Source organism: Aspergillus karnatakaensis, assembly GCF_047715665.1.
Source record: "Aspergillus karnatakaensis strain CBS 102800 unplaced genomic scaffold BJY04scaffold_4, whole genome shotgun sequence".
Taxonomy (NCBI): Eukaryota; Fungi; Ascomycota; class Eurotiomycetes; order Eurotiales; family Aspergillaceae; genus Aspergillus; species Aspergillus karnatakaensis.
In genome coordinates, this window is record NW_027395716.1 from 1 (window position 1) to 956,849 (window position 956,849).

General features: G+C 51.0%; 383 protein-coding genes and 4 non-coding genes across 387 annotated transcripts; 202 read left to right on the top strand and 185 right to left on the bottom strand.

The window, feature by feature from the left end:
- Window positions 1-619: 619 nt before the first annotated feature.
- Window positions 620-1,997, top strand: BJY04DRAFT_213538 (cytochrome and DOMON domain-containing protein; the record flags this gene model as incomplete). The annotated part of the gene is made up of 2 exons (XM_073714919.1): window positions 620-650; window positions 709-1,997. 2 exons carry the CDS (start codon window positions 620-622, stop codon window positions 1,995-1,997), a joined length of 1,320 nt encoding a protein of 439 aa, XP_073575812.1.
- Window positions 1,998-2,182: 185 nt separating this feature from the next.
- Window positions 2,183-2,850, top strand: BJY04DRAFT_98128 (uncharacterized protein). The gene is made up of 2 exons (XM_073721405.1): window positions 2,183-2,428; window positions 2,491-2,850. Exons 1-2 carry the CDS (start codon window positions 2,253-2,255, stop codon window positions 2,693-2,695), a joined length of 381 nt encoding a protein of 126 aa, XP_073575813.1. The 5' UTR covers window positions 2,183-2,252; the 3' UTR covers window positions 2,696-2,850.
- Window positions 2,851-3,372: 522 nt separating this feature from the next.
- BJY04DRAFT_213540 (BTB/POZ domain-containing protein) lies at window positions 3,373-4,102 on the bottom strand (the record flags this gene model as incomplete). The annotated part of the gene is made up of 2 exons (XM_073714920.1): window positions 3,373-4,012; window positions 4,062-4,102. 2 exons carry the CDS (start codon window positions 4,100-4,102, stop codon window positions 3,373-3,375), a joined length of 681 nt encoding a protein of 226 aa, XP_073575814.1.
- Window positions 4,103-4,606: 504 nt separating this feature from the next.
- BJY04DRAFT_213541 (peroxiredoxin-like family protein) lies at window positions 4,607-5,356 on the bottom strand (the record flags this gene model as incomplete). The annotated part of the gene is made up of 2 exons (XM_073714921.1): window positions 4,607-5,118; window positions 5,197-5,356. The coding sequence occupies 2 exons, from the start codon at window positions 5,354-5,356 to the stop codon at window positions 4,607-4,609; spliced, it is 672 nt and encodes a 223-aa protein (XP_073575815.1).
- Window positions 5,357-5,683: 327 nt separating this feature from the next.
- Window positions 5,684-7,083, bottom strand: BJY04DRAFT_178351 (putative phosphatidylserine decarboxylase). The gene is made up of 5 exons (XM_073709726.1): window positions 6,921-7,083; window positions 6,833-6,874; window positions 6,645-6,780; window positions 6,025-6,583; window positions 5,684-5,957 (listed from the first exon to the last, which is right to left on the bottom strand). The coding sequence occupies exons 1-5, from the start codon at window positions 7,071-7,073 to the stop codon at window positions 5,744-5,746; spliced, it is 1,104 nt and encodes a 367-aa protein (XP_073575816.1). The 5' UTR covers window positions 7,074-7,083; the 3' UTR covers window positions 5,684-5,743.
- A 38-nt stretch (window positions 7,084-7,121) lies between these two features.
- Window positions 7,122-7,838, bottom strand: BJY04DRAFT_98149 (uncharacterized protein). The gene is made up of 3 exons (XM_073721406.1): window positions 7,632-7,838; window positions 7,344-7,582; window positions 7,122-7,280 (listed from the first exon to the last, which is right to left on the bottom strand). The coding sequence occupies exons 1-3, from the start codon at window positions 7,788-7,790 to the stop codon at window positions 7,259-7,261; spliced, it is 420 nt and encodes a 139-aa protein (XP_073575817.1). The 5' UTR covers window positions 7,791-7,838; the 3' UTR covers window positions 7,122-7,258.
- Window positions 7,839-8,815: 977 nt separating this feature from the next.
- On the top strand, window positions 8,816-9,601 carry BJY04DRAFT_213544 (uncharacterized protein; the record flags this gene model as incomplete). The annotated part of the gene is made up of 1 exon (XM_073714922.1): window positions 8,816-9,601. One exon carries the CDS (start codon window positions 8,816-8,818, stop codon window positions 9,599-9,601), a length of 786 nt encoding a protein of 261 aa, XP_073575818.1.
- Window positions 9,602-10,238: 637 nt separating this feature from the next.
- On the top strand, window positions 10,239-11,012 carry BJY04DRAFT_213545 (uncharacterized protein; the record flags this gene model as incomplete). The annotated part of the gene is made up of 1 exon (XM_073714923.1): window positions 10,239-11,012. One exon carries the CDS (start codon window positions 10,239-10,241, stop codon window positions 11,010-11,012), a length of 774 nt encoding a protein of 257 aa, XP_073575819.1.
- Window positions 11,013-11,718: 706 nt separating this feature from the next.
- BJY04DRAFT_213546 (uncharacterized protein) lies at window positions 11,719-12,067 on the top strand (the record flags this gene model as incomplete). The annotated part of the gene is made up of 2 exons (XM_073714924.1): window positions 11,719-11,811; window positions 11,897-12,067. The coding sequence occupies 2 exons, from the start codon at window positions 11,719-11,721 to the stop codon at window positions 12,065-12,067; spliced, it is 264 nt and encodes an 87-aa protein (XP_073575820.1).
- A 96-nt stretch (window positions 12,068-12,163) lies between these two features.
- BJY04DRAFT_98159 (vacuolar protein sorting-associated protein 54) lies at window positions 12,164-15,993 on the bottom strand. Its single transcript, XM_073721407.1, has 3 exons — window positions 15,557-15,993; window positions 12,719-15,503; window positions 12,164-12,670 (listed from the first exon to the last, which is right to left on the bottom strand). Exons 1-3 carry the CDS (start codon window positions 15,771-15,773, stop codon window positions 12,451-12,453), a joined length of 3,222 nt encoding a protein of 1,073 aa, XP_073575821.1. The 5' UTR covers window positions 15,774-15,993; the 3' UTR covers window positions 12,164-12,450.
- A 158-nt stretch (window positions 15,994-16,151) lies between these two features.
- BJY04DRAFT_178360 (MCM DNA helicase complex subunit MCM5) lies at window positions 16,152-18,797 on the top strand. The gene is made up of 4 exons (XM_073709727.1): window positions 16,152-16,394; window positions 16,444-16,570; window positions 16,625-18,030; window positions 18,087-18,797. The coding sequence occupies exons 1-4, from the start codon at window positions 16,258-16,260 to the stop codon at window positions 18,577-18,579; spliced, it is 2,163 nt and encodes a 720-aa protein (XP_073575822.1). The 5' UTR covers window positions 16,152-16,257; the 3' UTR covers window positions 18,580-18,797.
- A 19-nt stretch (window positions 18,798-18,816) lies between these two features.
- BJY04DRAFT_98197 (ribokinase) lies at window positions 18,817-20,608 on the top strand. The gene has a single exon (XM_073721408.1). The coding sequence runs from the start codon at window positions 19,377-19,379 to the stop codon at window positions 20,520-20,522; it is 1,146 nt and encodes a 381-aa protein (XP_073575823.1). The 5' UTR covers window positions 18,817-19,376; the 3' UTR covers window positions 20,523-20,608.
- A 1,777-nt stretch (window positions 20,609-22,385) lies between these two features.
- On the top strand, window positions 22,386-23,775 carry BJY04DRAFT_98201 (uncharacterized protein). The gene is made up of 2 exons (XM_073721409.1): window positions 22,386-22,538; window positions 22,596-23,775. Exons 1-2 carry the CDS (start codon window positions 22,424-22,426, stop codon window positions 23,582-23,584), a joined length of 1,104 nt encoding a protein of 367 aa, XP_073575824.1. The 5' UTR covers window positions 22,386-22,423; the 3' UTR covers window positions 23,585-23,775.
- Window positions 23,776-23,986: 211 nt separating this feature from the next.
- On the bottom strand, window positions 23,987-26,130 carry BJY04DRAFT_229228 (transcription factor TFIIIC subunit TFC1; the record flags this gene model as incomplete). The annotated part of the gene is made up of 3 exons (XM_073719016.1): window positions 25,738-26,130; window positions 25,380-25,692; window positions 23,987-25,332 (listed from the first exon to the last, which is right to left on the bottom strand). The coding sequence occupies exons 1-3, from the start codon at window positions 25,876-25,878 to the stop codon at window positions 23,987-23,989; spliced, it is 1,800 nt and encodes a 599-aa protein (XP_073575825.1). The 5' UTR covers window positions 25,879-26,130.
- Window positions 26,131-26,878, bottom strand: BJY04DRAFT_98213 (uncharacterized protein). Its single transcript, XM_073721410.1, has one exon. It carries the CDS (start codon window positions 26,683-26,685, stop codon window positions 26,287-26,289), a length of 399 nt encoding a protein of 132 aa, XP_073575826.1. The 5' UTR covers window positions 26,686-26,878; the 3' UTR covers window positions 26,131-26,286.
- BJY04DRAFT_98214 (aromatic prenyltransferase) lies at window positions 26,879-28,702 on the top strand. Its single transcript, XM_073721411.1, has 2 exons — window positions 26,879-27,280; window positions 27,333-28,702. Exons 1-2 carry the CDS (start codon window positions 27,071-27,073, stop codon window positions 28,503-28,505), a joined length of 1,383 nt encoding a protein of 460 aa, XP_073575827.1. The 5' UTR covers window positions 26,879-27,070; the 3' UTR covers window positions 28,506-28,702.
- A 1,017-nt stretch (window positions 28,703-29,719) lies between these two features.
- BJY04DRAFT_98221 (protein phosphatase 2A regulatory subunit RTS1) lies at window positions 29,720-32,984 on the top strand. The gene is made up of 10 exons (XM_073721412.1): window positions 29,720-29,877; window positions 30,124-30,295; window positions 30,379-30,592; window positions 30,656-30,714; window positions 30,808-31,407; window positions 31,468-31,821; window positions 31,876-32,046; window positions 32,101-32,228; window positions 32,286-32,661; window positions 32,781-32,984. The coding sequence occupies exons 2-10, from the start codon at window positions 30,272-30,274 to the stop codon at window positions 32,787-32,789; spliced, it is 1,935 nt and encodes a 644-aa protein (XP_073575828.1). The 5' UTR covers window positions 29,720-29,877; window positions 30,124-30,271; the 3' UTR covers window positions 32,790-32,984.
- Window positions 32,985-33,877: 893 nt separating this feature from the next.
- BJY04DRAFT_213554 (histone acetyltransferase TRA1) lies at window positions 33,878-45,694 on the top strand (the record flags this gene model as incomplete). The annotated part of the gene is made up of 5 exons (XM_073714925.1): window positions 33,878-33,929; window positions 34,015-34,172; window positions 34,238-35,142; window positions 35,203-44,953; window positions 45,005-45,694. The coding sequence occupies 5 exons, from the start codon at window positions 33,878-33,880 to the stop codon at window positions 45,692-45,694; spliced, it is 11,556 nt and encodes a 3,851-aa protein (XP_073575829.1).
- Window positions 45,695-45,893: 199 nt separating this feature from the next.
- Window positions 45,894-47,102, bottom strand: BJY04DRAFT_98280 (Saf4/Yju2 family protein). Its single transcript, XM_073721413.1, has 2 exons — window positions 46,963-47,102; window positions 45,894-46,900 (listed from the first exon to the last, which is right to left on the bottom strand). The coding sequence occupies exons 1-2, from the start codon at window positions 46,980-46,982 to the stop codon at window positions 46,093-46,095; spliced, it is 828 nt and encodes a 275-aa protein (XP_073575830.1). The 5' UTR covers window positions 46,983-47,102; the 3' UTR covers window positions 45,894-46,092.
- Window positions 47,103-47,309: 207 nt separating this feature from the next.
- Window positions 47,310-50,067, top strand: BJY04DRAFT_178384 (anaphase promoting complex subunit CDC16). The gene is made up of 2 exons (XM_073709728.1): window positions 47,310-47,667; window positions 47,732-50,067. The coding sequence occupies exons 1-2, from the start codon at window positions 47,571-47,573 to the stop codon at window positions 49,933-49,935; spliced, it is 2,301 nt and encodes a 766-aa protein (XP_073575831.1). The 5' UTR covers window positions 47,310-47,570; the 3' UTR covers window positions 49,936-50,067.
- A 48-nt stretch (window positions 50,068-50,115) lies between these two features.
- Window positions 50,116-50,813, bottom strand: BJY04DRAFT_98301 (uncharacterized protein). Its single transcript, XM_073721414.1, has one exon. It carries the CDS (start codon window positions 50,703-50,705, stop codon window positions 50,184-50,186), a length of 522 nt encoding a protein of 173 aa, XP_073575832.1. The 5' UTR covers window positions 50,706-50,813; the 3' UTR covers window positions 50,116-50,183.
- On the top strand, window positions 50,814-52,511 carry BJY04DRAFT_98305 (uncharacterized protein). Its single transcript, XM_073721415.1, has 2 exons — window positions 50,814-51,899; window positions 51,978-52,511. Exons 1-2 carry the CDS (start codon window positions 50,921-50,923, stop codon window positions 52,391-52,393), a joined length of 1,395 nt encoding a protein of 464 aa, XP_073575833.1. The 5' UTR covers window positions 50,814-50,920; the 3' UTR covers window positions 52,394-52,511.
- A 643-nt stretch (window positions 52,512-53,154) lies between these two features.
- BJY04DRAFT_229233 (major facilitator superfamily domain-containing protein) lies at window positions 53,155-54,785 on the bottom strand (the record flags this gene model as incomplete). The annotated part of the gene is made up of 5 exons (XM_073719017.1): window positions 53,155-53,200; window positions 53,231-53,681; window positions 53,766-54,107; window positions 54,174-54,504; window positions 54,573-54,785. The coding sequence occupies 5 exons, from the start codon at window positions 54,783-54,785 to the stop codon at window positions 53,155-53,157; spliced, it is 1,383 nt and encodes a 460-aa protein (XP_073575834.1).
- Window positions 54,786-55,769: 984 nt separating this feature from the next.
- xanG (cytochrome P450 monooxygenase xanG) lies at window positions 55,770-57,417 on the bottom strand (the record flags this gene model as incomplete). Its single annotated transcript, XM_073719018.1, has 3 exons — window positions 56,458-57,417; window positions 55,913-56,398; window positions 55,770-55,820 (listed from the first exon to the last, which is right to left on the bottom strand). The coding sequence occupies exons 1-3, from the start codon at window positions 57,400-57,402 to the stop codon at window positions 55,770-55,772; spliced, it is 1,482 nt and encodes a 493-aa protein (XP_073575835.1). The 5' UTR covers window positions 57,403-57,417.
- Window positions 57,418-58,188: 771 nt separating this feature from the next.
- On the top strand, window positions 58,189-60,005 carry xanB (isocyanide synthase xanB; the record flags this gene model as incomplete). The annotated part of the gene is made up of 2 exons (XM_073714926.1): window positions 58,189-58,942; window positions 58,990-60,005. 2 exons carry the CDS (start codon window positions 58,189-58,191, stop codon window positions 60,003-60,005), a joined length of 1,770 nt encoding a protein of 589 aa, XP_073575836.1.
- A 1,337-nt stretch (window positions 60,006-61,342) lies between these two features.
- Window positions 61,343-62,418, top strand: BJY04DRAFT_98321 (methyltransferase family protein). Its single transcript, XM_073721416.1, has one exon. It carries the CDS (start codon window positions 61,596-61,598, stop codon window positions 62,328-62,330), a length of 735 nt encoding a protein of 244 aa, XP_073575837.1. The 5' UTR covers window positions 61,343-61,595; the 3' UTR covers window positions 62,331-62,418.
- A 1,099-nt stretch (window positions 62,419-63,517) lies between these two features.
- On the top strand, window positions 63,518-64,574 carry BJY04DRAFT_213562 (NADP-dependent oxidoreductase domain-containing protein; the record flags this gene model as incomplete). The annotated part of the gene is made up of 2 exons (XM_073714927.1): window positions 63,518-63,805; window positions 63,888-64,574. 2 exons carry the CDS (start codon window positions 63,518-63,520, stop codon window positions 64,572-64,574), a joined length of 975 nt encoding a protein of 324 aa, XP_073575838.1.
- A 523-nt stretch (window positions 64,575-65,097) lies between these two features.
- On the bottom strand, window positions 65,098-68,201 carry BJY04DRAFT_204911 (uncharacterized protein; the record flags this gene model as incomplete). The annotated part of the gene is made up of 5 exons (XM_073713546.1): window positions 65,098-65,589; window positions 65,657-67,126; window positions 67,448-67,562; window positions 67,632-67,837; window positions 67,896-68,201. 5 exons carry the CDS (start codon window positions 68,199-68,201, stop codon window positions 65,098-65,100), a joined length of 2,589 nt encoding a protein of 862 aa, XP_073575839.1.
- Window positions 68,202-68,469: 268 nt separating this feature from the next.
- On the top strand, window positions 68,470-68,607 carry BJY04DRAFT_t14. Its single transcript has one exon. It is a non-coding gene; the product is annotated as a tRNA-Leu (tRNA).
- Window positions 68,608-68,690: 83 nt separating this feature from the next.
- BJY04DRAFT_t15 lies at window positions 68,691-68,829 on the top strand. Its single transcript has one exon. It is a non-coding gene; the product is annotated as a tRNA-Leu (tRNA).
- A 506-nt stretch (window positions 68,830-69,335) lies between these two features.
- On the top strand, window positions 69,336-70,058 carry BJY04DRAFT_178390 (uncharacterized protein). The gene has a single exon (XM_073709729.1). It carries the CDS (start codon window positions 69,699-69,701, stop codon window positions 70,047-70,049), a length of 351 nt encoding a protein of 116 aa, XP_073575840.1. The 5' UTR covers window positions 69,336-69,698; the 3' UTR covers window positions 70,050-70,058.
- Window positions 70,059-72,560: 2,502 nt separating this feature from the next.
- On the bottom strand, window positions 72,561-73,125 carry BJY04DRAFT_178391 (uncharacterized protein). Its single transcript, XM_073709730.1, has 3 exons — window positions 72,979-73,125; window positions 72,780-72,924; window positions 72,561-72,706 (listed from the first exon to the last, which is right to left on the bottom strand). Exons 1-3 carry the CDS (start codon window positions 73,073-73,075, stop codon window positions 72,643-72,645), a joined length of 306 nt encoding a protein of 101 aa, XP_073575841.1. The 5' UTR covers window positions 73,076-73,125; the 3' UTR covers window positions 72,561-72,642.
- A 330-nt stretch (window positions 73,126-73,455) lies between these two features.
- On the top strand, window positions 73,456-74,379 carry BJY04DRAFT_213567 (OBAP family protein; the record flags this gene model as incomplete). The annotated part of the gene is made up of 3 exons (XM_073714928.1): window positions 73,456-73,681; window positions 73,817-74,272; window positions 74,345-74,379. 3 exons carry the CDS (start codon window positions 73,456-73,458, stop codon window positions 74,377-74,379), a joined length of 717 nt encoding a protein of 238 aa, XP_073575842.1.
- Window positions 74,380-74,806: 427 nt separating this feature from the next.
- BJY04DRAFT_213568 (uncharacterized protein) lies at window positions 74,807-75,301 on the bottom strand (the record flags this gene model as incomplete). The annotated part of the gene is made up of 1 exon (XM_073714929.1): window positions 74,807-75,301. One exon carries the CDS (start codon window positions 75,299-75,301, stop codon window positions 74,807-74,809), a length of 495 nt encoding a protein of 164 aa, XP_073575843.1.
- Window positions 75,302-76,496: 1,195 nt separating this feature from the next.
- mep20 (putative penicillolysin/deuterolysin metalloprotease) lies at window positions 76,497-77,891 on the top strand. Its single transcript, XM_073709731.1, has 3 exons — window positions 76,497-76,767; window positions 76,817-77,623; window positions 77,676-77,891. The coding sequence occupies exons 1-3, from the start codon at window positions 76,539-76,541 to the stop codon at window positions 77,693-77,695; spliced, it is 1,056 nt and encodes a 351-aa protein (XP_073575844.1). The 5' UTR covers window positions 76,497-76,538; the 3' UTR covers window positions 77,696-77,891.
- A 452-nt stretch (window positions 77,892-78,343) lies between these two features.
- Window positions 78,344-80,694, top strand: BJY04DRAFT_213570 (uncharacterized protein; the record flags this gene model as incomplete). Its single annotated transcript, XM_073714930.1, has 2 exons — window positions 78,344-79,432; window positions 79,489-80,694. 2 exons carry the CDS (start codon window positions 78,344-78,346, stop codon window positions 80,692-80,694), a joined length of 2,295 nt encoding a protein of 764 aa, XP_073575845.1.
- Window positions 80,695-81,442: 748 nt separating this feature from the next.
- On the bottom strand, window positions 81,443-82,316 carry BJY04DRAFT_213571 (uncharacterized protein; the record flags this gene model as incomplete). The annotated part of the gene is made up of 2 exons (XM_073714931.1): window positions 81,443-82,031; window positions 82,087-82,316. 2 exons carry the CDS (start codon window positions 82,314-82,316, stop codon window positions 81,443-81,445), a joined length of 819 nt encoding a protein of 272 aa, XP_073575846.1.
- Window positions 82,317-82,656: 340 nt separating this feature from the next.
- Window positions 82,657-84,139, top strand: BJY04DRAFT_229240 (protein kinase family protein; the record flags this gene model as incomplete). The annotated part of the gene is made up of 2 exons (XM_073719019.1): window positions 82,657-83,221; window positions 83,323-84,139. The coding sequence occupies 2 exons, from the start codon at window positions 82,657-82,659 to the stop codon at window positions 83,994-83,996; spliced, it is 1,239 nt and encodes a 412-aa protein (XP_073575847.1). The 3' UTR covers window positions 83,997-84,139.
- A 400-nt stretch (window positions 84,140-84,539) lies between these two features.
- Window positions 84,540-85,694, top strand: BJY04DRAFT_213573 (uncharacterized protein; the record flags this gene model as incomplete). Its single annotated transcript, XM_073714932.1, has 1 exon — window positions 84,540-85,694. One exon carries the CDS (start codon window positions 84,540-84,542, stop codon window positions 85,692-85,694), a length of 1,155 nt encoding a protein of 384 aa, XP_073575848.1.
- Window positions 85,695-86,591: 897 nt separating this feature from the next.
- BJY04DRAFT_213574 (GNAT family N-acetyltransferase) lies at window positions 86,592-87,500 on the bottom strand (the record flags this gene model as incomplete). The annotated part of the gene is made up of 4 exons (XM_073714933.1): window positions 86,592-86,893; window positions 86,943-87,057; window positions 87,205-87,419; window positions 87,467-87,500. 4 exons carry the CDS (start codon window positions 87,498-87,500, stop codon window positions 86,592-86,594), a joined length of 666 nt encoding a protein of 221 aa, XP_073575849.1.
- Window positions 87,501-88,028: 528 nt separating this feature from the next.
- On the top strand, window positions 88,029-89,382 carry BJY04DRAFT_213575 (uncharacterized protein; the record flags this gene model as incomplete). The annotated part of the gene is made up of 2 exons (XM_073714934.1): window positions 88,029-88,515; window positions 88,565-89,382. The coding sequence occupies 2 exons, from the start codon at window positions 88,029-88,031 to the stop codon at window positions 89,380-89,382; spliced, it is 1,305 nt and encodes a 434-aa protein (XP_073575850.1).
- Window positions 89,383-90,762: 1,380 nt separating this feature from the next.
- BJY04DRAFT_213576 (uncharacterized protein) lies at window positions 90,763-92,115 on the top strand (the record flags this gene model as incomplete). The annotated part of the gene is made up of 2 exons (XM_073714935.1): window positions 90,763-91,219; window positions 91,268-92,115. The coding sequence occupies 2 exons, from the start codon at window positions 90,763-90,765 to the stop codon at window positions 92,113-92,115; spliced, it is 1,305 nt and encodes a 434-aa protein (XP_073575851.1).
- A 295-nt stretch (window positions 92,116-92,410) lies between these two features.
- BJY04DRAFT_178402 (ankyrin repeat domain-containing protein) lies at window positions 92,411-93,200 on the bottom strand. Its single transcript, XM_073709732.1, has one exon. The coding sequence runs from the start codon at window positions 93,091-93,093 to the stop codon at window positions 92,617-92,619; it is 477 nt and encodes a 158-aa protein (XP_073575852.1). The 5' UTR covers window positions 93,094-93,200; the 3' UTR covers window positions 92,411-92,616.
- Window positions 93,201-94,055: 855 nt separating this feature from the next.
- On the top strand, window positions 94,056-95,501 carry BJY04DRAFT_178403 (uncharacterized protein). Its single transcript, XM_073709733.1, has 3 exons — window positions 94,056-94,724; window positions 94,783-95,315; window positions 95,381-95,501. Exons 1-3 carry the CDS (start codon window positions 94,081-94,083, stop codon window positions 95,476-95,478), a joined length of 1,275 nt encoding a protein of 424 aa, XP_073575853.1. The 5' UTR covers window positions 94,056-94,080; the 3' UTR covers window positions 95,479-95,501.
- A 12-nt stretch (window positions 95,502-95,513) lies between these two features.
- BJY04DRAFT_178404 (uncharacterized protein) lies at window positions 95,514-96,453 on the bottom strand. Its single transcript, XM_073709734.1, has one exon. It carries the CDS (start codon window positions 96,129-96,131, stop codon window positions 95,739-95,741), a length of 393 nt encoding a protein of 130 aa, XP_073575854.1. The 5' UTR covers window positions 96,132-96,453; the 3' UTR covers window positions 95,514-95,738.
- A 411-nt stretch (window positions 96,454-96,864) lies between these two features.
- On the top strand, window positions 96,865-98,391 carry BJY04DRAFT_178406 (uncharacterized protein). Its single transcript, XM_073709735.1, has 2 exons — window positions 96,865-97,108; window positions 97,176-98,391. Exons 1-2 carry the CDS (start codon window positions 96,956-96,958, stop codon window positions 98,337-98,339), a joined length of 1,317 nt encoding a protein of 438 aa, XP_073575855.1. The 5' UTR covers window positions 96,865-96,955; the 3' UTR covers window positions 98,340-98,391.
- A 378-nt stretch (window positions 98,392-98,769) lies between these two features.
- Window positions 98,770-100,522, top strand: BJY04DRAFT_213581 (uncharacterized protein; the record flags this gene model as incomplete). Its single annotated transcript, XM_073714936.1, has 3 exons — window positions 98,770-99,150; window positions 99,204-99,555; window positions 99,609-100,522. 3 exons carry the CDS (start codon window positions 98,770-98,772, stop codon window positions 100,520-100,522), a joined length of 1,647 nt encoding a protein of 548 aa, XP_073575856.1.
- Window positions 100,523-100,555: 33 nt separating this feature from the next.
- BJY04DRAFT_98378 (NADP-dependent oxidoreductase domain-containing protein) lies at window positions 100,556-101,784 on the bottom strand. Its single transcript, XM_073721417.1, has 5 exons — window positions 101,323-101,784; window positions 101,131-101,263; window positions 101,059-101,078; window positions 100,843-101,007; window positions 100,556-100,788 (listed from the first exon to the last, which is right to left on the bottom strand). The coding sequence occupies exons 1-5, from the start codon at window positions 101,715-101,717 to the stop codon at window positions 100,590-100,592; spliced, it is 912 nt and encodes a 303-aa protein (XP_073575857.1). The 5' UTR covers window positions 101,718-101,784; the 3' UTR covers window positions 100,556-100,589.
- Window positions 101,785-102,106: 322 nt separating this feature from the next.
- On the top strand, window positions 102,107-104,573 carry BJY04DRAFT_229242 (nucleobase cation symporter-1 family protein; the record flags this gene model as incomplete). Its single annotated transcript, XM_073719020.1, has 11 exons — window positions 102,107-102,256; window positions 102,335-102,438; window positions 102,515-102,612; window positions 102,662-102,779; window positions 102,828-102,929; window positions 102,990-103,173; window positions 103,254-103,638; window positions 103,707-103,822; window positions 103,883-103,960; window positions 104,051-104,205; window positions 104,296-104,573. The coding sequence occupies exons 1-11, from the start codon at window positions 102,213-102,215 to the stop codon at window positions 104,571-104,573; spliced, it is 1,662 nt and encodes a 553-aa protein (XP_073575858.1). The 5' UTR covers window positions 102,107-102,212.
- A 368-nt stretch (window positions 104,574-104,941) lies between these two features.
- Window positions 104,942-106,640, top strand: BJY04DRAFT_178416 (major facilitator superfamily domain-containing protein). The gene is made up of 2 exons (XM_073709736.1): window positions 104,942-105,523; window positions 105,584-106,640. The coding sequence occupies exons 1-2, from the start codon at window positions 105,073-105,075 to the stop codon at window positions 106,537-106,539; spliced, it is 1,407 nt and encodes a 468-aa protein (XP_073575859.1). The 5' UTR covers window positions 104,942-105,072; the 3' UTR covers window positions 106,540-106,640.
- A 529-nt stretch (window positions 106,641-107,169) lies between these two features.
- BJY04DRAFT_213585 (uncharacterized protein) lies at window positions 107,170-108,120 on the top strand (the record flags this gene model as incomplete). Its single annotated transcript, XM_073714937.1, has 1 exon — window positions 107,170-108,120. One exon carries the CDS (start codon window positions 107,170-107,172, stop codon window positions 108,118-108,120), a length of 951 nt encoding a protein of 316 aa, XP_073575860.1.
- A 303-nt stretch (window positions 108,121-108,423) lies between these two features.
- Window positions 108,424-109,992, top strand: BJY04DRAFT_213586 (uncharacterized protein; the record flags this gene model as incomplete). Its single annotated transcript, XM_073714938.1, has 2 exons — window positions 108,424-108,626; window positions 108,672-109,992. The coding sequence occupies 2 exons, from the start codon at window positions 108,424-108,426 to the stop codon at window positions 109,990-109,992; spliced, it is 1,524 nt and encodes a 507-aa protein (XP_073575861.1).
- Window positions 109,993-111,424: 1,432 nt separating this feature from the next.
- On the top strand, window positions 111,425-112,855 carry BJY04DRAFT_213587 (uncharacterized protein; the record flags this gene model as incomplete). Its single annotated transcript, XM_073714939.1, has 5 exons — window positions 111,425-111,638; window positions 111,684-111,703; window positions 111,756-111,860; window positions 111,925-112,310; window positions 112,387-112,855. The coding sequence occupies 5 exons, from the start codon at window positions 111,425-111,427 to the stop codon at window positions 112,853-112,855; spliced, it is 1,194 nt and encodes a 397-aa protein (XP_073575862.1).
- A 1,109-nt stretch (window positions 112,856-113,964) lies between these two features.
- On the top strand, window positions 113,965-114,780 carry BJY04DRAFT_213588 (uncharacterized protein; the record flags this gene model as incomplete). Its single annotated transcript, XM_073714940.1, has 1 exon — window positions 113,965-114,780. One exon carries the CDS (start codon window positions 113,965-113,967, stop codon window positions 114,778-114,780), a length of 816 nt encoding a protein of 271 aa, XP_073575863.1.
- Window positions 114,781-115,311: 531 nt separating this feature from the next.
- On the bottom strand, window positions 115,312-116,255 carry BJY04DRAFT_213589 (kinase-like domain-containing protein; the record flags this gene model as incomplete). Its single annotated transcript, XM_073714941.1, has 2 exons — window positions 115,312-115,610; window positions 115,727-116,255. The coding sequence occupies 2 exons, from the start codon at window positions 116,253-116,255 to the stop codon at window positions 115,312-115,314; spliced, it is 828 nt and encodes a 275-aa protein (XP_073575864.1).
- Window positions 116,256-117,426: 1,171 nt separating this feature from the next.
- Window positions 117,427-121,800, top strand: BJY04DRAFT_213590 (uncharacterized protein; the record flags this gene model as incomplete). The annotated part of the gene is made up of 11 exons (XM_073714942.1): window positions 117,427-117,475; window positions 117,529-118,501; window positions 118,553-118,701; window positions 118,764-118,778; window positions 118,817-119,323; window positions 119,383-119,676; window positions 119,722-119,883; window positions 119,944-120,038; window positions 120,096-120,288; window positions 120,357-121,659; window positions 121,713-121,800. 11 exons carry the CDS (start codon window positions 117,427-117,429, stop codon window positions 121,798-121,800), a joined length of 3,828 nt encoding a protein of 1,275 aa, XP_073575865.1.
- Window positions 121,801-122,079: 279 nt separating this feature from the next.
- On the bottom strand, window positions 122,080-123,170 carry BJY04DRAFT_213591 (FG-GAP repeat domain-containing protein; the record flags this gene model as incomplete). Its single annotated transcript, XM_073714943.1, has 4 exons — window positions 122,080-122,537; window positions 122,591-122,739; window positions 122,807-123,065; window positions 123,122-123,170. 4 exons carry the CDS (start codon window positions 123,168-123,170, stop codon window positions 122,080-122,082), a joined length of 915 nt encoding a protein of 304 aa, XP_073575866.1.
- A 1,317-nt stretch (window positions 123,171-124,487) lies between these two features.
- On the bottom strand, window positions 124,488-126,867 carry BJY04DRAFT_213592 (kinase-like domain-containing protein; the record flags this gene model as incomplete). The annotated part of the gene is made up of 5 exons (XM_073714944.1): window positions 124,488-125,083; window positions 125,146-125,255; window positions 125,311-126,191; window positions 126,250-126,477; window positions 126,538-126,867. 5 exons carry the CDS (start codon window positions 126,865-126,867, stop codon window positions 124,488-124,490), a joined length of 2,145 nt encoding a protein of 714 aa, XP_073575867.1.
- Window positions 126,868-127,148: 281 nt separating this feature from the next.
- BJY04DRAFT_178426 (uncharacterized protein) lies at window positions 127,149-127,940 on the top strand. Its single transcript, XM_073709737.1, has 2 exons — window positions 127,149-127,214; window positions 127,266-127,940. Exons 1-2 carry the CDS (start codon window positions 127,168-127,170, stop codon window positions 127,498-127,500), a joined length of 282 nt encoding a protein of 93 aa, XP_073575868.1. The 5' UTR covers window positions 127,149-127,167; the 3' UTR covers window positions 127,501-127,940.
- A 364-nt stretch (window positions 127,941-128,304) lies between these two features.
- Window positions 128,305-128,731, top strand: BJY04DRAFT_178427 (uncharacterized protein). Its single transcript, XM_073709738.1, has one exon. The coding sequence runs from the start codon at window positions 128,494-128,496 to the stop codon at window positions 128,722-128,724; it is 231 nt and encodes a 76-aa protein (XP_073575869.1). The 5' UTR covers window positions 128,305-128,493; the 3' UTR covers window positions 128,725-128,731.
- Window positions 128,732-129,170: 439 nt separating this feature from the next.
- On the top strand, window positions 129,171-129,791 carry BJY04DRAFT_213593 (uncharacterized protein; the record flags this gene model as incomplete). The annotated part of the gene is made up of 1 exon (XM_073714945.1): window positions 129,171-129,791. The coding sequence occupies one exon, from the start codon at window positions 129,171-129,173 to the stop codon at window positions 129,789-129,791; it is 621 nt and encodes a 206-aa protein (XP_073575870.1).
- A 445-nt stretch (window positions 129,792-130,236) lies between these two features.
- On the top strand, window positions 130,237-132,111 carry BJY04DRAFT_229244 (flavin-containing monooxygenase; the record flags this gene model as incomplete). The annotated part of the gene is made up of 5 exons (XM_073719021.1): window positions 130,237-130,620; window positions 130,684-130,848; window positions 130,920-131,088; window positions 131,144-131,212; window positions 131,270-132,111. 5 exons carry the CDS (start codon window positions 130,237-130,239, stop codon window positions 132,109-132,111), a joined length of 1,629 nt encoding a protein of 542 aa, XP_073575871.1.
- A 384-nt stretch (window positions 132,112-132,495) lies between these two features.
- Window positions 132,496-134,023, top strand: BJY04DRAFT_204918 (putative acetylornithine aminotransferase; the record flags this gene model as incomplete). The annotated part of the gene is made up of 5 exons (XM_073713547.1): window positions 132,496-132,624; window positions 132,683-132,791; window positions 132,849-133,175; window positions 133,298-133,328; window positions 133,390-134,023. The coding sequence occupies 5 exons, from the start codon at window positions 132,496-132,498 to the stop codon at window positions 134,021-134,023; spliced, it is 1,230 nt and encodes a 409-aa protein (XP_073575872.1).
- A 3,227-nt stretch (window positions 134,024-137,250) lies between these two features.
- BJY04DRAFT_213596 (MFS transporter) lies at window positions 137,251-139,009 on the bottom strand (the record flags this gene model as incomplete). The annotated part of the gene is made up of 3 exons (XM_073714946.1): window positions 137,251-138,356; window positions 138,421-138,744; window positions 138,793-139,009. The coding sequence occupies 3 exons, from the start codon at window positions 139,007-139,009 to the stop codon at window positions 137,251-137,253; spliced, it is 1,647 nt and encodes a 548-aa protein (XP_073575873.1).
- Window positions 139,010-139,409: 400 nt separating this feature from the next.
- BJY04DRAFT_229247 (cytochrome P450) lies at window positions 139,410-141,387 on the top strand (the record flags this gene model as incomplete). The annotated part of the gene is made up of 3 exons (XM_073719022.1): window positions 139,410-139,487; window positions 139,546-140,760; window positions 140,836-141,387. The coding sequence occupies 3 exons, from the start codon at window positions 139,410-139,412 to the stop codon at window positions 141,187-141,189; spliced, it is 1,647 nt and encodes a 548-aa protein (XP_073575874.1). The 3' UTR covers window positions 141,190-141,387.
- BJY04DRAFT_98501 (isopenicillin N synthase family dioxygenase) lies at window positions 141,388-142,850 on the bottom strand. Its single transcript, XM_073721418.1, has 2 exons — window positions 142,395-142,850; window positions 141,388-142,331 (listed from the first exon to the last, which is right to left on the bottom strand). The coding sequence occupies exons 1-2, from the start codon at window positions 142,575-142,577 to the stop codon at window positions 141,492-141,494; spliced, it is 1,023 nt and encodes a 340-aa protein (XP_073575875.1). The 5' UTR covers window positions 142,578-142,850; the 3' UTR covers window positions 141,388-141,491.
- Window positions 142,851-142,975: 125 nt separating this feature from the next.
- Window positions 142,976-146,034, top strand: BJY04DRAFT_213599 (uncharacterized protein; the record flags this gene model as incomplete). Its single annotated transcript, XM_073714947.1, has 2 exons — window positions 142,976-143,024; window positions 143,087-146,034. 2 exons carry the CDS (start codon window positions 142,976-142,978, stop codon window positions 146,032-146,034), a joined length of 2,997 nt encoding a protein of 998 aa, XP_073575876.1.
- Window positions 146,035-146,164: 130 nt separating this feature from the next.
- BJY04DRAFT_213600 (Zn(II)2Cys6 transcription factor) lies at window positions 146,165-148,369 on the bottom strand (the record flags this gene model as incomplete). The annotated part of the gene is made up of 5 exons (XM_073714948.1): window positions 146,165-146,424; window positions 146,471-146,668; window positions 146,719-146,873; window positions 146,917-148,174; window positions 148,222-148,369. 5 exons carry the CDS (start codon window positions 148,367-148,369, stop codon window positions 146,165-146,167), a joined length of 2,019 nt encoding a protein of 672 aa, XP_073575877.1.
- A 2,069-nt stretch (window positions 148,370-150,438) lies between these two features.
- Window positions 150,439-152,539, top strand: bgt2 (GPI-anchored beta-1,3-endoglucanase EglC; the record flags this gene model as incomplete). Its single annotated transcript, XM_073719023.1, has 2 exons — window positions 150,439-150,636; window positions 150,686-152,539. The coding sequence occupies 2 exons, from the start codon at window positions 150,439-150,441 to the stop codon at window positions 151,892-151,894; spliced, it is 1,407 nt and encodes a 468-aa protein (XP_073575878.1). The 3' UTR covers window positions 151,895-152,539.
- Window positions 152,264-155,645, top strand: BJY04DRAFT_98514 (polysaccharide lyase family 26 protein). The gene has a single exon (XM_073721419.1). It carries the CDS (start codon window positions 152,634-152,636, stop codon window positions 155,445-155,447), a length of 2,814 nt encoding a protein of 937 aa, XP_073575879.1. The 5' UTR covers window positions 152,264-152,633; the 3' UTR covers window positions 155,448-155,645.
- Window positions 155,646-155,803: 158 nt separating this feature from the next.
- Window positions 155,804-157,458, top strand: BJY04DRAFT_178448 (enoyl-CoA hydratase/isomerase family protein). The gene is made up of 5 exons (XM_073709739.1): window positions 155,804-156,211; window positions 156,264-156,414; window positions 156,489-156,563; window positions 156,623-157,144; window positions 157,216-157,458. The coding sequence occupies exons 1-5, from the start codon at window positions 156,152-156,154 to the stop codon at window positions 157,278-157,280; spliced, it is 873 nt and encodes a 290-aa protein (XP_073575880.1). The 5' UTR covers window positions 155,804-156,151; the 3' UTR covers window positions 157,281-157,458.
- Window positions 157,459-159,179: 1,721 nt separating this feature from the next.
- Window positions 159,180-160,145, bottom strand: BJY04DRAFT_213604 (alpha/beta hydrolase; the record flags this gene model as incomplete). The annotated part of the gene is made up of 1 exon (XM_073714949.1): window positions 159,180-160,145. The coding sequence occupies one exon, from the start codon at window positions 160,143-160,145 to the stop codon at window positions 159,180-159,182; it is 966 nt and encodes a 321-aa protein (XP_073575881.1).
- A 340-nt stretch (window positions 160,146-160,485) lies between these two features.
- Window positions 160,486-161,969, bottom strand: BJY04DRAFT_178452 (uncharacterized protein). The gene is made up of 2 exons (XM_073709740.1): window positions 161,220-161,969; window positions 160,486-161,161 (listed from the first exon to the last, which is right to left on the bottom strand). The coding sequence occupies exons 1-2, from the start codon at window positions 161,869-161,871 to the stop codon at window positions 160,992-160,994; spliced, it is 822 nt and encodes a 273-aa protein (XP_073575882.1). The 5' UTR covers window positions 161,872-161,969; the 3' UTR covers window positions 160,486-160,991.
- A 686-nt stretch (window positions 161,970-162,655) lies between these two features.
- On the bottom strand, window positions 162,656-164,707 carry BJY04DRAFT_213606 (uncharacterized protein; the record flags this gene model as incomplete). Its single annotated transcript, XM_073714950.1, has 1 exon — window positions 162,656-164,707. One exon carries the CDS (start codon window positions 164,705-164,707, stop codon window positions 162,656-162,658), a length of 2,052 nt encoding a protein of 683 aa, XP_073575883.1.
- A 1,138-nt stretch (window positions 164,708-165,845) lies between these two features.
- BJY04DRAFT_213607 (CHAT domain-containing protein) lies at window positions 165,846-168,221 on the top strand (the record flags this gene model as incomplete). The annotated part of the gene is made up of 1 exon (XM_073714951.1): window positions 165,846-168,221. One exon carries the CDS (start codon window positions 165,846-165,848, stop codon window positions 168,219-168,221), a length of 2,376 nt encoding a protein of 791 aa, XP_073575884.1.
- A 211-nt stretch (window positions 168,222-168,432) lies between these two features.
- BJY04DRAFT_213608 (GNAT family N-acetyltransferase) lies at window positions 168,433-169,206 on the bottom strand (the record flags this gene model as incomplete). The annotated part of the gene is made up of 2 exons (XM_073714952.1): window positions 168,433-168,483; window positions 168,535-169,206. 2 exons carry the CDS (start codon window positions 169,204-169,206, stop codon window positions 168,433-168,435), a joined length of 723 nt encoding a protein of 240 aa, XP_073575885.1.
- Window positions 169,207-170,652: 1,446 nt separating this feature from the next.
- Window positions 170,653-171,995, top strand: BJY04DRAFT_213609 (uncharacterized protein; the record flags this gene model as incomplete). The annotated part of the gene is made up of 2 exons (XM_073714953.1): window positions 170,653-171,118; window positions 171,196-171,995. The coding sequence occupies 2 exons, from the start codon at window positions 170,653-170,655 to the stop codon at window positions 171,993-171,995; spliced, it is 1,266 nt and encodes a 421-aa protein (XP_073575886.1).
- A 3,345-nt stretch (window positions 171,996-175,340) lies between these two features.
- BJY04DRAFT_213610 (Zn(II)2Cys6 transcription factor domain-containing protein) lies at window positions 175,341-176,832 on the top strand (the record flags this gene model as incomplete). The annotated part of the gene is made up of 4 exons (XM_073714954.1): window positions 175,341-175,398; window positions 175,448-176,178; window positions 176,231-176,765; window positions 176,819-176,832. 4 exons carry the CDS (start codon window positions 175,341-175,343, stop codon window positions 176,830-176,832), a joined length of 1,338 nt encoding a protein of 445 aa, XP_073575887.1.
- A 403-nt stretch (window positions 176,833-177,235) lies between these two features.
- Window positions 177,236-179,135, top strand: BJY04DRAFT_178458 (uncharacterized protein). Its single transcript, XM_073709741.1, has one exon. The coding sequence runs from the start codon at window positions 177,572-177,574 to the stop codon at window positions 178,784-178,786; it is 1,215 nt and encodes a 404-aa protein (XP_073575888.1). The 5' UTR covers window positions 177,236-177,571; the 3' UTR covers window positions 178,787-179,135.
- A 1,169-nt stretch (window positions 179,136-180,304) lies between these two features.
- Window positions 180,305-180,862, top strand: BJY04DRAFT_213613 (uncharacterized protein; the record flags this gene model as incomplete). Its single annotated transcript, XM_073714955.1, has 1 exon — window positions 180,305-180,862. One exon carries the CDS (start codon window positions 180,305-180,307, stop codon window positions 180,860-180,862), a length of 558 nt encoding a protein of 185 aa, XP_073575889.1.
- Window positions 180,863-181,085: 223 nt separating this feature from the next.
- Window positions 181,086-182,667, bottom strand: BJY04DRAFT_213614 (Zn(II)2Cys6 transcription factor; the record flags this gene model as incomplete). Its single annotated transcript, XM_073714956.1, has 2 exons — window positions 181,086-182,535; window positions 182,582-182,667. The coding sequence occupies 2 exons, from the start codon at window positions 182,665-182,667 to the stop codon at window positions 181,086-181,088; spliced, it is 1,536 nt and encodes a 511-aa protein (XP_073575890.1).
- A 386-nt stretch (window positions 182,668-183,053) lies between these two features.
- BJY04DRAFT_178462 (pepsin-like aspartic protease) lies at window positions 183,054-184,470 on the top strand. Its single transcript, XM_073709742.1, has one exon. It carries the CDS (start codon window positions 183,069-183,071, stop codon window positions 184,440-184,442), a length of 1,374 nt encoding a protein of 457 aa, XP_073575891.1. The 5' UTR covers window positions 183,054-183,068; the 3' UTR covers window positions 184,443-184,470.
- A 2,546-nt stretch (window positions 184,471-187,016) lies between these two features.
- BJY04DRAFT_178463 (NPP1 family protein) lies at window positions 187,017-188,136 on the bottom strand. Its single transcript, XM_073709743.1, has one exon. It carries the CDS (start codon window positions 188,020-188,022, stop codon window positions 187,135-187,137), a length of 888 nt encoding a protein of 295 aa, XP_073575892.1. The 5' UTR covers window positions 188,023-188,136; the 3' UTR covers window positions 187,017-187,134.
- A 655-nt stretch (window positions 188,137-188,791) lies between these two features.
- BJY04DRAFT_178464 (uncharacterized protein) lies at window positions 188,792-189,850 on the top strand. The gene has a single exon (XM_073709744.1). It carries the CDS (start codon window positions 189,014-189,016, stop codon window positions 189,584-189,586), a length of 573 nt encoding a protein of 190 aa, XP_073575893.1. The 5' UTR covers window positions 188,792-189,013; the 3' UTR covers window positions 189,587-189,850.
- A 422-nt stretch (window positions 189,851-190,272) lies between these two features.
- BJY04DRAFT_213618 (uncharacterized protein) lies at window positions 190,273-190,818 on the bottom strand (the record flags this gene model as incomplete). The annotated part of the gene is made up of 1 exon (XM_073714957.1): window positions 190,273-190,818. The coding sequence occupies one exon, from the start codon at window positions 190,816-190,818 to the stop codon at window positions 190,273-190,275; it is 546 nt and encodes a 181-aa protein (XP_073575894.1).
- A 3,014-nt stretch (window positions 190,819-193,832) lies between these two features.
- Window positions 193,833-195,225, bottom strand: BJY04DRAFT_213619 (uncharacterized protein; the record flags this gene model as incomplete). Its single annotated transcript, XM_073714958.1, has 3 exons — window positions 193,833-194,272; window positions 194,333-194,629; window positions 194,697-195,225. 3 exons carry the CDS (start codon window positions 195,223-195,225, stop codon window positions 193,833-193,835), a joined length of 1,266 nt encoding a protein of 421 aa, XP_073575895.1.
- Window positions 195,226-196,302: 1,077 nt separating this feature from the next.
- BJY04DRAFT_213620 (uncharacterized protein) lies at window positions 196,303-197,154 on the top strand (the record flags this gene model as incomplete). The annotated part of the gene is made up of 1 exon (XM_073714959.1): window positions 196,303-197,154. One exon carries the CDS (start codon window positions 196,303-196,305, stop codon window positions 197,152-197,154), a length of 852 nt encoding a protein of 283 aa, XP_073575896.1.
- A 1,967-nt stretch (window positions 197,155-199,121) lies between these two features.
- Window positions 199,122-203,358, top strand: BJY04DRAFT_213621 (chitinase; the record flags this gene model as incomplete). Its single annotated transcript, XM_073714960.1, has 3 exons — window positions 199,122-199,216; window positions 199,264-202,495; window positions 202,555-203,358. The coding sequence occupies 3 exons, from the start codon at window positions 199,122-199,124 to the stop codon at window positions 203,356-203,358; spliced, it is 4,131 nt and encodes a 1,376-aa protein (XP_073575897.1).
- BJY04DRAFT_178472 (uncharacterized protein) lies at window positions 203,164-204,733 on the bottom strand. The gene is made up of 3 exons (XM_073709745.1): window positions 204,715-204,733; window positions 203,992-204,662; window positions 203,164-203,928 (listed from the first exon to the last, which is right to left on the bottom strand). The coding sequence occupies exons 2-3, from the start codon at window positions 204,151-204,153 to the stop codon at window positions 203,869-203,871; spliced, it is 222 nt and encodes a 73-aa protein (XP_073575898.1). The 5' UTR covers window positions 204,154-204,662; window positions 204,715-204,733; the 3' UTR covers window positions 203,164-203,868.
- On the bottom strand, window positions 203,906-204,778 carry BJY04DRAFT_98672 (general substrate transporter). Its single transcript, XM_073721420.1, has 4 exons — window positions 204,715-204,778; window positions 204,415-204,662; window positions 203,992-204,348; window positions 203,906-203,928 (listed from the first exon to the last, which is right to left on the bottom strand). Exons 2-3 carry the CDS (start codon window positions 204,572-204,574, stop codon window positions 204,161-204,163), a joined length of 348 nt encoding a protein of 115 aa, XP_073575899.1. The 5' UTR covers window positions 204,575-204,662; window positions 204,715-204,778; the 3' UTR covers window positions 203,906-203,928; window positions 203,992-204,160.
- Window positions 204,779-206,162: 1,384 nt separating this feature from the next.
- On the top strand, window positions 206,163-208,183 carry BJY04DRAFT_213622 (uncharacterized protein; the record flags this gene model as incomplete). Its single annotated transcript, XM_073714961.1, has 3 exons — window positions 206,163-206,532; window positions 206,611-206,884; window positions 206,968-208,183. The coding sequence occupies 3 exons, from the start codon at window positions 206,163-206,165 to the stop codon at window positions 208,181-208,183; spliced, it is 1,860 nt and encodes a 619-aa protein (XP_073575900.1).
- Window positions 208,184-208,754: 571 nt separating this feature from the next.
- BJY04DRAFT_213623 (FAD-dependent oxidoreductase) lies at window positions 208,755-210,329 on the top strand (the record flags this gene model as incomplete). Its single annotated transcript, XM_073714962.1, has 3 exons — window positions 208,755-209,059; window positions 209,116-209,827; window positions 209,877-210,329. 3 exons carry the CDS (start codon window positions 208,755-208,757, stop codon window positions 210,327-210,329), a joined length of 1,470 nt encoding a protein of 489 aa, XP_073575901.1.
- Window positions 210,330-210,550: 221 nt separating this feature from the next.
- On the bottom strand, window positions 210,551-212,356 carry BJY04DRAFT_229264 (sugar porter family MFS transporter; the record flags this gene model as incomplete). The annotated part of the gene is made up of 2 exons (XM_073719024.1): window positions 210,551-211,816; window positions 211,871-212,356. 2 exons carry the CDS (start codon window positions 212,354-212,356, stop codon window positions 210,695-210,697), a joined length of 1,608 nt encoding a protein of 535 aa, XP_073575902.1. The 3' UTR covers window positions 210,551-210,694.
- Window positions 212,357-212,844: 488 nt separating this feature from the next.
- BJY04DRAFT_213625 (putative glycerol dehydrogenase (GCY1)) lies at window positions 212,845-214,150 on the top strand (the record flags this gene model as incomplete). The annotated part of the gene is made up of 7 exons (XM_073714963.1): window positions 212,845-212,905; window positions 212,962-213,046; window positions 213,120-213,127; window positions 213,185-213,342; window positions 213,396-213,425; window positions 213,493-213,790; window positions 213,873-214,150. 7 exons carry the CDS (start codon window positions 212,845-212,847, stop codon window positions 214,148-214,150), a joined length of 918 nt encoding a protein of 305 aa, XP_073575903.1.
- Window positions 214,151-214,527: 377 nt separating this feature from the next.
- On the bottom strand, window positions 214,528-216,690 carry BJY04DRAFT_229266 (flavin-containing monooxygenase; the record flags this gene model as incomplete). The annotated part of the gene is made up of 3 exons (XM_073719025.1): window positions 216,299-216,690; window positions 215,812-216,223; window positions 214,528-215,749 (listed from the first exon to the last, which is right to left on the bottom strand). The coding sequence occupies exons 1-3, from the start codon at window positions 216,582-216,584 to the stop codon at window positions 214,528-214,530; spliced, it is 1,920 nt and encodes a 639-aa protein (XP_073575904.1). The 5' UTR covers window positions 216,585-216,690.
- Window positions 216,691-217,416: 726 nt separating this feature from the next.
- Window positions 217,417-218,669, bottom strand: BJY04DRAFT_213627 (putative NAD binding Rossmann fold oxidoreductase; the record flags this gene model as incomplete). Its single annotated transcript, XM_073714964.1, has 4 exons — window positions 217,417-217,935; window positions 217,996-218,057; window positions 218,108-218,209; window positions 218,270-218,669. 4 exons carry the CDS (start codon window positions 218,667-218,669, stop codon window positions 217,417-217,419), a joined length of 1,083 nt encoding a protein of 360 aa, XP_073575905.1.
- A 768-nt stretch (window positions 218,670-219,437) lies between these two features.
- Window positions 219,438-220,406, bottom strand: BJY04DRAFT_213628 (alpha/beta hydrolase; the record flags this gene model as incomplete). Its single annotated transcript, XM_073714965.1, has 1 exon — window positions 219,438-220,406. One exon carries the CDS (start codon window positions 220,404-220,406, stop codon window positions 219,438-219,440), a length of 969 nt encoding a protein of 322 aa, XP_073575906.1.
- A 609-nt stretch (window positions 220,407-221,015) lies between these two features.
- On the bottom strand, window positions 221,016-223,557 carry BJY04DRAFT_213629 (transcription factor domain-containing protein; the record flags this gene model as incomplete). Its single annotated transcript, XM_073714966.1, has 6 exons — window positions 221,016-221,739; window positions 221,792-222,182; window positions 222,241-222,810; window positions 222,864-223,276; window positions 223,334-223,422; window positions 223,477-223,557. 6 exons carry the CDS (start codon window positions 223,555-223,557, stop codon window positions 221,016-221,018), a joined length of 2,268 nt encoding a protein of 755 aa, XP_073575907.1.
- Window positions 223,558-223,759: 202 nt separating this feature from the next.
- Window positions 223,760-224,626, bottom strand: BJY04DRAFT_213630 (sugar phosphate isomerase/epimerase family protein; the record flags this gene model as incomplete). The annotated part of the gene is made up of 1 exon (XM_073714967.1): window positions 223,760-224,626. One exon carries the CDS (start codon window positions 224,624-224,626, stop codon window positions 223,760-223,762), a length of 867 nt encoding a protein of 288 aa, XP_073575908.1.
- BJY04DRAFT_178491 (aspartic peptidase domain-containing protein) lies at window positions 224,523-226,567 on the bottom strand. The gene is made up of 2 exons (XM_073709746.1): window positions 226,363-226,567; window positions 224,523-226,311 (listed from the first exon to the last, which is right to left on the bottom strand). Exon 2 carries the CDS (start codon window positions 225,856-225,858, stop codon window positions 224,992-224,994), a length of 867 nt encoding a protein of 288 aa, XP_073575909.1. The 5' UTR covers window positions 225,859-226,311; window positions 226,363-226,567; the 3' UTR covers window positions 224,523-224,991.
- Window positions 226,568-226,827: 260 nt separating this feature from the next.
- On the top strand, window positions 226,828-227,821 carry BJY04DRAFT_213632 (uncharacterized protein; the record flags this gene model as incomplete). The annotated part of the gene is made up of 2 exons (XM_073714968.1): window positions 226,828-227,264; window positions 227,317-227,821. The coding sequence occupies 2 exons, from the start codon at window positions 226,828-226,830 to the stop codon at window positions 227,819-227,821; spliced, it is 942 nt and encodes a 313-aa protein (XP_073575910.1).
- A 392-nt stretch (window positions 227,822-228,213) lies between these two features.
- Window positions 228,214-229,236, bottom strand: BJY04DRAFT_98803 (uncharacterized protein). The gene has a single exon (XM_073721421.1). It carries the CDS (start codon window positions 229,097-229,099, stop codon window positions 228,491-228,493), a length of 609 nt encoding a protein of 202 aa, XP_073575911.1. The 5' UTR covers window positions 229,100-229,236; the 3' UTR covers window positions 228,214-228,490.
- A 356-nt stretch (window positions 229,237-229,592) lies between these two features.
- On the top strand, window positions 229,593-232,349 carry BJY04DRAFT_98811 (fungal specific transcription factor domain-containing protein). Its single transcript, XM_073721422.1, has 4 exons — window positions 229,593-230,494; window positions 230,544-231,052; window positions 231,104-232,110; window positions 232,162-232,349. Exons 1-4 carry the CDS (start codon window positions 230,179-230,181, stop codon window positions 232,262-232,264), a joined length of 1,935 nt encoding a protein of 644 aa, XP_073575912.1. The 5' UTR covers window positions 229,593-230,178; the 3' UTR covers window positions 232,265-232,349.
- A 184-nt stretch (window positions 232,350-232,533) lies between these two features.
- BJY04DRAFT_229270 (uncharacterized protein) lies at window positions 232,534-234,030 on the top strand (the record flags this gene model as incomplete). Its single annotated transcript, XM_073719026.1, has 5 exons — window positions 232,534-232,849; window positions 232,902-233,014; window positions 233,068-233,186; window positions 233,241-233,733; window positions 233,799-234,030. 5 exons carry the CDS (start codon window positions 232,534-232,536, stop codon window positions 233,937-233,939), a joined length of 1,182 nt encoding a protein of 393 aa, XP_073575913.1. The 3' UTR covers window positions 233,940-234,030.
- A 60-nt stretch (window positions 234,031-234,090) lies between these two features.
- BJY04DRAFT_213636 (cysteine hydrolase family protein) lies at window positions 234,091-234,849 on the bottom strand (the record flags this gene model as incomplete). The annotated part of the gene is made up of 2 exons (XM_073714969.1): window positions 234,091-234,309; window positions 234,409-234,849. The coding sequence occupies 2 exons, from the start codon at window positions 234,847-234,849 to the stop codon at window positions 234,091-234,093; spliced, it is 660 nt and encodes a 219-aa protein (XP_073575914.1).
- Window positions 234,850-235,232: 383 nt separating this feature from the next.
- On the bottom strand, window positions 235,233-236,142 carry BJY04DRAFT_213637 (RTA1 domain-containing protein; the record flags this gene model as incomplete). The annotated part of the gene is made up of 2 exons (XM_073714970.1): window positions 235,233-235,909; window positions 235,962-236,142. 2 exons carry the CDS (start codon window positions 236,140-236,142, stop codon window positions 235,233-235,235), a joined length of 858 nt encoding a protein of 285 aa, XP_073575915.1.
- Window positions 236,143-236,555: 413 nt separating this feature from the next.
- BJY04DRAFT_213638 (uncharacterized protein) lies at window positions 236,556-237,733 on the top strand (the record flags this gene model as incomplete). The annotated part of the gene is made up of 2 exons (XM_073714971.1): window positions 236,556-236,621; window positions 236,672-237,733. The coding sequence occupies 2 exons, from the start codon at window positions 236,556-236,558 to the stop codon at window positions 237,731-237,733; spliced, it is 1,128 nt and encodes a 375-aa protein (XP_073575916.1).
- A 206-nt stretch (window positions 237,734-237,939) lies between these two features.
- Window positions 237,940-238,958, bottom strand: BJY04DRAFT_229276 (isocitrate lyase/PEP mutase family protein). Its single transcript, XM_073719027.1, has one exon. It carries the CDS (start codon window positions 238,729-238,731, stop codon window positions 237,964-237,966), a length of 768 nt encoding a protein of 255 aa, XP_073575917.1. The 5' UTR covers window positions 238,732-238,958; the 3' UTR covers window positions 237,940-237,963.
- A 285-nt stretch (window positions 238,959-239,243) lies between these two features.
- Window positions 239,244-240,798, bottom strand: BJY04DRAFT_229278 (uncharacterized protein; the record flags this gene model as incomplete). The annotated part of the gene is made up of 3 exons (XM_073719028.1): window positions 239,244-240,402; window positions 240,448-240,610; window positions 240,703-240,798. The coding sequence occupies 3 exons, from the start codon at window positions 240,796-240,798 to the stop codon at window positions 239,402-239,404; spliced, it is 1,260 nt and encodes a 419-aa protein (XP_073575918.1). The 3' UTR covers window positions 239,244-239,401.
- Window positions 240,799-242,333: 1,535 nt separating this feature from the next.
- On the top strand, window positions 242,334-243,050 carry BJY04DRAFT_213641 (bZIP transcription factor; the record flags this gene model as incomplete). The annotated part of the gene is made up of 3 exons (XM_073714972.1): window positions 242,334-242,402; window positions 242,449-242,628; window positions 242,691-243,050. 3 exons carry the CDS (start codon window positions 242,334-242,336, stop codon window positions 243,048-243,050), a joined length of 609 nt encoding a protein of 202 aa, XP_073575919.1.
- Window positions 243,051-243,662: 612 nt separating this feature from the next.
- BJY04DRAFT_178500 (uncharacterized protein) lies at window positions 243,663-244,046 on the bottom strand. Its single transcript, XM_073709748.1, has 2 exons — window positions 243,961-244,046; window positions 243,663-243,901 (listed from the first exon to the last, which is right to left on the bottom strand). Exons 1-2 carry the CDS (start codon window positions 244,002-244,004, stop codon window positions 243,718-243,720), a joined length of 228 nt encoding a protein of 75 aa, XP_073575920.1. The 5' UTR covers window positions 244,005-244,046; the 3' UTR covers window positions 243,663-243,717.
- Window positions 244,047-244,938: 892 nt separating this feature from the next.
- On the bottom strand, window positions 244,939-245,882 carry BJY04DRAFT_98838 (uncharacterized protein). Its single transcript, XM_073721423.1, has 2 exons — window positions 245,633-245,882; window positions 244,939-245,557 (listed from the first exon to the last, which is right to left on the bottom strand). Exons 1-2 carry the CDS (start codon window positions 245,784-245,786, stop codon window positions 245,202-245,204), a joined length of 510 nt encoding a protein of 169 aa, XP_073575921.1. The 5' UTR covers window positions 245,787-245,882; the 3' UTR covers window positions 244,939-245,201.
- A 540-nt stretch (window positions 245,883-246,422) lies between these two features.
- On the bottom strand, window positions 246,423-247,446 carry BJY04DRAFT_229280 (NmrA/HSCARG family protein; the record flags this gene model as incomplete). Its single annotated transcript, XM_073719029.1, has 1 exon — window positions 246,423-247,446. Exon 1 carries the CDS (start codon window positions 247,389-247,391, stop codon window positions 246,423-246,425), a length of 969 nt encoding a protein of 322 aa, XP_073575922.1. The 5' UTR covers window positions 247,392-247,446.
- A 770-nt stretch (window positions 247,447-248,216) lies between these two features.
- Window positions 248,217-249,977, top strand: BJY04DRAFT_213644 (GMC family oxidoreductase; the record flags this gene model as incomplete). The annotated part of the gene is made up of 3 exons (XM_073714973.1): window positions 248,217-248,259; window positions 248,311-249,359; window positions 249,408-249,977. The coding sequence occupies 3 exons, from the start codon at window positions 248,217-248,219 to the stop codon at window positions 249,975-249,977; spliced, it is 1,662 nt and encodes a 553-aa protein (XP_073575923.1).
- An 853-nt stretch (window positions 249,978-250,830) lies between these two features.
- Window positions 250,831-251,823, bottom strand: BJY04DRAFT_98865 (uncharacterized protein). Its single transcript, XM_073721424.1, has 3 exons — window positions 251,717-251,823; window positions 251,183-251,655; window positions 250,831-250,999 (listed from the first exon to the last, which is right to left on the bottom strand). Coding segments are annotated over exons 1-3 (486 nt in total). The 5' UTR covers window positions 251,719-251,823; the 3' UTR covers window positions 250,831-250,988.
- A 105-nt stretch (window positions 251,824-251,928) lies between these two features.
- On the bottom strand, window positions 251,929-252,810 carry BJY04DRAFT_213646 (uncharacterized protein; the record flags this gene model as incomplete). The annotated part of the gene is made up of 3 exons (XM_073714974.1): window positions 251,929-252,128; window positions 252,184-252,575; window positions 252,638-252,810. 3 exons carry the CDS (start codon window positions 252,808-252,810, stop codon window positions 251,929-251,931), a joined length of 765 nt encoding a protein of 254 aa, XP_073575925.1.
- A 635-nt stretch (window positions 252,811-253,445) lies between these two features.
- BJY04DRAFT_213647 (CVNH domain-containing protein) lies at window positions 253,446-253,852 on the bottom strand (the record flags this gene model as incomplete). The annotated part of the gene is made up of 2 exons (XM_073714975.1): window positions 253,446-253,618; window positions 253,720-253,852. The coding sequence occupies 2 exons, from the start codon at window positions 253,850-253,852 to the stop codon at window positions 253,446-253,448; spliced, it is 306 nt and encodes a 101-aa protein (XP_073575926.1).
- A 435-nt stretch (window positions 253,853-254,287) lies between these two features.
- BJY04DRAFT_204939 (CoA-transferase family III) lies at window positions 254,288-255,744 on the top strand (the record flags this gene model as incomplete). The annotated part of the gene is made up of 4 exons (XM_073713548.1): window positions 254,288-255,150; window positions 255,186-255,324; window positions 255,358-255,560; window positions 255,618-255,744. 4 exons carry the CDS (start codon window positions 254,288-254,290, stop codon window positions 255,742-255,744), a joined length of 1,332 nt encoding a protein of 443 aa, XP_073575927.1.
- A 483-nt stretch (window positions 255,745-256,227) lies between these two features.
- On the top strand, window positions 256,228-257,976 carry BJY04DRAFT_229282 (major facilitator superfamily transporter; the record flags this gene model as incomplete). The annotated part of the gene is made up of 1 exon (XM_073719030.1): window positions 256,228-257,976. One exon carries the CDS (start codon window positions 256,228-256,230, stop codon window positions 257,974-257,976), a length of 1,749 nt encoding a protein of 582 aa, XP_073575928.1.
- A 686-nt stretch (window positions 257,977-258,662) lies between these two features.
- On the top strand, window positions 258,663-260,184 carry BJY04DRAFT_229284 (major facilitator superfamily domain-containing protein; the record flags this gene model as incomplete). The annotated part of the gene is made up of 3 exons (XM_073719031.1): window positions 258,663-258,711; window positions 259,217-259,369; window positions 259,474-260,184. The coding sequence occupies 3 exons, from the start codon at window positions 258,663-258,665 to the stop codon at window positions 260,148-260,150; spliced, it is 879 nt and encodes a 292-aa protein (XP_073575929.1). The 3' UTR covers window positions 260,151-260,184.
- Window positions 260,185-260,761: 577 nt separating this feature from the next.
- BJY04DRAFT_178509 (alpha/beta fold hydrolase) lies at window positions 260,762-261,959 on the top strand. Its single transcript, XM_073709749.1, has one exon. The coding sequence runs from the start codon at window positions 260,784-260,786 to the stop codon at window positions 261,741-261,743; it is 960 nt and encodes a 319-aa protein (XP_073575930.1). The 5' UTR covers window positions 260,762-260,783; the 3' UTR covers window positions 261,744-261,959.
- On the bottom strand, window positions 261,866-263,022 carry BJY04DRAFT_213652 (uncharacterized protein; the record flags this gene model as incomplete). Its single annotated transcript, XM_073714976.1, has 2 exons — window positions 261,866-262,271; window positions 262,337-263,022. The coding sequence occupies 2 exons, from the start codon at window positions 263,020-263,022 to the stop codon at window positions 261,866-261,868; spliced, it is 1,092 nt and encodes a 363-aa protein (XP_073575931.1).
- Window positions 263,023-263,329: 307 nt separating this feature from the next.
- Window positions 263,330-267,059, top strand: BJY04DRAFT_213653 (uncharacterized protein; the record flags this gene model as incomplete). Its single annotated transcript, XM_073714977.1, has 10 exons — window positions 263,330-263,388; window positions 263,444-264,765; window positions 264,821-265,351; window positions 265,416-265,462; window positions 265,521-265,546; window positions 265,600-265,736; window positions 265,794-266,098; window positions 266,171-266,470; window positions 266,541-266,651; window positions 266,703-267,059. The coding sequence occupies 10 exons, from the start codon at window positions 263,330-263,332 to the stop codon at window positions 267,057-267,059; spliced, it is 3,195 nt and encodes a 1,064-aa protein (XP_073575932.1).
- A 535-nt stretch (window positions 267,060-267,594) lies between these two features.
- On the bottom strand, window positions 267,595-268,978 carry BJY04DRAFT_229286 (fumarylacetoacetate hydrolase family protein; the record flags this gene model as incomplete). Its single annotated transcript, XM_073719032.1, has 3 exons — window positions 267,595-268,184; window positions 268,243-268,581; window positions 268,630-268,978. The coding sequence occupies 3 exons, from the start codon at window positions 268,976-268,978 to the stop codon at window positions 267,595-267,597; spliced, it is 1,278 nt and encodes a 425-aa protein (XP_073575933.1).
- A 2,080-nt stretch (window positions 268,979-271,058) lies between these two features.
- On the bottom strand, window positions 271,059-272,061 carry xanC (transcription factor xanC). Its single transcript, XM_073709750.1, has 3 exons — window positions 271,943-272,061; window positions 271,361-271,858; window positions 271,059-271,286 (listed from the first exon to the last, which is right to left on the bottom strand). Exons 1-3 carry the CDS (start codon window positions 272,040-272,042, stop codon window positions 271,108-271,110), a joined length of 777 nt encoding a protein of 258 aa, XP_073575934.1. The 5' UTR covers window positions 272,043-272,061; the 3' UTR covers window positions 271,059-271,107.
- Window positions 272,062-275,111: 3,050 nt separating this feature from the next.
- On the bottom strand, window positions 275,112-277,118 carry BJY04DRAFT_213656 (DUF3176 domain-containing protein; the record flags this gene model as incomplete). The annotated part of the gene is made up of 1 exon (XM_073714978.1): window positions 275,112-277,118. The coding sequence occupies one exon, from the start codon at window positions 277,116-277,118 to the stop codon at window positions 275,112-275,114; it is 2,007 nt and encodes a 668-aa protein (XP_073575935.1).
- Window positions 277,119-278,207: 1,089 nt separating this feature from the next.
- BJY04DRAFT_178514 (pepsin-like aspartic protease) lies at window positions 278,208-279,883 on the top strand. Its single transcript, XM_073709751.1, has one exon. The coding sequence runs from the start codon at window positions 278,405-278,407 to the stop codon at window positions 279,788-279,790; it is 1,386 nt and encodes a 461-aa protein (XP_073575936.1). The 5' UTR covers window positions 278,208-278,404; the 3' UTR covers window positions 279,791-279,883.
- On the bottom strand, window positions 279,662-282,571 carry BJY04DRAFT_229287 (uncharacterized protein; the record flags this gene model as incomplete). The annotated part of the gene is made up of 5 exons (XM_073719033.1): window positions 279,662-280,730; window positions 280,791-280,920; window positions 280,991-281,150; window positions 281,795-282,160; window positions 282,203-282,571. The coding sequence occupies 5 exons, from the start codon at window positions 282,569-282,571 to the stop codon at window positions 279,932-279,934; spliced, it is 1,824 nt and encodes a 607-aa protein (XP_073575937.1). The 3' UTR covers window positions 279,662-279,931.
- Window positions 282,572-283,119: 548 nt separating this feature from the next.
- Window positions 283,120-284,189, top strand: BJY04DRAFT_213660 (SDR family oxidoreductase; the record flags this gene model as incomplete). Its single annotated transcript, XM_073714979.1, has 5 exons — window positions 283,120-283,195; window positions 283,251-283,309; window positions 283,378-283,755; window positions 283,855-284,052; window positions 284,106-284,189. 5 exons carry the CDS (start codon window positions 283,120-283,122, stop codon window positions 284,187-284,189), a joined length of 795 nt encoding a protein of 264 aa, XP_073575938.1.
- A 127-nt stretch (window positions 284,190-284,316) lies between these two features.
- BJY04DRAFT_213661 (Zn(II)2Cys6 transcription factor) lies at window positions 284,317-286,848 on the bottom strand (the record flags this gene model as incomplete). Its single annotated transcript, XM_073714980.1, has 4 exons — window positions 284,317-284,368; window positions 284,435-285,261; window positions 285,313-285,998; window positions 286,062-286,848. The coding sequence occupies 4 exons, from the start codon at window positions 286,846-286,848 to the stop codon at window positions 284,317-284,319; spliced, it is 2,352 nt and encodes a 783-aa protein (XP_073575939.1).
- Window positions 286,849-287,085: 237 nt separating this feature from the next.
- On the bottom strand, window positions 287,086-289,293 carry BJY04DRAFT_98946 (general substrate transporter). The gene is made up of 5 exons (XM_073721425.1): window positions 288,805-289,293; window positions 288,412-288,754; window positions 288,192-288,359; window positions 287,908-288,139; window positions 287,086-287,854 (listed from the first exon to the last, which is right to left on the bottom strand). The coding sequence occupies exons 1-5, from the start codon at window positions 288,947-288,949 to the stop codon at window positions 287,204-287,206; spliced, it is 1,539 nt and encodes a 512-aa protein (XP_073575940.1). The 5' UTR covers window positions 288,950-289,293; the 3' UTR covers window positions 287,086-287,203.
- Window positions 289,294-289,464: 171 nt separating this feature from the next.
- Window positions 289,465-290,988, top strand: BJY04DRAFT_178523 (uncharacterized protein). The gene is made up of 3 exons (XM_073709752.1): window positions 289,465-289,993; window positions 290,057-290,311; window positions 290,652-290,988. The coding sequence occupies exons 1-3, from the start codon at window positions 289,727-289,729 to the stop codon at window positions 290,937-290,939; spliced, it is 810 nt and encodes a 269-aa protein (XP_073575941.1). The 5' UTR covers window positions 289,465-289,726; the 3' UTR covers window positions 290,940-290,988.
- Window positions 290,971-294,534, bottom strand: BJY04DRAFT_178524 (putative C6 transcription factor). The gene is made up of 4 exons (XM_073709753.1): window positions 293,075-294,534; window positions 292,767-293,026; window positions 292,586-292,720; window positions 290,971-292,539 (listed from the first exon to the last, which is right to left on the bottom strand). Exons 1-4 carry the CDS (start codon window positions 293,959-293,961, stop codon window positions 291,323-291,325), a joined length of 2,499 nt encoding a protein of 832 aa, XP_073575942.1. The 5' UTR covers window positions 293,962-294,534; the 3' UTR covers window positions 290,971-291,322.
- BJY04DRAFT_178529 (MFS transporter) lies at window positions 294,402-296,448 on the bottom strand. Its single transcript, XM_073709754.1, has 3 exons — window positions 295,891-296,448; window positions 294,909-295,844; window positions 294,402-294,855 (listed from the first exon to the last, which is right to left on the bottom strand). Exons 1-3 carry the CDS (start codon window positions 296,315-296,317, stop codon window positions 294,596-294,598), a joined length of 1,623 nt encoding a protein of 540 aa, XP_073575943.1. The 5' UTR covers window positions 296,318-296,448; the 3' UTR covers window positions 294,402-294,595.
- A 1,972-nt stretch (window positions 296,449-298,420) lies between these two features.
- BJY04DRAFT_204949 (phosphoribosylformylglycinamidine synthase) lies at window positions 298,421-302,509 on the top strand (the record flags this gene model as incomplete). The annotated part of the gene is made up of 1 exon (XM_073713549.1): window positions 298,421-302,509. One exon carries the CDS (start codon window positions 298,421-298,423, stop codon window positions 302,507-302,509), a length of 4,089 nt encoding a protein of 1,362 aa, XP_073575944.1.
- Window positions 302,510-302,709: 200 nt separating this feature from the next.
- On the bottom strand, window positions 302,710-305,782 carry BJY04DRAFT_178534 (putative gamma-tubulin complex component GCP5). Its single transcript, XM_073709755.1, has 2 exons — window positions 305,655-305,782; window positions 302,710-305,605 (listed from the first exon to the last, which is right to left on the bottom strand). Exons 1-2 carry the CDS (start codon window positions 305,721-305,723, stop codon window positions 302,945-302,947), a joined length of 2,730 nt encoding a protein of 909 aa, XP_073575945.1. The 5' UTR covers window positions 305,724-305,782; the 3' UTR covers window positions 302,710-302,944.
- A 162-nt stretch (window positions 305,783-305,944) lies between these two features.
- Window positions 305,945-307,724, top strand: BJY04DRAFT_99015 (glycosyltransferase family 15 protein). The gene is made up of 4 exons (XM_073721427.1): window positions 305,945-306,118; window positions 306,184-306,447; window positions 306,508-307,126; window positions 307,180-307,724. The coding sequence occupies exons 1-4, from the start codon at window positions 305,971-305,973 to the stop codon at window positions 307,334-307,336; spliced, it is 1,188 nt and encodes a 395-aa protein (XP_073575946.1). The 5' UTR covers window positions 305,945-305,970; the 3' UTR covers window positions 307,337-307,724.
- A 433-nt stretch (window positions 307,725-308,157) lies between these two features.
- Window positions 308,158-309,014, bottom strand: BJY04DRAFT_213669 (cytochrome c oxidase subunit VI; the record flags this gene model as incomplete). The annotated part of the gene is made up of 4 exons (XM_073714981.1): window positions 308,158-308,276; window positions 308,392-308,509; window positions 308,607-308,652; window positions 308,821-309,014. 4 exons carry the CDS (start codon window positions 309,012-309,014, stop codon window positions 308,158-308,160), a joined length of 477 nt encoding a protein of 158 aa, XP_073575947.1.
- Window positions 309,015-310,005: 991 nt separating this feature from the next.
- Window positions 310,006-311,510, top strand: BJY04DRAFT_99036 (elongation of very long chain fatty acids protein). The gene is made up of 3 exons (XM_073721428.1): window positions 310,006-310,702; window positions 310,750-311,032; window positions 311,082-311,510. Exons 1-3 carry the CDS (start codon window positions 310,295-310,297, stop codon window positions 311,417-311,419), a joined length of 1,029 nt encoding a protein of 342 aa, XP_073575948.1. The 5' UTR covers window positions 310,006-310,294; the 3' UTR covers window positions 311,420-311,510.
- Window positions 311,511-314,162: 2,652 nt separating this feature from the next.
- BJY04DRAFT_178542 (uncharacterized protein) lies at window positions 314,163-314,677 on the bottom strand. Its single transcript, XM_073709756.1, has 2 exons — window positions 314,428-314,677; window positions 314,163-314,362 (listed from the first exon to the last, which is right to left on the bottom strand). The coding sequence occupies exon 1, from the start codon at window positions 314,584-314,586 to the stop codon at window positions 314,431-314,433; it is 156 nt and encodes a 51-aa protein (XP_073575949.1). The 5' UTR covers window positions 314,587-314,677; the 3' UTR covers window positions 314,163-314,362; window positions 314,428-314,430.
- A 1,598-nt stretch (window positions 314,678-316,275) lies between these two features.
- On the top strand, window positions 316,276-317,745 carry BJY04DRAFT_213671 (uncharacterized protein; the record flags this gene model as incomplete). The annotated part of the gene is made up of 1 exon (XM_073714982.1): window positions 316,276-317,745. The coding sequence occupies one exon, from the start codon at window positions 316,276-316,278 to the stop codon at window positions 317,743-317,745; it is 1,470 nt and encodes a 489-aa protein (XP_073575950.1).
- A 4,545-nt stretch (window positions 317,746-322,290) lies between these two features.
- BJY04DRAFT_229291 (ABC transporter ATP-binding protein) lies at window positions 322,291-326,564 on the bottom strand (the record flags this gene model as incomplete). The annotated part of the gene is made up of 9 exons (XM_073719034.1): window positions 322,291-323,032; window positions 323,083-323,270; window positions 323,321-323,436; window positions 323,493-323,995; window positions 324,071-324,246; window positions 324,294-325,474; window positions 325,541-326,197; window positions 326,255-326,442; window positions 326,493-326,564. 9 exons carry the CDS (start codon window positions 326,562-326,564, stop codon window positions 322,358-322,360), a joined length of 3,756 nt encoding a protein of 1,251 aa, XP_073575951.1. The 3' UTR covers window positions 322,291-322,357.
- A 294-nt stretch (window positions 326,565-326,858) lies between these two features.
- BJY04DRAFT_213673 (Zn(II)2Cys6 transcription factor) lies at window positions 326,859-329,504 on the top strand (the record flags this gene model as incomplete). The annotated part of the gene is made up of 9 exons (XM_073714983.1): window positions 326,859-326,918; window positions 326,977-327,000; window positions 327,101-327,216; window positions 327,273-327,733; window positions 327,790-327,921; window positions 327,979-328,133; window positions 328,588-328,626; window positions 328,686-328,939; window positions 329,012-329,504. The coding sequence occupies 9 exons, from the start codon at window positions 326,859-326,861 to the stop codon at window positions 329,502-329,504; spliced, it is 1,734 nt and encodes a 577-aa protein (XP_073575952.1).
- A 963-nt stretch (window positions 329,505-330,467) lies between these two features.
- Window positions 330,468-334,308, bottom strand: BJY04DRAFT_213674 (putative nicotinamide nucleotide transhydrogenase; the record flags this gene model as incomplete). The annotated part of the gene is made up of 13 exons (XM_073714984.1): window positions 330,468-330,499; window positions 330,550-330,624; window positions 330,675-330,863; window positions 330,911-331,079; window positions 331,126-331,275; window positions 331,320-331,453; window positions 331,498-331,752; window positions 331,800-331,970; window positions 332,016-332,930; window positions 332,975-333,092; window positions 333,141-333,558; window positions 333,605-334,148; window positions 334,206-334,308. The coding sequence occupies 13 exons, from the start codon at window positions 334,306-334,308 to the stop codon at window positions 330,468-330,470; spliced, it is 3,273 nt and encodes a 1,090-aa protein (XP_073575953.1).
- A 1,250-nt stretch (window positions 334,309-335,558) lies between these two features.
- Window positions 335,559-338,076, top strand: BJY04DRAFT_99086 (putative amino acid permease). The gene is made up of 9 exons (XM_073721429.1): window positions 335,559-336,058; window positions 336,109-336,129; window positions 336,179-336,227; window positions 336,274-336,349; window positions 336,399-336,624; window positions 336,673-336,793; window positions 336,841-337,184; window positions 337,237-337,359; window positions 337,414-338,076. The coding sequence occupies exons 1-9, from the start codon at window positions 335,960-335,962 to the stop codon at window positions 338,032-338,034; spliced, it is 1,680 nt and encodes a 559-aa protein (XP_073575954.1). The 5' UTR covers window positions 335,559-335,959; the 3' UTR covers window positions 338,035-338,076.
- A 717-nt stretch (window positions 338,077-338,793) lies between these two features.
- BJY04DRAFT_229295 (uncharacterized protein) lies at window positions 338,794-339,850 on the top strand (the record flags this gene model as incomplete). Its single annotated transcript, XM_073719035.1, has 3 exons — window positions 338,794-338,952; window positions 338,985-339,580; window positions 339,655-339,850. 3 exons carry the CDS (start codon window positions 338,794-338,796, stop codon window positions 339,848-339,850), a joined length of 951 nt encoding a protein of 316 aa, XP_073575955.1.
- Window positions 339,851-339,915: 65 nt separating this feature from the next.
- BJY04DRAFT_178549 (PaaI family thioesterase) lies at window positions 339,916-340,545 on the bottom strand. Its single transcript, XM_073709757.1, has one exon. It carries the CDS (start codon window positions 340,440-340,442, stop codon window positions 339,975-339,977), a length of 468 nt encoding a protein of 155 aa, XP_073575956.1. The 5' UTR covers window positions 340,443-340,545; the 3' UTR covers window positions 339,916-339,974.
- A 233-nt stretch (window positions 340,546-340,778) lies between these two features.
- On the top strand, window positions 340,779-341,709 carry BJY04DRAFT_229297 (SDR family NAD(P)-dependent oxidoreductase; the record flags this gene model as incomplete). Its single annotated transcript, XM_073719036.1, has 1 exon — window positions 340,779-341,709. One exon carries the CDS (start codon window positions 340,779-340,781, stop codon window positions 341,592-341,594), a length of 816 nt encoding a protein of 271 aa, XP_073575957.1. The 3' UTR covers window positions 341,595-341,709.
- A 55-nt stretch (window positions 341,710-341,764) lies between these two features.
- On the bottom strand, window positions 341,765-342,580 carry BJY04DRAFT_213678 (uncharacterized protein; the record flags this gene model as incomplete). The annotated part of the gene is made up of 1 exon (XM_073714985.1): window positions 341,765-342,580. The coding sequence occupies one exon, from the start codon at window positions 342,578-342,580 to the stop codon at window positions 341,765-341,767; it is 816 nt and encodes a 271-aa protein (XP_073575958.1).
- A 1,425-nt stretch (window positions 342,581-344,005) lies between these two features.
- Window positions 344,006-344,635, bottom strand: BJY04DRAFT_213679 (uncharacterized protein; the record flags this gene model as incomplete). The annotated part of the gene is made up of 1 exon (XM_073714986.1): window positions 344,006-344,635. The coding sequence occupies one exon, from the start codon at window positions 344,633-344,635 to the stop codon at window positions 344,006-344,008; it is 630 nt and encodes a 209-aa protein (XP_073575959.1).
- A 682-nt stretch (window positions 344,636-345,317) lies between these two features.
- BJY04DRAFT_213680 (uncharacterized protein) lies at window positions 345,318-346,040 on the bottom strand (the record flags this gene model as incomplete). The annotated part of the gene is made up of 1 exon (XM_073714987.1): window positions 345,318-346,040. One exon carries the CDS (start codon window positions 346,038-346,040, stop codon window positions 345,318-345,320), a length of 723 nt encoding a protein of 240 aa, XP_073575960.1.
- Window positions 346,041-346,913: 873 nt separating this feature from the next.
- Window positions 346,914-347,552, bottom strand: BJY04DRAFT_213681 (uncharacterized protein; the record flags this gene model as incomplete). The annotated part of the gene is made up of 1 exon (XM_073714988.1): window positions 346,914-347,552. The coding sequence occupies one exon, from the start codon at window positions 347,550-347,552 to the stop codon at window positions 346,914-346,916; it is 639 nt and encodes a 212-aa protein (XP_073575961.1).
- A 1,360-nt stretch (window positions 347,553-348,912) lies between these two features.
- On the top strand, window positions 348,913-350,900 carry BJY04DRAFT_229299 (dihydroxy-acid dehydratase; the record flags this gene model as incomplete). The annotated part of the gene is made up of 3 exons (XM_073719037.1): window positions 348,913-349,337; window positions 349,434-349,645; window positions 349,713-350,900. Exons 1-3 carry the CDS (start codon window positions 348,923-348,925, stop codon window positions 350,898-350,900), a joined length of 1,815 nt encoding a protein of 604 aa, XP_073575962.1. The 5' UTR covers window positions 348,913-348,922.
- A 145-nt stretch (window positions 350,901-351,045) lies between these two features.
- BJY04DRAFT_213683 (ankyrin repeat-containing domain protein) lies at window positions 351,046-353,487 on the bottom strand (the record flags this gene model as incomplete). The annotated part of the gene is made up of 3 exons (XM_073714989.1): window positions 351,046-351,931; window positions 352,023-352,707; window positions 352,767-353,487. The coding sequence occupies 3 exons, from the start codon at window positions 353,485-353,487 to the stop codon at window positions 351,046-351,048; spliced, it is 2,292 nt and encodes a 763-aa protein (XP_073575963.1).
- A 671-nt stretch (window positions 353,488-354,158) lies between these two features.
- Window positions 354,159-355,782, bottom strand: BJY04DRAFT_213684 (uncharacterized protein; the record flags this gene model as incomplete). Its single annotated transcript, XM_073714990.1, has 5 exons — window positions 354,159-354,693; window positions 354,823-355,274; window positions 355,327-355,431; window positions 355,493-355,512; window positions 355,578-355,782. The coding sequence occupies 5 exons, from the start codon at window positions 355,780-355,782 to the stop codon at window positions 354,159-354,161; spliced, it is 1,317 nt and encodes a 438-aa protein (XP_073575964.1).
- A 940-nt stretch (window positions 355,783-356,722) lies between these two features.
- Window positions 356,723-358,096, top strand: BJY04DRAFT_178551 (uncharacterized protein). The gene has a single exon (XM_073709758.1). It carries the CDS (start codon window positions 356,826-356,828, stop codon window positions 357,555-357,557), a length of 732 nt encoding a protein of 243 aa, XP_073575965.1. The 5' UTR covers window positions 356,723-356,825; the 3' UTR covers window positions 357,558-358,096.
- An 882-nt stretch (window positions 358,097-358,978) lies between these two features.
- Window positions 358,979-359,356, top strand: BJY04DRAFT_213686 (uncharacterized protein; the record flags this gene model as incomplete). The annotated part of the gene is made up of 2 exons (XM_073714991.1): window positions 358,979-358,992; window positions 359,038-359,356. 2 exons carry the CDS (start codon window positions 358,979-358,981, stop codon window positions 359,354-359,356), a joined length of 333 nt encoding a protein of 110 aa, XP_073575966.1.
- Window positions 359,357-360,050: 694 nt separating this feature from the next.
- Window positions 360,051-362,252, top strand: BJY04DRAFT_99153 (Zn(II)2Cys6 transcription factor). The gene is made up of 3 exons (XM_073721430.1): window positions 360,051-361,152; window positions 361,199-362,002; window positions 362,053-362,252. The coding sequence occupies exons 1-3, from the start codon at window positions 360,274-360,276 to the stop codon at window positions 362,164-362,166; spliced, it is 1,797 nt and encodes a 598-aa protein (XP_073575967.1). The 5' UTR covers window positions 360,051-360,273; the 3' UTR covers window positions 362,167-362,252.
- A 930-nt stretch (window positions 362,253-363,182) lies between these two features.
- Window positions 363,183-363,880, top strand: BJY04DRAFT_178557 (aromatic prenyltransferase). Its single transcript, XM_073709759.1, has one exon. The coding sequence runs from the start codon at window positions 363,252-363,254 to the stop codon at window positions 363,840-363,842; it is 591 nt and encodes a 196-aa protein (XP_073575968.1). The 5' UTR covers window positions 363,183-363,251; the 3' UTR covers window positions 363,843-363,880.
- A 478-nt stretch (window positions 363,881-364,358) lies between these two features.
- On the bottom strand, window positions 364,359-366,467 carry BJY04DRAFT_204967 (putative amino acid permease; the record flags this gene model as incomplete). The annotated part of the gene is made up of 5 exons (XM_073713550.1): window positions 364,359-364,552; window positions 364,638-365,209; window positions 365,276-365,475; window positions 365,523-366,062; window positions 366,453-366,467. 5 exons carry the CDS (start codon window positions 366,465-366,467, stop codon window positions 364,359-364,361), a joined length of 1,521 nt encoding a protein of 506 aa, XP_073575969.1.
- A 2,001-nt stretch (window positions 366,468-368,468) lies between these two features.
- On the bottom strand, window positions 368,469-369,471 carry BJY04DRAFT_99170 (uncharacterized protein). The gene has a single exon (XM_073721431.1). The coding sequence runs from the start codon at window positions 369,446-369,448 to the stop codon at window positions 368,621-368,623; it is 828 nt and encodes a 275-aa protein (XP_073575970.1). The 5' UTR covers window positions 369,449-369,471; the 3' UTR covers window positions 368,469-368,620.
- Window positions 369,472-369,738: 267 nt separating this feature from the next.
- On the top strand, window positions 369,739-371,208 carry BJY04DRAFT_213690 (heme-dependent oxidative N-demethylase family protein; the record flags this gene model as incomplete). Its single annotated transcript, XM_073714992.1, has 1 exon — window positions 369,739-371,208. The coding sequence occupies one exon, from the start codon at window positions 369,739-369,741 to the stop codon at window positions 371,206-371,208; it is 1,470 nt and encodes a 489-aa protein (XP_073575971.1).
- Window positions 371,209-372,012: 804 nt separating this feature from the next.
- BJY04DRAFT_229305 (aromatic ring-hydroxylating oxygenase subunit alpha) lies at window positions 372,013-373,627 on the top strand (the record flags this gene model as incomplete). The annotated part of the gene is made up of 3 exons (XM_073719038.1): window positions 372,013-372,610; window positions 372,664-372,962; window positions 373,022-373,627. Exons 1-3 carry the CDS (start codon window positions 372,244-372,246, stop codon window positions 373,625-373,627), a joined length of 1,272 nt encoding a protein of 423 aa, XP_073575972.1. The 5' UTR covers window positions 372,013-372,243.
- A 285-nt stretch (window positions 373,628-373,912) lies between these two features.
- Window positions 373,913-373,984, top strand: BJY04DRAFT_t16. Its single transcript has one exon. It is a non-coding gene; the product is annotated as a tRNA-Arg (tRNA).
- Window positions 373,985-374,863: 879 nt separating this feature from the next.
- On the top strand, window positions 374,864-375,880 carry BJY04DRAFT_213692 (uncharacterized protein; the record flags this gene model as incomplete). The annotated part of the gene is made up of 2 exons (XM_073714993.1): window positions 374,864-374,987; window positions 375,060-375,880. 2 exons carry the CDS (start codon window positions 374,864-374,866, stop codon window positions 375,878-375,880), a joined length of 945 nt encoding a protein of 314 aa, XP_073575973.1.
- Window positions 375,881-376,488: 608 nt separating this feature from the next.
- BJY04DRAFT_99190 (epoxide hydrolase family protein) lies at window positions 376,489-378,272 on the top strand. The gene is made up of 4 exons (XM_073721432.1): window positions 376,489-377,337; window positions 377,398-377,590; window positions 377,643-377,919; window positions 377,977-378,272. The coding sequence occupies exons 1-4, from the start codon at window positions 376,680-376,682 to the stop codon at window positions 378,067-378,069; spliced, it is 1,221 nt and encodes a 406-aa protein (XP_073575974.1). The 5' UTR covers window positions 376,489-376,679; the 3' UTR covers window positions 378,070-378,272.
- Window positions 378,130-379,332, bottom strand: BJY04DRAFT_99214 (DUF4291 domain-containing protein). The gene has a single exon (XM_073721434.1). The coding sequence runs from the start codon at window positions 379,187-379,189 to the stop codon at window positions 378,476-378,478; it is 714 nt and encodes a 237-aa protein (XP_073575975.1). The 5' UTR covers window positions 379,190-379,332; the 3' UTR covers window positions 378,130-378,475.
- A 403-nt stretch (window positions 379,333-379,735) lies between these two features.
- BJY04DRAFT_99195 (GMC family oxidoreductase) lies at window positions 379,736-381,817 on the bottom strand. Its single transcript, XM_073721433.1, has 3 exons — window positions 380,150-381,817; window positions 379,929-380,092; window positions 379,736-379,869 (listed from the first exon to the last, which is right to left on the bottom strand). Exons 1-3 carry the CDS (start codon window positions 381,687-381,689, stop codon window positions 379,789-379,791), a joined length of 1,785 nt encoding a protein of 594 aa, XP_073575976.1. The 5' UTR covers window positions 381,690-381,817; the 3' UTR covers window positions 379,736-379,788.
- Window positions 381,818-382,175: 358 nt separating this feature from the next.
- On the top strand, window positions 382,176-384,337 carry BJY04DRAFT_229307 (catalase; the record flags this gene model as incomplete). The annotated part of the gene is made up of 7 exons (XM_073719039.1): window positions 382,176-382,541; window positions 382,602-382,731; window positions 382,781-383,015; window positions 383,064-383,156; window positions 383,219-383,638; window positions 383,699-383,783; window positions 383,859-384,337. The coding sequence occupies exons 1-7, from the start codon at window positions 382,511-382,513 to the stop codon at window positions 384,335-384,337; spliced, it is 1,473 nt and encodes a 490-aa protein (XP_073575977.1). The 5' UTR covers window positions 382,176-382,510.
- A 58-nt stretch (window positions 384,338-384,395) lies between these two features.
- Window positions 384,396-385,538, top strand: BJY04DRAFT_178568 (uncharacterized protein). The gene is made up of 2 exons (XM_073709760.1): window positions 384,396-385,133; window positions 385,206-385,538. Exons 1-2 carry the CDS (start codon window positions 384,453-384,455, stop codon window positions 385,374-385,376), a joined length of 852 nt encoding a protein of 283 aa, XP_073575978.1. The 5' UTR covers window positions 384,396-384,452; the 3' UTR covers window positions 385,377-385,538.
- Window positions 385,539-386,489: 951 nt separating this feature from the next.
- Window positions 386,490-387,263, top strand: BJY04DRAFT_213698 (putative NlpC/P60-like cell-wall peptidase; the record flags this gene model as incomplete). Its single annotated transcript, XM_073714994.1, has 1 exon — window positions 386,490-387,263. The coding sequence occupies one exon, from the start codon at window positions 386,490-386,492 to the stop codon at window positions 387,261-387,263; it is 774 nt and encodes a 257-aa protein (XP_073575979.1).
- A 135-nt stretch (window positions 387,264-387,398) lies between these two features.
- On the bottom strand, window positions 387,399-389,596 carry BJY04DRAFT_178571 (uncharacterized protein). The gene is made up of 5 exons (XM_073709761.1): window positions 388,591-389,596; window positions 388,360-388,515; window positions 388,114-388,266; window positions 387,873-387,995; window positions 387,399-387,753 (listed from the first exon to the last, which is right to left on the bottom strand). Exons 1-5 carry the CDS (start codon window positions 389,085-389,087, stop codon window positions 387,513-387,515), a joined length of 1,170 nt encoding a protein of 389 aa, XP_073575980.1. The 5' UTR covers window positions 389,088-389,596; the 3' UTR covers window positions 387,399-387,512.
- Window positions 388,968-389,397, bottom strand: BJY04DRAFT_99261 (uncharacterized protein). Its single transcript, XM_073721435.1, has 2 exons — window positions 389,094-389,397; window positions 388,968-389,023 (listed from the first exon to the last, which is right to left on the bottom strand). Exon 1 carries the CDS (start codon window positions 389,313-389,315, stop codon window positions 389,133-389,135), a length of 183 nt encoding a protein of 60 aa, XP_073575981.1. The 5' UTR covers window positions 389,316-389,397; the 3' UTR covers window positions 388,968-389,023; window positions 389,094-389,132.
- Window positions 389,597-392,726: 3,130 nt separating the features above from the next.
- Window positions 392,727-393,279, bottom strand: BJY04DRAFT_178572 (uncharacterized protein). Its single transcript, XM_073709762.1, has 2 exons — window positions 393,097-393,279; window positions 392,727-393,035 (listed from the first exon to the last, which is right to left on the bottom strand). The coding sequence occupies exon 2, from the start codon at window positions 392,980-392,982 to the stop codon at window positions 392,779-392,781; it is 204 nt and encodes a 67-aa protein (XP_073575982.1). The 5' UTR covers window positions 392,983-393,035; window positions 393,097-393,279; the 3' UTR covers window positions 392,727-392,778.
- A 2,389-nt stretch (window positions 393,280-395,668) lies between these two features.
- On the bottom strand, window positions 395,669-397,758 carry BJY04DRAFT_213701 (major facilitator superfamily domain-containing protein; the record flags this gene model as incomplete). Its single annotated transcript, XM_073714995.1, has 10 exons — window positions 395,669-395,684; window positions 395,746-395,948; window positions 396,017-396,052; window positions 396,118-396,320; window positions 396,368-396,434; window positions 396,483-396,693; window positions 396,760-396,925; window positions 396,975-397,237; window positions 397,294-397,466; window positions 397,522-397,758. 10 exons carry the CDS (start codon window positions 397,756-397,758, stop codon window positions 395,669-395,671), a joined length of 1,575 nt encoding a protein of 524 aa, XP_073575983.1.
- A 471-nt stretch (window positions 397,759-398,229) lies between these two features.
- On the top strand, window positions 398,230-399,837 carry BJY04DRAFT_213702 (uncharacterized protein; the record flags this gene model as incomplete). Its single annotated transcript, XM_073714996.1, has 6 exons — window positions 398,230-398,403; window positions 398,453-398,544; window positions 398,612-398,861; window positions 398,917-399,045; window positions 399,096-399,251; window positions 399,319-399,837. 6 exons carry the CDS (start codon window positions 398,230-398,232, stop codon window positions 399,835-399,837), a joined length of 1,320 nt encoding a protein of 439 aa, XP_073575984.1.
- A 305-nt stretch (window positions 399,838-400,142) lies between these two features.
- On the bottom strand, window positions 400,143-400,490 carry BJY04DRAFT_213703 (uncharacterized protein; the record flags this gene model as incomplete). The annotated part of the gene is made up of 1 exon (XM_073714997.1): window positions 400,143-400,490. The coding sequence occupies one exon, from the start codon at window positions 400,488-400,490 to the stop codon at window positions 400,143-400,145; it is 348 nt and encodes a 115-aa protein (XP_073575985.1).
- A 3,405-nt stretch (window positions 400,491-403,895) lies between these two features.
- BJY04DRAFT_229311 (major facilitator superfamily domain-containing protein) lies at window positions 403,896-405,611 on the bottom strand (the record flags this gene model as incomplete). The annotated part of the gene is made up of 6 exons (XM_073719040.1): window positions 405,450-405,611; window positions 405,323-405,397; window positions 405,213-405,270; window positions 404,819-405,160; window positions 404,115-404,763; window positions 403,896-404,042 (listed from the first exon to the last, which is right to left on the bottom strand). Exons 1-6 carry the CDS (start codon window positions 405,601-405,603, stop codon window positions 403,896-403,898), a joined length of 1,425 nt encoding a protein of 474 aa, XP_073575986.1. The 5' UTR covers window positions 405,604-405,611.
- Window positions 405,612-408,022: 2,411 nt separating this feature from the next.
- Window positions 408,023-409,487, top strand: BJY04DRAFT_213707 (uncharacterized protein; the record flags this gene model as incomplete). Its single annotated transcript, XM_073714998.1, has 3 exons — window positions 408,023-408,031; window positions 408,089-408,583; window positions 408,792-409,487. The coding sequence occupies 3 exons, from the start codon at window positions 408,023-408,025 to the stop codon at window positions 409,485-409,487; spliced, it is 1,200 nt and encodes a 399-aa protein (XP_073575987.1).
- Window positions 409,488-410,535: 1,048 nt separating this feature from the next.
- BJY04DRAFT_213708 (uncharacterized protein) lies at window positions 410,536-415,093 on the top strand (the record flags this gene model as incomplete). Its single annotated transcript, XM_073714999.1, has 6 exons — window positions 410,536-411,511; window positions 411,564-411,638; window positions 411,704-411,880; window positions 411,930-411,954; window positions 412,009-412,596; window positions 412,651-415,093. 6 exons carry the CDS (start codon window positions 410,536-410,538, stop codon window positions 415,091-415,093), a joined length of 4,284 nt encoding a protein of 1,427 aa, XP_073575988.1.
- Window positions 415,094-416,714: 1,621 nt separating this feature from the next.
- BJY04DRAFT_213709 (uncharacterized protein) lies at window positions 416,715-417,044 on the bottom strand (the record flags this gene model as incomplete). The annotated part of the gene is made up of 1 exon (XM_073715000.1): window positions 416,715-417,044. The coding sequence occupies one exon, from the start codon at window positions 417,042-417,044 to the stop codon at window positions 416,715-416,717; it is 330 nt and encodes a 109-aa protein (XP_073575989.1).
- Window positions 417,045-420,160: 3,116 nt separating this feature from the next.
- Window positions 420,161-421,310, top strand: BJY04DRAFT_229316 (glycoside hydrolase family 43 protein; the record flags this gene model as incomplete). The annotated part of the gene is made up of 2 exons (XM_073719041.1): window positions 420,161-420,521; window positions 420,607-421,310. The coding sequence occupies 2 exons, from the start codon at window positions 420,161-420,163 to the stop codon at window positions 421,230-421,232; spliced, it is 987 nt and encodes a 328-aa protein (XP_073575990.1). The 3' UTR covers window positions 421,233-421,310.
- A 335-nt stretch (window positions 421,311-421,645) lies between these two features.
- On the bottom strand, window positions 421,646-424,877 carry BJY04DRAFT_178579 (uncharacterized protein). Its single transcript, XM_073709763.1, has 5 exons — window positions 424,363-424,877; window positions 424,123-424,288; window positions 423,561-424,061; window positions 423,123-423,498; window positions 421,646-423,073 (listed from the first exon to the last, which is right to left on the bottom strand). The coding sequence occupies exons 1-5, from the start codon at window positions 424,824-424,826 to the stop codon at window positions 421,746-421,748; spliced, it is 2,835 nt and encodes a 944-aa protein (XP_073575991.1). The 5' UTR covers window positions 424,827-424,877; the 3' UTR covers window positions 421,646-421,745.
- On the bottom strand, window positions 424,859-426,903 carry BJY04DRAFT_178581 (major facilitator superfamily domain-containing protein). Its single transcript, XM_073709764.1, has 2 exons — window positions 425,571-426,903; window positions 424,859-425,495 (listed from the first exon to the last, which is right to left on the bottom strand). Exons 1-2 carry the CDS (start codon window positions 426,831-426,833, stop codon window positions 425,274-425,276), a joined length of 1,485 nt encoding a protein of 494 aa, XP_073575992.1. The 5' UTR covers window positions 426,834-426,903; the 3' UTR covers window positions 424,859-425,273.
- Window positions 426,904-427,654: 751 nt separating this feature from the next.
- On the bottom strand, window positions 427,655-430,075 carry BJY04DRAFT_229320 (Zn(II)2Cys6 transcription factor). Its single transcript, XM_073719042.1, has 4 exons — window positions 429,829-430,075; window positions 428,966-429,779; window positions 428,581-428,920; window positions 427,655-428,533 (listed from the first exon to the last, which is right to left on the bottom strand). The coding sequence occupies exons 1-4, from the start codon at window positions 429,870-429,872 to the stop codon at window positions 427,668-427,670; spliced, it is 2,064 nt and encodes a 687-aa protein (XP_073575993.1). The 5' UTR covers window positions 429,873-430,075; the 3' UTR covers window positions 427,655-427,667.
- A 248-nt stretch (window positions 430,076-430,323) lies between these two features.
- On the top strand, window positions 430,324-434,616 carry BJY04DRAFT_178583 (Hydantoinase B/oxoprolinase-domain-containing protein). Its single transcript, XM_073709765.1, has 3 exons — window positions 430,324-431,411; window positions 431,462-433,591; window positions 433,639-434,616. Exons 1-3 carry the CDS (start codon window positions 430,434-430,436, stop codon window positions 434,470-434,472), a joined length of 3,942 nt encoding a protein of 1,313 aa, XP_073575994.1. The 5' UTR covers window positions 430,324-430,433; the 3' UTR covers window positions 434,473-434,616.
- Window positions 434,617-434,633: 17 nt separating this feature from the next.
- Window positions 434,634-436,949, bottom strand: BJY04DRAFT_229322 (uncharacterized protein; the record flags this gene model as incomplete). The annotated part of the gene is made up of 2 exons (XM_073719043.1): window positions 434,634-435,452; window positions 435,486-436,949. The coding sequence occupies 2 exons, from the start codon at window positions 436,947-436,949 to the stop codon at window positions 434,634-434,636; spliced, it is 2,283 nt and encodes a 760-aa protein (XP_073575995.1).
- Window positions 436,950-437,693: 744 nt separating this feature from the next.
- BJY04DRAFT_178585 (uncharacterized protein) lies at window positions 437,694-439,034 on the top strand. Its single transcript, XM_073709766.1, has one exon. It carries the CDS (start codon window positions 437,737-437,739, stop codon window positions 438,961-438,963), a length of 1,227 nt encoding a protein of 408 aa, XP_073575996.1. The 5' UTR covers window positions 437,694-437,736; the 3' UTR covers window positions 438,964-439,034.
- A 272-nt stretch (window positions 439,035-439,306) lies between these two features.
- Window positions 439,307-441,017, top strand: BJY04DRAFT_213716 (Alpha/Beta hydrolase protein; the record flags this gene model as incomplete). Its single annotated transcript, XM_073715001.1, has 2 exons — window positions 439,307-439,497; window positions 439,547-441,017. 2 exons carry the CDS (start codon window positions 439,307-439,309, stop codon window positions 441,015-441,017), a joined length of 1,662 nt encoding a protein of 553 aa, XP_073575997.1.
- Window positions 441,018-441,717: 700 nt separating this feature from the next.
- BJY04DRAFT_178588 (putative quinol monooxygenase) lies at window positions 441,718-442,017 on the top strand. The gene has a single exon (XM_073709767.1). It carries the CDS (start codon window positions 441,772-441,774, stop codon window positions 441,958-441,960), a length of 189 nt encoding a protein of 62 aa, XP_073575998.1. The 5' UTR covers window positions 441,718-441,771; the 3' UTR covers window positions 441,961-442,017.
- Window positions 442,018-443,183: 1,166 nt separating this feature from the next.
- BJY04DRAFT_213718 (uncharacterized protein) lies at window positions 443,184-444,114 on the top strand (the record flags this gene model as incomplete). Its single annotated transcript, XM_073715002.1, has 2 exons — window positions 443,184-443,273; window positions 443,353-444,114. 2 exons carry the CDS (start codon window positions 443,184-443,186, stop codon window positions 444,112-444,114), a joined length of 852 nt encoding a protein of 283 aa, XP_073575999.1.
- A 524-nt stretch (window positions 444,115-444,638) lies between these two features.
- BJY04DRAFT_178589 (uncharacterized protein) lies at window positions 444,639-445,861 on the bottom strand. The gene is made up of 5 exons (XM_073709768.1): window positions 445,633-445,861; window positions 445,095-445,581; window positions 444,973-445,023; window positions 444,821-444,920; window positions 444,639-444,769 (listed from the first exon to the last, which is right to left on the bottom strand). Exons 1-5 carry the CDS (start codon window positions 445,670-445,672, stop codon window positions 444,695-444,697), a joined length of 753 nt encoding a protein of 250 aa, XP_073576000.1. The 5' UTR covers window positions 445,673-445,861; the 3' UTR covers window positions 444,639-444,694.
- A 343-nt stretch (window positions 445,862-446,204) lies between these two features.
- BJY04DRAFT_213720 (uncharacterized protein) lies at window positions 446,205-448,247 on the top strand (the record flags this gene model as incomplete). The annotated part of the gene is made up of 1 exon (XM_073715003.1): window positions 446,205-448,247. The coding sequence occupies one exon, from the start codon at window positions 446,205-446,207 to the stop codon at window positions 448,245-448,247; it is 2,043 nt and encodes a 680-aa protein (XP_073576001.1).
- Window positions 448,248-448,388: 141 nt separating this feature from the next.
- BJY04DRAFT_213721 (GPR1/FUN34/yaaH family-domain-containing protein) lies at window positions 448,389-449,300 on the bottom strand (the record flags this gene model as incomplete). The annotated part of the gene is made up of 3 exons (XM_073715004.1): window positions 448,389-448,819; window positions 448,914-449,109; window positions 449,178-449,300. The coding sequence occupies 3 exons, from the start codon at window positions 449,298-449,300 to the stop codon at window positions 448,389-448,391; spliced, it is 750 nt and encodes a 249-aa protein (XP_073576002.1).
- Window positions 449,301-450,102: 802 nt separating this feature from the next.
- On the top strand, window positions 450,103-451,822 carry BJY04DRAFT_229325 (thermophilic desulfurizing enzyme family protein). The gene is made up of 3 exons (XM_073719044.1): window positions 450,103-450,538; window positions 450,607-451,086; window positions 451,167-451,822. Exons 1-3 carry the CDS (start codon window positions 450,249-450,251, stop codon window positions 451,687-451,689), a joined length of 1,293 nt encoding a protein of 430 aa, XP_073576003.1. The 5' UTR covers window positions 450,103-450,248; the 3' UTR covers window positions 451,690-451,822.
- Window positions 451,823-452,569: 747 nt separating this feature from the next.
- BJY04DRAFT_213723 (uncharacterized protein) lies at window positions 452,570-453,505 on the top strand (the record flags this gene model as incomplete). The annotated part of the gene is made up of 1 exon (XM_073715005.1): window positions 452,570-453,505. The coding sequence occupies one exon, from the start codon at window positions 452,570-452,572 to the stop codon at window positions 453,503-453,505; it is 936 nt and encodes a 311-aa protein (XP_073576004.1).
- A 97-nt stretch (window positions 453,506-453,602) lies between these two features.
- BJY04DRAFT_213724 (amine oxidase, flavin-containing superfamily) lies at window positions 453,603-455,012 on the bottom strand (the record flags this gene model as incomplete). The annotated part of the gene is made up of 1 exon (XM_073715006.1): window positions 453,603-455,012. The coding sequence occupies one exon, from the start codon at window positions 455,010-455,012 to the stop codon at window positions 453,603-453,605; it is 1,410 nt and encodes a 469-aa protein (XP_073576005.1).
- A 537-nt stretch (window positions 455,013-455,549) lies between these two features.
- On the top strand, window positions 455,550-456,885 carry BJY04DRAFT_99377 (uncharacterized protein). Its single transcript, XM_073721437.1, has 4 exons — window positions 455,550-455,817; window positions 455,893-456,140; window positions 456,274-456,477; window positions 456,551-456,885. Exons 1-4 carry the CDS (start codon window positions 455,781-455,783, stop codon window positions 456,815-456,817), a joined length of 756 nt encoding a protein of 251 aa, XP_073576006.1. The 5' UTR covers window positions 455,550-455,780; the 3' UTR covers window positions 456,818-456,885.
- On the bottom strand, window positions 456,886-459,614 carry BJY04DRAFT_99373 (putative C6 transcription factor). Its single transcript, XM_073721436.1, has 8 exons — window positions 459,516-459,614; window positions 459,441-459,464; window positions 459,246-459,367; window positions 458,719-459,188; window positions 458,376-458,674; window positions 457,899-458,330; window positions 457,595-457,836; window positions 456,886-457,533 (listed from the first exon to the last, which is right to left on the bottom strand). Exons 1-8 carry the CDS (start codon window positions 459,567-459,569, stop codon window positions 456,954-456,956), a joined length of 2,223 nt encoding a protein of 740 aa, XP_073576007.1. The 5' UTR covers window positions 459,570-459,614; the 3' UTR covers window positions 456,886-456,953.
- A 177-nt stretch (window positions 459,615-459,791) lies between these two features.
- Window positions 459,792-461,946, bottom strand: BJY04DRAFT_229329 (uncharacterized protein). The gene has a single exon (XM_073719045.1). The coding sequence runs from the start codon at window positions 461,822-461,824 to the stop codon at window positions 459,944-459,946; it is 1,881 nt and encodes a 626-aa protein (XP_073576008.1). The 5' UTR covers window positions 461,825-461,946; the 3' UTR covers window positions 459,792-459,943.
- Window positions 461,947-462,875: 929 nt separating this feature from the next.
- Window positions 462,876-464,174, top strand: BJY04DRAFT_178602 (uncharacterized protein). Its single transcript, XM_073709769.1, has one exon. The coding sequence runs from the start codon at window positions 463,122-463,124 to the stop codon at window positions 464,094-464,096; it is 975 nt and encodes a 324-aa protein (XP_073576009.1). The 5' UTR covers window positions 462,876-463,121; the 3' UTR covers window positions 464,097-464,174.
- Window positions 464,175-464,827: 653 nt separating this feature from the next.
- Window positions 464,828-467,149, bottom strand: BJY04DRAFT_99421 (DUF1996 domain-containing protein). The gene is made up of 2 exons (XM_073721438.1): window positions 466,533-467,149; window positions 464,828-466,486 (listed from the first exon to the last, which is right to left on the bottom strand). The coding sequence occupies exons 1-2, from the start codon at window positions 466,868-466,870 to the stop codon at window positions 465,262-465,264; spliced, it is 1,563 nt and encodes a 520-aa protein (XP_073576010.1). The 5' UTR covers window positions 466,871-467,149; the 3' UTR covers window positions 464,828-465,261.
- A 2,364-nt stretch (window positions 467,150-469,513) lies between these two features.
- BJY04DRAFT_t17 lies at window positions 469,514-469,601 on the bottom strand. Its single transcript has one exon. It is a non-coding gene; the product is annotated as a tRNA-Asp (tRNA).
- A 465-nt stretch (window positions 469,602-470,066) lies between these two features.
- BJY04DRAFT_213730 (uncharacterized protein) lies at window positions 470,067-471,911 on the bottom strand (the record flags this gene model as incomplete). Its single annotated transcript, XM_073715007.1, has 3 exons — window positions 470,067-470,222; window positions 470,977-471,174; window positions 471,225-471,911. The coding sequence occupies 3 exons, from the start codon at window positions 471,909-471,911 to the stop codon at window positions 470,067-470,069; spliced, it is 1,041 nt and encodes a 346-aa protein (XP_073576011.1).
- Window positions 471,912-473,440: 1,529 nt separating this feature from the next.
- BJY04DRAFT_178607 (uncharacterized protein) lies at window positions 473,441-474,096 on the top strand. Its single transcript, XM_073709770.1, has one exon. The coding sequence runs from the start codon at window positions 473,449-473,451 to the stop codon at window positions 473,926-473,928; it is 480 nt and encodes a 159-aa protein (XP_073576012.1). The 5' UTR covers window positions 473,441-473,448; the 3' UTR covers window positions 473,929-474,096.
- A 4,585-nt stretch (window positions 474,097-478,681) lies between these two features.
- On the bottom strand, window positions 478,682-479,927 carry BJY04DRAFT_99446 (NmrA family NAD(P)-binding protein). Its single transcript, XM_073721439.1, has 2 exons — window positions 479,159-479,927; window positions 478,682-479,112 (listed from the first exon to the last, which is right to left on the bottom strand). The coding sequence occupies exons 1-2, from the start codon at window positions 479,800-479,802 to the stop codon at window positions 478,698-478,700; spliced, it is 1,059 nt and encodes a 352-aa protein (XP_073576013.1). The 5' UTR covers window positions 479,803-479,927; the 3' UTR covers window positions 478,682-478,697.
- A 1,812-nt stretch (window positions 479,928-481,739) lies between these two features.
- On the bottom strand, window positions 481,740-483,721 carry BJY04DRAFT_99453 (putative lysophospholipase). The gene is made up of 3 exons (XM_073721440.1): window positions 482,597-483,721; window positions 482,184-482,548; window positions 481,740-482,126 (listed from the first exon to the last, which is right to left on the bottom strand). Exons 1-3 carry the CDS (start codon window positions 483,576-483,578, stop codon window positions 481,791-481,793), a joined length of 1,683 nt encoding a protein of 560 aa, XP_073576014.1. The 5' UTR covers window positions 483,579-483,721; the 3' UTR covers window positions 481,740-481,790.
- Window positions 483,722-485,170: 1,449 nt separating this feature from the next.
- Window positions 485,171-485,791, top strand: BJY04DRAFT_213734 (uncharacterized protein; the record flags this gene model as incomplete). The annotated part of the gene is made up of 1 exon (XM_073715008.1): window positions 485,171-485,791. One exon carries the CDS (start codon window positions 485,171-485,173, stop codon window positions 485,789-485,791), a length of 621 nt encoding a protein of 206 aa, XP_073576015.1.
- Window positions 485,792-486,126: 335 nt separating this feature from the next.
- Window positions 486,127-486,453, bottom strand: BJY04DRAFT_213735 (uncharacterized protein; the record flags this gene model as incomplete). Its single annotated transcript, XM_073715009.1, has 1 exon — window positions 486,127-486,453. One exon carries the CDS (start codon window positions 486,451-486,453, stop codon window positions 486,127-486,129), a length of 327 nt encoding a protein of 108 aa, XP_073576016.1.
- A 1,286-nt stretch (window positions 486,454-487,739) lies between these two features.
- On the bottom strand, window positions 487,740-488,379 carry BJY04DRAFT_213736 (uncharacterized protein; the record flags this gene model as incomplete). Its single annotated transcript, XM_073715010.1, has 2 exons — window positions 487,740-487,974; window positions 488,042-488,379. The coding sequence occupies 2 exons, from the start codon at window positions 488,377-488,379 to the stop codon at window positions 487,740-487,742; spliced, it is 573 nt and encodes a 190-aa protein (XP_073576017.1).
- A 753-nt stretch (window positions 488,380-489,132) lies between these two features.
- On the bottom strand, window positions 489,133-490,144 carry BJY04DRAFT_178626 (uncharacterized protein). Its single transcript, XM_073709771.1, has 2 exons — window positions 490,039-490,144; window positions 489,133-489,990 (listed from the first exon to the last, which is right to left on the bottom strand). The coding sequence occupies exons 1-2, from the start codon at window positions 490,061-490,063 to the stop codon at window positions 489,386-489,388; spliced, it is 630 nt and encodes a 209-aa protein (XP_073576018.1). The 5' UTR covers window positions 490,064-490,144; the 3' UTR covers window positions 489,133-489,385.
- A 73-nt stretch (window positions 490,145-490,217) lies between these two features.
- Window positions 490,218-491,104, top strand: BJY04DRAFT_178627 (uncharacterized protein). Its single transcript, XM_073709772.1, has one exon. The coding sequence runs from the start codon at window positions 490,306-490,308 to the stop codon at window positions 490,597-490,599; it is 294 nt and encodes a 97-aa protein (XP_073576019.1). The 5' UTR covers window positions 490,218-490,305; the 3' UTR covers window positions 490,600-491,104.
- Window positions 491,105-493,619: 2,515 nt separating this feature from the next.
- BJY04DRAFT_213738 (DEAD/DEAH box helicase) lies at window positions 493,620-496,826 on the bottom strand (the record flags this gene model as incomplete). Its single annotated transcript, XM_073715011.1, has 11 exons — window positions 493,620-493,652; window positions 493,706-493,789; window positions 493,838-493,988; window positions 494,041-494,223; window positions 494,273-495,143; window positions 495,200-495,381; window positions 495,427-495,460; window positions 495,519-495,745; window positions 495,802-495,901; window positions 495,955-496,450; window positions 496,527-496,826. The coding sequence occupies 11 exons, from the start codon at window positions 496,824-496,826 to the stop codon at window positions 493,620-493,622; spliced, it is 2,661 nt and encodes an 886-aa protein (XP_073576020.1).
- A 310-nt stretch (window positions 496,827-497,136) lies between these two features.
- BJY04DRAFT_213739 (uncharacterized protein) lies at window positions 497,137-501,880 on the top strand (the record flags this gene model as incomplete). The annotated part of the gene is made up of 8 exons (XM_073715012.1): window positions 497,137-497,409; window positions 497,465-497,488; window positions 497,541-497,733; window positions 497,784-498,164; window positions 498,216-498,800; window positions 498,854-498,965; window positions 499,022-501,581; window positions 501,635-501,880. The coding sequence occupies 8 exons, from the start codon at window positions 497,137-497,139 to the stop codon at window positions 501,878-501,880; spliced, it is 4,374 nt and encodes a 1,457-aa protein (XP_073576021.1).
- Window positions 501,881-502,357: 477 nt separating this feature from the next.
- On the bottom strand, window positions 502,358-504,203 carry BJY04DRAFT_229333 (DUF3176 domain-containing protein; the record flags this gene model as incomplete). Its single annotated transcript, XM_073719046.1, has 2 exons — window positions 502,358-503,519; window positions 503,591-504,203. The coding sequence occupies 2 exons, from the start codon at window positions 504,201-504,203 to the stop codon at window positions 502,402-502,404; spliced, it is 1,731 nt and encodes a 576-aa protein (XP_073576022.1). The 3' UTR covers window positions 502,358-502,401.
- Window positions 504,204-505,693: 1,490 nt separating this feature from the next.
- Window positions 505,694-507,060, top strand: BJY04DRAFT_213741 (uncharacterized protein; the record flags this gene model as incomplete). The annotated part of the gene is made up of 3 exons (XM_073715013.1): window positions 505,694-505,990; window positions 506,051-506,822; window positions 506,885-507,060. 3 exons carry the CDS (start codon window positions 505,694-505,696, stop codon window positions 507,058-507,060), a joined length of 1,245 nt encoding a protein of 414 aa, XP_073576023.1.
- Window positions 507,061-507,552: 492 nt separating this feature from the next.
- On the top strand, window positions 507,553-508,259 carry BJY04DRAFT_178642 (uncharacterized protein). The gene is made up of 2 exons (XM_073709773.1): window positions 507,553-507,928; window positions 507,995-508,259. The coding sequence occupies exons 1-2, from the start codon at window positions 507,568-507,570 to the stop codon at window positions 508,084-508,086; spliced, it is 453 nt and encodes a 150-aa protein (XP_073576024.1). The 5' UTR covers window positions 507,553-507,567; the 3' UTR covers window positions 508,087-508,259.
- A 57-nt stretch (window positions 508,260-508,316) lies between these two features.
- Window positions 508,317-510,491, bottom strand: BJY04DRAFT_213742 (amidase signature domain-containing protein; the record flags this gene model as incomplete). Its single annotated transcript, XM_073715014.1, has 2 exons — window positions 508,317-510,386; window positions 510,432-510,491. 2 exons carry the CDS (start codon window positions 510,489-510,491, stop codon window positions 508,317-508,319), a joined length of 2,130 nt encoding a protein of 709 aa, XP_073576025.1.
- A 765-nt stretch (window positions 510,492-511,256) lies between these two features.
- On the top strand, window positions 511,257-513,086 carry BJY04DRAFT_213743 (protein-arginine deiminase domain-containing protein; the record flags this gene model as incomplete). The annotated part of the gene is made up of 1 exon (XM_073715015.1): window positions 511,257-513,086. The coding sequence occupies one exon, from the start codon at window positions 511,257-511,259 to the stop codon at window positions 513,084-513,086; it is 1,830 nt and encodes a 609-aa protein (XP_073576026.1).
- Window positions 513,087-513,325: 239 nt separating this feature from the next.
- BJY04DRAFT_229335 (NAD(P)-binding protein) lies at window positions 513,326-514,410 on the bottom strand (the record flags this gene model as incomplete). The annotated part of the gene is made up of 4 exons (XM_073719047.1): window positions 514,313-514,410; window positions 514,109-514,261; window positions 513,944-514,050; window positions 513,326-513,863 (listed from the first exon to the last, which is right to left on the bottom strand). The coding sequence occupies exons 1-4, from the start codon at window positions 514,352-514,354 to the stop codon at window positions 513,326-513,328; spliced, it is 840 nt and encodes a 279-aa protein (XP_073576027.1). The 5' UTR covers window positions 514,355-514,410.
- Window positions 514,411-514,876: 466 nt separating this feature from the next.
- On the bottom strand, window positions 514,877-515,701 carry BJY04DRAFT_213745 (uncharacterized protein; the record flags this gene model as incomplete). The annotated part of the gene is made up of 3 exons (XM_073715016.1): window positions 514,877-515,216; window positions 515,262-515,355; window positions 515,416-515,701. 3 exons carry the CDS (start codon window positions 515,699-515,701, stop codon window positions 514,877-514,879), a joined length of 720 nt encoding a protein of 239 aa, XP_073576028.1.
- Window positions 515,702-515,829: 128 nt separating this feature from the next.
- BJY04DRAFT_178646 (putative aromatic amino acid aminotransferase) lies at window positions 515,830-517,950 on the bottom strand. Its single transcript, XM_073709774.1, has 3 exons — window positions 517,771-517,950; window positions 517,145-517,715; window positions 515,830-517,096 (listed from the first exon to the last, which is right to left on the bottom strand). Exons 1-3 carry the CDS (start codon window positions 517,901-517,903, stop codon window positions 516,031-516,033), a joined length of 1,770 nt encoding a protein of 589 aa, XP_073576029.1. The 5' UTR covers window positions 517,904-517,950; the 3' UTR covers window positions 515,830-516,030.
- A 534-nt stretch (window positions 517,951-518,484) lies between these two features.
- BJY04DRAFT_178648 (LCCL domain-containing protein) lies at window positions 518,485-520,955 on the top strand. The gene is made up of 2 exons (XM_073709775.1): window positions 518,485-519,192; window positions 519,240-520,955. The coding sequence occupies exons 1-2, from the start codon at window positions 518,726-518,728 to the stop codon at window positions 520,831-520,833; spliced, it is 2,061 nt and encodes a 686-aa protein (XP_073576030.1). The 5' UTR covers window positions 518,485-518,725; the 3' UTR covers window positions 520,834-520,955.
- A 240-nt stretch (window positions 520,956-521,195) lies between these two features.
- Window positions 521,196-522,123, top strand: BJY04DRAFT_213748 (SNARE domain protein; the record flags this gene model as incomplete). Its single annotated transcript, XM_073715017.1, has 3 exons — window positions 521,196-521,230; window positions 521,312-521,937; window positions 522,047-522,123. The coding sequence occupies 3 exons, from the start codon at window positions 521,196-521,198 to the stop codon at window positions 522,121-522,123; spliced, it is 738 nt and encodes a 245-aa protein (XP_073576031.1).
- Window positions 521,878-523,569, bottom strand: BJY04DRAFT_99610 (histone chaperone napB). The gene is made up of 3 exons (XM_073721441.1): window positions 523,274-523,569; window positions 522,321-523,145; window positions 521,878-522,274 (listed from the first exon to the last, which is right to left on the bottom strand). The coding sequence occupies exons 1-3, from the start codon at window positions 523,392-523,394 to the stop codon at window positions 522,168-522,170; spliced, it is 1,053 nt and encodes a 350-aa protein (XP_073576032.1). The 5' UTR covers window positions 523,395-523,569; the 3' UTR covers window positions 521,878-522,167.
- Window positions 523,518-526,345, top strand: BJY04DRAFT_229337 (uncharacterized protein; the record flags this gene model as incomplete). Its single annotated transcript, XM_073719048.1, has 5 exons — window positions 523,518-523,535; window positions 523,983-525,317; window positions 525,357-525,693; window positions 525,726-526,290; window positions 526,324-526,345. 5 exons carry the CDS (start codon window positions 523,518-523,520, stop codon window positions 526,343-526,345), a joined length of 2,277 nt encoding a protein of 758 aa, XP_073576033.1.
- Window positions 526,346-526,772: 427 nt separating this feature from the next.
- On the bottom strand, window positions 526,773-528,431 carry BJY04DRAFT_229338 (GMC family oxidoreductase; the record flags this gene model as incomplete). The annotated part of the gene is made up of 1 exon (XM_073719049.1): window positions 526,773-528,431. Exon 1 carries the CDS (start codon window positions 528,417-528,419, stop codon window positions 526,773-526,775), a length of 1,647 nt encoding a protein of 548 aa, XP_073576034.1. The 5' UTR covers window positions 528,420-528,431.
- Window positions 528,432-530,058: 1,627 nt separating this feature from the next.
- On the top strand, window positions 530,059-531,117 carry BJY04DRAFT_99618 (IMPACT family protein). Its single transcript, XM_073721442.1, has one exon. It carries the CDS (start codon window positions 530,092-530,094, stop codon window positions 531,067-531,069), a length of 978 nt encoding a protein of 325 aa, XP_073576035.1. The 5' UTR covers window positions 530,059-530,091; the 3' UTR covers window positions 531,070-531,117.
- Window positions 531,118-532,986: 1,869 nt separating this feature from the next.
- On the bottom strand, window positions 532,987-535,239 carry BJY04DRAFT_213754 (uncharacterized protein; the record flags this gene model as incomplete). The annotated part of the gene is made up of 4 exons (XM_073715018.1): window positions 532,987-534,648; window positions 534,710-534,805; window positions 534,866-534,948; window positions 535,005-535,239. The coding sequence occupies 4 exons, from the start codon at window positions 535,237-535,239 to the stop codon at window positions 532,987-532,989; spliced, it is 2,076 nt and encodes a 691-aa protein (XP_073576036.1).
- Window positions 535,240-535,747: 508 nt separating this feature from the next.
- Window positions 535,748-538,097, bottom strand: BJY04DRAFT_99629 (MFS transporter). The gene is made up of 7 exons (XM_073721443.1): window positions 537,722-538,097; window positions 537,509-537,608; window positions 537,440-537,452; window positions 537,166-537,383; window positions 536,966-537,115; window positions 536,514-536,914; window positions 535,748-536,443 (listed from the first exon to the last, which is right to left on the bottom strand). The coding sequence occupies exons 1-7, from the start codon at window positions 538,002-538,004 to the stop codon at window positions 535,896-535,898; spliced, it is 1,713 nt and encodes a 570-aa protein (XP_073576037.1). The 5' UTR covers window positions 538,005-538,097; the 3' UTR covers window positions 535,748-535,895.
- Window positions 538,098-539,508: 1,411 nt separating this feature from the next.
- BJY04DRAFT_229345 (flavin-containing monooxygenase) lies at window positions 539,509-541,555 on the bottom strand (the record flags this gene model as incomplete). The annotated part of the gene is made up of 6 exons (XM_073719050.1): window positions 541,249-541,555; window positions 541,127-541,187; window positions 540,752-541,035; window positions 540,038-540,712; window positions 539,803-539,975; window positions 539,509-539,757 (listed from the first exon to the last, which is right to left on the bottom strand). Exons 1-6 carry the CDS (start codon window positions 541,376-541,378, stop codon window positions 539,509-539,511), a joined length of 1,572 nt encoding a protein of 523 aa, XP_073576038.1. The 5' UTR covers window positions 541,379-541,555.
- Window positions 541,556-545,761: 4,206 nt separating this feature from the next.
- BJY04DRAFT_99648 (lytic polysaccharide monooxygenase AA11 family protein) lies at window positions 545,762-547,735 on the top strand. Its single transcript, XM_073721444.1, has 2 exons — window positions 545,762-545,960; window positions 546,077-547,735. Exon 2 carries the CDS (start codon window positions 546,205-546,207, stop codon window positions 547,450-547,452), a length of 1,248 nt encoding a protein of 415 aa, XP_073576039.1. The 5' UTR covers window positions 545,762-545,960; window positions 546,077-546,204; the 3' UTR covers window positions 547,453-547,735.
- A 1,731-nt stretch (window positions 547,736-549,466) lies between these two features.
- On the top strand, window positions 549,467-551,101 carry BJY04DRAFT_99655 (60S ribosomal protein uL4). Its single transcript, XM_073721445.1, has 4 exons — window positions 549,467-549,637; window positions 549,777-549,871; window positions 549,956-550,106; window positions 550,180-551,101. Exons 1-4 carry the CDS (start codon window positions 549,528-549,530, stop codon window positions 550,940-550,942), a joined length of 1,119 nt encoding a protein of 372 aa, XP_073576040.1. The 5' UTR covers window positions 549,467-549,527; the 3' UTR covers window positions 550,943-551,101.
- A 7,151-nt stretch (window positions 551,102-558,252) lies between these two features.
- BJY04DRAFT_229347 (Zn(II)2Cys6 transcription factor) lies at window positions 558,253-561,294 on the top strand (the record flags this gene model as incomplete). Its single annotated transcript, XM_073719051.1, has 3 exons — window positions 558,253-559,245; window positions 559,302-560,211; window positions 560,272-561,294. The coding sequence occupies exons 1-3, from the start codon at window positions 558,278-558,280 to the stop codon at window positions 561,292-561,294; spliced, it is 2,901 nt and encodes a 966-aa protein (XP_073576041.1). The 5' UTR covers window positions 558,253-558,277.
- A 553-nt stretch (window positions 561,295-561,847) lies between these two features.
- On the top strand, window positions 561,848-563,738 carry BJY04DRAFT_178670 (uncharacterized protein). Its single transcript, XM_073709776.1, has one exon. It carries the CDS (start codon window positions 562,524-562,526, stop codon window positions 563,127-563,129), a length of 606 nt encoding a protein of 201 aa, XP_073576042.1. The 5' UTR covers window positions 561,848-562,523; the 3' UTR covers window positions 563,130-563,738.
- Window positions 563,739-564,279: 541 nt separating this feature from the next.
- BJY04DRAFT_178671 (DnaJ-like protein C11 C-terminal domain-containing protein) lies at window positions 564,280-566,666 on the top strand. The gene is made up of 4 exons (XM_073709777.1): window positions 564,280-564,425; window positions 564,512-564,850; window positions 564,907-566,217; window positions 566,283-566,666. The coding sequence occupies exons 1-4, from the start codon at window positions 564,288-564,290 to the stop codon at window positions 566,424-566,426; spliced, it is 1,932 nt and encodes a 643-aa protein (XP_073576043.1). The 5' UTR covers window positions 564,280-564,287; the 3' UTR covers window positions 566,427-566,666.
- Window positions 566,667-567,829: 1,163 nt separating this feature from the next.
- Window positions 567,830-569,989, top strand: BJY04DRAFT_178673 (SKIP/SNW domain-containing protein). The gene is made up of 3 exons (XM_073709778.1): window positions 567,830-568,012; window positions 568,076-569,512; window positions 569,581-569,989. The coding sequence occupies exons 1-3, from the start codon at window positions 567,872-567,874 to the stop codon at window positions 569,758-569,760; spliced, it is 1,758 nt and encodes a 585-aa protein (XP_073576044.1). The 5' UTR covers window positions 567,830-567,871; the 3' UTR covers window positions 569,761-569,989.
- Window positions 569,990-573,080: 3,091 nt separating this feature from the next.
- Window positions 573,081-574,565, top strand: BJY04DRAFT_213763 (ACT domain-containing protein; the record flags this gene model as incomplete). The annotated part of the gene is made up of 2 exons (XM_073715019.1): window positions 573,081-573,529; window positions 573,587-574,565. 2 exons carry the CDS (start codon window positions 573,081-573,083, stop codon window positions 574,563-574,565), a joined length of 1,428 nt encoding a protein of 475 aa, XP_073576045.1.
- A 1,143-nt stretch (window positions 574,566-575,708) lies between these two features.
- BJY04DRAFT_99729 (WD40 repeat domain-containing protein) lies at window positions 575,709-577,443 on the bottom strand. Its single transcript, XM_073721446.1, has 4 exons — window positions 577,240-577,443; window positions 576,840-577,178; window positions 576,179-576,778; window positions 575,709-576,092 (listed from the first exon to the last, which is right to left on the bottom strand). Exons 1-4 carry the CDS (start codon window positions 577,295-577,297, stop codon window positions 576,070-576,072), a joined length of 1,020 nt encoding a protein of 339 aa, XP_073576046.1. The 5' UTR covers window positions 577,298-577,443; the 3' UTR covers window positions 575,709-576,069.
- Window positions 577,444-577,584: 141 nt separating this feature from the next.
- On the bottom strand, window positions 577,585-579,667 carry aspC (septin CDC12). The gene is made up of 7 exons (XM_073721447.1): window positions 579,384-579,667; window positions 579,299-579,312; window positions 579,203-579,245; window positions 578,979-579,141; window positions 578,613-578,923; window positions 578,043-578,551; window positions 577,585-577,993 (listed from the first exon to the last, which is right to left on the bottom strand). The coding sequence occupies exons 1-7, from the start codon at window positions 579,426-579,428 to the stop codon at window positions 577,924-577,926; spliced, it is 1,155 nt and encodes a 384-aa protein (XP_073576047.1). The 5' UTR covers window positions 579,429-579,667; the 3' UTR covers window positions 577,585-577,923.
- A 196-nt stretch (window positions 579,668-579,863) lies between these two features.
- Window positions 579,864-583,089, top strand: BJY04DRAFT_178690 (snoRNA-binding rRNA-processing protein PWP2). Its single transcript, XM_073709779.1, has 5 exons — window positions 579,864-579,904; window positions 579,984-580,096; window positions 580,162-580,657; window positions 580,706-580,953; window positions 581,002-583,089. Exons 1-5 carry the CDS (start codon window positions 579,887-579,889, stop codon window positions 582,833-582,835), a joined length of 2,709 nt encoding a protein of 902 aa, XP_073576048.1. The 5' UTR covers window positions 579,864-579,886; the 3' UTR covers window positions 582,836-583,089.
- Window positions 583,090-583,701: 612 nt separating this feature from the next.
- BJY04DRAFT_213767 (cytochrome P450) lies at window positions 583,702-585,540 on the top strand (the record flags this gene model as incomplete). Its single annotated transcript, XM_073715020.1, has 6 exons — window positions 583,702-583,893; window positions 583,951-584,076; window positions 584,136-584,220; window positions 584,271-584,339; window positions 584,388-585,002; window positions 585,071-585,540. 6 exons carry the CDS (start codon window positions 583,702-583,704, stop codon window positions 585,538-585,540), a joined length of 1,557 nt encoding a protein of 518 aa, XP_073576049.1.
- Window positions 585,541-586,002: 462 nt separating this feature from the next.
- On the bottom strand, window positions 586,003-587,206 carry BJY04DRAFT_213768 (uncharacterized protein; the record flags this gene model as incomplete). Its single annotated transcript, XM_073715021.1, has 3 exons — window positions 586,003-586,050; window positions 586,129-586,643; window positions 586,714-587,206. 3 exons carry the CDS (start codon window positions 587,204-587,206, stop codon window positions 586,003-586,005), a joined length of 1,056 nt encoding a protein of 351 aa, XP_073576050.1.
- Window positions 587,207-587,399: 193 nt separating this feature from the next.
- Window positions 587,400-592,061, bottom strand: BJY04DRAFT_99775 (chromatin-binding exonuclease XRN1). Its single transcript, XM_073721448.1, has 2 exons — window positions 590,098-592,061; window positions 587,400-590,051 (listed from the first exon to the last, which is right to left on the bottom strand). Exons 1-2 carry the CDS (start codon window positions 591,794-591,796, stop codon window positions 587,518-587,520), a joined length of 4,233 nt encoding a protein of 1,410 aa, XP_073576051.1. The 5' UTR covers window positions 591,797-592,061; the 3' UTR covers window positions 587,400-587,517.
- A 168-nt stretch (window positions 592,062-592,229) lies between these two features.
- BJY04DRAFT_178697 (WD repeat RBAP46/RBAP48/MSI1 family protein) lies at window positions 592,230-594,389 on the top strand. The gene is made up of 6 exons (XM_073709780.1): window positions 592,230-592,376; window positions 592,429-592,491; window positions 592,543-592,648; window positions 592,698-593,159; window positions 593,207-593,692; window positions 593,748-594,389. Exons 1-6 carry the CDS (start codon window positions 592,358-592,360, stop codon window positions 593,920-593,922), a joined length of 1,311 nt encoding a protein of 436 aa, XP_073576052.1. The 5' UTR covers window positions 592,230-592,357; the 3' UTR covers window positions 593,923-594,389.
- Window positions 594,016-594,456, bottom strand: BJY04DRAFT_99785 (uncharacterized protein). Its single transcript, XM_073721449.1, has one exon. It carries the CDS (start codon window positions 594,357-594,359, stop codon window positions 594,108-594,110), a length of 252 nt encoding a protein of 83 aa, XP_073576053.1. The 5' UTR covers window positions 594,360-594,456; the 3' UTR covers window positions 594,016-594,107.
- BJY04DRAFT_99786 (GTP cyclohydrolase I) lies at window positions 594,457-595,954 on the top strand. Its single transcript, XM_073721450.1, has 4 exons — window positions 594,457-594,810; window positions 594,862-594,995; window positions 595,054-595,358; window positions 595,407-595,954. The coding sequence occupies exons 1-4, from the start codon at window positions 594,554-594,556 to the stop codon at window positions 595,707-595,709; spliced, it is 999 nt and encodes a 332-aa protein (XP_073576054.1). The 5' UTR covers window positions 594,457-594,553; the 3' UTR covers window positions 595,710-595,954.
- A 742-nt stretch (window positions 595,955-596,696) lies between these two features.
- On the top strand, window positions 596,697-600,062 carry BJY04DRAFT_213772 (uncharacterized protein; the record flags this gene model as incomplete). Its single annotated transcript, XM_073715022.1, has 1 exon — window positions 596,697-600,062. The coding sequence occupies one exon, from the start codon at window positions 596,697-596,699 to the stop codon at window positions 600,060-600,062; it is 3,366 nt and encodes a 1,121-aa protein (XP_073576055.1).
- Window positions 600,063-600,736: 674 nt separating this feature from the next.
- Window positions 600,737-602,721, bottom strand: BJY04DRAFT_229349 (cytochrome P450; the record flags this gene model as incomplete). The annotated part of the gene is made up of 5 exons (XM_073719052.1): window positions 600,737-600,933; window positions 601,021-601,454; window positions 601,513-601,652; window positions 601,712-602,046; window positions 602,103-602,721. The coding sequence occupies 5 exons, from the start codon at window positions 602,719-602,721 to the stop codon at window positions 600,737-600,739; spliced, it is 1,725 nt and encodes a 574-aa protein (XP_073576056.1).
- A 605-nt stretch (window positions 602,722-603,326) lies between these two features.
- BJY04DRAFT_213774 (uncharacterized protein) lies at window positions 603,327-604,589 on the top strand (the record flags this gene model as incomplete). The annotated part of the gene is made up of 5 exons (XM_073715023.1): window positions 603,327-603,473; window positions 603,521-603,588; window positions 603,635-603,683; window positions 603,743-604,030; window positions 604,107-604,589. The coding sequence occupies 5 exons, from the start codon at window positions 603,327-603,329 to the stop codon at window positions 604,587-604,589; spliced, it is 1,035 nt and encodes a 344-aa protein (XP_073576057.1).
- Window positions 604,590-606,198: 1,609 nt separating this feature from the next.
- Window positions 606,199-608,007, top strand: BJY04DRAFT_213775 (uncharacterized protein; the record flags this gene model as incomplete). The annotated part of the gene is made up of 2 exons (XM_073715024.1): window positions 606,199-606,349; window positions 607,616-608,007. 2 exons carry the CDS (start codon window positions 606,199-606,201, stop codon window positions 608,005-608,007), a joined length of 543 nt encoding a protein of 180 aa, XP_073576058.1.
- Window positions 608,008-608,579: 572 nt separating this feature from the next.
- Window positions 608,580-611,184, top strand: BJY04DRAFT_178702 (putative protein kinase). The gene is made up of 2 exons (XM_073709781.1): window positions 608,580-610,199; window positions 610,248-611,184. Exons 1-2 carry the CDS (start codon window positions 608,893-608,895, stop codon window positions 610,453-610,455), a joined length of 1,515 nt encoding a protein of 504 aa, XP_073576059.1. The 5' UTR covers window positions 608,580-608,892; the 3' UTR covers window positions 610,456-611,184.
- A 183-nt stretch (window positions 611,185-611,367) lies between these two features.
- BJY04DRAFT_178706 (eukaryotic translation initiation factor 4E) lies at window positions 611,368-613,225 on the top strand. The gene is made up of 3 exons (XM_073709782.1): window positions 611,368-611,796; window positions 611,877-612,632; window positions 612,684-613,225. The coding sequence occupies exons 1-3, from the start codon at window positions 611,762-611,764 to the stop codon at window positions 612,934-612,936; spliced, it is 1,044 nt and encodes a 347-aa protein (XP_073576060.1). The 5' UTR covers window positions 611,368-611,761; the 3' UTR covers window positions 612,937-613,225.
- A 214-nt stretch (window positions 613,226-613,439) lies between these two features.
- Window positions 613,440-617,777, top strand: BJY04DRAFT_205003 (SUMO protease ULP2; the record flags this gene model as incomplete). Its single annotated transcript, XM_073713551.1, has 9 exons — window positions 613,440-613,640; window positions 613,928-614,034; window positions 614,094-614,183; window positions 614,254-614,353; window positions 614,384-615,480; window positions 615,555-615,959; window positions 616,006-616,080; window positions 616,127-617,443; window positions 617,474-617,777. The coding sequence occupies 9 exons, from the start codon at window positions 613,440-613,442 to the stop codon at window positions 617,775-617,777; spliced, it is 3,696 nt and encodes a 1,231-aa protein (XP_073576061.1).
- Window positions 617,778-618,284: 507 nt separating this feature from the next.
- On the bottom strand, window positions 618,285-618,905 carry BJY04DRAFT_213779 (gamma-glutamylcyclotransferase family protein; the record flags this gene model as incomplete). Its single annotated transcript, XM_073715025.1, has 1 exon — window positions 618,285-618,905. The coding sequence occupies one exon, from the start codon at window positions 618,903-618,905 to the stop codon at window positions 618,285-618,287; it is 621 nt and encodes a 206-aa protein (XP_073576062.1).
- Window positions 618,906-619,607: 702 nt separating this feature from the next.
- BJY04DRAFT_205004 (signal peptidase complex subunit SPC3) lies at window positions 619,608-620,558 on the top strand (the record flags this gene model as incomplete). The annotated part of the gene is made up of 3 exons (XM_073713552.1): window positions 619,608-619,753; window positions 619,843-619,916; window positions 620,041-620,558. 3 exons carry the CDS (start codon window positions 619,608-619,610, stop codon window positions 620,556-620,558), a joined length of 738 nt encoding a protein of 245 aa, XP_073576063.1.
- Window positions 620,559-620,689: 131 nt separating this feature from the next.
- Window positions 620,690-621,334, bottom strand: BJY04DRAFT_99885 (YqaE/Pmp3 family membrane protein). Its single transcript, XM_073721451.1, has 3 exons — window positions 621,165-621,334; window positions 621,028-621,103; window positions 620,690-620,963 (listed from the first exon to the last, which is right to left on the bottom strand). The coding sequence occupies exons 1-3, from the start codon at window positions 621,211-621,213 to the stop codon at window positions 620,822-620,824; spliced, it is 267 nt and encodes an 88-aa protein (XP_073576064.1). The 5' UTR covers window positions 621,214-621,334; the 3' UTR covers window positions 620,690-620,821.
- Window positions 621,335-621,691: 357 nt separating this feature from the next.
- BJY04DRAFT_205005 (protein kinase PKP2) lies at window positions 621,692-623,184 on the bottom strand (the record flags this gene model as incomplete). The annotated part of the gene is made up of 4 exons (XM_073713553.1): window positions 621,692-622,483; window positions 622,538-622,820; window positions 622,876-622,995; window positions 623,045-623,184. The coding sequence occupies 4 exons, from the start codon at window positions 623,182-623,184 to the stop codon at window positions 621,692-621,694; spliced, it is 1,335 nt and encodes a 444-aa protein (XP_073576065.1).
- A 648-nt stretch (window positions 623,185-623,832) lies between these two features.
- BJY04DRAFT_178722 (ubiquitin-specific protease UBP15) lies at window positions 623,833-628,498 on the top strand. The gene is made up of 10 exons (XM_073709783.1): window positions 623,833-624,288; window positions 624,381-624,501; window positions 624,680-624,824; window positions 624,883-625,040; window positions 625,092-625,278; window positions 625,325-626,382; window positions 626,432-627,567; window positions 627,618-627,932; window positions 627,980-628,109; window positions 628,156-628,498. The coding sequence occupies exons 1-10, from the start codon at window positions 624,280-624,282 to the stop codon at window positions 628,263-628,265; spliced, it is 3,369 nt and encodes a 1,122-aa protein (XP_073576066.1). The 5' UTR covers window positions 623,833-624,279; the 3' UTR covers window positions 628,266-628,498.
- Window positions 628,499-628,559: 61 nt separating this feature from the next.
- BJY04DRAFT_178729 (emp24/gp25L/p24 family protein) lies at window positions 628,560-629,648 on the top strand. Its single transcript, XM_073709784.1, has 4 exons — window positions 628,560-628,820; window positions 628,891-629,079; window positions 629,144-629,423; window positions 629,497-629,648. Exons 1-4 carry the CDS (start codon window positions 628,668-628,670, stop codon window positions 629,505-629,507), a joined length of 633 nt encoding a protein of 210 aa, XP_073576067.1. The 5' UTR covers window positions 628,560-628,667; the 3' UTR covers window positions 629,508-629,648.
- Window positions 629,649-634,041: 4,393 nt separating this feature from the next.
- On the top strand, window positions 634,042-635,443 carry BJY04DRAFT_178732 (uncharacterized protein). The gene is made up of 2 exons (XM_073709785.1): window positions 634,042-634,279; window positions 634,549-635,443. The coding sequence occupies exon 2, from the start codon at window positions 634,555-634,557 to the stop codon at window positions 634,909-634,911; it is 357 nt and encodes a 118-aa protein (XP_073576068.1). The 5' UTR covers window positions 634,042-634,279; window positions 634,549-634,554; the 3' UTR covers window positions 634,912-635,443.
- A 527-nt stretch (window positions 635,444-635,970) lies between these two features.
- Window positions 635,971-636,995, top strand: BJY04DRAFT_213786 (uncharacterized protein; the record flags this gene model as incomplete). The annotated part of the gene is made up of 3 exons (XM_073715026.1): window positions 635,971-636,355; window positions 636,487-636,596; window positions 636,708-636,995. 3 exons carry the CDS (start codon window positions 635,971-635,973, stop codon window positions 636,993-636,995), a joined length of 783 nt encoding a protein of 260 aa, XP_073576069.1.
- A 411-nt stretch (window positions 636,996-637,406) lies between these two features.
- BJY04DRAFT_213787 (RNA polymerase II-binding domain-containing protein) lies at window positions 637,407-639,076 on the bottom strand (the record flags this gene model as incomplete). The annotated part of the gene is made up of 2 exons (XM_073715027.1): window positions 637,407-638,858; window positions 638,927-639,076. 2 exons carry the CDS (start codon window positions 639,074-639,076, stop codon window positions 637,407-637,409), a joined length of 1,602 nt encoding a protein of 533 aa, XP_073576070.1.
- A 380-nt stretch (window positions 639,077-639,456) lies between these two features.
- On the bottom strand, window positions 639,457-641,264 carry BJY04DRAFT_213788 (uncharacterized protein; the record flags this gene model as incomplete). The annotated part of the gene is made up of 6 exons (XM_073715028.1): window positions 639,457-639,558; window positions 639,627-639,710; window positions 639,755-639,888; window positions 639,933-639,998; window positions 640,043-641,026; window positions 641,075-641,264. The coding sequence occupies 6 exons, from the start codon at window positions 641,262-641,264 to the stop codon at window positions 639,457-639,459; spliced, it is 1,560 nt and encodes a 519-aa protein (XP_073576071.1).
- A 2,690-nt stretch (window positions 641,265-643,954) lies between these two features.
- BJY04DRAFT_178758 (uncharacterized protein) lies at window positions 643,955-644,856 on the bottom strand. Its single transcript, XM_073709786.1, has 4 exons — window positions 644,816-644,856; window positions 644,729-644,742; window positions 644,621-644,646; window positions 643,955-644,547 (listed from the first exon to the last, which is right to left on the bottom strand). Exons 1-4 carry the CDS (start codon window positions 644,822-644,824, stop codon window positions 644,192-644,194), a joined length of 405 nt encoding a protein of 134 aa, XP_073576072.1. The 5' UTR covers window positions 644,825-644,856; the 3' UTR covers window positions 643,955-644,191.
- A 176-nt stretch (window positions 644,857-645,032) lies between these two features.
- On the top strand, window positions 645,033-647,947 carry BJY04DRAFT_178760 (TFIIH/NER complex ATPase/helicase subunit SSL2). The gene is made up of 3 exons (XM_073709787.1): window positions 645,033-645,301; window positions 645,351-645,467; window positions 645,513-647,947. The coding sequence occupies exons 1-3, from the start codon at window positions 645,271-645,273 to the stop codon at window positions 647,822-647,824; spliced, it is 2,460 nt and encodes an 819-aa protein (XP_073576073.1). The 5' UTR covers window positions 645,033-645,270; the 3' UTR covers window positions 647,825-647,947.
- Window positions 647,948-649,005: 1,058 nt separating this feature from the next.
- On the top strand, window positions 649,006-649,552 carry BJY04DRAFT_178764 (uncharacterized protein). Its single transcript, XM_073709788.1, has one exon. The coding sequence runs from the start codon at window positions 649,283-649,285 to the stop codon at window positions 649,445-649,447; it is 165 nt and encodes a 54-aa protein (XP_073576074.1). The 5' UTR covers window positions 649,006-649,282; the 3' UTR covers window positions 649,448-649,552.
- Window positions 649,553-652,835: 3,283 nt separating this feature from the next.
- Window positions 652,836-653,970, top strand: BJY04DRAFT_213793 (tyrosinase family protein; the record flags this gene model as incomplete). The annotated part of the gene is made up of 4 exons (XM_073715029.1): window positions 652,836-653,061; window positions 653,122-653,215; window positions 653,274-653,659; window positions 653,732-653,970. 4 exons carry the CDS (start codon window positions 652,836-652,838, stop codon window positions 653,968-653,970), a joined length of 945 nt encoding a protein of 314 aa, XP_073576075.1.
- A 195-nt stretch (window positions 653,971-654,165) lies between these two features.
- BJY04DRAFT_178766 (uncharacterized protein) lies at window positions 654,166-655,969 on the top strand. The gene has a single exon (XM_073709789.1). The coding sequence runs from the start codon at window positions 654,275-654,277 to the stop codon at window positions 655,652-655,654; it is 1,380 nt and encodes a 459-aa protein (XP_073576076.1). The 5' UTR covers window positions 654,166-654,274; the 3' UTR covers window positions 655,655-655,969.
- Window positions 655,970-655,993: 24 nt separating this feature from the next.
- BJY04DRAFT_178768 (glutamine-dependent NAD(+) synthetase) lies at window positions 655,994-659,094 on the bottom strand. Its single transcript, XM_073709790.1, has 12 exons — window positions 658,921-659,094; window positions 658,751-658,869; window positions 658,548-658,698; window positions 658,429-658,487; window positions 658,166-658,355; window positions 657,998-658,115; window positions 657,784-657,948; window positions 657,323-657,735; window positions 656,936-657,270; window positions 656,762-656,805; window positions 656,276-656,693; window positions 655,994-656,177 (listed from the first exon to the last, which is right to left on the bottom strand). The coding sequence occupies exons 1-12, from the start codon at window positions 658,947-658,949 to the stop codon at window positions 656,068-656,070; spliced, it is 2,151 nt and encodes a 716-aa protein (XP_073576077.1). The 5' UTR covers window positions 658,950-659,094; the 3' UTR covers window positions 655,994-656,067.
- An 18-nt stretch (window positions 659,095-659,112) lies between these two features.
- BJY04DRAFT_178770 (NAD(+) diphosphatase) lies at window positions 659,113-661,107 on the top strand. Its single transcript, XM_073709791.1, has 3 exons — window positions 659,113-659,487; window positions 659,540-659,989; window positions 660,050-661,107. The coding sequence occupies exons 1-3, from the start codon at window positions 659,391-659,393 to the stop codon at window positions 660,754-660,756; spliced, it is 1,254 nt and encodes a 417-aa protein (XP_073576078.1). The 5' UTR covers window positions 659,113-659,390; the 3' UTR covers window positions 660,757-661,107.
- On the bottom strand, window positions 661,027-665,110 carry BJY04DRAFT_213797 (uncharacterized protein; the record flags this gene model as incomplete). The annotated part of the gene is made up of 2 exons (XM_073715030.1): window positions 661,027-664,671; window positions 664,724-665,110. The coding sequence occupies 2 exons, from the start codon at window positions 665,108-665,110 to the stop codon at window positions 661,027-661,029; spliced, it is 4,032 nt and encodes a 1,343-aa protein (XP_073576079.1).
- Window positions 665,111-665,614: 504 nt separating this feature from the next.
- On the top strand, window positions 665,615-667,305 carry BJY04DRAFT_178775 (putative flavin dependent monooxygenase). The gene is made up of 2 exons (XM_073709792.1): window positions 665,615-665,715; window positions 665,770-667,305. Exons 1-2 carry the CDS (start codon window positions 665,648-665,650, stop codon window positions 667,154-667,156), a joined length of 1,455 nt encoding a protein of 484 aa, XP_073576080.1. The 5' UTR covers window positions 665,615-665,647; the 3' UTR covers window positions 667,157-667,305.
- A 339-nt stretch (window positions 667,306-667,644) lies between these two features.
- BJY04DRAFT_213799 (uncharacterized protein) lies at window positions 667,645-671,245 on the top strand (the record flags this gene model as incomplete). The annotated part of the gene is made up of 3 exons (XM_073715031.1): window positions 667,645-667,884; window positions 667,954-670,239; window positions 670,289-671,245. The coding sequence occupies 3 exons, from the start codon at window positions 667,645-667,647 to the stop codon at window positions 671,243-671,245; spliced, it is 3,483 nt and encodes a 1,160-aa protein (XP_073576081.1).
- A 621-nt stretch (window positions 671,246-671,866) lies between these two features.
- Window positions 671,867-678,886, bottom strand: pksP (polyketide synthase alb1; the record flags this gene model as incomplete). The annotated part of the gene is made up of 6 exons (XM_073719053.1): window positions 671,867-673,918; window positions 673,968-674,723; window positions 674,774-677,571; window positions 677,605-678,202; window positions 678,253-678,544; window positions 678,600-678,886. The coding sequence occupies 6 exons, from the start codon at window positions 678,884-678,886 to the stop codon at window positions 672,239-672,241; spliced, it is 6,411 nt and encodes a 2,136-aa protein (XP_073576082.1). The 3' UTR covers window positions 671,867-672,238.
- A 2,764-nt stretch (window positions 678,887-681,650) lies between these two features.
- BJY04DRAFT_213801 (putative SH3 domain protein (Cyk3)) lies at window positions 681,651-685,367 on the top strand (the record flags this gene model as incomplete). The annotated part of the gene is made up of 1 exon (XM_073715032.1): window positions 681,651-685,367. One exon carries the CDS (start codon window positions 681,651-681,653, stop codon window positions 685,365-685,367), a length of 3,717 nt encoding a protein of 1,238 aa, XP_073576083.1.
- An 877-nt stretch (window positions 685,368-686,244) lies between these two features.
- BJY04DRAFT_213802 (1-aminocyclopropane-1-carboxylate deaminase/D-cysteine desulfhydrase) lies at window positions 686,245-687,612 on the top strand (the record flags this gene model as incomplete). Its single annotated transcript, XM_073715033.1, has 1 exon — window positions 686,245-687,612. One exon carries the CDS (start codon window positions 686,245-686,247, stop codon window positions 687,610-687,612), a length of 1,368 nt encoding a protein of 455 aa, XP_073576084.1.
- A 609-nt stretch (window positions 687,613-688,221) lies between these two features.
- BJY04DRAFT_213803 (putative PHD transcription factor (Rum1)) lies at window positions 688,222-693,649 on the bottom strand (the record flags this gene model as incomplete). Its single annotated transcript, XM_073715034.1, has 5 exons — window positions 688,222-689,335; window positions 689,384-692,052; window positions 692,104-692,198; window positions 692,251-693,172; window positions 693,284-693,649. 5 exons carry the CDS (start codon window positions 693,647-693,649, stop codon window positions 688,222-688,224), a joined length of 5,166 nt encoding a protein of 1,721 aa, XP_073576085.1.
- Window positions 693,650-695,112: 1,463 nt separating this feature from the next.
- Window positions 695,113-696,432, bottom strand: BJY04DRAFT_205015 (uncharacterized protein; the record flags this gene model as incomplete). The annotated part of the gene is made up of 2 exons (XM_073713554.1): window positions 695,113-696,133; window positions 696,185-696,432. The coding sequence occupies 2 exons, from the start codon at window positions 696,430-696,432 to the stop codon at window positions 695,113-695,115; spliced, it is 1,269 nt and encodes a 422-aa protein (XP_073576086.1).
- Window positions 696,433-696,579: 147 nt separating this feature from the next.
- BJY04DRAFT_178792 (bifunctional thymidylate/uridylate kinase) lies at window positions 696,580-698,007 on the bottom strand. Its single transcript, XM_073709793.1, has 2 exons — window positions 697,729-698,007; window positions 696,580-697,670 (listed from the first exon to the last, which is right to left on the bottom strand). Exons 1-2 carry the CDS (start codon window positions 697,865-697,867, stop codon window positions 697,147-697,149), a joined length of 663 nt encoding a protein of 220 aa, XP_073576087.1. The 5' UTR covers window positions 697,868-698,007; the 3' UTR covers window positions 696,580-697,146.
- A 432-nt stretch (window positions 698,008-698,439) lies between these two features.
- BJY04DRAFT_213806 (tRNA-ribosyltransferase family protein) lies at window positions 698,440-699,751 on the top strand (the record flags this gene model as incomplete). The annotated part of the gene is made up of 2 exons (XM_073715035.1): window positions 698,440-699,503; window positions 699,577-699,751. 2 exons carry the CDS (start codon window positions 698,440-698,442, stop codon window positions 699,749-699,751), a joined length of 1,239 nt encoding a protein of 412 aa, XP_073576088.1.
- A 229-nt stretch (window positions 699,752-699,980) lies between these two features.
- BJY04DRAFT_229360 (methylenetetrahydrofolate reductase (NAD(P)H) MET12) lies at window positions 699,981-702,405 on the bottom strand. Its single transcript, XM_073719054.1, has 2 exons — window positions 702,296-702,405; window positions 699,981-702,214 (listed from the first exon to the last, which is right to left on the bottom strand). Exons 1-2 carry the CDS (start codon window positions 702,380-702,382, stop codon window positions 700,244-700,246), a joined length of 2,058 nt encoding a protein of 685 aa, XP_073576089.1. The 5' UTR covers window positions 702,383-702,405; the 3' UTR covers window positions 699,981-700,243.
- A 454-nt stretch (window positions 702,406-702,859) lies between these two features.
- BJY04DRAFT_100179 (uncharacterized protein) lies at window positions 702,860-703,672 on the top strand. The gene has a single exon (XM_073707916.1). It carries the CDS (start codon window positions 702,987-702,989, stop codon window positions 703,590-703,592), a length of 606 nt encoding a protein of 201 aa, XP_073576090.1. The 5' UTR covers window positions 702,860-702,986; the 3' UTR covers window positions 703,593-703,672.
- Window positions 703,583-704,680, bottom strand: BJY04DRAFT_178801 (nucleoside-diphosphate kinase). The gene is made up of 5 exons (XM_073709794.1): window positions 704,490-704,680; window positions 704,350-704,380; window positions 704,223-704,266; window positions 704,070-704,173; window positions 703,583-704,018 (listed from the first exon to the last, which is right to left on the bottom strand). Exons 1-5 carry the CDS (start codon window positions 704,504-704,506, stop codon window positions 703,753-703,755), a joined length of 462 nt encoding a protein of 153 aa, XP_073576091.1. The 5' UTR covers window positions 704,507-704,680; the 3' UTR covers window positions 703,583-703,752.
- A 136-nt stretch (window positions 704,681-704,816) lies between these two features.
- BJY04DRAFT_178802 (glucan 1,3-alpha-glucosidase ROT2) lies at window positions 704,817-707,990 on the top strand. The gene is made up of 3 exons (XM_073709795.1): window positions 704,817-705,003; window positions 705,062-705,812; window positions 705,860-707,990. Exons 1-3 carry the CDS (start codon window positions 704,919-704,921, stop codon window positions 707,883-707,885), a joined length of 2,862 nt encoding a protein of 953 aa, XP_073576092.1. The 5' UTR covers window positions 704,817-704,918; the 3' UTR covers window positions 707,886-707,990.
- A 671-nt stretch (window positions 707,991-708,661) lies between these two features.
- Window positions 708,662-710,755, bottom strand: BJY04DRAFT_213811 (uncharacterized protein; the record flags this gene model as incomplete). Its single annotated transcript, XM_073715036.1, has 4 exons — window positions 708,662-709,566; window positions 709,634-710,195; window positions 710,263-710,533; window positions 710,592-710,755. 4 exons carry the CDS (start codon window positions 710,753-710,755, stop codon window positions 708,662-708,664), a joined length of 1,902 nt encoding a protein of 633 aa, XP_073576093.1.
- A 549-nt stretch (window positions 710,756-711,304) lies between these two features.
- On the top strand, window positions 711,305-714,845 carry BJY04DRAFT_178805 (ATP-binding protein). Its single transcript, XM_073709796.1, has 2 exons — window positions 711,305-713,841; window positions 713,888-714,845. The coding sequence occupies exons 1-2, from the start codon at window positions 711,645-711,647 to the stop codon at window positions 714,790-714,792; spliced, it is 3,102 nt and encodes a 1,033-aa protein (XP_073576094.1). The 5' UTR covers window positions 711,305-711,644; the 3' UTR covers window positions 714,793-714,845.
- BJY04DRAFT_178807 (PQ-loop repeat-containing protein) lies at window positions 714,842-716,322 on the top strand. Its single transcript, XM_073709797.1, has 4 exons — window positions 714,842-715,261; window positions 715,319-715,438; window positions 715,488-715,697; window positions 715,761-716,322. The coding sequence occupies exons 1-4, from the start codon at window positions 715,218-715,220 to the stop codon at window positions 716,185-716,187; spliced, it is 801 nt and encodes a 266-aa protein (XP_073576095.1). The 5' UTR covers window positions 714,842-715,217; the 3' UTR covers window positions 716,188-716,322.
- A 96-nt stretch (window positions 716,323-716,418) lies between these two features.
- On the top strand, window positions 716,419-717,877 carry BJY04DRAFT_100242 (uncharacterized protein). Its single transcript, XM_073707917.1, has 3 exons — window positions 716,419-716,610; window positions 716,755-717,091; window positions 717,178-717,877. The coding sequence occupies exons 1-3, from the start codon at window positions 716,568-716,570 to the stop codon at window positions 717,758-717,760; spliced, it is 963 nt and encodes a 320-aa protein (XP_073576096.1). The 5' UTR covers window positions 716,419-716,567; the 3' UTR covers window positions 717,761-717,877.
- Window positions 717,878-718,230: 353 nt separating this feature from the next.
- Window positions 718,231-719,632, bottom strand: BJY04DRAFT_229364 (NAD(P)/FAD-dependent oxidoreductase; the record flags this gene model as incomplete). The annotated part of the gene is made up of 3 exons (XM_073719055.1): window positions 718,231-718,462; window positions 718,546-719,352; window positions 719,410-719,632. 3 exons carry the CDS (start codon window positions 719,630-719,632, stop codon window positions 718,326-718,328), a joined length of 1,167 nt encoding a protein of 388 aa, XP_073576097.1. The 3' UTR covers window positions 718,231-718,325.
- A 417-nt stretch (window positions 719,633-720,049) lies between these two features.
- Window positions 720,050-721,673, bottom strand: BJY04DRAFT_213815 (glycoside hydrolase family 18 protein; the record flags this gene model as incomplete). The annotated part of the gene is made up of 5 exons (XM_073715037.1): window positions 720,050-721,151; window positions 721,199-721,326; window positions 721,376-721,389; window positions 721,446-721,508; window positions 721,565-721,673. The coding sequence occupies 5 exons, from the start codon at window positions 721,671-721,673 to the stop codon at window positions 720,050-720,052; spliced, it is 1,416 nt and encodes a 471-aa protein (XP_073576098.1).
- Window positions 721,674-722,409: 736 nt separating this feature from the next.
- BJY04DRAFT_213816 (putative plasma membrane H(+)ATPase) lies at window positions 722,410-725,602 on the bottom strand (the record flags this gene model as incomplete). Its single annotated transcript, XM_073715038.1, has 4 exons — window positions 722,410-724,116; window positions 724,159-724,815; window positions 724,864-725,087; window positions 725,134-725,602. 4 exons carry the CDS (start codon window positions 725,600-725,602, stop codon window positions 722,410-722,412), a joined length of 3,057 nt encoding a protein of 1,018 aa, XP_073576099.1.
- Window positions 725,603-727,142: 1,540 nt separating this feature from the next.
- On the bottom strand, window positions 727,143-728,462 carry BJY04DRAFT_213817 (uncharacterized protein; the record flags this gene model as incomplete). The annotated part of the gene is made up of 2 exons (XM_073715039.1): window positions 727,143-728,209; window positions 728,261-728,462. 2 exons carry the CDS (start codon window positions 728,460-728,462, stop codon window positions 727,143-727,145), a joined length of 1,269 nt encoding a protein of 422 aa, XP_073576100.1.
- A 738-nt stretch (window positions 728,463-729,200) lies between these two features.
- On the top strand, window positions 729,201-729,932 carry BJY04DRAFT_213818 (uncharacterized protein; the record flags this gene model as incomplete). Its single annotated transcript, XM_073715040.1, has 2 exons — window positions 729,201-729,366; window positions 729,484-729,932. 2 exons carry the CDS (start codon window positions 729,201-729,203, stop codon window positions 729,930-729,932), a joined length of 615 nt encoding a protein of 204 aa, XP_073576101.1.
- Window positions 729,933-729,942: 10 nt separating this feature from the next.
- BJY04DRAFT_229368 (PHP domain protein) lies at window positions 729,943-731,772 on the bottom strand. Its single transcript, XM_073719056.1, has one exon. The coding sequence runs from the start codon at window positions 731,428-731,430 to the stop codon at window positions 730,000-730,002; it is 1,431 nt and encodes a 476-aa protein (XP_073576102.1). The 5' UTR covers window positions 731,431-731,772; the 3' UTR covers window positions 729,943-729,999.
- A 5-nt stretch (window positions 731,773-731,777) lies between these two features.
- BJY04DRAFT_100300 (glutamate--tRNA ligase GUS1) lies at window positions 731,778-734,255 on the bottom strand. Its single transcript, XM_073707919.1, has 2 exons — window positions 733,905-734,255; window positions 731,778-733,852 (listed from the first exon to the last, which is right to left on the bottom strand). The coding sequence occupies exons 1-2, from the start codon at window positions 734,163-734,165 to the stop codon at window positions 731,975-731,977; spliced, it is 2,139 nt and encodes a 712-aa protein (XP_073576103.1). The 5' UTR covers window positions 734,166-734,255; the 3' UTR covers window positions 731,778-731,974.
- A 50-nt stretch (window positions 734,256-734,305) lies between these two features.
- BJY04DRAFT_178817 (mitochondrial 54S ribosomal protein uL1m) lies at window positions 734,306-735,527 on the top strand. The gene is made up of 3 exons (XM_073709798.1): window positions 734,306-734,639; window positions 734,696-735,260; window positions 735,309-735,527. Exons 1-3 carry the CDS (start codon window positions 734,356-734,358, stop codon window positions 735,399-735,401), a joined length of 942 nt encoding a protein of 313 aa, XP_073576104.1. The 5' UTR covers window positions 734,306-734,355; the 3' UTR covers window positions 735,402-735,527.
- Window positions 735,520-736,478, bottom strand: BJY04DRAFT_213822 (COG2 family protein; the record flags this gene model as incomplete). Its single annotated transcript, XM_073715041.1, has 2 exons — window positions 735,520-736,383; window positions 736,464-736,478. The coding sequence occupies 2 exons, from the start codon at window positions 736,476-736,478 to the stop codon at window positions 735,520-735,522; spliced, it is 879 nt and encodes a 292-aa protein (XP_073576105.1).
- Window positions 736,479-736,695: 217 nt separating this feature from the next.
- BJY04DRAFT_100297 (uncharacterized protein) lies at window positions 736,696-738,382 on the top strand. The gene has a single exon (XM_073707918.1). The coding sequence runs from the start codon at window positions 737,089-737,091 to the stop codon at window positions 738,256-738,258; it is 1,170 nt and encodes a 389-aa protein (XP_073576106.1). The 5' UTR covers window positions 736,696-737,088; the 3' UTR covers window positions 738,259-738,382.
- Window positions 738,383-738,507: 125 nt separating this feature from the next.
- Window positions 738,508-739,687, bottom strand: BJY04DRAFT_213824 (Mrp/NBP35 family ATP-binding protein; the record flags this gene model as incomplete). The annotated part of the gene is made up of 2 exons (XM_073715042.1): window positions 738,508-739,479; window positions 739,655-739,687. The coding sequence occupies 2 exons, from the start codon at window positions 739,685-739,687 to the stop codon at window positions 738,508-738,510; spliced, it is 1,005 nt and encodes a 334-aa protein (XP_073576107.1).
- A 179-nt stretch (window positions 739,688-739,866) lies between these two features.
- On the bottom strand, window positions 739,867-741,528 carry BJY04DRAFT_178822 (protein phosphatase regulator SHP1). The gene is made up of 3 exons (XM_073709799.1): window positions 741,156-741,528; window positions 740,785-741,113; window positions 739,867-740,738 (listed from the first exon to the last, which is right to left on the bottom strand). Exons 1-3 carry the CDS (start codon window positions 741,222-741,224, stop codon window positions 740,015-740,017), a joined length of 1,122 nt encoding a protein of 373 aa, XP_073576108.1. The 5' UTR covers window positions 741,225-741,528; the 3' UTR covers window positions 739,867-740,014.
- BJY04DRAFT_178825 (TOM13-domain-containing protein) lies at window positions 741,508-742,438 on the top strand. The gene is made up of 2 exons (XM_073709800.1): window positions 741,508-742,086; window positions 742,133-742,438. The coding sequence occupies exons 1-2, from the start codon at window positions 741,805-741,807 to the stop codon at window positions 742,184-742,186; spliced, it is 336 nt and encodes a 111-aa protein (XP_073576109.1). The 5' UTR covers window positions 741,508-741,804; the 3' UTR covers window positions 742,187-742,438.
- A 146-nt stretch (window positions 742,439-742,584) lies between these two features.
- BJY04DRAFT_178827 (membrane insertase OXA1) lies at window positions 742,585-744,295 on the top strand. Its single transcript, XM_073709801.1, has 3 exons — window positions 742,585-742,683; window positions 742,733-743,476; window positions 743,532-744,295. The coding sequence occupies exons 1-3, from the start codon at window positions 742,609-742,611 to the stop codon at window positions 744,177-744,179; spliced, it is 1,467 nt and encodes a 488-aa protein (XP_073576110.1). The 5' UTR covers window positions 742,585-742,608; the 3' UTR covers window positions 744,180-744,295.
- A 1,742-nt stretch (window positions 744,296-746,037) lies between these two features.
- On the top strand, window positions 746,038-747,362 carry BJY04DRAFT_178829 (GNAT family N-acetyltransferase). Its single transcript, XM_073709802.1, has 2 exons — window positions 746,038-746,791; window positions 746,865-747,362. Exons 1-2 carry the CDS (start codon window positions 746,123-746,125, stop codon window positions 746,904-746,906), a joined length of 711 nt encoding a protein of 236 aa, XP_073576111.1. The 5' UTR covers window positions 746,038-746,122; the 3' UTR covers window positions 746,907-747,362.
- A 1,865-nt stretch (window positions 747,363-749,227) lies between these two features.
- Window positions 749,228-751,092, bottom strand: BJY04DRAFT_100356 (acyltransferase family protein). The gene is made up of 3 exons (XM_073707920.1): window positions 750,825-751,092; window positions 750,126-750,753; window positions 749,228-750,079 (listed from the first exon to the last, which is right to left on the bottom strand). Exons 1-3 carry the CDS (start codon window positions 750,930-750,932, stop codon window positions 749,397-749,399), a joined length of 1,419 nt encoding a protein of 472 aa, XP_073576112.1. The 5' UTR covers window positions 750,933-751,092; the 3' UTR covers window positions 749,228-749,396.
- Window positions 751,093-752,242: 1,150 nt separating this feature from the next.
- On the bottom strand, window positions 752,243-753,470 carry BJY04DRAFT_213831 (transcription initiation factor TFIID subunit 11 family protein; the record flags this gene model as incomplete). Its single annotated transcript, XM_073715043.1, has 2 exons — window positions 752,243-752,834; window positions 752,971-753,470. 2 exons carry the CDS (start codon window positions 753,468-753,470, stop codon window positions 752,243-752,245), a joined length of 1,092 nt encoding a protein of 363 aa, XP_073576113.1.
- A 628-nt stretch (window positions 753,471-754,098) lies between these two features.
- Window positions 754,099-755,661, bottom strand: BJY04DRAFT_213832 (adenosylmethionine decarboxylase SPE2; the record flags this gene model as incomplete). Its single annotated transcript, XM_073715044.1, has 2 exons — window positions 754,099-755,492; window positions 755,541-755,661. The coding sequence occupies 2 exons, from the start codon at window positions 755,659-755,661 to the stop codon at window positions 754,099-754,101; spliced, it is 1,515 nt and encodes a 504-aa protein (XP_073576114.1).
- A 1,537-nt stretch (window positions 755,662-757,198) lies between these two features.
- BJY04DRAFT_100383 (uncharacterized protein) lies at window positions 757,199-757,684 on the bottom strand. Its single transcript, XM_073707921.1, has one exon. The coding sequence runs from the start codon at window positions 757,550-757,552 to the stop codon at window positions 757,235-757,237; it is 318 nt and encodes a 105-aa protein (XP_073576115.1). The 5' UTR covers window positions 757,553-757,684; the 3' UTR covers window positions 757,199-757,234.
- A 1,413-nt stretch (window positions 757,685-759,097) lies between these two features.
- On the top strand, window positions 759,098-759,734 carry BJY04DRAFT_100400 (uncharacterized protein). The gene is made up of 2 exons (XM_073707922.1): window positions 759,098-759,304; window positions 759,371-759,734. Exons 1-2 carry the CDS (start codon window positions 759,241-759,243, stop codon window positions 759,679-759,681), a joined length of 375 nt encoding a protein of 124 aa, XP_073576116.1. The 5' UTR covers window positions 759,098-759,240; the 3' UTR covers window positions 759,682-759,734.
- A 362-nt stretch (window positions 759,735-760,096) lies between these two features.
- BJY04DRAFT_100402 (uncharacterized protein) lies at window positions 760,097-760,631 on the top strand. Its single transcript, XM_073707923.1, has 2 exons — window positions 760,097-760,315; window positions 760,378-760,631. The coding sequence occupies exons 1-2, from the start codon at window positions 760,209-760,211 to the stop codon at window positions 760,547-760,549; spliced, it is 279 nt and encodes a 92-aa protein (XP_073576117.1). The 5' UTR covers window positions 760,097-760,208; the 3' UTR covers window positions 760,550-760,631.
- Window positions 760,512-760,981, top strand: BJY04DRAFT_100422 (uncharacterized protein). Its single transcript, XM_073707924.1, has 2 exons — window positions 760,512-760,535; window positions 760,592-760,981. Exon 2 carries the CDS (start codon window positions 760,714-760,716, stop codon window positions 760,933-760,935), a length of 222 nt encoding a protein of 73 aa, XP_073576118.1. The 5' UTR covers window positions 760,512-760,535; window positions 760,592-760,713; the 3' UTR covers window positions 760,936-760,981.
- On the bottom strand, window positions 760,902-762,709 carry BJY04DRAFT_178840 (TATA-binding protein-associated factor TAF6). Its single transcript, XM_073709803.1, has 3 exons — window positions 762,114-762,709; window positions 761,639-762,057; window positions 760,902-761,579 (listed from the first exon to the last, which is right to left on the bottom strand). Exons 1-3 carry the CDS (start codon window positions 762,481-762,483, stop codon window positions 761,028-761,030), a joined length of 1,341 nt encoding a protein of 446 aa, XP_073576119.1. The 5' UTR covers window positions 762,484-762,709; the 3' UTR covers window positions 760,902-761,027.
- A 134-nt stretch (window positions 762,710-762,843) lies between these two features.
- On the bottom strand, window positions 762,844-764,493 carry sfh5 (CRAL/TRIO domain protein). The gene is made up of 2 exons (XM_073709804.1): window positions 763,534-764,493; window positions 762,844-763,484 (listed from the first exon to the last, which is right to left on the bottom strand). The coding sequence occupies exons 1-2, from the start codon at window positions 764,259-764,261 to the stop codon at window positions 763,043-763,045; spliced, it is 1,170 nt and encodes a 389-aa protein (XP_073576120.1). The 5' UTR covers window positions 764,262-764,493; the 3' UTR covers window positions 762,844-763,042.
- Window positions 764,494-764,528: 35 nt separating this feature from the next.
- Window positions 764,529-766,323, bottom strand: BJY04DRAFT_178842 (PP1-complex regulatory subunit GLC8). The gene is made up of 3 exons (XM_073709805.1): window positions 765,901-766,323; window positions 765,140-765,836; window positions 764,529-765,079 (listed from the first exon to the last, which is right to left on the bottom strand). The coding sequence occupies exons 1-3, from the start codon at window positions 765,938-765,940 to the stop codon at window positions 764,977-764,979; spliced, it is 840 nt and encodes a 279-aa protein (XP_073576121.1). The 5' UTR covers window positions 765,941-766,323; the 3' UTR covers window positions 764,529-764,976.
- A 456-nt stretch (window positions 766,324-766,779) lies between these two features.
- On the bottom strand, window positions 766,780-771,380 carry BJY04DRAFT_213836 (uncharacterized protein; the record flags this gene model as incomplete). Its single annotated transcript, XM_073715045.1, has 3 exons — window positions 766,780-769,879; window positions 769,947-770,056; window positions 770,106-771,380. 3 exons carry the CDS (start codon window positions 771,378-771,380, stop codon window positions 766,780-766,782), a joined length of 4,485 nt encoding a protein of 1,494 aa, XP_073576122.1.
- Window positions 771,381-773,379: 1,999 nt separating this feature from the next.
- On the bottom strand, window positions 773,380-775,060 carry BJY04DRAFT_213837 (putative chromatin assembly factor 1 subunit A; the record flags this gene model as incomplete). The annotated part of the gene is made up of 3 exons (XM_073715046.1): window positions 773,380-773,479; window positions 773,535-774,628; window positions 774,689-775,060. 3 exons carry the CDS (start codon window positions 775,058-775,060, stop codon window positions 773,380-773,382), a joined length of 1,566 nt encoding a protein of 521 aa, XP_073576123.1.
- Window positions 775,061-775,752: 692 nt separating this feature from the next.
- BJY04DRAFT_178848 (uncharacterized protein) lies at window positions 775,753-777,927 on the bottom strand. The gene has a single exon (XM_073709806.1). The coding sequence runs from the start codon at window positions 777,344-777,346 to the stop codon at window positions 776,210-776,212; it is 1,137 nt and encodes a 378-aa protein (XP_073576124.1). The 5' UTR covers window positions 777,347-777,927; the 3' UTR covers window positions 775,753-776,209.
- A 1,241-nt stretch (window positions 777,928-779,168) lies between these two features.
- Window positions 779,169-780,361, bottom strand: BJY04DRAFT_213839 (CaiB/BaiF CoA transferase family protein; the record flags this gene model as incomplete). Its single annotated transcript, XM_073715047.1, has 2 exons — window positions 779,169-780,250; window positions 780,301-780,361. The coding sequence occupies 2 exons, from the start codon at window positions 780,359-780,361 to the stop codon at window positions 779,169-779,171; spliced, it is 1,143 nt and encodes a 380-aa protein (XP_073576125.1).
- A 78-nt stretch (window positions 780,362-780,439) lies between these two features.
- On the bottom strand, window positions 780,440-781,936 carry BJY04DRAFT_178852 (WW domain-containing protein). Its single transcript, XM_073709807.1, has 3 exons — window positions 781,121-781,936; window positions 780,964-781,049; window positions 780,440-780,872 (listed from the first exon to the last, which is right to left on the bottom strand). The coding sequence occupies exons 1-3, from the start codon at window positions 781,566-781,568 to the stop codon at window positions 780,660-780,662; spliced, it is 747 nt and encodes a 248-aa protein (XP_073576126.1). The 5' UTR covers window positions 781,569-781,936; the 3' UTR covers window positions 780,440-780,659.
- Window positions 781,937-782,685: 749 nt separating this feature from the next.
- On the bottom strand, window positions 782,686-783,768 carry BJY04DRAFT_213841 (F-box protein; the record flags this gene model as incomplete). Its single annotated transcript, XM_073715048.1, has 1 exon — window positions 782,686-783,768. The coding sequence occupies one exon, from the start codon at window positions 783,766-783,768 to the stop codon at window positions 782,686-782,688; it is 1,083 nt and encodes a 360-aa protein (XP_073576127.1).
- Window positions 783,769-783,889: 121 nt separating this feature from the next.
- On the top strand, window positions 783,890-785,481 carry BJY04DRAFT_178855 (uncharacterized protein). The gene has a single exon (XM_073709808.1). The coding sequence runs from the start codon at window positions 783,926-783,928 to the stop codon at window positions 785,429-785,431; it is 1,506 nt and encodes a 501-aa protein (XP_073576128.1). The 5' UTR covers window positions 783,890-783,925; the 3' UTR covers window positions 785,432-785,481.
- A 133-nt stretch (window positions 785,482-785,614) lies between these two features.
- On the top strand, window positions 785,615-786,979 carry BJY04DRAFT_178856 (uncharacterized protein). Its single transcript, XM_073709809.1, has 2 exons — window positions 785,615-786,895; window positions 786,949-786,979. The coding sequence occupies exon 1, from the start codon at window positions 785,720-785,722 to the stop codon at window positions 786,515-786,517; it is 798 nt and encodes a 265-aa protein (XP_073576129.1). The 5' UTR covers window positions 785,615-785,719; the 3' UTR covers window positions 786,518-786,895; window positions 786,949-786,979.
- Window positions 786,980-787,177: 198 nt separating this feature from the next.
- BJY04DRAFT_178857 (uncharacterized protein) lies at window positions 787,178-789,281 on the top strand. Its single transcript, XM_073709810.1, has one exon. It carries the CDS (start codon window positions 787,346-787,348, stop codon window positions 788,888-788,890), a length of 1,545 nt encoding a protein of 514 aa, XP_073576130.1. The 5' UTR covers window positions 787,178-787,345; the 3' UTR covers window positions 788,891-789,281.
- Window positions 789,282-789,545: 264 nt separating this feature from the next.
- On the bottom strand, window positions 789,546-792,263 carry chiA1 (class III chitinase ChiA1; the record flags this gene model as incomplete). Its single annotated transcript, XM_073715049.1, has 2 exons — window positions 789,546-792,104; window positions 792,162-792,263. The coding sequence occupies 2 exons, from the start codon at window positions 792,261-792,263 to the stop codon at window positions 789,546-789,548; spliced, it is 2,661 nt and encodes an 886-aa protein (XP_073576131.1).
- A 2,345-nt stretch (window positions 792,264-794,608) lies between these two features.
- BJY04DRAFT_205033 (alpha/beta hydrolase) lies at window positions 794,609-795,685 on the bottom strand (the record flags this gene model as incomplete). The annotated part of the gene is made up of 2 exons (XM_073713556.1): window positions 794,609-795,215; window positions 795,279-795,685. The coding sequence occupies 2 exons, from the start codon at window positions 795,683-795,685 to the stop codon at window positions 794,609-794,611; spliced, it is 1,014 nt and encodes a 337-aa protein (XP_073576132.1).
- Window positions 795,686-796,100: 415 nt separating this feature from the next.
- BJY04DRAFT_100498 (putative L-PSP endoribonuclease family protein Brt1) lies at window positions 796,101-796,985 on the top strand. Its single transcript, XM_073707925.1, has 4 exons — window positions 796,101-796,400; window positions 796,472-796,629; window positions 796,697-796,872; window positions 796,942-796,985. Exons 1-3 carry the CDS (start codon window positions 796,239-796,241, stop codon window positions 796,761-796,763), a joined length of 387 nt encoding a protein of 128 aa, XP_073576133.1. The 5' UTR covers window positions 796,101-796,238; the 3' UTR covers window positions 796,764-796,872; window positions 796,942-796,985.
- A 1,324-nt stretch (window positions 796,986-798,309) lies between these two features.
- Window positions 798,310-800,095, top strand: BJY04DRAFT_213847 (uncharacterized protein; the record flags this gene model as incomplete). Its single annotated transcript, XM_073715050.1, has 3 exons — window positions 798,310-798,489; window positions 798,536-798,813; window positions 798,862-800,095. The coding sequence occupies 3 exons, from the start codon at window positions 798,310-798,312 to the stop codon at window positions 800,093-800,095; spliced, it is 1,692 nt and encodes a 563-aa protein (XP_073576134.1).
- A 289-nt stretch (window positions 800,096-800,384) lies between these two features.
- BJY04DRAFT_178867 (putative spindle pole body associated protein SnaD) lies at window positions 800,385-801,452 on the bottom strand. The gene has a single exon (XM_073709811.1). The coding sequence runs from the start codon at window positions 801,398-801,400 to the stop codon at window positions 800,549-800,551; it is 852 nt and encodes a 283-aa protein (XP_073576135.1). The 5' UTR covers window positions 801,401-801,452; the 3' UTR covers window positions 800,385-800,548.
- A 110-nt stretch (window positions 801,453-801,562) lies between these two features.
- Window positions 801,563-803,150, top strand: BJY04DRAFT_178868 (uncharacterized protein). Its single transcript, XM_073709812.1, has one exon. It carries the CDS (start codon window positions 802,098-802,100, stop codon window positions 802,431-802,433), a length of 336 nt encoding a protein of 111 aa, XP_073576136.1. The 5' UTR covers window positions 801,563-802,097; the 3' UTR covers window positions 802,434-803,150.
- Window positions 803,151-803,538: 388 nt separating this feature from the next.
- On the top strand, window positions 803,539-806,479 carry BJY04DRAFT_205034 (PhoD-like phosphatase-domain-containing protein; the record flags this gene model as incomplete). The annotated part of the gene is made up of 2 exons (XM_073713557.1): window positions 803,539-804,411; window positions 804,695-806,479. 2 exons carry the CDS (start codon window positions 803,539-803,541, stop codon window positions 806,477-806,479), a joined length of 2,658 nt encoding a protein of 885 aa, XP_073576137.1.
- A 64-nt stretch (window positions 806,480-806,543) lies between these two features.
- BJY04DRAFT_229376 (RNA-binding signal recognition particle subunit SRP54) lies at window positions 806,544-808,509 on the bottom strand. The gene is made up of 2 exons (XM_073719057.1): window positions 808,323-808,509; window positions 806,544-808,269 (listed from the first exon to the last, which is right to left on the bottom strand). Exons 1-2 carry the CDS (start codon window positions 808,398-808,400, stop codon window positions 806,716-806,718), a joined length of 1,632 nt encoding a protein of 543 aa, XP_073576138.1. The 5' UTR covers window positions 808,401-808,509; the 3' UTR covers window positions 806,544-806,715.
- Window positions 808,510-808,601: 92 nt separating this feature from the next.
- Window positions 808,602-809,634, top strand: BJY04DRAFT_178872 (rRNA-processing protein RRP15). The gene has a single exon (XM_073709813.1). The coding sequence runs from the start codon at window positions 808,642-808,644 to the stop codon at window positions 809,485-809,487; it is 846 nt and encodes a 281-aa protein (XP_073576139.1). The 5' UTR covers window positions 808,602-808,641; the 3' UTR covers window positions 809,488-809,634.
- On the bottom strand, window positions 809,635-810,520 carry BJY04DRAFT_178874 (ferredoxin family 2Fe-2S iron-sulfur cluster binding protein). Its single transcript, XM_073709814.1, has 3 exons — window positions 810,149-810,520; window positions 809,986-810,092; window positions 809,635-809,929 (listed from the first exon to the last, which is right to left on the bottom strand). The coding sequence occupies exons 1-3, from the start codon at window positions 810,418-810,420 to the stop codon at window positions 809,685-809,687; spliced, it is 624 nt and encodes a 207-aa protein (XP_073576140.1). The 5' UTR covers window positions 810,421-810,520; the 3' UTR covers window positions 809,635-809,684.
- An 88-nt stretch (window positions 810,521-810,608) lies between these two features.
- On the top strand, window positions 810,609-812,390 carry BJY04DRAFT_100582 (mitofusin complex protein UGO1). The gene is made up of 2 exons (XM_073707926.1): window positions 810,609-811,080; window positions 811,131-812,390. Exons 1-2 carry the CDS (start codon window positions 810,676-810,678, stop codon window positions 812,250-812,252), a joined length of 1,527 nt encoding a protein of 508 aa, XP_073576141.1. The 5' UTR covers window positions 810,609-810,675; the 3' UTR covers window positions 812,253-812,390.
- A 220-nt stretch (window positions 812,391-812,610) lies between these two features.
- Window positions 812,611-814,784, bottom strand: hapX (bZIP transcription factor HapX). Its single transcript, XM_073709815.1, has 2 exons — window positions 814,587-814,784; window positions 812,611-814,534 (listed from the first exon to the last, which is right to left on the bottom strand). The coding sequence occupies exon 2, from the start codon at window positions 814,499-814,501 to the stop codon at window positions 813,080-813,082; it is 1,422 nt and encodes a 473-aa protein (XP_073576142.1). The 5' UTR covers window positions 814,502-814,534; window positions 814,587-814,784; the 3' UTR covers window positions 812,611-813,079.
- Window positions 814,785-815,916: 1,132 nt separating this feature from the next.
- On the top strand, window positions 815,917-819,501 carry BJY04DRAFT_205037 (glycosyl hydrolase family 71-domain-containing protein; the record flags this gene model as incomplete). The annotated part of the gene is made up of 5 exons (XM_073713558.1): window positions 815,917-815,995; window positions 816,260-816,366; window positions 816,417-817,058; window positions 817,109-817,663; window positions 817,954-819,501. 5 exons carry the CDS (start codon window positions 815,917-815,919, stop codon window positions 819,499-819,501), a joined length of 2,931 nt encoding a protein of 976 aa, XP_073576143.1.
- A 380-nt stretch (window positions 819,502-819,881) lies between these two features.
- On the bottom strand, window positions 819,882-821,466 carry BJY04DRAFT_213857 (uncharacterized protein; the record flags this gene model as incomplete). The annotated part of the gene is made up of 5 exons (XM_073715051.1): window positions 819,882-820,504; window positions 820,564-820,631; window positions 820,689-821,062; window positions 821,111-821,215; window positions 821,266-821,466. 5 exons carry the CDS (start codon window positions 821,464-821,466, stop codon window positions 819,882-819,884), a joined length of 1,371 nt encoding a protein of 456 aa, XP_073576144.1.
- A 1,929-nt stretch (window positions 821,467-823,395) lies between these two features.
- Window positions 823,396-824,940, top strand: BJY04DRAFT_178898 (rRNA-binding endoribonuclease). Its single transcript, XM_073709816.1, has 2 exons — window positions 823,396-824,264; window positions 824,319-824,940. The coding sequence occupies exons 1-2, from the start codon at window positions 823,485-823,487 to the stop codon at window positions 824,832-824,834; spliced, it is 1,296 nt and encodes a 431-aa protein (XP_073576145.1). The 5' UTR covers window positions 823,396-823,484; the 3' UTR covers window positions 824,835-824,940.
- BJY04DRAFT_178899 (H/ACA ribonucleoprotein complex subunit NOP10) lies at window positions 824,941-825,708 on the bottom strand. Its single transcript, XM_073709817.1, has 5 exons — window positions 825,646-825,708; window positions 825,577-825,589; window positions 825,357-825,472; window positions 825,238-825,290; window positions 824,941-825,181 (listed from the first exon to the last, which is right to left on the bottom strand). The coding sequence occupies exons 2-5, from the start codon at window positions 825,586-825,588 to the stop codon at window positions 825,159-825,161; spliced, it is 204 nt and encodes a 67-aa protein (XP_073576146.1). The 5' UTR covers window position 825,589; window positions 825,646-825,708; the 3' UTR covers window positions 824,941-825,158.
- A 606-nt stretch (window positions 825,709-826,314) lies between these two features.
- Window positions 826,315-832,707, top strand: BJY04DRAFT_229381 (uncharacterized protein; the record flags this gene model as incomplete). Its single annotated transcript, XM_073719059.1, has 2 exons — window positions 826,315-827,649; window positions 828,147-832,707. The coding sequence occupies 2 exons, from the start codon at window positions 826,315-826,317 to the stop codon at window positions 832,545-832,547; spliced, it is 5,736 nt and encodes a 1,911-aa protein (XP_073576147.1). The 3' UTR covers window positions 832,548-832,707.
- Window positions 832,708-832,737: 30 nt separating this feature from the next.
- On the bottom strand, window positions 832,738-833,720 carry BJY04DRAFT_178906 (mitochondrial 54S ribosomal protein bL27m). The gene has a single exon (XM_073709818.1). The coding sequence runs from the start codon at window positions 833,695-833,697 to the stop codon at window positions 832,864-832,866; it is 834 nt and encodes a 277-aa protein (XP_073576148.1). The 5' UTR covers window positions 833,698-833,720; the 3' UTR covers window positions 832,738-832,863.
- Window positions 833,721-833,960: 240 nt separating this feature from the next.
- On the top strand, window positions 833,961-834,392 carry lcl2 (the record flags this gene model as incomplete). The annotated part of the gene is made up of 2 exons (XM_073715052.1): window positions 833,961-834,132; window positions 834,199-834,392. The coding sequence occupies 2 exons, from the start codon at window positions 833,961-833,963 to the stop codon at window positions 834,390-834,392; spliced, it is 366 nt and encodes a 121-aa protein (XP_073576149.1).
- A 323-nt stretch (window positions 834,393-834,715) lies between these two features.
- Window positions 834,716-836,730, top strand: BJY04DRAFT_178908 (scramblase family protein). The gene is made up of 3 exons (XM_073709819.1): window positions 834,716-835,124; window positions 835,178-835,349; window positions 835,400-836,730. The coding sequence occupies exons 1-3, from the start codon at window positions 834,781-834,783 to the stop codon at window positions 836,519-836,521; spliced, it is 1,638 nt and encodes a 545-aa protein (XP_073576150.1). The 5' UTR covers window positions 834,716-834,780; the 3' UTR covers window positions 836,522-836,730.
- Window positions 836,731-836,787: 57 nt separating this feature from the next.
- On the top strand, window positions 836,788-837,871 carry BJY04DRAFT_178910 (E2 ubiquitin-conjugating protein UBC7). The gene is made up of 2 exons (XM_073709820.1): window positions 836,788-837,331; window positions 837,435-837,871. Exons 1-2 carry the CDS (start codon window positions 837,085-837,087, stop codon window positions 837,686-837,688), a joined length of 501 nt encoding a protein of 166 aa, XP_073576151.1. The 5' UTR covers window positions 836,788-837,084; the 3' UTR covers window positions 837,689-837,871.
- Window positions 837,872-839,641, bottom strand: BJY04DRAFT_178916 (putative meiosis-specific topoisomerase Spo11). The gene is made up of 7 exons (XM_073709821.1): window positions 839,207-839,641; window positions 839,089-839,155; window positions 838,921-839,029; window positions 838,782-838,868; window positions 838,652-838,732; window positions 838,521-838,592; window positions 837,872-838,448 (listed from the first exon to the last, which is right to left on the bottom strand). The coding sequence occupies exons 1-7, from the start codon at window positions 839,514-839,516 to the stop codon at window positions 837,972-837,974; spliced, it is 1,203 nt and encodes a 400-aa protein (XP_073576152.1). The 5' UTR covers window positions 839,517-839,641; the 3' UTR covers window positions 837,872-837,971.
- Window positions 839,642-839,653: 12 nt separating this feature from the next.
- BJY04DRAFT_178923 (terpene cyclase/mutase family protein) lies at window positions 839,654-842,586 on the top strand. The gene is made up of 5 exons (XM_073709822.1): window positions 839,654-839,890; window positions 839,954-840,307; window positions 840,355-840,818; window positions 840,872-842,317; window positions 842,369-842,586. Exons 2-5 carry the CDS (start codon window positions 840,101-840,103, stop codon window positions 842,457-842,459), a joined length of 2,208 nt encoding a protein of 735 aa, XP_073576153.1. The 5' UTR covers window positions 839,654-839,890; window positions 839,954-840,100; the 3' UTR covers window positions 842,460-842,586.
- Window positions 842,587-842,708: 122 nt separating this feature from the next.
- BJY04DRAFT_178924 (co-chaperone SGT1) lies at window positions 842,709-844,545 on the top strand. The gene is made up of 2 exons (XM_073709823.1): window positions 842,709-843,712; window positions 843,762-844,545. Exons 1-2 carry the CDS (start codon window positions 842,906-842,908, stop codon window positions 844,335-844,337), a joined length of 1,383 nt encoding a protein of 460 aa, XP_073576154.1. The 5' UTR covers window positions 842,709-842,905; the 3' UTR covers window positions 844,338-844,545.
- On the bottom strand, window positions 844,546-845,943 carry BJY04DRAFT_178927 (PQ-loop repeat-containing protein). Its single transcript, XM_073709824.1, has 2 exons — window positions 845,806-845,943; window positions 844,546-845,753 (listed from the first exon to the last, which is right to left on the bottom strand). The coding sequence occupies exons 1-2, from the start codon at window positions 845,859-845,861 to the stop codon at window positions 844,679-844,681; spliced, it is 1,131 nt and encodes a 376-aa protein (XP_073576155.1). The 5' UTR covers window positions 845,862-845,943; the 3' UTR covers window positions 844,546-844,678.
- A 148-nt stretch (window positions 845,944-846,091) lies between these two features.
- On the top strand, window positions 846,092-847,734 carry BJY04DRAFT_178928 (putative SIR2 family histone deacetylase). The gene has a single exon (XM_073709825.1). It carries the CDS (start codon window positions 846,529-846,531, stop codon window positions 847,660-847,662), a length of 1,134 nt encoding a protein of 377 aa, XP_073576156.1. The 5' UTR covers window positions 846,092-846,528; the 3' UTR covers window positions 847,663-847,734.
- Window positions 847,735-847,943: 209 nt separating this feature from the next.
- BJY04DRAFT_205043 (cyclin-dependent serine/threonine-protein kinase phoA) lies at window positions 847,944-849,234 on the top strand (the record flags this gene model as incomplete). The annotated part of the gene is made up of 3 exons (XM_073713559.1): window positions 847,944-848,147; window positions 848,224-848,247; window positions 848,332-849,234. 3 exons carry the CDS (start codon window positions 847,944-847,946, stop codon window positions 849,232-849,234), a joined length of 1,131 nt encoding a protein of 376 aa, XP_073576157.1.
- Window positions 849,235-850,287: 1,053 nt separating this feature from the next.
- On the top strand, window positions 850,288-851,859 carry BJY04DRAFT_178933 (putative cAMP receptor-like protein). The gene is made up of 4 exons (XM_073709826.1): window positions 850,288-850,694; window positions 850,753-850,954; window positions 851,002-851,508; window positions 851,571-851,859. The coding sequence occupies exons 1-4, from the start codon at window positions 850,438-850,440 to the stop codon at window positions 851,823-851,825; spliced, it is 1,221 nt and encodes a 406-aa protein (XP_073576158.1). The 5' UTR covers window positions 850,288-850,437; the 3' UTR covers window positions 851,826-851,859.
- Window positions 851,860-852,120: 261 nt separating this feature from the next.
- Window positions 852,121-852,881, top strand: BJY04DRAFT_213873 (PMF1/NNF1 family protein; the record flags this gene model as incomplete). The annotated part of the gene is made up of 2 exons (XM_073715053.1): window positions 852,121-852,521; window positions 852,587-852,881. 2 exons carry the CDS (start codon window positions 852,121-852,123, stop codon window positions 852,879-852,881), a joined length of 696 nt encoding a protein of 231 aa, XP_073576159.1.
- Window positions 852,735-854,930, bottom strand: BJY04DRAFT_100847 (uncharacterized protein). The gene is made up of 4 exons (XM_073707927.1): window positions 854,575-854,930; window positions 854,458-854,488; window positions 854,263-854,404; window positions 852,735-854,181 (listed from the first exon to the last, which is right to left on the bottom strand). Exons 1-4 carry the CDS (start codon window positions 854,629-854,631, stop codon window positions 852,924-852,926), a joined length of 1,488 nt encoding a protein of 495 aa, XP_073576160.1. The 5' UTR covers window positions 854,632-854,930; the 3' UTR covers window positions 852,735-852,923.
- Window positions 854,931-856,472: 1,542 nt separating this feature from the next.
- BJY04DRAFT_178942 (uncharacterized protein) lies at window positions 856,473-857,801 on the top strand. Its single transcript, XM_073709827.1, has 4 exons — window positions 856,473-856,534; window positions 856,685-856,754; window positions 856,937-857,066; window positions 857,121-857,801. The coding sequence occupies exons 3-4, from the start codon at window positions 857,016-857,018 to the stop codon at window positions 857,448-857,450; spliced, it is 381 nt and encodes a 126-aa protein (XP_073576161.1). The 5' UTR covers window positions 856,473-856,534; window positions 856,685-856,754; window positions 856,937-857,015; the 3' UTR covers window positions 857,451-857,801.
- A 677-nt stretch (window positions 857,802-858,478) lies between these two features.
- BJY04DRAFT_101082 (NTF2 and RRM domain protein) lies at window positions 858,479-860,340 on the top strand. The gene is made up of 2 exons (XM_073707928.1): window positions 858,479-858,973; window positions 859,046-860,340. The coding sequence occupies exons 1-2, from the start codon at window positions 858,656-858,658 to the stop codon at window positions 860,108-860,110; spliced, it is 1,383 nt and encodes a 460-aa protein (XP_073576162.1). The 5' UTR covers window positions 858,479-858,655; the 3' UTR covers window positions 860,111-860,340.
- Window positions 860,341-861,618: 1,278 nt separating this feature from the next.
- On the top strand, window positions 861,619-864,337 carry hsp90 (chaperone Hsp90). The gene is made up of 3 exons (XM_073709828.1): window positions 861,619-861,782; window positions 861,961-862,234; window positions 862,292-864,337. The coding sequence occupies exons 2-3, from the start codon at window positions 861,977-861,979 to the stop codon at window positions 864,137-864,139; spliced, it is 2,106 nt and encodes a 701-aa protein (XP_073576163.1). The 5' UTR covers window positions 861,619-861,782; window positions 861,961-861,976; the 3' UTR covers window positions 864,140-864,337.
- Window positions 864,338-865,326: 989 nt separating this feature from the next.
- On the bottom strand, window positions 865,327-867,928 carry BJY04DRAFT_101099 (uncharacterized protein). The gene is made up of 3 exons (XM_073707929.1): window positions 866,866-867,928; window positions 866,358-866,819; window positions 865,327-866,305 (listed from the first exon to the last, which is right to left on the bottom strand). The coding sequence occupies exons 1-3, from the start codon at window positions 867,590-867,592 to the stop codon at window positions 865,338-865,340; spliced, it is 2,157 nt and encodes a 718-aa protein (XP_073576164.1). The 5' UTR covers window positions 867,593-867,928; the 3' UTR covers window positions 865,327-865,337.
- BJY04DRAFT_178955 (uncharacterized protein) lies at window positions 867,907-869,028 on the bottom strand. The gene has a single exon (XM_073709829.1). The coding sequence runs from the start codon at window positions 868,606-868,608 to the stop codon at window positions 868,402-868,404; it is 207 nt and encodes a 68-aa protein (XP_073576165.1). The 5' UTR covers window positions 868,609-869,028; the 3' UTR covers window positions 867,907-868,401.
- Window positions 869,029-869,872: 844 nt separating this feature from the next.
- Window positions 869,873-872,044, top strand: BJY04DRAFT_213879 (phosphate-sensing transcription factor PHO4; the record flags this gene model as incomplete). Its single annotated transcript, XM_073715054.1, has 2 exons — window positions 869,873-870,454; window positions 870,524-872,044. 2 exons carry the CDS (start codon window positions 869,873-869,875, stop codon window positions 872,042-872,044), a joined length of 2,103 nt encoding a protein of 700 aa, XP_073576166.1.
- Window positions 872,045-872,427: 383 nt separating this feature from the next.
- BJY04DRAFT_101112 (putative DNA directed RNA polymerase III subunit Rpc82) lies at window positions 872,428-875,174 on the bottom strand. Its single transcript, XM_073707930.1, has 4 exons — window positions 874,896-875,174; window positions 874,774-874,830; window positions 873,895-874,692; window positions 872,428-873,837 (listed from the first exon to the last, which is right to left on the bottom strand). The coding sequence occupies exons 1-4, from the start codon at window positions 874,905-874,907 to the stop codon at window positions 872,812-872,814; spliced, it is 1,893 nt and encodes a 630-aa protein (XP_073576167.1). The 5' UTR covers window positions 874,908-875,174; the 3' UTR covers window positions 872,428-872,811.
- A 42-nt stretch (window positions 875,175-875,216) lies between these two features.
- BJY04DRAFT_101190 (ubiquinol--cytochrome-c reductase subunit 2) lies at window positions 875,217-877,252 on the top strand. The gene is made up of 4 exons (XM_073707932.1): window positions 875,217-875,609; window positions 875,709-875,883; window positions 875,960-876,819; window positions 876,885-877,252. Exons 1-4 carry the CDS (start codon window positions 875,364-875,366, stop codon window positions 876,978-876,980), a joined length of 1,377 nt encoding a protein of 458 aa, XP_073576168.1. The 5' UTR covers window positions 875,217-875,363; the 3' UTR covers window positions 876,981-877,252.
- Window position 877,253: 1 nt separating this feature from the next.
- BJY04DRAFT_101125 (putative mitochondrial DNA replication protein (Yhm2)) lies at window positions 877,254-879,375 on the bottom strand. Its single transcript, XM_073707931.1, has 6 exons — window positions 878,913-879,375; window positions 878,826-878,850; window positions 878,751-878,769; window positions 878,593-878,689; window positions 877,829-878,501; window positions 877,254-877,701 (listed from the first exon to the last, which is right to left on the bottom strand). Exons 1-6 carry the CDS (start codon window positions 878,986-878,988, stop codon window positions 877,647-877,649), a joined length of 945 nt encoding a protein of 314 aa, XP_073576169.1. The 5' UTR covers window positions 878,989-879,375; the 3' UTR covers window positions 877,254-877,646.
- Window positions 879,376-879,850: 475 nt separating this feature from the next.
- On the bottom strand, window positions 879,851-882,134 carry cit1 (citrate (Si)-synthase CIT1). Its single transcript, XM_073707933.1, has 8 exons — window positions 881,683-882,134; window positions 881,548-881,612; window positions 881,393-881,477; window positions 881,286-881,333; window positions 881,173-881,233; window positions 880,555-881,110; window positions 880,184-880,484; window positions 879,851-880,135 (listed from the first exon to the last, which is right to left on the bottom strand). The coding sequence occupies exons 1-8, from the start codon at window positions 881,800-881,802 to the stop codon at window positions 879,947-879,949; spliced, it is 1,425 nt and encodes a 474-aa protein (XP_073576170.1). The 5' UTR covers window positions 881,803-882,134; the 3' UTR covers window positions 879,851-879,946.
- A 798-nt stretch (window positions 882,135-882,932) lies between these two features.
- Window positions 882,933-886,148, top strand: BJY04DRAFT_101452 (Nrd1 complex RNA-binding subunit). Its single transcript, XM_073707935.1, has 8 exons — window positions 882,933-883,441; window positions 883,511-883,756; window positions 883,991-884,093; window positions 884,194-885,207; window positions 885,263-885,296; window positions 885,353-885,521; window positions 885,572-885,776; window positions 885,832-886,148. Exons 1-8 carry the CDS (start codon window positions 883,322-883,324, stop codon window positions 886,086-886,088), a joined length of 2,148 nt encoding a protein of 715 aa, XP_073576171.1. The 5' UTR covers window positions 882,933-883,321; the 3' UTR covers window positions 886,089-886,148.
- On the top strand, window positions 886,004-887,094 carry BJY04DRAFT_101250 (uncharacterized protein). The gene has a single exon (XM_073707934.1). The coding sequence runs from the start codon at window positions 886,106-886,108 to the stop codon at window positions 886,679-886,681; it is 576 nt and encodes a 191-aa protein (XP_073576172.1). The 5' UTR covers window positions 886,004-886,105; the 3' UTR covers window positions 886,682-887,094.
- Window positions 886,790-888,579, bottom strand: BJY04DRAFT_101546 (O-acetylhomoserine aminocarboxypropyltransferase/cysteine synthase family protein). Its single transcript, XM_073707936.1, has 6 exons — window positions 888,462-888,579; window positions 888,345-888,399; window positions 888,204-888,287; window positions 887,785-888,148; window positions 887,159-887,723; window positions 886,790-887,094 (listed from the first exon to the last, which is right to left on the bottom strand). The coding sequence occupies exons 1-6, from the start codon at window positions 888,509-888,511 to the stop codon at window positions 886,899-886,901; spliced, it is 1,314 nt and encodes a 437-aa protein (XP_073576173.1). The 5' UTR covers window positions 888,512-888,579; the 3' UTR covers window positions 886,790-886,898.
- A 1,504-nt stretch (window positions 888,580-890,083) lies between these two features.
- On the top strand, window positions 890,084-890,670 carry BJY04DRAFT_213886 (MARVEL domain-containing protein; the record flags this gene model as incomplete). The annotated part of the gene is made up of 3 exons (XM_073715055.1): window positions 890,084-890,171; window positions 890,223-890,511; window positions 890,574-890,670. 3 exons carry the CDS (start codon window positions 890,084-890,086, stop codon window positions 890,668-890,670), a joined length of 474 nt encoding a protein of 157 aa, XP_073576174.1.
- Window positions 890,671-892,362: 1,692 nt separating this feature from the next.
- On the top strand, window positions 892,363-894,373 carry BJY04DRAFT_101665 (putative arginine transporter). The gene is made up of 2 exons (XM_073707937.1): window positions 892,363-892,700; window positions 892,754-894,373. The coding sequence occupies exons 1-2, from the start codon at window positions 892,481-892,483 to the stop codon at window positions 894,235-894,237; spliced, it is 1,704 nt and encodes a 567-aa protein (XP_073576175.1). The 5' UTR covers window positions 892,363-892,480; the 3' UTR covers window positions 894,238-894,373.
- A 985-nt stretch (window positions 894,374-895,358) lies between these two features.
- BJY04DRAFT_213888 (putative AMP-binding enzyme) lies at window positions 895,359-897,639 on the top strand (the record flags this gene model as incomplete). The annotated part of the gene is made up of 4 exons (XM_073715056.1): window positions 895,359-895,532; window positions 895,589-895,844; window positions 895,892-897,482; window positions 897,534-897,639. The coding sequence occupies 4 exons, from the start codon at window positions 895,359-895,361 to the stop codon at window positions 897,637-897,639; spliced, it is 2,127 nt and encodes a 708-aa protein (XP_073576176.1).
- Window positions 897,640-897,806: 167 nt separating this feature from the next.
- Window positions 897,807-898,962, top strand: BJY04DRAFT_179013 (uncharacterized protein). Its single transcript, XM_073709830.1, has 3 exons — window positions 897,807-898,404; window positions 898,506-898,598; window positions 898,665-898,962. Exons 1-3 carry the CDS (start codon window positions 897,903-897,905, stop codon window positions 898,883-898,885), a joined length of 816 nt encoding a protein of 271 aa, XP_073576177.1. The 5' UTR covers window positions 897,807-897,902; the 3' UTR covers window positions 898,886-898,962.
- A 6-nt stretch (window positions 898,963-898,968) lies between these two features.
- BJY04DRAFT_179016 (WW domain-containing protein) lies at window positions 898,969-900,590 on the bottom strand. Its single transcript, XM_073709831.1, has 2 exons — window positions 900,126-900,590; window positions 898,969-900,071 (listed from the first exon to the last, which is right to left on the bottom strand). The coding sequence occupies exons 1-2, from the start codon at window positions 900,209-900,211 to the stop codon at window positions 899,129-899,131; spliced, it is 1,029 nt and encodes a 342-aa protein (XP_073576178.1). The 5' UTR covers window positions 900,212-900,590; the 3' UTR covers window positions 898,969-899,128.
- Window positions 900,372-903,451, bottom strand: BJY04DRAFT_101693 (WD repeat protein). The gene is made up of 2 exons (XM_073707938.1): window positions 903,294-903,451; window positions 900,372-903,241 (listed from the first exon to the last, which is right to left on the bottom strand). The coding sequence occupies exon 2, from the start codon at window positions 903,216-903,218 to the stop codon at window positions 900,651-900,653; it is 2,568 nt and encodes an 855-aa protein (XP_073576179.1). The 5' UTR covers window positions 903,219-903,241; window positions 903,294-903,451; the 3' UTR covers window positions 900,372-900,650.
- A 530-nt stretch (window positions 903,452-903,981) lies between these two features.
- Window positions 903,982-905,664, bottom strand: pmp47 (putative peroxisomal membrane protein Pmp47). The gene is made up of 4 exons (XM_073709832.1): window positions 905,340-905,664; window positions 904,554-905,281; window positions 904,241-904,506; window positions 903,982-904,188 (listed from the first exon to the last, which is right to left on the bottom strand). The coding sequence occupies exons 1-3, from the start codon at window positions 905,459-905,461 to the stop codon at window positions 904,394-904,396; spliced, it is 963 nt and encodes a 320-aa protein (XP_073576180.1). The 5' UTR covers window positions 905,462-905,664; the 3' UTR covers window positions 903,982-904,188; window positions 904,241-904,393.
- Window positions 905,665-906,596: 932 nt separating this feature from the next.
- On the bottom strand, window positions 906,597-908,014 carry BJY04DRAFT_101725 (Rab family GTPase YPT1). Its single transcript, XM_073707939.1, has 5 exons — window positions 907,740-908,014; window positions 907,384-907,507; window positions 907,266-907,313; window positions 906,983-907,210; window positions 906,597-906,893 (listed from the first exon to the last, which is right to left on the bottom strand). The coding sequence occupies exons 1-5, from the start codon at window positions 907,748-907,750 to the stop codon at window positions 906,699-906,701; spliced, it is 606 nt and encodes a 201-aa protein (XP_073576181.1). The 5' UTR covers window positions 907,751-908,014; the 3' UTR covers window positions 906,597-906,698.
- Window positions 908,015-908,041: 27 nt separating this feature from the next.
- BJY04DRAFT_179032 (M1 family metallopeptidase) lies at window positions 908,042-912,080 on the bottom strand. The gene is made up of 12 exons (XM_073709833.1): window positions 911,653-912,080; window positions 911,424-911,593; window positions 910,922-911,346; window positions 910,648-910,869; window positions 910,471-910,588; window positions 910,297-910,413; window positions 910,210-910,235; window positions 909,941-910,151; window positions 909,803-909,873; window positions 909,302-909,744; window positions 909,028-909,240; window positions 908,042-908,960 (listed from the first exon to the last, which is right to left on the bottom strand). Exons 1-12 carry the CDS (start codon window positions 911,922-911,924, stop codon window positions 908,366-908,368), a joined length of 2,883 nt encoding a protein of 960 aa, XP_073576182.1. The 5' UTR covers window positions 911,925-912,080; the 3' UTR covers window positions 908,042-908,365.
- On the top strand, window positions 912,079-914,111 carry BJY04DRAFT_101805 (TFIIH/NER complex subunit SSL1). Its single transcript, XM_073707940.1, has 3 exons — window positions 912,079-912,458; window positions 912,560-912,895; window positions 912,957-914,111. The coding sequence occupies exons 1-3, from the start codon at window positions 912,232-912,234 to the stop codon at window positions 913,759-913,761; spliced, it is 1,368 nt and encodes a 455-aa protein (XP_073576183.1). The 5' UTR covers window positions 912,079-912,231; the 3' UTR covers window positions 913,762-914,111.
- BJY04DRAFT_101819 (DUF5572 domain-containing protein) lies at window positions 913,959-915,108 on the top strand. Its single transcript, XM_073707941.1, has 2 exons — window positions 913,959-914,409; window positions 914,505-915,108. The coding sequence occupies exons 1-2, from the start codon at window positions 914,156-914,158 to the stop codon at window positions 914,842-914,844; spliced, it is 594 nt and encodes a 197-aa protein (XP_073576184.1). The 5' UTR covers window positions 913,959-914,155; the 3' UTR covers window positions 914,845-915,108.
- A 341-nt stretch (window positions 915,109-915,449) lies between these two features.
- BJY04DRAFT_213895 (Pumilio-family RNA binding repeat-containing protein) lies at window positions 915,450-918,362 on the bottom strand (the record flags this gene model as incomplete). Its single annotated transcript, XM_073715057.1, has 7 exons — window positions 915,450-915,666; window positions 915,717-915,807; window positions 915,862-916,141; window positions 916,220-916,846; window positions 916,895-918,040; window positions 918,095-918,205; window positions 918,267-918,362. 7 exons carry the CDS (start codon window positions 918,360-918,362, stop codon window positions 915,450-915,452), a joined length of 2,568 nt encoding a protein of 855 aa, XP_073576185.1.
- Window positions 918,363-918,584: 222 nt separating this feature from the next.
- On the bottom strand, window positions 918,585-920,698 carry BJY04DRAFT_179038 (diacylglycerol acyltransferase type 2A). The gene is made up of 3 exons (XM_073709834.1): window positions 920,363-920,698; window positions 918,874-920,290; window positions 918,585-918,619 (listed from the first exon to the last, which is right to left on the bottom strand). Exons 1-2 carry the CDS (start codon window positions 920,581-920,583, stop codon window positions 919,264-919,266), a joined length of 1,248 nt encoding a protein of 415 aa, XP_073576186.1. The 5' UTR covers window positions 920,584-920,698; the 3' UTR covers window positions 918,585-918,619; window positions 918,874-919,263.
- A 209-nt stretch (window positions 920,699-920,907) lies between these two features.
- On the bottom strand, window positions 920,908-922,389 carry pxr1 (telomerase inhibitor/ribosome biogenesis protein PXR1; the record flags this gene model as incomplete). The annotated part of the gene is made up of 3 exons (XM_073709835.1): window positions 922,197-922,389; window positions 921,268-922,135; window positions 920,908-921,215 (listed from the first exon to the last, which is right to left on the bottom strand). Coding segments are annotated over exons 1-2 (839 nt in total), but the record flags the coding sequence as incomplete, so codon positions are not given.
- A 150-nt stretch (window positions 922,390-922,539) lies between these two features.
- BJY04DRAFT_229395 (SacI domain and endonuclease/exonuclease/phosphatase family protein) lies at window positions 922,540-927,121 on the top strand. The gene is made up of 7 exons (XM_073719060.1): window positions 922,540-923,285; window positions 923,336-923,537; window positions 923,596-925,234; window positions 925,295-925,594; window positions 925,648-925,757; window positions 925,811-926,139; window positions 926,196-927,121. Exons 1-7 carry the CDS (start codon window positions 922,955-922,957, stop codon window positions 926,756-926,758), a joined length of 3,474 nt encoding a protein of 1,157 aa, XP_073576188.1. The 5' UTR covers window positions 922,540-922,954; the 3' UTR covers window positions 926,759-927,121.
- On the bottom strand, window positions 927,114-929,876 carry BJY04DRAFT_101890 (uncharacterized protein). The gene is made up of 4 exons (XM_073707942.1): window positions 929,516-929,876; window positions 928,016-929,459; window positions 927,673-927,952; window positions 927,114-927,618 (listed from the first exon to the last, which is right to left on the bottom strand). Exons 1-4 carry the CDS (start codon window positions 929,518-929,520, stop codon window positions 927,470-927,472), a joined length of 1,878 nt encoding a protein of 625 aa, XP_073576189.1. The 5' UTR covers window positions 929,521-929,876; the 3' UTR covers window positions 927,114-927,469.
- Window positions 929,877-931,398: 1,522 nt separating this feature from the next.
- BJY04DRAFT_179049 (RAMP4 family protein) lies at window positions 931,399-932,408 on the top strand. The gene is made up of 4 exons (XM_073709836.1): window positions 931,399-931,560; window positions 931,618-931,763; window positions 931,831-931,957; window positions 932,015-932,408. The coding sequence occupies exons 2-4, from the start codon at window positions 931,761-931,763 to the stop codon at window positions 932,119-932,121; spliced, it is 237 nt and encodes a 78-aa protein (XP_073576190.1). The 5' UTR covers window positions 931,399-931,560; window positions 931,618-931,760; the 3' UTR covers window positions 932,122-932,408.
- On the bottom strand, window positions 932,409-935,777 carry BJY04DRAFT_179051 (putative AP-3 complex subunit delta). Its single transcript, XM_073709837.1, has 6 exons — window positions 935,692-935,777; window positions 935,354-935,632; window positions 935,100-935,296; window positions 934,656-935,039; window positions 934,381-934,609; window positions 932,409-934,332 (listed from the first exon to the last, which is right to left on the bottom strand). The coding sequence occupies exons 2-6, from the start codon at window positions 935,355-935,357 to the stop codon at window positions 932,417-932,419; spliced, it is 2,730 nt and encodes a 909-aa protein (XP_073576191.1). The 5' UTR covers window positions 935,358-935,632; window positions 935,692-935,777; the 3' UTR covers window positions 932,409-932,416.
- A 124-nt stretch (window positions 935,778-935,901) lies between these two features.
- On the top strand, window positions 935,902-937,622 carry BJY04DRAFT_101976 (uncharacterized protein). The gene is made up of 4 exons (XM_073707945.1): window positions 935,902-936,401; window positions 936,451-936,657; window positions 936,710-936,862; window positions 936,938-937,622. The coding sequence occupies exons 1-4, from the start codon at window positions 936,021-936,023 to the stop codon at window positions 937,148-937,150; spliced, it is 954 nt and encodes a 317-aa protein (XP_073576192.1). The 5' UTR covers window positions 935,902-936,020; the 3' UTR covers window positions 937,151-937,622.
- BJY04DRAFT_101963 (XPG domain containing-domain-containing protein) lies at window positions 937,447-939,959 on the top strand. The gene is made up of 2 exons (XM_073707943.1): window positions 937,447-938,011; window positions 938,070-939,959. Exons 1-2 carry the CDS (start codon window positions 937,743-937,745, stop codon window positions 939,664-939,666), a joined length of 1,866 nt encoding a protein of 621 aa, XP_073576193.1. The 5' UTR covers window positions 937,447-937,742; the 3' UTR covers window positions 939,667-939,959.
- On the bottom strand, window positions 939,713-943,146 carry BJY04DRAFT_101971 (rRNA-processing protein UTP21). Its single transcript, XM_073707944.1, has 5 exons — window positions 942,985-943,146; window positions 941,425-942,933; window positions 941,115-941,363; window positions 940,415-941,053; window positions 939,713-940,337 (listed from the first exon to the last, which is right to left on the bottom strand). The coding sequence occupies exons 1-5, from the start codon at window positions 943,117-943,119 to the stop codon at window positions 939,759-939,761; spliced, it is 3,111 nt and encodes a 1,036-aa protein (XP_073576194.1). The 5' UTR covers window positions 943,120-943,146; the 3' UTR covers window positions 939,713-939,758.
- Between the last annotated feature and the right edge of the window lie 13,703 nt (window positions 943,147-956,849).

Genomic DNA, 956,849 nt, shown 5'->3' on the forward strand with positions numbered 1-956,849 from the left:
CTCTGCTCTGCTCTGCTCTGCTCTGCTCTGCTCTGCTCTGCTCTGCTCTGCTCTGCTCTGCTCTGCTCTGCTCTGCTCTGCTCTGCTCTGCTCTGATCTTGCTCCAATCTTTCGAGCTGTCCTCTTTGGATATTTTATCCCATTCGCAGCCAGGTGCGAGCAGCAGCCAACCCGGATACAGAGACTCTTCCTGACCGGATCAGTGACTGGCCATCGGCGACTCACCCTTTCCAGCAGGATCTCGATCCTATTCCAGAAAACATCGTCCATGTCTGACCACTACCACTTGCACTTTTTGAGATGCGAAAATCTGTGTAACTTGGACCGAGGGGAAATACGTAAGCTGGGAGAAGACTCCGTTTTTCAATGGCTGGTGGAGGGCTCGGAGTATGTCAATCTCTCCTGACTGTGATGCGGGGGATTGTGATATCCGCCGCATGATGATGCCATGCACCACCACTAGTAGGAGCTTGCCAGTCAGTCCAATAGGAAATACCGGATTCCCGCTTGTGTAGCTGTGGTCTGACATTTAAGATCGGAACTACCCCCAGCCGCTTCTGAAAGTTAAACAATACTTCGTTTCTCATCTTTCTGCTACATGATCTGATAGTCACCAGCCATGAAACCCTACCTCTGGCTCTTACCCTTGCGTATAGATAGCCCTAACCCGCTCTCCTCGATCTGATAATGCAGTCTAACACCTTCCAGTGCCCTCTTTCACGACCGCCCGAACTGCTTCCTTCCACCCCGCCCACAACCCCTCGATAACCTTTTCCATCACCGTCCCGCACAACAACCCATCATCGATCTTCTTCCGCATCCAAGCCCCTACCTCTCTAGAATGGATCGCTCTCGCCCAAGGAACCCAGATGAGCGACGCAAACATGTTCCTCGTTTACGCCTCGAGTTCGAATCCGAAGAACGTCACCGTCTCGCCACGGACTGCGCCGGGACATCGCCCTCCGAGTTGGAATCCTGATGCGAGGGTCTCCGTGTTGGAAGGGTCAGGAATAGATACGCATATCGGGGAAGAGACAGAAGAGGGCCTGATAACAGCTGACATCGAGTGTTTCACCTGTCTAAGAAACCACGGCGGGGAAATGGATCCACAAGGCACTGAGACAAGATGGGTCTGGGCGTACCGCGAATCTCAGCCTCGCGAAGAGGATGGTAGAGGTAGCGGTGGATTCCAGTCCGACGACCTCACAGCACGAATCGCCTTCCACAGCGCATTCGGAAAAGTCCTCGTTGACCTATCGCGCGCGAAAACAGACCCCGCATCCCACGACCTCTTCTCGAACCCGGACTTCGGAGCCGTCCGCCCAGTCGCCGGGTCCGATGACAACGACCGTGGGGATGGAACCGGATACAATACCGCAATCGCCCACGGCCTCCTCATGACCGTCTCCTTCGCTGTCCTCTTCCCGCTCTTCGCACTAACTGTTCCCCTCGGCTACCCCGTGGTGAAAGTCCATGCCCCGCTGCAGGCTTTCGCGGTCTCTCTTACCCTCCTCGGGGCTGTCCTCGGTGTCAACCTCTGGACGAGTATGGGGAATCCCGCGCATACGCATCCGATCCTGGGTCTTGCGCTTGTGTCAACGCTTTTCCTCATCCAGCCTGCGCTGGGGCAGCTGCAGCATCACCATTTCGTGCGGGTGGGAGGGAAGAGTTCTTTTGGGTTTGTGCATCGGTGGGTTGGGCGGGTGGGGATTCTATTGGGGGTTGTCAATGGGGTGTTGGGGTTTTTGTGGGTTGGGGCGGGGGATAGGGGTGCCGGGGGGTGGTATGCGGCTTTTGTGTGGTATGTTTCTGGTGCGGTTGTCCTTGGGGTGGTGTATGTGGGTGTTAGGGTCTGGTTGCATGTGGTTGAGAAGAGGAAGGGGGTTGAGGGGGATATTCGGGATAGTGTTGATGGGGGGTATAGGGATTTGGAGGAGGAGCAGGAGGAGGAAGGGGAGGGTGGAGATGAAGGAGGGAATGGAGATGCGAATCGGTAGTGTTAGTGAGGGCATATTTCCAGTTAGACAGTCCCCGAGCTCGCCGAGCTCGCCGAGTGCGGCGAAACACCACAGCTCGTTGTATAGGTATAGGTCTAGTCATGGGTCTCCTCGGCCCTAGCTCGGGAGAAATCGGAGCTATGCAGTAAAATCTTACAAAACAATAAGAAACCTTCAGTGACTCAACCCACCTCAAATAAAATAATAATCTCGCTACCTCACCAGTCTCAAGACTACACAGACCACCCAAAAACCATGTTCTACCACCCCCTCGGCCTCCGCATGGGCGCCGCCTCAACCACCGTCTTCGCCGCCCAAGGCATCTTCCTCCTCGGCAACGCCTTCTACAGCATCCTCTATCCCTCCTCCGTCGCTAAATTTGAGGGCTCGTCGTTAGCTGGAACTCCGGAGGGCGCGGTGCAGTGTATTGGGTGAGATCTCCCACCATCCTATTGCTCATTAATCAAAGTCCATGCTTGCTGACTACATCCAGCCTAACATCTCTCGCCCTGGGAACATACTACCTTATTTCTTCCTACCAGCGCGATACAGCAATTATGGTCTCTTCTGTACCTTCTCGCCTCGTGGCTGCTTGGGTTATGTTTCGGAATGGGGGGAGTTGGGTGCCAGTTGCGGGGTTCGAGACTGCTATGGCTGTTGCGGCTAGTCTGGCGTTGGTTTGGGATTGGTATCACTAGACACCAGGTGAGATGCAGGAGGTATCAGGTGAATACCTTTAGTGCCAGGCCGTGGGGAAATGTGTAAAGATGTTAGATGGCGTGTATATATAATGAGCATCTCCTCTGTTCTTTTTACAAGGGACATGGGCTATGGGAAGGCAGAAAGATTAGTCTCCCGTAGAATGAGCTTTGATTCTTGGTTAACGCCAGTCGGCATATAGCGTAGCAAGCCTGTGAAACATGCCGGCGTGTTGGCCAGTTACAGACTCTGTATAGAGACAATCTGCGTGCTGTCGGGATGTTAAGAACCAGGAATGCATACTAATACATGAAGTCGGGGTACGCTGAGAACTTAATAAGTCGGTCGACCCTAGTGGGCTTTTGTATTTCAAGCTTGCAGACTAACATTATGTCACTTTGTCTTGTTGGAATACGCAATCTGAAAGAAATGAGAGAAATGAGACATGATATAGAAAGAGTCAAGAGGTTCCGTCTAACGCCAGTATCAAGAAATGTCAAGGGTTGCTGTAAAAAACCTCGGTAGAGAGGAAAATCAATTGCGCTATGACAAAAGTCGATCTACAAGCCAAACTTTTTATAACGGAATGACCGCAAGTAACTCGAGAGACGTTGGTGCTGTGCACCATGGACCAAAACCCACTGCTTGCCACCCGGATAGTGATAGTACATCCCCCTCAGTAACGGAGGTGATATTCTGAAGCGCGAAAATTGTTGTTCAGGACTGGAAATGAGGCTTGGTCATAGAGGGTTGCTGCAAGCTCCACTGCAAACTGCTGGGGAATGCCATCCACTCCATCTTCGCCATCCCAGCAGAGAATTGACAGACTCGAACCATAGCGTGCATAGAGGTCGACCACAAGTTTACGAATCAGGGAATCAGTTTCACTGTGAGCGAAGATGTACTCGATTGCTATCTCATAGGGATAGCCGTCGTCGCTGTAATTGTTAAAGACGTCCGGCTTCACCTTTTCAAAGATCGCATCAATGATCGCGTTCTGAAAACCGGGGCAATCCAGTTGCTCGCCAAGGTGATATGCTTGTGCGAGGTCGATCCATTCGTAGTACCCCTCTTCGAAATCATCCTCGTCGTTGTCCATTCTTTTGGGCAATGAGCCAAAGTATAGCCACGCGATGAATGCATTGAAGATTTCTGGCTCGTGGTCCGGTAGATCGAAGGTGCGGCGTGTGATATCCTTGCAATCCTCGGTGAATGTCTTGTCAAAGTATCCGCATAACTTCCTTGCGAGTGTTTCGTGGGTCGAGAAGGTCCGTTTAGATCGTCCGACTCGGACGTCGAATGTTCCGCCGCATACCCTTAAAGCAAGGTTAGCGGTATTGTAAAAACATAGCTGCTTGGGCTTACTCTTTCTTGCTTCTGTAGGGCTTGCCGTTCTTTCCGGTCATTGCTGGGGATTCTGGGCAAGGGTGTTTGATGGTAATTTCGGTTGGTGAGGGTGTAAATATGAGGTGCGACGTTCTAGCCGTGCACGCTGTGGTCTGTGAGTTGAAGACAGGAAAGACGGTGCATCCAAGGACTCACTCTTGGTATATTTCAGTTGACCTCTAGCTTAGCTCGCAAGTGCTCGGTGCTTCGCAAAACCACGTAGCAGATACTATGCTGTTATGCGTCGGGCTGAGGACTTTGGTACAGACGAAGACGGTACAGCTGAGCAGCCTATCGAGAGTAGGAAAGGGTAGGTAGAATGGAGAGCCCAGGGTAGTAAGTCGTAAGAAGAAGGAATTAAATCCGGAGACCAACAAGCTTATATAGCCACCCCAAGGGCAAGGTGAGTTCAAAAGAAGATCAAATCTGAGATCGAATTCAACATTTCTCACAATCTTAACAGGCTAGAACAGCACATGAAAAGAAACATATGAGACAGACACAAATGCACACACCCTCCCATCTCACTCTTCAAACTGCTTATCACAATCCACACTCCCCCTCCCCTCTCTACACTCCAAAATCTTCAACAACTCCTCCGCCGTCAAATGATCACTCACATGTTCCATCCGATGCGCATACTCACACTTCCTCCCCTTAAACACCCACTCCCCTCCATTTTGCCCCCACTTGCCCCCCTTAAACGCATTCTTCCCCTGCTTCATCATCTGCTTCATTGCAATCCGCATAGACTTCCAGAAGCTTATCTTCGTGTACGACGGCGGCCGCATGATATTCTGCACTGTACGGCGCATATGAAGACGCTTATATAGCCGGCCACTTGGGTCGCTGTAAACCGGAAAGGCAGTGCCTGTTTCCGCGACGTAGGGGACTATCAGCGACGGGTTACCGCAGCCGATAATGATCAACTGAATCGGGGCATCCGTGTGAGGGAGGGTCTTGAGGACGGATTCGGAGAGGTGGTGGCAGACGGAGCGGACGTAGTCTTGGTCGTAGGCGCAGAAGAAGTGTCGTACTGGATACTATCTATTAGCTTTCACTATCATCTCTCTATATCGCTCGCAGCCAGCGGGGTATAAGGGATGAAACACACCAAAAACAATAATACTCGTGATATGGTCGCCCTTATCGAGAATCAACTCGCCCAGCCGCACGGGCTTGCCATCTGCTGATCTCAGCTCGAGGTTGTATGCATCGCGGAGGTCCGATGCGTCTGGTATAACGTCTGTGGATTTTGTGATGGATTCGTCCATTGTATATGCTGCTGCTGGAAATGGCGTGATTGTCCATTTATTGCTCTGTGTCCGGGGTCTACATATCGGAAAGCTGGAGGGTTGAGTTCCCCAGAACCCGCCACAGGAGGCGGTTCTAGAGTCGATCAAAGCTTGGGTCTAAACCTAAGTTATGGTCTTATCAGTCCATGATGTCAGCCGTCAGAGGCGAACGTTAGCAGCATGAGCGAATCAGGATGCTCGATCTGCTGGACTATGCGGATTTCAGATGCTAGGACCTATGAGGGATCGTGTACTGTATGCCTATTCCATCCGACGCGATCTGACAAATGGATGGTGATGCGTGGTAATCAGAGATCAAATGTTATTCGTGATCATCGTAGGAAGAATCTCCGTAACTAGTTTAGCTCATTGAGTAGCCTTGGGCACTGCACGACCCAGACTCATCCCTACCTCGACATCTACAGTAACAGCATTCTTACTCGGTCGAACCAGATCCTCATCAAACTCAATCCTGCCCCTCTGGAACGCAACAATAATACTCGACCCCCCAAACTGGAAGATTCCCAGCTCATCGCCTTTGTTAATCCTCGCCCCGGGCTTCTGCCACTTCTCATGTATCCTAGAATCGTCAGCATACCCATACCCCCTTTCAATCCAAAAATAACAACATGGACAAGAGGACATACTCAACAGTCCCAACCTGCGCCGCCCCAATCGCAACAAAAAGCACCTCCCCAAACTCCTCCGAATCAATCACCACATAATCCCTCGCATTGCGCGTGAGAATATCCACTCCGCTACGAATCGCCAACGGATCAACCTCGTAGTAATCCCCCGGCATACTCCGAAACACCTTGATCGTCCCAGAAACAGGACTATGGTAGCGGTGATAATCCTGCGGACTCAATCTGAAGCTCGCAACGGGCCCGTCCCCGAATTGCGGTCCAAGCTTCTTGTCCATGACGAGATTCGTTATTGAAAAGTCCTCCCCTTTTATCCAGATCTTGCGGCTCTCCGCGACTTCTTCGTACACCACGACGCGGGAGTCTGCGACGCAGACGGCGCTTTTGCCGTTGTCGGGCTCGTAGATGGGCCGAGTGCCTGGGGCGTGGTGGCGGATGAAGAAGTCTTCGAATGTAGGGTAGGCGTTTATGTCGGATGGCTCGAAGTCGGCCATGTTTATGTGGAAGAAGTCGACGAAGTCGCGGATGCGGTTTGCGGAGGAGGGGGATGCTTCTTTTTTGCCTAGCCCCCGTACTAATGTTAGCATCGGTGTGATAGTTCGGTTGATGGCGAAGAGGCAGACCTTCTTTGACCGCGCTGTTATGCATATACAGCCTCATTGCGTGTGTGGTGTCGAGCCATGTTGTCAATGGGTTGAAGAGGAGGAGGAGCTTCAGTTTTTTCCAGAGGGGTTGCTGCTCGCGAACATATTCTCCTGTCTATTGCTTCTTAGCCTTTATGGTCCCTTTTCAAAAGGGGATTGTAGCTTACCTTGCGCTTAATCGTGAGCCATCCGATCTCGCGATTTTGGACCTGGCAATTAGCGATAACTTCTCTCTAGAGCCGGATGAGGGCATACTATCTTGACCAGCGACAGCAGATAGTCCACCGCTGCGTGTAACAAGCCGATGAAGCCCATATTTGCTGGAACGATGCAATTGTGTGGGAAGCTCTTGTGATGTTGATGATGGTGTCTTTGGACATGAAGGAATTCGACGTATGATGTCATCATTACACCCAGGGAGGTCATTGAGGTATAGCAAAAGCAACTTCCAACTGCCCTTAGGTAGTTATACTGTACAAGGTCCGCCAAATGTAATGAAAGTCATATCTATTCATAGCTTCTGTCGTAACTTGTATGTCATAAATGTACAGATGCAAAAGCCTACCCCAAACTCCTAATGTTGTATCCAAGATTTACTCGCTTCCACCAATAACGCTACACTCTGTCAGCACACATCACCACCACAGCAGAAACCCATGCTCTAGAGGATAGACATACCTATTGACAGCTCCCTTCGCCTGCTCCCAACCCGGCAACGTATCCGATCCACCAGGCTTACGGTTCATGAAGCTGGCGTCCTCCGAAGCCGTAGCCGGCACACCACCAGCCTCATTAACATCATCCTGGTATCGCTGCTCGCCCGCCGCTTTCTGGTCCTTTAATGACGAGAGTTCACCGGTAAGACTTGATAGTTTTCCGGTGTGTGATTCGCCGGAGCCGCTAGAGAGGGTTTTGCTCTGTGACCGTTAGTTTGAGGACCGTGGCTGCTATGAGGGCAGGGCGTACAACTCCTTCAAGACCACCCTTGAGGATACCGCTGTCGCCCCAGCCAGCACCGCCGCCAGAGTTGTTGGCGGGTGTAGGGTAGGCGCTTGCGCCGCCGCGGGTGGAGGTTGTGGGCTGGTTGCCGGAGGGGGTGGCGCCTTTTCCTTCGACTTTGGACATTTTTGAATTATTTAATGATAGTTAAATGTAGATAGAGGTTGATTGAATAGAAAGAAGTGTTTTCGTAGTCTGAAAGACGTTATAGGGCAAGTGGGCGTCGACCATATATAGAGCTTCAGCCCAGGATGAAGTCATGATACGGTCAATCGCCACTAGGGCTAGAGGGTTCCCTACCTACCGACCCCAGTATCCGCAATTCGGGGTTTCAGCCATTGTTAACTCGCTATGGTCTTCGTGCCTTCTGCATATCTGCTTCTGTCTTGACCAGGAACCTATAATATGGTCGCAGGCCTCGCCTGATCGCGTTACTGAAGCGTCGGTCTGTGTCTCACGAAGACCATACTCTCCCTGTCGTTCTCTAATCTGCAACTCATAACGCTTTCGGTCATCGTCCATCTTGTACATGCTCCATTAGCGGCCTTTGAACAGTTCCACTATACTTCGAACGAGCTCTGGAACGGTTTCTGTACGTTTTCTCCGGACTTTTCGGTCAGAATACAAGCGCTTTCAGCAAGGAGACACCGACAGGAGCCTGGGGCCCATCGCCGGTCGTTCCTTCCTCGCAAGACCAGGACAAGGGTCGCACCTTCCAGTTTTGGAGTACTCCTTCCATGGCACCTTCCTTACGCCGCAAGCGTGCCTTCCGCTCTGTTCGCCGTTAAGGGAAAGAGCCATATAGTCTATTCACTAGAAAGAGAGAGCAACTGACTTATAGTTCGTCCATCTTTGGCTAGCTGTGAACTATTGAGCCAATATTTAGGGTTACCAGCCGGGCAGAAATTACCCCGAGTGCTTTGCAATGTCTCCGCGCTATACAATTGCTAACAAAACAACATCCCTCGCGCTAAGAGTGGATCATGCTTTTATCGGACACTTATAAGCAATCAACTCGAGCAAGGGACGGGCCAATCTTCGTCCGTGGTGAAAGCATAAGTAGCATACCATGTAGTGCCTGAATGCAGGATATAGCTCAACAACATCCCTTCCACCTCTAGCATTCAGACACACTGCATACGACCGCAACAATGCCAGACCAACAAAAGTACACCTCCAAACTCCAAAACACCCGCGTGCTAATCATCGGCGCAACATCCGGCCTCGGCTACGGCTGCGCAGAAGCCGTCCTCGAACACGGCGCCTCAGAGCTCCTCCTCTCCTCATCATCCTCCACTCGTCTCGAAGCCACAATCGCAAAGCTACGAAGCGCCTACCCGTCTTCCACGGCAGTGATCAAGAGCTTCGAATGTAATCTCGCCGACGAAGCAAATCTCGATTCCAACATCCAATCCCTCTTCTCCCAAGTCGGGGTTATTGATCATATAATCTTCACAGCTGGCGACGCGCCGCTCCTAAAGCCTTTTCTTGAGACGGAGTTCCTCGAGATAAAGCAGGCCGGGATGGTGCGGTTTTTCGCGCCGCTCCTTGTCGCAAAATATGGACACGTACACTTGTCTCCTGGTCCCCGGAGCTCAATTACGCTGACTACCGGGGTGTCTGGTGAGAAGCCGATTCCGGAGTGGACGGTTACGAGCGCGTATCTTAGTGGGTTGCAGGGAATGATGAGGGGACTTGCGTTGGACCTTAAGCCGGTTAGGGTCAATCTGGTTAGTCCGGGGGGTGTGGATACGGAGATGTGGAATGTTCTTGGGGAAGAGGGGAAGAGGGGTGTTGTTGAGGAGCTGGCGAGGGCTACGACGACGGGGAGGGTTGGGAGGGTGGAGGATATTGTTGAGGCTTATTTGTATGCGATGAGGGATGGGAATTTGTCAGGGAGTGTGATCAGTAGTAATGGGGGGAGGTTGCTGGTGTAGCTGGGGGTGAGGTGGTGGATAGGGTAGACGGCTTGATAGACTGATAGAAGGGCTTTTGGTTCTTTTTTGACGGTCACATCTTGAGCGGATGCAATCTGACAGAGGAATAGGATCTTCAGGTCAAATAGACTGCGTAATAGCAAACGGAGAAAGTACTCACGACGACACTCCATTCACAAAGGCCGTTACTACGATATCTAAGTCCCTAACAACATCTATTGCAACGTTAAAACGGCTCATTTAACGTCAAAGATGCAGAAACGGGGAAACCATGGTTCTGATATCTAGGCCTTTGAGGCTGACTATGGCCTTTGATCACCACAAGACCTTCATTCCATTCATCTCTTTATGTAGCAAAGAAGACCAAACAATGGCTCCGACAATGAGCCCCTTTGACCCAAGCGATTAATTCTTTAATCCAGTCTCCATCATACTCACATACACCAAGCATAAATAGCCCCCCCTCGCCCTGTCCAAGACCTTTCCCCTCCAGAGCTCCCAGTCCAACGACTCAGGCTCAACCTCCATGCCCTTTCCCCCGTTCCGGAAAAACGAGAACTTCAAGCAAACACCACAGCCTCGAAGCTCTCGCATCCCCACCTGGCTCTTACCCACATTCCAAAAAGTAAAAGCCACCATGAGGAACTTTTCCAGGGTATTCGCGGAGGAAAGCGCCGCCGCTCGTGAGCGCTCTCCAGCCTCACCAGAGGACATCCAGGGCGTAAACTACTCCTCGAGGACTGGCTTCACTCCCCGTAACGGCGAGCGTCTATTTACCAGTGCCGCGGCCGGATCGTCGTCTTCAGGATCGACTGAGAGGCCGGCGCCTCTCAACATCAGGAAGGATGTACGCCCATCTTCTTCCTTGAAGCAAACTTCTGACGCCACAAGGGAGCTTCGGGAGCGGCTGCAGGGTCTGAAGATTCCGACTCGAGATAGTTCGAGTTCGGAGGAGGAACGCCTGCCGCCCTCCCCGGCGTCGCCTTTTTTCGGCGAGGAGTGCTTCGCGCAACGCGTGAGGGTTGTCGTGCCCACCAAGGGAGTCAAGGAAATCAACGTGAAGGTTAAGCTCGGAGAGCGGATCCTAAAGAGCAGTGAGCGGGCTCGGCGGGCTCGTCGGCCTTCAATGGAGTCTGATAGTGAGGCTGAGAGTAGGGAACGGGGACGGGTGCGTCGAGCACGTCGGCCTTCTGTGGAGTCTGATGCTGAAATCGATAGTAGTGACCAGTTTCGCCGCGCACGCCGCCTCTCAATAGAGTCTGATACCGGGGTCGAGAGCAATGGGAAACATTGTCCGGACAGCAGCCCTTCAGGCTGGTCGGGCCTACATGTTCCGCTTGCGGATCTGGATCTGGTGAATCAGGTTGCTATGTCGGCATCGGTTGCGCAGCGCCGTCGGCGTCGCAATTAGCTCATTGTGCAGGTATGTGTTGGTGTCAGGCGTCTTGTCTTGTCTTGTTTCAGCATGGGATCGGAGTTGGATTGATTTTGGATTGACTACTTCCTACGTAGCGATGTCGTTCGCGATTTATGGAGTATGGAGTATCTTGCATTGTAGAATAGAACCTGCTTAATTTCCTAGATTGTTTCCTTGGGGTGTTAGACCGTCCAATCTACTTCCTTGCGGTAAAAATGTGTACCTGTTCTTTTGTAGCATCGAAAGTAGTCATCTTCCAAGGCGCCCTTGTAAAGCGACGCAAAGCGGGGAGAACGGTAGCATAAAGCAACCAATGACGAGACCCCAGCCTCAACAAGCCTCCAGAACAGGGCTCAAAACGTAGCTTTCGTATCATGATTCAAAGGTCGTGCGGTATATTGAGGTCCGTTGGTGAAGTCATTCCGAACCCTATGACCTCATAATGCTGTCACCTCCCCACATAACCTTAACAGTCAAGCTATATAGACCACCTTTCCTCCACGAACTTACTGCAATCAGATCAATACTCACTCACTCAATCAATCATCTATCTCTGACACCCGATCGTCTCGATCAGGTAAGCTCCAACATCCCCAACTCCATCTCCCCGCCAGAATCAGACTAACAAAGCAACAGCCCATCTGCACGCGACCACTTTCTACTTCCACCAAACCAGACAACCAACCAAACAACAATCATCATGCCCCGCGGTGTCGAATTTGCCAAGGACAACCAGGTCTCCGACAACACCTTCGAAGCCGGAACCACCCAAGCCATCGGCACAAACCCTGATGTAAGCTTTCCCCTCTCTATAACCCCTTCACCTACCCTACCACTCCAACCATCGAACTCGAACTAAATACTAACCACTCCTACAGGTCGACCACCTCAACCGCGCCTCCCGCACAGCACCCATGCCCGAAGTAACCGGCAATTCAGAGCCCTACAGCGGCCAGGGCCAGTACAAGAACCCCGAGGGCAGCGGCAAGGGCGGACACGAGCCTAACACGCTCGGTGAGAACAAGGGTCTTGGTGCTCATAAGGCTTAGATTCCCTTCTCTCTTCTTCTTTTTTTTTTCTTTTGAATGGGAATGGAGAGGAGAAGCTAGCTGGGCCTGGAGCCGAGCTGATCCCACTACTGCCCGCCCTGTGCTTCTATTCGGTTCATTGATTGGACTTTGCTGAGCGAGGATGCAGGACTGTATTATAGACTGCATGCATAACGAGATTAAATGCAGTGACTGGATTGTGAGATCCGATTGACACGAGAATATGATCTTCCTTTGTAAGAAACAAACTGGTAGTGTTATGTAAGGTTGACAGGACGTCATGGTGTGTATAGACAATTGTAACAGAACAGCAGTCGCTGATGTATATATTCGCTCGAATGTGCTGTACAGCCCAAATGGGTGGTTATAGATACAAAGAATTATTAAGACATGCGGTCGGCCTGAGCCTCTTCTTGCGGTTGCGGTGAGCCCTTTGTCGAAGGTGTCGAGCTCTCTGCAGCTGGAGCTGGAGCAGAAGACGGTTCCTGGGCAGGTTTCTCTATCGCCTTCTTGTGGACAACCTCCTGCAGGCGTTCGCCGAGATCGCCGCAGCCGTCTATCTTGCTTAGCCTTGCTTGGAAGTATTCTGCGTCGCGAAGTAGCCTGGAAGAATTAGTAGGGGTTGGATCTATTATGAGAGGAACGTCTTGCCTCTGCTTTCCTGTTTCTGACTTGATCGCAAGATCGTCAAATGCTCTTAGCCACGGGTCTCGATAGGTTTTGAAGACAGATTCCATGATCATCATGACTGTCATATCCGGAAGGTGTTTGCTCAAGACTCGGTGCAGTGTTGCTGTTTCCTTGGCCATGCCTTCCATGTAAGAGTTGACGCCACTGGATCCTGGTCCGGAGTCCCAGTCAACCTTCTTCATCGCGTTCAGGTGCACTGACGACCGGAAGCCCATGATGTCAACAAGTTTTTCGTGGATGCCTGATTGATGTTCCTGGAAGAGCCGCTTGACTTTGTCGAATTCGGCCATGAGAGAGCCGGGCGGCGAGTGTCGGCGGACGAATTCTCGAATGTATGGAACCAAGGCAATCATGAAGCTCAGAGCCTGCGACGATAGCGCAAGGTGCTTTGTTGTGATATTTTTCAGACCAGCGCTCTTTGTTGCCCCAGCTCCCAAAATCAATTGCGAAGACCGGGAATTGAACAACTTTAGCGACTCCAGCAGGCCAGAGGCGATATCTGGTATCGAATTGGGTATGTTTGCCATCAGGAACTGGTATTCTTCAACGGTTCTCATCATGGCCATCCCCGAGTCGGAAAGAATGTAGTTCTGCTCGTCAATCACCGCTGGTCGGGCCGTGTCTGATTTCTTAGCAGCACCGTTGGTGGCAGGAGTATCATTGGTTTGTTCGTCTTGTGATACCCAGATCTTGGAAACGCTGACCCAACTATCGACGTCTTTGGTGCTTGCGCCCAGAATACGGCCGAGAACGTCGGACTCGGCGTCTCCGAAATCCTTGACATCCCATCGGTCAACATCCATCACTTGTACTAGGCGATGCTGTTGCTCATTGCCAAACCGGCTGATAAAGTCTCGGATTTGATTGCCAACAGCAGTCTTGAAAGCAGTGCCACTACGGCCAGAAATGGCCTCGCATTCGTCCGCAAAGAGTCGATTCAAGGTGAAATACCTTATGAAGTCCTCCTTGGACAACTGCGCGGTCTGTTCTGATCGGACATTCAACACTTTGGTCGCTTGAGATTGAGCGATGTCAACAGCCTGGCCAAGAAGACTAGACATGTCCAGGACTTGCAATATCTCATCTTGTGCCGCATGCGCAGATAGACGAGGGTCGCCATTCCTTACCGGAGACTTTGAGCCGCTTTGGACACTACCCAAGCCGCTAGCAATGTCAAGGAGAACCTTGACCTGAACACTTAACCTCCGCAGGGACTCACTGACACCGGTATACACATTGACAAGCATAGTGTATGCATCTTCTGCGTCCAGCGCGCGGAGATTGCGAGCCAGTATAGAAGACTTTTCCTGCGAACTGAGCTGATGCGACCGGTGAGTGGAGACTGACACCATAGACTCATTATCATCGTCGCTACTACTCGGCATATGCCGACGGATCAAGCTCTTCATCTCTCGCAGGACGGCGGTTTTGAAGGCTGTCGCAGCTGGCGTAGTATGAGAGACACGAGCGAGGCCGGTGAGATGCAATCGTAGCTGGTTCCGTAGCTGGTCATCGATGTTCATGTAGGCAGGTGGTTCCAGAAGGCTGGCCCGTTGACCTCCGCGTTGCCGCTGGAAAGAGTAGCCCCATCTTTGCACCGTGGATGCTGACGGGGCATTCTCAACATGGCGTCTTAAATCACCAAGTAGCTCATTCAGGAAACGATTCGCATAGCCCGTACCGATTGAGTACCTTAAGCGGTCGAGCTCATTTGATGCACCCTCTAGAGCTTTCAGTCTCCGCAGATCGACGGTTTTCCGCGACTCCCCCTCATTTGACTGATCTGGAGTATAGTCACCAGCCATCAGTTTCTCCACCTCCTCAAGCCCATCTGCAGCCTCTTCAATGTTTCCTTCTTCGGTCAACTCCTCACACCGGGTAACCGACTTTACAACATCTCGAAGCTGAGAGACTGCATCGGAGAGCATGCGAACATTCTCCCTTCGACGCCGCAGATTCACAATCTTCAGGCCGCCCAATGCCATTTCTTTGTCTATCTTTTGAAGGTCCTTCCGAAGCACTTGTATACGTTTGACAGAGTCAGCAGCCTCAGCATGCAACTCGCGCAACGAGCCAAGAGCAGTGAAAAAGGATTTAGAAGCCGTTGATATGGACGAGATAAGGTGTATCTCCACAGTGTCCATGTACCACGAGAGCTTCTCTTGTAGGATTGCGTTGGTCGCAAGCACCTTTCTCCCCGTTTGCGCGGGCTCGACAGCGTCCACCTTGTTATCTTTGCTTGGTGCCTTTGGTGGCGTAACGACCTCTGATCTCTCTGATACCACATCAAAGGTCCGCGGGTTCTCGAGATGAAAGTCGTCCTCGAAGTAGACTGGAGGGATCGTCGACAACGGTGTAACGGCAGGCGCGCGGCCACGGTTGGACCTTTTTCTACCAGCACCATATGGAGAGCTTGACCGGGAAGTAGATGATATCGCGGAAGACCGACGGTCCAGAGGAGATCTCGGCATCAATGATTCCAATTCATCTGCCTTCGGCGAGAGTTTGCCCCGTGCTAGCTGCGCATCCTGCTCCCCGCCGCCCTCCTTGGCCTCCTGGAAGACCTCGTAGAGTGACCCCACTTGTGACAGGTACGGTTCGAAGACTCTATGGTCGACGTGCGGGATGTTCGTCAGCGTAACCGGAGGAATATCGCGAGTGCTTGGTGGCTTGTATCCGCCGGACGCAGCCGATTGCGGTACGAGACCGGTGCGGATTATCGGAGGTTGAAGGAGGGTAGAAATGGCTGTTCATGTTAGCCTAGACTGGGTGACTGGGTACCTTAGCAATCCCACAAACCGTTTTGCCCTGATTCCGCTATCGCTCCATGTCGGTTAGAAGGGTCAAGGACTCCGCCAATGCTCACGATTGAGCTGGCGGTTGAGCCTCGCCTCAGGGGGTATCTCTGGGGTGGTCCGCGGGGAGACTCGATCTGGTTAAACGAGTACTGGGAGAGGGAGGGAGTCGATGCCCCTGAGGCTAAGCTATCGATCGACTTCCGAGGGCTCGCAGACATCTCGCCAGACTCAACGGCGACTCTAGCAGCCACCTAGCTCGTTCGCGTCACCTCACCATGCCCAATGACACCTGAACGATTGAGCGGAAGCGGTTCGAGCGAACGGGAAACTTAGGAACGAAGCTGATTGAGGGAGAGCGAACAGGAACAACCTCGAAAACAAAGTAGACAAGTCAATCACAAGATCTCTCAACGACAGCTCGCCATCTGTCAGACCGATAGCCGGCCGGTTGCTGCAGCTCAACCCAATGGGGTAACGCCTCAAGTCCAAGGCAGCAACGCTAGGCCTATTTGGGAGTTGACGGCGGAACTGATTCTTCCGGCCGTACCTTAAATATGCCTCAGGCAGAACCACTTAACGCGTGAACTGACGCGACGCGTTCCTCTCGTGCGGTTGCCAGGCCATGAATTTCATTTTGCTGCCACCTCCTTGAGCCGACTCAGCATCACCATTCTCCTCCACCATCCCACCCACACCTTCACAATGGACCGGCGAACACCTTACACATTGAGCGTCCTTGCTCCCAGCACTGATGGTGCCGACGAATCACGCACAACTATTCAAGCTCGGTTACGAGAGTTCGTCCTGGAGTTCCAGCTTGACAATGCTTTCATCTACAGGTACTTCTCAAAGGCTCCAATGTAGGAGCACTTCTAACACAAGATGTAGAGATCAGCTGCGTCAAAATGTTCTCGTCAAGCAATACTACTGCGACATCGATATTGCTCACTTAATTTCCTACAACGAGGAACTGGCCCACAAACTCACAACCGAGCCTGCAGATATCATTCCTCTCGTCAGTCTCCAGCTCTCAGAGTCTCGACTCAGACTAACCAGTGCCTGTCTATAGTTTGAGGGTGCTCTTCAACAATGTACTCAACGGATCGTTTACCCCTCGCAAAGGGATATTCAACTTCCGAACCATCAACTCCTCCTACACTCCTCGGCAACACACATTTCCATCCGCGACCTGAACGCAACAAATATCTCAAATCTTGTCCGTATTCCTGGCATTGTTATTGGTGCCTCGACGATATCCTCCAAAGCAACCCTCGTGCACATCCGTTGCAAAAATTGCGACCATAGCGAGAATATCCGAGTCGAGGGTGGATTTGCCGGTCTCACACTTCCCAGGCGCTGCGGGCGTCAACAGCAACCCGGTGATCAACCCGACACACAGTGTCCCCTTGATCCTTATGTGGTCGCTCATGAAAGGTCTCAATTCGTGGACCAGCAACTACTAAAGCTTCAAGAGGCCCCCGACCAAGTCCCAGTTGGTGAATTACCCCGACACGTTCTGATTTCTGCCGACCGATATCTCGCCAATAGAGTCGTTCCTGGTTCTCGATGCACGGTCATGGGTATTTTCTCGATTTATCAGAAGGGAGGCAAGAAGGACAACGGCGGTGCGGTAGCCGTCCGCAACCCCTACTTGCGCGCAGTCGGTATCACGACGGATCTCGACCATACTGCCAAGGGCAGCGCTACATTTTCAGAGGAAGAGGAGCAAGAATTTCTCGAGCTCAGTCGTCGTCCGGACCTCTATGATGCTCTTGCAAGGAGTATCGCCCCGTCAATTTATGGAAACTTTGATATCAAAAAGTCGATTGTGTGCTTGTTGATGGGAGGCTCGAAGAAGATCCTACCTGATGGCATGAAGCTTCGTGGTGATATCAACGTCCTTCTTCTTGGTGATCCCGGTACGGCCAAGTCTCAGTTGCTCAAGTTCACGGAAAAGGTTTCGCCAATCGCTATCTATACCTCTGGTAAGGGATCTTCCGCGGCTGGTCTTACAGCTTCCGTGCAACGGGATCATATATCAAGAGAGTTCTATCTTGAGGGTGGTGCTATGGTGCTTGCAGACGGTGGTGTGGTATGTATTGATGAGTTCGATAAGATGAGAGATGAAGATCGAGTTGCGATTCACGAAGCTATGGAGCAGCAGACAATCTCTATCGCCAAAGCCGGTATTACTACCATTCTCAACTCCAGAACGTCAGTCCTGGCCGCAGCCAATCCTGTCTTCGGTCGATATGATGATCTCAAAACCCCTGGTGAGAACATCGACTTTCAGACCACAATTTTGTCGCGTTTCGATATGATTTTCGTCGTCCGTGATGATCACAACCGCACCCGTGACGAGAACATCGCACGTCACGTCATGGGCGTGCATATGGGTGGCAGAGGTGTTGAGGAACAGGTTGAGGCTGAGATTCCCTTGGAGAAGATGAAGCGGTACATAAGCTACTGCCGGACGTACGTTCTCCCTCAAAGTGTTAACATCTGAACATCGAGCTAACGAAGAATTCCAGCCGTTGCGCCCCTCGTCTCTCTCCGGAAGCCGCGGAGAAGCTCTCGTCGCATTTCGTCTCAATCAGGAAGCAAGTGCACCGCGCCGAGCTTGACGCAAATGCCCGATCCTCAATTCCCATCACTGTCCGTCAACTCGAAGCCATCGTCCGTATCACCGAGTCCCTTGCCAAGCTCAGCCTCCAGCCCATCGCAACCGAAGCACATGTAGATGAAGCCATCCGTCTCTTCCTCGCATCCACAATGGACGCCATCACGCAAGGCGAGGGCCAAGGCAGCAAGGAAATCATGGAGGAAGTCTCGAAGATTGAGGACGAGCTCAAGCGCCGTATGCCTATTGGAAACGATGTCAGCCTTGCGACCCTGCGTCGCGATTTCGTCGAGGGCAGAGGATACACTGAACAAGCGCTCAACAGAGCCCTTATTGTTATGCAGCGGAGAGGCACCCTTCAGCTCCGGCATGGAGGGTCACGTATTTACCGAAGCGGTGTATAGTTCGGCTTGTTGTGGGTACATATATCAAGGGCTGGTTTTTCTTTCGGTTATTTCTAATTTATCGATGACGATACCTTTAGTTGGGTTAGGCACAGCGGGTTGATGGGTTTGGCGTTGTTAATGTATACAGTCATGGATGGTGTTAGATTTCTGATGATAATCAAATCATGATAGTAGACAATCTATTTAAGTGTCTATTCTGAAGCAATGCTTAGTCTCCACTAGTTAAATCTTATGGAGAAATTGAGAACTTGGGTTTGTACGTAAATATAGGTGGTGGCGTGGTGCTGTAACCCGCGATCGTGATTTGACTATATATTTTGACCGTCAACCAATCTAAACTGATTTTCTCTCATCGTATAGCTCTGCACCTGATAGGATCCAATGTGCAGAGCTGCGCAAGGAGAGGAGCTCTCCATCTCAGATACTACGTCAGGTACGAAACAATATCAAGAACCATGTTCTTGTGGTGGTGAGGTGAACACTGAACGCCCTCAAGGCTAGACACGGCGAGCTCCGAGACAACCCCACCATCCCACATCCCAGGTCCATCGCAAGTTCTCAACTCTTTCACTATCTTCACCAACCTTGGAAGCAATTGTCACGCATCCAATTCATCACTGCCATCTCCTACCTTCTGTCACAAATCGGAGGCCTTTTCTCTGATCAAGAATCTTTCAATCCCTACCAGCAACGCATCAGACCGAGCTACCACGACCGGATCGAACCCCCGCACGAGACCACCCACCCCGCAACAACCTCCCTTCCCCTCTACATCACTCAAACAGCCCCCCAACATGGCACCTACAATCCGCGTCATTGGCTCCCTAAACGCCGACATGGTCTCCATAACCCCCCGCTTCCCCGACGCCGGCGAAACAATCACCTCCTCCGCCTACTTCATCTCCGCCGGCGGCAAAGGCGCCAACCAAGCCGTCGCCTGCGGCCGGCTCTCACGCCCTCAACACCCCACGACCGGATCAACCAGCGATGTAACCGTCGAAATGGTCGGCGCCGTCGGCGGCCTCGACGGCCACTTCAACACGCTCCTCAAGCCCACCCTCGAGAAATCCGGCGTCGACACCTCCCGCGTGCAAGTCATCAGCGATGCATACACCGGCGTTGCAGTCATCATCGTCGACTCCTCCGCCGGCGGCGAGAACCGGATTCTGTTTTCCCCCGGCGCGAATTACAAGGGGATGAACGTTGACGAGAACTCCGGCGTTGATATCCTCGGGTTGGCGCTCGCGGCGCCCGTTCCCGACGTGATTGTCATGCAGGGCGAGATTCCGACGGAGACGACGATTGGGATTCTGCGGGAGATTGCGCGGTGGAAGGGTGCGCAGCGGAAGGGTGGGAAGAAGGGGATTGATGCTGCTCCCGATGTGATCTTTAACCCGGCGCCTGCGCCGCCGGGGGGGTTACCGGCTGATGTGTATGCTGGTGTTGACCATTTGATTATGAATGAGACGGAGGCGGGGATTATGACGCCGCCTTGGGAGGAGCTGCTTAATGTCCCTGGTGTGCAGGAGGCGCAGGATGGGAAGGAGAAGGTCGCGAGGTATTTCCATTCGCTGGGCGTGACGTATGTTCTTGTTACGCTTGGTGCGAAGGGTGTTTGGTATAGTGCTGCGGATTCTGGGAGTGTTGGGGAGCTGCCGGGACGGGTTACGAATGAGGTTCCTGCTGCGAAGGTGAGTCGCGTGCTTGATACGACGGCCGCGGGGGATACGTTTGTGGGCGCTTATGCGGTGAAAATTGCGAGGTGGAGGGAGGGGAGGAGGGCGGAGGGGAAGGGAGGGGTTGATTTGGAGGGAGATGAGAAGAGGAGCAGGTATAAGGCGGTTATGGATGAGGCGATGGAGATTGCTACGAGGGCTTCTGCGCGGTGTGTGGAGAGACAGGGAGCTATGGACAGTATTCCGTGGGAGGATGAGATATAAGGTGTGTTTGAAGCTAATGTGGTTGTATGATACGTCGTTTGAGGTTAAGAATAGACAAAATAGAGATGTTACGGAACTACTCCTCTCGGCTCTATACCATATGCTACTTCGTATGCGGATGATCTTGCGAGTCGCCACTGGCATGCTGGCTGGCATTCAAGACCCTAGGCAAAAACCTTCAGGGTTTCATCCAGCGCGAACGTGTCGACTCGCATCCAGTCAAGTCCAGCAGCCCGCGGCCAGACCGGAATAGCACCCGTCCACGGTCCAACCAACAACGCAACAAGCGCTTAAAGTTGAACTCATGTCAAGCAAAGCGAAGCACATGCAATCCTTCACCAGCTCAGGCATACACTCGTTCAACCTCACATACACGTTTCAAGCAAGCGCTACAACTCGCAACAGACAGAGTTCTCACCTCAGACGCACCTCAGCACGAGTACATCCTATGCTGGGAATGCCCTGCAGTCCTTGTCTTACCTCTTATCACTGTTCGAGTCTATGCAAGTCCCCAAATTGAGCCCGTGCAAGCAAGTCAGCCGGGCCGAGGGGCAAGGAGACCTAAGAAGGTCCGAAAGACAACGTAATTAACCTTAATTTAGCAGCAAGCAGAGCATGGCATCGCATTGCATCAATCGGCATTCAGCATGGGTTTCAGGCGTCAGCTGGCGTGCCGCTCGATGAAACACAGGCTGGGCTGGGAAGCGCCGGACTGGGACCGGTGTGCACGCTGCACAGTGCACTGGCGCTGGGCAGCGTTAAAATAGTAGCATGAAGGCCGAGTCTTGCAGCTCTTGCTTGACTCGAGCTATTCAAGTTCACCAAGTGGGGGAGTGCTAATCTGACGATCACGATCTGGCTGGTGATTCCCTCGCTGGTGGAGATTAGGGATTGGCAGAAGGGTGTTCGCGATCCTTACTGGGTTTCGTGAAAGCAGGTTCAGGAATTGGAATCAGGATCGCATTGGAGCTTGGGACAGGAACGCGCGAATACGTGGTTCGACGAGGAGGAGCGGTGGTAATCAAGCATAATTAAGTTGCGGACGCGACGAGGCTGTGAGATGGAGAGTGGTGGACGCGTTGAAGGGATGTATAGACGGCCTGGTGGGGGAGCTGATGGTGTCGTGATGGAATGTCACGCTTGGTATTTCCTGGGAGAAGGCCATATAAAAATGCGATATATTACCGTAATCTTAGGTATGGATAAAATACCCGACGCGACAGCCAATCTATCCAGTGAGGGGAAGATGGGCAATTATTGGCCTGCAGACCATGCGATTCCTTGCAGATTCAGGATCTCTTCATCTTCAACTGCTTAGCTTGCTTAACTTGCTAATTATCAGCAGTAAGAAGAGACACGAACGAGACGCGCTCTCGTGAGCATTCCCAGGTTACTTATATCCCATATCCATCCCACCATACCATTCCAGTCCCCCATCCAGCATTTCTCTTAAAACTGAACTGAGACTATCCACTGCGCATCCATCAATCCTCACGTCGCTCTGCATGTTTCGCCTCCTGCCATACTTTGGTAGCCAGAATTCTCCATCCTGCCAGCCCTTGCCTCCCCTCCCCCTCGCGTGGCTCTCTCTATAATAACCCTCGTCATCTCGCCTCTCCCTTTTAACCTCACGAGCCATCCTCTCCTTTATTGTCTGTACTCTAGTATACTAGATACTACATAGATCTGCTCTACCCTCTGTGTACAGACAGGCTCGTGTCTCTCGTTTCCGCTGCTTGTCAGGTCTATAAACAGACCGCCAATCAGACCCCGCTTCAGCTCCTCCTGCCGCGCGACCAAAACAAACTGAATCCATCCATCAACACCGGCTGTTGCTGTTTCTCTCGCTCTTCTCGCCGGCCTTGAAATCTCCATCGTCTATCGTTTAATATTCACTTATAATGGCCGCTCTCACTATGTCTCCGGCTGCTGTCCGCCAGCCTTTTGCTCCGCTCGATGCTTCGCGGATGCGCTCCCTACTCCGCACCAAGATGAACTTCCAAAACAAGCAGAATGGTAAGATCAGCACCACCAAAAAAACTATCAACGCGTCAATACTAATTGGACTCTAAGGCCTCACACTCACCAGCAAGAAACAGCCCCTCATCGACTCTGACTCCGAAAACATCGACCCCACAGCCTACAAATCCACGAAACGCAAGCGTGCCTTTGACGACGAAGAAGACCATGCCCCGGTCAAGAGCCCCATGAAGCCGCTGAAGTCTTCCAAAATGGCCTTCAGCATCCTTGAAGACTCAACTGCGACACCCCTGCCCCCTGTCACACCCACAAAGACCTCAACCACCAAATCAACACCAAAACCCGCCGGCCGCTCCCCCCAAATGAAAGCCGCCAAACCCTTCGCTCGCCGCGCCACAATCTCCAAGAGCCGTCCAGAGTCCGCCCGAAAGGGCGTCAGCCGGCCCTTTTCCATTGCTACTGCATTTTCCAATGGCAAGACCAAGAAGCAGACTCAGCCTTCGTCGGCGCCGAAGATGCCCGCGTCGTGGTCTTTTGATATCTATGTTGACTCGGAGCAAGAGGAGATGACGAATCTCATGCAGCACTCTACCTGCGTGCTCGACATCAGTGATGACGAGGGTAAAGTCGAGGAGAAATCGGATAGCCGTGGGAAGGAGAATATCCCGCCCGCTGAACTAGGGATTTCTCTTCTGCGCTCGAGGCAGCAGGAGTCGCCTGCTGCGGCAGCCAGGAAGAGTGAGATGTTAGATGAGCCGCGCTCGCCGTTGGGGGACCTCAATGCGGCGGATTACTACGGACAAGATTGTCATGCTTTCTCTTATGCCGTTGTTTATGAGGATGTCGAGGAGTTTGAGGAAAAGAAAGAAAAGACGGCTTTTGCTTTTGCTCGTCCGACGCATCCGACGAGGAGCAAGCTGTCCAGTGTCTCGTCGATTGCTTCTATTCTCGAGGCTGCGAGCCCCAAGAAAGTTGCTGTGGAGGCTAGCACCGAAGCCGAGTCCGACCTCGCTCCCATTGAGATCTGGGAGAGTGAGAGTGCCGGTGAAAAGGCAGATGGTGCTGAGAACCTCGCTGTCTAAAAGCCCCACTTGTCTGTTCTTTTGATTGACTTCGATCCGGCGTTGACGCTGGATCGCGGTGTTCAGTTGGTGTATAGTTGGCGTTTGACCGGTGTTGTGGCTTTTTGGATACCCATTCTTCCTGCCTTTGTTTGAGATATTTGTAATCGGTGTCTGTGATGAGTATTGCGTTCTGTTGTTGTGTTAGCATTGCATATTGCCTGCCTGTTTGTTTTATTTCTATTTCGTTTATATCGTTATTGACCTTGATCACTCTGCATTGCCTGGATGTCTGCATCTCCTACCTAATGAGCTCAGATGTGTCACGTCTTTGATGCCCTTCACGATGTATATATTTCCTAATTGATAAAACATTACTAGACCATCCCTCCATCTCAATCGTAGTTCTCGGCATCACTCTCTCTATTCCTCATCATCCCCGTCATCATTCCCTCTCACATCCACAGCCTCCGCCGCAGCCTCCATCATCTCCGCTTGCTCCATCTCCGCCTCCTCTCCCTCCCCCTCACTCTCACCCTGCCCATCTCCCTCATCCTCCTCCTCTTCCGCCACAGCAGCAACAGCCTTCCCTTTCCCCTTCCCCTTAGATCTCAGCTTATTCCTCTCCTTCACCAACTCCCTCCACGCCCCACTCCCCTTAATCGTGCCCCTGATCTCCGTCGCAAGCGCCATCTCCTTCCCACTCGCAACGGCCGGATCGAGCCAGAACTCCGCCATCCCGGTATCCGGGTCCGCGTAATCCGGAAACTGCAATACGCGCTGGAAATCCCCATCGCTGGGTTCCGTGTTCGCATACAGCGCCAAGATCTTCTGCCGCATGACGGCCTTCAGCTTCGCGAGCGTGCCGTTGCCGTACCAGCCGTCTGTGGTGATTTCGCATTTCTCTCTGAGGAAGTTCTCCGGGAGCGGCGTTGAGGGGACAATGATGGAGAGTAGGAGCGGGTCCGTGATGTCGCAGAACATCCACATGCGGCCGTCGAGGGAGAGGGGGAGTTTTCCTGAAAACAGGTGCGAGGTTGTGGTTGTTGCGGCTTCTGGGGTTAGCTCGTTGGGGCGGGGGAGGGTGTGGCGCCGGCCGCCGGAGGTGTAGGTTGCGTTTGGGGGGTAGAGGGAGGGGAGCTTGTCGCGTGCTAGTTCTGCGTCGCGGGGGAGAATGCGGAACATGGTTGTTTGGTAGATGCGGAAGGTCGGGTCGAGGCGCGGGTCCTTTCCGAAGGCTACGATGGCATCGCGCCAGGGGCCGGAGCGGAAGATGTAGCCACAGTAGGGGATTGCGTAGCGCAGGGCGTAGCGTTGTTCGATTTGGGGGAGGGAGTTGCGGAGGGCTCGGCGTGTCCAGGCGGGTTGGGCGTCGAAGCGGGCTTGGACGAGGGCGATGGTTGCTTGGAGGGTTTTGTCGAGGGTTTCGATCGGGGGGCAGTTTGGGCGCGGGGCTGAGGGGACTGAGGGGATGTCGTAGGGGACTAGGTGGGTGAGGACTTTGGCAGCGGTTTGGGTGTTGATGGTGGTGATGTTGCCCTTTGTGTCGAGGGTTTGGCGCACGGTGGGGTTTTGGTGGTAGAAGTAGTTGAAGGGGATGTCACCGTGGGAGAAGGACGGGGGCGGGATGAGGTCGGCATTTGTGGTCGCGCCTTTGGACATGTCGAGGTCGAATTGCTTCATTTTCTGGTAGCTGAAGGGGAGGATTGTTGAGCGGAAGCGGGTGACGAATGGGCTGTTGGTTGTTGAGTAGACGAAGTCGGGCATTCCTGTATAATGTTAATGGCTGGTACTCGCAGTGGTGTGGCAGGCATACCTCTAAACACATGTGTCCGTTCAACCAAGCCAACAGGCTCGACTTGATACCTTCCGGCATTATCTCGGAGACTGCGCAGAACCTCGCGCGCAGTAGGCCGTGGTGGTCCATCACTCGCCTCAGTGAATGCTGGGTCGTCCATGAAGGGCTCACTGGATCCACGTTTCCTCTTCCGACCTGTCCGTTTAAGGACGGTGACCTTGAGGAGAATATTGTTGGACTGTGTGCTTGTTGACTGCAGTGGTCTTGACATTACGTCCTCTGGCCGCAGCACAAGGTTTGCCGGAGTATCAGGCTTTGGGGGATTGAGTGTCTAAATATGAATTAGAGAGGTATAGATCTCAGGAAGAGAACTCACCTTGGTAATACCACTCGTGCCTTGAAGCGTCTCAATAGCCTTGTCGACATTCTTGACAATGGCAGGATGCTCGATCGAGACGATGCGACGGGAGGGGATGTTGTAGAAGGGGGCAGTTCTTGGGTTGTTGTTTTCAGCCATGACTACGAAGATCTGACACACACAGAATTTATTGTTTCAAGCCTCGTCCATGGGTCAAGCCAAACCAGTTGGCTTTGCCCACTTCCAGATCACTGATGTCTTGAGCGAAGTATAAATTGTTGTATGCATGCAATGGAGAAGATGGAGAATTGCAAACAAGACAAACCGTCGGTGCTTATAGGGCGGAGGAAAGTGGCAGTAAAATGGCAACCCCCCGTCATTTCCCTTTTCGACAACTGACCACTCCCGGGGCGTCACTCTTCCACTACCTAAGTATTCCCTCTTTTGTGCTTCGATTCGCGCCAAATGAAAAATAGTTGCGAGGCTGGCTGCTGTCTACACTCAGGTGGTCTGGAGTGTCGTTGTTTTCTAGAAATAGAACCACCATTTTCTCCTTGACTGTACCCCTCACCAGTTTTGGGCAACCCTTCTAAGACCCCTTACATCCCCAGATTGAGTAAATCTTTTCCATTCGAAAGCCATCTGCAAATATGTGGGGGATTCGATGTTTGATCTTGAAAATGACGCCCCTCTCGATTCTCGTGACGACGAAATGAAGAGACTTGATTGAGGCCACATGACAAGCGGAAGGAATCCTGTGAAGAAGAGTCGTTGTAGACATGACCTCGCCAATACATGCCACCTCCTTTCATCTGACCTCACTTGAGGGATCCGGCTCGTATCTCTGACCTGAGACCTGGGGTACATCGGTGTCCGACGAAGCAACGTGCTGAGATGTTTTGCCCGATTCCAACATATGGACTGGGATTGAGATATCTTGAGCCTTTGTTGAGCTACTCCCATCATCTCAAAATCATTCCAGTGCTAATTTTGAGAAGACGAGGTATATGCAGGCTTCCACCTTATCTACAGACAATGTTGGGCGCAGTTGAAGATGGACCGGGAACCCATGTCTATTGACTCGGGGTTCAGTGCGTCTCCACCAGTCAGGTCAAGGACACGGAACATCGGAGTCAAAACTTCTGAGTGCCCCAAACGTTCGTCCAATTGTAAATTCGCCGTCTCAGGAAGGATATGCGACGTTCATTGGTTGTGTATTGCGTCCTCTTTGTTGCTTTTTTTGCGTTAACTAGCTCTCAGCTCCCATACTCGAGGACCTCAGGCGAAGCTATAAAATGCACCCATCAGTGTCTACTTGCCCAAAACAATTTACACCCGAGCCCTTTGACACATGAGTATGGCTGTTCACAGACGATCATTGTCGGACCCTGCACTCTCTACACCAGCCTGGAAGGTCTTATCTCAGACATTACCTTCTCGAGATTCAGACGCCGATGCCTGGTGGCAGCTCACTGGTCGACACCTCGCCGTCCTACTTGACGCTGCTGCTTATCCCATTGAAAGGCAATACGAGTGCCTTCTGTATCATTACCACTATGCGGTTGGTTTTTAATATTTTGCAGAGCCCATGAGCTAAACTGAAGCAATGATAGGCACCCTACCTAGGACCTGCTCCTCGAGAAAGCCGAGCTTCTCCCCAATGGAGATCAAGGTTTCAGCTCGATGGCACGCCGTTCGAATTCTCATGGAAATGGAATACTACCGACGGAGAGCCAGAAGTCCGCATTGGCCTCGAACCCATCGGTCCCATGGCAGGCACAGCGCTTGACCCTCTTAACCATGCTACCGCTCGCGAAGTACTTCATAAGCTCTCACTCGCTGTTCCTGGAGCGGACCTTGCATGGACACATCACTTCCTTGCCACCCTCTTCGATCATGACTATGCCAAATATACCGCAGAGGCAGAAGCGAGGCAACGTTCGCCTATCAGCACCAGCCTGACCCTCTCTCTCGAGTTCTTGCGTAACTCTACCGCAGTCAAAACATACTTTCAACCGCGCATGCTCAACCAAGACGGCTGCCTCGATATTACTCGCTGGGACGCCTCTTTCCAGAAACTCCATCCCAATGCATCACCGCGCATCGCCCTCCACGAATTCTTGATCACCAGCTCTGAGGGGCAACTCCTCAAACCGTTCTGCCTCAGCGTCGACAACTGTGCGCCATCGCAAGCCCGTCTTAAATGGTACTTCAACAGCCCACATACGAGTTTCGAATCTATTCGCGAGATAATGACTCTCGGCGGCCGTATACCGACCACTGATACGCGGAGAGAACAGTTCATCGACCTCTTCGACCTCTTGAGAAACCTAACCGCCCAACCATCTGACTTCCCCGAGTCATCTGAATTCCCCACTTCAGCTCCCACAACCCCCACAACAGGATTCCCGAGTCTAGACCGGCAAGAGGGCCTCGTCTACTTCTTCGATATCGCACCTAACGGATTAGAATCTGCTCTCCCGAATATAAAGCTCTACTTCCCAATTCACAATCACTGCGCTAACGACCTGGTCGCAACGCAAAACCTCAATACATGGCTCGAGTCTCGAGGTCGAGGACAATATGGTGCTGCATTCTTGAAATCCCTCGAGGCAATCGCGGATTATAGGCGCCTTGATGAAGGTGGTGGATTGTTGAGTTTCCTCTCTTGTCAATTTGGCAAGGATGGGGGGTTGGATTTGACGAGTTACTTCAATCCGCAGGCTTTTGCTGCGGGGCGAGAGCAGGGGAAGAGGAGGGGTGTGCGGAGAAGGGGGGATTGGTGATAGGGGTTGATTTACCACAATGGTTAGTAGTTGCTAGTGAAGCTTCTGCTGTCGCGGTGATCAACCAAATGTACGAAGATCAGATCAATAAAATGGAATAATAGTATGGTTATCAAGGTCAATACTAAGCGATGAGAAGCTTAGAAGCCGTACTCCGTAGGAGCTTCACACAGAATCGTTGTGATCGGAGACTTGGCACATGACTGCAATCTTTGGCGCTGGGAGTTTGGAACCTTGGAAGTTGGAAGCCATATCAGGGCACGTGACTGGTTTGCTTTTCCTTTATCAACACGCTTTATATTTATCGGACATGCAAGAATCACTCAGTGCTTGATTATTCTGTAGCTTACTTCATGAGAGGCTTGGTATATCGAAGTTGATAACTTAAAAAGCTAGCCTAGGCGTGGTTTAAATATGTTAACGCGCATTGTGGAGTCGAAGTATATATATTGAAAGCACTCGTGAATATTTGGGCTAACCAGAAAACAATCTTATTATTTTCTTCGCTGCTAGAGATATAACAGTGTGAAGCACAACAATAAATGCCTTCTATCATCTCTTATTACCGATTTTGCATCCGTCAACACGCGTGATCTGAGAGAGGATTGCTGTTAGAGTGAGGTCACCTGATCAAGACTCTCGCTTGAAATAGGCACATACTTTAGGTGAGGACCACTCAAGAAGCGTGCGGACTGCATGTTTGATTCTACTGGAATAGATCTTTATGCCCCAGGTCAGATAAACTACGTGTTGGCCGAAATAATTCGAAGATGGGTGTTGGTGGTCCTGAAACTGAAGTAGTGAAGATCGCTGGGAGACCCCTTGCAGAACTCTGATAAGGACGACCATCTCCTGAAAAAGAGAAAGGAAATATATCCAGACTCAAACTGTCAGCTCTGAGCAGAATCCTCACCCTGTCAAACGTGGCTGACGAGCAGTTTCTCCAGGTGGTTGATACAGGCAGATAGCCTCGAGGCAGTTTCAAGTGAGTTCCGCGAATCCACACCACCACGTCCGAGCGCCCTTCAGCCACAGCCCGTCACCACCTCCTCTCGTGATAGCCTCTCCATTTTCAACGTCCAGATCATCGCCAATGCCCTTGTCTTTCTCCTGCGCTCCGTACACCGTCGTCTAGTCGCCTCCGCGTGTCTGTTTGTTGCTATTGACTGTGCTTTGCGAGTCTCCATTCAGCAGCTGGGGCTGTTCCACCCCGCCTTCTCCCATAAGCGACACGGCAGTCGATCCTCTCCAGGCCTGACCAACTTGCGAGCTCCTCCTATACCGCTGCGAACGCTTCCGCGCAACTGAGCGTGAGCGTACCACAATTCCTTAGCTTTGCTCCTACCAATCGACTATCCGATCCCTTCTCCAGGTGAGCTCCCCATTTATATACTTTCCTGTTCCTCTCGCGCGTCGGGAGACGTCCGTGTGTTTGCCCCCCTGTTGCTCCTTTGGCTTGACCTCCCCCGACCACCTAACCCCGTCTTGCGGTGGCTGCAAACAACCACTCAGCTTCTCTTTATCGTCAATTTTCTCCTGGCTTTATCCTTTCGGCAATTCTCCGCTCACCCCGTTAATGTTACCTTTTGGTTACAAATGCTCATGTGGTCAGTTTCAGGCCGACATAAACAAATCCCACCAGTTGTCCGCTCCGCCAGACCGCATCCGCCCCCCACATCCTCCCTCCTGCTAGCGTGTGGCATCCTGCTGCACTGGGCATCGAGAACGACGCTCGAGTACATGTGGCGGCTTGATTACTGGTTACAATGAAGGGTTTCAGACAGAGAGTGGTGAGTTTGTTGCGGGTCACACAGTGCTCATCTGGCTAGGCCCGATCACCCCGCTGGGCGCTGAACGAAGCTAAATGTCCTAGCATGAGCAGTTGTCGAGGGCGAAAGATAATAAGTCGTCGAAGAAGAAGGATGCATCGAACGCTTCCTCGCAGAACTCCTCCAACCTCGGCATTCATCATGGCCAACAATCGACTTCCCCCAGCCAAGTCACCCCGACATCATCAACCACGTCCGTAAATGATATCAGGGGGAAGGCTCCAGAGGATTCTTCACAGGGGGCAGGGTATAATCCTGGTTAGTGTTCTGCTAAGCAGGGCGGAGGTGTCGATAGTCAACCAGTCATTAACGGAGGTCCAGGTACTCCCACAAAAGGACCGCCAATGGCTCCGAGCGTGGTGATCAGCCCCAGTGCGCCGGTGAGTATCTCAAAATATGCTACACTGCCCGCTTCTTTCTTTTCCAGTCGGCAACCACCTTCATACCTGCTAACCACGCTTCTTGCCTTGTAGCATGTTCCCCCACCCGGTGCGGCTGAGACGATGCCGGGCGACCTGGCCCCTCCGAGGAAGTCACACGTCTTCGATCGACTCCAGACAACTCCGAAAGATATGTCTGAGGGCATTCGGACTCCTAAGCGTCAACACTCGTCGCGATTTGACATTTCCGACCAGCGCCAGAGAGAGTTGGAGAAGCTTCCCGGTTTCCACGAAGTGCCGCCAAACCGCCGACAAGAGCTCTTCATGCAAAAGATCGATCAATGTAATATCATATTCGATTTCAATGACCCGACGGCCGATATGAAGTCAAAAGAGATCAAGAGGCTGGCTCTCCACGAGCTCCTGGACTATATCGCCAACAATCGATCAGTTATCACGGAACCCATGTACCCTCGTGTGGTTGAGATGTTCGCAAAGAACCTGTTCCGACCGATCCCACCGCCGATCACACCACAGGGTGAGGCTTTCGATCCAGAGGAGGACGAGCCGGTTTTGGAGGTTGCTTGGCCTCACATTCAAGTCGTCTATGAATTCTTCCTGCGGTTCATTGAGAGCCAGGACTTTAATACAAACATCGCGAAGGCCTACATTGACCATCATTTTGTGCTTCAGGTATTATCTCAGTGGCTGTCACTTGCTACTTTAGTGCTCAATTGTGCTGACTCTTCCTAGTTGTTAGAGCTGTTTGATTCCGAAGATCCGCGAGAGCGCGATTTCTTGAAGACCACCCTACATCGCATATACGGAAAATTCTTAAATTTACGCTCATATATTCGCCGATCTATCAACAACGTCTTTTTCCAGTTCACCTACGAGACCGAGCGCTTCAATGGAATTGCGGAGTTGTTGGAGATCCTGGGGTCTATCATCAACGGCTTTGCTCTTCCACTCAAGGAGGAACACAAGCTCTTCTTGACCCGTGTGCTACTTCCTCTACACAAAGTCAAGAGCCTCAGCATGTACCACCCACAACTGGCGTACTGTATTGTTCAGTTCCTCGAGAAAGACTCGTCATTAACGGAAGACGTGAGTCACGGATTTGCTGTACGACCTATGACCTGATACTAATCGCCCATCTAGGTGGTTTGCGGCTTACTGCGATACTGGCCCAAGACGAATAGCACTAAGGAAGTCATGTTCCTCAACGAGGTCGAAGACATCTTCGAGGTGATGGACCCTGCGGAGTTCGCAAAGGTCCAGGAGCCATTGTTCCAGCAACTGGCCAAATCAGTCGCCAGTCCCCACTTTCAGGTTAGTATTTCTGTCTCAGACGCTTTCTTAAAGGTACTCATATTTTTGTACTAGGTCGCCGAACGAGCGCTCTACTTCTGGAACAACGAGTACTTCTGTAACCTGGTCAGCGATAATGTTGAGGTCATTCTGCCAATCATGTTCCCTCCTTTGTTTGAGAATTCCAAGGGACACTGGAATAGGTATGTTACATTGATGGTTTCCGTTGTGTGTGCTCAGTCCTAATGACGGCCATGTAGGACTATTCACAGCATGGTCTATAACGCGATGAAGATGTTCATGGAGATCAATCCTCAGCTCTTCGACGAGTGCTCGCACGATTACAACGAGAGGCAGAACAGCGCTGATTTGCGTGAAAAGGCTCGACAGAGTCGGTGGGAAAAGGTCGCCGAGCGAGCCGTGCAGAGACGAAATGGCGCCTCTGACGGCCCTGGTGCTTCTCTGGCACGACAGACTTCAACAGCTGAGATCCCGCTACAGCTCGACGATATCGACGCTCTCACCCAGGACAGCCAGAAACGTCTTCACTCTCTGAAGCTAGACGAGGCTGGCTCGGGAGCCGGACCAGGAGCCGGACCTGGAAAAGGAAGACCACGAGAGGGCTCTATTACTTCGGTGAGTACTGAGCGTGTTTGATCGCTTGCTAATCTGAGAAGATTTACCCCCCTCTCATCGAGGACCATTCCCTCTGCTGTTCCGTTGTCCTTGCTAAGCGTTTGCCATTTTGCGTACAGAAAGCCTGATTCTAACGTTGTAACGTCCGTTACTCCAGAGACGGCGCCACGGTCCCCTTGAAGGTGGTGGCCGGCGAAGAAGCAACAGTGGTGGCGAGATTCGAGCTCGGCGTCGTCTAGTTGGGTCTGCAGCGGTAACCGGTTTGGCGCGAAGCAACTCAATGAAATAACCGCTAGTTGGATACTAGTATCGCTGATTCCCAGAATACATTCACCCGTTCTTTCGGCACCCTGCCTTTTAATGTTGAAGCTAAATATCGCTTAGCGCTTTATCACCGCTTCACAACTCCCACCCCTTCCCTTATGTCCCCTTCTTCTTTGTGTACATGGCTTTTGACATTCTTCTTTTCTGCGCGACTGGGCAGATCTGCGAGTCAGCAGACATTCTAGTTGGACTATTAGAACTGTGTTCGGGTCTGGAAAACGGGTGCTAATGGCGTTTTCGCAGTCGGCATTGATGTCGATGACCTCTTTTGACGTTTATAACATGCAATATTAAGGCATAGCCTGCAGTCGGCTTTCCCGCTCTGTTGACATTCGCTCCTTGTACCTGGCACGTGCCCCCAGCTTCCGCCGTAGTACTGTAAATGGTTACATAGGCGCGACAGCCGTGTCTAACGCGCGCTTGGCGGACCGGATCATCAATGACCCAGAATTACCTCTTTAGGCCTAGTGTTTCGTTCGGGGTCTCTGCGATACCCGCGTTTCTGTTCGCTGCTCTCAGTCTGGCTCTCTCGCGGCCGTGGATTTGCGCGATCTCGACTTTGCACTTGAGCTTTCTCTCCCCCCTCCACACCTTTCTCATACGCTCATTTCCTCTCCTCCTCTCCCATACCCCACCGCTCACTATAACACTACTGCCCTCTTAATTATTAATGACGTGACGATCCCGCCGCCCTACTTTCGTACTTTCTCATGCGACACTTGCCAATTCCGTGCGAACATTGAGTTTACGCCTGATAGCTATCTCGCCTATGCCTACCACGAGCTCGAATCTCAGCGCTGGCTATTGATTGAAGCCGGCCTGACGGCCTGGCAGTGTCCTCTGTGTTGTTAGACCCCGCTGTGTTTCCCTTTCAGTGAGGGCCGCAGTAATCATGGAGCGGAACATTGATATCTATGCCAGCAAGCTGGGGGACGAGAAGCTTGGTATGTAAAGCAAAGCTTGAAGCTTGCTTTCAAAGGAACAAGCTATGGCACTGTCTCGCTTCCATGCTAACCACGCTGTTTCTAGACATCAAAATTAGAGCCAATGTTGCGGTCGAACTGCGCGATAACATCGAACCTCTCTGCTCCGGTGCGAGCTATCCGATATTTCTCTCGAAGCTATGGCCGGTCTTCAAGAACATCCTGCGGGGGGAGCCGGTCTTCACAAATCTATCTTTGGAGCAGGTGAGTTGGGGCGGCCGGGTCATACTTGTGTTCTGGGACAAGGCTGACAGCAAGAAATCTGACAGAAACTACGAAACTGCGTTCTCGAAACATTACACCGGTTACCAATGATGTCACCCGATGTCGAACCCTACGCCGCGGATATGGTAGACCTGTTGATGGATCTTGTACGAATCGAAAACGAAGAGAATGCGGTTCTGTGCATGAAGACGATTATGGACTTGGAGCGCAATCAAGCGAGGGCCACCGAGGCACGAGTACAGCCCTTCCTCGAACTTATCCAAGAGATGTTCCAGACCATGGAGCAGGTTGTACGGGATACATTCGACACACCAAGTCAAGCGACACCATCAGGCATGCCCTCGACACCTGGTGCCTCTGCCCCAAATTTCCAGTCGCCTCGACCTAGTTCACCTGCCGCTTCTGTGCCGGATCTTGGCCCCGATCAACAAACGTCAAATAATGTTCTCCTCAAAGGCATGCACTCGTTCAAAGTCCTTGCGGAGTGCCCGATCATTGTTGTGTCCATATTCCAGACTCACAGGAACTCCGTATCGGCCAATGTGAAGCTTTTTGTGCCGCTCATAAAGAGTATCCTGCTTCTACAGGCGAAGCCGCAAGAGAAAGCTCACGCAGAAGCTGCAGCGCAAGATACCATTTTCACAGGCGTGTGCAAGGAGATCAAAAACCGCGCGGCCTTCGGTGAATTTATCACTCTTCAAGTGAAGACTATGAGCTTCCTCGCATACCTGCTTCGGCTCCAACCACATCAGTTGCAAGACTTCCTTCCTACCCTTCCATCTGTCGTCGTTCGCCTGCTGCGAGATTGCCCACGGGAGAAATCTAGTGCTAGGAAGGAGCTTTTCGTCGCCATTCGCCATATCATTAACTGTGCCTATCGAAACATCTTCTTGGAAAAGATTGATGAGCTTCTGGATGAGCGGACTCTTATCGGCGACGGTCTGACTGTGTACGAGACGATGCGGCCTTTGGCGTACAGCATGCTTGCGGATCTTATCCATCACGTCAGGGACCATCTGAGCCGTGATCAGATCAAGCGGACGATTGAGGTTTACACCAAGAACATTCACGACGATCTGCCTGGCACGAGTTTCCAGACAATGAGCGCTAAGCTCCTGCTCAATCTGGCCGAAAAGATTTCGAAGCTAGAGCCCAAGCGGGAGGCACGATACTTTTTGCTCATGATCCTTGATGCCTTTGGAGACAAACTAGCGGCTATGAACTATCAATTTCCTAACATCGTCAAGCTCCACAAACAATACCAAGCTAGCAAGAAGGAAGAGCCCGCTCCGGAGAAGTACCTGGCAGATAAGGAATGCCCGCCTGATTGGGATGAGATCGATATTTTCTCCGCATCTCCTCTTAAGACGTCAAATCCGCGCGATCGTGGAAGTGACCCGGTCGCTGAGAACATCTCCCTTTTTAGGAACTTGATCAACGGGCTGAAGAACATCTTCCACCAACTTAAGAACTGCAACCCAGACCATGTTCAGATCGACCCTGCCAACGTTCCGATCAATTGGTCTGAGGTCTCATACGGCTACAATGCTGAAGAAGTGCGGGTTATTAAGAAACTTTTCCATGAGGGAGCTCGAGTGTTCAGATACTATGGCGTGGACCAGCCCGAACCAGAGGTCAACTTCTCTTCTCCGTTCGACTTCCTCACTAGCCAATACACGGCTCCCATGCCCCGCGACGAGAAGGAGCTTCTTGAGAGTTTTGGAACGGTGTTCCATTGCATTGACACAGCCACTTTCCATGAGGTCTTCCATACAGAGATACCCTACCTTTTCGATCTCATGCTTGAGCATGGCGCGTTGTTACACCTGCCGCAGTTCTTCTTTGCCAGCGAAGCAACCTCTCCTGCATTTTCCGGAATGGTGTTGCAGTACCTCATGGATCGCATCCACGAGGTTGGGACGCCTGATATGGCCAAGGCTAGAATACTTCTGAGGATGTTCAAACTGTCTTTCATGGCGGTTACACTTTTCTCAGCTCAGAACGAGCAGGTGCTGCACCCTCACGTGTCAAAGATTGTCACCAAGTGTCTCGAGCTCTCGGTCACTGCGCAAGAGCCCATGAACTACTTCCTTCTGTTACGTTCTCTATTCCGCAGTATCGGAGGGGGTCGTTTTGAGCTGTTGTACAAGGAGATACTACCTCTTCTTGAAATGCTTCTCGAGACATTCAATAATCTGCTGCTCGCCGCTCGGAAACCGCAGGAACGGGATCTTTACGTCGAGCTCACTCTCACAGTCCCCGCTCGTCTCAGCCATCTCCTTCCTCATCTGAGCTACCTCATGCGACCCATCGTTGTAGCCTTGCGCGCAGAATCCGACCTTGTAGGGCAAGGTCTGCGAACACTAGAACTTTGTGTGGACAATCTTACCGCAGATTACCTCGACCCAATAATGGCTCCTATCATGGATGAGTTGATGACAGCTCTCTTCGACCATCTCCGACCGCATCCCTACAATCACTTCCACGCGCACACTACCATGCGAATATTAGGAAAGCTTGGTGGACGTAACAGAAAATTCCTCAGCCACCCCCCCGACCTTACCTTTGAGCAGTACGCAGACGATGCTCCCAGCTTCGACATCAAGCTCATTGGTCCAAGTGAAAAGCGACCTTTCCCTGTCGGAATTGGCCTTGACCTTGCAGTCGCCAAGTTGATGGAAGTCTCTAAGCACCAGTCTGACGGGTTCTACAAACAGCAGGCGTTCCACTTGATCTCTTCTCAGCTCAAGCTTTACATCGGATACGAGAATATTCCTGATGACATGGCGTCTCTTCTCCGCTTACATGCCAACGATCTCTTTGAGAGCAAGACTTCCGCCATGGCTGATATTCTGGAAAAGTCAGAGCGTGCTAGTTCAATCCCCAAGAAGCTTTCTCAGGAAGGGACGTTGAAGAAGTTACTCAAAGCCGCTATCTTCGCTACCACTTTACCCGCCCTCAAGCAGAGTGCCACCGCTTTCGTTAATGATGTCTGCAAGCATTTTGCTATCGTGGAAGTCGGACGCTCTCTAGCGCAAGCTCGTCACACTCGCAAGCCGTTCGATGTCGGGTGTGGAGAGGGCTCCGTCTACCTTGACTCGCGTGTGTTCGCTGAGGCTGTTGTCGAATCGCTGTCTTCAGATAATGTTGAAGTGCGCGATGCCGCTCAACATGCTTTGCTAGTACTTAGAGATGCGGCCGCTATAATCTTTGGATCTTCTGAGCGAGTAACGAAGCTGCCCTTCTTCCAGCACCTCGGCCGTGTCTTCTGCCATAGCTGCCATAGCGAGGAGTGGTTTACCAAAGCCGGTGGGAGCCGGGGTATTCATCTCTATGCCACCGAGCTGGATCTTGGTGACTCTTGGCTTTTCGAAAAGCAAGTTGACTTCGTGAGAGCGTTGACGTATGTCATCAAGGACACTCCATCTGACCTTCCTGCGAGCACCCGTATGCGGGCGCAAGACACCCTTGATCTGATTCTGCGCAGATGCTGCAAGAACATGAACAAAGAGGAACTAAAGAACGACAAGAGTCGTCTCTTTTCTCTTTGTGGGTTCTTGGTGTATGAGCTTTCCCACATGAACAAGCACGTTCGTGAGGCTTCTCGCCGCAGCTTCGCCACAATTGCGGAAGTCCTGGCATGTGAAGTTCATGAGCTCATATTCCCAGTCAAGGATCGGCTTTTGCAGTCAATATTCAACAAGCCTCTGCGCGCATTACCCTTCCCTACGCAGATTGGTTTCATTGATGCCATTACTTATTGCTTGAGCTTGCGCAATGACATTGTGACATTTAACGACCCGCTCAACCGTCTTATGCTTGAGTCTCTTGCATTGGCCGATGCCGACGATGAAAACCTCGCGTCTAAGCCGAACGAGTTCAAGAATGCCGATATGATTGTGAACCTGCGTGTTGCCTGCCTTAAGCTTTTGTCTATGGCCATGAGCTTCCCTGACTTTGCCAATACTCCGCAGAGCACAAGTCGCGCCCGTATCATCTCGGTATTCTTCAAGTCGCTCTACGTCCGGTCGCCAGATGTTATTGATGCGGCTAATGCTGGATTGCGTGATGTCCTCACTCAGACAAATAAGCTCCCTAAGGATTTGCTTCAAAATGGCTTGCGGCCAATCCTCATGAACCTGCAAGATCCGAAGCGTCTGAGTGTTGCCGGTCTCGATGGACTGGCTAGGCTGCTTACCTTGCTTACCAACTACTTCAAGGTCGAAATTGGTGCGCGTCTGCTGGATCATATGAAGGTCATTGCCGACGACTCAGTCCTGCAGAAGGTATCATTTAGCCTTGTTGAACAAAGCCCTCCTATGAAGATCGTCGCTGCAATTTTCAACATCTTTCACCTCCTTCCTCCAGCTGCGACGTCCTTTATGGAGCATCTTGTCAACAAGGTTCTGGACCTGGAAGATAAGCTTCGCAGAACTTCAAGCAGTCCTTTCAGAAAGCCTATAGTCAAGTATCTCAATCGCTATGCCAAGGAGAGCCTCACCTTCTTTTATGCTCGATTCAAGGATGAGCGGTTTGGGCGCTTTTTTGGCCAAGTACTGGCTAACCCTGAAAGCGAGGCTCTGCGTGCTGCTGTTGTTGCGGACACTCAAGGGTTCATTAATGCGGCCTTTTTTGGGCAAGAGGAAACCGAAGGGAAAAACACCGCTGCTATCAATGGTATCTATGCTGTCCACGCGATCTCTTCGTTCTCTTCTACCAAGAACTGGCTGGTCTCGCAGGCAGACCTACGAAGCAAGATCCTGGCCTCAGCTCGAGATCTCCAGAAGAAGCTGCGGGGCGACAAGCTTCAACCTAGTGAGCGGTTGAGGGTCGAACAAGCTGAAGACCAGCTGATGACTATCGCCACAATCTATCTTTCGGAGTCGATGCAGGACCTCGACTTCCTGTTTGATGTTATTGATGGCTTGTCTGCGGGCGAACTCAAGCGTAGCATCTCCTTCCCGAAGTTCATCTACCGCCACATCATCACCAACGAGTCCATTGACTATCGCCGCTCCGTTATTATGCGGTGCCTCGATCTTTATGGTCAGCGCTCGTGCTCTCAGAAGATGAAGACCTTCGCCTTCCGCCACCTCGTCAACCCTATCTTCGCCATGGATGTTCAATTAACGTGGAACAGCTCTCCTGATGGACCTAAACTGATGGACAAGAGCATGACGGAGTTCATTCAAAATCGTCTATGGAAGCCACAGGTTGCAGATCTCAGTGAAGAGTCCAGTCAGGCCGGCGTCGACCATTCCCGCCTAGAACTCCTGCAACTTTCCGCCTTGCTGATCAAGTACCACCACGCCACCGTGCAGGATTCGCGAAAGGACATTATTAAGTTTGCCTGGAACTACATCCGCTTGGAGGATATCATTAACAAATACGGTGCCTATGTGCTTATCAGCTATTTCATTGCACACTACGAGACACCATTCAAGATCGTTATCCAAGTATATGTGGCGCTTCTTCGGGCTCACCAGAATGAGGGTAAAGCTCTTGTCACACAGGCTTTGGATGTCCTTGCACCTGTTCTTCCCACCAGAGTTTTAGCAGCGGGCAACAATGCGCAAACTCAGGACACGCGGTACCCGCTCTGGGCAAAGTGGCCTCGCCGTATCCTTGCCGAGGAGACTGCGAACCTTCAGCAAGTCATGAGCATTTTCCAGTTTCTCGTGCGGCAACCGGACTTGTTCTACGAATCTAGAGAGCATTTTGTTCCTCTTATTGTTCCTTCTCTTATCAAGATTGCTTCCCCTTTGGCAAACCCATCCCATGATAGCAAGAGACTCGCGCTGAATCTCATCAACCTAATATGGATTTGGGAAGAGAAGCGGGTGAATAGCGCATCTGAGCAGGTACCGAACGGTGTGCTAGAATCGCCTAACGCGAAAAAACGCAAGCTCGATGATGCTCAAGGCACCGCCTCTCCATCACCCGCCCTTGGGCCGCCTGGCTCCCGAGAGCGCACCGATTACATGGTTCCTGGTGACCTCCGCGCGGCTCTGACCAAATACCTCATCACCTTTATCACCACCTCAAATGATAGGTTCCAGGTGCCGGCCGCCCGGTTCCGGGACCTTCAGTCTTCCAAACCGCAACAGCCGGTACATTCCAGCGAGATGCAGAAGAAGGCCGTTGGACTGCTCAGGAGCCTGCTCGCCCCGGCGTACTGGGGTGATCTCAACGTTGAACTTTACCAGAAGGCAACTGAGCCAATTTTGACTCAAGATCGGGGGGACAAACCAATCGACAAGTACGTTACAAGTGTTGTCAACGCTTTGCAAGTCATTCGAATTCTTCTCGCATCCAAGCCGGATGATTGGATTGCTGGCCATCTTCCCCTGATTCAAAAGCTCTTCGAAAAGCCACTTCGATCGGACAACCCCGAAGTCCAGGATGCCCTTCACGGTCTAGAGGCAGATGTAGAAGAAAGCCAGCAGCTTGCACCGCCCGTGCAGCGCGTCCTTAGCTCTCTTCCAGATGATCAGCCTGAAGACGAAGACCCCATGGACGTTGAGAATTCGCCATCAGAATTTGTTACATACCTATCTGGTATTGCGACCGAAACGCTCTCTGCCAATAACTACATCTCCAGTCTCAACATTCTCTGGTCGCTATCCAAGAGCAAGCCCGCAGAGATGGATACACATATCCCCCAGGTTATGAAGGTGTTTTCGCAGAAGCTGGCAAAGGATCATGTTGCTGGCGCTCCTAATAATCAGGGCGCGAGTACACCTGGATCTAAGCCTGCCGAAGGTGCTCCGGATGCGCAAGAATATGAGATCGGCGTCGACCTCATCTTCAAGACTATCGAGTTGATTTCTGTGCGCATGTCGCACCTTGGTGAACAGCGACGGCCATTCTTGAGCGTCCTTGCCCAACTTGTCGAGCGATCCCAGAACGAAGGTCTTTGCACCAAGGTACTGGACATGGTTGAGTCCTGGATTTTCCACTCCACTGAGTCATGGCCTACGCTGAAGGAGAAGACCGCCGTCCTTCATAAGATGCTACTTTTCGAATCTCGACAGACACCTGACATGCTGCATAAGTTCCTCGAACTTGTAATTCGCATCTACGAGGACTCGAAGATTACTCGGACCGAGTTGACAGTCCGGCTCGAGCATGCCTTCCTGATCGGAACAAGAGCAAAAGATGTTGAAATGCGGAACCGCTTCATGACAATCTTTGACAAGAGTTTGACCCGACTGGCAAGTTCTAGGCTAAGTTATGTTCTGACTTGCCAGAATTGGGATACACTGGCCGACTCGTTCTGGCTCTCTCAAGCGTCGCATCTCATCCTGGGTTGTGTGGATATGTCTGCCCCTGCTCGCCTACATCATGACGATTTTACTCTGTACCCGATGTCTTTCTTGTTCGGCAATGCGGATAAAGACCCAAGAAGGGCAGAGATCATGGTTGACAACCAGCTGGAAGCATTCATCGCTGATCGAAAGCGATTCCTTGGCGAAATCGCCGAGGTTAAAGCTCGTGACCTGATTGAGCCGCTTACCCAGCTTCAGCACACCGACGCCACAACTGCTTACAGCCTTTGGACATCGTTATTCCCGATTTTCTGGTCGTCTCTCTCCCGGGAAGACCGCATTGACTTGGAGAAAGGAATGGTCAGCCTCATTACCCGCGAATACCATCAGCGGCAGATCGACAAGCGTCCGAATGTCGTACAAGCCCTGCTTGAAGGTGTCGTTCGTGCAACTCCACGCTTCAAGATTCCTCCTCACGTCTTAAAATACCTCAGCCGTACCTATGATGCTTGGTATACCGCAGCGACATACCTGGAGGAATCAAGCATCAACCCAATCATTGATACGCCAACTGTTCGCGAGAGCAACCTCGATGCATTGGTGGAAGTGTACGCTGGATTGCAGGAAGATGACTTTTTCTACGGCACGTGGCGACGACGATGCAAGTTTGTCGAAACCAATGCCGCTCTTTCGTATGAGCAGCAGGGAATGTGGGACAAGTCGCAACAGCTGTACGAGAATGCCCAGATTAAGGCCCGCTCGGGAGCAATGCCCTTTTCTCAAGGCGAGTACTACCTCTGGGAGGATCATTGGCTCATCTGCGCGCAGAAGCTGCAGCAGTGGGATATCCTCAGCGACTTTGCCAAACATGAGAATTTGAACGATCTGCTTTTGGAAGCTGCTTGGAGAAACATTGAGAATTGGCAAAGTGAAAACAACCGGGAACAGCTTGAATCCATTGTAAAGTCTGTGTCCGATGCCCCGACTCCCAGGCGCACCTTCTTCCAAGCTTTTATGGCACTTTTGCAATTCCATAACAAGAAGGAAAACATCCAAGAGTTCAATGGCGTGTGTGACGAATCGATCCAGTTGTCCATTCGGAAGTGGCTGCAACTACCGAAGAGCATTACCAATGCCCACCTTCCGATCCTTGAGCACTTCCAGCTTCTCGTCGAACTTCACGATGCAAGCCATATCTGCTCTAGCTTGTCGCAAACAAATGAGCGCAACCTTGACACGAAGTCTGCAGAGCTGAAGCTGTTGCTTGGAACTTGGCGAGACCGTCTTCCCAATCTGTGGGATGACATCAATGCCTGGCAAGATCTCGTTACGTGGCGACAGCATATCTTCCAGCTCATCAACGCAACCTACTTGAGCTTGCTGCCTCCCCAGACTAATAACGTCGCCAGCAACTCGTATGCGTACCGCGGGTATCACGAAACAGCTTGGATCATCAACCGGTTTGCCCATGTCGCCCGCAAACATCAAATGCCGGAGGTCTGCATTGCCCAGCTTAGCCGTATCTATACCCTCCCCAACATCGAAATACAAGAAGCGTTCTTGAAGTTGCGTGAGCAAGCCAAGTGTCACTACCAGAACCCGAAGGAACTCAGCGCTGGACTGGATGTGATCAACAACACGAACCTCAATTACTTCGGCGCGCAGCAGAAGGCTGAGTTCTATACACTCAAGGGAATGTTCCTTGCTAAGTTGAACCACGTCAATGAGGCAAATGAGGCATTTGGTGTTGCTCTGTACTATGATCTGCGGCTAGCAAAGGCTTGGTCTGAGTGGGGTCAGTACAGCGACCAACGGTTCAAGAGTGATCCGAATGACTATGAGTTGGCTAGCAATGCTGTCAGCTGTTATTTGGAGGCTGCTGGTCTGTACAAGAACTCTAAGTCTAGGAAGTTACTTAGCCGGATTCTGTGGCTGCTTAGCTTGGATAACGAGGAAGGTGCCGTTGCAACTGCTTTCGAAAACTTCAAGGGTGACACTCCGGTGTGGTACTGGATAACTTTTATTCCTCAGCTACTTACGAGTCTTTCTCATCGCGAAGCACGCCTCAGCAAAGCTATTTTGGTTAAGATTGCCAAGCTGTACCCCCAGGCACTATTCTTCTTGCTCCGCACGAACAGGGAGGACATGATCAATATCAAGAAACAGCATGATCAGAAACAAGAGAAGCTGAACCGTGCTCGTCAACAAGCCTCCCCGCAGAATAGGCCCACCCCATCAGCTGCGAACGGCACACCGGGCGCAAATGGCACCCCTACTCCTGCTCAAGGCTCCCCGAATCGCCCACCTGGCCAACTTCCTGCGCAAAACCAGCCTCAGGCTCAAGCACAGGGACAGGCGCAGGCTCAACCACAGCAACAAGGACAAGCTCAAGCTTCAAACCAGGCTCAAGCCAACGGCCAGAGTCCCGCTCAAAATCCTGCACAGATACCGGCGGCGCAAGGACAAGCTCAACAGCAACCACAAGGCCAACAACAAAACAATCTACAGGTTCCGGGACAGCAGAACGCATCGGCAGACCAAACGCTCAAATCGACTACCACAACAGAGGGCGAAAAAGAGCCGCTCAGGAAGCCTTGGGAATATTCTGATGAGATCATGTCTGGTCTCAAGACTGCGTTCCCGTTGCTCGCCCTGTCGATGGAGACGATGGTTGATCAGATCCACAAAAATTTCAAATGCCCGCCTGATGAGGATGCGTTCCGTCTTATTGTTGCGCTGTTGAACGATGGATTGGCATACGTCGGCCGGATGCCTGGATCTTACGCCCAGGACTTCAAACTCCCGCAGGCTACTGAAGCTAATATCACCCGGTTTGCGGAGACAATCCTGCCAGCTCACATTCGAAAGTCGTTTGAAGCAGACTTTGTTATTAAGAAGCCGACAATGTATGAGTACATTCAGAAACTCCGTCGCTGGCGTGACAAGTTTGAAGAGAAGCTCGACCGACGACCGCATGTACAGTTCCTGGAGAGCTACTCGCCACACCTCAGCGAATTCCGCTTCCTCAAGTTCGATGAAGTCGAAATTCCAGGGCAGTATCTCCAGCATAAGGACAAGAATCAGGACTTTATTCGAATTGACCGGTTCTTGCCTGACATTGACTTGGTTCGCGGCATTGGCGTCTGTCACCGTCGCTTGAAGATCCGTGGTCACGACGGCAGTGTTCATCCATTTGCTGTGCAGCACCCTGCTGCCCGCCATTGCCGACGTGAGGAGCGTATCCTGCAGCTCTTCCGTATCTTCAATGGTGTGCTCGGTAAACGCAAGGAGAGCCGACGGCGAAACCTCAACTTCCACCTACCTCTCATGGTTCCTCTTGCGCCTCATATTCGCTTGGTCCGTGATGATCCTTCTTATATCTCAATGCAGGGTATTTATGAGGACTACTGTCGCCGTATCGGTATCAACAAGGACGACCCTGTTTTGTTCACCATGGAGAAGATGAGGGCTTTGACAGAGACGAAGCAGAATGTAAGTAGGCCACTATCTCAAACTTACCCTCGGTTAACTAACACTATTCAGCGCACTCCCGAACAGCAGCAGGTCCTACGAACCGAGATGCTCACGGCAATTCAAGAGAAATGGGTTCCTCCTAATGTGGTGCTCGACTATTTCCAGAAGATCTATCCCAGCTTCTCAGACTTCTGGCTCTTCCGTCGACAGTTCGCTTACCAGTACGCGGCGATTTCATTCATGACCTACATGATGCATATGGGCAACCGATACCCGAGCAAAATCGTCATCTCACGCTCATCCGGTGACATCTGGGGCTCTGAGCTCATTCCCACCATCAATCCGAACAAGGCCTTCTTCTTTAACCCGGAGCAAGTGCCTTTCCGCCTCACCCCTAACATTCAAACTCTCATGGGACCCATTGCAACCGAAGGTCTCTTCGCCTGCGCGATTATGGCTATTGCTCGCTGTTTGACAGAACCTCGTCATGAGCTTGAGCAACAACTCAGCATATTTGTTCGTGATGAGATGATGTTCTGGGCTACGACACACCACCGCGACCGCGGCGTGCTTTCTGCCCAGCAGCTCCGTGATCTCGTCTACAACAACAGCGATATCATTGTCAACCGTGCCGTCAGCCTCGCTAGCCCACCTGAAGGCAATCTGCCCGCGAACCAGACCACGATCGATCTCATCTCGAAGGCCGTAAACCCACAGCATCTGGCCAGCGGTGATGCCTTGTGGATGCCGTACTTCTAAGCTCGTCTCTGTCTCTTGGTTGTCTTGGTCTGGCGTTTTTGCTTAGCTTTGTGGAATGGGGTTGCAGATTGCTGTTTGCACCTATCTTGGTAGGAAGGGGTTTCAAAATGGGTTTCTAGCTGGTTTATTGTTCTAGCGCGGCGCTTTGGGGGTTGTTATCTAGGATGCGATGATTGCATCTATCCATTACTGTTTGTCTTTCTACTTCTCACATGTATTTGCTTAGTCGCTTTACTCTCAAGTTGAGGTCCTGTATGGTATGGTTGAATATCATAATACCAATGATTTGTTAAGATTGTGTTCTAAGTCGTCATATAAACCCCCAAGCCCAGTACCTGTATGCCGAGTGCAACGCTAGAAATGATATCGTAAACCACAAAAAGATAAAAAGAGACACCTCAAACTAGCGAAGGCTTAGCCTTCTTCTTGATCCCCAGAGCATTTGCCATCGGCTTCTTCGCCTTTTTCACTCTCGCAAACGAGGGCGGCGGCATCGACACAGGCGCCTGCTGCGTCGTCTCCGTTTCCTCCTCGACAAGTCTCTTCACCTTCTCCCCTGATTCCGTCATGAACGCCTTCCTTGCCGCTTCCTCATCTTCTCTTTGCGCTCTCAAAGCCGCCTCATCGACCTCCTCCTGAACATTAGCCAGCGCGGCCTCCTCCCCAAGCGCCTCGTTCCTCTCAATCCTCGCATTTCTCGTCCGTATCTCATCCAACGCATCAGCAATCGCCATCTCCCTCTTCGAGTCCATCATCTTCTCCTCCAACTCCGCCATCTTATCTCGCTCCAACTGCTCCTTCTCCTCCCCCTCTTCCCTCTCAAGACGATCTAGCACCTCCTGCTCCGTCTCATCCGCCGTCCCCTCTGCCTTCTCGCGATCCCTCCAAGGCTCGAAATTCCTCTTTGCGCCCTTCTCAGCCCGGTAGTCCATATTCTTGGGATCCGTCACGAACGTGATCTCGCCACTGCACCGCGTGCACCGGATGTAGAAGCGGTAGATGGGGATGTTGAAGTATTTCTCCTCGGTGGTTTCCTTCCGCGCGTTGAATTTCCGGCCCCGGTAGATGTATTCGCCGCAGGAGGTACATTTCATGCTGAAGGGGGCCATGAGACGGACTGTTATTACTCTTGGGCCCGTGGAGCGGAGGTGTTTCGGGGTGCGGGTTATGGCCGACGGGTCGAAGTCGGGGGGGTAGTATTTCGTTCTAGACGTCAAGGTTAGTTTTTGAGGTGGGTTTAGTAGAGGTAGGGGTGAGTCTGTACGTACAGGACTTTTCGTTCGGACATGGTTGCGGTGGTGGAGGTAGTCCTGCCTTGACTTGGAGTTTGAGGTGGTGATGGTTGTTGGGCTTTGAGGTTTGAAGATGCGACGGAGATACGGGGATAATGTGAGGATCACGTGAATGTGGCGACTGTAGAGTCGGGTGTTCGCAGCCGAATAATGCTGTCCTTTGTAGACCTGGCTTCTGGTCTTTGATTATTCTGAAGCCTATTAAAGCCAAATTCAGAAACATATAAGGCATAAATGTCAGAGATCATCTTGCTTGCTAAAATACAGATGATAATATGTGAAGCTCGAGGTCACGTGCGTCCCAGCAATCCGAAAAAAGCAGCGACAAGGACGCGGGGAATCAACATTGACGCCGATGCGACCGATCGCGGTGATCTGATTGCAGCATCTGACTTTATTCTCTCCTTCTGCTGCTGCTGAGCCTGTTAGGACACTTTTTCGTCCCTTCTCCCTTCCCGCCTGGAGCGGGCTCATTCGCGTCGTTGGGGAGTGGACTATTTGTTTATGCGCCTCGCCCATGCCGCTGCCCCATTACGCCCATCTCCCCCCTCCTCCTCCTTCTCCTCCTCGCGCACGCAACGGCTATGGAGAACTTCTTACGGACCTGGCGACAACAGGCTCGAGTTCGTGGTCAATATGACGCGGCTATCTTTATCGGAGATAAGGTTCTTGCCTTGACAAGTGAGCTCATCCGTTCGCGGGTCGCGGCCAGCAATGACAATACATTAACCTGGTTTTCCGTTAGATAGTGATGAGGACGCGCTATGGCTAGCGGAAGTTCACTTTTCAAATAGCAATTACACACGAGCCCTTGCCCTTCTCTCCCGACAAGACCTCATTTCTCGGAGTACCGCCTGCCGATACCTCGCCGCACACTGCTACATCAAGCAAGGCCAGTACGAGCAGGCGCTGTCTGTGCTCGGCGACCAGAATCCAGCCCACCTGTTTCGTAGTAATAATAGCCGACGGAAGCTTCAGCACTTGAATGGACATAGCCGCATCACGCTTCGCAACGCAAAGAACGCATCGCGCACGGACGAGCGAGATCGAGAAGATGCCGGGAATATTCGATACGAAGCTGGGATGTGCTATCTCCGAGGGCTCTGCTTCGCAAAGCAGAATGCGTTTGATCGGGCGCGCGACTGTTACAAAGATGCCGTGCGGATTGACGTTCAATGCTTTGAGGCGTTTGACCAGCTTATGAAGAACTCGCTCATGTCGCCAGCAGAGGAGCTTGAATTTCTAGAGTCGCTGGACTTTGACTCTATTACAGGAGCCGACGTGCCGGTCTCACAAGAGGCGGCACACTTTACAAAAATGCTGTACACCACGCGTCTGTCGAAGTACTCGTCCCCGGCCGTTCTTACCGATGCCACCGAAACGCTGTCTACCCACTACAAACTAGCCGAAAACCCGGACATCCTCCTTTCTCGAGCCGAAGCCTTATATACCCAGTGCCGATTTGCGGAAGCCTTAGAGCTAACTTCTTCAATCCTCTCTACGTCCCGTTTCTCTATATCATCGAACCAAGCAAGCTCCTCTGTACAAAATCATCTTGGACACCCTCCTGCTGTATACCCACTACATCTTGCCTGTCTCTACGAAACGGGCGCCACGAATTCCCTCTTCCTTCTATCACATACGCTAGCGGACCACTCACCAGAAGAATCATATACCTACCTCGCAATCGGGGTATACTACCTGTCCGTTTCCAAGATCGCGGAAGCGCGACGGTACTTTTCGAAAGCGTCATTGCTAGATCCACACTCCGCCCCGGCTTGGATTGGATTCGCTCATACTTTTGCGGCAGAAGGAGAGCATGACCAGGCGATTGCTGCATATAGTACGGCTGCGCGATTGTTTCAAGGTAGTCACTTACCACAGCTGTTCCTCGGGATGCAACATCTGGCACTGAATAACATGTCTCTTGCTCAAGAGTACTTATGTGCAGCCTATGCAATGTCTACAGGAACGGCTGCTGGGACAGTTCCATCACTGCCATCCCTACCGTCATCTGAACTGTCTCTTTTGGGCGGAGACCCTTTGGTTCTGAATGAGCTTGGTGTTGTACTCTACCATCAAAACCATCTTGAAGGCGCAGTGGATCTCTTCCGCCAGTCGCTTGTTCTTGCAACATCCCTCCAATGCGAGCCCGGCGCATGGGTTGCGACACGGTCAAATCTTGGTCACGCTTTGCGTCGTTTGGGCCGGTATCCGGAGGCATTAGATGAGTTCGACGAGTGTCTGCGAATTGGTGCAGGTGGTGCAAGTCTTGGTTACAGCCCTTTTCTTGGTGGAAGCGGGGGCAACGCGTCTGGGGTTGCATCATCTGGGGTCAGTGGTTACGAGGAGCGCGGCTTGATAGGCTCGCTCTATACTGCTCGGGGACTTGTTCTTCTCGAACTCGACCGAACACTGGACGCTGTTACCACTCTCCACGAGGCAGTGCGGGTATTGGGGGCCAGCGGAGGCGGCGACGCTGCCGGTGGAGCAGGCGTTGCTGGCACACTCTTGTCAAGAGCGCTGGAAATCTGGGCACTGGAAGCTCACGAGTCCGGATCTGTGATATCAGAGGATGGAACTCGATCGGCTGTGCCTCGAAGTTCCGCGCGATCGTCGCGCGAAAAGGGCAAAGGCAGGGTTGCCCGGCGCCGGATAGCCGCAGACGACTCTTATAACCAAGAATGGACGGACGAGGTGGCGCAGGGTGGGGTCCAAACCGGACTGACAGATTTTGCAACATCGGCAAACACGATGGACGAGACGATAGAGATGGAGCTCGACAACGACGCCGAACGGCTGCTCCGCGATTCGGTGGATAGGGTCCGTGGGGGCCAACGTGCACGTCATGCGCAGAGACTTCCCCATGCTAGCAGTCCGGAGTCGGAGATCCAGCTGACACGCAGTCGAGGAGCGAAGGCAGTGCGACCTCACCAGACGCGATCATGATTGTTATGTTATTGTTACAGGAGTCTTGGGTGAACACTGGGCGTTAGCACCGGGCGTTTGGCTGTTGCCTGGGTTTTGAGCATTGGTGGCGTAATAGTAATTAGACACAATAAATGATCACAAGTACACCCCCCAGCAATAATATAAGAACCTTAGGCAGACGAATTGTAGCCCGGTGGTAGAAACAAGAGTCGGTGGTGAGATTAGTGTGCTGACCAGGCAGCATTTAATCTTCGCGAGATTCTATCTTAACCATTCTCCACAGGACCCTTTCCTGCTCCACCTTCTCTCAGTCGGGTGGGCGTCGTCTCAGCCAACACGAGTCCCTTTCTCGGCGCTTCATGATACCCCTTTTGATTGGGTTTCTCTCCCGATGATCGTTTGAGCCGCGCGACAACCCCCCTGCTAAGCCTCTGACTGGCGTCACCAAGTCTATTCCGCGTCCTCCAGCCATGATCGCAACCACTAACCCAAATATACGCATACGTATGCGACAGGGCCATGTCTCTTTTCGAATGATAGCGACCGGCGTCGTCATACCTTATTTCGCCCGCCCGTGGCAGTGAATCAGCCCCACGATGTTCTACGCAGTTGGAAGGGATCGCCCAGGGACCCTTTCTCATGTGGAAGTTGTGTACGAGAGAGACCCATGGTGACCTGGCAGCCCGCCCTGATCGTCGCGATTGACATTTCTGCGCCCCTGTGAATGGCAATAGCCTAATGGACGGGGTTCTGCTTGGTGCATTGTGCGGGCTTGACGAGGAAAGCATGGCGAGGACGAGAGTGGATCGACTCGACAGCTGGAGTGAATTTACGTGAACATAATGGGGAGGGTTCTCCCTAACGTTGGTGCCTGCGGCAGTAGTAGCCTCATGCTTCTGCTTGCTTCGCGTCGAACAATTTCTGCTCGTCGATTGTGACCTCGTTATAAACTGGATGAGAGAAGATTGTCACCACCAATCAATCGCTCAATGCTGCAGCAATTATGATTTCTAAAGACACGATGCATCCTCCTCGCTTGAGGCGGCCAAATACCACGCTGCTCAGCATCTTCTTCACTCTCAGTGTACTGTGCTTCTCTGCTGGAGCGATTCTCTGGTATGCTGTCAACTCGGATCGAGACTATTCCCACCCACTCCTCACGCAATTGATACCTGCCGGCCACTGCGCTTGTCAAACGGCGACGGTCTTCGAGTGCACTACGTGCGTAACATGCTCACACCAAGATCTGACCCTCTCCACATCGCGAGACGAACTATGGGAATTTGAGTACAAGCGCGACGCGCTTAACGCAGGGCTCAGCGAGAGTCAATGCAATGCCGCGTTTCCTGGGCTATTCGAAGATGTCGCGCGGGGGAAAGCATACTGGCGCAGTCAAGGCGGGCTATCAACCGCAGATCTAGACGATATCCCCCTAAACTTCGGAATGGGCCGTGCACGGATCGCGAAGGGAGAGTTATATGTGCTTGCAATCCGCGCAAGAGGAGAAGACCACCGGCGCAAGATGGTCGCTGCATTGAGCGCAATGCATCGTGCGCTGGTCGCCGATCCGCGCCGCGCAGAGCGGCCAGAAAATGAATTCGTTTTCTCCGTCGAAGACAAACTAGAAGACGTCGCAGACTCTTATCAACCTGTCTGGACACTCGCAAGAACAGCAAACGAAGAAGCCGCGTGGCTCATGCCAGACTTTGGATACTGGGCTTGGGATCACCTGCACGCTGATATCGGTCCGTACGATCAGGTCGTCGAACAAGCAGCAGAATACGATATGCCCTGGGAAGAGAAACAGAAACAGCTTGTCTGGCGCGGAAAGCCGAGTTTTGCGCCGAAACTGCGCCGCGCGTTGATGGATGCGACGCATGGGCAGCCGTGGGCTGATGTCCAGCCTGTCGACTGGCATCAACGGGATACGTTCTTGAAGATGGAAGAGCATTGCAGGTACATGTTTATTGCGCATATTGAGGGTATGCCACATCCCCCCTTTCCGTCCTATCTTCCTACCTCCAGTGTCTTGGTAGGACACCTAATTAACAAACAACCAGGCCGCTCCTACTCCGCCTCCCTGAAATACAGACAAGCCTGCCACTCCGTTATCGTCGCGCACCGTCTGCAATATATTCAGCACCACCACTACCTCCTTGTTTCCTCGGGCCCCGAACAAAATTACGTTGAAGTGTCGCGCGACTTTAGTAATCTCGCCTCGCAGATTGAACCGCTCCTCGCCGATCCAGCCAAGGCCCAGCGAATCGCAGATAACAGCGTCAAGACATTCCGCGAGAGATACCTTACACCTGCGGCAGAAGCCTGCTACTGGCGAGCGCTGTGGGATGGATATGGCGCGGTGTGGAATGGAACTACTCCTGGGAGTGGGAGTGCTAGTGGAAGAAGGGGGTTGAGGTATGAGTCGTTTATTCTGAGGGGTGGAGAGGGCATGCTTGACTTTACGGAGGGCTTATAGATTGGTCGAGAGTAGACTTTCTTTTGTTTGTTGTTGTTTTTGAGCGTGTCTTGTCTTGCATATATATACCATGGGCTGGTTTGGTTGGGTATTGTTGGACTATATAAATAATAGAGGTCTGTAGATGATGATAACGTACTCTCTCCTGCAAGAGGTTGTGGATCGAAACCTATTTTGCCTACTAAGTCAACACCTATCCCTCATATGGTTGATTATACTCTAATTACTGTATCAGTCCGTAAATTCGCGGTTATATACCTCGTTGGTCAGTAGAAGGATTCACCACCATCCGATGATACCTCGTTGAACTACGGACAACAATGCTCAGACTCAACGACATTGCTAAGCGTACTGTATGGCCTCGAGTTTGAGCTTCTGCATAACAGTTTAAATATTTACACCTCGGATTTGCTGCGAGTGTGCAGTTGACACATGTAACGTTGATCCTTTGGGTGGCTGTGGACAGCAAGACAACTTGGGGGAATAAGCATATGTAAACTTGAGCGCGTCGGATCTCTCATAATGTTAATGTATTGTTATCCTCTAACTGCTTGTGCATATACTAGAAAGAGAGCTTTGACATGCTATCTTATATGCCGGGTACAAAAGCATCCTAACATTAGGGCTCTCACAAGATAAAATCACACAAATTTCTCATGCTCAATCAAGCAAACAAGAACCACAATCAAGCAAACAACCATCAAGCCATTTTCATTACAGTCTCTATCCAGACCCTTCACTCACTCTCTACTTCCCACCCCCTAGGCCCCCCACCTCGCACCCCCCCGCCCCTCCCCCAACAACCGCCTATATGTATAAGCCGCATCCCTCCCCCACCACATAATAACCAAAATTCCACCCACACAAACAACATCCAACACCGCAAGCCCCGTAAAGCACCCTCCATACCCCATCCCACTCACCAACCCATCAACAAGCAACGCCGAGATCGCCGCCGCAACATTCCGCAGCAACCCCCCCAGCGCCACAATCGTCGCCGCCTGTGCAGGCGCACACTCCGTCTGGAACGACGTCGTGGTAACAAAGATAATCGCCGTCCCGATGCCCGCCAGCGCAGACGCAAATAGCCCCGCTGCAGGATGCAGCCCGTGCTGCGTGAACCACCCAAACATGAGCTTCCCCGCTGCGGAGATTACAAACCCGACAATCTGGATGGGGAGGCGGGTCTCCGGTTTGATTTTCTCGCCGGGGTTCTGTGCTACGAGGCGTTTGCGGTGCCAGTCGGAAAACCGGCCTGTCACTAGGGAGGCGATGAAGAGGGCGATTCCTGTCACACACACACACACACACATAGATATTAGCTTCCCTGTGGTCCTTCACTTTAACTAGATATTTTGGACTGGAGACATACCAGGCGCCAGATACGCAACCCCCACCTCCCCATTACTGAATCCGTACCGCTCCCCCCAGATATCCGGGAAGGAAACATACATGAGGTACAGCCCGGCAAAGGAGAGCGCACCGTTCATAAACACGATAAACTGCGTCGGCTGCGAGAGCAGATTGAACCAGTTCCGCAGACTCGGCTTCGGGGGTTTTGGGTACTTCGATGGGTCGACGAGTGCTTCCTGCCGGAACTTGGGGCGGACAAGCCAGCCCTTGCTCGCGTAGATGGAGCCATCGCCGACGAGGCAGCGCAGGGTTTCGGGGAGGAGGAAGAGGATTGCCAGGTAGACGGGGGTGCATGTTAGGGCTATATATCTTTTCTTAGTTTCTCATATGAGGTATGGACGTATGGATAGGATATGTAGTGACGAACCTAAGAAGCCAAACGCCCACCGCCACTTCTCGTGCGTCGCAAACTGGCCACCGATTAATGGGCCTAGGACAGGACCTAGCTGTGGGCCGAGGAGGAAAATGGCCAGTGCGGAGGCGCGTTTCGCGGGCTCGATGATGTCTGTGATTGTGCCGGCTCCGATTGAGGTGACAGCGCAGGCGCCGAAGGCTTGTAAGATCCGGAGGATGAATAATGCGCCGATGTTCGCGGGGAGGGAGGCGAGGAGGATGTTCGCGAAGAGAAAACTGGCGAGGGTCACGATGTAGACTGTTTTGCGGCCGCCGAGGTCTGCGGCTGCGGCGCCGATGAGGGGCTGTTTCCTGTTTAGATGGGGTGTGCACGGGGATGGATGGGCTGGGGAAAGCAAGCTGGGGAACGTACAGCGATGGCAAATACGACCATGTACACTGAGACAGTGGCGTTGATGACCGTCCCGGAAGTGTTGAAGACATCTTCGTAGAGGTTCAGGGAGGGGAGGTAGACGGCACCGCAGAGAGGGCCGAAGAAGCCCGCTGCTGTGACGATGCCCAGGTAGAGCTTTTTCTTTTGTTCGGAAAAGGCAGAGTAGATTGGGGGTGGTTTTGGGGAATCCATGTTGTAGTGAGATACAGGGGATAGGCGGAGAGAGAAACAGGACTGAATTTCTCAGACATGGAAGATAATAAACTACTACAGGTAAACGGACAGCACGATACAAGATATAGCTACAGCTAGCAACTCTCGCCAAGTAGGTGTACAACAAAAGCAAGGCTGAGCGAGTGCATATTCCTGTACTCCATACGGTAGGATGAATATTCTCCGCACTGTGAGCCTCAGCCTCCACTCCGGGCCTGGTCACGAAGTCAATCGCAAGCAAGTAAGACAAAACTAATAATACATGATGTCAATATACTGTCTACGTTAGGTCAGGTTACATCTACATCCCTCACAGCCTCGGGCCCTGATCGACAGACCTTGTCAAAAATAACCAGGATACGCCAAGTCCATAAACATCAGCCGACTCGGCCAAAAACCAAACATAGATCAACCAAGACAGCTCGCAAAATGCCGTCTGGGCTCTCGCACCTGGCGGTTTGACTGGCTGGGTCGCGTAATGCTGGTAAGCACTAACGCGGCAGGCCAAGCCTGAGCCCTAACTCACCTGCTTCCTACTTTGGACTCTGAAACATGACGCCGCGGCGACGTGGCACGCCTTGATCTTTTGTTCCGGTGTTGGCCCGAGCTGAGCCTCCGCGGAGCCCTTGGTTTGTAATCTGGGCTGGTGGTTGGATGTTGGACGTTGGGACTCGGGGGTTGGGTTTGTACTACGGAGTACTCAGTGCAACACCTGGGGTTTGGTGGAGTTGAGGCTTGCTAATGTCAATGCGCTCAGATCAACTCCGGAGGATTACCGACTACTTTGGTAAAGGAAGCTGTTGCAATGAGAACGTGCTCCTTCGATTCATGATGTCTATACACTCCGAAAAACATTGACCGGCTTAACATGCAACGCCCAACAATCAAGAAAGAGATCACAAAAGCTATTCGACAACAAAAGCAAATACACGTTAATCGTCACAAGAGACCCCACGTCGTACTCTAAACAGCATAAAACCTCAACCTCAAGTTCCTCGCATACAGCGGTCCAGCCTGCAACACCAGCATTAGCCTCACACCCAGCACCACTCTCATCTCATCTCATCACACCAACAAGAACCAGAAAAAGAGTAAGAAGAACATACCGGCGTCATCATCCTCTCCCACTCCGGATCCACCTCCCACCTGAGCCTCCTCACCAACTCCGCCAGCGTAACCCTAGCCTCCAGCATCGCGAACTTCTGCCCCAAACAGGCTCTCCGCCCGCCATGAAAACTGATGAATCCGCCCTTTGCATTTGCCCTTCGAAACAACGCATGGATTTCTTCGATGCTTTTGCCCCAGCGACTCGGGCTGAACTGTTCTGCATTAGCTCCCCAAAACTCTGTGTCCCGGTTTGTGGAGTATGCGTTGTAGCCTAGGTATGTGTTTGCGGGGATGGGGATCATTCCACCCAGGAGAATGGGCTGAGTCGTGCGGCGGTTAATCAATTGGCTGATTGGGGGATAAAGGCGGAGGACTTCATAGATCACGGAGGTGAGGAGGGGGAGGGTTGCGAGGGCATCTGCATTGTGCGAGGGCTTAGCAGTTGGGATTGAGGTGATTTCCTGACGGAGAGCGTCTTGGATGTCCTACCAACAACAACGTTAGCTTAGCTAATGTTGTGTAATCTTGAGGCTGAAAGACTCACCTGATTCTCCGCAAGCAGAAAGAGGGCCGAAATCAGCAGCAGCTGCGGGTTCTCGTGGCCGGCTAGAAATGCGCTGATCATGTTGTGTTGCAGTTGCTTGTCTGTCAAGAGACCGGATTCGTGTGCGCCCAGGAGGCGGCAGCCTAGATTCTTGCTCTGGTCCTTCTCGTGCTGGCAGGCTGTATGACCCCTTGAGACTGTCTGGCAGAGTTCGTCGGTGAATTGGTGGACGAGGGTCCGAGCCTCTTGCCGGGTGGGGAGTTTGAGAAGGTCGAGGAAGGGGAAGTTTAGGAAAATAGGGTGGAAGATCTTGGGTTTGATGCGGAGTTGGAATGCGTGCAGAGGGGCGTTTGGCTTTTCCATTGTTTCAAAGGTTGTGCCTAGGACTACCTCTGAGAGGTTTGCGAGGGTGTAGCGCTGGAGGATAGGGTTGACGTTGACCGACCCGGTTCGCCTCTGCTCCTCGAGCATCATGTTGACAAGAAGGCTGGCATTCTTCCAGATCTGTGCGGGGTCGTAGTCCTGCTGCAGGCCAGGCTTGAAGGTGGAAGTATACAGTTTCCAGTTCTCGCCGTGGGCGCTGATGATGTTGTCGCCGGTGTACTCTGCGAGCACGCTATGTGGGATTTTGACTTGATTCCCGCTCTTTGCGTAGACGTCTTCGTTCTTGAAAACTTCGGCGATGTAGGATGGCTTGCGCACCAGGAGGTTCCACCGACCGCCGAAGAAGAGCTTTACAGCCCCGTATTCGGTCAGTGGACGCTCGAGGTATTTGCGGTAGAGGTCGACTTGGTCGTTACTGCTGATGAGAGGGAGGAGGGTGTAGTAGAATGGGATCGTAGGGATGTTTCTTGGGAAGTTGCTTGGTGGGGTGAAGAGGTATACTAGCCCGGCAACAACTATGCCTATTGAGCCAGCGAAAAGGAGGAGAATTGTAAAGATCATCTTGACGGTTAGAGGTTGTTGCTTGATGCTTGCTTCTCGGAAACTCGGAATAACGGGGAGAAAAGTGTAGAAAAGGGCATCATAGAATAGATGAGAATAATTCGACAAACAGCTACCCAAAATAGGAAAGCTGAAGGGTCTGCAGGTGCAGGTGAATCAAGCCAAGAAGATCGGCCTCGCAATATCTCTTGGCCAGCTATATATGGCATGTAGTATAGTGTAGGGCTTTCAGCCTGACTCTGCCCCATTCTTTCTCCCCGTCCTAGCTCACTGTCACATTTGCCGAGCCTTCCTGATGTTTCACAATGGACATTCCCATTTGACAGCACGGCTAATCCTCTAAGCCTCCTCCCAAGATCTATTCCCGTGCGTTATGTGCCGATGCAAGCTGCAGTGCTGCCCTAACCACGTGAGACCCAGCTGCCAATTGGTGGCCGTGGCAGGACGCCGAGTGCAAAAGAAACAACGCTGTCTAACAATAGGAGATTTGTTGGTTGGTCTCAGCGAGGCTCTGGTGTAACCAGCATGTAACCTGGAGGCTGGTGACATGATGGAGCCCCAGCGAGGTAGGCAGTGTGAATCCTTGCGAGATGTAGCTGGAGCTGGAGCTGGAGCTGTAGAGCCTCTAATTCTCGAGAATGTGTATAAAAGAGCCCTGTCGAATGGATGAGTTTTTCTCCATCATCAACACAATCAAGCAATCTTACTCCAAAGCATCTAATCTCATACTTTCAGCGATCTTCCAGCGTTACTGCATACTCTTCTACACTACTCACCTACATCACAATGTCTATTAACTACGGAACCTCTATCTACCACCACGTTGCTGCCATCTACCAGCGCGACGCACAGGGCACACTCCTCATCATCGATGGCCGATATGCCGACCAGATCCGTGCTCAGTGGTCACAGCTCTTCCACACCCTCTCAACCTCACAACCCATCATAACAGCCGGGTTGGCTTTCGACAAATCAATCACAACCACAGAGTGCATCGTGCTTTTCACTCAGAAGTCTCAAGCGGAGGAACAGACAACCACTCAGATCCACGAGCTCCAAGACCCCAACTCCGCTACCATCCGCGGCCTCGTCACACTCACCCCATCCTCAACCCTTAGCAAGGAATTCTTCAACTGGTCCAAGATCTTCCTCCTCCTGAACGCACGGTTCCTCACAAACAGCCTGGTCCCGGCGTCAGAGAATACAGAGGCCCGTGCGATCGCAGAGAGAATTACCAATCTCTTCGAGGAGATTCTCAAGAACACCAGTCAAGACGACAGATGGCTGTCCCAAGGCGGCCGGCAATATTTCATCGACAAAGTCTATACATTCACAAAAGATCGCAAAATAATCGAGCTCTGCCTGCCTGCATTCCCCTGCAAGTCCTCAAACCCCAACAAGGTTGCTGGCGTGCAGCCCGACGCAGCCGAGCATCTCGCCCTAAACCACCTACACAGCTTCGTCGAGCAGGTCTCCCGCATCTACACCCCCGGCGCAACCCTCTGGATCATCAGCGACGGCCACGTCTTCTCAGACAACAGTAAGCACTCCAACACCACTAAACTCCACAATGCTAACCCAGCCCAGTCGGCGTAGACGACTACCTGGTCGACGAATACGGCGCCACCCTCGCAACCCAATACCAACAACGCACGCCCAACACCCCCAAAGACCAAGCCCTCATCCAATTCACCGGCCTGGAAGACCTCTTCTTCTCCTCCCCCGAATCCACCGCCGCATTCACCCCCTCCATGCTCCACACCGTCGAAATCCCCCAACCCGTGCAAACAGTCCAGACCGAGCGAGCGCAGCTCTGCCGCCTCCTCCTCGAAAACGTCGGCGGCATCGACCGCACACACCTCCGCACACTGATCGACAGAAAAGACCCGGACACCGTCGCCCTCTACCAGGGCCAATCGCGCTTCATGCTCGAGGATCTCGGATCCTACCTGAGCAGCAAGAACATCGGCAACAAGCAGAAGAAGAAAATCGCCAGCCTGGTCGCGGCGGAGATGATTGCGCGGAACCACGCGTACTCGAACTTGGTGGAGCTGCTGTTCCCTCATCATATCCGGCTCTCGATCCACGCGCATAACAACAGCGGGCCGAAGTTTGGGATTAGATTGTTTCCTAGGGGCAGTGTGCGTCCTGTGCATGATTTCCAGACGCTGCTGGATGTCGATGGCGAGGGGAACAAGCCGCTGTATGAGTTTCAGATCCCGACGCCGTGGCATAATACCCTGGTGAAGGTTCAGGGGAGCGGGGTTTCGTATCTGACGAGGTCGTCGATTGCGAGGGATGCGATTGCCTCGGGGGAGTTTGAGGGGGTTTGGGTGGAGGGGTCTGATGGGGGTTACTTTGAGATTCGGAGGGTTAAGGGTGAGGGTGAGGGTGAGGATACGGAGGTTGAGGCGGGGGCTGCTGGTGAGACAGAGTCGGATACGGAGACTCTGGTTGATGTGAATGCGGAGCCGGTTGTTGCGAAGAAGGAGCCACTCAAGGGTGCTGTTGCGGTAAAGAAGAAGAGTGTGCTGCGGACGATGGGGAAGTTTGTCTGGGATAGGATTCTGGGGTGTTGGAGGTTAATTCGAGCTGTTGTTTGATAAACTCACCCACTCGTCTTACTTTTCTTTCATTGTTGCCATTGCCTGCATTGGGCCGGAGTTCTGTAATAAGGCGAATATTGTTCGAGTGATTTGATTTTCTAGATTGTAATATTCGTTAGGCGGATCGTTCTCGCGGAGGAGTTACAACGTATACAGACTGTCCACCAAGTTCCTTCAATCGAGAACCTTTCAATATCTTCTACCCTAATACCATTAACTCCCAGTATGGCTTCGCTTTGACATACACTTATAGAGTGTGATAAGCAGGCACTACAGCCGAGCTTCGAAAATATTTATCTTTATCTTTCCATGTTCTCTATGTAGATACATAGCTCACGCATGCACCGTCAACGCCTCGAGTCCACACTTATTCCACTGAGATAGCTACAGTAGTCTAAGAAAGAGAGACATGCTTTAGACTTTGGGATCTTGCGTCGATAGGTAACTTACTTCGTGAACTCAGACCTCGCCATTTTCTTCCTTTCCCGGGTCAGCACTCGCTCAGCCTGCTCCAAATCTCTCAAAGACATAAGACAACGCAAACCACAATTTACCTCGAGTCATTACACATTGTCCTAAAGGAGAATGGTGGGTCTGCAATACCATGATAGTCGATCCGCCACATCGGCACAGCTAACCTTATCTTAGGCCTAGCCCTAGATAGATGGGTCACAATTCTGCAGGCTAGATCTTTCAAACCAGGTTTAACAAAGCTAAGGGTGAATCTTCCTGTAATGGCATTCTAGAACGTTGTGCATCTGAATTCAATGCCATAAAGGACCTACCTGGGTTGGGGACTTTAAGCTGATCAGGTTGGCTGGGTAATACTGCCGAGCTCTTCATGCAGATGAACTAGAGAGGGTCTAGACTCTGTCCCTGCAAGGAGTATCCCGATTCTAGCTGTGGCGAAGATCATGGGATCAAACATGTCTTCGATGATCGAGTAACATGCCACAATGAGGCGGCCTAGCCCTAAGCACCCGATCTTTGCAGACCCACGATTGTCCAGTATCAGCGAAGAACCTGTACTGCGCAAATTGAGTAGGATAACGGCATAAAGCAATACTATCGTACATGCCATCTGTTCTGGGCCCTTACCTCGCACTCCTTTCTACATGCAGTAGAGTCGCATGACCATCATCTACTACAATCCCACCCTAGATCAAAGCCAGGCAGCGGTGTAACATATGACCCCGAGTCCCCGGACACGCCTGCAATGATCACTCGGCTAGAACACCCAACCTTGGCTTGATGCATGAACTGCGAGCGAGCTACGTAGGACATACATCTGCCACCCCGATCCTCAAAACCCCGAATAGGTCGTACAGCAGGGGGTTAAAATATGTGCGCCAGTTAGGAGTCCGATAGGCGATACTGCAGCTGGGATCGACCGGTCTGACTATACAGATGCGATATACGCTGGGTTTGTGGCTTTACTTTGGCTTGCTGCAATGGTAGTATCTAGCCGATGGCGTGGTTTCTCGCTCGATTCCTGGTAGATAAGGGTGTCCATTGCCTACCATTGTTCATTACCTACTCTGGTCATCATCATCCTCTAGGTTGTTCCGTTCACTCATCACCCCCACAATGGAACCCTACCTCCCAACCCTCTCCCCCCTCTCCAGGGCAACCTTCACCCTCGCAACCCTAACAAGCGTCTACCTAATCCGCCGCACAAACTCCGACCCCAACCCCCCTCCGCCGACCACAAACAGCCCAGTCAACCCCTCCCTCAAGAAACCCGACTTCCTCATGACCGCCGGCAACGAACTCACCATGCGCCGCCACCTAAGTTTCGTAACCAGCGTCGGCCTCTACCACGCCCTCCTCGCCAGCCTCCCGCCATCCGAAAGACCAACCCTCTGCCCAGCCTACAACACCCCAACCGTCAACGCTGCCCTGTTCACCTGGACACGCTCCACGGCCACCATCCTCCTCACGCTCTTCGCAGCCGGCATCCTCCGGATCTCCGCATACACGAACCTCGGCCCCTCGTTCACATTCCACATCACGAAACCCGCTGGGCTGAAGACGACAGGCGTGCACAGGTATATCCGGCACCCATCGTACACCGCTGTCTTTGGCGTCGCAATCTCGATGGTGTTGTTGCTTTTCCGAGCAGAGGGGGTAATCGGGTGCTGGGTCTCGGCACCGCTGGCGCAGGTGCTCGAGCAGGCTATGGTTGCTTGGGCGGTGGTTGTGACGCCGGCGTTGTTTTGGGTGAGGGTGCGCGACGAGGAGGAGTTTCTGGCGCGGATCTTCGCGGAGGAGTGGGAGGGGTATTGTGCTAGGACGAAGAGGTTTGTCCCGGGGGTGTTCTAGTGGGGGAGGCCTTGGTAGTGGTGGGTGTTTGTAGGGTGAATGCGGTGTGGTGTGGTGTGGCGTTATGGGGTTTTGTCTAGGTATGAGTGAATGAATATGTCCTAATTAGATACCTATCGAAGGTACCCTTTCTTGACTTGTTGATTTTGGTATCTGCACCCCCCCCTCATCGAGTCTATATTTTTCCAACAAGCGTTACTGTCCTCTGCTGCTTGATCGAATTCCTCGGTTTCGTGGACTGCATGCACTTTAGATAGATTTGACGGCATATTTTAGAGGATAGAGAGGCTCGGGCAGTGGTTTGAGATATCTTCGCTACTGCATCGACCGGACATGGTACAGCTGAGAAATCCCTGCTATATTGAACAATAGACGAAACGATAATTAGATCGAGGGCGCTGCACAGCACTGATGATAGAATGGAACCGTGATGCCCTACACCGAATCTGGTTGTTGACAAAGGGAAGTGGTGGAGTCTAAGCGCATAAGAGACAGATGAAACCCTAAGAAATGTACCATAAGACAGGGACATATTGTTGAGAGTAGACACAAGTTCACCCTTAGCCAAATTATCCATGAGGTTGATATCGCTGGACTGTCATCACGCCTAAGCCACCACCCAGCCCATCGCACCATTGCGCCCCATCAAGGTTAAGCTTCTCTACTGACGGTACGCTCAAGTTGGTCTCCGAAGAGTGTGCTAATTATGTTACAAGCCTGACTAGACTTGGCATGCCAGCATCTCAAAGTGATAGAAATCCTAGCTCAAGGAAAACATGGACGCTATGTAATAAATACTATCTTGCATAGCAAACAACAGCTGAATCGGCAGCTAGAGGGTATAATGCTTATCCTACTCTGTCCGAGTAGTCCCATCAAGAGGCCCAAGCCCCCATAACCGTACCTCGTATAGTCGCAAATAGGTAGAACTCGGCGCTTCCAAGCTATGGCTTACGGCTTTCCTTAGCTCAGCCGTAAGCATGAGCCAGAGCTTCACTGGCGTGGCTGATAAATCTCTTGGAAATACCGTAAGAGCGTAAGGATTAGGTTAGTAGAAAGACAGCCATAGTTAAGCTAGAAAATATGATCTGTAAATTGAACACTCAATATATATCAGGTCGAGGCTTGAAGATTCACTGAAATATTGTACCGTCAACACCTTTCACACAACCCAGAAACATCACAGAATGTCCTCTACCGCTCAGATCGTCTTTGGAGGAAACCCTTTCCAAAATGAATTCTTCGGCGATCTGGAAATGAAAAGGCAAGCCCTCGAAGCTCTGCACGCCGAAGGCGTCAAAGAAATCGACACAGCATCCGGATACGCAGCAAGCGAAGCAAACCTCGGCAAGCTGCATGCTGCAGAGCTGTTTACCCTGCATTCAAAGTTCACTGGCGATGATCCGGAGACACCGACTGAGGAGAAAATCATCGCTACTGCCCTCGAGTCGCTAAAGAAGACAGGAGCGGATCAAGTAGGGATTGAACCTCTTTTATGACTTCACACTCAACCCTTAATCAATTCAAAATCACCACTAACCTATCTCACCGTACTAGTTCGGTATCTACTACATCCACGCTCCCGACCCCCGCATCCCTTTCAAAACCTTAATCTCAGCAATCCACACCCTGCACCAAACCGGCATAATCAACCGCTTTGGCCTCGCCAACTTCCTCCCCGCGCAAGTCGAAGAAGTCATCCGCATCGCAAACGAGAACAACTGGATCAAACCCACCGTCTACCAAGGCCCCTACTCCGCCATAACCCGCCGTGCTGAAACAGAACTCTTCCCGATCCTCCGCAGACACGGAATCGCGTTCTACGCGTACTCGCCTATCGCCGGTGGGTTTCTGGCGAAGGACCCCGCGAATCTAGATCCTAAGGATGGTGGCCGGTGGGATGCGAGCACTTGGGTGGGTAGTATTTATCATTTGCTGTTTAATAAGCCGAGGATGTTGCAGGGGCTGCAGGTTTGGGGGGGTATTGCTAATGATGCGGGGGTGGGGAAGGCGGAGTTGGCGTGTCGGTGGATTTTGTTTCATTCTGCTTTGAGGAGGGAGGCTGGGGATAGGATTATCATTGGGGCGAATAATGTAGAGCAGTTGAGGGAGACGTTGGGGTTTGTTGGGAAGGGGCCGCTGGGGGTGGATTGGGTGGAGAGGATTGAGCGGGTGTGGGGGACTGTGCAGCAGGATGCGCCGTTTGATGCGTTTCATGATGGGATTTTGAAGTGGGGTAGATAGTTAGTGAGGGTTGGAGAGAAATATACACAGGTCGTGTCTTTAGTTTAGGTATATTATCGAAATCAAATCCTAAACGGCAGACGTAACGAAGCCCTGTGCGAGACCTAGTTAACGAACTCCCTCTGTGAAGCCTATCTATCCACTTCATTCGGCCCAAATATGTACCACTTCCTATATCCGTCTGCTCCCATTTAATCCTTCCTTAGCCTTGATATTAGCATTAGGGTGATTCCAGCTCCGCTCAGGGTAACCTAGAGTCGTCCTCAAAACATCAGCCAGTGCACTTTCTAACCTGTTTCTGTCTAATCTTAGCATGAAGCCCGCACCGGAGCCTCTGACGAAGCCATATATATTTCAGATGCCGGGTTTTACAATTCTGCTAACTCAACGCCAGGGGAACTTGATGCGTTATAGCCGATTATAATAGAGATATACAATCCGGTGGCCGAGGCCGGGGAGCATTGGCAGGGATAAGAAAATACTATTATTCAAGTCAAAAGACGTGTCACTGGCGTATTTATAGCTACGGCAGGAGGCTTGCTACCAATTCCCCTTCTTTCCGCCCCTCAGTCGAAGAATCGTTAGGGGAATTCGGCTCCTCGAATTTTCGTTTCCTCGGCCTCGTATGTTTTCCGCCTCTGCGTGAGCTTCTACCAGCGATGATATTCATTTCGTCATCGGTATATGCACCCCCAACGAAGGGAATCAGCTCAGGATTCTCCCTTTTCAGCTTTGTGTATCGGTCGTCAATATAGACGTACCTTCGAGGCTTGTTACAGAGCTCGATCAAGCTACTTCCTTCAAACCTATCCATGAGGCTGTTGGCCTGACACCTCGCTTCCCAACTATCACTCGTAGCATAGGTTGACCAGGTTTCAAAACCATTCTTTTGTCGGTAGACGAGAAATGCTAACCGAGCGCCAGGATCCTCCTTCTGTGCCGCTGTCGCCCAAACATGCGGATTTCTTTCGCCAATAGGTGAAAGCTCAGCCCTGACCCAGAAAAAAAATCTCGTCTACAAGTTGTTGCTCCATGTTAAATGAGATAGTGCAGTGTTGGAGCGTAAAACTCCCTCTGTTAACCCTGCGGGTGTTGCCCTTTAGTTGATATCTGTTGCCAACCAACAACTTGATTGCCGACCTGAAGGACAATGGTTTTCGAGGAGACTCTGTTCCGCTAAGCATTTTGTCAAGGTCTGGACCCGAAGCAAAGACATGTCGATGTTCTTCATCCTCTATAAGTTCCAGATCGTCAATCATCTGAATGAGGGAAATCTCATCGTGGATCACCGGGGTTTGCGACTCTCTTGGGTGTGACTCTTGTTTATCCGATGTTTGACGTGGACAGACTTGGTTATGGATCTTTCGAACGTTTTCGAGCAGCTCCTTTGGGACAACGTAACGTTTTTCAACCTTTGATCGGGGGATTCTCCGAGGACATGGATTTTCCCTCTTGGGCTTAGGGAGACTCAACGTCAGGACAAGAAGCCCGTATCGTAACGAGCCTCCAACAGCATCTGCCAAGCGTAGAAGGCTTTGGGGTTCCTTGAATCCTTTATCAGCCAGCCAAACCTTCACTACTGGCTCAAGGTCGTCAGGGCTGGCCGGAGGAATTTTGCCATCCCTCTCGTCCGCCCACCGTCGGACTATTAGAGCAAGAACCATAGAGCACTCGTAGAAAGAAGGGAATATCTTAATGTTTGTGAGGACAGATACAAATTGAAAGATGCCCGTCAGCTCGTATGCCTGTCGTCCATGACTCGCCCAGAGTTCAGAGAGCGGGGTTGGTGCACGGACAAAAATCCTTGCAATCTGCCTTTGATAGATTTCAATCCAGATATTGAAAGGTATCTCACTGGACACCACTTTCTTTGCGTTAGTTGGGAGTATAGTTTCTTCAACTTCACCACACATGATGATCACCCGCAGATGACTGCCGGCTATAAGTTGTTGAGAGACCTCGCGCAAAGCATTGCGCTCGGACACCGAGAAAGACTGCGCTTGGAAGCTGTCTGGTATGTAAACATATCTTCGAAGGTCAACCGGCCATATCAAGGAATTTGCAGCGTGAAAGCCACTCTCGCGTAGACCCCATGGTAGTCTCACGGTACAAGGACCACTCTCATCATAGTCACGAAGAGGTGTGGGCTCGAAGACCACCCCGATGGAAGCCTGCAAGCATCCAACAGGGCTAATCATTTCAGTGTTTGTTTCAGTGACTACATCATTATATCGTAGCTTTGCAACCGCTGACTGAAACCATGACTCAAGATCCAAGGTTTGCAACGGCAAGGGGCCCCATATTTCTTCACCAGTTTGAACCGAAAGATCCTCATCAATATTCAGACTATCTGCAAGGGTCTGAAACAAGGGCCTGTAGTAGCCGTCCTTACCCAAAATGCTCCTCTCAGATAGTTCCTCAGTCTTCGTTATGCGGCGTGAATGATGTTTCTCGTTGTTCCGGTCGAATACCCACTCACGAAATTCAGGATCTGGTGAATCGGATAATAACTGCACTGCCTTATGCCGGGAGTATGGACTCAGAGACCTTCCCTGAAGTAGTGGCGATATAACATTGAGGCCTAAACCCGAGTATGGATTTTCTGAGCACGGACCGAAAACTTCCTCTAAAACCAACGCAGGAAGGGATTGGAAGGCTCGGCACATAACTGTTTCTAGAAAGTTTTCAAAAACAAGCATGATTGTGGTGTTTGTTCGCGGGGGAAAGGGGATGGTCCAAAGTCGAATAAAGTTGGCCTGTCTCAAGTATGGCGCGTGATTGATGATGTAGTAATGTAACGAGCTCCTCGACCTCTTCTTTATTTCTCTGATATGTTGCGGTATCCGGAGGTTTGGGTTGTTGGACTGGCCCACGTAGAATCGTACGTACGTGGGTAGAAACGGTTGTGTGACAAAGTCTAGGTAACCTCCATGCGGAGGCTCCCAAGTTGATGGGTTCGAGGTTTGCTTGCGACGGATTGCATGCAACCTGATTGCATCGTCAGGCTTGAGACAACAAAGTAGGGACAGAAAATCATAAGCAAGAACCATTACCTACGCCTCCATGGTGATGGCTTGACCCCGTAATGCCCGAACATCAGGATCTAGGGTGTTATAAACTAGATTTATGAACGTTTCACGCCCGCCCATCGCAGTAATCACAGATCGGTAAATTCCTCGCTCAAAGTCCAGTTGCAGCTTCTTTTCAGAGAAGATGAAGTCGACTAATTGGCCCATGACGGTGCGCAAATCTGGAAAATGAATCTAAAGTGGGAGAAACATCATTAGAACGCAGCGTGATAGTATCAGGGATATGCCATACCTGGCAACTGTCCAGCTGCTTGCCAGGCACCAAGGGTCGATAAGCCTCATTAGGCCGAAGGGCCTTCTCCTGAACCTCGCTGCAACAGCCGCAGCATGGGTAGGAACCGCAAAAGCCATCGCAAGCCCCGCCTCCTGGGTGGAAATGGTGACTACAGTTCCGACAAAGTGGATTGCAAAGGTGCATCTTGGTTGTCAACTGATAGCATTGGAGACACAGCTGTCTCAAGCCCTCGGACTCCTGTTTCTGGCTCTCAACATACCGAGGTGGTCGCCTTGAAACTGGGTGTTTCGGGTGATAAGGCATCTTTTTCCAACGCCGTATAGAGTTGATATATTGAATATGTTATAAAGACTCAAAGGAAGCCAAAAGAGATTGAATAGCTAGATGCCACTGGTGAATATGAAGGATAGACTAGGGGGTGTGTATGCGTGGAAAATGGGAGTGGTATGTAAGGACACTAAGGGACATAACACAATAACTGAAGTTGTAGACACAATAACTGAAGATGTAGACCATACACAGCGTAGAGCCATAGTCCTTGTAGCAAGATAATTGGGAATTTCAAGACATCGCCTCTATAGCTCAGTGGTAGAGCGCTTGACGTAAGTTACTATATCCAAGCAAATGGCTCTTGAGCAATTTACTAACAGTCCCATCAGTTGTACTCCGTGATATCAAGAGGTCCGTGGTTCAATCCCGCGTGGAGGCACACTCTTTTTTTATCTTCTAATTATTTGAGTCTGGTTTTGACGAGGAATATCAGCTATTTGCAAGTGCATGTGACATCATCTCGCCTCTATAGCTCAGTGGTAGAGCGCTTGACGTAAGTTACCAATTTCTCAAAAATACCGCACTGATGGCAATACTAACAAGACAAATAGTTGTACCGTATGACATCAAGAGGTCCGTGGTTCAATCCCGCGTGGAGGCACACTTTTTTTTTCTTTCTTTTTTTCTTATTTGCTCTGGAAATAAATAGTATATCTATCACGTTGCTCTCAGAGATCAGAATGTATGCGACGAAAGCGCATGGACACTGCCGAAAACAACATGAATGGTTACGGCGGGAGCTCGTATACCGTCTCTCCATCCCGCTCCCTCCTCCCCTCCGCACCCAACTCTGCCCTCTCTGTTGCCGACAGCTCCGCCGTAGCGTGCTCTTTCACAGCCAACTCCGACTTATTCGCATCCAACCCGCTCACATCCTTCACTGTAAACCAACCCTCAAGCTTTGCCATATCCCCTGTCGCCTGACCCCTCCTCCTCCTCGAAAACCAAACCACCCCAAGAATAAGCACCAATCCCACGACCCCCCCAACAACCGGCCCCGCAATCCACGCATTGGACCCTCCCCCTCCCCCTTGCTCTCCCCACCCCCGTCCCCCGGCAATCCAGACAGCACACCCGACTCCGCATACGCAACAACCCACCCATAATCCGTCGTAACATACCTCTCCCTCGCAAGCAGCTCCACCCCCCTCCGTAACCGTAATCGTGTCGTACGCGATCCCGCCCCCCTCCGAAGGCTGATTCATTGTCGTCGTCGTCGTTGCCGTAATCGCCGTCAACCCGGCCCCTTCATCCGTGAGGTGCCCTGTATACCGCGTCGTACAGTCGATCTGCACCAGCGGCGTGATCTCACACGCCACGATCTCCGCGCCCTCCGGCGCGCTCGCATACACGGCTGTGTAGTCGAAAGTCGACGTCCCCGTTGTGATTGTTAGCGGGCCCGCGAGGCCGCCGCAGGGCGATGTGATTCCCGGTGTGCAGTCGAGGATTAGGGTTGTTGCGCCGGCGAAGATGCTCGAGACGCTGGCGGCTAGGGAGGAGAGGATGGCTTGGTTGGGTAACATGACGGCGATGATGGGGATTTCGGTTGTTGATGATAAGGAGGACGAGGAGGAGGAGAAGGATTGTGTGGTGGATGGACCGGTTATGCTGGGTATTATTGTCACTGTAGCGTCTTCTTGTCCGCTTGTAGGGTCTAGTGACCAAGTGATTAGGGGATCGGTCGTAGGACTTGGATTTGTAGTCGGGTCATTCTTGCTCGCGCTCGTCGGCGCTGCGGGTTCAGGCTCAGGGTTGGCGGTCAAACTGGTCGTTGTTGGGCCCAGGGGTATAGAGACCGTAGTCTGGGTGTCGACCTGTTGAGTCTCTCGGTGCGAGGCGCATAATCATGATCCAGCTCTTGGGACAAAAACAAACTGCTACGAAAGGAGACAGAAGGGGGCGTGAAAATCGACCGAGGGGCCGTTTTTGTAGGGCTTGAAGGCGCAGCACGATAGGTAATGTAAGTTCAGGGGACAAGGCTTGCAATCTATTTTGCTCGGCGCGCTGGTGTTGCTGTTGCGCCGGCGTTTAGGTCCGACCCCAGTTGGTGATAGTGGTAGGGGTCCGACCCTTGCCCTAGGTTGCTTGTGCCCTGCCACTGCCAAGAGGGGTCCAGGAACCGAGTTCCAAGGTTCTTGAACTGGGCCTTGGGAATACTAAGGACATATGAAGAATATACCTTTCATTCTGGATGTGAAATACCCTCACGTTTATCTTTCTTTGTCCCAGTGCAATGTAGCGTGTAAGATGTCTTGCAGACAGCTGGAGCTCGCATTCAATTGCCCTTCGTATCGAGGCAGAGCGTGCCCGCTATGCACGGATACCATTTGCCATCGCTGACCCTAGTTAGTTCTTGGCCTGTCAGTGTCCCCGGCGAATCCGCAATCCTCACGAGTGAGCGAGTGCTCGAACCTGGAACGAAACAGAGTCTGGCCTGCATCTCTAACGCCGTGCATGCTTGTTGAATCACCAAATCGGGATAATCCCAAGGGGGCTGAACCGTAACATTCTAAGAACCCAAACTATCCTTCCAAACGGTAGACTAGACGTGTTCCTAAAATTAGCCCGAGATACGCCACCGCTAAGCTCAAGTGTCAGCACCTTGGCGGGCTCCAAATTGAGAAGACTTTGATCAGCTTAGATGGGCCAAGTATTTTGATAGGTGCATCAAGTCTTCAGCAACCGCTGCTTGATGGGGCCCCTAGGCTCGTATGAGCGTTCAGTGAGCGGCTAAAGTGCGAAAAAAGATAGTCTGCATAACTCCAACTTTGCAATCGCCTCGTAAAATGTGCAACTAGTCGGCGGAAGATAGATATATCTGAATTCGAGAAAGCAATCTAGCGTGTGCTGGGAGGCGTAGGGCACGGCGGGTGGGGCCTTCGGTAACATAAGGGTTTGAGGCTGAGCTTGTCTTGTCTGGTCGAAAAAGGATGAAAGTCATCTGTGAACGCAGACAAGGAAGTAAGAAGTAGATATGTTAGCTCTGATAGGTACAGAGAAACTGAAGATGCTTTCTGCGCCGAGGCAGGTCACGTGGATCAGCTGCAGCGCCTTGTGGTGATTATAGTAGATACGTACAACATGGCATGAACAGTACGTCGTCACACAGAAGCCCATAATTTAGATGCCAATACCATGTACCTTTCAAACTCATACAGTAATGGAAGCGAGATCGAGATGAAACAATGCCCTCATGTTATTTGATACCTGGTAAGCTACAGATTGGTTACCTTTGACCTGTTTCGACCGATGCAGCGATTGAGGTGCCGTATAAAGACATTGGCTGCTATCGTGTAAGATTAGAATGTCACATCTATACAGCCAAACGTAGAAATACCGCAAGGCTGGTAATAGCCTCGCATCGCTCAAGTGTGTATTTGAACTCCAAGCAAAATGGCCGATCCTTCCATGCAGCAGGGCTATGCCTACCAGTCAGTCCACATGCAGCAAACCACTATCATATAATCGCTGTAAACCCCACTTGTGCCAATGAAATGTGACACCCACAGCACGAGCTTGGACTTAGATTGAGCCATGTTGCTGCAGCCTCTGGCGCAGCGGGGCTGGGTGGGCGAAAGGCTACCCATAGCACACTGGACGCTGGAGATCCATCTCAACTCGTTCCTCTGGCACATCCTGGCCATTAACCCTTGTCATGCGCCGTTTGAGCCTGCTCTTGTGTAATGTTGAGCTTTTATTGGAGATAAGGCCTAACGGAAGTATACCGCAAGGCTGAAGTACAGCCTTGCCTGGGACTGTGCGGAAGGTCAGCTGGTAGCTTGCCGGTAGCCTTGTCTTGACCATATTGCCCTTCGAATACAAGATATATAACAGGCCGACGCCCTTCAAGCGGCTTTGGAGCCGGGGCCTTGTTGACAAACTTCACACACTCAGCTCGCAACTGTAGTTCAAGTATAGGTAGCCACTCTGACCCAAAAGTTGTTCTTCAGGTCTAACTCTGATACAGCACGACATTTGATGCTCATATAAACCTCCCAAGACTGGGAAATCTATAGAGTCGCCACCATGCCACTCTCCTATAATAATATAACCTTCACCATCGCCGTATCAGACCCAAACAAGTGGAAGCGCATGGTCGTTACGAACGCGCCGGCTGGAGCAACGAGCGCTGTTATCAAGTAAGTAGTTACTCCACTTTCTTTATATAAACAGATAGACATGAATAGTGACTCGAAGTCTGAGTAGGAAAACCACCAGCTATCCCGACAAAGGGTACAGAGAAGCCGAGACCGCGTACTACAATGCTGCAGGGGGTTTGGTTGAAGAGTGTACGGTTGTTGAGTCGATTGTCGACTAAAGGAGTAAACGATGTCCCGAAATCCATTTCATTTCATTAGGTCAAAACCAATGCTTCATAATATAGTACAATCATTCCTCATTCCAACCCGGTAATCTATTCGCGGTCGAACTTGTCCTCGGGTCCGCCGCGGCCTTCGAAATGTTGCGCCTGCGCAAGTCTACCAAACCCGTCAGTATGTTCTTGCCACCATCGATATCTAGGTATATTTTCAGAGAAAAGGTAACACTCACCGGCCACGGTCATCCCTGAGACCACCCTCATCCTCTGGGATGGGCTTGCGGTCGCTTCCTGTGGGGAGGGCCTCGCGGCCGTATCGCACCTCGCCGGCACCCTCGAACTTGCGGTCGACGGCCTCGTTGACGCCAGATTCGAGTGCTAGAACTTAGTCAGCCTGGTATTCTTTGGAGTAGCATGATGGTGTTGTCGTACCAGAGTCGCTCTGACGACCGAGACCCTGCTTGGCCTGGTAGGAGTTGAGGTCCTGCTCGGCCTCGGCAGCGATGCGGTTGTAGTCGGTGGAAGACATTGTATGGAGGGTAGTGATTTCTGAGTATTTTCAAGGTAAATTCAGTGAAGATGTAGCAGTGAATGTTCCTTAACAACGACAGTTATATAGACAGTTGAGCAGTTGTATGAAATCATCTTGATATCATCCTGCTACATGACGTCACATGACAACATACCCCTATACAACCCCCTTCTCTCTATTCACCAGAGCATATTGAGTATTCCAGACCTTCTCCGCATCGTTGAATCCTGCACCGGCTGTACCGACGTCAGTATTGCGCCCTGAACCCGCTCAATCTCCATAAAACCATCATCCGATCCACATCAAGCCAACCCTACCAGCTGCGCACCCACCACCCAAACATATTCTCAAAGACTAACCACACTGACCCAGTCACAATGTCCGGCAACACAAGTAATCAAGACCCAGGAACCTGCCACAACAACACCCTCCCCGGGTCCCCGCGCACCACCAAATCCCGCATACTCGAAGGCGGCGCCAGCGCAACACAAGACTTCACACCCGTCAAGCAGATCTGCGCGCACCTACATGCCTTCCACGTCTACGCGTCCGATCCGACACGGTGCGTCGAGGCGAATCATTACTGCACGCATTTGACGGAGGGTATGTCAGACCCATAACTATAACTATAACTATAACTCTATCTTCCCGTTTTCCTATTGCATGAAATATCTTACTGTACAGATAAGAACGGGTGTCCAGAGGCTAATCAAAGAATAATAATGGATGAAAATCTAGATCTCCGCCAATGCCTCATCTACGACTCCCCCGAGGCCCCCGCGCGCCTCATCGGGATCGAATACATGGTTTCTCCACGGGTTTTCAAAACACTGCCGCCCGAAGAGCGCAAGCTGTGGCACACGCACGAGTACGAGGTGAAATCCGGGATGTTGATTATGCCTACCCCCGCGGGCGTGCCGAATGCAGCGTGGGAAGTCGCCGAGACGGCGGAGATGCGTGATGTCGCGCCGATCTATGGCAAGACGTATCACTTTTGGCAGGTGGATCGCGGGGATGTAGTCCCCATGGGCGAGCCGCAGTTGATGCTGAGCTTTACGGATGAGGAGAAGGTGAAGAGGGCTGTGCCCGGGGGGTTGGATGAGTTGGTCAGGGGGAGGGATGAGCGGTTTGGGGTTGATACGGGGGTTAAGAGGGAGAAGAGGAGGGATATTGAGGGGGTGGAGAAGCATCCGGGTGAGTTTTGTGGTTTATTCTGGCAGGTGCTGCAGGTTGGAAGGGGGTGAGGCTAATGTATGTTGATTCCAGATGCGGATTATTTGTGGAAGGCGCATGAGAAGTAAAGAAGCGGTTGGATATGGGATAATTACTGAGTGTGAGGTTCTTAGTAGGGTTGAGTTGGGATAGATACAAGGAAATGTTCCGGTTTGAGGACCAGCCGATAACTAGAGGACACCCCCTCCGGACTCAACTAGTCGCGGTGCTGGGCTAGATTGATTCAGACCACACGGAGATACTCGCGTACAGACACGCCACCGCTGCGGTTTAGCATAAACAAGGTATTAGATTAGGGAGTACCTTATAGCGCCGACACTATAGACTATAGTACTAGACACCTATCGGGCCGACCCTAGGCGCTGGCCAATTAATATCGACATGAATTAGGCGTCCAGCTGCAGTACAATCAAGGCAATACATCCATGGCTTGACAAAATGGCATGTCCTCCGACCCTAGCCGTCTAACAACCCTGGAAGTTGGAACAATCGGACTCAAGCCTGCCCAATCTCAATCGGCACCTGTTCCGACTCAAAGTCCCCCCTCAACGCCCCCGTCAACCTGTCCAGATCCCCCTCCGGAACATCCCCCAGCGCACTCTCCCAAACAGCCTGCCACCACCCCTTCGCCCGAATCGTATACCGCTTCCCCTGCTCCAGGGGCGCGCGCGGAATCGTAACTTCCGCAGTAACCTCCCCGCCCGCGGGGATCTCCACGAAATCCTCACGCGCGGGCGGGAGTTTGCGCCCGAACTTGATTTCGTCGAGGAGGACTGGTTCGTTGGTTTCGACGTCGCGGACTTCGAAGACGCCGAGGATGCCGGCTTTGGGGTCGAGAGGTGAACCCCAGTTTAGGAGGGTGGTTGGGGTGGTGGTGCTGGGGTTGTGGATCGTGAGGTGGATTGTGAGAGAGAGAGGGGGGGTGAATGAGGGGGGGATGGAGGGGGGTTGGAGGCGGACTTGGAGATTTGGGGTGGAGGAGGAAGACATTTTGGAGTAGAGGTAGAAGAGTGAGGTGAAGAGCAGGAGGGAGAGCAGGCGAGTTGTGAACATTGGGTTTTCTGGATGGAATGTGATGTAGGTTGCTTATTCCTTTGCCTCCATGGAGAAGGGAAATTCAACGGATGTATCGCTCTACCTAAATGACCCCCGCCAGGCAATAGAACAAGCCCTGTTATCAGCAGACCTTGGCAGACAGACAGGGTTACCGGCAGCCTCCGAAGCGCTCGTCATACCTGAAAGGTATCAGATCATCCACACCAAGAACTCTTTCCCACAAGATCTGCACTGCCCGATATTCCTCAGACTTTAATCTCGAAGGATGGCAAATCACACGATCTTTGCGGGGGAGTCACTCGCGCTAACGCGGTGGTGCAGAGCCTTGGGTTGCATTCCTATACTTGCCCAGCCGCTATTTGCTGATGGAGATTAACCCAGCGGAGGAGGTGCGCGGAAGCCAACCAAGCATTGTGGCTGTCTCTGCCTGTGAGTATCCGTACTCAGTGCTCTGTTGATCATGAATTTTAAGGTCGTTGATCAGCGTGTTTCAATGGATTTAGAGGAAAGATGGACATTGTTAGGGCTATCCATCTCATCCACCGTTCGTCCGCAAGGTATCGCGCAAGGTACCAGGCCACCCGCGATAAGAACAATCACAGTGCTACGCGCCAATGCTGCTAACCCCCCGCAAAGGAGCGTTCTAGTGCTTGCCAAGCGCGGTCTTCAGGCCAAGGCCGATGTTATCAGGCACATGGGGCCTATCAGATGGTCACGCTGCTGGCCGTTCGACTCGAGCGCACCTTCGAGAACTCTCCGAACCTTCACTTCGTACAGGGGTACGGAGATAAACACCCCGATTTTGGCCCCAACGTGTGATGTGCTGACCGGTTGAGCTTGGCCAAGCCTGCGGCAGGTGCTGCACACTGGCCGTGGCGCAGTGCTGAGGCCTCTTGACTGGGTGGGTTGAATAGCTTCATATATTCCGAGAACGACAGGTGAACTTGGCACCTGCGAGACGGCTTGCGATACCACCTTCTGTTTTTGTGAGGTCGCCGAAGGTAGTTGCGGTAGAGATTGGAGATGGTGTTGATATTGCGCCATTTGTGTATGTACTAGCTGTGTTGTTGGTGTTGCTGGAAGGTTATAAAAGCCGCGTGTGATCCCTTCCTTGCTGGTCATTCTTCATCTCCATCAACATCTCCCAGTCTCAAGTCTCTATTATTCCACCATGCGTTTCACTGCTCCCGTTGCCATCCTGGCTTTGCTGCAAGGCATCAATGCCTCTCCCCTCGACGTCAAGGTCAATGCCCCTGGCCTGCACGTTACCCTCACCCAGGTGGACAACACCCGCATTAAGGCTGTTGTACAGAACACTGGCAGTGAGGAGGTGACCTTTGTGCACACCAACTTCTTCCAGGACACTCTTCCTGTCAAGAAGGTCTCCGTCTTCCGCGACAGTTAGTACCCCCTACTATGGCATGGGATACCGCTAACCTACTATACCAGGCGATGAGGTCGACTTTGAGGGTGTCAAGCTCACCATCCAGACCACCGATCTCTCCGACGAGATCCTCACCTCCCTCGCCCCCGGCGCCACCGTTGAAGATGAATTCGACCTCGCCATCACCAACAACCTGTCCGACGGCGGCTCCGTCACCATCAGCTCCTCCGGGTCCGTCCCCCTGGTGACCAACAAGGAAATCACCGGCGTCCTCCCCTTCGACTCCAACGAGCTCACCATCGAGATCAACGGCTCCGAAGCCGCCAAGGTCTCCACCATCGGCAAGACCCTCGAGCGCCGCACCCGCATCGCCTCCTGCTCCGGCAGCCAGCTGTCTTCCCTCCAAACCGCCCTCCGCAACACCGTCTCTCAAGCCAATGCCGCCGCCAGCGCCGCCTCCGCCGGAAGCGGCCGCTTCAGCACCTTCTTCAAGAGCACCTCGGCCTCCACCCGCAACGCCGTCGCCGCTCGCTTCCGCGCCATTGCCTCTGAGGCCTCGTCTACCTCCTCCGGCGCTACCCAGTACTACTGCACTGATGCCTACGGCTACTGCAGCTCCAACGTCCTTGCCTACGCTCTGCCCGCTTACAACATCATTGCCAACTGCCCGCTCTACTACAGCTACCTTCCTGCTGTTACTGGGTCTTGCTACTCCCAGGACCAGGTTGGCACTACTCTCCACGAGTTCACTCACACCCCTGGCGTCTACAGCCCTGGTACTCAGGACTACGCTTACGGCTACTCGGCCTCTGTTGCTTTGAGCGCTTCGCAGGCTCTCAACAACGCGGACTCGTACGCTCTGTATGCCAACGGTGAGTTTCCATGTCCTCTTTACTCTTAGGGTCATATACTGATATACTGTAGCTGTCCGCCTCGGCTGCTAAATGGAAGTCGTAAAGCCATGAGATTATGTCTCATGCTTCTGCCTCCTTGGAATCTCGGATTTGAACTGGAATGATGGTGATGGTGATGGTAACGACGATGATGCTATGCTGGTAGTAAAATATATATACGTGAAGAGGCTGGACCTTCCTCTTTCTGTGTACATAGCATGCTGAATAAATGGATATATCTGCTGGAGCTGCATAAAGTACGTAGACTTAGTACATCAAGCCTGTGATCTATCTGGATGGAATACATGATTTGGAAACAAATAATCCACCGAGGCCATCGAGGTCATAATGCCTGCTTTGTGTGACGTCTAGGGAATATATCACCGAAATGTCTGGAATATATGCTCAAGTGACTGCACACTGCACCTGCAAACCGCGGCCACTGACAGCGTCAGATGGCACAGCAGGAGCAATGTGTGCAACCCTGAAAGCTTACCTGAGCCAGAAATGGAAAACAGCATGCATTACCCAATCCGGCCAAGCGCAGTCGCCAAGACCCCCGCGGAACACGATCAGCAATTTGTCAGACACCTCTCTCCGGTCTCGACTCGACCTCGACGCCTCTAAAATGCCGTATCTTCACAAATACCGTAGTCCGACATTTGCCACTTGAGTGTTCCGTGTACATTATCGCCCCAGATGCCGCCTTCGCGCCGGGGCGACGTGCCCCAAGGTGGTACCGTTGTCAGCTCCAACTCCCGCGAACCATCGCCGTCAGCATCAGCACCAGCATCAGCTTCAACATCAACAACAGCAGCACCCCGCAAACGCCCCCGCGACTCCACTGACGATCCCGTCACACCCCCCTGCGTGCAGTGCCGCTCTCGGAAGGTAAAATGTGACCGTCAATCCCCGCAGTGCTCCAACTGTCGGCGCGCAGGCGTGCCGTGCGAGTACTCCACCTCCTCGTCGCGTGTCTACAGTATCAAAGAGGTCCTCGATGAAGTCTCGACTGTGACGTCGAGGCTTGATCGCATGGAGGAGACGTTGGCCTCCATTGCGCAATTCATTAAACGTTCTGCTCAGAGCGGGTTGCAGAGCCCGCCGACGACAGAGGGCGCTTCCGTGCCGAATACGCATCGCGAGGAGGCTGAGGAGAGTATTCAGGGCCATGGGCATGAACATGCTACGCATTCCAGCCACAACGAGCCAGAGCAAGAGGAGAGCTGGATCGAAGAGTGTCCCGCTGCTTTTGCGCTGTTTCGCTCTCTGTATCGACATCTCGCAGCTGCGCTAGAGACCACCACCGAACCACGGAATTTATTTGCGCTGGTCGCGCGGCATCCCTCTGTGCGGCAGTCTTTGGGCCGCTTGCTCGAGGAGTTTCCCTTTGATGGGAAGTGTGTTGTGTTTCCTGTCGTCGGCGATAACAAGCCTCTTACTGTGCCGCCGAGGGCGCTGGTTGAGCAGTATCTTCCTTGTTTTCTAGAGAATATCAATGCGTATACGCCGGTTTTCGATGACAGGCTGATGGATAAGGTTGCATTCTATTATGACTCGCCGCCTTGTCAGCAGATGCTCGCGCAGGGAGTGACGTTGAGTAATATTTGCTTGTTGAGCCTGACGCTGGAGAGTCGGGTTGATCGGGCCAGGGTGTCGCCGACTAGGAATGTGGAGGATGATATCGATACTGCAAGAGTGCTGCTGAAGAATTGTGATCGGGCGCTGCATGATCTTGACGCGTTTTCAAGCCCGCGGATAGAGAACGTGGACACTTTGCTTACTCTGGTACGTCCCCATTAATCCTTCCCCTCCTACAGCTTGCGAGACACTGACACCAACAGATCCTTGTCTGTCAAGAATACTACCCCCTCCCCGTCTACGCCCGCGTCACCCAAGCTGCAACTCGCTTAGTACGGCGCATGAACTATCACCAAGCACGCCCCTCCCCTGCCGGTCCATGGTCATCTATATCCGAACAAGAACGCCTCTTCTGGGTCTCCTACAGCCTCGACAAATCCCTCGTCTTCCTCTCCGGCCACCCAGGCGACCTCTACCTCTTCGACTCCACCCTCCCCATCCGCCCCTGCGACACCGAGAATCCATCAATCCACGACCTGCTCGGCGCCTACACAACCCTCCACACCATCTGGGAAGACATCTACATCTCGCTGTACTCGGCGCGCGCAACCACCGCGGCTCGACCAGACCGAGACACACACATCACGCGTCTCCGCACCAAGCTCAGCCGCTGGGCCAAACAGCACGAGAACCTCCTAACCCCCTGGCTGGCCTCCCGCAACCCAGCCCTCAAAACCCCGCAAATCGAACTAAAATACGCCCACGCCATCTCCACAATCCTCATCACCCGCTGCGACTCCTCCCTGCCTATCACCCTCCGCTACCGCGACCCCTCCATCGCCGCCCTCTCCCTGCTAACACACTTCAGCAACCCGTCCCTCCCAACCTCAGACTGCGCGATCCTCGCGCGCATGTTCCGAAACTACCCGATGGTCGCCTTCCACGATCTCTTCCTGTATATCTCGCTGTCGGGGAAGAAAGCGCTTCTTCAGGATGGGAATTTCCTTGCCACGGCACGTATCCTGCTGGAGGTTTTCACGAACGACGAGTTCCCGGACTCGTATTATACGAGGCTGTTTCGCGGGTTTCGTTGGTGCGATGAGTTGCTCGATGTGCTGATGCATGTGTTTATGGGGAAGGATGCGCTGACGGGGGGTGTGTGTCAGGAGCTGGATGAGATGGCGGATTTTGATGGTAGGTATGAGGTTGCTGCTCAGAGGGGGAGGGAGAGTCGGACTGGGTCGTTGCGGGTGCCGGTGATTCAGGAGGCTTCTGCGGACGGCGCTCATCAGTTGCTGCATTCGAATGGAAATCTAGATCCTGGATCGGAGTTTGGAATGGGGACGGGAATGGGAATGGGAATGGGAATGGGAATGGGAATGGGAATGGGTCTGGGACTGGCAGAGTCGTTCTTTGACGTTGGGCTCTTTGACGCGGTGTTGCAACCAGCGGGGCGTGTGAACCTCTGAACCCATTGATTAAGGAATCCCAAGAGTGATTATATGCCATATGGGTACAGTAGTTATTATCTAAATTTGGTAGAACCAAATACCGGTTAGCTGGTTAGTTAGCATGACCTGCCCCGTGGCGTGTCTTGAGGGCCGACGCTGCCGGCTCGGAATCAGACGCTCTTTCAGTCTACTCTCCGGGTCTCTTTTTCGTTTTTTTCTTTCTTGCGGAGAGAAACTACTGTCCCTCGCTACAAATATCTTACATGGGAGATTGGGGATTAGAATTCCAATCACCGAGTGTTGAGAGGGAGCTGTCATTGTGTGTACCGACGTTACCTGCCTATTTCAAAAGACATGGACGAGATGGAGATTGACAGCGCAGCCTTTGACTCACCAGTCTTCGTAACATCCCACAATGACCCCATCAGCCTAGTCACCCGCGTCAAGCTTCCTGGTGAATGGCACGAGACGATAAGGAAACACAGAGAGAAACAGACGTTGGTATCGATGGGCTCGAACATCCTCCCGCGAGAGCGCTTCGTAATAAGGAGATTTGAGACAGAAAAGAAAAGCGAATCGCTCAGAAACAGTGCTATGAAAACCCATGTTGTAGTCAAAGAAAAGTTAAGATAAGGCTGACTGTTTGCTGGAAAAGGGCTGTGGATGAGGGCATCCTACTGCCGCCATTGAACCGCCAAAGACCGAATGAACCAACAGCCAGGCGAAAATGTGTGGACTTCAACCAAAGAGCCTACCGCGCGGTCGTTCAAAGTGGTCTTAGCATGGGGGAGAGGCATGCTTGGTGGGAATCTGGGCTTCCAGGACCTGGGAAGGAGTGAGCAGAAAGAATTTGAAGATGCGGGAAGACGGGGGTGCGAATCCGGGGGTATTGGAGGGCATGGGTTTGTGTGGCTTTGACTGGGGCGTCGGACTTATCGGAACTGTGGTACAAGCTTGATAAAGACGCAAACTGCAGCAATGACCTGAGGCGAGGCCTGTCATTATCCCTGTTCCCGTGTCTATGGGCCGGGGAGAATCTCGCGGAGAGGACACCGGAAAGATAGCACGAGAGCCGTGACAGGACAACAGGTGTCTCACTGGCAGGCTCCGGGTGGTCTGCAGGCTCCGTCAATAAGGGGTATGTGCCGCATGAAAGTTGAAGGTCGATCTCTTTAATTTGGTACTTCATTACGCTTATGCCGATGATTTGGATATCCCTGACACAAATGCCTTGATCGATTGTGACGTAAACGTGCACTTTGAACTGCCCAGGGCGGGATTCAAATGTGCAATGACAAGGGTGAGGTTGCTTGTCGCCTGTGGCCGCGTCTGTGGAGGTCTCATGGAATGAAGCTCTGTTCAAGTCAGTTTGCTGGCCAGTTTGATGTGGATTTGGCGGCAGGTGCTTACAAGATCCTGACTCTTGGCTCTTTCAGTTTTATGCCCACCTGGGAGGCTATGGTCTCCGTTTTGGCTTTGGCCTTGTAAAAGCTGATCTTATGATGGATCACGTCGTCGGTAAGCCTTTCCCTTGCAATTGCGTTCCACCGGACGTGAACATGGTTCAATCTCCCCTCCCAGTCGTCCTTGGGCAGGCCCAAGACGTCTGGCAGGTCAGGAAGCACCTGTTGGTTGGGCATGCTGGAATGGAGATGAGTGGCTAGAATGAGAAGAGATAGCAACGATGTAGTTGGTTGCGAGGAGGGAGGTGGGTGCTACCTGGAACAGCTTGGGCTTTGTGAAAGTTGAAGATAGGTAGGTGTCTTTGAAGAATCTCATGACAGGAGTCACGTCCAGCTGCCACATGAGAGCCAGAGCCAAGGAGACAAAGAATCTTAAGATAGGACGAACAAAGACTGGACGATTCCTTTGATCCCACCCTCGATGACTCGAGACATCCTCTTAAGGCTGTACCTTTGCACATGTCTCATTCTTCTTTTCCTTACAGTTGCCAGAGCGAACCCAATGACTGACACCAACATGTCCGCCATTCTGCCCACCGAAGAAGACTCGACAGCGGATGGGGGCGGCAATGAATCCGATTTCGGCGATTTCCTGACCGACGTAAGCGACGTGGAGGATCTTGAAGAGATCACTGAGCCTTGGTCCGATTACAACACTGAGGAAACAAACAGACCATTCTACCCCGTCTTCATTGGAGAGGTTATCCAGGCAAGATACCAGATCGAGCACAAGATTGGCTTCGGAGGTTTCTCAACGGTTTGGATGGCTCACGATCTTCAGGATAAAAAGGATGTGGCCGTGCAGTTTCTCCGATCAGGCGAGGGGTCGGAGAGAGAGATTCGGAAGCACGACCAGATTCGGCATCTAGTACAGGATCAATCCCATCTGGTCACGTACATTAACACTTTTGAGATCGTGGCGCCGCAGGGTCATCGGCACCGTATCCTGGTACTACCGTTAAAAGGTCCATGCATGACATTCAAAGCCATGCAAGGTATGCCTGTTGCGAGTCGCATGTTTGCAGCAAAGCAACTGCTTATGGCCTTGGAGGCTCTGCACAAAGCCGACATCGTGCACCGTGGTTAGTATATATCCAGCCACCAAGCCTTCTTTCAACCCCTAACACCCACTGCATCCATCGAGCCTTCTTTCAGCCACTAAAATCCATTGGAATTTCTCTAGATCTGAACGACGGTAACTGCATGTGGGGAATGGCTCCCACGCACGACCTCTCGAGAGAAGCCAAATATGAAGCCCTCGGCCGCCCACGCAAAACACCCATACGATTCGTCAATCTCCCCAAGCGGGGCGACCTCGTCTACGAAATGAAAGTCCCCGAAAGCCATCGCACGGAGGACTTTTACCTCGGAGACTTCGGGCATGCCACTGTTCTCGGAGAAAGCGAGATGCAGCCAGGCGATCCGCCATGGGAATTCTGCTCCCCAGATCGGCTGCATGGCATGCACCCAACGTTTGCGTGCGACATGTGGAGCTACATGACGCTCTTTGCAATGCTCTATGTCGGTCATAGGTTTTTCCCGACCTGGTGTACTGGTGGGATCATCTCCGGCTATCTCATGTACTTTGGCCCACTGCCAGAGGACTGGAAAGGGCGATATCTTCCTCGTGGTGGAGCGCGTGACGACTGGTACGATCAAAGTGAGAAGTCCAGTGTTACGGATGGCCTGGATGCACGGCTTGCATACTCTCGCCCCGAAGTGGACACTGAAGAGCGAGAGCTTGTGAAAACCATCATGCTCAAGGTCTTCCATTATCGCCCGCAGGAGCGCCCTACTGCAACCCAGCTTCTCCAGGATGCTGACTTTAATGCGCTGATGGCCAGGTACGGCGTTTGATTCTGATTTCCATGTCCTTTGGGGGGTTAAGGCTTGTTCTGTCGACTCATCGGTTTTTGATAATGCTTCGTTCTGTCTTTTGCTGTCTGTTTCTGTTATTGGGCTGTTCCTTCGTTTACTTCTACCTGCCCTGTCCACCTGCAATCTTGTTAAGAAGTAGTTCCTGTTTTGCTTTTGTTTTTGTTTTTTCCCCTTAGAAGAAAATATATACAAAAAGAGAGTATTGTCTATAATTACAGACCACATCCGGAAACGTTTGCTGATTTGGAGAGACTGAAACACAGGTGAAGACAATGCATTCTATTGGCCAGATAACACATAGGGAGTGTCTTTATTGACTGCACCCGCGCTTGATGCCTGTTGATACCTGACTGTAGACAACACTTGCTGTGTTACGAGATTCAACATTCTACAACTCTCAGTTGCAGCCATGGACTCAACCACCACCACCCCGCGACTGTCCTTTCTCATTATCCTCATCCTCCTCTACCGCCGCGTTCGTCCGTCAGCCGTCGAAGAAACCGCTTCAAAAACGCCGCGAGAATGCGTGGCGATAATCAAGGCGACCGCTTCCCTGATACCAGAACAAACCAACTTACCCAGCACGAGGCCAGAGGCCTGCCGAACCAGGCCCTCCGAAGAGCATTTGGCGTCCAGAATGCATTTACAACCGACAATGCACCTGCTGCAAACGAGTTTGTCCGCCACGTCCGCGGTCTCATCACCACCTCGGCTGTAGACTCGACGGGTCTCTCACGCACACTTTCAAGCATGCTTTTGAATATGGACTGGGCGCTGACGGATATTCACCGGGGTGTCAGGCGGAGGCGAGTACCACTGGCACCGCTGGTACGCGCCCTGGCGCTGAAGGCGTCGCTGACAATGCTTTTCAAGACGAGAGAGGGTATCGATCTTGAGAACAAGCGCCTTTCTGATCTCGGCAACATCATACACAAATCTTGGATGGATATGAAAAGTGCAAGGGAAGAAGTTATGGAGTTCAAGGACAATTCTATCCTGAAAGAACGACTCTCCGCCGTGTTCGGGAAACATGAAGTCGAGGCTTTCGTCAAGGATCCCCAGTCAAATCCGCTGAACCTGATCCTCCCCAGCTTCGAAACCCTTTGGCGGATTGTACTCAGATTATTCCTCGTGATCCTCAACCAAGACGACTATCACCAAGCCCTCCTCGACTTTGTTCAGACTCCCACACCAACACAGTTCAAGCTAGCACTTGGCCAAGATGGTATATCAGCGGAATTACTCGTCAAGGAGGCCCTTCGCCTGTACCCGCCAACACGACGAATCCGGCGCGCATACCAGTTCGCGGATGACGACTCCATCACAACGGTGGCAGCGGATATAGAGGCTTGTCAACTCGACAAAAACGTCTGGGGAGCGGATGCATTGCAGTTTAACCCAGCACGCTGGAGGAAAGGATCGGCTTCTGACGCAGAGAGCCGGAAGTTTCTTGCCTTTGGGAGCCGGCCGTTTCTGTGCCCTGCAAGCAATGAATTCGGGTCGATGATGATTGGACTTCTTGCTGGCATCCTACTAGGTGTTGTCACTGGTCGCACTGGTCCTGAATGGGTTCTCGGGTCGGATAGCGCAACGGATATGGAGGAATTGCACACAGGGAAGAGATTGAGGAACGACAGGGACGCGTACGAGAGAGTTTTCTTAGAGCTTACTGGCTAAATTCATGACCGACAGACACAACCCGCGCGAGATCTCCTAGTAAGAATGCGACGGACTTTCCTTGCACAATAAAGACACCATCACAGCTAGTTCTCCCCTTCATCCTACCTAAGTATCCCACAGAATCCACCATTCGACCACATCATCAAGGCCAGTTGTTGCTTGGTGCAGTATATAACCTCCGTTCTCCAATCGTTCCATAGACTTCCCACCTTGCATACGACTTCACCGCATGAACATACCACCTAGGTAAGATCCGCGGCAAAAAAAAGCCGGACAGGCCATGGCAGCGAGCCCACGCGATCAACAAAAGAACTGATATCACTCCGCCCCTCAAGCGATGCCCAGCAGCGAATTGGTGTATACACACACTCCATACATGTAGCTCCTCTCGCAGGAAATGAATTCGGTATGCGAGTTCAACCGTACATGCGGTGGCTCCAACACGGACGACTTCTGCGACGGGCACAGATACTCGGTAGAATGATGGCTTTTGGTGGGTGCCGGTGTGGACATAACTCTTCTGATTGTCATGCAGCATGTTTGAATATCTTGACGTACAGTGCTCGCCGAGGGAATGGTGGGAGACATTGGTTTCTCGCAGGAATTGCGCAGCCGTAGCAGGATGGGGGTGGGTTTCTTCTACCTGTTTCTTGCGACTCTGATTGGCGCCGCTGGTGAAGCTGAGGATAAGGATATATCGAAAGATCTGTTTTTACCATAGATATGCCTGATATCGCCACCGAATACTGTTTCAAGACTTCGTTGCTTAGGGGTTGTGGATATATTCATCTTGCAGAGATGGAGTCATAGCCACCGGGAGAAGAATAGTATATCATATATTGATACTGCGGTTCGATGACCGGAAATTTGAGATCAACAAGGTGAAAGCGAGCCTTATCTACGAGATGTTGGACTAGGACTGTCGAGCTCTGCGATGCCGCCCCTGTGTGCGTTCCTTTTCATTGCACATGGCTGTGGCCACCAGACCATCGCCCACATTGTGACTCCTTGTCCTCCATGCTCCATCGTTCCATCTTCCGCGGTGCTTTCTTTGCCCAGTGTTATCTCTTCGACGTCATCAAACCCGAGCGAAAGGTACAGCTTCCGAGACCGCTCCGTGGTAGCTTCGAGCCAGACAGGCACTTCCATTTTCCACGCATCTTCCTGGACGGCCTGCATCAGAGCTTTCGCGAAGCCTGTACCGTGTTATCAATGGTATGCGACGCCGCGGCGGGCGAGGAGTACCTTTCCCTTGATGGTCATACTCCGTCCCGATCGCGAAAACGTAATAGTTCTCCTGCTTGCCCAACGCCTTCTTCTTGACTGCGCTCGTTCTCCCACTGTATTCACCCAACATCCGCTGTATCTCGTTAGATAACGGTACACCAGGATGGGTACGCGCGACATCCCACTGGGACGCTCCTTACAATCATTCCAGCCACTCCACTCCGCCACAACACACCAAGCAAGCCGAACGCAGCCGGTATGATCATCACGGGTTATCCACCGACTTCCCTAGGGGCAGCACCACCGCCGTGGACTTCCAGCCGTCTGCCTCGGAGATCACACCGCCATTGAGAAAAGCCGCTCGACACAGCCCGCGCCAGTATCGCTGTAGGTATTCCTGGTATTCTTCGTCGGAGAGGTTGCAGAGCATGTACCGGAGGACAGGATCTCGATCGAATACGCGGCCGAGGAGGTCAGAGGCGGGATCTAGGTTATCTGCAGGCAGTTAGAGTTCTGATGATGACGCAAGGCAGATGGCGTACTCCAGGTGTCGGAGGTGATGGAAACGTGAGGCATGTGGATGGTTTAGGCTGCCACGAAGCAAAATCTGTTTCGGAGAGAATGTCCGGAGGGGAAATCAGTGGCATGGAAAGGAGGAACGTGTAGGTAGTAGACCGTCTTGACCAGCCAACCTTCTTTCCACTTTGGTGGCGTGCTCAGCTCGTCTTAGAAACAGAGGAAAGAACGATCATTCTGTCATGGAGTCTACACAAAGCCAGCTTATGATTCTTCATACACAATGCACTGAGCATAGGAAACATGCTTTTACAAGTCTCCGATGGAACCTTGGCTGAGTCTGAAGACAGTCGTCAGAAGCAAGCCTGTCCCGTGGTTGTTCTGGCTCTGTCTTGCAGACATTGTTTCGGCATGCTTTGTCTCGTGAAACTTCCTTTGACAAAAGGTTTACTCGGTAGTGAACCTTTGTCATGAATGGCATTTAAACATCCTCATCCCTCTGCCCCTTTCATTTTCTTCGTCTTCTTTGATCCATCTCTTTCTCTCCTTTGCTCGGTATTAACAATCGTCCGAGTAACGTTCGAAAAGATGAATCAGCGCAGCCTTCTCAGTTTACCCTTGGAGCTTCTCCATATGGTGGTTAAGGAGCTGCAAGATGACGCACTGTCCCTCTCTCATCTGATTCAGACCTGTCAACTTTTCCACAAGATCGGACGACCGGTCTTATACGGTGACCTACTACTCGAAAACCACCAGACACGCCCCTTTCGCGACACAATCCAAATGGCACCTGGGCTGTCAGACCTCGTCAAGTCTCTTGTTGTCTATCACCACACCGTAGCCTTGGATGACCTACAGGATTTCCAGCCTCTGTTTGCCGAGAACTTTGCTCCTACAATTGGCAAGTTCAAGGAACTGAAGCGCCTTGTCCTCAAGGGCTGCGGACCTGACCATCCCTTCACCAAGCCTGGCTGCCACGAGCGACACCAGAGAATATATAACGGAGCCTATGCTAGATTTGATACTCTCTTCAAACAGGCGGCCAAGGGGGCTGTTCTAACCAAGTTGGAAACATGTATGCTGCACCACTTTCTACGCTTGATCCCTCACTGACGTTACTATAGTAAATCTCAACTTAGGAGATGTCGCACTGTGGCATATCGAGATCGATCCCATTATGTCGCACCCTAGCTTGAAATCACTCTCCATCCTCGGCGCGTCGATCGCCGGGCTTTTTCAATTCCATGGTCCGAGCCACAGCACGCCTCTCGAAAACCTGACCCTCCTATGCTGTGACATTGACGCTGATACACTTGCGGCGATGCTTTCCCTGCCGGCAGCCCTTCGGTCCCTCACAATGAAAGGAGCAACCCGCACACTCCCATTAGAGCCAAAGTATGTGCAATTCGACCGCCAACCGTACATCGACGCCATGGAACAGCAGCATAAATCTCTGACACACCTCGATGTCGACTTCTGGTATGAGATCGACGAATCGCATGACCCTATCGATCTTCACAAGCTCACCAAACTGCGCGAGCTTACAATTCGCCCTCGGGTTCTGACCGGTGTGACTAATGATGGGATGGAATACGAGGAACTTTCTCTGGCGAAGAACACTCTCGCTCCAACAATCGAACGCATAACGTTCCGCGACGTAGATGGACCCATCCCAGTCAACGTGCAGAACATGTTGGTAGAAACAATCGGTCTGTGGCGTCGTGATGATTCACTTCCTGTTCTTCGGGACATCATATTCGAGAATGCGGAGTCTGTCGAGGATGCCAGCGAGGACGTTAGTAAGGCGGTTACGAACAGCGCCATAAATGTCACCTTCCAGGATCTTGTGTCTGGTGGCAGGTTTCCGCTGGACTGCGAGTGTTGCGAATATAGTTTGGCTGGTCGACGTTATCCCAACCACGGGTTACCGCAGGGGCCTTGACTGGTCTTGGAATCAAATTGATGCAAGTGGTGTTATATGGTGATGGATTCTTTAATAGCGATCTTTATTATCTATTATTGCTTCCGGTAGGAGCTTCTGTGCTAGCTTAGGCGACGAGTAGAATACGCGTGGATTGTGTTGGAATTCAAGCAATATAAAAACCTCAAATGACCTGTCAGGTCCGGTTAAACTACACAATTTCCCTGAAACGCGTGTCACCAACTGCATAATCACAGCTCTAGTTCAATCCCAGCATATCCAAAGCAACCATATACGAAAATCTCCAGCCTTCCTATGGGAATCTGAACCAGCATCCAATAGGCCCCTAAACCCCTCCACCCTTGCCGTCCACGTCCCCGGAAACACTACCCTTGACTGCTCCCTCTATCACAGCTGCTTTCTCGGTCCTCGTATCAAATAGCCTCTGTATCTTCGCATCCTTCGACTGTCGATAACATTTTCTAACCCTCTCTGTCTATCCCTTCAGCCCGTCCAAGGAAATCTTCATCACAAAGGTTGCACCGCGCAAGTCCTCTGGTCGGTATCCGACCCTTTTTCTCCGCGCCCATAGTTCTCGGACTGCCTGGTGAGGTAAATGTTTGTATCCGCTGCTAGTTTGCTGATACTTGAGAGGGTAGAAGTCTGCTTCAATTTTGACGAGGTGCTCCAGTGGTTCGGGGGTTAGGTTTGGAGTGATAGTGAACCTGGCACCCTCGTAGCTGCAGCGAAGTGGAATTGCTCGGACGACTGGTGTGGTATTAGAGATGGAAGTGGAAAAGTGGGAAGGGGGGAGAAAGCGTCATATAGGATAGACCTGTGTCGGATTCGAGGTCCGGGGGTTTGCTGAGTGTTTGAGTGCAGGTGGTGGTCTTTGTACATGCCGGGTTGAATGATGAGCTTTACTATTGTGTCTGTTGGGTTCCTAACTAGCCTCACAGTAGAGGGGCAGTGGGGAGGAACCTTCTATGACGGGCAGGGGACTGGCGTAGATGGGTCAGATGGCAACAGAAACAAGTAGAGAGCGTGATTGACTGTCTGATATATAGGCGCTATCGAGTAACGGGGTAGAGTGTCTTAGACAAGCATCAGATCACGCACCAGGTAAATACCCATAAGACAACAGCAGATGCATTCTGTGGTATGGAACAGGAGGGGTAGCTTTATTGCCTGTTAAAAAATGTGTATGTAGTAATGAAAGTACCTGCAGATTCACTCCTACTTACAGAGTGAACCTGCTATTCTCTTCCAGCTTAATCTTGGAAAAGCAGACCAGCATCGTACTCGATTTCCTTCTCCTAGTCCTCACTTCTCCCATTGATCTATTTTCCCTATCATCCAGAATCAAGGATATCGGGTGCTTCTTGCTTGTTGCGAGCCAGGATGCCTCCTCATCAATCGTTCACGCTGGCCCTACCTCCTCCCATCCTCCGCCTGCCAGGTAACATCATCGAGAGAATCACTGAAAACCTGGACACCACATCCGTCTCGCACCTTTACCAAACCTGCCATCATATGAGGAGTATCACAGCCAGGTCTCTTTACAACACCGTTGAACTCCGCCCTGACCGAAGCATGTCGTTTACCATCTCTATCACCAATAACTTTCAGCTACGGAAGCTTGTCGAGTCCCTAAGCGTCCACGACCACCACACAATTGACACAATCTACGCCGAGAGTCTTGGACTGGTCATACCACAGCTGCGCAACCTAAAGCATCTCACAATCAAAGGTTGCTACACATCCACCCACGGCCAGTTCCTTGGAGAGCAAATGCCACAGTGGACCACCCTGTACTTACCACCTCTGCAACCCACGGCCCTGACAAAGCTCGAGTCATGTAAGCCACCTCCCAACCAGTTTCACCAAATCTAATCGACTCTCCCAGGCAATCTCTCTCTCTCCAGCGTAGACTCCTACGACCTGTCTGATCGCTCCATAATCTTCCACCACCCGACCCTCCGCCACCTCGCCATCCTCGGATGCACCCTCTCCAACCTCCCATTATACACAGACGACCTCGTACACAGCACACCCCTCCAAACCCTCGCGCTCCTCTGCGCCGACATCTCAGCCGCCACACTGCGCAAGATCGTCTCGCTCCCACGCGCCCTCACCCGATTCACAATGGCCGGCAAGCGCCAGCTCGAGAAGGCCGAATTCACAGACACAAAGCACGACCTCTACATCCAAGCGCTCGAGGTGCAGAAGGCATCCCTAGTAAACATCGAACTCGGCCTCTGGAATTTCAAGTACGAGCATTGTGCCTCCTTCGACCTCAGCGAGTTCGCCGCCCTCGAGAGCTTCACAATCACACCACTCGTCCTGCCTCCAAACTACAAGGCCACCAAACAGGACGAGACCGTGAATGGGCCTCGAAGGAGCCAGTTCCACAACCTCACCCGCCTCGCCCCCATCCCGTTCCCGGCTAGTCTCAGGGATTTAACGTTTTTTCACATCGAACACTCCACATTCAAGCACGTTGAGCGAGTCGTTCTGACTCAGCTCGCTCAGCTCGTCTCGGCTGAGAAGCTTCCGAATTTGCGCTGCATTACTTTTGCGACGCCGATCTCGTCTGGGGAATACGAACAGGCGGATCTGGATCTGCCGCATGGATGGGAGAATGCGTTTATGGGGAGGGTCAAGGTTGTTAGACTGGCTGTTCATGTCATGAAGCAGTTTCCGGTGAGGTGTGCTTGTTGTGACTATAAGCTTGGGGGGTGGGTTGTTGAGTAGGGTGGTTGGTTGGTGGGTTGGGACGGAGGAAGAAGAAGGACAGGGTGGTAGATTGAGATAGTATAGGCAATGGCTTGGGAATTGGCAAGAGTAATCTGTGTGCAGGTAAAGCATAGGAAAGGGGGGGATTGGAAAGGTTGAACGTAGAGGCAGGCGCTACGCTATGTTGTGCTACTTGGTTTGGCTTGCACAGTGCAACTTATATGGATAGATAGGATATGTATGTGGAAATGGATGGAATCCTTACGTGGTGTTTTAATGCTTTGTTCCTAGTCAGTGAATTAAATCAAGCTTGGGTGCATTAGAACTATAAAACCCTGCATCTAGCGTTTGGGATTATGAGCGCCTGCCTGCTGCAGTAGCATGCAGAGTTTCATCTGTCTGCAGCAGAGCCAGGTTGAAACAGAAGAACAGTCCGAAAAGCGAGACAGTAAGCCAGTAAATCAATAGGAATGTAGTCGCCGAGCAGGTATCGAGCATACTTGCAATCCTCATCTCATTCTAGGAGATATCTTCAGTATTTACCATCTGTTTGACAGTGTCATAGACGCCATTGTCGACCGCTAGTCTGAGCGCCTTTTCTGTTACCGTGCCATGTTCCAAAAGGACTCCCAAAACGTCATGATATCCCGATCTCAACGCGTACTCCAACGGCGTATCCTGCTCCTTGCCAATCCTCTTATCGATGCTGGCCCCAGCATCAAGCAGCAGCCGCACCATACTCTTATCGTTAGACCGAATAGCCATGATGAGAGCCATCCCGGTGTCTTCGTAATCGACATCCGCACCAGCATCGAGTAACTTCCGGGCTGCTCGAAGATTTCCCACCCGGGCGGCAGTCCCGAGGCAGTTCAAACTGAACTCGAACGCGTGGTCGAACTGGGTTTTGCTTGTCCTGCTCAGCAGTAAGTCGATCACCTCATCCGAACAGCCACCCTCGATTGCCACGTTGAGGGCGTAAAAGGGCCCATAACCCATTTGGTCTGGGCTCGTCACTTTGTCCAGGAGGTATAGCACTATCTCGTTATGCCCACCCAGGGCTGCAGAAGACAAAGCAGTTATATTGTTCTGCCATAGCGCGTCAATACTGGCGCCGGCATCGACGAGACGAATGACGCTGTCCTTCTGTCCGTGCTCCGCTGCGAGCAATAGTGCAGTGCGGTTGCTGTGGTCGCGCATCTCCAAATCCACCTCCTCGCTAATCAGATACTCCACGACAGCGGTCTGCCCGTTCTTGGCAGCTTGAAAAAGAGGCGTGATTATCGGGTCGGTCGTGAGGTTGGCTCCATACTCGGCTAGTTTTTGAAGGATCTGCAGGTGTCCATTTCTCCCTGCGGCGGTGGCAGCGGGTGCTGGACAATGGGTGGCTGTATAACTGAGAAACTGGTTTTCGAAAGTAAGGTGAAGTCGACGGCAAGTGCGCAGCAAGGCACTCATGTCGCGCTCGGACCAGAGGGGCTCAGCTGAAGTGGCTTCCTGCCAGATATTTAGCAGGAGCTCGACTGGTAGTTGATCCAGTAACATGGTGGAGATGAACAAGACAGTAAAACGCCTTTCTCGATTGTTGGAAGAGAGAGGAAGCATGGCTGGCGCACGATGGAAGTGAGACTTGGCTCCTGCACCAGCTGATGACAGATTGCACCCTTCCTTCAGCTTCAACTCTCTTACCTGCACTCAACTCTTCCGTCTGCAACCCACAATATTCCTTATATAGCACGCACCGGATCGACTGCTACCCCTACCTAACCTACTTACACGCGAACGCGCGATGGACAGACAGATTGACGTCATCCCCGTCTCCAACTCTCCCCGCAATATCGGGCGAATGATGATCAAATGAAGATGTGAGTCACAACAATCCATACTTTGAACTGCAAGAACAGCAGAGTGCATGTTATAACAATCGACGGCAGTCGCACAGCTGGCTTCCTGGCTTCCATTTCACGTTGATGCAGCCAATCCGCCATGTCCAGAACCGACCTCATCAGTTCTCTCGAGTCTACCAAAGACGAGCAGATTCGCCTCTTACAATCCTTCGTGCAAGCTCCTTCACCCAACCCACCAGGGAATACCATTGCAGTAGCAAACGTCTTGACGGACTACCTCTCGTCGATCAGCATCCCCTACAGCATCATCGAACCCCAGCCAGGACAACCTAATATTGTGTCTGAATTCGAAGGAAAGGCAGGTGCCGGTCCCCGCGTCGTGCTTAATGGCCATATCGATGTATTTCCCGTCGATGAAAACACCCGAAATGACTGGACGCGAGACCCGTGGTCTGGGGATCTTGCTAATGGTCGGATCCACGGAAGGGGCGTCGTCGATATGAAATCCGGTACTGCGTCACTGGTCATTGCCTATGCTGCTCTCTATGCACAGAGGGAGCACCTAAGGGGCAGTGTGGCGCTGGTTGCAGTCTCTGATGAGGAGACGGGCGGACGATGGGGAACGCAGTACCTGATCAAGCAGGATAAGGCGCGGTGGGGAGGGGATGTCATGCTCAGTGCTGAGCCGTCGGGGCATACCATTCGATTCTCAGAAAAGGGAACGCTGAGGTTAAAGGGAAGTGTGCGGACGAAGGGTGCACATGGGGCGTACTTGAACCTGAGGTCAGTCTTTGCACCTACCGAGGGAGCGCGGTGGGAGGCAGAATCTCATTACCTACAGCAAAGGGGCCATCCGAACCGCGACCGAGTTTCTAGCCAGCGTCGTGGAGGCAGTCGAATCTATTGAACCGAATCCACCCCCGGAGATTGCTCGCTATCTAACAGACCCCGAAGTCCTCGCCGCAGTCGACAAGGCCATGGGTCCCGCGACATCCACAATCATTGCGCAGCCAACCGTCAACATCGGCACGATCAACGGCGGCGTGAAAGTCAACATGATCCCTGATCAGTGCACCTTCGAGCTAGATATCAGGCTGCCGATCGGCCTTGTCGCCGAGGATGTTCTTGCGGTCATCAACTCACTAGCTACAAAGCATCCGAACGCCACAATTGAGATCACCACTCAGGAAGCCGCGAGCAATCCAGCTAGCTTCTCGACTATCGATCATCCCATCATTGAGTGCATAAAGAACGCAGCGAAGAGCGCAGGTGGAGACCGTCCCGTTATGATTCCTTCCATGGGCGCGACGGACTGTAAGCATTATCGGTATGCGGGGATTCCGGCTTATGTTTATGGATGTAATCCGTTCACCAGTGAGTTCTTTCAAGCGCTTACTTAGGATAGTCCTGGGCTATAGCGATGCTAACCTCAATTACAGTGGCGGGTGTGGATGAATCGGCATCTGTAGACGAGTTCCTCCATGTCACCAAGGTCCATGCCCTCACAGCTTGGCATCTCTTGCACAAATTGCAATAACGCTGTGTCTTGGTGTTTGGTATAGCAGGGTACTACGCTACAGGTCGCTAGTAGTGTGGAGGCCTGTATCTGACTCTACGCGACTATACGGTCTTTTAGGAGATGAAGGTTTAGAGATGGCTCGTACCGCCATGCCCTGTTCTTTTTACACCAATAAAGACTCTCTGGTGTCAAGATGGCAGAGGATAACACGAACTGTCGCCTGGATACAAGCGTCATATGTACAGCAAACATATCTACAATGCGAAATATCGCTTATATCATAGTTGATCACTGGCACCCACCTCCGTGATCTTCCCAACCCGAACAATAAACTCAACCTGCGCATCCCGATTCCCATGCAGCGCATCAAACTCCCTCCCTTCATCACTATCAATAGCCAGTGTATATCTTGCAGTGCCATTTCGGTAGAACCAAGTATCCGCTGTAACGTGCTTTATAGGCTCCCGACCCGTGGCCTTCGGCGTCATTGCAATCCCCACAACACTGCCACCACTAATCATTTCCACCCCGCTGTCAATGCTGACGCATTCATTCGGAGTGCTGCCGATAACAAGGCCGCAGGAGTCGTAGTTTCGAATACTGTATCGACGGAGACGTATAGGCGGCTCTTGGGTGCGTCGCAGCAGGTGAGCTCGTCGATGTCGCCGCATTCGGCCCCGAGATCTTCGTGTTCGCAGTTCTGCTCTTTAAAGAGAGAGACAATGTAGCTGTTTGCTGGCATGAGGGGGGAGAGGATTGCGAGAAAGCAGGATAGTTTGGTGAGGAAGGGCATTTCGAAGATCAGGGCGGGATCTGAAGTGAAATGGTGGAGGTGGTCCAATCAACACTGACACACTGGCCGAAAGGTTTCTTGGAAATGCAGAAAAGGCCACTCCTGAGTAAGATCGTCTTGCTGTTAGATGTCGATTGTGATGGTTGATACCTCCATACTTATATGTTTGGCGGGATGCCTGGCCACCGGGCTCTCACCACTTTGCTCATGGCTGTTGCTTTCTCGCCCTTTAACAGATAGCCGAAGTTGGTGTCCAGCACATTTTCCTGATGAGGATAGCGGCGGTGCCCTGCGCTGTTTTCTAGTGCGTACAAGAATTGTACCAAGGCAGTACGGCTCTACTATAGGCCTGGGAGAATGCCCAGCGCACACGGTACGGAAGAACCCAGGTCTTGGGCTTGTCGATCCCAACGATATCCGATCGCAGCCCTGTGAGAGGCTGAGTTCGTGGGCAACAACAGGGATCCTAACTTGGAACAACTCCGACGTACAGGGAACATGACTCAGTTTCGGCCTTGCATGATTGGAGCCCCCTCATGTGGCGAATTGCGCTGGAATCTCTGCCTTTGAGACATCTGACTGCCTACTTGGCGATTGCCTTCCTGCTGTGACAGACCTAGTACCCTCAACACACTACACCACTCTAACCTCTCACTCTCCCGCACGTAAACACTTTTCAACTGGCTAATACAATCTCACAACATGGCAAGTCACCGTAAACATGTCACAGCCGTCCCCATGCCGGAGATCGAAGCAAGAAAGGGGACCGACTTCTGGGCTTGGTATCGGGAGGTCCTGGTAAAAGGCGAAATGACGGAGACTGGCACGCCGAAGCCCGGCTGCCTTCTGCTACGTGTATGTGCATCCCTTCTTTATACCACATCCTAGAGTTCATGAACCGAGTACACTCTAACGTGTACAGCCAGGAGCACATGCAATCTGGGAGAGATTATGTACCTTCCTCCGAGGCGAACTCACGTCGCTGGGTGTACGCGACTTCTCCCTCCCGCTGCCTGCGAGTCCAGATACCTCAACTCCTGATGCTTCCGTTGATGACGGCCTCTCTGTCTCGGATCCCAACTCCGAACCGCCCATCGCCTCCACCCTCTATCCGTTACTTGCCAAATGGATTAAAACCGAACGAGATCTCCCTCTACGCCTTAACCAGTTCACATGTCGCACGCAGAATACTCCCGACCTCGCCCAGGGCCATGACCTCCCTCCGCAGCCGTTAATCCAGGATAGGACCTGCCTGGTTCAAGAAGCACATACCGCGTACTTGACACACCAGGATTCACTCGAGGAAATGGAGCAGGTTATCGCTATCTACACAAGGCTGTTTACAGATTTTCTCGCCATCCCCATCACCACGAAGCGGTACCAAACAGCCATGGAAGCATCGCCGTCCAGCGGCGCCGCGCACTCTTTGCAAACCGCAATACTCGTCGGCACAATTCTAACCCTCGGAGTTGAGATCGAAATCGCCTCATGCCGACAGCTGGGGCAGACATGGAGCAGGAAATATCACATTGTTATTCCTAGTGCTCATGGCAGTGGCAGTACCACCAGTCCTACTACACCCGCCGCAGACCCCAACCAACCTGACACGCCAACCTACGTCTGGCAAAACACATTCACCATAACAAGCGCAACAATCGGCCTCCTCGCCGCAACACATGGCGATAACCGCGGTCTGATCATCCCGCCTCGCGTGTCGGACTCTCAAATCGTCCTCATACCCTACCAAGATACTCGGAATGTCGAGTGGCATCCGCAGATCCACACGATTCTAACCAGCGTGCACAAGGATCTCTTGGATGCTGGTGTGCGTGTTATAATTGACGGGCGCACTTGGCGATCAGCGAACTGGAAGTTCCACGAATGGAGTGTGAAGGGTGTCCCGTTGCTGATTGTTGTTGGGAGCGAGGAGGCTAGGGGTGGGTATGTTACTGTTGATCGGAGGGATTTGTCCAGAGGCGAGGCAAAACGGAAGGTAAAAGTTGAGGAGGTAGGGGGTATGGTTGCGGGGTTGTTGGAGGATATTCAAGTGGGGATGTTGGAGAGGGCGAGGGAGGCACTGGAGTAGGTACGGGGGGGAGAGTGGATGATAGATGTATTGCATGCGGATAGTGAACCAGGGCCGGTGAAGGTCTATGAAGCAGACAGGAGCGAAGCATGTTTAAACACGCTCTTTCTGCTTGTCCTGATCATGCATGCTTCTGTTTACAACAACGCAAACAACACTGCTCGTTGTTACTTTCCTCCCCTTGGAGAGATCTCTGGCCTAGCTAATTCGTGCTGCTGCCAGTCAGCAATATCTCTCAGAGCTAAATGTGTAAAGTAGACACGGAGATGACAAGCAACTAAATGGCAAGGACAGTATTATTCTATCTCTGCCTAAATCCTATGGCTGCAGGCTACGCTGACTCAACCTCGCACGTGACTGGAGATGGCAGCTCGGCCTTTTTCCAAGCACCTCCACCTCGACCTCTTCCTTCCTTTCTACCAATGAGATAATGCCAGGCTTCTGGTCCCGCCTCAAACACGCTTTCTCCATTTCTACCAATCTGGGCGAACCGCATCTCCTGATCGGCAAACCAGGGGATTCCTGGTTCCGCTACACCAGAGGACGCTTTGTCTGCAATGAGGTTGAGGAGTTATCTAAGCGACATGTCACATTTGACATGGAGGCGCTTGTCAAGCGTGCCCTGAAGTCGGCCGGCTTTCCATCGGCAATGTACGATCGCACCCCCATCCAGAAGTTCATGGAGGGACGGTTCAACAAGACTTTTCTCTTTACCCTGCCCAACGGCACGGAGATTGTTGCCAAGCTGCCGAATCCGAATGCGGGGAGGCCATTCTACACCACGGCAAGTGAAGTGGCGATGATGGACTTTGTAAGAGCTTTCTCTCGTGCGTTGGAGGTGGGCCTGCTAATGTATTGGTCCAGGCTCGTAATCATCTGCAAACCCCAACGCCGAGGGTGCTTGATTGGTGTGCGAATGCAAGCAATCCCGTCGGTGCTGAATATATCATCATGGAGAAGGCTGCGGGGACTCCACTGCAGGACGCATGGCCCTTTATGAGTATGGAGGAACAGGTGGAACTTGCGAAGACAATATCCAGATTTCAGAAAGCCTGGATGTCAACTCAATTCGAGCAGTATGGAAGTCTCTACTACGAAGCTGACGTGGCCTCCTCTTGTGGTATACATGAGTATCCTCAGTTTGCCATTGGCCCGTCAGTGGCCCGCGACTGGCAGGAAGATGGCAGATTAGCCTTGCAGTTTGACAGGGGCCCTTGTATGAACACACATTCGCCATTAAGAGAACGCTACTTACAGACCGCGCTATAGGGAATACTGCGGAGAAGTACGCGTTAGCGGTGGGCCATCGCGAGATTGCCTGTGTCGAGCAAATTCCCCAACTACCCCCGACGCTCCTCACTCTCTACGAGCCCGGCAGATACCAGCGCTCTCGCCACACCAAGATTGCAGCCCTGCAAAACTACCTCCGCCTGGCTAAATACCTGCTTCCGCCAGGCCGAGCTATTACACTACCTACCCTCTTCCCCGCCAACCTTAAAGCAGAAAATATATTCGTCAACAAGAACAACCCAACGGAGGTGACATGCATACTGGGCTGGCAGTCCAGCGCAGTGCTGCCCCTTTTCGAGCAAGCCTGCCAACCACCTTTTCTTGATCTCGGAGATCCACACTTTAATCTCCCAAAGTCATTGCTCCGCGACCTCTCGGGTCTTTCACAAGACGAACTTGACGACATAGAGAATCTGACAACCGGAAGCATTCTACCTTACTACCGAACCCACATCGAGCGCACAAACAGGCCCTTATTCGACGCCATGCGATTCCGCAAATCAACCAGCTTCGACATGCTCTATGCCGCGCAGAATCTGCTTGTCGACGGCGAAGCCTCGTACCAATTCCAGTGCCTGGATCTGGAAAGCAGATGGTCTGACCTACCGGGCGTGCAAGCTGCAGGCAATCCACCGTTTCCGTTGAAGTTCTCTGCGGATGAGATAGCTACGATTAAGATGGATGCTGCGGATGCAATGCGCGGCACGGAGCTTATGGAGGGTCTCAAGGAACACATGGGCACAAGGTGGCCAGAGGGAGGATTTGTCGAAGCAGAGGATTATGAAAATGTCAAAGCGGCTCTCGCGGCAGAAAAGCACGTGCTGATTAGCAAACTTGCGAAGTCGAGACAGGAGAAAATTGAGTGGGACAAGGCGTGGCCGTTTGATGTTTGATTGTTGATGCTAGGATGGAGCGACTGTACTGGTATAGCTGGTATGTATTTATAGTTGCGAGGCACGTTTACTCGTCATCACCCAAGAACACCCGGATTGGCATCCATCCATCTCCTACGACCTTTGACCGGGTTGGAATCCCGCTGATCTCCGCGAATTCCTCCTCGGTCAACTCCCACCCACCAAGATCGAAGTTATTCTCGATACGACTTGGAGTGACGCTCTTCGGAATGACGCTGACCCCGCGCTGCAGGCCCCATGCAAGTCTGTGCGCTTATTAGCCTGCTCAACATGAACATTAAAAGCCAAAGGGTTCTCACAGGATCTGCGCAGGCGTCTTCTTTTTCGCCTCTGCAATCTTCAAGATAACCGGGTCGTTCGTCAGATTTGTGTGCCCGTTTATCGGCGAGTCGCTGTGTCCGCCGAGGCACGAGTATGCTGTGCAGTGGATGCCTTTGGAGGCACAGTAGGCCAGGAGCTTGGGGCTGCTAACGTCAGACGATACGAATATACTGGAACGTAAACAGCAGACTCACGAGGGGTTATATGGGTGCAGCTGTGTGAGACATTAGCTGTACTGCTAACTCCTTAGGTGGTTCAGAACATACCTCAATCTGGTTCACAGCCGGAATAACCGTGCACGAAGGATCACTGAGGAGTGTTTCCAAATGGCTGATCTGGAAATTCGACACGCCGATATTTCGCACTTTGCCTGTAGAAAGCAGTATCTGCATCTCTTGCCTGTATTCGTCAATATGCCGTCTACTCCGTACAGGATGAACAGAGAGATCATTAACCACCAAGTCTTAACGAAATCCCACCCCTCCAAAACCCTCCCCCGATCATCCGGATCCGTCGAGCACGGAAAGTGAATCAGGTATAAATCCAAATACTCCAATCCCAGATCATTCAACGAAGACTCCAGTCCCTCGCGCACGCGATGATGCCAGTGATTATCTAGTTTCGTGGTAACCCAGATCTCCTCTCTCGGGATGGCCGAGGCACGTATCCCCTCGCCGACTTCCTTTTCATTGCCGTAGTTGAGTGCTGTGTCGATGTGTCGGTAGCCATGCTGCAGGGCGTGTTTTACTGCGTCGCGGGTGGCGTTTGCGGTTGATTGCCAGGTTCCTAGGCCGATGGCGGGGATGGCGCCGGTGCCGTTAGGGAGGGGGTAGGATTTTGTCTGAAGAGACATTTTGGCAGTTTCAGTTTCTGTGATAGCATAGTGACAGATTGTTACAGCAGGTTTACTTCATATCTCCTTGGCCATAGATCTCCAGCTCCAACTCCAACATCACCTTCTCCAACTATGCTCTCGGTTAACTCCAATCTTCTTGGCCGATCATGATAGGATGCATGCCCTATCAATCTACCCCAACCCTGCCAGTCTCCAACATTTCTTATCTCCCCTAGCCTAGCCCTCATCGAGGCTAGATCAACACTCTAGCGCTCCTTCATGCTGATAACGCGGGGAGAAGATCGGGGAAGACTCAGATGATCGGTCAATTCAGCTGCAGAGATAGCCGGTCCTGGTGTAACGATAAGCCGCGGTGCTCATTAGGTATTCTTTCCCCGGCCCTCCACAAAATGTCATCCACTGCAGCTGTCAACCACGTCGGGTTCTGGATCCAGTCACAGCGACTGACTACTCGGAGCATTTTCATTTCCAAGCAGCGTTGACACGAGCAGTATGCCGTCCTGGTCGTGGCCTGAAATCAAGCAGAGGCTGCAATGGTGCGTTTTGCCACCCCTTGATTCCTAACCCCGAGTATCCCATCACCGTCCTCGCGATTAACATGGTTACTGCGGCAGCCCTGTCGATGAAGACGCGGAATATGAGAATACAACCTGGTGTAATCGCGATCTTATCCCCATCCCGCCGGAGAGGAGGACGTATGGTGTTTGGTCGTATTTCGGTACGTCATCACCATTCCCTGCTGCTGTCCCTGTGCCTGGGCCGGGTACCTCAAAGCCCCTGCTAATGAAGCAAAGGATACTGGACTGTATCTGGCTCATGCATCTCCGCTTGGTCGACGGGGAGTACATTGTTATCGTTCGGGTTGAGTCCGCAGCAGGCTATTGGCGTCGTCGTATGTCTCTTCCCCTGCTCCATCGGCACAGTTCCTAAGGGATATGCAGATTGTCGGTGGCTTCATGTCCGGCTTGCTCGCTGTAGCCTGCGGGTGGATGGGTGAAGTCCATCATATTGGGTTCACCGTCTCCAGTCGGTTTTCTTGGGGGATGAGAGGGTCTTACTGTACGTCTTGAGACCTTTATTACCATCCAACCACGCTGACACGCAGAGTTCCCGTTATTCTTCGCACATTCGTCTCGTGCATGTGGTTTGGCATGCAGGCATTCTGGGGCGGGCAGGCGACACGGGTCATGATTGGGGCTATTATTCCAGGTACGCCGCTCCCACGATCTATCTATTTATTGCCCATGTAGGCATGGCTGACAAAATCAGGCTTCGCACACATGAAAAACTACTTCTCCGAAAGCTCCCACCTGCAAACAAACGACTTTATCGGGCTGGTCATCTGGATGGTCGGCTTCATCCCGGCTGTCCTGATCCGGCCCGAAAAGCTGCAGATCCCCTTCTTCATCTGCTTTGTGCTGTTCTGTGGATCTTGTTTTGGGATTTTGATCTGGTATACCCCCTGCACCCTTTCTATTTCTTCCATTCGTTTAGAAAAGAAAAAGAACAGATGTTAATGATTTGTGCATAAAGGGCCGTCTCCCAAGCCCACGGCCCGGGAAACCTCTTCCACGAACCCGGCACCGCCCCGAACACCGGCTGGGCCTTCATGTTCGGTATTACCGCCATCCTCGGCTCCTGGGGCTCCGGCACCCTCGGGCAAAGCGATTGGGTCCGATATTCGAAGCGGCGATACGCGCCCACACTGTCACAGCTCGTTGCGTGCCCCGTTACGATTGCGATTACCGCCACGATCGGGATTGTTGTTACCTCAGCGAGCAATAAAATTATGGGTGGCGAAATTCAGTGGAATCCGATTTACCTTCTGGCTGATGTGCAGGAGTACTATGGGAGTAGTCCGAGGGTTCGGGCGGGGGTGTTCTTTGCGAGTTTGGGGATGGTGGCGAGTCAGTTTTCGGTGAGTAGCGTCTCGTTCTTTGGTTTGACCTAGGATATAAATAGTGGGGGTGGTGCTGACGGGAGTAGATCAGTGTAGTGCTTAACAGCGTCAGCTGCGGTATGGATCTTGCGGGTCTTTGGCCGAAATATCTGAATATCCGGCGTGGGGGGTATGTTATGGCTGTTATTGGGATTGCGACACAGTGAGCCCCCTGTTCTCTTCACGCTTGGCTTATCAGTCTCATTGATATCATAATGGTCAGACCATGGCAGCTCCTCTCCACAGCAGACAAATTCCTCTCCGTGCTTAGCGGGTTTGGTGTCTTCATGGCGCCGGCGACGTATGTTTATTCTTGCTGCATCCCCCACCCCTCTCCCATTCTTACCCGCCGTACTGCATGGGCATACAACTAACACTTCACCATCTATAGAGGCCTAATGCTAGCAGACTACCACCTAGTCCGCCGCCACCGCCTCAAAGTCAGCGACCTGTACCGCGGCGACAGCAGCTCGATCTACTGGTTCCGCTCGGGCGTGAACTGGCGCGCTTTCGTGGCGTTTACGGCAGGGATGTGGCCGTTGCTTCGTACGTACCTACTTCCAGTTCCTTTTTGTTTTTTACTTTGAATCTTAGGAGCCTAGTGAAGAGTGAACTAATTTGTTATGTGATGTACAGCCGGCCTCGCAGCAAACGTCAACGCGTGGAACTACGGGCAGTGGGTCGGGTGGTTACGGTTGTATAACCTGACGTTTATTGTCGGGTTGGCAATCTCGTTTCTGGTTTTCTGGGGATTGAATTATTTGTTTCCGGTTGAGGGGGTTGATCAGGAGGGGCCGTTTGTTCTGGGGGGTGAAGGAGTTATTGATGGGGTTGAGGGGGGGATTTTGAGGAAGTCGGTAGAGGGAGAAAGGGACGGGGATAAGAAGAGGTTGGAGGTTGTTTCTGTTGTTTGAGGAAACTACTTGGGCTGCATGTCAAATGAGAGAATGGGTGGATTAGGGCTTGGGTGATTTGAGGATATATATAACGGGAACAGGCTATTTTATTAAGGTTTAGCGGCCAATGACATATACCGGAAGCTAGGAACATCAGCATCTTTGTTCCACCCAACGTAGTAGATGAAGTATCGAGCTCATCCATCTCCTTGCCACAGATGGACAAAAGGTGGATATTTCGCCACGACTCACGAGGCAAAGGATGTCGTCGAAATATGGAACGGCACCGGGCCGACTGTTGCAGCAACTTGCTCCACCCGCCAATCATGCAGGAAATCTCCGCAATTGCGTGATTGCCTCTGGCTCCACTACCACCGAGCTCGGCTTCAATTTTTTGCTGCCCTCCCAAGGTTGCCATTCTTCTTTCATTTTTCTTTTCTTCTTCTCCCCAACCTTATCTCTCCTGTTGACAGCCACGTGGGCAGATCGCCGTCTCTCCAGCTGTATCTAGTCCATCATGGTTTCTCCAGATGCACTCGCAGCACCGGCTGCAAGCAGCCGCCTGCGCTCCATCTACCGCTCCATCCCCTTCCAGATCGCCATCGCCTCCGGCGTGTCATTCACCGCGCCAGGAATGTGGGATGCCCTGAACAATCTCGGAGCTGGTGGCGCTGCCGAGCCTTATGCAGTTTCCGCCGCTAACGCCCTGCTGTACGGCTTGTTCGCGGTCGTCTGTGTGGCTGCCGGTGCGATCAACAACCGGATTGGACTGCGGTACGGCCTTGCGCTCGGTGCCATCGGGTACCCCATCTACGGCGCGGGACTATACACAAACAACTACTCGCCGACGACATGGTTCATGCTGTTTGGCAGTGCGCTGTGCGGTATCTCGGCGGGTTTCTTCTGGGCTGCCGAGGCGGCGATCATCATTGGGTATCCCAGTCCGAAGGATCGCGCCTTTTATCTTGGTATGCTTGTTCTTACTGTATCCTTCTATAAGTTACTCCACTGACATCTTATGCTGCTAGCAATCTGGCAAACCGCCAAAGCAGCCGGCCCCATCGTCGGCGGCGCCATCAATCTCGGCCTCAACGCCCAAACCTCCACCACCGGCTCCGTCAGCTCGAGCACCTACATCGTCTTCATCGTAATCATGTGTCTCGGTCTGCCCATCGCCCTCCTCCTCAGCCCTGCCGAGAAAGTCCAACGCAAAGACCGCACCCTCGTCGTCGTCCATAAGAAAGCCTCCTGGGCCGCCGAATTCAAAGCCGCCGTCTCCCTCCTCGCCACCCGGCGTGTCGTCCTCCTCCTCCCGGCCTTCTTCATCAGCTACTTCTACAACGGCTTCCAGTCAACCTGGCTCACAAGCTACTTCACCGTGCGGTCGCGCGCATTCTCTTCCTTCCTCACCAACTTTGCCGGAATCGCATCCTCGTTCCTCATTGCAGGACTGCTCGACCGACAAAGTATCCACATCAAAACCCGCGCCCGTGTCGCGTTCATCGCGATCATCCTTGTTCTAACGGGGACGTGGATCTGGGCGTCTATCCTGCAAGACCAGTTCTACTACGACTATGAATCCGCCCCGGTGTTTGACTGGTTCAAAGGCGGGTTCGGGAAATCCTACGCCCTCGTCTTCTTCTGGACGTTTGGCGGGCAAGCATTCCAGCAGTTCCTGTATTGGCTTGTCGGGCAGTATAGCACGGATATCTCGTCGCTGAGCTACCACTGTGGTATTCTCAGGGGCTTTGAGGCGCTAGGCCAGACGGTTGCGTGGGCGATGCAGAGCGAGGGCAATGCGAATCATTTTGTGAGCATTGGGTTGAATTTCGGGATTACCCTCCTTTGTGTTGTTCCGACCTGGATTGTTCTTTCGGAGTTGGAGCATAGTCATGAGGTACAGGTTGTTCAGGAGGATGTCAAGGGGGGTGATGTGGAGGAGAGCAGAGTTGGGGCTGCGGGTGGCAATACTACTACTGTCTAGATTGCCGGGGGTGGTGGATGTGATGTGATGTGATGTGATGACTATAGACTATAGATATAGAGCTTTTCAACCAAGCGTTAACGACTAATAGACTTTCTTTCTCAACAACCGCCTTCCGCTGTCTTTTTTAAATCTGAGCTAACCTTTCCTTTGTCACCTCCAGCTTTTCAATTCGCCACTGTCCCTCCGCTTGAGAGGCTCGATTGAGAAAATCACTCTTCGAATATCTTGCCATGATCACTATATGCCACAAGGCTGTGGTTTGACGCAAGCTTCCACGCAGATCTAAGGAACTCTGCAGACCTAACTACGGAATCCAGCTCGGAGATAAGCACAGTGCATCTGCGAATCGCGCAGAATATTTAATGCGTAGTGCCAGGCCATGGTCAACCATGGCTCCAGTGTCATCACCCAGTGGATTCCCCGGTGGAGAATTCCGGATTTAACAGCGTATTGCCGCTCGTCGAAACAGCTTAACGTCCTGGCTTCAATTCTATTTCTTTCCCTATGGAAACTGTTGGCTCGGTCAAGCTCTACAATATCCATGTACTCTCCGTCCATCCTTAACCTCCTCGTGCTATAATATTGCTGCCAATATCACTGTATCTATTATCAGATAGTGATACCGCAATGCAGCCCTTCACCCTGCCACTCCCCGACAACGCCACAGTGGCGGGCATACACTCGATCCCATCACCCTTGTCTTTGAAATCCACCTCATCTCCAGCCAGCTCTCGCCCCCTAATCGTCGCCCTGCACGGCGGAACATACGACAGCAGCTACTTCAACGGGACCCCCGAGACCTCCGCATCAACAACAAGCACATCTCTCGGAATCCCATTTGTAGCAATCGACCGACCCTGCTACGGCGGCACAACCTCCTTTCTCCCGCTGCCAGAAGGATCTGATTTCAACGAAGAGTCTGGTCGCTGGCTGCACGAGTATATCCTCCCGGCGTTATGGGCGAGATTCGGCGAAGGCTGTAACGCCCTTGTTCTGCTTTGCCATAGTCTCGGTGGGATGAGCGGGATCGTTGCTGCGTCTTTGCACGCACGGGATGAAAGTCCGAAATACCCGCTAGGTGGAATCATCGTTTCAGGTCTCGGTGACAAGACACCCGTTATGTCTGAGGCTGAAGCAGAGGCCGCGCGCAGTGCGTATGTCAAGGTTGGACCGGACTATCTTTTGCTTCCTGTGGGTATTAAAGATCGGATTATGTTCCGGGCTGGGACTTGTGATGGGGATGTGCTGGCGCAGAGCGAGCGGCTGAATGCGGCGACGCCGGAGGCTGAGATTCGGGACTTTAGGGGCTCTTGGATGGAGACGTGGAAGGAGAAGTGGGCGGAGCATGTTGTGGTACCGGTTATTTTTTCGCTTGTGGAGAGGGATCCGTTTTTTGTGGCTACGAGGGAGGAGGTTGGGGTTTGTTTGAGGGCGTTTATGAAGAGTGTGAGGGTTGATGGGGGGTTGATGAATGGTGCGCCGCATTGTATGGAGTTGAGTTATTGGTCGAGGGGGTGGTATGTGCGGTGTTTTGGATTTGCGATGGAGTGTTCTGTGGGGATTGCTGTTGGGAAGTGAGAGGATGATGTTGATTAATATATACTAAAGACTATGGGGACGTGACGAAGAGATGTAGCTGTCCGGTGCGTTCTTGGTCACCCTGGGAGTAGAGGCAGCCCGATTGCTGACTTCTGGAAAAAGCTTTTCGGAGCCATGACCCCGAGTTGGCTCTGGTACGATCTGTATAGTCAATCCTTAGGTCTCACCGATGCTGCCAAGCTGGCCAAGAGAAAATGCATACATACTAAGCCTGTCTTGGAGTAACTGCCTAAGAGATCAACCCTCCTCTTGACCTCCTACGCCAAGATATTACATCTCAAAATGGCTCCTCACCTCACCCATCTCTCAGCAGAGCTTCTCCATATTATTATCGACTCTCTGCCGAACAAGGCTATCAAGGCGTTGCGGTTGACCTGTAAAGCACTATGCAATGCCGCCCAGCTCCGCCTTGACCGCGTCTTTCTCTCCGCTAATCCACTGAATGTCGCTGTCTTCCGGGCTGTCGCTGATAGTGATGCATATCGGTATGGTGTCAAAGAGATAGTCTGAGATGATGCTCGCCTTATGAGACCACCACACCGTAACATCTACAATGACGATATCGATGAAATTGAAGACCCTCAATGGGAGGATGATGGTGATCACGCGTGGTTCATAAGGGAGATGAGCTGGAATAAAGAGGGAGAGATACCATTCAGGACAGGGGTGGTCAGCCCAGGAACTGCGCTGGAAGATCCCCGTCTTTCTGAGCATCTTGATAATGAACTTTCTCCCCGGGTATGTTGGCAGTACTATCAGAATCTCCTTTACCAACAGGAGGATGTCATCATTTTCAACAAAGATGCCGAAGCTCTAGCCTACGGGCTTCGCAGGTTTCCCGCGCTGATTAGAATCACCCTCACCCCTGCAGCGCATGGAGGGCTCTGGGCTCCTTTATACGAGACTCCAATGATCCGGGCGTTTCCCAAGGGCTTCAACTATCCAATTCCCCGCGGATGGCCCAATGGCCGCTACGCGGGTGACAAGCCAAGTGCAGAGCCATGGGAGGACCCTGATGTTAGAGCGAAATATCGTGGCTTTGGTATAATCACTCGTGCACTGACTGAGTATACCGAGCACCACATCTCCGAGCTAGTCATCGACGTTAATTCGCTAGAATCGGGCCTAAACTGCCGTGTTTCTGAAGAACCCAATGCTGAATATCATGATTTTACCACGATACTTAAGCGACCTGGCTTCCGGCGTCTCGACCTGGCCCTTCTCGTCGGAGGCCAGGAGCACACGGGGTGGCGGTGCTTCCATAGCAAATTGCTCTTCCGCGCCCTTGCAAACGCCCTCGACCTTGAGCACATGAGCCTCACTACCAACGTCGCATCGGATCCAGCAAGCGATAGTACTGAGAAGAGTCTTGGAGGTTCACGTAACCAATGGGTGCCCCTGAGGACAATCTTCCCCGTGGACTCCTGGCACAGACTCCGTCACTTCGGCCTCTCGGGCTTCCTCGTCGACAAGGACGACATAATTGAATTCCTGAGCGCACTGCCAGCACTCCGCTCATTGCTTCTCGCTCATCTCTGGTTCGTCGACCAAGGTGGTTGCTTCCGTGAGCTTCTTGACGATATGCGGGATAAGCTAGACTGGCGCGCTCGGGATCCTGTTGAGCGACCAACAATATCCATTTCCGTGCCCACGGACTATGACCAGCTTGGGCACGAGGTGTGGATTGAGGAGGCAGTCTGCGAGTTCATGTATGGAGATGGCCAAAACCCTTTTTTCTACAGTGGGGACGGGTCGGCTGCTTCTCCATACGGGGTCCTTCGTGATGCATTCTTACCAGGGTCGGAGTGGTACACTCGATCCGCCCTTCGACGGCGGGGACTCCTCAAATAAGTGCCATGTCGTCAACGCAACGATGCTCTTTTCACATTGATATCGACTCAGCAGCCAGGAAAATCACCCTAAAAACTTCGTCCGAACCTCATTGCGAGCCTGACCTCCTCTGCTGGCCCCAAAGTTACACTTATAAATATATGAAACGTGCTTGAATGCACTCTCCGTACTATGTGAACCTCTTATCCAGGAACCAAGAGCGCACATGTCCCGTACCGGGTCAGCAGGCTCTGAAGCTCTCTTCGCAAACAAGGCTGCGTTCCGTGTGTAGCTGACATTCACTGGAAGAGGCTAGGAAATCCCTTGCTATTTATCTCATGGTCGGAGGAATCAATGTGGTGGCTCAGATTGTACTTCCCATTCTTATCGCGTTTCTTCTAGAGGGATTGTAGTAGTCGCATGGTTCTCATATCTCCAGAACCAGCAATACACCGAGGACTCATCCTGATCCTGGTCACGTTGATAATAATGGGGGCTCTAATAGGGCTGAGCGGATGGTATGCCCTATGCCCAACCCACCTCGCGTGGTCGTATGCAAACCAAATGTTAAAGGTACTCTATCCAGACATAGGTGACGCAACCGCAGCAACGCATGCAGCGGACCTGTTTCAAGAATCTGCGGCATTTTGCTTCGATGGATGAGACTAAAGCACTGGCACCACATCAAAAGGCACAGAGGGTGACGCGTTCCACCACTCTAGCTTGTACCGCAATGTTCCTGGACGGGCAGAGACACCAAAGAGCAAGATCTTCTATTGAGGCGACCCCCGGCATCACGGGCTAGATGAGAGACAGGAGGCCCCCAGGATTCATTCTTTTGCATATAAATACGACCACGTCGTTCGGGGCTTGAGATTGGTACACCCCGAGCCGTCGGCTAGCACGATGCGAAATCAACGTACCCAAACACCTCGATGCTCCGGAAGACTTTGATAACCCTACCTGGGTATGATTCTGGGCTGTTACCAGACAGCTGGCTCTTCTCGGCCTGGTATTGATGTACCCCAGCAAGAAGCGAAACAGTCGACCGTCGCGGCGCTTGTGAGTTCCCAATCTTGAATGACGGACGGCGCAGCGTATGGAGCAAGCGCTTATCGGAAATCATTTTGCCAATCATGACGACGCACGGATGCATGGGTCGCCGCTAGATGGCACTCTGTCCTACCTGAAGCTAGCAAAGTGGTGACATTCCAGCCCTGATCTGCAAGTCAGACGGATTTCAGGCCGGATCTGCACCCCAACGAGTCTTTGACTGGATCACAGCCCTTGACCGGCGTTGCGGTCAGCATGTTCGCATCACCCCGAGGTTGTACACCCAAAGCCCTTTGTACCACCTCACAAAGTTCCCTCTTTTATAACTGCCGGCTGGAGCTTCTGGTCGTCTGATTTTCTTTCGACACCCGCCCGCTTACCCGGATGTGAATCACCCACCATGTCCACTCTCTCACCTGAGGAGCGTGAGGCCTTCCTAAAGCTACCCGCCAGTATTCCACCCCCTGGCGAGGTGTCCAACCTTGTTGATCCTCCAAACTTGGTGGTCGCCGGCTATGTGGTTGTGCTGATGGCCTTGTGCTGGACCTGTCTATTTTTCGCCATTCGCGTGTACACAAAGGTTTTTGTCATCCGCTCACTGCGCATGTCTGACTGTAAGTTTCTGTCGCAATTGCTCGAGAATACCATTAACGTTCTAGATGCCATGGCGATTGGCTGGGTAAACCGGCCTTTTTCTCCCCTGATAGCGGGCCTTTTCTAATACCCCCCAGGGGCTTTTCATGGGCTATTTCGCCCCCGCCTGGTTAGTGATCCATGTCGCGCCGGGGATTGACCAGTGGAACATGAGTTTTGGAGATCTCCGAAGCATGCTATGGGTGAGTGTTTCTTTGCGCACCAGGACTCCAGCCCTGGAGGTAACAACCATGAATGAACAATCAGTACTACCACGTCGGCTCCATCCTCGCCGGCCTGATCATCCTCTTCATTAAAATCTCCATCCTGCTTCAATTCCTCGAGATCTTTTCCCAGTCGCGCGACTTCTTCTTCTGGAGCTGCCACGCCGTCATCTGGATGAACATCGTCTACTACACCATCAACACCTTCCTCGACATCTTCGGCTGCGACCCGATCAACAAAGCCTGGGACTTCCTTATCACTGAGGGCACCTGCGTCGTGCAGACTGACGTGCAGAATCTCTCAGCGAGCGTGATCAACTGCGCCTCAGACCTGGTCATCCTAGTCCTCCCTCAGACCAAGATCTGGCGGTTGCAGATGTCGCGTCGGAAAAAGCTTGCTGTCTCCATGGCGTTTCTAGTGGGCGTTATGTACGTTACCTCCCTACTCCATCTCGCGTACATAGTTCCATCTCAATGCTAACCCGTACCCTTTTGTCTAATGCAGGGCCTGCACCGCCGCAATCGTCAAACTCGCCTACTCCGTCCTGATATACAAAACCACAAACAACGCCTCCTACTTTGCCTTCTTGATGGCCCTGTCCTCCCTCGCTGAGATCTCCTGCGGTATTATCGCCGGTTGTCTCCCCTGCACACCGAGGTTCGTGAGAAGGATAGCGGCGCTGCCGTCCGTGGAGCGGTGGACGACGTCGATTCGCAGTTTGCTGTCTGCTTCTTCGCGGCATGGCGGGCATGATTCGGCATCGACTAGACATGACGGTGGGATTGAGTTGAATGACCATTTTGGGCACAAAAATGGACATGCGAAAGGTCTTGGGCGGGGCTGTGATGATCTGTATCCGTTGACGCAGACTGAGAGTTTGGGGGCGGAGGGGGAGGGGAGAGATGATGCGTCCGTGACAGCGAATGCGAGATTGTCTGCGACGATGAGGGTGGAGGGTCGGGTTTCGATTTAGCGCTAGGGTTACTAGGAGCTCTTGCTATGGTTCTTATGGGCATGATGACGATATAGGTAATATTGGCGGCTTCTCACATATTCCAGTATGTTTATATGGATGTGTAGTTTTCGACACTAAGGTCGTCACTAAACTGCAGAGCCTTACTTAGGCGTTACCTCTGTTTTAGTTCAGCTCGTTGGGGTCTCTTGATCTCCCTTAATATGTTCCGGTGACTCAACCCGTAGCTCTGGTGGGGGAATCATAGCATGGATTGTGAATGGTAATACTTTGGTAACCCCTTGCAGTCATATTATGCAATGCCAGAGTGCAAGAGGTAGATTGATTCACTATCAGGGTAGAACAGGTTTCTTACTCTGGAACAAGCTCCCAACTTTGCTATAATATCTTAGATGACTCCTCAAATACAACTTGCGTCAGCGAGCTCTCGATGATCACTTTCGGAACATCGTAAGTGTTGGTCGCGATGCTTTTGGCCAGGGTAACCCCCTCATCCAGCCTGGTTGCATCCTGGTTGAGGCCCTTCTTTGATTTCGTTGCTAATATGCCTCTTTCTGACAAGCTTTTTATCTGAACAGCATACCAAACTGTGCGCCCCATTGACAGTTTATCAATGGCAGCTGCCGGATCAACAACCTCACCTGCTAAAAGCCCAAACTCTGCCTCCATATTGTGGCCGGGACGAGGGACTGGAACCTCCTTCCTCATTGCTTCCTTCCTGATGCTGCACCTCCTCCTCTAGTCTCCCGCTATATCTTTGATCTGACCCTCTGCGAGAACAAGCTTGTCCCATTTGACTTCACCAACTTCAATGGCTCGAGCTTCATGGGAAGCCACAAGCACGGACGAGGGCTGTTGGTTGGAGCTTGGCACGATTGTAAAAGGACCTAGACGTCTCAGCCTTGCGCAGAGGGGCGCATGATCACTTCGACTTGTTCTGCTCGCGACTCGTACGACACTGACGCGGCTGGCAGCTTCCCAGCTGAAGTGAGGGAAACCTGTGCCAACTCATCCAAGAACTCCAAATTGTCTCTCATCCGAATATCGAGGCGTGCGTTCCGAAATACTCTCTCCTCTAAGCCCCGTGTCGTACCGACATCGAGTCCACCATGTCCTGCTATATCTTTGTCATCTTTGCGAGCCTTCCGATCGTTCAAGCGTCGGGGTGGGACGACTTCTCCAGCAATCTCGCCACCGATCTCGCACCTTTTCTGTCTCTTTTCGGAGAGCAAGTGACGAAACAATACCTCAGTGAGAGTACGACATTCCTCGATTACTTTATCTTTGCCATGGCCCCAATGGGCATAATAACGGCCGTGGTCTCTGCTATACGTGTATGTGGGAGTCCAGCCTTACGGGCCTTCGTTGGACGCGCACAAGAAGGTGGATGGCAGGCAGAGGTTGAGTTGTGTTCTTCAACAAGCCGTGACGTCTGCGAACTATATCATAACGGCGGTATTGCGCGTGTCTTTGGTCGGCCGAAGATTCTAGAGGTCGTGTACGACCCGGATTTCAACGAGCCTGGCCGGCCACGTATCTGGTCATTTCGTGATTATGTTCATGCCACTGGGAATTGGTACCAATGCCCACCCATGCCTCGGCCTAGGGTAGCCGTTGGAAGAACTCCTGCTGCTGCAACGGATATGGAGAGTGCATTGCTTGGGGACTTGCCAACACTTACTCACGCACCCAATCTGTCCCTCAATATTGGTATCAAGAAGCGAGCACCCGTTATCTTCTGGGCAGTAGCTCTCAGTGGCTTCGGCTTGCAGACCGGGGCTTTGGTTTTTGCATGTGTCGCCACATACTACCTTAAATGGGATGCAAATGCTTATGCATGTCCTTTGGCCGTCGTCGGAACAATCATGGTGGCCGCTGGCATGTATTCCTGCGCCTTCCTGATAGGCCAAAGGACGGACGAGTAAGTGTGGCGTAGGCGAGGCGGGGATAAGGCCCCCATTCACTGGTTACAGCCGGGAGATCAACGGATAGGCGACCAGACGGTCGATGCATTTTCCTACTCTGACGACGATGACGGCGCTGGAAACGCCATGAGAGACTATACTATTTCCTGGAAACGAGATATATCGCCAACCGCACAGTACGGGGCATGGGGAGCAGTGTGTGTGACCATATCAGGCTTTATCCTGCAGTTTACCGGGCTCCGGGCGCTCCATTCTGCTGTAGCACTGGCACAGCTTGCAGTAGCTATGCTTATGGGCCTCAGGCGGGTGGGCTCAGTGTCTTGCTTCCACAGCTTATCCTCCAGAAAGAAATCGCTTCTTCTCGCCCACTTGTTACACCATCGCTCTGGAATGTGGCCTAGAGTGCTAATCATCTCGGCGACGACGTGGTCTTCATCGGGCATGAAGTCTCGAATAGAGTGCCATCGCCTAGGATCTCATGGAGCGTGCAGCCTAGCGTCCAGACGTCAACGGCCCGTGTCAGTGGTTCTTTCAGATATGTTCCGGCGGGAGCATGAGGACAGGAGTATGGAGCTCTGTACGCGAGGTATCATTTTGAAAGAACGATTCACCAAAGTCGGAGATGATAATCTGGGCGTCTTGGATGTCTTCGGCAGGTGTGAACATCAGTGCCGGGGGAGCACAGTAGCAAGGGACTTCAGGACCGTTGGGCGCCTTGTCAAGGCGAGTCACAGGCAGTCTTTGGGGCTCGCCTATATGTTTATAGACCTCGTCAACGCCGAGGGTTTCGAGATTAGATGCTTTGAAAAGGATATTGTTCGAGTGGAGGTCTGCGGTTCAGATGTTAACCCCGCGCTTTTGAGAGGAAAGCGGTATTCGAGGAGTTTTGACCTCAGCGACAGAACTACCGAGCCGGGACTATCAATGATTTTTGTTGGCGACTAACCGGCATGCACAACGCCACAAGCATGAATGTACTCGAGTCCCAGCAGGGCCTGGGCAGCAATAGCCCGTGCGATTTTAACGGGGAACCCCCATCTAAGACTCGCCTCCTTGGACTGCGCAACGCTGCCCCCTGCAGCTTCAGTCACAATACAATGATGGGTCCCATTAGGGCCTACAATAGTAAACTTATCGAGGAGGGTTGAGATATATTTGTGCCCAGGGTGCGTGTCCTGTTTCGATGCCAAAGCGCGCAAGATCTTGGTCTCGGAACACTCCTCCTCCACATTCGACGAGGCAGAAATGAGGATTTTGAGAGCAACATTCCTCGCCGAAACGTGGTCTCTTGCTAACCAGACAGTCGAGTATGCGCCAGAGCCTAGCTTATGGATGATCTCGTAGCGCTCGTTGTGGTAACGATCGCCAATGTGTGTTGGGTGATAAGCGCCGCCGCGGTAGCCGTCAAGGTTCTCAACGCCCTCATGGCATTGGTATATTGGGCCTGGATGTTCCTTGCGGGCAAGAGACTCCATTGACTGATGGTGCTGGGAAAATGTAGACGGTCTTCCCCGAGGTGGAACAGGTAGTAGGGGTGGAGAGATTCTGGGAGAGGATCTACTGACAAGGTGCAACAAAGGGCTTCCTCTCGTAATTGACCGCAATAAGCGCGTCAAGTGGAGTTATGAAGGAGATGAACGATGAACGATTCCGGGGGATGAGCATTGAGGGGGACCCTGCCAGCTCCGGTGGATTTATTCTCCATCTCTCAAGAGCCTCATCAGTCAGGTGACAGCTCATGTGACCCGCCCCTGGGTTACCGCAGGGAGCATCTACTCGGGACAATGGCTATCCAGATGGATCTATTTAAGGCCACCCACATCAGGACCCGCCCGTGAGGATTCGTGGCTGTGGGCCCGCATGGTCCTATAACCCGATGCACGTGTCTGCCCAAGGACAGTTGAAGGATTTGCAGTAGATAGCTTTAGACGGTGCGTGGGCTGCACCGACCCGGGCGGATATATAAGGCATGATCTACCAAATACGTGGCAATGAGCTCTAGACGGTCATTGATACTGAATTCACTCATGGAGTGGCAAGACTAGTTGCAGGATCTGGTATGTATCATCATGTAATAGTTGAGGAGCAACATACGATTTACCAAACGAGCCTTGATTGACATCTTGTCAAGTCAATATCCCTCCCCTTTTAACCGCGGTCCGCCTGACTTCCAAGGAGAACTACAGAAGCCAGCGCAGCCCCTGCCAAGTGCGCCCGGGCTCTCCGAAGACCTTCTAGACGCGCTAATTCTACACACGCCTAAGCCTCCGAGACAACGCTTCGAGAAAGACTTATGATCAACTGCCCGCCTTATCTCAAAACCCGCGACCAGGTGCCATCGCGGCCTGGTTTGATTTGCTGAAGGCGCTGTCTTCGCAAATCAGCTGCAGTAGACCAGCATGAGGTACAGACCAGCATGAGGTACAGATCAGCATGAGGTAGTAGATGCGCCAGCCTACCGCATAGGTGTAGAATAGGTATGAGGCTGGATACGCATCTAGAACTCGAGCGCCATAGCAGACCACTATAAAATGGCCACTGCGTCCTCACTCCGGCTGCAATCTTTCCTTGCTCTATCCCATTCATTCCCTACCTACCAGCCTGAAACATTGTGCCAAAAAGAAAGAGAGAAGCGGAAATCAGGCCATGAGGCGGTTATCTCTCGCCAGGGGCGTTGCCTCGCTCGTGCTCTGCGGTAAGCCCCCCTCGCCTCCCACAGCATGCATGCATGTCTGATATCTCCACCAGCGGGCCTAGCTTTAAGCCATGCAATCAACATCACCGCCGCAAACAACCTCAGCCCACGCGCAGGTATCGCCGGCGGCGTACCCCTTCGCGTTCTCCCCCTAGGCGACTCCATCACGGACGGCTACGCCAGTTCCGACGGGAACGGCTATCGGCTCCAGCTATGGAACAACATCGACAACCCCAAGGATTTCGTGGGAACTCTCAACAAAGGAAACATGCCGGATGGTAATAACGAAGGGTACAACGGGGCAACGATTTCGGAAATCAGTTCTCGCATTGGCCGTGCGCTGGAGATGAGGCCTAATGTTGTTCTTGTCCATGTGGGCACGAATGATATGAACAAACCCTCTGAGCCGGATACTGCTCATGAGCGCCTAGGGAGTTTGATCGATAAGATTGTTTCGGCGTGCCCGGATGCGGCTGTTCTTGTTGCGAAGATTGTGAGGGCGTCGAATGGAGGGACGCAGGCGAGGATAAATAGTTTCAATGGTAAAATACCGGCGGTAGTTGCGGCGAGAGCAGAGAAAGGGAAAAAGGTAATGGTTGTTGATATGTCGAGTATTAATCAGCTAGCGGATGGACTCCATCCTAATGATGCGGGCTATCGCCAGATGGGCGATATTTGGTATTCGGCTATTCAGGATGCAGCTGACAAAGGCTGGATTGATAAGCCTGTTGCCGTTGACCTTGGGAAGGGTGATTCCTGCCCTAATCGCCCTGTCTGGTACCCCCAGGGCCAAATTGCCTCTGGCATTGGATCATCCGCGAAATTCAGTCCTGTGTGGTATCCCAAGGGCGAGATTGCGAGTGGGATTGGCGCGGGCACTGGGGTGCGCTTTGGCGACATTGACGGGGACGGCCGTGATGACTACTTGTGGGTTAGTAAGGCTGGGGCGGTCAAGGCTTATTTGAACACTCCTGGGGCGTCCGAGGATGAAGTGATCTGGATGCCGCAAGGCGAGATTGCATCCGGGTAAGGGACTTTCTTGTCAATCGAAGTGTATGGCTGCTAATGTGGGAACAGAATAGGGAAAGATGGAGATGGAGTACAATTTGCTGACATGAATGGTGATGGGCGTGACGATTATCTCTGGGTTTCTAAGGAGGGCGCAGTAATCTGCTATTTGAATAAACCCGGCAAAGAACGTGGAAAGCCAAGCTGGCATCCAATTGGTTAGTAGGCTACTCTCCGCGTCTTATAATTGTTGATTGGACGTACTAACCTGACTTCACAGGTGAGACTGCTCGTGGTGCAGTGTCTGTTCAACGTGCTAACTTTACTCCTCAGGTGAGATCGCCAGCGGCGTCGGAGCCAGCCGTGACAGAATTCTGTTCGGTGACATTGACGGGGACGGGCGGGATGATTACCTCGTGGTGGGCGACGGGGGGCAGTTGGAGGCATGGCTCAACATAGGAAGTGGTGACAAGCCCAGCTGGCGTCCTGTCGGTCAGGTTGCCAGTGGGATCAACGCCGGGGACGGAGCAGGAGTTAGGGTTGCTGACATCAACAATGATGGAAGAGTGGACTATCTTTGGGTTGCTGAGAACGGTTCTGTCACTCTCTATACAAATACCGCAGACGCCCATAGCCAGCTTCCTAGCTGGTGGGCTCATGGGGAAATCGCCTCTGGTGTTGGAGCCTCTCGCGATTCGATCGCCTTTGCTGATATCAATGGGGATGGCCGCAGCGACTATCTGGTCATCGGCAAGAACGGCCAAGTAAAGCAATGGCAAAACGGTGGGCAAGGCGGAAAGTCCTTGATTGGACCTGGGGTGCAGTTCCATGACATTGACGGTAGGTGGAGCTCATTCCTGGTGCTCGGTGGCTTCAAGCTCTGATAGAACTCAATCCAGGTGACGGTAGGGATGATTATCTGGCGGTCGATGCTCAAGGCCGCGTCACTGCCTACCTCAATGGGGGTGTGAGCAACGGCAAGCAAATCTGGTATCCCCAAGGAGAAATTGCTAGCGGCGTGGGTGCTACTCGGGATCAAGTTCACTTTGCGGACCTAGATGGAGATGGAGATGTTGAGTATCTCGTGGTCCATGCTAATGGTGCGGTCGATTGCTGGCTGAACAATGGTCCTATCTCATCAAGTGATCGACCTGGCCGTCGGATCTGGGTCCCCCTCGGTGAAATTGCATCTGGTATAGGAAAGGACGGACCAGACGTTCGCTTTGCTGATATAACAGGTGACGGGCGAGCGGACTATCTCTATGTCGGCTCTAACAGTGCTGTGATCGCATATATTAATGGTGGAGGACTTACCCAGAAGCAAATCTGGTACCCGGCTGGAACAGTTGCCACAGGTGTTGGAGCCCAAGGCAAGGATATCCACTTCGCTGACATTAACGGTAAGTTGTCAATTATGCTCCTTGTATTGGCGGCCTATGTTTGGTCTGACATTCATGCAGGTGATGGCTTTGCTGAGTACCTTTGGGTGCACCCCAATGACGGGTCGGTTGATTGCTGGTATAATGCAGGTAACACGGGAGAGTGGCATGCTTGGGTAGGTCTATCCCCAGCCAATGCAGTCCAGTGACTCTAACTAATCGACCATGGATAGAACACAATTGCAACCGGCGTCGGCACTGATGGGTCCAGAGTTCGTTTTGGTGATCTGAACGGAGATGGGCGAGCCGATTATCTCGCGGTGACTTCGGACAACAGTGGCGCCGTAAGCGAATGGCGCAATCTATGCCAGGTCACCACCGAACCACCAATCCTGATTGGGGGTGATTGGTGCGAGCGAGGTGCACGTAAGTTGAAGAGATGCCCCCTACACCCCTATTGTGACTCGATGTCTGACACGGCCTTTGCCCCCCAGCTGCCGACGTGGACAAATGGGACGAAGAGTCAACCAACGACTATCTCACCAGGTGGTGGGAACACAATGGCGACACAACCAACTACGCGGTTGACTTTGGATCAGAATGGGGTCTGGGACAGACCTTCCGATGCAGTCTTCCTGATTACTGTGAAGCACCAAAATGCAGTGAGCTCGAGCCGTCAGACGATGATGATACCATGAGCGCCTTCATGATCCTGGAGTCCATCTCCAATTTTAACCGGTATCTCGTCAAGCTGCGAGAGGCCTTGCACCTTTCGAATACTCAATATGCCACGCTACAGGTTGCGATACAGCAAGACTTTGATCCCGGCAAAAGCCCGCGGGATATTTCGGGCATGGAATCCTTAAGTGCCCTATCAGCTATTGTTGGAATGTTAGGGGGCGCGATGGGAAGTGGCAGGAGCGGGACAAATGATGGCGGTATCTTTGCGAGTGCGCTTGCTCTCAAGGAAATGATTCAAGGCGCAACTCGCAGCATTAGTGCTACCCTAGCTGCTAGCGACATCAGTTTGAGCAACATTGCTGAGGAGGCGGAGTATGTTCACTCCTTTTTCGGAGTGAATCTCCATCAGCTGGAAGACCTAAGTCTTGATTTGTTCGGACGGGGAAAACACAAGTCTGATGCGGAAGGTAGCGAGGAGGTTCATATCAAAGACCTGCTGTCTGATGGTGCATGGGTCGACTATCGCAAGATCCCATCTTTGAACACGGACCAGTTGTATCCGACTCTCACTCAGTCAGAGCTCTCGGACTGGTTGTTCAAGGTGGTGCTGGGAAACCTTGTCAACTGGGTTTGGAAGAAACAAGGAGTCTGGATTTCAGCAATCCCCATGACAGAGGAGGAATGCAAAGAGAACAGTCCAGGAAATGGTGATCACAGATTGAAGCTGTGCAAGGATGGAAAGGCGTACTTTCTCCAGCGGCTCACAAAGAAAGATCAGGGGATATCGGTAACATATACAGCAGCCTTGCCTGAGTTCTGGGGCGAGATGGAGAAGAAATACGGCATTACACCACAAGACGCCATTGAAAGCTCTGTGGAGGCTTACAAGTCTGGTGGGCTTGAATTCAAGGCAGACTCTCTGCTCGGCAATATTTTGGACATCAGCGGTACACAGAACATCCAAGCAGGGGTGCAATTCCCCGGAATCTTCTCATTGCCAGTCTGTGATCTGGCGGACTTCTATGGAGACATGGCTAAGGACAACGACTGGAACTTGAAAACTTGGATGAACAAGATTGACACTCCAGGTGACAAGGTTTGGGAAGGCGCAGTTGGGTATGATTGCTTTCGAACCTGAGATCTCCGCGCATTGGGCTAACTCGGTCTAGGATCTGTTGGTGTGCTTCAAGCACTGGTCTCACTGATTTCAAGGGAAATCTTTTCAAGGACTATGCTGTCCATGCACCATCGTGTTAGATATCAGCGGAGATGCATGTTGAAGGATGGGTGGAGTAGGTGGGAGATCGGCGTGGAACTGAAGGTCGAGCTAGAGATGTAGCGAGAAAGATATAGAGATATATTCTGGTGTGGGGGGTCTAGTAAGTGCTAACAAAGACAGTCGTAAGTGTTCACTGAGAGTTTTATGAGTTTAAAAAAGGTTCTAAATACCCCTGCCAAGCCTGCGATCCATTCCGTGCTGGCAATGAATGTCCGATAATACCAGGCACTTCAGTAGAAGCGCATATCCTGTCTCACCTACTGGCAGGCCTCGTTCTGCCACGCAGTAACCTCACCACCGGCCCCAAGAACAAGATAGTCAGTGCGCCCATCTCCATTGATATCGGCAAACCTGACGGCTTCCCGGGTAGTCGAAACGCCAGTAGCAATCTCCCCCTGGGGGACCCATATAGGGCTACCGCTGGATCCCTCGGTGTTGATGAAGAGCGAGATAGCACCAGTCTCGGAGAGCCACAGGTAATCATCGCGCTTGTCACCGTTTATATCAGCAATCCGGGCCCCAGCTGCGGCTCCTGCACCGGCAGCAATCTTGCCCTGAGGAATCCAGACAGGGTTACCAGTGCCAGCATCAGTGTTAAGCCATGTCTCCAGGGCGCCATTCTCACCAACGACTAGATAGTCCGCTCGGCCATCTCCATTGATGTCACCGAAGATTACTTGGTTTCGGCGTGCGCCAACGCCGGTGGCGATTTCCCCTGTTGGTTATCATTAGCAACTATTATCTTGCCAGATGTTATTATAAGCTTACCTTGAGGAATCCAGATTGGCTTGCCATCAGATCCACCAGCGGTGTTCAGATACCCGATCACCTTGCCTTCCTCCGAAACCCACAGGTAGTCATCGCGGCCATCGCCATTGATATCAGCGAAGCGTACGCCTGCTCCATCATGCCCAGCCCTGGTTATCATAATTCGTCAGTATTCACAGGATACATTCAAGTCAGCATCCAATTGATCTTGCTTACCCTGCAGAAACCTTTCCATGTGGCAACCAAATAATCTCGTCATCACTGGAACCAGGTTGGTTGCGGTACGCAATCACGGATCCGTCGTCGTCGACTACTAAGTAATCGGCACGTCCATCACCATCGATGTCACCGAATTGCACATTCTCAGCGGTAGCACCGACACCGGCGGCAATAGCACCCTTGGGAACCCAGACGACGGGACTGTCGCAGGTGGCTCGCTCCGCAATGTTAATCACCCGGCCGGTGACCACGCTTCCTAGAGCGCGTTGTCAGACACCTTGAGGACCAACCCTAAACAATCATATTACGTACCGGATAATAGAAGGGAGCTGAGTGCTCTAAGGGTAGTCCTTTGGTACATGTTGCCGGACTTGCGTGAAGTGGAAAGCGAAGGCGCTGGTGAAGTATGGTATAGAAGTGAGAGGTTGGGCTGATCGAGGATAAAGAAACTACATGACATCCCTCAGCGAGATGCGGGCTTTTGTAGAGTTTCTGCGCCTCTCCAGCCACTGTCGTCTCCATTACTCTAACCTGATTCCATACCTTCTGAGCAATTGTCCTCCAACAATGTTGCAACGTGCGAGCCAAGATGTGCCATAATCGTCGGTGCCGTCCTCCTGCCCTTGCAGTATGACTCTCGATAGTGTACACTAGTACCGGAGCGTGCTTATACACAGCTTCTTGGAGCTTCATCGATAGCAAAAACTAACAACTGTATTAGTTCCTGAAGCATCTTCCAGGATGGTTTGCTGCAGGTGTATAAACTTCACGGATATCAATACCTGTCGATCAGATAACCCTCTACAAGGCTATAGGTCCAAAAATACGATGTGCCCTATTTCACCGCTCATGGCCCATGACTCCCCCAATTTGCGGGCTACTATGGCCCCAGTCGAAATGTTCCCTTGCTGATTTATCCTATGGGTCCATGCTGGCCGCCTTAACGGGCAACTAGTACTGTTATGGATGGACTCTCATTAAACGATGCTCACGCCCCATGAGGAATATAACAGAAGACACCGTCTTCCATTCTCCCCTCAGATGATACTTTATACGGTCCAGGCTAGTTTAAGTCGACCACCTTCGTGTTGCAACTTGGGACGTCAAATCCAAGGCGCTAATGCTAGTACCTGCAATGCTTTTCCGATACATGCTACTCGAGTTCCGCAGAGCCGGGACTATCCTGAGAGTTTTTGCGGCTGTAATATTGATAAGTCATTTTGCTGACCGAGCATGGTATTCCCTTGTATCGTGCGGCGTTTGGTGCAGTCCAAGGCTTCGCCGGTGGAACACCATAGGCAGAGCAGGGGTTTATTTCAAAAAACAATACTTTGTAACCCATGCAGTGCACTATTCACTTCTCTACATCTTGCATCTTGGAAGTCTAGACCCATACCTAAGTCTAAATGATAGTGGAGCTGAGGGACTACTTCTCAGCCGTATGTAGCAGCGAGTCAAAATTCTAGATCTGCTCGGTTACTACGTTCTCGGCGTCAACCTTTGTAGAGCCTATAATACTCTATGCTTACGCCACGTGGTAGATGGTTTGTTTACCAACGATCTTGGCTAGATTTCTAGGCCTCCAAATATCAAGATATTATCCTCAATGTTTGTATTATTGTTACACTAATGATATATTATATATATTATGAATCTAGGTATAGATTTCCTGAACTAGCTAAGGATCAGGCAGACGGTACATGTAGGGTACTCCACTTTCTCCAACCATAGAAAACTGTGCTGGACGCCATGGACGTTGTGCCTCCAGCTCCATCTTTCTCAGGTGATCGTCGAATCTGTTCAGGTGATCTTCCACAAGCAATCCAATTATTCGTCGCGCTGAGCCTTGTGTATCATCATATCGATGATAGCCCCCAAACCTTCTAGGATTGGGGTTGAGCTGTACACTCACTTCTTTATCAAAATGGGCTGCCCGAGTCGACCCCACGGCAAACTCGTTCCACATCGTGGTGACTAGGTATACCTTTTTTAACGGGGTAACGGAATAAGTCTCTCCAAGCATGGTACGAACGGGATAAAGCTGCTCAAGCATTGTAAAGCTGTTTTTTGCCAATTTGAGCATTCGGGTATTTGTTATCTGGTGCAGATAGATGATCCTGTGTAGCAGGATTCCAGCTACAAGGGGCTCTGCTAGCCACCGGACCATTTTCAGCAGGACATGGGCTTTTGGTGTTTGATGATCAAACCCAGGGGTATCAATGAGGTAGACGGCGCGAAAAGGCGATAGGGAGTAGCTATATACGTCGACGGTGACTGGATCTAGATTAACATCTACCATCTCTCCAGTCAGAAACAGAGTGGGTGTAACTACTCACACCCCCCAAGTGGATACCCAGCTCTGATGAGTTGGGCCATGGATCGCAAGATAAAGGAAGTTTTTCCTGAACCAGTAAGCCCGGCAATGGCGATGAAAATATCATTGGCGCTACAGTTGTACGATTAGAAGTAGAACCCGAGTGTCACATTAGAGGCAGACTCACCACGGCTTCTTACCACCGCAGAAGCTTGTAATGTCTTGATCGAAGACACGCAGCGCAGTTTTGACTCCCCGTTGACGCGAGGGCTCCAGATGCCCTGAACGTGGCGTGGCAGAGGGTTGGTCGATGTCAGGCGGACTGTGACTATTGCTGGATGTGCTGGTGGAATGTCCGGTCGATCTTACTCGCTCTGCCGGGTGGTGCTCAGAGCAAGAACTCTCTGGTGGCTGTACCTCATCTATTACGGGCAGGGCTGGTACCGACGGTATGTGTCGAGGTGACCATGTTTGGGTTATTCGAGATGGGGGTGGTGGATGCAAGCGCGGAGGGTTGCTACCGACCATAGTTCTCGGCGCATTTGTCAACGTAATGGTATCAAAGGATGCGAACTCGGTCGGTGAACGTCTGGTAAGGTTTGTATGAGGGCTGGTATAGGCCCCTGATGTTGAGTCAAGGGGTATTGGCAATGTTTCCTTGATCCACGGATGGTTCAGTGCATGTTTTGACTGACAACGCTCATGCGGTCTTGGAGACATCAGCTCCGCGATGAACAGGATCGCCGGAGAACTGATATTGGCATGTCGCAGCCTTGAAACGAGACGAGAATCCTGCCCAGTGGCCACATATCGTACCAGTGCGCCGATGGTTGGAAAAGCTGGGCTCTTGGTCAGTAACTGAGTGGTTACTTCCCCAGCAGACCAGATGTCGCTGGCGAATGCCTCTCCGCGTTCGGTAAGGCCAAGTAGCTCCGGCGCCATGTAGCAGGGGGTCCCCTTCGTTGTTGTTGTCAATACGTCTTGGCTTTCTCCGACGCGTTTGCTGATGCCATAGGCGGCGAGCTTGATCCACCAGTGATTAGGTGGGCAAGAGGCGATGAGGATGTTCTGGCAAGCGTTAACTTGACGAAACGACGAACCTCGTTACAGGCGGCGCGTAACTGACACTCAGTTTGAGATCGCGATGGACGAAAAGATTATCATGCATCTCGCGAAGGCCCAGTAGCATCTGATGGACAATGTCCTGCGCCTCGTACTCAGGGAGGGGAGGTCGTTCGTTATGATAGAGGTATGTCTGGAGATCACCGAGTTCGAGGTATTCCATTGCGATGCAAATCGATTCCGCGGTCTGATACCAGCCGTAGGATTTGACGAAGCATCCAATCTGGTCGTACTGCCAGGAAGCTGGGGGTCAGCAGTCCACTAGGGAAGAAGCAGTTGACCACCGTCGTACCTTCTGTTGGGAGAACATTGCAATAGCCTCTAGCTCACGAGTGTAGTCAATGCGTCCAGCCCGACCTCGCCGATAGATTTCCTTAACGGCGCGAACTTTCGGTTGCTCTTTCTCTTGATCAAGGCATTCTTCTCGCCAGACACTGGCAGACCCACCCTGTCCTATTCTTGCCCGCCGAATCCATCGTTCGAATCCTATGGCTTCTCGCCTCCGCTGCCAAGAGCGCTCGTAGGGATGATAGCGACGAATATGGATGGTCTCAGAGGTGTCAGCACCCGGAAACGTCGTCTCCAGTAGGGAATCACGGATCAAATCTGAGAGAGCATTCATTATGGGAGATGGTCTTCAGCGATTCAGGTTCTGGGTGCAAGATGGGGGGATCTTCAACAGGCGGCTGAAGTAAGAGAGGATGAGCATTGGGAAGGAAGATTGGGCAGCTGGAGTAGCCTCGTGGGTGTAACCTGGCAAACTTACCACAAAGCCGTTTATTCGCAGACTCAATGAGGCGCAGCAGAAGGGCGCCTGCGTTGTTTCAGCCTTGCGTGTTCGGGAGAGCCTGAGTGGTCATAAATAGTTATTGCTTCCCCCCTCCCTCTTTGCTTCGCAGGATGCCGACACAACTGCCAAACGATGGTTGACGCGCTCTCGATCGTGGCGACCGTGGATTTATGCTTCAAGTAAGTCCAACAAGCTGGGTTAAAGGCAGTATACTGACGGGGATAACCCAGATGGGGTGCAATCCTGGTGGAAAAATGCTCTGCCTTTCGTCACGCCGAGAGTGAAATTTCCGAAGGGCTGACACGCATCTGCAACTGCTGGATACGGACCAGGCTGCAGTTGCAAGTGGTCCGGAAACTGGCTGATACTCTGGACGACGATCACCAACAAATGCAAAGTGAAACGCTTGAGATATCCTCGTGGCGAAGCTCAAGGTCGCCGTCCGCCTACTCGAGTCGGTCTTGAGCGATCAGGGCGTTCGGCGTCTAAAGTACGCTGTACTACAGTAAGCGCATCATGTTGAATCGGACACCCATATGGGTATCTTCTTCAGCGACAGTACCAAACATAATGTCATGCTCATGCTCGGTGTCCGCTGCCGGAGAGCGGCGTTTGGGCTGTTCGTCGCAGACATACATAGTCGGATGATGATATCGGTCGTAGACAACTTTACACTAGAAATATAAAGTCATCCGGTGTAGTGCTGTAGTTAGATATACAGCGTGAGGTACTGCAAGGTCTCTTATCAAGACCAAGGACTGTTTCCTTGGCCATTCTGGGACTGTGATCTCTTTCCTGCTACCTAGATATCCCCTGGCTTTCGCGAATACGGGGAAGTGGCGATTCTTTCTCCAACCTTAAGCGCGCTTATCGGACAGTGGGTCTGGTACTAGGTATCGAAGGAATTGCATATGCCAATCCACGCTGGCACAACCGCGCTTATCATGCACCTGGTGCACTTGCAGTGTACTAGTGTAGGGTATCCGGTCGTCCGGGGAGTTGCGGAACAGGCCAGTCCAACGAACCAACGACCATTGGATTGGATTCGAGCCAGGGAAGGTGAGTGACGAGTGCCAGGGTGTACCCACTGCGGGGAGTTGAGTAGATAATCATCTTAATGGATCTTCAGTTGCACGCACTCCAAGCCTCTTGCATTTTACCTTTCTTCCTCAATCATGTCATCCCAGCTACCAACGGATAATTCAAGCATCGCCAGGGATCCAACTTACACGGCCAAATTCAGGAGGACCCGCACGGGCTGCCTGACATGCCGATTCCGACGGAAGAAATGCCAGGAGTAACGTCCCGTGTGCGAGGGCTGCAGTGAAAACAGCTTGATCTGCTCGTGGCCGGTAAACGAGGGACTCAACCCAAGGGCCCGTCATCGCGATTGACTAAAGAAAAAGGAGAGACCGATAACGATCGACTTCACCGACCACCGGCGCTGAGGAATGATGTATGCACGGATCCTCGGCTGGACATGAACCTCTCCACGTTTCCAGCACTCCAAAACGATGCAATGGGGCGAGGCCTACTCCAACATTATGCCAACTGAACCGCGCTCTATCTCACTGTTCAGAATTGCTCAGCCCGCAACCCGTTCCTCAATTTAGTCCTACCCATCGCGCATCACGAGTCGGACATTTTGCATATTGTCTTGGCTCTGGTTGCGTCGCATCTTTCCTTTGACTATCCAGCCTATTCCCTTCCCGCTCGAGAGCATTATGCTGTTGCACTGTGAGCCGTCAAGCACCGTATCACTCGCTTCCACAATGCCACCCAACAAGAGGTGGATCTTCCCCTTTTGTTCCTCCTCCTTTTACTATGCCAATTTGAGGTCTGTCTCTCCCTACCTTGTGGTCAGACACGACAGCGGTCTCTAACTTTCGTAACAATGGTGTGAACGGCAATATGTCTGGGGCCGTTCTCTACCATCTAACCGGCGCCAGAGCAGTATTGCACCGAATCTTGGGCTCGGGCGTTCAAGTTGACTGTGGCCTCTTGAGATTCGCCTTAGAACAGTACTTCTATTTCAAATCCGTGGCCCAAAATGTGGGTATCGACGGCGGCGGGAAGTTACAGAACGCGATCCCGACCACTGGCAGCCATCACTCGCGGTCTTGAATCATTCCCCGATGTTTGGATTCATGGTCGGCCAGTCCTTCCATTTATTTCAACTAATCCCCGAAGTCGCCGCACTCGCCCACTGGCCCCAGCTGGTCCCAGAGATACCCCGACACGAGGACCCCAACCTCCTCACTGACTTCACTCGCCTCGAAACTCAAATCATGACTTGGGATCCTGCGGCCTCATTAGGGGAGAACCACCCATCGTCATCTGAGGAAGTTACGGCCGCCTCCCACACAGCGGGTCTCATTCACCATCATGCACTGCTGATCTTCCTCCGTGCAAGCCTCTGCGGCCCAGGAATCCCGCCCTCGCACTTTCTGGCACAGATTGACGAGCTTCTCTGTGAGTTCATGTCGTTCCTGAATGTGCTAACGGCCAGCAACCGGGTTTGGACAAACCTATTGTGGGCAGTGCTCATTGCAGGGTCTTGCGTCCGGAATCTCGATGATAGGGAATGCATTCATAACACGCTTGTAGCACAGACGCACCGTATGAACACGAGCACGCGCGTTTTGCAGGTTCTGCACTGGGTCTGGGATGCGGTTGATGTTGATCCAGTTGCGTATGGGCCACATGGTATTTCCACGGTGTGCAAGAAGAATGGGGTCAAGATTAGTCTTGGCTGATTTGATTGATTGAAGATTAATGTAATTAATTTTTGCTTCTCAAAGGAAAAGCTATAACTTTGATTCACCATGACCAATCTTGCCAGTATGATTTCCACCTATCCGTGGTTCAGCAATTAGGGACGAAGTGGGATCATATGGTGCGCTGGTGCCCATTTCTTGGCCAACATACGCACCTTTAAGGTCTGATCGATTGGATCGATGATTTAACTACCGCGCTTATCGACGCGTGGGGGAAGGTGGGCTGCGGGGGGAGGGGGGGTGGTGTGGAGGGTGCCCATCGAACAGACAGATAACAGCGCTTCCACAGGTTCGTATGGGTAAACCTCGGGGGAGATCGGTATAAATCATCTCTCACACAGTATCACATTAGTATTCGCCCCTTCTTTTAACATTTATTCTTTATTTTACCATACCTTTACGAGACATCTACATGCTCACAACAATGTCCTCTCCTACCTCCACCCCTCGCCCCCCACGCATCATCATAATCGGCGCCGGAATAAGCGGCCTGACAGCATGCATCCGCATCCAAGAGCGCATTCCGGGAGCAGAAATCCAAATCTACGAGAAAAACGCCGACATCGGCGGGACGTGGTTCGAGAATCGATACCCGGGTTGTGCGTGCGATATCCCGGCACATGTCTATCAAGCCACTTTTGCGCCTAACTATGAGTGGTCCGGGTTCTATGCATCTGCGCAGGAGATTCATGCATACTGGGCGCGTGTTGCGGAGCGGTATGGCTGTCGCAAGTGTATCCGCTTGCGGACGGAGGTTGTGGAGGCGCGCTGGGAGGGGGGAAAGGAGACGGGGCGTTGGGTGATTTTGGTACGGTTTTCTTGTCTTAGATGGTGCATTGTAATGTTTTGCTGATGAGAATTGTCTGTCAAGGTGCGGTATCTCCAGACGGGTGAGGTGGTTGTTGACGAGGGGGACATTTTACTGTCGTGTACGGGTCCGCTGAATGCGTGGCAGTGGCCGAGTATACCGGGGCTGCATGGCTTTGAGGGGAAGCTATTGCACAGTGCGAGCTGGGATGAGGGTTTTAGCTGGGAGGTATATGAAGCGAAGAGCAAGAATTCTTCCGACGCGGGTGAAGTGCTAACGACCCTTTCCAACCCATCTAGAACAAATCCGTCGCGATCATTGGTAATGGCTCCAGCGGGATCCAGCTCGTTCCCGCCATGTTGGAAAAGTCGACACGCATCGATCACTATGTCCGTGGAAAGACGTGGATCTCTCCGCCGCTGGGCACTGCTGCTATTGAGGAGATGGGGCTGAACGAGAAGAACAAATGTGCGTCAGGGTACCTGAGTTGTAGAGAGCCGCATACTAAACTCTACTCGCACAGTTTTCTTCACACCGGAACAGATATCTCGGTTCAAGGCAGATCCGGAAGGATACTTGAGATTCAGAAAAGGTATTCCTGTTCTCCATTGCCACTCGTGATTGTCAGCTTACACCAAGGTTCACTTAGATCTCGAGAGCAGTATCCTTGCAATTCACCCCGTGACAATCCAGAACACCCCCGAGCAAAAGGCAGCCACTGCTGAGTTCATATCACACATGCGGGCTCGCCTAGCTGCAAAGCCGGAACTCGCAGACTGGATGATTCCCTCGTTCGCACCCGCCTGCCGCCGGCTAACCCCAGGGCCAGGCTACCTCGAGGCCTTGGTCGATCCCAAGGTCAACGTAATCACGACAGGAATCGAGAAAGTGACCGCAAACGCCATCGTCACCACCGACGGCGTCTCTCACCCCGTTGATGTCATCGTCTGTGCAACCGGCTTCAACACATCCTTCCAGCCCAGATTTCCGATCTTTGGACAAAACGGAGTATTGCTACAGGAGAAATGGAAGCTTACCCCAGACAGCTATCTCTCTATCATCACTGACCAGTTCCCCAATCACTTCATGACCCTAGGGCCCAACGGAACGCTGGTCGGTAGCTTGCTCCTGCTCATTGAGAAGCAGGTCGAGTACATTACGGCTTGCATTGCGAAAATGCAGCAGGACAGCATCCAGATTATCGTGCCGCGACAGGTGTCTGTCCAGTCATTTGCCAAGTTTGCAGAGGAGTATTTCAAGAGTACGGTATTCGCCACCAAGTGCAGGAGTTGGTACAAGGGCGGGTCAGAGGACGGCAAGGTCGTTGCCCTGTGGCCAGGATCTGCCCTGCATGCAATACAGTCACTGGAGAGGCCCCGATGGGAGGATTTCGAGATTCAGTATCTGGGTGGCCGTGGAATGTCCTGGCTGGGGGATGGCTGGACAGAGGGGGAGAGAAAGGGCATTTTCGAGCCGTCTTATCTTGATTAGTCTTTATTCGCCGATACTGTAGACTAACCATACTTTATTACAATCGTTAAGTAGTAGAAAATGGTCTTCTCAAAATGCTTCTTCAATAGAATCCTCTGATTGCCCTGATGGGCCGCCCAATAGAGCAGATCAGACCGCATAATGCCAACCGTAAGCCATGTCTGGCTTACTTATCTTCTGCCACAGAATGCCTTTCGTCAATGGAAATTACACACTCTTTGGGCCTATCTTTTACAGCTTTTCTGCTTCTAAGCGCGCTTATCGAGTGCGGAACAGCAATCCACGGGCACCCTACCCGATTGCCCCCTCCACAACATATATATCTCATTTGTAGGCGCTGCAGGACGAGGAATCAAGCTTGACCACCCTTTTCACCCTCTCAAAATGACCAAATCTGACCTCTATATTTCCCCTGCCGCAAAGGCACTCCTTGCAAAGGAACGCAGTTATACTGCGGGAGGGTTCGCGCCTGTTCCAGCCTTCTTTACGCAGGCTGAAGGGTCATATCTCCATGTAGAATCTCTCCTTATGCTGAGACACACCATATCGCTAACAGTTGAATCTTCACCAGGATGGGGATGGGAAGAAGTACATCGACTTTATCGCCATGTTCAGTGCTGTGAACATGGGACACTGCAATCCCTACATCCAGCAGAAGGTGATCGAACAGATCCAGAAAGGTCTGGTGTTCTCCGCACTTCTGTGCCAATTGCCCGTTACTGACATTTCAATCGTAGTGTCTCTCGTCAATCAAGCCGGCCACAGCGCCAGCGTTGCCCCGTTTGGAGAGAACGTCTGCCAGCGGTTCGGCTACGACAAGCTGCTCAGCCTTACCTCCGGAACCGAAGCCGCAGACACGGCGTGCAAAATCGCCCGTAAATGGGGTATCGCCAAGAAAGGAATACCGGCAAATGAGTGCCTTATCTTGGGGGTTGGGGAATCCTATCACGGCTTGAGTCCTGGCGTTTGGGGTCTGCAGGATCCAAGCCCGCAGAGAAAAGGTATCAAGTTCATGCTGCGGAGCTTTTTCTTGAAGGTGACTAATAACCTTGATATCCTACAGCGTACGGGCTTGACAGTCGCACCCATATGAACATGAACCCAACCACAGGCGAGTCCCTCACCTACTTGAACCTCGAGCGCATGCGGGAATGCATCACCGCTCACCATGCGCGCATCGCGGCAGTCATCATGGAGCCACTCCACGGCACCTCACGGTATGTAACAGACCCCTCCAGTCCACTTCCCACTTCTCGTTTGCTTAGCCGTTTCCGCTAGAGATCCGCAAGCTGAGCAAGACTACGCTCGTGAGGTATACGACCTCTGCAAAGCACACAACATCCTATTCATAGCCGACGAAGTGCGGCAAGGCGCCGGCAAGACCGGTAAATTCTTCTCCTTCCAGCACCTTGGCCCGGACGTGCGTCCCGACCTCGTCACAATGGGGAAATCCATCACCGGTGGCTTCTACCCGCAATCATTCATTCTAGGGGTCGACGCTGTCCTTGGCGTTGTGGGTAGCTATGAGATTGGGAGCTCCTATGCATTCTCACCCGTTGGCGTCGCGGCGGCGGCGGCAGCTCTTGAGGTGATTGACAGGGAACGACTAATGGAGAAAGCAGAGCGGTTAGGGGAGATTTGGAGGGGTATTGTGAAGGGGTGGGAGCATCCACTTGTGGACTATGTTGCAAGTATTGGGGCGGATTCCAATCTGTTTGTTGTTGAGGGCGTGGACGCGAAGAGGCTGGCGGCGTTGTGTATGCACCGTGGGCTGTTCTTGTATCCGCGGCCAAGGGGATTGAGGATTAGCTTTGCAATGACGATGGATGGGGAGGTTTTGAGGGCTGGAGTCAAGATACTGAAAGGTTGCTTGGATGATATTGATAAGTATGGGGCTATTGAGGGGGAATGAATTGAGTTAAATAGCATGGTCCTGGTTGGAACACTGGCTTGGAGACCTCTCATGTGAGCTTGAGGGATCGACTATAGGCTACACCTGTGCTAATCTGGTGTTATAGCACCTTCTTAGTCGAACGGAAAAGTCTGTTATTGCAGCTGTGGCTCGCTGGTTAACCTGATAGAGATCTATTCGTCATGAATATGCATTGTCGATATTAAACATTCATCTTGACTTTTCAATATTTTTACCATTCTCCATCATATTCATATTCTCTAAGCATGGAGCCGAGCTACATACTGTAGTGTGGCTTAGGCGATATCGGCACCGAGCGTGTGTAGCCCTGGTGGGAACACAAGAGTAAGCATACAGGAGAATCGGTCATGCTGATTGATTAGTGGTCTACTTGCCCGAGATCCGTAGTCTCAGTCTAATGTGGTCGAGATATTTTCTGCTCACCACGAAGTAAGAGACCACGCTTGTCCACCTGCACGATGGCTATCGTTCCAATGCAGAGAAAGCAGACCTCATGACTCGGGCTTATCGCCCATTCTGTACTCAGTATGGCGCAGTTCTTGCTCCAAATGACGAATACGGAACATTATACACCCGGGAGGGACGATAATATTCTTCTCCAACTACCATCGGAGCTCCAACTATTCACCACTACGTTTCACTTGGTAACCAACCCACCGACCACATGAGCGACATCCGAGCCACTTCTTTGCGGGGAAGAACCGTGTCTGGCCGCATACCAACCTAGCATTGGTGATATTTCTCCGCCATGTACGAACCGGCCCCCCCGAGGAGGAAAAAGACCGACATCGTCCGCAGTCGCAACGGGTGTCAGAGCTGTCGCCAAAAACGTCGTAAAGTGTGCATACTTCTGCCAGCCTTTGACTTTTCGTTTCAAGCGTTGATGTGCTGACTGTTCTTTACAGTGTGACGAAGGCAAGCCGAGTTGCGAAAGATGTGGTAAACTGGGGCTCCATTGTCAATACTCTGGCAAGCCCCCACTGCAGTTTCGCGACGGCATCGACCGGGCTTTGCAGAGAGTGCAAAGAGGACAGCAGGGAGCTCTTGCAGCCAGTCCCTTAGGAGCAGCTTTCCCCGTATCACCAACCGCAGCGTCTGTCTCCGTGACAGGGTCAGGCCCGGAGGACCGGATTGAGCAGTATATGGAGCTCCAGGGCGTGGATCCACATCAAGACAGACGCCAGACTGATTGGTTTCCACCTCTAACTCCGTTCATAGGCAATGGCTTGGACGACGTTTTTGAAACTATTCCCAATTTATCATCCCGGGTCATGGGTAGGCCATCCCCCTACTCAGATGCTTTTCAGGGTATATTCGACGACGATGATCGGGCACTAGACTTTACCACTCATTCGACCTCTCAAACGGCAACATCTGTGCCTGCGTTGCGTGGCGAGGCAGACTTTTTGCCAGGGGTTGATGCCCTGTACCAAACATCTTCGCCCCCGGGCTTCTCTGCCAACTTTATGCCCTATACTACTACGACGAGCCTACTATCTCCAAGACCGCCAATGATGCAGCTTCCTCCTCTGTTCGATGGCCCAGGTGCTCTGTTTCCGCAAGGATACACAAAGGAAGCCGCGGTGCTCGCATCTTCCTCTACTTCATCACATATCGTCAAGAGATCGCACCGGATCTTCCTCGCGCATTTCCTAACCAGCGTATATGATTTAATTCCCGGTCGAGATTCTGCCCTTCGGCAAATTGTCATTGACGTTGAGGCCGTCCAGATGGCTGCAATGTCTCTGGCAGCCGCCAATCTGGCTAACGTTGAGGGCTCTTACACGTACTCTGCAAGCCGATCAAGCCAGTCCTGGATCCCGAAGCGAGCCCATGTGGAAGAATCATCCACCTTCGCAGATAAGGCCACCTTTTTGCTCGGCGCACAGGAAAGTGATGACGACGTTGCCCCCCTTGATGCACAAGCCAAGATCTCGATCCGGCTACTCCTCGCATATCGTGAGCTGGAGGTCGGAACCATTCGCAACCTGATCTTACAGACGGTGGCGATTGAGCGGGCCTTGATTGAGATGAGCGAGGAGCTAGTCGCGGACCCGGCACTCGCCTGGATCTGGCGGACGACCATTAACATCCGCGCCCTGCTTCGCGCGACGATAGGACCTTTTCAGCGCGTAGACTCGGAGACGCTACATCAGAGGGCCATTGCATCTCTCGACCGACACTTTAGCGCTGATCCACATTTTATCCACTACCTAAATGCGAGTGCCACGCATATCAGCACGCGCATCATTCTCTCCCGGACCCTGGGCCGAGACTGCAACGAAGACCCGGAAAAACTGGCGAGGAAGATCTCAGAGTGGCACGCCATCATGCTAGGCATGGGCCATCTCCCAGACTTGCACCCCCCCGACGCCGACCTTGACATGAACTTGACAGAGGAGCGCCTGTTCGAGCACCTGGAGCTGTTACATGAGCAGGTGCTTGCGTTTCCTCTAGAGAGCTTGGGATTCCTTCCAGCTCTCCAAACATTCCTCGATGAGACTACTATGATTGAGAAGCTAGATTACGCATCCACCGAGCCACTCACGTTCGACGACCACGAGACAACCATGACAGCTGCGCTCTATGTCTTCGCACACATCATTTGCAGTCCCACCTTACTACACAACATGCTCGACCACAACACCTTACAGTCCCCTAACAGTCGTACCCATGCCCGTCCTAACGAAAGAGCATGCACAAACCTCCTCCTCCGCATCGCCCGCGGCGTCGCCAGCCACCAACCCACCGACCTCCCCCGCCGAAACACATACCGCCGTGGCATCACCCCGATGATCTTCTTCGCCGCGATCCGCTACCAAGATCCACGGATCTTCACATTCCTCGACGACTTCCTGGCGGATTTGCACGCGCAGGGAGTGGCCTGGGAAGACATCCAATCGCCTGTCTCACTGATCCGGTTAACAATCGGGATCGTCGTACGGGAGATGCAAGCCGGACGGACGGTGTTTAAAGTCGGGTCGACGTTTGCGTACACGAGGGCGCTGAAGGAGATGATTGTGGAGGAGACGGAGGAGTTGCTGGTCTTGCATGGGCGGAATGAGCGTGGTAAATACTTCAATCAGGCTGTTCCGTTTAGTACCGGGGGACAAGATGGGGGTTTCTAGGTGTTTCCACGGATTCGCAGCGGGCTGTGGCTCTCATCTAGGAGGATGATCAAGTCTACAGTATTAATTCTTTTATATCTATGAACTTGAACTTGCAGTACTACCACCACTCCCACTCACGATACCCTCTCCATCGCGCTCAGCCTTCTCCCACGCCTCGCACTGCTCCCTCGCCCTATCCACCTTCACACAACTAATCAAAAACACACCCACGGCCGTAAGGGCCAACGAAAACGGAAACCCGACCCAGGTCCGCCCACCCGCGCGATCAATAATCACCCCCGAGATAATCGGCCCAATCCACGCCGTCGACTTGCCAACCACCGAGTAGATCGCAAAGAAAGTCACCTCGCGGCCACGCGGGATCACATCACCCAGCATACTAGCAGTAAACGCATACAGCGGCGCAACAACAGCACAGATAAGCACGGAGAAGAGCCAAATTTCCCAGATATGGTGGTATCCCACGACCTCCGTCCCAATCCCAATGCAGCCCCATGTGGGGATTAACAGGGCGAAGCAGCCCAGGACCATGATGACGGATTTTGTGCGGAGTTGAAAGTGCCGCTGGATGAGCCAAATTACTGCGATACCGACGAAGTTGGCTACTCCCTGGACGATGTAGAGCTGTGTTGAGACGGTTGTGCTGTATGCAACTATTGAGTTTTGGCAGAGAACGAAGAGCTGGTTTGTTGTTGCGGTGCCGTCGCTTAGGAAGAAGTAGCCTGCTAGGTAGAGCCAGGTCTGTGGGATGCGGTGCATGCGCCGTACCAGGGCCCAGTAGACTTTCGGCCCGAGCGAGAAGTATGTTTCGCCTGGTGGAAGTGGCACTGTGCGTTGTTTCTCGAGGATTAACCAGGGGGTTCCGAAGAGGATCCAGATGGCGACGGTGATGCCGACGATGATAGTCGCGGCGCGTAGGTTGTTGGTGCTTGATGCGTCGGCGTTGAGGCCGTAGGCGACGCCTAGAGCGATAAGGAGGGTGATGGTGTACCCGACGGACATGCTGGCGAACGCAAAGTTGCTGACTTTGTTGCGTTGGAGCATGTGTGTGCGTTTGTGGTCGGAGGGCGTGATGGTGCCGGTGGCGAGGGCGCGGTCGGCTTCGAGGGAGGGGCGCGTGTTGCGGGCGAGGGTGGGCAGGCTGGGTTGCCAGAAGGCGACGGCGAGGTTGTAGGAGAGTGCTGTTACAGTGGATTAGCGAGAGGCAGAGGCAGAGGCAGAGTCGGTGGCAAAGGGAACACGCACTGGAAATGATATTCAAGGCAATTGCCGCGTGATACTGCTCTGGCCTCTTAAGCCCTAGGAATCCAAACTGCACACCCCAACAGACGACGGTGCACAGTGCGAAGATCCATCGCTTCAGGGAACCATAGTCACTAATCGTGCCAAAACACAGGAGGACAAACCCCTGGATGGCAAAGGCAATGCCGTTGCTCACCAACACGACGGTCTCGATTGGGGTCGTGCGTGTCCCAAAGTCAACGACGCAGGCGAGGCTGGGGTCTGCGCATCCTAGGGCGCGGTCACGCCCCGGGCTCCAGCCAGCGCTGTTGAGGACGGATTGGAAGACTGATTGGTGAGTACAATTATGTATTAGGAGTAGGGGGCTGGACGTACTCAGCGGGGTATAACTGCCCGGGCCGGAGGAGTTGTTCCCAAAGTAGTATGCCCACCAGGCCCAAAGCTCGGCGCGACTGGTTGGCGCCTCAGATGGGTTAGATATATCCCCATGGATATGTTCTCCAAGCTCTGCGGCGTTAACGTTTGGTTCTTTCCTGACCGAAACATTGTCGGTCGGTGGTGCTGCTGGATCAGAAGTCGTCTCCGAGGCCATTCTGGATCGGTGTGTTGAGGCATAAAACGCAACCATTTGACCATATACGCCGGACAGGGATGATAAATAGTCCCTCCCTAATAGAGCTTCAATTACCTTGGATTTTTGTCGATTTCCCGGTGAGATTGCGTGATGCGGACCAGCGCACTGCTTTGGGGTTAGAGGCGGATCTCCGACTCGGAGGGGTGAATTTGTATAGTTAATCAAGGGCTCGAGAGGATATCAGTTGGAGAAGCTGACTCGCGCTATCCCGGATGGAGGACACGGTTGCGCACCGACTCCACCATGATCGATAGTTGCGTGCAATACGTGCTCCTTGGAGTAGCTAGAAAAACTATCCAAGACTCCCGCATGGCGGGTTAGGTATCAGTAGCAGTGATCACCTCATGCGCCATCAATCATGCTCATTGTCTTCGGTCGACTAGGGCAATCGTTCCCTGACAGCCCGCTCGATGCAGCGTGGCTGTTCCTAGCGTTGGTTAGTGATTTCACTGAATGCATACCAAGAGTGACCACAAACCCTAACCCAACCTCAGATTGCAGTCGGCATCACTCTCTACCTCCTATCGTCAATCATCTACAACCTTTACCTCCACCCTCTCGCCCACATTCCTGGTCCGCGCCTGGCCGCAACGTCCCAGCTTCCCTGGCTCATCGCCCTCTGGCGCGGCCGGCTACACCTCCAGCTCCTCGCCTGGCACGAAAGGTACGGCACCATCGTGCGCACCGGGCCAAACGAGCTCTCCGTGACCGACCCGCAAGCCTGGAAGGACATCTACGGGATCAAACAGTCCAAGGTCTTCAAGAAGGACCGCTTCGCCGTTGCAACCCCCGTAGCGGGCGCCAAGGGGCTCGTCGCCGCTGATGGCGATGACCACGCGCGCCAGCGGCGCCTGATGAGCCATGCCTTCTCAGAGAGAGCGATGCGGCAGCAAGAGGAGCTGGTCTCGGTGCATGCACAAAATGCAAGGGAGAAACTACTCGCACTCACTTGTGCACCGCCAACGGCATCAGGAGAAGCAGATACTAGCAACCCAGGTAGTGCCCTCCTCAACATCGTCGAGCTCTTCTCGCACTACACCTTCGACGTCCTGACGGACCTGGCCTTCGGCGAGTCCTCCAATTGCTTGCGGGACCCGGCGCAGCACCACTTCGTCACGCTGACGGGTGACTCGGCAATGCAGCAGATCCTGATGAACCTGTCGCGGAGACTCTGGATCGTGCGGCTGTTTGTTCCGCGATTTATTTCGCCGCGTGCGCTGGCGAGGAAACGGATGGTGTTCATGACGCAGGCGAATGCGACGCTGGATCGCCGGCTGGCAAAAGAGAAATCGGAAGGCCAGTCGGGTAGCACAGTCGAGAAGGGTACCGGAACTGGAACTGCGATGCAACGCCCCGACCTCGTCGGCCACATCCTCAGCCACCAATCTGACACCCTCCGCATGTCCCCCGGCGAGCTGCGGGCCAACACCTTCTCGTTCATCACAGCAGGGTCCGAGTCGACGGCGAGTGCCTTGACGGCCATCACACACTACCTCGCGGTGTTCCCACAGTGGCAGGAGAAGGTCTATGCGGAGATTGTGGGCGCACTGGAGCGCGACCCGCGCGCGGATACGGTTGTCGTCGGGAAATTGAAGTACACGCAGGCGTTTATCACAGAGTGTCTACGAATCCATCCGCCGATTCCGTCGCCGCTGATCCGCGAGGCACAGGTTGATGCGGTGGTCTGTGGGCAGGTGGTTCCCAGGGAGGTTCGTATCTCTTACCCCCGTCCTGTCCAAATGCATATGGTACCCAGGGTCTAACAGATAGCCTCGCACTATAAGACTTTCATCTCAACAAGCATCTACGCCGCGCACCATTCCGCCCGAAATTTCCACTGTCCCCAATCTTTCGCCCCCGAACGCTGGCTCTCCTCCGATGATGAGGAGGCGTGCCTCGAATTCGCCAACGACAATCAGGATGCCTTCCAGCCCTTCAGCACTGGCACGCGTAATTGCATTGCGAAGAACCTTGCCATGATGGAGATCCGGCTGTTGTTGATGACAATGATCCCGGTATTCAGGTTCGAGCTGCCATGTTTGGAGAGTGATGGGAGAGGGCCTTGGGAGCCGGAGCGGGCGAAGACGTTTCTTATGTGGAAACGGCCGGAGGTTTGGGTGCGAGTTGCGAGGAGGTGAGGGGCGAGAAGCAAGAACGAATAATTTAAAAAGTATAGAGTGAGAGGGCATGATACAATAAACGGCCACATGATACATTTCGCGTCTAACGACATGAAGAACGTAGCTCCCTTTACAGCAAATCGTCTTGAGTATGGCGTAAACAAGGGTTGGTTGAAGCGTCTTTACTACAGGGCTAATGGCACTAGTTGTGAACATCCATGCCAGTAATAAGAATCGAACCCAGGTTGCGAACAAATCTTATAGAGCTTGATAGCGGCCATGGAATCCGTGAAAGAAATCGGACAGTCCAAGCAGAGGAGCTAATACGTAGCATTCATTCGCATCGCAATGTAATCACTACTGGTAATACCCTCGTACTTCTTGGGTCGATCCGGTCCATGACAGTTGGGAAGACACTCGATGAGGCGATCTCGATCCGGCGAGATAAAATAAGGGATCGAGTAGCGTGGTCTCGTCATCCGCCCCTTGCTCTCTCCATCGACGTTAACCTCAACGAGCGATGGTGCTCGGACGCGGTGCATCGTCGACTTGAGCTCATGGTTGCTCCACCGCATTAACAGATCGCCGATATTGACAACTGCCGTGCCAGGGATATACGGCGCGGGGTTGAACTTGTTTTTCTCGTGGATATCCTCGACCTCCAACCCACCCACCTCATCCTGGAATAGGATCGTCATCGTTCCAAAGTCCGTATGTGCGGCAATCCGCTCGGCCTTGCCGGCTCTTAGCAGCTCCTCCTCCACGGGTGGATAATGCAGCAAGCGACACTGATTCGTGCGATCTTGATGATATTCCAGAAAGAAACCCTCGTCAAGGCCCATCCCGATTGCAACAAGTCTCAGCATAAGAGTTTCAAGACCCGAGCATGTATCGAAGAAGTTTGCGAAGAACCCTCGGAACCCCGGTAGCGATTCCTCGGGGATCCAGATGTTCAACATCTTCTTGTCCCTCTCATTGCCCAGTTCAAAGGACTCTTTCACGTCGGGGACTTTGCGCCGCTCTGCGATCCCGTCTTTGTCAAAGACCATCTGCACGACCTTTTCGCGCCCGATTCCGCTGTATCCTCGGTGGTACCACCCCTCTGGGGGATGGGGAGCTTTGTCTTTCTCGGATTGGGGGAGGGAGAAGAATTTGGAGCTCTAGAAATCGCCTTTATTAGTTCACCAGCAAACCATCTGACTCTCTAGTAGAACCGGACATACCCAGCTAAAAGCGTCGTCGACTAATTGTTGAGGAACGCCATGGTTCTTGATATATGCAAAGCCAACATACTTGAAGGCTTGGTAGACTTCGTGCGCGACTTTGGCTAGCTCTTCTGGGCCGCCGCTGCGCGCAGGCTCGAGGTCAATGATGGGAATGCTTGATGTTTCTGCGATGCCGACCATTTTGTTGTTTCTATCGCAAGCCAGTTGACGAAATTTGGGGTAAGCTGGACTTAATCATTGACATGGGCCTTTATGTTAACACGCTGCGATTGAGATATCGGATAAATCGTCATGTCGCGTGGCCAAAGACCCTGTCTGAGGAGGGGTTGATATGCGCTTGCATTTCTATTGGTGTAGTTTGGCACGACGGGAAGCAAGTGAGGGGATTCAGGATGCTCTTCCTCGGCCGCCGCAATTTGGAGTAGGTGGAAGTTGGCCGATCAATGATGTGATCGGGGAACTTGTTGGAGTAATAGACCCCGCAATGATAAGGACAGGTGAGCACAACTCCAACAAATATATCACATTGCAGCAGAGTAGTTGCGGCAGGACTAGCAGAACGTAGCACAGAGCTCAAGATGGGCAGTCAATCAGACCATAGATATCGCATCGGTGTTGATGTCGGTGGTACGACTCCAATTCCTGTGATCGACCTCAACTGGATGCAAGCTGACGCAGGTCAAATGCAGGCACGAACACGGATGCAGTGCTCATCGCGCTCGACTCGATGAGCATTGTCGCGTCACACAAGTCCCCTACTACCCCAGACGTCACAAGCGGAATTACCAATGCCGTTCAAACGGTTATCAACACTACGAACGTGTCCCTATCTTCGATCGGCTGCGTCATCATTGGAACGACACATTTTGTCAATGCGGTGGTTCAGCGGTCACCATCCTTGCGGCGTGTTGCTGTCATCCGACTTTGTGGCGGACCAGACGAGGGGTTCGGTCGCAGCATCCCACCGTTCATTGACTTTCCGCTTGACCTGCGGACGTGTATCGAGACTACACGACACTATTTCTGTCATGGCGGCTACCAGATTTCGGGCGAAGAAATTAGCAGCATCGACGAAAACGAAATCCGCAAGATCGCAGCGGAGCTGGTTGCTGATAGAATTGAGAACGTCGTGATCTCCGGGATGTACGCGCCATTAAACCACTCGCAGGAGGTTGTCGCCGGCGACGCTCTACTTAAAACGATGCAAGCTGCGAGCAAAACTGCATACAAGCCACGCATCACCCTTTCTCACGAAGTTTCAGGTCTCGGCTTCCTTGCTCGTGAAAATGCCGCTATTCTCAACGCAACGCTCCGACCGCTCGCCGAAAAGACCATTTACGGTTTCAAGAAAGCAATGCAAGAGATCTTCCACGGAAACCCATACACGTTATACCTGACACAAAATGACGGTAGCGTTTTGAGCGCCGAGGAAGCGGTGGACAAGCCAATTCGAACATTCAATTCGGGCCCAACAAACTCCATCCGCGGCGGAGAGTTTCTGTGGCGTGCTGCTGGAAAGGCGAGCGGTCAGGAAGAGAAGCCTCGGACTGATCCGCTAGTTGTCATCGATATTGGAGGTACGACGTCGGACAGTGGGCTTCTACTTCCGAATGGTCTTCCACAAATGAGTTCCATCACCGGCCTTGTTGGCGGCGTGCGAACCAACTTTGCACTACCGGCTGTTGAGAGCATCGGATTAGGCGGAGGGAGCATCATTCGAGACACGGGTAACGAACTGACTGTCGGCCCTGATAGTGTGGCTTTGGAGCTTCTGCAAAAGGCCAAATTATTCGGCGGCGAGTACCTAACATCAACAGACATTGTCGCTGCAGCAGGAGCCCATGAGCCAAGCCAGTCGAATCCCTTTCGCGGCATGGGCGACACTTCTCGACTAGAGAATGTTACACCGCAGTTGGTGTCTCGCGCTCGCGATGTCATGCGTCAAATGATCGCAGCTTTGGTAGACCGAACAAAGACTCAAAAGGGCGACGTGGATGTCTTGATTGTTGGCGGAGGTGCTCCACTCATCAGAACGGATAAGCCCCTCACAGGTGTCCGAAGCCTACGAACTGTAAAAGGCGCGGAGGTTGCAAATGCTGTTGGGGCAGCTATTTCACGAGTTTCGGGTGTCATTGATACTGTTGTCGATACCTCAAATCAGACGATAAAACAGGCGCAGGAAGCTGTCTCTCATCTGGCGGTTGAGAAAGCTGTCAATAATGGTGCGAGGCCAGATACGGTTCAAATTGCTGAAGTGACTATGCTTCCCATCCAGTACGTGGATGCGAAGGCGCGAATTGTAGTTCGCGCGGTGGGAGAGTTAGCAGTCGTTTCCCAGGCCGCAGCTGCAGCAGAGGTCTTCGGCGAATTTGAAGAGCATGAGGCCGAAGTGAAGGGTGCCAAGTCAACACAACGATTGTCCGAGTCCGAACCATTTGTTGATATGCAAACCTATCGTCCGACTGTCCGCAACAACCAGTGGATTATTTCGCCAACCGATCTCGACTTCATCGCCGAAGGCTGCAAGGTCCTTGGTTGCGGCGGCGGAGGAGACCCGTACCAGGAATATCTCAAAGTCAGTGCTCTCATTAGACAGCATCCCGGTACAGTTAGAGTAGTTTCGCCAGACTACCTCCCCGACGACGCCACGGTCGGATGGACAGGATGCATGGGCAGTCCGGAAGTGAGCATGGAACGCCTTGAAAACAACGAGTGTCTCAAAGCCCACCAAGAGCTAATTCGTGCCACCGGCCTTCCAGCAGTGTCAGGCTTTTTGGCTCTAGAGATTGGTGGTGGAAATGGAGTTGTCAATCTTGGTGTCGCGGCTAGTCTGGGGGTTCCAACCATCGATGCCGATTACATGGGTCGGGCGTACCCGACAGCCTGGCAGGTGACACCGAATGTCTACGGCACCCCACGAGGTGAAGCTTTAGTTCCAATGACAATCGCTAGTGGTGATGGTTCTTTCGTAACTATGACAGCCTCGCGAACCGATAAACTAGTTGACAAGATTCTGCGAGCTTCCTGCGTGGAGATGGGCTGTCGTGCTGGAAGCGCTGGGCCACCGAAGACCTCTCGGACAGTGCGTGAACAAGCAATCACGAATACCGTGTCCCTAGCTTGGTGGGTTGGACGTGCAATAGCACTAGAGCGAAATATTACTGACCGAGCAAAACGGATCATTGATGAGGTTGGCGGCCCGGAGAGCGCAGTCATTCTCGGCGAAGGAAAGATCACGAGTGTTGAGCGGGTCCTCAAGACCGGCCATACGTACGGTGTGCTGGAAGTGGATGGGAAGTTACAGGACGGGACAAAAGCTACACTCAAAGTCCCTTTCAAGAATGAAAACGCCTTCGTTGAGGCGATCTTGGCTACTGGCGAGTCCAAGATATTGGCTTCGGTGCCGGATCTTATTGCGGTTCTGGACGCAGAAACGGGGTCCGGGCTGGGCACACCAGAGTACAAGTACGGCTTGAAGGTTATGATAATTGCTATCGCGGCGTCACCGCGGTGGACGGATACAGAAAGAGGTATGGCTCTGGGCGGGCCTGGGTCCATGGGCTTTGGGGACGTGGACTACGTACCCATCGGGAAGTATAGTAAGCCACGGAGCGTTATAGCCGCATTTGCAACGTGAACCCATGTGTAAAGATAGAAGATTTTCTTGCACAACCTGAACCGAGTGTAACGATTTAAAGGTCGTTTAAGAATCAGCAGGTATCGAAAACGGGACCTTTCTGCCAATGGGGAGTATCACGTAGGTTGCATCACGGTGCAGGAGCTTGCGTGCCTGCCATACCATTTCTCATAATATGCGCAGCGTGTAGGAAGAAAGAGTCTATACGCAGGGCAACAGGTCGTAATAGAGCAAGAGAAGCATCGTCATCAGCCCATCCCCGCAAGCGTTGGAGTGATTCATGGAAACTTCCAAGAAGCTCAAACGCAGCATGAACCTGCGCCGGACTTGGCGCTAATAAGAACAGGTAAATGAGGAAATTCCCGCACAGAGTGAGTTGAGACCGAGCATCTAGAAAGGTCAGCGTGGTTAGCTGGCATTGGCTGTGAAGACATACGACCACCCCAAAAAGCATGCAAACAGGCCTGGTTTATTCTGTCCATAAATCGAGTAAACTTCTGAAATTCGTTTACCGCAAGGTCGAAGTGTCTGCAGAGGGTAGACGTTGGATCAGACTTGGCAGACATTTTGGCAGGGCTCATCAAGGCACGGAAGAGCAGTGCCTGTACGGCAAAATATGCTAGATTGAGGGGTGCTACGCGAGTCAGCCGCTGATAAACTGATGACTGTCAATATTGAGCGTACCATTATTGCGAAACGTCGTCGCATCTGTGGTGTACGCCATGGTCACGCAATTTGGGACCAAAGAAGACCAAGTTTCGAGCTCTTGTCGAATCTTCAGAAGCTTAGATTCTCGAAGCTGCGGCTGGTTTATACTATGTTGGTAACTCGAATCGAGGCTAACAAAGTCAGCGCCGTCACGTCTAATTCATCGAAACATACAAGTACGAGTCAATCAGCTCATGCAGAATCCGGCTAAGTTTGACCATTTCAAGAAATCGGGCGCTGGTGGAGATATCAACGGTCCGGCTGGAAATATCCACCATGTCTTGCAGATCTCCAGGGACTTCTTCATCAAAGGCGAGGTCTTCAGCCGCAGGCTGCGTCGTGGTATATGAACCTGAGTACACGAGCGGGGGGTTCCCATGGCATACTGAAGACCAAATGTCACTCATGTACGTAGCCCACCACAGCTTCTTCCGCAAACTCTTTTCCTCTCGAACAAGATGCCATGTAGACGACTCACGGTGCAGTCCGACCATCTGCGCACAGGCGACGGTGCGGGAACTAAAAACCCAGGTTCGTGGTGTCTCGATTGTTGCATTGTCTGCTGGGCGTTCGTAGAGTAGAAGCAGGGAGGTTTGAATTGTCCACAGATTAGGGGCATGAAGCTCCCGCTGTAAAGATGACTGGGCTGCTTCGAACAGATTATGCAGGTCGAATTGTAGCGCCCCTTGCGTGTCTGGGTCATGCTGCCAGAATGTTGATCCTAGCCCGTACACAGCCGCGCGCAGTGATGCAGGAATCTTCAGCTTGTCGTCCCTGTATCCTTGAAGAAAACGTACTTTGGAGACCACGCAATATACTGGATGGACATGTTTGAAGAACAATCGGACTAGTGTTGCGGCGTGAGGGGATACCATCGCTTCGACTTTCTCGGATATTCTATGCTTCGCCGCATCATCCGCCGGTTGGAACTCATCCATCAAGAGGTTGAAATGAACAGGAAATGCGGTAGTTTCCAAATCACCGCCAGTAGCCTGGACCACATCGGCACTGATGCCATCTCTTTCATTCGTGATGACAGATCGGAACGAGGCAAGCAAGTCTGTATCCTGTTCGCCGGCAAGCCCAACCGAGTGTGCGGTTCTGTTGTAATTGTCCTCGAGTGTATCGACAGTCGGTCCGCTATCACTAAGAGGCGTGGAGGTCAAATTGTACGTTGCAGGCGAAGTCTGCGAACCCACAGCCGAGGCCCTTCGATCGTTCGGCGAGGCGACTTGGGCTATCGGAGACGCGACAAGAAAAGAGTCAGACTCAATCGCGGGGGATAAGAGCAACGAATTGTCAGTGTAACCGGCTTCAAGGCTGGTACTATCTGTCGTGTCTTGGTCCGACTCGGGAACCTCCCGCGACGCACGGCGATGTGGATCCCCATCGGTGTATATGCATGTCTGGCCTTTCGACCGACAGAATCTGCCTAGATAGTGTTATTTCGGTAGGCATTTATCCCGTCGGAGAACGCACATGGAGGAGCTGTCTCGATGATGCAGGCCGTCTTTCGCCGTCGGCACGCGTCACATGGGGGATTCTTCCGGCTCCTCCATTGTCGAGCTGAGCCGAACTTGGTCTTGATCTTGAAGCTACGTCGTCTCTGGGGTGTATAATGCTCCATGCCAGGGGAGTGGATGCTCCAGCACCACCATTTTGTCGCAATCGAAAAGACAAGTGAGGAGAAACGAGGGGAGAGGCTTGGATAGAAGATGGCCCGCCCGGTTCCTTGACTAAATCCTTTTTCGGAATAGCGTATGATAAGCGCGGACCTTATCTCCGCATCACGTGGCAAGTGATTGGTGCCTGAGAGTGCCGGTGGGCGGGCGCGCTCTCTGTAACGTATCCCCTGACAGAGCGGCATCTCTCACCGTCGCGCTCAACGACGATACTTCTTTTTGCAGTTCCAACGTACTTGGCCGGACTATATGTCGCCTGTCAAGGAGTGAGTTGGTGACCATACTGAAGAACACCCCCGATGAGCTCACCCACAGTATCGTGGAACTCATTACCGAGTACAGACCAGCGATCTCTTGAGTCTTCTAGGCGCAGGTGACGATCGGCTCTATTCAATTGTGTCTCTGCGCTAGCTTCTCTAATTGTGTCTTTCTAGATTGAAGACCGGCTCGCTCCAGTGAATGCGCTTCCCACGCTTAATTTCGAATCGCCGTGGGCCCTGTCAGAGAGCTTGAATCACATCTCATCTTACGCTCGTGCATCATCAGTTACAACCCTCCTCTGTCGGATGGCTGAACCTGGGAGGCGGCCCGGGAAAATCCAGTCGTTGTCGGTCTGCGGCGAAATAATCTGAACGCCAATCGGTGGTTTAACGTCATCGAGAGCACGCTTGGGTCCCTAAGCTGTGGCTGCATTTTACGTTCTGGCGCACTGAAGTAAAACTGCACAACATTTGCGAAACGACAGCCACCTCAATTACCTGAAGAACGCGAGAATGGGATTGTCTGTCGCTTCCGGTCGGAGCCGTTGGGGTATCTGCGGTCATATCTGCTGAGGATGCGATGAACATAAGCCCCGACTCGGGTGTAGTTCTTGACTGAAACGGATGGTCAGGCATCATATTTTTTCCAACTCGCGAAGGATGTAGACGGCGACGAAAATTCTTGTAGGGTTGTAGCATAGACGCAAGGTCACAAGGAAAGGTGCCGTTCATAGTAAACAAAGACCGTGGGACCCTTGCAGTAAAAATGGGCTTGGCCGTTAATAACTGCTAACTTCAGAACAGGGTCGGTGGATGTGATCTTGCTGTTATTTTTTCGTAACTAGAATATTTTATTCAGGGCCTATCGTGAGGTTACCTCATACGTTTTGGTCCCCCTAGATCGAACGTGATCAGATACATCGTAAGGTGTGAAGAAGTGTCGCCGATATATATCTTCATCACTCAGCGATCTCCCGATGAGCGACTTCCTTATTTTATCCAGTCCTACGCACTACACCCCTTTATAGCTATGAGATAAACAAACCAACTTCAGTATAACTTGAGAAACAGAGCAACTATAAGTGTCCACAGGGTCTTGGGAGGATATACCCGAAAGGAGATGCATAAATTGCGCAACAGAATAATGCAATGCTGTGCACATGTGACTAATCGGCGGCCTCCCGTCGGATCGACTCGATCTTTTTGTGGCATGACGTCAAAGACTGAGTGATGCTCTCTCATCAGGGGTGGTGGCGAATCCACAGAAGCCGGAAATAGAAGATTTCAAGACAAAAGCAATATAATCTCGCTAAGGGGCTAAGGAGTCGAGATGAGCTGGCCATGGAACAACTCAGCCTGGTGCCCAATGGTGAAATGTACCTGCAGTGTTCCTGCAGTTCCGGGGTAGCATCACCAGTGAGACTTCAACCCTCGACGACGAAAACGAACAGCCTTTGTGGTTCCTTTGGGTGGTTGCCACGGTGCCACCTGGACCAGTCTTCCAGACTTTCAAAGATCTGGTTAAGCTTGGACTAGGAAAGCCAGCCGGCGAACAAGGACTGAGCTATCTTTAGCCCGGCACTGAGACAACGCGTTCTTTCTCCACTGCTGCAGGTCTAGAATCCCCCCTCGCTTTCCTTCGATTGCCTTCTGCCTGCCTCAAAAGCTGAACACTCGCTCGCTTGCTCTTCTGCCGTTTGTAAAACACTCTCTTTGATCAATACTTTTCGTTTAATCTTCATTCACTCGCTATCATGTTCACCCGCACTCAAATCCTCGCCTTCGCTCTTACCCTTGCCTCTGCCGAGGCTGCTTCCAAGGGCTTCAACTATGGAGCCAACAAGCCCGATGGCAGCCTGAAGGTTCAGGCCGATTTCGAGGCCGAGTTCCAGGCTGCAAAGGGCCTCGAGAATGCCTCTGGCTTCAACAGTGCTCGTCTCTACACTATGATCGTACGTATCTCACATTCCGTACGAAAGACTACACTCTAACTCCCTCCAGCAAGGTGGATCTGCCAACTCTCCCATCTCCGCCATTCCTGCCGCCATCGCTGAAGAAACCACACTACTGCTGGGTCTTTGGGCCTCAGGCGGAGGCATGGACAACGAAATCGCCGCCCTCAAGAACGCCATTAACCAGTACGGTGATGACTTTGCCAAGCTCGTCGTCGGTATCTCCGTCGGTAGCGAGGATCTCTACCGTGATTCCGAGATCGGTGTCCAGGCCAACGCCGGTGTTGGTGTTGCCCCCGAAGAGCTCGTCTCATACATCGACCGCGTCCGCGAGGCCATCGCCGGCACGAGCCTGAGTGATGCTCCCATCGGTCACGTCGACACCTGGAACGCCTGGACCAACGGCTCCAACGCTGCTGTGATCGACGCTGTCGACTGGCTCGGCTTCGACGGCTACCCTTACTTCCAGAACACCATGGACAACTCCATCTCCGACGCTAAGACTCTCTTCGACGAGTCGGTCGAGAAGACCCGCGCTGTTGCCAAGGGCAAGGAGATCTGGATCACCGAGACCGGTTGGCCCGTCAGCGGCGACCAGCAGAACCTGGCCACTGCGTCCGTTCAGAACGCGAAGAGGTTCTGGGATGAAGTTGGCTGCCCCTTGTTCGATAACGTCAACACTTGGTGGTACATCTTGCAGGATGCTCAGGGTTCTTCCACCCCCAGCCCCAGCTTCGGCATCGTCGGCAACACCTTGAGCACCAAGCCTCTCTTCGACCTCACCTGCCCTTCTTCATCTTCGTCTTCCACCCGCAGCGCCACAGCCACATCCACTGGTTCTTCCTCTGAGTCCACCGGTTTCTCTACCGGCACATCTGCCCCTAGCTCGACTAGCACATCTGGTTCCGGCCTCGGCCACGGCGGTGATCTCGGATCGTCCGGCTCCTTCCCTGGCGGCAACCACCCTGGTGCTTCTAGCAGTGTGATCCCCAGCCCCTCCGGCTCTGCCTCCCCTACGCCTTCCAACGGCGCTGGCTCTGGTAGCGGTTCCGGCAGCGGCAGCGGCAGTGGTAGCGGTTCTGGCAGCGGTTCTGGATCTGGATCTGGCAGTGGCTCCGGCTCCGGCTCCGGCACATCCGGTGAATCCGGCAGCACTACCTCTCCCGACCCTGCCGACTTCACCGGTGCTGGCACCCGTCTTTCTGGCTCGATCTTCGGCGCGGCGATTCTAGTCGCGGCCCTTGCCGTCGCTCTATAAATTGTTTAGTACTGGCACTGCACGGCGCTCAGGCGATATGGATCTGGCTTCCATGTATTATATTTATTGAACTCATAACATACCTTCGTTTCTAGATCTAAAATTGACTTTCGTCACTTGTCGAGTATCTGATTACATTTTTCACCTTGAGTTCTGTTCTCCGCAATTAAGCCATTTCCCCGAAGTCTCCTTTTAAGAAGTCACTAACCCTAAACACCAAGACCAAAACTACCGAGATCGACAGTTTCCCCCTCATTTCTTAACAATCTTAACAATCCTTGGTGGACTATCTCCCCGCCGGAGATTTTCTATTTTCTCCAACCCACCAATGATGTCGTGACTTGGAGCTGCGATGGCTTCATCCCCCCTGCAGAATCTCGGCTATACTTCAAACGCTCGCTCGCTATTATACCGAAGATGGCCCGACTTGCATGCAGCTTCCTGCATGCAGATTGCAAGCGCAGTGCACCGAAATCAAGAATTAAATTGCTTTACCCCTGAGGCGGAGACGTGCTATGATGTGATTCTGCTTGATTTGATCGTCGAATGATTTCCCCTCTGTGCGGGGGACCTGACGCATGACGGGGGACGGGTGAGGTGCTGCGGTCCTCGGGGGATTAGAAGCTGGGTATTTAACTGGGCCGTCGTGCGTTTCTTCTTTTTTGTTTTGCTTCTCTCTTGCCTGGATCATCGAGTTTGCGATCGAGCCTTTTCTCGACTTGCATTGCCTTCTATCGAGATGAGGCCCTTCCTCTCGTCGCTCCTCTTGGGCCTTCTAGCTCAAGGGGCCCTCTCCCTCCCCGGTTCTTCTTATACTAGAAGAAACACCAATTCGTCTGCCTCTGACTCTATACCCATCCATTGGGTCGGCGATACGCCAGATCATGTCTCGGGAACAACGTTTGGTCTCCCCTGGCCGCAAGGGAAATACCACTTCAATAACACTGTCTTCTCTCTTACTGGTGATTCTGGAGAATCCGTGCCCCTTCAGTCGTGGGTGAATGGGTATTGGGCTGATGGCTCGATTAAGTGGACCGGTCATGCGGTTCCTGAGCTTGAGGGCGTGGAGGGGGGGTATGTTGTTGATGTGAAGAGCGGAAGGGGTACTGCAGGTGCCTCTGGATCTGGATCGAGTGTGAAGGTCACCAATGGAGATGAAGAGGTTACCGTGAACACGGGGAAGATTTCCGTCACGTTCCCCAAGAGCGGAAATGCTCTGGTCGGCGATATCACCACCGCATCAGGGAAAGTCGTTGGTCGTGACGGGAGGTTGGTTCTGCATACGCAGTCGTCAGTTGCGGAGGACGTGGCTTCGCGCGCTGGGTCGTCAATCGACTACTTCAACTTCGAAAGCAGCGTTGAGGACGTTACTGTCACTACGCACTCCGGTCATGGAGCGAATAACCGCGCGCTGGTGACGGTTCGTGGAAAGCATGCGCCTGTTGAGGGAGAGCATGAGGAGTGGCTCCAGTTCGTCATCCGGTTTTATCTGTATGCGGACTCCGATGCGATCCGCATCGTGCACAGTGTTGTCTTCGACGGCGAGCCGGAGAAAGATTTCATTTCCGGGCTGGGAATCCGGTTCGCTGTTCCGCTTAAGGACGAAGAGCTTTACAACAGACATGTGCGCGTCCCTGGTGAAGATGTTGGATTCCTTCATGAGGCTGTGAGAGGTATCACTGGACTCCGCCGTGATCCCGGAGAGGCTGTTCGTTCGGCCCAGTATAACGGCACCGAATTGCCGGATGAAGAGACCTGGGATACGCGTGTCACCACCCGTCTGCACTGGATTCCCGCGTGGAATGACTACAAACTCTCTCAGCTTTCTCCGGATGGATTTACGATTACGAAGAGGACTAAGGCCGGGCAAGGGTGGATTACCGTTCCCGGAGGCAAGAGGTCTCATGGATTGACGTATCTCGGCGGTGCGACGAAAGGAGGTCTTGCCGTGGGCTTAAGAGATTTCTGGAAGCGGTACCCTTCTGGCGTGGAGATCTCGAACGCAGCTACCGATGAGGGCTCCATTACAATTTGGCTCTACAGCCCTGACGCACAACCACTTGACCTCCGACCCTTCCACGACGGACTTGATCAAGATACATACGAAAAACAACTCGACGCGCTCGAAATAACCTACGAAGACTACGAGCCAGGCTTCAACACGCCCTACGGCATCGCCAGAACCAGCGAGATCTACCTCTACGCATTCGACAGCACCCCAGAAAGCGACCACCTCGCCTCCCTCTCAAAACACACCAACGAGCCCCCAGTCCTCGTCGCCGAACCCTCCTACATCCGCGAAACCGGCGCAATCGGCAAATACTGGAACCTGCCCGACGAGTCCAACTCCAAGGCCGCCACCATCGAATCAAACATCGACTTCCTCGTCCAATTCTACGAAAAGCAAGTCGAGTCCAGGAAATGGTACGGCTTCCTCGACCACGGCGACTTCATGCACTCCTACGACGGCGACAGACACATCTGGCGCTATGACGTTGGCGGATACGCGTGGGATAACTCTGAGCTTTCTCCCGACTTGTTCTTCTGGCAGTACTTCCTGCGGACTGGGCGCGCGGACGTCTATCGTCTTGCGGAAGCGATGACCCGGCATACGGGCGAAGTCGACGTTTACCATATTGGTGACTGGAAGGGTCTTGGGACGCGCCATGGCGTGCAGCATTTTGCGGACTCGGCGAAGCAAGTCCGGATTACGCAGCCGCAGTATAGGAAGTACTTCTATTACCTCTCTGGAGGCGATGAGCGTGTCGGTGAGCTTCTGGAAGAAGCATTGGATACGGACAAGACGTACGGTGTGCTAGATCCGAATCGCAAAGTGCGCACAGATGGCTGGACACCTGAGGAAGGTCAGCCAACTGCTGTTTCGCTGGGTACGGACTGGGCTGGTCTCGCGGGAGGCTGGTTAATTGAGTGGGAGCGACGTGGACCGAGATGGCAGGAAGCGAGGAGTAAGCTCACGCAGACGGCGCGGGGAATCACGAACCTAAAGAATGGATTCGTTACTGGTTCGGGACTATATGTTATTGGCAACGGAACACTCCTTCCTCCGCCCGCTGACCCAAATAATGAGGGCCTTGTCAGTGTCTCGCACCTGAATGCGGTGTTCGGCATGCCGGAGGTCGTCTCGGAACTCCTGGACCACTTCGGCGACTCCGCGCCGGAAGGGCTTAAGGATGTCTGGCTGGATTACTGCTACTACTACTCTGCGTCGAGAGCAGAACAGGCAGCGAGGTACGGCGAGGACTTTGGGTCTCTCAACCTCATCCAGGGACACAGTAGGTTGTCGGCTTGGTACGCGCATGACCAGGGGAACGCGTCTGTCGCGGAACGAGCGTGGGACAAATTCTATAATAATAATGATGGGTTCACGGCGGATGAGACCTGGGCTGCGGAGATCATTAATGGTAGTAAGGTGCTTATTCCGGTGGAGGAGGCGAGCTGGGTGAGTACGAATGCGTTGGCGCAGTATGGGCTGGCGGCGATCCAGAATTTGGCGCTTGTTGGAGATAGTCTGGAGGGGTCGCCTTACCCTTGAGGTGAGACTTGAGAGTTGGAAGTATATGAGGAGAGGTGGGATCAAATGATGATGGGCGGAAGGGGTGTGAGAATTTGTATATAGTATGGTGGGTGCGAGGAGGGTAAGGTTGTGATTGTACATTCATTCTTCTTTTCCTTGAGTATTGCTGTCTCAATATGAATTGAACCATATGTTATATTGGAATGCTAGATTAGGTTTACCTCCAGGATTCCGGTACTTACCATGATGGTGGGGGGCTATACACACCGCACGTTTGACTCATAGGGCTGCATTAGATCTTAGCTTAACTATGAAAGAAATCACTATAATAGGCCATGATGTACACAGGCAAGGTGCTTCGAACAGCATTACTTGCTTACACTGCATTTTTAGTCCCCGGGGTCGCTTGGGGCTCTCATGACACTGCTGGGCGGTAAGATCTTCTGCCTCTGAAGTACCAAACTGACCCTGCTTAGAGGCTCGCTTGTTTGGTGGAGAGAATCTTTCTTTCCGCTTCTCAACGACTGATCGACGCTCTAGTTGAGATAGTTGAAGTTGAAGTTGTCGACGGTTAGGCGGGGATGCTGCAACGATGAACCGACAGCCGCGGCTAAAGAGGATCTCACCTCATCCCTGTCTACCAACACCCATCCAACAACACCACTCCTTCCACTCTTTTATCCAAAATCTTGTTTTGCAGCCTAATCTCTTGCCTCAACAAGATGGCTAGTAAATACAACCACCTGATCCTCGACATCCGCGATCAAATCGGCGTTATCAAGGTAAGCAAAGCCCCGCTCCAGTACCGGTTGCACAAGCCAACACCTATCGCAGCTGAACAGACCAGAATTTCTCAATGCATGGAACGAAGCACTCCTCGCCGAGATGGTCGGCGCAGTACGCGAGTTGAATGAGCATCCTGATACGGTATTCACGGTTCTCACCGGTGAAGGACGGTTTTTCTCTGCGGGGGCCGATATTCGGGGTACGAAACATCAACCGCACCTATAGACGTAATGACAGCGCGATTTATGTCTAATATGGCTGACGAGCTAGCAGGAGGGCTTTTCGTACCGCCCGAGAGCTCAACCTCAGCGCAGAAGAAACTTTTTTACATGCGGAAGTTCTCAGCTGGTACTTACTCTCCACCCTCCGCCCGCTCCTCAACATACTTGTTACTAATGCAAGAAAAGAACTAACCCTCTTTACTTCCTTAATCCACCACTCCAAGATCATCGTCCTAGCTCTCAACGGCCCCGGCGTCGGCGGCGGCGCAGCCTGGTTCACCGGCCTCGCAGATATAGTCCTCGCTTCATCAACAACATACCTACAGGTCCCATTTAGCGCTCTTGGACTTGTACCGGAGTTTGGAGCCGTGAAGACCTTCGCGCAGAGTATTGGTGTGCGCCGCGCGAATGAATTTCTGATGTTTGGAAGGAAGTGTACCGCGCAGGAGCTGGAGACTTGGGGGTTGATTAATCGGGTCTTTGACGCACAGGGAGAGGGGTTTCAGCGTGCTGTGAGAGAATATCTCGAGAAAAGGCTGGAGGTTAATGATGCGGGGAGTATGCTTGAGAGTAAGAGGTTGATGAATGCCAGTTTGAGGGAGGGGAGGTTAGTAGCGCTTGTTGATGCGGTGGATGCGTTGGCGGAGAGGTTTGTGGCTGGGGTGCCGATGGAGAGGTTTAAAAAGAGGACAGAGGAGCTTCAGAGAGGTGAGTTGTCACTATTCTATCGATGGTTAAGATGGGGCTTTGGAGGATTGAGGCTAATCTGCATACTGCAGCGAGTGAAGCGCGAGGAGTCAAGGGGCAAGACAAGGTGATGGGGAAGGTTAAGTCGTCGCTGTAAAGACTAGGCAGGCAGAGAACATGATATGAATTGCATGTAGCTGTTTCCTATTTGATCCTGCTTTGTTCGGTGGTCTGGTGGTGTCAGATGGGTAGCTGCCATGCACCTAAAAAGGGACCACATCATTTTTTTTTTTCAGAGCGACTTGACGCAGCTATACCTTGCGAAGATATAAAAGCTATTATTCTATAAGTCTGGGTGCATATATCTACCGTCCCTTGGCACCTGGGACAAGGTCGATGGTCTGTTCACCCGCTCAGCCTCGTCTGGGACAAAAACGAGCCTCTCGAGGTCGGTCTCTTCGTATTCTTGGAAGATCTAGTTATCGAAGTGTTGACCACCTTTTGCTCTAGCTTCTCCGTTCCTTGAAAGACTCGCCTCAAGTTGCTGCCTGGAATACAGATATAAAAAGATATAGTCAAACAGACCTGTTTGGTGAGGGCATGATCTCTCTACCTATAGTCTACGTATTCAAACCCTCGAGCCGGAGTCCAACAGTGTCATGACACGTCTGTGCCATGACAAACAACCAAAGAGGAGCAATATAATCCAATCAGAAATCCATTGATGGTATGCCAGCCTTGCCGTAAGATATACAGCCTTTGGCGTCAAATAGCCCGTGGAGGGTGCAACCATGCTTTCGAGCGCCATGTACTCGTATACATCGATACAGCTTGGCAGATTCAGGATTAGCCACAGAATACTCGCTGCTTTCCCGATTTCAATATTTCGTTTCGCTTTGTTTCTGGATGGTCACAGTAACTAGTGCATAGGTACGGAGGCTTGAGCCCCGCCGCGCGCCATGCAGCCAAAGGCTGTAGATAGTCAACCCTGGAGACGTGACGTGGCCGCCTAGGCCAGCCTTGCAGGATGAAAGAGGGGAGAGGCTCGAGTCTCGGAGTCTCCTTCAAGTATGAAATCAAGCTGCTGTTCTCTTTACTCAAACTCTACTTTCTGATCCAACTCCACGGCCCAGAGACCTATACCTATTACTTCGAATTTCGGAGCCTGCACTTTATCTGTGTCCCCATGGTTTGCTACCTGATCGTAAACCCTGACCCCCGGACGGGAAATTACATGGATGTAAGTCTTTCATATCACAGCCAGTCATCTTGACTGTGCTGTTCGTTTCTGATCGAAAAAGCTCGACGGCCACCGCGTTTACTATGTCAAATTCGGCGACGGCAAGCTTGGGAGCCGATATCAAACCCATAACCCTGGTGCCTAGTACGCTACACTCCCTTTGCGACAGAAAGCTTGAGCTTGTTCGCAATCCTAATGCCTCTTGATAGTGGCGTGCAGAACCGCAATCACCTGCGCACTGACAAGTTCAGTCATTCCGTCGAAGGGATAGGTGCAACCAGTTTGTTCTTTTCCTTCAACTATATTGCAGCACTTGCAGTAGGCACCGTACTAACAATATATGATTACAGCAAGGCATACGATCTAACCAAGAATATGGCCTTGGGAAGGCGCTGGAGTATACCTATTTCAAGTGGGACGACCTTAACTCACCACGTACGGACATCTCTTCTTCTTTTCTCTTTCATCCCCTTCTCCGACTGCCATACATACTGATTGTCCTTGACTGCCCTGATAGGCACCGAATGGCATCAAGTTATCGAATACCCTAATCTTGACTTCGATCTGGAGGTGCTTCAACAGAGGCTTATTCGGGCCCACGAGCTATTCCCGGACATGGTATACAACAGCGATATGAGTTCTTCTTCGCCGGTGTGTGAGGAGTTTAGTGAGGTGATGGATGAAATCGGTGAGTATGAATACTCATCTTAGTAGTTTCCTGTTTGTCGAAGAGGTCATTGTTATATGGTAGCGGTAGGAGTCATACAGAGATCATTTCCAAATCAAATGCTGATAAAAAGTCCTGCTACTTCCATCTCAAAGCCTCGACATCACCCTACCTATCCCAACGCCAGCCACAACCCCCAAGGCCCGCTCTAGCACCCCCGCAAACTCACCTTCCTTCGTAACATACCCCATATGGCCCCCAGGAGCCCTGATCACATCCCTCCCCAAAACCCTCGCCAGGATCTTCACCGGCTCCGTCGGGAACGCCAGTTCCGCCGGATCATCACCCAGCATAAGGACCACCTTCTCCCTCATTGCACACTCATTCAATCCTTCCAGATCCAGCTTGAAGGTTAGGCTCTCGGCATACTCATGCTCATACCACATGGCAAAGAAATCTGACTTCTGCCCAAGAAGCTCCTTATACACAGACGTCGTGGTGAATGCTCTTCGATCCTCCGCGCTACTAATTAGCGGCATGAGCAGCCTGTTCGCGGCCCCGGTCCCTTTCCCCGCGAATACCGCAAGCATCTCCAGGATCTTGACCCGGAGGATCTCCTGCGTCTTTTGTGGCAAAAAAGAAACGAAAATCGGCTCATGGAGCACGACTTTCTCCACGAGATCCGGATACCGGAGTAACACGCTAACGGCGATGTAAGCTGCCCATGATGACCCGAACAGTATCACCTTTTCGTCAGAACTTCGTTGAACAGAGCGGATTAGGACGGCGAGATCGTCGACGTGGGCTTTGATTGCGGCGCCGCTTCTGCGTGCTGGGTGTGGGAGGTGGGATGAGCGGTGGTAGCCGCGACGGTCGTAGGTTATTACCCGAAATGCCTTGGAGAGGGAGAGTGCGAGGGGCGTGAAGAGGAGGGATGTTCCGTGGCCGCCCGGGATGAGGATTATGGTTGGGCCGGAGCCTTGGGATTGGTAGTGGAGTTTGGTTGGGGGTGATGACGGTGAAGATCTTATTGGCGTGCTGGGAATATGAGTGGGAGTGATGAGAGGAGTGGGTAGAGGTAGCTGGAGGGTTGCAGATGGAGCGTCGAGAGACATTGTAGCTGGTAGAATGCTGCACAATGGCTTGAGAAGGTTTGAAGGGGGAAGGGAAAAGCGTCCTGGAGTCGGACGGAGGCGCAAGCTACAAATACTCCGTATCGTGGAGCATGGAGGAGGCGTTCAGGCAGCCTCGTGAGAAATGCGTATGCATCTCGGCTGGAATCACCGGAATTTGTTTGACAAGGATCGGATACGAGTCAGTTCCGGCGTGGTGCAGGAAACACTCCTATTGTATGGAGTGATATGGTTCGCCAAGTAGAGGCTAAGAGATCTAGAGTGTTTGTCTCGGATGTGTGGAGAGCTTTCATTGGCATGACTATGAAACATGATTCTTGGGAGCTCGATGCTCGTTGCAATATTCGACACACAACACTGGCTCATAGGGTGATACGATTGCGCATGCGAGGCTCAGCCGAGCGACTCATACCCGCAGAGCCTTGTCCCCATAGCTCAAACAACCTCGATAAGGAGTGCTCCTTGAAATCCAAGAACATCATCTTCATCACTTGACCTGAGCACCTCGGTTTTCGCGACGGGACGATGGACTAAAATACCACGTCGGCTCTTTATGATCCACGCGACAGTAGCGGTCCCACTTGTTTGACCTTTCATAGATCGACTTCTCATGCTCAGGATCCAGGTCAGCCTCCAGAAACTTCTCAAGACTAGCGCAATCAAGACACAAACCGTCTAGATAGTCTCGGACGGTGACCCTTGCTTTCGAGACAACTGATGCCCAATTTATGTGACATCTATAGCTTTCATAGGAGTGGGACTGAGATGGGATCTGAGAGCCGTCGAAGCGTTTGAGCCTCTGAATTATGTTTTCAATGCTGCCCTCTCTCATTGACTTTTCGAGAGGCCATACTCCAATTGCTGGAGCTGGTGAAGGAATCGGAAGCTTGTACCCTCTTTGCACTCGCAGCTCGCATACTTGATAAGATCAGCCACCTTATCCATCAAGCCGACGCATAGGATGTTGCGGATCCGCCCTCTGGCAGCATTCAGCTGCTCTGGTTTTTCACAAGCAAGGGTTAGCTAATGTAGATCTATTGATGGTCTTGGACTCACGAATCACGAGCGGATCGGTATAGAGGTCGATCTTGCACTTCGAGTCGCGGACCTGGATGCTCTCCTTGACCGAGCGAACGCTATGATAAACAAGGTATCGGGTGTTCTTCTGGAAGGACACGGCATGGTCGAGTCTAACGCATGGATACAGGGCCGCTTCTGTGAATTCGAGTCGGGAATTGCCAGGTTCCTTGATGGGTTCGTGTTGGGTCTGGTCCCATGCCGCTTCATACCACTCCCCAAACCAATCATGCAACACGCCGGTCTTCATGTCGACCAGGTACTTGTTGCAAGCAATGACCAGGTGCCATACCGTCTGAACCGAAACCGAGGTCGGCTCGATACCACTGAGCGTTCCGTGCAACATGCGGAAGATAATTTCCATTGCCGTCACATTGTCCCGCTGTAGGATTATTGGCCCCTTCCGAGATTCCCTGAAGCCCGATCCAAACATGACCTTGAAGTAGTCGCATTCCATCAACTTCCGACGTTCGACCCTGTAAACCACAGTTTTCACGGGGATATCCAAGCCACCGTCAGCCCGATAAGGGTCGTACTGGTTGACCTCAACACTAAGGTCAGCGTTGGGAGAGATAATCACTCCGGTGGGCCCCATGGTCGCTGGGAGAGGGGAGTCGATGGGAGACGACATGGTCTTTTTGGCGGGGCGAAATGAAGTGGCCAACCTATAAGATAGGATCGGAACCTAGTCCAAGTTGAGGAGGAGACGAAGGATGGGAGATGGTAAAGGAGGAGAGAGGTGAAAAAAATGGAGGATATGAGGAGTGAGTGGACTTGTGTTGCCCTCCCACACGTGATGGACGGTGTCTCCAGACTTGAGTGAATTGTTCTCACTTCGTTTCCGGGTTTCATTCCTCACTTTGCAGACCTCCACGCCGAGAATTGGCAATTTAACCCCCCGGAAACAATGACCTCTAATGTAGTCGACGAGCAATCGGAGTGGCGAGGAGTGAGACCAAGTGGTGCGGCGAAAGGCGTTGTGAGCGAGGCGAACATCCACTGAGAGAGATAGAACGCGCCTAGGAGCTGAACGTGGGTGAGAAAACCCGTCTAACAGCTGATAAGGCTAATGGCAGCATTCCTACAGCAACTCTCGGTTGCGAACTGAAGATACGGGTATGACCTCACTTCTAGCGCGAGGGTGCACTCACTGACGTTATCCTTGAACAGGCCTACCCCGATGCCGAACTCACGCCAAGAAAGGCTCGACGGACAACACAATGGGATAGGACGAAACTGGAGCACCGCGAATGGAGAGTTCATCCTTCACACAGAAATCCCGCTAGAAGATACCAAATAACCAGGACTGATCAGGTTGAAAACCGTCGCCGACACCGTTGGTAACGGGCTGGTCGATGGTCAGTCAAGCTGCAAGGCCAACCCTGCTTGAGGGAAAGCAAGAATGCACAGCATGATCACCTCAGCTCCGGCTCATGCGCTTTATCAATCATCTCATGGATTCTCTCACACAGTTCCTGCATCTTGTACGGCTTGTGCACGATTCCATCCATGCCAGCGTTGAGCATGTCCTGTTGCTGATCCTGCCTCACATTGGCAGTCACACCCAGAATCAGAATATGGCCACCCGTCTCCTTCTCTAGGGCGCGGATCTCCTTTGTCGCGGTATTTCCATCCATGACGGGCATTTCCTGGTCCATCAGAATGCAGTCAAATCTACCATGGTCCCACGAGTCGAGAGCTTCCTGGCCATTGCTAGCTTCTGTCACCTCGAATCCAGACGCTTTCAGCTTACGAGACAGAACACGTTGGTTGATGATGTTATCCTCGACGAGGAGCACGCGATGGCGCTTTGCAAGCTTAGATTTGGCGGTGATTGCATCCGGTTCTCGAATTTGGGCAAATTCCTGGGCGTGTGACGTCGGCTTCCAATGCTTACTTGAAGAAGCGCCACCCTCTTCGTTAAGCTCCTCAGTCAAATTTGCGGAGTGTAGTTTTCGCTCGTCTTGTTTTGCTTCTGGCGCCACCTCGGCCACCCGCCTGACTGGAGGAACTTCATCAAACTCGGCCATGGAGGTGTCCCTCTTAACGTCCGGGACTTTGCTATCCAGATCCTTAATCTGGGTGCATAGCTGGTCGATAACAGGTTCATTTGTTTTACCCTCAGCCGCTCGTTGTGATGCCTCAGGGCAGCGTCGGACGGTAAAGAAAAAGCCAAAGGTGCTTCCAACGTTCTCTTTCGAGCTCACGCCAATTTCCCCTCCGTGCATATGGCATAGCCTTCGACTGATGTTGAGGCCGAGCCCGTAACCACCGTATATCCTGTCGGTTCGTGGGGTAGCTTGCTTGAATCGCTCAAACAAGCGCTTCTGATGCTGGTCGCTGATGCCGATCCCCGTGTCCCTGACGGCAACCATGACATATGCAGTTTCACCGTCTCCCCATTCCGGATTGCGTGTCGCGTCTAGCCTCAATGCGGCCTCGTTTGGTTCGAAGAAAACCACATTAGGTGGGTACGACGGCGGTCGGTCGGGTGAAGCGCCCATAGAGACTCTGATGTGCCGCTCATCTGGGGCTTCAGCAGTGAATTTGATCGCGTTGGACACCAGGTTGATCAATACCTGACCCATTTTGTTGAGGTCAGCCATCACCCAGTCAAGTTTACAGTCAGCATAAGACCTGTCGAGCTGGTACTCGAACTCAATCCGCTGCTTGCGCAGTTCCGGCTTGAACATTGTCAGCAGCGTTGAGAGATGCGAAGTCGGCTCGACCGGCTGTGGGGAAAGAGTCAACATGGCAGCATCCAGTTTCGAATAGATCAGAACGTCGTCGATGATTCGTTTTTGATGTGCAACGCAAAGGTTAATAGTCTCCGCCGCCTCAGCGATCCGAGCCATTTGATCCCTTGCAACATCTGAACCTGGCTCTTGTACCGCTTCCATGATATCTTCCGCGCAGTGCAAGATGGCTGAAAGAGGATTTCGGACTTCATGGCTGATCATGTCGATGAATCGTTCCTGCTGCTGTTTCCGATCCCTTGCATCCTGCGCCGTCTTTCTCTGCAGCAACTCCGCTGTCTTCTCGGGTGTGATGTCGGTGATCATGCATATCAAGCCACCGCTGTCTCGAAGATTGAATTGACTCAGATCATTCTTTTCCAGCGGTGACAGTGACAGTGCCCGCCAATGCTCCGTTTCCCCAACACTGCGATACTCCGTCCGGATCTCCGTCCGTGTCCGCAAAGCAGTATTATAATCAACCGCTACTCGATCGTAATCGTCCTTATGCACCGACTCAGACAAACAATCAAGCCCAATGGACAGATCACTCGCCGTGAGATCGCGGAATCGGCGATTGACAAACGCAATCTCATCGCGGTAATTGAGAATTGCCACGCCGACCGGCAGCGTGTCTGCTAACTGCTGGGCGCAAATATTGCCCTGGTGGAGCGAGGCCATATCCTTGTCGGCACTGTTAGATCCCATGGACGACGATCGCACATTTACCATGCTGGAATTCCGGGGTATTTTGAGATCGGGTTATGCAGGATGCGATCTGAAGTTCTTTTCCGCAATCCTGCGTGTCTGCGGCTGTGGGCGTCGTGTAGTAGGGTTCAATGATGTCAATTACCCACATTCCCAACGCCACATCCCTCTTGCGGATCACCAATGAAGATCCTTGCTGTTTTTCAGGGATCGCAGGCACAGCCAGGGCCTAGCCTCAGTGTCTCGACTCTCGAGGCTGCTAACTATTCGGCTGACGATCGCTGGAGCGAGCATCTTCCCTCAGTCTGTCACTGTCTGTGACATTGCTCTCCAATTGAAAGACATCCTCACACCCTAAGCCTGTTCGAACAATGTTCATCAACACATGGATCCCTGATGATCAGACGAAGCCAGAATTCCGACGTGAGGGATTCTCTTTCTCTGCCAGCTCATTGGAAATTTCCGCTGTCTGCGGATGACGAACACGCAGCAACCCGTACTTAGCTCATCATTCACTCCACATAATAAAGTAGCCCCTGTTTCAGGGTGGCATTATCCCATCTTCCAGGAATCGTCCAAGTAGTGATGGATCTAAACTTTAGGGAGAACCAATTTGGAGCCATGCGTGTTGAAGCTTCTATGCACGAGTCTGATATGAGGGTCCCATTAGCAGCACTCACCACGAGTCGTTAAACAGATCCTATAGTTCGATTATGTAGCTCTCCAGCGAAGAGTGACATATGCCAGGCATATCGAGATAAACTTGGTGCAGCTCAATCACTCGGCAGGCGCAACCCTCCGCATCGCCCACCGAGCAGGAGCGAGGTTCACTCCGTCGACATGGGTTTGATGCTCACATCCCAACACAGCTCACCCCCTACAACACATCATTACTATCCTTATTCGCCATGGAGACTGTGCTGGACACTCAAGTGAAATGTGCGGCGCTACAGGGGCTGGTGGACTTGATTGTGGAAGAGAACGGCGTGATTCCGGATAGAGTCGCAACCAAGACGGCGCAAAAATATGCGGAGGACTTGCTTCGACAATCAAGGCCCGTGTCTCTTTTCTCCACGAAGCTCGAAATGCTTGCCCATCAGCTGCTTGCGCAAACAAATGCTCGCTTGGGCAATTTCGGTCAACGCTCAAACATGCCATCCTCATGCAAGATGCTATCAATAGTATTCCGGATTCTCAGATGCGTCGCGAATATAAACAAAACTGGACAGCAAGGGATCTCCTTTACAATCCTACGTTGATCGCGGAAACCCCGAGCAACAAATCCTACCATTGCGCATGGTGGAAAAACATGTTCAGAAACGCTGAGAGGCTGATCCTGGACGACAGTATATCGTGCGATAATATTGAAGCCCTAATAATCATAGCAAATATCACGGAACTTCGTGGCCCCTCTTTCCTAGTCCGCTCTTTACAGGCCTTTGACGGCGCCAAACGAAGGATTGATGACTTCCAAATCGATGTCCCAGCGTTGCTAGTGTTACGGCTCAGTCACGCAATTGCGGTGCTCACTACCGCGAGTCTACTGCCAGACTACGAAGATATCAGGAGTCTTCTTTCACAATACGAGACCGAGGGTTCTCTCAATGACCGCAATTCGAAGGATGCCCACGGCCAAGCTGCCATCGCATACTTCTGTTTCGGATTCCACCTCATGCGGATTGCCCACCAGCGTGGAAATCCTGGCATGGAGATCCTCCACGAGGCTCGAAAGTACCACGCGAAGGCTTTCGGGATAATCCGATTCCTTGGATACCAGCGTGATACAAGGGCCCTCAATATGTTTACTTGGGGACTCAGGCACACATGGATGTGGGACGGGATGATTAATGGCAATGTAAAAGCCTTGGATTCGGCTCTCACCTGTTTTGCTTCTGCACAGAACCGTATAGACAACATATCTATTACACGGGAGTCAGAGGATGTCGACGCGCTGGCGCTTCTCGAGAGCAGGCTGCCTTCCTGCGCTAGATTCAACCTGTCCCGGCTGCTTCAAGACGCGTCCCTGTGCTGCCTGAAAGGTGTCAGTATTTCGACGTCAGAAGAGCAGAGGACCCTTTTCGCGACTCGCGCCTGGAACTTTTGTCAGCGTCACAGGGCTTCCACTCACTTAGATATCTTGTCTCTCACCGATCGATCGCCGCCACAATTAGCAGCCCTACTTAGTAGGGATTATCGGGACCAGCATCGCTTAAGACTGCTTGAAGCTATAGGTTACAACGATCTGCTCATGGAACCTCTTGTTCTTAAAAGGGTGGCACTTCAAAGTCATTTGCAAGGTATACGCGAAAAAATGAGGCCATACCCGCTCCTTGAAGCATTTTTGCTATTCCACTACGGTATCGAGGCTTCTTCGAAACTATGGACTGGCTTGGAAATTGTGGCTCAGCCTGGGACAGCTCGCGTCGTTTTCGTGGATTGGATAGTCTGCGAACCTCACATCTACATGTGTTCATTATTAACAGCTACTGACCCTCCAACATTGAACCTTATACCACTGCACCGGACTATCGATGAAGTCTCTGGATGGATAGAGGCTAATTTTAACTCCGCCGTGCTCTCGGACAACAATTCAGCAGGAGTAAGATTGAGGGCGCTCAGCCATCTCGTATCGCCACTACTCCAAGTCAGCAATCCTGGTGATTTGATCGTTCTCTGCCCAGCTGGCCCTGTCGCCAAGCTGCCCTTACACGCTTTGGAGGCGACTAAAGGACGAACCCTGCTAGACCGGAACCCAATTGTTTACACTGCCAGTCAGTCAATCATGAGTTACCAGGCTAACATGCGCATCGGTGATACGACTGTGAGACAACTTTTCGATCCATGGAAAGTATGTCTTTTCTCAATGTATGATCATGAGGACAAAAGCTCGAACTTGGACCGCCGGGCCGTGGACGAACTTGCTGAATGTCTTGGGTGCACTGCCGAGTTTTGCAGCAGGCCTACTTTCCCGCTGTTTAGAGACCAGGCACAGGATGCAAATGTCATCATCTTCTACGGTCGTACAGTTTCTTCCACGATACCACGTTACCAAGCGCTTGTTCTAAGCAATAGTCACGATGTGGATGACTCTTGTTCGACCTCATTGAACCATCCAACGAATGACCAGTTACTGACTGTCCGGAAAATCTTCGACCAAGTGATTTTCACCCGGAGTCCTCTGGTAGTGATTGTAACCTATTGCGAAAAGGACGAGGACATTATGCTCGGAGATGAGCCACTCGGTTTGAACACCGCCCTCCTATATGCTGGCGCCCATGCCGTGATAAGCCCGCTGTGGCCTGTCCGCGATGTCGATGGGGCACACTTCGCCAACTTTCTATTTCAAGATTTAAACGGGCAGGCAGATACCGCCCGGAGCCAGGGTACGGCGCCCGTGGTTAACCTAGCGATTGCTCTACAACGAGTGTCATGGAGGATGCGAAACATGCGCCCAACGCAGGCACCGTACCAATGGGCGCCATTCGTTCTATCCGGTCAGTGGGAGTATCTTTACGACCGCCACAGGAGGCGTACGTGACCCAGTTGCTATCCTTTCGAGTGTCGCTGCACAGTCTCTTTTTTCTCCCATGCGTCCTTGATCCCCACGGACTTTAGAAGCTTGAGAGCATTGCCCTAACCCAGATCTTTCTCAATAGCCATTCATACAAGGTAGAGATAGTAAAATGACATTAGGTACTATGTTAGCCACTCATGTACACGTCGTGTTTAGTATTATTAAACCCCTATAGCTAATGACTAGCTTCGTTCTCGGTCGGTTTCTTCGCAGGTCGGATCATTGTCTAGCCAGGTCAGCCACCGATACAAAATCCAGCCGAAGGTCCATAACATACCGCAAACTCCCTATCCTCAAAAGCCACAATCCTCACCGTCTCAAACCCAAACAGAGCATAAAACGGCTTTCCGTCCTCCGTAGCCTCCAAGTAAACATCCAGCCCAAGCCTATCCGCTTCTTCCAACCCCCACTGCAGCAACGCCTTCGCAATCCCCCGTCTCTGGTACTCGGGGTGCACCGATAAACCCTCAAGCTCAATATGCTTCCTAACCATACACCCATTCTCAATCTCTAACGCCTCACCATTATCAGGTGGCACAGCAAGAGTCTCCCTCCTCGCAATATTGATCTCCCGATAAAGAGCCCTCGCAACATCCCTGTTCAGCTCTGGCAGATCTAGCTTAATTTTCGCCTCCACGCACTCGGCAATAGTCCTTGGATCGAATTCAGCGCTGTGGTGGATGCTCCATCGCGAAGACGCAACGATTTTCCCTGTCGCGTCATCGACGGCTTTGAAATTGTAGATGTCTTGTGATGCCTCTGTGGGGAAGGTTGAGGCGCGCGAGGCGGCTTTTTTCTCTAGCGACGCTGGTGAGAGCGGGGATGTGTACATCAGCGTGTAGTGGAATTTGAAGGCGGCTTCTGAGGCGACGAGGGCTTCGTAGATGTCGGTTTCTTCTATAGGGAGGATTTTGAAAGTGGTAGGCGCAGCTTGGGTTGGCGGCGACATGGTTGCGGGTTATGGAACATGTGGTCAGGGGGGAACGCCGAAGCGGGACAGGTGGTTAGAAGATGGTTTGTCGTTGGAGTCAATACGAGGGCGATGGGTATATCTATAACTAGCAATTGAGGAATGAGTCATGGCGATGGATTTCGTGCTAAGCCCTAACTCTTAGCGCGGGACTAGATGGACGGGCTATCCTAATGTAACGTCGGCCTCCGGTGTGGGTATAGCTCCATTATCATATCTCTCACCCACGCACCATCACCAGACATATATACCGGGATTGTAGCTGCATATGGAGGTTGGTTGGCGCCGTACAATCAAATTCGCAGACCTCGAGGACGATTGAGGCTTAGTGGACTACGTGTCGATACGAATCGTGCGTTAGGGCCAAACTAGTTGAATTCAGGGCATGTTGTTGTCCTGATTCTCCTGCTAACAGTTGAATGATTGCCGCGGATTCGTACCCTGACCATCACATGAAATAATGGTAGATAAAGGTCGGTCAGGAGGTGAGATAGACACCTGGGGCAATGGCGCTGTCCTCGACTGCAAAGCACCATTGCGGGCATTATCGCACGTTGTTTGTGCGAGCTCTTTCAGGCTTCTATCTGACCTCTATATGTCACCTTTGATAACCTATTCATTAGTTTTCGATCCTACTGATTATCGTTTGCGGTCAGAATCAACCTAATCATCAATCAACCCTCTTTTCCCATCCCTCGCTTAAACCCCTCTCCATCAAAACAGCTTCGTGGATGATATTGACTCTGAGCCCGAGCTCAACAAATATGGACCGACCAATCTTGCACTTTCACCGGTTCTCTATGCATCTTTTGCAGTCCCGAAGGCCCTGTGTCGCCTAAATGTTAACATCGGCCTCGATTACCGCACCCTGCAAGTTCTGCCCAAAGAATAAAGTCATTACGTTGACCCGATTGCTCGACAAGTACTTTCCTGTAGTAAGGTTTCAGGAGCTCTTTACTCGTTGACTATTTATAATCAAATCATCTTGCTATTATCCCAGTGTGTGCCCTAGTAGTAATAGATGAACCAAATGATACCTTGCGCCTTTTGGGCTCTAGTGACAACCCTGATTCGTCCTAACCAGGCGAGGAGGCTCCTAATAAGACCAAGTCCCACACTTCGCCCTTTACATGAAAGGAAACCATTGCTTTCCCCGACCTAAACACGGGCTATTGTATGACTGTGTGCACAAACCCATTGTCATCTGTTTGGTTGAAAGGCTTGACAGCGTCGAGTCAACAAAGAGAAACGCCAAAGGCCAACTCCAAAAAGCTATATACAAACTTACATATATCCTCCCCTTCCGGCATTCTATATGCGTTCGCTCATATTGTCTCTACGACATGGTCAGGATAACAATGGCCAAAAACCAAGCAGGCGTCGCGCCTCCTCGCCCTACCCACCGAGTTACTCCTGGCAATCACCATGAACCTGAGCTCTGATACTGTTTCGTCCCTATCTCGAACATGTCGCCATCTCCGCGCCATCACTCTCCCAGAATTGTACCGCCTCGTGCATATCCGCAACCACAAAGCAGACTCGTTCTCATCAGCCCTAACCAGGAACCCCAGCTTCGCAGACTACGTCATCTCACTAACAATTTACTACCACACAGAAAACGAGTCGGATGATGACCCACAATTTCTATACGCAGAGGCACTAACTCCAATAATCACCCGGTTACCGCGTCTCCAGACACTAATCATCAAGGGAACGAACTTCCGAGACCGGTACCAGTATGACATTGACACGTTGGGAATCGATAATCTCAACATCAGCGTACGCGCATCACTCCTCGAAGCAGCAAAAGAGCAGAGGAGAGAGAGCGCGGGGTTTCAGGAAGCTTTTCAAAGGACGCCAAAGGGCGCTGTTCTAGGCAGTTTGAGGACCTGTACGTATCCCCTTCCCCAGTCTTTCATATTCTCTGTTATGAATATTGTACATCTTAGCTGACGATAGAATGAACAGGTGAGTTAAACTTCTCCGACCGAGCCCCCTGGGACCTCTCAAAGCGCTCTGCGATCTTCCTCCACCCAACACTCAAATCCCTTACGATTGTCGGGGGGTACATGGAAGACTTTTCGTTGCTTGACAAGAACAAAGCTCGTACGTTCAGCACGGTGCTGCAAGAACTAACCTTTCTCAGCAGCCACCTTACACCGCTTGCTCTGCGCGAAGTTCTATCTCTGCCGAAGGCCCTGCAGAAGTTCACACTTAAGGGCTTTGGTGGACAGCTACCGCACCATACACATCCAGAGCGGAAGGGGGTTATGGATGCTCTTGAGCAACAGAGACAGTCGTTGAGAGGTCTGGAGTTGAGCTTCCCGTTTCCGAGCTCCGATGTGAATTCGCCGGTTAATTTGAGGGCGTTTGCGAACCTAGAAGACGTGGCAATTAGTCCGCGGTTGCTTGAGCTTGGGGATGGGGATGGAGCTGGTATGGGTGGACAGGTGAGCCCCCCTAAGCAGAGTCCATTTCCTGGTTCCGTCAGAAGATTGCACTTCTTGGATCCGCATCGGCAGTTTATCTGGGCTGAGGGTGATAGAGTGTATCTTTCTGTGATTGCAAGGTGGGTGAAGGATGGGGAGCTGCCGAATTTGAAATCGGTTGCGTTTACGAGTCTTGATGGGAGGTTTCCGGAGAATGTAGGTGGTGTTTTAACGGGGACGAAGGTTGCTATTCAGCGCATGGAGCCGAAGGTGAATTGGTTTGGTGATATTGAGTGCTGGTGTTGTCGCGTTGGGACGGGTGCTTCGCTGAGGTTTTGATACTGGGATGGCTTTTTGCTATGCTGGATGATTGTGGTAGAGGATTGAGGTAAGGGTGTCTGTCGTTCGTTTATCTGGTCGGGTTCTATAAAGAGCTGTATGAAGAAAGTTCAGTACTATATCCGGGGACGATATTCGTTCCAGTTCTCCTTACTTTTTCCTTCAGTAGAAATATCGTCACGTACTCTTACAGAGTTAGAGATAAACACGACTCATATGTCATATAAAATTGGGATATTAATGGGTGCAGTGTGGTCGGTGCTCCTTGAAATGCTCAAAATATATTGCCGGCAAACTGCAGAATGGGAGTTTTCAACTACAACTCAGCGCAGACTGGATTGAAGCTACCCGAGACTGAGGATGACGTCCATGACTTAGCTAGCAGTCTTATTTCTGGTGGATGACCAATATACAAGCTCTGTCACCCCTTCGGAGAACAGGGCTGCGTAGCCTTGAACTCCGAACGCTAGTCCTCATGCAGCGGTCCAGGTCCCAGAAGGTTTAGCGTGCGGACTAGCTTGCGGCTTAGCAGCCTGAGGCTTCAGGCGCTGAGCTGTGCATGCACAGCTGATGCCTTAGGCAGGGACTTAAGAAACGAGGGAAGAAGGAGCGAATAATGGGACAGACCTTTCTGAAATAGAAGGGACGTTTTACGGGCCAGAATTGCTCTGGGTATCCAGGCTATATTGTCTTCCCCTGGCGCAATGCTTCCTGGTACATATTTCTATGTCATGAGTGTGTCTGAACTAGGGCACGGAGGAGTGTATGTGATCACTCTCGATGAGTGGGATGCGCGCCAATATAACCTCATGATTCCTTTGAGAGCAGCTTGTAGTGTAGATGGATTTTTACTGCACTTGCTGTTGAGGAATCTGGGGATGATCCCCGACCTTGATCTCCATGGTTGGTTCGCCAGCTTTCTCGCTACCTGGAATCTCTAAATATTGATGGAATGTAGAAAACCTAAAAAAACACTAGAGAGGCATTTGATAGTAACAACTAACACCTAGACTAGACCTGCATCGATCGCTTTGCCCAGCTTCTTCCATGAATTCAGACTAGGCGTAGCCGATTCGCCAGCCAATACTGACCTTGAAACATACCCACGGGTTACTAACCTCACCCAGCCCGGGCTTGATACTCACAATCCTATGGATGGCTGCAAGCTGGCTAATTAGGCACCGACAACGACCTTTGGCAGGCGGAAGTGAGCGGGCAAATTTCTATATGCAGCGCTTCACGAACAGATTCGAGCCTAGCTCGAGAGCCAGCTATTGTTGTGTCAACTGGAGATGAGCTGATTTGTGTCGTATGTGGAACAAAAGATCAGCATCGTGTAACCTCCAAAAAAGCACTTTCAAGGTGGCTATGCTCTCAGCTTAGATCTGTGTAAGTTCCTGTGGAAATAAGTATGGTCGACCTGTTATAGCTGTTGCCTGTGTATGAAAACTCATTGCGTTGTTGTGCATCGGATGCTTTCGTTCAGCGTAAGTGTCCCGGAAGGTGTCTATCGGTATATTACGCAGTGGGAGCAAAAATACAGGATCAAGACTATCATCTCCAAGAACGGGAAGCATAGGTGGAAAAGAGCGAGAATATAATCGGGTTGAGTTGGGAGTGCATACAGTATAAAGTGGCAACCACCTGCTCTTGGGCCCTACCTCAACACCGAGAACTGACGACAACATGAAGGTCTTGGTAGATTAATGATGTGCTACATTGTTAGAGAGTTACTAAGTAGAAAGACAAGGGAGGAGCAAGTGCGTAGTGGACGCAGCTGCTGGCCTGAGCGATCTGCACGATACTGAATAGGATCTGAAACTTGCCCTGTTGTTTGACACTGTTGAGATTGCTTGCCTTGGCAGAATATAACGCCACACGATAGTTGGTTGGGCACCTGGCAAGAGTGCGCAATGTACTGAGAGGCAATAATTGGCCGGGCGAACAGTTAATAGCATGGGTATGCGTACTGGACTACAGTAGGTATATAGTACTTGGGATACACCCGTATTTCAGTCAAAGGCCACAAAGATAGAGCCACACTGATTCTGGAGATAACAATAAGCCATGGTCATTAGCGTAGATATGATGGAGACGGAAATGGGTATCTATAGTATAGTGCACAGGGTGGCGGGCTATGAACAGGATGGGCCATCTCTGCCGGGGGTAGAAGCATAAGTTTTAGTAGATACCATGAGGCAGTAATTGTTGCTGACCATGAGGTATTTCAGGCCGAGTCTACCGAGAGAGAAAACTCAAAGCGAAGCGAAACATGTGAACGATCAGCATCGCAAACAGGCGCATGGGTGACCAACACATTTTGATCAAGATGCTGCACCATGGCGCGTTTGTCTCGGAGGAGGAGCCAATTCCAAACAAGCGCAAAGAGCAGTATCAATAGAAGCACTAGAGTAGTTATAGTAACCTAGTGCATCAGTTGGCCGGGGTTGTCAGCACTCTAAGTGGCTTGTAGGGAGTGGCGTCGAACGGCGTTGCCCTTGCAGTAGTGCAGTGAGGGCCCATGATTTTAGGCTGCAAGAGTTACAGCAACCTGGAATGGCGGCGGTGTTTCCCACTGCGGAAGGTGGCTTGCAATGACAAACACTGTTGCAGTTGAACCTAGAGCAGGGTAGGACTTACCCTACGTTGAGACCGTAGGCCTTTTGACACCAGAAGTGCTAGCTACAATCTCACATCCTATCCAGTCTCTCGTGACCGTGTGCAGCATGTGTAGTTCACTAGTCCGCCTTGCTGCAGGTCTGCCAGATCGAACCGTTGGATCGTCAGACTGATAGTATCAAGGGTTTGGGGGCCGGTTGCAACTCCGAAACTCTGCAGGAGAATAAACAGCATGCTGGGAGCTGAAAGCTGGAAGCTGGATGTCCACGAAGATATAGAGCAAGTAGATAGCTATACGGCGGAGTAGTGGCATGTGCCCAGAGGCCAAGAGGACGCTTTTTTAGGATAAGCCGGCAGAGCATCCATCCTGGGGAACTCGTCCGAAACCCTGACAGCCTACCTATCTATTCGCTGGAGACTGTCATTGGGCGCTGTCTGTCAGATCCTGCGGAGTAGCGCCTCCACCTGCCAACCCGGAATTCCGCGTTCTCGATCGTCTTCTCTAATCCGCATGCTATACCGCATCTCAGCCTCTGTGGATCGTGATCTGCAGAAAGCACAGAGTGAATATAAAGACGATTGAGGGTGCAGAACTCAGGGTGCAGAATTAAAACCCGGACCTCCGCGCCTGAAGAATCATTGCACAACGCCAGAACCTGCAGTATTGGCGGAGCTTAACAGCGCCATTGATTCACAGTCGTTTCTATAGCAATAACAACCGTGATCATGGCTTCTGGCGACGAGTCTCGCACGTGTGCTCGCTGCATGCAGCATTTTACACACAGTGAATCTCCCGGTCCTTGTTTGCGAAATATCTCCTGACAGTGTATCAGAATCATCCTTAGTACGACACGCGAAACGATGCTTTCGCAACGAGAAGCCTCTCCCGAGACGAAAGGCCTGTCAACAGTGCGCAACCTCCAAGGCGCGGTGTGACCTGCGCCGTCCTCAGTGCGGCCGATGCCAGATGCGATCAATCCCCTGCGAGTTTGCCACCAGAGAGGATACGGCCGTACTGGTTCCCAGCACAATAGATCAAGTGCAGCAGATGTCAGTTCCAGCCCAGTCGCCAGACCGGTTCGACTACCTTGCTGTTGACAACGAATGGATTTACGCCTCAACATCGTCGTCCGACTTGTCCCCGGCTTCGTCCGCATATTATACTGGTACTCTGCCATCTTTATCCACAACGCCCGAGATCGACCCACAGGTGCTCACAGATGGCCTTCAATGTCCACCGGGAATGTGGTTTGACCGAGTTGTGTCTGAACAACGCCGCCAGGAAATACTTGGGCCAGATCAGCCCACTCCAAACTCCGAGGTCCTGCGGGCCCACACGGTGCACTTTATCCTTCGCACACTGAAATCATGGCCGCGATTGATATCCATGCATGGTACTGCACGGCTTCCACCAATCATCCACCGAGTGCAGGTCGCTAGTGGTATCCCTGTTCCACTGGCCAACTGCTTCACGCTGGCGAAGTGCTGGGCCGCTGGCATTGACGGCAGTGTCGAGTTCATGCGTGAAAGCATCATACAGGAAACGCGGCGGTTACTGAGCGAGGTACATTTCCCCACCGCGGTCTTTTCGTATGTTTCCACTAACCTCGGTATAGTACCACACATACACCCCAGCCGACCTGCTCGCGACCCTTCAATCCCTTTTATTTCTTCTCGTGATGCTCCTCTTCGGCCTCGGCATTCCGCCAGAACTAGCCCACCCCATGGATGCTCAGCTGCTAGTCGAAGTGTGGGACGTCAAGAACCGCGTCGCAGCCACGGGGTTGTTCATAGACCAAGACCCCACAACTCCAGTGCCGCCGTGGAAAGAATGGGCATTGGTGTCCGCGAAGCACCGCACACTGCTTGCTTTACACCATCTCGACTTCGTCTGGTCCATCTTCCGCGGCTATCCTATGCTTCACTGTTTCGAACTCGGCCCGCTGCCAGCCCCGGTCGCCGGCTACTTATGGCAAGCCCCGGATGAGCAGGCATGGAGGAGGTTATACTCCAGGTGGCGACAACACTGGAAGGGCAGTGGATTTATCATGTCTGAGCTGTTCCGGATACAGGCTGGCGATGCGCTGGAGCCGAGAGCCGAGAAGTGGCTTGCTGAAGCAGACGAGTTTGGGATGATGTTGATGGCCGAGGGTATGTCGCTTCTTGTCCTCACGGTCGTAAACACATGCTGATTGGATCATTAGTAAACGGGTATTAAGTTGATATACAAACGATACAAGGCTATAGAATGTACAACGCGATTATGAATAATAGACGGTATCACGCCCTAGAAATAGAGTTGCTGTAGAGGAGTAAATCGATCAAGTGAGGTGGAACGTGCTAAGTATCTACCTACCTGGCTCAATGAGACAATTACTAGGTATGATGATTGCTGAAGACGGGGTCATTCTTCCCTCCCACGTTCGCACCCGCAACACGCCTCGCGACTGTCTCTCAGGGCTTTACAAGGCAGTCCCAGTGTCGAAAGAAGCTACTACAGTGAGTAAGTTAGCGGTAAGCGAGGCCGAGCTTCACGTGTTTCTTGGACTAGGCTCCAACTCGCACCGTCCAGGTTGCGCCTGGAGTATCGTTGCATAAATAGGTTACATGCTTCACAAACGCGGTAATACATTGATCGTGCCATACAGCATCTAATAATCAGCACACAATGCGGCCAATTGAACCCTCATGGCTAGTCCCTGACGTCTGGTTCATGTTCATCGAGATACTCTGCCAACAAGTGCCCATTGATGAGAGCGACGACGAGGAGGACGAAGAGAATAGATCCCGGACACAAAACATTAAGAGAATCCCGCCATACCTCTCTGACCTGGTTAGCTTGAGCAGCACCTGTCACTGGCTGCGTGATCTTCTCGCACCCAGGATCTTCGGCTCTCTTCGCCTGTACAACACCACCAAGAGCGCATCGGCAATACACGCCATTGCCAACGGAAATCATGCACCGTGTGTGCGAAGTCTTGAGTACATTGCTTATTGCGACGAGGGACTGTTCAATACTCACAAAAGTCCTAGAGAGCCGGATCAAGTGGAGTCTGTGCTATCACATGTATACCCACAAGAGGTGGACATGGTCTTATCGAGTCTATCTCGCTTTCCCAACCTGCATCATGTATCCGTTGAGTTTCCCTTCGACTACGATGGCACTTGGTGGGAACAGGAATCCCAGGACTACTTCACAGTCGCGAGAGGCGGCTCTTGAGCGGGAAAGCAGAGATCCCTGGTTTAACCTCATGTCTTCTAGCTTCGTCGCGCTCGTCCGAAACGACCCGCTGCATATAAAGTCCCTTGAGATTCGCGATCTGAATATCACTGAAGTCTCCGCCTTTACTGATGAAGCCTTCGAAGCCTTTCTCTCCCAACTCACATCCTTCAGCCTCTCGATCAAGGAGTGGGAGAACGGCGTTGGCTGGCACATGAACACGCAACAACCCTTTAGCGGATTCGCAGATTGCCTGGATTATTGGTTCTTCAACAACCTGCAGTCTGTCGAGGAGTTCATCTTTGACGTCGCCTCATCGTTCGTCTTGGGAAAGGCGGGTCAAGCTTACTACAACGATATAGGTCTTCGCAGCGCGCAAATGCCGCGTTTGCGAGAGCTGACTCTGAGAAACATTATCATATGCAAGGAACTCGAAGACTTTATCGTTCGACATGTCGAAACGATCGAGGAAATCTCACTGCAGGAGTGTCACGCGATTATAAGACGGGAGCAATACGCAGACATGGAACAACGCAACTGGCTTGAGTTTTTCACCAGCCTTACTCGGACCTGCTCAGCCCCATCTGCCGCTCTGCAATCTCTCGGGCTACTGTACGATAAGACCCAGATCGAGATGCTAGACTTCGACGACGCATGGGATGCGCTGGATGAGCTTATCGAGCACGCTAAAGAAAAGCTCAAGGTGGAGCCGAGCGCGAAGGCTTTCTTCTACGCTAATGTCAGCGGCAAGTATGGCGCGCGGTACCGAGATGTTGGGACGAATCTAGAACGCCTTATAGACGGGTGTGACGATCAGGCTTGGAGGAAGTTCATCGAGGTCCTGGAATCTAAGACACGCGAGCATAACCGAGCAAGTGTAACTGCGCTGAAAGGAGAGGACAGGCGAGGGATTAAGAGAAAGACGTCTGATGCTCATGGCGAACAAGTTTAGCGTTAGTTTTGGAGTATCTCGTGATTGTCGATCTGATATTTAACCTCGTCAATCAATATCAGTCAGATTATTGAGAGTCAAAGAACTGGTGCCATTAAATATACCTTCCGCTGCAAAGCCTCAATATGCCCTCTGATTAGTATCGGCCAGTATTCCAGCATAGTGCCAGGTGATGCCCCCAGAGACTCCACCCTCGAGGCCCCATCTAAACCACATTGGCCAAAGCACACAGTATAGAACCTGCCCTTGAGGGAGGGCCCAAGCGACCTTTCGCAGTTCCCTATAATAGAAGTTTGTAGGCGAGACCAATACAAGATCCCCTAGAAAGAGATCTCGATCTGTACTACACCTGTATCGGCGTACCACGCGGCGATCCTGGCGCACCAGATGAGGACAGAAGTGTGGTACAATACAGGCACTTGATTTAACGAGTGCGTCTGTTGACAACCCCACTGAATGCGGCGGAAAGACACCGGCCACGTCGAAGCCGGCCGTCCGGGCTTTCGTTTCGGAGGATGGATTTGAGGATGAGTCTTTTGTCACTCTCGTACGCGATGGAATGGCCGACTCGCTCGCAGTTTGCTTCGAACAGCGTGCAGCTATGGCTTCATTGGAGAGGGCAAAGTGCGTGTCTACTCTAGCCTGCATAGCGTTTTGTTTAAGCATTGCGTCAAAAATACGATAGCTAATGTGTGCTGTCAAATTTAAAGACAGACGAGAACAAGAGAATACTGAGCTCTGTCTCGGTTTTGACGCAGCTCTATCTTTGTCAGTGTTCCAGCCACTTCTGCCGCCCTTGAGAGGAAATGTCTCACCCTCTTCATCCCTTGGTACAAATCACACCACCCCTTCATGACTCCGACCAAGATTCTTTTTGAGGGTGTACATGTGCACAAGCAGCTGAAGAAGATCTCTCCGCACATCTTGAATTCCAAGCTAAAAATACCCCCACCAAATATATGAATACGAACCCGCCAAGGAATCATGCAAGCGCCTCACCACTAAATCTCCGCAAACAAGCGAAATCCATCAGCCCCGTTTGTCGTTGATTGGAGAGAATGATCCGGGCTGAGACCTCTCACCGCTGGGTTCTGGAGAAGGTATATGGTGCCGAGGAGTGGCTTTGTGGTGATGTGTGGGGTGAGACCTGGCCGTATACATGCTCTCTATCACACGTATCTACATGCAATAGGAATATCTTGAAAAGAAAATTAGGTCACGTTGAATCCCTTGTACAAGGGTGAGCATAGATGTCTCACTTTTGGGCGTCGGATGAGGTGATGAGTCCACACATGGTGGTTGAGGGAGGGATGAAGGGAGGAAGGGAAGGAGAGACATCTGCAGTCGACAGCCCTTTCCTAAGCATAGAGAGAGTGAGAGCCTATATAAATCACCACGAGGTCCTAGGTAATAAGAAGAATGTTCTTCATCAAATTCAAGACCTAAACATTACTATCATCATCCTATCTTACTATATCCTCATCTTTCCTTCTCTCCACCAACCAACCAACCCTCACCATGCACATCCTCCAACCCCTCCTCCTCCTCCTCACAACCTTAACTTCATTCTCCCTCGCCGCCCCGCAGGCAACATCCTGCAAGACCGTTTACCCGGCCTACGCACGCGTCGACGCCGCCCGCCCCGTGGAATCCTACATCCCCGGGTTCCGCGTCAGCCAGGAGCCAGCCGCCGCCGCCAAACAAGACACCTTTGTCGAATTCCGTGTCCCTCCTAATTCCTGGGGATGTACGCTCTCCTACTACTTCCCCGCTGGCACACCCGTGACGACAACCGGTCTTGCGCCCGTGGAGGTATTCAGTGTCGCTGGTCCATTGAGCCGTTCCCCGCGCGGAATCGATATCTCCTGGGACTATAGCCCGGCGCCGATTAGTCTTGTTGGGAGTGTGAAGTTTGAGTCGTCGGGTAGTCAGCCGACGACGAGGGTGATTAATAGTTTTGTATGCGCGGATGTGCTTGCGTATCGACTGAGTATTTCGAATGGGTATAGTGGCGGGACGAGCGTGGAGTTTGCGCAGAGTAGTACGGCGGGGTTGAGGTTGACTTATAATTGTTGATTTGGTGGGAGTTCCTCGCGGGGGGGTATGATAATGGGGGTGGATAATTGATCGAAACCGGGTATGCGCAATCATGCCCGGGTGTGAATAGGTATAGTTTAGCTCAGTATAGCTGTGGACATATGAACTGTCATGTTTTTGCATTGCTGAGCAGAGACCAGTAGGTGATGACATCTGTGGGAATCCGAGGAGAGCAGAGCCGGACTTCATTACTTCCATATAGTCATTCGGGATCGTCAGATGGGGGGACTGCTGGCTGTGGGTTTGTGACTCGTCGGAGGACCTCGTCTAGACCACCTTCATCCGGGTCGAGAATTCCCGTGCCTGCATCTTCTAGGGTTGCAACATCAGCCTGCGCCCGTGTCCGATGCATCATCGTTTGGATAATGGTGACGGCCTTCCGAGCGTCCCAGAGTCCATCTTTCGGCGGCATTTGGGGGTGTTGCAACAGAGATATGGCCATATCTCGACTCCGAGGATTGTCAGTTTTTAGCCCGACAAAGTATAGGATGGCGACGAGCTGTGAGCAGAGTGTAAAGCTGCGACGTGTGGATGCGGTGTCGATGGTGAGCAAGCTCTCGATGTCGGCGAGTGTGGCTTGTAAGCTGTCGCTAGGCCAATGAGTAGGGGTGGAAGCGCGAAATGTTGGCGGTAGACCTGGTCCAGCGCTGGGTTCTGGGATATTCTCAAGGAGGACCGCATGGTACATGCGTGCTTGGATGCGGATAATGAGACCTCGGTGTGCAGAATCGGAGGGGAGGGTGGGTAAGAGGAACTCGAGCCCAAACAGGAACCGCTGGTACTGCTGGTACAGGACGAATCGCTCGTGCAGAATATCTGAAGGTAGCTCGTTCATCGGCCTGCCTTTGTGAGGGAGATGGGTGATTACATGGTGCATGAGCCAGTTTTGCAACTTGGTCAGCACGGTTTGGGCCTGGTCGAGGCTGGTCAATTCGGCTGGGACGACGGGAGCGATACCAGATGTTTCATCTGCCGATACTAGCGAGAGGACCGGGGTCCGTGAATCATCGAAGGTGCTACAATGGACGTCCAATTGGGCAAAGAATGAGTTGAGGTACGGGAGTAGCTCGTCGTTGGGGTCCCAGGTGTCTCGGCACTGCTTGAAGAGAGTCAATCCGTTGTTCAAATGCTTTGTCGCAGAGTTGCAGTCGCCAATTAGGATCTCAAAGGCGTAGAAAAGAATGCTACAGATGAGCGGGGTGTCAGGGGTGGCATTGGGGGAGCGGAGGTATAGGCGGAGCTGGCGGTGGCATCGAGCGATCCTTTGCATGGCTGCGTCAGACGCAGACGGTAGGATGCTGTTTCCGCCCTGCAGATAGTCACGGTAAAGAGCGGAGAGGGTCACTAGCGCATGTCGAATCACAGGCTGATGATGTGATTGCTGCAGAATAATGCTGTTCCATAGTGTTGGGTCCGAGTAACTGGACAGACCCCCTGCAGCCTCACAGCAGTAGAAATGCAGCAGCTGCCGGTCGGCTTGGCTGCCGGGCACCTTGAACGGTAGATTATACACTCGAATCTCCAGCGGTTGGCTTGACTGTAGGGCTCGATTGTCGCTTGCAGTTGGTTGGGGGTATCCTTCGCAACGGCGCCCTGTGCGAGCGCAATTGCGACAGCTGGGCTTGCCTTCGTCACATTTGATCCGTCGTTGCCTGTGGAATTAGTTTCCGGTTGACTCAATAGGCGGAGAGAGCATACTTGCAGGTCGAGCAGCCGGTGCGGACCTTGGGCATGCTCTTTCTCGTATTCTTCGCCATGGCTCGTATATTCTCACGGTCACTCATGGCGGTAAGGGGGCTAACGGCAGGGACTATAAAACTGAGTCAAGATCAAGGCAGCCGTGAATGGGACGGGGGCAGAAGACTCACAGACAGAAAACTCGCGAAGATCCACCAGCGTGGGGGCCAAAAAGCACGCTAGAGTATACGACTCGCCCCACTCCCCCTAATTGGACACCCCCAGCATTTCCGAGGGTGCCGGCCAAGCATCGCGTCGGTAGTAGCTTTAAGCTTGAATGTACGAGCCGCAGCTTGTCTCTCTTATACTCTGGGCGGCAGTCCTTTTACTGAATAATCCTGAACCACAAAGTGAGAAGAGTCATAGCTAGCTGAGGGCTGAAGGATATAAATATGGGTCCACCTCGCGAGAATTCGGAAGCATCATGCACATTGTTTCCCTCCCCACCATGTCTTCGATGACTGTTATCGCAATCAGCATCCTTGTAGCCTCAGCTTCGGCTACTACACTCCAGCTGAGGCGGCATAGTGACCATGCAATTTCCTCCATGGTTTCCACCTCCTACGGGACTGTTTTCGATGTGGAGACCACCATTGGCGGACAGACCTTTCAGCTCATGGTCGACTCCGGCAGCAGCGATACCTATGTCATGAAGTCAGATTTCCAATGTTTTGACCGGGAAAGCGGGCTGCAACAACCCCGAGAAGACTGTCTTTATGATGTGAACAGGGCCTACAACATCTCCGACACCTACGAACAGATCCCGGGCCAGATCTTCGGAATCCAGTATGGTGACGGGATTGCCAGCGGCGTGATGGCTTTTGAAGAAGTGACTGTAGCCGGCATCAAGATACAACGCCAGCGAGTTGGAATTGCAGACAAGTCCACGCCCATGGGCGACGGGGTTAATTCCGGGCTGATCGGACTCGGGTATCCCGCCCTCACCTCCGCCCACCCGGCAAACATCACCGACAACTCCACCTACTGGTTCAATCGCTTACCCTACAAGCCCATCTTGTGGGAGATGTACGATCAAGGCCTCATCGAAGAGCCTTACTTCGCACATGCCATTGCTCGCTCGCCACTGAACCAGTCCTCAACCAGCTTCGGCGGATATCTCTCCTTCGGAGAATTGCCACCGGTCAACCATGACAATAACTGGGCCACAGTTCCTGTCGAGATTATGAACAACATCCCTTTGAACTTTACCTCCTACAAGCGGACCCGCTCTTACTGGGCGACGACCATTCCCTCCGCGGGGTGGGGTCAAAGCGGCAACGACTCCGAACCCTTCCAAGCATTCTTCGACTCCGGAAATTTCCTGTCTTTCATCCCAGGGCGCATCGCGGACCCGGTTAACAAGCTATTCGACCCACCGGCTGTATACAACAAGGAGCTGGCTGCGTACGTTGTCGATTGCGCCGCAAGCCCCCCGGACTCTTTTACCTTGGAGATCGGGGGGCAGATCTTCACGCACCACCCGGCAGACCTGATCTACCAAACCGGAGAGGGATTCTGTATCTCGGGTATCAGCAAGTCGGATGATGTTAAAGTCGGCGGAACACTGCAGCTGAACATCATTGGCGTGCCATTCTTAAAGAGCGTGGTCTCAGTCTTTGACTTTGGGGGGAATGAGATGCGGTTCGCTAGATTGCTAGTGGAAGTCAGGAATGATACAGGGAGTACTGATAGTAGCGGCGATCAAGAAAGTAAAGACACGGACTACATTCCTGCCAATGGAAGTGTAAGTTTCGGCCTAAGGTGGCCTTCGCCTGTTTTTATTATTATCGTTATATGTTCGGCGCTGGGTTTCCTTTTGTGATAGAATATACTAGTGCCGTGCTGCATAGAAACGAATATTCCGATCAGAACAAATAACCGAGTCCATTAGGCAGAAGAATATCCCGCGTACTGCTGCGTGGGACTGCGCTTCAGCTAAGCCTCAAACCCACCCCCTCAACCCGAACACAACCGACCCAACCACTGTGCCCGAACCGCAGCCCCTTCCAAATCAAGATTAGATCTTATAGCCGCGCTCTTACCAGGTACGTACGGGGGTCGGGGACTCGGGGATTGCAGCGGAGACTGGAGGCTGGAGCATCCGCGGAGCCTCCGCCCCACGGTCAGGAGCCCGCACCTTCGCCTCAAAATGGTGCACGAGTGACGAAACAAAATACCCAATCATCCTGTTAGCCGGTTTGTTCAATTGTAAATGGTGGACTGTGGAGATTTGCACTTAGCGTTGTTGCTGGCGTGAATATCCCGAATCTTGATAGGCCGTCAATTAAATGCCGGGGACCTCTGCAGATTAAGAAACCGCGTAGACCGCCCTCTTAGCACTGCAAATATATCATTGAACTTTTGACTGGCACGATCGTGTTGACTGTGGAGCTAGCCTTTACTTTGTGGAGAGGGATAGGGGGACCGGATCCTGCGAGATAGCTTGCCATTGTGTATTTCGACAACCCCGGCGATATCGGAATGATTACTCCTATCAGTGATGCTGCAAATAGAAAAGGAGCAGTGAAGTCGCGTGATGCTTCACTTTCTCTGCACCTTTCTGTGGTTGTCGGTAAATCTTCGGCATAACTATCCTAGCTGCCTGGGACCAGGATCCGCCTCACATGAAAATTTACTTGTTTATTTAGCTTATTGTTCTCGGATACTTCGCGGGGCCCTGTTTTGCGTATATCCGACACCTATGCACTACTTTGAGTCGACCCCCTATATGATTTGATACACACTCAGCCAGCAGTGGGTTATATAACGTTTGCAAGTCATTATGATAAACCTGTGCTCTCTATGAGAGATACAAAGCCTGGCTTTGCGACAGTCCGTAGTCCAGTGTTTCTCAAAAGCTTTCTAACAGCACGAAACTCTCCTGGTGTCGCCGGCTCCGCCTCCATATACGCTCTACTATACACACCAAAACACGCCGCTCTAGATCTTCAAAGCTCATCCTGGTCTTCGGTTATTGTATTCCGATCAGATACATATGCGGCATTTCCTAGCATTATGAGATCTTCATCCACACAATTCGACGTAGAGTAGCTGGCACGGGTGCTCGAATCTGAGAAGACCTGCGCTTGACGCCCAAAATACATGCCTCTAGCAACCTCAGCCTAGTATAGCCTGTATTCTCCATTTGTGCTACATCTTTGTCCCACCGGCCACTCTTCGATAACGTCTGTGAAAGGTTAGAACTAGGTTAAGCGGTAGAGCATGTGTATTGTTTATGGAGAAACTGACGTGCAGCACGCTTAGAATTGAGACACTGGCTAGCTTTCAGCCTTTCGCCACATACAGGAAACTGAGATCCGCCAATTTCCAGAGATTGCCATACGTACGTGTAGTTAGTAGACAACACCAGACCATTTCTAGCCGCTCCTGATGCACTTCAGCGATCCCGGCTCGCTTCCGACTAGGGTACCGCACCCGTATGAAGCCGAATCCAGCTGCGCGTCTTCAAGGTCATCGTTGAGCCAGCACAGAGAGTCGTCCTCATTACATGGTCCCCTTTTCTCTTTTTAGTAGCGAGCTTGGCGGGCTATGGATTAGGAGACATACGCGAAGAAGGCTTCACACTCGATGCCTTGGGGGATTCGTAGTGAGCCGAGAGTGTCGTACCTATAAAAGCCGGAGTGATCAGCTCTAGCTGATATTGCTGGGGTTTACGGAGAACTTACTGTTGGTTGTTGCTGATGAATGGCGTGCAGGTGTCGAGAGGGACCGTCTGGGAGGCGCCTTCGAAGTATGGCAGCTCGTACATGACTACTTCATTGCCGAGCACGATCTGTCTATCTGTCAGTAGATGAGAATACCGACTAAGGAGGGTTCATTAAGGAGGGTTCATGCCTGGCTGGTTTTTGCTCCTGCCTGCGTCGCGGAGAACAGGAGTAGGGCGAGCGATAGAAGCGAAGGCGACGAGGAATACATGTAGCGTAAGACTGACAATCAAATGATCTGTGGATGTTCTCGATGTTAAGACTCCGGAGGAGGGATCTAGGCGGGGTGCGTTTATATATGTCGCGATGCACGGATGAAATATACGGCTGGAACAGCGGTCTGCAGGAAATCCCCTCCTTGAGAGGTCTTCCTGACTCGCGTAGCCCTGCAAAATGTGATACGTCTGCATATACAATCGTACTAACGATCAATAGCCCCGATGCCTGCAGAAAGTGGCTATCTGATCGGCACCAGGGTAGTTTAAGGCGAGCGCCTGGGGATGCTCAGCAATATATTCAAGTGTCATATAAAGATAGTGAGGCTCATTGCTCTAAGCAATAGATGGCAGAAAGCTCCTATCTGTAACCAGCTTCATTCTCCCCATAAGAGGCTGGCCATGAGAAGTCCTTTACACGAAGATAGACCACGAAGACAAATATACTTTTTCAAACTGCAGGAAACCCCCACATCGTCCGTGCCACGTCACTAAAGCTCTTCTAAACTATACATGAAATACCAATCTGATCACCATCCATAGTACAAACTCATAACCATCCTCTATCCTAAAATTAAGCTCCCACAGCCCAAGAAGGCACCTTAGGTTCCCACGGGTTAAAATGCTCATTATTCCTCGCATCCCACGGCATCCACTTATCCAGTTTCTCCCCAAGTCTGTTCAGGTCACTGTGCGCACTACCCCAGTTATTATTAAGCAGTGCCTGATTAAACTTGCAAGGCATCTTCTCCAGCGACACAAGCGGCGCGCGAAACCACCGGCCGGTATCATTCTCAATCTCATCGTCCTTAGCCTCAGCCTTGCGCAGCGAGTGCGTCCCCGACGAACCGAGGTGGTACACGATTTTCGGGTGCGAGCCTTCAAACCGGATCGTCGTCGAGTAGTGCGTCGTGTAGTCGCCGTGCGCGGACCACGAGACGAAAAATACTTGGTCGTGGAGCGTCCATACAATGACGTGCTCCCAGTCGTGCTTGTGTGCGTTTAAAAATCCCGTGTCGACTTCGAAGTAGTACCCGTAAAGGTACGCGCACCAGCCGTTGTTGCAGCGCTCGCGGACGTATGTCTGGCTGTGGTCTAGTCGCGCTTTGTCGCGGCATCCGAACGGTGCGTAGGGGCCGCCTGAGCGGATACCAATCTCGCTGTCGCTGTCGCTGGCGTTGGCGGCGAAGACCACTTGTTCGTCAACAGAGCCAGATCGGATAATTGGACCTGGGCCTGGAGGACGGGGTGGTGCAAGGGGTGGGTCGATCCCAGCATTAACTTTGTAGTCTTTGCCGATGGCCGCGGTCTGATAGCAGCTGTCCGTGTCGAAGTCGAGAACAGGCTGGAACTTGATGGCGCGTTCACTGGCGGTGTCTGGGAACGGGGTGAGGAGTTCTGCTAGGCAGCTTCCCAGGAGAGGGAGGAGGAGCACAAGTTTGGGAAGACCCAAAGAAAGCATTGCGAGCGCTAAGGACGGGATTGAGGTATAGGAGTCGTGTCTGGAATGTGAACTTATAAAGTGGTGGAAATCTGAAGCGCTCGCAACCGCTTGATATATGATTCCAGATACTGCCCTTCATCCAAAGATGACATGCTTTTCGGAGCCAGCTGAACGAGATTTGTTTGCCAACGGGCTTCGAAAGAGGCGAAGCATCGCCTAGATCGTGAGCCGTGTTTCCATGCATGAGGGTCAGAGCGACTGTCGTATTGCGCGACGCCATAAAGCCTTGGCTAACATGTCGGGCGGTACTGTGACATCCCTGCCGAGAAAACATACATGACAGCACGTAATAGTGCATATCTTAGCGTGTTGTTAGGCTTCTGGAACTGGCGATGTCCGCAAGGATATTCAGCCCTAATACGTGGCTGGCCCACGCCCCCTGTCATGTTGTCGGCTATTTTGCCCTGGATGCACGACTGCTTAGCCCAGCAGAGGTAATCCCACATTGGCTTTTCTTCGCCCGTCCAGGGTCCCACCAGTAAGGGTCCAGGACTAACTAGTCGAGACCTGGCCATGCGTGTTCAGCTGCAATTTCCCCGAAGAGATTTTCAGCCCTAGATCCTTCAGACCCCCACGTCATCCTCCCATCGGCCATTCCGCTTGCGCTTGCGCAAACATTACGAGAACAGCCATGGCATGATCTTGCAGTAGACAAAGAAATGCAGTATTCGATGCGCTGAATCTTTGCAGGAGAAAACTCCTCAAGCTGAAATGCAGTCGGGCGCATGCAGGATGGTAGCATCGACGGTGACAGTGCCCGCCCCTCAGCTGAGTTGACAAGATTCCCTTATACCACCATCCATTCTATATAACGCACACCTATGACTTTCTACAAATACAGCTCCGGCTGTGCGATAAGTGTTAAAGCAGTACCCTCGCCCGCTCTAACAGCAATTGCGCGTGCTCAGCCATCAAGACTACCTTATTACTCCTCAAGCGACCCTCCAAAATGGCGGTCCTCCACCAAAGCAAACTCATCCTTCTACTTACAACCCTCCTCTCCCTCCTCAACCTCACAACATCCCAAAGAACCCCGACCGAAAACCTCGTCCTCGCCGACTGCGGCATCGGCCTCGGCGTCAACGGCGGCTCCACCTCCCGCGAAATGATCTACTACCCCGGCAATGTCTGGACCGGCAACGGCGCTGACACCAACAAACCAACCATGATGGTCAACGTCCCCTGGTCCGGCTCATACCCCTGGGGCCAAAAGGGGGGCGTGTCTGCACGCATGCCCAACGGCGACGTGTTTACAGTGCACATTAATGCGGCTATCAAGGATCCTATTGCGGCGGGCGATGCGTGGCATCTATATGAGATGAATCTGCCGCTCAAGTGCTATAGCTACCACGTGAATCAAGTCTATAAGCTTGATGATGGGAAGTGGTGCTCGAGTGCGTATGTTTGCAATCATCGGGGGACGCCTACGCCGCATGTTAAGCCTCCGGCGCCTAACCCGCCTGCGCCGGTGAATCCGAGTCCGCCTTCTGGGGGTGGGATTTGTGATGTGTTGAATAACTGATGTGGTGGATTTGTTGAGGAGGACTGATGGTTTGATGTCTGTTGTTATAGGGGGGATGATGAAGGTGTCGAAGCGTTCCAAGGTTGCATGTATTTCCCTCAAAAAAGTAGTATTGTGATGGAATGCAGTGACCGCAATATGTATATCAATCATCTGGTGTGTTTTATGTTGCTACGCGCTTTCATGTGGATAGATTGGACTAGGAGACTGGTGTGAACAGAGAGCAAAGCTCATCAGACTGTCAATGAAGGATCAATAAGCAGGGGTTGTCAACGACGCTGGTTTCAAAAGTTTCAGTTGAGGAGCTCTGCTGGAAATGCCTTCATCACCAAGGAAGTGCTTTACAATATTATGCGGTATCAGTACCGTCCAAGGTTCGACAACATGGAAACACCAATAGAGAAAGAGAAGTAGTGATAATACGTGTAGCTCGAAATGGCCCTGAAATGACCTTATAACTATCATCTGACATCGACAGCCCCTTGCCAAGCAAGATCATATTCTCCTCCAGTAGTATCCTGAGGTGTGGATGGTGTCAACCGCAGTCTGTTGTCGTAGGCGTTCTCAGCACCGAAATACCAACGTTCAGTCAAATGATCGAGGCCTATTGCGTGGCGAAACATGATTTGCGGGGTGCGGGTTTGGCATCGATGCAGACAAAAGTCCTAGATGGTGCGCGCCCTTGGCTACAGCCAGTATGGAAAAACCGTGGCCCTGATTTTATTGGAACCGGAAGTCCAGCAGTTAACAGCCCTATTGCCGCATCCCTTCAGGCTGCGCGCAACCTTGAGCTGGTGGATGATATTGGCAACGCGAGATTTGCTGAACTTCTGGTTGACGGAGCCTTTGTTGAAAATGTGGAGGAAGTTCTTGTTCGGTCCGTAGTAAGAGAAGACATGATTCGGAGGTAGCGTTGGGGGGTTGCTCCAGTTGTTCCTGGGATCAGCCAGTGTCTTCTTGTAAACGAGCGAGTACTCTTCATCGCTGATGAACTGGGAAGAATAGCAATCGCATTCCGCCCAGGGGGTTGTTCCGACTTTGCGGACCTCGAGATCATTGCGGGTCTCGAGCTCGTTGGAGGAACTGATCTCGGTGATGTCGGTGACAGGGGCGCCTAGTAGCTCTGCGAGAGCAAGCTCAGCGGCTTCATCGATAGGGACAGGAGACAGGTTTGCCACAGGGCTCGCGGTGGCTAGTGCGGCTAGAAAGATGATGAATTTGGGAAAATACATTCTGGTTGGTGAACGTAAAGAAATGAGCGAATGGGGAATAGATCTAAAGAGAGAATAGGGTCGGTGGCCTGGTTAACAAAACAATAGCCAATGTGATCCCAGTCCAGTTTATATAGTTGAAGCTATATCGCCTGCCCCCTGACTGATGAGCTATCCAAGGCGTCCCAAGTACAACCAGGCCCCCAGTGCAATTAAAGGCAGTTGAACGAACCCCACTTTAACCGTTGGGCTGTCCATCTAGCGAATTACCCACGAACCAATTTGGTGGCACATGAGTCTTCCAATCTACGGTCTTCTAAAGGTTAAAGAAGAATTCGATACCAGCCGTGGGTTTGCTCAGGATATATATGTCGGTGGCGGTGTACCCGGAGGGTCGAACCTGCTGAACCTGAACTCATATCAGGCGTGCAGCCCTAGAGTGGTGCCAATGCAGGTTAATAATACGGGCTAATTAACTAGGCGCCCTGCTCTAGGAGCAAGCAATAACAACTGCGTTTATATGTCCTAGCTGATGCACATGCCAAATTAAAGTGTCCCGCTTCTGAAGTCCTTGTGTACAAAATTGTCACTGAAGACTGTGAGCTGCCAACGAGGAACAACTCACCGAGCAGGGCCCGGAATGCTGTCCGCACCACGCTCGCGCAGCTCTGCCACCATTCCAAATGCGGTTGGCATAGTATTGGGCAGACCAGAGAAGCCGACAATAAGTGTTAGGGCCTCGCGCACCATCGCAAACGGCGCTTCCAGGTCGGTTATGGGGAGGTCTTTTATAAGGTCATGGAACAAGGCTGCGACGGTATCACCCCGCGGTTGGGACGTAAGAATTGCAGTTTGCAGACCGTTAGTGAATACACAAAAATAAACAATACAGCGGCAGAATTTCCAGGATGTGAGAAATCAGGGATCAGAAACTTACCAAGATCCCAAGATCCCAAGAGCCAACTGCGGTTTTACAATAACCGCCTTCAACTGCTCATTCCAGCCGAGGAAGAGACTGCTCGCCTATGTAGCCGCGTCGGCGGGCAGATTTGCGTTTGTGTATTGCGATGCAAATGTCGAAGTCATTGTTGTTGAAGTGTCGTATTCTGTTATCATTGGGGAATTGATCTATAGGCGTCGGCTATTTTATATATCGCGCGTTTCAGGGAGTAGATAGCATAGTATCCCGTGGATCTTATTTTCTTAAATCCTGATAATTTTTCAAACAGGCCGGGTACCTACAGTGACTTTCCTTCCTCAGTCTTTGTTCTTTCCAGTTGTCTATATTCCGGTGCGAAGCAGCTGAGATGACGATACGAGCTTTGGACAAGCATTGGTTACGTCCTCGAAATGCACCCAACTGCCTTTTGACTTCAAACGCCCAATGTGAAGAGATCAACTATAGCGTCGCACTAGAGCCAAATTGGTCCAATGACGCGTTTCTACTGATGATAAGTTAGTTATATATCTCTGATATCGGTCCCTTCAGTCTGTTTTCGCTTGCCATCGGCCAGTAAATATGCCACCTGTGTAAGGCATACTGCTTGCTTTAAAGACCTCTAGTGGCACTTCTGGAACAAGGAAAACGAAATAATAGGGTCCTGAAACAATTAATACGACAAAGGAGGGGACTATCCAAAGGCTGAGCCAGAATCGGTAGGATTCTCTGTTAAAAAGATACCTTGATTAAATAAGACGAACATATGTACAAGCGCTGTAGGGTAGCACTATGCCTGGGTGTCCTTGTCCATCGGTCAAGTTTTCCGAGTGCATCTGGTCCACACAGCACAGCAAAGGAACAAGCGCATGCCGCAGTGATGTTTCTACAATATATTGCTATATGAGTTTGGTAGGCTGCACTGCGAATGAGAATCAAGACGTATGGACTTGACAGGGGTGCAGTGGGGTGGCTTGGGCCATGTCCGGTTCTGTGGAACGCATGTCCTTCGGTGGGTCTTCCCCGGAATTCCTGTACGAACAATGACAAGCATCCCTGGAAGCTTTGGACACATGGTAGCTATTTTGGAAACCAATACCACCTGGTTATCATTGGATTCTAGTCAATATCCCGAGCTCTGACCCTCTAAGAGAGGCTGCATTCCGCCCCCAGCCCCACCGGGTGCCAGAAGCAGCGGGAGGGTCGCAGCACGGCAAAGCACAAGCTAGGTCCGGGTAGCTAAATATATATCTAAAGCGGCTGCGTCTTAGTTGATTATTACAATCGGTTGTTGGGAATAGACCCTTCCCTGGAATCTTCATCGCAGCCTAAGCTTGTGTGGAGGACTCATGGATTGAATCGTGCGGCGGATGGAACAGAGCAGTCTGCTTGTGACTCCATGGAGTCAACTCATATCACAGTAATAGCTCTTAGTGGTAGCTCTGGGGCCCGATTACTTATGTCTTGCGGCGTTCTTGCCCCCGCCTTCGCAGATGTCAACATTGATACTCCCCAAGGCGCTCTTATGTACGATATTGTGGAATACCCGACGACAATCCCGGTTAGGATACACTTCGAACCAGCTGGAGCTTGGGTCACAATAAAGTGCACAGGTGTGACTATCAAGTGGAATGAGGACAACAGACCACCAGTACGCAGTTCGACATCAGCTGCGCCCTTCACGACCATCTGTCAATCAGTGATAGCAGGATTGCGTTTCATTGCAGCGTCAAGCGGTATGCCGTGGAGCACTGCATGATTATGATTATCGCTCGTAACAACAGTACCTACCCACGGGCCTTTTGCTCAGGATCTGTCAAAACCTCGGCCAAGATCCAGCTTTCTGTCCCCCTCACTCTAAAGGATTCGTAGGAAAATATAAATGGATCGGTACTCTCCTCAGATGCTCGTGGAGATATGGAACCTTATGAAACGGTCACTGCCTATTGCATTAATGATTTTTCCTCTTAGATCCCAGCCTCACCATTCCTCCACCCGGATTTCCCGAGCCTTGTTTAATGTGGAGTCTGTAGATCCCCAGCACCAAAATATATACATGTCGTTCAAGGCGCGAACAAAGAAACTTTATAGCTAACTCTCAGACCGCGATACAAACAAAATAGCGTTGCCACAGACTGGTGCAGGAGGTCCCGACCAACGGATTCCAGCGATTGAACTGTGCAGCCGTGATGCCATATTGCTGTTGGATAGACCAGCAGCTGTCCCCTTCCTTTACCTGATAGTATCTTCTACAGTTGCTCACAATCCTTGGCATGGGCTGATGGACCTCTGTTGCCACACAGTAGTGGTATCCGGTCCACAGGTTCGAGCACGAAGACCCCACGGCTGGGTTCCAGCGGACGAACAGAGGTATGGAGTTTAGGTAGGGGTATTTTTGTTTTACAATCACATCGCATGTGTCACCTGCTACAGCCTTGTGATAGTTTGTGCAGGTCTTGACGATGCCCGACTGGGTTGGGGAGGGACCTGATGCTGTTGTGGTGGTGGTTGTCGTTCTTGTGGTGGTCGGTTGTGATGCTGAGGCAGAAAGATGATTAGTAAATAATCACTCCTATACCTGCGCGGGAATCTACTTACTCGTTGTGCCAACGCAGACATAGTATCCAAGCCAGAGTGAGCCACAGGATGATCCAACAGCAGGGTTCCAATTGTAGAAGTTGGTCAATGAGATGCCGTAGGCACTAGCAATAGATGCACAACCGTCACCAGACTCAACGAGATGATATTCGTCGCAGTTCGATACGATGCCAGTTTGCTGGGGAGTGGGACCGCTGGCTGTTGCACTTGTGGTTGTTGTTAGTGTGGTAAGGGAAGTAGTTGGTGCGCCGGCAACGTGAACGCAGATATAATAGTCGAGCCATAGGTTTGAGCAGCCTGGTTGGTTAATAAGAGCATTAGATTGAATGTTGGCAGGGTAAAGGAGGTCAAAAGCGAAACATACCAGCGTTGATCTCGCTATTCCAGCTTAGGAGCTGAGCGACGGTTATGCCATGCTCCTGAGCAATGGTGCCACACTGGTCGCCTGATGAGATTCTATAGAAGCCATCGCAGTTGTCTGCAATGCCAGGCATTGTGGGATTTGGACCTGCCGGGGAGGTCGTTGTTGTTGTGGTCGTGGTCGTGGTCGTGGTCGTCGGCCGGGTGGTTGTTGTCGTAGCTCTGGTAGTCGTACTGGTTGTGGTGGTGGAAGTCGTCGTGCGTGAGGTCGTCGTGGTAATTGTACTTCCTGGGGGGTCTTCAGTGACACTCCCAATGACGCAATACGACTTCGTTGGGTCCAGAGCCGGGCAGGTAACAGCGGGGTTCAAGGCCTGGAAATCGCTCACGGACAACCCCCAAGCACCGGCAAAGCTCTCGCATGTAGCTTCGTTGCCAGGGTTTGTTTCAAAGAGGCAGTCAACGCCACGGCGAACCAACGCCGACGCGAATGCAGGGACAAGCCCAGCGGCAAGTAGGTAGGCTAGTTGCATTGTGACAGCTGGAGTACTCTCTGGGGAGGATCAAAATCAGTAAGAGTTTCAGTGTAGGAGGGCAATGGGACTACATACAGTTCCAAGATTAGGGTGAATGAGATGATGGCCAGTAGTGCTGAGTATCGCCGGTCCGCCTGAATGTTTATATATCCATCTAGGTGGAAGACCTAGCTAGGATGGAATCAATGCTCCTCCCTCGGCCGACATGTTGATCATGAGTTTTCGACCCCTCGCATCTAGCGTACTGTGCCTCGTTTATTTTCTTCGTACTTCTGAATCATGGATACATTTTGATTACGGGTTTTGTAATATAATACAAGCAACGTTTTCATTCGTTCGTTGAAGCAAACTCCACGCCGACCGGGATTGCGGAAGGCACGGGCCAGACCTAACTATCCGAAAAGTGGAAATGAGATCGATCTGTTATCAGAATCTCTTACTCCAAGACTTGCATAATAATCCGGAAGGACAGCGGCGCCAAGGGCTTGACTCAGGGGACAGCCTAGCGTGTGTGGAGAAGATGGGAGAGCTAAGCGAAAGCCCCTGTTCCTGCGGCGCAGGCACGGGTAGGAAGTTGAATCCGTACAAGGGCCGGATTATTGTCTACCGCTTATGTAATGTCACCTTACGCTGCATGTCTCATCACACTGATCAAGGGTCGCCAACCAGCAGCACAGGAATTGACACCGCCCGCCCTTGAGTCCCAAGCTTGGCGTGTGATTTGGGAGGAATATCTTGGCGAACAGAAATGATTGGTGGGATCTGTGCTTTGCACTCAGCCCCCGGAGCCTTGGCAAGTGCTGCTGTCCAGGGTCCTTCGGCGGCGCAGCACGGGACTTGACGAGTCATGGCTCATGCAACGGTGCAAGACTCCATGAACCACCAGGCTCGGGAGATCAGCTCTACCTATCTGGAGTTGAGGCTAGCGTGATACCCCTATTTTCTCTCACACCCTCACTACAAATCCTTCCCTCTCGACGATTCCCGCATTCCCAGCAACCAGCCTTTCGGTTCCCTCTTTTTTTTTTTTATTATTTCCCACCACAATTCAACCATTCTTTTCTTCGTATCAAAATGCACTTTCCTCAAGCGCCTTGGTTGCTCGCTGCGGCCATCGGCACTGCCGTGAATGCTGTTAGCGTGGTTGAAGTGGACTTGGTTTTCCCACGCAACGAGACATATGCGCCCACCGAGGATTTCCCGGTCGTGTTCGCCATCCAGAATTCCGCAAAGGCCGAGTTGCTCAACCTTGTTTTATCTTACAGCATAATGGGAGCCGACAATTTTAGCGAACGGCTTCTTCCAACAACCCCCCTGTGGCCTGATCTGATGCACACAAACCTGTCAATCAGTGACCCCTACCTGGTGTACCGATTCAATGATGCCTTGAAGCCCGGTCACTGGTTGCTAACCGGGCAACTGGACTACCAGAGCTGCGACGTGGAAGCACTCACAAACCCAATTCAGCCTGTGAGCGGGGGAATCCATTCCAGTGTCTATAGGTGGTCCAGGATGTTTACTATCGCGAACTCAACATCTGCGCCTCATAGCGAAGTTGATCTTGTTGCTGCAACAAAAGAGAGTGACTGCCCCGGGGACTTGAACGCCCATGCTATCAATGTAACCGACACGACCATGGAAGCAGATCCATCCCTCAACAATGCAAGGCGCACCACATGTGTCGTGACCACGAACTCCACCTCGGGTACCCCAGTCCATACGCCTAATCCCTGTGGAGTCTCCATCTCCCCGGAAATGGCAGCGAGTATCTCTGCCAACCTGACGGCGCATAGGTGCAATCGTTCAAACCCCCCCGACAACTGCCCCGTCGACGAGAATGCAGCCCAGGGGCTGGTTATCCTTGGTGTATCTGGGCTGTTCGCTCTTTGTGGCGCTCTCGTGCTTATCATTATGCAAACGTCTTAGTTCCTCGACTTCCTTGTCTCGTGCTTTGATAGGCACTCGCCCCTTTCTCTGGCCTTGGTCGTCGGATGTTCTGTGCTGATCTATTGTATATAATTTCCTGCCCCAATGCCCAAACAACTTACTTAATCAGAAAGCGTCCCTTATTTGGGGACAGAAATTGGTCCTTCTCCGAACTGCAGCAGAATCGTAAAATGCTATCACAAAATGGCAAGTTGTTACAAAAAGAAAGAGATTTGCCTCCCGGAAACTAGTGCGCTAGATACGCCCATGTAGCCAGAGGTTGAGAGACAATTGAGGGGACTAGCTAGACCACGTTGCTAGAACCTTGCTCGCCACTGGCAGGTTTCTACAGGGCAAGTATGCGGCACAAGAACATACTTTGATTGTGTTGATGCAAGTAGGGGGTGGGCAATAGTACATCTCACATGTACACTTGGCGTATTATTTGGCTTGAGTTGGCGTAGGAAGGTAGTGCGCCTGCGCCGCAGAAACCTTTGGATATATTACGTACTCATCCGATTCGTCCACGGAGCACCACCTGATATGGCAAACCAAAGCGGCCGCTCCGACTACGCTTTTCACGTTGCGAACTAGAGCAAGTTGAGCATGTTTCTGGCTCACTACTAGTACAAGGCACCTAAGCCCCCACCCCACCACCTCCTCTTTATTTCCCTTGGTGGGAATAGCTTTGCCGAGCTCGAACCACGTCTTTCCTCTATTCCCGGCCCGGGCCGGGCCTAAGCCGCCCCTTCCCAGTCTAGTGAAAACTCAATCAAGCCGCCCTTCAGACTCCATCTGGCCTCGGCTCTCTTCCGCCAATTGATTCCAAGTACTTCGTACCCGACAGACAGTCCTATCGGGCTCCGCATTGAAAGAGGACCTCAGCTCACAGTGCGTGTTTCTCCTCGGCCTTTCTCTGTCTGGCTTTGTGACCATTTGTTCACGGTCGAAACGCGCCCAAGGCGACGCCGATCCGTCGCCCTAGCCCTATTTGGATCCAGTCTGAACGCCGACTGTGACTTACAGGCTTGTAGCTGAGCCTAACTAACGCGATAATGCCGTGCCGCTCATAGCAGAAATGTCGGCTCAATGCCATTCCTAGCGCACGCCACGTCAGAATCCTGCCACTCACTTTCCAACTACATGTTCATCGTCGGGGAAATGCCAACCCAGGTGACGGACTAAAACTGCCAATGCAGGAACCCTACCTGGACCTTGCATCTATCTGTAAGATTGCCAAACTCTTTTTCTTTCGGTTGGCCAGATGGGCTGAATATTGAATAGTGTTCTATGCAAGGCTATCACAGGAGCGTTACATCGATCGAACCCCAATTTCGCCAGTAGACCAACAGATATAGCTCGTTATAAAAGAAATTGCGCCAAGAACAATCAGTAAATCGAGTACCGGATGTTCAATTGCGGCACAGCTCAGCTCCGCTGCAAGGACCTTGTGATAGATTATACAGTTTTGACCGAGCAGCATCTTGCTCATGTGGACCTCGGTGTGATCCCATCTGCAGGGGCAAAGTCGGCACAGGCAACCAGCAGGTACGAACGGTGGCATCGAGGTTGAGATACTCAAATGGAAGGCAAGACCAAACCCATATAAAGACCTGCCATATTCTCCCTGTCTGGGTCTGGATCACTTTTCATCTCACATTCGTTTATGTCGCTCCTTAAAATTTTATTTTCACATCATACGGACGTTGCCATTCTACGCTCTTTAAATATTCTTTGTCAGACTGGAGGCTATGATGGTCTTTACAAATACTGCTATGGCCTTTTCGGTCGCTGTGCTTTTGCTCTTTGGACCTGGAGCTCATGCCACGCCGGGGTTCAGAAAACCAGCAAGTCCTGGCTATAGCAGCTCCAACGTGTGTCCAGAGCGATGCAGTGTTTCTGGGCCCAACACGGGGAACTGGTCCGTGTATCCAGACTTTAGCAAGATTAGAAAGTGTCCAGAAACAATGTTCTATGACTTCTCCCTTTACGATCAAGTGGACAGCACGGACAGAAAGCACCGCATCCATGCCTGCTCCTCTTTTGGCCCCGACTTCGCAACGTTCTCTAACGCGAGTGTCCGCATTGCGTCGTCTAACAACCTCGCAGTGTTGACTTTGAGATTGGGTGGTGGGATGAGGGCTTTGGTCTTGCAGCTCCCGGCATCCGTTCCCTCGTCAGTCAGATTCGCAAGTACGTTGAACGAGGACATGGGACCACCGACAGACCCTTTATTATCTACAGCCAGTCCGGCGCAGCTACGATCGGTTTGTACATCGGACAAGGTCTACTGCACGAGGGTATCAGCGAGTCTGCGCTGAAGCTATTCGAAGACAACCTCCAGAATCTCAACGTTTCGACCCCAACCCTGGCAATGCAGCTCTGCGAACCGGACTACACCAGTTCTCATATCTTCGGTATCATGGCTACCAGCAACGGGACGTTTACCCCCATCCAGAGCGCCATCAAGTCTTGGGCTACCGCTGCATGTCTCTCATTCTCCGGATCTACCAACATCACAGGCACAGCCATGTTCACTACACCGCTTCCTCATAGCCCCAGCATCACCCCCAACTCGACTATCCACGCCAGCAACGTCACCACCAGCTCAACCATCCAACGCAGCAGAATCGCCCCCAAGTCAACCATCCAAGCTAAATTACTACATCGCCGTGACGAATGCCGGACCATACAAGTTGAGGGAGGGAACGGATGTGCCGAGCTTGCGGCGAAGTGTGGCATTTCAGGAGCTGACTTTACAAAATTCAACCCCGGTCCCAACTTCTGCTCTACACTCAAGGCAAAGCAGCATGTTTGCTGCTCCAGTGGAGACCTCCCTGATTTCAGACCTCAACCAAATGATGACGGCTCTTGCCATGCATATCAGGCCCAGGCAGACGATAACTGTGATAGTCTTTCCGCTGAATATGGTCTGACAATGGAGGATTTGGAGGACTTCAATCAGGATACCTGGGGTTGGAATGGCTGTGATCCTTTATATAAGGATACTGTTATGTGCCTTAGTAAAGGCACTCCACCATTCCCTGCCCCTATCGCCAACGCAGTCTGTGGTCTACAAAGACCAGGCTCCAAGCCTCCAACTGATGGGTCTGATATTGCTGAGTTAAACCCCTGTCCGCTAAACGCATGCTGCAATATTTGGGGGCAGTGTGGAATAACCCAGGACTTTTGCATTGATACTAGTACTGGACCGCCCGGCACCGCCGCACCCGATACGTATGGCTGCATTTCCAACTGTGGCCTTGATGTGGTGAAGGGCTCTGGTTCCGGGGAGATTAGGATTGGATACTACGAAGGATATTGCCTGAGTAGAAAGTGCCTCTACCAGGATGCCTCTCAAATCGACGGGTCCTACACTCACCTCCATTTCGGTTTCGGCACATTGACACCCGATTATCAGGTCGAGGTTGGTGACGTGCTTTCAACATACCAATTCCACCAATTCAAAAAGATCAAGGGTCCCAAGCGCATCCTATCATTCGGTGGCTGGGAGTTCTCTAATAGTGATGCCACTTATAAGATCTTTCGCACTGGTGTTCGCCCTGAAAATCGACTTCAAATGGCAACAAACATTGCCAACTTTATCAAGGAGCATGATCTTGATGGGGTTGACATTGACTGGGAGTATCCAGGGGCTCCTGATCTCCCCGAGTACGACCCTGGGACGCTTGATGAGGGTCCTAACTACCTTGCATTCCTTGTTGTTCTCAAGAACCTTTTACCTCCTGGAAAGTCCATCTCTATTGCTGCTCCATCTTCATACTGGTATCTCAAACAGTTCCCAATCAAGGGATTATCGCGGATTCTCGACTATATCGTCTACATGACCTACGATCTTCACGGCCAATGGGATGCGCATAATAGCAATTCTCAGGAAGGGTGTGAGACTGGCAATTGCTTGCGTAGCCAGGTCAATCTCACTGAGACGAAACAGTCACTAGCGATGATCACCAAAGCTGGTGTTCCAGGCGAGAAGGTTGTTGTTGGAGTTAACAGCTACGGACGATCATTCAAGATGGCTACAGCCGGCTGCTGGGGTCCTGACTGCCAGTTTACTGGTGATCGACTCACTTCCCATGCGCTGAAGGGCAAGTGTACTGATACTGCTGGTTACCTTGCCGATGCTGAGATTGCAGAGATTTTGTCGGATTCGTCACGCGTTGTGAGGAGCTTTGTCGACCCCAGCAGCCATAGTGATATCCTGGTTTATGATAATGACGAATGGGTTGGCTATATGAGCTCCGTGACGAAAAGAACACGAACAAATCTTTATGCTTCCTGGGGCCTGGGCGGAACCTCTGACTGGGCCACGGATCTGCAAGAGTACCACGAGCCTCCGCCGCCTCAAACAAAGTGGGCCGCGTTTTCCGCGTCAGTGAAGTCCGGGGAAGATCCAAAGATTGACAAATCTCGCAATGGAAACTGGACCGACCTGACGTGTGATGACGATGTTGTCCGATTTCCCCGTCAGAAAACTCCCTCAGAACGGTGGAGGATAACCGGGGCCAACTCTGCTTGGGACGACATAGTAAGGATCTGGAAGGAAACTGATAGTGGAACATATAACTTCACCGAGTCGATGTCGAATACGCTGGGCATTGGGGAACTCAGTTTCTGTGCCAAAACCATTGCCGCTAGCTGCAACCCAGTGGATTGCGTTGACAGGAGGCTGTCGGGGCCCGGCGGCTTATTCATCTGGAACTCAATCAGTCAAATTCATGTGCTATTCAAAGAGTACGATCGACTTCTTTGGAATGCTGCTAGCGTTCTCAGCTTACAAATCGACGACTTGAAGAACAAATTTGCCCCCCTTCCAGAGGAGGATGTGCCCCTGTGGCAGGAGATCATGAGCAATCTGCTTGTCCTGGGAGGCATGGGAATTGTGGGCCCCCTTTTCGACAAACTCCTCTCACAACGCGATTGGTTCTTGCAAAACGACAGGAAGGAAACAACCACTGCCACGGTGATGACTATTCTCGACCAGACTACGTCTGTCGCCAGGGACCTGCTACCTGGAGGTGAGCCCGGAAAATGGACGCCCGGAAAGCAAGATGAATTCTCAGCTTATATGGGCCAAGTTATCTTGGGCTGGTCTAGTTACACCGCTCTTGGATTGGCGAATTTGCTCGAAGAGCCTGACGACGACGCACTTGCCGCCCTTTGGAACGTCATTTCCGACGGAAAGCTCATCGTGGGTAAGCGTGATCGTGAAGTATCCGACGTTGGAGACCTAGGTCTCGACATGCAGGCCAACATTCTCAAGTGCGTGTTTGGGTTCACCATTCCTGCTCTCTGGCGGGCGGCCGGCACGCATGCATTTGTTCTCACCACGGGGTCAACGTGTTATGAGAATGTGGAAACCCAGACCATTACTTCGAGGAGATGGAGGATTATCTTGACGCCGACACCATGAAAGCCACCGGAGAATGCATAGACGACAATCAATACTACCTGGTCTTCCCTGAAGGCGAGTCTGAAAGATGCTCATGTCAGGTCAACGATGGGGGTCCATGCAATGAGGTCTGTGTCCGAGGAAAGTTCGCGGCTCCGCCAGGCCTGAAATATCTCGATGGGACCAACTTCGGCGGGATCACGAAGAGGGAGCTGATTCGGGGGTCACTCCGAACCTGGTCTGCTAATAGTTACGAGAACTCCAACGCCTACCCAGATGCATCCAACACCGACACTATCAAGGACCTGTTGAGTGTGGATGTCACGACAGGAGGCTATATGCGTATTGCCGTCTGCAGCGCAGCCAGTGCTTATCAAGCGTGGGACTTGGCAAAACCCGGTGGCACTCCGTTCTACCCTTGCGATCCCGCCCCAGGCCGAGATTATTGTGGTCTGGCAACGTTCGAGGATCAAACCTCTGATGCTTCGCCGAGTATTGAGGACTGCCGCACCATTATCAGGAACATCGAGGGTAACCCAGCCACAAAGTTCACACATATCGTTGGTGGAAAACCTCACCGCGAGATCCTCGATTTCGGTTCGTGCCATTTCGGAGTCGAGGCCGCCGTTGTCAACGGCAATGCCGACTTTGACGTTGGAGGGCAGGACGCCATTGACATCATCAACGATGCCATTTCCAAGTTCGGCAGAGATGGGAAGGTTGGAGCCAAGGGCTTCATGAACTGCAATGGCAATATCAAGAGTCAGGCTGTTGAGTGGGGGATCTATTAGACGACACCTTTCTTTTCTCATCTGTATTTTATATATTCAGTCTTTGACTTGTCGGTACATGTTTACTCGTCGGTCTGAGATTCGTCTTGACAATTAGTTTCTCATCATTATCGATCACAACCTTTCGTTAATCTTATTGTGAACAGTTGCGTCTCAACTTCCAAGACCCTGGAATGCCAACCACTTGGCTACAACGCCTCCAGCGAGAAGCTAAACAGTCTGTCGAAGATTACCATCGGCCTTGAGATCATTGTTAGTGAGCATTGCACTGTGCTGACTGGCCTCGACAGCTTGGGCACCGAGGTCTGAGAGCTAACCAGCTCGTTATAACAGCCAGCGAGTACGTATGTGATCATAGCAAAGCCCTGTAAGCTATATTGAGCATGATTGTTGCCGCTTTGTGACAGTTCTTAAGGTTCAATTTAGCTTCTAAGCCCAATATTTTTGGATTGTTCTTCAAGGAGCGGCGTTTCGCAGGACTTGGCCGTTGATCTCAGATTCGATCTCAATTTATCGAAGAATCTGTTCTTTCTCAGATAGAAACTGAGTATTGGTCACCGAATGGTCATGCTGCACACATGATGAATCAATCAGTATGTTCTCTGGTCTTCTGTTGATTGGGAACGGACATACGAAACGGGCCAGAACATCAACGCCCTCATCTACCCTTACCAACGCACACAGGACACGAGGGCTCTCCGGCAATATGTGGAGGATGGGGAGAGCGACCATTGGGAACAGACTCTGAAGCGCAATGGGCGAGCGAAATGACACTTCAGACTGCACAAAGCTCATGCCATAATCAATCCAGTACGAGAACAAGGACTATTTCCAGTTGGACTACCACCATTCCATCTCGATGAACTGGACTAGAGTTTTCCGAGATCCAAATCGGCACAGTTGATGTGCTGATGCCCACGCCGAACCCCGTGATTAATCTGCCCGCTATCATGACACCCAAGTTTGAAGCTGCTGCTTGGGTTGCGGCGCCTAGAGAGCTTATGCACGACTATTAGTACCGAGTGGATTGAATGGGATGGTTACTGAATGCCATACCAACAATCACACAGCAGCAGGAGGCCGTAAGCATAATTCGTCGTCCCATCCTGAGACCACAGATGGCGGCGACGACAGCGCCAGAGAAAGCGCCCACTCTAGAAATAGCAGAAGTTGTGCCGATTATAGTATCGGTCGGCTGGTGTCCGCGCTTGGTCATAGCCAAAGAGGATAAAATTTAGGCGTGTGGCAACATAGAGCGCGACGCGCATGCTTGTAATTTTTTTTTTTTTGCGCAGGAGAGGGGTCTGATCAGGCTGCTGAGTGATGCTTATATTCATATTTCATATATCTACCTACCATTCTATCTTGATAATGACAGCCAGTCCAGAGTTCCTGTTAACCACGAGATAATCCTTCGCCCCGCTTGATGGAACTTACTTAGGGTCGACGTTGCCGATATCTGCATCTTGTCATGCCAAATAATCGATAGGTTTGAAAGCTGTACAAACCAGAACCGGGATACTCCGTAATGCACATCAATTGAATAAGCATTTGCCTTGACTTATAGTTTTGCCTTTACCAAGAATCAGCACATACGACCACAGGGAGTGGAGAACAGGGCTTCCCGTCCGCTCAGCCGTACTTAAGCCACTCGCCGGCTGGTTAGTAGTATGGTGGGTGACCACATGCGAATCCCAGCTGTTGTATGTTTTTTTACTCGCGTAGCGAGTACACAGGCGACCGGAGGGAGCGGAGCGAGCATCTATAGTTTTGTTTTGTTGAGTTGTTAGCAATCCTAGTCCCAGGTATAGACCCCACCGCTCACCAGCCAAGATCGACCTCATTCTTTATTCTTCGCCAAGGGTAAACCTTTTTTGTGTCTCACTAGCATTGCTCGCTGCAAGCGCAGCAAGATGCATCCGAAACACCAAGCCCGATTTACCGGCTGTCCAAAGGAGGGTTAGGACACGCCTTGTCACCATCCTGGTTATTGCTCGGATTAAACACGTTGCCCGTAAGAAACGGCTTCTCTGAGGCTGTATGCCTGCTTGTCTTTCACCGCGTCGGACTCCAGCAATTCCCCCACAGCGCTTGTCGATACTGAGAAGGTCTCTGGCCCATTTGATAGAGAGATAAGGCTACAATATGGGCAGAGCGAGCGAACATATCTAGTAGTATTGCATGATCGGTAGGTATGACATCATACCCATGTGGGTGGCTTGCGATAATATAACTTCCACTCTACAACAACTGCATCCTCCCTACTTCGCGTCTGTAATCTCTCATACTTCTTCATATCACTCCCTCAGTTGGCATGGCTAGATCTAAGCTACTGGATTTGGACTCCCTGGTCATCCAGAGCATTGTTGATAATAAGGTTGATCCCTTTATATCAGATGTAAACCATTCCACCTCATCTTCTTTTCGGCCGACTCCGACTCAGAAACTTACAGAGGAAGTAGAAAAAAGGTGCCTTCCAGAGGGCGAAGGGGATTTCTCTCATTATTGTAAGTGTGATGCACGGGACTACCTGCAGATAAACTGGCTCTACTCATAGAATACCCTCGATGGGAGCTGGGCTTACTAATTAGTTTTCCCCCTAGACGGCTACAAAGGGCATTAAAAGCCACACAATCCTATTTGATACAGGCCCAGATGAGCGAGCGTGGGTTTATAACTATATTCGCTTGCGCGCAGATATCCCGCCGGTGGAATATATCCTCTTATCGACTTGGGACTGTCACACTTCAGGTATTTGATTCAGTAGTCGTAGAGACGCTCAGAGTGGATTCTCACTAGATACGATGCGGATGGGCATAGGAGCGCTTACTGAGGCCATCAAGACTATCAACAAACTCAATCCCAGTGAGTCCGACCAGGGTCCGGCGCATCCGCTGCCCGTCGACTGTTTACCGTTTCAATCCTGCTCTTCGGCGCACCACATCCTCCGTCCCCGTAACCATGTCGCAGATCGCGGTGAGATTGCGAACGCTGGCGGCGAGCTCTTCGAGACCACAGAGCCACACACCATCCTCGACGACATGTTTCTGGTTTCTGATCCGCTACTCACGGCCCGGAAACCACATTCAAGAGCTGCGGAGAGCATTTTTCACCATAATCACACCCATACCCAAAGCTCGCAGGGTGGACGGCTGCTTATTTGCAGCTTAAAGGGTCGGTGACTTCCCCTCCGTTCCTCATCCACCTGACAGGAAATGTGTGCTAACGCGCTTGCTCCACCCATCACAATAGACAAAGGCCTAGTTGTCATAACCGGATGCAGCCCGGTGGGACTAAAAGTAGTATCCTCACATGCCATTAATTTGGTTTGTGGGCCAGACGCGGGGAACGATACACAAACCCGAGTTCATGCCCTCGTTGGCGGATTCCACATGGACGAGGCCGAGGAAAACGAGTTGAAGGCCGCTGCAAGAGACCTGGAGAAAATCAGCCCGGATTTCATACTTGGAGGAAACTGTACGGGACTGAGGCTACAGTTGGAGATTGAGGAGAGTCTGCCAGGGAGGTTTGTGCGGTGTTTCTGTGGAGGCAAATATATATTTTGAGGGTGATATAGGACAATATAGACTTTGGCTGGTCACCTGATAGGCAAGGATACGAGCGGCTGAATCCCCCGCTGCAATCTTCTTCGGTTCTCACCTCTCATCATGCGCTGGTAGTTTCTAAGACTGCGGCTATGGACTCTCCCACTGACGTTTCAACAATCATTTGCCCCTTAGGTATCCAGCGGTCGATGCGCGGACTGATCCTGAAGCTCTTCCTGGCCAACTTTGTCTGTCTTTGTTTCTACTTCCACTGTTACCACCAGCGCGAAGGACGGTATCTCACTCTTGACGCTATTGTCTTTTTTATAGCGCCGTTAAATACTGTATTGCGGTATAGCGCTGCGCTGCTCAGTATCGCTGGTTATGCATGCTATGGCATTGTGTCTAGCTTCCGAGTCCAGGATGGTCCCATGCAACGCGAAGCCACTATCATAACCACCAGGCGCGCCTTGTCTTTATTTCTCGGGCAGAGGAAAAGTCCGGATTATGATCGCTATACATCGTTTCTTGACGGCGTATCCCCAAAATCGGAGCGAATCGCAGGTAAAATCGGGCCTGTGATACCAGCTCTAGGATTCATCGTGCAGTGCTGCGGCGCGATATACCTGTACAACCGCCGCCGCCAGTGGAACGGAGCAGCCATGATCGATGAACAGATCTTCCAACTCGCATATGGCGGTCTTGCTCTCGGGATCCTGTCCGCGGGCTACACCCTTCGCCTCCCATTCTTCAAGAACGCTATCCCAGACTCAAGAGACTCGTACATCGAGCATATAATACACGCCCTGCGCGACCAAAGCGACGACACCGAGTTCCTTCGCAACGAGCCCGCATTGATTCGGCGCAGCGTGTACCTCCTCAAGAGCCTCGCCTTCGCGTTCCTCGTGCAGCTCCTCATCCTGCGCAACCCCGTCTTTGTCGACAAATTCCACGAGCTCATATCCCCAATTTGGTGGTTGTGGGTCCTCATCCTGGGATTCCTCTCCGCCGTCTCGATACTTTCAGCGCCGCCACTGCCGCGTGGACTGCCGACAGAAGACAAGGCTCTGCGCAACGCGGTGCTATTCTGCTCGTTTTTTATCTACTTAGCGCTGGGCCTGATGCTTACAGCCGGTATGGTTGGCGCGCTGGTGTGGCATCTCTCGTTCTATATCCGGCTGGGGTTGCAGGTGGCGGGGTTGCGGAATGAGCCGCTGGACGAGCCTTGTCCCTTGCTGAGGGCGGATTCTCAGGCGGAGTATATTTGGTGGTTAGGATGATCTCGTGGTTTAGTTCGGGTTCTTGATCGGAAGTGTACGTTGTTTCATTTGGTATACAGGTTTTTAAGGCCTTTAAGGCCGACTGGACGATATCGTGGCTGAGCGATATCTTTGTCAACCGTAAATCCCGGCATGTTGACAGAGTAATTCTATTTCTCCTCGTATCCAGCGCAACGGTTACCAAGTCAAACAACGCTATATATAGAAGCACTTGGTCTTATAGGCTGATATCAACACGGCTGTTCAGAAGAGCAAAAGCCACCTGCAAATAAGACCACCCCAAGCCAGACTTCCAATGTGCCTCAATAGAAGAGTTGATGGATCATTAAGCTGTCGATCACACGGGACCTCATCGAGAGGTACCTACCCCAAGCGCACAGACCATTCACCGCACACTTACGAAGCAGCCTATCAGAGGCTCAACACAACGAGAGCTGCATGAGGGGCACACTAGGCCGGAAATCCCTTGATGAGCACGAATCGTGAACCCATCTCTTGCAGTTTATCCTTTTCGTCTCCTGATCACACCCGTCTTCGCAGAAACAGAAATATCACCACATTTCATCCACCCATGGCATCGGTGCCGCAACCTCTGCCGTTGCGAGTCATAATCATCGGCGGCGCCATAACGGGCCTTACACTCGCGCGCTGCCTCGAGAAAGCCGGGATCGACTACATAATACTAGAAAAACACACCGACGTCCTCACGAACCTCGGCGGGACAATCGCGTTGCTTCCCGCGGGCTGTCGGGTGCTCGACCAACTCGGCGTATATGACCTGCTTGAGAACTGTAAGAGTGACTTGCGCGGGCTGGTGACTGCGCTCCCTGACGGGCATGTCTACCGCAAGGAGACGTTTGGGATGTTTGGGCCGAAGTAAGTACGCTGATTGTCTATGCTCGATGTATGTATTGATAGAAATTAATTCACAGGCTGGGCTATCCACTTACATTACTTCACCGAAAGGACCTTCTGCATGCGCTTTATACCTCGCTAGAGGATAAGTCAAGAATCCATGTCGGCGCTAAGGTTGTGGATGTCGCGCCGCAGGTAGAGACCGAGGTGGATGGACCGTTGTGCGTGACAATTGCTTCAGGCGAGGTGTACACCGGCGATGTTGTCGTAGGCGCGGACGGGGTTCATGGGGCCACACGCGAGCATATGTGGCGTATAGCCGATCTCCAACAAACCCCGGAAGGAAGGACGAATCACGCAAGAAAGGAAACGGGCGCAATGACGGTGGACTATTACACGATACTCGGGGTTACACCAGCGACAGATTCCTCGAGAAGGCTGACGGAGCTTATCCGGCCGGGTGACATGTACATGCGGTGCGACAAGGGTGTAATGCTGACATTAATCAAAAATCCAGAGGGCTCGGTCAACTGGTTCGTCGCTTTCAAGATGGACAAGCCATGTGTTTATCCGGATATCCCTATGAAATTCTCGCAGGAGGAAATCAGAGCCAAGTTGGAAGAGTATGCGGAGTGGCAGGCTTGGGGTAATATCGCTGACAACAGCGACATTAAGTTTCAGGAGCTGTGGAGGGATAATCCGAGGCTGTCGGCAACGCACTTACAAGAAGGAGTCTTCGATACCTGGTCTCGCGGTCGGATTACATGCATCGGGGATACTGTATTCAAGGTTCGTCATGTTTATATCGCGTGCATATATAACAACTGACAAGCCGCAGTTCACGCCCAATCTTGCTCAGGGCGCAAATCTATGCATCGAGTCTGCAGCGGCGCTCGCCAACACACTGCACGGTATCAAGGCCTCCGGGCATGCAACAACAGCAAATATCCACGAGGCACTGGAGGTATATCCAAGGACCCTGCAATCCAGGATTAAGCGGCTGGGTGTGATATCATACCACACGACACGAGTCCACCTGCTGGAATCACGCTTCCTATTTTACGTGGCCCGCTATATCCTACCGTATGTCATGGAACCATGGGTGCAGTTTGGTGTTTTCTTGAGGGAACATGGGATGGCAGTTACGCTTGACTACCTGCCGCGTCCAGAGCGGGACAGACTGGCTGCCGACAAGCGTGCGAGGGCATGGCGCTACTGGAAGATAGTCGGTCAATTTGGTCTTGGACTGATCCTGGGGATTGGTGCATTTTGTTGGTTTCGTTTATGCTAGGGACAACATTTTGTTCCTGCGCATATCGGATTGGCATCATCAGCATAATCCGCGCGGGTGTGGAACTTTTTCGTCGCACCAGCTTGAGGCAGGAGGCTATCGTGATGCTCGGCACTACATAACTGACGGCCAAGACGATGATCAAACTCTCATATAGTGGGAAGGCAAGCTTCAATGGTGAGGTGGACGGCGGCTAGATCTGGATATAATTCTAGTGGCCTGAGCGTTCCTGCTTTGGCATGCTCCGTTTCAACTGTCTAATAGCTAGGACTGGGCGTAGATGCCTACAGCTGTGATCACGGTCCGACAAGATCAAAATCAGCGAGGAATGTCTCCCCAATACTCATCCATGTCAATCAGACAAGTTATTTCCTCGACGCCTCAACAACAGTGGCCCGCATAAGATCCCTCTCCTCGCGCCCACTCGAGTCCCCAAACAATTCATCCAACTCCTCCAGGGTCTTCCCCCTCGTCTCGGGCAGAATAAAAACAGCCCACAACCCGGCAAGGAAACAGAACGCCGCGAAGAACAAGTACGTGCCGTAACCAATATCCGCGAGCATGGGCGGGGTTGCGATCCCGACTGTGAAATTTGATAGCCAGCCTATGGACGTTGCCAGTCCGACACCCTTGGAGCGTGTAGTGTTCGTGTAGACCTCCGGTGGGAGCGCCCAGCCCAGAGGGGAATAGGAGAGGCCGAATATGATGATGAAGACGAAGGACATGGCGACGCAGGCCCAACCCGCCGCGACGTTGGCGGACCAGTCTGCAGAGTACAGTCTGGATAGTACGGCGATAATGATATAGGCGCTTGCGGTGCCGAAGCCGCCGAGGATTGCGAGCGGGCGTCGGCCGACGTTATCAATGACGAGAAGGCAGATAATTACGGCGACGAGCTGAAGGACGTTGAAGACTCCAGAGAGCACAAGGGACATTTCGCTCGTCTGCCCGATTGACTCGAAGAGCGTCGGCGCGTAGTAAATAAACGCGTTGATTCCCGAGAACTGCTGAAAGAAGGTGACCCCGCAGGCGACTATTGTACGCCGCCAATTCCGGCGGTGAAAAAGGTCCAGCCATGAGATGAGCTCGAGCTTTACACCAGTTACACCCGGGTGACGCCTCTCGTTGAGCGCGCTCTGCACCGCGGTCTCAAGAAGGATGCCCTGGTATTCGGCATGCACCCGAGCGTCCGTGGACGGAAGTCCGCGCAACTTGCACAGACTGGCCAGACAATCGTCTGCACGATCAACCAGAGCCAGCCAGCGGGGTGAGTATGGAAAGAAGTGGATTGCAACACCGAGCACTGTCGACGGGAGCATCTGCAGACCCAGGGGAAGTCTGAAGCAAGCTTCACCTGCCATGAATCGTGTGCCGAAGGTGATCCAGTAGGACACCACGACGCCGGAAACAATAGCCACTGACTCGAGTACCAGCAGTGTTCCTCGAAGGTTCGGCGGCGCGATTTCGGCAATATAGAGAGGCGATCCCTACAGGAGACCACAGGTCAGTCAGGCAAATATGCGTAGGAAGGTAATCCTCACCATGGCCAATGCTCCCATCCCTACACCACCAATGGCTCGGCCTGACACGATAGCCGCATAATTTGGGGCAGATGTTTGGATGATCGCTCCGATATCGAACACAACCACCATCACAGTCAGGGCCCATTTGCGGGAGATCCTGTCGGACAGATAGGGCATGATCAGACAGCCAACGAGTGCACCGAGCAGCAGCATGCCAGTCATGAGCCCCTTACCAAACGCGGATTCCGCTTCAGGAAAGACGCGGTGAAACTCATCCATGACATGCATGATGGAAATAACACCCTGGTCGTACCCGAAGGAGATTCCGCCGAGCGACGCCAGCGAGGCGGCGCCAAAGACGTATCCCGAACTCAGGATGCCCCGGATGCCATTGTGGCCGTAGGAGATTGAGTCGAGAAATGGCGGCTCCGGGCCAGATTCGACGTGCTCGGTTGCCGCGGAATCGGTTTTCAGGGGGTCATCGGTTGAAGAGGTCGTTGCCATGATGAAGAATGGAAGAATGAGATGTACAGGACTATGATGAGATTTGATAGGAGTAGTGATTAGTACAAGACACGGTGTACCGGATGAGAACGACGGTTTTATAGTGAATCGGCAGGCTTGCCGGGCAGCAGTCTGGGGAGAAGCTCCCCCACGGGACAAAACCTTTATCCGACTCCATCCGGCTCCAAGGCTGGGGATATCTCCACTGCCCAAGCCTGACTCGCTTTTTACTGTATCCGGCAGCCACCGGCGAGCCTAATGAACTCTCTTTGCATGTGGGGTTCGCGACTTTGCAAGAATTCTTCCCCTATGAGCAACCGGACATTGCCCGAGCATGTTGTATTGACATCATTCGGGGTATATACCTTTGAACGAGGAGAAAGAGGGGCCCCGATTCTCACCTCCAACTACCGCCACCATCAGTGCCTAGCATAAAGCAACCCGACCATCCCCTTGAGTCTGCAATTACGATTTGCTCTAGTATCAAGATGACGCCTCATACTCATTTCAAGCTAAACACCGGTGCCCAGATCCCCGCTGTGGGACTTGGTATGATAGAAGCACTGCGTTCACAGTTTGAGTTCCGCTGCTGACGGCTTAACCAGGAACCTGGAGGTCTGAACCTGGCCAGGTGCGCCAGGCAGTCTCGTTTGCGCTGAAGAGCGGATACAGGCATATTGATGCAGCATTGTAAGTCTTCTTTAACATTTACCGTCTGCCCTTGTTGCTGCGGCGTGTCATCAGGCTAACATGTCACTCATAGGATTTACGGTGCGTTGTCCAACGGATCAAAACCTCTGATGTGGACTAGATATCTAACGATACTAGGGAATGAACATGAAGTCGGTCAAGGCATCAAAGACAGCGGTGTCTCCCGCGAGGATATTTTCATCACCAGCAAGTTGTGGAACACCCACCAGCCCAACGTCGCAGAGGGGCTACAACTGACGCTCGATGCACTGGGCACGGGCTACCTTGATCTCTACGTTGGTGACTGTCTGCTTCTCTCTAATTCAGTGCCTAATGACAAATATGCCAGCTCATCCACTGGCCTGTGCGCCTCGTTCCCGTACGTCCTCTACCCCCTCTGATCTTTTCCTTCTCAGACCGTACATGAGCTAATCAAACAAACGCAGAACGAATCCAGCCCCCTCCTCCCCGTAAACCCGGACGGATCCCGCGCCGTCGACCGCTCCTGGGACCAGAGCGAAACCTGGCGGCAGATGGAGGAGGTGTACAAGTCCGGCAAAGTGCGAGCGATCGGGGTCGCCAACTGGTCAATCCCGTACCTCGAGGATCTGAAAAAGAAGTGGACCGTTGTGCCTGCCGTCAACCAGGTTGAGCTTCATCCATTTCTGCCGCAACATGCGCTTAAGGAGTGGTGCGATAAGCACGGGATTCTTCTTGAGGCGTATTCGCCGTTAGGATCGCAGGGTGAGTTTCTCTGTTTGTATTCGATTCGAGGTGCTATTTCTTCCATTCTGTTCCCTGCTAAGACGACTTCTCAATCTACTAGGCGCCCCCCTCATGTCCGACTCGACCATTCAAGAAATCGCAACGAAGAACAACGTGTCGCCGGCGACTATTCTAATCAGCTACCACGTCAACAGGGGAACTGTCGTGCTGCCGAAGTCTGTTAGCGAAAGTCGGATTGTCAGCAACAGCCAGGTTATTGACCTCTCGCGCGAGGATATGGACGTGCTGGATGGCCTGGCTGCTACGGGGAAGGCGAAGCGGATCAATACGCCGCTGTTCGGATGGGATCTGGGATTTGAGGATTGGTATAAGCAGTAAATATCTTTAGATACATCCTTGAAAATTTGGTTTCTATCAATGTATTTTCGTCCCTTGGACATTGCTTCTCGTTAACTAGCCGACGGTCCTCGTGGTGGGCCGGATATATCTAAACCTGGTGGAATAGTATCACGATGACGGACAAATGGCTCAAATCATTGCGTATCAACACAAGTCCTAAACTTGATGGAGAGTAGTTAATAAGATCGTGATTAGTATACTAAAGATATCATGCATGAGCAGCTGACTCAGACTACAAATGCAGAAGACATCCCTCGTGGCCTTACAGGGCAATTATCAAAACGCAAAACATGTCTTCACTATATCTTGAACCTGAAAAAAAAACTGAAGATACATAAACAATTGCCAAACCATTCCTAGGCCTTGTACGGCGGTGGTGACACCCCCTCCTCAAGCGCCTTCAACCTGAGCGCCAACAGCCTCGACGCATACCTGGTCATAGGCAAGAACCCAACCATAATCCACAAATTCTTTACCCCCGTCTCACGATACGCAGTGCGGTACTCGCCTTCCTCATCAATTCCCCAAATAGGTCCAACCTGAGCTGCGATCTTCTCGCCGAGCGTGTGGCGGATTGAGTCGATCGTGTTGGAAAACCCGGTTGCAAACACCACCAGGTCGAATTCCTTCTCCCGGCCTCCGTTAAGGACGACTCTGTCCTCAGTAAATGACTCAATGTAGCCTGGCTCAACCTTGATATTCCCATTGATTATCTCCGTGCATGCGCCCGCATCGAAGTAGAACCCCCCGTTACGCGTCTGACCGAGGGTATGGTTCCCCGTGTCGCGCTGGCCGCGCCAGGTGCGGAGACCTTGCGCGTTCAGCGCCTCAAGGAGCGGCCTATCGAGATCCTCAAGAACCTTCGCTGTGCGCCGCCCAAGTTCCTCTCCTGGTCCGGTGGGTGTTCCGAACATGAGCCTATCCTGCGTCGTGATATCAGGGAGATTCCCATCTTCATCTGGCGCGTAAATTCCCATCATCCGGGGCACGGAATGTGTCAAAGACATGACGTATGTCGGAGAGCGCTGGAGAAGAGTCACATCAACGCCTAGCCGGGCGCATTCGTATGCTGTATCGAAGCCCGAGGATGAAGTTCCGACAACGCACACCTTCTTCCCCGTAAACTCGCGCGCGCTCTTGTGTGCGCTTGAATGCCGGATCACGCCGCGGAAACCGGCCATCCCGGGGACTGATGGTGTGTATGGGACGCCGCAGAGTGAGGTGGCCATGATAACATGTTTTGGGTGCAATGTTCGTGTTTCCTTGCCTTCCTTGTTGATTTGGACAGTCCACCTTCCCTGCTCATCCTGCTCGGCGCTCACGACCTCGGACTTTGTCCAGACGTTGAGCTCGAGTGCTGACGCGTACCACTGCATGTATAGGCCTTGTTTCTGTGCAGGTGTGTATGTAGGCCAGTGCTCTGGGTACTTGAAGTAAGGGAGAGCGTCTGGCCAATGCGGGAAGTGCAGCGAGAGGTATTCATAACGTGTCTTCCAGACGTCGCCAATTTCGGCGCTGCGTTCGATGATGAGGTTTTCCATCCCGAGACGTTTGAGGCGGGCGGCCATGGCGAGACCACTGTTGGGTAACTGTTAGAACTATATCTTGCCTGGGGAGAAGGGAAGGTGGGGGTCTTTTACTTTTGGCCACCGCCAATAATCAGGACTTCTGGTATGGCGGCGTTGATCGTCTCAGCGCGCTGGCTCTCCCAGCTGGTTATTCCGGTCATGTGGCCGTCTGGCGCAGGGAGCTCAGGGAACTGCTTTAGGCTTTCGGCGACGGTGTGCATGGTGTAGATTTTCCATCCGTCATCTTTGGTGAGGACGGCGTTGATAACGGCCGAGGCGTGGACAATTTCCGTCTCGAAGGAGACGACAAGCTGCAGCTTCGCGAAGTCGGGATACGGCCGGGACACACAAGGCGCAGGATCGAGGAAGCTGTAGTTCCACGCCTTCGTTTGCGGAAGAAGGTCGGTTGCTGCTTTGAGGATGTTGTCGCGGAAGTTGAAGGTGCGGAAGTCCCATGTGAAAGAGAGCTTATCGCGCCAGACACCTACACCGAGATCAAACGTCAGCTAATTAGCCTACGCGGAATATAGCAGGTGCTTTGCGTTAAAATTGATCTCACCATAGTCGAGGAACAGATCTGTAAACGCCTGCGCATCTCCCACGGATGTGGCCGCAGAGAGCCGGGAAATGGTACCCTCAGCTTCCTTCTGTGCATCGCAGTCGGCCGGGACCTCAACACCCAGGACATCGATCGTTGGCAGGCTGTGGTTGTATTTGAAGTCGTACATGAAATCATCCGCCACGGGCTTCTGGACTTGGTCGTGGTTGAAGATTGCGCTTTTCGAGGGCACGTTCGTCCCAATGAGGGGTTCGGCACGAACGGGCTCTTCAACGTAGGGTGCCATTTTCTAGGATTAAGGAGAAGATTCCACGGAAAATGTGCAGGGGATGCTGTTTGTCGGTCCGCTCTACTACGGCGCTCAACGACATAACCTATATATCCTCTCCGAGTACAACCCCACGAACTGCGAAGCTGCAGCTGATTTCGGAATCTAGAAACCGAATTGAATTGGAGTTGAATGAAAATTGCCGAATTGGGCAAGTCCCGCCGCAGGCGAGGGGTAAGTTGTAGCCTTGGAGATGGTGCGTCGCTCGGAGAACCCCCGAACCTACTCAACCATTGAATCAACGATCGGCGGACTTCGTTGTCCCCGAATATTTCCACAGCGGCGACTCTTGCCTAACTGTGCTTTCTGCGATGGCAGGTCAAAATCCGGTTGGATGGTGTGGTCCCGTACGTAGCTTGCTGCTTTGTCCTCTCTCATGGGAAGCAGCCAACTGATCCAAGCAGCAATGCAGAACTTTGTAATCACCCCGCTTCTCCAGTGGCAAGTGTGGTCTTCTCAACACACAGAGTGCCCCGCACAGTTGGAGCACGCCGTCCTTGAAACAGGGGACATTCGTCTAGCTGACCTTGAAGCTGCCAGATAGAGGACACCTAGATAGTTGACCGTTCCCGGAAATCCTTGCAATCAATTCGTTGCTTCCTTCGATCAAGATCTTAAGATGTATATACACGTGCTGTGTTCAGAGTTGCAACGATTTGCGTAGACAGTTCAATCGATCACTGGTATCATGAGATATAGAGTATGACCTAGGTTCGAGATATAGCTGCACACAACAGTCACTATAATTGTTCGATTTCGTCACCCTGTATTTTAATATGCTACACACACACTACTCCATAATCGGATTCCCCTCCTCATCAAAATAGACCGGCACCCCCTTCCGGAACGAATATTGCAACGCCGCACAGATCTTACCCGCCTCAAAGGCATCCTCAGGCGAGCAAGTCAGTCTCTTCCCATCGAGCACCGCATCCGCAAACTCTGCCAGATCCTCACGGAACGTCGCATCAAATAGCGTAAACGCATCGGGCACGGCGCGGCCACGCAGCCCATGGCCGTCACGGATCTCCAGGCCAGACACTGGGCCCGACCCGCTGATAACGACGTGCCCCTTTGTCCCGCAGACTCGAGTTGTGTCTTCGAACCCACTTGTCAGCGTGCGCCCGAGATAAGTCTTGAAGATCTTGCCGTTGGCAAACTCGACTAGTCCCCAGGCGCTGTCCGCGTCGCCGTACTTTGCGAGGTCTGTGTACACGGCTGTTTGACCGATGGCAAAGACGCGGTTGACTTGTTTCTTAGGGTTGGAGAGGTTGGATTTTACGTTGAGGAGGTAGCGGCTGGCGTCGACCTGGTATAGTCGTGGTTAGTAGATGGTTGTAGTGTGAGAGAGGGGAGGCGATGGACTTACCGTGTGGATGCCAAAGTCAAGGAAGATTCCGCCGGATTGTTCAGAGAAAGAAACAAAGAAGGCTATGTAAGGGTCAGTAGATTGTCTCAGGTGCGATCCACCAGTAGCATACCATTGGGATCTGCCATGTCAATGCCCGTCGTCTCAACAGCGTGGATCTCACCCAAGTCTCCAGCCTCGATCAGGGCTCTAGTCTGGCGATAGTTCTTGTCATCTGCACGAGTACTGTTAGCTGCAATCCTACACACAAATCACTCAATCTAGAAGAACTCACACCGTCTTGTAAAGGGAACAAGGAACGTCAAATCCGGCCTCGAAGCCGCCCTCTCAACAACCGCCTTGGTCGTGGCCACATCCACCGAAACAGGCTTCTCGCACATAACATGCAGCCCAAGATCCAGCGCCTGCAAAATCAGAGGCGCGTGTGTCGCTGTCGCGGTACAGATAAGCACGGCCTCAGCACCGCTGCTCTTCAAGCACGTCTGCGGGTCCGAGAAGTGCTTCACAGTCGACGGCAGATTATCTGCAGCCCACTTGTCGGTGCCTGGCTTTGTGTCGCACACGGCGACGAGCTCAATCCTCGGTTGTTGGAAGGCCAGAATGCGGGCGCGCAGGACGCCCAGGCGACCGAGGCCAAAGAGGGCCAGTTTCACGCGGCGGGGTTCGGAGGGCATGGTTTAGATTGTCGTAGAAGAGGTCACCGTAGGGATGGAGGGGTTGATTGCGAATTTGCATCTTTCATTTGCTCTAGCACAGTCCATATATTTAACCACAACCTCCCCCGCGCGCGGGGATTGCTCGCAACGCAAATGCTGTTCCGTAAGTGGGCCGCGGCGCCCCCTTCCATATCGAGTCATTTTCGAGCCCCCACCGACTCGGGGCATACCACGCGCCAATTCTATGGGGAAGTCCTCTAAATGTATTGACGAATCTGCCTCGCCCAGAACAACACCTAGCGATGCAGATTTGGGTGCCTGTGTTCGTCGTTGAGGGCTTTCGCACAGTTGTCATCCAGTTAGTAAATATATAACGATTTCACTCGAGACTTGGTTTTGCACATACTGGCGAGGACCATGACATACTCCACACTGGCAAGATAGGACAAGCAATGGGATTTGGCTAATTAGTTTACTATAGCAGACACTGCCCTATAACCTTCCAACGGTCCCTTTCCTTTGTCATTGCAGAGATATCAAAGGCCGTGAAGGAGACGTTCTTTGCAAAATCAAACATCGGTGGTATATTGCTATGTCCAGTGAGCGAAAGGATCGAATTTTCACCGTGAACGGTAATTATATATCTCTGTGGTTTGCTTTAGGGTTATTTTTGCAGCAGCGAAGTAGACTACTGTTCTCACAACATGCGACAAGAATAGGAAACAACATTACATCAATTCTCGTGTCTACGAACCACCCGGAGAAGGCCACTAGCGCACCAACTACTCAAAAACCGCGCTTAATAGCATCAACCCGAGACTGCATAGCAGCCTTAAACCACCCAATGGGACCCGCACCCTCCCACCCATGAGGCAATCCAGGCTGCACATGCAACTCAACCTCGACACCTGCTTTGACCAACCTGCTCGCATACGTCATATTCTCCTCTAGGAACAAATCAAGCGTACCAATATCCATGTATGTCGACGGAAGGCCACTCAAATCCTCCACGCGCGCCGGAACAGAGTTGTTCGGAAGCTCCGCACTATCCTTCTCAGCATGCCCTTCACCCAGATACGCGTTCCACGTTATAACGCTATATTCCTCCCTCCAGAGCAGCAGATCCCCACGGGGGTCGTTCTTTGTGCTAGGCACTCGGTCGTCAAGCGTGGGATAGATCAAAACCTGCTTCGCTAGCGGCGGAGAGAGCTTGCGGTCTCGCGCATTCAGTGCCACGCAGGCAGAGTGCAATCCACCCGCACTGTCGCCCATGACGGTAAGCTTTGCCGGGTCCACGTTGAGAGAGCCCGCGTTCTGCGAAACCCAGGCTACAGCCGCGTAGCAATCTTCCATGCTCACTGTTGGCGAGTGCTCGGGCGCAACCCGGTAGTCGACCGAGAAGACAGGATACCCCAGCTGCTCGGCGAGATAGGATGTCGACTGCGCGTACATGGCTGGGGACCCAGAGACCATGGCGCCGCCGTGGATGAAGATCACTGCTGGGAGGGGAGTGGAAGACTTTAAAGCGGACTCAGATGCAAAGCGGGTGATGTCCACCTTGGCGCCGTCGTAGCTTTTTGCGCTGAAGAGCTCTTGCTGGATTCCTTTGGCGACGGGATATGCACTTGAAATTGCGGGCAGGAGATCCTCGTTCAATTTTCGGATGTCGTAGATGTCTTTTATCTGTGCTGAAGGCCCTTCGAGGGTCTCTTTCATTGCGGCGTAGAACTCCGGGTCGAACTTGTGGCTGCTCATTTTGGAGAAGTTGGAGTGATGTCTGTTGTTTTCGAGGAGGAATTCGGATGCGAGGAGGATGTTAACACGAGAGATCAAGCTACGCAGCGGTTGCGACTGTTGACTGAAGCTCGCAATTGCAGATGATAATCGAAGACAATCAAAACAGAGATTGATGCTGGGGACCTCTTTATATCTCCAACTTTGGATGTGGATGAGCTCTCCGCGGGGGCGGATCAAGAGCTTCCGCGGAACATGAGCGTCCGTGCAGCTTGCCGCATCACCCGTTCTAGACGCCCAGAACCTGTCCAGTACGTATACGCACTGCCATCTAATATATGTGCTCGAAGAAATAGCTCGTCGTCATTCGCTGGACGCCCAAATTCTGGCTCAGGAGCACGACTGCTGACAAGGAAGAGGGAGACATCGCTACCACTATCATTTGGCCTCAATTTACAGGAGGGTATGGACTTTTAAGCATGATCTTCAAAGTTGGGGTGTCATGTCAAGATAAAGGTGCATTTATTACAGAGCGATCCTGCGGCAGAAGAAAGCCAGTGTGACACGCTTTGGACTCTGCTGTGTTGATATAGTTATAGGCAGCGGCACCGTCAAAGTACCTTATGCTATCTACATTTCCAGTCCGAAAAGACTGTCAAACGTGGGCAAAATGTCAAGGCTCTGAGAGGTCCCATCTAAACCCCCATCAATCAAGGTTGCGTTTCCGCCCAAAGCACCCAGGTTGCTGCCCGGTTGCGAGTCGTAGTTGAAGCTCTCCAGGATCTGATCAATGTCCAGGTCGGACCAGTGTGTATCTACTCCACTTTGAGGACCGGAAAAGTAGGTCTCGTCCGCAAGCATGTCCGCTTGTGGGTCAGTCGGGGCCGGTGGTGCGATTGCAATCTCCCTACCGACATGACTACCATCTCCGAGTCTAATCTCGGGCCCCGCAGAATTGTTGGTGTCAGTCATGGCGTAAGGATCTACCTTCAATCGCCTTACGAGGTTATTGAGGATATTGAGGCTGCGCCCAGATGCGCGGCACAAGATCTGATGCTCATGAAGAAAATCAAGACATTTCCGTAGGCTGTTGTGAGCCTCGGATCCGGGTTGTCTTTGTGCTGCGATGCGCAAGTGTATGGTGGCGCTAACGTAAACGGCATATGACAGTGCGTATGGCGCAGACTTTGCACAAAGCTTGTCAGTATATTGCTGTAGCAGAGCATCTGTACTGGATGCTGCAGCCGCGCAAACGGCAAAAGACTCGCCCGCCCGGGACTGGTTAGCAACCCGAAGGTGGCCATCGGACACAAATGGTCGATGCAGTAATGTAATAGTCGCATTGTACAGTGCACTTCTTGGTTGTGAGCAACTGACAAACGCGACTGGGGAGTTTTGCAACTTACAGTAACGAGATTGTATGCGGTAGAGCTGGTCCGTTTCCAGTCCCTACTAATATGGCGGCAAAATGTGTCGGAAGGGCCTTTCTCCAGGCCTTCAGATCATCATCCAACAAGTTCGACATGCGGATAAGCTCACCCGGGTCTTTATAGGAGCTAGTCTCTGCGTATATGTTCAAGAGAATGCGATCCATGATCACGCTCAATTTGCAGAGTTGTTCAAACGTGGAGACGCCATACCCTGGGCAGCCAAGCGATGTAGGCACTGCAGCATATCCATTCGTGCTGAAAGGCTCGAGCTCCTCGAACTCGTCCAAGAACTTTAATGGTACGCTGTTGTCATGTTCTCGAAGACGCGCGGGTCGTCCTTGGTAAACGGACTGAAGCTTGTCGGTTGCTGTTGGTGAAGTCAGTCAGTTTCCACATGAGTTGAAGAGGAGAGCAAGACAACATACCAAAGGCAGCCCAGAAGAGTCGGCGATGGGTCTCAAGTTCACCAACCAGAAGAGAAGCTCCGACTCTCGGACGGTGGCTTTCAGTGTGAAGGCCGAGGTCGATAATCATGTTGACGGCAATACCGGAGTAATGCCAGGAGAGAGATTTCTCGTCACACCAAGAGAACATGGTATTTGAAACGAGCAGAAGGGCTTGGATTGTGGTTACCTGGCTCTTAAATAGTAGCCTCGTATCCGGGTCATGCAGGTATTTTTCAAACTTGCGCCGGAATTGATGTCCAACAGTGCAACTATCTGTAGCGTCACATCGGGTATTGATATTTCCATCCCAGTCCGATGCCGCTGCTTGGAAGACATAGTCCGACGCAGAAAAATAGATTGCATTGAGGAGTAGCTTGGAGAATGAGGGCCCGTTACATGCCATGTCCCTCATGAAAGTGGACCGGTAGACGATTGGGCCCGAATGATGTTGCCGGTTCCAGAAGGTGGTTAGTAGTTTCAACCCTACTTCCGGCTCAACTCCATCAAAGTCCAGTTTCCCAGCATTTATATTGATCATCTCCATTTGCCCTAGCGAGATAACGTCAATGTCCTGACCCAGGTATCGGAGCCTCTCTACATACTCTGTCTTGTTGTTTCGGCTAGGAGCTGGCACTTCCTGTAGTCACTATTTGCCACATCAGACCCTGACACGGCGGCGTTTGTTGCGCCAGGTTCATCAAACATCGCGCTTGATGGGCCGTGAAATTGGCTCTCTTGATCAGGCTGCGGGCCATGGTGTCGGGGCGCCTGATAAATGGGATGTCGACGGTAATCGCCGACCGAAGCCGTCGAATGTGGTTCACTCAAGGTATTTATTGTGTCATCGACCAGACCATCCCGACGAGGGCAAAGGGCTACATGGCCGCCAACTGGAACCTGATCCACGCTCTGATGGTCAAGTTCTCGCTCGGCACTCCGTGCTGCAGACCCTTGAGACAACCGGCGCAGTCGTATGTTCTCTTCTTCCAGCTGTCTAATCCGCGAGTTTGAGGGCCTTGAGATCGAGGTTCAGTTTCATTTCCCGCCACTTAATCGAGGGCTGTTGACTAACCTTGCTCGCTTGACCCTCGTTGTATAGGTACATTGCTTCTCATAGGACTGACAGTTGCCGCATCGCGGCTCGATGTTGTCACATCCCAGCTAGTGGCGCCATTAGGGAGGATCCTAGTCAGGACTATTCAAGGGGCTGCTGACCTTTCTTCGCCGACAGAAGTCACAGGCGGCGGATACGCGTTTCTTTCGGCTCTGAGCAAACAGACGAGATTCTAAAGGCATTTTTGGCAATAAGTGTATTGATTATCACTCGACGGGGCACGACTGGACCACAAGGGAGGGCAGTAAAGACGGGCGGCGGAGGGGAGGAACTGCTGACGCGGAGCAGAATCTTCCGCGGATAGAAGAATGAATCCGCGACCTCCCGCGGGTGGGACGCTACGGTATTACGAATACAGTATTTTATTATCACTGATATCATTCACTACTTCATGTAGGGCAACATAGTCTCTGCAGAACGTCTCATAAGGTCCGTGTAGTAGCTTTCCGACAGCAGCCCTGATCCGTGGTCGATGATAAACTGCAATTGACCAGGAGTAACATCCGTAATCTCCTGCTCCAGCTGATCTTTTCCAAAGTTGCCGAGTACCGTGCGGTCGATAGGAGGCATAAACTCGACAGCGACTCCCCCATCATACCCAGTCTCAGCCAGCACCGACATGATCTTGGGCCAGTCAAAAGATCCGTCGCCAGGTGCAAGGCGGTTATGGTCAGCGACGTGAACGTTGGCGATATATGGGCCACAAGCCCTCATGGCAGCAAACATGTCACGCTCCTCCAATGCCAGGTGGAAGACATCAAACGCAATGCCGCAATCATAGCCAACCTCTTGTGCAAGAGCTAGCGCTTGGTCGGTCCGGTTCAAAAAGTATGTCTCGAACCGATTCAGCGGCTCCAAGGCGATCCTGACGCCATGTTCCTTCGCGAAGGCCGCCACTTCGCGCAGACCCTCCACGGCCCACCTCCATTCGTTCTCTGGTGTCGATGTAGGTATTAGCTTTCCGACGGTTGAAGGCACAACGGTGACGATTTGGCCGCCGAGACCAGCCGATAAGGCGACAACATCCTTCATGTACTTGACGGTGTCCTTTCGCTGCTGCGCGTCCGAGGCGATCAGATCTCGGGAGCCGTACTGTGTTGTTACAGCGCCCCAGCACTTGAGGTTGTACTTGGTAAGCAGTGGGCGGATTTCTTCGACAGAATAGAGATCGGGTTCACCAGCGAGCTCGATGCTAGAGTAACCGAGGCGACTGATGCGTTTGAGCGTTGTCTCCAACGGCTCTGGTCGCATCCATGTATGTGTTGACAAATGCATGATGACAATAGATATCAAGGAGGTATCGATTAAGCTGTTTTAAGAGAAGCACGGATGTATCAGCTGTTTGAGAGCGCAATGCCATGCTTTTGTACTGCAAAGAAGCAGCGAGCGGATCTTGACTGTTCCGCGGAAGATAACATTCCGTCGCATCCCATTGCATTTGTCATTGTAACATGCCGATATTATCTTGACTAGCTAAGCAACAAGACCAGAACCTTGTCCCATCTGCTGAGCCCATCCCTTTGCATTCAAATTTGGCAGATTGGTTCATAACGCCTCTCTTCTTGGTCGTGAGATATGTACAGGAGAAATCTAATATACAAGCACCACGAACGAATCTAGACCAACCCAAACAGAACAACACCCGCAACGGCAGGCAATACTGGCGCAGCAGTCCTCATAGACGCCGCCCACCCATCCGACGTCTCAGTCGCCACCGTCTCAGTCGTCGGCGCTGGGCTATATGCCGAAACGGTCTCTGGAAAATCACCTTCAGCACCGGGGAGCTGTGGCGCCGCAGTTCCAATCTCCAGGATCTCATCATCACCGGGAATCTGGTTCACGGGTGCAAGCCCCACCATCATGCTGTTATAGTCGACGGCCATGTACAGATAGCTCAGGATCGTGCTCCCTAGTGTTCCCTTGTACAGAGATGGGTATTCAGTGTCGTCGTCGGGGATTCCGATGTGAAAGTGGCATTGCCCGTTACTGGGCCAGTTGGTAGGTCTGAGAAAGGCAGTCCAGGGGATATCGAACGATGCAGAGCCGATGAGAAAGGTAATGGTGTGGTTCTCGGAGCTGCGGCTGCAGGGGATCTCTGGGGATGGATAATACCCATCGTCGCGGCGGGTGGTGGTCATGTTGAGGGCGGCGTAGATGGCCATTGCGGTATCGTGTGGAAACTCCGACGTGATGTATCTAGTTTCGAGCTTGAAGGGGGTTTCGTCGAAGGTGGCATTTATCAGGCTACCTGTGATGGTATTGCTGCTGTTGGTATTTGCGGTCGATACAAAGCTGGCGGTGGGATCCACGTGGACTTGAACACCACGAACAGGAACGGTGGTTGCTGGGTCGGAGTCTCTGAAGGAAAAGGCGTGGAGAGGGCCATTGAACTTGGCAGCGTTGATGCCGCCAAAGATTAGGCCCCCGGGAGTGTCGCCTGGGTCTGCTTCCACATCCACCTCGGTGACAGGATCGCGCCACATACTGAATGACGGGCTTCTAATTGAGCCACGGTCAACGAGCCGGTAAACAAAGCTGGTGTTGTCTGGGCCAATGCCAATGGAGCTATCTACACAATTGCCAGTGGCCAGTTTGCAAAGGGGTCAAAAAGGTTGAGGTGGGAGCCAACAGCCAGAAATGCCATTCACAGTAACAAGCCCCAAAGACACATTGGTGAGTTTTGAATCTCCGAGAGTAAGTGTATCGAGGCCAAACAGGTAATCGGGGCGCCTTTCTTGCCAGTCTTCTTCATCAGAAGTGAAAGAAGACGAGTTGCGGGGATCGAACTGTCCATAAAACGAACAGTAAACTTCGTCGGCACATTCCAGACTGTCAGCACCAGGGTACAGCACAGAAATGCCTGTGGTCCGGGCGTCAACCAGCAAGGCCAGTGATTGCGGGGGCGTTCCGATCGACACATTCAGCCAGTAGCCGCCCTATCTGGTCAGAAAGTGAATGCAGACTGGAGATAGAATGCGAGAGCCTACCAAACCCTTCATGGCGGGTGCTGATATGGTACCATCCCTAGCTTGCAACCCGGGAATTGGCCTGGCTTCAGCCGCATATAATTGCGTGGAGACGACAGTGGGATGATCTCTCCTGATGAGAGGAATTGATCCCTCAGCCGCAGCACAGGCGCAGAGCAGAGCTGCAAGATAGTACCTAAATTTGCCCATTTCCTCCAGAGATTCTAGACAACATTGAACAAGCCGACTGGGCGGAGAATACCCCAGCTTTAAAGTGCGGCTTCGACCCCCGGTCAGGGGTAACAGGGCTAATCCAAAGCCACCCTTAGCTAGAGACGCTAGAAACTCACCACTCATTAGGTATATGTACTAACCTACTAATAGCTAGCTTAACTTTGCTAGCGCCACAGCCCACTAGAATGACTCACTCTGCTAATAATGTGAATGATAGCAATGACGAAAGTAGAATTCATGATGCTATCAGCGATGGAAAAGGCGCTCGCGGTGAACGAACTGGTCGAGAACATACTTGTACAAGTCGGCCATCAAACAGAGATCATCCGAGCACAACGGGTGTGTCGTCGATGGAGAGAGCTCATCCTATCCTCTCCAGCTCTCTTAGAAGCATGCTGGTATCGCCCCAGCAAAAGCTTGGAAGCGATGCCTGAACCACTCAAAGGCCAATCAGGGCCGTCCTGGGTATTCAACCCCTTCTTTACGCGACTAGGTCTGGAAATAAAGAAAGATGATACCCGTCCCTGGGGCCGAAAAGTCGACGTTTTTCAGGAGATAGGGGATTTCAGCTGGGAAGATCGCATCTATGATAAGCCAGGGTCATGGACGACTATGCTAGCCACTGACCCTCCCTGTGGGCAGATGATAGTCGAATGCTACAGCGATGAATGGATGGTCGACGACATGACGTACAACAGGCGCCCCTGGACCTCAATGCTCCAGCTAATTCCACTCTGCTAGGTTCTATCTACTTCGGTCGCGTGATGAGCGCCTCCTCATGGGCGACGTTATGGCTGTGCTTGCGGAATGTCAAAACCGACAGGAATGTGGTGTGGACCGCTGGGGGAGTATCCTACATACCAAGGGCCGGTTGATCCGATACGAGGCAATCGACTGGGATAGCTCTGACTGGTTAATTGTCCCAGATACACCTAGTCACGCAACCATTGATGTTGCGGTTTCTGAGCCGTGGGGAGGGTATGATTATCCCGCTTTCTCGTTGACACGATTACCCGACCCTGATCGCTTTGTTTTCGAAATGACTTTGCATGAGATGGTACCGTACTGGGAGAACAAAGCTCCGTGTAAATTTTCGGGTCATCAGGGCCCGCTTTCCTCATACTGGCGTGTATGTAAAACGGGGCAATATACTGCCAATCTGTTGGTGAAGAAGCCGGATACGCAGTGGTATCTGTCGAAATGCAGTCATCTTGAATCGGCACAATCTGATGGCCAGGAAAATTGACAAAATCATGCATTCGACACTGTTGCTATATATGTGACCGCTTGACGGAACGTCTAACCACTCTACCTCAAGCTCGCAGATTGCAGTGGCTGGGCAGTGACTTGTTTATGCCATACCGACTATCCTTCGTTTATTCTCTCGTCTATCACAAAGAGCTATAAACTCAGAGATAGATAGCCCCTTAAGTTCAAGACGAGTCGTTTGTTCTCAACAGTATTACACGCAGAACTATTGACACTAAAGCACACTGTGAGTAGTCATCGCTGCAGCCCTAATCAATCGGGTAAAGAGTGCTTTAGCCCGTCAATGCCCCAAAGATGCTTACTTCTACATCTAACTATCTAGCTAAACACGTAGAAGTGCGTGGCAACCAACCAACAGATCACACGGCTACAATCGGTAAGCATGACCGCAAAAGGTGTGGTACATTTGTTCTGTTTGCTTTGCTGAAGTAAATATTCCCTTAGTATATCTATTGTTTCGAAAATCCTATGTGCGTATACTCTTGAAAGCCTTCATGTGGCAGTTCTTCGCTTCGGAACGAATATTCATATTAGATACGTAATATGTTCGCTCTCATGACATTAAAGTACAGGTTTCGAACCTGAGAGACCCTCACGCCGGGTGTAAATCCTCCACTAACGAACAAAAAGCAACGCAGACCAATATCTATAGCATAGCGACAACACCAGCCGCCAGAACGGGTGCAGCGGTCACAAACGCCCCAAACGGCCCAGCAGCAACGCCGGCAGCACCAGGCGTCTCGGTCGCCTCGGGCTCCTCGAGTTTGTCCACACCTCCGGTAACCAGCATACCATAAGAGGTTACGTCACCAGTCGCGAAAGTCGTCTCGGTGCTGGTGCTAATCGCGACCTCGCTGCCATCAGCGGAACCATGGATGCTCAAGCTGAAGGAGCAGCCGGCGTCAATCGAGTATGAAGTAAACGAGCAGGCCATTTCACGGGTGACGGTGAGGGCAGGAGTCTGCATGAGTGCGGTGTAGACACCGCTGAAGCTGTATGTAGAGATTCCGTTGATGACGGTTTGGGGGTCCTTGATGGAGCAGAGGGTTGTGGGGGCGTCGTCGAGACAGCCGACTTCGTAGGTGGTTTCAAGGGCGTTGACGGAGACAACGGAGGCAGCGGTGCCGGAGTAGGAGGGAATTGCGAGATCGGAGTCATCCCAGTTGGCGTTGAAGTAGGGCACTGTGGTGGTGGCATCGTCGGCGTAGGTGAGGGTGGCTAGCGCCAGGGCTAGGGAGAGAACGGAGGAGCGCATCTTGGTTGTGGGTTGTGATTAGTAAATTGCGTGTGAGTGTGTGAGTGAGTGTGTATATCGGTGGAGGAATGAAAGAGGAAAAGAAAGAAGAGAGAGCGTAAGAAAATCAGGGGCCAAACGCAGAATTTAATATGCCGGATGTAACTCTCCGTTGAGGCTTGCGAGGGCATTGCGGCGTTGCTTTCTGCGGAGATTAGTGTGATAGCCAAGTGTTCTGCGATGAAACTTATCCAACCAGACTGCGTGGATTCCCGACCTGTTCGGCGAAATCTAGCCTATATTGCCCTAGCAGATCCTCCGTTCCTACTAGTTAATCATCTAGTGCGGCTCGAATCACCGGTTCATTCTGGAGTCGCCGTGGATTGGCCATCTCCTCCGTTGTGAAGTTGCCGCAGCAGGCTAAAAGATGGGCGAGGCGCTTGGACAAGCCTTGGAATCAGTCCATTTGAGTCATACGCATACGGCAGGCAGAACCCTTCTTCCTGAGGTATTTGTCTGCCTGGGCGGAGATTCGACCGTCCACAGGTGCACCCTGATGTGTGGGTCAAGGTGAGAGAGTGGATCAGATATTGAGGCTAAGAGGTTAAGAGGCTTGGACCGTCGGTTAGATACTGTCAACCAATCGTATCACTGCGTTTGTACGGCTATCCGGCAGACCTCGTTGTCGCTCAGTTATCCCCTGGTCCGTCGTTGGAATGCTGGGTGTCTGGGGCCTCTGGTGATGTTAGGGCTAGTTGAGCAACATAAGGCTGGTTTGAAATCAGAGAGTCGGTCGATCCGATATATATTCCCACGCCTTGTACGAGTAGTACAATGAGTGAACTATGTATATATATATTTCTATATCGGTGACCAATTGAAGAGAGCAGCCCCCTCCGCTTTAAAAAGCAAAACTAGCGTCTGATATACAATTCAATTTCAGCCTTCCTGCAAGGGATCGGTGAGAAATCACCTTACATACTGCTTGGTTCGAGGTTGGCAGCTGTCTAGAAAAGATCACGTGGGTTTCTCGCATCCATCAGCAAACCGCCGGGCGCAGCTGCTCTTCCTCTCCTTTCTGGTCTTCAACCATCCAACCAATGAGAATGAAGGGACAAGCGCGGAACAATCAAACGACTCGGAGGCTCGCCAAAGCCTGTCAGAGATGTCGCTCGCGCAGGGTTAGATGCAGTGGGGAGGAGCCGTGTAGTGCTTGCGACCGATCCAGCCAAGAGTGTGTCTACCGAGCTGAACCTCCTCGACGAAGACGCCGCGTCCTGTCACCTGCTATACTGCCAAACGATGTTCTTGTAACGCCTCGACATGATCTCTCAGTGCGGAACGGAGTGCACCAGCCGCAATTGCGCACGGGATTGGTCGTTAAGAACCACGAAGACGGTGCCATCCATTTCTATGGTATCTCCCATTCACCCTCCCTTGATTCTTCCAACTAACCTTGCGATAGGCTCCTCATCTCACTTCTGCTTCCTGCATTGGATTTATCTCCGGCTACAGAGGGAACTCCATCAGGACGAATGGCAGACTAGTACTGACACTGAAGGGATGCAGAAGTGGGAATTGAGCCGCTTCATCTTTTCTTCAAGCAAGGCAAATCTGCCCTCCGCACAGGAAATCGCTGCATCTAAGCACACAGTGCTGCCTGTGTCGCTCGGCTCTCATTTCTTGGAGTGCTATTTTCGTCGGCTTCACCCGCTCATACCCTTTCTTGACCATGCCCGCATCCAGGAGCTTTGGGAATTGTCGAACACAGGGTCGGTAATTGAGATCGACCCCGAGGATGTGCGCCTTTTGCAGTTAACTCTGGCAGTTGGGGCGTGCCTTGCGGGTAAAGGTCCGTGTGACAGCCCTGACACCACAGAGAAATGGTCGCATATCCTTCTTGCCCGTTCCATGGAAGGGGTCGACCTATTTACAGATCCCACATTGACCAAGATCCAGTTCATTATCCTCAGAGTGGGTGTTTTCTCTGCACCAGGCAATCCAGGACGCTGACGACATGGACAGGCGATATTTTCAATCCAAAAATGTAATGTCAACGATAGCTACATGTACTTCGGACATGCTGCTCGCAGTGCTTTGGCTTCAGGAATGAACAGGGCGCAGGCCGTCAGCGCATACGAATCATTAGCTAATATCGCATGCCTCACATTCTGGAGCCTCTATATATTTGAACGCAGTGCCGCTCTCTTCACCGGCCGACAATCCGCTCTTCAAGATCGGTTCATCGATACCCCCTTGCCCCAGGATGTAGCCAGGGATGGGTACGTCTCGCCATACGACTCGCCCCAGTTGAACTGTTCCTGGATTCGAGCAATGGCAGCGCTAGCGAGGATTGCTGATAGAATCATTGCGCTCTCTACCCCATCTATCACCCCTCGGGACCTGGATTTACATCAGATTCGAGATGTTATTGCCGAATGCGAGATGGCAATGGATGAAATGCGCTCTGACCTTCCTTCGTACCTTCAATTTTGGAATCCAGCAGTTCCCATCGGGGAGGACTGGCAGGAGCTCCAGCGCGCCCATGTAGGGTTTACCCATCAACTTACACATTTAGTCATGTACCGACCGATTCTTCTATTTGCGAGTTTATACCGGACTAGACAAGAAGCACAAAACATCGCTGGTGACGGGATTAACGTGCGCCAGTCAATCGCAAACGCGGTATCCTCGTCCAAACTATTGATCCAACTTGCGCACGACGTTTACTACCGCCGATACCCCGAGACGATGTACGACACAAAAGTGGTTTCCTTTATCATATATGCATGTGTAACAATGCTGTTTAATGTCCTCGAGCCGGATCCTGAGATTACCGTCGAGGATGTGCGTGATACACTTGACACAGTGAAACTCGCCATTCAGTGCATGACCTCTGCACCGAATAAACGAACCACCGGAGCACGAAAAGTTGGCACCAAAGTTATTGATGCAGTCAAGGCAGCATGGAGTGCAGCGGGACACTCGCTTGACATGGATGAGGGAGTTACCGAACTTCTTCCTTGGATTATGTACGTTCTCCTTGAGCTTGGCGAAGCTTTTGCATCTGACAGACTTGGCAGTCAATTGTTTCCAGACGCATTCACCGATGGATCTGATGGCCGGACACTTTTAGGCGAACAAGCAGATCTGTGCGGGACGGATAATCCACTCAGGTCCGAATGACGCTTTATCATTAGACGGACTTAAACTGCGCCCTGACTGGCTGTGCTGATATTTTATCCACTCAAGGAGGATCTCATTCTACCAACTAGCCAATCAGATAAACTACTATATCCGAGCCGTTTACCATACATTGGATTTACTCCGCGATGCATCATCCTCATATCACTTGCTTACTTGATCGCAACTATATAGGGGACCAGCACTCCCTTCACCTCTCTACCTAATGGCAGCTCGCTCCTCGCACCAAGTATCTCAGATTATCCAAGACAATGTCTTCTCTCTTCGACACCGTCTCTCTCGGTGGGACAGTCCACCTCCAGAACCGCATCACAATGGGCTCCATGACCCGTAACCGCTGCGTGGACAACGGTAAACCTGGAGATGAAGTTGTCAGACTATATGCAACCCGCGCACAAGATGGTGCTGGTTTGATCATCGCCGAGGGAATATTTACCACCTTCCACGGCACGGACTATCCGTTTGCGCCGATGATGTTCAACCAAGAGCATGTTCAAGCCTGGAAAGCAGTGACTGATGCGGTACATAAAGAGGGTGGGAAAATTTTCTTCCAGCCCTGGCATGCTGGTAGGGTCTTTTCTCATGTTGAATTTTTCCAAATGGTTAACGGATCGCACAGGTCGGGTACAAAACGAGAGCATGCCCTTGTTGAAGGACAACGCTCATCCAGTCTTGGCCCCGAGTAATATTCCTGCTGCTGGTGGGAAATATCGGAATCTACCGGGTCAGCCAGTGAGTCGACCACTATTGCTGGGCAGGTTATGCGATCTAACGAGTCTACGTAGGGCCACTCGCAGGATATAACAGTTATCGACGACCCCAAGGCCATCGTCGATCAATTCCGACATTCTGTCACATTAGCCAAGGAGGCCGGGTTTGACGGAATCGAGCTCCTAAGCCAGGGGTATGCCGTCTCGCTCACACCTACTTGCTTTTACTGACACCACAATCACTTCAGCGGATACCTTCTCCACAATTTCCTCTCTAGTCGCTCGAACACGCGCACAGACTCCTATGGCGGCAACACCCAGAACCGCTGCCGCTGTACGCTGGAAGTGCTTGATGCCATCATCGAGATCTGGGGCGCCAATCGCGTCGGCATCAAGATCTGTCCTACGGATGACCTGCAGGACTCTGCAGTTTCCCATGCCGAACTGACAGAGACATACACGTACCTTATTTCCCAGCTGGTGCATCGTGAGATTGCATTCATCGATCTCTCTCGTCGGGGCGCGCCGGGCTATGAAACCCCGAACAGCCCTAGACCGGAGGGCTGTGAGTTGCCAGATACTATTGACGTGCTGGAACAGTTTGGAGGCATGATTAAGTACCCTGGTAGTCGGACCAAGTTGATGGTGAATACGGGGTATACGGTATCCGAGGCGGAGAGATTAGTCACGGAGGGGAAGATCGATCTTATCAGTTTTGCAAGAGCATTTATCTATAACCCGGTAAGAGAAGCTCCTATATACACTTGTGACAACACATCGCTGACTGATGGGGCGTCGCTATATAGGACCTCGTCTCCCGAATCAATGCGGGCGTTCCCCTCTCGCAGAACGACCGTGGCGGATGGGTTTATTACGGGCCTTATGAGCCCGCGGATGAGGGCTATAATGACTGGCCCCTCTCAGAGGAGTTGGCTAAAAGAGGATAATGCCTGCATTAATGTTCGAGATACTGGGGATAACGACCCATGAAGAAGTTGGTTAAGGGTGATTCGACAGCCACTCTGTATTGTATCTTGCATCTTGGTAAATTGTACCTCATCAACACTCAGTACAGCGACTTCCACGCCTTCCGGTATCTCAATTTGAAGATTCTCTCAACCCCCGCAATGCCTCCTCGAGCGAAATAACCTTAACTCCCATTTTGGGTAGAAGCACATCAAGCAGAGGTCTCGAAACGGCCTTGTGCTTTTCAACCGGTAGCTCGAGAACATTATCTTTAATCACGTAGATGTCATAGTCCAAATCAAAGAGCCTGTATACCGTCGCCAGTACAACGCCGGAGAGGCTCAGACCAGACTAATCGATTTCACAACCACATTAGTATCGGTATAGACCCCAGAGTTAAGCATTTTACCCGGTACCGTCGCGCGATTGTGCAGGATGGAAATAACATACAAGAACAACCCTCTCCACCCCTTTAGCCCTCAATATCTCCTCTAGTGGATTTCCCGCGCCGGCTCCTAATCTTGTCTTTACCAGGACAATATCTCTTTCCTCATCAACTTTGAAGGTCTCATGAATGCGTACGTCCGGAGATCCAATCCGCAACTCTCCATGTTTTGCAATGAGTTTTGCGAAGGGCGAATCCGGCATGAGTTCTGGTTGGCCCGGGTGGAAGGCTACGGTTGTAAAGATGGTGAGTGGTCGGGAAGTATGCGGCTTTGCAGGTGGGAGTTTGTGGATTGCGTCGGTCCATTTGGTGCAGTTTGCAATGAAGGGCTTTCCTTCCGATGTGGATTTGATGCTGTTGATGAGGATGGTCATGAGGTCGAGGTTGAGGATTGCCGTGTTGGGGCCGAAGACACAGGGCGTCGGGAGAGGTGGAGTAGAGTCCATGGTGGTCGATAGGGGACAGGGACTATTGGAATTAACGGAAGAAGGAGCTGAGATTGTCCAAGGTCAGCCATAAGGAGCGGGATATGAATCCATTGAGGTGGTAGGTAGTAGGTGGTTATGTGGACGGTTCAGATTCCTACCAATCAAGAAAAACATCTTGGAAGCCGAAGTCGGTTGATAATTCCATCCAGTAAAACAAAAGAAGTCATGACACGACAATGAGAAATCTATTATATTATAGACATATAGACAAGAGAAAAGCGACAAAAGGGTGGCTTGAACGACAAAAACACAAAGCAACGCGACTGCACAGTTCCTTCTCCACACGACCAGAAAGCGTATCAAGAAACGCAGCAATATAGCTACACTTCTTCAACACTCCTTCACCTTCTATTGGTAGATCTGCGGCGAGCCCTGTGTGTCGGACTGTTCATGCTCACCAGCTGAGCATCCTTCATATCCTCGCGCAGCACCCCCGGGTGCCAGTATCCCCAGATAGCCATCACAGCAAGCATCAACGCAGCATCAAAGACATACATCGGCAATTCATTAGAAAGAAGATATCCGTCCTCCCCCATTGCGTACTCGATGACTCGGAAAACCGACCGCACCATGATCAACGCACTAACCGTGTACAGCGGGTACAAGTGCGGGACCCAGGCAAACTCCGGTGCGAGTGGATTCCTTCGCATCCTGACTTCAAACATCGTTGAAGTTATGATGAAGAACCCAAACACAACGATCTGTACCATCAAACCACCGATCACGACACCCTGGGACTTGTCCGCCATCTTCTCCGTCGCTGCCATACCCCCTCCGGTTCCTTGCACGAGGAAGGAGATGATGTCTCCGGCCACGAAGACTTTAGTAAGACGTGTCACGCGGATCAAGGAGTACCTATCGGCGCCGACACTGATGATTAGGCGAGCGAGGAACATGTAGATCGATGCGGCTAGGAGGACGGGGGCAAGCAGAATCAGGATGTTTTGCACAATGAAAGGAATCAGCTCGGCCGTTCTGTCGGTGCAGTAGGCACGGGTGGCATAGCCTGCCACTTCAACTGCAGGTGGTCAGAAGTTGTAGAGCGAATTGGGGGAGCGATATAGACGTACGCAGGCCGCCGATAATGAACGGGATACAGAAAGCAGCTCTAGTTCTTCCTGCTTTCCATATATGAAATGCACTGGCAATGGAGAACATAACGATAAAGATGATTGATGCAGGCATTGAAGGAACATAGAGCCAAAGGTATCGGGAGCCCTTGGGGCCGTGATAAAGTTCAGGTTGAGCCATTGTGAATGATGTTGATGGATGAATTGGATTGATGCTTGTGTGTCTACAGGTCTGCCGCTTGAGATGATACTTATAGACGTCCCTTTAGACTGATCGCCGTCTCCATACGCGTATAGAAGAGCTGCAAGATGGCTGCAGGATTGGAGACGAGATTAGGGCTGCGAGTGGGTCAGCCGCAAAGAGGCATGATCAGAGCTGGCCTGTGCATACGCGGAGGAAACTGAAGCTGATTGGCCAGTTCGCCAGAAATTCTTGCTGTGGCTTCAAAGTTTGGATTTGGACCCCAACTTCAGCCTCATCGCTGGCTTGCTGGGACCTTCGTCATTTCATATCCAGCCACCAGAGTAGAGTCTCTTTATACCTTGCCCTCCGTGCTTCATGCTTACGCCATAACTTACGCGAATACGTGAAGAATGGCGCGACGAGCCCATAAGAAATCTCGCAACGGCTGTCTAGAGTGCAAGCGGCGTCATGTCAAGGTGGCAACTCCGTCCCTTGAAGCAATGCGAGCTGCAGACTAACGTCCCAGTGTGACGAAAAACGCCCTATCTGTGCCAATTGCATCGCTTCCGAGCGCCAATGCGAGTACGGCACTCAATTTCTCAACAACCACTCTGGGTCTTCTTTGGGAGGCTCGCCAGTGACCGCCACGCCGCTTGAGGGGCCCTCCCCGGTTGCAGCAACAAGCCCTTCGGCTCTTGATGATCAACCAGTGAGCATGCTGCATGCTGAGCTTTTTCAGAACCTTTTCACAAACACCTACACCACATTTGACCCCAACCGCGCCCTACCGTGGCTTGCCGAGGGTGTCATCAATTCCCTGACCACCCCCTATTTCGTCAACGAACTGCTTGCCTTTAGCGCCCTACACCTCAGCGTTCTACAACCACATCGGAAAGAGCATTTTCAATACCATGCAGCCCGCCTGCAGACCCACGCACTCTCCATCTTCCAAGAAACAAGCCCGGAGGTTTCCAAAGAAACATGCGTTCAGCTCTTCCTTTTCACCTCGATTCTAGGCGTACACATGCTCTGTGACACTCTCATCTACCGAGAGGGCGATTTAGACCACTTCCTCGGTCGCTTTTCCCACTACATACACGTCCACCAAGGCGTTCGCACGGTCGTCTTCTCAGCATGGCCTCTACTCCATGACTCACCCGTCAAGCTTGCGTTTGAAATCTCCCCTCTATATCAATTCGACGGGCACTTTGGTCCCGGCTGCGGAAAGCTTTCTGCCCTCGTTCAAGCCGCCAACTTGGGTACTGAGCTCACCCAAACCTACCAACAGGCCATCGAGAAGCTGCAAACATGCACGAACCTGTCAAATGCCCCTCTAGAGAATTACGCGCCGGTCAACGGGCTGATATCGTGGCCGCTCATGGTGAGCTTGGAGTTCAGCGGTTATCTGCAAGAGAAGCGACCAGAAGCGCTGGTCATTTTTGCGCACTATGCAGTGCTGCTTTATCAGCATCAGGATTCTTGGCTCTTTGCAGACTTCGGGAGGTTCATTATCGATCAGGTGACGCGATATCTGGGCGTCGAGTGGGAGGAGTGGTTGAGCTGGCCACGTCGGGCTCTGGAGTCATAAATTCCAGTACACTAAGAGGAAAATGCATATAGATTCTGCTATGCACACGCTTCCACTTTAAACCTCACTCCTCTCTCTCCCTCCGATTGCACTCAGTCAGCTTTCGCTTTCGGATTTCCTACTGCTTCTTCGGTCGCACTTTCCTCGTCCGTCCCCTCCATGACTCCCAAGCAAATAGCTCTGCATCGCCGGATATAAAACCCTCCCCACTGACCGCAGGCGTATTGAAATCAAGATTCCAGCAACTCAGCCGCCACCTCCCTGATCCTCTCCACAGCTCTGCTCTGCAACAACGGGCCCACGCTAACCCTCGCGACCCCAATTTCCGCCAACTCCTTCACACTCAATTCACCCTTCAACACGTTCAACCGGCCGTCAAAAGCCTCAACAAGCCTCGTCACCTCGTCTCTCTTCACGCCACCACGACCCGACCCACCCCAAACAAAAACCATGGTCGCTCCGGCGGCAAGATACGCTTTCCCCCGCTCCATAACTTCCGCCAACTCTCCGCCTTTCACGAGAATATCACAACGCGCATTAACAACGAAGTCCGGCACATTAAGAGCTTTTGCAGTGCTCAACACACAAGCAATCCTCCCAGCAGCCTCGGACACGGTATAGAACTTCCCACTGCGACTATCAAAGTCCTCCAAGTTCACACCAACAACACCAGCCCCGGTAATAAACTCGGTCACAATCTGTTCTAGTTTGTCTCCATATCCGTCTCGGATATCGATACTCAATGGCTTTCCGAAAGGCTTGACCATCTTGCCGATGATCTTCGCTGAGCGAAGTAGCTCGTCAAGGGGTAGTTCGTCATCGGTCGTCCCCGCTGCTTCCGCGATGGCATAACTGCCTGTTGCGATGGCTTTCGAAGAGGACAGAGAGGCGACTGCCTTTGCGGAGGGGGCGTCGTGGATGTTGGCGATTATGAGCGGGGTGCCGGGGAGATGGAGGGACTTGAAGGTTTGGGCGAGGGCGTTGAGAAGGTTGGCCATGGCTTGAGACTTTTAATGTCTTAGGGTAGATTGGTGTGTATTTAGAGGTATTCAATAAAGTCAAGGATATGATGGGAATAGAGACAATGAGAGAGGTTGACACAGGGATGGGGAGAACAAATATATATAGTGGTGCGCATATACTGGTAGAGAAAACTTGACAGCTTGGATCTGATCACAAGGCGTTATGTTATCTCAGAAAGAAGATTCCTCATCTATATACCTGGATACAGGTACGATATCATCACATCATGCAGTACACTTCGACTCATCAGTCCCAACCGAATGAAAGTTAGCCTTGGCAATGAGGGGCGAATGCCGCTAATCTTAAAGAGGGAATTTGATGCCAATGTAGATTGCTTGGTAGAATCGGTGCCCCCACATTACGCCAGCACAATCTCTAGGTACAACAGCCGCAGGAGCATATGACATGGAAAGGTCAAGCACTAACCGGGGACTCTGGAGTATCTAACGCTCTTTGTCAGGCATGACTCACCACGAGCAATTCCAACATCCGATTCGAACAACATGAACCAAAATCACCGATACCGATACTCTCGATCAGGCTATTTTCATTTCCGTGCAAGGGCTACTGCAGGATTGAGAAGCAAGAGAAAGGCAAACGCCGAGAAAACAGCAGAGGCAAAACCGACATCCAGAATACGCGCCGTTACGTCAAATCCCAAGACAAGTCCTGACCAGACAAGATATAAAGAAGCAAAAGCCTCGCCTGCATACGTGTCTCGCGCATGCTCATCGTGCGAAATATACGCAACGCATTGATTGCATGCAGGATCATCCACAATCCGTTGTCTTCGTTGAGCTCCGTAAACGAACTCTCCGAATCCTGGATGGCTCGGATGACAGTCCACATGAATCCCTGGTCTGTCAGGAGCGGTACGCCCTGTGGATCAAAGGCGCAGCTGGTTTCGAGGATTGTTACGAGTCGAGCAGTAAAGACCTGAGGGTCGGTACTGGAGTTGCGTATTCGAGAGAGTACCAGGGTCATCAAAAACAGCGCAAGAAAGGAGGACGCCTCATCAGCGAAACTCTGAAGGTGCGTGTCATCAGACTGGAGGAAGAATGCTAGAGGAGTATACGAAAGAGCCGGCTCGAGCAACTGTGGGATCCCTGGCGATAGAGCGTTGGAGGATTGTGAGATGCCTTGGGAAAGCAAAAGTAGCAGGAACTTATTCAAATGCTGGGCATCGCCATGTTCGCTTGTCGGCATTGGCTGGGAGAATAGATAGGGCAACAGATGCGTGATGCGGAGCGCCGGGAGTCCACAAGCAATGAGACTCGCTCTGATGCCGCCGCGGGCTCGGATCGCTGCCTCGTAACCCTGGAGATGTGCCTTGGCTGCCGTGGGGTCCGCCAGCCGTGCTTCAGTCATGGTAGCCATGATTATGCCTCCAAGTACCTCGTCCGTCACTATTCCATCGCTCAGGTCTATAGCCTCGTTTAGCCGTTGGTACGCATCGTGCTTTCGATTTGCTAACGTCATCCCGCCAATGGTCATGCTGGTATTTGCGTATAGAGCGCTCGCGGCAATCAACATCCAACGCATCGTCAATGAGAAGGTAAGGGCATTGGGAAAGCTGACGTCGCGAACGGGGCTGAAGATTGCGTCAGGTCGTGTACCGTATACTCGAGCGGGAACCTCGACAAGATCTGACAATGTAAGCTCAGTCTGACTAGATGCTATCCAGAACATACACGAGTGGAGAAGATATTGATCTTCCGAGCTTAGCAGGTATGGCAGGTTGCAAAAAGGGTCTAGCGACGTCGTTATCTCGCAAATCTCCGACTGGGAGAAGAACTGAAGTGTGGACGGTTGTTCGGTCTCAATACTAGCAATCGTTTCGCGTTCTGATGGTTTCTCACTGGCGCTGAGGTGCTGAGCAGCGGATGTGGTGATCTGGTCGTGTTAGCAAGCGCCTTCCAGGCAGCCTACCGCCACGGCTACAATACCTTCGTTTGCTTTGACGGTGCCGCACCGAATCTCCATGTTATCACAGGTGGCTTTGACGTGGCTTTGGAGTTGTCTGCTTTTCCAGAACGTGCCATTCTCAGATGCTAGATCGGGGCAGATTCTTCGAGTGTCGTTGCTGAGGCTGCGGGACATGAAGATGTGATCACCACTTCGCCATTACACCTTCTAACAGCTTGAAGGTTTCTACCCGGGACCAGGCAACTAAAAAGACCCATGCACAAATAAACCCAACCAGATCATTGTTTTCTCACTCGGAAAAGAGCAACCAATGGACCGAAAGCAGGGCCCTGCCGATTCCGTACAGTTCCAAGACGCTAAGTGCAAGGGAAGACGGAGGTTGTCGAATCTGGCTTATCGCCGACCCAATGAGTAAAAAGCAATCTGCAGCTGGAAATCTATCTCCGGCGTAGATGACGGATTCAAATGGTTGCAATAGCACCATGAGCGAGGGCTGGCCGTGAGAGCTGCAACAGACAAGTGCACACTCGATGGAATATTAGGGGCTTGTCCTTTATTTGTCCCTTCGTCGTTGAGGGCTTGTAGGCACCGTCGCCCGATTGCGGTCGTCTTTTGTCAACTTCGCGGAGCCTGAGATGCAGAGTGGGGGCCAAGTTGAGCAATAGGCTATTGCTCTGGCCAATCCTATCCTGGTCATCTTGTCCCAGTCGCCTGGTCGCATTTCCTTCAATTTCTCACGCGGCCTGCCTCTTTCGTCCCCAAAGCCGTGATGTCGAAGAAAGCGATTGCGGTCACAGAGATCATGACAGTGTGCGCGGTCAATCCTACTCGCGTTTCTTCTGTTCCAGCAATTATTCCGACGCCCCCTGGTTCACACCACAAAGCCAAGACACCGCCGCGCTCTAGCCTCTCGTCAATCGTTTCGGCCGGTGGGTGCGGGGTGAGCAACCTCAGCCTGCTATTTCCTGCACCAGACCCTTCTCGCGGTCCCTCGCGCTTTCTGCGGTTCTCGGTATTCTCTGGGGCGTAGATGAGATGGCATGGTGGCTGTCGGCCGCGTTGGGCTTTCTCGTAGGCTGGCGTTATCGGTCTTGGTGGTGGTATCACCCACGCCGTAGTATGTACAGTGATATCGAATCCGCTATTGGACCAGCGAGAAGGAGGACGGGTTGAAGTACCTGAGGAACTGGAAGCTGTGCTCGACTTGAATGTGAGGGTCAGCAGACTTCATAACAATGGGGCGAGCATGAGCCAACGTGCTTTGCGGAGGAAGGACCGGTTGATTTGAGCAAAATAGCGACTTGCTTCCAGAGATTAACGAGGTATCGAAGCGAATTCCCTCTCTCCTCTAACTCAGCAACATCCCCGACTTTATCAGAGATCTGGCAGGGCTCCAGATGGACTTGTCAGCATGCCTACAACCGTCATAGCGCGCTCTCCTGAAAACGCCACAACGTGCCTAATCAGGAATAGCTGCTTGATAGCCCTGATCCTCCATCGTGTACAAGGCACAACATCCTCCACCTCGGTCTATATAATGTTGCTCCAGTGGCGACACGAACCGCTCTTGTAGTTGTCAATTCGCTATCATCCGCCTGATTTCTTAAATCAATCCCCAACGTCCATCATAATCCCTAACTTTCTCTCCAAAATGTCACCATACTTGAGCCCTTCTATCAAACCCGATGAGCACTCCTTCCCATGGACCTCTTCGATAGATGTGAGCTTTCCCCGGCTATTATTGATAGCACTTTTAACGTAAACAGTTTGCTGTCTCATCATGGCCCGCGACCCAGGACTCCGATATATACCGTGCAGATGACTACGACTTTCCAGCCGTCCTCGACTACCCAGACCTGCAAGTCTACACTGGAGATACAAACTCTGTCCCATCATCAACACCATCAACAGCAACCAATGACACTGAAAAGGACAACAAATCCAAGGTACGTCCCCCGAAGCTGACAGAACCCTGCCGTTGTCCACTAGAGAAACTAACAGGCCACAGAAACGAAGAGAACAAAATCGCAACGCGCAACGCGCATATCGCGAACGGAGAGAGAAACATGTCAAAAGCCTACTGAAGCAGATCGACGACATGTCAAAGAACCACAATCGCTTGTCCGAGTCCTACGAGGCTCTGCGGCAGGAGGCTTCCACCCTACAGGACCAAGTTCAAACCCTCCAAGGCCAATTGGAGTCGTGGGCCAGAACACCAGTTGTGCTACTTCAATTCTCTAAAGACGCGGTGGCACACGCGGGGATTGTCCCTAATCCTCATCATGGTCAAGTTCATACTGCAGTTCCACCGCAGATTCGACAGTTAATTCCGATGCTGGCGTCTGATGAGTCTTCTAGGGGGCTGTGATGGGCTTTGAATGGCCTAAGGCCACATTGGGCGTTTTCTGCGAAGTGTTTGGGAATTTTGGCATGCATTTTGCAATGTTGCGCAGCGTAAATAGCGGTCGGGATTTTATGATGATGACACAGAAAAGCTCACATCAAACCGGACAATAGCAATACGCAGGTTTATCCAGTGTTGGAAATCCGAGATAGTTGACGGAAGGGCAGATCGTAATGTCAAGTAGTCACCAATCCTTTAACACCAGTCCGTGGGAGAAAGGTGTAGGGCTGGCTTTTAGATGAAAATATAAGTTTCAAGAAGGTGAAAAAAAAAAAAAACATTCATATAAAAAGCAGCATATCTACGGGTTATATAGTTCCGACCGAAACGGAATTATACATACAAGTGTCGAGTATATTGCAGATACAGTGTCAATTATCTGAACATATAAGTCCCGAAACTATGTTATGAGAGAGTGTGGTGGAAATCTAGAGCTATCTTGTCCAAGCTCGTGCTCTCGAACAGAGGCAAGGGATTTTTCACAAGGACCAGTAACATCCCTCTCGTATCAGAAGACATTTAATCCCAGCAGTAAGCACCAGGGGCACCATTATGAGCACACCAAGTGTTCCAAGCACCGCTGTCACGGGAGCCTGAGGAGGAAGAGCACTAGAACAGGGTCAGAAGGGCGCTAAACATTGCAGGAAAGGCGTAACTGGTGGTGCTGATCCGCATGGTACTGCTTGTTCAGAACACAGAAGGCCCCGTTGGCCTCGTCACCAAGTGCAAGGTTGGAGGCCTGTTGAGTGAGACCGTCCCACTGAGGGCTGGTGCCGGAAGGATCCTGGCACTTGCAGTTATTGCCGGCGAGGGCACTACATGTGAGGTGTTAGGCAATAAATGGGAACTGCCGGTAAAAGGAATATGGGCGTACCCTGCTGCGCCAAAGGCAATGATCAAGGCGAGGAACTTTTGCATAACGACTATTCTTAGACCCACGAGAAGACAATGGAGGCCGGTTGGTAATGGTGTTGAGGATGAAAGAGGAATCACCACAGGTCGCCCGAAGTTTATGTAGTTTTCCAGACCGTCAGCCTGGTGCGGTACAGATAGCACAGCACGAAGGCTTGAATGAAGGTGCCCAATCAGTATGGTCGTGCGAGATACTGTTCCGTTCTCAGCCTGCAAGATAAGTCCATTCTTGCAAGCAAAGCACTCGCAACGGGCATAGACACCGCAATCCAACTGTGGGAATTGATTATCGAGGTATGATTTGTCCCACCCGCCTCGTCCACTCGGACGAAAGGGCTGGGCTGTCCTTGGGTCTCCTCGCTACCGTCGTCTATTCGGGTTATTCCAGAGCTGATGCCGTGGCAGACACCCTATATGTCAGTCCAAGTAATGCCTCTGCTAGATCCTAACGGCTCGCCCAGGCCTGGAGGACAGGGGTCGAAGAGCACCGTAAGCACTAGGAACGAATCAAGCACATTTGGACAGGGCCGGGGTATGTCGTTCTTAGCCCCAAGTGCGGCCGGAGCCGAAACGCCACCTGCACATTCCTCGCTTTGCCCTTTCCAGTAGTTCGCCGACGAGGAATAAGCACCAGATTGGGCCTGATCTATGGTTGCAAAGCTAGGACAGCCGAGATATCCTAGGCAAGCGTGGAGAGATCCACCTTTACTCATCGTGCGGCAGTGGCTTAAGCCACCATTCATGCCACTCCACGACGACGGGCGCTTCTGGCACATTCTAATTTCGAGGTAGGCCTTACCAATTGCATAAACCTATCAGAGAGGGGCTGTTCTGTTAGCTCTACAGATGATGAGCGTGGGAGCTGACAAACACCTCATGTAGCAGACTACATAAGCATTCTTCAGGATCGCTTAAGTCACCTCCAACGTTGACTTAGTTCTGTGAATAAAAGTGCGAGTGATATTATGCAAGTACTACGAAACAATCCTGATGATGACATACACTGTCGGATCCGCCGAGAGTCCGGAACAATGGATAATAGCTAGATGGCAGTGGAATTCACGAGTTAGAAACCCATTGAAGACTATTGATGTTGTCATTGGAGCTGAATTCCCCCCATGTAGCTCCTCCCAACGAGACCGTGTCAGGAGTACCAAGGTAACAGTGGCAAAATGATAGTCCAAAGGCACTCCTACCCCCCACTCAAGCATTAAAGTAACAAACATCGGTCAACGAAGTCCCAAAAGGCTCAAATCCCGACTCGCTATATCCACAAGAACTGGTAATGCTACCCTCATCCTGGTTATCCACCTCGTAGGAATAACCCTTGTATCCAAAGTTCAAGGTACAGCGGTGACCAATGTCCGACCAGGAGACATGCACGGTGATGGATCCGTTGTCAAGCTGATCGTTGTAGATCTTGCACTTGACTAGCAGGGCTGATTCGCCAACTTCGGAGTCCTGCTCGCAACCGTCCTCTCCTGGGCCTGCGACCGTTCCGTCGGGGAGATGGAGACTCAGAATATCCTGAGAGATTCCCCAGCCACCTGCGGGACCCCCTGCGTGGATGGGGTTGTCAGTATGTCGCCTGAAGGGAGAGAAGGTTATTGATGAAAGAATAGGGGCGTACGTACCTGGATTGGGGTATGTGTGGGAGCTGCATTCGAAGTAGACCTGTGCTGTACCGCTGGTGTCCTCGGGATCAGCTCTCTTGGTGAGCTGAACGTCGACAGGGCTGGCCGCAACGGCAGCCACGAGTGTAGCGAGAAGGAGCTTGGAGAAAGGCATTGTTGTGCAGAAAATGGAGTTGATTCGGAAATTGAATGGTTGTTATGAGACTGAGAACTGGATGGGTGGCTCTATCAATCCGTACGCGCAGCCCGCTCTTATACTATACCGACTCGGGACTCCGAGTTGAGGTTTTTGAATTTCTTGGTTTTTATGTATATCCGTGACATCATCCCACTGTTTTATTCTGTACACAGTACTTGATTATCAACGGACTTTTGGTTGTCTCGAGTTGAAGCAAGGAACAGGCTTGTCGATCGTCCTGTATACAGCATGTCTACCGAGACAAGTCTCGGACGTGGTGGTGTCAACTACAGTCGACAATCGCTATGCTTACTTCAAGATGTTGAAATACTACCTTACTCCAGGCTATGTAATGCTTAGAATTTAAAGGAATGCCGCCCCCCTGAGTATATCTGTCAGCGGCCAACCTTGCGCATCGTACAAAGGCAAAAGACACCAGTAAGGAACACGGAGGGCAATATCATAATCATGCAGGTCATTAGAAGTGAACTACTGCTAAAAATGGTGCCCTCTACCTCGAAAAGTGGTTTCTCATGGCCAAGAGTTTACATAACACCAAGTCACAAATTACCTATCGTGATAAATCACCCTCCACCAGGCCTCAAGCTAAATTTAATAGCTAACGGTCTTAGGATCGGGAAGCTCATAGCCCTTGGCCCACTCCGCCATCGTCTGTACCGGGGTAACATTCAGATCTTGCGTAGTCAAAATATTCACGCCCGCCTCAGCCCACTCCTCAAACGGGACATACTTGATATATTCCATCATAAGGGCAAACTCTTCAGACCAGCGCGGCCACGGCCAGAGCGCATCATAGTCCTGCCTGGAAATTCGGATCAATTGCGCCTCTGCACCTCGCGCAGCAGCCCAAGTCTTGACCCACTGATTGGCTGTCCACTGCCCGATAGTACCAAGCACCATAGTTCCATTCTTTGTCTTCTCAGGATTTGCGATGATGGCTCTAACGAAGGGGGTGAGGTTGTCGACTGCGCCGATGAACGGGATCGGGATATCGGGGTCGTAGGTGGTCAGCTGAATATATTTGTTCGCGGTCTCAATCCAGTAGGGACGGAAAGAGGCAATCTGGATGTTATTTGCGTAAAAGCAGACTGCGAGAAATGTAGTTTTCGGGAGGAGGTCTGGGTCGGCACGGATGAGGTCGTCGACTTCAGACTTGGACTCGAAGTGGTAGACAGGGTAGTCTTTGTGGCCCTTGGGGAGTGTGCTCCAGATATAGTGCTCGAGAGTCGGGGTTTCGGATGCAGCTTTCATGAGATTCTTTCCCTGCTTGAGCTCAATTTCCTTGGATTTGATGGCCCCGTGCTTGGGGAACAGAGTCCAGAAGTCAGTGACGCCAAAGACAATATGCGACCCGTGAAAGGCAGCTTTGAGAGACTCGAAATCATCGAGGTCGGCTTTCACTACTTCCACGCCCTGTGCGGCTAGAGCTTTTGCTGCTGTACTTTCTGGGTTGCGGGTGACGCCTCGGATGCGGTACGAAGGGTCCGCTGCGAAGGCTGCGATGACAGCTTTGCCTTGCTGGCCGGTGGAGCCGACGACAGTAACGACCTTTTGGGACATATTCGAGTTGAAAAGAGGGGTTTGAAGGAGGTAGAATGAGATTGGCGGTTGCTGCTACGGTTATCTTTGTAGACCTCCCTCCAAGCGTACAACTAGGTCTTTTATAGACACGGTGGAACAGGACGCGGTTTGAAATCAATGCGCAGGATTCTGATGCATTGCTAATTCCACAACCGCCTGCACCACTCATTGATTAAACCACCTTACAATATCGTGTTAACTCACCGAGATGCTTTTGTCATACCCAACTTCGGAGATCCAGCTGGGTGGTTGACATGTCTACGTTGCCCTTGTGCACACTGATTGGCCCAAGTCCAGTGCTCGCAGGCATGCCGGAAATCTTCCGGCTTAACAATACCTGTTCTGATTGGCTGTTTACCTGCACCTTGCTCCTGTCAGATGAACTACTCTACAAGAGGAAATAATATGACCTGGCATCCATCCCATATGGTTCCCCTCTCCGAGCACCCCGCCATTCACTCTGTAACCATCTCGGCCTATGGGCGCAAATAAGGTCTGAACATGCCGGGTCGACCCTCCGAACCCCCGCCGATCATTTCTCCATACATAGCAATAGGTGCAGCTAGCTGTATCCTCACTTTCAGCAACCAGAAAGCGCCGAGATTGACTAAATCCCCCTTGTAATTCCCGAGGCCCCTGTCAATGCCTTCCATTTGAGGGACAGGTGCCATTGATGCTATGCATGCTGTTCATTGTAGAAATGGACTACAAGGGTGTCGCTCTAGGTGTATAAATGATGGTTTCCGACTCTAGCCAGGGCTCAATAGGCTGTTATGCAGCTGAGCTCTTGAGACCCTGTCAAATATGGTGGACAACATCACGGTTTTCGAATTCATCGTTGTTGGCAGTAAGCTGGCCATTTGCTCTTCTTTGAATCAAAACTAATTGTCACCACAAGGTGGTCCAGCAGGGGGTGTGCTGGCCTCACGTCTCGCGGAAGCTGACTCGAGGCCATCCGTACTCTTGCTTGAAGCTGGCGGACCACAGCCGAGCAATGAATCGTTATCGCTTTCCAACCGATGGATATCAGACTTTGCCCAGCCAGAGCTCAACTGGGCATATGTATCGCTACCCGAACCAGAACTCAACAATCGCTCGCTCGACGTCAGTCGCGGTAAGGCGCTCGGTGGCAGCTCGAACATCAACTACTTATGTTGGACTCCACCCACCATGGACTTTATCAAGGAATGGCAGGCTAGGATTGAAGGTGATCCATTCTTCAACTGGAAGGACGCGAAGCGGTTGATTGATGGTCTGGTAAACTACAACGTCTTCACGCTCACGGGAGACGATGAGCACCCGTTACATGGGTTGACCGATGTGCCCCTTACAAAATATCCGGCAAACGCTCTGGATTATCCAAATGGGGCTTTCGACCTGACGTGGAGTACTTACCTCAAGAAGGGAGACTTTAAGCTCCTAAGTGGAGCTGGAGAAGCAGGCTTCCTGCAAAACACCGACCTCGTTTCTGGAAACTCTCTTGGTTACGCGGTAATGCCCTCAATGGCGTCCGCGGAGGGCTACCTCCGATCGACTCCTTCTAACGTATTTCTCGTCGATACGCCACACAATCTGGTAGTCAAGACAGGCCTCGAAGCCACGCGCATTCTCTTCGAGGGCACAACTGCCCATGGCGTGGAAGTAAACGGGCGCGAGCAAACGTTCAGAGCAAAAAATGAAATAATCTTGTCTGCAGGGTCCATTAACACACCAAAGATCCTTATTCTTTCCGGAGTCGGACCAAAAGCTCACCTCGATGAGCTCAGCATCCCTCTCGTGGCTGATGCGCCTGGCGTCGGACAACATCTCCAAGACCACTATACACTGCCCTTCATGTGGGAAACAGACAGTGACTTCGCCGATCTCCCTGTCGCGGCTGTCTTCGACCCTGTCGTGACCCAAGACTTCTTCAACGCTCCTGTTGTCTTCGATCGCGACGTGACAATGGTCAACCATGCCAACTTCTCCAACCTTTCACTCGACGAACAGCGCTAGCTTAGCCGCTCCGATGCGCCGAATCTCGAGATCCTCGCAGTCAATAACTGGCATCCTGGATACAGCCCACCCAAAACCCCTAATCTCTTCCTCGCTGCCGTTGGTCTCGCCCCTCAGTCCGAAGGCAGTGTCACCCTGCCTTCCTCGGACTGGCGCGACGCCCCGAATATCCAATTCAATCTCTTCAGCGATGAAAACGGTCTTGACCTTGCTAGCGCGATACCCTATACTCGGCAGGTGCTTAAAATGATAGAAGAGACGGATTCTGTCGGCCCACATATCCTCTCTTCCACCATCAGGCCTGCCTCAGATAGTGACGAAGATATCATGGTCTTTTTGCGTGAGAACACCATAACCCTCTGGCATCCCGCTCGCACGACGGGCATGGGCCCTCAAAATGACCAAGGCGATAGTGTGATTGACCCATCATTTCGCGTACGTGGTGTTGAGAATCTCCGTGTTGCAGACTTGGGTGTTGTGCCTGTTATGCCCAACGGACACCCCGCGTCAGTGGCACTGTTGATCGGAGCTTGCGCCGCAGAGCGCATCATTGCTGATCATTTTCTGTAGCTGATTGGTAAACAGCATCATCTCCCATCACTTTCGTTCTCGTAATCACTTCCAGAGTTCTGTGCTTACAAGCTTGATGTTCACACAGGATGAGGGCTACGCGGTATAATCAAACTCAAGAGTCCTTCGTCGAGGGTCTATCCCACTGGGCCCCTTCTCTTACTTCCCCTTTGAAGCTGCAGTATGGCCCTTTCGATGCACTTCTAGTGCTGATTACAAATTAGCATGATTCAGCTGCTCTACGCTCGTTTGACATCAATCGAATCAATCCAAGATAAACCTTCTCTGGTTCCATTTCTTTGTCCACGAGTCGTATCTCACGTATATTTGCTCATCGTAGACCCCCAAGGTGTGATGAAGCTTTACCAAGAGCCATAATTTTCGAACAACCAGCAAAACCATAACCTAGCATCCGTTCCTGATCGACTAGACTTCCCAGCCACAATGACACCCCCACTCCCGCCATCCCCCAACTCACAAACGGAGCAAAACCGCCGCATAGTCGCAACATACTGGTCAGAAGTCTGGACAAAAGGAAACATCAGCGCAATCGACGATCTGTGCTCCGATGACTTCAAGTCCTTTTACCCCTTGCACGGACAGATGACCGGCAAGGAGGAAGTCAAGCGCATGCTCTCTGATTTCCGAGAGGTAAACATTCCGTCTCTACTGTTCTTTCCATGCTTGAAAGCTATCCTGTGACTAACATGCATCTGCACAATCCTTCCCAAACCTGTCCTTCACACTGCTTCTCCCGGTGCCACTGATCGCTGAAAACGACTACGTTGTCGCACGCTGGATTGGTGGTGGGATGCATACGGGGCCCGCGTTTCATGACTTTCCTGTCGGTAGTTTACCGGAAGCGAACTCCGGGAGGGAGATGCGGTTTTCGAGGACGACGATATTTACGCCGCGCGATGGGAAGATTGTTGAGGAGGTTGGGGAGGAGGCGGGGTTGTTGGCGTTGCAACAGTTAGGACTTGTGTCGAAGAAGTAGAGATGGATATGTTGTCAATTATCGGCTATAATAAAATGATATTGGCCTTCGAGGCTAGAGCAATGAAAAATAGGCATAGCAAATGATAACCGCTTGTGGTATAGATCTTACTCTGGAGTAATAGCAGCAAGTGCGCACAACATAGTAATTTAAAGTAGCGCTGCGTATGTTCGTGATGTGAAGAGCTAAATATTGAAATGGTTGGTACCTTTGCCTTGGATAAATCCCATTTCATCTCCTACTATCTCGCCGTGTCCTAAGAATGATATCGGTCCGTTATCTGTGTATCTACTTCGGCGCAAGAGGTCATCTAATCGTGCACTGAAGAAGGCTCTATGATGTGGTTGTATACTTCTCGAGACAGCAGTGGAACATACCCAGCTCAAGGAATTCTCTCCGGGTGTATATGATGGGATTTCGTTGACTGTCTTCTGCAGTCGGTCTAGTAAGACATCCAAGACGCCCGAGCGCGAGAACCCGAAGTTGTTAGCCCCATCAACAGATGGATATGAGTTGTAGATATGGCAAGTCTGCGACACGGCACTTTCGAGGCTTATGAGGCTAGTACTAAGAGTAGGGAGAGATGGATATGAGCCTACTCTGGGTTGTTGCTGATTTGACTTCGAGAATAACGATAGAGACTCGTTGAAGTTGTAGAGGGTATGAATGAGCGCCTTTATCCTACGTAGTCGAAAGCGTTAGCTTGGTCCTCCTTCCCCTGAAAGATGAAACAGGCACCAACATCTGTATCTGATCTAGCAAGAACCGAACACGAGGATCACTTGCAAACTGTCCGAAGGGCTCAGTCGAATCCAGGAATCGACCAGCCGTAACAGCGTTGCGTAATCCTTCAGGTCTGTGATAGCATCATCGATCAACAGCCCCAGTATCGTTCTCTAACGTGGACAGGGAAGAGTCAAGATCGAGGATGCTCTTATTTGAGGTCATCAGCAATTAACGTATTGCAGCAGTTCGATATTTCATGGCTTCCGCAACCCGTGTTGTTCCGCGAAGGCTCTGCATGTGGCCTGCGGATGCCGCGAGAAAAAAGCTTTGCACACCTGGATGCACCATGGCAAGAGGCATAATACGGTTAAGGTAACTATATGTTGAAGACTCTGTTATGTTGAGCGTGGGGGCAATGTTTTCGCAGACTACGTTGTCAATGTTAGTGAAGAGACAGGAAGGACTTTAGAACACATGCCGTACAAATCTGCAATAGCTCATGCACAGCTGCGCTCACCGTATTGAGATAAGGCAGTATTGTCGGCCGCCGAAACTCCAGTATTCGCTGTGCCTGCCAGAGCAGTAACTGCCATGTAGGTACTGTCATCTGGTTTGCTGCAGCATTCGAAGTGCCCGATGTCTCCGCGATGACCCAGAGAAACATGCCAGGCGGCTGAAACGGCTTGTAGGTCCGAGTACCACCTTCAACGGCAGTAATATGACCGTCGGCAGAATCATTCCGAGATTCCATCAATGTAAGTGCCCATTGCATCCAGGTGTCAGACACACTCTGAAGCCGCGTCTCTTCGGCGCGGAGGCGCAACACCTCCGCTTCCAGGGCACTGATGTACTCTTGGGTGCGTTTTCGATGGTCACTGCAGCTAATCAGCAATGACCGTCTGATTGCATCTCAATAGTATGATATGTGGGAGACTACCGCTGCGCCTTCAAAGCCTGTTCACGTCTTTTATTCTCTGGTGGGGTGCTCTCGGATGCTGCTAGACCTCCTGCCGCCTTCCGATTCTGAGGAGTGACTGGCGTCTGGAATTGGAACGTGCCAAGGACTTTCCTTTGCCGGCATTTTAATGACGGATGGCTTTTGTGATACATTTTCGCTGTATGGCGCCAATAGGCTGAAACGAGATGAGGGGATGGTGCTTTGTCCTCGAGGGGTGAGAAATGAGGGGATGATGTTCACTTCGGGGGAATGCTGACTGAGGGGTGCTGACCAAGCAGCCGATGGGCTTTCCTGTGCTTCATACATGATGCCTTCTCTGATGACCAATTTGTTAGTTCCTTATCTATTGTGGGATGCGCCCTCAGCTTTCCATGCGTATAAGTCTCCAAGCCCTAGGTTTATCCCAAGACTGGACACAACAATCCTGCACGGAGCTTCTCAGTAATGGTGTGCGATGCATTCATTGCCGGTTTACAATATCTAGTGCTGTTGGAGCTCAGATTTCCTACGACTGGCGTAATGCGCGACGCCGAGGGGATGGAGAGGTGTGTACGTCGCGGAGGCGTAAACAACATTGCCTATACGTGCGCGGAATTGGGAGGTGGGCGATGAGTTAGTTTCGTGGTGAAGAAAATATGAATTGCATGGGGTCCAAGTAGCTGGGTGCTACATTGTAATAAGAGCATCGGTGACGAGATAAGTCTAGCAATCCTTCTCAACGCAGGATAAAGTACATAGTAGATAGACTCAACCTCCATCAATCACCGTCCCATTCTGCTCCCATGACTTATTCAAAGATAAGCATCCCACTGAGATTTCTAATCCGATCATTCAACTCGATCCCCTGTCTCTCCCTGTACCCGCCGTCTCTCATGGGCAGTTCGGCGGTAAGAAGCGTTCCTTCCAGCCGGATATCGTTTGCTGACTCTGCGAAGTTCACGCCATCCCACATGAACCAGCCTGCAAATGTTTATTAGTCGGAAAATTCACTCAACCGTTTCCCTTGCTTTGGATCGGGTGGTATGGAGGTTCAGAAGTTAAGAGGCGAAACCCAGACGTACCGTCTTCATTTCCAATGAAATCATTCAAGTTGATTCTGCTCTCTACCCAGCTACCATCTACGGTTTCGGCCATAGCGACCAGCCAGTAGCCATCCTCAAGGCGGATGTCGTTGCAGGATTCAGCGAAGGACATTTTCGTAAATGCGGTTCGAATATGAAGGTAGCTTTAAGTCGTTGGCGCGAGTTTCTCGGAAGGAGGAAAAATATAGAAGAGGTATCTTCCGTGAAAAAAACCCGCATTGTCTTCTGCTTTATATAACTTCCCACTGAGAATTAGCCACCTGGTAGGACTTCAGAGACGCACTCATCAACATATCAGCGCCGTACACGTGGCCGACGTGGGTCGGGTCATTAGGAGGGGCAGGAGGGGATCACCGGAGTACATCAAGAGAGCTCTTCCCTTTTAACCTTCCATTATCATCTTGGCTTAAGAGAGATAATATATCGTGCATCTCACGGGTTACAGGCAGACCGTCATCCCCAACACAGGTTCAGGGACCAGGAAGGGTTGTTGCAAACACCGTCCCAACGTATCTGTCCCCTCGAGAGCTTCGAGGACCGATCCACAATGTCTCAAGATCGCTCCACTTTTACAGCGCTGGATAGCGTCAAGCACATCCTCACTGAACTTGGCGTCCCACCTGTTCACACCGATCAGCTCCACCTCTCCAGCGCCAGCGATGGACCCGGCCTCCCATCCTCCTTCAAGATCGGCCATCTCGCACAGGCATCCATAGGCCTCACAGCCCTCCTCGCAGCACTTATCCACGCGCGCCGAAACTCCATTCCCGTGCCAATCGTGACCGTCCCACTCGATCACGCATGCATCGAGTTCAAATCCGAGCGGCTCTACAGTTTTGACCAGTACAGCCCACCACCCGTATGGGGACCCATCGGTGGCTTGCATAAGACTGCCAATGGATATGTGCGTGTGCATGATAACTTCCCGCACCATCTTGACGGCACGAAGAGGCTTCTCGAGTTAGGGCTTGAGGCAGATCGCCAGGCTGTTGCCGGGAGAATCGCAACCTGGCGCGCGACAGAACTGGAAAATGCAGCGTTCAAAGCGGGTCTCGTTATCGCGGCGCTGCGGAGCTATGACGAATGGGATGCGACACCGCAGGGCCAAGCTGTGAACAATTTTCCCATTCTCCTTCGGAAGATCGGCGATGCGCCTGCAGGGTTTCCAGAGGGTCTCAAGAAGTCAGGGATGGATAAGTGTCTGGGAGGTTTGAGGGTTCTGGAATTTTCGAGGGTTATTGCGGCGCCGCTGGCTGGGAAGACGCTCGCGGTTCATGGGGCGGATGTGTTGTGGGTGACGAGTCCGAATCTGCCGGATACTCCTGCTCTCGATTGCGAGTTTGGGAGGGGGGAAAGGACGATTCAATTAGATCTGAATGCGCCCGAAGATCGAGAAGATTTGTTCCGACTGTTGGTGATGCCCATGAGTTTCTGCAGGGGTACAGGCCTGGCAGTCTGACCGCGAGAGGACTTGGACCCGAAGAGTTGGCGAAACGATATCAGCGTCGCGGAATCATATGTGCTAACATGTCTGCGTATGGACTGGATAGCCCGTGGAGTAACCGTCGTGGGTATGATTCGCTTGTCTAGACGTGCTCGGGGATGAACATATCAGAGGCTGAGCACTTTGGGGACGGCGAGCCCGCTCGTGCGGCGCCGTGTCAGGTTCTCGATCATGCCAGCGGATATTTCCTCGCTGCAGGAGTCTTAGCGGCACTATACAAACAATCTACTGAAGGTGGGTCGTGGCAGGTAGACGTATCACTCGCGGGTGTTATGAGGTATCTGCGCACTCTTGGGCAGTATGAAGGTAGTACGGGGTTCTAAGCAAGGGATTATACCAAGGATGACGTACCGGAGAAGTACATGGAAAAGAGACCGACGGGGTTTGGAGAGATGAAGGCTGTCAAGCATTCGGCCTGTATTGCGGGGGTTGAGGTAGGATGGGATGCCATGCCGAAGCCGTTGGGCTCGGACCGAAAAGAGTGGTTGCTATCAAATTGACACCAAAGACTTTAGGGTATTTCGATCCAGCTAATGTCTCACTGGTAATCATTCATCTGGCGATTTCATTGTCAGAATTGACTCGGAACACTGGGTAGCTGGTTCAAGAATGTATAGGCTTAACGTGTAAAGCAAGGAAGCTTCTATCGACAGGGTAATGGCGAGATAGATGACACTAGAATCCATCAGACTGAATAAGGACCAGGTTCTGCTCAGAATTCATTAAGCGTATCCCACCGGCTTCACCTTGCCAGTAAGGGTCTGCTTGGTCATCCAGGTTAACCTCAGGACTCTGCCAGAATGGGTTAGTCTATTGACTCCGATCTATACTTCTATCACTAATCCAGCGCAAAAATGGTTTACTAATCTCTATCTACACTCATGGACCTGCTATATATGTAGGCAGATCAGCATTCCCTTGTCTCGCCTCCTCACAGACCCCGACAAGGAGAGATACAGTCGATCCCCAGCCTCCAGCCTATTATGTTGGACCTCTTGAGAGAAACCCCGCTTGGCCAGGGAATCCGACTCCTATCGCGAAACACGCTGCTTCAATATCCAGAAGAGCGATCCGACTTTCAGCTCCCTCCTCAATACCTCGCTCAGCTGCAACAAGCCAGCAAGTCCACCCAGCAGAACGCAGTCGAGAAATTGTACGAAACAGCAATAGACCCTGCAGACTCCGATGATACCGATAGTCCTGTATCGGTTCAGAGTGAAGAGGGCGACATCGAAGCTCTAGGCCGGGTCATGACACAGCCTGGACGAGACCTCACCGTTGAGCGAACAAAGTCTCTTCCCATCGCTCCTCAAAGAACCTCCGACGGCATCATTCTTGTCGACTGGTATACGACCGATGACCCAGCCAATCCGCAGAACTGGTCCTCGGCTAAGAAGGCATTGGTGATGTCCATCCTTTGCACCTACACATTCACTGTATACTGTGCTGGACCTACCTATTCTATTGCCGGACACCTCATCGAAGAACATTTCGGGGTCAGTGCAGTCGCCGCTTCACTAGGTCTTGGTCTATATGTTCTCGCATACGGTATCGGCGATTTACTATTTGCACCTCTTAGCGAGATCCCTGTCATCGGACGGAATCCAGTCTACTGGGCCCCATTCATAATATTCTGGGTCCTCTCCTTCGGTGATGTCTTCACAGACGGCTTTGGATCACTTCTTGCCTTACGCTTCTGGCTCGGCTTCTTTGGCAGTCCTGCTCTAGCCAATGGAGGTGCAACAGCCGGAGACCTGTTCTCACTCTACGACTTCCCCTTCGGACTCTCGTGGTGGGTATTCTCGGCCTGGGCTGGTCCGGCCATCGGGCCTGTCATCGGAGGCTTTGCTGCCGAGGCCAAGGGCTGGAGATGGGCCATGTGGGAAATTGTGTGGATGGCCTCGATTGCGCTTGTGGCGCTTCTAGTACTCATGCCGGAGACATCTGGACCCAACATCCTGCTTCGACGAGCACGCCGTTTGCGCAAGCTAACCGGCGATTCACGGCTCCAATCGCAAAGCGAAATCGATCAGCGGAATATGCAAGTCTCTGAGATTCTCTCCACTGCACTGATCAGGCCTATGGAGATCATGCTGAAAGATCCATCGATCTTCTTCGTCAACCTCTACACAGGCTTCTTCTACGGCGTGTTCTACAGCTTCTTCGAGGTCTTCCCTCTTGTTTTCCCGCCCATGTACGGTTTCAGTCTCAGCCAGACAGGCCTTACTTTCCTCTCCTGCCTTGTGGGTGTCACCATCGCGATCTCACTTTATTTCGCCTATCTATACTTCTACATGGTCCCCGACAACAGGAAAAACGGTCTCAGGGAGCAAGAACACCGTCTCGTCCCCGCGATCGTCGGTTCCTTCTTCATCACAGTTGGCTTGTTCATCTTCGCCTGGACATCACGGCCAGATATTCCCTGGATCGCACCACTGATCGGCGTGGGCATTTTCTGCATTGGTCATTTCTGGACGATGCAATCCATCTTCATTTACCTCCCCCTGTCATATCCAAAATATACTGCTTCGCTATTTGCGGGAAACAGTGTCTGGAGATCCGGAATTGCAGTTGGGTGTGTTGCCTTCGCCAGACCGTTGTTTGTGAACTTGGGTGTTGACCGTGGTGTCACGCTACTTGGTGGGTTGAGTGTTGCGGGCATTTTGGGGACGACGGCCATTTATATCTTTGGCAAAAATTTGAGGGCTCGGTCGAAGTTCGCAGATAGTTAGTTGAGAGAGGTGAGGTTAGCCGAAGAGTTTGTCCCGTCGATGACTACGACGTGGGTTTAGTATGGAATTTGGCTTCCGTCTGCTATGTCTTTGTCTATGAGTGGTGCTTGGCTGTTTTACAGTAGATTGTTTGGGATGATAGAGGGAACAATGTCGATAGAGCTGCGCACTGTTTGCATGTTGTTTTAGTTGAGTTTTAGTTGGACCGCGATAATAATTTATGATATTTCTGCTGTTGTATCTAACTACCTACCTAGTGCCATTTTACTTCGAATCATGCCACTTGATCCTCTAGGAAGTGCCATTAGTTTGATCGCCTAAGGGCAGTATGCTAGGAATATCCCCTTGACATACGTTTCTTGTGTCATTACTTGGCAATTTTGGTCTGTGATTCTCACTGGGAGTCTGTGAAATGGGCCAGTGCTATGATCTCTAGGTCTTCGAATATAAACCGTTCGAAGGACCCCCTTTTGTCAAGCATATGGCTAAGACTAACCTCAACCAAGCAGAGCGATTGTGGCTCCAGTGATGGGGAGTCGGCAGAGTAGCGACTAAGCAAAGATGAGTTGGTCATCAACACGCTTAGTGATCCAAACTGAGAGTTCCGAAGCAGTTCAGTTGATATGGAATACAATTTCCGCTCTCGGGCTAGGTAAATTAGACCTTTCATATAAGCCTATGGCACAATGAATATGCCTGTATATGCTCGGCATTTCGGCATTTCAGACCAACGCTGTAGGCGTGCTTGCTTGATAATGGGTTCATTGTAGATGGAGGAGCATCTAGATGGAGTTGGTGATTGCTAAGCTCTAGACTACTTCATCGAGATGGGGATGTTATGCATTTATAATCATGCACTTTTCGTTGAGTATATTTACTCTATAAATGGCATTGGTACGGTGCACATTTGAGTAGGTCTTCACCCTTCACTATTCCCACTGCGTCTCATCCACCTGTGACGACTGGAAGCTCAGCAATATGTCTCCCCGGTATTACAGAGACCCCCCGAGCCGAGCCTGATGAATTCTATGTCGAACGCCCCAGACGAGTGCAGAAAGCGGCATCACCCCTCCACCAGACAGCGGAGCAACTGCCTGGCTTCAAGTCGCTGCTGCTTTCTTTCTGTTCTTCAACTCCTGGGGCGTGATAAATACGTTCGGCGTATATCAAACATACTATGAGAGCACCCTTCTGTCTGGCTACTCGGCCTCAGCGGTCTCCTAGATCGGTACAATTCAAGGCTTCCTTCTTTTCCTTGCGGGTGTCGTTGCTGGCCCCATCTTCGACAAAGGCTATCTCAAAACCCTCATCACCCTCGGATCCTTCTTGGTCGTCTTCGGGCTTATGATGACCTCACTCTCAACGAAATACTACCAAGTCTTCCTGGCCCATGGTATAACCGTCGGAATTGGCTGCGCGTACCTCTTTTTTTTTTCAACGTTGCAATCGTTGCGACATACTTCACCACCAAACGTGCGCTCGCAACCGGAATCACAGCTTCAGGCGGTTCCATCGGCGCAGTTATCTACCCTATTGTCTTCCACAAGCTTCTACCCCAAGTTGGATTCGGCTGGACAACGCGCATAATCGCCTTCATCGCGCTCGCATGCCTTCTCTTCTCGCTATCAGTCATGAGAATGCGCCTTCCACCACCGAAAAATACACGACCCCTTCTCGACCTTCCGGCGTTCAAAGAACCACCCTTTGTTCTTTTCAGCCTTGCTCTCTTTTTTTCCTTTATCGGTCTCTATTTTCCGTTCTTTTACCTCCCAACCTACCTCACCGCGTCACTTAATACCCCCTCGAATATTGCTTTCTACAGCATTGCAATTATCAATGCCGGGTCTGTCTTTGGCCGCATAGCCCCAGGTCTTTTGGCGGATAAAGTCGGCTCCTTAAACACCATCATCCCGATGGCAATCTCTTCAACAGCACTCACCTTTGCCTGGCTCGGGATTCACAATGTCGCTAGAACAATCGTGCTCTCTATGCTTTTTGGCTTCGTGTCTGGTGCTATCGTCTTGCTCCCCAATACAATCCTAGCGTCTCTAACGAAGGACATGTCGGTTCTAGGAACGAGAATGGGTATGAGCTTCTCATTCGCCGGGCGGGGCCTATTGATCGGGAATCCGATTGCAGGGAGCTTGTTGGATCTCGAAAACGCGGTCTTTTGAAAAGGGCAGGTTTTTGCGGCTGTTATGGTTGCTGTGGGGGCAGTGTTCTTTCTGGTGCTGAGGGGGGTTCTGCGGATGCATAGTGCGGGAGGTATGAAAGCTTAGCTTTATCTGTCAAAGGGCGTTTTTCTATAGGACCTTGGGTAATCCCTTGAGGGGTAGTGGCTGTGTGTGTACATTTGTGCAGTGGAGCATCAATCCATCAGCTGCTATGAACGATAAGAACCAGAGAGTATCACTGCACTGCAAAATACCAGACCGGTTTTTATATCTTTCAAAAACGCTGACGATATTTTTGTTTGTTCTATGGTTACAAGAGTTATCTCCGTGTCATCCCCGGCTATCATTCTGGCATACCGGCCAAGGTATTACACCTTTCTCACCCTCCTGCTCTCTCAGTCCTCGCCCCGGCGATTGCCGGAGGGGGAGACAGAAATGGGGCGAACAATATCAGGACCAACGCTGAGTGGCGAAGGCTTGGATAGAGCTAAGCACTAGCCTCAGCCTCGGCCTTGAATCCTCCCAGCTGAATTTACGAGCTCAAGGTAGCACCTGGAGTATTTAAAGCCGTCTATTCTCCGAGCAGTGTGTGGCAGTCCATTCCCCCGTCACAAACTATTCAGAAACACCAAAATGGCCGACATTCAATACCTAGCCCTAACGACCAAACCAAGTGCTCAACTGAGCTACACTTTCCACCCCGCCACAAACTCCACTTCGGGCACACCCCCGCAGCTGCTTGTCTTCCTCAACGGCCTCGGGCTTCCACAGGCCTCCTGGTTCAATGTAATTGCCCAACTGAAGGAGAAATACCCTGCGCACTCTGCAATCCTGACCTACGACCGCTATGGCCAAGGCCAAACCACCGACCGCGACCCCAACGACGCCGGTGCCGAAGACTCCACCCACGGCCACGACGTTCTTACCGTCGCCAAGGACCTCCGCCAACTCATCACCCAGATCACATCCGAGAAGCTGAATGTCGAGAAAGTCGAAGATGTCTCACTGATCTTCGTCGCAAACTCCATCGGCTGCGCGCTCGCGCGCCTCTATGCACAGGAGTATCCCGGCACAGTCTCGTCGCTTCTCCTTCTGGACTCTGTCCTCGCAAACTCTGACTTCGTCTCTATCTATCCTGATCCCGATGCTGCGGACTTCAACCCTGCTTCTCTTCCCGAGGGGATAACCGCCGACGCCCTCCGCTCCTCCCGCCAAGTCATCGGGCGCATCTTCCACCCCTCCGTCGGAAGCAAGGAGGGTCTTTCGCGTCGCAACCTTGCTCAGCTCCTTCCGCACGCTGACGGTCCTCAGCTCGTTGGACCGGGGAATAAGGGTCCTTTTGTCACTATTGTCGGACACGACTTTGAGGCCTTTGCGGAGGAGTCAACGAAAATGGCCCAGCCGAAGGACTTGACGAATGCGTTTGCCAATCCGTACTGGGAGAAGTATAACCAAGGTCTTGTGAAGATTACTGAAGACGGGAGGGGAAAAGGACCTATCCAAGCCCCTGGGTCAGGGCACTTTGTCCAGAAGGACAATCCTTCTTTTGTGGTTGAGGAGTTGGTGGAGATTTTGGAGAAGCTGGGAGCGTGAGCATTTTCTCGGAATGTTAGCTTGGTAAATGCATATCACGGTGGTAACCATAGAACATAAAGCAACGCCATTTGGTATTCGCTATAATACCTCTATGACAACTCCTCCAACATGTGGTCCGATCATTTCTCCTGGTCCTTCCACGCAAGTATAGCAATCGCTAGCTGAGCGCCCCCAATAAGACAAGCCATCATCCCAAAAAATGCGTTCAGGAACAGCGCAATGAGAGCAACCGTAAGCGCATTTCTCTCACTAGTGTGCCTTTCTACCCATCTCGCTAGTCGATTCCTTGGTGGAGGATTGATAACCAGACGATACAAGATCTCTAGGCGCTGGTTCCAGTATTGGTACCTGAAACCGTCCGAGATCAAGCCAGTGTCCCATATTGCGTTGGGGTCGAAGCCGTGTTTGGCGATAAGGTCTTTCAGCAGCTCGCTGGATTTGCCGGTCTTGTCGTTCATGATAGGGAATAGGATGGAATGGATCGTGTGGAGGGTTTCAAGGAGGAGTTGAGGAGGAAGCATGCCCCTGGTGTGTAATTTTAGCGGAGAGACTTAGTAGTCCGAACAGGAGGTTCAGATCATGAGACCTACATTTTCAAGCTCTCGGAAGCACTTTGGTCGAGTGGCTGCCCTTTTGCGTGTCGCAAATGAGCGCTTAGGTATGCTGTGTGGTGAAATATCTGCACCGTCCGTGTTCTGGGATCGTACAGCAGGTGCTCCATGATGTTGTTTGTTGGCAGGAACTGCAGATGGCACCGCTTCTTCAGCTCCCATGCTTTTAGGGCTTCCTTGTACATGGCTTTGTGTGGCTGAAAGTCACTGATCCGCTGCATCGGGTCCTTGGGAATGGCACGTTCCACATAAGTTACGAGTGGCTCGTGTGCTTCCCAGCGTGCAGGGGAATAGTCGCTGACCTCGTAGTTTGGCGAGAACTTGTCTTTCAAGAAGCAGTCCAGCATAAACATGACACGAATGGTAGAATGGATTGCATCATGTCGGTCTCTATGCGAAACTGTATTGCCTGGGAATAGTGTGCGGCCAAGCACTTCCTGAGTTTGCTGGGCATTAGCGCGAATATGACTGGCGCATCTTAGTATATCACCGTGGCTCGAGAGTACAGGATTGTCGATTTGGATTATAGTGCCATGCTCCTCTTCAGGACAGAATATTGACTGATAGAACGTGAAGTAGGAGGGGTAGTTTGCGTGTTTTTCCGTTTGGTCGAGAAGCAATCCCCGAGCAATACTTGCTTTTTCTGCGTCTTCAGGAGTCCGCATTATTGTATTGTCCCCGTCACTTGGTTGATGCCAACCAAACACAATCTTTTATGGATAGGAATCGGTGATCGGAATATCGTGAAATGAGAAAGCCCCGAGGCAGATCGGGCATCCATCGAGTACAACTTTCGTTCAATTCAGCCTCGCGAGGCTCTGGCACTGCAGGATCCCATTGGCACCACGTGGCTGCGTTCATAACAGAATCTCGTATTGTGTCACGAGTGTCTTGAGCAACTTCGGTGATGGCAGCCTGGGAATCCCCTTGAAGCATCTCTGGTGCCTACTCTCGTCATCAGACTCAACATCAATGGAGGCAAGTCAGCTCGCACAAGAGGACAGATTGTCACTGCGAAAGTATTTGCACCGGTAAGCCTACCTATCTGACCGAGACAATACATCTTTCCTGACTATTACCGTTTAGGAGCCCAGGTCAGATCTCACAATTGTTTGCAAATCTCCCACAAGCCATCCGTAATGGCGCGAGCCCACGGTCCTCCGTGACATCGATACCAAACACCGATCTCTCCTCCGTTATAACCAACAACCCTGCCCTATCAACCCCCATCACAGTATCCCTTGCGCCCTCTAGCTCGCCACATGACCCTTTCAGAGACAGTCTGATTTTCCCGAAGATCAGAGGAGCACCTATCTCCCTATACCCCCACGCTAGCTATCTGATATCCGATGATCACTATGAGAGATTCCGTGCCATTGTCGTCAGGTTCAAAGAGAATGTGGAAGTTGATGCGAAATTGAAACCATACATCTCAGATATAGACTACTCGTTGAGGATGTGCGGTCGGTCACCGAAAGAAGCACAACCGTCGATAGTGGCCTTTTGTCCAGAGAAGATTGCGGGCTCCCTAAAGGATGTATTGTCAAGTACACATCTGAAGGAACAATACGCCATACCGCAATCGCGTGGATTGATGAGGTGGGTCAATCGTCCACACGAGGCTATGAGTGGTGACAATATTCCAAGGTTTGGGTTATACATCTGGAGAGGGAAACAGCCGAGGACTCTCTTATGGAGGGGAGGACTGGCCGGCGATGTTCTCATTCGACGGCCAAGTAGCTCCGATAGTTCTTCTCTTGACCTGGCCGAACTTACCATGTGCGGCTCAAAGATTACCGGTGCTGACGGCTCGTCTGCTACCCTTGCTTGTTTACTTCAAATTGATTCATCCCTGTTTGGGCTCACCGTCGCTCATGCGTTTCCCCATCGGTCCCATCGGTCCTCAATAGATCAACCTCAAACAGAATGTCCTGGCGACTGTTCTATTCTAGGCGATGATGGCGCAGACCGTGGAAAATACCGCTTTCCCGGCGATGATGTTGAGTACGAGTCATTTGAGGAGAGCGATGCCGATGAGACAGGTCGGACCGTGCCATCAGCGATGAGAACGGGCAATGAACGGTTCAATGGCGAGGATCAGCCTTCTGGCGTCCTGATTATGGATCCTGATAACTCAGTTACTCCCGATCTGGATTGGGCGTTAATTGAGGTCTCCGCTAGCCAGGGGAAGAAGCCGAACCTTTACCTCCGCGATGAGAACTCGCAAGAACTCGTCCTTCTCACTGACATCGCGCAACGACACCCAGGGCAGGAGAGGGAAGTTCTCATCATTAAGTCTCCTGAAGAGACCAGACCAGGCACTTTGCTCCGTGGAAGTTCGATCATCGGCGGGATAAATCGCCCGGGTCAGTGCGAAGTCTGGAACGTTGCATTTGAAGGCGCTCATGGTTTGTTCCACATTCCTTCTTCCTGCCATATACACACGCTCATGATGATACGCAGGACTGGTACAGGGTGACTCTGGGTCTTTGGTCGTAGACCGGATCACCAATGAGATCTACGGCTATGTTGTTGGATTAAATCCTATCGGGGAAGCATACATCATTCCCCTGATGTCCGCCCTGGATCAGATGAAGCACGCCTTGAACACAGAAGATGTTTCCCTGCCTGATCCGATCCCGCTCGCCAAAGAATTGACCGACACATCTGACCCCGGCTTGGATTCATCTCTGTCTTTGCGTTTACTTCGACAGGCTTTGAACGATTATCCGGAAGGTACACCCATTGCAATGCCACCAACGAATGATCTTGTACTTGAAGATCAAACTCCAAGTATGCATTGGAGCTCTCGTCATTCAATAGCCACCTCGACTGGCATTCCAGAGACGGTCAACTCGCAATCTGTGACCACCGGAAAAACCAGCTGGAGCTCTAACTGCTTCGGTCTGGAGCAACCGCCCCGTCACCCGACCGGCCCTTGCCCTGAGCTTTACACGGAATTCCAAAATGGAATTTTTGCTTTTACGGAGAGTGGTCCGTAGTACTATACTTTCCTCTATATTGACCGGGCAAGGTGGACTGATCTTGATGTGTATAGCTCCTAACGAGTGGCGGCCCTGCTACTGGGATTTCGAAACGGTCATGGTATGTGGATTCAGCATTCCCTAGCTCACAGCGAGAAACTAATTTAGAGTTCTTGTAGCAGGAGCCAAATGCCAACGTCGTTGTGTACGTGCATTCCTGTTCTAGTGATTCAGGTCATCGGCTAATAGAGACCACAGTTTTCTTCAAGACACCTCCCAGATTGATGAATATAGACACCACTTTCGTGAAGACTTCTGGCCCGCAATATGCCAGGATATCAACGGGAGTTCTCATTGTGAATACGCCATCCGCAATTCCTGTGTCTCACCACAAGGTCCGTAATCTTCATTCTCCAATATTATTGTAGCAACCGTTCTGATAGGTATTACAGTTTCATGGTCCTGCTTCAAGATCAAGGAAGTCCGCTCTGCGAACGACTACCAGTGGACACAGCCGGCTATCTATATAGAGTGGAATTGCGAGACCGGGCGACAGCTCGTATTTCTGTTTAGCTTTCTGCGTCAATCCTCAAGCCTACAAATAGAACAAGCGCAGTCGTTTGTCAATTCCGTCAGCGATTATGAAGATCGGATTTTAAACCCGTTTGTATGGCACAGGAAGTTCGCCGATGAGATACTAGCACGATATGATACCGCCTATTGGATATTGAGAGATCTCGTCCGACTGCAGGAAAAGGTATGATCACTTCTGTATTTGCTTTTGCCGATTCCCCTGCCTGTTATCTTCCTTTGAGCATTGTTGAACCAGGCTTCGCAACAGAACCCATACCCACGTACAGCCGAGGGGGCATATGCTCAAATGCACCTCATCGCCCATTACCTGGCGCACAGCGTAGAAGCAATCGAGGTTGCAGAGCACACACTTCAGGTCTTGATCACTGAGCAGCAGCGCTGGCGTCAAGAAAGCCCCAAGACATTCAGGAAACATGAAGCACTCGGGTCATGGATGAGAACACTTCAGGGTCTGTCCTTCAAAGAAAGAACAGCCCACTCATTGAAAATTAAGATAAAGTCCTTGAGAGACAGGTACCATAATGATATAGACCTGGTATGAACTCTCTCAGCGAGCAGGCATTGGAACCGCTGGAGACTAATGATTTATTCTCATTGATCCACAGGCATTCAATATTGACTCGCAGAAAGTTGGCCAGGCTGCATCAGGACACGCTACGAATATGAAGATTTTCTCTTTTGTATCCCTCCTCTACATTCCGGGGGTCTTTGTTACTGTAAGGCATTCACCCTTGCCAACCCGAGCTTACGCTAAATCATGACAACAGGGTATATTCAGCATGGACTTCTTCAGTACCGACTTCAACGGCTCGCTCACGCCATCATCAAACTTCTGGGTCTTCTGGGCAACAGCCATGCCCTTAACCATCCTGACAATGGCGGCTTGGTGGCTGTGGCAGCACCCAGGCAAACTAGGTACAATATATAAGGAAATCACCTCAACTACGCCAGATCATCAACGTGATCCGGTATCCGCTGAAAAGCGAGCAATCTCGCCATCTCCCTTGACTAACCTCGATGCCTTCGAGCGGCAAGATAGCCAGGATAGCAGCTATAAATCTCGCGGCCTCCGCTCACTTTTTCACCTTCGACACAGAAAGGAGCGATGTCGGGAGATTGTCTAGGTATGATTATCCGCATGATGCCCACGAATGGACCCAGGGACGCCTATGCTTACAGCGCTACTTCTACTTCAGATAGTGGTTCCACCCGTGCGCGCTTTAGCATCTCGCAGAGGAGATGGCGGGTCGGACGTGGAATGGGTCTCGCCTGCTGGGAATCGTTGGTGGCGAATGCGCAGACTGCAATTGTCGATTTGACTTGGACAGAAAAGGAGTAGATGGAATTATGACCTGTGAACATACCGCAGATGGAATAATCCCATACCTTCATCTGGAAACAGCTTCTACTACAGCGCAGATACATTCAGATCCCAATCAATTGCCATTCTATTTGCGCAGGCAGGGTTTATCACTGGCGATCAACAAGGCCTAGCAGTTTGCCAGCAAAAATTGTAGGGTTATCGAAACATTCAAGGGTCCGCCCAATGGAGTCAGTAGATCATTCTGGGAACATCGAGCCGGGATAAAGAGGTCTAAGACCTGACACTGCATAGCCGACCAGACATTCAAGCAATCAAAAGTGAACGCCCGGGGTCTCCTACCGCGCAGCTCTAATCTCTCCAATACACTCCCCGAAGCCAACCCCTTCCGTATCACCCCCAAGCACAGCAGTAATCCTCACCTCATCTCCATCAAGTAAATAAACCCTCTCACTACCATCCGCCATTATCACTTTCTCCTTTCCACCCTTCGTACTCTCAAGCAGACACCCATGCTGTCCAACATCCTCACCACTAACCGTCCCCGTCGCCAATAGATCCCCAGTCCGCAGGTCCGCACCGACACTAGTCACATGTGCGAGCATCTGTCGATGTGTCCAGAAGAGCGAGGATGCAGGGCATTGCGCTGTCGTTGAAGCGATCTTGCCGTTTTCTTCTTGCTCAAGCTCACATGTGGAGCTGGCATTACCCGATGCAGAATGCAGAATCTCGACTGTAAGTCGGATATCGTAGTTCCCTTCTTTGCTCTCCTGGAGATGTGGTGCAAGCTGCACTCGCGGCTCCGGGGAAGCAACCTTGTAAGGAGTCAGTGCCTCCGTTGTGATGATCCAAGGCGAGATAGTCGTCCCGAATGATTTCCCATTCAGGGGGCCGAGGGGGATCATTTCGAGGCCTTGGATGTCGCGCGCTATAGGATATACAAATCAGCACAGCACATTGGTCTCAAGCAAGAGAGAGGAACTAACCACTCCAATCATTAACAATCACCCACCCAAACACATGCTCCTCCGCCTCTTTCGCACTGACGCCCTCGCCATCGCCCTTGAACCCGCGGCCGACAATAACGCCGAGTTCCACTTCATAATCTAATGCCCTGCAGGGTCCATAGATCACCGTCTTAGGGGTCGGGTTAGTCCGATCATAAAAGTGCCCCTTCGGTCTCGTTATCGGAGTCCCCGAGACAACGATTGTTGAGGCCCGCCCGGTATACGCGATCGGAAAATGAAAGAAGCCTGGTGGGGGGGAAGGGTCGTTGAGGATTGCGCGCCCGGCGTTTTGGACGTGGTTGAGGGAGTTGGAGAAGTCTATTCTCGCATGTTAGGTTTGGTAGTCGGGTGAGATTAACAACATACCGGTGAATCCTGAGATGGCGACAGGGAGGTGCAACTGGACGGTTGAGATATCTGCTTTGGCGTCGTCCGGGACGTTGGAGAGATCTGCGAGGGTTGATTGGAGGTGTGTGCGGACTGCCTCGTGGACATCTTTCGGAAGGGCGGAGTACTCATTTAGGGTTTCTTTGGAGAAAATATTCTCTGGTAAGGAGGGAATCTTGCTAAAGAAGCCTGCTTGTTGTAGCGTTCCGAGAAGGATGACCGTGTTGTGAAGACGGGTTGCGGCTTGCTGTGGGTGGGTTTGGGAAGAGGCGATCCCGTAGGGGATGTTGTTGATGGAGAAGTGGTGACTGTATTTGGGAGATGTCATTTTGATTTAATTGCCAGCTGTGGGTTGAAGAACAGAATTGGCTAGGCGGGTGTGGTTTATAACAACCTTAGTACTATACTCCTCCCCCACAATCCGGGGTGCATTGTCCACATCCCGAACCAGCGTCTTATTTCCCCAACTCATTCACACTACTATGCTCACTCATAATCAGCCATCTGTTCAGCGTATAGCTCATTCATCGCACGCTGATACTCTGCTGGCGTATATTCCCCGGGTACATCATCCAACCAGTTCTCGTCGCCAGTGACCTCCTGGTGATTACTCAAATCACCCCAGGGGTTTTTACCCGCAGGAGGGAGATTGTCACCGACGGTGTCAAATTCAATCCCGGCCAATCCAAACTCATCCTTCAATCTCAACATACGATCAATATGCTGATGCTGCATTGAAATGTTTCCAGCGCCATGACCTTGGCAGCAGAGGGTGATTTCGATTAGTCCGGGAAAATGTGTCTCGTGAACGGCCACGAGCTCGTCAAGACCGTCGAAAAACGCATCGAGGTGAAACTCGCAGGTGTATGAGACGGCTAGGCGCACTAGAGATTTTGGGAGTGTATCAACAAGGCGGGTCTTTTGCTTGAACTCGCCGCGTGCTGTACGAGTGAGGTCCAGAAGATTGGGCAATCGCATGGAGATGTCCGTCAAGCGAGTAAAATCCACCAGTGATCCGAACCAACGATCATAAGGTTGATTATTGCCCCTATTCGGTCTATCATAAGAAGGGTCGAGATTATCATCTTTGACTTTACCCCGATAATTGAACTCCAGAACCTCAAGACTGTCCTTGTGGGTCAACAGGGGATCGAAGTACTCCTTTTGGAGGAAGTTGTCCATCGGCGATTTAATCTCACGACCTATTGTGTTTGTGAACGAGAATCGTTTCAGCTTCGTGCAAGACTTGATGTAATCTGCGATCTTGTGACTTGCATTGGCACCACACTCGAGATGGATCTCCTCCACTTCCGATGAGGTCGGGGCCGGGAGTTTTCCAGCCATGTGGGAGGCAGATCCGTATTCGACCCTTCCATAAGCAGAAACACTGCGGATAGAAGGATTATGGAAGAAGGGGAATATGTCCACTTGGGGTTCTAGGGTCGCGCCGGTAGGTTGTTTTACGGTGACGGACCGCAGATTTTCATGCAAAGGCTTCTTGTCAAGCGGCTTTTGACGCGTCGAAGCGCGGGTGACGACTTGTTGAATGAATATTGCATCTTTGCCAGCGGGGTATTCCAAGTGCAGGTCAATCAAGTTCTCTAACAGAAGTAGGAGAAGCGGCGCCCAGTAAGTTCCTTCCAGCTGCTGGATACCAGTTCGCCAACGTTTGGTGGAGTCCCCAATGTTTCTATTCGAAGGCAGGTTGAACTCCTTGATTTTATCTTCAACCCAGGCGGAGTCGTAGAAAGGTTTACGCCGGGGAACAGCGAAGGAGTCGAGTTTGGATAGGCGTAAAGAGTGAACTAGAGGTCCGATTTCGGGGTTTGCCAGCAGGACGCGGACGAGGGGCACGATCTGTCCCCCTGTCAAATCCAGCTCGCTGTACACCACTCGCGAAAACACAGACTTCCACCTGCGACACACACGCAGAAGATTTGTCCTCTCACCAGGATCGACAGCGCGGCCGATAAGAAGAAGGATTTCGTCTGGAAAGTGTATCATATTGAAGGGATGAAGAGGAGAAAAGTGGTGAGGAGGATGATAACAATCTCCGATCGTTATTCTCACAGGCCGTGTGCCCGGCAACCGGTGCCTGGAGGCCTTGACACCTCAGGCTGCTGAACAAAACTATATCTATCTCCTGTCCTACAATTGAATTCGATATGGGCCACAATAATGGTTTATAACCTAACGCAGTCTGCTCACTGGGAGCCAATCCTAGATTCGAAGCCACATAAGAAAGCCTCGTAACAAGCATGCTTTGGGAAACCGCAGCCGAAAGAGAGCCGTAGATCCAGCCTACAACCCACCCTCTCCCACATCATTCATAGTATTAGGAAAAGAGAAAAAGAAATAAAAGATAGAGTAAAGCAAACATCTAAGATGCTTTTGAGAATACAATTGGTGTCCCGTGCGCCACCATAAGTAACCTATTTCACAAGTGAAGGATCGAATCTACCCCATCGAATGCAGTGGACATCCCATCCATCCAAGTCCCTGGCAATGACACTGGCAAACACTATTCATATCCATCTGGCCTTGTGTATACCCACTCGAGTATCCCGAAGACGGAAGCACAATGATTGCATTCGATGTTGGGCCGAGGGTCTGCAGGATCTGTGGGAGAGACGATTCTGTACCATTGAACGATTGTCAACATCACACACTCACAGAAAAAGAGACGGGAAGATAAAGGGCAAACACGTACCCGTAGCAAGGTAAACACTGCCCTGAAATCCCCACTGCTCACAGATCGCCATCGTATCCAGCCCAAAACCTTGTCCTGGCACAAGTCCAGCACCTGGACCTAGTAGAGCATTCGAGACACTAGCACCAGAGAGCCCGTCCGGAGCGACAAGGCTCGTCGGGCTTGAGGTGCCACTCCCACCGGGTGTGCTTCCAAGGGATCCTAAGCCGGAGCTCGAGTCATCGTATCCCGCAGTTGAGATCATCGTAGGAAGCTGCGGGATTGTATTCAAACTGACACCATACGGCGTCGGTGGCGGACATTGTAGCTCAGTGGGTGGAGAGGAAGTTGCGGGGGGAGAGAGGGATAGCGATGAAGATGAGGTAGATGAGGGCGACGGCTTCACTTCGTAGGGAATACAGGGTGCTGAGTGCCATCCGTGCAGTGTGGCAGCGGCACGGAGCTCACTGGCAATGACTCGTTCTTGCAGTTTGGCGATACGGTCGCGGATTTTCCGTCCTTGGTCTAGGTCAGTATTCTCTGCTTCGATAGGAGTGATGAGGGACGGAGAGCCATGGAGCATGAAATGCGCGGAAAACATACGATGATTCCTCTGCGACAACCGATTTTGCAACCTCCTCCTTTCCGTGGGATCTTGTTTCGGAGAGCCAACAGGCTCCGGGGCGTGGTGTTTTGCGGGCATGGTGAAGAATATATATACCACGACGCCTACGTAGAGAAAAGAGGGATCAGAAGCCAACGACTCGGAGACGATATACTTATATCTTGTACCGTACTTTTGCCCCTCCATTTGAAGCAACTAACCAAGCTCCTAAACACCGACCGTAGCACAGCGCCAACCCTGGCAAGTACGTATATCGAGACAATCCCCAAGTCTCCACACCCTCATGAGATTAGCTGAACGAACTCCAATTGGGCACTTCAGGCGCCGAAGGCACAATGCTGTACGATTGCTTCATGAACCATGTGCTCCTTCATGCTCCCACTGGCCCGTACGCCAATCTAGTAGCGTTAGGGAGGGTGGGAAAGTTGGTTGATCGGTGCTGTGCGATGCGTCGGAGTTCCGACCGGGACCAGAACTAAGGCCATGCTAAGTTTAGATATGTACGTTGGCAATTAGAGGAGCGGTGCATTTTTTAGGATAGTACATGAGATGGAAGCCATTGAGGTCATAAAGGGTCGATTGCTGACAAGAAGACGGGCGGGATTAGAACTGGCCTGGGTGGGTTGGTGATTGGATGTATCTATTCTTGCAAGGATTGCTAGTAGTTAGCATTGGGTAAAAGCATGTATACCTGTTGCAGTGATCGCGATTATGGTTGTGATGGAGTGAGGGTTATATATAACCTGGGAAATATAGCCGATGGATGGAGCAAGAATGAAGAGACCAGACTTCTTATTCCCTGTTAGACAAACTGTCTGCAATCAGATCCTGGCGGCTTGAGGAAGTTAAGAGGACTGTGCGAGATACATCAGGAGATAAAGAAACAAAAGGACGATGCTCTTCACGATGCAGCCCTCACCAGCTCCCCTCCCACCACCTGCTCTTCTACGGCCCTTGTCGGCACCAGGATTTACTAGGTACAGTTACGACGGCATCAATTGCCACAGCTGCGCTCCCAATGACAAGAAAAGGCCTCAAGTTTGGCAAAAGCCACTTGCAATTACTTCCGAGCCGAGAATTTCGCTTGCTCCAGAAACGACACCTTCCCGAGTACTTCCGTACCCAGGTCGGCCTCATCTTGTTGACTGCGGTTACCCGGCTCCGGCCACCGAATTAAGTCACTCGATCTTCAGAATAAGTCATATCTCGTACCATAGCACTTTGCGCGTCGCACCCTTAATCGTCGTCGGCGTGGCGGGTTGCTGGATTGGTTGGCGTACGGCGGTGGTTGTGGTCGCGTTGGGGCTGTGAACTGGCTTTGCCAGGTTTGTTTATCTTACGGCCCATGTCAATAATATAGACGGATTAGTTTGCGGTGAGGGAATTGATAATGAAAAGCTTCTGGAAGAAAAGAGAGCCACAAATGAGCGGGCTGAACCTGCTGAAGAGAAGACTATGAGGACAGCGAACCAAAATTTTTTCCGCTAGTCCACGCAATGAGCCTCCATTTGCTTCTCAAGTAGCTATTGGCGACGATTTCAAATGCTTTTGATCTGGCGGGGCGGTTAGACCTCGTCAGACGGGGTGAGGCAATTCCGAAACCTGGGTCATTTTGGCCTTGGAGAGGTTATTCTGGTTCTGTGAGGAAATGTTACAGATACTGAGGGGGAAGGGGGGGGGCTTGGAGGACTCATCTGTTGGCATTAAACAATCCTATATCTATAATGCCCAGATAGAGCACAGGAGGCTTCGCTAGGATACCTGGCCCTGGTCTCTTAAGCATGTTGGCCACCGGCCAGACCATGATAAGGGCAGGACGACGGCCCCTCTTTGACAGGTAGGACAAGGCAGGGGAGTGCTGCTCTTCTGTATCCACCGCGGGCTTTCGATAATCTGAGCGAGGCCTAAAGAGTGGATTTCCTTTCATCGTTGGTGGTGAGGTTTCGCCACCATGGAGTCGAAGTCGTAGAGATGGAAGGGGACGTCAGATGCTCGAGTGCAGATCATACACCTAGGGTGGAGGCATGAGACTCACCTGGTCTCCAGGCTGTCGATGGACAGCTCTGTTTATTTGGAGTCGAGAAAGGTATGTCTCAAAAACTTGGTCAAGACAGCCATCCGGTGCATCGAAGGGAGGACTGTGCGTTGTGAACCAGAGTGTGAGATAAAGGAACGTTAGGTGTAATTAGGCTGATAGCCATAGGATCTGCCCATTCGGTTGCACAGACGTTTGCGTCAGTGCAACGGTCTCGTTGATTTGGTCGCTCAACCTCTGAGCCGGGCAACAAAGTGCAGCGATCAATTTTGCGTCAGAACGATCTGCCGCAGGCTTACGACGATTCTGATATGACACGAAAGGAGCAAACAGAGTGCTGCGCCTGCATCCGCGGAATACGCATCTTCCGGTGGATCTCTCCTTCCCTGTCTATGTAGCGTGAATTTAGGGACCCTCTACAGTCATTGCCTACCTCATGACGGCAGGGGGACCCTCGCGCATGTTTTATGATAGGTTGAAGGTTAGGGCAGCCTGGAAGGGTCTGCTCAGGCAGCTATTGCTGGATAGTAAGTACCTGTAGCTATCTAGAAATATGAGCATTGGCGTACTACATTTAACTGCGCCCTTCAGTGTGACCTATAACGAGGGGACTTGCACTTCAAACTAGGTGAATGGTCTAAGACAGATACCTACTGAGCTGCGATGACTTCTCCAGGCTGCCAGGCTGTAGGTAGCCTAATATCAGTTTGATCTCTGCAGATTAGATAATGAAGTCACTGGAGAATAGGAGAAGGAAACAAAATGAGGCGAGGCAGTTGGGATTAACATCGCTTGAGTATAACAAGGCATGTCGGGCTCGATGCGCATGAATCGGCCTCCGACCACGAGCTGTACTACTTGCAACGTTTTGACAGATAACTAACGGTTCTTTGTAAGCGGGGGGGATTCAGCACCGATCTCGGAGATGTTATTGCGGCCATACATCAGTGCATCCAACCCTTGACGACGTGGAGAGAAGGCTTGAGGTCGTTTAGCCCAGAGTATGATCATTTGTACGTGTCTGGCTCGGTCCCTATAGTATATACCCTTCTATTTTCCTTGTATCCTCTTAAATTCCATATTCGAACATAGTTTCCACATAAGGATTATCATCAAACCTTCATCAACCTCAATCGTTCATCCTCACCTCCTCGCTCCAACCGCACATCAACCCCAGAGGCCTTTTGCTCCATCCCACTTGCAGTCTCATACCACCTCTCATCCTGTTCAATCCTCTCAAGGCCGTGATAAAGCAGCGCCAACGTGGAAGACTTCCACAGCGGCATTCTCCCTCTTCTGTTCAGAAGAATTGTCACCGCCAGAAAGAGATTCGCGAGCAGCACTAAAGCACCGGGGAATACAATCCACAACCACTGCACCTCAACATAGACCTCCGTGTCGTAGACCGTGCCGGAGACGGTGGCATCGCTGTCCTCCATGGCAAGTGCACTCAGCGAAGCAGCAAGTTTCTCCATGAATGGTTCGAGGCCTGTCTGGACTATGCGATGGGTGCCGCCAATCTCCCAGCGGCTGTTTCGATCCACTCTCGTCCACCCGTTGTTTGTCGATTTTGTGTAAGCTTGTTCGCGGCGCCCAACGAACGGATAATCATCTAGAGGTGTCCATGTACAGATTTCGAAGCGCGAGTCGGCCGGGGAGTTCGATTTCAAAGCTGGCTGAGAGCCGCCTTGTGGTGCCCAACAAGTACTCTCACTCTCACCCCCCGCCAACTGATGCTCAAAAGATCGTTTATATACTCGACCCAGGTCCGTCGCCAGCATTGACACCTCAACCCCGCCGTTCCTCACGGCGACTTCATAGTCTCTCAAGCAAAACGACAAGCTGCACTGCGTCACCTCCTCTATTTTAATCCCACTAACCGGATCATCGGTACTCGGATCCTCCAGATCAAGCCCCAGTCTCGCATACGCAAGCACAAGTGACGGCCTCTGCACATCCCCAGCAAACATCAAATCCTCATTCTCACCTGCATCCTGATTAAAGACCCCCGGCTCCCCCGCCAGAAACGTATCGTGGACTTTCCAGACTATGTCCGTTGGAAACTTGATCGCCGTCGCCTTTTGCTCCTGATCCTCATCGTCATCACCAGAGCCAGACTCAGCATCATACGTAACCGTCAGAGTCGTGTTCGAAGGCCTCCCCTTGGGCAGCACAACCGCACAATCACCACTCCCCGCCTGAAAGATCTCTAACCCCTCTGGCACAACTGGTGGATCTGGCCTTTCGCACATCAGCTCCGCTTCCGCGGTCATATCGACACAGGTTGCGCAGTATCCAAGCGATTGAAACACGGGCCACGTGCAGTTCCCCGTCGAACAGGTGGGTTTAATGCCGAGATCGTCAGTCCAGATAGCACGATAGTAGGCCTCGAACAGACGCATGTTGTCCTCGTCAGCGAGCTTCTCGTCGTTGAGGAATTGCTTGTCGGGGGAATCCACGAAAAGGCCCATTGTGGCTTGTCGCACTGTCGCATCAGACGCATCTGCCGCAGTACTGAACGTTCCGGTCTCATTGACATTTATACCATAGCTCCTCGTCGGATAGCTCAGCACCTGCTGCAGAAACGGATCGAATGCGAGCAACAGTACTACAACCATCGCACCCAAAGAAGCCAATGAAAGGCCCTTGTGTGCAAATATCATATACAGAGACCCCAACGGCCCGCGACTCGCATGGTCAAAGGTCTCTAAGGTCTGTAACCTCGTCGACGGCTTTGTACGTACCCAGAGCCATTTCAGCTGGCTGATTGCCTCTGCCATGACGAGGAAGAGAGACGATCTACATGCCACAGAGAGCACGGAGATGATTGCGTTAAGGGAGAGATTGAACGTAATTTGAGGCCGGGCTTTATCGTCAAAGATTAGTAGCACGATGCAAATGGCGATGAAGCAGGCGTTGACGAATGCTAGGGAGAGCCATTCCCAGAACCAACTGTCTTGGATGTGCCAATGTCGTGATTTGGTGGATTTCTCGGTTAGAGGTTGAGGAGAGGCTGGTCTTGTGCTGGGGAGTGAAGCGAGGAGACTGGATTCTGGGAGACTGGATTCGCGGTGGCCATCGGGATGGCTGTCGGACCTGGAATGGCCGTGGTTGTACATGGTGATGGCGTTAAGGAATGGCCATGTTGCGGTGGTGAAGGTATACGCATAACTTATATTATCTAGACTAGTGGCTATGCATCGAGATAAGATTAACTACCATGGACCCTGGCGGGTTACCGAAAGACAAGATGCGGGAGAGGATTGAATCTCTGGAGTGGCTCATTTAAGGCCTCCTATGGGGCCTGAAACTACGACTCCGTTCCCGTCCAGTTGATAGCAAATTTCTCATGCAGAGCCTCGCCGCTAAAGACTATTCTTAGGGTTAGTGGCTGCGCTAGCATGCTCGCGGGGGGCCTGAAGCACTTTCTCTCCGTTGCGGTACGTGGAAGTAGATATCAAGGATCCTACTGCGTTCGAGTAGTCTATCTATGACCAGATACTGCATACATACCTGCTAGCCGGCTCCGTAAATGTAGTCCTATCGGTCTAAATGACCTCAAGTTAACCTCGGCAATAAGCCATCATACCAAGATGCTGCAGTCCACGCCTAACGAGGCGCAGTGGGCTTGGCCAGCAGAGCAGTCAATATTGGCGAGATGAAAGAAGAAAACAAAAAAAACATGGAGAATCATGTATCTAGAGTCTAGACTCTTTTATAGTGTCTTTATAGCCGATACAGGCATCTATCCCCAAGCCGGACAGCTGGAAAAGGGCTGTTGAAGCTGTGGGCAAATCTCGTTCAGGGAGCCCCGGGGTTCCGATATGTGCAGGCGGCGGTTTTACTTGCGACGCGTAATTAATAGAAGGTGTTGTTCAGAACGCGCAGGACTTGGTATAGCAGCGATTCGAAATAAAAAAGTCGCCCGAGCAAAGGTTTGCTCCCCACGCTGGGCGTTGGCGAGAGCTAGCGCATGCGGTAGCCTTGAAATCAGCCTGATGGAGCTCTGATGGGCTGATCTGCTAGCAAACTCCCCACTCAGACCCTTGGCTATCGTCAGGGACAAGACATTCAGTAGTCGGCTGACATGCACCACGGTCTTTGTCTGCTTGGGGCTGACTTGATGCTTACGCGGATGAATAGGCAGACTCTTTCACAAAGTTATAAAGATCTGAGGTGAGCAGGGTTCACATCTCGGAAGTCGGCAGCAGGTCTGAGTCAAGTTTGTACAGCCTCATCGCCTCCGAATCGGGCGCTTTGGCCCCCACTCCGCTTGAGTTGTGCTCCACTTGTCCTCCGAATTCTGCAGCCTATTTATTATTATCCTTGTTTATTATCCCCTCACTCATCTCCAATTCTTTTCTTTTCTTTCTCCAACCTCTCTCACTCCCAAGACCAAGTCACCATGCAGCTCCACGGCCTCATCGCCAGCCAGCTGCTGGCCGGCGCCGTCGCCCTCAACCTCAATCCTCCGCGCCAGGCCCCGCGCAGCCTGCAGATCCGCCAAAACAGCAACAGTAACACGACCGCACGCACCGCCACCATCGACCTCCACGCAACTCTCTACGGCTCGCGCTTCCACGCCCCTGTCACCATTGGCGGCGAAACCTTCAATCTCCTCGTCGACACCGGCAGCAGCGACACCTTTGTTATTGAAGACGATTTCGAATGCCAATCCATCTCCGCCTTCACCGGCGACATCTACGAAGTCGACCAAGACCTCTGCGGCTACGACGACGATGGCTACGAGATTGACGAGTCGCGCACCTTCGAGCGCATCACCAATGAATCCTTCCAAGCCATCTACGGCGCCGGTATCGCCCGCGGCCTGATGGCCTTCGAAGACATCTCCCTCGGCGGCATCGAAGTCACAGACCAGCGCTTCGGCCTGGTGAACTGGTCCACCCCCATGAACCTCGGCGCCAGCGGTGTGCTAGGTCTCGCATACCCGGTGCTCACCTCCGCCTACGAGCTCAACGGGACAATCGACCACGACAACCTCACCTACCAAGGCGAGACAGAGCCCTACGACCCGCTCTTCGTCAGCATGGCGCGCCGCGGTCTGGTAGATCCATACTTCTCCCTCGCGTTAGAACGTCTCCCAGAAGGCGAAGAGGACGGCCGCGCAGGAACAATGACCCTCGGCGGCGTCCCCAATGTCACCCTCGTTAGCAACTGGACCACCGTGCCCGCAGAATACTACGCGGACGCTGAGTTCCGCGGTCCTAACGGCACGCGCCTACGCAGTTACTGGGCGACAACCGTACAGGGCCTGCACTACGGCGACGACGAGTACACCGCGCATTACCAGACGATTGTTGACTCTGGCGCGCCAATGAACTACGTTCCTCGCTCGGTCGCCGATGCTTTCAACCGCCAGTTCTCGCCCTCTGCCAGCTGGAGTACTATCCAACAGGGCTACACCGTTGACTGCGACGCCAAGCCGCCTAGTTTCGCAATCACGCTGAATGGAACGAGATACGATCTGAACCCGACTGATCTCATCCTGCACACGGGCGTCGAGGACTACGATGATGATGAGATTTGCTTGACGGCCGTGACCCGCGGGCTGGAGATGCAAGTGGATGAGAATGATCCCACCAACACGGCGGAGCTGTATATCATTGGGGCTAGTTTCCTGAAGACCGTCGTTGCGGTGTTCGACTTTGAGCACTCGGAGATGCGCTTCGCGAAGAGGGAGGACAATGCAGCTTCGGCGCTGGAGATGCTTGGTGCGGGCAAGTTTGTTGTATTTATGGCTGTCGTTGCTGTCCTGCAGGGCCTGTTCTAGATGTTTTGATGTTTCCTTTCCTTTTCTTCGCTTGGCCCATACGGAGTACATGAGATACGATAAATAATGCTACACTATACAATTTTGAAAGAAGGTCGATTCAATTTTTATCTCATAACCCCCAAAAGTAACCCAACCCATCTATTTATCCTGATACCCCTGAATAACCACCTTGATCACGCTCTCCTTTCCCTGCTTAACCAATTCAAACGCATCCTCAGCCTTCTCAAAAACGAACCGATCGGTAATCAGCCTCTTGACATCAATCTTCCCACTCGCGATCAAATCCACCGCAACCGGATAACACCCCGTGCTATACCGAATCGACCCCCGAATCGTCAAATCCCGAATACAAGCCGTCGTAATCGGAAACACGACATTCTCCTTCCCCATCCCCGCCTGCACATACGTCCCCCCCTTCTTGGTCAGATGGATCCCCGTCTGAATACACGACTGCGCGCCCGTCGCCTCAAGAACAACATCCGGCCCCTCACCCAGATTAAACTTCTCCTTGATCAGCGCCGCAAGCTTCTCACTCCAGACCTCCTCCTCCACACCCTCCGGCTTCTTCGGCGGAAGAAACACGCCGTCGGCGCCAAACGCAGACGCGAAATCCAGTCTCGATTGACTGATATCAATTCCGATGACCTTCTTCGCGGCATAAGCCTTGCTCACAGCCTGGCAGAGCAGACCGATCGGTCCGCATCCAAAGACCACGACTGTTTGGTTGGCGCGCACGTTGCCGACTTTTGTGATCTGCACTGCGACGGCCACGGGCTCGACCATTGCGCCCTCTTCCAGGTCCATGTGGTAGGGGAGCGGGTAGCAGTAGTCAGCTTGTGTGGTGTAGTATTTCGAGAGGGTGCCGTCGTGCGGGGGCGTTGCGGCGAAGACGGTGTCTGGGCAGAGGTTGTAGCTTCCTGAGCGGCAGTAGTCGCAGCTGTTTCATCAATAGTGAGCATGTTATTTGAGTATAGGGTATGAGTGCAGAGGTACGTACTGTCGGCAAGGAACACCAGGCTCGATCGCGACCTTCTGCCCGACTTTGAGGTTCTTGACTGCTGAGCCGACTTCGGTGACGATGCCGGAGGATTCGTGGCCGAGGACGATGGGGGATTCGAGGATGAAATCTGTGTTCGCGGTCTCTTTGTTAGTTCTCGGTCCATGTCATTCCAGTGGGGATGGATGGAACATGCGTACCTCCGATTCTCCCTCGCTGCCAGTAGTGGACATCACTGCCGCAGATACCGGTCTGTGCAATCTGGACACGGACATCCCATGGGTCTTTGAGGGGTGTGACCGAGCGGTCTTCGAAGGCGACGTCCTTGACGGCGCGGAGGACGAAGGAGGGGTTTGTTTCCTGCTTTGGTTAGAATTCTCATAGTAATTAACGCGAGAAGGTCTACTTACGGCCATGATGTGTATGCTGAAGGAGACTAGTATAGGAGGGTATAGAAGATAAAATAATAAAGAGATTCCCTGCCAGCAGATGGTACCCTTGCTCTCCGTTACTTATACCTTAAGTCCAACAAAAAGACAAAGAAAGATAAAATCACCAGACATGCCCCGCATGCGATAGCTAGCAGTCGACAGCTTACCCCTCTCCGCGCTGAGACCGCGAATAAGGTGAAGACGCGCAGCAAGTCCGATGACCTCAGATGCAGCTGTGGCCCGAGACCTCGGACGCCCCGCTCCGTCTGCGCCAGGAACCCGTCCTTTGTGGTTTCCCTGCCTATTGGTGCGTCTAAACGCCTATACTTGGGGTACAATCAGATGATGATCCATTGCTGAGCACGGATTATGTGTGCATGTATAAGCTGGTGCTGGAGTGCAACTGCACTGATCACTGCAGCACGATCTAGGGTTTAGCCACTTCAATCTACAGAGATACATGAATTGGAACAAAGGCTGGCTTCTTGCATTGATCTAATAAGAATCCATTCTCTAATCTCACCAGCAACTACACTCTTGTACCATTCAAACAACACTCCCCTCCCCTCTAACAACCAAATCCACAACCCCCCCATCAATGCCCCCAACCAACTTCTCTCTCACAAGCACCCCATTAATCCCATCATTCAAATCCACCCGGCGATACCCATCCTCCAACGTCGGCTCAATCCCAGCCTCCACATGCCGCCGCGCCAACCTCTCCCTCGCGATAGCCAAATCAACATCCACAAACACCCTATAATCCACCAACGACGCAATATCCCTCCACCCATCCTCATCCAGCAGCAGGTAGTTCCCTTCAATAATGATTATGGACGAATCAGGCGTGATAGCCAGAGAATCAGGAAGCGGATCCTTCGTAGCATGCGAGAACGTTGGCGCGAGCAGTACATCACCCCCGTCATGCTCTTGTCGCGGCTCCGTCAATATTGTAAATTGCTCAACTGTAGAGCCCGGAACCGGCGTCCTATCCGCCCAGGTCCGTAACCCCCTCATAAACTGCAGAAATGCACCCACATCGAACGTCCACGGCGCGCCTCGTCGCACATACGCTTCCTCCCGCTCCTTCGGGGGTAGTTTGTCGAGTGTTGACCGGGGGAGATGGAAGCCGTCCATGGACAGCACGATTGCTTTTCCCTTCCCGTGCAGCTGTAACTCAGGCGAGGTGTTTAGGGATGCGGCGAGCGCTGTTGCGAGTGTTGTTTTCCCTGAGCCCGGGGCGCCGGCTATAGCAATTAAGTAGCGTGGTTTGGGGTGCGAGGAGGCATTGGAGAGGATTGTTGCGGTTAGGGTTTGGAGGGAGGGTTGGTCTTGCGGTTGGGAGCCCATTTTGATCTTGTTTGTTTGTCGTTGTGGCTGTGAGGTTGAGAGCATATCGTTTTCTTGGTGGAAAGTGAGGCTCTAGACGCTGAGCGAGTGTTATGGTGAGGGTGAGGGGTAACTATACCGAGTAGGCATTCGACTCCGGAGTATGACCGAGCTCTGCCCTTAGGGCACCGCACCACGAAAATCAACCTCTATGCGTTGGGCATCATGATGTCTAGTCGAGTAGCATCTCACTTCACGCTGAAACTGATCGAAATGGGTGTCCAGACCGCCGGTGGCCGAAGCGGACTCGGGCACTCCGAGACACCGGACGACCCCCTCCGATGCACGCGTGCGGAGAGCCGATCCCCTCACTGCGGACAGCTGCCACCACCACGTCGTCACTGCGAGTCTGCCCGCGTGATGTCAAGCGGGGTATTCTCTTCTTTTTTTTTTGTCTGAACAGGAGCAGCACTCTTAAGAATCGTACACGAGACTTTCTGCTAGAAACTCCTCAATTGTTCTAAAAGAATTGCTGCAGTTATTCTCCACCTCACACTATACCCGCCAATATGGTCCTCGCGCAACCCCAGAACAAGCATGTTATGAAGGCCTTTGACCTTACAGGCAAGGTCGCTGTTATCACAGGTATGTATCTTCAAGACTTCGACAGAGCCGTGACGCAACCGCTAACCCATCATAGGAGGAGCCCGAGGCATCGGCCTCGAAGTCACAAAAGGCCTCGCAGAAGCCGGCGCAGATGTATACAATCCTTACCCCCCAATAACTGATCCAACCAAGCAACCACCGACTAAGAAATCAAATCCCAGGTCGCAATAATCTACAACACCTCCAAAACCGCCGACTCCACCGCCGCTGAAATCGCAAAAGAAAACAACATCACCGCCCGCGCATACCAAGCCAACGTCTCCAACCAATCTGAGATCGACGCCGCAATCCAGAAAATCAAGTCTGACTTCGGTGGTAAGCTCGACGTTGTCGTCGTGAACTCCGGCGTTGCTGCTTCCGTCCCTGCAGAGGAATACACAACGAATCAATGGCGCGAGATCATGGACGTGAACCTTGACGGCGCGTTTTACACCGCGCAGGCTGCGGGGAAGGTGTTCAAGGAGCAGGGGTTCGGCAATGTGGTTTTTACGGCGAGTGTGAGCGCCGGGTTGGTTAATGTGCCGCAGAAGCAGGCTGCTGTATGTATTCCCTTTCCCATCCAGTCCCAGTCCCTTTGTCTTGTGTGCAGCAGAAGGATATGATCTAGTAAGAGAGTGCTAACTGGTCTGGCTCGGCAGTACAACGCCTCCAAGGCAGCCGTCGTCCAGCTCGCAAAATGCCTGTCTGTTGAGTGGGTTGACTTTGCGCGCGTGAACTGCATCTCGCCGGGTTTTATTGCGACGGAGATTCTGGATCACCATCCTAAGGAGTGGAGGGAGAAGTGGTATGACATGATTCCTGCGAAGAGGATGGCGCAGACATATGAGCTTAAGGGGGTATGTATTCCTTCATGAGGTCACTCAGGTGGGATGTGCTGACAAGTATATAGGCGTACGTGTTTGCGGCGTCGGATGCGTCGAGTTATATGACTGGTGCGGATATCATCATTGATGGTGGTTATACGTTACCTTGAGGAAGATGTCTTGGGCGATACAACTGGCACATGGAATAAATACGAACAAATAGATCTGAATGTGTGAAAATTATCGAAAGTCGAGGTATCATTCGTCGTAAGTCGTAGCCGTCATTAATAAATAAGGTCACTCTATAACCGGCAGCCGATTCATGAAATCCATAATCGTAGACTCTTGTCTGTACATCCGTTAGCAAATCCCACATTCAATCACGCATGACCATACGGCGCAACAGAGCACGTACATAATACTATCCCCCGCCTCAAGCGCCCCCATCTCCAACGTCGGCCACATCAGCGGATACAAATTCGCCAGCTGCGTCTGCGGCGACTCCTCCGTCGGCTGCCCCCATCCCTCCCCAATGCCACTCTGCTGGAGGTATCCCCCACAAAGACTCCTAATCACGCCCAAACATCTCTGCGCAGTCGGATTGAGCAACGCCATAGACTCCAGCACCTCAACAGCCTGCAAGACCTGACTCCGCCACCCGTCTGCAAGCGGTGATTGAGGATCATTCCGCAGACAGATCACAGGGATGAGAATCGCCTGGAAAAGGAAATATAGGGCGTACCAGCAGGCCATACTATTCCTCTGACTGGGGTCTTGGTGCGAGTGCAGGAGCCAGAATGTTGAGATGAGGTGCACGGCTTCTTGCGCAGCGGACAGACAGCGGTCGATTGCAATGGCCACATGCGGATCATTTGCTCCGGAATTGGAGTTTGAGGTAGGGTTTGGGTGTTGTGTGCGAGACATAATCCGCCCTACAAGAAAGGGGCGATACATGAGGATTCTGAAATTGCGGTACCGCCAGCGGAGGATCGCGTGACAGAGGGCGAATTTGGGAATTTGGAGTGCTGTCTCGTTGAAGTAGGGTGGAAGATCGGCGAGCCAGCCACCGATGTACTGGTCGTCGAGCTCAATTAGGGCGGCGGCAGAGGGAAGTGGGTGAGAGATTATCTTTGAGTAGATGTGGGACGTTGCGAGGTGGAATTTGGCTTGAGCGAGGAGGTGGGTGTAGATTGTTGTTTCTTGAGTTGCGAGTGGCATGCGTTTCGTTGCGGCTGTTATGTCCTGTACAGTCGTTAGGGTGGATGAAATGGGTAAATGGGTGCAGGGCCTTACACTATCGTGTGCATTCAGTGGTAATTGCACGTCAACGCCCTCTTCGGGAAAGTCTAGTGGCCGGGAGAAGGTAATGATTGCCCCGATGTCAAAGATATACAAACAGTACCATACTCGCCGGCGCATTTCGAGAGTGAGTAGGGTAGCATCCCACGTAGGAAACTCCTTGTGGAGGCCGATCCCCATCGCTACGCGCCGTGCCAGCCCCATGTAGTTGTACCCCGAATTAGGCTTATTCCTCTTCTGCAGGTAGTTTGATATGAGAGTCAAAGCCTGCACAAGCACCAAGTTCCCCGTCTCCAGCACGTCAATAGACAAGCGCTCCTTCGCGGCATCGAAAAGGGCAAAGTCGATATCTGTGGGCTGGGTGGAACTGGTAAAGACGCCTAACGCTGAGATCACGAATAGCAATACTTGCCATGCATTCCCCGACGGCCGAGGAATGATCTCCATAAACTGAGCCCGAAAGGTCGCTTCATGGACAATAGGGTACGAGCAATGGTAAATTCGGAAATAGGCGTCCACAAACGGCTCAAGCTGAGACATCGACGTCAACGCAAAGGGTATACTCATCTGCGATTGGTAGTCAACCGGTGCGTCCGAGTCGTATGTGGCTGGCCCGATCCCATTCCCATCGGCTGGTCGTGTGTCTGTCAGGCGAAGTAGGGCAGCGCCGGATGCCGAGCCTGTTGACTGCCGTTAGCAAGGAATGGCTGTGGAAAGTACACCTTCACGGCTCAGCTACATACCAAGATAACCCCCCTCATTTGACCTGCTCGTCAAACTCGCCATACCATCGACAAACTTCCCGCCACCAGCTGTACCTACTCGCTCATCCCATTCAAAGTTACTCGGAGACGGTGGCGTCTCTAGTGAGAATGCAGTCGTACCAACGGACCTGGACTCCGAGAAAGTACGCATCAGTGGTCTCTGGGGGTTAGAGAGGCCCACAGGGGCTGAGTCCAGGTGCGCAGTGCTGCCCAGAGCGCGTTGACTCTCAAGCGGCGTAGGAAAAGGAATCACCCCCCGGGCAGGATCCACTTGGGCCGGAGGTACCGACCCAGGCCCAGGCTCGGGTGGGAGAATCGTACTGCCATGCATGACACCGGGGCCGGTATGCCCTGTTTGAGCAGTTACAGCCGTAGTTGCATGATTCCGACTACCTGCAACACCATTCGTGCCTGCAGGTTCACCCTCACCCTCATTCTCATCAGTCCCAAGCCCAAAGTCAAACCTTCTCTCACCCTCCACTCCATCCTCCGACATAAACCTCTTCAGCAGCGCCTTCGTTCGCGCAAGTTCATTCTCAACCTTACTCAGGTACGTCCTGGTCAGCGGTGTGCGGGTCGATTTCTCATACGTGCAACCGCGATTGAATTTGCCACAGAGATGGCAGACCGGAATTGTCCGGTCACACTTTGATTTGCGGCGGCGGCACTCCCGGCAGGCTTGTTCTGCTGTTGCTGCGCCTGTTGTTGTTGGGCGGGCGTGGTGCTCCGGGTCGGGCTCCGGGGTTCGATGGCCGGTGGTGCTCATACCGGCTTAGATTAGATGGGATCGGGTCGGGGATCAGCGTGCATTCAGGGAGTGAGATAGTGTCTGAAGCTGACGTCTTCGGCTTGAGTAGGGGGAAGAAATTGGAGGAAATTCAGGGAAGCTACGAGGGATGGGCTCGAGTCTCGGCTGGGGTCGGGAGTCGGGAATCTTTCTCCAACTTCCAATCCAACCCCACGCGGAGGAATGGGTCCACTGGGTCCACATCCTGATTTGTCTTTGGACATGACGCAGTTATTCTGCTAGTACAAGATTCATGTAGGAAATACTACTCTAGTATACGCGAGTTGAGAGAAACCACTCCAACCTTACAATCTGAAGCCCTATGTAGGGCAAATCAAGCAATATCCTCCGAATGCTCGACACTCCCCACCACCTCGCCCTTCTTCCCAAATGCATCCCTCGACGTAATCGCAGACGGCCCATCAAACACCTCTGCAATCTCCTCAAGCGAGTACCCCTTTGTCTCGGGGAAGAAGAAGTACGTAACCACCAGAACAACCACGTCAAACGCGCAGAAGAAAATATAGTATCTCCAGCCAATATTATCCAGCGCAATTGGGTTCACAAACGCGAGGATAATCAACGAGCTGTAGACTGAGATTAGCTCCGCGGTCAATCCCTTGGAGCGAATCGAGTATGGGAAGATTTCAGTCGGATAGCCCATCAGCAATGGTGTGTACGCGATATCGTAGTGGAAATAGAAGATGAAGACGAAAGCAATTACTGTTCTTCCGAGAGCTGAGGCTTGAGTGCTGTCGAAAACAGCGGAGCATGCGGTCCAGATAATAAACGAGACCAGCATGCCGGCTGCGGACCAGAGGAAGAGCGTTCGGCGACCCAGTCGGTCGACGAACATTGCGGCTGCGAGGGCAGCAATGAAGTTGAAAATTTGAAGAAGACCGTTGATGAGCGTTTGGGTGTCGGTGTCTCTGATACCGACAGTGTCGAGGACGAGGGTGAGATAGTATGAAACGACAGCAACACCCTGGTAAAGTTAGTTTTGCTGTGATTTTCTGAAGAATGGCAGGTAATACGTACGTTCCACTGGGCGAACGCTCCGATACAAACGGCAATGAATGTCCTCTTGCGGTTACCAGGAGTCTGGACAAGAGCAGACCAGCCGGTTTCGGCGGCCTGTTCCTCAAGCTCAATCGTGCGTGTGATTTCTGCCATCTCAAACTGGATAAGAGGGTGAGAGACCTCGCCAGCAGTGTGGTAGCGAGCAAGCAGATTCTGTGCTTCAGCCTTTCGACCCTTTGCAACGAGCCATCTAAGAGTAATAGGTTAGTCGTGCTCTGCTTCGAGATCCCATACCGGCTTACCGTGGAGACTCGGGAACCCACCACCAAAAGATAACCTGCACGAGCGGAAAGCCTGCCTGCACAATCGATGGTACTCGCCACGTCCAGTTCGAAGTCAAATGCTTCTGTGTGCCGTAACAGGTCCATGAGGCGAGAATAGCGCCTAGGTAGTACATCGTCCAGAAGGCACTATACTCTCATTAGATATGGCCTCACTCTTCAACGGTGGTAATGAACGTACCAGGTATACTTCCCGCGATGCGTGGGGTACGCCAACTCAGTAATAAGCATAGGCGAAGGCTGCACAACAAGCATTGATCCCACACCAACAAGCACGCGACTAAAGACAAACATGCCATACTGCACAGAGGCAGCTTGGATAATCGATGCGATGATGATCACGATCGCTCCACTGAGCAGGGTTAACCGACGACCGATCCGGTCCGACATGATACCGACGACTGGAAGGGAGATGACACTGCCGATGGATTGGGCGGCATTGACGACGCCGAGGACTGAGCCGGTGGGATTATCGAAGTAGTCTTTCCATTGTTGGATTGGTTGAAGGCCGTTCATGAGGGAGCCTGAAGAGGATGAGTTAGTGTTGCAAGGAAAAGGGTGAGGTATGGCATACCATCGTAGCCGGCTACGGCGGAAGAGAGTAGAGGAATGAGGAGAATGAGGTTCAATTGCAGCAGATGAGGTACCCTGAACCACGCACGACCATTTTGTGGAAGGACAGAGGCGAGAGCCTCTCCGACAATGTCTTGGTCCTTCATGATAGCGAACAATGCAGGTTGTCTAGAACAAAGATGAAAGAAGTCCACCAAGTGCCGATACACGTGGATGACGGGAGTCAAGTTGGGAGACCAGCTCTATATAAGCACAAAGTTTGCAAGCGTGTATCCCGTAACTTTCCTAGTCATAGCCAGCTGAACAGCCCAAGACGCAATGAAATGAAGGAGGTCTCAAGCCACAGCCACGCCATGAATCAGCCGGGCAGCCGAAATCAAGATTCAGGATCCGAAACGCCTGACTCCAACTCCAATGACTCGGGTGGAGCTGGCTGGTAAATGGCTAGCGTGGGCTCCCCATGGGGAACTCAAGCCAGAGACTTGCTTGGATTGGGTCGTTGGCTGCCTGGCGGAGGAATTCCGACGCTGATCGATGGCCATGGAAGACGGAGAATGCTGTCCGCTACTCGGCGCTGTGGGGCCGTCTTCTGCAACTTGCTACCGGGATCAGACCACCGTCTTCTTGGTCTCGGGAGGCCGGTCTCAGTCTTGCCTGTGTCATCGGCTTTGGGCAGGTGTGCTGGACGATGGGAGAATCCGTCTTCTGGAGTCTTCTCATGGCAAGCGGGCCCCCGTACGGAGAGGATATCCAGCTCGCGCACCTTGGAGACAGCACAATGGTAGCTTTTAAAGAGCACGGCTCCTCTAGATCTCTTCTTCTGCAGCATATTACTGTTTCAAGCGTTATTTGTCTATAATTCAAACTCTACATACCTCTTGATTATCCTACTCTTACCAGGAATTCCCTATACTACCGCCAAAATGACCCAGCACAGCATCAAGCGCCCTAACCCCACCCTCCCAGACAGCGTCTTCAAGATGTTCGACATGCACGGCAAAGTCGTCATCATCACCGGCGGCGCCGGCGGAATTGGTTACGAAGTCGCCAAGGGTCTCGCTGAAGCCGGTGCCGACCTTGCTCTGTGGTACAACAGCTCCTCCGTTGCGGATCAGCGCGCCGCAGATCTAGAGAAGGAGTATGGCATCAAGGCGAAGGCTTACAAGTGTGCTGTTGAGAAGTTCGATGAGGTACGACAAGTTTACCCAGTTGTAGAATGGTTGATTAGTGCCAGACGCTAATGGATAGTAAAGGTCAAAGCAACAACAGAAGCCGTTGTCAGGGACTTCGGCGGACTGCACGTTATGATTGCGAACGCTGGTATCCCCTCAAAAGCCGGTGGATTGGACGACAAGCTCGAGGACTGGCACCGGGTCGTGGATATTGATTTCTCAGGCGCCTACTACTGCGCTCGTGTGGCCGGTGAGATCTTCAGGAAGCAGGGACACGGAAACCTCATCTTCACTGCGTCGATGTCTGGCCATGCGGCGAACGTTCCTCAGCAACAGGTAAGCTTGAACATTTCTTTCCTTCTATATCCTCGAGTTATGCGGAAGGGGCTATGGAAGAGCGGGGAGAGTAGCGCCTTCCTCCTCCAGCTGAGAGCGTACTTTCCTATTTCCTCGCTTTCTTTATGGGGAAGGTGCGGTGGACGAGGTCTCATTGCCCCTTCCGAATCCAGACATTGCCCTGCATGCCTTCCCTCTGAGAGAAAGAATGAAATAGGGAAGCATGACGGACTGAAGCATACCCAACTGCCCGTTCCTTCTCACGCAGACCTCTCCACTTCCCCATATACATCCTAACCTGACCCCCTCGAGGCCCATTCGCTAATAACAACTGTCCCAGGCCTGCTACAACGCCTGCAAAGCCGGTATAATCCACCTCGCCAAGTCGCTCGCCGTCGAGTGGGCGGACTTCGCCCGCGTGAACTCCGTGAGCCCAGGATACATCGACACCCCGATCAGCGGGGACTGCCCGTTCGAGATGAAGGAGGCTTGGTACTCGCTCACACCGTTGAAGCGCGATGCGGATCCGAGAGAGTTGAAGGGCGTTTACCTTTACCTTGCTAGCGACGCGAGCACGTATACGACGGGGGCGGATATCATTGTTGATGGGGGGTATACTTGTCGATAGATTTGTATATGGTGTAGATAAATAAGAGATTCATTGTTCATGATTGAGATAAATGTATCTGGTGTCATAACAGGAGAGTGGATTTGGTGGTTTATAGGACGTCTGCTTGTGGCTTGAGGTCTAGGTAGGTCACTAATATTAGAGGCCTCTGGACCAAGACGGGTAGGGGGGTACTCGCATGCTAGGGAATAACAAACCCTGGAACGCCATTCCAACATGCTTAATTCATCTAAGAGCATGATCGTTTCGTGGAGAAAAGATAAGTCTACCACCTGTTACCCAACCATGCTATATAACCGGCGAAAGAACAAGTGAACAGCGGAACTCCAGAAACCATGCCAAATTAACATCTCTATCCTCTTACACAACACCTCAAGCAAGAACTAACTCCACAACGGCGGATGGATATACTCCTGGGCGCGATCCAGGATATTCGGAATCGACCACTCTCCACTCGTTGAGCTTTCCGGCGTCGGCGGCGGCAAGCTACTCAATGTCGGTGTCATGCCCTGCGCAGAAACAGGTACCATACCCGCGGAATTCGCACCGGTATGCATCGCCGTCGCCGGGTTCAGATAAGAAGGCGACGCGCCAGTCGTCATGAGAGAGGGAGAAGGACGTCCAAGGAATGCCGATTCGAGTTTCTCCAGCGCGCGCAAGGTTTTCGTTAGTGGCTTCGCCCACTGCGTTTGGGTGTCTGCGGCTATTGCTGCTGCCGCTGGAGAGCTTAGTCCCGCGGGGGAAGTTACTGAAGTGGGGTTTATAATGGGGTTGTGAGTGTTGAGCATAGGGTTAAAGAGCGGGTTTCGGTCGGAGGCGGTTGCTGAGGTAGGGGCAGTTGCTGACGCGGATGAGTTTTCTACTGCCGGACCGTAATCGAATTCAGCGTTCGCGCGCTCGCTAATGATGGCTTTGAGTTTGTGCAGTAGGGTCCAGAATTGGGTATTTGATTTACACTCCTCTGTAACAGCGAGGAGGAATATTGAGCTGATTGCCCGCTGTAACGTGATCCACGACCGTGAAGCATGGGAGCTAACCGCGTGCATCTCGACGTAGGCTTCGACGGTTGTCATCAAATGCTCTAGGCACTCTGCGCGCATCCGTGCGGTTTCGGGGTCGAGCGTGTTAGCGCTGGATTTGAGCGCTGGCCGGCAGAGCTCGGAGGAGAAGTAGGAGGAGTGGAGTTTGAGAACCGCGCGCTCAAGGTGTTCGGTAGAGCTGGTGCAGTATTTGGGGTCGCGGAGGTACGGGCGTGCTTCTATGATCACCTTTTGGATTCGTTCTTTGTAGCTTTGAATAGTTTTCCAGGTCATCTGAGCGTGCGGGCTGAGCATGCGGCTGCGGACGACTTCGAGGGCGAGGGATATTACGCGGCAGAGGGACTCAAAATATGATAAGTCCCCCGGTTTTGAGCCTTCCTGGTAGGCGATCTCCGGCTGGCTGACAGCAGTAGTAGACGGGCGATCGTAGGATAGAGAAAAGTGGCTGTCCTGCCAAGCCATGGACCACCAGACATGGCGTCGTCGGTATCGTTCGGTTGGAGAGAAGTGACTAGATTCGACATGCAACCCCAGTGCAAGACCCATTCGTAACGTCATTCCTAGAAAGTTCAGTATTTTATCAGCGCCCAAAAGCAGACCACTCACCGAGTAGAACGTAAGAAATGCCAGGATTCATATTGTACGACAGAACATTGCCGATAACCAGCAAAGTTTGAATGGCGTCTATTGTCGGCTGCGACAAGAAGTTCGTCATCCGAAGACATTGGTATGAACAGCACACTATGCGGTCAGCATGGCACACTAGGCTATATTTGATAAGTCTTACCATAAACTTGCGAGCTCAGCTCACGTTCCTTCCCAGGTAAGTCAGATGATTGACATCCAGACGCCAGGACGGCGAACAACAATCCCAGAAATGCAACAGACACTCCGAATGGTCTTTGCGCTTGGTCGTCATCCGCTCGATACATTCCACCGGTAGCAGCCCTATTCTGTAAAAGCAGCTCGAGATGCCTTTCGAATGAAACCACATCTTCAATGACCGGATAAATAGCCCCAGCAATATCACGATAATACGCAAAGAACCTGGAACATCAGCACAATTTCCATTTGAGCCAGTCCCAGAAAACTCACTCCTTGCACTGCTGATCCGGCGGCAACGCATAGCAAACTGCACTAATATCGAAAGTCGACATATCCGAAGACCACAGGTCCACAAACGGATAAGTCGCACTCTCATTATCAAGCCCCAGCTTGGGTAGAATCCCGCCCTCCAACAACGCCTGCAACTGATCCGACCCCGATTTATTATTCAAGATATAAGCCAGCACCGAGCGCGACCCAAGATGTACCGTCCCCTCACCCAGTGTGTTCGGCGCATGGATCCCCTCTCGTTCTGGTGACGCATTCTTGGACCGGCTACTTGCATCCGCGCTCTGCACGCTTCCCGTTTCAACTGTTGAGTTCGAGGCAAGTCCCATTCCCTCTTCATTCACTTTATCCAATCCAGCGCGCATAGTCGCCAACGTCGCTTCCATTTCCTTGAGTCGAGTCCGCACATTATCCCAGTCCTCCCGCGCAATCGATACCCGCCCTGTCCCCGCGGGACTCGGCTGGTTGCTGATCCCCGGCTCTTGCTTGAACCGCACGGTTTCCTCATAGCCTGTGTCTCCGGTACTCGGTATTCGTCCGCCCGTAGGACCGTCCATATAAGGCAGGGTCCCATGATCTGCACCCGCCCGTCGTTTCGAAGGCCGTTCGTAGGAGCACAGTTCGGCGTGGTCGCGCTTCACGCATCCATCGCAGGGGAGATTCCGGTCACATTTAACCTTGCGCGCGTGGCAGGGATAGCAGGCTTTGGGTTCGCGCGCTTTGCGTTTCGCACGGATGATCGCGTCAACTTGTGCTTGCGGGAGGTCGACAGGTCGGGAGTTGGGATTTGACGGGCCGGGGCCACCCATGTCGCCCGGTGCCGTGGGAGAGAAGGACATTGATGGTTGGTGGGAGCGGGGAGATGTCATGCTGTAAGTTTATGCCTGCAAGATATGATGTTCGGGAGCCGGTCGTGGGTTCGAGTCTTTTGTCCTCCGAGTTCAATTGGGTGTGCTCTCATCCCCTCATTTCTTCGAGGCTGGAGCGGAGAATGCCGCGATTGGTGATTGACGCAGGTTTCCCGGCTTCCGGCAGATTGGGCTCAGAATGTCTCGGCAGATCAGTTCATGCATCCAGTCGCAGTGAGGATCAGCTGGACAGAGAACGAACAAAGAAAAATTGCTGGGGTCGAGGACTTTGAGCGAGCGTCCACTGACAATTGGATGAGTCTCATTCGGCGAATCGACGCCATTTCGAATCCGGCGAGATCGGATCTGACTCAGCTTAGTCACGTGAAAGGCCCTCCCATGACGTCGCCTTTGGTTTAACTTCCTGGCGAGGTATTGTTTTACTGGGCTAGATGCGATTATTTAAATTTTTGATTCTCTATTCACATTATTCTTCTATAGCATAGGTATCATAACAATCTCAAACGCAATGCAACCGAGAACATGAGCAAAACCAGCTTTTCCAACGAATGCGGATCACAACAACCAAAAAAACACAACAGCGATCTAATTATATATAATCTCCAACAATGTCACCAATCCTGATTACATATCACTAAGCCTTTTCACCCTGTTGCTCTTCATCATCCGCGAATGCAAATCTCGAAAAGCGACGGATCGATGCGCCCTTAAAGTAGAACACGTAGGGAATTGCACAGCAAGCCAAGGCAATGAAGGCAAGCAAAGTACTGGCCCACTGGTCGTTCAGGCGATCGTACATCTGCTCGGTGAAGAGAACTGTAGAAGCACCCCAGATGGATCGAATGAAGGTCTTCGCAGCCAGGGCGGAGGCAGCTTGATGTTGGTATGTATCCACTGGATTCGTGGTTAGCTAAGTCTTAGGGTATGAAGAATGCGCAGGTGCTTACCAAGGTAATTGTTAGCGGAGTTGTAGAGGAAGATGAACCCGAATCCGACGGGCCAGCCACCAATGGCAGGACCGAACCAATGAAGCTGAGGATATGAAGTCCATGCGAAAATGAACAGGCCGACAGGAATGAGCCAGCAGGAAAACATCATTGGGATAAGACGAGCCTCAGCGGGAGGTTTGCCGTTGTACTTCGGATACAGAGAAAGATAGTGCTTGTTGACGAATGGAGAGCAAGCTGCGCTCATGACAACTCCAAGAGCCAGGGGAATGAACATGAGACCGGTTGAGCCGGCAGACCAACCCTTTCCACCTTGGTAGACGATCGGGTAGGCAACGAAGAACATGTATAGCAGACCGTAGAGAACGGACATGTAGAGGGAGATGAAGAGGACAATGGGCTCAAGAAAGAGGAGCTGGAAAGGGCGGAAGAGGAAGACGCGCATGCGCTCAGCCATAGGGCGGGCGTCGAGTTCAGTCTCGGTCACGTAACGGTCGTCGTTTTCGGCCTTGCGGAGCTTCTTTGCTCGCTTCTTGAGAAGGGCGGGAGCAGATGTTTCGGGAACGGTGAAGGTGATTAGGACCCAGGCGACGAAGGAGAGGATGAGAATCAGCCAGTATAGCCATCTCCACCCTGCTGCGTCGGCGAGATAGCCACCAGCAAGAGGACCAATAGCGGGACCCAAGAAAGGACTGGCGGAGAAGGCTGCCATGGGGACACCGCGCTCCTCGTTTTTCCACATGTCGGCAAGTGTGCCTCCAACCAAGGTCATAGGGGCACTGAATGCGATACCATCGATAGCTCGGCAGACGATCAGTGTACCAATGTTTTCAGCGACAGCGCACGGGATGACGAAGATAACGGCAAGTAGAAGCGTAACGGCATAAACAGGTCGACGACCAAACATCTCAGACATCGGAGCGAACGCCATAGGGCCTAACCAGTTAGATACGCTTTATACTTGGGGATGCATTGAACATACCGACACCAAATCCAACGACGAACACTGTCACAACGACAAGACTCACTTCGCGTGAGACACCAAACTCTTCCGCAGGGCCCTCAATATCGGCCGTGATAACACTGCTGGCAAAGGCGACAACGAAGCAAGTGAAGGCAACCACCATCGTGACATACCACTTCTTCCATTTCGGCCAGTTCTTCGGATTCTCGGGGTCATCAATGTGAAAGGTGACAAGCTTGTAGTCCTCCATCTTGCCTTTCGCGGATCGAACGGGCTTGATGATCTCGCCGGCTTGTGTTTCGCGGGTGTATTCTTCCATGTTGGCGTTTTCTGTCAATGTGCGGTAGGGTAGGTCCCTTGGATCGACCTCTCCTTGCCTAGAGCCCAGCGAAAGGGTCTGGGAGAGGGAGTGATTGTCGTGTTCGGGGTGGTGCGGGGCCTGCATGGTGTTTGGGGTGCACTGGAATAAGAAACCAATTGATGTCTGACAGGGATGGATTGACCAAGTCCAGGCGGGGACGGTTCGAGTTTATATATCCTGCCATGATTATAATCTGGAATGAGCCACCGATACGCCATCGAGTAAACGGGACAAAAACATAGAGAAAGCAAGGGACTATACTGAGCAAGGCAACTGAGCTCGGGCCGGATATGCCATCCATCCTCTCGGTTTCCCGATTCGTAAGGTGGCGCTAGCCAAATACAGTAATATGCTACGAGACAAGAGTTTTCGAGATCTAGATACAAAAGATCGCGGGTGTGTTCCTGAGTTCTGAGCAGTTTTAGATCCACCTGAGATATGAAACATGCATCTTGCCATCTTCGGCCGTTATCTCGCGGGGAGACTCAAGGGTCCTCAAGTCCTGATTCCGTAGCAGTGCAGTGGAGATACCTACCTCTAGACAATGTGGAACGGCTCATGTCACTGTGCTTTTGATCACTGTGAAAATAATCGTGACCACCATGAGACGACTCACCAAGCACAGAGCCATCATCATTGCCAACTTGCCAAGTGGATCCGTCCAAGCTCAACCTCAATTTGAACCTTGCGGAAGTCGGCCCCGGTTCGCTGTTCACTAATCGCTATCAGATCCTTATGCCAAGACCTGTTCCTACGGAGTATACTACCAAAAGCGGCAGAACGCTCCGCATTGAACATCAGCCACTGACGGGGCGGCCGCACCCCTTCGTCATGATCGCTAAGCCGGCCTTGGATCTGCAGGGCTGTATATCTGATTAGATATCACGAAGTTCATGTCCTCGGCAATGAAGTATGAAGTGTGTTGTCTTGAAAGCAGTCTAGAAATCTTGAAAGACTCGCAAGCAAAAATGTCACTTGTCGTACTCCAGCAGCCGGCAGTGGGTTTCTAACCAAACCAGCAGCACGGCCTGAGGGTCGGTTGGGGCCAGTGTGGATTCGTCATTTAGCTCGCTGCTCGAGGCTTATCTCTAACTAGATATCTAGATAACCGAGTTCCTGACTGTAAGCTCCATGCTGACTTCGTTTCACCACCAAACACGCGAAGGCCTCACCTTGCCTCAACAGCCTACTTAAGAGTGAAAGAGCGGATCTTCCCAGACCGAATCATGAGCCGTGCCCTGAACGGCTCGGGTCGCGTACTCTTGCTGTCAGTGTAGGCAAGGATAGCCAGTTGCACCTTTGCGCCCTGGAAGGGCCGTGTTACTGCTGCTAGTGCTTTCTCTCTGCTCTCACGCTTTCATCCAGCCCAGGCTGCACATTATTGAAATCCCAAATCAACAGACCATATGAGAAAACAAGTCCCTCTTCATACTATGTCCGGTCCTAGCCAAAGAATTGCCTCGCGCACCCGGTATGGGCGCCTCAGCCCGTTCCAAGACCGCTCATGTCGAACTTGGGTTTGACAGCTACCGAGCCCTTTTCTTCCACGAGGTGGAAGTAGTGCGAGGCGATTGCAGCCTCCATGTGGGATTATGATGTGAAAGATATACGACCATGCAGGGCGACAACGCAGAACAGGCGTGGCATCTATTGAAAGATACCCAGGACGATAAAAGGTGCATCCTCCATCAAATGGATCGCCTGCTAGGTTAAGATTGTTAAATTGGTCTCTGAAAATAGAAATTGCCCCATGTTAAAAAGTCGTGGCCACGAGGAGAATATCCTAGACTTCCTCGGAGACTCGATCACACATGTTAGCACTCGCACTCGCACTCGCAGTATGGGATCACGGAATAGAAAAGGTCAGAGGGAGGTCGACGATATCGGAGGGGGTGGAGGTGAGTTCACGTGATGATAAGCAGGATAAGCCGCAAGCAGACTAGCGCGGGGCTTCTTCACTCCGTCTCCAGGAATTTATTCATGATTTTTCCCCCAGCCAGACACGACGAGCAGCACAGCTCATCTCTCCCTGCTGAACGCCCTCATCGGTCGGAGCTCGCTCCTGGAGGAGTTTCATCGCTCCTTTCTCACTTACTAGAGGACTTCATTGATCCTCGTGCTTCGACTCTCGTCTTCCCCCACCTCTATCCTTCCCGTGGAGTCATAGTGGCCTCCGAACATTTCGCCATGGCCTCTACATCGCTCAACGGCACGGACTTTGCCCTTCCGGGCTCTGTTGCCTTCTCCCGCTCTCGTGGTCGTGCGGTGGCTGCTTCTATCGGTGCATTGGATGTCCGTGCCCAATGGATCCATTACGTGCACACCTCCGACCCTCTGTCCGAAGTCCAACACGACGTCCTCGAGCAGCTACTCCATTACGGCGACATTACCGACATCCCGCCCACATTCAACGCGGAGGATGGTCAATCTGATGTCTTCTACGTCTTCCCCCGGACCGGTACCATTTCACCTTGGAGCTCGCAAGCCACTGGTATCTCCCACGTCTGCGGCCTGAAGAAGTACGTCAAGCGTATCGAACGTGGTATCAAGATCTCTTGCCTTCGTCCTCAGAGCGGAGAATACAAGGACGGGTTCAAGGATATTCTTCACGATCGGATGACTCAGTCCATCAGTGAAACTGAGCCCGACCTTGCTTTGATGTTCTCAGAGCACAGTCCCTTGCCACTCGAAACCGTCCCCCTTAGCGGCAGCGACAAGTCCCCGAAAGAAGTGCTACAGGAGGCGAACAAGCGGATGGGATTGGCGTTGGAGGAATCTGAAATCGAGTACCTCGCTGAAGCTTATGGCCCCAACGGACCGCTCGCTCGTGACCCCACTGATGTTGAGCTGTTCATGTTCGCTCAGGTCAACTCTGAGCACTGCCGCCACAAGCAGTTCAACGCGTCTTGGACCATCGATGGCATGGAGATGCCCAACAGCCTTTTCTCCATGATCAGAAATACCCACCGTAAGACCCCCGACTACACTGTCAGCGCTTACAGCGACAACGCTGCCGTTCTCGAGGGCTTCGAATCCTCTTTCTGGGCCCCCGATGGGAACACTGGAGAGTGGAACCATACGAAGGAAATCGTCCATTTCTTGGCCAAGGTGGAGACTCACAACCACCCCACCGCAGTCTCGCCTTACCCCGGTGCTGCCACCGGATCCGGAGGTGAGATTCGAGATGAAGGTGCGGTTGGACGGGGATCAAAGCCCAAGGCTGGTCTTTCCGGCTACTGTGTCTCCGACCTCCTCATTCCTGGCATGAAACAGCCTTGGGAGTTGGATGTCGGTAAGCCGAACCACATTGCAAGCGCTTTGGACATTATGTTGGAGGCACCTATCGGAAGTGCTGCTTTCAACAATGAGTTCGGTCGCCCATGTATCTCAGGTTACTTCCGTACGCTGCTGACTGAAATTGATGTTGGCAACAACGAGAAGGAGGTGCGTGGATACCACAAGCCTATCATGATTGCTGGTGGTGTTGGAACCGTGCGTCCCCAGCATGCCATCAAGAAGCCCGATGCTGTTAAGCCAGGCTCCTTCCTTGTTGTTCTCGGTGGTCCCGCTATGCTCATTGGTCTTGGAGGAGGTGCTGCCTCCAGTATCACCTCCGGTGAAGGCTCCGTCGACCTTGATTTCGCCAGTGTGCAACGAGGTAATGCGGAAGTGCAGAGGAGAGCCCAGGAAGTCATCAACGCCTGCGTAGCCATGGGTGACAACAACCCGATCAAGTTTATTCACGATGTCGGCGCCGGTGGTCTCTCCAACGCTCTGCCCGAGCTGATCCACGATTCGGGGCTTGGTGCGAAGTTTGAGCTCCGTGAAATTGATAGCGCGGACCGCAGCATGAGCCCTATGCAGATCTGGTGTTGCGAGGCCCAAGAGAGATACGTCATGGCTGTCGGCGAAGACAGCATGAACAAATTCACAGCAATCTGCCACCGTGAACGCTGTGGCTTCTCCGTTGTTGGTCGTGGCGAGGGAGGTTCAGAGGAGAAGAAATTGGTCCTCCTCGACCGTGAGTCCAAGGAACACCCGACAGTAATTGACATCCCACTCTCTGTTCTCTTCGGCAAGCCCCCGAGAATGACCCGTACTGTGGAATCTCGGAAATTGAAGCTTCCCGCTGTCGACTCGAGCCTTACCACCTATCTCCCTTCGCTCGCCCCCAATCGCGGAGAGCTTATCGCTGAAGCCGCCAACAGGGTGCTGTCTCTCCCTGCTGTTGGCTCCAAGTCCTTCCTCATCACCATTGGCGACCGAACCGTCGGCGGCCTCACTGCCCGTGATCAGATGGTTGGCCGCTGGCAGACTCCAGTCTCCGATGTGGCAGTCACTGCGACCGCTCTCGTCCAGGGTCTGAAGACTGGTGAGGCCATGGCCATGGGTGAAAAGCCCACGCTTGCCCTGATTTCTCCCGGCGCCTCTGCCCGCATGGCTGTTGCGGAGTCGCTTATGAACATCGCTGCTGCCGACCTTGTTGATCGGCTGACCCGCGTCAAGCTCTCTGCCAACTGGATGTCCGCCAGCAGCCACCCTGGTGAAGGCGCTGCCATCTACGAAGCAGTGGAAGCCATCGGTATGCAGCTCTGCCCTCAGCTCGGCATCAGTATCCCTGTTGGCAAGGACTCCATGTCCATGAAGATGAAGTGGAAGGACGAGTCCGGCGCGAAGGAGGTCACCGCACCCATGTCTCTCGTTATCTCCGCTTTTGCTCCAGTACAGAACTATCGCAAGACCTGGACTCCGGCTCTTCGCCACCCTGAGGATGTTGGTGACACTGTCCTCATGTTTGTTGATTTGTCTCTCGGACGGAGAACTCTCGGTGGTTCTGCTCTTGCACAAGTCTTCAACCAGGTCGGCTCGGAGTGCCCTGACATCCGTGACGTCGAGCTCCTCAAGGACTTCTTCGATGCTACACAGCAGCTGCAGGAGGCAGGCATCGTTCTCGCCTACCATGACCGCTCGGATGGTGGTCTTTTCACCACTCTGGCTGAAATGATGTTTGCTGGCCGTTGCGGTGTTGAAATCCTACTCGACACAATCTGCCCCAGCCTCAGCACCGAAAGCTTCGTCGAGACCCTCTTCAACGAAGAACTGGGCGCCGTCTTCCAGGTCCGCAAGGAACACGAGATGCAATTCCGCTCCTGCTTCGCAACTTGCGGTCCCCCCGCCGGCCTCATCCACAAGATCGGCCGCGTTTCCGAACGGCCCAGACAAAACCTTGCCATCTACTACAAGGCCAGCCAAGTTTACCGTAACTCCCGCGCTAACCTGCAACAAACCTGGTCTGCCACCTCTCACGCCATGGCGAAGATGCGTGACAACGCCGCCTGCGCTGACCAAGAATTCGCAAACATCCTCGACGACGCCGACCCTGGTCTCTCCTGGAACCCCACTTTTGATCCCAAGGACCGCGCCATGCCCATCCTCACCTCCCTCACCTCCCTCTCCCCATTCGCCAACAAGCCCCGCGTCGCAATCCTCCGTGAACAAGGTGTCAACAGCCAGGCCGAGATGGCTTTCGCCTTCAACACCGCCGGCTTCGCCGCCATCGACGTCCACATGACAGACATTATCTCGGGCCGCGTCTCCCTCTCCTCCTTCGTTGGTCTCGCCGCCTGCGGCGGTTTCTCGTACGGTGATGTCCTCGGCGCCGGCCAAGGCTGGTCCAAATCCGTCCTCCTCCACGAGAACACCCGCGCCGAATTCCAGACCTTCTTCAACCGCCCCGACACATTCGCGCTCGGCGTCTGCAACGGCTGCCAATTCCTCTCCCGTCTCTCGTCACTCATCCCCGGCGCCGAAACCTGGCCTACGTTCGAACGTAACGCTTCCGAGCAGTACGAGGGCCGTGTCGCGATGGTCCGCATCTCTGACCCAGACCCATCCACCCCCTCCGTCTTCCTGCACGGCATGCACGGCTCGTCGTTCCCGATTGCCGTTGCACACGGCGAAGGACGTGCGTCGTTCTCTGCGTCGAAGACAAACACCGACGCGGCTTCCTTCGTTGCTTCAGGCCTCGCGCCCGTGCAATACGTCGATAACGCTACCTTGAACCCGACTATGAAGTATCCGTTCAACCCTAACGGTTCGCCGGAAGGTATTGCCGGTGTGAGGAGCAAGGATGGTCGTGTGCTCGCCATCATGCCGCATCCTGAACGTACGGTGCTTAATGGCGTTGCGAGTTGGTTGCCGGCTAAGGCGGAGGAGTGGGGTGACATTGGGCCTTGGGGACGAATCTTCTTCAGTGCGAGACGGTGGGTTGGGTAGAATGTTGATGAAGAGAGTTTGGTGTCTCGTTGCGTATATCTGGGAGTTTCAGAAAATCATGGTTATGTTGTGAGATGAAGATATGTGGTCCAAAAGAACTAAAGCTGCTATGTTATATTCCCTGCCATTTGTTTATAGTTAGTTTTTAAATCTCAATGGACATACTGAATTCCAAAATCATTTAGTTTTCTCAAACTATATCTCGAGTAGGTATCCAAATTCGTTTCGCCACCATGGTATCAGTACATCCAATCGACTATTCCAGCAACGCCAGACAATCCAAAATCCCAATCGAACTCCAATTGAAATGAAAACAGCAGATCTGCGTCATGGGTCGGTAAATGTTGCGGTGGATGGCAAAGGAAAAGTCATGATGTAGATCGCTTGTTCTCTAAGCTCCCAAAAAGGATTCGCGATGGAAGCCAAATCTGAAATCTAAACCAACCCACCCCTCTCCCTCTCCTTCCGCCATTCCAGCTTCTCCGCTAACATTTCCCAACTAATTTGCCCATCAACCCTTCCGACACCTTTCAGTCCAGCCGCCATGAACGCAACGAGACGATTGAACTGGTCGTGGATATCCTTCAAGCGCTGAAGATATTGAGAATCATGGAAGGATGCGGGACGACGAGGGCGGAGTTCTTCTTCCAGGTCGGAGTCGAGTTCATTGGAGTCGAAGTCGGAAGCAATTTCCTCGTCGGTGGAGTTGTCTTCATCGCCGTATGAGTACTCGTAGCGGGTTTTGCGGGTTGTGGGTGTTAGGCCTGTTTTGAAGGGCTTGGAAGGTGCTTGTTTTCGTGGCGTTTGAGCAAGGTTGGGGGATGTTTGGTGGTTGGAACGTGCGGCGAGCAGGTCTGAAAAGGCGATGCAGAGGTCGAGGATCGTAAGGGTTGCTTGGTGGAGGGGGTGGAGGTTTGCGGACAGGAGACATTGTTCTTCAAGAGAAGACATGTAAGAGCGGTGGGCGGATATCATGCCATCGACGTCGCTAGATGTTGAAAGGGATTTGCGGAGTTGTTCGGTAGCGGAGGAAATGACAAAGTCCGTGAGGTGACTGTAAAGGACATTAAGGAACCAGAGTAGATTATGGCGCAAGGCGTAGCTCAGTGTTTTACCTTTCGACTTGGTGTCTTGATCGTCGGGGCCATGCGAGTATTGCAGACGTTGCTTGACGATGGTGTATTTTGCTCTGCGGATTTGCATGAGAAGATTTGATATGCGCTGGTAGGCGGCTATGCCATCTTTTGTGATGATGTTAGCGACCGGCCAAGGTAAAATGTAATCTAAGGCCAAACTCTTGAGAATTTTCACCGAGCGGCCGTTGGGCGCGTTGGTCGCATCTCGAACAGATCGAACAATAAGTCGGCTTGAGTCGATAAAAGGTAGAGAGCTGAACGAGGTTTGAGCGAGTTCTGTGAGCAGGAATCGGTCACTCCAACCTCCCTTCCCTCGATCGATCAGTTCAAAGACCTTGGAGTCAATGGGGCCTATTACGCTCATGTCTTTGCAAAGGTAGACATGCTCCAGGGCTTGGAGAGAAATCCATAGTCCGCATTGTTCATCCAGTTCTTTTCGCAAGAGAGAAGCCGTGAATGCATGATTTTTGTTGACCAAGTTTCCAAAGGCAGATTCAAGCAGTGCGTGAAATGGAAGGCAGACTGACGGCGTATTTAGGGGGTATACATCCTCAAAATTGAGAGAGGTATTTCGGGGCGCCTCCAGATTGTCAACGATGTTCAATCGCTTCAAAAAGATCATGCTTTTTCCTGTGATGAAGATTCGGTACGCAAAGGGCTGGATGAACTTGGGTATCTTCGTCAGCTCAGCTTTCGTGTCCATTCTGTACCAGTCGTGCCAGAGGGTCCGCAAGTCGCTCTTCTCGGAATCCTCAGATATGAAGAAGGGCCCTGAGTTGTCCAGTTGTCCATCTTTTATCCATTGGTGCAGAGGGCGAGAATATGTCTCAAAACAGCTGAAGAATATCCTGGCCAGGGTAGCAGAGCTCTCATCATCTCCGGATGCTTGCGTTAAACAGACCAGATCAAATAACAGATCCAGACATTGGATGCCTCCGGTGGCATCCTTGTCAAGATTCGAGACGAGGTCAGCTAAAAGTATCAAGAGCCGTGACTCATGTTGAACGTCGTCAGACAGCTGCAGAAGACTGATGGGCACCGGAGAGCCGTGTGAGATGTACCGGCCCTGAACGTCCGAGAGGAACTTATCAAACTTAGATATGGAGTCCTCGACGCTGCGATGAAAGGTCTGCATGTAACCAACAGATTGTGTTGTCTGGGCAAATAGTCGCAATATGTCCACCTTGGCCCCGCAAGAGCTCAACGCGCGCAACAAGGATAAGAGTGCTCCTTGGGATAAATGGGACAGAGTGTATCTCCGGTCAACTTCAACGCTACCATCGAGTCGCCAGAATAAAGAACTAGGCAAGCCTTGCAACATGAACAGTGCCTCTCTAACGACCTGAAGTTCGGACAGGACAATAGTTGACTGCTTGTCACCTTTCGTAATGGTTGGCACACTTTCTTCTTTCCAGAATTGAACGCTCTTGATCGACGCTACCAGGCCTTCATCATCACCAGATAAGAAAATGTCATCTGGGATTACATAGTCATCCTCTAGGTTTGAAGGTTGAGTAAAGCTGCGGGAAGGCTGCGTATCGCTGATTACAGAGGAAACATCATCCTCAGACGACGATCCCGCACCGTAGTCGACACTTTCCCAGATATCCTCGTCGCAATATGCGGCATCGGAGGCATCCAAATCGGCCCAGGCAAGCTGCTTCTCCTCCTCCTCCGGACGCTGGTTCCGGATACGATCGACTTTTGAGAGCTGAGTCGGTCGGTCGGCAAGTTGCAGTAGTAAAGAGAGAATTTCCGGGAAGAAGGACCCCCGATGCTCATTCAATTCGGCCAGTCGCGGCTGAAGCGCATCCGCCAAGTCATCTCTGTTGAGCACACGAAACTTTTCCAGCAGTCCTTCGAGTTGGTTGGCTACAGCAAATTGATCGGTTCGACTATGTGAAGATGTTTTTAGAAAGTCCTGAACGCGACGTTTTGAAGCGCGGAACTGAGCGGTTTCCTACAATGCGCATTAGCGGCGGTCGAGTTCGAAGCTTGAGGACGCGTACCCTGCCCGTCTTTGTGATCGCCGCGACCAATTCTTCCGCCACAGCATTCAAGTTGGCTGCGACAGCCATGGTGAAGGATGTGCAATGCCAGCTTCGGAAGCACAAAGGTCAACCGACATAGTGTAGTTGGACGGTTGAGCAGAGTAAACTTAGAGGCGGGCAGTTGACGTCTTGCCCGATTCGTGAGAGTCTATCGTCACACTAGTCCCAATTGGGTCAGGCGGCAACGAGGCCGAAAGGACAAGATTCGAGACTCTTCAGTCTTCATTCTCCTTACTGTCACTTCTCCAATTTCTTTTCCTTTGAGGCAGTCAACATGGCTGTCGCTCGACCTATCCGCATGCTCTCGGCAGCATGCGTGGTGCTTATGATTTTCCTGATCTTTCAGATGAACAGAGGCCCTTCATATGTCGGTACGGGGGCAGGCCCATACAATGGCATGAAGGCCGATCCTTTGAAAGAGCGTACGCGTTGCCCCTTTTGCCCTTGAGACATCGCGATCGAAGCGTTCTGACAAGCTTCTTTACAGCAACCGGCGAACCGGAAGGCCACCTGTGGCGCGCCGACGAACACGATTACGCTCCTGACAGCAAAGACTCCGCCCGAACGAACGCCGCCATTATCTCCCTCGTACGAAACGAAGAATTGGACGAGCTGATTCCCACCATTCGTGATCTCGAGCGAACATGGAACCACAAGTTCAATTATCCCTGGATCTTTTTCAACGATAAGCCGTTCACCGCGGAATTCAAGCAGCGGACCAAGGCAGAGATTAAAGCGGAAGTTCAATACGGTACATAAACCTGATTGCCCCGGCTCAGACGGCCAATGACGGTCAACTGACATCCAACAGAGCAGGTGCCGAAAGAGCACTGGGATGTACCCAACTGGATCGACATGGACATCTTCAGGGAGTCCGCGGAGCTCCTGAAAGAGAAGGGTCTACAATACGCCGATAAGGTCTCCTATCACCAGATGTGCCGTTGGAACAGTGGCATGTTCTACAAACACCCTGCGTTGGAGAAATACCGATACTACTGGCGTGTGGAGCCCAAGGTTCAGTTCTTCTGCGACGTCGACTACGATGTCTTCCGCTTCATGGAGGATCGCAACATGACTTATGGTTTCACAATCAACCTCTTCGACGCACCCGAAAGTATCCCCAACCTTTGGCCGACGACGCAGGAGTTCCTCGCCGCAAACCCCTCTTACCTCTCCGATAACAACATGATGGAGTGGTTGACCGACGATCAACTCCGTCCCGAGCACACCCGCGAAGCCAACGGGTACTCGACCTGCCACTTCTGGTCGAATTTCGAGATTGGCGATATGGAATTTTTCCGAGGCGACAAGTACTCTGCATACTTTGACTACCTCGACCATAACGGTGGTTTCTTCTACGAGCGATGGGGTGACGCTCCTGTGCACTCTATTGGTTTGGGACTCTTCGAAGATGCTTCCAAAGTTCATTGGTATGCCACCATACTTTTCAAGCTCTCATCATCGCTAACATTTCATTCAATAGGTTCCGCGACATCGGATACCGCCACATCCCCTACTTCAACTGCCCCAATTCGCCCAAGTGCTCCGCCTGCACACCCGGCAAGTTTTACGACGGCGAGCCCTTCCTCGCGAAGGAGGATTGCCGTCCCAGCTATTTCAAACACGTCGGAACTCACTGATTATACCCATTATGCGCAACTAAACGTCCTATACTCTTTCGGCAAAGTCGTTTTACATACCAATATATTGTTTATTTCTCATCCAGCGTCTTGCTACCTTGGATCACGACACTAAGTCGCTTTTACCACCTTCTTCGAGTCATTTTCTCCTTGCGTTATCAGGACTAACGACATTGCATACTTAACAATGACAATTGTTTCGGGGGCGTTTTCAGATTGGTCTACACTGCTACTCTTCTTCATCTCTTTTTCGCTTTTCTTCTCCTGTATCAGTTGGGTTTGAGATCTTTGAAGGAATTGGCTACATCAAGCTTTTCCTTCTGTATGTATATTGTTTTCTACATTGATTCTTCTCCGTTCTCTCCACGCTGGTGGTGTTCACGAGTCAAGATCTCGCTCAGCACGTTGTCTTCAAGCTGAGTCTCAATCTCTAACTCTCGACAAACAGCACAAAAGATACATAGAACAATATATCTTGTTTATAAGATAAATTCAGTAGAGTACAACAGCTGCTCAAGGGACAAAAAACGACCTCAACTTCACTTCACTCCATCGTAGCACTGACAACTGGCACAGGTATAGAAAGCAATATCGTCACATTGCACCCACACCATCTCCACTCTATCTCCATCCACTCATTCATGGAACGCTCCAACTGCACTGCACTGCACTCTAGAGTAGTATGTATACAGCTCCCCATCCCAGATTCCGGGTCGGAACGGAACGAAAACGGCGATGACAACAATACAAGATAAATTGGAATTTCAACTGTCAAAATGTCATGTATATGTATTCCATGCGTTCGAAATCAAAGTCACCGTCTATTCCTCACCGGGGTAGAGCTCCTCGCGGAGAGCGATGCCGAGTTCCTGGCGCAGACCCTCGAGGGCCTCGAGGTATTGCTTGTACTGGTCTGGGTTCTCGACCTTGGCCTTGATACCTGTCGTGAAAGAAAATGTGAGTATGTTCTCTGTATATTGCGAATGTGGATGTGGGTGTAAATTTGGAGTTGGTATAACCGGGTTATGGGAGTAGGGGTATGTGTGGGAGCGCACCCTCAAAGATCCGGACAGCGGTGGGGAAGTCGTTGACGCGGCGGGCGGCGCGGAGGGCAGCGGAGAGGACCTCGACGGAGGGGACGAGATCGTAGGCGAAGCAGTTGTTCAGGTTGCGCTGATTGACAATGTGTGTTAGTCTCGACTTGTGTGTTGATATTGATATCGGGTATCGTATGATGACGACACAGGTCGGGTCGGCTCAATTGACGTACCTGAAGCTCGAAAACATCCTGCACACCATCAAACTCCTTCTCGAATCTAGCAGGGAGAGCTTGTCAGTGACAATCGCTTCCACTTCGGCATCCCGGAACATAGTCAGGGCGAGGAGTCAGCTGGCTTAGTAGCTTAGCTGTACCTCTCCCTGCGACCGAATCTCGGCACAACTATTCCGAATTCGCCAATTGCATCCAGACAGAAGTGTCCTACCTAGCAGAGAACTGCTCGTATGTCTCGTCGTCGTGCTGGCCGGAGCGGAGCTTCATGGAGGTGCTGAAAGCCGGGCGACCGAGGGTAGCAGCAGCGGGCGTCTGGAGGCGGGCCCGGGGCAATTGCGAAGCCCTGAAGAGGCCGGAGGGGCGGACGGAGCGCGTCGCGAGACGGAGGACGGAGATGGGAGACATGTCGAGGCGGGTGTGGAGGGGACGAAGGGGGCTTGAGGGGAGAGGACGGGGCGAGATGTTGACGAAGTTGCAGTTGGAGGTTGATCCGGCCGCGCTAGGTTTTTTGCGGGCGGGTGGTGTGAGGTTTTGATGCCTCAGGCTCTAACATTTAGAGCTGGAGCTACCTGTGTTGGTGCCTGAGGTGCCGGCGCAGACCGATCGGAGCCTCAGGCTGGAACTTGATTTGTTTTTGGGTTGGCTGATTGGTGGCTGCTAGAAAAGGACTAGTGCGTTTTTATTGCTCAGGGCATTCTCATATCAACAGCCTTTAAAGCAGCGGTTGCAACAGTTGGTTCCCTAGAAGAGGTAATAAAATCGGTCTCTGGTCCTATCATAATGGGAGATATTGACAGTCGAACGATTTCTGTGGGAGTCAGCTTTCCGAGCAGCTCGAGCGCTGGATTTGTGACACTATCTTATCCTCGACAATACTATATATATCAAGCACACACTACGAAATGCAGGCTATTTCATGCTCCTTGTTTACTACTAGAGTACACTTCAGAGACGCAGCGTGATCCAGCCTAACTCTATCATGAGCATGATACATTGCAGCCTTTTAATAATTAGATTACGTATAGCAACATCACATTTCTACCTACGTCGCATCGACGCGGACGGCGGATTGAGCATGTGAAAGTATAGGGCTCCAGTTCCCGCTCCAGCTCCGGACTCCCTCCAGAGTATACCCCCGGAAATCTTGAATAAGGAAATATTCGATAGACTGTGAGACCAGAGATAGTTACTGTAGCACAATCATTTACTCGAGTACTGCCAGCAGTATCCCGTACAATTCATGGAGGGTTAATTGGCGATCTTAAGGAGGACGAGAAAAGCCGAGTCACGGGCACGATCCGCCCCTTTACAAGGACGCTAAGCCTAAAGCAGGCAGACTGCGGACGCGCCGGAGAAACGAGTTCTCCTTACTCTGGCAAGTTCCTGAATTCAACCTCAACAACCTCTTTCCTTTCCCTTTCCCTCAACCACTTCATTTCTTCTCTCGTCAGCATTTCTGCCATCGGGGGGTCTTTCTTTCCTTTTTGGCCTCCTTCATTCTCTTCTTCTTCTCCCTTCTCCCTTTTTAATTCCCTTGTCATCTGCCTCCGACCTTTTCGCGCCTCAACAAAAATTTCCGATCCTCCCTGCTTTCCTCTTCAGCCGGTTTTCCCGTCGGCGCAGCCTTGTTCTGCAATCGTGCGGTTTATAGCATCGTCTAGCTCTATTTAATCACAATTGCAGCCATGGACGCGCTTCTGCAACAGATCCCCAAACCCACCATCGATCGCCCTTTCGGCATCGAGCTATGGCCCATCTTCGACAAGGCCTATGAGAAGGTCATGGGCTATCCCGCTCACGACTTCCGCTTCGTTGAGGGCAAGACCCCCATGTCTACCCTGCCTGAGACTGCCGCCATGCTTATCGTCTACTACATCACCATTTTTGGTGGCCGCGAGATCATGAAGAACCGCCCGGCCTTCAAGCTCAACACTCTGTTCATGATTCACAACTTCATCTTGACTGCGGTCAGCGCGATTCTGTTGGCTCTGTTCGTTGAGCAGCTTTTGCCCACCCTCTACCACCATGGCGTTTTCTACTCCATTTGCGACCACCGCGGTGGATGGACTCAACCCCTGATTGTTCTGTACTATGTGAGTGCGCCATGCAGCAGATGCAGGAATTTAGCTAACGTGGCTAGCTCAACTACCTCAACAAGTACCTCGAATTCATCGATACCGTCTTCCTGTTCCTCAAAAAGAAGCCTTTGACCTTCCTCCACACCTACCACCACGGTGCCACCGCTCTCCTGTGCTACACTCAGTTGATTGGTCTTACTGCTGTCCAATGGGTGCCTATCACTATCAACCTGTTGGTCCACGTGGTTATGTACTGGTACTACTTCCAGAGCGCTCGTGGTATCCGCATCTGGTGGAAGGAATGGATCACTCGTCTCCAGATTATCCAATTCGTCATTGATATCGGTGAGTAACTTGTGGTTGGGTTGTGCAATCCAGACTAATAACATTGCAGGTTTCGTTTACTTCGCCTCCTACACCTACTTCTCCTCCACCTACTTCCCCTGGGCTCCCAACATGGGCAACTGCGCCGGTGAGGAATTCGCCGCTTTCGCCGGAATTGCCATCCTCACCTCCTACCTCGTCCTGTTCATCTCCTTCTACATCGTTACCTACAAGAAGGCTGCCAAGACCGGTCGTCCCCGCCGCAACACTGGAAAGCAGGCTGTCATCGACATGGCACGCTACGAGGTTGCCCCGGCTTCTCCTTCCAAGAGCGAGGCCAAGTCGAATGGATCTGCTGTCGCGACTGGCCGCTCTAACGGCCCCGTTACCCGCTCTCGCAAGGCCTAAATCCGAGACCAATAATTACCAATCTCGCGTTGCTGTGCAATTTCACGTGCGCAGTACTCAACCACGTCACCACAAATCAGCTACTGCCCTCGTCGGTGGACCCGAAAATACACGAAGCGCAACGCAGAACGGTTCTCTTTCTCCGAGGTTGTATTATGGAGCAAAAATATTATTTTAATGAATGACCCTGATGACCCTGGTCGCTTGGCTTGACGACCAGCTGATGCATGCCGCAGCGCAGCTTTGTGGCATCGGTGGGTTACAAAGCTTGGTCCGAATGTTATGCATGAAGGTTAAGATCTTTTCTGTCGGGGTGGTTATCTTGGGCATTCCTCGAACCATCTCGGTGTATTCTATTGTTTATTCTTGGGGTTTCTTCTTGCTCTCTTCTTTGCTGCTGGATGCAGATCCTTCTATCTTGTCTTATTTTTGACGTTCTGAGTATCTATAGATGGCGGCAACATAAATGTAATCATCCGGTGTGTCTTGCTTGTCTTGTATATAATGTGTTTGGATGAAATCATACCTGAAGCTGCTCTTCCTCGAGTAGAAGAAATACACCGATAGAGACTACTTAGTAGTAGCTATCTACCTGAACCATGGCGTGCAGGTGTTTCCAAAAGTTTTCCAAGGTCCGACAAGCTGCCTGACTTACCAGGAAAAAAGTCCGTGCTTCATCCCCGCATGCACAGTGTGCAACATAGGATGGCGATGCTCCTGAGCAGAAGCCAACATAGGCAGCATATGGGCCGCGTGTGGGCGTAGCCCCTGCAGTGGTCGGTCCCCCAAGGATGTCGTTCGGGCAGGACAATCGCCCGAAGGGATATATCAAACATTCTCTTGAATGGTACGTACTCCGGAGTTCGTACGCTGTAGAGCACCGACATTCCCCGAGCTCCCTGACGACTCGAGTCAGTCCCAGGCGTCGATCGAGAGCCCCTGACTCGCTCTGATCCGATCTCATCTAATCAGCTGATCATGGTAGTGAAATCTCGCCTATCGAGTCTATCGATAGCCTAATCGATAATCGATGAGATATCGCACGCCTGTATGAGCGTAGACAATGCCTGCAACTGCCCCTGTAAGAGAAGGGTCAGTGAATTCCAGCCATATTCTTAGATAGGGTTGGATATTGCCTGGTCCCGATATAACTATAGTTCGGAGCTGCCTCGGAAGACCGCGGAAGATAAATTCCATCTCGTCTGCTCTCCTCTCCACTTTCACAAGGGCATTGCTTGTATCGGGTGTGCCACTGTGCCTAGGTCCAGAACCCTTGTGCACTGCACACCCGGCGCTACGCATGGCGGCATGTTATGCCAATTGTCCCCGCTTAGCGACGCCGAACCATGGTACGCTATGGACCTCGAAGCTTGATCGTCCGACGTCGGAGTCGTTCGTGAGCTTGGAGTTTGAGATTGTTTGGCTCGGGTCGTTTCATGTTGTTGAACGATGGGGTGCCGTGCTGGTGGTGCCGTGCACCCGGGGGCATGTGCAGGTCTGAGAGGTTCCAATTGATCAGATGAAATCTTTTCGATGGTGAGGTTTGATCGTTGGTGTAGAGAGATGGAAGAACCTTGGTTCGGAGGTTTTGCGTGTTTTGCTTGCGTATCGCGTGGATCTAGCCTAGGGCTGTTGGGATAGAGGGAGGGAGGGAGGGAGGGAGGGAGGGGAGGATATCTTTAGCGCTGAGGAGTTAGTGAGCGGGTAGTGACTCTTAGTTTTGGGGGTAGTTTTTTGTCGTTAGATGGAGAGTAGACGGTATTGTTTGTAGAGGCCTTTGAGCCCGGTTGGGGTCAGGTACTCTCATGGTATGAAGAGTCGGGTTTGGTTCGTACTGCTCGTTGCGTTGGGGGATGGTCGAGTCGTAGAGTCAGAAGGCTAAGAAGCAAATGGAGAGTAATAATTCGCCATGCCCCCGGTTCAGAAAGGCCAGAAGAAGTCCTCACCTGCAGCACCGGCTTGATAGAGGGGTCTTGCTGGTGGAACTGGAGTAGACCAGGTCGTCCTCCGCCGGAGTTGGGATAAATATAGCACCATGATTTAAGACCATAGCTTGGAGGCGTCGAGATAGATATGAATGTTTATTTGTTCTCAGCTTCACGTCATGCTGGGGATCCGCTACTCTTGGTCTGTGTATCCGTGACAGGTGAGCTGACTCGGGTACCTGTTTCATGTTGAGCGAACTTGGAGAGAACAGGCCATGGGATGGTGTGTTTCATGTTTAGGTCGAATTGACGACAAGAACAGTTCCTCTCCTCCGGCTGTTGAGTTTTACATTGACGAGCTCCACGTTTAGTTCACTGTTCGATGGCTGAATAGTTCTCCAGCTTACGCTCCTGGGTTTTACGTAGATGAGAATCAGTCTCAGGCCAAGGACCGAACAACGAACGGTTTCTCGGTCTCCCCTCGGGACTCGTACTCCCGCGCAAAGAGGGTCAGGTCAGGCCCCGTTCGGGTCCGAGTTGACGAGAGAATGGTTCTTCCTTTTAGCCGTTTGGTTTTACATTGATGAGAATGAGGGTCATGTTCAGCTCGAGGGTCGAACAGCGAACGGTTCCTCCTTTTCCGTCAGTCTGTTTTACGTAGATGAGACAGAAAGACGCTTGAGAACAAGAGGGGATAAGGAAACCACCTGCAGGGCCCGAACTCGCATTCGATTCGGTCTCAGGAGTACAGATGTAGTTGCTGCACATCGTCAACGCCGAACACCCACAGTGACGCACATAATCCCCAGACGTGGATTGGCTGTCACTCTGTCGCTGATGGTGGTACAACGTTCGATAACCGACAAGGTATGACATATCCCCCTGCATCACTCGTCTGTATCTGGCTATAACTCCGGATGGCTGCCCCTTTCCGAAAATTGAGACTGGAAACTGCGACTCGCGTGCCCTTCACCGGTCTTTCAATGGCACCTGACGGCTTCAAAGCTAGTGACAGATGCTGCTATTTGGGGGGTGAGTTAATATCGAGTTCTTCAGATGATGCAAGGATGAGGTAGTTCGGACCTGTCATATCCGTTGATGGAGAGTGTATTGGCGCCACGGCGCTTGGTAAGTGGTTCCTGGGGATTTGAGCAGGGAAGCGAACGGGGGTGTCAGACCAGGGTGGACAGCGGAGAGGAGACTTGACGAAGCAATAGTTTGGAGTCGGAAGGAAGTTGACATTAACGTTGAGTTTGACTTTGATGGACGAGCTTGATGTCAAATTGGCCCATGAAATGCGATATCATGTCATCCTGGCGCTCGAGACGACACATCACGGCCGGAACAATTCCACCCGGCTATTGCTTCCTGTTGAGCGAAGAAAGGGGCTCTGAGCTTTTTATACCATCTACCCCAGAAAGTCGGTGAGTCGAGCTGCTTTCGTGGTGCTTCTGAAACACCACGCTGGGAGCCATCACCATCTCTCCGCGGGGGACTGGGAGGCTGGGGAAGCGTAGACAGCGAACCACGCAGGAACCAAGAGTAGATTTGACGTGGCTGTCTAGCCGACCTTGTTTCACCATAAGCTCAGTCACAGAGCGTCGAGGCTGGGGAACCAGACCAATGGCCTGAACGGAAGTATAAGCAAGGAGGTTCCTATGCACGAACGATGCAGGCAGTCACATCGCAGCCGGTTTTTTCTGCATAGAGATGCATAATCAAGCACACTGTGCTTTAGGCCTGTATCCTACAGTGTCCAGCCACATTGAAGCCAAACAAAACTCCGAACCGGGATGAAAATGGTCAGACTGACAGACAAGGAAAAAGAAGAAGAGAGTTGGGGCTGTTTCAGTCTCACCCTGCAGCGCAGCGCAGCGCAACGCAACACAACGCAACCACTGGGGCCGTTCCTGCGTCAAAACGGCGACGGCGAACCTGCCCCTCTCTTTTGCTTCTGCAGAATCGAAAGATAACTCCAGTTTGCAAGGAAAAATGCTCTGGGCATACATAATGCTCGCCTGCTAGCGCGAGACTCTTACCCGTCTAGGAAAAAGGAAGGCTCGCGCTTTGAAGTATGAAGGAACGGAATCTGACGGAGAGGATGGGCCAAAAAAAAGCCCTATGCAACCCTACTTCGCTCCCTATGTGAAACTTCCATTCCGCGGGCGCGATCGGGGGCGAGTCATGGGAGGGAGCAAGGATGCAATGCTTCTGCAGGGAGGCAAGCTCTATCTGCCATATCTGGAGGAGCGACGGGAGGGGGAAATTCTCCCATTGGCCATTCTCGATGCTGGTGGAGGAGAACGGGCGTTTAAAATAAAAGAGGGAAGTGTATCTGCTGCAAGTTGGCGTGTTTGAGGTTGAGATCGGGCCTTGGCAGTTGGTAATGGTCTCCGTGAGGCCGTGAGGCTGGCTATCTCCAACAGTCTGAATGGGAGGTGTCAGAGTCTTAGAGACAATCACATTCAATAGTGTACAGTATTCTTCCAGTTTCCCGCAGTCATGGAGACCTAGATAGATTGAAATGCTACGATACGTCAGATCAAGGAATTTTCAGCCGGCCCAAAACAGCATAGCCCATCTGCAAGGGCATCATCCCCACTCCACAGCATGAATGAAGAATGAACAGGCAAGGTTCTCACTGTTACTACTGCTCACCACCAGCTTACGTCTTCATTTTCTATCCTCCTGACGCCATGCACGTGTTTTGCTGCTTCTATGCTGGGCCCACCGTGTGGGACAGTCAATAAAGGTTAATATATTCCGGGGTCTCTTTCCCTTTGTGGCCCATTCCTGCATCTCATCCCCTGACTGCCTCTGGATTCTTATTCATATCCTGTCCACTCCCAGCTGCTTTTTCATGCTCCTCTCCTGTCACTGTCATCCTCCACCATTCGGGCAATCCGGCCATAATATTATTACATCTACGAAATGTACGACACGACCCTGACTCTGGACGTCAGCTACCTGAACACACCCTTTCCACGACATTACGAGTCCGACGAGGAGGACATTTCTGAGCCAGAGAGCCATTCCTCGCCCTTTGACACTCACAGAAGATCCGCCACTCTCGACAGCATCATGAGCACAGGCGAGTCCTCCAATGGCGACGTGACCGAGTCTGTAGACAGACCGTCCTACCCCCGCCTGCTCTCCCCATTCCCTTCGACAGGAAAATCATCACGGCCTGTATCGATGGACACCGTCAAGCGAAGCAGCGTCGCCACCTTCGGAACGGATTCCTGTACCATCTTCGACCATGACGACGATATGATCATTGAACTGCCCTCTCCCGATTCCACCACTCCACTCCCATCACCTCTGTTCTTGCAACCAACAGTCTACGTGCCTTCCGAGCCATTCACTCCCTTTCGAAACTCTTTCAACTCTTCTTCATCGGCCTCCATCTACTCTGACGACGAAAGCGATGTGTTCGTCGCTGAGCAGGTTACCTATGTCGAGCCGCTCGTAAAACCTAATCTAATTCTAATCTCACCCACCTCAGAAGGGACTTCCTCTTCACCCAGAGAACCAGCCTCACCTTCATCATCAGAGGGCTCTGTCTATTCCAACCATGAAGCCACGAAATCTCAGCCGTTGCTGGGAGAGACGAGCATGGACCGTGGCCGCTCACGGTATCCCGTGCGCCCAACCCACACCAAAATGCCAGGAAGCCTCAGCGCACTCGACACCCTCAACTTTGCCGGACCTCCTCGCGATATCTACAATGCCGAGCCCATGAGCGCTCCAGCTGTCGAAGCACCACAAAGCATGTCCTTCCGCGCGCGTTCCATGTCCTTCTCTCGCCCTCAGACCCCCGCCGCAGAGAACCGCCGCCGTCTCCGCAAGGAACCACCACTTCGGCCTCCATCTGCAGCAAGCACAGCAACCTTCTCGCTTTTCCCATCAGCTCAATCCTCAAACTACCAAGAAGAGGACTTCCGCAGCCGGTCCACTTCCATCTCCCACTCCGCTGCGAGCTCAGAGTACTCCCTGTCCTCAAGCCAGCCACCTTCCCGCACCGCCAGCCCAAGCCCGTACTGCAACCCAGCCTACAACCGCAGTCGGTCAGGGTCTCTCTACAGCGTCTCGAGTATGTCTACGCCCACGACGACAAAACGCCCCCCACTTCCTTATCGCGGTTCAATGATCAAAGGATCGGGCATGCTATCGGGATACTCATCGAGCAGTCTCCGCGCAGAACTCGACAACGGACACGAACTCGCCGAGCAAGCCGGCGAGAGCGATGCGATGAGCGTGAAGTCAAAGAAGAGCCGCAAGAAGAGCTTGAAGCACCTGAAGTCATCGTCCAAGTCTGAGAGCTCGGAGTCGTCAGCGAAAAGCTTCGTGGGATTTATGCTGCGAGGGAAGAGGAAGTCGTTTATCAACAAGAATTTCTAATGTTTATTTCTTATTTTGCAGGAGTCTGTTTACCTACGACTACCTTACTGAGGGTTCAACATCTGACCTGCCTGTCTGATTTTTCATCCGTTTCTTGAATATGGAGTTGGGTTTGGTGGCTGTACATCTAGCGTTTGTTTCATACTGTTTCTGGGTGGATATCGTCTCCGTTTTCCTTTTCGGTTCTCTTTTCTGAGGGCTTCTGTACTATACACGATTGTCTTTACCTATCTCTAGACCACCCGGCGTGGTCCAATCTACAATGGCACATGCACATGATGACCAACCTCAAACTCTGGAATTTCTCCCACACTCAATCCCAAAGAGCCTCCCTAGGAACACGTACGGAGTACGCTAGAAAAAAAATCCTCCAGTCCCAACAAACGAACCCTCCACTCCAGTCTCCACCTCGTATCCGATCCTCCGACACTAGCCTAGCTCCTCGCCAACCCTGTCAGCAAATCTTGGCTCCATCCATCCACTGGCGACCACCGCTGCGTTTGAGACTGATTGCTCCACAATCTCCTCCCGCCGGAGCGAGATGAACAGGGGGTGCACTAGCCTCTAGCCTTCCTGCGGCGCCGCGATAATCTATATTTTGAGTTCGTTTCTTTGTTGAGGCGCGGGTTCGCTTGTTTGAGGTTCGGTTCTCGCTTCTAGGCCGAAATAACCGAGTGGTTGCTGAGCTTGGGATAGGTTCATTATTGGGTCGTTTGCAAGGTACTTGAGTTTCTCCACCGGAACTGCTTGGATTGGGACTTTGGAGGTTGGGAATTGGATTCTGGAAGATACCGTCTGTTCGGTTCAGAGAGGGAGTTATTAAAATCGGACATGTCTTATCGGTGGTGTTTCATGTTAGAGGCTCTGGGTCTATTCTCAGCTTGAGCTGTCAACCTCCAGCTGTGCAAGTTATCGCTGGATTGTTTTTACCCTGCGCTGCCCGGATTACTGATTACTGCCAGGTCCAGCCAACAGAGAAATGGGACTTAGCGGTACCTTTGTTTGCTGTGCAACTGACTAGCCAACATCTCAAACTACCCCATGACCAGATGGACGCCTTTACTCTGGTGGAGCTCGCATTGACCTAATCCCGGCTCAAGCTCCTTTTCGCGGCTGGAGGCATGACGGGTAGACGCGCGGGACCAGGATGAGGTCTGTGTTTGTGTTGATGCGCTGATGCGCTGACGCCCTGATAGGAGCTGGGGACCTGGGCGTTTGAATGTGGCCTGCAGGGTCCCTGCTGCGACTAGGATGCTCGAGGGTTGAATCAGTCGACGGAAGAAATTATGAATAAGTGGATCTGGAATCCTGATCGTGACCTTTTTTTGCTCTTAAGATTGCTTAAGATTTAGTCTGGGTTGCCGGGATTGCTTGCGAGGACACCCCCTGTCATTATGCTGGGTCTGTTTGTCTTCTCTGTACCACGTCGCTGTATGCAAGATTGTGGAAACAGTATTCAGGGTGCCTGCAGACTGCACGATGGGAAATGACTCGCTGCTGTGTAATTCTGGCTCTGACCAGGCGTTTGGATTGAGGCTTGCCTCTGCAGCTCTCTTGGGGGCACAGCCCTCCTGGATCTGTTGCTATAATAACTGTTTGTAAATGCAATCACTCTATCCTGTGGGCGTAATGTGATATTCCAACTCTGGCACAGTTGCTTCACTTGATTCATGAGCCTCTTGGTGAAGAGTCAGGCACAGAGGATGAGAAGTAGCTTTACATAAGTCTCGAGTAGTCACTGCATTAAATAAGCTTATGGCTGCCACAACGACTATGTTCGGGCTGAGTAGTCACTATGAGGCGGGGAAATCCCTTCGTTTGAGAATTCCTTTCACAGTCTTCCGCAATCATAGACAAGAAAGGCCAAGGAGTTGTAACTTTGCTCTTCACTGGAGCTGTGAAGAATGCCCTAGAAGAAAGCAGTGAATGTCGGAGAGGGTAATATAAATATCCCCATTTTCTTACCTCAGGTTTTTTCTTCTTCTCCTCTACACACTTCTGCCTCTCCAGAACCTTTCTCATGCCTTGTCGGCACGAAGCTTGCAACATGGCTTTGGCAGTGCATACATGACATTCTCTGTCTCTCTCCACATACTGATGATCGTCCTTCGCGGACGCACTTCAGCCTCCCTCACGACTGGTCTCTGGTCTCTCTAGAAGACAGACATGTCGATGTCGTCCTCCGCGCCGCCAACAATGAGTGCTTTGCCGATGATATACCGTTCTACACTACCCTATGTTCCTGAGCTGCGCCGAGGCATCCGCAGCGCCACCCTACATATCCCAGAGTCTGAGATGGTTGTATGACCGGCGGTTCGAGAGATCACAATGACCCCGACAATATGCAGTTCTCTAGCAGCAGCTGTGAAACCGAGGATGACACGCCCTCAGATGCGGAAATTGCTTGAGATCCGGTCAAGTTCAGGGTAGTATTGTATTGAAACGGAATTCCTCTTGGCTATGTATGGTATGCTCACAATGGACACTTCATGACGGATCCGGGCAGACAGCGACATCAGCGAGTGGCTTCTGGTAAGCAGGGTCAACAACAGAGTGCTCATTACATGCTTACTTTTATCTAGTTATGAATTTCATTTGAGCTTGCCCCAATCCCCGAGCGAATGGCTCCCTGCCCCTGCCTCCCACCGAGGTCAGCCCCTTCAGCCTTGCCACGGATGGCGTCTTTGATGCCTGCGGAATCAGCCCGGGCACGAACGCCAATGGACCTAATCAAACCCAGCTACCGCAAGCTGAGCAAAGACCTTGTTGGTATTCGATCGACTTGCCCTGGGCCGGCCGACTTATCACTGTTGTCTGTTCTACTCCCTTGCTATCTGTTATGAGTCCTAAGTCACGCTCTGGATGATAAATAACTCCTGGTGGCTTTGTAGGCCCATCATCCAGAGCGGTCTCAGTCGAGGATGAAGAGCGCAAAATCTATATAACCCACAAGTGATCGACTGTAGACTACACCTGAAGCTATCCCTGTGTCATGGCACCTTTTTAGTGCAACGATTGAGTCTTTAAATCAGCGATTCGGTCTTCATCAGTTCGCCCTTTTGCCAGTTGGCTCGTCTTTTCGCTCCACTGCAATCCTTTGGCACTCCTAGACGTGAAAATCGATTGCATTACACAAAGTTCCTGAGGTACGAGGGCCTCACAAACACCATGCTTCGACTCCTGCCCGAGTATCGACAGCCGCATTGGGAGCAAGAACGAACCAGATCGTCTTTTCTAAACCCACCGGCTGTCATCATGACTATCGGCAAGTTCCTCCTTAACGACCTTGCCTGCCCTGTCAAGCTTAGCTGTGTCTGTGGTCAAGCGTTATATTCCCTGGCTAAATAGTGCATCGTGTGTGCTTGCAATCCGTCAATGAATTTCTCAACTTCCATCGCAATGAATGGGCCATTGAGCGAGTATCCTGGAGTGAGTGTGAATCTACAGGACCCATTCTCTCGACCACCGAAGATACCAATTTGACTCGTTTACAAGCCTTCAGCACCGATACAACCAAAGATGCTCAACAACATGCGAAGGATACGATACGTTTCGCACAACGCGAGGTTCAGGTTCGAACCCGATCGAGCAAGCAACCAAAGGCACCTGCAAGGGCATGACACAAATACAGAGGACACAGTTCGTGTCACAAGAAGCCATACACCGCGAGCTTCTGGTTCAAACCCGGTAGTGAGGTCAGCAACAGCTCTCACGGGTGACTGTTTCGGAAATGACCAAGCATCGGAATGGCCTTCGAGGGAAGAATATTCATGGACGCATCCTGCGCCTGCTGAAAGGCGAAAAGGGAGCAACGGTAGACTTTGAGTCATGGCCGCATTTGCTTGACGCGTTGGGCGTCGAACCTCAGCGCCGCGACATCTTCATCTTTCTGGAGTACCTAGGAGCATCTGATTGGTACGAGAAGAAGGTTGACCTTGCAATGGGAACCCGCCTCACTAAGAACCTTAAGCTGGTGGAAACGTCGGGGTGCAGCTATCTATGCCATACATGAAGTTTTGAGCACCAACCCTGCTCGGAGGCAATAGCGACCCGCAGAAACAATGTAAATACGCAGTTTACTAGGGGCCTCAGACTACGCCCTCTGGCTGACAAGTTCGGATGTGAATTTCTCTTCAACTTGCTCGCTTGCTAGAGTCACTAGAAGAAAAGATCTTCTATCAGATAGTCGTCGTCGAGCGCTGAGAGTTCGACATTCGCTGAAGGTGAGCTTATCAGTTGAAGTTTCAGTCCAGGCTTAGTGTCGTTTATCTTGCCTAAAAGAAACAATCCTCTGTCCACCTCAGCGAACTTACCATATCCTACCTGAGATCTGGATTCGACACCGTCTTCCCATGTTTTAGGCGGACTCAACCCAGAACTTGTTCATTAAATGAAAAGGGTGCCCCCGGGTGACAAGGATGAGAACTGAATGGGGTAGGCTGAGGATAAGCTATAGCCAACCAGAAATCATGTTTGCAAAAGTAAAATAGAAAGAGATATGTTGGGTGATAATTAAAGAAATGTATCTAGATAGGAAGAAAGGAATGGACAGCAAATCGCAAAAGAAAAACAACCTACTTATACTTCAGCCTGACCAAAATGGATCTATGGATCAAGTCCCCAAATTCTGCGCCTCACACATCTTCGGATACAACCTCCCCGTAGCAAGCAACTCCTCATGCGTACCAGCCTCCGCAATCCGCCCTCCCTCAAAAACACAAATGACATCCGCATGCCGGATCGTCGACAAGCGATGCGCAACAGCAATTGTAATCCGATCACCTTCCGCAGCCGCTTGGTTCAACGCATCCTGCACGATCCGCTCAGACTGTGTATCCAGTGCACTCGTTGCCTCGTCAAGGAGGAGGATGCGAGGCTTTCTCAATATCGCGCGGGCGATGGCGATGCGTTGCCGCTGGCCACCGGAGAGTTGTGTCCCGCTGTTTCCGCACATTGTAGCTAAGCCTTCTGGGAGGGAAGAGATGAAGTCCCAGGCGTTGGCGGCGCGGCAGGCAGATTCGATGTCGGAGTCAAGAACCGAGGCTTTGTTGTCGGATGTACTGCCCATGGCGATGTTCTCGCGGATTGTGACGGGGTAAAGTGTGGGTTCTTGCTGCACGAGGGCTACTTCGTTGCGGTACAGCGATGGGTTGATTGAAGGGAGCGGCGTCGAGTTGATTTTGAGATGTCCTGAGGTAGGGTCGTAAAAGCGCTCCAGCATGCTGATCATAGTGCTTTTGCCGCAGCCGGAGGCGCCGACGAAGGCGACGAATTGGCCTTTCTTGATCTGTGATGGTCTTAGTGATGTCGCTATGGATGGGTATAGATGATGCTTACAGTGAGGTCAACGCCGCGGAGGACACGCACGTGTGGTCTCATAGGATACCAGAACTGCAGACTATCCAGCTCGAGAGACTTGAGGTCGCCGGGGCCAACATCACGATTCTCATCTGTGTCTTTGATGGTTGGGTGAAGTTGCTCGAGCCAGAAGATGTAGTTGGCTGCGTTGGTTGCTTTGGTCATGCCTGCTTTCTGTCAGCAGAAGCCACATGCAATGCACGGAAAGAGTACTCACTGCTGGAGAATCCGAACATGATCGAAGCCTGCGTGCCTGAAGAGTAGACACCCAGGAACGCAATGAAGAAATTGACCATGCTCAAGTCGCCGAAAGAAACAAGGCGGCACCCGTACCTATAGAGGGGTCAATAAGAGCAAGGTGCTAAACAAAGGGCTGATGATATGCATACCAGAAACCCAAAGCCAGAAAGCAGTACTCAACACTCTGAGTAAACGCAAATGGCAGCATGATCAACAACAACGGCCTCGTCGACGACGAAATGGCACTATCTAGCTCCGTTGTGTACCGGGACAAGACTGTCTTCTCGATAGCCAACGAAGAGATTGTCCTGATTGCATTCATTGCCTCAGAAGCGATGGATGCACTAGCAGAGAAGTTCTTGCCGATTTTATGGTCCATTGCCCCTTCCATCCTGATACGAAGGTATCCAGAAAGCAGCATGGGTGGGAGTCCCGCAAACACGACCACAAGGCCCAGTTTCCATGCGTGGACTATAGCCAGGATACTGCACGCCACAACGCTAACACAGGCAATGAGTATCAAAGCAACGTTAAAACCCATGAGCTCGAATACCGCTTGCGGGTAGGAATCGGCGCGGCTTGTTAGGGCTCCCGTTGTGTTCTCGGGTCGGTCGAAGAATTGCAGGTCTTGTCGTAGCAGGTCGTTCACGATCTGTCTTCAATATTGCTGGCTAAGGGTCTGTTCCTGTTAGCCATTGGACCTTTAGAGGCCTGCAGGGGCATGTACCTGTGCGACGACATTCGATGACCATCCAATGATAAAATAGACGACCAGCAATCCGATGGCTAGGACCAGGAACATGAGCGCAAAGAAATTGCCCTTTTCTCGCATCTTGTCGCCAGTGAACTGAAAGACCTCGATGAACCGCGTCATCAGGATTGTCTGTGCAGGGAACGATGCAGCTGTGATATTATTAGCCTAAGCTTAATTAAAGAGTAGCTGGACTTACCACCCGCCAGACAGCCAAACACGAGAAAGAAATAGGCCCAGTGCAGGTCTGGAGAAGAAATGAGAAGCCGCCAGACCGTGTGGAGCAGCCCGATCCGTTTCCAGTTGTCATAGTCGTCGCGAGCCACCTGCTTCTCCATGCGGCCGCGAGTCATGGTCGAGTATCGAGTCAACTCACCGGTCAACTCAGCAGCTGGCTTCTCTTCATCAGTGTCCTCCGAGCTTTCCGCCGTCGCAGTCGCGTGCTGTGTAGCGACACTAAGATCTTGCGCCTTGACAAGTCTGGCGTAGGCGCCGTTCTGGTCAAGCAGCGAGCGATGCGTACCTTGCTCAACGATTTGACCTTTTTCCATTACCACGATGTTATCAGCCGACCGGATAGTGGCGAGTTTGTGGGCGATAGTGATGGTTGTACGGCCAAGGGAGATGTTGTCAAGAGCCTGTTGAACAACCTCTTCAGAGTGAGGATCCAGTGCACTGGTGGCTTCATCGAGAAGTAAGATCTTTGGCTGGGAGACAATACTTCGGGCAATTGCTACGCGCTGTTTCTGACCACCTGATAGAAGGCCACCTCGCTCGCCAATGACAGTGTCATAGCCATTGGGAAGATCACTTATAAAGTCATGGGCGAAGGCGACCTTGGCTGCGTCCTGGACTCGAGCCATCTTCTCAGCTGGCGAGTCGTTTTCCCAGGGAGTCCCAGCAAGGCCATTTGCAATGTTCTCGAACACAGTACCAGCGAACAAAATAGGTTCCTGCTGCACAAGCCGGATTTGCTGGCGTAGCCACTTGAGGTTGACAGAATCGATGGAACGGCCATCTAAGGTCACTTCTCCACTCCCAGGGTTATACCACCGCTCGATAAGCCCAATGATTGTACTTTTGCCTGAACCACTGGCGCCCACGAGAGCAGTTGTTTTGCCGGCAGGAAAATGGAGCGAAAACTTGTTGAGAACAGTGACGCCGGGACGTGAGGGGTAGCTAAATGTGACACTGGTAAAGTCGATATTACCGACAACATCTTCCGGCTGTTCTCCAGACTCGTTGAAAGGATCGATCAAAGATGTCCGGTCGATAAGTTGAAAGAGTTCAGCAGCTGCAGAGGCGGCGCGGGTGAAGTCGATCAGGTACGGTGCGATGGCTGTCAGACTCGACGATGCCACGATAACCGACATAAGAACACTATCGGGTTATTAGAGGGTTAGAGTCTCTCAAGACAGAGCAAGCGGAAGATGGGAAGAAACGAACGTGAAAATGTCACCAGGCTCGTCGACTTCATTGCCAGCTATCATTTTAATCCCTTGCCAGAAACACAGTCCAAACCCAGCATACATAATGAAGTACTCAGCCGAGAACATACAGCCAAAGAGCGGGCTTTTCTTGTTTCCTAACTCTCTTGATGCGTTCAAGAACTTGTCAAAGTCTCTGATCAATTGAGACCGAAGGCCAAAAGCTTGGATCGTCCGTGTGCTGGAGAGGATGCTTTCCGCAAAGGCTCCGGCCTGGGCCTGGATCTTCAAGACATTTGTTTCAATCGAAGCTTCAACGATCGAGGCGACTGAGATGACGATAAGTGTCGCCGGGGCCATGCAGCAACAAATTAGTGTTAGCTTCCATTGGGTGACAAAGGCCAAAACAAAGGCAGAGATCGTGGCGGACAATCCCTGAATAACGAGCCCTAGCTTTTCCGACACGCCTCCTTGAATCAGTTTACCGTTGGAGGTAGCTTGCATTGCAAGGGACCCCCCGGTGCCTGCATCGAAGTATGCTATCTCCTGGCTCAGCCCAGCTTTGACGTAGTCGCGTCGAATGTTTCTCGTAATGCGGTAGGCGGCTATGGTAAACATTGTGCTGTAGCCGTAGGTGAGAAAGAATCGTCCGATTCCGATGATGAAGAAGTAGAGTCTGGCTGCGGTTAGACCTTTTGAGCGTGGAGCGTGAGTGGTGATCTTATAGACGTACCCAAGTCGACCGGCGCCTGACCGAAAGGCAGCAGGATCCAGGTTACCAGATGAATAGTCCAAAATGAGGGTCACAAACTGGCCAAAGACTAGGTTGACCATGGCCATGCCTACCCCAGAGCCTAGTGCACATGCAGTGGCCAGGAGTTGTAAGGTATATTCCGCCGACGTGCCATAGTGAAAAATGCGCTGGTAAATTTTAGGGGTGGTTTAACCTCTTTGCAATCAGATTGGCTTACCACATAGCCACTAAAAGCTCCTCCAGGGCTCCTTTCGTCGAGTGGCTGTTCCTTCTCTTGATCGGGGGACATGGTGGAGTTGGGGGGTCAAGAATGCTAAACGAGTGGACAAAGTGCGGAAGGGAACGCCTTGCACTCCCATAATGATAATGAAGAGAATATGACATGATTATCGCCCTGATATAAGTATACTCTAACGGGAAAACGGGGGTTGCGGGCAGCGTTGAGCGGGCGCCGAGCAGGGCAGGACACCCTATCTCCATCGCGGGTTCCGCGCACTCCGCCACCCATTCTTCTTTCTTCTGCGGGCTCCTCGGGCGCGAACTCCCCTCTCCGCTCATCATTTTCTCATCTCAAACAGCTAACATGCCTGACGTTCATTCGGGGGCCGACGCTGCTTCGAACAGCTCACTATTGTCGCGCGCCGTAAGTTCCCCCGAAGCCGTCATGCCGTAGTCAAGCCAAACTAACCTTCTTGGACCAGTGCGATCGCTGTAGGCAGCGAAAGGTGGGCCTCACTGGCATCTCACTGGCATCTCACTTACATCTCACTTACATCTCACTTACATCTCACTTACATCTCACTTACATCTCACTGACCCAGCCAGATCCGATGTGATCGAACTTTCCCCTGCGCCGGCTGTCGTTCCTCTGGAGGAACGTGTCTTACCACCCGGGATCTTGCAAAACAAAAGCGACGACGGGTTCTGATCTCCTCCGAATAGTATGTTTCTTGTACCTGTTGAGCGGGCGCGTATCTGACTCCAACCGTCACTATAGTGAAGAGAAGATTGACCGAATTGAGGAACGTCTCGGTCGGGTTCTTGCATTGGCTGAAGAACTTCCCGGGTTCAGAGCAACTCCGTCATTGCCACTCGACCATAGAGGAAGCTCGACGATGGGAGAGTCGACTCCCGAGAGATCAGATGCTGACAGTCAGAGATGGAATAGTAAAGCTACACCAACTGCGGTGGGCGTCACTGATGAGGTGACAGTGGAAGGCCAAACCTCCATGACTGCTCACTCATCCTTTGCCATCGACTTCGTGCACCGTCTCGTTGGATCAGGTGAAGGCACTTCGGCTAACCATGAGATCGGGGAGCTACTATGCACACTGCGACAGATTGGTGACGCTTTCACCAATCGCCTGCCCTCGTCTACACTTGTGCGGCCTTCAACCCCAGCAGGTCGTGAGTTACCTCCGTTGAATGCTGCTGTTCAAATCTTGCAGAGAGCTCAAGGTAGGGTTCATCAATAGCCATTTCCACTCTGAACAACTCAACTGACTATCATGCAGAAGGAATGGACTTCTTCTTCAGCTGCATCTCCTGGCTTCTCAGCCCCCGGAGCCTGTCCGACTTGTGCCTGAAGGTTTACTTCTCGCCACATTCGGACGCCGAGTTCATCATTCTCAACTTAGTCCTATTCAGTACGTATCAATCACACCGGGCCCGGGGTAATCCAACTCCTTCTAAACTATCAATAGACATGGCCACGGAAATAGGACAGCCAGGTGGTGCTCGGTCTGAAGACCACCGTACCGTTGTCTCTCTGTGCCAGACAAATATTGAGCTGTCACTTTCCCAACTTCCTCTATGCGTCGATGCGAGCTATGACATGATATTTGCTCTTCTACTATCGGTACGCCTCCCAGTCGCCATTGGAACCCCCTTGGCTGCGACTAATCCTGCGAAATAAGGCAATGTACGCCCTGGATGTATCCAAGCCCTCTCTCGCGTGGAGTCTTATTGGCGCCGCAGCTCATTCTTCACGCTCGCTTGGCTTCCATTTGATCACTACCCCTCCCACGGAGATAGCGAACGAATGGAATAAAAAACAACTGCTCTATTGTGCTGTTTATTGGCTTGAAAAGAGCCTTTGTCTCAGGCTTGGCCATTCGTCCACAATACCCGATTATGATATTCCTCTCTTGTGGTCAACTGCAAATCCCCCATCGTCGCCGCCTCTCCGGTATATATACTTATATGTGAAGTTGGCCAGCTTGATAGGCAGAATTTACGAGCAGCTTTATTCGGCAAGCGCTCTCCATTTACCGGGAGAAATCCAAACGCAACGCGTACTAAATCTAGCCCAGGAGTTACTGGACTCCCAGGCCAACGTACAGGAACTGTGTGTCAGTTGCTTACCTGCTATTCCTCTCCTATGCGCGGTTCTTATGCTGACAACTTTCAGAAACAATGGCTGCAGTCTACAGCCGATGAACGTGTCCGGGATCAGATTGCCTTCGCCTCCGCAGCCGACGAGGTTCAATACCTCACTCTCCTGACGCTGATACACCGCGCCATGCCCCGTCGAGATGGCGCCGCAGCCACTTTCAGCACCGACTGTATCACCACCGCTAGGTCTGCGCTCGAATCCCACCAGGCAGTAGTTTACGAACTCTCAACAAAAGCCTCATCGTTTGTCCTATCAGCATACGTGAACTGGTAAGGCCCCCAAAACAGCATCTATGCTATCCTCTGAGGGTCAACCTTTCGCTGACAACGAATCCACCATAGGACCATACTATTCACCCCATTCGTCCCGTTCATCGTACTCTTCTGTCACTCAATAGAAACAGGCGACGAGAAAGACCTCGCCCAGATGCACGATTTCGTCAACTCAATTGAATCTACTTGCCAACACTCCGCTGCTATCGCCAAGCACCACCGGCTGTTCCAAGTCTTCTACGGTGTCGCGGTCAAGTACAACGAGCTCAAGAAGGCATCGACGCCGTCGCAGGATGAATACGCCCATATTAGAAATGAGGTCGATGCCCAACTAAGTGCCTTGGGTCTACAGATCCAGCCAAGTCACGGATATGACCTCTCTGGTTCTGCGCAAGCGGGAATTCCGGGCTCGGGATACTCTGGGGTGGATGCGTCCGGTCAGCCACAGGGAATTACTGGGTCGGGACAGGGGCAAGGGCAGCAGGCCGCGTCGCTGGAGGGGTGGGTTTCGTTTAATCATCATGTCATGGGTTTGTTGGATTATAACGATCTGCCTTTCTGATTGAAAGTTGTGTGTGTGCTTTTTTGTTATATGAATGGTAGCAACGCTGTGTCGGTCTTGTTTGCTAGCATCTACTCGGCTTCCTACTCATGCTCCATTTTCTTTCTTCCTCCTGTCTTCTACATATACAATCACGCTTCTGACGAGAATGTCCGGCTCTGGATGCTGTTATTCCAATGATATTCAGCTTACGTATAGAAAGGTGAAACAGTTTAGTTTGAAAAGAAATTGGATTTTCTGATAAGACCCCAGGTGGCAGTGGTCACTTCAGCTACGCCCACCATTCTGACCCAGATATCCTAATATCGAATACCAGAGTATTATCTATGTTTATCTGACAGTACTGGTACACTTAGAGCTCTTTCGTCGGAGGCGACGCATGTATAAGGTACTGAGATATCGCTTGCGTAAGATGACCCTTCCTGAAAATTTGCGGTCGTTCCGGGGAAGGTGCAACGGAGTAAGTTCGAATCGAGAAGGCACGACCCATCTCAAGGAACTGGCATTTGGGAAGCTACGGTCGGCATGGTGCTGGTCGCTCTTACCTGCCCTGGCCGGATCGTGCGTGGAAAATGCGATGGACAGGTGAACGATAGCACATTCGATACAGGCAGGAGCGACTGATGTCTCGGGAGCACTCTGCAGCTCCAGACTGTAGAGTGCCCCCGAGGTCCTCCTGCTGAGGATATGATCTCGAAGGAGCTGGAGTAGAGTGCGCGTCTCAATTCTACGATAACCTGCGGGATCAGAGACCAGACTTGGAGACAAGTGAGTGTTGACGGGATTTGGCGGTAAATCGGAGACTCTGGGGGGTAAATGTGCCTGTATCGTTACAGGGTACAATAACAAATTTATGGTTGAGAAAGCACTGCTCGCGACCTGCAGTGCGTTTATTGCATTTGGTAAAAAGAAATATTGTCTAGCAGGACACGACAACCATGCAGAATAGAAAAATCCATGCTTCTACTTACGAGCCTCCAGGCTAGCTTTGATAGCTACAGATTGTTAGTTACCCGTTCAGTATCAGGTGGGGGGTGACACTTACCATCGCAAGAGGTCTTCGCGTCTCCGAAGAGCATCCGTGTGCCGGGCATGTAAAACATCGGGTTGGGAACATCGGCTATGATTGTCAGTTCGTTATTCTCCGGCTTATTGGTAAAGCACACTCACCATATCCACTAGACATGCCGCGCTTCATCACAATCACCTCCTTGCTCTTCCATGCTTGCAGAACTGGCATTCCGGAGATGGAAGAGTCCGGCTCGAGCGCAATGGGATTGACGGTATCGTTGGCACCGATAACCAAAGTTACATCGGTATCAGCAAAGTCGTCGTTGATCTCGTCCATTTCCAGTACGACTACTGTTGTTAGCAAGGAGGTCAATTATAAGGGTGGGTTAACTGACTGTCATAAGGCACCGAGGCCTCAGCAAGTAGGACATTACACTGTCCAGGCATGCGACCGGCGACAGGGTGAATAGCGAAACGGACCTTGACCCCTTTCGAGCGGAGCATGTGTGTGATCTCCGCCAGTGCGTACTGTGCCTTTGCAACAGCCATACCATATCCGACAATCTAGAATCATTAGCAAAGCAATAGACCTAGCATGGGCTCGACGTACAATGATCACGCTTTCCGCATTGGCCAATGCGTCAACGGTGTCTTCAACATTGGTCTCGGTGACTTTCCCTTCGATCTTCTTTTGGGACTGCTGAGGGGCTGCAATGCCGCCGAATAGAACATTTGTCAAGGACCGGTTCATTGCCACGCACTGCATTGTCAGCTTCCACTATGTCATTAGTGCGGCTTACTTACCATGATGTACGACAGAATCGAACCGCTGACGCCGATCAGTGAGCCGACGCTCGTAAGGAGCGGGTTGTTAAGCATGAAGCCTTCAGCAACCAACGCGAAGCCGGAATATGCATTCAGAACAGTAATGACGACGGCTATAGAGATTAGCGCGTGCCGAAATGATCAGTGGTAAACGTACGCATATCAGCACCACCGATGGCGGCAGTCGTGGTATATCCTTTCACAAAGCTGAGCACAGTGTTTGCTCCTAGGCATGTGGCAGCAATGAGCGGACTACCCGGCGCCAGCGTAAGGAAGGCGCCCATGGTGGCAACATTGGTACCGAGCAGCGTCGAGTTGATTAGATGTCGTCCGGGAAGAATTAGCGGCCGAGAGGACATGCGACCTGCCAGTTTCAAGAAAGCGACAATAGATCCCGTAAATGTGACACCACCTATGACAGTCAATGTACAGGACAAACAGCTGATCTGGGAGGAATACCGATGAGGACTCCAAGGTATGCTGTTACCAAGTGCAGTGTCGTGATGTCGCCTATGTCCGCCATCACGCTCCCAGCGCTCGTCAGCACGGCCGCAAGACCAACAACGGAATGCAGAGCGGCAACGGTCTGTGGAAGCCCGGTTGGAGTGATACGACGTCCAATTAATGCACCTAGAGGGTTTTAGCAGAGCACGAAGTGATTCGTGGAAGACTTACCAATGACAGCGCCGGCACCCGCAACTCCAGCAAACTGTGTCAGCACTTCAGGGGAGAACCCGACAGCCGCGAGCGAAGCGAGAATTCCGGCGGCGACACCGAGGATACCAAAGATGTTTCCGCGACGGGCTGTTTGTTGAGACGCGAGTCCGGAGATGGAACTAATGCAGAGAACGCTACTAACGAGGTATCCGGCCTGCACCAGTCCGGCCATACCGGTAGTAGCTGCTGCCATGAAGCCTCCACCAAACACAACTGCCGGAATGGCATACAGCCACGGGTACTCGGGCGGGTCTGTAGGTCGCTTGAACATGTCGAGCATGCGCTTTGTTATGACAAAGCCTCCCGATACATTCATGAATGCCAGAAGAACCGAAACGGAGCCTAGAAGTTCGGGTACCGTAGTTGGGAGATAACCGCCACCCATGATGAAGAAGCCACCAACACCGACCATGCCCGAGATAGCATTGGTAACGCTCATCAATGGAGAATGAAGGGCCGGAGCAACGCCCCAGACCGCGCGATAACCGACAAGACCGGCAAGACCAAATGTCAACATATTGCTCATGAAGATTGGACCTGTTGCTTTTCCCAGAGCGAGTGCAGTTCCCATTCCAGCAGTCGTGGTTGCGACCTCACGAGAAACCTTTTGCCATGGGGTCAAAGCCAGCTCTGCCTTTTGCGTCGAAGGGGCTGTTGCTGCTTCAGCTTTTGGAGCTGGCGGCGGTGCGGGTCGAGGCGCTGGGGGCAGGATCTCTCCATTCAGCGTGACAATGGACCCTCGCACAACCTCGTCATTCAGGTCAATGCCGAAAGACTTTTCCTGTGGAGCCATTGAGAGGAGGAACTTTGTGATGTTGTTCGAGTAAAGAGTCGATGATTGTGTCGGTAAACGGGAGGGAAAGTCAGTGTAGCCTGCACTGATTAGAAACATCTGCGATAATAGTCGGCCCACATACCTATGACAGTAACATCATTATGCTTGATTAGCTGGCCAGGAACGGTGGCTTCACAGTTTCCACCAGCCTCAGCAGCAAGATCAACAATGACAGATCCGGGTTTCATCGCAGCGACCATCTACATTTGGTCAGGAGTGTATTCCATATTATCGATAATGGTGTTTACCTCTTTTGTTATCAGCTTTGGAGCCGGTCGTCCAGGAATGAGCGCAGTGGTTATAATTATGTCCACTTCCCGTGCCTGCTCCATGAAAAGCTTCATCTCCGCTTCGATAAATTCCTTCGACATTTCCTTCGCATAACCACCTTGTCCCGCACCGTCTTCCTGTATGTCTACTTCGATAAATTCAGCGCCTAAGGACTGTACCTGTTCGCGAACAGCAGGTCTAGTATCGAACCCACGCACAATCGCACCCATCCGGCGGGCTGAAGCAATGGCGCTCAATCCGGCGACACCAGCGCCAATAACAAGAACTTTACTTGGAGGAATCTTTCCAGCAGCTGTGACTTGTCCCGTGAGGAATCGGCCAAAATGATTTGATGCCTCAAGAACCGCTTTATATCCGGCGATATTGGCCATGGAGCTGCGTTGTGTCAGATAGAGCAATTCCGGTGGAGCAGGCTACATACCTGAGAGCATCAAAGACTTGCGCACGGGAGATGCGTGGAACCATATCCATGGCAAATGTATTTGCGCCTCTGGAAGCGATCTTGTCCACTAGTTGCCGGTTCTGTGCGGGATAAAGGAACGAGATGACGGTGCTGCCTGAGCGAAGCACTTCAGTCTCATTGAAAGGTCCATCTTGCTGAGGCCCGCGGACTTTCAGCACGATATTACTTTCAGACCATATAGTAGCCCGATCGACCAGAATGGCGCCAGCTTTCTCGTATGCTAGGTCGAGAAGTTGAGCTCCTTCTCCAGCACCACGCTCGACAAGAACCCGCGAGAAACCTTTCTTGAGCAACAAAGCAACATTTTGTGGGGTGAGGGCAACACGGCGTTCGTTTGGGAATATTTCGCGAGGAACTCCGACGGTCAAGGAGGAGTACGTGACGACAGGAACTGGCGATGCTTCAGAGGCGCTGGTTGCGTAGGCGCGAGAGGCCCTGTAATCAAGAGACGAGGCAAGGCTGCGACTTTGAGGACAATGAGAGAAGGTTCGGGCTTGGAGCACTGTATGTGTTGCTTGATCAGCTAACGCGTCAACCCTTTCCACCATCGGAGACCTACACGACTGTTTCACCGAGAGGTAAGACCTAGACCTGCCTAGGAAGGTACTAAAGACCGCTCGACACGGCCTCAACGTCGACCGCAGGCAGAACGGTGCACTCATCTTTGTTTCAAAGTTTAGAACACAGAGGCGAACTGAGTCACCAGAGCGGCACGACTCATTCCAGGGACGCAAGGGAGAGAAAAAGTAAGAGGTATTCCCAGCACATCCAAGGTAGAGTGGTCAGATCAAAGCGAAAGAGGGGAAACGAGTGCCTAGACGAGATAAGTAGAGCTCATTCGAGGTTGTCAAGTGAGTGGAGGACTAGAAGAGCTAGTGCAAGGCTGTGTGGAGGATGGAGCGGGGGAACAGGACGGGGTTGCGGGGAGATCGCCGGCTCGGCCAAAGGATAAATAAAGCATTCTTCCACGAGTCACTGTTAATACGGACGGACAATAGCCGGGGACATCGGACGGAGAGGTATTTCTTCCTTGCTTGATGAAACGGTGCCGCTCACCAAATGCGACCAAGAGCCGGGGCGCGATGAGGGGTTTCAATCAGTTTGGGGAACTGGTGACTTCCGGGGTCCGATACTTTCCTGGCGAATAAATGTACTGGCATAAACTCAATGAACGGCAACTCGGTAACTGTTAAGCTGGTCGGGCCTGGCACGCGGGCTCAAAGAAGAGGATCAATCTCATCTCGGTCGCAGGGTGAAGCACAAGCTGGAATCCCCCACGGGCCGATCAGGTGATACAGCATATGTCCGGTTGTATGACAGGCTTTGCAGTTGTGTTATCAATCGGGCTTCCAGAAACCAGAAAGCGTCGCCCGTTGCATGTGAGGCGTTGGATCAGGATCCACCACTGTTGAGCCAGAGCTTAACGCTGCGGTTCTGTTCTCCGAGGTCCACACGAGGATGTTGGTGCCTGTCTGCCTCAGGCGGTAAGGCTTCCTATAATATCACGTGAGGCGTTCCAAGGCTTGGCATGAGGAAGGTCGAGAAGTGCAATCCATCCACCAACCTTGAACCTCAGCCCAGTGAGCCCACTGCCCGCGGCGCCAAGTTGCCAACATCATCCGGATTCTGGCCTCGACTCAAAGTTTTCATCAGTGGGTCGGCCCTTGCGCGTTAAATTGTCCTTGCCTTCATCCCTGCTGCGATCATTCAGCTTCTTCTGCGCTGCACGTTGAACCGCGGTCACCTCATTTTCTCCAACTATCACCAGCAATGGCACGCGGGAACCGGTCTTTATCTGGTGTAGTCTGCACGAAATCGTGCTCCTGGAAGTCGTCAATCCTGGAGTTTACTCAGTCAAGTTAGCCACTGTGGACACACAACAAGTTTACTAACATCTTAGTGGCTCTCGAGTAAGCTCCCGGCGCCGACCCACGGAGGGCCAAATCCACCCTCTCGCAGGGGCCTCAAATTGCGTGCGTTGATTTCTGCGGAAGAGACATCTCCGATTCATTTTGCTTGTTGCCATCAACATCAATCATCTCGAGCCTCAGGAGATTGCGACGGGCCGACTTGCTCCAATTCGCCAGAACTTGACCGGGATGTTCTTACTAGCTGCTCCCACCTAAGCAACCTTTTTTTCTTTTCCTGCTCGTGACCGGTGCAGGTGGGGTGCGCTTGACAGGAACTGGCTTCCGTCATCAAACTCTATCAACTTTTTTTCTTCCTTCATTTCGTCCCCGACTCTTTCATCTCCCATCTCCCAGCGCGAACAACCTCTGAAGCAGACGTTGCATCACTCGCTTTTTGGTCGCCATGTCGCGCCGGACTCAACATGATCAGCTCATTGAGCAAAACCCTGCCGGGGAGGGGTCACGAAGTGAGAACGAGTCTCAAGATGATGCAGCTCTTCTGGTAAGGAATTTGGCATGGGTCTCTTTGAATCTGTTTTAACGTAATTTTAGAGAACAATGGGCTATAAGCCGGTATGTTTAGTTTGACCTTCCAACCACTCGGCGCTTATGCAAGGTGCAGGTTCTGCATCGGACGTATTCATTCTTCGAGAACTTTGCGACAACGTTCGGTAGGTTCTCCAATCCACTGCTCTGCATCATTGTTAATATCAGTAGCTGCCCTGTACTTCATTGGCGGTGTGCGCGTCACATTCAGCACGGGTATAGCAGCAGGAGGAAACCTGGCTTATTGGTATGACCTAGCAGGTATACCTGAACGGACAGCAGACTAACAAACGCAGGACGAGCTACATAGTCACCGTGGTCTTCACGTTCATCTCCGCGGCGGTTATTGCAGAAGTATGCTCGGCTTCGCCGTCTGCTGGATCTATTTATCTGTGGGCCGCTGAGGCCGGTGGTCCGAAGTATGGAAGACTGCTTGGATTTATTGTTGCTTGGTGGTCCACCACCGCGTGGACAACTTTTTGCGCTAGTAACACTCAATCTGCGACGAACTATATGCTTTCCGTAGGAATTTCCTCCCTATTGAGCAGCATATACACTAACCCTGTGCAGGAATTGACTGTCTTCGACGTGGATTTCCCAAAAGATGTCTCGTCTGTCAAGTTCAGAGCCGTTCAATGGATTGTCACCGAAATTCTCATCGCACTTGCTGCTTTACTCAACTTTATGCCACGTAAGACACCCAAACTCATCATGGCGATCTCGAGTTAATGTCCCCAGCCAAATACTACCGATATGTCTTTTGGTTCTCGTCATCTGTCGTTATGCTCGACTTTGTCCTGAACGTCATCTGGCTTCCTATCGGAACAGCAAACACCTGGGGCTTTCGCACCGCCGAAGAGGCCTTTATGACCACCTACAATGGTACCGGCGCACCCGCTGGCTGGAATTGGTGTCTTTCCTATCTTGCTACAGCTGGTATTCTCATCGGTTTTGACGCGTCCGGTCACGTTGCGGAGGAGACGAAGAACGCCTCAATCTCAGCTGCGCGTGGTATCTTCTGGAGTACTGTCGCCAGTGGAATTGGTGGCCTAGCGACCATTATTCTTTTCCTCTTCTGCGCGGTATGTAATCTCTCTCCCGGCGTTTACTTTTAGTTTGTGCTGATGTGATTAGCCCACTCCGGATGTCCTCTTCTCTTTCGGGTCTCCACAGCCCTTTGTCCCTCTGTACGCAGTTGTTCTCGGCAAAGGCGGCCACATCTTCATGAACATTATCTGCATCTCGGCGCTTTGGCTTGTAAGTCGCAGCCCGCAATTTCCAATTCGCAATGGCTAATAGCTCTATTATCAGAATACGGCAATTGCCATTACAGCTGCATCCCGCCTTGTCTTCGCCGTCGCCCGTGACGGCGTCCTTCCGTTTGCTCCGTGGGTTTCTGCGGTCCACCGCGGCCAACCTCGCAATGCCGTTATTGTTGTCTGGGTTGTCGCATCCATCATCACTTGCACCATTCTCCCATCCAGCGTCGCCTTCACGTCTCTCGTCTCTGCCGCTGGTGTTCCCAGTGCTGCCGCCTACGGCTTGATCTGCCTCGCCCGCCTGTTCCTTACACCCAAGCGATTCCCCAAGCCCGCCTGGAGCCTTGGCAGACTCTCAAAGCCTTTCCAGGTGATCAGTGTCTTCTGGAACGGTTGGGTTGTAGCTGTTCTATTCTCGCCATACGCATTTCCAGTTACGGGCGAGAACCTCAACTATGCGCCCATCATTTTGGCCTCGGTGACAATCCTCGCCCTCGTTTCCTACTTCTGGATGCCGGAGGACGCCTGGTTGCCAAGGAACCGCATATCCAACTTTGTCGACAGCAAAGGTGTTGTTAGTGAGACTGTGCACGAGGTCGGCGGCCCCTCCAACGTGACCGAGCAGGAGCAGTCTAGCGGGGAAACCGAGGCGCACGCCAAGACTCAAATTTAGACTCCGAGATCGAGCCTTACACGACGATTTACAACTGTAATACCGGTGGTGGAAAAAATATATATATTCAATTGCACGACCTAATTAGAAGATAGAAGCGGCTATTTGGTGGCAAGCGATCCTTAATCTCAATATACCGTTTCGATTTGCACCAGCGCCGCAATGCAAATGATGTTTAAAGTGGCTATTTCCGCATTCTCGAATAGAACCCTTGGGGTAGTGGTTGAGTAGACCGCGAGTTAAGAGCATCCCTTCTGACGCGGTCTCGAACCATCCAGAGTAGCTCATGTGTTTGATGTTCAACGTTATCTCCGTGCGGCTGAAAATGCCATCTACACTTAAACCCCGTGACTTGCCAATGCCTCCAACATATACACTTAGGACAAACCTAGCCTGCGCGTGACAAGGCCCTTAATCAACTCACTCTTCGGTAGGTAGTTCCATGCATACCTATTTGCGAGGCCAGAGTACCCGGTATAAAGCTTGGCATTTTGAAGTTGGCTCTGAACTAAATATATATCTTCATCACGATTGTGATGAACATGCTATTATCCAGTGTGTCGTCAATGAGAGGCAAACAAGAGCACCTGCCTGGATAATAGATCCTTAAACCTTGAACATACCTACTTTAGCCTGACTGTCGTTCATCTGTCGGAGAGAGCTTCCGGACCTAACGACCGGCACGAGGGCCCTTCAAGTTCGCACCTCGCCACTGCTGGTATTTCCGTCAGGATCTTTGCCTTGTCCTAGCACATCGAAATGGTCAGCACTATTGAAAAAGCCTTCAGGTTTCTCAGAGCCTTCAAGCAGCGACGAGGAGGCTGCAAGCGCCTTTCTTTCGAACAAAACCCTCCTTGGTCAATGCTCTTAGAGCTGCCGGTCGATATTCTCGTCCTTATTATATCGCACCTACTTCTTGTGTCTCAGGGCTGCCTTGCGCTTATATGCAGGCCTATCTATATAGACTCCTGTCCCTCGCCCTTGACGATGACCGACTGGCTTGGCCAAAGCTTCTAGCCCATACATTTCCCCGAATTGAACCAATCGGCAGCCTACGGTCTGAGCTTCTGCTCAAGCTAGAAAACGCACGCTGGTTCTACTGTGAAGATTGTCTCAAGCTTTACCCGCACGACCGCTTCGGTTTTTATGTCCTAGGCAAACCCTCTTCACAATCTTTCAACAGTCCAGTTGGCGTTCTTGATCTCTGCGCCTGTCTCGCACTGACTTACGCAGACGGCGTCCGACTGGCGGCGTGGATACAAACTGGAGTACCGAGTCACACTCTCCCCCGAAATATTCGCCAGGAGTTCCAACTCCAGCTGCTCGACAATAAACGAGTCCTGATTCATACCTGTTCGGTAAAAAGCCAGCCTGACAACTTTGTCGCCCTCGCGACCAGACTGTCCCTCGACGCCAATGATGACAGCCTCATCGCCACGACCAGCTACCGTGTATACTGGTCTACACCACACACAATTTTCCCAACGCTCAACGCCAGCTCCGAGGTCTATCGCCCACCACACGATACCAACCCATATTCATTTGCGTACCTCTCCACGCCCTCGCGTGGCTCTACGGGCCCTTTTCGCTGGCCTACCTATTGAATAACTTATGTCCCAGATGCGGAACTTTGTTCCGCTTGCTGAGCGACACGGACAACGGCCTCCATGCTGTCATTCAAGCCGAGCGCAACCTCGGAGTCATGCAAAACAATACGCACATGCAACGATTGGCGATGAAATTTTATAACCCCTGGCGGGAAAAATCCCGGCAGCCTTGGAACGCAACGCAGGGTATGTGGTATTCTCGCCACTGACAGGCCGTAGTGCTAGAGGAGGAAGGGTAGTTCCTTTTATTACTGCCATCAGGCTTTTAGTGAGATTTCTAACGAGAAATGGCAAGAGACCGCTAATCATTTGTGCATCAGATATTCCAATAAATCATCCCCTCTGCTTCACATACTTTGTATGCAACCCTGTCGCAACAACAACCCTCCCCTTTCCCTCCCCGCCATCCTTCGATATCTCCACCGCAACAAACGCCAACGTTCCCCCCATCTTCGTGACCCTTCCCTCGACCTGTAGAACGTCTCCCTCCTTCGCTGAAGACTGATATGAAATATGGATATCCGTGCTAATCCCCGTATACGTGCCTCCGTATGACGCGATCGCCATGCCAGCCGCCCAATCAACAAGGCAGGCAGTTAGTGTCCCGTGCAGTCCGCCTTTGGAGTTTGTGTGCGTGGATGAGATGGGAAGAGTGGCGGTGATTGTTCCCTCGACTGCGGAGGTGATGGTTATGTCGTTGAGGAGGAGCGCGTAGATGGGGCTGTTTGATTTTTGGGTTGTGCAGACGGATTGCACGTGGGAGAGGAGAGGAGAGGGATCTGGCTGTGTGGGGGAGGCCATTATGGGATCTTGAGCAATACTCTGGAAAGAGGGAGTTTGTCTGCGTGAAGGGTGATGATGATGACACAGTGCAAGTGATCGAATGGGTTGGAGGTTGTTGACGTTGACGTCCAGATTCTGAGGAACGGCAAGCTGCCGAGAGGCGGATCAGCGCCGCACACCCGCACCCCACCCTCGCCCCTCACCCGTCTCTATACAAGCGGAGATGCCCCGACGACCTCAAAAACAGTCAGTATCTACCCACAAAAGGCTACGGAAAACAAGAACCCCTCTTTAATCTGTATACCCCTAAGCAACCATCCAAAGAGACACACCATCCTCCAGATAACCACCACAATGCTCCGCCTCGACAACAAAATCGCCCTCATAACCGGCCTCGGCCAAACGCACCCCCCAGAAGCCGGCTTCGGCATCGGCGCCGCAATCGCGACAAAACTCTCGCAACAAGGCGCTATCATCTTCGGCGGAAACCGCTCCCTTCCCTCAGCATCACGCACAAAAGCTCACATCGAGTCCCTAGGCGGACAATGCACAATCCAGGAAACAGACGTGACGGACTCAGCATCCGTCAAGGCCCTCGTCGACGCCTGTCTCGCCAAACACGGCCGAATCGACATCCTGATCAACAACGTCGGGAAATCCGAGCCCGGCTGCCCGGCAACAATGACCGAAGAAACCTGGGACAGCCAGGTCGACTTGAACCTCAAGAGCATCTACCTGACAGCCCACCACGTGCTCCCGATAATGGAAAGCCAAGCCACCGGCGGCGCGATCGTGAATATTTCCTCTATCGCCGGAATGCGGTATATCGGGAAGCCGCAGATCGCGTACTCCGCTACGAAAGCAGCGATCATGCAGTTTACGAAAGCCACGGCGGTAATTTATGCGCCGCGCAATGTGAGGCTGAATACTGTTGTTCCGGGGCTGATATACACACCGTATACACGGGAGTTGGCGAAACGGTATGCGCCGGGTGGTGACGAGGGGGAGTATATGCGGAAGCGGGACGAGCAGGTTCCGATGGGGAGGATGGGGGATGCGTGGGATGTGGCGAATGCGGTGGTGTTTTTGGTTTCGGATGAGGCGCGGTATGTGACTGGGACGGAGGTTGTTGTTGATGGAGGGATTACGGCGTCGACGGGGAGGGTTTGACTGTATCTCGATGTTGACCACACCACAAGTTGGATGGATGGGTAGGGTTGGAAAAGTAAGCTATAATTTGAATTGACATAGGTCTAACCGGTAGAATTTATAGAAAGAAATCAACAAGTCAAGAGAACAAGCAAGTAAGGAAACAAAGCACATCGGGCTCCCATCCATCCTCAACCCTGCTCATTCGTTCCGCTCCGAGGCCGCTCCTCCGGGCTGGGTGCCCTGCCCCTTTCTCTCCCAGGTTGGGGGTCGCACATAGATCCAACCGAAAGCACGCGACGTTTTCTCTTCTTGTCTACCTCTTGGGCGGCTGGTGCAGTTCGTGCGGCACGTCCCAGGGTCACCTTCTCAAACGTGCTCCCAAACAAAGCTGAACCGGGTCTCTCACTTTTAGCAGTCGCAACGAGGTCAAACCAGTTGAGACGATATCTCGTCCTCGACGCAATGGGACCAATATCCTGATATCTCCACGAACTCTGAGTGTCGACATCTACCCCCCGGGCATCATCGCGGAATGTCGTCGGCAAGATCGATTGGATGTATGGCGGAAGATACTTGGTAACCTCTCGGGAGGGAATATCAAACATAAAGCTGATATGAATGACCTGTCGTTGTTCCCGTGGCGGTTCGGTAATGCCGGTGGGTGCGGTAGAAGTGACGCTTTCAATCCAGGACTTGTCACAGAGACGGAGCCAGAAATGAACGATGAGCCCACTGTCAATCTTGGGTCCGAGATTGTTGAAAATGCTGGCGAGGGTTTGCCACAGTATAACCCGACCGGCGCTCTGGATGGGCGTGGGTACGGGGACGGTGGTCTCGAGGTGGAATATGAGCGGGATTGTGCCCGGAGGCGTTTCGAGCAAGAGCGTATTCAGGAATGTAGTGATCGGAGGCGAGCACCGTTTGACGATTCCGGCGAGCTCGGGAGATGCGGCGCAGTAGGCTTTTAGGGGTGTTTCTGTGATTAAAGGGGTGCGTGAAGGCATTACCTCAGGAGGATTTGTTGGTACCCAGTGAATAAATGGAGGCTTTTGGAAGGATAGAGGCTGAATGAAAGGAGAAAGCTCTGTCTGAAAGGTTGTATACGACGTGGGATATAGGGCTTTTATACAGGCGCCAAGAACAGAGGGGAGCTGGGGTTAGAAAGACAAGATGAAGCTGTTGTCTATTGAGCCTTGACTGTAAGCGGTGCTTGAACAATGACTGAGTAGTTGAACGGCATGAAACAGCTTTTGTTTGAGCCATGATCATTAAAAGAATGTCTTAGTCTGAATGAATAGAAAATCAGACATCTTTGTGCAGCCCTAGTGTTGGAAATGCATCAAAGTATGCCAAACTGTATTGAATTGTCTTGATCTATGCCAAAGGGTTTTGAGGTGCTCTGATGTCTTGTAGGGTGTCTCAGGAGAGAAGCGCAGCCACTGAATCCTTAGGAGGCAGGCGTTTCTTGTCTTGCTGCTTCTGAGACACCACATTTGGAACTCGATTGATGCTATATTATTCTGGATTTGCTTGACTGTTCTAACGCAATGATCCAACCGCGCAGCAGAACTTAGCAGAGTTAGTGAGGGGTTTCTTAACGCCTGTACAGTCGTTCTCGCTATCTGAAAATCGAGATACCTCTGCCGCGACTCCTAATAGTCGTTGTGGCAGAGGTCGGATCTAAGAGACCACACATGAGCGTAGTCGAACGTCAGACACGTCTCAAGAAAAGATAAATAGATACATTCCAGGTTCTATCAAGACAGAACGCAGGTTCAGAATGTCAACTACTAGAGCAACGAAAGCAGAGATTAATGATATACTATGATGCAAAGCGAGAAACTGAAAACGCTATAACAAATCTCAAGCAAGAAACCCAGTCAACCATGAACAACGTCCTTGGCCTTTGTCCAGAGCCAAGAGTCAGTCTCCCATCAAGGGCACTAGTTATGGTCATTCTTATATACCCGAGCAAAAGGGTAGACAAGAGTAGTAGTCGGGATGTAGTACGCCTGCCTTTACAGTAGACTCCTGCCTTTCGCTATAGATGTAGACATCGACTAAAAATAGGTAGGGAGCTTGATGTACGACAGAAATGCGGCCTTTTCCGGCAAAGCATAGGCCTTAGATATACCGAGCCATACTTCAGGAGATTGCAAAGGGTCCGGCAGCAGATGTTTGGGCTCGTATGGGGACACAGCATTATATTAGACGTTGCTTTTATGGCAGGAATTTTGAGGCAATCATATTGAAGTGAGGTCTTGATTCTGTATAGCATGATGATAATTTATCATGAACTACAAGTACATTGTCTACATTGTTAGGAATAGCTTTGAAATAAAAACAAACTGTATATTCTCAACGAGCGTCATACAACAAGCCACAAACGACCAAGCCACCCCTTAACTAACCCACAAAGAAACATAAGTCTAAGGCCTATAAACAAACGACCCAAACGGCAACTCGCCCACCGGCTCCGGACCCGCCGAGTTCCCATCCAGCGGCAGACGATAATTAGTCCAGAAGAGAAAAGGGCCTAAGTTGGCCTTATCGTAAGCCCCCAGAGTGGTAAACCACTTAAGGCGATACTCGAAGATCTCCTCATTGCGCAGGCGCAAATAGGGCTGCCAATCGCTTTCAAATGAGATAATCTGCTCACCATCCTCACCGGTAATACCCTCGGGTAGTCTGGTCTGCATACGATCGCTGAAGCCATGCACCAAGTGCTCGGGAATGTCGGCCAGGAAGCTGATACGGTATCCCTCCCCGAGAGAGTTGTTTGAGACCCAGACGTAGACTTGGGTGGCTGTGCCGTCTAGTCGCTCGATTGATCCGGTTAGGGCGTTGCGAACGGCGCGAGCGATGACGGGGCCGTGGGTGTTGATGTCGATGTTTGCTGTTGTTGTGAGCTCGCCGATGATGGGGGCGACGTGGCCTAGTGGGAGCCTGAGGGCGCTTTCCGGGATGAAGTCGCGGTAGGTATTGGTGCACATGGTGTAGTATAGTTCGTACTCCGGGCGGAGGTGGCAGCAGTAAATTTCGAGATCCATTGGCTCCATTTTGAGAGAGTTTGTTGGTTCAGAACCTGATGGAGATACTCTTGAGGGTGGAATCATGGGTGAGTCTGGTCTACTTATACTACTAGCAACAAAGCTCAAGTTTCGCCTCTAGTTCCTTTGCTGTTTGTCGCAACATTATGGCTTTGTTTTCTGAGATCAGTAGAAACAATCGCTTGCTTTGTCCCTCGTCCGAGAGAATGAAAGGTGGAGACATCACAAAGAAGTGCTAGAGAAGGCATTCACGATGGAATTCTTCCACTATAGGTGCAGCCTGATATACCGTCAGGCAGCATATAATTCGATAGTTCGTGAATACTCTGTGAAAATGACCAGTAGAGGTGTTCTATTCCCGACTTGAATTACGTTTTGTAAATACGAACACGCTGAGTAGACGTGGACTGTGATATGGACTGTGATATGGTCAGGGTTGGTGTCTGCTTAACGTGGTTGGACATTCAACTCCACTCAGACATGATAATCAATACTGATTTTGACGGAAATACAACCTACAAAGGAGCTTCTCTGGAGAGCAGATTTTCGGTTCAATGATGAGACATAATGAATTGAGTATAAATTCAGTGCAGCTTTGCTGGGTAAAATGTAAAAACGGGCTAGGAAACATCAACGGCACGCCGTTTAAAGATACAGGTAGCTAAAGAGGGAAAATAATACTAGAAGCCATCTAAGGCTTATAAACGAGCCCCCTCGGAGCCTCTCCTTTACCAAGCGGCGTAGACTTAGATTCATCCTCTGCACCGCGAGGGTAATTGCTCCAGAAGGCAAACGGCCCAACATCCGCCTTGTCATACTGCGCCAACTCAGAAAACCACTGCAACCTGTAAGTCTGTAGCTTCTCGTGGAACTGCACGTAGCAATCGATATTCCATTCTCCGGCTAGTTTGACCTCCTTGCCCTTTCCCACACCCTCGACCTTGATTGAAAACCCCTCAAAGAAGTCGCGGAAAAGAACGTAATCCGCCTGCACATTCGAAGCGGACAGCGGCGCATCCGAGGCTGAGTCCGGAACATCGCGCATAGGCAAATCAAGCAATGCATTGATCTGCGTACCTTGATAGGCTGGTTGATAAGGGTCTTGCCACCTCCCAGCCCAGACGCACAGTTTCATCCCGGACGTATCTCTCCGGTTCTGCGTATAGGCTGTTAGGTTCTTCCACAGCGTTGCTGAAATAGCCGGGGTGGCAGTCAGAAGATCAATCTGAGCACTTGTTTTCAGAGTGAAGATGCATGATGTTGAGCTGGGGGCAGGCTTCATAGCTCCTTTTGGGATGAACTTTGTTGGAGTACCGTTGCATTTGCTGGTGAGATCGGCCAGGCGACGATTGTACTCTTCTGGGGTGGGATGTTCCACCTTCTTGTAATTTTGAAAGTAGTTCTTGAAAGTCATCTTGGCTGAGACTGGATGTTCAATGCTAGCGAAGCCAAATGGTTGTGAGGTTCTGAATGGGAGATCGCGCACAGATCAGATGGGATGCGATACACTTTCCCTTATTTATGATATTGCCTACACTTAGAGCCTCTGCATGTTGTCAAAAAAGTCTGAGATTGCCTCTATCTTATACAAAGTTTCAAGGAAACCCATTGTTCTGATGCAAATAGGACTGGCTTTTCGAGAGTGCTCTTTGTCAATCGTATCGCCGGTGGTCTTGCAACGTTTCAGGAACTTGTACAATTTATCTCTACCTGACATCGCCATCGTAGGACTCGCATAGGCTATACTGGAGCATTGACCTGCTCAAGTGAACGGTAATCCTTTCGTCGTGTTATCGTGGCGAATGCCATATAGTTCATGATAAGAGGTTGAAAGATGCACCGAGCATGAGAATTCACACATGTAAAATGACAATCAATCCCAGATTCTAGACGAGGCGTACAATGCACATAGCAACGATCGAGTCCATTCGAAAACGATACACAGATATCACAAAGAGTTCTCTACCCTCCATGCCCTAGTCGACAAAGAAAACCAAACAATGATTATAAAGGCTCTACACAACTTGAAGAACTACTCGCACTGCCAACATGCAACCTGTTAAGCCAATAAATTCAATGCGATATCTAGAACTTGCAGTGTTGACAGGAATTTTGTACAAAACTGGAACAAAGAGAGAGAAGTCAACATCCGGCAAAGTAGAACAAGAAAACCTAGAATGCAGAACCTATTCGCATATTCTTCTAATTCAAAAACAAGACACCAAACTATGCAAATCAACAATCCACAAAACAAAAACGCAAACGCCAAACCGCAATGACTCCCACCTCAAGGCTTATAAGCCCACTCCCCCCTATGCGATTCCCCCTGAGCCACACTCGGGTCTTCCCCATTCAGCCCCAGAGTATAATTACTCCAGAACAAGAAGGGCCCCTTCTCGTCCTTATCAAAAAGGGCCTTGTCGGCAAGCCATTTCAGCCGCACCATCAGGCGGCTCTCGTCCTCCTCCAACGCGACCGGCATCCAAGACCCGCCCAGCTCAAACTCCACATCCTCATCCATAATATAAAATGGTAGTTGTTCCCACAGCCGCTGGCTCATGCCAGGAACCTTGTCAAGAGGAACGTCAGTGAGTACACTGATCGTGATCCTTTCCTCGGCGACGTTCTCCGGTTCACGGGGCAGTCCAATCCACACGTAGACGGACATGACGATGTTATCTGGGTCGGGGCCTTCAATTGAGCCCTGCAGGCCTTTGCGGATGGCGCGGGCGACGATGGGCCCGACGACGTTTATGTCGAACTCGGCCGTGCAGGTGAGATTGAGGATGCAGGGGATTGTGTCGTTGGGGGGTGAGAGGGAGTGGTCGGGGATGAAGTGCGTGGCTGTGGAGCGGCAGATCTGATAGAGGGTTTTGACCCAGGGGAAGACATCGCAGAGGAGTTGAAAGCCTGGAGGGAGAGTCATCTTGTTGGTATTTTTAGGTATAGTGCTTAGTGGTGGTTGGTGCGAGAGTTGCCGAGGCTTCCTTTGCTGCGTCTTCGCGATGGGTTGAGATAGAACGATGAGTGGGGATAGTCTGGACCATTCTCTCCTATTTATGTACGATGAATATGATAAGAGCATTGTAGGAGATTGTGAAAGGACGTTCAGAGTACTGACTCGCTTTCTCTTCGAAACAGCATCTGCCTTTGTTGTTCATGATGCAGTCGAAAGCCTTTTATACCGTCCTATGTTTCGGACCTTTGAGAGGCTTGAGAAGAAGAATGGATAATATGAAAATGTGCCTCACTGATCACATTACAAAGACAATACGTTGTTCAACAGCGGTTGTTGCCCTGGCATTGTTCCAATTTGACAGTCCTTCCGTTCTGCAGATTGTTAATGCTGGGCATCCAGGACCAACCGCCTTCTCCTTCTAATGGAGAGTATCATCGATTGCTATTTTGATGGCAATGGCTTCTGTAGATCAAACTGTCCTCACCTATATCAGGCCGAAAGAGAGCTCGGTTTGAGATTCAACCGGCATCGAGGTTGACTGGGAAAGTCCTCACGGTATGAGAACAGGACACCCTTAGCCCCGAGAGAATAATGGCATATAGGGCGCTCTCCAAAAAAGCAAGATATATCGGTACATCCCAATCTTAAACGACATTGTACTATCTTCCCCATTCTACCAGCAATGTCTATCCTACATCTTATCTTAACCTTGTTAAACCCTCCACGCAATCGCATGGACCTCCCACTCAACTCAATAACTACATCCTACCATGCCATCGGGGTATTTCCTGAAGAAGAATGAAGTGGGTCACTCGACTCACCCTCTGTGATGCCCATGCTCGTCGCCAAGATAAGCCGTCTTTTCGTGACTAAATCCCGGTTCGGACGAACATGCATTTACCCACAGACCACACAATGGAACTGGCCATGGAATACGACGGCGAGTCAAACGGGGTGCAGTGGAATCATATCCAGAAGAACCAATGTTTGCGCATTTTAGTCGGGAGATTCCAGAACTAGATCCGGTACCAGAAGAGCCGAGGACGAGGGGAATGAGTCTTCAAGAGGGATCTCGCACCAGACTGATTGGAGGAAATCGTGTTCCCGAGAAGGGTGAGTTAAGCCAAGAGCTAGAAAAGTCCACAAGAGTTTGTTCCTCTACTTAATTGTCTACCAGCATAAATGGCCTCGACTCAAAACTCCCTCCCCTCGTCCCCGGATCACTTCCGCCGGCCCACGGGTGACATCCGCCCTCTCCACGCGGTCACACCCCTATATAACGGACAGTCTGCGCCTCAGTCAACGTCCGATGGATTATTCCGTACTTGAAACGCAAAATGTCAGACCCAGCCGAATCCCCAAGTAACGACTACGACCTCCAACAACCGGTTACCTCCACCACCGGCCTCCGTCAAGCCCTGACCTCCTACGGCGACGCGCATTTCTCTCTCTTCCTCCGCAAGGTCTTCATAAAAGCACTAGGATACTCCGAAGATGCCCTATCACGCCCTATCATCGGTATCATCAACACCGGCTCAGGATTTAATCCGTGCCACGGCAATACACCACAACTAATCGAGGCAGCAAAGAGGGGCATCCACCTAAATGGCGGCATCGCCATTGATTTTCCGACAATTAGCCTCCATGAGGGCTTCTCACACCCAACTAGCATGTTCCTGCGTAATCTCATGAGCATGGATACGGAGGAGATGATCAGGGCTCAGCCGGTTGATGCTTGTATCATGATTGGCGGTAGGTGCCCCTATCCCCCCAGTGCTGAATAGAATTAAACTATAGCTCTTGCGCGGCAAATGTAGTGCTTCAGGCTGTGCTAACCATCCAACCTAGGCTGCGACAAGACCGTCCCCGCACAGATCATGGGCGGCATCTCCGCAAACAAACCAGTCTTACCCCTGCTCACAGGCCCGATGATGCCCGGCTCGCACCGCGGAAAACGAATAGGCGCCTGCACAGACTGCCGTAATAACTGGGCGTCGTTCCGCGCTGGTACCATTGACGTTGAGGAGATCTCGGCCATCAATGAAGAGCTTGCGCCGACGGTATGACGTTAACACCCCTATTCCGCCCTCCTAGCCTCTTCATTCAGCAACACTGATAGCCCAGTAGATTGGCACCTGCGGCGTCATGGGCACAGCAAGCACAATGGCCTGCATCACCGCAGCACTCGGTCTGATCCCTTTACTCGGCGCCTCAGCCCCCGCCGTCTCCGCAGCCCGGCTCCGCATAGCAGAACAAACAGGCGCCCACGGCGTCGCCGCCGCGGTCAACAGACGCACACCGCAGACAATCCTCTCCGCCGATTCCTTCTACAACGCCGCCGTCGTCCTGCAAGCAATCGGCGGCTCCACAAACGCCATGGTCCATCTCATGGCGATCATAAACCGACACCCTGATCTAGCCGGCACCATAACACTCGAAACACTCGATGCAATCGGGAGAACCACACCACTCCTCGTAGACCTCAAACCAAGCGGCGACAACTATATGACCGATTTCCATAATGCCGGTGGGATGCTCTGCCTCCTGCACCGACTTTGCCCGTTGTTGCGAGAGTCAGCGAGGACAATCACCGGAGAAACGATGGGTGAAATCCTCGATAGATCCCCCTTCCGTGACTTCGAGTACTCAAGATCCATCATCCGCCCGCTTTCAAACCCGCTGCATCCATCTTCCTCTCTGGCCGTGGTAAAGGGGAACATCGCGCCGCATGGCGCGGTGATCAAAGCTTCCGCGTCGAAGGATAAACGGCTGTTACGGCATACCGGGCCAGCGGTTGTTTTCTCGAGTCCCCGCGACATGGCTTCTCGGCTGGATGATCCTGATCTGGATGTTACGGCGGACTCGGTGCTGATTCTTCAGAATATCGGGCCGATTGGGAATCCTGGTATGCCGGAGGCTGGGATGATTCCGATACCGCGTAAGCTTGCGGCGCAGGGTGTGACGGATATGCTTCGGATTTCGGATGGGAGGATGTCAGGGACTGCGGGAGGGACGATTGTATTGCATGTTAGTCCTGAGGCTGCGGTGCCGGATTCGGCGTTTGGGGTTGTAAGGACGGGGGATGGGGTTGTTTTTGATGTGGAGGAAAGGGTTTTGAGAGTTGACATATCTGATGAGGAGTTGGCGGGGAGGATTGCGGTGCGGAAGAGGGAGATTGAGGAGAGTAAGGAGGGGGTCTGGAGTGAGAGGAGGACGAGACGTGGGTATAGGGGACTTTATGAGAGGGAGGTGAATCAGGCGCATGAGGGGGCGGACTTTGGGTTTTTGACTGCAAAGGGGCCGAACTCCGTATAGATATTCTCGCTTGATAATGTCGGTTAGATGGTATAAAGCGACCTTCAAACCTACTCTCATCTTTAGTGAGGGATGCCTACCCAGCAGAAACCGCTCGAGCATGTAACCATTTGCTGCGACAATAAGAATTGAGCTCCTCGGTAGTTCAGGTGTTTTGGACTGCCACCCATCGCCCTCTCAATGCTAAAGCCTCCTTGTTGACACCATCCCGAGGCGGGGTCTTTCGCTTAAAATAGTTTCGTAGCCCAGCTGACTCGATGCCCCCATTTTGCAGCAGTACTTGAACATCATCGCTAGTAGCCATTTCGTGTGCAGAGAGTCCATTTGGAGTGGTTATATCCGGATCAGCGTCAAAGCAAAGCAACACATTGACGAGATCCTCGGCTGGTCTGTAAGCGTAGCTGCGCCGTGGAAGCTGCACGGCATACATCAACGCAGTGTATCCATGCGTGTCGGTGGCGTTGACATCAGCCCCCATGTCCAGTAATTGCCCGCATCGACATGCTCGATTTGTTTCATCATAGCTGCGGTTTTCAGGTGGTCTCATGCACAGTCTATGAAGTGCGGTGCGCCCTTCTGAGTCGCGGCCCTCGATATCCGCACCGGCGTCAACGAGAGTCTCCCAGACCGTGCCGTCTTCGGCGACCTCATCCCGTGCGTTCGGGTTGGCCCCATCCTGGAGTAGAACCTTCCAAGGAAGGCGAGGACTTCGATGTCTTATATTATTGACCTCGTTGTAGTAGTGTTTGTCTTTCCAGCATCCCCAGCGGATGGCAAGGTGCAGAGGCGGAATGCCGTCGTTCGCAGTTGCGTTCACGTCCGCTCCTTGCGCGATGAGATATACAATCTTCTTGAGATCCGTACACTCATACAACAGCGCGTGATGAAGGACTGTTCGTCCTTCGGTGTCGGTATCGTGGATATTGGCACCTCTCTGTTCCACCAGGAACTGCACTACGTCCAAGCCTGTGCTGCGGCCACGCAGAGCGTGGTGTAGCACACTCAAGCCTTGATCGTCGAGTGCATCTACTCTAGCCCCCAGTGCAGAAAGGACGGGGAAAAATGCTCTCATCTACCTTGGAGGGCCCCCAGGTGGATCGATGGATACACGCCAGGGCGTACGGTGTCAGACCCGCGCTGTTACGCGCCTCAAGATTGGCTCCGACGGTGTTGACCAAATATTTCGCTGCGCGGCAGCGATCGTACCGCGCAGCGACATGCAAGGCAGTTTCGCCTTTCGCGTTTTTCGCCTCAACATTACATCCGCGTTCCACGAGAAGTGCTATCTGCGCGACATCGTCATTCTCAGCCGCGAAATGCAGTGCAGTTCGGCCTTGACTGTCAGCTGCATTCACATCCATGCCCGCGTTCAAGAAGGCCTCGCACATTGCTGGGCTTCCCATGCCCGCGGCCAGATGGAACGGCGACACAGGAACATCAAATGCGGGCCGGAAAACAACAGAGGGATCTAGTCCAAGGGTGAACAACATTTGAACCATGTTGAGATCCTCGTCCTTAACGAGGCGACTGAGTGCCACCGCAGTGTATTTCCCCAACGGCGCAGACACGTCGCCGCCATCCTTCACAGCGATTCGGAACAGCGAGACAAGACGCTGGTTCATCGCGGTGCTGATCAGCTTGGACCGAATATACTTGATCTTCTGGTCGAACTTCTCCTCCCCCGTCGCCATGCGATACCGGTACTCATAGTACCAACGCAACGACATGCGCTGCCAGACCCGATCGGGGATGTATTGGTAATCACTCGCTTCAGGATACGCCAGGGTGTATCGTCTCGCAGGAACGCCTTCACCCACCCCACCTCTCCATCCTCAATGAGCTCTCTCAGATCCAGCGCCCGCGCACCATAAGCACGCAGCAGCCTCCCCACGTCACCCTCACCATGGCCTTTCTCAACCGCAACTCCCAGTGGCGTCATCCCTCTCTGATCCAAAGCGTTCACCTCGCTCCCGTTCCGGAGTAAGAACTCAACAACCCCCGCCTGGGCATCGCTAGCAGCAAAATGCAGCGCCGTCCACCGGTCCTTCCCAGCTGGAAGGTTCGCATTTCCAAGCACTATCTCAACGATCTTCGTCTGGCCGTAATACGCCGCCCAATGCACAGCCATCCTAAAAGTACGCCGCTGCGCATGTAGGATAATTTTACTCCTTGCGAGATCAAAGGGCGGTATTCGCTTCGTTTCCGCTGTGACCGAGCCTGGATCACTTTCAACCGGTACTTGCGCAGGCTCAAACCCCAGCCCGTCAACCTTTGCAGACGCCGACGCAATCGCACCAGTAGGATATCTACCAGGGCTTTTCTCGATGTACCACAACACAAGTGCTGGTTGGCCGCGCTCGATCATTATTTCAAGGGCGTGGCGCCGGGGTAATCTGAAGTCTCCCTGGCGTTTATCTTCAGCGCTGAGGGCTTGGAGGTATTTCTCGCGAGGGATTGTGTGGAGAATGTTGCGGATGACGTTGTTGAGGTAGTGATTGCCACATAGTCGGATATTGAGGTATTCTAGTATTGGGATGTAGGAGAGGATGGAGGCTATGAGTTCGGGTGGCAGCGTGACTAGGCTCATTTGCAGAGTGGTTGGTTTTCTTGAGAGTGTTGATCGGAGAGATTTGTTGGTGATGGGAAATTAGGTGAGTGTAATGTGGAGGATAAAATGCTTGTTGTATTGGACAGCAACTTGCTGTGGGTTGATGAATCATGCGGATGTTGGGAGCTGAAGAGATGCGATGTGTATAGCCTTGGAGTGGCGGGATTATATATCACCTTGATCCTGCTATGTCGGACACTCCGGTTGCAGGGTAAGTAGAGCAAATATGGACAACGTTAGCTGTACCTATCCAATTCTGTAATTATTTCTATTGAGATGATGGATTAATATTGTGCGGGGGAGATATGTGCTGTTGTTTCCTTTCGTTTCGCCGTCACGTGACTCTCCCTGCACCTGCAGCTTTGGCCTCATCTTCACCAAAACCTCAGCATAGTCCCTTCAGTGGATTGTCACGCTTCAACTTCAATATTTAATGTCTTCGGCTACTTAAACTCGCTTCTAATTCCCTCCCCTGAAAGCCGAAGATGATTCTTGCCCCTGAAAACGAGCTACTGGTTTGGGACTGCTTGAAAGAATTTCGTGCTTAGACTGTGGTTCTTCACCTATATGGAAGTCTGAATCATTCTTAGATTCTTCCTTGGACATATATCCATCGCCCGCCAAAATCCTGACAAGTTTATACCCCCTTCCTATATCATCCCCCTCACCCGCGGAGACGCCCGCCGGCCTTCTTCTCCCCTGTCCTCCACCACATCCACATCCACATCCCCAGATGTAACAGTCGTCACCGTCGTCCTCCTACCAACCAACTCCATTGCACCTCCATTTATAGTCGATAACTCACTCCCCCACTGCTCCGTCCCAATCCCACCGTCCGCATCCTCAATAACAGACCAGTAATTCCTTACCCGAACCCTCACAGGCGCACGCCCGATCTTATCCCGGGGGATATTCGGCCCGGGCCCAACGTCAAAACTCGCCCTGGCAGACCACATCCTCAAACCGGGAAGCTTCCGCACTGAAGAAGACAAGTATACAAAGAGCGATGTCCTGAGAGTCGTCTTGCGAAACCGCGGGACGGAGGGCAGGCAGCCGGCGATTATACCGAGAGAGATCTCGGGGAGAGTCCAGAAGGCAAGCAGGTAGAGGTAGTAGGTTTTGTTATGCGGGTTCTTGAACATGAGGATTGCGTAGACCATTTTCATGACGCCGGCGACGCAGGCTCTGGTTGGTTTGATCGTGTTAGATTGGTAGGTAGTCCCATTAGACACATTCCTGGATCTAGACCTGCAACGGGAAATAGCAAGAGAAGACTGGGGCCCCGAGGTTGAATGGGTGGAAATGAATACATACAGAAAGCCCGCGGAGAAAACCGCCGAAACCCGCACCTTGGTCGCACAATCCATGTTCAACCCCCAGATCCGGCCCTGGGGGAGTACCAGGATAGCAATGTCTGATACAACGTTGATCACGCCCTCGACGACTAGCATCGCGAAGAGATCGTGGCTACAGGTGCCGGTGTCGTCGAGGAGATTCCAGGCAGCGGAGACGGGCTTGCATTGGAATGCCTTCAAAAATGCGCCGATAAAGTACCAGCCCACGTTCGCGACTATAAAGGCGTGGCAGGTGTAGATGAAGGGGTCTTTGTTAAGAAAGATGCGGGCGAGGGTTCGTCCGAATGGTTGGCTGGTATCTAGACGGGTCGTTGACGAGGGTGGAGAGAAGATCTCGAGGAGTTGCAGAAGGATAGAGAGTTTGAGGAAGAGTTGGGCGAATGAGTAGATTATGAAGCCAATGAAGTGGTACTGTGGTGCGGTTAATAACGACCGATCGTTATGTAGAGCGGAGGGTGCGTACGTAAAGAATGTTTTGGAAGTCCCTTAGTCGGATATTCCACTGATCTCGCCCCTGGCTGACCACGCCGACCTTCCAGGCCGGCGCAAAATAGCCCATGGATATTATCTAGTGACACAGTCAGCTGGCTTCATTCTAAGACCTAACGCAAATGGAAGGCTGCACATACCCAGGCGATGGCCATAACATCTAAAGCAATGTACCACTTGCATTAGCACCTTTCTCATCCCCGGTGATGCTTGTGGTTGACTTACAATCTGATCCCTTGAGCGCCTTCAGAATGAAAGCTTTCGTGTAGAAGCGAATGAAGAAAAAAATTGAACAGAGCGGCCAGATAACCAATATGGTGACCACTATTACGGTATAGAGATTCGGGGGGTTGACAAAGTTGATTTCCTCACCGGGAGGAGGGACGCCTGCTGGTCCGTTGAGAAAAGCCTCCCTGAGGCCGGGAGACATTGTTCGAGGGAACTCCATGCTGCTGTATCATACAACCTGCAGCTAGATCCGACATTACTCGAGGTTGGGAAAGGAAGAGGGCTAGAGGCTGTAGCGGACCGATACGGTACCGGTCGCTCTTCTATATTCTTGCATCGACGATAGTTACTTGAGGAGCTACCCTACGTACTGCCTGCCTTGACCCTGAAATTGTTAGCAAGCCTCGTGTGTTGCCACGCGACGAATATACGCATGCGCATTCCTTTGTCGCTCGATGGGGCCCTAGTTGGTCGCGCCTATCATGTGGCTGGATGGCGCCTCAAGAAACATTTTTGACAGGGGTTTCATTGATATTAACTTGGATCTACCCAAAGCTACGCTGGTCTGTGCTCTGACATCAATGAAGAATCCCCATGTGGCTTGTGGATGTGCATATTTCTCCACCACAATCGCCTGATCCGGCCGGTCCGCTGCTCTAGTTATCTCCTGCATTCGGCATAATTGGACCAGCTGCAGCGAGACGGGCGTTTGATATTGTTCCCCCAACCTGAATCGAAAACATCCGGTGGAGAGGGCCTGCTACTCAGGACATATGGTGGTTATCAATCAGGAGGAGAGAGGTTCCTTCCAGAGGAGAGCCTTGAAACCGGTGATCAGAGCCTCACGATATTCTGGTCGAAGTTCGTCTCGGGCAAGGGCTCGGCAGACGCTTCCGAATGTGAAGGAGTCAAGGTCGCTGTTGATTTTCCAGTCTTCGCAGTGGCAACTGTGATGGGCGTGCTCGGCGTTGTCTTGGTCGGAGGCGGAATCTTCGGGATCGTCTTTTCCATCGCTTTGCTTACCCTCTGCTTGATTCTCGTTCTTTTTTACCTGTTGGTTGGAGTTCTCCTTGGTGTCTACCTTGGAGTCTTCGTGACTGTTCTTGGTATCCTCGCTGCTTGCCTCAACAGGTTCCTGATCATCCTTCACCTCTTCCTCCTCCCCTTGCTCCTTGTCGCTATTCTTTCCCTCATCGCTATCCTCTTCCCCATCACTATCCTCTTCCCCATGACTATCCTCTTCCCATGACTATCCTCTTCCCCATCACTATCCTCTTCCCCACCGCTCTCCTCTTCCTCATCACTCTCCTCCTCCCCGTCAGTAATACTCTCCCCACCAGAGTGCGCATACTCTGTCTTGGCCTTGACCTCATTAAAGATCCTCTCCATAATGACCGGAGCAAACCCCGGACTTCCAGCAATAGACAGGTTCTGCAGCACCAAAGAATTATAGGCAATGCGTCTGGCATCCGGATTATCCGAGACCTCAGCAATGAAATCCCGATACAACGCTCGATAGCGCTCCAGCTCCGCAGGAGACTTCTCACGATTCTCCTCACTATGAGAGCACCAGTGATACATGACTTCGTCCCAGTCCCGCGTCAACCAAAACGGATAGACCTCATTTCCACAGTAAAACAGAGGCTCGGTGATTGCTGCATCCCAATGGATAATCCCTTTAAGGCTGCCATCTTATGCGAGACGATAAAGCGGGAGACATCAAATATAGTAGGCGTCAGGACGAACTGGAGGCTGGCGCGCTGCTCCGCTGGAAAGTGGATGACTGCGACGTCGAGGAATAGTTTGCGGAGCATCGTGAGCCCAGAATCGCAGTCGTCCTTGTCATTTTCATTTTCATGTCCATTTTCCTTCTCGCCCGCCTCATCTTCGCTCTTATCCTCGTCCACGAGTCCAGGAATCACGCCCATCCTCGCAGCACGCGGTTGCATCTCGCGAAAGATCGGCTCATGGACATAATTATCCCGATTCAGCGCCAAGCCTGCCGCATAGCATGACGGTCGTAGAACCTATAAGGCCCAATCTCGCCTGTCGGCTTCCCATCCTCACCGAAGACCATCGCACCGCGTTTATCGAAGGCGAAGTTGTTAAGCTGCACCATCGCGGCCGCAACGTCACGGAGAATCTGCCGACAGTGCTGCTCGCACTTTTCAGTTGAGACTTTCTTGTCACGGTTGTACCAAGGCTTTGAGAGCATGCGTCGGTCAATGAATTTCATCAGGATAAACGGCACACCAAGCTGAGTGTCGACCGAGGTACTGAAGTCGTAGACGTCCGGGACGGGGACGGTTGTTTCGCGGGTGATGAGCTGGGTGGTTAGCGCTTCGGTTCGGAGGGCGAGGGCGGAGAGGTCGTCGAAGGCGCCATCGTAGCCATTGTAGGGGACTTTGAGGAGCCAGATGATAGAGTCGGTGAATTGGATTCGGATGTAGATGTTTGTGTCGCCGTTGAGGTATTCGGGGAGGATTTTGCAGGGGGTGGGGGGTTCGTTGAACGTGGTGACGCGGATTTGGAGGCGTAGGCGGGGGTTTTGTCGAGCTTTAGATTGTTGATGATCTTTTTGAAGATGTTCAGGTTGTCCTCGTCCTGGTTGGGGTCGAGAGGGACAAGCTGGATGTCGTCCATCTTGTCGGTGCTGGGCTGAGAAGAGGTCTGGCGAGGGAATTTGTGCGGCTGTCCACAGGTATGGATGGATAGTGATGGATGATAATAGATGTGTAAGATAAGATGGATGAGCAAAGGCTGAGGAGCGAGATGAACTGATCTGAGACGGATGACAGTTTAGATCTAAAGTGGTGGATGACAGGATGAAGAGGATGGACAAGAAGAAGGAAGATTCCAGGAAACCTGATTTCAACAAACGGAGTAAAAATGGAAGCTGATAGAAGAGGGAGAGGTGAGCACACTGCTGAAGAGAACAGACTGATGCCTGACAGGCAGAGAATCGTCTGTTTGTACCTGCATGCAACATCCTACATCTCAGCCAATCAGCGTCCTTGAACCTATTTGTATATTCACCTTCATATCAAACACAGTGTATCTCTATGAACATGACGACATGAGCAGTGAATCCACCAGCCAGTGTGCTCAAGAAGAGTCACAGCCCTGAAAATAGAGTCACGTTTCTACTGTCTACTTAAGCATCAACCTTCGCTGTAGTGATCTTCCCTTCTGCAACATCGCACACAAGTGTACTGACCATATCGGTGCTTTGAGTACTTGTACAAGAAAGCCAAAATCAGCCCTGTTCACAAGGATACGGGCACAGGTAGGTATCATACCATCATTCTCCTTCAGCCGACGCTCACAGGCTTCGGGCGTGGCAGTTCCTACTTGCAAATTTACCAGTTCTTCCTTGCTTTAACCTTCGAATCAGCAAGATGCCGCATCACTGGTGAGTCTGCATTTCCATGAGACGGTGCACGGCTAACTCAAATAGTGGCGGGTGTGAGGGAGTCTTCGACAACATATGCTGGAACAGGGAGCATATGATTGAATGTCCCCTTCATCCCAACTGCTACACGATGCCCGGGGCGAGGTGCAAGACCTGCATCGCGATTGAGGAAACCGAAGCAAGAAGAGCGGTCTGGGAGAGACAGGAGAGAGAGAGCGAAGAGAGCGAGAGGAGTTGGGGAAGGACTGAGAAGAAAGAAAAGAAGTTGAGCAAGGCTAAGCAGGCCAAAGCCAAAAGGAACGAAGCCAAGAAAAACCAGGAACGCCTGGGAAAAGACTACAATCTCTACAAGAAGAGGCAATGAAGTGGACGAGTAACTCATGATACCCTGGCAGGACGAAGTGCAAGTTGGAAATGGTGTCGGAGGTGCTGGAGTTGGGAGACGGTAGAGGTATCGAGTAGACTTGCAGACTGAAGTAGACTTGTCGATCTTTAATCAATGGATCTCGTTCATTAACCACATGGAAACATGGATATCGATAATTCTCCGTAGTACTCTGTATTCGTAGTCCGTACCGACAAGATGGTGTTTCCCGAAGTGAAGCCGACAGTCCGGAGTATAACTCCACTGTCGACAAGGCAGTCGGATGGTCGGCACAAAACGGCCGTTGGGAATGGAGCCAAAGTCGGTCGCAGCTGCACAAGACCGAAGACGCCGTAGACCGTGGACAGATTCGGCTTTCGCTAGCTGGACTCTAACTGGTTGAGTGGACTGTCAAAAACGATAGGTCAGGGGCCAAAAGAAGATCGAGGCCAGCAACAAGGTTGTAGCCCATCGGAGACGAGCATCGAGTGGAGCAGGAGACTGTCCGAGTCATGACAGCAACGGCCCCCAAACCATAGCGTGCTGTATGATCGATTAGGAAAAGGTAGATCGGACAAATGGAGATCACTTACCTGATGGAAATGCGCACGAGCTCCGGCACGCACAGCACAGGCGATCCGATGTTGAGTTGAAGCTGTTCAACCTGAGCCCCACCCGCTCGACAGGCTTCCAACTTTCTCCCTTCAACACCTCAACCTCGCCCTTCTTCTTTCTTTCTCTTGTCTTTTCCATCTTCATCCATCCAATTCATCTACCGCCAGCCCAGCACACTCCTAAATCTCGCATCATGGTCCGCGCCATCTAATTGCCATTCGAACCGCCGACCCCCTATTCCCCACCCGCCGTCATCTCTCCACCCTCTTAATGTCTCCCTCTTACAGCTCCTTGCTCGAACCATGGTCTGTGACCCGGTAAAGCCTCCAGATCCTCCGCCGTCAGTCGAACCATTCGAACCGGAAAAGAAGAAGCGAGTGCGACGATGGCACCACCGAGGATTCACCGGGTGCCTGACCTGCCGCCGACGCCATGTACGATGCGACGAAGCTTCCCCAAAATGCAAGAATTGCACTCGACTCAGCCTCGAATGTGACGGACGGCAAGGACGGATGACGTTCAAGTTATATGGCAGACCACCGACCACCGTTCAAACGCCTGTGGCTTCTAAGCAATGCGGAAATCCAACTCCGAAATCGACCAACAAACGAGCGAAGAAGGAGGATTGCGATGATATCGAGGGCGTGGACGTTTCGCCGGCGATCGTTGACTCCAAGCCGCTGATAATCCAATTCGAGAACCACGTTCCGCCCACCGACATCGTTCGCGCCGACCCGGAAGTGAAAAGTGAAATCGAGGACGCGGACATGGCGCTGGTCCCAGCCATCGATTCGAGCTCGCAGCCATGTAAATACGAATTCGAACACTACAAACCGTCGATCTTCTCTCTGAATTGCATGGAAGGGCGTTATTATACCCACTTCGTTGATGAAGTCGCTACTTTATTGCTTATCTACGACAATTCTTCTAGTATTAATCCGTTTCGTCGATGTTTCCCGGAGATCTCACAATCCTCGCCGTCGATGGCTGGTGCTATGGGAGCTCTGGGAGCTCTGCATCTTGCAAACACTTCCTCCGGCCGGGAGAGAATTGTACATTTTCAGCACGCCATCAAGAGGTACAGCGAGGTGGTCAAGTCGTTTCGAACTCGCTACAACCAGCCCGGACAGGGGTGTCGGCTTCAGGACTTTGCGACATGCTTGCTATTGGCACTATATGAGGTTGGCTGCTCACAGCATTTCTCACGGCATACACTGACTGGAACAGATGATGGACTCACAACATCACAACTGGGCGATTCATCTCAAAGGTGCTCGCGAGATTTATCGTCTAATGTTTACACCCATCAATGATCCCACGCAAGAAATGCGACGCGTTGCAGCGATGAGTCACCCGCTTTGGAAATTCCTCGTGTCCCTCCTCTCCTACCTCGATGTCGCCGGTGCATGCGCCACAAGTGACGGAACGATCGTTGAAGGAAGCTACTGGCGAACGCTTGGCGGTGGCTGGCAATATAATCTGGGCATTCCGAGTCTATCTCCAGAGCCTTCTAGCCATTGTACTATTCTAGCGGACCTGCGACACTGCTGGTCAATTTTGATGGAAATACAGGCAGCCATCAGTGCCTTTGGAAAAGCCAAGCGGTGTGGATTGATGCCACCTGACCAGCAAGATCTTGTTTACCAAGGCCTGTTACAGCGACTTGTTCAGTGGCGTGTTGAGGCGCCGGAATGTTTGCAACAATTAGCAGCACTCGATGATGATGCGCTGTCACAATGTTTTCATACCGACAGTCTTGAGTACGTTGGATGCATCGAAGCGTACGAAAAGGCGACTCATGTATATCTGCTCAAGATAGTGGGCGTCGACCGACCGGACCTGCAGTCGCCAAATGAGTTACTGGCCGCGTTATGTACTCGCATTCTCAATCTTATCCGCCGACTTGCAAGGGATGTTGGGCGACTGGCAATCCCGTGGCCGTTGTACATTGCGGGACGCGAAACCTGGGATGAAACCGAACAGAAGTTTGTTCGAGGGACAATGATCGACATGCAGCGATATGGCTTCAAGGTCGGCGTTCTTCATTTTATATCTTCGTTTATGTTGCTGACTTAGTTCAGAATGTGGAAAAGGCACTAGAGGAGTTAGAAAAGGCCTGGTTCAAGCAACGGGCTTTTCCGGAAGGCTGGGTAGACACGATGGACGACGTACGCTCGTGTATCCTCCTCCCATGATGAGACCACGCGAGTACCTTTTCGCGTCCAAGGGCATGATCGGCTGTGTTCTTGTGCTCCGTACTCCGCCTCGTCTCTGGAGCTGGCCATTGAGCTGTATTGCAGTCTCATATGCTAATCCCCATCTCGAGCGACAATGGTATAATATTGGCACCACGGATACAAATTGCCTATGGAAAGCATGCAGCTCAGTCTGGTTCCTCTGGATATCTTCCACTATAGCTTCGGGAATGCCTGCCTTCAGCGCGGTATCCTCAAATCGAGACCTGTTGGCATCGGGGTTGCATTTGCACAACCTCCCGGGTCAATGAACAACTCTTCTTTGGTGTAATGCGTTTCTAGGCGTGTTGTCATCCGCAAGCTCTTTACCTCCACAAGCCCAGCACCCGTTCGGCTCCGAAGAATGAGCTCTCATCTTACAGCACGTATCCCAGATGAATCCATCTAGTCCAATAATCGGACTCCTCTCTTCGCAGCCCGCACTTGACCTCACCAGCAGCACAGCTTAGGGACGAGGCTCTTAATTGCTATCGACAAAATATTCCTCCTTCCAATTTGGCGTGCCCAGAGACTGCACTTGGGGCGCTCGCGACCGCTCAAATTATATACTCCAGCCTCTTCTCCTTCACCCACCCTGCAGACGTGAAATCAATCGCTGAAAACAACGTTCACCATAGTGATATGGGCTATGTAATGCTGCCAAAGCTGAACGGCTCTAAATGCTTATCTAGCTGGAAGTATACAGCGCACCTTGAGCTATAGCCTGAGATGAAACCTGAATCAACATACATTGTCATTAACATAACTAAGTGCAGCACATGCGAGCACAACTACACACCAACTTGCCAGTAGTACACTGATGCATAAGGGCCATTCTTAGAACTGTACGTAAAGGATATAAGACGCTGCAATCCAGATGTCTTGTCTAAATCACTCCGCGGACTATCGCCATGAGTATTAGCCGTGCATGAGCCTCCACAGTCATGGTGACCGATAACTTACTAAAAGCATCTCAGATTCTCTCTGTACCGGCAGTCGAACTCCAAAACGGCGGCATCAGTGCCAAGGCATACTTCTTCCCAAACATGAAATCCCTCGCGACGGGCCTCTCGCCGGGAAAGCTCTTCTTCGACGCCATCGAGAAACTTAATCTCCCAGGATTAAACAGTCCAGTCCGACACCTCCGCAACTTCCTCGACGTAGGAGACGACGGCATCCCCTCCGACAGCGCCGTCTCCCTCTTCCTCCTCGGCTGCGACCTCTGCAATCCCATCGAGAGCCGCATAAAGCTCTACGTAACCGATCAAATCGTCACCTGGGATCGCGTATCAGCCATGTGGACTCTCCGCGGAGCCCGCCAGAAAGATCCCCAATCCGACAAAGGTTTGACCCTGCTCCGGAAACTCTGGGACCTTCTCGAGATCCCCGAGGGGTACCGAGGAAACATCCGGCCGGATTTCCCGATTGGGACCCCGCCGCCAGAAGACTATAGACCTGTGGGGATGGCGAATTGGACCTTGTCAACTACTAAGGAGTTTCCGGATCCGCAGATCTACCTGCTTACTTTTGGCATGAATGATGCGAAGGTGGTGGATGCGCTTGTTGCGTTTTATGAGGTTGTGGGATGGGTGGATCTTGCGAGGTCGTATAGGGAGAAGGTGGCGGCGTACTTGTGAGTTGATACTGACTATATCCCTTTGCCGTAGAAATGGAGGGTGCTGATTCTAGTTGGCAGTCCGGATCGCGACCTCACCAAGACGAACTACGTGCATTCTAAGGTTTCGTTTTCGTATCGCAATTCTAAGCCGTACTTGAGTGTTTACTACTCTCCTATCTGACCGCGAATTGGTAATTATCCTCGCTCTTGTTGCCGGAACTGTGTTGATCTCACAGACCACGCTGGGGCAGGGTCGAGCAGGCTTATAGTTGTCTATGGCGGAGTAATGATACTTGATTTTATGTATCCGGGATTGCTCACGGCTTCCCATGCAATAATGCTGCTAAGGCTATTATTAAAGCGCGGGTCTTGTACGTAGAGTACCGAGAGACGTCAGGGTTATCAACCCGTGCTAATGGCCGGCAGTGCACCCGCTGCTGAAATAATTATCTAGAATATCCCAGTCAGTAGATTCTTTGTATTGACAATATAACTCGAATCAAATCCCGTAGTCCCATATGTAGGATAGCTCAAACTAACCCACCACCTCTAACACCTCTAACTCGCCCACCTTCGGGCCCTCAAACCCCTTATACCCCCAGAGCCAATACCAACCCGCCGCAGCAGCAATAAACCCCACAAACACAACGCACGAGTAATTAACCGTCATCGTCGTCACTGGAAGGTACGACGGCATACAGAATAAGGGCACCGCAAGCGCAGACCAGCCTATTTCAATCCGTCAGCGACCTTCCTCTCCCGTCGGCCATCAAGACCATACAGCCCCAGATACAAGAGACTTGAAATGACATACCCAAGGCAACAACATTACACGCAAGGCCAAACACCCCCATATGAAACCTCCCCCGCTTAACATCCCTCCTCCCCGTGGCGAGCGAAACCGCAATCGGAACCGCATAGCTAACCGTTAGAAAAATCACCCCAGACGACGAAAACGCATTAAATGCCGCCTCGGACCCGAAATATATTAGACCAAGCGCTATCTGTACAGCCATGCTAAGCATCATCGCGTTTAGCGGGATGCTTAGGCGCCTGTTCACGCGCATCCAGTATTTCGAGCCTGGAAGGGCGCCGTCACGCGCAAACGCCCAGACACAGCGCGACGCGGCGGTCGTGCAGCCGATTCCGCAGAAGATGGCGAGGATCATTAGTGGGAGGCAGAGAGCGAATGAGGCGGGTTTGTGGCCTATTGCCGAGAGCACGATTGTAGGGAGTGGCTGGTTGGTGTTTATGAGGGTTGTTATGTCGGGGAGGACGGCGACGACGGGGATCAGGAAGAGTAGGCCGGCTAGGGGGTTGAGGAGGACGGTGCCGACGATAGCTTTGGGGACTTGGGTGTGGGGGCTTTTGACTTCTTCGCACATGCTTCGTTGTTTTTGTTAGATGGGGATGCAGAGATCAGTGGGTGGGTGTGAGAGAGGGGGGGCGTACGAGATGACCATTCCTGTGGATGAGGTTGCGTATGCGGCTTGAAGGAGGCCTACGCAGAAGGCCCAGCCCGATGGCCAGCCGGACATGGGTTCGAAGTGGCCGAATATATACGCGGGGGAGTTGCGGCCGTTGTTTGCGACTGTCAGAAGACATACGACCAGGGCGATAAGGCCGGCGAAGGTCCAGAATATGGCGAATGTCTGTGAGGTGTCAGCTTGGGTCCAGATCGGGGGGAGAGGCTGGATACATCGAGGAGAGGCAGCCACCGGTTGCCGAGGGAGGAAGTTGTGTTGCAAAGAAGGGTCACGGCGACGAACAGTAGGAACTGTTGGTAGGTCGTGGCAGGGAATATTGGCACTCCTGGTGCCGATTCAAAGATATTGATGCATCCGATGATGAACCCTGTAGTTCCAAAGTTGACGGCCAGCGTGATGAGGATATTTCCGAAGGCGTAAGCTGAACCGCAGATCCAGGATCCTAGTTTTCGTGAGGACTGTGGTAGCAGCATGTATGTTTGGTAGTAGACGCCGCCAGCAGTAGGATACACGCTGGTGATCTCAGCGAGGGAGACCGCCACGCAGATTATGATCATTGATGTGGTGAACCAGCCCCAGATAATAGTTGCAGGGCCGCCGTTGATCAGAGGATAATATAGACTAGTTGCCAGGCCGTAGGGGATGGCTGCAAGCACAAATGCCATGAAGACCACATGGAAGGTCGATCGGCTCCTCACCAGCGCGTCGGTATATCCATGCAGCTCTTGCAGTTGGGCTGTTGCTATGTTATCCTCTTCCCTTGTGGCTGCTTTCTTAACGACATTAGAAGAATTATTACTTGGTAAAGACATATTGAGTACTGTTCACTTGGAGTGAGCTGGGAATGATACTCTACGGCTGGCTACGGTGTCCTTTGTATATCCCAACGAGTGTGTGCCACAGCGAGGTTATCTCATACCGTTTCAGATGAACCTTATCTGGGGGCTTTAGCAGGTAGATAGGAGCTTCCTCGCGCGATAGCTTGCCAGATAGAGAACGGTGGCATTGTTCTTATCAATGAGGATGGGCCTATTTCAAAGCAGCTTCGCCATCCATCTCCCAATGCGCTTAGCGTAGCCACATCTTATGTCAAAGCCTCTTTGATATCAACTTCATTACGTCCCTACATACTATCCGATTACTGTAATGGCGCCCATGGAATGCAGAATATCCATCCAAAAAACATCAACCCCAAGGTCAAGCCGCTTGAAGACTTCCAAAACGACCTCCTTTACCCGATTCACTGGCTCCGAGAGTTTGGAGTCGCTGATGCGCGACAGCCTGTCAAGAACAAACTCGCGCGTTCTATGTATATCACTCGCCTCTCCACGTTCCTCTTGCTCTGGTGTCACGGATAATGATCCTGATCCTACTAGCAGAAGCAGCGGGTGCACACAAGCTGTGCCCGATGTGATCTGGATCTGCTCAAGTCGCATGATTACATTACGTCCAAGAAAATCCACCCACTCCTTTGTAGAGCCTTTCTCTAGAAGTGATGCCCATGACCGTGCTTGCTGCCCAGTCCAGGAATGGCCAAGTCCGAGAATCCCGGAGTGAGCTTGTTCCGTGATCCGTCTGGCGCGTCTTTGACGGCGGTTGGGGAAGGCATAGTATAGTTGGTAAAGATTAGCGAACATGTAGGCCTCAGCGAGTAGGAGATGGTGGATCGCAGGGGTGTTTGGGTCTCCTGTATTAGCGATTTCATGTAGTTGCGGCAGCTCCAGCCCCCAGATCTCCTCCTCAAGTCCATCCAATAAGCGTAGGAAATTATCTGGGCAGTTGAGCCCGCCACCGGTGTTGAATGGTCGCACTTGGCGAATGTGATGTGCAAGCCGCGCAAGTAGTGCCTGTGGCGCTGAAGCGACCCCTGTCCAAGGATGCGGCATGATGCGGGTTATGCATGAGCTGCTTTCTGTGGTTGCATCACCGGGGTATTCCTGTATAGACACCTCGTCGTTCACACAACATACTACCATCTCCCAGTACACCAAGGCATTTCCAAAGAACTTTAGACTTCTACTGTCGCAAGCTTTGCGTACCGTCTTCTCAAGGATTGCGCTCTGCATAGCTTTCAAATGTGGAATCCCCAGATCAGTCATGTCGTGCCAACTAGTGCTTAATCCAAGCATGAGAATCACAAATAGTAGCTCTTTTGTCCATCCTGCAGCACTGGCAACGTCTGTATAAAGATTGGATAGCGCGATCGACTGATACTCTAACGCCTGGACTTTCATTTCCGGCTGTTGTCGCGCCAACTTCCCAGCAGCCATGCTGAGTATGGCGTAAAACATCGAGATGGAGTTCTGCCAGTTGTCGCTGACGAATGAGCGGAAGAGGTTTTCTTCGGAGTCGAACGTCGAGAATATAGGGCAGACAATCTCAAAGTATGCCTTAACAAGCTCGCTTTGGACGTCGAATAGTCCAGTAGAGAGCGGCTCGGATCGTTTAAGCGCATGCGACTGGTAGGTCATCAGCGATGTCTCTTCTTGAAATTCTTCGTTAACCATGCTCGCATCGCTGAGCTCGCACAGAGGGAACCACGGTGGCGAGAAGAGCGAAGCCAGAAGACCGTCTGGTCTGGTGCCGTCTTCCAACAAATGCGTTACATCACTAAGATCTGGCATGTCCAGGGACTCATCATCCCCATTCCGCAGGTCAGTGGTATGCAGTTCATTTACGTCGTCTCCAGTGCTGTTTTCATGTCCACATTCTCGCTCTCCATCTGGGGGCGGGAGTGGTGGAAGGTCCGATTCGGAGTGCGGGGGCGAGAGGAAACTACCAGGATTCTTCTCGCATTCCGACAGAAGATCGTGCATTTCTTGCGCTGATGGTCCCTCTTTCGCTTCATATTTCTCGTGTTTCGTCGACCATCGTATTTTAGGACCTGTGGCGACACCAGGACATTTCCATCCCCGCTCGCAGCATCGGAGACACGAGGGTTTCGTCTCATCGCATTTGACCTGCACATGGTTAGTATTTGAGCAAGTCGCCAATAAAGGGTCAGTGCCTTTCTTGTTTTGCACTTTGCACAACCCAGAGTCGACTTCTTCACTGGCCTTCGGTGTCGTCGACGGGGAGGGAGCTCAAAGGCGGTTTTATCCATCTCAAGGGCTAGCAGTTTTATATCAGAAATGAAATTCCGGTTCTATGTAGTGGAAGGCACGGAAGGGAGCAGGATGCTGAGGTCATAAAGAAGCAAGAAAGGCTGGGCAAGTGCGGAGTATCAAAGATAAGCAGTTCTCCGCACTTCCAGTTGGAGTCTTTTGCTTCTTTGTGATAGGGCCAAACTACTAGCTTATCATGTCTACTATCATGGCAAAGTGTATCCTCCATCCACCGTAAACTCCGCTCCCGTCACAAACGAACTCGCATCACTCGCTAGGTACAGATATATCGCCTTGAGCTCCCTCACATCACCCAGTCTCCCCATGGTAGCCATACGAATTGCTTCGCTATTCGACGCCTCACAGTTACTCATCGCAGTCTCAATATACCCCGGAGCCACGATATTCACCCGAGCAAAGTCCCTCCACTCGCGCGCAAGACTACGGCCCAGATGTGTCACTGCAGCCTTGCTTGTATTATAGGTGATGTGATCCACAGGGACTGTGACGACGCGGCCACTGATGCTGCCCGTGATAATGAAGTTGCCGAAGCCCTGCTCCTTAAAGATGGCGCCCACATACTTCGCGCAATAGAAGACTCCGTGCACATTAACTGCCATCTGCGTATGATACTCCTCGAGCGTCTGCTCTAGGATCGGTTTTGGTATACTGACTCCAGCATTCGCGACGAAAACGTCGAGTCGTCCAAATTCTGCCCGGATCGCAGAGGTTAGGGACTGTACCGCGACAGGGTCGGCGACATTGCATCTGCGCTTGACGACTGTGACACCGCATCGCGTTGCAAGAGCGGCAGCTTTCTCTTCGAGTGTCGGATCGGGCGTTTGGTGAACAATGATGATGTGTGCACCGGCTTCAGCGAGAGCTTCTGCAATAGCCTGTCCAATACCACGGCTTCCGCCTGTGACAACGCATACCTTGCCGTTCATCTTGAATTGGTCCATGACGCTATGGGCAACATTGGGTGTAGGACGGGGAGTCCGAGTGCTCAGACACTCTTCATAGGACATTGACATTGTGGGCTTCTCGGTCTCGCCTCTAACGCATGGAAACAACACCAAATCCCATATCCTATTACAGCAGCATCGTTATCATTGACCAGTCTCCCATCCTCAAATATCTGCCTTCTCCAACGGCTGCGGGGGCCAATGGGAACCACAACCCTAACCGGGAAATTCATCGCGAAGACGCTGCGATTGGCTCCATTCTCCGCCCACCGGCCGTCACTTCCTTTCGGGATATATCTAAATGGACGGAGGTAGAAGTAGACGGGCGCTGTAGTGACAATCTGATACAGATAGCCACAATGGAAATGTATATTCCTGATGTCAAAATCGACAAAGCCACCATCGTCTTTCTCCTTTCTGCCATCGTCCTTCTTGCTGCGCTGTTCCGGACTCTCGCCCTTTCAAAGACGTGCGCCAAGCCAGCTGGAACCAAAACTAAAGCCGTCTCGGACTCAGCAGAGTTGAAGACGCTACTTCCACCTTCCCGCCGACAAGCTCTTCTCGCAACCCGAAATCCTGATCCAAAAGCCGAGGAATATCGCCAGCTTCTTGCCCATCCAACTCCACCAGTGGCGGTCGTGCAAGCAAACCAAATCCCAACCGGTACGCCGCTCTCCGCACTGAGCAAGTCCCGCCAATACTACACCATCACCGGCTTTTCCTCCGCAGACGTCGAAGCGCTCGGTCGATTTCCCGATTATTCTATCCTAAGCAGCGTCCCTCCCCCAAAACCATGCCCGGAATTCGACATCAAAACCGCTTGCTTCCGCCCGTATCGCCCCTTTCGCTGGGTATACCACCAAACCATGGCCCTCTCCAAGCTCGAACCAGACTACTGGATTGAGCTGGAGCAAAACTACTTCGAGACCCTAAAACAACGCAAAGCCCTCCTCGCGCAGCACGGAACCAAGATCCTAAACTATAGCCCAGGCACCGAACTCGCCTGTCGCGAACTCATGGAAATGGTCCTCCAATTTGTCTGCACACGCTACCCGCACTACTTCTCCCTCGAAAACTCAAATACAATCTTCATCAACCGTCTCCTTAACACAACAACCGACCTCACCACCAGCCACCCGCTCAACGTCCTCTTCGACAACATCCCCGAAGACTTTCCCATCATGATGCGCGACGAGAACGACGGCAACTACTACCTCCGCGCCGGCTTCATCTGCTCTTCAATCGGCTGGACCTTCGGCACGCACTTCAACCGGCCCCTCCGCGCAATCCACACCGAGGTAAACGACTACGACAAGATGGCCAAGTCAATGGATCGCTTCTTCACCAAGCTCCCGACAGACCAGCCCATCCAACGGGGCGCATGGTTCATCGAAGACTGGAAACCGCTCTTCGTCACGCCCGAAGAATACGCGCTTAATGCAGGGACGCGGCACCAGGGTGAGACTGTGCCTATTGAACAGTGCTATCTGCGTGTGGACTGGCAGACTCTTCGGCGACTGCCGTTGTCCGGGGCGATTGTGTTTAATTTCAAGGCTGTGTTTACGCCGATGGTGGCTTTGAGGGAGGAGCCGTATGTGCCGGCGTTGTTGTATAAGCAGGTTACCGAGGGGAAGAGGGTTATTACGGAGCCGAAGGTGCATGGGCATTTACTGCCGGTTGTGTTGGTGGCGCTGGAGAGGTGGAAGGGGGAGCAGGTTGAGAAGGGGCTGGTGGAGAGGGATTGGGAGGTTGAGACGCTGAAGGAGAGTCCGTTTTTTCCCGGTTGGGAGGATATATGGAAGAGGAGGGGTGGGTTGGGGTTCTTGTGAGCTTTTGAGAGCATTTTTCTTCAATCTAATGATTCAATGGATCTCCTATTTAACTTAGACTCGTACTCCTAAGCCGCTTTATCAAAGGACAGACAGCTTACCATTTACTTTGCGAGTGTCAAGGGCTGTATACTTGCAGTCAAAGAAATGAAATCAACAGAGCATCAATCCAGCTTGTTGTTATGCTCGGTACGGCTAGTTCGCAAGCTCTAGGCGAATATCTCTGGGCTTCAGTAGATAAATGTCCCGTGCCTTCGTAACCGGGCCTACAAATCCGTGCGATAGACGAGTAGTCGAGACGAGACTCCCACATGAGACAAGCTGATCACCTAATCTTACACTCTCACTTCAAGCCGTCCAAGTGCTATATAGCACATGCCAAACTGTCAAGCCTTTCTCAGCGATGACAGTGAGGGGGGTTGTCAATCGACGGTCTTTGAGTGAGTAGCCGGTGCCCGCTTTCGATTGATCACCATTGACACCGAGTACCAATCAAATCCCCAACGGCACCGGGATATGACGTAGGAAGATAAGAAGCTTACCCCAGCTATCTAACACCATCCCTCTGGTCCCGAGGTGAGGTCGCCAACCTCGATTGCCGTTACAGGAAAAGCATGGCGATTCGATGATGATTGGCGGGAGCTTATCTCTGTGTAACAGCGGCCGGTTGCGGGCTAAACCTAGAAAAGAAGCCAAGCTTCATTATTAAGGTTTTGCGGGGGTAGACCCACCTTTCGAGGTTCTCAATATCTGCTCGGTAATAAGCTGTGTGCAGAGCATACGCTGTGGTAGTTATCGCGGCCAGCTGTCTGAGTGCTTGCGCGATGGCCTACTGGATGGAGACAGCCTATAGAGAGTTCATCTCCAATCGATGAGGGGTAATGATGCATTGCCTTGTGATTGCCGATAAGCGTCTGACGAGGAGTCAAGCTATATCAAGATCGTGAGATCCTCATCGTTCGGTTGAATATCACAAATCACAGCACTAGACTCTATACTCTTTGTACCTCGGCTGATACTCAGTCCAGTTTCACAATGCTCGGAGCAATCCAGAACCGCTTCAACGGCCTCGGCGTTAACGGAAAAGCAAATGGTGGCACGGAGAAAGCAATCCTCGAGGGTAACCTTCCCGCTTCATGGTACACTGAGCCACAGTTCTACGAGTTTGAGCGTCGCGCGATCTTCTCTAAGCACTGGTTGCTCACCACCCACCGTCTCCGGCTCCCTGAGGTTGGCAGCTACCTTCGCTTCGAGATCGCCGGATTCGACTTTCTCCTCGTCAAGAACAAGGAAAGCAAGATACAAGCCTTCCATAATGTGTGCCGCCACCGCGCGTACCCGCTTATTGATAAGGACGCCCCGGATCAGGGGAAGAGATCCATCCTTTCGTGTGGATACCACGGTAAGTCTGGAATTTCTCTTCTTATTCAAACCGCTCACTGATATTCCTCCTAGGCTGGTCATACAGCCTCGACGGGAAACTAACCAAAGCCCCCAAATTTGAAGACCTCGCCGAGTTCGACGCAGCCGACTACAGTCTCTTCAAGATCCATACTCACGTCGACAAGACCGGCTTCATCTGGGTGAACTTCGACTCCGCCGAAACACCCTCTATCCCATGGACCGAACTCAACGGCGGAACAGACGAGCAACCCCGCCTCGCCGATTTCAGCCTCGACGACTACGTCTACCACCGCACCTGGACGACCAACGGAAAATACAACTGGAAAGTCGTCGGCGAGAACTACAACGAGGTATCAGCTCACCTAGCACACCAGTCCCAGCCAAGAGAAAGCTACTAATGCAACTGCAGTGCTACCACTGCAAAGCCAGCCATCCTGGCATAACCAAGATCACCAACCTAGACCGCTACTCGGTCACGCCCTACGAAGGCCGCTTCGAGCACTTCCCGCCCAACCGAGACGACATCAAAACCTCGGACTTCGAGTACTTTGGCAACGGCGCCTTCACATACAATTTCCCCAACACCTCCGTGAATCTGTCAACACCATATTTCTTCATCATGCGCGTCGTCCCGACATCCGCTACAACCGTGACAACCGAGTACCAGGTCTTCCGGAACCCAGCCTCGCCGCAAGACGCTTTCGACCGCGCCGCTGCATTCTTTGAGGGAATCGAGCTAGAGGATTATGATCTGTGTAACGGGGTGCAGAAGAATTTGAACTCCGGAGTTTATGTGCATGGGCCGCTGCATACGGCGCGGGAGAGCGGGGTGTTGTATTTCAAGAATTTGGTGCAGGAGCAGCTGGGGAGGCATTGGGAGGAGGAGCGAAAGGTTGGTAAGGAGATTTGGCCGGCGAAGAGGAATCAGCAGCTGCATGGAAAGGTTGGCGAGCAGGAGAGATTTGCGAGTGAAGTTTGTGCTTGTGGGATGAGGAGGAAGGATGAGTGTTCCTAGGCGGTTAAGGTGGGGAGATTATATATATTGGTGCCGGGATAGGTGGATCACGAAGACTTTGGGTTAAACGTAACTAGTGATATATTCTCACAGAAATATAAGTCAGCGCGTTGAAAGATACTGTGAGACTTTCAAATATATAATGACGGGCTCGGATACTGTATGTTGAAGGTCGGTAAGTGGATGGTGGGTGTGGCGGTCGAGAATGTCGCAAGTCGCTGGGCAAGGTCAAGCATATTTTTGTTTAGGACATAGATTTAAATTAAAAGAAAATATCAGCAACATGGCCTGCTGGCCCAATGGCAAGGCGCTTGACTACGAATCAAGAGATTGCAGGTTCGATCCCTGCGTAGGTCATTCTTTTTTTTCATTATCTTCATTCATCCTACCCAAGACCATCTCATTTCTACAGGCAGTCGTCGATCATCCCTACTAGACATTATTTAGCATTGTAATTCTGCCTCGTCTCAAAGATATTGCCCTGCCGCTGGAGCGGAAAGCTGAATATGCATGAAGGCTTGCCCCGAAATAGGACTCACGAGAGCCCAAAACTATTTTTCACTTAGTGACGTTGACTTTCGGCCGAGCCCACTGGCCAGACTTGCTAGACAATTGAAAAGCTTACCTGCCCCTATCGCTTGCCTCTAACTGTTGTTTGGTTGATCCCATCCTCCGTGCCAACGGCCCGCCTCAGTGGCGTGGCATGCTTCGAAGGTTGTTTCGACTCCAACCTGTCATAATGAAGCTCTACCTCTGGCTGTTTCCAATTCCCTGGAAGTCCTGTCATGAGACGGAGTCAATGATAGCATAACTGAAAGCTAGGACTTGGTGTCGGGGGAATGGTTTACACCAGTATACTTCTATAGAGCATCTAGCCCTTTGATGGATCTTGCAGATCATGATCGGCCGAATGGCAGACCATTGCAATCTTCTCTCTATCGGTCGGGCGGTTCTGAATGTCAAGTACAGAGTTCTCTGGCCAATATCCGATTCAAGTAAGCATCATAGACAATGCCTTTGTTCAACGGTCGAAGATGGCGTCCCAAGTTTCAAGATCGGGGCCACCTAATCTATGATATCAGTATCGAGGGAAGCACATTGCACCTGGAAGATTCTGAACGGTACTTTATAATATATAAGCGAACGAAAATTCTGGCGTATTACTTCCGATCAGTCTCAAAGCACGACAGGAGAAAGTCTCCAAGTTTTAGTCTCACGTTTTATAAGATTCCCAGCATGAAGCCACTCCTCATACTAGGGACCTTGACTTCCTTCCTGGCCCTAAGTGCCTCTCGCCCGCCAAAGGACCACAAGGACAAGGACAAGTTCAACCCTGATTTCAAGGATCACTCGGACGACGGTATGCGCCTACAGTCACATAGCTAACCTACCTTTTGATATTCCAAATCCCAGCTAACAAATCATCACTTAGACAAGCTCATCAACCGACAAGCCTACGGCACCTGCGATCGCTACAGCGCCGGCCTCTGCTCCTATTTCTGCCACTACAACCGTTACCAATACTACAAGTGCGCCCCAGACTACTGCGTCTGCTACCACGACTACTCGCCCGACTGCTACTACGCATACAATTACTACTACTCCTCCGGCGGATACCCAGCGCCATACGACTACCACGAGCCCGGCTACCAGCAATGCCACGATTACCCATACTGCAGCGAGACGCCGTACCACAGTGACTATCACAACTCTGTGACTTATACGACTTTGAGCGATCATTCGACTACAACTACGACTACGACGAGTAGTGATCATCCGACGAGTACGAGCACGACTACGAGCCATTCAACCTCGAGCTCGTATCCTACATCAACATCAACTTCCACTTCGCATTCGACGACTAGTTCGTACCCGACTTCCACGTCTACCTCCACTTCTAGCTCGTACCCTACGTCTACATCTAGTGACTACCCGACTTCGTCTAGCGATTACCCGCTTTCGAGTGACTATCCTACCTCTGGCTCGTACCCTTCGCCCGGCGGTGGTGGAGGCAGCGGTGGTGGTAGTGGAGGTTCTGGTGGGTATACTCCTCAAGAGACACCGGGAGGCAATGCCCCTAGCCAGAATACCCCGGGTGGTGGATCGTCTGGAGGAAGTGGAGGCAGTGGGAACACCGGCAGCTCAGGAAACAGCGGCAGCTCAGGAAACAGCGGCAGCTCAGGAAACAGCGGCAGCTTAGGAAACAGCGGCAGCTCAGGAAACACCGGCAGCTCAGGAAACACTGGTAGCTGAGGAAATTCCGGAAGCGGTGGAAATACTGGTAGTGGTGGGGGTGGGTCAGGATCCGGATCTGGAGGGAGCCAGCCTCAGCCTCAGCCTCAGCCTCAGCCTTCGCCCTGATTGAATCAAAGATTGACATGGCATACTAGAGGGGATATCTGGCGTTCACGGATGGCAAAAGTGATTTCGCTGCTTCATACATGCGCAACGTATTGTTATTGTGTGTAAGCAGGGCCTTGACACAATTTCGTGCGGCCTGTTGTACAGCTATTGCCAACGATCCTTATATTGGTATATTGAATTTCATAAATCTTCAAAAATCGCTAGTATCTGTTGGCTAGTATCTTGAACCCTATATCTGACAATCGGCCGCGTATTTCTGTCAGCCGAGTACCCGGCACTCTTATTTGAGCGTTTCAACATCGAGAAGGCCTAACTCTTTGGTATATCGGACTGAGAGATCTTATGCTTGGTGACGTACGATATTTGGATAGACCCCGGACTGACTCAGCCTCCTCGTCCCAAAGAGGAGCGATCCAGCGCCCGGGGCCGCGGCGCCGGAGGGGTTCACACATATAAAAGGATTGCAGGATCCTTGTTGGAAACTTAAGAATCTTACAGACGCTTTTAGAACTTGCTAGTGCCCGCTAGTAGACTCTACAATCATTCTACAGCATCAGCATCATCGTGACTCACACCTGGAACTATAATAAGCGCTACACTTCTATCTAAATAATAGCACCCATGAGCTCCTCTCTTCTACCCCTCGCATTCTGCACCCATACCACCCATTTCTTTTTTCGTTCCCTCGATGAAGATGGCAAGTCAATTCAACACCCTTCCCCAGAGCCTCACCGCGAAGGTGGAGCCATATACCCTCCATGTCTCAAACAAGGACCTATTAGACTTCAAAGAGCTGCTACGACTATCGCCGATCGGCCCATCAACATGGTGGAACCAACATAAGAACGGCAGGTACGGTATCTCTCGCGACTGGCTTATCAACGCCAAGGAGACCTGGCTGTCATCATTCAACTGGCGCAGCCATGAGGAGCACATCAACAACTTCCCGAACTTCAAGATCGCGATCAAGGATCATGAAGCCGGGGATGTGAGCGTGCATTTCACTGCCTTGTTCTCGAAGCGAAAAGATGCAATCCCAGTTGTCTTTCTCCATGGCTACCCAGGCTCCTTCGTTGAATTCTTGCCTATGTTGCAGCTTCTCGTGGAGAAGTATACCCCAGACACACTGCCTTATCATGTTATTGTCCCTTCCTTACCGGACTATGGGCTCTCAAGCGGCGCAAGTGAGAATGTTGAGATGACGCTCGAGCGCTCTGCACGAATTTTAAACCAGCTCATGGTAGACCTTGGTTTCGGAGGCGGCTATATCGCGCAAGGAGGTGACCTAGGCAGTATGCTTGCTCGCCTGATGAGTGTCCGGTTCGAAGAGTGCAAAGCGTTTCACAGTAAGCCCTCCGTTAATCCATCGCAACCTTATGGGAAAGGACATAGCTAACAAGTCACAGTCAACATGCTCGCCCTCAACCCAGACCAAATACCCCCTTCGCCAAGGGACGACATCGCACCCAAAGACGCAGAGCATCTGAAAAGATCTGAAGTGTGGCAACAAACCGGGTTTGCATATGCGCTTGAGCACGCGACTCGTCCAGCGACTATCGGGCTGGCCATTTCATCTAGTCCGATCGCACTACTCTCTTGGTAAGCCTTTACCCATCAATTACGCTCTATTACCCATGCTAACTGAAGTAAGGATTGGCGAGAAACTCCTCGAATGGGTCGATCCCCGGCATCCACTACCCCTCGACACCATCCTCGGCATGGTGACCTTATGGTGGTTCACATCAACGCTTCCGCGCTCATTATACCACGCCGAGCTAGTCAAGAAGCTCATGTCCGGAAAGCCGCATGAGATCTCAACGGAGAAGCCGATGGGATACTCGCTTTTCGAGTATGATTTGGCGCTTGTTCCCGAGGCGTGGGTTAGGGAGTTGTACCCGAATTTGGTGGCGTTTAACAGGCATGATCCGGTGAGTTGGCCCTCTCGCTCTAGTATTATGGATTTTTGCTAACTTGTTGCTGATTAGGGAGCGCACTTTGCGAGTCTTGAGCAACCCCAGCTTTTGCTGGATGATGTCGAGGGGTTTATTGAGGCGGTTAAGGGAAGGGGTATTTTCTAGACCGAGAACAGGGCGTATTCCCTCATTCAAAGTTGACGGACATTTCCACTCACCAGAACTACCAGCTTGAGGCCATTCTCATCGACAAGGCGCAGGACGCTGGGAAAATGAGCTGCTGGAACAATAATGAGCGGCCGATGTGTGGTGTTTACGGATTTTTCCTACTCCCTATGATTGATTCCTTGCCATATCTTCACGCGTGCTATCTTGTTCCATCTGTTTCACTTTACGTTTTATATCTTCCAGCTGATATAGCACTTATATGAGCATGATGAATCCCATTCCTATCCTCATATAGACACAAATGCCTGCTCTAGTTGATTCTCATGGAATATATACGTTTCACATTACTGGGCCCATGACTATGCCAACCATCCAATCTACCATTGGGAGATCTATCCAGAACCTATCGATAAATCATTCCAATCCCCTTCCCAACCCCCTGATCCCCCTCAAAAATCTCCTCCGCAGGCAACAACCCCGTCGCCCCCTCAACATCCCCCTTTCCAATCCTCTTCTCAATCTCATGCATTACCCCCGTAACATCCCTAACCCCCACAATCCACTCATTTACATACCTCTCAACAGCCTCCCCCTTCAACCCAACCTGCAAACTCCTCCATGTCAGCGGATTCCCCCACAAATCCCTCTCAGGATCCCACTGGACCCTCACGGGACACTCCTCCATCTTCTTTTTCCACTCCCTAGTCTCCTCTTTCGTTGCATCCTTAGATACATGCGAGAGACAAGCATGCGATAACGCCCATTCAAATCCATCTCGGCTAATCTCAATCGCTAACACCCGTTCTTGGTTTTTCTTGCTGGCGTACCCGGAGCGGTACGCCATCCACAGAAACGAGGGCTTTATCCATGTCATGCGCTCCATTTTGAAACCAGGGACTTGCGTGAAGGATTGGGTAGTTATGGCGGCGGTTGCGATGGAGGGGGGATATGCTTGGTAGACTGTTATTGTGGTTGGCGTGAAAACGGCGCGGATTTGGCGGTAGGGTATTGTCTTGAGGTTGAGGTTGTTGTCACTGTTCTTGGACTGGGGCTGATTGAGGCTTTTGGCTGGATCTTTGACTGGGGTTTCACTTGGTCTGAGGGTAAGGGGTGGCATGTTGGATGGAATTACCGTATGGATGAAGACTAGAGATTCTTTTCGGCAGTAGAAGAAACAAATGATGGAGAGTGCTTGTTGACGTTGACATTCGTGTTTATGTATTGTCCACGGTGGATGTGGCTGAGTACCACAGCGTGAGTCAACACGAGCTGCTGTGGGGGGTCGGGGACTGAAGGTGGTCTAGCTTGTGGCTGACATAGTCACCCAGCAAAATATCTATCTATCGCGTAGATCGAGCTATATGAAAAGCCTCCGGGCATGTGGATAGCTCGAAACTAACTAGATGGCATTCTCAATTTCGGTTCAATCGGCAACTCCTTTGGCTGTACTTACGGAACATACCCCAGTTTTCTTCCGTCACTGGATGTACACCGGGTGCCACAATATAGATGTTATCAGTAGCTTTGGGGTATGGAAAGTTAGGTATAGTATCGTCTATTTCCAGTGTAGCCAAGCAGAAAGCAATGTCAAGAGAGAAAGAAGCTCATAGTTCAAATTAAATCAGATTCGTTCTAGTTATTACACAGCAAGTACATAGTTGAACACTCCATCGCAGAAATCAAACAAATCAGACACACTAGACAAGATAAAATAGTTTACAACTTGCTCGAGACAAAGTAAGGAATGTTCTTGCTCTCGTAGAGATCCTTGTACTGAGCCTTGATGATATCCGCGCCCTGAAGTAGTCATTAGCATGCTGTTTCCAAGAACTCGAAGTAATCTAGGATAATCCTACCTTCTCGCCAATCATATAAACTGAGTTCTGAATGCGACAGTCCGGAATAACAGGGATGATGGACGCATCGGCAACCCTCAAGTTGCGGATTCCGTGCACGCGGAGCTTCTCATCGACCACACCCTGGTGGATACTCTTTGAGAGACGGGCAGTTCCGCAGGGGTCTATAGAATAATTAGCATAATGAGTCATGGCAAGATTGTCTGATGAGTGATACGTACGGAATCCAGTCTGACTCCTATCCAGCACAGCCCTGTTCATCTCCTCATCACTCTCCAACGGCATAGTCCACGGATATTCCGCAACAACAATATCCTTGAACCCATTGCCCTTGGTAAGCACATCGTAAGTCCAGCGCACACCCTCGCGCATAGCAAGGATATCGAGATCCTCGCCGAAGAAATTCAGATTGATGTTTGGCTGGACGAGCGGGTTCGCGCTGTTCAGCGTGACCTCGCCCTGCGAAAGCGGCCGCAGCAAATCAACGATAACAGTCATGAAGTTCCCGCTCGGCGGGGTCGGGTAATGCCACTGGAAGGCTGTGCTGAACATGCCCACAAAGTCGAGCTCGAAGTGAGGCTGGCCCGCTGGGCCGAAGGGGTCGAGACCGCCGTTTGCGGCTTTCGCTTCGCGGTAGACGGGGTACTGTTCTAGGCGCTCGTCGATACGAGGGAAGCCGACGAGTTCGAGGAGGCCGGAGCCGACGGGGCCGGTCTTGTCGCGGGCAAAGGAAGCGACCGCGGCATCGTTCTTAGGGCCGGCGCGCAGGAGGTGGTCGTCGAGGCCGTAGCCGTCTTTGGTTTGGAGGACGAAGGGGACGATCGGGTGGTCGAGGAGGTGCTGGCCGACGTGGGGGGAGTCGACGACTACGTCGATGTTGTGCTTTGCTAGTTCGGCGGCGGGGCCGATGCCGCTGAGCATGAGGAGCTTGGGGGTTTCGAAGACGCCTTGGGAGAGGATGACCTCGCGGGAGGCGAGCAGGGAGATTTCGGCGCCAGTTGTGGGGTTAACGGCGAGGACGCCGGTGCAGGTCTTGGTGGTTGGGTCGATGAGGATTTTCTTGGAGTGGTGGTTGGAAAGGATGGTGATGTTGGGCTTGTTCTTGACGAAGAGGAAGCTGCCCTGGCGCTGGCCTTGGTAGATTGTGTCGACGCAGTGGGTCAGACCGTGCATTTCTCCTTCGTAGATGTCCTCGGTTAGGGGTTCGCCCTTGGACACCCAGGCCTCGGTCAGGGCGTCGCGGAAGGGCTTGAGCTCGGGGAGGAGCTCGGCGTGGGAGATCTGGAGAGGACCGCCGGTGCCGATCTTGGAAAGGTCTTCGGGGTAGAGCTTCTCGTCATCGTGGTAGGTCGCGCACTTGCGGAGATACTCGACACAGTTGTCCCAGGTCCAGCCGTTTCCGCCGAACTCCTCCCAGTCGTCGAAGGTGGCCTTGGAGCCAGGGATCCAGGTGAAGTAGTTGGCACAGGAGCTACCGCCGAGAGCCTTGCCGCGGGTGTTGGGCTTCTCAACGCGCTCGTAGTCTTCGCGCTTGACCATAGTGGTCTTGTAAGCCCAGTCGTACTTGCTGCCGCGGAGTCCAAAAGCCTTGGAGGGAGTAGTGATCTCGTCAATGGCATAGGGGTTCGCGATACCGGCTTCGACGATGAGAACTTGGACATTAGGGTTCTCGGCGAGGCGACCAGCGACGGTGTTGCCAGCAGTGCCACCGCCGACAACGATGAAATCGAACTGAGAACCGTTGGAAAGTGGGCCGATCATTTTGATGGTGTAGTTGATTGTGTGAAGGAGGAGGCTTTCTAGAAGGTGGAGTTTGGAAGTGGTTGTTGAGGCTGTTGATGCTTGCGATGGTGATTGTGATGCTGATGAAGAACAGAATTGAGCCAGCTTCGGCTCGGTATATATACCTCAGAGAATGAAGCTTTGATGTCACCGAGATACAACATCCCATGCACAGCTGAAGGCATATTGCATCTGCCTGGCGTATAGAGTAGCATACGTAGTCTTCCCCTCATGCATGATGGACAGGGACGGGCTCACGGATCTGCGGCAGGGGTGCTTATTGGTGGACTAATGACAGTGGATCGAGCATAAATGAAGAAACCGATCAAATGCTGACGGAGAAAGGGCCACTTATGCTGTCTTACGAGATTTGGCTTCACTTGGCAGGATCGGTGGCTTCGGTCTTTGCTCGGCTTTCAGCCCTGCCGCACTAACAGTCAGCTTGTTCTCCCTGCAGCCAATGATCGACGCTGCATTTGCTTCTGAATCCAGTTAGTCTACATATCAAAAGGAAGTAAGTGCTGATTCATGCAGCTATTCCCCTCATGAGGGGCTGGTGCGACCTTATTCTTGGAGATTCGGGGCGTTCAGACACCGTCTCCAAGACGAAGAACAACAACCTCAGCTCAAGGCAGCAGATCGCTGTACGGATATTCGGCATCAAGTATCGTCATTGAAGTTGACAGCAATGTCTACTCTCTTCGTAGATGTTCTCATAAATATAGCTGCCCGTTTGCGCCCTTTTTCAAGACAGCAACTGCCTCGCAACCTCACTTCTACATACAAGTTAATTCCTCAACATGTCAAACCCTATTTTTACATTGGCTGAAGGTAAGTCGCAACCGCTAAGGAGATAGGGGTACAGTGTTTCACTAACCATCTTCAACATAGGGCAACCCGTCGTGGACCCTGCCGTTAGCATTACACTCCCCACTGCCGGTGGTGGAGGTTTGTTGACCCTAGGAGACACTGCTCTTCTAGAAACCCTGGCTCACTTTAATCGCGAGCGTATTCCTGAGAGGTTCGTTAGCTTAAGTGTCATGCGATGACAAGCACTGATCCGGCAATAGGGTAGTCCACGCGAAAGCAGCAGGCGCCTGGGGTGAATTCGAAGTCACCAACGACATTTCGCATCTAACAACAGCCAAATTCCTCAATGGCGTCGGCAAGAAAACACCTCTCCTCTTCCGTCTTAGCACCACAGGTGGAGAGAAGGGCAGCGCCGACACTGTTCGCGATGTCCGCGGATACTCGGTCAAGTTCTTCACCGAGGAGGGCAACCACGATATTGTCGGAAACCACATTGTATGTCGCTCACCAGTTGGATGCTTCTCTTACTGACTCGATATCCAGCCCGTCTTCTTCGTCCGCGACCCCATCCGCTTCCCCTCACTGAACCGCAGCCACAAGAAGAACCCCGCCACCAACCGCCCAGACATGAGCATGGTACGTCCCTCTACCTCTCCCTCCCCCTCCCCTTACTATAAGCTCTTACTCACAGCTCCTAGTTCTGGGATTTCCACACCAACCAGCCCGAAAGCGTGCACGCACTCATGCACCTCTTCGGCTCCCGTGGTCTCCCCGCCTCAATCCGCCGGCTGACAGGCTTCGGCGTACACACATTCAAGCTGGTCGCCCCCGACGGGACGCAAAACTACTGCAAATTCCACTTCCGGCCCGAGAAGGGTGTTGCGAATCTCACGCCCAAGGAAGCACAGCAGCTCACAGGCCTAAACGCGGACTTCCACAACGCAGATCTATGGAATGCGATCAACAGGGGCGAGTATCCGACCTGGAAGCTGTATATCCAAGTCATGACTTTACAGCAGGCGGAGAAGAATGGATTGAGGGTGTTTGACATCACCAAGGTCTGGCCGTTCGGGGAGTTTCCGTTGATTGAGGTTGGGCGGATGACTTTGAATAAGAACGTATGGTCACACTTTACAATGTTACTTGCGAAAGCAAAGGCTAACGAGTCTCTACAACAGCCAGAGAACTACTTCGCCGAGATCGAGCAAGCTGCCTTCTCCCCCTCGAACATGGTCCCTGGTATCGCGGCATCACCGGATCCTAGTACGTTGTCTTTGCCTTTGCACTAGCACCATCCCACCAAAAGCACTCACATACTGATATATAATGACGCTACAGTGCTCCAAGCTCGCATGTACGCCTACCCTGACGCCCAACGCTACCGCCTGGGCGTAAACTACCCGCACCTCCCACCCAACCGACCCCGGTGCCCGGTCTTCCATCCCTTTGAGCGTGACGGCGCCGGCACGATAACAGCCAACTACGGCGGTCTCCCCAACTACGTGCGCAGCAGTATTTCCCCTGGTGTACGTAGTGCAGCAGTCCAAGACGTGCGGCATAACGATTGGTTGAGGAGTGGGGGTGTTCTGGGCCTTAATGAGATTGCGGTCACGGAGGAGGACTTTGTGCAGCCGAGAGAGCTGTGGAGGAGGGTGTTCGATGCTGATGAGAAGAGGCTATTTGTGGGGAATGTGGTGGAGAGTTTGAGTGGGTGTCCTGGGTGGTTGGTTGAGAAGGTGGTGGCTTTGTTTGGACGGGTTGATGGGGAGATTGCGAGGGGGTTGGAGGGCCGGTTGAGGGAGGTGGCGAGGTTGTAGGATTATATTAGATTATGTTTCAATCTTAATGTACAACATTTCCTCGACAGAATGAAGAAGAGTGAGAAGGCACATGGTGGAGTTGTGAATGCATACATAAAGATGACAAAGCTGCATGCATAATCCCCGCACGTGGGGAGCCGAGTCGAGGTCACCTCTCCTCTCTCCTCTCTCCTCACCATGCATCCTTTTAACACATAACCATTCACCGTATCATTACTCGACTGGATTGCTGCGACAATCACCCACAATACTGGCCTTATCGACAGGACGCTTCCTGTCCACGCTCGGGCAGCTCAGCCAGCGAACCACGATGTCTGATCAACGCGACGCAGCGGGCGATCGGACCGCAGATCCGCACGGCTCCACCTCGGCCATGGGAAAGAGAAGGTTATCGGATCTCGATGACGGCGAATGTCTATTTCAAAGCGAGTTCTCGCGAAAATCTCGTTGCATCCGCGAGGGGATACAACAAGGCGATATGGCGGACACTGGCCCTTCGAATTCCCAACGTCAACTGCGACGCCGCAGCGATCCATTGCAGAACAATGCGCGCAGGACAGACACGACCGCCTCGGCAACGGACCCTAAAACCACACCCAGCGACCCCTTCAATATTACCCAGCATTCGCTTCCTCATCCGGAGCTGGTGATTCTCAACGAAGAGGACACAGACTCAGACGCAATCAGCGAATCCGAATCAATCTTCAGCGACAGAACAAGCTCAACACAGACCGAGTCACAGCCAAGGGCCTCTTTAAGGCCGACGGAAATGATCGTTATCAATGGACCGTGGGTAAATATTCCTCTCTGTTCTGTTTCCTGACTGCCCAGTTCAATAATGAGGGCTGACTGAAGATTCGAACAGACACCTCCGGACTTTCCTGAAGCAAACGATACTGCAAACGAGCTTCTTCAGCGTTTCGACTTTGATACCTTTCTTCATGCGGATCTTGAACAATTTAACATCACCTCGGAGCAGGAGTTGTTTGAGTTGTGTAGCGATAGGGGCCATAGATCGGTGAACTTGCCGTCATAATAATGCTTCGCATCTGGATGGCGTTTCCCTTGAACCTTTCACGCGCTAGAGTAGTTTAAGACGGAGATACTAGGCAGGCGCTGTCGATAGACACGAACAAGTAGGCACATCAGCGTCCTCTGGTAATCCCAGGCTGTCGAAGCTCTGAATGTAATACACGGAAGATCCCATGGGAGCAGCCTTGAAGCTGTGGGGTTTCCTATCTAACGTCCCTTTACCACTTGGAATACTTCCCTTGCTAGTAGAAGTAGCACGCGTTCCGAGTCTTTCCACCACAAGATCAGTCCACAGTGTTGCGGATCTCAACACGCCTCGACAGTAAAAAAAAATGCCAGGAGCTTAATCATAAGCTATTAATAACCCCAGGAAAGAAAGGTGGTTTCCGTTTAGTACTCACCGTAGCATGATCTCGGCAAAGCGCAGGGTCGTAGATGATGCGCTCCAAGTAACGACTCTTGGATTTCAGTCATAGCGTCTCCTCATCGAACATCTCATTCTGCTGCACCATGATTATTCCCGTGCATCCCTTGTCAATGTTTGAAACAGAAGATCGCCCATGTTCCTCGTATCATGAAGCGCAACGGCTATTTTTGGCGCCCGTATCTTGAACTCTCGCCACAGATCGTATTCGACCCAGATATTGAACGTAGATCATCATAATGCATGATCCTTAAATAGGACCTCGAACTGTGGCACGTTTCGGACGGGATTGGTCGGTTATACGCACTTAGCGAGCGATCTGCGCATACAGTCCCGAATCAACTGCATTCTGCGAGCCAGCGTAGTATGTGGAGTACAGCATTTGAAGATCAACAATGTCTCCCTCGTATCATGACACAATGCGAGCATGCAAACCCAGATTACGAGGGGAATACTACCACGATCAGCGACAAGGTGGTGAAGATCGCCGTACCCGTCCAAGGAAGAATACCAAAATGGACCAAGCGAGCGTTCTATGTGCTACTCCAAAATCATAAAAGGCACCATCCTGCCAGCCGATATCATACCCATCTCTCACAAAAGCAACAGCAACAGCAACAGCAACAGCAGCATCCAAAACAAACACACAGAACACTTCTCAACCCATTTCTCCCATCCCTGCCTGCACCAACCATGCATCTCAAACCCCTCTCCCTCTCACTGGCCCTCGCAGCCATAACCACCCTCGCAACTGCCTACCCGATCTCTGGCAACAACGTCAACTGCCGCTCTTCCCCCTCCACCACCTCCGACGTCGTAACAACCTACGCAAAGGGCACCGACGTGTCCCTCGAATGCCAAACCCACGGCGAAACCGTCCTCGGCACCTCCCTCTGGTCCAAGACCACCGACGGGTGCTACGTCACCGACTACTATGTGAAAACCGGCACCACGGGAATGGTCACCGACGCCTGCCCTGACGACTCCGACTCCGGCGGTGACGGTGGCTCTAGCGGAGATTCCTCCTACCAAGGCTCCATCACCCGCTCTGAAATCCTCAAAAGAGGAAAATACTGGACGGACCGCGGCATTCCCTACTCCATGGAGGCAGAGTATCCGGACGCCCAGGGGCGGAACTACCGCACCGACTGCTCCGGGTTTGTGTCGATGGCGCTGCATGCGTGGGCGCCTGGGTACGGGACTGTGAATCTGGGGGATGTTGCGGAGGCGATTACCTGGGGGGAGATCCAGGCGGGGGATTTCGTGGGCACGTTGGGCGCTGGCACGGGGGGTGCGGCGGGGCATGTGGTTATTTTCACGGGGTGGGTGGATAGCTCTAAGGAGGAGTTTCATACGCTCGAGTGTCGGGGGACGTATGGGTGTGAGCCGTATAAGAGGGAGAAGGGGTTTAAGGTTGGAGGGTTTACGGCGAAGCCGTATAAGTATGTGAAGGTTAAGGAGGAGTGAGCGGGGTGGTTTGGTGGAATGGTTTGTGATGGATGGGATTGTGTGGTTCTATGGGGGGTTTCTTGTGTGTATTTTCGCTTGAAGGGGTTGATGAGAGTTGTTGCAGGTGGCTGGGAGATGAGTAGCCGGGCGACGCTGCAGGTGCTGTATATAGTTTGGACTATGCCTCTATTCTGATCTGATATGTACAGGCATCCACTATAAACAGGTATCTAAGTAGTATCAAGGATATATGGTATCAAAAATAGCTTATACCCAGCTCAGCAGAGCCACAACCGGGGCAACAATCCCAACAATTCCACTCCCTATTGTTTTCACCATCGCTGCATCACTCTGACAAGTGACCCTCCGTCCCCACGTGTACGTGCGATTGATCGGAATCGTTCCATTTACCTGATTCTCTAACCCCTCCTGGAACGCCTCACAATCAAACTCCAAGCTTGTGTCGACGAGGATCTCATCAAAGTCCCGTAAATTCGGGAAGGATATGCTGTCAAAAAACGGTAATTAGCGAAGGTTGGAAACCAGATTCATGAGCTAGGTCCGGATAATTTTAGGGCAAGGAAACGGAGGGGAAAAAAAAAAAAAACCACAAAGGAGAGGCCATACTTCCTGATTGGCCCCGAAAACGATGACCAGCCGCCTGCGTTTTCGACTGGCAGGTTGATGTCTAGATTTGACTCGGACCGGATGGAGAGCCAGGATGTATTGACGAGGGAATGGAGGGAGAGGCTAGAGTTTAAACGGTGGTGGAATTAGTATACTACTGTACGTCGGATGGAGGTTTTACTGCGTCTAGTTTCATATCATGTGGCGAGCCAGAGACCGATGGGAGAGGTGGAGGACATACGAAGAAAAATTGCCTTGGAATGAACTTCGACTGCCGAGAGTAGTCAGCTTTGGAAGGCTGATGGGCACCGCGTTGCCTTTGAGTCCGATGGCGATGCTAGGGGAGTTGGTTTCTCTGGTTGGTGCGAGCGTCGCTAACTCGGGGGCTGCCAGACTGTTGATCAAGAGATAGGGATTAGAAGACTAACTGGCGGAGTGGGTAGACGGGTAGGCATATTCTGGTGAAGGAAATGGTTGGTAAGGTTACCTTGATGCCCTGCCAGATATGCGCACATTGTTTGCTGTCTCGAGGACCGGGAGGGCGATGTCCATTGTTGTATTCGTGTCCTCCATTATCTCACAGTTAATGGTATTGCATATAGTGAGGTCATCAGACACGTTTTTGAGAGAGGGAAAGGAAACTCTGCAGCAGGAGCGTCAGTAACAACAGGTTGATCTGCAGAAGATAGGTTTGTGGTATGATTAACCCGATACCTACCCTTGCAGATTACCACGTAGCAAGATGCGAGAGGCATTGTGTAGGACTGGAAATTCCAAACGCCCAGGTGTCTCGCCTGTTGTCATTAGTGACAATGTTTTAACGCGCTCGAGTTTCGGGAGCGATAATTTTCGTAGCGCAGGAATATCATAAAAGGAGAGGTCAAGCGCGCTGATCAGGTCTGGAAATTCGATGGACGGCGCGATGTATCCTGGCGGAGTGACTCCACCGTAATGTGCCATTGAAAGCGAGGCTGTGATATTGGTAACATTGTGCAGGATAAATCCCCCCGAATAGTTGCCGTCGATATAGATCGTCGCGTCAATCTCTGTACAGTTCTGCGCTAGAAAGTCCAGTTGATCTTGAGAGTTGATGTGGTATTGGTATAGATAGGGCAGACTATCGTTGCCTCTGCAGAGCTGTGTTCGAGCGCCTGTAAGGGATGAGACAATGGCTAGGGCCACACAGAAGAGGTGTAGCGACAGTGTGCGGGTCATGCTTACTGGCGGCAGGAATGTTAATTTCACGGGGCGATGATCCGGTTATAAACTGGCTGTGACTAGCTCCTCCACTGTATCCTCCATGAAGGTTAGATTGCGCCCAGCCAGTAGCCAAGGGGCTCTAAGCCCTAAGAGGCTGAGGGCTGCAGATATCACCAATGAGCAGCAGGCCAGGTACACACCATGTCTGCACGCTTCAGGCACCAATTGTATGGAGCCTATCATGGCCCAGAATACAGGCGCCAAGGTAGAGACAGCGCGCAAATTTCTCCTGTTTCCGGTCTAGCCAGTAGAGCGCAATATCACTGGTAATGTCCAAAGGCGAAACTCATTCCAAAAGCAACACCCTACCATCCTCTTCCTCCCACCTTTCAATCATCTTGCACTTCACCCGATCCGCGACTACGGACCCGTCACTGATCAGACTGTTCATTAAGCCCACAATCCTGGCTCGGTGGTCATTGACTCTCGCTCGAGCGCCAGCAACACCCAGCGGAAAGAACAGCATCACGTTAGGGAGTTTGGAACGATAGAGAAGCTGCTCTGCGATATCGATGATATCCGCAACATGCTCGAACACTTCCACCCGGGACAAGATAGGGGAAGGGATGTTGTCCCAGTAGGTATAGTGATCGAAGTTTCCGGAGAGAAAGATAATCAGGGCATGGTAGTAGACCAGAGAGAGGGAGAAGTAGTCGTCCGTCGTATTCTGAGAAAGATGCAAGAGGGCTTCGGTATGCCAGGTGTAGAGTTCTGTTTGGAGTCTGAGGCCTTCGGCTGCAATGAGTGTTGCTGCGGTGTTCCTAGGGCGGTCCTTCTCTGGAATATTCTGCATAGTAGCGTATGATCTATGAGCCTGTATTAGCGTAACTGCGGTGAAGATGTAGCGTCCTCATCCGGCGTAACGTACCGCTTACTGAACGCAGATGTCTCGATCATGAGGGATAAAATTCCCTCTAAAGGTTCCCAGTGGGTATTGTGTGCCGCGAGCTCCTTTTGAAGCCCAACCCACGGCTCCTCAGAAAGTATAGTTCCCTCGTTATAGATCAATGCTCTACTCGCTTCGAGGACACGGAATAAATCAAAAAAACCCTTTCGCAGAGGAGACATGGTAATGCTTGGCCCTGCTAGTTGGAGCATCTTGGCGGTCCCGGAGAGGTGTCGTATCCAGCTTTGACCAGAATGGTCTGAGAATAGCTGAGAAGACTGTCAGCAATGAACCCGACGGATACTTGTTCTTGGAAGGTATACCTCAAACAAACCCAAGAACACAGTTGTCCATAAAACATCATCCCTTCCAGCCACATTCTTCTCGCTCAAACACGACTGCAAAGCAGCCAATGATGTCTGGTAGGAGCCCACAGCAGCCATCCGGGGCGCTGTCAGCCCGGATGGTAAGCGCCCTGGATCAAGGCGGGCTGCTTCCAAAGCACCCAGGGCGGCTGCTGCATGATGTAAGACATCTGAGGTAGGTAGGAGGGAAAGAATCTCCGGCATCATTGCCGGGAAGTTTGCGGTCAATGCAGTCTTTTGAAAGAAAGCCACAAATTGGCTCAAATAGAGGGCATTCAAGTCTGTAGGATTGCTTCGGAGGAAGCAAGCACTAGTTTTGGATTTAACATTGTCCTCGTTGAGTATCGCCCTCTTTCCCACAGTGACCTCAGACTGCATCCCTTGGACGAACACCACCACTGTATTTCCTGATCGACGCTGTGGCTCACATGGTATGTTTCTCGCAGTGCACTGCTTACACGGCAAGCGACTATCGCACTAAGGAGCATTAGCCATGTCCTAGTGATTATTTAACCTCGGAAGTGGAGACATACCTTGATGCGCCGCTTCGCACAGTGGACGCAGCGGGTCACGGTTCTTCGTCCATCTAGCGGACCGACTGCTCTAGTGGACGGCATGGAGAGTGATCTCAGGATCCTGAGCAGAGGATATAGTTGTGATGAGATAGAAAGGGAGATATCCGAGCGAGAAGGGGTTTGAGTCTTGATTATTGCAGCCTGCTACTCAGGTCCAAGAGTCTGACACTAGCCTTGTTAGGAAATAATATCGCGCGCTGTTTTTGCTTATCAGGTAGCACAATCACCTCTAAGATGGTCCCGAACACGAGCTTTTTCATCTCACTTTACTCTGTTGAGCAAACCTCTTCCTAGACCAGGCGATATGCAGTTACTCTCGTATTCGCCAACATCGCTCTAAGCTTGATCAGGCCTCGAGTTATGCAGCTGAAAAGCGATATATACCGCGATAGGCCAACAGCAATGTTATCAGATATGGACAGAACACAACTATCATAGCTTAAACGAGGCTTGAAGCCACTTCACAAGCCCTGCAAGCCCTCACTGGCCGTCTCCTCCCACCCATCTCCCTCTGCACCACCCTCCAAAAACCACGCCTTCGCCTCCTCATCCCCCTTCAGCAGAAAGTCCACCCACTTCACAGCCGCAACGCCAAACTCGCCCGCATCAGGCGCCGCATACGTCCCAAGATGACCAACAGGGTAATTGCCCACCCACTTCGGCTGACCCTGCAGACCCGCATAATCCCTCATCCCCTGCAATACGTCAAACCAGGCTAAGAGCCAGCCCAAACAAATAGGGAGGAAAACATACATTCTCATAAGCAATATCCCCCTCCCCCCCCAAAAACCAAAACACCGGCTTCCTCACCTCTCTAATTGTCTCAGGCCTCTCAAACCCGGGAATCGGCAATCGAAAATCAAAGAACCCCGAATTAAAAATCCCCAGTCCCTTTACCCTGCTGTCGTCTCTCAACTCATAAGCTTCCAGGCCGCCACAGCTCTGCCCCGCAACTGCGATCTTGGTTGTGTCGACCGTCTCGTACCCGTCTTCTCCCGCCTTATCGACTATCCAGTCGATTGCATCGCGCATGAGCTGCGCGTCTGTTGTTCCGCGACCATTGGGGGGACCGGATGCAATTGCGATGTAGCCGTAGGAGGCGATGTTGGTGAGGAGGTTTGAGAAGCGCGTGCCGTTGTTGACGCAGGCGCCGTTGCCCCAAATTAGGACGGGGAGAGGGATGGAGGGGGGGAGGGTGAGGGGTTTGTAGATTGTGTGGGTGCGGAGGGCTGGGTCCAGGGAGTATTCCTGGGAGAGTTGGTTAGATGGGAGTTGCTACGTAAGGGGGGGTGGGGGGGCGTGCTGCTGGGTATGGGCCGCTTCCGGGGCCGTTGGGGGATTGGGCGTGGGATAAGGATGCAAGGAGGGTGGTGGCGATCAATGGGGAGAGGGACTTCATTTTGAGGAGGAGGTAGTTTGGTGGTGTTGTGATTGAGGCTATTGTGGTTTTGGCGAACGGAGAAGGGATAAAGTGAGGAATACTTTATAGTTGTATAACTGCACAAATGCCGGTGGAAAGCCGACGAGTGCCGATGAGACAGAATTGGTCTGTGATATTGATGTCTCATGGTTCCGAGAAAGAGCACTGTGGGGTTAGATGCAGATCATTCCGTGCAGAGTGTGGGGAGAGTGTAGAGCTAAGGCTTTCCACTGGCTCGGGGTTATGGTATGACGCAGGTAATAGATACGACTACAGAGCCTGAAACATATATTCCATGTTCGACGCGCTTGTCCCGAGGCCCTTCTTCGGCATCCCAAGTGCCGTTCGCCTGAAACACAGCTCCTGCGCAAATACCGAGATTCAGGCTGTTGTGCAGATATCATGATATGCCGGATGGAACATGTATCTTTGACAACATCACTTTACGTATTTGCATAATTGTGAAAACTTGCCTCTGCATTCGCATCATAGTATAGGAAAACCTCGGCGCGAGGACCAAAACCCATACCAAGGCATGATATCCAAGTGGCATATAACAATGCACTATTGACAATGTCACTATATCATTTTCCCCGACAGCCATTTCCTTGCAATAACCGCGACTTGACACATTGCGGAATTCGGTCCGGACTTGCACTATATAAAGAGTCGTGGTTAGAGAACTGGCAGCGCCATCAAAGCGTAGGACGTGACATACATTTACCGGCCCCTGGTGCCTGTGGGACGGGATGTGGTGTTCGATTACAATTTGAGGCACTCCAATGAGTTAGCTTTCGGCGCCTGAGGCGATTAAACTGTACTTACGATCTATTGTCACGTCGCGCGCACTTGGTTAGCCACCAGCCGTGATAAAGAATGGCAGTCAGGACGACTTACACCCTGTTGGAGTGTTAGTCACAGATGGGTTCAATTTTCAAAGGTAAAGGACAACATACCGGCTATTTCAACGGTGCATGAGCTTGCTTGCCGATCAGAAGGCCTCGCTCGTAAAAGGGGTACTCACGAAGGCACCAATCTATCCCAGTCATCAGCCACCAGTTTCACAAAGGTCACGATCCAGACGTGGGTTACTCACCAGCTATAGATGTTTTCCATCACTTTGTTAATCATACATCCAGCAATATAAGATTCAGCAGAACCGGAAACTTACACCTCCTTTCTGGGTAACAGTTAACTGCTTGAAATCTAGAACGAGGGTAGGATTGTAGGGATACTTACGTTCTAGAGATGAATGCTGTGAGATACTCGCCAATGGTAGTAGCGGCATACAGGACGATGGCACGAGGCTCAACTTACACACTATTGCCTGTTAGTTCATTCAGATAGCTCGACTTAAACAGGTCAGATACAAAGTTTGTACATACATACTACCGTCACATTTAGGATCAGCAACCTTGATGCATGTCACTGGTTCCTAGATATAGTTGTGGAATGCTCACCAAACCCTAATCGATGGTCAGTGTGAAGCCACCCTCAGGCGGGAAACGAAAACTTACCGACTTAGTTTCGCGACATAGTTTGTTAGATGTCAAGTCATGCTATCTTGGCCTGGTCATCTGTGAATCACTTACACACTACCAAGATGGCCTTAGCACCGCCTGGGGAGTTCCCAATGTAATAGACCCTTGAGCACTTACACACTGCAGAATATCCATTAATATCATACATAACTGCTTATCGCTTGCCTTAGAGAACAAAGGAACCATAAGCAAGCCGACTTACTTTCTTTCCTTTTGGAGGCTGTTGTATGTTTTTAGCTCTCAGCCTATACCTACGAGGCTAGAACACTCACATCCTTGTATTCAGACCTTGGTCAGCCCTCCCAAGGATTAGATGTCAGGACCGGAGAGATTAGGCACTCACACACTGGATAACGTTAGTCGCGTATAATACATAAAGTCAGAAGTAGGGGGCGAACAGTCTATTAGATATCGCAAAGTAACGTCAGCTACAACAGCCGCTTGTCAACGTCGATGGTATGCGTCCTTCGCTCTTACTTTCTATTGACATTATTAGCATCTCAGCTCTACCCAGCTGTCAACTCAAACTCACCTTGTGCTTAATCTGTGGTGAACCTCCCGTGAGTTTACCTCCCCTGAAAATTGTCCATTTTGATACTTACACACTGGAGCCCAAGTATAATGTTAGTAACAATTAGCATACCGTGTAAAGTAGATACGTACAGCAGCAGCGTTCGTCGCAACAAGATCTCCCTCCTCGACAGGGCTCGTAAGCGGGCTCGCGACAGCGAGGGTGGCCACAGCGGCGGTAAGGATATAAGAGAGACGCATTTTTCTAGACTTGTCGAGTGAATTCGAAGATAGGATAAGACGTAAAAGCAAAGAATCAGAGAAGAATGCTCCGGAAGTAAACGTCGCCGAAACGGATCGATGATCGATACTTATACTTCGCTTCACTATGCGAACCGAAACAACCCAAGCCAGCCCTCGTATTCAGCGGACACTGTTTCCGAATCTGCTTTGTTCTCCGCGCTTGATGATGTTGCGAAATGATCGTCTACCCCACAGTGCAACAGCGTGTGCTACAAATGCAACAAATACGAGCCCGGGATACGACCTCGGATCATCAACCCGCGTATCGGCCCCTTCCAGTGAACGCAGTCTATTTGCCTAATGCTCCTACAAAGATACAACACGAGAAAGCCCCTTGGCAACGGGTAGGGGTGGCCATTCTCAACACTTGTAGGTGGACTCTGCCGTGCAATGCCAGGGGTTAAGCGGCGGTGTCCTCGTGTTTGAATATTTGTTCGGGCGAGCTTTTACCGCAATTGTACTAGATACATGGTCAATGGTCTATATTTATCTACTCTTCTAGACATAGGCGAGGCGAGAGGGTACCACTGGGTGAAGGTATGGTAGCATCCTCGAATTCTTCTAGCTAGGCGATGAGAACGGGCGCGTAGATGCAAGTATTCCATGACCTCGGATAAAGGCGCAACCTTTTATCGTTATTCTCTAGCTTCGCAAGGCTACTCCGGGGGCTAGCGCATTGGCCTTGCGCTATCTATCTATTATGCTCTGCGAAGATCTGAGCGATGCCCCGTTTTTCAGGACTACCTAGTTATGGGATAAACGCATGTCCAATCGAGCGTACACCTTTGGAGAAAGATAGGCCACATAAATGCTGACCCCATATTCTGCCCGGTTTGGAATTGTCTCTCGCGTTGCATTGACCTACCTAAGCCCTGACGTTAGGGTACTCGTCTCGGGCAGCGTCTCCAAACGACGCGTTGTCCACAATCAAGTCATCTAGAGCACGTAGCGGCTATAAACCATTAGCACGTCCACCCCTGAATTTCTCACATTCTAGAATGTCAGCCACTTACAAGGTCAAATTCTCCTTATCCGTCAGATCCATCTGACTGTTATCCACGACCCGGGTAACCTGCCCACCATCCGAGTCCACAGTCTCAACAACCCCATTCGAAGCAACCCGGTTCTCGGCTTCCAGTCTATCCCGCCGTTTGTTCTCCCTGCTTAGGTGGATGCGCAGGATGATGATGATGATTGAGGGGAGGATTGCGGCGACCTTGAGAGTACGGTTAGAGTTTATACTTCCTTACAAGGATATAGTGTGTGAGATGCGGGAGGACTTACGACTAGGAGGATGATCCATGTAGGACGATAGCGTGGCTAAAGGCAACGGTTCTGGTTAGTATCCGATAAACCGAAACACTAGGAACCTTGGAGAGGCTAACCTTCCACTCAGGCCGGAAGAGCTGCGGCGAGATGATATTTCCCAGCCCGTACCCGATATGGTAGAGTGCAATAACGGTCGTCTTCTTTGTGTGTCCGGCTGATGCATTCGCCGCCCAGATCATCACGACGGCGTACGGGATACCAGCTGTAGAGCGGATCCAGATGCCGGAGATGAGGCCCCAGCGGTTCGACCACGGGAGGGCTGGATAGAATTAGCAGGGAGGTGGAATAAGTGTGGGAAGACTTCACCTAGTAACAGGATACTTGATAGTGCGGCGGGGATGTATGCAATGAGGGAGATCCATGCTCGGCAATTCTACTTCGTTAGTGGGCCATACAGAGGATGATGGAGGCGAGAAATTACTTTAGTATGAGCCAGGATAATAGCTGCTGAGCCTAGAGCAACAAAGGAAACGGCTCCCGATACAGTTCCGAGAAGTGTTGTTTGCAGGACGGTAAATCCGAACGAGTTGATTATAAGCGAATACTGGTTGGTGATGCCGTTGGCCATTTCTTGCGACCACGCGTGGAGGAAGAAGAGCCATGTTTTTGGGTCCTTGATGGCTTCGATGAACCTGTATCAAATGGTCAGGCTGGTACGCGATTATCTGATGGGATGTTGAGTATTGGGGCTAACATACTGGTACCTCTTGAATGTTTTCTGCTCAATCCCCGAATGATTTTCCTTGATTCGTAGAATCGCCTGTGCGCGCTCTTCATGGGTTAGGAAGCTGGCATGGAGCGGACTGTCTGGGAATAAGAGGAAGACGAAGCCGCCGAAGAGTATGGTGATGACTCCAGTGATAACTGCCCCAGACTGAGCTGACATTCAGAATATGTACCCGGGACAACTAACCCATGAACCATTTCCACGGAGAAAAGCTCCCTGTCTCAATCCACAGAACGCCGTAAGATAGCAGCCCCGACGTAATCGGACTCGCGTTACCAATCGACCACATGATAGGCATCAAGACCGCCTGTTCGCCGTAGGTAAAAAACATCGACATGATGAGCAGGAATGCAGGAACGATACATGCCTCTGCTAGACCAAGAAGGAAGCGGACGACAAAAAGAGAAGCGAAGCTGTTGCAAGGCGCGTGTAGCAGTATGATGCAGCCCCTTTGGTGGCCGTGTCAGAGTCGACTACCGTAACTACCTAGAGCAGGGAAGCTTACCAGACAATCAGATTCCCCGCAAGCCACTTCCCAACAGGAAACCGCTGCAACGCCCAATTCTGCGGCCATTCGGCAAGCAGGTACCCGAAGTAAAAGATTGACGAGAGCCAGTTATACTGGTTAGAGTTGAGGTTCGCATCATCCATGATACCTAGAATCGCCGAACTTCCCAGCTATGCATCTGTTAACGCCGAAGGCCGATGCATGTCCGATGATCCTGCCACTTACCGTTTGCTTATCAACGTACATGAGATGGTACCCTATGCATAGAAAAGGTAGGATCCGCCAGAGACATTTATTCCGGATAGCCCTCGCCTCCTCTGGGTTCGGATCAGAAACCTGGATCTTGGAGAAGAGCTTGAAGCTCTCGTCGGCGAACTGAGCGGGAAGCTTGACTGCATGGTCGAGCTCATTGTCGCTCTCGCTCTGGGGCTCGGCCCTCGCCTCGAGGCCCTTTGAAGACATTCTGAGGATTCTAGAGATGTCCGAAGGAATTCCGCGCCGCAAATGTTCTTCACGGACAAACCCCTCTCAGCACCCGGGTACCAGTGACATAAATATGGCCGATCCATGTGGCTAGACAATTGCGCCATGGAACCCTCCGCTGTCATCTTGCGGGCCATAGCTGAGTTAGCTAAGCCGGACAGGCGCCGTCTTGGAAAGCTTAGGTGGAGCAGAAGTATCAGCCATGGTGCTGAGAGTAAACATTGGCCAGGTACACGCAAGGGGAAGTGCAAAGCACGCCTATATTCGCCATCACGTGGTTGCGTCAACTATGCATTGCTGACGTGCTATCAGTCTTTGCGGCCGAGAGAGCAGCTTACTCCAATTTTCAAGACAGGTGGCAGGTTGATAGTGATAAGATGGGTATTCTCTGGTGAGCGAGCAAGGTACTCTGGACTTGTCAATCTTGATTTCACGACGCTGTCATACATAATGTCTTCCAACACCGAGTCGCTGAGGGTTCTCATTGCGGGGGCGGGTATTGCGGGTCTTGCGACGGCCATCTCCCTAACGCGCATCGCCGGTCTACCCAACCTAGATATTCAGCTATATGAAAAAGCGCCTGAGCTTCTCGAGATTGGAGCCAGCATTGCCCTCAGTCCGAATGTAAGGTCACCACCGATTTGCTGCAGTTGAGTTGAATTGACACGGTTAGGGCATGCGCACGCTAGAAAAGCTAGGTGTACACAATGCCCTAGACGACGACGTTGGTTTTAGAGGACCAAGCGGTATTCCGCAAATATTTCGGTATGCCAGTAACCGACATCGCAATCCATGGCTGCAGAGCTAAAACTAACAACGTTACCGTTGAAAGACACTGGAAAACAAATCAAGTAGTCTCAGTAGACACACACAGAGACGTACCAGATCCGCGACACCACACGACGCGATTCCACCGCGGCCACTTGCACTCTGCTCTTCTCGAGCACGTACCACGGGAGTCGATTCATCTAGGCAAAAAGCTCGTCTGCGCAGAGACTGACGATAAGGGCGTCACGCTGCGATTTGAAGACGGGACTACTGCGCGCGGGGATATATTGATTGGTGCCGATGGGCTGAAGTCGGTCGGTTCCTGTTTCTTCCACATCTGTCACACTTTAACACTGACCCTTGATATAGAAAGTTAGGCAATCCTTCATCCCTGACTACACGCTGCGATTTAGCGGTAAGGTCTATATGAGGTCGACCTTCGATGCAAAGTTAGTCGAGGACAAGATCCATAATCTACCAGCTGACTCTTTGCACTGGGTACCAACCCCTCCAATGTAGTACTTGATATACATACTGACACAAACCAGTGGGGACCAGAAGACAACTTCTTCGCCTCCCGCCTCGGCAAAGGCCGATACACCACCGTCGGCGCCTACAGCGACCCACGCACCGCAGAGGAGATCGAGAGAAGCATCTCCTGGGACCAGAAAGGGGATGTTAATTATCTGAGAGAGCGATACAAGGTCTGTCTCTTCAACAACTTACTCCACCCCCCTCTACCGCACGGCCTCTCACTGACCAACTATCCAGAACTGGAATCCACTGGTCAGAGCCCTGACTGAGATAACACCTTACACAAACCTCTTCCCCAACTTCGCCGGCGACGCGCTCAAAACCTGGGTATTTGGTTCCCGAGTGACTCTCGTCGGAGACGCAGCGCATGCACATGGAGGCGCATTTGCGGCTGGGGGGTCGCTGGCGCTTGATGATGCTTTCGCGCTTGGTCTCGCGCTTGAGCACGTATTTGGAGACAAGGCGAAGGCAGAGAGCAAGGAGATTGAGGCAGCGCTGCATCTCTACGCTGCGACGCGACAGCCGCATACGGATCGGTTGTTGAAGATTGTGCATGGTCAGCTTGATGGTAGTAAAGCTGAAGCTGTGGGGACAGCGGGAGATGAGAATAAGAAGGTTATTAATAGGTTGAGGAATCGGCCGGATACAGAGTGGCTGTCGGAGCATGATGTGGAGAGGGAGTTCTGGAGGATTGCTGCGCGGAGTGAGGGTAAGGATGGAGCTACGCCAGGGCTTGTAAAGAGTAGTAGGCTATAGAGCATGAATAGAGAGTTTGGATCAACGAATGAATAAAGTTTCTTGTTATGCTAATAGCTGGCTTTTCTATCACAGAGTGAACTTCGAGATCTTGCGATAGGTTGCATTTCTGAATTCCATGATACCGAGCAGCAAACGACATAAAACCCCACTGATGATGAGGTTTCAATAGCGATGATTAAAACTCACACCCAGTCGAGATATCCTCCTTATGCTTCCATGCCGTCTCTAACAGGAAGACTATGAAGAGTATAAGCCCTATCCCCCAATCTGAATGCATAGTCATGGACTTACCAGATTTCCATTTAACCAGCAACAGACCCATAAGCATTCATCTGGAACACGCCGAAGTCGATACAAGTCCCAATCTGAAATCCCGAATCACCACCACCAGCCCAGAAAGACTTCGAAGCGGAGGAAGGAGCACCGCACCCGCCTAGCAGGAAGAAAGTCGCCTTTTGCCCGCCGGCGCCGTACTTCTTGACACGGACAGACTTGGTTGGGAAGATGTTTGTGCTTCGGCAGGTATTGTCCCAGACGTTTACGTGCTTGGACTCGCCAGAGCAATCGTTTCCGCGGAAGGCGTCGATCACGTAGGCGTTTGCGCCGAGTGAGGCGAGGGCGAGGAAGGAGAGGGTCTTGGTGAAATGCATGATGGTAGGCTTGTATTGTCTGTAGACTGGGGTAGTCGTAAAGAGAAGGAAGTGTACTCTGTGAAGACTCCTAGAAGGGGTGAGCAGAGTTCTTATATAGCTTGAATTAGAGTAATCGCCCATCTCCAGCGTTCTCTCGGCGGCTCGCAAAGTCTGCTTGGCGAGTATGTATGGCTGTCGATCACCCCCGCGATCACTCGCAAAACCTGTGGATCGGCGGCTGTGTCAACCGCGCCTCTCTAGCGTGTCCTGGATCAGCGTGCTGCTAGTGACTCACATTGGAGCTGTTGGCCGCAGAGCTTGCGAGAAGGTTACCAATCTGGGGTGATGCCGCGACGACCCGTCCTCCCCTTGGACATTGGGGGCCAATATTGATGGCAGGGTTCTCTGCAAGAAGACGATTATAGAACAGTAACGTTTCAGAGCTCGTGGCCCACTAGAACAAGCGGTCCAGACAGCGTGGTCTGGCGTAGACATCGCTTATCGCAATCTGTCAGGATTTTGTACATTTTGTGCCCTTTGTACACTGCTGCCGAACCTTCTGTGCTGCACAGCGCTGCATAAGTACAGTAACGGACAATGCGCCCCTGAGATAGTTCGTTACCTTGGTAAAAAGGTCATCTGGAAGTTCCAGGCCACCGGCTTGCTATCGTATCAGGCTGTAATTATTGATCTGTCGTCGCCGTATCACGGCAACATCCTTGCTCCTCCTTCACAAAGGACATAGATATTATCAGTAACAATTTTGCTTCACTGAATGAGCATTCCAATGTACAACAGCTGGAATTTGCTTGTGATCACCCACCATACCACTGGCCAACCGAAGCGATTGAGAGACGTGATTATCTGCGAGTAGTTGATGTCCGAGGCTCCGAGACCCTGACCACGTCAACTTTGAAGGATTGCGGTGCTGACGGCCAGCCGTTTGTAGCAAGTCGAATGTAGTAGGAAAGCCTGTCCCCCGAATAGAAGCACCAATTCCGTAGGAAGCTTGGATGATCTAGGTAAGGATCCACTCTTATGATAGATACTTTTATCCTGAATTGTCTGATGACAATATCGAAACTCAGTAGGCTCTCTGGATATATCTCTAAACATTACAACTCGCGATGGGTAGTAAACCAATCGATATCATAGTCATCTTCATCGTCTTCGTCTTCAGCCTTCTCCGCACACTCCCCCGTCTTCTGTATCTTCCTCTCGCATGCCTCAATAAGTTCCATGGTCCCCTGTTTGTACTTCCACAGAGCGGCACGAGCTCCAATTTCAGCCATATACCTCCCATGGTCCGTATCGGAGAGAGAACCAAAGATCTTAGTATCCTCACCCAGAGACAGTTTGATAGCTCGGGTAAGCAGTGAGGCATCGCAGTAGGCGCCAAGTATAGCAACCTCATGGATTGACTGGCCCTGGCCAGTTTTCGATATGGGCCAGCACCACTCTTCCTTTCCGCCTAAGAAATCAGTTGATATCTTCAAAAATACCTGATAATTGAATGAAGGAATATAACCAACCTTGTATCGTTGATACACTGTCATTGATCCGGTCGCGCAAGGCCTCTACATACTCATCATTTACAGCTTCCACATCCACCCAGCGCAGTAATACAATCTCTTGCTCGTTCCCTCCGCTCACCCACCAGTCTTTGAGATCTACCGGCCATCCATCAGATTCAACCTTATGCTGACGATCAGCCTGACCCTCGCCCTGTCCATTCTGCGCAATAAGTATCTCTTTCGCGCGCATAACCCTATCCACCAACGTATCAAGCGAAGCCCCCCGCTCCAACTCGACCTGCACGCGCTCCTTATTCGAAAGCCTCCCCAGCAGCCCCCAGAATATAGCATCACATCCCAGCCCGTCAGCCATCCGCCTATGACCACACCACCGACTCGAAGCCATGACATCCAGATAGGACTCATGCTGCTCCAATAGAAGTAGATTCCTCCTATCAGTATCTCCCCGTCTCCACTTCTCAAACGACATGTCGTTAAGCAGAAGAAAGCTCGCATGCTCGCTGAAAATGCGCCGCTGGCTCTGCGGAGAGAAATCCAAGCTACCTCGATACCCGCACGGCGTCCTTGAGACTCCTGCCTTGAAAGCAGCCTGGCGGATCAGCCCGTCATAGCCTACTTCGCCGTAGCCGTTATGGAAGTAATGCGGATAGACAACTAGTGCCGCGTTTATCTCAGATCCAGCGTCCCGTAGCGCTGCTCCCTTCACGCTCTTTAAAGCCTCGGTGAATATCTCCCAGGGATTTCTCAGGGCGATATCATCGTCCGATGGGAGGAGACCCGCTCGGACTCCGGATTCCCGGATAGATTCAATCAACGACCGTTTCTTGACTTGCGCAACAAGAATCCTAGCCGGGGACAGATAGACTGAGGTTGAAGACTCAATGGTCTCTTCGAAGAGCGGCCAGGTGGTAGAGAAGGATTCCCAGAGGGACTCGACTGTGCGGGCCAAATCCGAATGGAGAGATGACAATACCGTGCTGATCCAGCTATTCGACATTTTGTTACGATTGTGATACCATTTGTATCGATCGTTGTATTCATTGCGGTACTTCTGCATAAGCTTCGCGTATAAGGTGAGGTTGTTGGCTGGGTCGGCAGTGTCTAGAGTAGCAATTATGGTGACGTTTGTGTCGGAGGATGCGTATGCGGCAGTTCTACGGGTATCAGTCTTATGACTTCTTGAAATAAATGATATCAGAAGCACTTACATAGAGTGTTTGCCCAGGTTTATAGCGATAGACTGCACCCACCACAGGTCAGCGGAACAGGGGTCATCGACGTAGGCGGAGATGGGTGGGGGCGTTAAATCTTCCATGCTGCCGCTGAGTGCGTATGCGGGGTGGTATACCGTATACACTAAGGAAAAAAACAGACATAGGAGCATGATTTGTATTATTTGAAGACGGGGGTGATAATGACATGAGGTGAGGAGGTTGAGGTTGCGTTAGTTTCTACCTAGCACCTAGTCTCCCCGTAAAGTTGACACACTAGCCTGAGTGACCAATCAGGGAGACGCTCAAGAGCTCTCGCAGTTGCCTGCTCAAGGTGCTCGATGTAGGAGAAGTGAATGGATAGAATATATCATTGTGTTGTAACATTCAATTAGCCTTGCCTTGTAGCGCGAGCCGTGTGTTAGCCAGCACTGCGGTTGACCCATCAAAAGGTAAGATTCTGGCAAGAAGTACAAGGTGCTATATACAGGATGTTGGCGTTTGAAATAGCACGCGCGAGATATGGCTCTCAATGACCAAAAAGAATACCATCACCAAGAGTTCGATCAGTATTGAGCGTACCCAATATCTACTTTTTCTTCTTCTACATCCTAGAGCAACAGGAGCATCATCCTCGACGTCATGCTCCGTCGCCTCTCCGACTACGTCCCGTCTGCCTATACCTTGGGTGTCTCCTGCTGCACAACAACCCCGTCGGAATCCGTGTCCTCAACCGCTCCAACAGAAGCATGCCTATCTTCTCTCCTCTGCTTCCACACAATCAAACCCACATTCAGCAGGTAAAGGGCACTAAGCACGGTAGACTGCGCAGCACCGTTCATCAGTATTTGGATCGCCCAGTAAAAATGCAGCAAAGTTAAGAAAAAAGAACATACCCAAACAAAACCACCCCTAAACCCCGGTGCCTTGCTCACCGGCCACGCAACAAGCGGCACAACCAACCCTGCAATCTCCGCAAAGGTATTATACGATGCCAATGCAATAGCCCTAACCTCCAGATCACCAGCTAACCCTTCCGCCGTCCACGCAATAAGCACTGGAATAGTGCCATACGACCAGCCAACAGAGATATACGCGAAGAATTTCAGTCCGTCGGGAATACTCCAAATCGACAAAACAAGATTTGCAAAGACACAGAACAAGCCAGACAGAATAATCGGCTCAATCCGTGACCCTCTCAGGTCAGAGTAGAAGCACATAATCAATGCCCCTGCTGTGGCAGCGGCGTTGGTGATCGTGCCCATGTTGTTCACTAGAGACACGGAGTATTTCTCCGGCTGGGAGTCGAGCCACAGGATGAAGGGCGTTCCTTCGCAATAGGTCATCTGGCAGAAGATTATAAGCAGGATGACGAAGGCGTAGGCGCGCCAGGAGGTGAGGACGCGCTTGAAGAGGGTTTTGCTGAGGCCTGTGGAGCGTTGGAAGCCTTCTTCTTCGAGGCGTTTGAGGGCCAGGGCTTTATCTTCTTCGGTTAAGAAGCGGGACTTTGTGCGCTCCGGCATGTCGGGGAAGATGAAGAAGCCGCTATTGCAAACGTGAATCAGTACGCTCCGACTTGATATGGTGAAGGGTGACATACAGGAATGCTACTGGGATGGTGATGATCGTGCAGATTATAAATAACCATCTCCAGCCTTGTAGACCGTGGTTGTTGTTGAGGTGGGTGTAGGCTGCTGCTTGGAGGTAGCCGGCTATCATCTGTCCGAGAGGGTTTGCGATCCAGAAGAGGGCGTTGCGGCGACCGAGTTCTTGCTTTCTGTACCAGCTGTTGACGACGTGGACTAGACCGACGTAGCAGGATGTTGCGCTCAGGCCGACGAAGAATCGCATGACTACCAGTTGTTCATAGGTCTGAACGAAGGCTGTGCCGAGGGTAAATAGGCCCCAGAAGATTTCGGCAAAGGGGAGGTAATATTGAGCTCTCAATGTTCTGTTAGCGAACCAGATCTCCTGTGGGAGTTTGTTTCTCTCACGGGTATTTGATGAGCACGAGGTTACTTGGAATCTGGAAAACCACATATCCAACCTCGACTATGCCAAGGTCAGTTTCAACATAGAAAGGTTTGAGAATCCTGATGCTCACAGGCAGCATTGATATAATTCAGCCGATTCCCTGATAGATCGAGATCCTCCTTCATGCCCGAGACATATGCGTTGGCTAGACACCACAGATCAGCATATAAATTTCGTATAGGCAGCCACGCACTCACTCAGAGCCGACACATCAAGGTATTTGACGAAAAAGCTCAAACAGGCGTATGGCAAAACAAGCATATCCAATTTCCGAACAAGCCGCCTCTCAACCTGCGGCATCTCAGCCGGAAACCATCGCAAGGCGACTTCAAGACGAGACAAGAAGCCCATTGTAGCTCAGGTTCTGGCAGCTGTAAACTCGACTCATCCTTTTGAGAAAAAATACCCGGGCACTACTTATAGGCTCTCATCGGGCTCCACGGATCAGTGCTTATCATACCAAGAGAGCTTAGCAGCGCCACTTCATATTGATTCCTATGGTATCATCTCGCGTGTCATTCGCTAACATGCCTTTCCAAATAACGGCCATGTAGTCAAGAGCTTCTTACCATACCAAGAAGGCTTAGCATTGCTTCTACACACAATGTTAGGGTAAATGATACCATCAAGCTTACTCCAAGTCTCCAATTATGGTTGCGCCATATTAGGTGGACTAGCACCACCGCCTCGTTATCGCCGTGGCAGGAGTTAACTCAACGCCGATTGACTACATTTGTTGATTGAACTGACTCGGATGTTTTTATGACGCGATCGCCACGCAGATGTCATATCAGGCATATGCCCAGCGCTAATGTGCAAGTGTACCACCTCTAGCTGTCTTGAGGATGCTGTCCAGTCTATCTACCATACCTTTCTAAATCCTCGCATCTCCTCTCTGTGCTAGCAACATTACCTGCTCTACATAAACGAGAATTTCAAAGCAATAAGTACATACGACCACAGGGTGAGGAGAACAGGGCTTCCCGTCCGCTCAGCCGTACTTAAGCCTCACGCCGGCTGGTTAGTAGTATGGTGGGTGACCACATGCGAATCCCAGCTGTTGTATGTTTTTTTTTATCTGAGTATTGTTATGTGAACAAAGCGAGCATGGTTTGTTTGATGTCCACAGAAGCTCCGCAACCGCGAATAGCATGGATATATGGATGGATACACTACCCTCCGAATCTGGCGGCGACAGCCCGAAGCAATACCCGTATCCTGATACGACACCAAGCCACCATTCCGGATATTGAACACTGCCAGATCTTCAAAGCGCTTCGTTGTTCCTTGAGTATAGTTAAAAGCTCATCCGGTCTCGTCGCAAGGAGTGGGTAGGTGCCGAGGTCTTGCGGTATCTGTCGCCCAACAATGCTACTCGCCCCATGCGACCTATATATACACTCTTCCGACGATACATAATAGATTGAGAAGCGTGTATTCTTGTTTTATTGGCGTATCTATCCTAGCGGGAAATGGCGGTATATGGCGCAGAGTACAACCAATGCCATGGATAGTAAAAAGGTATTCATGCAGTATTATTTCAGAATTGTAGGATATTCATCCGAAACGTCACGCAGGCACCCCCAAGCAGACTCATGTTGGCACAGATAGAGTCGCAAGGCTTGACGATTATACCCTTGGTGGTTGGGACTAGCACAAGCAGAGCCATGGTTCTGTCTACGAGACATGGACAATGCTATTCACATGTTAAACCAATCGGTATGATGGACCATGGAACGCTCTTGACATCACTACTTCTTGGGTACACGCCACCCACCACTTTATCAACGACCCATCCGCACCAACGCAGGTACTCGCCAGTTCTATATTTCCTCCTGAGAACACATATATTCATCATGTCCGACCGCAAACTATCATCTGCTTCCGAGAAGGTCGACGCGTGAGTATCTACTGCACACTCCGACCACCCCTAGCAACTTCGAGGTTAGCTAAGACACGACTCCTTAGCACCTTCGACAACCCTGCGGCTCTAGACGAAGGCAAGGGAGCCACTGCGCAACCGATGCTCGAACCAGGCGACGGAGGTGGCCATCAAGTCCTCCGCGACGAGGATTATTCTGCGCCTCGCATGCAGCCCCAAAGGGGTAGGAGGGTTTCGCATATCCTCCGTGAGATGGCGGCGAAGACCCCGGACGAATTGCTGCTTCTTTGAATGGGTTTTCTGCGGGTGAAAAGCTTCTATTCGACTTTCTTGTCTGTCTGTGCGTTATTCTGCCATTTAATATTGTTCGCCAATCGAGGTAGCCTTGATATCCTCATACGTCGGTATATAAATTAGGTCGATATTTAAACTGGCAACTGGCGGGTTTCTCGTTCTATCCCACGTGTACCTATAGGATAACCCCCCGATTCAAATGCTACCCAAAGGCTAAGTGTAAATAGAATCTAGGGGTTCTAGCCTGCCTTTACAGGGGGAAAGTAATCTCCGAACTGAGAGTAGGAAATCTAAGCTAGGGAGAGGGGCAAGGAGCCAGTCGAGCGATAGACAGGCTGCGGCGCTTAGCATTGGGACCGCTATTGGCTGGGGTATTCCCCCACTCGTGAATGACTCAAATCAATCCATCCATCTTTAGATTCTCTCTCCGTACGTGTCTCACATGGGGCGCGCACAGAAGTGCCCAGGTGCCGATGCCTTGAGTAACTGGAGCAATCGGGCTATATAACCATCCTTCAGGGTCACTCCCACAGGATTGCTTTAGCTCATTACTCTTCCACCTCTGTTGATGCTGCACAACTACCACGGACAAGGATGGCATCCGTATGTGTCCGCTAGAGGCCGTGAGGTGTGCTCTACTAACGCTTAACAGAACTCTAGTCTAAACAGTGCCCACCAGAGATCTGGGACCTGGTGCTTGATCAGCTCGCACCCAGTGAATACCGCACCCTATGTCTCGTCAGTAAAGGGTTCCGCGCCATCGCAGAGCCGTTACTTTACTCCAAGATTGAGTGGATCTGGAAGCATGTCCATGCTCCAGTTATTCAATATCATTATCCTCCAATTGTTCAACTACTACGGACTCTGCTAGCCAGACAAGAGCTGGCTGATTGCATTACAACCATGCACCTCGCCGGCTACATTTCCAGCCACAATCCATGTAGCTTTGAGACGCCGAGATTTCAAATCCCTGAAATCGAACTTGATGGCGCAATTTCATTCGTTCAGAAAGCGAACCCCCCCTATGGCGAGAGGTGGATACAAGGGATCCGAGAGGGTTCAATGGGTGCTCTTGTTGAGCTCTTGCTCACCCTGCTGCCAAATCTCAGGGTCCTATATCTGACAAGGAATTCACTCGGGAGACGGCTCTCATTGGTATGGTTCTTCGCTCAGCAATCAGCGACGCCGACAGTCATTGCCTGCACAGATTTGAGCGGTTGCGAGATGTAACATTTCACGCGGACTTGCTGCGATACAGTCGGGAACTCAAAAGGGTCAAGAACACGGCAGACGTATCGCTATTCCTTTATCTACCGGCAATTGAACGTTATCTCTCTCCGTCGATGATGTTGTAGAATTCCAGTGGCCTATCTCAGACCCTCCCGTTGCGTCTAACCTCCGAGCACTTCATTTGACGCACATCCGACAGAAAGGTCTCGGAGAACTGCTCTGCGGCACGCCGAATCTGACGGCTCTGGAGTGGTCCTGGTTCTACCATTTAAACTGGTCTACCGAACTCATGACGTGGACTGTCGAGCTTGATCAACTCACTCACGCGTTGTCTCCGATTCGCTCCACTCTGACCAACCTGACGCTGAAGGCTGATGCTATCGGTGGACCTTTTGACCCTGGTGTCAAACTTAAGGGGTCCATGAGCGGCATTGTCGAGTTTGACAGGATCAAGAGGCTCCAGGCTCCGCTAGCCCTCCTTGTGTGGTTTCCAAAGAACACGGCAACCCGACTACGGGGCCTTATCCCGAGAAACCTCGAACTACTCGTACTTACGGACGAACTGAGGTATCAAAACATCGATGGACACGATCACGATTGTCCTCAGTGGGAGTGGGATGACTACGCTATTCTCGATTTGGTCAGGACATGGCTGGAGGATGACGCAGGAGTTCCCCCTCATCTTCGACAGATCGCGCTGATGTTTAGGGAGATTGAGCATGACGAGGGTGAGTGGTCCCTGGGAATGCAAGATCGGCTGCGCGAACTTGGTGATCGAGCTGGGATTCAAGCCAAGTTGACTGATATGGACCCGGAAAGCAATCTGTGACGATAGCTCTCCAGTATGTAGAGCGCCATATAGTGACTTGGAAATCATAAACAACTAGCAAAGTGAAACCTGGCTAATCTCCAGTGGCCCGCCTGCGATTTGGTTCAAGTCATAGTTCCCCGTCAGTGGTATCTTTATTTATGGCTGTCATACCCTCCTCCGCAGCAAATAGGTCCCATCCCCAGAATTTCTATCCCCTCATGTGTTAGCCATGGTTATAGGAGATGAGTCTTAAAAGAATTTTACTCAATCTCACTGTGGCCATATGGCCGCATGGCCGATCAACTACAACATCGGCAGCTTCATCTGCACTCACTACATGGTCGAGAACGAGATCCTGTACGAAGACACGGGGTTCGAATTACCAGTGAGCGAGTGGAATTACCCCTGGGCTTGGGAATCAGTCGGTTCAGCGCCTGTCAAACGGAACGGATATACCTAGAGCTGGACTCTGCCCATCGCATCGGGTCTGGCGTGGTGGAGCCGAACTACTTCTCTGACCAAGCGCATGGCTACGGGCCTGTAACCAACCTCTTCCACTTGCATCTGGTCGAACAATGCCGGATTCGGCTGCTCCTTCAGGATCCGCGGCACGGATGAGAATGGGAATAACTGCAAGATCACAGGTGACGAGATGTGGGAGGCATACCAAGGTATCCAGAATATTGGCGGGTGTGAGAAATGTGGCAGCAAGCATGATATATTATGGTAAGAGCAACCATACCTCTGGTTCAGCCACGAGGGAAGGAATATCAATGAGGTTTCGCCTCCAAGGAATTTTGAGAAGGACTTGGGCACAGAGGATGACCTTTGTATGTATGGCATCACATCAGCTTACGGATAATGTGAGTGCCATTCAGATCCATCGTGATCCCTGTCATCTTGTGTCCCGTGATCAGGCTGAGAACGAAGGTCCCCTCAAGGCTCACCGAGCAGGCGCGACCATGAATAAAACCAACATTCTTGACCTTTCATTTCATCTTCTGCGTCAGTATTTCATCCATCTCGAATCAGACACAGGATATGAATGGCGGATCCAAGTCAGACTATGCGTCCGAAGAAGCGCCTCCAGCACCAGTCCTACACAGTCGGCTGGATCTGTGCGGTGGCGCTGGAGATGGCTGCGGCTAAAGCAATGCTCGATCGGCGCCACGAACAATTACGGCAGTCAACTCGCGACGCTAACAAATATGTACTTGGGGAGGTATTCGGGACCAATATCGTTATTGCGTGTCTGCCATCAGGTCAGTACGGGACAAATGCCGCTGCCACCGTCTCCGCCCAGATGTGGGCCACATTTCCATCGCTGCAGTTCGCTTTGATCGTCGGCGTTGGAGCCGGAGTACCTACCTCTGGCGTCGATATAAGGCTCGGCGATGTTGTTGTGAGCAAGCCGACGGGAACCTACGGGGGTGTTGTCCAATACGACCACGGAAAGACCATGGCAAATGGAAGATTTATGCATACAGGTTCACTGAATCGACCGCCTCAAAAGCTTCTCACTGCAGTCGCAGACTTGGAATCTAATCACATGATGGGTACCAACCGGCTATCTGAGTTCCTCCTCGAGGTCAAAACGCGGTATCCGAAGATGTCCAACTTTTTTCATCCAACCGGCCCAGACTACTTGTTCCAGGCCGACTACGACCACGAGAAAGAGGGCGTTCCATGTGAGCAATGTGATCCTGCGAGGCTCATAGTGCGCGATTCTCGCCCATCAGAAGGCCCTCGAATCCACTATGGTCTGATTGCCTCCGCATCTCAGGTCATGAAGGATGCTTCTACCCGAGACCGGCTTGCGAAGGAACATGGTATTATCTGCTTCGAGATGGAAGCGGCTGGTGTGATGAACAACCTACCCTGCCTAGTTATTCGTGGGATTTGTGATTACGCTGATTCCCACAAGAACAAGGGTTGGCAATGCTACGCGGCCCTAATCGCTGCCGCATATGCAAAGGAGTTGATGGGCCTGATTCATGATGATAACAGGACTGCGGAAGCTGGAACCTTGCCGGATGCCTTCGGTTGGTAGTCACATGAAGAACATATAAGACAGACTAACTCTTTTTCCTATAGATAGTCGAGAGCTCCATGATGAGTCGAGATTCATTCTGCTTTCGCAGACACCCGAGTGGCAGATCATTCATCATGGTATGCTTGATCATCTGCCAACTGCTTTGTTAGGGTCAATCTGACAGAGTATCCACTGAAACCAGATTCAAAAAGGCATTACAATATCTTTGACAGACTATCTAGCTACGACCCGTTCCGGACTTGTCGCAACTATCTGGATCGCAAATGTCCCAGTACCGCTAGCTGGCTCGTCCAGAACATCACATTTAATGAATGGCAATTGAAGACAGGCCCGCCATGCCTCTGGCTTACGGGAAAAAGTGCGTTCAACATGCTATAACTTTGAACACTGGTGCTGACATCTAGAAGTCGGTTGCGGCAAGAGTTTCATCACGTAGGTACCTTTGGGGAGAAAACATGTGAGCGCACTAATTGTTCTTTACTACAGGAGCGCGGTGATTCAACTACTAGAGGCCTCGCAGCAGGAGACTTCTTCAATTGTTGCTCACTTTTTCTACAGCCACTCCGATCGCACGCGGTTGAAAGCAATTGACGTGTTTGAAAGTTACACCAAACAAATTGTCGGACATTTGGCTCGCCTTGACATTGATATTCCTGAGAGCGTCGTGAACCGTGTGAAGCAACTGTACGGCCCCGGGAGATGGCCATCATCGCTAACCGAAATGGTTGAAGCTGTATTTTTCCCTGTCTGCAGGCTGGTTCCGGACGCAATATTCATCGTGGACGGTGTGGATGAATGCGAACGAGCCCAAGCAATCCAGATTCTCGAGGTATTTCGGAAGATGGCCGTGGAGAACCACTCGCGGGTTCTTATTTCTGGCCGAGAAGGGCTGGATGTAAGCCAGGCAATATCAGAGTCAACTACCATATTCATCGCCAATCATGGAAATGGTAGCGATATCCTCAGGTTCATTGACTGGAAAATGGAAGAGAAACTGCGCCATCGGACCTTGACTGAGAACCAGCAGTTGCTGCTAAAGATTCGACGGAGGCTTGCGGAGAGGGCAGATCAGATGTATGCGTAATCTTGCCGACGCCACTTACATACCGCTAACAGATCGTCTTGAAGGTTTCTATGGGTGAGTCTTCAACTGGAAGTATTGTGGGGGGAATGCTTTACCGATCGTGATATTGAAGAATGCTTGGACAACCTACCAAAGGACCTAAGCGAAACCTATATGCGTTGCATTGATAGAATCGACCAGAAGCGCAGTAGTCTGGCTTACAAGATTCTGTTCTGGGTCTGTGTTGCCGTGACCCCGTTCACCATGTCTCAGATGCAGGAGGCGCTAGCAATTGACGTCAAAACAGGGCTGGTGGACCCTCGAAACACGATGCCGAAGAAGGAGCTTCTCAGACTATGCTCGCACTTGGTTATTCAAACCACGGATGGCAAACTTCGACTCACACACTACTCTGTCAGCCAATTCATGGCACAGGGAACGGAACGAGGAGAACATACCTGGTCTGATCAGACCTTGCCCACGGCCAAGGAAGAACTTGGGCAACTGTGCGTTGTCCACCTCCAGTCGGGATTGTATTCTCGCGCCATCGAGCGGTACAGGGATCTAACGGACGGAAGAGGCGTTATTGATACCCTTCAGAAGCATGTACCATACGCCAAGCTCTTTGGGAAAATAGTGTCAAGGTCAACGCCACTCCAGATACACTGGCCACCGAGGCTCCCGTCTACTGTGACCACAATGGAGCGGCCCAAGTTCTTTGGCTTTGCATGTAGTAACTGGGCGTCTTTGCTGGAGACAATAGATGACAGTTCTACCTTTTGGGGCAGGTTTAAAGCAATCGCCCTCAACAACTCGTTTTCGGAAAGAGTCCATCCCTGGGATATTATTGGGGATTCCCTCGAATCCCATCTAGTTGGAATGCTTGCATGGGCCATTGCAAACAAACACACGCCTCTCTTTTCACTTCTGGGCGATCCTGATTTCCCGAGTATACGAAAGGAGGTATTCAATATCCCACTCTATTATTATGACAACATGCCGTTGCTTCACCTGGCAGCAAAGATGAATTTTATTCCCGCGATTCAAAAGCTGCTACAACACTCGAAGCCTGGCTTGCTAGATCACAAGAAGAGGCTCCTTATTCACCACGCAGCAGGGAGTGGCTCCACCGAGGCAATGAACATAGTAATCCAAAGCAGGCAGGCTCATATCAACGCTCAAGATATTGACGGTCGTTCCCCTCTACATTTCGCCGCGCTCAACAATTCCCATGACGTCGTCAAGATCCTATTGGACTTTCCGGGGATAGACGCTGATATTCCGGATGTCTTCGGGAAAACACCGCTGTTTTATGCTATCGAGGTGGGAAACAACACTGTGGTTAAGGCTCTAATCCACGACGGGGCCTATCCGGAGCACAAGGATGCTAAAGGGCAGACACCGGCGTTTATTGCAGCTGCGAGGCTTAATGCAGATGCTCTAAAATTAGTCTTACCGTACAAGCTCGACAAGGATGCTGTTGACAATTATGGGCATACTGCATTGCAGATGGCTGTGGCTTCGGTTCTTCGACTTGACACGCACCAGATTGCTGAAGGTCAAGTGGAAACTGCTCTCATCAAAGCAATCAGGTGTAACAACGAACCAGCCCTAAAGGCCCTTCTACTACTTGGTGCAAATCCAAATGCAGAGATTCACGCAACGGATGTGCCCATCATGGCAGCTATGCGAGTTGGTAATTGCTCCTTTGTGAATATGCTGGTCGAAGCCGGGGCCACAGTCAACGCCTACTACCCTTCGCTGCTGCGTTCGCCGCTCTCTCTAGCTATTCACCTCGGAAGAACGGACTTCGTTGAAGTTCTGACAAGAGGTGGAATTGTCTTTGACTACAAGCTCTTCGCAGAAGCCGCACGACTTGGCCACTCAGATATTGTCAGGTTGTTGGTGGGTGAGAGCTTAAGGACGCCGTGGACACTCCCGTCAGATCCACTCAACCCGTTCGACAGCCCATTTAACCTTCAGCCAGCTACCACAGCCATAACACTGGCTTGCTGTTACAACCACCCTGCCGTCGTAGACATACTCGCCAATAGATACCGTTGTTTTCGCCCTGATACCATTGTTTCGACTTTAATTGACTACGACCAGTTCCTCGCCAACTTGATCTTGCAGGAGATTGACCAGACAGATGATGATATATATCAACTCTTGTTAGCCATTGCCGCCGCGTGTGACTCTGTACAGGTGGTAGAGAAGCTACTCGCCACAGTCGCCATACCCGATTCGAGGGCATTAATAATAGTCATCTCTATGAAGTCTGCGGGAGCTGCCTATATGCTCATAGAGAATGGGACACCCGTGGGTCCCCAGGTGTTGAATGACGCATCCGAGAACGGGCTTGATGGCGTTGTGACCAGACTCGTTGAGTTTGGGGCACAGCTTGAACAAATCACATTTGACTCGCCGGAGCGAGGATGTGCCGCGAAAACCACCGAGCCACGGAGGAGATACGATCTATCAGGAACCAAGATCTTCTATCAACATTGACCACGTGCGCGATGCTTTGGTGGTCACCAACGTTTACGAATTGGGGTGTGTGATGCGGCGCTTAGCTGTAGACACTATCGGGGGATGGCCACTCGTGCCTAGCGCTGAGGACTTGTACCTGACTACGGCCAGTTGCCTGCTGGTAAAGGTTGGGAAATGTCCTTTTTCTTACGCGTTTGCCAACTTGATTTCACTCTAGACTTGTGTGATGCCCTTGTGAGCCAGCGAGTGTGCTGGTTAAGGACATTCCGTCGCACTAAAAGGGCGCCATGACTCCAGACTAGCGTCAGGTGTAGTCTATAGGTGATTCCTAGGTCTCATAGCTGGGTGAGTAAAGCAAGTGAATATACCTGCTATATCTTCACGCGACTAACTCACCACAGACCGAAGGAGACCTCAACCTGGCTCGATAATTCAGCTTCTTCATTCCCGCGCTGACCCTTCGCCGACGACAAACGCGCATTTCAGTGACCAGCCTGACATATTGATACTACTCATTTAATGGAGCTCCTTGCTTCTTTAGCTATCTCTTCCTCGCCCTGCAGAATACACTAATGAATAATGGCCTTACCTGTTCTGTACAGAGTATAGATGTTGGAAAATAGGCCGTTTATGCAGGTGCTCTTATTCTTCTCAATCAGAAACTTGATTATCATATTCACAAACGTAATCTGGACCACTTTGACTGGGCTTTTCGTCAAGCTGGACTTTGCCAGTCAAAGTCAATCCAAGACACTCAGCAGGCCTGTAGTATACAGATCTTGTGATTACATGTATAGGCTCTCAACCACATTAATCTGGCTTAGAGCCGGATTACTGTTACCCTAACTGACGCATCCAAGCTGGGGCTGTGGTATTATCTCTGCTGGCTGATCGTAGTTCCATCTTCTATGCACCCACTGCCAGCCATTATCGGGACTCTGAGTCCTGTAAAGACTGACCTCAGCTGGAGTCAAGTGAGAAAGCTGGCGGGTGAAACCGTTAGGAGCCCATGAAATCCTATGTTAAACTTCGACTGCGTTAGAACTAAACGCAGTTGTTTGGTTGTTCCGACGGACCTACTGAGCTTCCTCCGAAAATGGATCTCTTGTTGTGCCGCGGCCTTTGACGTTGGAGACTTTCTTGTTTAGTTACTCGCGAACGGGCAGCTGAGTCGCCTTGGGCGCTGGTAATGCCGAGCACGGAGATAGTTCGAATTTGGGGGGCCAGGTTGGATATTTTACCTTGTACTCGCCTGTTTGGTTATAGGTACTACCTCGAGTCAACGAAGTCTCAGATCTGTAGTACGCTGGATCTTGAGACACAATCTATATCTTAATAAAAAAGGAGTTGTGGAGCTTTCTTGTTTGCCCAGAGAGCCCTCGATTAGTTACTTTGGGTCTGTAGTTAATCGAACAACATGATCATACTGCGCATAACATATGGTTACAGTTGTCTCTGCTCTCAGAGCACACTCCGCAAGGCGTAGATACCGCAGCCAACAATAGCCAAGTAAATAATCCAGAAGAAAATCCCCTCTATCTTTAGTGATGTAACCGCTTGTTTGCCTGTTCGATATCGTTTCTGCGAGCCAATCATCAATATCTCTTTCAAGAAGCAGCCGAAGGTGCAGAGTGGCATCTTACACGTGTGGGAAGGGACCCGCGGGTACCTCCACCCCCAGGAACCGACACAGCGGATCCCAGCCCTCCTTAACATTATACACCAAAAGCCGATCTGCCGGGATTCGGCTAACGATCTCTGTATTATGATGCCCGTGCACAGCTGGTCCGTTACAGCCGAACCGCTGCCGCCAGCCCGCGATCGACGCCTCCGTCTGGCGCCAGGAGTCCGGCATGTCCCAAACGGCGAAGATGAGCGCACGCAAAACTATTCCTTTTAGATTCTCCGCGTGATACGCGCCCCATGTGCCGTTCCAGGACCTCCACCATACGGCGTCGGAATCCCGCATTGTCAGAATTACCAGGCTGCTGGGGTAGACGGAGCTTAGCTCGGGGCCAAGATTGGCAAAGGGGAGATCAAGGGTAGCGTTGTAGCGGTGTGTCAGGTTGCGAAGGGATACCCCGGCGATTTGCTGTAGTTTGTCCACGGATAGCCCAGGGTTGGCATTTTTCCCGTTGATGAGTTTCGTGTAGTTGCGTCAGTCGGCCACTGCATGGATGGATTGAGAAATGCACGCACCGGAGCTAGCTTACGGGCCACAAGTGGGTTGTACTTACGATTATGAAGTCTGTGTTCGGAGTTATGTATGATACCAAAATGACGATGCCCTGATATTCCCAAGCACGTGCTCAAGCGTTTCAAGGAATGCATATATCTTAGCTGCTGCGTCAAACTGATAAAGACATTTCCATCGCCAAACTTGATGCTTCGCTGTTCCAGATGAAGCACAATCGGAGTCTCCTCCTCTTTCACACCACCCTTCCCAGGAGGCTTCACCGGCCCATGGCCGTGGATTCCTTCATAGGGGTCCCCTGATGTACGCCTGGCTCTTCAGGACTGAAGATATACTTGACGAACTTATTAGATCTATCATTTACTCGTGCGGCTGTGACTTTCGCAGCAGTGTTTTGGCTAATTAATATAGTAATTTAATACTTTATTTAAGAACTAGGGGATTCTAATAGCTAGGATAATAGTATATAGAGTATTATTAATTATCAGGGCTAGATAAATACTATAGAATATCCAGGTAAGGGTATTATAGATAATATAAGAGATAGTAATTTATTAAATACTATAAGAAGTATTAAATATTAAGAGTATAGTAAAGTAGGTTACTATATAGACTATAATAGAGAACTAGGCTAAGGCTAGAAAAGAGAGGCTGCTAATAGTAGAGCTATTTATTAAGAGGAGGGATTAGTTAGCCCTTATTAAGGTTAGTTAAAGAGGTATATACTTAAAAAAAAAGAGATTAGGAGATAGGTAAATACTAATACTAGATAATATTATTAAAATAGGCTGTATAAATAATAGCTATAAAAGCTAAAAGGGCTGTAGTAATTTTATAGCTATATTAATTAAGATTAAAAATCTTAGGGAGTTAGATAGGATGCAGGTTAAATATTAAAGAAATAATACTATAAGATCTCTTAAATATTAAGTGTATATGGGGGAGCTATTATACAAGTAATATTATTACTTTTAATATAAAGCTTGTACTTATCTTAATATCTAAGGATAGCTATAAAGCGGGAAGGTCCCTCTTAATATATAAAAAGGATAAAAATAAAGTTATTATAGTATAACCTGTAAATACTAAGAATAGAATAATATTTTAATAGCCACTAATCTTATATATTACCAAGTATTACATGGAAATATATAAATATTAAGGGTAATAGTATTTATCTTAGTATAAGGTAGATAGTAATATCTTACTCTCTAATTAAGCTAAATACTAATATATATAGAAACTCCTAGTTAAGTAAAAGGTATAAGCTATTAGCCCTAGCTAGGCACTACTATAATAAGTTCTAAAATAGGAGATCTAAATATTATAGCTAACTATATTTACTTATACTCCAGTCTTTAATACCTGATATATCTGGCCAGCTACTCTTATTCTTAGAAGATGCATATCTTAGCATGTATTACATCTTTGTTGGCTAGATCCAAGCCCTCATTGAATGACCAAGATGTCCAAGAACTTAGTTATGTCTGCCCAATTCACAGCTACCCATGTGATCATATTGTACCGCCAATTGTGACTGGCGCTGTCATGGCTGCCAGTTATCTCTTCTGCTTCCTGTGCCCATATTCACTAGATTACAATCCAATTGAGCCATGTTCCTTCTGTTGAAGGCCTGCATAAAGCAGAACTGGTGTTGTTCCTCCACGCGTGTCAAAGCCTTGGACAAGATAGTGTTGTAAGAGAGGCCGGAGCAGGCACAAGCTCCTGAACCAGGGACGTGGAGACCTCCTCTAATCCAAATGAGGACAAATGCTACTGTGCTCATATAAGGAAGTTAGCATATGGCAGAAACCTAGGTTTTGTCGACTAAGCAAGCCAAGCGGCAGCACATTGGTGGGAAATCTCAACACCATGTAGGTTGTATCAAACCCCTGTATGAACCTGACGCAATGAGAGGTTGTATTGAAATCAAAACAATGCATTCATATCATGAGTACTGCAATGCTCTAGGCTTTGAACGCTTCGCAAATATCTATTTACCCTGAATATCAGAACAAGCAGACCTTATTATAGTACTCAATTGACGGTCAGTTGGACAAGTTCAAATATGGGAGACTCGAGGGAAATATCATAACGTCCTTTCCGGGTGTGCAGTTCAACCGCACAGATGATGATTTAACGGACTGCCAGCTATCCACTCGCATAGCATTATCGTTGGACTCTTCACCCGATGATTTTCACGAGACGCGAGCAAAATGTATCCTCCGGCCCAGTATACTGTTGTGGCTCTTGTATCCACTCCTTCAATAACCCTACAGCACTAGCACTTCGCCAGCAGAATAACTGATTCCTAGATGTCCCGTGGGATGTAGCAGACAAGCCATCGTCGAGCTATTTCGGCGGGCGACATGCAGTTATGCCGCAGTTATGCCGCGGCTATGGCTTCGCTGCTACGTTTATTCTTAATAACGAACTTTGGCGCTCGGGTCTGCAGTCAAGATGAGTCGCCAAGGTTATGCAGTTGCGCGCGACGGCAGATTATGCTGGGATCCAATGTTGCGAGTGAACAAAAACAAAAGGACCGGGCGACGCCAGTGACGGTGAAAATTTAGACTATAAAGTAGAAATAAAAACAGAATAGACCGTTTCTGCGATTGAGGAGATTCCGTCTCGTTTTCCATGCAGGAGATTTGCCGAGCTGACCACGGACAACTCCGGTGCATAGGGCTGGATGCAGCTACTCTCCGGCGGGACACTGCGCCACACTCCGGGGTACTGCAGAACAGTCATTTCCTTCCATACGAGGCCCTTCAATCAGATGTGCCTCGAGATTATGGTAGAAGAAATACAAATAGCGGCCTACTCATCAAGGAAAACGCCAATTGATCTGTCAGAACCTAAGCAGGGAGTAACTACTCGCATTCCTCAAGATGAAGACATCATTTCAGAAGACTTTATTCTCCCTTCTCGCCCTCCTCTCAACCGTCTCTCTGTCTTTGGCATGGATGAACCCCATCCGTAATCCCGGCGGCAGCGATCCTTTCATCGCATACTCCGGGGGCTACTACTACCTCCTCACAACCGAGTGGACCAACGTGCAAATCGCGCGCTCACCAACAATCGAGGGTCTAAAGACTGCGACCAGCAAGGTCATATACTCAGACACCACGTCCTCGCGATGCTGCAACGTCTGGGCACCCGAAGTCCACTACCTCGGCGGCCGGTGGTACGTCTATTTCACAGCCGGAAACGGAGACAACCTCGATGGGCAGAACCTGCATGTTCTCGCCGGTAGGCACTGCACTCTCTTTCAATTCCAATTCCTTCATTCCTTTCTGAAGCGCCATCGCTAACCAGTAATAAAATAAAAAAACAGGCGGCCCCACCCCCTGGGACGACTACACCTACGCCGCCCAACTGACAACCGCCTGGTCCATCGACGCCTCCGTCCTCCGCTTCAACACCTGGGGCAACTTCCTCATGTACTCCTGCTTCCACGGCGTCCCCCACCAATCCATCTGCCTCCAGCAACTCGGAACCGACTACACCTCCCTCACGGGCCCAATCCACGTAATCTCGCAGCCAACCCTCCCCTTCGAAACCCACGGCACGCCCGTCAACGAAGGCCCCGTCGCCCTATACTACAACGGACAAACACACATCATCTACTCTGCATCTTACTGCTGGACACCAAACTACTGTCTCGGCAGACTAACCTGGGACGGCGTAACGGACCCGCGAGAGGCAACGGCGTGGAGTAAGCGGAACGGCTGCGTGTTTGCCTCGGCGAATGGGAACTATGGAGCGGGACATAATAGTTTCTTTCAGAGTCCTGATGGGAGTCAGACGTGGATTGCGTACCATGCGACGAGGAATGCTGCCGGTGCCTGTGATGATTCGCGGTACACGATGGTGCAGTTGGTTGGGACGCATAGTGATGGGAGTCCGAATTTGGGGAGTCCTGTGGATTGGAGTCATGTTTATAGTGAGCCGAGCTCTTAGGGCAGCGCATCGCGTGCAATGCAAAACGATGGGTCCTGGTTAGGACGGGACAGTTCACCTCTTGCTCGGCTCGGGTGAATGGGGTGTTCATAGTAACTATTGCTTGCATGCCCTTGAAGTTGTGCCGATTGAGGAAAAGATCGCGTGGTAGGATAAGCAGCTTGTACGAGGCAAGTAGGGCATGTAAGCCGGGCATAAAATGAGAATAATACCCTATCTATTCATTATGTACTCACCCTAGTCCCACCCAGACAACACCACACCCACCCTATTATTGACCGCGTTCGATCCCTAGCCGGTTGGAAAGTAGTAGTATGGGCGACCACATGCGAATCCCAACTGTTGTATGTTTTTGCTCCTCTGCTCTTACCATTTATCGTCATAATTAGCTTCAGATTCAAGTCTTTGATGGTTAAGCCTTTTATCTTGACTGTCATTATGTGGACCTTTCGATGAAAAGAAACCGTATCATGGAAAAGCGCTAAGCACTAGACATACTCCAAAGCGATATCCTCATCTTTCCAAACAAACGCCAACTTCAAGAACTCGACTAATTTCCTCTTTGCTGGGCGCACTGCGTGCCAAAACGGCATTCTTGGTATGAATCCACCATGTCGTTAGCGAATTCGGGCAGATTGGTGTTGTTCCTGGTAAGATAGTTTCATCCAAAAGTTGCTCAAGCTCTGATAAAAGGTGCTCCTCGTCATCATGAATTTCATAAACATTCTCTAGGCAGGTCTCCCTATCTCCGTATACTTTGTGCACGCATGTGTGGGTAACCTCTAGCTCTTGACACGCAATATAGCGGAGAACACGAGGATAAAGGCGTTTCTGGGCGATTGGCTCTAATAAAGGCATGGTAGCCTCCAACAAAATCGCAAGAATTTGTACCAGGTCCTTCATACATCTTCCAGACCGTATTTGGAAAAGGCCCCCAAGAAGTCTCGTAAGCCCATTGCATCCATCCCAAGAGCAAGGACACCAGCAATCGTCGCAGAGTTCATCGACCAGAATTTTGCGTATTAGGTCTGCGGATTCTGCGCTCAGCTGGTGCAATTCAGAAGCAACACGCGAAGCACTTTCCATGGATCCCAAAAGTCTGCCCAAGTCATACGACAGACAATGCAGAGCGGTGGTGGAAGTGCCCGACTTCTGACGGTTAACGTCAGCACCTTTTGTGACAAACCAATTCGCTTTTGACAAGAAGGTGTCGAGGCTGCAAGGCGGCGTGGTCGACCACATAATCATGAGCGGAGTCATGTGATCGTGGTTCTCTTCATCCACACCGTGGAAGCCGGTATCCCACAGAAGAGCTGCTAATTCCAAGTTGGCCCCGATGTGGTCGTAGACAGTCCATCGCGAATGCATCTCCAGATCATCGATATCAACAATTTTCTCTTTAAGAAGCTGGTAGACGCCGTAGGCCTCAATATCTAACAGACAACCTGGTCGGATGTCAAGACGAGACTTGATTTCATTTGGCAAGTATTTGTCGGCCAAGTCCCACAGCTGCCTTCTGTGGTCAGCGAGTGCTTGTACCACCAGTTTCGTAATAGCCGGGTTATGCTGTTTTGCTGCTACTTCCAGCACCGAGCATCCGATCTCAAAGCCTCCTGTACTAATCAATAGTTGGAGACTTTCTTCACAGTCTGCTTCGCATGCTCGTACGGCACAATTTTTTGTTGGTGTATAGCCGTACTCTAGTAGTAAAGAAAGGCCGGGAGGCCATTGGGTATAAGATGCAACCCAGGTCTGAAAATCACATCCGCTTCTCAGAAGTGACAGTAGAAGATCCCTTGACCTATAGATGAGAGGTTCTAGCTCTTTCGGAATATTAATATCTGAAAGAAGTTAGCTTTCGTTAGGCTCCTTTTCTGCTAAAATGTCTACCTTGGACCCCATGTATATCGCGAAGACTCCATAAGAGTGGAATGCTGTAGTCTCGCCAGAGAGTATCATTCCAACGGAAATCGCATCTTTTCATGTAGTAAGCTGGATCGTACACATTCGGCCAATGCCTCGTGTCAAGAGCACGGTACGTCATATAGCCTCCGTCATTTAGCAGGTCTGAACAGATATTAAGCGTAGCTTGCTGCTGACAGGGATTGGAAAAAAAAGAGACCATATAGTCTACTGGCGTTTCCCCGTAAGAGTTGGTTTGATTGGGTGACAGACCCATCTGTAGCATGGCCTTGATCAAACTGCGCCAAATCACCCACGAGTTGTCATCCCAAAGATGGCTGTGTATTTGCCAACCAGTTATTTCCTAGTCCAGTAGTCAGAAATAAGAGTGGAATTTCACAATGAGACCAATTGAAAGAAACTCACATGCAAGATTGTGTTGCCATCGGGTAAGGTATCCAAGTAGGCCCCTTCGCGATTCATAAATAGTCTCAGTAGCTTCTGCTGGGCGTGCTCTATCTCAATGCCAGCCACCGGTGACCTCAACCTTTTCTTCGTCTCGCGGAGAAGACCGAATACAGGTGAATTCCACAAAACAATTGGCCGGAATTGAAGGTTCGGGGAAATGCACAAGCCTTGGGCTCCTTTCCGGAAAATCAATGACGCTGAAACCGAGAATTTAAAGATTCTGTTGTTGATCATCCATCGTTTAGAGAACAAAACAATACTCTGCTCGTTCTTGTGGACAGGACAGGCGGGCGAACTGATCGCGTTCGGAATTTCCCAGGGTAAAGAGGTAGGCTGAGTGTTGTACGGACACGTGCATTTGATCAAGTTTCTCGTGTCGTTGCGCTCTCCTTGCCGTGTAGTAGACGCTGTTGTTAGCGAGGCCATTACTAGTCTTGGGGTGCCACGAATACTCAATTCCTGAAATGCAACACGTTAGGATCGCTCTGATTGTAATATGGGGCTGCAGCGATTCTCCTACCACTTGATTCAGCTGACGTGCAAGCAGCTTCAATTTGTTAGCAAGGCCAATACTGCTCAGGTCTAGGCGATTTGTAACTTCCAAGATCTCGCTTATATTCGACGCGCTTGATGTGAAGCTCCTGGCCATTAGGTCAAGCTGGCTTCGGTTGCTGGTTATCATAGAACTGCATAAAATTCCCCGAGTCAATAACACGCCTGAAAAGGAGTTGTGGGCCTTTTTTTTTCACTACCTACTCACATCATCAGCATTTGGAGGGAAATATTAAGGGTCGCCTGCAACCAGTCCAATAGCTCCATGAGTGCCATCAGAGTCTCTCGTCTGAAAGGGTATAATAATCGGTTAACTTGGCGATTTAGTCTGGTGGAGATCTTGGAGCCATTGGTCTGAGTACACCTTTGCAGAATGGCCTGGAGTCTATTCAGCCCGTCCCGACAAGAGCAAATCGTGCTAAGTGCGACTGTTGTGGATTGAGCTGTTGAAGGGCCGAATTGCGCTAAGCCCTCATCGAGGACCCGTCGTAGTACATCCAATATTCCCTCTAATGCTCTTATTCGAGACTCAATATCGCTGATTTGTTCATTAAATGTCTTGAACGGGTCATAATAAGCGAGTAAGCCCTGGCAGATCGAAAGACCGAGAGCTATGACGCCTACTGCTCCAGATGCCACTGAGAATGCTTCGGCCATTGGGGAGCGTAGCATGTATATTCAGAGGGACCGTAAGTAATGATCAAGGGAGACTGGATGAACATATGTTTAAAAAGGGCGTAGGGAGACAAACGAGGCCAGACTAGATTACGGAGCCTCGCATCGCAGGGCTGTGTTTCAGCTTGAAAGACAATTTGACAGGTTTTTGGAAAGCCACCTATTAAGACACCACCTGGCACCTGCAGGTCTGCGCCTTGCCAGAGCCATAGGAAAGATCTCCCGTCTTAGCAGCCGCCTTCCTGGTTGGTGATTGATTGGCTGAGGGCGCTCCGTGGCTGCTTGGCGAGGCAGACAGAGAACTCGGAGATTCTTCAAGACTCCTTAGGTGGTCAGGAAACTTATCCATACAAAGAGCCAGAAATCGCTCAAAATGCCCCTCCTATATTAATATCATCAGAACCGCGCCCTAGCGCTGACCCATCAAACCACGCTCTCAAGTCTCTAGTAAGTATACAAAAACCTTGGATTATGCTCCCCCAACTCCTCCGCCTCCTCCTCGGACAACCCCTCAACCCGGTAATCCTCCTTGCCCTCAAGCTTGCGCTTGTTCTGGCGGCGGAACCAAGCCCAGAAGAGCAGGTAGACGACCGCAGACATTGCTACCAGCGCCATCGACACGGCGTGGCCCTTAACGAAGCGGGGGCCTTCGTTTGTTTTGTAGAGCTAGAGAGAACATATTAGCAGTTGCGCTATTTCTAAAGGATAGGAGGTTGACTTGGAAGAGGAAGGGAGACGTACGAATGGAGCCGGAATACCCGCTGAATTACCGATCGTCAACTGCAACCCTGTGGCGACTGTTCTCTTGCCGTACCGCGGGTTGTTACTTGGGAGCCAGGCGAGCGGTAAGCCGACGATAACGTAGAGGCCCATTGCGACGAGGAAGCAGCCGAAGTAGCGGACACCGCCGGGGGCAGTGCTGACGAGGATCGCATAACCAACGGCGCAGGTGAAGCCAAACGCAACGGTAATGAGTGCTCGTCGCTGTAAGCGGTCGGAAAACCACGCTGCAACTAGATAACTGATCGCGCCGACGGCGTAGCAGGGGATCGTAAGAGCCTGCACTTCAGCGGTGCTCCAGTCGCCAAGACCATTGATGATTGTAGGCAGGAAAGTCGAATATCCGTAGAGGATGGTGTCGCCGCCAAACTGACCGATGCAGAAGAGCCAGATTTTCCAATCCTTGAGACCGGCGTAGACGTCCTCTTTGTGCATTTGCTCGGAGGATTTGGTGTATCCGATCTGGCGGCGCATGCGCAGGTCGATGAGTTCGCGCTCTGCCATGGTGAGGTAGTGTGCTGAGTCTGGGGTGTCGGCGAACCAGAACCAGATGGAGATGCCGAGGATCACGGTTGGGATGCCCTCGAGGATCATGATCCAGCGCCAGCCGAGCAGGCCTGCGACGCCTTCCATGTGGCCGATACCAAAGGCGAGGAGGCCGCCGACGCCGCCGGCGATGGCGGCGGAGACAAAGAGGTACCCGATGCGTAGGCCGTACTCGCGCTTTGTGTAGAACATTGTTAGGTAGATTGTGAGGCCCGGGAAGAGGCCGCCTTCGAGGGCGCCGAGGATGACGCGGCAGGCGACAAGGCCCTTGAAGTCTTTGACTATGCCTGTGAGGGTTGCGACGACGCCCCAGGCGGTTGTGATGAAGGAGATCCAGCGGGAGGGGGTGAATTTCTTAATGACGAGGTTAGAGGGGAGCTCGGAGAGAATGTAGGTGACGAAGAGGATGGAGACAGCAATCTGGTACTGGTCACCCTCGAGGCCGAGGTCGTCTTCCATTCCGTATAAGCGGGCGTTGCCGATGTTTACTCTGTCGAGGAAACTGAGGAGGTAGAGCAGGATAACTGGGGGGACGATCCACATGTCGAGTTTGCGGAGAAGGGCCTTCTCGGCGACGGGGTCGATGTAGATGTCATGCTCGGCTGTGACGGTTTGTTGTTCCAGTTCCTTTGAGGGAATGTCTGTTAGAGACGAGGTTGTGTCTGGTTTGGTGGTCATCGTGGCGAATAGACCTGTACTCTAAAGAGTAGAGAGGAACAGGTAAGCCTGGGATGACGGTGGAGGAAGGTGAAAATACGAGGGCACAGGGCGGTTTTATGAAAGTCCCAAGAGTGGAGGAGATGGCATATGCGGACTACCCCAGAAAGCGTCGTGATAAGGGAGATAATGCTGGAGATAGCATCAGGTTGACTTCACCTCTTGGAAAGCGGGACAGGGGCATGCTACCCCACTTTCTTATTCCTGTTGAAGAGTCTGATTGGACGCCATGGGCGGATTTGGAGTAAGGTCGGTGTGGGTGGCTTTGCCGGCGGTCGGTAAGTTGATTGTTGCCGGTGGTGTATGGTGCCATGTTGGATCGGGTAATTCCCGGACGAGATATCAAACTCCGGAGAAGGTCCTCCATCCACGTGGTAGTGGTACATCTCCAAATCCCACTGTGATTTGACTTGGATGGTTCTTCGGTTGTTCTCCTCGGACAACCGGCAAGCTGGGTTATGACGCTAGGCTGTCTCCGGACTAGTGGCGGCTGAAAGAAGGTTGAGTGGAGAAAGCGAGGCTGATCTAAACCTACTCAGGAAGTTCCTAGAGACCCTCTTGATAATTCAATTATTCATGTTCTGGATGGAAAAGATAGTCCCTTGATCATGACTGCATCTTATTACCATTCCATTAAGTCGCTCGATGGCGTGCTGTCGAGCTGTCATGGCGCTCACCTGCATTGTCCGTGCATCTAATTCTTCACCACCACTAGCTCGAAACATATATCCATCAGAGCTTCACTTGATCAAAATGTGCATTATATATCGAACATCAATGTCATTAAATGTGATATCATGAATTAAACAAAAACTGCTCCTCAATCTCCGACGCAAACTCCTTTAACGTCCCATCTTCCGAGAACAAAGTATCTAACCACTGTACCTGGTTCCGATCCAAGAAGCTGCCAATGAGAGGGTTCCCCAAAACGTCAACAGTGTCATAATTGATAATGCCTGCATTATCTTCCATGCTAGCCGGGGTCTGAAACTGTTGGTCTGGCACTGACGTAGAAGCAGAGACCGCCGGTGGACGTGACTTGCTGGACGACGGCTTGTCAAGCTCAACACCATCCAACCGCCCAGTAGCTCGCAAACTCGAGACACGCGCTTGGATGTGTGATAGTCGATCGCAAAAGTCTACCGCCGGGATGTTTCCATCGTTTTTAATAGATCGCAGGACACTGAGCAGAGTTTCGAGATGGTCGGAGTTGACGGCGGTCGGCTTCATCATTGCTGACATGATGAGGATCATGGCTGCCGAGAAGATGTGATGTGCGTCCCAGTATCCGAACGTCGCGATCGAGCCGTCAAGAAAAAGACCCTCGACGATGCGGCTTGAAGCTTGGGCCGCATTGACGCAGCTTTCGGCGAGTGCTAGCGTAATCGATGAGACTGGCTGTCGTGGTGATGCTTCGTGTGATTTGGAGCCAAGCTGAAATTGCATCTTGAAGAGGTGAAGGAGGACAGGGCGGGTGGTTTGTATGATACACTGGTTATAGGCCAGATGGAGGCTTGCAACTGGGCGCGGTGTCCCTCGATCTGTGACACGCATGTCGCATGGCAGATCATCGTGCCATGCTCGAAGCTGTTTTAGTATACTGTGCACTTGGTGAATATATAGTCCTTTCGTAGCTTTCGGTATCCCGTATATTTGCGTCACTGATGCGGAGTTAGATGCTGCAGGAGTGACTGATAAGAAGACTTACGGATATTTCCGATAATTCGTGCTAGTTTGATGTTGATAATGAGGTTTCGGGGATCGAGAAACTCGGCCATCTCCTCCTTTGTCAAGCCATCCATGCTTGGCATCTCGACATCAATGTCCTCATCTCGCACGGTGATGGGCTGACCGAGCTTCGACGCAGAGAAGCGATCAAAAAAGTAAAGAACCCACCAGGTCCGCCTTCGACTCTCTCGTTCTACTGGCGTTAACGTGGTGTGTCTCGACGCGGATCGATGCATTCCTAGACTCAGCGCCAGCCTTGTGGCAATTCCGCTGTAGGAGAACGCGGTCCTAATGCGACCGAGAATATTCGACGCCCATGCCTGAGTACATGTTAGTCATGTTTGTGAAACGGTGGAGGTCCTCACCAAGAGCGTAAGAACTTCAACTTGCATCAAAGACGGTTCCTCGCAATAGTCCTGGTCTTGCTGTAGCAGATGTACGGCCCTTACGTAGTAATTGGTGCCTGGCACCCGATTATTATCCCCAACCCCTCGCCGATGTGTGTATATCTCACCCAGAGCCATCAACGAGTAGAATTTGCACAGCCACAAGGACGACGGTATGAGTTCTCGCCGATATACTGCATCCACCTCTCTCATGAAAGTGACTTCAAGGAAAAGCGGATGGTAGTTGCCGATGAAGCGCCGAGCGACGTTCAACAATAGTTTGACATGCATACGCTCAGGAAATTCGGCACTTTGCTGGACTGATAGTGCATTTTGTGTATTGAGTCGATGGTAGTTCGACAATCCAGCGGTAGATGGGGTATAGGTATCGTCGAGACATGATAAGAGTCTGTTGCTAAACGCAGCGCAAGATGCTTCTCCAATAAATCCTGGCTCTGAAGAACGTTCGTGGATGGGCTTTTCTTGCTGCCTGTCGAAGAGAGGATTGAACAGGTTACTCTCCTCTTTGGACAGCGGCGGAGGCTCGTCTTGGTCGTAAGTCTCTGGCGGAGTGCTAATCTCGATGTCGTGATCTGCCTCCGGCGCTGGGGTTCTCGTCAGAGCCCGTAAACGCTTGCTGTCTGCTTCGAGCTTGTTGAGATAGTTCTCGGTAACACGAATTTTCCGTTCTTTGGTGGGGAACTGGCAATCGTCTGCTCGCCCGGTGGCCTCACATGCTTGACAGGGCTGTTTACCGGAGCATTTAATCTTCTGTTCGTGGCATTTGTAGCAGCTGCTCGATGAAATTAGAGGTTGTCGTTGGATGTGGAGCGAGCACTTACGCTGCTAGGAGCCGTCTAGGGCGTTTGACGCCCTGGCTACTCATTGAGCTCGCGGCGCTTGAGTGGACTATCCTCGTGCTCGATCTCTGACAGGCATGAATCCCACTCCTCTCTCTGTGGGGTATGGGGTAAAGTTGCGCGAAGAACACGACTCGGCAGTGGGAAGAACGCCGAACCCGGTCGCGATCCACGTGATTCTGACCGACGGCGAGGAACACGACACCTCAACCGACTTTGTCTATCATCGACTACAATCCTAGCCTCGCAGAGCAAGCATCAATCGTCTTGAATGTAGTCAAATTACCGACTGCATTCCTCATGATGCCGACAAGAGAATAAAAATGCCGGTCGGCAAGTCTCTATCTCACTCCGGCATCTTGCAAACTGCCGAAGGGCCAATGATGGAGCTTCACCCCACATCCTTCTCCAACATCGCGACAATGCCCCTCGGACGACGCCTCCGATGCCTTCATTTATTACTTCAATCCCGTCTCGGTCATCTTAGCCTCTATCCCATTCTTTGACATCTCCTCGCACCTAATACCTCTTTCTTTCCCGCCCTCACTTTCCTCTCCTTACACCTCTCTTTCCCTCACATCCTGATCATGGCACCACAAGGGATTCGTATCGCGATTGATCGCGGTGGTACCTTCACAGACGCCTGGGCGGAAGTCCCCGGACGCGAAGAGCACATTGTCTTCAAGATTCTTTCAGTATGCCCAGATGAGTACGACGACGCCCCAACAGAATGTATCAGACAGATCCTCGAGATCGCTTTAGGGGCCACAATACCGAAGGGCTCATTACTAGATCTCGAGCCCATCGAGTCAATTCGTATGGGAACAACAGTGGCGACCAACGCTCTGTTGGAACGGAAAGGCGACCGCGTGGCCTTCCTCACAACCAAGGGCTTCAAAGATATCCTCCTCATCGGCAACCAAACACGACCGGATCTGTTCGATCTTTCTGTTCGCCGTTTAGAGCAATTGTATGAAACGGTGGTGGAAGTTGATGAGCGCATTACAATCGAGGGCGCCAGTGAAGCGCCAGCAGACAGCCAGCACATCGACATGTCAGACCCTGCTCTGATTGTCGGCCAAACGGGCGAAGTCGTCCGAATCATGAAGAAGCCAGACCTCGACGCAGTTCGTGCTGATCTTGAGAACCTCAAGGCACAGGGCTTCAAGAACGTTGCTATCGGTTTCATGCACTCCTACACCTACCCAGAGCACGAGCTGCAGGTTTCAAAACTCGCCGAAGATATGGGATTCAAAGTCTCTGCTTCATCAATTCTCCAGTCGATGGCCAAATTTGTGCCTCGGAGTCAATCAGCTGTTGCTGATGCTTACCTCACGCCTATGACTTTTGCCTACCTTGATGGGTTCCGCAAGAACTTCAAGGGTCAGCTGGAAGATGAGAGCGCGAACAAGCTGCTCATCTGTCAGTCAGACGGTGGTTTGACGAGTTGGTCGAAGTTTACTGGTCTGCGCGGTGTTTTGAGTGGACCTGCCGGTGGTGTTGTTGGTCTGTCTCGAACATGCTATGATGATGCTGATGGAACCCCTGTGCTTGGATTTGACATGGTAAGTCGTTTTTTCTTTCTTTACTGGCCTCATTCTGACAATATGTGCAGGGCGGTACTAGCACAGATGTTGCCAGGTATTCCGGTGCCCTTGAGCACATTTTCGAGAGCACCATCGCTGAGGTCACGATCCAGACTCCCCAGCTTGACATTAACACTGTCGCTGCTGGTGGAGGCTCTATCCTTGCCTGGGAGAATGGTCTTCTCAAGGTCGGCCCTAGCAGTGCCGGTGCTAATCCAGGACCTGCATGTTACGGCAAGGGTGGTCCTCTGACAGTCACCGACGCCAACTTCCTCCTCGGTAGAATCATCCCCGATTTCTTCCCTCGCAAATTGGACCACGACATCGTCAAGGAAAAGTTTAGCGCCCTAGCAGAGACTGTCAACAAAGAGAAAGAAGGCGGCGAGTCTTTCACACCGGAAACCCTTGCACTCGGCTTCCTTGCTATCGCCAACGCCACCATGACCCGGCCAATCCGAACCCTCAGTGAGGGTCGAGGTTACGGGGCAGCCAGCCACAACCTTGGATGTTTCGGTGGTGCTGGAGGCCAACACGCCGTCTTCATCGCTCGTGATCTAGGCATCAAGCGGGCTATCATCCCCTGCTATTCGAGTATTCTGTCCGCCTATGGAATGGCCTTGGCCGATGTCGTCGTTGAGAACCAGGAGCCTGCTGCCATTACCTTCTCCGAGTCAGCTATTCCGGAGATCAAGGCTCGTCTTGAGTCGTTGTCATCCCGAGGTGCTGAGGGTCTCCAGTCTCAAGGCTTCGACAGCAGCCTAACAGAGCACGAGTGCTTCCTCAACATGCGCTACCAGGGAAGCGATACCTCTTTGATGATTGCTATTCCTGCAGAAGTGGGTGATGCCGGTGCTCTGTTCACTGCCAGGCACACTCAAGAGTTTGGATTCTCACAGTCCCGTAACATCCTGATTGATGACGTCCGCGTCCGCAGTGTCGGCAAGTCTCGTGTTTTGAACATTTCCAGCCCATTCGAGGAGCTGAAGAAGCACAACACCGATGGTTTAACACCTTCTCCCACTCCTATTTTTGCCAGACAAATCTTCTACGAGAAGTATGGCTGGACACAGACACCCGTGTATGAACTCAAGTCCCTCAGGCCTGGCGTGAACATTACCGGTCCCGCAATGATCATCGACAAGACGCAGACCATCGTTGTCGATCACCTCAGCAAGGCTGTCATTCTTCCCGAGCATGTCATTCTAGAAGTCGACCGACCCCAGCAGCGCAGCGTCACCACTGACGCTGTTGATCCTGTGCAGCTCAGTGTATTCGGCCACCGCTTCATGACCGTCGCAGAGCAGATGGGCCACACCATGGAGAAGACGTCTATTTCCGTCAACATCAAGGAACGCCTCGACTACTCCTGCGCTATCTTCTCGGCGGATGGAGGTCTTGTCGCCAATGCCCCTCATATTCCCAGCCATCTTGGTTCGATGAGCTCCGCTATTGCCTACCAAGCTCAACGCTACAAGTCTGGAGAGTTGAAGCCCGGTGACGTTGTCATCAGTAACCACCCCCGTGCTGGTGGTACTCACTTGCCTGATATCACGACAATCACACCGGTGTTTGATGATGAAGAGAACCCCAAGGAAATCATCTTCTTCGTCGCCAACCGTGGTCACCATGCTGATATCGGTGGAATTGTTCCTGGTTCTATGCCTCCCAACTCCACGGAGCTGTGGCAGGAGGGTGCCGCGATTGAGTCTTTCAAGTTGATCAACGAAGGTGAATTCGATGAGGCTGGTCTCATCAAGCGTCTCTACGATGAGCCAGCATCATACCCCGGATGCAGTGGTACACGAACATTGACCGAAAACATCGCCGACTTGAAGGCTGCTGTCGCCTCTAACCAGAAGGGTATTGAATTGATCCGCGCTTTGATCAAGGAGTTCACTTGGCCAGTGGTGCAGCTGTATATGCATGCCATTCAGGACAACGCCGCCCAGTCAGTTCGCGAGCTCCTGAAGCAATTCGCCACCAAATACGAAGGAGGTATTCTCGAGGCGACCGAGTATAACGATGATGGTATCCCATTCAAGCTGAAGGTGACCATCGACAAAGACACCGGAGATGCCGTTTTCGACTTTACAGGAACCGGCCCTGAGCACTCCGGTAACCTCAACGCTCCCCCGACCTGTTCCTACTCCGTCATCATGGTAAGTCACGCACTTTCAACGAAATCCTCCCAAGCTAACACCCCCAGTACTGCCTCCGCTGCATGATCTCCACCGACATCCCGCTGAACCAAGGCTGCCTGAAACCCATTAAAGTCATCTGCCCCGACAACACCATCCTCTCCCCGTCCCCCACCGCCGCAACAGTCGGCTGCACGACCGAAACGTCTCAAAAGGTCGCAGACCTCGTCCTCCGCGCCTTCAACGCCGCCGCCGCCTCCCAAGGCACAATGAACAACCTCTCCTTCGGCTGCGGCGGCACCGACCCCGTCACCGGCGAAGTCACCAAAGGCTTCGGCTACTACGAGACGATTTGCGGTGGAGCCGGCGCAGGACCTGGTTGGAACGGCGCATCCGCCGTCCACACCCACATGACAAACACGAGAATCACAGACCCGGAGATCTTCGAGAAGCGATACCCGGTTCTGCTCCATGAATTCTCGATCCGCCATGGAAGTGGCGGCGCTGGCCGATACCGCGGTGGAGATGGATGTATTCGTGACATTGAATTTCGCATGCCCCTTCAAGTGTCGGTTCTTACGGATCGTCGTGTTACGGCGCCGTATGGGCTTGAGGGTGGCAAGGAGGGTGAGCGCGGTCAGAATATCTGGGTGCGCAAGGATCCTGTTACTGGTGCGACGAGGATGGTTTCCCTTGGCCCTAGGAAGACAAGCCATTTCGCTGCTGGGGATCGTGTTATTATCCTTACGCCTGGTGGTGGTGGGTATGGGGCTGAGAACGTTGATGAGCAGAAGGAGGGAGGGTCATTGTTGGATGAAGTGAAGGTGAAGCTGAGAGATGCGAGGTCATTTTTGACGAATGGGTCTTTGGGGGTTAGGCATAGCATTGCGACTGGAAATTAGGGCTAGTGTGTAGTTTTGCATTTGTTTTTGTTTGATTAGATTTGATACCAGCTCATACGTCTGAGTTTCTAGATAACGTTTATTTTTCCTTCTTTTTTTCACTGATGCATATCGAAATGAATATCCATTCCATCTTACATCTAAGACTGATCCATCCCTATCTATATCCACGACTGAATCAACTCTACACGCGCCATCGACGACCCCCAGCCCCTATCCTGACTCTGGCTCTGGCTCCTCGGCCACGTAGCCGGAGACCGCAGCAAGCTATCCTGCATATCATTTAACTCCTGCACATGCCCATGCCCATTCTCATGCCCGCCGCCACCCTTCGAACGAGGCGAATCTTCATCTTCATCCCCATCCCCATCAAACACCAACTCAACCCCCTCGCCCTCCCTATTCCCATTCCCAACAACCCTAACCCTCGCAACCCGCGCATAAGTCGCCGCCTTCTCAATCGCTCCAACCGAATTCACAAGCACCTCACTCGCCGGCTTTGAGCTCTGCGCCAGCGCAACAAGCTCCCCAACCGTACTCCAGCACCCGGACGTATGGCGTTTCGTCAGCACGTAGATGATATGGCTGTTCGCCATGAGTATATGTATGCAGAGGACGGACATGGCGAGGTACGACGCGAGGGAGGTCTGCAGGGAGAAGCCGGTTATGTGCATCTTTGTGCGGAGGGTGATGATTTCTGGTTCTTTGGGGTTAGTTGTGGTGGTGGGAGCTAGAGGGAGTGGTTGTTGGAGGGCGGGCTTGTTGTTTAGGATTCGGGTGGCGAAGTCCGGGAAGGGGGTGTAGGAGGTTAATGGCCACTGCGGAGGTGGGCTTGAGGTGGAGGTATTGAAGATTAGGTGGCTTCCCGTGCGGCTGAGGCCGTCGACGACGACGCTGGTAAGGATGGATTCGATGAGGGAGGTTTTTTGAGATGTAGTGGGGGACTCTGGGTGCCACAGCCTGGTGCTTGGATCGTCGGGCTCGGTCGTGTTCCGGGGTGCTGCAGCTGGTACTAGACCTGCGTTAAGGAAGATGCTTTCGATGGTCGTTGGCTGCCAGGACCCAGCACCTGTCGGTGTGGTAGGGACAGGAGGGGTTAGTAGATTCAGCCACTCGTCGCCAAAGGCGACTCGACCGTTGGTAGAGGCGTCCGAGCCAATATTCCAGGCCGGGGTACGGTCACCAAAGAGGATGTTCCACGGATACCAGCCTGTCCAGAAGGTGTATTTGTCTGTGTAGACCGTTGCTGGAACCCACCCTGCCTGGACGGTGCAAGCGACTACTATCCTTGACGACTCATTCAGCGGTGTACCCTCCCATGGCGTCTCAAATAATCCTCCGATACTAGCCGTGCCGAATTTGGGTGGGAGGTGAACCCATCGGAAGCGTAGATGGTCAGTTCGAGTAAGGTTGAATCCATCCAAATCTAGCGGTAATGCTTTCACAAAGTCAAACCGTCCGGCCATTGATGGAAAGTTCACTGTTTTCTGTGAGGTCTGTAATCGCTCTGGCGCTGCACACTGAGAAACCGCGATAGCGTTCTTGAACTCGGCCGATGCAGTACGATCATCCACCTGATTAGGTTCGAGACCCTTTTTTGCCCGGAGAGCCTTCCACCAGTCCTCTGCGAGCCGTTGCAGCATTACCACAGTTGCCGCGTGTGGCTGTACGAGGGATGTGCGTCCGTTCGGGCCTGGCTGGTTGTCACCGAGTGCATACAGAGGTGGAATAAGTGACGAGGCACTCGAAACCGGCCAGTAGAAGCGAGATCCGGAAAGCTCCTTTGCGTACGAACGGACGTGCTGAGTCTGAAAAGTTGAGCTGTTCAGGGTACCCCAGTGAGCCCATAGCGACTTGTACCCACCAGCAGGACAGAAACCGGGGATTGTGGAGTTATCCTGGAAGCACAGCTGTTGTAGATCCGACATATCGCCGGACAGACTGTCTGGCCAGAAGTCACTCTCCCTGCCATTCAGGTAGAAATCGGTTCCGCCAGCACTCCAGTCTCTGGACTTGGGGACTAGAAGGACCGCGCTTGCTGGACCGGCGAGAGCTGCAACTAACCCTGCAAGGATCACGAACGAGATAAACGCGACCTTGCGGGGTCTGTTTCCACGACTCGCAACATACTTCAGACCTCCATAGAACTCCTTGTTGAAGAAATATTCGAGATTGTTGAAGGTGAGCCCGGAACCTAGGAGGCCTAGGGGAAGTCCGTCGCCGAAAAGCAGCTCGTGTCGGACGTATTGCAGGACCATCACGCCGAGGCTCGCAACGATTGTGATTTCGTGCGCTTTGGCGGCTAGCTGGAAGAGCATCAGGTTTATGGTTTCGGATCGGACAGGAGACATCAAGTCGGCTCCAAGGTATGTTCCTTTGACATTGAGGGCAATGATTGTAGAAGATACTCCGATCGCGAGTAGGTGCGTTAGACAGCATTTGACTGTCGCCCACATGGACTGGTTAGTATCAGGCATGCGAGTGTCACAGTCTTTTGCAGATTTGCTGGATAAAAATGAGAGATTGCTGCTTGTGATGGAGGCATTTCGAAAGGATGTGGGCATCCTCGGTCAAAGGTTCGAGGTGGCCCAAACGGTTGACCTCGAGTGCAAGATTCACGAGAGTAGAGGAATAGCGGACCGGACGAGGAGGACTTGGGAAAGCCGCCCCCTAGTCATAGATCATAACCAATTTACACCCCCGCTAAAGACGCATCTCTTGAAACAGGGGTGTTAAGCCAACTTCGTACAGACATCCTAGGCCAATAGTCCATGATATGGCAAGGCTACAACTAGCATGGAGCGGCTAACCAAGCCCACGGGCCGTTCCTGGGAAAACTAAATATAACCCAGGAACGCCAGACTGACTCGCGTGCTGGAGGGCGTTTATGCGTGCACGGTGATTGGGCGGTTAGGGCAACTTGATGCTTCGATCATCTCGCGTGCATAGCTAGAAGCAATCAGGAGTCTGTAATGTGTACGGAAGTGGGCGACTCATTTACTCTCCGATAGACTAGTACTTGATTTCCTAGCCAACGAAGGTCAACGAACAATCGCGCGGTCAATCGATGTGATTAGGGCTCAGCCTGTGGAAGTGGAATGGTCACGTGGCTGTAGAGGGCACTGCGCCAGTGGGCGGAATGGTCTGCCGTAGCGCACTAAGCTGAAATGGGCGGACTAGGCAGGGGTCCTCGCGTCCTCGACCGATCAACTTATCTTGACTTTCTCCTTTTGCCTCATCATGTAGCTGAATCGAAGGACCGGGATGTCTGGCATCTCGCGGCAGTACTTACAGTTTGGCAGGTACTCTCTTTCCGCCACCGGCATCCTCGTTTGCGCCTACTTCTTTCTGTTCCTTCTCTCGTTGCGCCACTACCATGCCGTCAGCTACCGAGACCCGACCTCTTTCTTCTTCGATCCCACGCGCGCCTACACGAAACACTACTCTTCGAAGCGAATCGCCGAAGCAGAAGCCTTTCTCTCTACCGCCGACACCCTAGCGCCGCCTGCGAAACCCGTCGATGGTCAGAAACCCGCCGTGTGCGTTGGAATTGTGACAGTCAAGCGGAGGGGTGATCAATATGTGGGATTGACGGTGGCGTCACTTTTAGAGGGTCTCACTGTTGTCGAACGAACAAACATCCTACTATACCTTGCGGTCGGGAATACCAATCCCAGCGACCATCCCATTTATTCAGAAAAATGGGTCGAGACGCTCCCCGATCGTCTTTTGACTTATACCGAGGACAATTCCGACTACGCGCAGCTGCGAGAGTGGGAAGAAGGCGGATGGTACCGAAACAAAACGATTTACGACTTTACAACGTTAATGAAGGAGTGTTATGACACCGGCGCTGAATATATTGCCATGGTGGAGGATGACACATTAGCAGCGAAGGGCTGGCTCCCGTCGACACTTAAAGCCTTACGGAGTGTTCACTCGCGCACTTTAGATTCAGGGAAGGATTGGATTTATCTCCGACTATTCTACATCGATGGTCTGCTTGGTTGGAATAGCGAAGAGTGGCCTCGATATCTCGAATGGTCATTCGTCGTCTGGGCATCCTTGACTGGGTTAATGCTCGTCATCAAACAACGAGTCAAGCAACTGAGGACCCTTCCAATGAATATCGTCTGGATCACCTCAGGCGTTCTGATCCCCGCCGCAATCACCCTCCATTTTCTCGCTGGTCGGCAAACAATGTGGCCGATCTCCCCTGGCGTTCACGAAATGAACAAATACGGCTGCTGCTCGCAGGGTCTTGTGTTCCCTCGATCCATTATACCTCGGTTCCTAGAGCAAACTGATCTGACAACCGACTGGCTTGTTGATATGATGGTTGAGAAGATTGCAGATAAGGAGGGATGGACGCGGTGGGCTATGGTTCCGCCTGTGCTGCAGCATATTGGCGCGACGAGCTCAAAGGGATACGGGTTTGATGATTCGGCGAGGACGATTTGGAATTTTGGATTCGAGGATTATTATACATAGTCTAGACATTTACTCGGGACTCGGCTCCCAGCTTTCTCCACCGTGTATATGTTGATTTAATGTGTAACCATATTAACAGATCAATAATCATGTGGGCCCCTGCATCCACTGTAAGCAACTTCACCTGTACTATACTGACATAGGATTGGCTGACTGCTGGCAGCCAATATCAACAGCTGCGCCGGGTGGTAGTATAACTAATCAAAATTCTTGACAGGGGATCCTGGTTTCTGGGTATTGGATTGGCTTCTTTCTGCTCCTTACAGGAAGCTGACTGACATGGCAAGGAGATAAAATTGGCCTCAGCCCTCCTCGGGATCTCACTCCCAGCAACATCCTCATCATGGTCCGTCTACAGCCATCAGGCAAGCTAACAGTCGCCATCTCTGGATTAGGAACCGCTCAAGGCCTCACCTACCCCAGCGGCGTGACACAAATCTTCGGCATCCCCTACGGCCGGCTCCCGAAGAGATGGACTCGCGGCACACTTGCAACCTCATGGACGAATGACTTCCACGATGGAACCCAACTCGGGTAGGACCCTTTATACTCTTCTCATATGACAGCAGACTAAGTACCATAGTCCCCGCCCCCCAATCGAATCCGCCATCGACGAATCCTCGATCCCCTTCCTCCCCGTCCCAGAAACATTCCTAGCCCCCGCCCCAGTCGACGAACTCAACAGCCTAAACCTCAACATCGTCCTCCCTCCAGCCTCCGCAGGCCCCGGCCCCTTCCCCGTCCTACTCTGGCTACACGGCGGCGCCTTCACCATCGGCGGAAACCACCTCCCTGTCTACGACGGTGCGAACCTCGCCTCATGGGCCGCAGAGCGCGGCACACCAACCGTATTTATCCACCCGAATTACCGCATCGGACATGGCGGTTTCCTCGCGAGTAGCGACATCAAAGCCGATCTCGAGAGAGACGGGCATTCCGGTGCAGGAAATTTCGGATTTACAGACCAGATGCTCGCGCTGGAGTGGGTGCAGACATACATTACCAAGTTCAGGGGTGATAAAGACAACGTCACGGTAATAGGCGAATCTGCAGGGTCGATTGCCATCGCATTGCATCTAGTTTCAGCCCACCGACCCGTCTTCCATCGCGCGATATGCATGTCCGGGCAGCCGAGCACAGCCCCAGCCTGGACGGTCAGCGAGCAAGAGAGACGATACACGAATCTCATTAAACACTTTAAAATCGACCCTACCCAGCCGGGTGCACTAGACAAACTCCGCGCAATCCCCGAAGCAGACGTCGCAGACGCATTGAACATCGGTGAAGAACAGGCGTTTCGGCTATCCTTCCCAACACTCGATAACTACCTCCTCTCGTCACCCGATCGTCTCAGCCTCGACTATTCTAAAACCATCCCCAGCACCCTCTCAGGGCTAATGCTCGGGCACGTCCGCGACGAAGGCTCCGTCTTCGCCGGCGTCGGCGAACACTACACCTACACAGACTACGAAACAGCGCTACAGCTTTTTCTCTCTCCATCCGAGACAGAACAGATCCTAGCCCTCTACGACATCTCGCCAACTTCTGAACCGAAGACCCTGCAAGCTGCCTTCCACCGCCTAGCAGGCGACATGCTCTTCAACATCCCGAATATCTTCGCCGCGCGGTATTCCCCGCTGCCTAGGACGTACGCGTATAGTTTTAATGAGGTTTCGCATCTTTCGCATGAGACTAAGGGGCTCGCATACCATGGAATCGACTTCTTGTATCTGTTTCTGAATCTGATGGAGTCTATGAGCGCGGAGCAGATTGAGCTGGCGAGGAGTTTCTCGGGGAAGGTTCTTGACTTTGCGCATGGGATTGAGCCTTGGACGCCTGTAGGCCAAGACAAGGATGGAGAGGGTCAGTGGATGGCGTTTGGGGCGGATGGGAGGGAGGGGGTTGTGGCGGAGGGAGATCAGAAGGCTAGTGGTGAGACCGGTGGGCGTCTTAGAGAGTTGTTACTAGGTGACACTGGTTTCGCGAAGCGGTTGCAGAAGGCTGTGAGGGGGTTGGTGTATGAGTTTGAGGTTATGGAGAGGGCGTTTGCGTGAGTTGGGCTAGAACTTATAAGGCCGTTATTAGTCGGTTAATTCGATACTGCTTACGGTTCGTCTCTTGGTATTATGCTGCATATCACCTTAGGTACGTACTCAAGGCTTAGGCAAGATTATGCACGTGAAGGAGTCTAGTTTGAGGACTGTTATGGCATCTAGAGCGAGATATATTCCGCCAGATATCAGTTGTTCATGGCATGTATGACATGCCCTCTTCTTTACCTCATACTATCTCTCGGCCTCGGTCAGTATAATCAGCACCGAGCACCCGATTTGGCATAGGAATTGATTTGATGACTAGAATTATGTCTCTTATTATAAATCAAAAGCAGAGAAGCCCCACCGTGTCCATCCGGATAGAATAATCAACTATCTTGCTTATAGGCTGCGATTGCTCAGCCGTTACTATGCTATGCTATAAAGACCTCACCAAGCCTCTTAGACAATTTTGCAATCCAAAACGAACAATAAAACCACTATTCTTTCTATACAGATCCTGTCACAACTCAGCAGGAAATACCCACTCGCAATTAAAAATGGCCACAATCGACCTCTCAAGATTCCCCGCTACAACATTCAGCCTCCACGGCCATGTACGTTTTCCATTACCAATATATCCCCTTCTAGCTTATTACTTGAACCAAAATAAAGGCTGACACTAGTTATCCAGTTTATCGTCAAACCCAACAGAATATCCGAAGCCGAAACCCTCGTCCGCAGAATCATACACCGCAGCGCCACCGAGCAAGGAATGATAACCTACCAAGTCTCGCGCGACGAGAAAGATCCGCTAAAATTTCTCCTCTTTGAGACGTGGGAAGGGCGGGATGCACTAGGGGCGCATCTGCAGACAGAAGAGTTTCAGGAGTTTATCAATGCTGGCGTTGTTGAGGGGGGGTTGCAGATGAGTGTGTTTAGGGCTTTGGAGCCGTTGGAGTAGGAGTTTCTTTTGCTTGAACAAGAACAGGGCATGAGTGCATGGAATGTTGACATGGTCGTGGCTTGGATATTCTTGAATATAAGGTAGTGATTGGATCTTGGGATCAGAATGTTTGTTGTACACAGGGGTATGGGTTGTGAGTCTCACCCGTAGGATACTGCGCGGCGTATAATATAGAGTCTTTCGGGTCGCGCTCGTTGAATCTTGTTAGCTTTCATAGTGCGGTTAGTATAAATTACTGACTGACTCCCTGGTGGTGGTACTTTCGAGGCGAGCTAATCGGCTTACACCGTGCTTTATGGGTGATTATTATGGTAGTTCGAGGTCAAATACATTTGTGCGGGGTCCACTAAGTCCACCGGTCGAGCTTAGCTCTGCATTGGCAAGTAAAGCGTTCGGTCCTGGATGTGCTTGTCGTTGGGCTAGAGCGTTGGCACTAACGATACTATTCTATGTCGAGCATGAAAACTTAGGAAGCCAATCTGCTATCCCTTTTATCTTTTCGGTACGGAATTGCATGCTGTATCTCTTATTTTGAAACTCGGGCCATTTCCAGCATGATTGGGATGGGCGCCACTGCCATTTGGCATGAAAGAGTCAAACCCTGCCATGGGTAAGGCTGACTGGGCCTCGGACAAGGCGTCCACAGCAACATAAAGAAAGGCTGCTTCAAAGAATACTTACAGGCATTGCCGGCGAGCATGAGTACGGAGGTCTGTAGCTTTGAAAGCATGAACTCTCTGCAACTAGCCAATATCCTGCTATTCCACTGGTTTTATATGCATGGGCCTATACTGAGATAGCCCACCTCCTATCCTCCAGATACTATAAAAAACAAAGAATATGCCTTCTAGGCAGTTCCTCCCTTTATCAAATCAAACTATTTGAATCTTCTAGACTCCTGGCTTGTTCTCATATCAGGGTATCTTGTTGATTCCCGGCCATCACCGCTGTACAGTGCGGGTAGGTAATGGTTGGCTCTCAGCTGTATACGGCGACGAGTGGAAATCGTCCGGAAAACTCAAAAACGACTGAGCCATAGATCAACTTGGATGGCTGCCTGGCCACCGGAAGAGTCCTCCGTCGTGACCTCAACCTTCAATTCCTGCGTGCCTTCCTCAACATGCCGAACTCACCCCGAGTTGCGCCTTGTCTAACAGCCACAATACTGCTCCAACCTCCCTGAAGACTGACCGCTGACCATCACTGCCACCCGATCCAAAATGCAGTCGACCTCCGGCCGATGCTGCTGGATGTGCGGGTATCTAGACCCGCTGACACGCACGCATATAATTCCTTTAGCCGATGAATCTGTATGTCCATGCCCACCCCCGGCCCACCCTACCCCTCCAGCTGCCCTTCATCACCGTCTAACGCGAACCCCATCCCTAGACCGAACTCATGAAGAAGCGCGCACTGATCAACTTCCGCCTCAACAACACCGAGATGAACACAATCCAGCTCTGCCTAAACTGCGACGGAAAGTTCAACGACGTCACCGATCCCGGTATCCTCTTCTACCCCACAGACATCGCGTCCTTTATCCGATTCGAGTTACGCGATCGAGCTCGCCGGAAATCGGATGGATCAGCTCGCAGAGTCCCAACAGCCGCGATGTACATCGCGAAAGGCGGTTTGTATAACCGCATCATGTTCACCCATTGGACCCTCGATCCAGTCTTGTTCAACCCGAAGATCTGGCCCGGTGCGCCGCTCGCCGCTTTGAAGAGGGCGTTTATGACTGTCCATAGCCCACGGGCTGGGTTCGTGCCGGAAGAAGATACGGCCAAGCCACGCGACCTGTACGATCTCTACTATAGGGATGGGGAGGAGACAATTGAGCGGGTTGCTGCCCGATATAGAGATGGGCTTGGGGACGAAGACTACGGTCTGGGAGATGAGGACAAGGGTGTTGATGCTGAGGAGGCGATTAAAGCCGAACCGCAGGAGGAGAGGGAAGAAGACGAGGAGGAACTAGAGTATCTGGAGTATCTAGAGGATGAGAAGGATAAAGAGGAGCCACCACGCAAGAGACGTGCAGTGGAGGGCTCGTTCAACTTTTGCAAGTGGAGCTGGGAGGCGCAGTCCGAGACCGACTCTGAAACGGCACAGCAGAATGCCCACCTCGTTTGCTCATTAAGACGGGACCATTGACATGGCTCGTTGCTCGTCGGCCGGAATAACAGTAGTTGTTCCGGGGCTTCACAGCGTCAGGCTTGCCTGCGCCAGTCAAAACAGATAGGAAAGACTACCAGTTTGGCAAGATGATGTGAGTAGGTTGCATATCACGAGCTACTTCTGGACTTCTAGCTAAGGGCGTATAGATAACTGCGCACAGTATTGAATCGAGCAGGTGTCGCTCTCGGACTTGGCTGCAGAGCTTCCGCAGCGTCTAGCCCATTTGGTCTCCTCCAGCTCCCAGCGCGCAATACCGTAAGTTGTATAAACGGAACCACGCCCAGCGGCCATGAACACCCAGACCTGCGATCTTAGAGTGTTGCGCACTCCTACGCTCGTCACCCGTAATCAGGAAAAGGTCTTCAAAAGTCTCTCCGTTCGATAACAAGGTGCCTTGACACCAGGATAGCGTCAGGTGTAGTCTACACTCGATCTCTAGGTAACACTGTCTTCGATCCATCAAGTCTAGTTTGATTCTGAGTACAAATGTATTGCGTTTACTCTAATCAAATTCCCAGGTCTATATACCTGCCCGACTCTCACTCTTTTCATTTATCTACCAAGCCAGCTCCTTGGCTTCGATGGTGTCCCAGAGTTTTCCAGCTGTAGCCTCACGAGTGGCTCCGTCAAGCTGTTTTCGTTAGTGACTGCGATAGCTATGTATAGGATTAGCATGGCTTACCATAGCAATCGTCTTGGAGACGGCCTCCTCAATCGTCGTAGGTGCTTCCTCCATTCCGATCACCTTGGCGGCAGTATTGCCCATCTCGGTTTGGACAAGTCTACACCACTGATTAGCTTGTATGGTAGAGAACCTCTGGAGAGACTGCTTACCCAGGGTGAACAGAGAATGCTGTCCACGACTTCTCGGATGCATGGATTGCTCTGTTACCATTGCATTAGTAACTCACACTAGTAGTGAAAAAGGAAGAAAGCAGCAGCAGGGATGAACATACTGAGTAATCCAATGCACCGCAGCCTTACTAATAGCATAAGGCGCGTAGACAAACGTCCCATACTGCTCCGTAATCGCCAGTGATCCCGCCAGAGAGCCCACGGTCATCCACTTCGGGTTGCCGCTGGGTGAGTTATCCAGCAGATGCTTAACGGTCTGAAACAAACGCAGCACACCGACGGCATTGATGTCGAATGTCCCCGTAATGGTCTCAAGTGAGACCTCGGCCAGGGGTTGACTAGGGGGTGAAACGCCGGAGTTGGCGATCACGATGTCGAGGTGCTTAATTCCTGCTTCTTCGATCGAGGATGCGAGCTTGGGGTAGTGCTCTGGGTTGGTGACCTCGAGCTGGAGGAGGAGAAGCTTGGAGCCGGAGGCCTTTGGGAGGGAGTTGAGGGCTTGGGTGGCGGATGAGACGTCGCGGACGGTGCCGATGACGGTGTGATTGGGACGGGAGAGGTAGGTTTCGAGGAAGGCTTTGCCGAGGCCTGGGGGTATGCATTAGTGGTTTGTGGTATGGTGAGGTGGGCTGGTCATACCTCTGCCGACGCCGGTGATGAGGACGATCGTTTCGGACATGGTGATGGGGATGAATTGAGATGATAGATTACTGGAGTGGTTTGAGAGAGAGGCAGATGGAAGCTTGAGTGTGAGAATGAAGAGATTACTCGTGGTGATGTTGAGAGGTATATATAGGTATCCAGGACATCATAAGCCTCCAGCTCAGCTCAGCAGAAAGATTGGCAATCATCCTCAGTGGAGGGAGGGATATACTAGGGCTGCTCGGCGGAGGAGATGTATAGACAGTCAGTCATTTTAATAGAACTAACTACCAGCTTATGTTCTGAGAAAGTGGGTTATTACTTGCGGTAATCCGTCATGCTCACAATCTTCCGCCGAGATGCTTCCTCCGAGGCTCCACATGGCGTGTCCGTATGCGTATTCTAAGCCTCGGACGGACTAGCGTTTGTTGGACAGGCCAATGGCGTAATGAGATTGACAAATCCATTGACTCAGCACTTCGGCGGAGGAAAATAGGGAGAAATGGCTCGGTGGAGGAAGACTTCAATGATACCGACTATCCTCCCCCGAAGGGCGCTGCAGACAAACAATGGCTCCATCGGATACAACTCCTGCATCGAAACGCCGCAAGATTAGAAAAGGCACCACAAGCTGCTGGGACTGCAAGCGCAGGAAGGTGCGATGCAGTCTTGTCGACCACCCCAATACCGTCTGCTCTGCCTGTCGTAAGCGTGGCACCAAATGTGTCACCCAGGATGTTCCTGAGGCTCTTGAGGATGATCCTCGCGTATCTCCGGAGAATGATCACACACCCATCGTCAATGACGCTGGAGATAGTACACCAAGTCAACATCTTAATGCTCCAGCCGCAACAACCACAACTGCAAGCACGCCACATACCAACGAAACTCCTACAAATAATTCTACTTTCGTCCTATTTAGTGGCAACGGGGAGCCGCCCAATGCGCCTAATCCACATGCAAAGATTTGCGAGGAGCTATACGCCAGTCTGCCGCCTCAAAAAGACATCGATCTTCTATGCGAAGCGGGCGCCCATGTCTCGATTTTATTGCATTTTCTGATCACATCTCCGCATCTTCAAGATGGAACCGACGTCTTCGAAAAGCTTCAAGATAGGCCAACCGTGAATTCTCACCCCGTGCAGATAGTAACCTACCTCTTACTCGCAACGGCAGCCCTCCAGCATCTCCGGTTCAAAGAGTCTGGCTGGCAGATTGCACGTCTCTCCGAAGTCTCTCAATTCTTCATGATGCGACTGGTAGACGTTGCCACTCGTCTAGTCACGACGAATGACAGTTTGGTGGGAAGTAGTGTGGAAGGGCTCGAAAGCGTTATGATGGAAGGAGCTTACCATTTGAACCGCGGCAATCTGCGTCCTGCGTGGGTTGCCTTTCGACGGGCAATTGGATTGGCTCAGTTGCTGGGGATACATCGGCCAGGCCATGTTCCGCCTCGCTCGCTTGATCCCCAGCATAAGTGTGATACTGCGTACCTCTGGCACCGTCTGGTCTACAGCGACCGCATGTTATGCCTTCTAATGGGCCTACCACAGGCTTCGATGGATCGTAGCATGAAGGATTCCACAAATGACCCAGTCTGTCGGCTGGAGCATGCCCACAATGTCATTGCATCACGGATTCTGGAACGACACGACGCCAATCCAGGCTCATTTTCGATATCTACATTCCAAGACATCGACAACGAACTGCAAAAAGCGGCAGAAATGATGCCGAGCGAGTGGTGGGCTATGCCAAACCTAGCGGCTGCCAATAGCACATCCAAGCCCCCTTCTATCGTCCACGAGATGCGCCGTTTAACCACCCAGGTCGCCCACTACGCCTTGATAAACTACCTCCACATACCTCTCATGTTGAATTTTACCACTACCAATGCCAGCCTGCACGCCTACTCTCAGTCATCCTGCATAACTGCCTCGCGCGAGATCCTTTCGCGACACAATATCCTTCGCGCCTTCAATCGCATCGCCTACTCATGTCGGCTCGTAGACCTATTCTCTCTCAGCGCATCCCTCCTCCTCCTAATCGCCCATCTCCAACAGCATGCCCGGACTCGAGACCTAGGAGAATTCAATCCCCTTCTACACCAACGGCAAACGGACCGTGCGATGGTCGAGCAGTCAGTCAAGGATCTACAAGCGATCAGCTGGGTAAACATCGACTCCCTTACAGCAAACGCCGCAGACCTGCTAGAGAAGCTACTAGCCATTGAGGCAGAAGCAAAAGCAGGTGTCAGGAGGTACACTGCAAGCAGTGTCCGGGATCCAGAGGAGAATGGAACAGCCAACGGTGGTATCCCAGAGGAGTCTCATACAAGTACAAGAGCGGAGAATCCGGGGCTGCGCTTCTGTATTCCATATTTTGGCTCCGTGCGTATTGCTCCGGATGGGAGTCTTTCCAAGGAAATGCGCAACGAGGCGCCTGATATGTCTGAATTGATAAATCCGCAGCTGTATGAGAGTGGAAACGGCCACACACAAGACTCAGCATCCCAAGGCGTGCCATGGTATAGCCTCCCCAGTTTAACAAGCGTCGATAACCTAATTTTCCAAGGCTGGGATATGACATTCTTCGACAGGATGTCAGGAAATTAGAATATCAAACAGCTCGCCACACTCTGTCCCAGTCCCAGTCCCTGAATCTATAAAGCACGTGTGTGTGGCCCGGAATACCCTCAAAGACCACCGAACAACCCCCCTCTCCCCTCTCCTCCCCCAGCATAACTAAACCCCAATCTACTCCCTCTCCACCCTCCCCCTGCGCTTAAAAAACCTCCCCGTCTCCCCCAACGGCAACTCCAACACCCCGTTATCCCCTAAAAACAAATGAAACACAATATACCACCCGACCAGCCCGGCAACGAAACAAAACCCGCCTCCGGCCTTCTGCAGTCTCACCGCAGTAGTGTTTTTCCCATCAGCCCGCGCAAAGTAACTCGCGGCGACAAACAAAAACCCCAAATCCACAAACAAGAAGACAAGAATATACGCAACATTCGTCGGCAGCGACGCAATCAGAAACGTAAACACAAACACCGTCCACAGGATCATAAAGAATCCAACCGCATTGTTGTATTCGCTCCCACTTGTCCCGCCGGAATCTGCGTAGGCCGATGCGATCCCGAAGGAGGGTGTTAGGAGGGCTGCATAGCCGGCATAGAAGAGGCCTGAGTTGTTGAGTCAGTCAACTAGTTCTCTGCAGCACTCATTCCATCATGTCCCAGGGATCTTATGGAGGTTGATAGATAGGGGGAAACAAACCAAAAGCACTAAAAACCGTATAGGCGAACCCATTCCCGATTGAGAGCTCCCACTGCGCGGTAATCAGCAGTCCTAGCGCGGCAATGAAAAAGAAATTCGCGACGGAGACGTTGGTGGTTTTGACGCCGCGCCATTCGAGGAGGCTTAGGGAGAGGGTTGTTAGGGTTGTGCCGAAGGCGCCGAGGGCGAGGGCGGACTACATGAAGTATGTAATAGAGGGTGAGACAACGGAAGAGGAGAGATGCAAAGGGTTTGGGGGCTTACGCCTGCGCCGAGGGATTTCGGTCTGCCGTGTGCTTGTGTGGCGGGGATGGGGAGGGGTTTGGCTTGGTCTTCGATGTCGATGTCGATGTGGCGGTTGGGTTTGGTTGAGGTGTTGGTGGACATTGTAGGGCTGTGAAGGGGTACGAGACGAAAGAGAAGGAGAGATGGTGAGAAGGGGTTTGTTCCTAGAATCTCAAGCTAAAACTATATTTTATAATCGCTGAAGTGATGAGCTTAATAGTGGTCTATCACATCACTGAGATAAGTTTGGTTCGCAACAAGCATTTCGAGTGATCTACATGTTCGTAATAAGGAGGAAATTGATCCACCTGCAGCATGGGAGTTTGGTGATTCGGATCAATTAGCTTTTGGCTATCAAAATGTATATCCCATGTGGAGTGTGCATGGCATAATTCGCCTTCAGATGATGTGCTTAGGTATTCTGATATTTCATTACTCGGCCGAGAGAGCCCTAACGACTATCGTATTTGTACCTGGAGAATACTGATCAGAACGGTTCCTCTTGTCAAGTCCAGGACCTGGCCTTATCCTGAGACCAATTGTAGTTGGAAACAAGGATGGCCTGTCTAGAACTTGGAGTAGAGAGAGCAAAGGACACGGGCTTCGCAGCCACTGATCAATCTCACTCAATTACAGACAACCCGCGCATCCAGTGGGAACGTCCAGAAAACAGGCGATGCAAGACAGCGAACAAGCAGTTCACGAGAGCAATAACGCCATAAATTGGATCTGATAGCAATTCAGGCCAATTTTAAAGTTTGGGACTACCAACCAACCCGTGGGGCTCCTCCCCGCAATAACGACATACAGCTTGCCTTTGACGTGAGATATGTCCTACCTGTCGGCCGAATCGGCCTCTCATGTTTGAATTCATTCATATCGCATCATTCTGAGCAAACAATGTGCCATACAGCTGAGGGGGGTAGTGGGGGGTAGATATTCAGCTCTTGCCCATCTCCTGAAGCAGTTCAGCTCAGACATCAGTAAACACGATAACTATCACTCTTGGCTATACTCAGTTTCATCACCTTCAACGATACTATCACCACCATGGCGGCCGTCGCAGAAACAGACCCCGCCGTCTACGCCTCCTACGAATCCAAATGGTCCACCCTCCCAGACAGCAGCGAAGCCTGGCTCGCCCGCGCCCGCGAGGTATCCGAGGTCCTCGCACAAGACGCCGCGAAGCGAGATCAGGAGAATAAGTCCCCGCACGCTGAGATTGCCCTCCTCAAACATTCGGGCTTGTTGAAGCTCCTCGGTCCAAAGAAGTATGGCGGCGGCGAGCAGCCATGGAGCATTGGGTACCAGGTTATCCGGGAGGTTGCGAGAGGCGATGGGTAAGAGCTCTCCCTTATCAACTATAGAGACCGTGAGGAGTTGAGCCCTATACTAACATGTTATCCAGATCCATCGGCATGCTCCTGGGCTACCACCTCCTGTGGTCAACAACCGCCGATGTCGTCGGCACACTGGAGCAAATCGAGCGCACCCACGAACTCATCCTCACAAACAACTATTTCGTCGGCGGGGCCGTCAACCCGCGCGATAGCGATCTGAAAATCACCCCCGACGGCGACCATATCATCTTCAACGGCGCCAAACACTTCAACACCGGCGGCGTCGTCAGCGACCTGACAGTCCTCGAAGGCGTCCTCGAAGGCACAGACGCACATATCTTCGCCATCGTGCCAACCCGACAACCCGGAATCCAATTCGCGCACAACTGGCACAACATCGGCCTCCGACTCACGGAGTCCGGCGGCGTGAAGATCGAGAACGTGCGTGCGCCGTGGACGGATGCACTGGGGTGGAACGCCACCACCAAGAAGCCAGAGGAGGATACGGCTGTTGCGCCGGGGCTATTCGCGGCCTTGCTCCTACCTACGTATGCCCTACCCCTCCATCCATATCATACCAATCTCTATCAATCACAAGAGAACTAATTACCTATTGCTATTGCTACAGCATCCAGCTAGTCTTCAGCAACTTCTACCTCGGCATAACCCAGGGCTCGCTCTCCTTCGCCGCCAAATACACAAAAGCCCACACCCGCCCTTGGCCCTTCACCCCCTCCACACTCCCCGCAAGCTCTGCTACAACCGAATTCTACATCCTCGAGCGCTATGGCAATTTCTTCGCGCATCTCCGCGCAGCTGAAGCCCTCGCTGACCGCGCCGGGTCACACCTCACAGCCCTCTACAGTAAATACTCTGGTCCCTCCCGATCGTCACTTACCGCAGCTGAGCGCGGGGAGGCAGCGGAGTGGGTTGCCAGCGTAAAGGTTGTGGCTACGGATGTTGGATTACGGGTGACGAGTGGGGTGTTTGAGGTTACGGGGAGTCGGGCGACGAGTTTATCAGTGGGACTGGATCGGTTCTGGAGGGATGTGAGGACGCATACGCTGCATGATCCGGTGGCGTATAAGAATGCGGAGTTGGGGCGGTTTGTGCTTACTGGGGAAACACCGGAGGCGACGTGGTATACTTAATGCTTTAGGTAGTGGTGGTTGGTAGGGGTACAGGCTGGGTTGGATTGGGAGGGGGCTTATATAGCAGTTTGGAGATGATTACGTTTCTGGGCTGCAGATCTTTTCGAAAGTATGGTTTGTGATTGAGATGAGGGTTCTTACGAGAAATGCATATATTCTCAAGTGAGCGCAGGGCCTTCTCCGCGTTGCAGCTGGATGGAGAGTAGATATGCTTTCTCGAAGTGGTGCTGGACTGAAGGAACAGGAGTACGCATGAGGAGACTTTTGAGAGGAAAGCTGTTCCAGCACACTCTCATCCAACAGGGGCACATTGTGCAGCAATGCAAGCCGCCTCGTATCCAGTGCCGAGGAAATGGGAGCCGGGGAGAATAGCGCGCCTTGGGCAATATACACTCGTATTCGTTCTATCGTTTGGAGGAGAGCATCAAGATCCTTGTCAGCATGCTTAAAGCATACAATCCTTTGGCATAAAATGGTTTGCTCGAGTAAGTATAGGTCATGTCGATGGTGTTGAAATGGTTTGGAATTGAGGTAAGGGACGTCATACCAAGCCATACCAAGCCCCGGTGTCCGCGGACCCGCGAAAGAGCTTGGTAAAATCCATCCGACAAGAAGTCGCATTTCTGAACAGGGTAATTGCTGCGACTTCAGCTGATTTTCAACTGACAAATTCATCCGCTATTAGCAATCAATGATCTGGGGTTGAGAAACTCGCCGATGAGGAGGGTTGCGCGGGGGGGGGGTGGTATAAAGGTCGTTCGGTGCGCAGTACAGATCGGACCCTAGGTACCAACATCAATATCAACACCAGCATCAACAAAACAACCAACCAACCAACACAACCACAGCCTCTCCAGAAACTCCTCTAAAATCAACCACCATGACCATCGCAATCGCCGGCTCAGGCGATCTAACCCGCTACCTCGCCGAAGAATTCTCCGCCGCAAACATCCCCCTCGTCATCCTCACGCGCCGCGAAAAGCCCCATTTCAACAACATTGCAGGCGTCACGCAGAAAGTCGTCGACTTCACCTCCACCTCCTCCCTCCTCTCAGCCCTCAACGAGTCAAAGGCCACAGCCCTCCTCTCAACAATCCTCACCTACGACACCGACGCCTTCGTGACCATCCACAAGAACCTCATCTCCGCCGCCCAACAAAGCACGAGCGTAACCCGCTTTATCCCCTCCGAGTACGGCGTCAACGTCGCCGACTACCCGGACCAACCCGCCTTCTACTGGGACACGCGCGAACCAATCCGACAGATCCTGCGCCAGCAAACCAGCCTCGAATGGACGATTGTCTCCAACGGGTGGATCATCGACTACATCATCCCAAGTAAGAATCGATACATGAAGGATATTGGCGACGCCTTCTTCGTCAACCTCGCCAAATCCCGGATGCTAATCCCCGGCACGGGGAAAGAGGCTGTTGATGTGATCTCCGCGCGGGAGTTAGCGAGGGGCCTTGTTATGCTCCTCCAGGCGCCAGCTGGGAGCTGGGAGGAGTATATCTATTTATCTGCGGAGCAGGTTACTGGGAATAAGATTGCGGAGATGGTGAGAATGCGGTATCCCGGGGTGGAGTTTGTGGTTGAGCGGGTGTCGTTGGCGAGGCTGGTTTATGCGGTCAGGGATGCGAAGAGTGATTTTGAGAGGATCGATGCTGAGTATAAGATCTCGACGTGTAGTGGGGCATCGGGGTTGGAGCAGACAAAGGTGCAGGAGCATCGGGGGAGGTATTTTCGGGGGTTGAGGTTTCGGACTGTGAGTGAGATTCTGGATGCGGTTGAGCGGGATCCGGAGGTGATTGTTTAGATAGTTGGGGGTGTTGGAGAAATAGAGAGAATCGTTTTGTATATCTGGCCTGGCAAGAATGCTGTACCTTATCATCAATAGTAAATTCTGCTATCTCTTAACTGCTCGAAAAATGCTCGTTCAACAGCCTCTCAGTAAAGCTCCACAACGCCCCAGAGTCATGGCAATGAAACGCAGCGCCAGTATACCAGGTCTTGTGATGCCCCTGCAAGGAATACAGATCGCGATAAAATCCAGCCGCAATCTCCTCCGCCGATACATACAGTCCGAACGGAGCGTGATCTCCGTAAGCTCGCATCTGCGGCTCGCCAACCATGATTCCCGCCGTTCGGAGGCTGCGCGCATTCTCGTGGATGATCTCGACAATTACATCCTGGTACGAGTACCCTGGACCTCCACCGACGTAGCCTACCGCGAGGTCTCGCACCTGCGTTGGAATAAACACGTACGTGCCGGGTAAGGCGGCAATGTTGTACGGCGTGTCTACTCCCTTGTTGATGATTTGAGTGTTGTTTGGATAGTTCGGTATGTGCATGACAGAGGTGTAATACCCGCTAAAGTTGAACCGGCCGAAAATCTGCTGCTCGCGGCTGTCCAGGTCGAATCCTCTCAGCAGATCTGGAATAGGTGGAGTGGTCACGATGAGTTTGTTGGCTTCAATGTACTTTTTGCCAAGTGGGGTTTCCACGATGATACGATGGAGTCCGGTGTCAGATCGCTCTAAACTAATCACGGTGCTTCCTAGCAGGACATGCACACCTAGCTCACGGCGAGCTACATTGTACAGGTCCACGTTGGCCTGGCTTATTGGCCTCAAGAAACCTTCGAGACTTCCGCGGACCACGTTGAAGTTGAAGTACTTCAAGATATAGACGGTGGGGTAGTTGAGGATATTGGCGAACCCCTGAACATATAGCGTGAGCGTTTCCACGGCCGGTCCAAGATCGTACTTTTCAATAAAATCCCTAAATGGGATCAAGAGATCTTCCGGGACTGGATATGGCAAGTCCCATCCGCCGTCTAGATACGGATACTGAGAAAGAACTCCAACATAGCGCATCATGGCTTCTGTTAGATTGCCGCCTGGTGGAGGAACTCGTTGCCCGTTACGGAAGTCGAGTCTTTGGCTGCCCACCGGATTTCTGCTGAAGATCTGACGACCGATAGGGATGTTGAAGTGGGCGAAAAATCGTCGAGACTCAGGTGTGTCGGAGTAGACCCAGACGCCGTAGTCGATCGGGCTTCCATCTTCAGGAGCATAGTAGGTCTTTGTATGCCCGCCTAGACGTTCCTCTCGCTCAATGAGAACAACACTATGGTTCAACTCCTGCAGTCGAACAGCAGCATAGGTTCCGGACGCACCACCCCCGATGATGGCCACATCACGCGTAATGACAAACTCCTGGTCAACCTGCGGGTCGTCAACATGGAAGGCAAAGGGCCAAACAGACCCTAAACAGATATCAGCAAGGATCACCAACAAAAGTGCTCGAGCTGAAAAAGACATCTTCGATGCGTACCTTCACTCTGGACTTTTGGCTGCTTTTGTACCCGCCAGCCCGGGGCCTTGCAGCTGGCGTAAACAGGTTACACTGTCGCTGCTCACATGCGATCGAGTCCAGTTCGCCTCACTCTAGGTGACTCGAACCCGTATGCAATCAGTCGATATATCCGTGTACTTGTTGTACTGGTACATTGGAGATGTATTCTCTGTTTTGTGCCCGAACTTACCAGCCTTTTGGAACACTGCACTCGCACCCAACACCTTGGTGTCAGCAGAACAAGACAATGCCTGTTTATCGTCTCAGTCACCGTTCCACAGAAGCAGCCGTCATCACATGGGAGCAAGCAGAAGAATAATTCACCGGAGTATACCCAGAAGAGGCCGTTGGTGCCTGACGCAGCAGGGTTGTGTAACTGATTGTAGGTGATGGTGAAGGGATGGATGCCGTCCTTCTCTAGCCAAGAGAAATGCGGGGTCGGACCTTCTCCGGTCTGTTCTTTATCTTGCAAGAGCATGTTATACTTTGGTAGCTACTCATATAGCCGACTAGACTACCTAACTGCCCCATCTCGGCTTTCGTTCCGGCCTGACATCAAGCTCCCCTTGGTGAGTTCGTTCCCCGGACAATCCATCGACGATACCCCTCCCCCGCTTTGCATCCATCCCCATATAACATCAACCGAGCTCGCTCTCCCCACCTCGCTTTCTTCACTTCCATCCATTAGATCAAAAGCAACACGTTCCACCATCCGATACTCCATCTCATCCATCATGCCCCGTCTCCAAGGCAAAGTCGCCATCGTCACCGGTTCGTCCTTTCAACCTTACCCCGCTGTCCTCCCCCTCTAAACCCCCAACTTAACTGACGATCCCTGAAAAACAGGAGGAGGCTCCGGCTTCGGCGCCGCAATCGCCACGACCTTCGCAGCCGAAGGCGCCAAGGTCATAATCGCCGACATCAACACTACGGGCAGTGAAGCCGTCGCCGCTCAAGACCCGTCAAACATCCTCTTCCAAAAAGTCGACGTCACCAGTGAAGCAGACTGGAAGTCCGTCGTCGCATTGGCGGCCGAGAAATTCGGACGTGTCGATGTGCTGGTTAACAATGCAGGGACGAGTTATCGGAATAAGGTAGTTACAGTTACAGTTACAGTTACCTCCCTACCTTAGCCCTTCTTTCTCGATTCTCCATCGTCTTGCTCAGAAGAATCCCAACATGAATTGGATGGATGAACGAATGCTAATCAAAGGTATTATAAACCAGCCAACCCTCGAAGTCACCGAAGCCGAATGGGAACGCGTCTTCAACGTCAACGTGAAATCCATCTTCTACAGCGCCCAAGTCTTCATCGGCAAACTCATCGAGCAGGGGACCGGCGGGAGCGTAATCAATATCTCTTCGACGGGGGCGAGTCGCCCGAGACCCGGGTTGGTGTGGTATAATGCTAGCAAGGGGGCTGTTTCAAACGTACTTCCCCCCTCTCCCACTCTCTAATTCTGCCCGCTGCTTTCCAAAAGTATGACGCTAAGCTGGTGGACAGGCAACCAAAGGCCTCGCAGCCGAATACGGCCCGCACAACATCCGCGTAAACACCGTCTCGCCACTCCTCTCGGGAACAGGGCTGTTTAGCATGTTCACCGGCATGGAAGACACGCCGGAGAACAGGGAGAAGTTTATCGGGAATGTGCCGCTGGGTCGTTTGACGGATCCGGCGGATGTGGCGAATATGTGTCTTTATCTGGCGAGTGATGAGGGGGGGTTTGTGAATGGGGCGGAGATGATCGTTGATGGGGGGAAGTGTATTTGATTCTTTATTTTGAGTTATGGTGCGAAGCGCCCCGGGAGGATGAGCATGTGGATGAGACAGGTGGGGTGCGCTGGTCTGATATTATGATATAATTTGTTCATGGCTAGTGATGATTATATACGATACGGTCGCTATTCTATTCTCTATTCCATTGGGCTAGGTTTGACGGGTCGAACATCGATAGATCCTCCTCCAGTAGCCCCATCATCAACTGGTTTCCTGAGAACCAGTTGCCTAGTTGTGTCTGCGTCATGTGTGGCATTTGTGGGCCTGCATGGGTATGGTGATGGTGATGCTGCTGCTGCTGCTGACTCTGAGCCTGGGCTTGAACCTGAACCTGTGCATCAAACCTCACCTCCCCCGGCATCGTAGTACCAACCCCCGAAACAGGGACCCCCGCCCATCCCGCCCCTGCCTCCGGCACAACCGGCGCAAGACCAAGCGCACTAAGATACGTATCGAACTCATGCCCCACAGACGCAAGATCCTGGTTCTCCTGGCTCTGTAGCTGGCTCTTAGCCTCGATGTACAGTCTCGCGACGTTCGAGAGGACCTGGCACAGGCGGTGGAGCTTTGCGATTGCCGTTGAGAGCGAGCAGTTTGATTGCAGGGAGGCGACGAATTCGTCGAGCCGGTCCAGGTCCACCCAAGAGGAGACTTCGATTATGTGACAGAAGAGGACGATGAAGGGGACGAAGGGGGAGTAGAGGATTGACCTGGTGGGTTTAGTGATTGTCTGACTTTTAAGGGAGGAGGGTGGTGGTGGTGGAGAGGTACCAGTGAAAGTATGACAGTTTCGTGGCGGGGGTTGCTTCTTTAATGAGGAGCATGCAGGATTTGTGTGCTTGGAGGGCGCCGCGGGCGGCGTCAACGCACTCGGAGATAAATGTCCCTGGCGTGCCTGTTGCTGGTGGGATGGCGCGGTAGATCAGGCAGAGGACGGAGAGGCGGCAGACTTCGTCGCAGCGGATATATAGGGCGTCGACAGGGGATATGTCGCCCAGAAGAGGGTAAATACGCTGCCACATGTCAGAGTTGATTCGTTGGTTTTTCGAAGCATTGACAAAAGAGGCAATCTAACCTCGAAAGGCTGCATCACACGATCTTGCATCTGGGCAGCTAGCTTGCGGGCTTCTGTCACTCTAATCACCTCGCTCTGGCGCAGTGCCGCGGGGCAGTAAAGCTTCTCGTACACTAGTGCCTGGATCCTCGCGAGTTCAATCCAGAGAGTGAATGCGGTTTTCCATGGTTCTGCGACGGCAAATCCGTCAAACGAGGTGGGAAGGTCGATATCGTAGTCCGGTATCGTTGAGGCCCTGCCTAGGCGTAGTGCAAGGGCCCTGTCCATGCAGTAGATTGACCAGAATATACCCAGCCGGCGCTCCTGTTCTTTGATGTTGAGATTCTCGTAAGACGACCATTGGTGGTACCCCAAGGCCTGCGCAAGACGGGATGCAGTTGAGGTGAGGGTCAAGGCAAAAGAAGGTTTGGAGATTTCGATGGCATGCGAAGCCTATGGCAGTTAGACATATAGTTCTCTGAAAACGTGGCAACTCACCCCCAGAGTTAAGGCCTCAATGGACTCAAAGTTGGCAGGCATTAGCAAGTGCAGATTTGCAAGGGTCGTCTCGAGGTTATTCTTGCACATATCAACATAACCCTGGTACTCCTGTCGCACTGCACGATCCTGGGTCATAAAGCTTGCAGCGACAAACAACTGGTACAACCCTCCATTCACTGTAATAAACGTCGCGTCCGAGTAATCCTCTGTTGCAAAATATATCTCGCGGCACTTGTCCGTCAGACGATCAATCGGGATAAAGGGACAGTACGACTGTAAAGCCGCGCCATAGCTCTCTACTTCCGTCAGCTCCAACCCAACATATATCTAAAAGTCATACCCTTTGCCCTTCTCAACACCGGCAACACAACATCCACTGGCGGCATGTTAAACTCCCTCGGATCACACCCCGAAAGCAACTGCTGCTTCTTGGAGAACCTCAACTCCCTCGCCGACGAATCCTGGCTATCCTGGAAATTCACCAACTGCTTCAATGTCGACAACGCAGTATTAATCTTCGAAACCGACATCTGCAACGGACTCCGCGACACCGCCGTCTGCAGAAAGTTACTCGCATACGCCGACTGCGTCGCCATTAGCGAGTTCCCCTCGAACCCACCCTTCGCCTCCTGCTGATCCATCGCATCCTTCGAGTCCTGCACCGACGGGCTTATATGCCTCGAGACAGGCGTCGCATGGTGATACATCGGCGCCCGAGAGCCGTTACCCGAGGCCAAGCTCGCCTTGAGATCTCTCAGGACCTGCTCGATCCCACCAAGGCGCTCGTCAATGTTGTCAATCTTCTTTTCACTGCAGCAATATCAGCCCCGCACGCAGAGCAAGTCAGGGAAGCCAAGAAAGACGTACTATTCGTTCGAGATGAGGACGCGTTTCCGCGGCTCCCGAGGCTTCTGGCCCGCGCCGGTAGAGCTACATAGAATCTTTGAGGTGCGGCAGTTGGAGCATGGGGACCGCTTGTCGCAGCGAATCTGGGTGCGGGACGGAGATTAGCAGCGCCACTGGTGACTTGCGTGGGTTGCACCCTTCGTATCGCTGGCATACCTTTCGTTGGCGACATTGGTCACACTGGATCCGGCTTGTTAGATCGCTGGGCGCAAGGGGTGGAGGAGTACGTACCGCTCGTCGAGCGAGGGATTCCCTCCCGTCGCTATCTTGGCTTTCGGCGTCCATTTCGGTTTGACACTGACCCTGATCGCTAGTGGATGCGGATTGAGGCCTCACTGTATCTGAATTCGCTGTTAGGCTGCTGGATTCAACTGAGATGACGCCTGATTTCGGGACGTCCGGCTGCCGCGGGTGCCGAGTGCCAAGCTTGTTGTGTCCTCAGGCAGAAACCAGGGTCTTGGAAGTTCGGAGGGAGGGGAATGCTCTTGTTGTCTCGTTAATCATAACCTAGTCTATTCGTCTATTGTATTTCTAGCATGAACGGCTGAACACGCTCATGCTTGTTCTAGTATAGTGTCTCGGGTATCTAAATCCCACCTCGTAGGCCAAAGGTATCGTCAAGGCCTGTTGTGAATCTTCTCATATCCAACTCCAGGAAATCATTTCTTGATCCCAATAACGGCAAGGTTCCTTGGGCTCTCGCCGTAGTCAAAAACAGGCTCAACCCAGCACTCCTTGACACACTCCTGCTCACGCAAATATAGCCATCGATCAACGACAATAATAGCTTCGGCCACGGCAGCACTGAAAGACATTAGCGTCCACGTCACGCTGAGCCGTTTCTTCGTTGGCCAGTACTCCGTAGCATAGCGATCTAATTCCTCATCCGTAATATCAGCCATCCCTTCCTTGACCTTTTCGCCGTGGACAGGGTCACGGCCGAGTTTCACAACCGCGGCACGGATATATGCCTGGAAGGAGGTGAAGGCCGCTTTGCGCAGAGACCCAACAATAAGAGGATTGCCAACGTCCTCTGGCTTCTCGGGTTCACTGCCGTAGAGATCCTTGGGTATAGCTGGCTTGGGGATAATTCCACGGTCTACCAGAACGCGCTGCAGAAGTGTCCGGTAGTAGTGGCGGGTGAAGAAGTCCTCTGCATCGTCTGTGCCCCAGTTGTATGGGGCTTGAACGGCCATCGACCGCGCGGTAATGTTCAGCTTCACGCCCGTTCCGCTGTTGTGCTGATACTCTTCCAGGTGTTTGGACATTGGGAAGCCGTGAGGATCGTATGCGACAGCGTCTTTCGATAGTCGGGGGTGCATGGTCCGCAAGACCGGAAGCTTGTACGTGGCAGGGCCGAGCCGCTCGGTCATCAGGTTGTAGCAGCACCCAATCATGGCGACGGCCTTCACCGAGGGGTTCAATACCAATGCTCGAACGCCGTGGTGGACGAGGTTACCGCACGAATGCAACGACACCACCATGACGTTGGCATCTTGGCGCGCCGGTACCTCGTCTGTGATCTCAGTGCTTGGGCTTGAAGATACAACATCTTTGATAATTGGCTCGAGATAGCCATCCTTGATCTCATGTTCGATATAGTCCAATGCTCCACGTGGTGCGTTCGGGTCTGGCGGCGGCTTCTCGATGATGCTGTTTTTTGGAGGAGGATTGTTGAGTTCATTCGGTGTCAAGCTCATATCGCGAAAGATGCTGATCTCTGCGACTTCCTCCTCGTTCTCCCCATCATTTGTGCTTTCTTCCGATTTGCCTGCCTCCTGCTGTTGCGAGTCCGTCGTCGCTAGAGTTTCATCCTCGCAGACCTTACACTTTTCCACCTTCTTGTTGTACATCCTCACCTTCTTCTTCTCGGCCAATTGCGCGTACACATCCATCCGATTGGCCCCGTTTATGAATTGATGTTTGCGCTCAATGGCAACGATATGTTTGTTGTACGGAGGACTGGCCAGCGTCCGCCCAAGGTAGCTCTGTCCAGAGCCGAAGTCCACGATATGCGTTATCCCCTCGCCCCGCTTCTCCTGCACAGTATTGCACAATGAGTCGACGTACTTGGAAAAATGCGCCACCTCGTGGTACTTCTTGACTTTCATTCCGACTGCAATTCGCGGAGGTATGGTCGCCTTGCCCGGCTGGTGGGGCGCAAAGTCTCTGCGCAGCGTGAGTCGGCGGACATTGTAGATGTATTCTAGCAAAGAGAGCGGGGGCAGCACTGCGACACCTCTCCACTCCTGCCCTGCAACATTTCCTTGTTTATAGGCCTCGAACAGCGAGTCGATGTCATCGCGCAGGCATAGATCTATGATGTCTCCGATACTGTGGTGTTCAAAGAACTTCCTCCAATCCTCAGGTAGGAGTGTAGTATACAAGTCGGGCTCGCGTGTGAGGAAATCCAGCATATGCACGCCTCCGCAGAGGTGCCTGAACAGGTCGGATGATGTAGCAAACGACAACAGAGCCTCGACGTAAGCATCTGGATCGGTCCATTCGTCGGAGAGAGGCAGGCCTCTCGTGGCTGACATGTTTCTCTCACAGTATCGGGTAGGGCCGCAGGAATCTATTGAGTCGGGGGTGAGGGTGAGGGGCAGATCGGATCGGGCGGCTTTGGAGCTATCGTTTCAAGACGGGGTAAATCGGACCTGGAATAAGCCGAGAATCAGCATCCAGCAATCAAGGCATGGAGTGATTTCCTACCTGAATCTTATGGAAGCGCCACGGCGGAGAAGCTGTCAGTCAGTGTCGGGAGAGTTATCGCGACTTCTTTTTTTTTTGGAGGGCACGGCTTGGCGGATTTGACTTTGGTGGGGTCGGTCCAGGCTGGGGAAGTTGGTCCTCCGCCACGGGTCTCCTCCAGCTCCCCTTCTCCAAACTCAACTCACAAGACTGGCCTGGACCTCAGTAACGAACTCTATCGCTCCATCTGGTCTCTTCGAGTCTCCAACAGATTGTGTCGTTTTGGTTTCTTTCTCCAACCGTCCAGCCATCCCTGGCGGTGAACGCACTGTCGTAATGACACCACTCAACAGCCACTAGTAAGCCAACGCTATTGGAGCAGCCGAACGACTAGTGCTCCAGGGCAACTGCTGATCTTATTTATAGACCTCTCATAGGTTACATCCATGCTCCCATCAGGTTATCGCGGCAAACCCTTCATCTCCTTGCAAGCCTGGGCGTCAATCCGGGCCCTCCCTACAGCGCCAACACGCCAGCCACTGCTCCATCAGGTCTAATTCGCAAAATGTCAGGGCACGTCCCCCAGTTCTGCAGGAGGACAAGAGACGGCCAGGGATGAGACCACTCCACGTATGATATATAACCCGGTGATACCCCCAGTCGAGCCTTGGTCCTGCATCCTGCATACTCCGCCTCTTGGTACATCGGTCTGCAGCACAGGGAGGGCGACGATTCGGCCAACGCGTCATACCGTCGCACATGATACCTCCTGCTTTCACTAGTTGCGGGATTTTATCGTTTTTATATCGAGGGTAGCTGGAGTATATCACAACTATCAAAGCCGACTTTTGCGAGCTCTGTTCAATGGAACATACTACTCTTTACCCCCAGAATAGAATGCAAGTTGGATGAGCGGAATAATGGTAAGCGAGCCAAGAAGTATGCCGGTAAAGCACGAGACACTAATACTGCGGATAGAGATCGACATATTCAAAACAGAGAGCTCTACCTTTCGGTTTTATCGCCGATGTACTCTTCCAAATCATTATTAACGGAGAGGCAAGCTCTATTCTGAGCCTCTGCCTCCTGAACAAAGCCACTTATGATACAATCAAGGTTCTCGAGCCACACATCTGCAGCTGGTTCATGCGCCTTCATAGTATCGACACATTCGATCCGATCCTCACCTTGGATCCATGGACTGGACAACAATCTTCGTTGACGGTACACACGCTTGTGAGATTTCTCTACCGCCATGATCTCGCCCGCCACCTTTCTCTACATATCATCCCCTCAGTCTGGGGTCCGTTCTCCGCCGACGACAAGGTAGACACAACCCTGGAAGCCGAACTTCGCCTGGCTGGCCACCTCGAACGAGGCATCTACGTCCTTTTTCACATGTCCTCCCTCTCCCACGAGGTTCAACGTTTCCAAAACAACCGCAAATCCCTTCCATCGCAACTCACAAAACGGCTCAGCATCCTCGCCAAAATGCTCGACGAGTACAGCGACTTTCCGCTCGACAAACGCAAGCTCACCTCTTTCGAAAAACACACAAAGCACGTCTACACAGTCTTCAAATGGGGCCACAACGAGGCCGAAGTCGGCAAGAAACGGCTCGAGTTCCGCTCGTACCTCGACGACCAAACACAAATCGACTTCCACTGTACCCTGCGCATGCTTCGCGAACTTCTTGAACGAATGCTCCTCCGCCATGGCCCTAAATATTGGCAAAGGGACACAAGAAACGAATTCAGCGTCACCTCGTGGTTTCTCCTGAATCTGTCTTCGAGGAATATCGAAAAACTCTTCCTCGGCGCGCAAGACGAGTGCTGCCACTTCGACTCAATCACAGATATGTCATCCGCAACTCGAAAGTGTCATTTTGCCAACCCACTCGATCAATACTGGGACGCCTGGCGGGATATTTCGGACCTCGGGTGCGAAGACTGCGACTGTAAGCGACAAGCGAGAAGCTGGAGCGTTAAGCCCGCAATGTTTGATGCCCGAGGACGAGATTATAATCGTGCGGCGGAGCGATATCTCAAGGAGATGTGGAGCCAGCGGCACGCAGGTCTACATCAGGCCTTTGCAATGGGTGTTTTTGCAACAGTACTTTAAAAATAGCATTTCTAATATAGCATCTCATAGTAATGACAAGGGTATCTCTCGTCTGTCCCTAACTTACCCTCTAGAAAGAAAGAAAAAAGGCCGCATATCCCTAGAATTACTGCTCAGCGATCGCCACTGGACGTATTATCACCGTTCCCCTCGGCTGCATCCGCTGATACTCATCGATTAGAATTATCTCCAGTCCCTTTCTTCGCATTGGCTTCTTTGTCTATTATCCTGTATCTCGCTCCGCATACATTAGATAAATTCATATTAAACGCGATAACGCATACTGTCCGTGTCCTCGCGGTAATTACCTAGTACGTCAAGTACCCGAGCAATTCGCTCGACAACCTAGACAACGTACAGTTCTTAACTAGTCCAGCTAGCTAGTAGCTAGTCCAATGGAAGTTTTAAATCCCGCACTCGAAGGCACAGAGCACCGAGATCCGTTGGGCACTCTACGGACCGGTCTATGATTCTATTTGATAAAGTCACGAAGGGAAGGAAAGGGAATGGAAGGAGATGCAGATCAGTAGAATGAGGACAAGAAGCGTAAAAAGGCGAGGTAAGTTATCTAACCTAGCCAAGGAAGAATTGGGTCAGAGAACTCCTGTCCGCGATTCGCTGGTCATCGGCGGGGTCTATTTGGGTATATCCTATATCAAGCGGAGATATCAGACTAACCAATCCTATGTCTCGTCAAGAGATGTTATGGAAAGGGCTAACGCCGTGGATGCTGTCCTGTCCTATCCTACGCTGATCTATTTTATACCATGCCTACTTGGTCGATCCGTCAAGAATAGAGCAAGGACTAAGGAAGAAGAGGTGGCGATATACAACGGAGGAGGAACGGAGATAAGAGACGTGTTGAGCGACAGGGGTATAGACATAGACAGAAGATGTGAGGTCAAAAGATAAGTGTAGCTATAAGATATCTTTCAGAAGTGAACAAAGGGTATCAGGACGGACCACAGCTTGGGTGGGAAACGAGTGTGAAGGGGGCCGGCCAGACACATGGATGGTCGAAGGTAAATTCAATGAATCAAACAAAAAGGTTAGATGGATACATCGAAAAAAAGCGATATAGCTATTTTCCTCCTAGGTTATAGGTTTTCGTCTCAGAACGCCTATCGTGGAGTCGTAATAGTGTACCACGTTGTTATTTGTTTGTTCAGTGGTGGTGGCCGTGCTGGTGGCGCTTGTGGGCGGCTAGGTGGTCGTGCTCGTGGCGCTTCACGGGTTGCTCGGCGGCCGGTGGCTCCGTGGGGATGGTGACAACGGTGTCGACGGTCTTGGTGATGGTGTTGTAGGCGGTGGAAAGGACATCGACAGCGCCGGTCTCCGTCTTGAAGGGGACGTCGTTCTCGTCGACGAGGATGACGACCTCTTGCTCCACCCAGACGATCTCCTGAGTGATGGTGCTCTTCACATATGAGGTGGTTGGGATCGGAGTCCAGGTGGAAGTGGAAGTAGAGGTAGTGGTGGTGGTAGGGGGGGGAGGGGGCTGGGTGGTCGAGCTGGACTCGGTGGTGGAGGTCTTGGAGTCAGCGGCGTGGATGTTGCCGCCAATGTCGCCAAGACCGACCGAGATGTTGATGTCGAGACCCAAGCCCGAGCTGGCGGAGGCGGAGGGTGCGGGACCAGCGCCATCGACGTACTTGATAGGGAAGGCGTACTCAGGGCCCCATTCGATGGCAATTCCGTTGGGAATACCGCCCTTGGCGCCGGTGAGATCCTCAGACTTCAGGATGCTAGGGATGTCGAAAGAGCACAGGTTCTGCTCGAGCTCGCTCTGGAGTTCGAAAACAGGGCAGTCTTCGACCTGGCCGGAGGGGTTGGTGCAGGTCTTGACAGCCTCCTCGAGAACGCCGGGCTCCCAGCCGTGGATGAAGTCACCGTGGTATCCGAAACCGGTGGGATCACCAGTAGAGAGCGCAAAGTATCCGTCGCGGTCCTTGAAAGCGTAGGTATCCCAGATGGTTTCGAAGAAGAGAGACACAATACGGTGCTCGAAACCTTCGGGGCAGGTGCCATCCATGACCAGGGAGGGGTAGGCGACGTGAGACTTGTGGTCATCGGAGTCGGCGTCCTCGCCGTTCCAGCACGAAGGGAACATCAGTTCGAAGCGGACACCGTCCGTGCAGTGCTCATCAAGGTAGGACTTCTCGGGCAAGAAGTGACGCCCGAGAGAGGGCTCGGCGTCTTTAGCGTAGTTCAAACAGTTGAATCCGAGGGCCTTTTGGGCCAGAGCGGCCTGGCTGGATTGGTCGCCAGTCCATTCTGACTTGGGAGGGTCGGGAACGGGCCAGGTAAAGTTTCGTAGAAACGGATCACCGGCAATCATACGGAAGTCATCTGGAAAGGCCTGCACGTTCTCTCCATACAAGAGGTAGTAGCTGCAATCGTTAGTCGTTGAATAGAGCCCCGAGGAGTATCACGCACGCAAGCAAGCCTCCAACTTCCTCCACAATCTCCGAGTCACCCGTGGCGTTGTCAACAAAGTACAAGGCAGGGGCCCAATAGGCGGACTTATCCTGCTTCACCGCGCAAGATGTGCAGGTTCCTCCGAGCAGGTCGGCCATGGCCGAGTCCATAGAGAAACCGTTGGATCCGTGGACGGTGTGGGCGTGGTATGAGGGCTCGCCGGGGGAGACCAATGGGTCCATTCGTGCGAGACCGCTACGGCCACGGCAAGGAAGACGCCAGAAGGCATCGGCCACACCTGAGAAGGCGACCAGCGTGGCTACCAGGCCGGCATCGAGGCGCATTTTCGAAGGCATGATGAGTAAGGAATGACGGTAGTGGGATGTTAAATGAGTGGAAGTGTTGGATCACGACTCAATCGCGATGTAGTCTATCACCGGGATAATGTTAGATTTGGTCAATTGGACATTGCGAGAATGAATGGATTGCGCAACAATAGCATCCGGGGGCGTTGTTGACAAGAGTAACACTGCGCCGGGCAGAGTTTGTCAAACAAGAGAAGAAGGAAAACCAAATCGCAATTCTTGCCGGGTAGCAAGCAAGACAATACAAGGACTATAATGCAGATATTCGGTGGCCGGTGAAGAAGGAACGATTCCAAACGACGCAGGTGGCTGCTGAGAGCAGGCAAGGGAGGGGCCCTTGCAGGAAAGAATGGGGCGATACTCGGGCACCCCTGCTTTGCCACGAGGGAGATGCGATAAAAGAGCAAAGCGATTAAGTCGTCCAGCAAGAGCATAGAAAACAGGCAAGGTGCGGGGGAGCAAAGATGACGATGCGACTGTATGAAGCGCAGTGCAATAAATGTCACATACCTAGCGATAGATGCTGAGCAGGCCAGACGGAATAGAAGCGACCTGGAGTGGTAATGGTGTTAGGAATCCAGGGACGAAAAAGCGATCGGCGCAGCGTACCTGAGCTGTTCCAACAGGCCAACCCCTTCGCGAACGGCAAATAAATGAGAGACTGGGAGAAAAGCGAAAGGAAAGGAAAGGAAAGGACAGAACAATGGGGGTATAAAGAAGAGGAAGAAGATGAAACCTCCAAGGTGGGAAGCGAGATGGAAAAGGAGCGGAGAGGGAGAGGGAGAGTGCACTAAGCGCCGTTTGATAGACGATACCAATCATCACCACATACAACCCTTGGACTCTTGGGTGAGGGTCCCTCTGTTCCTTAGAAGTTAGACTCCTACTTGGCCACTAACCTAACCATTATTTACTATTGATTTTTACAATGGGCTCCCAAACTTTGCAGAGAAGATCCAAATTATTGATTGTTGTCTCAGAAGAGCCGCCGGGGCAGAATAACAAAGCGCCACTGAGCTCATGGCGCGGGGTGTCTTATCGCCCAGCACATGGCAATCTCCGCTAATTGCACAGGATCAGTCTGAGTGTGAGAGAGCACTCAGCAGTGAGCACCAGGACACTCTGACTCTGAAAGACCAAGAATCTTGCTTCATTTCCCACAGGGGCCAAGCCAGGCAGTGCCTCCATTCAGCCTCTCCACCGTGCCCACCACGAAATTGGCCTGATCTCCAGGGGCAGAGAGTGATCCAAGGAATCAGGAGGCAGGCACTGCAGGGTTCAAGCCTGAAACAGGAACCGGTCCAATCATTTTCCACTCTCATGAAACGGTCGGCTGGGGCCAAATCGTCATTCATGTCTGTCCAACTGCAACACTCCAACAGCCGCCTCCGAGTCCATGACAGCGGTGTTCGGATTTACCAGCAGCCTTGACAGCTTTCATCTTGATGGTTACTATGCGTCAAAAACCATCTGTATCTCTATCTCTTTGTCATCCCGACCGCTTTTCGCACTCCATGGAGAACGTGGAACCAGCGACCAAGGAAATGGCGCACGAACTGTGGATCACCACATTAGCGCTCGGGATAGCCATCAACATTCAGCAACTCCTCCATCTTCAGTCTCCAGCACTCGGCTCGGGGCGTCGCAGACTGCAACTGCTCAGGACCACGACGAGTCAAACCGTCACACCTTCCAACAGCCCAGCGAGCTGAAACCCGCGTGCGACACAGAGAGATCCAAGTGCAACGATCCAAGAGACATCTACGGAGTACTGTACCCCATCCCACATTCGCCTCTCGAGTCTCCAGGCAAAGCCATGATCACCGTCTCCAACTCTCCAGAGATCCAAAGCACGATATTATTGCGTCTTCTGCATTTTCGCGAGATTCAGATCAGCCAAAAGCCAGGACGTGTTCCTTCCATTCCGGCTTCCATGAGTTGATCTGAAGATCATTGCAGTTGATCGCAATCTGCCCTCCCTTCACCCAAAGCTTGGGTTCAGCCATTCGTCTTTACCCCGGGCGCATTTATCAATATCGCATTCACCCCTGCCCCTATCTCATCGGTCACCAATCGGCTCCGAAGCCTGGCAGCAGGATGATATCTGCGACGTCGTGACGTCTGAGCAGGAGCTTTCGCAGTAATAATCTTTAAGCCCTCACTATTATTCTGAACTGTGGAGGAGACTGATAAACGTATTTCTCCCTCCGAATGAACAGTTCAGGGGTCCAGCCAAGCCAAGATCGCAGTTTCACTATCTTCTTCCTTCGATCTCGTCTCGGCTCTTCCCACACTCCGGAGTAGATACTGGATACCCTCCGACTGTGAGAGAGTGAAACAAGTGCATTCCTTATCGGTGCAGCGCAAGGCCCCCTGGATCTGATTACGAGCTTCGTATACATATTTAACTTCTGAAGAATGAAGTAAGTGGCTTTCTTAGCAGACCTTATTGATTTAGGTTTCGATTAAGCTCGACGTGAATTCCTTTGGGACTTTCCATGTGGTAAAAAAGTTTATCACATGAACGCTATGGAAGGACCTACAAGAAACACACCGTTTCTTTCCACCATCCCAATAGCAGGCCTTCAGATAAAGGAAGAACAGAAAGCAAAAAAAAGAAAAAGAAAAAAAGAACTCCCCGACTGGGAGTCGAACCCAGGTCTCCCGCGCTTGTTCCTGGTCAGGTGACAAGCGGAAATCATGACCGTTAGACCATCGAGGATTGGATATTATATTGTATGCGTATCTTATTTTATAGGTCTGTGTGAAACGCTATGTCACAGTTTCCCTGGGATCTCGCTTCGCTTTCGAGACATACTAGGAAGATTGGTTCTCCGGGTATAAAAGCATATTATACCAGTTCACAATACCCAGTCTGACGCTCACTGCCAGCTATTTGTTGGTAGTTGGGTATCTAACCAGAGATATATATATATTCGCTTTGAAATGGAGGATACGGACATGGCTATGCTGTCCGTGTCATCGCATGGCTATAGCTTGAACGAGCTAACAAAAGGAACAGCAACCATATCCATAGCCTTCCGGAGCTGTGTTTGCTTTTGCGAAATAAATGCATTGTGCATTTGGACAGGCTCGATACCATTGATGATGCTGTTTAAAAAGCCGGAGGCATTTACCTAACCTATACATTATAGCCCCCGTAACAGCAGCTCCCTCTCGGTTCCTTCTACACCCCCGCCAGGAATGTACCGATGTAGGTTAATCCGTACATGTACGCGTAGGCGATAGAAGCGCCTACAAGGTTGAACCCGCCGCCTGTGTGGTTTTTGGTGCAATCCTGGATAAGAGCGAGGATGATGAGGGGTTGGAATGCGGCGAGGGACTAGGCGAGGTAAATGCTGAAGATGGCGAGTTGCTAAGGAAAGGTTTGCATTGGAGGGGAAAGTAGAGGCAGAGGGCGAAGCTCGGTAGAGTAATGAGTTGAGTATAGCGCTTGCATTGGAAGTGGGGTGGGGTGTAGAAGCGGAGCTGGAGCTGGAGCTGGAGGTGGAGGTGGAGGGGACGGACTTACTATATAGTAAACAGCAGCATGTATATTGCTGTCTGACACTGGAAAGATAGGTAGGTAGGAAGGGAGTAACCATGGGGATGGATAGATATACATGCGCAGCCAGTTCGGAACCATGATCGCGGTGGGCGGAGGGATTGCATGATGGAGAACACCAACCGAGGGGCCTACAGGAGGCAGTTATATAGCTGTCCACTGCATTTGGATCTTCTTTGGCGCTCATTGCATCGAACAATCGACTGCTCATGTTGGTGCCTACTTGGTGGTTAGAACACTTGATGATAGTTGGCTAGCATATAGACATGGATATCTTGATACTATAGCTGTCTGAACCTCAGGAATTTACTTTTGCCGCTTTATTGAACACAATAACATAGCAAGAAGGAAGAAAATGCAAAAACATACTAACCACGCAAAGCCCAACCCACAATATCGGCTTAATATAAGTGACGACTGGCATTCCATAGCACTCTAAAAGAAAAAAGCCACCAATAATAGAGACTAGTGTGGGCGTTGAGGTGAGAACATCTCTCCTCGCCCGTCTTAGGTCATTTCTGTTCTTAAATACAGTACACAGCTGCAGATCAAGGATGAGTCGATGGGCCAGAATTAACATGAGGAATGCCCCAGGGCTGATCGCAAGTCTAGGTGACATGACTACTTGGCGCAGTCCCCAGTCTAGGCAGCTATACGCCACCACTACTGGTGCAACGATGATGTTGTAGCGGGCGGTTTTGTCTGCTCCCATTATCCAGAGAAATACGGGCTAAAAAGAAGGTCAGCGTGGAGTATCCCTGGTGCAAGCAGATTACTCACCTCCAAAACAATCTGTACAGGGGGACCTAGAGGAGCCCAGTGCGGCGGGAGAGCTACAGCCAAAGAAAAGCATACCACCACATTCAGGGCTAGGAGGACAAGAGCATGCGACCATGGCATATCAAGCGCGCCTAGATGTTGTATGTGGTGGAAGAGCGAGCCCGTCCTGGTGCTGATGTAACGTTTGGGAAAGAAGGTGTGTAATTTGTCTGTAGCAACTATGAAGGCCATATAGATGGCCCCTATTGCACAGATGACGGCCACCAGATAGTGTGGGTCTCGTCGGTAGCCGATGACACCGATGCGGAGGCTGATTGAGAGAAGTACTCCTAGTACCGCCATGCGAAGGCTCACAAAATAGTGAAACTGCTGCGTCAGGGGACGGTTGAAGTTTGCAACGACAACCACCGCATCGAGCGTGGAGCCTGATAGAAATGCCAAGAAGATATCCACGTAGGATAGCAATGATATATTCTGACCGTGTAAAGGCGTGATGGGGTAACTGCCGGTCTGGCTGTTTTGGTCTAACCAGACGGGCATTGGCAGTAGCCGTGCAGCGTAGCAAAAGGCCGATAGCCAGGCAAAAGTGGCGGCAAAGACCGAGAGCACGAGTAGCCAGAATCTTCGAATTCGCACATTTCCAGTGTTGAAGGATGTCAGTACTTCTGCGATCGATGGCTGTTGCATTGTGTTTTGAACGTGATGGGGATCTCGACTGCTGGCATATCGAAAGGCGAACAAAACAGACTGATTGGCCGAGGAAGGAATAATATAAATGGTATACTAAATCGTGCGTATACAGGCTATGAGGGCATGGACCAGGTACTCCTATCCTAATAGAGAGGTAGAGGGTCTGGAGCAGGCAGAAGGCATGCTTTATCATTTCTTACATTTTTTGAAATTTTCCACTGAGGTATCCATGTCTTGACATCAGCAGCTGCAGGCTTAGCAGAGACAGGGCTAGAGATGGAAAAGAAATCCGGAACAGTGGTGATGTATGATAAGAGGGATTTACCGGATGCGACCGTGTTGAGGGACGTCATTCCCGTGATGATGATGCAACGGATGATGACCAGCCCTTTCTGACATGACAGACCAACCTACTCTACCAAGGAGGACCTCTACTTTCCTCCAAGAAAGGCTGTCCAGTGATCTGATTCGAAACATACATCGGTCTGACGGCCACAGAGTTTGAGATAGAACCGGGAGCACTAGCTGACCTGACCTTGGCTTCTGAGATCAATCATCATGTCTAACTATTAATTCTCATTCAGTTCAGCTCTAGCTGCTCCAGGAGGCTTTCAACCGCGGAGCAAAAGGACGTCACCCATTATAGAGGCCACCTTATGGAAAGCGCTGCGGCTGAACTGCCTCTCGGCACCATTACCTCCGTGGGCGTCGAGGCAAAAGGACTGGCAGTACAAGTGGACAACTCTCCCGCCGCATGGAAACGCTGGTACTTCTCACTTTGCGGCAAGGCGCACCAGATGCGGCAGCATTGCTACCAGGATTGTCTACTAGAAGAGCTCAACCTATCTATCCCTGAAGGAACACTGACAGCCATCCTTGGCGCAGGTGGCTCAGGAAAGACGACTCTGTTAAATGCGCTGGCAGGCCGCACGTGCTCTACGAGTCTCTTGCAGTCCGGGTCTGTTACTTTTCCAGGAGCATCTGTAAATGAGAAGGATGCAAGCTGATGTCGATACCCCAACCTTGACGGCCCGCGAGACACTCAGACACGCAGCAGCACTGCGGCTGCCTAAATATACTAGCCAGCGGGAGCGCTACACAATTGTTGAAAGCTTGATCTCATCGCTGGATCTCGGATCATGTGCGGAGACTTGTATTGGAGATGGGACTGGGGGTAGCGGTTGCAGTGGCGGCGAACGAAGACGATTGAGCACCGCCGTTCAGGTGCTACCAAATCTAGCTGCTTTGTTCTGCGACGAGCCGACAACTGGTATGACGCTTCATATAACATGGTGGATATCTTGGCTAATCTTATTTGTGATAGGCTTGGATGCAACGACGGCGATTCATCTGATGCAATTGCTGAAGATGCTAGTGCTTCGCAGAATGACTATCGTGGTTTCTTTCTCTGCATGTTCCCTGCTCAGAGATATGGCATCTTTTAGACGGGGCTATTTTGATGGCTGGGGGATCTGTTCTCTATGATGGACCTACTCAAGACTCTGTTCATTACTTTGCCCAGCACGGCCACCGTATGCAACCGTTTGCCAACCTGGTAGAGTTCCTGGTCGATCTGGTGGCTGTCGACCGTCGATCAAAAGATAACGAAGGCTTTTCCAGGACACGAATCGGGCATCAAAAGAAGTCTTGGTCAGCAAAAGCCGCAGAAAAAGAACCAAATGACAATATAGTTGGCCTCCCTCCAAGAGTTTCTTATGGTGTTTTACGAAGAACTTCAATTGGCAGTTGGGGAGAGATCACCGTTCTCGCCGCGCGATCGTTCAAAGCGACCATGCGAGACCTCATAGGCCCCATTGGAGCCTTCATTTCAGCTATATCCCTGGCAGTCATCAACGACTGGATCTTCTTCCAGTTGGACGGTAGTCTGGCAGGCATCCGTTCCCGGCAGGGGAGCCTTTATATACGGATAACGATATTTATAGTCTGTCCACAGACATACAAGTCTTTTATCGCGAGAGAGTCGATGGTGCCGTACCACTGGCTGCATATCTGATAGCCAGAAGGATCGTATACCTCTTTCTCGTCGATACCCCTGCACCACTTTTGTTCTCCATCATCTACTATTTCATGGTCGGATACCGCACAGAAGGAGTTTATTACTATTTCCACTTTCACGCAGCTGACATTGACATCTTCGGCAATGTAGTGTGTTTGTTTAACTGACAACTTCGCGATGGCGTCGACGGTGGGCAATTTGCTTTTTACGCTGCAGTCCTTTGCTTCCGGTTACCTCTTCCAGGTGTCCCAGATACCAGTTTATATTAGATGGCTACGTTGGGCGACATGCTGGAGAACTCTATGATTGCCTTGTGGCAGAGGCAGCAGGTTCAATTGGACAGCAGTGCAAAGAGTACACAGGGGCTTTTATCATGGATAGCCTGGGGTTTCCTCAGTGATGGATTTTCGTGCCTATTCTAGTAGTGCTTGGCTTTGTACTTGTTTCGTGGGCTGTTTCGGCCAATGTTTTGCACTTCAAACGGGTCTATGGCAACAACTACAAACGCCCGTCGCATCCGAGGTCAGTAAGTGATGAAGGCTACGGTGATCCGGTGTCTCCCACAGGACCTAGACAAGAGGTAGTGATCGAGCTCAACAACTACTCCGTCGAACTCCATTGACGCTGCCTTGGTCTTCCGGCCAGAGTAGCTGCACTCCTGCGCCCACTGACTACTACCTTCGCACCCCAAAAAACTCAATGGGATTATGGGACCCTCTGGAAGTTGCAAATCAACACTGCTACGGTCCATGTGCCGAAGGCTGCGTGGATCATTTCGCACACGCTTTCAAACCTCGGGCAATATGTACTACAATGGGATCGTGCCCTCAGACCGCACAGTACGATCAGGCAGTTCCTACATGTCGCAATGTGATGATACCCTCTGCCCCTTGCTGACAGTCTGGAGACATTTCATCTCGCCGCCCGGCTTAGATTGCACAAAGCGGTGACAGACACCGAGGCTCCAAATGACTAGTGTCTTGCAAGCAGTTAGCTATATCTCTCTCCGTTTAGGTATGCTGCTGGCAGTCTTGTGCCGTACGTCATGGCGCAGTAGACCTTCACGTGTTCGGAGACACAGGCTCTACCTAACTCTGATCCTGAAGCTGAGGGGAGCTGTCCCGTGCAAAACAGGCGATGACGTTCTTAAAGATGGACCATATCATCCCATGAACAATATGACAGGTAGTGCCGGAATCGACGGTACGAACCTACCAGGGGAAACGCTTTGCTGCTCTCACTCCAAATCACCTTCCTAGCGAGGCTCTATATTGGGGTTTAGCACGGCATTTGATCTAGCTAGAGTTGCGACAGATCTTTGAATCTTCGATCCCTATTAGAGCAACAATAAGCATGAAGGCAGCCTGTTAAGAGTTTCGACTTATTGATTGGTGCCGTACCCAAGCACATATCGGTGGCGTGTGTTGAGTGCTGAGGTAGGGTCCAGAGCAGTCTAGATCTGATCTATAAGTTTAAACAGCTCTGTTTAAACAGGAATGATGATGTCAGAGAGCATCAGCCCTCAGCCATTATAACCAGGTAGAAGAAGGCTGTACCCAGAGTCTAGGCCTTACAGGAGTATTTCCACTGGAACAGTGAACCTGCTCCTCTAGTTAGTTAGTTGGCTGGCAAACCCACTAAAAAAACCCACCTTCCTCCGCTAGAAAGAGAAAGACTTCAGCCAAACTGCAATTTACAAGGCCAAGGTCTATTCTCCAAGAGCTATCCGCTAAGAGCTTCGAATTGTTCTTAACATTGTTAATTCGATTCGACAGATCAGTAGATCAATGCCCGTCCATGGCCAGCCGCCTATATAACAGTACCAAAAAAAAAGAATACTTCCACACCATCAGCCAAAGCCCACCCAAAGCCCACCACCTCTCAGGTGTTGTTGGAGTCTCGCAGTCCATCAAAACCAATCCACCAGAAACAATCCCACATTCACATTCACATTTACCCTGGTGAAACCAAAACAAACAGACTCGATCAAGATGTGCACCCCATTGCACATCCCACACCCGCATCTCCACCTGCACAGACGACACAAATCCCCCATCGACCCCACAGCCAACGGCTACACGCTCGAGCAACAGCCCTGGCTCGAAGCAGACACCTGGCACGTATGGAAAGTGAACAACAACACAAACAGCATGGGCGTGCTAAGCAAGATCGGCATCGATCTCAAGGAAAACAGAATCTGCGTGTTTGACGCTAACAATGTATATGACAAATTCCCCGCGAATGTGAAGCTGAGCCTGCGCGATCTGATGATGGGCATTTGGGCAGTGAAGCATGGGAAGAAGCCTTGTGAGCTGCGGAGTGTTTTGATTGAGAATACTGTGGGCGGGAATGTGCAGGAGCTGAGGGATGAGGTGTATCGGATTATGCAGAAGGGGGATCCGAGCGCGGAATTGGTTGTGAGGCGGGATGGAGCTGGAGCTACGAAAGAGGAGCAAGAGGCGTTTGAGAAGCTGCAGAATGAGAATCCGCATGGGAATGGGGTGAAGAAGATGCTGGAGGAGTATAAGGATTTGAAGGGGAGGGAAATCAAGGAGTTTGTCTTGAGACAACCTCCGAGTCAGAGCTTGCAGATTGAGATTGTGATTAGTTAGTTAGTTAGAGAAAATGTTCTCGATGTGTACAGGTAGGTAGATAGCAGAATGGGATGATTTGTGGTGATGATTTACGAGTGAGACTGTAATCATGAACGAACGAAAACACTCTTCTATCCCAAAGGCTCCAAGAAAGAAGAGAAGCAAGGTCAAGAAAAGAAAAAAACTATCATCTTGCCACCGATATCTTATCTCCCATGGATGGAGATAGATAGATAGACAATCAGACAAAGACTAGTCAGCACGGCGTCCTCCGCCACACTTAGCCTCCTGGTCTAGAAGCCATGTTTTCTTTTCCTGACTGGAGTCGACGCGCCACTTAAGCTCAACCCCAAGCTCAAGTTAACGCCAGTGTCGAAGATTAAACTTAAGCTTAAACAGCGGGGCAACCTTATAGCATCACTTTGAACAGTACCTTCTATCTCCAGGATGCCAGGGCAAGGCATGCACACACGCATGCCATATACCTATACCCCACCTCTTTCTCGCCCTCGATCAGCTGGCTATATGTCCATCAAAGCTGGTACATAGCAGAGCCACACTGGCCCCCATTTCCACCGGATCATGCTCTCGCGGAAGAGATGCAACGGGAATATGTAAGCTGGTATAAGCAATGCCTATCTGTTCTTCGGCCTCCTTTGGATATATGGTAGAGATATCTATCTCTCTGCTCTGTCAGAAGCAAACTGCAAGCAAGCCCTGAACTGCTACCTAAGGTATCAACTAAACGCCCCGAATACCTAGTATTGTACTCAACCCTATCCTTCTAAGTCATGTTAACATTTACACCCATCTCACTCGAGGATATCTTATCTTAAGTGTACCCAATCCCAATACTGCGTAGACCAGTCCAGCGGTGCCAGGGGTGTGTAGATTAAGAAAAACTTAAGTAATAATAACTCCTTCTTTTCGAGCCATTTCTGTAAAACCTTGGAAATCACCAAAGCGAGATTCCAGAGAAATGAACATATATAATCTGAAGCAGCGCTCGTGTTCGCTTTTTCAGATGCGTAGACTGTCGTGTATATGATAGCTTGGTGAGACGGGACGGAATAGGAGAAAGGCATTGAATCAATATTATATCCTGTGAGAAGTCGCGGTTCGATAAAAATAAAACAGTGCACGCGAAAGCGTACTCATCGGCATTCATGATATCCCTAGTAACCAGAGTGATGGAGGGAGGTATATATAAGCAGAATTGCCTTCTAGATGGTTGAGAGAAATCTAACATATAGGTAATCTCACTTTCTCGCGGCGTACAATACATGAATAAGAGAATAAGAAACTCAGTTTTCTAAAAGAAAGGAGAAGAAAATGTAAACCTTTATCTTTATCTTTTATGGAACTGCAAAATCGTAACTGCATCAGACATGACATCGCCCATCCATCTCTCTCACGGATCTCGACATACAATAACATAAAATAAAATAAGTCTAGCACAACCCCCCTCGCTAGATGACATTAAATATAAATAAGTAAGTAGGAGTAAGAGTAAGATTTTTGAGTAATAGTAATAGTAGTAGTAGTGGTGGTATAGAGAAAATAGCAACGATCTCTGAGGATCAAAAGCAAACCTCGGGAGACGGTCCGACTCCGATCTTGGAAAGTCGGGAGGGCCGCCCGAAGCTAAGAGGGACAACTTTTTTTAATGCAGGTCACTGGGATGTTCTTTGTTCGGGATTCTGAACCGTGCGCTCCAAGAGTAGAAGAAAATGAAAACGAAAAGGAGAAAAAAAAAAAAAGGAAAGCCAAGTTCGCCATTAATGCATGAGAGATTGCGCGATTTAGATGTCGTTGGTGTCAGACAGGTGGAAAAAGGTGGTTGGGAGGAGGAGGTGAGAGGTAAGAGCTGGGATCGGGGAATCAATGATGTACCGTAACTTGGTGGACGGAGAAGGAAGGTAAGGTGAGTATGGAGGAGTAAGGTGGTAACGGAAGGATGGAAGTCTGGGCTGAGGGCCGGGCAATAATGCATGCAATCCCTTTATCGGGCCAATCGCGAGCCCCGGTTCGGATCATGTCACTGATAAAGCGACATCTCTGTGGCCTTGCGCTCACCGACTCGACCGACTGCCTGGATTGCGACACCGTCGCTCGGTGGTTTGCTGGGCTGGACCGGTGAGTTTCGTTTGATCGGTTCCGTGCATTTTCAAATCACAGCATCCAATCGAGCCCGTTGGCTTCTTCCTCCACGGGAAAGACCTCGCGCGCGTACTCCTCCATGTCTCGCCAGCCTTGCCAGAGTTTGCGTGCTTCGTCCGTCACACGCTGTGAGATAACGCCTCCGGGACCTTGCATCATTCCTGCGCCGGCGCCCTTGCCATTGGCCGGGCCTAACCCCTTGGGCGATCCTGCAGCTGGACGGGAGAATTCGGGTTGCGGGAAGTAAGGCGCTTTGTTCTGACCAAAGACGATCTCGATGGCCTCGAGCTGTTCCCGGTATCCGGCGGGAATGTTGACTTTGATTTCGACCTTGGGGACGTGCACGTACTTGACGCGGCGATTGAGCGCGCGAGAAAAGGCCGCGCATACTTGTTCCGGCGAGAGCGTTTCAAACGTGAGTGCGATCCTACAGAGTTAGCACAATCCCGCCTGTAGTATTGATGACAACCTACCGATGACCGTTCCATTTTTGAGGCCCGTCCTTGAAGATCTGCAGCAGCGCCGGACCAACGTCGTGCTCTGCGTCGAGCCAGGGTAGCGGAATGTCCGGGTCGAACGGCGCATGCCACTCAAACGTGCCATCCGGCATGAGTTCCATCTGAAATAGCGGGTATGGCAGACTCGTAAAGTTGTTGTTGTAGATTCCAGCATAGACAAAGGTCGACGGCAGCCCTAGCTGTCGGATGTAGTTCTCGACGGTGAACTTGGGCGCCCACAGCGGCACAGCCGGGTACGGGCCGTAGAGCGAGTGGTCCGGCATGCTGCTGTAGATGTAGTGTGTGATCGTCCCCGCGCGCTTCGCGGCATCAGCCAGCGCCTTCCCAATGGCAATCTCATCACCGGATTGTGACGTTGTGTTAATGAACGCGATGTTGGCCCCCTGGAAGATCGTGTCCATGAGCGGGACATTATTCAGCAGCGGCCCTTGGAACAGTTCGACATTCGGGATGTCTTGCAGCTCTTCAGCGATGAGGCCCTTGAAGGAGTGGACTTGCGCGCGGACATGGTGACCAACGGCGGAAGCGACGCGGATGAGCGAGGCGGCTTGTCGGCCTGTCGCGTTGACGACGGCGATTGTCTTCTTTGATTGGGTCATTTCTTGACCAAGCGGTGCAGTATCCTTCCTTTCCAGTAGTGTATCCCTCCGTTCCCTCGTTTGTTGAGGGGGCGTGGTGTTGGAGCGAAGTCGGAGAGATAAGGGATCCGGGAAAAAATCGATAAAAAAATTATGCGGGGTAGTGGGCGAGCAGACGGAGGAACCGAGACCCAATGGAGAAGGAGGGCTCGGGAGTCGGATGGAATCTGGAATCTGGAGAAGGTCAGGTGGAATCGAGGCAGTCTGCTGAGCTAGCGAGGAAAGAATGGGGCAGCGCGCTGGCACGAAGTCTCCAAGGCGTCGCAAGGAGAGCGAGGAGACGGTGGGGAAGAGCGGCGGGGAGAGAGTAGAGGAGCAATGTAGCAGACAGACTTGGAAGAGGTACTGACCAGACAAGTATATACTCGGTAGCACGCGAGCGATCGATGATTCGAGAATGCCGCAATCGCAGAAATGGATGGTGCAAGAAGAGAAAAGGAGAGAGAGACAGAAGGTAGTGTAGGAAAGCAGCGATGATATGATGGCGGGCGTGGTGCAGCCAGGAGCAGGTCAGCGGATGTGCCTCCAAGGTCAGCGTTTCTGTTAGCTAAGGATGAAGCAGAGTGGAACTGGAGCTGCTCTGGACGCTTTAAGATTATGGGCCTGAAAAATTTTCGAAGCTTTTCTTGAGCAGCAAGTTTGAGGAGATTCCAATTCTGGTTCCGATTCCGACGGAGGTGAATCTTCAATCAGCTGGTTTACTTGAATATCTCGAGTAATATAAACAACGGAGGATGTTCGATGATGATGATCCTGCAGACGATCTTCTCCCCTTTCTTTTTCTCCGATCGCATTCCTACTATCAACACCTGACAAGGGCAGCTAGCTGGTTGTAGTAGGAAAATCCTTTCAAGATTATTTATGACGGCAGCAAGACAGCTCAACCGTCAACTTTCAAGTCCAGACCGAAGATCGCATTCCCATCAGGATCGCCTCAGGTTCATGCCGCCCATTGACCTCTTTTCCTTACGTAACACCCAGGCACCCAGCACCTGACACGTATCGGTCTGGTTTTTCAGTTGCCAGAGATGGAGTTGGTGAACTTCTACCAGAAGTATCGGTAGTTTCCCGATACCATTCTTGCTCTCTTTGTTCCCTTTGTCGCAGGTGCACTGTTCAAGAATCATCTGTACATCTCGGCCCAACTAAACCGCATCTAGACGGCTTAGGGCGGGGAAAAAGCAAATACACCGTGCATGCAGGTTGTCGTAGTACATCGCGACCAAAAGAGAAGGTCAGAGGAGAGGCCCGGGGCGTTGATGATTGTAGTAGTATGCTTGCTCTAGCCTCTACTCGCTATAAACCCACCTTTAGCCCACGTTCACTCCAGCCCCTCCTAACCCTCCGAGACCTCCAGAGCAGTCAGCCAATCTGTGCCCGCCGGTTTTCCACGCTGTCGCCAAGGTGCTCCTCCAAGTGTACCTAGTCGCGGTGCTCCATAGTCGTTGCTAGCACTTTCTAAGTTTCTACGGCACAGTAAATGTTACCATCAAGAGATAGTAGTATGGATCGTAATCTTGCTCATAAATAGAGCGAAAAGCGCAAGGACCTTGGAAGGCTAGCAATAAGAATAATATGGCGCAATGACGAAGCGGGGTGATGGACTGAGATTTTGGAGGGGCAATGCAATGCGGTGCGGAGAGGGAAGGTCTTTCCATCTCCGCGGAGCTGCGCTTTCTGCACCGTGCACCTCACCTGTCCTCACCGGATCAGACCCCGATCCCTACGGGCCTACCCTGCCAACTACTCCATCATCATCAATCAATGTGGCGCCAACTAGCTTGTTTCCTGTCTGTAGGCGTGCATACCCCGATTTTCCCTGCGACCCCTGCTGTTGTCGCTGCTGAATGTTGAAAAGTAAAAAAGACCCCAGCTCTACTCCGTAGTCTATATAGAATCCTTTGTCGATATCTGCATAATCCCGCTGTCAACATGTCGAGTAAGTTCTGTCAAGGTGCAGATCCCGCCATCGCCCAGTTCGACCCCGCGCGGTAGCCGTCGGCCGCCTCGAGCTCCTCCATCTCCCTCTCGCTGACTTCACGTGGCCCAATCCCGGCCAGACCCCAGGTCCCAGGCCGTCGCCGCGCAAGGAGCTGCGCAGCCGTCCGTTCGTCAGAATGCAAATGCGCTCCCGATTTGCGCAGCAGCACAACGTGCTCCGACAGCCCAGCGTTAGCCGCCAGGAAGAGCGGGGTGCGCCCGTTGCGGTTTCGCAGATGCACCGACCCGCCTTGAAGGAGCAGGAACCGAAGGATATCCAGCGAGGGTGAGGTCGCTGCAAGATGCTATAAAGGTGTCAATGACTCGGGGTTGTTTCTGCCACAAGACCGGGGGAGGCTTACCACGGGAGTATTTCCGGAATAGTCCGCGTCGTTCAGCAGCCAATGATGCTCGCTCCTTACGATCTCTTCCACCCGAGCCAGGTCCCCCTGCGCGATGGCGTACCCCAGGATCGTGAGCGCCTGAATGCGCTCGGGCAGCGCTCCATCTGGATGGCGGAAGACTGGTTGCGACGACTCGGTGAGTTCGCCACGCAGGGACACGGACATGTTGTTTGCCACGGTTTTGGGAGTCGACCCGGGGAGCGCCAGCAGGTAAGCAAGCTTGGTCAGTGCGGCTTCAGTCGTCATGTCCAATCCCGCAACCACCCCAGCTTTGGACAGACTCATGCCAGGAGCATACACTGGGCTGACACTGCCGGTCAGACCTATTCATGTCAGCAATCGGTCTGATGCCTTGAGGAGATCATGCTCACACTGAGTGATATTGACAATGACAATTCCGCGCGAAATGGCGTCAGCAAACACCTTGGTCATGGCATTGTCTTGACCGTGCGGCGCATTGCCAGCGCCAAAGGTCTCGAGAACCAAGCCACGAAGGCCCTCTAACTTCAGCACCGCGTCCACCATTTCGGGCTTGATGCCTGGAAAGATCCGAAGGCACGCGACATGGGTCGTGTCGAGGTTAGTCTGGATGCTAAAGTGTTCGAGGCTTTTTGGCCGGTTGACAATCTCCCAATTGACATTCGTGCGCATTGACGTTGTCACAGCCAGTGGCGCGCTGTTGGGAGAATCGAATGCACTGAAATCGCTAGCGGCCACCTTTGTCGACCGATTGCCGCGGAACAGCTTGTTATTGAAGTAGAGACAAACCTCGGGAATCATAAAGTGGCCAGCCACAACTAGCGATCCGAGAAGATTATCAGTAGCATCATTCTGCAGTTCCAGCATTGGCGCTTGCGCTCCAGTAAGGATCACCGGCTTCCCGAGGTTTTGTAGCATGAAGCTCAATGCAGAGCACGTATACGCCAAACTGTCTGTACCGTGAAGCACAACGAAGCCATCGAACAGTGTGTAATTGCGCTCGACGGTCTCTGCAATCTCCGCCCATCCTTTGGCGTCGATGGAACTACTGTCGAGGAGCTCATCGAACTCAAAAACGGTGTATCGTACTCGCCGGCCGTACGCCGTCATCGGAGTGCGCAAGCTTGGGTGAGCTTTGATCTCCTTGGCGCCGTTAATCACGACATCCATCATTGCGGAGATCGATCCATCGTTGAAAGTAGGCACGCGAGCCAAGCATTGCTCCTGAAAGTCTCGCGCAGGTACCAAGCCTGCGGGCGACGGTCGCATACAGATGGTGCCTCCGGTCATGATGATCAACACCCTCGATTCAGGGACGGGCTGCTCAGAAGGGCCTTCAGCCAGCTCCGGGATGAAATCATCAGCGTCAGCCATGGTAGCGACTGTGGGTTTCTTGACAATGGCAACAATGGCTGATAAGGCCGTCGATTGCAGGCGTGATGGAAGCAAAAGACCGCAGAGCGACGACAGCGAAAGCGGACCTCGGAGCCCTAAGAATGCCCAAAAATAAAGTGTTGATGGGTCTGGGCCTGAAAATCTTTCCGGCAGCCTCAACGTAGATCACACGAGATAAGAGTCTGGAGTCTGTCTGGACCGCCGACCGGGTTGCAATCAAATCGAGGGGTTATCGGGCCTTGTTTGCTATCGAGGGATAAGGAGGAATGTTAGAGACGGCGAGTGCCCGGGCTTTGCCTCTTAATGTTCTTTGTGGTGTTGAAAGTTTTGAGCAGCAGACTATTACGTACGGAAAGCGCATCTGTGGATGCCGCAAGGAGATTCTGGAGCCACTTGTTAGCGTTCCGCTGCGAGATTTTCGTGTCCGCCACTTTTGCTCACCTAAGAATTGACAACGTCCGGGGCTCTTTCCATTTCCACAACAAGTGTGCCTTGTTTGGGAAAGGATTTGATGTTGGGTATCAAGTCACGCGATAAGTCGTCGGCGAAATAGGATGGAGAGCATGAGATCTCGCCTCGTGTGCATCGTGAGCGACTCCACGTCTGCGGAAAGGTAATTGACGTCAGTTGAGCTGGAAATGATTTCCAGAAACGGGTTGTTTGATGGAAGGATCCCTAATTCTCCGCATAAAGTTGAAGGCCAGAGCCCCGGAATGTGGAGTTGGCGATGAGGAGAATGGGGAGAATCGCTTGAGAACACTTTGGTCTCGTGACATCTAGTTATCGAGTTTGTCTCTGCTCAATGTTGTTTCCTTGTTATCCCTCTTGATTGCTTGTCAGATAACCTCGATCTTGAGATAGCAGTCTACCTTGAGAGGCTCTTCTTGCTTGCTGAATCTCTCGAAGCCTGACGTACAAACTGAAGAAAATATGATCACGGACCTTAGACAAAAGCTTGCCAAACACGACATTCTCTTCATAGGAGCAACAGTACCTGATCCTCCTGTTGTACTCCGTGTCAAAGTCAATATGTCCTCCGACAACAAAATCCATGCGTATAACACCTCCAGCAGACTTGTGTCCTGCGGTCTCCTACTTGGTTGAAGCTAAAGGCTTCAGTGATATCGAAGAGACAGTCCTTGATATTGCGTATGGATTCAGGCCCGAATCAGGCACCCAACAGTGCTGATATCCTGAGTATGGTGCTTGGTGAGAGTCAAGGAATATGTGCTCATATGGCTCCACCTGGTGAGTATGATCATGAACACAATGACAATGCCCATTTGTCTGTGGATACCATACAATGCACACATTCACTGTTCTTCACACATCTGAATCAAATCCCCTTAGCGCCTCTTGAGCTCGCTAAGGGGACATAAAAGGCCTGTGTTTCCTACTGACAGTGTCATCTTTCCCCTTCCACCACAGCTCAGCCCATCTGTGAGATCCTGAAGCAGAACAATCGTCTGTGAGTACTACACTATTACCCCTATGCCCCCATGGTCTTCCTATCTCATGTCTCCTTGCAGCATACTAAGCACTACCCTCTCCCTCGGAGACTCATCACCACGATGCACATCAAGACCCTGTTCTTGATGCTCTGCATCATTTGCACCATAATGCTCGTCCTTGCCGACATCGCCGAAGAAGACAAGCCCGACAGCTGGTTCTCCATCAAGAACATCGAAACCCGCGCCGACCTCCACCTCCCCGCCGAACGCGAACACTACATCAACACCACCAACACCAACACCATCGCCTCCACCACCATCCGCACCCCCATCGAAGTCTGCCAGCACAAAGGACTCGGCAAATGCTACCGCGTCGACGACCAGTTCGATTTCTCCTGGGGACTCGCTCGCATCATCTGGCAGCAATCTCGCTTCAAGGACTGCAGCAAGTTCACCTCGACACTCAACAACGGCAAGTTCAAGTACACCTACTACGCGACCGGCCACAACTGCAGGACCACTGCGAAGGACGAGACTATTGCCGGCGCGATCAACAAGTACCTCAACACTGTTGCGAACCATGAGATCTGTGGCACGGTCTGTCTGAACCTTGATCATGCGGGGACTTGGAGTGGGTGGGTGAAGGTTGGCGAGGCGAAGCACTTTAATGAGCAGGCTTACTGCGGGGTGCAGTTGGATTTCAATAACTGTTCCGAGGGAGGGAATAATGATCTGCCTTGAACGTTGGATTTTGGACGGGATAGTGTTTTTTTATTGAGCTTCGCTCTGGTAGGGACGTTTAGATCTAGATGTCTCTTCCTTCTAGATAAATTGTCATAGATCAAGATCTCCTGTCTTTTCTATTCGTGCATCTCCAATACAACGAAGCCTAAACACCAGTAGTTATTGTCCAGTCTAATCCCACCGTCCATCTATAGGCACCAAAGAGGAATGGAATAGAACAGGAATCAAACCCAAACACCAAACCAAGAACAAAAACAAAAGCACGGCGATCAAACCCCTAGCCCTACTACCTCCACTTCCCAAGGGTAGTCCAGTCACCGTGCGAAAAGCAATTACTTAACTGGCTGCTCAACAACGCATCTCTTGCCCTCTCCCGCTGCAGCCCCGTCACCTTCTCGAACCACATCATCGAAAGCGTACCGCCCGTACAATTGATTGTAGGCTGTTGGGTCCACGGTGTCGCCGCTGATGTCGCACTGGATGGAGCGCCCCTGTACGCAGTCGAGGTCGCGGAGGTAGTTTGGGTTGGAGGCGAGAGAGGCGGCGTGGGCGGCGTGGTCGAAGGATTCCGGGCGGTGCTCGCCTCGCTTATAGGCGGCTTCCCAGAGGTATTCGAGGAGGAGGAGTTTGTCGAGGTCTTCGATGGAGGTTCTGAACATTTTTGGGGGGTGGTTTGGTGTGGGTTGGGATGGTGAGGTGAGAAAGTGAGGTGGGTGTTTGTTGATGATGTTGAGAGGGGAATAATCGGTTGGGATGTTGTGTTTATGGTTGGAATGAATTCGAGGATTTCAGAAGGTTTATATAGCCTAGTAGTAGGTGGTAAAGAACTTTGTATACTATTAACTTACCTCTTTTGTATGGTACCTGGTGATCTTTATTACTCTGATACAGAGTCAAAAATAGATTCTCTTTGTAGTTGGTGGATAGCTGCTGAGCTCGTCCTTGAACTTCTTTAAGTTTATATTTCCGACTGACCCCTGTTACCGAGAACGTGCTAGTGACTCTCCATGCCTTTGCTGCATGGATAGTCAAAGAGAAGTTCTGTTCTTTGCTGGCGAGTGGCTGCTTGGTGGGGTCCCAGCCTTTGCTACATGTATTCCTAGCCGACCCTGGCTTATTTGAAGGGCAACTGCAAAGAGATCAACTTCTGTCTCTCTCTAGCTGTGTCTCCTGTCGTATATTCTGAGCACAACTAAACATTGTTTCGAGACCCATGTGATTGAGATCTGAGGTTTGAGGGAAGGCTTCGGATTTCTTCTATTCCCACTCTGGCTGAAAAGAAGTCAGAAGTCATACTGCAGGTGCTTGGCATCTAGTTTCTGATTCAGTGCTCAGACCTACTAATCCAAGTTTGCTCAGTGTCATCTATGAAACTGCATCCTGCTCGCCTTGTTGGTGCCCTTTGAGGCATTAGCATTGTAAAGGGACCAGAAGCGGACCATAGGCTAACTGAATATCAAACAACACTTGACAATCAGAGTTTTCAAACCAAGTCTAGAAGTCACACACAGATCAGCTACGTGTAGCTGAAGAAAGAAGCGATAGAAACCACTTATTTCCCCTTGCTTAAAATCCCCGTCCGTCTTCTAGAGTTAACGGCTTTCATTCAAACCTCCGTGCAGAACCTCTCACGATTAGAGCCACATTTCCGGCAAGCTTGTTGACTCCCAGAAGCAATGGTGTCTCTTCTGTAATCTCATAGATCAAGATAGTATGTTTTATACTTTCAAAAGCACTAATATCTAAACACCAGCGTTGTGTAGCCAAGCATTCTGTATGTCTATAGTCCGCACGAAAATATGTATCATAGCAGGATGCCCTCGGAAATAACATGGTAACAGTGAATCAACCAACAGATCCGAAAACGACAGAGTCATAATCAAGACAGAAAACCAGCAAAGCATGTCTACAGCCATGAGAAACTTCATCTCATCTCTCAACAAACTCAAAACCTAACCTGTTTCCCCGAATTCCCCCCCGAAGCTTGAGGCTCCGCCCGCCTCGAAGCATCCTCTGCCACCGGCTTAGAGCCCTCCCCTCCCCCAGGCACCTTCTGCTCCTCCTCCTTCTTCATCGAAGTCTTCGGAATCGCCTGCCCCTGCCCCTCGCGCTCGCGCCCCCCGCTACCCCCACCCGCCATACACCGTCGGATCTCCAGCGAAATATCAACCTCCACAGTCCTGCGAACGTCCATCTCCATACTCCCCCCCCACCTGATTCACAATATCGTTCTCCAACCGCCTATACGCCTCCCTCTTCTCCATCATCTTCTTGGTGACATCGACCGCGCTCTGGAACGCACCGGCTCCGTACTTGGAATCAAACCTGCTCGGGTCCACAGTATCTCCGCTGATATCACAGATGATATACTGGCCCTGCACGTGGTCGGTCGCACGGAGGTAGTCTGGGTTGGAGGCGAGCTCGACGAAGGCCTCGATGCGGTTGAAGCCCTCCTCGGGAAAGAGCATGCCGTTTGCGAGTGTACGGGGCGGGATGCGGTACCAGAGGGCTTCGAGGAGGAGCATTTTGTCGAGGTTGCCGATGGGGATGGGCGCCGGGGTGGATGGAGTGGCAGTGGTGGACATCTTGAAACTGTGATTGTGCATTGGGGTTTGGAAAAGAGTTGGTAAGTAAGGTTCAGTGGAGAACTGAGATGTTGGTTGATGATGTTGTTGGATCGATTATTGCGGACTCTAGACGGTTTATATACTGCTAGGGCGCTTGACGGATGCCTTTGTCTACTACTTATCTTTGTCTGCCCTTGTTACAGATTACCTATTCTCCTTTATGGAGCTGATACGCAGCAGAAACAATCTCCTTTGTAGCTGGTGCGTCACTGCAGTATCAGTCCTGAGACTTCATCATCTGTGTTTCCGGCTAACCCTGACTCGTCTCGTTTGAAGGACAGCTGCAAAGGGATGAGATTCAGTCTACTGCAAGTTTAGAAGAAACCCTCACAGCAGCTAGATCTCAGTCTTCTTTCTTATTAACGTCTCCATCATCTAAAGTATTTACCCCCCGCACAGCACAAAGCCTCTCACAGTTCCCCAAACCTAACACCCCCAAACCCCATTGAACATTAAACATTAAACATTAAACATTAAACATTAAACATTAAACACTAAACATTAAACATTAAACATTAAACATTAAACATTAAACATTAAACATTAAACATTAAAAAGACAACCAATCCCAAAACAACCTCAACTATCCCAAATCGCCCCAAAAGCCAGCACCTCCCTCGTCTCCATCCCATAAACAACCTTCCTCGTGACCTTCTCATTCGCAATAACAATCACCGCCTCCGCCCCAAACCCCCGCACACCCTCCCAAGCCAGCCGTACCAAATCCGGTCTCCCCTGTTTCTTCGTATCAATCACTATATTCGGACATACACCACGCACGACATCTACAATCTCCCCCCCAAACGTCTCCTCGGGACTCGGCGTCGACCAGATAACCATAACCGGACATGGGGGGGTCCTGATGTAGCCGAGTAACGGACCGATTCCGGAGCCCGTTGCTATAAGGACGAGGCGGGTGAAGAGCGGGGCGACGCGGAGGACGCCGCAGGCTGTAAAGTATCAGTCAGGGACTCATCATTGGATAGAAGGATTGGGTAGAAGAGAGTGAGTGGTTGGTCATACTAGGAATCCCTCGAACCCAGATCTTACTCGGTGGTTTCGAGATCTGACGGCCCGTCCAGTCGCCGCTTCGTGAGATGAGCACGGAGTAACCAAGTGGCAGGCCATTCTGTGCTTTGGGTTCTGGGATTGTGGCGAAGGAGTGCCATTCGAGGAGGGGTCGGTCTGATAGGCGGATGAACGAGCCGATGACTGGGATCGTGGCGGAGTTGAAATAGAGCCGGAGTGCATGGTTTGAGAGGACTTCGGCTTCGACGGAGACGGAACGGAGGTAGAACCATGGGCTTGCGATGCTGAGGGTTATGACGAGTAACATCCAGAAGCTTGGTGATTTGAGGAGGTTGATTCCTAGGGATCTTGCGCTACTCTGCTCTTGGGTTGAGATTATTGTTTGGATCCAGATGAAGAGTAAAGTAGCCCAGCCGGCGAAACGATGGACGCGCTCGAAGAGGTTGTGGTGTCTTTTTCGCATGGTGGGATATGCAAAGAGGATCATACTCAACAAAACAAGAAGCGTGATCAGAGATAGCGTGATGGTGATAATCGAAGGTTCGTCGATATACTCTGCCACGAGGGAATGAATGTTGAAATAGACAGCGCCGGCGTACCAGAGGACTGCCATACTGGCAGCACCAGAATGGCATCCTCCTAGATGGTATATCTTTGCGCATCGACGGCGGATTGCGAGAGGCCAGGTTCTCGGCACTGAGCAGAAAACGGTATATAGGATATTGATGACAAGGTCCTGCCGTATTAGGACTGCAAATGTGAGATTGGCGAAAGCTGTGGTCATTAAGTGGTTATGATCGATAGACCGCAGAGTCAGGAAGTATATCAGAACAGCGATATTGACAAGCCATATAAATGAGAACAATGTCCTGTATACTGTCAAGATGCAATATCTTAGGCCGCGCCATGGCTTTCGCAGCTTCTTTTGAGGTAACATGGGCGGACTTGGTCGTAGAGATGTCAGCGAGTCCCAGGGGCTGGACACTGTGCTTGGAAAGAACTCTTTTTGCTCCTCCGTTGGGATTTGCGCAGGATAGTGCGCTGAGACATGGTGGGCGATTGGGGCTGGAATTGATATGGCAGATTCGGCGTCCAACCCTAGGTGGTGGAAAGGGTCCTTGTACATATTCGGTAGGAATTCGGAGTTAGGAGACATGCTTGCTGTAGACATTGACGGAGAACTATTATAGAGGTGATTTTGTCCTTGTCAATCGATGGAAATCCATGCTTTCAACACTTGGAAGAGATTCCTCCCTTTATATATTCCACCACATCACTCTCGAGACGTCGTTGAACATGCATTCCCCTTGACCAAATTCCCGCACCATTATGTCTCAAGATAATAGATCAGAGAGACAAAGCGCAACTCTGGAAGTGGAACGGCTGTGCTTGCGGTCAGCGAATGCAACGAGCTATTAATGCCTCTCCTCCTAAGAGCGTGAATGAACCCAGGGTATCGAGCTCGGCTCCTGGTCCTTAGTATGATGCAAGCGTACCTGGACGCCAGTAGGATAGCATGAGTGCCAAAAGATGAGTATAACTCGCGCACATATGCCTATCCCTCATATAGAGATAGATGACACACGTAACAAGGGAGAGTCAAGGCCCATTGGCTCTGGTATGGGTATAATAAGGATCATAAAGTACAGCGCAGTAGTTTAGCGAAGCGTTCAACCACCCGCGATGTTGTCACGATGACAACGCCCTTGCACCTCTGAAGCTTCCAAGAGCGCCCAGGTGTTGCTCAGCTTCCGAGTATGCCGTCCAACTGCCGGCTAGATCGGCCCGCTGAGGCAGCGCGTTGTACAAGGGGACCAGAGTTTTTCGGCCGGTAGGCTGGAGCAGTAGCCCGGCCCACGTATAGGATGGGACCTTACACCAGTGCTGCTACGCTTGGACTCTCGGCTTCGTTACGTCAAAAAGTGTCCCGGCAGGGGCTTGGTCGGCCTATCAAGCAGCTGTCATACCGGGGAGAGGCCTGTAATAATAGGTGACTTTGAGTCTGGATTGCTCTAGATTGATATGCGCGCGTTTTGAGTCAACTCATTGATGCGGTATCTCACTCAGTGGTGGTATAGTGGCGCTCAATGAAGCACTTTGTTAAGATCTAGAGTTCTCTCTGAATTCCCAAGTCTGCAGGGTTTGGTTCTTGCTACTGGTCAAGCAAGGAACATGGGGAGCATACTTGGTTAGCAACAACATCTAGTTGATGGCATCAACTCCCTCCCCAACCTGGCGTACTGGCCATGCGTATTACCAATCTGGACCTTCTAACAGCCTTACCACTAAGTTATGACACAGGCGACAGACAAATCCCGAATGCTTGCAAGCTTCATTCCCGTACAACCTTGGCGCCGAGCATATCTGTCTGTTGAACTACCTCAGAGCTCTCCGTCATGCAGAAGCTTGTTGATACGGCTGTGCAACAAACGTAACATCGAAAAGCTGGAACACAGTGGATGAGTTAATGTCATAAGGATACTGGGATCCACCCGAGCTGGGATGAGTGGTTACACCAGTGATCGACGAGCCATGAGGTCAGCAATTCTACTATCTTAAGCGTATTCTAGTCCTTGATTCAGATCGTCACTGATCGTGCTGACAAGTGCCAGTGCCAGGAAACAAATAGCTAGTCATATCTGAGTGGAGCTACAATGCTGACCTATTGATTGACATGACCTCGATTAAAGTCTTCTATTAAGTACAACCATGACTGGAATTAGGTAGTTTTTCGGCGTCTCGATTGCGCGGAGTAACCAAGGCACAGCTATCCAGCTCGTTTTCATCAATATCGTTAAAATGGCACTGCAGGATCACAGATCGTGAGGATCAGTCACATCATTTAAAAAGGCATCAGAAGAAGTCTGGCCTTTTCTCTCTTGTTTTTCTTTTTTAGTTTCGTTCTCTTGCTTTCGAGAGGAGCTGTAAAAAGGTACCATTTCACCCGGCTTATTATTTTTATTTGTCCTTATCTTACTTCTACTATTTATCCTCCAACCTGGTATTACAAGCATTTTTCTCGCCGACGCTTGGGTGAAAAATCGTTAAGCTAGCCCTCGACAGAGCCAGGCGACTTTTCTCGAAGTTTCAGGGTACATCACCCCTGTTTGCTGACCATCCCTGTCACACTTCTATCAACGCTGACACTGTCATCAGTCGATTGCTGATAGAAAGAACTGGAGCCTGTCTGCCCATGGTGGAGCGATATACCACAAGAAGCCTCGGTGTCATTCACCTTACACTATGTCTCACAACTCTAAGAATAATTCTTATCTTGCAGCCTTATAAGCAGGGACATATACTTCATCTGTGTGCTCTCTAGCTACGCAGGTAGCACCAACAAAGTCAGCACAGGCATTGTTGGAGATCAGAAACAGAAGCTGGAATGGAAATAGAAAAGCCTTCTCTCACTGGCCCATCACAGTACTGAGTACGCACAGACATAATAGGAAGCCCGCGGACTCTCAGCTTTATCCCTGCCCACCGATTCTTAAGTGCGACATACAGTAACGCCAACCATTCGCTTGGAGCGATCTAATGCGAGCCTAGACTCTTGTCACTGCTACTGGATAGAAGACATGGTTCATGGGCTTCCATTAGGGGAAAGATTAAGTGAGAGATGCAGGGTGATGACAAGCAGAAGCTGCACAAGACAATCACCTGCATGCAATAGCCGGAAGCAAAAGCCGAACAAAGCATCGCAAGCTTATATGATAGGCTGTTCCCCGATCTTTATTTAGCTCCGTGGTGGCAGTTCCCAGGTCAGTGGTGTGAGTGGATCCAAGACTTGATATCTGCTCGGCGGCCGGGACTCATACCTAGCTCCTCTAGGGGTGTGATCAGCAAATCTCTGGATTAGTTATTGAAGTTGCCTGCAGTCTAAAAATTTAGAGCACCGAGTTAGTTCTCCAACCCTCGTAAGGTCTCCCTTAGCGCTACCTGCTATTACTGCATATTATTATGATCCGGGCATCGTAGGCTTGGAAGGCTAAAACTAAAAATTGCTATGAATTTGCAAGCTTTCTAGAATATATTTCATTGCCTGTGTATCCAGTCTGTTTTTCTATGGCGGGTAGTCAAGATTCTTGTTGTGAACGTAGCAAGACGGGACAGGAATCCTTGAATTCTCACCGTGCTTGCTAACTATAAAGAATATTCTAGGTCGGGTCTTACTGGTCATTGTCGAGTTCGGACCAAAGTTCCTATGCCAGCACCGAGTCAGATCAGACTGCCAGTGAAGGGAGCTGGCTCATACCTTGGCTTTCTGCATCTCTTCAGTACTACCACCCCAGCCAACCTCTGCTAGCTTCAGCTTCTTGAATTGTTTGTCGCGAACATACTGCCCGTGTCAATTGTCAGTAATGGCGAACTGAAATGAGCCACCTACCTCCTCAATGCTGTTCGTAACTATGTATCGTGTCACGTATACCTTCTTTTGCTGCCCCAGCCGTAGAACACGCCCGATTGCCTGTTCCTCCACCGTCGGGTTCCATTGCGGTTCGATGATGTGCACGCGGTTAGCCATAGTCAGGTTTAGCCTGCGTGTCTGAGTTAGTGGGCGTAATCTTCCTCATTTTCAGGAGCACTCACCCAACCGCGCCAGTCCCCAAGGTCATTAAAAGGATGTTGTTTCCAGGGTTCTCAAAGGTGCGAATAATATCTTCCCGCCTTTTTGTAGAGATAGAGCCGTCAATCAGTAAAGCAGGCAGGTTGCGTCGTTCTAGGAGGCTTGCCAAGATACACAGAGCTCTTTTCCAGAAAGAAAACACAATACTTGAGAGGTCAGTCAGGACGATGTTTGATGCGGAGGCTGTATACTCACATCTTGTCAGCATGGCATTGCTCGCCTATGTCAGAAACCAGAGAGGATAGCTTTGCGGAATACCCCATATCAGTGACATCGGTGCCAATCTCGTCGGTTTGCCACCCTTTGCCTCGTTTCTGGTCATACTGGACAGCTTTCGCACAGATGGAACAGGGCTTGTGTTCAAGCCGGTCATCGGTCGATGCTTCTCGGCTGGAATCCAATGTGCCATCCTGAGTGATACAGTCGTTACATAGGAGATGTAGGCATCGTGTTAATTGGCTAGAGTTTGAGCCTCCCGAGTGGTCAATAGAAGTGATGTCGCATGAGCACGAAGCACACCTTGCCTCATTCAACTGCTGCAGAACGGCAAACTGCTCCTCAAAAGAGTCAATATTTTGAGAGTTCTCCCACAGACGATAGAAAGTACCATAGGCGCATAGAAGCCGCAGTTTAAGGACCATCTTGAACATTTTCTGACGTGCATCTGCCCGTCTGCCTTCTGATATATCGGTCTCGACAGCAATGTTCGTGTCCAGAATGATTTGATGGTATTCAGCTCTTTCGTGGTCCGTCAGTGAAATCGGTCGGGTTGTTCTGGTGGGATCTGGCAGGTTCAACAGCCTACTCAACCGCCTAACACATATCGATTGCAGCAAGATGCGAAGGTTGGTATGACCGATACTAAGGCCCTTCTCCACCGGTGATACAATATTCTGGCGGTAGCTGCTCTTGGTGTCAAGAAGTGGAACTCGCAGAAACCGCACCAAGCCGCAAAGGTCGTCAAGTGAATTTTGGATGGGAGTCCCCGTAAGGCACCAGCGCAACTTGGCAGACAAAGCACGCATTACTCTGAACTGAACTGTGCGCTGATCACGGATGTTGTGAGCTCGGGTAATGTTATTAGTTTGACGATGCTACCATACCCAAGGGGCGGAAAGTTACCTTCATCGAGAACGACCCTGAACCACTGAATAGAGTGAACGCGACTGGCGCCAGCCCGAAACTCAGCAGTAACAGTTGCGTATGTCGAGAGTACAATATCGCATGCCGCGAACTCTTCAGAGCTCTGCGCCCGATTTTGTCCGTGGTACTTCAAAATCTGCATAGGATGTTCAACAAAGTGGCTAGAAACAGTGAGTAATATTCCAACAATACTGTAGATTATCTACCTTTTGATTTCGCCCATCCATTGGCCAATGATGGCTACGAGATCAGTATCACAGATCATGATTCGCTAGAGCATTTCAGCACCGCCACTTACCCTCCGAGGGAACGACAACAAGTGTTGCTCTAACTCTGGGCACCAAATGAGCACCGAAAGATCGGTTATTTGAGGGGCCCGCCCATAAAGCAGCAATTTTGGAGCTTCCAGCGACTGCAGACAAGATGGTTAATGTCTTCCCCAGACCCATTTGGTCTGCAATGATTCCCCCAATCTTGTCATTCGGCTCGTGGAGAGACCTTGTGCCAGTAATCTTATGCTCGTAGCTGCGCGGCTTATTAGTATACTTGAGCTGCGTTTGCCGAGGGTAATACACGCACACGACTGTGCTATCCCGGCTGTAACTAGTCCATAAAGTGAACGAAGTTGAGCGTTGCCATCCTTCGCGTTGGGCGATGAAGCTAACCCCGGTTCGTTGATGGCTGGACAAGGTGGATTAGCAGTTGAGTAACCTGGGGAGTCTCGACAATTATACTGGGTCCGGGATTGTCACCAGAGGAAGGTGGGCGCAGAGCCAGCTCAGTTGGATGCCCAAGATCCCAGACATGAGGATTCTGGTACGGTACATATCCCGGACAGTACCTAGGAACTTGCAAATACAAGCTGGATCCCGATAGAATCGAACCTAGCTCTTCGCTGTAGCCCCGCTGTCCGCAGATTATAATATCCACGTGAAAATCAACCGACTTTCCCTTGGCCGCCCAGGCAGCTGTTGCCCCGAACAGTTCCTTCCTTCCAACAAGTATATCATACTGGAATGTGGACATATTAGAGAGTAAATGTATTGCGTGCACGATGCCATTATTCAAAACGGCGAGATCAGGACCGGGTAAGCGCTGGAGAGCGATGTGGTTGTCCCGTTCGACCATTGCGAGCCGTTCCCACTCTTCTTGCGAAGAATCGTTCTTGACGCCGAATGTACCTTCGAGTATCTGGGCGACATCTCGTAATCGGGCTTTGACTCCGCATAACTACAATATTAGAAGAGAAGTGTCAATAATCCAGGTTGCATGCAGGGGAAGCACATAAGAGGGCAGGAGAGTATACCATGCCAAAGCAAACATCCTCCAATCTCGAGCTAATAGGGCTCGCTGTGCCAGTCCGCAGGGTTTCGTCATCATAGATTGCAGGATTTTCAGAAAGGTCGGTCCATCCATTCTCGAGGTTGTTGTAGGGAGTGGATGGAGAGAAGGGAGAAAGAAGCGGACCTGGACTGAGGCTGTTGGATGAGGGGGAGGCTGGCGGCCTTAGGCTCGCGCCTGCATCATATCTCCTTCCCAACTTCCTCTCCTCCTCCCAACCCCCTTCCACTTCCTGAATCTTGCGCTTTGGCGAGTTGTCTTCCATAACACTAGGTCATCGTCAGTCTGTTGATCGAAATGAAGACACACAAAGTTAATTGTGTTTCTTTTGTCTGGTGGTGGCGTGTCACCGCTGCGGCGTCTTTGCTTTTTTCTTCTACAGGGATCAGTTGGCCCGGATCGACGAGGCTGCCTAGCCTCGAGAGCGCCTCTTTATCTCAATTATGCAGCGAGGCTGACTTCTGAAAACTGTTAATAACCCCTTCGTCTCACCAGAAAGGCAGGGCCCTTTCTCACACACGTGCAGGCTGTCTGGCTATCGTTGTCTGACAACGGTATCTAGACTAGACCCCAATATGGCGTCAGGTGGTGGTTCGGGCGGCGAACTGGCCTTCCGACAGGCTCTAGATAGGTTTCGAAGTATTCTCACCGCTGAGGAGGCGCAGGACTTCCAATTGACCACTGTCGGTGATCTTAAAACCGCCATCGCGGATTTACAGGCGCAACAGATGTCAGAGAAGAAGATGAGAAATATGACCCGCCTCCAACGCTTTGTTCTCGGCATGCAACAATTTGAGAGCGTTGTTACCGTCTATCTGAATACATCTGAATTAGTCGGCTTTGTCTGGGTGAGTCCTTCGCCCTCATCGTAGACGGTAGAGATGCTAATTCATAATAACCCAGGGCCCCATGAAATTTCTGCTATTGGTACTCTCTAATAAAGCATCTCCTTTAATCCAGGTTTTCTAATCCTCGACAGGTCGCATGTTCATACAGTGAAGCTTTCGACGCGGTAGTTGAGTTTTATGAGACCATAGGTTTAAATCTTCCCCAACTTGAGCAATATCAAAGCCTTTTCCATGCGAACGAGCATATGCGTACAGTCCTCCATCTTATGTACGGAGATATTCTTGAATTTCACAGGGAAGCATTGAGGTTGTTCAAACAAAGAGGTACAAACCTCACTACAGCACATACTGGAGATCGAGCTGATGCGAGACAGTCTGGAAGCAGCTTTTTCATGCGACCTGGAAAAGCCTGAGCATCAAACTTTCGCGGATTGTCGACAGCTTTCAGTCCCACAGGATGCTTCTCGAGAGCCAGGCAAATCTTGTCCAGTTCGCCGAATACCGAAGGTCTGCATCGGATGCAGAGGAAAGATACCGACGCCGACAAGAGGATGAAAAGAACAACCATCGTCGCGTCGTCCGTGCATGGCTAGGCGCTGCAGATGCAGCCAGCGACCACGAGACGTATATCAAGTACCATCGTAGTCATCCCGAATCGGGTAATTGGCTATTGAACGATCGTCTTATTCGCACCTGGTGTGACTCGACGCTTACCTCAACCCCATTCCTGTGGATGACTGGAATACCAGGCGCCGGTGGGAAGACTTCTCTCCATATTTTACAATGGAGTACTGACTCCAGAACAGGAAAAACCTTCTTGGCCTCTTTGTTAGTCGAGAAAATCACGAAAGCTATACCTGCCCCGGGATGCATTGTCTTCTTTTACTGCAAACATGACGACGCAGGTCGAAATTCCTTTATCTCCATCGCCCGCAGCCTTATTGGGCAGCTGTCCAGATGCAACAAATCATTGTTGCCACATTTGTATCAATGCGCCACAGAGAGCGAAGTGGGCACCCTTACCTCTATTGGAGCTGCCGAGGACCTTCTGGGTCTTGCGCTCCGGAGCATTCAAAGGGTCTACATTGTCCTCGATGGGATTGATGAATGTCCGCCGAACCAAAGCCGGAAGATTATTACGTGGTTCCAACAACAGGTAGAATCTATCAACAATGATTCAGGTGATGCTCGATGCATCTTCGTGAGCCAAGACGACCAGGTGTGCAACAAACTGCTGAAGAACACTCCAACGCTACGTATTTCTCAGGATAACAATGTGGATGATATTCGAGCTTATTGCAGTCTTCTCAGTCAAGCATGGATTCACGATTTCCGCATATCCGATCAGCATCGAAAAGACGTTGTGGACTTTATAGTGGCAAATGCCTCTGGTGAGTGGTGTTGTTAATTCCCTTTGTTCAACCACTAGCTAATGCTGAACAAGGAATGTTTCTGTTTGCAAAACTAGTCATGAGGAACCTGAAAAGGCAGGTGTCAAGAGAGGGCTTTTTGAAGGAGAGTGGACTGAAACTTTTACCAAAAGGATTGAAAGAAGCGTACGCTTGCCAATTGACGCGAGGAAGTTGCAGCTCTTGCTAACCATAATATATAGATATGGACGAATCATTTCCGGAATCTTGGAGACGGAAAACGACATTCACGCCAGCTATGCAAGGAAGCTGCTTGGATGGATAGTTTGTGCGAAACGCTCGCTTAGTTGGTACGAGATTCAAGGTGCTGTCTCTATAGACCTGGAGGCTAACACCATCGACTACGAAAATCGGAAACTGTCAGTGGACTCAAAACAACTTTTGGGCTCTTTAGTCGAGCTGCGCACAGATGGGAGAGTTGAACTTATCCACACAATCGCCAAGTTTTACCTCCTAGACCAAGGTCATGTTCTGGAGAAACAAGAGGCATTTGAACTTTGCCAACTGTGCTTGGGGTATCTCTGCCACCCCAGTGTTAGCCAGAATCTGACTACCCAGACGTTGCGAAACTACGTCTCGCAAGGCTATTACGCTTTTCTTGACTATGCCGTCACCTACTGGGTATATCATTTGGAAGATTGTTTGACATACATCCATGATAGCAGACAGGATATCCTCAGGTCGCTCAAGGGTTACCTCAGTAACTTCCTGGAGCAGCATTACGAAGAGGGATGTCCATACACTGTATCGCGAAAGACTAAGCACATAGTGTGTGCATTTGAAGGGGCACTCTTTCACGATAAACTCGCCGAGGCATTCGAATATTGGAAGGACGAGACCACAGTTAATGCTTGTCAACCAGTTGACCGTCTAGTCCTAGATCTCCACAAAGTAGTGGACACGATCCGAGCAGAAATCGAACAAACGTCGCAATCCATATCTCTACAACACTTCTACGGGACCCGACTATTCAAATGCAAACGACCATATTGTAAAATGTTCTTTGAGGGATTTCCCAATGACATAGATCGAAACCAACATACCCGACAGCATGAACGTTCATTCTTCTGCCCAGTCGCCAATTGTCCTGCCTCTTCGGTTGGCTTCTCCAGTCGGGGTGACCTCCATAGTCATGTCACCAAATCTCATCGAGGACCCAAAGCTCTGGGCGAGTTTCCGGTCTATCAGAATCCTGAGTCCATTGATATTCAGCACGTTTGTAAGACTGGTAATCTTGCTGCGGTTGAGAGATGGGCGGCCCCATTGAATCCAGATACGTTGGTTGAGAAAGCCGGATTCTGGAACAAGAAAACCTCGGCGATTTCCATCGCTATCGCCAATGGACATGTCGATGTTGTAGAATTTTTGATCGAGAAGAGCCAGCACCCATCTTTGCATGTACCTCGAGTTCTTCGTATTGCCTGTTCGTCAAGGAAGTATGAGTTTCTAGAATGGGCGTTCAAGAGCAAAAGACCAATAACCATAACACATCAAGACGCACCACTACTTTCAAGCGTGACGACCCTTCTCCTCCGACGAGACGACATCTTTGCTCGAGACCTTATTTCGTATCTATGCGACAATGGCTTAGACGACTTCACAGTACTAATCGGGGATGCGATTCGCAACGGATGTCCTATAAGCCTAGGGTATATGCTCGACAGAACCACGATTCTCCAGGGATTGATAGACAATTCCGAAATGATACAGGCTGCCCGCACTGGGAGAACCGAGATATGTAGGGTTCTGATCGACCGCGGGGTCTGGAACTCAAGAGACCTCACATTAGCCAAACGTTGTCTGGTAGAGGCTTCAGTCAATGGCCATGAGGATACAGTTACATTGTTGATAGGAGCCCTATTACCCAACGGCAATCAGGAGCCGTGGGTGGGAATAGTCCAACTACAAAAAGCCTCTCGTCATGGTTTGCCACACACGGTGAAACAAGTCCTTCAATATAAGGACATGCCTCTTGGTCTACCTGATGCTGGCGGACGGACACCACTCCATCACGCAGTTGAGAATGGACACCTAGAAATTGTTCACCTACTCATCGATTCAGGCGCCGATGTAGGTATAAACCAGACAGCATCCATTGATAGCGCCACACATGGCACTATCACGCTATGTACTCCACTGACGCTTGCTGCCTTTTTTGGCCACACCAATATCGCTGAAAAGATTCTTCAACGTGAAGATGTTGAGCTTAGTACTTGCTGCATCCAACATGCGCCCGGAGCTTCTGAGTCTAGGCAATGTACTGCATTGGAGGTTGCACAAAGGTTGGGTCACCATGAGCTTGCGGACGCAATAGACAAATATAGCCAGACTGCCCAGAGTAGGGATTCTCTACCCTTCTTGGGCCAATACAGTCAATACCTCTTTGGGCCACCAAGACCGATCTTACCTTTAAGTCGCCGGAATGAGCTAAGTGCGGTGACATTACAACCTCGCGACCAACTTCTGCGGCAAGTTCAACAAGTCGGAACAGGTGCTAGAGTTACCCAAGCTGCAGCGGAGGAAGCATGGAATAATTTACCCAATGGGATCAAAGAGCAGTATCAGGAATCAGCTAAATACGCCCCTCCTACTCGGAATGTTACCATGACGCCCCTGGAAAGAATGGCCGTGATCCAGCAATTACACGAATGCGTGGATTATCTGGGAAAAATGGATGGGCTTGTACATCTCCTGTCACTAATGCCCGGTTCCGAAAAGGATATTCGCAGCCTACTCGGGATGGTAATATAACCCTATCCATATTCAAAAAGCGATCCACTGACATCCATCACTAGCGGTTTCAACTGATGAGTCAATTCAAACCTGACTCCGACTGGGATTTAAATGATCGAATCACCCTTGAGCCGGAGTTTGTGGCAGGCTTTATGGATTATGTCAAGAAACTATACGATGAATTCACTTTCCGGCCTCTCGTTCCGCCAGGAACCAATTTCCAGCTTCATCCTTTGCCACCCAACGTTCCGCGGCCTCCTCTGCCGGGATACCTGACAGGACACCATCATCCGGGATACTACCCTTGATTAGCCATTGGAGTTTGCAAAAGAGGCTCTACAGCCTCGAATACCGTTCTATCCCTAGCCCTTACTATTTCTATCCCAGACATAGTTTGCAAACTGATTATGTGTTTGTCGCGATGGGGCAAGATGCAAATCCTATTCTAGCCCTAATCCTATGGTCCAAGGTACAGGCGGACGAAGAAAAGGCCCCCGGACCCGTACTTGACCTTGCAGTGATTGTAATGTATGGCATGATTGATCACGTCTACCAGAGTTGTAACCGCATGAGGTAGTCCAGAATCTGGCAGCAGCGGGGATGATATGAGCTGCGAATTGGGAGACTTCGGCGGACGCGAAGAGAGTGGAAAGGGAAAAAGACTTGCAAGATAACTGGAATATCAGTACCAACTAGACCCCGTCTTTTTATGCTGCACCTGTCTGACAAAAACATTTTACGTTTCTCCCTACGTTCATTATATCCTATGATTCCCAACGTGATATCCTTTTCTCATCTCACATAAACATTCCTCATTCCGATCCAATCCTCAATTAAGCCTAGCTTGAACCTTCCCAGCATCCGCCTCAAGCTCAACAAGATCCTTCCCCTGGGTATGCAACAGCCCAGACCTCTCCTCATGCCGACAAGCCAACACAGCAAGCGTCGACGACTTCCACAGCGGCACCCTCCGACTCCTCCGATTGTTAACAATACTCAAAACCGCAAAGAGAATCGCAAACGCCTCCGTCACAACAGGGACAACGAAATACCCCCACCGAATCGCGACGTACGGAACACTCTGCACAATCTCCCCCACCGCATTCTGCTTATTCGGTCCGTACCGAAGATAATCCGTCATACTAGTTGCCATGCTCTCGAACTGCGCAGTGATGTTCGTATCACCCATGAGGGCTGTTACCGCGCCGGAATTTGGCCATACGAGTCCCCTATCTACTGTCCTAATACTCCCGTCCCACCACTCACTTACGAATGTGTAGGAGGTCAGGAAGTTCTGCAGAGCCTTGAGACCGTGGTAGTCGACCCACAGCGCGGGGATGCGCACGCCGTTATGCACAGTCTCGTTGGTGCCGATTTTCCCCGTCAAGAATAGACCCGGCGTTAATTGGATGTAGCTCCATGGATTGCGGACGCCGAAGTCGACTTCGCGACGCGTAGCGAACTTAAAGTCATTCCCGTCTGCCGTTGCGTCTGTGTATTCGTACGCGGTGAGGAAGAGCGAGCACTCTGTCACGTTTGTGTCGAACATGGTATAGTTGCCGTCGTGGGAGGAGCGGAAGATCGCGAACCGCGTGAGCTCAGGGAATGTATCCTGGAGCGTGGTGTTCGGGAGTAAGGTCGCCACGTTCATTGTGTATGTTGTTGCGCCGGAGGTGGGCACTTGGTGGTAGACTAGGTCTACCCCGGCTGGTGTCTTTAGGGTGCAGACGTCGACGCTGTCGGTGGGGTCGTCGGGGTTCTCACGGCCACAGGAGACGGTTTCGAGTGTTGCCTGTGTGACGTTCTTGCATTCGGTGCGGAATCCGACGGAGATGTAGGAGCCTGGCCAGCGGCAGGCGCCGGGGCAGTTGAAGGGTTCCGAGCTTTGGATGCCGAAGAGGCCTTGGTGGACGGCGGACTGCATGCCTGGGTCTTGGGGGATGGTCTCTAGCGATGCCAGCAAAAGATAGGGTTAACAGTGCTTAGTTTAAGGATTGACTGCAGATATCCATCCTCACCTGGGTATGAGACGATGAGCTGATTGTCAATTCCACGAGTGTAGTTGTGTGAATACCCAAAGGTGGCTCTGTCGGAAGGCGTAATAACCTCTCGCTGCTCAATGAGCACAACCTGCTGAGCAAAAGGCGAGAACCCGAGGCGCAGAATCGTAACAAACGCACCGATAGCCGCAATACTGCCCGGAATCGTTGTAAGAAGTAAGATAGATCCCCAGACGCCGCGGCTCGCTCCGTCAAAGATCTCAAGGTGCGACAGCTTCCGCGGCCCCCTTTTGAAATGAAGCCATTTGGATTGACTGATGAATGTACTCACGCCGTGCATCAGCGCTGTCGTACACGCAGTTGTGAGGATCGAAATTGTCGCGTTGAGAGAAACACGACCACTCCATGCGGATAGAGGCTTGTTATCCATGTACCAGAAGATTATCGCGATACCGATGAGCAGACCGAGGGCCAGAATCGAGCTGATGGATTCGAATAGCCATTCGCTGGGCGAGTAGATGGGGTGTCGCTTGTACTCTGTGCGGGTCGCGCTCAGGGGGTCGGAGCCTACCTCAACAACCTGGGCAGGCTCGTACGACTGGGCTTTGGGGTTGGTCTCGTCTGCTGTCATTGTGGCCGAGGACTCTATATGAATGGGAGCCTTCATCCAGGATATGGACCAGAGGAAGGAGGGAAGCAGGCACGGGACGGAAACGAGCGAAGGCTGGCTGCATTGCTTTATCCGCGAATGTCCATGGCTTTCTGCAGCTAACAACCGGGCAGGGAACTCGGTTTCCTCCGAGGATTTACCGGGAAAGCGTTAGGATAGCCTCTACTATGATTCGCTTCCTACGAGGTGAGCTGTCCTTGAGTTGACGCCGATCGACAGCCGCATGACCGATGTATGGTTACATTTGAGCCTTCGAGAACAGGGTCAGTCTTGCAGACCAGTCAAGAATCTAAGCGGAGGGGTGGGATGTGCTCATAATCTGGCCAGCGCCAGCGCCAGCGCAGCACGCATGCGCGTTGTTATTGGCACAGCAACTGGCCAGGGCCTAAAATAAGAATATTGCAGCTTTAGCCATGGAACAGGAGAGTCTATCCACACTGTAAGCCCATACCCAGCCACCCAAGGCGATCGATATTTGACGCATGAGATGACCGTTGCATCCCCACTCTCATATACGATAGCAATGATACTCTATATACGGCAGGTGGCCTAATAATCCATCCAAATGATTGCTTGATCCAAGCCGTAGTTGACCACCTCGTTCGTATGTAGGTCAAGCACCATCATCCAGCAGAGCTGCCCCCTATTTTTGACCGTCGAAGGTGTGATTTTCCTGTGCAATTACTCCTGCATAGGGCGTGCGGCTGAGGGCAGTGACATTGTTCTCACTAACCCTGATACAGCTGGACCTCGTATTCATGCACCTATGTACTTCGCGCACAGACGCCCCCACAGCGGTAGCAGCCCAGGGCAGGCTTTTTCTTCCTTCACTTCCCTGGGCAGGGTGACGTTGACCTATCAAGCGTCGTAAAATGGCATTCAAATCTGACGTTCTTGACGTGGCTGACTGAATATCCAGGGGTAGCAAGGCCATGTCCTCAGGAGGGCGCAGGGCTCTCGACACCTGGAGCCTCAAGAACGGCGCAACCGCGGCCAGAGCTGCATGCACAGTGCCCTGAACCAAACTGCATCCCGTCCAGATTCGGATTTCGAGTGGGCCAGTTATGTTAAGGCGCGAATCAAATGCCCTAAACCGACGCACGCTAGCGGACTGGGTCCATGCACGCTAGTAAGCGAGCTTGTCTTTGGAGACTCTCTTGTGGGCGCTATTCCAATCTAGTCCTCATGCCTTGAGGCTATCCTGGTTAGAGGAGGAAACATTCCGCGGACATGCTCCGAAGGGTCCAGAAAACAGCACCCAGAGTAGACAGATTCACAGACCCTTGTCACTTGCATCTTGGCCCCCATCTCTGCCAAAGCCGCCTGGCAAGAATGACGGACCGGTATCTCGATTATTTTAACGAGGGGTGCCCTGGTGCCCTAGATTCTGTAATATGGCGAGGTTTCCCCAGTAAGTCAGCGTTCAGAGTCACCCAACACTCAAGGCAAACATGTTGCCCCTTTTGCACTGTCTGGTGGCGTACGCCGTGTTTCAGCTGCAGCACGTTTCGGCGCTTCCACAAGGTGTCTCGCCAACCGAGGTGTCTACTGCAACTACGACGTCCTTAGCAGAAAATGACCCGGATACATCCACAGCATCGGAGCGAAACTGTACATTCAAGACTATAGATGACTTCTTCGACCACGCCAACAGCAATGGCCTCAACATCACCGCGGAGGTCCAGAACTGCCAGAACCTATGCGTGCTCACATACGGGACCGGAAACCCCGATCTATCAGGCATCGGAGTAAGCACATAGCAACCACTCTCCAACCATAACTCCACCTGAGCTAACACCTCACTGTAGATGATGTACGCATACACCATCCAAACAACCCTAACAATCCTCCTAGGCCCCATCTACCGCATCCTGTACCTCACCCTCGCCCCAGCAAGCAGCGTGATCCGCGACCTCAAAGACGTGCAAACAAACTTCTTCTCCTCAAACGGCTTCTTCGTCGGCTCCTCCGCCCTCGCCACCCTCGCGCACCTCTCACAGAACCCCTCAACCTTCGAAGTCGCCGAGATGCAAGCCATGGCCTTCCTCCAAGTCAACAGCGTCCTCGTCACCTTCTTCTGCATGGTCGTCGCACAACCCCTATCCCGCTGGGCCGCGCGCGTGCTCCTCTACTTCCTCGTCTTTATTCTCGTGATCGTCGCTCTAGGAAAAAGCCACCTAAACAGCAGCAGCAAAGCGAACTGGAGACTTGCGTCCGATGGCTGCGCGAGTACATCAACAGATTACAATGTGATCAATCCGATCCCGTACCCCTCATGGAGTGTAGCGATCTTCGCGGTAGTCGGGACGATTGCGTTCTGGGTGCAGTCGCTGAAAGATCGGTTCCAGGCGGATCGGCTGCACAAGGGGGCATTTCGAGTGATTATGCTCTTCTGGGTGCTGCTCATTGGGCTTCTGACGGCTGGCATGGTGGTTGGGTTGACGATGATGTGGCGGCAGCGCAGACATCTGCATAAGCTTGTCAGGGAGGAGTTTGAGGATGACCAGTGGGGGTTTGGGCAGATTGCAGCGCTGACGATTTGGGCGCCGATTCCGGTGGAGGTGCTTTATATTTTGAATGGTGAGCTTACAGTGGTCTTTTTATGCCGGGAGTATTGAGCTAACGGTGTATGTTTGGGGTAGACTTTGCCCAGCGGAAGTCGACGAGGTGGAGGGGGTGGAATCGGGCTGTCAGTGTTCGGCTTTCTCCGAAGGCTTTGAGGGATGAACAACCGGTTGCTCTACCTAGGTTGGACTCAGAACCTGAGATGAAGGGGCAGGGTGGGAATGGGAGGGTTGTGGAGGTTGCTGAGGGCTGAGATGTTATATTGAGGTTTTCGGCCTTTTGTTATGTACCGTCAGACCGCTACTGGTTCCTAGGCTAATAATGCGACAGACGATGATATTACAGTATGTTTATTGGACTCTGATATTCGTGTGGCTGGGTAGACTGTTCCCTGGCTGTGCAAGTGGCTGCAGGCTTATCTCCCATCTGAAAAGCTTGTACCTTACACGTGGTGCTCTCACAGATGAGCAATAGCGATAGAAACGGCTTGCTTATGGGTGTACTCGTTACCTGACGAGTGGGCTGGATACTTGCGAGTCTCGTGGGAGTCTCCTTCTCCTTAGGCTTCAAGATGTTATCACCAGATGACGAATCGAGCTCAGCCTGTTTACTAGCCCCCCTACTAAACTGCATTGGTCACCAACTAGCGTCATCACAATGCGCTAGGAGGCTAGGCGTGCTGCGGCAACGAACCCCCAGCTCCCGATCGATCCCCCCAGCCTCCAAGTTCGCTCTCCTGTGGATGCAATGCAGTGCAGCCATGTCCTCCCCCCAAGACCGCATGAAGATCGCCTCCATACTCAACCCTAGCCTCACCCAATATAATCCATCTGCCTCATCAAGTACCTCCAGCTCCAGCTCCAGCTCCAGCACTGCCTCTGCCTCCCCAACCCTCCATCTCCGTCCCCGGCCTTGCTCAAAACGACGCTATCGCCCCCTCGTCCCCCGAGAGCCAGGGCAGGGTCCGCCGCCTGAACCGATCTTTCTCCCTCGCCCTGCAACACCACCAGAACGGCCGAGACAGATATGTCCCTTGAAGAGCTGTGGGCAGAAATTCCTTAGCCGAAGTGAGCTGCGGACTCATTACTCGAGGGCTCATATGCCGTCGTTTCGAGACGAGAGTAAATATTTGCTTCCATTTCGCCTCTGTTTCTATTTCTGGACTTGACTGGTTCTAATGTTGGTAGCGGTGGCCAGATTGAATTACGAGTATGCGAAGGATGAGCAGAGGAGGATAAAGCAGGCGGAATCTGAATCTGGGGGGGCTGCTGGAAAATAGCTGCGGAGAGTTAGTTTCTTGTTGATGTTAATATTGATGTTGATATGAATAGAGATAGGTGGCTTTGTACTTAGTACTAGACCGACTGGTTATTTTGTAACTCGTCAAACGGGGAGGACTGCTATGATTAGGGTTGTCGAGCGCATCGGGTTACCTTAGCAATCAGAATGAACGATGTCATGATTCCATAGAGATACCCCAGAGGTATCTCTAACCAGATCATTCTCCATCTAAACAAACAACAACTTCCCATCAGACCTCCCATTCCGCGCCGTCGCAATAACCACAACCATAGCAAGGCTCTGGTCCGGTTTATTGACAACCCTAACCGGCACATCCCCAACAGGGTCATCATACGGCACAGCCCTCGTCACCACACTCCACTCGCCATCTTGAATAGTGACCGGCCGGACCTCAACCCCGTCAACAAACACCGTAATGCTCTCCAACTCCCCAGCGCCAGATACATCCACACTCCCAGAAACCCGAATCACGCCGTCACCACACAACCTCCTCACATCCGCAGTCAACCTCAGCGCCTTCGTCCCCACAATCGACGGCCCCGGAGCACACTTGCTCTTGCCCCCACTCTTCATATCAATAACATCCGTCACCCACCCCGGCGTTCTCCCGGGCACCGCCCTCCTCTGATGCCCCTGCTCAAACGCAAACCCAAACCCCAACAGCTCATTATCACTATACGCCCGCCCCGCAAACGTAAGATCCACCGGCATCCCCGTGTCCCCGAGAACCCCCATGAAAACACTAACAGTGGGAACCCCAAACTGCCTTATCGCGTAATTCCCGTGGCTGAAGAACACGCCGTTCCGCCACGCATGCACAGCCGCGGTCTCGTTTGTTTCGGAATCGGAGCGCCCGATGTCGCCGGCTGACGGCCAGACCAGCGCGGAGAGGTTCTGGGCGTCGAGCCAGGATTCGAAGTCTTCTTTGCGTCGGGTTTCGAGGGCTTGCAGGTAGTTTGAGAGGCCGGGGAGGGAGAAAATAGATGAGTTGTTTCGCGCTGCGATGCTCGCGACAAGGGCGGTGTTGGAGGCTGTGCGGTTGTTGAAGGTATTCCCGTAGCGGTCTGGGAGGGTACGCGGTAGTTGAGGGAAGATCAATTCTGGGTTTGCGCGTGAGAGGTCCGTGACATGTGAGATTGAGGTGTCGTTGACCATGCGCAGAAAATCGTCCGATGCGTACGAGGCTAACTCCCTAGGCCCGGCGAGGGCAGGGTTTTCGACGCGGCCGGGGAGCGGGTACGCTGTTTCCCAGGCTGCGTGGCCGGGGGCCTCGAAGTTGGTGACCAGCGGGAAGTCGACTTCGAGTACGGTTGCGCCGAGGGATTCGAGGGTTGCTTTGGCTTGGGACCAGAGGGTGCGGATTGCAGGGTTGACCCAGGTTGGCTGGGCGGATGGGTCGTGCTCGCCGATATACATTTTGGGGACGCCGATGCGGGTTCCGTTGAGGCTTGTTTTGTTGGCGAGGGTTTTGTAGGAGGTTGGTGGGCGCATGGAGCTTGCGGGGGGGAGGGAGACGAAGGGTTGGCCGCGCCAGAAGTCGGAGGTTGTGTCTGGGTCGTCAGCGACGAGGGTGTCGAGCATGGTTAGGAGGTCAGTGACGGTGCGGGCGTAGGGCACGACGACGTCGGCGACGGGTGAGAGAGGCCAGTTTCCACGGATTGAGAGGATACCGCGCGAGGGTGTGTATGCTACCAGGCCGTTGTTGGACGCGGGGGATCGACCAGAGGATACGATTTCTTCGGCCATGGCGAACACGCCGAAGCTTGCTGCTGTTGATGTTCCTGCGCCATTTGAGGAGCCGGATGCATATGCTGCAGTAAGATAATCCTTGTTATAGGGACTCTCTGCCCGCCCATAAACACCCCGTTGCATGCCCCCGTTTGCCATTGGAGGCATATTGGTCTTGCCGATGATGATTGCTCCTCCACTACGCAGCTGTTGTACAGTGAAAGCATCAGTGCTAGCAGTGAGGTTCTCAAAGGCAGGTGATCCCGAAGCAACGGTCAAGCCGGCCATCGTGTAACTATCTTTGAGTGTGCCGGGGATACCTTCGAGAGAAGACCGGATGGAGCCATTCTGGGCGCGGTACTCGTCTGAGGCTTGTGCATGCTCGAAGATGAGTGGGTTTATGATTGGGATGGAGTTGAGACGCGGTCCGCGGCGGTCATATTGGGCGATTCGGTGGAGGTGATTCGCGACGAGTTTGACGGCGTTGATGTGGTTGTTGCTGAGGGCTTGTTGGAGGTCTTCGATGCTCGCCTCGACGATGCTAAGGCCCTTTTGTGTGTTAGCTTGATAGTCTAGAGTGGGCTTTGTACGTACAGAGACGGTGGATGCTAGTATAGCAAAGAGGTGCAAAGTGTAAACGAGAGTTGCGAGCATTTTGATCGGGTAAAGACGACTCTTGGTCTACCACAAGCTCCACTGTGATGGAAGGCAACATATACAGAGCTGTAGCTACATTCTACCATCTTGGGTAGATCTGAAAGCTTTATATACCATGTCGAACTATGCATCATATCGGAGTAATATGAGAAATCTAGATAGACACTCTACACTATTTGTTTAGTATGCTGGCTCTCCCGGCCCCCAAGGTTGATACCAGCCGTGTCGTCTGAAAGCAACGTATAGAACCGGTGGATCTAATCGGCGCAAGATAATCCTACAGATAAATATGATAGCAAGATAGGCCAAGAATTAGGAAGACCAATGTGTCATGAAGAATGCGATATCGGCAGGGATATGGCAGTCCAAGCAGGAAGAGCTCACTGCCACCAGTCTGCGACAGACGAAGATGTGATGATAATGAAAGCGTAGTTGGAGTCGACTGGAGTATAAGACCGGCTCAGGATAGGACAAGCTTGATGGGTCTAAAGTCTTGGCCACAAAAATCGCCTGTTAAGGAATAGACTGTCTAACTTAGTGGAGTATGCAGCACGATTATCATTGCAGATAAGGAAGGATTGACTACAATGGATATCATTGTCTTGCATAGTATGCAGATGCCTATTCTCCTACTGCAGTTCTGCTCGGACCTGCCCGGCTACACTAGACGGTTCAGTACTATATAAGGTCTCATAAAGCTGATAGAGTCCTCAATCACATCGCCCATCTTGTCTCTCAATCGCCTCCTCCCTGTTTACCATAATGGTCGGAACTTTGAGGCTCTCTCATTTGGTGTTGGCCGTTCAAGCCATTGGAGCTTCCTGTCTAACACCTGAGATCCGTGCCGACTCGAACCGAGACGGTGTAGTTGATACAGAAGGCTCATCAGACTCTGGGAATAAAGCCTTCTGGACACCCCAATACGGTGCCATCTTCCTTCCCAACATTGGCGACAAGCATCTACGCTGCAGCAACGAAGATCGCGTGGGCAACCCCTTGAGCAACGACGAACTCGCTGCCTGTCACGATGCATCTGGTCACTTGCTGTTAGCCCCAGAATATGTCGCTCCTCTGAAGACCCTCCCTTTGAACGTCTCGGAGGAAGCGTCAGCTCGGATCTATGCTACACCTCGAGCTGCATATGACCGTGTCCGCCTCTTCGTTCTCGACGACCCTTCCAAGGTCAACTCCACCGAGTCCTGGCGTCCGGTCGATCAGGAGTTCACATTCAATTCCACGCAATTGCAGTCCGGAATTACCCTCGGCATTGACGGGAGAGAGCTTGCAACAAACACCTCTGTCTGGGATGGCTCGGTCACGTTGCAGTTCGATGTGACTGACGGATCCACTCAAGCTTCTGACGCCGTCGCCCTCAAGCTGGCTCCTGTCTTGACGCACCACCACCTCCAGACCGTCGAAATTCTCGTCAGCACTGCCTCGAATGACTCCGACCCCATCCAGCTTGACTTTGTCCGCCAGCTCGATGACGCTCGCGAAGGAGCAGGTATCGACAACCCTCTCCTCCTGTTCAACCAGTCATCCGATATCTGGGCCCAAGACTTCATCGAACCCGGCTACGCCAGCATGCCAGGCCCTAACGGCCCCATATCCATCCGCGTAATCCTACGCTCCGCTCAATCAACTCGCACCGGCGGCCGTCAAGTCTTCGAACAGCTCCGCGGCCCAGGCTTCGGCGGCTTCCAACCCCCCAGCGGCTCCGGCTCAGGCTTCGGCCACCGCGAAATCAACAGCTTCGGCAACCTCGAAACAATCCCCCCATACACCTCCAAGAGCGGCGTCAGCTACAAAGCAGGCCGGATCATCATGGGCAAGCACTTCGACCACCTCCCCGCCCGCGCCCTTCTTGATTTCCTACACGCCCAGCAGCTCCAAGCCCCTCTTATCCTTGAAACCGGCTGGCTCCTGATCGGCCACGTCGACGAGTTCGTCCAGTTCCTCCCTTACAACAACACTCTCGGCTTTACAATCAGCATAGCCGACACGCGATCAGGAGTCAAACTCCTCAGAGACCTCCAGGCATCCGGCCATGGAAACACCTCGGCTATCAGTTTCCAACCCACCGACGACTCCCTCCACGAGCCCGGCCTAAACATGACAATCACCGACACCCTCACCAACAAGACCTTCCTCGACACAAACGCCTACGCCCAACGACACATAGACGCAAACCTACAAACCCTCCTCTCCGAGATCCCACTCCCCCCCTCCGACGTAATCTACATCCCAACGCTCTTCCGCGACGGCGGCAGCGGTTTCGGAGGGTTGTCCTGGGGCTCGGATGGTCTCCCGCCGCATACGCCGCCCGTGAAGGAAGGTGAGAGACAGGTGATGGCGTTTTACCCGGCGTCGATCAACGGCATTGTGCTTGGGAAGAGGTACTTGAGTCCGAAGCCGTGGGGTCCTGTTGTTGAGGGAGAGGATAAACTTGCGGTTGCTGTAGAGGAGGCTTATGCCCGGGCTGGGATGAGCGTGGGCTTCGTCGATGATTATTTGAGCCATCATGTTGGCGCGGGGGAGATTCACTGTGGGTCGAATACGTTGAGGCAGACGGATCTTGCTTGGTGGGAGTAGATGTTGGCTTCCTAGATAGACGTTTGTACGTAGTATAGATAAACCCCCCCGGAGGAGCTTAAATTGTGTAGTTTTCTCGTCAGATGTATACTTAGTCTAGTTCACTGAAACTATATAACCACGCGAATGAAATAGGATCATGCCAAGGTCAACACCCCATACCTGACCTACATAATCTATCTATCTATCTATCTATCTATCCATATATGCCACCTGTTCTGTAGTTATGCCGAGCTAAATCAAAACCACTCCTTATTCCCAAACCTCGAGACAAATGCCCCCCCAAACTCCTCCACCGTCGCCCTATGCGCAAGCCCCAAAACCCCCCTGACAGACTCCTCCGGCGAAATCTGCCCACTGCCACCACCGCCATTCGCCTCGGCAAACCTCGCAAACTGCGCCCCCAGCTTCTGCAAATTCTCCAAATCCGTCTTATCCGTAATCTCCTGCGTCTGCCGTTCCGTCGCAACATACCCCGGGCAAATCCCCATAAAGAGAATCCCCTCGGATTTGTACAGGGCGTTGTATTTCGCGATCGCGACGTTCACGGCGCCCTTGGAGATCGCGTAGGGTGCTGCGTAGGAGAGCTCGACGGCGTTGATGAGCGATGTGTCGGACATGCCGGAGGTTATGGTTATGACCTTTTTCGGGGAGGAAGGTGTGCTAGGGGTTGATTTGAGGAGGGGCGTGAAGGCTTCGATTGTTTTGATTACGCCCAGGAGGTTGACGGTTAGTTGGTCGAGGATGTCGGCTTCGAGTTTTTCGAAGTCGTCGTGGCTGATGTAGGTGACTTAGGGTTAGTAAAGCCTGAGCTTGATCGTGTGGGAGGGAGAGGGGAGGGGATTAGGTAGGCGTACAAGTCACCCAGCGTCCGCAGCTCAGTTACGGCGGAGACGCTGGCGGCGTTGTTGATGAGGTAGTTGAGGGTTCCGCCGGTGAGGGCTTTGACTTCTTCGGCGGCTTTCTATACCTCTGTATTAGACACTTTCTCGTCATGGACAGTTGACAGTTGGGGTGCGTACCTTGAGAGAAGCGAGGTCGGTATACTGCGCCTCGACAAAGTGGGCGTTTGTCAGACCCTGGGCTTTGGCCTTTTCGTCGGCAGCGGCTTTGTTGCGGACGAGGCCGATGGCGATGTTGCTTGGGTCAGCGGCAATCTGGCGGATGAATTCGTACTGTTATCTAGTCAGTATGGCTGGACTGGAGGGATTGGCGGGGAGATTTACCCCAAGGCCACGACTGGCGCCGGTGACGACGTATGAAGGCATTTTTGAGTGTTGTGGTGTCTTGTTCGGATAGTTCTGAGGGATTGGTGGTGCGGTGCTCTGTGCTGGTTCAATTGTGACTCCGGTGCCGAACGGGTGCTTTTATATCTTTGCATGCAACACCTATATTCGTGATTTCAAAGCAGTACCTCAAACTCTGCAAGTAATTATTAATTCCAGCTCCGGGGGTTCAAAAACATAGACAAGTCTCCGAGAGTCTGCCATTGGGTCGATCTGCGATCCGAAGGCGAAGCTATACTGCAAACCCGGGACTCCGTGCACATACCCATCTGGCTTGTTCTGGGCGGGTAGTTTGTAGCTTCAGGTTCCGTAATCCGAGTAGATAGCTTATGAACGCTATGCGGTATTGCATTCTGGTCTTCATGAAGTCGTCGGTGTCCCGGGATCTTTGAAGGTACCCCGGGGCCTACCACAGCGTTGCCCTAATTGGGTACTTAGGTACTCCTCCGCTCATCAGCATTTTGTCCTCCATCACACACAACTGATTGAACCAGCTTCTTATCCTCATTGAACTACCTCCAGGTCATCTATACCACCCAAAACCTCCCTAACCCCATCCGCAAACAACAAATGCGCATACACAACATGCATTGCCGTCATCGGCCTCGAATATACTCTCCCACCAGTCAACGGATTACTGCGGACATGCGAGTATACAATCGTAGCATACCCCTCGCCCTCATTCTGATCCTCACAGTTAAAGTCTAGCTTAACTCTAGCAACCTCAAACCGATGCGACGCAGCCAAACTCCTCCCCTTCGTAAGGCCAGCATACTCCACGAAACTCCTTTCTGGGCGCGATATTCCCTTCGAATAAGGAAACACCTTTCCTCGATGCTTTAAACTGCATAGATTAGTATCCATGAGGTAGTACAGCCCAAACAAGCACGCTCCTAGTGGCGCGATATGCTGCGTGGACAAAGAATCTGTTGTTGAGATTTCGTAGCCATCTGGTCTAGGATCTGACCGAGAGTTCGTAATGACTATGTTGTCTATCAGCGTCTTTGAACCATTCAAACTTCTAAGGATCGGTACAGCTGTACCATCATGCTCAACAACCCCCTGTACAAACGGCGCAACCCACCGCTCAGGACTAAACATCCAGCCTCCGAAGTAGCCCTTTGAGAACCGTGCGAGGATTTCCTCGTCGGTGATACTTTTATTCAGGTTTTGTAATGGGATTTGTATAGTGTAGGTCTCTTCTTGCGTGGGGTTGTTGTCGGGGTCTATTATTGTCATTGGGAATGATTGGGCGTGGTCTGGTTGAGCGCGCCAAGTGAAGTTTGTGTGAGTGAGGGTGGCGAGGAATGTTATGATGCCGAGCGTCATTTTGAAGGGGTGTAGTATAGTAGGGTTTGTGTATTTGAGGGTGGTGGTTTGGCGATGGCTGGGAAGGGAGTGGTTGTTGGTTGTTCCTGGGGTGGGGGTTGTGGGAAGTGGGAATCATCCGTGGTAGAGGTCATGGCCTCGTCATGATTATGTAGATCCATAGTATAGCTCTTGTGATCCCGTGTAGTATACGAAAAACAAGTGAGAGTTAAGGTCAACCATGATTACGACAAATTGTCGTGGCTGCAGTTCTTTAAGGTTCGATATATAGAATCGGTCGTATACCATCAAATTATATAACTCGAATTTGAAATTCCACGGCACCAACTTCAACAGCCCAGCCCCAAAATGTTAGCAGAAGAGCTCACTCGCAACCTCTCCATTGCTACGTCCAGACTTCCAGCCTCATCCTCTAAACCATCAAGATCCTTCCTCTGCCAAAACGCCCTGAAGCCCTCGATCACCCTCTCCGAAACAGGGACCACATCATCCACAGGCATAGCCGCAAAGCAGAGCCTGAAAAACGGATGCGCACGGGCCTGGATTTCCTTCGTGGGCGCAAACATCGTTCCTGGGCCGATGAGACATAGGTACGGCTTCTTTGTGAGTTGGGTCCAGAGCGCTTTCGAGAGCCGCTCGGATCCGTACTTCTTGTACAAGGGGTGGGATTCGAAGTTGACTTTTACCCAGACGAACATGCCGCCGGCGGGCCAGGTGAAGTCGTAGATCTGCACTTTGTCGAGGATCTCCCAGGATTCTTCCTCGGTTTCGGATTCGATCTGTGTGGACTCCGCCTCGATTGTGGTGTACTTGCCCTCTTCGAGGGTTTTGCACATTTGCTGCATGCGGTGTTCGTAGCCTGCGCGGAGGCCTTCAAGCCAGCGTACCCAGCCGTGCATTTGCCAGCCTTGCGGGGTGCTCTTGTGTGGGGTTGTAGAATTATCGTCTACCTGCTGGCCGAGAATTAGGTCTGCGACCATGGCCTGCACGAATCCGGACGGCGCCTGTGTAGACGTCTCTGTGATGCGGGCGAGCCTCTCAATCACTGCTGGTTGCGCTGTGATCCAGCCAAGGCGGCAACCCGGGGCGATGGTTTTGGAGAAGGTATCAAGACGGACAACTCGGCCGTCTGTGTCGACAGAGAGATACGAAGGGACGAGTGAGTCCAGGAACTTGTACCCAGAAGACTTTCCTCCGGCGTTATAGTTGCGCTTTGAGAGTTCTGCAGTGGCTGGAGTCCCGCGATACTGAGCTTGCAGCTCTTGGGCTGAGGGGTATTGCAGGTTCCAGTACGGGTCGTCTTCGACAATGATTATGTCGTATTTCTGGCAGATAGCGTAGATCTCCTTGCGCCGTCCAACAGACAAGGTTCCGCCAGTGGGGTTTTGGCCGATACTGTCAGATGTCAGTGGTTGTCAGGGGCCACTCTAACAGATTACTTACGTGATGGTGTACATCAAATGTGGACGCCGGCCCTTCCGGTAATCCCAGTGCTCCAAAACATCTTGCAGTCCACCTGGGCCGTATGGGAGCATTCCCTCTGTGTCAATAGCTACCGGAACGACATTGAGTCCACGTGGTTGAACGGTCTGGACGGCGTTCATATACACAAATTCCTCGCAGAGCACGCCCTGGCGTAGATGCACCCAGTCCCGGTCCGGATTCCAGGGATTGGTAAAGGCCTCAACAGCTTTAGAAAGACCGTCGGTTGCGCCCGTTGAGAGAAGGGTATCCGGTCCGCCAGCGTAAGGTACATTCGGATGGAGATGTTCGCGGACAAATTTGTTGACAAAAGTGGCTAATGGGGGGAGACCTTCAGCGTTTCCATATTGCAGCGCCGTTGTGATATCAATTTTTGTTGGGATTGCATTAGGGGATTCCTTGGGGATGACTATGCGCTCGCTTGATTGAGGTCCTTTCGTTTGTTTTTCACCGGGAATAGTAGGGAATCGCTGGGAATGAGCGGCGGAGGCTTCTAGTGTGTCGAAAGGGAAGTATGAGGCATTGGGCATTCCTGTGGTCAAAAGGTTTAGAAGTGAGCATTAACGTAGGTCTAGTCTCATGCATACCACCAGCCAAGTTGGCAATGCCTGGGATGAAAAAGTACTTGTAAAAGTCTTTGACGGCACTCGGAAGGCGTCTCTTTGTTGTGTAACTGTAGTGATGGGACAGATCCACGGGGGGTGACAAAGAGGACGCCATCGTAGATGGTGGTATAGAAGTCGAAGGCAGTTTGCTTGGAGTCACCCTGTTGGGGAATTGGATATCGCGAGATAGATAAAGAGTGGTGTTATCTCTTCTCCATCTTGCTTGATAAGCAGGTCAATTTGGTTCATCTCCCCAGCCAATGAAGGCTGGCCACTAGCGAGGCTTGTCGAACAAAGACTGGTTAAGCATGAGGTCAAGGAGGGGGGTGTGTGCTCATCATCCTGATATCAGGTCAAGATTAAAGTTGCCATCCCATCTTAAAGGCAGGATAGCCGTTGGACCGTTAGACATGACAGCTGCCACTGTCCATCAATATGCACGGGTTGATCTTCCCCACATTCGTGTTGATTGCTGAACGTGATTGACCCTCCGCCATCCTCCAGTCCTTGCCGATTCGAGGACTGTATACGGAGTACTCGGTACTTTCAATATACTTCTCACGCAAGAAGTATATTTGTGTCTGACAGGATATTTCTTTTGCTTGGTCAGTTGATCGGCATGCACGTCCGATGACATAATCCCATCGCCGGCGGAAGGCCTCCGCAGCTGAGCCTCTCCGCCAGCTCCGTCATCACCGACTCTTCCTTTCTTCACCCATCGCTCATTCCTCGTATCTTCACTCTCTTTGTTTCTCGCTACAATTACTCTCCTGTCGCAGTCCCGAATCTGTATACCCTCTACACTGCAGTTGCTCGGATAGAACTTCTCGCTGGTTGAGAGGTTGATCTAGACCTGCTGATTCCCGCCACCGGATCTCACCCGCCACTCCCTACGCTGCCGTCGCTGTTCCGATCTTCTGTCTGAAAACAATTGAGAATGTTTGGGGAAGGCCCCGAAGACTCTTCCCGGGCATATGTACCTCCCGCAATCGAGGTTGAGGAACAATCCGACGATGCCGACGCCACCGACAACTTACTGCCCCGCGATGTAGACACCGGCCCTACCGTCCTTCCCGTCTGGTTACGGGAGTCTTCCAAGTCGTTTCGCTGGGGATGGGTTCCTCTGCCCATCCGAAAAGCCGCTCGCGCGACAGCTGATTTCATCAAAGGGCCTGATCCGCCATACCCGCTCCTGTTGAACCCGTTATTCCCCCAGGTCCAAGAGCTGCCGAGACGATACCTGGACAAATTATTCCCGAAGCGCAAGCACAAGATCTCGCTCCTTCTACTCCTTTACTTTGCGTGGTTCCTGCCGTGGACCATTTTATTCCTGCACTCTCGTTCCGCTGGTTACATTGCAGGCTACGGGCGGCCCCTGACGTTGTCGTGCTCGACGACGTTCTGGTGAGTTTATTTCGAACCTCACATAGACGTAGCTAATTCGGCGTTAGGTCTTATGGAAATAGATGCGGACTCAATGGTAACGATTGCCGCCCATTCACAGCTGCCTCGACTCCCTTCCGATGCCCTGCGAACTGTCATGATGCGAAAATGCTTGAGCCGTACACGATCGGTAATGAGACAATCAGCTATCGCGGACTTGTCGTTGGAGGACCAGAGCCAGGGTCGGACGAGATGGGGATATACCGGGCTGATAGTTTCATTTGTCAGGCGGCCATCCACGCGGGAGTCATTGACAATGATGGAGGCTGCGGTGTGGCCCGCTTGAAAGGCGCAGCGCATTCGTTCCCTGCATCCAAACGGAATGGGATAAAGTCCATTGGATTTCCATCCACGTTCCCAAAGTCATTTACTTTCGTCAAACCGTCATCGGATTCCACTTGCCCAGAGGATCCACGATGGCCGCTGCTGGGTATCACGGTTGGTGCGCTTGCTGTTCTCTGGCTCTTTTGCTCGTCATCTTCGGTGTTGTTCTTCAGCACGTTCTTCATGCTGTTCAGCCAAATTGGCTTGGTTTCCGATCCGCCGCCACGAGCTCAGCTCGCTTCTCTCATGTCCATCTTCGTTGCTCGACTCCTTCCCGCGTCCTTTGTCGCGTATGTCTTGTACAGATACTGCGCACGACCGCTGCTGAGCCCGCTCTCGCCATCGATATTCCAGTTCAGCAAAACATTCCTCTTCCTACCTCCAGCATTTTTTGGCGCATTGAACAATTATACTTTTGCGAGACTGATACCCCTCGAGCGCCTCACGCCCCACGACATTCAATCACAGCCTGGCGCGAAGCTCGCTTTGGCCATTGTGATTCCGACTATTATCTTGATTGTAGTGACTCAAGCCCACCAGATCCGAATTGGCGGTTTGATGCCACACTATCTGAAGGTGTATGGGACAATGGGACTCATCATCTTGATTCTCCTGCCTCTTCCCGGCCTCCGACTCCGCATTCATCATTACATTCTTGCGATTTTGTTAATGCCGGGAACCGCTTTCCCCACTCGACCATCTCTAGTATACCAAGGACTGTTGCTCGGTTTATTTATCAATGGTATCGCAAGATGGGGCTTTGCGTCTATTATTGAGACACCTGCCGCCTTAGGCGAGGCTCCGGGCGGGTCTTCTGGATGGTGGGGAGCCACTTCACCCCACATCAACGATTCTTCCGTCACGATTTCTCTCCCGGATAGATATTCTGACGAGCCGTATCATGGAAATGGCAACATCACTTTTACTCTGTGGGAGAAAGAACGCATGGGCGAGCTCGGCGTTGACGGAATCTCGGTCCTCGTCAACGACGTCGAACGCTGGCGCGGCTACCTAGATGAGGATACCAGTGGCGAGTTTACCTGGCACCGCCACGGCCATTCCGGCCTTGAACTCCAGCACACGACATTCATCGATGGCGACGACGAAGACGCCTTTGATCTCGAGACTACTTGGCTAGGTGCGCCTATCGACGACAAGCCCGAGACCCTTTTCTTCCGTTTCGCATTCCTTAGAGGTGCTGAGGCGGGCAAGTATGGAGGTACAGGAATCTGGTACGACGATGGGACTTGGGTCTCACCTCCAGAGCCGAAGAATTAGCCTCGTGGACTTTTTCGTGCAGTATTGTATACTAGACTGGAGCCTGCTGTACCCTGTTGCGGTTGACTTGGATACCGTCAGTATAGTGTTGGAATCTTATGTATGATTGAATGAAGTCACGTTTGATATACCTTTTCCCATCTTCTGTAGACATCCCGTCGTACTTTAGATTGTAAGAAACTAGGCACCTGATCTCCACAAGCCAGCGACGACATCCGAAGTGACCGCCGCCCTCACCGCCCGCCAGGTATCTCGATCGGTCCAGATCATCAACAAGCATCATAATCATCGCTCAACTTCCACTTAAGCCCGCAACTTGCTGCTATGATCCTCGTCTAATATATACCTCTCACCCTACTACCATGGCCCACGCAGACCCTTTCCTCCAAGTCCAAGCGTAAGCTCCACCCCATTCAACCCTCCAATCCCTCCTCCCAAGCCAAATCAACCCAGCCAACTGACGTATCTCTATTAACAGCGACGTCCTCTCAACCCTCAACACAACCCGCCCCCTCTTCTCCTCCTACCTCCGCATCCGTTCGACCGCAAAATCCCCCTCAAACCCGGAACTGCAACAAGCGCGCTCGGAACTCGAAACCACCCTCGCCGATCTCACAGCCGACCTCGACGACCTCGTCGAGTCCGTCCGGGCCGTAGAACAAGACCCGTACCGATTCGGGTTGGAGATCGAAGAGGTCGCTCGACGGCGCAAACTCGTTGACGATGTGGGCAACGAAGTCGAGGAGATGAGGGGGGAGTTGATGCGTGTTATTAGTGATTCTGGAGCTGCACCTGCGGCGGGTGTTAATGGGCTACCGTCTCCGGGGGTGTTCGAGGCTGATGCGGATGGAGGGGGAGAGGGGGATGACTACTATGCGGAGATGGAGCAGCAGAGGCAGATGGAGTTGATGCATGAGCAGGATGAGCAGCTGGACGGGGTGTTTCGGACGGTCGGGAATCTGCGGCAGCAGGCGGATGATATGGGGAGGGAGTTGGAGGAGCAGGCGATTATGATTGGGGAGGTGGATACGTTGGCGGATCGGGTGGGTGGGAAACTACAGAATGGAATGTCGAGGTTGAAGCATATTATCCGGAAGAATGAAGGTACGTCTGTTACATTTGCTGGCCGGCTGGTTTCCTGGGTATCAATGATTGCATTATTCAGTTCTGTTCTGGTGCCAAAGCTCATTAAGTTGCTAACTATGGGAAATAGATACGATGTCGTCGTTCTGCATCGCCGTGCTCATTTTCGTCCTCGTCTTGTTATTAATACTAGTCATTGCCCTGTGAATACAGGTAACGGTCGTCTGTTGAAGATTGCGTGAGCGTGGCGTTTAGGCCTTGGACTTCTTGCGGGGAGGGGCGTCCTCATCCTCGTCCTCGTCGTCGTCATCATCAAAGTCATCCTCGTCGAACTCGGGGCCATCTTCGAAAGATTGCACTATTCTGGTTAGCCGGCATTCCGCTAATGGAAGAAGCATTCATACCATAGTACTTCAGCGCATTGGGCCAGAGGTCTTCCGCGAGAGCAACGGCCAACTCGCCGCCACCAGGGAAAGCCTCAATAGTCTCGAAATCATCCTCAACATCCTCGTCGTCATCGGCCTCATCATCCTCGACCTTCTCGCCCTTCAGGATCTTCTCGAGCCTCTCGTTCTCCTCCTTGGTGGCGGTCGCGGACTGCTCAGCAGTTACATCACTGCCACGATATCCGAAGAAGTTAAAAAAGCTGGATCCAGCGGGCGCACGCATGCCAAGATCCTCATCCTCCTCATCTTCCTCTTCAACATCCTCAACCTCAGCAAGCTTCTCGATCAGCTTCTTGAACTCCGGCAGATCCTTGCGGTCTCCACCCTTCTTCTCAGCCTCAAACAGATCGACAGTCGCATCGAGCAAGCCCTTGGTGACATCACTTCCCTCCTTCCAGTTGATCCTCACAGGCTCCGAAACCAGCCCATCCCAGGTACTCTTCTTCCCAGAAGGAGTAGTGAGAACCTGCTTACGCCAGTACAACTCTTTCACGAGCTGTTCGTTCGTGAAGAAGGGGTTCGCGTCGCCGGTGTGGAAATCGAAGATGAAACGGAGACTGCGCGGCTCGCCCTGGCCCTTCTCGTCAATCTCGAATCGCTCAACGGTGAGGTTCTTCAGCGCGGAGCCGAGGATTGCGGCATCGGCGGAGGTAATGAACTCGTCAATCTCGGAGGGAGCGTTGGAAAGAACGCGGAGCCAGAAGTTGCTCGCGACATCGGGGTGCGAGATGACCTTTGCGCGCTTTTCGAAAAGCGGGCGGAAGGAGAGGATGGATTGGCGGACTATAGATTTTAGTTAGTTTATTATTAGACTTTTCCAATGCAATGCGCAAGCTAGAGTAATTGAACTCGATGTAATCCAGTGCACTGCAATGCGACCTTTGCAGGAGAAAGGATACAAGGAAACATACGCTGCTCAACCTCCGCGCGAATAAACTGCTGCTCAAGAAGACCAATCTCCTTGGCGACCTCGGGGGGCACCATAGGCTCGGAGACGCGCTCCGCGAGATCCTTCTGGTTGTCGTTGGACATGTTGTTTGGTGTGTATGTGATGGGTGCAAGCTGCGTAGGAACGAAGCGGTGTAGGTGTAGTAAGCGATAGAGCAAAGTACTGTAGTAGTTGTAGAAGGTACTTGTCAGAAGGGAAAGGAGAGGATGGATGATGAGGTACTTGTAAGAGAGAACGGGGAGGAGAAGTGAGCGAAAGAGAAAAATCTTATTAGGTTGCAGAAACTTAACTCCGATGCTGTCATTCAATTTCCGCTTTGGGGGAGCTCCGATGGATGATTAATTTGTCGTCCAACAGCTCCAACAACAAACTGCAAACAGTCAAGCAAACAGCCCCGCTGGACTGAGAACATCTAGAGCTAACTATGGAGTCTCCATCTAGTTACATCTATTACTGCCACTAACACTGAAACTGACTATGGAACTCAGACAGGACCACCAATTCAGACCCCCGGAGCTCGATGATCTGCAAGCCGGCTCTTCAGATCTTCCAGATCTCCCCTTCGACATCAATGCCCTCAGCCGCGACAGCGATCCACTGGCCCTTCTGAAGCAACTCGGCGGGCCGGACACAAACATCCCAATCCCAGAGGCTCTCTCTCTGCAAAAGAGGTCTATGCGGAAGCGAAACTGAGATCTGCTGCACTGTTCAAGGAGTGGATAGCGTTGAATGAGCTCCTCCAGCGCCACGAGGCCACAATCCAGAAGCGATGGGTTAAAAAAACCCGCCAGCAGAGGCTGAGCATTCTGCTTGATGCGTGGCCTAGCATGCCGGCGAAACACCGTCCGGACTTCAATGCTTTTCGAAAGAATAAAAAGGGGCCCCATTTCGAGAATCTTTACAAGTGGCCTTATATCAACCAAGAGGACCTGGTCAAGACAAAGACGCTGCTATTATTGCTGAAATCCCGAGGGCGTCATCTTTTGTCGGAATTTGCAGCCGCGGATAATGAGGCCATGAGGCTTGGTAAGGTCACTCAGGGACTGATTCCTATTTTCCTGAATGAGCATGTCATGATCCTGAACGGCTTCACCACACATTCATCCGAGTATGGCAAGCTTCTTGAGTGGAATGACCATCCGGAGGCGTTCGAGTTGATGATGAGCCGGAAGCAGTTCCTCCCGGGCGAGGTCCTTCTAATTCTTGAAGCGCAACAACGTATTCACGAGTTTCTTCTCCGGTGCTGCGAGCTCATCTTGCACGATGTTCCAGAGGAAGCCGTACTTCGAGATTATCCTGTCGTGCCAGAGCCGGCGCTCAAAAGCGAGACCGAGATAAATGGGTTCGAATCTTTGGCTGTCATGGCGGCGGAAGCTCCGTATCGTGCCCCTGGAAAACTTGATCTCGGCCGAATTGCCTCTCTTCTCTCTGCGCGGGCGTCTGCTGCTGAAGGTCATATCTGGGCGTTGCGAGAAGATCCGGATTACTACCTGCGGCAATTCCTTGAGTACAAAGAGCATCGACAGGAGATGTTAAAGGATAGCAACGGCACTGAGCATCATATACTCACCGGGAATCGGAAGGAGGTGTTCTGGGCGCGAGTCATTGGAGGTATCGTTTGGGACCCTTACTCTGACCTCGAGATCTTCTCAGAGCTCAGCAAGCAAGCAACGCATTTGGAGGTCTTGCAGAAGAAATATGCGGCCGAAATTCCCCCAGATAAAGAGCTGCCCTCGGAGTATCTCGAGGCCTTTATCAGATTCCGCTACTATGTCGACCAAGCAGCCAAGGCACCGTTACTCAAACTCAAGCGGAGTGGTCAAGCCGCACCGCCAATTCGCAGGTTCTTCGAGCGTATTCCGCCACCGGACACTGTGACAACGATGATTGGCGTGCAGACAAAGGAAAGTACCAAAATGAGCGATATCGAGCACGAGTTCCTCTGGTTACTAAACACCCTAGGGCAGGATGGCAAGCCGCTCTTCTTTGCTACTCTGCCCTTGATTGTTGATGAGCTAGAGCGCCTTATTTAATCCGAGAAGCAGGCAGAGAACTTACTTACCGCATATCTCACCGAGGTAATTGGCGACCTCTCTATCATTTCCCAATGCCTGCACCAGATCAATATCTATCAACCGTGGGCCCAACGCTGGGACTCATACCTATGGGAAAGGGACCGCGAAAAGACTCTCGAGAAAGAATACAAAGCATGGTCCGATCCATGGGGCCGCATCCGTCCTGCTATCGGAGAAAAGAACATGGGTCGCATTGCGAAGCTGGGTGAACCATCCGGTGGAAGATTTGCCTATCCGTTTGAGAAACGCCCCACAAGGGAACTGTGGAGGCTCTGCGCAGCGCCGAGGCGAATCTCGACGACCTATGGTCTGCCATTGACGATCTTGTTCTTTCCAAAGCGGGCGGCTTGCGTGGCTCAGCTATAAACAATCTCCTCTCCCTACAACGCATCCTCCAGCGAACTAAGGAGTGGGTTGAGCCGGAGCAGCAGAAGGCACCTCCTAAGTCAAAGCCAGAACCATCCACAGATGCAGATGCCTACTCATTCTTGTCACCAATATCACGAATGTACGCCGGCTCCTCAGCCCTGAAAGTCGACATTCCACAACCCAAGAGAAAAGTCAAAACCCGCGGCACACCACGTCCATCTCAACCTGAAGTCCAACCTGAGCCCCTGGCACCTTCCAACCTAGTCGACCGCCAACCCACCTTCCCGGTCAACGCGCGTGCCCTGAAAGTCTTTCGAACCCTCTTCTTCAATCCTAATGTAACGTCCACCCCAGGGGAAATCCCCTGGACCGACTTTCTGCATGCCATGGCTACCGTTGGGTTCGAGGCCATGAAGCTATATGGTTCTGTGTGGCAGTTTCAGCCCACCAACCTGGACGTTGAGCGCAGTATCCAATTCCACGAGCCCCATCCGAAGGGGAAGATGCCGTTCACTGTTGCCAGACGATTTGGCCGGTGATTGAATCGCGCCTATGGCTGGTTTGGGAGCATGTTTGTTTTGGAAAAGTGAGGGGGAGCAAGTGTAGTGGTCCGCTGATAAGAAGTTTAGCCTGGATCTAGAACGCTGCAGCCTCCTGAACAGTCGTCTACACCCTTACTCTCACTCTTACATTACTCTCTCGGCCCTCTTATCCTCTCTTCAAAGGCATCGCACCAATAGTACCACAACCGAGTTCAATACCATACACGCCTGTCGGCACATATATCAGGGGTAGTCCATAACCCTAAAATCATCTATCTGCTTTGTTCTTACTACAGGGAACAAGCAATGCCGTTATGCGATCTACCATAAAAGCGTCTAACCTGCAACATGAAATTGCTACCTTGGATATTGGTCTTCTTTTCTTTGCTGCACGCGAGTACCTGATACGATAGATGCACCTTACATGCACCCGTAGTACCGATCAGCAACGCACAAACGGCAAACTACTAATAAGCTAGTCCCTTTGCACCTCACCCTGCAGAATTAGCTCCGCAGCTTGCTCCGCAACAGCATACAGCGTTGCCTGCGGGTGACCACCAATGCTAACGGGGAGGATACTCGCGTCCACAACCCTCAGATTCCTTACTCCAATCACCCGGAGGTCTACGTCAACGACCTTGCCCATGGCCGCTGTCCCTGCAGGGTGGTGGTGCGCCATCCCGGTCGCACGAATGCGGGCGTCGAACTCTTCGTCCGACGACTGTGCGGTCAAAGCAGCCATTCCGGGGGGCGGCACCTCGCACTCAATATAATCCTTAAGGGCTTCTGTATCCAGTAAGGCCTGTGCCGTGCGGCGACTACCGTAGATCAGCACCGCCCGGTCGGTTTCCGTGTCGTAATAATTGGAGTCGACCAAGGGAGGAGCGGTAGGGCTCGCAGAGTTGATGCTGACAGTGCCACGAGAGGTAGCTGCGAGGAGCATGATAGAGGTCATGATCAGACTGCCATCGGCCGGGATCCCAATGGGGGTGTACATTGTCAATGTCTCGACGAGAGGACGACCGGGAATCAAAACCGATTCATCCGTGCTAGAGCCGAAGCGCACCCTATCCTTCTGCACTGCTGGGTCCAGCACAGCTCGGGGGACCTGTTGGTTCACGGCCCAGTCGACGGGGAAGCCCTGAGTGAGAGCTGGATGGGAGAGTATGGAGCTACCCAGGGCAATGCCGCGGTCTGGGTCGCGCAGCTTGTAAACTTGGTAGAGCGCAAAGTGATCAATGAGGTTGTTGCCAACCTCTGGAGCATCAGCGACAGGCGCAATACCGTACCTGAGCAGGGTGTTTGCTGGTCCAATCCCTGAGAGCATCAGAATCTGCGGGGTGCGCAGCGCTCCGGCCGCTAGGATGATTTCCTTGCGCGCTGCAAAGCGACGGCCATCTGTAAGGAGGGCCGCAGATGCAACGGTTCCGGTGAACTCGATCCTATGCACTGAAGCCCCGCAGATGCGTTGCACCTGCCCTCGGTCAAGACCGTAGGCATGGTATGCTGTCTGGCGGTTTCCTTGCCATGTCTCGAGGAACTCGACAACCCCAGACAACCGACCATCGGCTGCAGTCGGGTTGTACGGCTCGCCAATCTCAATCCACGCATCTTTAAGTGGCTCTCGGAGCGGATAATGCTGGTTAGGGTCCCTTGCACCTACAGACGTTACGCGCACGGGGCCCTCGAATCCATGTTGCTGGTGGTCAGCGGTGCGATCAAAAAATGATTCCGATCGACGGAAGTAGGGTAGGAGGCCCTTGTATCTCCACCGCTGGTCGTCGACCGTTCGTGCCCAGAGATCGTAGTCGGCGGCGTCTCCCCGACTCCAGCCGCCGAAGTTGATTGTAGTTCCTCCCCCAAGAGCCTTGCCAGCGTGGACGGGGTGGATTCGGTTCCCGGTGTTTGACTGGGCCGTCGTCGGATACTCCCAATCGAGATCGGAACCGAGGAGTGAAAAGAGTGAGGTGAATTTCTGGACGTCGGGGTTGCCCGAGGGGTCGACGCCGGCCTCGATGAGAAGCACCTCCAGCGAAGGATTGCGCTGCTTGAGGCGAGAGGCGACCACACAGCCAGTTAGTCCTCCTCCAACGATGATGTAGTCAACCTCAGAAGACGCCATGTTGTTTTGACGCTGTCTTCTGTCTTGCTTGGTGGAAAAGAAAATCGGATGGGATAAGGGGTGGTGTTGTTTCAAGCTGACAGGCAAACGAAGAAAGCAACAAAGAAAGCACTCGGCCTTACGTAGATACCCAACACCACTTTTTACCCGGCCAATCTAAAGGGTGTTACAGCAACTCGGTGTACAGTTAGTTTATTGCCATTACTGATCTATCGCTAGACTGAACCATTGGTTGGAACGCTGTTTGGGTCTATCCTAGCCTTGATGGCCCTGAAACGGCGGATCTCTCCATTGCTGCCTTATTTACAAGAAAGGTCAAGGTACCAGGGTATAGCAACCGCCTAGATATTGACACTCCTCCGTCACGGAAAGTCCAACAGATCATGAGGAGGAGCCTTCGCCCTCTGCAACAACCCTGCCTCCATGGTGATAACGCTATTACCCGTCCTTCCAGCCTCTGCAAATGCAGTACTAGGTAGTCATCCCACGCCCTCTTCCGGGTCTCCGGCCCGAAAGAAGGAGCAACCAACGGTAGGTGTATCGTACCTACCTCGCAATAAGCCCTCCGAAACAGGAAAGCATGACTGAAGGGGATGAGAGGAGCGGTGGCTGGTCGCTCTTTCCAAAAAGGCAAAAGCCACAGCACCGCGCCTTCCTCAAGTTTTCATGCTAAAAGAAGCAGGCGCGGCCAGTGGGAGGAAAGCGCGATAGAGGCCTGTGTCATCGCTCCTGCCGCGAAGTGTGGTCGCTGCTTCTTGATATTTTCGAGTGCTCCTTCCTCCAGTTGCACCTGTATCAAGATTAAGGAGGAAGGTGTGATGGGGAACGTCTAGCTTACCCAGCGTAGCAGAGTAGGCCGGCTTGTATCACCTCTGGTGCAGGACTCCTCTGATCGCCATCTCACTGGAAGTAATGAATCATAGCCGTTCGACTCTTAGACACATTGGTGGCTGTACCGTATGAGTCGTCGACCTTGTTGGCGATATGCCAGTTAGGGCTATCAAGAAGCCGGGCCAAAGTCTTACCAAGTTTATGGTTGATACAACAGAGGAAAATAGGGTGCTTGGCGTATAATTATCATTTGCTTAAATATGAACTGGAAGTACATTTTGCCCTCTGTGGATTTATGTAATTGCTGATTGCGGTTGGTAGAGCTACGAAATAGGGGTTGTAGCATAGCAGAGGTTGAAGACATGGGGAACTCTAGCATGCACTTTCTGCTTGAATCACGCTTATGAGTGTAATCCTGAGGACCACCTTGGAATCCGCCATGGAAGTATGCTTTGTTTTGCATCCCATTCAGATCCTGATCATAATTGATGGGCGAATTAGGGCTTGAGCCGATCGTTGGCTGGTGGCCGGTATACTAGTGAACAACAAAGAAAAGAGCTTAGTATGAGTTACCCAAAAAGGAGCTCGTTCTGCTACTTATCAATCATTTATTCTTTTATATTATCTCATGAGCTGCAAGAAATGTAGCGATAATAGAGCCAGCCATTTAGTTATACTTCGGAGCTGGACTCGGAAGAAGCCCCACCGAAATGGGTGGATCCCAAGCTAACCAATCAAAGTCACTCCACAGAATCTCCAACTCACCCCGCGCCGCAATCTTCAACTCAAGTCTCCAACACTCCTCCATCACCACTCAATGGCCTCATAAAAACAACACACCATGGCTACAGCCCTCAAAACCTCCAACACCGACCTCGCCGAAGAAATCGAAGCCATAACCGCCATCTACGACCCCGACACAATCACCCTCTCCCCCTCCTCTTCGCCCTCGCCCGAAAACACAACAATCAAACTCCAAATCCCAAACCACCCACACCTCTCCTTCCTCCTCTCCTTCGAACCTACATACCCCGACACCCCGCCTCAAATCCTCGGCACCGCATCCACCGCCTCCCGCGGCGAAGGCAAAATCGCAATCGATGTCCTCGAGGACATCCTAGCAAGAACATACCAACCCGGCGCAGTATGCCTCTTCGAAGTAATCAACGAAGCAATCGAAGTTTTTGAGGAACTACGGATTGGCGGAACAGCAGAGGAACCTAGCACATCCGCTACGAGTACGAAATATAACACAAATGAAGACGGATCAGACGAGGGCCTAGAAAATGTGAATTTCTCTTCACTCTCCCTGCACGAATCTCTCGGCCTCTTGGAGCCACCGCCATGGACCCTCTCCGAAGTCATCACCGAGAAGAAATCCGTCTTCGTTGGTCGCGCAGCACATGTTACGAGCGTCGACCAGGCGAAAGCGTTCCTCGATCATCTACTAGCAAGCGATAGGAAGGTTGCGTCTGCAACGCACAATATCAGCGCGTGGAGGATCAAGCAGGTGGGTAAAGCTCCGCCGTCAACCTCGAAGGATGGAGGGAAGGGGTCTACGGAGATGATCATCCAAGATTTCGATGATGACGGGGAGACAGCGGCGGGCGGGAGACTATTACATCTCATGCAGCTGATGGATATCTGGGATGTTGTCGTCGTTGTGACGAGGTGGTATGGGGGTATTCATTTAGGACCAGATCGGTTTCGGATCATTAATGCTGCTGGGAGGGATGCGTTGGTTAGGGGTGGGTTTGAGAGGGAGAAAGGGAAGGAGAATGGTGGTGCGGAGAAGGGGAAGAAGAAAGGGAAGAAATGAAGTGATTGCGACTCTGGCTTAACGCAGCTCGAGGCTTTGACGAGCTGAGGACAGCATGACTAGGATCAAAAGCTCTCGTCGGCGCGTTTTACTCGATCAGCGCTGGTGTATACTCCGAGTATGTTTCGGCCCCTGGTTGGCTATCACGTCAATCCGGGCACAACCTTCAAAGTTCATGGTACAATCGGTTCCTGATTGAGTCCACATTTTGGACCCCAATCTCCTAGTGCTTGCACAGCGACACGAGACAACGACCAGAACCACATGAACCAGGAGATGCATGTGATACCGAACAGGCCAGGAGCAATACCCACAAACTTAGAAGGATCCATTGAAGACAAGCTCAGGGGATCCAGATCTAAGTGAGACAATAGCCTATTCTAGGTAGCATTCAGACTCGCGGAGTAAGGCCATACCAAGTTTCACATCTCGGCTCGGCCATGCCGGGTCCTGAAACACACTACGTTTGGCACAGTACAGGCTGCGCAGCCCGATCTATAACTACCCCGGAAACCTAGCATAAACCCAATATGGGATGATCTCCGACGTTACATGATCGTCCTATAACTACGGAGTATACTATACTATAGGATATGGAGACCGTGGTGGCTATGCTGTGCGAACTATGCTTCAATTCCCCTTCTACCGAAACTGAAAGCAAGGCCGTGTAGCATTGTATCCAAAGTTGATCCTACAGTATCTCAGCACAAGTAGGGACTTTGAGGAACCCCCCGTCATTCAATGGAGACGGTAATTAGTTCATCGAGCCATCTTGAGTAAATCAATGTGTGAAATCCTCGACTGAAAGTAGGGCCTCGAGTTAGTATTTTCTTTTCCGAACAGGATTCATTCAATCTTTTGTTTATTCTAGCTGACCGCTGAGCACTAAACAGAGACCGACCACTGTGCCTTCTGTTGGATTCCATCACAGTACATACCCTAACGCCACTGAAGCCCTTGAAAATATAAGCTCAGACACTGTAGATTCCCACCAGAGTGCTTGCTTACGGCTAGCCCTGGAGCATGATTTCGCGTGACATTGATATGACCAGCCCCCGCGAATGAATATCATATAAATCAACGTTTGGAGGCAACAATACTACATCTTTGAGAAAGGTAATAGCTCATCCCTTCCAAGGTTGAGGTGCACGGTCTCGAGCCCCAAGACCAAGGAGTCGAACGGGAGGGATATGCCCTGACAGCAAGGAGACCATGAAGCGCAGGCTTGCATATCAAGGCCTCAACAGATATGATTACATCGAGCATGGTATCAGCGGCCCTTGTGCTAATTAGGTGTCCGAATCGGCGTTTGCGACGTAGAATTTAGGGCCGTTTCACGATGGTTACACCAGGAATCTGTAAGACGGATCTCTGTCGCGATGCTCGGATCTTTATTTGGGTTGCGCAGGGGGTGCTGCGTGTTATAATGGTGCGGACTGCAGAGATGGGCAGCTGCACTATATTGCATGCGTTGGTGGTTGGTGAGGAGGGACACGGCAGGCTTTTGTCTGGTTGCAAGGTTAAGAAGGACTGGGTGCCGATGTGGCTGTCGGATGAGACGGGTCGGAAATGGCAGAAGGATGTGTGGGGTGAGCTTGTTTTGAGGTTGGAGGGTGTGCAGCCTGGTTGTATTTCGCGGCCTGGGTGAGGGTCGTATGGCTTAGATCAGTAAAAGACGGGCTTGGAGGACATGCTTGAGATCTGTTCACGATGTTCGTGGCGAAGGGTTTGACGTGTAGTACTGATACTAACTATAGCCACCGATTAGGGCTGCTGTATCCATGTCAAGCCAAGTCTGGGCTTTCAGCATACCTCTGTACAATCCTTCTGCGGTAATACAAATCACAGTCAGTCCAGCCATAGACAGCTTATATACAGATAGATCCTTATAAGATATACAACCCCTGCTCCCTGCTCTCAGTGATACGGCACCCCCAACCGTAAGGGCTGCACATACCCAGCCTCCCCGAAAACCGCCTTCACACCCCTATAATCGTCAACCTCACCCAACATAACCTTCTTCTCACGCAACATATTCGCGCGCTCATCCGCATCAAGCGGATTATCCTCCCTCCCCGCCGACGAAAGATACGGATTCCCATACGTAAGCCCAACAACCGGATCAAACATATTCGGCGCGATAGTCTGAAAGCGCACGCTGATCCCCGCGATGCCAGCAACAAAGAGGAAAACCGACGAAACGATCAGGATAGATGCCCATGCGTAGTCGGGGCGGTAGACCTCTGTGTAGCGGGCGAGGGTGGCGTTTGTTGAGGCGCCGATGAAGGGGGCAAGGTCGGATACGAGTTGCCCAATTACCGCGGGTGGGTACCAGGCTGTATAGTTGTGTGAGGTGTATTCGGCCTCAGTGGCAACGGTTTGGAGGCCCGTGGATGGGGTGTGAGGTGGGCCATAGAGGGTGTAGTTGGCTGGGAGGTTACCGGCGAAGCCGGTCGGGGCCATGAAGGCTTGAAGAGCTGTGTTGAGGAGGATGGATGCTCGAGTCGAGAAGGAGGCCGGGTCTATGGCGGAGATGTTGACGTCTGCGGCGGAGCCGTCGAGGCCAGTTGACATGGGGAATGCGTGCGAGTTGTTGAGAAAGAGGCCGAATGGGGCGGTGCCCCAGATGACCTCGCGCGCGGGCTCTTGGGAGCTGGCGCCGCTGAGCATGGCTAGCACGACCCAGGCCCAGTGGTCGAAGCTGGTGTATTCTTTGGGGCGGTGGTCTGTGGTTGAAGGGCGGACCTTGGTGGCTGCGCAGCTTCCGTTGGTGCACTCGATGAGCGCTTCTACTGTGCGCTGGGTGACTTGGCATGTTGTTACGGTTGTATAGACCTTCACGGTCGAGTTAAAGCGGAGGGTACGGGGCCGGGTGTAATTCTGTGTGTTCGGGTTCACTCCTTCCCTCTCTACGAGAGGGAGCCCCATGAACCTTTGCGCGCGTATCTCATACCCACTCTGTCCGACATACTCATAGCAGTCCACACACTCTACCGTCATGCCGTAGTTCTGATCGGTGATGGTTTTTCGTTGGAAGGTTGACGGCGTCGACAGTCCAACATATGTCATCTCCACGGTGAAGTTGACGTCCCCTTGCTGTTTTGTTTCCGATATGCCCACAATCGGTATTCCGAAAAGCGACGTATATGATTCGACAGTTGAGTTTGTATGAACCGGCATCCATCCGTCAGGACTAGCCTGGGACGAATTTCCTGCCTCGAGACGCGGGATCTTCACATTCCCCCATTGATCGAGCGGCCCGGCCTTGGTATTGATGCTCTGCATCAGGCTTGCAGAGTAGATGTCGCGCATCGACAGCGGCCAACTCCCGTCGTTTCCCACCATAATCCCCGAGTAGAAGAACATATTTCCCAATGGACCGCTATCCCAGTACCGCAGCTCCCTGTGCGTTATATCAGTGGTATTTGCTCTATACAGCAATCGGATAGTGCTCTGACCTCCCAATGGTGACATGGCCCATAGAACGAGGAGACCCCAGACAAGTATCGAGGCGGGCATGCTGGTCAGGTGGAGGATGGGATCCGCAGTCGCGTTCGTGTTCATTAACGCCCACAAAGTCTGCAATATGCCAGAGGCATCGTCAGTACGAGCAGACCAGCAGATGTAAACGACTACCCACCGACATGCGAACGGACTGTTGAGCACAGTACCGACCAATGCTTTTCAAGGACCGCGAGAGCAGGGCAGCAAAGAGAATAGGGTATATCGTAGGTCCCTGTCAGGAAAGATAAGCGTCAGACAACAAGACAGCCTAATATGACTGCCCATAACCTACCAGCTTCATAGCCTGCTCCATGGCTGCTCCCAAATCATCCCCCGTAGGCCTGTTTTTGATACATAATGCCACAATCCCAAGCGCTGTCCAGCAGTCAGCTTGTGAGCTGCAAAGGTTCCCTCAAAGCACAAAAACCAACCAACAAAACATAGCGCCACAACACAGAGAAATATCTCAAAAACCAGCGCAATGATAGACCCCGCCGGCTTTCTCAACGTCCGTCCAGAGCCGCCGTCAATCGCAACGGGTATCTGGTTCGCAAAGGCCGTCTTAGACGGCTGGTCCGACCGTAGCGTCGTCGATGAGACACTTCGATCGGCAGTTAAAGTCCGTGAATCCGCCATGTAAGACCCTGTCTCTGTGTCTCGAGGCATTGTGCGACGTCTCCAGATAGGTAGAGGTTCGGACGGCGCCAAACCACCGAGGGGTTCATGGTTCTTATTAAATGACAGCAGCCATCGCAATAGCCGCGAGGGTAGCTGTCAAGCCATTAGTGAAACGCTGTACATCGGTCCTAAATTAGACACGCGAGTCTGGGCGGCGGTTAAAAGCAGGATTGATCCTGCTCTTGTCCAATCGTGGTGTGGATGGTTCGGGACGATCTCCTGGGCCGGCGCGTACAGATCACGGACTTGGTCTTTCCACGGATTTGGGCCTGGACCGTGCGTACAGACTATTTCATCAAGTTGATGTCTGTTTAAGCTTTTCTCTTCAAAAGCAAAAAGCGGACTATCGATGGATCATGGTTGAAGCTGGCACTGTCAACATCAAGCCGTAAGTAACTCTGTACTTAGTCTTCGTGGTGAATCCGATAAATAAGGGAAAGGTCCGGGATATCTCCCTCCTCAGACCCCTAGACAGCTCACTCATTCAATGCGCTTGCTTCCCATTATTATGTACAAACTTTTATATATACCAAACGATTTTTATGCTCCAACTTGATTCCCTCGCCAATCGCAGCATTATTCTGCACGATGCCGCTGCCTCTTCTGGAATATCTTTCTCTTTTTTTTTTGCCATCATCACCAGCCTAAACAGTCTGTTTCCCCCTCGTCTCAATAGGCAACAGAACCATCGCAACGAAAGCCGCCAACAAAAGCCCACCAGAGGCATAAATCGGCGCAAGCGCATTACTACTCGCATAGATGCCGATAATCGGCGCCATGAGACCAGCAATGCGGTTCAAGCAGCTAGAAATACCAACCGCAGTACCTCGGTTAGGCGCCGGGAAGACCTCTGGCGTGTAGGCATACAGAACACCATACATGAGCATTTGGAAGAAGGATTCGAGAGCCGAGCAGACGAGTTGCACGTTAGGATCTTTGGATGCTGTAAAGCAGAAGAGGAGAACCGCGGTGATGGCGGTCGAGGCGGCCATCGTGCCCTTGCGGCCGAGATAGGGAACGCCGACGAGATACCAGCCGAGGATGGGGCCGGGGATACCGCAGACGGCGGTGATGGCGTAGTTGCGATAGGTTTCGTAGGTTGAGGAGTTGGCGCCGAGGTATTGGGGGAGGAAGGCGTTGAAGAGGGTGTAGCCCATTCCGATGCAGGTCCAGCAGAACCAGATTAGAACGGCTGGTGGTAAGAAGGGTTAGTTTATGGTAATAGATTGATAAATGAGGGACGAGGGTATGGGAATACATACTGGAGAATCCAAGGCGCTTGTTCGCGAACAGAGGAGCGACTTGCTGCAACGAAAACCGTTCGAGCGAACGCTTGACAACCTGAACGGGTGACCCCGGTTTGGCTTCTTCCTCTTCTGGCAGACCGCAGACTTCGTTGAGGACTTCGACGGTGAGCCAGGTGGTGGTCTTGTTCTTACGAGCAATACCCTGCACAGCAGCGACTGCCTCCTCGTCACGACCGCGGGAGACAAGGAATTTTGGTGACTCGTAGTAGGTGAAGAGGAAAAAGCGGCAGATGAACATGGCAAATGTAATCGCACCGAGTGAGAGGACAAGATAGCGCCAGCCCCAGTTGTCGGCGCGAGTGCAGGTTGCGGCATCCTCACACGAGAAGTTGGGAATGAAGGCCCAGGCAAGCATACTAATACGGCATCAACTAGTGCTAGAGTTGAGAGACGTAAGACTAACATACCTAGCAATCAGGGTTCCAATCGACCACCAGGTGGCAAGTCCACTCAGAAGCTCAGACATATTGGGTGGTAGACACTCGCAGAAGACGGCTGCGTCGACGGGGAGGTTTCCGCCAACACCCAGTCCTAGACAGGCGTACATCGCGCAAGTTCTAGAACTTGTTAACGTCGCATATTGGTACACTCTTTGAGGTCTGCTTACCCAACCCAGTTAGGCCCGCCGCCAGCTGCAAGACCAAAGGCACCGCAAAGGAAAAGCGTGCAGTTAAACGCGGGTCGTCGTCCGATGATATCAGAAGCAATACCCCAGAAGGTAGCACCGACAATCAACCCAACGAAGAGCGCGCAAGTAGCAAAACGAGATTCATTTTCTGTGACTCCAAACTCCTTTGAGAGCGGGGTCAGAGTTAGAGCAACACCCTATCATAGATGGTTAGCGAAAGCTTCCGGGCCAAATGACCATCTACAGGTCATACCTGCAACCATAGGCTATAGCCACGATGTTAGCAAGCAAATTTCTTTCGATCAAAATGAACCAGGCTTACTTGTCCGCAACCCAACCAAAACCACACAGAACAAAAAGTCCCCATTGGTAGCGACCCATTCCAATGTCTTGAATGGCCCTGTTAATGATCTTTGCTTTGCCTACAGAGCGAGTTAGCTTATCTCAAACGTCTGGTAGAGCAGGTGATCGACGTGACGCCAATCTCCAGCCGAGATCGTTCAAGCCCGCACAAGCCCAATAATTCACAACGTACGGTCATAAATAGTGTCATGACCCGAAACAACGACACCAGATTCAACTTCTGCTCGGAGCGTCTCCAGGGTCAGCTTGTTCGTAGCAGGCACGGCGGCCGCGCCTTTTTCCTGGAGTGAAGCTCGGTCAACGCTTTTATCGGAGTCCGGGGCATCGCTTGGGAGCTCGTTGGTTCCGGCCTTGGATTCCAGGGTCACCGATGTTGGGTCGCGTGCGAGTGGGACCACGACCTCAGGATAGAACTGTCGATCGCGGTTGGCAAATAACTCCTTCCAGTTAGGCATGGTGGGTGGTGCTGTCGCTGTCGCTGTCGCTGTCGATGTCGCTATCGTCTTCTGTATATCTCTTGCTAGGGGGGTTACCGATGTATGTTACCGTGCTGCGTAGGAATTCCAGATTTCCGCGTTAGGAGAGTCGATGAGTCCGGGGAAAGTCGCAATGGATAATAATATAGTGGTCGCAATGGAATAATGGCGCAAAGGGTAAAATCGATGTCTTTTGGTGGTGTGCGTTGGGAGACGATATGGCGCAGGGGCAGCTGGCTGGATGCTACTTGCTGCTACTTTGGAACCTCGATGGTGGTCAGACTGGTAAACGAAAAAAAAGAACCTGATTTCCTTGATAGAGATCTCTGTCGAGACTATCCAACTGACGATGTCCGTAGGCGACAATCTGCGATGAGACTGAGAGACCGAATCGAATTGACGTTAAAGGACAGTGGCGAGAGGCGGGGATAATCGACAAAGTCAAATTTTCTACCGGGCCTGGGAGAAGCGCAACAGTTATCTGTTGCGTGAAAAATCTCACGATGGGCAAATTTTGCACTACTCCAAGTTGAAGGTCCCATATTGGCCAACCATGAGGCAATTCACCAAGTCATTCGAGTGAGAGGTGGGTATCTGTATCCACCTCGGACTCTGCGGTCCACTGCGCGATTCCTAAGGCAGCAGGTCGGCTACAATAACTTGGAAGTTGGAAGTGTTTTTCCTGGTCCTCAATGTGCGATATTTCAGGAACAGATGTTATGGCGAAAGAGTAACTGTCTCGTATCGGCGATGTCTTTCAAGATCAGATATGGGAGTAGACAATACTACTACTATATATCGGATCGGCCCTGTGCGCGCGGCTGTTCTGGGCGCGGCTTGAGTTGATGACGTCGGGAGTTTATCCCGTTCTCGGGAAGGTTACCCGACCGGAATTAATGTTGGCATTGGGTAACATATACTACTCTACGAGTCTGCATGAGTCTAGAAGTTTGGACTCATTTCCTGCTTATATGGGGAAAAGAAAAGCGTCACGTTTATACAAGAAGAAAACTCAAAGATACACGCGTAGTTACCGTGAAAGGTCCCTTCCGATGGGGTTTATATAGGGCAAATGATGGATCTCGGGGAATACAGACAGTGTTGCTGGTAGGGCTAAATGAAGTCTTTGAAGCTAGTTCTCTGGAAGAGCGATAAGCATCGAGTGCGAAACGGGGTTTTTGGACAATCAGGACAATCGTAGTTCAAAGGGAGACAGATTGTGGAGGACCTAGGACATCACTCAAGGTTTCAGTGCCAGTATTCGGGTCACGCAATGCTCACGATATGTTTTATACAGTACTGGAACGTTGAGCTTTACTCGTGCTTGCTATGCAGTACTAATATGTACAAGCCTTGAGCACTGTGATATTGGGATGATGCTAGACGCATATATTGCAATTCTTTCAACTCCAGCGATAGCCACCCGCTTTTTACTGTCTGTTACGGTAACCAAATGACAAACCTAGCATGTCCACCCACTCTTTCACAAGAGAGCGTACAACAAAGCGGCAAGAACTGTTGCAAGCGCCAGATACTCAATTGACGATTGGGACTGCTGGCGACTTTGTCCACGCTGAGTCAATGTTCGTTTCCAATCTAAATGCCGTGGGAAGCAACACCGGAAGTAGTAGTCCAGCTGCGAGCGTCTGTGGAATTGGCATGGCGGCAGTGTCAGCGGACATATTACCATACTATCAATAACTGGGGATACCCACGGATAGAGCGCCACATTCTGTTTGCCTTGAACATTATACCAGCTGTGACAAGTGGGAATAACTGTTTGATCTGTATCACGCCGGATGTCCTGGGTCCAGCGCTGTACCGCCTCCGGCTTGGGCTCTATTGCGCTGACGTCGCCGGTCAAAACAGGTTGGATCATGCGAAGTATATATTGCAAGGTGTTTTCAATCATCATGATTACTGACGTATGGCCAGTGAGAGTGTTTGGGCCTCCGACCAGCAGAAGTTGGGGAATCCGTCGTCTACCGCAGTGCACATGTAGGCGTGTGGACCGCCACGCATTGCCCATACATCTTGTAGGGTCATACCCTCGCGGCCAGTAATGTTCATATAGTGCTTCAGGCCGCTGATATCGAAACCTGTTGCCAGGATCATTGTATCAGCACTAAAGGTAGCTGCTTCCTGCAGTTCCGGGTCTGGTCCTAACATCAATACTTTAACCCCCTGGACTCCCACAAGACTGCCATGGGCTAGAGTAAACCGAGAATCATGCATGCTCTTTAGCCAGTCGCTGTCAACGACACGTCTTTTGCAGCCAATAGGGTAGCTCGGTCTTAGCATCGAGTGGTACTGCGTCGGAGCGTGTTTAACCATATGAGCGCACGATACGGTCTCGGCCTGCTCTCGCCCCTTCACACTCCCAGCTTTGAAAATTGTAAACCAATGCGTCTCAGCCACAAAGCATATGAGCATACGCATGAGAAAGCCTAGAAATGGAACAGCGCCGAGCACTCTGGGAGCCCACTTTGCGTATACTTCTTGCCCACCTGGTTCTTCCAGCCGGGGGATAACCCACGGAGGAGTTCGCATAATCTGCGTAACAGATTCAATGGCGGAGTTCTGCAGAATAGTAGGCACGATCTGGGCGGCGCTGCAGCCTGAGCCCACAACAACGATGCGTTTGCCGCCGAGGTTCACATCAGCTGGCCAGCGAGCAGAGTGAATGACTTAGCCGCTGAATGCATCAAGACCCTGAATCGACTGACTTGGCTCCTTGAGAATCCCGATTGCGCTGATGACGACTTCTGCTCGGATGATCTCCGTTCGCGCGGCAACGTCCTTTGTCGTTGAATGGGAGATGTGAAGTTCCCACTCGGAGGCGTCTGCCACCCATTTGACCGTTCTCACTTCGCTGGCGAGTTGGAACTTATCGGAGATTCCAGCCCGCTGGACAACGGTAACTAAATACTCAACAAAATCCGCCCCGGAAGGGTAAATAGTTTTCGACTGGTAGTTGGGAGCGAAAGAGAACGAGTACAAAGCAGTTCCTCTGTTACGACTTCAGCATTTACATTGTTTTTGGGACACTCGAATCACCTACACATCACACGCCTAGGCGAGCACGAAATGGGTCAGTGTACTGCTCAGCTTCGCTGAATAAGTTTCTTACCACTCCCGGATATCGATTTGTCCACCAGGTTCCTTTCGTCAGGTTAGAGGAGTATTTATCTAGCATACATGGAGCTTGAAGAGACAGACTTACCACCAATATGAGGTTCACGTTCGTAAACACGGAACCGCTCGATCCCGCGTTTCTTCAACAGGCATGCCGCCGCAATTCCACCAGCTCCAGCTCCAATGATGACAACTTGATAAAAGGTTGAAGAAGTCATGACCAAAAAGTCTTCGTGTTGTTAGTTAGAGGAAATGGGTAAAGAGGAAAGGGAAAGGTCGGGGGTCGAAAGAAATCGAGGGGTGAGCAGGTTCTTTGTGCGACACAAACGAATCCATATCTCTGTGTTGACTCGCGATGGCTGATCTCACCAACAATCAATCACAATCCTTTCAGCCATTCCAAGCTGACTTTATGGCTAGTCCGGGCAATCGTGATGCGACTTCAGTATAAGCGCATATAATGACACTTGCAGAACACGGAAGTTCAAATTATTGAGGCCACAAAGTATGGAGAGCTCACTAGACAGGATGTAACGATAAACCACCTTCTGTCACTACTCTTTGCTTATAGAATTGCTCTTCAGTAGAGCACACAAAGGATCAGTGCAATTTAGAAGCTGATTGGCAAGCATCTCGTTTGCGGCTTCCTCCCTGCATATAGTGCTCCTCGTTCCATACCAAACATAAACAACTCCGATGGCTTTCCGTTCGCGCTCTGTGTTGAGCAACCGGACTCTAAGTTGTCGCTACCTCACGTCTTAATATCGTCTATTTGATGCTCTGATTAGTGCTCTCAGCCCAATCAAGACAAAAGGATACACGGAACCTCTCATCGAGCTCGCCGAGAGAGGCTGAGGGCACCTTGGGCGGGTTGTGGACGCCGAGACGGGGTATATACGCATGATCTATATTTCCTGCTCAAAAGATTGAAAGGGAGAATCTGTTAAGTCTCTTGTTCGAAATAGCATGAGCAGATAACTCGGTCGACACTGATAAGGCAGGTCAGCAGCAAGAGCTCGACATGTTCAAAGCACATTGTATGTAGTCTTCCTCCCCATTGATAATCTCCTGTAGTAAACCTGAAGATAGCTTGGCCTTGAACGTGTTTATGTCGTCCAGTGTGTGCTTTTTCCGCCAAAGAAGACCCATTTTGCTCGGGCGCTGCGGCACATTCGCTAATTTTGAAGTGTAGATTTAGGTCCTAGATCTCGAAATCCTAATTGAGGAGTTTTGGCTCCTTCCCATCGGGTCGGTCTTTCCTAAATAATCTGGGAGCAGTCACCACAAGACTAAACAAGCGTTCAGCGATGAGAAATACGGTAAATAAAGGGCTGAGAAATACAGGATCCCTTCGTCCTCAGCATTGACCACTGGTGATGAGCCAGATCCAGTGGTGAGTCCGCTTGTCTCCAAGGTCGCCCACCGTTAGTATAGAGCGGCCGTCGCACCGCAGTTTGGTCTGATTTGGTCTTCGTAGACAAAATAAAATGCCTCGACGAATTCGCCGAGAGAATCTACGTCGCAATGCAGGAATGCACGACCTCAGTCATCTTTTCTTTCTGCTTGTAGCTTTCAGAAGCCCAGTATACTGGATTAGCAACAGACTTTGAGCTACGTCCCCTGTTCCTCCATAGTCTACGGTGAGAGGTATGGGTAGAGTAGCCGAAAGTATTAGCTCGGACGATAAGACCGGCGTGTGTATCTAGACTTTGTCTGTCAGCTTTCTCGGGCTCTAAGCTTTATCAGAGTCTAACTTGAGTAGCTCTAGAAATTGTAGGGACAACCCGAGGAGATTTTCCCCAGTACATAGAAACTTCCCCAGTACCTTACAGATATCTCCGTTTGGCTAGTGGGTTCGGAAATATTACCGAGCATCAGCACTGCTTTGTACTCAGCAGCGGATTGTGATAGAAGAACCTGATCGATAACCGTTCATTGCTGCTCAAGTGCTGGGCTGCAGATGTACAGAACGTGTGTTTCACCCAGGCGCTAATAACCTGGAATCAGGATGGCTTGGTTGTGGCTTGCATGAGTGTATGGAGGAGGTCTTGTGCTGTATCATGGTTCCGTTGAGAGGTTATACCATTCGGTGGGCTTCTCCATGCCCGCTCTGTGGTAAAGAGATATGTTCTCCGTTTCGGAAGGCTACAACAGACACAGCTCTGATGGCTCTGCTCGAGATATCGCTCAGAGGCAATATAAATGTTCTATTGGTTACACACAATCCTCAGGCCCAAGCTCTGTGGCCCAATCCCGCAAGCAAGGTGAGAGGACCTGTCAGGCACCCCATGCAGCCAGCGCAGCACAGCATAGCCGCCGAGCGCACCGCTCTCACGTCATGAGACAATATACTGGCCGAATCTTACCATCAAGAATAGCATATTCCTGCATGTGCCGGAATCTGACCTGGCGGGCAGAAGTATGACTGGCGAGCAGCAGCCGCGATGGTCAGCGAATAGCAGCGGGCTTATGCGACAGTATCATTCCGAGCTATTCGGCCTTCCGAAACCTTGCAGGTAGGACTCCTGTACAGGGTAAAGATGAAGTACCGCATGATAGATAATAGGGTAGTATTCAAGAAAAGCTTTGACTAAGGACTTGAAACTGAGGAGCACAAGGCGACTAGGTTTTTGACCTGAACTGAGGGCGTGGTGGTGGCTGTGAGTATTAGGTGGTTTCAAGACTCGGAAGTCTCTAGGTTGGGTTATTTTGAGAAGGTCGATTTTTTTCGGTCAGTTTCTCATGCTGTCCAAGTGGATGATCTTGGGATGGGGCCAGATGCAGGAGGAAACGTCTTTTCGATGCGGGGACTAAATCTACCTGAAACACAAAGTCGACCGAAGATCTCGCTTATTTATACAACTCCATCTAGCCATGCAGGGTTGCAATTATTACGTACCTCCAGTCCCATAGTAAATGAACGATCTCAGGAGCTGTTCGGGATATCGAGATGAATGCGGGGATTTTCGGTGCGAACCACGGATCATTAATTTGGTGTTTTTGATCTGAAAATTTGGTCGCCGGCATTCTCCGTCAGGTACACTTTCTTTGTTGTTGTCAGGAACACGAAATAGAGTTTGAATTTGCCGCCTTCTGTGTTGACTCCAGTCATTCGTAACTCGCAGAAAGTGTCGGTCAGCGTTCGCCGTTGACGTGTGTAAAGATATAGAGCACTGATTGGGTTTCTGACGTGGGTACAGCTTGCAGGGCGTTAAAAAGTACTGTTTTACTGGGCGTGGGCAGCGACGACGGCGTGGACGGGTGCTGTTCGCCACAGGACGACCCGCTGATTTGCGCGATGGTCGCTGCTGCAGCTGGTGAAATGCCCGAATGATGGTTGTTCAGCCACACTGAGGTGCTCCGTACTGGTCTGGTAACATCTTGCTTCTATTCTGGCACTCTCGCCGATGGCCGAGCAGACGCAGTTTCGGAATTTGGGGTCGGAGTTTTCCGCCTCAAGTTCCAGTCTGCGTAAGAACTCTTGTCTTGTGAACAGTGAGATTATTGAAACCGTGATCCTCCTGTCTGAGAAATGTGATGCGCAAGCCGGCCCAGCTGGCAATGTCAGTGGCTGAGGCTCTAGCGAGCATCGCCCCACCTCTCGCGGTCAGCGGCGAAGACATCGCGAATTCTGACTCCTCTGAGTCGCATGAATCAGATTCAAACTGAGAGGCCGACCAGAAAGCTGGACGACGTGGAGAACCTCATCGCTGAATTGTCCCCTTTCTTCATCTCGCACTCGAACTCATCGTAAAGGCAATGGATACACGTTACAAGCGACGGGGAAATTCGACGAGTCTAGAGCAAGTAGATTTACTCTGTTGATCATCTTGAGCAGTGTGACAATCTCGCTTGAGAGAGCGTTAATGAGGTGCAATATAGCCAACCATGGACGTGGATGAGCTTCCTTGGTGATGGGACCTGCTGAATGTAACTCAGGAGCTGGACGCCGAGTTTCAAGGCACACTGGCCGAAGTCTGTTGCCTCAATTCAGGAGAATTGTTGAGCTGGAAAAGCCGTTTAGAGTGCTGATTGGTGACAGATCAGCCGGTTCTTCAGCCAATGTGAAGCCGAAGGTGGACTGTTGTACCAGGCACTTGGTGCCTGGGGGGCCGATGGTGCGACACGCCCAGTCTCAGGGTCAAAGTCTGTCTGCGGAGAATTTCCTCACGTCATACAGCTGCATACAGCAGGAATGCTAGGAATTACCCCTGTCTGACACAGTAATTACGGTATGAGTGATTCCCGGTTGGACACAATTCTTCACGAGAAGTGGAGCGCTGAGCTGCTCGGTATCGGGACTAGTGCCCAATGCAGGCTAGCAGATATCACATGTGGTCGAATTACATCTTCATCTTTCGCTTTACACTCTCGAAGGATTCTCTGTGAGTCTGTGGACCTCTGATACTCTCTGTTTCATCTCAACCTAGATCATCCATTCGCGATGCATCTCAGGGTCCCTGATGGCCCACGATCTGCCACTCACCCCACCCCCCTTGCGCCTTCGTCGGCTAGCATCTTGGTCTGTGTGCTTGCGAGATGCCTGATATAAGACTCCCCCCGATGCCAATCCTATCGCCTCTCTCTCTTTTCTTCTTCATCACGCTGGAGCGTTTCGATCTTTTCAACTACATCTGTTCGACAGTTTACGGGCTAGTCCCTGTTTCATTCCTTCTACACAACTTTTGGTGCTCTTTGCCTGTGGCAGACACCGACATTCCTTTCCGGACTACGAAAAGTGACAACGAGCCTTTCTTGCCATCAATCTAGCAGACATTCAATCCTCTGCTTTCACGAAAGGTACTGCCTTCCTTTGAACCCTCATCTAATTGGATCATGCTCGACAACATACTACTATACGGAGTCATCAGCTGTGCACATGGACATCTTGAGTATTCAATCTAACTGTTCTGCAGACATTCATTGCCTCTTCGGATCCACCTGACTATATATACGTTCTGATACGTCTGGTACGATCAGAATACACATTCCTTCAACTGTCGAACATTTCAAAGTTGTCGAATCTCTCCCGAGTTCATTCAAAATGATCTGCAAAACCTCTCTTGTTGCAGCAGCCTTGTTTGGCGCCTCCCTTGTCAAGGGACATGCTATCATGGTCAATCCTGTTCCATACAACTTCAAGTCGTGGGACAACTCTCCTATCCTTGAGGACGGAAGCAACTTTCCCTGCAAGGAGACCGACTACACCGTCACAACTGAGAACTACCTGGCAAAGGGTCAGACCCACCACGTTGAGTTCCAAGGTGGTGCTACTCACGGTGGTGGCTCTTGCCAAATCAGTATCACCTCCGACCGTGCTCCCACCAAGGACACCCAGTGGAGCGTCATCAAGTCGATTGAGGGTGGCTGCATGGACACCAATGAGGGTTCTGACAACCTCGGTAGCTCTGCTGCCATGAAGACTCCTTTCTCTCCCGGCTTCACCATTCCCGACAGCTTCGCGGAGGGTGAGTATACTCTTGCCTGGACTTGGTTCAACCGTATCGGAAACCGCGAGATGTACATGAACTGCGCCCCCATCACCGTGACCGGTGGTTCTTCAAAGAGATCCGAGGTTTCTGTCGTTGAGAAGCGCCAGTCGGAATCTTTCCCTCCTCTCTTCATCGCCAACATCAACGGCTGCAAGCTAAAGGAAACCAAGTCCGTCCGCTTCCCCAACCCCGGCTCCGACGTCGAGTCCATGAACGAGGCCAACCTCCTCGAATCCGGTGCCGATGTCTGCAACGAGGGTTCACCCACCTGGGGTGATGCCGGCTACAGCAGCGGTGGTGGCTCAGCTCCTGAGCCTACCGCATCCGAACCAGCAGCTACCTCAACCACCGAGCCCGCCGTGCCAACCACCACTGCTTCACCCTCAATCAGCGTCGGTATTGGCGCAGGCGTGAACGTCCCCGACTTCACCACCACAACCGCACCCGAGCCCGTGCCCACCCAACCCACCGAGCCAGTGGTCACCCAGCCAACCCCTACGACCTTCACGTCCGTTGCTCCCGTCCCGACCTCCGCCCCTGCCCCCAGCGCCCCCTCAACCTCCGGCGCACTCTCCGGTCCCTGCACCGAGGAAGGCGAATGGCACTGCATCAGCGGGTCCGCCTTCCAGCGCTGCGCAAGCGGCAACTGGACCGAGGCGCAGGCTCTCGCCATGGGCACGGAGTGCACACCCGGCCAGAACAAGAACTTCGCCGTCAAGGCGATCGAGATCAAGTCGCGCATGATGAAGGAGAAGCGGTCTCGCCGTCTCGCGCACGGCCATGCCAAAATCCACTCATAGATTCCCTGTCATCCGCTGGCTCGGGTGGCACGGTCCTATCTATGCGTGCTTCCATTCCTTTCCACGACAGTACATCGCAGTACTGTAACGGACCCTTTTGATGAACTCAACCCTTCCATTCGTTTCATGTATTTACATTTTTTCTGCGACGGTGTGTGACTTAGCATAAGCATACAAGGGATGGGATAGGAATAAGGAATATATACACGGCATTGGGCTCTAGATACCATACATACATACCATACGATATCGAATCTGACTTTCGTTTGGATCTCTTTTCTCATGACTGTCTTCGAAGCTCAGACCTCGTCGTTGTAGTAGCTCTGTAACTCTAGTTGAAACAGGAGTGAGCACTGCCACGGGCGTAGAGCATGGCATGGCAGCCAAGATCGCCTGGCGAATCTGGAAACCTTCCCCGGACACAGGATGGATCCATGGGCGGGTGTACTTCCCGATTTACTCTGGAGGCCTGAAGGTATACGAGCTCAGCCTCGATTGAAGAAGGCGGATTTGTATCATTTTTATTTAGTGCAAAATATTCGTTTTAGTGAGAGCAAATAGACCTGATACTCTGTTTACATTTACTTACTGGCTCAATTTTGTTGACGCTATCACCATATTCTTGTCTATTATTCTTCTGATGTGTACGGGAGCAGAGACTATGGTCCCCTTTTTTCAACCTCAACTCCAACCTCAACCTCCTACCGGGGCTATCTTAGAAAATACACAAATTCAAAGTTTGTTCGAACTCTCTATGATTCTATTAGATCTATATTCAGGATTCGAAATCCTGTGTCGCAAGTCCAGATGTTCTTCGGCAAAGATATATATAACTGTCAAATAGCACACTCAGCCCTTGCAAACCACAAACCTCTCCCTATACCCTAGGTAGTCAACGATTCGATTCGAAATTTCGTCAATACTAACTACGGTAGTATCATCAGTCCATCATTTTCTTTAGCTATCTCGTATCGCGAAGCTCACTTGCAGAAATATCCTTGTAAACTACACAACTCGTGCCCTGATGTCGACGCTGTCCCTGATCTGTCTTACCTAAATATGCTCGAGAATTGGAGTTTTGGTATCCTACCTGATGCTTGTCTCACTGCGTTGCAGAGTTTTGCCGATGATCCATTCGAACTACGGGATCGGACATGGATAGATTTCATCCTAGTAGAGCATACACGGCGCCTGTTCCCCAAATCCATGACCATCAACCCAATTTTAGACGGGATGGATATCTTAAACACCACCAGTTCCCATTAGGATCTCACCTCAGCTGCCATAGTAGAGCTATCGCGGAGTGAGGATATACCTGTCCTGGTCAGGATTGTGCAATTTATCGTAGGAAACAGCATGGAGAGGGAAGTAAGACGCTTCTGCGTGCCGTTACGTTTGCAAGTCAGCGGAGGTGGATTGATGATCAAGTTTCAAGGGGGTGAATAGCCCTAGCTGTTGTGTTTGAGGAAATGCTAATGAGACTCATAGTCCGGCAAGATCGTCAGTGGCCCTGGGGTGGCAGTGGTGAGGGAGAAGAAATGGCGGGAGGTTGGAGCTGTTTTGAAGAGGGAATCCTGAGCTGCGGACGGGGCATTGAAGCTGAGATAGAAGTCGGAGTTTATTCTATGCTTGTGCAGTATGGATCTGGTGATAACATAGTGTACATCAACTAAGATTACCATTGGAAGGCACTGCAACTTTGGCGTTGTATCCAAGGTCGGTTCCTTTCTGTCTGAGATTCAGAACTTCATTCTGGCAGACACAAGAGTCAGACTGTGATGAATACGAGTCCCGTAATGGAAATATACTTCACCTGCAGACGGACAAGCGAACTTGTAGATTGAAAGCAAATCGAAATTATCCAGATTAGGCGCGGCCTGAGGCATATGAGTCTTAATGTAAGGCCGCAACAACCGCCAAGCCACGCTAGCCCAATCAGTCCCAGGGCTTAGGGCACTCCCGCACAAGCCAGGCCGGCCCGCCAAACTAAGCGAAAATTTCGACCAGCACCGCTCATCGAGAGAGACTTCGATCCGCAACCTCGAAAGACGACAACCAGCCTCACGTCGACAACAATGGCCTCTCGTCCTACCGTCTCTATCGCCTCCGGCGAGGGCAAGCCCACCGGGGCTACCACCCCCCTCCCGGCTGTTTTCGCTTCGCCCATCCGTCCTGATATCGTCCAGTATGTGCCAACTTTTGTTTTTCGCGTGGGAGAAGGAGATGCTTGAGGGGATTGTGGCTGGATATGCGAACTCTGCAACACAATGGCTTTGGCGGATACAGTAGAAAAGGGAGAAAACGGGCTGACGGTCGAATTACAGGCAGGTTCACACCGGTATCGCGAAGAACAAGAGACAGCCCTACGCCGTGAGCGAGAAGGCTGGTGAACAGACCTCCGCTGAGTCCTGGGGTACCGGTATGTTGGTCAACACGCTACAATGCCGATAGGCAATTGCTTGGAATATCGAGTTGGAGTGCTGATTTGAATTTTCAACACCAGGCCGTGCTGTCGCTCGTATCCCCCGTGTGTCCGGTGGTGGTACTCACCGTGCTGGTCAGGCTGCGTTCGGTAACCAGTGCCGTTCCGGTCGCATGTTCGCTCCCACCAAGGTGTGGCGCAAGTGGCACCAGAAGGTGAACCTTGGACAGAGGTATGATAGAAATCTCAGCTTCAACGTGAAGCAGAAGCGACGCGAGATCACGGAAAAACTAACACCAAACCAGGCGTTTCGCTACCGCCTCCGCCCTGGCCGCCTCCTCCGTCCCCTCCCTCCTCTTCGCCCGCGGCCACCGCATCGCCTCCGTCCCCGAAGTCCCCCTCGTCGTCGACTCGGCCACCTTCTCCAACGCCGCGATCGCCAAGACCAAGGCCGCCGTCGCCCTCCTCCAGGCCGTCGGTGCGGGCCCCGAGCTCGTCAAGGTCTCCAAGTCCCGCAAGCTCCGCGCTGGTAAGGGTAAGCTGCGAAACCGCCGCTTTCGCGCCCGCCGCGGTCCCCTCGTCGTCTACAACCCCGAGACCGACGGCAAGGAGCTTGTCCGTGCCTTCCGCAACATCCCCGGTGTTGAGACCTCCTCCGTCTTCAGCCTCAACCTCCTCCAGCTCGCCCCCGGTGGTCACCTCGGCCGCTTCATCGTCTGGACGTCCTCCGCTTTCGAGGCCCTGGACACCGTCTACGGCACCACCACCTCCCCCTCGGCTCTCAAGAAGGACTTCCTCCTGCCCAGCAACCTGGTTGCCAACGCTGATCTGGCCCGTCTGATCAACAGCTCTGAAATCCAGAGTGTGCTGCGCGCGCCCAAGGGTGAGGCCCGCACCAAGCGTGCCAACGTCCAGAAGAAGAACCCGCTCCGCAACAAGCAGGTTATGCTCCGTCTTAACCCTTACGCTGCGGCGTTCTCCAAGGAGAAGCTCGGCCAGAGCTCCGTTGAGGGTGGCAAGCCTGAGGCTCTCAACGAGGGTTTCCTCAAGACTCTCCACGAGGAGTAGATGTTGGTCGCTTGGCGTCTTTCTTTAACCTGATGTGATGTAATGTCGATGGCTGGTCTTTTTAAAAACGGTAGCAATTAGCAAATGAAGGGATTTGCAAATACCCATGGTTGTTCTTTTGTTAGTAGTGTTCTCGAGATGACGATTCAGAGTTCCGAGCATTTTCATTGTTTAATGTAGATGTTCTAGTCTGATGTATATTGAGGTAGGTAGAGGTTGTCTGTGACCTGCCTCGGTCTGACCAGCCTCATTGTTAATGCATTGCATTGCATAACTGTGCACAGCAGGACTCGACATCAAGCTGATAGTCCATGATGCCACCGTCCGAGACAACAGCAAGACAAAGAAGACCTCAAACCTCTGATGTTGAGTCCATAGACTCGAGTCAGGACGAAGTCGACTCGCCCTCTGGACTAAACTCGCAAGGATGCCTCAGTTCAGACTAGCCTCCTCGACCACAGCACTAGAGCCGATGCTATAATTTCACCGATGTCTGCCACTGGACAATCGCCGTCGGCTAATCTCATACTACTGCATACTTACGCTGTAGCTTGCCTGTCAGCGTGGCATTTGCCTCTACACGGTTCGATAAGAATTCGACCTTAAAATTCGTTGATTAGCATCCCGAATCCTTGGACGGAATGTCGGGAGTTACATCCAGGTCTCAGATCGAGCCCCTACTACCAAAGCAGGATTCCCGGTCAGTCCACTTCGTTGTGCAGGCGGTATAATCGGAGAAATTGGAAACGGTGAAGGGAGTTCCTCCGGGTGGCGACACACCACGACGAAGCCATGCGAGGTAAGATTGTGATATTCCCGGCCTCGGGTGTCATACTGTCTTCTCTGAATTTCTGACCGAGCTCTGCACTCGGTCTAGGAGGTGACCTTCATCGGCCGAGCCGGATACAGCGGTCCGACCCGGTAGAAACCTACCAGAGAGGTAGGAGGAGTTGGCGGACACGTCAAAGGATTCAGTTAAAGAGACATCGGAAAGGTGCGGGCTGAAGTGTGCCACTCACGTCTATTTCCATATCGTGTCCGAGTTCTCACAAGACACGAAAAGAGCTGCCCGGCTGGATACTTCAACCATGATCATTGTCCGCTCCATGCTACAGGTACATCCGAGTGGACTCAAGGTCTGGTCTTGAGAGGCTCGCCTGCCGATAGTTTGGGTCATCTGCCGTGTATGCCTGCACTGTTGGAAGCCTTCCAGAATTGCGCACAACGCGGTTCAACATAATGAACCCGCACGGCAGGTAGTAAGGGGCTGGTTATTCTTGCTCCTTGACAATGCGTGGAAGGATGAGAAAGTGGATCTGGTACAAGAGGATTCTCATCAACTTCCATTGGTCATCGAACTAGCGATGGGGAAAGATGTCAGGCCGTCTCTTGTGTCAAAGCAAGAGTCCGTCTGGAATTCCCAGTTGGCCAGCCGGGCCTATAGCCGGAAGATGGGCGTTAGGGTACGGTCCGCCGCTCATCTCGGCTCTCAACGCTTGGGCTTCACGATTGCCCTGAGCTAGACCAGGTTGCGACTAGGGCACTAACGAACCGGCGTATTGCATCACTTTCTTGTCTTTGCCGATCCTGGATGGTCGACTGGTGAAAGACGTTGACACGGAATGGGAATGAGGAGTCCAACTGGGAGAGCGGCGAATTAGTTGAGAATAAACAAGTAACGCCGTTCGAGAGAATGCTTAGTTGAGCTGGTATAACCAGGGAAGTGAGGATCGCCAACTAGGTGGGACGTCGCTCCACTTTGGCGTGTCGAATAGGAGAATTGATTATTGTATGACGCTTGCATATCCATGGTCCTCCTGGTTCTACACCCGGTTTCTGCCCTTAGTTAATTGTGCCTGTTGCGAACTGGGACGGTTTAGGAGGAAGCACAGCTACCCATGAGTCAACGCAAGAAAGGAATGCGAGATGCGGGCACCCGGGCCGCTGAAGTCGCCACAGCCATCTGGTATCGCTTGAGGCGCTAAAAGAAAGCAGAAAGACCTGGCCTTTGTGGGGTGCGACGAGGATTGAGCTCCTCGCATGTCAAGAGCGAATAGGTGGCCGCACATTCGTAGACTGCCAAGAGTCGAAGGATGTGGGAGACTAACGCCAGACATTAGTACCGTTCGAGCAAGCGAGGCCATATTTTCGGTAGTCGGTACTTGATTAGATCAGAGCCCGCGCATGGGGAACCCTGTTCGTCAGATTGAGGGGTTGTGAACCGCCCCTGGCCCTATATTAAAGACCAAGACATCAGTAATTTATCCGGTGCCCACAGACAAACCGCTCAGAAGCGGTACACCAATCATCGCCTGCCAATGCGAGTTATGACCGACTGTCAAAAATAGACCGAAATACATACCAAAGGATTCTCAACGAGTTCTCAGACGGCCATTGACTATCGGATGAGTTTAGCTTGTGTGCTTAGGATTGGCGTTGTATTGACTCGGTTGTGCAAGGCGGGAATGGCACGCTATACGGCGCATTATCCATCTTGTAACAAGCGTACTGCTGGACCCCGATCCTTGCAATTGCCGCAGCTTTTCCCGTCCACTGTAGCTGCCAACAATGCCAATGTTCAATATTTCCACTACCAGTCAACAAATTGCGCAAGCGAGCTTGCGAAGAAGAGACAAGCGGCCCGGCGCTGCTGTTCTGTAGAACAACTGGTTTTGAAGGACTCAACGGAAGCTGCGGAAGAAGTGACCAACGGACTCTGCGGGGTTTTGTTGCGCGCTGTAAGCCTTCTATTTCACATGAGTTTCCGTTAATGCAATAGGAGAGGGGGGGCGGATGTAGTAGACGCTCCTATACTTACCACGGGTGGGGAGAAAGGGACTTTACCTTGTTTTTCGGCGTACATCGCAACCCAAAGCCCCGAATAACATGGTGTGATAATGCCTAGCACGAGAAATGTGAAAGTTTCCGGCGGTGGATTTGAGCGGGCTCATGGCCCCGTAAAAGGCGTGGGAGTCTCGATGCAGTCAGTGGTCGAATGCGATCCCCTTTGCCCAATGCAAATTAGGTACCTAGCTCAGACAAGGTATCCCGGTTGGCTGGGCTTCTGATAATGGGAGAGTAGCAACACACGATGTAAAAGCAAGGTGGATCGACAGAAATGAATCGTGTGCAGGTAGCAAACAGGGGTTTCCTGACATGGAATATGGGGATACGAAGTCCGCGTCGGTCTCGCCCTCTACCCAAGAAACTGCGATAGAGAGAGAGAGACAGAGGAGAGAGGGAGGAGATGAGATGAAGCTGGAGGCTGTCGAGATGCCCACCTGCAAAGCCGTTTGTGTTCCCAATGAGGAAAGCACGTGAGGATTGGAACATAGCAGCAGCACATGACGTCGCTCTCATCCTCCTCCCCAGAGCGATACTGAGGGATTTACTGTCTGAATACTCCGTTCAAGCCTTATGAAGACCCGGTGACACCGCTGCTGTCACCCATTTCCGCCCGAGGAGACTGTGGCACAGACAGGGACCATGCGTCATCAGTGACTGCAATCCTTCGTTAGCTACAACTCGCGCATGCAGCTCCCGCGGCAACCTACAGCTCGATCATCCCCGGCCTCGTAACTCCGCAGTTGCAAACCGAAATCTGGCCTGGATTGAAACTCTGCATGTGCTCTAGCGGTCGGTGTCTGCAGTTGATGAGCCCGTCACGAATCAGTTCTCACGATACTAGAAGCCAGGGGTTGAAAGTGACAATGATCTGCCTGCGAGTAAACGAAGATCCTAGCCGTTTGATCGGTAAACGAGATGGGTTGGACTTACGAAGCATACTGTAGACGGTATTGTGATGCTCTGGCTTGCTTTCTCCTGCAGATTCCCTTTAGTCCGACATTCCACAGGCACCATGCTAAGGAGCGAGTGCCTGGAAAGACCGACCCTACCTTTGGCCGTCGGGGTCTCTACCGTTTCTGAATTCCGCGCCGTTGAGGCGGACCAGTCCTATCGGAGTCGAACCAGATGATTCAGACACCAACTGTACAGGGTCATGGCTGGTTTTACCTAGCGCTAAGCCGCACGCACCACACGCGGCAAGCACAAACCCAGTTCAGTTTTAATCCAGCCCGTCAGCTCCATAACGAAGGAATCAACCTTTAGTCTTCTCGAAGGATTGCGAGCACAGCAGCATAATTGATTGGCGTGGGCGGTACTTTCTGGCAATGATCGAAGTCACCACTCACCCAGATTTTGTGTCTTTATACCTCCGTACCGAGCCTAGGTCCGAGCGGCGGCTGGGAATTTGAAGGAATCATCGCAGAAAAGCCGTCCTTTCATTCGACGACTCATCCCGACAGGGCTTGGGGGAGGGGATGGGGAACCTTGGTCGTGATAGGACGAGCAATCTCGGTATACGCACGGATAAATTGGATCTCGACTCACATCGCACCAATGGCCTCGCAGGCGGAGATTTTCCTCTTTGCTAGAAAAATGGCGACCCTGCGCAAACTGACACATGCCAATACTAGGGACTCAAGAACTATCGCCGAAGTAGGAATTGTTGTTCTATTCTCAGTATTCTGCAGCGGGATGTACGACTTATTGAACGACAAAGGAAGGAAGGTCGGTCGATGGGGACTGGGATGGAAACAAAGATACTAATAATAAAGAGGCTGCAGATCTGATCGGCCGAGCTTGAGACGCAGCGAGTCGGTAGTATAAAGAAACTCAAAAATTGGGAGTTAAACATGGATGGTGAAACCGGGAGTCAGTCTCACCGTCTTGCTGCGCGTGCACTTGGGAGTCTACTTGCAGGAGTCATGTTGCCAATCGTGTCTTAGCGCAGCCAACCCTGTGAACGATGAGGACGAACTGAAAATGTCGTTGCCGTCTGGGTGGACTCGGAGAAATTGTATGTATAGAGATAAAACAGATATCCACACTGCTCGAACGCTTCGACGCGCATTCTTCCCTACCCCACACGTAACTGAAGCTTCAAACTTCTACGGCAGCTCGGTAATGAGGTATGATCGCATATCGGAATCCCGCAGCATCATCTCTGAGTCTGTGGGCCTGAGTAAGAAGCAATGACTCCGTGAAGACATTTGGTTACTTTGATTACGCGATAAACACGCCGATTGTACAGTCAGGTTGGTTGGTATACCTCGATGATCGACACGCTGGGCGAGCCGCCAGAAACGAAATGAAAGGAGCTCAGACACCACGGGATGTTGGCTATCCTGACATCGAGACAAGCCAAAACAAGGTTATTCTCAAATGCCGTTCCGAGGAAGCCAGATAGCTAGCTCCTGCTTCTCCTATGGGCTTCGGCCAGGGGACTAGGGGAGTCGAAAGGATCGTTTGAAACGCCGTCAGAAAATCCTTCTTGCGGGGCGCAGGTGGAACTCAAGGCATTCATTCCCGAAGCGAAATGAATCCTGAAAAAGCAACGCCAGAAGGATTTTGAAGAGGAGAAAGCACAAGGCTGAAAGGAAGATCGTTAACAGCGATGTCTATTACTCAACCTGAACTGAACTGTCAGTGAGGAGGCGAAACTGGCCATCCATTGGGGCAAACTCGTCCAGAGGTGGAATTACCTACTGAAACACTACCGGTTTGAGTATAGCAGTAGAATAACCTTGAATGCTTCATGGTATTTCCGGCATGGTTCGTCTGGTGAAGAGAAGTAGAATCACAGACACAGGTTGAGAGGCCAGGAGGACCAGGAGGAGCTCCCCCGTGAACTTGTCCCCCTCCGCATTTGTCTCTCTCTCTCTCTCTGCCTCCACCACTCACACCACCCTAATCCTTCGTTTTTCTTCTGCTCGCCTTTCCCTCGGTCTCTGTCTCTCTCTCTCTCTTTTTTTCTCTTGTCGCTCAAGCCTAATCCGTCTTTCGTTGCTTAATTCTCCCGTCTCTCTCGTGTCCTTCTCCGCCCTCCCCCTGTCCCCTGCAGGGTTCTTGTACCAGGGCATCCATATCCTACAGCGTCACAGTCCACCATTTGCCTGGTATCTCCAGCTCACCCCGCCTCTTAAACCCAAAATATACAAGTAGCTATCCTGGCAGCGAATCGCTGATCATCGTTCTTAGCCTTGTCCCATCAAGATTTTGCCGCCGGCATGACATCCTTCCTGGCATTCATTGTTCCCCGTTAGCGGCTCCCCTCACCATCTTGCCAGCATCTGCAGTCGTCAATCCAATAAGCTGTCTACGAGCGGCTCCTCATTGTTGGCTGCTGTGCGTCTCTTGTGAGAGCACTGAGACCGGAGCAGAACTTGAAGAATTGAAGAAAAGCAAATTAATCGCAATATTAATAGCTATAGCCCACCTTGTCACCACCCCGGTCTGCCATTCGCCTATTCCTGGTCCTGGACGCGGAGCCTACTGTCTGTCGACAAACGGGCGCATTTCACTGCTTTTCCCTTTCTTGTCCATGGTCCCCGAGTCTTTTCACCCTGCGTCTTTTTGACCCTGTTGCCATCTGCAGCCCACAAGCCACCACCACTCCCGTTACTTTGTTGTTGTTTTTTTTGTGTAAGAGCTACCCGCTCGGTGACCTGCCCGTTTGCGGCTTGACATGATCTAAGATTGTTGGTCGAGCTCGAGTCCAATACCAGATCTGAGGGGGCATTCGTTGTTCAAAAGCCCGGGGGGGTCGACTGGGATCCTGCAGCGACCCTGGTATGGGGGAGCTCATTCCGGGAAAGAAACAAGACGAAAGAGTTTCAGAGCCGTTTGCGCCATGAGCCTTTGCCTTTAGATCTTACTTCGGTCTCCACCCGCGCTGGTCTTTTCCATTCTTAGTGTACTGGAGCTTTGAGTAGATCTGCGTGGCAAAGGACACTGCTCTGGCAAGCCTTCCTTTATTGGTCCTCTGCTTTCTGGGCAAATCGACTCTTAACCGGTATCACGTTCCCGTCCATGCAACGAATTATATACCGAGCCTTGACCTGAATGCTGCCTTATCTTGGAACGGGATTCCAGGCCTCGACCCGACTACCTGGTTGGCAGTCTCATACATCCACCTTACTTATCACCTCCAACCTCTCGCCTGAGCATACAAAACCACTCTCGACAAATCCACCATCACAGCCGGGAGAGGAAGAGAAACAGAGGTATGTACCTATCCTGAGCAGTCAGGCTTACTAAAGCATGGCCCAAGAGCCCGATCACAGCTAACTCTTTACTTGCCAGCTAGCCACAATCTGGGCCAGGACACAACCCAGAATTTGATTCTGGTGTTTCGAGGTATTGGTGGAACCACACAGTTCCACGACGAAGTCTAATTTTTATTGTGGAACGATCTCATTTCACTTGGTTAGAGCGCCAGCTCTTCGCACAGTGCACACGGCTTCCGTACTTCCCAAACGAACCGTAAACGCAATGTCGTCAACCTACTATATTGGGCCTTTCGGGCGTATGTTACCTGTTGCCGATGGTCCCACGGAGCAAGAACCGGATCGTCCAGCTAACCTGTCAGTTCCGGGCTCACACCCATATCAACTACCTCCACCCCGCACTTCAGCTCCATTGCAGTTTGGGACAGATCCGTTTCTACGAGCACGAAATCGAGGCGAAAGGATTGATGATGGGGAAGAGTCTCCAGGGTATTCAAGAAGCCCAAGCTATCAGTCAACGAACGAACAGCTTCCCTCAGTCAGCCAGCTTCTTACCCCTACCGCGCAATCCAGCCGGTCACCCTCACCCTATAATCCTCGGGCTTTTGGGATTATTTTACCCCCCAATGATGTTGGAGAGTCATCAGAACGACTGCGTCAACTTGAATCCGGCTCTCGTCATCTTGAAACACGACCGAGTGTCTACGAAAGCTCTAGGGCACCCTACAATTCATCACCCTCTTCGCAATCCCAGAACCTACCTCCTATATCCCACATCTCCGCCCACGCTCTCGGACGTGATGCCTCCACATATATGCCTTCCACCTCAAATTCATCGTATTCACCCTATCGTCCAAACCTGCTCCACCGTCATAGTGGCGATATCCACGACAGACATACCACAGCAATCCCACCACCTGAACTGGCCGACTCGAGCCCCTACAATGTTCCAGGAAAGGCACCAAAACCCCAAGTGCGCCCACACGTTGTCGATGAGAGGTATATTGAAGGAGAAGGCTTATGTTACATATATGCCGACGGCTCGCATTGCCCTAAACTGATTGACGGCATGCCAGTTAACGCTAACTGGGGTATCACAAAAGCCGGCAAACCACGGAAGCGGCTAGCACAAGCTTGTCTTACCTGTCGGGAGAAGAAAATAAAATGCCACCCAAACTTGCCAAAATGCGACCAGTGCCAAAAGTCGGGAAGAGAGTGCAGATTCGAGAGTGCGTAAGTATTGACGGATAAGGAGCTTGCTACAAATCTTGATCACTAATCCTTTGCAGACCCCGAGGCCACCGCGCGGTATCAAGAGCGTCCCAATTTGCGAGAAAGTACGACATGAGAGATTCAGCAATAGGAGATCCTAACAATGCAGGTACCTCCAGTTCACTATATTCTATTGCGAGGGCTTCCGAAAGCTCTACTTCCCTTGCAGGCACAAATTCGCAGTCTCCATTCTCTGATGACTCTATGCTTACGCCTTCTGCTGTGGATAGCAACCATGAGAAAAATCCCGATTACGAACAGTACTATGCAGCAAGACCACAGCACGTTGGCGGTGGTCAAGAACATAGGCCAACCCGCTCGATGGACAGCACCACCTCAGCTTCCTCAGACTACTCCGAGATATTGACTGAAATTGAGGATCTAGATGCCCATGACCCGCTGGCGAATGACTGGCGAACAGATCCTTTCACTATCGATTTGGAGCTTTCCAGTCATCTCACGGAGGCGTACTTTACTTTCGTGAACGATCGATTATATTATATGTTCCCGCGCAGACGGTTTCTCCTGTGGCTAAGAACGTGCCATACGAAGTCTCTCGATGATCATATGCTTATCTACTGCATTATGGCGCTGGGCTCTGTCTTTTCAAACCGACCTGACAGGATGGCAGCCATGAAGCGTTACTCTCGTACCGCTAGGTATGCGCTCGAACATAGTCAGCACAGCCTCTCTCTACAACTCGCCCAGAGCCGCATTATTATGAGCCTCTGGTACTATGCGATAGGCGCTCTTGTGAAATCTTGGGATTGTGCAGGTGCCGCTGTGCGGATAGTTTGTGGCCTGCGTTATAATGTCGAAATGGGTGGTGTCATTGTTGACCAAACCCAACCGTGCGAATACGGCCTTCATCCTCAAGCTTTGATTGAATGTCGACGGAGGACATTTTGGATTGCCTTTTTGATGGACGTGAGTAGCCAGACCCAATTCCAGTCGTCTTCTGCGCACGCATGTCTAACCAAAACGCAGCGTTTATCCTGTTTCTATGCACCCTCAACAACCTTCATCTCTTCGCAGACGGCATTCTTACGACTGCCCTGCCGAGAAGAAATCTACGAGGCGCAGGAATATACCACGGTACCCTTTTTCCAAAGCTTTCTCAACAAAGATACCACGACCGATGACCACGAACTGTTCGACCTCAGCGCTATGGCGCTACTAATAGACGTGATATCCATCTGGGGCGACATCTCCGACCATGTGTTCCGGCTAACCCTCATCCCAGCCGAATCGTACAACAAACTCTTCGAAGGATTCTACAATACCATGGTCCGCCGATCTGACCAGTGGCTCTCGCGGCTCCCAACCCACCTCACATTCACCGCAGTAAACCTCGACCGAAGCATGCAAGGCAAGAAAGTCGACCCGTTCATCTCCATCCACCTGCTCTACCACGCAGCACTTCTTAAACTCAACCGCTACAACCGCTCGCAGCTCCTCCAGCCTGGAAGTGCAAAGCAGTACGTTCACGCAGCCAGAAACCACGCGGCAGAGATCCTCCGCACTGCTCTCGCCCTTATTCGCTACGTTTCCGAATACGATACCTCGCAGCTCGCCACCGACCCTGCTACCCCGAAAGGCAGCCTATTAAACCCGTTCCTCGGCTACGTGATCCTTTCCGCAGTCGATGTCCTCAGCGCTGGAGGCCTTGTCATCGATCTACCCGAGTGCATAGATCTGATCCGAGGCGGGCTCGAGGTCGTCCGAGAACTCAGCTACTACTGGGGCAGCACGAAGCCACTTGTCTCCCTTATCGAGTTGCGTCTAGACGCAATGATCGAGGCAAACGCCCACCTGTCTGAGGGTAAAGTGGCATTCTTCCTAGATGGGCCTTCCTTGGATGCCCAAGTGCAGAACGGCGTTCAGAGACAGGATCTCTCGCATAACGAGGATCTGATGTATGGAGGACTGTCTAAGGAACAGCTGTTTAATGCTTTTGGCCTTGTAGATGGGCGGTTTGAGGCTAGGAGTGTACTGTGGATTAGGCCTTGACGGTGAGAGTATGACAGGTTATATTCGCCTTATGCTTGCTCTTGAGTGTATGGTCTGAGTGTATGGTCTGAGTTATGGTTGTGGTTAAGGTTATGAGATATGTATCAAAATTTTTTTTTCTTTCAAATATCTAGTCTTGGGTATTGCCATGGATGCTTCTAGGACGCTGGTTCATCTGATGCTTTGGAGTAAAGTGGAGGCAGATGGTCAGAATTGCCATTGATGATGATTATCTTGTGAAAATAATGAGGAGATGGCATGGGCTGTATATAACGATGTTTACTTCTACTAGAACAGCGAGGGATCTTGGCTCTACTTGCATTTTGCCAGAGCTTAGCCCATTAGCTCTCGAACTCATGTAGAGAAGCGTATGGGGGTCGCTCAAGCCCCTGCCCAAAGCAGCCGCAACTTCCTCACAGAGGTATGAATGAACTCATGCGGTCGACCCCTCGACGCAATCCTGCCGACGTCAAGAGCTGGGCATTAAGACCGCATTTGACTTTCATTCACTGTTAAAACCACACTACATAACTTCATTCTTTTACTAAACACAGGACCCGCCTTCATTTGAACTATCCCAATTAACCATACATACAATCTATTGTTACTAACCCAAGATGATAAATCTCCCCCTCAAATTCGAAGACCGAGTCACAACCGACTCCGACCCTACTACTGTCCTTACCGCTACCACGGAGCTCAAAAGCGACGACGAAGAACCCCATATCAAGATAGAGGGCATAGAAGACTTACCACCCACTGACACGGCCCACAGCCACTCGCACAATCACACGCACACGGACAGAAAATCCAACGCCGAGCGCCCAAGAAGCGACCCCGATCTCCTCGAGAAGCTCGCCCGGTCCCTCGAAGCAAGCCTGTGTTCAAGCTCCAAGCTCAACCATGGACGAACCGCGGCAGACCATATTGGCGGGTCATCGAATGTCAGCTGGGGGGCTAAGGCCGGGGCCAGCGAGCTCCCGGCTATGGATATCACTGAGGCCCGGGAGGCCACAGAGGCTAGAAAGAGGAAGGCGCCGCCGGAGATTCTGTGCGACGTTAAGACTGCGAAGATGGATCATAGTGTTCAGGCGCATGTTATTGACCCGGAGGGGGAGGTGACGTTTGTGCTGAAGCATGCGAATCGGCCGTTTGCTGTTTGGAGTAAGTTTTTTTGCTGCGCTTCACGTTACTAATGGGGGTTACGGGGGGAGTCGATACTATGTGAGATGGTTGCTAATGGGAAGGGCGTTTTAGAAGACGAGAATGGGGAGCCTCTTCCGGAGGAGAGAACGTCCGTGTCTGAGGAGTGGGAGCCAGAGGGGAGGCCTCGGGTTGGCCATTATAGGGTTTCGGAAAAGCATATGAAGTTTGCTTCGGTTATGTTCAATCGGTTTTTGGAGGCTCAGAGACCGCTGAAGAAAGTCATCATCCGCGGGTTTGACTCGGAAGCGCTCTTGATCGTGTTGAGCGTTATCCACGGCAGATTTGACAAAGTACCACGGAAGGTAACACTCGAGCTCCTCGCCAGAATCTATGCTGTCGTGGAGTACTTGGACTGCCGAGATGCGCTGAGTTTCTGCTTCGATATGTGGCTCCCTCAAATACGAAAGGACATGCCTTATTTGAGGTTCTCTCGCGACCTGACGCTGTGGCTCTGGCTGTCCTATGAGTTGCGCCTCGAGGATGATTGGCAAACTGCGGCAACGAAGGTCATTTGCCAGAGTCCTGGCCCGGTTTCATCTCTCAAGCTTCCATTTCCAAGCAATGTGCTTGGTAAGAACACCAGCCTCGGGACGTTCCTGCGCGTAACTGACAGTTTACAGGCCAGCTGAACGAGTGGCGAGAGACCGTGATTCAAGGAATCATCGACATGGTGTACGACCAATTCAGTCGGTATCTCAATGGCTCCAGGGGCTGCTCCAGGTTCTGCAACGCATCGATCCTCGGAATCCTCTTGATGCGCTTGCACGCGTCTGGCCTATTTCCGGAAAAGCCCAAGGCGCCTTTCCAGGGGATGAGATATGACTCGCTGTTGTCAGTATGGGATTTTCAGCCTCTAGACTATGAAGATCCCAAGAAGCGGTGTCGGTGCTATCTTGATTGCTTTTTGAAAGTGGAACATAGTCTCGATAAGTTGACGGATGGTATCCGGCCTGTTCTTTAGGCTCGAGATTCTGTTTGTCTGTGCTCTGTTTGGAGCTTGTTATCATTTTGCTGTAAACAGAATGTAGTTAGTTTATGATAGATGAATTCCATTGTTTCGATGATCCATTCCAGCAGTTCGATGGACTGAGAATGTTGGAGACAGAAGAAGGGCGACGTCCAAGCTTCTTCCACCGCGGAGCTCCTCCACAACCTCCGCGCCGGGAACCGCAAAGAATTCTCAACGTCACCAACATCACAAAGAACTCCACGCATTCTCAATCGCGCACACATTACACTTTCTCTCCAAGCAATGGACCAACAAATTGCCTAATAACAAACCCACTCGACCACCGCGCGCCTAATCCGCGCACCATCCCACCCACCCAATGTCATCCCACGCCAACCACCTCTTCACCGAAGAGACCGAAGACCCAACACACCACCAGCTCGCCAGCGAACCGATAATCCCCAACTCCGCCGAAGACTACGACTTCAACAGCGACTCCGACCCGGACCTCGACCCCGAAAATGACGAAACCTACACCCTTCTCACAACCTACCCCTCGGAAACAGATTACTACGCCCTGCTCGGCCTTCCGCGCGACCCCCCACCCTCCGACGCCGCAATCCGCTCCGCATACCGCACGCTCACGCTAAGCCTGCACCCGGACAAACAACCCGATGAGCTAAAAGACGCTGCGAAGCAGCAGTTCGAGCGTGTGACGGAGGCGTACGAGACGCTTGTTGATCCGCAGAAGAGGGTTGTTTATGATCTATTGGGCGAGGAGGGTGTGCGGAGGGAGTGGGGGAGGGGAGGGCTTATGGGATCTGGATCTGGGAAGGGGATGCGCAGTGGAACTGGGGAGGGGGTGAAGCGGGAGGTGGGTGTTAAGGCGATGGGGGCGGCGGAGTTCCGCAGGTGGTTCTTGGGTGTTATGAAGAAGAGGGAGAGGGGGGTTGTTAATGGGTTGGTTAGGAGTAAGGTTGGTTCTTCCTCGCCTGATATGCTGTGTATTTGGGAGTGGGAGTGGTGTGGTATGGAATGGCATGGTGCTGACTTGTCGGATAGGGAACGATGACGCTGGGGATTAATGCGTCGAATATGATTTCTGCTGATGCGGAGTTGGGGGAGGTCTATTTGCATGTGCCGGAGCCGAAGTTGTCGAGTTATGGGGTGAGGTATTCGTTTGTCACGCCGTTTCCGACGTTAAGGTCTGTTCTTGGGGAAGACGAGAAGGAGGAGGATGAGGATGAGGATGAGAAACAACGAGGGAAGGAAGAAGACGACGAAGCTAAGGAGGAAGAGGAGCCACAGCTAGAGGTTTATGGTGGTGTTTCAGGGGGCTTCCAGCGGCTTTTCCAAGAGGTGGAGCTGGAGGATGAGGATGGGCAGGTTGAGACTCACCAGGTTTGTTGTTTCGCGGTTATTCTTGTTGGTTGTGATCTTTTGCTAATGGAAAATAGCTTCCCCTCCCTCTTATTCTGAGTACACAAAACATATCTCTCGGTGCCAGCACTAGCCGGGTGTTTAATGACCCGAATCCTAAAGGCATTCTCTCAAGATGGCCGTTCTCGTTTCTCCAAGGCTCGGTCGCGAGCTTTGACGCAACAGTCCTACCGCAAACAACTCTGCAGGCGAGTGTAGCGAAGCGTTTTGTTCTTATCCCCGGAACCAGGCCGTTCAGTGTTGTTCTCGGAACCATGTTCAGCCGCTCAATCCTCGAGTCCCTACCCTCCCTTAGCCTCCAAACGACCAAGGCGATCAACGACAAGACAATTGCATTCTGTACCTGGCAAAGCGGATACCTCGGATGGCCCATGGTGATCCAAACACTGTTACTCCCATTCGTGGATCTCGGCCCCGAAATCCTCTTCGAAGGCCAAGAGCCCAGCAGACTCCAGATAGGAATCTCCTCACTAGCCTCACAACCTTCACCCGGTATGGCGGAAGAAGACGACGACGTCCCAGATTCCGACGAAGCCGACGAGGAGTACGAAATGATACGCGCCAGAAAGCGCGAGGAAGACAAAGCCGGCGTCGCATGGCAAGTTGCCGTCTCCTCGTCACCAGCCACAAACGGCATCGTCTTCAAGTACTCCCGAAATATCTTCTCGGGAAAACCAACCACCGACACACTCTCTCAATGGAGCTCAGAGAAACACTACTCGTTACCCCCAGCCTCCGATTATCGATCCATAAGAGCTGAAGTGTCCAGCACCATTGAGCTGGACGGCTCAATGTCCTGGCTTGTCAGCGGCGCCCGCCAAGTCAGCGAATACACCAGCATCGGGTTCGGCGTCGGCCTGCAAACAAGAGGCATTGTCATGACGTTTTCATGGAGTAGGCTCGGCCAGAGGGTCCGACTTCCTATCTCCGTTTGCCCAATGGAAGCCGCCAATGCGGACGCAGCGGCTTTGGCTCTTATTCTACCCTGGCTAACATACTGCGCCGTTGAATTTGGATTCATCCGTCCGAGAGAACGCCGGAACCGCCGGAGGGTTGTGGCCCGCCGCCAAAAACAATTGAGGAAGCAAGTTCCTAAGAAGAGGCTTGAGAGCGCGCAAGCAATTGAGCTCATGGCCGATCAAGTACGGCGGAGGCAAGAGAAGGAGGATAACCGGGGTGGGCTGGTTATTACCAAGGCAGAGTATGGCCATTACCCTACCTCTTCTTCGAAAAAGAGTAAGAGAGAGCCTGAGGTTGCGGATGTTACTATTCCGGTTGCTGCGTTGGTGGATCATGGCCAGCTTGTTATTTCGAAAAAGACGGCTAAGGTGCGTTTCAACTACCTTCGTTTTCTCACTCAAGCAAGAGCCGGGCTAACTTTAGATTCTCTTAGTTCCACCTCCTTGGCTTCCACGATCCAGCTCCTCTACTGCCAAAGGTCTTGAAAATATGGTACCAGTATCATGGTGAAGACCACTATGTTGAGGTTAACGATACCGAGGGCGTTACTTGCCCTATGCGATCTCACCTGCTATAGAGTATCATAGAACATCTCTACTCACGAACATTGATATGAACGAAGTGTCGTGTGCCTTTTCTATCTTAGCAGGTCTGGTATACTATATAACTCCGCTCATGCTCATTGCGTACTATATACTGGTCACTTGCATTATTTCCAGGTCATTGTGAACTTTAGCGATATATCTTGTATAATAGCTTGTATATTAGGCTTTGATATTCGGTTGTGGACGATCTCTCATATGACACCGCCTGTTTGACATCAGTTACAAGCCTGACTGAAGAAGTAGCGGAAGACCTGAAAGTAAAGATTGGGTAGTATGTATGCTCAGACGAATGCTTGCTTTATCATGGACTTCAACGCCACGCGAGCTATCGCTATCCTAAACCAAGACGAGCACCACCCTTCAGTGGCTGTCATCTGCCAACGTAGGTGCCGTCAATATCAGATTGAACGAGGCTGTACCCGACTAATTGAAACACGTATCGTATAGCCTGCGATCTGCTGTCGTGAGCAAGAGCTATCATTCAAGGAATCCAAGAGCATAGTCTTCGGCACAGCAATCATCACAGCAACCACCTTCTACTGAGTGGTCGTCTCTGATCGGTACGAAGCTATAGGGTATAGTTTTGCCACTTGTTTGACTTTGATCCCCAAGCCCAGTAGCAAGTTTCGACAGCCCCTTGGCCACTAGCTTCACATATTTTATGTCAGTCTCTAACTATCTCTCTTTCCCGGTGCAGTGGTCTGGAGATCAAACCTGCTGGACATCTTTGCCATCAAGCTCGCTTAGCAGCTGGGTTAGGCACTCTTTGTCAATGTCTATGCCCACCGAGCCCAAAAGTTCGATGAGATCCTGTGAAGATGGATGTCGACTTCCGCTGAGGTTGAGGAGGAGATAGGCGGCAAGGTGCTTCATCTTGGACTTCCAACCCCGACTTAGGGCTTGTCTGTAGATTGTTAGGGAGCTTCAATTTCAGTGATAAGAAGGGCTCAAATACGGTATACTCAGACTGGCCATGCACTCATATCATAAGTAAGTCTTTCTCTCGGGTCTTCACTGGTTGCATTTCTACAGTATTCCGCAGGTGTGCTCGTGTTCGGTCCACTTTGGTACTAGCCATCTTTCTCCAGTTCGGATGCTCTCCGGTAGATGAAGATGATGACACATTTTCATAGTTATTTTAGCTCGCTCGTAAGACCTGAGGTATCTGGATCAAGAAGCTACAAATTTAGCCCACCAAGGGCAAAGCACAAGCATTGGCAATCATCTGGCCGCTGGGCGAACTATACCAGAGTCACGTGAGTCTTTGCCGATTCCACCCAAGCTACAGCAGGCGGGACGAGCCATTCGCGCAAGCCGCCGCCAAGTTCGACCCATCAAAAAAAGCATCAACCATCTCGTCATTTCACCGAACCTCCTTTGTCTTCCTTCCTACATTTCACATTTTCCCTCTTTCAAAATGACGCCCATAGCGGAAGGTCTCTTTAAATCCCTACCGAAACCCAAATACACCGGTGAAGAGGAGGAGCTACCACAAAATCAGCGTGGTCCGCGAATTGTTGGGCCGGGCCAGCTCGACGACACACAGATTGTTCTCCGGGTGAGTCTTGCAACACCTTCATTGCTCTAGAAAGGACAGATACTAATTGTCTCTGGCTGCCAGAGAACCGGTCCACCCCCATATGGCAACCGAGCAGGATGGCGCCCTCGAGCAGCCGAAGACTACGGCGACGGTGGCGCGTTCCCCGAGATCCTAGTCGCGCAATATCCCCTTGACATGGGCCGCAAAGGCACACAATCGAAATCGAACGCGCTCGCAGTGCAGGTCGACGCGGAAGGGAAAGTCAAATACGATGCTATCGCGCGCCGCGGACACAGCGATGACCGAATTGTACACGCCTCGTTCAAGGACCTCATCCCGCTCCGACAGCGGGTCGACATGGGCGAGGTCTCGCTCGACCGACCATCGGAGGAAGAAGTCGAGGCGCAGATGGAGAAGACGAAGAACGCACTTGCGAGCCTAGTGAGCGGTGCTGTGGCCGCGCAGAAACCGAAGAACGTGAAGGGGGGCAGTCGGGCGGAGCCTACATTTGTGCGGTATACACCGGCGAACCAGATGGGGGATACAAGTCGGAAGAACGATCGCATCATGAAGATTGTGGAGCGCCAGCAGGATCCGATGGAGCCGCCGAAGTTCAAGCATAAGAAGATTCCTCGCGGGCCACCATCGCCCCCTCCGCCGATTATGCATTCGCCGCCTAGGAAGCTAACGGCGGAGGATCAGGAAGCGTGGAAGATTCCGCCGCCTGTGTCGAACTGGAAGAACCCGAAGGGTTACACAGTGCCGCTGGACAAGCGGTTGGCCGCCGACGGGCGAGGTCTACAGGATGTCTCTATCAACGACAAATTCGCACAGTTCGCTGAGGCGCTATTCACAGCCGATCGCCACGCTCGTGAAGAAGTCCGACTCCGCGCGCAAATGCAACAGCGACTAGCAGAGAAGGAAAAGGCACAAAAGGAAGAACACCTGCGCGCCCTCGCACAAAAAGCCCGCGAAGAGCGCACCCGCGGCCACGAATCCCGCACATCTCGCTCCCCCAGCCGCTCCCGAAGCCGCAGCCGCAGCTACTCCGATGCCTCAGCCCGCTCTCGCTCCCGCACCCCCAGCGAAGACGAAGAAGCCGCCCGCGAGCGCGAACGCATCCGCCGCGAACGCCGACAAGACGCCGAGCGACAACTCCGCCAATCCCGCATGGGCACCGAGCGCCGCATCCAAGCCATGGCCCGCGAACAAAACCGCGACATCTCCGAGAAGGTCGCCCTGGGCTTAGCCAAGCCCACACAATCCTCAGAGACGATGTGGGATTCCCGCCTCTTCAACCAGACTAGTGGCATGAGCACGGGATTCAATGAAGACAACCCCTACGACAAGCCGCTGTTTGCCGCGCAGGACGCGATCAACAGCATTTACCGCCCCAAGCCGCAGGCTGATCTTGATGAGGGCGATGCGGAAGGCGAGATGAGTAAACTCCAGAAATCGAATCGATTTGAGGTGCTGGGGAGGGCGAAGGAGGGGTTCAGGGGTGCGGCTGATGCGGAGGTTTGTCTTTCCCTTTTTCTACACTTTACCGCTTTTCTCGAGAACATTTCTAACTTTAGACACTACAGGAACGAAGCGGCCCCGTGCAGTTCGAGAAAGATACAGCCGACCCATTCGGCATCGATAGCATGATCGCTGATGTTACTAGCGGCGGAGGATCAGGGGCAGGGCAAAAGCGCTATGGTATTCAAGAAGCGGATACTGACAACCGGGGGTCAAAAAGAGCGAGGGTTGATGAGGAGGATTGAGTGGCTCATTGAAACTGTTCTAGCCTGTCTGTTTTTGTTCAGGGATGTACTTATCTAGCATCTAGGGTGGTTTGGCTCTTATAGATTGGCGAGTACGGTGCAGGTGATGAATAATACCCTGTTCGAAGATGATCTTTCTTGCTGGGCAGCCGAGTACTCCGTACAGAGGCGTGCTGTCTAACAGAGCCACGTCTAGTGGGCTATAGCACACCCTCGAGTCAAGCATGCACTGGTTGAGTTCCAAGTCCAACAAGCAAACTGCAGAGATGGCCTGAGCTCTGTCTATCAGGGCAGTAAGGTCCATGGACGACCCGGTTGGAGAAGAAAAGCCCTTATCTATGGCTTTCCTGGCCTGCATGCTTGGCAGGTTGGGGATTGCTTGGGCAGTCTAGTCTCCAACAGCCATTCTCCAATGCAGCATAGCTGTGATGCAAGGTATCCGTGCGGAGAAGTCCTGTACTCCAGAGCGCGTGGTAGGTGTCCAACGCGACAGTGCATCGGATTGTTGGTCTATGCGGGCGAATTCCGGGTGTTACCTATCTTCATGAGAGTTGCCATTTAGACAATTGATAAGATGCATTCTGCAATGACGACACTCTGGGGGGGAGGTAACGCGGAGATATGCACTATACCTGTAGAGGCGAAGTGTCATACGGCGCAATGTTCTACAGAGTAGATATATATAACTCCATCAGTTGTGTGCTGACCGGGCTGACACAGTCTACCTGATGGCGAGAAGCTGACGTGATGGTTAGCCTTAGAGATAGTAACAGAGTATGTTTCCAAGACACCTTTTCAGAATGCGATTGAAGGGCCTGGCAGATTGCAAGGGTAGGTACACGAAGCGCCAAGGTGGAATGGGTTACTCCCGGTTATCTCGAATCCCTATGAGTAATTCGCTGTCGGATAGAGGATGATCGACCCGACGAAACAGGGTCAACTGATAACGCAACCTATCTCACAGGAAGAGCTGTGGACGAGTTTCCGCAGTGGGAAAGAGGATACATGAGTTGCGCTGGGATGTCGGGAGAGAGTTGATTACCATGCCGAGGATCATTGACGCCTCCGCATCCTGTCGCTATGACATACATGTATCCCTGATATATTCGACAGGGAAGATCGCCTGACAGCCAGTGATTGGACGAGGCGAAGACGAGAGGGGGTTGGTCATTTGTTTGCCCGGATTTTAGTCGAGAGGAATGGAGAAAACCCCGTGGTCAATGACAGGGGAGGAGGCCACCAACCAACCAGACCCTGGAATCCGCGACTCCTTGAGCACAAGCCTAACCCACGGATCGCTTTCGACAAGGTCATGAGAGATCCCTGGATTATTTGGCTTTCTGAACATCGCGCTCTAAGCGCTGGTAAGAGTTGGGAGCCTGCTAGGTTCAGAAGCTTGGAATGAGGTCGTAAGATTGGGGTAGTTAGACCGATTATAGTAGGTTTTATTAAGCGGGGAATTCCGCGCTGATAGCAAGGACCGTTTGGCTGTTAGGGCCACGGCAGTGGGGGAACAAACCTTGCTGCTGTGGGAAAAGAAAAAGAAAAACAGCCAGAAGACATCATCATCAATCGTGGAGTTGGTGGCACGATCCGTTGCGCGAAATGTACCCCATATTGCTAGAACTCAAATGCTCCTTTTCCACGGCAGCGGGCGAAAGGTATCAGAGCAACTCAGCAAAGCCAAGCATAAAGTACTCCCGGACTCCGTTGCGCAAGGCTTTTGAACGGACCCCACTATGTTACCACCGACCCTTCCCACTTCGTTATCAGTCCCCAATCACCGCGGGTCTTGCAAAGGCCCTCGACACCGGCCGGATGCGGGAATTTGGATCTCTTGGTGGCTGATGCCACGCTACGCAGGATCGAATACGTGTGTGACCGGGTAGGTTGATTTGCAGCGAGGTGCCTGACTAGCTCCCACGGGTTCACCACATCCTTGTACTCGTAAAGTGCGGGGGGCGCACGAGCTTCTTCTGCTTCGGCCACTGGCTGGCACCCAGCTAATGCGACGGATCTGCCGGCCAAAGATGGACCTGTAGACCGGAGGATTCAAATAGCAGCATAGCTCGGAGAACGCTCAGCGGCGCAGCCCACTATCGGTACCGGCGCCTAGCGCGGAGTGGCAATGGAGCAAGGTTGACGATAAGCCCGATGCTGGTGGAGAACTGGAGCTGAGATAAAGTCAAACGAACGGCCGAGCGACAAAATTAGGGTCTGCGAGAGGAATTTAATTTGCAAAGCCGATTAGGTAAAAGAGTCGCCCATATAAAAGGCCCCGAGCACGACTTATCAGGGCGATCTGAAGACTCAAGGGATTTCCCCAGTCTGTCAGCGGAGTGCAACTGTGCAACACCATAGCCAAGCTTTTATCGTCATTGACTCACAATTTGTTTTTCTTTTTTTTTCCCTTCCTTGCCCTCCGGTTGTTTTATTTCCAGGAAGAAAGCCGATTTATTGACAGGAAAGCTGTGGAGACAGTGGGATCGTTGAGTTGTACATTTGTAGAGAGAGGAAAAGGAAGAAAGAAAGAACATCGCATTGTTGAGTCACCTGCTTGACAGCACAACATCGCCCACTCGCACCTCACTCTCCTCCTCTCACTGCTCACCATCCCCTGAATCCACGCCTTTTGTCATAATTCGTACCTTGAATAGCATCATCCTCTTCGACAGCTGCCTGCCGCAGTCCGAGCCCTCATTCACCTCCTGCTTGATACCATCCTCTCGAGAATGGCGTAACTGCAGGCTTCGAAGGACAATGACCACGCAAGTCTTTGTACCCTACAAAAGACTCAAGCGAAAAAAGAAAAGAAAGGAAGCCTTAGGGCGCTTTCATTTGCCTTCAGACAGGCGCTCACTCTCGTCTTATTTGCTCTAATATACTCAGGGTCGTTTACTAGCCTCGCTAGCCTTGTTCTGCCTTATACCACTGTTCTTCTTCCACAAATCTTCACGATATTATTCTCACCTTTCTGACCTCATTGTGTACCGTACTGTTTCTTGCTTTCATACTACCTTGTGAGTTGGCATGCTGCCCTTTTAGTGGACAGTTCTGACTTGCTTGCAGTCTTCCTCCAGACCCGCTGTTGCGTCTACACTCAACACTGTGAAGGGCAGTCTACCACTTGTCTACTGTTACGCGACACACGTTTCAGAACCTGTTGGACAAGATGGAGAGTTCCTTAACACTGACTTCTGCCCATGTCCAGTTTATGGTCAGTTTCACCAACCCTCTTCTTGCACAATGAGGCTGTCATAGACCTATTTTCAGTCCATGCTACCTGGTTCCTTGTCTTTCTATGTTATTCATTCGTACGGATGGAGACAACTCGGTATCGACTTATTTCACTAACCACAGTTGTGGAGCTACAGGAAGACCGCCTGGCCCTGGTGCATATCCCGATAGACCTTTACCCATTCTTCTTGGATCCCATTCTGCAGGTTTTATTCCATGAAGTCGCCCCGATTAGTGAGACTCAAGCTGGGTCTCGTGGCAGGGACAGCCCGCTTGAGGCGCCCAGCCATGTGCAGCCTGCTTTCCTGAACCTCTCTATTACACCGGTGGAATGCTCGATCATGTGTCCTCGACAGCTCGCCGACGACTATTTTGCACCTCTACTCGAACGATTCGCCAGCATTAATTCGTCAATCCATACTCGCCTTTCTATCAGCAGAGACGATTTTATTGCAATGCAGGTGTACGGGGAGGGTCTCGAGGCAGGGCAGCGAGTGCTCGAGTTGACGACCCCATTGGCAATGGCGGGAATGTAAGAACAACTCCCTTCATTATGTTTTCTAGAGACATGCTAAGAGGCGTCATGCAGCTCGATCTTCTTCATCTCCACCTATTTCGCTGACTATATCATCGTACCCTTGAAAAGCAAAACCCAGGTCATTGAGACTCTAGAGAAGCGTGGGTTCCAGTTCGAAATTTCGACGGAGGCTTTCATCAACAATAACCAGCATTCGCTCAACAATACCTTTAGCCCCGTCTCATCACTTTCAGCCAGTACTTTGAGCTCGCCACCTGCCACACCTCCACCATCTTCTCTCAACGAGCTTCAAAAGCGTACTTTCTCTTCACTTCGCCGAAACAACATCATTCCCTCCGTCGATACGTCACTGCGTTTAGTGCAGTGCGCAGCACACCATCCATACAGTAGCGACGCCAGTTCAATAGCCATTCTGCGGGATGCCCTTACCACAGCTCTAGTGGTGGACAAACCCCGATTCCTCTCCCTTACACTGACTGCCGCGGATCCTGCAGCATCCCTACTCCTTGAGCAGCGTCTTCTTCCACGCTTTTCGAGCGATTCGGCGTCATCCGTCGACGAAGACGAAGACTCTAGTCTATTACTTGGTTCAAAGGAGGATATCCTTGTCCCGATTATGTTGGATCTCCGCAAGCTTCCCCTCGAGGCAACTGGTATTGTTTGTGGCGTAGCAAGCCGACTGGCCGATGCCACGCACTCACGCAACGACGATAACCTCAGTGCTTCCGCAACAAGTTCTTTCGAAAGCTTTATCTCAGATCGTTACTCGTACACACCTAGCGAACCTCGTCCTATTTCGAATGCAAAAAGCCACAGCCCAGGCCGAAAAAGCAACGATATCGTCAGTCCTCCTACTCATCACCTTCAACCAGACCTGGATACGCCTTTCGACGCTGTCGAGATCAGCTTCCTCAGTACCGCACGAGCAGGAACTATCATTGTTGGCGAACATGAGCTCCATCGCGCTGTCGATGCTTTGGAAGCCGAAAGCCACGAGCCCGAGCGAGCAATTGAAGCGTTGGAGATTTAAAACAACATGCGCATCTCTCTTACATGTCGCATTACAAAAGTTTGGTCATTTTATGAATCCCCTTTCCCCTTTCCTTCTCTACTCCTGTATTCTCTGAGAAAAAAAGTTTGTTTAGCGGGGTCAAAATAGTTTGTCTATTTCTTTGTTCGCAATTCTTTCAAGGTTCTCACGGACCTCATCTCTTTCTTTGTTCATCCCCAGGTAACTCTTTCTGTTCCTGGAAAGCATTGCATAGGATAGCCCATGCACTTTCAAAGTCGCCACCATTTTGTTCAGGGATTTTCTTTTCTTGTCCAATGACCATTGTGTCGCTATCTCCACTCAAGTAGGTACGGTTGGGGCTTTCTTGATTTTTTTTCTTCTATGTTGCATTGCAGGCCGCGGATAGGGCCTCGAAGGGCTAGACACGGGAGAGCGTTTCAGCCTTGGGTACAGGTACAGCACATTGCACGCATGGTTGCATGGATTTAGTTGCGGTAGGACGTTTATTGACTGATATGGAGTTTATTACGAGGGACGATTTGATGATATCTATGTGGATCTGGTGGAGGAAAACAAGTATTTTCTTGCCCGTATTCAATACTTCCAAAGGAATTGAACGATACGAAAATGATAATTCTCTAATCCTCTATTCAAGATCTCTGCATAGCCTCGTAAATCGTGATCAAAGTAGAAAAACCCAGCGTAAGCTTCATCCCGGCTCAGCTCACTACACTCAGGCGCCGCATCAGCCCCCGAACATCTGTTCGCAGTTAGACCCTGCAATTGCCAATAATACCTAGAACTGTGTAACACGAGCCCTGACAGTAGCGACAGCCCACGCCGAAAATCAATGGAGCAAGGCAGCCTGCCAATTACCGAAGGAATAGCGCCGGAGGTTCAGCCTCGATGCGGTGGACAGGGAACGTCAGTATTGAGCTGAGTCTGAGTCTGACAAGGCGCCCACCAGGATGTCGATGCTTCCACCTGACGCTGGAAGCGAAAGTGTGTGAGAAAAAAAAAATAGTATTTCAGGATCCTTGCGCATGGGCCTAAAAAAGAGTGCTGTTCTTGTGACTGCGTGAAATTTTCTCGGTAGTTCTGTGTCGTTATTCGTGGTGAGAATCTTCTTGAATTCGTTGTGGTGGCGAAAGAAGAATTTAGTTCAATATAAGCGAATTGGACTTCATGGCTACTAATTTAGGCGTATTCCTGTGCGCCGTACACGTGGATTTGGTCCGAATGCCATGGAATGACTGTGCGGCCACTGCGGTGTAATTGCCGCAGTTGCCTCCAGCGCCGACATCGTTTAAGACCGGAGGGTCATTGGGGAATGCCAGTGTCACGTTGGTATGCGTATTGGACATCCGATTAGAATTTGGACTGTGCCATTCGGGGCTCCTGCGGCAGCGGCTATCCCAATTATCTTGCAAGGACGGCGACAGTGAGCGAATCGATCCAGGGTTTTCCGCGTTTAAGCGGATGGTATTCCTTATCAGCAACGAGTCGCGACCATCGCCATCCGCTACCGGTAGACTTTAACCGTTCCTGCAGCACGCACCACCGTAAGCAAGGACGATCACACACTAAACCTTCCAAACCAAAAGGAGAAAAGAAAAATGGAAAAAACGTACCGTCCGAGCATCCACCCGCCCAATATTTCCCTTTCTCATTCCACGCGACACAGCTCACAGCTTTGACCTTGTCACCGGCCGGAATCGCCGCAATGACCTCTCCGCTTAGGACATCCCAAGCGAACATATGCGCCTGAGCAGAGACGTCATCCTTATCCTTTTCGCTACCGCTTAGCACAACTGCGTCAGCTTTTGCGAATACGGAGCGGATGCGCAGCTCGGAGTTGTGATACGCCGGACGCTTTCCGTAGGTGCCAGGTGGAGGCGTGGAGCTGTCTTCGTGGCCGAATGCCTTCAGTAATTTTCCGTCGTCGCGATCGAGCATCCGAATTCGACTGTCCAAAGTTGAGGTTAGCAGCGCGTTGCCGTCCGTAGAGCACCGCACGCTTGTGATCGGGTGGCCGAGGACATCGACTGTTGTTCGACCCATGCGGATATCATAGACTCGAGCGCGACCGTCATAGCTCCCGCTTGCAATTGAATATGTACGCATATGCACATGGAGCGACGAGACGGTATCGCCAGCTTCGGTAAGAGTTTGGATGGGCTTATGAGCGTTCGAGCGACTGTCCCAGAGATTGATCGTAGTATCCGCGCTGCCTAAAGAAATCGATCAGAAACCGCGACCCTCTGTATCTGTCCGTCCCAAAAGATCACTTACCAGACACGACAACCGCATCGTCCTCGCCGGCAAACTGCACCGCTTCGACCCTCGCGTTATGCCCACTCCACCGCTTCACAGTAATCCCCTGCTCGACATCCCACAAGAAGACCTGCCGATCACCACCGACGCTCGCGAACTTCGAGTTATCCTCCGCAACAGCAATATCCAACACCGAGTACCCGTGTGCTTCGTACTTCTGGATCGGGGACGTCGTCTCGACAGCAGAGGGGTTGTTGCTATTCGGGACAGCGCGGGAGAGGTGCACGGCGCGATCGGAGGACCCGGTCAAAATGTAGGTTCCGGGGCCACCGGAGAAGGTGACGGCGTTTACGGGACCTGAGATCATTGTTAGATGGGTGGTCTAGCTGGACACTGACGGAGAACCGGGCGAACGTACCATTATGGGTTTTGAGGGTATGGGCTAACTGCGAGGGAAAGCCCCTGGTTGCAGTCATTGACGGCCCTGGAATGATGCTGATTTTCAGAAAGCAATGGTGTTGTAATTCGAGCTTAGTAGTTGGGAAGTTGGAGCTTTCATCGTTCAAATCGGAGCTGCAGCGTTCAAGCGGAGAAAAGGCTCACCGCCAAGCTTCTGCGATCCACCTCCAAAGTGGCACGCATTGACATTATCTACATAGCATTTCAAGATGCTCTACACTTCATTTGATAGCAGCAGTTTCTGATCGTGCGATGATGGGTGTCTGCCACAAGGTGGCAGAGATTGAAACTTGTGATACTGCTCGGAGTGCACGAATTAAATCTGTATTGGTTGATGTTCAGGTAAGAGGGCTATTATCAAGACGTAGAAAACCATCGCTAGCGACTAGCAAGCAAATTCAGAACACAGATCGAACCAGATCGGATGACGAAGCCCGATAGGGATGGTGAGCTTCTGAGTACACAACGCAATCCGAAAGTATCACGGTGAGGTCAAAATATGAATAGTGATAGAAAGAAAAAGAAACCGTGAAGGGGTAGTCGAGAGTAAAACCATATTAGCTGAGATGAATGCACACTCCTGCTTTTTCTACCGTCCGTAAGAGAGCCACTACTGCCAGTCTCAAATGGTAAATATAGATGTTTAGCGGCGGCCGTGGCTTCGAGTGGAGGAACCCTGAAGCCCCTCGATCTCTTGCTCGAGAGATTTGATCCTGCTCAACGTTAGCTGAAATGTATAAAGAATATAGACGAGAATCGTACGCAGCATGAGTGGCTTCCAAGTCCTTGTTGAGGCGATCTCGCTCTGCGATGAGCTTCTGCTCCCACTGTCGGAACCGTGATTCCTCGAGCTTGACCTGATCGGTGAAACGCTTGCGCAGATTCTCTTCTTCCTCCTTGAACTTGGGGTTGTCGAGCTTCCGGGGCCGAGCCTCGCCGAATTTTCGGGTCTCCATTTGTTGTGCGCGGTATGCCTCGTAGTGCTGCTCCTCGGTTGTGTGAATGAGGTCGAGCATGTGAGTGCGGATCAAGATCGAGCGCAGCTTTTTGAAGTCGCAGTGCTCCTCGTCTTCAACTTCAGCCACACCCCAGGCGTATTGACGGCCCTTAACCACGCGACCGTCGTTGGTCTTTACATCCTTCTCGGAACCGATCACAGCGAAGGGCATGGCAGCCATCAAGCTGCGAGCATGGGTGGCCGCAGTCTCGTCATCTTCCTCAATGGGTGGTGTGTAGATCTTGATACCTTGGGCTTCGATGACGGCTTGAACCTAGTAGTAGATAGCACCGTTAGTCTTGACAAGTCGCAAAGCCAATTTGTAGATGTCTTACCCTCTGCTTGTATCGGGCGAGGTCGGTAGGGCTGAGAGTATCGGCCTTGGCGATGACGGGAATCAGGTTGACACGCGAGCTGAGACGCTTCATGACTTCAATATCCAGGGGCTTCAAGGTGTGTCCGGTCGGGCGGATGAAGTACAGGCAAGCGTGCACACGCATGTCAATCTTGTCGGTGCGGCGGGGCTGCTGCTCTTGCAGCATGTAGGACTCGTGCTGGTCGTCGAGGAACTCGATAATCGGTTGCCATGAATCGCGGTTGTTGACATAGTCACCGAAGCCGGGGGTATCAATAACGGTCAAGCGAACTATATCGCACAGCCATTAGCCTTCATTCAGCAACCCGATCCGTCCATTATGAACCTTTGAAGAACTTCTCCTCTAACTCGGCCTTGGTGATCTCGATCTCGACGGTACGGTCGATCTGCTTCTGGTGGCGGCGCTTGTGGTCGGCATAGTTCTTGATGGTGGTGGAGAATAGCGTGTTGATGAACGTGGTCTTTCCGAGGCCGGACTCTCCAGCAACCTAGACGAGTTTGTATTATTACCTCAATTCAATGGCTCTGAAAAGGACCAATTGGACAAACCATGATAGTAAAAGCCGCACCCCGCTTAGCAACAATCTTGTGTCTGGAGCATTTCGTTAGAATAACCTCGCCGCTCCAGATGTCTGTGTTGCATACCGCTGGTTTGGGAGCTATAGAGGGAATTGATGATTAGTTTGCAGTTCTCGCAGTTTTGTATATGGAACTGAGGATGTGAACTCACGTTGGCAATGCCAATCGGCGAAGCGGTCTCGTTGATGGGGGCCATGATGTTAAGGGGCTGACCAGCAAACGCAGCTGGAAATCGATCGGATGGGGTAAGGAACAAGAACCCGCGAGCTTCGTCGAGGGTGAGGGGGTATCAAAAAAGAGGGAAAAAGACCCTTAACAAAAAACGAGGTCAGGGAAGAACGAGAGGACGTCGAGAGAAGAGTGGGAGACAAGAGGACAGCAGCAATGACCGGAATCTTAGTAGTTGAGCCTGGATGAGTTTAGTTTGGCTCCTGCTGCCCCTGAATCTCAAGAATTCCTGAGGCCGCAACCCCCCGAGTCACGTTTTTTTTGGGGTGTCGATCCCTCAGGCAGGGACACTAGTGTCTTTCCAGACTAGCTTTGCGGGGACGGAAAATGCAGATGATCCGACATCTTATCGCTCATTCGGGATGGCCGACTTTTTTTTTGAAGATGATAGAGTAGACGTGAGGTGCAACTCTTTGGCTGTTGACCATGAAGACCGATTTCAAGGTGAGTTCGACTAGGATCTCAGACGATGAATGCGCAATGTCTGCTCCTGAGCCCCCGAATAGCTAACGGAAAGCTCTAGTTCTCGAACCTCCTCGGAACGGTATATCGCAAAGGAAACCTTCTCTTCACCCCCGATGGAAACAGCTTGGTCTCGCCGGTTGGCAACAAGGTCACCGTTTTTGACCTAGTCAAGTGAGTACTTTCTCTCTTAGTGAAGATGCTTTTTCATTTGTGAAATATGACCTAAACATTTATAGCAACAATTCCTATACTCTCCCCTTTGCGCACCGAACGAACATCGACCGCCTAGACCTTACACCCCGGGGCAACATCCTTCTTTCCGTGGACGAACATGGTCGCGCCATCCTAACGAACTTCCACCGCCGAGTCCAGATCTACAACTTCTCATTCAAAGGCCGCGTCTCCGCCCTTAAGTTCTCTCCCTCAGGTCGTCATTTCGCAGTTGGGGTGGGACGCCGATTGCAGATCTGGCACACCCCGGAAACGCCTAGTGTCGGTACCGACGGAGAAATTGATTTCGCTCCTTTTGTCCTACATCGTGATCTTGCCGGTCATTTCGATGACGTCCAGAGCATTGAATGGTCGAGCGATTCTCGATTCCTGTTGACTGCTTCAAAAGACTTGACGGCGCGAGTTTGGAGCTTGGATCCGGAGGACGGTTTTGAGCCGACGACGCTTTCCGGCCATAGGCAGGGGGTCAGAGCGGCATTTTTCTCTGCCAACCAGGAGATCGTACGCAACCTGAGATTACAACCAAGCCATTCTGCTAACCGTAACTAGATCTACACCGTGGCCCGAGATTGCGCCCTCTACCGGTGGGAATATGTCTCCAAGAAAGATCCAGACACAATGGAAGATACAGGTGAACCACGGTGGAGAATTATCAAGAAGGAATTCTTCCACCAGGCACACGCCACAGTCAAATGCGCGGCCTTCCATGGCCCTTCCAACCTCCTTGTAGTAGGGTTCTCCAACGGCTTATTCGGGCTTTACGACCTGCCGGACTTTAACACAATTCACCTCCTAAGGTATGTCTCACATCAGCTAGAGCTAGCTTAGTTCTGACTGTTGTATAGTGTCTCTCAGAGCAATATCGATGTGGTGTCCATCAACAAGAGCGGCGAATGGTTGGCGTTCGGCTCCTCAAAATACGGACAGTTATTGGTTTGGGAATGGCAGTCGGAGTCTTACATTCTGAAGCAACAAGGCCACTTGGACTCAATGAACGCCCTTGTATACTCTCCCGATGGCCAAAAGATCGTGACTGCTGCCGACGATGGCAAGGTCAAGGTCTGGGACGTCAAATCCGGATTCTGTCTAGTGACGTTCACAGAGCACTCAAGTGGCGTGACTGCATGTCAGTTCTCGAAGAAAGGAAATGTCCTGTTCACAGCATCTTTAGATGGTTCCGTGAGAGCATGGGATCTTGTTCGATACCGAAACTTCCGCACTTTTACCGCGCCCTCCCGACTCTCCTTCTCTTCCCTTGCAGTTGACCCCAGTGGCGAAGTCATCTGTGCTGGATCACCAGACTCGTTCGATATTCATGTATGGTCCGTGCAAACTGGGCAGCTTCTTGATCAGCTATCAGGACACGAAGGGCCTGTCTCCGCCTTGGCGTTCGCTGCAGATGGCAACCACCTAGTCAGCGGTAGTTGGGATCGCACCGTCCGTCTCTGGAGTATCTTCGGGCGGACTCAAACTAGTGAGCCGTTGATTCTTACCTCCGACATTCTTAGCGTGGCATTCCGCCCCGATGGGAAACAAATTGCGGCATCTTCTTTGGATGGACAATTGACTTTTTGGTCTGTGGACAACGCTGTGCAAGAAGCTGGTATTGACGGACGCCGCGATATCTCGGGAGGACGCAGGGTGACAGATCGTACAACCGCCGCCAACGCTGCCGGCACAAAGTCTTTTCATTGCATTACTTACAGCGCTGATGGAAGCTGTATTCTCGCTGCTGGTAACAGCAAGTATATCTGTCTTTACGATGTGCAGACAGGCTCCCTAGTTAAGAAGTATACGGTGTCTGTGAACACATCATTAGACGGCACTCAGGAATTCCTCAACAGCCGTGACTTGACCGATGCCGGTGCTCGTGGTCTGATTGACGAGACCGGAGAAGCGTCAGATCGGGAGGAACGTATTGACAGGTCACTTCCTGGTGCCAAACGTGGCGATGCTGGCTCTCGAACTACTCGTCCCGAAGTGCGTGTCAGTTGTGTGGACTTCTCTTCTACAGGTCAATCGTTCTGCGCATCCTCTACAGAAGGCCTTCTTATCTACAGCTTGGATACGGAATTCGTTTTTGATCCTTTCGACCTCGACATCTCTATCACCCCAGCCACCATTCTTGCCACTGTGGAAGGGGCGAAGAAGGCTGCTGCAACCGGCGAGACGAACAACGATGACACATTCCTAAAGGCTTTCGTTATGGCTTTCCGCTTGAATGAGTCCAAGCTCATTCGTGCTGTTCACGAAGCCATCCCTCCCACTGATATCGCCCATGTCGTTCGTTCAGTGCCCACAGTGTATCTCCCTCGCCTCCTCCGATTCATCGCTCACTCCTGCGAGGAGACGCCACATCTCGAGTTTAACCTGCGTTGGATTGAGTCTCTGCTGAGTAGCCACGGCAGGTACTTCAAGGACAACGCAGGTACACTTGCTCCGGAGCTTCGTGCTGTCCAGCGTGCCCTTGACGACATCAACGAGAATCTCAAACGTCTCTCCGAGAAGAACCTATATACCCTCAACTACCTGCTTGCCAAACCTGTGCTTGCTGGAAAGAAAGCACCTGTATTTCCCAAAGCAATCGACACTGTCGACCTTGCGGCTATCGAGAACGGTGACGCGAGCATGAGTGATGCTGGAGACGACGGAGAGGGAGAATGGCAAGGCCTTGAATGAGTGTATGTCAGCGTATCATGCCCCTCTCCTGTCTCTGTCTTGGTGTTGTCATCCCTTACCATTGTTCCTCCCTCCCTCTCACTGCCCCCTGTCGAGTTGAACCTGCTCAGTATTTTTGCATTTGCGCATGGCGTTTGATTTGTGATGTGATGCTATATACCTTGGAAGATAAACCGGGACAGCTAAAAGTTTTCCTGCAGTTCTGTACATAGATAGTGTAATATCAACACATACCGAGATCCTCGAGATTGCTTCCACGTTCTCCAGACCTGTCTCGGAGCCGGTGGGAGCCGATGACGGAGGCTGGCATACACTTGCGGCCATTTTCCCTCAGAGAACACCCTCTTTCAGCCTGTCTTGCTCTTTCTTCCTGCCAAGCAGTGTTCTGCAGCTCATGTAGATTCACTCTTCACAGGTCAGCCTGCTTTTCTCTTTCTTCTCGCTAATTAGCGTTCTGCAAATTATATTAATTCACTCTTCACAGGTAACACTGTTGTTTACTGCCCTTCGCTCATATTCTCCGGCAGTCTATCTCCTTTAATGCCCCACCAGAAAGGCCAGTAAGATAAGGCCCAGGATAGCATGCGTGAATATCAGGCAGGGCAAACCCCTGTGATTCGCTATAACCCCCTCACAGTATAGTGAATGCATCTACAGCAGCAGAGTGATTCATTCCAAGGGCACGTGATGAGAGAGTAGGGTATAATGCTCTGCAATTCTCGTCGCACACTTGCTTCTTTCTCTTCTCCATCATCGCACTTCTCTCTCAACACTATTCTGAAAGCCTTTATTGTCAGTCCCTTGTTTGCACATCCAGGTCACCAACAAGTGTCGACCCAGCTGGGTTCGTCCCACCATATCTCAGAATGGCAGCTCTTATTGAGTTGGCTCTTCCCATCCTCTGCATTATCCTTATTGGGTCAAGGTACTTTAACGGTATTGCAAGAGCTCGTCTCGACGTCCCTACTGTGACTTTTGGACGCTTTATCCCAAACTTTATCAACCGTCTCTTGTTTACAGTCGCAGGCCGTTACATCGTCCATAAAGGCTACAAGCAGGTTAGACTCACTTGGTCCGTTCTCTTTCAGTCGAGGGTACTAACATGACTGCCTCAGTACAAAAATGTCCCGTTCCGTATCCTGAAGATTGATGCCGATGTCATTGTACTTCCGGCTAGATACCTTCCTTACATTCGAACCCTCGGCGAGCATCAAATCAGCCTAATCGAGGCTCAGTCGGCAGTCAGTTCTCTTTCAGTTTCACCTCATTTATGTCTGTCTTAATACTGACTATTAGACAGAATGTTTGCGGGGAGTACATCAACATTCTGCTCGGTACCAACCTTCCGTCCATCACCGTGGGCAAAAAACTGACCCCTGCCATGAGTAAGTGACTTCTTCATTTCACATTAGCTTCATCACTGACCTTTCGGTAGACCGACTCATCCCAAGGGTGATTGAAGAACTGGATCATGCCTTCGCCGTTGAAATGCCCCAGTGCAACGGTACGTTCCACCCATCCCAAGTCAAAGGTCATACTAACCGCGTCGCAGACTGGACTGAGATGAAGCTCTATTCCACCATTCTCAAGCTCATCACTAGGTCGACCTCGCGAATCATCGTCGGCAAGACCTTGTGTCGAGATGAGGTATGGCTGAACACTATTACCGAATACAGTGAGCAGCTTGGGATGACCCTTGTCACTCTGCGCCCTCTTCCTCTGTTCCTCCGCCCTTTCGTTGCCTCGGTGCTTCCCAGCGTGAAATACCTCAAGAAGACTCTCGATGACTTGAAGGATCAGCTCTTTGTGCCCATCATCCTCGCACGTCGCGAAGCGGAGGCCAAGAACCCCAACCTCACGAAGCCCGACGATTTCATCCAGTGGATGATGGACACCGCTGACAACGACTTCGACCGGGATCCAGAAAACATCGCCTACGGTGTCATGGCCATCATGGCAATTGCCATTACTCACACAACTACCATGCTTATCACCCAGGGTCTTTACGATCTCATGATGCACCCCGAATACATCGGCCCCCTGAAGCGAGAGATCAAGCAGACGCTCAAGAACGGCTGGGTGAATGCTACTGTTCGCGACTTCACTTCTCAGCGTCTCTTGGATAGCTTCCTGCGTGAGTCTCAGCGTCTGAACCCGAGCAGCGAGTGTAAGGTCCCCCCTTCATCATTTCATCCCATCCCCCCTGTTCACCTACTAACACAATGCGATACGCAGACAACGTGCACCGCACTGCTAAGCAGCCCATTACATTCCCTGATGGCTTTCACCTTCCCGAGGGCACATACTTCGTCTTCGCCAGTGGTCCCCTCTCCATTGACCCTTCCATCGTCCGATCCCCTGAGACGTTCGACGGCTACCGCTGGTGCTATGACCATCTCCAACACGGCCGCGCCTCGAACCGCCCAATCGCGTACCAGTCTCTCGTTACGCTCAACGAGTCCAACCTACACTTCGGTTACGGACGCGAGGCTTGCCCAGGACGATTCTTCGGAGCACATACCGCGAAGGCGCTGCTCAGCCGGCTGCTCGTGGAGTATGAGTTGCAGATCCTCGACGAAGAGTGGTTTAGCAAGTACCTTAGCGATGGAATTCCTGTTCGGCCCTGGAACATAAGGAACGGGGAGCACATCATGCCGAACCCCTTCACCAAAGTGATGATCAGGAAGACCGGTGAGAGGATCTAACTCATTATGTTCCGGTGCTATGTTGGCTTTGTGGGATTTCGTTCTGGAGTTGATCTGATCTTGTCTTGAATAAGTTACGGGTGAGACACGATGGTTATGATGTGACGCTGATGATCAGACGACTTCAACGATGAACGATGTGATGGAATGAAATGGAATGAGAGGTCTGCACAGTGTACTATCTACTTTCGGGATTTTGTTTTTCTTTACGAATATTCGCCTTTGGATTAATCTGTGCTAGCAAAAAATGGTTGAGACAGGGAAATTGCAACTAACAGTGCGAGTCGGGATGGATGGTTTCTTATGTTCTAGGAATATTATGGGATGGATGTACTTAGTGGAATCAATGCAGATAATCTCCTCTCTACCTCGCTGTCTTCCTCCCTTCTCTCTTTAATCTCTCCCCTTTCCACTCTCAACCCATCCCACCCTGACCTCCTCGTAATAAGATTCAATCCCCCATCACAGAATAGCAACCGCATTCGGCGGACTCGCAACACCCCCAGGAACCTATCCACCACACACCACAATCAGCACGACCCCATCAACCCAAATCAAACCAAAACGAAAAGAAAAGACCTCACGAACCTTCAAAGGTACACTAGCCAAAAAAAAACTCCACCTCCCCCTCTCCCTACACTTTTCACCCAACTTCTCCAAATCAAAATACTCCCCAATCGGCATCCCCCAGCCACTCAAACACCACTGATGCAGCGTCTCCTCCGGCTTTACACCCTCTCTCACCAACGGCGCAGGCTCAAAACTCGGGCTATCACTCGCAATAGCCGCGAACTGGTTCTCCCAGAGCCAGCGCAGCGTGTTCTCGCCGTTCTCGACGCCCGCGAAGTCCGGCATTGGTCGGGCTGCGAGGTCGGCTTCCTGCGCTGATGAGAGGGCGTTGTAGGCTTCTGTGAAGCCGGTGCGGACGAAGAGGATGTCGCCGGGCCGTGGGGTGGTGGAGGTTTCGGTGAGGATGGTGAGGAGAGTGGAGAGCGGGATTGTGGATGTTGTGAAGGGGGTTAGGGGCATTGAGTGTTTTTGCGCGTAGGAGGCGTAGTCGATTAGGATGCCGCGGCCGATTATACCGCCGGAGTTGGCCCATGCTATGGGTGGTTTTGTTAGTATCGGCGTAGCCATAGATGAGATGAAGTGTGGATGGATTTGGGAGCAGACCGTCTATCCCGAGAACCCGCGACGACTTCAAGTCATCCAGCGTATGGCCGTTGAAGTAGCATCCGTGTGTTTGGTTCCCTGTTATAGGTAGAGCCCTGTTGTCAGCGCTGTATACCTCTTCACCTTTTTCTCTGTTTCCATCCGCGCCCAGATAGGAAAGCAAATTACCATAATGCCGAAACCCATCCCACTGCGTACTCGTCTGCGTATTGAAGGTCAAGACATCATCATTAACGACCCTCGGCGCCTTGTTGATAAGTTCGTGCTTGAACGGCTTGCGGCCAAAGCTCGGATGTGAGAGGCGGTCCAGTGGAAGATCAAGTGAGATCCTGATCCCCTCACGGATTTCCTCAGAAGCGGCTTTGGCGATCAGTTCCGGGGTGAGCAGGTTGAGCATTCCTAGTTCGTTGTTCGGGCCGAAGAGACCCCAGGCGTTGCCTGGAGGGCCATTGGGGTCGAGGGTCAGGTTTTCGAAGGGGATTTGAGGGGGCATGGTGGTGTGGATTTCACGTTATGGGGGTTAGATGGTAAAAGAGGCGTAGGGAGGGAGTTATGGGTGAATGGAGTATATATAGCCGTTAAGGATGCTGCGCGGATATTTATCCTGAAGCTTGAATCATGGATGTCGGAGGATGGCCGGTGGAATGCGGGGAAAGGCGGGGGGTGACTGACTATCGAGTTCATTGGGATAGACCTGGTTCTATACTACTAAATGATCGTAGGTACACGATTCATATCCTACTATACAGGATACAATAGACTATAGCAGTCCCTCACCCAAAAATCTTGCAAAGAGCGTCAAGTTCAAGCACTTCCTGTAGGAGCACCAACGCCTCTTCCGCGGTTGCCTCCCCGACCTCTATACCCGGCTCCTCGATCGCCGCCACGACCGTTGCCGCGCCCTCGCCCTCTTCCACCGCGTGAGTTCAGCCCGTTAGGCGGAGGAACCTGAGAGTAGTTCTTTGGCCGGAAGTTGGGGTTGTTCTGGATAATGCCTGCATCCGGATCGGTGTTCTCGACCGAGACGTAACCGCCTCCTCCACGTGCTAGAACTCCACGACCTCGACCGCGACCTCCACGTGCACCATTCGCATCAGTGTGCTGTCCCCGGTTACCGTTCATATGCGGTCGGAAGGGCAAGGAAGTGGTGCCGTTTTGGAAGCCTTGTCCACGTCCACCTCTTGCGGCACCAAACACGGCACCACGGAACGAACCTCTAAGGGGTGGCGGAGTGGGAGCATCTGTCAGCCCCTCGCCGTTAGGGCCCATAGGCGCCCCGTAGCCTGCCGTAGTCCAGGGAGTCGGTTGAGATTGCTGCTTCTGATTGACTCCTGCCCTAGTGCTGGTGAGCAGTTGTCGGTATGAGAGATTGAGTACGGATGATGCAAGGACAGTTTGTCCGCGGAAAGGTGAGCATCGATCTCCAAGAGTGGTGCCACTCATGAAGGCGACATCAAAGACGATATCAAGCAATATAGCCCGTGGCGTACGTGTGAGCCCAACAACGGTTCCACGGGTGGCGATGGGCACTTTTCCGGAGTCCTGAGCGTATACGACACGGTCTCCGAGCTTAAAAGTCTGATTACCAAGCCGGTGCTCGACATCAGAAGGCCGGAGAAGAGCGCTTCGGGGAACATTACGTATTTGCTTCACATCCAGATCCGGTTGACTTCTCGACAGTTCGTCGGCATCCCCTTCAATGGCCTTGACAACATCCGAATCAAGCTGCTCGGCCTCTAAAGGAACCCTCTCGAAATTCTTTGATTCAATTTCCTTGAGCCAAGTCTTGATTTCATTGATCTTATCGAGCGCAACTTCTGCTGGATAAAAGTCGGTAGGCGAATACCTATCATTCCGAGGATTGCGCTGGATACCAGCGATGAACTCAGGAAAATTGATCATGTACTGCTGCAGAAGACCAACAGCCCTGGCGCTGAACTCCCACCCAGATTCGCCGCGACGAGAATAGCCAAGAACCTTTTGCTTCCTGGCTTCGAACTTCAGATTCAGACCGAGGTTAACGCGCTGACCCTCGACATCCACAGAGAACGAGGAGGTAATCTTGGCCAACACCAATGGGTTCAAACGCAAATTTCGTGCGATGGCATATGATGGCATGTAAGGGCAAAGAGCCTCTGCATTCTTGGCACGCTCCCTTCCAAACTCGGGTTCTTTACCCTTACTAGAAGCGATAAATCCGTTGACTTTGCCATCGATATGCCCAGAGATGTGGACTGGGCTACCGTATTTGTAATCGCCCAGGAAGAAAGCTCGCGAGCCCTCTGGAAACTCTTGTTCAATTGGGAGTGCATCTCGCTCAATGAATCGTTCATCAGGATTGATTACCTCGTCCACAACGAGCTGCAAGGCGTAGTCTGTCTCCTGGCCGGGGATGTCGGCAAACTCTTTGATTGTTGAGCCTTCGTCGGTCTTGATCAAGCCCTTGAGAAGCTGAACGTGTACTATAGCCTCGACTGGGCCAATGATGGTTCCGAGTCTCCTGCTATAGATACCTTCAATCTTGTCTGCCTTCTTTTTCCACTGCTCGATCTGAACATCGGAGTGTGGAGTGGCAAGAGGATGCTGTTCTCCCTCGGGAAGAGTGTAATCAAACAACTCATCGGAAACGGAGTTGACTAATGCTTCCTGTAGGAATGGGTAGCCCACGAAAACTCGTTGGCCAAGTTTTGACTTTGCCAATTCTGCGCTCGATCGACTTCCTGGATCTAAAACCGTGATCACCATGCTCTCATTGCGGCTTTCTTGTTGGAAGACGCAAACGCCGTGGAACCCAAGCTGACCGACATGAGGCAATGTCTTCAAACTAGGGAAACCAGCGAGAGCTGACGCTCCTAGATGCACGCCTTCCACGAGACCAACATATGGTTCCAAGCCCTCCATTGTAGGCAAGTCGAAAACGTTCTGTATACAGTGGCAATTAGGAATGTCGGGGAAGACGCCGGGGAATGACGACGGATAGGTGTACTCTGCTTCGCTGGAGTAGGTGAACTTGAGACTAACACCGTAGCCGTTGCGTGCTTTTTCATCTGGTGTTAGAAGATGATCTCTCGTGGCAAGGGCGTCGAGAAGGCGGCGCTCGTCAATAAAGGGAATCTTCACGACTGCTTCCCATTCCATCTTCTTCCCGTTCATGTCCAGTTCAAAGTCACGCGGGTAGAAGTCAATGATTGGTGATTCCGGCGATGTCATCAAATCGCGATATGCCGCGGGCACAATCTGTTTACTGCGATCGGGAAGCACACCCATAAGCTGGTCATAAGGCCTGAATGGTCTCCCGAGCCGGAAGTTCATGTCGGCTTTCAAGCCCTTTTTGACATCTAAAGCATGTTAGAGACTATTATACCAAGAAGCTTGTATACATACCTGAAATCATTGGGGCGTAATGTGAGTTAAAGAACCATGGCCAGGATGCAATGCCCCGGTAATAGTAGAACAGAACCCATTGCAGGCCTTGTACGTAGTTCTCCGTGAGATTTCGCATCTCTTCATGATTGTCCAAGCCCCAGCCAAACTTTTCCATATAGTATTTGTCTTTCCAATCCTGGAATTTCTCTTCGTATTTCTTCAAAGCAGCAGCCTGGGCTTCCTCGGGGGAGAGCTCCTGAACTTTGGCGTTCTCATACTTACGAATGATGCGCTGAACTGCCATTGAGGCTTCTTCGTCTTCTTCCTCTTCGCTGTCGTCATCGTCGCTGGGCGGGAATTGAACTCGAATGAATCGGTCTCCATCGTCGTTCGAGACAGTAGTCCAGGGCAGCCGGAGGTCACCAGCGAGTTGTTCCACAAACTTACGGTCCCTAGCTGGGAGCGTGGGTGGGAAGTCAAGGGGTTTCGAGTCCGCCGCCTTTCCAGGTCGGTTGAGGACGTATTTCTTAACCGTCTTGAGAATCTTCTTCTGATCGGGTGTGACCGTGAACGCCTTGGGTTTTTTATCAATCTCCGCACCGTCCTCAGCACCCTCTTGCTTGGCACGAATCCAAGCTGCATCTGAGTATTCGACCTCAAAGAAGCGATACTCGACGTGGCTCAACCCATCAAGCAGCATACCAAGCCTTTCGAGGTTGATAGTACCTTGCTCGTTGATGTAGCCACCCATTTTTGGTAAAACCTCCTTGTAGACCTTGAACATCAGGGACAGTGCGCCTTCGTTGATGTGGAGGTTGGGAAGGTTGGGTAAAAAGTCGTTTCCAACAAAGAAAGCCATGAGAATAAAATCGTCAATCACACGTTCGAACTCATAAGGAAAGTTGATGATTCCTTCTTGTTCTAGTTCTTGAAACTCCACCTCCAGATACTCTCTGACCATGCACAAATGTAAAAGGTAAAAGTTCTGGTGCTCCAACTCCTTGGGCTTCTTCTGCACTTGGCGACCGAACGTCACCTCCTCACGGAGAAGACAGAAATGAGGGTCGTGGCTAAGCAGACCCAACATGATCAAATCGGCGTCAAGACCATACAAACAGTGGCGAACATTCGGATCGTAACCAGGCTGCGCTTTCGCGTGCCGGATGTACTCCATGATCTTATGTTCACCTTCTCCGGGTACTTCATGGCCTGAAAGTACAATGTCCACTCCCTGCCAGTCCTTGTCTTCGGAGATCTTCTTGCTGATGAAATATTTCAATTGCTCGGTAAGCTTCGCCATGAACTCGGTGCCGGGAGTGATGCAATTGCTGTCGAAAGGATCCTCCTTGGGCATCTCAACCCCTTGAGCTATCGCTTTCTCCTTAGCCGTCTCAGCATCCAGCGCTGTCCGGAATCGTCTCGCGCGCTGTTGGTTCATTTTGGCACGCGGTGCGACACCGTCTACCGCCATGAAAAACAGTTTCTTCGGCTTGATCTTGCCATACAAGTGTTCGATATAGTTGAAAATGGCTATAAACATCTTATCCTCGGTCATTCGGAAGGTTGGCGAGTCACTGTCTTTGTGTGTACAGTTATGAATGATGCCGTTCATGTCAAGATATAGGTTGTCAAACTCGGGTATACGGTTCTCTGCAATCAGCATGGAGATCGCAGGATACCGCTCGCTGAGCCAGCGAAAGAACTTGGGGACACCCATAGTGAATCAAGGTAGAATGTCTGAGGTCGTAACAAAAAGCGCAACGAACAGGAGAAAACCAGTGGTGTATCGTAGCCGTCGTAGTCGTCGTCAGAAGCAAGCTTCGCGGCGAGCTCTTCGCTGAGATAAAGGACCAAAGGGAATGATCAGAATACTCAGAGAACGTGAGATAATAATACACAAAAGGAACGGTGCTTATAAGCAACACAAATAAAGGAGAACGTCAAAAGAAAAGGTGTAGATGACTCGAGGGAGCTGTAGGAACGATGATTCACTTGAGGTGGCGGAGACCGAGCACTCGGCTTCGAGAGCCTCAGGGCGGAAGCCCATTTCGGCCTAGCGCTGCCAAGTAATGTGGCTCCCGAATAGGCTTAACGCGACGGCGCCCATTAACGCGGTGCCAACGAGACTGTCGCGTTTCTTCGTGCAAAGAAAGCTCCCCGTCCACCTCCAGAGCTCTGCGATCCTGCGTCAATCGCTGTCCTCAACCTCACTCGCTCTTCTCTCGTTCGAATATATCTGATCAATTTCTCACCCTTGCTCATCGCCAGTCAACAAATCATGGAGTCCTATGACGACGGTGCGGTTTTCTTCCTAGCTTTGCGCGGAGTCGACTCTAACTTTGCTCATAGGATTCATTGAGGAGCAGGAGGAACAGGAGGAGGAACGCACCGAGGAGAAGATCATCAACGAGGGTACATACTTTTGTTTATTTCGTACTCTAAATCTGACTAATAGCATGCCAGAATATAAAACATGGAAGAAGAACGCTCCTTTCCTTTACGACATGATCCTCAGCACAGCGCTAGAGTGGCCGACTCTCACAACACAGTGGCTACCCGACAAGCAAGAGTATGCTCAATCGCCTCGCGAACGAGACTCTTTATCTAACATGCTGCAGAGTTCCAGACAAGCCGTATTCCACCCACCGTCTTCTCCTCGGCACTCACACCTCCAGCGACGCACAAAATTACCTTCAGATCGCCCATGTGCAATTACCGAACCCCAATGCCCCCAACCCCGATGATTATGATGATGAGCGAGGAGAAATCGGCGGCTATGGCGGTAGCTCGAAGAAGGCTCCTATGGAGATCAAGTTCAATATTGTGCAGAAGATCGATCACAAGGGCGAAGTCAACAAGGCTCGTTACCAACCACAGAACCCCAATATCATTGCCACCATGTGCACGGATGGAAGAGTCATGGTTTGGGATCGCTCGAAACACCCCAGTCTTCCAACGGGAACAGTCAATCCTCAAATGGAGTTGCTTGGTCACACGCGAGAGGGTTTCGGTCTCAGTTGGAGCCCTCACAGCACCGGTCACCTTGCTACAGGTAGCGAAGACAAGACCGTGCGTCTCTGGTAAGCGTAGCAATCTAGTCTTCCCTGAAGCCGTCTAACACCAGCAGGGATATGACCACATACACCAAGGGCAACAAGGCGCTCAAGCCCGTTCGAACCTACACTCACCACTCCTCTATTGTCAATGATGTTCAATACCACCCCCTTCATTCCTCCCTTATCGGAACCGTGTCAGACGACATCACTCTCCAAATCCTCGACACGCGTGTGGCGGAGACCACTCGTGCCGCAGCATCAGCCGAAGGCCAGCACCGCGACGCCATCAACGCAATTGCTTTCAACCCCGCCGCCGAAACTGTTCTAGCTACTGGATCTGCTGATAAAACCATTGGTCTATGGGATCTACGTAACCTCAAGACCAAGTTGCACACACTTGAAAACCACGCCGACTCTGTCACATCGATTTCATGGCATCCATTTGAAGAAGCTGTCTTGGCGAGTGCAAGCTACGATCGCAAGATCATGTTCTGGGACTTGAGCCGGGCCGGCGAAGAACAGACCCCTGATGATGCACAGGATGGACCACCTGAGCTGTAAGTTCTATCTGGCGTACCACACTATCTCTTCCCCGCTAACATTTTTACTTAGTCTATTCATGCACGGTGGTCATACCAACCGAATCTCGGACTTCAGCTGGAACCTCAACGACCCCTGGGTACTCTGTTCTGCCGCGGAGGACAATCTCCTGCAGGTGTGGAAGGTCGCCGATGCGATTGTCGGCAAGGACATGGAGGACGTGCCGACGGAGGAGTTGGAGCCTTAATTTAGCGTTCACTATGTTCAGCATGTTTTACGGAGCATGAGTTGAGAAAGAGGAATATCTATCGCCATCACACTTTCCACCTTGTACTTCTGTGTCCATTCCAAACATCGCTTGTGGAGAGCATCTTAAGACAAAATATCACGATCTTAGTAATTTCGATGACCACGTTAAACAAATATATATAGTTAGCAGACAGAACAGGCCTTGACAGTAGGGCGTGTACAACACTCCACCCACCGAGCATCCAATGACTCGCTGAGTAGAAATATACTTAGCACCGTTAGCCTAAGCATGCAGAAGCACATCATATTCCTGCAAGCACCGCATGGCGAAGGAGAGCACAGTGAGTGGTGTGGTTGCAGGCGGTGAGCAGCAGACCATGCAATGACAACCCCAAGCGGCGTGATCGGAGGGGTTCGAGGCCGTTGAACCGTCATAGCGCCGTTTTCCCCCCGCTACTCTGCCAAAATTTATTTTTCGACATTCCTCATTGTCTCCAAATTATTATGTTCTGGATCTGCATATAAAAGCTCTGTCTTTGTTATTCTCTTTTGAATTGTTCCAGAAACATCATCTCGCCAGTCTCCGTCAATCCCACCTTCCCCGCCTCACCCCCGCTCGATAGATAGCTATGGGTTCCGGATCTCCTCCTCCCCCAGGCCCCAAGCCAAAGGCCATCCCCCCTCACCTCCTGAACGGCAGCTCTCCTCTTCACTCACCCGTTGCTTCGCGGGATGCTCGTGAACGAGAGAGCTTGAACACTTCCATTCGATCTTCTTTTGCCCCTCGCGTTCCTGTGGAGTTCGACCTGCCTGAGTCGGAGCAGTCGCACTCCGGCGAACATGCCAGCAGCTATGACAGCCCCCGTCGCAATTCGCTACAAACCAAGTAAGTCTCTGGACCCTGTTCGCAACACCTAGAAACTAATAATGGAAATAGGCCCTCATTAAATGACCCCGCGCGCGACCCCAGAGACGAAGCCGGCTCCCTGACTCCGCCCGCAACCGTCAGCCGGCCAACTAGCCCCTACACCTTGACCCCGGCGATCGACTTTGATGGTCTTAGCTGGCCCTGTAAGTACGACCAACAACCGCGATCTCAACTAGATTGCTGACGTGTACTCGCTATTAGGCCCCGGAACTCGCGCACGACTGGAGTCGACCCCAGAAGAAAACGAGGAGCGCATCAAGAAGCTATCGGGAGCTGTACGGACTATTCTCGAATGCCTCGGAGAAGACCCTGAGAGGGAGGGACTCCGAGAAACGCCTGATCGGTATGCGAAGGCCATGCTTTACTTCACCAAAGGCTATGAAGAGAACGTGAGGGATCTTGTCAACGGCGCCGTCTTCCACGAGGATCACGACGAGTTGGTTATTGTGAAGGATATTGACGTGTTCTCGCTGTGTGAGCATCACATGGTGCCATTTACTGGAAAGGTATATTCCAAGCCGAAGCATCTTGAGTCACACTAAGAGAATCCACAGATGCACATCGGCTACATCCCTGATCGCCGTGTCCTCGGTCTATCTAAACTCGCCCGTCTGGCAGAGATGTTCTCCCGCCGACTACAAGTACAAGAGCGTCTCACCAAGCAAGTCGCCCTCGCAATCTCTGAAGTCCTGAAGCCTCGAGGTGTCGGCGTCGTCATGGAGTCTTCCCACCTTTGCATGGTTATGCGCGGAGTCCAGAAGACCAGCAGCACTACCACCACAAGCTGTATGCTTGGGTGCATGCGATCGAGCGCAAAGACCAGGGAGGAGTTCTTGACTCTTCTCAACAGAAAATAAACAAAACTTGTGTATTCGACGCGTTTTGAGCATTTACGTCTCGTTTTAACAGTGGACGGTATTCATTCAAGGTTCTGGAGTTTTGGCGGTTACCTCTCAACAGGTTCTTGGGCAGGCTTGGTGTTTCTCCTTCGATATTCCATTGAATTGAGGCGACTCAGTGCTTCGCACGCTCTCGTTACTCTCTGTTTTTGTTTTCTCTCTTTACACATATTATGACTCGCATAGACTAACCCACGAGCGCCTATGACGGCAAAAAGCATACCGCATATGAGACAGTATCCTACTAGAGGATACATTGTCCGACCTTAATGGGAGAAAGATTCAACCTTTCCTCTCTGACACCCAGCGGAAAATGCTCCTGAGGAGCAGAGAAGTTTTGTTTCAACAGTTTCAACTCACCTCTTGTGTTGTACAATCTCAATTGAATCTGCATGTACACTTATGACTACAAAACTAAACCTTCAACAGCCTTTTGAGAATCTAATCCATGAGCTATTCTTTCTATCTGATCCAATGGAGAGATGTCACTGAGTGCCAAGTTTGTTGTCCACAAGCACTGTTACTTTGTGTTTCCCGTGGAGTGGCTAGGTACAGTAAGAGAGGGGAGGGTGCAGTGTGCAAATATATGACTCCTTCTTTGCAGGTGAACAAGACATTTTGCGTGATTTGTCTTCTGTTGACTCTCCAAGGCAGCCCAGGTACTATTTCTACGCGATTTTGTGTTTCTGTCGTCTCTCACTTCCCACCTCTCACCTTCACCCACTCTCACTCACACAACCTCGCCATCACCATTCTCTCCTTTCTTCTTGAGTGTCGCGTGTTTTGCCGTTATTAGGGCACATAATACCACATCTCTCTATCCATTCTTGTTCTATCTCCTGTCTACTCTACTGTTCTGCTACCTTTCTCTTTGCTTGTTGACGTCCCAGCTTGATGTCTCGTCCCAACTCTCGCGAATTAGACGTGGCTAAATCCCTAGTCAACATGGCAACCAAAGAGGAGAACCAGGAGCAGGCTCTGGCTCAAACCATTGTTGCTGCTAGCTCTAACGCTGGTACTGACACTGGTGCTGGTGCTGGTCAAGCCTTACCCACCACCACCAGCAGTAACACCGAGAACAACAACAGTAACCGAACCACCACCGCTGTCACCACAACTGCCGCTGCCTCTCGTCCCCGCCGCGGATCGAGACTAAATCCTGAAACTGCAAGTGCACTCGCAAGCATCAATGCAAATGCATACGGCTACGCTCCTCGTCTCCCACCTCGTCGTCAAATCCGCCCAGCTCTGGCTGAGTTTCCTGCCCCTCCTGGAGGAAACATTGCCCTGCAGGAGCATTTGATCCGCCAGCAGCTTATTGCGGGGATCTCCCCTGAGAATATTATACCACTGCCCCAGCACAGGGCTCAGTACCGGGGTCAGAACCAGCATCAGGCTCAGACACGGGCTGAAATTCCTGCTCCGGCTCAGGTCCCGCCTCTAACCCAGACCCAGACCTATGAGCAGCCTCAAGGTCAAGGTTTAAGACAGGTTCAGGGTCAGCACCAACGCCCTCAACAGGATACTGGTAGCCACGTCCAGAATGCTTTCTTCCGCCCTCATGCCCCTGCTCGGGTTGAGACCCAGCATTGGCGCCCTGGTAGATTCCCGCATGGCCCTCGACGAGTCTCTGATGTGCTAGGTATGCCTGTGCCGTCGAAGGGGCCCCAGGGAAGCTCCAAAGTACTCCATATTTCCAACAACGGGATTACCATTCCACACATCCCTCCCGCAACCTTTATCCCTCGCACTCGTTATCCTGAGGTGAAAAACGACAACCAAGGCCAGAGCGAGAACGGCCAGGCTCAGGCGAACCACGCAAATGCCGATGCCACTCCTCGTTATGGTCAATACCTGACTGTTCCCGGCGACGGCCCTCCCCCGCGCCAGTTGGCTCTCGAGCAGCGTGAGAATCCATTTCCTGCCCTTCTCGCGGCTCATCCCCCTGCATATTTGCCTCCTGGTCTTGCCACCACTGATGGCAGGTCACACTATGCTGGAGCGCATCCTTTTGATTACAACCGCTATCATGGGGGCCATCCGGTTTCGAACGAGAGGGGTGCCCCCGAGACTGACTATGAACTGCCACGTTACGAACAGCAGGACTTTATTCCTGTGGCTCAACCGGGCCCGAATGAGTACTACCCTGGTCCCCCTCCTGATTTTCCTGAGCACTATGGTCAGAACTTTCATCCGAATGGGCAGCGCTTTCCGGTATCTATGGAGAGATTTCCTTGGGTTCCTGTCGAGGAGACTGATGCTATTGTCTGTACCCCTGAGGAACCTACTCATGCTACTCCGAACCCTGCCCAGACTACTCCGGATCTTACTCATGCTTCTTTTCCGGATCTTTCTGAGGTATCTCTTCCCGACCTTACTCAAGTTCCTCCTCAAGACTATCTTGAGCTTCCTAGTCAAGTTGTTTCTGAGAATGCTACTCTGGTTCCTCCTCAGGAGGTCTCTCAGGCTCCTCACCAAGACTTTCTCCAGATTCCTCATGAGGAGGTTCTTCAGAACGGGTTTCAGGACTCTACTCAGGGTCCTCATCCTCCGTACGGGCCTTATGCTCCAGGGGATCCTACTGTGGGTGCTGCTTTAGTTCGGACTGGCGAAGATGTGAATGAGATCCAGATGTTGCGTTGGAATTCGCCTCGCCACGCTGCGTCTATTGCACCCGAGATTCTTCCTCTCCTAGCAGCTGATAACACTGGCTTGCCCATGAAGCAAGAACCAGTCTCCATCGCCGAGAATGGCAAGAAATTGCAGGATGCTATCAACGTGGCTCTTGACCGTATTCATTCCCAGGGCACAATTGGCCATCCCTCTGAGTCCCTCGAGGGTGTCCAACGCAACCGCTCACAAGACACTATCGATTACCCTCTTGAGCCCCTCCAGGCTGTCAACAGCAATCACTCGCAGAGCACTATTGATATGCCCCTTGAGCCCCTCAATCCTGCCGACTCCGGTCATTTGCAGAAAACCACCGGCATGCCAATTCAGCCTTTTGAGAGCGACGCTCACACTCATCCTCAGCGCACCGATAGCACGCTCCTCCAGCCTCTCGAGCCGGTCCAGAGCAGCCGTTCACAACCCGCAATCAGCATGCCCCTGAAGCCCATCGAGCCCGACCCCTCCCAAGCCACAACCCCCACCAACCTAAACATCCTCCACGCCCTTCTCGCACACCCCGAGCTCTTCGTCCTCATAACCGAACACCTCTGCCCGCACGCCCTCATCTCCCTCTGGCGCACCTCCAGGACTCTCCGCACCTCCATGATCCAGCACCTCCCGCGCATCATCAAACTCCAAACCACCCACCGCTACCACCTCACCTCCACCCTCTTCCCCTGGCGCTGCTACTCAAAGCTCTGGTTCCGGCGCTTCGCAGACCAAACCGACATCCACGTCGACCGGTACCGCTCACTCGGCAAATCCTTCCCCATAACTCCCGACTCCAAAATAATCGCCTACACAGCCTCCCTCCGCTGGCTACAGATGCTGCAACACCGCACCGACACAATCAATAGCATCCTCGTGGTCCTGAAATCCTCCAACATGGGTTTCCCCGCTCGCTTCAAAGCCTCAATCCTGAAAATCTGGTTCCTAATGGATATCCCAGATAGTACCCGTCGGATGTGGACAATCCAGAACCCAAACCTCTGGACAGACCTCGATATCTTCATGGCCTCGTTCTTCGTCGTGCGGATCGACATGTTCACTAAACACTACTGCGGCACCACAGGCTCAGGCACAAACCGAAAACTTATCTTCGCCCAACCCTCCCTAACCTTCTGTCTGCACGTCCTAGCCCGCCACATCCCAACCAACGAAACATCCTACAAAGCCGCTCTAACCCGCTGGCGCTACCTTCCCAGCCCCGTTGACTTTGCTATTGGAGTACCGCTCTTCGGCGTGCCGCTGGACCAGGCCGGCTCGTTGCAATTCGAGGGTTACGGTCAGGCAAACAAGAACGGGAATATTGCTGCTCGACTGATCAGGCCCGATGAGCTGGTTCTCAGAGAGCTTGTGAGGCGCGGGCTGGATGTGAATGTGATGTATCAGCGGATCTTCATGTATGCGGCGGCGGCGGAGTTTAGGGGGTGTGAGAGGCCTGGGGCGATGTGGGATCGGGAGGTTAGGAGGATGGTTGTGGGGGATGGTAATAATGTGAATGGTGCGAATCATGGTGAGGGTGAGGATGTGGGTGAAGGTGAAGATGAAGGTGAAGGTGGAGGGAATGCAAACCATGTGAATCTTCACGGGCTTTTTGTGGTTGATGTTTGGAAGGGCGAAGCAGGGGGGTTATCCTAAGCTTGACCTGTGTTGATCTGGAAGAAGTGAAATTGGGTGGAATTGCAGGCTATCTGATGTTGTTTAGGATTAGTCAGTTATCGGACCTTGATCTTGATCTTGAGGACATAGTTTGTTGGCCTAAACTTTTTGTGGTGGTGGTTTGAAAGTGGAAGTCTTGATGGCGGACTGGTGTCAACCCTAGGTGAAGGGAACTTGTTGGGACTCCCACAGCTGATGGTCTCTGGTAGATTGTCAGACAGGACTATGGAGTCGCACACTGTTAGGAACTGGAATAGCCGTCTAATATGATAATTGTCAGAGTAGAGTCGCTTCCAAGTAAGCTTTTAGAAATCTTGAGTCTTGTCATTTGTCTTCGACGGTAAGCCCTAACTTGGCGGCGACCTCTAACGTTAAACCTTAAGTAAAGATGGATAGATGCCCAGCGGCGTTTTCCTTTCAAAGCGCAGCAACAATCACTATACGGCGCGTGTAAATGCTATGGTTTGCAAGATATAGTATAGTCCAGCCAGTACTCAATAGTATACTGACCTGCAATACCTTTGCCGAAGCTGAAGCCGACAACAGTATCGGTCTATCAATTCAACATTCCCAGCTCATCAATCATCATGATAGCATGGCCTGAAGATCTCGGAAGCATATAGACTTTTCCTCCACCCAAAGTCGACTCTACTCTACGCTCTCTCCTCCCTCTCCTTGAATACCAACTGCAACGGCCCAACAGTATACGTAAATGTGTCCTTCGCTCCTTGATCAAACTCCACCCCCGTTTCGCCCTCCGCAAAGCCAAGATCAAACTCAAGCGCTACTCTTGCGATAACGCTGCGCATCTCCATAAGCGCAAACTGTTTCCCGACGCAGCCGTAGCGGCCTTCAATTGCATATCACAAGGTTAGTGTCGGTCGCAATTCATCCCAGCCCGGTTAAAGGCAACAAAGTTCAAAAGCCACGAACGCACCTATTTGAAACGGAAAGAACGCTTCTTCCTTCTTCACTAGCTCCCCCTTCCTATCTAGCCATCTTTCCGGAATGAAGTCGTTTCCGGATGGGAACCAACGCTCATCGCGCTGAATGACGTGCTGCGGGATAACGACGATTGTGTCGCCGGGAATATAGACTTCGTCTACTTGCAGGCCCGAGGGGGGTGTTTGCCGGGGTTGGCCGCTGGGCACGGCGGGTTTGAGGCGCAGGGTTTCGGTGATGATGGCTTCGAGGTAGGGGAGGCGACGGAGGGTTTCGTTGGTGAATTCTGGGACTGGCGCTGTCGCAGGTGTTTGAATTAGGCTATGTTTGGGGAAGGTGGCGTCGAGCTCAGCTTGAAGGGCCTTGTAGACGGAGGGGTGTTTGGCGAGGTAGTAGAATGCGTTTGCGAGGGCTACGCCGGTTGTGTCGCTGTTCACTGGTCAGACTAGTGCCTTTCTATATATCGTTATTATTAAAGAGGCTCTACCTTCCGGTGATGATCATCAGTCGGCCATCTTCGTTGAGGGCTTGGTCGCCCGGCGGTGCAGACTGGTCTTTTTCTTCGGCGGCTTTGAGTAGCCAGGAGACGACGTCCTGCGGGACTTTCGTCTCTGAGGCATTCCATTCCTTGCGGACTCTGTGTCAGTGTGGCTTCGGCTAGGGAAGACTCGTTCGTGATTTCTTACCTCCTTTTTCTCCGCGATACGATCCTGACAGTACGTCATGAACTGGCCGTAGTCGCCAACCAAGCCCTGGATGGCGCCTAGGATGGTCAAGATCCAAGGGACTGGTTTGAGGACTCCAAGAAACAGCATCTGCCCATGTAGCTCCTTAATCGCAGCATGTTCCGTAGCCTCCTCAAGCTGGCGAAAGTCCTTGGAAAATCCAACTAGACCCATAACGTCAAAAGCAAGATACATGGTCCATTGGGAGATGTTAAGGGGCTGTCCAATGCGAGCGCGGATCTGGGAGACAAGGACGTTTACCTTGTGCTGTAAGCGGGGTTCGTAAGTAGCCAAAGCTGTGAGCAGGTCCAATTAGTTCCGCAGATAGAGGATGGGAAGATATAACTCCCACCTTTCATGCTAAACCCGCGGTCCCATGCCCTTCGCCTACGACGATGCACACCTGGGTCTCGCGTCGAGTTGAGCGAGATCAAAGTCTTGTCATCCGAAACATGACTGTACCAGGTCGGCTTGGTGCAGGGTGACTGCGGACCGCAGAATGCATGGACAGCGGAAGGGCGATTGATCGAGAGCTCCCGCGGGCCGGTGCGAACAAAGTCGCCGTATTTGTGGTGTAGCTCTTCGAGGTCAACGTGGTATTGCGTGCGCTCTAGCGAGCGTATCATTATCGAAAGCCGGGTCAATTTAGCCAGAAGTGGGCCGGGGAAACGACGCAGACGGTGGAAGAAGGCTCTGTAGAGTAGAGTGCTCGCTGTGAGGCCCAAGTTGAATGAGAATGAGGCCAGCAGTGTGCTGGCTGTCGCACGTAGCCATCCGGACGAGAAGAACACAATGTAGAAACACCACAATCCCGACGCAGCTACTAAGTAAACTCCTAGTAAGAATCGAAGTCTGTTATCGACCTCAATTGTACGAATACTCTGTTGGACGCCTATCCCTAGAACGACAAAGGTGCAGAAGATTTGAGAGAGTGCGGGGCCAAGCAATGCTGCGAGGGTCATCAATGCCATCCCGCCAACTGACGAGTTGTTGTGAACCGTACTTTTTCATCGGTTTCATCTGCGACCAGGGGGGACGCAGTCAGTTTTATCCCACCTCGGAATTCCATCGCTGGCGCTTGCTAACAATCTTAGCAATCGGCGCTAAGATTGAATCAGCAATGCACATCGCATGGCAGTTGACTGGGTCACTACTGGCGTATGGTATGGGTGAAGTTCCGTGGACTCGGGGAGGGTACGAGCCGTGCCAGCCCCGGCAGCCCACTGGCAGCGCCGATCCATTCGATTTGAGACGCCTGTGATAGGTCTGTTAGATCGTATGGCTTGGAGCGATGGATTCTGTTGGAGATAAGTCTCTACCTTGATGGAGTTCGCCGGAGATTGCGGTTGGACGAGCGTCTACCGGTGCTAGTCTCTTGCTTGTTCGGTCTAGCGTAGGAGCTCTATTCCTCGGAACGCTGCCGCTGTTGAAGCAAAAGGAGTCGCTGAGGTAGATTCCTGTGAATCCTGTCACTGAGAAATTTCTCTCAGTTGGACCCAAGGGTGATGTTATTCTTAAATGATGGCTAGACCGCGTTGCGAACTTCCCCAGACTGTGGCGGACATTTCACTCCAGGATGTTCGAGACACTGCAGCCGACTGCCTATGCGGTGTCCTTCATCTTTTTTACACTGGCTTCAGTGACAACCGTCCTGCGTGTGTACTCTCGGAAATGCATTATCAAAAGCTTCGGCGCGGATGATTGGTGGATGGTGATGGTCTTCGTAAGTCCTGCCCTGTGAAGCCCTATTGGACGCAATGATGCCAACAGTGGTCGAAGATTTGCAATACAGCCCAACAAGTGCACTTTTGTCTCTTTCTCAGCTATGGTGGTGGACTGTATGTCCCAACTTCCTTTCTTCGTGTCTGTCTACTGACTCCTTAGACACATCGAGCAAGTGACAGATCCTAATGACATAGCCACACTACTCAAAGTGCGTTACTCTTGCAACACCTCGCAATCTCCACAACGTGATAAGCATGTCTGACTTAGGCTGTATTCCGACGTGTACAGCTTCTCTTCGCCGAAGAAATCCTCTATATATGGATGCAATTCATTATCAAACAAGCATTCCTGATATTCTACCTGCGCCTCGCCAGCAAAACCTCATTCACCTACAGTGTATACGCAACAATGGTCCTCAACTTCCTCGTCACAGTCGCAATCTGGCTGCTCTACTGCCTACAGTGCCGCCCACTCGCAGCCTTCTGGAACGCCGCAGCGTATCCGGATGCAACGTGCCTCGACACTGCAGTCACTTACTACGTCCCTGTTTCGCTGGTGCGTGTTTCTACCCACATGCATGTATTGCCGTACAAGCACGGACCCCTTACTAACAACTGATGTCCTTCCCTAGAACATAACAACCGACTTCATCATCCTCCTCCTCCCCATCCGCCCCCTCTGGTCCATCCAAGCAACCCTCACGCGCCGCCTCGGCGTAATCGCCGTTGTCTCGGTAGGCGGCGTGGCTGTGATAGTCTCCTGCTTGCGAATAATCGTTTTACACGAATTCGCTTCCAATCCGGATTTCACATACATCCTCGGCAAGATGGTAGTGATCTCGGCGGTTGAGTTGAATGTGGCCATTATGGCCGCCAATGCGCCCTCTCTCAAAGCCGTCTGGCTGAAGCACGTCACTGGGTCGTTGGGGAGCTATTTGTCGTCTTCTGTGCGTTTGTCTTCGTTGGCGAAGAATAACAGTAAGGGACAGCGGGTGGCGCAAGAGCCCGTGGTTATTTGGCAGAGGGTTGGGGTAAAGGGTGCGAAGGATCGTACTCTGCCGGATTCGTCGTCAATGAATAACTTAGTGGAGCCGTGGGAGAGTAGGGATACGTGAGATCTGGGACGGGAGATAAAATACGAAGTAAGATGTGTCAGATATATAAACTGCAGCTCAGTGGTGCTTCTGAAAAAAAAGGATGAATCGATTGTTCACTTGAAAAGTGTTGAAAGCCAAAGATTGCAGGCTATACTGCCCCTCCCGGTATATATATATATATATAAGAAAGCGTTGAGTAGCTTTTTGACTGTGGCCCGGGGGCCTTTAAGGTTAGGATAGCGAGGCCGCCCGTGTTTATGGTGTCGTACTATAAGCCCTAACCTAGCATTTTACTTCCCGGTTTGAACAATAAACACAGAAATAGGATAGATATACCACGAAAGAGATTATGGTTTATGCCAAAGTAAACAAGACAAGGTAGAAAAGTCAGTCATTCAGTCAAGCATCCACTATGAAGGTAGAAGCGACCCTGTAGTCCTCCGAACGGTAACTACCAGGACCATGGTTGGTCCGAGACAACGATGTGATGTAGATGGCCCCCAAGGCCTCGTTCACATGACGGACTGTCTATATTGGAAAGGCGCCCGAAAAGCTTCATCAAACCACATAGTAGGCTCTGTTTCAAATGCTCAGTGCCCTCCCATATTGTACCTAGGTAGATTCTGAAACTCAGTTTCAGCCAATGAGAAGCTTTGATGATTATGTACTCTGGTGAAGTCACGTGAGAGGGTGTTCTGCCAGGACTTCTGGGGTGGAAACTTCGACCTGTCATCAAGCTCCCACCCACGTATGCGGCCACCACTGCGAATCCATCCACTACTGTCCTGAACGCGATAGTGCTGCATCATGCTCATTTGAGACTCAAGTAATCTATCTGTTCATCTTGCGGAGAGTCCAGGTTTGTCCCTGGTTCCTGTGTTTGAGTTGGTGTTTTCAAGGTGATCGATTCCCGCCCCCACCGCCTTGCTTGCACCCACCTTGGACTTCAGCTTTCGTGTCACCGTTGGCTGCGTCGATGCGTGTGGTCGACCCTAAAATGAGTCTGATACAATACATGGATGAACATTTCCCCTTCATTCGCAAACGAGATGTGGTCTATGAAACGCAACATGAAGGTTCTGAGTCGCTTATCAAGGGCTCTGAATTCCCCCCACCTGTTGACTTGGTACGTGTACCACTGAGATCTAACTCCTACGGCAGCTCATGAGATATCGCGACTGCGGTGGTTTCCAACTTCGCTATGGCGATGCAACCAGTGTTTCTTGGAGTTATTGCTCCCTGGATTCTAGAAGGGCAACGGGATTAATTCAGGGGTCTCTTCACCAGGGGCCCATTAATGCGTCGCATACACTGTCTGCTTTTGTCTATCAAACAATCCCGTCAGAATATTCATGAGGCTCATGCTTGGCTGTTTCTTGTTGGAAAAAGCAAGCCACCTAACTTCACTTATCGACTCTGGGTTATCAGCCTTGTCTTGCCCCTGCTTGCGCTCCGTCAGGGGAACGGAATCTACCCTACCTCTAAGCTGGCATGCCACAGGGTGCATTTGGGCCTAACGACACGGCTAATGATCCTTGCTGTCCCTATTCGATTCCGACAATAACAACGGGCAATGGGCAGATCATTGTACAGCAGCTATTACCGCCCGTGGGCCCCAGCCACAACCATGCGCGCATTCAACTGCTCGCTTCCGGGCACTCGGCTCGACTCCAGTTATCTGTTTTACTATGCGTATGTAGACTGGCTTTCTGGCGGAAGCCTAGCAAGGTCTTTTCTTGCGCCAAGACTCATCGAAATTGCTCCATTGAGTACATTTGGTATGAGATTGGGTGGTCATGTTGGGCTTCATCCGAGCAAACATTGGAAGCGGCATTTTCGGGAGACGATCAACAAGCTGCAGATTTTCGTGAACGGGCGAAAAGCGGGAGGAAGGACAAGATAGTCGACCGAAACTCAGCCAAGAGTCCAGGTACACACTCGAGATATGAGTCAAGCTTATCGCTGCTCATAGAAGCCGCGGCCAGTACTCATTCGATACTCACTTCCGCAGCAACTCGAGTTGTGGGTTACCATTGGGTGCACGCCTGCTTTACCAGTGGAAGCGTTGATCGCTTGGTGAGTAGACTAACGTGCATCACAGCCAGGCTTGAGCCATATTTTCGTAGTAAGAGGCTAAGAGCCGCACCGAGGTGGATGAACAAGCAGACAGAGTTCGCTTGGACTTAATTCCGGCGCTCTTGTAAATGTGTCTGTCAGGCGGATGGCTTGTGTTTCGTATGCCAATTATTACTCAGTAGAAGAGAGACGCTCAGGCGGTGTCTACGTCTGCTAGGTGCTGCTAACTCTCAGGTGCGTACCCTTTCCCACTTTTTGGCGATCTGATCTCACCTCCAGTGATGGTTCTTTGGCTTGGTTTGGTTTGGTTAACAGTATCCTGTCCTCACCTCCAGACTCCAGAACCGAAACCCTCCAACCTCGGAAAAACCGCCGGTCCGCCAACCCAGATCCCAGAAAGACTTCAACACGGCCAACACGCTCGACGATCGAAAGTAAACCAGCACCGCCGTTAAATCCCCCATTTCCCTGTGGCAATCAGTGAATGTCACTCCTTCACTAGCAGAGAACCTTTTGTCGTCGCGTCACTTCCCGAACTGTCCGTTTTTCAATCAGATGCAGCAAAACGCGAAGATCACTTGGCCGGGATCCGTACGAGTCCAGTTCTTCTGAAAGGCCAACGAAGAAGCCCTGGTAATCAGGTCGGCCGCAAGCACCATCGCCGCCGAGGATCCTATCACGACAGGGGGAGGGATAGATATCGCGACCGAGTTTTTTACTGTCGACCTGAAGAGGGCCGCTTCAACCGTCCGTCACGGTCGCCGCCACCGCGTTCTTTCCCCGACCTAGACAGCAAACCTCACCATCGCGAAGGGTTTACTAGGTATCCCCGTTACCCGCGCATCACCGAGCCCGTCACACCGGGAAGTGCGCTCTAGTCACAAATCCGATCATTTACATTCTTCAGAGCTTATCGACGATCAAGGTCCTACCGTTCAAATGAGGGCAGCTGACAAGGACCACCGCAGAGAGGACTCTCCGTCCGCCCCTCCATCGAAACGGAAAAGGACACGCAGTCCATCCCCTGGCGGTTTTCGAAACCGGCCACCGACCCATCCTCGAGGCGCACTTCCAAGACGCGGCCACGATTTCGATCGAAGCCATCCACATGGCGGGAGACGAGGGCCTCCACCACCAGCTCGCGGCAGACCCAACCGAAGACCATCGCCGCCTCGACGTGGAAGGGATCGACGAAACAACGAGGGTGGCCGGCGGGACTCATCTCGTCCGCGACACTCTAGGTCTCCTGGTTGGGAGGGAAAGCCGCCTTCGCATCCGAAGAGGCGCCCGCACAGCCCTGACGATGCCGATCGCGGGTTTCCCCATCGTCCTCCTTCACGTCACTCGGCTGGAACGCTAGACTCCGGCCCGTCTGCATTTTCGCGTCGGGGCTCAAAAGGAGACGCCGTTACGCATCAGCCAGCAGACCGCAGGTTCAGGTCTCCTTCCCCATCTCGCTCAAGCCATGTTAAAGATTCGGGTCGCGCACCTGGAGATATCGCGGAACCTGGTGCACGTCTTCCGCAAAGGCGGCGGCAATCAAGATCACCAGTGAACTCCCACCATGGATCAACACGTTCGAACTCGCCCCATTCTGCGCGGACTGGAAAGAGTGGACAACCTTCACATCACGGTCAGCACAGGTACGTATCTCCCTCCATAACTTGTGTCCATTCGTCATGTGTCTAATGATTGATACAGTGCGAAGCAAAACAACATTTTTGCTGAAGACTCGCCGAGTAACTACTCCCATAGCCGACCTCCCTCGTCTCACAATGTCGGGTCAACCTCCTATCGGGATGGACCACAGAAGTATCGTGAATCTCAACAGGATCGTCGCTTCTCCACAGCCATACCTACTGGTCCGCGGGCTCTCAACAATGGTCGCTTCAAGAGTCCCCAGCGGGACGCCCTCGACTCGCGAAGTAGAGCTGCTCCCCCTAGTCCACCTCCACAAGGGCCACCTGCAGAAACCCCTCCTCCCCCCCCTCCTACAGAGCCGCGGTCGCATCGAGAAGCGTATCAGAGAAACTCTGCGCACCAAACGGCAATTCGAGACTCACGACCCGGAGACGAGTCGTCGAAACATGATTCCACTACAGGGCCAACCCAGGCAGCACAATCGGATACGCATCCATCGGACACGTCTGCTACCCCAAATAAAGGCGGCAAGATTAGCTTTGCCTTCAAGGCCAAAACCGGACCACCAACAGCTCCCAAGCCTGTACCTGACTTGGCTCAACGAATGCTAGCCCGTGAGCCTCCACCGCGAGCCGCTGAACCCCCACGCAATAGGATGCCACCTGCACCACCTCCAAGATTCAAGCCTGAGCCACGTTTTGACCGTCCAGACCGCGATCGGGATCGAGATCGCCATCGAGATAGGGATCGAAACAGAGGGAGGAATGACCGGAGGGATTACCGGGATCCACGCAATTTCCGTGACCCGAGAGATTCTCGTGATACTCGTAGAGACGATCGTCGGCCTGATCCCCGCAACGACAAAAGGAGGAACGAGCGGCCGCAAGATATTCGATCCGAACGCCGCCATGATCGCTCCCCGGAACCCGCCAAGCGGCCCAAGATCATGCTTCGACCAAAGCCACGTCCTACTATATCCGAAGAGTTCGCGAAATCAGATTCTGTTTATTTCCGGAAACCTGGAAACGAATCTGTTATTGGTGCAGGCACGTATGGCAAGGTGTTCAAAGCCATCCATGTCTACACGCAAAGGAAGGTTGCGTTGAAGAAAATCCGAATGGAGGGTGAAAAGGACGGATTCCCAGTGACCGCGGTTCGAGAGATCAAGCTGCTTCAGCACCTACGCAACCACACCGTGGTGAGTTTGCTTGAAGTAATGGTGGAAAGGAACGAGTGTTTCATGGTTTTCGAATATCTATCGTACGATCTCACGGGTCTAATCAACCACCCAAAATTTACTCTCACAGCCGCCCACAAGAAGGATCTTGCAAAACAGATGTTTGAGGGGTTGCATTATCTGCACCACCGAGGAGTTCTGCATCGAGATATCAAGGCGGCCAACATTTTGATCAGCAACCAAGGTCAACTGAAATATGCCGACTTCGGTCTGGCACGGTTCTTTTCGAAGAGTCGTCAACTCGATTATACAAATCGTGTTATCACCATCTGGTACCGCCCTCCAGAACTATTGCTAGGCGAAACAAGATATGGGCCCGCTGTCGACGTATGGAGTGCAGCTTGCGTTTACGTTGAAATGTTCACGAAGAAAGCTGTCTTTCCAGGTGAAGGAGGAGAGATCAGCCAACTGGACAAGCTCTATCATACTCTGGGAACACCAACTAGAGCTGAGTGGCCAGACATCGTCGAGATGCCGTGGTTTGAGCTCATGCGCCCAACAGAGCGAAAGAAGAGGCTATTTGAAGATGTTTATCGTGATACCCTGTCCCCAGCTGCATTAGACATGATCTCTCAAGTCTTCCGTTACGATCCAGCCAAGCGTCTCACAGCCGAAGAAGTTCTTGCTCATCCCTATTTCCATTCCGAAGAACCAAGCCCTCAACAGCCGATTGAGTAAGTGCTCACATCTATTCAAAGGCGCATTCGTACTGACTTTTGCAGACTGGAGAACATCGAAGGCGACTGGCATGAGTTTGAATCCAAGGCACTTCGGAAGGAGCGGGACAGGGAAGCCCGGCGTGCGGAGTACCAGAAGGATAAGGAGAAGAGAAAGACGATCACTTCAACGCAGGATGAACGGGACAGCAAGCGTGTCAAGCAAGATACGACAGACGGGTTGACGCCGTCAGTGCCTGCGGTTGAGCAATAATAGGGGTCTGTGGCCCGGATATAGGAATGCATCTTTAGAACATTTTAGCTATCTAAAGATACTTATTGGTCGTGATGACAGCTACGGCTGACAACGACATTTAATGCACTTGATACAACCTTGCACATTACCCTAAGCTTGCGCCAGCAGCAGATGGTCGGTGGTAGCAATAACCATAATAGACTTCTCGTCACTCGGATCCTCCGTAAAAGACGTTTCGTAGGTACCTGGGTCTACACGGACAACGTCAGTGACCTTGTCATCCCCAGCAAGCTTTTTTTCAGACGTGGCACGGCAGCGCTCTCTCAGATAATGCCATTGTACCTCAAGCTCTACCAGCAAACAAGGCCAGAGGTCTCACAAGCGGTTGAGTACATCGGATTACCAGAGTATGTTGTATCATACATATTCATCATGGAAGAACAGTGGTGCACGAACAGGAATGGTCGGACGCACCATTTAGGAGTCTACGGCAGCAATGCATGGGTACTGCATATCAGGCAGAGCCAAGGAGCTGTTCCTATACGAGAGAAGCGTAATAAACAATGCAGAGCGACAGATGAGACTGTCCCGTCAATCAGGTCATCACCGCATCATGGAGCTGGAGAGCCCTCGTGATGATGGTTTTAGATGCGGGTTTTTTTCTCGACACACTCATCGGAATCGCTGGAGCAGTGTGGAAAGAAGCCGCTGACAGCGATGATTTGAGTTGGTGGTCTTGGGTTTTGTGGAAAGAAAAGAAAAAGAAAGAAGAGAAGACGAGAAAAAATAGTTGAAGACTTCGGCGATGCGAGTGGAATGGAACAACAATGATGCGCATCGACATCATTGGCCCAGCGCCCACTGGAGCTCGACTGGGTGGCAGCCTCAGGCATGCGGAATCCAAACCTTCAACTTTGCAGTCACCATCAAGTTCCGAATATCCATTTCTCCAATCCCTCTATTAATTCCCTTCCAAAACTCCCTGTTCCCTTCTCCAATCTTCCCTGGCCATCTTTCTCTGGTAACCTATCTCTACTTCTTGTCCGACCTCTTATTTTCCCGCTGTTTCACCATCACGATTACGATACTGCCACGATTCTTCTCCTCATTCCCCCCTCTCTACGCTCTTCTGGAGATCCCTCCGCTCGCCTCCCGCGCTCGTTAGTTTTTTGCATCACCTGGTTTCTTGCATTGCCATAGCGTTGGTTCTGGTTTTATTGTATTTGTGTAATATCGACGATTGTACGGTTGAACGGCTTCGGATTTTTTTCTCTGTCCCACCGATGAAAGCTCCCTCTTGAGCCGCCACAAGCCACTGCCCCCAATGGAGAACGCAAACCTATGGACTCGCCGTAACAAGTACGTTTATTTTGGCCTTTGTCTTGTTTTTCGCATAGACAACCCGTTCCGGCTAATTTCTAACCCCGCCGCACTTTTAGCTCCTCCAAGCTCTCTCTGTCAATGGCAGGGACCGACAACAAAGAGGGCGGCGCCAGAGTTGACCTTTCCCGCACATCGAAGCGATTCGGCCCTGACAGCTCCCACGGCCGATCCAATCCCTTCAATGCGCTCTCCCCGCTCTCCGCAGGCGTGTCCTCCCCGTCTACCAATGCGTCGTCCGCATTCGGCCTCGGTTCCGGTGCCTTTGCGTCATTCGGTGCCCCCAAGACGCCTGGTGGATCGACAGACCTGAAGACTCCTGGCGAAAGGCGCGATAATCCGGTGGATAGGACTGCGGAGGGTGTCAAGTCGAAGGTTTCTATATCGTCGCTCAGGGAGCACGCTCTACGGTCAACCTGGATTATCTGGTACCGTCCTCCCACACCGAAATACTCCGACTACGAAAAGTCGACCGCGCCCCTCGCTTCGATTTCGTCCGTCGAGAGTTTCTGGTCTATATACTCGCATCTCAAGCGACCTTCTCTCCTACCTACCGTTTCCGATTATCACATTTTCAAGAAGGGCATTCGCCCTGTGTGGGAAGACGAGGCTAATAAGAAGGGTGGAAAGTGGGTGGTGAGGTTGAAGAAGGGTGTTGCGGATCGGTACTGGGAGGATCTCCTCCTGGCGATGGTCGGAGATCAGTTTGCGGAGGCTAGTGATGAGGTCTGCGGGGCTGTTCTAAGTGTGCGCAGTGGCGAGGATGTCTTGAGTGTCTGGACTCGGATCGACGGTGGGCGAAACATCAAGATCAGGTATGTTTGTTCGCTTCCCCTGATGCATGTGATCTTACTGACCCAATGCAGAGAGACAATCAAGCGGTTGCTCGCCTTCCCCGCAGACACAAGCATTGTCTGGAAGAGCCACGACGACAGCATTGCCCAGCGCTCTGCCATCGATCAAGCTCGCCAGGAGAAGCAAGCCAACAACCACCATCACCACAACCATCACCACCACAACAATCAGCAGCAGAATCACCACCAGTTTTCCGGGGATCGACGAAGGCCAACGACGGCTGACGACTCCACGGGGGACAAAGGAAAAGGACCGGCGTCCTGATATGCTTTCTCTGAGTCACTGTTATGATCGTGTATAGTACAGAAAACACAAAATCATTGGTATGATTTGGGCATGGGGCATTGGGGCGAACTTGCGTGTGCTTCTGGTTTGGGGTTATCTGATTTCTGTTATCGTTCCTCATGATTGGGTCTTTTCGCTATCACTTGAGTGTCATCTTTAGGATAGTTAGTTAGTACTGATGTCTATACTGAGATGTGGGCGGACACTAGGGCAGCTGCAGGTAACACTGTAGTATGTTCATCGCAAATGAAGAAAGCAACATTAACCACTCACTTCCCCTCTAGAGTCTCTTGGCAACGGCTTTCTTAGCGTCTGTCCGCTGTCAGCCTGTCAGTGTACCCCCCATTGTCGGCAGAAAACACCCTGACCGCTCCAGCGATGATAGCGGCGTTGCACATCATTCCTCTGTACTCCCAACAGCTGCTGCGGAGAAACCAACCGGCTCGTTAACTTAATCCCGCAATGCCAACTCCTGCTCCTACATGCAATTGCTCAAATCTATATCAGACACTCTCTTCACCCGCCCTCCTGAACCTTCCTCACCGACCCTTGATCCCACCGACGACCCTCTCCCGTCATCAAATGCGGCCTCCGAGCGGCCTGTGAGGCATGCCCTGGGCCTTTCATCCGTCCCCTCAGACTCAGAACTCACTCCGCTTGACAACGAACCTGCGCGACAATCTGTAAGAGGACCCCTTACGCTTCTCTCCCAAAGCCGTTACCCGCTCCAAGACCTCCTGTATCTTTTCTTTCTTTCTTTCTTTATTTCCCGCAGTAACTATCACATGACACCGCTTTTGCCCGTCCCTATATTTTCTTTTTTTGAGAGCGAGTGAGCGAAGTGGATCCACCGGCCGGCCTTATCGCGGACCCATTCTTTAATGTTCTTCTTTTCGCTTTGGGGATTCTGATTGACTCTCTGGGCTTGCAAACACTGTACTGACTCTCTTCGCTCTTCCGCGTTTTCTAGTCGCCTTATAACTATGCCAATGGTTCTGGATCTGCCCGAAGTCCGCCATCTGTACGTCGATTGTTGCGCCAGTCGACTCCGCACTTGCGAATAGAGATGCCTGAGCCGTAAGTTTTATTGTAACACAGAGTGAGAGGGGTGGATTGTTGACGGGTTATCTACGCAGACCCCGGGGGAGGGACCCAATGCTCAAAAACAAATCCTCGACTGCGATAGATTGGGAAGAACGCAGGTTACTGGGCGAGAGCAGCAAAAAGTGCGCGTTTGGTCCGGTTGAGGGATGTACACCTGCTGGAGGGATGCTAATGAGGTTGGTTTACTTTTAGGCCGGATCCGAACGCCGTTCGGATTATTCCAGGGCAGACTGCTAGCAATAAGAAGGTGGGAACTTGCTGTCAGATGCATAACGTGTCTCTGCTGACGTTTGTGGGTTAGGGTATTCCTTCTGGCTTTAAGCCGCACGATGGCATATCGCGAGGGTCGAGAGACAGTGGGCCGGTCCGTGCCCGTGGGCGGGAAAGGCCATTATATGGAAGTCAGGTGCGCCCGGGCATAGTTGTTGACAGCCCGGAGAGATCATCGAAACGCCGTCGCGTTCAAAGTCCGGAGGGAAAGCCCAAGCAAATAAGCATATCGGACGACGATCAGCCAGGACGGATATCTCCCGTGGCCACACGGTCAATCACTGCTCCATCACCCACACCCAGCCAGCTTTCAGGCCAGATGAAAAGGCCAGGGCTTATCAATGGCGCCCAATCCTCAGTGTACCGAAGCGTGGACAAAAGTGCAAGAGTGCCCCGGACAAGCCCTAAGAAGAGAAACAGCTTCACGAACCATCTCTCGTCGCCAGAGTTTGACGTTTCCTTTACACGTGAGGCAGCAAAAGAGCGACGAAGGGAATCTATTGCTTCTAGCATGGAGCCGGCTCAGGTTCCACGACAGCTTCCGGAGCAAACGTCAAACATTAGGGTCGAAATCTTCGGCAAACCGCCGGTTCTGAACGGCCACAAGCCACGTACGTCCATTTCTAGGGAAAGTCCTGATGAGCTGCAGGGCGATGTGACCGTCCGTCCTGTGCCAAGGTCTCTTGAATTAAGAGCAGACACGATCGACACGTCTAGCAAACAGCCTTCTGATATACGCCCAACGGTTTTCATCTCGAATGAAAAATCCAGGCATGGCGGCCGAAAGATAAAGAAAGGTCAAGCGTCGCAAATGGATTCACCGGCACCTTTCTTACTCAATTATTTTCGACGGGGTCCTACATTTCGCGAGGTACTTGACGGTGAAAACAATCAAATCACTGTGTATCCTGGGGCAGGGATCATATGCGTTAAGATCGCTGATGCTGGATACATGGATTCCTTCCCACTGGATAAAGTGATGAAGGTTGTTGTAGGGCGGCATCCCAGCTCGAAGGTCCGATTTGAGTTAAGAGGAACAACAGGGATGGATAACAAGCTCGACGTCGTGTTGATATCATCAAGAGAGAGGGACCGTTTGGAGGGTCTCCTGAAGGGGTTGGGCAATCTGGACGTGAAGCTACAAGACAAGTAAGTTTTTTTACACCACGCCTCCCCAGTCATCCTGTCTTTTACATGTCTAGTTACTTACAAGTTTCGCAAAGGGATCGCATGGACAGGATCTTCAAGAACAGTGAACGAGATCATGCCAATTATGCACCAGCTGTAAATGATCTTAAACGCCCGCTTGTTGTGGTGGACGCTCCAAAACTCACCGACCAACCGTCATCAAATCCTCCTAAGAGAATGAAGCTCTCAGACGGGCTTCGAGGTACTGATGAAGATTCAGCGCAACTGAGCGTAGACACCGCTTTGGCCAAACCCGGCAGCCCCTCCCTTCCAACCACCCTTGACAATCTTTCTAACTCCAAACAGCCATCTGCTCCTCCTTCTGATCCGCGACCGAGCACGGTTGTTGAAATTCCCGTGAAGAAATTCAATCCAAGTTCGCAAAGTAGCATCCGATCCACCAGGTCAATGGCGCGAAACACGTTGACGACTCTCGTTTGGTTAGTTTTACTACCCTTACACTAAGTTCTGACTAACATTCCCCAGCGATGATGACAATGATGACATTGAGGATGAGCTCACAACACAAGCTAGGCATGATCTAGATCAGAAGTGGAACAAGTATGTAACAATCTCTCACGTCCTATTACTTTGACTGACCATTCAGAAAACCTTTGGTCTACCCCCGCTTTGGCAAGAAAAAAGCCGAAGTGAACGCCTTCGACCTGGAAAGGCTCGCCCCGTCTCAATTTCTGAACGACAACATCATCGGCTTCTACATGCGATTTCTTGAAGATCATCTCCAGCGATGCAACGCAGAAGCTGCGAAGAGAGTTTACTGGTTCAACTCGTACTTCTTCGCAACACTTACCAACACTCCCCGCAACAAACGCACCATCAACTACGAAGGTGTTGCAAAGTGGACCCGCAACGTGGATATTTTCAGCTATGATCACATCGTCGTCCCGATCAATGAGGACCAGCACTGGTATCTTGCTATCATCTGCAACTTGCCTCACTTGGAGGGCATCTTGGACGTGGCTAACCCTCCTGCCTCTCGGGGGCCCAGCGAAGTCCGCGAAGTGCCTGAGACACCGGATCCTTCCCAAGGGGGCGACGATGAGGCATCTGGCCCACAGCTCAGAGAAGAGATAGCTAGGCGGTCGCTCGCGTCCATGAGCCTTATTGAGAAGCAGGAGGGTTCAAAGTCGGGTGAGGAAGACTGGCCCGAGCGCGAGGAACTCCCGGCCATCTCTCGGGCAAAGTTTTCTGAACATTCAAGTCAGCCGCAGCCGGGCTCACCCCAGGAATCCGAAGAAGGAACTCCGAAGAAAACACGCAAGCTCAAGAGAAAGCCTTCCGGGCCAAAGTACGACTTTGATCAACCAATTATCATCTCTTTTGATTCACTGAACATGCCCCGCTCGGGCACCATCAGCATCCTCAAGGAATACCTTCTTGCTGAAGCAAAGTCTAAACGCGGTATTGAGATAGATAAACAACTGATCAAAGGCATGACAGCGAAGGAGATTCCCCAGCAGCCGAACTTTTCTGACTGCGGCCTCTACCTACTGGCGTACATTGAGAAGTTCGTTCAAGACCCAGATCTCTTCTGCAGGAGACTGCTTCGGAAGGATATGCGAGTCAAAGAGGATTGGCCTCCTCTACGCTCTGGCCTTCTAAGAACCCGCCTACGTGAATTCATGGAGCTGCTGTATGCCGAGCAAGAACAACTCACTCAGACCAAGGCCGATGAGGAGAAGCTGATGGTTGATCAGCAACCCATATCATACCTCCTTGGCCCGCCGGTGTCGGACGAAGCTAAGGACAAGGAGAGTGATAAACAGAAGCCGCAAGAAGAACGTTCCCCGCCATCAAAAGAGCTGAAGAAGTCCCTTCGAAGTCGCGATCCCTCTCTGCAGCCGGGTAGTCCAAAGCTTGAAGTTGTTGAGGTTCAGTCTGCTACAGCGGCCGAACCGCAGGGGTTTGTTAAACGAAGTAAATCCCCAGCAAGTCCGCACCTTGAGCCTTCCGAATCAGAGACAAAGAATCAGTCTCCCAGGCGCGAATTCATTGAAGTCCCGGACAGCCAAGACAGGGGCGATGCGCCAGCAACGAATGCTCGAACCGCCGACTCTCGGTCACCTCAACGTCCCCCTTCTTCGAAACCAGAGCCCGCAGACACTGTTTACGTTGACGACAGTGATGACGCGCAGCAAGATCCACCTCAGCAGAATGGCCTTGACAAACGAAGGTTCGAGGACCGGAATCAAGTGGAAGAGACGCCACCGCCGCCAGAGTTTCCGAAGGCCAAATGAGCCCGCAATCCCCTCCTCACCTCTGCCATCAGATTACGGATCTCAATGAGCATACGTAACAGAGGATGGTAGACACCGTTAACTCACATATCCCACAGCCAAAGCAGGCCCGACTTGATGGCCATGATTGTCATTATGCTATTTCCTTCTTTTCTTTTTTTTTCAACGGGCATTGCTATCCTTCTCTAGATGCTTTAGAGGTTTTTTTCCGAACATTCGTTCCGGTGTTGGCATATTGTATTTCCCAGGAGCATGAGATACCAAACCAAGCATTGCATTTGTTATTGCATCGTGGATAGTCAGTCAGTCTACTTATGATTGCTATTTGCATCAGATACCCAGTTCTTCTTTCATTCCAGGATGTGTATACAAAGCAATCCTATATTAGTAGCCTCAACTCTAACCCACATGTATATTTATCTATGACCCAGCCATGTACTCAATCCATTATCACCCCCATTCCCATTCTCATTCCCATCCCCATCTAACAACACCCAGCTCCAACCCCTACCAATCCCTCTCATCCGCCGCAACCCACCAAGCCATCTTATCCCTCTTGAACGCCTCAAAATCCCACTCCGCATCCTCCAGCCTCTTCCGCCCAGCAACCCACACATACGTCTCCGCCGCAACCTCCTCCCCCTCATCCGCAAACTCCGCCCCCGCAGCCTCCAGCACATCCTTCAGATGCCGATCAGGATCCGACGTCCCACCACCCCCATGCCCACCTCCACCACCATGCCCATCGCCATCCCCATACCCATCCCCAGCCAACGCCTCCCTCAACACCCGCACACAAACCCTCTCCCTCTCATACTCTCCCCCCTCAAAAATATCCAGCCTATGCAGATCCCCATCCGTTAGACCTGACACGACCGTTCCGAGAACGCTCGCGCGTCGGCGTCCGCTTTCCGACTCGGTTTCGGGTTCTATGGGTATACTCTCCCCAGTAGAGGTATACCGCAACGAGGGGTGATCTGACGCTATGATACCAGGGTAGTCGGCGCCCCGGACGCGGTGCCGTCTATACCCGTGCAGGATTGCGGGGTGGAAGCGGAGAGTGTCGAGTTGCCATTGCTGGGGCGTGGGAGTGCCGTGGATTACGCGGTGCAGGATTTGGGGGGCCATTAGGGTTCCTTTTGTTAGTTAGTGACCGTCTGTACTATTTTGTAGTATAACTATTTGCATTTGGGAGGGGGGTTGGGGTTTGGCGGGGTGGGTGTTTGTATGAGGGGAGAGGGTAGGTACCGTAGAAGAAAAGGACGTGGTCGCCCATCTTTTTTGGGGCAGCTCTATGATGTTGCAGTTATGATGGAGTATATGTACTGGCTAAATGAAGAGGGGGAGTTGGTCTTGTGAGATATGTAGTGTAGTGATATATATAGCGCGGGGTTAGACTACCTTAGCTCGAGTGGGGGAGCGGAGGGTTGGAAATATGTATATCGGTGGACAACTGTAACTCCGGAACATACGCAGACAAAGCACAATAATAACATATCTCCAAGGGCTCAGGGCGAAATTAAAGATACTCGAGCGGCATCCAGTGATAACAAGAGTCTATTACCCAACTAAGTTCTTGGGGTGTAAAGCTTCTCTTGCGACCATCCCCGCCAAGACTGGTACTTTTGCTCTTGTTTTCGCTCTCCAAGCTCCAGCTCTTATCGATAAGAACCCCATCCCATCCCAATCTCCTATCACCGCCTCCGAAAAAGGCCCATGTGGCTTCATCCACCCGGTCTCATCAACAACTCGCATTGCACCTCACACCGTTCTCCCTTCATCGCTGCAACCCAATCTCTACGCAGTGAGGGACCCAGGACTACCAGCAGGATGTACTCCACACTCAACCGCGCCCAAGCGGTCTTTGGCTTCTTCACGACAGTCGCCCTCTTCGTCGCTGGGTTCGCCGCGCTCTCGGTGCTGGTCTATCCCACTGATGGCGTTACAGCGGATCTGAAGGTGAAGGACCTGAAAGTGTATGTTTTGCCACCTAGAATCATCCTGGAGCTACCCCGCAAGTGCTTTTAAGTTATTCCGACGAAGCTAATCCCCAAAATCGGCATAGAATTAAAGGCCGACCACACTACTACTCGACCAAGAAGGAGGAGTATGCGCAGATGAGGTTTGACTTGGACGCTGGTATGTCATTTACTGCTTTTTCTTTTTTTCTTATTCTCCTTCCCTTCTGCGCCCACGCCTCGAATCCAGACGCGCATTCAAACCCACCTCAATCACAATGAATGGAAACCTAACAGTAAGGTAGACCTAACCCCCCTCTTCAACTGGAACACAAAACAACTCTTCGTCTACGTCTATGCAACGTACTCCTCATCCTCAGACCCTGCCTCAAACCCCCACACCCCGCTCACGCAATCCATAATCTGGGACACGATCATCGAAGCCCCCGAGTCACCCTACACCTTCGCGAACCTGCGCGAGCGCTTCTTCCCAACCAAAACAGGCAAGAACGCAAAGCGTAGCGCTTCGAAATCCAAGACAGTGAAGGGTAAGAAGGAGGTTCCTGTTCCCGGGCGTCTGCGCCTGCGTGACCAGAAGAGCAAGTACCAGATTAGTGATATTACGGGGACGATGGCGGAGCGGACGAATGTTACGTTGGCTGTTGGGTGGAATGTGCAGCCTTGGGTTGGGGCTTTGTGGTGGGCACCTGGGACGGGGGCGGTACCGAGGTCGGAGGGGGCGATTGGGGTTACGGAGGCGTTTGATTTGCCTGCGTTGAAGGGGTCGAAGAGGGCGGAGGGACAGGGGCAGGCTGCTGTTTAGGTGAATCTATTTTCTAGGGCTATTGAATGGAATTTCTTGAAGAGTTTGATCATGAAGATTTGGTGCGCGGCATGTTGAGTAGGTTTGTAGTACTGTCAAGATAAGTTTGGCATTGTAGTACTATCCAACGTTAAAGATAAAAGAGTAAGAGTGCTTTGAGGAAGTATATTCCTCCTAGGCTGATTTAGACCCTGGAGCACTTAGAGCATACCCTAGCAACGTGAATCTCGGCATACACACGCTGAACCGACAAAGATTTCTAATCAAGGGATCGAGCCATAATTGCGCCCGCCGCGCTGGATCCGGTCAGAGTATACGCCCGGTGCTGGCTCCGTGATCATGGCTTTGCGTTTTTGATAGTATACGTATTCCAGATAGTACGCATGAATGTGGCCCGGAAGGTAGCTAAGATTTGTTAGTTTGCTTGCTGTAAAGAAAGTGCTCGAAGCTGAGATAAGGACCGGCTCACCCTAGAATTGTGAGGAGTATGTTGATAAAGAAATCGACACTACATCCTGAAATGAGAAAGACACCAAGAGGTGGAACTGTTCAAGAGGCATGATTAGCGACGAGAGCTCGATTCAACTTGAAGGCACGTTGACGTACTGAAGAGAGTCGTTAAGATCAAGCAGAGCATTGAAGCTGTTCCGGCCATCGTGTATCAAGATTGACTCTTTAAAGCAGTCCGTTCTGCTCGTTCGTTTGTATCGGAGTATGTTCCAAGAAAGCTGAAAAAGAGTATAGTGAAAAGAAGAACAAAGATGTAGTAAGGGACGTTATCGTCGTGGTCGGAGTTGAGGCGTTTCATCTTACAAGGCAAGTGCGGTGCGGATCGACGTCACCAACTGGGATCTGCCAACGGCTAAGATCGACCACACGACTACTTGGTCTCTAACAATGAAAGAGCTCCTAGCAAGTGTATCCCGGAATGTTGCAGGCTCAGAAAGGATAGATCAAGCTAGCTCAGCTCATCTCTCACCTCACCCCGCCGGCCGTTTGTTCCACTTGACGTCATACCGTAAGCAGCCGATAGGGCTATACCATCAGGCAACCCAGTTCCAGTGTACCACAAGTCCAAACCGTACCTGAACGGACAGAAAGAGTAGTTCCAGGGAGTGATTGTATTGGGGCCATCACACAGCATCAATTGCTGCTCTCGTTGTGACTTGCTCGTTTTTGTTGCCCAGCTTCGAGATTTGCAGGAATGCATCCACGCCATAACCTTCCAAGCTATGCAGCTCTAAACTGCCTGCCCAGTACTCTGCATAGACTCTGCTCATTGGAAGACCTATCCCCAGTCGAAGGTCCGGAAATCGCGATGTTAACGTGTCCAGGGAGCTCTCGCGGAAGGTTTCCTTGTCGGCATGTTTCGTTTCATTAGAGACTGACAGCTCCTGCAAGGTTGCCGCCATCGCCGGGACCTGTCCTAGGTTCTCGAGGCGTACCTTGCTGTGAGGACCCTTGGTGAACGACCACAAATACGGTAGGAGCTCTCGTGGTATTCCTCCTCCCTGGTCGGATACGCGCATGATGACATGTTGGGGCGCTTCACAGATCAACACCTCGATAGGAGGCGGCGTTTGTTGTAATTCTTGATATCTTTCGCTGACAGCTTGAATCGAATTGCGCAGGAGTTCACCAATAATATATTCAAGATGACTGAGCATGTATGGGAATGTGGCATCCAAGTGACCTTGAACAGAGATTTCTGGAATCTTGTCTGATCCTGTGGTTTGTCGGATCATGTCCTGCACAAGCTTGCCGCATCGCTCTACAACCTCCTTGGCGTTGCATTTAAGAAACACCTCGCCGACAAAATCTGCGTTCAGATCTGTTCGGTCTTGAGACCCAGGGTAGTGCCACGGTGAGTTGAAGGTTTCCGTCAGGGCTAGGTGCTGCTCTGCAATGACTCGGCGGGAGATTCGCTATTGTAGAAATCGGGTTAGATTTAGAGATAAAGCTGTGTCAGAAAGACCTACGGCTCTCAGCAGGGTATTCATGAATTGATCCATGGAATCCGCAGGTAACAAGCCTCGGCACTCTAAGACGCCCATGGCCAACCTTGGTATAACGACAAGATGTTCTTTCAGTGTCTTGCGCAGAATATCACAGTATCTATCATTATCTTCAAGCGTTCGTATCTCGGGTACGGTGCGAAATCTCTCGAATGCCTTGTAGTAAAGCTCGTACACGAGGGAAAAGTGTGGATTGGCGACAACGACATAGGGTAGCTTTTGTATGTCCCGGAGACGGTGTGCTAATCTGTCAAGGCACACTATCAACAGCAGTTTAGAAAGCCTTATTTTGAGACAATGACCTTGTTGGGAGCTCTGTCCGCACGTAGTTTGCAGAGCTTATCAATCTTGATTCGGTCAATGTCCGCCCAAAGAAGGTCAACTGCCGTAAACTGATCGGTCGTATCTGGCGTTCAACGAATCTAGAGAACCCATTAGCGATGAATCCGCCCGAGTGCATCAAATCCGTACTCGTCTAGGGCCGACACTGGCCGCCATGGTGGTGGATTGTGCGATGAGATAGTCTCAGAATGAAGGCTTCGTATCGAGAGGGGTCGGGGACCTCTCCGGAGGGGGATGCGCCAGCATCGAGCTGGTTGGCTCTGCAGCATTTTCGTCTGGCTGGAAGTGTCAAGGGCACTTCATGGATGTCTGCGTACAGCTCCGGGGTGAGCGAGATGTCGAGGAGCTAGAGAAAGACTCGATTCGAGGTACGAATCTTGAACATGACTCTCTGTATTTGTTTGCTAGAGCTGTCATGCGAGCGGAGTCATACGGTGAAATAGATGGGATGGCTTCACCGGGCGGTGAGAGCTCTGGGACTCTGGGGCTGACATGTGACCGATCCCTATACTCCGCCGAGAGGAAGGTTCGATAACAATCTGGACTATCTCCAGCGTAATCTTGAGCAAGCTTACGAGATAATATACTTCAATCGGTCTATTTTGCTGATGTCTCATACATCGTTTCGTACATGGCCGTGTTGAGCGCTTGCAATGACTAGATAGATTTATGCGCTGTTCACAAATGCCTAGGCAGAGATCAACCATATGATATCACTCCGCGCTACGCTGAATGTGATCTCAGAGTTCTGGTTGAACTTTGATCAGAACCAGATCTGTTGAAAATTTACGCTGGTGAGAAGATCAGGTAAACAGACGAGCTCTACATGCGAACAAGCCCTTTGCCCTACCGCGTAGTTGAGGAAGCCGAGTAGGCACAACGCGATAAGAAAATCTCGGCAGTGAGGAATGTCGTCAGAGCCTGTCGAAGGAGACTGCAGTCTATTTCTAGCCAGCACTCCCTTAGCGTATGAGAGTAGCGAGGCAACGATCAGCTGCAGACCAAGGTTAAAAGAGCATACATAGCTCCTCCCCAAAAGTCTGGAGAAATCAAAAGCCCCCGTGCAGCTGGGTTAATAATCCTCAGCAACCACAGTTGTGTTCCGCAAGCCCGCTGTTATTATTCGTTGTTACCGGCCAGACTACTCCGCCACAGGCTTCATCTCCCTTTGAACTGGAACCTGCTTGTTCTTCTTGTCACTCTCTTGGTGTTAACATCTCCGCTTGTTCCCTCATCGCCCCCTCACTGCGATCTAGGGAATTTATTTTTTTCTCCTTTGTCCTTTGGTATTACCCTCTTTTTGTCGATCTTGACCCCGGCGAGCGTCTTCCGCTTAGTGTGCTGGGCACACTTTTTCTTGCTTCATGGATAACGTGAGTTTATAAGCAGTGTTTTTCCGCCTGCTACAATAGCGACAGGATATCTGGGCTCAGGCAATCTCGCTAATACCTCTTGAACCCGCTAGATCGCAGATAATGAAATGCTGGTCGATGAATACGAACAGTTTCACCATGACAGAACCGACGACGTTGTTGTCTCTCAGTCGGGCTCCGACGAGCAGGAGACAGAACCTCTCGCAGATGACTGTAAGGACTTGTGAACTTTTTATCCTGTCGCCGGCGATCGCATACCCAGCTTTCGGATGATGCGGCCTTCTCGATGAGTTTTCCGCAACAGCTGTGATTTGCACGTGTGCCGGCGACTGCCCTCTAAAATGCTCAATTGAATGGTAAAAACATTTTCTAAACAGATTTCTCTTCACAGTTCCCGCGGTAATGGCCCGCGTCCTTCCTAAAGACCCAGAACTTGAGACCGAAGATGAAGCTTGGCACACATGGCATATTCAGGACTGGCGGAAAATGAAGAGGAAGGAACATGGACCCGTTTTTCAATGCGGAGGATTCCCATGGTGAGTGCGAACATTTGCGTTGCCGTCCGGGTGGCACGCTGACAACCATCGCGTGTAGGCGAGTGCTTTTCTTTCCTTACGGGAACCACGTCGAGCATGCTTCGTTCTATTTAGAACACGCGTGGGAAGAAGAACCTCCAGAGAATTGGTACGCCTGTGTGCAGTTCGCCCTCGTACTGTGGAACCCGAAGAACCCTTCCATCCAGCTTTCTCATGGTAGGTTCGACCAGACTCAAAAATTGAATTTCATGCTGACACCATGCGTAGTCGCTACTCATCGATTCAATGGTGATGAAGGCGATTGGGGATTTACCCGCTTTTGTGACTTGCGCAAATTATTTGGTCCATGGGACGATCGCGGAATCCCTCTGGTTCAAAATGATGAGGCTAAAGTCACAGCATACGTTCGTGTTGTAAAAGACCCTACAGGTGTCTTGTGGCATAGTTTCCAGAAGTATGGCTCACCTTAATTCCCGAGAGAATTTGCTGACAGCAGATAGCTATGATTCCAAGAAGGAGACCGGTATGGTGGGATTGAAGAACCAGGGCGCCACTTGTTATCTCAACTCCCTATTGCAGTCATTATATTTCACAAACGCCTTTCGGAAGGCCGTCTATCAGATTCCCACGGAAACCGAAGCTTCTCGAGAAAATAGCGCATGGACCCTTCAGAGGCTGTTCAATAATCTTCAAACCAGTGATTATTCAGTTTCAACGACTGAGTTGACGGCTTCATTTGGATGGGAGTCACGCCAAATTTTCGAGCAACAGGACGTTCAGGAACTATCGCGAAAGTTGATGGAGAGACTGGAGGAGAAGATGAAGGGAACTCCGGCCGAAAAGGCGCTTGAGGAGCTGTTCGTCGGAAAGACAAAAACTTACATCTCATGCATAAATGTCGATTATGAGTCCTCACGAGTGGAAGATTTCTGGGATATTCAGCTGAATGTGCGAGGCAACAAGACCCTCGATGACAGTTTCAAAGACTACATCCAAGTGGAAACGCTCGAGGGCGAGAACAAATACGACGCAGGACAACCCTACGGCTTGCAGGATGCCAAGAAGGGAGAAATCTTCGAGAGCTTCCCTCCCGTACTACACCTTCACCTCAAACGCTTTGAATACGACATTCATCGAGATGCCATGATGAAGATCAATGATAGACACGCCTTCCCCATGGAATTCGATGCCGCCCCTTACCTTTCAAAAGATGCCGATAAATCCGAATCATGGGTCTATGAATTACATGGCGTTTTGGTCCACAGTGGTGACCTGAACGCAGGCCATTACTTTGCTTTCTTGAAGCCCACCAAAGACGGCCACTGGTATCGCTTCGACGATGACCGGGTGACTAGGGCGACAGATAAAGAAGTGCTAGAAGAGAATTATGGTGGTGAATATGAGCTGGCTAACGGCGCGATTGGCGTGAGACAGCCGTACACTCGAGGATTGTCTACCAAGCGCTCGACGAACGCATACATGCTGGTCTATGTCCGCAAAACGAGATCCGATGAGGTTCTTCTTCCCATAACTAAAGATGATGTTCCTCCTCATATTGGTAAGTTTTAAGATATCCTTTTGACAGTCTCTTGCTAATTTGAAGCTAGAAAAACGCCTAGGCGAAGAGCGTATAGAACTAGCGCGCAGAAAAAAGGAAAGAGAAGAGGCCCATCTTTACCTCAATGTCGGCGTCTTGTCGGAAGAGTCTTTTAAATGCCATACTGGGTTTGACCTAACAAGTTTCGATCAATTGACCGAAGAAGGCGCGTTGCCAAAGCAGCATCGGATCTTGAAAACCACCAAGGTCAGCGAGTTTGCCGAACTTGTTGCTGAAGAGAGAGGAATGAATCCACTCCAACTCCGGTTCTGGGTTATGGTCAATCGTCAAAACAAGACCATGCGTCCCGATCAAGTTATTAAGGACCCTGAAATGACGGTCGAAGAAGCGTACAGCAGATATGGTACCAAGGGCAACCCGTTCAGGGTGTATCTGGAGGTCGGACAACCAGCCGCCGATGGCACCGTTACCTGGCCGGATAACAACACATCCGTGCTAGTTTTCCTGAAACACTTTGATGTAGTAAACCAGACCCTGAACGGTGTCCGTGCGGTATACGTTCGACGCAACTCAAAGGTCGCCGACCTTGCGCCAACAATACTCGAGCTCATGCACTGGCCTGCTGGGACGGAGTTTGTCCTTTATGAGGAAATCAAACACACTATGATTGATCTCATGAAACCGAAGCAGACATTCCAGCAGTCCGAGATCCAAGATGGCGATATCATAGCTTTCCAGCGGTCTGTCAAGGAATCAGAATTACCCCCAACAGCGTTATACACCGATGCCAAACTCTATTACGACTACCTACTGAATCGAGTACGCGTCACGTTCGCGCCTTATGGAAACACCGAAGGCGACGAATTTACCTTGGTCCTCAGCAAGAAGATGAACTATGACCAGTTCTCCAAGAAAGTTGGCGATTACCTCGACGTGGAACAGACCCATTTGCGTTTCTCCCCTGTCATTGCCAGTAACGGCAAACCTAAGGGATTTATTAGGAGGAATCCAAACCAAAACGCACAGACTCTCGTCAATGTCCTTGGCGGGCAGATGCCTAGCTATGGAATCAATGTGACTCGCCAGGATGCCATGTACTATGAAATTCTGGAGACGAGTCTGAGCGAGTTTGAATCCAAGGTTTGCCTTCATGTGACGTGGCTCTCCGAGGGTATCATCAAAGAGGTAAGAATGTGCAATGCCGTGACTTCGATACCATGACTGACCCGCCATAGCAAAATGTTGATGTCTTGGTCCCACGTGAGGGGACAATCACCGATGTCATCTCCGGAATTCAAAAGAAAATCAGTCTCGACGACGAGGCGATCCAGAACGCCCGGCTGCTCGAGGTTCACAATTCCAAGATATACAAGGTGTTCCAGCCCGAATCTAGATTCACCAGCACCAATGACTACGTCTCATTATATGCCGAAAAGATCCCCGACGAGGAGCTGAATTTGGAGGAAGGTGCACGAGTGATCAATGCATTCCACTTTGACAAGGAGGCGAACAGGCCACATGGTGTGCCTTTCAAGTTCGTCATGAAATCGGTAAGTGGTCGCGTACAGTCAAGCAGGCATTTTCTAACGTCTTCAAGGGCGAAATATTCAAGGAAACCAAAGAACGCTTATCAAAGCGTACCGGTCTCAAGGGGAAACGGTTCGAAAAGATCAAGTTCGCTATCATTCCCCGCGCGCTTTACTCAAGCCCGCGATATCTGGAAGATGGTAAGATACCGTTTCTACAAGTAGAACGTCCGCTAACTCGCACCAGATGATATACTCTCAGACATAATCGGTGACTCCGATGACATGCTCGGTCTGGATCATCCGAACAAGAAACAAAGCTTTTGGAACAGGAGCGAGTCCTTTTTCATCCGATAAGAACATGACAGTCACACAGGATACATTTCCGTCCTCAACATGTGGCCTAATGATGTGCCGCCTGGAGTATAGATGGATGGGTCAGGGGTCCAGCCTTTCGCGCAGCGATCGAGGATTCTTTCGCCTTATGTTGTAGACGCTGCTTTCTTGCAATGATTATGGCACAGTATTTCAGGAGGAGAGCAGCTTCACGAAACACTATTATAAACCAATATAATTAAACAATTGAAAGCATTGAACAATACAACTCTATAGTCATGCTCTGAGACCAAATAGCGGGCCAATGGCTGCGTGGGGCGGTGCAAACAGGACAAACAGCATCAACAACACAACTGGCCAGAACTCCGTCCTCCTTGAGTCGTGTGTTCAACCAGCCAGCCTTCAGCGCCAACAATATCGAACATGCGATTCACAACTCTGGTTCTGGGCCTGCTGGCCTACCTGGTGTCCTCTGTGACAGCCACTGCCCTGACCTACCGGCTTGAGGCCAACGAGAAAGCTTGTTTCTACAAGTTCGTCGACCAGACAAACACCAAAGTCGCATTCTACTTTGCTGTCAGTTACTCCTGTCCAAATCTTGCAATTGGTACAATCCGCGGCAGCTACTGACGAATGCCCTCTACAGGTCCAATCCGGCGGTTCTTTCGATGTTGACTACGCTGTTGTTGGACCCGGCGAGAAGCCCGTCCTAGACGGCACCAAGGAACGCCAGGGCGACTTTGTCTTCACAGCTCAAAGCGTCGGCGAATACCGATTCTGCTTCAACAACGAGATGTCCACGTTTGCGGAGAAGATGGTTGATTTTGAGATCGCGGTATGCCGTTCCGGTCTCTACAAAGATGTTTGGAAGAACCCAGACTAACCATTTGTCACAATAGCTCGAGAACGAATCGCGCACGGAACTCCCCTCGCGTCAAGGTGCCAATCCCGAACAAGCCACCGCTATTGAAGAGTCGATTTTCAAGCTCTCCGCGCAGTTGTCGACCGTCTCCCGCAACCAGAAGTATTTCCGGACTCGCGAGAACCGCAACTTCAGCACCGTCCGCAGCACCGAGCGTCGTATCTGGAACTTTAGCGTTATCGAGGGCCTGATGATGGTTTCTATGGCTGGGTTGCAGGTATTTATTGTGCGCTTCTTCTTCCAGGGCGCTAGGAAAGGTATGTCCTCCTTCGATATTGCGGACAATATCCGCAGTTCGTATCTGGAAACTCAGGTCTAACCATTGTGCAGGTTACGTGTGATGAGTGAGCATGACTATAGTATATGATCTCAATTGTGGCGTCTGTCTTGTCTTGTCTGTATCTGTATCTACCTTACCCCATTGCCTTGTTTATGGCTAGACCCAATTCAACCACCTTCCTCAATCGAGGAAGTCCTTCAAAGTACCTCCTCCGCCTCCGCTCCGCCAAAGCCAGCATGGATCCCACCCGTAACAAACAGAATGACCCCAACAGAAACCCTACTCGCCGGCTGCCACTTCCATGTCGCCCTCATCTACCGCATACGGATTGATTCTCGGGTGGCGACACCGAGACAAACCCCGTCCTCTCATTCGGTCGCGCCTGACAACCGAACCATAACAGCAAGCTTGTGACAGGCCAGGTCCTGGCTCCCGAGAATCAGCGGATACGGCATGCGGTATGCCCTGCAGGTGATCGTCAACGGAATCAGGGATGCAATGCTGCTGTCTCCAACGCTACTGAGCTGGAGCGTCAAACCAGGGTCTCGACCTTCGACCTTGGACCTTTCCCTGCCTTGATTCCACAGGGTGCCCGGCCGAATGGTCTCTGAACCGGGCTGGAGAAAGGGAGAGGTAGAGGTTTCGACAGGTTCGACCTCCGTCATCCCTCCTGCAAGCGGACCACACCATAACACGCCACGCCACACAGCACCCTCGCCCTCGTTCGAAATGACCTACTTACCTGGAGTACGGAGTAGGTGGGTGTCTTGAATTTGAATTCGGTGTAACAAGGAGGCGAGACAAGGCGAGTCAGAGCTTCTCTTCTCGAAAGACAGCCCCAATGGAATCCATTCCCACCCTGTTTCCCTCTCCCATTCTTGTTTGGCGGTGCTCATGACGTTGAATCTGAAACCCCAGTACTAACTAAGATATCGCCCCCCCAGAGAGCAGCAGCAGCAGCACCAGCACAGAGTAGAATAGAGTACAGACCGGCGAGCTGAACCTTGCCTTCTCATCCTTTTTTTTTTTTTTTTTCTCTCACCTTTTACTATACCGTTTTAGCTTTTCTTTGGCTCTTGTTTTCCATGTTACCCCAGTCTCAATCCCAGCCACGAGACCACCCAGCTCATTTTTGTCTTTCGTTCTTCATCTTACCCTATCCCATGCCAATTCCGACGCCAGTGCCAATGCCAATGCCAGTATTGCAGTATAGATAACGCCCTACCACCTTGTACTATGTAGCGGGGCATGATTGCGCTAGATAGTCGATATCGCCACGGTTTCCCCTCACTCAAGGTACCTTATTCTAGGGAGGCGAATTGGACCCGACTCCGGCCGTAGACCCTAGATTGTACATACTGTACTATGTTGAACCCCAGCGCCAACGCCATCTCGGGGGCATGTTACTCCGTGGGTGCTATGGGGTTGAGATGAGTTAACTAGGTTATACTTCTAGTCTTGGAGGATGATATCATGCTAGGCCTTGCTTTGCTATGTTCTGGGTTGGGTTGGCCGTGTGTCTGTCTATACCCGCTTTTCATTTGGTGGGAATTATAGGGAGAGATGGGAGTGCTTATGAGATAATTATATATATATATATATATCTGTATCTGTAATAAGAACTGCATTATGTGCAATTGCTGGTGAGGTGAGGTAAGGTAGGGTGAGATGTCCAGATAAAGACAAGTCATCCTCAGGATGTTAGTGATAGGTTCCAGGCCTAAGACCTTGAAGAAGCAGTTGATCCTTCGATCCATTCACGCTGTTGTACTTTTCATTTTGGCTTGACTTTAGAATGAAGCTATAGGTAAGTTGAGTTAGGGTCGTGGAGCTAGGAGCTGGAGAGCGGCTGTTCAACTAATCTGTGTAAAATCAATTGCAATGAATATATCTGATAGTTGATAGAGCTATTGAGAAGAGGCTGAGGTCTGACTCCGTAATACTAAATATGTAAGAAACAGGCTTAAGGGCTACAGCTCGCATTGCCGGATTCTGGGATTCTGTCTATCTGATGTCATTGCCGGTTGACAGCTGCAGGTTTGTTAAGATTGACCCATTACCTAGGTATCAGACTAGAGACATCCTATGACCGGCATGAGCTCAGCAGGGTTACACTGAAGCCAATGCATATGTCAGTTGGAGGAGCGTCTGCATGCTGGTGGAGTGATACGACAATTGTACTCTGCTGCTGATGAGAGCAAACATTGAATTGGAGCGGATGACGGCCACGGAGGCTGGATATGTCATCGGTCAGATACATTGGAGATGAAGTGGCCAGGTTGATTGAGCGTTCGTTTCCTCGTTTGGCGCGCCGAGAAAAGAGGGGGCTGTTTGATCTGACGGCCGCTATGATGACACAAAGCGTATGAGGGTATGTCATGATAGGTTAGTGGTATGATCTGTTCTGTAGATCTAGAGAGAGATGAAGGTCATTCTGGCGACAGTAACTGCACGCATGTAGTGATTTTGGAAGTGAGAAAGGCCGTCAGTGATAGTCAATACTCCGTACTCGGTCAAAGCTGCTAGAATGGCATTGCGAACAGGCGATATCATACTCCGTAGCTTGCGTGGGGCTGGACGGTCCCAATCTCAACCAAGATGATGGATTTCTCCAGACGTTGACATAATGTAGCGGGTCTGGTTAGGGTATTATCTCGTTCAGGAAGAACGAGGAGAAGACGATCCCTTCTGGAGATAGATGTGTAGGTCAAGCAAAGGACAAGTCGAAGACCCTGTGACGCAGGAGCCAGTTGTCTAGAACGTTGGTGACATCAAAATAGGGCGTCTGGGCTGGAGAGACTAGCATAAATCCTGGTGCCAACGGCTGTGGGCAGGGCCGGGGCTTATGACGAGCATCCTCCACACCGAGCCATAGCAGGTCGATCGTTGCGCAGCAGCACAGAGTACAATAGCACAATCTTTGAGCGTTACAAGTGAGTGCTGGGATCGTTGTCAGTATTTTCGGTAGCAATAATGCACACCATTATCGAGGATTCTATCATGATCAACGCGAGAGGCGAGACTGAGCGTTCTGCTGGGAAGGAAGAAAAAGAAACCGAATTAACGCAAAGCTCAACCTTGACAATCTTACTGGTGAATCAGCCAATGAGTCGGCTGCTGGATTGGTAGGCATTCTGTCATGGATGACGATCTCTCGCAAGTACCGGGTAATAGGGATGCTAGCGACCAACAGGCAGTGGACCAGAGCTGAATCAGGCGGAGGACAGCCTCAAGCTTTAGTGGTCAGTAGATTGCGGAGAATAGCTGCATGGACTTTCTTCTTGAGCAGTGGGAGAATGCATGATACTCCAGAAGATCAACATGCATAGCCGTGAGCTCGGTTACCCACCGAGATAGGCGAGCAGTATGAACCTTGAGCCTTGACGTTTTCTCGCCAATTCGTCGCCATTTTCGGTAGGGCTACCGAGATTCTGCTGCAGAAAGGGTCCAGGCCATGACTTCACAAGCTCATTGCGAAGTAATGCACTAGCAAGAGTACTCCATACAACTACAGATTCTCTCAAATGTCTGCTTTGGGCAATTTATGATGGCATTGTGATGAAGATTAACGGCCATACGATCCAGAGCTCTACCTACTCGTAAGTAACGAGGTTGGAATGCTCTGCGCTGACTTCATCTGCTGTTTCCTCATAGTTGAGCTGCTCTCTGAAGCCGGGGGAGGTGGCCAGGATAACATCACCGCAGATATTATCCCAGATCTCTCGCCACAGCTGGAGGGGAACGCTGCAGTGTACTCCGTACTCCGTATACCCCAAAGTGGCTGCGAATAAGCTCCCCTTGACGTCATTCGTTGGAGCCATCGCGCAGCCTCAGGGCTCAGGCACAGACCTCTCTGCTATGCTGTACAATTTGTAGGCAATTCTCTATAGCAGATGATTGCATCGTCTACTACGTACTATGTACTATGTACTATGTCCTATGTAATCTGTAGATCTTCACCATCGCTGCGATTGTCTCCTTCAGCATGGGATCCGATTGCGCCAAGCCTCGTCACTGGCAAACTCAACTTCCTCGCTTCTCTCCTCCATCTCCATCAAGTCGGAATACTTTTCCTTTTTCTCCTCGGTTCATCGCACGCTAAGTGGATGAATCCAGTCATCGACCTTGGTTCGCTTCTCTCCTCGTCTAAAGCGTTCCTTATGCGCCTGCCGCTGCAGAATGGAGTAGTCGACCACTCCTAAGTGACCCTAGTGATCGAGTATTGAAAACTCTTTTTCTGCGTTACAGAGCACGGATCTGCAGCTGGACGACGTCTGAACTAGATCATCGAATCGGAAATTGTCTGGATAATGTATCCCGCGCGACCTCCCTTATACTCCCATCCACCGCTGTACTGTGACGCCATACGGGCTCCGCTGCATGAAGCCACTGTGGGTCGGCGAACCATTTCTCAGGTAACGAGCGCAGATGGAGACCCTCCTCACCTGCTGGACAAATAAGGCTAACGGATGTGCTAGCGCCGCTGCGATGCTCCGTAAGGGACGCCCCAGGAACTGTGATGTCATGGCGTTCTCTGCCCTCCGATGATGGCGAATCCCAGCGTCAGTTGCCCTTCTGATCGCCATGTGGCTGGCCCCAGCGACAGCTAGCTCATCTTAGCAGTACTCCGCTCGTACGCTGCCCGTTGCTGCCACTAGTATTTGAGTATTGTGATTTCATACGGACTATCCAGTCTCTCGATGGGTATAAGAAAGTTCGCTTCTGAACCCTTCTTCCGTCTCATCTCATTGCAATCTGAGCTCTGAAACCGATTATATGCGAATTCGCCTCTGACCTCTGACTACCTACTGACTACTGCTTCTGAGCCTCAAGGTGAGCCATGAGCTTATGTTGTTTTAGCACACATCTATCCCGTCAAGACTTCACTCTCCATTCCCTTACCCTCGTTTGTTAGAGACGGCTCGTGGCGACCTTTCAGGTCACTCTGTCGGAGTTGAGCAACTACTGTCTCTGTTCCGACTGCATCGATCTGTCTCAGCACGCACCTCACCACGGCCAATACCAAGATGATGTTGCATGGAGGGCCGCTCACGTCCAGTCCATGCAAAGGTTGATGGAGCGCAACTGACGGCGTGATACAGTTTACCATGTCTTCTACAAACAACTCGTCTATGTCTCCCTCCGATGGAGAGCCCGGCCGGCCGCCTGGCAACGTTATCCAAACGGACCGATCCGCTGATCGCCACCACACCGCGTCCGTTGAAGATTACAGCCGCATCATGCTCGAGTATACTCAACGTCGCATGGCCGGATTCGCAGACACAGACGACCGAGGCTACGCCACCAGTCGCAGTAGCAGAAGTAGCAACACCAGCGGCCAGAGCGGCAACTCGACTAGCGGTATCCTCGCGAGCCAGGCGGCCGGCCATGCCCCTTTCAAGTCCCGTCACGTTAGTACCGACGACATCCACTCGAACACTACCAGCGCCCGTCCGGATGTCTAGTTCGTGATATTGGACAAGCGTTGCAGACGACGGTATACATTGTTGCAGCGCATACTATCCCAGGGGGTTATGGGTCGAGGTCGTGACTGCAAGACCATTTCAAATTAGCGTTCCCTTCTTGCGACAGCGATACAGCGACATTGCCTTCACGCCTTGTTCTTCCATATCCCCTCCACCTTATCCTTCTTCCTCCTTCTTTCTACAAACGGCATCCCATCGTTTATATGCCATTCAGCATCACCAGAGCAGGGTTCTGGCGTTCTTTCGATCGAGAGGTGACCGGACGTTCAGCTGACACGCTTTCGGCCTGGCTTTCTGGACGTCTGGTCCGTCTCTATCTCTGTCATTCTTCAGCTATGATAGCCGGATAGTCGAGCTAGAAGCCAGAGAATCCTTTACCTCTACGATACCCGTGTCCATAAAATATCTTGAGTTCGTGTTTTTGAGCTTGTGATGACCGAAATGAATCTACTTCTTTGTTCTTGCATTCTTGTTTGTTGACATGTATTGGTTGTGGAGTAACTATATCATCCCTTGCTGCCCAGCCACCGGCACCACTTGTTTGCCTTGTATGTCCTGCTGTGCCTTGTAGGCTGTAGATGAGAACCTGTATGTTGAGAGAGCAGGATCGATCCCTTTCCGAGTCAGGTCATTTCTTGCGCTGGTTTTACAGAAACGGCAGCATGGCAAAGCGATGGATAAGCCACGGTGAATCGGAGACACGTCTATGACACGCTTACATTCCAATCAACCTGTCAAGGGGTTTCTGGTATGAGACAACTTGATAGGATCATTATCCCTGCCTACATTGGGATGGTAGGCACTGGATAACCTCAAAGCGGCCTTTCTTGCCTTGTCCCCTTCTCATCTCTCCCACCTTCTTGCTACTTTCGTTCTCCCATCATCCATCCACACTCGTTTCACCACCCAACTACCTTCACTCTTTACTGCTATACACACTCACTGTTCTATAGAACCCACACTCATTCCAATATACCCCCCATCCATCTCACAAACTCATCAACCAGAAATACCACCACCACAACAACACCCACCAAAATGCGCCTAACACCAACCCTCCTCTCCCTCACCCTCCTAACACTCACAACCTCAACCCCCCTAAACCCCACATTCACCCTCCCGCACCCAACGCCCATGACAAAACCCCACAGCGTCAAACCAATAACCGCCTCCCTTCCTCAAAGCCGCCCAACCCTCCCCCCAACCCAAACCGCAAAAGCCAGCTCCCTCACACACCAAATCGCAACCATCCTCGCCGAAAACGCTGCAGAGAGCTACGACGAGTCCACCTGCCCGCTCTCTCATAAAAGCAAGCAGTGCTGCACTTCGGTCAATGGGCTCGCGGATGATCTTATGGGCCAGGTGGGCGGGATTCTGCCGTGGGCGAGTGGGATCAGTGTGTCTAGTTTGGTGGGGTTTCAGTGTATGTTTTCTCTTTTTCTCGTTTCTCGTTCCCTTCGCCTCTTCATTTCCCGGAGCTGGGAGGGACATTGGATGTTGTGGTTGTTTGAAATAGAAGGCTGATCTGATTTGGTTGTCTTGTGGATAAAACAGGCAAAGCCATGGCCGCTACTGCACCAAACGTCGACTGTTTGGATTCCGTAATGTGCTGTTCTGCGAATGGCGGGGTGAAGTCCTCTACCAAGGCGGATGTTGCTGAGAAGGTACGCTAGACGCCTATTTATTCTCGAATCTCGAATCTCCCCTCTCAAACCCCAGTAACCTTAATAATGAATGAATGAATGAGTGCTAACTAAGGTGATAACTACCTACAGCCCGGAAGCCAATCCCTCTTCAAAAGCGGCTGCATCCCCTACGACAAGGCAATCGCCGATAAGAAGGAGGCGATTGAGAAGAGCAAGGTGCAGGCTAGTATGCTTGCGGCGGAGGAGGCGGGTTCTGCTTCTGGTTCGGCTTCTGCAACTGCAACTGCTTCTGGGCCTTCTGAGACAGGATCTGCGACGGGGACTGCGGCTGCGACTGGCGTGTCGAGAGCGACGGGCACCGGTCTGGTTGGTGCTTCGACGATGGCGACGGTTGCGTCTGCGGCGCGGGGTGCTTGAGTGGAAGACCGACCAAACTATGGGTTATGTCATTGTTGTAACCATGCAAGGAAGGTAAGAGGTGTATCCTGCTGGGATTATGATTTGGGCGCGGGTTTCTGGGAGGAGAGGAGTGGCATGGCATGGCATGGCATGGCTTTCATAGCTGGGTTGAAGTCAGATCAGATTAGGGCTGGGTCGGCTCGGCTGCCTAGCTACGGAGTACCTTTTTTTCTCAACATTCTTCCTTTCTGCTTCTGCTTCTGCTTGGAGTTTGGATTGGTGGACATTTATTTAGCTTGTTTTAGTTTAGGGCTGGGAAGTATTGTGGTGATGTTATTTAGAATTTCGGAGATTATATATCTAATGACAGGTTTCTTGTCGTTTCATATTGACTATTTTATTTGTATTGTACATGATCGAAACTAGATTTCATCGCCATCCGCGTCCAGCTGGCGGCGGCGGCGGCGGATGCTGATGCCAACCTCGTCCGGTCGGCGGCCCGCTCGAAGGAGGCCCCGAAGGAGGCCCCTGAGGAGGGAAATGATATGACCCTGGTGCTGGCGGCATTTGAGGCATATGTTGCTGACCCGGCGGGTAGTGTGGTGGAAAGTTCGGAGGGAAGTTGGGTAATGAAGGAGGCGGTGGTGGCGGCCATTGGCCGGGATAGTTTGGAGGCGGAGGGGGGAATGCGTTTGCGCTAGGAGGAAACGGCATCTGCGGAGGTGGCGGGTGATATCCCGGATGTTGGGCGTAGGGGTTTTGTTGATGTTTCTGTTGGGGGTGTTGATTCTGATGCTGGAGTTGGGGCTGGAGACTAGGGGCTGGAGCAGGCGAGTATGATTTCTCGCGTGACCTTGACTGCTGCGGAGTGCGTGAGCGGGAGCGAGAATAGCGCCGGCTGTCTCGCGGTGGTGTGCGGCTGCGTGAGCTCCGGTATCTGCTGTCGTCGCTGGAGTCACTGTAGCGTCTGCGTTTTGGTGGGCTGCGACTTCGGCTCTCGCTGCGTCGCGGGCTTCGTGCGTTTCGTTTTTTCATCTCGTTGCAGAATGACCGGGTCCAGCCGTAGTAGGTCTCGCCGTCAAGTATCTCTCCTGATATTACATCACGGATGACTGTTTGGCCTAGCTCGTCGACGTCCACGACTTCGTCACTTTTGACCTCGATTTCACTTTCACCAGGCGCGTAGATTCGATCTACATCTTCGAGAAAAGCCTTGAGCGCATTCACTAGCTTCCCATCGGCAGGACCAGCAAGAAACTGCAGCGGTTTGATCATATCTGGCCGGAGAGGCACACTCGAGTTGGGTACCATGTGCGGAATAAGGTTACCAGCCGGTAAATCGTAGTACGGAATAGAGGGGTCGCCATGGGTGGGCGGCATCACAAAAGGCCCATCTCTGAGCTTGCGATCCGGCTCCACGACCTCCGCGCTGGGAGTCGTCGAAGTCCTGACGGGTCCCGATACGGCCGAGTTGGCAACCACCTCCCGGAGCTTGCCCACATACTCCGCACTGAAATATCCATGTTCTTGCCATATATCCAACAGCTCATCCAGCCGCCTATGATGTTTTGGGTGTTTCTCTCGATCGTACGACGCAGCAGAGCTCAACAAATCCACAATATGCGGTTGTAGCGATCCACTCAGCCCCGAGAAAGCCGCAGTCGAAGACTCATGGTATTTCGTATGATGAAACAGGTCATTCAGCAGATACAGCATATGCAATCGCTTTCTCTTCGCGCTGGGCCGTGTCGGTTTTGTGTTGTTGCTGTTGTTGGCGTTGTCCTCCGCGAACGACCTCGACAGAGTCACCAGGTACTTCGCCAGAAGGCTGACCCGGTTAGATGAGGAGACAACATAACTGAGCAGCCATTGTTTGCAGGTCTATCGTGTCGGTGAGAAGCAGATTTAGTATTTCGTGATACCGGCGGGTGAGGACACGCAGATCAAACCTGGATGTTTGCGGATGAGCATTGCGACAGCGCCCTGTCGAGGGTGGTGTGCAGGGCTGTGATCTCGTCGCGGGAAATGGATGTAGGGTCTGGACGGAGGAGTCCAGCGGCTAGTGAAGCCTTTGCGATTGCGACTTCGTGGGAAGCCATTTTGTTGAGTTGTGATGATGAAGTGGGCAGCATCCCGAGCTGCGGACGAGGTTGAGCTCCGACGTCACGTGAGCCACGCCGCCCTATGTCGACGGAGTATGGGATATAATGTCGATGATGGTGAGTGTGTTGAATGATAAGCTGATGAAGGATCACCATCTCTATGTCTCTACAGAATTAAGGATTGTGTTTGCATAGAGTAACCCCAAAGATAACTCTCGAATATATACTTGAAGAAGGAATATGTACATAAAACAAAAAGTTTATCGCAGAGATAGAGACTAAGAGCAATTGATCGCAAACAGCGCTTGCTAACTCGAGAAGCACAGGTGAGATAAACAATGTAGATCGGATACTAGAGAACCCTGGTGGCATAGACCTCACGTTGTACCGGATGGGACAAAGGTGTTGGCGTAGTCGAAGGCGATGAGGGGCTCAACGTCGAGGTAGGCGAAGAAGTAGGCGGGCTTGAGGTCAGTGTCCTAGTAGTCATCGTAGATGACTTCGTAGTAGCGACTGTAGTCTTAGATGTTGTGCCCGGCAAAGGGACACTGCTGGATGGAGCACTTGTGCTTGACGAATCTCCGTCACCTCCCCAGGCGGTGCAGTACATCGGAATAGGAGCAGTAATAGACTGTCAAGCATTAGAGACATTACATTTACGCATAAAAGACTTACTGCGACGACAACCTCAGCCAATGGATCCTCGGGGTCGCTGGCCTTTGCAACAGCCGCGTTCAGGGCCACGCCAACTCTAGGAATAACTTTCACGCCGAAGTGGTCGCCTTCATTTGGACAAACTTCGCCAGATGCTGCTCTTGTTAGACCTGGTCTGACCTATACAACGTACACTCACTCGCTTGGCCCATCATGGCACCCCCAACGTACGGCTGAAGATTGACTCCTACCTCAAACCCTTGGCCTACAGCGGTTAGAACGTGTCATCATCATTTTTGAAATACGCACCAAGTGCCTCGGCTGAGAGTTCAACCGCAGCTTTGACATATAGCAAGGCTTCTCCGTACAAGCGCGCATCGACTGTGAAAGGCTTAGTCTCTACCTCCGGTGTCCACCCAGACGAAGCAATATCAGGATCTATAAGTTCGATTTCAAGTTCTGAATTATCTGGAATGGTGACGGTAACGCCTGCGTTAATACCGGCAGAACCCTGTAGTGGCCCTACTGAGTAGCCCAGACTGAAGGTGATCTGGGGACCAATTTCGAGGATACCACCAGGGATGGTGATGCCCCCAATGGGAATATTCCCAATCTCCCACTCATTATCGAGGTCGCCAGTAAGGTCGGCTTGAACGGCAAGTCTTGGAGTAAGAGTTGCTGCAACTCCGTTGGGCGAGAGAGATATCGAAGCGCCTTTGGGAACTCCGAGCTTAGTTTCAATGTGAAAGCCAAAATCAAAGGACCCCTCCACACCACAGTCGGCGCAGAACCATGTCAGCGCAAGCTTATCGACTGGAGTATTGAGCTGTCCGGCAGGAAATGGCAGAGGAAAGCTGAAGGGGAGAGTCAGAGATTTGTCAATGTCCCTTTGAGCTAGACCACTCGTTGGGACAGGCCGATAATTGCCAACAGTGAGCTCATAGTTCTGGAAGTCCTTCCAGGAAATCGTCCTACCCACAAGCTTTGCGGTGTTTGCCGCATCATCGAAAACGACGGTTGACGCAGAGAATGGGATCCTCGCCGAGTTCCAGCCACACTCGCCAGCACCTGCGACGACGACTAGCTTGTGTGGGTCGACATCGTTCAGCCACTGCCATGTGCTCTTGACATGGCTATACGCGTTCTCATTCTCTAGGCCTAGTGTCATGGTTCTGTTTGTGCATTGAAAATAACTCAGGAGATGCTTGAATGTCTCTAAAGAGACAACTGTCTCATCATCCCCAGGCAAATCAATTGTCAAGTTAGCTAGTGCTAGATGACCGTTTTGACTTCCTGTGAGGGGTTAGAATATCAACAAGGAACGCAATGGAAGACTCATACCACCCCAGTAGAATGATTCTCTGCCATGCAAGTCAAACAGGGAGGAATCAAAGTCCTCACTGTTCCTTGTGCGAAGGGTTGAGGGAACAACATCGGGGGCGGGTATCTCTTCAAACACCAAAGCGAGACCTATCTGGAAGAGGAGAAAGAGGAGAATAGCACTGACCCAGCTATGTAATATTCTTGCCATCTCGACGATCGTGATTGAGAAGGAGAGAAGCGTAGGTATGGTCCACAGGACGGATCCCATGGGGATATCGGCTCTTTATGTTCAGGAAATGCCCCCACAATCATCCCTGTATCTCTATGTAACGGATACATCCTAGGATAGACACCAAGACGACGACGATCGAAGCTCGGACTCTGGTGGGGTCTATGATAGAGGTGCTCGTATTCCTCCATGTCCTGTCATTTCCTAGCAGGAGACAGTCAAGCATCAATTAGATCCTCGCTTCGATCGTAATTATCTGCCGCCATCATATCTAGTTCTTGGTTGAACCGACCGTGTCACCAAATGGCCCGCAGGATCGGCCTGTCGGCCACTTGCTGAACATTGATCTCCATCTTAGAGAGCTCTCGTTGGCTTGACCTCGTAGAATACTTCTTCTCTGGGCGTCGATCAATTGAGCCCGTTTTCTCGGCATCTGTCAGGGGAGGATATAAATAGTAGGCCCTGGAGACTGGAGTAGTTTGTATAAAGGTCCCTCCTCTGGACCCTGGATTTTGTTACGTTGCGAAGATCATCGGCACCTCGTATTAGCTTCGTCACATCGTGTAGTAAACGAGAACAGACATTGATTTCCTCCGATCATCGATGTACACGAGGTCTAAATATAGGTAATCCGTGAGAAGAGAGGGCTTGAAGGACTGCTTCTCAAAGAACGAAGCCCCACGGTTTTGGAGCCCGAAACGGCAGCCCCAGTCTGAAACGGGCCCCATCGTGTTTGCATTTGTCGAGATCCATGGCCGATGTCGATCAAACTTCATAAGACCGATTTCCGAAGGGGGTCAAACCCAGCGAAGTCCCTTAACATCAGGCTATCACCGCTGGTCGGCGATAGGCGATAAACCCATACCAGCGGCATCCTTTGGATAAGCTGACAATGGAAGGCATTTTCATTCGTCGAAGCATCTGACCCCTGAAGCACAAGCTTGAGTGCAAGCTAGGATGAAGGCTGAAATCTCACACCATCCGTGCTGAACGGAAAGCTTTAGGCCCGCTATGGATGAAATCAATTGGACAGTCGGCGGGGTGGCATGATGGCTGCAGCGGATGTCCTTTCTTCCGCTTCCCCAAGGTATGGAGAAAGGAGGGCCAACCAGGCTGGAATCTCTGGAGTTGATGTTCCCGAGTCGCGTCATTTGAGTCCAAATATTGAGGAGTCAGCGTGATTTCTCAGCGCGGAATCGCCATTCTGTGAAGATACACGCCATCCTTTTGTGGTTCCTGGGTGAGGATGAGCCTAAGGGAGCCTAATCGCCCCGCAACCACTTGGTCGGCCGGGATGGCGTGAGAACATCCTCTCAATGCGCGTTCCTGATCCGTCTCTACTCGCACAGCAATCCATGGTTGTATGTGTGCGAAAGGAGTTTCGATTGACGACAAACTGTTTTCGAACCAAGCCGCCGTTGCATCGAGCTTGATAACGAAATAGATTGACGAGGATTACAGTAATGGGATTATTGTCTGCAGCAGACTAGCAGGAACTTAGGAAGTGGAGAAGCAGAGCAGGCCCCGCATGATTCGATCCCCACAGGGTCAGGTCAGTCGGCTCTATACAAAGACTCATGACATGATTGCTCTGCGTCCTATATATAACCTTGTCCAGACCCTGTCTCGTGTGCCTTTGTCTTCTACTTTTATCGTTCCTCAATCCCCGAACGCAGCGTTTTTCTTTTGAACCCTCACACAGCAAACTCTCACCGTCTGCACTCGAAAACATCTCGAATCGTATCCCCGAATCCGGTAACTACACTCTCCACAAACACCATGGCTACCATCCAGCTTGCCCGTCCGACAATCCGTCACTTTTCAGTCCACCGTCCTCAAGCAGCCACGCGCACATCTCGCTTTATAGCAACATCATGCCTCGTCTCTGCTGTCGTCCTGCCATTCGTCCCACCCGCGCTTGAAAGTTCACGAGAGAGGAACCTAGGATATCCCAACCACAGCAAGTGAGTCATCGCATCGAGTACTTGCAACTTCCATGGTTCTGCACTAATGGCCAATACTAGACCGCATCCTCCCCTCTGCTTTCATGCTCGTTGATGACCCTCAATATCCTTGAATATTGGAAATCGGAAATCGTTCCCGAACCCGATCCATGAGTCCCGATATCCGACGGCTCGCCTTCCCAGATAATTCACAACAAACCTCTTTATAATGCGATGGTCATGTGTTGGTCTTTACTTCATGGGCGTTTAGGAGCGGCATATACCTTGATCTATGTTGAACATAGACAATATGCATTCTCGATGGGAGCCGGAGTTGGTCGGCGTTTGATTGCGATTTAGTTTTTGCTTATCTACTCCTCGAGCCTTGGACTACCCATGTGGTGTGGGTCTAAGTTCACATTTTCGTTCATGGCCTCGTCAGTCAATATGGGGTGATGTGCACAAAAGAAGCTGACTGAGAACTTCTGAACCACACAAGCCCTTGCAGTGCCCGCCTGTGGTTGCCGACAACCATGGGGAGCGGCTAGAGCCTGCACTTACATAGTTACCTTACAGGCTTACACCAATGCAAACATTCTACAAAATTTACTCGCGTGCTCCATCTCCAGTATCTATATATCGACTAGACAGGCCTAGGCTCGTCCTTTCGGCCGAAGCTCGGATGATAACGGCAGCGACCCACACGAGTTACAGATAGAGCCGGGCGAAACCGTTTACTTCGGGGTAGCTGTCGCCAGGGCTCCCCGACTCGCACGGAACTGCAGCTGTAAAATTCTGAGAGACCAAGTTGTGTGGTAGCTGAGCAGTAGCCCAATATCCCATTGTGTAAAGACCACCCACAGAATAGCTACAAGAATAATATACAGTCATCTAGAAACCCAAACCAGTAGCCATCAATCACCTCCAACATAATCAACACCATTTATCAAGTCTCGCTCCCATCTACAACCGATTCCCAGGAGGCGGCCGAAACGGCCTCGAAGCCTCATACTTCCCCTTCTCAGCCACTCTATCCTGCTCAGTCTCCGGCTCATGGCGAGTCGCCGCCGGATCATGGCTCGCCTCCTCACTCGGCGACGCTACATCGTCCGAAGCATTCTGGAATCGGGCCTGGTTTGCGCGTCTGAAGGCTGGGTCGTCGGAGGGCGCACTGATCGGTTTGTTTAGGTTGGGGGTCTGGCGTCGGTCTTCGGCTTCCATTGCTGCTAGGTGGGCTTTGCGCTTGACTTCGGCTTCGAATCTTGTGGCTCGGTCGGCGTTGATGGATTTCTTTGCGAAGTAGTAGGCGCCGCCGCCGGCTGGGTTTGAGTCAGTGGATATTCGATGATGTTTTGTAAGGTGATTTTGGATCTGGAGATTGGAGGGTCTTACCAACGCAGAGAGTACCCCAGCCTATCCTGTATGCGTCGAGGCCATGTTAGTTGTTTCTTCGTGGTTGCTATCGGAGGGAGCTGGTGCTAAGGTTCGAGGTCGGCTCACCAAGTTGATCTGATCTGGAAAGATAGAGAGTAGCGGTCAGTTATCTTGACATACAGTTTTTGAGATCATCAAATCTTCTTCACTTACTGTGTTCATTGTGATATTTATTCTCAATTGTTGTAGAGAGCTGCAAATGAGACGAAGCTGGAAAATAAACTACGTCAATAATGCGAGCCGCTTTCCTCAGGCCGCCATTCCGATTTAGGCTGGGCTAATCCGGAAATGCTCTAGCCTCTCTGACACATGCTTCAAGCCTCAGGCGACAACGGATCATTTGTCTCGACCTCGATCACTTTCGCCTCTCATCTCAGCCTCATCGCTCGATCCGACACCAGCTGGCAGCGAGGCATCCTGAGCTGATTATCGGACCAGACTAGCGAGTCCTAGCGAGTACTGCCACACCGGAAAAGGAATGCTCGATTTCCCTTGAAGCTCGACTGGGCGCTGGTAGCCCGCTGAAGCGGAGCTCTCTTCGAACGGATTCCTGCATATAGACGATAGACTGCATAAGAAACAAATCTCCCAAACCCAGTTCCTCCATCATGCCGCCGCCCAAACGCAAGGCGACTGACAGTATGGCCTTCTCACTAGCCCTGGGGAGCTGACAGGCTGACCAGGATAGGTGGTCGGTCCAGTAGAGCGTCGAAGCGTCCAACGCCCGTACCGGATATCCAGGAAATCGACAGCGACGATGACTACTCGGAATACGAGCCGGATGCGAAGGAGGATAAGATAAAAGGTATGCGAGGCGGTATTTGAGGCTATCGATAGCTGACTTGTGAAGATATGGTCGACAAGTTCTCGCTCGAATCGTTCAGCAAAAAGTCCCAGAAGCAGGATCCGAACTTTGGCTACAAGGACTTCTCGTCGCTGCCGTTGAAACCGGACCATGTGAACAGGCCGCTATGGATCGATCCGTTGAAGGGCACGATTACCCTCGAGAGCTTCTCGCCGCTCGCTCCGCAAGCGCAAGACTTTCTTACTACGATCGCTGAACCGTTATCGCGTCCGACACATCTGCACGAATACCGGTTGACGGGGAATAGTTTGTATGCTGCTGTGTCAGTCGGCTTGCAGCCGCAGGATATTATCAACTTTCTGGACCGGTTAACGAAGACGCCGCTGCCCGATGCGATCAAATCGTTCATTATCGATTTTACAAAGTCGTATGGAAAGATCAAGGTGGTTTTGAAGCACAACAGATTCTTTGTGGAGAGTACCGATCCGTCTATGTTGCAGATGTTGCTCCAGGATGAAGTTATCGGGCCCCAGCGTGTGCAAGGCTCGGAGGGGATCATCCAGCAGGCAGCGCCGAAGATGGGTGGTCTAGTCATTCCTGGAACAAGGGACGCTGCGGGCGTCAAAGAGACGTCCGAACAAAAGCCGGTAGAAAATGGTACCGGCAACCGTACACAGGAGGATGATATCCTTCTCGCCATCCGTGACGATGACGACGACGAAGAGCAGGCGCAAGTGCACAGTTTCGAGATTCCAAATGAGGCGGTGGAACCGGTCAAGGCGCGTTGTCAAGCCATGGGTTGCCCTGCATTAGAGGAGTATGATTTTCGAAATGATGAAATCAATCCGACTCTAGATATCGACCTGAAGCCGAACGCGAGGATTCGAAGCTACCAGGAAAAGAGCTTGAGTAAGATGTTCGGTAACGGACGTGCGAAGAGTGGTATAATCGTCTTGCCTTGCGGTGCTGGAAAGACACTGGTTGGCATTACGGCTGCTTGCACTATCAAGAAAGGAACTATTATTCTCTGTACTAGTTCCATGTCCGTCGTGCAATGGAGGAATGAGTTCTTGCGGTGGTCAAACATTGACCCTGGAGATATTGCCGTCTTCACATCGGACAACAAGGAGAAATTCAGGCGGTCGACTGGTATTATCGTCTCGACATACTCAATGGTCTCACAAACACGAGCGCGGTCTCACGATGCGCAGAAGATGATGGACTGGATCCAGTCGCGAGAATGGGGTCTGATGATTCTCGACGAAGTCCACGTCGTGCCGGCGTCCATGTTCCGAAAGGTCACGTCCGCCATCGCCACTCAGAGCAAGCTCGGCCTGACTGCAACACTCCTCCGTGAAGACGACAAGATCAAGGATCTCAACTTCCTCATCGGCCCCAAGCTCTACGAAGCAAACTGGATGGAACTCGCCGAACAAGGCCACATTGCTAAGGTTCAATGCGCCGAAGTCTGGTGCCCCATGACCACAGAATTCTACACCGAATACATGCGCGAAAAATCCCGCAAAGCTGCTCTCCTTTACATCATGAACCCGCGCAAATTCCAAGCCTGCCAATTCCTCATCGACTACCACGAAAAGCGCGGCGACAAAGTCATCGTCTTCTCAGACAACGTCTACGCCCTCGAACGCTACGCCCTCAAGCTCAACAAAGCCTACATCTACGGCGGCACCCCTCAAAACGAACGCATGCGCATCCTCGAAAATTTCCAACACAACGAACAGGTCAACACAATCTTCCTCTCCAAAATCGGCGACACCTCCCTCGACCTCCCCGAAGCCACCTGCTTGATTCAAATCTCCTCCCACTACGGCTCCCGCCGTCAAGAAGCCCAACGCCTCGGCCGCATCCTGCGAGCCAAACGCCGAAACGACGAGGGCTTTAACGCCTTCTTCTACTCCCTCGTCTCAAAGGACACAGACGAGATGTTCTACTCCTCCAAGCGCCAGGCCTTCCTCGTCGACCAGGGCTACGCCTTTAAAGTCATCACCCACCTGCAAGGCATCGAGAACCTAAATGGCCTCGCCTACGCTACCCCCTCGGAACGCCGCGAACTTCTGCAGGAGGTCATGCTTCAGAACGAAACATCCGCAGAGGTCGAGAACGTCACGGACGATCTCTTCTCTGATCGCTCCGGTGGGCGAGCACGACCAAAGGGCGGCGTTAAGCGCAGCGCCGCGACGCTCTCCGGCCTTGCGGGTGGAGAAGACATGGCGTATATCGAGTATAATCGGAGTAGGAATAAACAACTCAAGGATAAAGGCCACCATCCGCTTTTCCGGAAGATGGAGCGCGATCGTCTGAAGAGGAAGAAGGAAATGGAGGATTTCTCGAAGTAGATTGCTGCTGCTGCGGGTTATATACAAGTCTAGTTAGTCCGTTGCGTGGATTATATGCAATAAATTGGATTGCTATCTGGATAATTAGCATAGTTCATTTAATATAATTATGCCTCTTTCTGACCGAACTACCCAAGTAGGTGAGAATTCGTAACATATCATCTCCATGTGCACTAGGAGATTGAGAGAAATCGACCTGAACTGATCAAAACACCACGCTTTGAGCCTCAACTAACCATCCACCGCACTTGCACAATCCGGTTCATGATTTCCGGCTTGGACATTGGGTATCTATTGAATGACTATGTACATTGGATTGAGAAAGATTGTTCCCGTACCTAAACAACAACCCCGATCCCAACGCCTACCCCCCAGAACTATCAGAAAGAAAGCATCCCGTCCATATCAGACCAGATCTCCTGTCTCGAAATAGGTACAAGTGACCAACCCCGTCCTATCCCTCTTATAGCCTTTATCTGGGATAACAACAAGCTCGTCCCCGAGGGGGACACCATCCTGCGGCCTATCCATTAGATGCACAGCACAAGGGATATACGGTGCCCATGCGGGGCGGATACTCATCAGTGGATCCTGCGCCATCGGGCAGGAGAAATCCGGGTGTGACTGGAAGTAGGTATCCGCGTCTTTAATGCCCAGGCTCCGGCGTAGGGACAGGGATAGGGAATCACCGTTGTCCGACTGAGCGGCGGTGTTGAATCTCATGGTGCTGCGCGGAAAGCGGCATCCTGTACGTATTCTGGAAGTTGAAGCCTCACACCAAGATGCAGGGCCCTCGATGGATTGAATGAGGGTATCGTGGGGGCCGACGTAGTCTTTGATCGGGCCTATGTTTGGTGCCGAGCCTGCTCCTGTCCCTGTTCCTGTCCCTGTCCCTGTCCCTGCTCCTGCTCTAGCCACTGTGAGAGTCTGGTCCATGTTGCAGCGGTGACGGCGCTCCCAACACGAATTAGATTAACAACTTTGTGATACGGGACAGCTGACCGGGTCTCATTATTTTTCTGCCTATCATCTTGCCCCTTTATGGGTTGGAATGGGAAAGCTACCGTAGTCCCCCTCACGGCATCAGCTTTGATGACAGCACCTCTGTCATCAACTTCCGTGCCTGGGTATTCAATCTACGGCTCGAAATCGTCCATGTCTATGACGACGAATTCTTTGAGATGAGGGAATCGGTTGGAGGTATACAGGGCGCGTGCATCAGCGGAGAGAGCCAGGCGTTTCTGCTTATCGTGGATGTCAACTTCTCGGAGGCCCTGCGGGGTGTTGATCTGAATGGTTCTCCAGAAGTGGGCACAGTGTTCTAGAGAGATCGAGAATGTTTGTAGTGGAAATGGCTGGTCTCGGTCTTGGACCCTTTGCGTAAATTCCCAGATGAAATTTGGGCATTGCCCAGGGAGTTTGAGCCGGAGATGATGAAGAACTGGGAGCAGGGCTTGAATGCTAGAGCAAAGTGGGGAGCATTCGGATCCAAAATACGCGGCGCTGCTGTTGATCGGTTCTTCGGTAGGTACGGCTAGCTCTAGGCTTCTGAGTGTGCCTGGGAGGGCGTATAGTATGTTGGCGACGAGGAATCGGTTTAGATCAACGTCGCGGCAACTGTGACTCGAATATGTTTTGGGCTCTGAGAACATGGAAAACGTTGTGAGGGATGGCATTGTGGTTATGACGGCTTTCAGGTCCTGGAGGATCTTGTTGTCTGCTTGCTTGTTGCTGCTGATGGGTTGGTAGTCCGGCACATGAACTGTCAGAGATTGAGTTCTGTGAGAGATTGGGTCTTGGTATCCTATCTGCAAGCTGCTAAAGGTGTCGAGGAGCTTGGGCACGCGGGTGAAGTGGACTGAAATGTATTGGTAGATGATGGGCATGGCAGAGTAACAGAGCCGCTTGGAAGCGCGGAGCCACGGGATGGGGTTTTCGTGTTGACAGTGGGAGAAGATGAGAACAAGAAGCTCATCTGGAAGGTCGAGGAGGCCTGCCATGGTGCTGCCTCTGGAGTGTTGTGGGAGTGGGAAGAAGAGTGAAAAGTATACCTTCATGTCACCTGATCCTTGATAAGATCACTTTCATCATTAAGAAAGAGAATGTTTCCCTGTTTCATGTACCGCACTCAGCATCTCTATTTGGACTCATCTTTTCGTCCAATCTGCTCGGCAACCTGCTCTTTCCTACTCCACAGGCAGCCTGGAAATGGGTTAACCAGACTTCTAGGCCGAATAGGTCTATATGGAGGCTCTGGACGTTGCTTCAATTACTGCTCTTGCTCTCGGTGGTGAGGGCATGATAGTTTTGTGATTTGCGAGGCTGGCAAGATAGAGACAGTTTCGTTCCCAGAGCTTCAATACTTGACTCATGTCTTCCACAGACCAGAGATTTAACTGACTTCATCGTGAGTTGTGAGCACTGTATTATAGATACCTGAGAAGAAGACTGACAGGGTTTTCACAGCATCTTCCAAGTCTTGATCAGTGCGTAAAAGAGAAGAAGCCCTTGGCAATACACGAAATTTATCAGCCTGTTGAGACACACTGTCTACGCACCAAGAGACTGGTCGGAGTGAGTCCGTGTTGCCCAATGATATAGATCACTGGTAACCAAGCATCGTGCCCCATGGGATTGCGCTGTCATCTGAATCTCCCACAACTCGAGGACCAAAAGAAGAAGTTTATCATTGAGAATGATATACGCCTTGTGCCGCTGTTGACGTTGCTATATCTCCTAGCAGATTGAAACCGGATCCTCAAGAATACGATACCAAAACTCGGATTATGCTCGCTCATGCTTAGAGCTCTCCTAGTCCAATATTGGGTTTGCAGCCTCAAACAGCCATAGAGTCCTCTCAACAAATGACAAACCGGATTAGGTCCCGAGAGTCAACCCCATATTTAGGCCTGTCCTACAGGAGCTCTCCCAATATGTCCCTATCCATGCACGGCCTCCACCAACCCAGCAGGATCTTGCCGAAAATGACACTAGATTCTAATGTCCTCTTTTGTCCTGCATCAGGCATACCGGCTTGGATGGAAATCCAGTTAGGTTGGGGTACGCCGAGTTAAACATCTCCCGAAGCCAGGAGTTAGGGCTTAAAGCTAGAGCCACCGAACCCGATGTCTTTGGATAAAGACCCTCGACATCCGCGGTATCATCGCTTGCTCATGAAAACTGCCGCAAGTGGCAAGTACTTCCCGTTTACGAACCTTCGTCAGGCATAATCCTCCGCCACTGCTCAGACTTCGGCCACCAGGTTCTCATCGACGCCATCTCCACGGCAAATAAGGTAATCGAGAATTCTGGGCGTCAGAAATAGCAAAAGAAAGAAGAGAGCTGCTGAGGAGGTAGTACGGGCTTATTCTCGAGGGTCTTGATGACTGTCCGTCTCCTCCCTCACTTTACCCATCTAGCCCTAAATATCGAATAGTCCTCCGCCAGTCATAGCCACAAAACACACTAACAACCCAAGGAACAGTAGCAGCAATTACTCCCGCTCGAAAACAGAGAGTTTCTACCTTAAGCTGCCTCCGAAGTGAAAATGGCCGCCTCCTACGTCTCCTGGTTCGCAGCAGAAGCAACCCGCTTCGACGGCTCAACCATCTATCCTCATTCAAAAACACAACCGTGCTCGCCTTCCACGAACCCCTCAATATCTGCACCGTATTAACTAACCCTCAGAAGCCCCCCACAATCATGGCAACGCTCAGAATTGTTGTTCAGAGTGTGAGGGGGCTTACAATTTGGGGCTTAAGATGACGGCTTAGGAGCAGCGCTGAGTGCTTGAGATTCAATGTGAGCTAAGTATCCAGAGTCTCGACGAAGCAAAAGGCTTGATTCTTTGTGATCAGCTCTATCCAAATCCAGTTCGAGGACCAGCAGGCACTCAGTACCTTCCACGCAGGCCGCTATGAATTCTGCGGGTGAAGAGTTTCCACCATCAGTTTCATGAAATTCGCCCCCCTCCCCCCTTTTACCCTACAGGTGAAGCTCCTTAGAGGCTTAACGAGGTCTAGATTGCTAAATCAGCAGAATAAAATTTCAAAGAGAACCCTTCGCTCATCTGTGGATCCTACCAGAGACTGGACGCGCTGAGTTAGGGCTAGGTTGACACTCGACCATTCCATCCCGCCGTGACTTGAACACACGAGCTTCTGGGGTGGCGAGAGTAGATAGAGGTATTCAACATGATCTATCATGTAGATGTAAATGTTACTGTCACCTTTAGTTCACAACTGCAAGCGCACCAGTTCCAGGGTCTCCGCTTAGTGCGTATTGCTGTGGCTCTCGCTGCCCGGGCATTATATGCTATATGAACAGTGGAGAGTTGTAATGAGTCTTCCAGACCCTTTCGTTTCCAAATTAACTCCACAACGGCGGCTGGCTTCTATTAGTACAAGGAATATCAAGTTTCCAGGATCTGCACACTGTGCTTGTCTATCGTATGACCGCTGAAATGGTGGGTATCGGACTTGAAGAAGAAAAGCCTTCAGGCCCAGCCAACGTGTCATTATTTTTAACTAAAACGCACCCCTAGTCTCTTCAGTCAAAATGAAGAAACTAGCCCTTTAGTCTGCCAAGGCCGTTATAATCGTGGTGGAAGTTAGTGCTTTCATTGGCTATTCCGAGGGCCTGATACTATTAAGCTACTAGCAGGATGCAACGTGTCCTGCGGTTGAAGACAGGCTAAATGGATGAGTGCTGCCCTACCTAGGTAAAGTGCAAGTGTTGTAGATTAGGGCTCAGCGCCCGGTCTTCTTTTTCCTTCTCCAAGTGGGCCCCGGGGGCTTTCGCCGATATCAGCTCGAAGCTGAGCTCTTGCATGTTACCTAGTAGATTAAACGTACACTATTTCGCCTCTTGGCCTTGCCCTACCTCAGCCGCTATCTATTTCTCAGCTTTTCAACAGCCTTTCGCGCCTAGGCGTTTGGTTTATAAACGTCACATTGCATTCACAATGTCAGTCTTCGACAACTGCAGCTACTCTACTACTCAGGTCTAGAAAATGCTGTATAGCCAGGTCATCGTCACAATCGCAGCCCTATCAGGGACTGCCGCGGCCGCCTGTACAAACCCAGCTATCCGCAAGGAATGGCGCGAGCTCTCGACAGAAGAACGAACGAGTTACACCAATGCAGTCAATTGTCTCACGATAAAACCCTCCCAGATTGGCCTAGAAACGACCCGCTACGATGACTTTGCTTATGCGCATAGCATGCTTAACAATGAGAGTAAGAAGCGTCACCCATACCGGGCCCTATGCCTCGCTAGCCGCTGACGAGGAACTCCAGTCCACAACGTCGCCTCGTTTCTCCCCTGGCACCGTCTCTTTGTGCAGGTCTACGAAGACGCCCTCAAAGAGTGCGGATATACCGGTTCTGCTACGTTCGTTCCCCGCTCTACCCCTTCTTCCACAATAGATCAGCACCAATAATCCATCCAGATACTGGGACTGGACCCTCGACGCCCACGACGTCCCCAACTCCCCCATCTGGTCCGCCACCACAGGCCTCGGCGGCAACGGGGACCCGAACCACACTGAGCTCTCCGAGGGCTACATCATCAACTGTGTCTCTGACGGACCATTTAAAAACCTCCGTCCAGCTTACCTACCCAGCGGATACAGCCTGCATTGCCTCTACCGCACCTTCAACAACGGCACCTCGCAAGTAGGCAACATGCTCGGCCACGCATACACCCCCGAAGCCGTGCAGAACGTCATGAGTGAAGAAACCTACGATCAGTTTCGAGTCCGTCTTGAGGTTAGGCCGCATGGCGCTGTGCATTCTGCTGTTGCGGGGGAAATGATGCCTTCTACTAGTCCGAATGGTGTGTTTTTCCCTTTTCTCCCTTCTCTTTCTTCATCTGTTGTAGTTATTTGGGCAATGCTGACTCCATTAGACCCCCTCTTCTTCCTCCACCATACACAGGTCGACCGCCTCTGGTGGCTCTGGCAGGAAGAGGATCCGGAGGATCGCTACGCGGATTACGCGGGGTATAAGACGCAGCTTCAGCCTGGGGGGCCGACGCCGCAGCAGGCGACGCTGGATGATCGTATGCCAATGTGGGGGCTTGCGGCGGATTTGAGGGTTAGGGAGGTGATGCGAACAGAGACGGAGGTTCTTTGTTATCGATACTAGCGAGTTTCTTATCTGGTATAGATTGTAGAGGGATATACTCTGATACACTGGGAGGAGGGAGGGTTCTATAGTTTTGAAAGTGGACTAGGGCTACCAACGTCATACCTCAGACCAAGACCGGTCACGTGGTGATTGTGGGAGGGTGGGGCGATAAGTGCATCCACCCTTCCCCAACAGCTTTCCAGAAGATTCAAAGCTCTCATCAGCAACTCTCTTCAGGTCCATCACTCACTTAATCACTAAATCACTCCATCACTACTCGTTCAATCCCTACTCTCCAAGAATTCCATACCACCAACTCACCATGGCCGGCGAGGAGGAAGACCCCCGCCGCAAGCAATCTCCTTCCTCGCCTGGGTCCCAACAATGGCCCGACGAGGAGAATCCGCTGCAGAAGCTATCCCGATATGCCGACGAACAGATCGCAGCCATGCTACACTCAGTCATGGGCATCCCCAGTTCAATGGTCCCGCCGCAGTCCGATCGTTGGGCCGTTTTCGAAGACGAACGAAACTACCGAGACGCGCAACGCCGTCAACGCCAGAACTATAATGAAAACGGGAGCGATCACGGCGAGACTTCCTCGAGCCCTGAGTTGTCGCCATCGCCCAGGAGTAACTACCAAGCAGCTTCCTCCGGAATATTCATACCCGGGCCAGAAAACACCACCGCGATGGAAATGTTCGACTCGTTGTTCAATCGCCTTTGGTTCGACCCCAACTTCTTCCATCCCTACAGCCGTTCTCCATTCGCCAACCTGCTGAGCGCTGATTCCACCGCTTGGCCCCTCAACTACATCTTATTCTCTCAGTATTCGCCGTTACAGCTGGAGCATCAGGCGCGTCGTCGAGCCCAGTACGGGCAAGGTGCTTTTTCATCTCTTAAGACTTCCATGAGTTTGTCCTCCGAACCCGAACCCGCGGAACCAAAGTGGCGCGAAGCCTTTGAAGACCTCCTCCGTCTCGAGAACGGCGAACAAATGCTCGACCGCGAACGCAACGCAGTCGCCAAACCGGAATCCGGAAAGGAGTGGTTACAGAACCTGATCAATCGCGGTAGCTTGGGAAATAACTGGAAGTTTGTTCCAGGATCGAATAACCAGCCATGGTCTGCCATTTCTTTAGCGCATTCGAACCGTACCAACGGTGATGCTCGATTATTTCCCGAGTCGGAGGAGCAGGGTGCGATATCCGGGCAAATGACCGAGTTGGATCTGTACGAGCGTTTTATTGCGGATATCGAAGCGCGCGAGCGAGAGTTCAACACATCCCATCACAGCCCTCTTCTGCGCTTCCTTCTAGAGGCTCGACGCCGTCGGAATGGCGCTCATCCCCCCAATAAAGACCATAACGATGACGATACAGAGAGCTGGCTAGAGCTCGTCTCTGGCGGAAACAAACGCTCTGTTCCTGATTCCGTCGAACCCCAAGACGCCGCGGTGTCCTCAGCTACACCTCCCACCGAAAACGCCTACGTGATCTCGACCCAAGTCAGCACCGAGCGTATCCGCCTTCCTGATGGGTCCATCCAGACGAAAACCGTCAAAACCAAGCGTTTCGCGGACGGCCGTGAGGAGACCAACGAGTCAACCGAGACGGTCAATCCGCCTCAACGGGACCAGAACTCCCCCAACCAGGGTTCTACACCTGACCAAAAGGCAAATGGCTGGTTTTGGAGAGACTAGACTGTCAAGAATGTCTGGGTAATGTCTTATATCTATTATCATTAGTTAGCTTGTGGAAACTTGGATGGAGTAAAGCCGTTCTTAGCGTTGGGTGCGGAGTTGGAAATTTGGATCTATCATCTGTCTTTACTGAAGTCTATCTATTGCATTGTCATACTGTGACTTCTAGGTCTCATTTTACTGTTTCAGATCTGGCCTGTCTGAAATCGAACCACAGTGCTCTTCGATAATCAAGCCCGTGTATACGTCCACTAACTTACATCAGCCTTATATAGAAAGATCATAATATGGCAAGACGTAGTCGGGACTTTCTACCACATCCTTTCTCATAAAAGAAAATCTGCAAGTTCAACGAGTCCACTTTCTATCCTATCTTATGATTGTGGAAACTGAGAAAGCATCTAAGATCCTAATTAATCCGCCTTCACACTCTTCTTCTGCGCCTTTCCGGCCGTCCACCCTTTCTCTTCCCAGTACTTGACACTTTCCTCCATCTTCTTGTAAGCCCAGGTAAACGAGGGATCTGAAGGTAGTAAGAGCCACACATTAGCATACCAGCACAAATCGAAACTGAACTCAAGTCCAGATGGAATAAAGGAAGGGGAAGAAGAAAAAACTCACAAAGAAACTGCCTCAAATCATGCCTATTGTCATCCGGGCTATACTGCTCCGCGTGGTAACTCGGCGTGATAACCGTCATCTTATGGCGATTGATCGCATAATTATAGAAGAAGTGTCGTGTTTTCTCGTAGATCTCTCGCGGGCTATACTCGTTGCCCCATAGGTGCAGCAGCTTCTCGTACATGGACCAGGGGCCGAGTTTGGAGACTTTGCGCAGGTAGCCGAAGGTGCCGAGTTCGGCGTAGGTGACGCCCATGTCGGCTTCGTCGGACTGCACGTAGGTGGCGGTTATGGGTTCGAGTTCGGCGGTGGGGGTGGCGTTGAGGAAGGAGGTTAGGATGGGCATGGAGAAGGAGGTGGAGGAGTGGGCGATGAATTTTTTGAGGTCGACTTTGGAAATGGAGCCGATGGGGTTGAGCTAGTTTTATTAGACTTTGGTGTGTTGGGAGGGGGGGGAGGGAGTGAGGGGGTTGGTTTTGGGCTTACGTCTGCACTGCTGGCGTCGTATTTTGTGAGGTAACCTCGGAGACTGGGGTATGTTAGCTTTGTTCGGGTGGAATGGAGTTTGGCGGTTTATTATCTAGGTGCTGATGTATAGACATACCACTCTAGACCTTGTTAGTACGGATCAATAGATAAAGGTTTGAGTTGGGTACATACCATCAACGTTAGACGAAGCTAGAACAAGGAGTCCACCTCCTCCTGGGCGCTGGCGAACTGTAGGTAATAGTGATGCAAAGAGATAAGACAACACCATTCTCAGTCGAGCCTGAATGTTCTGCAACGCCTGGTTCTCTGCCCGAGTACCACCATGGACTTTGAACTTGGGCTGGAAGTTTGTTACAACGGTGAAAAGGTTCGTGAGCGCAGTTACTACTGTGTCAAAGTTAAAGTCGATATGGTATGATCCGATCTCGGTAGCAAGCTCCTTAGCTCTGTCCCTTGTCTCCTTGCTGGAGTTCTGAGTGCCCATGAAACTGGTGTGGAAGATGCGACTGAGAGTGTCAGTATGAGTGTATAGGCAGAACAAGAGCAGATGGTGCTTACTTGCAGATTTCTTGGCTAGTAGATGGGAGCCAGGACGAGCCTTCTGGTTCTGCGCACAGTCTGCGAACATCCTTGATGACCTGATCATTTCCTTGCCCAACAGCTTTGATAACCTCCCTGCACATGGAATGTACAATAACCGCGGTAGCACAGCTATCAATTCCACCACTCAAAGGAAGAAAGTATCCCGCAGCACCGCTTCTACGGAGATAGTCCCATAGCCAACAAGCAGGACCGAGTGCAATTTCCTCTTCTGGAACGTGATAGCGTGGCTGAAGATACTCTGATGGAGCAAGTCCTGGGTCGGCGTCTTCATCTGAGCGAGACAATCGGATATCGAGATCAAGCCGAACGAAGGGCGTTTGCTTGCTAGCCTGCATATTTCTGCTGGCACTTGAGCGGTACGTCCGGACCTGGTACTGTTAGTAGTTTTCTCCCACGCCAGCTACGTTGAGACATACCTCCTCAATGTCAACAGTAGCTGTGACCACCTCGACATCGTTCAGAGAAAATTGTGATCCTTGAGCTACAATGTTTCCGTTGATGACAATCATAGCACATCCATCATAGTAGAGACGGTCGCCATCGCAGCCTTGCTGGTTTGCATATAAGTAGATACCACCGCTCTACAAAATGTTAGTATCTGCCACAATGGCTGTTTTGGACTTAACGCACCAGTCTTGTAGCCTGCGTAATGAGGTTGATTCGTGTATCGAGTTTCTTCAGCTCATGATGACTACCGGAGGAGTTTGAAATGATCTCAACACCTGCAAGACCGTACGGAATATGAGGTCTATAGGTGGCGTCAGTATTGAGCCCAAAGTGATGTATCGGGCAGCATACCCATTGGGAGTAAAAAGCTCCTCGCAAGTCTCTAGACCCAAGCATGTATCCCTCGTGCTGATGACCGCGTCGCCAAAAGGAACCTTGTATTGTCCAGTGATCTTTCCAACAATCGATTCCAAGTAATAGTCTTCGACTTCCTGGGGCCGCTGCCACGGAGTGAAATGCCGCATTTCTCGGTAGTTTCCATCTAAAGATTTGATTGTTAGCACAAGTTCAAATGGTCCGCGGTGTAAGGGCAAAAAAGGGTAGGAGTCACAAACCGTTAGCAAGCCACATTTTAGGTCGAATCAAGATGATCTTTCGGTTATGAAAGATAACACTAAAACAGTGTCAGTCCAGATACCCCAGATTAAGTGTATCGGGCAGGTGTAGAACTGACCGACAGTTATACCGAACGTTCCGATGGCGCACAGGCATGCCGACATCAACCACGATATCTTGACAGTCCGGGTGATCAACGATACGAGCTAACATTTCCCACGAGTGCAGGAATGTATCGCCCTCCATAAATGCATCCAGCGCACCATATCCTATCTAGGTATCAATACCACGTCCAAAGATTGTTTGCGAAGACGATCGTACCGCTAATCTCAAGTTCCGGACCGACTCGGAGTGTGGCACCAGCAGCTTTAGCTTGACGAATACTCTCGATAATCCGCTCGGCATTGCCCTCCCAGTCGAGCGCCCACTGGTTGAGAGAGCTTGTCACACGTTAGCTTGATGTGAGCACGAGATCAAATGCAGGTACGCACCATGTTGCGAGAGTAACAAGTCGGCCCATGTTGGATCACCGGAAGCAGACCAAGTACGATCCAATTGAGACTCTGAGCTACAGAAGACGATCTCCAGGTATTCGTCAAAGCCAAATAGTATGAGCAAACGGCGCTTGAAAGACCACGGATTTGGAGACGTTCCGAATCGGCTGCATGATGAGCGTCACGTGTGTGGGGTTACCCCTCCATCGTTCTGGTATTACACAAATACGGACCCCTCGGCTGCAGAGAGCCGTCACGATAGCGTAACTATGTGTCATCCCCGCCTCGGCTGAAGACCGCTGATTAATGGGCGTCGGAGATCGGAGGGGTCGCCGCGATTCCCCAAGGACAGGAAGTCAGGAACAGGCCGACTTTCTCCTGGTGGCGGCTTCTACGGTTCTCTTAAACTCTTCTCCTTATTCTCTTCCTGTATATACCACCGATCAAAAACCGTACATACATGCGTCATGTCCAATAACTCCCAGGTCCCGAATCCGGCGCATATCCAAGCCGATACAATGCTGGCTCGGCGTTTCGGCAAGGAAACAGTCAACTATTTCTCGAGTAAGTGGTCAAATCAGCGCTCTTATTAGCTATGTACTAACCAGGCGTCTAGGTTCCCCATTGAACCGTCTCTCGTTCCTCCGATCAGACCACCCCTTCCTCTCCGCCGCTATCAAGCACCCCTCGACCCGATTCGTCGTTCTCAAGGACCTAGCGCCACTTACAAGGTCCCCCGCCGCACTGTATTTCGCCAAACTCGACGAAGTCCGCAAGCTTGTTCCCGAGACAGTGTACGACAAGTCGGAGGAGGAGATCATCAAAGATCATGACTCGCGGAAGACAGAGCCGCACCTTATTTTCCTAGGCGTGGACGAGACGGCCCCTAAGGAGGACGGATTCAACTGGAAGATCTATTCCGGCACGCCGTATTTCGCTCTTGATGTCTCAGAGAAGGGCAACGAGGAGCAGCAGGCCAATGCGAAGGAGGTTCTCGCCGGGTTCGAGTCCAAGGAACTCAGCTTTCTGCAAGCGAGGGTTGCAATGACATTCTCCGCAGATGAAGGTAAGCCTTTATCAACAATCCAAGCAGAACCAGGCCACCGCTAACACTCCATACCCACAGCCGCCATCTACGCACAAGCCCGTGCCCTCACAGACTGGAACATTCGCAACATCTATTGCGGCACCTGCGGCCACCGCACCATCTCCGTAAACAGCGGCACCAAGCGCTCCTGCCCGCCCACCGACGCAGCCCTCGCAGCACAAGGCAAGCCCACCGAAAAGCCCGCCTGCAGCACGCGCACCACCCTCTCCAACCTCTCCTTCCCGCGCACCGACCCCACAATCATCGTCGCGGTGATCTCATCCGACGCCAAGCGCATTCTGCTCGGCCGCTCCAAACGCTTCCCACCGCACTGGTACTCCACGCTGGCAGGCTTCATCGAACCCGCCGAGTCCGTGGAAGACGCTGTCCGCCGCGAGGTTTGGGAGGAAGCAGGCGTCACTCTCTCCCGCGTCCTCATCCACAGCACCCAGCCCTGGCCGTACCCTGCTAACCTGATGATCGGCGCCATTGCGCAGGTGAGTGACCCGGCGCATGAGGTTATCAGCTTGCAGCATGATCCCGAGCTAGAGGATGCGAAGTGGTTTGAGATTAGTGAGGTTGAGGAAGCGTTGAGGGTTGGCACGAGTAATCTGGATCAGGCTGCTGGGCCGGGGTATAAGGAGGGGGGGTTGAGGTTGCCGCCGGCGACGGCGATTGCGAATCAATTGATCCAGGCGGCGATCAAGATTGACTTTTTGGCGGAGCAGAATTCGTCGAGGATGTAGAGGCGGAGTTAGAGGGTTGGAGTGGTCATTGTGGTAGTCAGCGGCTGTTTGTTATAGACGATAGACTGCATGATTAATGATGTTCGATGCTATCCTAGCGTTGAGATAAAGTACAGTTGCAGTAGTCCATTTGGTGTTTCCAAACACGATAGTATAGTAGCCTCATGCACCTCTTAGACAAAATCGCTAGATGCCTCCTACCACCCACTAATCAAACAACATGCAATGCCCATGCCCATGAACTCCAGCCAAAGAGATTAAGGAAAACCGCTAAAGATTCGCATAAACCGTCCCATCCCTCAACTCATGAATGCTATCCTCCCCCGGACTCGACCCCACCTCCGTATACCTCCTCCCATCCCTAAGCTCATGGATCGTAATCCGTCGATGGGATTTCCTCCTCCTCGACCCTCCCCTCCCACTAGAAGATGTATCACCCCTGGCCTCCCGCACCGCCAAATCAATGCTCCCCGCATCACTAGGCGCAACGCTACTACCAGGCGTCACGGCCCTGCTTTCACGACCTACAGAGGCCTGCAGTTGGTTATCTGCTACCATGGCGAGACCGTCTTCAAGATACCACTGGCGGAGGTCCATAGCGAAGGTCTTTTCCTCGTCGCCGAACTCAACGGGCGGGCCGTTGGTTTGCGGGTTATCTGGTGAAGAGGCGGAGAAAACAGCCCAGGCGCTTGTGCTATCGCTGACGAGAATGACGGAGTGGTCGAGGCTTTTGACACGGAAGTTGCGAAGGAGGATGGCGTCGCCTTCTTGGAGGGTTGGCAGGGCGGGTTTGTAGGGGCGGAGGATCTGGGCGTAGATGGTTGTCCCGGCCATGGATTGGTCGGTTAGTTGGAGGGTTAGGATGAAGTCCTTTTTGCCGGAGGTGGCTTTTGTTGCGGGGCGGACTTCGCACGCGATGGAGATTGTGTCTACTAGCGCGTTGTAGTGGTCGATGAGCGTGGCGAGGGGTGCGAAGTATGAGAGTTTGCTGCGGAGGCCTGGGTAGTTACGGTCTATAGGGCTGGTGTTGATGTTGTTGTCGGGTTCTTCGGCATCGTCGACCTCGATGCTAGCTTGGAGGATTTGGTCTTCATCGAGTAGGGTGGGTGGCGCTGGCTCGACGACGACAACCGGGGGCGCAGGCTCGGTTTCTTCCTGTTTGATGACGGGCTCCTCATCTACCTTGGTCGGCACAGATGGTGACGCGCTGGTGTTCTCTAACACAGTTGACGGTGGCTGGATGTCTGAAGGAGACAGTGCCGGTTCAATGATTTGATGCAATGTCACAGTTTCCTGGGTCAATATGGGAGTCGGTAGCATTTCACTAGGTGGTGCTACTGGGCTAGACGATCCCTCAACCTTTAGCACCTGGGAGGGGCCAGGGGTGATCAACTGCAAGGCTTCACGACGGACCGACAATTGTGAGACCTCCCCAGTGGAGTCATCATCCATTGCTAATGGCGCAGCTCCGTCGAGTTGCAGGGCCATGAATCGTTCGCGTTTGCTCTCAGGGGACTCCATGGTCACATCTGCAACTTCTCCTGGGTCCTCCTCTGGGTCGTTCAAGGCACTGGGAATAGCAGGATCGACGTTCTGCGGCGCCCCAAGCGCGTATAGACTGGGATCAATTGCCATGTCATATCCTTGCTGTGTCTGTTCAGACGTGATAATTCGTTCGGCGGACTCCGACACTGCGGCCAGGTAATCAAGAGGATCGCGTTCTGCAGGCACATGTGGATACTCGGTAGTGGCTTGGTAATCTTCGAGATATTCCTGTGCTGTTGGCAATCCGTTCAGGGCCGGGTCGTGGTTATCTACCAACGGCGGCTCTGCAAAAGTCACTCCAAAGCTTGTGTCGGGCTGTTCCTGAACGTCCTGAGGGTGATCCTCATCGACACCTCCATGTTCCATATAATCATCAGCCTCGACATACTCAACCTCGGGGTGCTCGTCACCTGCGGGTCGTCCACCCGTTAGGGAATGTTTCCGTTGATTCCTGATATCGTCTTCCAGATCGTCTTCAATTTCTTCATCTATGCCCCCCACCGCGTCTCTCTCATCAACCTCCTCCTCAACATCTTCGTCCATTTCGTCATCCATTTCATACTCTTCCCGACGGGCATATTCATCCCGATCCTCTTCTTCATCTTCATATCTTCCTTCTTCCCCTTCTTCCTCGTCATCAAAACCTCCTTCTCCAACGTCAGCCCGATCTTGGTCCTCCGAGTAGTAAGAGCCTCCATCTGAGTATTCGTCCACCTCACGGCCCGACGTACTGATTTGCTGCTTAGCTGGTGGCTCATCCTCACTGTCACTATCCAGAACAATGATTTCTGGCTCTATATTCTTCGGCTTGGCCGGTGGGCGTGGTTCTTCGTAGTCCGACTCGCGTTCGGATTCGGAGTAATCATAGCCGTATCCAACTTTATGTTGCGACTCCTCGTCTCCGTCTTCGTAGTCGTCCTCGTAGTATTCTCCTTCGTCATATTGGCCCTCATCGTCCTCATCCAATTCATCTTGATCCTCATCATCATAATGACGATCTGGTTGTTCGGAAACATCTCGGCTTTCTGGAGACACTGGGTCGCTTTCGATAAGATGCGGTTTGTCGTCCTTCTGCCTTTCTGGAACTTCGCCATCAACATCCTCATTCTCGCTCCAGACAGCAGAAGCTCCATCGCTTTCGTCGTCTTCACGTTCTATATGTTCCGGTAGTCGTTTATTACTCGGCCGACCTCCTTCATCTGCTCTTGGTGATGAGACAATTTCCTCCTCATCCCCTTCGTGCCCGAGCTGTGGCTCCGCTTCTATTTCCGAGCTGTCGTCCCGAATGTCCTCTCCACCTTGCTCCATAACATCCTCTTCATTATTATCAGACAATTCCTCGTCGCGTACTTCTTCATTGTCCGCTATGATTGTACTCCTGGCCACATTACTACCCTCAACTTGGGGGCTAGACGGGACATCTTCGGATTGCAAAACAGAGTCAGGTAGAATCGATACGTCGTCGGTATAGACAGTCACGGCATCATCTTCGTCGTGATGTGTGTGCTCGCCATCGGACCGGACTTGAGGGGGAGTGGCATGATCCAATTCAGATACATCCTCATGTACATCCTCGGATATAGAGAGTGACGGCGTTATTGATTGCGCAGCAGCAGCAGCATCGATCGCAGCCATAAAATATCCACTAGGGCTATTTGACGTCGTACATATTGGCGAAGGATCAGGCAGACTGGGTGAAGAAATTGGTTGAAGTCGTGGTGTATTCGTGGGAAGATTTAAGAAATGGCCCAGCCCGCTCACTGCAGCTGATTCAGGGACACTTCTCGAGGCAACAGTAGGACGGACAAACTCAGCGCCCTCTGAAACACCGTTGGCCGGCTGCTCCACTGCTGATTCTAAGTTTTCCGTCTGAGCATCAGCCATAGCCACATCTCTATCAAGTTCCGGGCTAGTTTCCAATGCCCGCTTTGGTACTGGTGATACGGCACTTGGCTCAGCTTCTTGTGCAACGGGTTCCTCGGCCGTGTCCGACCCAGTCTCCAACTCTTCATCAAACATGTTCATCCAGTCCTCGGGCGGATCCCTTTCCCTTGGGCTCTCCGGTTCATCAATCACGCGCCATTCAGTGCCGCCCATACTGAATCTTGGCCGTTTCCTCCCTTTTCCAGGCACAAAGCCATCTTCTTCCACGAATGGGTCAAGCGGCGCATTTGTGAGACCGAAAGAAACCCGAGACTTTCCCAAAAAGGCTGGGGATTGCCATGAGGCTGCACCGAGAGGTCCGGATGTGTATGCGTGGCCATTTGCAGCAGGCGTGCTCGGAGTTGCCGGTACGTGATCCGCAGGCGGAGGTGTGGGGGAGGAGTGCTCGATCGAAACTCTCGCAAAAGGTTTGGAATCGCGCCAGATCTATACAAAGTCAGATGCCTGCCAGAGTCCAGTATATCTCTAGAAGATTCACCTCAATGAATGCCGAGGTGTCAAAATGCACATCCCAAGAAACACCTTTGCCGGGAGTTTGCGCCGCGGCATCGTTCTTTACCAGTCTTGAACCCGCAAGACTGAGATAGACCTTGTCGCCAATTCCAAGATGTGTACCAGCTACCTCCTCCGCAACACTGCCGTGGAAAGTGACTTTCACTTGCCCATTCGATCGTCGGAGACGGAAATCGGGCTCGGCTAGAAGGACGCTGAGGGACTTCGTAGAGGACGAGTAGGGCCATAGAAGTGTCACGACAGAGTGGATAGTGCTCTCCTGCAGGCGATCAAGGTCAGGAGAGAGATGCGCAATTGGAATCGCTGTGGAACGTAGTCGCTCAGATACCGCGAGTTGATCGTGTGTGTCCATCATCGGCTCCGAAATTCAGGGTGCGTTGCTCATGCTTCGGAATCCTAGATGTCGCATGCTTCTCGGTGAGATATAAACACTCAGGACACCAAAGAGCCTTAGCAGCTAAGAATATCGTCGAGCCTTTGTTGGGCGCTTGCTTGAAGACGCGTTTGGAGCTTTGATGGATCGCAATCGGCGGAGCTTGAGAGTCCAATTAAGCTCTTTCGTATTGTTGCTGTAATATTACTGTATTTCGGTGGGCTACAGTGGATTTACAACAGCATCATCGTTTTTTATAGTCTTGGGAGGTTCCTCTACGCAGCAGAAGTCTTGAGAGAATCTATCAGGAGTATTTCAAGGTGCTAGCCATTCGTGATGCGAACATAGCTTCGCGCGTGGGCTGAGCCTTGCCATGACTCTAACACAGTGGGGTTTTGCTATCCGGCATCGGGACACTATTTAGCGGCCTGATGATGCTATAAAGTACTCCAAATCTCCAGGCACCTCAAAAAGACTAGGAAACATATCTCTCCAAGATCAGCCCACCAAGCAGGCATGTCGCTGTCAACAGTTCGAAGGATCGCGGTGATAGGCGGGGGCCCGTCGGGGGTTGCTGCAGTGAAGTATACAGCCTAACAGCCCCTCCATAAAAACTGCATTTGCTGATAAGAGGCTAGGTACTTGTTAGATGAGAAATGCTTTGACACTGTAGATGTCTTTGAGCGCAGAAGTTCCCTAGGTGGAGTCTGGAATTATTCCCCAGCGTCGCTGAAAGAGACGACACCAGTCCCAGTGCCTCAGCTGAATCCCAATGAACTAGTCGAAGAGCCAGTTTGGCTGCCGAAAGAGGCACCAAAAGAGAGCCAGACACCGATGTTCATCTCCCCCATCTATGATACGTTAGATACCAACTTGCCCAAGGAGTTGATGAGATTTGGATCGAAGCAGTTTCCGTCGGACGAGCAGGACTTCCCGAGGCATTTCACAGTCAAGTCATACTTGACTTCGTACGGCGACGAAATCAAACAGCATATAAAGTTTGAAACGCAAGTCACGGAAGTCAGAAAGGCTGTCCAGGGCGCATCCGGATGGACGGTGTCCACAAAAAACCTCCGAACAGGGATTACCACAACTGAATCTTACGATGCTGTGGTTGCGGCAAGTGGTCATTTCGACGTCCCTTATCTCCCGGACATCTCAGGAATAGTGGAATGGAACAAAGCTTACCCTGGTGCCATTACCCACTCAAAGTTCTACGACTCGCCAGCACCCTTCCAGGACAAGAAGGTCATTGTTGTTGGAAGCTCCGCATCGGGGCTTGATATAGGCAACCAGATCAACGAAGTGAGCAAAGGGAAGATTCTCGCATCTCAAAGGGCACTTCCCCTGCCCACCGCAACAGACAAGGATTATTGCCCTGAGATCGTGGAGTTCCTTTCGCCGGGAACGCACGAGCGAGCCGTCCGGTTCGCAGATGGCCGAGTTGCGAATGATATTGATACAATCGTATTTTGTACGGGGTTCTTCTACTCGTTCCCTTTCCTATCTCTTGATCCTCCCGTCACTACTCATGGACGGCGGGTCGAGAATGTCTATCAGCATCTGTTCTATATTCACGACCCAACTCTTGTGTTTCCCGTGCTGCCGCAGCGCATCATACCATTTCCCTTGTCCGAGAATCAAGCTGCGGTGTTCTCCCGCGTGTGGTCTGGCCGTCTCAGTCTTCCGTCTACCTCGGAAATGAAGAAATGGGAAGCTTCACTTGTTGCTGAGAAGGGTGACAGCCTGGCTTTCCATCTCATGCCCTTTCCTTTGGATGCCAACTACATTAACATGCTCCATGACTGGGCGTCAACGGCCGAGAAACGTGATGGACTCGACAACGATGGCAATGGCAAGCAGTGTAATTACTGGACCGAAGAGGAAAGGTGGATGCGACAGATGGTCCCCGAGATGCGAAGGGCATTCTTTGCTAAGGGTGAAGGGCGGCGTTCGATCAAAACGCTTGTGGAGCTGGGGTATGATTTCAAGAGGTGGCGAAATGAACAAGAGCATTTGCCATGAAGATAGAGTGAGGCTTTGAGACAACCTATATAAGAGTTTAGACAGTGCATGGGCTGGTTAAATGTACCTGACTATTCAGTACTAGGGTTGAAGTATATATCGTGGAGCAGGTCTCGACATATAGCTAGATAAAGCCCAGAAACATTGTTGGATACACACAAAACATCATTATACTGACTTATAGAAATCCAACAAGGAATATATAGTGCATACAACCACCTGACAACCTGGCGCTGGTCAAGAGGGGGCTGGTAGGGCGGGGAGTTGCCCTGAAGCAGGTCACGTGTGGGCGATCACCCGCGAAGCTCTCCGTCCGAGGCCCATACTCTCTCTTTCACCTCTCTCTCCCCTAACACACCTTTGACCATTCACCTTTTACTTGTCGCAGTGAGGTGCTACTCCTCTCTATACGTCCTGAACTCCACAACTATTATTACTACATCACCCATCATGACCCGACGCACCCTCAACGTTTCTCCGCACGCATAATGCGCAGCAAGCGGAAAGCATCGCCAGTGTACAATAGTAAACAATCGTGGTCGTCCCCCGACAGGAGAAGACAGACGTGGAGGATCAACTACACCGTTATTTCCGACGACGACGAAGACGATAACGAGAGCAACAACGCACAGGAGGCAGAAGACGAAGAGTGGGAAATCGAGGGAATACTCGACGAAACCGAATCTCAATATATGATAGATTGGGCCGGGGACTATTCACCGACTTGGGTAGGTTCTAGCACTGTCATGGCTATACACTTTAATTGAGTAGCTGTCTAACGTCCTATCTTTTTCTAGGAACCGAAAGACAACGCCAGTGAAGTTGCGATCCAGGTTTGGGAGGAAAAGAAGACGAGGAAGAAGAGTCAACTTGCGCCTGGGACGAACAAGGACCCTGCTCGAACTGCCCCGACACAACCTCTCACCCCAGCTCCTGAACGCCGTCCGGTTATTCCTGAGCAAGAGCATATAACCGGATCTTCGTTGTTCGTTTCGCCCGAAGGTGCGCCGGGCGAGACTCCACCGGAGGCCAACAACCCCCCGCAATCAAGTGTGGTCATTGAGGAATCTATCCAACTGCAGCTGGATACGAAACCCAACCTATCGAGAAGAAATCACAACGTGTTCGAGTACTATCCGTGGTCACCAATTCCTTCTAGATATCTCCCTGGGGAATCACAAGACCGTACCAGGTGCCCAACACCTAGCAGTTGTGTGTCAGATCTTACAGAAGGGAGATCCGTACAATTCGAAGCAGCTCTAAGACAGTGTCCTATCGCTCGGCCCAGGTACCGGACAGAAATTCCAGAATCACCCTCCGGTTTACTCGCACCACCGCAGGAAAGTCAACCCGTACTTGACTTCCAGCTTCCAACTTCAAAAGCTTCTCCTACGAACTCTGCCCAGAACACCGGGGATCACTCAATACACAGCCACTACAGTGATCCGGCTGTCGCAGTCTCAACCTCAACACTCTCTAGTACCCAACCTACTGCATCAATTCCTCAGCCCCCGGGCAGCACTCAAACCGATAAGACTGTTGACTTCTCTCCGAATATACCCCCGCCAAGAATACCTTCCGAACCAGTTACCTTCACACGAAGCACACCTTTGGTTAGACCATATTCTGAACAGTCTCCCTCTCGCCGGAGAGAACTAGTGGTACTCTCCGAGCCCGTGGAAACACACTCTCCGGTAGGCCAATCACCAACCAAACGAGCAACCATGGATGATCAGGGTGAGAAGAAGGAGGAACCTTCTCTTACAAAGACTATAAAGAAGTACAGCCACGTTGAAGGCTCAACACCCCGGGAAAAGGTGAGAACATTATACGCACAGTTGCGCGAGAAAAGCGCTGCGGTAGAGGCATTGCAGAATGAACCTAGCGCGACTCCATCGTCGGTTGAAGATATCGAACCTGCGGAACCAGTCTCAATACCGGAGACAGTTGCGCCTCTCAGTGTACGGGTAGATAAGGACTCCCACTCAGGCTTTGAAGAGCCACCCCCGGAACCTTCTTTAGTCGACGTCGACCAACAGGCCCATGATGTTGAGAGCTTCCAGACGATTCAACCTAGCGCCTTGACTATGGAACACACTGAGCCGAAAGCCCCGGGATCTCTCCATCTTGGCCCTTCTGAGTTTGCCATAACTCTTCCGATGGACTCGAGAGTCAAAGATGATTATGAACGAGTTTTGCATGATAATTCGCACATTGTATGGGGGCATCTTAGTGACAGCCAGCAGGAGCTTCAACAGGAACAAGTGGCTTTATTACAGCAAATGCTAGAACGACTCAGCAACGCAGCAACTCATCCTGATATAAACGTTGCTCAACATATGAAAAGTGCGGACGCAAACTTTGAGCAGGAAGCTGCCTGGGCAGATTACTCCAGTGCAAAATTCCTTCTACTAAGCTATCTGATCAAGGCTGCCGGCAGCCATGACATGCACCTGGTCATCACGGTTCGAGGAGAGAAGACCCGAGATGTTGTTGAGCGATATCTGAAAGGTAAAGGGTTCTCATACATACGCTCGCGGGAAGAGATGGGGGCAGGAACCAATCTCGAGGTCGCCATGGCAAAGGAAGCCTTGAGTTTTGGCATTCAGACAGCACAGGCTGATAGGATTGTTCAAAGTTACAAGCCTCCCTCGGCAGTAATTGCGCTCGATTCCTCCTTGAATACGAAGAGCCCATCTATTGAGCACATGCGGACTACATTTGCCCGTAACGGGAATCTACTGCCTGTTGTCCGGCTTATGGTTGCTAACTCAAGTGAGCATGTTGAGCTGTGCTTCCCTGGTCATTCGAGCCGTGATGATCTCGCTGCACTCCTTCGATATTCCATTCGGCTTCGTGACATTGTTGGAGACCTTCAGGATGACGCTCTAGGAGTGCAGGAAGATGCGGGCGAACTCATGACATGCCTCTTATCTGACAACTTCGATGCTTTTTGGGCCTTGCCACAAGTTGAGCCTCTGCGCGAGTCAAGCCTGACTGGACCTACTGAAGACGAGAACCTCACCCCTCCAACCGTAGAACCCACAAAACCTGCAACCACAGTGGCCCAGAAACGCGTCTTCGTAAGTGAAGCTCCTACACTATATCTGACATGAGACTAACAAATGGCAGATGGAAGACTCGATTGAGCCAACCTCTAAACGGCCGAGGACGGACGAGTCGCAAGAAACGAGTCAGTTCACAGTCAGCTCAAAAGGAGCCACTCAGACATTAGACACCGAGTTACAAAATTTGGAAAAAGGTCTACTGCAAATGAGAAACAAACAGGAGGCAGAGATAGAAAGGCTCCAGAAAGCCCTAGTTGCCACTCAGACCTTCGTGCAGGAAAGAGAAAAGGCCCTAGGGCTTTTACAGCATCGCTATGAGTCTCGAACAAAAGAGCTACACAAGATCCGCCAGGAGCGCGACCGTTTACTCGAAGCTAAGACAGCGTCCGACCAGAAGACAGAAAAACACAAGGAAGACATGACAAAACTGAGGGACGAACGCACCCAACTTCGGCATGAGCTCGAGGCCGCGCGAGAAGCCCTCAAGTCCGGCGGAGGCGACGCTGCCGAACTCGAAAAAGCAAGAGAAGAAATCCGCCGCCTCACAAAAGAGAACGCCAGTCTCGTACGCAAATCAGAGTACGAGCACAAACAAGCCGAGTATACTCGCGATCAATACCAAACAGCCTCCAACGTCGCCGCGCAATCCGCAACCGAACTCCGTCAACTCAAGGAAGAGAACGAAACACTGAACCGGAAACTCGCCGGCGAAGCTGCCAGACTACGCGAACTGAACCTCAAAAACGATGAAACACAACACCTGAAACGAGTCGCAGAACTCGAATCCCTCCTCTCATCCCGTGAAGACCTCCTGCGGAGAAAAGAAGACGAACTCCGCGAGATCCGCAAAAATCGGCCCTCGACCAGGTCAACGAGCACAGCGCCTCGAAGCCCTAAATTGAATGCGGGGAATAGTCGTCCAACGAGCCCCGGGATCATGAACAACAACAATAATAACAACGGACACAATTACCCGGGGCGCGGCAGTGCTCTCCGATTTAGTTCGGATATGCATCTCTGACCTACTTACTTGCCCTAGCTACCTCTCTACCTACCTAACCATCTTACCCACTTCACCTGATCTCAATTACATCAATCATATCGTCACCATTTGGTGCAAGCAAGCGAGCAAGCAAGTAACCTTCTAAACCACCTTAACATGCACACAAAAATGAAGTGCATTTACTGTTCTGGGTAGCCATTTCCATTTTATCTCCATCTTTTTTTTTCCATTTCAATTTTCTTTTCCGTTCATGCTACGCTACCAAATGTATGAGTCAAAATCAAACTCTGGCGCTGGCGCTGCGCTGCGCCGCGCGACTCGGACTCGGACTCGAACCGAGACATCGGACTCGATGACGCTTACTAGCCGGATCGGATGTCACCGTACCTACTACCTACCTACAAACACTGAAATGAACATATCTACATTACATTACAACCTTATCCATTATGCTATGCTATGTAGACTATGGTAGGGTAGCTTGATTAATTGATCAATCGAATAATAAATTAATCGATCGATCGATCGAGAAAATAGGTAAACTGTTCTGATCCTGATTTTATCGTGACATTACTTGGATGCTACGCTACTGTGCACTTCTATTGCGTCCATTTTTCTGAGGTGACATGGTGAGTTTTTATGGTGTACGTCATAGATATATGAGCGAGTACGGGGAGTTAGACTACCTAGGTATTGTTCTTGTCTGCGTATCACTGACGTTGAGATGAGGTTGGTGCTGTTCAGTGCCCTGGAGGGGTTCTGTCCTGGAAACGAGGTAGTTGGCGCAGGGATTTGAAAGTTCAGATTAACAAGGACAAATTTTTGCATTCAAGAAGCACTAGTATTAGTTCTGATAGAGTACACGATTGCAAAACATCCAACGAGCGCCAGCAGACAAGAAATGGTCCAAAATCAAGACAAATGAGATCGTTTGTTCAGACAACATGAAGTACTCTTGTAGAAGCCAAAAGATGACAAGACCACCCTGATAATAGCAACGTACTTACAGTCTCAAGCAGCAAGAGCGTTCGCCATAAATGCAGCGAGCTCCTTGGCCTTCTGGCCCCTCGTCATGGTAAAGTGGTTAGCACCCTCCAACACTGTAATCCCGCCGACATTCTGCGGTCCGACGAGGGTATCCCACTTATTAGGGCCGAGGTCTGTCCGGTTGTTGAGGAGCCATATCATCTCCTTGGGGTCTTTGCTTCCGTCGGCAGCTGGCTCAGGCCAGGGATCGGATGGCTTTGAGCAGACTCCGTCCTTAGCCCAGACTAGGTATGTCTTTGGCATCTTCTTGGCCCATTCGTTGTCATCGAACGGGAGGGGAACAGCCTTATAGGCGTCAAGAGAGTCGATGAAGGCGAGGAAGTGGGGAAGGAGCCAGGCTGGGGGCGCAACTTTGCCCTCGCCGAAAAGACCGATGGAGTTGAAGAAGCCGTAGAGGCGGCGTGGGAGTTTCTCAAGACCAATGGGGAAGGGGGAATCAAGGAGGAGTAAACGATCGACTTGCTCGCCCTCTTGGAGGATAAGGGTACGGGCGGCGTCGTAGGCGCAGATACCGCCTGCAGACCAGCCGCCGAAGTTGTATGGGCCTTTTGGCTGTCGGCGGCGGATTTCAGCCAGGTAGGGTATTGTGAGTTCGTCGAGGCCACAGTTGAGTTTCTCTGGCGTCTTCATGTATGGGCAGTTAAGTCCATACACGCAGACCTCTGGGGAGACGCCGGGGATAGTAGCGTAAGATGTTGCAGAGCCAGATCCATCAGGGAACAAGAAGAGAGTCTTTGTAGCCGTTCTCGGGTTGCCCTGCAACAAGATAGACGTTGCTGGGGGATGAGCACTGATTGATTGCGAGCTTGGTTGTTTCATTGAGGCTGCTTCTGGCAGGGCAAGGGGTCGGGGGGTTGGAATAGATGCCACCGCAGCCTTGGGCTTCAAGTCCAGCGTGGACTCAATTTGATCAAGGGTCTGATTCTCAATGAAGAACTCTCCTGGTAAATCCATATTCAGCGACTCGCGGATCCTGCCCAAGACGGTAAGAGAAAGAAGAGAATCCATTCCCATATCACTTAGATTTTCGTCTCCCTTGATCTCATCTGCTGAAACACCAATTTCGTCCGCCAGGATTGCGCGTATTTCTTTCATGGTATTATTCTCCTGCACCGGCATAATTTTCTCATTTGGTGGTGACATAGTACCCGGAGAAGCTGGGCTTGAAACCCCGGAAGAGCTGCCACCGTTGAATGAGAACTCTGATCCGGGATCGCTTGATGAACCATCACTGGAGCCAGATGGGCTCACTTGAGCCACGAAGCGCTTGAAGTCACCAATTGTCGGTTTGTCGATGAAGACTGAAGACTCAAGATCTAAGTTTAGCTCCTCACGGTACCTGCCGGTAATATTCAAAGATAGTAGCGAATCAACTCCATAGTCTGCAAAAACCAGATCATCAGTCATGTCAGCTCCTGACAAGCCGACCTCGGATGCCAGGATGCTAAGTGCCCGCACTACCACACTCGGGCCAGCAGACTTCGTCGCGAAAGATTTAGTAGCAACGGGACGGTTCGGGCGGTTGAGAGTATTTGGGGGTGGTGCGGATTGCTGAGGCTTAGACGGTACTGGTGCGCTCTGCACTTTTGAAGCCCCTGCTGGCGGCAGAACAGTGTCGAGGATTCTTCTTGACAGGGCTTGAAACTATTACAGTATTAGTAGCAATCTAGGGTAAAATCAGGCTGAAACCTACCTTCACGCCTCCATACTTGGCGATAATGTCGTCGCCATCGAATATATAGACATCACCCGCCCAGATTGAGTCCTGCCACGGCTGCATCCTCACATAAGTTCGATATGTCACATCCGGAGAGAACTTCTTCAGACATTGCATAGAATCCCACCCGTGATTGACAAACACTTGATTCTTCGAGTCTGTCCCATCGCTGGCGTTCATAATAAAGCCAGATAGATGACCGAAGCTGTCGATCCAGAATGGGTTTCGATGGAAGTTGGCCTGGGGTGCTTGGAACTTGACCAACGCAGTGGCCTCATGATGTTCACTGTCAAGGATCACTTCTCTGATCGACTGATAATTCTCATCGTAGTCGACTAGAGAACTGAAAAGCTTGTAGACCATACCCCTTCGCAAGCGATGGGCATCACCCTGGAGAGAACTCTGCTCGAGAATTTCAATGCTCCGCTTGATCAAGTAAGAGCTTCGTTTCCATTCCTGTTCAGAAGCCGCACAATCGAAGAATTTCACTTCACAGTTCGCATGGTCGATGATCTTCTTACCTTCCGCGGTGACGGAGTAAACTTGGACTGATGCGCACTTGCTTGCCCAGTTGGCCGTGGCAGAGACTCTGAATAGTTCCTTTCCGGTCTTCGCGATCAAGGGCTTGGAGACCACCACGTTGCACACGTCGAGACCCGAGCCCTTGAACTCGGGCTTGTATTTCTCGATAAGAAATTCTGCCAGGGTCTGAGCAATGTCTGCATAGAGAGACTAGGTTATGTCAGTACTTGGAACTCAAACTAGCTAGAGAGATTTCTTACCGATGGACAAAGGGCTGCGCCATTGACCTTGTGGCCTTGAATGACGCGGTTCAGATCGGGGTCGGCTATATCATTTTGCACAACCACTGTTGCTGTCGTTCCATCGCCACGGGTCTCGATAATCTTCTGGGCAGAAGTAGTCAAAAAGGTGGACTGAGTAGGAGTGTCCATCGTAGGCACAGGGGCACCCTTGGTGAGGCAGAAGTTGTTTCTGTAGGGAATCCAGTAATTCTTCAAATCCCACTTGTACGAGGGCAAAGGAAGCACCTGATGACTAGTGATAAAGTCTTGGTGGTATTGCTTCCAGTTGACATCAATTCCCGACAGATGGAGCGTAGAAAGGCTGTTCGAGAGAACTTTCCATGTGTCCTCTTCCCGACGAAGAGATGCAACAGTGGTTGCTTGGGGCCCAAGTGTAGACTTTACCATACCGGAACAGATAGTGTGAGGCCCAACCTCAAGCCAAAGAGTCTGATCGCTGCTGACTTTCGCATTCCTCAGCGCCTCAAATGCACTCAAGAAGTTTACCGCTTCTCGACAGTGGCGCACCAAGTACTTCGCATCAAGAAGGTTGGAGTTGGCTTCGGTGATAACTTCACCAAGGAGAGCTGAAACAAAAGGCACCGACGGCTTGCTGAAGGTAATACCCTGGAGGGTCTCTTCCAGGTCTCTCAAAATGGGGTCAACTTGAGCGGAATGGAATGCATAAGGCACGGTCAATATGGTCGATTTCAAGCCTTGTTTTGAGCAACCTTGATTCAGCTCATCAATGGCAGACTTCGGTCCGCTAATGACAGTTTCTGAAGGCGAATTGATGCAGGCAACATCATAGATACCATCTTGCATAAGTTGCTTGACATCAACCAGAGGAGCTTTGATGGCCAGCATAGCATGTGTTCCAGCCTGGCATTGCCCCGTGAGGAGCTGAGCTCGGCGCCCACATGCATAGATTGTATCACTGGCGGAGAGAATACCGGCAGCGTTGAGAGCAGCATAATCCCCTAGGCTATGGCCCAGGACGAAGGAGGGCCTCACTCCCAGGGATGACCAGAATTCTGTCAAGGCCATTTGAACGCAGGTAGTTCCAAGCTGGACAACAACAGGGCTAAGTTCGCTCAGAGGTACGGTACCACTGACCAATGGTAAGATAGATGGAAGGTCCTGGCTTTGGCAGATGCAATCGAGATGTTGGATCAGTGAACGGAAGAGTGAGCAGCTTTCATAGAGTTGCATCCCCATCCCCGCATATTGAGCCCCTTGACCCGTGAAGAGGAATCCGACAGCAGGGGCCTTTGCAGGCACGGCAATGACATCTTTGCGAGAACTTGCGCTTAGAGATTCGCGCAGCTCCTGTAGGGTGGTTCCCATAGCAGCAATCCGGAAAGGATGGTGGATGCGGCGTGCGGTGGTTGTGTACGCTAGGCTCGGAAGGATATTGCTTTCTTTCGCTCCGAATGACTTCCCTTGCTCGTTGATGAAGTGAACAAGTGAGTCAACGTTATTTCGGAGAGCAGATTGTGACCGTGCAGATACAGTTACGACGTGAACGGACCGATTATCCAGTTCGTCACGGTCTGCAACAGGTCCATCCTCTAGCAGCAGAGCAGTATTACCACCGGCCGCGGAAAAGTTGTTTAGGAACATTCGGCGATTTCCAGGAGAGGGACGATTCCATGGGGTGGGCTTGAAAGCAATGTGAACGTTTCGTTGAGCTAGGTCAGTGGGAAAATTATGGTTGATTTTAGTTTTGATCCCACAGTGAGGCGGTATCATGTTTTCCTTCATCATCAGCAATACTTTGAGAAGCGAAGTCACGCCCGAAGCTGATTCACCATGACCAATATTCGACTTAGCAGAGCCAAGGTGAAGTGATTGTCCTGGACCACGTCTGTGATCCGGAGCAAACACGTCTAGCACTGATTGCATTTCCACCGCGTCGCCAGCTTGGGTTCCGGTTCCATGCATCTCAACATAGCTAACGCTCTTGGGATCGACATTAGCGTCATTAAGCAGCTTCTTGAAAATGAAGGCTTGAGCGCCAACATGAGGCCGGGTGATCGAGACAGCCTCGGCCGAATGATTCGTGTATGCGCCATTTATAATACCCAGAATTGGGTCGTTGTCTGCTTGCGCGTCCTCGAGTCGCTTGAGGACAACTGTACCAACTCCGTCTGCTCTGCAATACCCATCGGCACCATCGTCAAATGTGTTGCAATTCCCCGTTCTGGACAGAAAATGCCCGCGGTCGAGACCGGCGTGGTTGTCTGGGTTGGTCAGTATGTTCACGCCTCCAGTAATAGCGGTGTCACAGTCATTCCTCCAGATTGCATTGCAAGCCAAATGAATGGCAGCGAGACTAGAGGAGCATGCTGTGTCAACACTAACACTAGGGCCGCTGAACTTGAAGTAATAGTTGATCCGGCCGGGTGTGAAAGCACGGTTACCACCGGGGATGAAGTAGGTATCAATGTCTTGACCGCTGTTGATCTCACGATAATCATCACTTGTCATTCCGTAAAAGATCCCAACCCTGTCTCGCTGAGTTGAGGGAGTACTATCTGGGACGAAACCCGCTCCTTCCAGGGCCTCGTAGGCAGTAAGAAGCGCAAGGCGCTGAGCAGGATCTGCCTGAAGTGCTTCGCGGGGCGACATGTTGAAGAAACGGGGGTCAAATAAACCGGGTTGTCTAATCCAGCATCCATACGGTACTTTGCTGGTGTTCCTAGCCGCACCTGTGAGGTCCACATGCGCATCGGCGTCCCATCGGTCTTCAGGAACTTTGCGGTGGACATCGAGGCCTTGGTACAAAAGGTTCCAAAAATCCTGGGGACTGTCTGCTTCGGGGAATCGCCCAGACATCCCGATGATGGCAATTTTGGAATGCTCAGTTCGCCCAGTTTGGTTAAAGCCGTTCGTCTCGGATGCAACATCGTTGATAGCAGCGTCAATCTCTAGATTTGAGAAGTCGGCCTTTTTAAGCACGTTGAATAGGCTTTGTGTAGCGGTGGTGGAAATTGGAAACACCTTTATGCCTGCGGCATCGTCGATAGCTTTGAGTACCTCAGTGCACGAATCTGTCATCTTATCCCAGCACATCTGACGAAGAAGGATCTCCTCAATAGCGACTCTGAGAGTGTCCTTCAAGCTTTTGACCGCCATAGGCTTTCCGGTGGCGCTTGATAGAATGGGGATACAAGGTTCGTAGTTGCATATGATATCCATGTTGCATTGCTCGAGGATCCTTTCGACGTCTCGATCATCGTACAAATGAGAAGCATGGTACGGGCCATGGATAGGTACCCGAACCGCCTTGTGCTGCTTGTCAAGAGTGGTTTCGCAGAAGCTGTCGAGGACGAGGGGTGGACCACTAATAGTCAGTGTGTTCGCGCAGACTGCACTTATGTAAGGGCGAGATAGGGGAGGAACAGCCTATTTCTGGTCAGTATTACCTCGAGCGAGGGGTGAGTAGTTTAACTCACGTTACTGTCACTAAACCTATCAATCAATTCCTGCCCTTGTGTCTCGTTAATCCCAGAGACCAAAGTAGACCAGCTAAGCGGTGCCACATGACCCTGTTCAACAAGTTCCCGGACTCGGAGGACACAGAGGCCGAGACGAAGTGCCACAGTGACCACTTCAACAGCTGGTGTAAGAAGCTCGCCGATGTTCCGAGCAGAACTGACTGCGGCGCAGCTGAGCAAACCAGTGCATAGTCCAACAATGTGGCTCTTTGAGCTTGAAGGGTACGCATGGCCAAGATCCCCATTATAGCTGCAGATTGTCAGGCTTTAGTAGAGACATATCACCCAGGATGTGATTAACGTACTTGATAAAGCATCCCAGCTGGTAAATGCATGTTAAAGCGCTCTCTATTGCAGGGTTTCCTGGGGATTCACAATGCCTTGCCAATAGATCGCCAATGCTTGTAAAGCGTGGAAATAGGCTTCGCTCAGATGGCGGAAGGTTAGCAACTGCATGGCGCAGTGCGTGATAGCTCTTTTGGAAAAAAGCCGAAACTATTGTGTGATTCTTTGCCTGTAGCAGACGACGAAGACCGACCTCGAAATCACCAGTCTGATCTCCGAAGAGATAGACGTGAAACCAGTCCTTCATGGCGGGAAGAACAAGGGTCGAGCTCTGCTCGTCAGACAATCAATTCAGAGCCAGTCCAGAATCACCGTACATCGGGTCCTAATAAGAGGCATGCTTTCCAAACCGCCGATTCCTGTTTGCCCCTTGGAAGTGGGCCGCTTGCCCTGGTCACAGCTGCTCTTGAGCCAACTATACACATCACAGGCAGGACTGATCAACACTACGCACGAGGTAGCATCGACGGGAAATCCTGTTTAGGCCGCTTGGATACAACCGTCACGGCGTTGTGGGCCCCCGGCCAAACCTTGTCTATGGCAGCTCCTCGAAAAGATACATCTAGATCGGAAGAACCCTGAAAACTAGGCAGTGGGTTCCTCCACCCTACCCACACTTGCTGCAGAGATGAGCAGCGGTGCTGAGCTCATCCTGCTGAGAGGCGGTTCCTGGGACCGGCCCAGAGTCGATGGGTCATAATATGCCTAAATAAAGAAGGAAATTGGATGCATATTTGGCTAATTGCAGCTGTCAGTAAGACAACGGCTACAGACAGCTTGTTGACTGAGTCTCTCAAAGATTTGGAAGAATAAAGTTGGCAGTGGAGTGGAATCCAACTTGGCAGAGGAAGGTGCTTTCCGCATCCGGATATCCAGATGCGTCACGTGTCCACTCTTCTTCACACTCAACCTTCTCAGATCGCGATTTCCATTTGCTCATCGGAGAATCAGGTAATACGTTGGAACTGTGTCTAATCTGGACCATTCTTCAATTCCTGATCATGGATAAGAGCAGTACTCGGACCAGCGGAGGCTGTGCAGGACTTCGAGGCCCTGATGATATAGGGTTACATTACTGATCTCACAATTCAATACTTCAAGAGAAGAAGACGTCATTAGAACTGGAGTGCAGACTGCCTTGTCTCATCTCGTGTCCAGCCTAGCCATTTGAAGGAAATGCAGGGCCAAGTCATTGGTGGCTTGGTGGCTTGGTGGCTTCCACTAACGAACAGGGCGCCAGAGACGTAATGTAAAGGCTACCAGAGAGTTCTAGGATTCAAGGCTCTTCGGCGGTGTATATACCGTGAGCATATGCTAATTATATTATCAGTATGCCTCTATTGCCATCGAGGGAGCGATGTACCGAGATGGCTAAAGTAGACTCACATGGTAAATGACGCCTCCGCCCGCTCACGGTCTAGCCATAACCATCTTCACGTGTAGATGTCATCTTCCCGTCGGTAATTTCTCTACGTAATTGGGCTGTGAGAGAACAACATGCTGACAATGGCCTGCCTTGGAAGCTCTTGGCCGTATGTTACTATCCATCGGAGATGATTTCCGTGTGAAGTTAACTGGCTTTGGTGTCATGCCGTATCCGGCATCTAGAGGCAGCATGGCCACTCGGACCGAGATTTTTAAAGTTCCCGTGTCCTTGCATTTGTCGCGTGCAGACTCTAGAGCAAATTGCAAGGAATCAACCAGTCGGATTCTGGTACACCGAATAACACACGGGCTTGGTAGAGCTCGGCATTCCGGAGAGGCCTGTTTAGTTTCGTCCAAGCCTGCAGTTAGCTAGCTCCTTTGAACAGGGCCAAGCCGGTCGACAGGAAGACATCATAGTGAGCAGGTTGAGTAAGCCACGTAAGAGTGAATTCCTTCCTTCCTGTCGTTGTCATGCTGCTTGTTCCGTTTGGTATGCAGCACTGCCAAGATGGGCTGTCGATCAGCACTCTGGACTGCGAGCACCGCGTATTGAATATCAACCATCAATTGTGACTCAAACTACTTTGTGTGATAGAAGAGAGAAGAAGATGGAGAGCAACACCTGCATTAAGTGTAGCGAGCGACCTCTGGAGATCATGATGCTACATGCTCGTGGCAGTGGCTGCGGGAGAAGACCGTTGACGTGGGTGGGCTCTGGAATGCGGCCTCAAATATGAGCTCCCTGGCAGTCCTGATCAGCTTGAAATGATGATGTCGTTATATTCAACAGAGCGATGCGGAGCCTACTAGGCACGGGAGCTTGGGCGGGATCGATGGAAGAACCATGGATCTGGCGCTAGTCAGTAGCTTAGTAGCAGCTGCTCGTCAAGGGCTGTGAAAATCACAGCCTCCTTTAAACGAAGGCACCAAGACTCATAGTACTCGCCAAGTGACAGTTCTGGATAGAATTGGTGGGCTAAAGATAAAGAGCCAACAATTGCAGCAAAGCTGGGGATGAGCGACACAAAGAAGGGGAGGGGAGGGCGCAAACTTCAAAGTGGAAGTGGAGGAGAATAAGCTTATCGATAAGAGCTGTAGGGGCGCTAGACCCAAAGGGGGCACCACGTAAACACGGGCCACCAGCCAACCAACCACCACCAAAACAACCTTCGGGCGTCACCGTCTTGTTGCTGCTGCTGCTCCATCTTTCAGCTCCTCCCTTCCTGTTCCCTCCTCTCCTCTCCTCCTCCTCCCCCCCCTCCCCTTTCTCTCGCGATTACTCTTCTTCCTGTCTTTGTGAAACCGACAATACCTCTGTGGAGGGCTTTGCTTCGCGTCATCTCCGCCGCCCTCGCCCATTCCGAGCTCTCGTCCTGCCTCCGCTCCGCTTGTGTTCCGTACCATGGTGGTATGCTTTGGGCGAGCTCTACTCCCCCGGACTTGATCCCTTCCCTCAATTGCGTCGCTTCCTATGACAGTTTGTTTAGCTCGAGCGACGCCTTGCCAACCTAATTGAGCGGTTCCTGATCACGACTAGTGCACAGAGCTTCCTAGGCGCTTATTATTGCCCGGTCTGTTGTCACAAGATGGCTCCGCCTGCTCCAAAACTTCCGACCCGGTTTCCCTGCTGGTGCCGGGCCGTATACTCATGGGGAGGGGAAACAAAGCGCGACCTGGGTTTTGTGGAGGGCGATCTGATCGAATGTCTGAATGCGGGGGACGGTCAATGGTGGATGGGACGGCTGCGACGAGATCGCCGCATGGTGGGATTGTTCCCCTCCAACTTTGTCCAATTGCTTGAAGAGGACTTCGTCCCTGTAACTCGGTCAATTAGTCCTATGGCCCCAGCAGCTGTGTCTCCCATAACAAACCCCACTTCGGCGCCGAAGAAGCAGAAGACAGTCTTTAGAAAGCCGTTTCAGGCGCATCGGGAAGCTCTTGCACCCACTGGGCAGGGCTCATCCTCCAATGTCTCTATTGGGAGTACAATCCCCCAGACACCCCCGCGAGATGGCAGTCTCTCTCGAAAGAGCAAACCATCGCGCACTCCGACTACGGCGGTCAAACAACCGAGTTCCCTGTCTCGGCCACTGTCGATATCTCGGCCACCATCTCGGGGAGCATCACCACGTTTATCCCAAGAGCCAACCCCTCCGCGTCGCCTTGAACCCGGGCGCTCGCGCTCTCGGCCGCCTTCCCGTGCAATCTCCCCTCGACCACAACTTCCGGAGATTGCTCACCATTCACCTCTATCACCGTCGGTGCCTGTGCACAACAACCACATGCAACTGTCGCAGATCCCGCATCCGACCTCTCGAGAGATTTCCCCTTTGCAACTTACGGAACGTGAAGACTCTCCACCCCCTCCACCACCCCCTCCGCACAGAGTCGCAGTGCGCCGTGAACCTTCTCCAGCTGTGGCTGTGCCACAGCAATTGGACATGAATGATCGCTACGTTGTCTTTGCGAGAACACCTTCTCCGGCTGCTCATTCAGACGTCAATGGGCAGACACCCTCGCCACTACGGGATGCGATGGAGGATGTGATGACCTCTTTGGAGGATATGGGTATGTCTCGAGGCTCACACTCGCCATCGCCGCAACCAGAGGTCAACACCCCATGGTCACCCGATGCCTACAACTCATATCGAGAGGATCCCCATCCTCGGCAGACAACTAACCGGCCTCTAACGTCTATGGGCTTTGAGGAAGAAAAGGACTATTACAATGACAACACTATGCATAGGAACAGTGTCTACACACATGATCCCTTTGTCGAAGGACCGCCGCAGATCAATAACTACGTTCAACGTATGGAGAGCCGACTTCGTCAAATGCAGGAGCAAGGCCGCCGAGCTTCTGAGGATGTCCTGCCCTCGGAAGACGACGAGCCTCCGCCACCGCCACCACCAAGGCATGCGTCGAATCACACACGGCACAATTCTATCCCTTCACGCTACCCATCGTTGAGGAGTCGAAGATCAGGGCACGATCTTCGGGGTGACATGTTAAACCGAACATCGACTAATAAAACAACGGCCACGAATTCATCAAGTGGAGTGCAGAGCACGGCCACTGCCCACAGCCTCATGAGTGGAGTTTCTGCAGGGGGCTTCAGCGCGACCAGTGCTGGAAGCTATGCAAGACGAGGTCTTGGAGCAAATGATAGGCCAAACTCATCACTAGATGTTGTGCGTGCGAGAGGATTTAGCGACCTCACGCGGATGACACGTCCAGAATCACCTATGAGTGGAATATCTTATCATTCCAGTCACAACACGTCCCGCCAGGGCGCTTCCTCCGCCATCCCATGGTCAAGCTCAACCTCGGCAACCACGCCGGAGGAATCTACAAGCGTGTTTGGTGGGCTGTCAACCCCCAAGGCAAAGAAGCAGGGCTTCTTCAAGAAAATACTTGAGTCCGCGAAAACCGGCGCGGCAAACGCTAGGAGCAGCATCGCCGTGGGGCAGAGTGGAGGCCCCTACTCTCCTACAAAGGGAAGAGCAATTTCTCCGATTCGCTCCTCACATTCGCACAGAGATACCGCAGCCCGTGAGATGGGATTCGGTAGCAGTGCCGTCGATTGGGTGCAAGTTCGGCGGGATGTGAATCGTGCCAGCTCCCCGAGTCGCAATGAAAGGGTTGAAAGAGCGGAGCGGTGCCAGATGATGGATCACCCAGTGATCTACGCGGTGGAAGAGCTTTACGAAACCGCCGAAGGGGAAGAAAGCATTGACGGTCTACCAATCAGTGAGCCTACTGACTTTGGCAATGTCAATCTCACTCTAGTCGACAAAAGCGCACGTTTTGTTAATAGCCTTCCTCCGATGACCAACCCAATGAGCCTTGCCCAAGGCTATGTCTGTCGTCCATACAAAAGTGATGTGCAGAGACTCCGTGCAATCTTCACATGGGTGAGCGAGAAGATCGCTTGGGATGAGCCAATTGAGGATGGTGAAATTGACTTGAGACGCGTTTTACAGACCAAGAGAGGCTGCGCCCAGGAGGTGGCCTATCTGGTCAAAGAAATGTGCGCTGCGGTGGGTATACATTCTGAGGTCATTGAAGGATTCCTCAAAAGTCCAGGCGAGATGTTCGATCTTGATAGCCTCTCGCGGCCGAACCACTGGTGGAACTCGGTACTTGCTGATGGTGAATGGCGCTTTATGGACTGCTCGCTTGCAAGCCCAACGAATCCCCGGAGGAATCAGTTCGTAACCACTAATGCGACAACAGCCGAGTCTTGGTATTTCCTTGTCCGGCCCCTCGAGCTTTGCTACACTCATGTGCCCGTTGAGCCAGAATGTCAGCATATCTGTCCTCCAATCTCTCCAGATGTCCTTCTTGCCCTCCCTACAGCTAGCCCCTCATATTTCAAGTTGGGCATGCAGTTCCCGGACTATGACACCAGTGTTTTCCGCATCGAAGGCTTGGAGGTCCTCCAGATCCGCATTCTCGTCCCTCCAGATGTGGAATGCGCCGCGGAAGTCGAAGCGCCTGGATTTGCTCGCGACGCTGATGGAGATTTCTTCGAGAGTGGCGAAATCGTACGAAAGCGTGCTCTTGTTCAGCCAGACTGGGTCAATGGCCTCAAACGCATCACTGTCAAGGCTGTCCTGCCCGGTGACGAAGGACAAGGCATGGTCAAGATCTATGCCGGGCAAAAGGGACTGATGCACTCTAACAAAGACATACCTCATCCACTTGCATTCGCTCTCCCGATCATCCACGCAGGTGAAAATCCTCCTTATGAGTTCGTTCTGCGCCATCCGACTCCTCATGCTCAACGCCACGACTTGTACATTATCCAACCCCAGTGCTCTAAACTAGCGGTCAACAACACATTCGTCTTCGCCGTCCGCCAGCACCCATCCTCGGCCTCTCCTCCGCCAGTTAGTACTGAAAACAGCTTTAGCGGGCGTGTTTCTCCCTCCGTTTTCTCCCGACCTGCAAGTGCACTCAGCATGGTTTCAAGCTCTGCGGGCGGGTCGACTGTCTCAACGGTCTCTAACGAGTTCTCTGCTTCCACCTCGGCCATCTCTTCTACACGGTCCGGTTCTGGGCGAGAGAAGCCCGCAAAGCTCGCGATCCAGTCGCCTTCTGGCAAGATTTTGCGCCTCACCCGCAAGGCCGACCATATGATCAGCAGCCCGAACCTCTCCGACTCGCCCAGCGAGTGCACCGCCGACGGCAGTGTATGGGAGACAGTCATCAAGATTGGCGAGAGTGGCGTTTGGCGAGGGTTGGTCCTGGCGGACCGCGTCGCACGCTGGTGTGTATTCGCTGAATGGGAATGTTTCTAATCATTGCATTTGTCTATCTTGCATTGTCTTGCATTGGCCTCTGACCAATTTAGCATTCTATGACGGCCCAGCTCTTGCTGAAAGATTTTTGTTTTATTTCACTGCATTGTTGCATTACGGCATACATTATTGGCTCATGGTTGCATTGCATCTTGCCAGGAATATGGACATGGATTACATATGGGTTCTACACCATTTACATGACAGGAGTTGTTGGGTTTTTGTTCATCTATGATCTCTGTTGCTTGCGTCTGTTTTCTCTACCATCTCTCTTGATGACCTTGACCTTGTCCACAGGTCTCTGCATCGATCTAAACTAGATTCTCTGGCTGGCTATAGATTCCGGTTTCGTCTCTTTTCAGTTTCTGTTCGAGTACGCTTTCCATGTCCTACTCGACCTCAACATTGTACCTATACTCATCAGAGAATCGAATATACCACTTCACCACTATCTCTTCACTAATCGACCTGGTGTAGCTGATCTGTCTGTCAAATAACTCCTCATACTGTACTGTAGCCTCCATCCGCCTTGTTCACCGCCTATGATACCATCGTGCTTGTCCCAAACAGGAAAAAGCACCCCCGCACCACTGACCTGCCTCACATCGAGTAACATCCTACGTGACTGAGGCTTAAAGCTTGCTGCTTAATGCTTTCTCGAACTTGCCTTTCATTAGCCCTGAGAGATCTACTAGAGAAACAGTACATACTTCCCCCGCCATTCCTCATAGATACTCCATACTAACAAGCATATATAGTTCCCCGCACCAACCCTCGAGAGCATCATATCATTACTATCCTGCATCCGCCTCTCTCCACAACAAACCACTCCTCAAGCTCTAAGAGTGCCTCTACAACTCTTCGCTATACCCAAGCAATGTCCCGCAAACTCCCCCTCCCCCTCCCTCTCCCAGAACCCCTAGCCTCCCTCCCCCGCTCTAATCTACTCTACCCATTCTCCTCCCCAATCCACCCATTACAAACCCTCTCTTCAACAGCAGCAGCAGCAGCAGACCGCAAGAGAAAAACAAAAATAACCATCCACGCCAAACGAGAAGACCACTCCTCCCCCCTCGCCTGCGCGGGAAACAAATACCGAAAACTCGAGTACATGATCCCGGATATCCTCTCTCCATCACCGAGGTACGGCGCCGGAATTGGCGGGGAATTGCCAGCTTCATTATCTACCTCGCGCCCAGGTCCAGGCTCAGGAAGTGAAACAGACAAAGACCCAAGCCAAGACCAAAGCCGAATAACAACCCTCGTAACCGAAGGCGCGATCCAAAGCAACCACACGGTACAAGTCGCCAGCGTGGCCTCGAAACTCGGTCTTGAGTCCGTGGTGCTGCTACATAAAGCCACAGGCGGCGGATTAGCAGCGTCAAGCGACAAAAACTCTTTCCTCCGCACTGGAAACGTCCAGATCGTGAAACTGCTTGGTGCGGATGTCCGGATTCTTGAACCGCCGAGTCCTCCAAAAACAGGAGATGATTATGTCCAAGATGTCCTAACGGAGTTGAGAAGAAGTGGGAAGAATCCATACTGGATCCCCTCTGGCGCGAGCCTGCATCCGCTTGGTGGGCTGGGGTATGCGCGGTGTGCGTTTGAGATTGTTGAGCAGGAGAAGGACCTCCCTGCCCCTCAGTCTCAGTCTGAGGGTTCCAGAAAAGAAGACAGAACTAGAGTGGCTAGTAGATTCGACTACATCTTCGTCGCCTGCGGCAGCGGCAGCACCCTGGCGGGCCTAATAGCCGGGTTTAAACTGCACGAGAAAACAAACCCTGACCTACCTGCCAATACCAATTCCAATCACAGACCAAGACCGAGACGTATAATCGGCATCCTGACATCCCCGACAGCGCGCAAAGCGTACCACGAGGAACGGATCCTGCGCTTTGCGCGCGCCGCGGGGGCGCAGATCGGGCTTGATCCGGAGAAGGATATTACAGCCGATGATGTTATTCTCGATGACCGGTTTACGGGGACGCGGTATGGGGTGTTGGATCGGGAGACGAGGGAGGCGTTGAAATTGTTTGCGGAGGGAGAGGAGGTGCTTTTGGATCCGGTTTATACGGCGAAGGTTGGGAGGGGTGTGTTGCATTGGGTGAACGGGGGGGAGATTGAGAGGGATGTTGCTTCTTTTCAGGGCCAAGGAAAGGGGGAGGGCCGGGGGGAGGAAGAAGTGAATGTGTTAGTTATACATACGGGCGGACAATCTGCGCTTGGGGCGTACGCGGACGTCTAGTTTAGTAGGATACCTTGCTTATATAGACATATAAATCTGAATCTAGGGCGGAATTTGGAAAGTGAAGATATTGAGAAAGAAGCGAATCGGATCGAATCGAATCTATCAATTAAAGGTACATCTGCAAGTAGAGAAGGAAGCTCAACTAGTCGTACATTGTATGGAATAAGAATAAAAAAGCAGGACCTTGAAGGTGGATGGAAAAAAAGAGGGGGGACATGAGGGATCTCACTCCACCCCAGTATAGGTCATAAAGCGAGCAGGCAGGTAGTCAGGTAGTGCGCAACCACCTCACCTTCAGTCCGAGTCCGGTCCAGCAGCAGAAAGAACAGAAGAAGAAGAAATCTCGCCAAATCTCCACCCGTACACCGACAAACACACCTACAGAAAGGATAAAAACTATTTTGAAAGGTGAACAGTAAGGAAGAAAGAAAAGAAAAGAACCAGACTCCAGGAAAGCAAAACGAGACATGCGTATCACTAACATCAGACATAATGGATCATACATCACAGTATAGAGGTCGCGAAGAGCGAGTCGAGATACCACGTTATTTGCGTAGCATCACGTCAATTGAGAGGGTGGAACACGAGGATGAGAGAAAAAGCGAGTTAGGCGGCTACAGTGGCTTCAGCTTCAGCATGACCGTTGACTTCTTGCGGCTTGTCCACTTCTCCATCATGGTCAGGTACAGGAATCGAGCTCTCTCTATCGTTGCCGACGTCGAGTAATTCCAGGGCTTCATTGGCATGGGTATTATCCATTGGCTCGGGGTCCTGTTCCGGATCGATATCTTGGTTTGTGAGGTCCGCAAAGACGTCATCCAGATTCCGAGGACTGCTACCGAAGGGATGGGAAGGTTCAACATCCATCCCAGGGAGTCCACCCGTGGTAGGCCGGGAAAAGCGAGGAGGGCTGAACAGAGGAAGACCATGATGGGGAGGTGAGGGAGATCGGGTTGGAAAGCCTGGAGAATTTGCGCCAACATGAGGGAGAAAAGCTGACGATTCAGGCGCGAATGCGGTAGTGTCGGCCGCGGGGAGGGAGTAACTTGCAGAAAATGGATAGGGTGGGTTTGAGGTGTCGTTAGGTGTCAGTGTGGGTTCCAAACGCGAGGAGTCTGCATTGGGGTTGACGCCTGGAGCATGAGATGCGGCCTGCATGGCAGGAGGTCGGCCTGGCTGAGAGTCGATGGACTTGCGCTTTGCTGGGTTCGGTTGCTTGGGCCGGAGATGAGCAGGAAGATCCTCAGGGCGTTCAACGCCCAGCTGAGCCATGATCTTCTGCTGTTTCGTCGGGCGAGGCTTTCTGGTTGACAAGGACTGCTCCAGGATTGGCGGTGGTTCAGGAGCAACGGGCTGCCACTTGTGGATCTCTTGTCGGAACAGATTCGTTTCATATGCAAGGAGAACCTCCGCACCTTCGATCTTGCGTAGATAGAAAATCAAGGTAGGCACCTCTTCAGTAGTCGTACACGCAGCATTAGTGAAACTCTGTAAGAAGTCACGGAATGAAGTCGCTTGATTGACGATGCTGTCAAGGATCGCCTCTTCGTCTGGCTGGAATGGAAGACCAGCAATCTCGGCCTGCCATTCTTGGAGATCCTCCAGCTTTGGACGGGCAGCATCGCGGGGAATCTTCTGCCGCCAGTCACAGATCGGGCAAGTGTACTTGTCGCACTCCTTGACTTTGCCTCGGGCGATCTTTAGGCATTTTCCGTGATACCTGTCATAGTTAGCAGCAGCACAGGAGAAATCAGGAAGTGGAGCTTACCATTCGCCACAAATCTCACACTCAATCATCATTCCAGCCTCCGAGTGTCTACAGATACAGAACACATCACGTTTTGCCATGGACTGCCTATTCCAGTATTGCGGCTGCGGCGCAGCATTGATTTCGCCGGGGCTGTTGTCTCTTGACGCTGGCTCGACAGGCGGGCGGAATCGATCCTCCAAGTCGAAGCAGTAGGAGTTGCGCTTCTCAACATACTCCATATGAGATTTCAGAATGTGCAATGGAGCGTTGGCCTTTCCGAACAGCTTCTTTCCTTTTCGCATCCAGTCCTCATGGCGCTTTTGTTCGCGCTCAAGATCGATCGCACCGGTAGGTCGACTATTCAGCTCCTCCAAAGACTCCATCAATTCCCGCACTTCCTTGTACTTAGGCCGATTCTTCAAGTCTGGGTCCTTGCTTCTCTCATATAACGTTTGTATCCGCTTTTGCGCCTCCCGTTGTTTGGTCAATATGGCATCTACAGCTGCAAGGGTATCTGGTGAGACCGGAAAACGCGTGGCCTGCGCAGATAGAGCTTCCAGCTGTTGATAATGAACCGCCTCTACGGACATCAGCTCCTTGGCCTTCGCCTCCCACGCTTCTCCATGACGGAATAGATCCTTGAAATGCAAAAGATGCTCGTTGGTATCCGACAATCCCAGTTGCTCCCCAGCCGCTATAAGCTCCTGGCAATCCTTCAGCGTCAGATATTGGTCACGCCTGCGCTTCGCATCCTCGTTCCACTTCATCTGTCGGACAATGTGTTCCAGTCCCTCAACTTCGGGTATATCCACGTTGAAATTCCGGGAGTTCTCCACTAGCTCTTCGATTTCCTGTACCGACCGGATATTTGGGTTTATGAGCGCAGCGCTAACGTCCTGGCGGAATTTCTCGATCTCGCGGGTTTTCTCTTCCAGGGCCGCCATCTGTGGACAGTCGAATGACAGTTTATCAGCCTCTGTAAGAAGGGCGTACATATTTTCAACCCTGCGGACTTCACGGTCACGTTCTTCCAGCTGCGAGGCTTTGGAAGAAGCCTTGCGCCACGCCTTCTCGTTCTTCCTTCGGTTCTGTTGCTTTCGCGTGATGTAGTTGGTTGCTTCTTCAACCCATTTATCGCACCGCTGAACGAAGGCCGCAAGATCTTCAAGACCAGGTAAATGGTATGGGATTTTCTCACCTTCATTAAGTAGGTTATGAAGGACCTTCAATTGGGGCTTAGGCTCATCTTCCAGAATGTTGTCGAGTTTCTGTCCCCATGCTTCCGGAATCCTGGATCGTTCCTCAACCTTCAGAACTAGGTCTTTCAGTTCGGCATCGCTCACACGGTAGCGCAGTTTATGATCGGACCCGAGCAGCTTTTGTGTTAGAGGTTCTCCGCAGCAATCGTGCGCATCCAGGTGTATCAGGCAAAGCGTCTTCCCAGACTTGTTGCACTTGAATTGCGTTAAGAAGATATACGACTTGCAATAATGGCATTGGTAGTCCTCTTCCGGCAAATCTTCGTTCTCGACCACGAGTTTAAGCTGGCAGTCACCAGTTGCGGCAGGATCTTCCGAGTATAGAGCGCAATTGTGAGGTGCTGCTTCCCGATGGCGTGTCGCGAACTCGGCTCGTTCACGCAACTCTCGAACGGTTGTTCGTTGGAGAGCAGGAGCAAGCCACTTGGCAGTTGAGATTGACGTATCGCGTGCAGCGGCCGTGAAAAGCAATTCATCGTGAGAGAAGCATGGGTGCCTGCGGAAGGCTTGAAGGCGCTGGACTCCCGAAGCTCCAAAGGGTTCCCAGTCCACAGGGGCAAAATTAACGGCCTCGTTGAAGTTAAAACCATGGTTAAATCCAGCGTGATATGCCTGGGGGAACGTAATCACGAACTGGCCAGCACGTTGATCGAGAGCGAAGACGTTTACTCCGGCTTTCCGCAACTGATCTGGAGGCATCAGTGTGACAAGCTGGAAGAGCAAGTCAGGCTGGCCTTCAAATAGCTCGGGAACAGCCTGTCGCATAGCCTCTTCGAACGCCTCGGCATCGGCTCCGGGAATACCGTACCAAGTCTTGGTCGCCCCGAAGTGCTGATAATTTGCGGAATATGCGTAGTGATCCTCGTTGTGCCAGCAAAAGGTAGAGAAGCACATGCCAACATAAACCCACGGAACAGTCATGCCTGAGATATCGGACTTGATGTGCCGGAACAGAGACTCTCCGTGGAAAGGAAGATTGTTTAGGTTCCACGGATCTTTTGAGTATGGATCAAGAGGATTGCGCTCAAGTGTGGGGAAGCCACTGCCATGAGTAGTTGAATGAATATCAGCTCCGTATTCGACTTCAACCGTCTCCGTCAGGCTTTCAACTAGTCTCCAAAACTCTCGCTCGACATCATCCTCAGACTCTCGTCGGTGAGTATTGAGAACAGGGTCGAAAGGCATTTTAGTCGAGAAATAGTTCTTCTTGAAGTTATTGGCCTTCTCTTGGAATTGCTTCAACGAGTAAACGCCGCCCTCTTCAAATCCGAATTCTCCAGTGCCGACCAGACATTTGGGGCAGTGCCAATCAAACTCCGGGATGTGGTGCAAGGGAGGGTCAAGACATGTTCGATGGAATCCCTGATCACAGCTGTCGCACACCAGAATGGAGGACCGATCATCGGACTTGCCGCAAGTCTCGCACTTCTGAGCTACATTTAGTGGTTTATCCCGACCAAAATTTGTCTCAATACTTACATCGCCGAACTTTCGTGAATCACTCTTTCTGGAGCGAGAGGGAGCTGGACGAAGAAGAGTCATTTGTGAACCTGCAATAGTCGGTAGAGGCGCGTCTATACCGGAGCATTAGAGTGCGCACATATAAATCAACCAATTATTACATACCTTTTCGTAACCGTTTACTCCGCCGCCCATTGGCATCCAATTCCCCGGCTTCGGCCTGAGATCCACTTTCCGCACTAATCGCTCGCTTCATTGTCGGAGCACCGTGGCCGTTCGACACTGGCGTCGAGTCTTTCGGGTGCTCAGAAACGCTTTTCGGGGTCATGGATTCGTGTTCGATTTCGCGCTTCACCGGCGGCGCGCTGTTTACTGCAACGAAAGAAGGCGATCGATTAACAGCGGTGAATCCACCAGCGTTCACAGCAGTAAATCCGGACGCAATTGGTCGGGGTGGCGTGGGCTCTACCGGTGGTGTAGGATTCTTAACGGGAGTAGCGGCGACTTCTTGCGGAGCAATTTGCGGGGCCAGAGGAGGGAGAGTTGAGGGACCATGAGGCGTGGCAGAGCGTGTGTCATTCTCAAGGGGTGTAGGCTTCTTCGGCATCGGCGAATGATTAGGCGAAGGGGTATACGGGCCACCATGTTCAATCTCGAGCTGTTGCTGTACTCCAGGCTTTGCGAGACGCAAATATTCCTCGTAAGGTTGAAGCCATCTTTGATAGGAGTTCTTGAGCGACGTCGAAAGAGAAGACATGATCTTTCCGCTGTAGCCGAGGTCGCGACCGATTTCCGCCCACTTTTTCATCTTGCACACCTGCTCAAAGCCACCACGAACCTCGACAGCCTTCTTCAACCGATATAGATCCAAAGGGCGCTTGTCGACGCTTGGGAAGCGATTTAGGTTGGTACCGTGCTGTTTGTGAAACTTGGCTAGCTGGTCAAGATAGTTCAAGTTCGCACGAGTTCCTGGGTCTGGGTCAGAACTGAGCTGCGGAGTACCGCCGGCAGCAAGCAACGCTGAACGCGGGGGCATACCTCCTTCTACCGAATTCAGCTCCTGGCGGCGGGTTTTGAAATGAAATCGCTGAAGCGGCAGATGGTTAGCTTATGAGTCTCACAGCATCGCATTGCAAGGGATAGAGATCCCGCGAGAGCACGAGCACCATCAAATAGATCGCACACCAAGTGTCCATACCTCCGTGTCAATAGCAAATGTCGGCTGCCAATTCTCTGGCGGTATAATCCTGCAAATGCCATATTTACTTCCTTCCGGCGCGATCTTGCGAATGTAGGCCTCAGGGTCTCTAAACTCGTCTTCGGTTGGGCGGAAAGTCGGCGCCTCTTGAAGGCCATGAGGGCGGACTCGGCTCGAAGGTTCGCGGGGGGCACTAGGTTGCCCTCGCCTCTCGACAGACGACAAGTCGAGGGGTGCGGATCGCCGCGAGCTCAAGGGTACATTATGGGAATGGGACGGATGGGTGCTTGAGGAACGGGTGGGCTGACGGCTCGCTGGCGGCTGTATGCCTGTCGAGTTCCCTCCCGTTGCGGCCGGAGCCACCATGGCTGACTGACAACCGGAGGTCGAATTGTTGTGCGCGTGCGTTTATCGCAGAGGGAAGGCCAGGGTCCTATGCGAAAAACCCATGAGAGAGAAGGTCTAGCAAACAATGAAACAGGTGAGAACAGTCACGCGATGTGAAGAAGCAAGTGAGGTGAAAATAGAGGGTGGGTGAGAGGTCGGAAGGGTCGATAGGGTGTGGAGGAGGAAGGAGGGGGGTGGAGGGAAGTTACTGGAGTGGATGGGGGATGAGAGCGATGGCCGTGAACAGGTCAAACACGGGTGATGAAGGGAAGACCGAGATGGGCCCGGCAGAGGGCTGGCTCAGAACTAGTGAAGTGTAGCAATGTGGACTGTGGAGTCTCGGAAGAACAACAAGAACAAGAACAAGCACAGCAGCTCTCGCTCAGTCTCGCTCAGTCGTAAAAGGTCACGGTTGGGTAGGAGTCTATAAATTAGCGGTGGTTAACCGACTATCATAGCCAAGTCAATACCCAGTGAACTGCTCGCCAGTTGACTGGTTGGTGGGCAAGCAGCCCGGGCCAAAAAGGGAAAACTAGTGCTGCTCAGGGACCTGTTGTGGTGGTCTGACCTACCTTGAATTGACGACTGGGTTCAGAGTCAAGAGATGAACTTCCGACAAGACCTTCCAACAGTAGATAATGAGATTGATGAATGAAGCCTTGCAGTTCGCAGAGAAAGATATGGCTGGAAAGTAGACTTTGCCAGCTTCAACAAGATTTGATCACGACTCGAAATCTCTGCCTCAGGCTTCTATGCCCTGTATTGTCAGTAACACCCTGTACGGTATTGAAAGATATAGTCCGCAAACGATAATATAAGAAAACCTCAGCAATGCCAGCTACCCGATTTACGATAATAAATTTCCATGATTTCTCCAATAAAAGCTTGAGAATTGGCTGTCTAAGTCTACGGAATTCATTGCGCTGCCCATGATCTCTAAGTTTTCAAAAATTGAGCCACTGGACCTACTAAGCCAAAAGCGATGACCGGGCCTTGAGGCCCGTCACCTGACCCATGTTAATCGCGCAAACTTGTAAGGGCGATACAGATGTGAGAGCTCACATCCCAGCCACCCAAGCTAGCATCCGTTCCCTGAAAATGCTGAAGCACTGAAACGGTTCTATGCGATTCGGTGAAAGCCAATCTTTCCAGACCTTTTTTTTCCCGGATAAAACTTCCGGCCTTACAAACTTTTCAGAAGGACAAGCAAGATCCCGAGGTTTAGCTGAGCGAGCAGACCCGATTCTCAGGCTCGGCCCGTCAAACCCATGTGGTAACGTTCTTGCTGAAGTCCTACAAACAAGAGGGCATTCGAGTCTCGATGGGTAGGCGCCACTTGTATCTTGTTTGGGTGAATGCGATGCAGTAGTGTCATATGCCTCCATGAGACAGTTTGGGGACATTTTGCGAGCGCCAACAGGCATAGTAGCTTGACTGGGTGTTCAGCCTAGTTCTTCGTCCGTATCCTCTATGATCAATTCGACTTTTGAGGCTGTCCGATCCTGCTCAGAGGCCTGTTTTGTACCGGATTCTGAGTCGGAATCTAGAATATTGTCCCAATAGTCATCTAGAGAATCTGTGTCATGTCCATCATCGTTCTGAGAACCGGCTGGTACAGCCTTTGTTGTCCCATCTATCTTTTCCTTGACCGTCGTCTTCTTCAATAGCTTTCGCTCCTTTCTCTCGAATTTGAGCAACATATTCTTTAGCATATCTTTTCCACGCGTTCGAATGCTCAGCTCTCGCATCATGAGCGGCCATTGGACTGTCTGAGTACATGCAGGGCACTGCCCAGAAAGCGGTATGAACCCATCACGATCTTGTGTCGCTTCCATGAATCTTGTGGATAAGCACAGCAGATGCGTACTGCAGTTGCAGCTCGCGTGGTGGCAAACAACAATCGAATTGTCTTCATCAAAAGGTGCTTCGCAGATCTTGCAGCGCAGGTTCCTGATGTCGTCTAACAAAAACATTGCTTTTTCGAGATAGTTTTTGAGAGGCGCATAGTTTGTTTCGATGCTCTGAATGTTTCTGGCTTTTAGATGTCGCTGCTCGGGGTCGATACCGAAATCCGTACAATCGCCATCCGGTATAACTTTGAAATGGTCAGGAATGATCCCATCTACACGGTCACACCAAAGCTTCCAGGCTTGTAAGACATCCGGGGAGAAGAATCGTAAAGTGAGAGGCCATCGGCCAAAGTAGTCGGAACGTAATAGGAGATGTAGGTCTTCCACGTGGGCCTTCAAAGACTTCCGACTTCGTGCAGCTGGAGGTCTTCGCTTCTTGGCCTTCTTTAGCTTCTCATCATCCAATGCCTCTCCCTGAGCCTTCGTTTTCTTTCGTGCTTTAGGCTTGTTTGCAGTTGGTTCCAGGACAGCATCATCTTCTAGATCTCCTTCAGCCTTACCCGGGAGAGCCTTGGTGATATGACGGGTAGCTGTTGGATGCTGCCACGCCCATCTGAGGAACTTTAGTGATGAGGACCACATGCTAATAAAGGCTATCACTTACTCGAACTGTAACGCTGCAATACGACTCGTAAACCCTTCTACAATCATTGTCATCTCCCATGGCCGTCGTTTTTCATCTGCTGTTCGGCAGGCGCCGCCCTTAGATAATCCATTATGTTGAGCCAGGCGACGAGCGGGATCAGGCGTGGAACCAATATATAAAGCTGAAGTCTTATACCCCGTGCCCAAGGAGCGAAGTAGGTAGCAGCAATAGAAGGCTGGTATTATCTTCGGCTGGTCATCCTCCATCGTGGCGAATACAAGTACTGAACCTTCGAAAAAAGGAGGATGTGGGGTCCATATAGCCATGCAACAAATATGATTGGGCTGTATGTATAGGCTATGTCGACATGTTGAATTTCTGCGACTCTAGATTTTTAAGAATAACTTGGTATGCCCAGGTGTCGAGCCTCGAGAGACAAATGGGTCAGCGCCGTCAGCGCCGTCAGCGCCTGAGGCAGGTATATATATCCGTAACCGGGGCAATGACGTGCAGAGGCTTGGCTTTTCGTGTCAGGCACCACAGCGGGTATACCTCTTAGGTATGCAGTCTTTCTTAAATCCAATGAAGCCAGTATGAGGAGCTTCCATAATATCTCTTGAACGGTACGAGATTGAAAATTGCCCTGCAATGAGCTGCTCGAGAAATGGTCCTCTGGATCACGTGATCTATACTGAGAGATGATTGTGAAACGAGCGCGGCCCGGCTTTCATGTCTTCATGTTGTTATCTTGCGTCTATTGTATTGGTCTATAATTCTAGGTCTGTCTGTTGTGGGTTCGTGTGCCCTGCGTGATTGAGGTAGGATTAAATAGGGTTCGATGCCGGCAGAATCATGGTTAGCTGAGCGGGCGATGCTGCAGGGGCATCTTCAGGGTGCTTGAAGTTGGAGGGGTCTTGGGGATTCATGAAGCTGGTCTCCAAAACGTCCAATGTAGTGGACAGTCCGTCTGCGGCTTGTTATTAAATGGGCGTCAACTTTCCGAGAGGGCTTGCTGGGTCCAAGCGCAGGATACACTCAGTCACAATCTTCGATATGTCTTGTGATACCTCGTCAATTGACCTGCCAGCATCGACTACCTGGACCTCACTCCCTTGCTGACGGTCGAAGATGGTCTTGAACAGCTCGCGAACATGAGCCTGCATCGTCTCGTTCTCGTAGCGCTCTCCGCCGAACCCACCGCGCTTTGCGGCTTCTTGAGGAGAGATGCTAAGGAAGAGGCAAAGGTCCGGCTTGGGTAAGCCAACCTCTGGTAGCCAGGCCCATTCTAGGGATAGAGAAGGGTTCGCTTTTGCGGCCGAGTAAACTGCGCCGGAGTATGAGTAGCGGTCTATGATGATATGGTTTCCACTGGCAATGTCGGATTCAATGCTTTTCGCAAGCTCCCATCGGTTTGCGGAGAAGAGGAGATGAATAGAATGGTCGTCCAAGTGCGATTGCCCACGCAGATAGCCGTCAATTAGCTGTCCTATGGCCGTTGTTCGATCTAGAGGGCAGTTGGGTCAGTTGTGCTTGTATGACCTTGATAGAAAAGAACGTCATACCTGGGAATCTGATGTACTTCACAGGACGACCTGCTTCCTGTAGAAACTTGCGCAGGAACTCGCATTGGCTGGATTTGCCTGCACGATCCAGACCTTCCACAACAATAAGGGCCCCGCGTCGCGTTGGGTTCATGACCATGTTGACAGGGAGAGAAACTGGTGTCACAACGAAGCTCTTAGGGTGTTGCTAGGAAGAATATAGGAGCCCCGAGTTATCGGCAAGCTTGAGGGGTTTTTTATATTTTCAAGGCGCGTAGATTCTAGAAAGATGTGAAAAGGTCAACGTCACAGGGAGATCAGGGTCGCCCAGCAGGCCCACTCTGGATAAACTCAATTTGGGCGATCGGAGCTAAATCGATAAGGGACTTTCTTCTCGTCACCACACCCCAACCAATTCCTGTTAACGATCTCAACTAAGAACGCGATGGGATCTGATACGCCCCTACAGCTGCCGAATGAAATGTTCAACTTCAGTCTCCAGGGATCCGCAGCAGCAGTCCTCGCCCCGCGGCTTGGAAGATTGACTGTTACAGGCAGAAAACCCATATCGACCCCTCACTATATTCCATTGACATCGCGAGGAGCGGTGCCTCATCTGGCGCATGATGTGATTCGAGATAGCACATCTATCAGTAGTCAGTTCATCGGGCTGGAAGATTGTGAGATTGCTCCTCATGTCTAAATTTGAAGAGTCCGCAAACTGACAGTTAAATGCCCACCGGGGCTCAGATATCAGTCATAGAAAAGAGGGACCAGCTTAAGAATGTCCTACCTATACCTCTATATGCAGCTCCTATTGCACCTCACGAATCCGCCCTCCGCAAGTTCATCTGCGCCCCCGATGACCACCTGTTAATTTTTGGCCCTCGTCGCGAACCTCCGATCGCGTGCCCACCGACGAATACGCCGAGCTCGATAGCTGTCCTGACCTCAGTGGGCTTCAGACAACTAGAGGCAACCGAGTATGTTGAGGCCATCCAGAAGATCAGCCCGGATGTTGTGGTTGGGTTTGCAGATCTAGTGCTTGGAAAACCACCGGGATACAAAAGGCGCGCGAAGATGGTCGACCGGACACACGCCTTCACCACTCACGCAACAGAAAACCTCTACGGACCCGATATCTCTGAACACAGCCGGTCAAATGCAGCATATTTCGCTCCTATACTCCCTCTCGAAAACACCGAGCAACAAATATACCTCGAAGACCTCGAAACGGACATCCGGCCCTTCCTCTCCGGCCTCGCCCTCTACGAGTCTGCTTCCCTCTCAATCGTCCCCGAGGCCCTAGGCGACCTCCCTCGACTCCTCTTCAGCGGTCCAGCTACTCCCCATGACCTCCTTCGCGAGATCTCCCTCGGCGCAGACCTCCTCACAATCCCTTTCATATCCGTCGCTTCCGACTCCGGAATGGCCCTCAACTTCGTCTTCCCACCACCAACCGCCACCGAAGCATCAGAACCAGGACGCCCCTCCAAACCACTCTCCTTTGCCGACGACCTCTGGACGCCCTCAAACGCCACAGATACCAACCCTCTAGATATTAACTGCACCTGCTACGCCTGCAAAACCCACCACCGCGCATACATCAACCACCTCCTCAACGCAAAGGAAATGCTCGCCTGGACCCTCCTCCAAATCCACAACCATCACGTCATGGACAACTTCTTCTCCGGCGTCCGTCAGAGCATTGAACGCGGGACCTTCGACGAAGACGTCCGCATATTCCAGGAGACATACGCTCCTGAATTCCCCGAACCAACGGGCCAAGGACCGCGGTATGTTCATCCACACTATCTTATCTTAAAAGTTACTTCTCTCTCGTGTCAATAGTGCTAATAACATAACCAGACTCCGCGGTTATAAAATGCCCGCCGCCGCCGGCCCCGGCCAACAACGTCGGGCACCGGCTTACGGAAGACTGGATCTTACCGCGGAGAAATTCGCAGAGTCGCAGTCTGATGTTGCGACGCCGGATACTGGCGCTGAGGGGTTGGAAGAGCATGGATTTGCGGAGAAGGTTTAGGATTGACTATTGAGTATCAAGATTGGTTAGGTATAGTTTTAGTATCGCATATACATATCTATAACTATAAGATTTCGTGAATGAAGAGAGCTCTCGGATATAACCATAGTATTTGTTTATTGTTGAATGTAAATTATAGAAAGGTTGACGCGGAGTCTACGTGTCAAAGTTTAGTGGAAGGTTGGTTCACTTGTGAACTAATTGTAAGTTTTAGCTAGCGGAATAGAAAGATAATAGAAATGTATAGTATAGTGAATAAGACTAACCCCGGTTCGCCAAACAGTGATGTTGAATGTTATATGTACACCAAGTTGAAGATAGATTGCTTGCTTGCTGGATGGATGAAAATACTCTCTAGAATACCACCATACACCACACCCCATACGTCTCCCCTACAAGCCTCCAGTTACCATAACACTTGACCTACCATAACTCCGCTAAGCTATGCATTGAATGATCCCAGCCATCATTATCATTCAGAAGGAACACCGTCTACGACTCAGCCAGCACCCTCCACATGAACTTCCTCTCGTCCTCCTCCTCCTTTGAGCCGATCTTCGTGCCCGCGCCAAAGTCCTGCCCGACAACACAAACAAGCCAAACGTCGTTCTTGGTCTGATCTAGGAAGCGCTCTGTCGGGGAGTTTCTAGGATAGATGCGGCGCCACTCGTCCCAGATTCTGTATGCTTCGTCTCCCCAAGCGCGGAAACTGACTTCTTCGATAATAGTCGGGGTGACGATTTCCTTGCCCCGGAAGACACCCCAGGTGACAGCGTTGACGTTGTTTGGGTTCATTTCGACGGGCTCGGTGTCGTTTGTTTGGGCGGGGAGGGAAGACTCAAAGTCGCCTTTGACGTTTGTTGCGAACCAGGCGAGTTTCTCGTGGCCGTGTTGTTGCAGAACGGGTTTGAGGGTTTTTGTGAAGTCGGAGGTAGGGCAGAAGAACTCGACAAAGGGCTTTTGGAAAACGAAGCCCTCGCCTGGTGGGCCCCAGCCGAACACTGGGTGGTCGCTGCGGACGCCGTTAACGGCGGGTTGGGAGGCGAGCGTCCACCAGCCCTTGCGGTCGATGAGGTTGAGGAGCTCGGGGCGGATGGTTTCTGTTTCGGCGTTGAGACCGCTGGTGTCTTCTTCAGCGCCTCCTTCGGACCAGGGGACCATGTAGAGGTCGCCGGAGACGTGGCGGCGGAAGAGCTTGCTGATGTCGTCTGGGGTGACGGGGTAGCCCCAGATGCGGTGGGCAACGGACGGGGCGACATGGAGGGAGGGGCCGTAACCGTCTATTTCACCGAAGGCAGGGGAGCGAGCGTCACCCCAGCGGCCGTTGGGGAAGTCGTCCCAGGTGGCTTCTCGGCCTAGAGCGCCGAGACCTTCGGAGATTTGAAGAGTTGTGTTGCGATCTGGTGGTTGTGCGGGCATACCTGCGCTGGCGGCGGTAGCTTCGTGTGTGATGGAGTCTCTGGAAGAGGGTGCGGAAATCTTATCAACAATCACACGGTTGTGGGGAAGTGAGTTGATAGACGACGTTCGCCGCCGGGACTTTGAACGTGCTCTGGCTGCGTCGACAGTGAGTAGAGACACGTCTTCAACCACCGCTTCATCCTCATCGTAATCTGGAATAAGCTTGCATCGTTCAAGAATGAAGGATACTGTCTTCTCTAAATTTAGAGTGTAAAAGTGGAATCCTCGGAAACCTGAAGAAGGTAACTTTCTGATACCGTCGACCAGTTCAGCGATTATATCCACACCCAGACGCTTGACTGCATCGTCATCGTGTCTAGCCGCCTCAAGCTTCGCAAGAATCGGCGCGGGAATCTTGACATGGCTAAGCTTTGTCACTCTCGTCAAGATCTTGTAGCTGTGAATGGGCATCAAGCCCGGTACGATTGGAATAGTCTTGAAAGCGCCAGACTCATGGTTTCGGAGCATGCTCTCAAACTTCGTGTATGCGTCGATATCGTATGTCAACTGTGTCATGATAAAGTCCGCGCCAGCCTGCGTCTTCTCAACCAACCACGGCAAATCAACGGCCGGGTCCTGGACATCCTGGAACGAATCCGCGGGATGGCCCTCCGGGTAGGCCGCAACGCCAATGCAGAAATAATCGCCATACTTTTTCCGGATGTATCGGACCAAGTCCACGGCGAAAGTGAAATCCTTATTACTGTCATCCTCCCCATGCATATTGTACTCCTCGCTGCGGGGAGGATCGCCACGTAGTGCCAGAATGTTCCGGATTCCCAGTACCTTTGCCTCCTCAAGCGCCTGATCTACCAAGGCTCGGCTCATGTTCGTACATGTCAAGTGTAAGCATGTAGTCAGCTGTAACTGTCGCTGGCAGATTTCCGCCAACTCCAGCGACCTTGCTGCTGTGCTTCCTCCAGCACCCCAAGTGACCGTAACGAAAAGCGGGCGTAAGGCTTGTGCCATACGTTCTAATCGCGCTTGTAAGTTGGCAAAACCCTACATTTACACCAATTGTTAGCCCAGGGATTTGGTCTTTGAAGGCGACATCGCCGAATGCGGGGAGGAATAGAGCCCCACCATTTGAGTCTTTGGAGGGAAGAACTCAAGAGAGAAGTAATTTGCGCCTGGCGGCAGGGCCGCGATCTTGTCTGTGATCTTCTCCATGGTTGCAGGCGTATTTTCCTGACTGAGTGTATGGTGGGAGTAGGAAGGGAGAGAAAAAGAGGAGGAGAGTGACGAATTCGGGGAGGACTTTCGGTCCCTGGGTGGGTTTTTTGGTCGCCCCTCTGTCCGGCTTTCGGCCTGCCACACGGCGTCATACTCCGGTGGTTCGCGGCAGATGTACAATTGTTTCTCATTTGAGTCATGGTAATGTCTCTTTGATAAAGAGGATATACTCTTGGAGTTTATTGCTTTGTTTTCAACGTGGGCTCCTGCACCCCTCTCTAGAACCGTCTCCTCGCTGCAGAGGCATGCACCGCATCTCCGGATAGTAGTCAACGCACAGCGAAACATTGAAGAAACAGTATAGTGATCACCCCTCAGGGCTTCCTCTTCGAGAGAATCCTAGCTAGCTAAAGTTGAAGTCATCGCAATCTAGACTGCAAACACAGCAAACAGATGGGGGGCCTCACCACCTTCGAATAAACAGAACTGAGCAAAAAAATAAAACCGACCAGTTCCTGAGAGGCAAACGGGCCTTGCTATTTGGCGACGGAGAACATCTTTCGACTCCTCAGTACCCCAATCTCAAACCGAGCAACTCAAAATGCCCTCTGCCCGCACCCCAGCTTCTCTACGATCATTCCGCTTCTCAGCGCGCAAATATCTCCAAACTCCCCGTCGCCAGTTCTCCACACCGAATCCCTCCTCGCAACCAACATCTCCCCCAAAAGACGCCCAGTCGCGCCTCCGCCGGCTCAATGACCGTCTCCCGTCGTTCCTGCGCGCCTACACGACCCCTTTACTGGGTGCGCCGGCAACCCACGTCACATCGTTCTTGATCCTGCACGAGATCACAGCAGTTGTCCCGCTCTTCGGACTTGTCGCGGCGTTCCATTATGGCGGGTGGCTACCTGATTTTACGTCTTATAGCGGGTTTGAGGAGGGGACGAGGAGGTTTGGGAAGTGGTTGAGGAAAAGGGGGTGGGTGGAGGATGTTGATGCGGAGGTTGCGCAGGGGACAGATACGGCTGTAGCTACGGCTACGGAGAAGGAGGGCGTGCGGTTGGTTCTGGAGTTTGCGACTGCTTATGCGGTTACAAAAGCTCTGTTGCCTTTGCGCATTGCGGGGAGTGTCTGGGCGACACCGTGGTTTGCGAGGGTTGTTCTGGGTTCGGTTGGGCGCGGAGTGAAGAGGTTGTTTCGGAGGTGATGTGCTGTGAGTCAATATACTGTATAGATATAGACGGGTGGTAGGTATCCGAGAAGTTTTATTTATTGGTGAAATTCTATATCTGACGGCTTCTGCTGTCTTTGTACAACTGCTCCATCACAGATACAGCTTCCTAGGACCGATGCTGTTGGAAGAGAATTTACTCCTTCTCGTAGATCCAGCCGAAAGCGTTGAGCTTGTAGTTCTGGACCTCCTCGGGGGTGAACCAGAGGGCAATCTCCTTCTTGGCGTTCTCGACGCTGTCGGAGCCGTGGCAGACGTTGCGGCCGACATCGATGGCGAAGTCACCACGGATGGTGCCGGGAGCGGAGGCAAGGGGGTTGGTGGCACCGAGGATGGTACGGCCGGTCTTGACGGCATCACGGCCCTCCCAGACCATGGCGACGATGGGGCCGCTGAGCATGTCTGCTGTATGTTAGCATGTTCGAATGGCATGATATCTTCAGCGAAACTTACAGGAGACGAGACCGGGGAAGAAGGGCTTCTCCTTGAGGTCAGCGTAGTGCTGCTCGAGCTGAGAGCGGGGAGGAGAGGTGAGCTTCATGGCAGCGAGCTTGAAGCTGGTCACTGTTAGCATCGTGGCAGAGACTAATCGAGGGGCATACGCACCCACGGTTTTCGAAGCGAGAGATGATGGGGCCGACGAGTCCACGCTGGGAATTGTCAGTTCATGGTCATGATCTTGAGCCGCAATCAATTCCAGTGATCTACTGGAGTATCATTGCTCAATGCGTACCTGGACACCGTCGGGCTTGATGGCGATGAAACTACGGTGAACAGTTAGCTGATTGGGTTCAGGATGAGGGGTAGCAGTAAGGAGAGACAGGAGAGTGCATTGATGCATTGATGCATTGAAAGGGATGTCCATGTACTTACGTCTGCTCGTTAGACATTTTGAGAGAATCGGAGATGTAGAAGACGAGGAAGTCAACAAGATGCGATTGAAGAGAAAGGAAGAAGCGGAAGCTGGCGTTGAGCTGGCGAAATTCTTCTCTTATTCCAGTCTAAACGCCGGTGTGGGGCCTGAGAGTTTCTGAGAGGGGCATGCTTAGCAGCCTTGCCGCCTGAATGGTCAGGACTCAGCTGTTGCTGCCTGGGGTTTGAGGTATCAAACAGTCCATCCCGAAGAGGTATAGTGCCAATCTCTCCGCATCTCCATGAGGCCAGCCTGGAAGCACACCAGCTCCGCTATCTCTCAAGCAACGTGTATGACCTCAACTCTGGTAGATGCAGGCCAGCACTAAACATCGCAGCATTGGTACTCTCGGCGACTGAGAGTCTGTGCTTGCACCCATTGAACCAGCCATGATGGCTCGGAGCCGGCTATCGTCCAGCTGGACCCTGCTCTTTTCCCTCGCAATACTCCTCGGATGCCTCGTTATACCCGGAGGTATGCACACCTGCCTCAGCGGTTTGAGCATTTGGACCCTAACAAGATGTTCCTTTAGTTTCCGTGAAGCATGAGAATTTCAAGAAATGCGCCCAATCTGGTTTCTGTAAGCGCAACAGAGCGCTCGCTGACGATGTCTCCGCCAAAGGCACATCTTGGAGCTCTCCCTACGAACTCGACCACACAGATCTTCATTTCGAAAATGGTCAATTGAAAGGAACAATCTTGAAGACCGTCTCTTCTCCTCAAAAAGTGAAGCTACCCTTGCTCATCTCTTTCCTCGAATCCGGAGTTGCTCGAGTCACTGTCGACGAGGAGAAGCGCATCAACGGCGATATCGAAATTCGTCACGAAAGTCAAGCACGCAAGGAACGTTACAATGATGCCCAAACCTGGGCCTTGATTGGAGGGTTAGATCTCAGCAAGTCTGCGACCTTGAGCGCTGAAACCCAGGATGGATTCACCAAAATCGCTTACGGACCGGACAACTCTTATCAGGCCGTGATCCGCCACGCGCCTTTCTCCGTGGAGTTTCAACGTGACGGACAGACGCATGTGCAATTCAATGACAAAGGCTATCTCAACATGGAACACTGGCGCCCCAAGGTGGAAGTCCCTGCCGAAGGTGAACAAGACGTTCTTGGTGCTAAGGAAGACGAAAGCACGTGGTGGGAAGAGACATTCGGCGGAAACACAGACACCAAGCCTCGAGGTCCTGAAAGCGTGGGACTAGATATCAGCTTCCCTGGCTATACTCATGTGTTTGGTATTCCCGAGCACGCCGACTCTCTCTCCCTCAGGGAAACTCGGTAAGCAGCGCGCCGCGTGATCTTATGATGAAACTAACAGCGACTAGAGGAGGATCTGGGAATCACGAGGAACCTTACAGACTGTACAACTCTGACGTTTTCGAATATGAACTGAACAGTCCTATGACGCTGTACGGTGCTATCCCACTCATGCAGGCCCACCGCAAAGATTCCACAGTTGGTGTCTTCTGGCTCAACGCCGCCGAGACTTGGATTGATATCGTCAAGTCCAAGGCCGATACACAGACCCATTGGTTCTCTGAAGCCGGTCAGCTAGATGTTTTTGTCTTCTTAGGACCATCGCCCCGAGAGATCAGCAAGAAATACGGCGAACTTACGGGCTACACCCAGCTACCACAGCAATTTGCCATTGCTTATCACCAATGCCGTTGGAACTATGTCACTGATGAGGATGTCAAAGAGGTGGATCGCAACTTTGACAAATATCAAATTCCATATGATATTATCTGGCTTGATATCGAGTATCTCGATGACCGGAAATACTTCACCTGGGACCCTCTGACATTCCCTGATCCTATCAGCATGGAAAAGCAGCTTGATGAGTCGGAACGCAAGCTAGTCGTCATCATTGACCCGCACATCAAGAACCAGGACAAATTTGATATCTCGAAAGAAATGAAGAGCAAGGGCCTGGCCACCCGAAACAAGGACGGCGACATCTATGAGGGTTGGTGCTGGCCTGGCTCATCCAACTGGATCGACTGCTTCAACCCTGCTGCTATCAAATGGTGGATTAGTCTTTTCAAATATGATCGATTCAAGGGCACCCTTCCTAATGTCTTCATTTGGAACGACATGAACGAGCCTTCGGTGTTCAACGGCCCCGAAACGACCATGCCGAAGGACAACCTGCACCACGGCAACTGGGAGCATCGTGATGTTCACAATGTCAACGGTATCACGTTTGTCAATGCTACATACCAAGCTATGCTGGAGCGCAAGAAAGGGGAGATTCGCCGCCCGTTTATTCTGACCCGCTCGTTCTACGCCGGTGCTCAACGCATGTCGGCCATGTGGACCGGAGACAACCAGGCTACCTGGGAGCACCTTGCCATCTCTCTTCCCATGGTACTCAACAACGGAATCTCGGGCTATCCGTTTGCCGGTGCTGACGTTGGCGGTTTCTTCCACAACCCGAGCAAAGAACTTCTGACTCGTTGGTATCAGACCGGAATTTGGTATCCCTTCTTCCGTGCGCACGCCCACATCGACACTCGCCGCCGTGAGCCGTACTTGATCCAGGAGCCATTCCGTTCCATCATTACCCAAGCAATCCGACTCCGATACCAGCTGCTCCCTGCTTGGTACACTGCCTTCCACGAAGCCTCCGTGAACGGCACCCCAATCGTGAGACCCCAATTCTACGTCCATCCCACTGATGAGGCCGGCTTTACCATTGATGACCAGCTCTACCTTGGCTCTACTGGTATCCTCGCGAAGCCCGCCGTCTCTGAAGAAGCCACAAGCGTCGACATCTACATCGCCGACGACGAAAAGTACTATGACTACTTCGACTATACCGTCTACCAGGGAGCTGGAAAACACCACTCTGTCCCCGCTCCCATGGAGAAGATCCCCGTACTCATGCAAGGTGGCCACATCATTCCTCGCAAAGACCGCCCCCGCCGCAGCAGCGGTCTCATGAAGTACGATCCCTACACGCTTGTGATCGTTCTTGACAAGAACAGCCAAGCAGAGGGATCTCTGTACGTTGACGACGGCGAGACATTCGATTACCAGCGCGGCGGCTACGTTCACCGCCGCTTCCACTTTGATGGATCTTCTCTCGTGTCTGAGGATATCGCCACTCCCGGCCCTCAAACCGCTGCGTACCAGAAGACAATCGCTAGCGTGCACGTCGAAAGAGTCGTGGTGGTTGACCCGCCAAAGGAGTGGCAAAGCAAGAACACGGTTACAGTGATTGAGGATGGGGCTAAGGCTTCGTCGACAGCGTCGCTGGAGTACGTTGTCCAGGGAGACGGCAAGGCGCCGTATGCGGTTGTGAAGAACCCTAACGTGGGGATTGGGAAGACTTGGCGGATTGAATTCTAGGCCATTTTATTTTGGCTAGGTTGTCTAGAGATAGAGAGAATATGCATTTGCAATGATAGTTGCTTACAACACAAAATACTCATCTTTACTTTATTGCGCTCTATACAGCTTCGACTCACTGACCTTGGGTACGGTAGGTCGAGGTGAAACTTCCTTTACGCTACTTCTCTTCTAATCCTCGTTGAATACACCACAAGGCTTCTGCATTGAGGCTAGAATGCTATGTCCGTCTGCAGGTGGGAGCTCGAGAATGCCTAGCTTTAAGTAGATAGAAAACCCGAAAACGAGGTGTGATCTGAAGGATGAATATCAAAAAAGTAAATCGTGACCTTGTCGTTGTTGATGGAAGGAGCCGAAAAATCCCACCGAGGTCAATTCAACCTTGGTCTGTCGACTAATGTGTTTGTTTCCAGTGCCCTCCACAACCGTCTGTTGGCCGACTCGAATACATCCAACTGACGAAACGGCCAAGAAAGAGTGTTTCCAACTGCTAGTTAACTACAGGAAGCTCTGAGAGCTGAGTGCTGCCTTGTGCTTAAGATCTTTGGGTTGTCCCTCGTCCAGAAACTCCAACACGGCCACGAATATGTGTTCTGCGTCGGTAGGAGACTCTCTTCCAAGGGTTGGCTCACTGGGAGGTCGGTATGCCCGCACAGTTCACTCAGTGGATGGAGTGCAATCTGCTGATCATAAGCAGCGGCTCAGATACAAGCCACTTCCCTTTTTTACATGCTTGTTGGCGGTCAAGTCTTGTTGAAACACAGGTTTGCATGACTCTAATCGTCATCTTCATCATCATCATCATCGTCATCATCACTCATCAGCATCAATCTTTCATAGTACTTTAGGCGATTGGCCTGAGCGATTTCATCCCAAACTAACTGGTCCGAAATCTCCGAGCCTCCACCATAAAACCCTTCAGGCTGCAAGATCAGGCGTTGATGATCCATGATCTCCCCGTCAATGATTCCATGATTGAAAGGCGTTGTTACAAGCAGTTTGAACACTGGACGTAGCGCAGTATTGGCGACCAGGCCGTTCAACATGAAGATAACATCGCACAACTGTCTTAGCCAATGGCTGGTTTCGAGACTCGACACACCTTCAACAATGCAGACCACCGTCTGGCCAGGAGGTAACCGCTCGATGAGCTGACTGAAAGTATGGCACAATGCTCGCAGTGAGTTGGACTTGATCTCGTCTGCAAAGTCCGGAGTATTGATGAAGTCTAGGTTAAATCTATGGCCGCTGTGGAGGAGCTGACACAGAAGGCTGCGCATCAGTCCATTTGGACCTGCCAGATACCCTTTCTCATGAAGCCCGCAGAAGTGGTGAAGCACTATGAAGTTCGTGTTTTGGCGCAAACCAAGCACGAAGAGTCCACAGACAACCGAAAGACTCGAAATTTGTGCCGAGCCGGCGTCTTCAAAGTTGCCGTTTACCCACAGAAGACTACCACGAGTGGATGACATCCAGTCAGAGAACTTTGGTGTCTTGAGAAGCTGCCAGGCTTGTCCCCGAGATTCGTCGTCCAAGTCATGCTGCTCGTGTACTACCCATTGCAGGTCCTCTAGGTGTTCGCGGAAATAGACGCCCAGGCTGTTCATAATGTCAAGTTCGGAGAGCAAAGGCCCGTATGACCGTTGTCGCGGATCTGGGCTCTCGACGCGAATTTGGCACACTTCAAGATGATATCCGCCGTTAGCTGAACTGAACACTAGGGTCGCTGATCGCCATTTCATACGCACCTGATGTTCTAGCCAGCAGGAACCCGATGGTACCATTCATGGCTTCCATGTCATTCCGTAGCGACTCGCCCAGAGCTTTGAATCCTACCTGGAGTTGTTCTGCCTTTTCTGTTATCAACTTTTGGGCTTCACGTTCTATGTCGATCTGCTTTCGCTGCATTTCCTCAATGCTGGTCTTTGCTGAAATGACGTTGTCATGTGTCTCCAAGTCTAGCCGCCCTCTCACGCATTCAAGGCATGCTTGAAAATGTGAAGCCTGTCTTGAGACGACCTTGAGAATGTCATCAATGCTCCTCCCCGATGGGCTAGAGCCGAAGAGCTGTCTTCTGGTCTTGACCACGCGATCCCTCCATTGAGGCGCCGGATTGCTATTACCATTCAACAGCAGGATTAGCTCTGCAAGTGACCGGGCAATGGTTTCATACAGCGCGACAGCGCTTCTCTTCAAGTTCGCGTCAAAGGCAAACTGATTATATTGGATCGCCGTATTGATCATGAGTGCCGGAATATCCTGGAAGGCCTCCAGGATTTTTGAACGGACATCGGCATCTCGCTTTGCCATCTGTTGGTGCTTTAGCAAATTGCGTCGCGCTCGCACAGAGGGTATATTGGGATAAAGAGAGAGATACCCCAATCACTATTTTCAAACCCGCGCTCAGGATGTTCAGCCCGTTATCCGCGGGAACCAAGTCGCACCAGGCATTTATTTCAGCAGCATTATCTCCCGTTTTCCGCCAGATTTTGCGCAAGAAATTCTTGGACCCTGCCGCTTTTTTCTCATAAGTTTGCTCGGCTTCTTGCAGCTCTTGGAAAACATCGTCGAAGGTACAACTCTTCACACTAAATCGCAGATGCTCTTCTACCATGTCATTGTAAACAGTCAGCGCTTCCCGGAGGACTCTATGCGTCCGATCGTTAGTGGCGACGATACACTTTGCTTATTATCGGCAACGCAAACCTGACTGCTGGTAGAGGCTCAATTTCCCCGCGCTCGTCATTATACACGGCAGGGGCTCCAAGAGCCTCGTGGTAGGATCCACCTCTCTGTAGGGTGAAGTCGGCTGCGACCTGTTTCTGCCTTTTGATGTCGCTTCGCCGACTGAATTTGCTTGAGAGTGTCATTTTAATGCCGCTTCGTTGAGGCTTTAAAAGGCTCGCTATGGGGGGGTGCTCCGAGAACAAAACCAAGAGAGAGTATGAACTACGCAGAGATCAGAAAGCTAAGAGGTTCATCTCTTGTAATTCGAACCTCACAAGGCTCGGAACGTTTCAGCAAAGAAGGGGTTCTGCGGCAGTTGTTTGGAACATGTAGGTAGCCGCTGCAGAAAGATATCATGTTTCACATGCGGCAGAGCTGAATGCTCATCGATACGAAGCGAACGGCTGAGCGACACGTTTTTAGCCCCAAGGCTGGGGTGGCTAAGTGTGCATAAGCCCTCTTGTCCTTGACTAGGATTCAGGGTCTCTTGCAATCTCCGGCAGGGCGAGAACTCTCCTAAACTCAATCAAATTGACAGCTTATTGACCGAGACAGAACTTGGCGGCTAAGGCATTAACACCATTGGGATAGAGAAACCGAGTTATGAAACTTGCAGAGCCGAGGGGTTCTGATCACTTCGTGAGGGCCCCTCTGAATAGCTTCTATTCGTGGATCGTCGTCACAGGCTTGCAGTAGCGCTTACTGCAAGGACAAGCTAACTCACCAACTTACGACGCTCAAACCCCTCCACGGGATGCAAGAACAAATGAGCGAAGTTGGACGGTACTGGCGCCTCGAATTCCCCTCCCCCCTCCAATACGCATGCATTAATAAAAATAGGTGCGATGGCAATGCGGCTCTTCTAGTCTCAGCTCTCTGGTCTCACCTACACCCTCCTATTCCGAGTCCCGAGTCCGACTGAAGCAGATGTTGGTTTTGTTGGAGAACTACATTTAGCTTCCGGCAACATTGGCCTGGGACAACAGAATATCTGTATCCAAGATTTCCCTCGGGCCGTCAAACACCTCCACAATGGCCGCGCTAGAACAAGAAGAACAGGCGGAGCAGCCTGAACAGCCACAACGGCCAGAAATTAAGGAAGAATCTGGGCAATCCGAAGACGAGGAGCGACCAGAGCCGCAGCCAGAACGCCCCGTATCCGCTCTCGATACACCAACCGACAATGACAGCTCCAAGGGCAAGCCGAAAGATGATCAGTCGGAATACATCCGAGCCCTCGAAAAACGACTGACTGACTTCGAAATCAAGCTCCTTCAGCTGGAATTACAGACCCGGGACACCGCGGGCAAGCGCCATGATGAAAATGAGGACGATTCGGATGTACCTGAGCCACAAAAGAGAACCAAAAATTCCGGCAACAATGAGGACTCGGGACCTGAGCCCGAGCCTTTGCCAATTGTGCGGGAGACTCGAAGACTGAATCTTGGGAACTTTGTCAATCGTTTCCCAGGACAGAAAGATCGTGGGCTGATTGAGGTTCGTATGGGCCCTTCGTCAATGGATGAGGAGTGGAAGAAGGACGAAGCATTCTGTCGAAAGCTGCGTCTGCTCAATGAGGAAGAAGCGTTGCAAAGGATGAGTGACGCCAGGGAGAAGAATGTCATCCGCTCCGATGCGTTTATGCAGGCCGTTCGCATCAACTCTTTGCCTCTGATCCACGTCCTTCTCGAGGTTCTCAATCCCGAACAAGAAATCAGCAATCCACTGCTCCTTTACCGGCCATACGCACCTCTGATCCATTACTTCGAACCACTGAAAAAGAAGCTCGCCGAGTTTGAGGCGAAAGTAGAGAATAACGCCAAGGAGGCGGGCGTGGTTGAAGAGGGAGAGCCTGCACAGGAGACGGCGCCAGATGCCTCTGACAAGAAGAAGAAGCGAGAAGCCGACGTTCAGATTCTTGAGGATTTCCGCCATTTCATGCAATTTGTTGAGACGGAAATCTTACCTTTGGGCTTGCAATTTACCGGACCCGGAAAGCATAAGAAAATCGTTCACGACGACGACCTTTGGTATCTGTACCAGATTGGAGAGTACATTTATGACCCGGCTGCGACTTCCATGTTTCAGACTAGCCCGGTCTCTACCGTCCAGAACAGAAGCGATCAGAAGATCTGGAAACTCTACCACAAACAGTGGCTTGATGGCAAGTTCCAGCTCAAATGCTACTGCATAGATCATAACGGCGAATCCTATGTCTGCGTCCGACATACCTTCATAATTGAGCCCTTCAAGAACGAACAGGACATTCTCAGCCTCAAAGTTTACCCTCTGCGGTTTGTCGAGAACATGGACGACATCCTGAAAGAATGCAAGGAGTCAGGCCAGAAATTCAAGGAGTGCCTGGACGCCAAATTTCTCCTACACAACGGGTGGGCTCTTCCACCAGAGTCGGATAACTCGCTGCAATACATTTCCAGTGATGTGATTGTTGACCAGGGCGAGGCCATGAAAACACATCTCAACTGGAAATTTGACTGGAAGTTCCCTACCGGCAAGGTCGGGGGCATGGGAACAATTGAGAATTCAGTGGTATACGACTGGAGGCTTACTGATGGGAAGTTCGTTGCTTACAACGTTCACGATTCTGACTGGGTGGACAGACGGACTGGGCGTGAGCTCAAGATCGAGCTTTGTGAAAAGGGCGATCCGTTCCTGGCAGCAGGAAGGCAGGGCAAGGAAAAGGAGTATGAAATCCGGGACGAAGATCTTTTGCTACTGCCGCGCCGTATGTTTGCATATGTGCTCCAGGAGCGAAAGTTTGTTGCTGTTGATATTCGAAATCTATCGAATGTGAAGGATTCAGGTGGAGGCGACTTTCAGAATCTGGTCATCGATGAGCAGCACATGGGCATGCTCCAGTCTTTAGTGCATTCGCACTTCAAGCGCAAGGAATTCCAGGACACGGGAGTGTACAACATCAGTCAAGATATCGTTCATAACAAAGGAAGGGGGCTGGTTATTCTCTTGCATGGTGTCCCAGGCGTTGGAAAGACCTCGACAGCGGAGACGATTGCGTATCAGTGGAATAGGCCGCTGCTTCCAATAACCTATGGTGACCTTGGTTTGTCGCCATCCCAGGTTGAGACCAAGCTGAAAGACATCTTCCGGCTTGCTCAGCTTTGGGGCTGTATTCTGCTGTTGGACGAAGCAGACGTCTTTCTCTCAGAAAGGAAGCCTTCGGATTTAGAGAGAAATGCTCTTGTTTCAGGTCGGTGCCAGCACCTTCCTGTCTGAATCAGTACTAACGAGTACAGTCTTTCTACGAGTCCTTGAGTACTATACTGGGATTCTGTTTCTCACCACCAACCGGGTCGGAACCATCGACGAGGCCTTCAGATCGCGAATCCACATCAGCCTGTACTACCCCGAACTTACCCGAAAGCAAAACAGAAAGATCTGGGAACTGAATCTGGACCGTCTTGAGAAGATCGAGGCGCAGCGGGCTGAAGCAACCGGCCAGCCACCACTGAATATCGACGTTGCCGCTATCAAGCAGTTTGCCAAGGACCACTATAAACAAAATCTGAACGGCAGAGGAAGGTGGAATGGAAGGCAGATCAGAAACGCATTCTTAATCGCCTCAGCCCTCGCTCGGTACGAGCAGGAGAATCCCGACTCGAAGCGCCAATTTTCATCCATGTCACCTCAGGGAAAACCCGAGTATGACATAACAGCCAGGCACTTCGAGACCGTGGCCAAGGTCGGCTTAGGTTTTGACAACTACCTCCAGGAAACCAAGGGTGGTAAGACTGCCGGTCAGATCGCGCTATCGCGTGGCTACCGCAATGATGCCTTTGGCAAGTCATCGGAAAGGCTGGACGAGAGACACCTTACATCTCCAGGCCAGGGCGGGCCTCTGATGGACACCAGTCCAAGCCCTCATCATCGATACGAAAGCTCCGGCGTCCGTTATGGTCAGCCGATGCAGTACTATAACGATGACCCTCGGAATCAAGGGTTAAGCGTGGATCGCGGATATGACCGGTCGCCTCAGGCTGGCTATCAGGATCCAAGAGGAAGAAACGATTTTGGGTTCCCTGCGCAGCAGCGGCCTGTCACTCCGAACAGGCATTTATCGGACCCTACTGTGAGGGCACCAGGATTCTATCAGGGGTACGGCGGGCAGGCACGTCCGGATTCTGGTTCTGACACGGATTAGTGAGGTGGAGTGTATCTCCTGAGAGTGTTTCATAGCAATGCGACAAATTCGAGTTTAAAGAGTGCTAGACTACTGCGTAGCTCACACGACCAATGCCCACATTAACCTACCAGAGGCTTGTTTTTGTTGGGAAAAGCCCCGATCTGCAGCTGACTCAGCGGACAAAAGATGGAATTGAGAGCAACCCGATTTCAGGATTATTCTTCAGGGAGTAGAATTCAGACCCTGATTCCTCGGACTATATATTCTCTATAATTGCATCCGCTGCACGTTCTCTGCCGCCTCGTGCTTGTCATCTCTGTTTTGCATTCGCAGTCTAGCGCCGCCTGCACCTCCATTTATCCAACCCGGTCCGCGGACTCCTGAGATCGGGCCCCGAGCCGACTGCTCCAAACTCACAACTCTTCGCTTCCAAACACCGCGCGATGTATATCGTGTCGCAGCTCCTCGAATATGGAGCTCCGATCTTGTACGAGTCCCGCCTACTGTGACCCCAAACTAATCCAACGTGCTGACCATGCAACAGCCTCGTCACGTCCCCCATGACCTCCTACACGGACCAAATCCTTAGCATCCATAGGAGCAGGAGCTCGGCCGGTTTCTCGCTCGATATCCCACTGATTATGCTCGTCGCATCGATCCTGAAGTGCGCATCCATGGCGGGACATACCGAGACGCAATGCTGACAGAGGCAGGGTCTTCTACTGGTTCGGCGACTACTACTCGATCGCGCTCCTCGCGCAAGCAGTTATAATGATTGCAGTGCAGCTGGTCTTGCTGAAGGTTGCGCTTGATAACCGCCCAGCACCGGGACAGAGGAGCGGCGTAGAGCATATCCCCTTTACCAGCGACGAGAGGGGGTTTGTACGACCATATGACTTTTGGCAGTGGAAGAATGCCCGGCCGTATGTTTTCGATCCAGTTCCAAAGAGCAGACACTGACTCTCTTTTTTTTTTTCGCTGGTTAGGTACTGGCTCTTCCTCGCGTACTTCACCGGAATCCTCGCCTTCATCCACATGCTCATCACTCCGATCTCCAGCTCCCCCCTCTACATCAACTTCCTCGGATACTTCGGTCTTGCCGTGGAAGCAATCCTCCCCCTGCCGCAGGTCGTCGCGAATCACCGATCGCGCTCGTGCAAGGGGTTCCGGGTCTCTGTCCTGGCTGCGTGGATCCTCGGCGATATCATGAAACTGAGCTATTTCTTCAGCAGCGCGGACGAGATTCCCTGGGCGTTTAGGCTGTGCGGTATGTTCCAGTGCGTCTGCGATTGCTACCTGGGCGTGCAGTTCTGGATGTACAACTATGCCCAGGGAGGGCTGAGGGGAGCGAGCGCGCAGGAGAGATTGGAGAAGGAGATTCCGTTGGAGGAGAAGGATATCCGCATGACTTGATGAGGTGATGACTGTCCAGGAATTGGATTGGCGCATGAATTGGGTATGAGATGGATGGCATGGCGTGGCATGGCATGGCATGGCATGAGCTTATAAACGGCCGACTGGGTTCTGACTACTAACTTCCTAGGCCTTGATTCTGATTCTGATAGATGGGTTCTTTTCTATATATTCTCCTTCCGTGTTTGCCGGCTGCGGTGTTTTGGTGGAACTGGAACTGGAACTGGAGGCCCCGCGCGGGCGTCCAGCCGACCCCACCAGACAGAAAAGACGGACGGGATGACGACTTGTATATTCTTAACGGCTCCTTATCTCTATTTAATGAACTTTCTTGACCATACTTCCTCTTCAATTACCATTGAACTATCAGAACTACAATCATGGCCACTGAACCAGAGACCATCCGCATCGGCTACGTGCCTGGTATGTCCCCCAGATACCCCTCCCCTGGGCCTCAACACCACCGCCGCAACAGCTATAGCTACCTCAAAAAATGACCAACCTCCCTCTCACGCCCCTCCCACCCCATCCCACTTCCAAATAAACCCTCACTAACAAAAACAAAAGAACACTACCTCGCCCCCCTCCACCTCTCCCTCCGCACCCCCGCCGCACAAACCCTCCCCTTCAAAATCTCCCTCGTCCCCTTCCCCTCCGGCACCGGCCACATGATCACCTCCCTGCGCGCACACGAAATCGACCTCGCCATCGGGCTCACAGAGGGCTGGGTCGCCGGCCTGGCAGGGAAATCCGCGCCCCCCGAGAGCGAAGGCGGATACAAAATAGTCGGCAGCTGGGTTGAGACGCCGCTGCGGTGGGCGATCGTTACAGGGAATGAGAGGGGGGAATTATCGGGTGTGGAGGGGTTGGAGGGGGGACGGGTGGGGGTTAGTCGGTTGGGGAGGTGAGAGGTCTCATATCCGTTTTATCTTGCTTGGAGGGGTGGTGGATGATAACTATTGCATGCTAACGACTACGGGAAAAATGTAGTGGCTCGCACATAATGTCCTCCGTGCTTAGCCAGCAACGCGGCTGGACACCGAATTCGCTAACTCCGGTCGTTCACGGGCCGTTTGGCGCCCTCCGGGATGGTGTGACGGGGAATAACGAGCAGAAGACACCCTCGGCGGAGTTCTTCATGTGGGAGCACTTCACGACGAAGCCCTATTTCCACCCGTCCCCGTCAACCCCGTCGCCTCCGCTCAAGAAAATCGGGGAGATTGTTACCCCCTGGCCGTCGTGGCTGATTGTTTCTTCGACGTCTGTATTTCCGAACCCTGGGGAAGACGAGCGGTTAGGTAAGATCTTTGAGATCCTGGATGCGGGCGTGCGGGAGTTTGAGAGGGATCGGGGGGAGGTGGTGCGGTTGCTGGGGACTGGGGAGCTGGGGTGTGTTTATGGGGAGGAGGATGCGGGGGAGTGGATTCGGGATGTGCGGTTTAACGAGGGGGTGAGGGGGGTTGATAAGGGGGTTGTTGGGGGGGTTGTGGATGTGTTGAAGGTTGCGGGGGTGATTGATGAGGGGTTGGAGAGGGAGGTTGCCGTTACGAGGGTTATTGGGATTGAGAAATGAGAAATGAGGTAAGAAAGGGAGGGATGAGGTAGAGGCAACTACAGGGTGTCGAATGGATGGATAGGTTAAGGCTCTCAGGATCAACTTGAGGGCAACATTAGCCTGCGTGAGAATAAGGTTCTTCATGACATTTGAAGATAGCTTGATATCTAGCGGAGCGGATGACTAGATAGATAGCAAAGGAACCTCATCCTACTACTGCAGCAACTCTTGACTGTCTTGTACAGGAGATGTCACCCGTATACCAATGGCGGTAGGCAGAGTGCAGAGTGATCTATACTCCGTATATATATCACCATTGATGAGTAACTATTACCACCACCTAAGAGACCAACATGTGAAGCAAAATTATTCAAACCTCCTACAAAATCAGAACCCAGAACCAATTCATTAGGTATTATCAAATTATACTTCGTATCTTGCGCTCCTCGAATGTACCAATAGCATTCTCCCAGACCGTTAGCGATCTTCCTCCTTCACCACGTATGTATCAAAGTCTGAGTCCAAAGTCTCTCCTCCTCAATACCCATTCCGTTCCATCCCAGCCCAGGAAAGAGAAAGAATCCTAGTTCTTCGCCTTAATCCGCTCCCAAATCCTCTCTAGCTCATCGCCCATCGCCCGCTCCGCCTCCTTATGCAGCGCACGCGTCGAAAGCGAGCGCTTGGAGATTGCAGCAGCCATATCTTCCCGCGCGAGCTCAACTATTTCAATCCAGACATATCAGCCACATCCACAAACCACCACTCTCATATAACTCGAAAGGGAGAAAAAGAAAGAAACATACCATGCCCAAAAACCGCCGCGCGCTTGCCACTAAACATCGCATGGGGCACATTCGTACTGCCATCTGAGTTCGCATCGCCCACCGCAAACACACCCGCCAGACTCGTCCTCATCCCGGGATTAATGCTCGTGTCGATTTTACCGTCCTTCATCGCTAACCCCAGGTCATAAGGTAGGGACGAGCGCTGCGCGGTGCCGAAATTCGTGAGCAGCGCGTTGCGAATCACAGGGTCGCCCTCTGTGAAGTTAATCTGGAAGATATCCAGTTGCTGGTCTTGGGCTTCATTCTGGACTTCGCCGCCGTCTTGTAATCTGGTGATTGAGGCGATGGTGCGATTTTCGATTCGCACGTTGTAGGCCTCGATCTGCGCGCGCCAGTCGGGGTAGCTGGATTCCAGGGCGGAGACTTCCTCGGGGGTGTAGGACCCGTTAACGAAGGCGATGATGTCGTCGTTTAGCGTTGCGATTTCGAGCAGTGACGAGACGATGTGGTCGATTGTGCCGAGGATGCCGAAGGGCTGGTCGCGGTGCTCGTAGCCGTCGCACCAGGGGCACCAGAAGACGCCCTTGCCGAAGGCTTCTTGCAGGCCGGGGGTTGAGGGGAGGGTGTCGATGAGGCCTGTGGCGAGGACGACTTTGCGCGCGGTGTATTCGGCGCCTGTGCTGTCGACGGCGCGGAAGAAGGTCGTGCTGCTGTTTGTGTGGTTGACGGGGGTTAGGGAGGTGATGGCGTTGTCGATGAAGGAGGCGGTTGGGTAGGTGGAGATTTTGTCGCGGGCAGCGGCGCGGAAGTCGGCCGGGGGTGTTCCTGTATTTGTTAGTTTGGATTGTATATAGATGGAGGGGGGGAAGAGGAGGGAGGTACCGTCGTTGCCGATGACATCGTGCATCTCCCGGGTTGGGTCATTGCGGTACTGGTGCGAGTCGAACAGGCCTACGCTGCGACGGACACGAGCAAGACCGCTGGCGACGCTGAGACCGGCTGGACCGCCGCCGACGACAATGACATCAAAGTCGGTTGCTGGGATGGCGGCGGAGGCTGTTAGGGCTAGCGCCAGGGACGAGACGAGGGTTGAGAGGCGGACCATCTTGGCTGCTGCTGCTGCGGTGCTACAGGACTAAGGAGTACACGCAACTTCGCAAGAGTGAGGGTTGAGATAGACTTTATTTATACAGCAGGGAAAGAGCTCAATGCCGGACCAGACCTCGAAGTTCTCAGCCAGCCATGGCCAGGAAGCTGCAAGATTGAATCATCATGATGATCGACACAATAGTTCCTGCGGGATGTAGATCCGTATGGAGTGCGCTGATGCCTGAATTCCCATCCAATCCAGACTCTCGTGTGGTTTAATGTTAAACCAAGAATGCCGTGCAACCATGTCAATTATTAAGAACCATCCCTTGTACAACGGTAATATGTATATAATGCAAGTAACTCGCTAACCAGATCCTCGAAATAGACATTAGAATAGGTATGATAGAAAAAGAAATCAACCCCGCGCAGATCAGATCTGAATCCAGGGCAGATCGTCCTCTGGGTCCAGAAGCGAAGGAAGGAGGTTCCCCGTGAGGGATCCCGTCAAGGATGGCTGATCTTCATCATTCTCATCTTGGTTCGCCTGCTGCTCTCCCGTGCTGCCCGTGGTTGTACCACTATTTCCAGTTCCCTGTTGTGATGCTGCACCTGCAGCTACACCTGCAGGTTGAACTGGAGGTTGCACCTGTGCTTGTGTCTGTGTCTGCGTTTGCGTCTGCGTCTGCGTCTGTGTCTGTGGTTTCGCCACCGGCGTCAGCGTCGAAGTCGACGAGGAAAGCGATGTTGTCGTTGACGTCGTCGTCGTCGTCGACTGCCCACTCCCACTCCCACTTCCAGTCTGAATCGAATGCTTCACCTCCCGCAATGACTTCCTCACCCCATCCAAAAACCCCTGATTCCCATACGCCTGGCTAACATCCCACATCATGACGCCGCCAAAGCTCTCAAACCCCTTACTGTAAGAAATGACACTCTCCAGCGACGACACAGGCAGGTACCCTGTACTCGCGGCGCCCGTATTCGCTGGCACGCCCAGGAACACACGCACGTTCTTATTCTTGCTCTCCGAGAGCGCCCACTTATCCCATGTTGCCAGGTTGAAGTTCCCCACGGCTGCAGTCGTAGAAGGTGTCGTCGAGGTAGAAGGCGGGGTATAAGCATTCACGCCGCAGAAGTTGTTATAGAACTGCACGAAGACGGCGTCAATCGCCGCGGAGCTGTCTGTGCTGAGGATCTCTTTATCCGCGGCGTCGGGGAAGGGACACTGCGGCGCTGCGGTGAGGAAGTATTTCTTCGAGCTGTCGGCGTCCATGTTACTCCGTAGCCTCGTGGCTAGGATGCCTGTGTTTGTGACAGCGGATTCGAAGTCGAAGTCGAAGCCGTCGAGCACGGCTTTGCCGAAGGGGCGGTGGGTTTTGGTATCGCCTTTGTCGGGCCCGAAGGTCGCCCAGAGGAGGTCGGCGGAGGTTTCAGCGGCGGATTTGGAGGTTAGTCCGCCTTCGCTGTAGGTTGCGCCGCCGATGGAGAGGAGGATTGTTTTGCCTTTGCTTTGGCATTTGGTTATGTCTTCGCTGGGGGTTGTTAGTGATGAGGATTGTTGGAGACGGCGGGGGCGTACCCTATCTCAGGACAATTCTTAAGATTCGTCCCGCTGAAGGTATCGCATTTCTCGGAGGCAGTGGAGAAGTCGATCTCGGGGGCGCCGCCTTTGCCGTTTATTGTCATTAGAAAGGCGAGGACAATGACCTGTTCTTGTTAGCTCTGTTGTATTGCACTAGGAGATAGATGGACGGACATCAATGTTGGCATCTATAGCTGAAGTCAGTATGCAATCCAGTACCACAACTCCAGAGAGAACCACTCACCATCACAATAATACCCCAACCTCTGCTGCGCCAGATTCCCCGTCCCCTGGTATGAATTCTGCCCTAGTTGCAGTCAGCCATCTTCAATTCCTACCCAGCTGCATGCGCACAGTACTCACCCCAATAAACCACAACCGTCGAATTCGACGACAGATCAAGCCCCGCATATACACTCTCCAGTATAGCCAGCCCAGCCAAGAGGCCGAGTATTCGTTGAAGAACGGCCATTGTGTCGTATCTTTCTGTATGTACTCGAGCTTTTTGCTTCTCTATACAAACCTCAACAATAACCGATAAGACCGAATTCCGGAAGGGCGAAAGGGCGAAAGGGCGAAAAGGATCAGGAAGAACATCCTAACCGCCCTGCGCAGGCATGGCTGGTTTATATTATATCTCTCTGTGTGGTGGGCGGCATACTTGGTGCAGGTGATATGTTTTGGTATTGCCATGGCTGGGTCTGGATCTGGATCTGGTCATTCTTTGGGGAGACTAGAGTCTGGAGCATTCCTGGGGAGGGCTTTGGCGTTTGGTGTGGCTGATGGGGGTTAGCTTTGAATTGATGAATCAGGGGATTCTGAGTATTCACTGTACTGCGTATAAAGTAAAGAGGTATGTGCGTGTGAATGTCATGGCTTGCCGGGTTGGGGTGGTGGACATCTCATTGGGTGGCTGTGATGGCTGGCATTCCAGCATGCCAGATACTCGTGTTGATCGGGTTGCTAGCCTGGGTTGATTATGGGCAGCCGGGGCGAGGAATGTGAGTTGGACGGATAGAGAAGAGGAAGAAGATGAGAGAATACGGGAAGGCAGTCGATTCTCATTAGATATCTCAAATCAGATGAAGCCAAACACTTAGCCACTAAACCATGAATACAGAGCACTTCCTTTTACACCAAAGCTGATTAGTAGGTTGCCCCCGAACCCCAAGAACACAACCACCCTCCATCTCTCTCCCTCTCTCTCTCTACTCAACATCCTCCTCCTCCTTACTAGTAGCCAAAAAGAACCTTCCCCTCGGCACTCCCTGGTGCTCATATTCCACCGTCAACCGTGACAAATGTCCCAAGAGATTTTCGATTTTGAGATCGCCCTTGTCCCGCTTTGACCGGCCCAGATTCTCCAGCCACTTGAACTTATTCAGCATAAAGTAGACCAAAGCGATCACAATCTCCACGCCAAGCGAGTAGCCCCAAACCCGGACGACCGTGACGATATCGGTCCAGCCGTTGGTGGTTTCGACGAACGAGGTGGCTGGGTTCGTGGGCATGGTTTCGTTGCTGAACCATCCGAAGAGACAGAAGATTGTTGCTAAGATATCAACGCCGAGGATGGCGGTGACGAGGTGAATGGATGGCCATGTTTCCATGCCGCGCGTGACGAAAATAAGCCAATTCTCTGTTAGGGCAACCTCGAGGAACAAAACTTCTTGGATAGAGCCCCAGTTTTGAATGATGCCTCCAGATGGTAAGAACATTGAGCCGCGGACAACCCATGTGCCTAATGCTAGGAGGACGCCGAGAAGCACGGAAATAAACCAGATCTTTGGGAGCTGCCACTCTACTGGCCGGAGTTCGAACGACGCATTATCGTAGGCAACTGCAACGGTGGCCAAGTCGGCAAACAGGGCCAGGAAGACGATAAGCTCGACGCGGATACTTTCGTTGATAATAATCATCGAGGTCACTAAGTAGATCTCCAGATGCAAGCAAAGCGCAATTCGATACTGAATATAGGCCTTCATCCGGTGGAAGATCTGCCGTGCCATCTTAATCGAGTCGATGATCGTCGACAAGCCAGGCTCTAGGAAGACAATGTCTGCTGCTGATTGTGCTGCTTCCGAGGCTCCTTCAACAGCAATGCCGCAATCTGCTTTCTTCAACGATGGTGCGTCGTTCACGCCATCACCGGTCATCGCAGTCAGATGGCCTCGTTCTTGGAGCATCTGCACTACTTGGTATTTATGTTCTGGAAACACCTCTGCAAAGCCGTCTGCTTTTTCCACCAGATCACCAGCCATTGCACCGCTGAGGCCGCCATGAATCAACTTGTCCGAATTGTACACTTTCGTCCCGAGTGCAAGCATCTTGCATGTCTCTTTAGCGATTGCCAGCGCGTCGCCTGTAAGCATTTTCACACTGATACCCAGATTCTGCGACTCGCGGATCGTATGTGCTGTGTCTTCGCGTGGTGGGTCAAACATCGGAAGCATACCCAAAAGCTGCCAGGGTTCGCCTTCTTTTTGAACAGCAACACCTAAAGACCGGAAGCCTCGGTGTGCAAACTCCTGCGCTTTTGCCTTGTAGAGGTCTGCAACTTCTTTCGAACATTCCGAGAGCTGCAGAACCGCCTTTGGTGCGCCTTTGGTGCAGGTGTACCTAATCCCATCGCAGGTGACAACCGAAACAATGCGTTTAGATACCGGGTCGAAGGGTGTAAACTTTTCAGTAACCCATCCTCTTCTCAGAATTTCGCGAGCCCCCGGGTACGATCTTAGGGTAAGAATCGTCACTTTATCAATTGGATCAAGTGATTCGATGTTGTGGGACGATGCTAGGGCAGCTACGGCAAACAGCCAGTCGATGTCGACTCCTTCTGCAATGTACGGATCGCGAATGCTGAGTTTGTTTGCGGTCAACGTGCCTGTCTTGTCCGAACACAATATATCAACACCCTACTACTGTTAGCTAATTCTTCCAGAGGGTGATGAACGTACAGCCAGAGACTCGATGGCAGTGAGCTTCTGCACGATAGCCTTCTTCTTTGCCAGATACGCTGCTCCTACTGCCATCGTCGTGGTGGTAACCACAGGAAGACCGACAGGAACGCCGATGATCAACAAAGACAAGGTGTAGTGGAGCAATGTTTGCTGGCGAGGAGAGGCGATAGGAAGATGTCGGAAGAAACCACCAATCCATGCCGCGAGGATCCATGCCATGACAATGATCAAAAGTGAAGAGCCGATATTATCCATCACAAGTTCAAAGTGTCCAGCTCCTTGTGCTGCTTGCACCATGCTCGCCGTGCGGCCTACGAACGAGTGCTTGGCCGTAGTTTGAACTATGGCATACGCTTTGCCACGCTTGCAGCCGGTTGTGTAGAAAATCATTCCGCCCATATAGCGGTCAACAGCGAGCGATTCTCCAGTAATAGCGGAGTGATCGCAGGCCAAGATGGGGTAGCCACGCTTCCTGGCCGGTTTCTGCTGCTCTGGCTTTTGTTTCTCCGGCTCATCCTCCATGTCAGACTCGGAGGTGCTGCTGAGGTCGCCGTGCTCGAGGTGCATCTTGTATTCCTCGAATCCATTCGGGTCTTTGAAGTCACAAACAACCTTTGAGTCCGCAGGTACGACCTGACCATCCGCAACAATGATCTGCTTTTTTAGTCTGTAGTCTCGAAACATTGAGAATTGATTACATACCACGTCACCAGGGACCAGCTCTCGCGCCAGGATCTCGGTTTCCTGGCCGTCACGGATAACATGAGCTCTCATGGCAATATCTCCTTTTAAACTCGCAACAACATCCGCGGCCTGCTTTTCCTGATACCAGCCGACAGCGGCGTTCAGACACAGGATGCCAATGATGACACCGAAATCAATCCAATCTTCTAAACCAGCGGCAAGCAAAACAGCAAGTTCCATCACTAAAGACGTTAGAAATGACCTAGTCATGAGAAAAAGCCAACACACCGTATAGAATCGGTCCTCGGAAGTACGATAAGACCTTGGCAATAGGGTTCTCCTTTTCAGACACCAACTCATTCCACCCAGCTCGTCGTCTTCTATTCTGAATCTCTCCACTGGGCAGCCCTTCCTTGATGTCCGTTATGAGCCAGTCATCAGGAAACTTTCCCGGTTCTTCCTCTGTTGTCTTGACTTGGACCTTTCGCTTCTTCCAAGGCGCATACCAGACTCTTCTTTCCTCCACCTCTCCCTCGCCCTCTTCTTTGCCTCCAACGCCGGCGGTCGAGATATACTTGACGAGCTTACCATACTCATCAAGGTTAGACCAATCCTCTTTAGCAGAAGCACGAGATACACGTCTAGATCCTCGTCTGTCGCCTGAAAGAGAGACTCGGCCTGGCTTGCCCGGAGCGCCTGTACCTCCGGTTGTCCCTTCTTTCTCGGGGTCGCCAGAGGAGCCGCCTTTCTCAACCATGTTGACGAGCGGCTTTGGGTTGATGGAATCTGACTAGCGGATCGGGTGTTGTATTTTTTGCACTCAGTAAAGACCCGCAGAGGGACATTCAACGGGGGATGGCAGAGTTTGCTAGCTGAGGACATCTGACGTTTTCGAAAGGCCTAGTATAGTAGACCGGGACACATCTCCCACCTCCCAAAGATCATGCTGACGTCTTAGAGTTTAGGAAACTTCCGGCCCAGATGTATGACACTCGCGTCGTCGGCGGGACGCCATTTCCGTATACACTCAATAAGCATTCCGGAAACCTGCTACTGTGTTGATATCGGCCGTTTCTGGCTGTCTTGACGTGTACTTATTTTTTAGTATCCAGTCCAGGCGCTAGAATGGCTGGAGCAGTATCGCACCGACTTGAGGCGTCCATTACCCACTTAGAGTTGACCACTTCATCACAAAAAGCTAAAGAAGGTCAGAGAGTGAAGCAAAATTAAGCTTTTGGTAGACGGCCTATCATTTCCGCAGAGTAAATAGACGTACTTTGGAACGGAGGTCGCTAGAGGATCATTCCTGGTCGTCCCGGTGGTTCCGACGGTGGGTTGGATACGACGCTGTAGAGGCAGTGGATTCGCGTGTCACTGAGAGAGTAAGAAAAATTGGATAGGCATTGTACAGCGATGAGGTTGACAGAATACTGAAAATAGAAATGAAAAGAGAAATTGTGAGGAAGAGAAGCTGTTACCTGAGCGGGTTGGGAAGCGAGACATCCCAAAAAGAAAGTCACTTCCCGGGCAGGACATGTACAACAGCCTCCATTGTCGCTTGCTTCTCTTTCTTTCTTCTCTACGGTCCAGGTATCTCAAAAATGCTCAACTGATCCAATTAGTGTCGAGGAACTTATACTCCTGTCAATCGAGCCCCTAAAGTTCAAACCTCCAACTCCCTCGCATCAATCATAACATCCCCACTCTAACAGTCTCCTACATTCTGGAAACGCCCGCAACCTCTTAGCACTACGAATCTCCTGAACTTGCAGAAAATACATATACACCGTCATCGAGACCCCAAGTCCATATGTATCTGATGCCGCAGCCCTAGACTCTTATTGCCAAGCAACTTTACCAATGCTAGACCGAAGCTCACCCTTCTATATCTAACAGTTAAAGCCATGTTGTCCATGTACTGATGCTTCGGCTAAGCGCGACATTGATACTGTCTACCATTTAAGGACATACCTGGACAGACTGGACGAAAGTTATTCTGCTACTCATACCAGCTCCTCGTTCCCGAGCGGTCCATTTGTCTAGTATGGCATATATTGATCCCTCTCAACTCCGAAAACGACTATTAAAAGCATTGAAGCAATGCGATTATTTGCTGTGAAGTTCTTCGATACTATCGGATTATGTCTAACATGAGATTTCTCAATCAATCTAGTAGTAGCAGTGAGTATAATCCAGAAAAAAATACATTATGTTGAATAAAATAACCGGGCTCAAAGAGGAAATGCTAATGAAAATCACACTTCGTAAGTCATTATGTTTTCCAAAAACTTCTCCCCTCAATCGGCAACATCGACAACCCCCAACGACGCATTATAAGAAGGCAACGCAGACGGATCCCTCTCCGCGGCAATCTGCATCGGAGCCCTAAGTTTCACCGTTGAAGACGCGCCCTGCACCGAGAGCTGAAAGTCAAGACTATATACCCTTGAGATCAAGCAGGAGTGGAAAGTCGGGATGAAGCTCTTATCCTTGGGGAGCGTCACGGGGACAAGGAGGGTTGCTGTGTACGCTTTGTAGGACTGGTCGTATTTCCAGCTCAATTGAGGGATGGAGGGGATGGACAGCGGGAGTTCGGCGTCGCGGTAGTTGATGGGTCGTTTGAAGAGGTCTCGTTTTTTGGCTAGCGGGTGGGTTTCTCGGAGATTTGTGGTGTACATTGTTGTAGCGATGATCTGGGCTTTGAGAGATTTGAGTTCCGGGGGTGGTTTGGTTGATTCGGGGTTCGATTGGTGGTATACTAGGAAGATTCGGACGGCTTTGCTGATCAGCCGGATTGGGTCGCGGAGGGGGTGGTAGAAACAGCCTGGCTGTTCGAGAGTCACGTTGATCCGGCCGAGTGTCGTTTTTCTGGAGCTGGGGTCCTGGATGGTCTCCTCGCGGAACAGGTTGTATTCGTTGCTGAGGCTGCTGGGGAGTTCGGGGAGGGGGACCTCGCCGATGGCTGGCTTGACGCGCACTTTGGCGCGCTTTTCCAGGTATGTCTCTTGCAGGCCGGTGGTCATGCTTGAGCGCTCGATCTTGACGTAGATGGAGTAGAGGATTCGGCATGCTGTGGGGGCGAAGTCGTCGCGGAGTTTGCCGCCGAAGCCTGCTATGCTGGCGTCGCCACAGCTGGGAGGGGGGTGCAGGTGGGCTGCTTTGACGAGGGGGTTGGCGGAGTGGGTGCATGAAGATGCAGCTAGGTAGTCTGTGACTTCGAAGACGAAGGGGATTTCGTATCTCTTATTGATTTTAAAGACTCCGGGGCTTGCGAGAATGTCTTCAGGGATTTCATAGATTTGTTTTAGGAACTGAATGTGTGCTTTACCGGGACTTTCACTGGGGATGTTTGTACTTTGTTCCCCTGTTACAACTTAGTTTATGACTATTTATTTATTTATCTCAGACAGCCTACCTAGAAACATTATGTAGATATTGTCGAATCTGAGGTCATTCTGAGCGACAATCGAGACTGTCCCGTGGATCTTCTCGCCCGTGGCAAACGAGGCAAAAGATACAGCGCCAGATGAGCTTTGGATCTGCGGTGTTTGGACATGTATGTCCACCGACAGATTGTGTTTGCAGGAGATGGTCCTCATCATGGTGTTGGCCTCCATCTTGCTGGTGTTGGGGGTTGAAAGAAGAGAAAAGCGAGCTGGAGGCGGCCTGTCGAAGACTTATTTATCTTGTCGTAGGGCGCGTCTGAGTCAATCCAGCCCTAGCCAAGCCACTTGACGGCGTGAGATTCGTATTCTGCATCCAGCTTAATTTGCTCTGCGCGCTGGTTGTTGGAGCTGGAGCCGTTTGAAGATGACTCATTTTGTGAGGAAATGCGGGGCTCGCAATAGCCTAGACGGCTATTCGACTTTGACGATAAGCGTTCCTCTTGATGGAGTTGAAGCTAAACTGATAACAGTGCATCAGGTCCAGATGCGATAGTGTCAGTTGGAATGTAGTGATGCGATGCGATGGTCCATGGATATTGGATACATATATCCCCGCTGTACCCCGCATTCTCAACTATAACACAGAACCAGCAGCAGCAGCGTTCTGTCAAAACTATATATAATCACAACTTAAGCATAAGATTAACCTAGCCTCATCTGCATCGCAGTGGATCTTACCCTACAAAGGTACATTCCGCGCTCGCTCCCCCGCCTCTCCTCACCAACCAACGTACACGCTATCAGACTTATGTACCTCACCTGCACCGAGTACGAGTCTGGTCAGCTTCACCTCAATACTCGATTTATCAGCAAAGAACAGCTATAAAAGCTGTTCCCGCCCCGCTCTCACCTCAGCCTGGAATACTCCGTTTTACCCCTACCTAGGTAGCAACACCAAAAGACTTCAATATGCCCCGCTTCGTCACCGAAATCGGCGTTCTCCCGCTCAAACCCACCACCGACAAGACATCCCTAATCACAAAGACCATCGAGGTCCTCTCGCGCCAGGACGGATTCCGGCAGTTCAAATGGGGCGTGTGGGAGGAGGACGAGAATAAGGTGGAGTTTTTCATTAGTATTTCTCTCCCTTTTCTCTTGTATTGCATTGCCTTCTATATCTGTGTCTGTATTCGAATCTACATCTGCACCTATATCTGTACCTGCTTCTGGAACAATACTGACATAAACCCAGATTGGAACGACATAACATCTCACCAAAAATTCACCGAGTCAGCAGACTACCCAGTCCTCTTCTCCTTTCTCTCTCCCGAATTAACCGCAGAGCCATATATCATCCACGTGCATTTCGATGAAGAGGCAATCAATAAGATCATCGCCTCTCCTGTCGTCGAACTAGCGACGTTTTTCTCAATCGGTGACGGGTTTAGCGAGGCTGTTGATGAGACTTTGCGTCTTGGCGCGCAGTCACCGGGGTGTCTTTCCTATACACGAGCTGATGTCGTTGAAGAGTTAACTCCGCCAACAGGAGGTGAGAAAGGAAAGGCGCATTTTGCGGCTATTGGGTGGAGGAGTATTGAGGAGCGGTGGGCGGCGACGGAGAGGGAGGATGTTAGGGCTGCTGGGGGGGTGGTGCTGGGGAGGATTGGCGGGTATGAGGTTCATCATGTTCGGTTTCAGTAAATATTCACAGTGTCGATATTATCTATATAAGGCGAGCGAGGATACCTCTGAGCCACCTAAGTTGTAATTACAAGAACCAAACAGGGTTTGTCATCCCTAGCATCGCATCGTCTGTACGATTCCTCACCTCAACACGAATGAACCTCGCACCGAGCGGAACGAACCGCTTAACTGTTCCATCCTGACCTAGCGTAGAGTTATGCACGTACCCTCGATCCGTAACGAAGCTGACCTTCTGTCCAGCGAGCCCCTTAGTCTCAAGTATAGCCGTCGCACCAACAGTGGACGTCTTAATCTTATCCCCAATCTCTGCGGTCTTCAGTCCCAGCAACGAAGGGAGAAGAACCTTGAGAGAAAGCTCCATCCCGGGCCCACGAACAAGATACGCCCTCCCCGCTTTTATGCCTTCGATAATTGCAGCCTGGGACTTCCCGCGGCTGCGCACGACCGTGGTCGGAATCCCGTTGAGGGCTGGGGAGGAGTGCGAGTCGCTGCCGCCAATTGCAGTCGTGTATTTGCCTGCTACTAGCAGGTCCTGCCACTTAGAGACGGCTAGCTGGTCGGTGCCATCCCACTCGGCATTCCAGACTTCAATCGCATCGTTGTGCTCCCACTCGTCAAAGACCCAGTTGCAGGCTGAGCATTCGGCGGCAGGGTGGTTGATCGAGACTAGTCCACCTCGCCGGCGGACTTCATTAGCGGCAGAGATATAGCTCTCTGTATCCTGGTAGCGCCATTCGACGAGCTGGTCTGGGTCCAGTCCGAGCGCTTGCCAGTGGCCTGCCCGGGTAGTGACTTCGATTCCTCGGCCGATGAGCAGATCCGGCGCGAGATGCTGATACGAGCCCATGATGTTGTTGCTGGTGTCGGTGTTGTGGTCGGAGAAGAAAATGAAGTCGAGGATCTGGGCGACTGCGATCTCGATCTGCTCTTCCGGCGTGTATCGGCCGTCAGAATAGATGGTATGGATGTGTAGATCACCACGGAGCCATTTGCTTTCCTCTGTGCAGAGACCGTTGCAGAGCGGATCCATGTTGATTGTCGCAGACTCGACGGCAAAGTAGGAGTCAACAGGGTCAAATCCCATCTCGATCTCTAGCTGCCAGTCGATTCCCTCCGGGATCGAGGTATACGGACCTAGCACGACGTTCCATGTCCCAGGCTGGATTGGCCCGGCGTTGTACCCGGGCGTAGCCCAGGACGGGGTGATGGTGAAGTTATTGCGAAACCCACCGCTCCAGCCACGCGAGGCTTCGAGGGTTTGGCCGCGCTGGTCGAAGATGCCGAGATCTAGGGCATTGCCGTTGCTTTTTGCGGAGTAGTTCTGCAGGACGAAGATGGAGGTTGTTCCTAGTTCTACTTCAAATGGCACGTAGACGAAAGAGAAGACCTCGGAGGGGTCTATATGGCCAGTTAGGGTCTTTTTAATAGGGACGTTTCGAGCTGAGACGATGTTGGAGAGCGCCAATGCGATGGCGAGGGGTTGAAGGGAGAGCATGATTTGTAGCTGGTTTCATTGTCCCAGGCTAGATCTGAGACGTCCCCAAGGTTCTCGCTCCGTGTGCAGTATTTATATGTGGTGCCTGCCATATTCCTGGCTCTTCTCTCGCAGTCAGACCCGAACGTGCTTGTTGGAAGCGTTGGAGATGCGACGTCAGAAATCCAAGCACGAAGCGGGAGTCCTGCCGACACCCACGTGGGAAGTGCCTCTCGTATTTCTTTAATTTGGCCATGTTGACTCCAAGACAACTGCGAGTGGTCTAGGAGACGTTAGGAAGGTCACAGAGTCGATCTTTCTACCGACTTCTTGGGTTTGTGTTTAATTGGTCAATGGGGTTAAAGGAGCAGTGGTTTAAGGAACAATAGATTAAGCTGATGTTCAACTCCACGGTTGACTGACGTGCGGGACTACGGTACTATCAGACGAGGGACAAATGAGCTCAAGGTAATGTGCACATGCAACTATATTCATTCATAAGTCCTGCTCGGCCGTACTCTATCGTCTACTCGTGCCTTTCATAAACCATCACAGCCGATGCTGTCTATTTACCGGTCTTACCGGAAGGAATGTTGAAGAAGACTGCAGGCTTGCCAGGGCCAAAAGGCTTGTCGAGGCGGTAGTATCCCTTGCGCTCGAACTGGATGATATCGCCCTCCTTCATGTCCGCAACATTGCTGTCGGCAACAGCGTCCTCGCGGAACTCAGTCTTGGGGTTGAGAACATCCTCAAGGCGGTCCTCTTCCTGCAGGGTGTCCTTGTTGAGGAGGTGGTCAAAGTCAACCAGCTCAACAGGAACCAAGTCCTGGTCAGTGGATAACCAAGTGACCTTCTTCTCGGTCTTCTTGAAATCACCGTTTTCGTTCAAGTCTAACTCAAGCTCGGTAACATCGCCAGAGGCGTCGGTCACGATCTTGCGAACAAAGGCGTTACCCCAGTTCATCAGGGTAATCTCTTCATCCTGCTTGAAGCTCTTGGCATCCTCCTGGTCGAAGAGGATGGAGCTGCTGTAGGTGACCTTCTTGATACCAACATCCGGGTTCTTGTTGTGCTTCGGCTTGTCCTGAGTGTAGGGGGCGGCGGGACCACCTTTGATAATAGCCTTCACAGATCCCTTCTTGAGGACAGCAGTGTGACGAGGAGCAACCGGGTCAATGTGCTTCTTGTTGGTCGCCCAGAAGAGTGTCCAGTCAAGGTTCACAATGTTCCTGCTAGGGCCTTGTTTGAGAATGAACTCCCGCAGAGCAGGAATGGTCATACCCCGACGGCGAATACCACGGATGGTAGGGAAACGGGGATCAGACCAGCCATCAACAACACCCTCGTTGACGAGCTTTGTGAGCTTACGCTTGGACAACAGGGTGCGAACAAAGTTCATACGGGCGAAATCCCAGATCTGAACATCGCGGAGCTTCAAGGTGTCCAAGAACCACTGGTACTGAGGGTTGCGGTCACGGTATTCAATGGTTCTCAGTGCGTGGGTAACTCCCTCAAGAGAGTCAAGGAGGGGAGCGCAGAGGTCGTAGGTAGGGTAGCACTTCCAGGTGGTTCCGGTGCGGTGATGAGGAGTGGTGTTGCAGCGGTAGATGACAGGGTCGCGCATAGCCTTGTTGGGGTTGTCAACAGACATCTTGGCGCGGATGCACCAGCGCTGACCCTCCTCGGTGCCCTTCTTCATTTCCTCGAACCGAGCCAAGTTGTCCTCGATAGACTCATCACGGCGCTTACTGGGCTCTCCGTTCATTCTTAGAGTAGCCATAACTTCCTGCTCGGTATCATCGGCATAAGCCTTTCCGTCCTTGACAAGTTGAACAGCAGCCTGGTACATCTCCTCAAAGTAGTCACTGCTGTAACTGGTCTTATCGGGCTTGATTCCCATGAGTGCGAGATCCTCCATGATAGCATCCTGGAACTCCTGCTTCTCGTTCGAGGGGTTGGTGTCATCGAAACGGACCAGAAGTGTTCCATTGTACTTCTCGTGGGCAAAGTAATCGTTCAGGAGAGCGGCTTTGGCGTGTCCAATGTGCAGGTATCCTGAAGGCTCAGGGGGGAATCGAGTTACCACTCCCTTGTCGGTGTTGAGTAGAGCAATGTCGTAGCTGGCGCCCTCCTTGGCCTTCGCGACCTTCTTCTCCTTAGCAGAAGCATTCAAAGCCTCCAGCGCAGCAATGGCCCACGGGCAAAGCTCCTCCAAGAATGTGAACCAGCGAGTCAAGTTGACCAATGCGCCCCTGCGGATGGCACCAATGGCGACACGGTTTCCTCGAAGGGCACCCCAGAGGGCAATGTCGGCGGTGGAGAGAGCGTAGTCGACGACGAACGAGCGAAGGATAAGGTGGTCGTTGAGCTTCTGGAGCTTCGGTTCGATGGCCTTGAAGTCGAGCGAAGTGAGGGCCTCGAGTTCGGAGATCCAATCGTTCTCCTGCTGCTGTCAGTATACCCGTGTGGTAAATTTGATGAAAGCGGGGTCTTACCAGCTTCTCATCTTTGCTGTTCAGGAAGGGAAAGATGGTGCGCAGCTCCTGAAGAGCATTCTGGGGTCCGTAGACAGGCCCACTAGCACCAACAAACTCAACAATGGCCTTGTCGCCCTGCTGGAGGAAAGCGGCGTCCTCATAGTTGACCGCGATGATAGGAGTAGGGCGGGCCTCGTTCACAGAGGTCGCCACGAGAAGGACAGGCAGCAAAGCCGCCTGATTAGCTTTGGTAGCCAAATTCAACTGAAACTGAGACATCTTGTTGCGCAATGCTCAGACAAACCCAGCAAGAATTGAGTGAGAAAACACAGTTACTTTATGGAGGGGCTCTATAGGCGTGGCGTGACTCGAAAAGATTCCCCCGGAACCACATTTCTCCGAGCCATCCCCGGCAGCGCAAAGCTTCGGCGGAAAACAACTGAAGAGCACATCATTCCGAAATTCAATCATGGCCTCGCTCAGCTCGCTGGTGCCCACCGGGGCAAGGCCGTTACTGTCACTATGCCGACCGACTATTCAACCAGCGTCAATGACAGCTCCCCTTCTCTCGACTTATCAGCAGGTCAGGGGAGCCAAAACCTTGGGGCACCAGTCCCAGAATAAGCAGTTCATGGCGGCGAAGAAGAGGAGAGATGCCGCCAAACAAAAGGCGAAGTCGAGAAAAGGTCCCAAGATATACCAGCAGGTGGATTTGAAGCGGATGGAACAGTTCACGCTCTGCGATGCCATGAGGTTTGCGCCCCGGTTGTCCGGAGTATTGGACCTCTCTAACCGTGCCTCAATTGCAGATATATACGAGCAATCGAAGTCGGACGAAATCCAAACGTCGTGAAATACGAAATTCACATTCGACTGAAGTCTAAGAAGGACGGTCCCGTTATCCGTAACATGCTCCGATTCCCCCATTCCGTCTCAACCGAATCCCGAATCTGCGTGATTTGCCCACCCGACTCAAAAGCTGCAAAGGACGCCATCGAGGCAGGAGCCGTGCTTGTCGGAGAGCAGGAAGTCTTTGATGTCATCAAAACCGGAAAGATCGACTTTGACCGATGTCTCGCCCATCCAGACAGCGTGGCCGCGCTCAATAAGGCAGGTCTGGGTAGGTTTCTCGGTCCCAGAGGTCTGATGCCTAGTGCGAAGACCGGTACGGTTGTCGAAGATGTCGGTGGTCGTGTTGGTATGCTTCGCGGGGGTACATTATACAGGGAGCGTGACGCTGTGATCCGCCTTCCTATCGGATCACTGACATTCTCCCCGGAGCAACTGCGGGACAATCTCCGTGCCACTGTTGAACAGGTGAAGAAGGATGCCGCCGCAATGAATGATCGGATTGTCAAGGAGGTTTACGAAATCGTAAGTCAACACACAGGGGTCAACGGGTACCTTACTGACTGGCTTTAGGTGTTGAGCTCAACCAACGGCCCTGGATTCAGCTTGAACGGAGAGTTCAAGACTGACGACACCCCGGATACTGCTGAGCTGACCGGGCTGTGATTCATCTTGTTTCAATGTATAGAACATGTTTTATTAGGCAGGATTGGTGTACAATAATGGTATTTGTTCGAGATACTCTCAACGCCGGCGCTATGCATATGTTATTAAACAGAGTTATCTATATCGTCAGGTCTTTCAGTGCGGACACGGCGCTGGTGTCCTCGCCCATGAGTTTGTAGAGACGCAGAACGACTAGCGTCTTGGTGTCTCGCTTCTCCCCGGCTTGTTTGGCCTGTTCGAGCGCCTTCTTCAGGTCCAAAAGCAAAGCCGCGCGGATTTTCGACATTCGCGGCTGTTGCGCGAGAAGGAATGGCTGATTGTCCCCTATGCGTCCCGATAGTCGCGTCAGGTAGACATATTTCAGTAGGTGATGCTCCAGCCGCTTGAGCGAGACAATAGGTGCCGCATTATCACCAACCCTCTCTTCGTCGCTCTCCTCTTCATCCTCGCTCTCCAAGAAATCCGATTCCGTATCAGATAGCTCCGTAGACTTTTGCGCAACATGTTCCCCGATCATCAGCCTTCGCTCCAACTCTTCGACTCGATCCGCATAGTCCAGTAATGCCCGTCCAATGTTTGCATTCATCCGCAGATTCTTCTTCTCGTTTAATAACCGCTCGACCTCCCTCTGCCTGGCCTCGACCTTGTCCCGGATTGCTTGCACGTCTCTTTGGAACGCGAGCAGCCCGACACGAACCTGCTCAACCTTCTCCTCCCCTCCATGGAGCGCACTACCAAGGGATAGAAAGTCCTGATAGTTCTCATTGACCAGATCCAGCAATTCCCGACTGAGCAGTTGGTCCAGGTCACGCAGTTCCTGGCGGAGGTCTTCGAGACTCTGGTGCCGATTGGTCAAGGACGAAAGGTACGCTGCTGGATCAAAATCTGGAGATAGGAAAGAGGCGCGTGAGAGCGGTTCGGGAAAGGGAAGACCCGACGTATCATCATCGAGATCGGAGGCAGGGTCATCGGAATCGCCAAACTGGAGGATTCAGATCGAGGTCAGCTTGGGGTTTGGTGGAGGCCAATCGGGGCATTGAGAGGACAATTGGGTTTGCATACACGGAATCGGTTCATTTTGGCGGTCATTCAGACAGGTGCGAGAACAGGTGGCGAGGGAGTAGGACGGTCCGCATGTGAAGGTTGTCGAGGTGCAGGAGATGTTTATGCGGTGGAGAAAATTGCGGAGTTGAGATGGAGACAATTATTGAGTCTCGGTGTTGACAAGCGGGGATTGGCCTCCGCGCTAACAGACCGTATGTCAACGGAGTACGGAGTATTATCGTCTGCTCTGCTCTGCTCTATCAGAAGTATCGGTTGCCAGCTCATACGGTCTTACTTCGACTGCATCGTCCCGGGTGCTCTAATCAGGTGTCAACAACAAATCGATTATGGTTATCCGATGCAAGCCAGGCTGTCCAACTCCACCTGAGTCCATGCGCCATCTGTGTCGCTCCATGCAATGCGCTGGAGCACCCCATACGTGTCTGTTGTCTGACAGCGCCTCTCGCTCGTTCGATTAGACGAGAAGCGGGGTTTCCTGCGCGGTCAAGGACGTTGTCGTGTTCCGTCTTGTCTTTCCCTGCGTCACTGAGCCTGCTGGAGAACGCCCTCGTCTGGAGCTACAGACGCAACCTCTGCCGCATCCTGATACTAACTAGCTGTCTTGCCGATACTGGCTGCTTCAATGAGAATGGATCAGACGCCGTCCGACAGGCTGTCCTCCCACCTTGATGCACTGCGACCACCATCTTCTACATCCCCACGCCAGAGGTGGTCGCATCTTTCCTCCTCGTCTCCCTCCCTCACCCAAAGTCAGACAGCCACATCTTCACCGCAGCCGAACCCCTGTCGACATGAGCCTGCTTTAAATGAGACATCCCGAGCTCACCGCACTACCGCGTTACGCCATCTCAACGGTACTCCCAAGCCCTTGTCCTGGAAGACGCGCCAAGCAGCCAATAATACCGGCAGCGGTAGGTCTTCGAGCTTAGTATCGCAGCCGGTTCTCGTCAGGTCCTATTCTGGCGGCTCTGATGATAAACCCGGTGCTTCAAAGATGCCTACTCGGCGGTCCTTTCTCTTTCCTGGGTCATCGAACTCCCAGCGACGAGAGCCCGAGCTGCCCTCTGACGAGGAATTCAGTATCGACGGTATACTTCGAGCTATAGAGCCAAACGTTCGGGGCACACTCGACTCGATTGGAGAAATCTGTGGCCGGAGCAAGCTCAGTCTCGCCAACGAGTATGGCAGCCATATTGCTCCTCTAGGCGAGATTCGTGCTCCGCCAGGTTTGCTGCTACCTGTTGAAGAAGCCAGCTCTGATCACGAGGGATACTCTGGCGACAACATAGTCATCTATGACGACGAGAACGCAGACGGACGGGAACACTCACCGTTCTCAAACTACACTTTCTTTGACACTATCCTTCCACCCATCTCCGCGCCTTTGCAATCCACGCATATTACAGACCAGCCCGATGAGTCCCGTCTTGACTCCCTCCCTACAACGCGGGAATTCGCCTCAAAACCCAGAACCGGCGGTCGAGCACTACTAGGAACAACCGTGACAGATGCTGACAACCGAGTCCAAAACATCCTCACCCCAGCACTAGTATCGGAGATCCTCCTCGACGCCCAGGCCAACGGTCGCCTAAAGCCTAATCTCACCGATCAACTATCCCAGACATCAGACATGCCCAGCCAGTGGACAGACCCCAAGCCATCCGACGTGCCATCACTCTTCCGCTGGCTGAAACAGGCTGCATGGAATGATAGTTCCGAGTCTGCACGGCAGACGGCCGAGATGCGACTGCGGGCTATGCTCGAGCGACAGAATGAGCAGGCCTCTTCCTAATACAGTATATACGATTGATGACCAGCTCATACGAAGCTCCATGTCGATACGTGATACACCTTTGGTTTATGAATAATCACGCCTATACCCGGGGCATCAACACCCTACTCTTCGTGAATACATCTTGGCTTAACTCTACTCAAGGAACGTATACTCAAACTCGAAATAATCACATTACTCTAACCAAGGTATCCATAATGTAAATGCCGCTATACATACTCATCTATATAAAAATCAAACCTTTTACTCCTACCCCTCAATCTCTGCAACCAACGTCCTCGCAAATTCCTCAAACCGCCCATACGACCAACACTCGCAATACCTCTCAACCAACGGTCGCTCATCCACAGCCTGTGCACCATCTTTATCCTCCTCCATCTTATCCCCATCCTCTTCATCCTCACTATCGATCTCTCCCTCATTTTTTCCCTCAACCAACGCCCCAAACTGCACATCAACCGGCACCCTCCCCAAAAACCGAACCCCCATCTCCCGCGCCATAACCTCGCCACCCCCACTCGAGAACAAATTACTCACCTCCCCACAACAAGGACACGTATACCCCGACATATTCTCAATAACACCCAGCGTCGGGATCTTCGTCTTCACGCAGAAATTCACCTCCTTGCGCACGTCCGAGGTCGCGATCGCTTGCGGGGTTGTCACAAGAACAGCGCCAGTAAGGCGTGGCATCTGGGCACTCGTAGATGCAGCATCCGTAGTAGAAATCTTAAGCAACTCCTCAGCAAGAGCAATATGCTCATCACTCGTCCCAGGTGGCGTATCAACAAGCAAGTAATCCGTCTCGCCCCAATACACATCCGTAAGGAATTGCCTGATCATAGCGGTCTTTTTAGGGCCGCGCCAGATCACGGCGTCGCCGCGGTCGCGGAGGAGGAACCCGAGTGACATGCAGCGGAGGCTGCCTCTTCCTTTGCCTGGCCGTGTGCCATTCTCTGTGTTCGTCGCAGCATTTCCATCCGCGCCCTCAGCGCCGCCATCGCCCGCTAGTACCGAGCCTTGCGCCTCGTGCACAGGAACAGGAACCCACCCGCTTGGGCTCTGTGTGATCTTTGCGCCCTCGAGTCCGACAAGACGCGGGATTGAGGGGCCTGTGAGGTCGATGTCGAGGATGCCGACGGATTTGCCTTGGAGGGTTAATGCGAGGGCCAGTTGGAGGGTTACGGAGGATTTGCCGACGCCGCCTTTACCGGAGAGGATCTGGTTTATGGCACGAGCTTGTTAGTATTGCGGACTGAGAGTTTAGCTGGGTGAGGGGTTCAGTTCTTCGGTATAGGTGATGGGGGGCGACTGTTATCGATAAGGCGTGGAGGGGTTTGGATTTTTCTGCGGGGTGTGGTGGAAGAGCGAGGGGTGGGAGGCTGGTTGAACGCACCAGGACGATGTTCTTGACTCCTTCTAGAGGCATTTTCTGTGATTAGGTGTGTATGGTTCTGGTCGAGAAGGAGTAGGAAAAGTAGTTGGGGAAGCCGATTTCGCAGATGTGGTTCTGCGTCATCCCGCGGAGCTGCTTATCAATCGCAGCTTTGCCGTTTTGGCTAACTACTCTTCGAATGTTTACGAAACTACAGGCAGAAATGAACTATGATCCAGAAATTGGTTCAATTTTTGCTAGTTTGTTCTCTGATATGTCACCACTATACGTGGGATACATTGGTGTTCGTGAATCATCTTGCACATCCAGCCCAGATATAGTCATGGCTGGCATGATTTGCAGTCGAGACTGTAATGCAATTTATTGCCACTTCTGTACAACCACTCCACCACGCTTGAACTCGGCCAGATCGCCCAACACGGCGGCCTTATCACTGAGTTCCTTGCTAGGGAAGGTCGTCAACAGAACCCAAGGGCGGTTTTGGCCTTGAGGGCTAGCGGCAGAGACGAATTGGTAAACGTCGCCGATGGTATGAGTAGTATTGAACCGAGAGGTTAGGCGGGTGCCATCTCCGAGGCGGATTTGGAGAGTGAGCGTAGGTTGTGATTCATCCACAGATGGTTGAGGGGGGCCGGAGCTAGCTTGCGGGGTAGGAGTGGGTTCAGAGGGAGTAGGGGTTCTGATGCCGGGAGTTGGGCTTCCCAGTCGCTGCCCCTGGCCAGCGAAAGGCTTGTACTTTGGCTTCGGTCTGACGTAGTTTTCGTCGTGCTGCTTGATCTCGACATCCACGTCCTGACCATGCTGTGCGTTCATGATCGAGAGCGGGGCGCGGCCCTGGCGGATGCTGTTGAGGATATCGGCGTTTTGAGGGTCGTCGGTGCGGTAGAGGTCGCCGTCATCTACGGAGAATCCGTCCGCCCAAAAGTGTAGCGTCCTGCGGACGCGCTGGGGAATCTGCGGCTCGGAGGGCGCGCTCGGGGCGTTAATAATCTCACTTGGGACATCATCACCACCTAATGTGCGGGCCGACCCTGTAAAGTAGTTTCGTCGCGATTCGTTGTCATCAGACGCCGGAAGTTGCGTCCTACAGTCCGTCAGCCAAGGTACCCCAAACCGACGATGAAACTTACCTCTTAGCTTTCTCAATAATCTTCTTCTTCAGGTCATCTGGGTTTTGCACGGCCAACCCGGACTTTTCACCCCCCGCAAAGAAATCCTGGTTCTCATCGTCGTCGTCGTCGGAGCTGTCATTCGCGCCAGCTGTAAGGTCACCCAGGGTTGCAAACTTTTTCGAAACTTGGCTGCGCGAGGAGGACTGTCTGGGTGTTGATGATTCTGCGGAAGGCTGGCCTGCTGATTCGGCAGACCCCAAGGCTTGACCACCTTCGTCTTGCTCTGTGAAAAACTCGGTCACCGCGGCCTCAAGATCCCATCCGTTGGTTGCCAGATACTCTTGCGCCTATCCGGTTAGCTATAAGCTTACAGAGATAGATGTACCTACCTCATCAGGACGCGCCCTGGTCATGGCACAGAACTGCGAGACGATCTCATCGTGTTCGGCGGGGTTCATAGTGTATCGTGAACGAGGTAAGAGATGAGCGAAGGTGATTCCGTTCTTGATTGGGAAAGTCAAATAGCACAGAAAAGAGGGACAAGAGGGCTTGGAGTGGATAGCTATAGTGAGTGAGGGGAGCTGATTACTTCGGAACTTTGGCCTCGACCTCAAAAGCAACTGTACGTCACTGTTGCCTGATTGGTCATCCGGGGGGAACAACCTTCTCCGGAGTCCATGCTGCCTGAGGAACTTCACAACACAACCACAGCAGTTGCAGTAGTAGCAGCGTAGTCAAGCTGCTGATGGGTATTGAATTCGTAGCCGTCAAACTATCCCAGAATCGTCTGTTCCTCCAGTGAGGATCAAGCTTATATTTTCAGCTGGTAAACACTTGATCTGAATAGCATATTGTTCTCTACCCCGTAGCTGCTTACATAACCCCTCTCGGAGATCATCTGCGAACCATCTATCCATGAGCTTGTCGAGGGTCCAGGCATAAACCTCAACAAAGCTTCCCATACTCCAGCTGCAACACCCTGCTCAAATAAAACTGCTGCGACTCTTTTCCCGCCGAGATCTCCTCGCCACATCAACCATGGCCTCAAACAAGGCCTCTACCTCCAGCTCCACCCCTGCGCTCTATGAGTCGGGCCTAACCATCCCCTCCGATTCGGAAAACTACTCTGCCAACCCTGACACCTCCTCGACCTCCTCAGACTCTCCGTTGATTCTCTACCAGCCCTCAATAACGCTGTGGAGCGTTCTCCGCGGTGCGGCAATCAACCTGATCCTCCCTTTCGTGAACGGCCTGATGTTGGGATTCGGCGAGCTTTTTGCACATGAAGCAGCCTACAGGTTAGGATGGTCTGGGACAAAGGTATTTGATACTACCCAAGCATCTGAATAGGGCTGACTCTATTTAGATCTTTCCCGAGTACCGGCGATCGAGACCGGTGGCTGCAGGCCTGGGATTATAGGTTGCGTCGACAGTATGCTTGCGAGACAATGGAAGCTGTGGACAACTAGTCCCTTGCCCAACCATGGGAATTATAGACTAAAACTGGCCTTCTGCATGATTTGTGCTCTCGATCTCTTTATTTTCTGCCGGTACGAGATGCATATGGAGTGTTATTTGCGTGTATATACATAGACCCAACAGCAACACTAGTTATCAGCTTGATGGCGTTCGGCGAGCAATTGACTACATTCCAGATATGAGAATATTAGCAATACAAAAGCTCTGATACAGTAAACAGCCATCTGTAGTTATTGTCTGATATCCGACTCCCGACTCTTGTCCGCCGACCGCCCGGCAAAATCGCGGGCTTGGCAAAAAAGTGTCTTCAGATCCGTCTCCGCGCCTCAGCCTGTGCATCTCGTCCGTCGGTCGCTGGTCATCATGTTCGGAGGCCCTGCAATGAAAGGGCGAATTGCCCAGCAGCAGTTTGCTGCTTTCGCAAAGTCAAACCGATCGGTTCGTTCTGGCTTCTGAACATCGAGTATCCCCCGCTAACTTCTTCTAGATGTCCTCGTTTCGGCCGCAGATTTCTAGACTCCCCGTTCGCAATGGCAAGAATCTCAGCGGACGTTCCCTGTGGAAACCGATGGTTCCTTCGATCGCTGTCGCTGCTCGTTTCAACTCGACCTCGCCCACTCCGCCGCCCCTAGAAAATGCGGACGTCACATCTAGTACTCCTGCTCAAAACTCACTCGATTGGGACCTTTTCGATCTCAGTTCGGTTCCGGAAACAATCGGGTACCTAAAGACCATCGGTTTAGACTACGGATACGGTCCTTCAGCAATGGTACAATGGTTAATGGAACATTTTCACATCTGGGGTGGACTACCCTGGTTGGGGAGTATCGCGGCAACAGGTTTCCTGATTCGTTTTGCCATGCTGCCTATGTTCATGCGCTCAGCAGATACTGGTGCAAGAATCAATAACTCAAAGCATCTTACTGCACCACTGAGGCAGCAGATGATCCAGGCCGCGCAACAAGGCAACAATATCCGGGCCCAGGAGGTCAAAGCGGAGTTGAGCAAAGTGCAGACTGAGCTGGGTATTAAACCCGTGTGGGCGTTTCTCCCTTTGTTTGTTCAAATCCCTTTCGGTTACGGCTGCTACCGCGTCATCAACGGCATGACTACACTACCTGTCCCAAGTCTGGCTGCGGAGAAGTTCCTCTGGATTAGCGATTTCACAGTTCCCGACCCGTACTTTCTCCTCCCTATCTTGACCTCGGTCTTCCTACACGTCAGCTTAAAGGTATACATTTTCTGGGATTATCTGCTTGTCTATCACTAATTTATTGCATTTATAGAAAGGAGGTGAGATGGGTCCCCAGGATCCAAAAATGGTTGGCATGCGGAAGATGCTCGTCTACGGCATGCCTGCTGTTCAACTTATCTTTATGTGTTTCTTCCCAGCCGCTACTCAATTCTACTTCATGAACACCGGCTTCTTTGGTCTCTGCCAGGCCCTCATGTTCAGCAGCCCAAGCTTCCGCAGGGCAACCGGCATGACACAACTCATAGACCCCAATAAGCTGCCTGCTAGCGGCGCATCCGGTGCCCCTGATAGCAGGAGCCTGCGCTTGCTGACGGAGATTGCGGAGCGCGAAAAAGCTCAGCAAGCCAGTCCTGAGAAGCCCAGCAACGATCCAAAAACCAGCTTCATCGACCGCACCATCAACTCCATCAAAGAATCTAAAGACAGCATCACAAAGGATGCAACCGAGAAGATTGACGAAATGCGCGGCGCCGGACCGAAGAAGAACGCAGATGGCACCGTTATTGAAGAGCGGCTCAGCGAGAAGGACCGCAAGCTGGCCGAGGACTACGAGAAGCGCCGCAAGGAGGAGGATGATTGGAAGCGGGAGGAGCGGAACCATGCACGCAGGGAAGCGCATCAGAAGCGGATGGCGCAGGAGAGGGAGAACGCTCGTAGGGCGTTGAAGAGGAAGCAGTGATGTATGTCATATAAATTGGCCTTGTATTATAGCATTTTCCATTTTGTCTTACTAGAGGTCTTTGATCACCGCTATATCTCAGAATATTCAGATTCTTGTAATCACTTTATATCTGCCAGGCTCAGCCAAAGCCTCTGTGCTCACTGAAACCAACAAGCTCCATTTCATTACCTCAGGCAGGATAGACAAGTCTAAATCAGGTTTACTCTCCACATGATAATTTTCTCATACTACATTGCTACCATCAACTTTACCCCTCCTGCAGGAATAAACTGCACCTCTCCCCAATGCTCCTTCTCTTATGCAAAATCCACCAACCACCGAGGTCACATCCATTGCATAGGACAGATCCAGCTGTTTATCGCTCTACATTCGTCCCAACTCTACTAGTACAAATCCCCTTCATCGATACACAACTGAGTAAGTATCCACCACGAACAACATCTATCGACTAACAGTCCCTCTTCACAGTCTACTGATCTCATCCTTCCATTCTCATCTTAACTCTCATTGCCTCTACGCACCTTCCATCAACAACCCCCAGCCAACACCCCAAACACCGAAATCAAAGCCACAAACAAAGCACAAAGATGGACCTCCTACTATACGACTTAAGCTTACTCTGGATTTTTCTCTGTGGGTGCATAGTCGGCACAATGCTCTACAATCTCGTACTCTTTGTCGATCGTGAGATGCGCCGTCGCCGAGAACAGATCCCTGTGGTCGAGCTCGATTTGAGATCGGATCAATTCCCTGCCTTGAGTTCGTTGCCTCCAAATACTAGGGTGAAAGTGAGGTACATTCGATAGTCTTGGAGGAGTTGGGTCTTCCCTGTCGAGCTTGCGATTGGTGAACTAGCCTTTGGTTGTCACTTTGTTTGGGTGTGGATTTAGTGGTTCTCTGGATGGATGAGCTGGTCATACTTCAACTGTTTCTTGGTGATTCAAGGTAAGCTTCTCGTTAGCCTACTCAGCACTATGAGTGCTTTAGTCTGACCAGGTGGCAGCGGGAGTCGTACCGATGTCTATCCTACGGGTCTTATGGAAGGAGTATGGATTGCAGGAGGATAGTGGCCGAGTGGTAATATCACAGGTACTGTATGCATCTAACGGGCCCTGCTTCTTGCGGCTCTTGAGTTCATTGCACATTTTCTGTGCATAGCTAGTAGGTTATGCTGCCACAATGTCTGTATCGTGTTTGACCGAAGTTGGCTAACTCAATTTATTGTCTTTTTAAGACGTATCAGATCTCAGCAGATATTCGAAACGCCCAGCATTATTCTATTCGTCCTGTTTATCCTTGTCCCATTCGACTCGGTGTATTGTCTACGCGGAAAACAGACGGCGATTCTTTACATTATGCGAGCGTATAAGCAATCCTCCCACACTTCAAGTATGAGGACACAAATATGAGAAGTGACCATTAAACTTATAGAAAGTTCTCAATGAACGCCAGCAACATCAATGATGTGATTTGTGGCTATTTCTTCGATGAGTGTGAGATGGATATCCTGTCGGTTGAGGGACTGGCGGACTAGGGCTTGGTTGAGTTTAGGGCAGGCAAGTACCCAAGACTCATCGCAGTCCACCAAGATTATCACTTCTCCAATAATTACTCTAGAGACAGAATACTATGTCGTGATCGAGTATGACTCTACAGAACAGGCAACGCGCATACGAAACTTGCACCCCACTACTTCCCGCACGATGTCACCATCTGGCATCCAGGCCCTAACTACTAACTAACCAACTATACAAGTGACTCACTCCACTCTTCAGACTAGCACCAGGCACCACCACAATCACAAGTTGACTATATAAAGCTTACTCTGACTTCTAGCACAAATCTCACCCTCACAATTCGCCCTCTCATTCTCCATCCCACCCCTTACAATCCACAACCCGGTGTCTCAAATCCACAACCTCCACCATTCACCCTCCACCATGTCCATAACAATCCACCCCCAGACCAAGCCCGACAGCTACGAAATCTTCTCCCTCGGCGAGCGTGCCTTCACATCCATAAACCCCGTCCTCTTCCACACGCTGCCGCTGTCCGCGGCCAGCAAGGAAGCGATCTCCGCCGCGCGGGCACAAAGTTTCGGAGCAAACCCGAGCGCGCATGGATTTAAAGCCGTGGACAAAGCCACCGGGAAGATCGTCGGCGCTGCGCAATGGGTTGTCCATGAAGACGATGAGGTATTGAGTAAGACTGTGGAAGAGGAAGTTGATGGCAGATTGGCGGTTGAGATGCCGGAACGGAGGGTTGATTGTGCGCGGGCTTATTATGGTATGCTTTCGAGGGGCCGTCGAGATGTACTCGGGATAAAGGATGGGGATGGGGAGGAGGAACAGGGAGCAGGGGAGGTAAAGAAGTTGAGGAAGAGGGTCGAGCTGGTGTCGCTGTTCGTGGATCCGGGGTATCAGAGACGGGGAATTGCGAGGTCGTTGTTGGCTTGGGGAATTGGGAAGGCGGCGAGGTTGGGATTGGAGATGTCGTTGGAGGCGACGAGGGAGGGGAGGCGGTTGTATGAGAGTGTGGGGTTTGAGGTAGTGAAGGTGGAGGAGTTTGATGCGAGGGGGTTTGGGGTGGATATTGTTGATGAGATTGCGGTAGGTTTTCCATTGTTCCTCGCTTTGATCTTCGAGGGGGAGGGAGACTGAGATTGCTAACGGGGAGAGATAGTTTATGGTGCGGCCCGTTGGTGTGAAGGGAGGGCCGCAATGACGGGCTTGGATCTCGTGGTTGGGTTAAGGCTGTGGAGGGACTAGGAGAGGTTAGATATAGACGGTGGGCTATGGAAGTAGATCCGGAAGAGGAATTGCTTAAGAGTTGCTCATGTAGGATTGGCTAAGCTCTTCATATCATGACTACCGCTGAACAACTGCCATAACTTATACCGAGCATAAATGAAGAAAAGCAATGGCGCTAGTCTATCGCTAGACGCAGCCGTATACTTGCAAAGTGACGCAAATGCATATAACTCCAAAACCCATAACGACCCCAACTTCAACCATTGAAGGAAACTGAAAGCAAAATGGCGTTGTTCTTCAGGCACAGGCGGGTGTACCTTAAGAAGCTCCTCCAGCAACACAAGCTTATCAGCGAGATGATCCTTCATGGCGTGTAAATCAGCATTCCTCATTGCAACCCGCTCCATATAGAGACCATCACGATAACTAGGCCTCTCATCATCTCTCATCATCTCCTTCCACTCCCTGTCGGCTTCCTCAAAAGCGTGGCACGCGAGCTGGCCTCTCTCAATCCAAGCCTTCAGCTTGGAGTATTCGGCGAGTGTTTTCTCAATTGCTCTGCGCTTGTCCTTCCAGAGTTGCCTGCGGGGCCCGTTTCTTTGCGAGAGCACGTATTCAAGAGCTACTCGGGCTTCCACTGACTTGTTATACTGGGCCTCTACGGCGTCGTCATTTGCGGAGTAAGACTCCAGCGCGGAACAGTAGTTTTTGAATCTGCACGAGATTTCCTCGCCTCGTGCCCTCGTGGCCGTTTGTGTTGGCGAAGACGAATCTTCGTCTAGCGGTCGCTTGATGCTCTTAGCCTTAGGCTCGGATGTACATACAGCATCGACTTTTGAAGTTTCGTTCACGGTAGAAGAAGAAGAGGGAGCGTTCTCCACAGCCGGGGTGTCTGCGGTGATAATAGCCCCCCGGCTCGGGCTCAGACACAAGTTCAACTTCTAGGCAGTTATCCACGGTATGGGAAGATGGAGTACAGAAGACCGAGGCATCAGCGTTGATGGCAGTGTCCGGTTCGTTCGATTGAGGCATGTCGTTCGTGGGACTCGCTTTTTGTCCGTAGGGAAAACCAGTTCGGTGTGAATGGAACTATACAGCAGTCAGAATCTCTATCTTCTAGGTATGTTTCAAGAGTCAAACGTCAATGGACTCGTGGTTGGGCTTTCAGAAGTAGATACGTGTGCCCTCCTGGAGACTGTGTGGCAATTAGCTTCGATGTCCACTTCGCCATGCGGATAGCCGCACGAGGACTGACCTTGATTGCCGTAGAGTCCAGCAGAAGCTGCAGATTGGCTTCTTATGACTCAAGGCGAGACGCTTAATGGCCTCGCGCAAAGGTGGTTTGATTGAAGCTGAGATGAGAAGCTCGATGTACTTGTTCAGGCCGGAAGTAGATTTGAAATAGGATGACGAAAAGGTAAAGTCCTCAGTATGCCAGAATACAGACGGATGTGGAAGAAACGAAATGATAGAGGAATGATAGTGAGATGTCCTCAAAGGTGTAGGCTGGAAATGTGTAGAACAGAGGACGCAGAAGGGGGAATTGACAAGTGAGGAGTATGTACAATGAAGAGAGATGAGAGAAAAGGAGGGTAAGAATAGATATGTATGATCGTAGTGAGAGTAAGGTGAGGCGAAGATGCCCGGCTTTTTCTACTAGAAGACAAGAGGTAGATGTCACCGAGTGTGTAGAAGAATGATGTTGAATGTTTCCGGCCCAGCAGATCTTGAATAGCACTTCAGACCTCCTCCTCACTCCAGGAAGTATACCTCTGCAATACAGCTGAGAACGGCATGAGCTTGGTGCCAGATAGCGACAGGCAGGATGATATCCCTCCAAGGCGTGAACCCTCGCAACCACACAGTGTCTGTGAGAGTACCTTGACGAGCTACAAGATAACCAGCGACTACAAGTCATATCTACCTCGACCGCGATAACCCAATCTATAAATCATAGCTATGTTCATTGTTCCTTTTGTACATTAATAAACAATTAAAGTGAAAATGTATGTAAACACGAAAAGTGTGGTTAAAAAAAAATGAAACACCTTCGAGCAACGGCAAGTGTCGATAAATAAGAAGCGGCAACAACTCCAGCCCTGAGACAGTCACGCATGGACCCGCCATATCTCTCAAATGCAAGAGGGAAAAAAAAAAGAAAATGAATGATGATGATGAGAATGAGAATGAGAATGAAGAAGAGTAAGCATCAGTCGATCCACCTGCACCTCGCCAGAACAGAGAGAGAGCGCCCCCCAGGGACGGGGAAAAGGCATGCAAAGATGGATGTAATATAGATAAGTAGTATATTCTAGAATGGGCGCGCAAGATGGGAGAAGTAAATGTATCGTGGAGATGTATCGTATAATGGGTCGATATCGATCTCAATGTTCATATCGATTTAGGCAGCCGGGAAAGGTGCATCCGGCGCGGGGTAGATTTTGATTTTGACTGGTTCGGTTGTTTACGCGGCTGTTTGCATCGGCATCGAGGTCAAAGGTAGTGCCTCCGCCTGCGCAGGCTTCTCGTCCTGGATGAACATGGCATTCTCCATCTTCTGGGTCAACCGAGCACAGAAGGGGTCGACGTATTTCGTCCACATGGTGGCACAGAAATACACCAGGGCGATCCAAAGAGGGATGCTGATGGCGACGACCCACGGCGGGCGGATTGGAATCCACACGGGCTCGTCCTTGCCTTCTTGCTTCTTCTCCGGATCGAAGGGCTGGCCGGTGATGCCGTAAAGCATCCAGCAGAGCACAGTTCGGAGGAGAGTTCCGTGGACAAGGTAGACAGCAAACGACTGGGCTCCGAGCCAGAGAAGAAGGCGGTTAGACAGGAACTCCTTGACGCTGGGAGAGATGTAGATGGCGAAGATGATGAGATCGACGCCGATGGCACTGTACCGCTTGCCGATGTTGACATCCGGAGGGAAGATGTAGTGGGCCAGCTTGTGCATGGCCTCGGACCACTCGCTCCACTCAGGGTGCTCACCAGGATAGCCAGCAATGAAGAGACCAGCGGCGGCCAGGAAGAAGGCGACAACGCGGCGGGGCCACTTCCACTTCTCGATGAATTCTTGGAAGGAAACTTCGTAGGACAAATCGCTGAGGAACATGCCGTAGATACCCTGTAGTTGGAAGGTTTCTGCTCTCGTTAGCTCGGATTACAGTTAAAAATCAAGGAAGCTTACCGGTGTTCTTGGCGTTGTCCTGGTGGAAGTAGAGGGCCATAATCAGGTAGACAAGCATGCGGTAGCGGAAGCGCATGAACATCGTCGCACAGGTCAGAATGTACACCAACATGGAAGTCATCAGTAGCGGCAGCAAAGCCCACTGGTGGTCATCATAGGCCATGTATCCGGTAGTCCAGGTGGTCAGGAAGTTCTTTCCCAGACGAATGACCTCCTTTCCAAACGAATCCTCAAGATCCGGCGCAGCATATCGGCACCACCAGCAGTCTGACCGGTTTGCAACAACAAAAGCACGGCACTGCGCCATTATCCAGGAAATAATCATGGCGATCGTAGCGGGCATAATAAGACGAGGGGGGCGGCGGAAGGCACTCTTGCCGACAGCAGTGAAAGCACCGAGGATGTTTCCATTTCGCTGCAATTTGATGGGTTTCAGAGCGCAGACGTAGCCAGTGAGAAAGGCGAAGATGGTGACACCAATACGGCCTTGCCACGGAATACGGAACACGGGCAGCTGCAGCAGCCTGGGAGAGGCATCTTCTGAATCCCGAGGGGAAAACAGGTCGTAATCCCAGGCTCGGGCAAGATGGGTGAGGACGACAAGGAAGGACGCGATACCTCGAAGACCCTGCAAGCAAAAAGATTTAGCTTCGTATGACCTTGACACGGGTAGTAGAATGAAGGGCAGAGAACACGTACATCAATCCATTTGACACTTTTCCGGGGGTCACCCTTGACGTTGGGATCACCACCGCTCCATGGCAGCACCTCTCGAATTCGAGTATAGAGATATGAAGCTTGGGACATCCTGCACCAAGTCTAACAGAACAAAAACAAGCTCATACAATCCAGGCGAAAAGTCAAAATGCAAAACTAAAGGAGTGTAAAGGGATGATGAGAAAGGAGGAGGAGGGTGACTTTCACGACCGCATGGAATGTCAGAGATTCCCAGAAATGGCCAGACAAGACAAGACAGAGGTGTCAACCAAGGGAAGGGGGGGGAGAAGAGTGGGAAAGAAAGGGACCGGGAGACGGGAAAAAGCGAAGGAGGATTGTTGAAAAGAGAAATGATAGTCCGAATGGGCCTTAGAAGGCTGAATAGTGGAATTATGGGGCGGGAATAGCAGTATGAAGCAGCGGACTGAAGGCTGGAGGCTGGAGCGAGGGGAGGAGTCTGAAGGATTGGGAAAAGAACAAGGCCGAAAAGAATGGATGGAGCAGTACTATGGGGTATGCCGAGAACGAGTGATATCCACTGCGACTCCAACAGAGCAAACAGTTGAACAGATGCTGAACAAGGAGGAAGAAATCTCAAGCATTGGCGCAGGGGGCGAGGATAATAATAATTATACAGGCAGAACCATTTCTTTATTCATTGCGGTGGCGGCCCATGCCGCAGAACGAGGTCACAAATCCACTGACAGTCTGACCCAACAGCATAATCCCCTTTCTCTTTCCCCCTCTTATTGTCCCTGAATCCCGTCATTTCCTCTCTCTGTTCCTGGTCCACACACTGCGAGAAACACCGTCGCTTCCAGTTTTCCCCCCCATCCCACCCATCGAGGTATCGACCAGGATTGGAAAGCCGGTAGAAAGAAACCTTGGAAGGCTTGACTGCTAGCCATTCAGGGGGCAAGGATGCGAGCCAGGGAACCAGTCAGAAGAATTACAACGGCTGCTGCAGAGCCATAGGGCGACGGTTCAGGGACGGTTTTGAGGGGGGGCAAATGGAGCCACAGACCCAGCTAGGGGCCAATTCAGGAAATCCAAGGCGCGGTCGCATGTCTCAGAGTCGCGACGAGCCAGCCAGAGAGCGAGAAGAAGCCAGATGGCGCGATGGTTCTCGAATCACAGACGGACGATCAGATAAAGGGCGCGAAGAAGTTCATCTGTGTCTTTCGTTAGAGGAGATTTAGTGGCTTGGCGCTATCAACGATGGCGCTCACTGGTGTGTTTTGGCAATTTTGCACCACTCAAATCCACAATAGCGACAACACCCCCTCCAGAAAAGCTGACTGCGCTTGATAAGGCCTTTGTGCCGCCAGTCAATGCTGAAACACTATTAAATTATCTACACACATTTCTGAGACTGAACTCCGAGACTCGAGAGAGTCGAGTTATCGAAACAGCGGCCTCCCCCCGACACTGCCTGCGCTCCACGTAACTGACCCTCGAACCCCCAAATTCCCCAGGCTCAGCCCGGAGAATCCAACCCCCCCACCTTCACCGTCTCGTTTGTATCGTCGGAGCGCTTCTCTCAGATGGGAAGGGAGCAGCTGGCCCCGGTGCGGATTGGGCGGTAGCTTCCCCGTGGCCCTTCCGCCAGGTGCCGAGACCCGAAACATTCCAGCAGCTGAGTTCGTATCGCTGTCTGCATCCACCGGCTCTTGTTTCACTGCCGAATGGGGATCGGTGATCTTAGAAACGTGACTCGTGTGGGCATCTGGAGTTTCCGTTTCCTGTGCAAGCCTTTCCAACGCGGCTTGGTCGTGCGCCTCCGCCCATTCCTTCTGCACGGTACGCGCCTTCTCGATCATCTCACCTGCAAACACCTTGGTAAAGCCGTTGATCGTAGTCACCACACTGGCCGGCACAGATTGCGACAGGGCATGGTTGACGATCCGCCGCAGGGTCTCCTTCCGTAACTTCGCCCGCTTAAATAAGTCGTACCGCTCTGATTGCAGCGGATTAAACGCATCCACCAGTAATCTAATCAGCCCCGTCAGCAACACGCCTCGGATAAGACAAGTTAGACAACCAACATATTCCCAAATTGAGAAATTACCCAAAAGGGAAAGTTGGAAGATGAAACTTTGGGAGGAGCTGGATAGGTCATAGAACTCACGCCATATTCTTCCTCTCAGCCTCAGCATCCTCCGCACCTCTCCCGCCCTCCTCCCTCCCCAACAACTCCCCCTCATCATCAAAATCATCATCCTCATCCCCTTCCTCGTTATTGCCCCCTCCTCCACCCGCACCCCCATACCCAACCGTACTCGCCCCAGCACCACGTACACTCCCCCCTCCCCCAGGTCCTTCACTCTCGCGCTCCGCCCGCTCCCTCTCCTTTTCAGCTTTACTCTTCCGCCCGCGTTTCTTCCGGAACACGCCATCGACACTCGCTCCGCCGACACTCCCCGTGAAACTGCCCGTCACGCTCCCGGCGTCGCTTGTCGCGCTGAACCCGCGCAGGTCTGGGTCAACGGGGAAAGAGGTCTGGCGGAGCGGGTGCATCCGTGGTCGTTTTAGGTTCTGCTGCCCGGCGGAGGCGGAGGATATGGACGCGCGTTTGAGCGGGTTTGGGTTCGTGGCGGAGGTGGGTGTTGGAGGCGGTGGTGAGGACATGTTGTCTCGGTGGTTTCGGCCTGGCCGATTATCTAGTTGACCGGCTGTTCGGAGGTTGAGATGGATTCGAGGGTATTGTAGTTGGCTGACGTTAAGGGTGTGTATTGGGGAGTTGGGCAAGTTGCGAATCGAGAGTGAAGTGGATATGAAGCAAAAGTGAGGTCAAGGATATATTCCGCGTGATAAACTGTGTACGGAAGCAAGTTGATGAAAGGCGATGGTAAAGAGTATAAAGTCTATAAAGTCGTGTGTTGCTGGTTTGAACAATCTGGATCGAGCTCAGGCTTCCTTGCGATTAGATAAGGAAGTAGGTTATTCCGGTCCGGTCGATACTTCACTGTCAGAGGCTCTGAGCCTCGCACGCACAAACGTCAAAGAAAGCTTTCCCAATCTTCAACCTGTGGTACCTCTACAAGGCTGAAACTCGTTTCATGCTCATAGGCCTATTTCACCTGGAACGAAACCTTAAATTGACTAACATCGTGATGGACTGCATAACAACCGAAACTAACTACCTATCGCTAGCTCAACGAGAGACGAAAAGAGAGATAACACTAACAAACAACATCATTAACGACTGATTGCGGCAATCTGGTGATTAAGTAAGTCATCATAGATCGAATATGACCTAAATAGGCTCTTCGCCGAGCCGAGGGGCCCCCCCCTTCCAATCGAGGCGTTCGTAGTATCGGAACACCAGGTCATATCCGTCGAGGTCATGTACGATGCGGTCAACCCGCCTGTAACCCTCCACGTTCTCTCCCTTGGGAATGCGACGAGCAGCCTGGCGCTCAATGTAGCGAGCCTCCTTGTTGCTGTCCCAGTCGCCGTCCAAGCCAGGCTTGGCTTCAAACACAGTCACGGTGAAGCGACCAGGCTTGAAGATGTTCACGACTTGCTGGATGATGCCTGCACTAGTCTGTCCGTTCTGCGCGTGCGGTACGTTGGTCTCGAATGACGCGTAGGAGCAGTGAGGCTCCGGGGTTACATGGACAGTAAAGTAGTGGGTGCCTCCAGCAGCGCCGTTAGGTGCAGGTATGACGCCGTTGGCGGAGAATCCGCAGGGAGTAAACAAGTAAGCGTCAATACGCGCCTCAGGGAACCTGTCCTTAGCATAAACGTCGGACAATCCGCAAGACTCGGAAACCACAGTGCCAAGAGCGTGGCCCTCGGTGGTGAGCTCAGCAGGCAAAATTCCACTGCCCTGGCTGGACGGGATATCATCAACTTCAAGGTCAGATCCATTGCTGAACACATCGACATGATCTTCCTTGTGCGCATCGAAGTTCCTGTACCGCTTTTCGGCAACAACAGTGGCATTCTCGAGGTAGAACTGCTGGGCGTTCTCCTCATCCAGGTCTGTCATCAGCACTTCAAGAGTCTCGTCAAAAGACTCGTTATCAGTTCCCATGCCCAGGTCGGAGCGATCCGGCAGCTGGATGAACTTGGTTTCGGTAGTTTCATCGTCCGAGTCCGCGGTCGGGGTCGCAGGAGGTGTGAGCAGAGTGTTGGGCTCGGTGAGGTACAAGTACCAGTGCTCGCCGTTCATCTTGCCAATCATGTAGGCGCTACCGTTCAGGAAGAGCTTGTCCATGGAGCGAACTTCGTCCCTCCAGCTGCGGTGAGGACCGCGCTGACGATCAGGGAAGAGGAAGTTCTTGCGGCTGTAGAACACACGGTACGGAGCAGCTGCGACGGTGATTCCGCGGGACGGAGGAGCAGTGGACTTGGGGAAGCCACCGTGCATAGCGGCGATCTCAAGGATGCGAGGCAGACCGGAGAGCAGAGTGGTAGTGCCGCAGGTTTTGAGGATTAGCTTGTGCGGCCAAACGAACATGCTAGACTCCGAAAGGAGATAGGCGTCCACATCCTCGGAAGAGACAATGGACAGAACCTGGCAGTTGACAATATCCAGCATCTCTTTCCAGATCTCCTCCGAAACAGCCTTTAAGCCTTGGGGGTTGGCCACGCCCAAGTCCTTGGGGGACGCGGCAAACCAGACCTCCAGGAGTTTCTCAGGACCTAAACTGTCAGCGACCGTCTTTCAGCAGTTGTCGAGAAGGAACACACCTTCAAAGGCATTGGTAGAGTCTAAATCCTGGGTTGCCTCATGGTTAATTGTCAAAGACGGAGTCGCAGTGAACGAAGACGGCGACTGCGTGTAATGCTGGGGAATCCCGAGGTTGACCATCTCTTCTTTATAGATGCTTTTTTTTGTTTAACAATTGACGGATAACTTATATCGAAATTTATGCAGAGCTCGTTTCCGCTTGTGATTGTAGACAAGAGAGCCTAGAAGCACTATCTGCGACCCAGACGAACAGGGGGGGTATGCCCGTCTGAGAAGAGAAGGCCCTGTAAAATCGAGATCAAGATTGGCACTCAGCCGGAAAGATGAGGATCAGAAACCCTTGAGGGTGCTAGGGAGGTCGGAAGGAAAGCGAGAGGAGGAAGAAACCTCGAGAAAAGGGAATGGTGACTATATGCGGCGCCTCGTGCTGAAGATACCGATACCGTTCAAAGTATCGGGTCTAGCAGACGAGGATATCTGCTTCAAGGTAGAAATGAGGATAGAAGATCGGTAAAAGACGTCGTTACGTTGACGGCGTTATCGGGGCCTGGAGAGGGAAAGTTAGTCGCGTGTTGAGAGTAGAAGGTGGGACCAGGAAGCAAACCCGGTGAAGGTGCAAGCGACAAGGAATTGACGGCTATAGACAGCGACTTACTTCGCAGGCTTAGAGAGGAATCGCAGTAGGTCCTTTGAGCTCATGGAAGGCAGAAAGAATTTGGGCTTAAAAGAGCACGGAGCGAGACGCCACGGCTGTTGACATCTGCTGAATGTTTGCTTGCTCGAACAAGATTGACGGTGACGGTTCAAGAGTGAGAGAAATCTCAGGTCTAGCAACGACGAGAGATTTTTGCAGAGAGAAAAAGAAAGCAGGTAGACTGTGGGGGTGCACAAACAAGGCAAAGAGGTCGCTGGCGCTGGGATGTGAAGTCTTTTCCTATTTATCGCCGTCGTTGGCAGCTTTTCTGTGGGCCTGAGAAAATTGAGGGCCAGCCGTGGGGCAGAGGTACGGTCGTTCGTATGTCTGTGACTAGTGCTTGTACAAGTGAGGTTGGGCGCTCGCAAGAGGGGTACTCGATCCGACACCGGCTATACAGGTGCTGAATTGATGAGAAGAGGATGGGGGAGACGGATTATATCGGAATAAGATAGAGGAGAAGGAAACATCGACAGGGAAGAGAATCCAGCCTCGACGACTCGATGAGGTGGTGAAGAAAGTTTACCAGGTTTGGGTAGGTATGGTAACTCCGGTACTGTCCGGTACGGTACATCTTACGCTGGTAAGCCTGTCACACGGAAGTATACCAAAAATAGAAGGCGGTCTCCGCCAGGAACAGTGACGTAGTGATATCTCAGCCAGCCCCAGATGATCAGATCAAGCTGATCATCCATCCTCTCCAATCATCCTCCTCAGCTATACAAATCCAGCTTCTCAAGCCCCCAGCTGTCCGTTTCAATCCACCCTACCTTCTCCGCACCGCCCCTGGTAAAGAATCTCGAAACCATCTCGTCTCCTTTCAAGACCCACTGCAACCACCTCACAGCAGCGAGTCCAAATGCCCCTCCATCTGGCTCCCTATACGTTCCAGAATGTCCAACAGGATAGTTTCCAATCCATTTTGAAATCCCTTTCGAGTTCTTGAAGTCGCCCATTCCCTTTTACCGCTTCGTCAGCATACTAGCCCTCAGTCAAACATCACCTACTTACAGCAGGATACGCAACATCCCCCTCTCCACCAAGGAACCAGAAGACAGGCTTCTTGACCTCCCTGATAGCCTCTGGCTCTTCGATTATCATTTCCTCTGGCAGATTCTCCTGCGCGTCGGTAGTATTCCCTAGCAAACCCGAGTTGAAGATACCCAAGAAGCTCACGGCATCATTCGCCCGCTGTGTGTACGCCAATAATCCACCACAGCTCTGGCCTGCGGCTGCGATCTTTGACGCATCGACATCTCGATACTTTCCTTGCTTGTTGGCTGCCTGTTCCTGAATCCAGGATACAGCTTCGTCCATTGCGTCTTGAAAGATCTTCCCTGTGCCATTGGGTGGCCCGAGCGCCAGTACAAGGAAGCCGTGGGATGCGATGTTGGTCAAGAATGGCTCAAATTTGGTTCCATTGTTGTCGCAGCCGCCTTCGGCGAAGACGAGAACTGGGAGAGTATGCTTCGGTGGTAGGTGTGATGTCGGCTTGTAGATTGTGTGTCTCGGGAGACTTGGGTCCGTGAAGTAGGCCTGGCGTACCGATTAGCCCTGCCATCTAGGAGAAATCAGGTAACATGCCGCTGGGAATGGCCCGCTGCCCCCAGATTGAGGTAAGGGATGCGTCACATATACAGCCGCTGCCGTTGCTGCTGCAGACAATGCCATCAGGCATGATAGTATTCTGCTGTAGAACATGTTACTCGCCACCGGTTTCTTGGTTTCCCTGGACTAAAGTCTCGCGCTCTCTGGCAACTTCTCAGGTGCCAGACTCCAAGCAAAGCTTTATAGTCACCGTCACGGAGTTAAGCCACTGTTCCCCACAGCCAAAACCTGGGGTAGTGGGGACACCTTCCCCTGGGGTTGAGGAATGGACAGTGCTATCCAGGTCGAGGGCTGGTCTAGGAAGCACGTCAATACTCCAATCTGAGTGGGGACACGCTGATCTACTTTTCCCCATTCGCCATGACCCAGACTACCAGATATCGACGCGTGCACGGGCTTAGGTGTCAGGCGCAAGAAGTGAACAGTACGGTTCTCTCTACTACATAGCATGAAGAGTGCAAATGCCGAGTGTCTTTATCAGCAACCTCAACTACAAAGAGGTCAGATGGCTCAAGCTCCATTCTTGCCAGTGATAAGTACGATCTAGACACTACTTTACAGCTATACACACCTATTCAGCAGCCTTATACAAATCTTCCCAACATGACCCCCGAAGCCAGATACTCATAAGCCCTAACAATCTCATTCCTACAAAACCCGAACTCCCTCTCGACCGGCAACCGACGCCCCTTTTCCGCAACAGACCGCACAGCCTTCTCCAGAAGCTGCTTCGAGCCAACAGTGATCCCCCTCATCACAGCAGCCTTCTCAAGCGCAAGGCCCGCAACATCCGGCATCTCAGACTGCTCAGCGGCAGACAAGAAGCCAATGACGGAGATATCTCCTCCCATTCTCACGACATTGAGACTCTCCTTGACCGTGCCGGAGCCGCCGTTCTCGAGGAGATAGTCTACGCCTTGGCCATTCGTAAGACGGATGGCTTCTTTCGGCCATTCAGGGTGGGTCTTGTAGTTTATGACATGGTTCGCGCCGAATTGGGATTTGACTTGGGCGAGCTTGGTGTCGCTGGAGGAGGTTATGATTGTCGTTGCGCCGGCGGTTTTGGCGAGGATAAGGCCTGTAGTGGAGACGCCTCCGGTTCCTGATATCTATTACTGGTAAGCCCTATACTCAGAAGTTTATAAACGAGCAAACAAGCTGCAAGCAAGAAGGAAATTTACCAAGACAGAGAACCGTCTGCCCCGGCCTCAAGGCGCACATTTTCGTAAAGTGCATTCCAAACCGTGGACCCCGTACAAACCAGCGTCGACCACTCCGAGAAGCTCCTCCGTAGCAGGAATAGTCACATACTCCCTCGGGACTCCTTTCACGGGTCCGCCCTGGCCGCCAGTCCAGTATCAGCTAACAAGCCTTTCAAGAAGGAACTCTGCCCAGAGATGCCCACACTCGTGGATTGCTGCCGCAGCGATATCAGGTTCCTGCTACGCTTCCAGCTCCACAGTTAGTTCTAGCTTTGTCTCGTCATATACTCTTCCTATCAAGCTCCGCCCACCTAACATCCTCAAGGCACTCTTATAGTTCCTCACTTCGCCCCGCCGATCAATACCGATCGCCAAAGAGTCGGGCTATACAACTCACTACACTGCGAAATATGGTCTAGATGTACCTTCCCTTCCAGCGACTCTCTGACACGATTCCTAGCTGGTTACTTCACCGGCTTCTACCCTCATGTGCCGTTTACTCATGCACCAACATCCAGAGTTGACGAATGCTCGCCAGAGCTTATTCTGGCTATGCTAGCTCTGGGAGCAATGAACCGCTACGAGAGCCGCTCAGCAATCAAGCTATTTTACTCGGCCAAAGCAGTTCTATCATAATACACAGATGCCCTAAATAGTCGCCTACACCCGAACTCAGAACAAACCGCCGCAACAGAAACCCTTTCCAACGAAATACAGTGCCTCCGCTGCCTCAGCTGGTTCTCAACCTGGCAAAAGGACAAAGACCTCCAGAACGGATCCACGATTCTTCGAGGACTTCTCGCCCAAACACTCAGATAGGGCGCTTACATGAGTCTCCGAACTCCACAAATCTAGACTGGAAAGCCGGGGCTCAGCGAGAAACAGAGCGGCGTGCAAAGTTTCTCGCATTCTGCGTATTGAGCTTGCAGAGTATTGCATTCGACTTACCCCCTATACTATGTAGCCACGAGAACAAACTCCAACTACCATGTTCATGCTCCGAGTGGACCGCACCGGATTCCACAACGTGGAGTTTGCTCCGACAGAGCAATCCGCACGAACAGACTAGTCTTGACGATGCATTGAGGAACCTACTTTCTACTGAAGCGGGACCTACAGACGGATACAGGTGCATACCTACGCTGGCAGCAAACTACTTCCTAATGCACGGCCTCATCCAAACGATCAGGTGGGCTCATGTGTCGCCGTCGAAACTACATATCCCATCATCATCATCATTATCCTCATCAACTAACCAATCCCTTTTCCGGTAAGCACCCTACCAGACGGTCTACTCTTCAAATTTGAACAGAGCTAAAACCAACACTCCAGAACTGTCCTCCAAAAATGGACTACATCCTGGCGCACAACAACCGTCTCCACCCTGGAATCCGTAAACCCTAGCGGGCCGCTACCGTTCACATCAAGTGCGCTCCTCGCTTCCGCTTATATATACAACAGTGATCCGGATGGTTCGTTGACGTTGACTAGTGAGTTTCTCTAGCATAGATACTTCACAAGCTTTTTTCACTGATAACTGGCTCTAAAAATCTGAACGCAATCTTCTATCTTGGACTCGGAGTACGATCCGTGAAGCGCGATTATCGGTTCAGAGATTTGAGACACCTGGGTCCCCTTCTGAGCTGGATCTCGGAGTTGAAAAGGGAGATGGAGTCTGGAGATGGATTTACGCCGCCATCCCTCCGTGTCCTCGCGACTCAATCCGTCGAGATCTGGGCGCGGATCATGCACGGTAACTCGCCGTGGGAGTTGGTGAAGCTCGTGGTCATGTACTCGGGGAGTATAACTCTACCACTGCACCGAGATAAAGATCGAACAAACAAACTAGGCCATGAAACCTGGATTGGATTAAGTAGCGTATCATCATAATCTAAGTAAAAAGTAAAAGTAAACTTCAAAGCCCCTGATCCCCACCCCGCCAATGCTGAATGCCCCATGCGGAGAAACAAATGGATCACCTCTTACCCTTCCAGAATAGCACTAACAACACCCCCATCCCCAACGTCGGCCACCCTCTCCGCTAAAAACCGGCCTATCTTCCCCTCCAACCTCGCCCTCAGCTCCTCCCCAACCATCCCAGCCCCATGCCCATTCGTAAGCACCGCCTTCCCCTCCTTCAGACTCCCCAACACCCCCAGCAAAACCTGCAGGACCTTCTCCGCCTCCGGGCGTCTCGCACTATCATCCGCAAGTCCATCCTTCAGCAGCTCGCCGTAAGTTGATAAATTAGGCAGGATCAGCACACGGACGGCTTCGGAGCCGCCGACGGCGTGGAGGCCTATGATTGCGCCGTAGTGGGCGCCAAAGGGCTTGGAGGGGTCGAGGAGGGTTTTCAGGCAGGAGCGCGCGAGGCGCGGTTTCAGGGTGTGTGAGGAGTGGGAGTATTTTGTGGAGATGAGGCCGAGGAGGGAGGCGGAGAGGTCGCGGAGGGCGAATTGCGTTGTTGTGTCGGTTGTTGTGCCGAGTTGGCGGCCTGTGAGGCAGGTGAGGATTGGGGGGACGAGGGAGGCGATCTTTTTATTCAAGGTTAGTTGACGAGCGAAAGAAAGAGGGGCTGTGGGTGGTGACATACGTAAGGGTCGACGTAAAGAGATTTGTTCTGCACCAGGGCTTCCGCCATGTGCATGACTTGTGTTAAGACGAAGATGTCCTTCAAGCCGTGCGTGACCTTCTCGGAGATGAACTGGACGAAATATGGCACTAGCTGGTGCAGGCCTGGATCCTCGCGGAGACTCGCATATGCTGATGTGCGATATTTCTCGCTCGACTCGTCCAGGAAGGCATTGCAGACTTTCTCGAAGTAGAGCTGCAGCTCCTTCGACAGCACATGTTTGACCAATGGTTTGACGGCGACATTCCCGCTGCCGCTCATAGCCGCCAGCGTCGCGTTTGCGTTTGGCCCTTTAGACATTAATTCGAGATTCCGCGAGTCGGCCGCGGTCGGGTTCTGAGGTATAGACGGCTGCACACCTTCAACGGCAAGCCAGTGTGCTAGACAGGAACCCCGTTAGCCGATCTCCTCTACAAAGCCCAAGAGGTATACAAACCAGTAAAGTTAATCTCCCTCGGCACCTTCGGCAACGGCGCATTTATTAGCTTCTCGAAATCCACCTCCTCATCCTCAACGTAGAAAAGCGGCTGCCCAGGGCCCAGGCTCGCTTCGCCAAACTTCAACGGCCTCGTCGACTCATATCCATATAGAGGCTCAACGTCCAGTACGCGCAACGCCTGTGCGATGTCCTGTGTCGTGAGGAGGGTGCGGCGGCTGTGGCGCATGAACTTCAGGGCTTCTTCGAGGACTTGCGCGATGCGGTATTCGACGTCGCGGGCGAGGTTCTCGGTTACGTCGTTGTTGAGGTTGACGATACCGACGGATTCGGCGACGTCGCGGATATTGTCGGGGTTCCAGACGGACATTTTGGAGCGGTTTGGGGAGAGATGTGAGGGTTGAGGTGTTCGTTGTTTGGAGAGTTAAGGTCGTGTGAGTGGTTGGTGTTGCTGGACGAGAATGTTGTCGGCCGATCAGATTGGGGGATGGGTCCAATCACGGAGGGCAAGGGGCATCTCGAAGGAGCGTAGATTCGGTGTAAATTAAGGATTGGTGAGGATCTCAAGTGAAGGGTACGTAGATGAAAGCTTGGATTGAATGCGGTGTTGGAGCTGGAAAGGCGGAGCGGCTCCGAACGGGCTTATGATCTCCCGCGCCGTCGATCTATACAAACATGCATGTTCTTTCACTACAGAGTACAGAGGAAATCTTGAAAAGTGGTCCCAAAATCTTGGAGAAGAGTATTCAATTAGAAATTAATTATGAAGAGACTAGCCAGCCAGCGCAGAACCAACAAACAAACGGTCTGACAATAATCTTCGCTCACCGCAACAACAATTCTAAGAGGTATCATAAAAGAAACGAAAACGCAGTCAATCAGCCTTCCCAGCAGCTTCATACGAAGTGCAAACAAAGTGTAGAGGTTATTTACTCCTTCTTAAGAGCGACAGTGCGCGCAGAGCACTCCAGCTCAGGGGCTTCACCTCCATACGCCTTGGGGAATTTCTCCACTAGGCCAGGAAACTCGCGAGCGAGGTTGGCGCCGTTGGAGATGGGGTGGAACTTGCGGGTGGTGTTCTCGTTGACGAAAAGCTTGATGAGAGCGAACATCCAGCCCATGATGGCAGGGACGTTAATGAAGAACTTCTCGCGCAGAAGCTCCGGGTACGCGGTGCTAAACACCTCGATGGTCTTCTTCGTCGCTGCGCGAAGGTTGGGGTTGAGGCGGAGGAAGCTGACATTCAGGTAATCGTGCACCTGGATCATCTGATAGGGGTCCTCGCCATCGTAGTCGATGACTGTAGTGGTTTTGTCCATGTTCAACTCCAAAACAGCTAGCTCCATAAGAGCCGCGCGCCACTTGATAAACCTAGTATGACCATTAGCAAGAATCTCAAATAGAGCGCAAAGAGCCATACTCAGTGACATCCCCAAAAGTCTCGTCGATCTTCTTCACAGCCCCGTAGATATTCCAAGTCACCACCAAATCGCCTTTGCCTTCCCGCTGATAGGTAGTCAAGTATCCCAAGCCACCAAACTTGGCCTCACTATAACTGTTCTTGGCCGAATCGACAAGCGCAAGAGGATCGTTCTCCTTGCGCCATTCGAGAGCCTTGGTCAACTGGTCCTCGGCGAGTTTGACATCACCGGCATTGGCTCGGAGGAATTTAATCAAAACGTTCACGGTGGGGATATCAGTAGCGTCATGCTTCAGGGGCACCCCCCACATCTCCGCGTGGCCGGTAGCGGTAAGGATAGTCGGTAGACGGCTGAAGAGCTGCTCGAGGGCAGGGGTCTTGGTAAAATACTCCGGCTTGGGGGTTTTATCCTTTGCCTCCTCAGCAGCGCCGGCTGCTGGCTGCTCGGGCTCGGGCTCAGCTTCGGACTTGGGCTCGGGAGCTGTAGTGGGGGCCGCAGCTGGCTCGGCAATTGCGACAGCTGGTGCGGGGGCAGTGGCAGGCTCAGGAACAGCAGGAGAGGACTCTGCAGCTGCAGGAGCTGGGGTAGCAGGAGTAGCAGCTGTAGGAGCAGGCTCTGGAGCAGGCGCTGACTCGGTACCGGTAGGCTGCTCGGACTTAGTGGTGTCGTGTTCCTGGGTAGGAGGAGCCGCCTGAGGCAGGTCCTGTGGTTTCTGCTGGTCGGCCATGGTAGCAGGTACGAGTAAGAAGGGAGTGAGATAGAAGGGCTAATAGAACGGAATGCGAAGGATGTGGTGAGGAAGAGAAGAAAATGAGAGGGAGAAGCAGGAGCCTTGGGGAGTTGAGAGATGAGACAGAGAGACAGGAGAAGGACAAACGAACACAACAAACAGAGCTCCTGGCCAGAACAACCGAAATTAGTCTTTCGAGTCAGGGACAACTATCAGTCTTAGTTGCTTCTTATTACGACTAGTTTTTTTCTTATTAGATTCCTCCTGCAGTAAAATCGTATGATGATCTTCTGAGTTGATAGCTCTCTCCTGAGCTTCTTTGCCAAGCTGTCAATTTATAGTTAGCCATGGAGCTATATATAGTTGCCGACTCCTTCTTGTTTTACCAAACCAGCTGTTGCTGAATTTTGCTGTTGATAGCAGATTCAGGATATCCAACTTTTGATAACTGCAGCACGTTTACAGAACAGCAGTATATCCACGCTCTCAATCTGGAATTGATAATGTAGCAGCAGAAATGTCCCGACATAGAGTCAGAGTCTATCAGGTAAACTAGAAGCGAGCATGCCAACGTAAATAACACAAGATGCTGAAAAGAAAGTCCGTCATTCGTCACTCGTCTCGTCTCCACCGTTCAATAGCGCTGGGGGATATACAGCAGAAAAGGAAGCAAAGTAGTCGTGTAAAGTTACCATCGGCAGTAGTCAGTCTATCAATTGCCTCCATTCGAGAACTGGCGCGGGATTTGTGGCATGGGCGGTGGGACGCCGTCGGTGTCATCGTCTTCGTCCATCTCGTCGTCCTCCTCGGGGTGTCTGATATAGTTAGTACTTCATCGAATCACGTGTATGCGAGAGTAGACGAGGGAAACGCACGCTAGAAGTTCCTTGATGTTCCGCATCTCATAGTGCCTCCTCCGCTGCTGCTCGAATTCGCGATGCTTCGCCTTTGCCTCCTCGGTCGTCATGAGCGCATCGCCATCTGACTCGCCGGTACCATTCAAACCAACAACAACATGCTTATCGCTGCGATGGGACTCACTACTCAGGCTGCGCCCGCGCATGATGCGATCGCTATCCCCAAGGTGTGTCCCCTCCGTAACTGCCTCCTCTGGTTCTCCAAGTTCTAGCTCGGGGATATCATCCTCAGTAAACTTCTTCTTCGGAGGCGAGCCCTTCTTATCCTTATCCAGCTCATCGACGACAATACCCTGCGCATCGATCACGCTATCCTGGGCATCTGCTAATCGCATCTCCTCCTCGTCCTCAGCGGGGTCGTAGTGCGGCGCATACGGGGTCTTCGGCTCATCGATCTTCATCTTGGCAGTCTTCTCCTGCTCCGTCAGGTAAAGGTTCGCCTCGTCCCACTTGAGGCGGGGAGATGCGTCATCGTGGAGACCGTGTGAGCTGGCGAGTGAGGTACGGCGGGAGGAAGCTGAAGGTCGGCGACCGGCATTCTGGAGGGTGTTTTGCAGAGTAAGGTCCTTGGTGTCGGCGGGCGGGGGAGGAGGAGGGGTATGGGCGTCGTATGAGACGTGGAGGTGGTGCTGGGAACTCGAGTTCTTCAGAATACCTAGCGCGCAAAAAAATGCAATGTTAGACTGATTTTCAACTGTTCACGATTTCGTCTAACTCACCCTTAGGTCTCTTCGGAGTCTCGTCGGTGTTCTGCGCCATGTTGGTGGAGGTGGGGTGATGGAAGAAGGTAAGCTCGTTGGCTTCGCAAGACTTCGTTCTATTTCAGAACACAAATGTGACACAGACAAGCGAAGTCTACCGGCAGGCAAAACAGGTTCTGAGGCGCACACGGTGACCTAAGTTTATATACATGCCCGAGTCAGCTGGAGGTCTAACCGCGAAGCTGAGATCGGGTCTCACTACTTACCCTCCTGACTGCAGCAATCAGATAAATTGGTCACGTCTCGAGCATATGACCGGATGACCAGAAGGGAAAGAAGTTGAAGACAGTCTCAGCCGCAGAAGTGAAAGATGACTAGAGGTAACGTGCTTAGGTAGGTAGGAGGGAAAGATGCAGGAGGGAGACGTAGTGCCAAGACCACCTGTTTTGGGCTCGTCTGATTTGGCACGTGGGGCTCAGGGATGACGTCGTAATCTACTTGGGCATTCGAACATACAATTGCATAGGTAGGAAGATATACTGCAAATGATCTATTGATCCCAAAGCAACGCCTGAAGATGTTATAGTTGCAGAACCAATGGGTAATCCAGCATATAAAGCAAAGTGCCACCCAAACGAACCAGTGTATGCTGTAATATATCAAGCAACCCGCGCTCCACCGAGAAGCGAATACCCAGTACAGCTACAGGTCAAGAACAATACAGCCCAAAGATAGTACCAAACAGAAGAAAATAACTGCTCCGAGATTAGTGACGTGGAACAACAAGTCAGTAGTAATAATCCAACTGCTCCGGGAAGGTATCAATCAATAAGAAGGATGAGAAAAAGAGATGAGCGAAAGAACGTAAAGAATAGAGAGAATAGAATATGAGAGATATTAAACGAGAGATTCAAACTCCTCGCGCTCTCGAAGCCGGTTCCGCGCGAGCTCATCGCCCCCATTAGCCGACAGCTGCATCCAGTGTAGTGCCAGGCACATGGTATGGGGATCCGATTTTGAGTCCTTGTCTCGGCGGTACATCATCTCCGCCTTGAAGGTGTCTCTAAGCAAAGTGAGAGGTAAGGTAATTCGTGGGACGATTTCCGGATGGGTGAGATATAAAATCGCGAGTTCACGTTGGGCAACGGAATGCCCTTCCTTCGCTGCGATAATCCACATGTTTGCCGCGTCCTTCATCGGGTCAACCGCGCGAGGATGCGCATCGTACGTGCTGGGAGGATGCCGGCGCGTGAGTTCTTGAGAGACGATCTCATCCGCAAGCTCCACCATACTGTTGCAAACTTCATCCTTTAGACTCAATGCGGCCAGTCCAAACTGCAAGAAGGCTGTGCCGCTATCAGTCTTGTTCAAGGTATCGCTGGGGACAAAGGCTGATATAAACTGAAGATCGCGGAACAAGGTCTTCGGCATCATGTCTAGAATGATTTCCCTCAGCGCCTCCACAATCTGCTTTTCGGTGGGAACGGAATAGTCAGATGGCCGAGAATCGAATATTACTGATCCAGCAGGAGGTGAGATCGGCGGGTGGAGGAGGTCAGTTTCGGGCCGGTGGCAGGCATGAGACTCAGAGAAGCTATTTCGTGCATCGCGCTTTCGACGCATTGCGGCCGTGTGCCTCCGACGGGTGGCAGAATCTGAAGCTAAGGGAGGCGAAACTTGATCATCGTTGGCGGTAGTCAGTGATGCGACGACCAAGCTTCGGAGGTCTCGTATGGCATCGAGCTTGATAAACGGATTGCCATGGCGAGAGAACACATCGATAAGACGCCGGAAGACGGTGCCGTACGAGAACGGGAGTGGAGCGTCCGCGATTGAATCATCAGTCGCACCAGCTGCGGAGGTCCCGTCTGTAGTATCACCCCGATGAGGAGGCTCAAGGGACCTACTTCTCCGAGAAGACGAGACGCGCTGGCTGGAGTGGCGTACCGAACGCTCATCGCATTCAGAGTAGAAACGTTGGAGGCGAGATCTCTTCCTCATCTGCGCTTGAATCCTCTTTTGATCGAGCACATTTCCAAACCAAGCGTCTGTTTCGGTACCACAGCTCCAGACAGGTGAGCCCAGATCGCTCAAGAGTAAGCTTGTTAGCGTGCGCCTCAAGTCGTCCAAAAATGCCGTTTTGCTATGCGACGGGCGGTCAGCACGGCGCGTTGGCTGAGCAGCAGTCTCACTAAACATGGAAGAAGGCCGGGAGTAGAGACTAGATGCGCTTGGCGCATACCGTGCTTGTGGGGTGGGCGTTGACCAGAAGGTGCTGCATGAATCGCCGGTGGTAGTCGATGGGGCCCTGTCACCAAGGATGGAAGATGTGTCTGTGCTGGCCGACGGGGATCTCCATCGATCAGAGTCCATACTCTGGAAGGATGATTTGAGATTCAGCCGTGGCGGCTCTGGCGTCCGCAAAATAGACGTGGCCAGAGAGGGTGTGGAGTGAGGAGAATCGTCACTTGCCATGCCAAACGAGCGTAAGCTGGGAGTTAGACTTAGGAAGCTCCGATTGCTGGAGCCTTCGTACTTGGCTCGTTCCTTATGGAACAGTTCAGAAGCCCATAGGACTGGGGTTTCCGCCATGGTCTCACCGACCAAGCGGTTGATGCTTGTCCCCACTTCATAACAGAAACGGTGAATTCGCTCTTCACCTTTGCAAAAATTGTCAATGTTGTTATGGGCGAGCCATTTTCGAATCAAGTCAACTTGTTCGTCAGCAAGCTTGGTTGGGCCTGATTGACTACTTGGAGCCTTCATGACATTCATGACTTGTAGTTCCGGCTTCTGAAGAAACGCTCCACCATGTGACCTCGCGCCGCCACGAGATCGGGGTTCGTTATGGGTGTATCTGTGGGCATAGGGCATTGTCTTGAGAGCGAGCGCGACATTCTTGGCTTCTTCGTAGCGCCTGGAGTTTCTTACATCAGTCATGTACCACATCTTGTTTCGAAGTCTGGTCATTGTCTTCATCATGTCCTTCACTGTTCTCTGGAGACGTTGTGTGTGGCGGTCAAGAGTAACAAAGTCAACTTCGCATCGCTCTATGACAGATCTTGATGCTTGGAGGGACCGAACGCAAGCGGAGTGCATGGGTTCAAGGATCCAAGTATCGTCAGAGTGCTGAGTGATAGAGTCGGCGTTGCTGCGACGAAGCAACCGAGCAGCATTCCACCAGTAGTGTGCACCGATAAAGTCGGAGTTCTGGTGACAGTGAGCCATTGCGCGATTGAACCGTTCCCTCAAGGAGACAGCTTTTGCGCGAGCTGATTCAGGAGGCACCGGGAGACCATCCTCAGAACGATCGTCTGCGGGGTTGTCCTGAATAAGCTTCACGATTGCTGTCTGTAGTGCCTCAAAGTTGTCTTCCATTCCGAGGGTGGAGGGGTTGGCTTCATCCGAGGGCAAACATTCCAAGGAGTCAGGATGAATATCTGAGAATAGACCCCAGACTAGCCGCATTCCATCTTGCGAGACTGTAAAGAGTGACCATTCCTCGGCTGAAGGAGGTTCTAGGTGAGCGTGAAATTCATGTTCGCCTAGGTCCGATAACTCAATACGGATCCTTTCAGCCTTGGAGTTCAAAGTATTCTCCTGCAGGGTAAAGAAATGAATATCTGCCGGGAGGGTCTTTTGATGGAAATTCGTCCTAGGGGAGAGTGGTACGGACGGCCGGTAGAAACCTGGCTCGAACTCAGACGCGGCATGCCTATCGGAGTGTGATCCAAGAGGTGATAAGGAGATTCCTGACGAGGGTGACTGCGAGTTGTATGCCGGGGAAGGCGCGCTAGGAAAGAGCGAATTCAACAACGTCAGAACATCAGCGTTAGAAAGCATCAGGAAATCGGCGGGAGACGGCAGTCCATTGGGCAGTGCTCTGGGTGGCGCAAGTTGGACAAGGGTGTCCCTGGTATTGGAATCGTCGATGACCCTTTCAAGCATGTTCTCAATATGCTGTCTGACCCGAGGGCGGGCCATTGCATAATGTTGCCTGGCTGTGTCAGCGTCTCATCCTTGAAAGGAGAGCCAAGGGCCAGTTATGAAATATTGACACGTACATTGAGCGGACGACCGCAAGCGCTTGTGAATAGGCTTGATACCCAATCTGGCCGAGTAGTTTGTCCCTCGCGTCTTTCCTGATATGAAAATCAAGCAAAAGCCCGTGGCCCTGTACCGCGGTCAACTTGGTTCGCACGAAAATAAACGGTGATACTCACCTCTGGGTACGTTAGAGCTCCGTATAGAAATTTAGAAAAGAACCACTGAACAAATAAGAAATCCAAAAAGCGATCACGACATTCCTGACGGTCGAGTTTCTGCAAAATCGCCTTGCTCAGTTGTGCAACTGATTGGGGTAATCCTGCATCTGTATCATCCAAAATGTCAAGTAAAGCATCAACGGTTGATGCAAAGTACTCCTCGGCAACGTCCGTCCGCAATGGGTCGATAGGGTCCATATCAAAACCAGGTGGGGGCTCTACATGCTCCAGGAGGAATGCACCGGTTTGGAGGATATCCATCAGATAGAGTTCGAATTTCGCTTTCGCTTTCCAGTCACTGCCTGTGGACCACAAAGTCAAGATATGGTCGATGAGCGCGTAGGACCTGCTGGCACCATCGGCAATAAGCTTCGCGCAAACAGAGGACCACATATTCAAACGTAGTTGTGCTTCCCGGGTCTCCGAGTGCAAGGGGGTTGCATAAACATTGAACAGTAGGGTAGACAAAGGGTCGGTCCTCTCGAAAGCCAGAACACGGTCTTTGAATGGAGTAGCAGAAACAGCGCCGAGTTTTGGATTCAAGCTGGAGTTCCTGGAGCGGGACGTAGGGCGGAATGAAGGGTCTCCACCGACCTCCCAGGAAGAGACAGAGGACGATATCAAAGCTGACAGCTGAGCAGGAGTCAAGCTGCATAATCTTTCGAACACAAACTGGGGATCTGTGCGGATCGACTGCAGAATATCCAAAAGATCGGCCCTTGACTGCGGGCTCAGCTGGAGGAAGAAGTCCGGGGCGCGGTCTAGGGCAGACTCGCGAGAACTTGACCAATCTTCCAAAAAGTCCGTCCGATGGATCTGGTGCCGGGTTGCTAAAGAACAAGGCTCCTGGAGATCAATTATGGTATGATAGAGAGTGATGAAATTGGCCTTGTCGTCGTGCTTGAGCCTATCAACCAAGCCTCGTTGGACAGCAGCGCCCATGCGAATCAGGCGCGCCGAGACTCCCAGCGACACCTTTGTCGCATTGAGGCGCTGCTCCAATTTCTTCCTGCGCGCCTGCTTGTGTTGATTTTGACGGTAACGGGCGGCCAACTCCTCGAATGAAACCTTGGGGCGCTCTTCCACGGGGGTAGCGATGGGGCTTTCAATAGAAGAATGTCCATCCTCGGAAGACAAGGGAGTTGAAATGTATCGCCAACTCGAACGGTCCGAGTCTCCAGACTCACCTGTGCTGTGACTCAAGGTCGAGCGTGAGGAAAGCACCGGCGACATGCTGGCAGTCGCATCAGCACCAAGAGGTGCAGTTTCACATGATCGGGTCGACTTCAGCGCGGCGGGGAGCAGGTCTGATAATAAAGCAGGGAATTTTGTTAGGAATCAAAGGCGCAATTAGTTGTCGCAGCAAGAAGTGCAAGAATTAGTGTAGAGCGGCAGACAAAAACCGAGTGTTCATGCCCAAATATGACGGTCTTGTCGCCGTAAAGGGGGAGGGGAACAAAATAGACTGGTCAAAAAGGCGCAAAAAAAATGAATAATCAATGATAAGAGACGGCACGTACTGCTCACAAACGCCAGGGGGGACGAACGACCATCGGATTGGGCATCGAACATGGTGTTGTTGTTGCCATGGGCAGTAATCAGCAGTGGACCGCTTGGCTGGGGAACTGGTGGTGTTGAAGGTTGGTGGTGGTCGGCGGCCGCGGCGGCAGGAACACCTGCTCGTTTATCGCATGGCTCCTCTACAGAGGGCGTAGTCGACGACGGACGGATTTCATGAGGCGGAGGATCCGGGGTGAAGGGGAGCCGGAAGGGCGGAGTCGACACGATAAAAGTCTCCAGGGTGAGGATGGTCGTGGGAGAGAGGGATGGTCGTGGGAGAGAGGGATGGTCGTGGGAGAGAGGGATGGTCGTGGGAGAGAGGGATGGTAGTTGGGGGGATAGGGAGTAGTTAGATGGGGGAGGGAGGGGAGACAGGGAGGGCAGAAAGGGCAGAGAGGGTTAGGAAGCAGATGAAAGGGAGAGAGAATAATAAGTAAGAAGGAAGAGGAAGAGGAGAGGAGGCTAAAGAAGAGCGAGAATCTTATTGGCAGTGATATAGAAGCTGCAGTATAAAAGGTTTAAAGCAAGAAGTCAACGTATTATTCTTCTCCTCCGTCCAGAGCGGGGAGCTGAGCGGATGACATGCAGAGCGAACTGAATCTGAATAGTAGCAGGACTGGCAGGACTGGGAATGCCAACAAATCGAGGGGAATGAGCTGGCAGGCGGTGACTCGAACCGGACGCCTGCAGTGTTAATATGCGGTGCTATAGCTAACTACCTGCAGTTGTCTGGATAAGTTGGAAGTTATTGGAGTATGCGCATTTCCTGTTGAGTGGTGGTCCATATTATTCTTAGATAAGAGCAAGTCTCGTCTGACATATTGACTGATGATGACTGTCAATCAACTTCAATAATAAATCAGCATCGTTACCTATTCTTCTTCTGATGAGAATGAATGGCAGCTGAAGTGGCAGACCTCAGGGAGAAGCAGCGTCCACTGTCCAGTCGCACAGGGTGAAGAAGTGATGCGTTGGCAGTGCATGCATAAGTCTACCCCTGCCTCTGATTTGTTGCCCGCCCTCCTTGACTGGTGGGGTTGGTCTGGCTGGTTGTTCGCTTTTCTTCCTTCTTGCGCTGAAACACGATCGCTGGCGACGAAACAATCTCATCTTTACGTCCGATTTGCCTCTTCCAAGATTCGCTTCAGCTGGAGAGTCGCGATAGAAGTACAGTGGTGGTGGTGGTGGTGGTAGGATGTAGTTATTATATTCATGTCTCCTCTGTAGATACTAACTGTACTCCGTATAAATGGCATCTGCACGTGTTCACTTGCTGCACTAATCTCTATTCTGTCAAGCCACCACCTTTGATGACACTCGAACCTATCGAAATCTCCCTTGCTTGGCGACGATGGTGGTCCGGTAAATTCTCCCTCGCAGACGCTTGTCCCCGCCACATTCCTCTGCTTTTCGCAGGACCCTCTTGCTTCAACCGGTGGGGTACACTTGACGACCTGCGTTGAGTGCCCCTCTCAACACCAGGCACGGCATGCGTCCGACGGTGAGGGCCCCGGTTGTGCTGCTAGTATGCTGCTAGTAATTGTAACTGCTTGCATTATACGGATATGCATCGCGCACGGGATAGTGATATCGAATAGTTGATACATCGCTTGTTCTTCGCCTGTTCTTCAGGTCCTCCAGTAATAGTTGAGACTCCGTGGTTCGCAAGGGTCTACCTGCACATCCACTTCTTGTCGACTTCCTTTTGTCCAACCCGGACCGCAATCGAGTCTAGAGTGTCCTTGAGAGTCCCTTTGGACACTTTGGGAAACCTAGGTAGAATGATCAGCGCTTTAGTCCAAATCAAGAATAGAGCACATCTCTTACCGTTTCTTCAACACTTCAATCAATCCGGTCTTTGACAGGTTACTACCTTCTACAGCCATCCTGAATTCGCTGAGCAATTCAGTCGGCAACGTCCGCTTTGGCTTACCCCCTGGCGCCGTGTTCCCGTCCTGCACCGCCAGGGATCCCGACAATTGCGATGCAGTGTTCCCCTTGACAGGGAGCCAGGTAAAACGCTGTGGTTGCTTGGGCTTCTGCCAGTAAGACGTTGAAAACGGATCGATCGGAAGTGTGACCGTTGGAAGGATGGTCTCTAATTTGTAGACCTTCAGCTCAGGATCCGACCCCTGATCTTGCCATTTTATACCTGTACACACAGGCTCCAACTCGCCCACAAGTAGGCGTCTTTTCCCATTCACCAATTGATCGTCTTCATCGTCGAGAAAGCCGTCCATGTCTTCGTCTCCGTCTTCACTTCCTTCCTCCTCCTCCTCAGAGTCTAATTCCTCCCCTTCCTCTGCATCTTCCCATTCTGCTTCGGAGTCGTAATCATAATTGACCTCCGGAAGCTCACGGCGGAATGGGTTCCGCATGAGCCTGGCGGCCGCTTCCATAGAAAGATCTTTCGTGTATGTTCCTTGGTATGGCGGCCGAACATCTTCGCCAAACTTCAAAGATTTCATCCTTACGTTCTTGAGAGATTCATGGAGCTTCCAGGAAGCCTCGGAAGTTTCTGGCAAGTCGCTCAAGCTCTGCAGCTTATGCAAAATTTCCCGAACCGACAATTTCTGACAACCGCGTCTTCTTTTGTAGGGTATCATTCTAAAGAGCTCAGATGGGCGGAATGCCAGTGGTTCGGTGGACCCAGCAGCCAGAGAAGAGTCAACTTTAGCCTGCAAGTGCGCGAGAGCTTCGGCATCTCTCTGAAATCGGTGAGGTGGTGCAAGATACGTATGTGACTGGAGAAAAAAGTCCGGAAATGCTCGTTTGTAGTCCTCAGCACTGCCCTCCGGGTTCGTCAGTTCGGTAGGAGTCTCACCACCCGATGGCTTCTTCGGCGAGGGGCTGACGGTCGGGGGATTCTGGGTTGGAGCACTCTTGGGTTTCGCAAAGAAGGAGTTCAACTTGGTTTGAGCCTAAATGGAAGTCAGTTTCGACATGAGATAAAAATCACAGACAGCATGATAGAAACCTACCCTCTCCTTTTTTGTCTTCTCTTCCTCCTTCTTGCGTCTCTCCTCCTCCTTCGCAGCTTTCTCCTCGTCCTTTGCTTTCTTCTTCTCCTCCTTCTTCTTCCGCTCCTCTTCTTTTTCTGCGTCCTTTTTTCTCTTTTCCTCCTCTTTCTTGGCCTTCTCTTCATCCTTCTTAGTCTTCTCCTCTTGCTTCTGCCGCTCCTTCGCCTCTTTCTCCTGTTGTTTGGCCTCCTTTTCCGCAGGAGTCAACTTCCTCTTTTTCGCAGCAGGCGTAGTGAAGCCGCCAGTGCCAGCCTGGGGTTGATTTTGGCCTATACTGTTATTGGTGCTAGGAGCAGTCGGGGCTCCCGCTCCAGTAGAAGAGTGCGGAGACATAGGCGCTGACAAGTGCATGGTCTCAGTATTCTTAGGGTCGCAAGCATGATCGCGATTCTCTTTGTTGTCAGTGTACGTAGTGGTCGAAGCCGAGTTCAGGTTGGTAGGAGACGCATCAGTCTCATGAATGGACCTTTTTTGGCCTGGGGAGAGCTGTATATGGTGCTGACTCGAAGGTTGAGTTTGAGTCGGAGGAAATGGTGACGGACTGGACGGGGGTATGGATGCTGGAACCGATGCTGACGGCGACACTGGGCTTGTTTCCATTGCTATGGAAACTTGCATATCGCAAAAAAGACTCGAACAATGGGTTAATGAACGGGCGTCGAGAACGTGCTACAAACAACTTTCACAGTACGCAATCAAACTGACAAGCAACGAAGAAACAGTGTAGCAAGGAGAACAATCATTCAAACAAATCGAATATAGCGAAGTGAACTCATCTATAAGCAACAATGAAAGATTGGACGGGATCTCGAGTTCTGATAGACACGACGACGAGGATGGATAGTGGGCCGATCCTTGGGAGCAAAGGGACGCGTTAATTGGGATCCTCACGCGCATGCCTCGCGTAGGCCGCAGCACGTGATACCATGCAATTGAGCAAAAAGCGAAGGCGGTGGAAAGTGGCAGTATTTCAAGAGTTCATGCTCCGCACCTTCTTATGGGCATATTATCTTGAGCATGAATTTGGATTTCGGTGGCTTAATCGATGGTTCAAGATTGCTATGTAGGTAGAGTATGTACATGATATTATTATTAGTAGAAGCATAGCCACCCAAAACTCCGACAGGTGCGATCAATGCGGATACAAGTAGCGCAGGACGATGAATGGTGCAATGCGCTTCCAGACTGGACAGACTGGACAGACTGGGCCGGTGGCATTGACTTCACTGCAAGGGCGAATGACTGGTAGTAGTAGCGGGTATTCACCAAGAAGCCGAGCATCGGTACAAGGAACAGATAGGCCTCTGTGAGAGTGATGGAGCATAAGGGTCGAGTCGGCGGAAGACGGAGAGAGCAAGGTAGCAGATAAATCGATGGGATATCAATATGGCGAACAAGATCCGATAATATTCAAGCGTAGACAAAATCGAGGGCTAAGTTCCAATAGAAGAATGAAATAGAAGAGCTCGATGTCGGTACTGCCTAATCGCTCAAATCTGGGTTTGCGACAAAGAGTCGCACATTGGTCATGGTAGTTGTTCTTTCGTCCACACTACCACGGCGCCGTATATCGGCAGCCTTCTTGGCCTTTTCGGCCGCGAGATTTGCAGCACTCGGTGCACCCATATCACCAACTGTCCCAAAGTTGTCTTCTTGCTCACTATTCCGACTATGGCTTGTGGCAGCATCGTCCTTGGCGGAAGTAGTGTCATTGTGCTCTTCGGCTTTGTCCGCTGCAGGGTCTTCAGACACACCCGGAAGATCAGTTTTCTCACCCGGTGGGCTGCTATTGCTGCCCATTGTGCCCGGTGTGCTTCTCTGATAGCCGCTGGGATATCGATGGCCGCTACCAAGAGAGCTTCGCCCGCTCCCTGTCCGACGGTATGGGAAACCCCTCTCACTAGACGCATCGTCATCTCCGTCTCCGATTTCGTTGGCACTGAGTCGAACTGGAACAGTGGCACCGACGAGGGCAGAGGGAGAGAGATCCGTAACCTTGATGCCGTGTTTACCCTTTCCGCTTCCGAGGGTACTCGCGCGCCCGGTGCCAGCACCATGGACTTCGAGATACGCTCGCTTTTTATCCACGAGCTTCTGAGCTCGCAGCCTAGGGTCCTCCGGTTGCGCACGGTCACACCAAACTGTGGCTTTCTGGCGTCGTAGCAAAGCCACATAGCTAGTCTGAGAGCCTGCAGACCGTCCCGACGAGCTGCGCCGTATATCTTGATTGATTCCTGACTGGGGGTGGTTGGCAGTGGAGGTTGTGGAAGTGGTCGCACTCGACAACCGTCTTGCCATAGGGTTGTGAGGAACGGTCATACTGTGTTGTGGAGAAGGGCTGGTAGTGTATGGTTGCTGTGACTGTTGGTGTGCCACGTATGGCAAGGCATTCGAAGAAGAGGTCCGACTCCGGCTGTGAGCGAGCGAAGCGACTGAGGGGTGTGGGGAGAGTTGTTGAGCTTGTGGGTGAGGCTGGTAGTGTTGTTGCGGGTATCCATTGTTTCGATAAGCTTGAAACTGATTCCCTGGGTGGGCGGCGACCGGCTTTCGAGAGGGTACCTGATGAATCGGCACACGGTAGTCTGTCATGGTGGGCGGCTCAAGTTGTACACTGGCCATGTAGGCCTAACCGACGCCACTGGGTGGGAAATGGTGTTTGCTTTTTAGCGACCAGTTGATATTGAACAGTAGGCTAGCGTTACAAAGGGCCTCCAGCCAGATTTATCGTTTGCAGCACAACCCAGGCGAGACAGACGAGTGAACGGTTCAATCACAGGAGGGCGACTACTTGCGTCGTACGAGGATCGAATATGCAACTCTGGCGGGCGGAGAGAGGAGGCAGGGTATGCCTCGCAGCTGCGCACCGTTCGGATGAACACGAACACTTGTCTCGTTCGTGGCGTAGGAAATAGGCGATTCGCTTGGACAAGGACGTTATGTTGCCCAGGGTCGAGGGAGGGCGTGGTGAGCGAGGACGGCGGCGGCTCCCTAAGGCTCCCGAGTCACACCTGAACCGGAGGGGCGGATGATGCGAGCGGAAGAATGGCGATGTGAGGATCTGAACCGGCAATTGCAGCTCCAAGCCAAACAAATTTCCAGTAAGCGCAAAGAGGATTCAAGAACGGTTATAGAGAGCCGGGACAGCTGGATTTGAGGGAGAAAGAGGGGAAGGGGACTGAGCTGCTGCAGATAACCTGGCAGAAAAGCAGGGAGAAAAGAAGCAGAGAGAATTGATAGGGTATGGTTGTGTATGGGTATCGTTTACTGTACCGTACGTCCTAAAGATACCACCACCCGTCGTCTCAGTGCAGTGCGGCCGAATACGAGCTCTAGCACAGCCACATATGGCACGTGCCATATTACACTGCAGCATCTGAATGGAGGAGGATTTTGATCTGTGGCAGTGCGGTGGGTATATGAATCACCACTCCACAGTATCCTGGCGTAATGATCAAATGTGACTTCATCATTGCTTGTATGTTTCAGATTCAACTTTTGAGCCCTCACTATTTGAGACAACAAAAGATGCATTCAAATGAAGGATAATAATGCTGCGCCAATTGTCACCAGTGGCTTGAGACAGGCCTGACCCTCTGCAGGTGGAAGACTCCCGAGGTCGTGATTACAGCTCCAGAACAGGGGTTACAGTACGTGACGGGACGCTAGGAACACGGTCCAAGGAAGTTGTACCTGATTTCCATACCGGCGTTCCCTCATCTCCATCTTTGATCCCTCGGTCTCCAAGTCAAGTGGATGTTTTCCTTACTTTGACTTCGATCATGACGTTAATCCCCACTATATGCCCGGAAAGTCCGGTATCACATATTAACCGCAGTGGGCGTGCTCAGTGCTGTCATGGCCTGATGAAGATGGCTTAACGGCGTACGCCGTAAAGCCACCGCTCGGCCGAAGAATTACCAGTGCTGAACTTGAATGTCATGCTTTCTCAGCCAAAGCCAGGAGACTGCAACAAACTCATGACGTGAGCATTTGAAGCCTCTTCTGAGATTAGCGCTAGTAACTGAACTGCCGCTAGTAAAGAACATTTGACATGAACAGCGAATGATCTCGCTGCAAAGCCAGCATGTGGTGAGCGGTTAAGTTACATCGAATTGTCGCTCCGGATTTGGCGCCAACAACTCGTGCAAAGTTGCAACCCTGCTTCAACCGTTACTTTCATCGTTTGGCTGCTTGCGATCTGAGACATTCAAATTCAGCTCAGCCCTGTCTTCATCTGCTCCAGTCTGTTTGGAGTTGGGCGAATCATCATTGAAAAGGGGGGACAGAGGTTCTGCGCTGTCTCAGTCGGACCGTGGATCCCCGTCCGAACCGGTAAAACTTGGGCTGCATACTCCGGAGTCCGTACCCCGTACATACATTCAACATTTTCGGGATCTCAGGTTCATGATCGTTATGCTACTCGGGGATACTCCGGGGTACCTTACAGCTTTGACTTGCTATCCGTTCGCACCAACGCCCCATCCTTGCTCTCATCATAATCCCGGCCTTGCTGCCATCCCAGCCATGCCTTCAACGTCTCCTTGCCGCCGGTGCCTGGCGTAAGGAGTCCCCCAGTCCATCCTCCGTCATCAGACGCGATCGACCGAGCTGGGGTATCAGATAAATGCACAATCGGACGCTGCTCAAACCCAGCCTCCTGCAACTCAGACTGCTCGAGCACCGGCGCCGCACACGCATCAGTGCCGTCAAAAATGGCCTCCCATTCTGCGCGCGTCTTTTCTTTGAAGCGCTTAGTGAACGCCTCCCGGAGCGCAGGCCAGTTATCACGGTCGTCGCGCGATGGTAAATCGCCCTTTTGGAACCCCAAGCCCTTAATCAAGGCTGCGTAGAATTGCGGCTCCAACGCGCCGACCGAGAAATACTTGCCTTCGTCCTTTGTCTCGTAGGTATCATAGAACGGGCTGCCGCCATCAAGCATGTTTGTTCCTCGTGGCCCGCCCCAGAGTGGTGTCTGCAAGTTCAACCGCGGCATTGACGCCAAGAACGCAGAACCGTCGACCATGTTAGCTTCGACGACTTGGCCTCGCCCGGTGTTTGTCCGTGAGAGCAGCGCAAGCAGAATGCCTAGGAAACAGACGGCACCCCCGCCGGCAAAATCGCCCAGGATGTTCCCTGGTGCATGGGGTCGCTCTCCAGCGCGTCCTAGCATTGAAAGCACGCCGGATACGGCAATGTAGTTGATATCGTGACCGGCCATATCCTTATACTTTCCATCCCGGCGAAAACCCGTCATGCGTGCCACTATCAGTCGCGGGTTCTTTTTCAAAAGAACATCCTTAGGTGAGAGGCCAAGACGCTCGAGGACTCCTGGACGGAAGGGATCAATGAGGACATCGGCGTTGGAGAGAAGATCAAGTAGCAGTCGGTGGGAGGCGGGGTTTCGCAGATCAAGATTGATGGAGGTTTTGCCGCGGGTGAGCTGGTCGCCACTGATGGCCTTGGGTCGGTCGATGCGCAGCACTGATGCGCCGTAGTCTGCGAGTAACAGTCCGGCAAACGGCCCTGCCAGATAGTCAGTACCTTGCAGTCATCTCTGGTACGGACAGACGAACCCGGTGCTAGACCGGCTAGCTCGACGACGCGGACACCTGCAAGGGGTAGTTGTGCGGACATTGTATGCAGCTGCACCAGGTACCACTCTGTGAAGGTATCAAGTAACAAGAGACCGCGCAATCTACATGAAGGTAAAGAGAGCTTTGTATATACGTGTTTGTTGGAATCTCCGCAACCGAGGTCCGGGCACGTGCGGGGAAGCTCTTCCCCGGACCGTGGCTCACTGGAACAATCAACCTCTGCTCTGCAAACACCACACTGTTTGCCGGAGTATGCGAACGCCAGTGAAGCTTGATCTCGCTATCGGTATACTGACATATTGTGACTTTCTGGATGTAGCTGATAACTGACTTACAGTCTACCAATCATCGTTTCTCCCCTCATCCCTGCCCTCGTCATACGCATCCTCCATGTTATTACCAAACTGCTCAACCTCTCCAACCTTTTCTCCAACCCACCCTGCAGCATCTTCAGGAAAGTCCTCCACATCTTGAACAGCATCCTCAATATTATCCCCGATATCCTCGAACCCGTCCTCAATGCGATCGGGAACTTGCTCCACCTCGCCGACCTGCAACCGTTAGATTCATGGCCCATAGCATATCTGATATAAAAAGCTCTGGCGAAAGACAGGACACCATCGCGCATGGTAAGTGACATACCGCCTCCCCAGTCCACCTCGCCGCATTCTCAGGAAAGTCCTCCACCCCCTGCTCGAAATCATCTTTCTTCTCCTCGAAGCCGTCATCTGCAATCCACCGTCAGTTAAACCTCCTAAGTTACAACACAAACCGAGCATCAAGATGGAGAGAAACATACACATCTCCTCCCCCTCATGCATCAGAATTGCGCCTCCCACAGCTCCCGCCGCCAAACCCGCCGCCCCGTATAACATAGTATGATCCTTCTTCTCCTCTACCGGCTGCTGCTGCTGCTGCTCATAATACCCCCCCTGAGATCCACCATCATAGTACCCTTGCTGGGGAGGTGGAGCGCCGTACCCCGTGGAAACGGGGACATCCCAGCTCGTCTGCCCGGTTTGCTCGTTGAGAAAGTACCAGCGCTGATCGCGGTCATCCCAGCGAGGGACCCAGGGGTAAGGGGCTTGTGGCGGTTGGGGGGTGGAACTGTAGCTGTTATTTCCGTAGCTGCTACCTCCGTAGCCGGGCTCGGGTTGCTGTTGAGGTTGAGGTTGGGATTGAGATTGAGAATTGGAATTGAGTTTCGACTCAATAACGCCTTCGATTAATTCGCCGAGAAAGCCCATATTTGCTTTCTTTGTTGCTTTCAGGCACTGCCAGAAAAGAAATCGTAATCGCTTGAGTGTACGTACCGTACGGAGTAGGGTAGCAAGGTAAGAAGAAATTCAAAGCTCAAGATTCGGATCTCAAGGAAAATAGGAGGCGAGATATGCGCCCGATAAGAGGTTTAAGTACTCCATCCAGGGCTCTAAATAGCGCGCTCGTCATAATCTCGCTGAAACAAAAATAGGCACAGAAGAATGGCCACTATTCTTCTAAGCTTCTGCTAAGCTGTGGGTCTCAGGCTTAGTCTTAGTTGCAACTTGCGACTCTGTTTCGATTGTAACCCGCGGGTTCCGCAGAGTGGGGGGTAATCATTGTCAATCAGTCAGGGGTAAAGTGCTGAAGAATCAGGATAGTAGATACTAGATAGTTAATTAGGGCTAGTTAGTATTGTATGTAACTCTGGTTTTTTTTTAGTTCAAGCAGATTCATTTCGAGGCCTCGAGAATCGGGATGGATGGCGATGCATCTGGAAGTTAGAGAATGAGCTCATTAAGAGGACAGACAGCCTTGATGTTGTAATGTATTCAAGCTTCAAGCTATATTGAGTCCCTCCAGAAATCGAATCTTCGATCTCCTTGAAGTTGACAGATATTGACGCATGGATTTCGAACCCCCTCCAGATCCAACATCCGGGTAAATCGGCTCGCTCGGCTCGTCCCGGCTTGGCTGAGCTTGGCTTTGGTCAACCAAACAGTAAGGAATAGGAACAATGATTGTTGTTTATGTGCAGGATGTTCGCTTATTTCAAGGGCATATAGAGCAAGGGGGCTATATTTATTTCTGTGGGCTCTAAAGCTTGAAGCCGAATCTGGTTTTGACTACATACAACTCGCTTACATGGTCATTCGAAACTCGGAAGGGAGATCTCTTCTCAATGTGTATATAAAAATACATAGTAAGTAGTAAGGGGGGAAAGCATAGAAACGTGAAGTGGGCTCCCTGGCAGTCAGCGGGAAACTACATGAATATCAGTTTTAGTTTAGTGAGAGTAAGCATTTCATCCATGACTGTAAAAGCCCACAGTCGGTATATTTGCGTGGCACGACTTAGATGGTCCGTAATCCTATACAGAGCAACTCAACCCTCTTCAAGAGGCAAAACCTTCTCCATTTCCCAAACAAGCCAATCATGCGGTCTCTTCCTCCAGGTAGCACCCTTATCCTCGTCACCCGCAGGCCGATTAAACATCTCCACAAATTTCTCTGGCGTCAACAGGTCACCCACATGCGGTGGATCTCCAATCCAGACGTGATAAACGCCCACAACACGCAACGCCACATGATGCGTGAGAAACTCGCGTAGGATCTCTAAAGGTATATCTAGGGCCGTAAGCTGAATGTGCGTGACAGTCCAAGAATCCCTGCTACATAGTCGGAGTACCGCTGGGCTTCTGGAGATTCGGATACAACCGATGTCGGCAAACATCTGTTTGAGGCTCTGTCTGATTGTGTTGAATGTCTCGGGCGAATCAGCCCAGGAGTCGTGGTCTTCTTCTGTGAGTGAAAAGCCAACTAGACGGAGAGACTCGAAGCGTCGGCCAGCAGCATTTGCGTCAGAGAGGGCGCGGGAGAGGATTGGGATGTGATGTTGAAATGTTTCTCTTCGCAATGTCAGGTCTCTCCACTTGTATAGATGTTCCCACCCCGCATGCAGTGTTTTGGTAAAGTCGAAAATTAGGTCCGTGAGGCGGGGTAAGCCCCGCAGGGCTGATGAAAGTGCTGTTAGCTCTATGTCGCTGTTCACAATCTCTCGGGTGTCTTCGTAGTGCTTGCGATAGACTTGATGTAGGCCTTCGAAGCGGGGTCTGACATTATCAGGGCCGTCGCTAGCCTCAATGTCAGCGACTGCTTCGGGTGTCATCATGACTGACAGGAAGTGTTCTAGGTCAAGGACTTTGGGCTTGAGAAATATGGGCATCCAGAAGGTCATGTCCATGGTCCAATGACAGAGGTTGGAGTTAGCGAACTGCTGAAGGCTTTCGAGGCCATATTTGGAACATGGGAAGCTGACACTGTAGAAGAGGGATGAGATGGAGAGCTCGCGGAATCGCTTGCACACGAGGGAGAAGTTCATCTGATCTTCGGTCTCATAGAACTCGAGACGAATCATGTCGCAGATCTCCGTGGGAAGATCTGCGAGCCTGAATACTCCATTTGCCATTTTGTTGATGAGTAGTTAGATGGTCGCTCGTTTAGCCTCAGGAACCCAGCAATACGGTAGCGAAGCGACGCCAAGGACCCGGTCCAGGCGCTTGTCCGAAGCCCATAAAATGCCTCCATTTTCCCACTCAGGGGGTTGACCCCAGAAATCTCTCACCATGTCGCGCGCAACTCGAGACAGTCCCGTTGTGTTTGTCGGTCTGTTGGTTGTCATCGTTGTGCATTTCATGCTACAAAATGCATTGTGGACCAACGAGATTCAGGACCCCGGCACTGGCGCACAGTACTCTGGAAAAGTGACTTACACAAAACTAAACGTCGATCGCTGTGCTGAGCTTCATAATGCGATTGTGCAGGAGGTGGCTCATGCACCTGGCTTTGAAAATGCAAATGTCACCAAATATACAGATTCCTGGGCCGCCCACCAAGATGAGAACCTCAAGGGGTTGCGACGATCTATCGGCTCGCCCTTGTATGACTTTCTCTCCAAGGCCGACCTGATTGTGGGTGCTCCATGGGCGCACATGACGCCACATGTCGGTGGTCTCGCCGCGCCGTCTAGCTTGTCTGAAGAAGACTTTCCGTTGTTCTTTGACGAATACAACAAGTGCGTCACATTGTACTCTTCCAATGAGGATGCCGATGAAGCTGTTGGCCTGGTCTTCGATTTGAATACAAACAAAGCCACCTGGATTGATGACTATTTCTTTACGCCACCGCGTTATATGGACCATGTCTGGGTCCCGTTAGAAGAGATCCTTGAGGCGTGGCTGTCGCATATCCGGCGACGATGTATTGCGCACCCAGGGAGTTACGACGACGCGTTCTGGGGACAAGCATATGGTTGGCGTCTAAGATACCCGCCCAAAGAGGATGTGGAAGAGGATTTGAGGTTGTGGGACAAATATGTTGCGTTGGTGGAGAGCAAGCTCCCGAAGAAGCCACAAGCAGCCACCGTCAACAATGCAGACGATGTACCTGAATTTCTAGGGTTTCCGGAAGAGTTTTTAAGTCGCGCTCGGAAGCCACAGTTCAAATATGTCGCTCCCGGTCTCGTGTTTCCGTCGATGTCGCAGATGGAGGAGCTTGCTCAGCGACAATTGGAATTATTCGGCGCGGACAAAGATAGCTGGCGAAGACCAGTCAGTGAAAAGGTAGCTGAGCATGATGAGGAATCTGCCATGGAGAAGGACGATAGCCCCGGGATGGAGCTTCTTGACATCAACGAAGACTGGAGGCCAAGTACAGAAGTTCCAACAGTCCTCTTCCCACTAGGAGACAACATCCACGCCGGCCTTTGCACCGGCGGCGACAATGAATGGCAGGATGGCGTGGGTTTAATATTGCCCTCGTCAAAAGGCTATAAACGCTGGATCGGACCGCCCGCTGATTATTCACCATATTCACGCTCACAACTCCCAAGGTTTGAACGAGTTTGGCAAGTGAAAACGATGTCACCGTACTGGCGGTCCCATCATCCGAGACTCGCCAGGGTGCTTGAGAAGTGGATACAACTTGTGCAAGATGGCACATGGAAAGTAGGAAAGGAGGGAATCAAGGGAAAGCTGGAGAATTATCTTGAGGAGGAGATATCCACGGATTCCTGGGAGGATCAAGATACTAGGCCGGTGGGGATGTTGCTTGATGGTGTTGATGGTTCGTAACTTAGAGGGCTTCCAGTTTCCGTGTACAATATAATATAGATAGAACCTACTATTCAGATATAGTAAGTAGTTATGGATCGAGTTCTTATTAGGGTTAGAGCAGCCCTGTCTGGATAGCAATCTGCCCTTGATCGGCTGACTTTCTTTCACCACCGCTGCGCCCCTCCAACTTCCACCTCAGCCCCCTCTCTGCTCTCCAAAGTCCTCTCTCTCGGTCTACATAATGCTCAGATCGTTCTGAATCACCCAGCACCTCTACGGCGCTTCCTCTCACCCTCGCCCAAATTAATGGTTACCAGCGACACCCTCTGTGCCACACTCGATCATGGCGGGGGCGTTCGCTTCGGTCCCCACACCTTCGCAATCTACTCCTGCGCGCCCCTACCCGCGAGTTTCGCTCAGCACCAGCTAAACCTGGGTGCGAATATCGCTTTCAGAAACGCACTGAACACCGCCGCAGCTCAGGTCTGCGAGACCCTACCCGTATACGTTGACCTCGACGCCTCGCAAACCGCCCAGCTCACCTCCCTCCCTGTCCCCGCCCAGCCACCGATCAATCCGATCTACTACCTCCCCTGGTTCCTGATCAACTCGGCGAGACTAGAGAAACATTGCGTTGTTGGTCGCGGCTCAGTGGTTGAGTCACTGCTCGTCATACTGCAGCGGCCCTGGTGTGTCCTTGAGATCTGCTGCACGGATATCGAGACGATAACTGCAGTAAGGGAATTTGCGGTGTTGGCTGCGGAGAAAGAACCGAGGAGCTATGATGCTGCGGTGAGGCTGTTGTCTCATGAAATTCGAGCGAGGACGTCACTGTCTGCACTGGACATCTCTGAGTTCGACGTTCCTCCTTCCCGATGCTCAGCGAAGGAGCTCTGCGAGATATACGCGGCCACAACACTGGTCCGCTCGTATAATCGCTTCTGGCTACCGTTGATTTGCAGCTGTGCTGTTTACTTGGGGATACCGTTCTCAGAGGTTGTAAGGCGCGTTCATCGGGATGTTTTGGAGGGAGGTGACGGTACGGTGGACTGGATTGAGCTTTATAGAGTGCTACTCGGGCTAATAGGTGATGAGATGGTTTGATTGGTCTGATTCTGTTGAAACCTAGGGCATTAGAGAGCAGTGCTAGCTTTATCGTCATGATCGCGGCGAAGCTATGCTGGCTTTGGTCGATAGAGGGGCATCCGGCGGCGCTCAACGGATTCTTTGCATCATTCTAACTCCTTCGAAGCAAATCAGCGACTAGCGAGCATCTTGTTTATCGTGGTATGCTTTTGCTTTACTTCTAGCTTGTTGTGCTGTCTTTCAGATCGAGATACTTGTATGCCGGTACCAGAGCATTTGTAGCCTGAAACTTACTTTTATTTTATTATTCAAGCCTACCGCTTGGTATGCCCATTTCACCATCCGAACACATGCAACCAAGCATCCAAGAGGGTAGTGTTGGCTTGCGTTAGAGAGCTAAACTCTGTTTAGACACGAACTCGTTAAGGGGAGGCAACTTGTCTGCTCACTATCCAGTCCATCCATGATTCTCTCACGCGAGTACCAAACCACATACCATGGTGATGGCCATATAGAATGATCGTGTTCCTGGAAAACAATTCCATGGTTCAGATACGAGCCCCCAACACTCGTCCAATCAGAAGCTCTTCCTTAACTAACCTCCCGTGATGGGTCGAACTACTCGGACAGCTCAGCTCAGCCGCACTGCTTAACCCACTTCACCCGCCCTGCATGACTTGGTCTTTGTCGACAAACATGACAAAGTTCCAGCCTTCCATTGTCTCGACATGCGACACCAATCTTGACACTCAATCCAGCCTGACGTGAATATCACCTAGAACAGCATTCTCAGGTGCAGCCGCCTAAACCCCCACACGACGGCGGCATCTGGCATCCGTCACAAAAATGGCGCCCTCACTCTCCACCACGCGATCATGGCTCGCCATAACATTCGCAACCCTCGCCGATGCCAAATACCCCTTCTCCTCAGAAAGCCCGCAAGCGACCCTCCGCGACGAGACAACCGTCTCCTTCGACCCGCTCGGCGTTGCCGCTGTCCTCCCAAACCCACGAGCCGACGCCAGCGCCGCAAAGCTCTACGTCCAATTCGACAAAGATACCTTCCACTGGCCGCACATGAGCATGGTCGGCGGCACCCTCCCGGCCATGCACATGCTCGTCGAGTACGTCACCTCCGGCCTCCCATCGCAATCGCTCTCCGCGCCCATCAAGATGTGCGCAAAATACATCACCATGATCCCAGTCCGCAGTAACTTTGTCTTCCGCGAGCTGCCGCTCGATTTCAGTAATGTGTGGCTGACGAGTTTGATTTCGTTTCGGCCCGGCGCGAGGAACCCCGGAAATGACTTTATGGTTATCTATATCGACGAGACGGGGAAATCGGAGGACGATCTGGAGCGGCTAGCCGATTTGGCGCACGACCGGTTGAGGAAGGATCCTGGGCGTGGATGGTGGCTGACGGCGCGGCTGACGCTGTATTTCCTGATACTGGTCAACGGCGCCATGATCCTTGCGGCTATGCTGATTGGGATTCTGGCGGCGGACGTGTGGGCGTTTACGTTGTTTTTCCTCTACGGGAGCCACTGGATTGCGTCGGCGCTTATCACATTCAAGCCCATGGTGAAGGTCTCGACACCGGCGATCGAAGATGAGAAGTCGATCCGGTACGCCGCGTACGAGAGACCGGAAGGCGGGACGGTGATCTTCAAGGGCCCCAAGGTGAACATGGAAGCCTGGGCGCGCACAACGTGGAAATACGACCCAGATTGGAAGAAGTCGTCGCTGCACTGGGCGTACATGGCGACTGGGGCGCTGGCGGCTTTCTCCTCGATCGCTTGCATGGTCAATATGCATGGGTACATGCAGCTTGCGTTCCTGGCTGTCTTAGTGTATGCGACTCTGGCGGAAATTATCGCTACGAAGATCTCCCGCTGGCTGCAGACGAAGGCGAAGGGGCCTGTCCCGCATGCGTTGCGCCAGAATAACGAGAAGCGAACGCAGGGGATTATCGATGCGACGATTGCGATTGAGAAGATCTGTCGTCTGGAAGGGTTTGATTGGATTTCTATGGGGTTGTTACCGCCGTTACCGGCTTTTGTGGCGCTGCTGCCGACGTTAGCAGAGATCAATGACTTGCAGACGAGGACCGAGCAGAGGTATGCTGGTAGCGTACGCGTCTCGTCAGACGAGAGAGGTGCGGTGGAAGGCGAGATCGAGGGCTTTTATACCGAGTATAAAGAGCGGGCGGGCAAAGAAGCGGAAAAGGGAAAGGAGAGTGAGAAGGACAAGGCCGAGGCGAGAGACGCGACAGAGGTGTTAGCTTTGAGGCTCAAGGGCCAGATGGAGAATGCTGTTGAGGAGTGGCTTGATGGATTGTGTGGGTGGAAGAAGAACCCCGTGAAGTCGGAAGAGGTGGTCGCCAAACATTGACGTGTTTGAGCTCGAGTGCTGGGAGATCTAGCGTGTAAATTTTGGCGGCCATTCCCCCGTGTAGCGTTCAGGGGGGTTGGAAACCCCGAGAGCGTGACGGTCATCCTTGACGGAGTGATGAATGGCGTAACGATATTGGTAAAGGCGAGTATATATTGTATAGGGCTGAGTCTGGAATGTTCTTGAGCGCTGGTTAGATTTGATGCAGTAACGAAGTAACGAAACAGTTGTCTTGAGGGGTGACGAAGCAAAAAGGAAGACAAGGAGGGGAAGGCAAAGGGATCAATGATAAAGAAGAGCCCGCGCAACAATTGAAGGTCCAGAATAGATATCTCGCTTCTGTGTAGCTGCGAATCGACGATCAAGGATTTTAATTGAGTCGGGAGAGGCGATACAACATTAAGCTCCAACGAGTACATTTAATTGACGAAGATTAGAGGCTCCGGTCTAGCCGTGAATATGCACCTAACTATATATATTAGCTCTATACATTTTGAACGAGCAGTATAAAGCTTATAGATATATCGATACATGGACGTCGCACACTTCAAACATTATATAAAGAAGATCATAAATAAAAGTGACGCTGGTACGACCGAAGTCATACAGCGTCAGTCGTGAAGAAGAAGGAAGAAAAGGAGGCTAAATGGCTAGTTTACATCACAACGAGGGCAGCGACGGCAACGGCAAGGGCGCTGGAAAGACCCTTGACCATGCGAGACGCAGCACCGGTGAAAGCGGGGGCCTCGCCTCCCTGGGTACCGCTGGGAGCGGTGGGGACCGGGGAAGTGGATGGGTAGACATGGAAGGTCGAGGAGGGGTAAGGGGTGTGAATCAGGGGCTGACTGGGGACAACGACAACGGTGGTGGTCGAGTCAGCTCCGGGGTTCGTTGGGTTCTCGCCGGATGGGACCTCGCCGACTGGGATATCGGTGGGCTTCACGGGGCTGGTCTCGCCGGTTGAACTTGCGGGAGGGAGAGTGAGGGTCACCGTGGTGGGGGTGGCAGCACAGACAGTGCAGACGGTGACGGTGGTTGTCCAGCCTTCAGGGATGTCCGGGGTGGTGGTGGGTTCGACGGCGCCCGGGTTGGTGATGGTGGCTGTGCCTGTGGCCGTGGGCGTGAGTGTGCACGGGCAGTAGGTCGAAGTGAGAGTGGTGGTGATGGTGGTGAAACCTGTCGGGCAGATGCTGGTGTACGAGGTAACGATGACCGTTGTTGTCAGAGCAGGCTCAGTGGTGGTAGGCTGAGCAGTCACTGTTCCGGTACCGCTGGGCTGAGTGGTAGGCTCAGTCGTGGGCTTGGGGTTGGAGTCAGTGTCAGACTGGGTGGCAGTCTCGCTAGTGGACTGGGTAGTAGACTGAGTGGTGCTCGTGGCAGTAGGCTCATCCTCATCCTCATCACAGTCGGTCTCAGTGGGCTGTGCGGTGGTCGTGGAAGTAGGCTCATCCTCATCCTCATCCTCATCGCAGTCAGTCTCGGTGGGCTGCGCAGGGGATGTGGCAGTGGGCTCGTCCTCATCCTCATCGCAGTCAGTCTCAGTTGGGTGCGCAGGAGAAGTTGTTGCAGAAGGAGTCGAGGTTGGCACTCCCGGTGTGCTGGGGGTGATGGGGGTGACGGGAGTAGTGGTAGAGCTGGAAGCAGAGCTTGTGTGGGACGCAGTGCTTGTCGGGATCACCGGCTTGCTCGTGGGGGATGTGGTTGTCACGGTCTCGGAGGTCGAGCTTGACTGAGAGGTCTCAGTGTGGACGGCGCTAGAGGACGGCATAGGGCTAGACGAGCCAGGGGGCGTCGGGAAGACTGTCACGGTAGTCGTGGTCTTTGTTGAAGTTGGCGGGACACCAGGTGTGCTAGGAATGTGGCTGCTGGCTGTTGTGGAGCTTGTCGAGGTAGTCGTAGATGTGCTAGACTCAGTAGAGCTTGAGGACACAGTAGTGCTGGTCTGGGAAGCCGACGGGGTGCTTGAGGGGGTAGGGGTGTGGGAAGAAGTCTCGGACACAATCGGCGTGCTGGTAGAGCTTGACGTCTCGCTGGTGGAAGTCGAGGTTGAGGTCTCCGTGGAAGAAGTGCTAGTAGAGGTGGCGGTCAGAGTAGGGGAGGGGGTGGAGGTGCTGCTGCTGGTGCTGGTAGAGGTGCTCGTCGAGGTGGTAGAAGTGCTGGTCGAAGTCGAGGTACTAGTGGTTGTCGAGGTGGTGGTCGTCGTCGTTGTGCTAGTAGTGGTCGAGGTGCTAGTCGTAGTCGTGCTGGTCGTGGTTGAGGTAGGAGTAGGGGTAGGAGTCGGGGTGGGGTGGTTGGGATCAAGGTCAAACAAAATGTCCCTGATGTTAGCAGCGTAGCTTACACCACCGATCTCGTTGTTCATAGACTCCGTAGCCTCCCACAGCATGATGCCACCAAAAGTGTCGGGGTACTTGTTCATGTACTTCTTCGCCAGGGGCTTGACCTCTTCGGGCGTCAGGTAGAATCCTGGCTGCGCCGCAGCTTTGCTAGCGGGAAGGCCGATGTAGAGCTTTGCGTTAGGGTTGGCTCCTGACTTGATAACGTTCACCCACTGATCAAAGTTGAAGCCGTTCTTGGTGCCGGCAACAAAGTCACGAGCGGAGCAAGGGTTTGAGTTGTAGAACTGAACCCAGACAAAGTCAATGAACGAGTCCCTGATAGCCACACTAAGCTGCGCATCGGGAATAGGGCACTGAGGAGCGGCAGAGATGTAATATTTCTTCTCAGCGTCCTTTTCGAAGTTCTTCCGCAGGACCTTGACCAGGTTGGCGTAACCCAAGCTACCGCCGTACTCGATGTCCAAGTCAAAACCATCGACGACGGCATTACCGAAAGGTCGAGGGCTAGCGGCGGCTTCCCAAGCGTCAGTCACAGGACCAAATGCTCCCCAGAGCCAGTTGCCGAAATCGGTGGAGGCCTTGATCGTGTTGAACCAGTACGTGGGATGTCCACCACCGAGGGACAGGAAGACCTTCTTGCCAGCATTCTGGCAAGCCTTGATATCTTCCTCAAAGTTCAGGCAATGAGAGTAAAGATTGGACGGAATGCCATTGACCTCATAGGTTTCGGCCCAGCATTGGTTTCCAAAGTCACTACCGGGCAAACCGGTCAGAGGATCCTGCTCGGGGAATCGGTTAATGAAGCCGATGTTGATGATGTCGATCGAGGGGTCTTGACAGAACTCCGCAAGGCGAGGCTGGTTGTATCCTTGACCCTAGTTCGGCATTAGCATGGCGCGTTCAGGCATTGCTTAGGGAGAAGTTTGTATTACATAGTACATAGCAACATTGGACTTGGCCTCAGGAACAAAAGCAGACGCAAGCGAGGCGAGCCCCGAGATAACTGAAACGAGAGTAAGAAGTTTTCCGGCCATGGTTGAATGAATGACTGCTGGCTATAGCCAGTGGAGATTGATCTCAACAAAGAAAGGACGCAGACAAATGTCTGCTTGTACGGCCGCTACAACGAAAGACAGGAAGGCTGGCGAGGACAACTACATTATCAGGGGAAGAGCAGGTAATATATGGGTGCTAATTCTTCGCGAAATTGCAATTCTGGACCAATCCAGAGCCGCAAGGCTATTGGCCTGGCGGACCAGCGTTCAGGAGCCATGATATCAGGGTTGTGCTAAGCCTCTGCCCTGGGAAATGAAAAACAGTCTGCGGCACAGCACACCAAGGCCCATTTGGCCAGGGTTCGGTGTCTCCAAGAGGATGAATTATTGAGTGCCGATTGTTTTCGTTGGATCACTTGGACCCGGCAGAATCGCATGTTCTAGTCTTTTTTGATATAGCGCTCTGGGTCAGAAGCGAGCATCCTTGGATCCTCTATTTTAAGTGGAGCGGGAGAGACGGACAATCCCCGAGCGCATCTAGAGCCGCAAACCGCATGGTGGGAGATTGACTGGTCTGATCGAAAGCGTTAGCTATGTACAGCGTACTGTTTGGATATCCTCAGCCCAGATATAACACAGTTTGTGTTCCTTGTGGATGCAAAAAAAGCCATGGCTACTACGGTTCAGGGAACGGCTTCAAGCCCATATTTGCCACAGCAAGCCTGACCATGATCTGGCCCTGGTCGTGGTTCCTGGAAGGATGGTTCGCTAGAGCTAGTGAAGTGGTTGGTGTGAACGAAGTGGACGAAGTGGGGGAGGAGGAATTTGAAATGCTGGCGAGGACCAGGTTGATGCTCAAATGAGCCCGGAGATTTCGCGGAGCCAAAAGAGCTTAGCGCGGGCGCCTGCCTCAGGAACACCAATCAGGTGACAGCGAGCCCCTCGCATGTTTTTCGTTCCGCTTCTTAGCGTCAACAACGTTCGTCTGGCTGATTGTGACTTGAGTTCGACTGCCCTTCGGTTTTCACCCGGATCATCCGATCGGCAGTCCTTGAATCCTTGATGGCATCATCATGCTTGTCTGAGCTCACTGCTGGGTTACTACCGATAGCCCTGCCAAAGTGTACAGAACTAATCCTCTGAATCAGCTGAACAGGCACTTGGTACTAACGACGAGCTAGGTGAGGTTACATTTAGTTCTGTATGGACTGGATAACCGGCACCCATGGAATCGGTGGAGGGCCTTGGTGAGTCTGTGAGTCTGTGACCAACCGAACTCGGGCGTCTGTTTTCCTCGCTAACCGGAGGGTCCTCCTTTAGCGCCTGTCTTAGCCTGGTGATAACATCGCACTTCCCCAACGGGCCGCTGTTATTGGACCCTAGACTCTCAGCCCCGTTCGTGGGAAATTGGCTCTGAGCCTCATTGGGTCTATACAATGGCCGCTAACGCAGGCAGACAGTGCCACCTGTTCCAGAGTCCAGACTTCTACCTAACTTGGCCAACCCTCCGTTTCAAGCGCACGATTCGCTCGCCCTTTCAGGCAAAAGCTTGCTGTAGAAAACTCATCGACGACGTTGTGATGCTTGTATAGTGGACACAGCCAGGCAGGCAACAGTAGAATGAGGCAACAGTCCCTTCGAAATTCGGAAATTCCGCAATAGTAAGGTGCTCAGCGATGAACCCCGCTATCATAGTCGGGCTGAAAGTTACCACTGTGAGTGTGCATCCGGATTCCGGTCCCTAGCGGAAGAGGCGCAAATTCCCCTGTGTCCACTGGCGAGACAAACCACTCACAACGGCCATGTGCTCCCCTGGAAAACGCATACGAAGTCTTGGTCGAGGTCGAGGTCGTACCTGCAAGAGTCATGTGAGGCTACTCACACAGAAATGAACCCTGAAGGGTGCTCAACACCCTCATCAATACAGTCTTGGCTAAGCAATTACCTGAACATACCCTGGCAGCGCAATCTACGCAAGTACGGGCAAGAGCGTGGTTCTTATCATCTAATTCTAAGCGAGCAATATCTCGGGCTGCCCGAGGACACTGTTAATATAACGGTGCCGGCCGAATGCGTCATGAACTAGTTACCACTAGAACGAAAGTGCCGTGGCCCGTTCAACTCTCCAGGTCGTTTGGAGACTGGAGTGAAAGAATCTGAAATCCCCAGCTGAATGCCAACTCGAGTCAGTAGTAGTAGTTATGAAATACTGAGTCCCCTAGGTCTGATTGTTCTAACTTCTGGCATATGCTGCTTGACCGTCTCAGGAACATCAAGACATTAGGGTATGTTGCTACTTGCATCTTAGCCATTGGGCACGCGCTGTCATTGCTGGCTGGCTCTCAACCTGTACTAACATGCTGTCTACCTCTAGGGTGATCTGCTTACTTCGAGAAGACCTCCTTCAACAGGTCACACATCAATGTGATTGACCTCTTCCCCTCCGACAACACCCCGTCCATTGCTAGAAACGGGTGTGGCATTCCCTTCATTACCTGCAGATCCACCTCTACCCCGGCTTGCTCCAGTTTCTCCCCATATTGCTCTCCTTCCTTGCGCAACACATCCAACGCGCCCACCATGATCAAAGCTCGTGGTAACGCAGACCAGTCTCCGGTATAAAACAATGGACTCGCCTCAGGGTGTGACCAGTCCTGCTCGTTAGGAAGGTAATGTTTGCGGTACCAGAGCATCTTGAGGGCTGGCAGAGCAGGCGCAAATTCATACGATCGGTACGAGTCGTTGTTCGTCACCCACGCGGTGTTGTCCATAACGGGAACTGAGAGCAGCTGGGCGAGGAACTTGACGGGTGGGGATAACGTCAATGCCTTTTGCGTCATGATGGCAGCCAAGTTTCCGCCTGCTGAAGAGCCACCCGTCGCTATCTTGCTAGTGTTGACATTTAGCTTTGCTGGACCTTCTGATACGAGCCACAGGAGCGCCTCCCAACAATCATGCACCGCAGCTGGCCAGGGATGTTCGGGTGCGAGACTACACTTGTCAGCCTTCGTCCAGACAGATCTACAATAGACGAGACCGGGTGGCTATAAATACCGATAGTCAACCGTAACCACCACCGCTCCTCCCCTCACACACAAGTTCGAGCAGACCACGTTCTCGGTGTCAATGGTTCCCAATACCCAGCCACCTCCGTGAAAGTAGAGCATGACTGGCCATCCTCCTTCTGGCACCTCCCCGGCGGGTGCGAATACTCGCACGGGTACATCCGGCCCCTCCGTCTCACGTCGCTTGATAGAGATATCTTCCGTCTTGCCAACCTCTAGGAGAGGCCCGGCGCCGGGTATCAATACTCCACTTGTACGTGAAGCCGCGACAGGCTGAAGATGAACCTGCTGCTTGTCGAAAATGTGGGCATTGTAGAAATCAACGTACTCGGGGTCTAGCAGGTCTTTCACCGAGGGATGAAGCGGGTAGGGGGGTTGGTTCTCGGTACTAGACATCGTGATCGGTCGTTGGGGTAGGAGGTACAACTGATGTGACGGTGAGGACGGCAATTTATATCACAGATACAGGAAACAGGTAACCAAGTCGTCTTGAATTGCTCTGAATTGAATCAGAACTCGCTGCAGAATCTTGTCTCGTGGCCAAAGTCTCCTGCAAGGGGAATCTGGACAAGCCACCTCGCTTGAGTCACCAAGCTATTAATCTTCAAGGCTGTCGTGTAGCAGCCGTACCGGTGTCATCGTGAGGGGTTCCTGAAACCCCTCATTTTTTACTACTACGACTGTAACCTTATCATTGGCTTATCTCCCGTCCATCGGAGACAAGATACTACCTCATCCTGAAGATAACGTTATTGTCGAGGGGAGGGGGGCGGCCTGAATGTGGGGTTATCTCCAACTGTCCTTGCAGCTGAAGCAAAACTCAACAGCCAATCCACGAAGTAGCTGATGGTCCTCTGCGAGACCGCCGGTCAAATATCATCTTCCCCTCTTCGCCCCTCCTCCGACAGGTTGGAACTTTTGTTGTTATCATTCTCTCACATACCGCACAATGGCTTCCAAGACTGCTGTTCTCACTTCCAAGGCCCCCAAGCCCCTCCCCGGGATCTACTCTCAGGCGATCATATGCAATGGCATGGTTTACTGTTCCGGGGCTGTTGCCATGGATCCCGAGACGGGAAAGTTGATTGATGGAGATGTCAAGGCTCACACGGTATGTTTTTCTTAGTTCTGCATCAAATTCTTTTTAATGAGCGACGTTAACTTCGATATTCACCGCCGCAGGCTCAATGCATCAAGAACCTTTCAGCAATCCTCGAAGAAGCCGGCAGCGACATCACAAAGGTTGTCAAGGTGAATGTGTTCTTGGCCAGCATGGACGACTTCGCCGCCATGAACGAGGAGTATCAGAAGTACTGGGGCGATGTTAAGCCTGTTCGGACGTGAGTTCTTGCTTCCTTGTGTCGCCCGACCGAAGAATGAGATCCATACTGATGCTCTAATCTGCAGATGCGTTGCTGTTAAGACTCTGCCCTTGGACACGGACGTCGAGATCGAGTGTACTGCCCATCTGTGAAGTCGATTTGCGTTCGATATGCTCTGGAGCGGAAAAAATATAGAATACAATAAATCGAAACAATTTCCAAACTGGGCGCAGTTTACTTAGTTGTCTATTGCATCGTCATGTAAGCAAGCAGCGAATTGCTTTCTGAACGAATCTCATGCCGAGTGTCGTTGTGCTCATGCCTGGGTAGTCAACCAACAGCCCAATTGCAAACCAAGAATAATAAGTCCGACAGGCGCGCAAAACAAACCATGACGAGTAGGCCACGGACTTGAAGTCGCTCCAACTGATTCAGAACAATCACTGATATAGCTCCTGCTTCGATCTTCCTGACATCGAGATCTGCAAGTTGCAAGTATCGTCTGATCACAGAATATAACAATGGTCTGTAGCTTTGCGCTCCGTTAGACAACTCATTCGGCTCTCCGGCCTGTGATAACAGTGAATAAAAATTGTCATTGGACTCTTTCTACATCCTGGTGCAGGCAATGATGGAGGTGCTGTGTTAGGGTTGTTGGGATGTTGCAGGGGGGGCGACAGTTGGGTCAAGACGGGAAATCCAAAAAGAAAGCTGTTCAATGACGTTCAATCATGCTTTGCGCCCATGGAGTTATAGGCAACAAACTGTATCTTGAAATTCACTGGTTTCCTAGCTGAAGGAGCTGCGATTCCAGGATCTCGAGTTGTAGCTCCTGGCTGACTGTTTCAAGGCCCTTCATACCTTCGTTGAAAGTCTTCGGCGGAGCTTTCAATAAGAGCACGCCCCTGTTGAGCCCCTAGATCCTGGAGGTTACGTTGAATGAGGCGAAAAGTTGAGTAAGAGTTGAGGTTGAGAAACCACCCCCCTTGAGTCTGCCATCACGTGCCCGCCCTGCAACCCCCTTCGGCGTCCTTTGCTAGACTCCTGCTCTACCTTCGTCCTTTTTTATCCCTTTACACTCCCACCATCCTGCATTCTATCCTCTTATTACTGTCTCGGTCCTTCATTGCTCCAAGGATTGAGAGACAGCCATGGCATCTACAATTGACGCAATGCATCCACGATCGTCGCAGTTTGATCCACCCACAGGTTGAAGGCCTCCCTAATCCCCACGTAAAGGGACTTGCTGGTCAACTTTACAACGGATGCTGCACGGCCTCTAACTTAACAGGACAGCTATGTCCTAGACTCCTTCATTAAGCCTGGATCTGCCGTCTACTAGTTGTCTTCGGCGTTTGTGTCCCGCATACCTGAGCATGGACTGCCGCCGATGTCAGACCCTGTCTGCCCAGGAGAATATTTGCTGCTCCTCCATTCCGCTCTTCCACTATCGCGTTGACGCGCTTTGGCTGTTTGCTCATATAACCTTTTCTGTCGACATGTTCTCAGTCTTCCCAATGGCCATCTCTGTTAAATGCCCCATTCGACCACAATAACATATATGCTCCTCAGACGTTTCTCAAACAACATACATTTCTACCTCTATATACTGATCTTCCTGCCCGGGCGTGGCTGTGGCCAACAAATTAGTTGAAATCAAGCTCGCCTCTCGGTCTCTACATATCTGCTCAACCCAGCATGGCGTACCGGACTATGTCACCCAGGAGAGGAGGTGCTTGGACGAAGGTCATCATTTTCATTTCCCTCTACGTGCTGTTACTGCAATCCCTTATCGAATGGGTAGTGGTGCTTTATCTGTACGGGAACAAGCATGTAGACTCGAAAATGGCACCGAGCTTGATCTTTGCACTTATAGCGGTAAGCCACTCTCTGTTAATGGTTGAACTGAATCTGACATGTTTAGTCCTTTTTCACTGTCCCTCTTGTGGTACTACACAGCTTTCTTGCGTGGCAGTACAACAGGGTTCTTGGGTACGCGAAGCAAAAAGCGATGCTTCACACTGTATGCACCTACATTCTGCGCCTAACAACCATCGTTTGGTTGGGTGCTAGTGTTGCCGGTCTGGTAGTCGTCTCCCAGCAGGCGTATTGTCTTCCTGGAACTGCCAGTGGCAGCTTCTGGGAAGTTGGTGTCAGCTGTGCCCTTCATCGTGCGGTTGTCATTGTTTCAGTCGTCTCATTGTAAGTAAAAAAGGTTGAGAAATGCGAGCACTTACTGATTATGACTAGTCTTACTGTATGCCTCTACTTTTGCTCTAGAGAGCTCTGTGAACGTCCATACGACGTATCGCTGCTTGGGGTCTACAACCATCAACGCTTGAGCAGGGATGGCAGCATTCTCTCGGCTTCTACACGGAATAGTGAGAAGAGCCTGAAGCACGACATTGTTTGCGTTTGCCGCCACCCAGACATTACCTACGGTCGAAATCCATTCATGACCCCCAGCGATAGCGAAGAATCGGGATGTCTTCCTAGCATTCAGCAGCCTTTGCCGATACGCCCTACCTCTTTTTTACACTTCAGTGCCGATCCAAGTGCCGAAGCTGAATACTTATCAGGGACCACTGTCAGCCCTGTCACGCAATCCGATCTCTATCAACCTGGTGTCTCTCGCACACCTTCTGCTGCAACTTCGCAGATACAAACTCAGAGTCAGGCCCTCCCTGAACTACCAGGTGGTTTAGGTTCAACTGGGCAGCAACCTAGCCACACACGCAACAAGTCTTCGACCTCCTCTTTTCGCAGATTCCTTCCAAAATCTCTACCAGCCTCGCTATCTCTGTCGCTAGATCCTCAAATACGAGCCCTGACTGAATCAAATGCCAATGTGGACATTGAGAAGCAGGAACCTCAGGAAAGCGAGCTCGTATCTCAAGAGCCTCAACCCCCGGTACCCCCTGCAAAGTCACCGCACCCGCCTCCAAAAGACGACCCCCTTCAAGAGATCCAACACACCAATGAGCCTACAATCACCCCCCTGCCAAGGTCAACAACCATGAACTCCGCCGACGCCCCAGAAGTCGTCACACCACCAGCACCTCTCAACATCCGCAGATCAAACAGCACACATAATCACACCCTCCCTCCCCCTCCCCCACCTCCTTCCCTCCCTCTATCCAGCAACCCCGCCAGCTCCTGGGCCACCCTCCTCGACCCAAACCAGCCTCGACCCCTCCGAATGAGCACAATGCACGTATCACGGCGCCCAAGCAAACACGATACATCACACACACCCCGCTACACCCAAAGCCAGCGCTTTCCCAGCGGCCGGACTCGGTACAGCCGACCGCTACGCGGGAGCAGCTCGGATAACCTCTATCAGCAGTCGGGATTGCGCCGGCCTCGGAGCTCAACGTTTGGCAGTGTAAGCATTGTCTCGGTTCCTGGGCACCTGGATAGTATTCGGGAGACGGGGGCTTCGATTGATGAGATGAGGCCCGGGACTGGGAAACAGGGGTCGTGAGGTGGGGAAGGTGCTCTGCGGGACGGAGGATCGTTATTTAGTGGGTAATGGATTGGATGTGGTCAGCGGGTGTTTTTGTTTTGGCTCGATTTCCTGATGTTTTAGTTTAAATGCGCCGTAATTAAATTATATCATGTATGTCCAAAAGTAGCGGGTTAGTGCCTTGGATATGTGTATATGTTCTCTTACTTAATCCACCAAGCTTGTTTACGGGTACCATTAATAATTGCATGTTCCATACCCTTGGCCAAGCAAGAATGAACTCTGTTCTATAATTGAACATATAGATGGATGATAATATAACACCCCAACGCCCATCCCAGCCGAAAGCCCTAAGTGGAAAATCCAGCCCAACGCCATCCATATCATCCCATTAATCTGCCAGAAAAAAAAAGTAGAAGCACAAAAAAGAAGTCAACCCTCATCTACCCTCCTAAGTATAAACAGATCAGATCACGTCCTCTTCACGTACTTATACCGGTACCCCTGGCCCTGCTGCCTCTTCTTCCCCTCCCCGCCGGCAAGCTTGCTACTGTCATCCTCTATGTTCTCCTTATCCTCTCCCTTCCCTTTACTCCTTGTTCTCTCTCTGCTCTTCTCTGTCCCAGCAGAGGCAGAGACGGAAGTAGAGGATTTCGGAACCTCCTTCTCCCCCCAACTATAGAGCAACGCCCTTCCCATCTTCTCTCTCTCCTTGAGTAGCAACTCGACACGCCGCTCCCACTCGCGTTCGCGCTTCTCCACGGACTTTGCAATGCGGAGGTCCATGGCTGCAGCGGTTTCGTCTTTCGCTTTGATGAGCGCGTTGAGACGATCGAGTTCGGATTCTAGGGTTGAGATTCTGGAGGCGGAGATGGCTTGTTCTTGGGCGTTGAGAGATTGGGATTCGGTGACGTGCTCGAGTTCGGCGCGGAGGTCGGCTTCGCGGGTTTCTGAGGCGGAGAGCAGGGTGCGGAGTTTGTGGGTTAAGTCGGCGTGGGCGGTGCGGAGGGTTGAGAGGGTGGTTGCGTGGGTGGTGTTGAGGGATGAGATTTCGGCGGCGTGGTTTGCTTGCAGGGTTGCGATTGTGTTCACGTTGTTTGTGGTTGAGTTTGCGTGAGGGGTGGATGGGGGGCTTGGTTGTTGGTGGGTTTGGATATCTAGTGTGGTGTTTTGTTGATTGTCTTGCAGGCGCTCGATTGTCTCTTGGGCTTCGGCGTGTTCTGTGCGGAGACGGTTGAGGTCTGTTTGGGTTTGCGCGATGGTAAACTGAAGGTCTTCCGTGCGTTTAGTGAGACGGGTGTTCTCTGCTTCGATGGATTGCATGAGGAGCTGGGACTCTGCGGCTTGGTCGTGGGCACGCGAGAGCTGAGTTTCGAGGGTCTTGTTCGCCGCTGCGCGTTCGCTTGCTTCGGTACGTAGTTTGGATAGCTCTTCGTAGATTTGTTCAAGATCGTGGTCTCCGTTGTCTCTGGGCTTGAAGGGGCGGCCCGTGCCAGCTTGACCTAGGTCTTTGATAAGCTCGAGAATTTCGCTGTATGTCCCGCCTGGGGTATCCAAGGGTAGGTCTGCTGCCATGGCTTTGAGGGCGTTTTCCTGCGCTGTGACCTGCGATTGGGCGCGGGTCAGGTCCGCCTCAAGTGTACTGTTTTTCTCCTCGAGTGGGCGATTTTTGGTTTCAAGGAGAACTAGCTGGTCCTCTAACACCCGGTACTCGCGGTGAGCGCGTGAAATGTTCGTTTCGAGCTTGTCAATCTCCGAGCGCTGGCTATCAAATTGACCGCGTAGTTTGCTAATTTCCGTATTCTTCTCGTTGAGCTGCAGCTCCTTAGCTGCGGTGACCTCTTTGAGTCTTTTAAGCGTCTCGTCGAGTGTTGTGTCACGCCTTTTCATTTGCTCCTGGGTTAAGGACAGTTGCTGTCGCAAGATCGCGATTGTTTCTTGGCGTTCAGCATCGATGTCGGCATTTGAGCTGCGACCTTGTAGGTTGTTCTGAATATCCGCAATTTGTTTCTGAAGAGCAATGAAGTCTGGAGCATTGACAGAAGATCGTCGGGACGCGTCCCTATCTGCCTGTTTTTCTTGTAGCTCTTCCAGAAGGGTATTCTTTCTCTGCAGTTCACTCCGCAAGTGCTTGATCTCTTCTTCAGCAGAGGCAGCCTCCATGGCGCGCTTTCGGATCTTCTCTAACTCCTCGTCGCGGTCCTTGATGGCTTTAGTGAGTTCAGCAATCTGCCGGCGCAGCTCCTCATTCGCATTTTGTGCATCATTAACAGCTGGTGATCTGGTCTTCCGAACTGACGGCGTGGCTGCCATGCTCGGCTCATCATCAGGATCCTCCTCAATGTCTTCCAGATGAGTCACGTCGCGTGTAGGAGCCGTTCGGCGCAGTAGATGCGATGGCGTAGACATGTCGACCGGGGGACCGAATTCGCTGTACTCTCCAAGTTCCGCCTCATCCTCCATTGCTGGCTGCTGTGGCTGAGGGACATCTTGCTGCTCTGGTTGTTCGTCTTCTGATTCGGTAAGCTCGGGCCCGGAATCAATATCCTCCTGCGGCTGTTCCTGGTCTTTATCCTTGTCATCGAGATCCTGATCTATCGAATCATCCTCGCCCAGCAGATATCGTTCCAGATTTGCGGTAAAATCCTCAGGACCACCAACAGCTGATAATCGGTCCGCTTCCTCCTCCAGGTCTGGCTGCTCATCTATAGCATCATCCGCATGCCCACTGGGAAATTGACTGAAGTCAACGGTATACTGGGCGAGACGCGCATCGAGTTCTCGGGCCGCACGCTCGAGAGACGCTTCGCGAGTGGCTGGGGGCGAGCCGGACGGGGATCGGGCACCCGGGCTGCTGACAGGACTAGGAAGTCGATCGGGGGAAGCAATTTGCGGATGCTCGGAGCGAGAAGGGGAGGAAGGGGAGTAGTGAGGAGCCATCAGGGTGGATGCGCCGACAGTGTCGTGGGTTGTTGTATCGGCCATGGCGACAGTCAGCGCTTACATGGAGAGTACGTGTTCAGGAAACAGTTCGCCGGGTAAAGTCAAAAGTCAGAAGTATGCGAGATGTTCTATACGAGGAGATAAATGATTCTGGCAAAGTTGAAAGCGAGCGGAGAAAGTGATGGGAGATGAAGCCAAAGTCAACGCGACGCGCACGGTGCCTGAAAGCACAGGCAGCCGTTGTTGATGATATGCTAGATCGGGTTAGCTTGGTTGCCCCTCTGACCTGTCGCTTGACTCGCTTCAGTCTGGTTGAAAAGGCAGAAATACTCAAGTATGTAGAGTATATAATTCAAGAGATAGACCTAATAATAAAAGAAGTAATCTGGTACGTGTTGGCTATACTCGCAGTGTTAGGGTTTGAGGGCGGGCATTGGAGAGACTGCTCGCTACCCCTCACGATTACCATCAACGAACTGACCACTGGAGTTGACTCTCCATTCTCAATAACACATAGAATGCCTCCGATTCCGCCACCTACTTACCCTCATCGCATTGTGCTGTACCATCAGACTTTGTGTCCCGATCGCGGCCCCTATGTGTCTCTGCTTCCTCTCTTGAACAACCACACAGGCATTACCCACGTTATTCTGGCTGCCTTCCATCTCAATGCACCCAATCCCGATCATATCACACTAAACGATGATCCTCCAGATCATTCCATGTACAACTCGCTTTGGGCCGAAGTGCCCTTGCTACAGCAGAGCGGCATCAAGGTGATGGCTATGCTGGGAGGTGCTGCAAAGGGAACCTTCTCTTGCCTGGACGGCGACCAAGCCCAGTTCGAAGCATACTACGGGCCCCTTCTGGCTATGATTCGCCGCCATGGCTTCAATGGCGTGGACCTAGATGTTGAAGAGGACATGTCCCTGTTCGGCATTGTGCGCCTCATCGACCGGCTGAAGGCCGATCTGGGCCAGGGATTTCTTATCACTCTCGCCCCAGTGGCTGCAGCTCTCCTCGGAATAGGAAATCTTTCTGGATTTGATTATCGACAACTGGAGCAGCAGCGTGCGGGGAGCATCGCATGGTACAACGCCCAGTTCTACAACGGGTGGGGTCCTGCGGATGATCCTCGCATGTATGCAGCTATTGTGGCCCAGGGCTGGTCGCCGGCGAGGGTCGTGTACGGCCTTTTGACAAACCCAGGGAATGGGTCACAGGGGTATGTTCCACGAGAGGTTATTGGAACTGTTTTGGCTGCGTTGGTGGAACGGTTTCCAAACTTTGGCGGTGTGATGGGCTGGGAGTATTTCAATTCAATGCCTGGGCAAAGAGAAAAGCCCTGGCAATGGGCGGCTGAGATGTCCTTGAGCATGGGAATGAAACTTGTACTGCAGAGAGCGAGGGAGCAGTTGAGTTCCCGATCGGGGTAGATTGAAGCTATTCCCGAATGACATCATATGCTCTGACACTTGCGCTCCGACTTCTCCGCCCTATTCGTTTGCTTCCATCACCTCCAGTTCGGCTTTGGAACACCGTTATTCGCTCGATGTAGCATCATGTTGGTAACTACCAGCTCTATTGTTCTCCGCATAGCTTCTTTCCTCTTTCTTCGCTGGGTTTGGCCCCTTTTTCTCGCTGCCCCGCGTGCAATTGCTGACCTGCATCCAGATTCCCGGCCATGCTTTTCCTCCCATAATTTTTACCTCTCTCGCCCTTTATCTCACCTCGATTTACTCTTCCTCCCCTAGGAAGTATAACAATGGCATCATCAAATCTCTCCTCACGGGAGCTCCCTACCGTCAGGCGTGGGCGACGCGTTTGGCCGTCGTGATCAACTTGCTCTGCGGCTTGTTCACGGCCGATTTCCTCCTCCGCGGCTTTTTCCTCTACCCTACCGCCGACCTGCGCTTCTCTCGCGTGGGTCATATCTCGCACAATACTGCTGATCTCCTCATCCGAGAGCCAGACAGTGCCCAGCTTCCGTTGACCGTCTCGTACAAAGCAGCCCATGACGAGGGCAGTGGTCCTATCTCTTGGATCCAGGCAGCCGTAATTGACACTCTGGCTGAGCCAACCGACTTTACAAAAACGGTTTCATTCATGAACTTGAGCCCATCGACTTCATACCATTATGCGCTCTCCAACAATCAGACTGGATTCTTCGTCACAAACCCAGCCCCCGATTCGTCAGCTGCAGGCAAGCTCAGCTTCTTGACGTCTAGCTGCATGAAGCCAAACTTCCCCTACGACCCCCGGCGTCACCCGCTGCGTATCCCGGGCATCGAGAAAATGACCACAGCAGTTTCCTCTCTGCGCCGACTCCCATCATTCATGCTGTTCTTAGGCGACTTCATCTACATCGACGTCCCTCAGCGCTTCGGCTCCTCAGTCGCACACTACCGCAGCGAATACCGTCGAGTCTACTCCTCCCCATCTTGGTCCGGGTCAGCCTCAAACCTCCCCTGGATTCATACCATCGACGACCACGAAATCGCCAACGACTGGAAGCACGGAAACACAACCCCTCCCTTCCCTGCCGCCATAGACGCGTACCTCCACTACCACGCCGCCGTCAACCCCCCAGCACCCAACCCAAACACCGAGTACTCAAAGTCCGCCTCCTACACAGCCTTCACCAACGGACCAGCCGCCTTCTTCCTCCTCGACACCCGCTCCTACCGCTCCTCATCCGAGGAAACCATGCTCGGCAAAGCCCAACTCGCAGCCCTCTACGCCTTCCTTGCCCGCCCAGAACCAGCCCATGTCCGCTGGAAATTCGTCGCATCGAGCGTCCCCTTCTCCCGAAACTGGCACGTCGGCACCTCAGACACATGGGGCGGATACCTCGCCGAGCGCGAGCAGATTTTCAGCGCCATGCGCGCCGCGCAGCGAGATTTAGGCCTAAGAGTCGTCCTCCTCTCCGGCGATAGGCATGAGTTCGCAGCGACCCGCTTCCCGCCTCTCCCACCGACAGACGGACAGAATATCGATCAAAAGAACCTCGAGTCCGGCGCTGACCTCGTGGAATTCTGTGTCGGCCCGCTGAGCATGTTCTACCCGCATGTGAGGACGTATTACCAATCCGGGCCGGATGATGTTCCGATTAAGTATATCCCGGATGGGACGACGAAGTACGGGCTCGTGGAGATTGAGGAGGGGGATGTGGATGGTGTTCCTAGTTCGGTTTTGACTTACTCGCTTTATCTGGATGAGGATGTGGTTTGGAAATATCGGTTGAGTGTGCCGGCGGCTGGTGTTTCGGATACCAAGGAGCCGAGGGATAAGGCAAAGTTGGGGGAGGAGGGGACATCAGTGGCGGCTACGCTGCTTCAGCCGGGTGAGGTGCTATATGATGTGGTGAAGAGGCCGACGCGGGTTGACAGGTTCGCGATGAGTGTGTTTAAGTGGGCTACTGGGAAAGGTGAATACTCGGAGAAGGATTGGATTATTTGATGAGATATAAGACAGAATTGAAAGTTTTGTTTGCCACAAAGGTCATTGTTTGAATAGATAGATGCGTATAGATGATCGCAAGGAATTGGATGTGGATATGTTGGACATTCATATACAAGCAAGACTGTCATAAATTGATAAACGCCGGACTCCAATCATGCGGGAGAAATCTCATCTTTGAGGAATGGATGGATAAACAAGAGATATCAGGAAGAGAAAGAAAGACAAAGGCAAGACTACCGTCCACGTCCCCTTCCACCACCGCCGCCACCACCTCCTCCTCCTCCTCCTCCTCCCATACCACCCATACCACCCATCAAGCCGCCCATTTGGCTCATCATAGACTGGAGATCCATCCCACCTAGACCCGGTAGGCCACCAGCACCACCGCCGCCTTGGCCTTGTAACATCTGCATCATCTTGGCCATGTCGCCCATACCAGGCATGCCTCCCATACCACCGGCTCCACCCATCGAGGCCATACGCTTCTGCATCGCCGCCAACTGTTGCTCCTTGTTGCCACCCTTGAGCATGTTCTGGGCGCGTTGCATCTGCTTCTTTTGCCCACCGACGCGCTTTGCCATACCGGCCATCATGCGGTGTTGTGAGAGGAGGTCCTCGACTTCGCGTACTGTTGTGCCGCTGCCGCAGGCGATGCGGACCATGCGGCTGGGCTGGTCGGTGAAGATCTTGCCGTCGCTGTCAAGTTCGACGGCCGTCATACTGTCGAAGATGTAGACCATGCGGCGGAGCTTCATGGAGCCGTCCTCGTCATCGAGGCCGGCGGTGAGGTTTGATAGGCCAGGAATCATGCCGGAGAGTTTGGAAAGAGGCCCCATCTTCATGATTGACGTGATATTTTCGCGGAAGTCACGAATCGTGTAGATGCCTTCGGCAATGTGCTTGTAGGTTTCTTTGGCAGCGGCAGAGTCCTTGGTTACGGCTTGGACATGCTCAACAAGTCCGGCCATGTCACCCATTCCGAGGAGCTTCTGGATGAACGCCTTAGGTTCGAAGCGTTCCAGGTCCATGAGATGTTCACCCGTTCCAAGGAAAATAATAGGAGTGTGTGTGGCTGCGACAGCGGAAATAGCACCACCACCTGCGGCGTGGCCGTCGGTCTTGGTGATAATGATAGCTCCAAAGCCCGCAGTGGCCTTGAAAGCGGATGACTGTACTTCTGCTGCCTGTCCAATAGTGCCGTCCAACACGAGGATTGTCTGATCTGGCGTAACTGCTGTCTGAATCTGTTCCATCTCTGTGAACAACTGCTCTTCCTGCTTGTGGCGACCACTGGTATCGACAATGATAATCTCAAACCGCTCCTTCTTGAACTTAGCCACACCCTCCGCTGCGACCACGGCGGGATCTGTCTGTGTTAAGCTTCCGTAGTATGGGATCTTGGCCTTAGTAGCGTTCTGCTTAAGCTGGTCAAAAGCACCGGCACGGAAGGTGTCCGCACAAACGAGGGCGGTCTTGAACCCGCGCATCTGATAGTGCCGGGCGAGCTTTGTACATGTAGTCGTCTTACCCGCACCCTGTAGACCAACAAACATGATAATATTCGAGCGCCCCTTCTTAGGCCGGAAAGGCTCTGCGTGGGGGTTGACAAGGGCAACGAGCTCATCGAAGACGGCTTTCTGAATGACACGCTTCTTGTTCACAGCTGCGGGGAGGGAGGCGAAGTTGACGTTGGCTTTGATCGATTTACGGAGGGTCTGGACGAGACGGACGTTGACGTCGGCGGATAGCAGGGCAGCGCAGATCTCTTTCACCATGTCCTCAAACGCCTACTCTCACTGTTAGTATCCAAGCTGTCATAGTGTGTAGGTGGGGTGCGCACCTTTTCGTCCAGATTAGGAGACCGAGTCAAATCATTGACGGCGGCGTTAATGCGCCGCCCTAAGTCTTGAAGAACCATTTTGCTGGGTTTCGATGATAGTAGCCTCCACGAACAAAATATAGTTCATACAGCCGGAGGAGATGTGGTAGCAGACAATCTGAAGAGGTGGAGGCGAAAGCGAACAGACCAACGTTCACTCCACAGCCAATCAGCGGACGCGGTCTTTTTCCGCCCGCGAAGCAGAAAAAAAGTGGAAGCTTCAGCACTCCAATCTGTTTACTGATTTCAACCAACAATTCCAAATTTACATCCCTCGAAAATGCCGCTCACGACGAGTCAAAAGAAGAGAAAGGTTCTCGAGGGCTTTCAGGGCAAGACAGGCCGCCCTAACAAGAAATTCAGAAAGCAACGCCAATATCACAGTTCCGACGACGAGGACGACAATGAGCCCACGGATTTCAAGGCCGTCGATCTTGCAGACTCCGATGACGAACCAGAGCAAGTAACCACGAAGAACTTGAAGCAGAAGTCAACTCGGAAACCCGAGCCGAAGAAGAAGCCTGAGAGCGACGAAGATGATCAGTCCGAGTCCAACGCCGACTCCGATGCAGACGACGACGATAACGATGAATATCTCGACTCGGACGATTCCACAGGTGCTACCGAAGGCCGGAGGAATGTTCCAAAGCGCAATGACCCTTCCGCTTTCTCTACATCCATTTCGAAAATTCTTGCTACGAAACTACCATCATCCGCACGTGCAGATCCCGTTTTATCTCGCAGCAAGACTGTCACGCAAGCCACAACTCAACTCGCCGAAGAGAAGCTCGACAATCAAGCTCGCGCTAAGCTGCGGGCGGAGAAGAAGGAGGAACTAGACCGGGGCCGTGTTCGTGATGTCCGGGGCCTTGAGACCGGCCAAGCTGGTGCCGTTGCCGAGGAGGAGAAGCGACTGCGCAAAATCGCACAGCGCGGTGTGGTCAAACTGTTCAACGCTGTCAGGGCGGCACAGGTTCGTGGTGAGGAGGCTGCAAGGGAAGAGAGGAAGAAGGGTACAGTTGGAATCGGGGAGCGCGAGAAGAACGTCAACCAAGTTAGCAAGCAAGGGTTCTTGGAGTTGATTAGCGGGAAGAAGGGGAAGCCTCTCAACATTGAAGAGGCGTAACGGCTGTTTAGTTTCTGTTGATCTGGAAATGGTATATCCACGGCGTTAGGGCATCATCGGGGAAAAAGTTTATGTACAGTTCATCATGCAACACATTGAGTGGAGATGGGAATACCCTGTGTTATATTACATCTAGTTACAATTGCATCCGCTGTATAAATTCGTCAATATAATACACGCTGACTGGATGAACCATTTTAATTCTTCGCCTGGAAGTCGCTGGCCTGCAGATTCCGAGTCATTGAAGGCAACCGCACCACCAACCCATCCAGCTCCTTGTTCATTAGTACCTGGCAGCCCAGCCGCGATGTCTCTGTCAGTCCGAATGCTAGATCAAGCATATCATTCTCGTCGTCTGAAGGCTCCTCCATCTTATCAAACATATCTGGGTCCTCCACTATGACATGACAAGTTGAGCAAGCGCATGAACCACCGCAGGCGCCTATAAGCCAGCCAGTTAGTACGAGTGTGAAAATCCACAGGAAAAAGCCCACTAACCCTCCATTTCCAAATCATTGGCTTGCGCAATATCGAGCAAATTGTCGCCCTCTGACACCTGCAAATCAATCTTTGTGCCGTCCTTGTCGATGAAAGTCACATTGATTCTAGCTAATTAGCATCCCGCAGCGATACAATGCAGGCAGCGGTAAGCAGGACTCACTCCTCTCCGGGCTTGGGGGGTGTGATATGGCCATGCTTCATCCCCGTCGTAGCGGAGAAGCTCCGAGCTGAGTCAACCTGCTTCCAAAGCCGTTGTCTCTGAGCAATATGGAAACTCGATGTCGCCGTCTTGGTCGGCATTTGACTTGAGCAAGTGGCGCGCGATACTCGTGAGGAATAGCTAAGGAATCGTGCTGACTGGTGGCGACAGGCGTGCTCTCCAGCAGCTGCATGCCGCAGCATGTTCAAACCGGCTTCCTTCCAGAAGGCCATTGGGCTAATTAAGAAGAGAGGAGAGTGTGAACTGGGTACTTGAAAATGAAAGAAAAGACACGAGCAAAGCCGGGGCCTCAGTGCAGATCGTGGAGTTGAGTCAAAAAGCAAGAAGCAGGGAAATAAAAAATCCCGAGCAAAGGCGGCATTTTCGGACTTTTCTCGACTCTACCTTTTCTCCTCCTCCTCGTTCATCCTCTTCTACCCCTCACCAACCACCAGAACACGATCGTTTCAACAGATCAATCGTTCGACATGTCCTCCCGCGACGGACCAAATCCCCTCCGTCCTTACTACATCCCCCCGTCCCTCGGCCTCGAGCAAGACCCTTCCTTCACATCGCCGCCCAATGCCTCCTCCGCCCAGGTCTTCGGAGGTACCGCGCGCGATCTACTTCCCGACCTAGACTATTCCGACTACCTTGAGAGCTCTCCTTCGGTTTCTGGATGGGTTCAAGACGCTCTAAACAGTGCGATTCAGCGCTACACCACGGTCCTTACGGCACAGCCGTTTGATGTCGCAAAGACGATACTGCAAACATATGTCGTGCCGGATGACGCTGCTTCTGGTCAACTTCCTAAGAACGACCGACAGAGGTCGGGGAGGGGCAGTCGAACTGACTCTTATGATGATGTTAGCTCCGATGCCTATGAGGAAGACGTGAGTGGTTTGTCTGTAGGACCCGGAGCTCTGCTAACAAGCTTCCATAGGAATTATCCTCAGATGATGAGAGCAGCTACTTCACCTCTGCCGCTCCTACATCCCCATCACCATCCGCTCGACGTACTCGGAAGCCTCGTCGCCAGATCACTGATCGCAGCGGCTACATCACGTCTTCCTCCTCCTCCAAGTCGGCTACGCAACATGCCCTTGTACTCAAGAATCCCTCGTCGTTGATGGAGGTGCTCTCTCAGCTTTGGACCACGAGCGGCCCGACGTCATTGTGGAAAGCCACCAACGCAACCTTCATCTATTCATTGCTCCTCCCCACACTGAATACCTTCATCCGGAGTCTTCTATCTGCTATTGTGGGCTTACCGGAAGACGACATTACTCCGTCCATGGCGAGCGACATTCTCACCTCCACTTCCCCGGTAGCGACCCTCGTTCTTTCCTTCATCGCTTCTTCGCTATCGGCCATGCTGTTGTCTCCAATTGATACGGCGCGAACCTTCCTTATCCTATCGCCAGTCACCCACGGCCCCCGCTCCCTGCTTCGCGCCATTCGCCAGCTTCCCACACCCAACTGCACGATTCCCCCGCATCTCGTGCCAATTACCGTCCTTCATTCCAGTCTACCCACCCTTATCACACATAGCACCCCCCTCTTCCTGAAAACGTACCTCTCGCTTGATCCCGTTCTCCATCCCTCCACCTGGAATATCCTGACCTTCATTGGCTCCGGCATCGAGATGGCCGTCCGCTTCCCCCTCGAGACCGTCCTTCGCCGTGCGCAGATCGCAACATTCACATCCCCAAGCATCCGTCAAAACAGTGCGGGCTCCGTTCGTGTCTCAGCCGCACACGCAGCAGATCAAGCCGCAGAAGTCGAAACCATCGTCCCGACACCACAAACCTACCGCGGCGTCGTTGCCACAATGTGGGGCATTGTCTACGAAGAAGGCGTCCAACCCACGCCGGAAGCTCAACGAGCCCACGAACTCCTCGGCAAGCCCGTGTCGCGGAGCAAACGCCAGGGTCAGGGCATTCACGGTCTCTACCGGGGCTGGAGAATAGGCATGTGGGGTGTCGCAGGTACTCTTGGTCTCAGCCTCCTTGGACACGGTGCAGGAGGGGGCGATGACCCTATGCCTGTCGGTGGCCGATTTTAATATCCCACGCTCTGATTTTGCGAAGCGGTTGTGTCCTCTATACCCTCTCTTTTTAGGACTTCGATCGTGCTTCGCTCTTTGTAATATTACTAACGTCTTGATGGGACATATCTTATACCCAATCTCATATATGCGCGGGGTATGACCGCAGGAGTACAGGTTTGCAGCTTGTTTGGCGTCTCATATACTCTAGTTCGCTAGTTATGTGTATTTAGCGCATCTCTGCTCTACAAATTCATCTAATGCAATACGGCCGATCCATGATCTCATAGTTCATTAATCTAAAAGACCATTAATACCATTCGTACTAAGAATCGATCTTAAATATAGACTCAAGCCGCAGAACTTTTCTTTATGTAGTTTATTTTCTCTATCATAGATCTTCACGGTATGTATGTGTGGTCTATCAAGAGGAATATCCGTCAGAGACCAAGACACTCCAGTAGAGTCCAGTCGAGTCGAGTTTACCACCACAATGGCAGAAGCAAAGCCAAAGAACGCCGTCATTCACCCGTCTAATCATCGCAGTGTAGTACCTAAGCCCACCGTATCCAACCAACCCAGTACCCGGCCATAAAGTCCCCTTTTGTGTATTGATTTTTTTTATGTTTTGATGTTTCTCGCAATGTTTCCTGCCCTATTATCATCGGACGGTATTCATCAGAATGTATGAGTCTTCGAGTTCATGAGCGGTGTTGTGGTTCGTATAATACAAACTCAGACGTGAATGAGTCAGGTTTGGGTATCATAAAAGAAAGAGAAAAAAAATAAAAAATAGAGGGAAGAAAGAAGAATGGTGAGGGAACAGAAATCAACGACTCGGGGATCTATTTGTCTGCGAACCGGCGGTCGAAGTATCGTAGCACGCCCATGACGCTTGCGGCCTCCACTTCCATGGCGGCTCGAGATGCAGCGTTGTGACTCACATCTCTGGGATTAGGAAGAGTGTGAAGCTTTGGTAACCAAGAGGTAAGTTCATCGCTGGCGCGGGAGAATTTTGGGTGCCGGGAGAGTGTTGTGAAGGCGTCGGCGCAGGAGAGAGTGAGGGGGGTTGCTGCACGGTCGGTGGGAGCTGGAGCGGGACGAGGTGCTGGGGCGCGGGTCTGGCAGCATCCACCGTCAGCACCCTTACCGCCGCAGCATCCCGTTGGAGTGCCACTGGCTGAACGAGAGGCCGCTAGCGTTTTGCAGAAAAGGGTTCTTCGAGGATCCGAGACGCAGGCGGCGCATGTGCCCGGTCCATTGGCGCAGGGATTGGTTGCCTGGCTAATGGGGGGGAGGGTAACCTCTGAGCGGGCGTCTGTTTCGGAGGGAGGTGGTGTGAACTGGGACATGTTCTGGATCGGCGCTAAGCGGTTGTTCTCGAATGTGCTCCCTCGTCGACGTTGCTCTTCTTGCGCAGCCATTTCTGCGCAAATGCAGGGTGTGCCGTCCTGACAGAAACCACAAGGATCAACCGGAGGCGAAGCCACGGGACTGAGAGTGTCATCATGGTGAGGGGCAGCAAATCGAGTAGTGAAATCAATTTCCATCTCCTCCGGCTCTGGCTTGATCTTCGGCTCAGGGTCTAGTGCTGGGCGATTCATCTCGAGGCCGGGCATTGCGAAAGCGTCCTCAATGCACTGGCAATGGGACGTAGAGCACCGGTTACAGCCCAGAGGAACTTCCTCCAAGTCGGACTGCGTCGTGTTGTTCGACGAAGCCCTTTCGGTCTCTGTGCGGGATCTCTTGGATCCTCGGGGTGGCAATGGCACTGCATCGGTCGATGAAGCGCTCTTGTCCGGCAGAGAGGAACGGAACTCCTTCACCAGGGTTTCCCGAGCAGCTCGTTCAACGGAAACCTCTTTCTCGAGAGCATGACACCGGTCGCGCCACCATGACATCTCAGTTCGGCATTGTTCGACCTCACGCGAGAGGGTTGAGATCTGCTCCTTGAAGGTAGCGACGTGAATTTCATGGTCATCCTCGATGCACTTGATTTGGTCTTCGAGTTCGTTCACACGCGCCGCTCGACGTTCGCGAAAAGCTCTCTGTGCAGCTCGATTTTGGGCCTTGCGTTTTGTGGGAGGAGTATCTGTGGCCGGTTTGCGACCTGGTTTGGGACGGGGAGGAATGACCCATTCCTTGGAAGTGACGGAACCGGGAGTGCCGGGCCCGGGTGACGGTGAAACGGTAGGCTTGGCGACCAGCGCGGGGGCCAAGGGAGCAGCAGAAGCTGGAGCGATGGATAGAGCTGGCTGAGCTGCCATTGTGTGAAAGGGACCTCTTTATGCTCTAGGAGCCTGAGGTGGGATTAGTTGCGAGCCAATGAAGTCATTTGGGGGGAGTGCGAACGGCAAGCGGTGGTGTCAGTTTGTTACCGCTTCGGCCGGAGGAACGGATGTGCGTCCTTCAGCAGAAGCGAGTCGAGAGGGAAGAAGGGCGATGTAACCGATGAGGAGTATAATTGGAAAGTAATATGTTCACTCATTTATTGAGAAGATTATTGAGGATTGGGAAAGTAGGCAAGAGAGGGGAGGGATGGGAGATAGGTAAGATACGGGTTGGAAGAGAATGGAGGGTGGGCGATGAGGTGGTTTTGTCTTCGGGAGGGGAGAAAAGTCGATCGGATCAGATTAGATTATCGTGCGCTCAATCCGACCTCGGAGCGAGTCGTTGACTCGCACGGTGGACTCGACTGGAGCTCTGACGGCAGCTACGGTATCTTCGATTGGTCAGAATAGGGTTCAAGACGGAGCAGCTCTGTCTCGTCCTCTTTTTTTGTCTGTGGCTCTGTATGGTTCGGTCTTGAGAGCGTGGAAGAGTCCATCTTTTAGGGTTAAGGCGTAACATTGATGAGAACAGCATGAAGCTAAGCTCACTACTACTACATGACAGTGTAGGCTCTGGATAAGACTGAAAGACGAATTGAGTTCAGTTCAAGTTCTTCACATGGGAAGCGAAGTTGTGGTTGAGTGACTGGCACACTGCAGACGGAACCGAGTTTCCCTCGTCGTCTGATCTTATCTGATCCCACCTTTCCCCTTTGGGTAGCCCAACCTCTGCTCCAGGCTCCAACCTGGCTCACCTCCTCCACACCCCTCTGCACACTGAGCAATAATACTGAGCTCACTGGATACTCCAAGAGGGGGCGGGCGAAGATTTCTTTTTTCTTTACTAAGGACCCGGCATTATTAGATCCTCTCCTCCGCGGGACCAACGGTCTGAGCTCGAACGCCGCGCGCTGCAGTCCAGCTTTGACCACCGAAAAACGGAACTCTTGACCGGAATCCGGTCCAAGCAGGTGAGCGTGCCACCTTGATTAATATTGCATTTCCATGTCTTGGTATCCCGTGTTGAATATTGCCCAGACAATGCTGCAATCCGAGGCGGTGACATGGAAGCATTTAGCTGACAGCATGTGCAGCGGCTTTACCTAGACAAAGCCTTGACAGTGACATATACTAAACTACTGCTTGCCTAGGTGTTACTAGTAGTCACAGCTGTATACAGAATCCAAGTCCTTGATAGTCTGTGCAACGTGTGCTGTGTGTCTTATTTATCCCTTTGCCCCCCTTGGCTGAACGAACAGTTCATGTTTATTGCAATTAGACTAACAGCTTCCCTTGTCCTTCATTCCTTAGAGCACACCTAGAATCCTCAATCCCTTTGCCGCGTGGCCAAGATGAAGTATCTGGATCGCTTTCTACGTCACCTCCATTCCAAGGAGAAACAAAAACAACAGATTCCGAGCAATATCTATGGTTAGTTAACCCACATCTCATTTCAGGTCAACTATAAACTAGCCCGTGCCTTTGAGCTTTTCTCCATTCCTCGTACGAACTGGAATGGCTCCCATCTCACTGGTATATATAATGCTTTGCGAAGTTTTGTCGGTTCTGACTATAACTTCGAATCGCGATATCAGCTGGCCATGACTTGAGATTTCTTATGCACTTGCCTGTTCATATATGCTCGAATGGTATAACGGAAGATGCTAATCTATATTCTTCTGTCCATATTTCTAGTTGGACCTGTGGTGCACGCGGAACAGCCACCGAATACCTTTAGACAGAATGCGCCACATACTCCAAGTGCCTCGTCGGAGCCGATGAGTGTTTTTGCCCACTTCATGGTAAGGCGACATTTCTCTGTGTGCACAATGCGGCTGTACTAACGAACCAGGTTGGGGTTGCAGGGTCTATGTCCCCAGCCGATTGGGAACGCGATATCAATGAGGCTCAGAAAGCCCATATAGACGGATTTGCCTTGAACATCGCTCCTCAAGACGATTATACCGATCGTGCTCTCCAGACGGCTTACGACGCTGCCGAACGAGTTGGCGGTTTCTCTCTATTCCTTTCATTCGATTACGAATCTGGCGGACCATGGCCCTCAGACCGGGTCATCACCACAATCAACGCGTACAAGAATAGAGCCGCTCAATACCTATATAATGGAAAGCCATTGGTATCTACATTTGAGGGGGTGGGGAGCTCAAGGGACTGGACTTATATAAAGGACGCAACAGACTGCATCTTCATCCCAGACTGGACGAGTCTTGCACCTTCGGGCTTGCATACTGTTCACGACGTGGTTGATGGTCATTTTAGCTGGGATGCCTGGCCAGTAGGAGCCCAGGAAAAGGACACCTCAAGCGACGAAGCGTGGATCAATGCACTTTCTGGCAAACCGTATATGATGCCTGTGTCTCCTTGGTTTTACACGAACTTGCCGCAATGGAATAAAAATTGGCTCTGGCGTGGCGATGACCTTTGGCATTACCGTTGGCATCAAGTTATCGAGCTGCAGCCAGCGCTTGTTCAGGTATGCTTGAAGACCCCTCGAGCTATGGTTGGGACTAATTGTTTGTGTAGATCCTCAGCTGGAATGATTATGGAGAGACGCATTACATCGGTCCAATCTTTGAGCCAGGGATCCCCGACGGAGCAGAGCGCTATGTGAAAGGGTCTCCCCATGACGCGTGGCGTGCACTCCTGCCATATTATATCGACGCCTACCGTCGGCAGAGTGGAAGACTAGGTTTGAGCCAGACGCCGTCCGCTCAAAAGTACCCCATCTCATACACGGACAAGATTGTGTATTGGTACAGACTTAACCCCAGTACCTCAGGAGGCTCCGGGGGAACAACAGGTAATAGTCTGAACATGGGGCAACCCGGATTGAACCCCGGGGAAGTGTCACAGGATCGAGTGTTTGTCAGTGTGCTAGTGACAGAACCGAGCCAGGTGCATGTTCAGATCGGCGATGCAGCACCGACCATTCTACCCGCGAAGGAAACAGGAGTGCATCACTTCTCGGTGCCTTTCGATGGGCAATCAGGACCTGTACATTTTGCGATCGTGCGTCATGGCAGGGAGATCGAGTCGACCGTGGGGCCTGCTATAACAGAGCAATGTCCAAATGGCGAGGTAAATTGGAATGCGTATGTCGGCTCTAGCTAGTTGGCCTTTAGAAAAAGAAATATGATCGTTCGTGTTCAAGACTTAAAGTGCGTGATTTTGGGCGATGGTGGTGTCGCCAGGCAGCCAGTAGCTATCGGAGATAAGCACCGCCTCCTCACTCTCCGCATGACTCCAGCTGTTCTCCGTCTCATCTCCAACTCTCCTCCATTTCCCCTCCTACTTCCTATCCTCTCAATTACACGTTCTTAATCATCTACCACCGTCGTTACTCCTATCTCTCTACAATGACCAAGAAGGCTGTCATGAATCAGAACTCTAGCCTGGCATTTCGCCAGTTTGCCCGGTTGCCCGAGACCCTGCACTTTGATTACCAGCCTCCCGCTCCCGCCCCTGCTCCAGAAGCTGCACCCCCCAATGCAAGTGTAACGTCAATAAACCCCGAGGACTACTCGCAAGCGTACTGCGACTTTATGACAGCACACCCTACTATCTTTCACGCCGTTGACGGGTTCGCAAAGCAGCTCGAGAGCAAGGGATACAAGTACCTGTCAGAGCGGGAGTCGTGGACATCAAAGCTTGAACGCGGGGGTAAATACTATACTAAGCGGAATGGAAGTGCCTTTATCGCTTTCTCAGTCGGCTCAGAGTACGAGAGTGGGAACGGTATCGCCATCATCGCCGGTCACATTGACGCCCTCACGGCCAAGCTGAAGCCCGTCTCGAAGCTCCCCACCAAGGCCGGATATGTCCAGCTAGGAGTGGCTCCGTACGCTGGTGCCTTGAACAAGACATGGTGGGATCGTGATCTATCTATTGGTGGAAGGGTTCTCGTTCGCAGTGCTAGCACTGGCAAGGTCGAATCCAAGTTAGTCAAGCTCGACTGGCCCATTGCACGCATCCCATCGCTAGCAGAACATTTCGGTGCTCCTGCCCAAGGACCCTTCAACAAGGAGACGCAGATGGTTCCAATTGTCGGAGTCGACAACTCCGACCTCTTTCAAACTAGCGAAAATGCCACAGCCGCAGACGACGGCATCGAACAAGGTACATTCGCTGCCACGCAACCCCCCCGGCTTATCAAGGTGATCTCCAAGGAACTTGGCATCACAGACTACAGCAGCATTCTCGACTGGGAGCTCGAACTCTACGACAGTCAGCCCGCTCGCCTTGGTGGTCTCGAGAAGGACCTCATTTTTGCTGGTCGTATTGATGACAAACTCTGCTGCTACGCCGCACAGGAAGCCTTGATTGCCTCTTCAGATGACACCTCTCCTGCCTCCATCAAGATGGTTGGCTACTTTGATGACGAAGAGATTGGCAGCTTGCTCCGCCAAGGTGCTCGCTCCAACTTCATGTCCAGCGTTATCGAGCGCATCGCCCAGTCCTTTGCAACATCATATGGACCCGACCTTCTCGGCCAGACTGTCGCAAACAGTTTCCTCATCTCCTCTGATGTCATTCACGCCGTCAACCCCAATTTCCTCAACGTCTATCTTGAGAACCACGCTCCTCGCTTGAACGTTGGCGTTACCGTCTCCGCGGACTCAAATGGTCATATGACCACGGACAGCGTCAGCCACGGGTTCATCAAGCGTGTCGCAGAGCTGTCTGGCTCCAAAATCCAAATTTTCCAGATCCGCAACGACTCACGAAGTGGTGGCACCATTGGACCGATGACGAGCGCACAAATCGGTTTGCGGGCTATTGATGTGGGTATTCCGCAATTGAGCATGCATAGTATCCGGGCGACCACGGGAAGTTTGGACCCTGGATTGGGTGTTAAACTGTTCAAGGGGTTCTTTGACCACTTCGAGCAGGTAGACAAGGAATTTGCGGATTTCTGATTTGACGTTTACTCGTGATCTATGCAACATGTTGGCATCAACTGGCCTGAATTGCATCTTATATTGGGGTTGCGTGGCGCTTGGTGATAGACCCATGTTTTGAGTATGCTTCTCATTTAGGTATCAAGTGATGCTACAGTCCTACGTTTCTAAGGGAGAATTCTGTTAAGTTATAACTATACCTATAATCAGGATCATTTTCCAATATAAACTGCGTTGAATGTAAGAATTAATTAAAGTAAAGCAGCTTAAGAAAACTAACCATACTCAGTCAACCCTATACCCAAATCCTGTCCAAGCATATCATTTTACATCTATAAAAAACCACCAAACCATACCATCAACCCCAATAAGGAGTAAAGAAAAGTCAACGATACTCTCTACTTCCTTGTCACCTCCCTCTGGATCTCATCTCCCCCCTCCCCACCCGCCAACGGCACCAACGAGGACGAAGAAGACGAATCCGTCCTCACCTCCGTCCTCACAACAACAACGCCAGCATCCTTAATCCCATCCCGCCCATCTCTCTCATCAGTACTTTCAAACCGCACCCCATCCCTCCCGTCCCTCCCATCGTTCGACTCCCCACTCCCAACAAACACCCTCGCCTGCGTCCTCCCAGCCCCAATCCCAAGCCCAGCCGCACCAGTTGCAACTCCATACCTCGTCTTAAAAACCCTCTCCGCATCCCCCTCGCAGCTCCCATACTCCAAATCATCAATGTGGGTTGTGATCGTCGTACGCACGCCCAACCCGCCCATGCCGGCCATGCCCCAGTACGCCGGCGGGTCAATGTCATGCACGTAGTTGTTGTTGCGGCTGCGGGAGAGTTTAGAGCGGGATCTATTGCGCGGGCTATGTAGCGCGTGTCGGCTGGCTGTTAGGGAGGAAAGGAGCTGTGGGATTATGCGCGAGATTAGGGGGCGGAGGGTGGGCAGGCAGGCGCAGATTATGCCTGTGTTGCATTCGATTGCGGACCAGGTTGCAGCGCCGATGTTGTCGTCTGGGTTTTTTTTGGTTAGAATTTATTGGGGGGATTAGATAGATGGGGAGGGAACATACAGGTTGGGTCTGAGGAGTCGGCAATTGTTTTCAGGGCCACGAGGCGGCAGATGCTTGTTACGCAGACGCTGAGTTGGCTTATTAGCTCAATGATGAGGGCCGGGGAGGAGTGCAGAGGGACGTACAATCCACCAAGTGCAAAGATCGAGATTAGGGCAACCCTTTGCTTCATTGGTAGTTCCAATGCCGCTAATGCGGGTATGGGGATTATCAGGATAGCCAGGTCCGTGGTGATATGCATAGATGCGTTTGAGAACCACAAGCCCTTTGAGCTAAGGCACGATCCTTTGATAGTAGGGTCCCAGAATCGAGCTACAGGGATGCAGTTCAAGAACCCGCTCAGGACGGCCCAGGAGCCGTATGTGGCGAGCAGCCCAAGCATAACCCAACATGTGTGGCGCATGCGGCGGGATGGGAAGACACGGAAGTACTGCATCAGGATTGAGGCTTTTGCACATAGCAGAGCGGCATTGTAGAAGGGGATTGTTATCCAGAAGGCCTGTGATAGATTAGCTTGGGACGTGTGTAGTGAGAGCGGGAAACATACCTTCATCTGCTCTATGAGGATCGGCGTGGGAATATCGACTAGATGCATGCCCATTCCATTGAGAGCCTCACCGATGAAGAATGCCATGAAGACAAAGGAGAAAAGCTGTATCGTAGTTAGAATGGTCTGTATAGGAGGAACTCGGCTTGGTATACCAAGGCAATGACAATCATCCAGTCATTTGCTTCCACGCGTTTGATCAGCTTGGTTCGAGTATAAACCCGGGCAACGACGAGGATAGTGGCCAGGCTGGTAAAGATGATGCTGATCACTAGGCTCTGGGTTCCGCGAGGGGAGAGGTAGGACCTTTTGTGCTCCTCGCGGGACAGAACCTGATGAAGATCGGATGCTACCATGGTGGGATCACAAGTATAGTCGGTGATTATCTTAGGGGATGGAGATACCAGGGCTTATTATGTTGGACACTCCGTGATCTCACAGAAATAATTGCTTAGCCCAGCCCGTAACATGAGGGAAAAGATGATAAAAGAGTGACACAGCCTACGTTGCAAAGGAGAACCATGAGTGGCGAAGTATACATATGCTCGGGGTGGGCGTATTTGACAGGACGTAGTTACCTGCGAACAGGTAGCAAGTGGCTTGGATTGCGATTCATGCACATGCTTCTTCACATCCGACGAATGATGCCCCAAGCGAAGGCGAAACCTAGACAGTCGTTAAGAGCAAGGGGGAGGATAAGTATATGATACAAAAACGCCACAGCCAAATCCAGAGAGTCTGGATGGCTATCCAGATCGATCTGACACTGGTTCACCAGAGGGTAAATTGGTTTCCGCAAGAGGTGGAGGCTTTGGCTCTGTTACTGTAAGCCTCAGGGCAGCAATAACGACGTTGTGCATACAACGCCAATGAGGCGATCCAACCACGGAAAGGGAACCAGTGGGTACTGGCCGTCAGGATCAGCGACGTATCTAAACTTAAATCCATGCACAGACGGAGATCGAGAGGTGCATATCGCGTGGTTGACGGCATGCTGTGCGGTGCATGTATCCAATAAGCTCTCCTGCTGCTCAGGTATTTGGGCTGATAATATCAGCTGGCAAAAAGCCACATGTTACGTGTTCTTCTAGGCCTAGAAGCTCGTCACCAAAATGCTAGATTAAACTTGCAGCAAGATTTGCCTGACAGAGCCTAACTTCCTGTCCACAAACGTAGGGTGGTGGTGGCCCTCGGGGTTGACAAGAGGATGTCTAGCCAAGAGCAAAGGAATCAGCAGTCTCTTCCTGAATCATAACTGGTCGTAAAAGCCTCATATGGCATCGGCGTCGATTGAGCGGCTGAGCCAGCCCAAAGACTGATATGTCACGGACTCTTCCAGTTTTCTTGCGAATATTAGTTCTCAATGGTTAACAAGTACAAACAGTATATCAGGTGGATCATATTTCGATTCCGGGTGCCAGAGTTGACAAACCATTTCTGCAAAAATTACCGAGCAGTTGTGTTGGCTCGTTCTTGGAGATAGTTGGATATATCACATTGCTCAAGCTTCCGGAGTGCGAGGGCCCAGTTACCGAAATAGCGAACACTTCCAGCCCGTCGATTAGCGACTGTTGGAGTCTCCGAAATGCATAGCATGACCGCGAGGAAACATGTTTCTCTCCCCTTCCGTAGCTGTGTCATCCACAGCGATTCTAGGTAGAGAGTCGTCATATGCTTAGCTCAAGCGGGCGAACAGAGAGAATAGATATACGGAGTTAACAGATGCCACTGCAGGGGGGAAACGATTCGCAAGTTACTAGTTACTACTACTAGACTGAGCTGAAGGCATGATGACAACATGGTCATGCAAACTCATGACTCGAGTGACAAGCTCTAGAGGTCTAGACGCTGTAACCACGCCTGCTGTCACCAATTGCGAAGAGAATCTGAGAAATACCATTTTTAGAATTCTGCAGCACCGTAAACCGAGCTATCATAAGCCGGTAGTGATCTCCGAAAGGAACAGTCTTTTTGGGCACGCCGGCCTCCGAGCCCTAGGCTGTCCTTGGTTTCGAAGCCGCAAGTCTTCGTGGGTCAGTGCTTGAATTGTACTCAATGAAAGAGTATAAGTCACGAATAAAGATCATGTATCGGGCAATGTACACCATAATCGAACACCAAATTGATTCAAGGCCTGTGAGTTGAGGTTGAAATGAAGAGCAGCAGGAAGCAGCAACAACAACCTTGGGGGATGGATAAGCCCGATAAGCCCGATAAGGATCGGATAGCGCACAGACCACCTAAAAATCCAGTAGAATTTCGAACCCACCATCGCATTCAATCACCACAACCCCGCAACGTTACGCTCTTCTCACTCCGTCTTTGTTCTGATCGGAACAGGCCCTATCTAACTTTTTTTTTTGAGCTGCCCAATATGGCGGACTCCACCCCTACTAAGCCCGTCCACACCATCGTCCTGGACGCCGGTCCTATCCTGAAAAATAACCCCCCGCTTTCCACGCTCTTGGCCCAATGCGAAGAACTCGTCATCACACCCTCCGTGGTTGCTGAAATCCGGGATCCCGATGCGCGCCAACGAGTCCAAACCCTCTACCTTCCGTTCCTGAAACAACGTACACCGTCCCCGAAAAGCGTCAGTATACTGAGCGAATTTGCTAGAAAGACTGGTGACAGGGCAGTGCTGAGTAGGACCGATATCGAGGTCTTGGCTCTTGCCTATGAGATTGAGTGTGAGCGCAATGGTGGAGACTGGAGGCTGCGCAGTGTTCCTGGACAGAAACAGGTCAACGGGAAGCCCCCGGCGCACTTGACCAAAAGTGTCGGAGAGCAACCTGAAGAGGCGGCGAAAACGGACGATGCTACCGAAAAGTCGGCAGTAGAGCAGGTCACTGAGGGTCTCAAAGCCGCGACACTCGAAACCAAAGAGGAAGAATTGAACACAGAAGGTCACGTGGAGACAAACCCCGAGGAAACAGCAGAAATTGGCCAAGCAGACTTGCCCGTCGCCGAAGACCCTCTAGAAGCAACCAAGTCCGAAGAGAAAGAGGACGGGGCTGCATCCGAATCGGATGGCGAGGAGTGGATTACACCGTCAAACCTAAAGAAGCGACAGGCGATCGACGAAGCCGGTTCGGCAACCGCTACCCCAGAGCCCAAGGTGATGCAAGTTGCAACGATGACTACTGATTTCGCGGTTGGTTTACCTCTAAACCCTAGTCACTCTTATTCTATGGCTAACACTCGATAGTGTCAAAATGTGTTGCTGCAAATGAATCTCAACCTTCTGTCTACCGCTACATTGCAAAGGATTAAGCATTTGAAGTCCTTCGTCAAGCGTTGCCATGCATGCTTCTCAACTACTAAGGATATGAGCAAGCAATTCTGCCCACGCTGCGGTGGAGACACTCTTACTCGAGTCTCCTGCACAACCACCGCCAACGGACAGTTCCAAATGCATCTGAAGAAGAACATGCAGTGGAATAACAGAGGCAACGTCTTCAGTGTTCCTAAGCCTGTCCACGGCAGTTCAAACGGAAAGTGGAAAGGAGGTGGTGGCAAAGGAGGTTGGGGAACTGAGCTTATCCTTGCCGAAGATCAAAAGGAATACACCAGAGCTACCGCGGAGCAAAGCCGCAAGCTCCGCCGGGAGCGAGATTTGATGGACGAGGATTATCTTCCCGGTATCCTCACCGGCGAGAGAAACAAACAGACTGGTCGTATCAAGGTTGGAGCTGGCAGGCATATCAACTCACGCAAGCGGTAAACGCTTGTTTTCATGATTGCATTATGCGGATCGGAGTTTATGGTGCACAAAAGTCAAGGGTTTCAGGAATTGATAGGGATTACGATCATGCTTGGATGAGAATGGCTGATAGAGCATATATAGCCAACGCAATGAATATAGAGCTGTTTTTACGTACGGCCACATAGTCATTCTTCGTATAACTCTCTCCCGTCAAACATGATATATGTTCGAACGGAATAATTGGTATTGGGAAATCGAAATGAATCCATATATAACACCATTCGCCAGCAAATGAATCAAGACCACCTTTTGATATTACTCCCCCAGAGCCACATTCCGATTCTATAGCTGGGCAGCTTCCTTATCTATAAAAGTCGTTAGTTTCCACTCTCGAGCAGCGTAATCTCGTCGATGAACGTACCGGGCTGCTGGGTGAGCAGAAGGCCGTATCGCTTCTTAAGAGTAACACGGTGACTAAATTTGTAGGTTAGCGCCTGTCCAACATATAATTGACCCAAGTGTGAGAGAAGAGTAGCTTACCGAGAGTACTTGTCGTCCGGAGAAAAGCGAGCGGGGTGGGCGCTCTTTGTGACCTCGCCGGCGGGGGTGACCTTCTTCAGCGTGTAGATACGCTTGCCCTCATCATCCAGAGTGTACTATCCAAGTTGTTAGGATTTTGCATATCGAAACCAAACCAGCACGAATATCGAAATCGAAACATTCAGACTCGAGTTCGGGGGAAATGCGGAGCTGGACATACCATAAGATGCATCCTAAAAATTTTAATTAGCTATTGAATAAGAGAAATGTAAGGATAAAGATGACTCACTTGACGGTTGGTTATGCGAAATAGTGTAAAAGTGGAATGCGAGATCTGTAGCTTTGCCTACCAGGACTCTTTGCGATGCAGGAAATTTTTTGGATGGAGGAGTGGTGCACGGGCCCCAAAGCTCGGCTGAGTCATCGCTGAAGCCCTTTTTAACCGCGCCGTGAGCCCAAAAATTTTACCTCTGTAACCCACGAAGAAGTGAAGACGATTTCTTTGACAGAAGAAAAAGATGAGATTGGTGAAGCTTGTTTGATCGAAGACTACAGCAGGATACTTGATGCAGTATCTGTTACTCATCGCTAATCTATTCCAACTACTTTACTTGCCCATCTTCCCCTCCGCGGTGCTGGCTATCCTGCCGGGCTTGATACTCCCAGAAACACAGCTTTTCTGGTAAGCCTCAGTCTAGAATTGTTCTGTTCTGGACTCGAAAAGAGTGTTCGCGTGTGCTCCGGTGATGACACCTTCAAAGCTAAGGCAACGGCAACCTTGATTTCTAGCTGTTGTCAATGACTGCTTGTATTAGACTACAACGGTATCTGAGGAGCACAAACCGCATCACTTTTATTTGAGTCGGGATTTATTCATGTAATACAAAGCTTCCTTGCTGATTCTTGACCCCGTAGTAGCTACTGAGATAATTCAATTGAATTACTTTTGATTCCAAAAATGGCTTCCCAACCTCCTTCTAATGTCGTTCCCTCGGCGCACGAGGTAGCGCCCTCTACAAAGAATCGGGGCCCAAGACGTCAACGGCCTGACTATAGGCAAATCCATCGATTCCCTTTACCTCTCACTGTCCACCCTTTGCCTCCTCTAATCCCGCATAACCCCATTTCCGTCATAAGTGTGCTCCTCTCGTACCTCACATACCTTGTCGCACCACCACACACTGACATTTACGCTGCCTATTTCGACTCGAACACATCCTCGGTTCATGTTACCGACGAGAAGACAGTCCGGGCTCTGTGGGAGATGGGTTTTTTTGGGAAAGGAAGCCTGAGCCGCAGTGAGCCTACCTGGTTGGATCAAGAGAAGAAGCGGAGGGGCCTTCTCAGGGGTGTGACAAGTGAGGAGCTTACTCGCCAGCGGAGAGCCGAGCGCCGTGAGTTGAAGCTTCAGAGAGCAAGGTCGGAGAAGTTAATCATCGAGCAAAGACTTCAGGCGGAAGCCGCCGCAAGAGAAGGTCGCACGTCGACGGACTCCCCGTCCGACCTGTCATCATCCGCACCTGGTGTTACAAACGGCACCACCGTGACCGCAGAGAAGTTTTCCGTGAAAAAGGCTAGAGAGGCTAGGTTTCTGGAGGCACAGAAGCTCGCGCGACAGGACAGGGAGGCCAACGAGAAGACCGTTCAGTTCTCTACTACAAATGTCGACTCTGGTACATTGGGCACATCTGGAGAAACAGCTGCCGACGGGAACAATACTCTTGAAGAAACCACAGTCAACAATGAAGAACACCTACAATTATCCAACGAGGAAGCATTCTTCCTTGTATACGGACTGGGAGCTCTGCACATCTTCGGCCAGGACCAGAAAACTATACTGTCCGCGAACGACTTGCTTGCCTTATTCTGTCACCACTCATACTCGCCTCCCCGGCAGCCATCCGCGGACTTGAAGACTGACGACCCCTTTCTTATCTCATACGTTGTGTACCACCATTTCCGTTCCTTGGGATGGGTTGTACGCTCTGGTGTAAAATTCGGAGTGGACTACATGATCTACAACCGTGGTCCTGTTTTTTCGCACGCTGAATTCGCCGTCGTGGTCATTCCATCCTATGACCATCCATACTGGTCCCAAACGGCGGACCGTAAGGCTGAATGCGATGCTAAGCAGGCACGCAGTTGGTGGTGGTTCCATTGTGTTAATCGTGTCCAGGCCCAGGTCAAGAAGACCCTTGTGGCTTGTTACGTCGAGATTCCGCCTCCATCCCAGGACTTGGAGGGAGCGTCGGCTAGCAGCATTGACATTGGTGCATTGCTTGGGCGCTACTCTGTGAGAGAGCTTATCATCCGGCGTTGGATACCGAACCGGTCTCGCGATTGATTGGAGGCTTATGTACACTATAAAACGGGCTGCGAATACCCTTGGGCTTAACATGCAAAGCGACCTGGTGTAACTCTCTGTAACTTAGAAGGCCTATACATCTGGTGTCTGCTTATCAGGGAATCTGGTAGAGCCATCCTCAATCCCACAAAAGCGGCCGAAACAAAACTTCTCCAATTCACTGCCCTTGGGACAGAAGAAAACGCCGAGTGCATACCATACGTCCATTCACTCAGTGCTTGTTCGGTCTAAGCCTAAAACAGTAATATTGCTTTTTCACGTGACCGACGCGTTTCGCGTTTTAATTCCGACGACCGGCTGGTGAAGCTTTGAGAGTAAAGTCTATATCTCAAGCCATTTCCTGCAGTGAGCAAAAAAAGCAGGCATACCATGAGACTATCCGACTATTTCGTCTCAATATCGGTGGGTTGAAAGCGATCATGGAGACCCAAGATGATAGCATTGATATCGCGAGGCTGCAACGCGTCGCGCTGGGCTTGGTGAGTGATTACAGGTCGATTTTGGGCAAGGATCCCTGCACTAACCCACTCACTCCTTCGCCTCAGGAATCTATCACATCCCAGCCTTTCTTGGAGGAGTCCAGGGCAATTGAGATCACTCCTCCTCAAGACCCTCAAGACCCTCATCAGCCTACAACCGTAACGCATCCTGACGCCACTACCGCGATACCAGATACTCAGATTCCCTCCGATGGGCGCCCTACACATGCATCTGAAGCAGAGGAAAAAGACGGCAATGTCACAAAGACTCTAGATTTGAATCGGCAGTCTCCTGAACGAACTACACTACCACCCTCTACGGTGCCACCGACTGCCAAAATGGGCTCTGCCGAGACACTCCCTTCAGACACCCAAGTCATCTCCCAATCGGTTTATGATGAAATTCTCCGACGGAACAACGAAGGTGGCAATGATAGACCTGATAGTAATGCCATTGATCGAGCTACACTTATGACCCTGAATGAGGGCGACAGCGGCCATATCGACTTGCTCTCTGGCTTTGATGGTGCTCATATTCACCTACCGAATACCGACGAGAATGATGATCAGAGCAGCTCAAAATTAGGTGAATCATCTCCTCTCATGTATGAGCGAAATGTATTCCCGGAGTCTCAACGATTCATAACGAAGACTCCCGTGACAGCGACAAAGCAGCATCACGTCGAGGCTGTCGCCACGGTGTCTCCCCTTGTCTCCCGAAACCCTCTGGCGTCGGATCTTGAGTCTGCTAGCGGTGTCATGGCCTTGAGTCAAGTCTTCAAAGCTACCCAGGCGCCATCATCTCCGCTGGTCAACGGACTACAATCAGACCTAATGTCGGACCGGCCGTCGCCGAACATCCCTATACAGCACCGGCCGGTCGCTCCTTCCCTTTCCTCCCCGTTCAACACACTTGCCGCGACCTTCCCGCGCGAGTCGTCCCAGACCCAGATGAATTATATCACTTTGAAAGAGTCACAGGCGAGGAGAGATAACATGGCTAAAGAGAGGATGACTCGCTCAGCAGACCATATCTACTCAGAAGATCACAGTGACGGCGAATTTGACAAAGAGCCTAGCTTTATTGAACGTGCGAGGCGTCAGCGGCGAATTGATCAGGAAACTGCAGCGCAGTTTGCCGCATTTTCGGCTCCCGCGCGGCAACTAAGCCACCCAGCATCAGATATAGGAAGAAGGACAAGGTCTGTCTCTGGTGCGCCAGAGCGGCAGGCCTGGTCTGATGGACGTGCAACAGCCGGCTGCGAAGCACAGCATGAACCAGCTGTAGAGTTACAAAATGCTGGCATTAGCGAAGAGGAGACAGAACAAGAAGAGGAACTACCGCAGCCAACGCCTCGATCTCTAGTACCGAACTCCTCTACTGAGGAGGATAAGGAAAATTGCAATGATCCGTCCGCAGTCAGTCTGTCCCAAGCAGCGAGTGCTCATGACCGACTCTCGCAGGCACTTTCATTACACGAAAGTCCAGTGGCAACTAGTAGAGAGCCCGCTCAACCTATCTCGGATGCACGTCTGCATCGGGCAGATCAAGATGTGACTGAAGAGCCACATGACGGAATAAGATCGTCACCCATCACAGTGGTCAAAGATTCACAGAGATATGGTGACGAGCAAGCCGAACATAGCGAGAGCCCAAGCAGGGGAAGTCAAGCGCGCGTCCATGCCTCCCAACAACAACAACAACAAAGCAAGCCTGAAGCTACCCACGAGCGAACCACATTTTTACCCGCCAAAAACTTTCCTTTGCAGCATCTTACCCAAGGATCTGAACCGCACAGTGAAAAGTTCCACACTGCCCCTGTTGCTCCTCTACTTCTTAGCAAGTCAGATCCCGCGAGTTCTGCTAAATCCTCTCATCCCTCTGGAAATGTCTCACCTAGCCCGCAGCCCAACACAGTTCGTTTTCATGACTCGGCCGATCCAGAAGCCCTAGATGATGGGAGTAGGGTACCGACCTTGGACTCTCGGGACAAGTCATCCTCAATGCCATCTCGAGTGGCTGAGACACCTGTGCGTCGGCGACAGAGGAGCTCTAACGATCCACAACCAGTCGCCACGATTCCCGAGACCAGCCCCAATCGCATGGCAGAAGGTTGGATGAGTGATGGTAACAATGAAGCCGCAGAAGATGACGACCTACCTCCTCCCTACCCGAGAGCATTCAAGCACACCGAACAGTCCCAACCAGCTATCTCCGATAGCTCTTCTCCAATCAAACCGCTGATCAACTCAAATATTCTTTCAAGCCCCAGTGGGAGGCAGCGCAGGGCGTTGACGGAGATTGCGGCTGACGCTTCGCCTCAAGTCGGGGGCGCACTCGATGTCAATATCAATATCCTCTCCGCAGATGATCAGGAATTTAGGTCTGCCCTTGGGATGTCACCCATCCCACCGCGCAAGAGGCGACGAGGTAACGACGGTCGTAACATCACCGCATCAGATCCAATAGTACCAGTCACACCCCGTTCAAAACCTCAATTAATCCCTCTTCAAGAGGTTGAAGAGGGAAAGATAGCACCTGTTATACAGCCAACAGTACCAGAAGCCCGGCGCCAAGGTACTTTTCCTCGGCGGGCAAAGCCTTCTAAGAGATCAGGATCTATTTGGGATACTGAGGATTCTCCCAAATTTCGAGTATCTAGTAAGGAACGTTCCCAAATGTTCGCTCGTTCTTTAGCTCGCGAGCGTCAACCGTCAGAACCTCGGGAGCCTCGAGAACCTGAACGAGCAGAACGAGAGCCGCAGCAAGGCCTGGGACCTGCTCCAGTCGAAGGTTCTCAGATGGCTGTCTCAACTCCTGCTCCTGAGGTGTCGAGCAGCGAACCTGTGGTTGGGGAGAGCCCAGCAGTTAGGGAACAACATCCTCCCACTGGCAATGTGATAATTGCGCCCAACCAGGTTATTGCGATCTGGAGAGGGCAGAAGAGGGCTTACTTTCCGGCAACTTGCTTTGGGCAACCCTTTAGAACCTCACCGGATCAGTACCTGATCAAATTTGAAGATAGTGCTCCACTTGAAGTGCCCATTGGGACGGTTAAGAGACTCGAACTGCAAATCGGTGATGCAGTCAAAGTGGACATGCCGAATGTACCAAAAGTCGCCCATATTGTCAAAGGCTTTGCCGACAAGCTCAGTGCAGAGGATCTATCGAGTGAGGCCACAAAGGGAGTTATTCCGGTCACAGATGTATATGGTCACGCTACTGTTATCTTGGGCCCAAAGCAACGGAAGAGCCTACCAAGCTGTGGTCTCTCAGTCCCTGAGAGTGTTATAAATGTCCCTATATCCAGAATATACCTGGATACCGTACTGTGGAATCGTCTACAAAATCGGTCTTTCAGTTACAACTCTGGCTCAGCTACTTATGAAAGTCGTTTTCAGACGCCTTCCGACAGACACACCACCCCGACTTCGCCCAGCACCCGACTGTCTCGCAGCTTCCGTCTGTCAACTGGTCTTTTTTCAGGAATGGTGTTCGCAGTATCTTACGGTGATAAGAGCGATGCCAAGTACCGGGTGACAAAGATGATCCTAGAAAATGATGGTCGAATCTTGGAGGACGGCTTCAACGAGTTGTTCGAGTTGCCCCTAAATGCTCCGCTGGCGACACCAACCAGATCTCCTGCGCCCATATCGAGGAGTGCCAGTGGTTATCTTCAGCTCAAATCCGGGGTTGAAGATGCTGGTTTTGCATGCCTTATCGCAGATAAACACTCCCGCCGCCCAAAGTATATGCAGGCTCTAGCTCTGAACCTCCCTTGCTTATCAGATCGCTGGGTAGAGGATTGTGTTGCGAAGGGTCAAATCCTCGACTGGGAGATGTACCTTCTCCCTGCTGGCGAGTCGTCATACCTTAACGGTGCAACAAAATCGAGAATCCTCACGCCCTACCCGGCCAGCAAGGCACGGTTCTCTGAGACCGTCGCGGCTCGACCGAATTTGCTAAACGGCCAGTCTGTGCTGCTCATTACAGGCCGTCATGGCAAAGCGGACGAGGAACGACGGAGAGCGTATATTTTCTTGACGTATGCTCTGGGCGCGTCGAAGATTGAACGTGTTCCTGATATTAAATCAGCCCGAGAGGCCCTCAGCCAGTCGCAGTCTAGCGAAGAAGCCTCTACATGGGACTGGATCTATATTGATGATGACGACAAGGCGGCAAAGACCTTAGCTTCTGGGAGCACTGGGATTGCGTCGAAGAAACGGAGAAAGTCCAGACTCACTGACTCCATAAACGAGGACGACCTGGGCTTGAACAGCAATGTGCGGATTGTTGGCAACGAGTTTGTCTGCCAGAGTTTGATTCTCGGACGGCTTGTTGACTAGTAACTTATCCGGCGCCTGATCTACCGTCTGATTTATACCGTTGTTTAATTGATTCCTGATGTAGGATAGGGACGATACCCCAAGCACCATGACTTTCCATAGCAAATTATACCCCTTGTTTGTTGCCTGCAAATTGATGTCGCTACGCCTCAAATACTATTAGTCTCATTCAAAGCATTGTCTGCAGAAATGACCAGAGAAATAAAACTATATTGAACAGAGGCTTATCACGTAATATCTTCCTATAATACAAGAACACCAATCCTAAGTGCTAAACGAGAGCAACCACAGGGCAAACCGACTAACATCCACTCTTTCACCGTTTGCCCTTCTTCTTCGACGCCTTCTTCTTGCCCCTCAGACTCTTCATCTCAAGAGCCTTCTTAGCCCTAACCTGCCTCTTCCTCCAGGCCGTCCATCGGTCGCCCCGCTTGAAAGTGGCAGCAGTGATACCGGCCTTCTCGGCGGCCCGACCAATCTGCCAGTTTGCCTCACGCCACATGTATCCAGGACGCAACTGCTTGTCAGCACCAGCATCCACAGCCGGTGCATCTCCAACCGTCGTCCCATCCTCTCCAACAACAACTCTCAGACTTGACTCGACGTCTTCAACAGCCTGCGGCTCCATCCTCACAGCAACGCGGCCCAACTTACGGCGCGTCGGCGCATTCTTAGGCGTAGGTAGCGTCCCATCCTTCTCGAAGACAATTCCAATATACTTCCGGCCCGGGTGCAGCTCGGGATCACGGTAGTAGCGAACATATCCCGACTCAGCGGCATAGATAGTATGGTCCCTCCCCATAGCACAGTTCTCGCCGGGGAACCACTTCGTCCCGCGCTGCTTGAAGATGATGCATCCCGGGACGACGTACTCGCCGCCTGTGCGTTTCGCGCCGAGGCGCTTTCCAGCGGGATCGCGGGAGTGCTTGTTTGCGGCTCCTTGAGCGGAGTGAGAGGCGTGTCGGACTTGGGTCAGGGAGAAGAGGGTGTTTGCGGAGAGGAGTGGTGAGGGTGTTGCGGAGAGGGTTCGGGGGAGGATCGATTGCGGTGTTGATTGTTGCGGGAGGACGCGAGGGATTGGTGTTTTTGTGCGGGTGATTGCTCCGCCCAGGGCCCGGAGGGGCGTGAGCAGCCTGGGTTGAAGCATCATTGTGTAATTGGCTTCTGGTGTGGTTGGGGGTCTAGATGGTGTGGTTGGAATGACTTTTTTCTCCGGGATTGGGGAGGCTTGGCGCACGTCACGTGGGCGTGCGGGATATTGGAAGGTGGCATTTCGAAGTATACAATTACGCGCCAGCCACTCTTCGATATTACTCTACTCCTTGCTCTCTGCTAAGCTGTGTATACTGAGAAGCTCTTAAACTGTTTTATCTTTGTTCTCTAAAAGCCGTATACGCCGTCAGGTCCGCTATAATGTTATCCAACCTCGTCCGATATTTCGGAGCTCTCCTCCTACTGGTCTCCGTTGCGCACGCGCAGTTCCAATTCTTCGAGCACATGTTCGGAGGCAATCAAGAACGCCAACAATCAGCGCAGCAGAATGTTCCCAGTGACAGTTCGCGGTATCAGAGCATGTGGGAAGGAGGTAAGAGCACCAAATATAGCCCTAGACTGGCCCCTACCTGCCTATCAGACGACTGACAGCTAGCAGCACGGTGCGATAAGTATCTCTGCCCCGGTACCCTTGCCTGCGTTCACTTTCCGCACCATTGCCCGTGTCCGCATGCCAATGTCGAAGAGAAATTTGAGTTGGGTGAGGGGAGCGCCATTTGTGTCTCAAAGGGAGGATATAAGCCTGGGGAAGCTGCGCGAAAGGTTGAACTAGCTCGAAAAGGACTTCTGTGATTGCTAGAATCATTAAAATGCTTTTGTGGTGGTGATGTTGCTATATACAGGCTGGGAGTTGATGATGGACTATGGACGAATAAATGACATACTGGGCGAGACAAAATGAACATCTAAATAACTCATTGTGGCCAGTAAGTTTGGATCTCTCTTGCTCTCTTGCTCAAATAGTTTGAAACTTCAACCCTGTAAACCTCAAGTGTTTCGTGAGCTTCTCGTCGTTGCTATCTTCTGGCTCTTTCCACACTCTTATCGCCGCTTATTTCCGTCGCCTCCATCTTCGTGTTTGGTCGAGATTACTAGACCGTCTTCTTCGCAGCTCATATCAAAGCGTTTTCTACACGACTTCGGCACCACCTCACATATTCATCACGGTATCTCCCTTGCTATGTGGAGCACAAGAGCCCGAATCTCCGCAGCGCGGTTTTTCCAGCAATCTCGGGCTCCCGCAAGCTCTTTCGCAAGAGGACGACCGAGTCCTCGGGCAGGCCCTCGAAACTCCATCCGAAGACCACCGCCGATTCGTAAAGACCCGACCCCCTCAGATGCTCAGGCTGGCAATACCGCCGCTCCCGTCGCCAACTATGATCCCGCTCAGAACTCGCTCCTCTCACCCGTCTACATACCTGAAGATCCGCATGGCGTACTCAAAGAATCGCATCCCGCGACTGGGATTCTCGCCAATTCAGGGTTGGTTGTACAGCGACAGCTAGAGTTGATGAATATCATGATGTGAGTTGGATGCTCTGCGCATTGTCATCAGGTGGCTGACGCTGTCTCTAAAGTGGTTTTGAACAGGCGAACAAGTATGTGATACTCGATGCACAAGGGAATCATATCGGGTATATGGCAGAGCAAGAGAAGGGAATGGGTAACATAATGGCACGACAATGGTTCAACACTCATCGCAGCTTTGTTACACATGTTTTCGACAAGCATGAAAATGAAGTTCTACGGGTAAGGACACTGCTTTCACTAGGTTTTCCAATGGAGGCTAACGCCCGCAGTTTCATCGTCCATTTGCATGGATTAATTCCAAAATCCGAGTATACGATCCTCTTGACGTCGCCAGCAGCGCCCACTCCCCTTCTACCGCCGTTCAGACCAGTACCCCCGGTTCCCTTATCCAGGCTGCGGACACCTCAAACGCTCGGGTATCACCTCTTGGATTTGACCAGATGCGCGTCATTGGAGAAGCACAACAACAATGGGCACCGCTACGACGAAAATATAATCTATTTACATACCACAATTCGCCGAACCCTGAAACCGAGATGGGGACGCGGCAGATACCACTTACACAAACAGGGTTGTCAAACTCCCAACAGTTACAATTGGCTCAAAGTTCAGGAGGGAATCGTGAAACGGGCGAGTTCAGCCAATTTGCCTATGTCGATGAACGCTTCTTGTCCTGGGACTTCGCGTTACGTTCCGCCGACGACCGCCTGATTGGCTCTGTTAACCGTGACTTCTCTGGATTTGCTCGTGAAATTTTCACAGACACCGGCGTCTATGCTCTGCGGATGGATTCCGCGGCACTTAGTGCCGTTGAGGCGCCAAATCAAGGAACCTCAGTCACTAGCATGTCTCTTGATCAACGTGCAATTATGCTAGCCACAGCTGTAAGCATTGACTTTGATTATTTCAGCCGTCATAGTGGTTCGGGTGGTATGGGATTTTTCCCAATGTGGTTCCCTGGTGCTGGTGGTGCCGGAGCCGCCGGAGCTGAAGGTGCAGCTGGCGCAGCTGGCGGTGCTGCCGCAGGTGGTGCTGCTGCCGGCGAAGCTGGGGCTATAGGGGCAGCCGCAGCCGGTACCGTAGGACGAGGAGCTGCTGGAGGTATGGCTGAGGGTGCTGCTGCAGGAGCGGTAGGCGCAGGCACAGTTGCAGGATATGATGCAATGAACAGGGGCTCATCGAATGAGAATCACCCACAAAGCGGTGCGCCAGATCAACCGCCCTCTTCCCTCGACCAGAATTCACCGGAAAACAGCCAGACAGGACCGTATGGGGATCCCTGGGCACCAGAGCCAAAAAATGAACAACCGCCTGAGGAGCCATGGGCGGAAGAGGAGGAGGATGATAACGATGGCGGTGAAGGTGGAAGTGATTGGAGTGATTGGTTTTAGATCTAGATTGTTTCTTGGGCGTCTTTCCGACCTCGGCTGAACCATGAGGGTTTCTGTATAATAAATTTCAGAGCGAACATGCTATCAGCATGTCCTGATGAGACTTGATATATTCCACAAGGAACATTGTATAATACCTACACTCCTATCCCTGCTGTGGTCTTTCCAATAAGCATATCCGTCCTCCTTTTGTGCCTGAGGCATCAATGATCGGCCAGCCATGAGGCAGTGGCAACGGAGACCGATGAGACCGATATGCAGGCCCGGTTCTCATTTCCTCTCATTGTTGCCATTATTGCCACAACATCTACTCGGGACCTGTTCCAGATCCACTGCACTGTTACCTCTCGCTTTAAAAGAAACCCCCCTCTCGCCCTTCCGCAACCCTACGGTCTCGTCTTCCTCTTCCCCATATCAACCGGTCAATAATTTCCCCCACCCCACCAACCTCTTCTCCGCACCACAGCCACTACGTACAACAATAGAAAGCAATTGCCCTCGTGCGCCGTTCTTCCACAACTCATCTCCATATTTAACAGGTTACAACACCACATACCTTCACCATGTCATCCATGACCCAGAACCGTCTCTTCCGCGAATACAAGACGCTCTCTACGAATCCCCCCGATGGCATTGCCGCCGGTCCGGTCTCCGAAGACGACATGTTTCACTGGGAAGCCCTGATCCAGGGCCCGGAGGGCACGCCTTACGAAGGTGGGATTTTCGCCGCGGAGTTGAAGTTCCCAAAGGATTATCCGCTCAGTCCGCCGACTATGAAGTTTGTGGGGGGCGGGGTTTGGCATCCGAACGGTGAGTTGGCTTATCACTACTCTCTTGCTCTTCTTTGAAGTGCTAGGGCTGGAGGTTGGGTTTGACTCGGATGAATGCTAATTCGTGGCTTGTCCAATCGTAGTGTATCCCAATGGCACAGTGTGTATCTCGATCCTTCACCCGCCTGGTGATGATCCCAACCACTACGAGCATGCGTCAGAGCGGTGGTCGCCTATCCAGAGTGTGGAGAAGATTCTCATCTCGGTGATGAGTATGCTTGCGGAGCCAAATGATGAGAGTCCGGCAAATGTGGAGGCCGCGAAGATGTGGAGGGAGCGAAGAGCGGAGTATGAGAAGAAGGTGAGGGATGAAGTCAGGAAGGGGTTGGGTCTTTGAGCAGGCTGGGCTGCCGTTTCTGCTAGACCATGTATATATTTGCTGGAGGTGATGAGTGTTTAGCTGTCTCTTGGTTGTCGTTCTTGGATCTTCATTTGCTGCCGCTCAGTACTGGCACGCATACCTGCTTTATCCATAAGTCGTTTGTGCATCGCGCTTGGATGGGTTGGGCGTTGGGAGGATCTCATTCTTTTTCTTTGTTTAGACGGTCTAAATACATGACATTATGCCCCTACTGGCGCATTATACCATCTCAAGTATACTCATACCACTGTGAGACAAACTATTTCGCAAGTCTCACCATCTCCCGCCCAATCCACCCCTCCAGTCCTTCCTCCCGGTCATACAGAATCTCAATCTCAGCCTTCACATTCAACATCAACATCCGCTGCATCTCAACCCTCCACTCCACCTCAGGTCCACCAACCGCGAACACGGGATTCCGAGCCAACCTCTGCGTGATACCCCGTCTATCCCTCTCCGTTAAAGGAATAAGCGCCTCATCACTCATAGCCCCTAACCCATTAACAACTTCCGACATGCGTAGTCCCAACCAGCGTAGAGAAGGGATATTCAGACCTGCGTTATCGCGTGCGTGCGCCATAGAGCCGTATTTGTAGACGGACATTATGGACATGCCGTCGGGATCACTGTCGACTAGGGCATAGAAGCGGACTGGGTTGGTCTGCCGAGTTAGTAATGTAGCATCGTATATCTTGCGGATGAATGCGCGAGTGCGCAGGTCGGGGTAGCCTTTTCCCTAGTTGAGTTGGCTTGATGGTAAGTGGTCATGGTTCCGGGGGCTGGGGGTTTGTAGATGGTTATGACTCACTGTTATCAAGATTCCTTTTCCTACTGCGCTGTGGATGTGGAAGTTGCTTTGTGCAAGGCGGCGGAAGACGGCCTACTGGTGGTGAGCTTTTGGGTTGTGGCTAGATATATGCTGTATGTAGGAGTATATACTTCTTTCTCAATGACAAGGACCCAATTGATCTGTGAGGTGTCGAGTTCCACTATATCTTGTATTCTTGGTACAAGGCACTCCTGGGATGCCCAGATCAGCACCAACCGGTTCGTTGGTAGTTGTTCTCACCTTCAATAATTCCTGGTAGTCGGTGATCCTTCCATCTGGGGCTGCCAGTCGATAGTACCCTGCGACGAGCCCCTTTGCGGCTGCTTCCTGGGCTATAGTGTCAGACGACTAGGCACCTAGGCTGATGAGGATCGCATACCACGTTCAAATCCGATCGTTCTACCCCTATAGTAAAGGCTAGATCGTCAATATATCGGTTAACGACGCCCTGGGAGTTGAATAACTCTGGATTGGTGTAGTATATATCCCTGTCGGAGAGGCGTATTAGCCTGGAGGGCCCATAATTTCAATCAGAAGTCATTTGCACCTTGTCGATATATTGACGCCAGAGCGCATTGCTTCTTGTATAGCGGCCAAAAGCACCACAATGACATCTTCCATGGACATGAGTAAGATGTCACTATGCTGTTCTGATTTCCACTGACTGAATCTCCAAGCTTCATGTGCATCACTTCCTGGCCACTTGTATGTGACTCGAGTCTCTCCTCCAGTGCATTCGAGAGCACCACTCTGCGGGCTGACGCGATAGACACAGTCGGCATTGTTTGCTCTTCGTGTGAGTGTGATTGATGGGTTGCCTCCGGCTCCTCCGTCCGGTGGTATGACCTGGTCGATCAGGTCTTTGAGTCGTTCTTCAAGATACTCTCGAGTGCGAGCTTCGGGGGGTTGTATGTAGGTTGGGGTTTGGGGAGATGATGGGAATGTAAGATGAAGATTTGGCAGCGGTGCTTCCATTATATATCTGGGGGTTCCTGGTGAGCTGATCTGTTATGCGAACGCTGTTAGGCAAGTCCATGTGTCTTCAATTGGACGGAATCAGCTTAAGAGTGGTTGCATCAAGCTAGATAGAATGCATCCGCCATACAGAGTCAAGACTATGATGCTACCTAACCTATCCGTCCGATAAGCGCCAATCGAGACGGTCACTTGATGGGTTCTTCTTCTGGGTATAGGAGACTTGATTCTTGAGCCATGTTGTTCATCAATGGACCTCAAAATGCGCGTATGACTTTGATTTCACTCCAATCACTTTCTTAGATGCCCCCCTTTCTCGAATAGCGCCGCTACGTGAGGCTTGTTGAGGAGTTGGACTTTTGTATAGTTCGCAGGAATGATCCTCAGGCACCAAGGCTCCCACGGGCACCGGCACGGGTGACTAATCGAATAAATAGATCCCCAGATCTTCACGCAAGGATTCGCATTCAGTCCTGTTTGATATTTTATCGCGTCGGTCCATTGTGTTGCCTTTGGTGTCAATTGACTGCCAGGCCCTGAAGGTCATCGATTTTATCGCATTGGTTGAGTTACAGACGCAGACGATGCCAGACAAGCACATTGCGCCCTGGAGAACGGAAGCTCAGGGCCATCTAGCCCCTGACGCTAACAACGACGCAAAGACAGATTATTCTAGATGGCGATTGCTGGACGACGAGGGCCGTCACACATGGCACTACCTGGAATCTGACGAACAAAATAAAGAGTGGCCCCAGACTGTTGCAGATAAGTATTTTCTGGGACTTCCAACGGTACTTCCTCCAGGTCTCTGCCTAGATCCACTGCTAACATCGTTTAGGGCCTTCCGAAGCTGCCAAAAGCTAAGACTCCTCTGCAATCTGCAGAGAATGGCTTAGAATTCTTCTCTAAGTTGCAGCTGCCTCCGGGCAATTGGGCGTGCGAGTATGGAGGTCCTATGTTCCTGCTCCCCGGTTTGATTATCACTTACTATGTTACCAACACGCCAATCCCCCCAGAGTATGCCACTGAAATCAGGAGGTATCTTTTTGCCCGTCAAAATCCGGATGATGGAGGTTGGGGTCTGCATATCGAAGCTCATAGTTCCGTTTTTGGGACAAGCCTGAACTATGTAGTCCTGCGAATTCTTGGCGTCAGCGAAGATGATCCTCGCATGATCAAGGCCCGTGGCCTACTGCATAGCTTTGGAGGTGCCATCTACGGCCCTCATTGGGCTAAATTCTGGCTGAGTATTCTTGGCGTGATGGACTGGGATTGTGTCAACCCTGTTCCTCCAGAGATCTGGTTTGTTATACAATCAGCGATAGGTCGTCACTGCTTAGACTAACTCTCTGTAGGCTTCTTCCCGACTGGGTCCCGATTGCACCCTGGCGCTGGTGGGTTCATATGCGCCAGGTCTTCCTTCCCATGTCCTACCTTTGGTCCAAGAGGTTCTCACATCCCGTGGGTTTACTCACCAAGCAATTGAGAAAGGAACTCTACACGGATCCATATGACTCCATAGACTTTGCGAGTCACCGGAATTCCATACATGAAGCCGACAATTACTATCCTAAGACATGGCTTCTCAATGGCTTGAATTCGTTGCTTGTGAACGTGTGGAACCCTTACCTCCGACTCTCTGCCATTGTCAAAAGTGCGGAGGATTGGACATGGGAGCTGATCCGGATGGAAGACGAGAATACTGATTATGCGGGTCTTGGGCCTGTAAATAATCCGATGAACATGATTGCGTGCTATGTTCATGATGGGCCGGACAGCTATTCAGTGCGACGCCATCGCGAGCGCTTGCACGACTATATGTGGATCAAGGAGGAAGGCATGTTGATGAACGGCACCAATGGTGTTCAGGTTTGGGATACCGCTTTCATCACACAGGCCATTGTTGTCGCTGGATTTGCAGACGAACCGAAATGGCGACCAATGCTCACCAAAGCCCTGGAGTTTCTGGAAGCTCATCAGCTAAGGGAGAACGTTCCTCATCAAGAAAAGTGTTATCGTCAGCATCGTAAAGGTGCATGGCCCTTCAGCAATAGAACCCAGGGCTATACTGTCAGTGACTGTACTGCTGAAGGGTTACGATCCGCAATACAGCTTCAGGAGATGCATGGCTACCCGAGGCTGATCTCGGAAGAACGTTTAAGGGACACCGTTGATTGCTTGCTGCTGCTGCAAAACCCTAGTGGTGGCTTCAGCGAGTACGAGGCGACCCGTGGTTCTCCCAGACTCGAGTGGCTCAATGCCGCGGAGGTCTTTGGCGGCATTATGATTGCGTACGACTACCCTGAGTGCACCACCGCATCGATCACAGCCCTCTCCCTATTCAGCAAATACTACCCCGACTACCGTTCCGACGAGATTAAGGTGGCAAAGGAAAGGGCAGTGAAGCGTATCAAGCAAATGCAGAGGCCCGATGGTAGCTGGTACGGAGCCTGGGGTATCTGCTTTACCTACGCTGCCCTATTTGCTCTGGAAAGTCTTGCGAGCATCGGCGAGACGTATGCGACAAGCGAACATTCTCGTCGTGCCTGCGAGTTCCTGATGTCCAAGCAGATGGAGGACGGAGGCTGGGGAGAATCGTACCTCAGCAGTGAGAAGCACGTCTACATTCAGCATGAAAAATCCCAAGTCTGCCAGACTGCTTGGGCTTGTATTGCCTTGATGGAGGCAGACTACCCCCACAAGGAACCAATCGAGAAGGCGATGAAGCTTATGATGTCCCGACAACAAGAGAATGGTGAATGGCTTCAGGAAGCCATAGAGGGGGTGTTCAATCAATCCTGGTAAGTGGCTCAACATGAGTCAGTTGACAACATGAAGCTAACAGAATCTAGCATGATTTCGTATCCCAACTACAAGTTCTACTGGCCTATTCGCGCTCTAGGCTTGTACAGCAAAAAGTTTAGCAATGACGAGCTGCAGTGAGCTGGCGGTTCTGGTGTTGTGTGTACTATTTCATATCTCCATGTACTAATCTTAATAGCCGGGCTCCAAAGTCTAGCACTTATGTCTTATGATACGCTCAGATAGCATTTAATCTACTTGATCCAAGCTAGATAATTTTCCTGAGAAGTATAAAAGGTCAACCTTAGAGTGGGGCTTACATAAGCGCTTCCCCGCAGGTTGGAGAAAGGTATGGAATCAATCGAATCTTCAAAAACAAAGAAACTCAAAGCTCGTAGGTTTCCTTTCTTCTGCTAATTCCGAACCTCATAAAGCTCCTTCCACTACTTCATAGCTGCCTACAGTTTCCTCGATTCCGAATCCAGCCGCGCAATCCCTCGGAACACTCCCAAATCATCGAATCCTCATCCGACCAACCCACCCCCGCCTCAAGATCTAACAAAACAAACCCAACACACACCTGCAAAATGAACGCTGCATCTCAGGGCGATGCCGCCCTCGCAAAATCCGACTATGTCACCGCACTCCAACACTACACACGAGCCCTCATCGAGCTCCCCCGCGCTCCGCCCTACTACATCAAGCGCTCGACCGCATACATCCGGCTCAAGCCCGCAGACGGCGGACCGAATGCCCAAGCTGCACTCCACGATGCGGAGGTTGCACTTGCATTTGCTCGGGAGCGCGCGAAGCGAGACCTTATCCAGGCGGCGCAACTGAGGAGGGCTGTGGCGCTTTATACGATGGAGCGGTATGGCGACGCCGGGTTCTTGTTTGGTTTGTTGGAGGGAAAGGTTTTAGATCAGAAGGAGGGCGGGGATGCTGCGGATAAGGTGAAGGATGTCATGAGCGGGGCGAAGACGGGGCCTGCGAAGGGGTTAGCGCAGGAGTTGCAAATCTGGTTGATGAAGGTTAGGGCGAAGCTCAGGGCGTTGGAGGAGGGGGATGAGAGGGCGAAGGTTACTGTTGGGGAGGCTCCGGAGGGGGTCAAGGCGCCGTCGGAGAAGGAGTTGAAGAGGCAGCTTGAGGCGTTGAAGGCGGGGAAGGTTGTTGAGGATGGAAAGAGTGTTGTCTCTACACCTGCTGGAGAGGAGAAGGCGAAGGAGGCTGCTGCTAAGGTGGCTAAAGAGAGTAAACCCACTACGGCTGCTCCTGCTCAGACTCCAGACAAGATCAGGCACGAGTGGTATCAGTCGAATGACTCGGTTGTTGTGACGCTCTATGCGAAGGGCGTGAGCAAAGATAGTGTGGATGCTGAACTCAAGAATGACTCGGCACGTATATCGGTCTTTATACCTCTGTCCAAATGCTAACCTAGTCTAGGTATCTGTCCAATTTCCCCTCCCGTCAGGCTCAGAATACGCCTTCCATCTGGACCCTCTCTTCGCCCCCATCGACGAATCGGCCTCTAAACTCACTACATTCTCAACAAAGATCGAACTGGTCCTACGCAAGCAAACCCCCGGCCAGAAATGGAGCTCTCTTGAGTCCACATCGACAGACATCAAACCCACCACCACAACATCAACTCCAGCCCCTCCACCACCCGCATCCGCTCCATCCTATCCAACCTCCTCCCGCCACGGGGCTAAAGACTGGGACAAGCTCGCTTCAAATCTAACCGCGAAAAAGCCGAAGAAAACCAAGAAGAAGGACAGTGCCAAGGCCAAGGCCGAAGGCGAAGGCGAAGCAGACGACTCGGACAACGAAGGCTCCGTTGACTCCGACTACGGCGGTGACCCTGTGGACGGCTTCTTCAAGAAACTCTACGCTGGCGCCGACGAAGATACTCGGCGCGCAATGATCAAGAGTTTCACGGAGAGTAATGGCACTTCGCTGAGCACGAACTGGGGTGAAGTTGGCCAGGGGAAGGTGGAGCCCTATGAGTCTAAAGACTAAGCTGCTGAATGGTGAATAAGTAATACGATCTATTGCGAATTTTGTTAGTCAAATTGAGGGAGCGCTGGAGCCGGTGTTTTGCTCTGTGGGTTGCTTGTTTTTTTCGACATATTTCTCATTTAGTTCTCACTTACACTTTCCAAAGGAGAATGGCAAGGCTGGAATATAATGGAATCTGAACTGGCTTTAAGTCGTCCTGCGTTTTTCATACACATTCATTCGCATCGTCTCTATGACTAGACCTCCCTCCCTCACCAAAAATAGTAGATATACCATAACGCCAATAACCTTTTATTTTGTATACACATACTCAACCCCCCAATAGCTCCCAAAAATGATATTCAAGAAACAACCATCGTCGACTTCTTCTTACCATCTTGATACAGGAAAAACTGAATAAAGATGACCATATCCAAGAACAACGTCCCGAAGCTGCCAATCAGCCAGGACAGATTCACAAGGATATACCGTCCATAGATCCTCCCAACCTCGAAACCCTGGCAGTGCCGCCGCCCATGTTCACAGACAGGCGAGTAAGCCAGGATTGAAAGCACGTAGGTGAGGTTGCCGATGCAGGCGAAGAGGAAGAAGAGGAGAGACACGCCGTCCGTGGACTTGCGCTTGTAGTTGAGGAGGATTTGAGGGAGTCGAGAACCGAGGTACAGAACTGCACAGAGATAGCCAAAGACTTGCCCTAGGGTGTCGAACGAGAGGCCGCTATCCTCGGGTGATTTGTGGGAGGTGTGCTTCTTGTGTTTCTGGGGCGCGGACCGGCTAACGTACCAGCCTAGGATCCCGGCGGCGCAGACCAGCGCGACGGCAGAGAGGTTGAAGAGGATGGATTGCAGGGCTGATGGGGTTTTGCGTGGGCGAGGGGTGGTTGAGGAGTCGATGAAGGGGGTTGCGGGGGAAAGGTGCGTGCCGTCGACGGTGGGGTGAAGGAAAGAGGAGCCCGAGTGGCGGCGGGTGTTAGCAAGGTCTGGGACGGAGATTGAGCCGTTGCCGTTGGCGGTTCTGGAGGAGGTGCTTGTGCCGGTGTGGTAGGATTGGGCGTGAGATTCGTGCGAGGGGAGGAGAGTTGTCTGCTCGGTTGGGTGCCTGGAGATGACGGGGGATGCGGTTTCGGTCTCGTCGGTGTCCTCTACTAGGGTGGTGGTGGATGTGTCGTTGCGGAGGGTGAAGCCCCGGTAGTAGAAGCATTGGCCCAGGAGGACGATGTCGGCGAGGGTGTAGTAAACCGCGAGTATGATCATGGTTGGGAGGACGCCCTGCAGGACAGCACCAAGGATGTTAAAGACGTCGCCTGCCAGCCAGACGACAAGGAAGAGTAAGGATAGGCCATCAGCAGAGCCCCGACGAAAGTTTTCGATAATCTGGGGCGAGAACACAACGACCCAACAAGCAATCGAGATCGAACTAGCTATTTCTTAGCAGGGTCTTCTGAGATAAACAATGCAGGTTCACACACCCGCAGATCCCACTCAGGGCCTCGAGGTCAACATGCAGATTCTGCGGAGGGAACATGGTCAAGCAGGGCTGCGGATGTATCCCAATCTGTTTTTGGGACAGAGGATAGCAGGATTGATCGTCACCAAGAGGGGAAAACAAAGGGAAAAATCCGGGGTTGAAAAGTTCGTCGTTTCGCGGCTTTAGGGCTTCATGACGTAAACTTGACCTCGGAGCTCTCTTCCAGCGCTTGTCATTACGTGGGCTGCATCCTCCGTTGATTGTTCTGATCGTATGATCGAATTCATGGACTAACTAATCAGGGACTACACTTTTACCAATGACTGACAGCAGTAAGCTGGTTTACTATCAAGTTCTTTGGTTAAAAGTGCTGCTGTGTCTGAACTCTGGACTACGTATAGTTATACGGAGATTAATTAACTTAGAGCGCATGGCGCTTCTGCAGATAAGATCAACTCAGTCCAATTGGGTTACTCATAACGCCTGCTAGTAACATGCAAGGTACTCGTGAAAAACAGCATTTATTTGAAAGCCGCGGGGGCTCTTAAAGCAGCAGCAGCAGCAGCAGCGTCATCATGTGATTTTTAGTAAGCCTCTGACGTGAAGAGAGCAGCATGAGGCACGATGAGCGGCGATCATCTTGTCTTGAGATTCCACAGCAAATCGAGCATCTCGGAGCTTGGCCTTTCGACTAGCACATAGACTGCTCAAACATGTGCGCCCGATGACTGTCTCAGCTATCAGGATCCCGTTCACTGGCCCATTGCCCCCTCCGATTATCTTTCCGCCGTCCGCCGGATCAGTGTCCGGAGCAATTGATGCCTTTCTCAGCTTTTTAACCGCCGCACCGTCACCTTACCTACGAGGAGTCGATGTCGGGAGACACTCTCAGACCGTCCTCCTGACCGGGGCCGGAATATCGGTAGCGTCTGGCCTGGCAGATTATCGAGGCGAGAACGGTACATATATACAGAACAAGACCTACCGGCCGATATACTTTCACGAATTCGCATCGAGACATGAGTCCCGGAAACGATACTGGGCCCGCAGCTTTGTGGGATGGCCGGGTCTTTTGAAAGCGCAACCGAACTCGACGCACCTGGCCATACGAGACCTCAGCGCCAAAGGTTACGTTAGCTCTGTAATCACGCAGAATGTCGACTCTTTTCATCCGATCGCGCATCCGGAGATTCCATCAATTGAACTACATGGCTACTTGAGGTCGGTTGTGTGCTTGAGCTGTCGGAATCAGTTTTCTCGAGCAGAATTCCAAAATTCACTCGAAAAGCTCAATCCAGCCTGGGCAGAATTTCTGGCGAAGATGGTTGATACTGGGGCTCTCGACACGAACAACCCAGAGGAGCAGCGGCGTAGAGGAGTGAAACTCAACCCCGATGGTGATGTGGAATTGCCAGAAGCGCCATACTCCACGTTTCGTTATCCCTCGTGTCCGACTTGTCTTGAGAAACCTCCTCGGCTTCAAGATGGGAGCTCCGCCAGAGTGGATGCAGAGAAGGACGGTGCGTGGCTACCAACATCCAATGCGGGTATTTTGAAGCCCGCCGTGATCATGTTTGGAGAGAATATAGATCCGCTAGTTAAGGTGGCTGCCGAAGAAGCTATTGATGATGCGGGGAGATTGCTTATACTAGGAACCTCGCTAGCCACATACTCGGCCTGGCGCTTGGTGGAAAGAGCGTCCAAGAGAGGGATGCCCATCGGCATCATAAATCTGGGCGGCGTTCGAAACGAGTCTCTTCTTTTGAAAGAGGATCCGTCGCAATATATCCGTTGTAGCCTCCACTCAGATGAAATTGTGCCGTTTGTTGCTTCGCAACTTCCGAGCCAGTCACACTAGACATGGAATAATTATAGAGCATTCAGAACAGATCAGCCATTCAGTTTTGTTCGAAATATATCAATGCAGGAGTCTGATGATCTGATTGAAGAGTCCGTAGCGCCGACAAAGATAATAATAGTAATAATCAATCCATCAAGAGTGGTTGTTGCTGATTGATAGCCGCCGGCGTTTGGCAGGATGCTAGGATGAAGAGTCCGTCCGTGCTTTTCGGCCTTCTTAGAGACAGCGCGGGGCTCAAAAACCCGCGGTGGAATCAATTTGACGCAAACTGACATGACATGACTTCATTACAACAAGACCCCCAGCGACACCACACTACGCCTTCCTCGTCTTCTTTCTTGGATATCGTCTCGAACCTCTCTGCGCCCAGATCTTTCCTTTTCCCAGCTCACCAGACCGTCTCGCCTCCTCCATTTTCGGTACAGCGCTCGCCGAACATGGACAAGGCGCAGCAACCCAGCTCTTTCCAGCAGTTGGAAAAGGTGAGCCCTCGACATGTTTATTGAGTACTTCCCAGGATTTAATCCGAAAAACTGACTGTTCGGCCATGATGTTTAGCTCGGAGAGGGTACATATGCCACCGTACGTTCACGATTATCGTCCCATTAAGCTTCCTCGCGACCGCCTTGTATCCAGCTTATATACATGCTAAATTGAAGAATACAGGTTTTTAAGGGGCGGAACCGTCAAACCGGTGAACTGGTCGCTCTGAAAGAGATTCATCTTGATTCCGAAGAAGGAACGCCCTCGACCGCCATTCGCGAGATCTCGTTGATGAAGGAGCTGAAGCATGAGAGCATTGTATCCCTTTACGACGTCATTCACACAGAGAACAAGCTCATGCTAGTTTTCGAATATATGGATAAAGATCTGAAGAAATACATGGACACTAGAGGCGATCGAGGACAGTTGGACCAAGCAACGATCAAATCATTTATGCACCAACTCATGAACGGCATTGCATTTTGTCATGAGAACCGAGTCCTTCACCGAGATTTGAAGCCGCAAAACCTACTAATCAACAAAAAGGGGCAACTGAAGTTGGGAGATTTTGGACTCGCTCGTGCATTTGGCATCCCGGTGAACACATTCTCGAATGAAGTCGTGACCCTATGGTATCGCGCCCCGGACGTTCTCCTCGGCAGCAGGACATATAATACGAGTATCGATATTTGGTCCGCTGGCTGCATCATGGCGGAGCTTTATACTGGCCGTCCTTTATTCCCAGGAACCACGAACGAAGACCAACTGCAGAAGATTTTCCGCCTTATGGGGACGCCCTCCGAGCGCTCTTGGCCAGGAATCTCGCAGCTCCCAGAGTATCGGGCCAATTTCCACGTATTTGCAACGCAAGACCTTGGCCTGATTCTCCCTCAGATCGACCCCCTGGGTCTTGATCTGTTGAATCGGATGCTTCAACTGCGCCCGGAGATGCGCATCAGCGCCCATGATGCCCTTTCTCATCCGTGGTTCCATGACCTTCCTCAGTTACAAGCGCAATTGCAGCAGCAACACCAACAACAAATGGTTGGCGGGTATGGAATGATGCCACCACAGCAAGCATATTAGCCCAGACATTCTTTCATCCTTCTTTCGTCAGGAGTTTGTTGCGTTGCATTGAGATTCATGGTATTGGTTTATTGTTTGTTAGCAAGACTTGATAAGAGGACTAGTTTTAGAAAGGGAGAACACGGCGTTAGACATGCAGGGCAATGAAGCATGATATTGAATAATGACGATTCTTGTGGAACGATGCTCCTCGACCTTGACAAAACTTCAAGCGATGGTTCCCAATAGGGCGAGTTGACTACGGCTAACTATCGATTGACGATCGACCTTACTTACATACAGCTTGCACGGGCCATCCAACAAACAACAAAAAGTGTCTATGCTTTTACCCGTCAAGTCAAGGGAGCTTGCCGAATCTTGCTTGGTCGGAAAAAGAAGAGATGGGTTTTTTCCACAAATCCCAGTGGCAATTGGCCAGAGCTGGATGGCACACGACAGGAGCTCCCCGGTCAGATCTGCGTGGAGACGAATCCTTCATCCAACAAACAGCCAGTGATTGATCACTTCAACCGCTGACTCCGAGCTCCGCATCGCTTTCTGAGTCGCCTTCTCCTTATCCTGCTGGTCACGGGCTCTGCAGAGGTTCGCTTATTATGATACATTCCTGGTGAGGCCCGACTCCCGAGGACCACGGTGTTTCAGGTTGTCGATGAGTGTGTCCTTGTAGGCAAAGGGGTTGCCATTTGGCATTGCCACCGGCAAGACTCTAGATTCCCCTTGGCATTGACCGGTCCTCCTTTCTAGCCAGCGATAGAGTCCCCTCGCATCTGAAGCTCGAAATTAAGATTCCCATCGATGGGGGTCAAGCGGATCAGGAGCTCTCGGGCTTCCCGTTTGATGGGATTGGCCCTAATACACTCGGCATCCTTGTCCACCCTGCACACTGGCAAAACTCACCAGCTCTCAGGCGACACGTATGGGTCAGAAAACAGAACCTCCCTCCGAGTCTGGAGGGGGGGGGGCGAGACTCGTAATAAGAATTTATAATAATATGATATATTGACCCGACAATTATCCCTCCTGCATACGCGGCTAGGAGCTCACCTTAGATCAGCCGCTCACTTCGGACTTGCACTTTCGATTGCTTTTTTTTCTTCTCCCTGCTCTGCTCGTTTACGTCTGTCATTTCTGTTTTCTAAAATGCTCTACCTTGGAAGGATCGAGATGTAATCGTCGACGATAGTTTCAAACAATCATGTCGCTATGTCGCTGTCGGCGGACCAACTCCACGCCATCTCGGCCACAGAACGCACCTGCTCGACAATTTCCTTGACTGCGACCAGCATCATCATCATATCCTTCCTCTCGTCGCCAGCATTTCGCAAGCCTATCAATCGCTTGGTATTCTATGCCTCCTTCGGCAACATTATGGCGAATGTCGCTACTCTCATCTCGCAATCTGGGATTAGAGCGGGCCCAAACAGCAATCTATGCCAGATGCAGGCATTTCTTATACAATGGTCAGTCCTTGGAATGGGATTAAGGCTGAACTGCGTCTGATTGTACTGACGCCTCTAGGTTCATGCCTGCCGACGCTCTATGGACCTTTGCTATGGCATTCAATGTCTACCTCACCTTCTTTCGGAAATATAACTCAGAACAACTACGGCGTTTAGAGTGGAAGTACGTTGTGCTATGCTACGGTCTTCCCTTCATTCCCGCCTTCTTGTATTTCTTCATAAGAAGCCAGTCAAGGGGCAAAGTGTACGGCTCAGCTATTGTACGTCCCGTCCTTCCAGCGTTTGGCAAGTTTCTTACGCATTGCAGCTCTGGTGCTGGGTCGCACCATCCTGGGACTTTTTGCGTATTGCAGTCTTCTACGGTCCGGTATGGTTCGTCATCTTCCTGACGTTGGCGATTTACGCGCGCATTGGAAACCTCGTTTGGCGACGGAGACGACAGCTCAAGGAAGCTGGAGGACTCGACACAACCATTGACGTTTCTATACCTAACGAGCCGCCATTTTCGAAAGTTACAGAGATTAGTATCACTAGGGAAGCTGCAATCACGTTCTCGCTCCCAGAGGCCGGCCCATCAATAGAACAGTTTACCTGCGCTCAATCGGCCCATCGCCCATACTCCGTCAATGTCCACGCAGGGATTGCTCCTCCTAGTCAGTTTCAACTGGAGCCCATAGGTAGCAATGAGGCTCCCGCCGAAGCCTCACAGTACGACCCGCATGACGATTCAACAACAGTGTCCGTGGTCAACACCGCAGCCTGGGTATATACCAAGTACGCCATGTTATTTTTTGTGGCCTTGATTGTTACCTGGGTAGGCCATATCCTTTCCATCTAGTCAATCCTCGTATTTGAATCTCGACTAACATATTTTAGGTCCCTTCAACAATCAACCGGGCGTACGCACTCGCTCACCCTGATAGATCCATCTTTGGGCTGAATTATGCATCGAGCTTTGTGCTTCCGCTTCAGGGATTTTGGAATAGCCTGATATATATCTTTATATCGTGGCGGTGTTTTAAATCTGCTTTTGCTGATCTTCGTAACGGCTCTTTTGGACGGTCTTATCCCGGTGCTGGTCACCGACGTCCTTCGAGTGGAAATGAGAGCACTCGGGGGTTGACGGCCTAGTTAAAATCTTGCATAAGAACTCTTTAAAATAGTGATGTTACTGGTAACTATAATAGAAACGATAATATTAATCATATTGTGAAAGTATGAAAGCAATAGTTAGCCAATAGTTGACCACAAACCGCCCATACTACCCTAGCCTCTATACAAGCACGTGATCAACGCGTAACCAACCACCCTGCGCGCCGCGACAACCACTCTCCATCCATGATCCATCTCACCACCGCTCTCCAAAGTTCCACCACAAACCCCCCTGCAACGTTTTCCAGACACTACAGCGACGACAACCACAACCATGCCGCCCGACCCAACCCAAAACAACAACAACACAAACACCACCACTACTCACCAATCCCCCTCCCCTCCCCCTCAACCCCCTATCGCCCAAACCCCCGGGCCCCGCGTAACCCGCCTACAAGAAATCTACGCGCAAGCACTTGCCCGCACGCTCCGCGCAAACTCCTACGCAAATTTCGCATCTTGTTTTCCGACGCCCGCGAAACACGTCCCTGCGAGCCTAGAGAACGTTTGGCGCCAATTGAACGCGAAGTTGGAGGAGAGTGCCAGCGCGGAGTTTGAGGATATCTTAGCAGAAAGGGATGCTGTCGCGCAGCTGAATGAGTTGGATCGGTTGGTTGGGGAGGCGAGGGCTCGGTGGGAGGCGGGCCAGGAAGGGGATGGGGAGGGGAATGTGCCGTATGTTTTTACTTGTTGGATTTGATAAAGGGGGTTTTGTTGCTAACGTGGGCATACGTGGGCAGACCGCATACTTTGCCGCCCGATGAATTGTTTAGGGCGCATTTGACGCCGCATTTGGAGAAGACGAAGGGCGTGCTGGATGCGAGGATACAGGATACGGGGGCGCAGAATGTGGAGTTGGCGCAGAAGGTGCAGGCTCAGCGTGCTGAGATTGAGCAGTTGCTGGCTAGTTTGGAGGCTGTTGTTGCTGATGTTGAGGGAGCTGCTGCTGCGGCGTCGGAATATGGGGGCCAGAATAACCTCCGTAAGGAGGCTTTACTTATGGATGAGGAGGTCAAGGCCAGGGCGGATATCTAATTCGCATACGATGGAAGAACAGGGGAGTTGATTGGGTGTCTATTACGACAAGAGAACTTCCATGTCAGGTCCGCTAACCCATCCATCCTCCACCATCTCCTCCGCGACCGCCAGCAGTTCCTTGGGCGCCGATACCTTGAGCTGCGCGATTTTCTCCTTCTGGCCCTCAATGGCGGCTGCGATGGCCTCTTTGCAGGTCCCATCACGTTCAACGCTGGCTGATCCATTGCGGCGCGCCAGTCCCGCGGCGCCTCGGTAATACGTCTGCGCATTTCGAATAAGCGTCGCACCGTGTTGGTGGGCCATGGCATGCTCCCATGGCGAAAATCCCAGCCTCCACCTGATCATTTCCGTATCGCCTCTGGCTAGATGGATCTTTGGCAAATTTTCGGCATCCGGAAGCTTGGACGCTTTGGTTAGAGAGTCAAGGGCGGTGGATAATGCCTGCCATCTGAAGCCGAGCGACTTTACGAAAGACTCTTTGTCATGATCCGGAGGCTGTTCGGTGGTAGCCGTGTTGAAAGACACAAGTGCGTCGGCTTTGGCACATAAGCCCTCCGGATCCGCTGAAATATTCAAGTCTGGCCCGAATGAATTCGTCACAGCGCTATAGTACGTCTCAACATCTGTGCGTCCGCTCCGGTATAGGACCTCGTTCAGGGCAGCGTTGAATCTTGCTCGTGCCAGGGCTGCCTCATAATGCCGGTTAGAGCCTTCCATGTACGCGGAGATCTTCTCCTGCAGAAGCTCGGTGGAATATTCCTCAACCCAGTTTAACCCAACGCCCGGATCATATGTCAGGAGGTTACAAAGAGTCGACAGAGCGTCCAGCTGTGCGACAGCAGTGTCCACGAGTGTATCTTTCGTCACCGGCTCTACAACAGCAGCCCATTGCTCTTGTTCCGGCTCTTTTGAGCCGCCAACCTCCGAGGCCTCCTGCACATCTTGCATTGGCTCGGACTGTGCTACCTCCCCGGCTTCCATTTGCCTTATCTCCTCTTGCATCTCGGTATACCTCAGCTCCTGAAGTACAAGACACCGCTGGAACAGCTCGATGGCTTCCTGCAAGAAATTGACCGCTTGGTTGAGCTGTTCCTCGACCGGCCGTTTCGTATCGGTGACCAATTCAGCCAAACTCGTGAGGACCTGTGCCGTATTGAAGAGTGCGTCCGCATTATCCTGTTCCAGTTGCAGGGCTTCCCGGTGTGAAATCAGGGCTACGTTCAGGACCTCCGCCAGCGGGGCGGATAGTTGCGAAGATAATCTCGGGTGCTGCGTGATTTCATACTGAACTCTCGCTCTACAGATGATCAGTAAGCTTGGTTCAAGCGAATGCTTGGGATTCAATCCAAGCGCTCTAAACAATACAGGAAGGACGTACTTGTTATACGCTAGATCAAAAGCATTAGGGTGCTTCTGCAGTCCCTCGTCGTACGTCGTGATGGCGCGCATAAAGAACCGTAGTGACTTTGCGGCGTCGCCAGCGCGCCATTTCTCTCCCGCTTCTTCCTGCTCAACTCCGACTGGTTATGGTCAGCATTATGTTGGCTGCTTGTGCGCTCATCTAGGCACATACCGGCGAGGAATTCATCTGCCGTTCGGGGAGCCTATAAATAAGTGACGGATTAGTTTAGTTGTCCATTAAGTAAATGCTTACTGGGTTGGTGTGTTCAGATTCAATAAGGGAACATACCTGCACAGTCTTCTTCTTGGACTTCGGCTCCTTAAGAAAAGCCTTTGGTTTCGGCATCCTGAGTTCAGATATATATTTATATATTTATCGAGATAGCTCGCGGTTTGGCTCGACCACTAACGCCTCGACCAAGAAAACAGGTTGATCCCGTCGGAATGATTGAGAGGTATAGCCAGAGCAAGATCCAAAACAACAAGATAATACTCCGTCCAAGGACTGATTTGAAGCTAGACAAGATGACGTGCAGTATTTTCTGCGTAAGATCTCCCCACCATCGCCGACAATACTGCCGTATCTATGGTGGTACCGCCCTGACAACCGCTTGCGGGGTTAAAGCAGCCAGAGAGTCAGACGCAGATCGGCGGCCTATTCTAGCCCCTAGGCCTCGGCATCCCGACTGAGCGGGGTCGGAGACATGCAGGCGTCGCAAATGTAGCATTAATTTTGACTAGCCTAGATTGTTACGTGCTCAGTCTCATTCTAGCCAAGTATTCGAAAATCTTGTAAGGCAGCCTGATCTACAATGTAGTATTGCACGAGGAACCGGCGGCAAACTGTTTGTTGGACAAAGTGTATTGTCCATGCGGTGGAAGCATCAGGCGCAAGGATACCGTATGTTGGTGCAGAGGTGCCGACACTCAAGGTCTCGATGTGACTAATCTTCCAATAAGGATAGGACTGTTGGTTTCGCAATTCTGAGCCTGAAGGAACACAATGCACTATGGCAGTGCATATGATGCTGCCTATACTCTGTGATCTATATACATCACATTCCTAGGACAGCATGCACGAGACGGATAATCATGTATGGCGTACGGAGGCTTGCAGAGGCACATCCGCTATTGTTGTTGTCAGCTGTTGTGACAGAGAGGCGAACTTTGTTGCCATAGGCGTTCATTTGATAGCCAAGCTGGGCATCTGGCACCAACGAGTAATGGATTGTGCCATCAAAGATTCAGAGTACATTGTGTCAAGCGAATGAGACTGCCTTGATGCTGATATTACTTACATTAGCACCAGGAGCAGCGAATTGGCGCTGGTGGCCAAGGCTGGTGACAAATATCCAAACCAGAAGGGTCGCCAAGGAGCCCCATTGTGAGCGAGCCCATCATCTTAGAGAGGACTTCCAGGCTTTAATTTTATAGCCCAGCGAGAATTTGAGATATTGTTTCCTTCTCATTTTGGGTTGCATTAGCTGAGCGATAGTTCAGAATGTCAACAACTTTTAGTGTGAAGACAGAGCCTTAGTGCCAGTCTAAGAGTTGTCATCGCTTCTGGGGATTGGACGAACTAAATCAAACACAGGCCCCAGTTGGCGGCCGAAGAGTCCGTCACAAAAAGCATGTGGCCAACTATGTAGGGTCCAGGATGAGGATCAGCAGTCAGTAATCTGCAGGTCTACAGGACGAGGAGGATGACCTGAGGTTGTGTCGCATTAGAAGAAAGAAACAGTCCTGCTGTTCAAATATTCGAAGGTTGATTGCGGCAGAAGACCGCGGACTGTCACAGTCAGATTCAGCTGGCTGCTGGGGCAGTGACGGTGCAACAGAGCTCCCTCGCGTGGCATTGTCTGCCGGGGCCATACGGAGCTCTTTTAACTTGTCCCCGACACGTGGCAGCTGATGAATCCGAGGGAAAGAAAGCAGCAAGAATATATCAGAAAAAATTGGAGTAAGATAGATTGACTCGGAGATCCCTTGTATTCTCAAAATGACTACACCCAGGCTCTGACTTCATCGTGAGTTGAAGTTGGGGTTCAAGACTGCGAGACTGGAGTGGACCTGGATGGTATGATGCAAGCACCCACTCCTCTGAGTCCTCTCCCTGTCTCACTATTGTCACTCGTCACTATTATAAAAGGTCTCATATACAATTATTCTGAATACATTCTGAAAAATCGTGACGCCTGTTGAACAGTAAGTACGTATCGGGCTGAGAGCAAACGGCCTAAAATACTCTTGTTGGTCCCGACCCACCCCTTAGTCGACCGTTTCCCCCATTTTCTCTCCTGAATCCTCACCTGCATATCACTCAGCTTGGCTGCTCCCCTTCTCACCTTCAGCAATTATTCTATCATTCTCCTTTTCTCTGACATTCAAGAGCTTTCCAGGCCCAGCATACTCTTCCTCACACTTCGGAATATTTGCATTTGATAGTTCTTGGGTGTTAACGTTTTTAAGGTATGGCTACGCTTTTCCTATTTCGCCATTAATCACCCGCGCCATTTGGGGCCCTCTAGGCTTGACTCCTATTTTTTTTTTCCAGAGGCCCTTTGGACTAACTATTGAACCTTCTTTCTTGGTTTTCCTACACAATTTTCTCCCCTCCACCCTTGTCGCGTCCAAGAAACTGACATGAACAGTCCCTTGGATATATAGACTGCGTTTGCACCTCGAGCTATCGGCTCCAGCCCGCCGACCCGCACGTCTCAGCAGCAAAGCATGGCAAGACACACCTCTCTTGACTCTGAGCGACCCATCATGGCCCAACCGGTAAGTCTACCTCGGCTTCAGGGCGCAAAGCTAAGCGCGGTCTAACACATTTAGAACCGTGCCTCAAAGAGATTCTCCACCGTCAGCGGCAGCCCTTCGATTGCATCGGAACGTACCACTGGAAGCCTGCCCAGCGGCGACCCCAGGCTTGCTGAATTCCATAACCTGCGCGATGGCTTGGAACGATTGGAAAACAAGCCCCTGCAGAAGCAACGTTTTGTCCCCAGTGCCGAGAAGACCGACAATCTGAGCAAGCTTGCTCTGGGCGCTAAAGTGGAGCGCGCCCTCGGACGCAGAATGACCGGCCAGGATGCTGTTATGCGGGCAAAGCCGGTGCTGAACGAGAAAGCTGCTGCTTCCGAGCCCCAGGCCACTACTTCATGAACCCTGATATTTTTGCGAAGAATTCGCGACCCAGATCTGGATACCTTTACTTTGATTTTTGGTTCCGCAGTGTTTTTTCACCATTAGCTCCTCATCGCATGCTGCGCTCTCTTTTGTTTCCCTTTTACGGCGGATATCGTGGTTCAAGTTTGATATCTGTGTTTGACGAGAAATTTGCGTTCTTATGTCTCTCTCATACCCCCTTTTTTCAACTCAACGCCGATTGTGTTTCTGATTATTTAAACAAAATCATTTGGTATTTTTGACGATTGAGGACTACGCCGTTATCGCCTTGAAGTGCTCTGAAAGTAGTTTTATCAATCTCCCAATGAATTGTGGCTTATCTCACAACATCTGATAGCTCTTCCTCTGAAGGCTTGCTTGCAGCTCGGTCAGTTTGGCAGACTGCAACAAGGATACCGATTTCTAGATCTCGTCTATTGAGTCTTCACTTTTCCATCTGATAGCCATATCCTCCGATAAAACTGGCAGAAAGCCATGCAGGGAGCAAGCGCGGACATGAGGATTTACTATTTGTAGAAGGCGGTGTAGATTGCCACACTGTACCACCACTCGTCACTCTGCGACTGTCACCACCACAATTGGAGAATCCTCACATTTTGACCGTTCTAGTCGCTCGCGAACCTCTCTCTTCATTTCTTCTCTATACTCAATTATCCTCGCTTGTCTTTCTCCGCTTGTAGAGGTGCCCTTTACACGTCTTTCTTCTCTGTACCCACTCTTGATCTCCCATCCTGGCTTCCGTGTTTGCCTCTTGAGACCTTCTCCAACCTCTATTTCAAATTAATCGCACAAGAATCTTTTCCTCCACTCCCACTCCAACCCGCCTTCAACACAACATTGTCGGACGCAATCAGTCTGCTCTTCTAGATCCCGGACAGTTCTCATACAATTCGCTTCATTCTTTCAAAGAATATTTTCCTCTTCTTAGAACTGTGCGTTTCTCGAGGGTCCTTTGTGTTCCTTCCTGCTTCATCTCGCCCATCGTTTGCCGCGGTATATACACTGACAGATACTACGGTCAAGTAACAGCCCAAGTTCCCTGCCATTAGATCTTTTGTCCTCTTCTCGAATTACATAGAGGCTCTTTGATTGTGTTCCTGCATCGCCACTTCTCGCCTTCCGCCCTCGCTTCCTCCGCGTTATAAGACCCTCCACCAGTCAGAACTTATATTCACGACACAATGGCCGACACGACCCAGATTCCTATCAACGGCACCTACCACGCACAACCTACTTACTCTGACTCCTACAACCATGCTCACACTGCCGTCAACAGTGTTTCTAACTTTCAGCCAGCGCAGTCCTCCACACCTTCGAATGCGCCATCCAATGATCAGAAGAATGGTATCTCCAAGGATGAGGTCGGATGGTATTTTGTTGAGCAGTACTATACGAACATGAGCCGCAGCCCAGACAAGCTGCATCTTTTCTACTCCCGGCGTTCGCAGCTTGTATTCGGTACTGAAGCCGAATCAGTCCCGGTTGCCGTCGGCCAGAAGGTGCGTCCATTGTCACTCTACCTTATACGCCATGAATCCATTCATCGTTGCTGATACCGAGTTCTCCTCCAGGCTATCCAAGAGAAAATCAAGCAGCTTGACTTCCAGGATTGCAAAGTCCGGGTCTTGAACGTTGATGCCCAGGCCTCTTTCGACAACATCCTTGTTTCAGTCATTGGTGAAATCTCCAACAAACAGGAGCCGTCTCGCAAGTTTGTGCAGACTTTTGTCTTGGCTGAGCAGCCCAACGGCTATTATGTCCTCAACGACGTCTTCAGATACCTTGTTGATGAAGAGGTCGCCCAAGAGGCTGCTGTCCCCGGTGTCAATGTCGAGGAGCCTGAGCCCGAGGCGCCTACTGAGACTGTGGAAGAAGCCCTCCCTGAGGCCGATGAAATGGAAGTGGACAATGAGGAGGCGGTGGCTCAGGTAGATGAGAAGCTCGAAGCTGTTGAGGAACCCGCCGTGGAAACATCTGCCACTGAAGCCGCCGCCCCTCAGACCAATGGAACAGAGCAATCTGAGCCTGTTGTCGAAACCACCGAGGAGGCACCCGCTGCACCTGCTGCCACTACTGAAACCGAGCCCGTTAAGTCAGAGCGTCCTGTGACTCCAGAACCGACTCCTGCCCCACACGCCGAGAAGGAAGCTCCAGCCCCGGCCAAGGAACCAGCTCCCCCAGCTAAGGCCATTCCGTCGGTCCCGAAGACTTGGGCTAATATCGCCTCCAAAATCGGAGCTGCGGCCCCAGTTGTTCCAACCGTTCCCGCTGTTCCCGCAAAGGCTACTCCTCCAGCTGCCCCTGCTTCTCAGCAGGCTTCTCAGCCCGCAGCAGCTGCTCCTGCAGCTGCACCGCCTACAGCTGCGGCCCCAGTCTCTGAGAGTGTGTCTAGCCAGCCTTCCTCCACGGACGGCTCTGGCTGGCAAACTGCAGGCCACGACCATAAGAAGTCCCAGGCTCGCTCAGGCGACAACCAGGTCGTCCAGGGCTATGTTAAGAATGTCACTGAAAAGGTCAACGCGGACCTGCTCAAGGAAACTCTTGAGCGCTTCGGAAAGCTCATCCATTTCGACGTGAGCCGCCAGAAGGTACGTCTATCTCCCCAAGGCGCCCCCTGTGGGACTTATATTGACTGATTGTTGTTTTGATAGAACTGTGCTTTTGTTGAATTCGCTGACCGTGCTGGCTACAACGCTGCCGTTGCCGCGAACCCTCACCAGATCGGAAGCGAGCAAGTCAAGGTTGAGGAGCGTCGCACTCGTGGCAATGCTTACGGTGGCAATTCCAACTACGGCCCTGGCCGTGGTGGTGCAGGTCGTGGCCGCGGTGATCGTGCCGGCAGCCAAGGACGGGGCGGTTTCCAGCGTGAAGGACGTGGAGGCTTTGCTCCCCGTGGCCGTGGCGGAAACGCCAATTCCAAGGGACGCAACCAACCCCAGGCTGCTTGAATCATATCACCCACCGGTCAACAGAACAAAGGAAGGACGAGATTCTTTACTTGACGCAGTTCTCGTTCCTATCTCTTAAGTCGTCTGACTACTAATCCTTCACCTGGTTCGAGATAGCATGCATACGTGAGTTTTGTGCTCATGTAAATGCTGCTGTGGCCAGGATGTGTATTACTCCCCCATTTACTGATAATGATATGTGTTATGTGGCCCCCCACCCCCTTGTCACCATGCATATTAGCGGTTGGAAAAGTCTCATGCTCATTTCCATTTCTACCTGAGGATTTCATTTGGCTGGCACTTCATGACTTTTTGTTTCTATCACTGTGTTGTCATGACATTTCTTTTCACTTTAGCATAGCGAGCTTCAAGCCCGTATTGTTAATATCTCCTTTTTCTCTATTGTGTTCATCCATCCTAGCATACTTTCTTGTCTTTTATCTCGAGAGGATGGTATCTAGATGGTGGAGTTTTTTCTTTTACATATCTTGCACATGTGTATTATGGCCGGCGAGCTTCTGATAGCCATCGTATCTTCTTGAGAAGGTCGATCATGCTTGTTATGAGCTAGGTAGCAAAGTGGAACGAACATCTTCAGTTACAAGAAATGATGATCATATCGAACAAGAGAACTCTTCGTCCAAGGCTACTTACTACCTGGGTGCCTCAAGGTCCTCTTCTGAGTAGTTTTCATCCAGGCCCGTGACTCATTCAAAGCTGCCTGCAGAAAAACCCTTGGAGCCCGGGCAACGACGATACCACGGATGATACAGAGAAAACCGTACAATACACAGATCTAGTAGTTTTTATTGGTTCCGCGCCCGTCTAGTGGAGCGGAACGTTCTAGATTAGATGCCTGAACAATGAGGCAGCAAATATTTCTGTTCCGGAGTATAGAGCCTTGGAATCGAAGATCGAGAGCCAGCGAATGAGGTTGGCTCTCACTCAGATTCTGCTTGCCAGAGCCAGGGGCAGAGGGATGAAATGAGGCGAATCAATCAAATCCTTCGAGTGGTCCCAGGGACGAGGCTGAACTGGCGAGGAGGAGAGAGAGTGGAACTGGAAAGCGCTGGAAAGTAAGAAAGGCGAAGGGGGCGGAGAAGCTGTGGAAGTTGCTGGATCACCGTAGAAAGTTTGGTTGTGTGTCCCTCCAGGCTCTGAGATTCCATTAAGTCGCCCGCTTCACCTCAATTTTTCCTCTGTTCTTCATTCATCCATCTTCCTTTCTCTCTCCTATCCTCTCCTGTGCTTAAATACTGCTTTACCCCCCTCCTCTACTCTCTCTCTCTCTCTCTCTGCCATCTCTCCGCCTGTGTGACTTGATACCCCCCTCTCTCTCCTCACCGCTTCCTTCTTTTCTGTGAGTACCCCCTCATTCTGAGTTTTCGAATCTCGTTCAATCCCTCGTCCTTCGAAGTCTTTGCTTTGGTTGTCACCTGAGGATTTCTTACTAGAGGGCTTCGGCATTGTCACCAATTGCCACCACTGCTCATCGAGAAGCGCTGGGCAACCCCGCTAACATTCTGATCTCCCTGCAGATTCCAATCCTTCACAATGGCTGAGACCTTCGAGTTCCAGGCTGAGATCTCTCAGCTTCTCTCGCTGATTATCAACACTGTCTACTCCAACAAGGAGATCTTCCTGCGTGAGATTATCTCCAACTCTTCCGACGCTCTCGACAAGATCCGCTATGAGTCTCTCTCCGACCCCTCCAAGCTCGACTCGGGCAAGGACCTCCGCATCGACATTATCCCCGACAAGGAGAACAAGACTCTTACCATCCGTGACACCGGTATTGGTATGACCAAGGCTGTAAGTTGTCATTATGCTGTATCCTGTGACGGACCCTCAAGCTAACACCATATCTAGGACCTCATCAACAACCTCGGTACCATTGCCCGCTCTGGCACCAAGCAGTTCATGGAGGCTCTCTCCGCTGGTGCTGATATCTCCATGATCGGTCAGTTCGGTGTTGGTTTCTACTCCGCCTACCTCGTCGCCGACCGCGTCACCGTCGTCTCCAAGCACAACGATGACGAGCAGTACATCTGGGAGTCCGCCGCCGGTGGTACTTTCACTCTCACCCAGGACACCGAGGGCGAGCCTCTCGGCCGTGGTACCAAGATGATCTTCCACCTGAAGGATGAGCAGACTGAGTACCTTCAGGAGAGCCGCATCAAGGAGGTTGTTCGCAAGCACTCCGAGTTCATCTCCTACCCCATCTACCTCCACGTCCTGAAGGAGACTGAAAAGGAGGTCCCTGATGAGGAGGCTGAGGAGACCAAGGAGGAGGATGATGACGAGAAGAAGCCCAAGATCGAGGAAGTCGATGAGGACGAGGAGAAGAAGGAGAAGAAGACCAAGACCGTCAAGGAGTCCAAGATTGAGGAGGAGGAGCTCAACAAGACCAAGCCCATCTGGACCCGCAACCCAGCCGACATCACCGAGGAGGAGTATGCTGCCTTCTACAAGTCCCTCTCCAATGACTGGGAGGACCACCTTGCTGTCAAGCATTTCTCTGTCGAGGGTCAGCTCGAGTTCCGTGCTATCCTCTACGTCCCCAAGCGTGCTCCCTTCGATCTCTTCGAGACCAAGAAGACCAAAAACAACATTAAGCTCTACGTCCGCCGTGTCTTCATCACTGACGATGCTACCGACCTCATCCCTGAGTGGCTCAGCTTCGTCAAGGGTGTTGTCGATTCTGAGGATCTCCCCCTCAACCTGTCTCGTGAGACCCTGCAGCAGAACAAGATAATGAAGGTCATCAAGAAGAACATCGTCAAGAAGACCCTTGAGCTCTTCACTGAGATTGCTGAGGACCGCGAGCAGTTCGACAAGTTCTACAGCGCCTTCGCCAAGAACATCAAGCTCGGTATCCACGAGGATGCCCAGAACCGCAACACCCTTGCCAAGCTCCTCCGCTACCAGTCCACCAAGTCTGGTGACGAGACCACCTCCCTCAGTGATTACGTTACTCGCATGAAGGAGCACCAGAAGCAGATCTACTACATCACCGGCGAGTCTATCAAGGCTGTTGCCAAGTCTCCCTTCCTCGACAGCCTCAAGCAGAAGGACTTCGAGGTGCTGTTCCTCGTTGACCCCATTGATGAGTACGCCTTCACCCAGCTGAAGGAGTTCGACGGCAAGAAGCTCGTCGACATCACCAAGGACTTCGAGCTCGAGGAGACCGAGGAGGAGAAGGCTGAGCGTGAGAAGGAGGAGAAGGAGTTCGAGGACCTCGCCAAGAGCCTCAAGAACATCCTCGGCGACAAGGTCGAGAAGGTTGTTGTCTCCCACAAGCTCATCGGCTCTCCTTGCGCCATTCGTACCGGCCAGTTCGGTTGGTCCGCCAACATGGAGCGTATCATGAAGGCCCAGGCTCTCCGTGACACCTCCATGAGCTCTTACATGTCCTCCAAGAAGACTTTCGAGATCTCTCCTAAATCTTCCATCGTCAAGGAGCTTAAGAAGAAGGTCGAAACTGATGGTGAGAGCGACCGCACTGTCAAGTCCATCACCCAGCTTCTCTACGAGACCTCTCTGCTCGTCTCCGGTTTCACCATTGACGAGCCTGCCAGCTTCGCTGAGCGCATCCACAAGCTCGTCTCCCTTGGTCTTAACATCGACGAGGAGGCCGAGGCTGCTGAGACCACCGCCACCGAGGAGACTCCCGCCGCTGCCACGACCGGCGAGAGCGCCATGGAGGAGGTTGACTAGATCAGCTCAAGAAGAAAAAAACTAGCAAAAAAGCAAAACGAAATGTACCTGTCTTTTTCACGACTCTGGACAACTTCGGCTTATTTCTTTAATTGATGGAATGGCGGAAGATGGTTTTCATGTTATCCATGACGATGTCGATGGCGTTTTGAGCGTTTCATTTACCAAACCAAATACAATCTTAGTTCGGTTTTTCAATCTTCACTAGTAGCTCTCTCTGTATTTGCCTCTATAATCATAAGAATCTCCTCGATAGTTAGGACATTGAGTTATCCACATCATCTCGGATGAGCACTAAATTGTAGTAGTACGCCAGTACTCCGTAGTGTAATTCAAATTTCTCCCCCTCTTCTCCAGACCCATCATATGAGTACCTACCTACCCATACATATTTTTCACCATAGTCAAACTAGAAGAGCCACACCCTATACAGCCTTCTTGCTTTGCACCTCTGAAAAAGAGACTGCATCAGTGCCCCTTTAGTAGTGGGTAGCAGGAGGTTCAATGTTCACGCATCTTGTGTGAGCGGTTGGTGCACGCTTATTTTAAGGACATATAACGCATATCTATATATACTACTATTAAGGCTTCTATAAGTTACAAACACGAAAAGAATCTTGGTTCGGGGTTAAAGAGGATAATGCAGACGCCTATATATATGTAGATATATATAGAGAGATCTCTGGCAAACAATAGGCTCGAGCCGGAATGCTGGTGATAGTAATTCTGTCTACTTATTGTAGGTGACCAAAACCTAATATGGCGCGGGGAGATAGAATAGGGCTAGAGAACAGACGGACACAGCTGGCTCAGGCTCCATACAAGAATAGCCAGTTTTCGGAGCACGAACATCGAAGGGAGTTCATTTCCAGATGACCTAGTTAACTAGTGGTTTGGTGTGTAACATATGGGGTAGAGATGGAGATACAAACGGACACCCAGAAAATTGATAACACCGACTATAAAGCGAACATAGATCAATCGAAGATTTGGGAATGCCTGGCCCTCCATAAAACACCAGACTCCAATAAAATCCGCGCAAAACGAGAGACACGGGGAATCATGCAGTCGAGAATAATTCATCATGTGCGCCGTAAATGTGTTGACAAGAAACATGAAAGAAAGTCGTATATGATGAGGAAGATCGAAGCCGACTGGTCGGTCGAGAACATCTAATGGCTTTTGTTGCGAGAATTCTCTAGTTGCTGGTGCAGTACCAATCAAAGCGCCATTCTGAAAAAGTCCGCGGGGACAAGCCCCAGGTCTTTGCAAGCCATAAGGCGAGTCCTCCCACAACACCGAAACTACCCACAATTTGAACCATGGCCCAACCGCGTTGTTTGAGATCCTCGGACCATCGGACGACACCGAGAGGATCGAGAGGGCTGATGTTTGTGATGTGATACTCGACGCTCTCGCCGTTCTGGGTACGGACAAGAACCGCCTTATTTAATTTGTCGGATGGCACACGTAGTCCACAAAGTGCAGGAGGTTGGGCAACGGGCACGAGGGTGCCATCTATGACGCATTCCCCCAGTCTCTCAGTCAGCCACACTGCCCGATCGCCCTTTGCTAGAGCCACATATCGTTCACGCTCATTCTGAAGGCTTTGCTGGAGGTCTGATGCCCATTTTGCCAACTGAATGCGTGCCCGCTTCTCCTCGTGCCTTGAATAATCGGAGACACGTGCCATGGCGTAGCTCGGGGCCAAACCGTATGGACTGGACGAGAAGGACAAAGCACTGTTTTGAAGAGGAGTTTGCCGCCTAGATACCATCTCTCTCTGTCGCTGTGCGAGCTTCTTGGCAGCCGAGTGACGAAGCCAAGCGGTATTTTCGCGGTCAAACAGACCGTGGACCAAAGATGCAAGATCAGATGGAACGAGAGGCTGTACGTAATCTGGGCTCATAAGAGTACTCGCATCCATAATAGAATCATCATTTGATTTAGCGGTTGAAACTGCGAAAGGTGGTTCATCCATATCCGTAGAGGCGTTCTGGAACAGGTGAAATGGCTTAATCGAAGCCATTGTGGCCTTTTTATTAAAAGCGAATTTGAGGTCCAGGATTTGATCAGGTGTTAACAGGTCCGACTTGGCTATTAGGGGGACCACGTTGGTCCAGGCACTGAGCCTGCTGATGCTTTCCACATCAGAGGAAAGGGTTTCTAGATGCGTGTTAGCTGGCGACCAGTGAAGCCTATGACATGCGGAACATACCATGCGACACTAAGAATAAGATGGCATCTACTTGCGAGCCTCCATTACCCGCCAGCAGATTTTGAAAATCGACATTTGATCCATCAAGTGCTGATGTCGCACGAAGAAGTTGCTGGCTCATGTATTGAATAATGGTTTCAGTCTGTCCGGAGGGACTTGACCGGCTGGCCGAAGTATCGACGAAGCAGATGTTGCGCTCAAGAACAATCTCTCCTGTACTCTTCCTTCTGCGAAGGATACGAGAATCCTCTAAATCTGACCACCAACTGGGATAGGGTTTCGAGCTAGCGTAGATTTCCGAGACGGTGGCGAGAGCGTGATTCGGCCGATGTGAAGGGCGGGATGATGATCGACCGCGACGTGAAATGGAAATGGACGAAACGGGTTCATCGAACGAGTCAACATGCACAATATCTTCGCAAATCTGGACTATGGACTTGATAAGGGATGTTTTGCCAGTACCTCGTCATCTGTCAGCGCATCTCTTACGGCGCTAGGTGGCACTCACCGGATGTCCCCGCCAACAGCAGTTTCACTCGACCAAGGGCTCGTCCCTTCTCAGTGAAGGGCCTCCGACTAGGCATTGTTATACTCGGCATAATCAGTTGGGCCATGGTATCAGAGCCCTGATTGGAAGTTTGGTGCGATTCATCGTCTTCATCCCCAGACGCAATAGCTTGACTGAGACCATCCGTGATTGAGATATCATCAAAGTGTCTTGTAGATTGGTTTGTGATTGATTTCGGACTGCTTGGCAAAGACGAGGGCTCATCATGACTGAAGAGGTTGAGCGGGGTCTGGGGCCGGGGCGATGTCAAGTTGGACAGAGAAAATGAAGGGTCTAGCTTTCTGGAATGTACAGCATCGAGATCACCGAGAGGTAGTTGACGAACACCGTGGATGACATCCTCCTCCAGGTCTTCAGCCCACTGCTGCTGAGGCACCGGCGAAGCATTTATTGAAATGGGCTTGCTGATATCGGCGGAGTCTAGCTCGGGCGGGGAGGCGGCTACACTCGAGGAGGTGGATATCGTCTCGTCGAAACTTTGTACGCCATACATGCTCTCTCTTTGGTTCTCGATGTCGACAGGAGATAGTTCGGGGCCGTCGGAACGCTGACTGCGGGCCAGGAAGAAAGTGGACGGGGCGGCGGTGCGGGGATCGACCCTTTGCTGTTGTTCAAGGGAGGACTTGCGAGACCGCGGAGGTGCGACCTCCGAAACAGGAGGTCGCATGATGAAGCAGAAAGGGCAACTGAATCTGGAGGTTTTGAGCAGGGGAGGAAGGGGGATAAAGATGGATTCGATGATGACTAGATAATTTGTTTAAGTTGTTGCTTGCGATGGCATGTCCTGTAGTCTACGTATTGTCAGAGGCGGTCACGTTCCTTCAACAGCCCCTCCCATTATGCTTACAACCCCGCATTCTTACGGTACAGAAATACCCACGTATCTCCTGGTGGTGGGCTGACCAGTGACCAACCACAATCTGATGATGCTCTTACGATCCTTTTCTACAGAGAGGACGCAGTAACTATAGAAGACTGAAGGTAGCATGATTCTCGAGGTGTGATGTCGTGGATTATTGTTACAGATAATTATTGAATTTATTCTCCGGCTTCTCGTGGTTCCTGCTTGTTCTTGCCTAGCGCTGAGGTCGGTTCTTTCAGCCGACAAGCTGTCTCAGTGGCTGGATCATTTAATATCAGCTTTGATGGATCGTGGACACGGTAGCAAATGAGATGCGAAACTCCCTCTCTTGATTCCTAGCGCTAGCAGATTTCTGCCTCGGAATCACGCTAAACCCAGCTATTGCATGCGTCCGTCGCGGGTCATGACCATTCCCTTCTGGACATGGGGGCTAGCCTCTCTTGTTTGCATGGCCTTGTTGCGAACTTGCGGCATCAACACTAGCATCGGAGCAGCATAGAATAGTAGCGACTTTTGCCTCGTCAACGCCGGGTTACGTAACTGGAAAGAGATCGGCCAGAAGGATTTAGTGTCTCTGATCATTGGGTTTGGCTTGGGCAAGGCTCAAGCAGCGCTCAGCCAGGGTTACAGCCCGCCATTGGTAGGCCGTAGATGGAGGTGAACTTTGAAAAAAAAGCTGAGTTCGTTCTCACAGAGCCAAAAGAGGGAGGAGGATAAGAAAGTAAAGGCACGGGTTTCCCCCTTGTGTACCATTTAACTATTGCCTGGGTCAGGGAGGGCCCTTGGAGGCTTGGAGCCCTGGAAGTCCTTGGAGTAGCCATGAAGTTTGGTTCGCAGTCCCAGCCAAGCTACACACTGAGCACACCGACAACGGAGCCGGGCGAGAGTTGCTCCCAACCTCACAATTTAATATCCGGACTGCAGCCGATTAATGCTCTAAGCGCAGCTGCCGCTCCGCCCTAGAAGGTTCGGAAGGCCGAGAGAAGGGATTGAATGTGCCCTATCGAAGAATAGGATTAGCGCAGACCATTTCTCGCACTCCCATTGCTCACTGCTCAGGTAAGATCAGATGCAGGAATCTCGCGCTCGAGGTTGTAATATGTATGCGCAGCAGTGTCAGGAATAGCAGAAGACAAGAAATCCCACGGCCTTGATTCGCCACAGAATAGAGAGCGAATCGGGAAGGACGAGTGGAATAGGTATGTAATAATGGAGCCTGGAATTGTCAAGCTCTTCCGACGGCCATTTGGACGAGACCCATCGCGGTCCATGGGTGGAGAGAAAAACGGTGGGTGCTGAGAGTTCCCATACGACCGTCTGAAGTTGCGCCGAGAGGCGAATAATGCGAGACTTCCAGCCCAGCAACTACTCCGAACTACCCATCTACACTAAGTACTGCTAGAAACCAGGAACCGAAAAGTGAATTGCGTGAACTGCATCGAATCCGATGTGCAGTGTGTCATCTTGACGAGAGTGGAATATAGTCAGTTATCTATATGCTCAGGGTAATAATATCAGAGAAATAAATAATCAAGCGTTAAGCGTCCGAAGCTAGAACCGGGCACTCTGCCACACTACTGTCCACATTCGCAGGCTCCATCGTACCCTCCGTCGTCCCTTACGAGTCAACTACTTGCACTTCTTCCCCACGCTCATCGCCTCGTCGAGTCGTCTGAGTCGTTTTATTCTCTCGGAAAAGGTTGTCTTATATTATCGCCTGCTAACCTCAAGAGTCAAGCCTGGTTCTCGACTGTTGACTGTCGCCTGTCCGCCATGCTCGCTTGTTCTCCATGAACATTCATTTCCTTCGCTTTCTTTCTCTCTTTTACTGACCCTCCTCCATTACTTGATTTTCATATTCACTCGCTCACCCTCTTCTTGACCGATCGGCCTTCGACTGTTCATTTGCCGAGCGAGGGTTCTTGTCTGACTGACTGTCACCCACGCGATATTTCTGCCACCGACCATCACTGCCGCTCTGTTTCTCCGGTTTGCGTCACCGTAACCCAAAAGTACCACCACCGCAGTGGGGGAGGTGACAGTATCAATCACCCAGTGTCGAACAAAAGCTCAGATTCCATCGCCATGGAGCATGAACCGGCAATGTCCTGGTCCGAGATGCCTCCGCCTGCCGAGGATGAGTTTAGTAGCTTCCTCGAATTTAACATGCAATTCCCCGATCTAGAGTCGCAGCACGGACCGACCGACCACCTCCCTTCTCGCTCCGTCGCTCATCAAGTCGCCATGGCCACCTCGACAGCTCCGCCCCAACAGCAACAGATGGCCGCCATGGATCCGGACGGTGTTGCCGCTCAAACGCAATCGTACACTCGCATGATGAGCGATTTTACAGTTGGAATGCCTGGTCATGCCCAGCAAGGGATACCCCATAGCTCGTCCTACTCCAATGGTCCAATGACACCGGCTTTTTATGCCCAGAAACCCCAGATCTTCCATCCCAACCAACAGCATCAGCATCAGCCATCGCAGCACCATCAGCAGCAGCAACAGCAGCATCCAGCTACCACCCAGCCTTATATTCCACAGGGCCAAATGATGATTCCGCCGACTCCTAATAGCATTGAACTTCATGGCAGTGCAGCGAATTATCCACAGCGAGATAATGCGGAAATGTACGATCGATATACTCGCATGATGGAGGAACAGGTATGCATCAGCCGATGGGAACGCTATCATGACTTGCGTCGCTAATTTTTTTTATTCTTTCTCTGCCAGGCCCTGTACACCCCTCTTGTTTCGCCCGCTATGACGCCCCTGGAATCTCAATTCAGACAACCGGAATACACCATCCCTGGCGAGTACTTCAGCCCGCTCACCTCTCCGGCCATTGAGGCCCAGCATGTCAGCACGAGTGGGTTCCCAATTCATTCTGGTCCGATGACCGAGGTTGGTTTTGTTCACTCTCCGATCGAGAACGGGTTTCCTGTATCATCTGCTCCATCTTCACCAGGATTGGCTCGAAAACAGAGACGGCGGCCATCTACCGCCGGCAAGTCCTTCCAATCCCGGGCGAAAAAGCAACAATCTCCATCGGTTCGACCTTTGACGCGGACCAGGTCTCGCCTCACGGATGGAGTAATGACAGCACTTGCCGAAGGTCAAACAAACCCTACCTCACACCCTTATAGTGGCAGTGGCACTATACTACACAATGGTGGCGCCGAGAGCTCCGGTCAAGACTCGGTATCTCCTGAACCACTCTCTGAACCCTTGATGCCGCCTCCAGCGCTTCCACCCGCGCGGAAATCACCGGCCATTGCTCCACAAGCGCGTCAAACCCAGAACAACGAACCGGCGACGCCAGCAATGCTGATGCGCATGCAACGCTCACCCCACGCACACCCTACTTCTGACCATAATCTGACCCCTACGCAACCACCGGTAACAGAACCTCATGACGATGTCATGGAGGATGTAATCCTTCCGGAGGCGGCCACTCCATCAGCACAATTATTCAGACCCCAAGTAGCTCGCATCGACACGGTCATACCGACTAGCACCTCTTCTCCAAGTATATCGGCCAATGCTACGCATCACTCAGATCTCCAAGCCCCAGGCTCCGTTGCACCAAGCCCGCGCACAGTGGCCATGCCGTCACCCAATGGCCCAGTCCCCAGGAAATCCGAGACACCCAAAATTGGCCCCATTCGAAAGCGACAAAGTCTAAGTTCAGCGCACCCTAGCCCTAGTCTACGACCGAAAATCAGCCCGAACATCAAACCGTTGGTACCCGGGGATGCATCAGCTGCATATCAGCTAGCTGGACTGAAATCTAATTACCAACAAATTTTGGAGGGCACGCTTCTGCCCGGCGTCTCGTACCCGGATACACTGGCTGAGAATCTGAGCTCGAAGCGCACAAACCACAAATTAGCAGAACAAGGACGGCGAAATCGAATCAACAATGCTCTCAAGGAGATTGAAGCTCTCATCCCGCAGTCTTATGTCCAGATGAAGAACAGTAAAGATGCAGCGGCGTGTAATGGGAAAGCCGACAAGGAGAAAGACAAGGCAGGGAACCAACCCATCAGCAAAGCTAGCACCGTGGAGATGGCCATTGATTATATCAAGTCCCTCAAGGCAGATCTCGACGCGACCAGGGCACAGCTTGTGGCGACTGAAGCCAAATTGGCAGCTTGTGAGGCTGATCAAAAAAGCGAACCGAATGGCGAATCGACGAACAGCCACAAAGCTGAGCAGAAAAACCACGCTTCAACATCAGACGCATCATTATAACGACGGCAAGACCCAAATTGCCCAAAGCAATGATCTATACGCCTATGTGCATGTTTTATGAGAAACGTTTGTACGGAACGGAACAGACGAACAGACAGACAGAAAGTTGGAAGAGCGTGGTGTTGTGCCTCATATGATAGGATGGAATTTCGGTATGCTATGAGAGTACGAGAGTTCCGATTTGCTTTAGGTCTGGGAGGCTTTCTGCATATTTATTTCTTATATTATATTCCCCTCTTGCTTGTTATCTTGTTACTGTTTTCTTTCTCCGGCTACGAATGGGCGGAACTTTGTGGCTTATGTATCGGTGTTGATGGGGGTCGATGATTTCTTTTGCCTTGTTTTCACTATCACTGCATTCTATATTCTAGGATGTTCTTTGTTCTCATCTGCCCTCTTCCTCCGGATGTCATGGGTATGCTCTGTTGCAATAATGGAAACGGGCACAATACTAAGTTAATGCAAACATGGACTGTCTCTCTCGTTGGGTTTCAGTATAGATTTAAGCCTTGAAGGTCTGTACACTAGGGTAGGAAAATAATACCCCAGTAGTAACTGATGCGACCCCGTAGGCTTCCGTAGGGGTCAGTTAGTTAGTAACGAGCCAAATACATGGTCTCGATTTGATTCGTCCATCTCGTATAAGCCGCCGAAGCATTGGCGACAATCCTCAACAGAGGCAGGTAAGACTAGTAGAATACATAAGACAACTTTTCCAAAGCATCGCTCATTACTCCGTGCTGACTATGCCAGCTATATATGCCAACTCAATAATCCCGCATCACAGCAACCATATCATCTAACCGTGAGACCTCGCCAATCAACATCGACTCCTTGGATCTCCACTCGCGCAGCCTCTCAAGCTCGCTCTCGGAAAGATATTTATCTTCATTTCCCTTGACATCGCTGCGTTCTGTCTTCTCAAGAAAGTCTTTTAGTCGGCCACGCTCGAATCTAAGTCGTTGTAGACACCGCGCCATGGACTTGTACGTGTCCTGTAGTATACTGTCGCGGATGCGATCGGGATCGTAGAACCACAGGTAGATTGTGCGTGAGGGCTGGCGCTGTGCGTCACGAGGCACTTCTTGGAGATCGACGAAGCCGCCAGTCTGCATGGAAGCCAGGACCTGGCGGAGGTCTTTGAACGGAAGAAGACTGATTTCTTGAAGGCGCTTCTCGTCAAGCTTTCCTTTTGCCTGGAGGACACGGAGTATGCGGAGGGCGACGTCACCGTAGCGGGCTTCGACGATGCGCTCTAGTTCGAGGTGGCGCAGCTTGCGGGCTAGGTGCCGGAATTCGACAGTCCAGGTGATAATGCCGCTATTCAGGCGTTTGGAGGTGAGATTCAGGGGGGGTTGGGCGAGGAGAGAGAGATGTTGGTCTATTTCATAGGTGCGGCTTGCGGCGCTGTCGCCGTTGCTTTCGTTGTGGTCCTGATCGTCGTCATAGCCACCATCGCCGCTTACTCCGTCGTCAAAAGCGCGCTTTCCCAGCCGATTGTTGGAGGAGATGTCCATCGGTCCAAGGGAACCCGCAAGGTCAAGGTAGGGGTCGATATCTTGGGCGAGAGAACCGAGAGGGATAGCGACAGAGTACTGCTCGCCTTCTTCGCCTTCACGGGGAATCTCGGCAGTGTCACGGCAATTGGTTGTTTGATATTCGATCCGGCGGAGTAGGTAAGCATATACCTGTGCTGTTTCAAAGGGAGCGCCACGCTCAGCGAGCTCAAGGAAGCGTCGATTTCGAAGAGCGACATCGAGCTTCTCGTAGTTCACTCGGACGGTCAACGAAGACTGCGGCTCTGATTAGTTCCTTCCATTGGAAACTCAGGTTGTGAGTATAGATAATACCTCCATAGGTATCTCGTCATCAAACCACTCGTTTTCTTCCTCATCATCGCCACCGTCGTTGTCGAACCGGGCCTCTTGGTTATTGATATCCTCTGAGCTGCCATTGACGTGCCGCCGCTTGACGCCCCTAGGAACACCGTTGATGATCAAACCGCGAGAAAGGTCTCCGTCGAGTCTTTCTTGAAGCATGCCGACCGTCTTCTCCAACACATACTCTTCTAGCTTCTTCCCCTTCAGGCCCTGTGCTGAATCTCCCGATCTGATCTGGCGCTCAATATCTAGTACATTATCGGCGTGGCTCTGGAGATGCGCTTCCCGCACACGAATAATATATCCATGACCAGCAAGTGCTTTGAGGGTTGGGTGGAGAAGTTCTGATAGTTCGGGAGCATGTTCGCCATTAGTTCCGTTTACGCCATTATCGACTTCTAGACCATTTTCTCCTTGGTGAACCCCACTGGCTGTCGAGGCGCCGGGTCGCAGTTCCTGTAAAGTGTCGAGGTAGCTCACTTGAGCGTGACCGAGATACATGATGGCGGACATGACGATGGCGGCATACTTTCCCAGTCGGTCTTCGACAAACTCCAAGATCTTGCCAGATCGGTTGAGGTAGTATGCGGCTTGTATATTGGCGCTGTAGTATGTGACGCCTTCATCGATGGCGGTAAAATGGTACACCAGATGATGCTGGATCATAGCGACCAAAGCAGCGCGTAACCGAGTCTCGGAAAGACGAGTGAGTGCCATGAGGCGCGGAAGAGGGAGACGTTCATATCGATGTAAGGTCGAGAATATGCGCTGCAGTTTCCAGGTATTAGAGTGTCAGCCGACCTGCTGGTATTCAAGACCTGAGTCATTAGAAGCGAAAGTTAAACATACGCCGAAAAGCTCGCCAAAATTATCTTCGACCAGGAGCACACATAGCTCCGCTGCATACTGTCGGCCGCATGGTTAGCAAACACGTGAAGTCGCTCTCATTTAACTTGAGTAATTTCGCATACTTGGGAAGCCATTAATTAGTCTTCTAGAGAATCCTCCAGGGTCAATTCTCTAGAAGGAGAACAGTTGTCACCGCGAGAAGATCATGGGGGAAACAGATGATGAGGCGCAACTCAATGAAGCATGAACATTAGAAAACCCAGAGAGTTGGCTTCCCTCCAACCTTTCGCTGCTGCCCTATCTTTTTTTCTCTTATCGTGATGAACACACTCACGTGCAATCTGTAGTCACCTGATATCACATGACCCATTACCGATTCCGCCCGTTCTCGCAATATTGGCCAATCAAAGAGCGAGTAATCACAACGCCGGCATCAACTTGAAGCTTTTCAGACGTCGTCAAACCACCAGCCAGCAGAGAGCTACTCTACCTCCGCTCCCACCCCCCTCCTTCTCCCACCACCCACCTTCAATTGAGCCTTCGACGGCTTCCTACCCTCCTCTCCTCCCAATTGTTCTCTCACACATGCGATGATGCTGTCGCGGTCTGCCATCAGTCGAAATGCGCCCCGTGCGCTCCAGAGCGCTGCCAACCGGGGCATGGCTTCCGCTGCCACCCCAGGCCTTCAGTACGATGTCTCCGAGTCTGCCGGCGTGAAGATTGCCAACCGTGAGCCTGCTGGAGTCACTGGTACCCTCGCCTTGGTTGCAAAGGCTGGTACCCGCTACCAGCCTTTCCCTGGCTTCTCCGATGCACTCGAGCTTTTCGCTTTCCAGGTTTGTCGTCACATCTCGAGCAATTGCTGCCACTGGAGTCTTTACTACATCTTACTGGACGGTATCTGACGCAAAGTGTGTTTTCTTCTCGGTTGATAGTCTACGCTCAAACGGTCGGCGCTGCGGATCACTCGGGAAGTTGAGCTTCTTGGTGGTGTTTTGTCCGCGACACATTCCCGTGAGAACATTGTTCTCAAGACCAAGTTCCTTGCCAACGACCTTCCCTACTTTGTGGAACTGTTGGCTGAAGTTGCTTCCCAGACAAAATTCGCTGGTAAGGCTCCCACGATGAGAAGACGCTGAAAGTTGAAAACGTAAATCAAGACGCTCATATATGCTATTTCTCACAGGTCACGAACTCGATGAAATCGTTGCGAAGCTCCTGAAGCTCAGACAGGTTGATATCGCCAACAACCCCGAGGCCATTGCCCTTGATGCGGCTCACGGCGTCGCCTTCCACCAAGGTTTAGGCGAGAACATTACCCCCTCCGCCCACGTCCCATACGAGAAGTACCTTTCCGCCGAGGCTCTCGCTGAGTTTGCTAAGTGCGCTTATGCCAAGTCCAACATTGCCCTTGTCGGCAGCGGCCTTGACTCTTCAGAGCTTTCAAGGTGGGTTGGTGACCTTTTCAAGGCCGTCCCCAACGCCGGCAGCTCTGGGCAATACCAGCCCAAGTCCAACACTGCTACCAACTACTACGGTGGTGAGCAGCGCATCTCCACCAAGGCCGGCAACGCCCTTGTGGTTGCTTTCCCTGGCTCCGGTGCCTTCGGCACCTCTGCCTACAAGCCCGCTGCCTCTGTGCTCGCTGCCCTCCTTGGCGGCGAGTCTTCCATTAAGTGGACTCCTGGTTTCTCGCTCCTCGGCCAGGCCACTCAGGGCTTCAATAAGGTCCGTGTCTCGACTAAGAACTACGCCTACTCCGACTCCGGTCTCCTCACCGTCTCCCTGAACGGCCAGGCCGAGCAGGTCGCCTCCGCTAGCAAGAGTGTTGTCGAGGCCCTCAAGAAGGCCGCTGCCGGCGAGATCCCCGCCGAGGAGATCAAGAAGGCCACCGCCCTTGCCAAGTTCCAGGCCCTTGAGTCTGCACAGGCCCTTGAGACTGGTCTCGAAGCCACGGGCTCCGGTCTCATCAACAGCAGCAAGCCTTACCAGATCGACCAAGTCGCCCAGAGCGTCGACAGCGTCACCGAAGCACAAGTTAAGGAGGTGAGTCTTTTCCTGTCACCACATGTCATCAAAGACAAAAAGCACTAACTAATTCAATCCTCCAGATTGCCAAGACCCTGCTCTCTGGGAAGGCCTCTGTCGCCTCTGTCGGTGACCTCACTCAGCTCCCTTACGCCTCCGACCTGGGCCTCACTGTCTAAACACCCTCACACAACGAACCCCACAATGACTCTCCGAACCAATGTACACAATACATACTAGACTGTCCCGGGACAAAAGAACCCATAAAACCCCTGAGCGCCGATTCTTTCATATGTCTAGATAAATCTCCCGCAGATATCTTTTTCCCCTTGTTTGTTTTCTTTTTTTTTTGCAACAATCTGCGACTATTTTTTGTGATAGTTGTTGTGGTTGTAGTTGTGTGACTGTAATACAATTGAAGCTCTGTATCCTTATTCCATGTGCTATTTATCTTGTAAGGCTTGGTCGAGGCTGAAGCATGCTGTTTGGACTGAAACAGACCAATAATAAACTCTAATGTTGCAGAGTAACCTATATATGCTTTCTTCCTCTGGTTGCTGGGAGTCTGTGACAAGGCCCCAGCATTGGGCGAAACTGAGGAACTACAGCCACCTTCAGTATAACGCGCAAATGTAGTAAAAGAGCATAGAATGTGTTGGTCTTCAAGTATAATAATGATGGAGTTAGGGATTTTTCTCTATTCTGAAGTATACTTATTAAAACATAGAGCAGATCTGCTAAGATACTCGAGCCAGTCGAGTCCATATACAATTGAGGTCGAAGGTATGCCGATACAATGACCGCAAGAGGAACTGCGCATAGCAGAAGGGTATTTCAAACCTTCTCTAGTGCTTCGCGGTGACTTTATCGCCAGTCAGTTTTTCGACTGCTTCTTTGGCCCTATTCGGTGCAACGGAGACCCACAGGTTAGCCTCGGTATATCACACGGAGTTAGGGGAAGAAGGGGGCCAGGTCAAACGTCTAAGCTCGTGATAATGTATAGGAAAGAGCGGGAAGAGCGACTTACATGTCACCAAGAGCTACCATGCAGACGGTCTGCCAGATACCCAGGCCGATTCTGGGTGTCACTCCACGGTAAAGACCCTTGAGGCCGTTGCTGTCGTAGATGTACTTGAAAGTTTTCCCTACAGTCAGGTTCTTGGGGCGGTTGGGGTCGGGAGTCTTGCTCTGCATCTCAACACGAATAACTTCGATTGGCTGGTTCCAGGCTGAGAGACCGCCTCCAATACTAGATGCAAGAACCTTCTCAATGGCAGTGAGCTTCTGGCTATCATCCTTTCCAGTGATGTTGCGGATAGTCTGCTCGGCCAAGCGGGAGAAACCGAAACGGGAACCCCAGTTGGTGGTTTGACGGATAGCAACAGCATTCACACCACGGTTAATACCACGAATGCCTTCCTTGCGGTAAATGTCCATAAACGTGGCGAAAGTGCTAGGGGGCTTGACACCCTGAGCGGCCAACTTGTGTTGTGTGATTTCGACCGTCTTCATGCAGGTACAGAAGCCCATCGTCGCATAGGCCTGGGCGACACCACCGGCCATACCTCCGGAGATACCAGCAAGGAAGTCGGGTGCGCCGAGCACCTTGGCACGGAATTCTGCTTCCGACGCGACGAACAGAAGGACAGCGCCTTTCGTAGAGGCCTCAATCCAGGCCCACGGAATGAGACCTTGATAGTCTATGCGACAATCATGCGTTAGCTCCCATGAGTTTAACTACCCCATAGCCGCGGGATATACGGGAGCGGGTGCAGGTGCGGGTTCACTTACAACCGAGGATCCCGCCACGACCCCATATCCGACCCATAGCACCAGCGAAGCTATCGCCCCGGTTTGCAGCCATGGTTGTCTTGATCACTTCCAGTGGCTATTGATGTAGTGTCAGTAAGATAATTCGCCTTTCGCTCGACTTCCAGGAGATAATGTACCTGTCCCAAAGTAGTGACTCTGGTTGCGACATTAGCAATTGATCCTTGGAGATTCACAGTAGTTTGAGAACTTACTCAAACATGTTCAACCCTGCGCCCACTGTAGCATATCAGTTAGTAACTAGCGCTTAGCAGATACTGGTGGACCAAAGTGATACATACACAGCAAGTTGCTAAACTTGACGGGTTTCTTCTCGAGCTTGGGGACGGAGCCCAACTCTTCGGCAGCGGTAGACATCTCTGATTTGGAAAGCACTGAAAGGGGCCCTGACCAAGGGATTTAGGGGGGCTTCGTCGCTTAATGGATCACAGAAAGACGAGAGTTGAAAATGACTGGAACTTGGGAGGTTCAGTCGAAGCGCGATAGAGTGCAGGAGTGTTTTGACCGGCGTACAAGACAGGGTGACTAAGATAGGGGACGACAAGGGTTGAGTGAGACTTGAGAGGAAGAGGAAGGAAAGAGAAAGGTCGACAGTAGAAGAAATAATAGAAGGGTGGGACAAGAAATTCAGCTGGCTGACTTTTGGTCCTAGTGAGGATTGTAAGTACACGGTAGCTCCTGTCACTCGACCTGCAGTTGGGACGACAACACTCCGGACTTGCCTGAGGCTGCTACTGATCTCGGACTGCTCCCGCCTGGGGGCGCTGGAACCTCTCCGTTCTGAGCCAATCATCGTTGTTTGAGAGAGCTTGCGGGCCGATCTCCGCTAATCCAGATAAGGACGGGCGGTGTATGGAATTACCTTCCTCGGCCCATCAGTTGGGAAGGCGGAGGAAATCGGGTGCCCCAACAGAGATTCCGTTGAGCCTAGGTTGTTCCAACGGCAACTAGATACCTACAAAAGAATTCGGGCTGTAATTCTACCGACAAATATGATAACAATACCTCGCTGTTCGGTATCCGAGCCTAGTAGTTGGAGTTATACAGTTCAGAAGAGTTTAGCCAACCCGCTCGCGCTGACATCCGGCACAGCTACGCCAAGGTCCGGCCCTGAGTATGGATAATCAATGACAAGGAATTGAAGTGTTGTTACAAGGCCTGCTCGAACAAGTTCTATCATACATTAATCGAACTAAACCCAACACTTGATGCGTCCCAGTCTAGCACAAGACGTTAACTAAATAATACAAATAATGGCTGTTTGTTAATCGTTAGGTATATTTTCCACCAAAAGTCTTCGCTTCGTTCAAGGAATTTACAGCTTAGCACCAACAAGCTTGGCGTAAGCCTCGGTGCTGAAACTCTTGGGGCGCTCGATAGGAGCACCGAGAGCACGGTCGATGATCAGCTGGGGTAGAACACCGAGAGCACGGGAGACACCAAAGAGGACGGTGTAGTAGTTAGCCTCGGTCAGACCGTAGTACTGAAGGAGAACACCGGAGTGCTGCGAGGATTAGTATCTTGAATTGAGCGAGCAAAGCGGAAAACTTACAGCATCCACGTTGGGGTAGGGGTTCTTGGTCTTGCCGTGCTCAGTCAGGACACCAGGGGCGATCTTGTAGACCTGGCTGACGAGCTTGAAGAGAGGGTCATCGGGCAGCTTGCGGAGAGCGAATTCACGCTGCGACATGTAGCGGGGATCAGTCTTGCGAAGGACGGCGTGACCGTAGCCAGGAACAACGCGACCAGAGTTAAGTGTGGACCAGAGGTAGTCTTTGATGGCCTGGTCGCTGAGATCGTTACCGATGGCCTTCTTCATCTCGACGATCCAGTTGAGGACTTCTTGGTTAGCCCTGCGGTTATTTAATCGTTAGCTTCCAGGCTTTTCGGATATTGGGGTCGTGTTTGAGGGTGTAATCTTACAGTCCGTGGAGGGGGCCAGCTAGACCGTTAAGTCCAGCAGCGAGAGAGAGCATAGGGGAGCTCAGAGCACTACCAACAAGGTGGGTAGTATGAGCGCTGACGTTGCCACCCTCGTGGTCGGAATGGATGGTTAGGTACAGACGCATCAGCTCAACGAAGTCCTTGTTGTCGCCGAAGCCAAGCTGGTTGGCCAAGTTGTAGGAGTAATCCTTGTCCTTCTGGATAGGAGCGACCTTGCCGTCCTTGAAGACATTGCGATAGATCTTGGCAGCAATAGTGGGAAGCTTAGCGATGAGGTCCATGGAGTCCTCGAAAGTGTAGTGCCAGTACTCCTTCTTGTTGATGCCCTTAGCGTAGGCCTTAGCGAAGGCAGATTCGTGCTCGAGAGCAGTGACGGCGAGAGAGAACTGAGCCATGGGGTGGAGGGTGCTAGGGCAGCGGTCGATGAGCTCCTCAATGAACTTGGGGAGGTCGGAGCGGGCAGCCCACTCGGCAGACAGGTCGCGAACCTGCTGCTCAGAGGGGACCTCACCGGTCAGGAGGAGCCAGAAGAGACCTGATTATCTGGTGAGTGGTGTTCTTTGCTGGCGCTTGAATTCTGCGTCGGAAATTTCTTACCTTCAGGAAGTGGCTCCTCACCACCAGGGGCCTTAGGGAGAAGCTTCTGGCACTCAGGGATCTACAGAGGTACGTTAGAGGCTTTCAAATGGCAAAAGGCATGTTGTCCTCACGGTAAGGCCACGGAAGCGGATACCCTCCTCAGAGTCTAGGACGGAACCCTATGCAAGCCTCAGTTAGCCCATCGTTCTCAAATTCGCATGTTCATCCAAGCTCTTACCTCCCAAACGAGGCACTTAACGCCGCGGGCACCACCGTAGGCCTGGTCAAGGGTGAGCTCGCCAATGACCTTGCTGCCATGCTCTCTGTAAGATTCAACCACCGGCGTTAGCAATTGGGGGCTAAAGAACCGTGACCATGGGGGCGAGTGCGCACTTGCGGAGCTTCTTGACCTTCTCGAGCTCACCAGGAAGCTTGTCGGCGAAGGTTTCCTTCAAGGACTGTATTACAGGACGTAGTTAGCGGTAAGAAAACCTAATGAATTGTAGAAAATAGATCGCAAAGACGAACCTTAGCCTTGCCAGTAGAGTAGCAGCGCAGACCATTGAAGGCAGCAGACTGAACGACCGGCTTGCCAGCAAGTGCGCTGGAGCGGAGGGCAGAAGTACCGAGTCTGAGAGAGGAAGCCATATCTGATCAAACAACTGAATGTGGAGTTGATTGATTAATGGAGGATTGAAGGGGGGGTATAAGGAGAACAAGAGTGAGCAGGAGGGAGAAAGAGAAGAAGAAGCCGGGGAGAAAGCGAGGAAAGCTGTTTTCGGTCCCCATCCTCAATTTTTCCATCTGGCCGTAACAGTGGCAGCCGGTACTCGAGCGGTATGGTAAGGATCAGATAAAGGGCTAGCACTATGCTCGGGGACGGTATGAAACGGTCACAGTGGTTTTACGGGGCCGGTCTCCCGAGTGTCCAGTTTGGGTCTCCACCCACAACAGCACTCGGCGAGCCTCTCCTGCGTGGCCGTGCTCATCTTTACCCGTCAGCTTCCGTCATCGCTGTCCGGAGTATTGACAGGTTGCGATGGTGGACAAAAGGATGTTCTGGAAATGTATGCTTTGCTGTGTAGAATCTAGGATATCTTAAAACGTGGCTTTCGTTAACTTTACGGCACTCCCCAGGAGGATGCTTTGATAGTGTCCGGCCCCGTGTTGAGATGAACCACTCAATGGGGTCCCCTGTCTTCGCAGCTATCTTCCATGGGACATGGTTAATGACGTCGGCAAGTAGCGTCTTTTCGTACCTACTTGATCCCTTCCTCGGCAAGTCTCAAGCCGCTGCTTCGACTCTCCAGCCAACATGGTACTTGAGTTGGCAGAGGAACAAGAATAACATCAGTCCAATTATTATATCTTCGCGGCATCTTGCGTAGATATGCGAGGGCACCCTTTGGCTGAAACTCTACCTAGGACTTGAAGTTGCGCAATAATCTGGAGTCGTGTTCTCCAAATTCCTGATCCCGTCATCCGCCCCATTCGGCTCACCGGCTTACCTAGATACACGAGAACTTCAAGAGTCAGGTGAATCAAGATCATGTTATATCACATGACCAGAGAGAGCAAGCATTTTAGGCCTAGCGCATGCCTCGATTTTTTTCCCGCTCACATGACTTGGTCTGCCAGTCAAACCGAAACTTCTCTCTTTCAGGGTCGCCTTTGACTCTTTGAGCCTTTGATCCTTTGCCCCTGCCGCATCACAACGACCTCGACTTAAATTCCTTCAACTTCCTCCATCGCACTCTGTGACTTTTGGTGGTTGTAAATTATCACTTTCTCTTCTCTTTTTTATTCACTTTCGCACATTCTCGGTTTAGGTCGTACTCTGTACACGTACTTTTGACGAGTTGAAAGGTCCTAGACACGATCGCTGTGTTCAGCTGTAGGCCAAAGGCCCCCCTTGGCCGTAGTGACGCGACCAGAAGTCAGCTTAGACAATCACCCTCATCACCTAGGCTGAGGCGAATCGAAACGGAGTTACTCTCTGTTCTCTATCTAAGCATTCAATATTGTGTTCTCTTTCGCTGGAATACCCAGTAGAACCGACTCGTCGGGAGCCTGCTATTCATTGAAAACGCTTGCGACTCCAATTTTTGCGTGATAGAGCAATTCACCATTTTCCGTATTGGCTCGCGATACACAGACACGATCAGCCATGTCGTCCGCAGTAGCAGAACTGGACAACTACCTCCAGTCTATGCTGGCTCTCAAGGCTCCAGGTGTTTCGGGCTCTAAGATTAACAGTATCACATCGCTCTGCACGGCCAATGTTCAGGTACTGTTCTCATATCCCCCCCCTTTTTTTGACCGCAATGGGAGACTAATATTCGAGTTCTTTCCACAGAACGAATCGGTCTTGATCCAGAAAATTTACACACATTTCAAGAAAGCACCGGGCACACACAAGTTGGGCGTACTCTATGTCGTAGACTCAGTAACTCGACAATGGGTAGATGCAGCACGCAAAGCAGGGCAACCTTCAGGGAGCGTTGCTCCTGATGGAACCTTTGCCGCTGGTGTTAACAGAGTGACCGAGTTGCTCCCTGTCTTGATGACGGATATCATAAACAATGCGCCAGAAGATCAAAAGGTACGCTCTAGATGCATACATGCAAATTTATTCCACTTCCACAGGACCTGCGGGCATATACATAAGGCCGATAAGATGCGATGATCTACAACTCGCGCCACCGACTTTTTTAAGACTTGTTTTTCGTATACCCCGCGAGACACTCTTCCTACCTGCATAGAAACCGCAGCCCTTAGCGATTCTCAGCCGTCGTTTGGTGATGAATAGTTTAACTCACGTATCCTCCCTTTTTAGGAAAAAATCAAAAAGCTGGTCGACATCTGGGAGCGTGGATACACCTTTCCTCCCCCCATGCTTGCGTCTTTCAAACAAAAACTAAATGCGCCTGCAACGAACAGTAAGCGATCTTATATCACTTCTAGCACCTCTGTGGGCCTTATTGAACGGCTCGGGAGGAGGTAGGATGACTGGCTAGTAACTAACTTTGATGACTTTAGATGTTGAATCAACCACTCCAGACGGTTCACCAGCTCCAAACTTCATGTCTCTTGCGGGTGCTCAACCGCCGGCTAATGGTGTAGCTTCGACTACCCCAGCGCAAGCGCCTGACACCTCAAGTATCCTGAAAGCTTTAGCGGATATGGCTAAACAGAACACTGCTGCGCCGGCAGCTCCAGCAGCAGCCGCTCCCGTCAATCCTCTTAGTGCATTAAGCCAGCAGGCCACACTCCCGCAACCTGTGTCATCATCCGTAGACCAGGCTTCGCAACCGCAGGCCGGACAAGCTGGCGTAAATCCATACGCAGCCATGGCGGCGCCCTTCGCTGCTCTTGGAGGTAACCTGGCCCAGAATCCAGCCTTAGTCCAACCGCAAAGTCAGAGCCACACGCCGAATCCGTTGACTGCTGCTCAAAATCCTCTTGCTGCGCTTCTTCCGCAGGCTACTGCAACCCCTGCACAGCCACCCGGCATGACGCCCGATGGTTTACAGCAACAGCTTCAGCTTCTGCAGCTGCTAGCCCAGCAGGGCATTCCGCAGGACCAATGGGGCACAGCCCTTCAAATTCTTAGCATGCCTAATCCCACAATGCCCAATATGAATCCCAACCAAATCCCAGGGTTCAATCTTGCGGGGCAAGCTGCCAATGCATGGGGAGGTCGTCCTGAGTCGCAATCACGTGACTTTGGGGACCGCGAGCGGGATCATGATTACATGCGATCTCCCCAAGGCGGATATCGTCGTCGTTCTCGATCCCCCGGGTGGGACAGACGTCGTGAGGCTTCCCCTCCGCGCCGGCGTGATAGTCCCGTCTATGGCGAGTATCATGGCGATTCTCCTGGCCGCAGGGGTGCGGATCCGCGGGGCAGGCGAGGCAATGACTATCGCCAGCGTAGCCCTCCTGGTCGCAGACGGCGGTCTCCCTCTCCCCAGCATAAGGACCCGACACTTCCCCCACCTGGCCCCAAGTTTATCGAGTGGGACTATTCAATCGGACAAGGCAACATCAAAGGTTCGTCTTTGTATCCCTGCTCCCAGCGTTTGTATACTAATATCTTCTTGTATAGTCCTGAGCCGTACCTTGTTTGTGGGTGGTGTAACGTGAGTACTCTGATGTATGATGGCGCTTGGAAGTTTCTCTAATTCTTTATCTCCAGGTCATCCGAAGCCCATCTACGTTCTCTCTTCTCCAAGTTTGGTATTGTCCAGACCTGCATTGTGAACGTCGACAAACGCCATGCTTTTATCAAAATGATCAGTCGACAGGATGCCATCAGTGCTCGTGAGGGAATGGAATCGTACAAGACCGGTGACATGCAGCTTAGAGTAAGCTTCCCTGCATGTTTCGATTGAACAACGTTTGCTAACAAATACAGACTCGCTGGGGTGTAGGCTTTGGACCCCGTGACTGCAGTGACTATCAAACTGGGATTAGTGTCATCCCAGTCGAGAGGCTTACAGAAGCGGACCGCAAGTGGATGCTTACTGCAGAGTATGGTGGTACTGGAGGAAGACAGATCGAATCCGGTATGGTCGTTGAAGAGCCAGACATTGAGATCGGTGCTGGCGTATCGTCAAAAGGTCTGTTACTGCTTTTATTCCAAACCCCATCATTTCCGGCTGACTCTTTTGATAGCCATCAGCAGACGTATTGCAACCGACACTGGAGGCAAGCGCGGCCCCGTTTCGACGCGCGTTCAACATGACCGCCCTCCCCGCCGTGACCGCGATGGACCTCCTATGGGTGACCCAAACAACGCCAACAACGTCGGTGTACCTCCGCCAGTCCCTGGTTTCGGCTTCTCCTTCCCTGGCATGCCAATGTTTCCTCCTGGTTTCATGATGGGTGGTGCCCAGGGTGGTGCCGCGCAACCCCCGCCTCCCGGCCAGTGATTCAACACTCAAAAGCGATGCTCGTTCATTTGGTCGAATTCTTATTCTTCGATTCCAATACTTGTCTTGATATTAACCTCTTTGTCTGTCCGCTTTTCCACATTGGTCTCTTTACGAACATCAGGTTCCAGTCAATACGGCGTTTGGGCGGGACTCATTTTGAACGGAACCAAGCAAGTCATCTACAACAAACTGATGGCTACGGGAATTTTTCTCGGCATGTCCTGGCTGGTGGTTTTTCATGGCCTTCTCTAGTTCTTCCGCTTTCACTTCTAATAATGTTCTTACTCCAGACATACGTTTTTTGTTTTTGTTTTTGTTTTTCCAAAAGGGGCTTGCATCTCTTTAGCAGGGCAAATCGGGTCGATATGGCGGGTTTTGCGTCATCGGATGATTCACAAACATCATTTTTCTTGTCTCTTTTCCATGCGTTTTTCAGGTCATGTCTTCATTTCAAATCCTATCAAATTTTCTTCAGGGTTTCAAAAGTGGGAGACTCGCTCCCATTCCACGTGACGGTCTGGTCTTTTTTGTTGCTCTTGTTCAGCTTTAGCTTAATTATGTTTCCCCCGATGTTCTCGTTGAATGCTTGATATCAATCCTTCGTTGGAATGAGTTGATTTCTTCCTTTACTGTAGTACGTGAGGGAGATCTGTGCAACGTCGCGAAGGACATCCTACCTAGTCTACTCAGAAAATTGAAACAATTGTTTTCCGTCAGAACTTCCTTTCGTAATTTCGGTGCAATTGGGCATGAAACTTGTAGCTATGTACAGAAGTGTTCACACTTCTTGTCCAATACTCCAAAACACTACGCACTTCGAACGGTTTTGAAGGTAGTGTCGAAGGATTGTTGGAAGTCAGCAATGATGTCGTCAATGTGCTCAGTGCCGACAGAGATACGGATGCCGTCCTCGGTAACACCGGAGTCCAGACGTTCCTGCTCGGTTAGCTGCTCGTGAGTCGTGCTCCAAGGGTGGATCGCAAGTGTTTTGGAGTCACCGACGCTGTACTTGGGTTAGTTATCTATGCCTCATTTCATCAAAGCCGTGAAGTTAGAGTCGAGCTTACTTTGCGAGGTTGGAAATGAGTTTGAAGTTGTCGACCACTTTGCTGCCAACGGTTGCATCGCCCTTCACACCAAAGGAGAGAACCCCACCAAAGCCGCGCTTGAGATACTTTTTGGCTGTTTCGTGGCTCGGGTGTTCTTCGAGACCGGGATATGACACCCAGTTGACATACTCGTTCTCCTTCAACCACTTGGCAAGGGTAATGGCATTGTTGGCGTGGCGCTCAGCGCGCAGGCTCAGAGTTTCCAAACCAAGGAGGAGCTGCTGGGCGGCAAAGGGGTTGAGAGCGGCTCCGATATCACGGAGGAGCTCAACACGGGCCCGGATGGCAAAGGAAATAGGACCGAAAGTCTCCCAAAAGTTCAGACCATGGTAACCCTCTGAGGGCTGTGTGAACTGGGGGAATCGTTCTGCATGCTTGCCCCAGTCAAACTTTCCGCTGTCGACGATGACACCTGCAATGGTTGTACCATGTCCACCAATCCACTTTGTTGCACTGTGGACAACAATATCAGCACCATTCTCGATGGGCCGTGCGAAGTAACCGCCAGCACCGAAGGTGTTGTCTACCTATATAATTTATGTAAGCGGACTGTAGTCGCCGTCGGAGACACTGGCATATGGGACTTACCACGAGGGGAACACCTTTTTCATGAACGGCCTTTGCAATGGCTGCGAAATCGGGCACATTGTAGCGAGGGTTTCCAATGGTTTCAACAAAGACAGCCTTGGTACGGTCGTCAATGGCAGCCGCAAGGTCCTCGGCTTTGTCTCCTTGTACAAACTTGGTGGTGATTCCCAAGCGCGGGAAGGCGACCTTGAACTGATTGTAGGTACCACCATAGAGGTTACTCGTTGAAACGATATTGTCCCCTGAGTGTGCTAGAGCAGCTATCGCCAGGAACTGCGCTGCACTTCCCGAAGCCGTGGCAACTGCAGCGACGCCACCTTCGAGGGCTGCGATTCGCTTCTCGAAGACATCAACCGTGGGCTAATGATAGTTTTCATGGTGAGCACTTGTGCTTTTGGAACCGAACCCGACTTACATTCATGATTCGGCTGTAGATATTGCCGAACTCCTTGAGGCCAAAGAGCCTTGCGCCATGGGCCGAGTCATTGAAGGTATAGGACTTCGCGCAACTAGTCAGTAAGCATTTTGGTGAGGATAACTAGAACGGCAAGCATACTGTTGTTGCGTAAATGGGGACAGCACGTGCGTTTGTTGCAGGGTCAGGTGTCTGACTTTGGAATGGTTAGTATGGATCCGATGGAGAACAGCCCTGGAAACTTGAAAGAATACTTACCCCGCATGAAGCTGAAGAGTCTCAAAACGATGCGGTGCAGAGTCGGACATGATGAGAAGATCTTTCTTTCAGATTATCTTATCGGAGATCTTTGACCTTTGCACTATTTCTTGGATTCAGCAAAGAGCGATGGAGGGGTAGATATATGCGGGGGGGGGGAAGAGCACCAGCACCTCTCCAATGGCGTGATTGCGCCTTAGCCAATTCGACTCGCACGAGAAAAAGTAAAGGGAATTTTGGTTTCATAATTGCATGATAAATTGGATTTTATGTGAGAGTGGGCAACGTCCAGCCTCAAGTCAGGCGTACAGTGCGAAAGCGCAAGATATTAAAGTGTGGATAGAAGGATGTACTTTCGTAATTAGCATAGTTGATTAGTTGCTACCACTGCCTCAGAGAGGCTCAGGCCTTAGAGTCAGTCTATGAGCACAGCGAGCCAAGCGTGTGCGAAAATTCCCACAGCATAAGCAGGAGCTGTGCAGTTCATGTTGTGCTGCTCATCAGCAGCTAAAAGAACAGTGGAGTCGTGGAGCTTTTGGTTCTCGCAGAGCCTCTCCAGGGTCCTGGACAGTGGACTGGCCAGCTCTAATATATATATTGTGGTGAGTACTGGGCATCCTGCATAATAATGATTATATTAATATCAGCCGCTTTTAGGCCCCCTCCCTGAATTGCAAGAGTACCTACTCCACACAAACAGGTCGCGACCAAGGTACTGGGTACTAGACTGGTCACTGGTGGCATCAAGCAGCGCCTAATGTTGCCCACTTCCTCAGCACTAACTCCAGCTATAAATAACAGGACTAGAGTCCAGAGGGCTGAACTTTGAAGCTGCCTAAAGGATGGGAGTCGAAAAATGGCGCGACCGCGCTCAATGGTCGAAGACCTTTTATGTTTTATACTAGTAACTATCTAGTACTCAAACTCAAGAATGAAGATGACACCAGCTACAAGGTTGAGACGGAGTTGAGCTCATCGGCGCCAGAAATGAGCCCGAAAGAAAGGCAAAAGCAAGGCTGTCGCACATGACACAAACACCCTGAAAGTAAAGTTGAATCATAACATGCCGTCATTTGGCCTCGTGTTCATTTGCGCCGAGCCACCAAGGCAGTGAAGGCACCCGTATTCCTCTGCAGCCATTCGCGATCTTCACTGACTAGAAAGGATTAGGAATTGTGGCTGCTTCATTCACGAGCTCCGCTTTACACGCTGCTTCTCATTGTTACTCGTTCTGATTTCTTTCCATGATGCCTTGTGGTCGATAGCTCAGCTCCGACCAGGACTCGGCCTACCTATATATTCGAAGCTCAGCCCTGCAACTCGAGCCGCCTCCCGCTTCAGGTTTGAAAAGCCTTCCTATCTCCAGCACCCCTCTCATATCCTAACACCTCTTCCCCCTCACTCTCTGTTACCTACTTGATAACAACCCACGCTTCAAATCCAAGGCCAAAGTTGGTAGCGTCGCACAATCCCCGACCTTAGCCTGGTACGTGCAATGACATCGTCCATCGAAGCTCTCCAGACGCGTAGCGTCATATCGCGCCTTAATACCCGAGTCTCCCTCGTTCTTATCAAGGCGCATTTGCTAATTTCAACTCCTGTAGTAGTCGAATTTCCTCAGGATGGCCAAATTTGACTTCCCTTTGTTTTACATCATCCGTGGCGCTCAAGCCGTTTTTGCCCTTATCGTTCTTGGTCTCACGGGCCATTGTGAGTTTGTTTGCGCGCCGCATGACCGAGACGTACACTAACACCTCGAAGATGTAAACGAAGCCAATAACTACGCCCCGGACACTGTCAACTTTATGTTGTTCAACGGTGTCTGGACGCTCTTTATCGTCGTTCCTTACTTTATTCTTGCTCCAATCTTCGTCCCCTCACTTGCCCATCGTTGGGCACTGCCAGCAGTCGACGGCATCACCGCGATTTTCTGGTTCGCGGGGTTCATTGCTCTAGCTGTCGATGTTGGCAGGATCCCCGATGGTTGGTGCTCACGCAGTTCTCTTTGCCAAGAATTGCAGGCGGCCACGGCATTTGGTGCATTCAACTGGTAGGTGGCTGTGCGCCGAGAGGCTAGTCGACGACCAGCGACTGATCTATGTTGACTTCTAGGGCTCTTTTCGTCGCCACAACCGTCCTGAATACTTTAGCCGCTCTTCGAAGGGACCCTTCTCCTGGTCCTCAACCGCCAACTGCCTCTGTGCCTTGAGTAATTTGCACGGAGATGAGCTACCCGGAGTAGGCGCTAAATTGTTTTTTGTTCCTTGTTCAGCGCCAGTATTTCTATAGCCATCTAACCCCCCAGCAAACGCTATGGAGAGTAGCACATGTACTACCTCTCCACACCCTTTGGATGCCTGATGTTTTACCATTGCTCTTTTGATAGCTCCTATATGGAGCTCTTGGATACCCTGCATTTGTTCTTGCCTGAGCCTAATACCCCTCCCATGTTATATGACTTTGAACTATCATCAGCTCAAGGCAAATATACGTTAACCATGTTTTATAACGTTCCGTTGAGCCAAACTGCAGGTTACTCTGCTGCTCCGAGTATACGTTGTAATGCTGGGTTTCTGGTTATCGCGATACCATATAAACCAGGCAGCAGGACGAGCAAGCGTAAGTTCTGGTAGATTTCATAATCGAATATTATGTGAGTCCGCAATTGAATCTCGAATTGGAAGCTTGGCTTGGTGCCGGATGCGCTAAGCTATGGAGTCGCATGCCGCCACCGGTGACGGACTTGCAGCCGCCCCTCTCGGTTTCCGTCTTCGGTAATTCTGGCAACGGCCGCTACTGCAGGAGTCACGGATTCATGAACGAGGAGCTTGCTATAGATACCCCATACTTTCTGATTGCTATTTTTTTTTTTTTAATTCGCTTCAGAACTGCAGATGTCTTGAAGAAAGAGAGACTAAATTATCAGTAATCGCTGTTGGGTGGTTGCGTTGAATTATACATAAATAAGCGTGCACATTTACAGTAAAATCTTGCAGACGTTTCGGCGGACTCGCTTGGCTTCCGCAAGGTTCTTGGTACTCGAAGTATAAGAGAAATAGGCTATGATAGCTACATCATCCCGACCTACTATGTACATACCTACTCTGTAGATGCCCATGTTGGAGGCATGAGGAAAGAGGAACTGAGCTCGGATACAGATTATACTACTCTGGAAATGTTTCTGGGGTAGACAGAATTGCTGTGGTAGCTCTTTTCTGCAAAGACCTGTTAGCTCGGTAAGTTAGTAGTGTAGTACAGTAGTACTACTAGTAGTACTCCGTGATATGCAAGTACACTGAAGCAGCCTGGCCAGCTTCTACTCCGTATGGACTCAACAAGGAGAACTTCTCCGCTTGAAAACCAAGATTCCAGAATCAATAATAATGATGGAACCCGGTGTTGCCTCTCCGGGTCCATCGAGTGGCGCTTTCTTACGAGAAAAATTCCTCCCCGGCCCACTTGAGTCAGAAACGAAATGTCTCTGCGAGTCTATGATTGACTAACTACACACTCAACTATTTCTTATCAGGAACAGTTAGACACGGCGGCCGCCGAGAATGAGAGAAAACTTTTCCAGAAGGCGAGGTCAAAATGTTCATTGCCGGCGCTGCTCCGCAATAATAGCGTTGCAACCATATGACCATTGCGAGCAATTCCTACCGTTTCCCCTCGTCTGGCCTGGTTTCCCTTACCTAACTTCTATACTTTTATCAATTTTATTGTTGCTGAAAATTTGTCACGTCTCTTTATCTTTTAACTCACTCCACACAACTGTCAGATAGAGACGGCCCTAGCCCACCTTTAAAAGTGCAGCTCTGGGGTTCTGCCGGGCCTCTCTTCCAAATCGTTTCCATCCGAAAGCAAGAGTCAGAGTCTGGTCTGGGTGGAGTCGGTCCTGACATTTTCTTCTCGCGGATCAATCTTTTCTTCTCAATCTTCCATCCGTTCAGCTTCAAGCCAGAATACGCCTCCTCCTCTTCTTCTGAATCGCTCTGCAATTGGATTGTCTACGGCCAGCCATGGTATCCGAGCACAACCTCAACACTGATTCTGCGGCGGTTTTGGGAGGAAAGGAGAAGATGGCCGACGAAGGCGCTGTTCAGGTCACTCCCGCGCAGCCCCCATCGCCTGGCCTGGACGAGGCAGACTGTGAGAAGTATGGCGCCGGTCGCGAGTCAAATCCGCTGCCGGACCTCAAGCGGAAGCTCAAGAGCAGACATCTTCAGATGATTGCTATTGGTATGCTTCTCACCATCGCTAATTGCCTTTGGGGCATACTAACGAATCCCTAGGTGGTACGATCGGTACGGGTCTCTTCATCAGTAGCGGTTCGGCCATTTCCACGGCGGGTCCTGTCGGTGCTTTGATCGCCTATATTTTTATTGGAACGATCGTTTACTCTGTGATGACCGCGTTGGGGGAGATTGCCACATATATGCCTATTCCTGGGGCCTTCACTTCCTACGCTACTCGACTGATCGACCCCAGCTTGGGATTCGCTATGGGTTGGATCTATTGGTTCTCATGGGCTATCACCTTTGCTCTAGAACTCACGGCAACTGGTTTGATTATTCAATTCTGGGACAAGGACCTCAACATCGCCATCTTTATTGCCGTGTTTTGGGTTGTAATTACAATGTTCAACTTGCTCCCCGTCAGCGTCTTCGGCGAGCTGGAGTTTTGGTTTTCTAGTATCAAGGTTCTCACCGTCATAGGATTTATGATCTTCGGTATCTGCATTAACGCCGGAGCGGGACGAGAGGGCTACCTTGGTTTTCACTATTGGACAACCCCCGGTCCATTTGTCGCCTATGAGGGTGTTTCTCCTGACTCCACTGCCAAGTTTGTTGGCTTCTGGGCTGTCCTGATCCAGGCTGGTTTCGCATACCAGGGAACAGAGTTGGTTGGTATCGCTGCTGGTGAAACTGAGAATCCGCGCAAGACGGTTCCCTCGGCCATCCGCAAGACGTTCTTCCGTATCTTATTCTTCTTCGTGTTGACGATCTTCTTCATCGGAATCCTTGTGCCCTCCGACGATGACCAGATTCTGAACTCGAGTGGAAATGATGCCAACTCTTCGCCATTCGTCATTGCCGCTAGGCGTGCGGGCGTCTCCATCTTGCCAGATATAATCAACGCAGTCTTGTTGACTGTGGTGCTTTCCGCCGCCAACTCCAACGTCTACAGCGCCAGCCGTATTCTTATCGGTCTCGCTCAGGAAGGATTCGCTCCACGGTGGTTCAAGAAGACGTCGAAGCACGGAGTGCCATACTACAGTGTTGCATTCACCGCCGCATTTGGTCTTCTCGGTTTCTTGAATCTTTCCAACTCTGGCAGCACCGTTTTCAATTGGTTCCTGAACATCTCCAGTGTGGCTGGTCTGATATCATGGGCCTCTATTGTCGCGTGTCATCTGGCCTTTATGCGTGCCCTCAAAGCCCGCAACATCTCTCGCGATCTCTTGCCCTACAAAGCACTGTGGCAGCCTTGGTACTCCTGGTACGGACTTTTCTTCAACCTCTTGATCATCTTAACCCAAGGATTCACTGCCTGGATACCCACGTTCAACGTCACGGACTTTTTCGTTGCCTATGTCAGTGTAATTCTTTTCGTGGTGCTCTACTTGGGCCACAAGATTATCTTCCGTCCGGCATTTGTCAAACCTATCGAGGCAGATATCGACACTGGGCGAGTCGCCTTGGAAAACGAGTATTGGGAGACTACAACCTCCGATAAGAAGTGGTATAAACGGGCATACAAGTCGCTTTTTACTTAGCTTGGCATGTGTCATTGAAAGTGGCGGTTTGGTTTTCCACTATATATATTTAGAGCCACGGCGCATGGAAGAGGGTTGAGGCTTTCGCGTGTAACTAATTTGGCCCCCGATCTCCGATTGTACATTATGCGTTTTCTATATCTGATGTTTGCATCGCATGGAGTTGGGTGAATGAATTAATATGTTTCATCAATTAGTATAATACCCTCTCGGATCGAATTGTATAAGCCGACGGTGAATTCGGAAGAGGTAGATACTTCCCAGGCCAAGGACTAATAGTACTACTATATACTCGGAGAGGCCTCATGCGTGGTCGGTGGCGACCAACAAATGAGGCATGTTAATGATGCACCAGCCAAGAACCTTTTGACTGGCTGCATCAGAATTACAACTTTACAAGATGACGACTTCACATGACAGCTGAGTTTAACTCCAGCTACGGATCCGATTCGATCCTTGGCCAAAGTCCAACCTCAGTTTTTAGTTCGGTAGTTAGTGGATGCAAGCTGAATAGATTATATAGGTACATGTGAGTGTGTGTGATCACCAGACACCACAAATGCCTGCCTGCAATGTTTCCAGGCCTAAGCGGTAGATAACTAACGTAGGTCCTCGAAAAGGCCGTGTAACTTGTCCGGCCTCGGTTCTACAGCATCCTGTGCCCCTGGCGTGTTTATTCCCAATTCGATGTCGAAACGCGCAGACCTGTTGAAACTGAGAAAGTACCGAGGCTCTTACCGTAAAGGTGTAGGGTGTGGGGTAACAGTCTGACCTTCTCGGCCACTCGCGTTCATCCTCCTAAATTTCGGGGATCCCGTTTCCAAGCTGCAACCAACTCCAGTAATCTAGTAGTCCCGACCACCGTTTGTAATTGTCACCTCCCTCTTTCCCTTCTCCTCCCTCCTTCTTCTTTCTATTCATCCTCTCTCCATATTTCCTCCAAGTCTACTGATTGCCTCGTCCCCCCTAGCACAGTTAAACCTAAGGTCTAACGTTGCTAATCTTGTGGACCCGCCTTCCCTTTCTACCCGGCCCCACGATTTTACCCCAGCGAGCAGGTCGGATTCCCCGTTGCCGTCATTTTGAAACCGCCTCGAAGGCAGAGTTGATCAGTTGGAGCCATGTTTTTCTCCCAAGAGCCAGTCCACTTTACCCGTGCGGCGGAGCTCAACCAGGAGCCGCCCAAGGGCAAGCCGTACTCCGTTCCTATTCCCGGTACTCAGAAAGAAGGACGAAGTCCGATATACCGTTCCTATCACACGCAGAAAGGATTGATCAAGACGCTGGATCCAACTGTATGCGCTCGTGCAGGGTTTGTCTAGTTTCAAGAAGCGCAAGTTAACGTACGTAGGTTGTAACCGCCCATGACATGTTCGAAACGACTGCGAACCGAACCCCCAAGGCCGACTGTCTTGGATGGCGTCCATATGATCCAGTGACGAAGACCTGGGGCCAGTACCAGTGGATTGACTACGGCACGGTTCAGAAACGGCGTGCTGAATTCGGGTCCGGTTTGGTGGAGCTGCACCACAAACATACCTGTGCTCGTCCAGGACAATACGGCGTCGGTCTTTGGTGTCAAAATCGCCCGGAGTGGCAGATCACAGGTATACATTCCCTCAATCAAGGTTTAATGAATGAAGCTAAGTTCTAGACCTGGCTTGTATGTCCCAGAACTTGTACTCGGTCTCGATTTACGATGTCCTCGCCCCCGATGCGACCGAATACATCATCAATCATGCCGAATTGAGCTGCGTTGTGGCGTCTCTTCCTCATGTGGTTGAGCTAATCAAGCTCAAGCCATCTCTGCCAAACTTAAAGATCATTGTCAGCTTAGACTCACTCGACGCCGGTGAGCCCGCCGGTCATTCCAAGCGAGCCCTCCTAGAATCCATGGCTGCCGGCCAGGACCTCGCAATCTACAGCATAGATCAAGTCGAGGCCCTTGGTGCTGCTGCCAATCGTCCCTACAACCCTCCTAAGCCCTCAGATCGTGTCACTGTTAATTATACCTCCGGTACTACTGGCGCACCCAAGGGCGTGGTCTTGACGCATGAAAATGCGGTAGCAGCGACTTCCTCTGCACTCGTGGCCATCCCTCAAGCTCGAGACGACACATTTGCGTCGTATCTTCCCTTGGCCCACATTTTCGAACGCCTCACAGAACATGCGGCATTTTGGGCCGGTGCTCGCATTGGTTATTTCCATGGAAACATCCTTGAGCTGGTGGATGATTTAAAGTTGCTCAAACCCACTGGTTTCATTTCAGTTCCTCGTCTCTACAGCCGCTTTGGAAACGCCATCCGGGCCGCCACTATCGAAGCGCCTGGCTTCCGTGGAGCTCTGTCTAGGCATATCGTTTCGGTTAAGAGCGCAAACTTGAAGAACCCCGATCCCAGCCAGGCAACGGTGAAGCACGCTTTGTATGATCGAATTTGGGCCAAGAAGGTGGCTGCAGCCATTGGTCTGGAACGTGTTAAGACCATGATCTCGGGATCTGCACCCTTAGATCCTTCCTTACATGACTTCTTGCGTGTTGCCGTTGGCGCCGATTTCTCTGAGGGCTACGGCTTGACCGAGACCTATGCTATGGCTTGCGCGCAAACGGCCAAGGATCTCACATCAGGCAACTGCGGGCGTCTCGCTATTTGCACGGAGGCGTGTCTGCTCTCTCTTCCTGACATGGAATACTCGGTTGATGACAAGCCTTTCCCTCGCGGCGAACTGCTGCTTCGTGGCCCGAACGTGTTCACAGAGTACCTGAAGAATCCCGAAGAGACGGCCAAGGCTATCACGGAAGATGGGTGGTTTCGAACAGGTGATGTAGCCAAGATCGATGATAAAGGCCGTATTGTTATCATCGATCGTCGCAAGAACGTTCTTAAGCTGGCACAGGGAGAGTACATCTCCCCAGAACGACTTGAGGGCATTATCTCTTCGGAGATTGGGTACTTCGCCCAAGCCTACGTTCATGGTGACAGCGTTCAGACTTTCCTGGTTGGTATCTTCGGTGTGCAGCCTGATATGTTTGCTCCATTTGCCAGCAAGGTGCTTGGCCGGACGATCGATCCCATTGATGTTGAAACTATCAAGGCAGTGGTGAACGACACTAATGTCCGAAAAGCGGTGCTGAGGGATCTGGAGCGTGTGGCGAAGAAGCACAAGCTCGCGGGATACGAAAGGGTGAAGAATGTCGCCTTGATGGTTGAGCCATTCTCAGTAGAGAATAACCTACTGACACCGACGTATGTGCTTTCACCAACTCTTGAACTGCAGTTGATGCTAATCAGATCTAGCCTCAAACTCAAACGCCCCCCTGTTGTAAAGAAGTATCGCCAGCTTCTGGACCAATTGTATGAGGATGCGAACAATGAGCAATCCGCTCCTAAAGCCAAGTTGTAGATGGGCTGCTATCAGGGTTCCTGTATATATCATTTCCCACGGGACGACGGACGTCCCTTGTATGAGCATAACATTTTCACTGTACTATAAATTAAAAGAAACTTGACTTCCTGGATGTTTGCATCTGGCGACATGTGATGTGCTCCGGTAGCTAAATGCTTGGCGCGAGCTAACCAACTACTCAACTACCTATTTCAACTTCTCTATTCCTTAACCCAACATCAACCTCCAACATCCAAACTCACCATCCAAGCGTCTCCAGAATGCATATTCTAAAATTTCTCTCCCTCATTTCCTTCCTCATCGCCCCATCTTTCTCCTCCAAACTAACAATTACCGTCCCGCCCTCCACCATTCTCCCAAACCCGCATTCTCTCCCAGCCGATACGCATGCAACACTAACCTCGACCTCGCTCGCTCAGCCACTCAAAGCGCCCCTCACCCGCTCTGGAACATTCGTTTTCTCCGGACTCGCCTCCGCAGAGCACAAGGATCCGCAACAGGATGATTTGTCTGGCTCCTATCTGCTCGACATCCGATCATCCGAGTATGTCTTTGCGCCGCTAAGGGTTGATCTTGATGAGCGGGGGTTCGTTAAGGGTGCTTGGGAGACATTCCGGGGCAATGAGTGGGGGAATCGCGGGGTTGAGAAGTATGTTAGACCGGCTGGGGAGAAGGTTGGTGGTGGAAATGGCTCGAGTGGGGAGGTTGTGGTTGATGTGAGGGTGGTGGGGAGGAAGGGATTTTATGAAGTTCGACAGACTTGTGTGTTTTTCCACTATCCCTGACTCTGCTGCCTTTCTTGGAATTAGAGAGAAGACAAGAGGAAGTACAGTACAGTATGCTAATGATTGATTTCTCTACAGTCTCACCTCTCTCGCTCTTCAAGAACCCAATGATCCTGCTGGCGATTGTGGCCTTGGGATTTACCTTTGGAATGCCGAAGCTTATGGAGAACAGTATGGTTAATCCTTTGTTCTTCAACCATTGTTGTTCTAGTAGAGCTTGCTAACGGCCTTATGCAGTGGACCCCGAAATGCGTGCTGAATTCGAGAAGCAGTCCCGTGCGTCGCCCATTACCGGTGCGCAGAGTGCAATGGCTGGTGGTGGTGCTGGGAACTTTGACCTTGCGGGGTGGATGGCTGGTGCAGCGCCGAGAGGAGAGTCTGCTCCTTCTCCTGGTCCTGGGGCTGGAGGTGCAGGGGCGGCGACTGGCAGGGAGAATCGTAGTGCACGGAGAAGGTAGACGATCAAGGCAGGTAGGGGGTGTATATCTACAGTGGGGCTGTGTTTAGAGTATAGGTTTGAACTATGAACTATGAAGTAGTCTTTTAACAAAAGATCTGTGATTAGTTTGTGCACATAGTCCTGAATTAAAAGGATGAGCGTAAAATATTAACTACATGGCTCAAGAAAAACCCAGATGTCCTCCAACACCGCATTAGAAACATCGTACAACATAAGCATAGTCCGCAAAAAATCAAGACAACTAGAAATCTCCACCAAAATCATCACCACCGCCGAAGTCATCACCGCCTCCATAGTCGTGATCATGGTCATCATCAATCGCATCAGCCAACAACGCACCTCCAATCAAACCACCACCGACACCAAGGGCCGCTGCACCAGCCATCCCCATTCCACCACCACCTTGCCGCCTTTGCGGCCGCATCCCACCACCCCCGTAAAACCCCTGTTGCGGGTGCCCATAGCCGGGCTGCATCCCATACCCTTGACCGTAACCGGGACCATACCCTTGTTGTGGCGGGTAATATCCACCTGGAGCACCGTATCCTGGACCGGGGCTATGTGCTCCATACGCTCCCTGAGGCGCATAACCAACAGGAACCTGCTGGTGATGCGGTCGTGAGGGAGCATACCCGGGTCTGTTGGCATAGCCGTGGCCCTGGCTGGCGGATGCGGCGGAAGCCTTGCCCATGAGTTTACTGAAGAAACCCTTCTTTTTCTTTCCCATATCTTGATCCCCTTTTGAGGAAGGGGTAGGTGACTGCGGGGTGTGACCGCCACCATAGTAGTTCGCCGCAGCGCCGGGGGTGTCGCTGGACCTGGCATTTTCCTCAGCCTGTAGCCGGGCTGCTAGCTCAGCGTCGCTTTCAACGGAGCTAGTGCCTTTGACGTCGGAGCCAGATGGGCCGTTGACATGGGTAGATGCCGAGGTGGAGTCGCCGTTGTAAGGGTTGTTCGAGGAGAAGAGATTAGCATTCTTCTTATCGGAGTATTCAGCGCTTGCGACGGCAGACGGGTTGCCTGGGCCGGATTCTTCGTAAGAAGGCGGCGGGGGGGCTGCTTGGCCGTTGTGTGGTTGTTCTGATGGGAGAATTGGAACTTGTGTTGAAGCGGGGGGTGTCGCTACTGGGGTGGCCTGCGGTGCATCCCATTGCGATTTACCAGTGGCTATGTTGATGTAGAACCTGTAGAGCGGCTGATTAGCATCGCGATGATACAGGAGAGCGACTGGCCCCTACCATTGCTTGTAGGTGTCATCAAACTGTGTTGTCCAGCCCTCCGGCACAGAAGGCGGAGGGGGTCCTGGTGGGGGTGCAAAAGACATCAGATGAACGGTTTCAGCAAGATTGTAGGAATGACTCTGTGGTTACGAGAGATCTCGAGAGATAAAGCGAACTTTCAAGGTTAAAAGAATAAGAGCCGAAGGAGAATCACCAAATTCCAGAACCAAAGAATGGCCGCGGGATGCGGGGATTGCTGGATGCTCGCCTTATATACCTCTTCGGTCATCATTGCCGCATGGTATACGCCGTCACGTCATTGGTGGGTGGATCGGACTTTTTGGTTTGTTAGGCCCGACAAGTCATAGATAACAGTGGCTATGCAAACGGTGCTAAGCCACACCAGGCAGCTTGATAATCTTGATAACTTGTGTGCAATGTGCATGTTCTCAAAGGCAGGCAGTCGAGCTCATTATCATTAGAAATGCACGCTAATCACACAGATGCTGGCTATTATTTTATTAAATCACAAGTATCACAACATCAATCCTCTGTGAAATTCGGGTCTATTAGCCTTGAATCAGGCCACCAATAGTCTTCTACTAAATCATCCTGCTGATTATTTGACGGCTGAGTTGCTGGGCTTGCCCGGACCTCGCCACTGTCGTCCTCGGAATCAAGGTTTATGATCTCAACCTCGGTGTTGTTGAGATAAGCCCGTGAGACCTTTGGTTTTGTCTTTGACTTTCGGTGCCCCGTGTGAGGTTCCTCATCACTGCATAGATCAACAACATTGACCTCGTCCAACATCTCTTGTTTAATGGTTGGTGTACGCCTCTTATTTCGTCCATGGATTTGGTTTCGAATGCTGGCAAGAGTTATGTGCCCCTCTAACTCTCTTCGGACAGCATGAGTTAAGTGCCCTCTTTTCTGTGGTGCTGTACCACTCAGTTGCCGCAATTCATACTTTTCCATAAGTTGAGTTGTTGGCATGCATTCCTGAGGAGTTCCACCTGGCCTCGCCCAGGCGGCGAATGGTCCCTTGTATTCAGGTCCTTTGCCAGGTCCAAATATGGGATGCCGTTCGATTTGACCAGAGGATAGTAGATCCTGCGCAGCCCTGATCCCTGACCCTGACGCCGAGTCATCGACCCTCAAAGGGTAATGTGCTTCTCGGATTATAAAGTCGGATCGTTCCGGAGAAAATGGACTGTTAGATAGAAGATGTATTCCTCCAGAGACATCCCCAATTAACAGGTTGCTCTTATCTGGCGAGAATGAGCCACACATAACTCCTTCATTTAGAGAGGCGACATCTTCAACGAGCAGATCTTCAGGCGCTCGGAGAATATTCCATCTTTTAAGCATGCCATCTGAGCCCCCCGTATAGAACTGATCCAGGTTATTACCCCATAATTGTAAATTTACCCCAGTATCAGCCTGTTCCTTCTCCAAGGTCTCATCAAGTTGGTTGAGAGCTTCTCCATGTTTGAGTACGTGAAGAACCTCGCTATGATTTCGACGATCCCAGACATATGTGCTGCCATCTGTGCAGCTGGCAGAAACATAATCAGTTTGGAAGGGACAGAACAGCACCTCATTTATATCCAGTGCAGGGCATTCCAACTCCATCACACGGGACTTCATCCTCAATGGATCAAACATGTTCACAACAGAACGTGTACCAGGGGAACTTTGCTGGCCAGCAGTGCTGGCAGCAGCAAATGTAGGGAGAGAAGGATGCCACGTAACGTCGAAGACATTCTGTGATCTTGGTTGAAATGATTCCGAAACAACGGATGATTCTCCAAAACGAAAGGCCGCAAGCAGACCATGACGAGCCACAACACCACTATCCTCCTTCTCAGACATACCTGCAAGTAGATAGTCTTTGGTAGCTTGACTTGTTCCCCATGCGAGCGATGTTGGTATTAACTCCATATCCCTTCTAGACCGTAGCCGCGAGATTTCAAGTGTTGAGAAATTACCCTCGTCCACACACCAATAACCAAGGTTGTCCGCCCCAGTCGCTAATAAGTCATGAGAAAAGTTTGAACGCGCCATCACAACGACCTTCGAGTCATGTCTGAGGGTTCTTTGACAACTGGGCTCATTGTCCCGTGTATCCCATAATTTTACTGTATGGTCATAGCTAGCTGAGTAGAGGGTAGTTCCAAACCACTGCACAGCAGTCACGCTCATGAAAAGTCGAGTGTCGTTCAGAATATGGTCAGCGGTACTTCTACCGCTAGGCCGCTTGATCCAGTGATCAGGCAGTTCCCGCAATTCATTAGTAACAAGATTGCCAAAGAGCAGGTTGTTCTTTCGATTATACGCCATCATGTGTTCGTCGCACTGAGCGGTGGCGCCTGCTGCAAACTTCGTGCCGTCAGGTGACCAGGCCAGCGAGACAACATCATTAGATGCCCCTTTCCAGGATTTAGAGAATTTCAAATCGGAAGATACCTCTGCACATAAACTTTGAGTCGAGAAAGCACCTAGTTCACGCCGTCGTAAAGAACCGCCTAAGTACCGTTGTTGCCTGATAGTAGGAACTGGCAAAGATGAATCTGGAATCACTTTGGTCTGACGTGGCAGTACATTACTGCGTGCTGATGCTCGCGGAGCTCTTGGAAGTTCCTTCTCACCTTCACTGCTAGAGATAGAGGTTTTTTTAAAGTAATTGGACGGTTCCTGTCTTGGGCGACGGGAGCGCCGTGCTACCGCAGGCTTAGGGATATGGGAATCTGGTGATGGCTGGAGCTCCTGCCGTGTCCAGGCTGAGGACCTTGTAGACTTAGACATCACGGTAGGCAAAGCAACTGACTGGTTTAACCCAGGTCCCGAGGCTGTTCGTGGCTTTATTGGCTGGCCTTGTGATGATGATCTGCTTTCTGGTCGTAACTGAACATTTCCCCGGGGTATTTTTATCTTGGCCTTTGGTGTACCTGATGGGCCTTTGGCTTCCTTCTCCATTGCTTGGGGAGATTGAGAGGACCGTCCAATAAATTTAGAAAGTAAATCCTCAGACTCCTTGATCAACGTGGAGTCTGAGGACCCGAAGAGCGAGTGGCCCTCAGAATATCTCTTTGCCGAGAAAGCTTCTCCCATTTCCAAAGCGGCTCCAGTGCTGGCTGATAAGAGGTCTTAGTATATTAGATCAAATTGCTTGTTCTGTATCCTTACCTAATCTGAGTAGTGATCTATCTTTAAATCCTCCAATGCATCATCATACGTTGGTGTGTGAAACTGAGAAGAGCGCAATGGTTCAGAGGCACCTTAAGAGCGCCCAGGTTGCAATGTAGGTGAGGCAATGCATTTCAAGTTAGTTGCTTCACTTGCAGCAGGAAATACCTCTACAGCCCACTTTGACGCATGCTGTATTTAACAAGGTTTTTTGGTTGAGAGCCTGCTTTAGGTGAAATTTGTAGAGCCCAAGGCCAGAAGCTAGTAAATAACAGCAGCCAGAAGAATCACCTGTAATATCAGTGAAATTAGTAAAGTGAAAGAAACTTGGTGGAGAACTTACTCAAAACTTTATGGAAAGGTGAACTAAGAAGAAAAAAAGATGTAGCTCTCAGATTAGTTGAGCTATCAAGTACAAGGAAATGATTGTCTCTTCAGAGAGGAGCTCAGGGCAAAGGGAAAAAAGCTGAGGAGGTTGTTGCATCCAAAGACAAAGAGAGGTGGGCAGAATTTGGGAATCTTGACGCGTGAACGCGCCCGCGATAGTCTCTATTTCCATAAAAAGTAGGCGGTAAACAATGGCTGACAAAAATATCTTTCAGCACTGTCTGTGATCAGGAAGATATAAGAACAATGACTATTTGGACTACTCCGTATAGCTTGAGGTCTAAATCTGGAATGTGATTACTCTGTACTTCAGGAATTGTTTCGAGTGAATCTATATATGGAAAGCTCTATGGTTACAGGATATAGTGCGACCCCGTAGGCTTCCGTAGGAGTCGGTTACTACTGCGTCAATGTAAGCGAGATTTTATCAAAGCCACTCAAACCAATCGAGTTAAGACACAGAGCTTCGTTGAGTCGAATATGAGACCAATAATGCAGAGACAAACACCTATGTCAGAAATAAGCAATGGAGATTATACATATGTAATACAGACTACTACCTAGTTTATTTCCCCATGAAACCCCCACTAGAAGCATGGAGTCCGGGGTTAGGACCCATTCATGACCGCTCCGCAGTGGGGATGAGCTGCTTCAGAGTTCAGCCTGAAAGTCACTTGGTGTACCCCAAATCTGTTCTGAAAGCAGATCATTATCTAGTTGAGGGAGCGACGCCTCCTGATAGACACCATTGCATCATATAAGACATCTTTGAATGCAAACAGGAATGCTGCAGTGATTGCACTTTGAGTGACCTTGGGCGCAATTCCTATTGAGCTTTTAGCATGCGTGATCAGACCATATTGATCAACTTACCTTTGTATAACCCAGTGTACCCTTCCTCTTTGATAATCCTCTTCAAGCTTCCGTTCAAGCCCTCTTTTGGCCCATCCCGACTCGCAACATGCATCTGGCTCTTCACCGTGATGTATGGATACGTGATAGATGTAGCTAAGATTTTGCCAAGAGCACCGAGATAAAAGGCGTCCTTTGGCGTCATACGGCGTCGGCGCTCTACGACATTCTTTAACTGCTCAAAGATCGTGTACTGCAAGATAGGGTTGATCACGAGAATGAGAGCAGGCAAGACCCCAGCGAAAAGTGCGCTAGGCCCCTCTTTCTGAAGTAAATCCAAAAGTGTGCCAAAGGTTGACGCCCTCTGTTTTTTGTGGCCACCGGGCAGCGAGTCGTCATCGGATCCGGCTTTGCGTGCGGTCATTCTGGTGTTGATAACCCAGATTGGGTTGGTAAGCAAGACCGTTGCACTCCCCGCAATCGCCCCGGCAATCATCGACTCAATGGTTGAGAGCTTCTTTGAACGGCCAGCCTTTTCTGCAGCTTTTTCGAAAGCCGACCGAGTCCACTCAAACCAGTAGTAATAAACAAAGTTTGTCACGCTGATACCAAACAGGGCTGACTCAAGGCCAGAGTATAGCCCAATGATTCCTTCTCTCTGCACTATGCGACGGACTGCATCAATAGTTGAAGACTGCGCGCGCTTGGATTCGACTTGAGCTCTGGTAGAGAGTGTGATGAGCGGGTATCTGCTCAGATCAAAGTAAGGAAGTGCCTAAAGATGAGGGTTTTGTTACAACAACGCACGTCAGAATCATAGAAAGTATGCCACCCCCGGCACCTGCTAGAGCATGCGCTATGTTGTCACTTTGTTGGGCTGCAGCCGCAACAGCGACTTTCTTCGGATCCTCAACCTTTGATAGAGACATAACGAAGACCAAGGGTTCAGGTGCGAGGGAGTGAGAGGTATGAGATCGAGGAAGTTCAAGGTTTCAATGGGAAGATAGCAGCTAGCTGAAGGAAAGGAATTAACAGGAGATATTCTAAGGAGAGACACAAGTTATATTCGGAATGGAAAGGTAGGGGGGTGGATCGAAGTCAAGATGTTTGGTATTATTTCGATCGACTGGGGATCGGGGAGCGATTAGGTACGGAGTACCTAGCCCATTCTCATGACGTTTGCCGAATCCTACCTATGCCTCGGCTGATCTACTCCGTAGTATTCAGCAGCACACCTGAACATGGATCACGACTGACACATAAATTCCAATCATTGTCCTCTACCTAAGGCTTGGAGAATGTGCAAATTTTGCATTCCGGCTCTGTTACTACTAAACTAGGCTTCTAGTAAGTTGTCTTGACCCAGTATACCGGAAAAAATCTAGTTGCCATTCAGGCTGCTGGATGAAGTCGGGATATCTAGCTCCAGTAGTGTTTTTGACCGAGGTTGATCCTAGTTCTCAAACCTTAAGTCAACAAGGGCTAGATCTTGGATCCTCTATCTGCTTGACGCTCTATTCATCTATTGAGGCTCAGTGCTATCCCCGGCCTGCATGTGATCGTGTTGAAATTGGGTCGGTCATATGAGCATCCCGGTTCGCTCGAGAAGAGCGGGCCATGACCAGCTACCTCCACTTGAAGCACGGGCACCAAAAACAATCACAGTCTCTTAATTCAAGGTAAAGTTCCATTTATAATACTTACACCCTCTAATTTACCAGCGAGTCCATGAACCATTCAAGCGTACCCCATTAATTGAGCCTAGCAAGACACGCAACGAATCAATCCAACCTAGGAAACATAGAAGAAAATCGAAGTAAAGATGCCATAGTAAAGTCGCAGAAGCAGAATCCGAGCAGAAAGCGTGGGGAAACAAGAACAAAGTGAGAAGCAAGCAAAAACATAGGACGCAAATCCTGGAAGAATTCCTGTATTGTAAAAAGACAAAGGGTAGTGGGTTGACTGGAGCATGCGAAAAATGGCACAGGCTCCTCCAACATCGTCCTCAGTCGATTGAAAAATCAATCAACACCATTCGTTTGCACTGTGATAAGGTATGGGCAGGGTAGCCTGACTTTGTTGTGAAGAAAATAAGAGTTCCCTGCTCTAATGCCCGCCTTGCGCCAAAAAGGTATTTAGCAGGCTTGATTCTGGGTCATGATTCGTCTAACAGCAGCCACCGGCAGAGCCGGATTGCACACCCTGTCCTTGGCCGACCTGCACAGTTGGCTTGTTGTTCACAGTCGCGGTGCCCATGCGCTCCTTGATCTGTCTTGCCATCGTCAAGAAGGCCTGCTCAACGTTGGATGCGTTCTTGGCAGATGTCTCCAGGAATGGGATTCCAAGGCTATCGGCGAATTCCTATAAGCGAAAGCTAGATGTTAGACGGCTGGCTTGCACTTCAACCAAGAAGAAAGAATCCGACTATGATTGCAAGGAAGGCCACTGACCTTCGCAACAGTGTATTCCACAACCTTCTTGTCTTCCATATCGCTCTTGTTTCCAACAAGCAGCTTGTTGACGCCCTCGGTCGCATAACGGTCGATTTCCTGAAGCCACTGCTTCACATTGTTGAAAGAATCCATATCGGTGACATCGTAAACAACACAAATACCATGGGCGCCACGATAATAAGACGATGTGATGGTTCGGAAGCGCTCTTGACCCGCAGTGTCCCACTAGGCGCTGTCAGCTATACTTAGTTATAGGTATGATTCTACCGGATAACCATACGATCTGAAGTTTCACTGTCTTGCCGTCAAGCTCAATAGTACGAATTTTCTACCCAGAGTCGATCAGTAAACTATGTCCAGGTTGCCAGAGTGTTCGCCCGATCAGTTAAGAGACGTACGAAGTCTACCCCGATAGTGGAAATGTAGCTTTCCGTGTAGGTGTCATCTGCAAATCGGAGGAGCAAGCAAGACTTTCCAACACCGGAGTCTCCAATAAGGAGGAGCTTGAAGAGGTAGTCGTATCTAATCGGGTATTAGGACACGAACATGGGGAAGAAGTCGATAGTCTCTGGGGTTGTATTCAGATTGAAGTCGGGGTCACTCTGTGAAATAACAGTTAGTCAACCACGCATAATCATGTCATAAAGCTCATAATTCGAGCCAAAAGGAACATGAAAAGCGTAAGATCGTAATAACAAAGCAACAGAACCGTCCTTGAATATAGGCACCTCCAGACGTTCCACCAACTTACCACTCAGGGTTCATGTTAAAAGTGATGTGACTGTGTACTCTGGGAAAAGAAAGAAAGATGATGAATTAGAAGGAAGACAAAATTCGGTTTGGGATAGAAGACCGAGAACCAAGTGATGTAAACGTTGTTGGGAAGTGTCAGCTAGGATGGACTTCGGCGGTGTTGCTGAGTGCAGGAGAGCAAACGAGCCCACCGTGCAAGTGACCTGTGACCCTTTCAGTACCTATGACCAATCCGGCTTAGTGTTCCATCCACAATAAACCCAAGGTCCCAAGGGCGTGAGACAAGTCTCAGCAACATCAGAAGATAAATAGGTGGTCAACTATACGTTGTTCTATCGACGTAATCTCTGAAAATTTTGTATATAAGTCTGCTCTGTTGTAGCTATCCGACTACATGTCGGAACTCGTCACAAGCAGGGGTCCCGCGGCTGTTGCTGGTTGTCCCGAATTATCAGGCATTGAGCTGGTCTATGTAACGAGCTGCAGAAATTTATTCTTACTAAATATTGTGTTATAAGCACCGTTTTCTGTTATTCAGTCTGTTAAGATCACTATAATCCAGGCTCCAACTTATCAGTGATACTCTGAACCACGCATTGGACGGGACGTCATATTCGCCCGCAATCACTAAGCGTAGCCATGTGCCTCAAGCCATTGCAAAACTTGCTTCTCATCTCTTTCCTTGTAAGAAGCGTTGGTTCGAATACTGTCTGCCACAATCACGAGTGCGCGATCATATGCACTTGTATCTTTGTCTTGGAAGAAAGAAACGATATCAGCTCCGATGCTATGGTCCGCGAATTTTGAAAGCCCCATTCGCACAAAACGTTCAAAAACGACGTTGTTTGCAGAAAGCCGAGTCTCAACGGAGTCCCAGTTTCTCTTCAGGTATTCCCATAGCAGATGGCGAACTTTAGAGTTAGCGGCCAAAGAAACAGCGCCATTGTGGACATCCTGAATTGCAACCTTGTCCGAGAACACAAAGTCAAGGTAATCGTCCACCAGTGCGGCGTCCTTCGTACGTCCGAGTGCAGCCAGGCAGATCTCCTTTCCATCAACTGTGTCTGTCTTAAGGTATTCGTCCTTCACCGAGTCATACTCGGTGCGAGTGCCTTCTAGAACCGCAATGCTAAATATAGTGGAGCGGAGGTTCGTGTGGATGGCGCTCTTGTCTTCCTCGCTTGCCCAGAGACCAAAGCGTCGCTTAGCTTCGGAGACGATGCTGGAAAAAAATGGCCGATCAGTTACGGCTCAGAAAGGGGTGGTTAGAAAAACAGGGAGATAGTCACCTTTCATTGCCGGCCAGACCTGACATGGCAATGAGAAGCTTTCGCAATTGAACAGTCAAATATTCTTCATTGGGTTTAAATTCCCAGCCGATCTTGTCGGCAGCAGGGGATGACAGCCCACGAGCAAATTTCTTCAGGCCCTCAGCTACAGCTTGATTTTGAGAAAATACGGAGCGTAGGTTGCCGACAGAAGACGAAATCTGAGACCACACTCTGTCGACTGCATTAGCATGGAGTAAATGAGTATAGGCAAAAAAGAGAAAGGGCGACTTACAAATAGTTCTGCTCATCTTTGAAGCCCTCCAGTAGCGACAGTAAAGCTGCGGTAGTACCCTCTCCAGATACAGCAAGGGCAGCAGCGTCGCCAATTAAACCAATCTTATCTTCAGTACTCAACAAATCCAGCGCTTTCCCGAGCTTTTCCAGTCTAGCGGGGGAGTAGTTTGTCCGATAAAACCCCGAGAGGTCCTTGTTTATCTTGTAAACCGATTCTTGACCAAGGCCCTGGATAGTGTCCACTTTTGAAACAAGGGCACGGGGCTCCTGCGCAGTCAGATCTAGGCCTGCCTTGATTCCGAGCGGAATCCACCAGGTTGTTTGATCTTCTTCAGGTTTAGCATCGCCTGTCGAAAGGAATCGATTTTGACGAATATCAAGCTGACCGGTCTCCTCGGAGACGGTGACAACCGGAAACCCGATCTTGCGAATCCAGGGATCCTTCAACAGGTCATTAGAAGAACAATTGAGAAGAGTTTACAGTTTGGCGATGGCTTACCATGAAGCTGTTGACGTCTTGGTCGGAGGCTTGGCTAAGCGCAGACCAAAGGTCGTTGGTAGTAGCATTGCCTTGATGTAGCGTGTTAACGGCTGCCACTAATATAGACCTAAGTGTCACAATCTAGAATGGACTTACCATAAGCGTGAGCCTTCAGGTATTGTGCTACACCTCGCAAAAAAGTCTCTCTGCCAAGGTGGGTACTAAGCATGCGAATAACTGAGCTGCCCTTGAGATAGCTAATGTGGTCGAAAATCTGATCAACTTCTAGAGCATTCTTCACAGGTACCTGGATTGGGTGGGATGCGCGCAACGAATCGAGCTGGAACGCTTGTTGAACACCTTCAGCCTGTGCAGCAGTCAACCTCACTGATAAATAATTATGAAATACCTCGAGAATTGCGTACGACAAACTGGGACCATATATTCCATTCTAGTATCATTAGGCAAGATGGCTCCAGAGCAGTGAAGAAGGTATGGACATATTAACTTACCTGGGTAAAAGTGGTCTACGGCAAGCCATCCGACCCATGTAGCAAAGCCCTCGTTCAGCCAAAGCTCATCCCACCAATCCATTGTTACAAGGTTCCCGAACCATTGATGGGCCAATTCTAACATAGTTTGAGTAAGCCATTTTCTAGAAAATCCGAGCGCGATATATCACTCACCATGCGCGACAACATAAGCAATGCGGTTCTTATACCGGGTATCTGATTTACCCTCATCGAACAAAACAGCAGTCGTACGGTATGTCACAAGACCCCAATTCTCCATGGCACCCATAGCCTAGGAAGGTAAGGGGCGTTATTAGGGCTCCATCCAGAGTATGAGCAAAGGATACTCACAAACTCATGCACGGCTAAAAGGTCTGCCTTGGGCAGAGGATATTCGATTTCGAAAACCTCCGAGAAATAATCGACAGTCCGATGGGCGCACTCGAGAGCAAAACGGGCTTGCTCTTTAAGGCCTTTGGTTGTGTAAACACGAACCGGGATGCTCTTCCCTTGATACTTGCGCTCTGTTAGAGCCTCAACGTAATCGAAGTCACCAATCGCCCAAGCCAGAAGCTGAAAGAAAACATTAGCGTGAAGCAACAGCCGAAAGAATGCTGGTACAAACATAAGTGCTCATTACTGGAGTGGTGTCAAATGAAACTACTTTGAGCTCGGGCTTGCTCCCATTCCTCTCAGTCTTGACTGGCATGTTACTTATAGCCGTTTGCCCTTTAGGCACTTCGATTTCAAAATCAAACGTAGCTTTCAGGTTCGGCTCATCAAAACAGGGGAAAGCTCGACGCGCATCGCAGGACTCGAATTGAGTGCTCAGCATGAAGTGGAAGTCTCCTTCCTTAGGGGTATCATGAGTCGGCTCAACGACAGCCTTGTACTTTGAGCGGTAGAACCCAGCCATGGCATTGTTCATGGTGCCGGTGAACGAGATGCAGACTACGATATCCGAATGAGGAAGTTGCTCAGGGAATCTGAGGGTCACTCGCTCCGATTTTTGATCATAGGTGATCTCCGATGCTTTTGCCCACTCCGCGCCTATGGTGATAATATAATGCCAATCAGTAGGTGCTTTTGGCGCTGAATAAAATCTCAACAATATGGAGTTCACTTACCATCTGCACCCAGGATCTCGGCATGCTGTACTTCAATCTCCTTCGAGTTGAGCACCACTTCCTTCGTAGGGCCGTTGACTTTTGAGTTGATTTTAACGATACCTTTGTAGCCCCACGAATCACTAAGCTGTAAGTCATACAAGGATATGCCGTAATGAATGGGCTTGACTCTGCGTTCTCGATCAATTTCGATTCAGTTCACTAAGGGTTTATATTTTATCGGGCTTACTCGCTGGGAAGAATATCTCTATCCTCTGAAGCCATCGCTCGAAAATCTGCAGAGCAGTACCTTCTAGTAGCAATCGGTAGTACAGACTTGAGAGAGCAAGCTGAAAGTGGGCGTAGATTGTAGGAGCGAGAAGGAGTGGCCGAGTGAGAGGGGGAAGAGGAGGGGGGCCGGAGGTAGGATGAGACTGGTCGGAACGGTTGATTAACTCGAGGCCCTCGCAGGCAACGGAGCCCAGCGCATTTGGTTGACGCGATACTGCGTCTCCCCCACATGCAGTTGAACCACCCCAGCGGTTATCGCCGGTGAATCAACAGCAAGAGTTTTGGAGAAGAAAGAAAAGGCCTCACTCGACGATTCCTCTTAACAGCGGTGTCAGAGTCTGCTCGTCGATCATATATACGCTCAACCAAGTATACCTTGAATTTATAACGTAACGGAGCAAAACCTGTCGGAGGCTCGGAGCTTAGGCGGAGGAACCTGGAGCTTGGACCTGCTCGGGCGCCGATCCGAGCTCTCATCAATCCTTTTACGGCAACACTCAAGCACGAATGAGGGTCTCATTAACGACACTCAAGGACCATGGCAGACTCCGACGAGGAGTATGTTGGGGGTGTCTCCGAGGATGAAGGCGATGACACTATCGTTCGAGGTTCGCGAGGCCCGACAGGACCAGCCTCCAAGCGGAGGAAACAGAAAGGCGGCGCTGAATTCGAGCTCTCGCGCACATGGGAGACCTTGGTTGAAGGTGCAGATGGCACTATAAGCTCGACAGTCGAAGGTTTATTAGAAGCTAGTAAGCGCAAAAGGTAAATATCTCGAGCGGTCCGGCTTAACGGCCGTTTCAATCTGAATCGCATTACTGCAGTGAAGCCAAAGAGCACGAACTAACTTCGTGCACCATATCCAGGCTGCTTAAAGACACGACGCCACTACAGCGCGGCATCATACGCCATGTTGTCCTGTTATTGGACTTATCCCAGTCGATGATGGAGAAAGATTTACGTCCAACAAGATATCTGCTGACGCTACGCTACGCACAAGATTTCGTGCGAGAGTTCTTTGAGCAGAACCCAATCTCCCAAATTGGCGTTGTCGGCTTACGAGACGGCCTTGCGCTCCGGGTCAGCGACATGAGCGGAAACCCGACAGACCATATTACCGCAATCCAGGATCTAAGAAGCCAGGACCCAAAGGGCCTTCCAAGTTTGCAGAATGGACTTGAGATGGCTCGAGGTGCTCTTTTGTAAGCTTCCTCCTGATAAAAATACGCTCTTTGACGCTAACCTTGTTCGTTATCTTCACAGCCACACGCCCAGCCATGGAACCCGAGAAGTTTTTATTATCTTCGGCTCACTGTTGTCCTCCGATCCAGGTGATATCCATCAGACCATAACCTCACTCATCGATGATAAGATTCGCGTTGGGATCGTGGGCCTTGCCGCTCAGGTAGCGATATGTCGGGAACTGTGTGCAAAGACCAACGGCGGTGATGATACCTACTATGGTGTGGCCCTGAACGAGCAACATCTTCGTGAGTTGGTGATGAATGTGACGACCCCACCAGCTACATACTCTCATGAACAATCCACAAGCTCCCTTTTAATGATGGGTTTCCCGTCTCGTACCATTGAACCCTTCCCTTCCCTCTGCGCATGTCATTCGAATCCTACCTCTGGCGGATATCTATGCTCGCGATGCAACAGCAAAGTCTGCGGTCTTCCAGCTGAGTGTCCATCCTGCGGCCTGACGCTGATCCTCTCAACACATCTTGCTCGGTCGTATCACCATCTATTTCCGTTAATGAACTGGGCTGAGGTTCCATGGCAACGAGCTTCCCAAAGTATAAGTTGTTTCGCCTGTGGCATATCCTTTCCATCTGTCCCTCCTAAGGAGCAATGGCACATTACTGAGAATCTAGCCAAGGGGATGAGTGTAAGCAGTCGCTACGAATGCACAGTGTGCAAAAGTCATTTCTGCATTGACTGCGACCTCTTTGCGCATGAGGTGGTACATAATTGTCCTGGTTGTCAAAGCAGAGCCCCGCACGATCCCCAAGAAGATGTCCCTAGAAGTCAGGACGGTCTAGATCAGATGGATACATCAAAATAAATAGCATTGCTGCTTGCTACCGTGGGTCGCGATGCAAGGGCACAAGATGAGCTCGCCTTGAAAATTCCAATTTCCCGAACAATTCGCAATGTCGTGCATGATACACACCCTGGTTTCGCACATGGATACCAGGGTCGTATACATTGCAACCTGTCGAGTCCGGTCGGACTCTTGCATACCCGTTTTAGGATAATACGTCACATGTTTAGCACCTCGGCTAATCTGAGCTTTCTCCGCAAACCTAAACTCACAAGCTTGACCTAATGTTTTACAGCTACCGGAATTACGACAAATTAGATAAGAATCTAGCTTGTTAGAAGTTTGCCACAACTTACCCTTTAACATTGACAACAACCCAACGCGAGAGAGAAGCGAGCGATTGTCGCTGCCTCAAATGAATCCAACAAGCGAGGCCGAGATATCTTCCCCGCCCCCGCGCGAAAGCACACCCCACGCGCAAACACCGGGATCCCAGCTTATCGATGTGCAGATATATCATCAATTGAGTGTATATCCTTTCGAAACGGACCCCGAGTTTGCTGCCGGACTAGCAATCATACTCGGTCATCCCGAAACACCCGCCTTGAAAGAGGAATTAGTTCGCGACGACGATCTAGTTCTGCAGGCGAAATGCTATTACTTTGCTAGGTACTCGCCCAGGGGCCCATCCAAGATGAACGGTTGCCTTAATTCGCGAGTATGGATCCCGGAATATGTGCTAACTTGGGCTGTTCTTGTCTCAGGAAAGAGAAGCTCACGTCACCGCTGAATGTTGCCACATATAAACTCTGGCTGGAAGCAAGGCATTCTTCCGAACATCAGAAGTTGGGCTCTCAATCGCCCAAGACTGGTTCTGCGACAGTGTCTCTGCCGCCGATATCTGGAGACACTGGGCAACAAGCAACACCCATCTGCGGTGAACCGGCCTATCCTACGTCGTTTGCTCATATAGTCGAGCTCATCACAACGGGTCAGCAAATTCCAGGAATACAGCAAATACCCGATACCCTGTTGACTGGCCAGGGTACCGAGAGCGAAAAACCAAGGCGATTAAAGCCTTGGGAGAAGGGAACGGCTACCTAGGTCTTAGGGAAAGCAAGTCTCTATTTGAAGAGGCCAGACTCGATGTCATAATAGACTCTGCAGCTCGTGGTTGACTTCCTTTCTATTAGCCTACACAAGAGCTATGTTGATTTTTGCCCACAACAGTAGCAAACCGTGAGACTAGGCATCATGCAATACACCCTGGAGCTAGAAATAGGTAATAACGAACAAGGATCCTTGCGATCCTAAACAAGGCGGTCGTACAAACAATTGCGAGGATCATTTCGTACGTCCGTCACTGTGCGCTCATAATATGCGGACCATCTCCATAGAAAATAGCATATTCAACTCTCTTGTGGAGACACATGAAGAGTGTGGACACCATAAGAAATAAAAAAGTAAAGGTCTTAAGAGGTCAACGAGATGCGTATATGAAACGAGCACAAAGCAGATGTGGTCAATTTCTCTCCGCTTGGCCCATCTGTGTAAATGTGGAAAGCTTGAAAGTCTAGCTCGCAAGCCACTCATGCACACAAATCACATCTAAAGAAAATCAGATCGAATCTATGTCTTCGGTCGGTCATACCGGTTCCCATACTTTTAAGAAGTCCCAGGTATTAGGCGGCACTCCGGTTGGCATACCTTTACCGGAAGGGAGGGTAACTGGGATTCCACTGACTTCCACGGCTAAAGCGCCCTCCGTGCTGGTTTGGCGCCTGGAAGCGATCATCATTGAAACTGTTGAATCGGCCAATTTGCACGCCCGTTCCAGGCCCTGGGCGAGTGGTATGAGACAGGTTGCAGCAGAGCATTGCCACGCGCGAGCCAAACTTTGAGCCACGCAATGAGACCATATGCTTTCTGTTTTGGTTCGTCAATACTATAGACCGAGCGCAAGGAAGACATCATACCGAATATGGGTTGCAACCAGCTCCCGCTGATGGGGCGCAGCATTCATGAGAATCCATTGAATGAGATAGTTTCCGTATTGGTCTCCGGCAACTTCCTCACATCAGCATCAAGGGCATGTAAAGAAGGGGATTCTTATATACATACTGTCAATCAGCGGCATCCTTGGCCGATCCGTACGACCGGTACAAACCCGAGAGAGATAACGATCAAGAAATTCTGACCCTCCTATCTTTAAGCATTTCTCGACTATCTTAGATGCGAATTGATCCATGCTGTAACCCACGACCCAATGGAGAATATGTTCAACTGCTCGGCTCTTGTCATGCGGCGCGCCATGCTCGCAGATGTGCTGGATGCACCAGTTTCCGAATTGGCCATGCGCGAGTACATCAATTTTTGCTAGCACTTCTTCTATAGCAGGACGCTATGCAGCAGTTAGCATTGCTTTCGGCCCAAGAATAAAACATACATAGCTCAAATGCGAAAGGAAGCTGGTTCATACCTTCTCATCCTCGACACAATTCTCAAAAATATTCTGGACAACCAAACTTCCGGTTTCGCCCAACGCAACTTCGTGCCACATACCACGCAGAGCTTCGTTAACCTTTGCCATGATCTGTGGAGGCTCGCCACTCCAGCGTAGTTCGAACAGCTTCTGCCAGACATGACATGCGTATCGATGGATCACAGTCTCCGGAATCCTGCGCAGGAGCTCGTGTACCATTACTGCTTTGTGCTCCTCAGGCACACAATCAAAGGCCTTCTGTACAACATGGCAACCGAAAGGGTCCATGCTAAGGCTCAAAGTGTTACCTTTAATCGCATTCGCAATCGCGATAATTTGCTCCGATGTTCCGTGTTCGAAGCAACGCTGGACGAGGAAATTCCCGAATCGATTCACCATGAGGGAATATGCTTGCTGTATGATAGCCTCAATGATATCAAACTTCTGCTCCGTTGTTCCAACCTTGAGTTTTTGCTGTAGAAATATAGAGGCTTGTTGGTCATTGTTGCAGACAATTTTGTCCACTATGTATTTCCAATCACAGGAAACGTTTTTGTCAAGAAGTCTTCGATAGTTCAGAGGCTCAAGCGGCGAGACGTACGTTTGAACGGAACTTCCACCCACCTAAACTAGTCAGCGCATAGTCGAAAACTTACCTCAAGCTTCACTTACAGACGAAGCTGCCCAAGGAACCGAGTTTCCACTGGGCGACGAGAACTCAGTCGCTGTCGGAGAGAGTGGGGGAGCAACCGCACGCTGATGATATGGAGGCAATGGATATAGCCCGACTTGTTGATAAGTGCTATTTGATTTGCTCGGTGGTGACCGAGAGCCTTGACTATCAGCTGAGCTGGGAGCAAATGTACCCCATGGAGAGCTTGCCGCTGCAAAGCAAGACCCGATGCGGTTCGGCTGAGCTATCGGAGGCCGTGGTCCGAACCCTGAGCTCTGCAAGTACCTACCTTGGTCTTCGGAAAAAGGTGCATCGAAGCTGCAAGCGGCAGTAGAGGGACCCGAAAGCACTCTATGGGGCTGGAAAGCATTGGTTCCTGCGATGGCTGGATTTGTGGTTGAGGGTCCCCAAAGCCTGTTCGGGTCTTGCATAAACGAAGCAACGGGCAGGGGAAAATTATTGTCACCATAGGGCTTGTCAGAACTAAGCCCTCCCCCATAAGCATGCTGGGCAAGAGGTCCCCAAAAGCCCCTGGCTCGATTATAAGCACCAGCAGAGAGCGCATCAGAAATGTCAGACTGCGAATCTTCCTGCGCATTCCAGCCGTCTTGAAGTAGATGAGGGGCTGGAAGAGATGCATTGAAAGCACTCTGCAAATTGCTAATGGTCTGTTCGCTGATGTCGCGCCCGCTGAAGTCAGCCTCCGACGGCGGTCCAAGAGCCTGGTCCAGGGTGTGTTTGATAACGCGGGTTTGTGCCAGTTCTTGCTCCTGTAAAGCAATCCTAGAGTTGGCGGCCTGTAGCTCCTGCTTCAGACGAAGTAGCTCGGAACCTTCGTGGTCAAAGGCGCTTGAGCTCACAGCATCTTTGAGGCCAACAGTTTGGTTGACATCAGCAATAGACGATAAGTGAGAATCCTTATTGGGGTCCTCGAGACTTCCTGGTCCGGTCTTGTTCTTTGTCAGGATAATCTTTTGTTGATCAATGATAAGCTGTTGCTCCGACAGCTTTGAGAGGATCTCCTGATTTGCATTCTGCTTGGTATCCGACCCTTGAGGTTTTGGTGAGAGCTTCGCTAAGAGTCTCTCCATTTCTGAATTTCCCGGCAGAGGAATGGTGTTGACTGAGTGTTCCAACTTCTGCTTCTAGGATTGTGAGACATAATTATCAATTGCATAAGGGGGGATTGAGATGTTGACCTTGTGAGAGGCATTGTCATTCTTTTGACCCACGGAAGACTGAAGGTTCCCAAGCTTAGAGGTTGCCAGAGGATCTGGGGAGCCTATACAAGGGCTCAAGTGCTTATGGCCCTTAAAGATGTTCGTAAGATAGATTAGCTATGATCTAACAGCAGAAACCACCTCGACTTACCGCGATTTCGCTCACAGCGGACAGCGTATGGATTTCAGCATGATTATCGGAGCTTCTGCGACAAGTTTCCGGTGGAGCCGTCGAAAGCAAAGACATCTTGAGCCAGTATGACACAACAGTCCGTCTGTCTTTTGATTCTAGAGTTCGGTGTATGAGAGGACGTAAACAAAGGGACTAGAGCCAGGGTGCAGAAAAGACAGGGAATCACGCTGCGTCAGATTCAAACGCTCTTACATGCAATGGCAACTTGTTGATGGCAAAGATGCGTCAAAGATAATAGTGAAGGGAATGTTAGTTGGTCTGCGTCTTATATTTTTCTCTGCCGACGGCACAGCTTAGGTAAATGGCAGTATCTAAGAGAGAAATCAAACTGGGTTTTGATAATAGAGCAGCAGATCAAAGCCAGGAAGAAAGCACTAGCAGGCAATTGGGAAGCAACGACAGAAGTAGGGAAAATAGGGAAGCACACTAGCCAGCCCTCTAAGGCTAAGAAGATAATGTGCTCAAAGTGGAAAGAATGAAGAAAATGGAGTGCTCAGTTGACTGCTTGACTGCTAATCTTTCAACCCCACACGATGTCTTGATCCAGAATGAGATTGTTTCTTACCTTAGGCAGTCGATCTAACGATAAATCTGAAGATGGAAGCTTTTCTAGGCTCAGAGATGAATGGCGCCTTCTGTGTCCACGTATGAACTAAAGGAAAGACCTCGCCACGGCGTACGACAAATGAGGCATTCAGAATTGACTATATCTAGTACTCTTCAACATCTCAGTATTAGCTTACAAAGCTCGACAATGAAAGTATAATCTTTGCAGGCACATTGCGAGGATAGTGCGGTTCACAAACTTGATGTCCGGTAAACAGTCAAGAGACTGGTATCATCAGCCATCGATGCCCACAATCTAAAATCCACAGAACTGAGATGAATATGCGTATATCGAGACCATGGCGCGAGAATATGATATAATCAGACTACTGATGTTATTCTCGGTCTGTTAAGCCACAATCTCAACGTCAGAAACTCGGTCTTTAGCATAGACTTCCTTCCACTCCTCCCACAATATTTCAAGCTCCCTCACATATTTGGCATGGAGATAGTTGATGTAGTCGTCATCTATCTTATTGCGGTCTTGCTGCTGAACCACTTGAATAGGGCGACCAACGACAATATTTAGTGGGCGTCTATATGGCATTAAGCCAACGTCATAATTGAAAACACCGCGAGCGTGGAATAGTGGGATAGTGAACCCGAGCGTCCTTTTCACCAGCATCTGAAGCTTGTGGATTATAGGGTGACTGTCCGAGTGAACCTGTTCATATAAATCATTCTCTCCAAACGCCAGGACAGGTACGAGGTCGGCACCGGTACGAATCGCCAACTTAATGAAACCCTTGCGTCGCTTAAGGACAAGACGTAACGATCCCGGTGATGCATTAAGAGACTCCCTCGCACCACCTATGACAATGGTTATGGCACGTCCCATACCATCACCGTCCGCTCCACCCTTGGTGAGGATATTCTCGCATGATTCGCGCGATACACTGGCGAGCCCCATTGAGAGAGCATATTCACGATAGAGTGGGATTCGAAAATTGGAATCCAGCGTGAGCAGTGTATTGGTTATCTCGGGGAAGAGTTTTGAGAAGCCCAACGCTTCTGTGCAGAACGCCGCGAACGCACCAAGAGAAATAATCCCGTGGGGGTGATACCCGAATATATATTTTCTAGTCGGGAGAAGAGGCTCCGAGCGGTGTAAGCGGGCAGGGAAATAAGAGGCGTAGAGTGACCAAATGGGCAGTGAGCGTAACAAATCGCTTCGATATTTCAATGAGCCCGACGTTGCCGCGTTTGAGAAGAGCGATATGTATATCAGATACGGCAATAACAGAGGCCACGTTAGAGGGATAGCGCAAGCAAAGAAGAAAACCCCAAGACATATCGCGATCGTTAGGGTATGACATAGGACCACAAGTGTTTGTAGACGTCGCTCAAGGCGAATATTCAGCGGTGCCCAGTGGATGCTAGCAGACTGGTCAGTAGCAGTTCTGGAACAGACGGCATGGGGCCACAAATCATAGCAATCGCGTACATACCCATACTTCTGATAGGATCTGGAGGGTCCTTTAAGTGATCGCCGATTTCCACTCTGGGCTTGCCTCTGAGACTGCTGTAGCCCATTCACAACATTACTACTTTCTTCCCTGAGCACTGCGTTCTCCCGAACTTGGCGCCCCAAATATGACCTGTTATGGCGGGTTGTCTCCGCTGTGGAATACCGTGCTGCATTCTCTTTGTCTCGAGAAGCAGTCGCCATGACAGAGCTCTGGGTGTTCTTTCTAATAGAAGTTTGCGCGGTGCTTGAGCGCGCAAAATAGTTTCATGAGAAAAGGAACATTGGAAGTGCGCAAGCTCAAGGGATCTGCTGTTGGCAGAAAGATACGGTAGACTAAGTCCCTGGCCTCTGAAGAAGCCTGAGGTCCGGTCGATCTTTCTACCATGTCGTCATAATTTACCAGGCTGTTCTCGGTGTACCAATACGTATTATGATTACGGCTAGGTAGGTAGATAGTACTACCTTAGTACGGAGCACAATTGGTTTAATGTACCTAGCCTCTCAAAGAGTCCGAGCCCACTGCACTTCGACCGCAACCCGACTTAATTTTGTATTACTACTAGATTCTAGAGTAGCAGTAAGAAATAGACATTCCTGTAGAAATATCCTACCTTCCAATCCTTAAAACCTCACAAGATCATAGATATGCGAGTACCAGAAGACCGAGAGAGGTTGAGAGAGGTTCTGAGCTGAGGACTTTCGGAACGCATACCTGCGCAACGTTATCCTCTATAAGAAACGCATGGAGCAAGCTATACTAAAGATAGCCATTGGCTCAACCGGGGTATATGGTGTGAATATACGAAAATGTGTTATGTCTTTATCATAAAGATCTGAGCGCATTAGTTTTGGGCTGACGGAGATGTGCACGAACCAAGAGCTTACCTCATTCAATGACTTCTCGTCCATCAAAGCCTTCTTCTTCTGGGCAATGTGTCTACCCCTGATCATATGTCTCCCAAGAGGGCGGCGCTCTCTTGAAGATAGTGCATCGGACGGGGGTTGTTTTTTGCCAATATGTTTCGCACCATATTCAGATGATTGCTCTTGCGATGAGGAACCAGAGCCTTCCTCTTGTTCTGTGTACTTCCTCTTTTTTTTGTCCTTCTTTTCCTTCTCTTTCATTTCTTTCTTCTCTTTCTTCTCTTTCTTATCCTTCTTGCTCTTCTTGTCCTTGCCCTTGCCATTTTTCTCTCGTTGTTCACGAGACAAAAGGGCCGTGCTTCTGCCCTCTGTCCCGTCTTCGTCGGCGCTGAAGGTTGTTTCCCTCAAGGCTCGTTCTGACGCTGGAAGAGTAGAATTCTTATCGTCCGTTGAGAGCTTCTGAGTGGTGCTGACAGAACTGTCATCCTTCTCTTGTGCCAAAAGGCCACCACTTATGAATCGAACGGCATTCCACTTGGTAGCAGCATATCGAGCGAGCTTTACATCCTCTCGTTTCTTCTGATCGGCTTGCAACTCGGTGTCAGATTTTCCATTCAAACGTCCGAGCAGGCCTTTGAAGGCATCAAGTCCAGTGGGCTCGTCCAAGAGATCGCGCTTCGACCGCGCTCCGAGCCCAAGTGTATCATCTTTAACAATCACTCTTATGTGTGATGCACTCGCAGAAGTAAACATTTCAGCATGCGCAGCATTACGGGCTCCGAGAAAACTTCCTGGGGTCCATCCTTGGGAGCTGAGAATCTTATGCCCGAACCCACTTGTTGATCGCGACCAGTTCGTATTATTTGGATCATGGGAGATCTTGATTTTTCTAGTTCAAATTATGTTAACATGTTAGTATCACGTCAACTGAGGTCAGAGGGAAGATGTACTTGCGGGGCGCCGCTAAACCCATTTGCTAAGTCGACAAATCCAACAGCGGCGCAGATGGTGACAGTAGAGATCAAGGTTGACTCCAATGAAGCGGATCTAAGAGAGGAAAGAGGACGGGGGCCACCAAAGTCAGTTTCTCTAGGTTGATAGAGTCAATTAACAAGGCTTCAGAAAAAGTAACATCGAAAAAAGTCAACCGCCTTCCGACTAGGTAAGCAGGGCCAAGGGACAAAGTTCAAAACCAGGGACTAATCACGTGCTGATAGTAGACACGGCCTCGATAAGCTGTATGCGGCACAACGCCAAATGGGCGTTGCGAACTACTAGTAGACCATGCCTTGGGTTCAAAACTCGGACGACACAGTTCACCAAAACTCCGAAATATATTATGGAATGAATTGGCTGCAATAGTTTACTCTTGGTATCCCATCAACTGCTCCGTATCTTTTGAAGACTCCAATTCGCGGCGCTGGAATTACGACCAAGCTCAAAACAACTCCTTTGATGCTGACGAGGTTAGAAGCCTCCCTGTTCCTGCTGCTTCACACCATTCCTCCTTGATTGATATACTAGATTGATCATCAGTATTATTGCGCCCCAGTTGCTTGAATTTTGCGACGCTATAGCTATACAATTCGTGATCATTCACCCATTCACCCTACCAACATACCGCACCAAGGACCGGGGGCCTATAATACCAGCAGGAAAGGACTTTGTTTCGCCATGAAACACGAAACTCACGAATAACCCATCGACAATGCCTAATATTCGCGTCTTGGTTCGGGAACACCCCGTTCGCACTGTTATTGTGGCTACATCAGAAGATGCATTGATTTTCCAGCATAGCTTGGGTGAATCAGTGGGCAATGCTATACCTGCCGATCATGACACGCAGCGCTGCTTAGTCGAATTTGCTAGTCTATCATCTATAGACTTAAAAAGCTATCGGACCCTGGGAACTGGCTACGGTACACTTGGGTTAGTCACTTTAGACCGTGATGTCTTTGTTTGCATCGTTACGCGTTCCTCTGGGGCCGCCACTGTCAGGCCTGGAGAAACTGTTCGAAGGATTGAAGACGTAGACTTCTGTAAGGTGTCTGTTTCTCTGAATAATCTTGGTCCTATCTAACAAATGAAGATTGCCTGAACCGGTCGGAATATGAGTCCGCTCTCTACAGCACGGAGACTTCATTTGCAAACGAGGATACCAATTCAATTGCCGGTGCTGAAAGTAAGCCGGGTGTAACTGAAAACCCCTTCCAGGCCCTCAAGAAGCTCTTGAATGATGGCAGCTTCTATTACAGCCTGGATTTCAACCTGACAGATCGACTGCAGGATAGGTGAGCCGATAGCACCGAAGAAGACAATCATTGCGTATCATGACTGACGTATGATTAGATCAGACAAGTCGACAGCTTTTGACATTGATACACTCAACAAGGATGTTTTGTGGAACGCCTATATGATTCAGCCACTTCTTGTTTTTAGGTCTCACCTGTCGCCGCAAGAGAAACAACACCTCGACTCCTCTCAGATCCTCACATGTGTTATTCGTGGATTCTGCGGGACTCTGGCCATTCCTGCTACAATCAGCATACTATCCACGGTACAAAGAACCAACTTGCCATCCATGCTGACCTTGATCTCTCGTCTATCATCTCGGCGCGCAGGCACACGTTTCAATGCTCGTGGCATCGATGATGACGGCAATGTTGCAAACTTCGTTGAGACCGAAACCATACTTTGGATCCCTCCTGGTATTGCCTTCTCTTATGTTCAAATCCGTGGTTCCGTGCCAATATTCTGGGAACAGGCCACGGGGTTTTTGCCAGGGCAGCAAAAGATCGAGGTGGCCCGTTCTATTGAGGCTACCCAACATGCTTTCGATAAGCATATTGAGACACTGGAACTGCAGTATGGGGCTGTTCATGTGATCAACCTTCTTAGTGAGTTGAGGCCAGGCGAAGTTGAACTTTCAACTAGGTTTCGTGAACACATCAGGAGAAATATCATGGGTCATAAAGTAGACTCTAAATCTCCAACTGATCATTCTTTACTCCAAACAACAGAGTTTGATTTTCATGCGGAGGCTCGGGGCCCGTTGGGATATGGAGCCGCAAACGAAGTAAAGCACGAACTATTACATTCACTCAATGGCTTTGCATACTTCCTTTCCGAGAAAAATAGCAACTCGGGGCTTGTGAAAGATGGCCCTGGAACCACATCCGTCATCTTGCAGCAGGAAGGTGTTTTTCGCACTAACTGTTTAGATTGCCTAGACCGGACGAATCTTGTACAGACCATCATTAGCTCGATGGCTCTGGAGTCATTCTTGCTGCAACAGAATCGTGCGCTAAGCTCTGACATTCATCTCCGACACTCCACTCTCTGGGCTGACAATGGAGATGCCCTGTCAAAAATATATGCTGGTACCGGCGCTCTGAAGAGCTCCTATACGCGCCATGGGAAGATGTCTCTTGCCGGCGCACTTGCCGATGCACGCAAAACAGCTACCAGATTATACATCAACAATTTTTCAGACAAGGCTCGCCAGAGAACAATAGACCTGTTACTGGGCCGTCTACCAGATCAGTCACCTGTACACCTCTACGACCCAATAAATGACTCGATTTCGCGAGAACTCAATCGGAGGGCATCAGAATACACCTCGGCGAAGTCGATCAACATCTGGACTGGCACTTTCAATGTGAATGGACGTGTACAGGGGCCCGGTATTGACCTAGGCCCTTGGCTATTTCCAGAAACGAACGAGGAATACCCAGATCCAACAATTTTCGCTGTAGGATTCCAAGAAATTGTGACACTGAGTCCCCAGCAGATAATGTCAACGGACCCTACAACCCGCAAATCATGGGAATATGCTGTTATGAACTGTCTAAATACAAGGGCAGCTTTGCGAGAGTCCCCAAAGTATGTCTTATTGCGGTCGGGCCAGCTTGTTGGGGCGGCGTTAATGATATATGTGCGCGAAGATGTTCTTGGGGATGTAAAAAATGTGGAAGGAAGTGTAAAGAAAGTGAGTTACCGAATCCCGGCATATTGCCCTCTTTCTCATTAACCAGTTGATCATCTTTAGACCGGACTTTCTGGTGTCGCTGGAAATAAAGGAGGTTGTGCTATTCGTTTCGAGTATTCTAATACCAAGCTCTGCTTTGTGACCGCTCATCTGGCAGCTGGTTTTGCAAATTATGATGAACGAAACAATGATTATAATACGATATGCCGAGGGCTCCGGTTTCAGAGGAATCAAGCCATCGAGGATCATGATGCTGTTATCTGGCTCGGGGACTTCAATTATCGAATTGGTCTCCCTAACCAAACTGTTAGGGACCTGGTGCAGCAAAACAACTATCAGAAGCTCTATGCCAACGATCAAGTGAGCTATCATACCTCTCTGTATTCAAAGGTCGGTCTAACGGCTCTTTTTAGCTCAATTTGCAAATGCTCGCAGGCAGGGCCTTTCAATTTTATAGCGAGGGTCTCGTCGATTTCCCACCAACGTATAAATATGATATCGGGAAAGATACATATGACACTTCGTAAGCATGGCCCTCCACCTTAAACTCATGTTACCAGCCCCTGATTTGTCAAGGGAGAAAGCACGTATTCCAGCGTGGTGTGATAGAATATTGTGGAAGGGTGCAGACCTCAGACAGCTCAAATATGATGTATCCAACCTGCGACTCTCCGACCACCGTCCAGTGTGGGCTTGGTTCACCTGTACGATCAGTGTTGTTGACGAGACTCGAAAGGAGACTCTGAGACATACCCTCCATGGTCAATGGCGGGGCAATTCTCAGGTACTCGAAACCCAGCGACAGCCCATGCACCGACGCAAGAACGACGTTATTGCCCTTGAACCAAACTTCACTGGTCTCCCACCACCTAGTTCAGATCACCGTAAATGGTGGCTAGATAGTGGCACGTTCCCAGAATTCATCAATACTCTCATCCGCCTCTGCTAACATGTGCACCAGGTTGTCCCGTGAAATCATCTATAGGCCCTCCCGCCAGTGGCTTCGTAATAAACGCTCAGCGCACTACGAACCCTTTTGCGCCTAAAGGGGGCCCTGATTGGGTTTCCGCCGCTACACCTCAAACAAAGTGCGCGGGATCGGATAGTACTGTCTCCACGAAGCCACCAGTCCCGCCCAGAAGTGTGACAGCACCAGTGGCTTCTCGAAATCCGGGTCTCAGGTCGCTTAAAATAGAAGAAAGCTCGCATAAAAACGGGCCGCCAATACCTCCAAAGCCCAGCTCTCTTGGTTCAAAACAGAACTCAAGATCAGACCAGCCCCTATCCGCCGGGCCTCGCCATAGAGGCTCCGTCACATTATTGAAGGCTGGCGGTAGGAGTGGTTTTTTGGAAGGAGAACCCTTCTCTCGGTCATCTGAATGGCCATCGACTGAACCACACATGACTGGCAGACATTCAAACAATGTCCCGGGGCAATCCAAGAAGATACTGATGACCAAGGGCCTTCTTGATGACAATGCCGGCGACGAAATCAGTTGGACGCCTTTAATTCCCCAACGGTAACAGCCCAGATTCATCAGTAGTGCGCTCGAGCTCTTTCTAGCATAGTTTCAAGTTCTGAGATTTGTACTTAATATAAAACGGCCATTTGTATTGAGAACTCACAACATTGTTCCTACATAAACAGGACCGCTGATTCCTCTAACACGTTGAGAACATGAAAACAGAAATGCGCCTTTACCAACTAACCGCCGCTGGCTATGCCCACAAAATGCAGCGAACAGAAATGAATATACATAAAAGCGCATTTAATAATTTTGAGTCGCATCCAACGCTCTATGGGTATATCAGCAGGTCATGACACATGTTGGTAACACAATTTGGAACACCAGGACATCTCGCCAACTCCAGTAAACCATTTTAGTTACTCCGTGAAGAAAATTGAATATAGTAAAGGCAAAGTGACGCCGAAGATGTACGAACCAACCCTCCACAAATAGGACAAATAGGACATGAGAAACCAATCCCGAGCGGGAGGAAAAGTCATGCCCATCTAAAGCAGGCCTGTCCAAATGGACTAAACTCCAGATCAGGTCATTGCCGCAGCTGCGGTATATGTCGAATCGGGGCGACACTAGCGAACCGAATGTGGCTGCTCACCCCCGCGGATCGCGGCTCTCAAGATATAGATAGATGGAGGCGCTAAGAAACGTTGAAGCGATCTTTCGGCGAAAGCCACAGCACCAGGGCTATAACCAGGATTCAGGAGTCCTATCAGACCACGCGGCGTGATGCGGCGTGATCGGCTGCTTTAGGCTTTTTTACCACTTTTAAAGGCTGCTTTTTGAAACGGTTGGGACCCCCAACCATCCACATGGTTAGTATGCCAGGATCGCCATTCTTCGGTCGCGGCTTTTTTGTTCCTGTTTTGATGTCAGTCAAAGACTCCTCCAACCTTACTGCCAACTCAAACATACCTGGCTTTTTAGGTGCGTCGGCTGGAGGAGGGGCATCGCCGGGAACTGCTGCGTCACCTGTGCCCCCATCTGCAGGCGCTGCGGGCTCATCGGGCTTGGGTTTCTCCGGTATTGGCCACATGTGCATAGTAATGCTCCAGTCTGGCTCGAGGACTGTCTCCCAGACCTGGGGAAGTATGATATCCCCATTAGGACCTACTAGGTCATAGTGTCCCTCTGCAACATGAGGTCCTATCACCTCTATGTGTAAAAAGGCTTGCTTTATAAGCTCCTCCATTCCCTTGACACGGAACACAGTTAGACCTGCGAAGATTCCCATAATTGCATAGGGGGTATAGCTTACCTTCCAAGTACAGCACAAATCAAAAGGAAAGCTGAACTTCCGACCTAGAGCATCTTTGAACTTTATTGGCTTTGGCTTCTCCGGGGGCTTATTTGCCGCTACTGCCGCGGCAATTTTTTCCTGTACGTCCGCAGTAGCTTTCTCGGTGGCCTCTGCTGCTGCAGTCTCAGCAGCTTTCGCTGCCGCTTCTTCCGCCTCTTTTTTGGCCTTTGCCGCTTCATCGGCAGCCTTTTGTTCCGCCTCCGCCTTCGCCTGAGCAGCAGCTTCCTCAACAATTTTCTTTTCGTGGGCAGCACGCTCTTTCTGGGCAGCCTCGGCAGCCGCCTCCGCCTCAGCAGCCGCCTTACTCGCAGCTTCACGCGCATCGCGAGCTTCACGTTCAGTACGTTCATCCAATATCAATTTTTCTAGTCTAGCTATGGCTTCATCCTTGGCAGCATCCGCGGGTGGGGCTGCGGGTGCAGGTGCAGGCGCGGGCGCAGGGTCTGGAGACACCAGTGCAGCCGCAGATTCGGTTTGACTTGGAGGGGACGGTGCGCGAGCGTATGGATTAAAGAAAGGGGGTATCATGCCCGGAACCATAGCGTAGGGCTCCCTGAAAGGATAGTAGCCACCTGCGCCATAAGGCACCAGCTCGTGATGATTGGTTTGAGGGCCACCGTACGGGGGGGCGCCATGAGAGGCTCCAGGGGGCTGGAATGGATGCTGGAGCGGATTATGTCCGTCACCTCGGTGAGATCCTGCGGGAACTATATGACCATGGTTTGCAGGATGTTGATCGTGCATATAGTACTGAGAGACAGGTGGGCTTTGAGGTTGTTGTTGTAGCTGTGGGTTATACCCATAGAAAGGATGGCCATATTGGTTCGAGGTACCGACCTGGCTGTGGGCGCCTACTCTAACTAATTGATCGGATGGTGTATGTTGACCGGTAGGAGGTGCGAAGGGAGTGTGCGATACTGGGCCATTGGGATAAACGTATGACGGCCCTGGAGATAGACTATGCGCGTAACCAGAGCCTTGGGTAACGGGTTGCCAATACCGCTCCCTAGACCTGCGGGGGGGGTACGGCTCGCCATATTCCTCGGCCGAGTCCATGCTCTCCGGCGATTCAGGCGAGGGCTGGCGACGGGATCTGCGTTGGAAAGACTCCCGTTCTGGAACAATCTGACGCCTTGCTGAGCGCCGTCGGCTTGTAGATGCGGATGGAGGGTGAACTGGGTTACGACTTCGGGTACGATAGGACGTTCGATTTCGAGAGGCTGAGTCAGATGGTTTCAATTCATCGGGATAAGGCAGATTTGTCCATTCATCGTAAGGATCATGATACCCATGGCTTTCTGATTCAGAAGGCGGCGAAACCTGAACCCCCGATGAATCCTCTTCGTCGGAGAAAGAGGAATCGTCCGAGTCGTGTGGACCTGGGCCAATTGTGATGTTAAACCTGCTTGGTGGTGAGTGTTAAAGGCAATACTCCAAGGGGTATGAATTGTGACGCACGTCATTTGATGTTACCTAAATCTTCCAGTCGCTGACTGTACGCCTCTTGAGTGTTGACTTTGTACCCGAGCTCCTCTTGATGGGGGCCCGATGAGTGGCGGCAGGGTAGTTTTTTGATCCGGCTCTCAACCGGAAAAGGAAACCTAATCAAACAGGAGCATCCGAGAGCATAAGGTAGTGTCTCTTGAGTCTTTTGTTGTGATATTTTTTTTTGCTCTTGTTGTTCAGATTATAACTCGGAGGCGTGTACGTGTCTCGTCAAGGCGGCTGCACTCGACTTAGTCGAGAGGGGCGATACAGGTTACAAAGAAAGGCGGGTTGCAATCGCGCTGCAACAAGGGGAGAGAATCTGCAGTGATTCGAAAAGAAATGGTAAGTCACTAGAAAGTCGAAGTTCTTGAAAAATAAACACGAGGGAGGGACAAAACAGTACAGCCGATGGAAAGCAGTAAATAAGAGGGAGGGGGCTACTTGACGGCCTAATGATTCATTCTTGGGCCCAGGGAGAGGGTTTGGGCATAGGTAGGCTGGCTCACCAAGCGCAGAAAAAAAGCCCTATCAGTGTGCTCAATAAAGGGCTCTCCTTGTCAGGCTAAACTTGACTTGATACTACAGTATTTTTGATTCTTGTTGGTTTAATGTCCCCCCTCTTTTCTTCTTCTCTTCTTTTTTCCCGCTTTCGCACTTCAGGGTGTCTTATCTAGCTGTGCAGTAGGGCATGGTTGAGAAAAATGAAGGCTGCAGCAGTCTGGAAAACAGAGTCCCAAAGACTCAAGTACTACCTAAAAATTCCCTTGAAAGTGCTGCCCAATGCCCAATCATTTTTGATGCGACAGGGGCTTTCTTAGGAATTCTACCGCCACTCCGCCGCAGCAACATGACGTGCCCCATGTTATGGTACGCAAAATATCTGAGCAGAATTCGCTTCTCAATAGAAAAGACAGTATTCGAGCATCCTGTCATGGAACATGTTTATATGGGTTTCAAAGCTTTTAAGCTTCCAATCAAAGTCACGGTTACCCTCTCGCTCGCACTGTAAAATGGATGCTGTATTTGCCGTCAACAGCTATATGGGATGAATTTACGCAGGGACCTCGGGTGGTTGGCGCGTGGCTTCCAGGATTCATGCATCATATAGGATAGTGGTATCAGTCTAAATGATTGTTTTCTGGCAGGTTTGATATGCAAAGAGCGGTCACGTGGAATATCTGTGTCATCGCAGTAGCCGCTGCTATAGATACCTATGTTAATCAGCAAAGCGCAAACAGAAACAATGTTGATATCATCATACTTGAGTTTTCAGTGGTCAGGTAGACGGTTCACACAGGTGATCTGTATTATATATCTATTTCGGGGCTTACGAGATTCCGATAGCGCTGGCTGTAGATTAGTATTACCCGTGTCCAACCCGAAATACGAGTAGATGGTAGATGTTGATGTGACGCATCCATCGAGGAGCACCAGATAGCTACAGCTTCCAAGAACTACCATATATCTTGCTAGACAGCCTTGAAAAGTGTCAAATCACCTCAGAGCACATTCCCAGCGGGCCTCGAGAGTATAGAATCAGTAGCTTCACGGTGATGGACAGAAGAGCTGGCAGTACAAGCAAAGGTTTCTTAGCAACATTGCAAATGAATGTGGGTGAAGATAGGTATTATTAGATCAGCCATTACAGTCGCTAAAGGAGTTACGGCTTCCATTATATTTATAGTCCGGTATTTTCCATACAGTACTATGATATATGTACAATGATTCGAGGTAGAGAGAGGTAGGTACACATTGGAACAATGGAATGGTACATTTGCTGAGGTGGGATACGTCATCGGGTCGGGACGAAAAGGGCCGAGGTACCTAAGAGCGATAAGGGGTTGACACTGGACAAACGGTTCAATATCAACCACCAAAACATAAAACAGTACGGACTCAGCTGAGTTTAAGCTTAATTTCATCGCTGGCATGCAAGAAAAACATCTACGTGCAACAATTAGGTCTTATCCCAGGCTGTGTCTCTGTTACTGAAACCATTACACCTTGTTAGCAAAGTAATATTAGGGAGTTCCCTACAACGTGGCCTCTCCGGGAAATTGACTACCTGCTAGGGTATTTGAGCCCGCCGTCAGAAGAACACCTGTACTCAAGGTTTCGAAACAGCTTACAAAAAACACACGATCACTATTCGCAAACCCGCCGTCTGCCCAGCGTCGACTACTTTGCACGGAAGAAGAATCAGTACTCAGAAACAATGGTACTTGGATCATCCTATTGCTCATCTCGCGATTAGAGAATATATACTCACCTACCCTACTATGCAGGCTCAAACACCACAGCAAAGGAGAGCGAACGACAAATTCGCCAAACACGAGGCTTCCAAACGTGGGAAGCCAAGAACAACCACAATTAAGCAGAGTTCAAAACCATCCCTGTCAACAGGCTGGGTCGGTATGTTCAATTGAATCAGGATGGACAACGTGAGATTTTGAACTAAATACTTGATAGCTCTTCTGGCTTTTGTTGTTTGTGGTGGACTCATTTTTGAATTGTTGAGGGTCGTTCCGGAGCTCTGGTCCGCCACAGTATCTGTCTTCAATCGACTTCTCTCTTAAAATGCTCTAACCAGACAGTGTTGAGCTCATTGAATCAAGAGGTGGCCCAATGCGAAATTATTCTTGGTCCCAATCAAATCGCAGAAGCAACAACCTATACTGGGAGTACACGCATCACCAGGTTTGACATGATATCGTCTGGAACCCACAAAGCTTGGTTATTATAACCGGCGATTCAGGTGCATCAACCCTAGGTTCCTACTGATGAAGATAAAAAGTGGCTATCATCGACAGAGGGGCCTTAAATGTATTCATCATTATAATAAACCTAATACATTCAGATTACATGGGGGTTTCAGTTTCTGTCTTTGTTTTTTTTCCTGGCTTTCCTGTGCGCGGAAGAAGCTTCCTCGCCTCGTTGCGAGGCACTTTCTTCTCTTTTAAGTAAAGAGTCAACCCCTTGAGCCCTAGCGTGGGATTTCTTCACTTTTCTTCGCTTCTTGATGAGCGTACCTTCGAGCGGTGTGCCTTCCAGATGCACACGTTCAGACGCTCTTTGCATCTCCAGCCGGGCCTTTTCGATATTCTGCATCGCCGTGGCCATCTCCACGTCATCCTCGATGTTGCCTGGTACGTCTGTAATGGGAGAGCGACTGCTTTCTTCAAGGGTAAAGTCCCTTAGACCACTGGAATCCACTTGCAGTAGAATCTTCCTCGGCTTAGCCGGCTCATCAAAAGAGCCGAGAGCAGCCGTTTCTTCTAGTCCAATGACTTCGTCTGGAATGACTTCGTATTTTTTGGTTTGTGCGGTGTGAATATCGTACGGCAGAGCCGTGGGTGTGTGAGCGCCTTCAACCCGGCCTATTTGGAGGTCAACTATAGGGATGGAGTCGATATCCAAATCCTCATTCGGCGTTCCTACTTTATTCTGCTGATCTGAGCCGATGTAGAACGGATCGTCTCTATTGCGATGGCTCCATTCCCTATTCTGTCGCAGTGTCACAGCTGCTGCTTCGCTGAGAGCTTCCGGGCTTTGGTATGAGAGGTGTGATTGTGTGCCCACTGTAACGAAGTCGCTTTGCCGACTCGGAATTTGAGTCTGCCTGACATGATAAAAGTCATTGATTGGCGCACATAACCCGTCTTGGTTATGGTCAAACAAAGCTCTTATTCTGGTATTGAACGGCGTACTCAATGAGAGCTCGTTAGGCATGGGAACTTTCTTCTGCGCGTTTGGTGCTACAGGATTCAGTTCAAGCCCATGGAACAGACTGGGAATAACTGAAGACAACAGGTATGGTACCTGGGTCTTCTGGGTTTCGTTTCGCATGACATCCGCAGCCAGGCGCATGATTTCTAAAAACTCAATGGCTCTTTCTTGTACGTCTAAATCTGGATGAGCCGCTAATAGTTCCAGGAATTCGATAGTTCGTGCCAGCAAAAGCGAGATTTCGCTCCTTTGAGCCACGGTCCATGCATTCCGGTAGTCGAGGATGATGCGAGCCAGAACTTTAGGGGCTGCCTGGACAAAGAAAGCGAGAGTCTTTCCAGCAAGCAAGGTGTTAGATGCGTCAATGAGCGACTGAAGTGTCCGGCCCGGGGTTGACAGGTACTCGGCGTATTCCCCGACAACCCAAGCGAGAGGACCAAAAACACCACTATCTGCATTAGCGAACAGAGAATGCCTATTATCAAAGAGTAAGAGATACTCCGCGGCTTTGGACGCTTCCACTCGCACATTTCTGACGCGAACGGCAATGTTTCGGATCTCTAGCCCTATCCGGCTGGCGGCGTCGTCTGCGGAATAGTGGTCGAGGCTTTGATACGCAGTGTGTCCTTCAACGCCTTCGGGGAGGTATTTCACTAGTCGCATCAGGACGCTAACATACCATTCGAAATCTGCTAGCCTCGAATAGTTGTTGTAGGAACAAATGTCGAGAATTCGATGTAGGACCTCGTTACGGTAGTCAGTCGACATCGGAGAAGGGATCTTATAGCTGTTTGTTTCCCTTTTCTCAACTCCCAGCCCTGTCTCTGAGTCAATCTCCTTAGATTCCGGTTGTTCATGGCTCTCAAGTTGGTTAATGAGTCGATCAACAACCAGTTGTAGCGTGTCCTCTGTGACCATGCGAGTCGCTAACTCAAGAGCCTGGAGCCTGATCGAGATATCCGCATCCTCTAAGCAATTCAATATGGCATCCTGGTGCAACGAAACCAGATGTGCGTGGGAGTCTACGATCCTGCTAAACGCAAGCAGCGCCACATATTTCACTGGTTGTTCGTTAGCTATATGCACGCACGGGATACGTGAGCACTGACGGTTGGGATCAAAGTCTGTAACGACCATGCCTCGAAGTTTTGATACGCAAATATCAGCAATCTCATTGGTTTCCTCCAGCGCGCCCTCGCCTTCCAGAATGCCGCCTTGAATTATGCCGTTGATACACTCATACAGCAGTGACATGGCGGTGGTGGTCTGGATGAGATTCAGAAGAGGCCGAATGAGTTTCCGTACTAGTCGGGGTTCTAGAGGTGTCAATGTCGCAAACTGAGCATGTTAGCAACAGACTGACTCGCGTTCTTCGGTTACGCACCAGTTTTATTATCTTTATTGCCATCCAATTATTGCCCCCTTCCACTAGAAGTTCGAAGAACCTCGGGGCTAGAGGTAGAAAGTCATGGGGTCTCCGCCAGCCAAGCTCACATACAACGTTGAGGACGGCAGTAGTAACACTGCCGTCTTCTTCGTCGTTCATGAGGCGATCCTTCAAACTGGGCCATGCCAGCCTCAGGGCTTCAGGATAAACCAATGCCAGCCGGTAAAGGCATACTACTGCCTTTTTTCGAATCGTCGCATTAGAGTGCGAGATTCTGGATAGGACGTCCGGAAGCAACGACATTGCAAGAGAAGGTGTTATAATATTTGGTAATGTAATCAGTGGGAGGGATATGATCTGCATATTGGGGCATACTATGTCCTGAGGGATTATGCTGTCAGCAAAGTCCGTGTAGGTGTAACAAATAATGGCATTGCTGACCTTTTTAAGTAGATTTGTAGCAAGCATTAGAACTTCGGTTTCCGGTCTGAAGCTTTGTATGGCTGCAAGGTAACCGACTCTCTTCTGAGGAAATTTAGATGAAGACATGACCTCTAAGACATGGAATGAGGCCCACGACATATCATAGCCGAACATCTCAAGGTAAACTAGTTTTAAAAGAGCCGTGGCTTTTTTGTCTAGAGAGTCTTTAGCTATCCAATCCGATATGAGCCGATAGACCATAGCCAGCGTACCCATGTCTTGAGATCGAATCTCAACTCTACATTCTCGAAGACTGCCTTGTATATAGTCCTCCTCCGCACCTTTGTGGTTTCTCAGACCTTTTATGAGGTCGTACAGCGATTTTTCGAACCTACTTGAAATTAAGTCCACGCGTTCGTATCAGAGAGAGCGTGGATCCCACTAACATTGAGTCGGTCAGTGACTTGCGTTGGGCAGGTGAATATCAATAGGATTTAACCACTTGCGCCAGATGCGTGGGCGAATTATGTCATCGACTGCGCATAGGTACTCTAAGACAAGATAAGGTTAGGACCCGGGGACGCCATATGAAATGCTCAGAAGTACTCACTCCAAGGATATACCAGCGGGGTGTCAGGAATCGAGATATGCTAACATTTCTGTTGTCCGGCTCCGGATTGCAGCATAGGACCGCGGAGAGCCAACAATTGGTGGGGAGTAAACGGGTGACACTGATAAGGAGGTCCCAGAGTCACGGGAACAGAACAGGTCCTCGGCAGCCAGGAACGTAGCCCTTTCAGAGAAATCTAAATCTAAGTCTCCATCAGCGCAAGGTGCATGGATCATTCGTCATAAATATTGTTAGAACATCGCCCAAAAACTTGCGACCTTATTTCTGTCCTCATTGCAAATGCGCACATAGAATTGCCAATCGTCTTGATGGCTATTTCCTCTAACCTCAGTGCCGGTCACGGCTCCGGCTCGGACCTCAGAACAGCTCTTCACCGTTCACAACAAGCGCCAGCCATTCTAAGTTGGCGACTTCCTGGAAGATCTCTCGATGTCCTCCCATTTCAAAGTCGTGGAAGCTTGGAAGATTTCAATGTCATAGAAAAGCTCTTCTTCTCTTGCATACAGTCTGCTGACGACAAATCCGCTCTGCTATGCTTGGACCGTCTATCGTATCGGTTCGGCTCGTCGAACGAAAGAGTGATGGCCTTACGAGGTCTATATGATGAGGCGATCACCGAAGACAAACCCAAATTAGAGCAATGCCTAAAGAAATACGATAACATTCTTTTGCAGAATCCTGTTAACCTGGTTTGTTTGTCTGCATGTCAGTTCAAACCAGCATACTTACTTTTCATAGCCAATTCTCAAACGTCGGATTGCGCTTATGCAGTCGTTGTCTCGTCCCACAGATGCTATTAGCAGTTTAGTACAGCTCCTTGACGCCAGTCCAACAGATGCCGAGGCCTGGTGTGAGCTTGGAGAATTATACCAGTCGCAAGGGATGAGCACACAAGCAATATTCAGCTTGGAGGAAGCTTTGTTGATTGTGCCACACGCGTGGAATGTATGGTATACTCCTCTCTTACTCTCCGGGAGGATATTGATATCCGGTTTAGGTTCACGCTCGCTTAGGCGAGGTTGCTTACATCTACGCCAATTCACTGGAAGGGGAAGCCATGTATAAACAGCTACAATTGGCTATTAGTCACTTCTGTCGAAGTGTTGAACTCTGTGATGACTATTTACGAGGCTTCTATGGTCTATCTTTGGTAGGCAGCCATACCCCGTACCTTGAGCTTTGATATGATTCTCCTTCCGTTTTACCGAGCTAATTCGTAATCTAGGCTACTTCCTGTTTCGTGATTGACAAATCCCCCGAAACGTTACCTGGAAATCCCCTTGTTGAGAAAGAAACCCTGAAGCACCTACACGCCCTAGCTAGAAAGAAGCTCGAGGAAGTGCTCAAAACCCAGTACTCTCTTGAGCCACATCTCCGGAATTATGAAGAAAATGAACTTGTAGCGGCAAAGGCACTGCTTGATAGCTTCATCAACTAGGAATGATTATCGGTCACTGTCTTCGTTGTTGTACCGTCAGCATGAATGCTTCTGTGATCCGCTCGGGAGGTGTAATTTTACTGTTAGGCCGTCAATCAGGCGTCTTCTCCTTCAGTTATTTGTGCCTCATTCACTGAACAGTAACAGCCGCACAGCAACCTGAACACGTGTAGTAATAGAAGAATGCCGTATATCCGATTGAAAGGCAGCAGGTTATTCAGATACTGAGTGGTCGAATTTTTATGGATTAGTCTTATACCAAGGTTCCACCTCCTGTCAGAGACAGTGTGCAACGATTGAAGGGTGCAAGTTCGCCAACAGCACGAACTGGCAGACTCGGATCTTGTGCGGGAGTGGGATTTCTCGAGCCGACCACCGGGCGCGTATAGTAGTATCAGCAATTCGCACACGATGCTTGTGTAGTCACCTAATTCAATAAGGCGCCACGGTCGTACGGTATTGTGGGGGTAGTAGTTACCAGTAGCCTAGGTGAGCTTTAAGGGCTCCGGAGTACTGGTAGTACAGCTGGGTTTGGGTCGGATGACCGGGAGATGCCGCAAACATTGCCAAACACCGACCTTCTCAACATAAGATGGGTATCCCACGGTTACGATACCATCTGCTGCCATTCTCTCGGACTGTGCTACTCCAGGGTGTGAGAGGGCCCGATACAGAAGGCCTTTCAGGTATCTCTTCCGCGGTGATTGACGGGCCCAGCCTAGTCTACAATATTTATGCAAGATTGCTATCTTGGTTTTCCGGTTCAGGGTACAATTTGATTGATGCCTTGCCTACCTGCGACGAAGTGAGCTACGGAGTCATACTGTATTTGGTATATCTGAGAACACTCGGTGTTGATATGTACATGCATATGGAATTCACATGTCTTGAGCTACCGTAGCTGACAGTCATTAAACAGCAAGGGCATTTATTTCGATGGCGCGTTGCCTGCATCAAAGCGCGAGACTCGGCTCACCCGGCTTGAAAGCCAGAGAAGAAGACTCGAGCTATTCTGTGCAACAACCAAGAATGGCTTCGGAACAACTCAAAATCACGACCCTAAACGAATCATCAAACCCGAACATGTTCTGCGCAGCCGCCCAACATCTGCGAATTTCGGGAACCTCCCCACCAACCCCTTCATGGTCTCGGCGGTATTCGAAGACTTGAAATATCGCTGGGATAATGATAACATGTCTAATATAACCGCGGGTGTCTTACCTGTGCTTCACCCTGAGTGCATTTCCTGGGCAAAGTTGACAACGATGGTGCCAGGAGAAGCTGACGCTTTCTGTGCCTACGAAGCAAGGCGTACTGGCTCTTGCATACTCACAAACGACTCCGATCTCCTTTTATTTGATCTTGGAGAGAATGGCTCTGTTATTTTCTTGGATTCTGTTGAACTGAGTTTATCGGACCTCGCTCGGCCGGCCCAAACTCAATTGAAAGCCTCCATGCTGCAACCAGCCCTGATTGCCGAACGGTTGGGTATCTCCAATTTGATCTCGCTTGCATATTGTTTGAAAGCCCATCCGCAAGCTGGACTGGTAGAATTGATACAGCTATCGAAAAGCTCAGCTGTGTTGGCAGGCCCATCGGGATATAGTTCGTTTGTTGAGGAATATCAAAATGACAGTTCCGCACAGCAGATAATGAAGCGACCACTTGGTTTGCTTGATGCAAGGGTCTCCGAATTATTTTGGCAATACAGAACCAATAGGGCTGAAGAAGACCTGCATATTTATCTTCCAATCCTAAATGAGGACCATTCCAGGCGATGTGCATGGGTACAAAGCCGCTCAGTTCGAAATGTTGCCTATTCCATCCTGAACCTCTCTCGTCCAAGTGATGAAAGATACAGTCATGTCAGTGAATTTATCCGACGCGGTCAACGGATTGCCGAGGACAGAATGGAGCTCCGTGATGAACCGTGGATCTCGACAGAGCTGAGGGCACTGTCCGCTCGTTTAGACTCATTTAAAGCCAACTTCGGAACAGATAGCGGGTTTCCAGGGTTCTGGGCTATGTTTGCTTTACACGAGTCGTACGGCGCAGAAGCCCAACCTGATCACCATGATTTGCACCGGATTAAGCGATTCATGAGTGTTGGTTACATGGGCAAACGGCCTGGGTGGCCGGATCTTCACTTAACAGCACAGATACATGCTGCCTTGTATTCCTTGCGGATCCTGAAGCAACTACTCAGTATCTCAAACCCCCACGAAGCTGTAGCAATCAATCTCAAGGATACTCTTGGCAATCTACCTCCACTGCGTACTGCAGCGGAAACTTTTACTCGACGAGCAAAGCCCTGTGCGCCTGAAGTTTCGATCGCACAGCTTTCTGGCACGTTTGGATGTCCACAGAGGGGTCAATCACTAAGTCACACTCATGAGACAGACAGAGGTAATCGCTGTTCAGCTTCTTCCACCATCGCAACCGCGCGGACTGATGCCCATGATACTATTCTACTTAACAATGTGTCCAACATGTATGCTTTGCTACGGGAGCAGTGAATTTAGTTCAGCTGCTAGAATTTTGAATATACATGTTGGAAAGAAGGAGTTCAGTCGACTCAATCAACACGAATATATTTTAAGATTCGACCCTAGCGGGACGACCTGAGAAACCCAACCACACCGCGACAATAACCGATTAGGCTCGACAAGCGTTGCGTTTCAGTTTGCTGGACGCGGGTCCAGACACTTAAAGCATCTCGCAGCCCAGTATCACTCGCGTCGCTCGGCTCAGAGCACGCTGCAACAAGGTCAGATTGTACTCTTAAAAAGACTGCCATCCAAGCATTTGCGAGCTCAAAATCACTCTTAGAGACGAGGCGACTGGTAAGCGCCAAAACAAAAGCCGACAGTTCGGATTGACCCTTTTTGACATGAGGGTCGAGGGATCTGATCTCGAGTTCCAATTTCGCTGGAGTCATGGTTTTCAGCTCCACAAAAAACGGATCAAAATCTCCAGAGGAAACACCGGCTGTTAATAGTGACGAGAACCGGGAGCCCGTGAGGTTTCCTGTGGAGAGCTGTGTTCTAGTGACGCGAGATAGCCGACTGTCTGTTTTGTGACTCGTTTGGCTGGCCTTTTCATTCAGAGAGGGGTGGATTGAAGGCGCCGGGAGGAAAAACGGTGCTTTCTCGGGACCTTTGGCGGGTTCCTTGGGCATGTTCCTTTCCTAGAAAAAACAGTTAATCCGTAAGTTCTGGGCAAACCGAATAAAGAACAGGGGAGTAAGCAAGTTAAAGGCCATACCTTGATTAGATCCAGGTGGACCAGCGTTTGCCACTGATTTTTGGGAACCGCGCTCAGCGTTAACATTCCCAGGCCTAGTTGCTCTGGCTGAAGGAGCGGACCTTCGTTATCACGTATGTCAATATTTGGCGCAAATGCCGCCTCAAGGATCCCCATTCCCCCCTCGCCAGAGGAGGTAGGGAGATTGGCGTCTGAAAGGTTATCCACGTTCAAATTTCGTGTCGATATCGGCATGAACAGGCTCCTGTTTGACCAGAGACCTATGCCGACGCCATCTGCGTGAGCTGTAGCTAAAAAATCTCCAGTTGGAGACATGGCCAGGGAAGTACAGGTACTAGATACACGAAATGTATCAATCAGATGACCAGTAGGTAAGTCCCAGACACGCACAACAGAATCCATGGAAGCAGCGATTACCCAGCGACCGTCGTTAGAGAAGGTGAAATCATTTATCTGGCCAGCACAGCCCCAGAGTTCGCGAACAATGTTCTTAGTTTCCATATCAACAACACGTATGGAGAGATCGTCACAACTAAATGCAACAAGTTCGCTCGAGTTGTTGTAGCGCAACCCCGTGATGGCCGTCATTGGGTACCAGTCATGTTCCTTGATAAGCAGTCCAGATTGGAAATCCCAGAACTGGCAAAACGAGGCCACAATGTCAGTAATAAATTAAGCAATGATTCAAAAGGAATCCAACCTTAGCCTTGCCATCCAAGCCACAGCTAACAACCATACGGTTCAAGCCATCAATCGCCAACCCAGTCACTGCTTTTGTATGCTTTCGTATGGGTTCAATTTGCCGCTTCAAGTCACTGCCCGAGTTGATCTTTGCTTTTTGGGAGGGATAGTTTTGTCGTAATTGGCCCGACTGCATGTTGAACATGCCAATGCTACCCCCGGTAGAGCCAACCAAAGCAAATGTGCCACATTGAGATATAGCGACGCTCTATAACGCGAATGAGTTTAATATTGACAAAAGATTTCGATAGTCTAATGGAGAAACGTACCTTGACCTCAGTGCCGTCAGTGGTTTCGAAAGCCCAACGTCCTGCCTTCTTCTTGCCCCAGAACCAGGTCCTAGCATATTTATCGCCGCGATGACCTGTGACAATGCTCTCCCATCCGGTTTTGTTTGAGGAGCTTGTGTCAGTCGTCTTAGGGTTCGACCAAATGTTGCCTGCGGCGGATACACCCACTCCGCCATCTCTATTGAGAGAGCACGCGATGCACGTGATTTCAGGCGCTCTACTACTGCTTTGGCTATCCAGAAAGTCGACTCCCAACATTAAGCGAGTATTGCTCGTCCGTTTGGCGCTATGGTCAACAGAGCCCTGCGAGAGTTCGGTGTTTTGGCTGTCTTTTCGGATACTAAACCCCCATAAACTGCGATCCTTGCTCGCAGTCACTAACCATTTAGCAGCGGATTCGGAGCCGTCAGAAGACGAGGGCAGGAATGAGAGAGTTGTTAAGGTGTCAGAATGACCTCGCCTTGAGTGTAGGGGCCTGGGAATCGGCGAGAATGGAGTCTCATCAAATATCCATGTCCGGAGGGAGTTATCTTTTCCTGTGGACACTATAACTGGCTGCCCATCGAGAAATCTGATATGATTTATACCCGACCCTGAGTCGTGGCGCAAGACCTTGTGCGCATTGTGAAGAACACCCATTACGCGGCCGCCACGGTTCAAGTCCCAGAGCGTAACGTCGCCGCTGGCTACACTGGCAGTTGCCATTGCCCCGGACTGTCGGCCATCTTCTCCGGCCCCGATACCATCACTCCTAAAGGTGATGGAAGTTATAGCCTGCGCCTGTGGCGTCTGTGGTTGGTAGGAGAATAGTGGGCGACTTGTCTCCACGTTTTGAAGGGAGAGCGACCCATTTTTGTAGCCAATCGCGACAACCGATAACACAGGGCTGGGTTGAAGCGCGGTGACGGCACCGACATTGTGAAAGGCAGGGAGGATACTATGTATGAGTCTTCCAGTTTTCACGTTCCAAAGATTGACGGTTCCATCAGACATTCCAATGAGGACTTTGTTGAGGTATGTAGGCATATTGCATATTTGGGTTGCATGAGCCTCTTCCCCAGAGACCCCAGTGGCACGAGCATGAGTGAGGGATGTATAAAACTCATACGATCCGTTTTTCCAGACCTTGACTGAGCTCCGAGAGCACCCCACTATCCAGGAACCAAAAACAACGAGGTGCTCAATGGTCTCTGGGGGTGCTGTAGAAGCCTCCAAGGAGGCAATTTTCTTGCCCCGTTTGTACACCCAGACACCCCCAGCCCCTCCAGCCCCAGGCTCGCCCCATGCTGCGAAGATTTTATCTTGCCATGCGAATGTAGCAGTAATGCCATGTGGAGTCTGGGGGCGACTGATAAATACCAGCTTGAGCCCCTGTCGCAAGTCGTATGTATGTAGACAATGTCCGACAGATGTCGTTATCTGGAATGTAGATTTCCCTAGTCGGGAGCAGGTAAAGGGGATATTCGTAGGCGATACCAATCCAAGCGTCTACCAATTCTGATCAATATTGCCCAATCACTCGTTCAAAAGGGGACCTACGCGAAACGGAGAAAAAATCTTTGACCCAACAATATGCCGATTCTCCTGTGAGGTATGAGCATCAGTAGCTGTTATTTTTTGCCTTTTTGCAATAGGCAGTGAGAAGTTCTCGTTGCCGTTTTCTAATGAAGACATTTTTCCTGAATGTGTTAGATCTCTTGCCTAAGCACTGCTGTCAGAAAGTTTTTTTTAGGATTATGGGATAAGATGACTAAGTCATTAAACCTTATCATATGTGGGGCTTGGGGGAACCTTTTATTAGACCACTATCGCCAACATGGCTGTACAGCCAGAAGTTAGCTTACCACTAGTCTTTAGTTATTCTATCCTATTCTGCTGTTTATTAGTTTTATTACTTATTCTAAGAATTTTATAAGTTTATCTATCTTACTATTAATTAAAGCATGCTTTTTATAGTAGTAATATATTTAAAAAAAAAATTAGATTTTTATTGAATTTTATCTTAATTTATTATTTTTTATTAATTTATTACTTTTGGAACTAGGAAATCACTATTTTGAAAAAAGTTATTATATAGTTATATTAAGACTTTACTAATTATATAATAGTTACTAGCTAGGATTTTATTAATATTTTTATTATTTTTATTAATTTATTAGTTAATTTATTAAATTAATATCTAGTACTTTAATTATAATTATAAAAATAATTATATAAAACTTTTATAATTTATTAATTAGGTTTAATACTAATTTAATAATATAATTATATATTTTAGCTAGTTAATTACTATTCTTATTTTTAAAATATTATAAATACTTTATTAACTAGGACCTTAATATTAGGGGCAGTGGTCTGATAATAAACATAGCTATACCTTTTAGTATAAAAGGAATTACTAAGGTTTAAAAAGGTAAGGTATATATTAAATAAAGAAAAACTTTAGTAGTTATATAATATACTAGTCTTAATTAGGTACTTTAATAAGGTTTATTATTAAGTTTTTATATAAGGCCTCTAGCTTATAATAATACCCCTTTTTTTTAATAAATATAATATTTAATTACTTTATTATTTTAAATATAATAAATTCTCTTTTATTTACTTTGGCAGGTCCTAATTTACCTTTAATAAGTATTATCTTTATTACAAAAAGTTAAGTATTATATAATTATTATAATACTATATAAGATCTTCTTTTCCTTATCTTAACTTTTTTTAACTAACTTTTTTTAACTATTTTTTTCTTAATCTTTTATAACTAGCTTATTTATTTACTTTTATAATAATATACTTTATAATACTTAGCATAAGTATTCCTATAATAGCTAGTATTTTAGTAATACTTAATACTAATAATCTATTAGTACTTAATATTATTTTAAAGATATTAACTAAACTATTAATTATATTATATTTATTTTTTATTAGCTAATATAATATAGTAAATGATTTATTTACTTATTACAATTTATTTTCTAGCCTAAATATTATCTAGGTTTATTAGCTATTTTATAATAATATAATTATTTTATTTTAATATCTTTATTTTTTATATATATTTTATAAAAATACTACTCCTAGCTTTAGTTTCCTTAATAATTTTTATAGTTATTTTTACTTTATTATTAAGAATATAAATCTTATTATTTTTAAGATAAAGCTTTATATTATTTTTTATTTTTATAACTTTTAACTTTATTCTTTAGTTTATAATATTCTTGTTCTTTATTATTTTAATCTCTAGGTTTTTAAGGCTTTAATTATTAATTTTATTAAATATATAAATAAGAATTATATGTTAAGACATAACCAGCCGCGGGAGCCTGACAGCCTATTAAGTCCACTGCTAACAGGAAGAACTCTAACTATACTAATAAGAACTAATTAGAAGAAGGAACCTTTATTACACCGCCAAGATATTTAGTATATAAGATAGTATATAGATAATAGGGCTAAGAATAAATAATATACTAAACTATTTACTATTAATATACTAAATAATATATTATAAAAAATATTTAAGGATGCTTATTACTACTATATCTAGTCTTACTTATTCTTTATAATTAATACTATATTATTATTTAGAGTTACTTTTAAAATAGTAATATAATTGTATAAACTATTTTATAAGTATTTTATATATAAGATACTTAGCCTTACTTATTTTAATTAAGCTTGATTTTAATTATAACTAGTTTTTATACTAGTTAAATATAAAGCTATTTAGAGAAAGGATTAAGTAAGTTAAGTTAAGTATTATAAGCTTATAAAAAGTTACTAGGGTTAGGAAGAAGCTAGAGATTAATTCTTTTATAATAAATTAATTACTAGTTAACGCGAGTATTTTAAATTAACTTAAAAACTAAAATAATATTTTAACTTACTAGTTAAGCTAATAAGTTAGTAGCTTAGCTTACCTTAGCTAGCAAAAATATTATACTTTAATAATAACTTACTAGGCTAGCTAATAATATAAGAATTATATAAGAGTAGATAAATAGTTAATCTAAGAGTATTAATTCCTTAATTAATTAACTTAAAAAAAAAGGTTAATACTTTTACTAGTACTAGTACTAATAATAAGATTAAATAGCTCTAGAAATATATTAATATATTTAAGAACTACCTTAAGATAAATGCTATTAAGGTTAAAACTCCTAAATTATTTAATAGTAAATAATCTAAGCTCTAATACTTTTTTACTTAGATATAAATTTTTATTAATATTAATATAGACAAGCTATCTAGTAAATTTAACAAGGTTATATTTATATTAACTTATTTCTTAGGGAAAGTATATAAATAATTTAAACCTTATATTAGGGAATAATAAGAGACTAATTATAAAAATTTACTTAAAAATACTAAGAAAATCTTTAAAAATTATAATATTTTTAAGGAATAACTTGCTTAAGTCTTTAAAGATATTAATAAAATTAGAAATATAAAATAAAAAATTAATAAATTATAATAAGCTAGTAGGGATATTAGCTAGCTTATCTTAGAATTTTAATAAGTTATATTTTACTTAATATAAGAAGATAATATATTTATATTTTATTTTAAAAAAGCCTTGGATTATAATATTTAAGAGAAGTTAGCCTTTTTACTAAGGCTAAAAATATTAATAAAAATATATAATCTAGTATCTTATATTAGAAACTAGCTTAGGAAGCTAAAGAAATAATATAATTACTAAGATAAGGGAGGATAGTACTATTACCTAAAAAAAATAAGAATTATAAAGGTTACTATACTAACAAGGCTAGAGAAACTTTTAGTAGAAGAGACCCTTATAAACCTTAATTAATAAAACTTAATATAATATTTTCTAAGAAGAAAAGAAAATAATACTAAAAAAAGAATTTATACTTTACTTATAGTAAATTAGGTTATAAAATAGCGGACTACTCTTAAAGAAAAAAATTAGAGCTAGAAACATTATAAAAGTTTTAAATAAAGAAAATAACTAAATACTACTATAAAGCTAATAATACTTAATATAATAAGGGAAATTATTTTTATTAAAAAAATCCTAGAAGTAGGGGATAAGCTACCTTTAACCTATAAAAAAGTTATAAGGATTACCTAGGAAATAGAAAAACTAATTAGGTATATATTATACTAAGCTAAGAAGCTAAAAGTAAAGAGATGCCTAAGTAATTTACTCTTAAACTAAAGTAAATAAAATAAATAAGCTTTTAATAGTATAACTAATATAAAGCTAGAAATTTATATATATATCTAGGCTAGAAAATATAATACTAGCTATAGTAGCAAGGCCTATAAGCTTATATATAAATATTATATAAAAAAATATTAACTTTAATAAATTTTATAAAATAGCTAAGTTAAGAGGTTAGATAGGATTTATAAAGATAAATCTATTATTAAGCTAGTTTAAAAAAAAATATAATAAATTTCTAGCTATTATATAGGATTTTAACTCTTTTAATAAATAATTGAGTACTTAAGTAAAAAGCCCTAATCTTAGTAGGGAGGAACTTATTAAGGTACCTGAAGCCTTAATTAAAAACCTTATTTAAAAAGGATTTAAAGATTTTTTTAGATTACTAGGTAATAAAAAAAGGCTTAACTTTATAAAATAAAATTACTAAGAATATAGAAAAATTAAAATCAAGCAAGGATAATAATAAATCTAGTAATAAATTATATTTTAATATTATTATATTTAGCTAATATACTAGGACAGAACTAATAAGAACTAGGTAATATATAAATAATTTTATAATAAATACTTATACTTTTATAGAGCCTGCGGGCGAGATAACTAAGATTATTATAATAATCTAAGGGAAACTAGTAAGAAATAAAAAAGTTTACTTAGCTATAAGTATTATTATTACTAATAATATAATTATAAGTACTATATTAAGTACCTTAAATATAACTAATAACTATAGGTTACCTGCTATAAGTAAATATATTTAATATTATAATATAATATTCTAAAAAACCTAGTAAAGTATAGCCTGGTCATGCCTAGATATATAAAAAATAATATAAAGTACTTATATTATTAGATAAGCTGCACGTGTAAAGGATATAAGAAATACCTAGATTATATATTTAAAATATAGCTCTATTACTATAAAATACTATACTTTTATTATAATATAAAAAAGAAAAAGGTAAGACTAGTACTAATACTACTATAATATAATAAGGTACCTAACTAGGAACTAGAATCCTTAGAAGGTAATAAACTAGCCTTACTAGGATTCCTAGTAATAATATAATAAAGAAGATATCTTAAATTATTAATATAAGTTAATAAATAGCTAGCGAATATTATAATTAACTTAGGGGTAACTAGTAATTTTATAAACCCTAAATTTATAAATCTTTATAAATTACTAGGTATAAGGAAGGAATTACTTATACTAATTAATAGATTAAATAGCAAGAACCTAAGAACTCTTAAACTAATAATTAAATTAGTACTACTATCTATAGTAGTATATAGGAAATATTATAAACTAAGTTTTAATATAAATTTTTTAAGTAAGTATAATATAGTACTAGGGATCCTGTAACTCGAGGATTATAACCTAGATATTAACTAGAGTAAGAAGATACTTTAATAAAAAAAGAAATACTTATAAATAAAAAAAAAAGGTACTAATTAGGACTAGTAGCTAGTAACGCGCCTAGAATAAGATTAAGTAAATAATTAAGTAACTTATAAGAAAGTTAATACCTAAAAATAATTATATAACCCTAAAAAAAAAGTCTAGTTATTTCTATTATTATAATAATAAAATAATTATTAAAGCAAGTATAATTAATAAATATTCCTAGTTAGGCTACTAGTAAAATAAGATAATATTACAAAATTATTAAAAATAAAAAAAAAGATAAGGAGAAAGCTTAGTAGCTAGTAATAATTATAAGTAATACTAAGCTACTTTAGAAAGTCCTAAAAAAGTATAATTAATTTTAAAATATTTTTAAAAAACCTAAGAACCTGGTACTACTACTATACAGGCCTTATAATTATACTATACTTATTTAAGAAGGGAAAGTATTAGATTACTAATAAATAATCCTATTAAATAATAAGTATAATAGGTTACTAAAAGAATATATTAATACTAAAGAATTTATTAGGATTATTTAGAAGTTAAAGTCTCTAATAAAATATAGGGTCTTATTTATCTTAAAGAAAAAGAAAAAAGAATAACTTTATATTAATTATTAACTACTTAATAATATAATAATTAAGGATTAGTATTCTTTACTTTTAATTAATAATATTTAAGATTAATTACGTAGAGTAAAATAATTTATAAAACTTAATATAACTAACACGTATTATTATATTAGGATTAAGAAGAGAAAAGAGTAGAAAATTATTTTTAAAATAAAGTAGGGTTTTTATAAATATTAGGTTATATTATTCGGGCTAACTAATATACTAGTATTATTTTAGTAATATATTAAAAAAATATTATAAAAGGTTTTATTAAGGTGCATATATATATATATTAATAATATTATTATTTATTTAGAAACCCTTAAGTAATATATACTAGATATATAAGAAATATTATTAGAGTTATAAAAAGTAAACCTTAAGTATAAGCTTAAAAAGTATAAGTTTTATATTAAAGAAATAGAGTTTTTAGGGTACTAGATTACTAAGGATAGTATTTAAGTAGAAATATTAAAGGTTAAGATAATTTAGGAATAGCCTATACCTAAGAACCTTAAGGAGTTATAATAATTTATTAGTTTATTAAACTATTACTAGTATTATATTAGGAGGTATACTTATAAAATAAAACTTTTATTTAAGTTATTAAAAAAAGATATCTTATATAAATAAATAAATAAGTAATAATAGGCTTTTAAAAAAGCTAAAGAAAACCTAATTAATTTACTAATTTAAAGGTAGTATAATCTTACTTTACTTATAATAATAAAAATAAATATATTAGATTATATTTTAGGGGTTATTATAACCTAAACTAGAACTAATAATAAGAAAAAATTAGTAGTTTTTTATTTAAGAAAGTTTATACTACTAGAAGTAAATTATAATATTTGTAATAAAAAACTACTAGCTATTATAATAATATTTAAATATTAAAAGATTTACTTAAAAAAAATATAAGGTATTAAGTTATAATTAGGTCTAACTACAAGAACCTAACTTATTTTATAATAATTAAAAAGTTAATAAAAAAATAAGCTAGATAGGCCGAACTACTATTATAATTTAATTATAAAACTATATATTATAAAAAAATTAAGGATATATAGGTAGATGCTCTTAGTTAAAAACTAGATTATAAAATTAAAAAAAAAAGTTTAAAACTAGTAATCCTACAAGTTAATAAAAATAAAATACTAGGAAATAACCTTATAATCCTAGTTATAATAATAAAAGTTAGTAGACTAGAAATCCTGGATAAGGTTAAAAAAGCCTTAAAAATAATAAACTTATATAACAAATCCTAGAAGTATTAAATAAAGGAAATAAACACTAAGATAATATAATTTAAATTAAAAGATTAATCTATATTTTACTTACGCTAATTAATAAGATTATTTTATTATATTATAATAGTCTAATAGAAGGATATTTTAGTATTAATAAAATATACAAAAAGATCGCAAGAAATTTATTATATTAAAAATATAAGGAAAAAGGTTAAAAAATATATTAGCAAATATAAAAGCTATATTAAGAATAAGCTTATAAGACATGCTTTATATAAAAAATTATAAAACTTAGAAGTATTAATAAAATTATAAGAATAAATTATAGTTAACTTTATAAGTCTTTTACTAATTATAATATTAAGAAGGGACTATCTTATAATTATTATAGATTAACTTATAAAATATATCTACCTAGTACTAATAATAATAATTATAATTATAAGAAATATAGGTCGCCTATTTATTAATATTATTATTATAACTTATAATATACTAAAGTATATTATATTAGATAGAGATAAACTATTTACTATAAAATTCTAGAAATTAGTCGCGGATTAAATAAGAATTAAGTTATAAATAATTTTTATATACTAATTATAATCTAATAGATAAACTAAGAAAGTAAACTAAATTATTAAGTAATATTTATAATATTATATAAATTATATATAAAATAACTAGGAAGAAAACTTACTAATAGCCTAGTTTATATATAATAATTTAGTTTATAATATAATAAGTATAATACTTTTTAAAGCTAATTATAAATATTATCTAAATATATATAAAAAATTAATATAAAACAAACTAGTAGCTAAGGAAGCTAGACTTTTTATAAATAGACTAAAAATAATCTAAGCCTAACTATTAAGAGACTTAGAGTTTATTAATATATAAATAATAATTTATTATAATAAGAAAAGATTTAAGAAACTAGATCTAGAAAAAAAAGGAAGGTCTTTTTCTTATAATAAAATATTAAAATAAAATAACTAAGTATAAAGCTAGACTATATTTACTTAGGATTATTTAAAATTAAGAAGTAATTAGGACTAGTTAATTATTAACTAAAGCTACTAGCTTTTATAAAATATATATACCTAGTTTTTTATATCTTATTATTAGAACTAGTACTTATTAACGCTAAACTTACTAAATATATAAAAACTAAAAAAATAAATAAAGTAAAATATAAAGTTAAAAGGATTCTAGATTATAAGTAAGTTAGCGGTAAAACTTAATACCTAAGAAAATAAAAAAGATATAATATCTTAAAATATATATAGGAACCTATTAAGAACCTGATAAGGTACTAGAAAAAGGGTTAAGAATACTACTAAAAATCTTAAGGCTAGAAAACCTAGGGAAGTCCTAGAGTAATAAAGGAATTAAACCTATTTAATTTATTATTTAAATAAACTTAAATAAGTTATTAGTAGAAGTAGCTAAGGTCTAGACTTATTAAAAAAAAAGGTAGATATATTCTTGCTAAGGATCTTTAATAACTTTATATTATATTTAGATATATTAAAATCTTTTTATTTAATAAAAGCTTATTATTTTTATAAATCGTATTATTATGCTATTATTTCTTAATAATATTTTTATTTATTTAATAATTACTAGTAAAGCTTAGCTAGATAAGACTAAAAATTGAAAATTTTAGGCTCGAGGAGATCAAGTTTTTTCTTAATTTTTTTAAGGTTATTTAATAATATAGACTTAGCCGCACGTAGTAGATTTTATTTATTTCTAGTATAAAAATTATAATAATAAGGTTATTCCTAATAAATATATAATATATATTGTAAATATTTTTATAAATAATTTATAATATATTACTTACTAACTAACCAGTAATAATTATAAGTAACTAAAAAAATAAAACTATTATCTTAGATATAAATAGCCTAGGAGAAATAAACTACTACTTAATTATAAGATTATTTAGTAATACTAAAAAAGATTAGGTTAGTATAATACTTTAGCATAATAAATATAATATTACTTATAAAAAAGAAAAATAATAAGAATAAGTAAGAGGAAGACTACTTAAGTTCCTTTAAGGGATAAAGAAATAAAGAAAAAAAGGGATAATATTAAGATATAACTAGCTATAAGAGCCTAATAGCCTATTAAATCTATTATTAATAAAAAAACTTTAATTATATTAATAAGAACTAATTAGAAAAAGGAACCTTTATTATATTACTAAGATATTTAGTATATAAGATAATATATAAATAGTAGGGCTAAGAATAAATAATATACTAAAACTATCTACTACTAATATACTAAATAGTATATTATAAAAAATATTTAAAAATACTTATTACTACTATATCTAGTTTTACTTATTCTTTATAATTAATACTATACTATTATTTAAAGTTACTTTTAGAATAGTAATATACTTATATAAATTACTTTATAAATATTTTATATATAAGATACTTGGTCTTGCCTACTTTAAATAAGCTTAATCTTAATTATAACTAGTCTTTATACTAGTTAAATATAAAGCTATTTAAAGAAAGGATTAAGTAAGTTAAGTTAAGTATTACGAGCTTACGAGAGGTTACCAGGGTTAGGAAGAAGCCAGAGGTTGGTTCTTCCGTAACATTATATCCTATTCCCTGTCCTAGTTTTAGCTTAAGTTAAGTAATTTATATAAATTATTTAGTCTTATATTTTAAGTTTTAATAATAAAAGGTATTATATATTAAATAAGTATAATAATATTTATAAGTTTATTAATAGAAATAAAAGATAAGTAATATATTTTTTTACTATTAGGTATTCTTATATTATATCTAATTTGTTACTTAGTACTTAAAATATCTTTTTTTTAATTATTTTTATAATTATTTTTATAATTCTTTTTATAATTATTTTTTTTTATTTTCTAGTTTATAAGTTTAGGCTAGGGGCTTATATATTAAGTATTAAATATTCTTTTCTCTAATTTATATTCAAGGATAGTTTAAACTTTTTAGCTATAATAATATTAGTAAGTATTTTTATTAATTCTTAAGTAATCTTTTTATAACTTTTCTATTTTATTTTATAGTATAGCCTAGGGTGTTTCTAGTGCTTTTTCCTATACTAATCTTTATATAGTATTTTTTTTATTATATTATGTGATTTGATGCCTTGAAGGTGTTGACTTAGCTTAGATAGATCCTGAAAAGTTTAAAAGGAGACTTTTATCTCTACCTACCTTGAAAAGGTATATATAAGCTATAAATAGCCTTATCTTTTTAAAGATAGATAAGTAAGTAGTTTAAAATCTTTAATACTTATATTAGTTTTAAGGCTAGTATATAAAAATATTCATATTTATTAAATAAATGATTATTATATTTAGTAGTATATTTCTAGATCTACTTAATAAAGCCTTTAAATAAAGTCTAAAAATGTAAGCTCATAGCTACAGTATGCTATAAAAGGGTGTAGAGACATAATATATTAGTTAAAGATAGGGCTTTACTTTATAGTAAATTAATTACTAAAGTTCCTTAAAGGGGGACCTTAATACTTTTATATAAGGGGGTATAGTTAGATAATCTTACTAACTAAATAAAGGTATACCTTAGGCTACTATTATTATATTCTTAATTCAATTCTTACTATTTATAGCTACGAAAATATTTAATAAAATAGAATCTAATATTAGAATACTTTTAAGAGTATTCTTAAAGGCCTTAAAATTGATAAAATAAAAAAGATATAAGTAAATTATAGAATAATATAGATTAAGGTAGATAGATAAAGATAACTAATATTTATTAAGAAATCAGGATAACTATTTATAAATAGTAAAGAAAAGTTATAAAAAATATTAGTAAATATTATATTTTTCTTCTCTAGTATATTATTTTAATAGCTTAATTATTAATTATAAATCCTTGCGTTGATATTTATTATAAAAAGAGTTAAAATCCTTAACTTCTTACTCTAAATAAAAATTAGCTTTAGCCTATAATTAATATTTACAATAATAATTTAAAAAAAACTAGTAAAATATTATATTTAATTTTATGAAACTTTTTTAAGATTATAATACTTACTTTATAGCTAAATAAGATTTGTTTTAAACAATTATAAAAATAATTATTACTTTAAATTATATAAATATTAATAAATTAACTCTAGCAGGATTTACTAGCTTAATAAAAATAATTAAAATCATTTTATTAACTATTACTTTTTTTTATAGTTCTTAATTCTAATAATATAAGAAGAAAACCTACTAACTTATAACTTATTTTAAATATAATAAAAAGTATAATAATAATATTATAGCTTAATAAATATAAAATATTTATATTTATTTCTAGATAAAAGCTTTTTTATTTTATAATAATTTTAAAAAAAAAGTAAAAGTCTTTTTTATTATCTAGAAACTCAAAGAACAAGCTAAAAATAAATAGAAATTATAAAAAAACTATATTATAAATAAAAAGAACTTATTATAATCCTTAAATAACTTAAGAATTAGATCTTTAAGAACTTTAATAAATTTAAAAATAAAAATGAGAAATAAAAATATTTTTAAAACTATACTTAAAGAATTATATTTATTTAAGCTTATAAAACTAAGTTTTTTATTATTTTAAATTAACTAAAATCTTGATTCCCTGATAAAGTAATTATTTAATACATTATTAATAATATAAAAATAGCTCTTTAAATATAATAAGTTAAGAATTAAAGTAAACCTATTAATATTAATATAAATATTTAATGCTATTACTAGTATATTTAAGTAATAAATATTAATAGTTTAATAAACTTAAATATTATATATAAAAAACTAATAAAAAATTTAAGTAAATTCTAAAAATATTTTAAAAATAAAGTTAAACTTAAAAAAGTAATATAGCCTTATAAAAGGCTTAGTATTATAAGTAAAGGGCCTGTTTTAATTATAATAATATAGGGTATAGAATATTCTAGTATTTAATAAAAAACTAAGCTAGAGAAAAAATAATGATTATTAAATAAAAAAGCTTTAATAATTAAACTATATGTCTTTTAAACCTAGAATATTTGGCTTAGTTAATAATCTTAAGCCCTTAATAAGGAATATTAATAAGAATATAGATCCTGCTTTATTATATATAATTTAAGGATACTTATATATTACAAAAGAAAATATTGCCTGCTATTAAATAAGGATTTTTTACTAGATAAATAAAAGTCTTTATTAATTCTAGAGTAAGCTACTTCTTTATCTTAATATAATTAAAGGAATATATAGATTAGTACTTTAAATTTATGATCAATAAAATCCTAAAAATTAAAATAATAAATAATATTATTATTTTTATAAATTAAGGGGTATGCTATATGTACACCCCCTATACTACACACACACCCATCCTAGCTATATATACACCTCTCTAATCTAACTTAAAAGGCAGTTAGCACGTGACTCTAGGGTCTTATATAAGGTATAATATAATATTATAGGTAATAGGCAAGCTATTTATAAAAAGAGCCCTTTCTAATTAAGATATATATAATTATTTATTTTAAAATATATATATTAAAAATTAAAAAAAAAAATTATAAAAATTATAAAAAATATATTATTATAGCTGGCAGGCCTATATAAATATCTGATAAAAGTTTTAAAAATTTTTATTACTAGATAATAATATATATATTAATTAGATTCTTTATTAAAAATATTATAGTATTAGTATATTAAATATAATAAGTAATAACCAGGTAAAAAATATAATTAATAATATTTATATATATTATTATTATAATTAGTATATTTAATTTTATAATTATATTATAATTTCTAATTAGGTAATATAGCTAGAGGATCTAGAAAAAAAGATTATAACATAATAAAAACTAAATACTTATAATTTAAAAATAATATAAGTTTTTTAAAATTCTTTATTATATTATTAATATATATTTTATTCTTATTTATATATATTTTATTATTATCTGTAGTATTATTAGCTAGTATCCTATTCTTATTATTATTTAAATAATTATTAGTTTCCTTTAATTCCTTTACTAGTAAAGATAATTAGATAAGTACTAGAATTATTATATTTAAATTATAAGATTTCCTATAATAATAAGGCTACTTACTAGCTAGTACTTTTTTAAATCTAGAGGGTTTCTTAATAATACTAGTAATATAATTAGTAAATATTAATACTAAAAATATATTAAAAAAACTTACTAGCCTTTTTTATAAAAATATAATAATTTATAACTTAAGTATAATAATATAAGGACTAATGAGGGTTATATTATAAGGTAAATAAAAATTCTAGTATTAATAAATTATTTAAGCTATAAAGGTTACTAGTACTTAATATAGTCCTTAATTATATGAATATATAAAAGCCCTAAAATAATATAAATAATAATAATATAAAGATTTAAGATTAGTGGCTTACTTTTATAATAAGAGTAATAATAATTATATTATTTTAAGTATTAATAAAGTATAAAATAAGATACTTTTATTAATATATTACTAAAAAAAATTTTTGATAAGGATATTAGCTTTATTACTTAGTTAATTTTAAGTTTCTTATTTAATTAATTATATAAGTATATAATTATATAGTTAAATAATAAAATAATAAAAATATAATCTATAACAAAAAATCTTAAATTACTTTTGAATTAAGCATGCAAGCCTTTAATATATAAAGTTATATATATATTTAAGTAAAAGGTTAAATTAATATAATAATTTAAGATATGATATTAAGTATTTTTGTTAAGCTAGATATACTTAATATAATTAAGTAAAGACTTAAAAATCTTTATATTATAAAAAATTTTAAAATTCTACTATTTGTACTTATATTTTATAGTTATTAAAATATGTAAGATCTTTTATTACATAATAAGTATTATATTCTAAGCTTTATAAATTAACT

What these genes read in the sequence shown, in the direction of transcription:
- BJY04DRAFT_98128 (XM_073721405.1), top strand. Translation starts at nt 2,253, where the DNA reads ATGTTCTACCACCCCCTCGGCCTCCGCATGGGCGCCGCCTCAACCACC. An exon ending in GGCGCGGTGCAGTGTATTGG is followed by an intron (nt 2,429 to 2,490) that starts GTGAGATCTCCC and finishes GACTACATCCAG; the next exon opens with CCTAACATCTCTCGCCCTGG.
- BJY04DRAFT_178351 (XM_073709726.1), bottom strand. Translation starts at nt 7,073, where the DNA reads ATGATGACATCATACGTCGAATTCCTTCATGTCCAAAGACACCATCAT. An exon ending in TGCTGTCGCTGGTCAAGATA is followed by an intron (nt 6,875 to 6,920) that starts GTATGCCCTCAT and finishes GCTAATTGCCAG; the next exon opens with GTCCAAAATCGCGAGATCGG. An exon ending in TAACAGCGCGGTCAAAGAAG is followed by an intron (nt 6,584 to 6,644) that starts GTCTGCCTCTTC and finishes TACGGGGGCTAG; the next exon opens with GCAAAAAAGAAGCATCCCCC.
- BJY04DRAFT_98149 (XM_073721406.1), bottom strand. Translation starts at nt 7,790, where the DNA reads ATGTCCAAAGTCGAAGGAAAAGGCGCCACCCCCTCCGGCAACCAGCCC. An exon ending in AGGGTGGTCTTGAAGGAGTT is followed by an intron (nt 7,583 to 7,631) that starts GTACGCCCTGCC and finishes TAACGGTCACAG; the next exon opens with AGCAAAACCCTCTCTAGCGG. An exon ending in GCGAAGGGAGCTGTCAATAG is followed by an intron (nt 7,281 to 7,343) that starts GTATGTCTATCC and finishes GACAGAGTGTAG; the next exon opens with CGTTATTGGTGGAAGCGAGT.
- BJY04DRAFT_98159 (XM_073721407.1), bottom strand. Translation starts at nt 15,773, where the DNA reads ATGTCTGCGAGCCCTCGGAAGTCGATCGATAGCTTAGCCTCAGGGGCA. An exon ending in AGCGGAATCAGGGCAAAACG is followed by an intron (nt 15,504 to 15,556) that starts GTTTGTGGGATT and finishes TAACATGAACAG; the next exon opens with CCATTTCTACCCTCCTTCAA. An exon ending in TCAGAAACAGGAAAGCAGAG is followed by an intron (nt 12,671 to 12,718) that starts GCAAGACGTTCC and finishes TAATTCTTCCAG; the next exon opens with GCTACTTCGCGACGCAGAAT.
- BJY04DRAFT_178360 (XM_073709727.1), top strand. Translation starts at nt 16,258, where the DNA reads ATGGACCGGCGAACACCTTACACATTGAGCGTCCTTGCTCCCAGCACT. An exon ending in CTGCAGATATCATTCCTCTC is followed by an intron (nt 16,571 to 16,624) that starts GTCAGTCTCCAG and finishes GCCTGTCTATAG; the next exon opens with TTTGAGGGTGCTCTTCAACA. An exon ending in TACATAAGCTACTGCCGGAC is followed by an intron (nt 18,031 to 18,086) that starts GTACGTTCTCCC and finishes GAAGAATTCCAG; the next exon opens with CCGTTGCGCCCCTCGTCTCT.
- BJY04DRAFT_98197 (XM_073721408.1), top strand. Translation starts at nt 19,377, where the DNA reads ATGGCACCTACAATCCGCGTCATTGGCTCCCTAAACGCCGACATGGTC.
- BJY04DRAFT_98201 (XM_073721409.1), top strand. Translation starts at nt 22,424, where the DNA reads ATGGCCGCTCTCACTATGTCTCCGGCTGCTGTCCGCCAGCCTTTTGCT. An exon ending in CTTCCAAAACAAGCAGAATG is followed by an intron (nt 22,539 to 22,595) that starts GTAAGATCAGCA and finishes TTGGACTCTAAG; the next exon opens with GCCTCACACTCACCAGCAAG.
- BJY04DRAFT_98213 (XM_073721410.1), bottom strand. Translation starts at nt 26,685, where the DNA reads ATGATGGGAGTAGCTCAACAAAGGCTCAAGATATCTCAATCCCAGTCC.
- BJY04DRAFT_98214 (XM_073721411.1), top strand. Translation starts at nt 27,071, where the DNA reads ATGAGTATGGCTGTTCACAGACGATCATTGTCGGACCCTGCACTCTCT. An exon ending in TGTATCATTACCACTATGCG is followed by an intron (nt 27,281 to 27,332) that starts GTTGGTTTTTAA and finishes AAGCAATGATAG; the next exon opens with GCACCCTACCTAGGACCTGC.
- BJY04DRAFT_98221 (XM_073721412.1), top strand. Translation starts at nt 30,272, where the DNA reads ATGAAGGGTTTCAGACAGAGAGTG. An exon ending in TGATCAGCCCCAGTGCGCCG is followed by an intron (nt 30,715 to 30,807) that starts GTGAGTATCTCA and finishes CTTGCCTTGTAG; the next exon opens with CATGTTCCCCCACCCGGTGC. An exon ending in TCGCCAGTCCCCACTTTCAG is followed by an intron (nt 32,047 to 32,100) that starts GTTAGTATTTCT and finishes TTTTTGTACTAG; the next exon opens with GTCGCCGAACGAGCGCTCTA.
- BJY04DRAFT_98280 (XM_073721413.1), bottom strand. Translation starts at nt 46,982, where the DNA reads ATGTCCGAACGAAAAGTCCT. An exon ending in ATGTCCGAACGAAAAGTCCT is followed by an intron (nt 46,901 to 46,962) that starts GTACGTACAGAC and finishes CTTGACGTCTAG; the next exon opens with AACGAAATACTACCCCCCCG.
- BJY04DRAFT_178384 (XM_073709728.1), top strand. Translation starts at nt 47,571, where the DNA reads ATGGAGAACTTCTTACGGACCTGGCGACAACAGGCTCGAGTTCGTGGT. An exon ending in TAAGGTTCTTGCCTTGACAA is followed by an intron (nt 47,668 to 47,731) that starts GTGAGCTCATCC and finishes GTTTTCCGTTAG; the next exon opens with ATAGTGATGAGGACGCGCTA.
- BJY04DRAFT_98301 (XM_073721414.1), bottom strand. Translation starts at nt 50,705, where the DNA reads ATGCTTTCCTCGTCAAGCCCGCACAATGCACCAAGCAGAACCCCGTCC.
- BJY04DRAFT_98305 (XM_073721415.1), top strand. Translation starts at nt 50,921, where the DNA reads ATGATTTCTAAAGACACGATGCATCCTCCTCGCTTGAGGCGGCCAAAT. An exon ending in GTTTATTGCGCATATTGAGG is followed by an intron (nt 51,900 to 51,977) that starts GTATGCCACATC and finishes ACAAACAACCAG; the next exon opens with GCCGCTCCTACTCCGCCTCC.
- BJY04DRAFT_98321 (XM_073721416.1), top strand. Translation starts at nt 61,596, where the DNA reads ATGGAACCCTACCTCCCAACCCTCTCCCCCCTCTCCAGGGCAACCTTC.
- BJY04DRAFT_178390 (XM_073709729.1), top strand. Translation starts at nt 69,699, where the DNA reads ATGCTCGAGACGCTGGCGGCTAGGGAGGAGAGGATGGCTTGGTTGGGT.
- BJY04DRAFT_178391 (XM_073709730.1), bottom strand. Translation starts at nt 73,075, where the DNA reads ATGTCTTCCACCGACTACAACCGCATCGCTGCCGAGGCCGAGCAGGAC. An exon ending in CGGTCGTCAGAGCGACTCTG is followed by an intron (nt 72,925 to 72,978) that starts GTACGACAACAC and finishes ACTAAGTTCTAG; the next exon opens with CACTCGAATCTGGCGTCAAC. An exon ending in CTCAGGGATGACCGTGGCCG is followed by an intron (nt 72,707 to 72,779) that starts GTGAGTGTTACC and finishes CGGGTTTGGTAG; the next exon opens with ACTTGCGCAGGCGCAACATT.
- mep20 (XM_073709731.1), top strand. Translation starts at nt 76,539, where the DNA reads ATGCGTTTCACTGCTCCCGTTGCCATCCTGGCTTTGCTGCAAGGCATC. An exon ending in GGTCTCCGTCTTCCGCGACA is followed by an intron (nt 76,768 to 76,816) that starts GTTAGTACCCCC and finishes CTACTATACCAG; the next exon opens with GCGATGAGGTCGACTTTGAG. An exon ending in GTACGCTCTGTATGCCAACG is followed by an intron (nt 77,624 to 77,675) that starts GTGAGTTTCCAT and finishes GATATACTGTAG; the next exon opens with CTGTCCGCCTCGGCTGCTAA.
- BJY04DRAFT_178402 (XM_073709732.1), bottom strand. Translation starts at nt 93,093, where the DNA reads ATGGGTTATGGGCCCTTTTACGCCCTCAACGTGGCAATCGAGGGTGGC.
- BJY04DRAFT_178403 (XM_073709733.1), top strand. Translation starts at nt 94,081, where the DNA reads ATGTCCAGAACCGACCTCATCAGTTCTCTCGAGTCTACCAAAGACGAG. An exon ending in GGGGCGTACTTGAACCTGAG is followed by an intron (nt 94,725 to 94,782) that starts GTCAGTCTTTGC and finishes CATTACCTACAG; the next exon opens with CAAAGGGGCCATCCGAACCG. An exon ending in TGGATGTAATCCGTTCACCA is followed by an intron (nt 95,316 to 95,380) that starts GTGAGTTCTTTC and finishes CCTCAATTACAG; the next exon opens with TGGCGGGTGTGGATGAATCG.
- BJY04DRAFT_178404 (XM_073709734.1), bottom strand. Translation starts at nt 96,131, where the DNA reads ATGCGGCGACATCGACGAGCTCACCTGCTGCGACGCACCCAAGAGCCG.
- BJY04DRAFT_178406 (XM_073709735.1), top strand. Translation starts at nt 96,956, where the DNA reads ATGGCAAGTCACCGTAAACATGTCACAGCCGTCCCCATGCCGGAGATC. An exon ending in CCGGCTGCCTTCTGCTACGT is followed by an intron (nt 97,109 to 97,175) that starts GTATGTGCATCC and finishes TAACGTGTACAG; the next exon opens with CCAGGAGCACATGCAATCTG.
- BJY04DRAFT_98378 (XM_073721417.1), bottom strand. Translation starts at nt 101,717, where the DNA reads ATGTCTCTTCAGACAAAATCCTACCCCCTCCCTAACGGCACCGGCGCC. An exon ending in CGGCTGTGAACCAGATTGAG is followed by an intron (nt 101,079 to 101,130) that starts GTATGTTCTGAA and finishes TGTCTCACACAG; the next exon opens with CTGCACCCATATAACCCCTC. An exon ending in CTGCACCCATATAACCCCTC is followed by an intron (nt 101,008 to 101,058) that starts GTGAGTCTGCTG and finishes TGACGTTAGCAG; the next exon opens with CCCCAAGCTCCTGGCCTACT.
- BJY04DRAFT_178416 (XM_073709736.1), top strand. Translation starts at nt 105,073, where the DNA reads ATGGTTTCTCCAGATGCACTCGCAGCACCGGCTGCAAGCAGCCGCCTG. An exon ending in GGATCGCGCCTTTTATCTTG is followed by an intron (nt 105,524 to 105,583) that starts GTATGCTTGTTC and finishes TTATGCTGCTAG; the next exon opens with CAATCTGGCAAACCGCCAAA.
- BJY04DRAFT_178426 (XM_073709737.1), top strand. Translation starts at nt 127,168, where the DNA reads ATGGTTGACGCGCTCTCGATCGTGGCGACCGTGGATTTATGCTTCAA. An exon ending in ACCGTGGATTTATGCTTCAA is followed by an intron (nt 127,215 to 127,265) that starts GTAAGTCCAACA and finishes GGGATAACCCAG; the next exon opens with ATGGGGTGCAATCCTGGTGG.
- BJY04DRAFT_178427 (XM_073709738.1), top strand. Translation starts at nt 128,494, where the DNA reads ATGCACGGATCCTCGGCTGGACATGAACCTCTCCACGTTTCCAGCACT.
- BJY04DRAFT_98501 (XM_073721418.1), bottom strand. Translation starts at nt 142,577, where the DNA reads ATGGTCGGCATCGCAGAAACATCAAGCATTCCCATCATTGACCTCGAG. An exon ending in TCGACGACGCTTTTAGCTGG is followed by an intron (nt 142,332 to 142,394) that starts GTATGTCCGGTT and finishes GGCGATTTCTAG; the next exon opens with AGCTCCAAATTCTTCTCCCT.
- BJY04DRAFT_98514 (XM_073721419.1), top strand. Translation starts at nt 152,634, where the DNA reads ATGAGGCCCTTCCTCTCGTCGCTCCTCTTGGGCCTTCTAGCTCAAGGG.
- BJY04DRAFT_178448 (XM_073709739.1), top strand. Translation starts at nt 156,152, where the DNA reads ATGGCTAGTAAATACAACCACCTGATCCTCGACATCCGCGATCAAATC. An exon ending in ATCAAATCGGCGTTATCAAG is followed by an intron (nt 156,212 to 156,263) that starts GTAAGCAAAGCC and finishes CACCTATCGCAG; the next exon opens with CTGAACAGACCAGAATTTCT. An exon ending in CATGCGGAAGTTCTCAGCTG is followed by an intron (nt 156,564 to 156,622) that starts GTACTTACTCTC and finishes ATGCAAGAAAAG; the next exon opens with AACTAACCCTCTTTACTTCC.
- BJY04DRAFT_178452 (XM_073709740.1), bottom strand. Translation starts at nt 161,871, where the DNA reads ATGTCGTCTCCCATCGACTCCCCTCTCCCAGCGACCATGGGGCCCACC. An exon ending in TACCGATCCGCTCGTGATTC is followed by an intron (nt 161,162 to 161,219) that starts GTGAGTCCAAGA and finishes GTGAAAAACCAG; the next exon opens with AGCAGCTGAATGCTGCCAGA.
- BJY04DRAFT_178458 (XM_073709741.1), top strand. Translation starts at nt 177,572, where the DNA reads ATGCACCGTGTGTGCGAAGTCTTGAGTACATTGCTTATTGCGACGAGG.
- BJY04DRAFT_178462 (XM_073709742.1), top strand. Translation starts at nt 183,069, where the DNA reads ATGTCTTCGATGACTGTTATCGCAATCAGCATCCTTGTAGCCTCAGCT.
- BJY04DRAFT_178463 (XM_073709743.1), bottom strand. Translation starts at nt 188,022, where the DNA reads ATGCTTTCTTTGGGTCTTCCCAAACTTGTGCTCCTCCTCCCTCTCCTG.
- BJY04DRAFT_178464 (XM_073709744.1), top strand. Translation starts at nt 189,014, where the DNA reads ATGGCGGTCCTCCACCAAAGCAAACTCATCCTTCTACTTACAACCCTC.
- BJY04DRAFT_178472 (XM_073709745.1), bottom strand. Translation starts at nt 204,153, where the DNA reads ATGAGCTTTGTGCAGTCTGAAGTGTCATTTCGCTCGCCCATTGCGCTT. An exon ending in TTGATGTTCTGGCCCGTTTC is followed by an intron (nt 203,929 to 203,991) that starts GTATGTCCGTTC and finishes TCATGTGTGCAG; the next exon opens with CATGACCATTCGGTGACCAA.
- BJY04DRAFT_98672 (XM_073721420.1), bottom strand. Translation starts at nt 204,574, where the DNA reads ATGACCAAGCGCGGACACCAGCCGACCGATACTATAATCGGCACAACT. An exon ending in CTGCTGCTGTGTGATTGTTG is followed by an intron (nt 204,349 to 204,414) that starts GTATGGCATTCA and finishes TAAGCTCTCTAG; the next exon opens with GCGCCGCAACCCAAGCAGCA.
- BJY04DRAFT_178491 (XM_073709746.1), bottom strand. Translation starts at nt 225,858, where the DNA reads ATGTGGCGCGATCCTGTCACCGAGGTGGATGTGGAAGCAGACCCAGGC.
- BJY04DRAFT_98803 (XM_073721421.1), bottom strand. Translation starts at nt 229,099, where the DNA reads ATGCGCTCCTCCGTTCTCTCCCTAGCCCTGGCGCTAGCCACCCTCACC.
- BJY04DRAFT_98811 (XM_073721422.1), top strand. Translation starts at nt 230,179, where the DNA reads ATGAGAATGAAGGGACAAGCGCGGAACAATCAAACGACTCGGAGGCTC. An exon ending in CGGTGCCATCCATTTCTATG is followed by an intron (nt 230,495 to 230,543) that starts GTATCTCCCATT and finishes ACCTTGCGATAG; the next exon opens with GCTCCTCATCTCACTTCTGC. An exon ending in TCCAGTTCATTATCCTCAGA is followed by an intron (nt 231,053 to 231,103) that starts GTGGGTGTTTTC and finishes CGACATGGACAG; the next exon opens with GCGATATTTTCAATCCAAAA.
- BJY04DRAFT_229276 (XM_073719027.1), bottom strand. Translation starts at nt 238,731, where the DNA reads ATGGCCAACCTTCTCAACGCCCTCGCCCAAACCTTCAAGTCCCTCCAT.
- BJY04DRAFT_178500 (XM_073709748.1), bottom strand. Translation starts at nt 244,004, where the DNA reads ATGCAAAAGTTCCTCGCCTTGATCATTGCCTTTGGCGCAGCAGG. An exon ending in ATTGCCTTTGGCGCAGCAGG is followed by an intron (nt 243,902 to 243,960) that starts GTACGCCCATAT and finishes CCTCACATGTAG; the next exon opens with TGCCCTCGCCGGCAATAACT.
- BJY04DRAFT_98838 (XM_073721423.1), bottom strand. Translation starts at nt 245,786, where the DNA reads ATGCCTTTCTCCAAGCTCCTTCTCGCTACACTCGTGGCTGCCGTTGCG. An exon ending in CCACACATACCCCAATCCAG is followed by an intron (nt 245,558 to 245,632) that starts GTACGTACGCCC and finishes CCATCCACGCAG; the next exon opens with GGGGTCCCGCAGGTGGCTGG.
- BJY04DRAFT_178509 (XM_073709749.1), top strand. Translation starts at nt 260,784, where the DNA reads ATGGCCGACATTCAATACCTAGCCCTAACGACCAAACCAAGTGCTCAA.
- xanC (XM_073709750.1), bottom strand. Translation starts at nt 272,042, where the DNA reads ATGCCCGCAAAACACCACGCCCCGGAGCCTGTTGGCTCTCCGAAACAA. An exon ending in GTTGTCGCAGAGGAATCATC is followed by an intron (nt 271,859 to 271,942) that starts GTATGTTTTCCG and finishes ACCTAGACCAAG; the next exon opens with GACGGAAAATCCGCGACCGT. An exon ending in CAGTGTTTACCTTGCTACGG is followed by an intron (nt 271,287 to 271,360) that starts GTACGTGTTTGC and finishes TCAATGGTACAG; the next exon opens with AATCGTCTCTCCCACAGATC.
- BJY04DRAFT_178514 (XM_073709751.1), top strand. Translation starts at nt 278,405, where the DNA reads ATGCAGCTCCACGGCCTCATCGCCAGCCAGCTGCTGGCCGGCGCCGTC.
- BJY04DRAFT_98946 (XM_073721425.1), bottom strand. Translation starts at nt 288,949, where the DNA reads ATGAAGGACCAAGACATTGTCGGAGAGGCTCTCGCCTCTGTCCTTCCA. An exon ending in CGCCGTAGCCGGCTACGATG is followed by an intron (nt 288,755 to 288,804) that starts GTATGCCATACC and finishes CATCCTCTTCAG; the next exon opens with GCTCCCTCATGAACGGCCTT. An exon ending in GAGCGTTCGCCCAGTGGAAC is followed by an intron (nt 287,855 to 287,907) that starts GTACGTATTACC and finishes TAACTTTACCAG; the next exon opens with GGTGTTGCTGTCGTTTCATA.
- BJY04DRAFT_178523 (XM_073709752.1), top strand. Translation starts at nt 289,727, where the DNA reads ATGACCCAGCACAGCATCAAGCGCCCTAACCCCACCCTCCCAGACAGC. An exon ending in CTGTTGAGAAGTTCGATGAG is followed by an intron (nt 289,994 to 290,056) that starts GTACGACAAGTT and finishes TGGATAGTAAAG; the next exon opens with GTCAAAGCAACAACAGAAGC. An exon ending in CGAACGTTCCTCAGCAACAG is followed by an intron (nt 290,312 to 290,651) that starts GTAAGCTTGAAC and finishes CAACTGTCCCAG; the next exon opens with GCCTGCTACAACGCCTGCAA.
- BJY04DRAFT_178524 (XM_073709753.1), bottom strand. Translation starts at nt 293,961, where the DNA reads ATGACATCTCCCCGCTCCCACCAACCATCAATGTCCTTCTCTCCCACG. An exon ending in CCGGATCAGCAGTGCAAGGA is followed by an intron (nt 293,027 to 293,074) that starts GTGAGTTTTCTG and finishes CTGATGTTCCAG; the next exon opens with GTTCTTTGCGTATTATCGTG. An exon ending in GCTGAGCTCGCAAGTTTATG is followed by an intron (nt 292,721 to 292,766) that starts GTAAGACTTATC and finishes CTGACCGCATAG; the next exon opens with TGTGCTGTTCATACCAATGT.
- BJY04DRAFT_178529 (XM_073709754.1), bottom strand. Translation starts at nt 296,317, where the DNA reads ATGCAGGCCCCGCACCACCCCGAACACGACAATCACTCCCTCTCCCAG. An exon ending in CGTCGTTGGATTTGGTGTCG is followed by an intron (nt 295,845 to 295,890) that starts GTATGTTCAATG and finishes CTAACTGGTTAG; the next exon opens with GCCCTATGGCGTTCGCTCCG. An exon ending in CTCCGCTAACAATTACCTTG is followed by an intron (nt 294,856 to 294,908) that starts GTAAGCACCTGC and finishes CCACGAATCCAG; the next exon opens with TGGATACATACCAACATCAA.
- BJY04DRAFT_178534 (XM_073709755.1), bottom strand. Translation starts at nt 305,723, where the DNA reads ATGGCTGTCGCAGCCAACTTGAATGCTGTGGCGGAAGAATTGGTCGCG. An exon ending in CGATCACAAAGACGGGCAGG is followed by an intron (nt 305,606 to 305,654) that starts GTACGCGTCCTC and finishes TGCGCATTGTAG; the next exon opens with GAAACCGCTCAGTTCCGCGC.
- BJY04DRAFT_99015 (XM_073721427.1), top strand. Translation starts at nt 305,971, where the DNA reads ATGGCTGTCGCTCGACCTATCCGCATGCTCTCGGCAGCATGCGTGGTG. An exon ending in TAAAGCGGAAGTTCAATACG is followed by an intron (nt 306,448 to 306,507) that starts GTACATAAACCT and finishes GACATCCAACAG; the next exon opens with AGCAGGTGCCGAAAGAGCAC. An exon ending in GATGCTTCCAAAGTTCATTG is followed by an intron (nt 307,127 to 307,179) that starts GTATGCCACCAT and finishes TTCATTCAATAG; the next exon opens with GTTCCGCGACATCGGATACC.
- BJY04DRAFT_99036 (XM_073721428.1), top strand. Translation starts at nt 310,295, where the DNA reads ATGGACGCGCTTCTGCAACAGATCCCCAAACCCACCATCGATCGCCCT. An exon ending in CCCTGATTGTTCTGTACTAT is followed by an intron (nt 310,703 to 310,749) that starts GTGAGTGCGCCA and finishes TAACGTGGCTAG; the next exon opens with CTCAACTACCTCAACAAGTA. An exon ending in CCAATTCGTCATTGATATCG is followed by an intron (nt 311,033 to 311,081) that starts GTGAGTAACTTG and finishes ATAACATTGCAG; the next exon opens with GTTTCGTTTACTTCGCCTCC.
- BJY04DRAFT_178542 (XM_073709756.1), bottom strand. Translation starts at nt 314,586, where the DNA reads ATGTCAACTTCCTTCCGACTCCAAACTATTGCTTCGTCAAGTCTCCTC.
- BJY04DRAFT_99086 (XM_073721429.1), top strand. Translation starts at nt 335,960, where the DNA reads ATGTCGCGCCGGACTCAACATGATCAGCTCATTGAGCAAAACCCTGCC. An exon ending in GAACAATGGGCTATAAGCCG is followed by an intron (nt 336,130 to 336,178) that starts GTATGTTTAGTT and finishes TGCAAGGTGCAG; the next exon opens with GTTCTGCATCGGACGTATTC. An exon ending in TTCTTTTCCTCTTCTGCGCG is followed by an intron (nt 337,185 to 337,236) that starts GTATGTAATCTC and finishes TGATGTGATTAG; the next exon opens with CCCACTCCGGATGTCCTCTT.
- BJY04DRAFT_178549 (XM_073709757.1), bottom strand. Translation starts at nt 340,442, where the DNA reads ATGGCCTCCCCCACACAGCCAGATCCCTCTCCTCTCCTCTCCCACGTG.
- BJY04DRAFT_178551 (XM_073709758.1), top strand. Translation starts at nt 356,826, where the DNA reads ATGACTATCCTCTTCCCCATCACTATCCTCTTCCCCACCGCTCTCCTC.
- BJY04DRAFT_99153 (XM_073721430.1), top strand. Translation starts at nt 360,274, where the DNA reads ATGGTCTGTGACCCGGTAAAGCCTCCAGATCCTCCGCCGTCAGTCGAA. An exon ending in TGCTATTGGCACTATATGAG is followed by an intron (nt 361,153 to 361,198) that starts GTTGGCTGCTCA and finishes TGACTGGAACAG; the next exon opens with ATGATGGACTCACAACATCA. An exon ending in TGCAGCGATATGGCTTCAAG is followed by an intron (nt 362,003 to 362,052) that starts GTCGGCGTTCTT and finishes GACTTAGTTCAG; the next exon opens with AATGTGGAAAAGGCACTAGA.
- BJY04DRAFT_178557 (XM_073709759.1), top strand. Translation starts at nt 363,252, where the DNA reads ATGAAATCCCTCGCGACGGGCCTCTCGCCGGGAAAGCTCTTCTTCGAC.
- BJY04DRAFT_99170 (XM_073721431.1), bottom strand. Translation starts at nt 369,448, where the DNA reads ATGTCAATGTCCTATGAAGAGTGTCTGAGCACTCGGACTCCCCGTCCT.
- BJY04DRAFT_99190 (XM_073721432.1), top strand. Translation starts at nt 376,680, where the DNA reads ATGAAGATGGCAAGTCAATTCAACACCCTTCCCCAGAGCCTCACCGCG. An exon ending in AGAGTGCAAAGCGTTTCACA is followed by an intron (nt 377,338 to 377,397) that starts GTAAGCCCTCCG and finishes AACAAGTCACAG; the next exon opens with TCAACATGCTCGCCCTCAAC. An exon ending in CGTTTAACAGGCATGATCCG is followed by an intron (nt 377,920 to 377,976) that starts GTGAGTTGGCCC and finishes GTTGCTGATTAG; the next exon opens with GGAGCGCACTTTGCGAGTCT.
- BJY04DRAFT_99214 (XM_073721434.1), bottom strand. Translation starts at nt 379,189, where the DNA reads ATGCCACCCCTTACCCTCAGACCAAGTGAAACCCCAGTCAAAGATCCA.
- BJY04DRAFT_99195 (XM_073721433.1), bottom strand. Translation starts at nt 381,689, where the DNA reads ATGATCGGCCCACTTTCCAACGGTTCTCAGTTCGATTTCATCGTTGTC. An exon ending in TAGGAGTCAGACTGGATTCC is followed by an intron (nt 380,093 to 380,149) that starts GTACGTATCACT and finishes ATTATTCTATAG; the next exon opens with ACCCCTGCGGAACTGCCCGT. An exon ending in TTTATATGATTGGCGAGAAG is followed by an intron (nt 379,870 to 379,928) that starts GTAGGATTATCC and finishes TGACTACTTCAG; the next exon opens with GGCGCGGATATCATCAAGGC.
- BJY04DRAFT_178568 (XM_073709760.1), top strand. Translation starts at nt 384,453, where the DNA reads ATGCATAATCCCCGCACGTGGGGAGCCGAGTCGAGGTCACCTCTCCTC. An exon ending in TCGTTATCAATGGACCGTGG is followed by an intron (nt 385,134 to 385,205) that starts GTAAATATTCCT and finishes AGATTCGAACAG; the next exon opens with ACACCTCCGGACTTTCCTGA.
- BJY04DRAFT_178571 (XM_073709761.1), bottom strand. Translation starts at nt 389,087, where the DNA reads ATGACCCGCACACTGTCGCTACACCTCTTCTGTGTGGCCCTAGCCATT. An exon ending in CTACGTGGTAATCTGCAAGG is followed by an intron (nt 388,516 to 388,590) that starts GTAGGTATCGGG and finishes CTCCTGCTGCAG; the next exon opens with AGTTTCCTTTCCCTCTCTCA. An exon ending in TTTTCGGGGCCAATCAGGAA is followed by an intron (nt 387,754 to 387,872) that starts GTATGGCCTCTC and finishes GTTTTTTGACAG; the next exon opens with CATATCCTTCCCGAATTTAC.
- BJY04DRAFT_99261 (XM_073721435.1), bottom strand. Translation starts at nt 389,315, where the DNA reads ATGATAGGCTCCATACAATTGGTGCCTGAAGCGTGCAGACATGGTGTG.
- BJY04DRAFT_178572 (XM_073709762.1), bottom strand. Translation starts at nt 392,982, where the DNA reads ATGGCTGTCGGGGAAAATGATATAGTGACATTGTCAATAGTGCATTGT.
- BJY04DRAFT_178579 (XM_073709763.1), bottom strand. Translation starts at nt 424,826, where the DNA reads ATGCTACGCTCCCCAATGGCCGAAGCATTCTCAGTGGCATCTGGAGCA. An exon ending in TCCCTCCAAATGCTGATGAT is followed by an intron (nt 424,289 to 424,362) that starts GTGAGTAGGTAG and finishes AATTTTATGCAG; the next exon opens with TTCTATGATAACCAGCAACC. An exon ending in CGATATACATGGGGTCCAAG is followed by an intron (nt 423,074 to 423,122) that starts GTAGACATTTTA and finishes AACTTCTTTCAG; the next exon opens with ATATTAATATTCCGAAAGAG.
- BJY04DRAFT_178581 (XM_073709764.1), bottom strand. Translation starts at nt 426,833, where the DNA reads ATGACCACCAAACCAGACACAACCTCGTCTCTAACAGACATTCCCTCA. An exon ending in CGGGTATTCCGGCTCCATTC is followed by an intron (nt 425,496 to 425,570) that starts GTACGTCTCCCT and finishes TGTTCTCTCTAG; the next exon opens with CTCTACAAAACAAACGAAGG.
- BJY04DRAFT_229320 (XM_073719042.1), bottom strand. Translation starts at nt 429,872, where the DNA reads ATGAGTAGCCAGGGCGTCAAACGCCCTAGACGGCTCCTAGCAGC. An exon ending in CCTAGACGGCTCCTAGCAGC is followed by an intron (nt 429,780 to 429,828) that starts GTAAGTGCTCGC and finishes TTCATCGAGCAG; the next exon opens with CTGCTACAAATGCCACGAAC. An exon ending in TTGAAGTTCTTACGCTCTTG is followed by an intron (nt 428,921 to 428,965) that starts GTGAGGACCTCC and finishes ACATGTACTCAG; the next exon opens with GCATGGGCGTCGAATATTCT.
- BJY04DRAFT_178583 (XM_073709765.1), top strand. Translation starts at nt 430,434, where the DNA reads ATGGCACCACAAGGGATTCGTATCGCGATTGATCGCGGTGGTACCTTC. An exon ending in CTGTGCTTGGATTTGACATG is followed by an intron (nt 431,412 to 431,461) that starts GTAAGTCGTTTT and finishes CAATATGTGCAG; the next exon opens with GGCGGTACTAGCACAGATGT. An exon ending in GTTCCTACTCCGTCATCATG is followed by an intron (nt 433,592 to 433,638) that starts GTAAGTCACGCA and finishes TAACACCCCCAG; the next exon opens with TACTGCCTCCGCTGCATGAT.
- BJY04DRAFT_178585 (XM_073709766.1), top strand. Translation starts at nt 437,737, where the DNA reads ATGTCTGGCATCTCGCGGCAGTACTTACAGTTTGGCAGGTACTCTCTT.
- BJY04DRAFT_178588 (XM_073709767.1), top strand. Translation starts at nt 441,772, where the DNA reads ATGATAACCTACCAAGTCTCGCGCGACGAGAAAGATCCGCTAAAATTT.
- BJY04DRAFT_178589 (XM_073709768.1), bottom strand. Translation starts at nt 445,672, where the DNA reads ATGTCCGAAACGATCGTCCTCATCACCGGCGTCGGCAGAG. An exon ending in CATCACCGGCGTCGGCAGAG is followed by an intron (nt 445,582 to 445,632) that starts GTATGACCAGCC and finishes GCATACCCCCAG; the next exon opens with GCCTCGGCAAAGCCTTCCTC. An exon ending in TCTCCAAGACGATTGCTATG is followed by an intron (nt 444,770 to 444,820) that starts GTAAGCCATGCT and finishes TAACGAAAACAG; the next exon opens with CTTGACGGAGCCACTCGTGA.
- BJY04DRAFT_229325 (XM_073719044.1), top strand. Translation starts at nt 450,249, where the DNA reads ATGGCGGCCGTCGCAGAAACAGACCCCGCCGTCTACGCCTCCTACGAA. An exon ending in GAGGTTGCGAGAGGCGATGG is followed by an intron (nt 450,539 to 450,606) that starts GTAAGAGCTCTC and finishes CATGTTATCCAG; the next exon opens with ATCCATCGGCATGCTCCTGG. An exon ending in GCGGCCTTGCTCCTACCTAC is followed by an intron (nt 451,087 to 451,166) that starts GTATGCCCTACC and finishes CTATTGCTACAG; the next exon opens with CATCCAGCTAGTCTTCAGCA.
- BJY04DRAFT_99377 (XM_073721437.1), top strand. Translation starts at nt 455,781, where the DNA reads ATGCCCCGTCTCCAAGGCAAAGTCGCCATCGTCACCG. An exon ending in CAAAGTCGCCATCGTCACCG is followed by an intron (nt 455,818 to 455,892) that starts GTTCGTCCTTTC and finishes CCTGAAAAACAG; the next exon opens with GAGGAGGCTCCGGCTTCGGC. An exon ending in GGACGAGTTATCGGAATAAG is followed by an intron (nt 456,141 to 456,273) that starts GTAGTTACAGTT and finishes ATTATAAACCAG; the next exon opens with CCAACCCTCGAAGTCACCGA.
- BJY04DRAFT_99373 (XM_073721436.1), bottom strand. Translation starts at nt 459,569, where the DNA reads ATGGACGCCGAAAGCCAAGATAGCGACGGGAGGGAATCCCTCGCTCGA. An exon ending in GTCCTCATCTCGAACGAATA is followed by an intron (nt 459,189 to 459,245) that starts GTACGTCTTTCT and finishes ATATTGCTGCAG; the next exon opens with TGAAAAGAAGATTGACAACA. An exon ending in TTGAGGCCTTAACTCTGGGG is followed by an intron (nt 458,331 to 458,375) that starts GTGAGTTGCCAC and finishes TAACTGCCATAG; the next exon opens with GCTTCGCATGCCATCGAAAT.
- BJY04DRAFT_229329 (XM_073719045.1), bottom strand. Translation starts at nt 461,824, where the DNA reads ATGTCAGCCACGAGAGGCCTGCCTCTCTCCGACGAATGGACCGATCCA.
- BJY04DRAFT_178602 (XM_073709769.1), top strand. Translation starts at nt 463,122, where the DNA reads ATGCGCCTTCATAGTATCGACACATTCGATCCGATCCTCACCTTGGAT.
- BJY04DRAFT_99421 (XM_073721438.1), bottom strand. Translation starts at nt 466,870, where the DNA reads ATGCCTTCGAAAATGCGCCTCGATGCCGGCCTGGTAGCCACGCTGGTC. An exon ending in GAAGTTGGAGGCTTGCTTGC is followed by an intron (nt 466,487 to 466,532) that starts GTGCGTGATACT and finishes TAACGATTGCAG; the next exon opens with CTACTACCTCTTGTATGGAG.
- BJY04DRAFT_178607 (XM_073709770.1), top strand. Translation starts at nt 473,449, where the DNA reads ATGCAACCGTTTGCCAACCTGGTAGAGTTCCTGGTCGATCTGGTGGCT.
- BJY04DRAFT_99446 (XM_073721439.1), bottom strand. Translation starts at nt 479,802, where the DNA reads ATGACCCAATCAAAGAAGACAATCGCCGTCGTCAACGCGACAGGCCGA. An exon ending in CAAAAATGGAACGGTCATCG is followed by an intron (nt 479,113 to 479,158) that starts GTAGGTTGTCAT and finishes CTAACTCTGTAG; the next exon opens with GATCGCACTCACGTTTGAAA.
- BJY04DRAFT_99453 (XM_073721440.1), bottom strand. Translation starts at nt 483,578, where the DNA reads ATGGCTGACGCTGATGATTTCATCCCGGAGCTGGCTGAAGGCCCTTCT. An exon ending in CATTGTCAATATCACTCAGT is followed by an intron (nt 482,549 to 482,596) that starts GTGAGCATGATC and finishes TGACATGAATAG; the next exon opens with GTCTGACCGGCAGTGTCAGC. An exon ending in ATTCCGGAAATACTCCCGTG is followed by an intron (nt 482,127 to 482,183) that starts GTAAGCCTCCCC and finishes ACACCTTTATAG; the next exon opens with CATCTTGCAGCGACCTCACC.
- BJY04DRAFT_178626 (XM_073709771.1), bottom strand. Translation starts at nt 490,063, where the DNA reads ATGGCAGTCCTCTGGTACGCCGGCG. An exon ending in AGTCCTCTGGTACGCCGGCG is followed by an intron (nt 489,991 to 490,038) that starts CTGTCTATTTCA and finishes ATATCGACGAAC; the next exon opens with CTTCGATTATCACCATCACG.
- BJY04DRAFT_178627 (XM_073709772.1), top strand. Translation starts at nt 490,306, where the DNA reads ATGAGAACAATGTCCTGTATACTGTCAAGATGCAATATCTTAGGCCGC.
- BJY04DRAFT_178642 (XM_073709773.1), top strand. Translation starts at nt 507,568, where the DNA reads ATGTCCTCCCCCCAAGACCGCATGAAGATCGCCTCCATACTCAACCCT. An exon ending in GCCGTCGTTTCGAGACGAGA is followed by an intron (nt 507,929 to 507,994) that starts GTAAATATTTGC and finishes TAATGTTGGTAG; the next exon opens with CGGTGGCCAGATTGAATTAC.
- BJY04DRAFT_178646 (XM_073709774.1), bottom strand. Translation starts at nt 517,903, where the DNA reads ATGGCGTCCTCTTTGTCACCCCCCGTGGATCTGTCCCATCACTACAGT. An exon ending in CATTGCCAACTTGGCTGGTG is followed by an intron (nt 517,716 to 517,770) that starts GTATGCATGAGA and finishes TTTTGACCACAG; the next exon opens with GAATGCCCAATGCCTCATAC. An exon ending in CATTTGATGTACACCATCAC is followed by an intron (nt 517,097 to 517,144) that starts GTAAGTAATCTG and finishes GACATCTGACAG; the next exon opens with TATCGGCCAAAACCCCACTG.
- BJY04DRAFT_178648 (XM_073709775.1), top strand. Translation starts at nt 518,726, where the DNA reads ATGTTTGGGGAAGGCCCCGAAGACTCTTCCCGGGCATATGTACCTCCC. An exon ending in TCGTGCTCGACGACGTTCTG is followed by an intron (nt 519,193 to 519,239) that starts GTGAGTTTATTT and finishes ATTCGGCGTTAG; the next exon opens with GTCTTATGGAAATAGATGCG.
- BJY04DRAFT_99610 (XM_073721441.1), bottom strand. Translation starts at nt 523,394, where the DNA reads ATGTCCAACGACAACCAGAAGGATCTCGCGGAGCGCGTCTCCGAGCCT. An exon ending in TCGCGCGGAGGTTGAGCAGC is followed by an intron (nt 523,146 to 523,273) that starts GTATGTTTCCTT and finishes TAAAATCTATAG; the next exon opens with TCCGCCAATCCATCCTCTCC. An exon ending in CAATGCGCTGAAGTACTATG is followed by an intron (nt 522,275 to 522,320) that starts GTATGAATGCTT and finishes TAACCAGAATAG; the next exon opens with TGCAATCTTTCGAAGATGGC.
- BJY04DRAFT_99618 (XM_073721442.1), top strand. Translation starts at nt 530,092, where the DNA reads ATGGCTACAGCCCTCAAAACCTCCAACACCGACCTCGCCGAAGAAATC.
- BJY04DRAFT_99629 (XM_073721443.1), bottom strand. Translation starts at nt 538,004, where the DNA reads ATGCCTAACTGGAAGGAGTTATTTGCCAACCGCGATCGACAGTTCTAT. An exon ending in GGCGGGCCTAACTGGGTTGG is followed by an intron (nt 537,116 to 537,165) that starts GTAAGCAGACCT and finishes AACAAGTTCTAG; the next exon opens with AACTTGCGCGATGTACGCCT. An exon ending in CAAGCGCCTTGGATTCTCCA is followed by an intron (nt 536,444 to 536,513) that starts GTATGTATTCCC and finishes TCTTACCACCAG; the next exon opens with CCGTTCTAATCTGGTTCTGC.
- BJY04DRAFT_99648 (XM_073721444.1), top strand. Translation starts at nt 546,205, where the DNA reads ATGATCTGCAAAACCTCTCTTGTTGCAGCAGCCTTGTTTGGCGCCTCC.
- BJY04DRAFT_99655 (XM_073721445.1), top strand. Translation starts at nt 549,528, where the DNA reads ATGGCCTCTCGTCCTACCGTCTCTATCGCCTCCGGCGAGGGCAAGCCC. An exon ending in ATCCGTCCTGATATCGTCCA is followed by an intron (nt 549,638 to 549,776) that starts GTATGTGCCAAC and finishes GTCGAATTACAG; the next exon opens with GCAGGTTCACACCGGTATCG. An exon ending in AAGGTGAACCTTGGACAGAG is followed by an intron (nt 550,107 to 550,179) that starts GTATGATAGAAA and finishes ACACCAAACCAG; the next exon opens with GCGTTTCGCTACCGCCTCCG.
- BJY04DRAFT_178670 (XM_073709776.1), top strand. Translation starts at nt 562,524, where the DNA reads ATGGTTGCTAATGGGAAGGGCGTTTTAGAAGACGAGAATGGGGAGCCT.
- BJY04DRAFT_178671 (XM_073709777.1), top strand. Translation starts at nt 564,288, where the DNA reads ATGCGCAGTGGAACTGGGGAGGGGGTGAAGCGGGAGGTGGGTGTTAAG. An exon ending in GGCAGGTTGAGACTCACCAG is followed by an intron (nt 564,851 to 564,906) that starts GTTTGTTGTTTC and finishes AATGGAAAATAG; the next exon opens with CTTCCCCTCCCTCTTATTCT. An exon ending in TTTCGAAAAAGACGGCTAAG is followed by an intron (nt 566,218 to 566,282) that starts GTGCGTTTCAAC and finishes AGATTCTCTTAG; the next exon opens with TTCCACCTCCTTGGCTTCCA.
- BJY04DRAFT_178673 (XM_073709778.1), top strand. Translation starts at nt 567,872, where the DNA reads ATGACGCCCATAGCGGAAGGTCTCTTTAAATCCCTACCGAAACCCAAA. An exon ending in ACACACAGATTGTTCTCCGG is followed by an intron (nt 568,013 to 568,075) that starts GTGAGTCTTGCA and finishes TCTGGCTGCCAG; the next exon opens with AGAACCGGTCCACCCCCATA. An exon ending in GGGGTGCGGCTGATGCGGAG is followed by an intron (nt 569,513 to 569,580) that starts GTTTGTCTTTCC and finishes TAGACACTACAG; the next exon opens with GAACGAAGCGGCCCCGTGCA.
- BJY04DRAFT_99729 (XM_073721446.1), bottom strand. Translation starts at nt 577,297, where the DNA reads ATGACTGCAACCAGGGGCTTTCCCTCGCAGTTAGCCCATACCCTCAAA. An exon ending in CGATGCGGTTGTCGTGTCTG is followed by an intron (nt 576,779 to 576,839) that starts GTAAGTGATCTT and finishes CGATTTCTTTAG; the next exon opens with GCAGCGCGGATACTACGATC. An exon ending in GGCGGGTGGATGCTCGGACG is followed by an intron (nt 576,093 to 576,178) that starts GTACGTTTTTTC and finishes TGCGTGCTGCAG; the next exon opens with GAACGGTTAAAGTCTACCGG.
- aspC (XM_073721447.1), bottom strand. Translation starts at nt 579,428, where the DNA reads ATGGCCCCCATCAACGAGACCGCTTCGCCGATTGGCATTGCCAAC. An exon ending in GTGCGGCTTTTACTATCATG is followed by an intron (nt 579,142 to 579,202) that starts GTTTGTCCAATT and finishes AAACTCGTCTAG; the next exon opens with GTTGCTGGAGAGTCCGGCCT. An exon ending in TCGCCCGATACAAGCAGAGG is followed by an intron (nt 578,552 to 578,612) that starts GTAAGACATCTA and finishes ATCTACTACTAG; the next exon opens with GTTCAAGCCGTCATCGAAGC.
- BJY04DRAFT_178690 (XM_073709779.1), top strand. An exon ending in ACCGTTTTTGACCTAGTCAA is followed by an intron (nt 580,097 to 580,161) that starts GTGAGTACTTTC and finishes AAACATTTATAG; the next exon opens with CAACAATTCCTATACTCTCC. An exon ending in AACACAATTCACCTCCTAAG is followed by an intron (nt 580,954 to 581,001) that starts GTATGTCTCACA and finishes ACTGTTGTATAG; the next exon opens with TGTCTCTCAGAGCAATATCG.
- BJY04DRAFT_99775 (XM_073721448.1), bottom strand. Translation starts at nt 591,796, where the DNA reads ATGGGTGTCCCCAAGTTCTTTCGCTGGCTCAGCGAGCGGTATCCTGCG. An exon ending in TTACGCCCCAATGATTTCAG is followed by an intron (nt 590,052 to 590,097) that starts GTATGTATACAA and finishes AACATGCTTTAG; the next exon opens with ATGTCAAAAAGGGCTTGAAA.
- BJY04DRAFT_178697 (XM_073709780.1), top strand. An exon ending in GGAGAAGATCATCAACGAGG is followed by an intron (nt 592,492 to 592,542) that starts GTACATACTTTT and finishes ATAGCATGCCAG; the next exon opens with AATATAAAACATGGAAGAAG. An exon ending in CAGGATGGACCACCTGAGCT is followed by an intron (nt 593,693 to 593,747) that starts GTAAGTTCTATC and finishes ATTTTTACTTAG; the next exon opens with TCTATTCATGCACGGTGGTC.
- BJY04DRAFT_99785 (XM_073721449.1), bottom strand. Translation starts at nt 594,359, where the DNA reads ATGACGGTTCAACGGCCTCGAACCCCTCCGATCACGCCGCTTGGGGTT.
- BJY04DRAFT_99786 (XM_073721450.1), top strand. Translation starts at nt 594,554, where the DNA reads ATGGGTTCCGGATCTCCTCCTCCCCCAGGCCCCAAGCCAAAGGCCATC. An exon ending in CGCAATTCGCTACAAACCAA is followed by an intron (nt 594,811 to 594,861) that starts GTAAGTCTCTGG and finishes TAATGGAAATAG; the next exon opens with GCCCTCATTAAATGACCCCG. An exon ending in TGATGGTCTTAGCTGGCCCT is followed by an intron (nt 594,996 to 595,053) that starts GTAAGTACGACC and finishes ACTCGCTATTAG; the next exon opens with GCCCCGGAACTCGCGCACGA.
- BJY04DRAFT_178702 (XM_073709781.1), top strand. Translation starts at nt 608,893, where the DNA reads ATGCTAGCCCGTGAGCCTCCACCGCGAGCCGCTGAACCCCCACGCAAT. An exon ending in AGCCCTCAACAGCCGATTGA is followed by an intron (nt 610,200 to 610,247) that starts GTAAGTGCTCAC and finishes TGACTTTTGCAG; the next exon opens with ACTGGAGAACATCGAAGGCG.
- BJY04DRAFT_178706 (XM_073709782.1), top strand. Translation starts at nt 611,762, where the DNA reads ATGGAGAACGCAAACCTATGGACTCGCCGTAACAA. An exon ending in CTATGGACTCGCCGTAACAA is followed by an intron (nt 611,797 to 611,876) that starts GTACGTTTATTT and finishes CCGCACTTTTAG; the next exon opens with CTCCTCCAAGCTCTCTCTGT. An exon ending in GGGCGAAACATCAAGATCAG is followed by an intron (nt 612,633 to 612,683) that starts GTATGTTTGTTC and finishes GACCCAATGCAG; the next exon opens with AGAGACAATCAAGCGGTTGC.
- BJY04DRAFT_99885 (XM_073721451.1), bottom strand. Translation starts at nt 621,213, where the DNA reads ATGGCCGGAACAGCTTCAATGCTCTGCTTGATCTTAACGACTCTCTTC. An exon ending in GATCTTAACGACTCTCTTCA is followed by an intron (nt 621,104 to 621,164) that starts GTACGTCAACGT and finishes CCTCTTGAACAG; the next exon opens with TTCCACCTCTTGGTGTCTTT. An exon ending in ATACTCCTCACAATTCTAGG is followed by an intron (nt 620,964 to 621,027) that starts GTGAGCCGGTCC and finishes AACAAATCTTAG; the next exon opens with CTACCTTCCGGGCCACATTC.
- BJY04DRAFT_178722 (XM_073709783.1), top strand. An exon ending in TTCCATCCAGCTTTCTCATG is followed by an intron (nt 625,041 to 625,091) that starts GTAGGTTCGACC and finishes CACCATGCGTAG; the next exon opens with TCGCTACTCATCGATTCAAT. An exon ending in CCGAGGGTATCATCAAAGAG is followed by an intron (nt 627,568 to 627,617) that starts GTAAGAATGTGC and finishes GACCCGCCATAG; the next exon opens with CAAAATGTTGATGTCTTGGT.
- BJY04DRAFT_178729 (XM_073709784.1), top strand. Translation starts at nt 628,668, where the DNA reads ATGCGATTCACAACTCTGGTTCTGGGCCTGCTGGCCTACCTGGTGTCC. An exon ending in AAGTCGCATTCTACTTTGCT is followed by an intron (nt 628,821 to 628,890) that starts GTCAGTTACTCC and finishes TGCCCTCTACAG; the next exon opens with GTCCAATCCGGCGGTTCTTT. An exon ending in TGGTTGATTTTGAGATCGCG is followed by an intron (nt 629,080 to 629,143) that starts GTATGCCGTTCC and finishes TTGTCACAATAG; the next exon opens with CTCGAGAACGAATCGCGCAC.
- BJY04DRAFT_178732 (XM_073709785.1), top strand. Translation starts at nt 634,555, where the DNA reads ATGTCTTCTACAAACAACTCGTCTATGTCTCCCTCCGATGGAGAGCCC.
- BJY04DRAFT_178758 (XM_073709786.1), bottom strand. An exon ending in CTGGGGTACTCTCTGCGTTG is followed by an intron (nt 644,548 to 644,620) that starts GTAAGACCCTCC and finishes ACTCAAACCCAG; the next exon opens with CCGGCGGCGGCGCCTACTAC.
- BJY04DRAFT_178760 (XM_073709787.1), top strand. Translation starts at nt 645,271, where the DNA reads ATGCCGCCGCCCAAACGCAAGGCGACTGACA. An exon ending in CAAACGCAAGGCGACTGACA is followed by an intron (nt 645,302 to 645,350) that starts GTATGGCCTTCT and finishes TGACCAGGATAG; the next exon opens with GTGGTCGGTCCAGTAGAGCG. An exon ending in GAAGGAGGATAAGATAAAAG is followed by an intron (nt 645,468 to 645,512) that starts GTATGCGAGGCG and finishes TGACTTGTGAAG; the next exon opens with ATATGGTCGACAAGTTCTCG.
- BJY04DRAFT_178764 (XM_073709788.1), top strand. Translation starts at nt 649,283, where the DNA reads ATGCTAGAGCAAAGTGGGGAGCATTCGGATCCAAAATACGCGGCGCTG.
- BJY04DRAFT_178766 (XM_073709789.1), top strand. Translation starts at nt 654,275, where the DNA reads ATGGCCGGCGAGGAGGAAGACCCCCGCCGCAAGCAATCTCCTTCCTCG.
- BJY04DRAFT_178768 (XM_073709790.1), bottom strand. Translation starts at nt 658,949, where the DNA reads ATGGGCCGACTTGTTACTCTCGCAACATG. An exon ending in CTTGTTACTCTCGCAACATG is followed by an intron (nt 658,870 to 658,920) that starts GTGCGTACCTGC and finishes ACGTGTGACAAG; the next exon opens with CTCTCTCAACCAGTGGGCGC. An exon ending in TAAAATGTGGCTTGCTAACG is followed by an intron (nt 658,356 to 658,428) that starts GTTTGTGACTCC and finishes TCAAATCTTTAG; the next exon opens with ATGGAAACTACCGAGAAATG.
- BJY04DRAFT_178770 (XM_073709791.1), top strand. Translation starts at nt 659,391, where the DNA reads ATGTCCAATAACTCCCAGGTCCCGAATCCGGCGCATATCCAAGCCGAT. An exon ending in AACAGTCAACTATTTCTCGA is followed by an intron (nt 659,488 to 659,539) that starts GTAAGTGGTCAA and finishes CCAGGCGTCTAG; the next exon opens with GTTCCCCATTGAACCGTCTC. An exon ending in GACATTCTCCGCAGATGAAG is followed by an intron (nt 659,990 to 660,049) that starts GTAAGCCTTTAT and finishes CCATACCCACAG; the next exon opens with CCGCCATCTACGCACAAGCC.
- BJY04DRAFT_178775 (XM_073709792.1), top strand. Translation starts at nt 665,648, where the DNA reads ATGTCGCTGTCAACAGTTCGAAGGATCGCGGTGATAGGCGGGGGCCCG. An exon ending in TCGGGGGTTGCTGCAGTGAA is followed by an intron (nt 665,716 to 665,769) that starts GTATACAGCCTA and finishes ATAAGAGGCTAG; the next exon opens with GTACTTGTTAGATGAGAAAT.
- BJY04DRAFT_178792 (XM_073709793.1), bottom strand. Translation starts at nt 697,867, where the DNA reads ATGGTCATGAACCCAACGCGACGCGGGGCCCTTATTGTTGTGGAAGGT. An exon ending in GAAGTACATCAGATTCCCAG is followed by an intron (nt 697,671 to 697,728) that starts GTATGACGTTCT and finishes ACTGCCCTCTAG; the next exon opens with ATCGAACAACGGCCATAGGA.
- BJY04DRAFT_229360 (XM_073719054.1), bottom strand. Translation starts at nt 702,382, where the DNA reads ATGGAGAAGATCACAGACAAGATCGCGGCCCTGCCGCCAGGCGCAAAT. An exon ending in TCCCTCCAAAGACTCAAATG is followed by an intron (nt 702,215 to 702,295) that starts GTGGGGCTCTAT and finishes GTGTAAATGTAG; the next exon opens with GGTTTTGCCAACTTACAAGC.
- BJY04DRAFT_100179 (XM_073707916.1), top strand. Translation starts at nt 702,987, where the DNA reads ATGCCCTCTGCCCGCACCCCAGCTTCTCTACGATCATTCCGCTTCTCA.
- BJY04DRAFT_178801 (XM_073709794.1), bottom strand. An exon ending in TCAAGCCCGACGGTGTCCAG is followed by an intron (nt 704,267 to 704,349) that starts GTACGCATTGAG and finishes GACAATTCCCAG; the next exon opens with CGTGGACTCGTCGGCCCCAT. An exon ending in CTTCCCCGGTCTCGTCTCCT is followed by an intron (nt 704,019 to 704,069) that starts GTAAGTTTCGCT and finishes AACATACAGCAG; the next exon opens with ACATGCTCAGCGGCCCCATC.
- BJY04DRAFT_178802 (XM_073709795.1), top strand. Translation starts at nt 704,919, where the DNA reads ATGATGGCTCGGAGCCGGCTATCGTCCAGCTGGACCCTGCTCTTTTCC. An exon ending in ATGCCTCGTTATACCCGGAG is followed by an intron (nt 705,004 to 705,061) that starts GTATGCACACCT and finishes ATGTTCCTTTAG; the next exon opens with TTTCCGTGAAGCATGAGAAT. An exon ending in CTCTCCCTCAGGGAAACTCG is followed by an intron (nt 705,813 to 705,859) that starts GTAAGCAGCGCG and finishes AACAGCGACTAG; the next exon opens with AGGAGGATCTGGGAATCACG.
- BJY04DRAFT_178805 (XM_073709796.1), top strand. Translation starts at nt 711,645, where the DNA reads ATGGCCGCGCTAGAACAAGAAGAACAGGCGGAGCAGCCTGAACAGCCA. An exon ending in GAGAAATGCTCTTGTTTCAG is followed by an intron (nt 713,842 to 713,887) that starts GTCGGTGCCAGC and finishes TAACGAGTACAG; the next exon opens with TCTTTCTACGAGTCCTTGAG.
- BJY04DRAFT_178807 (XM_073709797.1), top strand. Translation starts at nt 715,218, where the DNA reads ATGTATATCGTGTCGCAGCTCCTCGAATATGGAGCTCCGATCTT. An exon ending in GAATATGGAGCTCCGATCTT is followed by an intron (nt 715,262 to 715,318) that starts GTACGAGTCCCG and finishes ACCATGCAACAG; the next exon opens with CCTCGTCACGTCCCCCATGA. An exon ending in CAGTGGAAGAATGCCCGGCC is followed by an intron (nt 715,698 to 715,760) that starts GTATGTTTTCGA and finishes TTCGCTGGTTAG; the next exon opens with GTACTGGCTCTTCCTCGCGT.
- BJY04DRAFT_100242 (XM_073707917.1), top strand. Translation starts at nt 716,568, where the DNA reads ATGGCCACTGAACCAGAGACCATCCGCATCGGCTACGTGCCTG. An exon ending in CCGCATCGGCTACGTGCCTG is followed by an intron (nt 716,611 to 716,754) that starts GTATGTCCCCCA and finishes CAAAAACAAAAG; the next exon opens with AACACTACCTCGCCCCCCTC. An exon ending in GGGGTTAGTCGGTTGGGGAG is followed by an intron (nt 717,092 to 717,177) that starts GTGAGAGGTCTC and finishes GGAAAAATGTAG; the next exon opens with TGGCTCGCACATAATGTCCT.
- BJY04DRAFT_229368 (XM_073719056.1), bottom strand. Translation starts at nt 731,430, where the DNA reads ATGCTCTCCCTTCAACCCCTCGCCATCGCATTGGCGCTCTCCAACATC.
- BJY04DRAFT_100300 (XM_073707919.1), bottom strand. Translation starts at nt 734,165, where the DNA reads ATGTCTCAGTTTCAGTTGAATTTGGCTACCAAAGCTAATCAGGCGGCT. An exon ending in ACAGCAAAGATGAGAAGCTG is followed by an intron (nt 733,853 to 733,904) that starts GTAAGACCCCGC and finishes TGACAGCAGCAG; the next exon opens with GAGAACGATTGGATCTCCGA.
- BJY04DRAFT_178817 (XM_073709798.1), top strand. Translation starts at nt 734,356, where the DNA reads ATGGCCTCGCTCAGCTCGCTGGTGCCCACCGGGGCAAGGCCGTTACTG. An exon ending in ACGCTCTGCGATGCCATGAG is followed by an intron (nt 734,640 to 734,695) that starts GTTTGCGCCCCG and finishes CCTCAATTGCAG; the next exon opens with ATATATACGAGCAATCGAAG. An exon ending in TCAAGGAGGTTTACGAAATC is followed by an intron (nt 735,261 to 735,308) that starts GTAAGTCAACAC and finishes GACTGGCTTTAG; the next exon opens with GTGTTGAGCTCAACCAACGG.
- BJY04DRAFT_100297 (XM_073707918.1), top strand. Translation starts at nt 737,089, where the DNA reads ATGAGAATGGATCAGACGCCGTCCGACAGGCTGTCCTCCCACCTTGAT.
- BJY04DRAFT_178822 (XM_073709799.1), bottom strand. Translation starts at nt 741,224, where the DNA reads ATGAACCCCGCCGAACACGATGAGATCGTCTCGCAGTTCTGTGCCATG. An exon ending in CCAGGGCGCGTCCTGATGAG is followed by an intron (nt 741,114 to 741,155) that starts GTAGGTACATCT and finishes CTAACCGGATAG; the next exon opens with GCGCAAGAGTATCTGGCAAC. An exon ending in ATTATTGAGAAAGCTAAGAG is followed by an intron (nt 740,739 to 740,784) that starts GTAAGTTTCATC and finishes GACGGACTGTAG; the next exon opens with GACGCAACTTCCGGCGTCTG.
- BJY04DRAFT_178825 (XM_073709800.1), top strand. Translation starts at nt 741,805, where the DNA reads ATGGCCTCAAACAAGGCCTCTACCTCCAGCTCCACCCCTGCGCTCTAT. An exon ending in TAGGATGGTCTGGGACAAAG is followed by an intron (nt 742,087 to 742,132) that starts GTATTTGATACT and finishes GACTCTATTTAG; the next exon opens with ATCTTTCCCGAGTACCGGCG.
- BJY04DRAFT_178827 (XM_073709801.1), top strand. Translation starts at nt 742,609, where the DNA reads ATGTTCGGAGGCCCTGCAATGAAAGGGCGAATTGCCCAGCAGCAGTTT. An exon ending in TCGCAAAGTCAAACCGATCG is followed by an intron (nt 742,684 to 742,732) that starts GTTCGTTCTGGC and finishes AACTTCTTCTAG; the next exon opens with ATGTCCTCGTTTCGGCCGCA. An exon ending in TCCTACACGTCAGCTTAAAG is followed by an intron (nt 743,477 to 743,531) that starts GTATACATTTTC and finishes TTGCATTTATAG; the next exon opens with AAAGGAGGTGAGATGGGTCC.
- BJY04DRAFT_178829 (XM_073709802.1), top strand. Translation starts at nt 746,123, where the DNA reads ATGTCCATAACAATCCACCCCCAGACCAAGCCCGACAGCTACGAAATC. An exon ending in ATATTGTTGATGAGATTGCG is followed by an intron (nt 746,792 to 746,864) that starts GTAGGTTTTCCA and finishes GGGGAGAGATAG; the next exon opens with TTTATGGTGCGGCCCGTTGG.
- BJY04DRAFT_100356 (XM_073707920.1), bottom strand. Translation starts at nt 750,932, where the DNA reads ATGTCCCAAGCTTCATATCTCTATACTCGAATTCGAGAGGTGCTGCCA. An exon ending in AAAGTGTCAAATGGATTGAT is followed by an intron (nt 750,754 to 750,824) that starts GTACGTGTTCTC and finishes TTTTGCTTGCAG; the next exon opens with GGTCTTCGAGGTATCGCGTC. An exon ending in GGACAACGCCAAGAACACCG is followed by an intron (nt 750,080 to 750,125) that starts GTAAGCTTCCTT and finishes TAACGAGAGCAG; the next exon opens with AAACCTTCCAACTACAGGGT.
- BJY04DRAFT_100383 (XM_073707921.1), bottom strand. Translation starts at nt 757,552, where the DNA reads ATGGACGAAGCTGTATCCTGGATTCAGGAACAGGCAGCCAACAAGCAA.
- BJY04DRAFT_100400 (XM_073707922.1), top strand. Translation starts at nt 759,241, where the DNA reads ATGCCCACACTCGTGGATTGCTGCCGCAGCGATATCAGGTTCCTGCTA. An exon ending in GCTACGCTTCCAGCTCCACA is followed by an intron (nt 759,305 to 759,370) that starts GTTAGTTCTAGC and finishes AACATCCTCAAG; the next exon opens with GCACTCTTATAGTTCCTCAC.
- BJY04DRAFT_100402 (XM_073707923.1), top strand. Translation starts at nt 760,209, where the DNA reads ATGCACGGCCTCATCCAAACGATCAGGTGGGCTCATGTGTCGCCGTCG. An exon ending in ACTAACCAATCCCTTTTCCG is followed by an intron (nt 760,316 to 760,377) that starts GTAAGCACCCTA and finishes CCAACACTCCAG; the next exon opens with AACTGTCCTCCAAAAATGGA.
- BJY04DRAFT_100422 (XM_073707924.1), top strand. Translation starts at nt 760,714, where the DNA reads ATGGAGTCTGGAGATGGATTTACGCCGCCATCCCTCCGTGTCCTCGCG.
- BJY04DRAFT_178840 (XM_073709803.1), bottom strand. Translation starts at nt 762,483, where the DNA reads ATGTCCGTCTGGAACCCCGACAATATCCGCGACGTCGCCGAATCCGTC. An exon ending in GAGGGAGATTAACTTTACTG is followed by an intron (nt 762,058 to 762,113) that starts GTTTGTATACCT and finishes GTTCCTGTCTAG; the next exon opens with CACACTGGCTTGCCGTTGAA. An exon ending in CTCTTTACGTCGACCCTTAC is followed by an intron (nt 761,580 to 761,638) that starts GTATGTCACCAC and finishes TTGAATAAAAAG; the next exon opens with ATCGCCTCCCTCGTCCCCCC.
- sfh5 (XM_073709804.1), bottom strand. Translation starts at nt 764,261, where the DNA reads ATGGCCGACCAGCAGAAACCACAGGACCTGCCTCAGGCGGCTCCTCCT. An exon ending in ACTTTTGGGGATGTCACTGA is followed by an intron (nt 763,485 to 763,533) that starts GTATGGCTCTTT and finishes TGGTCATACTAG; the next exon opens with GTTTATCAAGTGGCGCGCGG.
- BJY04DRAFT_178842 (XM_073709805.1), bottom strand. Translation starts at nt 765,940, where the DNA reads ATGGCGCAGAACACCGACGAGACTCCGAAGAGACCTAAGG. An exon ending in GACTCCGAAGAGACCTAAGG is followed by an intron (nt 765,837 to 765,900) that starts GTGAGTTAGACG and finishes TTTGCGCGCTAG; the next exon opens with GTATTCTGAAGAACTCGAGT. An exon ending in AACATCAAGGAACTTCTAGC is followed by an intron (nt 765,080 to 765,139) that starts GTGCGTTTCCCT and finishes TAACTATATCAG; the next exon opens with ACACCCCGAGGAGGACGACG.
- BJY04DRAFT_178848 (XM_073709806.1), bottom strand. Translation starts at nt 777,346, where the DNA reads ATGGCCAGTGTACAACTTGAGCCGCCCACCATGACAGACTACCGTGTG.
- BJY04DRAFT_178852 (XM_073709807.1), bottom strand. Translation starts at nt 781,568, where the DNA reads ATGGGCTTTCTCGGCGAATTAATCGAAGGCGTTATTGAGTCGAAACTC. An exon ending in GCATGAGGGGGAGGAGATGT is followed by an intron (nt 781,050 to 781,120) that starts GTATGTTTCTCT and finishes GGTGGATTGCAG; the next exon opens with ATGACGGCTTCGAGGAGAAG. An exon ending in CGAGGTGGACTGGGGAGGCG is followed by an intron (nt 780,873 to 780,963) that starts GTATGTCACTTA and finishes TAACGGTTGCAG; the next exon opens with GTCGGCGAGGTGGAGCAAGT.
- BJY04DRAFT_178855 (XM_073709808.1), top strand. Translation starts at nt 783,926, where the DNA reads ATGTCGCGCGCAACTCGAGACAGTCCCGTTGTGTTTGTCGGTCTGTTG.
- BJY04DRAFT_178856 (XM_073709809.1), top strand. Translation starts at nt 785,720, where the DNA reads ATGGTTACCAGCGACACCCTCTGTGCCACACTCGATCATGGCGGGGGC.
- BJY04DRAFT_178857 (XM_073709810.1), top strand. Translation starts at nt 787,346, where the DNA reads ATGGCGCCCTCACTCTCCACCACGCGATCATGGCTCGCCATAACATTC.
- BJY04DRAFT_100498 (XM_073707925.1), top strand. Translation starts at nt 796,239, where the DNA reads ATGGCTTCCAAGACTGCTGTTCTCACTTCCAAGGCCCCCAAGCCCCTC. An exon ending in GAGATGTCAAGGCTCACACG is followed by an intron (nt 796,401 to 796,471) that starts GTATGTTTTTCT and finishes TCACCGCCGCAG; the next exon opens with GCTCAATGCATCAAGAACCT. An exon ending in GATGTTAAGCCTGTTCGGAC is followed by an intron (nt 796,630 to 796,696) that starts GTGAGTTCTTGC and finishes TCTAATCTGCAG; the next exon opens with ATGCGTTGCTGTTAAGACTC.
- BJY04DRAFT_178867 (XM_073709811.1), bottom strand. Translation starts at nt 801,400, where the DNA reads ATGCAATCCATCGAAGCAGAGAACACCCGTCTCACTAAACGCACGGAA.
- BJY04DRAFT_178868 (XM_073709812.1), top strand. Translation starts at nt 802,098, where the DNA reads ATGAAGTCTGGAGCATTGACAGAAGATCGTCGGGACGCGTCCCTATCT.
- BJY04DRAFT_229376 (XM_073719057.1), bottom strand. Translation starts at nt 808,400, where the DNA reads ATGGTTCTTCAAGACTTAGGGCGGCGCATTAACGCCGCCGTCAATGAT. An exon ending in CTCCTAATCTGGACGAAAAG is followed by an intron (nt 808,270 to 808,322) that starts GTGCGCACCCCA and finishes CAGTGAGAGTAG; the next exon opens with GCGTTTGAGGACATGGTGAA.
- BJY04DRAFT_178872 (XM_073709813.1), top strand. Translation starts at nt 808,642, where the DNA reads ATGCCGCTCACGACGAGTCAAAAGAAGAGAAAGGTTCTCGAGGGCTTT.
- BJY04DRAFT_178874 (XM_073709814.1), bottom strand. Translation starts at nt 810,420, where the DNA reads ATGGCCTTCTGGAAGGAAGCCGGTTTGAACATGCTGCGGCATGCAGCT. An exon ending in CCCCCCAAGCCCGGAGAGGA is followed by an intron (nt 810,093 to 810,148) that starts GTGAGTCCTGCT and finishes CTAATTAGCTAG; the next exon opens with AATCAATGTGACTTTCATCG. An exon ending in CAATGATTTGGAAATGGAGG is followed by an intron (nt 809,930 to 809,985) that starts GTTAGTGGGCTT and finishes GCTGGCTTATAG; the next exon opens with GCGCCTGCGGTGGTTCATGC.
- BJY04DRAFT_100582 (XM_073707926.1), top strand. Translation starts at nt 810,676, where the DNA reads ATGTCCTCCCGCGACGGACCAAATCCCCTCCGTCCTTACTACATCCCC. An exon ending in CCGATGCCTATGAGGAAGAC is followed by an intron (nt 811,081 to 811,130) that starts GTGAGTGGTTTG and finishes AAGCTTCCATAG; the next exon opens with GAATTATCCTCAGATGATGA.
- hapX (XM_073709815.1), bottom strand. Translation starts at nt 814,501, where the DNA reads ATGGCAGCTCAGCCAGCTCTATCCATCGCTCCAGCTTCTGCTGCTCCC.
- BJY04DRAFT_178898 (XM_073709816.1), top strand. Translation starts at nt 823,485, where the DNA reads ATGGCGGACTCCACCCCTACTAAGCCCGTCCACACCATCGTCCTGGAC. An exon ending in CGATGACTACTGATTTCGCG is followed by an intron (nt 824,265 to 824,318) that starts GTTGGTTTACCT and finishes AACACTCGATAG; the next exon opens with TGTCAAAATGTGTTGCTGCA.
- BJY04DRAFT_178899 (XM_073709817.1), bottom strand. An exon ending in CCGGACGACAAGTACTCTCG is followed by an intron (nt 825,291 to 825,356) that starts GTAAGCTACTCT and finishes CTACAAATTTAG; the next exon opens with TCACCGTGTTACTCTTAAGA. An exon ending in TCTGCTCACCCAGCAGCCCG is followed by an intron (nt 825,182 to 825,237) that starts GTACGTTCATCG and finishes CGACTTTTATAG; the next exon opens with ATAAGGAAGCTGCCCAGCTA.
- BJY04DRAFT_178906 (XM_073709818.1), bottom strand. Translation starts at nt 833,697, where the DNA reads ATGATGCTTCAACCCAGGCTGCTCACGCCCCTCCGGGCCCTGGGCGGA.
- BJY04DRAFT_178908 (XM_073709819.1), top strand. Translation starts at nt 834,781, where the DNA reads ATGTGGAGCACAAGAGCCCGAATCTCCGCAGCGCGGTTTTTCCAGCAA. An exon ending in GAGTTGATGAATATCATGAT is followed by an intron (nt 835,125 to 835,177) that starts GTGAGTTGGATG and finishes CTGTCTCTAAAG; the next exon opens with TGGTTTTGAACAGGCGAACA. An exon ending in ATGAAAATGAAGTTCTACGG is followed by an intron (nt 835,350 to 835,399) that starts GTAAGGACACTG and finishes TAACGCCCGCAG; the next exon opens with TTTCATCGTCCATTTGCATG.
- BJY04DRAFT_178910 (XM_073709820.1), top strand. Translation starts at nt 837,085, where the DNA reads ATGTCATCCATGACCCAGAACCGTCTCTTCCGCGAATACAAGACGCTC. An exon ending in CGGGGTTTGGCATCCGAACG is followed by an intron (nt 837,332 to 837,434) that starts GTGAGTTGGCTT and finishes GTCCAATCGTAG; the next exon opens with TGTATCCCAATGGCACAGTG.
- BJY04DRAFT_178916 (XM_073709821.1), bottom strand. Translation starts at nt 839,516, where the DNA reads ATGGAAGCACCGCTGCCAAATCTTCATCTTACATTCCCATCATCTCCC. An exon ending in AACGATCGGATTTGAACGTG is followed by an intron (nt 838,869 to 838,920) that starts GTATGCGATCCT and finishes ACTATAGCCCAG; the next exon opens with GAAGCAGCCGCAAAGGGGCT. An exon ending in ACTACCAGGAATTATTGAAG is followed by an intron (nt 838,733 to 838,781) that starts GTGAGAACAACT and finishes TGGGCATCCCAG; the next exon opens with GAGTGCCTTGTACCAAGAAT.
- BJY04DRAFT_178923 (XM_073709822.1), top strand. Translation starts at nt 840,101, where the DNA reads ATGCCAGACAAGCACATTGCGCCCTGGAGAACGGAAGCTCAGGGCCAT. An exon ending in ATTTTCTGGGACTTCCAACG is followed by an intron (nt 840,308 to 840,354) that starts GTACTTCCTCCA and finishes AACATCGTTTAG; the next exon opens with GGCCTTCCGAAGCTGCCAAA. An exon ending in CCTGTTCCTCCAGAGATCTG is followed by an intron (nt 840,819 to 840,871) that starts GTTTGTTATACA and finishes AACTCTCTGTAG; the next exon opens with GCTTCTTCCCGACTGGGTCC.
- BJY04DRAFT_178924 (XM_073709823.1), top strand. Translation starts at nt 842,906, where the DNA reads ATGAACGCTGCATCTCAGGGCGATGCCGCCCTCGCAAAATCCGACTAT. An exon ending in CTGAACTCAAGAATGACTCG is followed by an intron (nt 843,713 to 843,761) that starts GCACGTATATCG and finishes AACCTAGTCTAG; the next exon opens with GTATCTGTCCAATTTCCCCT.
- BJY04DRAFT_178927 (XM_073709824.1), bottom strand. Translation starts at nt 845,861, where the DNA reads ATGTTCCCTCCGCAGAATCTGCATGTTGACCTCGAGGCCCTGAGTGGG. An exon ending in GCCCTGAGTGGGATCTGCGG is followed by an intron (nt 845,754 to 845,805) that starts GTGTGTGAACCT and finishes AGAAATAGCTAG; the next exon opens with TTCGATCTCGATTGCTTGTT.
- BJY04DRAFT_178928 (XM_073709825.1), top strand. Translation starts at nt 846,529, where the DNA reads ATGACTGTCTCAGCTATCAGGATCCCGTTCACTGGCCCATTGCCCCCT.
- BJY04DRAFT_178933 (XM_073709826.1), top strand. Translation starts at nt 850,438, where the DNA reads ATGTCGCTGTCGGCGGACCAACTCCACGCCATCTCGGCCACAGAACGC. An exon ending in CAGGCATTTCTTATACAATG is followed by an intron (nt 850,695 to 850,752) that starts GTCAGTCCTTGG and finishes TGACGCCTCTAG; the next exon opens with GTTCATGCCTGCCGACGCTC. An exon ending in AAGTGTACGGCTCAGCTATT is followed by an intron (nt 850,955 to 851,001) that starts GTACGTCCCGTC and finishes TACGCATTGCAG; the next exon opens with CTCTGGTGCTGGGTCGCACC.
- BJY04DRAFT_100847 (XM_073707927.1), bottom strand. Translation starts at nt 854,631, where the DNA reads ATGCCGAAACCAAAGGCTTTTCTTAAGGAGCCGAAGTCCAAGAAGAAG. An exon ending in GGCAGATGAATTCCTCGCCG is followed by an intron (nt 854,405 to 854,457) that starts GTATGTGCCTAG and finishes GACCATAACCAG; the next exon opens with TCGGAGTTGAGCAGGAAGAA. An exon ending in TTTGATCTAGCGTATAACAA is followed by an intron (nt 854,182 to 854,262) that starts GTACGTCCTTCC and finishes GATCATCTGTAG; the next exon opens with AGCGAGAGTTCAGTATGAAA.
- BJY04DRAFT_178942 (XM_073709827.1), top strand. Translation starts at nt 857,016, where the DNA reads ATGGCAAGACACACCTCTCTTGACTCTGAGCGACCCATCATGGCCCAA. An exon ending in GACCCATCATGGCCCAACCG is followed by an intron (nt 857,067 to 857,120) that starts GTAAGTCTACCT and finishes TAACACATTTAG; the next exon opens with AACCGTGCCTCAAAGAGATT.
- BJY04DRAFT_101082 (XM_073707928.1), top strand. Translation starts at nt 858,656, where the DNA reads ATGGCCGACACGACCCAGATTCCTATCAACGGCACCTACCACGCACAA. An exon ending in CGGTTGCCGTCGGCCAGAAG is followed by an intron (nt 858,974 to 859,045) that starts GTGCGTCCATTG and finishes GTTCTCCTCCAG; the next exon opens with GCTATCCAAGAGAAAATCAA.
- hsp90 (XM_073709828.1), top strand. Translation starts at nt 861,977, where the DNA reads ATGGCTGAGACCTTCGAGTTCCAGGCTGAGATCTCTCAGCTTCTCTCG. An exon ending in GTATTGGTATGACCAAGGCT is followed by an intron (nt 862,235 to 862,291) that starts GTAAGTTGTCAT and finishes CACCATATCTAG; the next exon opens with GACCTCATCAACAACCTCGG.
- BJY04DRAFT_101099 (XM_073707929.1), bottom strand. Translation starts at nt 867,592, where the DNA reads ATGCGACCTCCTGTTTCGGAGGTCGCACCTCCGCGGTCTCGCAAGTCC. An exon ending in GCTGTTGGCGGGGACATCCG is followed by an intron (nt 866,820 to 866,865) that starts GTGAGTGCCACC and finishes ACAGATGACGAG; the next exon opens with GTACTGGCAAAACATCCCTT. An exon ending in CTTATTCTTAGTGTCGCATG is followed by an intron (nt 866,306 to 866,357) that starts GTATGTTCCGCA and finishes ACACGCATCTAG; the next exon opens with AAACCCTTTCCTCTGATGTG.
- BJY04DRAFT_178955 (XM_073709829.1), bottom strand. Translation starts at nt 868,608, where the DNA reads ATGGCTACTCCAAGGACTTCCAGGGCTCCAAGCCTCCAAGGGCCCTCC.
- BJY04DRAFT_101112 (XM_073707930.1), bottom strand. An exon ending in ATTTTGGCGAGCTTTTCGGC is followed by an intron (nt 874,693 to 874,773) that starts GTATGTTTAACT and finishes TGGAAACTGCAG; the next exon opens with CGCATATTCTCGACCTTACA. An exon ending in ATGACGAGATACCTATGGAG is followed by an intron (nt 873,838 to 873,894) that starts GTATTATCTATA and finishes TCAGAGCCGCAG; the next exon opens with TCTTCGTTGACCGTCCGAGT.
- BJY04DRAFT_101190 (XM_073707932.1), top strand. Translation starts at nt 875,364, where the DNA reads ATGATGCTGTCGCGGTCTGCCATCAGTCGAAATGCGCCCCGTGCGCTC. An exon ending in TCGAGCTTTTCGCTTTCCAG is followed by an intron (nt 875,610 to 875,708) that starts GTTTGTCGTCAC and finishes CTCGGTTGATAG; the next exon opens with TCTACGCTCAAACGGTCGGC. An exon ending in TTCCCAGACAAAATTCGCTG is followed by an intron (nt 875,884 to 875,959) that starts GTAAGGCTCCCA and finishes TATTTCTCACAG; the next exon opens with GTCACGAACTCGATGAAATC.
- BJY04DRAFT_101125 (XM_073707931.1), bottom strand. Translation starts at nt 878,988, where the DNA reads ATGTCTACCGCTGCCGAAGAGTTGGGCTCCGTCCCCAAGCTCGAGAAG. An exon ending in CAAGTTTAGCAACTTGCTGT is followed by an intron (nt 878,851 to 878,912) that starts GTATGTATCACT and finishes GATATGCTACAG; the next exon opens with TGGGCGCAGGGTTGAACATG. An exon ending in TCGTGGCGGGATCCTCGGTT is followed by an intron (nt 878,502 to 878,592) that starts GTAAGTGAACCC and finishes ATTGTCGCATAG; the next exon opens with ACTATCAAGGTCTCATTCCG.
- cit1 (XM_073707933.1), bottom strand. Translation starts at nt 881,802, where the DNA reads ATGGCTTCCTCTCTCAGACTCGGTACTTCTGCCCTCCGCTCCAGCGCA. An exon ending in TCCGCTTCCGTGGCCTTACC is followed by an intron (nt 881,234 to 881,285) that starts GTGAGGACAACA and finishes GTACCTCTGTAG; the next exon opens with ATCCCTGAGTGCCAGAAGCT. An exon ending in TGAGGAGCCACTTCCTGAAG is followed by an intron (nt 881,111 to 881,172) that starts GTAAGAAATTTC and finishes CCAGATAATCAG; the next exon opens with GTCTCTTCTGGCTCCTCCTG.
- BJY04DRAFT_101452 (XM_073707935.1), top strand. Translation starts at nt 883,322, where the DNA reads ATGTCGTCCGCAGTAGCAGAACTGGACAACTACCTCCAGTCTATGCTG. An exon ending in CCGGTGACATGCAGCTTAGA is followed by an intron (nt 885,522 to 885,571) that starts GTAAGCTTCCCT and finishes TAACAAATACAG; the next exon opens with ACTCGCTGGGGTGTAGGCTT. An exon ending in TGCTGGCGTATCGTCAAAAG is followed by an intron (nt 885,777 to 885,831) that starts GTCTGTTACTGC and finishes CTCTTTTGATAG; the next exon opens with CCATCAGCAGACGTATTGCA.
- BJY04DRAFT_101250 (XM_073707934.1), top strand. Translation starts at nt 886,106, where the DNA reads ATGCTCGTTCATTTGGTCGAATTCTTATTCTTCGATTCCAATACTTGT.
- BJY04DRAFT_101546 (XM_073707936.1), bottom strand. Translation starts at nt 888,511, where the DNA reads ATGTCCGACTCTGCACCGCATCGTTTTGAGACTCTTCAGCTTCATGCG. An exon ending in ACTCTTCAGCTTCATGCGGG is followed by an intron (nt 888,400 to 888,461) that starts GTAAGTATTCTT and finishes ACCATTCCAAAG; the next exon opens with TCAGACACCTGACCCTGCAA. An exon ending in CTCATTTCCAACCTCGCAAA is followed by an intron (nt 887,095 to 887,158) that starts GTAAGCTCGACT and finishes ACCCAAGTACAG; the next exon opens with CGTCGGTGACTCCAAAACAC.
- BJY04DRAFT_101665 (XM_073707937.1), top strand. Translation starts at nt 892,481, where the DNA reads ATGGTATCCGAGCACAACCTCAACACTGATTCTGCGGCGGTTTTGGGA. An exon ending in TCTTCAGATGATTGCTATTG is followed by an intron (nt 892,701 to 892,753) that starts GTATGCTTCTCA and finishes ACGAATCCCTAG; the next exon opens with GTGGTACGATCGGTACGGGT.
- BJY04DRAFT_179013 (XM_073709830.1), top strand. Translation starts at nt 897,903, where the DNA reads ATGCATATTCTAAAATTTCTCTCCCTCATTTCCTTCCTCATCGCCCCA. An exon ending in TTATGAAGTTCGACAGACTT is followed by an intron (nt 898,405 to 898,505) that starts GTGTGTTTTTCC and finishes ATTTCTCTACAG; the next exon opens with TCTCACCTCTCTCGCTCTTC. An exon ending in GCCGAAGCTTATGGAGAACA is followed by an intron (nt 898,599 to 898,664) that starts GTATGGTTAATC and finishes GGCCTTATGCAG; the next exon opens with TGGACCCCGAAATGCGTGCT.
- BJY04DRAFT_179016 (XM_073709831.1), bottom strand. Translation starts at nt 900,211, where the DNA reads ATGTCTTTTGCACCCCCACCAGGACCCCCTCCGCCTTCTGTGCCGGAG. An exon ending in GATGACACCTACAAGCAATG is followed by an intron (nt 900,072 to 900,125) that starts GTAGGGGCCAGT and finishes GCCGCTCTACAG; the next exon opens with GTTCTACATCAACATAGCCA.
- BJY04DRAFT_101693 (XM_073707938.1), bottom strand. Translation starts at nt 903,218, where the DNA reads ATGGGAGAAGCTTTCTCGGCAAAGAGATATTCTGAGGGCCACTCGCTC.
- pmp47 (XM_073709832.1), bottom strand. Translation starts at nt 905,461, where the DNA reads ATGTCTCTATCAAAGGTTGAGGATCCGAAGAAAGTCGCTGTTGCGGCT. An exon ending in ATACTTTCTATGATTCTGAC is followed by an intron (nt 905,282 to 905,339) that starts GTGCGTTGTTGT and finishes TGATCTGAGCAG; the next exon opens with ATACCCGCTCATCACACTCT. An exon ending in GTACACTGGGTTATACAAAG is followed by an intron (nt 904,507 to 904,553) that starts GTAAGTTGATCA and finishes AAAGCTCAATAG; the next exon opens with GAATTGCGCCCAAGGTCACT.
- BJY04DRAFT_101725 (XM_073707939.1), bottom strand. An exon ending in AGACAGTGAAACTTCAGATC is followed by an intron (nt 907,211 to 907,265) that starts GTATGGTTATCC and finishes GACAGCGCCTAG; the next exon opens with TGGGACACTGCGGGTCAAGA. An exon ending in TGGAATACACTGTTGCGAAG is followed by an intron (nt 906,894 to 906,982) that starts GTCAGTGGCCTT and finishes TTTCGCTTATAG; the next exon opens with GAATTCGCCGATAGCCTTGG.
- BJY04DRAFT_179032 (XM_073709833.1), bottom strand. Translation starts at nt 911,924, where the DNA reads ATGTGGGGGAGACGCAGTATCGCGTCAACCAAATGCGCTGGGCTCCGT. An exon ending in TGCTTATGTTGTCGCGCATG is followed by an intron (nt 910,414 to 910,470) that starts GTGAGTGATATA and finishes AAACTATGTTAG; the next exon opens with AATTGGCCCATCAATGGTTC. An exon ending in GGTCTGGCCGGCAATGAAAG is followed by an intron (nt 908,961 to 909,027) that starts GTGACTATCTCC and finishes ATTTTTTTCCAG; the next exon opens with CATCGTCTCCGAAGCTAAGC.
- BJY04DRAFT_101805 (XM_073707940.1), top strand. Translation starts at nt 912,232, where the DNA reads ATGGCAGACTCCGACGAGGAGTATGTTGGGGGTGTCTCCGAGGATGAA. An exon ending in GAAGCTAGTAAGCGCAAAAG is followed by an intron (nt 912,459 to 912,559) that starts GTAAATATCTCG and finishes CACCATATCCAG; the next exon opens with GCTGCTTAAAGACACGACGC. An exon ending in ATGGCTCGAGGTGCTCTTTT is followed by an intron (nt 912,896 to 912,956) that starts GTAAGCTTCCTC and finishes TTATCTTCACAG; the next exon opens with CCACACGCCCAGCCATGGAA.
- BJY04DRAFT_101819 (XM_073707941.1), top strand. Translation starts at nt 914,156, where the DNA reads ATGAATCCAACAAGCGAGGCCGAGATATCTTCCCCGCCCCCGCGCGAA. An exon ending in AAATGCTATTACTTTGCTAG is followed by an intron (nt 914,410 to 914,504) that starts GTACTCGCCCAG and finishes TTCTTGTCTCAG; the next exon opens with GAAAGAGAAGCTCACGTCAC.
- BJY04DRAFT_179038 (XM_073709834.1), bottom strand. Translation starts at nt 920,583, where the DNA reads ATGGCGACTGCTTCTCGAGACAAAGAGAATGCAGCACGGTATTCCACA. An exon ending in AGATCCTATCAGAAGTATGG is followed by an intron (nt 920,291 to 920,362) that starts GTATGTACGCGA and finishes CCAGTCTGCTAG; the next exon opens with CATCCACTGGGCACCGCTGA.
- BJY04DRAFT_229395 (XM_073719060.1), top strand. Translation starts at nt 922,955, where the DNA reads ATGCCTAATATTCGCGTCTTGGTTCGGGAACACCCCGTTCGCACTGTT. An exon ending in AGCTCTATGCCAACGATCAA is followed by an intron (nt 925,595 to 925,647) that starts GTGAGCTATCAT and finishes GGCTCTTTTTAG; the next exon opens with CTCAATTTGCAAATGCTCGC. An exon ending in TAAATGGTGGCTAGATAGTG is followed by an intron (nt 926,140 to 926,195) that starts GCACGTTCCCAG and finishes CATGTGCACCAG; the next exon opens with GTTGTCCCGTGAAATCATCT.
- BJY04DRAFT_101890 (XM_073707942.1), bottom strand. An exon ending in ATTTGTGCTGTACTTGGAAG is followed by an intron (nt 927,953 to 928,015) that starts GTAAGCTATACC and finishes TTCCGTGTCAAG; the next exon opens with GGAATGGAGGAGCTTATAAA. An exon ending in CGACGCACCTAAAAAGCCAG is followed by an intron (nt 927,619 to 927,672) that starts GTATGTTTGAGT and finishes ACATCAAAACAG; the next exon opens with GAACAAAAAAGCCGCGACCG.
- BJY04DRAFT_179049 (XM_073709836.1), top strand. An exon ending in CCTGTCAACAGGCTGGGTCG is followed by an intron (nt 931,958 to 932,014) that starts GTATGTTCAATT and finishes AATACTTGATAG; the next exon opens with CTCTTCTGGCTTTTGTTGTT.
- BJY04DRAFT_179051 (XM_073709837.1), bottom strand. An exon ending in CTACAAATCTACTTAAAAAG is followed by an intron (nt 935,040 to 935,099) that starts GTCAGCAATGCC and finishes ATAATCCCTCAG; the next exon opens with GACATAGTATGCCCCAATAT. An exon ending in TACAGACTTTGATCCCAACC is followed by an intron (nt 934,333 to 934,380) that starts GTCAGTGCTCAC and finishes ACGAACAACCAG; the next exon opens with TGAAATATGTGGCGCTGCTT.
- BJY04DRAFT_101976 (XM_073707945.1), top strand. Translation starts at nt 936,021, where the DNA reads ATGGCTATTTCCTCTAACCTCAGTGCCGGTCACGGCTCCGGCTCGGAC. An exon ending in TTGTGCCACACGCGTGGAAT is followed by an intron (nt 936,658 to 936,709) that starts GTATGGTATACT and finishes TATCCGGTTTAG; the next exon opens with GTTCACGCTCGCTTAGGCGA. An exon ending in GCTTCTATGGTCTATCTTTG is followed by an intron (nt 936,863 to 936,937) that starts GTAGGCAGCCAT and finishes TTCGTAATCTAG; the next exon opens with GCTACTTCCTGTTTCGTGAT.
- BJY04DRAFT_101963 (XM_073707943.1), top strand. Translation starts at nt 937,743, where the DNA reads ATGGGTATCCCACGGTTACGATACCATCTGCTGCCATTCTCTCGGACT. An exon ending in AGAACACTCGGTGTTGATAT is followed by an intron (nt 938,012 to 938,069) that starts GTACATGCATAT and finishes GTCATTAAACAG; the next exon opens with CAAGGGCATTTATTTCGATG.
- BJY04DRAFT_101971 (XM_073707944.1), bottom strand. Translation starts at nt 943,119, where the DNA reads ATGTCTTCATTAGAAAACGGCAACGAGAACTTCTCACTGCCTATTGCA. An exon ending in AGATTTTTTCTCCGTTTCGC is followed by an intron (nt 942,934 to 942,984) that starts GTAGGTCCCCTT and finishes CAGAATTGGTAG; the next exon opens with ACGCTTGGATTGGTATCGCC. An exon ending in GCTTGGATGGCAAGGCTAAG is followed by an intron (nt 941,054 to 941,114) that starts GTTGGATTCCTT and finishes TCGTTTTGCCAG; the next exon opens with TTCTGGGATTTCCAATCTGG.